The sequence below is a fragment of the Falco biarmicus genome, chromosome 1 (assembly GCF_023638135.1).
Source record: "Falco biarmicus isolate bFalBia1 chromosome 1, bFalBia1.pri, whole genome shotgun sequence".
Lineage (NCBI taxonomy): Eukaryota > Metazoa > Chordata > Aves > Falconiformes > Falconidae > Falco > Falco biarmicus.
Genome location: NC_079288.1, coordinates 51,809,022 through 52,784,196, shown reverse-complemented (window position 1 = coordinate 52,784,196; position 975,175 = coordinate 51,809,022). Strand labels below are relative to the sequence as shown.

General features: G+C 38.9%; 3 protein-coding genes across 9 annotated transcripts; 1 reads left to right on the top strand and 2 right to left on the bottom strand.

Annotated features, from left to right (window-relative positions):
• Nucleotides 1–428: 428 nt before the first annotated feature.
• Nucleotides 429–710,152, bottom strand: CCSER1 (coiled-coil serine rich protein 1). Of its 5 annotated transcripts, XM_056332788.1 has the most exons (12): nucleotides 709,893–710,152; nucleotides 635,153–636,500; nucleotides 632,374–632,561; nucleotides 579,608–579,701; nucleotides 534,571–534,691; nucleotides 431,298–431,508; nucleotides 375,782–375,859; nucleotides 326,855–326,938; nucleotides 276,109–276,186; nucleotides 141,788–141,833; nucleotides 101,058–101,104; nucleotides 2,972–3,101 (listed from the first exon to the last, which is right to left on the bottom strand). In XM_056332788.1, exons 2-11 carry the CDS (start codon nucleotides 636,459–636,461, stop codon nucleotides 101,079–101,081), a joined length of 2,235 nt encoding a protein of 744 aa, XP_056188763.1. In that variant the 5' UTR covers nucleotides 636,462–636,500; nucleotides 709,893–710,152; the 3' UTR covers nucleotides 2,972–3,101; nucleotides 101,058–101,078. The 5 variants fall into 5 exon arrangements, with proteins under 5 accessions (XP_056188745.1, XP_056188735.1, XP_056188763.1 ...); XM_056332770.1 differs by lacking the exon at nucleotides 101,058–101,104 and having other exon boundaries at nucleotides 429–3,101; XM_056332796.1 differs by lacking the exon at nucleotides 141,788–141,833 and having other exon boundaries at nucleotides 3,044–3,101.
• Nucleotides 710,153–770,870: 60,718 nt separating this feature from the next.
• On the bottom strand, nucleotides 770,871–815,376 carry MMRN1 (multimerin 1). Of its 2 annotated transcripts, XM_056353398.1 has the most exons (9): nucleotides 814,739–815,376; nucleotides 798,423–798,542; nucleotides 796,086–796,192; nucleotides 790,597–790,689; nucleotides 786,972–787,022; nucleotides 786,399–786,572; nucleotides 780,513–782,492; nucleotides 773,412–773,558; nucleotides 770,871–772,346 (listed from the first exon to the last, which is right to left on the bottom strand). In XM_056353398.1, the coding sequence occupies exons 1-9, from the start codon at nucleotides 815,263–815,265 to the stop codon at nucleotides 771,925–771,927; spliced, it is 3,621 nt and encodes a 1,206-aa protein (XP_056209373.1). In that variant the 5' UTR covers nucleotides 815,266–815,376; the 3' UTR covers nucleotides 770,871–771,924. The 2 variants fall into 2 exon arrangements, with proteins under 2 accessions (XP_056209373.1, XP_056209382.1); XM_056353407.1 differs by lacking the exon at nucleotides 786,972–787,022 and having other exon boundaries at nucleotides 814,739–815,375.
• Nucleotides 815,377–845,639: 30,263 nt separating this feature from the next.
• SNCA (synuclein alpha) lies at nucleotides 845,640–916,745 on the top strand. Of its 2 annotated transcripts, none has more exons than XM_056326713.1 (6): nucleotides 845,640–845,840; nucleotides 847,731–847,876; nucleotides 853,914–853,955; nucleotides 863,195–863,340; nucleotides 915,030–915,119; nucleotides 916,121–916,745. In XM_056326713.1, exons 2-6 carry the CDS (start codon nucleotides 847,756–847,758, stop codon nucleotides 916,151–916,153), a joined length of 432 nt encoding a protein of 143 aa, XP_056182688.1. In that variant the 5' UTR covers nucleotides 845,640–845,840; nucleotides 847,731–847,755; the 3' UTR covers nucleotides 916,154–916,745. The 2 variants fall into 2 exon arrangements, with proteins under 2 accessions (XP_056182688.1, XP_056182689.1); XM_056326714.1 differs by lacking the exon at nucleotides 845,640–845,840 and adding an exon at nucleotides 845,945–846,055.
• The last annotated feature ends 58,430 nt before the right edge of the window (nucleotides 916,746–975,175 follow it).

Sequence of the window (975,175 nt, the reverse complement as noted above, 5' to 3'; positions counted from 1 at the left end):
CTGCAAGAATGCCCACATGCTGTTGTTTTATGATTTACTATATACACAAGAGGATCAAATGAAGGACCTCTGTTTTAAAGTTACTGCTGTACTGTACATTAACATGTGGCTAATACCCTTCTCCAGGTGAGATTTACACTTAGTATTACAAATGACATAACAATGCTGAAAATACTGATATAAAACAGATTCAAGATGACATTTTAAAAATATCCCTCACTTTAATTGAACTGTTTTCTCCCGGTTTTTTTAAGTATCAGCTTTATAAAAGATTCTCCAAGAAAATAGTAGCATTTAAAATGTTCTTTTTGAAATGTATAGATGGATTTTTTTAATAAAGTGTAATCCAAAAGTCTATTATTCCAGGACAAAAAACAACTATAGATTCAGCACATAAGTTAAAATTGTAGAGGTTTTTTGTTGGGGTGTTTTGTTTTTTTTTATCTTTTGTTTGTTGTTGTTTTTTTTAATGTAGTATTGTGCATTTGTATCCTGGAAAAAAAATCTCCTTGATTACTGTGTATGTTAATTTATTTACAGATCTTAAATATAATTGCATACATCAACATTTGAGATGAGCAAGACTAAAATGTATTGTAAGAACCAACTGTCCTTTCAATCTACCATGACTTCATGAGATTGCTCAGAAGAAATGTGATTCTGAGTAGTGAAATTCTGTTACTACTATTTTTAACTTTTTTGGTAGGCTTTAAACTATGAGTTTCAATTCAGGACTGGGAGTCGTGAATACCCATAGTTAATTCGGTCAAGCTGTGTTTGTGATTTTTGCACATTCTGTTTTGGCAGTAGCAAAGCACACACGACCATGAAGAAGTTTGGCAAATGTTTGTCTTGGTTCTTATGTATCCAGCTCTGGATACACAAAATTACCACTACAGAATATTTAGACAAAACCTGCTCTCTTCAACATCAGATAATGTCATAAAATTTGCTCTAACCAAATTAAAGCCATCAATAAATAGAATCCTGAAAGTTTATGCTGCTGAAATTACTTTGCAGAATATCTGCCAAGCTCCTAGTTTATTTTTTTCTTAATCTAACCAACCCTTGTATTAATCCAAATATTAAGTAGTTAAGCAGATATATTTAACATTAGGTAGATTTTGTGTGATTAATTAATTTTATATGCCCTATGCGATTTACCTTTTAAAAGTTACAGCATTTTTTTTTTGTGGCTACAGAAGCCTCATTTTTCATTATAAGCTACTTCAGTAAAGTCACATCAGTTTGGTTCTTTATGTGATGCTCCTTTGTCTTTCATTATTAAATCACCAGTTAAAGACAGAGGTGACTTGTCTCAGATCTGTCTCAATTGTATTTAAGCCACATTATTTATAATCTACTAACTATATATCCTATTATCATTCAAACAGATTACCCTCCATCAGAGACATTGTAAACTAAGTGTCATGTTCAGTATAAGTGACATGTTTAGAGTAAATTGACTGAGATGCCTGTTTTCAAGCCCTCTGAAAGGGAAAAACAGGATCTTTTGCTACTGACAAGTCTACAAGTTCTATGGTGTGATTAGATGATTTCATATTCCTATGAGACCAGTATGCTACATGTCAGGCAGCATTAGATTAATCTCACTGGTGTGTAATATGTCAGGACCAGTAAACCCACTGACATGGTATAAACCAGGTCGTTAAGTGCATATGATACAGTCTACAGAAATTATGACAGGTAATTTGGACTGGGTAATAAGACAATTTCTCTCACTTTAGTCTTCCACCCATTTTTGGTTTGGGAAGTGAAACGAAATTATATGATGCATTACATAGCACAGAATGTCACATTGTGTCATGAGTGATACAGTGCCTGTACAGCACAAACATCACCACAACTTGACATGCCCCCATGGAAAAAAAAAACCAGTCGAACAAATGTAGCTAAATAAAGGTGGGGAGAGGGAAGAGAAGGTTGAGGCACCAAGCTGACATCCTTAATTTGGGACCCAATTACTGACTCAAATACCCAGAAAGCCTCTATGATCCTTGCTGTAGAGGAAAATCAGTCAATTCCTCTACCTGTGGCACGAGGCATTAATAAAGTACATACAGCAAGAAGTGGTAATACACCTCTACAGGTGAGCAAACTTCATTGTATTAAAAAAAGTGTAAAAAGAGGGTCCTCAAAGATTTCTGACTCCTTATTTCCCTAGTCTCTATGAAATTCAAGAGGGTTTACTAATTACTTGTCTATTCATTCCTCACATCTACTTTAACAGTAACATTATTAAACATACACAGTATTATTTAAGATCACCTTCTAGAACTTCAGAGAATGATAATGGCTTATAGAGGGGGGAAAAAAATATTTAGCCAATTTTGGACTAGCAATGCCAGCCAAATGGTCCCATTTATTATACCCATTATGACTTCTGCATGACAAATCAATCTAGTTACCTGACAACCTAGTTCATCCTTTTGTGACAGTCCCAGATGAGAAAGTATGGAACCTACAGAAAATGTTAATTTTTTACTTTATTTTTTTTCAGGTAGCAGCAGATGAAAACTGAAGACTGATCTATAGGTGAGTTTATGTTCCTCTTTAATCAACTCTCCTTCCATGGAAAGAATACAAGCACCTGGTTACCCATCTTGTTGACCTAAAGTCTGTAGCTCTGCTGTGTGTAAATTGTGGTGAAGGAAAACATTTTTTCTGCTGTACATGTGTAAAGAGATGGGCCCCCTTGGAGGCTGTCCGAGTCTGCCTGTGAAAGTGGTGTGCTGCCGAGGTACAGCAGTTTGGTCTTTTGGAGCTCCTGAGAACATTGGGTAGCTGTCTGTCTTGGATGCTGGCTTTGCTGTACTTGGTGCCGTGGTGGCCAAACCGTTCTGGGTGACCTCTGAAGAGAGGGCTTCGTATGTGCCTCTAGTGTGCTTGATGACTTCCACGATCTCCTTCTCTTTTAGGAGGTTGCTCAGACACAAATTAGACAGCTGACAGCTCTTGCTTTCATAGGCCATTGCTTGGTTGCCTGAGGAGTATCTAAAAGGGTCCTCGATGGGAGTATGTGCTGACTTTCTGTCCCTTGTGCTGAGATTTTGGCTCACCATTCTGTTTGGATATGTAGCCTAGGGAAACAAAACAAAAAAAGTATTAGTAGCAGAACACAGCAGGAAAATGGTGTAGGAAAAAGCACTCCTCACTATAGATGTACAGCACATGTGGCTGGCAGATTCAAATGAAAGCCGAAGCTCAAATTTGTTAAAACTCTCAAAGCACTGCTAGCATAAAATAGGAGTATTGTTCATTGATATTTAACAGAACTAATATTGAAAACTACTTATTACAGGTAATGATTTGGGCTTTTTTTTTTTTTTTTTAATAGTTTAAATCAAAGGAAGTGTTGTGGTTTTTTTTCCAGAACATAATAAATGGATAAATAGCTTCCATGAATTGTAAGCAGATTTTCAGAAACATGATGAAAAAATAAGAGTTTTGATTGCAGAGAGTTCAACACTTAATTATCTCAAATACTTATAAAATTTAAACATCTTTTGTGAATATCTTCATGCCTCAGTTAGGCTCAGAACATGCTCAATTTTCGTTGTCCCTTGAATCTAGGTGTTCTGTTGTGTACCTACAGTTAAATACATGCCAAAATGCTCTGCCAGAGCAGAGCAATAATTTTATTTCAGCTGCCTGGAAGAAATACAGTGTAAGAAGGATTCCAGCATGTTAGCAACTTTTGATGCTGTTTCAGCATGCATGCATTTGTATTTGTTTAAATAAGGAGAATTTATCTGTATATGGCAAGCAAGATGACTGCATCCCCTTAGTCTGCCGCTTCATTTTGTCCTCCACAGAACACCTGGCTGGGGAACAGATGATGGGGCTGTGGGATCTTCTCTCACACATTTTAAATATATACTTTCAATGTATAAAGTAAAATAAAGTGTTAAGGGGAAAATGCTAATACAGTCAAAGCACAGTTCTGCCTGTTCCACGACTGACTATGAGGTAGCTTCCAGAGGTGAAGTGCAGGAACTGAGATCACAAGATGTGCTTGTGGCTGAGGAATGGCCTCAAGCTGTGAATGTTCAGAAGGCTGGTCCCTAGAGGAACTCGAGCTTTGAGCCTACATGGCTTCGTAAGAAATCTTCATCTCTTTACATATTGGTACAAAACTTATATAATACAAATTTGCCCAATTAGAATTAAATACCTGAGAGCTGTATGAAAGTTTCAAAAGCTGTTGACGTAACCTACTTTACCGTCTTTTGTCATCTAATAGTGTGTGTGCAAGTTAAAAAAAAAAAAAAAAAAAAGAAAGAAAAAAGCATTGAGTGGAGTGGTGGATGTGTTCCACTACCTTCTCCAGATACATTGCCATACAATGTTTCAAGGAAATCTTTACCTTACATTGCAATCAGTGCAGCTTTGAATTTATTTTTTTCTTCTTTTAACTAGTCAGATTACAGTAACTAAGAGGCAGTTATGTGAAGGATTATAATAGAATCAATTGTACCTTATTTTAAAATTTTTTTTGGAATACACATTTGCCCTTGTTTTATCACTGTCACACTTTCCCAGGTACTGGTTAAAGCATGTGGGTAATTTGCAACAAAAATCCAATTTTACTCCGGATAGGTTTTCCGCAACAGAACTCTGAAACGACATAGTAGCAGCTTTGTGACATTTACATTGCTACATGGGCTCTGACATTGCAGAGCAAAGCTGAGAAAATCAAAAATTATCCCAAGCCTTACAACAGTACTTCACTAAAAACTTTTCAGGATGTTTCCATGATTCCATAGGAAACTTTTATATGTTGTTTCAGGACAATCAACATCACTTCACACACATTTCTATTTTAAGCAACACAGAAGAATGATACAGTCAGCATTCACAGCCTACATCCTTTATTTTAGCATAGGCAGGCTAATGGTCATGCTTCTATGCAGGTCTGTACACAGGTTTGGATACAAGTACTGCAGTGCATTTTAGGCATCAGAGATGGCATTTTCAAAAATTATTAGTACTGGAGTAACATTTCCCCCATTTAATTCAGTGTTGAATGCACCCAGACTCACAAATAGGAGTAGAACACTTCTGGAAAACATAATTTAAGTTTTTATGTCTGCAGAACGTAGAGGTATTTATGTATCTCTATGCCAATAAATAAAATCTTCCTACTGGGACAAGACAGTCAGATTCAATGTTCTGCCAAAAATCCCTGCATTTGTTCTAAGGGAATGGTTCTGGAATTATCATGTCACCCTATGCCCTTTGACAACCTAAAGACTGATATCATAGAACTGAGAGGAACTTAATGATGGGACATCTAGTCTATTCAATATTTCTGGTTGGGATCAGTTCATCCCTGTGTTGTTCCTGACATACCTTTTCTAACAAGTTGTGAAGCACATTCATCAACATAATCTGTACAGCCTCCTCTTCCACTCTTCCACTACATTACCTTTACTTCTAGGAAAGATCTTCCTAATGTATAAACCAAATCTTCTGTCTGCAAGTCTATTCCTTCTCTCTCCTTCTTCCATGGAAATGAGGAAAGAATTGCTGTTTGACCTCTGAATACCCGTTTCTGTCTTTGAAGAATGCTGCCAAGCTACCCCTTAATCTCCTCTGATCTAGAATAAAAAATATCACATTGATATTTTCTCATAGGACTCATCTTCTAGACTCTTGAGTCATTCACCCTTGTCTTCTATATAGATACTTTACAGGAATTCCACATTTTTTCTTGAAACAGATTATCCAAGAGTATAGTACTTAAGGTAATCTCCTGCCACTATGAAGCAGAAGAAGCACTATTAATCCTATGAAGGACTTCTTCACCTGTTTCTTTTTAATTCACTCCAACATGAGGTTAGTAATTTTCTTTGGAAACAGCATGAAATTGTTCACTCATGTTCATTTCATTGTCCACAATAGTTCCAAGATTTTTGTTCTACAAAATTATTACTACATTGTTCAGCTAATTATTATTACATAGACATAATTCCTCATTCGCCCGTGTTGAATTTAGTAATTTTTTCTCTGATTTTTTCTCTCATGTATTAGGATCATTCTGAATTCTGGTTTTATCCATTAATATCTTTTCCATCCCACCCAATTTCATGTAAACTGTAGATTTAGTAAGAATATTCTCTAGTCCACAATCCAGGTAGTAAATTAATAGTATCAAACACTATCAAACCCTACTTACTATAGCCTTCTGTTTTAACACTGGGCCATGGGTAAGTAATTTCCAAGAACAGTTTTCCAGTTTAGTCTGTATTTGTTTAATTTCATCTGCATAGTATGTTTATCAGACAGTATTAAAATCCTTACTAGAAGCAAGAAATCTGATATCTAAAGCTTTTCTTCTAGCCAGAAAGCCTGTTACTGTGCTGTTGAATGAAAGTAGATTGGTTTGGCAATTTATTTGATTTCTAATCCATGTTGGCTCTTGCTCATTTCATTTTCTTCTATGTGCTTATAGTTTGTTTGATTGTTTGCCTCAAGTTTTTGTCTAAGAAGTGAAGTTAAACTAACAGAAACCTTATAATATATTTAAGGTGAATCACAACATCTTCCAACACTCTACAAAAACAGACACTGATACTGCACTCTGATCAGTAATAAATAAATACACCTCAAATCTTTTCATAGTGGTATACACTGCTCAGTAGAAAGTCTAGGAATTAAGAACTGTTTCTTGTCTTACACCAGTTATTAAAGTGCCAATGAAACATGTAATTTATCTGTTTAGTCAGCAACTATCCTTGTTATTCTCTTCATTCAGTGAGATTATTCAGTCATAAGCAGCATGAAGTGAATAATCCGAGTGTAAACGTGTTGCTGCAGACCTTTGTAGCCTTGGCTACAGAGACCACTTCCAACGAGAAGCATGACCATTGCAGGAGGTCTTGGATACAAGCTGTTGTAAGAGTCTTGAGAATGGTTTCACTGTTACCTTCCTTTCTTGAAATTGAATAAAAATTAAAAACTTTTAGGAAAAAAATCTTATTAAATGAATTATACCAACAAGGTAGGTGTTAAAGTAAATACAGAACAATCTACTGCTTTTGAAAATGAAAAGTGCAGAAGCAAGTACAAAGTAAGGCATATTGCTGAAACTGGCTACCAGTTAAAGGTACAAGGCATGATTACATTATGGTTTTTATATTGCTTTTTTAACTTGATCTTGATGAAATGCTGTTTTGAATATGTGGAACCGTGGCGTTCCTTTGCTCTTCCTAATCAAGGTTATATTTCACACAAAATATTTTCATTTTAGAAAACACGTGCTGGGTTTGTAGGTCTCCAAGATGTTTGCTTCTGGTTGCTGGCCAATGTGGTGAGACAGTGTGCGTATATATATGATGAAATATTTAATTATATATATATATATATAAAAATATGTATGATGAGGGAAAGCCCCTAATTTTGTGAACTTGCTGAAATTCCCCTTCTATTGAATAATTAAACAAAAAACAGGTGGTGACAAATTAAGATTAGATTTTAAAACATCAATAGAAATGTAGAATATGCCATCAGTATTCTAAGGCATTGGTATGACCCTGTCTCCAGCAATAAGACACAGGTGGTTAACAAGGAAAGACAGAGTCACTCTATGAGATGCATAGTTAGACACCAAATGAGCAGAGATTTTAAAAGAAACACTGCCAAAAAGCAATACTATCATTGCTATCTATGACACATTACTGAAGAATAACTTCTGATCAGGAAAAGAGAGAACAGTGGTCAGATGGGAGTCAACATCAACAAGATATCCTTCCCCCCACCCCTGCCCCAGTAACATTATTCTCCCCCCAAAATATTATCAATAAAAAGTCCAATGCTGATTTGAATTTCATGCAAGTTTTTTTGCTGTCATTCAAACATTTTTATGAAAATCACAACATACAGAATTTTAAATAATTGCATTTTGTTGTTCATTCGCTGAGTTCAGATAGTTTAGCCTGAAAGAATGTAGTCCAACCAAGTTTTCTTACTGGCCCATTTTACAGTTATTTAGAATCGTCATCATCTGTTCAGAATAAGAAAAATATCCCAGAATGAAATGCTCAAAGGTGAAAAACACACATGCAGCACCAACAAGAAAGATACTTTGGAGAAACTCAAACCTTTCTTTTTAACCTACTTCTGCTTATCTTCCTGTAAATGTTTCAAGCTAGATTTTCTGCAGTGGACTCTTAGGTATACCAATTGCATGCTATGAGTGTTATATGTGAGCAAGCAAAGCCACAATCCCAATGCATCTGTTTGCCAATTTGAAGGCTGAGTCCTTATCCAAAGCCGAAGGTGGCTTCATGCCAGTCATGTTCCAGCCTAGCCCAGAGCAGCTGCAGGGCTGCTGTAAACTGCTGCTTGGCAGTGCTCCAAGGAGCTGATCTGCCAGCTGGTGCCTGCTGAAGCAAAAAATCCATTCATCTCTTTCCCTTTTATTTTTCAGCAGCTCAGCTAGAACCAACAACTTCTCTGCCCCAGAAATCCCAAAATGCTACCCTACAGTATGCCTAACTGTGGACCCAGGAAATGGGCTGTAATTAGGATGCAAATGTGGCTCTGAAATTTCTTTCAAAAATAGCCCATTTTAAATATATGGAGAGAAAAAAAGCAGCCTCCTTTGTTCTTTCAAATATGTCTTAAAGTTCAAGAGAACATCTGGATTTGAATTTCCTGATCAGATTAAGTACAATAAAAATGCATGCTTTCTTGCTTCTATTTCTCAAAAAGAAAAAAAAAAAAAAAGAGAAAAAAAGAAAAAGTATTTCTATTAAAATCTGATTGGCTGTAAAATTTTGATAGGTTTGTATCATGATCATTGGTGATTTAAGGTACATGAATTTCTAAATACAAAATTTAGAAAGATCTAAATATTTTCGGTTTGATTATTCCACACTGGTGCCAAATACATCAAGATTGAACCAAAAATGGGAACTTAATATTCTTAAAATATTTCTTCCATTATTTTTTTTTGAGAGTTCCTCTTTTTGACTGTCAGTCTGGCAATTTTTTCTTATATTAAGAAAAAAATCCCCCAAACCCCTCAATGACCCACTTTAAAGTAATGAAAACTGACTACTCTTACAGAAAGCTCCAGAATGGAACATGCTATTAAAACCACACTGCAGCCATTCATCACTTTACATTTTCAAACCCAATGAGTGAAATACGACAAGTTTTAACGACAAGACAATACTGCTGCAGGACATTTGAAAATGGATATTGTTGCTGACTGTCTTGTGATAAAGTACTGATATAAAATGATAGAAAAAGACATGAGTTACAAAAACACCCCAAAAAGGGTGCAGATATTTAAGATGCCTGTGCCCAGAGGCATCTTGGAGTCTTAGATGACTATTATGCAATTCTACCAAGTAGAACAACTTTCTTAAATGCGTCATTCTGACAGCTGGCATAGAGAATAAACCCAAACAAAACACTCTCTCACCAGCGTACCCAGTGTACCCTGACAACCAACTAACAATGGCATATTCGAAGAACACGGTTTTACCATCCCAAAGGATTTTTGCTTTCAGGGGTGTTAATGGAAGCACACCCTAGAGAGAATAACTATTCTGACAGAAACCTGAAGACTTTCTGGATTCCCTCAAGTTCTCTACCACTTAACTATTTTGTGTTTGTGAGTACATGATACTGTAAAATGTGTTCTCCAATGTAGTATTAACTATAAAGCCCAGCATAGCTCACTTGGCCCTTGTCAGGTCTCAGCTGGACTGAAGCATCTTCTACAGAACTGCCTCCATTTGCAGCCTAGCCCAGAATTCATAAAATGTAAAGCAATGTAAAGAACTCCAGAAAGAAAACAAGGTGCTATAGCTCTATATTTCTTCAAAGGATGGAAAGGATGAAGCCCTGCATCATGCATTTGAATTTATATCCCTTCAGATGCTTTTCACAGTTCTGACAGTTTATATAAGTGCAGATCTAATTTACCAAAACACAGGTTAACCCAGTACTTTGGTATGCCACATTTGTCACTATGTCAGCTCCTTAATTTCTACACCTCCTCACTTATGTGCTTACCAACTTCCAGCCTAAAGATGATCCAATATAAAATGTAATTCAGCTGCAGCATGTAATTGTTCTTCATCCAAGTCTCCTAAAAAGCACTCACTCTTACTGATTTCAGTAACACCTGAGAGTAGCTTTTACAACCGAGATCTGTACTTATTGATCAACTGATGCTGCCTTCTGGCAACACGCGACACATGAAAGAAAGAAAGTCCAGTGTGGCAAAATAAGGCATGGACTAGTATCAGCAGGTTATGGGTAAGAACCAGCTGCTTATCAATTTGCAAGCTGTCATCTGTTACAAAATGAATGCAGCCAACATAAATCAGAAACATTTCCCTTTCTGCCCTTCAAATACCTTTATTTGCTTACTGAAAGCAAAAACTTATGACACACCAAAATGCATCCCTCTTCCCCATAATGCCCTTTTAACCAACAGGCCTGTTGAATACAAGTGAACTACAGCAGTGAACTAATGTCCTAACCGGATTTTATGGTAGTGGTTATACAGTGTGACAGAGGGCTTAAATAAGATATTAATCTTCTCACAGCATAGAATGATCTTTGAAAAATTTCATTTATGTAATTAACAATGCGCAGTTAAGGTGTAAATGGATGTAGTGGTGTTTTATAAAGTAGGAAGAAAATAGTGAAGAATTCCCCATTAATTTCTAGTAACTTACAGTAAATCACTATGCATTCTCAACACTGCATTTCAAGGGTACACTGGAAGATTTTTCTCATTAGTAAAGCTAATAGAAAATTTTGCATTTTACAGCTGTTTACTATGCCTTCCAAATTAAACATTTGGAACTATGGAGTCATTCACCATTGTTAGTTATTTTCTTAAAAAAATGCTACAAAATTAATTTAGATGATACTGAATACACCTTTTTATAACCTATGACTTAAAATTATAAAATTATAACTACAAAAATACAAATGAAAAGTAAAAGCTACTAATTAGCGTGGATATTTCAATGACATGACTACGTCATATCACACACTATGTAAAATAATAAATCTTATTTTACTCAGTCCATATCTAAGACATCCCAAAGATCAGAAAGTCAATCCAGGAAAAGTACTTTTTACCAGACAGACTTTTCTTATTTCAGACCTGTGGATAAAATGGTAGGAAAGGTGCAATGGACTTTTACCCCCATTTAAAAAAAGTCTGTTAAACCCCTAATCTTGGATTCTTACAACACCTCTGTTTCTCTTGATACCTTTGGCATCTTTTACTGACCCTCAGTTTCTTGGGGTAGCTGCAGCTACTGCATCTAGTGATGAGGAAAATATGTTCATTACGGTATACACAGGCTACACCTTTGGTTATGGGCAGCAGTCTAGAAGAAGGTGCCCAAGTCAGAGTTGCTCAGGGACCTTCTAGACTCCATTCAAGGGGACTGGAGAGGCCCTGTGTTCACCCAGCACCACAGGTCTCACTGTCTCTGTGCAACCCAAGAATCAAGGGTCACTTGTGCCACACTTTTAGCTACAGTCTTAGAGAAAATCGTAAGCGTCTACGATCAAGGTCCTCTTATGCCTAACTGATGCAAAATGGACTGGTAGAAGTGGATCCATGGGAACACTAGGGTCACTTCAAAAGAGTTCATGCAGTGTAAGAAGTGGAGTATGACACAAAGGTCTGGGGAGACACTAAGGGAGCTTGCTCTGGAATTACAAGTAGGAAAACTGCACAAGTGCTAATTAGCCCTTCTGAAAGAGTGTGCTACTCAGCTGATACTTATTGTTATGCTAAAACAGGTGTACTGGCCTTGCAAGCCAAACTAGTATTTCTGTACAGCATTTGATGTGCCATGTTGACATAATAAGTTGTTCAAAGACCTCTGCCTTGTGTCTTATCTATGTTTTTAATGGCCATATGCCTGAAAGCTGTGAAGTCCATTTCTAGCCTCAGGCCTGATGTGTGGTCACCAAAACCTGATTATCACATCTGTAGATCATCTGAATTAAAACTGACTTGTGGGTAGCAATTACCTTTGTCAACTAACTTCTATTATATGCGTGTTCAGGTTTTACAAAGTTTCTAATTACAGTTATCTATTTTCCTACTGTAATGTCACCTAATATGAATTCCTATAGTACCAGAAATTCCACATGTAAAATGAAATTCCTATGACTATGTACTCAGATAAGATACTACGATACAGTAGTCTCAAAAAGATTTAAATTTGCAATGTTCATTTGTCTACACACTATATAGCTCTATACCTGAGACACACTTCTAGGAAAAGAAAGAAAAAAAACATAGTGTCCACATTAATTGCTTATGAATTATTTAAAAAGTGGAGGAATGCATTAGACATTATGTTTACAAATGTATCCCTGTTATCTTTAGAATAAGAACCTTAAATATTTTGGCATATGGAGCTCTTGCTTTATCAGGTGGACATGCAGGAACTCAAATCTCTGTTGAGTCTCTGTGTATTTTTATTATCTCACCTTCTATGAAGAAAAGAATCATGTATACTTATCCTTAACTTCAGGACTTTCTTGTCTCACTTTCAATTGAATGTCACAAATCAGATTTCTAATGAACTTGTGCCTTTCATAAAAGGGCACACAAACCCCCAGATGGACCATACTTGGGCAACACTCACCGTTTTGCATTACACTCTTTAACAACAATAAAAATGCTTCCATTAAACTGAGTTTCATGAATTAGCATCCTTAGTTTTGAAACCAATACAGGCTGAACTTACAAGAACAGCAGGGGAAATTGTATACATTGGCAAATGATGTTCAGCTACTGTCATGTTAATCAGTGACAGTGTCCCTCAGCTCAATATACAGTCTGCAAAGGAGAAATCAAAGGACTGACAAAAATGGCATATTTTATCCTGATGACAAGAAAAGAAATCCTAATTGCCCCTTTAATTGACTTGTTTTTTTAATTTTTATTACAAGATTTCTGAGATCAAAACATCCTGAAGAGAAAGAAAAAATAGTATTTTTATTTCAATATAGATATAAGGACACCTCTTTAAGGAATGAAATATCACAGAGTAGCCAGATTTTTTTTTATCCCTGAAGAAAATTTCCATAATTAAGTTCTTTTTTGTGGTTAGACAAAAAGATTATAACATCTACAATCAAAACCTAGCTGTAACTGGTCAGGTTCAGTGTGTTCAAAAACATGCAGAAATAATTTAGACTTCTATGACAGGATGAAGCACTACTGTTCTGGAAGGATACTGACTCCCTGCTTTAGGATTCAGCCAGGAAAAAAAAACCAACCCTGTATGCACTTTGCACCATAGGATAACACTCAATGAATCAGATTTCATTCATAATATAAAAATTTCCCTTAAAATATTTTCTTCAAAATTCTTCTTCAAAGATTTTACTATCTATGATGGCTGTAAATCTATGCTGAGTGACTCATTCCATGTCTAGTTCTTTTTAGGTATCGACAATCTTAGAAATAAGGAGAGAACAAATAGGATTCTGTTGGAGTAGGGAATAACAGCTCTGCTTCTTTTTGGTTTGGGGGTTTATTTCCTGTTAAACCAATGACCCAAGAACGTATTGACTTTGTTGGTATGGAACTAGTGCATATAAATCCTGTTCTCTGATCTCCATCTGTCAATCTCAAATATATTTACAGTAAGAAAATCTTGTCAGGGAGAGGAAGGGGACTCACAGCCAAGAGGTATAAGTAGTTGTGGAGGAAATGTGACCTCCATAAGGAATCCATACAACTGATTTACCTGAAAGAGATATTGCTCTAACAAAACAGTTAGTGTTTGTAGTTCAATGATATAATTTCCCTCATGTTCTAAAAAAAATCCAGAAATCTATCTCCTGTCATTTCAAAATTGTATATAGTCAGCGGTGATCAAAAATTTCCTTTACTGCGTAATTTCAAAGTTTCACATAGGTAAGACAGCCCATCAGGTAACTACATAAAATAACCTCTTCCCATATATGTCAGTGGTTTACAAAAAAGAAGTACTTCACAGCATCTTGAATATACCTGTATAAAAGTCCATTCAGTTCAGCTCTCTTTAAGGCAGCTAGTCAGCTCTTACAAGGTGAAATTATCTCAGAAATTTCATGTATTTTAAGGCAAGCAAAAAACATTATAATCATCTTGTCTGACCTTCTCCGCAGTAGAAGCCATAGATTTCTCCTGTGAAATCACATAATCAAAAAAGAGAGTAGAATTAAAGCATAACTTAAAAGGCTTAAAGTAATGGAGTATGTATTTTATTTCCTCATAATCCACTAAAATATTTTTGTAACAATGCAATCTAGGTCCTTACTGGAAATGTTGCTATAATCCTAAATTAGTATTTGAAGAAAAGAAAACAAGCAATATCTTCTGACAAAACTGCTGCTAAAATACACTAGGAGATAAAATGTCTCTAAAGAGCAGTGGGACTACCACCTAAGACATTTAGGAATAGGCAGTTCTTGGAGAAAGCACTGGTTGCGTTTGGAGTTATCCCTGTCTGGGAAAGTTTTGGTCATGTAAGTAGTTACATGATTTGAAGATCCCATTTGCTTTTATAGATTGTTATAGAGGATGCATGACCATGAGAAGCCCACTATAACCTGCAAAATGACAACGAACCCAACACTTCGCAAATCCTTGTAGTAACATGATCATGTTACTTGGATAAATAACCTTACTTCCCATCTTACTTCCCTGGAAACATGCAAACAATTAATGCAGCTATTTCTAAATACTCAGCTCCTTACTTCCTTCAGCAAAACCGTATTACACAAATGCAGTAAAGGAAAATGAACAAAAGGAAACAAAACCACAAATAAGCACCCACTGCAATTTCTTACTTTGCCTTTCCTTCTAGGAAAACCAACAACAAAAATTTTGGCAAAAATGCTGAAATCCCTTCATTGGTTTCTGCTTCTCTATTCCTAAGAAAGTTTAGTAAGATTAATTTTTATATTATACCCCCAACTTTTTGTAATAATGCGACCCACAAGTTTTCTTACTTTTACTCTTCTGATTCCCTCCCCCCTCTCACTGTGGGGGCAGTGAGCGAGTGGCTGCCTGGTGTTTAGTCACCAGCCAGGGTTAAACCATGACAAGGTCCTGGTGAACACCAGGTTGAACATGAAACAGCAACGTGCCCTTGCTGCGAAGAAGGGAAATGGTATCCTTGGCTGCATTAGACGAAGTATTGCCAGCAGGCTGAGGGAGGTGATCCTTCCCCTTTATTCAGCACTAGTGAGGCCATGCCTGGAATATTGTGTCCAGTTCTGGGCTGCTCAGTACAAGTGAGATATAGACATACTGGAGAGATCAACAAAGAGCCACAAGGATGATTAAGGGACTGGAGCATCTGTCCTGTAAGGAAAGGCTGTGAGAGCTGGGACTGTTCAGCTTGGAAGAGCAAAGGCTCATGGGGATCTCATCAATGTGTATAAATACCAGACAGGAGAGTGCAAAGAGGATGCTCATCACAGGTGCCCAGTAACAGGACCAGAGGCAATGAGCACAAACTGAAACACAGGAGGTTCCCTCTGAACTGCAGGACACATGTTTTCACTGTAAGAGTGACTGAACACTGGGACAGGTTGCTCAGGGAGGTTTTGGAGCCTCCATCCTTGGAAAAAGCTTTCAAAAGCCATCTGGATATGGTCCTGGGCAACTGGCTTTAGGTGGCTCTGCCTGAGCAGGGGGGTTGGGCAAAATGACCTGCCAACCTCAACCACTCTGATTCTGTGAAGGTATTTGCTAGTCTGAGATCAGATTAAGGCCACAGGTGAGAAGCAAAAGTCTGAACAGCATGGGGTTTAGGAAGTTACATACACATAAAGCCTGCAATTCACTTTCTACTTTCTCTTTTTATTTACACTTTATCACCAGGGCTGAAGCTCTAAAGTCTGTCAATGCACTGCATTGGTCTTAAATAAGATCAGAGGAGTTTACAGCTTCATCTGGCAAGGAACACAATTTTTTCCAGGAGGTGAGTCCTTTGACCAGCTTTAGCACTGGCTTGCAGCCATGCCACTCCAGCAACAAATAGCTCTCAAGCCACTTTCAAGCAGAGAGATCTTCGACCTGACCATCAGACTTTCTGCTGTAAGCTCAAATCCTTATGAAGCTGAATTCCTTCATTTTGTAGTGTTAGTAGTGTTGCAAACATTCTTAGTTTCCCCCCATCAGCCCAAAGAGCACTGTTTTAAAAATGTGATTTATCTATAAAAGTTTCGTTTCACGCAACCCACAGGCAATGAACCTGCCTATTGGTTGAGAGGTCCCAGCACTTAAACTGGCTAAAAATGTAGCCAACATAGCTAAAAAGGCACCATGTTTAAAACTCACAAAAGCCCTAGAAGCAGGACCACAAAACTTTGCATGTAGACAACAAAGCTGTCTAAGGCAACATACCAGACATTAATTCACTGTAGACTGAAAGATAAAAGACAAGCAATATTTGAAATTCATGAAGGAGGACAATGTGCACACACACACTCACACGCACCCCAGGGACTGATAAAAGATAGCCTCACATTTGAATGACATCCACCAACTCATAAAAGCCCATAAAGCACACACAAACACACACACCCCAGAATATTTCAACAGCACACCCAAAATAGAATATGTAGCCTATGCTTACAATGCATCCTAAGTGATCATTATTTAGTAGGGGATATCTCATAAGCTGCTCATCTCACCTCTGGATTTCTGCCTCTCAGCCGTTGGCAAATATCTGCCCTCACTTTCATAAACCTTTCAGGAAACAGGGAATACCGTTATAATTCAGGGCACATATCTACTCTGCTGCCTCCAGGCTTCCAGCTAGTGTATGTCATCTACCTTTCAGTCTCTCAAACACAATCTCTGTTGTGACCTGGAAGATGCTTAGGCACTAGTTTGGCAGTTCTTTGCTCGGGTCCCAAAGTGAAAGCCTTCCTCAGCTGTAGAAACAGAGATTAAGCAGGGTGTCCTAGAGTAGTAACAAGTATACTGGTGCTATTCATACCTGTACTCCTAGGTGTGCTGAAAAAGCACCTTTGTCTCGTTAGGAATATCAAGCAGAAACTTTGAAAACCACATTTCACAAACATTTCCATATCAACCAGGAGTGAAAATGATGAATCAAGTGTTTATTTGGCATTGGAACACAACTAAGCATATTTGTCCTGACATGTATCTATCTAACTGCTGCCAGGATAGTCCCAAGATTACATTTCCCTGCAACAGGCTGAGCACTTGTATGCAGAGCTAACAGTAACTTCAGGAGGACTGGCAAGCAGTAGGACACCCACCAACTGCTACCTGCCACATGCAATAAGCAGCACAAAGCCACACCATCAGAACAGTCTCAACAGTTCATCTCCCCAGGCCAAACAGGTTAACAGCTGACTTGTGGCTTTTCATGTAGGAATAATTACACACTTCTCAGTGGACAAACTCTTGTGCTATATGCTGCCTGCACAGTGCTAGGGAAGGAAACTAAATGCAGAAGCAAGCTCTATACCTAACCTGATTACCTCAAGCCTGCAACACAGTCTCTTTCTTTTATTTTTTTTTTATTTTTTTTACCACATCAACTGTTTCTTAGTGCACAGTATGCTGCTGCTTTGAGAAAATTCAGGCTAAAGCAGCATCTCTGTTTCATCTTTCTCTTCTTTGTTTTCTTTTTCCACTTGTTCATTTTCCTGGAGGTGCAGCTACAAGGAAGAGGAACTTAAGGCAGCTGCTTCTATGCCAAAAATCAATCTGTTGACCAGTCACAGGGACAGTATGTCAAATAATGCCAACAGAAAGTGGTGAATATGCCTGAGGGCCAGGCTGCAGTGCAGAGAACTGCTCCTGCCCTGAGCTCCAAAGAATTTGAATGCTGGTGTCGGAAGAGGAGGAGATTATCAAAGTGGGAGTCAAAACCTTCCTCAAGCTTGACCTGTGATGTGGCACTCTGCAACTCCCTTTCCATGAACTATCCTGCCTTGGAAAGTGGGAAACACACAGATGCTTGAAATCCTTTCAGGAGATGCAGTGATATATGGAGTACATCATGTTGCAAAAGAAAGCTCTGACTAACTCCTTTGCAAACTGGTTTTGAATTGAAATAGGGATCTTGACTTTTCAGACCACTTCCCTTTAAATGCAGAAAAGCATGTGTCAAAAAATAAATAGAAAGCAGCTGCTATGCGGAAAGAAAAGCACTCTCCTTTTAGTACCTGAAGATGGATGCTGAAAGTGTACAGGAATACCAAACTTTATAGCGGAAATATGTCACATGCCCATTCAAAAATGAAACCACTTTTAAATAGCAGAAATGTAGGTTCTCCTTTCTCTTCAGAATTATTTAATTGAAAAATAGTCCATATTTAACATATTTCATTTTGAGACAGAGCACCACTGCTTTGAAATCTTAATAGTGGATTTAACAAAATTCATGCTATAAGCTCAACACACATCATTACCAGAATCTGTACCAGAACGCCTCATCGTAATTTTTCATTAATATTATACCACATGCCTCTGAAAGCTCTAAGGGCATCTAGTATTTTCTTTTCTTTTTTTTTTTTTTTTTTTTTTGTTAAACCTGGTAACAGTCATTAAGCTTTATTTTAATAGGATTCCAATCTTATAATATCACCTGCAAATAGGATCAAGCAGACTTGTATGTCCACATAAAGGAAAACAGAATTAAAAATAATACCTACAGAACAAACACAGAAACTTTTTTCTTTCTATGTTCAGTATACATTTACACAGAAAAAATACTAATGATTGTTATTTAAGATCCTATTTAATGAAAATATTTCTCCTTCAATCCATGGAGCTTTTAACATTAAATTGTTTTCAAAAAATGTTGCCTATAATAAATCTCATAAAGGCAGAGAAGCAAAGGACTCGCACAGATATCAAAAAGCAGAAAGGAAAAAGAAAATTAAAAAAAAAAACACTGAAAAAATAATGAATTCCTCACCCACAAGAAGCATAAGAACAGGTGAGGTCAGACTAAATCCATGTGTATGCGTGCACATATTTGGGCTTATGTCTATGCCCTCATCAAAATATACATGTCCCAGTATGAAACCTATAGTTTGTACAGGTTAATACTTCCATAATGTTGCTAGAAATTCTGGCATGATGTACTGGTTGAATTTGACCATTCTGTTTCATACAGCCAGTGTAGAAATGAAGTAAAAAGCACACTAAATCTAACTAGTCCACAATGCCATAAACAATATCTATCATACTTTATTTCATTCTCTTGGGGGGAAAAAAATACACTGTAATTTGCTAAGCTATTTTCACTTCATTCTTAACTTTTATGGCTATTACTAGTAGAAAACAACAACAGCTTGACTTTTTAGTATGCAAAATGCTAGATCAGAAAAAGACACATAAAAGAAAAAATATGTGCTACTCTCCATTTGTACTATGTCAGCAAAGCCTTTAACTAGGTAATCTTAGTAGAGTTTGCTAATTATAGGTGATTTCCAGTTCTTACAAATTACCTGGGGAAGACAAAGAAATGAGGTATGAGAATAAGATAATTTATAGGTGTATGGCATTAAAAAAAACTGATGTCCTTACCTTGCCAATATTTTGCATGTGAATTATAGTAAAAGCACAGTATTCCAAAGCCTATTTCAGAAATGCCCCATATTTAACAGATGTGTCTCTATTCAGACTGTATATTGCTATGTTTAACTGCGGTCATTATTGTTTCCTTCTCAAACATGGGGTAACAGGATGCCTACACTGTAGGGAATCACCTCAAGCTCTCACTAAAAAGAAGGATGTAACACTTACAGAGCATTATTTAAACTTCTGCCCTGGAGGCTTGGGGTTCTCTGCAGAATATTTCTCTTGGGAACCACATTTTTGAAAACTGTATCAAATAACATGGCCACTGCTACAGTAGCTGATATGGGGCACAACCCCACTTGCACAAAACTTACCCCACTATGTAAGTTTTGTACTTTGGTCCTCTTTACTGTTTGACTCTCAGTAAATGTTTCCTCCTGCTTTGGGGGGTGGCCTCACCCCCAGCCACCCCTGCCTGCTAATTCCCTTGTGCCAGTGTCAGGGTTTGAGTGGCTATGCAGTGAATTAGATAAGGAAGCTGCCATAGCTGGAAACTATGTCTTTCAAATCTCTCTATATGTGGAAAGTTATATTTCAACCAGAACAGTTCACTGATCAAGCTCACCATGCGATTGTACAAATGCTTTTTATTCACACAAGGAAAGCAGCCAGACAAATCAGCCAAAGAGGAAGATGGAGACCAAGATCTCTTTCCTTTTTTTATGAGGGCAGCAATGAGGTAAGTGACAGTGGGTTATGTGAAAAAGTTTGGTGGGGATCCACCTCCTCTTGTGCCCGAGTTCTGCGGCCAGGTGCACAGTACTTCTGCTTCTATGGCACTGTGGTTGGCATTTGGCCCTGAAGGGAAGCGAGACTCACGTAGACCCAGGGAATTATATAAAGTTCTGCTGGGAATGGATCCCACCTCCAGTGCCAGAGTTGTCCCTGTGCATAACTATAACCTTTATACTCCTAGTGCAACCTCCACTGGCACCTCCACCTAGCCTGCTTGGCTACTGGATTTGCCGCGTTAATCTCTGAGACTTTTGTTCCTCATTCTGGTTTGTCAAGGTGTAGAAGCAGCCGCAAGTACTAGCTAAACTTTCTCCTATATTTGACATTAGTGAGAGTTATCAACTTTGGAATTTCACAAGGTCACCATCACTATCTAACTACTAATTTTGCTTTTAAAGAACTTCTTATTCACTCCTTCACTATGAAAAGGTCATAAATATCCAGCAATTATGGATATTTTCCAGTATATTAATAATTACTGTAATATTAATATTGTGGTAAATTTTCTTGTCTTCAAGTACATAATGATGAAAAAACAATCAAACCCTAAAATACATAATCAGCTCTTCATTATTCCTTCTCGCATGTAAATTATTAAAATACTTTTTAATATCATTATTAATTAATATAAATATATTGGACTAAACACATTTGCATGGGGTTTGCATTGGTTATATATCATTCAGGACACTAACCTGTCAATTCACTTCCACTCTGAGATCAGATCTTTTCAAAGACAGACATAGGATATTGTTCTCTAGGGTGATTTTTTTTTAAATTACCTGCAAAGCTGTTATATTCTTAAATTAATCAGTTTTTTTAAAGAAAATATACAGATAAAATTCATTATTTCGATAAATTTCATAAGAAACATGAAATGATTCTGTAAGTGTTGCTATGAAAACCTAGTGGTCACAAGAGGGTGTAAAACATTGTTACCCATATTATGGAAGTGTCAGTTGAAAGGATGATATCAGGAATAAAGTACTGGAATGTCTCATTTTTCAGCAGTTCAGCTTTGCTAATTTTTTCTGTTTGAATTTTAACTTCTCCATTCATACAACCACTACCCCTGCTGTATGATCACTTCACAAATATCAATACGATTATTCTTATGACAATCAAGGGAGAAAAGGAAGAATTATCAGCTTATAGGTATATGGCAGACAGACGGTTGATGATTTCCTAATCTTACACAAGGATCTCTTGACCCCAGGATTGACTCGGGTTTTCTGGATTCCAGTCCAGAACAACATGGTTCTCACCCCTTCGCTACCTGTAAAAGATACCTGCATCTACACTTATACAATAAAAGGGTCGTCATTTGTTATTACAAAGATAATGAAATTATTAATGCACTCTTGTACTGGAACACCTGAATTCCATCTGCTCTGGTTTGGCAGGCATTTGCTTATTTTTAATATGTGACAGAGTCTGTATCAGATTATTATTTATCACCTTTAATGTTATTCTCAAACATGCTATTCAATATAGTACAAATAAATCAGCATCATTTCTATGCCCTGTTATATATATAGAAAAACACTTTTCCAAAAATTTTACAAATTTTAATTACTTCACTATTTCTGTCTTGAGAGGTAAGATACTAGTTTTTTTGCTTATCCACGTTGCTCACAAGCAAGTGATTTAAATGACCCAGACAAAGCCTTTTTCATGATTAAACCTTTCTTTTCTTTACAGATTTCTGGGAGGAGATCTTGAATTTAGACAAATGATTGCAGATGGTGATATAAAGCTGTACAGAAGATAAGCGGTAGCTGTAGCTTTCAGGTGAAACTCTCTATTTTATACAGAGCCCTTGTAAGATCTCCAGAACATTTTATCCCTGAAAATAGAACTTAGGTAGGATTTAAGTCTTTTGTATACACTTGCGCTAGCTGCTTACAAAGAGCAGTTGCTCAGTGGATCTATTTCTATAGTCAAGCGTATACCTACATGATTCCTACTAAAGGTTTGGGCTTTAAGGAATACACTTAAAAGCCTTCTTCAGTTGGGTTGTTGTTCCCGCCCCCTTCTGATATCTTTTGAGTAATGGGAAAAACAGGAGCTGCTGACTCTCAGGAGTATCAATTGAGTCAATACAGTATCAATACTGTCCCTGTTTTTATAGATAGCATGTCAGATAATTTAGAAGGAAAAACCCTCTTTTTCTTCTCCATTATATTTAGTGGAACGTAATGTATATATTCATATTTTAGAAGTAGATATTTTAATCAGTGTATATTTTAAAGCAGATCATCAAGTACATAGTCAGAGTTTTTGAGCTTTTCAGCAAGGACACAAAACAGAAATCCTTGTTCACCTTCCACATTCTCTGTTTACGATGGAAGCTCTGACACTGCTATGAAGAAGTTGCCACAATACAAGAACCCTTTGCTCCTAATTTTTATTTCAAGTCTCTGAACTCTACATGTTTAAGCTATGAGTTTTCTGATAACCTTGTTTGAGACCTAAATTAAGCATCTCTGAAGTCAGTGTATACTTCCATCACTGGACTGAGCAGATTTGCTAAAAACATCTTTAATCCTACTTCAAATTTCTGGTCTTCTTTGTCTTACTTTTTTTTTTGTTCCCCTTCTTTTTTTTTTCTTTTTTTTTTCTTCCCTTTTCCCCCCTATTTCTTTTAATGATTCATATAAATTCATAGCTACTTTTACTGTCTCCTCATTCATTCAGGATTGCTTTCCTGTCTGAAATGTTCCTGCTCTGCCCTTCCTCCCCAGCATTGCTAACTATCACATATATTCATTAAAAAAAAAAATGTAGAAAGAATCTAATTTATATTTCCAGGTGCAGTTATATAAAATTCTTAAGCTGCTGCTTAGGCTCCAGTTCAGCCCATAATGATATAACTCAGTAGTTTTTTACCAAGGAATTTACAAACTGACCCACTAACTTTAGAGAGCTGTGAATTAGGCCCTTAGTGATTGGGATTTATTTCTGTACTTTTTAGCATGTAGGAAGTTCCAGAGCACATTAAGCCCCTGCTGGAAAGAAAACTCCTTAATACTATATTAATGTATTAGACATTTTAAAAGAGAAGTTCATATTACTACTCTGATCCTGAAGTGATATATCCCAAGTAATACTGAGTACTTACCTGGAAATAACAAAAATATCATTCCTCCTTTCAAATAAACCCCAGTATACTCGACAAGATTTACCATTATCATGCAGCAGGACAGTAGGCTGAATTTCAATGAAAATAATAACCCCGCTAAAAATCATTACATAACAGTAGAAAAATCAGAAGATTTCTCTAATGATTGAGGCTTGAACTTTGTTAAAGTGTTCTACTAATCCTTAAAAAATGTCTGGAGGAATTATAAAGGACCTTTTGCAATTTCACTAAGTCTCTGTAACTCCAGTTGACTGTTTCTGAAAGGGAGATCATGGTATTTAGTCTTTTGAAAAGTCCCAATAAAATGTAACGATGTAGTATTTAAATTAAGTTTGGAGACTATGTCCTAGGGAGCCTAAGTAAACAGGGCTTTTCATGTTATTATTTCCTGTTGTTGTTTTAATAAAAATAATAATAAAAAAAAGAGAAGCTAATTGATTTGTAACAGAAAGCCATTTTATTTTTCTTAACTTTATTCATAAAGTTGCTTGTTCACATTCAAGCTAATTCAGTCCTTATTGAAACAAACGGGAAAAACTTGATTTGGTTTCATTGGGCTTTGGGTCAGGACCCCAGTGAATTGCCGTAATTCTCGGGCCTTTATTTCTTCCTTCTTCATCACAGACTGCAACGGAACAAGAAAAGATTGCGTATGACACAGAACACAATCATCTATTGTACTCTCATATAAATTTGGGATCATAATTTCACTGAAAATTGTTGCAGTTCTCTAATTTTACAGAACATGGTAGTCAGCTTGCCATGTTTCATATGGAAAAAATAGCTTCATGAAAAATACATGAAATCTTTAGGATGCAATGCAGAGGGTTTGGGCATATCATTATGTCTTGAAAAGGAGACATCCCTAATGTCTAATCTTCAGATCTTAAAACTCTTGTTTGTGCTACCAAGGTAGAGATAGCTACCCACCTCAGAGGCTCTGTTAAAGCTAGAAAGAACTGCCTGCCCTAGGGCTGCAACTAGTCAATGTCTGAGTAATGACAATCCTAGCCACCGAGTTGTTTAGATCGCTGTGGTTTATGACCCGCTCCCTGTGGTCATTCTCTCTTATAGCCAAGAATCAAAATACATCCTTTTCCCTCCTGAAGACATAAAACTGATTAGCATTAAAGTCAACAACTGACTTAAAGCAAGAAATTTGGTTATTTGAAAAACTGCTCAGATTACAAAATCCTGAAAGTAGTACCAAAACATTGGAAAAAGGAAAAATGTAGACTAACAACTCAAATGTGGCAGCATGACAAACTGCAGAACCATATGATACAAGCTATTTTATGAAGTATATTACAAATATCAAACTGTTTTATGAAATACTAATTTGCATCTTACTGTACATTGCATTATAGATAATATTTTAAGCTTCATTTCTGAAACAGCTATAGAATATTTTCAGCCCATTTCTTTCTCAGCAAGTGCACAAAGTGTCTCGTTCTGTTGATAAGGCTGTTGTATAGCAGTGTGGTCAACAGTACTCAAAAGCAAACAATGCAGATTTTCATGGCAGAGTTCGTATGAAATTTCACTTTATTTTGAACAGTAAAGCTGAAAACCTATCACCTTGTGGGAGTCAAAATTAAATCTGAACCCAAACTTGTTCAAAACTAAGAGTTTTGAGCCCATATAGCACACCTAATATTCATTATGAAATGCAACATTCAAATTTCCAGTTTAACATTACGGTTCAAAATTGCCAGGGGAAAGATTGAAACACAACCTCCATATTTTCAAGGGAACAGCAAGACAGATTATAATTTACAGAAACTTATTTTGGTACTTTCTTAATTTTGTTCAGTCAAGCGATAATAAGAAACACTGTAATTCTTATGAGTAGTCAATATTCTGTAATGATCTTGTTCAGAAAACCTCACAAGAAGAAACAGAAGTCCCAGTTAGCTTACGCTGTGTAATAAAATGGTCAGTTTAAGCAATGCACGCTATTCTTCATTTTCGTCCTTATAATAATGCATTACTAACACAGCATTAGTATAGATTACATTACAATGCATTCTGCAGTTTAATTAGGGAGCATTCCTCTCTGAATCAGCAATCCCCAGGTTTTATGCTCTTCACCAGCCAACGAATTTTATTCTCACTAAGAAGAGTACGCCCTGTGAAGTCTACAGGGCGTGTTGCACCCCTGCATGGAGGGCTTTATCCTCCTACACGGCTTCACAGAGGAAGAAAAGGTGAAAGCAATGAAGCTCAAAGGGATCCTGCTTTGGATAATCTTTCTGCGTGCCTGTACTGAGTGCAGGGGCCGGGTTCGGGGGGAAGGGGGCTGCGGGGCGGCCCTGTGAGGCGCGGCCTGGGCTGGCTCGGGCGGGCACAGCCGGTTCCCGCCAACCTGCCACAGGGCGCAGCTGGGCCTGCAGCCAAGATGGCGGTGCCTCGGGGAAAGCGTGGTTAAGAAAGGGAGAAAATGCTGGGCAGAGAGAGGATGAGGGGAAAAAGGAAGGAGGGAAGGAAGGAGGGAAGGAGGGAAAGAAGGAGGGAAGGAGGGAAGGAAGGAAGGACAGAGGGAAGGAGGGAAGGAGGGAAAGAAGGAGGGAAGGAAGGAGGGAAGGAAGGAGGGAAGGAAGGAGGGAAGGAAGGAGGGAAGGAAGGAGGGAAGGAAGGAGGGAAGGAAGGAGGGAAGGAAGGAGGGAAGGAAGGAGGGAAGGAGAGAAGGAAGGAAGGAAGGAGGGAAGGAAGGAGGGAAGGAAGGAGGGAAGGAAGGAGGGAAGGAAGGAGGGAAGGAAGGAGGGAGGGAAGGAAGGAAGGAGGGAAGGAAGGAGGGAAGGAAGGAGGGAAAGAAGGAGGGAAAGAAGGAGGGAAAGAAGGAGGGAAGGAAGGAGGGAAGGAAGGAGGGAAGGAAGGAGGGAAGGAAGGAGGGAAGGAAGGAGGGAAGGAAGGAGGGAAGGAAGGAGGGAAGGAAGGAGGGAAGGAAGGAAGGAAGGAAGGAGGGAAGGAAGGAGGGAAGGAAGGAGGGAGGGAAGGAAGGAGGGAGGGAAGGAAGGAAGGAGGGAAGCAAGGAAGGAGGGAAGGAGGGGAGGGAGGGAAGGAGGGGAACATAAAGGGAAAACTTACTAAGTATTAATAATTCAACAGAATGTTTTTCCATCTCTATGTCTGTTCAAAAAGCCATCAATGAATATGTTTTGCGTAACTTTGCTATTTACATGATGCAAAAAAATATGCTGAAATCTGATCTTCACTGGGCACGTTGATCACTTGCAATGAATAACGAGATGTATTTTTTGGTGCACCTGTAAATTCTATTTCTTTTACTTGAACACAGTAATAACATTCAGAGAAGGAACTGACTAGTACATTCTTCGAAATTAAAAGTCAGCAGACTATTAGCACAAAATAATTCCTTTAGAGGTATTTTCAAACTATATTTCACTGAAGTATATTACTTACAGATGTATTACCAGAGCCATTCAGTATACTTGCCAAATGTATTTTCAGCACCACAACCAACAAACTAATGTCTTTTAGATTTGATAGCAGCATCTCAAACCTCACAGTTTCTCTGCTTTATCAGTGTGAATAATAAAAGAACAAATAAGCTTCTCATAAGCTTGACTTGGTGGGTTTTTTCCTCATACTTATAGAAGAAGAAAGTCTTGCAGCAATGTGTATAAGGCCTTTGTTTTCCAGATTTGTTGCTTAAAAATATATTTTTTTCTTCTTAATCTGAAAAGCAGTTTCAGTGTTCAGTGGATGTGAAAACGATTCATAATGGAGAGGAGAACACTCTTGGGATACGAAGTGCTTCAGGGAAGAGATGTAATATACATACAAAAAGTAAATAAATTCCCTTCTCACTACCCTCTGGTGTGAATTTTTGTAAATATCTACAACGTGTTCTGTCAATACTAATGCTGAAAACATGTATCAAGATTGTGACACAGAAAAAAATAAACCCAAGTAAAATTCATTTAAAAGTCTCTTTTTTAGCTTAGACCAAGGAAAATCAAGCAATGACTTTCTCATTAACAGAGAAAGTAATTCTCATGTTGCTCCAGTAGCTTCTCATTCCAGTGAGTGGTTTTCTGATCCTCTACAAAAAATAACCTTGCTAAACAGACTCTGGTTATAGATTCTTTTTAATTCTATCTCTTAAGACAAAGAAATAACAGGAGCAGCATTGAAAATTGTCTTCACAGCTTCTAATATACTCATGATAAGTCACATCACACCATCTAATATATTTCCTAACACAACATCTAATTATATAATGCTTATGCAAAGTCAAGCTAATATAGAACAATTAATTCATATTAGCTTGCCACACTTGATTGAAACAAGCAGTTTTTATATGATACTATGGGGCTTCATAATCACTTAAATAGCACATACTGCAGAAGTTTTATTGAACGATGACAGGACCAGACATATTATGAAGGCAAGCTTTTGCTAAATTAATTCAGTATAGCAGGACCATATGCAATTACAGTTTACTTCTGATGTTATGAGGGTCTGATACCCTAGGTAGTGATATGACATAACTTGATACTGAAAATTATATGCATGAATCTTAGGGTTTCCTCAAAGCTTCTGACTCCATGGTTACTACTAGGAAAGCATCCAAGAATTCACAAAGGCTAACATTATAACATTATACATGTTCTATACATATATGTACTGCACAGTGAAAATCAGTACATAACCAAATTTGTATGTTTCTTTACTCCTCCTTCCAGTTCCTCCTTATTCTACAGAGCTCTTAGTGTCTTCTAATGACAAACACTAGAGGACATACAGTTGACAACATGATAGCAAATTCCTTATTTGTTTATTGCCTACATGGGACCCACAAGAGAATATATGTCCAAGTATTGTGGATCTGTCACTTTTGTGTTTCATGTCTTGCACATACACGTCAGGCTACAGAACTCCAGGAGTACAGAAACGTAATCTAAAATTCTACCAGTAGTAATCTTAGCAATTTCCACAATGTAAGAATTGACCATAACAAATGCTTTACCTTATCCTTGTAATGTCATTTGCTGAAAATGGGGATCCTACTTTTTCATTGTATATGTCCACTATTTTAAATGGCCTTACACCTACGCATTAAGTTAGCCTGCCAAATTTTAATAAGGCTATACCATAGAGCAACAAAGAGAGTTTTAAGGACTCCAAAGGTTATATGCATGAATTGAGTATGCTGAACTTATTCTTACTATGTTAATTTGTTGGCAGCATCACAGCCATTAGACTATTTTATCAGGACTAAAATCACTGATAAATTGATGAATGCTGGATTATACTTCTGAAGTATTTCCACATTTTAGTACAATTCTGAAATTTTCTCACGTTCCTATTGTAAGACTGATAGCTTGGGCTGCACCAGCAAACTAAAACGTGACATTTCAGTCTGTTGATTTAATGGACTGTAGGCAACACATTTTCATATTAGTGTTGTCAATATCAGGGGGGGGGTTACATATTTTTTTTCTTCCAAGTCAACCATTCAACAGATAAGTTATTTTAAACTTGATACCTATTTTGTACTCCTCCTCATTCCTCCCTTACTCTGATAATCACTTGAATGATACCTATACCTCTGTAAAGATGCTTCTTTAAAATTCCAAATCCTACACTCACATTTCCTATATTCTTCCTGTTGGATATTACTTATTTTAAAATCAGGAAAGAAAAAATAATCCTTTTGGCCATCACCTCTACAGCTCTATACATCATAAGCTCTCTGTGAATCCCTAAAATTGGGGGTTGTGTTATATTGCCACACACACTAGCGTACAACAAGTAGATAACTAATCACTGCATTAAAAGAAACAAATCTGGTCCCTGAAAGCTCACACTTAGGGACTACGTGCGCATTGCAGTATCTGATTTGCATGTGCCTCTTAGCTATATAACTGTAGGTAAGCTGGCCAAGTTACTACAGGTGCACAGGTGACTGATTTTGAAAACCTGACATAACACGCAGGAAATACTTTGATGTCCACCAAAGACATGTCACTCTCAGATATTTTTTCCCCACGGTAGCTCTGCTAGAAGCCAAAACAGGAGTTTAAAACACCACACTGAAAAGCTGCAGTTTATTTGGAATGCAATGAACGTTTCAGTCTTTCAGCCCTGACTAAAGCTAAACTGGCATTTATTTCAGTGAGTCATGGTAACAGAACCAGATCAGATAAAAGTAAAAATGTTTCTGATTAGAGACACACACAAAAAAAAGGTGCTCGTTACAACAAGTCCCATATACAGGTTGTCAATATTGAGACACCTAAAAACACAGGCAACTCTTGAAGTGATAAGGAGAGTTGCTTCAGTGTTGCATTTCTATAATAGATTACACAGTTCATAAAGACCTTTGACATAAATTAAGAAAATCAAAGTATGCGATTTTGTAGAGTGAATGAAAGGAGACAAAGAAAAATATCAAGGTAATGAAATAGTAACACAAAACAGTTTCTCGGGGAGGAGTTTGTCTAGTTCCTGACTTTTTCAAATATATATTTCTCTGAATCCTTTTAACTTTTTGAATATACAGATTTGACAATGGCAACCTCCTTACAGAAGTGAGATCTGTCATTTTTGCTGAAAGACTTCTGCTTAGCAAAACTGAATTTTCACCTTCAAGGGCACTGTAAAATATTGCCATAGAGACCACCTATTTTTAGAAAGAACTATCAAACGTGCATCTAGAGCTCTGCACTTGCTTTTTCTTGATCTGAATAATGTGGAGAATAACATTTTGTGAAGCCAGAAGGGAAGTACTGTTGATACTGAACACTGAGAGAAAAACAACAACAACAAAAAAAAAACCAAAGTGGGAAGGAGGTAGGGTACAAAAAGTGGTAAAGAGTAGAATGAGAGAGAGGTTTTGATTTCACTGGGTTTTAATTTTAGTTGCAAGCTTTTGTCTTATCATCAGTTTGGAAAATAGTACTTTTCCTCACGTGCAGAATTCTGATGTGCAAAATTCAAGTTCAGCTCATTCTCATTGTGTAACTTGCAATCATTCCCTTGAAGGAGATGAACACCCAATACTGCTCCTTGTATTCTTGAATAGTAAACCAGTGGAATCTTTGCCATAATTTTCTGCTTTTGTTTACTTATTTGCTTCTATTTTAGCATGTAATTCCTTGACTATAGATTTTTTTCATCAGCTTTTTTTTGGCATCCATTCCACTGCAGCTTGGTGGAGGAAAGCCACAAAAGACTTGGCAAGTATTAATAAGCAAACCTGTAGTGCTTGCAACCCCTGCAGCTTGGAACTAGCACAGCACAATTAACTAGAAACAGTTGAGCACTGCAACAAGCCCCTATCTATATTGCCCTGGTTGGGTTAGCTCTCTGATATGAGGATTTTCTGTAGCTGAAAATCTCCTCTAAGCTGATTTATGTAACTACTCTAGGTTGCTTTTGGAAGAAAAATTATTTTCTACCATCTTTGCCATAAAAGCATAACTTCATACACTTCCCCTTCTCCTGTAAACCAAGAACACCAACAAAGCCAAAAAACGGTGCACATGATAGAAAGATGAGAAAAAACCTGAGATATTTCTTTTCACGCTTTGTCCACCTAATAGGACTATGACTTGTATTAGATGCCAGCTATGCCTTATGATTGGTCTGAAGACTAAGAGCTTTTTAAAGATTCATGGAATAATGAATCAAATCCATCTGTTCTATCGTAAATGCCTATTCAAGAAAAAGCCAAACCTTCCCTATTCAAATTTTATATTTTTATCATCTACATATGTGGCATATTAACATCTATTTTGTTGCTGGAGATAAATACATAAAACAATAGACTGTTTTAGTGGCCCATAACAGCACAGACATGAATTACTACTGATGTGACTTATTGTTCATGGTCCAAAATAAATTCTAAATTATTATATTCAAAGCTGTCTTCACTTACTGTTGTTTTTAACCACCATCATATGAATTGGCTTTTATTCTTTGAGATCATTCATAGACCAATAACACTTTTATTATACCAATCCTCCCTTATGTAAAAATCCTTTTATAGTTATATTGAGACATTCTTTACTGTCTCAATGAGTGTCATTACATTCAATGACAGCACATATTCAGTAAGGTGTTATTTGGTATAAACAGAACATTAAGCTCCAGCTCCAGATTTTCCTTTTTTCTCTACATGTACTGTGTTCATCAAGATCAGATTTTTATCTCTTTTTTGTTCCTCCCCTGTTCCCACACATACTTGTTTTCCTTGGACTCCAAAAGAAACAGTTTCAAACCCAGAAAAATTACAGTCCATGTTTACAACAATGAGCAATGTCACTGGAACAAACATTTTGCAAACTGGTAAGTTAAAAACAGGAAGACTGATTTCTTCATTTTTTAAATGAAATGTAACTTGCCACAATTTGTATTACACACACACACACAGACACACACACAGAGACATACACAGAGACACAGACTCTCTCTCTCTCTCTCTTGCACACGCACGCACGATTTGCTGTGGCATGCTAGGGACCTGTGTGTCCACATCACACCTTGAACGGGCAGTGAACTTCACACCAGTTGCTGGTTCTGGTTGGCAGTGCCCACACAGAAGGAACATGTTGCCTGTCTCTGCATTGCAAATAGCTTCTGCATGCAAAATCAGCTGCAGCTACACCAGGAGGAAAGTCAGCTCAAACATCCCCTCAAACACACACGTGAAGACTCAGACAGACAAGGCAAAACTGTCACTGCAGAATGAAACTCTTGGGAATGTGAGGTCACTTTGGGGTTATTTTAACTTAGTACCAGAGGTATAATGTAGTCTTGCTTAAAAATCTGTTAGAATTCTGCTTTTTAAATGACACAAATGGAGATGTGGCACCTGGAACAGTTTTTCCACTGTTTCTCAGAATTTTCTTTCCAAGTTTCTAATGCTGAATTGATTCATCCTATTCAATTGTCAAAGTGTGTCACCTACAAAATTTCCTTAACAAAAATTAAACAGCACATAGCCTTTGTTCCACTATCTATTTCTAGAGAAAAAAAATATGTCTCACATCCAATAATAAAATCACAGGGAAGCTGGGAAGTAACTTTTTTCTTTTTCCTTTCTTTATTTTCCTTTTTCCTTTCTTTATTTTCCTTTTTTTAAAAAAAATAAATAATCACATATATAAAAAATAACATAACACATCAATGGAAATATGTATGGAAACTACAAAACACACCAAGAGCTGTGGCAACCTCATTTATAAACCAGAACGCTAAAAAATAAAATAATATTGCATTACAACTATTTATATATTAAAAATGCTTACTAATAAGAAATCATTAAATATGTTATTTGGAAATTCAGCTAATGGTGTGCATTCCAGGAATTTACAGTACAAAAAGAGTAAGCAGTGACTAAACAGGTTGGCAAATTACTTTCAATCTATGGATAAATATGCTGTTTGATATTTTTGGAGGGCGACAGACAACAGCATCTATCATATATAAGGTTCTTCAGCTTTTCTTCTGAAACACTACATCCCTCCAATAAAAGAAAACTGAAAGACACTATTGTGCAAAGTCTGATAACAATAACTCACACAAATGTCAATGGTGTCTCTGCTCAATGCTGCTGTGACTCGCAACCATAAGAAAAAGTTCCAATGGCACCAAGGTGTGAAACCTGAAACACTGGCTGTGAACACAGAGATAAAGTACTAGCAAGGTTTTCTGCGGGGTGACAGAAAGATACTGAAAGAGCTTCTCAAGTGAAAACACATCATATTCATAACAATGCAATAATAATGCTACAGATATGAAAACCTGAGAGAAGCAACTGTTTTCTATGTAACAAAGCTGTTGAACAAGAAAGGCTTAGAAAATCTATGCACTAAAAAAGAATATGTAAGGTCAATGTGACAGATAAGTTCAGTGGAATTAGAAATACCCATTTCATGTATTTTAGTATGTGGTTTTTAATATCCTAAACCCGGCATTTAATGTGGTGACTACTGGTAGGCAGACATGACTTTTATTGGAGGGATTATTAAAAATGTACATTAAAGTGTACCCTCTCCAGCAATGATACTGAGTGCAATGTAATGTTTATTTTGGGAGATTATGCCTTGAGTTTATATGGGGCTAGGCTGAAATACATGGGGCTGGGCAGGATGAACCCAACCCACTGTCAAATTTGTAACACTTTATGTGGAAAATGACACAAAGCCAGCAGGCTGTGGCTTTCCAAGTGCACTCTGTTTAGATCTAATGTTTACACCAAAATGATCACTACTTTGTCTTTCAGTATAAATCCCACCTGTATTCATTGTTCTGAGATTAGAGACGGGAACAAATATAATGCAAATCATATCAAAACCACTGCATTAAGGATACTGTGCAATAATGATGATGACGATGATAATGATAATAATAGTAATACTACTAATAATAAATAGATAAAAGGAAACAGGAATAGCACAACTTTCAGAAGTTATTTGACCTATGTGCCTAGGCAGAATCATTGATGCTTAAACCATACTCTGTAATGTTAATTTTTTAAATGAAAGCTCTCAGTAGAGCTCCACACTCTTGAGTGACTCCTCCCACACATTGGTAGCAAATCACCACTGTTGTGACCATGTTTTCTTGTTTGCTGGGATTAATCAGTATTTGAACCTATCATTTTGTACTGAAAGCTTCTCTGGACAAAGGTCTTCTCTGCTATTTCCCAGAGTACTGACAAAGCTTTCACTTAAAATGTTTTATCTCAACAAGAATATGCTGCCACTACAATTCCCCCCCACCAGCAGTTCTTCTTGTGCCTTTTGTGGCCCACAGGTAATAGTAACACCTAAATTTTACGGTCTTCGGAAGTAATTGTGGTTTAACCCCAGCCGGTAACTAAGTACCACGCAGCTGCTCGCTCACTTCCCCCCACACACAGAGGGATGGGGAGGAGATTCAAGAAAAAGGTAATACTTGTCAGCTGAGGTAAGAACAATTTAATAACTAAAATAAATATAATAAAAACAACAATTGTAATGCAAAGGAGAGAGAGTGGGAAAAAGGAATAAAATCTAAAAGAGAAAAAAAAAACACCATAAACAAATGATGCACAATTGCTCACCACCTGCTGACTAATGCCAAGCCAGCAGCCAAGCAGCAGGCAGGCCCTGGCCAACTCCCCCCAGTTTATGTACTCAGCATGATGTTCTACGGTATGGCCGGTTTGGGTCACCTGCCCTGGCTGTGTCCCTTCCCAGCTCCCCGTGCCCCCCAGCCCTCTCGCTGGCAGGGCCAGAGAAACTGAAAAGCCCTTGACTGGGTCTGACCCTCACCCAGCAGCAACCAAACCCACCCGTGTGCTGTCAGCAGTGTTCTCACACCGAACCCAAACCACAGCACTGCACCAGCTACCAAGGAGAAAATTAACTCCATCCCAGCCGAAACCAGGACAGCGATGTAGGAGGAAGCCATCACCCTCATTCTGATCATGTGCGCTTCCTCCCCAGCACCTGGAGCCTCTTTGCACTTTGCTTAGGCTATCACACAGGGACTATCTACTTCTCTTTTGAAATAGAAAACCTGAATAACTAATTTATTTTATGACCGAGGGCAATTATGAAGGAACCAGAAAGCAAATTAGATTGTACATGTTTAGGCCTCAGATATAAAATAGATCAAAGTAATTTCACCATTCCACATTTCAAAATGAACAACAACTATTTGATGCTGTCTTCATGAGAAATCACTGGACTAATGAAATTTTCTGATGAAATCTTTATTTTCATTTCCCAATCTATTTAAAAGCCTCACAAGGAATAACTTCATATAGCTTCAGTGAATTCGTGGTGTTCCATCAAACTTACACAGAGGAGAATCTATCTGGGCCACGATTTTGTGGCAACCTTACTTACAGTTTGAAGACATAAGCTTATGAAAAACTCTAATAATTCCAAAGTTTTATCAGACTTCAGAAAGCATACAGAGTTAGGATAGCATCTGGCTTTTGACAATTTATGTAAGGAAGTAGCTTATTTCTACACCCTACCTGCCACATCTGAGGGTTTTGAACAGAGGCCCTTCTTAGTAGCCAGTAACAAGCAGTGTTTACATGGCTATAAATACGTTTACAATTTGCAGAGAAACCTATGGTCAATCTTGTCTTATATTAACCTATCTTAAGGTGATTGCTGACCACCATCTGCTCAAATACTGGGACTCACATCCACAGAAGTTCTTTCATTTGCTTTGCTGGAAGAAGGAATTATATCCAAGAAGAAATAAAGATAAGGATGTTCAAGGCAAATTTTGAAGAAAAAGAATTCCATACAAGAAAGAAGAATTTTGTCTCAATTTACAAGTTAATCCTGTGATGCAGATCTTAAATGTGAACCATCTGGAGAAAAAAAGGTAGATTTTTCTGCACTAAGATTTCATTTCAGGTACGTGGGACAAATGCAGGACAATATATGACCCTGCAAAAATTCATAAAACCAGCAGAAGGGGTGGGGGGTGGGGTGGGAAGAAAGCAACAATTGTCTGACAATTGAAACATGATTTTCTAGAGTTACTCCTTCATTTCACACCTATGGAAAACCCCTTGAATTTCCACCTAAGACTTCACACCCAGAACTACAACTAAATATGCCAACTTAACAAATCAAACAAGAAATATGATGATAAAAGCCATTAATACTATCCATACAGACCACCATGCTACATACTAATTAGTTTTACTCACTGGCTGTATTACTCTAAATATCACTGTAGTTCTCTTGATTTGTATAAAATTATATTTCCTTTACTATCCTACCTAATACTGTTGATAAAGAAGTCAGTCGCTGACATGGTGATTTGCACTGGATTATATAAATCAAGGCTTTCTCTTTATCCCTCTTTTTTTGTTTTTGTTTCTGTTTTAATGTTCTGTGTGAGATGTGTGTTTATACATCGGAATGTGTGTGCATTCCTGTAATATGCAGGGAGGGCGACAATCTTGCTAGCAGCTGACAAAGACCCAAAGGAGAAGATTCATCACACACACAGGCTCCACAGACTGGGATGTCACCTATGATCGTATACATTTTACGGGATGAACACTGGCAATGATACAGTCAAGCTGCTATGGTTACATCAGTTCTTCAAATGTGACGAACATTTTTGTATTCCTACTGGTAAGGTGGCTAACAATTGTCAGAGATATATGTATTTTTTTCATTCCAATAACAACTGGTGCTTTGTCTCTCCTCACTGTTGTATGTTCAGTTGTTTATTTATTGTTATTGCTAAACAAACCAATAAAACAGAGCCAACCGAGAAAAATGATATAATTTTGATATTAAGTACTGCAAATAGGGAATTATCCCAGTAGGGTGGTGTTGAAAACAGCACATTTCAGATGCAACCATAAGAACAAGCTGAAAAATTGCAGGAATCCTACGTATGAGGACACAAATACACTGAACAAGATGTTATTTTTCAATATGTATGCCTGTGTACGTGTGTATACGTACATGAGAGAGACCTTATTCACAGTAATTAGCACAGATCTGGAAATAATTATTTTATGAAGCTATAGTACTTGCTGAAGGAACTGCCAGATTTCTTCCTGTTTATTCTTATGAAGACAATTTTTATTTAAAAATCCTAGAGTTTTTCCAGGAGACTGCACATTAGTCCCTCATATTTACATATACATTGCAGCTTCCCATGCCAGAAAACTTCAGTAAAAATACTTTTTTCTATAGGCATGCTGTGATTTTTTTTGATCCTCATACAATCTGTCAAAGCAGAATCACTTTCCATAAGAACACTCAGCAGCAACTGTCTTCTTGCAACTGAGATCTGTGACCTCTGACTACCAAGCAGCTTCAGTGACACGCTGCCATGACTGGGGCTGTTTCACACCAAGCTCCAGTATGCTACTTCGAGGAAGTTTAATGCTGAATCTGTTTGTAAAAGTAATTTTTCTTTCTTTTCTTCCAAATCACAGAAAGGTTTATCACTTTCACCTCTCCTGAATGTGGATGACATACATTTGGCCACCTTATAAAAACTTGAAATTGTAGCTTCACACGTTATAAAAATCAGAAAAGCCAAAATGGAAGACAAGACAGTTTAATTTTGAATTAATTTTCAGAAGGGTGGCATAAATGGGAAGACTTAATTGAGGATGTTCTTTCATATATTCTTATGAGTGGAAATTAAAAGCAACAGGAACACATATAAGAACATGAGATATGCAGAAAGTAAGGGATGTCCAGGAGAGTGGAAAGCAAATAGGTGTTTTAAATTGGCATTTGTATAGTGGATATATAATGTAGGAAAGCGCATAAGTAGTGCTAAGGCAGCAGTCACAGAGGATAAGACAAGGATAACTCACAAAGAAACATTTGGGGACATGATAATGGACTTAAGCTAGGAGGAGAAGATCTCACATTGTCAATCACAGAAGAGTGAATGAATGGAACACAGGAACAAAAGCATGACAAGACAGTAATCATCACTTCAAGATAAAGAGCTATGCTTTTACAATCATAAATGTTCATTTTGAGGAAAACTTTGGAACTATGTCAGTCCATACGTATCTCCTATCTAGAATCAAGTACTACAAATAATGCACTGGTGCAGCAGTGTTCAGGGACTGTATGTGATTTTAGATTTAAAATCTTTTGTACCGTAAGGAAAGGATTGCATCTGCATTGTATACCAGAAGCTACAATTATGCAGATAGCACAATTCAATCCATTATCCTTACAGCTCTTCATATGGAGTTTGGAATATAGAGTTTGTCTGTGAAGATCAATGTGATAGTGAGTTAACACCAGACACACTGTACTGAACATTAAATTGTACAGTACAGATACTGTGTTTTTCAGATAGCAATAGGTGCACTTTGTTTTTATAATAATCCGGAAAATGCACACTGCTGTTGCAAAGTGCTGCTCAGAAATTCACAGATAGGTTTTCTTCTCGGACTGTCCTTTGACATGTGTACATTTGAGGCAAACACTAACAGACCACCTGCTGATCTGCAGGATTACCAGATGTTGCTTGTGTGTGGTGTTCTCATAGTTAAAGAATAGCTATCGTCTAACTGAACTGGGAGCTAAGTTCATCCAAGCAGGCTGTTTTTTCTCTAAAATAAAGGAGGTATATGACTAGGAAAACAAGATCAGGAGTACTGTAGCTCAAGTTTGGCAACTGGAAGCAAATGTCCACCTGAGCTGGTGGTCAAACAAACAGTTTGATCTGCAGATTTGATTTAGTCTGCAATTGAAGAGGAATACGTTCCTGGGGCATTAGAAACAGCCAAAAGTGACTTGCAGAAAGTGAAGACTGACTGTTCCCTAGAAAGACGGAAGCCTTTAGTGTGGAGGAAAATTTTCTAGCAGATGTTTTTTCCTGTTTACTTGTCCAAATGTTTGGCAGTTCTTACTGCTGTTGTCCTAAATTCTTCACCTTTTTCTGTTCTTTCCTTCTTCAGAAAAGTAGTATCTTTTGAACTTACAGAATCCAGTGTATTTAGAGATGCTCCAGGCTGTTACTACCTCTAGACTAAAGAAAGCTACAATTGCTTATTTCCTTATTTCCCAACCTCAGTTCTCTTTTAACCCCTAAGGGGCATAAAAAATTTTAAATGCAAAGTCTGACTGCTTACCATCATTGCTAATGTACCTTCCCTATTAGAAATTACTAAAAATAGAGCCTATACAGAAAAAGGAAAACACAAATTTATGATTTCAGAACATCAGGTCAGTGCTGCTTCCGAGTGTCATCTGGAAAATGTGAAGGGCTTATGCTGCACTAGGGACATGTTGCTGGACAAATAATACTGCAAACAGGTATGGAAGAGAAAAAGAGCAGAGTTGGAGATAAAGTAAGTGTGTTTGTGTCTCCTAACCTTGTAATGCTAAAGCACCAACAGACTATTTCTAAAAAAAAATAACACGACATAATAAACCATCTGCTTAATGGGAAAACTAAATGCAGTCTTTTTCCATTTAAAAGAAAAACTTTATAAGCAAGGTGAAAGAGCTGGCAAGCTGCTAGCAACAAATCTAAATCTGTAAGATGTGTAAATATGCAATTTATTAAACACATTTTATAACGAGACAGAAAAACCCAATGAATTCCACAGATTTTTATGGAGATATCCATATACATAACTGTAATGTTCATATTTACAATTATCTCAGACACCTGCTAAAAAATTATCTTTTCAAAGGTAATGAACAATGAAAATATGAAAAAGAGGGATCTGTTTTCTTGTAAGAAATAAACAGGGCATTAAGTAATTAAATATAGACAATGGTTTGACTGTGGGGGGTTATAAACTATTCTGTGATCATCCAATTCTGGTACTAAAAGCAGCACTTTGGGAAGCAGAGAAGAAAACACATCTGCAGACTACTTAACAGAGGAGGCTGCAACGCTTACAAACAAAATCCGTCTCCTTAGTTAAAAAAAATAAATAAATAAAAAATACTGAGCATGTAGAAGGACAATGTATTCATTATGCTGGGCACAGCAAGACCAGGGTTTCAGAGGGGGACTGTGAGCAGGCACATCACACACGCATGTGAAGTACATCAAGGTTTTGCAGTTTGAGCTACTGTTGCATTACACCTCTGTACAGAGAGAAGGGGACTGGCAGAGCAGCACCGAATCGTGGTATCAGCTGCTTATTTGTTTCTAATGGTCAACATGGGTCTTTTATTTCAGGTGTCCCTTGGCATAAAAACAATGACTTACTGTTTGATGGATATGATGTGATGCAATTTAGTAAATGACTTGTCTGCACCTAGAAAAGCACTTAAACAATAGCCTTAATCTGAAGCAATTTAGCAACTGTCATTGACTTCAGCAAGACTATTTATATGCTTAAGAGTACCAGGGGTATTAAGAATGGATGAATTGCCAACTTTTGCTGATTTTTTTCTTCACAGAACACCAAACCAAAATTCCTAAAATTACATGAGCTGGTTTCAAAATTTGGAACTCCTGTTATTGCTTCTAATTGACAGGGAAAATAATCAGAAAAAGATACAGAAAACCTACAGCTTGCCTAAGACTTATCACTGTGCTGAACCACTGTTATGCTGTATGATAGAGTTCAGTTCTTCCTAAATTAAACTTCTGTCAGTGACAGCTCATAAAGAAGGCAAAATCCTTTGATTCCTCTGCAATACAGGAAAATAAACCTGAAATTCCCTGTCCTTCATATTGATAATTCTTTAAGCTGTTTGCATAAATTGACATTTGACTGAATTCCATCTTAGATAAGTCAGCTGAAAAACAGGGCTGAACCAAAAGCACTAAAACTCCCTTTGTTAACATTTACTTGTATAATAAACCATTACTTTATCGTGCCGGAACAGTTCACCTATGGCTTTTCCCATTCCCTGTATATTTATTGGTGTGCATGTAGATTATGTAGGAACATTTTCATGTCCTATTCACAAGAGGAGAATATACTGTAGCAATTTCTGTATCTAATGATTGCAGTAGGTGTACCATTATTATGCCCTTAGTTCCCAAGCCTCCCTCTGGCATTTTTAAAAGCTGTTGTTGCTAGTAACCAAAACTCGTTTATGCATTACTGGAAAGGAACTATAAGAAGCCAAGGCAGGTTTTTTTAATGCTGCTACAAAGTGAAAGAAAGCCCAAAGGAAAACAGCAAATTATGAGAATCCAAGACCCGGCAAAAGTCAAATAATTTTCATCATAAAGATAGTGGAAGACTGCAAAAACAATGGGGTCTCTTGCTCAAAGATCCATTTTTAAGGGAGTTTAATTAAAAAATGTTTGATGTACTCTGCTTTGAGCATAGCTTTGACTTGTTTCAACTTCAGTGTCACAGCATATGGCATAACTTTTTAGAGCAGCTTAGCTCCAAATGACTTGGTGAAATGCATTATTCTAGCGCTCTTGCAGAGAGACACAGAAATTTCAGGCCAAAGGTCCTTGCATGGTGATCTTGTTACCTTTTCAAAGTCTAGGAGCACTAGCTCAAGCAGATAGCTAAGCTAAGCTGCCTGCTTAAAACAGGCAGGGGAACTGAAAACTATTCTCCACAGTTCAAATGCTCATTGTTCAACACGGAAATGCCTCACCTAATGTTTTGTTCGGTAACCCCAGTACCATCTGTTTGGACTATGGCTTGCAGATTTCTGTGTTAAAGAGTTCTTGCCAACCTGCCTTGTTTCCTTGCTAAACACAACCCTCATCATTATTTAAAGAAGCATCAAATAAATAAATGTTACAACAATAAATTCCATATGATAATAATAATAAATTCAGTGTAACAATACGTCTCAGTGAACAATATTTGGGTAAAGGCAGAACATGTATTTGCAGTGGAAAAAATATGTAATATCCTATTTAACATACATTATTGTAATATTTAATAATGATATATGTTTGAGTGGAATGGTTCCACTGATCAGGACCATTGTGGCAAATAAAACTGCTTCCAAAACACCAAATAAAAGGTAAAACATATTACTTGTTACTGCACTCCTAAAGAGTCACTGAAGCATCTGAAACCACACAGTAACAGCTAAAGAGTAGTACGCTATCATGTTTAGTGTGTCATATTTTCTCCTTCTTCATACTTTAAAAAGTATTTTTGTCAGAGTTGCCCATGACTTCATGAAAATATAGTTTCACTTTTCCCTATCATTTTGTAACAAAGATGCAAGCAAAAAGGGGATAAATTTATTAGTTAATATACAGAAATATTTAAACTATAAATCTGACATGATTCAGATACGTAAAATCACTCCTTCCCATATTGTTCCATTGCCTCCACAATCCATAGCTTTTCCAAGCTTGTCAAATCATCCTTTTGTCCTCCAACGTACTCTGGAACAATATCTTGTGATGACAGTGACATTTAGTGATGACTGTAAGTCTGATAAACTGATTATTGAGTTCCTATCATTTCCTATTCTCCTCCCCCACTTCTATAAAGCTGGAATAAAGAAACTCAGCTACCTGCACTACATTAATTAGTCACAGAACCACAGAATGTTCAGGGTTGGAAGGACCTCTGGAGGTCATCTAGTCCAACCCCCTGCTAAAGCAGGTTCGCCCAGAGCAGGTTGCACAGGATCGCGTCCAGGTGGGTTTTGAATGTCTCCAGAGAAGGAGACTCCACAGCCTCTCTGGGCAGCCTGTGCCAGGGCTCTGTCACCCTCAAGGTAAAGAAGTTTTTCATCATACTCAGAAGGAACTGCCTGTGTTTCAGTTGGTGCCCATCGCCCCTTGTCCTGTCGCTGGGCACCATTGAAAAAAGCCTGGCCCCATCCTCTTGACACTCACCCTTAAGACATTTGTAGATATCAATGAGATTATTATTTGATTAAGTCCTTTCGGCCTTCTCTGTAATATTGGTCTCAGTAAAACTGAGCCATCTGCAGAATAATGGCAATACCATGAACTGTTGTTTCTTGTGCATATAAAACTAGACTCACATCTACATTATATCAACCCTAATATTGTATTTCATGAGCCAGAGATTCAAAGCCGATTCTGATGTTTATATGTATGCATTGGTTATCTTGGTTGTCAAGCAAGAGGGTCTTTTAATGTTGCAGCTTCATTTGGAATGGAGTAGAATGGAACAGAATGGGCCAGAAGAGAATAGAACATTTCAGTTGGAAGGGACTGGCAATGATCATCTAGTCCAACTGCCTGACCATTTCAGGGCTTACCACAAGTTAAAGCATGTTATTAAGGCCATTGTCCAAATGCCTCTTAAACAATGACAGGCTTGGGGCATCGACAACCTCTTGAGAAAGCCTGTTCCAGTGTTTGTAAAGAAATGCTTCCTAATGTCCAGTCTGAACCTACCCTGGCACAACTTTGAACCATTCCCACACGTATTATGGCTGGATACCAGGGAGAAGAGCTCAGCACCTCCCTCTCCACTTGCCCTCCCCAGGGAGCTGCAGAGAGCAATGAGGTCGCCCCTTAGCCTCCTTTTCTCCAATACTAGACAAACCTGGAGTCCCCGGTCGCTACTCATAAGACATGCCTTCCAGCTCTTTCACCAGCTTTGTTGCTCTCCTTTGAACACATTCAAGGGCCTTCATGTCCTTCTTAAATTGTGGGGCCCAGAACTGCACACAGTACTCAAGGTGAGGCCCCACCGGTGTTGAATAGGGCAGAACACAGCTGGTTCTCCCGTGTGTGACACACCACAGGATGAAGTTTGCCCTCTTGGCTGCCAGCGCATGCTGCTGCCTCATACCCAGCCTGCTGCCGACCAGCGGCCCCAGGTGTCTCTTCTGCAGGGGTGCTCACTGCTCTCCAGCCACTCCTTTCCCAATTCACACTTGTGTCTGGCGTACTTCCCACTAACTAGCCTTTCCTCCAAAATCCTTCTGTGTACCAGTGAAGACTGAATTCTCTTGTACCTTTCTTCCAACTGCTTGATCTTCTTATCTTTGACAAGTATTCTTAAAACAGACAAAGCAATATGCAAAACAACTATTCTTGATTTCTGCCTGAATACTGTTAGTTTCGTATTTGCAGATGTCCCCTTTTTTCTAAGCTTAAGTTTCATTTTGCTCATATTGAATTAAGTATAGTAGGTTGCAATCTAACTTTTAAAGGTAAGTTAAAATGTGGCAAAAAGAACTGTTTGAGAAGGCATATTTTACCATATTTCTAATAATTGGGTAAATATTACCTATTCTTCGTTAGGGAAATGTAAACAGAAGGAGAATCCAACTCACCCAGAGTAGTCTGCAAGTCACTAGATCATCTAGGAAAAGAACAAATGAATCCTAACTCCCTGTTGTTTCCAATCTACTGTATAATGCACTGGTTTAACCTGTACTTTCAAGTTCTTGATTAATGAGTGCCTTTGCAGAAGGACTTTATCAAATCTTCCCTTTGCTCCATCTGGGTGAAACCGCTTATGCTTTGGCTAAATGAATGTTCTTCCTCCATGGAGCACGGGGGAGGAGAGTGAGAAAAAGGCTGTAGCACTGTTTGGCATAGTCCTTTTGCACATCAGAAGACAGTGTTTCTCATGAGCAGTTCTACAAGCCTGACTCCATGGTCTTCTCGTCAGTGCGCATCTACACTTTCTAATGAAAGCACATAACTTTTTATCAGCTACTCGTCCAGCCCATTAATTTAAATAGAAAGAAGTCTTCTACACCTGCTTATGCTAAGAATCCTAATTAGTATGAGACCTCTGTGTAATAGGATGTCAGTTATGGACTTGTGTGAGTTAATAGTACATTTATTGTCTTCTGTGGAAGCAGATCAAGACCTTCATCAGGAAAGAAGATCCTATTTCAGTCTTTGACACTTTTAACTCTTGTTTCTGTAGTATTATTGACTTCAGTGGAACAAGATACAGCTTAAGTCAGGATATTAAATGTGGTTCTTATTTAATACGTCTCAGAGATGTTCTAGCTATACACTTCAGCAGCTCTATTTCAAAAATGCTATAAAATTTTATTATGTCGTTTTGATCAATTTTGCACTTAGGAAATGATAGTATATGTTCTACTTCTTCCTCAGCAGAGGAAGTAGAACAAAACCAGGTGAAGGTGAATCATCAGGATGTGTCTGAGTGAGTGTCAAAGAGTCACAACTGGAAATATAGCTTTAAACATATACTTCAGGCTTCGCAAAAGATTGAGACAGCATTCCATTCCTGTAGTCTCTCTTGTGTGCACTGTGTCCCACCATCTCACTTCAGCTTTCTGGAATTTGTCTTACTTTACATTTCCAGTTTGCAAGTTTCCTTTTTTCTATCAAAGGTATCAGAACTTCATCTATGTGTCAGAAAACGCACACCTCTAAGTTCTTATTTCCTTGTTTATAAAAAACGTAGCTGATCCTGTCATGAAAACCGACACAAAAGCACAAACATAAGTGAAACCCTCAATGACTTTTTACCACTGCTTTTACACATCCATGAAAATGCAAGAATCTTGCTCCTTTTTGTTTATTATACTTCACTTCTCCTCAATTCCTTTCTTCCCTTCCCCTGCATATGCACAATTTTTCAGCAGGTTTTAGCATTCCACATTTCATAACCGATATACAGAGAATTTTGCTTTCTGAGACTCGTGCTGTTCCTTGAGTGAATCAGACTACTTTTCTAATGACTGGAAGATGCTCCATTAATTCTTGTAATCATGATGTTTTCTACCTACTTTATATCCTCCAACCAAAGCAAATTGACTCTGAATGAGAGTTGTCCTGTTTCCTTCCCTCTCTCTGTCTAATAGGTTGAGATATACAAATGACAACTGGTATGATGCCTATATAACTGCGTAAAATAACATTCTCAGATGTACTGCCAGACATAACTATATTGTAAAAAAAAGAGAAAAAAGCTGCAATCTTGCAACTACTTTGTGAAAAGCGACTAAAATCAAAGCAAAGCTGTTCTGGTGGTATGTGCACTCTTTTTTCATTTTATCCTTTACAGCATTCATTCACAGCATCAGACACTAGATTAAGACCTCAGAATTTATCTCTAGACAATCCAATCAGTTTTTAACAGCACCTCAATAAAATAAAAATAAAGCCCCACATAGCACACAGACTAAGGGGTCTAAGAATTCAACTAAATTATAATCCAATAACATTTATTTTTACCAGAAGTAATATCCAGCTCCTCAAAAATGTTTGAAGACATGAAAGCATCCTGAAAAGGCTAGAATCTATCGTTCCTGTCTAGAGAACAGATAGAGAAACCGAATGGAAAAGAAAATCAGATTCCCAATCCAGCTGCTGTTTACAATGTGACCTTTGCACAAAGTGCAAAGTGACTGAATATCCAGATTTTCTGAAGCTGAAGTACCAGAAATTGGCATGTGAATGGAAGCAAGTAGCCTTCCCCATGCACCCCTCAATCCAGAATCTACACATTACCACTCATGCTGAAGCTCTTCTACTAACTCTTGCAGAAAAGACTTTATATTGGTAACCTAAGTATTGAATAATTATGCTTCTGTAGAAAAGGCAAATGCATTAATCAAAACGACAGAAAAAACTCCAAATCAAAAAAAGCAAAAATACAAAGAAATGCAAGTAAAAGATTAGTATAGATAGGACCATGTACAGGGCATCATTTGTGAATATTCAAATAGCACTTCTCTCAAGCAAACAGCACACAAGGGGAGTGGGTGTTTCAGAAGGCCTGGTGTAGGATTCCTACACACACGTAAATTTTCACACCAGAAAGAACAGCAACAAGCATAAAAAATAAATGTTTTAATGAAGTAATTTTTTTCCTGAATGCAGTGTTATGTTTTGTTTTTTAACTGCAAATTTTATTCCTATCTCAAAGTCTAACAACTTGACAGAGCTGCCACAAAGACAACCCAGTAAACATACTGACAAAGAAGGGCATCTTAGCTGGAAGCCCTGGGACATCCCTGATAAGCTCTGCTGAAACCTTCTTGATGGGGAGTACTTGGCAGGACAAAGAAACCTTAATGGGTGTAGGACAAAGAAACAGTGATAAAGAACTGACCTTCCAGGAAAACAGAAGTCTGCAAGAATTACTCTAGAGCTGATGTTCTACATCTAGTTGCACCAAAAGGGATTAAAAGTAGATTGCTACCTACCTGAAATCAGCTTCTCTGCACAAGACCTCCTGGACAGCCAAGACCTGAGCTGGGGACACCTGGCTGACTCTGGACTCTGTGGCACAGGTCATCTTTGAAGTGTGACTTTTCTGTCATCTATTAGCTCCACTGCTGGGAGCAGTTTGGTGACTGTCATACTGGTAACACCTCACATAATATATTTATAGGCACACACAGAGGTAAAAGTTCACAAGTATATACTTGCTTACTAGTTGGAATTATGTAATTACTTTTAATATAGATATATTTGCCTCCCTAGCGGTAATTTTGTAGTGACTTGCTCTGTGTGTGTGTATGTGTGTATATATATTTACTAATAGTAGTTTTGTAATAATTTGTAATAAGGAAATTCTCAGAAATCCAGACCTGTGTCCTTGTGTATTGCAGAATCCTGCTCCCACTGTCACCATTTGTACACACTTGTGAGTCAGGCAACCCTCACAGGCCATCCCCATCACCACTACTGAGCTGAGAAACTATCCATCAAAAATTTGGCATTCACTTATCTCTTGATAGCCAGGGCCAATGTTCAAAGCTTATACTAACTATCAGTGTCCTTTCCTGGAAACATCAACAGCAGGTCTGGACTAAGCATTTAATTTCCATTGGGGGATCCTCTGTTAACTTTAGTGTCAATCCTTTAGCAGACATTTTACTACCACTTTGAATATGTGTAGCAACATACCTCTATAAAAAGTCCAATTAACATAATTTGCCTCAGGACAGACTAAAAAATCCTGAAGTTACAAATACAAAAATTGGTAAATTCAGAAATTGTCCAAATGCTACGAAAAAGAAAATTAGTTAAGTGAATACTTGTTCAAAATTAATTAAGTGAATTACATGCACAAGTCTATGGGGACAGATGGGATCCTCTCTCCATCATTTATGGAGTCCTGGCAAACTAGGGAGGTCCCAGAAGACTGGAAGTTAGCCAATGTGACACCCATCTGCAAGAAGGAGGATCCAGGGAACTACAGTGCTGGGAAAGGTGATGGAGCAGATCATCCTGAGTGCCATCACACGGCACATGCAGTACAGCCAGGGGATCAGAACAGCCCGCATGGGTTTATGAAAGGCAGGACCTGCTTGACAAACCCAATCTCCTTGTACAAGATGACCCGCCTAGTGGATGAGGGAAAGGCTGTGGATGTTGTCTACCTGGACCTTAGGAAAGCCTTTGACAACATCTCCCACAGCATTCTGCTGGAGAAACTGGCTGCTCTTGGCTTGGAAGATTTACTTTATGCTGGCTGGATGGCTGAGTCCAACAAGGGGTAGCAAATAGCTGTGCATCCAGCTGGTGACTGGTCACAAGTGGTGTTCACCAGGGCTCAGTATTGGGGCCAGTCCTGTTTAATGTCTTTATCAATGATCTGGACGAGGGGATTGAGCGCAGTAATTTTGCAGACATCAAGTTGTGGGGGAGTGTTGATCTGCTGGAGGGCAGGCAGACTCTGCAGAGGGATCTGGATGGGCTGGATCGATGGGCCGAGGCCAATTGTATGAAGTTCAACAAGGCTCAGTGCCGGGTCCTGCACTTGGGTCACAACCACCCCACACAACGCTACAGGCTGGGGGAGACTGGCTGGAAAGCTGCCTGGTGGGAAAGGACCTGGGGATGCTGGCTGGTGGCCAGATGAACATGAGCCAGCAGTGTGCCCAGGTGGCCAAGGAGGCCCACGGCAGCCTGGCTTCTACCGCAGTGTGGCCAGCAGGACCAGGGCAGTGATCGTCCCCCTGTACTTGGCACTGATGAGGCTGCATCTCAAATCCTGCATCCGGTTTTGGGCCCCTCGCTGCAAGAGTGACGTAGAGGTGCTGGAGCATGTCCAGAGAAGGGCAATAGATCTGGTGAAAGTCTGGAGCACAAGTATTTTGAGAAGCAGCTGAGGGAACTGGGGTTGTTTAGCCTAGAAAAGAGAAGACTCAGGGGGGACCTTATCTCTCTCTACAACTACCTGAAAGCGGGTTGCAGGCAGGTGGGTGTCAATCTCTTCTCCCAGATAATAAGTGACAGGACAAGAGGAAATGGCTGTAAGTTGAGCCAGGGGAGGTTTAGATTGGATATTAGGAAAAAATTCTTCACTGAAAGGGTGGTCTAGCATTGAAACAGGCTCCCCAGGGAGGTGGTGGAATCACCATTCCTGGAGGTGTTTAAGAAACATATAGGTGCAGTGCTTACTGACACGGGTCAGTGATGGACTTGGCAGTCCTGGGTTAACAGTTGGACTTGATGGTCTTAAAGGTCTTTTCCAACCTAAATGATTCTATGAATAAATACATTTCTAAAACAGCAGAATATCTAAATACGGAGAGTCATTATTGTCAATCCTGAAAAAGTAATTGTATGAAGATGATTATAAAATATGCCACTCACTTTTATTACTCAATATTAAACCAGACATAGCACAATAATTACCATTACTGCTGACTGTTTGAACTGCTTTTACTCTGTGCTGACTGTATTTAAAATAATCTTGCCTCCAAGGATCTCTTCCCTCAGAAGCGAAAATAAATGTTACTTCTGTGTACAGTTACTTACCCTCTCAAATCTTTTTCAATAGTTTACTGCCTTTTCTCCACTGAGGTCCTGAGCAACTTTCCAAGTGCTTCTGTACTCCTGCCATCTCCCACACAACGACACCAAGCTCTCTCTCGTAGACTGCCTTTAAAAATGCTCTTCATCCATTTTATCTTTTAAGCCTGGAGCTTCCTGGTATATTTTACACTTCCTTTATTTTCTCCTTTTTGAAGCTTCCCTCACAGCGCCCACATTCTAAGGGGCAGCAGCAAATCCATTATGGCTTCCTATTGCCCTCAGTACCCCAAACTACTGCTCTTTGTGAGTTTGTGTTGTAGGCACTGGGAAGGTGTAGAGGAATGAAGCTGGGTTAATTAGCATTGATAATATACAGCTGTGGGTTGGCTTCAGGGGTGGTGGGTTGGCCGATGTAGATGAGGTGCAGCTGTGGCTGGTTCTGTTAAGATGTTGGGCAGCCAAGGAAGGAGGGAGAGGAAGCAGCAAGAGAAAAGAGAGGTGATTCTGGATGAGGGGAGATGAGAGGAAAGCAGCAGAGGGACTGTATGAAGAGTACACTGGTATGAAATGGTAAAAGACCTTCTTGCAGCTTGATGGTTTGGAGAGTGCTGTGACAGGAAGGTTCCTACCTGCGTAACCAAATCACCCCCCTTTGTGAAGACTTCTGCCATAACCACGTGCCGACTGTTTTGGTAGTGTGTTTGACGCTGCAGCATCCCACCCACAGTAAACTTAGTCTGGAGTAAAGATATGCAGGGCTGAGCCCTGGGACCACATGTTGGATTGGCATGTGTTTAATTATTTTTTTATGTGTTCCCTATTGCCTTCTGATGATTTTGATGCAAAGCACAAATGTAAGCCACTTTATGAGATTAGAGATAAGAGAGCATAGGTAACAGAAGACTTTCATTCCTGAACCATACTGCATGCTTCATGTATTTTTGTAAAAAAAAATGCTCTTTTTCTAACATGGAGATCTTCTCTTAAGCTTGATGTTGTTACCTGGGTAGGTCAGGTAACTTGCCAGAAGATCTATGATCATATTTATCATGTCAGCCTGCTTAAGCCAAGATGTCAGCCTGCACTTTTCTCACCTCCATATTTCTTCTGGGAGACAAGTTCCTTAATTTCAAATGGATTCAGGACACTCCTTCCATCGTTTTGGTCAGTGGTTAGTGGATTAGCTTTCACTCAGCCTCCCTCCACACTTCTTCAATCTTAGAATAATATTATTTCTTCTTACCAAGCCAGAGCACGCCATTGGTATTTAAGGGATAAAAATCTGATACAAAACCCCAAAGTAATCATGGTGCACATATTTAAACCCACAACTAACAGAAAGGCAGTATTTCTAGTGCCAATGAAAAAGAGGTGCTGCAAGAGATACATAAGGAAAAGAAGCATCCCTTGAAAATAAAGACTTTCCATCATTTTATGAATTCTAGAATATAAATAGAATGTAAATAACAAATGCCCTGCTATCTATCCCAGATTTTCTATTATGCAGTCAGTCAGCTTAATATTTGGGAGCTTTCTTCTTTCTTGGAAGTAATGTAAGATTCTCTGCTAGGTAACCACACATCCCAGCACAGTGCATGCCAGCCCTATGGGAGATCACCACAAAGTAAATCCATTTAACTCTGCCTGCTCTTTTATTTCCCCAAACAGTTAGGAAAAAAATGATCTACTTCCCAATGGAGGGACAGTACATGGATCATTTCTCGGGAAAGTGGTTATGTGAATAATGATGGTTACTGTAGCTGACTACAGGTTTTCTTGTTCTCTGGGAAGCCAAGTGAATTTCGTTGGATAAACTGCCATAATGTTCTGATCAGGTGCATCAGAAAAGTCTTCGTATGTACACAAACTAGCTTCCCCCCCCCCCCCCCCCCCCCCGAAGCACGTAAGATATAGAAACACTTCTGTACATCAAAATGCTCTGCAGAGTTGAACAAAAAGGGGTGGAGTGCATGGAGAAGCAGAGAAGAAACAATTTACACAATGCTGATTAAGAAAAAGAGGAATATGCATCTTGTCCAGAGACTCTAGGTCAACAGGAAAAATAATCAACTTTAAGATCTTTTGGCTTCTAAAGCTGTGCCTAAAAGAAGGGAATAAAGAGTCTGCAGGATAAGCAGTGTCACAGAGTACAGAAAGAAAAGTTTTACAACACAGAGAAATACCCTTACAGTTGGGAAAAATGTGTTGTACTGTACCAACATCAGTCTAAGGTCAGTCATTTTTAAGCTACATAAAGTTAATTCTATCATTTCTGTATTCATGCCAGTTACAGTCAATTATTTACTGCAATTTCTTTCAATGCTGATAACATGCCAAAGACTAACTTTTCAAGTCTTGCTGTTAAAAAATGTATTTTTTATAATTATTTCCAAGTATTGGTAATAATTGCCTTTATCATAAGTTGAAGATGTATTATCAGACACGTTTTCAAAGGTAAACCTGAATTAAAATTTAAAACAAAATACGGATATTATGGAAGAAAGCTTTGGTGTTTTTATCTAGCATTAAGAACTTTATTATTATATTTTCAATTACAGTTTCAAAAGAAAAGATTTTTCAACAAAATATTAAGTAATTCATCTACTTTTTTCCTCATTTTGAAAATAATTGAATGCTTTGTACATTTTGATGTGTGAAGATTGTTCCCAAACATGGTATTAATAAATCTTATTTTTTAATTATTTTTCTGCATTCTTATTGGTCAGAAGTAAGCTTTGGCCACAAACTACGCACAAAATTGTTTAAGTTGTATGCATAAAGAAACAGCATTTTTTTAAAACAGTTATACATAAAACATTTTTTTAAAATGTTGGTCTTCTCAAATGAAAAAAAAATCCTATTCATCAACTACAATCCAATATTGCCACATGGACGATTTGAAAATGAAGCTGTTGATAAAGAATTGATGCTTGATTATCACCACTGTGTTTCTAAAGACAAGACTTGCAAAAATAAAACAAATGTGTATTAAATCCAGCCTAAACTGTAAGTACTCAAATGCAGAAAGCTAGTCTATTTTAATAATGCCAATGTGAAATGCATGTAAAATCAACTCTGAACTGCCATGTTTTCCTAAAAATGAACTTTTTTGTGCACAGCTTTCCCTAAATGAATAATCTATAAAATGTTAAGTGATTTGTTTGACAAAGCATAACAGAAAAAAAAATATTCTAGTTTCTTCTAACTTCTGATGCTTTACTGGATCTTGTATACTTCCTAAAGCCAATGTTACAGCTACCGTCCTTATTAAGAGTCATTAGGATGATTCTTAACCATATTTAGTCCAGATGTTATCTGACATACATACATTTCTTTTTATTCCTACCAATACTGGTCAAAGCATTCAAAAAATTATTCACTTTCTTGGTAAGGGCTTCCTTAGGGTGTTATTTTACCAAATCAGATGTGAGACACAAACAAATGCTTGATTTTGCCTTCCAGCTGTAAGTAATTTCCTACTGATTCAGTTTTTTAGTATATAAATGAGGCAGGTAGGTGTTAAGTACAAAGAATAGCCCAGATGAACAATTTCCTTCTGTAGAAAGTTAAATTAATTGCAATTCAGCAAATTTATTATGCCTATAACAAAAGTAGGGCTATTTAATAGCTGACTGGGAAATACTGTACACATTTCCTTCCACTATTGCTGTAAAATTATATAAAATATACATGCCAAATTCATTTATTTCATAAATGATGACTCACTGCAACCTGATAATTCTTCTGACCTGTCATTTAGGCGGTATCTTTCTTTACTCCCAGCAATCTCTCAAAGCTGAGCTGTGCAATGGCCTATACGCAATAACACTTCATCTTAAACATACATTGAATTCCAATGTGGTTTACTTCTTCAGCACAAACTAAGCTGAACATTTTATTTTCATATGCAGCACTACTGTCATTGTATATCTGGAGAGAAGATGACACCTACTTCTCATGCTGCCACATGAGCAAATCTTAAGACTTGCCCCTCTAAAAGTCAGGTTTTCTTTAACGCACAGTATTAAAGTGACCCATTAAAGTTCAAGTATTCTGGCTTTACCTGTTTAGCTTAATAACATCTGAAAAAAAATATGTATTGAGGCTGGGCAAATTGATTCAGTCTCAAATGAATCTATCCAATGGACAGATTTAATGCTGCTCATGCAGTAACAGTACTTGTGCATCAGTGCTGACTTTATTTTAGTCCATGTTCCCTGTACCAACATAAAAGTCTCCTAGGACCTGACACACCACTTACATAGTACTGAAGGACACAGGCAAACAATTAGAGGCCTACATATTTAAAAGTCAGAGAGTAATTTTGATAGAAAATATGGAGAAAAAAATTGTAGAAACTTTGAATTAGGCCTTCCTTTCTTTTCCTAAGCAAAGCAATTTTTTTCTTTGGCTTTTCATTACAATAAATAAAAAAATCAACATCATCTTGATAAAAACATTTCCTTTTTTTTTTTTTTTTTTTGTCTTTCTAATCCACAAGACCGTATATGTTTCACTGATAAGGTCTGGATGGAAACTGGAACTGTTTTCAATTTTTATTAAGAACCGAACAAAAACGATCTAGGTTTGCTGAGCTTTATAAATCAGAATAACTATACTCAAATATTGCACTAAGCTTCCCAGAAAAGTATAGAAATTTTAGCTTGAAGAAGGAGGTGAAAAAAGAAGAGACCAGGAGTGATGCTGCATGGTATATAAAACAAAACCGGAAATAATGCAAACAGTTTGTAACACCAGAGAAGAGTTCAATCACTGCTTTTTAAAGATTACCTCCTTTATGACCCTTGCTGCCACCAAACTAAGTGTAGACACCAATTAGCTGTTCTGTTAGTGTTAAACACACAGATTATCCTAAGCAATGACAGCAGGAAAATGAACACAAGTAAACGTGGTGCAAGTCAAGCATTGAGTTCTGCCAGTAGCTGCAGAGGAACAGACAGGATGTAGAAATGTCTAAACATAATTAATAAAGTTAAATATGAAAAAAACCACGTACTTTTGGTTCTTTCAACCTCCCATCTGAGTTATACAGAAGAAAAGGGATATGCTAAAATCATAAGGAAACCTACTTAGGCAGAGCTGTTCCCGTTCTGTTTGTACAGAAACATACCCTTGGGTCAGCGTGAAACATTTGTGAAGTACAGCCACGCTAAACCATAAGCCCATTCTGAGTCTTGTCAAGCCTGTATTCTCATCATAGGGCTAAACGTTATGCCTGCTGGTGTACCCATACTTAGAAAAAGTGCTAATACTCAGTAAATATCATGTGTCAATTCTGCTTTAAAGTATGCTTTATAAATAAATCAATCAAAAGTTGGTTCAAACTTGAAAGTACATTATTAAATTTATTTTCTAATGGAAGCATCTGATGCTGCATCTTTGCTACAGAAGATGCTCATCTTTGAGCTCCAGAAATTATCGTTCAACTAGTCCCTTTTATTTCCATTGTCCCTTAGTGTAAGGCCTTTTACAGACTACAGCGTGCAACTTATTCTTAACGGGCCACAGCTCTGGAGCTAGGACACTATTAAACCACCACAAATATTTCCTCCAGTTGTACAGGTTTTGGTTGGGACAGAATTAATCTTCTTCATATCAGCTTGTTTGTGTTTTGGATTTGTGACCAGAACAGTGTTGATAACTCAGGGATGTTTTGGTTATCACTGAGCAGCGCTTGCACAGAGCCAAGGTCTTTTCTGCTTCTCACCCACCCCACCGGCGAGCAGGCTGGGGATGGGCAAGAAGCTGGGAGGGGATACAGCCGGGACAGCTGACCCCAGCTGATCAAAGGGATGACCATATGACATTGTACTTGGCAACAAAAGCTGTGGGGAGGAAGGGGGGGGACTTTTGGAACTGTGGAGCTTGTCTTCCCAAGTTCCCATTACGCATGATGGAGCCCTGCTTTCCTGGGGATGCCTGAACACCTGCCTGTGATGGGAAATAGTGAATGAACCCCTTATTGTGCTTTGCTTGTGCATGCAGCCTTTGCTTTACCTATTAAACTGTCTTTATCTCCACCCACACATTTTCTCACTTTTGCCCTTCTGGTTCTCTCACCCATCCCACTGGGTGGAAGCGATCCAGCATCCAGAGGGGCTGAGCTGCTCACTGGGGTTACACCATGTCACTGGTGCTACCAGGCTGCAGTCAATCACCATAACAACACTTACTACAGCAATTTTTAGCGTTTATAATATTGGATATAGGTGGTTCAGAGTTTTGTTATAGAGTTTGAGTTTGTCATAATTGCAGCAGATAGTTCAAACTGGTACCCTCAGATAATTAATCTAAACTATTATAGTGACAGTGGAACACCATAAAACAAAAGCTGAAGCTACAGCATGATGCTGCTAACAATACTAGATGTACTGGTCTTTATTTAAGCCTTTCTGCTCCCACCCCTTTCTAAAATTGCAAAAATTACTCTTAACCTTTAATATTTCTATGAGAACAAGAGAGGAAAGAATGACCTGATTCTACTCAGCACTCTACAAAAAAAACCCTGAAATGATTTATGCCATAAAGACCTCATAAATTTGGATGTTAAAAAAAGCGCAACAGGAGAGACCAGTAAATTGGAGGACAGTCATGTTAAGTACTGACACCCAAGCAACCCTGTGTCAGATGGCAATCTGTCAATAGAACGGGAACAGAACTGAAGTACAGTACTGAGGATTACTCTAGAGAATAAATGTGAAGCTTTGTGATTTCTGATGTAGAAAGAAAGACAAGAGAAAACATTTCTTGTGAAGCTAAATAAATGGAAAAGTTGAATCCTGTTTGGATTTACAGCATTCCTGCAGCAACACAAGTAGCTGATACAACTTTCAAAACTTTTCGAAGTTCATCAATGACTACTCAGCTCATCAATATGAGCTGAATATAAAGTTCATCAATATGAGCTGAATATGAAGTTCATCAATAACTACTCAGCTGTGGGTGCTTACGGTGTGTGGGCCCCAGCATAATGCAGTCCAAGCACCGAGGTGCCTGGAAGGTGTCCTACATAGGTATCACAGAGGGAAACATTTGAATGGGTGGCTTTACTTAGCATTACATTTTCTACCTGAAAAGGAGTTGTTGGACATTGCCTTGAGAGTTATTCTGGTGTACCCTAGAATGCAGGATGATCTGGGTTTCCACTCATAGGTTTTCTGAAGAACAGCTGATATTTGAATTCCCACTCCATTCAGGGAATGACTTCTCTATTAAAAACTGCAAGAGGTTCTCTTTATCATATGATGACAAAAACTGTCTGGAAGATATTCAGTATTATATTCCAGACTATCAGGATATGGATATATGCTACATAGGTAACAACAAATAAAAAGAGAGTGTCTGATTTATCAAGGAGAACTTAGAAGTCCTTGAGAAAGGAACACGAGATAAATGAGGACAGAAGATGGATGATGACTGAATATGCTTCAGATGGTGAGTCAGTTATAGGGATAGATTGTTGGCCTTATTCTCAGCAGAAAAAGCAACTGGACTATGAAATGATCGTACTAATAAAATAGCATTTTAAAAGGTTGGAATGATAGCAGTGTAAAATTTAAATTATCCAGAGAAATAGAGCCTAGATTGCATCTATTTGAAGTAATAAGACCAGGGGGCAAAATACACTATCTGGAATGTGACTAAATTCAACATATACATCAAATTGCAAGGGAATAGAAAGAAAGTGACAGGTGTGATTTAAGGCAACACAAATTTGATTAAAAAAGAAGTTAGGAAGAAGACATATACTCTCAAGGCTGCGTACAGTTAAAACCATATGGAAGCAAACAGAATGAGGCAGAAAAGTAAGAATAAGTGAAAAGGGCGGAATCGAGAATGATTAACTGAACATACAGACAGTGTTGACACTGATTACAGGAGTTAGAATGTAAGTAATACATTGCTGCAATGCCACAGCTCTGTGACATTTGGCTGGAAAGGTAGATTGACAAAAGGACTGAGAAAAAGTCTTGATGGAACTTACAAAATATCAGTGAAGCAGGCTGAGTGAAAGATATACAAATAGAAATTAAATTAGAATCTCAGCATGGATGAGGAGGAATAGGAGCAGCTAGTGAAATAAAAATAGCACAGAAAATAAAGATGAATTGCAGGCAAGTCTTTAAAATACACAGGATATGAGCAGCTCAATGAAGAGACAGTGGGACCATTAAGGGACAAGACTGACATTGTGGTGACAAATGAAATCAAGATGCTAAGAGGTTGCATGAAGTCTCTGCCTAGTTTTTAAACATCAAAAGCTGAAGGTGATCCCTGAGATATCTTTCTGATAGAGAAGTGCTTTACTTACTATTTCATTACTACAGGGTAAAAACCACATGATAATAGGGCATGACTTCAGGCACAGAGTAAATATTTAATACCCTGAAATCAATGAAATAGGTCAGTGTGCTGGTAATCAAGAGCTGAAAGATGCACTGAAACAATTAGAAGGACACAGGTCCAGAAATTAATGAGGGTAACAGCTAAACCTTTGGTGGATGGTTTTATCATTCACACAACGTTGAACAAATTCCAGGAGATAGCCAATAAGTGCAGATGTCCCCATAGGGAAGAAAAAAACCCAAGAAGATGAAGGAATGATTCTGTCTTCGGCTGTGAGTGCACACTAATAAAAAGGACTGTATACAACATGCAGTGAATTAAGGGCCAGCCAGCCCAGATCCATGAACAGAGGATCACACCTGTCAGACATGCTTGAGTTCCTGCAAGCACATTATTGAGCTGGAAAGCAAAAATGTGAAGTAATAGATACTATTTGTCTGAAGTGAAAAACCGTCACAGTGTAAAATCCACGTCTGCAGTGCAGTTTGCTCGTGTCTGAGTGCCACAGCAGAACAGAATTGTTAAAATTAATTAAAGCCTACTTACAGACAAAAGAAAAGGTCTTAGCGAGAAGTAATTATTAGAAATGGAGGAAGATAAAAGATAAACCTACCTGTGCCACAAAGCTTAGTCTTGGGTTTGGGTTTTTATTCCTTACATATGAGCACCCAAGGCGATGACATAATTTTCAAGTACAATGGAACAAAGGAAATCCTTTCAAGAAGCAGATGCAATACCTTCATCAGCTAGGCAGGGATAAAAGCTGAACTGAAAGAGTCTCCGTAACTGTCATAATATGCAGATGATAAGTCTCACAAGAAAATGTAGAGTAAATTGAAAATTATGACTACTATAAAAAAAAGGGAAAGTGACTTATGTAGGAACAATGAAAGCCCTCTTCAAAAGAAATCCTGCAAATGAGATTATCTTATTTCTGCCAGTTATAAACCAGCAAATAACCATACATACATACCCTTCCAACTCTCACACTGATAATTTCCAGCTCACGCAGGTGTTACAGAACATGTAGTCCTTCTTATGGAATTCTTATGGAATAATCAACTGAAATACTGCGCGGAGGGAACCTTGTTTTAATATATTCAAGATACTTCTAAATTACTCAGAACAACTATCAGTAGCTACATAGTCACTATTTTCTTTAATCATAATTGAGCTGCTCCCACCCAACCGATCCATATTACAGTTATGAATGTGGCAATAAAAGCTGTGTTCCTATCTTAGAGATATACACAGCCAAGACCTATTCTGACTCTCCAGTCTATTTTTTAATCTGGTCCACAAGTTTTAAATCACACTGTAATTTGACTTTCTTTCAACCACAGCAAATTTGCAGTGCATTATAGACAGGAGAGAAAAAGAAGTAAAAAGCAAGAAAAGAAAAGGAAAAAAAAAAACCCAACTAGAGAAAATGTCAGCTGCAGAAGGCTCTTGATTTCCACTTCTCATCCATCAATGTTCTGTGAAGAGTTTAAGGAAAGACTGACTAAACCATTTGCAACTAACTCTTGCTGATTACTGTAAGAAAATACGATCAATGTTAAGAACAGAGTAAAGCCTCAGATAATATAGTAAAAAGCGATCCTGCCCTGACAGCCAGGACGCCCATAAGACCTGATAACCTTTTATTTCTGTATTACTGTGCTGAATTTATCCAAAGCACCTTTGAGAAGGGTGGATGTCTCGGGCAAACTGGTAAGAACAGTAGGCATGTTTTTTCTTTATAGTCAGTTACAATTTTTGTAACAGATAATTCAGTGGTAAGAAAGTTAAATGCAGCTCCACCTATATTGTTTTTTAGAACAATATATTGATTATACTACATTTTCATCAGAAAAGTAAAACTAAATCGACTTATGATGATGATGATGTAATTTTTGTATAACACAAACCGTCACTCAGATAACTTAGAGCAATCAAAAAGGGTATTTAAGTGTAACACAACGATGATTTTACCATAATATAAATGTGACAAATACAATAAAAATTAAACATTTTTGCCTTCTGACTAAAAACATTCAGGAGTTTTATTCTGTAGAAAATTTAATCATAGTCTTCCAGTTTGGAATGGAAAGTACAGTTTTATGCATTTGATATTCCAGACATATAGAGCGCACCACTTCTTCCTTGCAAAGAATACCAAGGGTCACATAAACAGGTGCAAGGAAAAGTAAAAGTATAGGCAACAGGAGTGAGTGAAAATAAATAAGAAGGGAGCACAGCAAGAAGATGAAATGAAGCCAGGTATATGTAAGAAAGAAATAAAGGGGAAAGGGAGAAAGAAAGGACAGGGAAAGATCAATCAAATGTAAGGAGAGGGAAAAGCAAGGTAAAAAATGCATATGCCCAGTAACAACAAAAACCTTCCTATTTTCATTTCTCATTAAAAATCTGAGGCCTAAACCACTTTTCAGAAACTGCGTGCATCTGTTTTTCACGATATAGAGGTAGAGTAACCACTTTTGTTTCTCTTCATTTATGTTAGCGTAAGTAAGAAAAGAATTCTAAATGCCAGCAATAAGATTACCTTACTGGTATCTCAGGTGCAGAATTGTAAAAATCTAATACATAACTCTATGTTTATGAATATAAAGTTATATTTTATTTCTCTGGATTATCTCTTCACCTTTACTTTAAACTTTGCATGTGGTTTGACATATTTTTGGTCTCATGACCCCAGTGAACACAAGCATGCTTATTTTAAATAGATAAATAGGTAAAAGTGGCCTAATGTGACATTTTCCTGCATATCCCTCACGGCAAAAGACACTGCTGAACTTGGATGCAATGCTCACAGAATGCCTATCCTCTGAAAAGGGAAATTAAATCCTAGTAGCACTTTTACATTAAGTAGATAATTTTGGTATGAGCCACATTTCCGTGGGAGCTGTATCCCTTTATAAGGTCAAAAGAAGCGAGCATCCCTTAAATGCAGAATAGTTCATATTTAACAAATAATAGGCATTCTGCACCTCGGCTGCTCATCTGGGAATTAGATAACAGGGATTTAACTTTGGCTTGTAAATCACAGTATCCAAACTACTTGAGCTAGCATAGAGCGTTCAGTATTGCTGCTGTTATACATTGGCCCCAAATTCTTGCTTTCCAAAGGCAGGTGAGACTGAGAAAGGATATAAAAAGCCACATTCCTGGGAATTCCTGGGACCACCAAAAAATAAAACAATAAAAAAAATTAGCAATATCGGATCTTATACTCTCATATAAAAAGGTCATTCATCCCTGTGAAGTTTGACTAACCTAATACACTCAAGCTGTCTAGAATTAAACTATAAATCTAGGCCCACCACGCTCAATCCCCTGCCTGCATCACTGGCTTTCATGAATCCATGATGACAGCAGATCAGCTGAGGTGTCTTTCCATGTCATCATGCTGGAAAACATTTAACGCTGAGAGCAACATGAAAGCTAAAATACTGCTACCGAAAATATGCAATATGACCAACAAATCAGGTACACACTAGTGTTTTCTACTTTATATGGTGCAATTACAACAATTAAATATAATAAGCCTTTCTATATTATTTCCTATTCACTTCCGAACATGCTACTTGAAAATAAGAATTCAATTTTTTTCAAGAATATCATCAGCTTGAGAGCAAACAAAGCTACGTTAATGGCTGACATTCATTTCAAGAGAAAAATCAGCTTCTGTCTATATTGTTCATTACTCCTCATCTGCACAAGCCTGGAAAGAAGTATCATTTTTCAGATTATCACCCTGTTAGCACAAGGAAGGAGAAAGTGTAATGTATCATAGATTATAAAATATAATTAAAGCTTGCACAGAAGAAACATCATTAAAATTATGTCAGCCCATTGCAAAAAAAAAAAAAAAGAAAAAAGCCCATTAATTATAATGGGGCAGAGGGATGAGAAGAAAGTGGCAAGTAACAAACTTATCTGTAGATGCCCGGATTAATTTCACCCGTAAAACTGTCAGTACACCACCACACATATAAATTCCATAAATACAATTTAGATGACTGCAATGATGGTAGTCATGAATAATGTGAGCACTAAGTATCCCAGGACTGCATATGAAGATTAAAGCCTAAGGTCACAAGTTATAATCGCAGAGCAATGCTAGGATCAATTTTGAGCCACTGGTGAAGAGTCTGAAATGACAGAAGAATCCCTGGAGTAGCTAAAAATCTCCCTTCTGGAATAAAAGAAGATTATGCAGACCATCATATATATTACATTATAGTATGTATTATGTTCCTATAATCTACTTCTGTATGCAGCTGGAATCTTTATGCATTTGAAATTGCAGTAGAGCACCACAAATATACACAAGTATGTTATGTATGGATGAGTACACATAGCCAAGCTTCCTTTCTTCCAGGAAGGAGGAGATCTAACGTAATGGAATAATTTCTATTGAACTAGCTAAGAAAAAAATCTGCACAGCTTTACAAATAACAAATAACTATAATAAGCAAAAGAAACACTAAGGTTCAAAAAAATCAAACATTCTCAAATAATCTAAAACATTTCTGATATAATATTAATATTAATTACACTATTAAATATTAAATGCTGTACCACAAAATCTGTCAAAACCTTGTCACCCTTCGCTTTGACATCACTTCTTCTACTTAGTTAAACTTACGTTGGGAAGTCTTAACTTTTCCAGTTTTCCATTATAATTTCAAAACATATCAAGAATTTAGCCATACAGTCTAGTGAAATGAGACATAAATACCACAGAAAATTTTGACCACCGTGTATTTATCTTTACAGTAACCTTATTTATCTTAGAAACTGCGGCCATGAGGGTCCCTATCAGAGACAGTAGTCATCTTTCAACCTTGGAGAAAGGGTAAGAAGTAGTTTAAATTTAAAACCAAACAAAGCAACCCTACATATCACTTCAGGAGAAGATAACTTTCAGACACTTCTTTTGTTCAGCACAAAGTATTTTTTCTGAGAACAATGGAGAGTATCAAATAGCTCCAGCTCAAGACAAAACAGATTTGTATCTCTATAATAAAAAGAATGAATGTGAAGTCCCATATATGAGCAAGGGCCATCATCACAGGGCTACACAATATTCTAAGACCCATCATTTTTTCCTGTTGGTATTTCTTGATTAAAAACCTTGAAAATGTGCTGAAATAGGGACTGAAATACAGGCACTACTTTCCCAAGTGTTCACAGTCACTTACGTACCCCCTTTTTCCTTGCTCAATGACAAAACAAAAGAAAACAATGGGTTTGAAAGAAACCAGAAGGAAGAATCAACAGGAAAGCCTAAAAGTAAGTCAGCCTGTAACACATGATGACACTATGTCTAGGATGGTAGGTGGAAACTGTGATTTCATATTCTCCAGTCAAGTAAAAAAGTCAATCTAGGCGCCCATTGCCTAGGTTATACGCTACCTAAACTGAGAGCACGACGTCCTCTTGCTTTCTGGCACTGCAGCTGGCTTTAAAAGTTAGGCCTACATTTCTGTGGCTTTATTTTTACTTTGAAAAATAAATAAATGCTGAAATGCAAAAAAAACCCAAACAACCCCACACACAAAAAACACGCAAAAACCAAAACCACCAAAAAAAACCCCTAACAAAAAACAACCACAACCCAAAACAGAACAAACAACAAAAAACCCCACCCACAATTCTATTGTAAATACATTTGGCACAGGTTTTGAGTTAAAAAGAACATAAATCCAAGGTTTTTTTTTCAAGAAAACAATTGGAAAATAAAGCAAGCAGTTAGCTATCCTTCCAGGGGAGGAAAAAAAAGAGTACACTAAGCTTCAAAGGCAACTGGGAAGGTATCGAAACAGTTTCTAGATTAACTGTAAGGACACGTTTTTACAGCATACAAAGGCATATCACTACAGGGGTGTATTGGACAAACAAAACCCTGCACACACCCAAAATATATAAAGAAATACATGATTTTAAATAGACTTTCAGAGTAAAGAAAAATACAGCAAAGTTACAAAATCCAATCATTATTTTGCAAAGTAGTGAACAATTTAGTATTTCACTTTCGTGTGATTCTTCAAGTCCTAAAACACCAATCTCTCCCACACAAACTTTTATCTCAGATCAGAACCTTATTTATCAAATCTGTTTCTACAAATAGCTTAAATGGAACTCAAATTGTATACACAGTGAAATCTTCTGTTCCCAGTTTCCTAATCCCAAAAACTCAAAATGATTTTCAGAAAATCTGCTATTTATTTATTTTTAATGAGGAATACGAAAGTGCTAACATATGCTCCTTTGAAAGAGTTCAGTAACTTAGTGATCTGCAGGGAGGGAATTAAAATTCTCTGCCCTGGGGTAATACTCAAGATAATATAATCACTGATAAAGTAATATCATACTTTATATAACATAATCACTGGATAATAATCACTGCTAGAACAGCCTGCTGTATAGTTTTATGCTGAGAAAGACCTGTCCACATGGGACCACCTGCAGTACACTGGTACCCTACCAACATAATCTTCCCCAGGGAAACATGGGGCAACACATCACATCACACCAGCACTACATACCTTCAGCCTTCTCTGCACCTCCATAACCTGGAAGAACCTGGTGTTAAGATTTGAGGAAGTTACCAGTGTGGAAAAATACAATTTTACTTATTTCACATGAGTTGCATAGTGAGTATTGTTCTATGACATCACATTTCTTACCTCCAAACTTACCTAAATTTAAATAAACTCAATATAAAATGTTTGTATCTGTCCACATTGGCATCTCTTTTTCTTATTTTTTCTATACATGAAATCTTCAAACTCTTATACAATGTACTGCACCAAAATTATGAAAGTTTGGAGTCAATACTTCAGTTCCAGAAAAAAAAAAAAAAAAAAAAAAAAAAAAAAGCGAGCAATCCTGACAATTAAGGAAGTGATTTTTGCTCTTCAGTTGTGCCTTGCACACAAAACACCAGCAATTTTTAGAGTGCATTGCCTTTACAAAATTCAAATTGCCTGTAACAGGGAGCATTGGAACAAGGCAGCCACTGCCATTCTGGTCATTGTGCATGGTTTTCTGCAATGGTATCACACACTCACTGACCTTCATATGACCTCAGGAATGATGCTTGTACAGTAAGTCACTTGCCCAGCCAACATACCTTGTTATATCAAAACACAATGGCAGGCAAAAACTTTTCTCTTCTTCTGCATGACACTCAAGGTCAGCATGGCATGCCAGTGAGGTTAGCAGCAGGAACGAGGGCTAGGCACACTACACAATCACTCTGAGAGAGACCCGGGATTCATTTGGGACAACTTCCTAAACCTAGGCCAATTCAAATCCCTGAGGAGGATTTGAATAAGCACCAGCCAGCATTTCTCCTTTCCCGTTCTCTTCCTTGACATGCCTCCAAACAATCCCTGTTCTCTTTTTTTCAGTCTATAGATAGCTTGGCATCAAGATTTCTTTCCACTAAAAAAGGTCAGAAATAAAAGAAAATACAAGGGATGCAGCTCTATCTGAGGACTACAGGTATGATAAAAAGTACCAGAGCAGTTGTAACTGGCATCTTCATTTAAAAAAGGACCCAAGTCAAGAACCAGTCATAGGTAATGAAACATGAAAGTTAAAAAAGTGTCTTCAATTGCTGTTAACTCTTAATTTACACCCTAACACTGAGTACAAAATATAGAGGTTTATGAGTAAAAAAAAGTAATCAAAAGCTTAACTCTCTCCTTTTTACCAGGCTGTACACAATGTATTTCAGTTCTCCCTGCAAGAGAAGCCTTTCATTGTGTTATATGCACTTTCACAATGCTCTCATCGCAGCAGTATCTATCAACGTTTATACTCTGTTTCAGTAATACCTGCTCTCCTGGAAAAAATAAAACTCATCCTTCTGTTCTCTACAGTGCTTCACGAGAGTTAGGTTTCAAGTACTTTAGTCAGGGACAGAAAAGAAGCTCTAGCTACTTGAAGATTTCTGCAATAGCTAATAAAAACTGGAAAGGGCAGAGCAAACTGGAGTTCAATACCAGCTTATCAGTGCAGGGACGCAGTCACGTGAAGTTTCTTTGCTTCAACAGAAGGAAATTGCAATACTTCATCTTCTGACAGCACCTTTTTTTCTTGAATCTCTTATGTGGTCTTCACGGCACTGAGATTCAAGTGGCTAACATATGTGGCACAATTGTGTCTGTCAAAGGATAAATTTTGGCTCAAGAATCAATGTATTTATTATCATATATATAGATATATATATAAAAAAAAAGGTGCTGTGAACTGCAAATGTTGTCCCACTCCACATACACAGAAAGAGAAAAAGAGCTTTTCCAAGCAGAAGAGTGAACTTCTGTAATATGTACCTGTATTTCTGACATTAGATCAGGGCATGTTAGCAATACCCAGCACAGACACCCCTCCAAAGGACAATGCACCCACCAAAGACTTCTTAGTACTCACCTGTTTATCATTTGATAATAAAAGAACTTCAACCATGTCAGATGGACTGCGTGATGCACAATTTTGCACATACTATTTGAAGACCTCTACAAGAGCTAATAAAAAAAAATTCATAACAAATCTGTGTTGTGCTTGTACGCACCCTTCTATTCATACCACAAAACTGAAATGTTAGAGAAGACCATCTCCATTAAGGATGCAAATAATTTTGCAGCTAGTGATCACATTTTTCATTTGGGAACATCTCATAATCAAATATCTAATAAATCATGTTTTGCTACTATCAGCTCTAACTCCTCATATAATTCTCAAAAATGGAAGGGATTTTCTAGCAGACGTCTGCCTAACTAGAAAACTTTTCCTTAAAACACAAGTTTCCATGATGCACTCTGAAACTATTTTCTCCCGAATAATGCTATAAACGAAACCTTCATTTTATTGCTGTGCCTGTACAGCTTTGTAGCTAGGCTATAGCTAAAAAATGGAGGAGAACACCTGGTTAAGATCTTTTTACCTGTCTCCAGGGCTAGAAGGTGTCTTTACTCGAAGCCCTAGTTATGACAGAGCTTTTACTGCTTTTTTTCTTAAATAACTGTGAAATGAATACTGCATACAAAGATGCTTAAATTCACTGTCAAACAGACTTTTTTTCAGCATGCCCTCATTAGCATTTGGTAATCACCAATACTACATTTAGTGGAAGACTGTTCAAAGAACAGTTGAACCATGTACCAAGGAAGTTCTGGAACACTCCCACACTAAATGCCAAATTTACAGCAGGTTATCAAGTTGATATTTTTTGTTCAGTTAGAAAAATACATTCAAATAAATTCTTGTGAAAGTTTCCCACCTTCCATTAGATGCAAAGTGCCTATTAAAGATGCGGTTTTACAAACTGGTATTTTGCCTAATTCCCCTTTGTATTTTTCTATATTTTGTTCAGCTACATAGACAAACTTCCATTTCTCTGGCCCTATTATTGCTTACACTGGCAACACAATCATCCTTTTCGAATTCTGTGAGTCTGACTGTTCTTCACTAACGCTAACTGACCTAAAAAAAGGAAAAGCACTAGCTTATTGTACCTACTACAGATCTTTGGTAAGGTGCATCATATTCTCATAACCTCATATATTTCCTTCTTTAAGGACAAATAGTAAAAAACAATGCTTACCTCAAATATTTGATTTACGCCTATTGGTTTTATATTATGTAGTATCAAGAACAACAGGAAGCACTAAATGAAATAATATATGTTAAAGTTTAAATGAGTTTGTCACTTTTTCTGGTGCTTTTTGGAAGACAACAAGAAGATCACCTAAGGGGTTGGTCAGGCTGGGTTTTTGCTGGCTTTATTACCCAGCAGATGGAATGGCAAATGTGTGACATACGGAGAAAGCTATCTTATATGCCAGTTTGTTAAACAGATTGTCTTCATCATCTGACCACTGTTAGAAAGGCAATTGAAAACCACAGGCTTCTAGCTTCTCCATAATGAATGTTAAAAATGCAAATATGGAGCCATTTCTCACCCTTCAAAATGACTGTCAAAACCACACACACAGTTAAAAACTCTACACAAGCCAAGGTGCGCTGGTATCGGCAACAAATCCCTGAAATCCTACCACAGGACCCTGTGAGAATTTAAATCTTGAGAACTGGTCCTTGGTTCTATCCTCATGGGTATTCAGTGGGAAAAGATTTCAAAAGTCTGTCAGTGCGCACCAACAATAAACACTGCCTTAAAAATTAAAAAAAAAAAAAAAAAGGAAAAGGAAAAAATATGTTCTTGGTCAGCACACAAGATCTCAGCGTTAAAAATCAGGAAGGTAATTTCTGTTGCATTGTTTGTGCTGATGATGTACTAGTGTACCACACTGACAGATTCTGTGCATTAAACAGGTTGTGCTACTATTAGCATTCTTATTATTATATTACAGCTATATATTATCATAGGCACATATATTCTCTTTCAGTGTGTGCAGTTGGTATGATCAGGTGATAACTGTAACTTACATGGCAGTGTACAAGTGGTCAAATACTTCGAAGCACTATGTCTATGCACAGTCTGATTTTCAAGATATTAAAACCAGTTAGTCTTGCAATATATTTAGATGCAAAAATAGGAGAAGGGAGTTTTGGAACTGTCCTCCACACAGTGCAGCAGGGCAGGAAAATTAACCAGTTTAAGCTGGAACTTGCAAAACTTATGGGAAGGAGAGTGGAAGTCTGAACCACATTTTAATTGTGTGATTCATGTGTCTATTTCTGCTGGTTCAGCACAGTAATACTTGTCAGCACTAGGAATACCTTTTCCCTTTTTGATGCATAGTTTACTTTCAGTTGCTGCAACTGCTATAATTGCAAATAGGATGTAAAGCACCGTAAACTGGCATGACTTTGTGGTACCATTTCTGAAGTACTTGATGTGTATCTGCTCTCATGCTTCAGTCAAACCAATTAGTATTTTTGGGGACAGCAAAGTTTTTGCACATCCCACTAGGTCGATAACATCACTGGGGCTTTGGTACGTGCCATGGGGTTATAAGGCAGTTGTACTTTATGCAGACACTGATACTACAGAGACCCAGGACATTATCAACATCGTTGTCCTCTTACCTAGGGGCATGTTAAAGGTTCTACTTTGAGTCTCTTACTACAGGTTTTGAGACTGCCAGAGACAGTTGCACCTGCCCTGTGTGCAGAGTTGAGTCTTTGTGGGGGCATCAGTAGCCTTTCCAGGGCACTGTGTTCAACAACAGATATACTAATTTTCCATCCTGTGGTCCTGTATGCAATTATGTTTGTGCTGTTGCTGAAATTAATTTTTACAAAAAGACATTTGAAATAGAACTCCTTATCCTTTTTAGCAAATTTCATCTTTAAAGCTTCCCTCTTCCCATTAAGCCAAGCCCAGGGATATGACAACAGCAAGTCCCACAAGAACACCAAAATGCACAAATATGCTCAGAAAGGTACTTGGAAATATTAATGTGTAAGAGATGCAACTTTGCTGTGAGCCTACAGCAATGTCTCTAATGCATATATTGCTTAGCATACGAACAGTTGTAACACATTTTAAATCAAGAGAACATTCCCCTTCCCCCAGGGAATTTCAAAGGTTAGCATTGCTTCAAACACTTGCAAGCAAGCTACATACAGCTCAGTCACTTGGTTCAGAACATAATGCTGGCTTAAGTGTTAGATGTATCTTACTGAGAAATGTACCATTTTTTCTAGCATCATTAAGCTATGAATGCAAACAATTAGCAGAACTACAACTGCTAGAATCATGCTGTCTTACCATTTACATTAATACAGCCCAATGCCATGACACAGTTACAGCCTGTGCCACTGGAAGGCGTTCATTAATTTCCACTTCTATGCATTCACTCCACTCATGCTCATAATGATTATTTTTTACTTTTATTTTTATTTTAATACCATTCCCACACTGCTTGCTTTGGTACATGCTTTATCTGAGCCTATGCCTTCAGAAAAAAATGAACTAAAAAAATTGTCAGTTTGAAACTTGAGCTTTTTACTTTATGACAACATTTAAAACCAAGTTATACCATTTACTGCTTTTAAAGATCCTTGCTTTCAACTGTTTCTGATTCCTTGCAATACTTTGATACAATTAAATCTTACCACTTTGCCTTTAAAGAAGGCAGAAAAAGACAAAGAGATTAAGTGAGTCTCTCAAGGCACTGTCAATGGAAATAAGAACGAATGATAATGAATAATGCGGAAGCTTTTTTTAAAGGAAAATTTGGTTGTTGTTGTTTTTTTTTAACAAAAGTATTTGCTTCTTTTGAGTTTTTCTTAGAAGACTGAAAACAAGCAGTTTATTCTGAAGACATTATGTGCCTTTGGTCTTCCGCTGAAATAGTATTTTTTTTTTAATGAGGTGGCACAATTTTCTGCTGTTTAATGAATATAGAGATATTTTCTGCCCAGCTATGTTTAGACTCACAGTTCAATACTCCAGCTTAACTTCATATTTGCAAGGTTTGAATTAGAGATGCTCCAGTAAAATGCACAAGCACACCCAACACCCAAATACCTTCTCTTTCAAACACTTACTGGTTTTCACCTATTTCCATGCATGAATGGAAACACTCTGTTTCAAAAACAACCCATGAGCTTGACAGCTCAGCAAATGTGACAGGTGAATGAAAAAGCCTGCTGAACCCAACAGGAGACTGCCAGGCTTGATGCACACAGTACGGGAATCTCCTTGGAAATCGCAATGTAGAAAATGAAACCACAATCTGACATTAAAGAAAGGCAGACATCCTTCTCTTAATATAAAACAGAAAGAAAAATAAATATTGTGTGTGAAGTTTGGATCCTAACAGCCCAATCTGGAGAACTAGTGACAACTAGGGAATCAAATGCCACTTCTTATTTTGACTCCCTAGGTTGAACAGCTTTTTAATGCTTCTGCAGTGTGTAAAACTGTTATAGACCCATATCAGGCTCAAATCAGAAATCCTTAGTGCAGTAATGGCACAGATTATTTCTCAGGTTTAATTCCACTGAATTTATTAGGATTAATTTGAAGCAAGATATTAAATACCATAAATAAAGATACCATCTAAAACATTACAAACTTCATGAAGAATTACTCATTCCATTCTCTCTTAAGTAGCGTACATTCATGAACAACAAGAACCAATGGAGTTCCCCAGGATTTGCATGAACAGTTTAGAGCATCTCAAAGACAGGAGAAGAAACCCAGAAGCAGAACTATTGTATGAGTCTAATCTTTAATCCTAAATAAAGGGGAATTTTCTAAGTCTCCTACATGCCTCAAATCTTTTTTTTTTTTCCTTCCTTTCATTTCCCTCTCCCCCTCTTTACCTGTATTCTGTTGTCCATGAATTATAACAGAAGTACTGCTTCCAGGTCACTGAATTGATTTTGTAAACCTTTTCTAAAGGCTAGATTTCAAAGTAAGCTTGGCAATCCATGCATCCAGATCTGAAATAAATACAAACTACACCACAATTCCATGGCTTCTTTCAAAAATCCTGTCAAAAACTGGAAGTGTAAGTGTCAGATGACACAACTTACAAAACTTCATTTTTTATAATGCATTTCAGTGACCTGCTATAATGAATTCCCCTCAAGAGTGGAGGAGCAGTAGAGTTCACTGTCACTTGGAAAATCAGAGGAGTAAGAGAACAGCTTAATCATGAAGGGGAAAATAAATAAATAAATAAATAGATAAATAAATAAATAAATAATTATATGTTTCTTCTAATGCACTTAGTATAGGCCCCAGCAGGGAATATTGATTATTCCAAATGCATATAACTTTTCTAGAAAGAAGTAAGAGCATACTGTGTAACTTAGATGGCCAACAGTGAAATACATCCATATTTGCCTTCATATATCTCCAACAGTTACTTCAACAGTATTACCTTTAGTTTTAACTGTGAAATGTTTCCGTCATAAATGATTCACAGTGATTTTAGTAGGAGCTGATTTGGGTCAATGCTGAACAGATCTGGAAATCTGTCCTCAATTATTCATCATCAGACTCAGTACAAATTGTAATAGAGAAGAAAAAGCAGGAAAAATAAATTCTCCCTGACTTTTTTTTTGTTAATCCTATTGCAACTGCCAATGAATCTTCTTAATTAATAAATATTTACTTCTGAATACTTTATCTTGGTCAAAGCTGTCATCAAAACCACATGCAGATGTTAACTTTTGAAGTCCGTACTTCAATGCAGCTTAAATTACTTTGTTCATTGATAACCCAAAGAGCTAAGTATCACAAGCACTTTAATGACTTAAATTAAAATTGGCAACTATTAGAAAATAAAAATGTCTTTTGTGATTTTAGTTGCTTAGGTTCCTTTACATGTATTGTTTATGGACAGATCAACATGTCACATGAGAGTCTTTTCTTCATTATACCTTTTATTACTACAGTAGCTGGCCAAAGTAAATAACAGATCTGACAGATGTAGTTAATAAAAGGTATTTACTAAATGACGTCCAGGGCTACACTGGGACCAGTCAGAAAAACAGCATTTCTGAAGTGAATGATATAAAATGTAAAAAAACATCAGTATCATTGCCGTAACAAAGTTCCTATGGACAGCATGGATTAACAAATCACGTGAACAGCTTCATTCCAAACTAAACTGACTACAGCAACAGGTATATATAGCCTCACAGGTCTGAAAGTGTGTATTAATTAACAAACCGATATTTCTGTGCCCATTGCAATACTTTCTTTTTGGCCCTCATGCCAATCTTCCATGGGGTTTTATTGTTCTTTAGTAAGTAAAGGCATCTACTGTGTCAGCAAACCACCTCTTGCTGAATCTGCAGCAAATTTGCAAATATTCATCAGAATTATTTTAACTCAGGAAGTCGTCTTTAAACTTGCACAGTTTGCACAGAAAAACATACAATAAATTTTAGGCTTAGTCAATGACTCACTGTAACAAGTGATGACTGTAACAAGTGATGACCTTGTGAGTGGGATGGAGGGTATGAATCTGATAAATTAATGAGAAATCTTTTTCTCACAGAGTACAGAAGCCAAGTAGGACTCTGCCAGTAGATAACGTATTGTGCTTTGCTTTATATTAAACAGCTCCTTCTAGAAGGAAAGATAGTGAAAAGTATGTATTGGTGTGCAAACCTCACTGGTAGGCAGCATGTTACAGGCAGATACTATCAGGAAACTGATACATCCACCAAGGATCAAATCCATACACCTGACTGGTGTAGAGTCAAATCTTTCACACCATCTGATGAAAGATGTAAGGACTTGGTCCAACAGGAGAAGCTATCAGATGTCCTGTGGCCCAGAGCAGCAACTGGGGACAAAAACTTGAATTCTTTTATTGAGTCTAAACACAATCCTTGCAGCTATCATGGAGCGCATGAAAGTTATCACGGGAAATCAAGATGCAGCTACCTGAATGGCTACCTGTTCACGCCAGAGACCTCCCCTCCTGTAAACCGGAGAACCAGAAATTCTAAAAAGCTAAGAAAAAGGAATGTAATTTTAAAAGTTCTATGTTTATACAGAAATCGTTAAGTGTTAAAAAAATACTATGTACTGGCCACTGCCGCCTTCATATATATGGGAAACTCAGATTCTTCAATACAATCAACATGTGCTTGCATATGGAAAGTAACTTCATGCTTTTAACAGTGATCATGCCACAGGCTTCCTGGCTACCAGCAAACAGGACACCTGTGTGCACTCTTTGATTAAGTGTAGAAGATACAACACTACATTTGGTAGTCTGTGGAAGTGTGCTCACTGTTACAGGGACACCACATTGCCATGTTACTAAAATATGTGCCTCCTACAGCAGCAGTGTTTTGCAGTCAGCACAAGTATGGCTATCCACAGCCACCAGCTAGTTAAAGCACATAAGCGTAATTGCATCACTGAAAGTTACACTTGAAAACGTACGCAAAGTGTTAGAGACAAAAAAATTCAGATGAGGTTAAAAACATTAACACAAATGGAATTCACACACTCATTGAAAAGAATCACTTCTGACTGTTTCCCCATCCATATATTTGTGTTTTTTATTGCAGGCATGTGTTTCCCACTGACCCATAGACAGGCTGGACATTAAGGTCAAGCACATGACACAAATCAAAAGTGAGGAGGTCATTATGATAATGTTGTTCTCCAAAAAGCTACTATTATTTGGAGGATAATAATTTTAAACAACTCTTTGAACAGAGACTGCATTATGCTTCCACTGATGTCATCAAACAAAAAAATGGCTAAAAAGAACAATCACACAAAACCAGAATTAGCAGCCAGTGCAAAAACTTTGCAGATTTCTTTTTACCACTATATCAACTGACTTACTTTTATTTCCTCTACCTCTGGAGGAATAAAGAATGACAGCAAATTAACTATTTATAGTTATAAAAATAGTGACTTCCATCTGCTATAACTTGTAACTGCTGTCCCAACAACTTGCATGCTTGATGAGATATGAACATCAGAATATAATTAGGTAATATGAGTGATGTATAAAGTCACTTTTCACTAAAATACCTTTTTAAAAAAAACATACTACTATACCAGCCAGCCAGTACATGCCAGGTATACCCAGATAATCAGAAGTTTTGAAAATTTTTGGAACATTATATGGAAAAAAAAATTCCACTTTGATGAGCTCTAGAGGACTAATATTGTAGTATTGCCATCCACAAATGAGTACATTACTAAGACAAGCAGTAAGCAACCTTTAATAATAGATAATATTTAGACAATGATACTAAGAATCTGGAAAAAAAATCCACCCAAAATACAAAATGAGACTACAGCTGTTCCCATTTTTAACCTAAAGTATCTCAGCAAAAGTTAAAACTTTAGAAGTGCTTATGTGATACCTATTAACACCATGTACCTATTTTTTATGTAACCCTGATTTTTTTATCCAAGTATCAATTCAATTATCCACTGCAATGTACAGGAGAAACACTGTTGTTAAATGAAGGTCTCACTGAAAATAACAACTGACAAACTGAAGCATTAATTCATGTTCAGGAATATTAAATACACTTTATTCCTAAAAGAGCACATCTAAACTTTGCGAACTAATACACTAAATAAATAAGCTTCACACTTTATCTCACTATGCTTGACTCTTTCCATTTAGGAAAATCCTAAAAAATTATCTCATGGGGCATCCTGGGAGAGGTTGCACTGCAAGTATTTAAATTGTAACTGTTCTTTAGAAAAGATTTTCCCTAGCAACTTTTGTAAATAATTTTTTTTTTTTCACATACTAGAGGAGGAACAAAGGCTTATATTTAAATATACCTTGAGGTCTAGCAAATAACTTAGCAGCCAAGGTCTTATAGCAGTACTTGGAAAAAAACCAGAACTTCTAACAAATCTGCAGTTGTTATGGGCAGCTCATCTGTAGCCAGAGGTTTTGTTTATTTAGGAGAATAAAATCCCTTTGGTTTCATAACAGAGAGAAAAAATATGATTTAAAGTTATACTTTGAGTACTTGATTATATTTTCTCTGCAACCACTATTAAGAATTATTTTTGGACAGCAAGCTGACCATGAGCCAGAAGTGTGCCCTGGTGGCCAAGTGAGCCAATGGGATCACCCTGGGGTGCATCAGGAGGAGCGTGACCAGCAGTTCAAGGGAGGTTGTCCTCCCCCCCTACTCTGCCCTGGTGAGGCCGCACCTGGAGTGCTGGGTACAGTTCTGGGCTCCCCAGGTCAAGAGAGACAGGGAACTGCTGGGAGGGCGCAGCGGAGGCTGCGAGGGCGATGGGGGGACTTGGAGCATCCCCCTTCTGAGGAAGGGCTGAGGGAGCTGGGCCTGTGTAGCCTGGAGAAGACTGAGAGGATCTCATCAATGTCTACAAATGACTTAAGAGTGAGTGCCAAGAGGATGGGGTCAAGCTATTTTCAGTGGTGCCAAACGACAGGACAAAGGGCAATGGGCACAACTGCAACACAGGCAGTTCCTTCTGAATATGAGGAAGAACTTCCTCACTTTGAGGGTGTCGGAGCCCTGGCACAGGCTGCCCAGAGAGGCTGTGCAGTCTCCCGCCCTGGAGACATTCAAAACCCACCTGGACGCGATCCTGTGCAACCTGCTCTGGGTGAACCTGCTTTAGCAGGGGGATGGACTGGAGGATCCCCAGAGGGCCCTTCCAAACCTGAACATTCTGTGATACTGTGGCTTTCAACAGACAAACAGCACTTCTGAAAGGGACATTCTCTTTCTCCACTGAACAAATCCAACTGTAAAATATTTGTCTCAAGTTGGTGACTGAGAAAAACCAGATTTTCAGCTTCAGAACAGTCCAAATGATTGCTCCCCAAAATTAATAGCAAGGAAGCTCACAGGAAATAAGTTTTTAAATTATCCTTTCCAGTACTGGAGTATATTTCTTTTTTATTCAATCATTGCAGGCAATGACTCCTAATAAACACTCATAATTAAGTCAAGTTTAAGTAGCATGATGATAAACACCTTGTGATTATACACTGAGGACAACCCCTTCCAATTTGGAATTGTTTCAAATGGTTGTGGTTAATCTTATCATCCCCTTTTATACAAGAACTGAACCTGGGCTCATGATGGAATATAGGTCCCTAAGTTCTGCTGACTGCAAGGGTAGCCAGGTTCCAAGTGTTTCTAGCATCCAAGGAGAAATCTCTGCCTTCTGGTGTAAGGCTAGATATAGCTGTCTTGACCACACTGAGAAATGAACCGCTTACTGAAAAAGTCCTTGCTTTTCCCATGTGGACAGCTCCCCTGTTCTGAAGGTTATAAAGCATTGTTTGCCCTGCTGACCCTTCAGCACATAATTAGCTTTTAATTAACTAAAGAGTATGTGAATTAACAAGTTGCAAAACCAGTTGACAGTTAAAGGTAAGGCAAATTTGTTCATATTTTGTCACAATGGAAAAGTTAGAAGAACATGCAGATCTACCTGCTTCAATCACTGTAAAGTACACCCATGCAGAAATTAAGCCTCCTAAATACAGGACTCAGCAGTTCCATTTCTCACCATAATATATGCTTGATTTATGTACATACACAGCCACGTACTCATGATCATTAAAGATAGCACCCACAGTGCTCTGCAACTTCATTGTATTTTTGAATTCTTACCCACACATTCGTGGACATAGCTGTAACACAACAGGATTTACCTGATCAAAAAACCGCAGACTCCTTTTAACAATCCATTTTAATTTAGGAGGGATAGGAAGGGCTTATTACACACACACACATGAGGTTTCCTAAAACAATTTGTACAGATAATTTCTTTCTTTCAGTTATTTATTTTTGCTTGTATGTATCTTGGAAAGGCCAAGCATGAAATTGGAGCTGTAAAGTGAGTCAGAATGTATTGATATGGCTCTGCTCTGAGATCTCAATAGCTGTGCAGCAAAGCAAGAAGGGTAAAGGGGCTGAATTATTCATTGAACATTTAGGCATCAGCAAATAACACTTACAGTGAAAAATGCCCATTTTGCAACAATAGGTGTGAGGCGTACACATGAAAGAAATCAGATGTTCCAAACCCCACCTTGTAAGACCATCATAGAATCTTTTTCTTATTAGTAATTCTGACGGAAAAGAATACTAGCAAGTTATTTACAGGAGGTGCACAGCACAAATGGGTTTTTTATTTCACTTAGTATAACATCTTGAACATCACTGTATCAGCTTAAAGGGAAAAGACAAACTGATGAAAAATTGATATTTTTTTTCTTATCAAGCAATTGCAGTGCTGGAATAAAACAGCTAATATTAGTATAAACTTAGTACAAGAAATGAAAATATGTGAACTACACCTAACTCTCTCTCTCTCTATATATATATATCAAAATATATGTATCATGTAACACAAGCAAGTTGTTACTTTTAAGTTCCTGCTTCCATTCCTAATTCCACTTCTGTGATAACTTTCCCAGACAAATCCTTTCAGTCAGAAATTATCTTTAGGCCAAAATTTAATTATTTTCTTATTTTCTAGCTATTCAAATTTTAAAAGCTTTCCTCCCCCCTCACCTTTATGCCCACATCTGTAACTAGATCCATTTTATGGTGAAAGCGACTCAACCAATAAATCTGAATCACCTTGTTGGCAAAGTCAAGCAGCTGCAAAACTTCGTAACAGTGCAAATGGAAAGCTGATGTTATACAAGACGATGCAATATTGTTTTCAGATTGAATTAATCTTTGATGAAAGGTATTTCTGTTGCAGTTTGAAAATACATGTTTTTACTATTTGCTATTTTTTGACAGATCCAGAAACAGCAATATTTCTCATACTCAACTAGTTTTCAGTATTCACAGTTCTAGTACTTTGTTTTGTTTTGATTTCATCTGCTGCAGGGCTAATCCTACCATTTTACCAGAAGCCTACTGCTACATCTTCTGAAGGACCACTGGCAGTATCATTTGGGAAAAAGGGGGAAAAAAAAAATAAAATAGTACAATCACCTCTACTTTCATTGGTACCTCAGTGAATTCAAATCTTTTACTTTTCCTTTTCATTTTCATTGTAGTTTGTTTCTAGCCTACAGACTTGCCAAATTTCCTGCCTGCTGCTTATGAACAAGAGAACACAGAAGGAAATAGGCAAAATTGTCGCAACACAGCATCTTGCTTCTGACCGTAGCCAAGACCTAAGGCCTAGGGCAGGACGTGAGACCCCAGGCAATCATACAGACACAGTTTTCAAATATGCTCCACCAGCCTCCAGACTTTTTAAAAGAGACCATGTAGATTTCTACCTCGGCTTTTCTTTGTGGTTCTTCAGGAACAACATCATATACGAATGTGTTTAGTGACTGCTGCTCTTAACAAAAGGAAGCAGCAAAGCACGAGAATTTTGTCCCCTGCAGACCACATCAAAATGCCACAAAAACACCTCCCTCAACTACACTGGCCCTGCTTTCTGCTGCTGTCAAAAACCTCTGCACCTGCAGCAGAGGCAGCAGGAACAAATGTGTTCCTCGGGCTCAGTGGCTACAGCTCATTGCTGGAGCACAAAAAGGACTGTTGGCTGGCCATGGCAGTCTAGACATACATGTCTATCCACTGCTCCTGCTGTGGCATTACTAACCCTTCACACAGAGGGTGGTAACAAGTGTTGGCAATCTCTTAGAACTGCAGCAACCACAGCTGAAAGAATAAAGGTGAAAATTGACATCGCAGTAAGACTATTGCATCACTGGAGGTGGCTTTGTGCAGAAGTGGCTTTGACCCTGATTCTGGAACAGGGAGATGGATCCAGACAGACTGCAGCTCAGCAACAATATTAATGAAGTGGCATAACTCATGTATTAGATCAAGTTGGATAGACATGTAAGATGCACACTGCTTTTTGTTTTCAACAAAAACTTCATTGAAAATATTTCCAAAACCATCACCTGTATTGCAACATGGCACAGCTTCTGTCATGTGACAAAAGTAATTTCCTTAGTGTGTTCTCATCTGTAAATGTCCACTTGCTCTTTTCCTATGCCAGGCCCACATACTAACAGAAAGTAGAAGAGCTTATAGTTTGAGGCTTTTAAAGAGGAAAACAAGGTTGTGATGAATTACGCTTCCATTTCCTAATAAATTATATACACCTTTATATAAAAGAAATTATTCTCTTGTTTTGAAGTTTGTACAAAATAAATAGCATTTCCAGAGAGCGGAATAATTCAATTGTACTTCTACTTTTAATTAACTACAGCAATTATTTATTATTTTGCTGTACTACAAAGAATGAGAGCTATGTATGAAATGAAAGCCACATAAAATAAAGCTTTTTATTTAATTCAGTGTTATTCCTTTGGCACAAATTTTGTAAACTCCTTGATACCATTGTGAAAAAAAACTGCTGGCTTTTATAGAAAGATTCTGTAAATGAAAGTAGTACATACACATCTCGAGCAAGAGCAGACTCCTAATTGTCATAGAAGTTGTGTAAGTCATGGCAAGGAGCCATCTTTAGCTGAATAACCTTCAGGTTTTTAGCCAAGATGATACAGAGATACAAAACTGTAAAGCAAAGTCATAAAGCAAATGGGGGCAAAATAGTCCCAGACAGCAGATTCACCATTGCATCCGCTGAAATTCTCTGCCCTTCTGCTTCTAGCCCTCACTGATAAGCTCAGGATTGCTTTTAAAAGGACCAGCTCTTCCTAGAAATTTGCCTGCTGCTCCAGAGGATGTTTCAGGACTGTACTGCCTTAAGAAAGTTTACTACAACAGCTGAAGAGAAATGGAGCAGAAACTCCCAGGGAGCCAATTCTGATTTTGTGGAAAGGTGTGAATGACCTACTGCCTAGCCACATGGCTAGGTGGCTACCACGGACCCTGCTATGCCTCAGGAATCCTTTCAGAATAAAGTAAGATGGAATGAAACTACAGGAAAAAGTCACATGAAATTACTTCATGAAGAAGTATCATGCTTTCCTTCTTACTTTTCTATAATATTGCTGCATTCTGTGTAATACTTCAAACATAGGTCTGCTCTGCTAGGATGAAGTCATCCACAAACGATCTGTGTTAGATCTTATTTTGAGCCAGCAGTTAGACCCACAAGCAGAATGTAGCCTCATTACTCTTTGCTGTCCATCACAGGGATTTTACAATTGCATCTACTCCTATCTCCAGATAGACATCCTGCTCAATATTTATTAACTTCTGGCTAGCGAGTGCATGTTCACCTTTTATGTCCTTTATCCCATGTTATTGTTATTCTATATTTCTCCACACAGAATTGGAAATCCATCTATCCAACTTGAAGCCAAGCCTGTCTAAATCACTCCCAAGTTCACTGCTTTCTTTGGCAGTTCCAGCTCAACAGAGGATTTCATCACATTTCAAATTCTTTGTCTTAAGTCTTTAAACACGTACCTAACAAAATCCTTCTTAACGGCTTTCTATCCGGAATAAATCAATTCACCTCCCTTATATCAAACTGTGTCCACTCACGTGCTTTCTAGCTGCTATTCTCTGATATGACCCTCAGTCCTTTGTCACAATTTCTAACTTGGAATTTTAGTTATTTAAGGCTGACTCCCAAATAATTAATCAGATAACTTCCTCCACTGTCAATTCAGAGAGAAAAGAGATCTCGTAACATCTCTTCACCAAGTTTACTGTATAAACTACTGCAAAACTTCAGGGGTGAGAAAAAAAGGAAAAGAGGAAAAATTACATGCAGCAAACTGTTCACTGCCAGAGATGTCTATCAAAGGGATCACTCTCTAAGCTCCAGATGGCAGGTCTCCTACAGGAAGCAGCTGGTCCTTTGGCAGCATGTCGTCAAAAAGTGCCAATGGCTAAGTCCGTCTGGTAATTCAGGGCCACCACAGGAACTTTATGCTGAAATTATTTCAGCTGTACAAGCTAAGCCTTTGCTCTACAGTGGACCAGAGACAGTAGCCAGACCCACTGCTTTAGCACATATCACCCACCATGCCAGTGGTGCTCTCTTCCCCGTGAGGGGGTATGTGGGTGTACCAAGTGCTTTGAACTGCTTTTAACATAACCACAGAAGTTGGTAAACTTGATCTGTTAGTTTATACTGTTTGCAATTTCTTTAAGCAATGATATTACTGTGTGTGTAAAATAGCTAGCAAACCTACAGTCCTAACGTGTGTAAGAAAAGTAACAGGTCATCTTTAATGCATGGTGGTCAATACCCTGATTTCCTTAAACTTTTATTCAGCCCTTAAGCTGAAGAATTCCTCTAAGCTCAATAGTACTTATTACTACTTGTAAACTTAACACATTCCTCAGCTAAAAGACTAACTATAAACTGATTTTCTTTTCAAATGTATCTTTATTTCTGATCAGCGTATTTGGTATATAGGGTCTTCTAGAAGCTCTTTAGAACAGGAGCCAGGTAGCTTGCTTTCAATCACACTTTTAAAACCAGAAAATGCATAGCTCATCTTCCTTCTATATTAAAACTCTCCTCAACACTTTAAAGATACTGATCAGTGATTCCTCATTACAGCATTTGTAAGATGACCACCCAACTTCTCCAAAGAGCAATTAAAGTTAGTGGGTGTTCAGCAGACTGTTTCCACTAGTGTGCAATACGCTCACCATTCGTAGTGTTGGTCTTCCTACACTAGCGATATCAGTTGACAGAGAACATAATCCCCTAAAAATTAGAACACTTTCTAACTTATGTAAGTACGGTAATAGCTTAGGAAACAGGCAATGACACACAATGTCGAGACTTCCAGTCAGACTGCAAAGCCCTGCTCACTCCACACATCAGTGGCACCAGCTGTAGCCCAATTAAACTCAACAGTGCACAGGTGTTCCCAGAAATGAGTAACAAAAGCAAACTTCCCTTTAGGGTTCTGAAAAAAATTACAGTTCTTTAACTTCTTCAGGTCTCCAAACATCAAACAGACTGAGGAAACAGAAAAAGAGAAAATGACAACCAAAGGAATAAAAATAATCTGAATTAGAACAGTGTAATTTAATATATATTTGTACTAGAAAATACATATGCTCATGATTTACTTGTACGAACCCAGACTCATGAAACATTTTAGGACTTTGACATGAAAGCTCACTTGGTTTAGCTCTGGATTACAGTTCTTCTAACCCAGGAAAATAGCATGTATCATCCAAGAATCAAAATGCAATATTTCTAAGTAATATTCTAAAGCTTCATCTTTTATTAACTCTTATAAGCTATCTGCAGCAAAGACAATTTGGGGTAAAAGTAACGCAACTAGCTGTCTAGCAAATTTTGGCAACATTTCAGCATGTCTGTGAACAGAGTGGAATCAATGCACATAAAATATCAAATAGAAAATGTGACCACCTCATTCTAAAAGCTTGAAAAAGCTCACAACCACAATATTCCAAAGAGCTAATTGAAAGATGAAAACAAGGAAAATAATTATATGTAAATGTATTAATGGGAAAAAAAACCATATTAAAATATCCCTAGAATAACCTGTTCGATATAAGAAATCCACTTCATTTTCATGCTAAGAAATTAATCAAGCTGAAGATTTGGAGTTTCATTAATCAGTAAAAGATTATTTCATTATACCAATAAACTTGCTCTGACAAAATGAGCAAATGCATGTTTATTAATTAAACTACTAGAGAGTCAAGATACTACAGTACAGTTGTCAGCCTGTAAGATTTATAGATTAACATACTCTTATTAAAAATAGAGCACTTATACTGAGTAATTGATCTTATTTTCTTAACAAAAGCTCTACGAAAAGCTGTGCGGCTGTACAGAGAGCACAAACAATAAAAATTTAATTACACTATGAATGACAACCTTTTCAATTGGAGGCAATATTTACCTTTATTGATATGCCCAGCTAATATCATAAATATCACTGGCAGATGGTCAATTGTCTTATAAATTATTCTAATATATTAACTGGCAATACAGCAGATTTTCAGGTCATAAAAATATACTCATTAGTAATACTGTTAATTCTTACTCACTGAACAGAGAATTTGCAATTTGATAAGGTAACAACGGTCCTACAAAATGGATAGGTCAATAAAGGAGAAGCAGGTGTTCAAAAACTCAAGACACTCAAAATAATCAAAGTCCATAATGCGGCTACATTTGGTAGACCATGGGACAACATTAGTGCCTAAAATAGTCATTACAACTGCAGCACGATAATGTGGAACATTTTTGGTCCTGCAGCTTCTAGGTGGGTAGACATAACCAACTTATTCACAGATACCAGTTTTAACGTTTTTTCTTACCTGACGTTATCAGTTGAGAAAGATAAAGAATGTACAAGCACGTTGCTCTTTAATTAATTAACATAGGAGTTGGACAAGGGAGCTGGCCCAAAAGGAGGTTTTATAAGCCCTCCCTCAGAAGTAGTTTGGAAATGTGATTCAGTGTTGTGATTCCAGCTAAGAGATCTGATGGATTCAGCCAAAGGTTGGGATGTTTTACAGGTTTATTTTAAGTTGAAATTTAAGAATGTAATAAGGCAGGAGAAAATACCTTGTGAACTAAAGCTGGAAAGTGGATCACCGAGCCTCTGGGACCAGAAACCTGGATCTTATACTGTGCTTTTGTTAAGCCAGTGTGTATGACTGTTAACTGCCCCACACCTACTGCATCAAATCTCTCTTCCAAAGAGAGTCATAAAGTTCCACACATCCCCTGAAAAATCTATTCACAGAAATTGTTTTTATTTACTCTGGAGAGAAAGGCTCAGAGACAGGATTCAAGCTTTCTGTGCCGAGCTCAGATCACATCCCTCCTTTGTAAACAGCTGATTCGAATCACAATACTAACATAGAAAAAGTTTTTCACAAAATAGCCATTCATATTCTTTTTCAAACTGCATACAGAAATAATTTTCCCTATCTCTCATTCGTAATAGGATTGCAGATGCTGCTTGATGACAACGGCACTTGTGAACAACATTTAGTTTCCTTAATTGGGGTTGCATGGAAATAGGAACCTGAATGCAAAAACCTGCAAAGTTTGCCTGTAGGTTTCATAAGACTTTGCCTATTGTATTGCTGATACAGCCCAGAGGTCAGCCAGGGAGCTGGCTTTTCAAGCAGCGTTTCAGAAGCTTGGCTGTGTTGCCAAACTGCAACCTGACAAACTATGGAAAACCAGTGCTGCAGACACCTCAGAACTTCTGCCTTGGTCAAGTTTGAAAAAGAGACTTTTTTGTGAAAGTAAAATTTCTGCATTTCCAGGACAACTGTGCTTTCACTAAGACTCAAATGGTCAGAGGCATGGCAAATCAGTCACAACGGTGAAAGCCAAGAGGTGGCCACAAGATGCCACAACAATTGTAAGCAGTGACAGTTTCGCTGTTGATCGTTTGGAAAGACTGGTACAATGCTAAAGAGACACAGTGCTTTAAGTCTGCTTTCTGAAGCCACCTTGAATTACCAGTTGTGGGACAGCTCTTTTCTAAAAAACATGCTTAATTTTGAGGAATACCTGGCTGAAAAGTGACCAAGAAAGGGATTATTTTTTTCAACCTTTGAACATATTACTTTTTTTCTTGGTATTCTGTAAACCTAATCAACATGCCCTAGATGGTGCATGGAACATGAAGAAGTTTTCAGAGAAGAAAACGCAGAGAACATTTTCCATCTTTGCCAGTTCATCAGATTTTTATAAGATTGCTGCAACCAAGCCTAGACTTGGTAGGTTTCAGATTACAAAACTCTGGGAACAGATGTGCCCTTTGGCATTTTCACTAAAATGTTTTTCAATAACACTAGTGAAAATTCTGGAGAGATTACATTAGGATAAGAAAGTATTTCCCAAATTGTTACAAGCTCTAGGAAAACACATAATAAAGAAAAACTACAGGTAGCCTTAAGTATGTCACACTTGTCTGACAAGTATTATACTCATTGTGATATAAGTATACAATTTATATAAACACTGTATTACACTTTCAAAATATAATTTAGGGTGTCAACTGCCACGTAAACACAAATTGTTTTGTGGTTGCTGGGGTTTTTTGTCACAATCCTTGAGCAAAGGGCTGAAGAAAGATAGGAAAACATGTCTCAAAACAGTTTAGTCATGCCCCTCCCAGGCAAAAGAGATGAAGTGATTAGTATTAGCCTTACTACACTGCAAAAACTTCCCAATAAGAGAGGAAACAGAACCAAGTTCCAAAATTAAATGTAAATCTCAGGGAACGAGGGAGCCTTAACAGACTCTCAGTTCCTTCTAGAGACATACAGTAGCATGACAATTTGGTCCTTAATTTCAGGAACAACCTACTAGTTTCTCCTAGTTTCATTTCACTGGTCCAGAGGGCTTTTCTACAAAGGTTGGAGATGAAACAGAAATAAAATAAAAATGTAAAAATTTTCTGATTGCAAGTATAACCAAGGAAGAACTCAATTTCAGAAAGTCTTGAAAGGCATTAAAATGTTATAACGAGATTCCCACCACCCCCCGCCCCTTATACAACAGTGGATAATATTCTGAATTACAAGTCTCTTTTTACATATAGTCATAAATTACATTGTTAAAATATTGATAGAGTCAGACCTGGTTACTTCAAGCCAGTTTTGCTTCTCATTAAGATTTAACAGAGGGTGAAGCATGTATGGTATAATGTCATGCAGACTTTGGGACACAGGGAATGTAGCAAGCATGATGAGGCAGGAATACAACAGCAACTGAAATGTGTTAGAAATAAACAGAATGTTCAGTGGGGAGAAAACGGTTTTCTTTTGGGCTAATGGTAAGGCACGGCCACCGCATATCCCCAGAGTTTACATGCAAGCAAGACTTCGGTGGCTCCTTCTCATCTGCCACTTCCTTTGCCCAGTGAGTGCCACCAGTGTTTATCAGAACACCTCTCTGCATGCCACACACACCTTGTGGGGCGAATACGACCTCTCAGGTGACCCACTTCAACTGCCGCCATCCATCACAGCTGTGTGTTGGGGCTTGAGCGGTAGGCCACGCAAACAGACGACATAGTAAATCTAAATGGGCTTTTAAATCTATTGTGAAATAAAGGAGTAGTTCAAAGTAACTGCATTAAAAAACACTTTACAAAGTCATCACTTTGCAGAGTGGCAGCACATGCACTGTAGCTGCAGATCAATATAAGATCCCACTTCATTTAACCCAGAAGAAACACCAGCATGTAGTAATTGTGACAACGATAACAAATGTGTTCTTGAGAAGTGCTGAAAAGAAGCGACTGTTTCCAGGCAATTGTAAGTTGTCCGTACTATCGGAGACTGCAGACCAGCCAACAGCAGCAAAATATCTTTTGAGTAAGAATTTGAATGAGGAAAAATAAGAAAACACATTCAAGAGCTCAGATTTAGTCCCAAGATACTCAGCTGAAGCATTACTATGATGGCCATTATTTAGTATCAGAAAATTGCCTGACTTGAGACTAAGTGACAAAATACAAACTCAGGGAAAAAAAAAAAATCAAGTTTTTCTTTCTTATAGAATCCAAGTTCCCAATGATGAACAAAGATTTCACATGCAAATTCTTTGTTCCATAATATATAAGTTGGAAAATCCAAACAATTGCAGAGAAAAAAACACCCTCCCACCACATTCCTACAACATTACATCTCTCAACAAAAAAATAATCTATAAATATAAGTAAAATATTACAGTAGCTAAGAGAACCTGCTGGTCTACATTGTGACCATGCATTATTACCCCAAAGCAGTTACAAAAGCATGGGAATATCAAGAAGGGGAAAAGAAACATTCTTACCAATGTTATGAGTATAGTGAAATGATGAATAAATTCCAGAGGGAAACAGCAAATACTATCTTTACCAACATCCAAGTGGAAACTACAGAAATGTTTATTTGGAATTAACTTATTGCATTTATTTAAAAACAAAATTAGGTAGAGTAATTTTCCTTAGTGTTTCTGAGTTCTTGGGAAACATGCCTCTTTCTGGGTTCCAGCAACAGGAGTATAACATGCAGTAAGTCTTACATACAGTGTTTTAAAATCAGAAAATCTGTGATCACACCCAAGTTTGCCTGTTACGGCCAGTTATAGATTTGTGGTATAGATTAAATGATGAAACCAGAATTTCCCAGGTCATACATTTATTCTTCAGCTATCCCATTGCCTTTTTATCAACAGAGAAGACAAACACATCCTCCTATAACATCAGACTACACCATCCACCTGACTAACAATTCAAGAACATAAAAATGGTTCCTTTTTTACTGTATATCGGAACCAGACTTCTTAAAAATGTAAAAAATCAAAGAATTTAACTCATATTGGGCATACTAAGTCACACTACATTTGAAGGCATTTCGGGCCTTACATCAGAATTAAAACATAACTCTCCAAACTTTCACAAAAGGACCTTAATAACACATCTCCATCGTTTCTCAGTGTGGCAGCACTGCACAACTCTACAGACATTAGAGAACTAGAGACTACAATTCGCAAATCCTCCTTAAGCAAAAAGCTATGCTGCTGCTATGGTTTAATTGTGATGAGGTAAGGTAAATTTTATGGTAACACAAGCCTTTTCACTTGCGCTCTCACTTCTGACAAACAGAGTATATAAATAGTAAATAAATCGCCTCTCTATTATTTATCATGCATCAACCTGGAACTTCCTTCTCTGATGTCAACAGAAAAGTAATTGAAATATTCACAAGTGTCCTAGTTTACAATATTCGCTACAACTGTAGTGTTTAGCTACAACTCCAACCAAGCTCTGTTGGTCTTGCATAGAAGGTGCAAGCCTTGGCTTGAGGAACCCTGACAGGTGGCTCCCTCAGACAGTGGCAAGGCACCACCAGAGGAAGGGTGTTCTCCGTTCCCCAGGAAGGCACTACAGCCCACCTGTTTTGCAGTTCCTCCGGTTCCACTGAGTAATACAACACTGCCATTGTTACCGAAATCTCGGACTGAAGAACTTATCGACACCAATGTGATGTAGATAAGCAGACACTTCTTTATTGACGGCCGGGTGCGTGAGCAAGTCCTCTCACGATCAACGCACACCAGGTCCCAAAATCAGATTCCATATATAGAACTCATTAATACATATTCATTAATTATTCATACATAATCATAACATTTCCCATAAATCATTTACATACTCTCCTCCTATATCCGATTATGCGCAGCAAAGCTTAGAAAGGTCTAGAAATGGGTCTAGGGTACGATTTGGGTAGGTGGTATATGAGTCGGTGGTCGCGATCTCCCCCTGCCGGAATTACCTTTTACTAAAGTTCACAGTTTCTTGGCAGGCACCTACAAGCTGTTCCAGTCGACTCTCCCCAGTTCCCGTTAATCTCATATTCTGACATTTCAATACACCTCTGCGTACAGAAGACTGGTTAAATACAATGGAACCTTCCAACCCTAGAGTTATTACAATAGTTCCAGGCCCTTCTTCTAGCCTTGGTACAAGACGTACAAAAGATTCCATAATGTCTCTTATTGCGTAGATGCAAGTTTCCTATAATTTTTTCCTTAACCTTCTACATTTCAATTCTATTAAATGATTTTATAAAATCAATTAATTAATCAAATAGAATCAATCGATTTTAACTTATTAACTAATCGGTAACACCATGGGGCTGAGCTTTTTGCAACCCCCCCACCTAGCTATTTTGGACATCAAAATAAAGCACAGCAGTTGCACTACCATTACAATGTAGTGGGATATAAAGTCCCGTGAACATCTGGAAGTAGATACAGGTCTATACGTGAATAAATAAATACCTGAATAAATACTCCCTAAAGTGAAGGCATTATTCAAAATTAGGTTTTCTGACTGAGTGAATGTCTTGTATCACTTCTTTGAGAAGGTGGCACAAAAGATTTTTAAATACAACCAGGAGGCAGTATCAATTTTTTCTCACTTCTTCATACACTAAAAAACTAACAACCCTCCCCTGTCCAACTGTGCGAATGAGAAAGAAGAAAGAGGGAATTCTGCTAAAAGGCAAAGAGACTCCAATACTGAAATATAGAGTAAATATAGAAGCTCAACTGTAATAGTAAAGCACCCCTTTGGGAAATTCTATATTAAGGCTACAAATGTGGCCACAAGGACAATAGTCAAAGGTACAGTAAATGACTGTAAGATACACTAGTGAAAGAAATGAGAAAAAACTATGTTATCACTGTCAAAATAGATTGCTGCTACACTTAGATGTAATTAAGTGAAAAAATCAGAGAACATATCCTTCAGATTTATGAGACAGACTCATTAAAAAGTTGTGAACAACATGCCAAATTAGATGACAGAAATTACATTAAAATACTGAAAATACGTTGTTCGTGGGTTTTGAGAAAAGAAACTATCACTGGGTTAATATTCAGAACTGCATGTTCCTTTTACAGCTTCTTTGCCTAGTGGTTCAAGCTACTACTTGTTAGGTGGGAAGTGACATCCTCTGTTCTATTATTATTGTTACTACTACTACTACCATTACTAAATCAAACCTTGCTTTTACAGATTATCCAATGGTAGCAAAACAGGCAAACTCTCAGATCTGAATAAAAGACAGACATAGGTTTGTAGCTGATGAGCAGTGAAGCAGACCTCAAAAAAGATTAGCAAGCACCAAAATCCCAGCGTTGCCTGTAGCTGGTTGTTGGTATGAGAAATCTCACAAAGCAAAACAAATGATGTTACAGGACCTTCTGCTGACCCAGATGGGGAAACCAGGCCTCTTTCATATTGGATCTGGTTAGATCAGAGATGGTTAAAAAGGAAAGGACTAAATAAAATTTTGAAGTTTTTGTATATCCTACTAAATGCAAATGACAAAATACTACTGACAAGGTCTCACCCAGAAAGAGCGTAATTTATTTTTACAAAGTGAAGACTTTAAAAATGATACGTCACTTATTCTGCTTCAGCCTTTTTAGAAAAAGCTTATTCTTTTAACATGGTTATCCACATCTAACAAAATGGCTGGTATAAACCTGGTGCTACCTGCAAGTCCCGTACTTAACCTTCCCCTTTGGGTCCCTGGACAGGCTGGCTGTAGGTCTGTCGCTAGTCTTAACTGTCATGGTCTAACCCTAGCTGGCAACCCAGCACCACAGGGTGGGGAGGAGAATCGGAAAGGAATGTAAAACTTGAGGATTGAGATAAGAACAGTTTAATCATTTAAACAGAATAAAAGGGAAAGAACAATAATAATAACAACAGTTATAATGGAAAGGTGGGGGAAAGGATAAAATCCAAAGGAAAAGGGAGAAAGGAAAACAAGTGATGCACAGCCCGACTGCTCGCCACCCGCTGACCGATGCCCAGCCAGTCCCAGAGCAATGATTCCCAGGCCCCAGCTACCCCCCCAAGTTTATATACTAAGCATGACATCACATGGTATGGAATATCCCTTTGGCCAGTTCGGGCCAGTTGTCCTGGCTGTGTCCCCTCCCAGCTCCCTGTGCCCCTCCAGCCCTCTCGCTGGCAGGGCCCAAGAAACTGAAAAGCCCTTGACTCAGTGTAAACCTTTCCTGGCAACAACTGAAAATGTCCACGTGTTATCAAAGTTGTTCTCACATCAGAGCCAAAACACAGCACTGTACTAGCTACTAGGAAAGTTGACTTCATCCCAGCGGAAACCAGGACATTAACAATCATGACAACTCCCAGATCACCTAGTAATGCAAACCTGGTAAACACCTGATGTGAGTCCAGGGCCATATTTTAGGCGGAAAGCACAACAACAAAAGAAAAGGCAGTTTTAACATTACTCAGGCCATACTTGAAGCCACCGAAGACTTCCCAGGTAAAACTAACCTGTCAAGATTGAGTCAAACAGTGAATTCATCCTGGATTGGCACTTTAGTTGATGTAACTGTGACACTTCTGATTTGTATACTAGGAGGTGCACAAACACTGCTACCACTTTCCTATCTACAAGTCCACAGTTCAGGATCTGCTTGGGTAGGGACATTCAGCTCCAGGTGTTGGCCACTTTATAAAAGAAGTATTCCTTCACTGGTTACTACTGCCTGCAAAACACTCAATTTTCTGTCTTCCACAGACAAGGAACAGCAAATGAAGAATGATTCACCATTTAGTTCCCCTCAAAGGATTTCGTGTGATGAGACATATAGAGGCACTAATAGACTATGAAAGAAGTGTAAGCTAAACTAATTGAGTAGTATTGATCCACTAGTGCTAGGGAGATTATCATGCAACTTTACTTGCTTGCCTAGCTGCAAAGTCCTCACAATATGGAAGACTTCAAATGGAGTAAATTGAGAAAAAATTCAACCCTTTAACCAGCTCTCAGCTGCGCATTTAGCAACCTTGTTGCAGAAATACTTAACACACACCCTGCATAGCCTAATTTCTCTTTGGAGCTTCACAAATATTAGATAATTAATCTTTCACCATTGCAGTTTCACTCTGCAGCACATCTTAATTTTTCTTTATAATTGAAGCTCAAGATTTTAAATGGCACAGAACTGTACTATTTCTAAGGAGAAAGCTCCATGATCTCATCCAACTTAAATTTGTATCATACCACAGCTAAAAACATTTTAAAAATGGATAGAGGAAATATGCATATTTATAGAATGAGCGACAATCACTTTTCTGATTACTATTTAAAATAAAATGCATGTTGACAGTCATAACAATAATCCTGTTTTACTGGAGGTTTAATGGGATTTGTGGCTGAAGTTGGGACTTCTGCATTGCAGCCAGTTGAAGCGCTAAAATGTCAAGCATTGACTGATTGCTGTCTAATTACAGACCCATAAACAACTTTATATGGCTGTAGAATGACTCCCCTAGGTTTTGGCAGTGTTGCCATCACGACTAATTTCAATTGTGCACTGTATTTGACATAAAATTTTCTTGTTGGACATTTTGGCATTAGAGCTGGTTAAAATCTGGGTAAAGCTTTCCCAGTTATCTTTGCAACAAAAATTTTGTCTCTTGCCTCTAAAAATTGTTTCAGCATTTATTTTAATTTCTAATCCTTACTTGCTGTTGAAGCTGAAAATTGCATCAAGAGACATGGTGGTTTTGTGAACATGTAGATGTTAGCTCAGGACAAGAAAGAAATCATCAATTCACTGCAGCTCAGTTGTGAAAGGGTAGAGAAGTGTGTATGCTCAGTGTGCCACCTCTTACTCAAAGCATTAAACCCCCCCCAATCATATAGTGTATAATTTTTTACAAATGTATTTATCCCTGTAAGGGTGTGAAACCCTTCTGAGCTCTTTTAAATCATACATGACCCCTACCTCTTTCACAATACAGCAAACGTGCAAGGCAATGAACTGTCTAAAACTATGACTCTTCCCTCCAGGTGATGTAAAAAGGAAAGAAATAAGTAGGAAGAACCAAGAGTGAAAGAAAGGTATGAGGAACTTGTCTTTTACTGAGGAGCAGGGAAAAGGTAGATGTTTGTTTCCAACGGCTTGATTTTGGAACTATCTTACGAAACCTTTGCCTATAGCTTTAGATTATCTGACTCCCTGAAACATCTAAACGGCAACACAAACAAGCACACGTTCATTTGGAGCAGAATTCATAGAGGATTAGTGTGCCATCAAGCTCTGCAAATCTAAATTGCCCCCAAGAACACAAAAAGCAGATTTTAGTAATAAAATAGTTTCTTATTACTCATTCATATTTTAATAATATTTCAAGTTCTTAATAGAATTCATATGACTTGTACTAATGTCTTATCATTGTTCTTCAATTGGAAAATGAATTTAAGTGAAAAATGACACACTGTTGTGCATCAGTCTCTAAGGACACTTCTTCACCTGTTCTACAAGGTATAGACTGATTCACTCTTTATTGACACATCTGTTATTTTTTTTATTAATGCTTTATTGAACAGTCCATCTCATTACCTAATTATATCATGCAGATTTTAAACAGCACAACACTGTGAGGTCAATTAAAGATTTTGTTAAACCAACACAAGAGTAAAGTATATGTTTTCCTTGGTGTATGCTTTAAAAGCCAGTCTCAGGTTTGTTTGTTTATTTCATTTCATGCAAATAAGCCATTTAGCTCCCACAGAAAATTTCACATTTCCCAACACACTTTCAACTCATTTTTCTAATCTGAAAGTGTAAACCTAATTTGAAAAGTGTACAATTTCAGTACTGATACTGTGTATAATGTATTTCCTTCATATTGAAAGTGATTCTTTCTCATTTTTCTAACAAATACCCTATTGTATTTATTACATATTACTTTTTTGTTTGTATCTCACTGTATTTTGTTTCACATACGAATAACAACATTTTCACTGCCCTTTTAAGAGCTCTGTGCATTTTCTTAAGAAATTGGTTCACTGAACAGCATAAAAAAATGCTGAATATTTGAAACAGCCACCCATTCCCATTCCATTCTGTACTGCTGAATGCCCTGCAAATCTAGTTTTTACTGTAAATTTGCACAGTTCAGTAAAACTTTAAAATTACACCATTATGTTTGCCTCTCTTTCCTACTGCCCCAAAAGACTGTGTTACAACTCTGACAAAAAAAACCAACACAACTGATCTTGGCGACTAAGCCCAGTAAGACATATTTGCATGGAGTAGTAGCGCTGGTGCCTGAAGTATTGCCACAACACTCCTATTTTGGTCTTACTCAGTGTGTTTTAACCCTGGCAGTTTGGCTGAAGGCTCATTTAGACCTAAATCATGTACCTCTGTGGTCCTTTGCGCAATCTTAGTCTATGCTTGTGTATATATATTAAAGGAATTATTTTTTTTCCTCCCTCTGAAGATGTAAAATCACATTGTTTTTGTGACTGACAATGAAGCTGGTTAAACAAGTTTCCCATCTGTCTGTCCCTTGACTGCTCATTCCTGTCTTCAGGAGTGACAAAATCTCTCTCTACTTGAGCTGTGCTGTAATAATTGGTGGCACAGCTGCTCTGTAAACCAAATGCCTGATTTGCTACCGAATAAAAAGAAGCTTTAAAGTTATTTAAAAATTAACCCATTCAATCTGTGCTGTTTCTGTGAAACAGACAACAGGTATGAAAAATGATCCCACAAAGCACTATATAATCAATACACCATCACTTTGTGACAGTATCTTTTTATATCAAAATGAATAAGCTTCTGAATACCATTTTCTACTATGGCCTACTCATGATAAATACATGGACTATCATTTACCCCTACTTACACCTTCTTTGGAAAGGTTACATACAGATAATATGAATATTTAAGATTTTTTCCATCAGTCAGAGAATGGAGAGAAGCATCACTGCCAACAATAAGATATTAATCTGATGGGCTTTATAAGTGAATTTGTAGAATTATTTAAAAGCCATAGTTCTCTTTTTTCTAAGACTAGAAATGTGAACTTAATGGTTTTGTACATCCTACACTGGAAATACAAAAAAAAAAACCAACCTGAAAGCATACCATTATCGTAGATGATACTATTATCACAGGTTCAGGTTACATTCTGAGTTTTACTATTTTATTTGAATGTTTTAATTCACCCTGATGATGATTGCAGGGCCTCCAACATTTGGAAACAGCTATGCACTTGTGCGCTTGAGCTCTTTCATTCTTTCCTCTGTTGTCTCACATTCTTCACAACTTCAGCAATTTTTCCTTTCTGCTTAAAGAGATTTGCTTGACAGTAGCTAATAAATCATTGTCCCTTAAACATGCTGTTGAAGTTTCCACAAAGCTGGAGCTTCCTAAATTAGTACACATATCTTTATGCTCTGCATATCTGCAAAATGGTGTGGTCAAATCCTCTGCAGAGTACTGCAATAACCCCTTCTCCCCAGTCCTACCATTGTAACTGCCCAGCACTGATTTGCTGCTGAATCCTGTACCATAGTATGAAGCAAGTTCCGTTGCAAAAAAAAAATGTTCTTCATCCTAAGTGCCACAGAAGTGAATTTCACTCATGAGTATCCCTTTAGACTTCTCTCAGAGTTCTTTTCATTCCCATTCTTTCCTTCTCTGCCCATTTTGCTTCCTGTAACTCTTTTTGTACCTGGCTGCAAGCTAGACTCAAAGAGAGATTTAGATGAGGCAATGACAGACAAGGCAGCCACTCATTTTCAAATGCCCAGACCTGGAGAAAATCTATAATCCTTAATTTGGCATCTGCATTCCTTATTTAGTTCTTAGGAGTGCTTCATAAACTGCCTACTTCAATGGGAGGTAATCCCCTCTCATGCTAGATCTGCTGACTCAGGACTGCAACGTTTGCACCCATGGGGTACCCCAGGGCACGCCACCCTCCCCGCCAAGGGAGGAACCGCCATCAGCTCTTGGACAGAAAGGCAGCAGCTTCTCACTCCTCGTGCAAAACAGGAGGAGAAGGTAGACACCTGGGGGATCATTTTTTAAACAATATTGTTTTCATGCCCTCCTGAGCTGCGTGACTGAAGTCGGTCATCTCCACGCACCTACTGAGAGGCACTGGTACTGGCAGAGAGTCAGGGAGAGCAGAGCCTTTGCTGCTCATCCTGATGATGCTGTGCCACTGCAAAGGGGGAGATTTATAGGCTCAGAAAGAAGACAAGTGATATAGAGAATAATTTAGAACCTTTGAGGTAAGGGCACTCAGGAGACATTAGTCCTGAACCGGCATTACAAAGATGAGCAATTGACTAAAACAAGAAACTGCATTTAAAGTGAGGCTGGCCACTAGGGCTACAGCAACTGAGAAGAGTAGAACAACTAGAAGGAGGAAGAGAGTAAAAGCTTGGATAACAGTATAGCTGCTGAGATCTTGATTCTACTTGAAATCCTCCTTAAAATACCAGTAGCCATGATTTTATGGCAACTTTTGGGTTGCTCCTCATGCTTACAATCTCCTTTATGTCCTACGCAGGTCACCTGGATTACCAGTAACAACTCTTTCTCCATCACGGTTGCCCTCTGTTATATTCCTCCATTAATTTCTGATTTTTTTTCCCAATTACCAACAAATATATCTGACTACACTTAACTGTTACATCCCTTATTGATTTCTTACCAACTTGTTATTTATTTGAAGCAAGTGCTATACCTCTGAGCAGACACAGCTCTCCCTCCCTTATTTCTCTATGTTGGGTTTTTTTCTGCTTTACGGTTGGACTCAATGATCTGAAGAGTTTTTATCGACCTAAACAATTCTATGATAAATACACATTAAAATACTTGAGGAAAACAAAAAGGCTTGGTTAGACAAGCTAGTAGAAGCACATGTTTTCCTGGATGAAGTTTCTGAAACAAAAAATTGTGTTCAAGAAATTAAACCAAAACAAGACAGAATTGTTACTTTGGAAAGCCTCAGCAGTCAATTTCAAAGGCCCATCAGTAGTCTGTGATTATTGTGAGTGGTTAGCATGGGAGAAGGCAGTACGCTTTCTCCGAATAAGGTTTAATGCATATTGATCCTAAACTCGTTCATCCCTTCCTTCAGGAAATGACCTGAAATTACAAGCCACAAACCTCCATGGCACTATTCTTATCTTAAAATGTAAATTATTACTGAACACATAGATGTCCTCGTCCATACTTTAAGACCTCCTGTGGTGTCATGCATATGAATACACTCTCCTCCAGTGGGAAAAAACCTCAATGGCTAATTAGCAGTATGCATAAATAACTTCTGTGGGAAACACACATTTTGGAAGTAGTAATTGGCACGCTGTCTAGCATCTAGTTATGTTGCATGACACACATACGGCTGGAAAGAAGAAAACAATCACTGCCTCAGCCTACTGTAGTATCTTCTTAAATAGCTTAGATGAGTGGAAATGGATATAAAGTGATTATTCCAATTATCAAAGGCTCACAGGAATACACTGAGCTATGAGAAACTTCCCCTTATTTAATGAACTGCTTGAAATTAGAACTGTAAAAAACAGCAAGAGAGTCAAAAGCTGGATGATGTTCAGCCAACCTAACTGCAGCAGCGCAGGGCAGCAGCATGCACCAAGCAAATGGGGACATGTCCCTCTTCCCAATGTGTGCTGACAAACACCACTTAAGATCTCTGAAGGACTCCAACTAGACTTGAAAAGAACAAAAATGACATTTAAATTTACTTTGAATATCATTTATCTATTGCATAGATTTACTGAAACATGCTGCTCTTTGCTACTATCTTCTGGCGTTTGTCTGTTACAGTGGTGTGCCAAAAGTGAACCGTTTCATTAAAATCTGAAACAAAAGGAACTGGTACTCTCAGTTACAAAAAGTCAGGTTTTTTTAAAGATACTACTTGTAGCAGAGAAGTAATGGAGAACACCTGATCACCATGATTCAATGTCTGCACTTAATTCCATTAAGTATTCATTCTCCCAGTGCATTTCAAAATCACCCAAGTGCATTTTCTGAGAAACCTGGAGCAGTATCTTCTTTATAAAATAAAATTACAGACAGATTTGATTTCTTGGTTTTCCACAAAGTTATAACTGTGCAGAATTTCAGCTGCTTCATGAATAGAACTACAGAGGTCTCCTTTAACTTAAGTCTTTGGGAGTTTGGGGATATTTTTTTGCAATTTAACATGTTCTGCATAAATCCAAACCAGCCATATAAGAAAATCCTCTGGCAGGTTTTTAATGATCTGGGTGAAAACCCACTTTGATATCTCACAATTTAATCAGAGAATAACACCTATATATAATCTGAAATATCAACGATATACTGTTTATGAAAAATTACAGTATTAATTATATGGCATTCCATTCTTATGAACAAATATATTGATCATATGTCTTAGCAACTAAATAAAAGCAGCACTGATAAAAGTATAAAGTATTTAAATACCAATAGTTTCACCCATACAATCTCAGTAAGGTAGCTCAAATTGCTAAGATGTGACCACAGAAAAAGACTTTACATATAAAAATACACAGAACAAAAAAATCAGTAGCACAGGCCAGATACAAATCATACCCCTTACATGGCCTCATTTAGTAATGACTACATGTAAAAAGTGATAATCTATTCTATGCAATCATTTAAGGGATATTTGTGATAAATAACATAATACTAACTAATGTAATCAGAGAGGGCTTAGATTATCAGGACTGAGTTTTAAATAACAGTAGCTAAACACAACTTGTCTTTTTCTCAATTCACTGTAAATTGGTGGTCAATACAGTATAATAACACTTTGGTGTGAATTGCCCTACTCTCTTGCTAGCAACATATAAGGCAGAAAATAGGCTGCATTATTTTGCAGATTTTATTAGTGCTGTTGTAAGCAGTGCTACAAGATGAGGCTTTGCTGTGTGTTCTGACTGTTCCCAGAAGCAAAACACAGACCTGTACATTTTATTCAGATTCTCTTCTCCTCCATTATCATATATCTTTATCTTCGCTTACCAAAACTTTTTCAATGCGTACAATTTACTGAACTTTGACCAAGAGACTGAAGGTTACACTAAATATATATATGTATATATATATATAAAAATATATATATAAATATATATATATAAAAAAATATATATAAATATATATATAAATAGCTGCTGGAATTATATGGTCCTCACAAATCAAAAAAGGAGATGCTTGAACTTCAGGAGTAATCTTGAGATTGCAAAACCCTTGGAAAAGTGGAACGTGTAAATTAGCAAACAGATTTAAATCTTCTTTAAGTACCTGACAGGTTTATCGTGTGCTTTTTTTGACCCAAATACTGTTCATAGTGTGTAACTATCTCTAATTTGAATGCAAGAATGCTGCAAAATCACCAAGTCTACTAGTGGGATTAGACTCACAGTCATGTAACTATTTGTCCATCCATTGCATATATGTCTAGTTATCTCAATGTTTACGGTTCTTACTTCTCTAGGAAGCCCACTGTTCCAAACAAATCAAATTTTAATTATTTTAAATCAAATTACAATTGTGCTTTTGCACAATGTGATTCTACAGCAGGTACTATAACAAAGCTATTACCCCACGTGACTACCATAACTGAACCATGATCCTTATCTATTGGTTTAATTGAGGCAATTAATAGCTAATTTTATATCCCACATCTTTTACCTTTCTAATAAGTAGGGAAAATCCATTAAGGTAATGCAATTATTTAGGTTGGAACATAACAAGGAAGCAATGATAGTTCATTTAGGTTGACCTCACAATAATGTACCTTGCAGTTTGGATGCTACAAAGCTGCAGCTTGCAGCTGTCTAGGACCACATTTTATTTATGGCAATATACATCCTGAATACCTCTACATAAGCTTGTGAATGACATACTGAGATGAACCTTAGCAGCTCTAAATGTTGTTACCACTAAATACAAGAAAAAGCTGTGCATATAAATCCAGCTGTTTCAGAGTATTACTTATAAAAGAAGTACTCGCTACTCCCTTTTTTTGACTTCCTAAAATTTATTACCATTTTACAGTCTGAAGTTGAGGGAAGAGACAAACCAGCTCCTATTGTCCCAGCAAAAAAGGAATTTACATAGCAAATTAATTAGGTTTACATGGGAAAATGATTATGCTGTTAAAATTGTTGCAGAGAAACTAGAGATATGAATGTAAAGGCCGAAACATGACTAAAGAGCCTAGAAATAGTCATGGTTTAATTTTCAAGATTTTTTTTCTCATTCTGAAAAAGTTATACTTCTAGGTACACTGCAGCTTAGAGAATCATAAGGACTGTAAGTTGTTCCAAAATAAGCATTAAATAGAAAAGGTTGGCATTTCCAGTGGTATATGAGATGTGTCACCATCAGAAGGAACTGGGTTATATTAATTTTTTCACCAGCTCTGGATCTGGTAACTTGAATATAGAAAGAACTTTTGATCTTTCTTATTTCTTGTATGAAGCGTGCTTAGGAACAAAACACTTAGGTTTAACATGTCTATGTATAATAAACGTGCATATGCTCAGGAACTCACAGTCATTAATTACATGTTGTTTTTTTTTTTCCTGAAAAACAGGTTTAACACATGGTTTTCCACTATCACCAACAAGTTTACTTGCAACAGCTTATAATGAAATTTTCTTCTGCCAAACTGCAAAAGTAATCAAGCCACAAGCCAGACATTCAGAAGCATCGTTAGAAAGTCATAAAAATTAGCATCTATAGGTTCTTTCTACTTTCTCAAAAAACCAAAATAAATTAAAAGAATCAGCTAGCCATATAGCAATCTGCACAAAACAAGTTTCTGAAAGCCACATAAACACTGATATTTTGGATACCTAGAACTAGAACAATAAGGAATGAAAAAGTACTAATTTATTCATCAGTGCTTACCGTTACAGAGGTGCAAACTACAGCTGAGTATCAAGGATTTAAATAAACCATCCACAATCACTATGAAGACTAACTGAACAATGCAGCTTAAAGATTTTTTTAAAACTGAAACTTCATAGCAGATGTTAATCCATGGACAATCAAGAACCTGCTTTCTAGCCCATTAAGAAAGACAGTACCTCTTTGATGCAGAGCATTAGCTAAAATAACATAAAAAAAAGAAAAAAATAATTCATGAAATCACATTCCTGCAGAAATGTTAGTTCATATCCATTGGAAAAGAAAGAGAGAAAGAAAAAAGGTTAATGGAAAAGAAATCTGCTATGAAGATGCACAACACTAAAAAGATTTGAGAACAAACATCATGTTTCCACAGACATGTGACACTGTACCTGGTGATGTGGGAATTGCCTTCACACAGTGGTAACGATTACACAGACTGTAATGAAGAACACAATGTGTGACAATGGATGTAGGGAGGGAAAAAGAAAGGGGGGAGGAAAAAAAAAAAAGAGAGAAGGAATGAGAATGATATTAATACACATATAACAAAGATGAACAACTAGAAAACTTCATGGACATACTGAAGAATTAAATGCCCCCTCCAACTCACTTGTGAGACCTCTAAACTAAACTGATCATTACAGACTTCACCCTGACATTTGGTTACTTTCTGCAGTAAAGACCGGCCTTCTGTGAATACAGCATTTCAGTTGGTATAACCCTCCGTTATTAGAGCATTACAGGCTGTGGAAACAAGTCCCACCACTGTCACCAGAGGGCAGCTGGGTTTTGGTTGTTGACTATCTTGACCTTACATGTTACATTAAGTCAGGAAAGCATGGAGTTAGATGTTTAACACTTTTGCAACCACTGGAGTCAAATTTTGGTTAAATCAACACAAAACCCACTTAATATATATCATAAAAGTCCACAGAAGGATAGGGGTGTGTATATATAAGAATATATATAAAATGATATATATGTAGAAAAACCACCTCCAACTTCATCCCATGACTGTATCTTCTGTTTTACACTATCAGCCCCACTATTTTGTGAGGAAGAAACAAATGGAGCGGTAAGAGAAGCACGAATCTCACCAAACTGGTTCACTGGTACCCAAGGGGAGCTAAACAAGAGTGGTGTGATGCATCTGTTTTCAGGAAGCCTAATCCAGGCGTTATTGGACCTTATGTGACTGGTTCCCCACAGTGTATTCTGCAGCTGAAACACCGCTTAGGAGGTTCCTGTTGATTCTCTCTTGTACTTCCTTCACTGATGTGCTTAGGCTCCCTCCCCCTGAAAAAGGGCATCGTGTAACTGAAGGGAAGAAGTCTGCTGGGGTTTGGGGGAGCAGGGATTGGGGGCAGCAAAGGGACAGGACCTCTTTAACCACTGTGGGCAACAAAACAAGGGCAACTTTAAGCAGTAGCAAGACTGTTCACGACTCTTCAGCTGATACGCAGACAGAAAAATAAAACTGCAGATAACCTCGGACTACAGCAAACCACCAATTTTTATCTGTCATTTTTATGTAGTGTTTTAATCACTGCCGTAACACTGATATCAGATTTACAAATTTTCTGATACTTTGGTCCACTTAAGGAGTAGACTCAACTGTCAAGATGTAATCGCTGATGAAAAGCATTCATAGAAAGAAATATAAAAGAAATTACACTATAAGGATCTGCTGTTATTATTCATTGTATCCTTTTTTTCATTTTTTCTTTAAGGGTAAATAGCCAGATTACTAACTGTTGGGGGAGGAAAGGGTTGCATATTTAAGTGCAACGCTCTCTTATGCATAGAGAGCACTCAATATGAAAGAAGCTGAGGGACTGCATTCTGCATTTCTGGATTCACAATTAGAAATACAGCCATAAGGACTGGGCTCCTACTATGTTTTGGGTTTTTTTTTTAGTTAGAATACTAGTTCATGAGAAATTAAAGATGTTAGTATTCCTTGGACTGCTCTATGTTTGAATCTGTTTAATAATCTTCTCTCGTCCTGACAATATCCATTTCTTAGAAAGGAAAATACTAGTCTAAATATGATAGAAATTTGCTAGTAAATATGCAAAAAAATGAAAACTTGTTGAACTGGTACTCCTTTGTTTACCGATATTATCTGTATGACCTCGGTTAATATAATGTTATTGTATTTGTATACTATATTGACTAAATAGATTGTATATTTTGCATTTATATATTGTATATTTTGTGTATACACAGATCACGTTCATTTTCTGAACACTACCAACCATGTTATTTTGGAAATAAATGTAAAAGGCTATGGGTCCCTTAAGCTGGCAAGCAAATGAACAATAAATTCACAATAAACAATTACACAGTTCTATTTACTAAAAACTGAGTTTGTATCCATCTTATGCATTTTTTTTTTTTTAAGGCAACTATAATTTAAGTACTATGTAGAGGTTTTGGTTCAGACATTTTACTAGTGTAATTTGAAAAGCATAACAAATGAACAAAATTGAGAAGCCAAATACAACTAAAGCAACACATAATGATGAAAAATAGCATCCATTTTTGCTGGTATTCAGCTGATTTATCTGAAAAATCATTAATACTATTTTCAAATTAATTTAAATTACTTTGTAAATCAGCAATAATTAGATTATAGACTGAAATCCCGTGTTGTAAAGCAAAATTGCTATACATCATGCAGCCAACTGATGGTTCAAAGGGAAATTCTGGAATCTCTGCAAGTTGATTCTTTTTATGCTACCATTCTCCTTAGCGCACCATCACAGCTCTCAATTACTGAGAAAATAAATCTAAAAATAAAGCATGAAACTAAAACCTAGATCAACACAATGTTTTATGTTCTAAAGTCACGTATAAATCAAAGTGAAAGCCATTGTAATAACAGATGAAGTTCAAGGCACCAGGATGAAACAGCAGTTGAATCTACTGATGCAGGCAGCAAAGTTACCGTGTTATTCCACTTCTTCCTCGTATTTTCATTAAAAGTGGGAAATTTGGCAGTAGTTTAAAATACAGATTCTGCTAAAATTTTGATGGTAGGTCAGCAAAACCATGGTTAGCTGATAGAAGTTAAACGCCTCTACTACTAATTGGATACCACTAAAGACTGAAGGAAAACACTGAACAAAGAGCATTCAACCCAGTTGCCTAAAACAGAAAAGAAGAATCCTTTTCAAAAAGTCTGCTGAGGACTGATAACAATCCCATAATGTGAATAAAAATAATCCTAAATGCAAACCAACACCAGCATCAAGATTCAAATTTCAGTGCAAAGGGTCCTGCTGAAGCCACCCAAAGCTCTGTCACAGTTCATTTGGCTTTCTGTATAGCTGGGCTTCATCCTGGACTGACAATGTCACCACAGGCAAACACAACACATTCCTAGAATTTGGTTTCTACTTTGCATTTTATTACAATTTCAATAAAAAGTTCGGGGAATAATCCCCCTACTCCTCCATCCTTTGCATGGCAACCTATTTCCTATTCCCACACGAATAAATCAGTATTTTAGGGGGGCAGGCACATTTTCTGTCTGCTGTTGAAATTCACCCACAGAGAAGTTGTGCCACTTAATCACTGGTTTGGGCGGTCAGGAAGAACACCTGGAAGGCATTTTTTCCTCTTTCACCACAGTCCAAAACAGTCATGGGACAAACGGTTCTCACTGCTGATGTAGACATAGTTAGCAGCTGTAAGATTTGAAAGGCAAACACTGACATGAAAAGGTAAAAATCCTCAAGAAGGACACCCACCCACCTCCTAAAAAGAAAAAACAAAAAACCCCCAGAGGATCAAGGGACAGCCACCCAGCAGCAGGATTAGCTGCTCCAGGGAGCCACTGAGGGAGACCTTTCCTCACCCGACTGGCCAAAAGGGAATGAAGAAGGTCGTATAAGACTGATTTCTCTGAGGGTTTTTCCTGTGACACCCTTTCAGCTCTCAGTCAGCAATGCTCTGTGTTGAGCGCATCAAGTGGCAATTTCTTTCATTAATTTCTGCTGGGTAAACTCTGTTCTTCCACATGTCACTTCCCATTCCCTTGCATTGATTCTTTGATTGATTGCACCCGTCTGCCTATGAATCAATTCAGAATCCTTATTCCTACTGCCCTACACTGTAAACTACTTCTCCCAGATGAAGCCATAAAAAAAGGTTGTCCTAAAAATATATGTCTCATTTCCTGTTTTAGAAAGACAATTTGTCCTTCTCCTTATTTTTTCATACAATTTCCTTCACGAGTATCATCAGTACTACATTTCTTGCTATGTCTTAATTTGAATGGTTCACAATTGTGTTGGCTATGTCTCTTTATTGGGAAAGAAAAATGTTTTTGTCTGGAAACATCCAATAATCACTTGGAAACATTCCATAAGAATTGTTGCAAAATGAATGTTTATAAATACTTCCTTGATATAAATAGATTTCCTGACACTTTTATAACAAACCTCCAAATAAAAGACATAGTCCTAAATAAATAGCTAATATTTGGTAAAACAATTCATATTATCTCTCCAATGGAGCATGTATAATAAGTATTTTGCCACAAAAGGGAACAGTTACAATTAATTATTTCTATGATGGTTAACCAGCATGAGAGTACTGCACACTTAATCTTTCATCAACAAATTTTATATGGGACTGTAACAGAGAGAGATTTATAGGAAGACTGGGAAAAGACTCACATTAGTAAATTTTCATGGGGGTTAACTCCACATGTAGCGACAGCACAAAAACAGGAGGTTAAGGGAGGGGATTTGTGAGTTTGGCCTCGCTGGAAGTTTTGAATGCTGGGGGAAAGTGACAGGACACAATTTAACAGAGGCAGGCTCACGAGGATTTGTATTCAACCTTGAGACTCAGAATGAGACTTCTACATTTAATTCTCAAGGTAAGGGATCAAAAAGTCCGGTGCAATAACTCCTCATATATATCATGCTCAAGTACCTTACTCCATGAGTAGACATACTGATTTTAATTAATCAATCCATTTATTTCCAGGCATTTTGCTGACTGGAAAAAATCCTTCTTTCCAAACTCACTAAGTTCTGCCTTTAATTTGCCTTTTAATGTAAAAGTAGGAGTGCTTTGGCATGAGAGATTCATGCACAAGATAACCTTTAGCTATCCAGAGTCACGTCCACAGCAAAACACAACAGCAATCCAGCTGTCCTGTAAAACAAGAGTTTGGTGCCAGGTACCTTCAACAAACAGCAAGAGAAGCAGGCAAACATTGTCCTTTACACGCTATTTTGGCAAGCACCCACATCTGGCATCTTCTGTGAGGCCCTGTTGGAAGCCACAGAGTCTGGGAACATTGCTGTATGAAAACCATATCTGAAACTTAAAGTTTGCTTAACTGCTTCATCAAGATGGTGATCAACATTACTCTGGAGTTGTTCTGGGCAAAGAACAAACTTCCCTTCATGTCCTCTTGAAAGCTCAAGGCTGCTTCCTAAATTCATTGGTACATTGCAGCAGCTATTCAAGAGGATGAATTAGGTTTACACAGACTTTTTTAGGGATTTTATTTCGTCAGAATGATCCCCTCCACCAATTTAACACTAGTACACACTTTTCCTATTGAAATATTAGATTGCTTCTCACCATATAAAACCTAAACTCGACAGCAGCATAATTGCAAAATGGTATCGAATATTTCATCTTCCACCAACCCAGAGGATATATATGTAGAATCATACCTATCACTGGTTCATCCCAAATTGTCACTGTTATAATTTAAAAGAATCAAAGAAGTTATACCATCAAAAATAAGACTGACTGAAGAAGAAATAGCTAAGAAAATTGCTGGTAGGATTCCATACAGAGCCCAGTATATACCAAGTCCTCCTTACAAGGGATGCTGAATACCAATTTTTTGCAGAAGTTCAGGAGTTTTCAGTGTGGCTAGACCCTCATCTCCGTTAAACACAAGACATTCTGTGAAACCACTTCAAAATTTTCAGCAAGAAAATCCTGTGACAATCATGAAAGATGCAGTTAGGGACCCTGATTACTAAGCCAGAGCATCAGTTAGGAGCTATTGCAGACTGCTACAGTTTAAAACAGGCTTGTGGCTTATAGTAAGCTACGCAGGGACGACAGAGAATGCTGCAGGAGAATAGCACTCTTCCAGATTCCACACTGGTGTGGACCTACCACACACTTACAAGAAACATGGACTTTTCCAATAGACTCCAAAAGCCCATTAAAGCTTGTTGACCTTTATGAATTATGTGTAAATGTATAAGAAGAAACCAACTCTGTGCCATAGAAAAATGATTTCATGTAATGCAAACACATTAAAAAAATAAAATACATTGTGGTTGTGATAAGAACAATAGTGGGGGGGAAATCAAAACACCTCAAAGATAAAAAAAGATAAAAACACCATCAGCCTGAACAAATGTGTGAACTTTCTGACATTACTTCCATTGAAGCAAGGGATGCTTGCCATCTAAATACTCTCAATACCTTGAAGCATTTGTTCTTGAGGGATTTTTGTTTCTTTGTTCTACAGAAAAATTCCTAACTGGGCGTGAATGACAAAGTGGGGGCACAAGGGATCCTAATGGGTGAGTTTTGTATATTCAGCTTGTACAATGTGTCTAAACATTCAGCTTGTAGCAATTATTTCATCAGCTTGTACTACAAGCTCTTGGTTTTCCACTGTGCTAATGAGTTGAGCAGATGTAAATAGAAAGATATTGCTCAGAAATAAAATGTCTCATGTTTCTCTCTGAGGATACCAATCAGACAAAAAGAAAAAGAGCAAATCAATCCCAGATTTACTTAACCTTGCTATAGCATAAAATCCTAGTTACAGCATGAAATTTTTTCAGGGCTTTTTGATATTGTATTGGTCTTGCATCAATCACATGTAATGAGGATGGTTATAGACCTGTTACAGTTCCATGCTCTTTAACTATAAAAAAAAGAGAACAGTAATATCAGAAAGAAAAACGAGAGCCTTATTGACAAAACTGAAAAGATGATTTCTTTTGGCAGATGTCTTCCAAAAAATCACAGAACAACATAACATTGAAAACTATTATTCAATAGCAACATGGAAGTGTCATGCATATATATTTTAAATAATTCCATAATTGTTATGACATTTCAATTTATATCTGTACGTCTCATATCCTCCGTGGAGGAGGTCAGAACATGACAACTGGTTAAATCTGTCAAACTGCATGGTTTTATGTACATCAGCGTGCCCTGTTACTATCCCAGTTATTTTGCTGACCTAGAAGGCCATATTGGGCACATTAGATTTTTCACTGAGATACACACACACACACTCTCTTAGAATGTATCTTCCACGTCTGGGCTTGAGAAAAAGCAATCTGGGTTTGCAAAGTCTTTTAAAAGCTAAGTAGGGTTTCCTTACAAGAAAATAATCAATGTCACTTCCTGAATAATAAGTGGCAAAGATTTGCAAAAAAGCATGTGCAAACACTTTGAAAGGTGTTTGAGTTTTTACTTCTAGATTTCCTACTGGAAATCATCCAAGAATTATGGCAGTATGTATAGTATGATTTGTATAATCTTGCTAATTCCTCTGTTCAACTTCATGGCTGAAGCAGAAGAGTTTTCAACACAAAAGTTTCAAGAACTGGCAATGTCCAAGAGTTTGAATTAAATGTCATTTCCACCCTTGCTGCTGCTGTCAGTTTTATGAGCTGTGGCACACACAGAATATATTGCATACTTCGAGCATGCTCAGCAGTGTTATTTTAAAACCATGACAGATGTATAGCCCCAGCAGGGTCTCGCATTACAGAAGCCACAGCAACCCTGCCACACAGCTGATCCCTTTGTTCACAGAGGCAGAGTATCACCCAGGAAAGCCAACTGCCCAAACCCATACAATTCTTCCACCTATTAAGTTCCTACTGAATTCCAGCTCAATTTCTACATTTTATTCTGCTAATTTTAGGTTCTTCATGAGACTGACACAATTACTGGAGACGTTTTTTATTTACCAAGTGCTCACCTGTAAGAAGAGGAACGAAAACATACAGAGTAACACTGGTCCTAACACTGAAGATTGGTCTCTTGACTTGGTACAGTATGACTAATTTGTTGATTATGTCTGAAGAGCTCTGAAGTTCACCACCTTCATAGCAACTTGCAAACACACTTTTTTCTTCAAGCCCATTCATGATAAAGTCAAGGAAAAAAGACAGTGAGTGGGAATCCACTCTGTATATTTCCAATGAAAATTTGATGTAATCAATTGTCGAGGATGATGAATCCATAAAAAATGAACTGCTATAATTGAGAGAACATTATGGTAGGATCTTTAGTTAGCATCTCTCCCATACATTTCTTTAAAAACTCATATGCCATCTTTAAAACAAGTTTTTAATATATCCAATTATACATCAAACAATAATCTATCTCCTGGTGAGAAAAATAAAATTGTGCATCTATAACAAGCAAAAACTCATATGAGAAGCAATCTAAGCTTCTGAAATGACAGTTCTGTCATGACAAAGTATTTATTTGATGAGAAGGAATAAATTTTTTCCCCATCATTTTCCTAGTCTTTCTAACCCAGGAAAACTTTCTTTCTTGAGCTGGCTTTTCCCTTGTACAGAAAAATATCAACTGTCTTTGCAATGTTAGGAGGCTGTCATATACCACAAAGCCCCAGGGTTGTCTGTTCACAATATGGAACTCCACTTGTGAAAGCAAGAATTTTTTAATTTCCTACGGAGATACCAGGACTGCATAGGTATTTAAAGTTCTTGCAGGTAGAATGATAAAAGGTTCCTCTTTCATGAGAGGGACACAAATACCGCTTATCCCACCTGAGCGCCAACACAGCTATGAGTATGGCTGGCCTGTCAAGAGTATCAGTGTTTAAGGTGAAAATCCAAACAAAATAGCTACAGTTGTAGCTTCTTTTCTTAGAAAGGGTACGGATTCCAGGGTATTTGGCTTGGTAGCCCACAGCCTTAAACCCCATTTCAACCCTGCTGCAAAGCTATTACTCTAACAAGGCAGCAAATTAGACCAAGAATAACTTTGGTGTGAAAGCTGATTTAGAGCTACCTTAGCATGTAATACAGACAATCCTTCCACCAGCAGCAAAACAATTGAATGTGTGTGATAACTGCCAGAGACAAAACAATCATGCTAATCAACCTCATATTCGCACACCTAGTCACAAAAAGGCCAGATACTAGAAGCCTAAGAGCTTAACCACAGCTTTTCAAGGCTTTTGTTACGGTTTTCAATGGTGAACTTTTATGAAGTGAAGCCACAGTAGCTGTTGTTGACTCCATTTGCCTAAAAATCTCAAAAGTTTTAAAAATTTAGATTTCCTCAAAACGGGAAAGAGATTCAATACACAGAGTTCAAAGTCTATGAGGAATGTCTTCAAATCACACAGGACGGAGGGACAGGACTAGATTCAGTTTTGACCCAGACATATGTACAGAGCTATGATAAGGTTGGAAAACTCACACGTTATTTGCTGAATTTGAGACAGCTTCAATTATTTTTTATAGCTTTGTCTTTTAGCCAGAATTGCCTAAATCACATCCAGAAAGCTTCAGTCAAAGTCCTGCTACCATCTGCCTTGACCTGAAATCTAGCCAGGTATGACATTGTATAATTTCAGGTGTATGTGGCCTGTCTTCACTGGAAACTGGGTCATTAATGTGCCCTTCAACTTTGCTGAACTCCACTTCAGGTGAGCTTTGTGTACTTCTGGGTTTCTTTGGGAATCATTTGTCCAGCTCTGCTCAGAAATTTCACCAGTTAATTGGATGTTGTCCCTCCTTCAATTGGATGCTCTCCTTCCCTCAGCAGCAATCCTCGGGCAGCCAGATCTGCCATTTTATATTAGTCTTCCACTGAGTAACAAACACAAACAGATTTAATAAAGTCGAGAATTTGTTCAGTTGATTCCCAGATGGGTCTGAGATGGTAAGGTGGCAGTAAAATGGCAAGGCCATGCCCAGGGTCTCCAAAGAGGATATGGTTGAGAGGCAGCATTTATTGAGTCAATGAATTCTAACAGCATAAACTTATTCACGTTTCAAAAGGAAAAATTATTTTCACACGAAATTACAGGGCAAACAGAAAGAAGGGATTTGCTCCTCTTTAAAGACAGAATTGGAATGGTAAATCATAGGAAGGGACTGCAGAAGAAATTAATTTCAGAATGATATTTTTTCCCCAATACTATGTTAAAACAAAAGTTAGAGAAATAGTAAGTAACACAATCCTTGCTACTGTCATCCCTAACAAATATCCAGGGAATACTCACCAGTTTATAATGCCTCTCTAGCTTACGGGCTAGTTTGAAAAAAAGTGCTTTCCCCATGTTTTATCATTTGTAACTACAGTAACCATCTTATCTTTTCATTTAGATGCTGCTTTAGTAAACAAGTAAGTGGCTGACATGCCATGACAGGTGATTAAGATTGTGTATTATACAGTATTCAGAATTCTCTTCCCAGGTTATCAACCCAAGCATAATGATGTGTTTTAAAAACATGCACACTTGGAGAATTCCTTTGATAACAACAGTATCCCAAATGTTTATGCAGCGGTTTAGCAAAGATGCTCTTTCGGACAAGAGTGGCTGGTTTAGACATGTGCATAGAGAGAAAATTTCTCTGTGATACAACTATCCTTATAGATTTACGGAGTCAAAAATAGTTTAAATGTGGGTTTGAAAGTTTAGAAAACTTTTAGGTCAGCAAAAAGGGCTACATACTATCAGGCCATAATTCATTCTGCAAAATGTTTCATTTTGCTAAAATACAAGTTCCAAAAGATTTTACAAGAACAACTGGTAAATCTTTCTTTAATAATTATGATAATATATTAAAATAAAAAAGTAATAATAATAATAATAACAACAACAACAACAATTGTTTTAGCCTATCAGACCCCTCATTTTCTCTTTTATCTGTTTTGCTAGCTTGCTTCTGAGATTTTTTTGTACAGCAATAATAAGAGAATCAAGGGTACAGGAAATGCTTTATATTACTTGCTTTTAAGTTATACTATATACATTTACTTTATTCTTACTAGAACGTCATACATAGTCCTTTATGACATAGGACTGAAAATGAGCATCAAGCTTTTTGAGTTCTAAAACAAGCTGATATAATTCTATTTGGTTTTTGCTAAGTAAAAAGCAATTCATATCCATATTTAGAATAAGTAGACTTTGTTTACAATATATCACACATTACAGAAAATATTCTGATGTTTGGGTAATTCAGACCTCTGTATTAGTAAATTTGCCTCAGCAATATAACTAAGATGTTAAATTAGAAGTCTAAAATATTGTCAAAAATATAGTCTACTTAGTCCTACCTATAAATGTATCTTTTATGTTTAAAAGTTATTATATTTAAATATAAGCTAAAATATAAATATTTATTCATATAGCCTTTAGAGTACCTCCTGGTTATCCTTGTTGGTACTATTACCTGTTTCACTCTGCGAACCTTTCAAACTTTGTAATGAAAATTTGAATCTAAATCCTTTGATATAACCTCCCATGGAAGTAAATAAGCTTTGAATCCAGCAGAAATTTGCAGTTTTTCAAAAACTATCATAAACACTTTAAATGCTTAAAGCTGTCTCCTCTTCTTTGGTCTCAAAATAGGAAAAGTTTTTTCCCCTCTAAATCAGGGGAAAAATAAACACCATCAAAAAGAAATACATCCAAGATTAGGTATTTTAACATTTATGATTGCCTTCTATCCTCCCCAAAACTATCCAAATAAAGTTAAAGGCTTGACATCATGTTTTCACTGTGAAAACATTGTTCAGGTTGTTTTTCTTTAGCACCAGCGAAGACAAAATTTGAATACACCATTTTCTCTGTTGGGGAAAAAGTTTCAACACCTACCACCTACCAAAACCTAATATACAAGGAACCCAGAACTTCAGCATCAAGTGTATAATCTCTGGTACTAATACACCACACACAGCTTTAAAGGCCTCTAGAAGATACAAATGCTCGTAAAAAAATAAGTCAGTAAAGTTTTTATATATGATCAATAAAAACAGATGACAGTTTTAACTGAAGGATTTTAAATACAGCACTGCTTCTCCTAAGTGAGCACTACACACTTCTCCAGCATAAGCTAAGCATGAAATTCCATTCATAGGAATAACCCACCTATAGGACTATTCAGTAAAGACGTGACTCACCAGAAGGCAGCTTTCTGTTTGGAAAAAAAACACAACAAAAAACAAAAAACAAAAAACAAAACCCCCACACACAAACCCCCAAAACACCTCCTCCACCACCATAAACCCCCAAACAGATAAGTACTCCAGTAAGTTGGAGTATAAACTAAGAAAAAGATGGACATGGAAGAAAACATCATGCCAAAGAAGGGGGTGGGGGTGGGGAATAACAGAGGCAATGACCAGATGTTGTCTGCCTAAGAATCCTAAAGGACCTTGGGGCTGCAATAGCTAAATACTACTTGCAGGATATAATGTCATGCTTAAAACAGCCTTGGCATCTAAGGACTGAAGAATGATAAATGTGATTTCAATGGGGAAAAAATACATGACAGATTGAGAGACCCACAGATGTTGATGTCTGTGCTAGGCATATAATTAGAGATAGCAGAAAGTCTAGAAGTGGCGTACATCAGAATAAATGTTTTCTGCTTGAGAAGAGCTGGCTGGTTGATGGTTTGCCGATGGTACCATGTTATTCGGGATACAGAAGGCAAAGGCTGACTGTTAAGAAATGCAGAACATTACAAGGCTGAGTGGATGGGCATGAAGTGGCTAGAGTGAGATCATCTCTGAATTATGATCTGTGGCTCTGGAATATCAGTTTAACGCTCAGCAGTGCTCAAGAAAACAAAAGGTACACCGGAATTTTTAAGAAAGGGAGAAAATCCAAAGAAGGGTAACAAGGGCTATCAAAATACGGAAAAGTTTCCTGTGCAAGGAACAACCAAATAAAAAAGGGCACTTTATCCTCAAAAAGAAATCATGATAGGACAGGAAAAAGTTGCTAGGAATGAACTATCCACTTAGGGTAATCAAACGAACAAACAAAAGGAGATGGATCTTCCTGCAGCATGTCGCAAGTCACAAATATGCCCTGCACAATCAGTGGGAGGCCTGGAAGCCCCCAGACAAATTGCTCGTAGGCAAGGGACAGAGGAGGGCTGATCTTGTAATGTGTTTAACCCTACTCTGTGCTAACGTAAGGCAGATCAAAGCAGTCTGAAGGCTACAGCAAGTAGGAAAAAATGTGATGTGAGGGTTGACTATTTGTGGATGGTGTGATGAAACCCCTTACTGGAGAGCTATTTGTGCACAGCTCTTAGGTGCCTGTGAAGAGTGATGGACATGTGTACGGAACCAAAGGGTGGGGTGGGGTGGGGAGGGGAGAGAGGACAGAATGAAAAGAAAAGAAAAAAAAAAAAAAAAAAAAGTCCTGACTCACAATACTAAGGAACAGCACGAGCATCAAAGAAAACATGAGGTCGTAAATTCCCTCATGAACATACCTAAAATCTGATCAAATCCCAGCTATAGCTGTGCTTGCTGGTAATAGATACAAAGTTAATTTTACCACAATCTGTAGTTGTTAATTAAGTCATACCTTCAGCAACTGGTAACATAGAGTCCCTCTGCTGTGAAGCATCGTGGCAAGCCATAATACATCTCTACCCTCACTGTAGGGATTACTTTGCACACTGAGATTGAAAACCAACAGGACAGGTATGGAAAAAATATTCCATTGAGGGTTATGACATAGCTGGAAGCATATAGGATATGGAGTTGAAAACACCTGGGCTGTGGGAAAGTATAGGGGAAGGCACTATCACAGGGACTTACCACTATTAGATATAATACAGGGTAAGCTGACCTTCGTATGCTTTTATTTAGAAAAATCACTGCAGAAAGCAGCCTAGAATTAGAGAAATGAGGTCCTCTGATCCATTTTAACAATCAGGTCAAGTTGTATGTAGGGGGGCTAAGCTGAAGAATACTCAGTACTAAGTCAATTCATGACTTTAAATACCATCAGGCTCTCACAGCAAGACTATGAAAAGGATTCTGGATACAACTGATTTTCTGTGTATGTTTTTTAGCCAAAAAACTGAAAGCTCTTTTACGTAGCCTGAGTAAACTCTTCATTCAGTTCTATTCTTCAATACAACTAGGTTCTACTTTTGGGTGCACGTGTGAAAATACTCTGTCCTTTCTCTATACATGACTAAGCATGCACATACAAAAGATGTAGTTGCTTCTAGTGCAACTAGTTGCTGCTGTGAAATAACTCAAGTTTCTCTTGTACCTTTTCTCATATTTAGAAGAGCTGGATTTTAATCAAGAGAAATGAATGTCAAACAATTACTCTTCCAAATAGAAAAAAAAATTAGATTAATTTCCCATTAAACAATTGATTTATAAAGTTGTGACTAATGAATAAACATCTCAATTTTCCAAGATAAAACTAATGAATCATTTTACCATCCCAAGTATTCCAGTCTATTAATATTAAATTGTGATTTCATCTTGTTTTTCTTGTCTAGTGTTGAAAGAGAAACAGAATAGTGCCAAGTACTAAGGATGTGCAGGCACATTATTTCTAGCAAAGTAATAGTAATAAAGGAAGAAAGATCTGTGAATTGGCTCATGTATTAGCCATACGGAACACTGCCAATGCAAGTAAGCAACGTTCAGTTCAAAAACTGAGTGAGACCATGAGTCTGATTCAAGACAACACACTACATGGCTGTGCCACATACTTTAATCTCTGCTTTTCTGTGGAATGCTAACAACTCTGAAAGAAACCTTGACCAACAAAATATTTCTGTCTTGGTGTTTTATCTGTCTCAAAGCTGTCGATAAAAGACGACTCCTCTGTTTTCATTGGCTTCATAATTAAAAAGGTGACAGAAAAATCAGAACAGAGGATTAGCTGAATAAAAGGATGGGCATTCTAGCTAAAGCATCATTAACTTATGTGGGCTGTTTTTGGTGCTCTGTTGATACAACACATCTGTTTCATTTTAGCAGGAGGTCAAGCAGCATAACCAAACCCAACAAATGTCAGAGTTAATGTGGTACTGCATCCCAGTAAGCTCAGTTTCAGACATACTTTGGGGTATTCTCATAAAACAGTCTTCCAAATGTACAGGAGACCAAAAGTAGTAGCAGCTCATGTATACATCCCTGTAGCTTCACTTTATTTTGTATCTTAAGCAATGTATTGATCTTTTTGTTGTTGATGCTCTTTTCATCAATACTCACTGATATATATTGCTGCCTCACCTTTTTAAAACATTGCCAAAATGAATGGTACGAACAAACTATTATTTACATTTAAGGAGCTTCATAAGCCGTCAAATGCTTACAGAGGCCAAATTCTTCCAGGACTTCCAGAACCAAAACTAAATGCTAACCATGTTTGCACTATGTTTTTTTTTAAGTGTCTTTAAGTCTTTAACTGTATTTTTTTAAGCATCTTCTATTGCCAGTAGAAACAAGGATGGAAATATTAAAACCTAAAATAATTGTCAGATTTTACAAGTTGTAATAAGGGAAACCTCTGAAGAGTAAGCTTCAGGAATTACTGTCTCTACTTGTTTCTGTACTCCACTTACACGATAGGCACTCAGAACTGTAATTGTTGATAATTTCCTATCCTCAGGCCTATTCAAAATTGCTCTGTAGCACCAGAAAGAAGAAAGAATTAAAATGCCCGCTTCTACATCTAAGGGAGCTATACCACATGGAGGTTAGCTTTTTTGCTGACCCGTAACGAAGAAGGCATACATTGATAATACGAGTAGAACTATGACCAGCTCCCCCTCTCTGTCCTGTGGTTATCCTAGCTTTTGTTTAAAAGTGTCAGAGGAAAATTAAAAACCCTGTTGAACTGATACACTTACAAAACACACTCCATTGTGTATCCGAGATAATACAACCGTGTCAGACTTCTCAGAAGTGGGCTTGTTCCAATTTGGTCAATGTGGTATACAGCATAGTAATTTCTACTTTATGTTCTCCCACCACGTTTTTCAAGACAAGTATATACTCTCAAAGACCATCACATAGAATGAATTGCAGTATGATGACATTAAGAAAGATCAATTACAAGTTCAATTATCTGCAATTTTTAGTGCAAACATTCGCTTACTACAGCCAGGAACTAACTTGGTGTGACCCACCTCTAAGCGAGGTGCAATGTGCTGGTAGCTAATGTGTATGCCCACTTGTGCCTGCGCACCTGCCCGCGTGGCACCCCAACTGTGTAAGCAGGGAAAGAAAATGTTATTCTGGAAATTTTGTATGGTGGATGCAACTGAGATATTTTCAGCTGATGGTTATTAGGGAGCCTACAACTATTAGCACAGAAGCAGGAATAACAAAAATAAAACAAGTGTGATAAAAACACAGGGATCCACATAACAAAAGGTCATCAAATCCCTCACAGAAAGTAGTCAAGCCATGAAGAAATATAAGATATCCACACAGAATGCTTTCACAGTTCTGACTTCTGTGTACCAGAATATATTATAGCTCCATAATCCTCTTTTGAGGCTATGTAATCAAAAAGGGTGTTTCTGTGGGCTTTTTTCCACTCTGATATGGAAGGATTATTTACATTTCAAGCTGCAAAACTCGCTACAGCAACTACTTCTATGCAATCAGATAAGTTTTATAGAAACTGATTACCATAATTAATTACTATTTTCAATATTTTATTAGAAATTTATTACACCCGTCCTGAAAATAATGGATTTTTTAACAGATCAAAGAAACACTGTCACTGAAAATTATTGGTTTGCAAATATAATCATTACTTTATCCCACTACTTTCTGCATTTATGATGAAGTCATTTTATAGCTCTGAAATCAAATCCTGACATAAAAATTTCTCAACTTGCAGGCAAAAAGCCATGTTGTTAGTATTCCTGCAAGGCTTCAGAGCACCTGTATATCAACCAGCAACCACAGCAGGACTCTGATTTGCTAGATTTGGTATTTAAACTCCACTACACAGCAAACGTGATTTTGTATGTGAAACTTGTCTGCATAGCTTGTGCTACTGTTTCATGCCTGGAATATTCAGTTAGAAAACTTAAAATATATACTTTATATTAGAGAATATTCATATTCAGAATTTGATTGGAGTGCTGGCACTGTCCTTATTCTTTTTAATGGAAAGACTGTCAGCACACTAAGATTTGATACTTCCAAGCCCATGCTCTTATTTTAAACAAATAAATCAATTAATGAATGGATTTATGGACAGTTGCTTCCATGGAAAGCATTAGGACCAAAAATCTTGAAACTATTCCTAGGGAGTGATTAATCACAGAACAAAGAACAGAAGGCAAAAATCTTACAACTACATTGCTTCAAGGAACAAAACCACTGTATTTAAATGTGATTTTTATTCTAGCCTTAAAAAATACCAGGTGATCATTGCTCCACACATGGGGAGACCAAACAAACAAAAAAAAAAAAGTAAGACTGTATGTGGTCAATGTTTACTCAGGCTTTTAGTATCCTTAGTATTTGGTGACTATGAAGTAAAAGAAACGGCAGTGGTCCCAATCTCCCAGAAGAAACAGTGTGGGCACCAGCAGCACCCTGAAACCTCCTCATCTCAGGAGACAGAAGCAGAGGCTGTGTTTCCATCTCAAAGAGCACACTGTGTGTTGTGGGGACCAGAAAGCAGCTCACATGCCTCTCCTGTCATCAGGTAGCCACCAGCTAAACTTCCTGGTCTTTCCTCTGCTGTGATTGTGTCTCAGGACTGACTGTGCTAACTCTGAAAAACCTGGGCTTGCTCTCCCCAACAGTGAAAATTCAAGAGGCTTCTTCTAATTGCAATAAAAACACTGCAGCATTATCTTTGTTTGTTAAGATACAACAATTAATTAATTTAAAAGACAGGTGAGACCTTTTTCTCCTTGTGCATTATAATACGGTATCTCATCCCCAATTTTTTTGTTTCATTTTGTAGTGAAATGTTTTTAAACCCTTAACACTACCACCACCTATAGTAAATTTGTTAAAACATAATGAAAAGCTTCATCCAGAAGGCTACAATATTCTGAAAGACAGATAACACACAACTATCATTGCTTTGTGGAGCCCTTTGCGGTGGGCTGAACTCTCTCCTTCAGCAGTCGGAGAGAGCTCCCCACACGCATGAAGGTAGCAGCCTCCAAGTGAAACAGCTCGTCCTGGGCTCTGACTTTGCCATTTATCCCTACTTCTTCTTTCACACTCTTGGTATTCCACAGGCAACTTAACCCCCACCCCACCCCCCACACGTGTGGTTTGGTTTACTCACCAGAAGTAATCAAATTACAAGGTTATAGCCTGTCTGGAAATAACTTTCTCCTAGAATTCTAGTCTGTAAGATAACAAATTTTCATAATACGGTTAGGAAAACTATGGAACAAAGGAAACAAATATTAGGGATGCCTTATGCAGGCATGCTGTGTCTACATATGAAGCTGCAGAACCGCATTCCCACAGCACAGCAGGAGCAGGGCACATGGGGTACAGCTATTAATTTATCTATCTATGCTACAGATAGACTAATTGGATTAATACTGAGGGGTAAGGAATATCCTAAACTCTGCAGGCATAACAACTTGCTAGAGATGTTAATCCTTCACAGGAATTGCTCTGTGAAAGACGAGAAGTATAAATCACATTACTATGATCAGTCTAGAACCTTTTCCAATTAAGAACCACTTTGCTGCATCAACTGTCCAAGAAATCAGAATTGATAAAAGCTACTACAAAACAGGAATAAAAGTATCTATAATTTACACTCTGGCTTTACAAATTAACATTTTGTTGTGGTGAAAAATATATTAAATTTCAGATGCCATTTCCATTGTTTACACCCTATCTAATAATTTAAAAAGCACAAAGTACGTAGCGTTATGTGAATAAATACACAAATAATATTGAGTACTTCTGGTCCTGGAAGCGCTATCCTCCCCTGTTGAAAGCGCACCTATAGGGAAACAGGTAGCATTTTTGTAAGAACCACCTGAATAACAGACAGGAATTTACTGTAATGCACTGTTAGTGACCATACACCCTGGATGCCACATACTATCCTACCCTTGTACCAAAAGTCATTGAACAGTTATACCTAGCACCGGAAGATGATCAGTCTTCAAAGTCGTCTTCCCAGAGCCATGTTTTCTATAATTCAAGCAGTTCACTATCCTGACTAAGCTTACCATCGAAAACATTCTCTATGAGAACCAAGATGCCTCAAGAATAGCTAGATCATGAGTGCTGCCTGTGTGTAAAGCAATATGTACATAATTTTTTGATCCTTCTCCTCAATTATTGGAGTCAATACTTCCCAGATAGTCCTTTTTTTCCCTTTCTCCTAGGAGAATCTCAACTATACGTAATATTACACAACTATAACATAATTACCTCCTTCCTGCCTCCACAGTGAATGAAGCATATATTATTGTCTTTTTTCTTAGACACCAAACATCTTATTACACCTTTTTGCTACTAACTTCTCTTCTGTCTCAGAAGTACCGGCTGCAATTCCACCCACATAAATGGATGCATGTCTAAATAAACTCATAGCAGTTGGCTTTGTTTTGAAATTTGCTGTGTCTGTGCAGCCCTTCACAGACTGAGAACACTGTTGTTGAATACGATACCAACTATGACACAGTCTCTTCAAACGGGGAATAAATGCCACTTTCCATTTCCCTTCAAAAACTAATATTAAAGAAAGGTGTAATTTTAATGTTTAGGTTGATATTTAAAAGGGCAAACTCCCTAGAGAGATTATATTTCTGCTTTTCAGCATTAAAATCAATAGTGCCAGCAATCTGTATCGCTTTCCACAGATGAAGAACACAGCAGTTTATCAACTAAGTTCACTCCAGGATCAAATGATTGGCACTGACTTTGAAGCCTTTGAGCACTTTAGCAATGCTATCTGAATATAACCTAATGACTGCATTATAGCAGAACCCACAATTTTCTTGTATTAAAGTTCATATATCACATGTAGTGATGCTCCTGAGACACTGAGGTTTTCTAAATATAAGTTATTTCTTAGAAGGCAACGTTAAAAAAAACAGTAAAATATGCTACTTCAGACTTTTTTTCCTTATATCCTATATTCTTCTTGTATTTCTGGCTCTTACAAGCAAGACAGCAAACCAGTAAAATCAAGATAATTTCCAGCCTACAACTGTGAAAATTAATCAGATGACTTGTAGTCAGTCAGCAAATAGTTAACACTGGCATCGACAAGCCAGAATGGATCCACACAGAGGAGATGACACCCATCCAGACAAGTCCAAAGAGTAGCAGTTGAGCATAAATAACTACTTAAGGTTTTGTTATTTGCTTGGTGTCCCTGACTCAGTATACAGCCCTCAGCAATGCCCAGTTCCTTAATAATAGCAGTGGCAACAAAGGTACTGAAAGAGTTAAGTTAAATTTATATGTGAATGTATACTTCTAAAATATGTTAAAGGTCCACATCCAACCCAATCTTTAATTAGTGCAAAGATGGTACGCTCCATTTATGGTCTAATAAAGGATTCCATTAATTTTTCTATATACTACCATTCTTTAATACTGTGTACAATGGAAAGCTTGTCTTGGAATAAGTCACAGCAAGAAGGAAACCTTTCATAAGAATACAAAGTGCTCTGGTTTGAAAGTTACTATGTTTTACCAAGAAAACTCTAAAAACAGAGTTCTCAGGTGAATTATTTCTACCTCACTGACAACCAGAAATATTTTTTCCACCAAAAGCTTAAGTCCACTTCACAAAATTAGTTTATTTGTAATGCTCACTGTAAGATTTCATCTTGTATGCTGTGGTATAACTACAGCTTACACGCACACTGTATATGAGGGCTAAGTGTAATCTCAGACAGATCTGCACCAAGGATAGGAAAGATCTTTTTTCTCTCTTTTCATCCTGTTAAAACACCACAGGGTAATGTACACTTAATGGCATCTAAGTATATCAAATGATTTATACGGGGTGGGAAAGTACCAAACTTATTTCTCATGTCGACAGACTCTCAAGAAAAGCCATTCAAGCATAGTCTCACTTTTTGGCCTGATCTGGGGCTGGGCACAACCTAATAATATAGTTTGAAGACATTAAGCCTCATTTATAACTTTATTTAAATTATTTTATTTAAAATGTGTTACCATTAATACTTCAAAGAACGTATATACAACACCTTTGTGTAAGATTTGGTGCAGCTCTCCAGCTAAATCAGGAGGACAATACTCATATCTCTCCTTCAATTTAGTCATTCAGGGATCAGAGTGGAGAATATGTAATGACTGCATCAGGCAAGGACCAAACTGTGTATTAATAGTAATCCTATAAATTATAATATAATTAAAATCATAAGCTTATTCCAATTTTCAAAAAGGGTAACAACGTCTAATCACACTGCCTATTACGAACCACAGTTGGCCTTAAGCAGGTAGGTGACTTCAAACCTATGAAATGTGTATTTATAAATGTCAAGCACCTCAAAATTACTCTGACAAGCAAGGAAAAATTATAACTGACCAAAAAAATGTAAAACCCTGGAAAAGCTAAAATCATAATGCCAGTGGACCAAATGCTAAAACCACTGATATCAGTGGACCAGCATTTCAGTGACCAGGAAAAACGACAAAGCTAAGCACTTAAATATTCTCATTGAGAAAACCACAGTTTATACCTCTATTCACTTAAATTTACAGTGAACTGACAAAACTCAAAGCAAAATTAAAATTTCTGAGGCTACTACCTGGTAAAAAAAGATATGGAGAATTTAAGCTAAGTCTGACAAAAGCTGTTAATGCTTGCCCGAAGCACAAAAAGCATATAATAATTTTGATGTCAGGATCTCAAGGTGAAACCAGCATGCAAAATTTTGTAATGTGAATCGCCGTGAAGCCTTTTCAAAACCTATGCTGGAGATCAGATTGTAACAAATCCATCTGATTTTACAGATTTGCATTTGTACCGCTGATTTCAGTTGGGAATGGAAAACCACGTGATGTATTGTCTCCAGTTTTCCTTCAGAGGTGTGACTGCGCACTACCCAGTTTACCAATGAGGACTTCCACTGTTTTCTGAGCGAGATCTGGTGATCAAGAAGGTAAAAAGCCTGCGATAAGGTGAAATAATGCAACACTTCCCAAGCCTGAGGACATCGCCTTTTTAAACCTGGCTGAAAAATTTCCTAAGTGGAAGATTGCACTGTAAAATTACAGCTACATTTCCTGGTATGATGAAAAATAGGGTTGCTACCATTCATATAAGGAAAAAAAAAAAAAAAAAAAAAAAAAGTTCTGTCAGGAATTTGTCTTAGGAGAGTAAGAGGTGATACCAAAGCCTGTCGTTATGCTTGCAAGATGCCCATCTCTGCGTCTAGCTTGACTGCACAAGCTTTAGATAAACATCTTAAGCTGCTTTACCAGGACTCACATTTATATAACTCTTGGTAAATGCAGTGAGGCAGTTAGCTGACTGCAGCATAAAGTTAAATAAGGATATTTTTTAAATTATTTTTATTTTTTACCTGAGGAAAACTGATCAGATGTCCTGCTTTATAACCGTACCAGCTGCTTCCATGGGGCAACGGATTTGACCTCGCAAGACAAGCCAGTTGTGGAGCCAAAAGCACGGCCATGCAGATCTGGACTGATGGGAATGAAAAGTGGCATTTTGCCTTTTCTCTTCCCTTTCACCTTAACTGAAAGAGCATACCTTAAACCATGTTCAGTTTAGATCAAGATGAAGTATAATATAACGCTAAGAGTCTGAATCTCTTGTTTTGTCCAGAGTCCTGCAAGAAGGGTAACACCATGGCGACACAGTTTCACCTCTCATTTTCATCTTTGAAATACAAAATGGTAATTCATTTCTAGTGGTGGATAAGCTCGTCAAGACTTACTGGCTTCTTTTGGCAACAAGTGATACAGCATTAGTACTGACTACTCTTCTCTGGTATCACTTACTCTTCTGAAAGAATTACCACTGAAGGCATAGAAGCCCTCATGACAGTGACTGCAAGAGTAAACAGACATTAACTTCCTTTGTGTTTTTTCTGATTGTTTTAATTAATCACTTATCTTCCAAATGCTTACTAAAATCATTTGGCTTACAAGAAAATGCAAACAATGGCAATAACATGGAAAGTTATTTCTTCTACAAAACGTATTTACACATCTACACTTTTTCTAACTGTAGAAAACCAATGTTAAATTATTTCAATCTGATTTTTTATTTTTATTTTCACTACCGATTCTGAATGGCTAGCACATAATGTGCTATATCTTCAAATACATTAATGTCAAGTTGTACCAGAAAGGGAGTAAAAACAGCAATTATGTGTCATTTTGAAATCACTTGGTAAAGCTAGTAGGGTGACACAGGGGAAGTAAACAGTCAAACTATGCAGAGAATATTTGTATTCTGATTTTTTCCTTCCTTCCCTTTCATTTTATGAGGTCGACGGCCCAATATTTCTTCATTTTCTGCTCAGACTGAACTACTTTAAAAAAAATCGGCTTCAACTAAGTTTTAAGGTGTATGTTTTCCAGGTTCCTCTAATTTTATTTTAAGTGAATATATTATCAGAAAATACATGTTTTACTCCAAACAAAACTATTTTGACAGCTTGCATAAATATGTTTTATGAATCTAAATGAAAAGGTCTGGTACCACATTAAGAAATACCATATGCAATAGTCAGCCATTTCAAGTTATTTTGACTGTTATGGTAATAGTGCTTCCATATATTCAGAAAGTCTTGTAAGAATAAAATTACTTCTTGCACTGTTTCTAAATGCAGTACACGTTTTCATTGATATTTATTTTGTAATAAGGTATACATTTCTGTTATAATTCAAAATTTCACTTTCTAGAGATGCTGAACATGCCTGTGGATTTCACAGGGCTGCAGAAGAAAGAAGCAGCCCCACCACGGCTCCAGTAGGTGCTGTACGGCACAGCAGCTCAAAGGGTAGCTGGACAAAAGTCAGGAGGTGACCAACAGATATTAATTCTAGCATGGACTGTTGACTATCACAGTAACAGAAGCACAACTGTGTTAGCTATATAAACTTAATTTAAGCCACTTCAAATTACTCGTGGGGGGCAAACCAATCCAAATCCAACTACTGGATGATTCTAAGAACTGATTTCTGCTTGCACTTTATTTTGTGGACATATTCTGCACAGCCAGACCTCACATTTCATACACTGAGTTTCCCAACCACTCAATCTATTTTTTATTTCAATACCACAATAAAAAGAAAATGTTTTAAAAAAAATCTTTTTTATTTTTTGTTACAAAACCCTGGTAAGTTAACCTAGGAGCCAAGAAAAGACTGCAATCTCATGATGGCATGACAGTATGTTACTTTTAAATGCAATTATTAAGCATACTTTGGCTTATGGATGTCAAAGTAAACATATTTTCTTCAATAATAGCTATAAAATGGCTCCAGATAGCCATCAGTGCCCTTTCAGAAAGGCTTATTTGTTCACTTAAAGTCTAGCCAGAGAAATAAAATGTGAATTAAAAGAAAGCAGTACCTAAACTGAAATTATGTACTACATCTTTAACTAGCCAAAAAGCAACACTTAGTTTTAAGTACTTGTTTTGTTTATAATTCTCCTGATTTTACTTAGAGAGATGCTGTTTCTTTCTCAAAGAAGATTAACTTCAATGGCTGAAATAGATGAGCTTAATGCCAGAATTACGCTAAACACTACAAGGCAGAGTAATTTCATGTAAACTCAGTATCACAAGTGTAGAGTTTTAGGGAAGACATCTTGCATTCGTTGTTACTGAGATACTACAAAGAAGAGGAAGCTTGTAACTTCAAAGTTAGAAAGTATTAGAAAGATGATCCCACTTCTGAGAAAAGAATCCTTTGTAACTTCAATATTCATTCTGTTGGTAGCTTCCTACATCAAAACAATTCAGTTATTTGCTAGGTAATGCTCTCTAACACAAACAAAAAACAGAGTTCAACATATTACCTTCATTAGCAATAAAGGCACAAAAGTATTTTATAATATGAAGGTTTTTTTCCCCTCATAGATTTAATTGGAAAAAATCTGAAACCCATTAATGACACCAGAAAGTAAACATAAGCATTTAGGAATCAACATGTCTAATATATCAAGGGATTAGCCTATAAAACTCATTATAAAGCAGTCCTTTTGGAAGAAAAATGGGCAAAAGTGTATGGACTATATGTAGATGCACTGTTTTTCCCCGAATTGGCTACCTAACTTTTATAATTTTATACCTTTTCTTTAAAAGTGTGCCCTCTCAGACCACAGCTTATTTACTGGTTCATAGCCAAGGTTAAGCTACTGCCTAATATCCAAGCCAACAACTACACACTGATTATGTAGAGCAGTCGCAGACTTTCTTTTTTGAAGAAAAGAGATTTGTATCTTAGCATCACCAGTGCACTTTGTCTCCAGCCTCTCTCTTGCTGGGAGATGTCTGTGAAGAAGCAATACAGAGCCATGTTGTTCAATAATGTTACAAAACATACACACATGAAATATAACTATATGGCTGCAGGATCCTATAAAAAAAAAAAAAACAACCAACCCCACAAACAAAGAATCAAACAAAAAAAAAACCCCAAAAAACAACACAGAAACCTGCCTTTTGCATTTCTTGACATTGTGATCAGGTTCCAGGGGAGTCGAACGGCCATTTCATGCCACACGCTTGGCAAAATCTACTTGTACTACAGCTGTACTGCCATCGAGGAAATCAGGCACAGCAGAGTCCCTCTGGTGCCACTGTTTCTTCTCCAACAAGCATTAATAAAAACAGAATAGGGAAAACACACTGTGCCCGGGGTGGGACTCCACGTCATCAGCAATCATAAGGATTTAAATAAATCCTGTAATATTTATTCATATTAATATTATTTAGGGTAAGGATAAGGCTTGACATGTCACTGGGTTATGACCCCTTTTGTGACTTCCCAAAGGAATGCTTGCAGACTTTCTTTTTAGCATAAGATCCGGCCACCGAAATTGGGATGTGCTAGGAATAGTTTTGTAGAATCTCTTGGCATTTCATATCAAATCAACACAGGTAAGTATAACATTTTTCCTTTGCAGCTGATATTAGAACTAGACCTGATACCTGCTAAGAGCCACATTTGGACGCTGAGGGTCAGCATATGCAAATCCCTTAGTGGGATCAGAATGTTAATTGCTACATGCTCAAATTATTTGCTTTCAGCTGCTTTAGATACGTCATCCATCAAAGATAAATTACAGTATTTAAATTGCCTTCTGGCTGTTGTTTTCAAAGGAAAAAAAACCCCAACAAACCCAAACCCCGCCCCCCCCACAAACCCAAACCACAGATCAAACAGTTATCAAATAGTTAGTTATGAAATAAGGAATATGAAGAATTACTCCACCAAATTCAGAAGCAGGGCAACTGCTTAAACAGTATACTTGGAAAACTACAATATAACACATCATCCTATAATTATTTAGTTAAGCATTTTGAGGGAATCTTTTTTCCATTATATTATAAGTCACAAGTCCATTAGGAAAAAACATTATCAGCCTGCTTCCTGCAGTGGTTCCTTATGTACTTTATAGCTCAATGTAAATGTGAATACAGAATCTGTAGCGAGGCATCCTATGCTTACAGCAATGACACATATGTTTGGCACGCAGAAGCGCTCAGACTCAGTAGTTTTCCTTCTCAAATGAATTAATACTGCAGGGTATTTTTCATGCTATTGTTTTATTACATATGACTTATTTCACAAATTGCATTTAAATTTATTTTAGCACTGAAGTAAAAAAGAACTGTAAAATATCCAGATGTGATTCTCATTTTAGTCTGTGGCTATATTTGACAGTTCTTTTAAAAACATTTGAGGTACTTATGCTATCATAAACATAATATTTAATATCATACTGAATAAACAATAAAAAAGATTGGGTTTGCATCCAAAGACAGATCACACACTTCATAAAGATGAGTAGAGAAATAGTTTTTCACATCTTGAGATTTGTGTTCATATTCAACCTGGACATCTAATTGAAATTATTGTATTGTTAAAGCTTTCACTTAATGAGCAGCTCCAATGCTCCTAACGGATCATTTGGATGTACAAGTTGCTGGTAAGTTTGACAGTTGGGTGTGAGATCTTCCAAGATTTTATAAGCATTTTATAAAATAATAAAAACCCTTCGCTGTCACAGGAAGTCCTCCTAAATGCCCCGACCGTCCTGCTGTGTGGTTAGTGCTGAGGCAAGGAAACACAAAATCCATCACGGGATGGAAACACCATCATGCTTGCTCCAGGAACACAGACACATTTAGTCATACACGGGAATAGTCTCATTTTGTTCTCATGAAGTTAAGCACATACAACCACCCACCTGGCTGAAAGGCATTATGCAAAAACACCCACAACCAATCTTGTACGTAGAAGTAGAAAGGGAAGACTCACAGCCCTCCAGGTGAGCATCCCTCCTCTCTGTGTTCTGCTCCCGTAGGATGCTTAAGAGGTTGAACAAGTAGGTGCAAGTAGAAAAAAAAATAAAATATATGACTGCTATTGCTAGCATCCCGTCATTATACCTATTTCACTACTTCATGCCACGTGGATACTGACAATGTAAAATGAAATCTGCAGCACTTTCCTACGATCTCAGCGTAGGTAATTTAAGAAGAAAAAAGGAAAGGAGGCACTGCTCTTTTTTATACACCGTCTTTGATGTTATGCTAAAGTATAGCCTTACTGTTCCCAACCTAAAGTAGCAGTTGCTTTATTTTGTTTTAATTAACTCAGCTTATTTTGCTATTATAAGTGACTATTAGATCATTCTGTAAGGTCAAGAACGCATCACAAAAATGAATACCTTGTGTATTTGAAAATGGAAAAATATCAGAATGCTATTTCCACTGTAACCCAAAGAACAAACAACCAAATATTTCTGTTAGGCATGTGTTAGATAAAACATTTTAAATATAATTTCCAACTTATGAACAATTACTGCTGCTGAAAGAAAAAAACATGTGCTTACAGATAGGAGACAGCAGCCTAGCTTTACTACTTTTGTACAGTACAATTACATTTCATTCTCTGAAATTTCGCAGCCAAGGAATGCCAACAGGCCAACAGAAATCTTTTGCTGAGCTTTCTCCTGTTAAACCCGCTATATGTTCACATGTCATTAGCCAAGAAAGGATTGACATAGTCAATGAAACTAAAATTACAGCTATGGCTGTAGTTTTGCTTATAGCCATAAACCGGTAAGCAAGAATATTATCCAGTGTGCAGGCACCACCATACATGCCATGGCTGAGGGCTACCAGGCAGTGTGAGGAGACAGGGGATCTTGTTCATGCAGAGTCACCCCAAGCTCAGAGTTTATCACCTGCAACTCTTATCCTTCTCACGGCTGGCCCTGGCTGCTAGCAGAAAAGCAAAAAAAACCAAACCAAACCAAAAAAACTAACAAGTCCTGTTTAGCCTCAAGCTGCGCGTTCTTCACAGGAAGACTCCTTTACCCTTTCTAATGAAGACTGAGTACTGACTATACTGATTATAATTCATCCAGGTAGGAGTGAGTAGGCAAAGCAGATGCTAGCAAATACACTGCACACAGCCAAGACAGCCAAAATCCAAATTAATTCAAACTTTAAAAGCTTTCCACAAGCCCCAGCAAGAAAAATCACATGCTGAAGATCTCTGTCAAGGTTTTACCTATAAAAGGAGTAGCTCACAAAGTAGAAATTCAGATGCAAACTGTAAGCTAGTGAGGCTTACAAAACACTTGCTAGTGACAAGTACAGACCAAGCTGAGCCCCCAGTAGTATTGTCTCTTTTTTCAATCTCCACAGATTTTGATTTCTTTTTTGAAAAGACACTATTAATAAATTAAAGAGAATGATAAGGCTTTTCACATCAGTACCTATTGTTGATGTTAGAGGAGATACAACACAGTCAAATAGAACAGGCTGCATTGAAAGGACAACCCAGAAGGAGGCAGGGACACATGGTAATGCCAGGGATTGTTCTGTACATAAACCCAAGACCAGAGCAAGCTGAGCTAACCTTAATCCTCCTGGAAGAAATACCAAAAGTCATGAACTCACAATTTTGGATTGTTTCTGTATCTAACTAGTGAACCACATGTCTTTGTCCTGCTGCCTGTGCTTGTCTTCCAAACACTGCTGTTTACCTGGATGATGGCATTCTTTTTTGGAGTCATGCTTCAGGTAGCTTAAGTGCCCAATCCCTTAATTTCAGTGTCTAAACCTACACATAAAAATTAAATATAAGTAGCCAGGTGTAATGATGATAATTTGATGACTAACATATTAAATGCTAGCATAAGGCCAACTTTATGCATGTACACACTATCCTAACAAATAATTGTCTCTGTTAATCCTTCTTATATCTTTTAACCTGTAAACCCATGAAATACTGCATACTTTTTTAGAGAGGGAGAGTCAATTACCTATACAATCTAAGTCATAAAGCATTTCTACTTTCTGGTTCTCCGGTCCAAACCTAAAGTAATTCCCAGAGCTAAGTTGAGAGAGCAGGAAGGAGGCTGTGGTAGAGGAATGACAGTGACCAAAGGAAATGGAACAATTTATTCCACTAGGGAATTACCATGAGCTTTCTTCAGCTATCCTGTCAGCACAGAGGAGGAGGTTTTTTACTGCCAAAACCTGTAATTTTAAAATAAGTAATAAAATCCCAGTATATATTTATTATATATGGTACAGTTCATTTTTACTACCTTAATTTTCACATATGTTTTCTTTGGAATTATGGTCTTTCGAAACCACAAAGATCAGATACGTAGGCAAATGTCAACAAATATAAATTATTTTAAAATAAAATTCTGAAAGCAAAACCTCTATATAATACACTATTTTAAACAACAAAACTAAGGCAATTATTGGCCTTTTGAAGAGAAGGGATGTAAAAATTATTATTGCTTTATAGAAAAGCTTAACGAGGTTTGTAGTGAGTACTGCTTTTATTGTATTTTCTTATAACAAATGCTTGAAATAGCTTCCAGAGAACATTCAGCAGATATTTAATTCCCAACAACAGATGACTAACAAAGCACATAAAACCCTCTCATTCTCTTCCTGTATGTTTGAGCTTCAGCAGTATGACCAAATGACAACAATGAATTGACTTTTCAATAAAAATAAAGTACATACTTTCCAGATGTTAGAAATGAGTGGATGTAAAGGAAGGAAAGCTTATTAGAAAAATAACTCAAAGAGGAATGATAGATAAATTCAGTTGATATATTGTATAAAGTATTATATATATTGCTACTTAAAATCGCACTATACCAAATGTTCATTTTTAACAAACCATACTACATTATTTGTATTTATAGTTCCTATGGGTGAACTTGATAAATACCCATGAATAATTCAAGCATTACTAATGTCTTGCTTCATCACATTAAAAACAAGTAATTCTAATTAGTGATCTATGAAGCATATAAAATCTATGCATCTTATAGGAAAATGACAAAATGAATTAAAAAAAAAGGGACAAGGAGAGGGAATAATAGAGTAGATCATTTGTCCAGCTTCTCTGTAGAAAGGTACAGACTGTGTTATGTCTGCAAGGGACAGAACAGCAAAGGGTGCATTGCAAGCATACGTGTGTGGCATGGAGTAACGGTGAATATTTTTATTCCAACTTTTAACTCTTTTACAACCATCTAAAGCAAAATATCTATCAGACTGCTTTTTCTACTGTTGAAAGAATGCAAAATCCATTGCAATTGCACATGCCTAATCTTAGAAGGGAAATCTGGGGAAAAAAATCATGCCATCTGTACTAGATGTTGATTAAAAGGTGGCATTTTTAAATCTATCCAATGGACCTTAATACAATACAGAAAACTGCTAATAGTTTAATAGCTCTAACAGAAGAGCAACGAACGGCATCATTCATTATTCAGCCTATATACACCTAAAGTTATGCCAAAACAAAACATGTTCATGGTATCTCTAGTCATAAATGCAAACAGCAGTACACAATAAATGTAGTTTCATAGAATTTCTCCACTGCATTAAACATAGTCTAATGGAAATAGCTTGAAAACTTTTTAATACTGACTTGCTTATTAAGCCATTCAGTAATTTAAATAACCACCTTCAGCAGTCCCAAATTTCATTAATCCTCTGAAGACAGAACTACTGACCAAAAAAATTAATACAATAGTTTTTAATTTAACTACATATGAGAGAAAAGCACTATTCATTACAACAGTGACTCAAAAAGTAAATACAGTCTCCATAATTGTAAATGTTGAATATCACCTAAGGTAACTAAAATACAAGTGTGTAAGCTGTTTAGTCTTCATCATAAAATGATGCAGTTCCTCATATCATAACATTTTTTTCATTACTGCACATATTTTAAATCAAAAGAACATGGGTCAACATTTTCTTTAGTTTACATTCTGCCTGAGATTGTTTCACTTAAGTCTGTTCCAACATCAGTGAGAAGACCAGTTGTCTGACACAAAGATCCTGAGAAAGAGGCTTTTAGCTGCAGGTTTTACATTTTCTCAGCAGATAATGTTCATTGTTCACATCCATCCTAACACATCCTTTCTCTACCACAGTTTCTTTGATTGGAAGATTTATCTTGCATTGCTATATGCTCTGCTACGTGACTATACTCATCAGTGAGCTAAAGCATCAATTTTCTACAAGTTCTTTTTCTTCCTTTTCCTGATGCTTTCCTTACATAAACATCTGATAACTATGTGATCAACAGAATGTTTATAATAATTGAACAACTAAGCTGCTAGTAAGAAAAAATTTTCACAGCAAAATTTAACAATAGGCAATTTGAAAGTATGTCTTGCTATTACTATAGCCCAGTAGATGGTCACCTGGAGAAAGTGACGGGTTTTTTTCATGGAAGGGTCCAGGAACAGCAGTGGTATTACATTGGTCTAAAGGGCAAGTACTGAATGAGGAAGGTTACTCCACTGACAAAGCATATGCTAGCACATGCCTATACTAGCAAGTCATTAAATTCCAAAACAGTTGTAAAAAAAAATAAAAAATCTGTCAGATTTTAGATCATTCACTAATAGGAAATAGGATTACTTTGATAGGTAAAATATTCAGAATAAATGAATCACTGAGTTTACTCCTGATAGAGATCTGTCAGATATTCAATTATATGACTCAAAATAGAGTTAGGTAAATAAGGGACTCTTCAGTTTGATGCCTGAATGAAAAGATCAGATTAATCAGAAAAATCTTGTTAGGCCTAAAACGAAATCTTACTTTAATTGAAGAATTATTTAGCATGTTAACCTTATTTTTAGGTTAGGAGAAAAGTATCACCACTTCGAAAAATCATTCTCATCTAAAAAACTTGAAACCAACCATTAACTTCTTAAAAAAAGAAAAAAAAAATCAGTTGTTTTAGTAGCTGAAGTTTCTTAGATTAACTGCATAGGAATTTGCAAACAGAAAAAAACCTTTAAAGACAGGTGCAGCTTCAGGGGACTGCATTTTTTCCCCTTTTTACCCAGCTCTGCCAGTGCTCCCCAGACTGCAGAAGCACTGGCTGGAAGGGGCCTCTGGAGGTCACCTTGTCCAGCCTCCTTCCTGGGACTACCACCAACTCCAGGTGAGCTCTGTCATGCCTCTGCCTGGTCAAGTCTTGAAAACCTTTGAAGATGGAGATTTTTCAACCCAAGTGACCTGTCCCAGAGCTGCACTACCATCCTTGCAAAAATTTCTTCCTAACGTCCAGTTTGTACCTGCCAAGCTGTAATTTATGGCCTGCATCCCTTGCTGCATCATCTGGCACGATCAAGTAACTCAACCAGCGAGTAAGCTCTCTTAACGAACTATGGTTAAAAGCCATCTTTTTGCAGACACAAGCTCCAGCATTAGAGGTATAGTACTGAAAGCTCCCTCACATCATGTAGAAGCTTCATGAGTTTCTGTAGAAAATACAGAGCTCAGTCTTAAGTACAAGTATTTATAATTTTAATTATATACATTTTTCTGAGGTGTTAGAGCACGAGAGGTCTTACAGATCTTCTTCCCTCCTGCAGTGACCACAGACGTAGTCACCACAGAATTTACTCCTGGAAATGCAAAAAAAAATATAGGGTGTAAACAACACTGTCTGTTGGAGGCTGCCATTTCAGCTCATTTTCATGGGGGGGGGGGGTGTGGGTGTGGGGGTGTGTGGAACTTACAAAAACCCAGAAGACTAAAGAGTTTCATATTGTAATTACTTTACAACACTTTTGTAATAATTAAGTATATTTTACAGATGTCTTGAAGACAGAACTTCCAAAAACATACAATTACAGCTACCTGAAGTAGTTCCAGAAACCCAGAGAGGAACGCTTTCTCTTTAAAATTATTGAGTGTTTTAAAATTAATTTAGCAAAAGCTACCTAATTTCAATGGATTCCCTTAGTTTTCACCTTTTAAATTTAAAAAGAAGCATAAAAGAATGTGTCTCATTTTTACACACTATAATGGCAGCAAAAAAAGAAACAACAAACAGAAGAAGCAATTTCTCAAGTTCATTGCTTTTGTAGTCTCCCTTGATTAAGGTGTAATCAACTCTGTGAATGCAAAGCAGGACAGGAATAACTGATTATGTCTGAATTTGGTGAATTTTACCCTGATAGACTATTTACTTCAATGATGACAGATTAAGTCTTTGAAGGACTACTTTGTTTGAACTGGACACAGTATCTGGGTTTTAATACAATTATGACCATGGTGTTTTTTCTGTGCTCAAGGATAAGATATCCAAGGTGGCAACAATGTATTTGCTTTATTTCTTCTTCCATATTCAGGTGTAGTATGCACATCAAACTTGAAGACTTTTAATGTATCGCTGTACATATGTCTAATAAATACTATTCTCCCTCATGAAGCACAAACTGCTGAACACAAAAATTCATTTTTCTAAATTCCTTAATGCTGTCAGGTAAAGAAACACATCCCTTGGTGTAATACCCTGTTTGGGGAGTTCTGTGCTAGCACGATCTAAATGCAATATAAATTATTTTTCTAAGAAGAAATCCTTCTTTTAAATCATGGAATTAAGAAACAAAGACAAATAAAACTCACATGCTAAGCTATAACATAAAAACTTTTTAATTCTATTCTACATCTAAGTTCCATGTTTTATTGAGTGGGTTCCAAATTTGCTTAAATGAATTCTCCAGTCCCCAACGTTTTAAAATAATAAGTTTTTAAAAACTTTCACTGTGGTAATATTTGTTTCCATAGAAACAGGACTGAAAGCAGGAGCTGCTCTTAAAAGAATTAGAATTCTCTCCCAGAAATGAAAGACTTAAAAATAATAACATATTAATAAAGCTATTGTCAGAATATATATTTTATCATTTTGGAAAAACAGAGCATGATCTTACATCCACTGGAGTTAATAGGACTATAATTTGTGATTACAATAGAATAAACCTAAATCACTGAGAACATATTACTGAGCTAAAATAATAGATCAAAAGATTATTCACTTAAAGGGATAATTTTCTAATGAAGTTTTAAATTAAATTTAGCAGGTGACTATCAGTTGAGGCCATTTTTAGAAATATTACAATGAAGAATTATGAGCCAAAAACGTTAAACAATAGATACTAAGGATTATTACTATTCACATAATTCATTTCTATTACCGTTGCTTAATTTTTTTGAGAGTGAATTACTTCATTAAAATCTGATTTTACAGCCAGCCAGGTGCATTTCTAAGATCCAGCCACACAGTAAAGGAACATATGGACATCACGCTGGCATAAACCTAAACTTCTATAGGATTAAGAACATATATATTTTATAGTAATTAGTTTTGCTTTTTTCCTCACAGAAGTCTTTCTAAGTGCACTTGTCTGCGTACCTTGTAAACATTCAAGCATCTCCTGTAAGAAAATTAGTAACTTAAGAAATAATAATTTACCTCCCCCAAACTCATAACTCCAAACAGAATCTTGAAGAAAGAATGTATCCAGGATGGGCTTGCAGTTACTAAGGTTCCTGAACGCATGCAAATCTCACCTCTGCAGAGTTCTGCTGAGTTAAAGAGTTACTCGGGTTCACTGATGCACAACTATAATTTTTAAGTCTGAAATGATAGACAAGGACAACTTTTTTCTCCTTTGCATCCACTCCAACCACTTCACTCTCTGGATCAGCTTCTGTTATACTACACATATATAGTACTAGAAGAGCAACAAAGCTGGTGAAGGGTCTAGAGAGCAAGTCCTACGAGAAGCAGCTGAGAGAACTGGAGTTGTTTAGCTTGGAGAAAAGGAGGTTCAGGGGAGACCTTATTGTTCTACAACTACCTGAAAGGAGGCTGTAGGGAGGTGGGCGTTGGTCTCTTCTCCCAAGTAGTAAACAATAGGACAAGAGGAAACTGCCTCAAATTGCACCAGGGGAGGTTTAGATTGGATCTGAGGAACCATTTCTTCACTGGCAAGCACTGGAAGAGGCTTCCTAGGGAGGTGGTTGAGTCACCAACCCTGGAGGTATTTATAAGACGTGTAGATGTGGTGCTTAGGGACATGGTTTAGTGGTGGACTTTGTAGTGACAGGCTAATTGTTGGACTGAGTCTTAAGGGTCTTTTCCAACCTAAATGATTCTACGATTAAGGCAGACACAGCCTTTGATAGCTCAGGTTTGAGTAAGGCTTGGGGATTTACAGTCTCCACAGCTCAAAGAGGCCCAAGAAATCAGTATTGGTCACAGCGACAGCAGCACCCAGGGTTTGGCAGGGTAATTACCATCAAGTTTGGAAGGAAGCATGGCAAAAAGAAAATCTGAACAGCTTCAGACTTCAAGCATTCTTCCAGGTTTTCTACTACTGAGGAATCAAGTAAAGCTGCTGCAATTCTCCTACACAAGGTGTGTACATAACTTTTCCTAGAGCTGACTAAAATTGCACATTCTGTGACACATACAAAATATTTTCATCTTCAAAGGTTAATTCTTTACCTTTTCAACAGTTAATTACCTATACTGCTGTTCTCAATCTGCCATTCTGCTGCACATACCTGGTCAAACCCTTCAAGTTATCCTGAAGCCACCAACCTAGCTAGGCTGACTAGCTTGAATAACATTGTCATCGTAAATTTTACTATGTAAATACCTTCGTTATTATTCTGAAAGATGAAATAGGTATTTGAATAATTTCAAGATGAAACCTGTCAAACAAGTGATACCAGTCTTACTACAGACTTTGAGACCCATCACTGAAACTGGTGACCCTGTGTAAAATTAAGACATTTAGCATTTTCTTAGTCAGATGTTCAGTCTAGAGAACTTGTATCTGTCTTACAGTTGGGGGTGAGTTTCACACCCTTCTGTGAGGGTGAAATTTCCTTACAAAGCTCAAAGCCCACCAATTTATTTTCCTATGCTCACAGGTTTTATCATACATAGAATAGAATTCTGACAGACAAACCTTTGCAGAAAATACCATGGTTGGACTTTACAAACGTGCATGTATTTTTAATAAGTTTTTTTAGCCATTACTTTAACTGAACTACTACTCACATCTCTTGACTCCATATATTTTGATCAACTCTACAAGAAAATGACTGCCAGTACTTTCTTCCTAAAAATCTATTTTTTACTAGCAGGTTAGCCGACTCATTTCTAAATTTCTTTAAAATTCTGAAAGACATTTTAAAACTTTTAATTTGCAACTTACACATTTACCATCACCACCTCAGGGTTTTTTTTAGCTCTGTATTAGAAAACCACTCCCATGAAAAAGGTTTCTTCCTCCACAATGCACCATGACTCAAGAAAACATTTAACTTGTCAGTATTGCATCTACTTTCCTTGTTTTCTCCCTCTGGCTGACCAAAGAAGCTATCCACTCCTTTGAAATATACTGACAGTGGGGAAGTACTTCTTTAAGATTATTTTATTACTTGAACTATCTACAGTATGTAGAATGGAAATTACAAGAGTTAAATTCCTATTTTCTGCTATAATTTATGCCTTTAAAAAACCCACCATGGCTGAATTTAAAACTTTGAAGTATTTATGCTTGCACCAAGTAATTAAGCTTTTTTTTGTGAGCTGATAACATTAAAGTGTCATTTAAGAAAAAACTAAGGATTTCACTTCCTTTAATTTTGATGTTAGGTTCATTTATTTTTAACAGTGAATTCACCGTTACATGAAATACCCAGCCTAAAGGTTGGTTTAACTCCGGTAGATTTTGGCACTTGGCTTCTCCTTAGATGGTATGAAATTATTTGGATACAATATGACTATTTCAAGTGTCTGAACCAATTTGTTCTGTTTGCAAAGTTGATTGTCAGGTACCATGTAACTGTATTGATTTTTGTTGAGATTCTACTGTCTTTCAGGAATATCTATTTTATCAAAGGTTTTTCTTTGATATTTCTTCTCACTGATTTCTTCTTCTAAAGTAGTGGTAATCAAAAGTGGTAAGCATTTTTCATTCCCTGAATTACATGTAAATGATAATACGTTTTCTGAAAAGGTACTGCCCACTGTCACCTTCAGTTGGCAGCTACTTAAAGTTTGAGGACATTACACGTTAAACAAGGAAACTGTTCAGAATAAAAAGTCTTGATAAAAAGTACCGTAGATATAAAAAAAAAAGTTAAAGCTTTGTCATCTGGTACACAGCCCACTAGTTTAATCCAATGGTCCAATGGTTTAACAACGGATATAAACTTAAAACCTTTACTTTAAACCATTATGTATTTTTGCAGGACAAAAGTGGAGTTTAAAGGAAACTGCAATGAAAAAGTGTATTTTCAGAATTATGGGGTTTGCTCATCTTCACATAATATGCAAATAAAATGTTCCAGCAGTTTACACTGCACAGTATACCAGTTTCACTGGTGCATTTGTGCTTCTTTTCTGTGTAATGAACAAGTGACAGGAAAAAAATACAATAGCTTGTCTGTCCCTAGAGCAATTATACTGCAGATCTGCCCAAAAACCCAGGAGACACTTTTTTTTTTTTTTGACACAACATTTTATTTAGTCTTAATTGTATTTTGTTAATCTGTATTTTTCTTTTACGTCAACAGTACTCCAATGGCTAAAGCGGGGTCATATAGCTATCACTGAACTTCTGATGACATCTGTATTCACTCTAGACTCTCCATTCATTTTGTCCTCTGTCTTTACATCTTATTTTGTTGATAATCACAAATGATCTCACATTTGCGGTGAGTTTGGATTATATGTTCCTTTATTTCTGCTTCTGCTGGTGTCTTCATCGTAAAACAGAAATGAAGATGCAACTTACTCCATTTCAAAAGGCATGTTCGTGTCTTGTGTAAAGCAGTCTTAACTCCTATATTGGAATCTATTAATTATCCTTGTACTAAGTGTCTCATAGTTTGTATTCAGACTGTTAAAATGCCCCATCAGTAGAAGCTTGTTATTTTGAAATGTTATATAGACAGCATCTTAGTCTCAACTACTCATTACCTTGCCACAGTTCCCCAGCAGCTTCTTTGGACCCTGGGCTACAAGAGGAAATGTCATAACACAGCACTGGCCCAGATGCCACTCAATGTCTATGACATCTTCGAATGCCCAGAGGTGCATGACTTCCCGGTGACCCGCAACACCACCATCAAGCCTACCCTGCTCACTCTGGAGGCGAAGCAGCCACAAGTCCCCAGTAGTCTAAAACATCTTGTGACAACTCAGATCAAATTAATTTTGCCTCTTGTATTGCAGTAGATTTACTGTAGGATCCCTGGTAACACCAATTGGAAGAAAACACAGCCTAACTTTCAGTATCTATGTGACAGGACACAGTAGCATTCCTGCTCTGGATTCCCAGGCATTCCCATTTCCCACTTTTGTACGTGAACAATAATAATCTTCAACACTTTGCAAGGACCAGAAAAGTTACCACTAATTTCTGGAAGACAAGTTTAGGATGTTCAAGCTCTATTTTAGCTTGCCGTTAGAAGAACTTTACCATAACATATTCATAGCTCCATATAATCTTTGCCTCCCAGTATACATAAAAGCAGAAAACAGCTGGCTGAAATAATCCAGCACCACCTTGTTTTCCCTCCTAATGTCACAGATTTTCATATATATGTCTTTATTTTGCTTTCATTTGCTTCACAGTTAAGCCACTGCTACACTCAACATATGCAGTTTTAAACCCACTTCTCCCATCCCACCATTTCAGTGATTTAGTTTTACTGTTAAATCATCAGCTAATCTTGGAGATTCTGACCACTTCTTCCAAACTATTCATGCATATATTTAACCCAACCATTATCCATTCCTCTGTTTACTTCACAGCTCTGCATCTTTATTTAGGTACAAAAATCTTATCCTGTCTTTGCCAGATAAAACATTTCCCGCCCTTCCCACACCTTCCCTTATGTTCAAATCCCAGACACATCATTACATGACACTCGGTCGTTCATCTCAAACAGGGGCTCTGCACAAGGAAGCTGTCAACAGTGGTACTGTGCACACTTCCGATTATTTAAAACTAAGCATGTTAAAGGCATGTTATTATGTCACTGAGCTTCTGAAGTCTTCACTGATGTTGTTAATCACGTAGACCAGTCACAGGATTAATTTAAATGGAAGTAAGGCAGGCAGCAATTTGAATTTTCAATTTAGTAGACTTCTAAGTGTCATACATATATATATATTGATAAAAATAACTTCAGCATTGTTTTTCTGAAGGATTCAATGAGAATATTAATTCTTTTGACCATACCTTAAAATAACTCTAACAGGAGCATAATTGTATTTCATGAAGTGTTTCCTCTTGACAATTTTTCTCCCCTTAGATATACCCAATAGAATAGGAACATCTTAAATAATTGCACAAAAGAAAAGGACAGTCATATACAGATCATACTTTTTGTTACTTTGGTAAGACCCACACTCATAGACAAATATTTTACATTTTCTTATGAATACACAAGAGCAGCGTCAGTGAATTTATGCAAGCAACATGTTTCAAGACTGCCAACAATGAAGCATCGTTCAAACTGCACTGTATTTTATGAATAAGCCTGTAATGTTATATTCTAATGAATCTATTTGACATTCAGTGGTGTGATGCAGTGCAAAGTAATTTTAATAATGCAGTGCATGGCTGTAGCTTATTATATGCATATGGAAGACACCAATGTCTTTAGGATGGACATTTAACTCAAGGTAGGAGGAGAGAGACAGAAATAGACTCAAGGAATGTAAGAAAGTCCTCATCTCAAAGTCTGATGGTATTCTGAGAATCTATGTATTCAATATACACACTCACACACGCACACTGTTAAAGCAGCAGAGAGATCATTTGGAATTAGAATGTAAGCCTTTCTCTTATTTTAAAAAAATTAACACATTATTTTTGCAATTTCTCAGGTTTTTGGGTGGACAACAGGGGAAATTATTTTAATTTAAAAGAAATATTATCTATTGTCAATATTTCCAATGGATTTAAGGAAAACAATGAATAAGATTCCTCTACAAAGGTTCACTTTCCTCCCCAGCTCAGGGGATGGACTTGTTCCACAAATTAATTAGAAAGAAAGTCTTATAAAAAATACAGCTGGTCTCAGTAATGTCTGCCTTGCACCATATTGTTTGATTTTCTATATCTTAGTTTTTTGAGATCCAGATTCTTTTTTGTTTGCACAATGGAAAGAATAATTTGAAGAATAAGAAAGAGATTCTTCAGTTTTAACAATGCTACTCATCAATATGTTGAACACATGATCTGAGGATATTATTCCCCTCCAGACTTTGAGTCATTATGGTATTTTCTTCCCTTATTGCAACTCTAGTGCACAGCGCAGCCCCAATTCATGATGTGTTGGACAAAACGCAACAAAGAAATAAAGAAGGGGTCAATAGAAGCTGTTAGCTACAAACACATTACAGGCAATATACAACACCAGTGGTTGGATATTGACCTCAGGGCATTAACTCTATATTAGCATGCCATGCTACAGCACATGAACACATAGTCATCTTTACAACACAGAGCGGAATTTAAGAGACTCACATAATTGCCTGCGAGAAGGTACAGGAGCACTTCCAAATGCTGTGCCCTGTAAATAAAACACATTTTTTTTTTTTTTTGGAGCAAAGGATGTCAGATTAACAGCAGCAGCAAATGAAAAAAAAATGACAAGACATGAAGAAAATGAAGGCAGTGAAACAAAAGAGGCTGTTTAGGTAGAGGAGCTTGTTATTACTAAAAAACCTGCAGTTCCTACTTTCAGATAAACATAAATTATTAGTTGAGAACGTTCTAAGAGTAATCCACACATCAGTGGACACAATGAACCAGAAAGAGAGAAAAAGAGAGAGAAAGCAGGCAGAAAAAAGTATCAGCATAAGACAGGCATGCTCACACTTGCCAGAAATTAAATTTGATGGAAAGAACAATGGACAGAATATATATAAAACTAATTCCTTGACAAAAATAAGAAGGTTTAATTACACCAACGTCTTAGCTGATACCATCACTGTTTGAAGGTAAAGTACATTTCAAACAGGTAGGAAGGAGAGCGAGTGCAGTACAGTTTGGTTCCTGCCACTTCGTCCTCATCTCTTCTCCAAAATCCTTTAACAAGTCCTCACTGGGTCAGTTTGATGACAAGTGATAGGAAGCACCTTTATTAAAACCCCGATCAATATACGCAGTATGCTTTTCCCGTAGATAATACACAAAAGATGAAGCAGTCTGTGGCAGCAATTACCACAAATCTCTGAAATACCAACCGTGCATGGAAAGAACATATGAAACAAATGCCAAGCAAGTCATACCAGTTGGGATATGTAAGGAAGCCTCTTCTCAATGCAATCCTCTATCCCCACTCCCTGCCCACCCCCACCCCCCGCCAAGGCCAGAAAAACAAACTCATCACAGAAAGAGATTAAAAGAATGACTACATAAAGAGAAACTCTAGTGTATAAAATTTGAAGAGCAGGGTTAAAACAAACTATATTGTCTGATCTTTAATTCAGATCACTAATCAGAAATTTGCTTTGGCTTTGTGTCCAAGACTGCTTCCTCCTTCCCAATGTAAAAGGGTACACTGATCATTTGGACTGAGTAGTCGAGAATGACTAATTACAGTAATATTTAGACTGCATTTATTGCCTTAAAAAGAAATAACAAACCACAAAAATATAATAAAACACCTGAAACTTATGAGACTTGAGTGGAGCTTGGCTTCCTTTGAAGTAATTTTGACTTCTATCATCTTTTTGAATTCAAGGCTATGAACCTATTTACCAGGCATTTAGACAGTGCTAGGCATTTCTTCTTTGGGATCATTTTTTTTTCCCCCCAGGTTTTCTAAGATTCCATTTTCCTTTACCTAGTAAGAGTGAAGCAAATATATGCGTATCTAGAAAGCCCCATAGAGAAACCATCTTTACACCACTGCTCCCACATTACTTCATTTAAGGAAAGCCAGAATAATTAGGATTATTTGTCACTTCAGAAGCCATGGCTGTGCTGCTGAGACCACAGCTTGCTATGCTGTGGCCACGTGCAGTGCTGGGTAGCTCTGCAGAAGCCATTTGTCTCACTGTGCCACAAGCTTATCACTCTGAGGCCAACTCCTTGAGGTCACAGTCACCACAAGAAGTAGCCAAGGGAGCAAGCTGGGGTTAACTTGTGTTGGAGCAGCAAAAAACCCACCAGCTGCCTCCCTTGTTTCCAAGGTTGCATGGGTGCCAGGAAAAAGCAGTAAGCTCTCTTGTTTACCAGTGCAAGCAGGCAGTGTGCTCAAAGCCCTTTTCTCCAGGGCAAGCAGTGCCCTGCCAGTGCACTATCGCCAAATCCCACAGTTATCTGTGAAGTTATTTCAGCACTCCCAAAGTCCACCTTTCACCTCCAGCAAACTTATCAATGTAGCCAAAGGACAGCCTGGTTTGGGTACCAAACCAAATTGTACATTGGCACTTAAACCAGTTCTTCAGTGTCTGCTAAGGCTTTACCAATTATTTCCAGTGCTCTCTTAAATCTTTTGGAAACAAAATACAGTTATTTGCAATACTAAGAATACACCTATTCATCTAAAGCAAAGCTAGAAGTATTGAAGAACACACATTGCGGAAGGACAGTAGCCACAGCGTCCCCATTCTGCCAACTATATGCTATTCTGCTTTGCTTAAAGGCAGCTTTCTAAAAAAGCTGAGATCCTGTTGTCGTGTATCTTGCCTCCTCCCCTGGGCCACTCTACAATCTCAGGAGTCCCTGTGTAGAGTTGGGTGGATAAGCATCCCTTGACCATATCAGCCAGCACTCTTGCATGGCTGAGGTGGGGAACTGACTGTACCAGCAACGTTACCTATCTGAATTGTAACATCCCCTTATGGCCTTGTTACATTCTTTATCTGAATCGGAAAGGTATGGTACCACCATCACCAGAATTTGAAAATTCAAGTAATTACCAACTCCGGTTGTGGCCAGAACGGAAATTTGTTGTTGGCTAAAGCCAATCATCTCTGATCCTATACATGGCAGTCCTAAAGCGAGGCACTTTTGAGCGCTCCTGGACCACAGGGGGCTGCATCCAGCATCTGCCTCTGAATGAGATGCCTCTCAGAGCTTGCAAACTCCAAGGTTTGTGAAGTTAGGAGGACTGTTGCCAAAAGCTGATGATGGAGCCTGGGCTGACACGCCTACTCCTTGAGTCTCAACCCTTCACCCGCTGAGAAATACAAAGGTATTTGACGTGAATATTTCACTGAACTCGAGGGGAACTTTTAGCAGGTACATCATTGTACATTCATATATATATATATGTACACATGCACACATTCATTTGTGTCTGAGTGCACGTGTGTGTGAATTGATTTTGGTACCTCATAACAAGTACAGAATGAATGTTACCATCTTGGATCCATGATTAATTTACTGTTGTGATTATAGTAAATCATATTGGTCTACTTTGTAAATGATAAATTAGTCAATGATTAAGTGCTGCTAAACTCTTGTGATCAACCTTAAACTGTGGATAAACCTTAGACAATCTTTTGATATAAACTGTTGTCCAAGTGTGAGACTGAGATTGGATGTAGCTGCACCTAAGCTCTATCAAGAGTTTAGAAAGCAAAGAAGTCCAATCTGAATCTCATGACTAAATAGAAGGGTGTGCCTTTCCCTTTTATATCTCCAGTCTCTGTGTAAATCATTCCAGCTTAATTTTAATTTGATTCTTCTTTGTGTGATATATCTAAGCAATAAGTAATAGCGGAAACCTTGCCATCAAATGTCATGAAGTCACACTCCCACAAATTCATATTAAAACTATTTCGCTAATACCTTTGTTGGTGATTCTTTAAGTGACCTAACTACTCACTTGCGACAGGTACACAGTGGTACCTGATATTATGGTGCCTCCTAAAAGTCAGTTTTCAGTTCATCATTTAAAGACATTGAAATGATTTGTGAAACCATATATAAAACCAAAAAGCACAAAGTAAATTCATCTGACAGTGGTTACCTGACTGCTTCCGTATTTAGCCGAAAGTATTTATTTTTTTCCTATGCTTTCAATGTGTACCATCTACATTTTCCCCTGCCATGCATCAAAAAGTAAACATTCAGACAGCCTTATCTTACACAAATCCATCAACCAAAGAATTGGGAATTTAATTATTCATAGTTAGTTGCTATTTTCACTACTGACACTGAGTACTGTATTTCTAATGACCATAATGCTCCTTTGAAAAGCAAGATGCCAATGCATTTGACTGCATTACTTCTTCATGTTTCTGATTTCCAAAGTAAATGGCCTTCCAAGAGGACAAGGATATATGCCTTTACCTTTTACCAAGCCTTCCTTTCCTTTCTTCCCCGCATACTCCAGAAATAAATGTTATCCTTCAGTACCATCTGGCACAATGATAAGGAGCGTTTTTCAAAACTAAGTCAAGTTTCAGACATTCTCCATGGAAAATCCAGGCTCTGCTGGAACTCTTTGTAGTTCCACAGCTTAATCTTGTACAGCTTTTTTTTCCTGTCTTCTCTGTGTGTAGTATAACACTTAATCCTAAAGGTTTCTAGGTTTCCATGATAGCCTCAGTGGTAAATACTATATTAAGTTTTCCAAATTCTCTGTGATTCCTAGAAATGTAGAGCGTTACACAGGAATAAGATAATGCTATTAATAATGCACAGGCATTGTAGATGACTCATAGTTACTAAGTTAATGATTTACAGAAGTTAGCACACTCTCAACTGAAGCTTCTAAGTGGCTAACCCTTCCCTAACTTTTTACTGCAGAATATTAACTAAGAGTTCACTTACAGAATTACATCTCCCAAAATATTGCTCTTAGTAACAGCAAAGTCTCAGTTTGGATTAATCTTTAAATACTATTGCAGGTATTATGTTCACCACAGGATGCTGATGTGTATAACAATTTCCATGCATCTTAAACCTATGACTTACATACATACCTGTGACTTATGTGTAACTCATTTTCACTTAAAATGTTTTTAAGTTCTTTTAAAGGGTACATAAAACATGCTAACAGTAGCACCTTCTAAACCTTTATTATGTAAATGCACAGAACAGAGGTACAGATTCAGCATCTTGGGATTACTGTGCACATTTTTTTTATTTTGATTGATCCCTCTGCCTATATCAGCTCAATGTCGCTCAAATTTTGAATGCTAAAAATCTCAGCAAGTCCATGATAAGACTGATGAGAAACAGGAAAAAAGTTTTAATGATGACTGTATTTTTCAGCTTTCCTAACCACTTTGAAAGGGTCTTTAGATCTAATTAATTTAACATACATAAATAAATATCTCTCTGCTAATTCATTTAACATGGAATTAATTTTAAAAATTATATTCTCTATATTAGTACTTACATTATGCTTCCAACAAATGTCAAAATAGTCCAATGAGTGCAATAAGTTACACTTCTTCAGCAGCCAACTAGTGTGTCAAAGGAAACTAAGGGCAGGGGGAGAAGTTGATTATGATTAGAGACCTTCTGGAGGGAAAGCTTAAAGTGACAGCCCCTCAATTTCACCTTTCAATATACATGTAAGGAGAAAATGGTCATCAGTCCCTGAAAAGTCAGAGCTCAGCAGACAAGAAAAAAATCCATCAAGCCTCTAGAAGTGAAGTTGCCAGGCTGCCTCATTTATAACACCTGGCCTATTCAGTGGACCAATAAGGGAAGTAACAGTTTTTACAACTGCTTTGCACGTAAACAAGTTTGCACAAGTACGATGAGAAGATACACTTGCCCAGGGCTTGATTCCTGCCTACTTCTTTCACTCTGTGGCACAAAAATGCCCAAGCATTGAGATTTCAGTCTGAAGTGCTTGCTGGCCTGCTGGCCTGGGAGCAGCCAGAGCTCATCCTCTAGGACTAAACTGCTAAACCTGTCAGCACCTTCTATTTGTTGATGCAAAGCACATTCAGATACCTTTGGGAAAAAAAAAATAATAAAAAAGGCTTAAATGATCTGTGCAACCATATCAATTTACTTAGTATTTACTATAGCATCAGATGCTGAACTCAGCACTAACCAGCTAGTTAACTTCTGTGCCATGCAATTCAGTGCTACAGTCTCTGTTCCTGATGAGCAAAAAATAAGAGAGGTTTTTATTTTCTTTCCTGCCCACGTGTAATATATCCTCAGCACCCTCTCATTGTTAATGCAGGAATGTTTGATTACCCAAGACATCCTCAAAGTGAATCTGGATTTTATGCACCAGACAAACAGATAGACTGTCATTCTGTTTACATTTCTTCAGTCAGTCATTTATAATTTCATTTCACTTCACTTTCAGAAATGCAATCAGAACACTACAAAACTCAGTTCTTTTTGAAAACACTATCAATTTTTAATCTTGTCAAGGTGAGAGTATGACACAGTTTCTGTCAGAAGTCACAGTTAAGTATTCACTGGAAGCTCCAATGAACTCCGCAAGGGAATCTGGCATTTAATTCCCACAGCTATATTTCTCACATCCACACATTGAACAAAACCAGTTACTGGCAGTTTTTTAAAGTAATGACCACAAATGCCAGCCAGCCTACATATTTGTTACTGTAGCTATACTGGAGCAACAGCAGCAAGGAAGTCCGGATGAAAAGGGTTCATAATGCAGTCTATTCAATGGAACAAAACATCCATGTATTAGTTTGCTGTTTGAATGAAGCCATTCAATAAAAATACTTTAGCAATTGCATACATTTCCTGCATCTCTCTGAACTTTGAAGTTATGAGTTCACCTGTTATTAACTGCATATAGCAACTAAAGTCCTCTGGGTTCACCTTGAGCAACTTGGAAGTCTGAGTACTGCAGTATATGAAATGATCAAATCAATTCAGCTGAACTGAATACCCCCCCCCGGTAGCATAACTACACAAATATTGCTGTTCTTTTTGTGTCACTTTCTATGAGGCATCTCCACAGAGATGTGTATTGACAACAGACCAATCAATGCCAGAAGAGAGCTCGCTACCCATCAAGTGAATGCTTTTCCTATAAATGCCCCTTTTTCTCTTACAGCACAAACCCACCTCTTACAGGGTTAAAAGAGTGCTAATTAAAAAAACCAACAACAACCAACAAACAAGAAAAAAAAAACCAAACAAAAAAACCCAAAACCCAAACCTACCACCCCTCCTCAACTCCAGATTATGATTTTTAAACAGACTACTCACAGCAGGCAATATTTTCCCTAGGCAAAGTACATAATACTTTGACATGAACTTTGAAAATTAACGTATCCCTTTTTCTCGTGACAGAAATTAGAGCGATAACTCAGAATATTTCACAACACTGCTAAGAATAAAAAGCACAGTCTTAAATGACAAGCTGTACTGAAATCTTAGTTATTACTACACAATAAATTGTTGAAGTGATCTTACAAGATTTCTGAAAGATAAGTCCTCGTCAATACATGATGGCATAATACCATTGATATGTAAGATCTCCCAGAGACAGAAAAAACTGCTAGAACACCACCAGATTCTCCTATAAGGGCAAAACATGCTCCTTTCACAAAAAGAGCAAATACTAAAATGGTAAGCTGTGCTCTGATATGACAGCTTTCACTTGTATCGTGCAGCACTTCACTGGTTGAGTACATCAATGAAATGATGCACCGAGTAGTGTGCTGCTGCTCCTGAGTTCATTAAAGGCTGCCTTGGATCTACTACTTTTCCATTGCAATGTCACTCTTAAAGGGTTCTAAAAAATATACTTAATTCAATATAATGACATTAGCAGGTCTCCAGATATTATGGTGCCACCACATTCTAAAACATGCAGTCTTTACCCAACTTCATGCCCTTTCTCCACAGTTTCAGTTTAGGTGCAAGAAATTTATTAATATGTTCTTGCTCACTGGATTTTACTGTGCACACTCAACCATTCGGAGCACAAATACCTCAAAAGCCCTTGCACAACCTAAGACCTATATCTAGCTCTCCAGTATCTCCTCTTAAAGTCACTTTAAGTTATCATAACATGATCCAAGGCCCCCTTGACATAAGTATTGCCTCTTCCAAATGTATTTGGAAAGTGATTTATAACAGTTGATTTTACCATGGGACTCCCTACTCGACTCCTCACCTTGGTACTAATATCCCACCACTTATTTTTCCATAAATGCCTGAGATGTCTGCTGCAAGTTTCTTAATTTGAATTCATGGAAGATCACTCATTTTGTTTTTAAGATTTTTTCCATTTTTATAGAAAATCTTGCTTTTGTCACTTCACCTATATTTGTGTGAGATGATTCAACGGGACTTATGTTTGTTAGGATAGCTCTTCCCTGTTTTCCACGTGAAATTCATATAATGTCTTTTAGTCTTCACTCCATTTCTCATTTTAAAAAAATCCCCTTTAAAATTCTAAGTGCTGAAATCACTTCTACTTAGTAGAAAACATCCATCCTTCAGGCTCATTTTGACAAGTTGAAGAAATGCTCATTTGAATACAGAGGGGTGGAGAGTTTGATACACTGGAAGAATAATCATCTGCATAAATATAAATGAAAATTTGTAGTCAAAGTAGTACTACTAAAGACAAAGACCAAGACTTTAAAGCAAAACTCACGCAAAACAGGAAATCTTTTTCCTTTCAGACGGAGATTAGAAAATACTACCAAAAAAAAAAAAAAAAAAAAAAGAAAAAAAGGCAAAAAAAAGCCCCACTACTTTTCACAAGCAATTGTTTACAACTTAATCTCTTTTATAGCATTATCCAACTTCAATAACACCCAACATTGTCTTTACAATCCCTCTGATGAAAAACTGCTTGTCATTTGTGTCTTTTTCCTTTATTAGATTTCAGATTGCAATGTGTTTTACCTTAAATGAAGAAACAAGAAAAAAATATTTTGTTCCTAAGGTGGCCTGAAATACCACAAGGCCTTCTTACAACTCCAAAATATTTAAAGCTATGTGCAATTGAAGGTGATAGCACAGCAATCCCACGTATATATATATATATTTTTTAAAGTTATGCCCAGGTATGAACAAAATTACTAAAAGAAAATAGCCTGAAAAGCAAATGCAGCTCCATAGTCTACAGGTATATTAATACAAATATGTTCCTCCTCCAAACACCTTCCAAACTGGAGTTATAGCTCAATAAGAAAGACATATTTCCATCTTAAAGTTATCAATAAATATTTTAGTAGCAGTCTCTTGGCACATTTTCAACTCTGAACCAACAATTACATGCACTTTTCAGCAATCTGCTTCCACATATAAGTGAAAGATCCTAAAATACACTTTCACACCACATTTTGGATTGCAATCTCATAAGGCCAAACTATACATACTACATTACATCTAGATACAATCAGGCAAGGCAGTAATAGTTTTTCTGGGTACCTACAGTCCCTTACATGATAGCAATAGGATAATTTTTTGAAATGGATAATCCAACTAGCTAGCTTGAATTTGTTAATTGAATGCTTCCTTGCCACTATCTTACTAGCAACAACAATCTGCTCAAATTGCTTACGTGGAAATTTCTTATAAATTGTGAATTTGTATGCCTCAACATCTGCTGAAATACTGTTCCTCCATTTAAAAAAATAACACTGTAATTTGTAAACATAGTAAAAAAGTCCATGAAATAGGAAAATATTAACTCATTTGCAGACATCTCATTCACGCTAGAGATGTTATGATTTCTGAATCACTTTATGACCTGTCTGTCTTTACCCTCTCAGGGGACTTGACTTAAAAGAACTTGAATTTAGCTATTGCTGCCTTCAAGCTTGTACAAGTCGTTTTAAATATACCCTATTTTGCTTATTTAAGTCTTTCATGAACTTGGTCTTACAAATCCCCTAGGCGCTATTGGCTACTGACATCTTTCATTTAGGGCTTATTAACTGTACTCACTTCAGTAAAAGTGTTTCTATTTTAGGGCTGTCCTTTGTAAATTCAGACTGAAATTGCTGGGCATCCTCAGTACTTGGTCAGCTTCCACCCCTTCTCTTGTTCTCATCAGCCGAACGTCGCTCTTCTGCTGACAATGTGATCCAGGTTGATAGCATGTATTTAGATCCTCTTGCACTCATTTTTGTAAAACTGGGAACTTTTTGTCTGCTTCTACCTTGTTTGTAACTATGATACCCAGTTCTGCAACATGATGTTCAGCCATTGTTTGGCAAACATAAAAGACCCCATTAAAATTATCATCAACAACAAAAAAAGGAATTAACTACATTACACAGCAAGTCAATTTGGCATATCTTTTAAGGACAATTAGAAGCCTTCTCTGCAATGAATTGTCGCATACATTAGATTGTGTCACAGACAAATAAAAACCTCACTGTTTAATATTTTTTTTTTATGTCAGAAAAATATATTTTGCTGGTATTACAGGACTGTAGGTGGCTTAAAGAGTAATAGGTACCTCACTGCCTCCCAGAGTGCGTTAACTTTCTAATGGGTGGATGTAATTTCTTATGTCAACCATTTGGCTGGAAGCAACACCTGGTGGGTGTATCTGATATTGTCCAGGAATATCCGAGTAACAGTAACTCCGAGACATGGATACAGAGGGCTTTTTTTAAAAAAAAACCCTGATTTTACTTAACCCTAAATTACTCCCTGCTTCATCACAGGAAAACTCTTGATTCAAAGGGAAGCAAAAAGGCAAATTATTTTGTTTGTGAAATTATTTTTTTTTTTACTTCCCATTCATAGCTGCTGCACTTTTGTTTACAAAACTGGCTTCATATATGCACATATGCACATGTATACAAAGTGTATCCAGAACATACAAGTAACACTTTAAAAATGTGCACGGTGTAGATGTATGCACATCCTATTGACCGATTATCACAGAACCTGCACCATTCTGTTTGGAAGAGGCGTCAGCTGGTCATCTAGCTCTCCCTCCTGCTCAAAGCCAGGTGTTAACAATGAATTCTAACTTAACCACCCCCAAATTAAAAATTCACTAGAGAAAGGGCAGAGGCCATTGGATGATTATATCTACATCAGAATATAACACTGTGGTAAATGTTTGTATAAAGCTTAATGGAATGCCTAGAGATTAACATTGCCATTTTAATTTAGTCAAAACCTAATGCTGAAGCACATGTTTACCGCTGCCTTTTCAGCTCATATTTCCACAGCGCTCCTTTATTTCTAAAAATAAACACCAAAAAATCCCAATCTCCTGTGCTTTCGTAAAAAAAAAAAAAAAACACACAAAACCGTGTTAATGCTAAATAGAATTACAGGCCAATGAACAATAAGCGTGTGAAATTTAGACTTTTCTCCCAACTACAAACTGCAAACCTATCTACATACTTAGAATGTGCAGACCTGCAACATTTGCTTTGCCACATTAAATAAATACTTCCACAGTTCTGTATACTATTTTCTGTAACAGTCTATGTTTGAAATATCCCAGCAAGACAAACTAATTTTCTTATTTTCAAGGGGTGAATATGGAATTTGTACAAATCACCATGAAAGTGATTACCACTGCAGGTTTCAATGTGATTACATTAGAGGTCTGACCAAAAGTCACTGGAAATCTTTCACATTTGAGAGTACTTTCGTCTTGTGCAAGCTCAAATATAGTGTGGAGCTCTTTTTCCATATATGTGTTGTTCACATGAAGTCAGACACTCACAGTACTCGAGCTGTATGAGAAATTTTTAAAAAGCTCTTATTTAACCGGGTTCATTTTAATTTTATCTGTCACAAATAGCAAGTAGGTAACATGAATAGCATGATAACACAAGTAACATGAGTTAAATTAATTTGATGGCTCAATCAGGAAAAACAAGGATTATCTAAAAAAATCGCATGATTATACACAAGCAAAAGGCAAGACTGGCAAGGAAGAAAAGAAATAGATATTAGGAGATGAAAAAAATATTAGCATGAAAGCAATTGCCATCAGATCAATACTTGATGGCCTTCATGAAACAGTGTTACTACTCCTGAACTGAACAGATAAATGCTGACATTACAACAAAAGACTACTGCAGGGGGATGGAGATGAGGTAGGCAGGGAAGGAGAAAACATCCTTCAAACAGATAGAAATATATTTTTTTTCAGACTGTTGATTCAGCTTCATTTCAGAAACAAATTATAAATAAAACCACACACCATACAAGAAAAGGGACAAGATTCTGGACACATCTCATTTTGATTTTTATTTTATGGGCAGTGTGACAAGCTTCAAACTGCCTGGTAGGAAATGTGTTAATCTCTAAGCTCCTGAAGACAATTCTCTTCCCTGTGTATTCTTTTCCCTTAAAAAGAAAACCTTTCTTTTTTGTTTTCAAAATAGGTTGATAAGAGCATCTTTCCCGTTGAACCTTACAAATAATAATTGGAAAAAACCCAACCAAAACAAACAGCAGGAAAATTAAAACAGCAAAAAAATGTATTATTCCTGTTCCTAAACCATAGCCTGATTGATGTGGGGTTTTTTCAGCTTCTGAATTAATAGAATAAAATATGATTCTTTGTTGAACAGATGGTCAATCATGGGAGTTTGCTATTATATTTAGCTTTGTTAACTGTTTCTTGGCTTTGATTTCATTTAATTTTACATATATACATATATATATAGTTAATTTGACTTATGCTTATCTGAGCAATACAGAGTTTCAGCTTTTTCGGCATGTCCAGATGGAGATCGGTGACAAGTGGGGTCCCTCAGGGGTCCGTATGTAACCAGTACTGTTCAGTATCTTCATCAGTGACAGAGACAGTGGGACTCAGTGCACCATCAGCAAGTTTGCAGATGACACGAATCCGAATGGTGTGGTTAACACACCTGAGGGATGGGATGCCACCCAGAGGGACCTGGAAAAGCTTGAGAAGTGGGCCTGTGTGAACCTCATGGGGTTTGAGAAGGCCAAGTGCAACATCCTGAATCAGGGCAACCCCAGTATCAATACAGGCTGGGGGATGAAGGGTTTGAGAGCAGCCCTGTGGAGAAGGACTTGGGGGTAGTGGTGGGTGAAAAGCTGGACATGAGCCGGCAATGTGCACTCACAGTCAAGAAAGCCAGTTGTATCCTGGGCTGCAAAAGAAGCGTGGCCAGCAGGTTAAAGAAGATGAATCTGTCCCTCTACTCTGCTCTTGTGAGATCCTACCTGAAGTCCAGCTCTAGAGTCCTCAGCACAGGAAAGATGTGTACCTGTTGGAGCGGGTCCAGAAGAGGGCCACAAAAATGATCAGAGGAATGGAACACCTCTCCTATGACGCAGCTATTCAGCCTGGATAAGAGAAGGCTCCACAGAGACCTTATTGTGGCCATTCAATAATTAAAGGGGGCTAATAAGAAAGATGTGGACAGACATTTCTACTACAGCTTGTTGCAGTAAGACAAGGTGTGAGGGTTTTAAACTAAAAGAGGGTAGATTCAGACTAGATGGAAAGAACTTGTTTATGATGAGGGTGGAAAAATACTGACACGTTGTCCAGAGAGGTGCTAGATGCCCCATCCCTGGAAACATTCAAGGTGAGGCTGGACAGGGCTCTGCACAACCCGGTCTAGTTGAAGATGTCCCTGCTCTTTGCAGGGAGTTGGAACTAGATCATCTTTTAAAGGTCCCTTCTAACCCAAATAATTTTGTGATTCTATCATTCTACGTAATGTAGGACTACCCGTCATCTTTTTAGAAAAGCCTTTTAGCATAGTGTTTCAACAGCATTTTAGCTGTTTATGGAGTTTATTGCAAAAAACCACAACACAACATTAAACATGGCTACAGGGAATAACTCTGTTACTGTCTGTCCTGGTTTTGGCTGGGACACAGTTAATTTTCTCCTCGGTAGCTGGTGCAGTGCTGTGGTTTGGGTTCGGTGTGAGAACACTGCTGACAGCACACGGGTGGGTTTGCTTGCTGCTGGGTGAGGGTCAGACCCAGTCAAGGGTTTTTCAGTTTCTCGGGCCCTGCCAGCGAGAGGGCTGGGGGTCACGGGGAGCTGGGAGGGGACACAGCCAGGGCAGGTGACCTGAACTGGCCAAAGGGATATTCCATACCATAGGATGTCATGCTTGGTATGTAAACCAGGGAGAGTTGGCTGGGGTCTGCCGATCGCAGCTCGGGGGCTGGATGGGCATCGGTCAGTGGGTGGTGAGCAACTGTATTATTGATTGCTTGTTTTCTTTTCTCCCTTCCCTTTGGATTCATTCCCCTCTGCTTCTCTATCCTTTTCATTATAGTTGTTATCACAATAATAATAACAGTTCTTATTTCAATTATTAAATTGTTCTTGTCTCAACCCCTGATTTTTACATCCCTTCCCAATTCCCTTCCTCATCACTCTGGGGAGGAGCAGGGGAGTGAGAGAGCAGCTGCGTGGTGCTTTTGTTACCAGCTGGGGTTAAATCATGACACTAACCTGTGTGGTGCTATTACCACCTGAATGTTTCTGTTACTTGATTTTATACTTTCTTCAGTGTTGACGGCTGGCAAACCTTTCAGAAACACTCTCTCTATTCCATTCAGTCCTGTCCTTTCCTCAAAATTAATCTAGAAATACTCAGTCAAATGTTATTTTTTCCAACGTCTTCTACTCAAGTGCTTTCAAATCAAATGAATGCCTTAGAACTACATTAAAACATTGTGAATGCAGCTCAGTCCCTTGCCTTTGTTTCTTGTCAGATGCCCTGAGATGATCTTAATGCATATTTCCCTAAGAATACAATGCTGCATGCCTCACACAAAGGCGTGTGTGGCATAACGAAACTTAATTTGGCTCCAAACATTTCTTCCTTCCCACACTCCACAACTGAACTAATATTTTTATGCAGTCCCAATATAGAAAAGTCTTTTTAGCACTTGATGCATTAAAATTCATTACTATAATTAGATTTACTGGTATTGCCTATGCCATAATAACAACTTCCAAATTTTTACTGAATGGACAGTAGGCTCTGAGGAAAAAAATATGTATCTATTTTACTAAGTAGCTTCATCACTGAGGCATACAACAAGAGAAAAAGAGGTGGGGTGGTGGGATGAAAATCAGAAAACAGAAGAAATGGAGAAACATGGGTAGATGTTGCTGGACTAAAACGTCTACTTCTCTTACTAGAATAAATAACAATGCCAAAGTCAAGGAGATCTCAGCTACAGCATAAGGATGATGCTAGTAGCTGTGTGGAAATTACTTCTAATAAACACAGCTCCATACACAACTAAAAATAAAGCAGGTGACATTTCTATTTTGAACTCCAACCTGCTGAAGATGCTTTGGGTTTAGGTTTGGGCATCTTTGAAATTTGCATTTGATTAGAGCTGATTCACAGCAACATCTAATGCAGCTTTGTACAGCTGGAGATACATTCAAGCTGTGTCTAGTCTTCTAATTGAAACTTCATAACACCCAAATCACTGATATAAGGCTACTACAAAACAGATAAGATTAGATATGAATAAATCATAATTATCAGAAAGGAGGTTATTAAACACAGTAGAATTGAAACTTGTATGAGAAGGCAAGATATTAAAAGAGGTCTCCGAGTGAGGGCAGTGTTACACACATACTTATACATGGGAATTGATGCCATACCAAAGTTTTCAGCAGTAACATAAAAATGACAGTAGCATCTTGTGGTTTAACCCCGGCCAGCAACCAAGCATCACACAGCTGCTCACTCACTCCCCCTCACCCAGAGGGATGCAGAGGAGAATCAGAAAGAAATGTAAAACTCAGGGGTTGAAATTAGAACAATTTAATAGGTAAAACAAAAGCCGTGCATGCAAGCAAAGCAAAACAAGGAATTCATTCACTGCTTCCCATCAGCAGGCAGGTGTTCGGCCATCCCCACGAAGGCAGGGCTCCATCACACATAACAGTTACTTGGGAAGACAAATGCCATAATTCCAGATGTCCACCCCTTCATTCCTTCTTCCCCTCAGGTTTACATACTCAGCATGACACTATACGGTATGGAATATCCCTTTGGCTAGTTCAGGCCACCTGTCCTGGCTGTGTCCCCTCCCAGCAACCCGTGCCCCTCCAGCCCTCTCACTGGCAGGGCCCGAGAAACTGAAAAGCCCTTGACTGGGTCTGACCCTCACCCAGCAACAAGTAAAAACGTCAGTGTGCTGTCAACAATGTTCTCACATCAGAGCCAGAACACAGCACTGCACCAGCTACTGAGAAGAAAACTAACTCTATCCCAGCTGAAACCAGGACACATCTGTTTGTTTTCTGTATCACTGATGAGAGTCACCTTGACTTTTCCTTATTATTTTCAGGTGGTTTTTTTTTCTTTTTTACATAGCCTTGAGGCTATGTTACTGTCAAGAAAGGACACCAGCTATTAACAACTAATGATGGCAGACAAAACTGTCCTAGAGTGACAGTGGTAGAGTTAATGACAAACATGGGTTTTCAAAATGTTTCCCCCTCCTTTTAGAGAATGTCTACACTAGAAAGAAGGAAATATTACCAAGAGCATGAAGTATACATGCAGAAGCCTGCCTGGGGGTTGAGGGCACATTTTCTCTGTCTCCCAATTTAATAAACATTTAAATTGACATATAAAGGGAAATCAACGGGGTACCTGTCATCCCATCAAAGAACCTGGACCTCCGAGTACTTCTTGTCAAGTACAAATCTCATTAAAACAAACAAACAAAAAATTATAACTGCAAAAGTTATTTTAAAAGCTGCCAAGGCATGACTAATAATAGCTAATGTCAAATTTAGAAATTAAATCCTCATTTACAGATCACTCACTGCCCAAATGAAACACCTTCAAAACAGAAGTCCCATCTTTATAGAATTGCATGTTTTGAAGCGAAACCCATGTGATCAAAATGGTTTATCTTACTACCCACTAAGAATCATACTTGAGAATTAAAAAATATTAGCAATTCTATGGCACATAGCATTTCAGTATTTTGTTTGACACACAATCACGTAATTACCGTGCAGTGAAAAGAGGCATGGCTCTAACTATACTCTGAGTAACTCAAAATCTTTGTGAACACACAGGAGTGAAACTTCTTGAAGTGGCTCATGTACCTAAGCCTACAAAACACAAATATTCTTTTTCTCCAACAGAATATATAGTGGACACACACTGCCACTATGCCTTCCTCAATCAGACATACAGCAGGGAAACAATTCACACTATCCTTGCTTTGAGAAGCTCTTCAACTTCTTTTTCAGAAACTCAGGAAGACTCTAACAGGGAAAAGGCAGAGAATGGATGGTGAAGAGATAACACCTGTCGAGGAACTGTAGTTACTATTAAGCCCCCTTCACGTGGTACCTGCAGTCACAGGAAGAAGGGTAGGATGGGAATGCCACCTAAACTGTAGGGATGGGGCATGGGGAAACAAAGAGATTCAAAACTGTTCATTTTCAAAGTCTACTAACCTGGAAGACTTCAAAATCTTCACACACACACCAAAAAAAAAAAAACAACAAAGATTTTGTATAGCAAGCTCTACCTTTCAAAGCTCAAGAATGGAATAAGAGGCTTAAAGTATGAAAATCCTCCAGACAGTTTGCAGCATGTCAGTGGAACCCCATCCTACTATGAAACAGATGCAAAGAAACACTCAAAGGAAAACCTAAATTGCCCAGAAAATAAATGTTACATTGTACATGGAGGTAACTTCAATGACCCAAGCCCCAACAAATATTCGCTGTGGGAACCAAAGGAAAAAGCACCAGACATGTCAAGGAAAGACAAGCCAAAGATTTTTGAGATCAGCAAGGAAATACATCACCCACCCAAATATATGCAACAATGTGCTCTCCGTTGGAGAGATCGAGCCAGCTGCAAAGGAGTCTGAAACAGAAAAATCACATGAGTGTGTTGACACTGCAGCAACTGATAACAGTCAAAATAGAAATGAAGAATTAGAATTGAAGGACTATAGCTCAGAATTACACCAATTTCCTGATTCCTTGTGCTTTACTAACACAGACAAGGCCACCAAGGTCTTGCTTGTGCTCCCAGAGAGGACCTACTCTGTGTCCAGGGCCACAAAGGTGGAAGGTTAATGTACTGACTCACAGCACCAGCTCATCATTTCCATACAAACTATCACGTCTCATTTGAATAGCTTTGTGTGTAGCTGAGCTAGTGCTAGTTAAAGTGTGCCAAAACCAATTAGTGAATAAAGATGCTGCTATAGCAACAGCATCTAATTTTCCAATTAGTAATAATTGCTGAAACACCTGCCATAAATCATAAATACATTTAGATTGGGGGTGTGTGTCTCTGAAATAAATTTTGCTTTAAAGTTGTTTTTTAAGTTGACCTTCACCATGATAATGAAAGAGAAGAAAGTGCCAGTTCTCTTTTTCATGTTATCACATGTAATACAAAGACAAAGTATTATTTATTTTTAAGGGAATCCAAGGAATGTGTCCTAAAGTCTTAAACTAATTAACTACACTGTGCTTAGAGATTCCCAGGCAAGAAAAATTCCGGATGGAAGTCAGTTTACAATGAAGAGCAGTTCAATGAATGCAGTATTGAAATACCACCTGTAAGATGCAAATGCTCTGAGCCAGAAAGACAAAGCATACAGTAGTGTTACAATAAACAATTGTGGGATCAGGCAAGATACAAACCTCCGTGTTTACCCTCGATGTGTTCTGAACTCTGAACATGTATTTTTTTTTACATGTAATTTTGAGTATATCTGTACTGTCCAGTTCCATTCACAAATGGAAATGGGACTCACATTTGCTCTGTGTTGGACCTAGAACGTTTTAGCATGCTTTCATAGCAGCCACTATCCAGCCACATGTTGGAAGTATCTGAAGTCAGTAAGCTGATGCCGACTTCCACTCTTAGATAGCAGCCATGGATGAGAGTGTAAATTCCTATGATTCTCACTTACTTAAATTTTCTGTATTTCAAACATTTACCCTTGCTCCCCACTCATGTAGCAGGTTTTCCAGCAGTTCTGAAAGATTATTCTGAAAACAATACCTCGTTTTCCCCACTTTCTGACAGGATCCATCTGATTACACAGAGTTAATTGTGATTGCTCCCCTAAATATATTCTCATACACAGTGGATTTAGAATAATGTGACAGCAACCATACAGTCAACATGCTGATGTGTGTAAATCGTTTTTCAAACACACATTCAGTATGGACAACAGGCAATCCTTGAGGAAAGAGGAGAAAAGTAGGGGGAGGTATTACATCTTACAGAATAACTATGCCCCAGCTTTTTGTTGTTTTGAGGAACACTAAAACCCAGGCAAGCTCTTACAGAGGGAGAAGACAGTGTGCTGTTTTCTCCCCTGTAGTAAAATGATTGATTGTACAATGGCAGAGCATTTCACATAGGTCAGCAACTGAGACTGTAAAAGACCAGCCACACATTAGTTCCCTGCTCGTAACAGCCTAAAATCACACATAAGGATTCCCATTTAAGCCTCTTCAGAGATCCTAATCGGAGTGAACATAAGCAGTTAATCAGAAAGGCAGGTTTCACAACAAATTTAATAAATTCCCAAATGGTCAAGCCTAGCAGTGCTTCATGAAACAGCAGCAACTGCAGCGAACAGATGTGGTTTCACAAAGATAAGTTTTAACAAACACTTTAAGACATGGCTCAAAAATAATGTTTCTATATCACAACAGAGTTTTGACTTGTTTTTTGATATGAACAGAAGAGATGTAGAACAGTGCTAAAGACAAATTTACACTTTTAATAATGTACACTGATCACTGCATTTACGTTTGTAAACTGATTATGCCATCTGTTGGGACCAATGGAAACAATTTGTTGATTAGTTTTCTGGGGGCGGTGGGGTGTAGGGGGTGTGTGTGGTGTGTGTGTCTGTTAGCTTATCAAAGATAAGCTGCTTTTTGTGGTTAAAAAAATAGAAAATAATAACTTAGAACTTTAAATTCAATATTTGACAGGGAAAAACAGTTGTTACTACATCAGACAGTCAAGTGCAGGAGCAACTAATGGTGTTTTAATACTCTATTTTTGCAAATAACCTAATTAACTTTTTACAAAAGTGTCCTCTAAGTTACATACTAGTGTATTGTGCTTCAGAGTTTCAGTACCATGTTAACTTCAATAATTTATATAAAATCACGGTCCTTGCCCGGTTATTATTCCTGAACTCCAAAGGGACATCTTTGGGTAGAGAGGCTTATCTAAAAATTACTATTTCATTAAGCAATTCACTTTCACTTCACCTTTGAAAAGAGATGTCACAGTGACAAATACATTTTGAAAGAACAAAGTTTGTCATAAAGGCTCTTGCAGCATTATTAATTATACTCACACTTAAAATGCTTAAATATAAAACATGCTTCCTTTATATACTTAAACCATATTGAGGCATATAGGATGCCATGGAAGCTATCAGAAATCTTACCACTGAAAGGAATCCAAAATTGTGTCAGGACTGAAGAAAAGACTTAAGGGCCATTAAACAGCATGAGTTCTGTTATGGGGAATTCTTTTTCTGATTTATTTCAGCCCCTGCAGAACTAGCTTTTCATCCTGAAGCCACTTCCTAGAACTTCTATGAACCAAAAGAACATGTAGCTTAAAAAAACCAAACCCATCCTATTTGGTATTATACAACAAGCTGAATCCTCTACACTTAAGTTTATGACCGGCTTTTCGGAGAAGGCCTTCTCCTGTATTTCTAAATCAGGTAGGAAACAAAGTATGCTTGAAACACCAGGAGAACTCCTTCAACTCAAGTTTTCTCATATATATATGAGATTTTCATATATATATGAAACTCATAAAAATAGTTTTAAAAATAACAGTATTTATGAGATTCTTTTTGGTCATTAAAAAAAAAAATATTTTCAGAACTTTCACACCACTGCAGGACATAAGCCCACTTGCCTTTTAGCACTAGTAATCTCATTGACATTGATGAAATTATTAATGCTTTCAAAATTAAGTGATTAAGCATATTTTAAATTTTTTTTTCCTGGCCCGGACCTCTAGGTAATAGGCTTAACATACTGCATAGGCTGTACACAGCTATCACAGGATAAAGTAAGTTTTAAAACAAATCAAAGAGTCAAGTATACTGTTTATCTCTGGTCCTTTTGAACTTACTAGTCTTTCAGGGGGACAATTATGAATTGTGCTTTCTGGAAATGCCCAGGCTAGTGTGAGAATAAAGGATGTAGATATGCAATTACTTCACAAAAGGACAGATCTACAAAGAATTGATGGTGGGCTATACTTTAGAGAATGAGCAGACTTAAGATTTGTATTGTGAATTAAGTTTTAATGAATTCCCTGGCAAGTTTTATCAAATGAACTAAAGGAAAGGGAAAAGAAAAAGAAGACTGCATGATCATGAATTAGCTAAATGAAAATGCTATGTATGTTTTAAAACAAAAAATCCATCCAAGACAGAATGACCTTGAACATGTAGCTATAGCACTAAACATCAGGAGGTAAAACACTCTGTTATTTCAGTGTAATGATGAATTGACTGCCTTGGTAAAAAAATATACATTGTAAGAGTATTTCAAAATAACAGTGGCATATTTGTAATATGCATTTTCTGACAATAAGAGACTGCAAAATATATTTTTTCTTTACAGAACATTTAAAAGGGAACAGCTTTCTAAAAGAACTAAAATAATCAATTAAATGTACAAAATTTTAAGCAGAAGAACATTTATCTCTTTTCTTAATATCCCTCTGAGAGACAGTAATCTAGAATTAGATGGGCACCATATCACGTTCAATACACAAATATAACTATCAAACGCAATTATCCCAATGCTGGTAAGAGTTCACTGCACAAAGTGATTTTTTTTCCTTTGATAACTACACTAAAGAACTGTTTTTCATGACAGTAAATAGAGTTTATGGAGTGATGCAGATATATTATAGGCATGAAGTGGTTATTTGGACAAAACCTTTCAATCCGTCTGTCACAGAAGTAGTTCCATTTCCCATTTCCAACTGATGATAATTTTAAATGTAATTGATGGCAAATTATTTGGGGAGCTGGGTAACTAAAGTTTTCAAAATCATAAGTTTAAGGAAATTTTTCAACGGTTTTTATTCTATATGAGATATAAACTGACACAAAGAACAGTGGAGAATGTTCTGTTCCCAACAAACTGAACTTATCTGTGCACGATATAATCATAGCCCCAATCTCAAGTACCAAAATTGCTGGTTAAGAATGCAGCTACTAAGGAGAAAGAGCATGATCCAATGACTTTGAAAGAGCTCATCAAACATTGCACATTCTACAAAATCACAGCGACAATGGCAATTTTATTCTAAGGGATTCAGTGTTCTTCTGTGAAATTACAAGACAAAATTCTCTATGGGAAAGCAACGAATTTCCTAAGATTTAATTCCTGTGACTAGGATCATAGTCAAAGATGAGGCCAGAGGCATAAACCTGATGAGAAACATTACAGCTCATCCCCATGATGTCATGGAAGCCATAGGAGCATATCTGACCATGCCGAGGCCCAAACTAGCCAGAGGAGGCTCAGTCACCCTTTCTGCTCCCCAGCAAGAATCGTTAAACTGCAACCTGTATGATATCCTTTGCACCAGTAAGAATTTAAGGCTGTAGACACATCTTCAGAAACAATTTTTTTGTTTGTTTTAAGGGTGGATCTCTCACAATCTATTATGGAAAACAGATTTGTTTTTTTAAATTTATTTATTATTTAAGTAACAGAATAGTCAGAATCTTAACTTTTCCCCCCTCCAAGTTTAGATTTTCTTTAGAAATGAGACCTAAAGAGATTAACTTCCTTCTGCATCAAACAAATATAAAACTTCAACATTAATGAAGCTAGTTTTCTGTTGTATGAACACAGTATTACAGGATGGTAATATAATCATTAAAGTTACAGTAACCAGAGAATAGCAAAGCACTGAAAACTCCCATCTACAAACAGATTTTTAAAAAGTATTAAAGAAACTGGCCATCTTCATAATTTCATGCAAAATACTACTGTCAGATTAATTACATGTCTGCACTTTTCCTTCATCTGCACTTACCTGAAAAAAAGATGTTTTTTATTTGCTATGAGATCCATGCGCCAGTAAGTTAAAACTTCAAAATTCCCAGTGAGATATGGCCTACTAAGAACAGTAAAGAAAGAGCCTAATACCTGCCCTAAAATGATACTATCTCAGTAACAAGAATATGTTTCTCCTCTATTCAGGACACATTTACTAGCAAATAAAAAAATAATTTTGCTCGTTCAGTGCTAGAAAAATACTTTTTGAGGCCGTCTTCAAAAAATCAAGAAATATTTATGCATTAATAGAGGCAGTAAATTGTGGTCCTGATCAAAGTAATTTGGCTTTCAGCTTCACCTTCTGTTTTCTCCTTCTCTTCATAATGCAGCTGCTAGCAGCTGCCCTTTATTCCAATAAACTTCTGGGTACACATAGATCCTTCCTGCCAGTCAATATAAAGACTCATTAGACACAAACAAGGTGGAAAAAAATCCAAGCAGCCTGAGAAAAATTCTGACCCACTGACATCAACAGCAAAACTTCTGTTTCTGTGTGACCAGTGCACTATCTCCATGCACTTCCCCAGAGACGTAAAGTGGTCTAATGGTTTCATCTCAAGTCAGAAAATGTCCAAAACTGCCAGATTTCAGGTATGACCCTGGGCAAGCCACACAGCTGCTCTCAATTTCCTCATTTGCAACATGCAGATCATAAATCTGGCAAATGTAATAAAATAACCAAGTACAATTACTTATTTTTGCCTTATAAAAGGCAACAGTACAGACCTGATGTTCAGAACTTTGTAGCCAAGTGCTAGTAAACAGGAGGAGCTAGAAGACAATTGTCTACTTTTATAATTATTGATTTTTATAGGGTACATATCACTTGATTACCTTGACACTCTTTAAATATGGAGCTTCATAAAGAATTAACAAACCAAATACACGAATAAATGGACCTTATATAAATGCCAGTAGCAGACCTGCTTTAAAGGACAAAAATGAAAGAAATGTTATTAAGCAGGCTAAATGTCACAGATTCCTGAGTGCTTATGCTTAATTAGAGGAAGACTTTGCTCCAGCAACATATTCTTAATTGAAGAGAGTTCATAGTTAATTGTATACCTGCGAGGAACAATCTCCATGGATTGCTAAACTCTATAAACGTGAAAACCTGAAGGAGGCTTTTTTAATGTACATCCCATTGGGGAGATCTGTGAAGAACAGCTAAGCGCCCTCCCATATATATCGAATACAGAAACTACTTTTGGAGCATCTCCTAAAAGCTAATATAGTTTGGTAGTTAGTAATTTGCCACCAGGACTTTAATCCTGCAGGCTCCACACAGAAGGTCCAGTTGTTCTGTCCACGCAGTGCAGAGGTCTGCCTGCGCGGGCAAGCCCTGTATTTGCAGCCACACACACTATCCTCACAAATACAGCTCTTTTGATTTGTAAATTCTTTTCTTTCATTTGTTCATTAGCAATAATAAAGATGCTTAGCTCTTACACAGTAAAAGGTTGTACAGAAGTCTTAAAACATCGAGCAAACCTCTCAACAGGATCTCTCCATCCCACCCTATTGACAAGAAGTTGCTGGTCAAAGGGCTTGTCTTTGTGCCATCTGACCTGTGTGATTTGGTCCTCCAGTTTGTGCTCCTTCTGGCAACGTCACCAAAGGGAAATTCTTCACAGAGCAATACTGTTTATGTTACCCTTTACCTACATTAAGTTAATTTTTTATGTGAGCAGAGACCAGTGACAGTCGATTGTGTTTTCCCAGAGACCCTCCAACCACCTGCAAGAAAACACCTAGTGGCTGAACTAGGTTCAGTGCAGACTGAACCACTGGTCTTCCCTCTCACAGGACTGCCATTAAGGACAGTACAGAACGGGGGAAATCAATGAAGATCGCCAAGGCAACTGCTGAAAGGGAAAAAGAAAAAGTGAACTGATCAACAGATATACTTTTTACCATGGAAACTAGGGTACAAATCCACACAACTTCTTTTTAAACAGATTTTTTTTAAAAGTCTGCTGAAGTTTTCTCCTAGGTCCACTCTATTCCAACCTCTCACCATTTCTTGCACCACGTCATTTAAATTGTGGGCAGTAATTGTCACTGTAGCAGAGACAGGACCTGGTAATGAGCAGAAGAAAAAGCAAGGGACCATAACCTTTTAGGCTGTTTTTTTCAGGAGCGAAATCATGCTGCTGCTAAGTAATGGCAAATAGAAAACACCTTTATTGCAAAACATCAGAAAGGTTGCTGCAACTACCATACCAATCACAAAAAAATAACAGGAACACTGACATTATTATACCTCTCTGTGGCACACCAAGGACCGACAGTATTTGCCACCTCATGGACAAACTGTAAAATACAGACAGTATGTATTTGTGAGTGGCAGCATCTGGAAGCAGGATTAGAGGCTTTCAGATGAAAATTTGTTCTGTTCAGATGAACTGGATTTGCAGTCTTTCACAACAGTTTTGAATATTGACTACAGCTACCTGTACTTGGACCTAGCGTTTTCAAATCCCTTGTAAACAGAGGAAAAATGCATCTTCCTAAACACAGTTCTTTCTTTCAAAGGACAAGGTAGAGTTAATATGAAATAATAAAAAGAGGGAAAAAAGGAGAGAGACTATTATCCTATTATGTACCCTTCTGGATCAAAGATGTTTCTAATGTACAATTTCTAGAGCAAGTTTACTTGCAAGAGCTCAATAAAAGTAAAAATCTTCTGTACTAATGCAGAAACTAATTTTCACATACACATCACAGCCCATCACAAACTACATTTATCAGAGAAAGTAACACGTGTGATTACTGCGTACCAGGATAGAGCATGTGATGAGCGTTCCTTTTCCCTCCTCCCCCACCAATGTTTAGTAAGATTTATTTTTTTTCAGTGTAATGTCATTTGAAATGTGTCAATTAACTGGCTCTGAATTCCCAACCCTTATCCTAAAAAAATCCCAAACCTGACCTGCTGCTTCTCATTGCAGTCAGTGACTGCTTAGAAAACTCATGTTCAACCCCTTGCTTTTCTTCTCAATCTGTGACTAGGTTGTTTGAAAAAACTATTGCTAAGCTGGGGAGTTCTGCCATTTGTCTTAAAAAGGTGTTAATGTTAAAGGCCAAGCTCAGCACTTGAATGCTAGCACTGTTAAATTATTAGATAAAATATGAAAGACTCAGCCTGAGTCATTAAAATTTCATTATTCAGAAGAGGATTAGACTAATTTGGTTTTAAACCTCATTACCAATGTAGAATAAGGATCAACAATACAATCTCAAAATTAAACCTAATCTGAAGTGAAAACTCTGCAGTTCTTTTCATCTTCCTTTTATATTTCGGCAGTCTGCTACACTTGGTTATACGATTCCCTTTGCAGGTTTCAGCAGTTTGAGGGTCAAATGGCTGATTTTCCAAGAGATTGTGGTATCAGCTCTTGCTCAGATTCAGATATGTTGATGCTGGATTTCTTTTTTTTTTAAACTAGTAACTAATAAATACCATAGCATGTCCCTTCCAACTATGTAAAACACCCTTCCTGCAGCATTTCTTCATAGAGCGCAATGCATTGCAACTTAGTGATCTTTCCTCCAATTTAAAAGGAAAAACAAGGACAAAATTATGCCAAGACCTGCATCTTGTGGTTTGTTGGTGTTTGGGTTTAAGTAGTGTTTAGTCAAACAAAAAAACCAGTCCACAAAGAAGAGAAAACTGAATAATAGTATTAAAAAAAAGAAAAGAAAAGAGAGAGAGACTTTGTGAGGATTAATTCAGAACACCATTCTGCTTCAGTGTTATCCAGAATAGACTAAATACAGAATTTAATTTGTAGCAAGGTGGTAGAATTTATATACTGCCGATAAATCAATTCTTTCATCCTTCTATATAAAACAGAAAATCACGAGAGTAATTATGATATATTTTATACTCATTACCTTAAAGGCCAGTCTTACAAAACACATCAAGAAGGAAGGTGAAAGAAATCTCAGGCATCTCACCAAATGCATCTCACCAAATTGAACAAAACACCTACCTGCAAGCAAACAAGTCTGCAGACTGGGTCTAATGGGACCACTATGTAGACAATTGTTCTTTTCCTCATTATTTTACTCATATAAGACCGCCTTATTGATGTTGATACAGAAACTCCCATAGAAACTCCAGTTCTGAGCAGAGCCAAACTATTGGTTATTAATCTTACTTTACTCCATATTTTCTCACTTCCTTTAGATATCCAGTGAATCTCATTAAAAGACAAAATTAAACCAGACTAGATTTATGAAACTAGTGTAGTCTGAGTACTTTTTTCTTCTGAGGACAGAATCCAACAGGATGTCTAGCTTATATGCCAATTTCATTTATGTTATTTATGTTTTCGCTATGGCTGCTGTTCATTATACAGATCACTTAATAATAAGTTACTAAGACTTTTAAAAGCAACAAAACACACTAGTGCAATTACAGTGACCAGCAAAAATCTTCCAAATTCCATGTCTGTATCATAAAGGAAATAAAGACGACTCTACCTGAAACTAAACTCTGGACACGTTTTCTAAAGCTGTCATTTCTGCGTCTAGACCAGTATTAATAGTATTAATCCTTTATCCTCAAATTGACCTCTCAGTTCTTGGAAGTGCTGAGAATTCCCTCTTTTTCAGGCTTCATGTATCTTACCTTACCCAGGCTTACATGCTCCTCCACCCTACCAGAAGGGCTGTGACAGTAAGCCTCCTCTCCCCTTGCTTAAAAGTTTTCTTAGGTCTTGTTCTTATAAGCGCAAATCCTTCAACTGTTCCGATTTCTCTCACTCCCCTTTTCATCAATTTTTCTATCATCATCTTTGCTAAACCTTTCGGCTTCTCTGGCTTACTTCTTCCAAACCTCATACCCTGAACCCCAGAAGTTTTCTGCCCTGCTGAGTCACTACAGAGCACCTGAAAAGTTGCACTGAATGCCCATCTATATATACAGAGATGGGGTGGCTACTCCTGTAAAAAGGCATCTGCCAAATTAAAGAGGAAAACCCCTTTTCTCCAGAAAGTTCTTGGAAATGTTGGTGCCTTTGCCACGAGGAATGGTACTTTGCTTCCTGCAACTGGCTAGCTTGAGACAATGAAACTTGTGAAACCATATAATAAACATCATATAGCTGCATCTTCCTGCAGCACCAACGATTACAGGGGTTTTTTTCCCAGTCTATTAGAACTACTTATTCTATTTTCTTTTTTTTTTTTTTTTCCTACTGAAAATGACAGGCAGGAAAAATATAAAAATCAGCATAATTGCAATGAATTAATCTGGACAGCACTTTTTCCAAGTGAGTTGCCAGCACATTAGCAAAAATAGAAAAAAAGAAGATCACAGTCACAAGCTATCAGCCTGTATTGGAAGCAGTTGGGAATAACTGTCCTCCAATCCCATTTTGCAAAGAAATCCACATCTAATGCTTTCTCACGCACACACACACACACAAAAAAAAACAAAAAACAAAAAACACACACACCAAAAACACCCCCACAAAAAAAACCAACCAAAAAACCACACAACCAAGAATACCAGGACTGAAATATATGCTTCCTTCCTGTTTCTAAAACTCTCTAACACACTCTGCAGGTCACTAGGCGTCATGTCATCATTTTACATTCTCAGTGGAACAGGGGAAAGCGTATCAGGACCGAAGAGAAGGGAAAGTAGATTGTAAAGTCTCTTCAAGAGGGGAACAGAAAATAAAAAATAATAATAATTAAAAAAAAAAAAAACAGGTACAGCGGCTACAGTTCAGGAGTTTGTTATTCAAAGACCAAACATCCCGCTTGCACAGGAATTTAAAGAGTTTTAAAAGTTTACTCAAACATGTTATTTTACTGCTTGATTAGAATAATGGCTTTGTTTTCCATGGCTGTACCTCCTTTCCTTGGAGCAGCACTAGGATGGCAAGTGAGCTGGAGGCGAGGTGGGGGGGGATTCAGTGCAGTATGAGCACAAAGGCACTCTACTGAGTGCAAGAAGGTTTGCAAGAGGGAGGAAGAGCGGGAAGGAGATTCTCCAACTTCAAAGCATGCTGACCACACCCTGGTGGCTCCTGCAAAAATGCTAACAGCCACCCACTGCAACCCATGACCCTTGCAATTACACTTGCACTGGTCTGCATAAAGAACCATTCCTTTTATCCCATCAGAGCTTCCTGATGCTCCTTGACATCTTCAGCTAGCCATACAGTATCAGAAATCGGATAGAGAGTCTCTTGTTTTGCCAAGTATGACACTGGTGTCCACTCCCCCATGGTCAAACTGGCTGGAAAAGGAGTAAACACAAAGATGTGCAGCACAATACTTTATACAGGATGTAAAGGTCTAAGTAACAGGTAGAGTGATCACAGACAGTGAATCAAACTCGGACGCATCTTGAAGTTTACAATGGAAAAGAGAAAATAGACAGCGAATTTAACAGTGTCGGAGGGTAATGAACCTCATGAAGTAGCCACAAGACCCGAATTATTTTAAGCATTTTGGTGATATCTACAAAACCTACAGTAACTTCTCCACGTAATTTCCAATGCTAGTTAGTTCCCTGTAGGTGCTGCTAGAGTAAATACATGTAGGCGTGTGAATTTTAAGACTACAGTCTATACCTCTGAACCTGCCACTGCTTCTTTCTTGAGATGAGCTCTCAACTGTGACAACTGGCTTCTTGTACTATCTATAAATGTTCTCTTCATATAAACAATGTCTGTTCTACATCTCAACAGGAGTGACTCTCCAGGAATAGGGAACAAGAAGTTGGAATTACTACTTAAACCCAGGGGTTTATTTTACATTTCTAGCTTACCCAGACTCTGAAAAGTATACTCTGCTATAAGCAGCAGAGCTGCTTAAAACTTAAGAGCCTTTAAACTGAATGGTCAAGTTTTATAGACATGGCTGGTATCTACTGATTCACCATTACTGATCTGAAGTTCAGAAGTACAGATCTCAAAATGTTCTTAACCAATTATAAATGCAATTTATAGATATTTATTTTGGCATGACATTTTCTACCTATGAGAATTGCTCTTCTCATCAAAAATATCTTGTTGAAGCCCACTAAACAGAGTCTTCCCCCCAATGATTTCAGTCAAGGTACCAGACAAAAAAATTGGCATATAAAAAAAAAAGGCAGGTACAAGGTACCCTTCATGCTAGAGGATGCCTTTTTAAAAACTCTTGCCCTACATATACTTATCCCAGAAATGAAATCTTAGGCATGATGCATCATTTACAATTTCAGAGATTATTTTATTGTGGGAGAATCTTGGAGGCTGGTTAAAAAAATAAATTTGACATAATGGTAAGTTTGATTCAGCCTTGAATATTGGGATAGCTTCTGCTGCATTATACAATCAAGATGGATGACGGGATAAAGAAATACTGAACAAAATGCAAAAGGGTTTTATAAAGAGCCATCTCAACACTAAGGTTGAAATAACAAAACCTAAATCCTGCTGAATTACTTGAAAGGATAGAAAATGTATCATTATGGAATCAAGATAAATCTATAATAATAAAGATATATTAAAATACAGTAAAGCTGTCTTGTAAGTCTTTCTCCAACACTGACAGTTTTGTGATGTATATGTAATCAAAATATGTTTGTTGTTTTTTTCCTAAATAATGGGTTACTTGATTTGAAACAAATCACATTCAAATCTTGTCATAATATTTCTTCTTCCCTCCAAGTCCATCATGTCTACATTTTGTCACTATATGTGCAACAAAAATGTTAGTTTTCCAAAATGGATAAGCTTTTAGCAATCAAATTGTGCAATAACTGCAGTAAATACTTGCTGAGAAGCTTTTTGGGGTATCACATTTATTATGTATTATGCAGCTAGCCTAATTAAACTAATTAGTTAAGCCGACAAGTGAGCTAAACAACTTGGTGATTATATTCTTTAATAAACATGTCTTCTTGTTTGACTTTGGGTTGTTTTGGTTTTGTTTCAGCCAGCTTTCAGTGTTAACTTCTGATGCTAAACCCCTCCAGAGAAATCTTTACAAAAGCAAGCAAGCAGTTGATAGCTAAAAGCTACCTTCTATCAAGCAATTATTTACACCAAACAGCAAGGAAATACAATGTAAACAGTGTTTCAAGCATCTAAGTCCATACAAAGAATTGCACACAACTACCTGATTAATTTTTTACATGAAAAACTATTAGCGTGCACCCGTAGAGTTTTCTTAATCATTATCTTGTGCAGCAATAATGTTGACGAGATAGAGCACAAGCCCTCTTTGGAAGGACTTTGCCAATCTTTAGTCAGGCTGTCCAATGTCGAATCTCACAGATGCTGAGGAAATTTCACGCTTACCTGGCTATACTGAGTTCACGAACACCATGGTTCCACCCTTTACTATCCATAAAACAGTTCCAAACTTAACTGTGCCTTCAAACACATTGACCTCTAGGCAGGGGAAAACCACAACTATGTTATTTTTTGAATATAGTTTATTTGTACTAAATTTTCAAGTTTGGCGGGGGAAAGAAAAATGAAGTTAAGGAGCAATGTCTCCTTTTGACTATTTAATAGGCAAGCAAAGAAACGGGTAAGTGATTTAGCAGTGCCACAGTTACATAAGCATACATTTGAACACACATTCAATTCAAAACCCCTACCCTCTGGGAATGCGTGCCCTAGTTTTCCTGGTAGCCTACAGCACATGCCAAATCTGAAATGGAAATATTTCCCTAATCAGCTAAATCTGGGTCAAAATGTCAGCTCAGCTTAGGTCCAAGTCATTGCCACTTATGATCTCTAGAACAGTTATAATGAATACTTGTGTGGCACGAGGGACCCCAGACATTAACGGTGGGACACAGTCTCCTAACAACTACCACACAGTGAAAAATACAGACACACTTATGCTTTCCTTTGGTATACATGGATCTGGCTGCTCACCTTAGGAAAGTAAGCAGTAGGACAGAAACACTGCACTTGTCTCCATTGCCTTTGTGCCCTCTCAAAGGCTGCACGATAGTTCCTGTTCTATACAAAACACATGTTGCAATCATGATTCTTACCGGGATGCAGCTAGTTTTCACAGTAGCAGCTTTTGCATTGTAGCTATAGCAAATTAAAGGCACTTATTTTTAGCCAGTCAACTAAGCTACTTGACTAAAATACATAATACACACAACGTTTTCAGATAAAAGCCCACTTAAAGGAAGGGGCAGACACACAATACTTGGCAGGAATTGCTCAACTGTGCTGAAGAGGCGGCTGGTGACAACAGCTAAATTCGGGGTTAAGCAGGTAGCCTCTTACTGAGATGTACTGAGCCCCTTGCCATCTCTAGCCAGCAGCTACTGATATTTTGCAAACTAAGATAGCACAGACATTATTAGCTGTTCCTGTTCATTTACATTGTATTAAAAAAAACAAGCCATCATTGATATAAAAATAGAACATTACAGAAAAAAGCAAGGTCTGCACTCCACAAACTGCTAAATAAGAGGTGGGGATTTATTAATTATGGAGAACAACTGTGCTTATGCAATTATTGCCTTCAGTGAGTTATACAGATCAAGAGAACAAAAATGAAACAAAGTCTTAAAGCTAGCCCATCCTCTGGCTTTACTAGGTTTATAGCAATTTACACCAGCAGCATGCCTAGCTCTTTGTTATGACACTTCCATTCTTTAAAGCCACTAATGCACAATCTCAGCATTAATTTCAGATTTTTTTTTGGTCTATGGAAAAAATTTACATACATTTGATGCATATGAATACATGCACACACATGTATCAATAGTACTATAGATATGGACATGTTACAAAAACTTAAATTGAGTTGTCATGTGTTCAAAATCACCTTCCCTTACTTTGGAAATGGTTTCCATTTTAATGTAATTATCACATTAGTCAAAAGAAAGCAGACTGACTAGAGTACAATTACACTACTTGATTGTCTTGGACTACATCATTACATAGCCTGAAAGTAAGACACCATAACCTATAGAAGGCTACACTCTTCACCTAAACCTGATGTTTTTGCTTATTATATACATTTTGTTGAAAACAAACCTTTGTAGGGGGCTATCATTTATACCTGAGGCAATCCCCCAGAAGTTCCTGTACTCTGCCTAACCTGGTGCTGAGAGCACGCAAACAGCTTTCCTTAGCTACAGAGAGTACTGTTTCAGGGCTTAGTCATCAGGGATTGTTTAAACAGAGGGACATCTGGCACACCTCCCCACAGAGACCAAACAAATAATTTCTAATCTCCCTCTACTGTATCAGGGTCTGCATTTCATCCAGTGCTAATTTGCAATTTTACTGTGCATTCCATCATTTCCACAATACTGTGTAGTAAAAATACCCTGCTTTACGTTTATTCCAGCTGAGAGGAAAAAAAAACCACCAAAACCCTAAACAGAACGGCAACCAGAAGAGCTCTGAACTGCGAAAAGACCAAAAGAAAGTTTATTTTTCTAAAGAACACTCACCTAGTACTGTTGATATTGGTTTTAGAAATATATTTGTGGTATTTGGCAGAACTACTGAATTGTGCAAAGTCAAGAGTTTTAAGAATAAACAGGGCAAAATGTGGCAATATAAAATGTATGTAATTTGAGATAATGGAAAGGGTAAAATGAAAAAAATGATACTCTTAGAAGTACCAGTTCTATAAAAATTTCAAACCAACAATTTTATGCAGCAAAATGAACAAAGCAACTCTACCAACAAGGCAATTACTTACTATTCTTTGTACTACATGCAGAAATGGAATTAAGAACAAACATTTATGTTTGCAGTGCAAAAACAAAGCTTTAAGTTTTGTATGTTAAAAGACTTTTAGACTTCCTCCTCACCCCCCTTACTTATTTTTTAACTGTTCTACTCTCACTTTTCATCTGAATGTTTTAATGTAAATGAGAAAGAGGATTGTAAGGTCTTCCACCAAGGGGTCTCAGCAGTGGAGATACACAGGTGGAACTTTGAGTAGGATAAAATCCACTACATTTTGTTTGAAAGATGAAGAGGTATTAAGAAAAAAAATGATCCTCTGAGAAGTATATCACATGTCATCTGTGTCAAGCAGGGTAAAAAATATGACTATATTACCCAGCTGTGCTAGGCAGAGTATCATAAAACAATTTGAGCTTCTCTCTCTTAGTTTCATCTGTTAGCATATGTCCTGTTTTTCAGGGAATAACCTAATACAATACAAGTAATTTAGAGGTAATTAACTGTAAAAGCCTTTGAATGGATTATCATTTCAACAAAGAAATCAAGTCATTATCTATACTCAGATACATTCAGGGACTCTTTCATCATAGAGCAATATTACTGCTATGCATCTTGGGAGGTACATTGCCTTCTACAGTCTCTCTGTATATCTCAGCCTTAGGACAGTAATCTAGGCTTTTATAATTATATCCAAATTATCATTTGAAGCTGTTTCTACAGACTGACAGTGTTTTGGAAGAAAAAACCCCAAACATCTTGGGGTGTGTGTGTCTACCTGGGATTTGGAGATGTTGCTGCTCTTTAACTGGCCATACACATGAGGTGGAGGAGCAGGCCGAGTGCCCCCACTGAACTCCTAAGCTCTGGCAATGCCATCAGTCAGCAAACAAAGCCCCCAGCCTTTCTGAAACTTATATATTTTTGCTCCCAAACCATACAGGAATCAGCCTGGACAATTTAAATACGAAGATTGTGTCAGCAAAACCTCTAAGCTCAGTTCGTGTGCACATTTGCCTGTGCCTATTTCATTAGTATTAAGAAGAAGAAATCATGACCATGATCAAGGTGTCTCACAAAAAGTTCTGTTGTAGCCCATGAAATTCAGTAAATCCTAATTCCTTTTCAGAAGAATGTGTAACTGGCTTTTTTTTCCTCCACCCTAACAGCTGGAACAACATACAAGTAAACTGATCCAGGTATGGCTCTACCTTCACCTTGAAGAAGCCTAAACATTCATAGTTAGTTATGCAAATATTACTGAACACAATTCAAGCCATTATTCATACTTTAGACTGAAGAGCCTGAACAAAAGCTATAATAACATGATACCAAGATTCCAAAGTGGAAGATAAATTACATTTACTCAGCAACACCACAGCTTCTGTATATTTAATGATACACATTAGAAAACCCGCCAACATCTGCCAAGGAAGTGATATATTAAGCAGAAAATTGGTCAAGTTAATAATACTAAGGGTTTGTAATTTAACCTCTGGAACCTCACTATTACTGGAAGGCATTTATATACAAATAAATACAATCACACGTATATCCAAATGGGCCCATACATAATGCTAGGCCATACTAGCACTTGTCACGGCAGCTAAAATATACAGTATCATTTCTGTGTAATTGTCCACAAGAAGAAAGAATTTACATCCTTACACTTACATTTCTATGGCTTTTCATATACAGCTTACTTGTACATTATAAACACAGGGATGTTTGCAGATTTTTTTCTCTGTATGCAATTATACCTCACATTATTTTCACATGTATGTGCATCTATATACATGCTCCAGACTACAAATATCTATGTAGATACTATAAGTAGAAATATGTATATACAAAAACAGCGTGCATTTATGTTTTACTGTTAATTTGACATGGACAAATTTCAGAAGGTATAAATCATTTACTTCTCACAAAAAAAAAAAAAAAAAAAAAAAGAAATCCATCCTGAAATCCTGACATACTTGAACAAGTAACAGTTTATCTTCAAATCTTAAACTATTATTAATATGATTTCTATATATGTATAAGCTAATTATACATCGTTATGACCTAAAAGCTTTTGAGCAGAACAATTTCAGTTCAGTTTCCATAACCAGTAAAATCTTGGTTAATAAGTTGCAGTAATGTGGGGTCACTTCATTCTGAATTGGGGCAATCAGTGGAAGGAAAAGTCAGTCTGTGGCACAGAGACATTTCATTCATCCTGCCTTGCAGATGTAAAGCCTCAGCCATTTCAGATGCACTTCAAATTGTCTTATGTATCAGATACATACATATTTAAATACTTTACACTACTGAAAGACATATTAACATTTATATTGACTTTTAAGAATACCTGTATAGACTCAGGAGCAATAAATGTCAGTTAACTGCATTTTGAAGACAATACAACCTCATCTTGAAAAACAAAGTTTCCATTTCCTGTGGTTTCCTAAGCACCACCAAAGAATATGAAATTATATGTCTGGATTTCCTCTATAATGTAATATATAATGCTATATAATAATATACTAGCCAAGAAGCAGCAGGCATCAGTTCGATCCATTTAACAGGTGGTCTTTATAGTTTCCAATAAAGATGCAAGTGTGCTGGAAAAGGCAGAGTTAAAAGGGATAATAACTACAGGCAGGTTTTTATCTTCTAGGAAAACGCAGACTTTTATTGTCTGGAGGAGATCCATACACACAATAGACAGTGACCTCATATTGGGCACTACATGCTGTTCATCAAGCTTGGCGTTTCATTTGCAGTAACTGTTACATATACTGGAAGAGACCAGCTCACAGTCTCTAAATGTGGATCATGATGCTACCATAGACTGAGATATAAATATAAATGAACCACTGCAATTCATTTAACAGAAACTTACCTATGTTCAATTAGGATTTTGAGTGAATTACATTTGGAAGCATAGTAAATTTATTCCAAAATCTTTGTATGCATAATGACCTTTCAGATGCTAAAGTGCTATTTAGAAATCCAGTGTTATAAATGTAATAATCAAAAGAAATGGGCATTTGCTCTGAGCTCTGAAACTAAAGAATTCTTTTATTCAGTTTCCAAGGATTCACAGAAATTTAAACACTGAAAAGAGTTCACAGTTTTGAACGGTAAATGAACAAATACTTTGCTAATTTGTTCATTAAAGATGGGTTTAATGTCCTCTGGAGGATTTTTGAAAACTGCAGAGTAAGTGCTTTGACTATTTATTTATTTATTTTTAATACTGCCTTTTGAATAGAAGTAGTTTTAGGTTAAACCAAGATGAAAATTTTGGCAGGTATTTCCACAAAAGAGATACACCTCATTGCCTCTGCTTTCCATTACTGTGTCAAGGTCTGCACGCAGCAATCATTACCACAACCTTCAAACACGCTGCGTACTCTGCCAGTGCTCAGTTAGGAAACAAGATAGCCAAGCCAGAGGCTAAAGTGTAAGTACAGGGTATTCCTTGCTGATCTTCTTGCATCTCAAAGGTCAACAACTCTTACTTCCAAAAAGGAGGAAGCATTAAAGCCTAATACTACCAATTTGAGAAAGATGAAAACAAGGGAATTGCGTTAAGTTTTAAGCCTCTATGTAACAAAACTAGCACAAGAGCTTAGTTAAAAATCAGATTTCAGACTACAGAATACTGATCTCAGTCACAATTTTTCACTAGCACCATAATAACATCCGGGTTTTTTTTCATGGAAATTATACAAAATAATCTGAGGAGCACTCCTTAGGCCTTAACAATACCAAACAAAAGCACTTGAAAATGGAAACATTTGTTGCCACTGGCTGGTACATGTAAACTTGTATCTAATTATATTGGGGAAACTAAAAATGAGTTTTATTTCATTAACAGCTTTTTTATTCTACCATCTACAAATAAACAGGACATGAAACTCTACAATGCTTACAAAGTTTTCATAAGTGACACTTCTTTTCAAGTAAATGCTTCATCCTTTAAAGACTGTCCATGACTTCCAAACTAACGCCACAGCAATACTTCTACTCTATGAGATATTAGCACTACAGCATAGAACGCAGCAGAAGGGGGAGGTGGGGGGGAAGAAAATAAAAGGAAGATACATGTTTATGTAGGAGCAGATTTTTGGGGTTGGCAGCTACATAAAATAAGTAACAGGAATGGAGGCAAAAGGAAAGCTAATACACTCTAGATGAACCACTCAGGTGATATCTGAGAGTCACAAAAACATTTAGAAATAAAGAATTGTTTTGTTTACGATATAGAAGTATCTTGGTAGAGAGCTGCACTTCAGCCCTGTGCAGCCAGACCTTCAGCTCATAAAATGGTGTAAGCTTTACTGAATGAAATGGGGGTAACGTCACATTACATTGCAGAAATATCTGCTTGGTATGTTTTTAGGTACCTATAAAGTTCATTGTTGCTAAAGAACAAAATAATGATGGTATATAAAAGCAATACTGGTTTACAGAGCAACATTAAGATGAACTTTATATAATCATTAAGCCTTATGGTATCAAACATATATAAGTATAGTATGCTTATAGCTGGAAAGATTTGTATTTTTATAGAAATTATTTTTATAGAAATGATTAAAAGTGTTTTAAAGTTTGGGAACTGAAGCGTTTCCTTTTTATTTCCAAAAAGATTGTGTATTTCAAATACGCCATTTTTAACATCAAATTTTAAAAATTTTGTCAAGAAACAGGAAACTAGTTTCATATAAAAAAAAGGAAATGCTTGCAATGCTTTTTTTCAAACTCTAACTTCACTACCTGCTGTAAATATAGTTTTATAGTGTCATTATTTTCAGTGTTAAAAAGCAAATTCTTTACTCTGTGATTTTCTCATCTTTCATTAGAACTGAATGATACCATTATCTCTGTGACCTCCTTCCTTCTGTCATCATTTTGATGCTTGCATTAGTAAGTATCAGTATTACAAGTAAAGTCATAATACTAATTCACTGATTTAGTACTATTTCCTGTATTTCTCCTTTCTCCATTCTCTTCCTGAGCCATTCATACTCTATTTCAGACCTTTCTCCTCGGTGTCTGTGTTTGGAGTCCTTGTATGGTTAGCAGAAAGAGCTATGCTTCAAGTTTACATGATGGAGACAGAAGACGCAGGGATCTTAATGAGATTCAGGATTATCATAAGAAAAGCAGGCAAACAAACATACTTTTCTTAACACTGTGAATGACAAGTGTAAAGTTAATGGCAATATAAAATCTCAAATCTGATAGATAAAACAATTGGCTCAAGAAATACTATTTGCTTTCTGGACTACAAAAACGTCTGCATATCATCAGAAGATGTTTGTACTGTAAATATTTTAAATACGGTTAAAATTTAAGACAAAGATTTTAAAATCCACAAAAGCTCCTGAAAGGCACTTTTACGACCTTCCTTATTTATATATTACATTAAATACATTTATTACTTCCTTTATTGCCCTTCCCAGATTTGCACATGCAGACTGTAACATCTTCATCATAACTATCTGCTGCTATTTTTTTCTGCATAGGAGGCTCATTTTTTGTGAGCAGTTAGGTCATTGTTTCCTGCTTCTTGAAAGCAAAAGTAAGATTTTAAAGGACTCATCATCAGTTTGAGACACCCTTACATCTCCCAGCTTTGCCACTGTCTTCGGCCCTATGTTAGTTACCTATTTACCTCCACTGTGTAACAGGGCATCCACAGATACTCCAACATGCCAAGATATGATAATGGCATGAGTTCATATGCATCCTAACAGTACGTAATAACTTGCATCCCGACAGCAGTAGCAGGTTGTGAGAAGAACATAAAATTCATTTATTCATAAACTATTGAAGCTGTTTCTGAGAGAGGCAGAAAGCTGCTAATCAAATCTACTGATGCTAGACAAGAACAATTTTCTCATTTTTAGTTTGGGAAAAAAAGGCTTCTGAAACCATGGGAAGGTATATCACAGGCAGCAGATACATCAACTACATCTGCCCATTCCTGGAAGATTCCTAGTGTGCAGATAATATACAAATAGTAGCACAGACTAACCACTAAAAAGGTATCAAACCAGTCTGAATAAGTCTAAAGAAGTTGAACGTTCATTCTAGTACCATAATGTGAATGGGTACAACTGCTGGGGAGACCAAATGGTTTTCTATTACCCTTCAGGAAACACTTTAAAGTGCCTTTCCTAAAGCAAACTTAGCATTCTGGATTCTGATAAAAAACATGTCACAAAATTATAAACAGGCTAACCAACTAGCTATTTTTTCCAGGAAGCTTATTCTGCCTGAAGCTCATTCTGATATGAAAGTTTCTCTGATATAATCCCACCTGCAACCATGAATTATACTTCTTATTTTAAACTAAGAAGGAAGATCGATTATGCGTCTTTTCCTTCAAGCTTGATACAGCTGTAAAAATTTTAAATGTCTCTTTCATGCAAAATCGTAGCTCTGCAAAGGGCTATTCTGACAGGAAGTTTTCCAGACTGAATGTGTTTAACTATTGCTGGACATGTTTTTTGATTTTCTGCGGCACATATACATGGATTTAGATTGCTTAATAAACAACAGTTATAAAAGCACATCACTAGGAATAGAGTTTACTTAAATGGAGGAGGCCATTAAAAGCTACTAGTGCAACAGAATGGTCAGCAGCTCACCCTCTTGGTGCCAAGACTAGTGTCAACTCATATAATAAATTACTTCAAGGGAAAGAGACAGACAGCAAGCACAGTAACTCATCAAAATGCTGGATTACTATATATTTGCATGTCATTAATTCTGTCTTTTTATTATCACTAGGAAAAAAACCAACAAACCACAAACAGGAGGGAAAACTGCTTAGAAATATGAAGCTGTATTTCACAAGTTGTAATGTGAAAGAAAACTGCAAGGACCTTCATTTCCAAAAAAGAACTCCAACCCTAAGACAGGAATTATTAATCTATATCACATGCATCTTTAACCATTTGTGGTACATCTTTTTAGCAGATTTCATGAAGAGTGGGGAATGACTACTAAAGCTGGGAAGACTCCTTCATTTTCCAATCAAAAATTGGAGGATGTTGAGCAAATATCTGAGGCCAGCTACTCTGGTATAGCTTATAAAGTACTTCCACATAAATAAATACCATATTTCACAGGACAAAGCTTGAACTAGCTCTTTAGGACACTGTAGCATTAGCAACAGTTTAATGGCAGCCATAGAAAGTAGATTAACTCTACCACAGTTTTCCATAGTGAGATTTGACAATACTGTGACGCTGCAAGTCTTCCGAAGAAGGAAAGTGTGTGTGTGTTTGAATGGCACTGACAACATTTTGAGTGCCACCACAATAACAGCAGTGAAGGCTTTTGGACTCAATCCAAGCAACAGGTTGAACTATCTTCTGAGAGAGAGAAAATCTAAGCTTTAAAAGTTTAACACTTGCTCAGACAATGACAACATTAATACGAGTGAACTTTTCTTATGAAAACAGTTTGTAACCGCTTCAGAAGTCTCTAAGCTTTATCTCAGCATTAATCTGTCAAAGCTGTGTAACAATAAGAGAAACATACACTTGTATTCTATTATCTTTTTATTACATTCACAATTTTTACTGTCAGAAGGCATCGTATACATGAGGTTTTTGTCTCTCCTAGAGCAGGACACCTCGCTACGCATTTGATAGCTGCAGCTGGATGTTACTGCTCCACCTTTTGCCTCTTCCTGCCCCTTTCATTGGTAAACAAAGAATAAGGGGTGGGGCGTGGGCAGTGATTTTAGACACGGTACCTTAATTGACAACTTGCAGAACACAGGACTAAACAATTTCACATAGGACTGGAGAATTTGCATCCTGACAGGGCTTCTATGAGTGTTATGATTTGCTTCTATTCCTTTCTCAAGCCTGTTTACACCTGGTGAATTTCCAGCTGATTTTGAAGTTTTAAAGCAATTCCTCAGTTTGATTTGTTGCAAAAGAAATCTTCCACTGATCTTTGTCTACTACGTCTATCTTATTTACTTGTAAGGTCTTCCATGTAAATATTTGACTAATGCACAACATTACTATACTGTAACAGGACTGCCTAAACAGTATTCTTCAGGATAAATTGCATCAACACAAGGCAGTTTTACAGGTAAAAGAAAATGCGGCACTTCTTAATGATGTGCAGCACACTGCTTTGATCTCTTCAAAAGGCATTTTACTAGAATGACTCCTATAACATAAAACTTTAGTTAGTAGGTGATCTCCATTTTTTAAATTGACTGTTTCTACCCACTTTTGGTTAGAAATACAAATATATATACATAAAGCCTTTCTGTCCCATTTTGGACAAAATTTAAGAAATTCTTTGAATATGCATTTGCCTCCTTAACTATAGTATCCATTAAGGTAATGAAAACACCTTAAAAATATTTTGTGCCTGGAAAAAACACAAGGTTTATATATATGAAACAGAGATTAAGAAACTCATATTAAAAAAGTCCTAAAAAGAACTAAAATGTTCCTAAGTCCTAGCTCCCTGAGGAAGTCATTTGGATTTAAAATTATCTGTAATAAAAAAATGAAAATTTAAATTGTCTCAGCACTGGCTTATTCTCTTAAGTAATTGCAGCAAACTGAAGCACCCCTTTAGTGTTTCTCAAATGCAAAAAATAGTTTGTAGTTTCGGCAATTCTGTTGATCTTTAACGTAAAACAGACTTGAATTAGAAGTAATTCCTGAATATGTGAATAATTTAATGTACCTTTTATGTATAAATGCGTTCTATCATGCTTCCTCAAAAACCACACCATTAAAAATACATTAGAAGGGTATTAAGAGGTTAAGGCTATCTTTGGCCAGCCTGCATTTTGATACCGATAGAAGTAAATTTATGAGCACTTTAGAATATGCAGAATACTTACTACCTTTTTGGTGTACATACATACACACTTCATAACCATTCCTTTAGGGTGGAAAACAATACATAGGATTCTACAACCACAACAAAGAGAATAATGAGGGCTTCAAAAGACTCTTTTGCAAGAGAACTTCATGTGTTCACTCTACGTAACTGAGAAAAAATTCTGTCTTAAAAAACCCAAAGTGTTTAGATTCAAACCATTACTTCATCTAAGTAACTTATTAATATATTTCTCTTTTCCTCTACCTCATGAATTTCTCAATATTTGTTTGGGAATGGCACTGGATTTTGAAGTCAACTAACTTTTGAAATTTCACAACTATTTTTTTTATATTAAGTAGTAGAAAAATAGGCTGATCATCCTCAGGAGGACGGGGGGGTGGGGGGGTGGTTGGCAGGAGAAGAATATAATTGAAGTTATAAGCGAAGCTGGCTGCTACCCAAGAACTCTACCAGCTGAACTACAGAATTAATTGTTGATCTGAATTCTTCTTATATGTAGCTGCAAAATTATACTGCCCAATTAGGTTGGCAATCTAATATTCCAAGTACACCTTAGATTTTTTTTGTATAGTACCCAGCAGTGAATTCCAAGAACTAATTAGATAGCAAATTTACATCCTTATTTGTAGTTTTAAAAACTTTTAATGCAAGTTTTTGTTATTTCGCTGCTGTTTTAACTCAAAATCCCTTTTAATTCCTCCCTCCCCTTCAATCTGAAGAAACATGGTGGAAGGATGGCACATGAGCAAAATAAAAATCTTTTGACACTGGCTATGAATTATGCATTAATTCTTGGTCAATAATACAAAATTAGTTCAAAATTCAAAATAATTCACAATTCCCAAGCTAACGGTCACAAGTTTTCAGATTTTATTGGAAAAACTCAAATTAGAGGTGTGCCCAATTATGCAATACAGGCCTGGTAATGCTTAGCCACAGAACAAGTGAACAATCACTGGCACTCTCAGATTGCATTTGCTTTGGTAATAGCTGATCAGCACACCTTTCCATCCCTCAAGTGGATGTTAAATAATGGTTTAATTCAGCATCTGGACAGAAGTTAGATGCAATGCATTAGTCTGCTAGGGCCAACAGAGTTACAAATGTGTTTCCAAATGCTCACTGACAACAAAGCAAATGTCTCAGGTCTGTCAGCTACCTTTATCACAGACCACAAAGTGAGAATATAAGGTAAATGAAAACTGTCAATTCAAAATGACTTTTCCTTTTATAAATTAAACTCTGCTTGAATGAATGGATTGGTACCTTCTTTCTTCCACAATTGGTCAACAATTATATTTCTCAGTTCTGGGATAGGGTCAGACTGAATGGAGTAGCAGCAGGGAAGAAAAAAACAAGGACAGGCAGGAGAAAAAAAAAAAAAAAAAAAAAAGGAAAAATACTCGAGGCATTTTCTCCTTTTATCTTGCTGCAACAGACCAGTCCTCTAAATACACTGCAAGTAACACTTTCTTGCTAAGATGCCTGCTGTGCATTGCTCCTATTAGAGGGCAACGCGTACCAGAATAAAACCCAAGTTAAATACACATTTTAGTCCAAAAATCTAAAGGCAATGGTGCTAGAAAATCCAGAGGATAAAGAAAAAAGACGCACTGTAGATATAAGAGTCCTGGATGAGTTGAAATCTTGATTTTGAAGGGTATGAAATCTGATCCTGATTAGTAGGTCTGATCAGGCTTCCATCACAACCTCTAGATACTATGTGGAAGACTAGCTCAGAAATCAGCAGGTTCCAGGTAATAGTAGCAGCTTACACTGAAACAGTATGGGCAGGGAGCATTAAGGCCCCAAAAGAGTTTGCTCAGTAAATTTTTGTTGGAGTTACCACATCTGCAAAGTAGCCCTCAAAAACCTGATTCTTTAAAAACTTTAACTTTTACAAGAATAGAGTAGGTATTCTAGTGAGCTGCTTTAGTAGCCAAATGAAAACTGAAGTTGCTGTCTTTCTTCCAAAAATGACTGGTATTTTGTTCTTCCTAATCTCATAGCATTCAGAATTAAAACAAGGTGTCTTTCATTAGGACATCTATATGGCAAGGGGGAAGGAATACAATTTGTTCTAAAATGAAATAGGTCAGATACATACACAAATGACACATCAGGTAGATAGCAATGACTGTGAATGTGACTAGCTGCTCATATAGAAGGAAGGTTGGAAATTTAAGTAACAACAAAAAGCCAAAGACTTATTCCTCACTCATTTAACAGGTCCAAACTGGCAAGCCCAGAGATGAAGCAAGTTTGTTTTCTGATGCGTATTTTGCGTAGAAATGCAGAATTCTGCTGCAGTCTTTTGCATTGTTGCAGCTTGTCTATTGGCTAACTTAAACTGTACTGCTAAAAAGAAAGAAGAAACTGAAGCTTGGTGTAAACACTAAAGGGTAGCTGAAATAATCAGCATTTATAGTGGTCTACACTAGTGATGCCCTACCTACACATTAGCAAGTGGACAATTCCAAATGCACCAAAAGGAAATATCTCAAGACAGAGACTGTGATTCCAAATCCCCCTTCCCAGTTTTCCTGCAAAAAATGGCTTCCTAGTCATTCTGTGAAAGAGTAAACTTTCACAAACCTACTAATAATTAAACACCACACTACAAGGAAATAACCAAAGCAGACAGCAAGTTCTGTGAAGTAAAACGAAAAGTATACTCCACTTCCTAACATAAATATAAAAGTGGCAGCATGTATGAGACCACTGACACAAATACATTTTTATCACCCTACTGACCAATGTATACCAAGCAAACATAATGAAATCTGAAAGAATTTAAGTGGGAAGAGATACTAAACAGTGTATGGGTAACAGGATCTGGTTTACAATGTTTTTTTACATAGTTAAATAGATTCTGGTCCTGCTGTTTCCCAAGTAGGAAAATCACGGTGCCCAAGTTTACACATAACTACTCCTTGATAAATAATCGCTGTGGTTTTGTACAACTATTCTCTTAGAGAACATATTTCATTTATAAAAGCAGCTTTCCCCAGAAGCTTTGATGAGCAACCCTGTGATGGCTGGAGTGTATTTTTTTTTTAGGGAGTAAAGGAAAAAAAAGCAGTTTAATTTCCAAGCCAACAGTATAAAACAGTCAGCACTCAGTGTTTTAATTGAAGCTCATTCCCACTCAGTCTAGTTTGAAATAAAGTAGCACGGGTACCTGAACAGTGTCATCAGCCCTACACAGGCTACCTAAGCCCATGCATGTGCCTGTATACTCAGACAGTGCTGTCTAGATATGTCCTAAAATATGAAACTATACTTTTCGTCCCCAAGCAACACCTACAAACAATTTGTCATGCAGATTTACTGTATCAAAATAAGTATGCAGGATCTGAACAGAAATCCAAATATGCATAGATAACAAAAAGCAGTTCCCTGCCTTGCTTCACGTGCTGTCTGATATCACTAAAAGTAGATCACAGATGTGACTTTCCCTGGAGTCACCTGCAGCTCTGTCTTCAGCGCTGTCACTGAAAGGGAGTCACAGTTGAATGACCCTGCTCACCTTTGCTTCCCTTACTGCTCTTGTGCCTCTCTGAGGCAGCTTGACACGGCCCCCAGCAGCTGCGGTCAACTCGGAGGCCATGTTCGGTTAAATGCTGCACCTCTGGGGTTGCCTTTCAGGGCTAGCGAAGACCCTGCAACCGGAAAATATGCCAGAATATATACCTATACATGCACATGCGTGTGTGTATATACTTCTGCACAAGTGACACGCAGGAACGTTATCATGACATTAGGGGGTCACGCACCAGCATCATGAAACAGTCAGCGTAACTATCATTTGTTGAATTTGTGCTTTCCAATGAATCTCTAATAAGAATTATCATCTTTCTTTTAATCCATGGCCTAGATAAAACAAGTGACAGAGGAATTGCCTGCCCTTTTCTTTTTGGAGGTGAAAAACACCCCCCAGATTACATACGTAGTAGTCAAAGGACTATGGAACTAAGTGCATGTGGGGCTTGCAAGGTCCCACTGTTTGGGACAAAGGAGGGAGAATAAGCACACTGAATCTTAATTTTTGTGTAGGGGCCAAAGCCATGTTTGAAAAAAAATTATCTAGTCTTCCAGTAAGATATTTTTCCCTTGATATTTTAAGTATTTGCTGTTTGATATCCTACTAAATTTATTTAATGCATGCATTTGGTGGATTTATTTTAGATTTATACTCTTCTACTTGTAGTCTGAAATTAGGAGAATAATATTCTATGTGGATAATTATTTTTTTTCTGAGAACACAGAAAATAAGTATTATAATTTATTTGGAATAAACAAATGAAGTGAAAATAGGGTAATAGCTCTTTTTAAAAGAAATGAAGGAAACCTAAAGTTCCTGATTCTTGAAGAATGTAGACGAAATCTTACATACATGTATAACTATAAAGTTCCACCACAATTAGGTTTTTCCTGCAGTTTTGCTTTTGAAAATGTACAAATATATGTAAGTATATAACATACAGAACAAATCAATAATAGCTACTCAAAATAAATGCTGACTGTATCCTTTTATGGAAATGCCTGTGGAAAATGTAATTCATAATAGACCAGTTCTTCTTCAGTACATTTGTTTTACTATTTCTGAAGATTTTACCCCAGCGTGATTTTTTTACCCTCCCTTGTGTTAGTCAATTTTGACTGCTCTGTGTGTTCCAAATTAATTTCTTTCAAGGTACTTTATTTCCTTTTGGGGAAAAAAAAAAAAAAAAAAAAAAAAGGGAACATTGACAGAGAACAGTTGCTGTGGAAAGCATATTTCCCCTTTACAACAGAAGCTGAATTGAAGTACACTGACTTTTCCCAATACCAGTACAATTTAGAAAGTGTTCTTCTATTGCTACACAAAAATTACCTTTCACAGAAACCAGCTACTGTATTTCATGCTGTCCAAAAATGCCCCCCCAATCAATGAAAATGTTAAACCTAACATTCTTCCATTTAAATATCAAATGAATAAAAGAACTTTGTGACTGCAGAGTGTATGTGCCAAAAATTCCAGCCTAGCAGCTCAGTATGCTGTCCCTTGGAAATCACTTTCAGCAGTATGTAGGTCTGGACCTTCCACGTGCTGAAACACTCCTCTCTGGTTTGAATTTGTCCAGTCCCAGTGACAGAAAGTCTTGCAAAAGCTCAGGCCTGGGGTTAAGTTCCCACTGTAACACAGTGACAAACCTGCCACACTGCAAAACTCACCAGGTCTTCCACGTAGGTAAGGTTACCCTGGTGGCATGAAGTAACTTCTCTCAACTAATTAAAGCACTTGCAAGCCAACTGGATTCTGAGGGAAGAGGGGGGAAGAAAGGAAAAAAAACCAACCAAGTGTTCCAGACTGGTACAGTTTGTGTTTCTGCAGGAACCAAGGGAATAAAAGTATAGCAAAGAAGAGGGAGGAAATAAGTGGATTGGGCAGATGCTGAAGCGTGGAACAATCTCAAAAAATGAGACAACCCCATTGTCTTGGATGTTGATCTAGAAGCATGGCTATCTGCTACAAACTTGTTGATCTAGAAGCAAGGCGAACATAGCCAAAATTGGGCTCAATTTTAAAGCTGTCCTGTTCACTTTGTGTTTTGGGCTTAATGAATTGCTTTCAAGGGCATTGGAAAGAAGCATCAATCACAACTGGGACACACTCTGAAAACTCGAGGGATCACATATTAGAAGTCATGTCCATAAGAGCTGAATACTATCTTGAAAGAGCTGCAGAAAGCCAATCCTACCATACATGTAAAACAGACACTCAAAGGGATCTAAGGCAGAAACTCATTTGAGGACTCCCAGCACAATAATGAATGAAGATAATTAGCTCGTTAGTAAACAAGATTTTGACATTTGGGACTGAGACTATGCGATTTAGACAACACATGTTAAAACCCTCACATAACTAAACCTGTTTTTTGACCCTGTAGATCCTACTGCACTACCTTTTATTCAGAACCAAGTAACCCATCATATTCATGACCTGTCTTTTGAAGGTTTTTACTTAAGGTCAGGGGTAGCTTCTGATACAGGCAGAGCAGTTAGCAAACCAATAGGAAATGAAACCAACAGACTGGCTAGCTTAAACACCTTAGCACCAGCCACAGCTCTGGGTACAAAAAGCCTGAACCCCTCCCCACGCCAAGTAACAAGCAGCCAGAGCTCTGCTAGAAATAGATCATAGCAACTTCCACTTCAGTTTCATCTTCAATAACCCCACAAAAAACCCTTGCTAAGACAGTCAAATAGAGTACGAAAAGAGAAAGAGTTTCTTACCATACAGGACTGTAATAAAACAAAAAAGAAATAAAAAAACCAACAATTTCAGAGTACAAATAGATTAATTTATCAGCAGAATGCTGAAGATGTGAATCTTCGCTATCCATCATACGTGAGAAACTGTGGCAATCCAGTGAAGTTCCACAGACTGGAAAGACGAAAATATTACCCGTATTTTTAAAAAAGGGAAAGAAAAAAAAAAAGGAAGACCCAGGGAACTACAGGCTGGTCAGTCTCACCTCAGCGCCCAGCAAGATCATGGAGCAGATCCTCCTGGAAACTGTGCTGAGTAAGGGACATGGAAAATATGGAGGTGATTGGTGACAGCTAACATGGCTTCACTAAGGGCAAATCGTGCCTGACAAATTTGGTGGCCTTCTATGATTCGGCTACAGTGTTGGTGGATGAGGGAACACCTGACTTGTGCAAAGCATTTCACACTGTCCCACGTGACCTCCTTGTCTCTAAATTGAAGAGACATAGATTTGATGGATTGATTGCTCAGTGGATAAGGAATCAGCTGGGTGGCCACACTTGAAGAGTTGCGGTCAACGGCTCAATGTCTAAATAGAGACCAGTGACAAGTGGTGTTCCTCAGGAAATGGTATTGGGGACCCTCAGAGGTTGTTATTGGGACCAGTGCTGTTTAACATCTTTCTCAGTGACATGAACACTGGGATTGAAAGCCACCCTCAGGAGGTTCGCCAATGACACCAAGCTGTGTTGTACCGTCAGCATACTGGAGGGGAGGGATGCCATCCAGGCTTGAGAGCTGGGCTCATGCAAACCTCATCAAGTTCAACAAGGCCAAGAGACAGGTCCTGCATGTGGGTCTAAGCAATTACAAGCACAAACAAAGGCTCGGCAGGGAATGGGTTGACAGTAGCCCTGAGCATCAAAAGATGCGTGGCCAGCAAGTCAAGGGAAGTAATTCTCCCCCTCTACTCTGCTCTCATGAGACCCCACACCTGGAGTACTGCATCCAGCTCTGGGGCCCCCAACATAAGGAGGACATGGAGCTGCTGGAGCAAGTTCACAGGAAGGCCACAAAGATTATCAGGTGGCTGGAGCACCTCTCCTACACAGACAAGCTAAGCTAGTTGGGGTGGTTCAGCCTGTAAAGTGAAGGCTCTGGGGAGACCTTACAGCAGCCTTACAGAAGGGGGCCTACAAGAAAGCTGGAGAGGGACTTTTTACAAGGGCATGTACTGATAGGACAAGGGGGAATGGCTTTCAACTGGAAAAGGGTAGATTTAGGTTAGATATTAGGAAGAATTATTCACTGTAGGGTGGTGAGGCACTGGAACAGGTTGCCCAGATAAATTCTGGATGACCCATCCCTGAGAGTGCTCAAGGCCAGGCTGGATGGGACTTTGAGCAACCTGGTTGGGTGGAAGGTGTCCCTGCCCATGGCAAGGGGCTGGAATTAGATGTTCTTTAGGTCCCTTCCAACCCAAACCATTCTATGATTGGTGATGACCTATGATCTAGGAGTCTGCTGGTCTTCTTGTGTATTACCATTTCCCTACAGCATATAATAGAAAGGTTCATGAGGTGACAATAATGGAGGTGGTAAAAACAATGTCTCAGTTTAAAATTCAAAGACACAATTTATTTGAAAATATTTTGTATGCAATCCTTCCCATAGCATGGAGAAGAACATCAAGAAGTTGAGCTACTTCATGTTTTGCTGGTGTCATCACAAGTTCATTCCTAATTCAAGATAACATAGCATTTTCTCCTAATCACCCTGTCCACTTCCCTAGCCCCCCAACAGTATTATCACAGTAGGAAAATAGGGGAAAGGGGGTGAGGGAGCCTGAAGATGTAACTGGTCTGTTAGTAATGAAGATACAGACAAGCAGCCATCACAGGAACTCTTGGTAGGAAAAGTGTCCATGCAGAGTAACATTCATCAAGTTATCTCACTTAGGCTGTGCCAGATGGAAAAATTCTGCACTTTGCAAATATCTGGCTCTAAAATGTGAGGTTATGGCAAACTTCTGGCACAAAACACGTGCCGATAGTAAACAAATTAATGAAACCAGTGCAAAGCCACAGGGACCATATTTCCTCCGCAGTGTAAGTCACGCTTCCATTAAAAGGAACAGCAATACAATTACAGTACCCGTTTCCTGTATATCACCTCTCATCAGACATCATTTTCAGCACATGCATTATTCAAGCTCTGTAACACTCTCGGATTCGAGAGTATTTAAATTTGTGCTTGTTTTGCCACCATAAGTTGATCTGACCATTTCCACAACTAGTTTCTCAAGAGAATCTCATTGCAAATTTGGTCCCAAATTTGATTATTTTTTATTGCTTAAGATCAGCATAATTGAATGAAGAGCACTCTCCCATATCTATTTGTGAGACATGTTCAGAAAATTCAAAAGCAATGGACAGCTCCAAAATTTCAGCATTGCACAGAAGCATCTGAAACCAAGAAATCTAAGTATCCCTGTATATGAATTCAGATGAAGAAAAAAAAGGAAGGAGAGTATTAGTAGATTGTAATATATTTAATAGGAAACTCTAATGATTAATTGTCCATATCTAACATCAACATGGTAACTTTTTTGCTGATCTTAAATATAAAAATATTTTGGCCTCAAACAAAGCAAAATAATTTTCTAGATTAAACTTTGGAAGTGTTTTATAATATGACTCCACAGTAGGAGCAGCTATTCCTGGTTTACCTGTTTCTTTTAGATGAGGGAACGAGTATCCAAATGCAAGCCATGACAGAAAATAATGGAAATTTTTTTATGACTCAAACCAGTTTAGTCTTGCCTGAAGAGAGTCACAGTATTGAATTATTACATTCTTCTAAATCAGGAAAAAACAAAAAGAAAAATAATTAACTTTTAAATATCTATGCTATTTTTTAACCTCATATTCTTAACATGATGTATATAAATCATTGAATTGAACCAATAGTCTATTTTTTGAGGAAAAACACTAAACCCACAAACTATAAAAAGTATTTGTTTTATGTCATATAGTGTAACAAATACTAAAAATTATCATTTTTTATTGACAGGGAATATTCTGTATTGAGATGTTTCTCTGTGTAGATAAACTAAGTAAAAATGTACTAATGTGGACACTGAATTATTCCTTTATATTCAATTACAGAGACTAATATGTCAACTTAAATATATTTGCTTTAGTTTAGGTTTAGTCATTTCAGTCTTTGCCAGTTACTATACAAACTGATACAAAATGTACTAGATTGAGAAAGAAAGTAAATAGGAGATATTGTTGATATTTTTTTCCACTGATTTATAGTATTTACACGAAGATTCCATTATTAAAAGGATGCCAATTTGAGTACTACCTCCACTTTAAAAATGTCAAAGAATTGACTGTTTACAAGGCTTCAAAGAAAAAGAAGTTATTTAAATTAACTTCTCATGTTTTCATCTCGTGGTTTCAACAGTTAGCTAGAGGTATTCCCTACTGTGAGACAACTATTGTGTGCAGAATACAGTTCATATCAATTAGATGGTAATGTTTTTAAAAGGTGACAGCAACCACAGAACAGTGAAAAACTATTCTGTTTCGTGAGAAACTCTGTTGGTTTCCATAAAATTCAACAGACATTGCCTTTGGTAGTAGCAGGAATAATTAAACCCTCCGCGACTACAAAACCATGTATTAGTTAAAGTGAATTCCATGAATTCTGGAACTTGTATACATTTTGTTGTTGGTGGTGGTGGCGTAGAAGATATATCTAACAGGAAAGGGGGAGCATTTTAACAGCTAAGCAGCAGTTTGAGAACATAACATAGACATGGGCAAAATGAATTAAACTGCTGCTCATGTATACAGTTCTCTCGTGCTCTTCAGTAGGAATTTTAATGTCCAAAGAAACCAACCAGATAGAAGTGTTAAGAGCCTAACCTATATCCACAAATCTGGAATATTATCCTGTATTTTGATGCTCCAGAATACAATCAGTACAGCTTTTAATGGGCCTTACAAACATCCGTGCTGGTTTGGTTATGGTAGAGGAGAGCTAGAGTAACACTACACAAGTTCAATATCGTGATGCTATGATCAACATCAAGACTCTGCTTGCTTTTATCATAGAGTTACTGGGATCTGACGCTACAAAGAACAAAAGGTTTCAAGACAAAATTTAAGATATTATCACGGTAACCCAGAAGTGAACAATTCACTACCCATGCATGGAAAGACAAAACAGAGGCTTGCTAAAAAAAAAAAAATCGTGGAAGACAGAGGTAAACAATGATATCAAGACTTCAGAATTTGTGAACAATTTTTACTACATTTATAGAGCTCTTCATGGAGAAGGGGTGGTTTACACTACAAAATAGACAGAAAGCCAAACAGTTATCTGCAAGTCTGAAGGATACACAAGTGGCAAAGAAATTCCTCTGTTAAACCCGATTTCTTGCTTGTCTGAAGAATACAATGAAATAATTCAGTATCCACAGCAAGATGGGGGGAGGGAAGGAAGACACTGGTTTTAGGGCTTAGGTTGAAAGCCTTTACATTTCCAGGAAGAATCTTTATTTGGGCAGCCCACCCAGATGATAAGAAGACACAGAAACTGTTCTTACTCCCAAACCACATGTGGGTTTTTTTTATAACCACATTTGTATTTTTTTCTTAAAAAGCTGAAGATCACATTGCTAGGACTGTAATCCAGCATAGCTCTTAAAATGACATTACATGCAGGTATACGGAGACATGTATCTGTGTATCTGTTTTTCTAGATCAGGACAATACACTTGAATGAAAAACTGAGTCAGTGAAGAGGCCGAGATTATAATTATGTAGTTCAGTTTTGATAGCCAGTTTTGAATTTTCTGTATCGTAACCAATGTTATGAAAACATTTTTAGTTGCCGAGAAACAAAACAAAACAAAAAAAGCAACAAGCACATAACAATACAGCCTACTAATTCGTTGCTAAGGAAAAAGTCTTAGCCAAGGGGGAGAAAAATTGGCTGAACAAGAGACATGAGACTGTAAATCATCCATTTAAAAACATATCAGAGTGACACTGTTGGCTAGATTTTCATTTTTGCCACACAACGCCTTCTCCTATAACACTATTTACACAATCATCTCTGGGAAACTGTCTGGGAAAGTCAGCTAATGACTAATTAAAGGGATTGCTTGTCAAAGATGGCAAGATGACAGTTTGACCTTCCTCCCCCATTTTTATACTTCCCCAAACAAGTTGCTGCTTTTCTGATTTGTGTCATATCCATTATATCATTTAATTATAATTATATACGTGACAGCAAGTAATCTTTCCACAGCACACATAAGGAAAGCATAAATATTAAAAAAGCAGATGATTGCAAATGATTTGAAAGAACAAGTGATTAAGCTTAATGTTTGTAATTTAAAAGGCACAGGCAAAGCACATTCACCTACACACTTCACAGAGATCTCTTGAGCAAATACAAGCCAACATAGCTCACTAGATAATTTTAGTATTATTTAGTTTATAAAGAGTGCTATAGAAGGAAAAACAAAAACAACCAAAAACCCCCAAAAAACTCCTCGCAACAAAATAATCCCTGCCTCCTATGGTGGCCAAATTTTGATGGCATATGTTCATGAGTACTACATGAATACTATGAGGATCAACAAAAAAGAAATTTAAAGTGAATATATGATACACATCCCTTTCAGGTGAGGCTGCTATCTGAACAGGTTTAAGCAATACCAGCACTGAATTCTGTATGCTATTGTTATGCAGTAAAATATATTTAAAGCCACACAAAAGTTCAGTCACTGAAAGTAAGAACAATACCTTTCTCTTTCTTTTTTAGTACAGAATATAATGTCACACACCACTATGCATATTCAGTGCCGGATATGGCTTTCTGTTGGCATTTTTCTTTTTATTTTTCAGGTTTTTTTATTTCAAATATCCAGGTGTAGTATGTGAATCTGGTTTGCATACAGTATGGCAAATGTATACTGCTTGCTAACTTTGCCCTAATTATTGGCTGCGGCTGGTCATATCACTCACTTAGTCCCAGCAGAATACTGTGGCAAAAGTGCTGGAAGTCATTAGTAATTAGTCACAGTCTGACAAAAGCCAAAGATGCATTTTTTAAAAAAAATTATAAAAAGTGTTGTTCTTTTTTAAGGGAAAACAAACTCCCCCAAACAAACTGCAACAAAATTCTCTGCATTTGTGAGTTAGTTTATAATCTCTGCAGAGACACTGAATATTTAGGCTTTCTTTTGAAGAGAAGCTTGGAGCTGCCTGCAAAAAAGGGACAAAAGAATTTCAGTGGCACACAGGGGCATGGATTTGAAAATTAAATTTACTACTCCATCACAGCTTGTCAATTCTCTCTGAAATAAGAAACAATAATTCATAGAATCATAGAATCATTTAGGTCAGAAAAAGACCTTTGAGATCACCAAGTCCAATCATTAACCCAGGACTGCCAAGTCCACCACTAAACCTTGTCACTAAGCACTGCATCTACATGTTTTTTTAAAAAACTTCCAGGGATGGTGATTCCACCACCACACTGGGAAGCCTGTTCCAATGCTTGGCCACCCTTTCGGTGAATAATTTTCTCCTAATATCCAGTCTGAACTTTCCTGGAGATTCTTGAGGCCATTTCCTCTTGTCCTGTTGCTTGCTTGCTGTCTGGAGAAGAGGCTGACACCCACCTGCCTGCAACCTCCTATCAGGTAGTTGTAGGGAGAGATAAGGTCTCCCTTGAGCCTCCTTTTCTCCAGGCTAAACCACCTCAGTTCCCTCAGCTGCTCCTCATAAGACTTGAGCTCCAGACCCTTCACCAGCTTTGTTGCCCTTCTCTGGACACGCTCCAGCACCTCTACATCCCTCTTGCAGCGAGGGGCCCAAAACTGGACACAGAATTTGAGGTGCAGCCTCATCAGTGCCGAGTACAGGGGGACAATCACTGCCCTGGCCCTGCTGGCCACACTGTTTCTGACACAAGCCAGGCTGCTGTTGGCCTCCTTGGCCACCTGGACACACTGCTGGCTCATGTACATCTGGCCACCAGCCAGCACCCCCAGGGCCTTTCCCACCAGGAAACTTTCCAGCCACTCTCCCCCAGCCTGTAGTGTTGTGTGGGGTTGTTGTGACCCAAGGACAGGACCGGGCACTTCTCCCTGGTGAACTTCATACAACTGGCCTCAGCCCATCGATCCAGCCCATCCAGATTCCTCTGCAGAGCCTGCATGCCCCCCAGCAGATCAACACTCCCCTACAACTTGGTGTCATCTACAAGCTTACTGAGGGTGCACTCAACCCCCTCATCCAGATCATTGATAAAGATACTCAGCAGAATTGGCTATGATACTGAGCCCTGGGGAACACCACTTGTGACTAGCCACCAGCTTGATGTAACTTCATTTATCACCACTCTTTGGGCTTGGCCACCCAGCCAGCTTTTTACAACATAGAGTACAGCTGTCCAAGCCATGAGTAGGCATTTTCTCCAGAGGAATGCTGTGGGAGACAGCATCAAAGGCTTTACTACGGTCCAGGTCCAGGTAGGCCTTTAGGTGGGTTATACTCCCATTACAGGAAGTATTCAATTAACAGAGAAGTCATCCTAACTAAGTGTGTTTAATTGACCATTTAGGACAATAAGAAAACATTTTTCTCAGCTGTTTCCTCTGAATGAGCTCTATGAACTCAGCCTTGTCTGTGAACATAAAGGGTTTGGATCAGGATAAGTTTATCTTTAATCATTAGACTGCAGGTTTAGACATATGTGAAAGTCAATAGGTTTGAGTCAAAGTGCTTTGATGCAGCTTTTACATCCTCATTGCTAGATTAATAATGAGTTGTTTTCTTTACTGCTGGTCTGACTGTAGGCGTCTATGTAGAGGAACTGAAATGTCCTAATTAGAAGGAGAAAGAAAGCAATCTACTATGGCAACAAAGCCAGAAAGTATTCCTCTCAATTACACACATACACAGTTGAAACGAGCTGTAGTAACTGTGCATTTTTTTTCCTTAGAACACTCACCTCTTGACTGGTAACTCTGAGTGAATATGTGCTCTAGTACAGACCTTCCTGACGTGCTGGAGAGGTTCTTGACCTTTTTTGGCCAAAAGGATCTACTGCTCTACCAGACAATGACTCACCTTTTTTTGGGGGGTGGTGGTCTTGTTGACCTGCAGGTCTTGAAGACTCTTGTTGCATACGTGAAATGTAAAAGCCAGCCAGCAAAGGCTGAGTAGGGAGGAATGATTTTCTATGGTAACCTCTCTCTCCCTCATGCTTGACATTTTCCTTTTACTGCATACTTGAGAGTATTGCTTGACATCCAGTTTTAGGAAGGGTGGAAGTAAGTGGTTAAATTCCCAAAAACATTGTCACTGATATCTATGTGCATACAGAGGTATTCAATGTTACATACCAAAAGCAAACAGCCTTTAGGCTTAAAGAATTGATTTTTCTTCCATCAAATAATCCCTGCTTTTCCTAGTTATCATTATCTTTCATAAACATCTGTCAGACTGAGTATATCCATGCACAGTAACATCATTATGGAAGTGTGAAGCATTGAAGTACCCTTCCATACAGACCGAGAGCAATTATGGTCTGATCTGGGGGCATTGTGAGCACACCTAATTTCCACTGACTTCACTGGAGTTTTGTAAAGCAGTATGTGAGTCAGAACAAAAGGGTAGATTCAGATGTCAACAGGTTTCACAGAAATGCATGCAATCTCAAATCATTCTTGACCTGTCACTGAAATATAGGAAGAACCACACGTCGGACATTAAGTATATTACTTTAGAAGAGTGTGGGAAAGAGCAGGGCCCAGTTCCAATCACAAGCAAAATTTCAGTCACTGAAAAAGACTAAGTATAAGCCACTTATCTTGCACAGGAATATCCTAAAGACCTTGATAATGTTAGGAAAGAAACAGAGAGACATTTGTTATCATTCTCTTCTGGAATTACTGCAGCTAAAAAGTTATCATGTATTTAATATATGATTTTTATTTTCTTTGGGATATTGGATTTGGGAAAATCCTTTTTAGTAACATATGCTAATGCACAGGAAAAAAACATTATAGGCTGAGCTCTTAGTTCAGTCCTATGTATTGTTCTGGTTGCTGAATACTTCTCTAGATAAAAAGTTTTTTCAAGCGCTTATCGCTTGCTAAATTTTAAACTGTCTGGGCTGATATTTCCCATCCCTCAAGCTGACTTTTAAAAACTGTGAAGCTGAAATAAGTTGGCTAAGTTTGAGAACAGCATCAAAGCAAAACACTTCAAGATAGAGTTCCCAAATCAACACCATTCACTTCAAAGTTTTAGTGCCTCAGAGTATGGAGGTTAGAGAATCCTTCTCTGTATTTCTTGGATATGTCCTTTTTCTTTCTCAAGAAAGGAATCCAAACTTGGGCAAATTACAAGCTACTGAATAGCCTTCACCCAGCTTCATGGTAGAAAAGGTGTCATTTGGCTTCTACATTTTCCTAATTTTACTTTTTTTTTCTATCCCCAAAACAAACCCTATTTTCTCGTGTCCCTAATGTGCCTACAAAGCTGTAGCAGCTGAGCAGGACTTCACTGGCGCTCATTCCTCCCACCAGATGTCCAGGGTTTTTTTTCTGCAGTTCTTAATGTGCTCCCAACCCCCTTCCTAACCCCCAATTATCCTGTTATTCTGCAGATGCTCACACAGTAAAGAAAACGAAAAAGCACTGGGTTTAAAGACAAAGAATTGAGGGGAAAGCCAGAAGAAAGGCCACAGGATCCAGAGTGCACAGGAAGAAATGGAGAAAGAAGGCAAGAATCATAGTGGAGGAATACAGACAGTATATAAAGACATTAGCAATCAGATGCAGGCTGAAGCTGCAAAGTTGAAGAGAAGATGAAAAGAAAAGCCTAGAACTACTAGACTTCTAATTCTGGGACAAAACCAACCTTCTTTAGTCTCAGCAGCCACCTGTGAAATTTTCTTGTCCCAATCAAATCTGTGTTGTTCCTTGGTGAAACAAAAATTTTCATCAGAAATCACTGAAGTTACAAAGTCAAACGTTGTCAAGAGAGGAGACACCGAATTTTAGGTACTTCGTATAGCCTGAATGTACAGCATATTGGGGTGAATCATAATGCAGAACCTGATAGCCATGCATTTTTCCTTATATCACTTTTTCAGTGCTCAGGGTAGTACTACCCAGTGAATGATCACATCGGTAGGATAGATGAACCTCCTGTCTACATATATCTTTATTAAGTAGAAACTGGAGACAGTGATGTTACTGAGGAGTACCTATTGAATTAGATCCTTGCTTCCACCATCAAGTTTTTAGAAGCAGTGAAGCCAACACACACACACACACCCCGCCCCAAGTTTCCACAGCTATCCACAAGCCTATATATTCTACATTTGCAGGGTTATACGAGGCATTTAGGGATTGATTTGATAGAGTACAGAATGCTCAGGAACACAAATTAATGCAGCTGGATCCATACTTAGAAAAATACAGAACTAAAACCAAAGAACACTTAAAAAACAATCCAGATACAAAACTTATGCATTTTTGACAATTTCAAGTGTTAGCATTCCTTTGCCTCAGTTTTCTATATATGTAAAACAGGCATACAGCATTGTTGCAATAAAACCATTATGTTTGAGTCCCATAATGCTATTCTGTAGTAGATGCACCCAGTTAAGACTGCGAGAACTCCGATTCCACCAGTTCTAACCAAATTTGAAGGTGTAATAATCTTTTAATATAGCTTTTGAAATGCAATTTCTGAACACATTTACATACTAAACGTAATAATGTGCCATTAAACTTTGTAATCCAGGTATATTCGATATACATGTATATTCTAATAATGTGCCCCAATATGATCATCATTATGTATTACTGGAATCTGCAGACAAAAAATTTAAGGTAGTACCTAACAATGACACAACAAAAAAAAAACAGTTTACCATCATAAAACAACAAAAAAATAATTCAATTTGCAACAAGTTTCTAAACGTGTATGGCATATTTCCACCTAACATTTTCAAAGCACTGCATGGATTGCTTCCAAGACCTCAGAATGGAAGCAAAGGGACTGTTTATCTTTTGGTAAACTGAGTTTCATACAAACCAGCACACTTTCAGCACAGCTTAGGAGAGGAAAAAGCTGATTTAATGAGATTAGAAATTTAATGACATTACATATGCACAAATACACATACTTTCTATTTAACTGGGGAAAAAATGAAAATATCCATCTTGCCACTGACACCTATCAATGAAAAATAATAAAAATTTCTTTTTCATGTGCCTTTCAAAAACCAGTCCAGAATAAGATCATATATCTAGCTGCAACTGTGCTAGAGTACAAAATGACAATACAATTAATAGCTCCTCTAGCTGTCATAAACCGATTTTACAAATTACTTTTGTGGTAGCAGCATCAAACATCATCTATATTCCCCAAAAGTTGTCTGGAAGGACAAATAACTCAAGAACTTCAAGCTTACCATTGGATTAACAATAAAATGACAGATATTTGGAGCAAAAATTTCTTACACTGCATTTACAGTGTCACCTGCCTATGAACAGGAACTGGAAATAATGACTTTTCTCACTGTCCTAATGAAGATGAAATATATGTTCCCTTGGCTAATCTTTTAGCCAGGGTGCACAGTTTCAAACGACAGACAAAGGTAAATGAGACAGAGCCCCAGAAAACACTAGGGTTTTCTCTTTGTGCAATAATCGGTACAACACCATGCTAAAAGAAATACTAGGGTAGGGGGAGTAGGGGGAGCAATTAGCACACATTTTAAAGTTGCCTCATGGTTTTAGTTAATTATAAAATATAAAGATAAAAAGTTGAGTTTGATCAGTAGTAGATAAATTTCCATTCAAAAGCAAGACAAATAAATTGGGATCTACATCTAAACTCAAGACTTGAAATAAACCCCAAAATAAAAAACTTCCTCAAAATACCATTTTTCCAACTCATTTTGCATGAATACCATTCCCAAAACATTTCATTTTTCAAAAGTAGTCTTGAATACACATTTCAGCTCTAGATCCATTTCCTCAGTTTCATTTTGTTTGCTTCTTAGATGAAGTTTTATTCCAACCCTACATAGAAATAAGGGTTAGTAATTCATCTGAGATTACACAAAGAATAATTAAGGACTTTTTTGGTTTTGTTGTATGGGTTTGGTTTTGTTTTTGTTTTTTTTTTAAGGTATGTTCTGCTACAAAGCTAGCTAACGGTCCCTTTAAAGGACATGGTTCGAAAACCAAAACGTGCTTTGGATCCCAAGAATCTCATCATTATAAAATTAGTGGGTTTTTTGCAGATGGGCAAGAGAAGGAAACACAGACAAGAAACAACTAAGAAACCAACATAAAAAACCAGTCCATCCCTAATAGTTTATGTCATATGAATGCCTATTCGATCCAAGGTTTCCCTTTGAATCCTATCAGGAAAGTCAATTCAGAACATAGCGTTCAATGAAGACAAACTTCTGGGTGTTTTTTTTTCTTCTTACAGGCATATCAAATTGCAAATTACAGTCAGAGAAAACCAATCCCTTTAAAATGGAATTTTAAAATACTATTTTGAAAATAAATTTGCAAATTCAGCTAGAACACCAAGTACACTCTACTTAAGGTGCTGGGAAAGAAAGCCATAATCATGCATAGAATATTAATATTCAAACCAGTACCAATAACAAAATGACACAACATAGTTACAAAATTAATTTTTATCTAGTTTTAAAGTAACAGTACAACCTCAGGCCACTACAAGATCAGAATGTTTTCAAGTTTGAACTGAGGCAGTAAGCCACATCTCTAAAATCACTTGCTTTGAAGAGCGAAACTTCCATGATCCAACAGCCTTTTTCAGGGCTGTGGATGGAAATCTATTTAGATGATCACAGCCTGTCAAAGTTTATGCTTCCTGTAACAAAGAATTTTCCAAGTACAAGAGACAGGTGAAATCTTCCCTACACGGTTCCCCGAGGATAGGCAGCTATTGGCAGCTAAGGAGCTTCCTCATCTATGGAAGAGTAACTATTTCTAGAGCACAGCTAGTGAGAGCTGCTCAGTGCAGCCCAAGCCTTGGGACGTATCTAGCTCATAGAAGAAGATATTTCTACCTCTCACTAGAGCTCCAGGAAAGATTTTCATTTATGCTTTTTAAACCGTAAAACACTCTATACCAATTAAAACACATAGTGACTGTTCAAATGGACTAATATTTGTCATCACCTACAAAAAATTAAAAATATTAAAAATTTAAAAAACCTAATCTGACCACTATAACCACTATCTCAGTGCTTATGTAAAGTGCTATATATCATGCAAGTCTGCCGCTTTTGCATATGAAGATTGTTAGCATAATGCCCTTCCTAAATATTCGCTTAACTATCTCATACAGCTACAACAAAAAACCACTAGCACTTCCACTGACTACGAATATAAAGTTAGTACCTTTCAAACTGTCTTTGAGATGGGATATCAATTAGAACGTCAATATAGTATAATTATGTACTGAAATCCTAAACCAGATAAACACATGATTACTAAAGATGGGCAAAGACAGATGGCCATGAAAAGTAGCAGTTGTGTCACAAAATTTTATTACCTATTCTATATTTTAATCTCCCAGAGGTCTGCTGAATTCCTGAAATCTCCACAGTACTTTAAACATGGCAGACATGACATTAGGTAAAGAAGGATGCATGCAAATATCTTTAGCTTGCCCTTTTACTAGATTTTTTTTTTTTTTGCATAGAAGTAAACATGCTACCTTTCCTTCAGTTTGAAATATTATAGTGTTTAAAGGCATTGCAGTTAAATTTTTATTTCTAAATTACCTAAATTGTGCATTTATAGTGTAGAGGATCAGTTACTGCAAACCTAAAGCTGTTATATTATATCAGCTTTATTTCTAAAATAGTTTTTAGCTTGAGTTGATACAGGAAAAAATAATTGTTAAAACAATGGATAGTTCCAAATCAAAATATATTTGAAATCTGGTTCCTTTCAGTGGAAGGACATCAGATGTTCAGCAAACAGTCCAAGTAAGTCTTTTATACAGAGAAACATCTTTTTAAAGCACAAGTACCAGCCAAAAGTTCTGATTTTTCACCAGTGGGAAGGAATACAAAAAATTATCTTTGCATCATCTCCCAGGACCACCCCCAGAAACACACTGATACACATCTACTTCCTTTGCTGAACGGGGACAGCTGCTGGCCTTAGCTTTGAAACATTGATCTAAAGACTATAGGCATTCCTTTGGCTGGGCTGAATTATCATGCACTTACAGTGTAAATTACTGGTGATATTCAAAGAGATTATTATGGCAGAATCTACAGGCTTCCAGGGAAACTTTCAGCTTAATCCATCTTTATGTCAGTGCCATTAGCAAAAGGGAGACTATGTTAACCCTGAAATCAGAAAAGCAGTAATGGGTTGTGGGCATGTCCAAACTAACATTACCCGGCGCGTATATACATAGCAATGAAATAATGGCCAGACTGACCTTAGCTTTCCATAATTATCTACCTAGGGTCCAGGATATGCATCGCATCATACGTTCACTGCTGCTCCATCTCTAATACCAGGACACACGCAGTGGCTCAAGCTAAAAATCACACTTTAGCACAGCATACAGTCACCACTGAGAATTAAGTTATATTTTCCTGGCTGAAAAAGAGTCGTAGAATATTAAACATAATGGACCTGAACAGCAATTTACGAGCAAAAGCTTTGGGCTTCCACTAACATCTGTCTTGGTAAATAATAGGCAGTAACAGCAATTTTTGATAATCCACATGAAAGAAGCGTTCGAATGTCCTATGAAATACTCCTTGAAAAGGTCTTCAGAATAAAAAATATGTATCAATTTTTAAGCAAATACAGACATAGATATTATAGGAAAGAAAAAAGTCACAGACTATATGATTTTAAGAGTTATTTTAGAATTTTAATTTTGCACTGTTTTTGAATTTTTTAGGGAAAAAACCGGCTAATTTACAATGTGATAATACTGCTTTCAGGAAGCAAAAATCTACGTACTGCTGAATCACTGGAGATCATCTATCTGCAGCCCCTAGAAACGGTACAATGGGCAAATACTTTCTCTTATAACCTAGCAATTATCAGAGCAAGGTATGAGTTTCAAAGAAAGCATATCCACTTAAATGTTGCTTTTATTATTTTGAGGAGGAAAAGATAAAGTTTGTCTGCATTTATCACTTTTCCTGGAAACTCCAAATACGCCCAAAATGCTACAAGGGACTAAAAGTAAGATATCTGACAAATTCAATTTTCTGAAGGTTTTTAAAACTTCTGCCTAAAGTTCCACTTTTACTTGACCACAATTTATATTACACAAAGTGTTACAGAACCTGTATTTCAGGTTAAATAACTTCCTTCATTAAACTAAATTATTTTCAGCGTTGCAAGCGCCACTTGCTGAGGTTAAAATCCAGTTAAAACTTCAGTAAACTTTCTAATGCCCTACTTACCCAGCTGATAAAGTTCATTCTTCTACTGATAATACTTAAGTATGAGTGTCGGTGATACAAAAACAATTTGTCTTCCCCTAGTTTGTTCCCCCTGTCCTGACTCTACTTCTGTTCTCTCATTTCTGTGGTACTAGTCAAAATACATGTGATTTGCTAAATGACTTGAGCTCTGAATATCTTTGAGATTTATCACAAAGGCTGATACTTGAACTTAAAACTTTAATGGCACACTTACAGTCTTATAATTCAGAGATAATTTCACCGAGGGTAATTCACTAAGATCAATCAGATCTAAAAAAAGATAGGGTGGGGAAGAAAAAAAAATATGAAACTAGCAAGTAATATACAAACGAGAGAGTCTTTAACAGAACACCTTTCATTAATACAAATTTCTAATTAACCATGGAACATTTGCAAGTCATGGACAATGAACATCTACAAATCAACTAAAAAGAAAAAAGGCACTGAGTTTGCCATGGAGATCACCTACCAGTCTGTGGAATCTGAACTAACACACTATAAACAGATGTTTCTGTGTATGTAGAAACCAAAACCTGAATGTCAAGCACCACCAGAGCTTTGGATTCTCATTTATCATTTTTCACATCCGCATTATTTTTCATCTCTAAATTACCCCTCTGTGTTTACTGTAAGTTATGCACAATAACTTCCAAGTTGAAACGAGCTTAGCAGCATCCCGACTGGTTTTGCCAGAGGCAGGCTTTGCTCTGGCTCACCCAGCAGAGCTGTACTGACCATTGTGCCTCAGGACCACCACAGGTCTCAGATTCTGCTGTGGTAATGTGAAAATTGTACGCTCTGTGGAGTTTGCAAAGGATGCTGTAACCCAGATTATTACACAGACAATCGCTCCCCAGTAATCATCAAAAAAGTGCTTAGTGTAGCATTTTTCTATTATGACTTTCCTTTGTTTTGACAACTCTAGCTTCGATTTTACCCTGGTTTTCCCCTCTTGCACAGTCTAAACCCAAAAGTGCTAATATCTAGTCCTGCCTTACTTGAAATTCAAAATATGAAAGTAAAAATACTTAAAAACTTGAAGTAGGCTAAGGATAAAATAAAAGTACATCACCTAAGCATGAGAACACATCCAAAGCCACTACAAAAGCAACATATCTCATTGCACACAACAAACACATAAAGCACAGGATCCTCTTGCTACATCCACCTGCAAAATGAGTGAATAAAATCCAAGTTCACCTCTTAGAGAATCCCCTGCATGGATACGTTTCTTTTTCTTTTCTGGATGGACTTTAGCAGAAGGTACAACAGCTGCCCTTAGGAACTGAAAGTATTTATGCTTTTTTCACAGTCTGCCCACTGATTTCTGACCCCACAGAGCAGAAGGAGAAGCACAGGGACACCTTTTATAGCTCATACAGTCCAGCTGAGGCAGCTTCTTTGCATGATTGCATAATGGCATAGGGATACTTTGAAATAGTGGGTTCTTTTCATTGAATATTAGACAACTGAAAATTATACGCTCTTAGGAACTACAAATAGGAAGTAAACAGTTGTATCTTTCCCAAGGGTAGGGAAAGCTGACATGTCCTAAAATAAATAAAATGCTCAGCTGTTCAGACTAGGAATGATTTAATTCTGTCTTCATTTTTTTTTTTTTTTTTTTAACCTTCGGAAAGAATGGGTGGCAGATTGATTTGAAACGAGGTTAACTTCACAAACCTGTGTGACTCCCTCTCCCTGTAACCCTGCTGGAAGCTCCTTCTCCACCCCCACCCTCCCCAGGAGCCTGTGTAGCAAGGACCCTGGCTCTGACACAGCCCAGCTGTATTGCCTTGACTCAGGTGGCTAAAACAGACCCATGGAAAAATCTGTAGAGGGCTAGGAAGGGTTAAATTACAGCCAGAGGACAGGCTCCTGAGATGGAATTGTTGGCATCTTTGTGAGTCAAGAAGGGGAGTACTAGGGTGGAAGGTAGTGCTGTGTCCTGCTGGGATGGAGGCAGCCCTTGGTCACAGGTGCTGTGCCTTGCCTTTGTGGCTAAACCAGCATTGATAGCACACCAGTGTTTTGGCTGTTGCTGAACAGCATCAGGGCTTTCTCTGTCCTCATAGCAAATAGGCTAGGGGTGCGCAAAAAGTTGGGGGGGGAACGACACACCCAGGACAGCTGACCCAAACTGATCTAAGTGACCATATGGCATTGTGCTTATCAATAAAAGCTCAGGGAAGGAAGGTGTAAGGGGGGTGTTTGTGGTTATAGTGCTTGTCTTCCAAAGCAAGTCTTGCACATGCCAAGGGGTCCTGTTTCTCAGAAACTGGGTCAACATCTGCCTGCCAAGGTGAGGTAGCGAATGAATTCTCCTTTTTGCTTTGCTTGCATGTACAGCTTTTGCTTTCCCCATTAAACTGTCATTATCTCGATCACTGAGTCTTCTCAGCTTCTATTTTCAACTTCAAGTGAGAAGTGAGTGGGTGTTGGCTGCGGTCAACCTGCCACAAAAGGTATAAAATCCTAAAGAGAAAACCCTTATTTGTTTCTGTCAATGGAGCTGGTGAGATTCAGCAACTTGAGGATGCAATCCTGACAGCTCTGGAAGCTGGACCTTGCCTGCCTGACTGATGCCTTCCCTGGCCAGCAAAGACTCTTTGGGTGCCTTGTTAGCAGTGATAAGCTAGAGAGCTCAGTAAATTCTTGCTACCTTATTTGTGTGTTAGCCAATAAGGAACTGCTTTAGGTTTTAAGTTGCTTACATCCTGGTTGCAGAACACTCTCTGCATCAAGCCAAAGATGCCCAAATAAACTGGCACATGCTGCTACATAGAACTCAGATATCTTGACAAGCTGCATGCAGAAAATTTAGACTTACATGTACAGATGCTGTGCAGGGGAGTTTGATCTGTTCTGTGCAGGCAGTTGCTATCGGGGACTCTAGCGTCTCAGAAAAACATATTCTACATGGCCAAGTTATGCACTTTCAAACCAATCAGTTTATAAATAGTAATGACATGGTGTGCTGCAGGTCTGCTGTGAACGAACTATTGTACAAACTACACAAGAATTCACCTAGCAAAAGTCTGCTGTCAATATTCCACAACTCATTCCAGCTAATCAGACTGCTCTGCTTACTATCGCACCAAAACTTTTCACCAAGGGGCTAAGTATGAGATAATTTTTCCATTATGTCAATGTTTGTTTTATGCCAGCTAAGAATCTATTAATGAAGAAGGAAAAAAAAAAAAAGCACCAAAATAGCTTCATCTGGACAGGCAACAGCTGAGGGCTCAACACTTCCTTGGCAAATAAGAGCACAGTTCCAGACCTGCTGCTTTGAGACAGACCCCAGCTTTTCTGCCACCCACATGTCACAGGAGTCCCCTGGGACCCAGCCACAGGATACTCCAAGGTGCTCTGCAGTTTCTCCTGAGAACTCACTGAATATGCAAATGAATATTCATTAGAACAGATAACTGAATCTTTACCTCCCACTTTGTGGCTGACTACTGTAAAAAGCAGGAGAGAATCTCATCTCTCCATTGCTCTAGCTGTTTCTTTACGCACAAATAATTAGAAAGTAATTTTAAAAAGCTTTATCAGAATATTCCTACCAGTTCCAAGTCATTAGCCTTCGCCCCTGCCACCAAGACTGGAGTTTATAACTATTCGTGTCTCTCTGGTTTATTCACTCTTAACAGATCCATTTAATCTCATAGCACACAAAGTTTTTGGGGTGAAGGGAGCAAAAGACTTGATAAAGGCAATGGTAGAAGGAAACAATCTTGCAGCTCAGATTTTAAAAGTTTCCTATGGATTTGGACACTGAAATCCCTGTTAATTTTTACAGTATCTTAAGGAAACTATTAATGTAAACACTTTGGAAAAGCATCATCTAATTCTCTAGATACGCAGTTTGCACCATTTAATGAAGCTCATAAGAGAAACAGCACTGAGATGAACGAGGAAATGAACTAGAATTTACTCCCTGATTTATCCATATGTTTTCTGTGCAAGCTACTTGCATTTAAGTCTGAACATAAATTTACATTTTCTCTTTTATAGATTGCAAATTTAAGCACAGGATATATTAAGTCATTTTCTGTAGACTATATAGTAGGTCTGTAAAAGAACAAACTGGGTATCTCATAAGGACAAGCAAAATGATGGCACTCAGCAGTATAATATTGCACTCAGCTTTATGGTGATGAAACCGATAAGTTATACCACAATATAAATGATGCAGTTTTAACAAATTACGTTGGAAGGTATAATAATGGACTAACAGTAGCATTCCTCTCAGATACTTAAGATGTTTTTGGTAATACTTACTGGTAAAAGACATTGTTAATATACGGACACATCTTCATACTTATGAGTTATAATGCAAGTGACACAGAAAGCACCATTTAATATTATTAAAATTGATATGCCAGTGAATCAACGTACTATTCTCCACTTTTAAAATAAATTAAATTAGATTTTAATCTTTTCTTCTTAATTTACATTTGTACTCCACATGCTGTGTTCAATGTTTGATATGCTGTCTAGCAATTGATTAGGAGTATTTACTAGTTAGCTGATAGTATACAACTGCCTGCTTTTATTTTCCAAGCATACCTCAACTGCTGTCATTTCCTCCAAGAAGCAAACAAAACTTCTTTTTGCATTGGCACAGCCAGCAGTCACCTTAAAACCATCCAGTAATACATGCTTTGTAATGTACCCATGACCACCCCATGGGAAACAGCTGCAGTTTGCACTACAGTAAGTCAGTGCACCACAACAGGCAATTATTGATAAAAAATATGTGATGAAGCTCTGAATGTAAAACCCACATTTCTACAGCGTGACAGTCGGCCCAGGTGTCAGGCCAGAGCTGCATGCCGTTCAGCTGGAGATCTCTGTAGCAGGCCTGCACCTGTGGCACATCTAGATGGCGAGCCACAAACCAACTTACTGTCCAAGTCAGTCAGTGACCTAAAAGGAAATCCGCAGACAGACGTTGCTTACACCAGACCATGAGGAACCAGGGCTTCTCACAGAAAGACTTGGGCTAATCAATCTTCTGGACGTCACACCTGTGATGCCACTCTCTGTGGATGTGCATTAGGAGCCACACTGTCAGCTACCACAATTACAAATCATATGTGGTTTATGTAATCAGTAAGGTACATCTGATTAACAGCCACTCCTTGATGAGGTGCAAACTTGACAGTGCTCCTGAGGATCCTACCAGCTGGGCAACTGAGTAATTTGCTTTTCTGACTCCTTTCAGCAAATCTACCCAGCCACCACACAATTTCTTGATGTTACATATCAGCATAATTATTACTGATTTCTCATAATGGAGTCAAATATCTTCTTCAGAGTTGGTGTTCCATTAATGTCTTTTCCCAATCAAATTTAAAAATCAGTCTATAAAATAATTACCAGTCATGAGGTTGTTATGGATAATATCAAAGGAAATTTTAATCAAAATGGAAACACTGAATTGTGTCTTTTGCAAGCCAGTTTCATGCTGAAAAATCATATCCATACTAAAAAATACTTTTATGTGCTATAAAAACCATTTCTGTGTTAGTCTTGCTTGTGTTCTGTTCCCGTGTTCACTAACTAACCTCTATGAAAGTACATAATTTTCCTTGTACCTAAAATAGTGGTGAAGGGTCTTTCTTTGCTACTTGTGAAAGTTGGACTGAATTAAAGTGTCAGAAAAGCCTATGCATGTAATTTTGGCTTACATGTCCTTTTTCTTTTTATCCTTTGTCCTGACCTATGTATGGCCTTTCTTGCAATACAGCTTGAGTTACCTGTACAACTACACTTTGAACAACAGTGTAACTTGTAATTATCTATCTTCAGTAAGTAACTATCTTCCAGGAAAATGACAGTCCATATTTTAATAACGTTTCAGCTGTAAAAAAGGAATCCAGAAAATGTCAAAAGCCCCCTTTAAGAAAAGTTCTGAATATATTTGAATCTGTATCTTTTTGTATGCATCAACATGATCACACATGAATTCTCCTGTACATGGATTCCTTGTGTCATTTGAACCATCTTATATAAAGGCCATATCAGAAACTAGGCCTTATCTAAATATTGAAGTTATTTCACCAGAAATATCCCCATCTCACCTCAAGGCACTTGGGTAAACTTATCAGAAGAAAAATCAAGACAAGAATTATGTGCATAGCTTAACGATAGCAGTCCTATTACAATGAGGAATGCTATCATGTCAGTTCCTGCATTCTCCCTGCTCCAAATCTATCAATCAGAGATGTCTGGTCTGTCACATAAACTGGGACAGAATTCAATTGTTCTCTGTTTATGAAACACAGACAATGATATTACCCAGTTCTTCCAGTCCTGTATTTTAAAGCAAATGAACTATAAAGAAAAAAAAAATATTTGCAAACCTGAAGACTATGTTTTTTAAAAACTTCAACTACAACATTACCAAAAAAATAATAAAGGGAACACAGAATTTTTCACAGCATATTTTAAGATGAACTAACTAGAACAACTTTAAACAATCTAAGCTTAGAAAGCACCAATTTAAAAAATATTATTGGTGTGACTTTTAGGGCCAGTGAGATTCTGCTAAGGGTAACCTAAGAAAGATTCACGTTACACTGCATATTAAGATACAGTGTCTTGATACTACATATGAAGGTACAGAAGTCATTTCAAAGCCAGAGTACTTTGCTAATAAACCAAAAAACCTTAATGTCAAACAATTAAATAAGACAGACTGTTCCATGTCTGTGCTTTCACAGACTGCAGTGCAATTCATCATTACTCTATCACACTCAGCCCACAGAAAAAATACATCTTCTCAAAGCAGATCACTGAGAATGAACGAGACAGCCAAAGAATGGAAGAAGAAAACCATTAACATATCATTTTCATAAATAGACATAGTTAGATAATGAGGTCCAGAAATACTGAACCACATGACCAATGTCACACAGGAAGCCTATGGCAGATTGAAGATGTTAAGACAGATATGTCAAACGCTAGTTTGGTACCCTACCACGTACAACTTCCCTCTCTCTAAGCTTATACCTGTGCAGATCTTGAGAGAAGTAGTTTAACATTAAGAGGAAATGCAAAAAATATATACTAAGTTGTTCAGCCTGGACAGTATTTTAGATATGGCTTACCGTGCTTTGCTTGAATGCTTGATTTCTTTTGTTTTAACACATCTGTTTCAAGAACACACTGTTTTCACTGCAGCTAATCACAACTGAAACCTGTTCAGGTGTCCTGGTTTCAGCTGGGACAGAGTTAATTTTCTCCTCGGTAGCTGGTGCAGTGCTGTGGTTTGGGTTCGGTGTGAGAACACTGCTGACAGCACACGGGTGGGTTTGGTTGCTGCTGGGTGAGGGTCAGACCCAGTCAAGGGCTTTTCAGTTCCTTGGGCCCTGCCAGCGAGAGGGCTGGGGGGCACGGGGAGCTGGGAGGGGACACAGCCAGGGCAGCTGGCCCGAACTGGCCACAGGGACATTCCATGCCTCAGAACATCACACTGCACATACAAATGGGGGAGAGTCAGCTGGGCCCTGCAGATCGCTGCTCAGGGGCTGGCTGGGCAGCGGGTGGTGAGCACCTGTATTGTGCATCACTTGTTTTCTTTTCTCCCTTCCCTTTAGATTTCACTCCTTCTCCCTCCTTTTCATTATAATTGTTATAATAATAATTATTATTATTGGTTTTATTTCATTTTGTTTCAATTATTAAATTGTTCTTATCTCAACCCTTGATTTTTATATTCCTTCCTGAATTTCCTCCCCATCCCTCTGGGGAGGGGCAGGGGAGCGAGCGAGCAGCTGCGTGGCATTGGTTACTGGCTGGGATTAAACCATGACATCAGGAAAGCGTTTTATTAAATAACTCTAAGTGGGGGGTGGGGGTGGGAGATCAGATGTTACTCAGCCTGCCTGGACTGATACTGCTAGCTCCCTGTTTAAACAGGCAGGCAGAAAGGACTGCTCATACTTGTTATTCAGTGGGAAAAAAAAGATGAATGGTAACTTGTGCCAAATATTTTTAAGTGTTACGAATTTACATCAGCTCAGAAGTATATGCTTTTGAACACTGAATTTTAAAGTGGGTTAGTTTTTTCTTCTGTTGCTTAAAATGCTTTTCGCCTGTTAAAAATAAAAGAAAAATATGATATTGCAGTAAGAAAATGAAAAATTCAACAGACTGACTTCTATAATCCAGTACGCATGACACATCTTCATGATGAAAGCTACAAACTGCTGTTTGCTTATGCTTTAGTTTTTCATTAATAGAAAATGACTTATAGGTCTTGTCTGTGAGCAACACCAGTTCTGGTAATTCTGAGACAGAAATATTATCTAGATGAAATGATAGATACTGAGATGTTCCTTGTTTCTCTTCCTGTATCATCTTGAAAATGAAGTCCTTTTTATCTTTCTCCACAACAAAAAAATAAAAGTTTGTCTATTGCTTACTCTACAATTACTTCTGCAATCAATATAAAAGATTGTTTGTCAGTCATACAAAGAGATCCAGCCATTTGGAAAATGGCAGTGTTTTTTTTAAAAAAAATTTATATATATATGCACAAAACAAACCTGGCTTTTAGTTGTCATCTTTTCTGTCAATAATAAAAAAGCAAACACCAGTGTGGATAATGGATGAACTAAATCATGTACTGTGTACTCAAAACACCTACGGAACCAAAGGGAAAACTGGGGACTCAAACCAAAGAAATACCAATTGGACAATGAATGCAACACGTGACTGGGTAAAAACAAGTTTTGATTCCAGGAAAACATATTAGGAAAACAGTGATTTTTTTAAATTTTATTTTCTTTTTTTAAAAAAAAAATACTCCTATATCAATGCTTTGTGGAAAAAAAAATAATTTTCTATGTAAGTATGAAGAACACAATTCCCAAAGCAAAGCACTACTGTATAGTCAAGATTTTCTGTATTCTTTTAGTATTTTGGTTTCGCTTATTACAAACACAGTTCTTAAAAAAAAAATATGCAGTCATACATAACAGACACCTTCTACGTGTTTAATAACATGCATAGTTCTAAGCTTCTGCTCACTTTCTTGGGAAAAGGGGAATGGCAGGCAGCAATCCTTTCTGCACATTGCTTACATTGGAGTGCACGGGAACTGCATTGTGCCAGCTGTTTTGCTCAGGAATGAATCAATATTGTTAGAAGGGTCAGCACAACACACTGAGCATGTATTTATTGTCCTAGCTGTCATTCTTCTCTCTACGCTCACATAGTCAAACCATAGAAAAACTGGTGAATCACAGTGGATGTATCTGTGAGGCTGATGTCACCAGATGACAACTCAAAGCCAAGGTGGGCGCTGAAGCAGCACTGCTCACCCTGGAAGGTGCTTTGGCTGTGGCCCTCTCCCTCCCGTACCCACAGCCGCCCGGTCTAAAGGAGCTTCCATCTCTTTCATTTTCAGATGATCTAGTTTCTGAGATCATAAGTCAGAGCAAATGATGCTGGCACTTAGAGGGGGATTACTGGTGTGTGTGTGTGTGTGTGTTATACGTTTCATTGCTCTGTTTCATTTCTATTCATAACATTTTAATGGAATTATTTAAAGGTCTGAGGCCAACAGGTAAGGTTGGGTGGAAACAAAGCAACACCCACAAACAGAAGTATACCACCTGCACTGTGGTTTGACACATTTAAAGCCCCCCAAAAACTAAGCAGTCATTTCAGTAGCATCTTGATTCAGGGGAACATATATTTTGTTCCCATTTTATAAAATATGATGGCACCTGATCCTACAGGGTGACAGAGACAGCGACCCCAGACTATTGCTTATTTGCAATGTTAAAAGTTTATTAACTTCTGTTTTCACAGCTCCACAGTAAACAGGCACAGTACTGTTTGCCAGATAATCTTCTCCCTGCAGAAGCTTGTTGCTGTAGCAACCTGTTGGAACAGCTGGGATGCCAAAGTGGCCACGCCACACGTGCACGCAACGCACGATAGTTCCAGGAGAACCAGGTTGGAACAACAGAACAAATCCAGTTGCAGCACTGCTGAATGAAGTATTTCTGCAGTTATAATATTGTTAGGTAGTTAAATCCACCGAGAATGAGTCGTTTTGTACAGGTGAGAACATCAGGAGATCTTATGTAGATGGGAATCGCCATAAGTGCAGTCTATTAATTTCTGGTCAGTTTTTCCTCTCCACTACAAAATGTAGTCCTGAACCCATCAGAGATTACCTAAACATAGACTTATCACCCTGACGATTCCATTTTCAAGCCAGCTGGCACCTGGATGTTCTTTGCAGCCAAGTCTTACAGTGACCTTGACTACGTCATAGTTATGGCATAATTCCTATGCTAAGTTTGGGTATTTACTAGAACTATATTCTGTTATTAATGAAGTACCAGGTTAATAAATTAATAAATAAAACACAGCAAAAGGATAGGTAAGTGCTGATAACTAGGATGAGTATAATTCACATGACAAGTAAAAACCATACCCTTTATGTATTAGCCAGTATAGTTAAAAAATCCTATTTATGCATTTCTCAAATCTGCTAAATTTAGATACAAAAGGCTGCCCAAACCAGCATCTCCTTACAACTTTTGGCAGGAATCTTGGCTTTGGAAACTGCACAACCTCACCTCCCTGTCTCTCTCTTATTCAGTTCGCACATGCAGGGGTTTTGTGGGTATTTTTATTATCTGGGCTATCTCAGTCTCTCCCACTGATCATGACGTTCAAGAGATGTGCTTACATATTCAGGCATATGCACACATACCTACTTCTGACATAATAGTCTCTGTGTGCATATATGTATACATACCTGTATATGTAACACACAGAAGTATTATTCATATGTATCAGGAATGGAAACACATATATACAAAGTACTGTAGGCATACAGCACAATAACAGGATTAAGACTACAGTCAACTCTAGTAGGCTTCTAAGAAACATGCAAAATATATTAAAAGAAACAGAATTAGAATATTTATAATGACTGAGTACGTAAGAATGGGGATATGATTAGATACATTTATTCAATGTAGAATAAAACTTTAGATATAATTCCCTATTGAAAATGAGAGAGGAAATATATTTCCATATGGAAGTGAGCAGACATACCTGGACACATCTAACATGCATGTTTTCTATGTATGTATTAATTATGCGTTAATTACAGAAACACAGAGTGATTGAGGTTGGGAGGGATCTCTGGAGGTCATCTTATCCAACTCCCCTACACAAGCAGGCCCAACTAGAGCTGGCTGCCCAGAAACATGTCCAGACGGCTTTTGAATACCTCCAAGGATGGAGACTCCACAACGTCCCCAGGGAAATCTATGCCAGTGCTCTGTCAGCCTTGCAGGCAAAAAGTGTTTCCTGATGTTCAGAGGGACCCTCCTGTGTTCCGTCACCAGGCAGCACTGAAAAGAGCCTGTCTACATCCTCTTTGCACTCTCCCTTCAGGTACTTAAATATGCTGGTAAGATTCCCCCCGGAGCCTTCTCTAGGCTGAACAGTCCCAGTTCTCTCAGCCTTTCCTCATAGGAGAAATGGTCCAGTCCCTTCATCATCTCGGTGACCATTCATTGGACACTCTCCAGTGTGTCCATGTCTCTCTTATACTGGGGAATGCAGAACTGGTCCCAGCAGTCTAGGTGTGGCCTCATCAGTGCTGAGCAGATGGGAAGGATGCCCTCCCTTGACCTAGTCAATAATTTGCCCAAGGTGGCCCAGGATACCATCAGCCTTCATCGTGGCTAAGGTACACCGTAGGCTCATGGTCAGCTTGGTGTACACCACGACTCCCAGGTCCTTTTTTGCAAAGCCACTTTCCAGGTGGCACCTCTCCCGGTTGCCATGATCATTCATAGATTACTAAGAGTGGCATCACAGTGACAACAGCCATCTCCCCAGCACTTGTGGGTGCATCCCATCAGCGACCATGGGTTTATGTATGTCCCATCTGTTGAAGTATTCTCTAACCTGATCCTTCTCTAACAAGGGCAGTAGCTGTGGTAAATTAGTTACATAGAGATAATTAGTAGATGTATACATAATTAGTACCTTTGTACAGATCAGAAACCAAATTACAGAAGTTATCTAAATTTAAAACAAAAACAAAAGCAGAAGTGAGGTTTTAATTCAAAAACTGGGTCCCAGCTTACTGCTGCTATTCTCTTCTTTAAGGCACATCCTTCCAGGCAGCAGAACAGACTTTAATCTTTTCTGCCTGGAATTCAGCAGCAAGGGTCCTTTCTTGCTCAGAACATTTTCCTGTATTTGTTTAATGAATAGATTCACTTTATGTAACAAAACACAATCTGGACTTTTAATCAAGCTGATTTAAGTCCCTGCTTTTAATTACAACCAGATAAACAATCATAACCAGTGGAAGTTAGAGGAGGTATAAAAGATAGTCTAATATGACTAATTTTCTCCATAAAATGAAAATGTTATCTTTTCTAGCTTATCTTGCATTGTACCAGCACCAACATCTGTACATCCAGTAAATATTTGCATGTCAATATTTTAATAACATTAAAACCCTGCTTAATTATAACAGCACAGATCAGTTTCCCCTGAATTGTATTACCAAAAATGCTTCTCAAACATAATTGCCAAATGGCTTGTTCAGATCTCTACAGAAAGGGCACTGCTCATTGAGAAACAGCGTCAGATCTTTGCTATCAAAATCATCCGCAGGGGACATATTTTACTGTCTCATAATGTTTCTAAATCTTTTGAAACATTTCTGTGGTCTCATAAAGATTTCCCTTGATACTCTGTAAACAAAAGGTCAGATCTGCATTTACCCAGGTTCCACAGTTATGGGAGATTTATCACTGCATTATCTGAAGATAAGGCATGGGCAAGCAAGCTGGAGCACTGTATTGATTTCAAGCAGCAGAGGACTCCGGCTCTTATTTTGCCTTTTTTTGGTGGATTTTTTTCCCCCCTCTTAGCAGAAGTGAAAACTAGGCTCAATAGAACACTTTGGTTTGTGAGATCACCTAAACCACTGAATTAAAATGTTGGAGATAAAGCAAGCCACCCATATGAAGAGGCCCCAGCAAGAAATTTTGATTCTTTTTCTAGCTTTGGCTGATGAGCAGTCTTGAAGCAAACTAGTTATCTGAAGATACAGTTCTGGCACAGAAACTATTCCGGATTGTCAAGCACTGAAGGAGCAGAAACAGTTTAAACATCATAAGCGAGCCTGGAAAAGCTTTACATAGTAGGGTATGGTTATCCTAAATCACACAGCAAAGAAAACAATGTTTGTCCTTTCCCTTTTGTTTACTTTAGGCATTTGACAGAACTTTCTGCGCAGTTTGTTTTCTCTGCAGTGCCAATTCTCTGTGCCGTCTCTATTGTCAGCCAGCACCAGGCATAAGCAAAGGACCAGAAGCTATTTTTAAGTTTTTCCTTCCATCCCTTTCCCCACTTCCATTAATTGGCTAGGTTCAGGTCCACATTTTCCCTTTAAGCTAGAAATTGCTTGAGCTTTTAGTGTTAGGTTTTAGCAACAGATGGTACACTTCCTTCTGAGTTAATTCTGAACCAGTATCTCAGGGCTGAGATAGCTAGAGGTGTTATCTTTCAGCAGAGATCCTGATTTTATAATCATTACCAATCCAAAGCTGACTTTAAAGAAAAAGTTGTTAAGCTCTGCTGTGGCATTATTCTGTGTCAAACAGCTGCTTCAATCCATCTAAGAAAAAGATGCTACCAGAATGCTGAAGATGCAACAATGAAACGGTATTAAATGAAGTTATTCGCTATTTGCTATAGAGTAAAATATCCTCTCCAAACTCTCCCTCCAGAAATGCCCAAGTTCCTGCAAGTTCTTTCCAATACCAATGAAACAGCTTTCCTCAACCTGGGGTGTAAGCAAAAGTAATAAAATAAAATTGATATTAAAAAAAAATCCCCACAAAATGGGGAAACACAGGGAAGAAAACAGTTAAAAAAAAAAAAAAAAAAAAAAGATCAATCAACTGTGAGAGCAAAGCTGGAGTGGAGGGAAGGTTAAGACAATCTGATAAAGTTAAAAGGAGAACAAGAGACAGTTCTTGGCCAATAAAAATGTGGAGAGTGGTGTAAGGAATCCATGGAAGCCTGATGGGATGAGTAAAACGGTAAAAGAAAGACAGCAGCAATGGGAAGGGCAGAGAACACAAAATCACCTCATCAGGAAAATGCCAATAGACTGAACTGTGAAATCGAGATCTAATGTTAGGAAATTCAATAAACTCTAGAAATATGTTGGGAATTTAGCAGATGGGCACAATAAATACATATTTTTAATTTAACATGTTCTTACAATAACTCCAGTATTATCACCATGGGTCATGAATCTATTAAAAATATGGAAATAAAGGGAAAATGAAAGGAAATGAGTTTGGCTCTCAGTATTCTTGATTTCTTGCATGAAGAGCAAAATTCAATTGAAATGTTTCCTAGGGCAGAGAAAGATTGAAAGAAAATTGATGGTACTCTACGGGCACAAATAATGTTTCATAGGTTTGTCTGTGGTTATCATAGCTAAAGGCTAAATAAAATATTAAGTTTGAGTGAAAGTTCAAATCATACGATATGCAGCTACTCTTACTTTTTGTTGTCTAAATAAATTCCTTTGCAACAGTGAGTAAAGAGCTGAAACTGTAATGAGCCCTACTGTTTTGACCTCTGAACAAAATCTTTATATTTAGGTATCAAAAGGTTAGATAACCTGTTTGGATTGTTGGGTTTTTATTTTCTCCCCCAAGAGAGGCTGTGGATGCTCAATTTGGACGGATCTTTTACACAGCAGCCTCTGAATTGTCCCAAAGGCAATCTCATTTGCCTTTCAGCTACTGTCTTTTGAGCATATTGACCTTTATCCTTATTTATGTCCAATAATTTCAAACTAGCATAACATTATGCAGAATTTCTTTTGTAAGGGACCCTTACATTTGTCTGCAAGTAGGACACTTTCTCTACAGTAATTTGCAATCAAAATTCAACCACTTATTCCCATTAATTAGATTTGCGGAATAACTGGGAACTCTTAAAACATGTATGGCATGATGAATAACCTTTGCACTAAACATTATTCTCTGGTCTCCTTTACTCCTTTCAACACTAAATTCACTATGTCATCACTACTCACTTCAGCAGTTTTTCTCTTCACGTCTCTTCCTCCTGTTCATAAATCCTGTAATTCATTTACTAGCGAAATTTCTACCTTTCTTCTACACAACATACAATATACACAATAATATAAATAGGAGAAATGCCCAATAAAACACACAGAAGAGGAAAATAAATATATTGTTGCTTGGAGTTAGTGTGGACCTGATTGTTAGCTTGCTTTCTTGCTGGCAGGGCCTGATATTTTCTAAGAGGAACAATGTTTCTGTATTGGAAGTCATTGTGTGATGTAAAGTGTTAAAAGAACGGTATTTGTATTATTGGTATAAAAATGGATAAAAGTGAACAGTCTGAGCATTGTTAAAATACAGACTATCAAACAACATTACAGCTACTGTACAAAGCCAGGAGGGACTAAAATATGTTTCTTTTGCTTCGGCAGATAAGCTTTTGTGCCCTTTCTCACCAGACATGGTGAAAAGCAGGGAGGGGTTTTGAAGGGAGTGGCACGTTTCTGCTGATGTAACATACAGTTGCAACACCCTGAAGCACATGTAAACTGTGGGTCTTGGAGGACAGGATTAGGAACACGCCATCTGCCAGACAGCTGATTCCCATGGGAGGAAAGCAAGGCACACAGGCTGGAAGAGAGCAACAATACACTGGAAGAGGTTCTCCTGTGAGGCAAACCAGGATGATGGTGGCATGGCTGCGTGCATCAGTCCTGCAAGCTAGACACAACCTCAGAGCACCAAATTATCTGCTGATGCTTAACAGTGATGTTCTATCGGTAAGTAATTTTGCCCAGAATGAGTTCATTAGTTTTCTCCAAAGATGTTTCCAAGATGAATAGGCTAATGATGTATTAAATCGGCATGTATAGTTACTACTTGTTTTTAAAATCACTGCCATAGCCTGTACTCCAGTCTGACCAGTTTGCATTTAAAAATGCAAAACCTTTGGGGAATAAATAAATAAATAAATTCAGAAAACGTGCAGCGCAAATTACTTAACAATGTTTTCTCCCAAACCAGTTCAGTTTTGATCTCCCTGTTTATCCCTCTGCTTTATTTCGCAGCATGATGATATACTCTGAACACAGGACTGCATTTGTGGAGCACCAGGCACAACGTCCCAGCCCTGTTCCCTAGAAGTACTTAAGGGCCATCACAGTATGAAATAATCTTAAAGGGTTTTTGTTACTTTCCTGTACACCTATCATAGCACTGCTGAATAAAGCTGTGATCCTCTTCAGAAGATCTCCCTAGAAACCAGAAGTTGCATGAGGTTTTAAATTGGTACCTATTGTATTATACTAAAAATGTGCTGTGAGAAATGTATTATGCACTTAATTGTGTGTGCTATTGCCCTGGCATTTGCTTACTGAACCCAGGACCTCTAGATGCCTTCTCACTAGCATTTACTTTGGAAACAGCAGCACGAATGAAAAAAACTAAAAGCTTTAATTCACCATTTTAGATTAAACGGGTTAAGGAATATTTTTGTTTAGTACTGGTTTCCTCTAAAGACAACTGGGTCAACTCCTGTTGCCCTGTCTAGAGCTAGCAGATAATCAGGAGGACTAGAATTTTTCACTGAATAAGGTACCTATCCTTGGCAGGAATGTCTTTTTTAAAAAATATGTATTTTCATTCAAGCAACCTTTCAGCTGGCAAGTTCTGACCTCTCTTCTACACCGAAGGTTTGGGTTAGGTTTACGGTTGACACTGTCTGGCCTGTTGTAGTCAATACAATACACTCAACAAAAGTGAGAAGCTTTCTGGAATAGTGAGCAATTTATATTGTCCACTGAACTATATATGACACAAAAACCAGTAACATTAGACTTCAAATCTCTTTTTTTCAAAAGCAGCAGGGTGTGCATGAATAGTGCCTATCATGGATAGGAACAGCCTGTTTTAAAATAATTTTGTTTGTTTTTTTGAAGTGGAGATACAAAAATAGAGCAACCCAGGTGCACAGACAATCAGCCAAGATTACTTCAGTCAGGTTCAAAATCTCTTTCAAAGCTGTAAAGTTAAAACCTATTATTTGTGGAAGTGGATAATAATTGCTCACTTTAAAATAAGGTCTACTTATTTTAATACCAGACAATCGCAGCATTCTGGAAAAATATTAGTGTAGAATATCTTATATAATTTTTCCTTGCATATGGAAAAGTTGTAAGAATTAGCGCAACTTCACCTCCTCTCCACCAAAGTCTTACAAGCAGATTTCTCATTTTGGACATTGGATTGCTTGCCAGCCAGCTTTTGTCAGGAAAACCTTCTCAGCTCCCAGTGGCAGGTCTCTCAAGGCTGAGTATCTCTCCTCCTTGTATGTTGAACTTTTATGTTTAAATGCATTAGAAAGAGTTCTGAGTATTTAAGTAGAGCAGATCAATATGGACAACGTGCCACAATTTTGGCCTCAGTAGTATGTGCAACAACCTTATTCACCCTACATGTAGTTAGTGCTCGCCCAATCCTAAATGGCTCCAATCCTGGAATGAACCCCACCTCATTCAGCTGGTGTTTCCAGAACTTAAAAAGAAAAATCCTTACCATGTTAGAATATATAAGAAAACAGACTAAATTACAAAGCTCATACACTTCAAATTCAATCTGGACTTAAATTTAATTATACTCACAACAAATTATTTCACTCATTCATAGTTTGGCAAGGCAGGTGATATCCACAGAGTGCTAAAAACTAGAGCAATGCAAGGGTAATGAAAAGAGGAATGTGACATCTTGGAGAATGTCTCCAGACGGTTTGGATAGTCTCCAAGCTGCAGTCAGACTGCAGAGGATGGACAAGCTCAGCTGAAATCTTTTATGTACAAAGGCCACGCTTCTAAAGATGCTTGGGTACTTCACTCCCAGCAAAATTACAGATCGCAGAAGTGCTCAAAAGCGTTTTGAGGATGTATGCAGTTGCCAGCAATCTAACGGGATAAGCATATAGGCTTTTTGTTGAAGATGTAAAATAGGAGGAACATCAGGATGGAATCCATGAAAGGCAGGATGCTGAACAAAAAGTTTCCCCAACAAGACATTAGAAACAGGGGGCTTCAGCCTGAGGTCTAAGAACTCATAACCAAAAGTTAAGTTGTTAGAACATGCACCCAGAATGTGAGAAAACAGTTTGATTTCCCTGTTCAGCCTCAGGAGATTGAATTCTCCCAGCAGGGTGCTCTATTAGCAAGCTGTCCCTTCTTGTGGAGTGGGAAGCTTTGATCTCCCCCACTGAAACTATGTGACTTCAGAAAACAGGAACAGTGCCCTGCACCGTGCAGAGACAAAACTTCTTCCCCCTGCTCCAACCGGTACTCAGTATACCTGAAATGCATTAATGCATAGACCAGACCTCTCGCTTCCTCCCCAGGCATCTGTCTCAATGGCTATATTCATAGCATCATAGAATAGTTTGGCTTGGAATGTAACTTTAAAGGTCATCTAGTCCAACCTCACTACAGTGAGCAGTGACATCTTCAGCTAGATCAGGTTGCTCAGAGCTCCCTCCAACCTGACCCTGAATGTTTCCAGGGATGGGACATCTACCACCTCTGGGCAATCTGTGCCAGTGTTTCACCTGCCTCGTTGTAAAAGACATCTTCTTTATATCTATTTTGAAATTCCACAAACACTACTTACTGGTCAAACAAGTCTTTAAAATGCTGTGAAAATTAAACAGGTTCAACAGACGGAAAGCATCACAGACATCCAATAGCCAGTGGGTGTTATCACCTTCTGGGAGGCCAGTGATGGGCAGTCTCACCTCAAGAAGAAAGGTGCACAGCTACTTGGTTTCCTGAATCCTAAGGGACAGATCTATTTCTTCAAAGAGGTAGCAGGAGACTGTAAAAAAGTGGGTTACAATCCAATGCATCTGCTGCAAGAACAACCACTATGGTGGTTATTGCAAGAGAGATGGAAAAACACTGCCTAATTTGTGGAGCTTGAAGAGCAACAAGAACGAGATAAGCAGCAGGCACCTCAGAACTGCATCCCACAATATCTAATTTCAGAAATGTATGTACCCTGCCCCAGGAAATAACAACACTAACACAGGCTTCCCAGGATAAACCTTGCACTCAGATGTCCAAAAAAGCTTTTAAACATCTTGTGCCTTTTGTAGATCTCCCTTCTGGGCTCCTAGTTCTCACGGGAGATTTTACATTAAGTTTCTGTCTATCAGCTACTGCTGGCACAGGAGCAGACAGCCTATGCTGTTAAATGATTGGTATCTAAGGATATGAACCTCTGAATTTTTCAGTGAAGAGCTGATTAGCCAAGGATATAAGAATGGTTTGAGATTTTTTGATGGAAGATAAGAGGAGACACTTGCACTCATTACACCGATGCGTAAATGCCAATGACCCTTTGTATTTAATGAGACAACATATGTATTACGTGTTTACAAATGTGGATAAAGGTTCCCATCTTGGAACCCTTCTGACAGATACAAAGTTATGCATGCACGCATGATCACGGCCCTAGGGAAACTATAACAAGTATTAACAACTAACATACCTCTTCAGTAATAAGCAAACAACTTCTACATGGTGACAAAAACTTTTAAACATCATCCCATGTACCAATACTTTTGCTCTGCACTTCCTTTTTTGCATTACAGTTTCTTTTTCTACACCAAGATACAGTACTTCGATACGGAAACTTGTTTTGTAGTTTGACCTCCACAGAGTCACCTCCAAACTTGAATTCTTTTAATTGTTATTTGACACTGTGGGAACCAACCTGGCTTGCAAAGGAGGCCAGGTGAATCCCCAAGGTTTAGTGTTCTGTTTCATTTCTATAACCAGTCGCTAACTGTGAGACCATTTGGCAGCAGCAGTCTTTAAGCCTTCAAATAATTAGTTCTTGCTAAAATAGGCAGAGATTGTAGAAAGAACATAATATGGAAGACTAAAACACAAAAACCCCCACCCAAAACCCCACAACCCACACTTCTGCAATGTGCCCTACTTGGAAATAGTTGCAGAAAACTTTGCCAGCTAAGATTGTACCTGTATATACCCTTACATTTCAATTAAAAGTAGTGTAAGAGAAAGAAAAACCTCTCAGAAGTGGTATGTGTACAAAGTAAAAAACCCCAACAATTAATCTCAGCAATTAAAATTGGCAGTAAACAGAAAAGAATTTGAGTGGGGAGTAATTTTCTCTTTAAATATTCTGTACAGCTCCACAGTGTTTTCACAGACTACTTTGAAGAAATGTTAACATAGAGGAACATATTTTAAAAACATCTTTTAAAATCTCTTACTTGCTTAAAAAAAAAAAGAGAGACCTGTAAGAATTTCCCATAATTAGATCTGTGGGGTGTTTGTTTATTTGTTTGTTTGAGGTTTCTAATCACTATTCGTAATGCTTATTTATATCCAAGAAGAAACACAGCTTTTCTGATACCAACAGAAACTTTCTTGGTGGCACTGCTGGAGGCAAGATGTCATACCCGTATCTTAGTCTCCTGGTTCTGAAGAAAGTGGTCTTTAATGACACTGTCGCTGGATTGAGAACATCTCAACGTTAAACACAGAAAAGGGAGGACTGGGGATGACAATCCACTAGATGACCTTCACATCTTAGAAACTACCTGTGGGGACTGGTGGCTAGAGACAGGGATGCAGATGGGATAAAGGGTCTTAAAAAGCTACAGATCTGTCTACAAATGATGCCAGAAAATGGGGGATGGTCTTCAGAACTGAGTCTTCTGTTGTTCGGCTGCTAATATTTATTTCAACTGTAGAGCTGGACCGAGCATCATGCAAACAAAGTATAAAAAAATCTTGGAGGATATTCCTTTCCCATACAATTGACAGTCAGCATGTTGACAGGTTCATTCCACCCCTGGAAAAAGTTACTTTTTTTTTTTTTTTTTTAATTAAAGTAACTCAAAATTAATTTCTTTCTCTGCTTTCCCACTGTTTTCACTCCCCTTTTAATCTCCAGAAAGTATACATATCAGAGTATCTATAAAGTTTGATACTAGTTACTCCGGGTTTTGGGTGTTGGTTTCTTTGGTGTTAATACTTGTCTTTTAAAAATATTCTTAAAATATTTGTTTGGGAAAGAACAGATAATGAGAGGGAATTTCTTTGATTTATCAGCAAACTGGAAACAGATAACTGAGGATTCTCACAGCAACCAGCTGTCCTAACTTTTCTGTTTTCTGTTGAAGATAATGGAAAAGGTGAAAGGCCAAATGGTCAAAAGACACTCTTTCCTGCTGTTTCTCAAATGTAAATCAGTGTTTTGAGGTCTCAGCTTCTGAGTTGTCCCCCTGCCCCCCACCCCATTGATGTATCAAAATGCAGTTGAAAAGCGAACAGTGGATTTAATGGTTCCTGCTACTGGTGTTTACAGTTTAGATAAAGTGTTTCTGTGGGCAAGAGCATTGCCATCATCTTTCAGCTTCCCTGACTGTGTTTGTACATCAAAATTCACCATATACACAAGATCTCAGATGAATTCTGTGATATACTCAACTCAGCACACCAGAGAACCAAAAGTCCAAGTTTTCCAATCGCCTTTTCTAGAATAAGGAGAGCAATATGTTTTTATTTTCTAAATTAAGCAGCTGTTATATATCCTGCTAACTTCCAGCTGGGGTACAGGACTTAAGGGTGTTGCCAATGCTAACGATGTTCCCACACACTTATAACTTCTAATGATCTAACATTGACAAGTTTGGGTTGCAAAAACCAACCACACCCACAAAGAACCTTCCCCAAACCCCTTTGTCTGTTGTGATCATCAAGATACAGAAATGAACTCTGGAAATAAGCGTATGATCCTGACAATATTCTGATATTGATGTGATTATGTTATAATCTTACTCTTATACTTAACAAATTTCTAATCTCTGGAGAAACAAAATGCACCTGCAAAAGAAAAACCCAGCACTCCTCCTTTCAGGTGATCCTTCTGGACTTAAAACATGTGTAATAAAAACCAAACTAGCCTATGTTCAGGGGTTGAAATCATGTTATGAAATATGAAGTTTCAATAGAAAAGTTATTCATTATAAACTGTTGGCTGCTGCGCTATCAACAGATGGCAATCTACGCATGACAAACTCATCCTGCTGAAGTCCATTACTTACATCTCCTTATGCTCCTGACTATTTGCTATTCCACATAGAGTCAGATACTTTAAAGAACCATAAATGTGCTTTTACAGAAAAGGCATTCAAAGTATTAAAAAATTGAATTTTAATTTATGTTTAGATAATGGAAACATTCCACTGATGTCTGGAGCTGGGAAGCAGTGAAAGGCTCATTATTTCTTATGAAGTCAGGGAATAGCTTCAAACTGCTGATTCGGGGATGTCCACCTCAGAACACCATTTTATTTTCAGTAACTACTAATACCAGCTGGAAGTAAAGGATTTGCAACAATATCTAGGAAATCACCAGCAATCCTATAAAAGTCTCCAATTCTGTTTATACATCTACACAGCTAAAAAGTGTCGGTTTAGAATTTTGTTATATTTGTATAAAAGCAGGAGGATGTCAGTGGTTCAAGACTGCACCCAGTCATGGGTAGGGGGGAATCACTCTGGAAATCGTTCTTTTTAAAACAGGTGAACATGGTTTTGCTTTAATAACCACAACAAACTCAGAAGAGCAATCAGAAACACTTAAGATCATGTTACATACTTTCCACAGTGTGCACCCCAGTTCAGTGTGAGCAACATGCTTACAAACACCGCCATATACCTGTGCATATATGAAACCGCCTAGTATTTTTTGTAGCTTTGGTCAACTTTGAACAGGTTTTAAAAGTGAGACTCAATTTAACAACTAACGTAGCTGAAGTGATTATTATCTACAAAATAATTAGCTTTCTAACTTAATTTTAAGAGAGTCTGTCCTGGAATACTTTTAATATAGGCCAAGTATAGTGGAGGAGAATTTTGTCTGAAACAGTTGATCAAAGTCTTTCCCATAAAATGCCTGAATTCTGACAATTATATAACTTAACTCTCCCCATATATTTCATAGCAGCTAATAATCAGCTATACTATTAAATGTCCTATGGGTGATATAATAAAAATTAATGCATGTTATTCAACGACTAACTGATTAGAAGTATTTATTGTGTTTAACTACCATACTGTGTGATAGCAGATCAGTGATTTCAATGAATGCACTAACATATAAGGTAATCTATATAAGGTAGTCATTGTAATAAATTTAAATAAAAACAGTATCAGGGGATCATATTTCTAATCAGCATCCTTTATTCAAATTCCTGTTAGAGTCAGGCTATTATCAACAAGCAAGAGAAGATACTCTGTCAATTGCTTGTGGTAGAAACTAGTATGAGTCCACAAATATTAGAATACAGAGACAACATGGGAGCTTTGCCTGCCTGTCCCCAGAAGTTTCCGAGAAGGAGACAGCTGCGGGTGGTGACAGCAGCCATGAAGAAGCTGGCTCCTGCTCCTCAACCCCGGCAAAGCCAGCAAGCTCATCAGAGCAGGGATGAGTCTCCTGATAATTACACATTGCCACCACTGCTCTGTCAGGCCTGCAAGACTCTAACCCCCAGCACGACTTTCCACGACTCCATACATTCCTAAGTGAGAAATCAAGCAAAGGAGGCAGGAGACCTGCATGGATGAGCATGGAGCTTCTGGCAAAACTCAGACAGAAGAAGGAAGTTTATATGATGTGGAAAAAGGGACAGGCCACTTGGGAAGGATATAGGAATGTTATCAGAACATGCAGGGAGGTGACAAGGAAGTGCATCAGCAGGAAAAGGACAACTGCAGAAAATGCGGACCCACTGCTGAATGAGGTGGGGGCCCTGGTGACAAAGGACAGAGAAGGCAGTTACTGAATGCCTTCTTTGCTTCAGTCTTCACTGCCAAGGCCAGCCCTCAGGTTTCGCAGACCCTGGAGGTAAAAGAGGGAGTCTGGAGAAAGGAAGGCTTTCCCTTGGTTGAGGAGGATCAGGTTAGAGATCATTTAAGCAAACCTGATACCCACAAATCTATGGGCCCCGGTGGGATGCACCCGTGTGCTGAGGGAGCTGGCAGGTGTCATTGCTAAGCCACTCTCCATCATCTTTGAAAGGTCATGGAGAACAGGAGAGGTCCTGAGGACGGGAGGATAGCCAGTGTCCTTCCAGTGTTCAAAAAGGGCAAGGAGGAGGACCCAGGAAACTACAGGCTGATCTGTCTCACCTCCATCCCTGGAAAGGTGATGGAACAGCTCACCCTGGAGGTCATCTCTAAGCATGGGGAGGAAAAGAAAGTTATCAGGAGTAAACAGGGATTCACACAAGAGAGACCATGCTTGATTAAACTAATAGCCTTCTGTGATGAAATGACTGGCTGGGTAGACACAGCAAGAGCAGCAGATGTTGTCTACCTTGACCTCAGCAAGGCTTTTGACGCTGTCTCTCTTAACATCCTCACAGGTAAGCTCAGGAGGTGTGGGTTAGATGGGTGGACAGTGAGGTGGATCGAGAACTGGCTGAATGGCAGAGCTCGGAGGCTGTGATCAGCGGTGCAGAGTCTGGCTGGTGTGCCTCAGGGGTCAGTGCTGGGTCCGGTCCTCTTCAACTTAGTCATCAATGACCTGGATGAGGGGACTGAGTGCACCCTCAGCAGGTTTGTGGATGGTGCGAACTGGGAGGAGTGGCTGACACACCAGAAGTCTGATGCTGCCACTCAGCGAGAGCTGGACAGGCTGGAGATCTGGGTCGAGGGGAACCTTGTGAAGTTCAACAAAGGCAAGTGTAGGGTCCTGCACCTGGGGAGGAACAACCCCATGCACCAGTACAGGCTGGGGCTGACCTGTTGGAAAGCAGCTCTGCAGAGAAGGACCTGGGAGTCCTGGTGGACAGCAACTTGCCCATGAGCCAGCAGTGTGCCCTGGTGGCCAAGAGGGCCAGTGGGATCACCATGGGGTGTATCAGGAGGAGTGTGACCAGCAGTTCGAGGGAGGTTGTCCTCCCCCTCTACTCTGCCCTGGTGAGGCCACACCTGGACTGCTGGGTGCAGTTCTGGGCTCCCCAGGTCAAGAGAGACAGGGAACTGCTGGAGAGGGCCCAGTGGAGGCTGCGAGGGCGATGGGGGGACCGGGGCATCCCCCTTATGGGGAAGGGCTGAGGGAGCTGGGCCTGCTCAGCCTGGAGAAGGCTGAGAGGGGTCTCATCAATGTCTACACATACCTTAAGGGCGAGTGTCGAGAGGACGGGGCCAGGCTCTTTTCAGCAGCACTCAGCAACAGGACAAGGGGCAACCGGCACAAACTGCAGCACAGGCAGTTCCGTCTGAACATGAGGAAGAACTTCTTTACCTTGGGGGTGTCGGAGCCCTGGCACAGGCTGCCCAGAGAGGCTGTGGAGTTTCCTTCTCTGGAGACATTCAAAATTTGCCTGGACACGATCCTGTGCAACCTGCTCTGGGTGAACCTGCTTTAGCAGGGGGTTGACTGGATGATCTGCAGAGGTCCCTTTCAACCTCAACCGTTCTGTGGTTCTGTGAACACCTTTATTTGCTTCAAGCCCATTTATATCATTACTGTTATGAAGCAGAAAAAAAAAGGTCACAAAAGTGGCTAGGTAAGTAACTTTGCAGACCCATCTCAGCAACAAAAAGTAATAACTGAAAATTTGGACTTTAAGTAACTCTGATTTTCATAGCAAACTGCTAATCTCCATACGTTATTTATTGCTTTCTGGTGAATGAAACAACAGATCTGGCCATAGAGTTGTGATTCTATCTTATGTAAAAGAGATGGCAGGCTTCAGTAGAAAAACTACAGTGCTTTTCAAGAAGATCAGAGTTACACAGGTTGCTACTACAGCTCCATGCAAACCTTTCACACAAACAAATGCAAACAATCTCGTTTATGCAGCCCTTCCAACAGTCTTAAAATGAAGCTGTTTGCAAAGACATTTCTCTGCTAAGCAAACTGATGGGCCAGGGTCAAATATTTTCAGCTCGATGGCATTTGCTTAGTTGCAAGTATTGGGAGAGTTTGGTTAGGGTAGATTCTGCACCACACAAGAGGGAATAAAAAAAAAAAAAAATTATTCGAAGGGACAACACAACAGAGCCCTTCCAGAGATCACAAATAAACACACGCAGGTGCAATTTACACATGCAATTTATTATCAGTGCATTTTGTCTCCCCTGCATCCCAGTCTCATAAGCTAGCAATTAACTGAAAATTCCAAGATTTCTGCATCATAAATTATGATAATAACATATTATGAAAAAAAAAAACTCTTTAAAATCTTTAAAAAACTTTTTAAAAAAGTGGCTGATAACTCATGGTGTAACAACTATGGGCTGGTAGGTCTTCACCAAAGTTAATGACATCACAACAGCATGGAACTGGTATAAACTAAAGGAGAACGATGCTCCCTTCTAACATATAGTAATCCAAGGCCTTGAAGTACTCAGGAGGATCATTTTATAAGCTGGAACCACACAGAAAATTCAATGCATGTGATGGCATACATGATGAGGGAGGGGGGCAGGCTGCAGCAGCTTGCATTGGCGTTTTAGAATTCCTCTAGTAGAAACAAGCAACCTAGTTTCCATGCTAAAGTCCAGGACAGCAAACAGTGCACAATTTGTGCAGCTGAAATGCAAAAGACAAAAAGCCTTGAGAAAGTTTTACAATCACCACCTTATCAACTAACAAATACAATTTTATAAGAAATGTCCGTATAAGTGTGCATGGTTTCTAGAAAATAAAAAATGTGCGCCATTAAATAGATTCTAGAAGAACTATACTATGCAGTTTGCATAAAGCGAGTAATTTTAAAACAAGACACTAATATAGTGAGTTTAGTTTCAAATAAGGTTATCCAAATTTTCCTCTCCTACATCCATGAAAATTAAAATACAATATAGCTAGGCATATGCATACAAGACTGAGATTGTACTGCAAGGAAACATTCAATAATCAGTTATATTTTAGTATTCATTTTGTGTAAGCATGTAAAAAATAAATACCAATATATGACATGGCTTCTCTATGTATGAAGCTTATTAAAAGACAGTAAAATCTCTACCTGTACATTTGCAGCAAAATTATGGAACAAAGGAAATATTAAATTATTTACTTGTTCTAGGAAGCATACAAATGTTGACTTAGAAAAAAAAATCCACATCTTACATATTTAAAATATTGTATTAGACATCTATTTCATAAACATACTGTATTTTTACCTAAAATGCATTCTAAGCTTCTTATTTTTAAACTAACTGAATCTCTGCAGTTTCAGGAAATTAGCTGAATTTCTCTGTTGTTAGTGAGCAGATGCAACATACTTTCATTAAAAAAACCCACATTTTCAACCTATGCTACATTTCCTCTGTACTGAAGCAAATTATCTAACCCTTAGCTACACAGCAGCTGGGATTTACTTTTCTAAACAGAAATTTTATGCTGGCAGCATCAGTTCTGCTTCATTTGTGATAGACCCACAGATTTTTTATTTTTTTTTTAAATGAAAACAAATGGAAATGGAACACCTGGTAGCTGTCATGTCAAAAACAATGTATTGCAGCCCATGGCACCCTCCATACCTAGGGACTTCTTGCATTAATGACATGAGAACTTTTCAGTTCTAGCCTCCTCCTCCTCCTGCAAGAGCTTTGCAATAGTCTAACTGCTCATAATTTTATACAATAACAAATACAATAGAAAAAGTATTCTATGAAGTCAGATGCTTGCAACTCTTGAAAAAAATGTATCCTAGAACTCTCAATGTTTGTGTTTACAAAGTTCGCAAAAACTATTTAAGAACATATTCCTACCTACAACTTCTTACCTAAAAAAACCCCAACAAAACCCAACTTTTTTCATCTTAAAAACACACAGAACTTTCCTGATCACAGAATACAAGAGAAATTCTCCAGAATTTAGGCTACCACAAATAAGTGACACTCAACTGTTTGACAGTACTCTTTATGTTATTTTTTAAATTTCTTGGGAATATCAAACTTTGTAATTTTACTCTTTATCTATCTCCCTCTCTCTGTTGTGCAAAAACACACACTCCCAACTGTGCAAGAGATGGTCACTGGAATCAACTCTCACCTTTCTAACATCTGCACTACATTAGCTCTGTCGCTGGCTAGTAACAGAAAGCTGCCATCCTTTAAGTGCTCCAGTTCTGAAAAAAATACCAGATGACATCCTCATACAGATTTATTAGTTAATAAAAATGAATCATACTTCATTCATGAGAAACTATCATTAAATCACTTCACTCAATTTGTCTAAGTAAGAAAAAACAATTACTGTGGTTTCTGACTCCAGCTGTAAAAAGAAAAGAAAAAATCAACGATAAATAGTGTATATTTATGAGAGGACAATCTACACTTCAAATACTCTCATGCTACGTGTCCTAGGAATTTAAAACACCAAAGCACTTTTAGTGTTGTCTCTCTTTCCAAGCTTTGCACAAAATAAAACCAATCTCATATATATGAAAAAACCCAACCCCAAAATATTTTTCTTTGATAGCAACCTTTATAAAATACCATGCAGAAAATAAAGAGATGACAGCATTTCTAAAAGTATCAATGTAACAGCCAGCAAAAAGAAATGCTGATAGTCACATCTGTAAGTGCTATATCCATTTGTTCTTCTTTCTTACAGCCAAACTTTGGATCAGTTAAACACTGATAGCAGCAGCGGTTTGATCATTTACTATGAGAATTACAGAGACATATATCTTCAAAGCCATTGCTGGCTTGGTAAAAATATAGATGGAAATAGAAGTGTTATAAAGCTCTTATGTATTTTCCCATTATTCTTAGACTACGTCCCTTTCTGCTCAGCAAACTAGCCAGCATACACAACAACTGCAAATAGCCACACAGATTACCAAATCATGGTCATGTTTGCCTAAGTCACTCAATGGAAAAGCAGGACTCAAAACCTGGGCAAATACATGCTATTTTGAGTAAGATATTTCTGAGAACAGAAAACAGGGTTTTTTTCCTTTTTTCTCTAGTTGTGTCTAATTTGATCCGATGCAAAAACATGCAATAGCTTTAGAGTCCTCTTTAATAAGACTATTAAGATTATTGAAGCAGAACATTTACCTGTTTTTTTTAGTAAGTTATAAGTAAGTAAATTAAAAATACATCGAACAACGTAAGGATTCATCCTAACCTGAGAAGATAGGTACAGTTCACCTGGGCAGAAAAAATCCACATAAGAAATCAGAAAGCTAAATTTACAGCAGCTGAAAAGTAACCTGCCTGTGCAGAGCGGTAGCAATCAGCTTTGCAGTTCTGCCCAGGTCTGTAAGCCATCAACAACTAGATGACCTTCACAGATTCCTTCCCAAGTTAATTTTTCAGTGATTCTAGGGAACTCTGGACCCAGAAGGCAAAAGGACATCAAGTAAAAATGGATAGGTAGTACATGGACCTTAACAGTGAAAACTGCTTAGATGAACTGTAGAGTGCTGAAGACAAATTCCTTCACCAGACTTTTAGAGATAACTGCAAACACATCTGAAAGGTACTCTCCAATGATCTTTCCAAACAATTTGGCAGCTCTAATTGTTAAATGCAATTTTAAAGTAACCAATTTATATTCCTTTGTTCAGTATTAGAACAATACAATCTGTCTTTAATTTAAAGTCCGCAATGAAAACCTGAGTCATATTAATGGATCCTTCAGCCTTGAATTTAAATTCTTAGTCCTCATCCTTTTATACATTCTCCCACTGTCATTTCCCCCACATGCAAGAGATAACATCTAGTGCAAAGAACAAGTCACTGTACAGAAAAGAATCAGACCTCAAAAATCAAAGCCATCATTTAAATTCATTCCTACACTGAGAGCCACCAGTACCCCAAGTCATCGTCATTCCAGTACGACACCACTCTGACACCTCAACTTTGATGTTCCCTCCGATGCTCTTTCTTACTCTGATAGTAATGCAATTAAAGTATCTAACAGAATAAATGTTTCACCCATCAGCACATCTTAAACTCCCCCCTGCCCTGCCTTTGGTATGTATGATTTTTCTTAATCCAAAATGCAGTAGACAAAAGGAGAAATACTGCTTCTCCTAACTCATTGCTGAGTTCCTTGGGGAAGGACCAGGAACAACACTCTCTCTTCAGAACACCTCTGTCAGGCACAGTAGCAGCATTCATTCACCTGACTGTCTGGCAAAAACTCAGACAATTTATCCTTCTAAAATATCCTAGGATTTTGCCAGAACTGATTAAAAAACTGTATCGATCCATAAGTGAACTATCCTACTTAATTTCACTATATAAACAATAAAACAAAACACCTTCTGCTTAGAAGATGAAGACTTTCAGGAATACTTGTGTATTCGTGACTCACTGTGCACATTTGTACTATAGGTCTGCTTTAGCCTCATGACCTTACTGAGGTCAATTACCCTCACATAAAGCCACTGAAAAACTCTGTATCATCAGAAACTTCGTAAGAGAACATGTTGCAGCTATAAACAGAAAAGGAGCTTCAATGATAGAATAAGATCCCACAAACGTGCCTCAACTATGCAGCTCCACCAATCCTTTCCTAAAGCAGATACCTGTTAATACACAAAATATTTAAAGAATCAGTATGAGGTCCACTCAATATTTTTTCCAGGAACTGAAGACAAGGTCAAAAACATCTACTTAACTTGTTGGTGGGGATACAGTATGTGAGACCTCATTTAGTTGACAGGAAAAAGGAGATTTCTTAAAATTGACAACTGCATGTGCATCTCAAAAAGGAAGTTCAATAAACTTCTCTCTCTAACATATATATCAGTCTGTCTTTAGCAGGCTGCTTTGACTAATATCTAAACACTAACCTTGTGTTCTGAATTGCTTCACACCAATGTTATTTTTAAGTGGCAAAATTTCCCATGGGACAGTGGTATGAGAGATGATGGCATTTGATTATATTATGGCAGCATTTTAATCTAAAACAAAAAAGGAACAGGATTAAATATAAAGGACAGCATTCAACACTAAAAATAACCAGGCTCACGCATAGATACATGATTTGTCAAGAGATTTATCTGCACTTATGAAGACTGAGTAACACAGATGGGATTACCCTCTTCTGCACAGTTAGACTCTGAAAGGACAAAAGAAGGTTTAATTTTTTTTTATTTCAAATTATTTCTGACACATGCCACAGTCATTATTTAGCTTGGCACAATATAACCTGTATTTTTAATGAGAAAAAAAACCCATTGGTTAGAAAAGATTTAGTCACGCTATAGCAAATCATTCTCATAAAGTTTAAGTGTATGTTATCAAAACAAATCAAAGCAAGTGTTGAAGCCACTTGAAGTATGGTTACAAAGCCTTTATTTCATAGATAGCTAAATATCTTTTTTTCACTCTTTTGAAAGCTCTCAGTATGGATCGCGTTCTTTAAGTAGTAATCTGACTCACTGCCAACCTCATTAGTAATTTATAATAAATGTTCCCTTTCTAAAGAATCCTGATTTCTCCATCAGAGTAAATGAAATGTATATAACTTTCATTAAGCTTTCATTACATGCTTATGAAAGACTATTTTGATTATAGTATGAGAACTAAAGAACATCACACGATGCTTAGGCTAGAGATAAGAACTTAATGGAAATGAAGAACCTTCTTCATCTGTCATTGATCTAGGATGAGTAATTTACCTCTACCACTATTTACCCATCTATAATAATGCTTGTCTGTTTCATATTCACAGATTTCCTTTCATCTAACCCTTAGTTCTGGAAATGTCTTCTCTATTTTGCTTCACATTATTTGGAGACACACACCTCTTACAAATTATTTTCTCCCCCAGGCCTATAAAGTATAGGAATTGACAAAATACTTGAAAAATACTGGGTAAAAAAAGAACTTTTTGTCTTCTGCTTGAATGGAAAATGTAAAAATAATAATTAAAAAATGTATTAAATAATGTCCCTAGTTAAAAACATCCTCAAACTTGCTTTACTTAAGAATAGGATTAGAAAAGTATTTATCAAGTCACTTAAACTAGTAATTTAATGCTTTTCTGAACTATAGTACCTTGGCTACAAACCTCTGAGAACAGACATCTCTTTTTTTTCACATCTCCCTTTACTTAGATGTGTCAAGCATCAGTTCAATCCAATGACATGCCATGGAATCTATCATGTTAACACCACATTATATAATAAACAAATCCAGTTAATGAGATCACAACTATCACATGAATGTATTTGAGGAGTCAGTCCTCAAATGGGGATAAATAAGATGCAAAATTATGATGTGGTTTGCAAAGAAAAATGTTTACACAGCTTCAAGCAGAACAAGGTTGACAAGCATTAGCCTGTGAAGCACTCCCTCTTCAGGATTTAGCTTTATTTTTATTTCCATGTTGTAATACATCTTGAAGAATAAAAGTAATGTTTGCTAGCTCACAACTAGTACGTGACAATGTATTTTGAAACAGGTCTGAAACAAAATAGTTGCCTGATTTACCTCCTAATCTATAATTTTCACCTTTGGGTGATAGAGTTCTTTACAAGCACACAGTACTCATGATATAGGGAATATTAAGATGCTTATGGACAAATTTATTGCAGATATACCTCCCTGCTCTCCCAGTGGAATGGATGCACACACAGGCACGTGTGAGTATATACACACATACCTTCCTAATAGAAACAAGCTGACAGTTGGGGACAAACAGGCAAAATTGAAGCAAAAATGACAGGATAAAAAAATAATCTTATATTGGAAAGTCTCACGTAATTAAATAAAGAACTTCCTTCCCACCCCTTCAAATAAAGGACAGTTTTATGATTCCTCATACTCTTCTGTGCTTGTCCTTCCCTTGTAGTCAGTAATGGAGCATTACCTGGCAGAGGCTGGCACTGCATTGCTGTCTCTAACAAAGCAACACAGACTTATATCTGACCTCCTGCTCTTCAGTTCTTTTCTTCATTCAGTTTTAATTATCACTCCCATGCTCATGATTTGGACAGTTCAGCCCTTCTCCATCTCTACTGCTTGTACATTATTTCTCCATGTTTACAGCTCAAGTATAAATTTTATATACATCCTGCCACCCCACAACCACATTAACTTATAACAATATTGCAGTATGCATAGTAGTGTAAAAAGGAGCACTGCACAGTGTTCATCTACTGACCATCTACTAGCACTATCTGATCTTAAAAAATAATAATAATATTCTGGAGAATATGAATGGAAAGGATAGTTATTTTAATCCCACTCATCAATAAACTCCAGATTAAAACAAGTTATGAGAAAAAATGCTTAGCCTTCCTGCAAAACATACTAACCATCCGATCCCTTTAGTTGCATGGCATACAATTCAAGTAATTAAGTATCCCTGTTTTTAAAAATACTGCCTTTCATTTTTTTTTTTTTTTTTTTCTAAAATACTGGTAAAGTAAGCCCTGCCTTGAATTACTATTGCATCTGGATCTTTATCTTCCCATTGCTTAAGCTAATAATAGTTTCTAACATATTAATAATGTGTATTAAAGACTCTCAGATGCTTAAATGATTTTCTGTGAAACTTTAAAAGCATTCCTTCTAGACCAAACTCTATCTTTCCAGAGCTAATAACAACATTTTCAGACTCTTGGGAGACAATGCACATTACGTTCACTGGGATTGAAGCTTTCTGCCTTTATTTTCTGTGCACATATAAATAATCAGAGAATTATTTACATGAATGTAGAATACAAACAAACAAAAAAAGATTTTATACTATTACACTGCCAAATGTGGTTTCTGCAGTGAAAAGCATTTAAATAAATAAATAAATGATATCTATAAAGCCATGCTCTCATGTGGTAATTTTTTTATAAGTTGTTTTGTAGTTGCTGAAGAATTTGTATCTTAAATTCAAATATTAAAGAAGCACCACTCTTCCCCGCCCCCCCCCCCCCCAGCAAAACAAAAAACATTTCAGTTCATTTCAAACTCTTCTCTAGTGGTTACCTCGTATTTTATTCTGCTTTTTTCATTGAAATCTATTCATGAAATGGGACAAAACATAATGAAATAAAGAACTCTTTCAAAAAATATGCTGAAGGTATGACACTTTCATGCACTCTTATGCTTGACATACCACTGCCGGCATATTTCACAGTACACTAAAAGGACACCTGTGGAAATGCAGTTATAGTTATTTATTATAAAAGACAGAGCTGCTGGAATGCAAGATGCACCATATTAAAAGACTGCACTGTAATTCCATATCACAGGATGCTTACTAGTCCACTAGCAGGTGATGTCAAGAATTGCAACAAGCCCTACATCTGTGTCAGGGTTTCTGGGATTTACCATGGTAACAAACCTAGGTCACCCCTCCCCGAGGAGAAGATGTGACAAAGAAATCACAGAAACTTTGACAGCACTGGGAAGGGACCCTGATCAGAGATTACATTCATACGAGCTGGGCTCTGGCTGCAAGCCGAACACATGCTTGAACAATTTTTCCAGGAAACTAAAATAAATATCTTCTACTTTCATCATTATTGCCCAATAAACTATACTTTTTATTACACACCTTCCAGCTAATGGTGTGCAAAAACATGGCTTCTCACTTCAAATAGGAGAGTTTAAATCTGTTTAATAGCCTTTAGAACTTTATGATAGGTATTAACTCAGAAAGTACTTACGAAGTTTTAAATTCTCACAAAGTCAGGTACAACTGAGGCAAAATGACAAATTTTGACCAGTCACTATATTTGTTGCATGTTGTTGGTTTTGGGGTTTCTTTAAATAACTTTGAAATTTTTAAAAGTCACATACAGAATTTGTAATCACAGACTATCATGCTAGCAAAGCTTTACACTTATGGCTTGTACAGCCGGGAGGACACAGCAGTTTTACGTTAAGTGTTTAAACAGCTACTACTGTTTCAATATACTGAAAAGAATACATGCAGTAAGAAATATAACTCATTCCTGAAATTTCTTCACTGGCAAATTCCAAATAATCTAGTATTGGTACAGATCTATAAGAATGATATGGACAAAGCTGGGTATTTCATATCCAACTGTGTTTTGGGGACAGAAGTTCACAGCATGCAAATGGAAGGTAAAAAGATGCAGTGCCTGAATGAAAACTTAAAAATAGATCTTGTCTTTGGATAGTGCATCTTGGTTAATTGTCAAATAAAGTAAATGGGATGGATGATGATTATCTCTTCAGAGCCAGGATAATGTTTTTAAGTATTACGGCTACATTTCTAGCTCTGCTATAAATCTCCCTTCTTGCCTTAGGATGGTCAGTTTAGTGTCTCCAATCCAGCTCAATAAGACTCCAAAGAGTGTGTTCACTTCTGTCTAGCTTATATTTCTATCAAATGAACACAACTTACAAATATATTAAATATGTTACTGAGTTACAAGCTGTTTCTCATAGACCTCTCCTACCTCTCTGGGCTTCTTTAGGGCTTACCTTAATGAGTAAGTGTACACCTTCAACTCATGTGATTTTTCTTACATACATAATTGAATCATTAAATTTCTTAGAGAAAGACAAACCTCTAACATGTGTCTACAAGATGGAGAAGAACCACTAACTTTCAAATTCAGAAAGCTGCAGCGGCTAAAAAAAACAGAGGAGAGAAAATATTTTAATAACAATAAATAGAAGATCTTTCATAGATGCAGGATAAATGGGACCTATTAGTTTTAATCACTCAGATTTCTTTTATGTAGAGGAGAAAAAAGCCCTACAAATTCTGGTAACTTGTTTAGGCTGCACCAAAGCACAATATTTAAAGAAAATAATCATTTGAGTGAGGATCTTCATCTTGCCCTATTTTCTTAGGTAAATACTTGGGTTATTAGTTTTAAGACAACAAAAACAGACTGGAAAATTGTACTGATGGCCAAACAAAATCCCACTTGTCTATTATATTCATTAATTTAATTTAATGTCTTTATTCATCAAACTAAAAATAAACCAATTTAGGCTATTAAATCTCCTCATTACTTGAAATTTTCAAGTTAATGACAGCCATAAAGAGCCTTAGAAGTGTATAAATATAAATATATTTTATAAATATTGAAAACCTTCATAAACACAGTCAAGGAACTTAGGCATTTCTCTTTCTCCAGTACTATTTTTGCCATTTAATACAGAAGAGAACATTGCTTTTATCCATGGCACATTTAAACTGGATAAATTGGGGTATACGCTTTGAATACTCCTAAGGCAGTGCTCAGGGTCACTGGACCTCAGATTCTATTTGTTTGAAGACTTCTGCTTTCAAAACCAATTTTTCTAATTGCTTTTTGTCTAACTGGACGCTTGTAAAACATTTAATTTTCACAAGTCACTTAAAAAGATGTAAAAATCTCTGGAACTACTCATGTTCTTGATCTGAGACATTTTATTACATTTAATAAGCAATACAATGTGACTGTTAAATCATGTCAGGAAGTTTAACAACAAAATTAAACTAACTTGGCTTGAAAGCATCGCTTGATGAATCACAATCAGTGACAAACCATAAGTAAAATTGATCATAACAGAATTCCATCTAGTGCAGATGAAAAGCCTACTCCACCAGTGGCTGGATGAGTGTTAAAATACCATCATTCTACAAGTATTCATTAAATGAAGAAGCCATTAATTAAATCTGCAAATGATGCAATACGTGGGAAGATAGTTAAGTGCTAGACAGATGAAAAGAAAAAGTGGGCCTATGCTGAGAAGAATTACCAAAAAGAGAATGAAAAAATGCTACTTAACACCTCTAAGGGAGATAAGTGAAACTTTACATGTATAAAGGCATTAGATTTATGTTTCTATATAAATGCAAAGTAGCATTAACAGTGCACTGAGAGATCTAAGGCTGAAAATGGAACCCACAGCTAACTACTCCCCGCACTCACCCCACCCCGCCCCGCTAAATATTAAAAACTGTAAAATCCGCAAAAGCAATTCTGAAAACTGAAAAGTAGCGTGATGCTCTATAGCAGAGACTGCTCCTTGGTTTGTAGCATGGAATATATTGAAAAGTCTCCCTAGAAAATTTGGTAGTATTTCACAAGCTGCCTCATGGGGAAAAAAGTTTAGAAAAAACATTGGCTGCTCTATTCACCTCCAGCTTACTCGGACAGACTGATTTGTGATTATCAGTCTCTGGGGTATCAGTCTCAAGACTCACCAGGTACATTCAAACAAAAATACCTAGTGTAGACCAGTAATTTAGCCCTCAAATTCCTATCATCACCAGAAATTTGTATTGGTATCATCAGCTAATGAAGTTTCAATGAAAAACCTGCTGCTGCTTATACTGCCTTATTGAGTAGGATTCCCGTAGTATTTCTTTCTGGGAATGAAGTGAACTGTTCTGATACGCAGACAGGCTCTCTCTATATCGCCATACAATCTACAGACCGAATACCAACCAGCATGAATCAAAATTGCTGTCTTTTCATATGGTCAGTCAGTAAAATGTTTGGTTTTTTTCTTTACAGAATACAAGCTACTGGATCTAAGTAAATTACTGTAGCATGGAAAAGAACCCTAGTTTGTCTGTTTATAGTGGGCTTTCATTGTAGATGAAGTAGAAGTAAAAATTTATTTCCTTTTATTTTATGTTAATATTGCTGTGTCTTTTATGGTATAACTCTGATTTTATAGGACATTACTACCCTGTGCTTCAGGAATAGCATCCAGATCTTCACCAGTCCCCCACAGTGCCTTACATAAAGCTGCATATTTTATCCCATCTTACTTGCCATTCATGCCCACCCACATGAGACACATTACTCAGATCCAAGGAATATAGCATTGTTATGCTGATGATACCTAGATTTATTTCTCTATTAAACATTAATGATGCTGCATCCCAGCATAAAATTAGAGTGCAGTTTTAGATGTACAAACTTGAAGATAGCCATGAAATATGTCATTTTTTCTGCAAAACAAATTATACTGTTGAAACATAGTTAACTGCTACTATTTTACCTTGTCTCTTCTAACTAATTAAACACAAAACCACATTTCTCTCTGTATTTTCAGCTATCCCTCATAACACTGCAAATCAGCAAAGTAACCTAAAACACTTCATAAGAATTAATACTTCTGGAAAGATGATATATAAATTAGTTCTGTGCCACATTGTTGAAGCTTGCACTCATACTAGCACATCAATTTTCTCATGTCCTTTAATAACAGAATTAAGAGTTTCAATTGACACTAACACAAGAGGGCAATACTTTTTTTTTAAAAAAAAAAAACAAACAACCACAAACCAACTATTTTTTTGCATAAGAAAAGAGTTTTCACAATTAAGTTTAAATTGAAACCCCAGACTTGATCAGACACCCAAAGGATTAACCAGTACAGTACTTGTTAATCCTCCACTATGGAGTACAGCAAGAGAGACAAAAGACATGTAAACCAGCCCAAACTGGTTTTGGATATCACCATTTCTAGCACACTCAGTAAAATGATTCCTGTGACCTATCATTCAGCACATCTCCACAGCCTAAACAATCTGCTGCCTCAGCAAAACTGCTTGCTTGCAGGCTGGCTTTCACAATGTGGCTGATGTTCTTTATCATGGGGTCTGTATCATACTGAAAAAGCAGAGGTCCTAGCTGTTGCAAAGGCAACAGCAAACTATGAACGCAAGTGAAAGAGTAATAGGAGGTTGTTGCCTTCCACAGCATTCTCCATTTTATTTATCCCCAACAAATGCTGTTGCAGAGGTCAGTTCTGGAGCCACCACTTGTTCCAGTGAAACAGGACACATTTTTTTAGATTTCATTCCAAGCAAATGCTAGACTTCTCACTAAACTGGCTGTTACATTAAGATACGTACTATAACAAAATATTTTTTAAATACTCAGATATAAATATTTTTTCCATAATAAACTATATTTTCCTTTGGACCAAATCCTCTACTGTCTTCAATATAATGCCTTCTTGAAAGGAAGCAGGCAATAAGATGTAAGTGAAGATTTTAGGTTTTACAGTTCTTGCGTTTCACTGAAGTCATAGTATCACAGACTTGTCAAGGAAGGTGTAATCTCAGTTGGGTGTGTTTGGAGACAAGAATCCTTCTATGCTACAAGAGGAAAAAGAAACCTAAACTACCACCACAAAATGGCTTGTAAAATTAAACTTAGTGTCCTGAAATCTTTACAAGGTAACCCAAAAATGTGTCTATCTGCAATCAGAAAGTACTTAATTAACATGCTGGTTTATTTTGATGATAGATTAGAGAAAGAAAATGGCACACCCTTACATTAAATCCAACAGAAGAGCAGAATGCAAAAGTGCAAGTCAATTGATTGATCATCCATAATAAAAGACAGTAGGACTCACTGGTTACAAGCAAATTCTGTCTTTTTTTATATTTTACTTTTTCATTAAGCCTGGTATTTTAGAAGCTCAACCTTGCTATGGAAGAGTAGGCTATAGTGGCCCACAGGGAAAATGAGATATTACATATCAAGAATGATGAATTTAGAAACATCGTAAGGCTCATGGGGTACGTTGCTGTCCAGCTGGCCCATATTTTGTGATGCATTAATCAGAATAGCATCAACTACAGTAGAAATTAATCCTATCATAACATGCTAAAGCAGAACACGCTGCATAATGGTTCCATGCCATGCTCCCATACACCTTCAGTAAAATAACACCACACATGAAATTCTTCTAAACAACATTATATAATTCTCCACACATACTTGTAACTGTGATTTATGCTAAATCAAGGGATGGGTGTCATAGATGTTAATGGAGCTTTTGGGGGAATAATGCAAAAGTTATATCTGAGCATGCACTGCTCTTACTGGAGAAAAATTTGCAGGTTTTGTTGTTGTTTTGCTATGAAACAGCTTACTCAGTAATAAAAAGTTCCAAAACTTAAGCATCCAAAAACATACAGGCAGTAATCTTAGTCAGAATAAGTTATCTTTTTAGAAACCTACTGTCATTTTTCTGTTAGATGAATTCTGTCTCAGAAATCAGTATTAACTTGGTCTAATCTCAGCACTGTAGGATGTACTTTTAGATGAAAATTCTCCAGATTTATTAGAAAATAAACATTTTACCTAATAGGCAGAAAACAGCAAACCACACTGCAAAGTATTCAAAGTGTAGTGCCATGAACCACCCCCTTCACCCCAAAAATCCTGAACAACAAAACAACAGAAAATACACCCGCCAAAACCTGCTTAGGTTAAAGCATGTGAACCTCTGATAAACATTCCATTTGAAACAGAAGGAACAAAGAGAATAATCTTGAACCTTCCATTCCTGGATTGTTGAAAACACTGTCCTTTTCAGAACTCTGAGTTTAGTTTTGAGAAAAGTTCCAATTTGTTCAAACAACCTGGCACAGATTCAGCTATATTAATTCATTTATATAATACATTACTTACAGAATTCAATAATTCTCTCTCGTCACAGTATGGGCATGTTACAGACAATCTCAACAGACAATGGTGGCAGTGTCAGAGCAGCCCAGTGCCATACATTAAAACTGCAGACTGACTTCTGAGCACATACATTTCATGGTTTAATAGGAGCAGCATATAAAATTAAGAGCAATGGTATTTAAATTATGCCAATTTATGACCCACTAAGACTCTCACTGTATTACTTTTCAAGCTAAGTAAAGAAAGATAAGGCTTTTAAAATTACCTATTTAAACTGTTAATAACAATCTCATTAGCTAATGGCTTTCGTATTATGAACACTCATTTTTACTTTGAAGTGTTGACACAAAGCCATCACACTTGTTACCTCTACTAAACTGCTATAAATCAATAATGCAGTATCGCAAATTTAAATATTTTATGCAAATAGTAACAAAAAAGCCAGTACATTTTCCTAATAAATAATAATTCTTGACATTCAGAGAATTCAAAGCACTTCAGTAAATGACAAATAAAGAAACCAATTACAGAAAGGAAGAATTACCTAGGTGAGATCATACAGAACACCAGTGGAAGCATGAGGTCAGAAAACAGGTTTTCCAATAATGAATTCAGAAGCCTTATTGCTAAACCATGCTGTGGTGATAAATTAAGTGGGTACAGAAAAGTAAAGCAGACATTCCAGAACAATCCTCAAAACACTGAGTGACATCACAGCTACATATGCAGTGTAAGATGCCAATGACACTGAAAAAGCAAAAATACCAATATTAAGACATCAATTCATTGTCCCCTTCAGGGCTGTAAAATATATTACAACATTTTATCTTCAACAAGTACCTAATCAACATGTAGAACTACTTCTGCATTTTTCCAAAAGCTATGAATTTATTTGAGTGGTAATCCTGTGCAAATAGTAAAATACAAATTTTCATATGTATCATGCATTGGTGATAGCACCTACAACCCAGGCATGGACTACTTCTGTTTGAATATGCTAATTTAGACTTATGTATCATTTTGAGATGAAGAGAAATGCTTTTGGTAAGACTGAAATTCAACTGCAGTATCCCTATGAAAGTTTTCCCTCCTTCTGATCTTTATCTTCTTTATTTATTCTTATTACCAATTGTGCATGTTCTCTTTTTTTTTTTTTTTTTTTTTTGCCTGGTGGTGTGTAAAGATTAGGTTTTTTTAAGCACCTTGCTTTTCAGAGAAGAACTTGTGATGTTTGTATTTCTCAAAAAGAATTATCCATGTCACCATCCCTTATTGTCAACAGCTGCCCATAACACAAAGGAAATAATTCTGAAGGTATTTATAACATTGACTACATCAATGAATTGATTACATCATCCAGAATGTGGGCTGTCAACTGCTAGTGCCTCACTAGTCACACTCCTCAGTAGCACTGGACATTTGCATTGTGGCTCTCTAGAACCCTGCTTGCAGCATTCCCTCTCAAGGAAGGTCTGTAGTAGCATGAGGAATGCTCTCCAGGCTCTCTGGGTATATCATCATGTTTCTCCAAGGCTTGCCACACATGAGAGTACTCTGCTTATGAGCAGCCACCAGAAAAAAGTCCTGACTCCAGTGAAAAGTTTCCTTCCCACTGTGCCACTTGGCAACACTGGTTCCTGATGCTGCCCAAGGAGCACCTGTGTGTGTTACCACTGACAGGCACTTCTCAGAGTGTCCTGGGAAGCTGTGTCAGCTTGCTTCGCTCCTTGTTTTCCCTCTCACAACTCAAAGTACAATTTTTAATTTTGCCACAACTAACCTGCTGCAGAGGCAAGCTGCACTGAAAGAGAAACCAGAGGGTTCTTGCATCCCTCCACCCCTTTAAGCCAGCTCAAGAGATCAGGATGCTGTAGGACAAGTTGGGACAGGTGGACTTCCTTCACCATGTCAACTGACTCACAACCTTGGCTCCACAATCACTACATTCAATGCTACGTGGAAAGGAGGAACCGTTTCAGTTAGCATCTTGCTGTTGGAGCACCATAAGCGTAGTGGAGAACCATACTGTCATTAGTTACTGCTTCTCTTCCTTTCCTTCCTCCACCCTAAACAAAGAAAACTATTCAGTTCATCCCATCAGATCTAGCAACATTTGACTGAATAGCTGTCAAAAAAAGAAAGAAATGAACATTTTGAGCTAATTCACTATGTAAAAATCTTACTCCTATAGTTAGGGGTTTGCAGGATGCTAGATTAAGGACAAAGCTATGCAACATACTGGTTTTGGCTGGGATAGAGTTAATTTTCTTCTTAGTACCTAGTATGGGGCTATGTATTGGCTTTGTGTTGAAAAAAGTGTTGATAATACAGGGATGGTTTTGTCATTGCTGAGCGGGGCTTACACAGAGCCAAGGTCTTTCCTGCTTCTCACCCACCCCACCAGTGGGCAGGCTGGGGGGGCACAAGAAACTGGGAGGGGACACAGCCAGGGCAGGTGACCCCAACTAACCAAAGGGATATTCCATACCATATGGCATCATGCCCAGCATATAAACGTGGGGGAAGAAGAAGAAAGGAGGGGGACATCCAGAGTTATGGAGTTTTGTCTTCCCAAGTAACCATTATGCATGAGGAGCCCTGCTTTCCCAGGGATGGCTGAACACCAGCCTGTTGCTGGAGAGTGGTGAATGAATTCCTTGTTTTGCTTTGCTTGCGTGCATGGCTTTTGCTTTACCTATTGAACTGTCTTTATCTCACCCCTGAGTCTTCTCTTGCTTCTACTCTTCTGATTCTCCACCCCATCCCACCTGGGGTAAGTGAGCAAGGAGCTGCTTGGTGCTTAGTTGCTGACCAGAGTTAAAACACGACAAGAACCAAGATAAGCACCAAGACTCTTCAGTTGAGCCTGGGGAATATATTTAAGGATGGGTGCCTTTGAAAACGGTAAGATAAATTTGTCTAAATGAAATATTGATGAATAAATATTTATCTCTTGCCAGCCTGACATTAATAGCATTGAGTTTTCCTAGCAAACATAAAGTACATCTTTAAGGCTTCCCTTTCAATAGCTTCAGGGTTTCAGCACTATGGTACATATGGTAACTGAACTATTTTTAATGACCCAGTTGAAAACACAGTTAACAAAATTAGTACTTTCACTTCCATTTATTTAAAAAAACAAGTTTATCAACTTCTATACTATGTGGCACTTCAGGATTGATTACTCAAGGATTTAATACATTAGAAATGCTGGCAAGAATATATACCCACCCATGCAAAAACCTGAGCATGCATGTACTCTTTCCATGGCCTGAACTCAGGCTATTTGTACCAAATTTAAAATTTAAACTGGATTCTGTTTATCCCCGTGAACTCTCAAGGCAAAGTAATAATTCTTCTGATCCCACATTTCAAAAACTATTGGATCAACAGAGTAACACGTTAAGTTCAAGTTCAGTTCCTTACATCAGCAAGATGCTACTCCTCCACAGCACCAGAAATCAGTCAAAGCTTGGGCTCTACTGTCTTGTCCTGCAGCCCTACCCACTATGTAAGCAGCGGTGACCATCACAGGTGAGTGGCATGGTGAGCCCTCTGAGACTACCCCAGATACCTGAAAATCACTGTCCATTATGGGGAAAATGGAGAAGCCACACTACATTGTCCCTGGGCCCTCTGCTTTCATGAACACCTGAAGCGGTACAGCAGCCAGCTGCAGTTTACAGCCATGGTATCGTAGCGGCTCCTGCTGCACCCTTCTTAACAGCACTGGCATGTCTCTGGCACTCCAGGGAGCCAGGGCAGGAGCTCAGCCAGTGGTAACTAACCCGACAGAGAAGTGAATACCCTCCTGAACTGGTTCACCAGCCTGTCTGGTGAGAGCTAGTGCAAATTCTGTGGCAAACTCCCACTGACAGGCTTAGCTGGAGTGAGTAACATCTTCAGGGAGGAGTTCGGCTTCCCTGTAATCACCTACTCTTCCCAGTTTCATGATACGGCCCTTTAAACTGCCAGCCCTGGTATTAAACAGCTCCTGCACTTAGACAGCCAGCAGGAAATCGGTCATTTTTTGCGGAGTTAAGTTGTTGGTCCATAATATGAACGAGCAGTTCAGCACCATTGCAGGCAGCAGCAGGAGGACACAAGCCTGCTCTGTGATGGAACTGAATCCCAGGGGCGATCCTTCTCAGGTAACCTCAGCTCTGGATCATTGAGGGCTGCTTTTGCTAATAAATCTCACTTCCCAGGTTCCCATTAATAAAGAAATTGATATTTTTCTCCATCTGACTTAGCTTTAACTATCTCAACTTCACCATTGTTTATATGCAGTACCCACATTGCAGGATAACTGCTATGCAGACAGGTGCTCAGAAATCCACATTGAAGTTTCTAACATGGCTTCTTTTCCTTAAGCTATCCAGACTCCAGCAAATTCTCTCAAGAGGTGGTTTCTAGACCTTTTGCTCATCTCCTTATGTTTCCATTGGACTTTCACAAATTGTTTTGTTTCTGATCTTGAAATGCATTCCCAAAACACAGCAGCAACCTCTGGACACCTTTCCAGCACCAAATGGACAAGAAAGATTATTTTGGGTGTCTTGCTGATAAATTTCTGATTTGCTTGCGTGTATAAACATATATATAGAATAAAGTGACTTCTTACTGAAATTTGTCCAGTATGTGCAACCACACTGATTTATCTGAACTTTCAGCAAGAGTGAGGAAGAGCTAAAGTGGAAAATGCTGTAGCAATACAGGTTCTGGTAGCAATTCAGAATCTCTCCCTGCAGATAACTGGTGTTGCCAACTGCAGTCACTCTGCTTTCTTAAGGTCTTGAAAAAGATGAAACATTTAAATGTGACATTCAAGTAATTATGACAGCAGAAGCGAGTACCTCAAATGAGGACGCACACGGAGACTCAAATTGCCTTGGCAGTGATTGCTTCCAGCTTCTGTAAATCCCTGGCAATTAGTATGGCATTAGTACATTAATTATTGATGGATCACATCTTGTGGACAGTCCTTTAAGTTCAACAGCAACATTATTTTAAAAACAACAATGCATAAATTACATAGTTTAAGTTTTAAAAATAGTGGAGAACCAGGGAGCTACTGAGTAACTAATTTGCCTAAATTGAATCCCAGTGAACTGAATCCCAGGTTGTTCTATTTATCATACCATGTGTTTTGATTTTGAAGAATTTTCCTAGAAAATCTTTAAACAGACAAAAAAATCCAAATTTTAGAGTAAAAGTCATCAGTACTTAAAAATCAAATCTGCAGTTGTGAATAAGATCCATCACTTTTAAAGCTTTGATGAAATGTTACATGTTATACGAGGTAGGCAACTGCACAGAAATCTGCAGAAATTTCAGTGACACAGCAGTATCACATCATGTGAATGTTGATTAACATGCTTTCCACAGACCTGGTGAATAAATATGAGGTTAAGAGCAAAGGGCTTGATTTCAGAACTTAAAATGAGTGAAGACACACATGTGAAGACACAGAAGGTTAAAAAGATGCAAATAATAACGGAAACTTGCAAACAGAGGATTGGGTTAAAGTTTTCTGAAATCAATGCAAACAAAAGCCAATCATTTGATCAAATCATTTGAGAGACCCTCGTCTTGCTACTTCAATCCCAATAAAGTTTTGTTCTTGCATACAAAATCTTTGTCTTCTTCTGGCCCCAAAAATGGATTAGATCACAGATTTTTTTAAAAAATAAGGTGCATACAATAATGTGACAGTGCCTCAACAGTCATAGGTGGATGGAGCACTGTTAAGAAAACAGACCTGGAAATATCAGGTAAGTCTCCACTAATCAAACAGGTTTTGCCTTAGCTGCTATCCATTCAATGTCTTCCCTCCCCCCCCAACGACTGCATTTGTTTAACATCTAAAGACTCAGCCTCCAACAAATGCATCTCAAAAGCTTACCTTGCAAAGTTTTTTCAAGTAACTAATAAAAAAATCGAGAGCACATACATGTAAACAGTTACCATATTGATGAAAAACCTACAGAAACAAGCCCATTAATTAAAACTGATGTTCATTTTTTATTCAGGAGAATGCATAAACACATGATAACCTGAAAAATTATAATACATTTGGCAACTTTTAAAATATTTCCAAGTATAACCACAAGCCCTTCAGCATCATCCCTAAAGTTGAAATTCACAGACCAAGTGAATTCACAGGAAAATGGTCCAAGGAAAATAACACTGGATAGTCATTGCATCTCTACAAATAAGGTTATCTCTAGTTAATTTGAATAACCTCTAAATTAGGCTTACTGAGCAATTTCATTGAGTTTTTTATAAATTTATCTCTTCATCAGTCTATGCTGCAGCTTTCCACATATTCAATACAGACGATTTACCCATCACCATATCATGGAATTATGTGACCAGAGGAAAAAAACAGGTTACAACACTGACCGGCATTACGCCCCACTATGAAGCCCAATGTTAACCATGGAGGCAATGTCAAGATCCTCTGTGGTCTGGAATCCTCTATTTATTTAAGATAGAAACTTGAACTAGTATTGTAGAAAATACAATAACTATAATAATAGTTTTTAAAATGTCTGAGATCAAATGTATTTGCAAGTCTTCCCCAATCATAGTTAGTTGGGGTTTTTCATTACGATAGCAGGTATATCCAAAAAACAAAACAACAAATATTTCAATAATTACTGATAATAACTTATTTTATGAGATGGTGAAAAATGTATGTATTTTTTAACTCTTGTTAGTAAATGTTTGTAAATAACTTTTTGACTCATGGTAGGAAACTAAAAGCAATTAAAATTATTTGAAAGCAGTGAATGGGTTTAAATACAAGATAATAATTGGGTTTCAGCTATGGGTTTTAATTTAATTTAGAAAGAGGTAGTTTCTAATAGACCAACTATAAAAATAAAATCTGTTAAATTTTATTTTTAGCTTATCATAATTGAAAATTAGTACTTTGCTTAAACTACCACATTATACAAATTACATATTTCATCACAACATGCATATGCACTTTTTAATCTCCACTGAAAACAGAACCAAAATTAAAGCCTCCAAGAATTTTTTTTCTCTTTCAGAATTTTTGATTGCCCACATTTCAAATTGTGCTTACATATCAGAACAGAAAAAAAATGTATATAAAAAAATCTTCACAAATAATTATTACTGTTAGCACAATAAATTTCTTCTACTGCATACTGACCCATGTGTTATTTGTACACCATGAGCGAGTTTATGACTACATAAGGGTTTACCTTCCCAAGAATAAAAAAAAGAGGCATTCATACAAATGGTAAAAAAAACAAAAACAAAAAACAGAATTTCCCTCCCTTTTATGTGCAGGTAAATTTAATTAAATCAATAGCACCTGTTAAATAAAATGCCACTAACTAGTTCAATTCATCAAAAAATGACTCAAAATCAGGTCTACAATGCATATTTTGGATCTGTGCCAAAAATGGCATGTTATTTTCTTCTGTTCACAGAGCACTAAGTTAGGTAATGAGAAGAAAACATGTTTGCAAATATAAATACAATGAAGCAGTCTTTAATTAGCACAAGCAAATGTAAGTTCAGAAAATTGCTTACTATCTACAGTGTTCAAAACTGTAACTTCTATTTATTCAAATTTAGAGATTATATTCTATGTAATTAGGTGTTAATTTTAAGGATATGCATTAATCATAATTTCTTTTTGCAAATAGGATTAATTAGTATTTGTAATAGCATATGCAAATGGAGATTAACTGTGATTCACACTTGCTCAAGTAATAGACTAAATGAAGTCAGCATCTTATTTTTATTTTTTTTTTAAACAAAGGGACCTACATACTTCAGTATCATTTCAGAAATTTTCGTAGTAGAAGAAAATCTACAAAAGCACAGATCATGCCCATGCCACAGACACTGCAATGCTCATTGCTTAGGATGGAGCAGACCAACTTGGCGCAGTGCTATAGTTCTGCATGGATCAGGATCCCAGAGTTCAGCATGCTAAAAACCGGGAAACAGCTGAGAAAAGGTGACAGAATATTTACATCCCTCTGCCTCAGAAGTGGCAAATGCCTGAATACTCACACTGTGGCCTTCTATGCCATGTAGTTTCATTAAAAAAAAACTGGGTGTGATCAGAACCTAATTAAACAAACTACAAAGGTAATACAAAGCCAAACAGTGGCAGAGATAAAATGACATAACATTTTACTTTATATATGCATACTGTATTATATTTAAAACTCTAATGTTTTCACCAAGCACTTTGCAGGTAGAAAAATTCAGATTCAATTTGCAAACGTAGTAAGATTCTCTAAATTTCAAATGAGCAGTCCCCTGGTCTCTCCAGTCACAGTGCAAGGAACAGTAGTAATAATAAAAATAAATACTACCTGCCTACCTCATCCAAATATTTATTTTTTTTTTGATAGAGACTGATAGGGAATGCAGCCCTTAAACTCAGTGGAAGGGGAGCAAGGCATAACTTTTACATATTTTTTTGAATTTGGAGAGCAAAACCAAGGAAACCACAAGCCACCGCTGTCCCTCCTAGTTCTTATAATTTGTAAATGGCTTTTACATCAATCCTGATATATGTGTTCACATGAACTGTACAAAAAATGTCACATTATTTATGCCACAATAAATGAAAAACATAATCAATTTTAGATCCCATTATAAAACAACAAAAAAAGGATAGATCCCATCTTTGACACCCTTCACAGCAGCCTATCTGCAGCTTTTGAAGGCAAAGCAGATTTCTGTTTTAGCAATGGTGAAACCTCTTCCAGGGAAATACATTGAAAAGTCCTTACTTCTAGCCATGACAATTTCATGCATTCATACAAAGTGATACAGCAATTAATACTCATTAGTACAAGATAAAGATTTTAGCACATTTTATGTACAAAAGGTTCACACCAGAAAAGCTGCATTATGCTAATTGAGAGTATAATGGTGGGAAAAAAGGAGATGCACTAATGAAAGAGTGCTCTATAAAAAAAAAAGGAGAAAAAAAGAAAAAAACACAAAAAACCCTCAACAAAACTTTAAAATAATTATTGTTTCTTCTACAAAGCCTACCAGATCCTCATATTTGCATAAAAAGGTTGTGCCTGGGTCATTTACACTGCAAAGATATTTAAAATTCCAACAGTTACCTTGATCCAAATCCACAAACTATATTAAGGTTGTGGGAGGATGATGACTGCAGCTGGTACTTAAAGACATCTCCCTATAGGGACCAATGTGTTATAAGACTTAGCATATTAAGGTGTCTCCTAGTAAGTTGCATGTGTCTGCAAAATCTTTAGTGAAGATAAGGATCTGTGTACTGATCTGACCCTGTTCACCAACAAATGTCAGTGGTGACTGGTTTTAGAAACCAGTTTATTTTTGAAGACACTGTTCAAGATGATGTTTTAAATTTTGTTGTAAGAACGTCCTGGATCTTAAATATTCATTGTAGCACAACCTTAGAGAGAACTGGCGGAAGCATATTACACTGTTCCAACTAATAGTAACCCTGATGAGTTACTGAAGTTAATGTTTGTTTGTAGGAAGTAACTTCACCCTTTTGAAAAGGCAATGCTATTACAATGTGGAAAAAAGCACCTGTGATATTTTACATTATTATATTGCCCTTAGAAATCCTTTGACATTGTATGCTGTGATTTGGATTTTGTTTCCATTTACATCTAGTGATGAAACTGTAATCCTTGTATAGGTAGTATAATCATGTACATGTACAATTATAAATTGGTTTGCCAATGTTGCTTAACTAATGGCATCATAAATGATTTAGACAACAAAAAGAAAAGGTTTCAAGCACGGCTATCAGTCTACCTGCAAAAGCTAGAGTTGCTACTGCCTAACCCCTATCCCAGCAAATATAGCTTCCTTTGAAATTAAGAGGGTGCCAGCACAGCTATCCAACATCAGCACACTGCTTCTTATAATCATCGATCATTTGATCAATTACTTTGGAAAGTTTGCACTCAATTCAGAGGAGTTACAATGGGTAGCTAGCTTTCGTATATTATGATATTCATAGTGCCTATACCACTTTGTACATGGTAAAATAACAACTAACTAATTGGTGATAAAATAAAGTACACTAGAGACAGATTCTGGCTTCCTTGTGCCTTTTTTTAACCAATCCAGGAAATAGTTTGCCTGTAAGGATAAGAGTCTGAACTGCCCTGTGGATTAAATATGCTTTGTCCCAAAACTGGTCACATCCCTGAAGTGCCCTGTAGAGTAATTTTAAAGGATAGTTTCAAAAGACACCTTGTATGTGGGTTTTCTTGTGGTTTTTTTTGTTTTGTTTTGTTTTTTGGGGGGTTTTTTTGTTGTTTTGTTGGGGTTTTTTTAATTGGAACTGAAGTTATGCAAAGTAATAGAAATTAATGGAAAATAAGGTATTATAAGTAGGCAAAGGCCTCCTGCAATTCCTTCAGTCACTGCAATTCTACAACAGCTATAGAGTTATCAAAAATGGGGCTAACTGGCAGAGCTGTTCCCCATAGTGTGAGGACCAAAGCAACCCTGATTTAAAACACTGCCTCCAGAAACCTCTACTGTAAAGATTACAGCTGAAGTGCACAGTCTGTCATGTGGATCCTCTAGTTGCCAAATACAGCCAAAACTGTTGCCACAGATGTTGACTATGTAGCCAGATGTTGGCTTCTAAAGGCAAAGCTGGTGAAAGTGGTAGCAAACAGTAGGAGAAAGTGTCAGGATGTTTAAATATCATAAATTTTATTTCTGAAGTGCCAATGCACAAGTCAATGCTTACTTTTACCAGTAACATTGATGTGCTAATTCAATACACATTCAGGAAACCTGCTGCTGATGCAGTAACTCAACAATAACCAAGAGCCTGGTGAATACACTTTCAAGACAAAAAAAGACAAAATAGCTAAGACTTTTGTGACAATCCTTGATTTAACTTATTTTCTTAATACGGACACACAACCTATTTTGTGGTAACTGATATAGATGATGAGTAAGATAAAACATGTTAGCAAACATAAGCAATAACTTTTTTCCCGATTGGAAATTTTATTCTAGCCCGGTTTTCCCTTTTTTCCAATTGGAAATTTTATTCTAGCCTGGTTTTCCCTTTTGACTTCACTGGTACCTCCATATAAGCTTGCACTCCAAGTTATTGGATCTGCACTATCAATACGACTACAAGGAAAATAAAAATGATACATTTCAAGGGAAGATTTCAAGCAAGAGTGAAAACTGCAGATGGAGAAGATGACTGTTCACAAATGAGCACAGAAGCAGCACAGAAACCAAAATGCTGACAAAGAACAAGTCAGGGAACTACAGAAAAAAAGAAAAGAAAGAAAAGAAAGAAGGGAGGGAGGGAGTCAAAATACAGGACACAACAGAGACTGAGGAATTAAAGAACTGTAATGGGTTAATGAGGCAAGTTTACCAGAATAGGAAGTGAAAGCACCAGAAACTTCCACAGATAATTTCAAAGAAAGATTGAATAAAAGTATGAAAAAAATGAGTATTTCATTAAACATATTGTACAGTCTTCATCCCTGCTCCCCTCCCCTGTGCCTTCCCCTCTTGCCCCTTCTAAAAGAAAATCGTTCCCTGTAGGCAGCAGACTTCTTCCAGAAATAATGTATTTGTTAACCTTTGAGAACTTACCTAGACCACTCTTTTGAGAGCTGAAGATTGAATAATTGTCATGTACTGTGGGAATTTTCCCCACTAGTTATTGGAAACATCATCTCTTACACACACGCACAGTGGAACACATTTATGCAACCAGGGGTTACAGAGCAGCATGCCACATTACTGTTGTGGTTGTATTTAATGAGTTTTGGCAAAAAGGAAAAAAACCTAAAATTTACTTTGTGTAAAAGAAAACAAAAATTTTAAGAAAACGTGCAGAAGAGATTTTGAGTGACTCACTCTAGCACCTCAGGACAGTTCAATACAATGTTCTAGCATCCCATATTGAAAAGGAAGTTGAGTCAGGCTGTCTACACTCCCTTGTTCTTCACAACAAAGCTTCCCCCGGCTATAGATACTCAGCTGTACACCATAAATACTTCTGTAGAAGGTTTCTCTTAGTCCACCGGTTAAGAAAATCTGAAGCATCAGCATGTGTCCCTTGTATAAGAATTCTCTAGACAACCGGGTAGTTCACTGATTTCTTTAACCTGAACTTTAGAGGCCCTCCCATGAGAAGGAGGTAAAATCTTGCCATGCGAAGTTTTCAAGGGGTATGCTTTCCCAGGTGTATTTAATAAGATTTTTATTTCGTCCTGCAATAATATATTTGAATTAATACAAGATGAGTATTGAATGAGAACATCTTTGAACATTTTTTTAATGTTTATGCAGAAATTTTTCAAAAATAAAGCAGCACAATACATTCATTACTTACAAGCAAAGGGCAAGGGGAAGCAACAGATCTATCTATCTGTTCCATCCTGGAACAATGCAGGATAGAAACAAAGCTGAAATGACCATCTTTAGAAAAAGGAAAGCTGCCCAGTATTAAATTCTTCTATCTTTACTATAAAAGTAACTCACTCACCTAGAATTTTAGAAGTCAGCTTTAAGAATTTTATGGCTATTTGTATGCAACAACAACAGACCAGCAATATGAAAGAGGAATATATACCATCAGTGCTCTCTTCACACCCTCCTATTTATTGTGCTAGGATCTTCCATGAATGTGTGACATGATAAACACACAGCAAGCATTCTGTGTTTAGCCAGAACAGTGGCAGGGCCTGCTGAAAATCCATTACAGTATGGAATATAAAGTGTACTAGAAAGCACTAATGCACTTTTTAGATTTCTGGCAGTCTAAAAAGTTTTTTGTAGGTGCCCAAAAGGATTTGAAAGTATTTCAATTAAATTCTACATCTGCATGGTCAGCTGAAAATAGCTGTTCTCTATGCAGTTGCCAACTAGCAGAATCTGTTACAAATAGTTAAGAAAACCAAAGGGTGCCTAAACAAATTTTACAGGAATTTCTTTCTTGATACAAGATGGAGTAAACCAATATAATTTTCTAGACATTTTAAAAGATATATAAAACTACCTTAATATTCACAGAATTGAAAATGGCATATTTTTTTCATAGATTTTGAACACAGCAGCTAGCATTCAGAACGAGAGGAAAAATATCACTTCCTAGTCCCTGAGAACTATTCTGTATGGGTATTTTGTCTTAGATGTGGGGTTTTTTTCTTCCCTTCTGCCTAAAAATAAGAAAAAGACTGAGGAAAAACAAAAATTAAAAGAAAGGGCGTGACTTTATGGTTTCTGTTATTGTTGAAGTTTTAGAAGCACGCTTTATGGGTGATAAAAAATATGTTTTATAGAAAAGGAAGAATAGAGAGGATGAGCCAAATGGGACTGTAATGTGGAGAGAGAATAAAAACAATACAGCAAGATAAAAGGAAATGAGCAAGGAAGCAACAGCAGGGGAAAATAATGAGCCAGAACAAAAGCCCCACCACTAACAGAGTTTGCAAATATTCCCAACAGCAAGAGAAATCTGCAGACATGGCAACAAGAGATTTTAGAAAGGAAGACAGAAAAACCTGGGGTTTAGGAATGGAGTCAGCCAACTAATTTCTTCCCTTTCTGCTTAAGAGATTATCAAAAGCTCTTGGATTCAAATATTTGGCACCTTCTTTTGGCAATATGTGCCCCATATACATGATATTTACTTAATCTGCTTCTCAGCATAAGCATGTTCAATAAAGGCAGAACTACAGCGATAGTATAGTTCTGAAAAACACCCATTAAAAAATAGTGAACATTGCATACTAGTTTTATCACTACTAAAGATGATGAGAACCACATTAATTAAAGTAATACCACAAAGAAGAATAATCAAACTAAACCCAAACCAGAAGATATTCCTTTCAGGATGTTGGCACAATAGAGAATCACAAGGGAAATAAACTAAACTAATAAATACATACATAAACAAATAAATATTCTACCAGCAATTACCTGTATCCAGGTCGATAAAAATCCCTAATCTGATTTGGTAAATGGCAGTTTACTAGTATCATCCCTTTGCACTTGTTTTTTTCTTTTGATTTTTTCTCTCCTATGGGCCAATATCAGGAAAGAGCACTGAGGTATAAAGACCTTCCGAAGACAGACCTATTGCTCTTTGTGCATATTTGTTGCAAAGGGAAATATTAAAAACAAAACACTGGATGGATGTTGGTAGACTCTGATGGATTCCTCCTTGTTCTCACTAGTTTTGTTCTTGTTTTGTCTTTCACACTCCTTGTCTATGTTACTTTACCAGTCAGATCACTCAAATCACATCTAGGAGTTCCATAACAAGTGAATTCATAATGGTTTTGCTATTTAGGTTACTCTTGAGTTCACACCTGTACTGTTTAAAAAAGATTGGAAAACTTACTCTCTAATAATAAAAGAGCAGGTATAAGCAATGTATGTACACAAATTTTATTCAAATTTCTGTGAGAGACTATTCTTATAATTTTGTCAAGTAGTTTACTCCCACAGATTAAATTGCTGCTGATTGACAAATGCTTGTGAAATGGCTACCACAGAATTTGTGGCTCAATTTTGAAAGGTAAACTCTGCTTGTTGTTCCGTTCCTATTTGGCTGACATCAATCTTGCACACTCAAACGTTGTATGGGTTTAACAGAAAACACAATAAATAATCACCACATACACAGGACTGCTAGTAAAGATGTGGCACACCACTTGGTCAAAGATTTTCCAGAATAGTTATATTAAATGCAACACTAATCCACTGCCAATAAAAGGACAGTATCACCTTCTTAAAAAAATGTTATCCTTAATTTGGCCATTCTGATACAAAATCTGATTGCTAGCTTATGTCATATGAGAATAAGGGAAGTCTGTATCACAATAGAACATGGAGTAAATACCAGTTTCTGTATTTGTTTAGATTAGACCTTTTCACTGACATAGATAATTTTCTCCCAAATAAATTGAACACAGTCCCAGCTACACCCAAATCACCTCTAAACCAAACACTTGTTCTTAACTCCATATAATGAAGAATGAATTCCAGTATTAACGCAATTTAACACAGTATCTCAGTCAATTTATTGATTTTTCAGACCAGCTTGCAAGCAAAACCCCAGTTTCGGTGTAATTCATGAAGGGTAATTGTTCTGAGATTGTAATTAAAGAGGAGAGATGTTATTTGTAAAACTTTTCTGCCGGAGGCATGGGCCATCTATTTGACACACTTGATGCAATGCCCAGCTCCTGTAGCAAAAGGTGGTCTCTGGGCCTGAGGCACCAATGGAAGTTCTACAGACTTTGTCTCTCTCACTCCAAGGGCAAATTCAAAGTAGTTGTTACTAACAGCACCAGGTGCTGGTGTATCCAAGTATTTTGGAACAGAAGTTGCACTGTGTTTCATTAGTTTCTGAATTTGCTAGGTGCCTAAATACACACAACTAATCAAGCATTTTGTAACACTAATCTGTCACATATTAGCAAATCTGTAAATCCAGGGAAGTATTTCCCTAACATGAATACCAATTATAAGATAATTAATGTTTATCCCATTCAGGTCAACTGAGAGGTTACGCTTTGCTTTTGTTTGCTTTTGCAACAGGTTTATGTGGCAAGGTGCTGGTATTGGGAGGGCTGCAGGATGGTCTCCGTGAGATCGGGGCTGCCCTGTGCCAGACACAGACACTTCCAACCAGCTCTGCAATAGAATCACTGTTGCAGTGGGTCCGCAAACAACAGTGAGCATCCGTAAAGATAGTGGCACCTCTGTGAAAACATATTCAAGAAAGGGTGGAATACAAGACAGTGGAGGCTCGAAGGGAAAAAAGGTGAGAAAAAGCCCTGCAAACATCAAGGTCTGAAGAAGAAGGGAGCTGAGGTGCTCCAGGAACCAGAGAAGATGTCTACACGGTGCCCTGTGGAGAACACTGTGCTGGAGGAAGTGCATATGCCCTGAAGGAAACGTGGCCCACGGAGAGCCTACCCTGGAGCATCTCCTGGAACACAGCCAGCCCCTTAGTTCTAGATCCCAATTAAAAAACAGGAAAGAACAATGATACCACCTCATAGCCATGCCTTGAGCTCATTAGGATGCTCTTGTCATTTCCTAAGAGTCTCATAATAACGTTATCCGTGGCTTCAGCTCATTTTATCAACACTTTTGCAATTCAGAGAGATTCTCACATAGAAACAATGTCCAGTTACCACAATGATTTAAAATTCCTGGGATTATTTTGCTATACATATATATATGAAACAGCTTTTGGTGGGCAACTAATCTGCTAGCTACTGTTTCTCTAGCAAGTGCCTCCTAGTGTCAGGGGACAGTTCCACAAGTCTTCAAAACAACTTGTGACAGTGGGAGTATGAGAAGATACATGACAATGTCTGAAGAGCAAATTGTTCATCATTAGTCTTAGGATTTTTATTCATATTCTGCAATTACTTGCGTTACAATCGAGTTACCATTACTCTCCAGGGTAACTGGATGATTACAAAACATACAGGATTTTAAAAGCTGACTCCACTGATGCTAGGTAAGACCATCAAACTGCTCCTATTGCAAATTTCCACTTTATCCACTGAAACTTGTCTTTCTTCATGTTGTCTTTACTTCTTTAATACCTGAAATTTGGCAGTTTCCTAGGTTTCTCTTTGCAGAATTTATTCATAACCTGACAGGACTCCAGTATTCTCTCCACATTAATATTTTCTCCTTGATCATTTAACAGACTGGAAGATGAAATATTTTGTACACAGATGCACAAATATATATTAACATGGCCACTTTTTAATACTTGCACATTGGGAAGCTCATGGCTCTGATGTGTGCACTTAAAATTGCTTCATATATTTAAGGTATGATGATCCTTCTGCCTTTATCATCTGCTCCTCTCATGCAGTTATGCTTTCCTCATTCTTTGCTTAAAACATAATATTACGACAGTAAAGATGTTGACACTTCCCTCCAAATATTCAGTAATATGTATGTACCATGACGCAACATAGATCAAGCCCCCCCTATTTTAGTGTCAAATACAAAGCTATCACTTAATTTCATCATGATAGTTAATAACATCATCACCAAGTTTTTCCTGCATGTTTTAATAAAAATCTCCCTGAAAATAATGAACCTGGTATTGAATATAAAGTTGCAATATGGTATCTAATTCATATGCTTTCAACTTCAGCATGATTTAATACAAGCACATACAAAAATATCTTTGCAAGGTTTTCTGCAGTGCATTTCCTAGTCACCAAACAGATATTTTTTTTCCCTTTTATTGCTGGTATCTAGTAGATTCTGTTTTCAATTTAATGCCTTTTTGTATACTACAAAAGAAAAGTATTACTATTCCCCAAATCTCATTTATAATCCCTTCCCTTCATGCTCCTTCTTGCTGTTTTATCATTAGTGTTAATATTCTGTTGACTCGTAAGAAGTAGAAACTTCCATTACTAAAAATGAATAAATGAATACGAAAAGAGCACTGTATTGAAATGAAGTCAGAGTACACAGCCTGGATATAGTTGTCACTGCACTTCTATTGAGAAAGTACTAGTAATAGGTCAGGGATAGAAATGGCTTTTTCAGTTTCTATTATTGATATAACACAGGTCATATATTACATGCTAACTTTATCCTCCTAAGCTCTTGCAGTTTTAACACCAAAAAAAAGTCTAAAGCCTACTGAGCAGATTAAACTATAACCTAATGACCAAATAGTGTACATATACTTAAATACCACTGGTTAACACTGGGTAAACTCAGCTCCAGAAGATAAGCCACTGTTCTAACTATTTAAGAACAACAAAACTCACAGCTCTTTCACCATGCACACAGTACCTGTGCCCAGAAACAGCCTCAATGATTATGTTTCAAATTCCTTTAGAGACCTGTTGTAAACATCCTAAGCTATAGGAATCCTTTATTGGCCCGAATGCATATTGAGCTACAGCTGAATAATTTATTCTGTATGTTTTCATACAGAAATTGCTTCAAAAGTTTATTTTAAAAAAAGAAAAACTGACAAATAAAAAAACAACAACAACAACAAAACCTCTCTTCAATTCAAGCAGGATGTAACCTTTCTGCTTCTTGAGCCCACCCCCAGGCATTTTGCAACATGTTTAGCTCTCTGACTGCTTACAGCTCTTAAAATCACTCTTGTTGCTTCTCAGCCTTTCAACAATTACCACAGAATATTTACTCTAGCTTTAACATTTCTGCGCCTTTGTTAATTTTAAATCCAGTGACTCAATTTCTACTTCCCCCCCCCCCCCCCCCCCTTATGCTGTATAAACCAGCATTGCACTCGCACTTTCAGAAGTCCCTGAAGGAAAGCACAGAAAGCAAGCTCAAGTTACCTGATACCGCTTCGAAAGCATCACATGGAGAAAGAACGATGTGTGCTAGTTAAAATAACAAACCTCTGCACTTGCTAAAATATCAATGCTCAGAATGGGAACAAAGTACTTTGTCAATACTGCTTTGCCATTGCATCCAGTTAACACAGCGTCACCATTGCTTGTAACAAGGCACAGGCTGTGGATCAAGCTAAGAACGTGGGCACCAAGATGTATTTTTGTCTGGCCTGCCTGGATATTTACCTCAGCTCTAAAGAGCAGCTATCCAATGACCAGGTTACTATTCCATTTTCTGCACCAGCTGTTGTTCAGCTTTTTATAGCTGTGTGGTGTAACACCTTGTGTTGGGCTTAAATGGCACGGTTTTGGTAGCAGGGGCAGCTTTATCAGCTATGTCTTTGTACCTTAGAGAGACCAGTAACAAGTACTTACTCTGTGAAGAATGATCTTCCAGTAATGAACAATCCACATAATTACAGGCATTTTACACCAGAGGCCCCCGCACTATGAACGACTCAGCAATAGCCAGTTACTCACCATCGAAGGAAAGAAACCTCTGAAGCGTGGTAAAACCAGTTGTAAGGTTAACAGAGATGTCATGTGAACTCGAAAACAATAATAAAGAGCAAGATGTACAACACGTTAACTAACATATCAGAGAGAACCGGGTTAGAATGTGAAGAAAAAAAAAATCATCAATGTTACCATCAGACTCCTGCCAAGGAGTTGCGATACCAGATTTACTTTAATGCCACCACTACCACAGCGGAACCGAAGCCATTGACCTTAAGATCACTAGAGGCTGTACAAGAGGGAGCAATACATCAAAGAGAGAGGTAGGTACCAGGAACTTTACATACTGTAACTGGAATCATTAAAAGAATAAAAAAATAAAAAGTATTTGATCAGACTGTTAAGACTTCAATTAAACTAAGATTAAGTTCCTGCTTCCGCATATAAAAGTGCCCACACTTTGCCGACACTGATTGTGTCTCCTTGAAGTCTGAATATTATCTGTCAATAATCATGATTTTTTTTCCAGACTATTTGAATGCTATGTGGGGAAAAAAAAAAAAAAAGAAAAAGAAAACCCAAAACAAACACACACCCACGTAATTTCTTATTGGTTCATAGTGTTTTTTAAAGTTACAGAAAAATGAATGTAAACCAAAGAAATGGCAAAAAAAATGTATGGGAAATGATGTGTAATTTCACAGGAAACTTAAAATCCGAGCTTTTACGCTCTTTACCCCAAAAGGGCCATCTTCAGTTTTGCGCTGAAATGACAGCTGCTAGCAACAGTTCTATCAGGTGACAGGTTTAGAAATACAAGTTATTTGGGTATTTTAAGCATTGTTTCATGGACCTTGGAGGAACAGGTAAAAAACCTTATTAATTTCAGAAGTGAAACTAGTTTTCTCATTGGAATCCTGAAAATATTTTTGTTTTGTTCCATTCTTCTTCTTTCACTGATTTATACAGGTTTTTTTACAACCCTCTCTGTTCCCATTAAGTATTTCTTTAAGCAAAATACAGATCTCTGTGCCAAAGCATCACAATAAAAATGTTCTCTCTATCTTCTTCCAGATAACAGTATCCTGCAAGGACTGAAAATATTACCATAATAAAGATGGTGAGGAAAAAAAGAAACATGACAGACAGCAAGAGGTAGACATTTCTATGCTCATTAATGATTACAGAAAGGAATTTCTAGTACTGAGGAAGAGAAGGAAGAACGGCAACAGATAAAGTTCAACATAGAAGGTAAAGTTCAAAAGGATAATATGCACCTGCTCATTTCTGTTGTTTCTTTAGATTATATATTTGCTACTTAATTTTTTCAAGATAGTTCCAATGAATACAGTAACTACTATGCAATTATACATGCAAAGAAGTTTCAGGAAGCCTGACCAAAAGGTTGAGAGAAGATACTGAAGATGACTATTAAAAGGAGAACAGATGATCTAAGATTGATAAACAGCAATACCATATTAAGTGGTACAGAATCAGCCAACAGAATGCAACATCACCTGTGAAGAAGGTTCATTCACATCAAACACCTGCATGAACATTTAGTTAATTGCTTTTATTTTCAGTTCAGATCCATTTAAGAATAACTGGTGAAATGTTATTTTCAAATAAGAGTAGTATGTTCTCTGTTTGAAACTAAAGCTACAGGTGCTAAACAGTTGCTCCAGTTGAATAACTGTTATTATATACTATGAGGTCTGATCGACATGGCATAGTAATAAGATCCAAGTACTGTTTCTCTTTGGTAAGAAAAGGTATTAGCAGGAAAGTTTTAAGAACATTGCTGGTGCAAGCACCTTCTTATCTTACCTGGTAAGGGTGCGTGTAGAGTACATCCTTGGGTGAAGTCAGTCCTGGGTAAGGGAATACTGAAGCAATAGTGATGACAGGGTTGGTGCTGAACTTGCCAGTTTTCTTCCAATTTTTTGTTTAATAAAGCCATACACCAGGAATTACACCACCACCACCTCCTCCTCTGGACAACAGCTATACACTCAAGTAGCAAGTCACGTCCAGCAAACACGATATCTACTTTGGTGTCCTGGTTTTGGCTGGGATAGAGCTAATTTTCTTCTCAGTAGCTGGTGCATTGCTGCATTTTGGATTTGGTAAGAGAATAATGTTGATAGCACACTGGTATTTTAGTAGTTGCTAAGTAATGCATACTATAAATAAGGGACTTTTCAAGTTTCCCACTCTCTGCCAGTAAGTGGGTGCACAAGAAGCCGGGAGGGAGCAGAGCCAGGACAGCTGACCCAAACTGGCCAAAGGGATGTTCTATACCATAGAACATCATGCTCGCATATAAAGCTGGGGGAAAAGGAAGGAGGGGACACACACATTTGGAGTTACAGTGTTTGTCTTCCCAACTAACCACGACCCATGACAGAGCCCTCCCTTCCTGGGGACGGCTCAACACCTGCCTGCTGGTGGGGAACGGTGATGGGGAATGGTGAATGAATTCCTTATTTTTGCTTTGCTTGCATGCGCAACTTGTGCTTTACCTGTTAAACTGTCTTTATCTCAACCCACGAGTTTTACATTCATTTTACTCCTCCAGTCCTCTCCCCCAACCTACCCAGGGGGGGAGTGAGCAAGCGGCTGCCTGGGGCTTAGTTGCCAGCCAGGGTTAAACCAAGACATTTGCCCACATTGGGTGCTGTCCCAGCAATATCTTTCAGAAGCTGATGTACTCAGAAAATAAGATAAACAGTAAAGGTATGATTCTAATGGATTAAAAAATCAGAGTGTTCTGTGTTAGGATCAGCTGTCCTATCTCCTGGGATAAAGCTGGGTAAATTCTGACCTTGCTAAAGCTTACCAAAACCCCTGCAGAAACATCTCTTGAACCGCACATAAGAATTACATACATCAGTATGAACATTCATCAAATAGACCACATATTGAAAGGTGCTGACCCCATACACACCATCAGTGCCAAAGTATTATTATTGGAAACCGAAAAATACAGGTTTTAAAAACTATTAGTTTCCTTAGGTTTCCAGATCTTGACGATGTATTTTTTCAGAGACAAGCATCATTGAAGGATTTTCTTAGTTGTAGTGAATCAGCAATGGATAATTAAGTGCACAAAATAGTAAGAATAATTTAAGTTTTATTTCAGATAGTAACTTTATGATACTTCACTAATAATTTATTCTTTGATATATTTAATAATGAAGATATTACTGCCCCCCAAAAAAGTGATGTTTGACTATTGATAATACAAATATTATGTTAAGTAGTATAATTTTGCCAGTAATGGTAACTTGCAGCTCATTTAATATACAGCAGTATTTAATTAAATCCGTAAGTGCAGTGTCCAGATGTTGTTTTTTAATCTAATAATGATGGAACCAATGAGATGCTGATAGGTTTGTAAACTAAGCCTTCAGAACATGGAGAATTCCACAGGGCCTTAAAAAACAAACAAAAAAAACAAAAAAAAAGAAAAAAACAAAAAAAAAGAAAAAAAAGAAAAAAGAAATGAAACAAAATCTTTGATGCATGGTTTGATGGCAACACAAAGTTAAATGAAAAATTATCATTTCTGCTGAACGCAGACATGCAGGCAGCATGTAATACTAAAGCTTCTTTCACACTAATGATCACCATAAGAAATTAAGTGACAATGCATACAAACCCAGACATATGACTTGCCAGCCTGTGCATGACATGGGTCTGGTTAGAAAATAGTTATGTACAACAGATGCCATGTTTGTATAGGAAAAAGGTCACCAGAGTGAGCTAATTTATGTTAATACAGGCAATCTACATGCAGCATGCACACAACACGAGAACATTTCCACATTATGATAAAACTGTTTAAGTAGGTCATTCTGCATTAAAAAGCACTAATTCTAAACACATTAATATGACAAAACCCATACACATTGCTTTATAATACAGTGGTTATCCATGCCTCATTTCTGAATTTTGCTTGTTGATCTTTTCTTCAAGGTGAATCCATGGTTTTATCATCTTTAAGAAAATATACTCAACGCCTACAGCAAAATGTTGCTATGTTTGAGAATTTCTGCTTGTTATTTATTTACTAAATTCTTAGTTTATTTATTATTTTTTTTAAATCAAGATTTCAGTGCTGCTATGATATTCCCAAACCATTCTCTGGCCTTACAAATTGGACACTGCTAGTGTTCAGCATAATGCATGAGCAGAGTCAGCAAGGTATGATCTAGCCAGACAACAATGGCTTTTCAATTTCCATAAAGTAAAAACTATTGAAAGGTCTCATTTCTCAGTGCCCTACTTCTTTCTGTCCTTAGCATAAAAGGTCAGAGTGGATGTAGTAAAAATATGCTATTAATTCTAGGGATAACTGCTCATTTAATTAATAGTTAGAGATGTCATGAACTGTCTGGTAACTTCTTTATGACAGAAACAATGTAACTATAACATTCTGAAAATATATTACTGCAATAACATTTTGGTAAGTCATACTGCACTAGAAGTGCACTACTACACAGAAATTAAAGTAAAAATAAGAAATGAGACAAAATGTCTAGGTGGATATGCTTAAGTGAAAAAGTAAACTTCTGGAGAACTCTAAGGAGATGATGATGAAACCAAAGCAGAAGAAGTAGGAAAAGCACCATCTTCAAAAAAATAAGTTACAGGATAAATAAGTAGTAGTAACTAAACACACTCCTTCTTCCCCTTCTTTCCCCCACCCCAAGACATCTAAGCAAGTCAGTGACAGTAAGTTTGGTCACTATTTCTGTGTACCTCATATTTTATTGCACTTTAAAAGCAAGACAGCAACAGCAAGCGTACCTGCAGATACAAAGACAGTAGTTTATGACAGAGAAATGTAGAGTAAGTTGAAAGAAGGAAAACATAGGCAAAAAGAACATTGCACTGTTACTGCAGATTATATTACAGGAAAACAGTATTTTTAAAGAGACAGACTAGAGTGTTATATTAAGTTCTGGTCTATGAAGAAAATCAGCTGTTATATCATCAAGCCACATACTACTACAAATATTTAAAGAGCACACAGTTTATACAAGCAGTCAGAAGCCAGCTTGCATTCCACAAATCAAAACTGAAGATCATTCATACTAATTGAGCACCACTACAGAATGTGAATTTTACTGTTCTTTATTCCTAGAGATGGCAAAACTAAATGCATAATACCTGCAGATAATCAGCCAACGAATTAAAGTGATTAGTGGAAGCCTGTCTTTTCTATATGGCAAGTCTCTATTTCTGTCCTAGAACCCAGTTACTTTTGAAGTTCATTTATGTGAAAAGCTGCTCACTTTTTGTATAGCACCACAGATACCTAACCCTCAGCACAAGTAAGCACCCTCTGGCAAGTTCAGCACCAGTAACCTGAACTGCTCAGACCTGCAGTGAGCAGCACTAGGTGTAGCAATTCATTCGTGCTCATGACTTTGTGGTGTAATGGAATACAAACAGCAAGTACCTAGGGGTTTGGTGGTGAGGCAGTATGTTTTATAAGGGTTGGTGGGAGGCAATCATTAAAACCAAAACAGTTTCAGCATAATATTTCACTATGCATGGATGAAAAGTCTGACAGAATTTGCACAAGTCAGGCAGCCTAAAGCACAGGTAGATTTTGAAACGGTATTTTAAATTTGTATACTAAAAAATGGAAACTGGACATGAGAAGAGGAGAAAATGATTGCAAGAGGAAGCGGTGGGAAAGGAATTAGCATGCCAGGATATCCAGATATTAATAGATACACAGAAGTACAAGCAAAGCCTGAAACAGTTAATGGTTTATTTGATTTCTAAAGGTACTTTGTTAAAAAAAAAAAAATAATTTTCCATTACAGAAAGGTATATCATGCATGAGTTTGCATTATTTCACTGTTTAAATTACAAAACAAACTCAGAGAGAATATAAGAAATAAATGGAGAAAAATAATCTAGTAGTAACATACAATAGCAGGTGGACATCAGTCTTCAAGTCGAGGGGTGGGAAGGAAGAAGCAGGATGTATTGTCTAGGTGGCAAAATGCAACTCACTTCACACTCTAACAAACTATACAATATGGTGGGCAGAAATATACCTAGACTAAAATGAAGAGTTCAAGAAGTTCAAGTACTTTAACATTCTCTTCTCCTGCCTTCCTAAAGTAGAGGACACAAGTCTACGGTTGTTCACAGCATCCATAAACCACTCTCCGGCTGGCAGGGAGGATGAGGACCACAGAAGGGAGGCGGAGGGGGACAGTTAGAGCATCCCCCTCTCAGTAAAAAACAGAGGCTCTACAGAAAGCAGTGCTCAGGCTTTGAGAGGGAAATGGAGGCATGCTGTCCAAAGTAAGATACAGCAGGCTACAAAACAAATCCCCTGAAAAATGTATTAGTATGTATACCTGTTAATTTTAATACTGCATGGGAGTGCAGGTGTTTGGAGTCAGTGCCTAGTTCTTTATCACCCAGCACTGTTGTATACACAGTGCTGCCCATCACCAAGCAGAGGCAGTTTTTATTTGTAGCTATGCAAATCAAACAGTAAGCAGACTGGGAGCAATACCACACAAGTTTGCTGTCTGAGACTCCAGAAGCATAATAGAAAATGTAAGGACTACTAAACCAGAAAGGATTCTATTAACTGGGGAGTGAGTTAAGGACCAGTCCAAAACCTCTTTGTATCAGATTTACTCTCATTAAGAAAGACAAGTAACTAACAGAATAGCAGCTCTGAGATGTGAAACCCCTAATATCAGCACAAGGCACACACAGGAAAAACATTGTAGAAATCATATCAGCTCTTCGGAACGTCTGCTCTGTGTAGAATAAATTTAAGTACAAATTCTTTTCATCCAAAGACTGATTGTTTTCTAAGATTAACAAAGTGGTGCTGAGTTTGACGTCTCTTGGTGACAGAAATAGAGAAGTGTACTGTGACTGCTTAATTCTGTCTTCAAGAAGCATTTTAATGAAAACTCAGTAGCACTGACACATACTGCACAGTGTTTGTGCGATGGCTGCACGATATTTTGGGCTACTTGTTTAGCTAGCAGCCGTTACAAGAGCTGTATTACCTAACATGATCTTGTAAACAGTCGCAATACTAGTTGACTGTATCTATTCATCTTCCAGTCTGTTTTAGTAACCTGATTGACATGGAAGAAATTATCCTTTGATCTCTCAATAAAATAATGCTTTACAAACAAAGGAAGGTGAAGGGGGTTAAATTGGCATCGATTATTTAAGACGTATTAATCATTTGTTATTTAGTAGTCTCCCACATCAATCTGCTGTGCACATGGCTCTTTCTGCAAGATTCCCAATACCTTTTAAATGATTCTCAGTAGACATATGGAAAACAGAATAAATTTACGACTATCGTAAGGTGGAAATCTCTCGACATTCTGTAGCAGAAAGCAAAAAGCTTTCTAAGAAACCCAGATTACATTCTAATGTGTCCCTTGAACACACACAGCAGCTGGCTTGACATTTTACTTTCAATTTAGTCAAGTAGCAAAGTGGTCCTGTTAATCACTTAAGGAAATTGTAGCATTTCTCATCCTGGAAGACTTTATTCCTCCTTATCAAAACTTCTTTTAAACTTTATGTTTTAATTCCATAATTAATTTTGATATTAGATCATTTTAAATAGGGAAAGGAGATTAAACAGCATGCTTTCCAGTTCAAACAGTTCTTCATGGAGAAACGTTATCTTTACTGCTACAGACTTTAGCTTCAATTTGCTTGCTAACACAGTACTCTACAGCAGTTTCCGTTGAAAAATCTCAGTGTGATTCATGGGAGAAAACAGAGATATGTATCAGAAGTTTTATCCTACAATTTACAGGTATTGCAGGAGATTGCATGATTCAAACTTTGCTGATCACCTTGATAGCAGAATCTGACTCTAATTATGTTACATCCACTAAAATAAAATACAACATATTAATTTCCATTCTGGCAACTTCTCAAATACTTACCCACGATACTCAGTCAACACTGTTTAAACCTTTTCAGAGCGGCTCCACAGAGACAAGAACATTTCTTCCCTTTGAAACTTTGCATTTCTTCCTTCACCCATTCCTTTCTAAATATAAACTAGCCTCCAGCCTTATTTTCATTACTGTACACTCTATGGATGAAAGGATTCATTCCTTGTCCAAGTCGAAGACAGAACTCCCATTTAGTTTTAACAACACATCTAAATGAACTCCAAAGCTAAGGAATAGTCTCTGAACTACTGGAGACATTTTCCAGAAGCCAAACAAAACAGAACATTGCTTTCTTTGGGGGGTAACCTGTCTCAGGGTTTTTTTGCACTACAAAATAGGTAACAATAATAAGTTTATACAGAGAGAAACAAAAGAACATGAAGGAATATAAAAAATACAAACACAACTATTTGCAGAAGTAGTAAATTAAGGATTTCTGAAATTCTACACTCTGAAGTGCGTAACAACATTTGTACAACATTGATAAAATAATTCTATACAAACTCCTGATAACATTTTTATCTGATTACTGTTAGCTTCTAAAGTGGTATTAAAGAGAAATAAAACAGGTGACTTTTGGGGTTTTTTTTGGAATTACAGAAGCAAATCTGTAGTGATGATTGAATTAACTTAAATTTTCTGTCTACCTGTTAAACTAGATAAGTATTCAATTTATGGTATTCTCAGAATGTGTGACTAATGGGGTAAAAACCATATTTTGCATTTCCCTGATCTGTTTTGTATATTTCTAGTTAATCTATTTTCACATTAGCACAATATTCTTGCAGTTATACACACTTATATGCATCCTGAATAAAATTATGTACAGATGCTACTTGCCATTGTCACATCTTGCTCTTTAAAATCTCATATAAAAGCAAAATATAGAAATGTAATTGCCACTTGGTTTCGACAGAAACACAGTTGAACCTAACATTACCTGTAATAGCTATCCTTTGAAGAAAAGCTGCACAATCTAATAAGTGACCAACGTTTTTTTAACAATATTACGAAAAGTGTTAACACTATTTATTTGCACATTCTTCTTCACTGAACTCCTTTCATGATGATCATAGTAATCACGTCTCATTCCTCTAGGTCAGTTCAACTTTCTCTGTAATTAATTCCTTGCAATGCATTTTCACAAGTACTCCATACAAGATAAATACAGGTGGATGTGTTGTTCCGTATGAAAACATTCCACGTATCTTTTTGTTCTTGCATTGCATCACCCTACATAAGAAAATACATGATCGCAACCATGATATGGTAGAGGCATTTTACTAAGAAAGGTTGAAAAATGTGTTCCACTAATGTTGAAGAGAATGCTGCTAAAGAAAAAGATTTTTAAGAAATGTTGTTACTATAACCTTTAATACTCAGATCTCAGCAAGAAAACCGTATCTGTTTGGGGGAGGGGGTTCTAATTTTATTGCAGAATCAGCAACCATCTACTTTACTGACAGAAGACCTCCCCCCTCCACCTCAACTCCAAGGGAACACAGACTGGAAAAAGGAAAAAAAATTAAATCTGTTAACAGCATAGATCTCTGCAGCATGAGATAATTTGATTTTGGAGAGAACAACCAAATGCAAAAATCATACCTGTTTTCTAAAAAACAAAACAAAACAAAAACTGCACACCCCTACAAATTGATTATTCTCATTTTTAGTGGAAGACTTACTTAACATCTAAGTTGTAATGAAGTAACTGTTAAGAATAATTAGTCTCAGATAAAGGGAGATAGCATTGCAACACATAAAAATGTTTTCAAGTATTTTTGAATATTATGGGGTTTTCACTATTAATATATACACCTCATAGTTTCAGTAAATTTCAGCAGACATTATTTCACGGACACAGTAGAACGTAAGTGTTCATATGTGGCAACCCATGAACAAAAAATTAGTGACAGGAACACTGAGAAAAGTATGGACTTATTTTCTCTAAATAAAAAAATACTCAAAGAAAAAGAAAACAAACAAACAAAAAACAACCCACGAGTGTTGAGCAATACTTATAAAAAATAATAATGACTACATGTTTGTCCAAAGTGTTTTACTTCAAACAAAAACAGTTAGTACTCCTGGCTTGAACCAGCTTAAAAGACAGCCTGAAAAAATACCAAAGTGTTGCTTGCTTCAAGAACTTTCCAGATTAAAATGTAAATTTTTTATATTTCTATCTTCAGATGACTATCCAGAGACTCAGAAGACAAACCTTTAATGTTACACTGATACAAAACATACTCAAAGAAAGGTTTCAAAACTGGCTTTAATTCCAGTGTTCTTTTTATAAATTTGAAGCAGCATGTCAATATACACCAAGGAACTACAGCCTTATTTTGCAGAACAGCCTTTTTTGGTAAGAAGTATTGTAAGATTTTACTCAAATCACAGAATAGAACTGTACTAAATATTCCACATTGTGGTATTCTTAATCAAAGTTATTCCAGAAGGCTCATATAAACAAGTGAATCTCTTACACATACTCAACCAATGTCCCACAGACAGAATACTTAAAAAAAAAAAAAACCAAAACAGGGAAAAAATCGTATCTCTACAGTTAAGGAATCTTCCTTGCCTGTGCTCTTGTATGAGGGTACACACTACCTATTCACCTTCTAGCAGAAATTCTGACAGATGCTCTTCAGGAAACAGAATTTGAACATCACTTGGCAAAAATGTATTTATTCCATTATCTATTAAAACACAAATATTGCTGGGGCAGCATATGGTGATTATAAACATAACAACCTCATTAAATTCTCAATAAGTGTGTAAACGAATACTGAAAAAGAATTACAGTCCACTAATACATATCTTCCACATTCACTTATGCTAATTCTCAGCTCTTTGTAAAGCATAAAATTAATAGGGCATCAGTGTGCTGGCAGGTCGTTGTAATTGTTTTCTCATGTTTCAGAGCATATTTTAGAATCATTGAAGAGCAACAGATGAATGGGGTTCCAGTAAATCCCACTAAATCAACACACGGATACAACAGCAGCAAAGGCAAACAGGCTGACAGAAGTCTGAACACCCACAAAGATGATAAAAAATACTGTTCTACACAGCTACTTACATCATGGCCTATGAGTTCTGTCTGCGTGGATTTATCTGCTTGGGAAGCAAGAGCCTTCTGAAAGCACTGAGCCTTTTCCTGTAAAACAAAATAACACATCCTAGGTGAGTCATGGTTTTAGTCACTGGGCTCTGCAGCTACAAATATCCAGGTAAGTTCAAAACTCCTGCATGGACAGTTGTTCAGAATAGACGTATTCTGGGACTATTCTCACTGGGAGGTTGATTTCCTTAATGATAGTCCCTTTTATCAACTTATCTTTCTCTTAAACAGATAGTAGGCTCAGATAGTTCAACTGTGCAGTAGAGCTGGGCGCACTAGAAGGATGTCACTGAAGCATGACGCAAAGCAACCATCTTCCAGAGCAGATAATGGTACAGAGCACAAGGTAGCTGTGGTGATTCTTGCAAACATCAGCACCACTCCAACAGCAAAGAAACTGGTGGGGTTTTTTAAGAAACATTAAGGAACATGCAGACTTCACTGCAGATCGCAACGCTGAGACAACTTCCCCTTGCCTGATGCAAACACGTTAGCAAAGCCTTAACATTTCTTGGGTATTGTACTAATTTCTGCTTCTCCCACCCTTGCCCCTCTATACTTCAATGATTTGTGGAAGTATGGCATGGAACGTTGGAGAAAGGCTTGAGCAAAGAAATCTGGGCACTTTAAGACAATTATGTTTCACCCAAAAAAAGTATTTTGATACTTCATTTGAAACTTATCACTAAGTAGAAATGCTGATCCTGATCAAGCCCTTACATGTACTACACTATTTTCCAGGAAAAAGCATATGATGAAAAAACTGTAAATACATGGGGTAAGGCAGGAAAAGGCACACAGGAGGGGAAGGTTCCATGAATAGAGAGCACAAGGTCCTTCACTGCTCTGATGTTTTCCTATCTACTGTTCAGTATTATTCTTCAGCTATATCTGTACAATACACTAACTAAAATTCCTCAAGTACAAAAGTCTGTTTTACTGATAGGGACAGGTATTACAGCAAAACAGAATTTGTGTAAATTGAACGAATTTCATTTTTACTGAGATAAAGACATAGAAATATTATTATTTTAAGGTATTGCCTAAGTTGTGTTTTCCTTTAGAAGTATCTCTTCTAGATGTTTTAAGTACCTCATGTTACTCATTTCAAGGCAAGATGCACATCACTATGCTAAGTGAATTTTGGTCAAAACCATGTAAACAGCTGCAAGAAGACAACCCCTAATGACCCTACCTCCAGTATTTCAAGTTGTCAAATAATGGGGGTGAAGCGGAAATCAAACCAATCACTTCACTAGTATGAGACAACTTGTGCCCAAACTTCTTAATGTAACTGCTAAGTTAAAACGCAATTCATAGCAAAGGCAATCTCATTTCTGACAGAAAAGCTTCATCTTCTTAAGGTTTGAATTTACTAGTCCACTGCCCACAGCATTTTTAGGTGTTTAGAAAACAGACATTGTTATATATCTACTTTCTTATGTAGGCAATAACATTTTACTGCTCAGAAGCTCCATGAACGTTGTAGTTACAAACCCAGATATTCAGAGGCTGAATGTTCAAGTAACATTACGATTGGACCAAGACCAATATTAAACTGCTTATCTGATCAACTTTAACATTTGCATACTTTCTCTGTGGATTCACAAATACATATTTTTAAGTTACTGGGGGGAAAAAAACCCAGAAGACATCAAAACCAGCATTCATTCAGGTGTGAATCAAGAAAGGTTAAGACAAGCCTGTCTCTAAGCAGCTTGTAATACTTTAATAATTAGTTACTGTCAAGTCTGAATATGTTTAATGAAAAAAAAAACCTTCTAAAAGTGCAATCACAGCTCTGTGAAGATGAAAAATATTTAGGAAGATTTCAAATCTTAATTATGAGCCTCACTATAGTCATACCAGGTAGCCTTACTCACAATAATGCAGAGGTTTATTAGATCCAAGCCAGAAAGGGTTATTACTATTATTAAAAAAAATAATAATTTGAAATCTTTATAATCCCAAGAAATTTCTTAAACATTTAATTCCCAAGCTCTACAAGAGAAAAACCCTTCAGCTGCGCTGAGTGCTTGTACAACCTTACCAAAAAAAGAAGGTTCCAAGCTTTGAGAGCACAGGCTATCTAATCAGAAACAGAAAACACATAAAAAAGTGAATCTCCCAGTCCATTGAGCTGATGAATGCCAGAGACAGGAAAAGAGCCTTGAAAAGTGTATCTTCTGACTCCCATTTACCTGACTGGACCATGCTGTACGTTAAATATCACCATTACCACTTGTGTATGTATTGCAAAATTAAAAATAAATGTTTACAAGGTCATGAGATCACCACATAATTTCATTATAAGGATTTTGCAAACATACCTGAGCTTTTAACTTTATTTTTCAAAAGCATATTTCAAAGATGCTTTAAGATACAGCATTAAACAATGGCAGATACCCGTCTATGCTATATTAAAATAGCACTGCATTTCTCTAATCAGAGGATTTTTTTTGAAAATAAAATGTATTTTGATTATTTATTTCCTGCTTTATCTACCGCATCAACAGAAGGTAAAAGACTCCATTTCCACGTGGTATTACAATTTATAATTTATATTTTAATGCAATACCTGGTATTGTTTATTATTATCAATCAGTCATTCAGTAAAGCCGTATGGCACGTAGTCATTTCCTTACAGATTATATTTCCCATAATAAATCAATGCTACCTTAAGAAATAAGTTTATGTACATACATCACTGGAAGTATAGAGGAACATTTTCTACTCATCACATCTCTAAAATAAAAAAAATTACAAATCACACATTCATATATGGGCCAGACGTGGCCATGCATGCTTTGAATAGTGCAACACAATAAAAATTTTATATGGTCACACTCTATGAATAATATGGTCATAACAAGTGATGCCAATCTTAACCTCCCCAACAACAACAAAACCCAAAAGCTGAGAAAGTTATTGAAAGAGAAAACAAGCAGTAGTGCAGTCATAAAAACATTCAAAAGGGTGACACATCAAGCATAGTCATTCATGCAGAAATTATCTCTACAAGTACAGTTTTGAACTTCTAATGCGCACTGTTGTTAGTCTTGATTTGTGTTCTGGTTGCACCCAGATGTCCAAGAAGATACCCCAAGTCTTACGATAGCTCATCTAAACAAGAATTAGCTCTTTCTCAATCCGTATGTCTTTAGATTATCACTGCTACACCACTGCTAGGACAACCTAGATAAACACAGTCCTGTCCCAAAATAGAAGACACTCAACAAACAAGTCTAGAAGACAACATTATTATCCCAGTTTGATAATTCAGAAATCGTGATACAGGGATGCTAAGCTTTGCAACATCAAAACACAAGAAAAAAAAAAAAAAGAGTACTACTGACTTGATCTTCCTACAAATATTTGAAGAAAAATAGTCAACAGGTGATTTATTTTTCAATGTCATGTGTGAAGCCACCTACAGCATTATGGAATGCTGCACAGATCCACAGTCCAAGTCTTATGCCCTATGCAGAAAAGCAGTTTTCTTCACACCATTAAACTTGAAGACATTGACTTTGGATAGGAATTTCTGGGCTCAGTTACTTTCTGAGAGTCCCAACACGGAACAGCATTCAGTAAAATTATGTGCGGGATTACTGCAAAGCAGGACTATGAATTTGGGTTCAAAGGTCCAATTTGTACACCTTCGATTCACAATATTTCAGCACTTTCTTTCTAAATGGACATCACATGCATGACAGTGAAATTCTCTCCAATTACAGCTCTCACTTAATTAACTGAACAGTACTAAACAGCCCCCCTGAAGACGTGAAACTGGTAACTGTTATTTTACCCAGCAACTGTTAACCCATCAGCTGTAAAATACTTGATCATCGAGAATAACCAAGTTTTACCTTATTTAAGTTGATCTTTTCCTAAGTTTACTAACTGAAAATGGAGATGAGGCAAGTAAAGTCTCTAATTAAATCACTTATAGGCCAAGCAAACCAGTGATCATATTTTTAGAAACAACTGCAAGTTATAAAATCACTATCCTAAATATTAAAGAAGGATATAAACATATTTATTTCAAGTATTTGTCTTGTGGGAGTAGCACAGTACCGTTCTCATAAAGTAGTGGGAATTAACCCTTCCAAGAAGCTAGACTGGGACAAAATGGATTAGATAATTAGTCCTGCACTCCTACTTTCACTACAATACATTGCCACAACATCGCCTCTAGTTGGTACGCTGATGAGTCAGCTGGTAGAGTTGTGCTGACACCCAAAACTAACCTGAAAATAAACACAAATCTATCAAGTTTGGTCAAAAAAGAAAGCACACAGTTTATAACCTTGGGGTTTCATCTTCCTTTATCCCTTTTTAGAGCAATTACATTTATCATTTTCATGGTGTACACAATTTTAAATGCTGGCAGGTTCTGCATGGGTACATGAACAAAATTTTACAGTTTGTTTTGGAAGGGTTGAGGGTTTTTTTCCATAACTTCTTCCATGGGTTTTTAGTGACTATCTGTATTCACTGAAGGAAAAACTCTCTGGTTAATCAAATACAATACAAAATAACAGCATTATGAAAATCCTGTAGCAATAACTACCGGATGATTCTGCAACACATTTAAAAGAAAATTTTACTTGTAGAAGTTATTTTATTAACTTTCCAAATTATCAAAGGCACTCACCAACTTTTCGTTATGTTTTTCTTCCCTACCATGTGAAATGCTAACTTTGTGCACTCTGTCCTTAAGGCCTCTACGTGGAGATGTTTAAGTGCATTGCCTATCGACTGTTTATGTTGGTTTGCAGTTTCCCTTCCCTCTGTACACACAGGGATGTTCATGGGATGTGATTAATGTCAGTGCCAGCCGCTTTGCACATAGATTTAACAGCACATGCATTAGGCAGAGTGCAGGAATCATTAACTCAGCACATTCCAAATTGCAACTGATGTTTATTGAAGGCTTCTAGCATTAATTAAACCTCACACAGCTAAGTGTTTACAATGATTTTACAGATTGCTGTTCTATGGAATGAGATTCACAATCGTGGCATTAAAGTGCATAGTACAAACACAATGAAACGGTCATTTTCAAGTTGTCCCAGCAACAATTGCATGGGGCAGATTTTGATCACTTGTTGGTTAAATGAATAGAGAGAAATAATCATAAAAATTGCTGCCACCATGAAAATCAATAAAAACATGTACCAATCTCTGTGATAAATAAGGTTGCAATTTTATTCACTGATATTTACAATGTATGATCCCTGAATCACTGTAAATATACTTAGCAATACTGAAAACAACACACCCCTGCCATTCTTCGAGTTGTTTCCCTGTGACATTATGCCAATTAGTCAATAAATTATTTGTACATTCTGACATGTATTTGGGATAGAACCCAGTTTGCGTTTAGCACGGCCAGAAATAGGACAACTATGTGACTTGGTTTTGTCCTGCGCTCACATGCAGTCCATTAACTGTGCATATTTATATGCACACGCTGGAAGTGATCACACTGCCTGTCCATCTGTTCCTCAGTAATTTTTTATTACAGTGGTCAATACTAACTAGTCCAAGCACCGGAGTTAGAAAAGTAAAGTTTCTGTAAGTTTCATGAAAAGGGCCTAAGCTGGCAAGGGGCTTCAGCAAGAGCTTCAAGCTCAAAGTCAGCCAGCTGTGCAGCTGGCAGCCAGCTGTGCAGTGCCTTCAGCTCAGCCCCAACCACACCGGGCGGTGTCTTCAGCCCAGGTAACACTTTGAAGCCCAGAAGGATGTTTAGGCACTGTATGGGAAAGTGGGGCATGGAGAATTACAGAGAAACAGAGAACTTCATTAAAAGCTGAAGAGACATACACAGAATAGGATTTAGTGACATCGCTTGTTGAAAAAGCTTCCGTCGCTGCACCAGGCTCTCAGATGCACTGCAAAGACTTTTTCCCAGGCAAGTAATGCTTAAGCAAGGACCAAAAGGCAATTCTATCCTTTGTGAATCTGATCTCAGGAGAAGTCATAGCATGGGTTTTGCCCATAATTGACACTGGAAAGTTATTAAAGCAGATACCTTTTTACTGTGAATCCAGGTTCATCACTCATGCCCTCCACTCTTACTCACTCACCTCAATTGAGATACTGAAAATTAAATATGAAGTACATTATATTTAATTCAGTCAGACAGAACCAAAACATTTTTATATGCATTATTGTGACATTCCAAATACTTTTGCACACCTAACCAAGGCTCACAAGTAACATTCAGCAGCTTTGTACTGCTTTGTCAAAGCAGAATAGTTTTGACCAGACAACAAAATCTGCTTCCACTTTTACCATACTAAAGCAATCCAAACCAGCCTTCATGTTTTTGATAATACTTGACAGACTAAGACACAGTAGCATTCCAGCACAAGATGGGTCAGAAGCGTATCAATCTCCTCTTCTTTCAAATATTTCTTTAATTAATTCAGAAACTTTCCCAACTATGGGAGTTTAACTTCATGAAGGCCATGTGACTGCTACAAATTCTACAACAAATCATTTGATTCTGGAACTTAGTCAATCATTTACAGCACTGATGTTTTGATTTCAGTTGATGAAAGTAATGAAATAACATAGCAAAACATTTTCATCGATGTATAAAAGCTATACTTTTCAAAGCACCTGCAAAAGATATTAACAACTCTTATCCTGTACAAGGAAAGTAACCATTACATTCTAGTTTTGGTTATGATGCATATGCACAAAGAGGCTATAGCACAAAGAATGGGAAATAAATTTTCTCTTACTATTTCGAGAAGCATTACAGGATCTTCAGGAAAGAGTACTGGGAAAAAAATCTGCCCTTTTAAAAATACAGTTTCTCACCATTATTTCCCACTAACATGTATCATAAGCAAACCACATCGCTATGGTCCCCAGATTACTGCAATAATGGAACCAAAAAGACGACTTATAAACATGACCATAAGCAGCTGTCACACCAAACTGTTTGAAGATGAGAAATTGCAACTCAAACTATGATTTAGTCATAAAAGCATAAGAATTACATTATACAAGTCTAAAGAGACACCCTGATACTATCTTACAGAGTTTTTTCAGCCAAAAAGAGGAATAAATTCTAATTTTGCCTCAGAAAACAAGTGAAAAAGAGATAAAGGTGAACCTATGGCACTTGACAAACATCAATAGTCAGTTTATACCGTAATATAAATCCAATCTATTAAATAAACCCTCTTTATTGGCTCATAATCAGTGTTTCTACACTATTATTGATAAAATTGTTTTGCTAAAAATTGTACAAGTGTTCTTTAATGCTGCCTCACTGCTGTCTCAGCTCATAATGTGTGCCTACTATCAAAAAGGGATTTGTTTGTAAGCACTGCTTTTAGATAATCCAGCGTTGCCTAGGAAGATGTGTCATCTGTCAACACATGCTACACACTACAGTATCTTGTAAAGATGCAGAAGACAACAGCTGAATCCTGTATGTTGGTCAAAGACCAGGGATTCCCTCTGATCTGTTAGTGTAAACCAATAAAGACAGCTTAGAAACAAAAGCATTGTCAAACTAGGCATATTAAAAGATGCAATGAATGGCTGCAGCAGAAGATGGAGGTATAAAACTACACTGTAAAATTGGACTGGACAAGCAAGCAGCAGAGATCCTTTGGGAGTTAACAAATAAACAGGTAACAAGCAGTTCAGGAGTGTCCCGAGCTGCAAAGTGATGGACTGGGAGAGCTCTGAGGAAAATAGCATGTGCTTTCATGTATCAGCTTTTCTGTAAGCAGCTGCTTGTGGCCACCACTGGACACAGACAGCTGAAGGGCTGGATAAACCCTTGCACTGTCCCAGTTATTTCATATTCTATAAAGCCTAAACCAAATCCACTCTGTCCTGAAATATTGCAATATCAGCCTTCCAAGCACCCATCTCACACTGTTTCAACAGATAAGAAACCGGTTGCCTCTACTTTTCATCCAGTTATTCCTTGCTTCTTAATAAGGAAAAGCTACCTAACTTTTCCTCCTTCTTCAGTTAAGCTTATAATACTAGAAGCAAAGGAAAATATAAAAATGAGCAAAAGCCACCAAATGGCACATGCTGGGGAGAACTCTCCAGCTAATTAATATAAGCTCAAAGAAAATAGTAATCTCTGTGAATATATTTCAGCAATAAGTGTCATGTGATCTAACAACAGTGTGTATTCTCAAACTGGGTATTATAAAAATAGTCTACACAGCATTACCAACTTTGAAAAACAAGCCTTGTCTACGTATTTTTACATGCAAATCCAAACCTGACTATACTTGGAAGATCCAGAATCCAAAGTTTAAATCAGGAATACTTGAAGACACAGAAAAAAAATAAAAATCTTACCATAAACAAAGACTAATGTGGCAGATAAGTGTATAGTTTATGTAATTGGGTGGTGGGGTGTGGATGACAGGGGAAAAGGCTATATTTCAGTAACCAAAATTAGTGAAATACAGTGAAAAGTACTAAGTCAACGTTACAGTCCATGGGTGATTTTACCCATGCACAACAAAGTCATGTTAAAAAAAGTCTCTGCCAAAACTACTACTACTACTACTACCATCACAACCACCACCACCACCACCACTACTACTAAAACCATCATCAAATAGCTCATTGGATGTTTTGATCTTGAGTTATAACTATTTAGCAACCACACAACATCATCTATGGACTAAGTACTGGTTAGCATTTTTAAAATACAACAAACATATGTACAATATAAAAAAAAAAGATCCCAAACAACTTCTTTTAATCTACAACTCTTTGCATTCAGTTGGGAGCTGCATGGCAGCTCTCAATCGATTTTCAAAATTTCAAACTGAATCAAAGTTAGAAAACATGCTAAAGAAACAGGTATTTTATTAACACAGAAGTGGAAAGAGACTGTACAAGACCCTCTAAAGGTGCATCCAAAAGCTGGTGGCCAAAGCAATTTAGAATTCACTTGTGAGATCTTGGGATGGGGTAAGCACCTGTGTTTCTACACCATACTACTGCGACTTAGTTCAGATTTCCATTTTCTCCAGAAACTTCCTGCAGTGTCCACCGTAACAAGATATCCGTGGTTCAAGGAATTACCATAACATAAACAGCACCCACATTTTTTTTGTTGTTTGTTTTGATTTGGTTTGGGTTTGGGGGGCTTTTTTGGTTGTTTGGTTTGGTTTTTGGTTTTGGTTTGTTTTTTTGTTTTTTTGTATTTTTTTTTTTTGTCAGGACATCAACTAATTTGTTTCCCAGTTTCCTATACATTTTCTTGAAACCCAAACTGACTCAACAGACAACAGCTCAGAACACCACTGAACTCTCATAGCCAGATGTACATGGACAAAATGGTTTAGATTGTTGCGCATTTTATAAAACCAGAAGATTTGTCAGTTTTCACATATTAAGCTTTTATGTCATGCTATTCCACTCATGGCAACAAAAAGCCTCTGTCCTCTGATTTCAATGATAAATTTACAGTAGGCCATCACACCTCTATTTCCAAATTGCATAAACATGAAATACAAAAAGCGGAAAATAAAATAGAATTATTTGAACAAATGCAATCTCAATGTATAGATATTATCAGAAATGGAAGATGTATCTTGTCTTTTATGGAAAAAATAGCTGCATTTTTCACGAGTTCCACAGAATTTCTAAAGTAGGTCGTCTTAAACTTTCAGGTTATCCAAGCTATATGTTCAAGAAATGCTGCAGACAAAACTGACTTGTTATTCACAAGCACCACTCTATGTCAAAAGAGTGGCAAGCTTCTTGAAATGTGATGCAGTGTTCAACATTTTCAGGAACAGATGCTCAGTTTATTCTGTATACACTGACTTTTCTAGCATCACTTAAAAGAGACAGCATCTGCTTTCCTACCAGAATTTGCACACAAGCAAAAGTGAAGAAGTAAAGGTATCACGAGGAGGACAATGATGAAAGTCATTTCAGTGCAAAAGTTATCTCTGAACTGAAACTTTTATGGCCTTAGAACATCCTGACACATGAAAATACAAACACATAGCACCTTCGTTACCCTCTTTACCCTTTTTTTCCCCTGACAGCAAGGGGAGCACCTGTCTTGTCCATCACACTCACATACTTTATACATTTGTTTTATATTATATCCTAAATGTGTATCTAGACTTTTGAGTCATGGTCAGCAATCCTTCAGAGGGTAGGGTGATGCTGTTTCACCTTCCAACCACTGCCTCATGTAGGATGCTTCGGTTTCTCTGTCTGGCTAAACTCCAGGTGGCTACACCGCAGCCAAGGCAAGGCTGCCGCTAGATTGGGTTCTGTAGCTGGGACTCCACAAAATCATCAAGAATAAAGGACTCCCCAGTCACACTAACAGCAGGGCAGTATAGCCTCCACCACACTGCAAAGCACCAGTCTTACTTTCTCACACCTTCCCCACCTCCAGGACCCTGCTGTGTTCAGCAAAGCAGCTTGCACAGCTCAAAATTTATATGAAAGTCCAGCAGTCTGGGTTGTCTGACAAGTAAACGTGGAGGACACAGTCAACACCAGTTGTCAATACACACTCCTGCATTACAAAGTTCTCAGAAGAGAAGATAAGAAGACCTCTTCCATTAACTTGTTGTCCACACAGCTGGCACGTTTAACATATTGGGCTGTCATCAGAGACAAGAATGCTTTTTGTGAAATGGAGTCCTCTACGGTTCATGTCCTAAGAGCCAGCTGGAATTGATTCCTAGAAACTTTACTTATCATGGCATGAAAAAATACAATTCTTGATGCATGCTTACCCTACATGGTACACAGCGGACAGGACAGTAGAAGACTAAACACATTATAAACTTTTGCTAATTATATATATATATGCACATTTACATAGGTGAAAAAGATCATCCTTCCAATAGCGGGTGACAGGTGGTGCCTTCCACTGATGGAAGCCACGCACCATTATACCTTCCTGTTCTTGATATAATCCAATTTAAAGAGAAAAACACTTCTGAAGTTCCAGTTCAAATCACTTCCAGCTGCAAAGACATCATTAGACAACGCAGTTACATATGCACTGTGAGATGACCTCAGCTTTCAACAGTTTTGCAACCTACACGTGTGATGGAAAATTTCTTGTCACTAATTACTGTTGTGTATTGTGTCTGGCTAAAATAGTCAATTATCCCCACAGTAGCCCTCAGAGGGCTGTGCTTCAGAGCTAGAATGGTATTGATAACACACCAGTGTCGGGGCTATTGCCGAGCAGTGCTCATACAACATCAAGACTGTCTCTCCAACATTCCCCTCATGTAGGCTGGGGGTGGGCAAGATCTTGGGAGGGGACATAGCCAGGACAGCTGACCAAACTGACCAAAGGGATATTCTGTAGTGTACACTGTCCTCTCAGCAATAGAAGCCAAGAGAAAAGGTGGTGGGGGGCAATCTCGATTACAACATTTTTCTTCTGGAGTAATTGCTGTCCGTACTGAAGTCCTGCTTCCCAGGAAGTGGCTGCACATTGTCTGCTGATGGGAAGTAGACAATAAATCTTGTTTTTCTTTGTTTCCACACACAGCCTTTACTTTTGCTTTATTAAACTGTCTTTATCTTAACCCACGAGTTTTTTCCACCTTACTTTCTCTGCCATCCCCCACACCCCCCATCCTGCTGAGGAGGGGAGTGACAGAATAGTTTGGTGGGCACCTGGTGTACAGCCAAGGTCAACCCACCACAGTCCTTGTTGGCACCCAATGTGGGGCAGGAGGAATTCAAGATAAGGATAGTAACTGGGGGAGGTAACAGGCAAAATGTAGACTGAAAATGTCAGAGAGCAGAAGGATCGTGGGGGATTTCTTTTGTAATTGTGGTGAAGGGACAAGGAGCAGGTTTGCTGGCAGAACTTGTGGCTCTGTGGGAGACCCACACTGGAGCAGTCTGCTCCCGAAGGACTGCACCCTGTGGCAGGGAACGACACTGGAGCAGTTTGTGAAGAACTGCAGCCTATGGGAAAGACTCATGTTGGAGAAGTTCATGGAGAACTGTCTCCTGTGGGAGGGACCCCACGCTGGAGCAGGGGAAGAGTGCGAGGCGCCTCCCCCTGTGCAATGAACTGAACGCAGCCCCCATTCCCCATCCCCCTGTGCCACTATGGGGGAAGGAGGCAGAGAAATTGGGAGTGAAGTTGAGCCTGGGTAGAAGGAAGGGGCGGGGGAAGGTGTTTTTAAGATTTAGGTTTTATTTCTCATTGTCCTACTCTGATTTGAATGGTAATAAATGAAACTAATTTCCCCAAGTCGAGTCTGTTTTGCCCGTGACTGTAATCGCTGAGTGACTGCGATTGTGAATGCCCTTCATTACATTTTCTGTCCCATCAGGTTGAGGAGGGGAGTGACAGAGCAGCTTTGGTGGGCACCTGAGGTCCAGCCAGGGTCACCCCACCTCACAGTTCCTGTGAGCCTGCAGGAGATGCACTGTGCAGTTGAAGTGCCCCTGGAAAAGTGGAATGAAATGTTGAGTGTACAATCAGGACAAAAGTATATTGCTGCACTGTGCCTTTACTGCTAGAGGTCAGGAATTCTGGAAAATTTAGCTGCAGTGGTCCAAAGAAAGGCTGAAGAATCTAACATGAATGTAACATCAGTAGTACAAACAGTCTCAACTATTGAAGTTATACCTAGTAGAACGAAAGTATCTCTTTTGCACTCTAGGAAAAGCCCAAAGAAAATTTAATTTAACACCCAGGCATACATTCTCAGGGAAAAAAAAAAAAATGCTCCAAATGACATTGCCTTTGATTCTGCCTTTCCAGGGAAATCTTTAAATCGGACATAAAGAGAGATCCAAGGTCAAAAGGGAGAGAGGGAGTTGTGCTGTACCATACTTCTCTCACACACCCTTTCTTCTTACATTTCCATTAATTTTGCAGTTCAAAAAGGTAGTCACCAGAAATCCAATGTTCTATACCAATGATTCTTACCAAATTGCCTTGCAGTACAGGTCACGTAGTTCATATACTCCCCTCTGTTATGTCTGCTCTTGTGTTTCGACTGACTGCTTTACACAGATGGTTTCTTTATCCATCTCTGAATTTCTGTTCCCTGCAGTTACTGAGTGGTAGTACCAGGATGCTACTCTGTGAAGAACAATAATTCTGATTTCCCCAAGTGTACCATGTCATTACAATCTGCCAGGTTAGCATACCCAGTTTATCACTTCATTCCCTATCCAAAAAGAAAGCTTCAAAATCATGTATACCCATCAGACTTCTTTTGCAAACGTGAACCATAAGCACATCAAGTTTTAGTCAGAAATACAAATGACAGAATACTACACCACAAAATCAAATTATAAACATTTGTGGAAAATCAGAGGGAAAAAAATAACATCTTCCTGCATGCTTGAACAGGTATTATTATTTATGCAATTCAGGATGTCACAGAATAGTTGTCTAGCCCTTGTAATCTATTGTGAAAGTCATCATACTGATGTGGTAGTAGGAAAATGTTCCTTAAAATGCTTTGGCACCTGTGGGAAATCAAGTACAGTCAGACGTTAGTTCACATGAAATATCCCAGTGAATCAGATTCCAAAGATGACATGAAATAATAATAATAAAAAAAAAATAAACCCAGTTCATTTCTACTGTAGTAAGTTGTCAGAAGATTTGTTTACAGAATTTTTAGAGCTTACTGCTTTCCAAATTCAAGTTTTTGTTTTGGATTTTTAATTGAATGACACCATATAAACATATTACCCTCTTACTTGTTCCTTAATAGTAACAACCATACAAAATGTTGGTCAACCTTTGCTGTTTCTCAAAAGGCATAGTTTTCCATTGTGAATAGCTTTGCTGAAGTTCAACTTTCAGTGAGTGGTTTTTCTTGCCAGATTATTTTGTCTTGGGACTTTTTTAAAAAAATGCGTTTGATGTGTTATGAAAAATTAATTCGTGTAAAAACCAACTTTTTGATTGATTTCTAAGGCCTCCATCCTTCAACAGCAACTTCTGGCAGGAAGGTGGAAATTTCCAAGGCTTAGACACGCTATTCCAAGGATTTAGCTCTCAAGGACAAACATTTTGTGTTTAGCTGAAAAAAAGGAAACAAAATCTGAACTGCATAACAATGACTACATTAAAAGCAATAAATTCTCAACAAAAGGTTAATTTCTCCAGCTTTTGGGGGTTGAGGTGAGGAGGAGGAAGGCAGGAAGGTGGCTCATGCAGCAGGAAATTTTATCACTGCCAGCAGGACCACGAGCAGAAACGAAGGCAGTCTTCACTATCGTACTTCCCACGGGAGTGCTTTACTTTGCAGCCTTCATTTTCCTTCAAAGTTTTGTAATTATATTTCCATAATTTAGTCATATAAACAATATTATCATTTAGGTACTTCTCATTAATTCTACCCCACAAAAAGGGCAGATTTGAATTTTTCACTTATCAGTGTAATAACTGGCTTATAAAAAACATGTGGCAGAACTAAGCAATAATAGGATATCCTTGCTTTGTGATATTTCTTTTAGAAATACTTTTACATATCTCCTTGGGACACAGCTTCTTGGACAATGTGGCTGTCTTCATTGTAAAGTGGTTATATCAAAATGAATTTCATATGGCCAGTTGATGGACTTGTAGTTCAAAGACTACAAAATGTTAGAGTTGATCTTTTAAATACAAACAAATTTTTGGTGATCGCCTTACACTATTAACTGAAGAAAGACTGTTCTCAATCATATTTCCCTGTGATCAGCATAGAAAATTTTGATGCTCAGCCTCAGATACAGGTTTAAAAAAAATTAAAATCCATTTATGAATTACTGACAATTAAACTATTCTTTTTGATTAGGATGTCTAGAACTATTTTTTCCAAGCATCCATGCCATCCAGACTTCTGAAGCACTTTATTAAACAGACGACACACTCACGCAGGTTGGAGTGGGGTGCTGTTGGTTTGTGGTTTGGTTTTGTTTTTTAATAGAATGCAGCTCTGGATTAAGTTATTAAGGCCATGAACAACTCATTTTTCAAATGGTGGAAGCACCTCATGATTTGTATTAACTTCTGTGAGACCCCTGAGTAGTAATTGTTTTTGAAAACTTAAGCGATTTTCAAGGTAAGGATCCAGAAGCAGAACTGTAGGGGGGGACACGATGACCCCAACAACCAAAAAACCCACGTAGTCTCTAAAACTTGGCCATATGATAAATTCATGCCCTTAAACCAGAGGAGAGGAGAAAGGGGTGTTAAGTACTTTACTTTCTATAGCACCAGATTAAAATAACATTTACATATTCACAGCACAACATACTGTCAGCAACTGAATTAAGTTTTCAAACGCCAATGAGCAACAATTGTTGCCATCAACTTGTCAAGTAAAACTAAATTAAATTAAACACTGAGGCATAAGCATGGAAGTAAAGGCATTTAAAAAATAAACATGAATACAAGAAATTACGTTGAAGGAAATGATGGATATTTTAAAAAACATAATGAAAACCATAACCTGGAGATTGGAAAACAAGTGCTTTGTGGAAAAAAAATAATTCCAGTGAATGTAACAGTCTGTTTACTTTTATTTATGTAAATCTTTAGCAGGTATTATTACAAGTATGTAACTTTACCTTTACAGACTGAAATCAATCAAATAATTACTTAAATTAATGAATGTACCTCATTTCTTATTAACACAGTAAATGGTTACAATGGTGGAAACAAACAGAATGGAAATGTTTTAAAGCAGCATTGACTTAGGTCATTAAGTCATGTTATAGCAACAAGTCTTGAGTCTACATAGGTTGAAAGCAATTAAGGTTGATATATTATAAATACTGAATTTGCACCACGTTTGACCTTGGGCCACACAGTGTGAATCCAAACATTAACAACCAAAAGTGCTAAATCACCTCCTGAGTTTCAGGTGTAAAACAAGAAAAAAACTATACTAAATTTCACATAGGTGGCAAAGTAATTTAAGGACCATAATCCGAACACCACATCAGTATTAAAGTGGAGGGATAAATTTGCAAGCACTTGCAATTTAAGAAATAGAGGCTTTACTTTACAGTCAGAGGGATTTAGTCTCTCAATAATTACTCCTGCTATGTATTATTACGCAGTGTTAATAATCTAATCACAGAATTTTAATGTTTTCTTAAGCTCCATATAAAATGACATGTCTGGGGAAACGCAAAAAAATACTTGAATGCTTGTTTTTGCAAGAGCAAAGAAATGGGAAAGCAGAACTGAAGTACAGCAGTAGCAAAGACAAAACCAGCCATTTTAATGTTATAGGAAAAAAAGCTTAAAAACATGATTAAAATAAGTATCTGGAAATTCAGGGAACCACAGAAGATGGTAATGAAGTAGATACAGTCACTGCTTATTAACCGAATAAATAAATAATAGTATTTTACCAAGAATACTAGCTGCTAATTGCAGAAAAAATATCAGCAACAGTACTTGTATGGACTTTGCTCTGTCCGAACTGGGATATTTCAGTAGATCAATACAGGTACCATAGACGTAAGAACACTGACAGTTTAGATCAGAAGACCATATGATGATAAAAAATTATTAAAACCTTGACATTAGGTGAAGGAAGAACATAGAGCAACCTAACTGGTAAAAATACTTAATAAATGTATAAGAATACATTCCTTACAAGAAATAACCCTAGTGCAAGGCCCTATTTCTGTCTCACACAAGCAAGGTAGTAGCCAAACAAAAACCAATACAGACAAGAAAACAGAACCAAAAAATTTCAGCCGGTGTTTCTTCAATCTAAATGCTCTGTAGGGCTTGCTCCCCAATGGACAAGTCATTAACTGTGCTATGAACCAGATCAAACTCCTAAAGCAAATACAAGTTAGAAATACCTATTGCTGGGTTGAGTGAAAACTGCTGGATCGTGTTTTTCAACTTCATGTAGAGGCACATACACCAAGTACGGTTACAGATAAGTTACCAGCTGTATGGATTTTTTGTGCATATTAAAAAGAAAGGCTACAGAGAATTCCAGCAATCAGTATTAAACACGCTGCTTTTTGAAGTGTGCTCAGACTACCTTAATTGCCTTTGTTGTAACTCAGTTTGATGTTTTCTATTACTCAGATACGAATCTATAACACTAGATCCAGACTGAATAGATAGGGAGCAATGGCAGCTGCTTTGCGTTGCCAGGTCTTTTTGAACACAAAATGACGCGTTTTCTTAGTCCACCAGAAACACAGCTACAGGTTAGATATCTCTAGATGCCTAGATCTCTCTTCTTCAACTAAGTAATCCCCTAAATGTGGATGAGATACCAACCATACTGTCTACGTTCTTAGAAAGCAATAGTTTCATGGGATGAATGGATTAGAAATTATGATTATGAATTTTATGGAATACATGTGTCTATATAAACATGTATGAAAGAATCCAGAAGATCTGGCTATCCAGAAGATACTTTTTTTAATTGCCTTCTGAAAATTTGAGACGGCTATAGTGTTTTGGACTTCCTTAGTACACCATATTATTTTTAACTGAAACTGACTGAACATCCTTTGCAAATCTGTTCTACCCTGTCAAATTCCATTCCTCTAAGCTAAATTCCACAGAATACATTTAATATATCCAAATAAAAGAAATTTGCAAATCACAAGGCACCATGTGCATTGACCTTCGCTCTTCTTTTGAATTTGCAGTATGGTTCATTTTAGTCAAGCTGTTGAAACATTTGTGGTATAATGCATCAAATTAAGGCAACCAGCTGTGATGTTTAATTTAAGCCGAAAGTTTATGATCTACAACTACACAATACCTTCGGGAATAACTGATATTTCATGTTACTAAATTAAATGCAGTTACAAAACGGTTACAATCTTCCCCACATTTTACCCAGAGCACACTGTCATTTAAACTTTGGGTCTGTAAAGAGGACAAGCATTCAAACCTATGTATTACAAACAATAAATGAACAACCAGTTCTAGCCTTTGCTGAATATATAAATTGAAAACCTTCTGGTCTAATGTGTTGTTAGATTACTCCTATATTTTATCCTTCATTATGTGTAATGGAGTTTCTCCATTTGTGAGAAAGTGAGAATTCTGAACAGTCATTAACTATTTTGTCATAATGCACCATTTTTAGCAGATATTTTGTCTAAATAGATACTGTACATAGAGCTGAAGAATTGGAACAAAGCCGACAAAAACGCTCCCCAAGCATTTTCTAGCTATGAAGCACCCTTGAAAGAAAATCCCCACCAACGTTTAAACCATTGTATTGTACTTGACAACTGCAATGTATAAAAGCAGAAAGAAATAACTTAACACTTCATGAATGATTAAGTAACAATATCTTTTGGAATGTCTTGAGAGATTTATAAAGGAGAGAAAAACTAAAATACAGCTACATATTAGATGCAAAAAGTGTGAAAAGTAATGTAATAGAAGTTGCAACTTCAGGTTACATCTAGAAAGGAACAAAGTCAGCTAGAATATTCATATGTGGCAAGAACATTGTGCATCTTAACTAGCTCACTACTTTGTTCCTCAATGGGTCAGCTGTTCTTTTTTAAAAAGTCTAAGCTATAGTTGTGGTGGTTTATAAACAAAGGATACATAAGGCACATGCTCCAAATAGAAAGATATTTTGATAACTCTTACTGACAATGTGCCTCTAGTGAATTAGAAAGCTGATTTTCATTGATTCCAAGGTATTCTGGGCAGCTCACTATTTTCTTAGTCACAACTGACTTAGCAATCTTCTGCAAGAGCCAAACACCCAGACAACATCAGCAAAGCAAAAAATAAGATCTTTCTGCTTACTGCAGCCTCCAGATAACAAGCTGTGTCATGGGCAAAGAGATTCCAGTATAAGGATGGTCCATAAGGGATGCAACCACACCACAGAGGTGCATTGGAGTCTATAGTTTGTTGTTTTTTTTTCCTAGCACAGGACCTATATGAAGGCAGGCAGCTATGGGAAATGTAATCTTATTAATTTTATTAAATTAAGCATTTTGTAGATTCATTCTGCTTGATTTAGTGCAGCTTCCCTTACTGGAAACTGGGAATTTACTACTACATCAACAAAATATCTCTATTAGAACTTGCTTCAACTAAAAATCTTTTTTTGTTATTACTGCAAGAACGACAAACTCCCCACCTTTAACATCCAGAAACTCCCAGAAATTTTAAATACATGTTGGTAAAATAGATCCCCATTTCTATTTATCTAAATTAATTTTAATCACCACCCTGCTTCGCTTTCATATTTCAGTCTTGCATGATGCAGCTGGCAATTTCATCAAAGGGTCATGCAACTGAGAAAGCTTGAAAGTTGATTACTACTCCAACATCCTTGTGATATTAACTATTAAGACCTAGTTAAGAATAAAAGCAAGCAAAGACTCTGCTACGTTCAAATACATGCTGTTTGATACCCCTCTAGAATCAGAAGAGTCTGGTTTATGAACATTTGAACACTGGTACAACGTAAACATCTGCTTTCCACAACAATATTTCAAAATCTTTGCTTCAGACTCAGGAAAAAAACCTAAAACTCAAAATGAACAAAGCCGACCTCAGCCTAAGATAGCTTATAATGTTCTAAACAATTGCTTAAAGGATTTTTAAAGTGAAAACCTGGTGCTGAATATTTGGCTTGATCTTTAATAACTTAATTATGAAGTGGCAATCATTAAAACACTCATATGAAAGTTTATGCAAACCATATGCCATCTGTACAATTTTAAGGAAGCACTATAATTTCACAGTGAGAACTAGAAACTGTGAAAAAGCAAAGAACTTTGTGGATACACGATGTTGGAAGGCATAGCTCTTATATCTACAATATTTTCAACTGATTACAGTTTCTCATTCAAGCAGACATTAGCTACAACCTAGAGAGGAACAAAAATAACCCAATACACTACAAAATAAAGACCCACAATAATTATACTTAAACACAAAATATTTGACAGTCAATTCCTCCTTTGTCTGCCTGCCAAATACTGAAGTCAGAATTTTATGTTACTCTGGCAACACTGAATTAGATCAAACTGCCTGCAAAAGCAGGCTTTAAATTCTGTTACACTACAGAACACACTACATCAAGAGTTGGAAAAAAACTATGAAACAAAAAAGGAAAAAAAAAAAAACAACCCGGAAAGTGAATCCAGAATTTACATTTTTCAAGATAAAAAAATTCTAAGTTTAAGCATTTTGTTTAAAAATTAAATTTATTATGCTTATCAAACACCTAGAAAAACGTTAATCATAAGTGATTTTGTTCTGGTTTTAACAGTTATCAGAGAGGTTTTCAATCTCAGAAGCACTTTCCTTAGTGGCCATGTAAATATCAGCAAAAGGCACTGAAAGAACAATGTTGATTCTTTCTGTAAGATTTGGCTGTGTCAGAGAATTCCTGGAGACGCTGGTATTTTTAAAATTCAACCAAAGCCTTGTCCATATGTGACCACGAATGATTTGAGACTGCTGTTGCTTCAAACATTTTTCTATTTTCTCCTAAAGATGCCAGAAAAAAAAAATAATCAAAAAAGGTAAAAGTAAGTACATGCTAAGAAAACAATTTATTTTATTCCATACTGGGACTTTAGATGCACAAAACTGTGGCATGTACTGCTGAACTGTTACTATGGCTAGGAAGTGCTTTGCGTTGGTGGCTTCCCATCCATCAGTATAAGTGCTGAGATGTTTGCTCTGTTTTTTAGATGAATAGAATTGAGTTCCTACAAATATTTTACTTTACGATTCCAGGTTAGCAAAGTAATAAAGCAAGTGTTTAACAATGAACATATGCCAGAATCCCACTTGAATTTCATTTAAGAGTTGACTTTATCTTTTCCCAACCTGTACTGATTAAAATTGGTGGAACTTGCAGGGGTAAGCATTTGAAAATGTAAAACTATCCCATTTTTGTGTATCACAAATTATGCATGCAGCATGTAACTTCGAATTGCTGGGTACAAATGGTGGACTTGGTGGAGTATCACTTGAATTTCCATTTTGCAGCAACGTTACAGTGGATAACATGGTATCTTCTGTCAGAAGCAACTGAGAACCTGCCAACATTGATAGATGCATGTGTGAAAAACTGGACAACACTATTGAAGAAATATGGCCTCCAAGGATTTGATGTAGCTGCAAAAGCAGTGTATTAATTTATTTTCTATTTTGTCTTGTGGAACAGAAAGAAAACAGACAGGAAAGATTTCCTGGAAAAGTTCATATTCTCCAACTTTTACTGTAATATTTTACTGAAGTATTACCTACCAAAGAACAGTAACGTTCTGTATTCTGTTCTATAGCAGCTTTGCTGACTGCAGGTTTCCTACACACTATTCTCTGATACATAAATTCAGAGGCTTCCCCCCTTCTATTTCTTTTACATTCCAGAAGGACAATGTTTTTATAATTTTTAAGACTTATTTTGAAGTTTGTTTTTACTAAGGATATGTGTATAACTTTCTCAATAGTTTTCATTTTTGACAAACCATTTTGGAAAAAAAAAATCCTTGTATTTTGTAAGGATAACTATTAAATATCAACAGTTAAGATTTGAGCCCTTTTTGGAGGGGAAGGCAGGAGGGGAAAGAGGGTAGTAATGCTTATAATTTTCCACTAATCAAAATATATGTACTTTACACAACAGGGATAGTTCCTGAAAACGTCAGTTCTGGTAATACCAAGAATTATATAGCCAAAGATTTTATGGCAAACCCATATGAAAAATATTTTGTTTTCTCACCATGAAATTACCTATATCATATTCTATACAATCTCTTTCTAAAACACATTAGTGCTGCATTCAACAAAATCTTAAAGAGTACGCATTTAACTCTTTCCCAGAAAATCTCAAGAAACCAGTAATGCCTAATAACTCTCATGTAAAACTGACCAACAGGCTTTTTAGACAGACAGACAGACAAGACAAAAAGTTTTACAGCTTTAGAACTGTATCCCACAGAATAAATTCGCGTGAGGAAAAGTTTCAGGACACTATCAAGTGCCGAAGTGCTTCAGCGGTTTGTACATTCAGTAAAATGTCCCATGGAATAATGGAAATGTTGTGCTTTCTCCCTTTTAAAATAAAAGCTTTGTTTGTTATTAGGCTTTTGTTTCTGTTCAAGAAAATAATATATTAGTTCCTAATTACAAGGGAGGCTACCGTTTGGTGGGTATGGAATATGTTTTTTGAATAAAAGCATTGTTTTCATGGTTGAAAAGCCCTTCTAGACATGAAGTCATTCCTTGCAAGCCGCTGTAGAAGTGGCTTGTGAAACACAGAAAGCACCTATTGCTCATGAAAGAAAAGGATCTGAAGGCTTCAGTACCCCTTACTGGCCAGCCTGTCACACTTGCTCTTTCTATAGTTCAAGGAAGGTAAGAAAGTTCTATAAAGGAATGGGAACCAGCAACCTGCTCCACTAGGGACTGCCTGGGGGACCTCCAGCAAGCTTCTGGGGAAGAGGGAAAAAGAAGTCCGAAATCCTGCTATGAGCAGTATTGGTTTTACTCACCTAACACTGCCATTCCAAAGTATCATAGACATTTCCAAGCCTAATTTAAATGCACAGCCTAATCAGCCTATGAGAGACATATCACAGTGAATAGCTAATACTGATGTGCATATTTTATTCTCATCTACAGATCTGAAGGAAGATTAAAAATTTATCAGGAGAACGTATGAATAATTATGAGACATGTTAGTACATATCATTACCCGTGGAGTCACTGTTAATTTCTTAATTCCACATTAATGGAAGCAAGGAAATGGAAAGTGACATAAATTAGTCATGCTGAATATTGATGGAGTTTGGGTAGGGATCTGAAGTAATATTGAAAACAATTGCATATGTATGTAAATAAACAAGTATCTACATCTAGGTTAACAGTATATTAAATAGAAGCACCCAAAACAAAGGAACTAATTAGGTATTTTTATACACCTTATAAAATATTAGTACCTTGGTAATAGTTTAATAAATGCATTTTGTTTGTATTTGATTCAATTATGCTCAAAATATAGAAATATCTTCAGTCAGTATGTTTAATTTTTTTTTTTGTCTTAGGCTGAAATCAACAGTGAAATTACCACTGGAATGCTGGGAGGTGGTAGTGGTGTAATTTATTTTGATAGTCACTACTCAAAAAAATACCTGCAAATAAATTTGAAGAAGAGAAAAAAAAATAAATCACACATCCACCTGAGATAATAGTGGAGACCCTGAAAGGTGGCCTCAACAAAAAATTTCTTCAGTATCCGATGCTAAAGAAACCCCATTATTTGAAGAATTCCTCTAAGCATAGCAGCATCTTGACATAAGACAATCTGGCTGAATCTGAATTTCAGAGGAAAGACTGACAATCTATAAATGTCATCTGATATAAAATGGTAATGCTGACTGCATGTATGTTATAGGGGAGGAGAGAATTTATTACTCTCTAGAAATCTGAAGTTTGCGTTACCCAGGCTTATGGTTGAACTTTACCTTACACCTAACCTATATGAGACATCCTTATCTATCCTTACTGTCCTCCCTCAAACCCCCACTGTCCAGCTGTTTGTTTCCACTGCATCTCTTGCGTCTTGTGTAGCACTTAGGTGACCACAGGATGTCACTGGATCAGCTAGCTCTTTGATGTGAAAGCAAACTCATAACTTACTTTTGTTAGATTAGTTTTCCATTGTATTAAGATTGATGCTGTTCAGTTACTAGCCCTTAAATTGGAAAGGAGGAAGGAAAATGAGCAAAGACAAACCTTGCAGAAGCAGATTCTGTGGTAGATTCAGTAAAATTGATGGATAGAAGTGTGATACCTACAGAAACTAAACATACCTTTGTAAAGATTGGGATATTGTTCTTTCACCCTCTGCTGTTTCCTACGATTCAAGAGGTGGGAGGAATGCTCAGGTGGGAAGCAGAATGCAAAGGAAAGAATTTTTGCACGCACATGTTGCTAAATAATGCCACTCATGGACAGAGCATATTGTGGATGTAGAAAGTGTAGATCGTTTCAAAAAATTATCTGGCAGATTTGGAGAAGGAAAAAAAAATTAAAAATCCATCAGTGTTTATAAAACATAAAGATAAAACTTCAACACAGAATGCTCAAAGCCAGCAGATCAGTATAAAATGTGAAACTAAGCTAGGAAAAGCAGTAGTGTAGTGTCTTTCCCAAGGCATCTGCTCCTGACCGCTGTTAGAGACAGGACTCCGTATGAGATGAACAGTCCAGCTGAACCAACTGATGATGGTTCTCATGTTTTTAGAAATTAGTGAGTGTTCTTTTATACTCTTATATTTTTATGACCTTATGGAGAAAGCTGCAACCATTACAGTGGAGCAGGCAATATAGCTCACAGTGAAATTTCAGGAAAATTAAAGCCTAACTTCTGGCCAAGCACTTAAACATATGCCTGATCATGCATAATTCAGGTCACTTAGAAAAAACCTACGTATTTAAATGACACATAATGCTCAAGCGCTTTGCTGCAGTAGAAATGACCCAGAGGATGGAACTGCTCATAACCTTCCTTACTCCCCCATTTTAGGTTAACCTCTGGCTTACAAAGAGTTTTTGAATACAATTGACTCAGTGTCTTAGAGACTGGATGAACATTAACATACTGACAACACCACTAATGTTTTTTGAAAGCTAAACCAAATAGTTTCTGTCACTTTTTCATAAAGATAAAGGGGGGTCAATGAAGTCATTAAATGAGAATATGAAATGCTTCATTTTGTTTAAATATGGTTAAAATAGTAATTGTACAGTTGTCAGTGTTTAAAGGCGTTAGCGTTAGGCTATTCATCTGGAAGTTAGCACTTCATATGTAGCCTGTAAAATGAAAATAAGGTCTTAGTTACATTCTGTAATTAATTTGTGTTTGGAAGCACGTACTTCAGCTTCAGAAGAGAAATAAGCTAGTACCACTAAACATTCACTTTTGTATGTTACAAAGCAGGTAATTTTGCTTGCTCGAGGAAAATGAGGCCTTAAACATCAAAATGTTATTTCCCTTTACATTACAAAAAGGTATGAGTGTTATGGAGGGGTAAGAAATTTAAGTACCCAGAAACATACACATTAGATAACTTCTTTGTTGTTCTGTACTCACCTCTCAGTGGCAAAATACATTTGCTCTCTTATTCGTGATCTTATAAGCATTAATCTTCCCCATGGCAATAACTTTGTTATCCCCATAAGACAATACGGAGATGTTCAAATACTTCCCTAGCAAAATCAGCTTGATCACACTGAACTGTTCACTAATGATACTGTTTGGTAATTCATTAAACTTCCATAACCAGATAAGCCTTTAATACGGTAATTGAAAGAGATACAGCACACCTTGGCAAAAACTATTTCAGTTCTGATCTTTCAGCTGCTCAGAATAGAGGCTGTTGATTGCTGCACATCTGCACTCCACCTAACACAGTTCGTGTCTACTCTTACATCTCGCCCTTTAAAGTAATACAAATAGAAAATAAAGTTTTCTGCAGATAAACTGGCAAAATCAAGATCAGGTTCTTGTAGAACCACTGTAAAACACAATCATTGAAAAAAAACCAACAACCCTATTTGAATAGTTTTGCTGGTGGTTTTTTTTTTTTTTTCTTTAATTAAAAAGATCTATTCATATTGTTCAGTAAATAAGGAAATTTATGGCTGCAAAATATGGATTTTCATTTCAGTTGGCTCCCAGAAGCTGAAACATGGAAAATAATAATAAAAGAAACCAACCAAACAAAACCACACCCCGTGAATTACATACAATCGTCTCTACATACCACAGTCAAGAATGATACCTTGATTTCCAATACAGATCAACTGTATTTTGATTTCCAATGTATTCTTTCCCTTATAACATAGAATCATTTAGGTTGGAAAAGACCTTTGAGATCATCAAGTCCAACCATTATCCCAGGACTGCCAAAGTCCACCACTAAACCATGTCCCTAAGCACCACATCTATGCATTATTTTACTTCCAAGGATGGTGACTCAACAACTTCCCTGGGCAGCCTGTCCCAATGTTTGACCACCCTTTGAGTGAGGAAATTTTTCCTAATATCCAATCTAAACCTCCCCTGGTGCAACTTGAGGCCGCTTTCTCTTGTCCTATTGCTTACTACTTAGGAGAAAAAACTGACCTGCATCTCACTACAACCTCCTGTCAGGCAGCTGTAGGGCAATAAGGTCCCCCCTGAGCCTCCTCTTCTCCAGGCTAAACGGCCCCAGTTCCCTCAGCTGCTCCTCGTAGGACTTGATCTCTAGACCCTTCAACAGCTTCATTGCCCTTCTCTGGACACGCTTCAGCACCTCTACGTCTTTCTTGTAGTGAGGGGCTCAAAAACCTAACGCAGTACTCAAGTATGATATGACCATATGCTACCATTTATGAATGAACTGCATTAACTGTCATGCATAGGCAATTTCCACACTAGTTTTTTGTATATAGCAAAATATCTTAATTGCTAAGGTACTTAATCATAAAAAGTGTCCTTTAAAAAATACATTTGTTCAGTGCTACAAAATGCTCTTCCTCTTTGATCTAGCAGCAAAGAGCTACTGAAAGCTTTTAAGTCCAATAAACAACCTGTATTCTGTGCTATGCTTAGACAAATCTCTTGTAATAAGGAAATTTCTCTTAATGCACATAAAAACCAGAAACATTATTTGGCAGCCAGAAACAATTTTAAAATCATTCTCCTTCCTTTGCTTATGTTAGTTCCTAGCTCCCTCTGAAATCCCATTTGAAATCTCAGTCAATGGGAACATCAGAAGAGACACAAGACCTTCAAGATAAAGAATGCAGTAGCTTTTCAGCAGCAACCGAGGTGTTCTTCACCTACGCCATGTGTTATGGTTAGGCAAGCACCTTCTAACTGTAGTAGACAAACCTGCATATTGCATATCATGGCCTTTGTTACGACTGCATTTACACTGAAGAGCCAATTGCTTCGTTGGTATGCTTAACTTTTATACAGCTCAGGTCGTTGTGAGAGAGGCAGGCAGCCCCTGCTGACAGAACCTGTACCTGTGCAGCTTCTGTGTATGTGGAACATAAAGGGACAGTGGTTGTTTTTACGTCATGTGTTAGTTTGCTGCTGCAGGTAGAAGCCAACTGCATTCAGCAGCTCCATCATTCAGACCTGCTCTTTAAAGACTTCTGCATACTCACATTGCAACAAATAAACTCTGCTACAAATACTGCTCTGCTGACATAAGAGCTTTTGAACAGTGGTAAATGGATCCAAACTAGCATTTGTATTATATAAAATTAATTTTAATTATTTTGTAGAGAAAAAACTGTAGGAGCGCAAAAAAAATTCAAAGCAACAATTGCCTCTATATCGCAAAACACATCTCAAAGGGTTATGGGTCCACCAATTTGAACTTAAATTGACAACTAGATGAGTAGATCTGCACAATGCATGAAGACTAAGGCTATACTCTAATGCTCTTGCAATTCTTTAACTCCATAATCATGGCCCTTCAACTTATGGAGGTTGGTCAAAGCACATCTCCAGTACCTCTCCAGGTACGGGTATATCCTTGTAATATTCACCCATAACGAAACACTCCATTCAAAGCTTTCAAAAAAGCTACTTCTCGCTATCATAAAGAAAAAGAAATAAATCTAACCTCAAAGCGAATATCCTGTGTTTTACACATTACATTGAACACTGGAGCAGTGAGGATAGTCATCTCTGTTTTCTAACAGGTGTCTTAATGGAAAATCTCACTTAAAAGGATAACAATTTTCTATCCCACTAACTAATTTCTGCAGTAATTCAGAACCACTGTACATATTTAATATCAATTGTTAATAACCGTATCCCATTTAATGTCAACTGAAAAAATCACAGATTTCCTGCTTATGATAGCATTTAATGTCAGGTACTACATGTCACACAGATATCTTTTTTAAGCTTTCAATAAAATATATGGATACCATTTGTAGTTCATTCAAATTGTTTCTGTGGTCTATTTGAAATAATAGCTTCAAAGAACAGGACTGAGAAAAGCACTATATAGTGATAACTGTATATATAGCCTGAGAACAAACAGGCCAGGCAATTAATAAACCGGGATAGCATAAAAAAGTAACCCTACAACAATCTGGAATTCACTTCAGATTAAGGGGAAAACTTCCAATTTCCCTCAACCTTTTACAAAAAGAAATAACCTGTAACTACACAAGTATTTTTACAACAACTGCAAAATCTGGGGAAACATGAAAGATCTTATCCAAAGGACATTTTTGAAGATTTTGTTGAATTTTATAAAGGCTAATATGCGTTCTTATAATGGCACATCAAAAATAAGAAAATCAGTACTGTATCAGGGGTTTTCATGTATGTGACAAATGAAAATGACTGTATTTTGAAGCACTTCACACAGTCTTCCCCTAAATACCAATATGGACTACAGAATGTGTAGGTCTTACAAGTGGTATGCATAGCATTTAGGATATGGTTGTCCTGTTCATTATTAACACACAAGTCCTTTCACTTTCTTCATAATTGAAGGTTTCTAATGTTAGAAGAAGTGGTCCAGGATTCAGCATAACCTTCCTAGAGTGTAACCTGCCATCCCAGAGCTGGGAATAACACAGTAAGAGCCAGACATTCAACAAAGCTCTTCAATTGCCTAGAGATTCAGTCCAAGTTACTCAAGTGGAATAAACCTAACTGCCAGATGCCTCATTTCCCCTAACTTCTAGTAAATATAATGCCTGTCAGAGGCTCAATGACTTCCCTAAAACTATACTGCTTTATCTTAAAGAGATTGTTCACTTTGCTACTTAAAGATCGAAGACAGGCATTTACACTTGGACATCTCATTTTTAAGTATCCCCCATCAGAACTAAGCATTGTTCAGCTATTCACGGCTTTGGTTTGTTTTCATTATTGTTGCTTATAATTTGAACACAGAGATTCCAAAATCTGTTTTGTATAGCAATATATTTTACATATTGTATCAATTTTGGAAGTAAGCATCACTCACTATAAATACAGAATTCAGATTTTGTCTTTGAATTCAAGAGTCCTAAACAGACTAGAGGTTACAAAAGTTCTATTTGATAAATATATTTAGAGGAAACGTATAATGAGAAACAACATTCAGTGAGACAGAGGACAAAGCTATCTGCAGGAAATGGGAGTTTAAATGGGAGCAAAGCCCAATAACCATCAAAAAAGGGAGCATATTTGTTTTCTTTGTATCCATAGTAACATGGGATAAATCTGACCTAATCAAACATAACAGAAGTTTTGTCAAGAAGCGGCTGATACCTACTTGCTTGAAATTGTAGAACTGCAGAGGTTTTTAATATGATGAATCATTCAGAGATAATCAGAGAGAATTAAATGAACTCTGTGCTAGTTCCTTCATTAACAGCAAAATTTTATGCTATCACCCTGCATTCAAGATCCCATTCCCTCTTTAGATCTACACTGATGATACCACAATGGCATAAATGCTACAATAATGGGACTAGCAGGATTTTTATAAACTGATTAGATACCATAAGGGAGGAATAATTATTTTTTCACTTGCAACCTGTGCATCATTCAGTGGCATGCAGTCACTGAAAAGCAGCAAAACATGGAATTCAAGTGAACATTTCAGTCACTTCTTAGGGAAAGAGACTTCAAAACATTAACAGAGCATTTCACGGTGCCTTCCTCAAATATCAAAGAAATAACATTGTTTGTGCTTACCGCAGTCATGCATCACACATTAAAGTTGTGCAAACAATCCATTTCAGATCAGCTTAAAAAGGAATACAACTGCATATAACACTATATAGCTGCTCATCCATGGTGGCCCTTGAATATATTCAATTCATATCATAGCTCCAAGGTGAGAGGAAAATATTGTTGTCATTAAATCTTTTGACAGGAACCAGAGCAGAGTAAAGAGAAGTCCGCTTCCACTTTATTCTACTAGGTCACACTTCCAAATGTAAAATCACATGCAAACCGTCTAGCTTAATCCATCAAAACAATTCACCAGAACCTGAACCTGTCTAGTGGTGTATCTATATAGACATTTGAGTTCAGGTAGGGTTTAAAAACGTAAACTCCCATATGAACTTCTGGTTCATACCAGATAACAGTCTCTGAGTGCACAAATGCAGCTCTTTTCAGACCAAATCAAACAAAACCTTATATTTCAGGAACACTATATGCTTCAACTCCTAATGATGGTCTGACCCAGAGGACCAGATTTAAGAGTAAAACCCCATGAAATTGCATAGAGTGGATACTGGATTGTCAGAACCAACCGCTATAATCTCCAGATCTGTTCCTACTCATGCTGCTAAGTACTAATTGATAGTACAGAAACAATTGACATTTACAGACTCACGACATAAGGAATGCAGACAACTACCCAGGCTATAAATAACTGCTCTAATAAACAATGATAGGAACCCTGCCTATGTTAAACAAATCTTTGTATCTTAACATCATTTTCCTTTTGTCAGGTTTTCAAAAAATGTTAACATGAGGAAAAAAAAAATACTGATACTAAAGTTAATTCTGAACATTTCAGAGAACTTCAAACAAATCACAAATGCATTTCCTTGGCTTTGATTTGGAATTTAACCCAATTTCTGAAAAACAAATCCTTTTTGTCTTGAAATAAAACTAGTTTAAATCTTTAGGTTTTTTCCTTTTCAAGACCTTCAAAACAATTTTAAATTGAAATTAACTGAGTGTTAATTTGGCCACAGCAGTGAAACCAAAGATGCTTTGGGCCACTAGACCTGCCTCGCTGACCTGGAGTTCTCTTCTGGATTTTCATCTGAGCAGATTCAAAACCTAGCTACACTACCAGGAATGTTACAAATGTTATAGAAGTCCATAGAACCATCTGTTCTTTCCGGTCCTACTTGAAGTGAAAACGAGCTCTTCTAAAACCCTCAAAACAACCAACAGCAAAAAAAAAAATATATTTTCAATAAAAATTAACTACTACATAAAAGGTTGCACTAAAATTTTTAGAATCTAAGCATCCTGACACCAGGGAGAGAAAAATCTTTTCACTTTCAACAGTCAACTGAGAAAAATATTAAACCCTTGTGAAACTGCACACTAAAAGCCTAGAACTGCTGAACTTTCATTCCTGCTGAACAGGAAAGGTCCCCACAGCGGTTTAAATGGAGTTTCCCATTGTTTTTAACACTATTTTAGAAGAATGGCCTGAATGGCATGGTGTGTTCAGCCATACTTTTTTTTTTAGGAATGCATAAAAAACCCTCTTGTGTTAAATAGACTGTAGGGGCTTCTCAGATGATCATTTGGAACTCCATCCTCTAAAGCTTAAAGGGTAATGTACTCTTCTAAATCCCTATGAACCATGTTGCAGATTTCTCCTTGCAAAGCTAGCTTTATATCTCTCTAGGTAATCATTACAGTATATTCTGTATATATACAAAAAATGCCCTGTCTATTAAACTATAAAACTGTACTCTGCTCTTAGTGCTTTAACTGTCTCTTCCCCAAGAGATTTTTTTTTTTTTCCTCCCCTAATAAAATTCTAGTCTACCAAGTTCATGAAGACAATAATACAGTTTTGGTAGGGTGAGCCTCCTCACCATGGAAAGTGAGAAATACAAAAAAGCACAAATGTTCTTTCTTTCATTCTTGTTAATCTTCACCAAGCCTGGGTGGACATAAATATATGTAATTCTACTATCTCATCACCAAAAGATTCTGCAATAAAAGTAGCATCTAACTCCTCTTCATAAAAAAGAAATCTCATAGCATATGCAGCTTTTTGGTAACTGTCAAAGCTAACATATTCTGACTTGGTAAAACCTTTTTTTAAGTGCAACTGAAACAACCCTTGAAGCTGACGCTAGTGCCCAAAAACCACTCAAAGTAATTTCCTACCTAAGTTTCATTAAAGCTTAGATGTGTTTTAATGGATTTCTGATTTCTCTTGGTGACAAAAATATTACAGGATTCACAGCAGTTGCAGTGAAAAGGACAATAATAATCACCTCCAACAGACGACCTTGTGAATAGAAGAGAAATTTTCTCTAGCATTCAAGCACAATTTTTTCAAATCTTCCCTAAAGGCCATCTGCCACACTGGCTGATTTTGAGATTGCACTCTATTCACTGCTATTGTGTACTTCTGGTACCATAAACCAAAAATGTCTCAGAAAACAAAAAGAATTACTAATCCTTCAAAATTATTCTTCTTGTCTCAGACCATGTGAAGTCTGAGAGACACTGTTGCTATTTTACTTTAAAAATATTAGTTCTCCATTTTCTATCTAGATAATGGCAGGGAGGGAAAGCTGTGTGTGCTTGCAAGAGAGCATAGTGCATTGTAAACCTTTTCCTTTCCTCATTTCTAGCCTGATGTTAAAAATAACGTTTTGTTCTTTTGGTTATTTGGTTAAGGAGGTCACACTATTAACCACAAAGGGAAGCATGCAACTTAGTTAACACTGGCCTTTTTTTGCACTCTATTTCCAATGTAGTACACAAATCATCTTTAAATCAGAAGACAAAATCTGATCTAATGATGACAAAGTTGCCAACAATCATCTCGTGAGCTATTTCATTAACACACCTGTCCATCAAAAGACTGTTATTAAGTAAATGAAGCATTCTATTATTCTCCTACAAAACGGATGCGTATACCTTTCCCCTCTAGGCATACAATAACAGGACTTGCTGCAAATCAGCACAGCTCATCAGCCCATCAAGTACCTACGCTTATCCATGCCTGCTAAAGACTTACCCCTTTTTGACAGATAAATCATCATGAGCAGAAACTAGAGTTCTCTTTCCTCTTACTTCACAATGAAGTTTTGCACAGAAAAAAAGTGTAAGTCACAAAAAAATATTTTTTTTCTTTTTTAACATTAGAAAATGACTTAATTGTGATTATGGTAGACAAGCTCTCACTTAGAATTTGTTTTGTTTACTTGCCTGTTTTTTTAAAGACTTCTTGCCTGTGCTAAACAACATATGTGGGTATCAATACAACCAAAGACAGTTGCCAGGAATGAAACCTACACATCACAGCCTTCACAGCAAGATTTAAGGTGATTCCCAACCTTGTGCGAAGAACAGAAAACAACAGCTCTGTGGCTGGCACTAGGGAATGAGAAAAAGACTGTATTATTACTTCAAGTACTACAATGGAATAAGAGATTACATGGCTCTAACACTAAGACATGAATGCGATGCTATCAACTTGTTTTCTATATCGCATTTAAGTTCAAAGCAGACACAGCAGGGAATCAAGTCCAATGTACATGCTGACGTACAGCTGACAACTGGAATTGTTAAATGCTATTGTTTGTGAGCAGCAAAGAACCATGCATAAGCCTGTCCATGCAATTCTCTCACAATACTTCCATATGAAAAACCAAAGCAGCCAACATTTTACAGAAAAAGGAAGGATAGTTATTTTCACTTATTTTAGCATGAAACCAGATGAGCCATGAAAGATGTCTCCTTGTACGTGATCATTCTCAATTGCATTAATTAGTCATAAGTATGAAATTCTACTCCCATGCCTCCTGAGAAGTATAGCACTATTTATAGTACAATTCAGGAACTACTTCACTTTACCAAGTGCCTAGTGGAAGACCGGCAACATTATGGAGCTCTGGAATATTATTCTATGTTTTATTTACTCACATCAGCTTATACAAATACAAGGACTCTAGCACCACAAAACACAGAGGGATGTTAATGATTCATAGAGCTCTATGAAAGAGTGAAAATCAGACACTTCTTTAACATTTCTCACCAATAAACGTTTCTAATTCTGCAGCTTGAAACAACTACCAAGAAAGCTGCTCAAGAAACACTATGGTATCCATAGAGCTAGACTCATGTAACCTGTAAATGTGAAGCCCTTAAGACCCCTTTAAAGATGCTGTTCCATAAATTAGACATATGGTACAATACAGTTATAAAGAGATGTTTGGCAAACTAAATGAGAAAACTTTTATTAACATTTCATCTTGAAACTTTTAATGCACACTACTGTAAATATACATAAAAGCCTGAAAAGCATTCCAAAGGCTACCTATACACAAAAGCCTCTTCCTGTACTAGGTTAGCTACCTGGGCAGCAATTCCATGGGAAGAGATGAATAACTTCCTTACCTTTCTAAACAAACTTTTGTCTTTGTGTTGATCGACCCTACCAGCATGGGATGTCCTTTCTGTTAATTTTATCATGCCAAGTTAAAAAATGATCAACCTACAAAGCATTCTGTACAAATGAATGATACCGATCACAAAAATTGTAACAGCAAGACGTAACCATTAATTATACATTTTTTTTTGAGCAATGCATGCATGTCTATCTATGCATATTGAATTAACTGGTAAAAATAAAAGTAATGTCAATAACAGCCTAGAAATTTCACAAACCATGTTGGTCAAAGCTGTGGAAAAAGAAAGTGAGAACAAGTCTGTTCTGAAGAGTGATCCCATAAGCCTTCAGTGTCTTATTTTAAGAAGTAGAAGTAATTAAGGAGTGATTACATCCTGGTTTCAATGTGACAAAGCACAGAAATGTCTAGCTGGTGCACCATGGGGCAGCTTGAGCCTGCTGCTGATCTGAGTTACATGGTCCCATGCTGAAATTCTGACCTGTAATCATTCATACATTAATCCCTTTTTTTAATCTACTTCAGTTTTATGTCTTTATGGATAAGTTTCTCACATGTTAAGAGGAAGAATGCTAGACAGCAGAAACACCAAAGCATTTGATCTGTAGAGTCATCAAATCAAATCTAGCTCAAACCCACAGTGAGTCAAAGCCCTTACTATCTATTAGGTGATTACTAACTTATGTAAAATGAGCTGAATCCTGCTCCTGCTGTGCAGATATCTACACCACCAAATAATCATTTTTCATTAATATCCACCCTTTGTACAGCATAATCAGCCCCATGAAAGATCAAATGAATAGGCAGGCTGGACTCGACTCTTTCATGTCAGTTGTTAATTCTCAGTCCACGGCTCAGTCATACCAATAAATCAGTATAGGAAAAGACATAAGAGAACAAAATTAAGAGACAGTATTTGGTGTTTGTGATAAACAGGTTGATTTTTTTAATCTATACTTAGCACTTCCCAAAGGCCTCTGGACGGCTAAATGGAGCTAAAAATACAATTGTAATTAAAATTTGCACAAATACCAAATCAATACCACTGATGTATGCCTGCTTGAAGCAGAACTCCTTTCTCATTATTTAATCTCTTTACTCAAATTTTCTCTGACATGCCATTGATCATTTCATAAGGTGTTTTTTAAAGCAGATCTTAATATTGAACTTATTTCCATGAAAGAATAAGCCCTGTACTATTAGGGTGTATTTATATTTCCAGACTCTGACAGCAAACAGGGGAGGTTTGTTACATTTTACTCAACAATAGAGCTAACAATTGTAATACATTGTACTTTTAACCCTTTCCAGAGGCAAAGCAGTTTGCATAGGAGAATACAGGCCTCTCCTGAGTCTTCCTTTTCCTGTGTTTATTTCATTTATTTTTAAGAACATGAATTTATTTAGAGAAGGAAACACGATGGTATATGGAAGAAAAGGTGTCTGTGATGATTGTTTCTGAGAGATTTTAATGTCTCAGTCTCACAGATAAACATTAACATGGATTTAAGGCATCTTTCATGAGTGAAAAACCAATATCTGCACCTTGTCCACTAATAGGAATATTATTATTCAGCAATACATTGCACATGGTCTCAATTCCCTATTCTGGCCTGAATCCATATTTTACAGTTTCTTAAAAAAGTTCCTAAATAGTAGCTTGGCATCTGATATCATTAGAAGACATACTAGAAGCCTGATAAGTACCTAGATTTTTGTCTAAACACCCACACGAGAGAAGGATCATGTTTTCAATTAGCCCAGCACTCCTTAAAATACAATAATGTAACTAATACTTCACTTATGATTTGATCATGATACTGAATAATGATGTGATTTATGCTCAAGACTCTAAGACCAAAAGTTTAACATATGGTGGGCTACCCTGCCAAGGCCACCACCAGCAGGTGGCTGGGACTGTTTTTTCCCCTTGAACCAGTGCAGTGGAGGCTGCACCTGGAAACAACACACATTGTTGTGGGGGCACCAGTACAGAGGTGGATACAAACTGGAGAGTTCAGTCCACTCAGATGGTGGGTCAAACGACCTACAAGGAGAGGCTAAGGTACCTGGGTTTGTTTAGCCTGGAGAAGGAAAGGCCAAAGGGGGATCTATTTTCTGTTTCCCACTATTGAAGAGAATACAGACAAGAAGCAGCCAGATCCTTCTCAGATGGGCACAGGGAAAAGCAAAGAGCCTCAGTTCATGTTCCAATGGGAGAAACTCCTACTGGACACAAGAAAAAAGAAAATTCTTCAGAGGACTGGTTAGACAGGTTGTCCAAGGAGGCTGCAGAGTTTCCGTCCCTGGAGAATTTCAACACAAGACTAGAAAAGGCCCTGAACAACCTGGTCTAACTTTAAAGTGACCCCCCCTTTAAGCCAGAAACTAGGACTAGAGCATGCCTGAAGTCCTTCTCACCTAAACTATCCATCATTTTAAATTCCCTGCTTTTGGTCTAGTAGTCTCTAATAAGAAGCTTTCCTGGTAGGCTACACACAGTTTTTATTTGTGTATGACTTTGTGGTACATTTTTGAAACATCATTTCCAGTCTCTATGCTAACACATACAGAATATTAGTATCTATATGGTACAGTATTCCAATAAACAGTGGGATGACAGAGGTGACAGTGAGATAAAAAAATAAACATCGATGACTTGGACTTTAGAATTTGCTATATAAGTCTGCTGGAAGATGTAAGAGCTAATAAACGGTGTTATGTTTCTATTTATTTTGTTCTGGAACTGGTCTTACAGGGCAATGATTGGTTTTTATTTCATGTTATTTTTTACAGGAATTGAGCAAATAGTGCATGGGAAAAGATGGAACAGGCCAAACTTAAAATGTTTGGAGTTCAGCACTACTCACAGGTAGAACTGAATTCAATGACTGCCTGTATCAACAACTCTGGCAACACGACCACTGAAAAAAGGAAAAACAAAGCTAAAATGGAATTAAGAAAAAACTTCACAAGACCCTCGGTTTTGCAGACATGTTTCACTACTGACTCTAGGAATTAAAGACATAGCCTTGGCCTTGCCAGTCTTTTAGGGTTCTTCCTTTCTACACAGACAAACTGGACATGCATGCAACATGCAGCTTCCTGATTCCCTACAGGTTATGGACATTTTGCACTTCCCAGTTAACTGTCACCTTACTGGTTAATAACTAGCACTGCTTCTCTCCCCACCTCAATCTCCTTACATGATTCTACAGAAGAAAAGATTTTGTTAATAACAACATATGTGAGAAAAGTTCTCTGCTTGGGTTCTTCTTAAGTTTTGCTGGCTAAGCAGAATGGTCCATGAATTTTAGGTATAAAAATCAAGAGAAACAGACATACATCACTAACTCTGATTTGACAAATTAAGATCAAATAGTCCTAGAGAAGATGTCTTAAGCTACTTGAGGGTAGAGAGAAAGAAGGTAATGAACCACATCATCCCAGTGGTTCTGAACCAGAGGGATAAAAAAAAATAAATAAAAAGCAAACGTCTTTGTCCCTTAAACACTGAATTCCATTTCCATAAATTAAAGAAGATGCAACAAAATACATTTCACAAAGTTCCAGAAACTGATCTAAGCTTCTTTATTTGCACTAAGTGAGGATAATTTGGACAGCATGTTCTATAGGTTGAGCATACCTATGTTTGCAGTGGTCTTAAAAGTGGGTCTAGTGATAATTTTAAAATCCTCAGTCCTCTCTATACTACCCTTCCCTTCAGAATTCATCATCCTGCTCTTGAAAGTAATAAGATAAATGCACAGTTCAGCTGAAAAATAAAATAAGGTCTCCTGCTGCTTCAGATCATCCTCTTAATTGCACCATTTTTTATTTTTCCAGCCTATTAGCCTGAACTCCTCCACAAGCACAACAACCAGACTGAAGCAAGTTTACATAAGGACAGTTTATTTTTCTTCCTTCTCATCACCATACTACTAGCACAATAGTTCCACTTGTTTTTTTCCAAAACCGTAATAACACAGCATCCTATTGCCCAACTAGCACTGTTTGGTGAAACCCTCACTTGTGAGACGGAACACAAATATCACACTGTGAGAATGTCTGGTTTTATAAAGTCCTGTGTTGATAATCGGAGAATTCTGATAAATACTACAGCCTGCAAACTCTATTACTCTTCTGGTAAATCATGAGAGCTCCCTTTGAGAAAAACAATATCATCTGTAAGTCAAATTGGGAAATGTATAAGATAAACGACTTGCCTTATTACTAGAAAACTCCAAAATATGTTAAGTACATTTCAAACACACTGAATAATTCATAAACAATAACTCTGGGGGGAAAAAAAACACCAAGCAAACCCAAAAAGATATTATTCTCAACAAAGAATAATAAGAAACAGTTTATTGCTTTTATTTTACTAGTGATACAGAGCAACCTAATGAAAAAATATTCAGAACTGAATACCCCTGACAAACCAAATAAATATATAATGTGTGAGATTAAGTGAATTTACAATTAACCATTAGCTTATTTTCTTCTCCTTGTAATTTAAATGTAATATGTGGTTAAAGGTCAGTAAGATCTTCTTTTTTATTTGATTTTCTGATGATGACCATCTATCACCTTTTTATCTTCTAAATCTAAAGGCACAAAGCCTTTAGCTCATAATGAGCTCATAAATAGCTCATCTAGTTAAGCTATCAAAGGAGCTAAATATGAAAGGAGATTATGTGAGCAATATTTTTTGGAAAGAATTTACCGATGAAAGCAGAAATTTGCAGGCTACCTTTTCTGCTAGGGAACTAGTCAGGCTGTTGTATATCGCCTTTAACATGCTGTTTATCAATGATATCCCACATGGCACTTTTTACTACTGCTCAGTACAAATGCATTACAGCATTTCAGTCATCCACCTCCTCGCTGAAGGGCAATGAACCATTTGTATAGACACTGTCTGTCTCACCAAACCTCCAGTTTAAATACTAGGTAATAGGCAGGTCATTTCTGAAAGCTTTCCCACAGAATCCATCCCCTTCTTGTTGTCTGGGGATACTGGAGAAATCTCGAGAGTCAAGTTACAGATGAACATCAAGCCCAATGACTGAACTGGAAAATAGTAGCAGCCTCCACCCAAAACCCAGAATCGGGCATCAAACTTCTCCAACAATGGATCAAACATGCACAGGACACTTAAAAATGCACACTGTGTGCAGTTTCTATAGAAAGGAAGAGTGAACAATGTTTCAAAAGATGAAGAAAGATGCAGGAAATCAAAACAGCAGAAGAAAGACCCGAAGTGGAGCATTAAAAAGCTGGATGCAGGCAAGAGGCTTGGCACTGGGACCAAAACCTACCTCCTGCTGTCAGTTTACTACTATGCTCCAACACAATCTGTGCAGCCTTCTTGCCCTTCCTAGCAAAAATAAAACAGGACACCCAAGCTGCTGATTAACTACTTTAATACAGAAGACCATTAATAGTTTATTCTATTTAATTCACTTCTCCCAAGCACAGGAAAGTTCCTCACGTTGATGTCTCCCATCTCCTCCACTTCTTGGCCACAAGATCAAATCAATCTAACACAGCTCTGGAAAAGGGCATTTTTGCTATCAAAAAACTGGAAAAGAACAGAAAGACATTCCCAGTTTCAGAGCTGAGACTTTACACAGACAAACTGGTTATACAGCAGTACCTTCTATGAAAGTTTCATTAAAGCTCCACATACACATTCCAGCTCTAAGCACAACTTAAAATCACTAAAGACTGCATCTCAAAGAAAACAGAGCACCCGAGGAAGTGTTTGAGCACCCAGAGTGTAAAACATACTTTCATTGAGAAAGTGCTCAGTCCTTGAAACAAAGGCTAAATGAAACCTTTTAAGTCTCTTGTACCTCAAATAGCATTTTTTTCCTTACATACAAGCTGAAATAAAGTAATGAGAAAACACAAAAAAATCTCAAACCCCAACACAGAAAACTTGGAGAGAATCTTTGGAGCCATTTTCTGTGAAGCAATGTTAGTGAGATCTAACAAATAGTTTAATATAGCTAATTTCTGGTTAGGTTATTTATTTAGGAAAGGACAGAGACTGCAGTTCAGCTCTTCACTATGTTCTGCTTTTGGCTGGGATGGAGTTAATTTTCTTCTTAGTAGCTGCTGCAGTGCTGTGTTTTGGATTTAGTATGAGAACAATATTGATAGCACACTGATATTTTAGTTGTTGCTAAGTAGTGCTTACTCTAAATCAGGGACTTTTCAAGTTTCCCATGCTTTGCCAGTGAGCAGATGCAGAAGAAGCCAGGAGGGAGGAAAGCCAGGACAGGTGACCTGAACTGGCCAAAGGGATATTCCATACCATAGAACATCATGCTCAATATAGAAACTGGAGGGAGTTGGCTGGGAGCCACTGATCGCTGCTCGGGGACTGGCTGGGCATCGGCCAGCGGGTGGTGAGCAGTTCCATTGTGCATCACTTTTTTTTTTCCCCTTGGGTTTTATTCATCTCTCTCCCTCTCCTGTTCTTTACAAGTGTTATTGTTGTTATTATTATTATTTACTTTATTGAAATAATAAAACTGCTCTTATCTCAATCCACAGGTTTTACCTTTTTTCAATTCTCTTCCCCATCCCAGCGGGTGGGGGGCAGAGGGAGTAAGCAAGGGAGCGGCTGTCTGGCACTTGGCTGCTGACTGGGGTTAAAACACAACACATCATCTTAAACTGAGTTTCCCAGTCCTTACATCAGAGTGTTTTCAAATAAATGTAAATTCTCATTTATGAACAAAAATGTCTCATTTGCAGGCAAAAATATTTTATGTCTTTACATGCTGGAATATACTGTGCATAAAAATAAAAATATTCATTGAGGATGAAAACTGCATAATATCTTCCTTACAGAACTTGACTAGAATGTAAAGAAAAATGTTATCTTACAATTAAAATACAGATAATTCTTCATTTGTGCTGTTTGTTATACCAGCATATATGCACAGACTTTTCTGTGAATCGTGCCTGTGTATGGCAAAGAGAACTGGACAAGACACTAAATTATAACAGGGGGGAAACATTATTCTTATATTAGATCCCTAGTGAACTATACAGACAGATATCCCCACAACTTCAAAAGCAAAAGTATTTCCCCAACCAGAAAATTAATTATTGCAAGAAACAACAGTACCAGTTTATTCATTAAACATTGCTATGCGGAGCTGAGAATAAAGCATTTATTAAACTGAAATTCATCCACATCAGATGACTACAGTAAAAATAAGTCATACAGATGCCTTTAGCAACATACTGAAGCTGTTAAGTCATGCAAATTAAACTGCTGATCTTAAGATGCAAAACAAGCTTTCCAACATATTTGTATTTAGTTTTAAGCAACATTATTTTTCTTTCTGCTCTTACAAACACATATAATGCAGGTCATTAGATGCTACTGGAAGCAGTCATTTTCATGGAAACTCAAACTTTGAGAATTTATCCAATATTGGGAATATACAGTTATGTCAAGCAACAGTAAATTTCTGTATTTTTAGCCAACTTTCCTGCTAACACCTTCTTTATCATAAAAATGTTAGCAATTCTTGAGTGGAAAGTAATTATCAAGAAATACACTGAATAAGAGAGACAGACTGTGTGCGAACGTGTGCATGTGTCTGTGTATCTATATATACATATTTCTGTATATATCACAGAATAACAGCATGTTTGGGGTTGGAAGGGACATCTGGAGATTGCCTAGTCCAACCCCCTGCTAAAGCAGCTTTACCCAGAGCAGGTTGCACAGGATCACATCCAGGTGGGGTTTGAGTGTCTCCAGAGAAGGAAACTCCACAGCCTCTCTGGGCAGCCTGTGCCAGGGCTCCGTCACCCTCAAAAGTAAAAAAACGTTCTTCCTCATATTCAGAAGGAACTGCCTGTGTTGAAGTTTGTGGCCGTTGCCCCTTGTGCTGGGCACTGCTGAAAAGAGTGTATTTATATGTACGTGCACAAACATCCATGTATGTATGTATGAAAAACACTAATGAAATCTAAAAAATCCAGGATTTTGAGCAATCAAAACTACACAAAAATCACAGTCTCTTTGCTGCCTTCTTCATATCCTTTATTCCTAACACTTAAAAAACAGCATAGGTTTTCCTTTGCCTCAATTACTCAGCAAGCCTTGATACAAATCCTGTTTTGCACCATGAAAATTCCCTTTGCAAGCCTTAGGTGAGGACTGCTCCACTTAGCTCCTCAGGTGAGGCACAGCAGCCTAGCTCCACAGAGCTCCAAGGACACAGGTTAATGCTTTAGTTTGACCTTGACACAGTCATGGTATAAAATACACACTACACTGTATGCTGCTACATAGGAAATATAACCTACCATCATCATTTAAGGAGAAATTTGAATCTCTAAAATTGTCAGTCAAAAGTATGCAACATCAACAAAACTGATGAACTGAAGCAGTCTTTCTTCCCACCACACCTCCAAGATGTTGCCATTTCCATTTATCCTAAAATTCATCTGCTGTTTGTCATTTTTTGTATCTTCATTGGAGTTAAAATCGGTTAATTCAAATTGGTTAAAAAATTAAGTGAAAAAAGGCAAGAGACCTACTCTTTGTCTTTCTATCAGACCAAAAAGTGAAGTTCTCTGAGATCTTGGAGTAAGGCCAGATCATATTAGCCTGCTTATACTAAAACATCCGATGCTAAAATGCTGCACGTCTCATGAAGCCAGCAGTCTACAAGTGACACTTCTGCCAAAGACAAGCATATGTGGTTCGTTATTATTAAAGGAGCATAAGCCTCAGCAATGTGTCTCAAGGGAAACTCTGGACAAATTTTGTATTTCAGATTTGCTCATTTCTGCTGTGTTATTTTTACCAAACACTCAGGAGCTTCTGTTCCTCTCTCTCAGACCGGGAAGACATTTCGCTGCACTACTGACCTAATCGTTTATCTATGCCAAACACCACAATATGACAATAGTTTGTGACAGGGACTTAAACTCATATGCAGAATCACCTCCACAAGTGCCCAGGAATATTAAAGATCCTATCTGACCAGCAGCTTCTCATCAAGGGACTGGTGTAGATGAGGAATCAGAGCCTAATCCCCATTGTGTGTCATAGGATATTGCCACTTTTAACGCTCCATGTCTGTCTTGTGAAACTGATTCAGAGAGTAATTACAACTCAGATAAGCCTTTTCTAGAATACGTGCAATTAATTCTCCTGTAAAAAAGGGGGAATGAAGCCTGACACTTTAATAATGTTTAAGTACACCTAATCTATTTCTTTTCTGCTCCTAATGTTTCCTAAATATGAGGAAGAAAAAGGATTTGAAAGTACTTACAACTACCTGATTTTATGTAAATCATCCACGGGTTTGTAATATCCCATCACAAAACAGCCAATGTGAAATACTACTACAAACAAGCAGAATGTAGAGCAAGTGGGTAATCAGTGTAAAGATTAATATAGATTTTTTTTTACTTTTTTTTTAATATAAATACTACTATTCTTTTCAAATGGGAATTACCTAATTACTGTAAAATTTCATGGACAACTTTTTAAAAATTTTGAAAATAGACTGGATTAATCAAAATTTCTCTTTTTTCCTAACAATTCAAAAAGTTATATGCACCACGAGTTCATTAATTTATTTTTCTAAATCTCGCTCTTGGCCTGTCAAAACAAAAAAAAAAAGTTGTGATTTTTGGACTGTACAATACAAGGCATCTATATTGGCATAACTGCATTTGGAGGTGATTTTTACACTCAACCCAAGTGTCTTTCACAAACAGTTCATCAACATCATTCAAGTGCATCTCAGGTTTTCTATTACACTTCAAAGCTGCATAACAAGTATTCATCTTCATGATGCTTCAAAACTGCAGCAATTGACTAATTGCCCATTATTGAAATCAACCTACAGAAAAGAGCTAAACTTGCCATCATTCTGCCATCAGGGCATACCCTATATTTAAGGAACAAAAAACCACCACTACCCCAAGCCCCCACACCCCCCAAAAAATAATTCCCCAAAACAAATAAAATAAAACCACCAGTCCACAACACAACACACCTCCCTCATCTCTGATCATTTACCACAGGTTTTGGACAAGAAGGCAGAACTTGTTTACAATTTGAAAAGAAAAAAAAAAAAGTTATTTTTTTTCAGCTGATTCAAGAGTATCTAGTCCTAAAACATTAATTTCTACAGCTTGAGGTAAAGCTCGCTTAGCTAGCGCTGTACCTAGCTATTCCATAAATACAGTTTAACGTTTTATAAAGACCCATCTCCACAGCAGAAAAACATCTCCAACAGCTGGGCTATAAGTGGGATTAATTTCCTGATCTAACTTCGCCTGCAGTTCCACTGAGAAACCACCCAAACCGCCTCACTACGTTTTATTTCAATGGGACAACACACATGACTCGAGTTACACAAGGAAATCAAGGATAATATTTTTAATGCTTGTTTTTCAGCATGAATGCTGCTGTACCAATGACAGCAGTGGAATAAATGTTACTGTAAACAGCACTCAGGTTATTTTTGCCACTATACCATGAAAATATTTTCTGCTTAAAGTCATTCTAAGGGCTCACGTTGCAGTGGGAAAAGATTGATTTGGAAAATGTATACGAAGATGCAGTGTCAGGTAGAGCTGGGTAGGAGACAGCTGTTTCAAATATTTTCCTGTGGTCAATGAAAAATGATACTTCATTTATTTTGTTTATTGGGGGCTGGGGGCTGGGTGGGGGGTAGAACAAGTGAGTGACTCCTACTACCAAATCCTACTGAATGTATTCACTTTGTTTCTCTGATTTTCTGGATAAGAGGATATCGTTATGAACAAGTACAGCTTTGAGACAAAGTGATGCTGTGAACCCAAATTTTAAGTTCCTGCTCAGGTTCACCATGTCCAAGGAGCTTTAGAGCAGTTTTGGGCACCTGACATCTTGGGAGTCAGTCTCCAGTTTCTGAATAAGGTATTTTTCAGGAAATAATGAGAGAATAGAGAAATTAATTCCACTGCTCTGTCTGCCTATAATTATTCTTCCAAAGACAGACAGACACACTTCTGGTGACCAAGGGAGTCAATCCAAAATTATCACTAAAAAGAGATCAAACAAAAAAACTGGTGAGGAACTTTTTTCCTGTTGTTCTTTGTTTTCTCAGAAGTAGGTGAGGGCTCCTTGCATTTTATCCTTTATACCTGTATCTTGTGGCTAAGCATCTCAACTGCTGTTCTCATTCCTCAAAGATTTACCCTTTTCTTCCTTCAAGTTCTAGATAACTATTAGGCAAGAGAAGAGTTGCAGGTGCCCTGAAGCATCATTAGCTTACAGCAAGTCAGCTAACACTCCATTGACATTTTCCACCCTCAGCTCTGCTCATGGTCTCCTTCATCATGCACTCAAATGTGGTAGAAACACTTCTAAAATGTATTTGAAAATTAAAAATAAAAACAAAATAAATCAGAGAAAGGAGAGGAAGACTACTAGAAAAGTCTAGGGGAAAAAAAAAAAACCCTAGAGAAAAAGAAACAAAGGTTCACTAAGAGCAAAAATTGACTTGAATTTCACTTTAGGTTTCTGCAGAAAAAACAATTAACCAAAAGTTTTAAGTCTACATGCAAGCATCCAACTTAACAGAAACCCACAAGGAGAGAAGAACATGAAAATCTGTACTTTCAAGAAGTATAAAACTGACTCCCACTCAAACTGATTTTTATGTTAAAATGCTATCTCTGAATTAACATCATGATGCCATGATTTCGAGACAGGCAGGTTGTATTTACAGCTGCTGTATTTCCATATTCAGAATGACAGTGGAACACGGGTTGCCCTAAGATACAAGAATAAAAATGGTAGTTATCTATCAAGAGCGATGTCTGTAATGTATTGTAGCTAAGTGAAAAGGTGTAGAGTTTCATTAGCCAAAAATTACTGTTCTACTTGTCTTTTGTAAACATTCACTTTCCTAATATTTACAGCCTTACCAACACATAACTGTAGGATTTGCAGAATATTAAAGCATGCTTTGCATCAAGTTTTAGACAATTTTATATAAATGAAGAAGACATTTTCATCACCATTTTCTAGCAATCATTTCAAATTTACCTCCTTTTTAACAGCTCTAAAAAGAGAGTTTACTTTCTCTGAATAGTCCACTGCACGGAGCTCCTTAAAACAGCTTAAGCAACGAGGACCAAACCGCACGAAGCTCCCATTGGGAGGGCACAGAAACACAAACAGGAGATTGTGAGAACCACCTGGCATCTGGAGTGGCTTTCTAAACCTGCCAGAAGGTGGGCAAAGCTGCAGCAGGAGCTTAGCCTGAGGGCCTGGGGTCCTGCAAAAAGTCCCAGGGCAAATCAGAGGGGGAAACCTGGCTATATCTTTTGGTGGGCCTCAGTATTTAGTAACGCCATGGTGGCAGGGCACAGAGCATCTCCATGAAGAGGACACTGGATGTGCAGCGCAAGGGGTGGTGGTCAGAGGGACTGGAGCCCAACTGCTCTTCAGAGGACTTTTAAGTTGCATCCTCAGCCTCATACAGGTTCATTACAGGCCTCAGGGAAACAACAGGGGCTCACTGTAAGTATACTGAGGCTTTTTAGATGCTTAAGATCTAAACCGTGGCTGGAAAGAGCTGCTCCATAGCTGCCTGACTTCAGAGAAGCCTGAGTGGGTGTTTCCCCTAGAATCATAGAATGGTTTGGGTTGGAAGGACCTTTAAAGATCACCTAGTCCACCCCTCTTGCAATGAGCAGGAACATCTTCAATTAGATCAGATTGCTCAAAGCCCTGTCCAACCTCAACTTGGATGTTTCTAGGGATTGGACATCTACAAGCTCTCTGGGCAACCCAAGAAGCCTTAGCTAAGTCTCCCTCTGTCCACTAGATCTTCAGGTCTACTTCCCTGCTGCACCAGCCAGCCTCCCAGGAGCCAGACATCTTTCCAGGAGCCCATGCTCAGTTTTTCCCAGAGCCAGAAGTCCCTTGCCCTCCCAAAGCACTGCTCTGGGCAGGTAAGCACCTCTCCCGCCACTCTCTGACCTTTTTTTAACTTCATATATAGCATTTGAATGCCATCTGACAAGGAAGAAAATTAACCAGCTAGCACAGCATAGCTGGTTCAAGCTATGTAGTAAGGAAGTAGGTGGCAAGCAACTAACTCCTATATTAGGTCCTGAAAAGAACTATTTGGTAGAGTTACCAACGAGGAGTAAAGATGATTCAGAGACATTTCCAGTCCTACATGCCATTGCTATAGAAAAGCAATCTTCAGCCCTACAAGATTATCTCCTAGGACTACCAGGGCATGGCTACAGCTGTCTAATTCTAGGCTTAGAAAGAAAGTGAATAGGAATAACCTCTTATTCCCAATAATTTTTAATTCTTAAAATAGTTTATTTTTAGTGATCTTTTTTTTAACCTGCTCTTATGATTTTGGGGCATTCTCTTGCAATTTTTTCTCATTCACAGCATCAAGGAACCACTTAAAAAAAATATCAAGCCCCTGTTGGATTGCTGTGGTCCTTCAATAAATACACTTTAGTTTAGTGATGCCATGGATAATTAACAAAACAATGCAGTCCCTTTGTTTCCGGAAGACTGTCAAAACATTCAGTTCTGCTGAGCTCTTTTACTACCCTGTTACTCTAATTCTAGCTGCTCTAGAAATCCTGGCAGCTCCTACACAACAAATGTAAACAAACAAACCTCTTAATTTCTCATAGATAAATAGCATTGCAGGAGAATACACAGTACAGATTAAAAAATATACAGATGGCCAAAGCTGGCATATTGACTCTGTATTTACACACCTCATGCACAAAAGTCCTGTTTCCAATCCCATGGGCACCCACTACGCCTTTTGTTTCTAGGTTTCATAACCTTAAGTCTAGCTTCTGTCATGTTCATCTCCCAGCCTGGCTTTATTTAGTTCAACAGGAGAAAATGAGATATACTGAGGCCTTTCAAAACTTAGTTTCATATGAATATATGTGGTCTCAAGACTCCCACTTATAGACTCTTTCACAAGTCCTAGAGTATCAAAACTGAAGTCAGTTAATAATGGATTAAATCTATGATACTTTCAATTACATGGAAATCTTTATTTTGTGATACTAGGAAGAGGTACATTTCTGTCTATTATGAGGTACATGAACTAAATCCCCTACGGGAATTTTTTCTGCAACTGGCATATAAATATGAATTTTGACAACATTTAACAGCAAATAAGCTACATCTCACTGTATCAATATAGGATAATTTTACGCTGACAAAACTGTTGACCACGTAAACAGCATATATGTTCCTATAAAATTAATGCTCCAGGTCTGTGCAGAAGCTTGGTGTTCCCTGTGACCCATTTTGTCATTTAATTTTAGATAATAATTACAACATACATAATTTCTTTATGTAGCCAAATATGAAAAGAATAATATCAATTATCTGTATTTATTTGGCAGATGTTCACATAGCAAACCATTCCTTAATCTTTGAGCAGCATTACATTTTTCCCATGCGACTTGAAACTTAGCTATTTGTGCTGGTGTAAAAGTATACCAGTGTTTTTGTTTACTATATAAAAGATGCAGTAACGGATGAACCTGAACTCATTCTTGTCCAAGTTCTGAGCTAGCTGCCAGGCATGAGACAGAAAGGCATAAAAAGCCCCTGAGCTAGATCAGATAATTAAGATCTAACTAGAGAAACAACCCCACCTCCCAAAGGGTGCTTATACAAAATCTTAGGTCTCTGCATACCTGCAACTTGAATGGGGTGACCCTACATGCTTTCTCTGTGGAGTCTTTAAGTTCTCTGTTTCTGAAGAGGAGGTGGGAAAATCTCCCTCCTTTATTTAAAAATACTGAAGAGTTGTGTGGCAAGATTTAGGTAGTGGAGGGGTACCGGGGTTGTTTCTGTGAGAAGCTGCTAGAAGCTTCCACCATGTCCGATGGTGTCAACGCCAGCTGGCTCCAAGTCAGACCCACTGCTGACAAGGCCGAGCCCATCAGCAACAGTGCTAGCGCCTCTGGGATAATGTATTTAAGAAAGAAGAGGAAAAAAATCTGCACAAAAAATAGCAACAGAAGACAGGAGTGTGGACATGTGAGAGCAGCGACTCTGCAGACACCCAGGTCAGTGAGGAAGGAAGGTCAGGAGGTGCTCCAGGCACCAGAGCAGAGGCCCCCCTGCAGCCCATGGTGAAGACCATGCTGAGGCAGGCTGTCCCTCTGCATGGAGGTTAACACTGGAGCAGATATCCAACTGCAGCCTGTGACCCAGCACTGGAACAGGTGGATACCTCAAGAAGGCTGTGACCCATGGGAAGCCCGCGCTGAAGCAGGTTTACTGGCAGAACTTGTGACCTCGTGGGGGACCCATGCCGGAGCAGTCTGCTCCCGAAGGACTGCACCCTGTGGCAGGGTCATACGCTGGAGCAGTTCATGAAGAACTGCAGCCCAAGGACTCACGTTGGACAAGTTCATGGAAAGCTGTCTCCCATGGGAAGGACCCCACGCTGGAGCAGGGGAAGAGTGTGAAGAGCAAGGAGCAGCAGAGACAACTGTGATGAAATGACCATAACCCTCATTCTCCATCCTCCTGTGCCACTTGGGGGAAGGAGGTAGAGAAATTGGGAGTGAAGTTGAGCCTGGAAAGAAGGGAGGGGTGGGGGAAGGTGTTTTTTAAGTTCTGGATTTAGGTCTCATTGTCGTACTCTGATCTGAATGGTAATAAATTAAACTAAATTTCCCAAGTCAAGTCAGTTTTGCTCATGACAGTAATTGCTGAGTGATCTTTCCCTACCCTTATCTCAACCCATGAGCCTCTTGTATTTTCTGTCCCCTGTCAGGTTGAGGAGGGGAATGATAGAGCGGCTTTGGTGGGTGTCTGGTGTCCAGCCAAGGTCAACCCACCACAAAGACATAGCCATTTTCATCATGTACCATCAAAAATGGAATTTAAAATTATATTAGTACAGCCTTAATAGGACAGCCATTTTGCTGTATTTTTTCATGTATTTAGGTTTTTTAATTGCTATGTCACACATTTTATGTCAGTCACTTGAGAGTATTCTGTCTATCCTTAAAACAGTAGTACTCAAGCATCGGTAGCTCATGCTAAGGAAAGTTTAAGTGGGTTTAAGAATATTTATTATTTTAATTAAAGACATCTATTAAGGAGAAAAAAGTATTTCATTTTCTACTGAACAATCTTTTGCATGTGAAAAGCAGCTCACAGGAGAAATATTCACAATTCATCAGGACACGTGCATGACCCTTCAGTATTTCTGGCATATGCATACAGTGCTGTGCTACTTCTCTGCCGCTGATATTGCAAGACAACTGTCAACACAATCTTTTCAAAGAAACTAGCAGTGCATCTAGCTAGTAGCCACTTCAAAGGCTGACAGGTCCTGAGAAATGTACAGTGGGTGTTATCAGTGTTCATCTGAATGATTAACATAGCCTTAGGCTAGCTATTCTGTAGCTGGTGTGAAATTGTATTCCTTCAGTTTCTGGTCTGGAGCGACATTATCAGGTAAATGAACTTAAAAAAAACCAATTGCTTCTAAAGCTTACCAGCTCCTCACGAAGTTGGGCTATGAGTTCATCTCTTTCTTTCAGCTGTAGCTTCAGCACTGAGCATTCATCTTTTATTCCATCCTACAAAAACATCAAAAGAGATGTTATAATAAGCTTAACGGTTTTACTTTTCTATTGACAAGAAAAGGCTGTTTCACATAGCGTGAGATAATTACATTCAAGTAATGAAACTCAATTCTCCTTTGTCATGTGTGGTATTTTCAATAACATATTCTAAGTTGGTGCATAAACAAATCCAAAGACATTACATAGAAATGTGAATAGCTGTCTGCACAGAAGTCCATTTTAATTTTTTCTGAATCTTTTAAGCCTTTTTACTGAAGATACTATCAGGTCATTCCTTTTCAGTTAAGGAACGGCTCTGAAATGTTGTAATTTTACTCATACAAAACAACATTAGAGAAATACCAGTTTAGACGCATTACTGTGGAGCTCTTGATCTTGGAGAGGATAAAGAAAAAAAAAAAAAAGCCCAACAGACATTCACAGGGAAAGTAGAGCACCCTTCGCTTGTGTACATCTCTTGTTCTACATCAGCCAAAACAGCAGCAGTTCTTATTTTAACTGGGTGGAGAAAGAACATAGTTAACACTCAATTTGACTTGCAGGAAAATTAACCTAATAGCTAAGACTGTAGCCAAACCCAGGTCTATGAGAAAGTCTTGCGAGCTGCCCCCCGGTAATTTTGTGGGTTCGTGTAAGTCTAAACACCTTATTTGGAGAAGAAATGTCAATCACGTATTTTTTCTGGTGTTCTAATAAAAGCCAAGAGAAGAAACTCAAATGAAATAACTGAACTATTTAAGAATAAAACCCCAACAAACTAACCAGCCAACTAGCTGGTTGTTCAACTGTACATGACAAACTGTATCTTTACATCCTCCTAGTACAGACACATATTTATAAAGTTTGGGAAATGTACTGGTCTGGAGTATCATCATTTTCAAAAAAAAAACAAACCAAAAAGAATCAAAAAGCCAAGCAAGAAAACTTTTGGAAGTATGGTTGTATTTGCACAACACTTAGTTTAAAAATCAGAAAACTGAAGCTCTAGCAAATAGATAATAACAAATATGAAAATGCAGAAATTATTCAGACCACGAAGAACTCGGGGGTTCAAAAGGGTATAGCCAGCATGATTAATTTGAACTCTGTCAGTACTAACATGTTCGTAGCTCCAAATGAACACACAAATAGAAGACAGCAAAGTAAAGAATGTGAAGTCCATTTTCCTAGTTAAATGCTTGATTATAATAATTACCTTTCAAGTAATTATATCGCTCAACGCCCACTCTAACACAATTGGAAGATGAAACAAGATACTCACATATAAACTCCCAAATATTTACAACTACAATAAAAAGAGATACGCTGTTTCTGGCTGACAAATAATGAACCTGCTTACACACTACTTCAGTACTATGCATTTTCCTGAAAAATAATAAATAAATAAATAAATAAATAAATATTTCCTGAATAATACATATATGAATATATAAATAAAATAAAGATATGAATAAAAATATATTTCCTGGATAATAACTAACTAACTAACTAACTAAATATGATCTCCTGAAAGATTCAAATTTAGTGCGAGTTCTGGCATTTTTCTATCTCCTTTAAGGAAAAACTCACAGGAATTTTTTGCTGCTATATGGTATAGCAGCATTTCACTCTTACTAACAGATTGCTCTTTAGGAGTATTAGCTGAGAATAAAATACTAGCGCATCCCAGAATACAGTCCTCAGCAGGGGATATGTTATTAGTACATAGTTAACATTTTTGTTAACAGGAATACCTGCTTATGAAAAATATACTTTAAACCATAAAGTATCAAGAACTTTACTGCTATTTTATCAAACTGAGGTATTTATTTTTTAAAAAAAAGTTTTAAAAATGATGTGGTATTAGCTATTTTACCTCAATTTCTAGTCACATTATTCTGAGTTCTTTTTGTCAGCATGGTTTCACATTCTTGCTATCTCCTGATTTTCCCCTTTTTAACTTAAAAAAGGTTAGCAGAAAACACAGTGGAAGAGGGAAAACAACAAGGTCGCATGGCCCAGACTATGGCAAAAATAGCTTTTAGAAATCATCCGCAGCATGCAGGCCTGTAAGTGTGTGGTAGCTACAGTAGGAACGACTACTGAGATCAACTTTGGAATGAGGCGATGCAGTTGCAGGCCGCCCTTGGACTAGTGAGAGCTCGAAGAACGGTTTTGCCTGGCAGGGCTTCCAAACACTTAAAAATCACAGCACATCTCTCCTGGCAGAAAGCAGTCATGCACCCGGCTGGATCTTCCTCACCCACTTGACGGACTGACCCGTCTTACCCAGTTCTCGAGGCTCTTAACTTCTATATTCCATGCAACAGTTTTATCATACCATATCGACCATAACTGTTGTTACAGTTTGGAGAAAAATACCTAGGGCTAAGGTAATTTTTCCCTTGTCTTGCCACGCATCAGTGGAACTCTGATTAACACTTGCCAGTTGGACATGGTTCTTACAAACCAATACCCCGCATTATCAGCTCCCGTGCAGACCATTGCACCTCTGTAAAAGGGCATCCTGCACTCCGTGGGGGACCACTGTGCTGAGACTGTGAGGGTTGGGGCCACACACTTCATGCATTTGCCGTCATCAGAGAAAACAATACTTATTTTTTCCATGCCTTACTTAGCTTCATACTTGAAAAATATTTAAGCTAGCAGTTAGGTAAACTAAAGTGTAGAATGCAGGTGCTACAATCATTGTCACCAAACGGAAGCCTTCATCCTCACCCAAGCATCTCAGCAAAGCTGACCTTAGACAGGATTTCTCTTGCAACTTGCTGTACAGGCACATCAGTGTGTATGCAGGAGTTACCCAGAATTGTCTGGTAAAAGGGAAATGCTAGCAATTCACAAATTTTTGAGTTTTGTTTAGTAAAAGAAGTAATAATGAACATAGTCTATATTCCATCCACTCTGTACTACACTGGATTTGCAAACAGCACAGAGCCCTTCTTCCTGTTGAACACATGTAGAATTAGGACTTTAAAATTCCATTTTGTTGCATGGTGTCTGCACAGGCATCATTTGTTCTGCAAACAGAAGACAAAAGAGAAAAGAAAAATGGTGCCTGGTGCTTCTGTTTCTATTATGTTTTGAGGATGTTTCTGCCACAATAGCAACTGAGAACGTGAATAGAACAAAGAAAATAACATACAGGGAAAAAAAAAGAAAACCCATCGACTACAGAAAGGTTTGGGTAATTTTAATATCCCATACAACTGTCTGAATGTACTACCAATAGAATAAAGTGTTATGGAACCAGCTATGTGTTGCCAAAACAGTGAATATCATTCTTCCAGAAAGTAACTATTGAAAGCTAGGGAAAAAGAGGAGGCGCCAAAAATCACATTCTTGTGCAAGAGCCAAAATATTTCAGCAAAGGCTTGTGTTCAAGGTACCAAAGAAGTTGTATGCTATGGAAAGGTGCGGGGCAGGAAAACCTGGTGGAATGCTGTGTTACTTAATAGTCTGTGGGTGAACAGCAATGCCTATTAGCATGAATTCAGGAACAGTTCACCTTCATTCCTCAGAAGGCCTGAAATGTTTCATTATCTCCTGTGTGAAAATGTGGTACAGTGCAAGGCCGATATGGAAAGATCAAGAAATTTGTTGAGACAAGCTTCTCAAAGTGAATGAGGAATAGGAGACAGTCCAGTGGGGATTTATAGTTTAAGAAAAAAACCACTACAAAACCACAATCTACCCGAAAGCCAAAGTTCCCTTCTAAAGAACTGCCACAACAGACATCAAAGAGGAAGGGCCTTGAAAAGGATGGTATGCTTCTAGCCAGGCATGCAATCAGTGCATTCTGAGTCTACACTAATTGCAAAGCTGGAAGAAACATTTTTCCCTGTAAAGTAGGGCTTTTAAAACACACTTGAATACTCGGGGGACTGCATGATTCAGGGTCTTCACTATCTGCACATTCCAGTAGATACCTGACCCATGTATTCCTATGTTCAGACAAATAAGCTTATTTATAATGCTGGGTATGATCATGTATGCAAATTATGTCTCATGTTTTTGCAGCCCTTACAATATTTATAGAGTATAAGAGAAAAATGGATTGGCATATAAGTATATCCAAGTTCACAAGTCAACCGGAATAAATTAAATCACCAGGGATTTAAAAGTCTGCTAGGTACCATTTACTATTTCTGTTTGCTAAGCCAAGATCCTTGGACACTCTGGTTCCTTATCTTTCTGCAAAATGAGTTTATACTGACATACTTTATCAAAACTATCAGTCCAATGAGAACATGGATTTTATGAAAATAGTAGTCCAAGTAATTCAATCATATGCTCTATGCATGTTTTCATGAGCTACCTGTATAGACTGTAGCTTTGAGACCATTTTGTTGAGTTTAATAAATTATATGCACTACATATGACACACATTACATATGTATTTCATAGTATAATGATATTCTCATTTTTACTAACATTGTTTGTGACCTTATTAAAAAAAAAAAAAAAGGGGGTAAGAATTCTGTTCTCCATTGCAGTAAACATGTTCATAACAGGCTTGTCCAAGACACTCAAAATACTTGACAAAAAGAGAAGTCACTTAACAGGCTATTTGTACAAAGAACTATTAGACACAGCCAAATTTGTAAATAAAACGGTGCTTCTTCAAACTATTTTAATAAATGGAGGTAATCATAAAGGTTTGTAGTCTAAACTCCAAGTGTACTTCATAAAAATGCAAAAGCAGCTGCGTGCAAAATGTCCATCATATTTTCCTCATTCATATTCTCTGACATTGTAAAAAAAAAAAAAGGTTATTAAGGATTCAGTTGTATATTCATTATCAATCTGCTGTTATTGTACATGTTTATGGTTAGAATATTCTTCAAATTATCACCCTTTTACTTATTTTCATTTGTAGGCTGCCATGGTTTAATCCCAGGCAGCAACCAAGCACCACGCAGCCGCTCACTCACTCCCCCTCACTCAGAGGGGTGGGGAGGAGAATCAGAAAGGAATGTAAAACTCAAGGGTTGAGATAATGACAGTTTAATAGGTAAAGTAAAGGTGTACACACAAGCAAAGCAAACCAAGGATTTTTTTCACTACTTCCCCTCGGCCGGCAGGTGTTCAGCCATCCCCAGGAAGGCAGGGCTCCATCACATGTAACGGTTACTCGGGAAGACAAATGACATAATGCTGGATGTCCCCCTGCTTCCTCCTCCTTCCCCCAGCTTATATACTCAGTGTGACATCCTATGGTATGGAATATCCCTGTGGCCAGTTCAGGTCACCTGCCCTGGCTGTGTCCCCTCCCAGCTCCCCGTGACCCCCAGCCCTCTCGCTGGCAGGGCCCAAGGAACCGAAAAGCCTTTGACTGGGTCTGACCCTCACCCAGCAGCAACCAAACCCACCCGTGTGCTGTCAGCAGTGTTCTCACACCGAACCCAAACCACAGCACTGCACCAGCTACCGAGGAGGAAATTAACTGTGTCCCAGCCGAAACCAGGACATGGCTATGACAGCAATTGCTGCGTCTCTGTGCTAGCAATTTCCTATTTTAGTTCAATTTTGTCCATCTGGGAAAATGCCAAACATAATAGCAAATCTGTTTCTCATCAGATCAGGTCACAAGATGACAAATTGTACTCTGTTGTGTGAGGACAGCTGCAGCAGGTTATGCATAAGTGCCAAAAAGTATAATCATTTCCATTTTGAAAACTTACTTTATACCACTTCATACTTCGGAACAAATAGGCTTATCATGCTTATTGTAATCGAAGCACTCAGAACTAACCAAGTACTATGGAAGATGAATCTACTGCAATTTTACTATGATACTGAACAGACTATGCTGCCAAAATAGTACCATAAAATTAGAATATTACAAAACTCATTTGATAAATGCGCTGGTTTTGAGATTCTAAGCAGATTGCTTACCAACTCAGGGTAATGCAAAAAATCAGCAATTACTTAGGAGGTAGTGTCTTGAAAAATATTACCCTGGAACAAAACAAATCAAGAAACTTAAAACTGAGTATCAGGTCCAGAAAGCTAAAAAAATGCCATAATAGTTGAAGCTTCCTCTGAATTACGCAGGAGATTTATACAGCAAAATTAATAAATTTCTGGATAACTACCTAGAACATTCAGAGAAAACATAGGTTATTTTAACATGTACAGGGTTTTTTATGCCAGCAGTGTAGGAGTCTAGACTATGTACAGGATTACAAGTATCTTTTACAGTTCGCTTTACACCACCTGGCATCTGAAAAGCACCAAGTACTTTTGTGGATCTTGAAATTTGTAGAGAAGCACTGTTACCTCCAAACTGAGATCCCACCTGTGTTAACATGTATTGCATGTTGACACACAGTTTTATTAAAATGAAGAGCATCTACATACTTGAGATTACTCATATGAGTAGACTTCTGGATATTACAGGCTGTGTTTTCAGAACCGTGTTCTTTGTCAGATCATTTGTAGTTTTACTGGTTGTTATTATTATTATTGTTACTGTTTAAATGAAAGTCTTAATGCTCTAAACATGAGGCAGAGAACCTGAGACTGCATTATTTGTTGCAGGTGGCAAAACAAGGTCATTGGTACCTCTTTGAGAGAGAGTGTCCTGATGTATTTACACCATGTTACCATATGAACACAGTATGACTTTCCAGTGTTTTATTTTCTCTTTCTTGGTTTGCTCTCGCTTTACATACTGTATCAATTCGTATCTGTCATATCAATTCCTTTCAATCACACCAAGAGAGAAATTAACTGGCTGGCTGCAATTCTTCACATGTGCAAAGCACATTGAATTTGCTTCTTTGGCTCATCTGTTGTTTTGGTGCTGTGCCAGTCCAGTTAGTCTTGGCTGGAGTCCTGACAATGCTCCCGAAGAGCGTCCGCTGACTGCAGGCAATGGTCACAGTTAACGTGCCTGCTTCTCATGTCACACTGCCGTGCCAGCTTTGGCTCAAGCACAGCAAAAGGGCATGCTTCAAAAATTCCCTTTAAAGCATAACACAGCAACTCCCATGGCCACCCCGACTCAACACAAGCAGAGTCTCACTACAGGGTAACTTTCCAGTAGCAACAAAAGAAATTAATAAAATCCTGAATCAGCTTTGGAAGCTATGGTCATGTCAGAAACAGACATCACTATGTACATCTTTCATGCAGCTACAGCATTCAAATGACATTTCTAAAGGAACAGGTCTATTTTTTATTTCTTATTCATGAAACCAAATGGAGTTTGGGGACCACAGGTTCTGATCTTATAATGATAAATAAGGGTGATTAATCCTCATAAAACCTAATGCAATTCTAAACCATATTCTACCTAAGTTCAATTACATGGAATATGTCAATAAATATTTTACTGGAACAATTTAGGGCAGCTATATCCATTTGAATACTGGAATTATAATGATATTTTACTATGAAAGTAACACTCAAAGAGACTATATAAGCTATGCTACTTTAACCTGAGACATTTATCAATACAGAGCTAAACAAATAACTTTTTCTTCATAGTGTTCTAATTGGCGGTTAACAGTGAAATACAAATTGAGTAAACTAATGTGGTTTTGTTTTGGTTTTTTGCTTCAGCTGAATTTTGCTCTCTTCAGAAGTGATAGTAAAAAGGATGGAGTTTAAAGGATACAGCTTGATTAATAAACTGCACAACATAAAACAGAATGATCATACCAGGTGAAGCACAGGGTGTATCTAACCTGCAGAAATCATGAACAGCAGCCAGGAGTGGAAATGTGTAACAGAAATGTGTAACGAACATACAAATGTATTTTCCCTAGTACTACCACTCCACTTACCCTTTCCTTATGGCTCTTCCTGAGCCAGAATTCATATACAAAGTATCACACCTCCTTTGGCGATATCTTTAAATAAATCATATGTTCATTAAAACATACCAAACCAAGCGAAACAAAATACCCAACCCCATAAACCTTCTTCTAGTTTCAAATCCACTGCCCAAGAATGTCATTGTTCCTGCCTTAAGACATGACAGGAGTATCTGCTATTCATCTCCTCCATGTCTCCCATGGTTTTGTAAGTCTGTGTGTTTAATGTGCTATTCCAGCCATCTGTTTGAAGCTTGGGAATAGCTTCTTTCTTACATAAACCATTGTGTATCTCTGACCAAAACCTATGATCCACCCTTTCTAGTTAAATTATATCATTCCTTCGAACTGGGTACTCAACATTCCATATAGCACTCAAGCAGCCATTCAACTATCCATTTGCACGACTGCATTATGATATTTTGGTTTGCATTTCTAAGGGATTATTCAAAATAATTCTTAAGAGCCCAGATTTACAGAAAATCCCTAGTGCCTTCCATGTTTTCTGAAGAAGGGAAAAAATTCAACCACAACCCCTTCTGTAAACTGAAAATCAAGTGTCACAAACTTCGAAATAAACAGACTTTCGAAACAACATCCCTGTACCTAAGGGGTCAAGAGCCCTGCAAAAGCTGTTAAGAATAACAACTCAAGTCTGTACTTTTCTTGATTTGGTAAGTACTAAGCTGGTGTTTTCAGGGAACTATGCACAACGTCTGAAAGTTCTCTCTCCTCATTTAGAATAATAGGACTGTTCTTCCCCGTGTGTATTCCTTTGTGTTTGATGACATTGAATCTCAAGTGCCTTTCATCTTCAAATCATTTGGTATGATGATATCTTTCTGCAACATTTCACATTCCATTTTAATTCTGATTATTCTGGACCCTTCTGGAAGTATAATTCTTCCTTTAGTAAATGACTACTTACTCATCTTTTGTATTCTACACCTAAACTGCCATTAATCCAAGAGAAGACTCTCCTACTCACCCTCTTACTTTTTAAAAGCCTTTGATGAAGGGCCTTTTTGAAAGCTTTTTGGAAATCGAGTTAACTACACAAAACAGATCATCCTTATTCACATGCTGATGACTCCCCCAGAAGACTTCTGGGGGATGATTAAAACCTCAGGAAGTCAGGTCTGCTCATCCCCATTTATTATATTCATTCATGGGGCAACAAAAATCTATTTTCCAGAACTTCTACTAACTTAACTGGTAACAAAGTCAAAACAAAAGAACCTTTTAAAAAATGCAGCCAAAATATAAAAACCTGTCATCTTACTTCCATCTGTCATTTCACTAATATTCAAGCAACAAAGAACAGGCAAGAGTTACCAATTCAGCAATTCCGTGTATCAGTTTCTTTAGCACACTTGAATGAGCAGCTGGTGCAAGAGGTTTCTTATTCTGTGCTTCTGTTACTATTCTCAGATACCTTCAACTACCATTTCAAGACCTGTTCTTCAAACTAGTTCCCCCAGTGCTGCTGGTGTATCTACTTATTGGAAACAAAAAAGATCATTTACTATACTTTTTTTACGATAACCTTATCTGTCAGGAGTGCTTCCTTACACAAAAATTATCTTTCAGCATTGCAAATTCTCTGGAAGACCTCATGCCACTTATTAACTTGAAGAAAGCCTTTTATAATCAGGGTGTGGGGTTTGTTTGTTTGTGTTAGTTTTTTGGCCTTGCTTATTTTATTTTTACATTAAATCGTAACCATGAAGTTCAGCAATTTAAAATATCCTATTCGTATCTATTTTTTTGCCATAGTGCTAAATCAATAAAACCAAAATCCCTTCACACTCTTACATGCAAACAACATGAATCATGTAATACATAGAGTTTCACTACCACCAAGCCAGTAAATGCCCTTCTTCATGTTCAGAGAAAAAATGTCCTACACAAAACCTGATGTTCTCTAAATGGCAGGAGACAAGTCCACATCAGATCCTGGCTCCCCTGGGAAGAGATCAATATCAGAGTTCCTTCTGGCACCAACAAAGCACAGACCACTGAGCTGAAGTCTCCCCTGAATCTGCTACAGTCTTCTTCCATCAGCTTGAAAACGTGACACCTTTTCCATTATTTTATGCTGCACTCAACTTCTATGCTTTAAAACATTCTTTCTCCTGCTTTCTGGAATCACAAGAAAATTTCAGAAAGGAGGAAAGGGGAGCCTTAAAAAATAGTGACTTCAGCTCTTCCAGTTGAGGAAAAATGTGACAAAACAACTTCTTGTGCACAACCAAAAGACAAAATTGGGTGGGTTTTGGTGTTTTGTTTTGTTTTTTTCATTTTCCAGTTACTATGTTTAAAGCCAAGGCAAGATTTTCTTTAGGATCCAAATAAAAGCAATTTTAGATTGACCAAGATGATCTAGGGAGGAGACCAGGGAATAAATGTTTAGATCTTCCAAACACACAGGAATTGAGAGAAGTAATCTTATTAAATGCTCTCAAGAGAATAAGGAAGTGGAAGAGATCCAGCCATCTCTGTCTGAGTTTATAATTATGAAAATAATATGTAATTCCAGGAAACTTTTTAGGATCAAAAACATATACACTTGCACGCATGGATAATGTGTGCAAATAACAAATACGCATACAATTAACAGTGATGTACAAATTAGCATTAAATACAATTTAGTGCAGGCCTGTATAGTAAGTTAGAAGAACGTGAAAGGTCATGGTGGCAGGGTACCTGGTTCTCTGCCAGATAGTGAAGAAAACTATTAAATAGAGAGATATATAAAAAATTCTTCAATTAATATAAGCAGGGTGTCTTCATGAGACAGACTTTCATTTTTTTTCATACATCCCATGTTTTATTTTTGTATAAAATGGGAAATATGTTCTAGAGACAAATGAAAATTCTAAGGAAAGCAGTATCACAAGAGCTTATAGACAGCAGAGGACACACAAGTATACTTTGGAAATGAAAAGTTGACCCCAAATTAACCTAAATGCTTCCCTCACTATTTTGGACTCTCAAGTTTTGTTTGACCACAAACTTTTTATGATATTAAGAGACCAAAATTATTAATTCTAAAGATCATCTTTATTTTGGTAGGTAGGCTGGGGAAAAAGCTGATTTCAAAAATGCCTATTACCTAATAAATGTTGAGCACACTACCATATATAAAGAATAGTACTATTTTGAAGGTAGGTACATATCCATTTTTAAATTTGAAAAAACCTTTGATTTGGTATTTAGACCACCTTAAGACCAAGTGACTTTTAAGATGTTCATCAAAAAGAAAGGCATGAAAATAAGCCACCTGTTAAGTAAACTACAAAGAGTCTGCAGCTTCTTTGATAAATGTTTGTAGGAATCAGTATTTATTTCATAACTTACAGAGATGCCTATAAATTCCCCATTACCTGATTCTCCTAATCATCTTATGCAAATTGCTGCATCCCGGTTTAAAGACCTTTGTGACTTCAGCAACCAACATAAGCATTCTGGAGTCCTGATGTCAACAATTTCAAAAAAGACATCATATTCACTAAAATTCTATTTCTGTGTGCCCAATCTGAAATGATTTCTTTGCAGACACAGTAAGTTCTGGAGCAGTGACTGAAATAAAGTTTTATGAAATCAGTATCTCTTGAAAAGGTCACAGAATTTTATCCACAGCCCCCTTAATTGGGGACTTATTAAAGCAGTAATAGATTGAAAATTACTCTCAAACTTTTAAAATACACAACTACAAAATACAAACCTACATTTTCAAAAGCATATCTATTTCACTTTGCACATTTTTTTGTTACTGTATTAGTAATAGAATACTGTATTGAGGCAAACATATATTTTTTAATATGGGGAAATTGGTAATGTTAACATTTTAATATTAATTTTAAAAATATTATAAATAATATTATATTATTTTCAATAATAATAGTTTATATTAGTAAATTATAATATATTTGTAATTTGATAATATTGATATTTAATAATGCTATATATATCATTGAATTATTTTATATTATTGTATAAAGAATATAATAACTATAAAAGTTTAATAAATTTAAATACAAAAATATAATATTATAAATTAAAATAGTAATTTTAATAGATTCCAGATTGCTTCCTTGTTTCCACTTCCCCCACAAAATTCCCATATACACGCTATTTTGAACTGTGGGCTCTTTTCAGTTGTAGGTTCCAAATACTTCCATACTAAGAGGTTTGTGCCACCCTCTTTTTATTTTTTATTTTATTTTCTCTAGAGTACAAAATTCAGATATACAAAAAGGAGGTAAGCACTCACCTGGGTTTTGCTTGGATATATATACCTGAGCTTTGTGCCTATGAAAAGGACTCCCCTGCTAACATCACATGACACACCTTGTAAACACCAATATTATTTTAAGCCTATTGACATCTTTATCTATGGCCATAGTCATTCCAATTAAAAAAGAGTATCTTTTCTGTGGCAATTCTTAGAGTACTTTCACACCAGTCTAACTCCAGTTATTCCCAACGGCTCCCTAGACCCACAATGGTAACACAAAAAAGTAAGACCCTCCTATCTAGATAAAGTGAGACCACGGAAGTACCATACACTCTGTTTATTTTTATATCATTAAGTGTTATGGTGCAGGACGTGATGCCCCCTCTGAAACTATAAATAATATTTGTAATTTGCTACTGCTTATAGACTATCAAATGTATTAAATCCATAAACATACTATACAATATTACTGAACCTTTAAATAAAATACGAGCAAATAGCAAAATGATGCCTAGCTGGTGGGCAAATCAGTAATTCATTTTGATATTTCAAAACATCTTGCTACACTTCATGTAGAACTTGCACATATAAAACTTGGAAATTTTTTCCTGCCTTTATCACACTTGCTAAACGTGGCTGGTTTTGTTTCTCTAAACAAGCACTTTTGTGAATTACTGACATAACCTCTTTCACCTACTGCCATTTAGTACGCTGAGCTCTCAGACACCCCCTTCTTGTGTAGAGCTGCTGAGGTTTTATTCCTTCTTATCAGGTAGGCAAGAGTAGATTCTGAATTGCAGTGAACATACTTCACACTGAGTACAGATTTACAAAGTCAATCACTAGGCTTCTCAAATAAATACAAGGAAATTTCAGGGTAATGGAAGGATGTGATTTTCAATATATATCCTACCCAAAGAATTACTGGCTGTGTTTATGTTTTATTCAAACTATTCATGCTACTCATTATTTTGATACTTTCCTTGAAATATTTTGGCTTTATTTTCCTCTTCAAGTCAAACAGTCACATTTCCATCAGCATCTAATATTGTATAAAGAATTCTTGATTTTGCATGTCAATGTTCAAGCTAGGCAGTCATGAAAAAAAAAAATAAATCTAAAAAGACTTGACTAGACTATACATTCAATGCAACTCCCCGAAAAACTGCATACCCAATTACTTACTCACCTTAAATAAAAATGCATTTTTCATTTGGGAGTAAATCTTCGTTCAAGCAATGTGACATTTTGCTGGTACTTTTTATGCAGCTATATAAATCTTTAAATACCACTACCTTTGCACAGCTATAGAAAATCTAATTTCTGGACTGACATTATGATCATTACAAAAGAAAACACATCTATATCTCAATGAGTTTTTAAGCGGAAAAAAAAAAGGTTTTGTCAGAAAACTGGGACAAACAAAATTCAGCTATTGGAAGACAGTTATGCTGTCATAAGAATATTAAAAAGATATGACAAAATTTAAGTCTTTTAAGACAATACAGTACCAAATATAAATACCTACCTAGTTTGGCCAGTATGGAAATCAGTACAGTCTAACGAGTAGAACACTTGTTGGCATAATAAACATGCTAATACAGAACTACTCTTCCGGTTTCTGAGCTACCATGTATAGTGATACATCACTGCACTAAGCCAAGTAGAAATAAAATCCTATGCATAAAATGCTATAGAAATAGGGCTGAATTTTGTTTGGGTTTTTTATTTTGTTTTTCTTTACATACTTGGATCCCCCTACATTGCACATTTTAGATCGTAATATTGCAAATATACAACTCTTGCAGAAGAAACTTGAACTATATTGTTCTTTTCCTAAAAATAAACTAAAAATGTATTTAGGAGCACTGTAAATTTGGCAGCATCTATAAAATTTTCCTCTGTAAAAAGAATCAAACAGAACACCTAATAATGCCAAGATACCATGGGAAACAACAATGGCCATGAAGAAAAGACATCTTTTGTTCATATCTTTGTAGCTGAGTGGCAGATTACCACTTTTTCGTTAAGACTGAAGCCAGTTGGGGATTTTATAACAACGTATTTTCTCACTTTAAAGTGTTTGTTAGAAAAAGCCCTTACCTTTTTGAATAAAAATTAAACAGTTTTGCAGAACCTTACAGGGGCAAAATCTTTTCATACCACTGAGCTGGAAGAATAGCCATTACCCTGCTCCGCCACCTACGCGGGAGCTTAGCAGCTGAGGTTACCCAGGGAGGTGGATACAGAGGCATGTGCTTCCTCAGGCTCACAACAGGGACTTGAACCCAGATCACCTGCATCTGCCGTGGCTACCCTGGTCACCGCCTTAGAGAGATTTTAGAGCAGACTGCACTCTTTGTCTCTACAGGAAAATGAAACAAAGCCTCAGTAGTTTGCATAAAAATTAAATCCTTTTTCAAGTAGAGCATCATTCCAGCTCCTTTGCTACAACCAAGAAAAAAAGCGCAGTCTGTGGCAGAGAAGGCATCAATGGAAATTTGCTGTTGAGTATGGCTGCTGCTTCTGCTTTGGAACAGTGTATTTGGCTTTATCTTTCTTGCATATGCTGGAAGCATACATTTTGCAGAACTTTTAAATGATATTAATATACATGAATGAATGGAGGTAAACTAAACATTAATTTGCCTGGTAATAACGTTGTAATTATGCCTGTAGGATTTGAATTAAAAGCATCCAAATGCTAATAAGAACTAGTTAACTTCAGTGGGTAGCTGTGATTAGTTATTACTAGACTTGATCTTTTACTGATGGGGAAAGTTACAGGGCTAAAATCTAAGATAAATAGGTGGTTCTTCTACAAGGATATTCATATGAATCATCTCTTTCCACTCATAAATCTTAGCATTTAATTATTTAATATTTGTCATTATGGAATTGGGAAGCCTAACCTTGCAACCTCTGCTCATTTTGTAGAAAGAAAAATGCCAAGAACCTCAGCCACAAATGAGCTTGATGTTATTTTCTTCGGGCAGTTTCCCAGAGATCCAGTTACTAAGACTTTTTTTTAAGTCATATTTTAAGTGAATTGTGTGTGCCACAGAGGCATTAATTATGCTGTCACTTGCAGTGCAATATTATACCTAGTTAAGTTTCTGCATGATTCTTCCTTCACCACCGTTACAGGGTCTTAGCTATTTACCCTTTCCCATTTCAATTATTAAAAAGCATATTCCACTTACAGGAGACCTCTGACGTCTCCTGGTTTTCGTCAAAAAAAAAGGAAAATAGATGCATCTCAGTATCCATTTTTTACTGGGCAAGTTTTCTATCCTGACGTACCCCTGGAAAAGCTTAGCCAATAGATGCGGTGAGTGAGACCAGATAGATTAATGAGCTCATTATAATTCATTAAAGAGTGATGTGAGGATGACTGCCCACCTTAATTAGTTTTATTACTGTAGGAAATTGTTTCATATGCCAAGCTCATCACCAAGCATGCCTGGAAAACATTAGAGTGGTAATCAGACTTGATACAAGAACCTTTCACTTGCCTGTAAGGCTAAAGGCACTTATAATGACAAGGAAAGTATTAAAAAGATGGACATGAGGGTGGCTAGCATAAAACAATTTATCGTGTCTAGTAATTCAGTGATAAACAACACAACGGTGATTTCAAGTTAAGAATTTGGTGGAACAGCCGTGTTGCTATGGCACACCGTGTACTCTTCCTGTAATCATGACATTAGCTGACAGTAATAGATTTAGAAGGTTTAATAGGTCAGGTTTGCTCAGATAATAAATCCTAATGCAAATTAACTATGACTCAAATATTCTAATGAAAATGTTAATTGGTAACTGGAATTTCTGCAGAAATATGTGGGCCTCTTTTTCCAGTCAGCCCCCAGATTAGCAAACGCGTTTCCACACATTTCTTGACAATTCTACGTTGCAGGTAAACAACAGGTAAAAAATTCTTGTTGGTAACAACAGGTTAAAAAAACCCACATAAAATAGTAATAGATTTGGATGGAGAGAAATGCAAAACTAGTTTAAGAGAGTTGTTCAGTCTGCACAAGTCCTACTAAAAGGATTACATCCTAGGATCCACTTTTTGACGACTTTAAGGGCTAGAACATATTCACATTCAAGGTCTTTTCATCATTACACAAATGGTTTAAGGTCTCATCTCTGTAACCTCAATAATGTATTACAATCATCGCTACCTTATCATCAATTTAATTACATTCTCTTTCACTCTAAGCAACAGTAAATCTTTCTAAGCCCTACATTCCTGATTAGTTGTATTTTGAATATATTGTTTAGTATTATCAAGCTCTGTAACTTATCAAGAGTTAGGTATTTATTTTAACAGAAATGTTAAGGGAATACCTACAAATGTCCATGAGCAGAAGAAAATGTTGAAACTATCGTCTAAATTGGTCATTGATAAGGTCATGGAGGATCACATTTTTCAACAGTATGTCATAATGATGTATGGTAAATTGTGGCTGTGCATGTCTTTAGTGATAGGAATTCTTCCCATTTTAAGATAATCTTCAGGTAGTTTCAGAGTAGCATAAAGGAAGATTCTGCCTTCCCCACCCCACCCCCCCAAAAAAACCCCAAAACAAAACACAAACAACAAAACACAAGAGGTAATTAAACAAGAAAATAAATCTGCTTCTAAAGTTGTCTCAGTTCTCAAACATACCATCATATTTCCATGCCTTGTGTTTTTCAGCCACTCCGAACACCCACTATTTCAAAGCCATTCTTTCTCCTCGCATTTTCACAAACAAATTGCTGGTGACTCTTTAATTTTCTAGTGCAAAAGAACGGGTTTCTTTCTCCTTCCATAATGGAGTAACTGTCCATTGTTATTTTGCTTCTTGTAAGAAAACAGGTGTCACTAGCCGCTCACTCCTTTGCATGAGCCCCACTGGTTACTAGTTGGGTATGATACTGTTGAGACTGACAGGGCAGCAGCATCTGGCTGTCAGGTATTTTCAGATATTACAGCGCATATAATAAGTGTCACAAATGGAAGGTTAACGAAAAGAAATAAAGATAGCCAACACACAGATTTCTGGATTGTCTTCTGTACAGTTCTGTGTGCTGTTACCTTCAAGACAGTCCTTGTTAATTGCACTGTGGCTCATGGTACAAGAAAAGTACGAGTCTTACAGAAATCTTCTGACATAGGTCATTATTACAATCTTAAAGAAGAGGAAACTGAACAGAAACAACAATGAAAAATCTCTGAATAAAACTGAGTTTTTTATTTTCCATTTGTTGCCATGACTGTAACTCAATTCTCTCTTTTGCTTCTTATTGCTCTCACATCCCTTAATCCTCCTTATCCTTGTATTACACCTGGGTCAGGCATAATTAAGGGCTGTATAATTTTCCCAAGCCACACTGGTTCTGAGTCCAGGACATCATATACCCAAAAGATTTCCAGTTACCTGAGAGTGGGTAGGGTGAACCAATACTACCGAAACTGAAAGTATTTACCGATAAGATTCCTGAGTCTACTTTCAGTCATTGAAACATATGGAGGGATTTTTGTGGGTGTTATTTTAGGAGTGATTAATACGCATTTCCCAATCAGTTAGTATTTGCATGTTTCTCCCTTTTGTACATAATCTTTTTGAAGGCTCAACAGTATCCTTAGCAACTGAATTGGCGTACCTAGTCCAACATGTGACCTGGGAATCATTTTATATTTTAGTAGTCCAATGTAAGAAGAAACATTTTCTGCAGTTTAAGCTGTAAAACCAGAAACAAACCAAACCCAGCACACCATACCACTCCCTTTCACGTCTAGGTGGGGGGAACTGAGCAGATTTCAGCATAGTCATCTAACAACAGTACACAATAGATTTATGGGAACTATACAAAACAAAGTAATTTCAGCAATGCAAGATACAAAAAATGCAAGTAAAATTTGTTCAACATCACCATTGTTTATGTATATAGGATGAAGCTAGCTGTAGCTTAGCTAATCCATGCAGACTGAGCACTCCGCACATTTTGAAGACTGCCAAATTACTGTCACCTCACCTTGTTCTCACTTGTACCACATACTTATTATTTCCAGTTTTCTGGGAGCTGTGGAGTTGAACTGGGGTTAAGAATCAAATCTCAAGCAAAGCAGTAACAGAAAAGAGACATTGCAGAGCAGTTCTGTCTTGCTACTTTGAGTTGATTCTGAACTTGAAGTACGTAATTGCCCTTGATAACACAAAAATAATGTAAAAGTTGGGGTTTGCCTGTTTGTTTGAAAAGCCTCTCAACATACTAAAAAGATGTGTTTGACCTGGAGTAAGACCTATTTGGTTTGATTTCATAGTTTTCTTTAACAAGGGGATTATTTTGCCTTTTAACTCAAAAGGTTTATCGTGTATCAGAATAAATCCCTGTTGGGGGTGGGAGGAGAAGATTCTGGAGTTTGGGATTTATTTTTTTTTAAGAAAGAAAAGAGGTGGAGGAATACTACATGCAAGTGAGGACACTTCTTTTTTCCTTCTGCATTATAGTTCAAATATTCTGAAAAGTTTCATTCTCTTTATTAAGTATGCTTTATTTAGTGTCGTACCATAATACCAGCTTAAAACCATTTTAAAATGGTTCCCTGAGATATTAGAAGATTGATCTGTATAGTTTCCATTTTCTTTTTATAAGGCTACATAACAGAACCCCTTGTACAGGTAATGCTTAAAATTCTAGCAACAAACCTGCTTAGATGTTTTGTAAATGACTATGTCATACACAACAAAGACATAGCAGGAAAATAATTTGTTTGCTTGTGAAAAGAATACTTTGAAAATCCCTGTTGAACTGGTCACTGAATCAATAAACGATGCTAATATTGCTCCCTGTTGCCACTGAATATTCCATTTATACCAGTTTGGCTGTGGAAAGAACACAGTGACGCTTCTACCACTCGCTGTCAGTTGTTACTACTAACAACAAAAGCTGTCACTGAAGTACTTGACCACTTACACAAGAACCATCGTTTTGTTTTAAAAACTAACAGCAATAGGATTCTTCAGATGCTCAAAACCATATATAGCTATACAGAAACAAATCAGCTACACTTTGAAAATAAACTTACAATGTCAGTTCCTTCAAGGTTTTCAGTACCTGACATGGAAAATCAAAACAGGGCTCCAATTTTGAGGAAACACTCATAAAAATCTCCAGTACAATGTGAATAAGCAAAAATCACTGAAAATGATGGTGACTTTTGCTGTGTTTGGACAGTCAAAACTATTATTTTGTTAAATATTTGTTTAAAGAAAGACACTCAATCAGATTTAAAATTATATGTGAATGCAAAAATTGAATTTCCTATTTCTCATGTTCTATTTAGCTTTAATAGCCAATTGCAATGTATTTTAAATAACGTTACACAGTCTTTCATTATATTATTAGAACTTTATTTACCATAGTCTATTTCATTATATTTTCTCAAACATGTCTTTTTGAAATCCATATTAAAAGCTATGGTGTCATTCATATTATTCTCCTCTCATGAAAAATAAACCTGAATTTTTCATCCATATAACCTGTTCGTGACAAATTACTTATCCAAATAACATCACTGATCTGTATCAATCTATATGTCAAATTCAGTCTTTGGGACTCCCACTTCAAAGATCTCAGTCATTAACCTTTATTTATTTTAAAGAAAAAGTACTTACTGTCCTACACTTCATAGTCTTTCTACACACATTTTCCAAAAAATGTCAGACCCAAGCACCACCCCCGTCCATGAAAAGCAGTAACAAGGCAGAGACTAAACTATGGGAACTAATGAAAAACAATCAGCAGAATAAGCCTGAAATATTAAAGATCACATATTTATGTACCTAAAAGAAAAAGCATATTACGCCTATTAACCTGGACCCTGATTTTGCTAGCACATATATGTATAAAAATGTTTAGTATTGAGTACACTCCCTCTTGTACAGTTAGTTATGTGTTTTAATGCTTAAAAGTTATTTTTTTTCTTGCTCAATTCAAATTACATAGAACAATTGCATCAGCAAGTTAGGAGTGGAAGAAAGGGCTATTTCGTTCTCAGTTAAGTTTCTCAATTGGAGACTAAATGAAAAACTGAATGAAAGAAGATGATGGCTCTCAGGGCTAACTTTAGCTGATGGACATGGAGTATTAGTAAGGTCTTCCCAAGAGTGTATCTGCTGTTGTCAATTCTTTGAACACTTGTAATTCAAAGATCTTCGATTTGACACAATAGCAAGCAGCATATAGACTTAACTCCTCTTTCTCAGCTGCTGCTATATTTATTTGCCACTGGTATTAACTTGGTCCTATAAAAGTCAAATGCTATGCCTGAAAATACAAAATGGCTGATTGAAGCAAAAAAGCAGAAGTTTTAACTAAAATTAGTAGAGAAAAGTCAACTGAGTGTGAAACTGCAGTGAAAATATGCATGATTGCATCTGTCTTCCCCCCCAAAGGAATTAAGATGTGTGAAAAATCCTATGGCAACAATTACAGAATGACAGAAAATGATGTCATCCTGGAGATACTGTCCTTCAACCCCTTTCAACTTGTGGATTGGGAGTTTAATTAGGGCTATAAACTAGGGATAAAGATGACTTTCATATCTACATGTATGATTAAACATCTGCCCTAATGAGGCCCTGATCCTTAAGCACTCTATCTCATCAGTTAAATCTTTGAGTCAAACATCAGAATTTACCGTCATTGTTGATCAAATGACTCATTTTCACAGGAAGCACTTATCCCATTAAAAGATGCCTCCAAAGAATATCTCCTCTATAGTACAGAGACACACTGCTTTGTTTCTTCTGTCTGCCCTATATATAACAAGAACTCAAAAGCTACGAAAACATGACCACACCTGTAATCTATAACAATCAGTTACATGCAGTATGGGACACGCTCACACCTTGAACCAAACTGAAAAACATTAGCAAACACATTTTAATAAGCTTCGGTAAAACAGAATCAAACAAAGGTCATGCCCTTTGGTTTTTTAAAACTTGAGCATTTTTAAGGTTAAACAAGTTTGCCTGTACATTTAATAGACACAGAGGTAGTATCCAGACACACTAACAGCAAAGCTGCAACATAGCCTTCCTTCCACGTACATGGAAGCAGATCTTGCCCGGGTGAACACTGCTCCATGCATTATCATTAATAAAATAATTACTTTTGTACAAAATTCACCCTCCACCAAAAGACCATTGCCACAATATTCATGGAACTATATTCTCACCCTCTATATATCTCCACAGGTGTATGGAGATGGAGGATTTGCCCTGCATATATTCCCAACCAGTAAAAATAGGCTTAGTACTTAGTAGTTAGTGTTATGAAAATTAATGGGACTATGCAAACGAGTAAGCCTGTGTTATACATCTACAGGACTGAGCAGTAATTTTTTACATCCTGCAGAGAGATGAGCTTAGACTTCAGAGAATAGAAAAAGCCAGACTGATTTTGCAGAGTTATCAAATAGAATGAAAACCCCAGAGCAGAACTTCTCCACTAAAACAGAGGCATAGATTTTCTTGATTCAATGGAAAGAAGCAGCTTATGGGAGAAACACAATGGTTTATGGTCTCATAAAGATCAATCTGGGCAACCCCTATTTTGCTGTCTACAAGAGCAATGTGTGTCCTGCCAGGCATCTTACTGCCTGGCTGGTTTATATTTTTTTAGTCTCATCCCTACAACTTTTTAGGTTGTTGGTACGTAGCCAAATCTGTCAACGCAAGGATGAAATTATTTCACTCTACATAAAAAAGCAGATGAATTATTTACTGTTTAACACTATTGCCAATTTTCTACTAAAACTCACAACAGGGAAAATCCTTTTGCACTGATACAAATCAGCTATTGTAAAATGCTTTAGGAATACTATTAGCCTTTTTAATCCAGTGTATTAAAAGCAAAGTAGTATGTATGCATTAAGTATGAATGAGATCAAAAGGCATTAAACTTCTAGTCACCAAAAGTAAATCAAATTCTATTTTATTAGCAAAAGAAGCATTTGCTGACCATTTGCTGCATAAGAAGTTCACTGAATCGTTTTTGTCAGTGCTAAAGGTGCCAATGAATATTCAACGTACTTCATATATAGAATTGTATATTCAATGACACAACTGAACAAGAAAATATATATAAACCAGCTTATTTCTAGAGAACAGAACCTGTTACACGCAACAAAAATGTATGCATTTGAATGTAGACATAAAATATACAATTCTTTCCAGTGGCTGTAACTGAAATCCTACACTTTCAAAGAAAGAAAAAAAAAAAGTGTCTATGCAGTTCCTTATTTGATATAGGTGACAAAACATGCATCAAGTAAGGATTGCACTTTTAATTTACTCTTATCCCCTCATTTTATTTACTGACTACTACCTATCCTACCTGAAGTTATTCCATGCTACTGGCAATACAATAAGATGCAGAAATTAATATTATATTGCTCTGGACACCATGTCTGCTTACTTGGTCTTGGGTATCCCACAGGGGTGCTGCTCCCTCATGCAGGAGTGCAGTAGGTCAATGCTGTATCAGAATAGCTGCTTCTATGCCCTAAATCCTTAATCTGCTCGATGAACACTTGCTAAAGGCTACCTACACATTAAGCTCAGTCCAGTTCAGATGCAGTTTCTCTTTTCCTGGGCCCCCAGAGCCTGCTAATACCTGCTGGTTGAAACTGGGCTGAGAAAGGGTTGATCTCATTTTGAAAGTGATGCTTTCTCCCCTGCTTATCAGACCCAGCTCTCCAGAAAGCCTAATGAAGCACCCAAGCTTGTGTCTGCAGTTACACAAACCCACCCACCCACCCTCCAATCACAGAAAGGGAGGAAAAGCTGTGAAAGAAGGGTAAATAAGTAATAAAACAGAAGACTAGATTAAATAAGACACAGAGGAAAAAAGGTGATGTGATAGAAGAAATATAAGGAAAATCATTACAGAAAAATTAAGCTAGAGGAGTTATCAAAAACAGCAGAAGAGTTTACAGCTTTCGACAGAAAAAAACAATTAAAAGGAAAAAAAAAGAAACAATAGATTAAAAAAAATCTGATCTTAATTTTTTATGGTACAATTTATAATAACCAATACCAGAACAGATTCAGTACTGTAAATGGTGCCGTATCATGTATAAGCAGAATATAATTTTCTCATAGAAGAACCTAAAAAAAAATGTTTTATCAAATGTCTAAACTTTTAATGTAGAAGAAAGTAATTTGCTGAAAGACTGACTGCAGCATTCATCTTCCATTCTTGCCTTGGAAAGAAAGGCAATCCTGCAAAAATCATCTAAAGGAAATAATGGCCTAAGGAATGAAGTCAGGATTACATCAAGAAATGCCCACAGCTAGAAAATTCTGGGTATTAAATAATTTTTAAAGAGACAGCCCTACTGGAAGATTGCTGTTCCGGCAGGGATAAAAGACTCAAATCAATGAAAAGACAGAAAAGGAAAGAGAGAAGAATTTGGTGTTACAAACCATAAGAGACAAAACATTAACGAGTTAGGGGAAAAAAAACCAAACAAACCCAAAGATCAACTGGACCCTGAGCATACTGTGCATCTGGACAGGAACACAAGCTAAGGATCATTTGCTATCGGGGAAGCTGAAAATTACATATAGAAGACAAAGGGCCAAAGCAAATGAGGCAGCATGGGGGGAGGGGGGGGGGGGGGGGGGGAGTAGGCCACACCTCTGGGTCCTAGATGAAAAGCGTGGAGTTTGATGGAAGGAAAAACATGCATAATACTTTTTAGCCTTTTCTTCTGTTCCCCAGATAATGCTATCATCACTATAAATTATTTCTGTAACATTTTCAGCCTCTGGATTCAGATAAAAGACAGACCACTTATGGCTGGCAGAGCACTTCACCTATGTCTCTTCAATTCAACCCAGGTCTTAAAATAGCCACGTATTGTGCTCATTCTCCTAAGACAGAAAGGATGGATCGCCACCTCATACAGGCTTCACTAGTTAAGATTTCATAAATGTTTTATAGCTTTATACAGTACCCATTTCAGTATCAACAGAATGTGATTTAATGGAGGAATGTGTATATCCTGAGACAGATCTGACAGAATATAATAAAAATTTACTCTAAGCTTGATATAATAATCAAAATTAAATACCAGTTGGTACTATTTCTGCACTGACAAAAACATTCTGTCTATGTTTTATGTCACTGTAATAATCTTCACGATAAAAACTAATCAATATTTTACTTCAGTTTTCCTTGTAATGCAGGTGAAACTATTATAAGAAGTTATCTGGTTTATTTTTCAAACACAGAATGGCCGAAGAGCCATCTTGCTCATCAGAGGATAGTGCTGAGATGTGCAGCCTCAGAACCAAGAAAGGAATTGCACCTCATTTTATTCCCTTCTCAAGCTTTCTGCTGAAAGCCAGGATGGTGTATGACTTACTCTCACCCGCGTACTTGGCCATCTCATGATATTAGTAGGCAGAAGTCATAGTTTATCCTCTCTGATCATACAAAAAAGTTCAATGTGTTAAACTGCCAAGCTTTCCATCCTCTGTCTCCTCATTCAATACTCGTTCAGCAATACTTCTGATATTTTTAAAGTCACAGTACAAAGAAATGGAGAGATTGCACTTTTGACTGTAAAATTTGTTCATTAAAGATGTCTTCTAATTAGGTCAATCAATACTCAAGTCTGTAATCTCATAGCATTTACAAGCTAGAGGAGCTCCCACTTAAGCTGCTGAACTCAAATTACATATCCCAGAGCTGAGGATCATAATGACTAGAAAGCCCAGCAGAAGCTTGCTGCACGGCCAGGAGAGCCTGGTAAGGGAATGCCTCTGTCCAGAGCACAGCCTCCAGGGAGGGCAACCAGAGGGAGCACAGCTATGAAAAACACACAGGCAACCTGGAACAGAGGGTGGCAGGGTGAGGGAAGACATGACTTGAAGGGGTGGCCTCCTCTTTCCAGGAGAAGTAGCTAGGCAGCTCAGTAGTCTAGCACTAAAAGAAAAGGACTATTATTACTCTGTCAAGAAAGAAAACCAATGTAAATCCAGGTTTCAAAACCAGAAATAAAACCAAAAATGGTTGTGTGGGAGACTACATCTCTTTGTATTTGGCATTTCCAGAATTCAAAGCTGACAGTGGAGGCTGGTACAATTCCTTGTTTCCCATCACACAAAAAACGTAAGGATGTTTATAGTAATAAAACTGATAAGAGAATTACAAAAATATGTGGAATTTGTGTCCAGAAAGACAGGCCAACAAAGATCAACATGGATCTAGGAGCCCAGATGGGGATTTTACCTAGCAAAGCTCATTATCTCAGGAAGGTACCCCTTGTCAGAAGGTGAGGGGGAGTCAGGGACTGACTCCTGCTGAAGGTGGAGCGGGTTTCTGTAAGCTTTGAGGGAGAGCATTATACAGATCAGATTGAATGTATCTCGCAGGTGGGAATGCTATGGATTACATCTTGTTTAGTTAGACATAAAATATGACAATTTCTAAAAAATTACAAGTGTATTATCAGGCATAAAACCTGAATCTTTCATTATCTGAGCTGCAGCTAAACCATTTCTAAAAGTACATGTAAAAAACAGTTTAATTCAGCTATGTAATAAAACACTTTGAACCAAAATACATAATTTCAACATTCCCAAAAGCATTTAGGCTATGTAACCTTAGCTAATAAAGTCATAATAAACGCAGGATCAAAGTAGGAAGATGTCAGTATGCCATATGGAACAGATGCAACAGGAATTAATATTTATTGATACCATTTTGTAAAACTTTGGTAAAAAACAGGAGATTTTCTTAGTCAAAGTTACCTGACTACTCAGGATGAAATGAAAACAATTTATGCTTATGTAGACTGTTAAGTGAAGCACTTGCCGAACCTAATTTTTGGCTTTTGAAATCTTTAGAAATTAATGATGATTTGACAGACTTTTTATCTGTATTACTATGTTCCCAGAGTATAAAATGCATGTTACATGTTACTCAAATTAAATAATATCATATCCCAAAGACCTATTAATCATGTAACTTTTCACCGACTAAAAAGGAACATGTATCTTTCTTGAAATATTAGGTTGCAGCTGTATCCCCATCAGAAAGGTTAAACAGATTTATCTTTCAAGCACAAATAGGATGGTCTTGATATTCATCAAAGATTCCTTTTGGGATCACAGGTCTGTGCTTTCTCTTAGCAGACATTCATTACTGTACATTCACTTGGCAGATGCACAACATCCAAACCGTCCAGTTGCCATGTGATGGCTATTCATTCTGAACACCAAGTTTGATGTAATTGTTTCCATACAAATCTGAGGGCACGACACCACTTCAGCTCTTTATTATATATTTTTAAATCTATTTGTACAGTAGCACTCCTAGATAAGGACATTGGTGGCAAAGATAGCAAATTATCACATTTTCTTCTGAATTTGGCATGGCCATATAATAAAAGAATGTTAGGTAATCCATGTGGTTTTGGATTATTTTTGTTGTTGTTGTTGTGTTGTTGTTTTTTTTTAAGAAATAATTACTATTACTACAACACTAACAAACAGAGTAATGTTCAATTATAAATATGTAAAAGATTTTTAGTTGCTGAATTGGTCTGAGTGTTGGTAAATTCTGGTTTTATGTATCATGCTCCAATAATTAGGACCTTTCCTCAAGAAAGCATTGCTGTTCAGTATGGCTGCTATCATTTTGAAGAGCACAATTTTAATGACTCTTTGATTTTATTTCTCCAGCACTGAAAATGCCAGAGTAAGCACTAAAGAACGCAAGCATATGTGCAAAGATAAGCACATGCTTATATTAGACCTACTTTTAAGACCATAAAAGGGAGTTGTTGCAGTTGAAGTTACATTTTTCTAAATATTTATTAATTCAAGAAGTAGGATATGTCAAAGTGTCTTCAAACAAAGTGCAGGAAACATCTTACGTTTTAAGCAAGACATCAGGGTATAGAAATAACTTTTAATGAAAACTGAAGGATACTTGCTTAATAATTTTGGGCAAACTACTGCAAAATCAATATATTGACAGATACCAATGTTATATGGACATTTCTAGCAGCATCTTATATTTCAGTCGTTAAGTTTATTCAGCAAAAAGTTGAGAGCAATCTACATATTGCGGTGGCTTTACAAAACAGGACAAATATATTAACTACAGTAAATATGGACATGAACAAGTTTTCTAAACGGAAGAATTTTATAACACTACTTCTTCAGAAATATACTAAAATACGTAGGAACCTTGTATACCTGTTTGAGTGCATGCTTTGCTGTACATTTTGAAAACTGTACAATTTGCACATTTGAAAATATTTTTTCAGACAACCCTGTTTCTCCAAATGCTCTGTAAAATGTGCAGCTATTTTTTATTACAAAGACTTAATTTGTATTAACTACTGTAAATTTTCTTCAATTTTAATTATAATCGATGACAAGCACAGTGAATCCTTTTAACTGATATTAAGCACTACTGCACATTCAAATGAACCGGTAATAGACTTTACAGTAAGTATTAGAAATACTTTGGAAGACTTTGACAATATGTCTTTGCAGACCAGCCCCCAAATAAAATAAAAAAACCCAAAACCAAAAAAACCCAAACCAAACAAAAACAAACGAAAAAGCATAAGCTAACTTAAACTCTTGGCACCTTAATCTTAAGCACCCTAGCTGGTTGCTCTATTTGTAATTTTCAAACGTTGAAACTTCCATACAAAGCCTTGTTACGTATAAGAGCAGGTACTAACTGCTTGGAAGAGCAGCATTTCTTTTTTGTACAAGAGATGCTTATCAGTAGCTTTTAAGGAATCTTTCATTTTATATACCAGCAATTCTTAAAAGACCTGACTTGAAAAAAAAAAATATTTTGAGTGCAAAACATCAGTATTTTCTTCATGTCTTATGCTAAGCAGCAAAAACTAAGGAGCAGTTTATTATGCCCATCAATGCCCATTAGTGGCACTTTTTTGAACTGTTAGCTAAAACCAGCCAGTTTTGAATGACAACAATAACTACATCTGGGAGAGCTACGTTTAGAGAAAGAATCTCCTGGAATCAGTGAACCATTTCTGTCCAGGCTTTTTTTGCTTTACAGACACTGCAGGGGGTCGCGGCACAGGGGCAGGAGGCACAGAGTAAGAAAAACACAACTATTTCTTTTACTTTTGACAGCCTTGAAACTTAAGCCCCAGCTATATTCTCCTGATTTATCTTGGCACTGAACTGCACATTTGACTCTAAACACTCAGTTAATCTTCTGTCTCTCTGCCCCTTCCTCCCACATGGAAAACCCAATGATGGAGAAGTACATTTTCAGGTTAGAAAATAGTTTAGTGGTTTTCATTTGATCAGGCAGATTTTTATTTTATTTTACTTAGACACTGCTGATGCATCCCTTTTTGCACAGGTGAATTTCACAATTCAAATATAGTGCTTTCCCAAGAGCAAGAGAAAACAATGTTTCTGCAGAAGCTTACTGTAAAAGCTCCTAGAAAGGGACACTAAATTCATTTGGTTTTCTGAAGAATTAAATAAGACAATTTAAGAAAGATCTTTACCTTTTTAGCAGGAAAAAAAAATTCCAAATAATGTGACTGGGAATGGAGAAAGAGCTGAGGGGATATTATTTGGCATCACTCACCATTGGAAAAAATTAATAGAAGCTTGTATGACTATAATGGAAAGACAGAATTCCCCCCTCCCCCCTTAGCATCACCACATCTTAGAATTGAAAGAGACAGCTGCAAGTACACAGTTGATCTACTCGGGAAAAACATAGTAGCTGGCTTTGCAACTAGCAGAGTCCCTCACTTCAGGTAATCTTTGTCCTTCAACCTTGATTGCTTCGATTGGGGTTTGCCAGCTTCTGTTGTGGAGCCAACTTGTCTGTTCAGGCGACTTTTGGACAGCCAATCATTTCCCAAAATAGTAAAGTAGGTGACATACTCCAAATAATGGAGAAAACAGTGGCAACTACAAGATCCATCAGTGAGAGAACCTGTATCTCAAGGAGGTCACAGGGACCCTGCTCAACCCTTTGTCCTCATGTACTTTTCTCATGCTAGCACAGATCCCAGCTGGAATGATCCCGCTCCTAGTGTGGGAGCATCTCTTATGTAGCCAAGGTGTTTTCCACAGAAATAACCAGAGTAAAAAACAGAGCCTCCACATCACCATTGTGAGGGATGCTGCCCTCCAACCCATCCAGCAGTATCTTACTACTCCCCTTCTCCAAATTCAGTCCTTGCTGCGTGCAGGGTCCCCCAGCACAGCCCCTTCCAGTCCCTACAAACAGAGCCTGGAGGAAGGGGAATTTGGCAGTAGAAAGCAAGCTACCTTCAAGTATAGACTAAACTTTGCATCAGAATACTAACCTTGCTCCTGTGAGTCCATCACATGTAAGTCTGTCAAACTAGCATTATTGAACTGCTAAGTCATGTCATTTCCACACGCTCTGGCCAACTAGCTAGACAAGCAGCAAAGCCTCAACTTCTCCTCTCCCTGTTCAGACTTTCTTGCAGGGGGGCATGGTTCATCAGCCATTTGGTGACTATCACCAAATTGGGCATCTTCTACTGCTCTTTGTTGCATGTCTTTCCTGCTATTTATTATCTTTCTGCTGTTCTCAAAAAAATGTTCCTGCCTTATGAGATGTACCATCACACGGTACTTGCAATCTTTTTATTATGACACATTTTAAAGTTTTCTTTTTGTCTCCATCTTGTTAATTGCTTTACTAAAATTTAATTTTGACTGATTAACTGAAACATTGTTATCATGCCCTAATAGCTACAGAAATCTGATGGATATATTTAGGAGCAAGAAATTAGTGGTATCGTACTAGAATGTGAACGTAGATCTAGCTGTCTTCACAGTCAAGTTTAATCTGTCTAGTGATGTCGTACTTTTGCTTTTCATACAGAAATTATATCTTCCTTCGACATCTGAGCAAAGCATCAGCTCTAAGCTTATTTTCTGATGAAAACAAATAGGACCAAGTCTTACAGGCTTGAGTTTGGTGGGTTTTGTTGTTTTTTTTTTTTAAGTGAAGGCATTGGAAATATAAAACTTACATCACCCTTACCATTATGTAACAACTTTATCTCTCTCTCTGCTCCCAGCCTCTCAGCTACCTGGGTGACAGGAAAATGGAGGGATGCAAATCATAATTTGCTTAATGGAATTTTCATTGTTATTTGAATTTCAGTTTCATTATCTGTTAAACAGGAAAGAAGTGTTTGTTTCCTCCTGTGATATGAGGGGACAGGGGAAAAGACTTGGAAATAGCCAAAAACTGGTAGTGAAGTGTTGCTTAGAATTCAATAATAAAGACTCTTATCCTAAACTTTCAGACTTTATATACATAATGTAATAGATGACTGCTCAGAACTTAAACAAAATTTTAAGATTAACAGCCTTTTTCAAAATTTAATCATGTTGCGTTATTTACAGCAACTCTCTTGATCCAAACTTATTCATTAGGGGACAATGTTACTTAGAGGGGAACCTAATTTTCATTGAAACCATCAAACAGGCAGTTTTTAAAATCTCATCACATGCACGTGATTAAAAAGAACTAGTGCAATGCAATTCCAACATGTTTCCTGTAATGTAAAGCGCCAATTCTTCTGAAGCTCTGTTATGTTCTTAATATGGACAAACTAATTAAGACATAGCTGTATTAAGGCAAGACATTGCCCACTCCTTTCATGCACACCAGATCTAATCTTACCAGTTTGATGGAATATCCTTAGTCCTGCCCAAAAGTAATAATTAACTCATAACATTCATAACAGTCAGTCAGATGCCAGCATGGACTATTTGATGTGAATTAATATTCTTATTACCAATTAGCACTCCCATCGTTTTCAGTATGCAGCCTGCAGTATCATGTTCACTGCCTTATTCTTATGTATTTTTGTGTCTAGAACATTTGTAAGTACTAATATTTTGCACATCTACCATGGCTGCCTTCTGAGCACTTCAAAGACTTAATAAAATCAGTCTCACTATGCCATTAAAAAGAAGAAATGTACTCTGGCAATTCTCAGAATTTAAATTACCTACATTATCTTCCCTAAGAAGATATGCAGCTTCTGGGACAGAAGTTCCACATCCTCCTATTTTCACTTTTGTACCTTAAAACCAAGGCCATCTTTCTCTATAAATAAACTACCAAAACAGCACAAGTCTTCCACTATTTGCAATTTAAACACATTTTTATAAGCCAGAAATGGAAATTCCTGCCCCTTCAATCTTCTCCCTTTTGTCTACCTAGATAGAGAAAGAAAAATCCAGTGCTGCTTTTGAAAAATCACAGGTAAATGCAGTCTTTTCTTCTTCTGAAGCACTCGATAAGAACCTTTGATTGACATTTGATTTCCTACCCCCCCTTTCCTTTATTGCCCTTTTCTCTCATGAAACAAAGGAGAAAATGAAGAAGAGCAGGCTGTCATCATCAAGAGCTACACAGATGCAGCTCTAAACAAGAGCAGGTGTAATGTAAAAAATAAGCGTCCTAGGAATTGATAGCATGTTTATAGTTAAGTATTTCTGTAAAAAATATATACTTTTATCTGTGGGTGGGTATACATCAGGTGAAATCAGTTCCCAAGCGAGCCTGCTGGTAAACTTCATAGTAAAATAAACTTTAGAATAAAAACTTCCTTAAATCTCCATGAAGTCCAAAAGGCCTGTAACTCACACAACCCAAACGGCTCTGCTAGGATTAAAATGAGAACCCATAATTTTTCAAGTAGACAAAACTTTTGAGTTTTCTGGGGAGAACTGAACAAAACTACAGTCACTTCTCAGCTACCTTTGCACCACGGGAGATATCTCCACGGCTTTGCTGGCCTGGCTTGAGCAGTGCCGCTCACTGGCCACAGCCAGCTTTGCCCGGGAGCCCAAGACCACCTGCAGGGGCCAGCCAGCCACCCTCAGTACAGTCACCTGGGCTCCCCACGCAGCCCCCAGACCCCTGCTGCCCCCCTCACCTGCCCCTGGAGTGGGGAGGCAGCCGCTCCTCGCCCTGCTGGGGGCTGGCTAGCTCTCTCAAAGGCACTGCTGATCTCCCCCTGCCTCCAGGGCACACTCTTCTCAAAAGCAGAATAACGCTTGATTGTTTAAATGGACTTTGGTAAGAATTGTTCAGATTTCTTGGGCAGAAAAGCATCGGTCATCTCACGTAACACTCCACTACTGCCTGCATTCTGTTAAATTGCATCTTCTCTGTGGCAGTGGTACAAAGCTGAACTCTTGCTGCCTGTTCCAGTTCTACCCCCTGTAACACCTTTCAGACAAGTCTTGTGGTGCTTCTCTTGATGTACCAAAGTCCCACTATCTGAGAAACGATGTGTTCATTCCTGGTATCTTTGCTGCCCGTTGGTTATCCTTCTAGTGGGAACATACTATAGTTGAAGCTGGATTCTTACGTGTTCTTGACCAGACCAGATAGTTGTCACCTACAGACTTACTTAAAGCTGTTACACTCAGGTAATTTTGCTCTAGCTAGTCACACAAGGAAAAAGAAGGGGGTTTTTTTGAACTAATAATAGAACTTACTGTAGGTTACTTGTCTTGAGCTTACAGTTCAATTAATGATTTATTGGAATGAGCAGGTCCTGGGCCAAGAGATCAGGTCCTACCCTTTCCTCAACTCCAGCTCGTTTCCCACCTGTATGCAAGCAAGCAGTGTTGAACCAAAACAGGGATCTCACACACAGACAGGTGTGATGGCAGAAGTGAGGCTGGAAAGGTGACTGCTTCTTCTGAAACCTTGAGATTACACCAAGTTCAAAAAGAGATTAAGCGAGAGAGGCACCAAATAGCAAAGTGGAAGATCATGAGGCCTGGATCTGTCACTGACAAGCTGTTTAAGTCACAGCTCCATGCTCTACTTTTCTCTTTAATTTTGTTACTTTAAATTGGAAATTTTTCAAACTTTTTTTTTTTATTGAAGAATAATAATCGTCATGAAAAAGAAAAGAATTAGGAAAGTTCATGCCTCCTGGGTGGTTTATGACCTTGAGAAAGCCACCCAGCAACTCCACGCCTGCATAACTGTGGCAGCCCTGCCAACCTATACTATACCTACACATTGTTTCAGTGACTCTTTTTTTTATATAGTCTTAAGAATTTCATGCATGTAGTAAAGATTGACAAGCATACAATTCATTCTCTAAGGTCATATGCTACACAGATGTATTCTACATTCCTTCTCTGAACTTTTTTTTTGGTTAAAAACAAAGTAATTTTGGATTATCAAATTCTATTCTGGATTATCAAGTCTTCCCAGTTCAAATTATAATGGATAGCATCTATCCACAACCCTCATATTTATTTATGTGTTCACAGTGTTTTTCACACAGCTCTAAAATACAACAAAGAAAGCAACCCATATCCTACCTTTGTGGGAAAACAGCACAGGTCTTTCAAAACTGTGAATCCTTGTGCATGTACCAAAAATCCACTGTTGAATAGAGCTCAGCAAGCAGAGAATCACATAGCTCTCACCATCACAAAATGTCCCTAAATCTGTTAAGTGTATGAAGTTTAAAAAGTGACTTCAAGTCTAATAATTGTAGCATAATCATTTCAATAAGCTCTAGCCTAATATTAAAATATATGTTTCCCAACTGTATGATGTGATATATATTTTGATGTGCTTCAGGAATGCAAGAGATCTGTTGCCTTAAAATGTTGTATATTTACTTCTCCTGGGTAATTCTTGATCATTTGCAATTCATTAGATACAGACCTCTTCCAGCCCCCAAAAAGAAAAGTAAGATAATGAGTTAAACCAAGTGGGACTACAGGGCATATAAAAGACAAATCAGAAATGAACTTGTATCTATCACCTGCTGAGTATCATATTAGCTAATATGACTTGATGACACATGCTTTCTCCTAGTGACCACATACTCTGTTCATCTGAGGAGTCTACTAGCTTTTCTTGGCTTATAGGCTTGTTCTTACAGTGCTCCCATCTGGCATATAAATAAGAGCTGATACTCCTAAAAAAATTACGTAGGAAGTTATGCAGATCTATTAATGCTTCCTATATCCTTCTTCAGAACAGGAATGTAACAGTTAACAATATGAGCTTTTAAATAGAGTTTTAAAATATCAGTGGGCGACTCTTAGTTGACTCTTCCTAGCGAGATGATAGCTGTCATACAAACAATATTATCCTCACAAGTATATCATTCTGCTAAGTCTGTAATGTTGTCATATTCCTAGGTAATTGACTGGAGCTTCATACCTTTTTAAATCTCTTTTGTACTCATTTTGTCTATCAGACGTTTATTCGGTGTTTTTAAATAACTTTATAGCTAGAGTTGCAGTTTAAATAAATGTCAGTAATTTCTGTAAGGTGTTTCTTTGAAGTATGTGGCATTACTGCTGTTTGTTTATACCGCCGTAATACCTGTAAATACTCATTTTCATGCAAAATGGTTTTAATATCAGAAACAGCTATCACAATTTGTCTAGAGCATTGAGCATGTTCCTCTTTGCTGAACAATAGCATAACAAGTGGAGCTCAACCTGCTCTGCAGGACACTCCTAACACCACCACTGGGGACAAGGCTACACTGCGACCAAAAGAGTCGCAGTAGGAAATAACAATCAGCTCTCCAGAAAAATCCCAACAAGCCCCCAAATTCTTACTTTTTAAAATTCAGTTGCCTAAAGGACTGAGAAGGAGTAAATGTCAATACAAGAAGCTGGAATGACACATTAAAATTTCCTAAGATGCTCTGATTTTTCACAACATCTTTTCACAATGGCACAAAAGAAATACTCCCCTCTATTCATATTAGCAGTGTTTCTCACCATATACCATTCAAATTTTTTTATTTAAAAACAGCATTATCATCAAATGTCGCATTGCAGACTGTATCTGAACCCTTTTTAAAGTAAAATATTTATAGAGGAGAGATTTTCTAGTGTTAGCCATTTGGTATTTTGTGCAATAATTTCGTTCTGTAAAAGTTGATATCATAAAGATAAAACCGAGTCAAGAGGGTGAAATGATGAACATGCTGTTATGTAAGACAAGACAGGGAAAAAAACAGATGGAGAAAAGACACCTGATAAACTGAATTCATGCAGTGCAAAGAAAGATGGCTTCTGTTGATTTAACCTAACAATTGGCTAATTCCACTAAACATCTTGGTTGTAAACATTTCGGTTATGCTGCCAAATGCTTGGTTTTGCTCAACAGCCTAATGCTCCATTAGCCACAGCATGAGAGTCAGGTTTTTATTTCCACTGCCATGACACCCACATACCAAGGGATGAAGATGCTACTTGATTAATTTAAAGAAACTGTACTTCCTTAACCCGAAGGACTCACAGGTAACTTCCTTTAACCATTCTTAAACTTAAGATGATCTCACAAAAACTATATCTCAACTGCAAAAGAAATATTGCCGGTTACAGGCTTGTATGGCTGAAAAGTAGCACAGCAATGCTTATGTATATTGTATACCTTGAGGGATATCTTTTCAGCTGAACCCTTTGATAAATTTCCCTGGCAGCGCTCCGAGTTTCATAATGTAGAAAAGTCAGGTTAACACTATCTCATATATTAATCTGCCTTCAGACTAATTTAATGCAGGTACAAAGTAGAACATTAGTCACGTTGATTTGGATGGTAATTTTGATTAATACTTCAGCCACTGGTCCAAACTACAGGTCCGTGGTGCCCCACAGTGCACATATTATGCTTTGTTAGAGACCTGGGGAGGCATCATTCCCTCATTACACAGGAGAGAAGTGGCACGGTCCATCTGACGTTACCCATCCATCTGTCCATCCATCCATCCATCTGAATTGGACACTTTTGGCACAACTGACTGCCTAGGAAGACTGAAACTGCAGGGCTCAGACTTTGGCTCTTGCTGTGTGAAATAACAAGTCTCAAACCTCTGGCCTGAAGAGCCTACAGAATCACCATACCGAGCTCTCCAAATACAGAGCCGGTGCTTTGTTTGCTTCTGATCTTCTGTTGACTTAAGTCAAATCACTGTTTCTTGACTACTTGTTTCTCTGCCATTAGATTCACGCTGACATTAAATGCCACCTTTCTTTGCAATCACATTTTTCCTGCCTTTCTCCTGACAATTACCAAGAGTTGGAAGCATACAAACACCCGACAAAGTGATTAGCTGTACTCTAGTTCACAACATCATGTTTAGTTATATTTTTCACCCTGCCAATACAGTCTGAAGAGATGAAGCTGCTGCAATTGGACAATCAGAAAGCAACCTCTTTGATATATCACAGAACATCTGATGCACTTTAAATCATAATCATAAGCCAATTTAAGTTAAACTGTTCCCCAGTGAGGTGCACACTTGCTTAGATTCAGTTAGTTTTGCCTTTTTGCACCCTTCTGGGAATACTCTTTTAAGCTAACTGCATCGCAAAGCTCACCTACGCTGCTGCTTCGAATGATTCATGGAGGTATGCAAGATATTCCTACAAATAGGTGAACAACTACCACTTCCACAAACCACAAAGGCGTTTACAAAAATATTAGAGAATGGACTGCAAACAAATGGACACTTGTGGCAGAAGACTGACTAAAGTTTTTCAGCAAATGCCTGCCGTGTGACATGGAAAGACCTCTGTGGATAGAAAATAACAACAAGAACTGGGCAAAGGAATGTTTAACATTCCACATTTCCCATGGAATAAAGTGATGCAAGCTGGAAAACAGTTTTCTCAAGATATCTTTCCATTCCTATAAGCAAAGAATTTTTAGTATTACACAGAGAACTGACATGTCACATAGTTACAATTACTTATCTGTTTAATACTATATGGAATTGAAAGTTATCTTAAAATATAATTACCATTCCTCACATACCACTTCTTCATTGAAAAAGAAATTATAGTTTCCTACAAATGAGTTTGAATGGGAAGATCTGTTTGCAGTGTGGTTTTGGCTTCCTGGTTTGGGTACCAAAGGAGTTGCAGAATTCTTGTTTTGAATGGGAAGTTCAGCCCTTTGAGTAAGACACAGGTTGGTGAGGAATACCTAACAGCTGAAAATTGAAACCAGGAAAAGCAGAATCAGTTCCCCAGGCTGAGAGCTGAACAGCCTGCAGTATCACCAATACAGTGGTAATACCTCAAGCCTCTTTCTCTGAAAGGAAGATAACAATTCCCCTTCATCCTACAGGAGTCTTAGAAAGATGAGTGTTTGCAAGAGCCTCCGCACCTCAGAATTAGTTGATATTTATGATTATCAGTCCCCCCAGTTTTGCATGCTGAAGATATCTAGATGTTATGAGTACCATTTATAGGATTGCAGTACTGATACAGAAGGGGGGGGGGGGGGGGGGGGATGACACAGCTTCATAATATCTGTTGATTTTTTCCCCAATTAATTTCATTTACTCCAAGGACCCCTTTCTAAAAGGTGCATACCGCTTTATAAAATAGATTAAACCAAATAATAACATTGGTTTAATTTATGGACAGAATAATTCTGTGGGGTTTTTCTTGTCATCATAAGGAATTATCATTTTGCTAACAAATTTGAATTCATCCTCACGCATCACTGGCAACAATTATGGAAATCAGATGAAAAGTACTGGAATCAACCATTCTGTGGTTGTAGAGGGAGAGAGGATAAAGGTATTCAAAAGAGGAGACTGAAACAAATGGCTTAAAGGATTAATAACTTTAAGGCCTGTCTTTATTATTATTTTAAAATGTTTATAAGCACGGCAATGAACATCAAATATACAAACTTGCAATTGAAGGAGCATTTTCAAGAATATAGCAGAGCATAAAGCAAAATAATGAAGATATTCAGAGCTACAAGTACCATTTTGGTCACTTCTAATTATGACAAATACCTTACTATCACACCTAAAGGCTTTGCTGCTTATAACTAGGGATGGCCGAGTGACACTGCACATGATCTTATTTTATACCTGTGCAGAACATGAGAATGTCCTGAAATGTTTGACACTTCCATGGAACAGAAAAACTGTTTCTCATCCAAATTTTATTCTGTATTGATATGACAACTAGCGTTCAAGTGGTCAGGTTTGACAAACTTTCCACAAAATCCCTTCTCTTAGTGCTGCTCAGTGCTTATGCAGCACATTATGGACAGAGGAGCAAACACACAGCAAGAACTACTTGCAGAAAGATGCTGGCCTGTTGAGCTTGCAAATCCAGGAACACTTATTTTATGGCTAAAGAGGCTGAAAGTTTGATCGAAAAAACCTGACCTATAGAATCCAAACAATCACTCAGAAAAAATAGTAAGTCAACATTATATTCCTAGTTCCTCTCTCAAACAGTACCCTATATTCATGCTACTTCACAGCTGCAATGCCAGCACAAACAATATTTAATGTCTTTAAATTTTTTCTCTCATAGCACTAAAAAAATAGTTAACTTGTGTGTGTGTGAAACTCCTAAATTCTTTAACACTGGCCTGCCAAATTAACTACTTTATTATAAACGTTCATTGTCACCAGTTGTCTTCCCATTTATCTTTTTTTCATGTTTTAATTCCATGTAATTTTTACAAGACACATAATTATACCCTGCAGATTTTCAGTTAGTGCATGTTTCCTAAGGATTTGGAATTTGATGCAGACGTATCTGTGAAAGAGGTGAGGCTCCAGGTATTTTAGCGAAACAAACAGAAAAACTTTAGCAAGTATTTGTTTGAAGTTGCTAGTAAAAACTTCATATTTTATTGATATTTAATTGGCCTTGAAAACAACTTTTTATTCCTCAGATCCAATCTTCCCTTTGTTCAGTTTTAGATAAACATTTATTTTTTTTACCCTGAACTTCATTTCTACCAGTTTATTGAAATAAACTGGCTATTTAAGCATCTTTTTAAAGCACCAAAACCAAAGATTTGCTCTGTACAGTCACACAAAGCATTATGTACTTCTCCCTTTCACATAAATACGAAACTTCACTGTGTTTTGGAAGGATCCTGCCACGTGAGGGGGAAAAAGATAAAATCAATCACGCCTGTTCATTCCTTTCTTGGTTACTGACCACATCCAGAAATATAGCAGTTGCAGCAAACGGTAAAGTTGATTTCAAGCAATGAAGCTAATCAGACAGCAGAGAAACAGAACCGTTCGGGGATGAAAAGCCAGCGCTAAGGTGACTTTAATTAAATTACAGTTGGGACTATACAATACTGCTGAGAGTAAATACTACAAGAATAAAGAACTGGCAGGAGGTCCCTGTCATTCCCTACTCCTAACAATGAGCAACCATGCTGCTCTCAGTGATGAATTTTTTTATCTGCTATCTAGGAACTTAAGGACTCAGCATCAATGGAAAAGGATTTCTCCTACCCCTTTTCAAATCTTCAGTTCTGTACTTAAGGATACCTACCCATTCATTGTTCGTATACCCTGATCTGCAATGCCTTTGCTAATCTTAATCCTACCAAAACCTACAATTATTTGAACATAAATGTTGTTCTCTGCTCATACCAAGATGAAAAATTCTTGACAATTAACTACAAAGCCAGATCCTATGAAGCAAAATGATCATTTTATCCCAGAGGAAAGCTGCCTTTTATGACAGCAGACAAACATCAAGTTTTACAGATACAGATCTGAGAATCAGACATGTCCACAATCTGTCATGTACTTTAGGAGAACTGCTTTCCACTATGACCTCATTAGCTTTGATTTGATTTTTCAGAAGTCCTGTTTGAAACACCAAAACCTATCACAAGGTTACCCATAACAGCGTACAGCTCTTCTCCTCATAACTGTGAATGCTTCAAACACCATAAAACATCATCCAAACCAAAACTGTTATTTCTTCTCATCTATAGCATTTATCTTTGCTTGAAGTTATCAAATCAAAGAAAAAAGAAAAAATAAGTTTCTTCCTCAGTTCATGTATTCCCTCTGAATTTGTCAGACTATCTGCAGAATATTTTGTTCATTATTCACCTGGTCAGAATCAAGTGACTAAGTCTGTTTATGGGCCTTTTTACTTCCCGCTCATCTACTCTCTCAACCATGAAGGCAGCGCTCTTTCTTTCCTTTTACTTTTTTTTTTTTCTAAACAGCAATTTGTAAATTAATCATTTCTACATCTGTTTTTTATAAAAGTGTTTACAAATTTTTATTATCTAAAAACTATAGTGGGTTTTGGTTTGGTTTTTTTTTTTTTTTTTTTTAATTGTCACAGCTATCTATAAGGTACTTGAAGTAGGAACGGTATTTTCCTATACGTGTTCCCCATGAAAACAATGCAACATACCCACAGCCTAGAGACTAGGGCTTTAACATTTTAATAAGAGATAAAACTGACACATTTAGTTTTCTCCATCTCCAGTATCTTTCAGGACTGTTATTAATCACTGATAAAGGAGGAAGTCTGAATAAATAGATTTCTTATTTTACACATGTGGTGAGACACAACTTTCCTGGACCGCTATTAAGAACCGGATCATTCAGCCACACTTCAGAATGTTTCAACAAAGATGTCCTTTTACTTGTCCTATTTTGTAAAAAACAGTGTAAAAAAGCAAAAGACAACTTGATGATTCTTGAACAAATGATGACACATCAAAAGGTCACCTTAAATACACCAATACATTTCATTACCAATCAACCGTGTACTGAACTGTGCTGGAAGCAAGGAAGAGGGCAGAGAGTAAGCGGAATGTACATGATAAGGCTTAAAAATCAAGAGTATATCACACCTTTCAGAAAGGACTTACCTCAATAATACTATAACCTTGTTATAGTTCTAATATTTAAATACAGGGAAAATATTTTTTTCCACATAGAACTAGATTTAATGTTATGCAGCCATGCATGGGTTGGTGGGAAGAACAGCATTTAGGAAGTCCCAACCAAACACTGTAAGTCATCTAGTGCAGTTGTATCACACAATCAAAGCCTCCCAGACAAGCCAATTTTCTCAGCAAATTTAAACAGCCCAGTATAAATACACGGTTTGAAGGGAGGTTATAACTTACAGAGACACACAGCATGACGAAAAGACAAACTCAACATAAAAAAACCCAACACCCTAGGAATACAACAAAAAACAAACTACAGTAAAGCAGCATTTGTTACCTCTCAGTACTTTGCTCTACTAGAAAGGCAGCTGGAGAAAAGGCAAGATACAACTGGGTTTCTGAAGTGGCACAAGGTGTCTGTGTTTCAGCAATTAAATCCTGCCTTTAATTTCAGGTGATTAAAATTAACAGAATATATCCCCCTCTCCTTAAAAGCTGTCTAAATTGTTAACCAAAATATCTGTCTCTTTAAACTCTAGGAGAGCATTACCAAAATCAGTCAGTTATTTTTAGTGCTGTACTTCTGAGACATCCAACTTGATAAGAATTTCAAAATGCCAACCCTGTATTTCCTACAGTAAGGATTATGTTTGAAAACATGTGGCTGGGTCATTAACATTACTATTTAGACATATATAGTCTATGTCTATATACGTACGAGAAAGTTTTTTTGCACATTTTAACAGAAGAGTCAAACTTTTTAAGGGATGTTTTCCATTTGAAAAGTTCTGTTTGACAAAGCTGAAACTTTTCAAAAACATGTGAAGTTTCTATGCAAGTGCCTTTCAGAGATTCTCTAGATGAAAAATGCAATCACTGGCAAGAAAGAGACGATCTGCTACTGTGAGAATACTCATCTGAGATGGAGGAAACATTTGCAAGTCCCCAGTTCTTTTATTCTAGGAAGAAAACATCTACTGTTCTAACACATACTGGAAACTGGACCATTATTATTAAATAACTTCTTGCATTGCAAACAGTTCTACATTTTAATTATATTGAATGAAATTCATGAAAACGCTCCAATCTTATCTCACAACAATACAACCACAAAAAATACACCTCAGTTAGAATGGTCAATACGGATTTACATTTTCAACTCTGAAATGATTGATGGGGTTAAAATGGTCAGCACAGATTTATATTTTCACTTCTAAAGTAATCGATGCCTCTGACAGAATCCATGCCATTCATGACCTGAAGGCATATGCCACTGTGGTCAATGGGCATGGTAACATTGATTTAAACAGTATTTCACTCCAAACCCCTTGGAATAACTCTGCTCACTAAAAGAATGCTCATCATATTTTCCAAATGCCAAAGTCCTCCCCGACATTTAGTTAAGCCTATTGGTCCCTAGCCAAGGGGGAATCAGGAGGATTTACCGTCTGCATTAAGATGATTAAGACGAAGAACTTTAAGTGCTCTTACTGGGGATGTCAGGATCCTCCCACAGACCTTAAAGAAAATACTTTTTCATAGTCTTAGTGATAACATGTTTTCAGCAACCTGTAATGCTACAAGTTTTATGATTTTTTTTTAATCTTAGATATCAAGTACTCAGCAGGAAAAACTTATGATCTAGGTATGTATCAGAATTCACTGTGTGAGTGCATGTCTGCCTGAGGGAAGGAACCTAATACTTAGCCTTGTAGTACTGATTATATTAATTTTTAAGTTATGCTGGAAACCCTGTTAACTGAAAAAAAAAAAAGATAATCATTCTGCATACCTTTGGTTGAAGGATCATCTCTGCTTCTGGTTGCTTTTGGAGATTTTAGTAAGACAGATATTAATAATTTTTCTGTATGTGGCTCACTGAGAAAATAACTGAATTTATAGCATTAAAAGCATCAATTTTGCCTAAGCCAATGGCTTTCAATTTTGAAATATTGAAATAACCCTCACTTTATGCAGAAAGTTTCAATAAATTCAGGAAAACATAACAAAAGAAAGGAAAATGCATGTTCACAAAATCTGGAAAAGGCAGGCAGCTCTGCCTGAATTTCAGCTCAAAGCTTATAGGCAGAAAGAAAACAAGCAATACAGGCATAGTTCCCTGTAACATAACCTGAATGATTAACTCACATACAGTATTCCTAAAATTGTATAACAGTATTTTTAGATTATACAGTAGCTCCATTGTCTTTTGTATGTCCTCCTTTAAAAACCTGTAGGAAAAGGTAGACATTTCTGGTTCCACAGTGTACAGGACAGCTTTTTCAGTGGATGCACACAAGGTACATAAAGACACGTTCAAATCTGCCCACAAAGGTAGTGCATTTTCAACAAGACCAAGAAGTCAGAATCAATGGCAGACAAAGAGTATGTTGGGAGTGAGATAACTTGTTTCCCAGACTCAATTTACAGGCCAGGATAAACTAAGACCTAAAACAAACTATTAGGTCAGGGGAAAATGGGCAAGTATATACATAGACAAGCTTTTTTTTTTTTTTCCCCCTTCCATTAAGCTCTGTTTTGATGATGTTATTCTTTGTCATTCCACTTTGTATCAGTCAAAGTTTAGGAGAAGAATTTCACAGCCACATCCCCTCCCCACTGGATGAGCTGATAGAAATATTCCTCATGAAACAGGTGATGTGGTTCTACTCAGAGAGACTTGCTGGCAGAGCCTTCTTCCTCTGGAAAACTGTACAAAGCTACTGAGAAAAGGGAAAAGAGAGTGAATAGATGCACAGATACTTCTTGCAACAGGACCCATAATACGTGCTTCTCACTCCTACCTACAGAATAATTTCAGTGCTTTTGTAGATCTCGTATAGTACGATGATGGAGAGTATGAAACAAATCAGATGTATAAGTCTTCTCAGAAATAATAAAATTGAAGGCTTTCATCAAAGGCAGAAAGCCGCTGTGATGATGAAACTTTTGGAAGTCTGTGCTACACCAGTAAAACATAAGAAGTCATAGAAAGAGTGAATACTGATACAGGATATAAAAGTTAAGAGTGGGAGGAATCAATTAAACCACTGAAGAATGATGACAGACTGGTTTAAAATTTGCTGGAGACTGGGGCGGCAGATTAGAAGAGGTGGGATTGAGTGAGTCATACTTCCATAATGCTATTCACTTTAGTACAAATACCAAAAATATTTCAGTAACAAACAAAAAAACGCAGAGGCTTCAGAGCTTACATGCTGCTCTGTGGAAGCAGAAATTCAGGTGGAGGGTGGAATGAGAGGGACAAGAGCTAATGAGGCCTCCAGCTCATGAAAGAGGATCACTGAACCCTAACTTGTATCTGCCCATGGGTCATAATGTCTATGTGATTATTTTAAAGTCTGTTTTGAAAACAAAAAGAAACAATATATCAAAATGGTCTTAATCCAAGAAGTGCCAGCAAATACTTAAAATATTGGAAATAGTACATTTAAGGAAGAGAGGGTAAATAGGTTGGCTGTGTGTCAACTAGCATAAGAAGCTTTTTGAAATACAGGCCCAAGTTGTTGTCATTGTTGCTCAGTTAGGACAAGACCTCACTCCTCAGCTAGACATGAAAAGTCACACTCTCAAAGATAAGTCACTTGCTAACCAGTGATTAGTACTGCAACTGCCATATTGATTATTCCAAACATCTGCAGTCAAAATAATATTATTGACCAGATGGAAAATTTATCTCATGTTGAAGTTGTAAGCACAAATGTCATGAGCTTCCAGACTCATGCCCCTTAGTGACTGTAAAGATCTGCATTTACAGAGCCTGTAGAGCTGCAGGACGAGTGGTAGAACTATTAGAATAGACCTAATTTAGCATAAATCTATACCTTATTAGACCTATAGCAGTGGTAACACTGCTAAAGGACTGTTAGTTTTTGCCTCTTGTGCTGGCACTGCCATTTCTCACTCAGGGAACTAGCATGAAGAGTATTAATTACACAAGACAGAACACGGTAATTTAATAAATGCTGAAGGAAATTCTCAGCTCCCTCAAAGAACAAAAGAAAGAATGTAAGGACTTTTTTTGATGTTTAATGTCAGCTAGTAAAGCATAGCTGAGATTAATCACAGCATTAAAATGTAATCAAACATTGCTATAATAAATTACTAATGTGGCTACTATTTACAACTTGGTTGTGGCTAATAACCAGTGAGACTGATGCTCATTATAACAGAATATGTATAATTATGTAATATTAGATTATTAGATATCTTATGTACTAAATGGCTGTCACAGATCCCTTATTAAGTGGCTTTTACTGTATTTTAGAATAATTTTTAAAATAATAAAATAATATTATAATCGAGCACAGTATAATAAGTAGGAGAAAGGAACAGGTTCTAAAAAATAGATGAGACATTGCTTGGTAAGTTGACCTTTCAAAAATATCCCCTCCTTCACTGATCTTCTAAATGAAAGGCAAGATTATTTTTAATTACAGTCTATCAGCACAGATATAGTCATAATTAAAAGTCAGTTTTGCTATTATAACATAGAATAACACTTGAGTTAAGGTTGCACGACAAATACCATTCTGCTCTGCTGTATTTCAAATTCTTAATTCTGAAATTTTTTCAACTGTGCCATAACTTTTTTCCACAAGGTAAGGCTCTAATTCTTCAAGACATATCACACAGGGACAGAAGGATAAACATCTGTTCAAAGGAAGAGCCTCCCTACAGAAAAGTTTAAGTGCAAAACCACCAACAAAGATGATGTTCTTTTGTGAAAGAAGAAATAAACTTTTCACATAATATGGGAAAAGAGCTTGCTTTTTTAAATAGCTTTAACCACAGAAAACAACAGAGGATTGAAAGCTGGAATTTGACTTAAAAATAACACCCAATAAAAAGAAATAACTATAAGTATTTTGTCAAAAATTGGTTTAGAAAAGCTTTTCAAAAGTGCACTGTCTGCATACATGTCTGAAGAGGATCATTTTCTAAGTTCAAAGAGCATGGCTAGGGAAGACTGCTTCAAGTGTGTGTGTGTTGCTGACTCCATAGGGTGAAGGAAACCCAAAGCCACATGAAAAATTAGTTGCACTTCTGGCTACTGTGCAAAGTTTCTCCTTCCTTGAGCAAAACCAAATTCCATGGCTATTTCACTATTTACAACAGTTACGAGTGAAGGTTACTGAATGGCATTAATGATACATTTATGTTTTTATTTTTTCAGGGTTGCTTTTAGGATTAAATAGCACTGGAATTTGGCTACCCTTATTTATTACTCAATTGTTTTATATTCCTTTTGCTAGGTATCACTGAGACTTCTCTAAAAGTAGTGTCTCAACATAAATACAACATAATGATTTCTTTAAAATAATGGTATACAATGGACCCAGGTGGAGTATCTCTTGCTGTACTGGAAAAGGCTTTCCTCCAAATTATTCCTGAGTATGGTTTCACATATTTGGATCTTTCTAGCAGTGCTGCACATCACAGCATGTGTGATATACTGCAAAATGGTAGCAGAGTTCAGTGTTACCAGAGCTGAGATGCAACATGCAAGCATTCCCATGGAATCTTGCTTTCAACTTTCCTTACATTCAAAATCTTAAAATATTTTTCAACAAGCTTAGGTTCTCCTGCATATTTATAGAGCACATATCCTGTGGGATTAAAAATCAGAGGGATCTGCTTTGGTGAATTTAGATGTAATAAGTGTATGATGACAGGATTTATATTCTTTATGCAGAAATACAGACTTACTTTTTAAGATTAATTGAAAAAATCCAAGAAAGGGCAGTTCTCTTTCTTGGTATAAAACCAGGAACGATTGAGAACAGGGGCTTGGTTTCATCTCACAGTCTAAAATAAAAGCTCATTAGCTCAGAGATCTTCAACTATCCCAAAGAGATGCAGCGTTTATACTGCCCTGCTTCGTTACACCTGTGTTTTCAGAACCACAGAACGGAATTTCTTTTTCAATCTTTATTTCTACAGCAAGGAGGTGGGAAAGGTTATTATTATGTTGCTAAGGGAAATGCATCATCCCATCATCAAAAGCCATTATTATAGACTGACAGTATGTGCAGAGGGTTACGGCTTGTAAAACCAGTCATTCACATTACTACTGGAACAATATTGCTCTCTCTTGGAGTAAGTCAGGGAGAAATAACAGAAACAGTTGCATTTTATATTACTTTTATTTCTACTTAAGGACATTGGCTGTGAGATGTATTTGACTTATTCCTGGTCCAACTCCATTTTACTTGAATTCCGAAAGAAAATGTTTCCCATTTTGAAAATTGACTGAAAATGAAAGATTAAATAATGCTTTCTGCCTTTCCCTCCCCCCATCTCTTGTACCATTTTCTACTATAAAGTATAAAGGAAAGATACTTTTAATATGAAGAAATGCCTCCATTTTTCTTATTAGAGCAACTATTCCACTCCAAAGAAGTAATTTACAACCCATTTTGACCTATACAAGCACTGTTACCTTTAAAAATAAAGGCACTACAGTGTATTTGTCAGAGTTCTCCTGATGCAGAGCACTGTTTGCTTACCTCAGCTGAGAATTTAAGCATGAGAGTTTATTGTAAATATTTCAGGTTAGATTTTCTTACCTCTTACGCTTTTATCTAAGCTAACCAGCCCATTTCTTTATATCTGTCTTAGTGGTTTCCCAGGCACAGGAAGAAACAATAACTACTGAACCTGCCTTATAAAGTTGAGTAGACTTCAATGTGCATTTAATGTGGTATTCCAAGGAAAAAAGATGTGTGTGCTCCAGTATCCTGGCACAAGATTGCTCAATGTCAGCCAAATCTGATTAAGAGGTAGGCGTCTTGAAAACATTTAACCCCAAAAGAGGAATGAGAATCAGTGAACAGCTGACCACAGGTATCCCATCTGTACCTCCACTGATTACACCACTGAGCAAGCACAGTCCTTAACCATTCTAGTAACAGGAATCAGCTGGCTAGCTAGCTGATTGTGAACTGTAGGGTACAAGTCTTGCACAGATATACAAAATATGGGGAAAAAAAAATAATATGAGATTGGCCAGGTCTGAAGAAGGCTGGCATTTCCTCTGCTAAAGGCATGTGTAGGAGAGATGCAAACTTTACATCACCAAACCTCATTAATTCTACTTCCTCACTTTAATTCAGCATTATCACAAAGCAACTGAAAGCACAACTCAAGCTACTAATTGTTTTCATACAGTAGGCAGAAACTTACTGGGGAAAGGGGAAATTTTAAAAGGGATGTTCCTGTCAGCGTAACTTTGTCCATATTATGACACACGTTTGAAACAATGGTGCTGAAAACCCAGGTTCACTCTCCCTTATCTCAACAAACAACTGGCAAGGTGACCACTTTGCTTGTAGCCACAGCACTGCTCTGAATACTTGGGTGGCCTCAGGAGCCCTCTTCCAAGAGTCAGGCTCTGCCTAAGGCCATTCCGTGTCCCAGAGCTGGATACCAGGAAGTCAGGTGAAAAAATGACATAGAGCCACTTGTTCCTTACAGCTTAAACCTTACAAAGCTGCGGACATCATTCCATCATTTATTATTAATATTAACATTATTAACTAAAGCTTGTGACTTACACCAAAACTGTATTTTGACATATTTTTAACATCTCTATCTCTGCAGTAACTAATCATTGTTTCATTAAAACGTACTTGAAATGCAATATAAAGAGAAGTAGGTTGATGAAAAATGACATACACACATTACCAGGATATCAAAATGTATCACCAGCAGATGAGACGGATCAGAAAAACAGTCTCGCAAACAATGGTTTACAGCTCTAGTCTGCTAGAAAAATAATCCTCTCAAAACCAATAACATTTTATTCTAGGTATTTCTTGAAAACTGCATGGTATATATATAAGAACAACGGCTGATATCACAGTAATTTAAAGAAAAGGAAGCAGTGATAATAGCACTTCATACTCCACCAGATAGCATGATAAGCCAAAACTCATACACATTTATTATGAAATTAATTAACTATACCTTGAAAAATAATGGCTCCTCAGGAAGAGGGCTGACAGGGAGTGAGGTGGTGCTACTAGCTGGACTCATGTCTGTACTCTGAAAGAAAAGCACAGAGGAGTTTGCATTTCCAATCAAGTTCTATGGACATCATCTCACAGAGGAGAGAAAAAAAAATAAAAAGAGCTCAAAACCAACACTGAAATTCCAACAGAACTAGACTGACAAAGCAACTGCAATCTGTACTGTATATACCTTTAAATAATAAAAGTATTTCACTAATGGGTAAGTGCATTGCATTTTCTTTATTTTAAACTAACTCCCCATTCAAAGTCCCAAACACATACAAATACGCAAATACAGTGTCTGCAAAAGAGTAATATAAGAGGATAACCCAGAACACAAAAATTTGTTCATATAGAACTACGATATACATTTATTGTTGTTACTTATACATATATATATAATAATATACATATATTGTTATTAGTAGCATCACCATTGTCATCATTGTCATTATCATTAGGGTGGCTCAATAGTAAAGTTAGAAGGCAAAATTAACAGGAAAGCAATATATGGAAGAAGAGTATTTGGATCAAAGTTTAAGTAAAGATCACTTTCAAATGAGTCAATACATCTTACAAACAAGCACAAATATATGAAAAGAAACACTGAGCAGCAAAGTTAAGAAAGAAAAGAAGTCAGTATACTTCAATGGACCCATTCAGTTAAAATGCTTTTGAAAGATTGATCTACAACCCCACTCTTTTTTAGGTAATATTTCAGTAATCTGCTGGTTAGCATGGTCATTATATTTAAAGATGTAACAGATATCAAAAGCAGTGTGGAAAATCTGAATAATTTGAATGATGATAATAAAAAAAGCACCATCTGGATTTAAAAACATAAACACTAACATTGTTCTGGAGAAAACTAGAATATATGATACTTCTTGGGAAATAAGTCCTTAAGTATTAAAATGAAAAAATCCACTATCAACAACAATAAAGCAGAAAAGATGTAATGGAGAATACAAAAACACAAGTCTGCATGAGCTAACAGTTAATTTCCTTTTCACACTTTGCATTTGCAATGCAGAACGATTTAATGAATTCAACTTATGCAATTATCTAATCAGATATCTGGTTTCACATCACTATGAATCTATTATGACCTCTTTAATAAACCCAAGTTCTGCAAGTGAAGAATACTACTCCACCCATGAAGTTCTGACAGTTCATTCATCAGAAAATTTTTGTGCAGAGATACCACATTTTATACACCCAAACGGTGCAGGATGAAAACCGAGACCAAATTTTGGGTATGAAATCCCTATTTCAGATCTGAAATAGAGGATACAGACTTCTAAGTTTATGCCTACTGAGAAAACAAATGAATTTAATTAGATACATATCAGTTATACCATACCTGAAAAGACAAAAGTTACTTGCTAACTAAAAGGGATGCAAGTAAAGGAGAAAATAAATAATCACCATGACCCCATCCTAAGAGAAAGAGAGAAGTTACTGAGGAATAAGGGAGATTATAACATGTCAGAAAGCCAGTATCTTTGTTGAATCCATTGCTCTAGTGTTCAGAAACATTACACATTGTAACACAGACTCCTGAACTCAATCTTCAAGGAAACTGGCTGATAATATTTACTAAAAGGAAATGAAACATAGCTCTTTTAGATTAAATTCAAAGTACAGACAAAACTGCAGACCTCCTCTGTGAGAATGTTCTGTCTCAAAAGCCAACAGTTCAGCTGAGGACAATTCATCTTTCAATTTACAACAGAATAGGAAAACACTAAGGGTGGTGGGGGTGGGACAGGGACAGGGGACAGGGACAAGTATCTGCTTTCCAAACCAAATCAAGCACCCTAATTTGCAATTAGAAGTGCCCAGGAAGGCAGTCCAATCCTTTACGCATTGGAACAGCCTCCCTATGAAAACCTGCAAAGTAGATTGGTACGTGTACGCTACACAAGCTGCAAGTCCTTCAGTGATAGCTGGAATCTAAGACAGGTTGAACAGCCCCAAGGATGCCAAAGGTGCTTTGATAAAACATCTCAGGACACATCTCAGGGCACATCAACACAATGGCCTCAGAAAAAACATCTGCTCTTCTCTGATGACTGGACAAGAGCCAGCCCAGGTCTGGATGCCATACTGATGTGGCACCGTGCCTGAACTAGAAAGGCTGCTGAGAGGTGGGGTATATTAATAGGGACACCTACTAATGGATAATAATTACTATATAGCTTCTGGACTGCAAACGGTTTGAGTCTGGCCAGACAGGAGCATTGGCAGAAAAGCCTGTGTTTGCCTACAGCTGTCCACATATAGGTACCTTCAGTGGCCCCTCCAACAACTTCAGTAATTTTCCTCTCTAAGGAACACAGAGCAGCTTCTCTGTCAGTGTAAATTAATTAAATCCAGTGGTGCTAACACAGTTTATTATAGTGGAGAATTGAGTGAGACAGTACCAAAAGGGTTGTTTCTCAAGCTACTAAAAAAATAATAAACCTTCCGAACTAATCACTGCTTTGAGAGATGTTGTCAGCTTGTCCTCCTGAAGGGACATATTAACAAACAACATCCCACTTCCCATCTAAATTTACTGTCCATGGGGTACTTGTCATAATCACACTTTGTAGTCTAAAGCTCCCCATACATACAAAAAATCTACCACTCTAAGGAATTCACCCAGCGAGGACTTTTTATTTAATGTTGTGTAAACCAATTCTGTTCTCATAAAAGCAGCCACTCACTTTAAGTCTGGCTTAAAGTTGATAGATTGTAGTTATAAATTAACCAGAAGATGCTATACCATTAGGCTACAATCATACCTTGTAAGTTGTAGTAGATGTTAAACATCATTTGTACCATAATTATACATATTAGGCAAAATTAGGCAAATTAGGACATCTCCTAATTTTGTGGTACTTTGCTGTGCAACTGTAACATTTTAAAATGTATTTTTGATGCACAGTGATACCACACCAGGGTTTTGAAACTTTTCCCTGTGTCACTGGAAATCTCCGAGTGTTCTGGAGGGCAGAGAATTTGCAAAGCTTTAATCATTTAAATTCTATTTTTAAAATGTCTCAATACCAAGAAATTCTAGTTTTAGAAAACATACCTTGTCCATGTCAAAAACAACCCTGTGAGCTTTTCTTTCAGTGTTTTTATTCCATTTTTTGATTTGGGGCAGGCTGCTAAAATCCAGCAGGTGGATATTATTAGAATTTTGCCAATAATTGTTCTGTGATTACAATGATCAATGCTCAAGTTTTCTTCTAATTTCTAGAACTGATCAGTCTAAATATTACAACATCCTCACTGTGCAACTCAACAGGTACCATGAAGTCACGGCTAGGCCATGCCAATAATTCATCCTTGGAAAGCAATATTAAAAATGTGATTAAATATCAGGAAATTTCTTGATAATGAGGCAAAGGCAGAAAATAAGTCTAACAGAACAACCTTTTTTCATTTCTGCATCTTGTTTGGAGATCCAGGATCAGGACACTGCTTGAGGACAGATTACTACCATGTTAGCTACATGAAAGAGAAAGCAGCTCTTTCTGGAAGTGTTTTAAAGTAGTTACAGGCTTGGTTTGGTGGTTGGTTTTGTTTTCTTCCACTTGTATACACCTGCCTCAAAACAGAATGCTTCATAAAACTACAGACTACCATAACGGTCTTATCGCAGATTAGATAATGTAGTCAGTGTTTTTCCAGCAATACAGAATATCAAGTATATATAAATGCACATTATTAAAACCATGCTCCTTTGGAAACAAAGTCATCTTCCAGTCCTTAGCAACTGTTCTTTAAATGAAAACAAGTTCACCTCACCTCATAAAATAGGGGGTTTCTCGCTATAAGCCCTTGTCTTTAATCTGAACTTCTCTAGGAAGAGGCCTATGTATCAACCCTTGTTAATTGTACCATAAAATATGGACCAGCCACTGTCTATCACCCACTGACAGCAGCTGATTTAATTTGCTACTACTGCTTTTCAACAAGGGTAAACACTGCAATGATAGCTGGCAGGCACTGACTTCTCCGGAGATCAGTATCGCAATTTATTGATCTAAGAAGTCAATTCTGACAGAGAAACCTTTAGTGGGTATTAGAGCTAGAGATCAAATAAATCATTATAATAACTGAAGAAAAGAGAATCTGTGTACTCCATAGCTTTTTCTAAGGAGTAGTGGATAAGTGTTGAACTGACTTTCAGGGTGATAGTTTTAGTTGTATCACAAGTTATGCCAGGAAGTATCATTTTATAATCTAGAAGTTGAGTAGCACTGGGAAATTAATAAGTGCAGTCAGAAAACTCAGTAGAGACATTTTGGTATACTGAAGGTAATCAAAGACCTGCAAATGGATTTATTAATGAGTCTGCACAACACCTTTATGAAATATTGTGCTTAAATATTATTATACCATTTTATCAACGGAAGTGAAAGAGAAGGGGAAATTATTTGCTCAAAACTATGAAGGGCTGTTTAAAAATAAAGACAGAAATCAGGAACTCCTAAGTCCAAGCACTCCAGCTTTTTATCCAGGGTGTGCAATGCTCCCCTGCACACTTCTGGAGTGCTGTGATTTCTGTAGTTTCTATATTATTTAATGTCATCAAGAGTTTTTGCTGATACATATGCTTCCTGCAAATAAAATTACTATAACCAACTGAGGCCAGAAAAATAAAAAGTAGTTTTGATAAGAAAAAATAGCAGACACGTGAAATGAGCTTTCATATGCCACCCATCACCATGTTTGATTAATTCTCCCCAACATCTGCAATCTCACTCAGTAACAATGGAAGTGACTCCTTAAAATGTGTTTAGGCCTATTTTCTAACACCTTTGAATACAGCCCAGGTAGTAATCTATAAACTCATTTCATCTGTCTTTTATTAGTAAGTATAGTTAATTATTCTTACTAATTACTAATATGTGCAATTATCAGCTGAGACATTTAATTATTATTTTCCAGTATTTGCCTGGTCTGTTGCCTAAAGCTTGCTGCTCCAGTAGCTTAGAAGGCTGCATGGCTCTTGCATCTGACCTGAGCTATCACAGCTCCTATTGCAGCTGCAAACCATAAATTACAGCTGCTGCTGCTTCTTGCTACCTCTTTTTACGCTGGTATGTGCGGTGTGTAGATAGTTTTTAGGGGCTTAATTATCTACTGATTCTCAACCAGCATTTAGTATATGGGCAGACAGATTAGCGTAGACTTTTCTTGCACTCTAAGCAAAGCTAATCACCTGAGCTGTAAAATGCCAGTGGGAAGTTTCACCTCCTTTAACATAAGGTGCTGATCTGTCACGTATCAAACAGCATTTGTATGTCTAGTACTGTTTATTTGAGAAGACCCTGAGCTCTCAGGAAGTCAGAGCAAACACATTAAATGGAAAATTTTCACAATATTATTTTTTTCAGCAAGCAGGGATCAGGCTGAAGGATATTTTGTTGACTGGTATTTGTTTCTCCAAGAACAGACTAGAAAGATGCTGGTTTAGCCTTTTAATTAGGCTAAATTAATTACAAAGCCCATAACCAGCAAGCAACATAAAGAGTATATAACCAGTCCATGGTTTGTTGCAGGGCTACAGTGTTTGAAATAGTTTAGATTCAGATTATAGTTTCACATTATTTAATTTATATTTTCATATATTTAATTTACTAAAATATTTACATTTACTGAAGTAGCTATCTCTCCTCTCCTTAAATTAAATGCAGAACTGTAAGAATACCAAAGTACCAGGCACAAATTACTTTTATTATCTGCTTTTCAGTTTCTAAAAATGGCAATATGAAAATACCGAACATATAAAACATCTGGTAGCTGGCACAAAGAGAACACCTTAATAAGCATGTTTTAAAATTTGTAAATAAAGTAGAAAACTGAACTAAGTCTCTAAAGAGGTTCAAGAATTAGAGGTTGTTGGTTTACAATTGAGTACATACAGAGGGGAAAATCAATCTTTTTTTATAACAGAAAATGACATATATATTACTACATATTGATATTTAATCGTAAATATCTCTTCCTTTCTGCTCTTTATTTTCATGTTGCTTTTTCATTGTTCTTTGCTCTGGTTTATCTTTATTCCCTGCTTTCCTTTATAAGACTTGTAATAAACAGACACAAGTTTCCTTGGTCAGATAACTGTCTGGCACACAGGTTAGATGAAGGGTCCATCAATATGTAGGAGAAAGGCGCTTTTACTTTCCCAAACAGCAAATTCAGCTCCAATTAATCTCTAAAAAACCACTTCACTTCTATCTACAAGCAGAATATAGTTTCAAAAGTAATTTGGACAATGACTTTGGGGTTAACATTTCTTTGTGAAGAGTACCGCAGGACTGTCAGTGGCTGTCACTGTGTGAGTTGGGACTGCTACTATGACACATCACATTAAATGCAACTCCAGTCATATTTTTATCCTAATGAAAACCAGGGGGTTGCTTTCACAGATGCAAATGCTTTGTTGAAAACACAGTGAAGAACTGATTTCCTTGAGCAAAACTCTACTCCCTCTTCAGTTTCTATTGTTTCTTTCATACTTCATTGACTATACTATCCAGCCTTGACATTTTTTTATTGTATATTCTTCCCTAATAATATCATATAACATCAGCTTTTTCTGCTCTTTCAGCAGTCAATTGAGAGAACCAAGTACTCTCCTGGGATTTTAATCTGCAGGCTGCCTATTTCAATTGCTTTTCTTTCCTTGCAGGAGATCTTTCAGGTTAAAATATACTTTTTTTTTTTTTTTTTCTCAAACCACATTCAGTTTTGCAGCAAATACAATGGTTGTCTCATACAGTAGGTTCAGTGATTTTTATTTTTTTTTTAACTCCAGTCACAAAAACATTTTCTTTCTCCTAAGCCTGCATCACAGCACTAAGAGGAACTACTCTGATACTCCATACTACAGCCATAGCCTGAATTTGGAAGAAAATGTCTGCATCCACTCAAAGAAGAGTCTATCAGCAAAGTATTTCTGGGATCTCTCAAACTCCTACATTTTCCCTGCACACAGATCCATTGTTTTTCTGTCCTTTCAAATAAAACACTTAGAAGTAATCAATTAATTTAACAAAGAAGGATCAAATCTGATAACAGAATCACCTCCTCTCCCTCCCTTGCATATTCATGCATGTTCTGCATCACTAAGTATCATAACATACTGGGACCAAGATATAAGCTGGAGCCAAAAAGGATCATCAGATATTAATACAAACAACGGATGCAAACACAATTATATTGAAGAGGATAAACACATACACAGGATGTATATTTATATGCTTCTGGACATGTGGAAATAACTGCCTTGACGGGTTAGGGAAAAAATGCTCCTGAAAACAGGTTGCTCTGTAAGTTCCCCTGAAGTATCTGCAGGTGGCCACTGTCGAAGCCTGCCATGGATTTAGGTGCCAGTTTCAGCAAAACAGTTCCTACACTCACATACTCATACAATTAATTGTTCCCCATGAAGATGTGAAAGATGTTCATGATCTCCTTACAGTTTTACTCTACAAGAGAGAGGCATGACTCCTTCAAGACAAAAATCTCCTTGCATTTGCTATTAATGAATATTTTTCTTTAAGGTACAAATTTTCTCACACACTAAACTTATGTGCAAAAAACTACACATGCTTCACCATTCAGTACATCCATTTGAAAATAAGAATATAGGGACATGGGTGATATCTCCTGCAACACTGTGGTCAGTTTTCTGCCTACAGTTTCCCTGCCACATATTGTTTTCAACTGAAAAAGGACAATGTTTCATAACATCAACAAACTCATTTTTTTAATCTGAACATAATGGAGCCAGCCTGATTTTTATTTTTCATATATATATATATATGTTTTTAGATAGATATATATTACATACATAATGTATTTTAATATATATTATTTATATATAATTTGCTGCTCAAGTGTCTGGTTCTTTTCTACCTCTATTTTACTTGGTAAGCATCAAGAACAATATTGCCAGATTTTCACACTGATGTTTTAATGTGAGGCTATGTTTTATTTTCCTGTGTTTCTCAAAAAGATTCAGATGCCTTCAATTGCTATGCATTTCACCAAGGTTTTAACAAGCCACTTTGTACTTTCTAAATGTTGTGACTGCAATTATTCTCACTTCTTCATCAGTTCTCAGAAGGGTTTTTACAATTTCAGTATGGAACTACTTTTGACAGAGTACTTTAACTTATTTAGATGCAGAGGCTTCATTCTCAAAACTGTCTTGAATTCCCCAATAAGAGCTTAAAGGAAACAGTTTAAACATCTGTATCTGTCTGCTGCTAAGTCAAGGAAGATTTTTTTTTTGTTTTCCCACTTCAAGAAAAGAAGCAAGTGACATCTAACAAATTGAAATATGCTTTCCCTGGTTGCAGCATTTCTGTATGATGTCAGGGAAAAAAAAAAAAAAAAAAAAAAAAAGAGGTAAACTTTCAGTATGTTTTGCCATGTTATTTGCTTCATGGTGTTTTTAACAGTAATGTTCCTTGATGTTTTTAATAAGTTGAATCCTTTTGTGTAATATAAGGCAATATTTCAGCTCCTGAAATGTAGAAATTCTGATTACCATAGGCAGTTTTGAAGCATGCTAAGCCTGCTTTTTGGTTCAGCAAGCAGGTTCCAAAGTAGAATTGTTCAAGGCAGAACAAATAATCTCTGATTTAGTAAATATGTGGCACACCGAGTTTCTACCTTCAGACGGCAGCTTTCATTCTTAAGGGAAGGATTTGGAAGAGTAAGGCACAAAAGGAACTTCAACTCCCATCCTGGCAGAGGGTTCAGCAGAAACTGCCACAACTGCTCTCCACAGTCTTTCTAGCTCTACTTGTTCTTCCTTTCTCTAATCTAATACTTACATCTCTGCCCACCAGCTCAAATCAAGATCTTTCAAGACTCCCTACCTTTTCTTACATCTTAGGGTACTTGCACAGCATCTTCTATTCACTGCACTTCCCACTCCCGCACCCACCCCATCACCAGCACTGCTCTTGCCATCAATCTGAACCTGAAAACCTTCCCACCTTCTGTACCCTTCTCCCTTCCTTCGGTAGACGCCCATCCCCTTCAGCCCATGTATACATGGTGATTTATATAATATATAGTTTTATTATTTATATTAATATATGTGAAGTCTATATATTAAGATGTTAACATATATATTTAGATACAAACATACACACATAAAACTGATTGAAGGAATCTCTTAATGTAGCTGCTGTGATTCAGCAGCCGTATGATTGGTTTGCTACTGAAAATACACACAGTGAAGTTGGTCAAATCCTGCATGTCTGAAAAACATGTCAGGTTCCACTACAGTGAACTACCACTTGGACACAGCTTCTCAGTCCCAGGCTCCATACAGCATGGGGAGGCCAAGAAACTGTTGCAACTTGTAAAGGAATGGAGGAGTTAAAAGTTGCCTGTACTAGTACTTAGGCATTGCATTATCATTATTTTTAGAGCCTTCACCCAAGCATTTTGTTTTCATTTTTGTATTTTGCAATGGAATTATATACTAAACTTGCTGAGATATCTGAATAGCATTTTATAAAGCCATTAGCAATAAAATATTCATTTTTCATTTATATTATGTCCAGGAATACAAATGAGTATAATTTCTTCCTACCCTTCAACATTAATAGGGAGAAAAATTGAACATACCTTTCACATTCTTTTAACTACAGTAATATAGAAAGAGTTTTTCAAATGAAAAATACTTTTTTAAAAAATAAACATTGTCTGTTTTCTTTGGAAGTATTGTTACATGCATCTCCACTATTGTATTTTTTTTATTTGTTTATTTTCGAGCTTGGTAATTCTACAAAGCAAGGTTAAGGCACTGTCTCAATCACCATGTGATAAATCAGTACTCCCTGAAATAGCTTTGGTAGAACTATTACAAAAATAAATCAGCAAGAGGCAAAGCAAATCAGGAGACATGTCAGCAAACTCCTAGGCTCATGCTATGGGCTGGGAGTTTATCCATATTCATGTTATGCCATGAAGCAGCTGGCACCCTGGCTTATCTGATGACAATCTCTCTACATGGCTCCACTGAGTTTCTTTTATCTGCTTCTTTTCCCTTCTCCTTGCATCCACCACTATGATTTTAGCTCTCAGCAGCTGCCACTGCTTACGAGCTTCTCTGTAGGCTGTTATGGTAAAACAGAAGTTTTTCTTGGCGTCGTTGTTGCATCTTTCACTCCTGGACACCACAGAGGTGATGGCAGGTGCTAACACTGCTTGGCTGCTGCAGGGAGGCTGTGTGGTTGTCACTGCATCAGCTGCTTCCAGAGGCAAGCTCATGAAGACCAAACCACATGTGGCTACCTTGTCCGAGGCATGAGCTGTCATCTAAGTTACAAGCAAAAGCTAGTTCCTCGGCTTATTCCTAAAAACCCCAAGAAATCCAAGACAAACTGATATCTGAAAGGATATAAAACAACACCCTGAGAGATCATAGAATCTGCAGGCAGCAGAAACACTCTAGGTTTAAGTAACGTCCATCAGCAGAGCTGGGCTGAAAAGCCTGGCTCACATAATTCCTTTTGTACTCTGGCTCTTATCATATTGCTGCAAAGAACCTTTCAGGGGTGCTAAGTGCACTACAAAAATTTCACCAGTCTACTTTTTCATGCCTCTTGAAGTTGGGACAGTTTTCTACTTGTCTGCATCAGATGCTGCATACAGAGGAGAATCATGTAAAGGATGTTGCTCTGAGAATAGAGAGAAATGTTTTTTGGCAAAGAGTTTGCACTGGAATAAGGAAATTAATAGATCAAATATAAGAAACATTTAGCACATACACTGCAGATGCAGAAACATACCTGTGGAACATTGCATTTTCAACAGAAGAAATCAATACTGAGGGAATGCCACAATCAGTATCGCCCATGCCTATCTGTTTTATTATATCTTTCAACTAATGGCCACATACTTTTTTTACCAGAAGTTCTGCTTCAATCAAAGGACATGATGATGGCTTTTAAAAACTTTTCAGGTTTTGTTTGTTTGTTTGTTTTTTTAACATACAACACTCATATTGCAACACTGGGATGTTGCAACAGGTCTGAAAGCTGCCCACATATAATCAGAAAAAAAATAAAAATCTGCTGTCAGGTTTCAATCCTTTCTAGTCTAATGCCTCCATTTCTTTCACTCAAGTTATGCTTGTCCTTCAGCAGTATACAGTCTAATTAGTTTCTGTATCAGAAGGATGATGGATAGGTGCCCAGAAGCAGTTTTAACCCATCATGGCCAAAGACAGAGAGTTCAGTGCCAGGACTTCTGGTAATTCTTAAATCAAACAAAATGTCATTAAAACACTTCTTCAAAATAAGAATTTGCAACTTTTATTGATGGCTCTCAAAGACAATATATTAACAGTGAATAGAAATGGTTCATACATCACTTCTCATTTGTTTGTTTTTGCAAAGAAGGTAGAGAGCATCTGTCTAGTAAGCAGGGGAAAAAATGCCATTCCATAGCCTTTTATCAGATGCACACAAAAAAGCAATAGAAAATTTTCATCATTTAAGTATGGTTTTCATGAAGGAGAACAATTTTCACAGAAATCTTGCTAAATTGTTTCTACAAGTTATTATAGGCAGGTACCTAAACTTAAATTTAAGTAAGAATATTGTGGTTAGGAAAGCTATTTGCAGGTATCTATTTCTAAGAGGATTTCTACAACGGCACACAAACTAAAAAAACATCAATGCTACTATTTCTACCCGTTTCTATAAGTTTTCTAAAAATAACAAACTTTACTTTTAAAACATCACTAAATGTTTATATTGGAAGCATGTGAAAACCAAGCCTAATTGCCCGAAAGTGAGACTGTATTATTTCAGAAAGTGAGATGTCTAGTATCTCAAAATCAGGAACCACCCAGGCTTGCAAACTTAAGGATTTTGTAGGAAATGTCTACGCCATTCTTCACAGAATCACAGAACCATAGAATTGTTTAGGCTGGAAAACACCTTTAAGATCATCAAGTCCAACCATTAAAATTTATGCAATCGTAGACAGCTCAGGCTGGAGGGGACCTTGAAGTATCATGCCGTATGTCTGCTTGCCCTGAGGAGGATCAACATGAATGTGATCTGGCTAGGCCAGAACAGAATCACCCCACCAAATGCAAACCAAATCTAGGTCAGATATATGTATTAAGTATACCTAGTAAAAGTAAGAAACCATAAACCTTAACAGAACTATTGATACTGTTAAAGTCTTTTCAGGGGAACCTTGTGCAGCTTGAAGTGTATCAAGCAGAAGGAAACTGCCCATCAACAATTGCCAGAGCCCCAGAAGATACTCTCTTCCAATAGGCAACAACACTGGATTACAAATGCCTACAAATGCATACCTGATGTCCTGTGTCCATGTGGATTCCTAACCTATCCTAAACTTCACGTAAGAAAAAAAATGCACAATACCTCCAAGTATAAGTGAGCAAGTAAATAATCTCAATGTATTTTGAAAACGCACTCATTCCATTTAGAGGCAAAAGTAATGAACATTTGGGAACAATTTTAGTTAGAAAACCGAGTTCTTCCTTGAACATTGGATGTCATAGAATTCCAGATCTTCAAAAAGTATGCACCTTCAAGCATAAAACAGATTTACAGGGCAGTGACTTACACCCAACACTCACAGATTTAAGTGACTCATATTCCTGTTTTGCAAGCCATTTCAAGTGATGAAGGGTACAGCCTGCATGGAGTGTCACGTATAACTGGGGCCTGAAGCAGTGAATCACAATTAATAAAGTTCAATTTATGAAACCAAAACCACTGGAAACACACAAGGCAAAAATAAGTGGTGAAAAAAATCTAAAAATGCCTGAACATAAAATAGCATTGATAAGTTTATTTTCTATTTTGAGAGGTATGCTCACTTCTGCAGTCTCATTTGAATACATTTATAATTAAAGCTGATTAGTGGTTTATAGTAGAAAATCAGTAAAACTTTCAACTCTCATGATCATTTTAATACTTTTCAAGAGAAACAGGGCTTTCTTCTGCTTCTTCTCATTTAAATCTGTGCCTTGGGTGCACAAAATCAACATTCACCTCACAGCATTTGTATAAGAAAGGCTAAATTAACCTGTGAGCCAAAGTCAGCTGGTTCCTCCAGGACTAGAAGTATCTTCTCCTCTACAGAGTGTCCAAGCAAGGAGCTACCACACAGTTAGTTAGGACATAAGCATACACAGGGAATAATCTGTTCTGGTCTAACTTCCCACATGAAAACTCTTCACACAAATGCCACTGTGAAATATAACTAAAGTATGTTTTAAAACTGGAAGAAACCATAGCTTTGCAAATGCAAATTGTAACTCTGTAGTAAACGCCTCTTCTGGATAAATCCTGATTTTTTTTCTCATGCTTTACATTTATAAACAAAATAGGGAAACTGGAGATTTGAAAAGGTCAAAACCTTCTGTACATCAACATGCAATTCTCCAACTAAGAGTACTGTACTCTTAACAGCCCAGCTTAAAGTCTGCTGAGTGATTATTATCAGAATAATTTCTAAAAATACCATCAATTGCTAGATGCTGGGAGCAAAGAAAACCAGGTATGATTGCTGAAAAACAAGCCTGAACAAAAGAACCTATGTCTTTTGTGCTTATTGTGACATGAGCCTTTAAGCATTTGATTTACTGAATTTCAGTTACCTACACAAAGACACACCACTCACTTATATGCTATGTTTAAACAAAATGTTCTTTTTTTTTTTTTTTAACACGTTTTGTTTTGTGAAATCTGGAAATCTGGAGTTTGTTCTCTTTATCCTAACCAGACTAAAGAATAACATTTAACATTATATCAAGAAATAAAATAAGGTGATACTGTTTTGCTACAGGAATCTTGAGAAATTCTGAGAACAAAAGTCACATCTCTCAGATTTCAACTGAATATTAAATATTAAGAGTAATCTGCATAAAGTACAGCTTATTTTTCTGCATGAAAAAGTTACAGATGGAATCTGAAATATATCATATCAAAAAATGTCCTACAACTCGATCAAGAACTAGAAGAATTTGTTGATTGATAACACCAAGTCACAAAGTCTACTTTTTGTTATTCTTACGAAGAATTCTTTATGAAGAATGGGTGGAAGTGGGCTTCTAATGTTGCATGATTGTCTTGTGAAAACAAATGAACTTTCAAATGTGTTCTTGAAGGCCACCAGACAAGAACAGATACATTTTGTTTCTAGTTGCCAGGGGATACAGAAGACTGTTTTTACATAGTGAATCATCACGGCATTTAAAAAACAGCGTTAGCAGGAATTTCTATCACTGACATGTGGATGAGTCTTTCTGTCACCTTCAGTGATCCTGCAGGGATCTACAGTCCTGATGTAGGATGACACATTTGGTTTTTTTAATTTTCAATAATTATCTATCCCCGTGGCCTTTACAAAGTACATATTGCCATTAATACACAGAAAAACTCATAAACATGATTACACAGGGGTTGAAACACTTCTTCAGAACAACATGCTTATAATTCAATTCTATAATAACATGAAGATTCAGAGTAAGATTTGGTATAACTAGAGCCTCGTACGACACTGTTTTCACCCAGCTAAATGACAGCTGAAGACTTTACAGACAATGGGCAAAAAACAATCTGATAATTTACTCTCTTGTAGTGGTTTCAGTCAGTGTTCTGACAGTTCGGTTTTATGCAAAACCACTTGTATGCCACATATGGGAGCTTCCACAAGAAGCAACATCAGTTGCAGTTAATTTCCATTGAGCAGCACAAACCTGGAGGATGGAAGGAAAGCCTTCAAAAGATAGTTTCTCTGACATGAAAAGAATTACGTTACGCAGAAATAAAATTTTGCAGCTCACTAAAGGACTGTCTCAAAAGACAGTTCCTGAAAAAAAGTCTCAGTGGTATACTATCAACAACAGTTCTGGTATCTGATTTCTGTTAATACTTCTGTAATTTTGAATATTCTATTTAAAGAAAGACTAATTAAAATATATATATATATATAATATAATTATATATTATATATATATATAATATGTATATAATAATGTATGTAAAATCTAACAAGACAGGCTTATTATGGCCTCGGTTCAGCTGATGCCTGAACTGCTTGCTGTGATGAGATGTGCTCCTGAAACAAAGAATCACTCAGAAGAACGGAGAACAAGGGCATTTTACTGGTACATTTTTGTGAGGGAGTGAAAAATCAGGAAGCCAAATACAATAGCATCCTAATGGTGTAATTGATTCCAGAAGAAACTACAACAGTGAACATAATTAAGTTCAGAAGTATATCATTGCAAGGTATAGTTAGGCTACATCGGTATTAGGGCAATAAACAACATTACACGTGACCATATAGGGCCTCACTCTGGACTTACTCAGATTTCGTTTGAATGAAACAAAACATAACTGGAGAAGATTATGAAAGCTCTGAGTTAACCTTTTATTTGACAGATTAATGTAGTCACATAAGATAATTCAATTAGGTGTGAATGAAGAAGAAAAGGACAAAAAATGATTGATGGCATCCAACAGTGTGCTGGTGAGACAGTCAGGGCATTCAATATTGAACAAACCACTAAACAGTCTGAAGCCAAAGAACAAATTACCCACTGATGCCAAAAAGGACAAATCTTGAAGAAGAATGTCTCAACATAGGTGGTTGGCAGGTCTGAAACAGGGGGAATGGAGTATTGATTATAAGTTTGGGCTAGGAAGTAGTCACTAGAAACTGAAGGTTTATGAAGGAAGGAGGTGAAGGATGGACTTGAGGAAGACTAGGACAACTGGAGAAGCAGAAGTCTAAGCACAGTCTAAGACAACTGTCAGTAAATCTGAAAGAAGCCATTAAAATGGTCCAGTGGCTGTCTTCAGTTAAGACAGAAGGCATTAAAGAAGGCTTGTCTTGTGACAAGCAAGACATGGAGAGGTTGAGGAGGACAAGTAGTAGGAAATGTTTATATTAGGTTTTATATGAAAAGCTAATTAAAGTACAGTGGGCTGCCTGGGGCAAGTGGGGAGACTGGAGAGTGAGAACAAGTGAGGATCTTGACATGAGCTGAACAAGGAGCAGTATGTAAGTGTCAAAAGCAAAAAATTACTTGGAAGAGGAAGGCAGAAGAAGGTAATGCACAGAGAAGGTTCTTCTCTCTGGAGGGGGACAAAAGTAAGAAACAGAGCAACACACCACCCTCCCTATTATTTGGGTTGTTCCAGGGATGGACTCCTCCATTTCACAGTGTGCTACACAAACCACAATCCGAGAACAAAAAAGAAGAAACTCATACAAGAAAAGAGAAAGATCTTGCTATTCCTGGTTAGAAAACAGGAGATTCCTTGTACAGTTCCATGTGTATGCTCTAATAGGATTTTTGTATGTAACTGTAATCCTGCTATACCTTCCAATAAATAATAAAATCAAGGAAAAATAAAATAAGAAGCATTAAAATCAGGCCAAGACACTAGCCAATATGAAGGATATGAAGAATAAAATCATTTCATGTGCTTAGAAATTAATACAAAGAAAGCCAAACCAAACTAAAACAGACTACATTAATGCACATAACTACTATTTTTCATCTTGACCAACATTTTTTTTAACTAAGAAAAAAAATCTATGGCTATCTATCAATCTATCCTCAACACACATACTCAAGTACGTATGATTTACTATCCACTGATATTCAAACAGAACAGAAGTATTTTCCTTTTCCTGCAGAAGCATTCTATAAGATAGATGATAAAAGAGATAAAAAATGTCTTGTGAGACAGTTTACAGTGCCCAGTACAATATACAGACAAACACAATTAACCAGATAATTATAGATTGATTTCGTTACCAGCAGAGCCCATTGTTTTTTTTCCTCTCTGTTAACGCATTGATATTATGTGCAAACCAACAAGTTTATAATACTTATGAACATGGAAGACAATATTTTCTCCAAACCCAAAAAGCAAATAAAGTGTAATTTAAGACCAAAAAGTGTATCACAGAAAGGAACAGAAAACAGAAACCGTGATAATTAATTGCCCAGGTATTGATGACCTTAGCAAAATATCCCCATTCAGAGCACAAAACAAAAAAGCACAAGTATTACGTATAATTAGAATACTAATATTAGACAAGGTCCCCGCATTTCATTTACATAGTTTTGTTCTAACAGCTGAAGGGGAAACCTGTAAACTAATGATCTTACAAATGCTGAAAGATTTCAATTTTTCTCATTGATTTGGCAGTACACAATTAAAGTTACTCACGTGTCTGCACTTAATTGTTTCCAAAATTAGGCCTCTGGGTACACATAAGACAGCTTGTAATGACACCTACAGGCAGCCTGCCTAATATTTTTCATTATAAAGAATTCCTGTGACCTTTCCTTGAAAGCTTTCATGCACACCCTCTTCTCTGCAGGTCTTTTATATTTAGTGCAGAAAAGAGCCTTGAAGTGAGAAGTGACTTTTCTTTCTCTCAAGAAATCTTGCTGAGATATAAACCACTTTAAAGTACAATTTCTCTACACTTTTTCACATTCCTTGGGAAACTGCTGGTAGTCTACCTAAAACAGTAACCCATCACAGCAAAAATCATACAACTTAGCCCATTGCACTACAGAAGTACTATTGGTGATACTAAATTCCCAAGTGAATAGCTGTGAGCTGCCAGTGAGAGGAAATTGTCCATTTGCTGTATGACACAAACCAATTTCTACCAGGAAATAAAGAACTTTTCACCTGAGTTGAACCATAATGAAAAATTCATAGTAGCACAAAAAAGGTCCTTAAAATGAAATTGCACCAAAGACACCACACCTAAATTCTATGGACTGACATGTGACCTTTGTTACCTAGAACTGTGGTAGCACATACCAGATGCAACACCTGCTTTCGCAAAAAAAAATCTTTGAAATTTATAGATGCCTCAACTATCTGAGAATGTTATTCAATCTCAAAATGTGGGCAAAATCACTAAGACTGGGCTCATGTACTGGGTCTGGCTGAGCCCCGTGGCAGTCCACCCAGTGCTGTGCTTGTACCGGTAACTGGAAAGGTGCTGATAACGCAGCGGTGTTCTGGCTGGTGCTGAGCAGCGCTCGCACAGCATCAGGGCTGGCTCTCCAGCCTTCCCCCCACCCTCACCAGTAGGCTGGGGGTGGGCAAGGTCTTGGGAGGGAACATGGCCAGGACAGCTGACCCAAAGCGACAAAAGGGATATTCCATACCATATGATGACTGCTCAGATATAAAAGCTAAGAGAAGGGAGGAGGAGGGAAGCAGGGGCATTAGTTATTTATGACATTTCCCTTCCAGAGCAACTGCTGCAGATGCTGAGGCCCTGCTTCCTGGGAAGCAGCCCAACATCACCTGCTGATGGGAAGTAGAGAATAGCATCTTTTGTTTTCCTTTGCTTCTGTGGATATGATTTTTGCTATGTCTTCATTAAACTACCTTTATCTTGACCCACACAGGGTTTTTTCATCTTATTTTCTCCCCTCCCTGTTCTGCTGAGAAGTGATAGAGCAGCTTGGTGGGCATCTGACATTCAATCAAGGTCAACCCACCACAGCTTGAAAGATAGATAAATGTTGTGAAAGCATGAAAAGAAACCATAAAGCTCTGTTATTATGGTTTAACATTACTCAGCAGTCACTAACAAATAGGCTCATTTAATCAGCACTGTAAGTGTTCTTCCCTTGCTCTTCTAATACACAAAACAGATTAACTATGACTCCTTCTCAAGACAAAAGTGTTCACTATCAAGCCTTGCCTGTTGATCCAAAGCCAAACAGTGATATTGCAGGCTCAGGGTCTCAGGTCTGTGCTGACTGGAAAACACCTGATTCCCAAGTGACAGTCTTTCTGGAAGCATCGCTGAGGAGAGGGCGAGCTACAGGAGGACAGAAGGGAAGCCAGCACTAGGGAAGTGATGGACATGGATGGACGTGGCTGCAGATGGACCACATAGCTCAAGGTGGCTTACATGCCTGTTTGCATGGGCGAACTTAACAACTTGGCGACATACAGTCTGTTTGCTAGAGGTATGCTATTATATCAGAAGAGGGTAGAAATAGTTATTGGTGCCAATAAAGTCACAGTGATAGCATTTAATATGATTAATAGTTCATTTTGCCTAGTCTAACCACCATTCTCAACATTAGCCTTCCTCCTGCTTACACTACAAACTGCAGTGTGGCATAGCCCACAAAAAAACCACCAAAACCTAACTGCATGTAGCACAGGAGAAACACTGTATTTATGCCTTCTCTCTTTAAAGCATGAACAAAAGTCGCCTTCACAATTTATGCGAGTAGAAAATACTGCAATAGTGAATCTAACTCCCTTGTCCAAAAAAACCCTGCACCTCTTCTCAGACATTTCACTGGTATCCTAAGAAAACTTCTACAAAATGATACACACCAGCAAATACGTAAATGATTTTCAGCAAAACGTTTCCTCAGTTTTGCGAGTAGCAACATGAAGTAAAACAGAAGACAATGTAACACAGCTTTACAACTTGCCTATAAACCTATTTCCTCCTTTCCCCTGAGACATTTGTCACAGTATCTTAAGCATCTCCGTGAAGAATAGGCTAGAACACACACTGTTTACGCATGGTGTTGCATACATATTTTTAAGCGCAGATGTCTCATGCACTGGTCTATATAACAGATGTGCAGGACACTAATACACTGTTTTCATTTAAGACAAAGTTTGTATTTCACTGCCTTGAAACCACTACTCGAGCAAAAAGCATTCAAGTCAAACTGCCGCCTTAGCGGTAGCTATAGGGAATGAAAGAAACTGGGAATGCATGAATAGTAGTCGGCAATCAAAATAAAAGTATATGTAGAACTTTTCCTGTGTATTTTGCAGACTACTCAGAAATTACAGGGCTTTCTTCAGAACCAAAAGAAGTCAAGGGGGAAAACATCCAAGTTATTTCAGTAAGTCTCCAAAGTAAGCAGTCTTAAGCAAACCAGCACAAATCATAGATTTTGGGGAGGGTTTACTGCCCTATTGTTTCTGCCCCATAGTAATTTTGGGGAACAAAGGAGACCTGTAAAGGGGGCAAGTTTAGAAGCAGAAGCCAAAAACATGCAAGTCTTTCTGCTCTGACTGATTCCTACAGTGTGTCTGAGCAGTTCTTCAGGTCTGCTAAATGAAGAATTAGGCTCAAGTATCAATTATGTGGTATAGATTCAAGCACTCTTTGCTAGTGCCAGGGAAACAAAGAGAGTATGCCAGACTCACTACTACCCTAATCAATGCAGATAAACTCAAATAAACTGAGTAATAGCTGCTTATGCCAGAACTGAATTGAGTAAACACCTTCAGTCTGCTTCTTGGCTAACAAGCACTTATTGGTTCTTCTCTGTAAGCATTTCAGAGACTCAAAACCAACAAACCTTACGCTACTTTTTATCGTGTTTATTAAGACAGGGCTAACTATGGTATAGCAAAAAAAAAAAAAAAAAGATAATTAAGCCTAGTACCAATTAATTTTTTTTTCACAATAGTCTATGACAGTAACAGTCAAAGAGTAAACAGAAGTCCCATGAGTTAAAGACTCTAGGGCTCAGGCACTAATCTTGTATTTGCCAATGTCTCAGATCCAAGCTTCACCCACACAACATTTTTTCACCCTTATCGGCTTTAATCAGTCGCTCACAGACCATAAACAAAGAGCTTACCAAGAAAAATAAACAATAAGAGCAATGCAAACATTATCACTGTAATATAAACACTTTCTCCCTGACAAGAACTTGTTTCACAGAGATTACAGGCTAAATTAGGAAACAATAAAAGAGAATTAAAGCAAATTCTAAAAGGCTGGGTGTAAAAAAATCAGAAATACAGCAGTGGCACATGCTGCTAACTACACAGCTATCATAATATATTTTCATATCCTAATATCTCAGTAGGGCATTAGAGCTTTCTGTGAGATACTGGGTTGTTTTGTACTAAAAATTGAAAATGTTAATGTGATAACTAAAGTTATTGTTGACACTCTCCGAGTAGAAAGACTAAATCACTGATATCTACCCCTGAACTGTCACGGAGAAAAAAGAACCAAAGGGAAGAGATCATAAAGCACTACAACCCCTTCATCTCCTGCTCAGCTCACAAAGCAGCTTGCTTGAGAAGTAGTTAGGGAAAGTTAATGATCCACTGCATTTTTCTGCAGCACATATGGTGAAGAAGTTTTAAGGACTGGCAAATTTTGGGATCCCAAGCCTAAGTCATAAAGGAGGACCATGCTGATTCTCATCTCAGCAAATCTAGCTACTTGTAAAATTAACGTGAAGTGTGCAGCCTTAACTTGCAAAAGGTGATCAGTTAGCTTAAGCTCTTTCCAAATAAATATTGCACAATAGCACAATCACACCCATTTTCTCAGGCTTTGGCATGACATTCTGCACGCTTCCTCCCAGAGTTTGGCAGTCTTTCCTCCAGCACCTGTTTCTTGTAAATTGTCAAACTTCTGCTCTGCTCCTCTCTCTGAGGACAGTCAGAGCCCTCTTCCAACTGTTCTGGGCCAGAGATGTAGCAGAGCCTTTTCTCATACTTTATCCTCATTTCCACCCAGTTTTGATTTTTTTAAAAATCCCTCTTCATTTAGACACTAACAATACTTAACCACTTGAGCAGACCCTATTCAAAACGCTCAAATAAAAACTTACTAAACAAATACACAGAAGCATATAAAAAATATAAATTCTATTGACTTCTTGATATGATGCAAATAGATCTGAAAAATGTAGACACAAAGGAAAAAAATGAAAGCAAATAGCTTTCATTACAGGAAGTTCTGATGCCCTAAAGGCGCTCTCTCGACTTCTTTGAATTGCTGATGCTGGTCTTAAGCACGTATTACAATTGTTGTGAATTTCAAGGATTGCCTGAGAGGAACATGTATTCAGGTTTTAGGTGTCTTTGACACAAATCAAAAGCATAAATATTTCAGTCAGGATGAATGCTTTCAGTCAAAGTTTTTTAATAACTATATCTTTAAAAAAATTCCTTTCTATATGCAAATGATATTTAGAAACTTCTCTTTCATCAAAATTCCCCACTCAACAGGTGACACTAGTGTATCAGAAATAAATACAGCACAATTCAGCACATATGCATGCGCAAGAAGGGCCATATCAAATTAAATAAAACCCCACAGTTGTGAGTACTTAGTCTGATGCTCTACACAAGCCATTCCATCACTGTCTTGTGTTTAGGGAAACTCTTGATACAAGGTCAAAACTACTAGTCTGACTGAAGTCCCTAAATGCAAACCTTGACAATAAATTCCTAAGGAAGAAGAAAAAGGGCTGGAGAGAAAGACAGAATAGAAATAGGAAAGGAAATCAAGTTCCAGAAATTTTCTACCTTGCAGCCAAGTTCCTTATGAAAGCAAAGCCTTACAGAAGGGAGTAGAGCATTGATTCATTTAATTAAACAGCTTTGCCTCCAACTACTGGTAGCTGTTAACATCATTATTGATATGGTATTTCCTTCCATCATACATCCCACTTTTTAATATTTTTATTAGGTTTATGTGGCAAGGTTTTGGTAGCAGAGAGGGGGTGCTGTACAGGGGACTACTGTGAGAAGACACCAGAAGATGTCAATGACCCCATGTCAAACAGAGCCAGTTCCAGATGGCTCCAAAGACAGACATGCTGCTGGCCAAAGCTGAGCCCATCAGTGATGCTGGTGGTGCCTCTGAGATAACGTATTTAAGAAAGGGTAATACAAGCTGTGCAGCAGCTGTGAAAAAGCAGTGAGTATATGTGAGAGAAACAACTCTGCAGACACCAAGGTCAGTGAAGGAGGGGAAGGATGTGCTCCAGGTGTCAGAGCAGAGATTCCCCTACAGCCTGTGGTGAAGATCATGGTGATGCAGGTTGTCACCGTGTAGCTTGTGGAGGATCACATCAGAGCGCATATCCAACCTGCAGCCCATGGAGGTCCCCGAGCTGGAGCAGGTGGATGTGCCCTGAAGGAAGCTGAAGCCAATGCATTGTGAGCCCATGCTGGAGCAGTCTATTCCTGTAGGACTGCACCCTGTGGAAAGGACCCCCACTGGAGCAATTCTTGAAGAACTGCAGCTTGTGGGAAGGGCCCATGCTTGGGAAGTTTGTGAAGAACTGTACCCCATGGGAGGGACCTCGCGCCGGAGAAGGAGAAGAATGTGAGGAGAAAGGAGGAGCAGAGACGACCACACCTCCCATTCCCTGTTCCCCTGCACCACGAGGGGAAGGAGGTAGGAAAGTTGGGTGGACATTAAGCCTCAGAAGAAGGAAGGGGTAGGAGGAAGGTGGGTTTTGTTTTGCTTTATTTGTCACTATTCTACACTGTTAAAATTAACTGGAAATTAAATTAAATAAATAAATTTCCTCGAGTCAAGCCTGCTTTGCCTATGATGGTAATTAGTAAGGGATCTGCCCTTATTTTGACCCATGAGCTTTTCATTGTATTTTTCTCCCCTTGTCCTGTTGACGAAGGGAGGGTAATAGAGCAGCTTGGTGGGCACCTGGCAGTCAGCCAAGGTCAACCCACAACAATATTGCACCGTACAAAAAGAATCAGCATTAAGAAGTTACAGAGCTGAAGAAATTCTGGTTTGCTGTGGAAATATTGGAATAGACCCTCTTTATTTGGAAAGATCTTTGACAAAGCTCCAATTGACAGGTGTCTGCTTTCACCATCAGCTACACAGGAGATAACAAAATAGTATTTGAAAGGAACGATGTCCAAAGTGGATGCAATGTTGAGCATCATTCCAAGGGAGAGTATCTAGACAGATGGCCAATTGTATGTGAGTGAAATGGACTGACAACATGCAATTGTGAAGAACATCATAAAAATAATATGGATAAAATTTCCAAGACTTAAAATACTGTTCCTCATGAAAAATAAAAAGAAAAGGCACTATTTAAGGAGCATAATGTGTGAAAAACAAACATTAAAATTATGAAGTTTAAATAAATAAAAGTGCAAAAGTATATCTTCTGTAACTCGTCAATTGAATCACAATTCATTTTCACCAGATTACACAAGACACCAGCCTTGAAAACTAATTTTAGAGCTAAGGGCCTCAAATACCTGTTGACAAGATTCTTTTGTTACATGCACTGGAAGAGCAGCAAGGACTGACTATATAGTGGACCAGAACATAATTATATGAGGTCTATAAAAACAGAATCAAAAGATCAGTCCCTAGAGTAGTTAGCCATAACCTTGTGCAAACAAAGATAAAAAAGGAATAAGGCTTTTAAATTCTGTCTTGTTTTGAAAAATCTTTTTTTTTTAATGAGTGAAATAATCCTGCAGTTTCCCCCTCAACTTCACCAGCAATTATTAAAGTTTAAATTTTAATTTATTTCACCACTACAAGCCCAGGATCTGTAAGTGTTCTCCGACAACTGTAGCTTACACACGATTTATAGAATCTATACAATATGTATAAACAATAAAATATACATCATCAAAATGCACGCCAATGTGCAGTTATTTTATGTAACATCCATAATTCATATACCCAACGAATAATGGGGCCAAGCTAATGTATAATGTGACATTGCCTTGACTCTGCCTTTAAAGAATAATGAACATTCCAGTTCATTTTTCCTGTCACATAAGCACATTCACATTGCATTTATAACCTGGCTTCTATACATAAATCTGTTACTGCCTTACTTCTGCTACACATCTGCATCCTAGGATATAAAGCTTATGGTTATTATTTTTAATTGTTCTGTTCAAGTACAATACACTCATAAGACTTCCTAGACTTTACTATTTATAGAAATAGACCCCAATTCCTAGGCAGGTCAGCTTTCATTTCCTCTCAGTCTTGAACTGTCAAGACTAAAGCCTTATAACATTCTGGAAAGAAGAGTGTGGAGTGAACGATGTAATTGTAGTTAGAATACTTTTTTTTTTTCTTTAAGACATCCAAATATGCTACAGCTGTGTAGCAATAAAACTTTACTGCACAAATGCACCAAACACTCCATAACTCAAAGAAAATGCCTTATCGTCACCAGAAATCTTATTTGGAGAAAAGGCAGAGTCTTCCAACAGAACAAAAGGAAACTTTCTTTCAGCAACAGAGGTCTTTTTCAGTGGACATCTAACAATCCTTAATCACATCAGTCTTTGGTGAAGGAGGGTGCCCTTAATAACTCTGATCAATAACATAATCAATGATAGAAAAGGGGAAAACTATACATCAGATGAGTGAATGCCTCCAGGTTACAGGAACAAAATAGGAAGGTGCGGTGAAAATTTATTAAATTGATTACTGCTTATGACAAAGTCTTTGTCTTTAATTAGGAATTGTTTCACTTGGACAGGAAGCTCAGGGAGCTCAAGGAGAACTTTAATGAGCTGGTGGTGTTTGTCCTGAGCCCCCTGAACAAGCAAGATATGAGCAGGACCACTCAGACAATAAATATTGTGTGGAGCTGTGTCTTGATGGTAACTCCACCACGCTCGGGTATCTGGCCAACATCCCTGGCACGTGTGAACCTTACGAATCACAAGACCGTGCATGCCTGCACTTAAAAGTTTACATACACTAGGTGTGTAAACTATTTTTGTTTTTCACTGAGTATAAAGGCAGGTAAGCTTCACTAAGGGGCGAGAAGCTTCACCTATGGCTGGATGCACCGTGCAGGAATTTTCCCAGTGACCAAGAGACTCCTGGCGTTGGCTACAACAGGGCTTCCCAGCAAAAGTGTTGGCCTGCAAGGTGAGTAACTGGTGATGTATCCTTTTCTTAGCCTCTATAATGCTTTGCAGTAATGATTTGATGCTTTGCTCCTATTGCTCTTTTATCATATTGTGCATAATATCTCCTACTGTTTCCTTCTATCATATTGCATGCTATTTTCCTTTATTATATTGTAGTATAATAAACTACATTTATTCTTATAATTGATTTGGATTCATTTTTGCTTGGTATCCAGTCAACCAGCAAAACAGGAGGGTGGGAGGCAGGGAAGGAAGGAAGGAGAAAGCGAAGCTGCTGTCAGAAGCTTTGAGGGACATAAAAAATACAAGAAACTTGATCATAAAACTGATCTGCTTTAGAATAAGAGGGAAAAATCAGCAAAAATAAGAACAAATGCTTCCATAGAAAGCACTCCCAGGAGCTATGGACTGTACAGGTTCCCTTGGCAGGACACATCAGATTCCTAAGAAGAGCTGTGAGTTTCAATCACAGAGTTTAGCACAGGGCTATTCAGGAGGCAGACTATAAATGGTGGCTTTCTGCTGCTTTTCAGTTCTGCTTGATGCCAAGTACTTCTAGAAATTCCACTGACGGTCTCTACGTTTGTAGTTAATGCATTGCAGGATGGTGTCCGGACAGCGCTGGAGGGGTCCATATAACGTGTCCACAAAAATAGTATGTATTTTGGGAACAGAGAGAAAGTGCTGTGGAGAATCATATTTGATCATGGAGAAGATTATGGGGATTATAAAGAACAAAGGGAGAGCTGATGCTGAAAATGCAAAGTTGTGCATAGTTGAGACAGATTCACACTCCTCCTGGTGAGGAGAAGGGAGCAAACCCTTCAATAAATTTGTATCCCTATATTACTTTATCTTCCTACTTCAAGTCAATTAAATTCACTTGAAACCTTAAGTCCTGTGGGTTGTCCATTTCCTAAAACCTGTGTATCACTACTACATCAAAATAAAGGCTATGACAAAATCTCTGCTGGTTAGTATAGAAACTGCACATTATGGAGTATTTTTCATTTCTTTAGGAAGCTGAGACTGAATTTCAGTGACCAATTTAATGCTTCAGACCAGGAGAAAAAGCAGTAATTCTCCCAGAATTGATGAAACTGCCAAATGAATGAGCGTATCAGCTAGAGGCATTTCTCCTTAGGTAGAAGTTAATGAAGTCAGGATCCTGACTTAGGTATTAGACTATGTTCATAATACATGACCTGCAGTTTGCGCAGTGCCAAGGGAAAACTGAAAGGCAAGACAGACCAAAATAACATTTTCTAAGATCCCTGTTCAGGAAACAGGGAACTAAAAAATTGTTCTTCTATAAATAGGATTTTTGAGGTATTTTGTTACTCATCTCACTGAAAAAAAGGCTTATTAACTTCCAATTGAAATATATTAATGTTTTACTTAAAGCCAGCTGTCTGCTTTCCACATTAGCCTAGCACAGCAATCCCAAATAATTTCTGCAATGCATTAAATTACTTCAGTATTTCGATGGCAACTTTTCTTGATGTGTTAGTCACTCCTAAGAATATAATTTAAATAAAAAGCATTTCATTAAATACAGAGATAGTCCCTGGATCCAGAACAAAAACAAACAAACAAAAAAAGAAGACATTTCCTTCTTAGACAAGTGTTGAACAAAGACCAATGCAAAATCACACTCACTGATACTCATATGACGCTTGTTGGATTTTTTTCTCTCTCCCTGAACCAAGGAATATTGGATACTTTTCTGCACAGAGGAACAACCTTGAAGGGAGGAATGGAAAGCATTCACCTCCTGCCTTCATAAGCCGCTTGCTCAATTGCCAGAAGTGGTCCTGAATTTCCTTGGGTACAAGAACATAATCACAGGCTTCCAGCATCCCTCCCACCCTGCTGTTGTGAAAAGACAGGCACCACTGTTACCACTTTCTCTGGTTGCTTACTAAAAAGATCATTAGTGGGACACCTGAGAAGACAAAGTTTTATTGGTGTTTGGTAAACATGACCATGGAAAACATGTATGAGAGACACCGTTGAGTGCCATTAGATGAAGATGTGTTTCATTTTCCAAGCTTAAGCTAGACCTTGCATGAGCAAGGGCAGCATTCTGGCAACCTCATAATATGGTAGACAACATTTGCTAGACATCAATTTAGCACTTCAGCAACAAAATTCCCAAATCACTCTTAAATGATTTAAATTTCTTTGAATCTGGACCATTAACAGTTCTGCAGGATCAGTATAAGCTAGCTTCATAAAAATAGACGTGCTTGTATCTATATTAACATATTTGGAAATGGTGAAATATATATGTAAATATCTGTCTGCGCCTAATCAAATAGAGATTTTTGCTTTTCCACATGACTGGCAAACTGTACTAGCCATTTGGCAGGGCACATGCTTAATTCAAAACATGCCTACACAGTCCAAACTCAAGTATGCAATAAAAATAAGTTTAGTAATATTCCCAGTTACAAAGTTATCCACTTAAAATGGATAATAAATTTAGAGCCAAAATGAGATTTGCTAATACACCACTATACAGGCAACAGTATGCACCTTGCCACGTACTGTATTTTACAAGAACATGAGTAATTTTGTGTGCATGCACACACACGTATATATATAATGCACATTAATATACACATACACACTAATGCACATACATAAGTTTTAAACATGTTTTTCATACTTCAACATATGTAACTTCAACATACTTCAACATATGTAACAGACAAATATTATTGGGGTTTTTGTTTATCTCAATTCAAAACTTCAAGTGCTTCTTGGTTTTGAAGTTAAATCTGATAACCTTGAATGCATCTGGTTTTCCTTATTGTCAACAATAGTTACGTAACTAAACCGCTTTGAATGTCATCCAATTATATCTTTAAAACAGACTAAGATTTTGTGCTTTGGATCTGATTTGACTTAATGCAAATTGAGATTAAAAATAATTTACTGAAGGGTCAGTAGGTGTTCCTATAAATAAGTGACTACCTGCTTACACATCAGCTCGAATTTCTGTTTTACTTTATGTCGATGCATTCTAGTTTTACTCTTTTGTTGAACAGTCAGCAACAGCCAAGAAAGATCTGAACCCTATATTCTTTAAAAAAAAAATCCAGAAATTAAGATAAATCTTCTTTCTAATAATGCCTAATCACTACACTACATTCATAATATTTACACGGCACAGCTAAAAAAACTTCATAACAAAATTTCACACTAGTAGATGGGCATGCTGAGACAACTTCATACCATCACATGGAACCACAGTAATGTGGAGACCTGGTTGTGAACTACCGCAAGCCTAGTTCAGCTTGTTTGAAAACGCAGATTTTAGAACTGTCACTACTTTGGCAGGGCAATTCAGAAGGAAGGAAGCACTCTTCAGGCACCAGGGAAGTTTACGACAAGCCTGAGGCATTCTCCAGGCTGGATTAACAGACTGATGCATGAAGCTCTGCGGAGAACACTGCAAAGATCACTTTGATACACTTCTGTTGAAAGCAAAAAGCCTCCTGTTTTTGCAAGGGTTTTTAATTCCTGAAATAAGTAATAGTTTTTTGAGAAACAGAAATGAGAAGCATTTCAGGGTTAAAAAAGGAAGAGTCACTTTTAGCCTGAATATTATCATCACATTAAATACTTTCCATTGCCTTGAAACATTAACCTCAGGATAGACAAGATAGGGGTTTGGTTTATTTCTTGTATATATTATTGTAAAAAGTAACCAACTAGGGCAAATTTCTCCTGATTCCCTGGGGGATCTCACAACCTTCATGTAACTCCCTCCAGTTCCAGGTAAACAACTATAAATTTTGCATCACTACTTTACAGGTAACATTTCATATGTAATACTAACAAACACTTAGCACTAAAGCGTAGTCACTGGTGTGACTGCAATATTGTCATATTTTGACATCTTCAGACAGCACTCTTAGTTTTTAAGAGGTGGGCAGATTTGCCGGTATTAACATCTTTATCATAATTTCCAACAATGTTTTCCCCAAAAAGATGCTTCACTACTGATTTGCTAAACATTAAAGAAGGGAAAAAGAAAATACAAGACTCTAGATAGATAATTAGAATGATAAGCAGTCCTTCCTTTCTTCCTTGTGTTACATTAATTCTTACAGGTTGAAGTTGAAACATGATGCTTATAGTATTGATATGCATATAAACAGATTCCTGGTTAGTAGGCAGGCCTTTCTTGCACAAAATCATAAACTGAGGTCAGCGTTTCAGAACAAAACAATAACGAACATTACTCCCTCTTCAGACAAACAAATCTAAGCAGTGTTTGCACCCCATTGATTCCCAAAAGATTTTAAAACAAGTTCACATGCCACTTTAAACAAAAGCATTTTCAACAATTGCATGGAATACACGTGGCCATATAGCTAATAAAGAACATTTAGTTGACCTCCATAGTATTTCAGATCATACTCTGTGCAACTCCATGAATTCCAGAGAAGAAATCTGAAAATAAGCCAGGGTTTGAGTAATTATTCCAAGCCCAGCCCACCCTATCACTGCTGCTTTGACTTTCCACCCTCCCATCTCAAAAAAACAGTGGAACAGATTGCTTTAAGTTAAATTCAGTATAACATTCAGCTCTGGTTGTCTGTAATTTAGAAAACAAACTAAAAAAGGTCTTTGGGACTTCTCTAGTATATAGGCTTTATTTTCAACAGACAAGGAGAAATTAAAAAGCATTTTCCTACCTCACTGTGACATTCATAATACAGGAAGGTAAGCAAATCAATCAGAAATTTAAAAAGGCAAATAGATTAAACAAGTAACTACTGCATGGTCATATTATTCAGAAAAGCTACTGAAAATTTTATTTCTGATCAATTTGATGGACTGGCTTGGACTGAGTGCTGTCATTAGCCAGTATGCTACCCAACACTAATAGTATATGCTTATTCTAATCAACAAATACCATCTGGCTGCTGGAACACTCCAGGTTAGAGGAGAGTGTACCTGACAAACAGACACAAGGAGAGATGAGCTGGCACCAGGAGGCTCAGAATTTAGTCCAACCTTACGCCTACTACTTCCCCCTGCAAAGAGCCTAGCTTTGACTTCAGCACTTGAACGTATCCCTCAGAGAGCCTGAGCCAGTTACAGTTTTCAGATCAACATCTCAGCTACTGCATGATTTCAGGACTGGATTTAGGAGACTGGTTTGGGTCCAACTCTCAGAATAAATGTAAAGAAACTACATGCACAAGTGCAACTTTCTTGCTTTATATTACTTACAGATAAATAATCATGAGAGTGACTCAGAACAATTCAATACTGATTTATTTCAATAAAACTATTTTAATCAAACAACAATTGTGTGCAGTATTTAGAAAGACTAAGCAACCAGAGAGATTTAAAAGACAAAGCAAGACGAAAGGTACTTAGGGAGCTGTGAGGCAGACAGTGTGATTTTATGGGCAGCTGCTGAGAACCTAGAGCTATGTGTCCCATGAAACTAGCAAAAATGTAGCACTTACTCTTGGATATAAATATAAACTGACCTATGTTTGCTTTTTCAGAATGCAAGTTTTTTACTCCTAAATTGCTGGAGACTCCTAAATTATAATTAAGACAACTCACACTGAAAGCTTCTTTTCCATGAAAACCCCATAGGTTATTTTAGACTTTTTTCTATTTAAAAAGCTTTGTTGGCATTTTTCTAAATGCTATTTTATGCCACATTTTCCCTCAAAACGTGAACCATTTTTGTTCTTTTGGTCAACTGAAGTGAATACACGAGGACTCTGTTGTTCGCAGGATGAAATGTAAAGGTATAATATAAGAGACAGTTTCAGGACTTCTTGTCAAGCAACACTAAACCTATGATTTCTTAATTTTCCCATACTGCAAATGCTATAGGCAAAGCAAAAGACATCCAAGCTATTATTATGTCCCACTGAATGATAGCAAAGGGCACTATGGCAAGCTGAACAGAAAATGCATCCTTCACTTTAGCAGACAAGCCCTGTTTAGTAAAGATGTGATATCCTAGCATAACACTAAAAACGAATGGAAATTATACTTATTTTTCAGGATCAAGAATAAAAGATGCCATCACAGAAACACACCATCCTCTAATTTATAGTAATTTATACCCATACATTCCAGATGGAGGATAAAGAAAGCTTTTCTATACACATACACAGGAAAATGTCATTGCTGAATGCTTCCAATTTCACTTGATTTATGGGGAAACACTCTACTATCTTCCAGAAGCAACTATTCTAATTTTAAAAACAAACAAACAAACAAACAAAACCCAAAACCAACAACAACATTCAGGATATCCATCTTGCTTACATGGATAGTATGAGCTGTGAGACAGATATAGTTTATAAAAAGAAGAGGAAAAAAAGCAAAAAAAGAAGGAACAAAACCACTTTAGGGATTCACCTGAATTAAGGGAAAACCCATAATACGCATCACTCCAGGAAGTGTTACTCCTCGCACTGTTACTTCTTTCCAGGTAGCTACCAGGCAATGGGAAAGAGAATGGAAAGGAGGAGGAAATTAGGAAGGAAGATTGTTTGTTGCTGGTCCACGCTTGTTTCTGTATTAATAAATCACAATGAAAACCAGGACACAATTTCTTTTAATGTTTTTGATCACTGTGAAAAATCATTACCAAAAAAGGTGATGCTTCCCATGTTGACTAAGGAACAGGAGTGAGTGACAGAGCACATGTGACTGTGCATGTATGTATGCACAGAAGGCATGATGTGGATTCACACTGCCTAACAGCATGGCATGAATCTAGTTTTTCTCACTACTGAGGGAAGCAGAGAACTTTGTCAGGAGACGTACCAGTCTTCAGACCCTTATGAATAACACATTAGTATGTTGCACGTCACGGTCTGATGCTTGCTTGCTGAGCTGCTGTACCTGGAGAAGGGAAGGTTGCCCCTGGATCTCTCTGGATGGTACCAACCCTCAGAAACACAAACCCATCCCAGTTCACAAGCAGTTGGGAAACCACATGCCTTTACAGAATGACAACTGGTTGGTTTAAAACCACTAACTCATCTTAAGAAAGGAAGACAGACAGGAGCTTCAGATGTGCCAGGCAGAGTTTATGGGACAAGCCAATTTACTTCTTCACTAGCTTGGATTTTGTTCCAATGCATCAGTTTAACTTTTGGCCTGGTTTCTGGCCTTCACCTAGCCTAGAGGCATATAAGCTATTTTAGATATAAAATTGCTTTGCACTACAGGGAATTACTGAGACCAGATAGATGCATATGATGAATGTAATTGCTAGTGGGAAATCCCAGAGGGTTTTTGACCTTGTTGCTAATTTTTTTTCTTTCTTTGGGAATATCCTGAAAAGATCACACAGCTGGGAGATTGCCTCAGAAAGAAATGATGAAGCAATTTACTCATTATGGAACTAATAGCTTCAGAGGCTAAAGAGTTTATGAACAAGAACATTAAAAAGATCTTAGTACCAATACATAGGAAATTATTAATAGCAGTCTGTCCAACTTAAAATCTAGTAGGCTTAATGTCCTTTGCAAAAAAAAAAAAAAAAAGCCTTGGAGATGACAAATCAGCAACATACTACACCACAGTTCTGCAGAAACACAGACGACATGAGCTGGGGAGCACCTGCTGCATTGCGAGTAACACCATTCACCATAGATAAAAATAATGGAACTGAAACGACTCCAATGAGTTTTTGTAACTCACTTTCATATTTCTTTCCAAAAATGAAAAGAGAAGTTCCTTAAGCCAATGCAGCGTTGAAGCCATAGGGAAGGCTGTACTGAAATCACTGTTGTTCAGCAGGACACCTCCACCCTCAGCATTCAACAAGCTAATGTGGGCACTGCCAGCAAAGAGGCTGGAGCAGCCTGAATTTCACATCGGCACCAAGGCTGCCTTAGAGCCCATTCAAAGTCTCCGGCAGCTTTTGAAGCTCACATTGTGCTTAATGGTATAGCAGCCACATTACAAGCTACTTCAAGGTTAAAATAAGCTCCATTGCATCTACACAAGCTGCAGCCTCTGCACTGCGGGTATATCCTATGTCTGGTCCTTTCCACTTTGGTGTTGACAGTTCTTTAAGACAGGTTTGTATTTTTTTGGTGTGTAGAGCTGCTCTGAGGAAGCTATGTCCTACACAAGAAGGAAGATTAACTGGCTAAGGGTAGGGCTCCTTCACCTGGTGTTCAGAGAAACTGATAAAAATAAGTGTTAGACAAAAAAAAAAAAAAAAAAAAAAAAAAAGTAACAAAGTCTAACAGAAAACGTAATAACACTCCTTGGGTAACCACGAGGAATGCTCCAAGCTTCAGTGGAGCTTGGCACCAGATACAGTGGTAAATATGTATCCACATAAATCATTATGCCCACACTGATAGGTAAAACTTTACCCCAGCTGCCTATTACACGGAAGGTATCTCAACATCCTCTTGCAGCGCCTCAATAAAAGGAGCATCAAACGGAAGGTTTAATTTTTCATCATTGTACGAACACTCTGATTCCCTCAGGAGTCCTCTCTGCAAAGGCAGGTGGATTGTGCAGTCAGAGAAATGCAGCAGACCTATGCCTTGTAATGAAATCAAACAGCTCACTAAATCTAATATAGACTAACTGAAATCTGAGCTTCAAAAGCAACAGCCCACAACTACAGAGATTAAACCTAGCAGAAAAGCACCGATGGTGCTGTTAGATATACTATTTTAGTGTCATTCTTGCCTCACATGAAAAGTTTCTTCTGAAAGATAGAGCCAAGCTGTGTGGGCTTGATACTGCCATTAAGTCTTGTAACTGCATTATTTTACTGCATGCTTAACAATGCTTAAAAATAGAAATTTAAGTTTTCTTGTCTAAAAGGTAAGCAAACATCCACATAAGCTTGATTTTATTTTTTTGCTAATTTTTTGGGTTTTTTTTTTTAATGCCGGTTCAAGACCTTTTCCTTAAAAAGAAAGGTTACAACACTGCCAGCAGCATAAGGGAAAACAATTTTCTCTTTTTTTTTTTTATTTTTTATTTTTTATTATGGAAAATAGACTACATACCTTCACCTCAGTAGCCCTACTGCAGCAAACATAATTAGAGCAAACAGTACTCCAGCTTTATATTCTGTTGCTTTCTACAGTACTACAAAAATTCAGACATGGTAGTTATCTTGACCTGTCTGGTTTCTGATTTGAGATTCTATGAGTAGTTCAGTTGCCTAAATATAAGTAACTCTGAAATAGCTAAGGTATTTAAGTCATATGCCTAGGCTGGCAGATATGGGATCTACAGGGGACCCAAGCTCTTCAGGAGCTGGAGCTAGAAGTTACAGGAGATTACCATAATGCATATTAAATGGCACCTAGCATCAACAGTATGGGAACTGAATGAAGCCCTTTCAATATTTAAAAATATTTATTTTATGCCTTGCTAATGTACCTAACTTAAAAAAAATGCAGTTTATGATAAGGTAGAAGTCTGCAGAACCTTTGTAAGAAGACAGGGTTCTTCCCCTAAGACACCCTGAACTTGGAGTGAGGTGTTGCCACCTCAGGAGGTGCACCTAGGAAGATCTCATCAAAACCAAAACAACGTGGGATGCTATGACACTGCCGACCTTCAAGAAAAAACTTAAGAATACCTAATCAAAAAGAATAATCCTTACTGAGGTTTGTTACGTAACTGATTGTGCCTTTGTCTTCATCTATTCATTTTTTCTTCTTGCTGTGTATGGAATTATGAAAATAGAGCGCACAATCCCATCTCATTCACAACCCCCCTTCAACTCTTATACACATGCATCCCTACATTATGCTGCAGAAGCCAGTGGAAGCTCTGAATTTCCAGAACAAATTGAAGATGGCTGAACCACCATGGTGTTTGCTCAAGTTTATACATTCTTGGTTAAAGACAACCAGAGTAATTCCACCCAAACCTGGCAGAGTTCCAAGCAGGACCACAGACTGAAAGTGGTATTGGCACAGCATTTCTCATAGACAGATGAACTCCAAATTGCTATTGTCACTGAATCCTATGTCATTTCTTACTTAGAGAAATCACACGGGAGAGCTTGAGGATACACAGTACTACCTCTAACATTCTGTTTCTCAGAATTCAGTGTATTATATCTGAATATAAACAAATGGTTCTACCATTCCTAGTATACCTTAATACTGCTTAAAAAAATCTCTTTTAGTTCTTGTATTCTCATTTCCTTCCCCTGCACATATTAGTAAACTGCTCCAGGAAGGATGGTTCCTATTCCTTACAGTCTGATACTGATAGATATATTTTATTTTCCACTTCCCACACCTTACCACTCCTGTCCATATAACATCCTGTCCTGCCTATAACATTCTCTTTCCCCTCACACACACTTGGGTATTTTCCTGTCCATTCTCTCTGGTAAATAGACAGTACTGTCTATCATATCCAAAACCAAACCCAAATGTCCCTACATCTTTGGGAGACTCTTCCCAGTGAGGGAAGCAGCTATAAGAAGAGTGTTTACTATTCTTGAACCTATCACTAAAAACAGCCAAAGATCTAATTTTATCCCTTTTTTAGGAAGGAAAAAAAAAAATGTTTTCCATTTCCTACCACAATTTTGACTTAGCATCAAAATTAAGTAATCTTTCAATAATTTTCACAGTGTCTGCCAGGCAGCAGTACACATTACCTATTCTCTATCTTCCCTCACTGTACTACTATATTAATGTGAACTCAAGGTCTCCTGCCCCCTTTCATAATTTCTAATTATCTATAGGCAATATTATAAAGAATGTCCATTAGCATAAAGATTATTTTTGGCATGGTAAGACACATTTTAAGGCTATCAGTCTTTCTCCAGACTGAAAATGATACAATTTGCCACCTTTGGGTTTCTCCTCATAACTTCTAAAAAGCAGTATTCCATGAAAAGAGGTTAGATTCACTATATTCTGTTTTAATTTTGTTCCCAGCTATTTTTATTCCATTAAATTCCAATTCAAAGTTGAAGCCTGCCATCGTGTATAATGACTGACAGAAATTTTAAAAAGGATAATTTCATCTTTCCCTTATGTTCAGCAACAGTGTTTAGAGTTTGGTCTGTCATGCTGTGAAACTTGCTTGGCTCTGCGATCTGCAAATGCACTTCTAAGTACCAGAAAACGTCTGTGTGAGCATCAGGCAGGAAACAAGTTCACCATTTGAAAAGGCTTGTCATTTGAAAATACAAGTAGGACATATGTGGCTCATAAATGCTAGACCTCCTTGTAGGAAGAAATGTCTAGTTAGTTGTCTGTTCTACCTCATGTATTCCTCAATATTTAAAGGTAAACCTGCATGTGACAAATATGAGATCATTCACAGAGGCACTGTAAAACACATATGCATATTTATAGTACACATTCAGAGGTAAATAAAAAAAAAAAAGTCCTTCTTCTTCTCTGTTTGCAAAACACTAGTAAATGTTGCCCAATCTGAAAATAAATAAAGGGGTTTTAGTACATGGAAAATGCAGAAGGAAGTCAGAATTTGCTGGTGTGCACTCAGACATGCAGAAGAATAAATCTACTTCCTCCTCCAACATTACTTGTTCTACCCAGAAGCTGCTCTGTTCTAATGACTCTCTGGGTGACTGCCCAGCAGATTCTCCCTTCCTGCCATACAGGTGTTGAGGCTATACATCAAGACAAGGCAGAGGTTTAGTTTTCCCAACTTGCAGTTGGGATTCCCTCTTTCAAGAACCCTACAAAGCCTTCTCTTTCCTGATTCTCCCTTGCCCAAAAGAAGAGCAAGGCAGGAAATGAAACATCATTTCTTCCTTGGGCTTCCTCTAAGAATAGTTACCAGCTGCTCCTTTCATTGACACATACTGAAAGACTGATGCTATCCCAATTCATCTGCTCTAATCTTGGTATAGAGTAAACTATTTTATAGGAGAGAATGAGAAAGCACCAGATGAAAATCTCCTGGGCTTCCATCATCTTTTTCAGAATGAAAAACTAAGACTATAGGAAACATTTGCTAGAAGTTTTAAAACAGAAAGAAGCAGCAGCTTGGCAGAATAAATCACCAAGCTCTTGCCGTTCTGTATATTGTTTCTAAAACAACTGCTTCTGCTCCCCGAAGGCATTTAACAGTGGACATAGTTTAACAGCTGCTAAGCATGTAAAACTGTCTACTTAAAAATGCCTCTTGGAAGTTTTACACAACTTGTTCATCCCCCACACAAACCTATTTCTTTAAAAAACTATTCCCACCAAGAAGTAGCTCAGAGGTAATCTCAGGTAATCTGAGAAGCCTTTTGACTCTGCATAGTATACATTTTTCTTCCTTCTTTCCAAAGCTATGTTTGCCTTTTCTGTCCAGGTCTATTGCTTCTTATAGTCAGCATCTGATTAAGCCATCCTATTAAAAAAACCTAACAGTACACAAAGACAAATAAACAACTGCAAATTTTTCAGGTAGTACTAAAATTCCTGAAGATCGGTCTTAAAGGTATGATTTCATTCAAAACTACATAATAATTCAGGATACATATACCAGTTTTTATCTTGCATTTACTGGAACTTAAGACAACCTTCTTTCTACTTCCAAAAGTCATTATATATATATATATATATATATACGTGTATATATGCATGCATGTCAAAATTACTTCAGTTTTGTCTTTGAAAGCAATCAACATCACCATTTTTATATAAAACTATGTGAATATTTGGGCAGTATGGCTTGCAAAACCTATAACCTGTAAAGATTATACAAGGTGTAGCACTGATTGGCATACAAGTATGTATGTGCCCTAAACACAGTGCTGTATGACCTTAGTGACTGACCTCTTTCTGTCTTTTTATCAGTGAAGGTGAAAACACAAAAAGCAAATATACAGGTTCCCACAGAAAATGCTAAATTTTTCATAGGTTTTTCAAGTCCTACAAAATTCTCTAGTAACTGTACAATAAACTATTAATTTTTAGAGAATAGATTAAAAAAAACCAGAAACACTTAAGAAAGGCTTATGATTCTACATTAACCCCTGTAAAATTTATTTTAAAGGAGATGGAAAAACTGTCTTGGAGACTTCTCTCAATTGGCATTTATTATGCTTAATGGAAAGTCTTGAACTGACCTTTTATGTACCAGTCACTGGAAAAGATGGATATTACAAAAAGCGATATGCATATGAAGAGCAAGAGGCCACTGATACACAGTAGCAGAAATTTACTATGAATTAATCTACCCCTGGATAGAGTAAAATAAAAGGAAAATATTGGTATCTTGCAACATTCACAAAATATTCACAAGCATTCACAACGTACAGAAGCATTCATGGAGAAAAAAAAAAAATAAATGTTTGAAGCACAGATGACAAATGCAGACCAAGAACAGCATCATCTGTATCTCTGAAAGCAGGTTTAATGAGCCTTTTGTCCCAAAGTCCTATCTGAAATGCAATGGTGCACTGGAAGTACAGGTGAGAGCCACACAGCCATCATGAACTTACCTTTGCAAATATCTAACTTCCAGAATTGATTTGGCTTGAGAAGGTCTTAAGATCACATTAGAGCATGACAGTATTTATTGTAGTTACAGGTAAAGATTAACTTTGTAAACAGAACTAGCCTGAGCTAACTTGTGCTGTACCGCTTCCATACTATAATCAATCAAATGACAACAGCAACAAGAAAGCTTTTTAATTTTCACAGCCAAGGATCTTTTCATGTTCTAGTCAAAGACAAAACAACTGCAATAGGCAGACTTTCAAAACAAAACTGATGACTGCCCTATTTCATGTTAGTATGCAAAAGAATGGAGTCATAAACGTAGCACCGCTCAGAATTCATCTGTGCTGCGCAGAGACACAGAAGCTTCTTGGTGCCCACAGAGGCCTCAGATGTGAAAACTGTCAAACTGTTGAGATCCCTAGCTCTCAAAATTTAAACTAGGTCTTCCGCACTTAAAAAAACAAACAAACAAACAAACAAAAAAAACCACCAAAGTACTTCTTTTGGGGAGGGGAGAATACATTTTGCAGGAGAGCAGCTAAACGAATGTAACTGTAAATTCATACAACCATTATTTTCTTTTCACCTACTGCAGCATAAGTTAAGTACCACAATCACTGGTCTAAACCGACTATTTAATGTTACTGAAATCTAAGTTGCTTCAAAAACATTATTTTCTAGATAGACAGTCTTTGCAGAAAAAAAAAGTCACTGTTACAGAAGTCAGTGTTAGTCAGTGCATACATTTGCTTTACAAACAAGCACAGAAGCATGATGTTTTGTCAGTAGTGCCTGCTGTGCAGCACTCTAATTATTGCACGTCGTGGTCCAGCTTGGATGGCTGGTCCAGGCAGGTTCTACGGGCCGTTCTAGGTGGTCAGTGGGTGAGGAGTGTGTCCATGTGCAGTGCACTAGTTATTTCACAACTTGCAAATTCAAGTTGCCATATCGACTTCATCTGTTCCATGAAGGGCTCTACATCATGCTGCAACTAAGCTGCTGTGTGTTGGACTGAAGTAGAAAACTGCAATTCAGTCATCCATGGCAAAAACTGCACGAGTGAATCTTTGATTACTTATGCTGTAAGACCATGAGATGAAGCAGACTAGTATTTGAAAATGAAAAGAATGGCAGATTTCAGGTATGTTGTCTTTAGAGAAAATTAAGAATTGCTGGAATGAGTTCATGTAAAAATCACAAAAATAAACCAACTTCAGTTTTTGCTTGATTTTACTTAAAAATTTAGCCCAGTTTTCATTAATGCCATTATTTTAATTTCAGCTCTATTTTGCCAATCATGGTGTGAAAGTAAACACTGTGCTTTGGTACAAGTATCTTTTTTGCTGATATCCAGCCGTGCACAATATTCTCTTCTCTGCCAATACTACCAGCTATCAGTGTGTTCTGCCTGGCTAAAACCTCTCTAGACAAAGCTCTGCCCTACAACCTAATATAGAAAGGAAAAAACCCACACATTTTAAGTTAATTTTCTCACTGCCAGCACCCTCCTAAATCAGAATAAATCCTGCATGTTAGATAATTATAAACACAGCAATTTTTTTTTAATACACTCCTAAGGTATTTTTTTCCTTCTAAAGCGGGTGAGTCAACTTATTCTAGTAGTGATGAACAAGAAGAGCCTAAGTAATGTCATGGGTCAAAGCGTACTTTCAGGCTAATCTGAGCTAGCCAAGCCTTTGTCTTTTTGCCTTCTCTTGCAGCTAGAGCTCACAGTTTTACAACAGGAGACAGTATTTAAGGAAAAAAAAACCCCACCTAGTTCTCGATATGTTAAAGCAATAAAACTTTTAACACTAGTAGTAATTGGGTCAGCAAACCAGAGGCTCGACTCTCACATGATGCAATGTTGCCTTGTCAAAAAAAAAAAAAAATAAAAATAAGAAAGCTAAAAAGCTCAGCTGCTAGATCTGGAGTTCATGAAAACCACTTGCATACACACACAAACCACTGCAAGACCAGTAAGACAGATGTCAAGAAATCCACAAACAAGGAACAAAGCATATTTGTTCTTAGTAACAAGGGAGAAGGTGTAATCTTAGTGAAATAGGATTCTTGCAGTACTGGCATTACTGTCAGGATAAATTACTTGCATCAGCAAATCCAAATACAGAAGCAGACCTGTCAGGGTGCCAGACTAGCTCAAACAACTGCCCTTTCAGCAAGGCATTTCTATTGCACACATTTAGTTCATATTTCACTGCTTTCCCTCTGTTCTTATTTTTGTGTCTTTGCTTCATGCTCTCTCTTTTGTGAAACTATATTCCACATCATGGCAAGAATTTGCAATTCAACATTAAAACCAAGATGGATGCAATTTAGAGGGTTTTTTTGGTGTAACTTGCACAGAATGCCTTCCTGAATGACACACATGAATAAAGCTCACTGCTGGTATTGCGTTTCCCATAAAGAAGATATGAATGAAAAATTAGTTTATGACTATATAAATTTTGATTATTCTGACACATTGAAACAGTTCTAGAAGAGCACATATTTGCAGTTCTCAGCATGTCAAAAAGGTTCATTTCCATTGTTATTCCGCAGAAAATAGAATGCAGTTCTTAACTGTAACCACAGTACAGACAAAACTAAATGAGACCTTAAAAGATAAAACTCAGCACGAGAAAAACATGCTCTTGAAGAGTCAATATATATATATTTATACTTTGGTCCACTACATGAACAATGCAAGTAAGCACTGGCTTTGAAGACGTGGGGTGATTCTGCCACCATACTACATGCTTAGGGTGCCTTAATCCATCCCTGATGGAAACATATTCTATAAGACACCCTATCAAACTACCAAAATCTCAGTTGTTTTCCAGTAGCATCTGTAAGACCACACTGCATCTCAGGTATCTGTCCATAGTTCTGAAAATCACTTATAAACTATCAATATAAATACTACAGAGAACATTTTATTATGCAATGAAAATATTATAGGACCAAAGCTCATCCAAGTTTGCTTAAGGATACAATGGAAACGTGGTGTTTATGCAACTCTATTTTTTCTATCTTTAAATGCTGTCAATATATTAAAAAACGCTTCTCTAAGATCCTCTACAGTATTCAGACAGAAACATATGGGGGGGAGGAAACCAAAGAATATCAAAATAATGAGAAGAATATTGTGTACTAATTCTAATACTACTACACTATTGTATACTAATTCTTACTAATTCTAGCCAATGGTTACACATAATGCAAGTCCTAAAGTGACTAGAATATGAGAAAATAATTTATGCAAATAATAGTACATAATTACATTTCCAGAAAAGCTGGGATATACACAGTAAACAATTACGTTTTGAACCAATAAACTGCCCTAATAAATTGTTCAAGAAGCTGCTAAAACATGCTATAACCATGAGATAAACAGAAAGATGCTTAAATTTTGGGGAAAAAAATCAATTTTGCAAATATATAAACAAACGAACACTCAAATATTTTGTTGCATGAGGGAACTACAGTATACTGTAAAATACAGCCTGCAAAACTGCCAGACAAAATAGTTCTGAAGTCTGCATTGTAAAAACATAATGGCATCTCAATAAAAAAGGCACAACTAAGAAAGAGATTAATCACAAAAGTAAAAAGAAATGCATAGAATTTAATATTAATTAGAAAAATCAGTTGTGAAGGAACAGTCCAATGACAGATGGAATGACGCAGGGTAGGGAAGATCGGTATATAAACTAATGTTAGAAATACATTTTTAAAAGACTTTCTATTTGGAATTATATTATGGGTTTTTAGTACGGTTTCAGTTTTTTAGCAGCAAATTCAATACCACCGTCAGTGTAATTAACAATAGACAGTGGGCTAATTTTAGGTGAGAACTGTATGCTCATGTGCATATTACAAAGCCACATGTATCTTCCTAACTAATTAACTGTAAAAATATATAAATAATTTACAGCTATATACCCACATTTTACCCACAAAGACATGCACAATCGCAATGCAAAAAGGCAGCCTGGCACCATGGGAATGTGAATTATAGTGACAACCACATACAAATAAAAACTGAATAGAAATTCATTTTGATGTCACTATCTTATTCATTCAGGGAGTTATCCAAAGCTCACTAACATCAATGCAGAGTTCTCCACGGCCTCAATGAGATTTAACAGAGATCTTTAATGAGAAACAGAACTAGCCAGCATATGCTTACAATAGCTGACTGGGTTTACAAAGGTCAGTATGATTAGCAGTATTTTTATCCTGGGTTATCTTAAACTTTACCTTGAATGCTCGGTGTGAGTACTCAAAAAAAGCTAACTCTATTTAAAGCTAACTCTATTTAAATGTCAAAGCAGCCTACACAAACAGAATACAAAGCTCTTCCTTCTGATGGGGCAAATCAGGAAAGGTCCCACATGAGTGTGACCAACTGGTTAATAGCTCTGATTTGCTTAGACCTTGAGTGATTATTATGGTGTAATCTTTATCTGTAAAACATCCAAACACAATAAACTTTCTCTCTCTACATGCACCACGCTAATCTTATTTTGAAAGCAATTGTTCCTCCATAGCACTGTGCATGAGAAACTGAAGTATCAGACAGGCCAGGAGTACCAGTTTATACTGTCTGATCCAAACTTGCACCACAAAGTGTAGATGGAAAAAACCCTGCTAGGCCTTCAAACCTCACAGGGGCATAAAGAATGGAGAGGAAAAGAAATGCTCATTCTCACAGCAAACAGTCTGACACAAACTGCTTGCTTTCTCTATGCTATGGCCAGAAGTTTAATAGAAGCAAAGGTCTTACACAGATAAGCAAGGCTGGCATGGCTATACACTGGAGCTTCAAGCATTTATTTCACCACTGATCTAAATTTATAACACAGTGAAGTCAAAAGTGAAGAATAATTTTTAGAAGAGATTTTGCATGAGGTGGCAAGTAATAGAAACCTCGTCCTCTTTTTCTACAGTGACATATTATAACTGTGACCCAAGAGCTGTTTACCTCATATTAAAAAAAAAAAAAAATCAAAAATTATTTGCCCAATAGAAACAGGAAAAATAGAACCACATAAGAGAAATAAAAATCCTAGGATATAAGTGATCCTGGCCTAACCATTCATTCTAGTTATCTCTAGCCTGCTTAAAAGAGGTAAGTCATCAAACTGTATCCTTGCTTAGCTGCTTTATGACATGGTCAGTTTCTATTGAAGCAACATCAGTTATTTCCAAACATATCTTTGTTCCTGTCTAGATTATCTTCACACATATTTGACATAAGAGCTGTTGATAAAAAGAAGAATCCTTTCTTTCAAACTCATAAATGAGGATATTGCTTCTACCTGACAACTCAAATTTTGAGTCCAGAAGTAAAAACAAAGGAGTTTTCAATTCAAATTCAAAAAAACCCTACAACATTCCTAGGCATGAGCTAACTTTGCATTTTTCATTGATGAGTTCTTAATCACATGGATCATTACTGTCTCTGTAAGGGAAACTCACTGTGAACGTGAAAACCTGAGAAAGAAAGACAAATAGAGATGCTTTCTGAGAAGGCACCGAGTACCAGCTGGAATAAATGGGCCTATGCTATTTTATACCCAGCTGAGGCTCTGACCAAAGGCAGAGAACTGCTGTATTTATAATATTAAGGTATATAAAGGAGAGAGATATAGATTGTTGGACATATGCAATGTTTCTTTATATACACAGTGTGTTCATAAAAAATACATGTGACTACCAGCTGACACTGGACAATTACAAAACAGGTGTAGGATATAACCCTGATGTGTGGTTTCTTCATCCTTTTCCAGAAAAAGGTTTCCTTTCCTGCCACAGGGAATCATCATGTCACCTTTCAAACAGATCAACTTCATGAATTGAAGTGGAGTCAAACTGCACAAAATCAGGACTATTATTTTGGCCAAAATCATGAATTTATGTAAGCATGCTATATCAACATTTTTCATATATTTTCTTTCTTCCACTAGGAAAATGATCAGCACTGTTCTGATAACCTGGGCTACAAAGCAATGGCATGCACTTTGCAGAGAAAATATTAAATAAATCTGCAGCACAGAGCTATGCCAAGATCCATGCTGTGAACTGTGAGACTTTCTCCTGCAACTACACTAGCACTCGTTACATAAATTCTGGCTGATCAAGAGTAAGGGATAATTAATTAAGAAATTAAATTCAAATTCTGCCAAATCATCTATATGGCCATATACAAACATAAATACTGAAATGGGCAACTACATGCATGGTTGGCACTCTGCTACCTGAATACTAGACCTACATTTTTATCTATTACATTTTTATTCTTCTTGTACATCCATTTATGGCAACAGTTGCATATCATCAGTTTTACTGCTTTATGTATATAACTACTCATTTCTCCATGTCATGAAATCTCTGAAACTTATCATAAGGAAGAAAAAAATTTAATATAGCAGGAATACAGAACTGTGAAACCAGAATTTGAGAAGCTATTTAAATAAGGATAATTCTTTTTGGTTTTAACCTACTAGACTTGAAGTCAATGGCATCAGCTATAAGCTTCATATCAAATGGTCTTTTGTTACAAAACTGTTTGACGAGTTGGTATTTTCATATCTATAACCCAAGTACATTTGCAGGAAATTCAAGTATAGTGCAGCTTGGGTGTTGTGTACTCATCATCACACCATTCTTTTTTGTTAAAAGAACTGGATAACTCATTGATAAATTTGTTGAATCTGGCAGTATTATTCGTTTTCTTATCATAAACTCTTCCATCTACCCTCTGTACTAAATGTGTCATGTAGCTCAAAATTACTCATGAACTCTTAACAACTGAGTATAATCAATCACTTCTATAGGCTTTTACAGACAATCTGTATTTCTTCCATTGCTTGCTCATTATTTTGCAATGCACTTTTCAGTATTTGCAGATTTATCAAAAAAATGTAATTGGTGAGATCAGCTCCATTGCCAAGGAGTGTTGGGTGGGATTTAGCCGACTGACCTGCAGCAATTGATCAAAACCATGGCAGTACTAAATGGGAAAATGGTTTCATTTTTGTAGCTGTACAGCTTTATGGTCTTCAGCCACAAGTTAATCACAGCCAATTGCACAGAACTGCTGATGTTTGGACATTACATATTAATGGGGTTGCTATTTTTAATGCTTCTCTGCAAGGTGCCGTTAAGACTCGGCTGTTGAGAACGCTGGGGCAGCACGCTATGCAAGTCCATGCTGAGCTGGAGCACATCGCACTTTTGTATGAAAATGTTTCATTCAGGCAAACACAGGAGAAGTAAGAAAAAAGCTAATCACTTCCCTTCTGAATACATGGAGTAGACATGTATATCTTTGTAATCTCTACATCTGGGAGGACAATGTGTTTCACTGCGAATGTGGTTTTAGTAAGACTGCGACACACAGACACATGTAGTCTACAAAGATTAAGTGACTAGATCAGCAGCAGAACAAACAGAACATAAATGGAGGATAGAAAACTTCCATTTTTCAGTACTAAAAATTAAGTGTATGCATTTGAGACTATGAATCTCTAAGTGTGGCTCAAAAACACTCTGAATGTGACCTGCAAAAGAACATCATGAACATGGGCAATGAAATGAACTGATAACTTGGTTGGACCACTTCAGAAGATCTTTTGGTTGAACTGAGATTTGTGTGACCCCGCAGGACCTCAGAGCTATGTGCTAGTCCCAGCCTGTAACCTCACACTCATTAAGTACTATCATCAGCAAATTAACACACTGTCAGGACTGCCTGTTGTAAACTATGAAGATCCTGAAAAGCAAAGGAGCCCAGGAAGGCTGGACATTCTTCAAGAAGAAAAATCTTAATGGCACAGGAGCAGGCCACCCCGTGCGCCGAAAGGTGAGTCAGCAGGGAAGAAGACTGGCCTAGGTCTGAATGGAGAGATTTGGCTGAAACTTGAAGCGGGGGGGCGGGGGGAGGCGGGGGGGGAAAGTATGGAAAAAGAAAAAAGACAGACCTTTGGAAGAAAGGGCAGGCCACTCAGGAGGACTACAAGGATTTAGTGAGATTATGCACGGAAAAAATCAGAAGGGCCAAAGTCCAACTAGACCTTTAAATCAGGCTACTGTGGTAAAAGACAGTAAAAAATGTTTCTCTAAATACATTAGCAACAAAAGGAGGGCTAAGGAGAATCTCCATCCTATATTGGATGTGGGGGGGAACATAGTGACAAAGGCTGAGGTACTTAAGGTTAGTCTTTAATAGTAAGGCCAGTTGTTCTCAGGGTACCCAATGCCCTGAGCTGGAAGATGGGGATGGGGAGCAGAACGAAGTCCCCACAGTCCTGGAGGATACAGTTAGTGACCTGCTGCTCCACTCAGATACATCTATGCAGCTGGATGGGATCCACTTAAGTGTACTGTGGGAGCTGGCAGAAGTGCTCACCAAGCCACTTTCCATCCTTTACTAGCAATCCTGGCAGTTTGGGAAGGTTCCAGAAGAATGGAGGTCAGCCAATGGGATGCCCATCTATAGGAAAGACCAGAAGGAGGATCAGGGGAATGACAGATCTGTCACTCTGACCACAGGGCTGGAGAAAGTTATGGAGCAAACCATCCTGAGTGCCATCACACAGCACATACATGACAACTAGGTGATCTGGCCCAGTCAGACCGGTCCTGCTTGATGAACATGATCTCATTCTATGACAATATAACCCACTCACTGCATGAGGCAAAGTCCCTTGGATGTCATTTACCTGAACTTTAGTCAAGCCTTTGACACTATTTCCACAGCATTCACCTGGAGAAACTGGCTGCTCATGGCTTAGCTGGACATACTCTTTGCTGGATTGTTCTCTGGGTAAAAAAAATGGCTGAATGGCCGAGCCCAAAGAGTGGTGGTGAATGGAGTTACATCCAGTTGGGGGCCATTCACACTGGTGTTTCCCGGGCTCAGTATTGGGGCCAGCCCTGTTCAATATCTTTATCAACAATCTGGATGAGGGGATTGAGTGCAGTAAGCTTGCAGACGACACCAAGGTTGTGCCGGAGTGTTGATCTGCTTGAGGGCAGAAAGGCTCTGCAGGGGGGTCTGGATGGGCTGGATCAATGGGCTGAGGCCAAGTGACAACATATGTGAAAACATATAAGAAGAAGTGCCTGCTGGGTCCTGAACTTGGGTCACAACAACCCCACAAAATGCTACAGGCTCAGGGAGAGTGGCTGGAAAGCTGCCTGGTGGGAAAGGCTCTGGGGGTGCTGGCTGGTGGCAGATGAACATGAGCCAGCAGTGTGCCCAGGTGGCCAAGGAGGCCAACAGCAGCCTGGCTTGTGTCAGAAACAGTGTGGCCAGCAGGACAAGGGCAGCGATCGTTCCCCTGCACTGGGCACTGGTGAGGTTGCACCTCAAATCCTGTGTCCAGTTTTGGGCTCCTCACTTCAGGAGGGGCACAGAGGTGCTGGAGCGTGTCCAGAGAAGGGCAATGAAGTTGGTGAAGGGTCTAGAGATCAAGTCTTATGAGGAGCAGCTGAGGGAACAGGGGCTGTTTAGCCTAGAGAAGAGGAGGCTCAGGGGGGATCTTATTGCTCTCTACAGCTGCCTGAAAGGAGGTTGTAGGCAGGTGGGTGTCAGCCTTTTCTCCCAAGTAGCAAACAACAGGACAAGAGGAAATGGTCTCAAGTTGTGCTACAGGAGGTTTAGATTGGATATTAGGAAAAATTTCTTCACTGAAAGGGTGATCAAGCATTGGAACAGGCTGCCCAGGGAAGTCATGAGTCACCATCTCTGGAGGTATTTAAAAGACATGTAGTTGTGGCACTTCAGGACATGCTTTAGTGATGGACTTGGCAGTGTTAAGTTTATGGTTGGACTGAATGTTTCCGAACCTACATGATAGACATATGTAATCTTTTTCTTAACCCTTCATCTTTACATCATTCCCCAAACTGCTCAACTTTTAGCAAACAAGTTCTTTAAATGACTCAGTGAAGAACACGCCTTGATCTGCCAGGTAAATAGCCCTCCCAAGTACCATTAAATAACTGTTAATAGTTTTGAGAAATTTTAAATGTTGCACACACTGAAATGTATATTGCACATACTAAAATAGTCTGCCAGGTTTCCAGCACATTTCTTTATTATCTGAACCAAGGCTTATTCAGCTAAGAAACCTAAGCAATAGGACTGGGACTAAAATTGCAACATTACAATCTATTTCAGAGCGCTATATATGCTAAGTTCAGCACATATGATGTACTGTTGCAGATGATAATTGCCCTATGCAGCTTGCCTAAAAAAAAATGGGGGGAAAAAAGTTGTTTTCTTTACCTTGAGCATGTCTAGCTAAATAACAAACATTGGGCTTGTTTGTTCTTATTAAATACCTTATAATGGGTAATCTTAGAACAAAACACTTTCACTGCCAAAGAGAACATCTGATTATATCCACCAGCTCACAATGTACTCCGTTACCCTGAGATATGCTAATAGAAAACACACATAAAATATGATGCCAATAGGATGTTCTGCTCTCTCTTTGCAAGCAGCTGGGCCAGGGTATGCCAGTGTATATTTCTGAGTGAAAAAGCAATTTAATACAATAAAGTTAAATCCTATTACTAAATCTAGTACATTTTTATTATTAGTTATTTAAATTTATGGGTATATGCAGTGTCAACACACCATGAAATGAAGGAATTACCAATTTCCAGCATGAATTACTTGATAAAAGGGACTGCATTAAATACAGAGTTGTTGAATAAATCAGTAATGCTACAGTGGTTAATTACAAAGTTACTTAAAGGAAAAAAACCTGCAGTATTTTACAGTGTATTAAACTCACAATTGCTTCTTAAGTGGCTAACAGACAACATTAGTAAACACAATACATTTCATAGTGGACTACAGGAAACACTTCCATGTCTTCAAAAACCATAGTTTAAGGCCACTTCCATATTGTTTAGCAATCAAGCTACAAAATATCACAAACACTTAGCTTTCCCTTAGTACTTACCATTAGTAGACTGCAAGTGCAGAATAAAAAAAGACTCTATAATTACACTTCTTTTACTGATGAGGTGAAAGATACATGCAGAGAAATAATGTAGCTAGTGATATATGACAGACTAATTGCAGACTGAGTGGTCTCACTTGGTCGCCCAAGTCTCAGGCAACTGTCATGATGAGTCTCACAGTGATTTTCACATAATTTTCAACATTTCTCATTTTTTCAAGCGCAATCTAAAAACATTGTATGGACACATTGAATTTTAATAACTGCCACAGAAAGCTGCAATTTCCCTCAGTAAAATAAATGATTAATTAGTAAAACACAGTATGCAATATATGTCCAGAGAAACTTAGCTCTCTTGTTAATCATGGCAATTAGCTTCAATTTCTAAAGCTTCACAGCCTGCATGGTGTTTTGCAGAACTGTGAAAGAAGCAGGGGCATGCACTGAATAATTTATATTCCAAATTACACAAACATAAAGGCAACGTACCTTAATTTTTTAGATTAGCAATCAGCAAGGTCACTTCTGATAGGTCATAAATATATCTAAAAGTAGAGTTATGTAGTTGTTAACCTATATATTGCATAAAGAATACAGGGAAAATGTGACCTGTAGAAATAAGCATAAATGTGGGCAAGATTTTCTTTTTACTGGGACAGTCAACAAGTCAACATCTCAAGTTTGAACAAAAAACCATTACCACTGACTACATGGATTCCTTCCCAAAATAGCTGTATTTTTTCACTACATTTATTTCAGCATAAAGACCCTCTCTGGCCAGGCACAAAATCATATCAGTTTTCTTCATATATCTCTGCCTAAAATGTCCTCCCAATTAGCCAGCCTTCAACATTGCCTCAGTTAGCCATAATTCAAATGATAAAGAAGTTAATAGAAGGAAATAATTCCAGTGTCATCTGGAAGAGTACAGGAAAGCCCATATATCATTTGGGAAAGAGTCATTACATAGTCGTTATTGTTGATAGCAATAAGTTAGGAAGAAGCTACAGTCTAATTTTTAGAACCTCACTGACTACGTGAAAGTAATTAGTGGCCAGAAATGTAGAAATTATAGCATGGCACTTGAGGGAGAAAAGATGGTACAGATTCTGAGTTGAAGACCAGTTCAGAGCAGAAAGGCCTGCCTAAAGTCAGAAAGTGAAGAATTAATTTCTTAAGAGAGGGCAAACCTAGCAATTTCGTCCATCCAACTGTGCTGCTTTTTTTTTTTTTTTTTGAATGAGAAGAGTTATTACTGAGAAAAAGGTCAACACCAAGTAAACTTTGAGGAAAGAAACCCAGTTCAATAAACATCAGTGACACAGAGAGAAAAGGGAGACCAAGAACTGTTGGTAAATCACAGACAGGCTACACGACAGTTTGTATTGTCTTATATGCTGAAGTGGCTTTTATCAAGCTGCCTGTGCTGCTAATCTCTGGTAATGCTTTTGCATGAAACTTTGCAGCCCACGCGTCCTGTTTATTCCATTTATTGTAGATTTGTCTGTCAGAAATAGAGCATCCATGAGAAAAACCTGCTGAAAAGATTCAGATGTACTTTCTGGACCAATATCTGGTGGATCACAAGTTTCTCCATGAGCACATGGAGAAATAGTATGTCCTCCATACTATCTTCAGCCTTGTTCAATGAGGTTCTCAAAGCAATAAGGGACAACTTGCCTTATAAGACTTGCATGGCCAAAGCTATAAAGAATTTTTAGGAGACGTTTTCAAGGCTTTTTCACTGGAAGTGAATTGGTAATTAATTTTCTTAATTGAACTATCATTCATTAGTCTTTTACTAAATACATTACCTAACAACATTCTCAATCTTGCAAGTTACTGCCATGTCTTCAATTTCCCTTTTCACAAGACTAATAACAAGCTAAACTCACAGCTTTATAAATCTGCAGCACAGTACAGCATATATTGCATGCAGTTTTTCCATTTAGATTCTTAAATTACAAGCAACTGCAACAAAAAAAACAAAACAAAACAAAAAGCAGCATATCTTACTAGCTAGTATTTCATTTTGGCAGATCATAATTAAATTATTCCTCAGAAGCAGTGGTCAGTGCTTATGAAGAAGGATTATACTGAATAATAGGGATAATATTTTAAGTCAATTAACAGTTATTTTTCAATAGAGGTGTACACTACTGTAATTTCTTCTTCTATGGATAACATCAGCTATAAAACAGAAATACTGCAGCTTTTTTTCTAATAACTTATGTAATTTTTCCCTATGTAGATTGTATGCTTTGTATATTTTCTAAAGTGCATGAAAACATGTGACATATTATTATTTTTATAAATAAATATACTTATTTTATACTGTTATAGGCATAAAATATTTCACTTCTATACCATATAAGCCTGTCAGTAGGAACTATGTTTGACTACATTTAAAAATACATGAAAGCTCCATGGTAAGGGAATAATTTTTCTTTTATGTCTTTTACTTTGTACTGTTGTGAGTTTGATTTATAATATTGGTTGGGGCAGAAGTGATTTCTGGATGAAGAAATTACATCTGGTTACAATGGAAGCAGGGTACCTTCTCCATGGAAACTGCCTGACAAATACGCTCAGATGACTTATTTATCAGATTCTTCAACACAATATTTCAATTTGCTGAAATTATATTTTCCTGAAATCTTTCACTAATAATTTAAAAGTGACATAAATGTATAAATGTCTGTATTTCTGAAGATAATCAAGTTGTGTCATTCCAATACAAATTTGTAATGTATTTCAAGGTCATCTTCTCTTCGGATGTTCAAACTAGCTATTTATGTTCTTTTGGATCATACTCCAGTTTTGGTTTAAGTCCTAATATTTTAATGTGTTTATAAGACTGTGTGAATATTTTGTTGTTACTGCTCTTTCACCATGAGTAATGCCTGTATAGTGGATGAGTTTGTTAACTCTTTATGGAGAAATGAAAATGATGTAGTTTAAAAATTACCTTAAAAAGTAATTTTTTGTTTCAAGAATTACTACGTGTATTTATATCAGTAGAACTCATACTGTACTACATATCAAACAGCTATTTCTCAGATGGGGCTACTAAAAATTACACTCCCGTACCACTTAACAGTATTCATATCTTTTCTATCACCGTTACTATGCAAATTGCTCTTTAAAAACTGAAATGCAAATAGCAACTCAAGGTAGCAAAAGTTTTCAGATTGGTCATTTCATTCTAGCTATGTAAAAGTTTTGTTTAGCTGTATACTGGAACAATGTGTACTACTACTAGGATAATCCATCTCAAAGGTCCTGAAAAACAGGGAGGTAAATTAGAGCACATATATCTTATATAAGCAACCACATGTAATATCCAACTGTAGAATTAGAAAAAGGCCATTTTGATTTTATTATGAAGGCAAGACAAAAAGAAAAGGAAAGCAGAGAATCACACTGTGTTACAGTCAGCTGGAGAGATGGAAATTATATGGTACTATGCAACACGTAAGTAAAAGACTGAATGATTAAGATGAAAAAAAAAAACCAAAAACTATGTGAGTTACACAAGGACATGAAATTCCAGCAAGTCGCACAAGAACTCTTGTGTTCCTTTTGTGGAGATCACCTGGTGAATGTTTTTAAAGATGAAGTATTACAAGGTCCAACATATCTCCATATAGAACATCACAGTAGATTCTTACACAAGTTTAATGGAACTTGGTAAGTTAAAAATAAAATTCTTACGCTTACCATTGTGGTAAAAAAGAACTTTCCTGAACAAAACAGAGTTATTCACACTAGAAGCAACAGAGCATGCTTCCAATGTCACCAGCTGAAATTTACAACTATGTCATGTAATATTATGATTCTTATTATTTATTTCCATATATAATAGCCTTACAAATCCTTCTCAGTGGACAAGAACCTTGAAATCCACTCTATATTCCAACATTATAAAAGCAGGAACTGATGGAGAAGTAATGATTTCAGTTCCACCTTCAGCAAAACAGATGTTCATCAAGCAGTCCAATTGCATACATTATGCTTCTAGTGAACTGAAGGGAACTGGAAAGTATGAGGCTTGATATCCAACAAAAACATGTTATTTAGAAGAACTAATGGATAGCTATCATGGCTAAATCTTTGAAAAACCTTGTCAGACAGCTCAACAATTTGTTGAATTTAGATAAAGATAATAAAAAATTCAACATTAAAAAACCCAAACTTGCCAAATTCTATTTAAATGTCCCAGTTAAGTGACTAGCACTTCATCATACGATGAAGCTGCAACAAGTGAAATTCTGTTTATATCTTCGGGAAAAAAAATACAATAATGTAGTCAAATATTGGAACAGTTGCCCAGAGACTATGTGGGAACTCCTTTAAGGTACCAGAAACAGGTGGACATGGACCTGTACAACCTGTTCTAAGTCGGCCTTGTTTTGAGTAGAAAGAGGGGTTGGACCTCCAGAGAGACCCTCTGAACCTAAATTCTTCTGTAATAATATGAACAAAAAAGATAAAAAACAAACAGAAAAAAATTATCTTTCTTATGTATCTCAAAGAAGATGCAAGCTGTAGTTCATAAACAAAGATGAAAGCTTGTCAAAAATGTATCTAAGTCAAAGCCTCACAGCTGAAAAGTGTAAAAAAAAAAAAAAATTCCCAACCCAATTTGTTTTCTTCTAAGTGTAAAGGGAATTGGATGTAAAAGAAAATTTTCAAAGCAACACCAGCAGTCCGTGGGGGAAGCAGAAGAATACAGCAGAACAGGACAAGCCAGGACCCTTGAAATTTTTAGAAAGCCCTAAGAAATCTGATTTCAGCCATCATTTACAAACTCAAGCTAGTAACCTTTAATTTTAGTACTGTTACTTAAGAGAACATTTTTTTCCCTTGCTTCTCTCCACTGAATAAATTGCATGCAACTTCATACTGATTAATAAATGTAGTAAAAAAACCCTGAAAATTCTAAAATACTAGAGGAAAACAATACAATTCCATCTGATCTAAAGCAGTTTGTCTCCCCTGCCTCTTTTTTAGTAAAAGCTCATGAGAAGCTTTACACTCTGCACACCAAGATGGCAGTATCCATTAAGTTCCACTATAGTATAAGCTTTCTGACCTCCACCATGTTGAGACACTACTATTTATACTTCTGCATCAATTCCATATATTCAAGACATATTAAAAGACATCAAGTCCATAAACTTTTCTGACCCTTTTCTGCTGCTTAGCTCATTAATGCTGAAAGCTATTAATTTAAGAAATGAGTGGGTGATTACCTCTTGAAGAACCCTCTTCATTTTCAGAAGCAATGTCTTTACAGCTGTGCAATCTTGCAGCATCAATCTGAAGGGCAAAGATTCAATGCCTCCACCTTCTTCCAGACCAGTAAAAGGCCACTCCACAGATGGGCTGCCAGCCAGCTGGCTAACACGAGGGTACCTGGCTTCTCCTTGGTCAACCTCCTTCGACAGCTTCAGAGATAGGTTCCTTACAAGACAAAACAGAAACATCAACACTGAAATATGAAAAAGAACTCAGTAATTTTAGGCTTTTAGTTTGAGTTTAAAGACACATTACACATTCACTTTTTGAGCCTGCTAGCATGAATGGCCTTTATAAAGTACATGTAGCCATATGGTGTTAGCAATAAAATATGCACTTATAAATGTACCATTTTCAACAGGAATTGAAACCATGCTCTGTCCCATGCCCTTCAAAATAAAGCCATTTTCTTAAAACAAAATATTCTATGGGCAAAGCTGCTATGGGTCTATTTTACTTCAGTTAATGAAAAAATGAATCTGTCATGCACTTTCAAAAGTGAAATCATGTTCCTCTTTATGCTTTGACTTCGAAGTCAAACAGAAAAGAAAACCACCAAAGAAAATACTCTCTTCTGAGCTAGCCCAGCGACATAAGATGAACCTGCTTTATTTAAAATGGAATTTGAAATTTAATTAAACTGTACTTACTCTGAAGTTTAGTTGCCATTGAAGTGGCTAAGAATCCATTAAAGACAACAAACAGAAAGCTTCAGGAAGATTATGATGGACTTCAGAGGTAATGGAATACCATTATTTTGCTGCGTACATATGATCTTCAATATTACAGCAAGATATAAGACTTCCCCATGCTGGAGCGAGTCCAGTGAAGACCAACAAGATGGTGAGGGGGTTGGAACGCACAACAAATGAGAAGAGGCTAAGAGAAGCCAGCTTTGCTCAGTCTTCCAAAGAGAAGGCAAAGGGAATCCCCATGGCTGACCAGAGCAATGTCCCCACTGTGAGAGTACAGAGATGATGCAGCCAGCTGTCCTTAGAGAAGCATAGCAGTGGGATGAAATACAATGGAAAGAAGCTGGAATACAGGAAACTGTGACTAGACCTAAGAACTTTATTTATTTACTTATTACCATGAGGGTGGTCAAACAAAGGAGTAAGAGTTCAGAGATTCTATGGGATGCCCATCTTTGGAGATATGCACAACATGATGTGGCAAGTCCTTGAGTAACCTGCTCTAATGCTTTGAGTAAGGGCTTTGAACAGAGACCTGGAGAGGCCCCTTCCCACCCATTTGATTCTATGCTCCAGAGGGCATAGATTCATCAGCCAAAATCAGTCACAAAGAGCCAAAAGTTTAATAGCAGAAAAAGAATTTAAATAGAGATTACTTGACATTTTGGTGGAATGTCGAGAATGTAACTAAAAACACTAAGTATTTTTCTGGCATGAAAGCATTCACAACTTCAGTGCTGTACCTACTTTCTCTTCAGCCAGCAGGGAAAAAGGCCAAATCTGAATGGAGAATAAATCTGAGAATGTGGCTGCACTGTGCAACAGTAGTATATTAATTACTACTAAATTACAAAAATGCTGTAACAGCAATGCATGACACCCATATTCATACTAAATTTATTCACTACAATTAAAGATGTTAGCATAAGTAGTGAAGAAAATGACAATTATTATCCATTTAATGTATAGTTCTAATTTTCTATTCCATTTGAATTTTCATGCAACACAAAACTGAGTCTGAATTTTAAGCATGGCCATACTTTGGAAGGACAAAGAATATTTTTCTACATTAAATTTTCCTTAGCTAACTTTGGTTTCATAGAAACCAGATACAAGAAGGGATTAATATGATTTCTCAAGACAAGCAATTCCCAAGGCCATACTAACAAATTGGAAATGAGGCTACTAGAATTATCTTTCATGGATGGTTCATTTTTGTATTTTGCAAGCTACATAATGTGCAGTAGGGACAATGTGTTAGATCGAGACATGCACCACAGATCACATATATGGACAGATGCTCATGATGGCCAATGGAACTAAAATTTTCTAATCCAGCCTTTTCAAGATTCTCATAAAACAATGAAATTACTCTGTTTTAATTTTTAAATACATTGGAACAACTTTTTGAGTATAATATTTTGTGTCCTTTAAAATAACAATCCAAGGTGAATGGTAAAGGTGCTATTGACTGAAGGATATTAAGCCACTGCTAATTCATAGCCTTAATTAAAGAAGCCTCAGGTATAAATCATGCAAAGAAAAAAAACTTCTAACTGAAGTTTCATAACATAGGCCACTTTAAAGGGTTTATAAAAGAAGTCATATTCAAACTATTGGAATGTAAACTTACTTATGTAACCAGAAAAGCACATTATTTAAATTTAGTAAGACGAAATTACAAGATCCTCTTTTTTCCTGCCCAGTGCCTGCAGGCTGGGAAACAAATTATTCCTTAGAATATTCTGCATATTCACTTTGCAAGTCCCACCAAAGTTCCACCTTTCTCATACTCCTGAACAGGCATCTTATGTGGATAACATCCTGACACTGAGAAAGGACTAACTTAAGATGTAATTCCTCCTTTTACGCTATCATGGAGAAGAACTGGTTATCAATAGCAATACTCTGATGGCCCAGTGATGAGACAAGCAGTAGTCTTGGAGCACTGTCATCCTCTCTAACATGGAAGAGATGCAGTGTTTATGTATAAGCTATAAATGTACTAGAAATACAGAAAATCTTAATTTCAGCTGAAGAAAATACCTTTAATGACTTCAGTGGACTTTATATTGATATTAATACTGCTCAACACACAAAATTACCATCTTTTCAAACCTTGTACTAAACTATGAAATGCACCATAATAACTTATCACCACTCACTGTCATAACACTTTAAAATCTAACTCAATTGCTACTGGAAAATAGCAAGTCAGAGTTGGCATACAGTGAACATTCAGGTCATATACTACCTCTGAACTGTCTGAAACGAATATAACTGATTTGTGACAGAAAAACTCTTCAGTGTCTGATACAACTCTTTCTATTCACTGCAGGAAAAAAAAAACAACCTAATTTTAAATTCATTCCAGAGCTGATACTTCAGCAAGTTCATTATTAACAACGTCCAGGTGGCCTATTACTGTATTATTATGGTAATCCACTGCAATTCATCTCAAGGCAGCAGTATAGATCTAGTAAGGAGGAAAAAAAAATAGAGTTCTTACTAAAAGTAGAGGTTTCCCCTTCACTAGTAAAGCACCTCTTTGGCTTTGAAGTTGGAGAATGGGCTGGTTCCTCCACTGGCAGTGCAGGAGCTTCTTACAGATGGCCAGCCCCCTTCACCTTACAAAGATGCGTATATTGTAATAAAAACATTTCACAAGCAAATGTCATCTGTGACAAACTTCTGAAGCTGTGGATAAAAAGCCTAAAGTTTTTTTTTTAATGACTAAATAAAATGTATTTCATTTAAAAGACAAAATTAATTCTATAATATTATCAACATAAAAATTCCAGAAAAGTAATTTGGTTACTTTCAAATATATGGCTCCTGTCTGAGTTTTAGATTTGCCTGACATACACACACAGTTAGGCCATGTCCCTGCTTTAATAGAACCATACCTGAAAATGTGCCCGGGCACTGAAAGTCAGTCAGTGTTAAACCACTTCTGAAATGCCTTGACCCAACCCAGCTACCACACTCTCAAATGATTCCCTGGCATGGTTTGGTTGTCAGGACAGGAAAATTGGATGGGACCACTCCATTCTGGATGATGTCAGTTGTGCAGATGTGCGCTAAAGAACTATCCCAGTAGAAGTCACCTCGAATCTCTGAATGTGACTATGCAGCCATCAAGCTCCAAGCTGAGATGTGAAACCAAGCCAGACTCCTAGGCAAGAGAAGAACCAGCCTGTTTTGAAAGGTCTGAGATGAACTGTGGGTACAGTGGCAAATCACAGCTGAGAAGAGTGGTAGGAAGCTACTCTTGATTTTCTCCCAGGTATTACAGACTTCACTTCCCAGATAAAAAGTGGTTCCCATATTGTGTTTGATGGAGATCAGACAAAGCCCGACAGATGGCATACTTAAAACTCTGCCCAGCCCTCTAGACCACTGTTTCTAGGGAAACAAGGTAATTCAAGGTGCCGAAGTGCTGTCAATCTAAAGCCTGTGGAATACCTGCTATACAGCTGCATGTTACATCTAAGGGGACCAGAAATGACAACAGAGAAAAGCAAGCTTAATGTCAGTAGAATTTTCGTCACCGTGAAGTCTGAAAATGCACAGAAAGTTTGTTACAAATTTGTAAATGTTAAATAGGGTGAAAACCTGTGCAAATCTGTACTTCAAGCCTGCTAGCTTGTTTCTGTTTTATCTAGACATATCCACTGAACACCGTGAATATATTTCCTCATTTCTAATGGATACAAAACCCAGAAGCCTCACTATCCACATTTAGCAAAATGGTAGTGCCATTAAGACAGAGTTCTATTTCAAAAGCAGTCTTTATTGAAATAGTGAGATAGCATTAAAATAATCAATCAGTGACTTTTAGCATTTTAATATCCTCCATAAATCCAAGGCAACTACATGATCACTAACTGAGGAAGACAAAATTGTGCAGCTCTTTTCAAAGGTTCTTTCTGTTAGGAAGGTAGAAGAACAACTTTCTTATTCCAAAGCATCTTTAAAGAGGTTTATGGGGGAGGGGGGGAAGGATCCAAAGATTTGCAACTTGAGCTAATGTGAGTTATTCTTCCCTTCTTACTGATCCTCAGGTCAATTATTTGAAGAGCTTATGGTAATTTGAACTTCACTTACATAATGATTTCCAGATTACGTGGAGTTTAATCTTCTTAGTTTTCATCAGCAGTGCTCAAGAATTTGCTATAGCAGAATTAGCCTAAACTAATACAATTGGTCCCACAGAGTCTGTACTTCCTGATACCAGATTAACAGAAGAGAACACATGTAACATTGTGGGCAACAGGAAGGCTCTGCAAGCACAGCAAAAGACCCCTGTCTCTATGGCAGGAGCTGAACATACCTTCTTTCTTCTCTGAGGGCTTAGCTTCTAAAGCAGGGTCTTGCAAAAAGCCTTAAATCATTTATTTTCAGCGTTTGAGTGTGTAATTCTATCTGTATATACTCACATATAAATACAGCATGTATATATACACACTTTTTAATGTATATGTATAGTTACAAAAATCAGGCACACAATCATATATAAACACATATAAATTTGATCTTCAAATATTTCAGCAAAAACACTCTCTTATTTGTTCATCACCTGGCCCACCAGGAAATACACGTCCTTTTATACTAGAAAAATGTAATTAGCTCCATATAGAGGTTATAACCTGAAATTCTTTTTCATACAAATCTAGATAGCCTTCAAACTGCACAAGAATTTTCTTTTTTCTCACCAACAGCAAATAGATGAAAGGGATCCTCCTGAGAAAAATCATTCATTACTATTTTGAGAAAGGTCCCTCAGCTGGACCATGTAAGACACATAAGAGCAATTATTTCTGATTTTTAGAGAAAAATCTGCTTACCTCAAACACTTCCAAAACTCAGTTCAAAGCACTCAATGGCTCACTTACAATGATGTACGTTATAGTCAAGTGCTACAATCAACCCAGACCAAATCTTAATCTCTGTGTAATCTCTTACTAATCTCACTTAGTAAGAAACATGTTCCATCCCAAACAGTTTACAACTGAAATACATGGACACCTTTCAGAAAAAAGAAAGGTCTTGCCTCATATTTAGCAGAAATCAGGCATAAACTTTTAAAAGCATGTTCCTAAATATTCCAATGGGCATATCAAATAATGCACTGCCAGATGCCTAAATATTCTCAAGCTCTAGTCAAGGAGGATAAAAATTGTCAAACTCCTTACTCAGTTCTGAAACTGCAGCCTTTGCAATAATGAAAAGATAAAAAGGTAAGCAAAACATAAACACTTGGCAAATTACCTGTACTAACATTCTTTGGCATCAAAATTTATACCTCTCTCTGTCTCACAAAATTTCTCAACATTAGTTCTGTTCTAACGGAGCATGCTTCATTAGTTATAGGGATGACACCTCAGAATATTAAACCACACCATGTCACAAGGTACCTATCGTTTGACATTTTACAGCTTTTAGAACTATGTATCATTTATTGATGCTCTAATGATATGATTTTTCAAGGCCAGCCTTTTACAAAAATGATGTTCGGTACCTGTCACTATCAAAGTAGCAACCACACAAAAATGGGCACAAAATTCTAATGGCTAGTGCTGCCATAAGTTAAGACTGTGTCAGCCTTTTCCATTATAAGCTCTTTTATTTCAAAGGTTTATATCAGAGCCATAAGGACTTCCTTTGGGCTAGAACCTGGTGATCATGAAATATGGAATAAAATTTACAAAAAAAAAGAAAGGGAAAAAAGCCCTCCATTTTTCAGCTGATGGTAGAGTACAGCTGATAGGGGCATGTCAAGCATTTCTTTCCTTTCTCTAAACCCTACAGGAGTCATAGAGCTTTGTTTATACCCCCTGATCTAGCACACAGAAACACAACTCTTGAGATTTCAGTTCTTTCCTTCCTCCTGGAATCTATTAAAAAAATTAAATGTGATACAAATAAGATAATGTAACACCATACAGTAAATGGATAACATCCAAAAAAATAGCTACTTGGAAAAGATTGGTGGGGCTTATTTAATTTCAAGTATTAACAGTGCAGTAGTAAATAAAACATTACAGACAAACCAGGAAAAGTAAATGCAGCTGTCTGGGCATTGAGAGTATGGTAGAGTTTCAGTCTTTTTAATATTTTTTCCCTTTTTTTTCCACCAGAAAAATTCAGTAGGGGATCGTTCCTGAAACTATTTTACAACAGGCATACAAAACATAAATTGCAGTTTAATTATGCAGAAAAGCAAGCAGTAGCTCAAATTACTTCTCTCATTGGGATATAAACAAAAGAAGGTTTACTTTTTATTTGGACAAAGGATAAATCTAGCTGCAGCCTTCATAAACACTATGTACTTCTGACTGGAGACAACTTCAGCAAAGATAAAAGCTGAAGGCAATTGGGGTCCTCTCCAAAACTCACTCCTAATGTACTCGATGAAGCTGACCAACTCAGCTCACCTGGGACTAGAATAGCAAAATTTTAATCTAATCTGTTAAAGAAGACAGCCATTCAAGCGTGCCCAGTAAACTTTATGGTATTGGGGGAAAGGAGAAAGACAAATCTTTTTTTTGCAACTGTCACCTCCTAGATTAAAACAACACTTCTCACCTTTGATCTCTGTTCTCAATGCTTGAGTCTTGGCTTTTAGAAACTGTGCAAATGGAACATAAAACTTTCAAGTTATTACAAGGTTAAAAAATGTAAAAGCAAGCTGGAAAATCACAATGGGTACTGGATATGATGACTGCCTTCCAAGAAGCACAAGAAGTACACTCCTTTCAGTTACCAAACTAATTTCCCTTGCTTAAAAACAAACTGTCAAATACTTCCCACTGTAGGTAAGCATTTTTTGCTACCAAGCCTTTTCAAAATTCTGCTCAAAATTTTGAATATTTCAAAAGAAAAAAAAAAGAAGAAGAAAAAAATTATTTAAAATGTTTTCTGCGCCTGGTAAGAAGCTACCGAACGGTTAGTATAGACTTCAGTTAGAAGACAGGTACCTCAAAAAGCAAGGTTAAATCAACTAAAAGACAAAAGGACAGCAGGGTTTGAAACAAATATTTACTTAGTGCCTAGCAGAAGTCACCGACATGCGTTACACAGGTAGGACAGAATTCCAATGATACCAGAAAATTATGTAGAAAATCCATTTACTTTATAAAGAAGACAAGTCACTCACTTCAGGTCCTGTCTGACTTGTTTTTGAAGTATTTGGAAGCACTTAACCACATTACTACTGAGTAAACCAAGACAGTATTTTCTGATGAGGTTATTAAGCATTAAGAACACTTGTGAAGCAAGCAGGCAGTTCATTGTACCTTGTATTGGCTGAGAGGTTCATCTGAGATGCATAATAGACTGTTTTAAAGGTCCAATTAATATTTACCAACATCCCCATAGTGGACTACCTTCAGCATTCTGCTTGCTTTCCTTGCATCCCAACCACTACCTGCCTTCATCCTGGGCAGGTGATTCAGGGAACTCTTCCTGGACTGGGTCCAATTACAGAAATGTCTTGGCTGCAGACTATGCCAAGGCTTGAGCACAGATACAGACATCTATATAATCATTCTACAGGTTACCATGCTATAGTTACACACGTTCCTCCACCAGCAAAAATGCACATACCTACAGGATTAGATGGCAGCTGAATGCCAGGGTCTATAAGAAAGAGGACTAAACCACCAGTGGAGGTGAGCAGTTAAAAGTTGAGGGATGCCCTATAGAAAAATCAGGCAGTTAAAGCTCTGCGGGTGTTCAGAAGATTCCAACCGATAATCCTAAAATTTATCCTTAGCTCTGTACATTTCCACATAGTGAAATATATAACGAGTAATATAATACAATCACCAAAATAACCAATAATTGCAAACACAGCTTTCTGAGTGAAGATAACCTTCAATACTCTCTAATGGAACTGACACAATGCACCTTCATTTTGGTGAAAGTATATGATTAAACAAATGTATCCCTTCTCATTGTCCTCTAACAGTTTAAGAATAATAAGTAGAAAGAAGTTATGTTTAAATTCAGAGGATATTTTCCACCTGCTTTATGTAGCAAATTCGATTAATATGTCAGGAAGAAACTGCAATTTTAAAACCCATCCTATTTCATTACCACATAAAATAGTTGGAACCTAACATTATTGTTAGAAAAGCTTTTATGTTAAATCCTCCTTTATGACCAATAAATGAAAGCATGTAATGGATTTAGGCACATAATTTATACAGAAATCCAGAACGTGCATGTTACTATATATTCATTCTTAAAAGACAGCAATCTACTAGAAGGGGTTTTTAATGCTTAAGTTGGATTCTTTTGTATGTTTTTTTAGGAAACATTATTAATTTAGTATTTTACAGAATTTCCAATTCCACTGACAAACATAAGAGCCATAGTGACTTCAAAAGTTTGATTTAAAAAAAGTAACAAGATGAGAAATCCAGCACCAATGCTAATTAAATACACCAGTTATTTAGTGAAGTTTGCTGACAAAACAATTCATGCTGCTCCTGGCACAGCAGTTGCAAATACCATGCTTTTTTACTAGCTGACTACTCACATGTGTGTCTATGTTTGCATGTACATATGTATATTTGGGTTATATTATCAAGGAGACTCAGAATATCCTGAGTTGGAAGGGCCCCACAAGGAATCATAGTCTAACTCCTGATTACCTAAAAGTTAAACCATGTATATAGAGAAATTGTTGAACTTTTAAGAAAGCAAGATGAGAGAAATTACCTTCAGTTCACTCACTGATTTGAAAACTGTTGTTTCACAATTAAGAGCTCGAGGCAGACTTAGACACAAAATAATATGTATTTTTCCCACAATTAAATAGTATATACTTTCTGGGCTCCAGCCAAAACTGAACATAAATGAAGTGCACAGAACAGAAGAAATAAAGAATGTACTTTTAGAGTAACTGCATAAAAGCTACCCCAGATCTGTAGGTCTAACACTTTGAATTAAACCATTAGCTGGACCTTGTCTATGAAAAGTGCCAGGTACCAACATAAAATAAATAGCTCATATCGAGATGTATGTCCTCTTAGAACAAATGTAAGAAGCTGAGAGCTTCACAAGCACAGAGTTGTCCCAGGAACCACTCACCTTCCAGAGACTCAAAACCTCCCCCCTTCTCTTCTGAATGCTGCACAGCTCAACACATCAACTTACAAAAGCTGCCATTGGCATGAACAGAGGCCGATAACTTTTAAAGAACAAATTCCCAGCTATATACAGGGGTTAAAAGCTTGTAAGTTGTGGGACCCTTTGGGTATTATTTCCTTGTGAGTGTCCTCTCAAAACACCAGAGGGCTTGTATTCCTTCAGGTGGGTTTCACTTACAAGACAGGTGTTGCAATGTGGGCAACACATATTAATTAGTGAAATTAAACCCCTCCAAAAGCACATGCTCAATTTTTTAAACCAAGGCATTAGAGGCCAAACAAAAAGCAAGCAATAAACTAATTAATGTCTAAATTAACCTAATTGCTTTGTTCTCACATGACATAATCAATCACTAAGTGCCACAGCAGAAATGTAATTTTATCATACCGTGAAACTAGCCCACCTACAGATTTCTCTGCCTTTGCCAGCATGGTCTTCAATGTTTTTCCTTTTGATTGTAAACAACTCATTAAAAAATAATCAGAATATTTAGTTTAATTTGACTAAAGTATTGCAATAGCATTTCCATACTGCCCACTTATAGAAGAAAATATTCCTCCTCCCTCCTTTCTCCCCTAACACGACCTGCTACGAAAAAGTAGATCTAAAAAAGTGGCAAACTGAGGCCAGAGGCAGATGAAAAAGAGGTGTTTGGTTAGGCTGACTATGAAGGACCAAAGCTCAGATCTCTGAATCATATTTAAATCTCTCTAAATTTTTATTGGTACACCAGCACACAAAAGGAAGTAGCGTGCTACAACTTCACTATTAGCACTAAGCTGTTTGTTGCTTACAATATTTTTATGTTGATGCAGCATTACTTGATACATAAGTGCTTACAAACTATATCCCACCAGAAGTTTCATTCTCTCTACAATGCCTCATCTCTCTCTTCACTTCCAGGACATAAGGTCACCTGCCTTTTCACTTTGTATTTTAGATTGTCACATTAAAATTAAGTGTTTAAGTTGTTTTCTTTCTGGTTGTTACATTCTCTACTTTGAGGACCCTGCCTGAATTGCCTGAATATTTGGAGTTATTGTAATTGCTTCTAGTTTGCAATGCCAGTCTTGTTTACAGTTGAGAATAACATGAAGAACAGTACTGTGCGAAATTATGCAGGTTTAGAAAAGGTGCATCTCACTGAAAACATATGGCCCATGATTTGAATTTAATGTCTGATGTCTTAATTCTTTTGCACTGCACATATCCAAATTTTAAGCAGTAAATAACAGTAATATTCAGAAAACAATTTTTTTAACAATATGGTTATAACCCGTACTATTAATTTATTCATAGTTGCAATAAATAGGATAATGAAAAACCACACTTGCAAATGTTGCCTTATGCCTGGACTGTCTCAGCTTTAAGTCTAATGCCACAACTTCAATACAATATACAACAGAACACACTGTTCAGAAGTGCTCTCTGTGGATCATTCTGGTGTGTGTCCTTCTTAAGGCTTACACACAGGTGCAAATACCCATCTCCTGGAGCCATACCTCTGCTTCCAGAAACTGCCTATGTGAATGCTATCTCATCTTCTCTTTTGTGCACACTGAAGGGTATTTGACATTTAAAACCAGATAACACTGGCTGGCAGCAAAGGGGAAGGTTTCTATTCACCGGAAGCCACATAAACACCAATCTCTGTCTTTGCTCAATTGTCTTTTAAACAAAGCCCTGAATGCAAATACTGCTCTGTCCAAAGATAGTAAAGATGATAAAAGTCTCCCTCTCCTCTGTGACATCTCCCAGGAGAGGCAATCCCATTCTGGTGAACATAGTGAAGGGCACTGTTCAAAAAGGAATAAAGTTCATTTTTTGTGACAGGACTGACAGATGTTACATGTTTGATATATGCACACTGTTTTTCACTTGCTTTGTGGGGAGCCGATAGAAAAAGAGGAGCCAGGTATCAAATTATTGCTAAAACCCCCCTTGATGTCACAGAACCATAGGAAAGCTATCAGCATTCACTTAAATCCACAGTTCTTGGGCCCCTAAAATCAGAATGTCACACCTCTGAGTCTCCATCTAGCCATTTATGGAGATTTTTACCACTTAACTAAGAAGTTATTTTATTGGTTAAAATAGTAAGTAGATGTAAAGTGTGGTCAAAACTTTAGACAGGGAAGAGGGCACTAAAGTCTTATGGCCTGCAGAATGCATATTTTCAGTTGTTTCTTGGAGTGGTCAGGTATTGTCCACACTCCTCTGATGCAATACAGAGGAGCAGAGATATCTGCCCTTGGAAGTTTTATTCCATCTCACTTCTTTGGTCTACTATCACTTCTCCCACAATCTCTGTACCTGCATCTCCCATACTTTAGCATCTGGCAGCAACTCTCAAAACTACTAGAGGTGTTTCCACAAAGGAAGGAGATTATCTCCCTACACACACCTCCAACAAGCCACTAACTTTCTTCACCTGTAAGGCTTCACTCAGCCAGCATAATAAATTGATGTAATTAGGCACAGCTAAGCTGAAAACAGGCTGGTTTAGAAGATCCTCTGACCTTCACTAGAATTGAGGGTTTCAACAAAACTCCAAGCATAATCTGTAAATTCTTCTCCTTCCCAAAAGAAACACTGGCTATGTTTTGCTGAAAGAAGTTTTCAGCTTGGCCAGAGTCATACAGTAAACACAATGTTTGCCAGCCAAATCTGGCAGTAGACTAATAAATAAGTTTTCCCTTAGAGATATTTTTATTAATTCTAGAAACATCACTCTGAAATTTTAGTATCAGCCATCAGATAAGATTAACAGTCTGCAACCTGCATTTTTTTACACAACATCATTTCTAAAGCTTTTTTGTTTCATTTTCAAGAATAAAAGCCCTGTTGGAAAAATACAAGGAAAGAGAAATTCCTAGATCAGAGCTCAGTGTAAGCAAAAATATCTTCTAAATTACTTTGTAATACCTGTAATATTAAAAATTAATTTTAAAAAACAGAAAATACAGTAAGATTTCATTAACCTAATGCAGATGGTTTCTCCTTCATCCCATCACTCCTAAACACAGCCCTTCACAGGAATAACTGAGAGACAAATGAAGCAACTCATTTAAATGAAGACAAAAACTGTAAAATAGACAATTAACACCTTTATGAGTCAGAAAAGAGGGAACAGCCAACCCAAACCTACAGGACCTTTGATTTGCACTTGCAAAGCTCTCAAAGAGCATGGTGAAAGGTTGGAGTTCTTTATCCTTGCTACTCAGGATAAGCCACTAAGAGTTTTTGACATGCAGAACTTGCATGTCACAAGTCATGTGCTCTTGCCACAGCAATAACAAAGAAAAGAGAAAACCCGAAAATGCAAAGCAGAAGGCACAGGAATACTAACTTCATTTTTAAAGCAAACCAAGTGAGGATAACCAAAGAAATAATTGCACTTTTCACACCTTTAAGTAGAAGATGAGAAGCCTGCTTCTTACAAATGGTGATCAGCTCACAACCAACACAGAGGAACCCTGTGGACCCTACATGGACGATTAAGCTACACAAGAATAAATGATCGTCCCTTCAGAACATGAACATGAGAAGTCACTTGGATATTTAATGCAGACACTGCAGTATCAATATAATTGTTGAGGCAGCCACTGAAACAAGCAAAAGTTTTAAGGAAGAAAGTTTGAGATGTTGTTTCTTCATTAGTCTCTACTATTCTTTGCTTTTTCTCCTGCTTGGCTGACTAAGTGAGACAACTGGTAATGTTATTTGTGTAGATTACATTTTTCCCCACAACATCATCTAAAACAACAGGGTAAGCATTCTACACTTAATTACTTTATTTCCAATTTCGTGTGTGCTACATCTTTTTAAAAAAAATACTTTGGCATTTTAATCAGCATTAAATTCCAGTACTGCAAGACACACAGTGGGTAACTACAGTTGAAAATGGCACAGAATAACCAAGGTGATAAAATAGCAGTTCCACACCTCGATTTATATATTTATGTCTATCTCTATATCTCTCTATACTCACCTCTGAAACCAGTGAAAGCTGTGGAAGGTTGGAAAATACATACATACTCTTTAACCACAAGATTCCTGGAATTTAACCAAACTGAAACAAACTGAAAATGCTTTTGTTTGTAAGCCCGTAATATATCAATAGAAAGAGGTGTAAAATGGGTATTAGAGGTGTGTGGTAGCCAGCAGTGTTGTCATTTTGTGAATATCTAATACATGTTTCCTCTTTTATTCGTGATACGGGCAGCAAAAACAATTAAATTCTTGGATAGGTGCACTGCTTATTACAGTAGACATAAGTTAAAACACATAAACTTTTTTGCTGCTGAAACACAAATTTATCTTTCTAAACTAGCAAAAAATCTCTCCAAGTTTTTGTACGATATGTTGTCCAGTTTAAGAGTAGAAATTTAGAAACATCAATCACAAATAATACCTGGGGCTACTGCTCTTATGTAAGAAATATTTGCACTCTTAATAACTTAGTATAGGCAAGAATTCTACTTTACATCCCTGCTTAAGTTGGCACATTTTATCATCACACTAAAGTATTCCTTAAATGTGAAAAGAAAGTACCAAGCCCCTCATTAGCACTACTGGCTACAGGAGAAGGAAATTTCATGGCAGTCATACATCCAAATGTTGGTAATAACACATAAAATATATCCTGAGAAATTTTTTGAGAGGAAGGGAAATAATGTAGAGTGAACATACAGGGAGGTACTGTTGAAGGACATCCTCTTCCCAGCCCGGGGGACACTATTTCGCCTGTATTCCAGCATCCTATCTCTGTGCATGTTCCAGCTCAGGAGGAGATCAAAAGCAATTTCATATTCTGCTGAGGCATTTCAGAGCTTATCACACTACTTGTGTAACTTCAGCTGTGGTCCCTCTTGACCCTCTCCACTGAATTTCAAATTTCAACGTCTAAGTGGAAAAAATTCCACTTCCACTTAGCTTGCCATCAGTGTTTAAAGTTGCAAAGCAGAATTAAAGCAGGGGACTTAAGAAAAGTTATCTTCTACTAAAAAACCTGAAGAGTAGGAGCAGCTCTTACACTGGGGATTGTAGAGTCCATCCCTACCAGAACATTAGCAAGTCAGCTTCCTCAAGTATTTCTCAGTCATTTTACTCCTGTCTCAAAGGCCCAAGGGACATGGCAAAGCCAAACTCAACACTACAGCACCTCACAACCAGAAGTGTATTGTGTCCCCACAGTGGCCTCAGGGCAGGGGGAAGTAGGGAAAGGGTGAATCCATCCCAGCTAAAAAGCCTAAGAGCTGCTCCTGCTCTAGGAATGAACTAATCCTGATATGGTTTTGAACGACCAGTCTAAAGCTCTAGAAGATTATTCCTCCTAAAAATATTTTATTGCCTTCCTCTATTTCATGGTTGTAGAAATTAGGATAAAAACTTAGATATGTAAGAGAAGGAGCTTCTTGTAGCAGAATGCTGGGATCTATCTGATGTGACAAAGTCTACTGCTGATGAGGGGAACTTTTTAGGTGAAAAAAAAATCTCACTTATGTAAAGGTGTGGATTTTACCTCATACCACCACATATCTCAACCCATTGTATAGACTGCATAAGGTAATTAATTAATGCTGTTTGAATAATGGGCCATATATGATTTATTTAAAGAAAGGTGTGCTCATGTTTATCTGAGGAGACTCTTATTGTTAACTTGAAGATATACTAAATCCTTGAATGGGAGGGTGCTAATTGTCCAGGCACAAGATATGTTAATATTGTTAACTTGAAGATATACTAAATCCTTGAATGGGAATGTGCTAACTGTCCACGTGCAAGATATGTTAATGAGTTCCCCTGAAAGTTGATGAATAGACATGAGCGACTTGTATAAAGAGGGGGCTGAAAGGTTCCCTTGGTGTGCATGACTTTGGTGGAGCGATCCCCCATGCACCCAGGGCTGCCGAATAAAGATAACCTCCACTCACTCGAATATTGGTGACTGATTCTTTAAATCATGTTTCTTGACCCTTTGATGATTCCTGCCATACACGGACAAATTGCACTTAGGTAGTTGAGAGCAGGAGGAAGCTCTCAGCCACCCACAGCAACAATGAATGCAAGGGCTCAGGTAAAACCAGGCAGAAGAGAAAGGGCATCTAATAAAAATACTCCCTTCCTCAAGGACTTGTATGTGAAAGCAAAGGGTACAGAAGAGAAGTTATCACTTCATTTTGTGCTGTGAATCCCCTAAACTATCCTTCCAAACACATTCCAGTAATGCCAGACAGATGGTAAAGAGTGATTTCAGTGGTTCTAGGTGAACACACCTGGCTAAAAGCCTTATTATTCATTTGTTTCCCTGATCCTGTCAAAGACATTCAAGAAGTTTACCTTGCTAGTATTTTCATCATTTATGTATATTTCCCCCATTGTACTTGTTTTCAAGACACAAAACTTTGCTAATGGACAAAGGAATGGGAAGATTTTTCTGCATTAGAACTCACTGGGGCCATACAGTTATAAGAAAATACAAATGTGGTTTGAAGATATAAGTGACATCTTTTCCTGCTCTTTAGGGACAGTTGCTTGGAAACAAAGGACAACAACAGAATCTAGTCTTTGCTGTCTGAATGCGCAAACCCGGAAATACTTCTTGGTTTAGATATTCTTTCCAAACTTGTGATGATTGTTACTCAATGTAATAAAAGCAGTCATGATTCATGTCAAAAATAGGATGTACTGTGATAAGTGTAATTGTTGTACCCTGTGTAAATCTGGGACCTGTATCGCAGTTGTGGTGAGTGGGCACATGTGGTTCTCCTTTAAGACAATGTGATGGCTTCCCCTTCCCCTGAGGCAATCGCTGCCTGGAAAAGCCTGCCAAAGGACATAAGGAAAGGGAACCATGCCAGAGAAGGCCTGCTGAAGGAGACAAAGACCTTGAGATTTGAAAAAGCGCACCAAAGGAGAGCCAATAGGAGGAGAAGGTATACCCTAACGACCCAATGGGGAAAGAGCAGGACGAACATCCGGTGAGAGATTAGTCAAGATCTGGGGATAAAAGATGCTGCTTTTAGGACTCAGGTGTGTGTGTGGTGGAACTAATTGAGTTCTCCACGCACCCAGCACTGTTTTTGCTTATTGTTTCTCAACCTAAATTGATTGAACCCAAAATAAAATTGTTTTAATCGTTATCGTTTATAACACCCAAAATCACAACCGGGAAAACTCTCCAAACCAATGACAGTTTAGAAAACTGACATGGGTTTATTGCAGCACTGGGTGCATGGGGGAGTAGAGTACTTTCGTATTCTTAGTACATTACATATTCATTTTTACTCACACACAGGATTGGTTACAAGTTTCTTGCTTCTAATGCAAATTAGTGCACATCCTCAGATAGCACTGCTGAAGCTTTTTACCAACTACACACCCTTCAGAAGCAGGGGTTTGCCCTCTTTCAGCAAAGTTATTTGAGTTGGAGGTCATGATCTCCCATTACCACTGTTACCTTTGCCTTACTTCAAACTAATTTTCTGAGGACTGCAACACCTTATCAGCTCATCTCCTTTTGTGACCAGAACTTTTTCACTTGGAGACTTCTCTATGCATAATTTACATAACGGTGTTTTTATCATTATCTTTTCTTTGTTTTCCAAGGTTGGCTCCCTTGATTGGAAGTCCTTTCATTCATCAGTTTTGAGGACTTGAGATGGTAGGTTCTTGAGAGGGTGACTCATTTAAAGACTTGAGAGGATGGGTCAGCATGACATGAACTTTGTGCACATTCTTGTTTAACTAAGTCAGAGTTCCTTAATTCCAGAGTTCAGACAACATGACAAGACCTGTTATTACTGTGCTTTGAAAATTCTACCAAGTGCCAAAGCCCAAGAGCCACACCACACCACCAGTTCACTACTTGCCACTGTTTCCTAGTAGAAATGAAGGCTGAAAAGACAAATAAACATCAACACAGGCATTTCATAAGAAAGTGGACCATAGAAGCTGAAATAAAAACCCTCACTGAAACACTAACAAATAGATAAATACATGATAACTAACTATTCATGGAAAAAGAAAATCAGTAACCGAGAAGTGAAATTTACAGTAAGAGTAATTTGACTGTCTAACACAGAGAATGACAGCTCTGAAGAGCAACAGAAAGAAACTGTAAATATGTACAATATATTAAATAATCAGTGATGAGAGGCAACTGGAATGACACTCACATCTGTGCCTTACTTTATCACTCATGACCACCCAAAACCCATGAAGAGAGAATGACAATCCTGCTCTACAAGCTACATATCCTGGTCCTGCAGTCCAAGCATATGCAAATGATAGGATAAAGTAAACTAAATGTAGGTATTTTAGGCTCAATTTCAGTTTAGCATCACCTGTGATATTATATAGTTCCAAGCAGCCCAAGTGAGAACTACACAGCTGCAGGCAAGTCCTGACTGACAGCCAAGAGAAATGGTGAATTATTGTCACCCATATACAGATGGAAAACTTGGGCATAGACAGATTATGTTTCTTGTCAGAGCTGACTTGAAGAAGTTTGATGTCAGACTTTGAAAAAGAAACAAAGCATTTCAATGAGACAAGCAAGTTAATCAGTGAAAACTGCTTCAGAGTATTTATTTGTGCTCAAGTGTGTTTGTACTTGAAAACAAACAAGGGGAGAGTTTAACTGCCATTGTTATACCTTTCCATCCCTTAAAAAAAAAAACAACAGAAAAAGGAAGAATTCCTAGTAACATCCTGAAGTTGTCTTCAGCACTAGTTTGTCCAGATGTATTGCTTTTATGAAACCATCACTCAGATTTACTTGATTACAGTATACATTCTAGAGGATGCACAAAATAAATCAGCTGCATTCTAGAAAAACAAAAAGTTCTCAAATACTTAATTGGGTACTATATTAAAAAAACCAAAAAGCATTAATTATGAAAATAGAGATCCGAACTGTACTAGGAATGTTTTTTTTCTACCAAGCTGTCAGTTAAGGTTTTTATAAGACAGCTCTTCCACAGACAAGGACTGCTATGATGCATCCATGCCTAAAGAAAGCTGCCTTTGGGAAGGGGTAAAATTTTATTTTAATCTAGCTCTAAGTTTATCTCGGCTACAGTGTTTGAAAATGACTCCTGGAACCATAGCCTGACTGAAACTCTCACCCTTCCTGTTAATTAATTTAGGAAAATCTTTATGCTTAGGTCAAACTGTTTGTAAGAACCCTAAATTCATTCTCCTGCCTATGAAGTTAATTAAAACTCAATCTCTCAGACCTATTCTTTCCCAGATGAGCCTCACAGTAACTTGCAGCTTGCATAATATAAATAATATGTATGCAACTCTTACAATGGACTCAATTCAAGACACAAAACACTTGACATATTAAAAGTATACTTCTTGACTTATCATTCAGCACAAATAGCTCCTTCTCCATCCTTCCTTTGTTGCAATTTTTTCAGCGTACAGACATCATGTTAATCTTCATGTATACTATAAAATTTTTTGCTCATATCTAGAAAGACTGAGTCATATATTTGTTTATTTTCTTTAAATACCTTCCAGCATAGTAGAAACAAAATGATGGAATACAAGTTATTTATCATTCTTGTAAATGGGGAAAAATGGGCAGAAGTAGCCACTCAGCTAAGGGGAAATGTTTTTTAATAGAAATAATATGGGGGAAGAAGAGAAGAAAAATATATATGATAACCTTAGAGACAGCAATAAATAGCTAATTGTTGCAATTTTAATTGCATTATCAGTAAAATTTTCTAATTTGATGAAGAAATTAATGGAAAACTCTCTGCCACATGGTGTTTCTTCACAGAACTGAGATTTACACCTGTCTTTTTAAATCCTTGTAGTGAAAGGGCATAAAAGCAATATGTGATATAAACCACTTCCTACAACCTCATTTTGAATAAAAAACAATGATTTTATTTCACTTAATGTGAAAATCCTTTCTAACTGTTAATGTTTTCATAAAGAGTTCAGTCTCCACTGTCAGAAAAATTTAAACCCCAGAGGGAACTTCTGAAGCATAAACAGGATTAAGACTTCTTGATGCTTTTTATGTAACACATTTCATACCCCAAGATGAAACACTTCAGTGTATGAACAGTTCCCATAAGCCTTTTCTATGCAGATGCTTTTCTTTTTTATCCCAAAGCACAAATACAGTATAAATAGCAATGACAGAGTTTCAGCCTTCATAATGTTAGCTTATTAAATAAATATTAAGGATCACATAAAGGGAGACCTCCCATTATAATAATGTACAGCAGGCTGTGGTTCACTCCCTATGGAAAATACACCAGACATGCTCTCCTGCATAAAATACGTAGCTGAGAAATTCAAATTGTGAAACCTTTGTTCTTCTGCATGTAAATTGCCTTCTCAGTTTTGTGTGCCAGAAGGGCTTGATATGCCAAAAAGAAAGCAGTCAGGAAGAAAAGGAAACAGCAGGAAGTAGGATGTGAATTTGGTGTTACTCTAAAAAGCATTGAATACATTTAAAATGTAAAAATCAGTAAGACAAAGAACTGGGTAAGTTACTGCTGCAGCTACCAGGTGTGGCAGATATTTCTGAAACTGAGGCAAACTTTGCAAAATTGTTGCAATTCTTCCAAAGTGAGGTTCATGGGGGAATAACCAGGCTGAGGAGCTGGTAAAATACAATAAATGGCTTCCTCATGGTGACCTTGCCTCCTCCAGCAATGCTCCATGAACAAACATGGTCACACATCTTTGTATGAAGATTTTTCACCAGAACACATTCTGATGGACCTCAATTCTCCCAAATTGACACGGCTATCAACACTTAAAAGGGTCATCTTTCAACAAAGTTCAGCTTTTGGGTCAATTTTATCAGTCAGGTCAACATCATCTTTGTATGCTTTCTTGGAGGAGAAGTGAACCATTATCAAATATACAACATCGGAAACAGTCTACTATTTAATTTTTCTTTCTTTTACTGCTCAGTTATAACAGCAATTTTTTAATACTACTGGAATTAGCTCATTTTTCACTGTAAAAGCAAGTGTTCCAGTTTGTGTTGTAATTAAACAGTTGGAACTAAACCTTTCAGAGCCTCTTTTTCATTGGGAATGTAAAAAAAAAAACCAAAACCCAAAACCAAACACCAAACAAAAAAACTCACAAACAAAAAAAAATACTGAATTGAACTAAACATACATTGAAAAATTCAAGGCAACCCATGAATGTAGTCTGCTATGTTTTGCCACCATCATTGCTCTGGTGTGGAAACAACAATGTAATTGTGTGAAGTAAGTTTCTGCTTCGGACTAGTGTAAAGCCACTGGAGCTAGCAGGGAACTCACACCGGAGCTTCCAACCTTTTGCTCAGCTTTCTTTCCTGCTTTTTGAAGAAAGAGAGGGTTTGCTTTCTTTCCTGGACATAAATGTTGGTATTTTCTAAATTGAAAGCTGTCTCCTTGACTGTATAAGCATTCTTAGAGAGCGTTTACCCCTACAAAGCCTAAATTTTGGTTACAGACAGACAAGAGTTTAGCTTCAGTAGTGTAAACTCTGCTGCTCTCAGTTCATGACTGTCAAGAGTGTACAAAATGCATATATTGTATCAGGGTACTAGACAAAAAAAAAAAAAAAAGTAGATCTTTATAAAAATCTGTCTTTTTTTTTCCCCACAAAATATTCATCATCACATGTGAAAAACACACTTAAAGAAAATATGAGGAAGAATTTTGGTCAGAACAGAGTCTACACCATAAGGATTTGTTTTTCTATATTTGCAAGAATGAACACCCGTGACTTTTTAATTCTCCCCACCCCCTCATCCCCAAATATTTGTCATCACATCTGAAAAACACACTTAAATAAAAACTGAGAATAATTTTGGTCAGAACAGAGTCTACACCGTAAGGATTTGTGTTTCTCTCAGCAGTTAAGTCATTCAGCACACGGGAAGGAAAAAAAGAACAGAATGAAAAAAACACAGAGCAGTAGCCACTGGCCACATTGGATGGCTTTGTGCGCTATAAAATTTGGGACATTTTTACAGGGAAAGACATGGCTAAAATTGTAAATGCTCACAGGATTCATAGAATCACAGAATAACTCGAGTTAGAAGGGACCCATAAAGTTAATAGAGTCCAGCCCCCTGCTGTTTACATGACAACCTAAAACTAAACCATATGACAGTACTGTGCAGACACTCCTTGAACTGGCAGATTTGGTGCCTTGATCACTTTCCTGGGGAGCCTTTCCAGTGACAGACCACGCTCTTTGTGAAGAACCTTTCTCTAGTGTCCAAACTTGAGCTTCCCCTGATGCAGCTACACCATTTCCTATCACTGGTCACTGGAGAGAGATGATCAGCACCTCCCCCTCCACTGCCCCCCCTGAAGAAGAAGACTGTAATTAAGTCACCTCTTTCTTGCTTAACAAAGCAAGTGACCTCAGCTGCTCCTCATAAGTCTCATCCTTCAGGAGTTTCACCATCTTGGTCGGCCTCCTCTGCACACACCCTAATAGTTTGATGTCCTTCCTACATTGAGGCCCCCAAAACTGCACACAGTACTCAAGGTGGGGCCACACCAGTGCACAGTAGGACAATCACCTCCCTTAAGCTTCTAGCTCCTCTTGTTTACTCCTCATGCTGTGTGCATTAGTACAGAGGCATTTCAAATGAGCTCCAGAGTACTCAGCACATCATGGAGCAGACTAAAGAGCCTCACTAGCACACTGTCCCTCAAACACTGGCATGCCATCCCATGGCTTACCAATAGTTAGCCTGGTTTTATCCTTTTCCTCCCTCAAATCTAGTTTAAAGCTCTTCAAATCAGCCCTGCTAACTCTTGTGTGAAGATAATTTTCCCCCTTTGAGAAATGTGTATCCCATCTGTTGCTAGCAGGCCTGGTGTCATGCAGACTGTCCCATGATCAAAAAACCCAAAATTCTGCTGGTGACACTAGTCATGTAACCAGGTACTGATAGCTGGGTCTGCCTGTTTCTTCCAACATCATCCCCTGCGACTGCAGGGAGGATAAAGGAAAACACTGCTTGTGTTCCTGAGTGCTTAACCAGTCATCCCAAGGCCCTGAAGTCTCTTTTGATTGCCCTTGGACCCCTTTCTCACCGCATCTTTAACCCGGGCCCCAGACAGGCAGCGATTTTCCTACCAAGTGGGTCAGACTGGCAAACTTGGCCTTCTGTTCTCCTCAGAAATTTCTTATGACAATAACCTTTTTTGTTCTTCATAGAAGTGGTTTTGATGCAGGGCACAGGCCAACTTCACCTTGGCAACACCTCCAAACTCAACAGACCATCATCCTCCTCATTGTTTCCTTCCACTTCCAGAGCCTCACACCTATTGTACCTGGGCACCTCGAAGGTGGGGCAGTCACAGAGGAGATAGGCCTGCTGCGCTGGGCAGGAACCTGTCGCCATTCCCTCCTTATCCCTTAAGTCACTGTGTTCAGCCAGGTGGAGGGAGAACAGAGGATCCTCCACACCACGTGTCCTGTCTGCCTGACAGGCCCGTCCCAGGGATGGTAGGGCATGGTTCCAGGTTCCAGTAGCCTGTCTCCTCCTCGGACTCCCTGATACACCTCAACCTACTCACCTCTTCCCGGAGCTCTGCCACTGAGCTGCGGGGCTCCTCTCACAGGACACACCACCACAGGTGCGCTCGCTGCTGCCATTGGGTCCAGCATAGCAAGCAGTAGGGCACAGCCTGGCACCTGGCTGGCAGCGTGCTCCCACTGGAGCTCTGCCTGGGCAGCTCCACCAGCTGCAGACACAGCCTCCTGCCCGGTGGACACCGCTGCTCCCTGGCCCTGCGTGTGTGCCCGGCCGCGGCTGTGCTGGCCCTGCCCAGCTCTCCTCAGCCGGCCAGGATTGCTGCGGGCTCCTGCCGGCCTCCCACTCCCCTGAGGTGTCCGCTGCTTGGAAACGGGCTCCGCTGCTGATGGCACCTCCGCGACAGATCCCAACTGGAATTAATTCATGGAATAAACTCAAATAATATTTCTTCACCCAAGAAAACAGCTTGCCAGTACTTAATATTTAAAAAAAAAAAAAAAAAGTGAAATGCAAGAATCTTCAAGTCCTTTCCCTGCCCTGTCAGCAGTGTGATTTCACACCCTGAAGTATGCAGCCGCTTATTGTATATGTGCAAAATGAATAATGAAACCCTATGTGCTATACAGTAAAATGTAAGCACCTACTGCGTAAGAGCCCTTAAAAAGCCACTTACAATATGCATATTACATGCCTCTTGCACATACGATAAAATCAGATTTTATAATGTGACAAGAAAAATTCTACCAAGCTTCACCTCTACCAAAACTGGGAAAAATAAAGTGGTTGATGTTTGAGATTTTAAAATCCAAACATATTTTGCTTAGGGAGAGAAGTCCAGCCCTGATACTTTTGCATTACAACTGAGTTTATCTATTTGCATCCTAGATTAACTCTCATGTCTGCAGATGCCCCCTATCTTATTTCTGAATTGAGAAATGCATACACCAGTGATTGTTACTACTTCTGAGAAACGTAATAATTTCAGGAAATGAACCATCAAATTAGAAATTTTTTTACACTTCCTGCCCCCTCCCCCCCAACATTTCCATGCAGCTGGTTTGGTGTGAAATGATGCATAATGCTTCAAGAATAAAAGTAATAAGGATCTATTTATACTACACATCAAGAAGGGTAATTTTCTCAAATTCAAACCAATGAAAAAGTAACAAATTAAACATTTACTCAAAAAGAGAATGAAAGGTACAATATATCCAAAACAAAAGAGACAGAGATGACTTAACTATGACTGCTGGTGTTTGAACTATTCTTCCCATGCAAGAACCTATTTAAATGGAAGAATAGGATGCATGCAAATTCTGCAGTCCAATTCAGTGCAGGGAAATCCATGCAGAAAAGACAAGAAAGTAAGGGCTAATCTCTCAAGTCTGCACAATATTCATAGTAGTTCTGTTCAGGAGTACCATTTGTAAGCAATTACAGTACTAGGTTATGAAAGAAAAAGTTAACTTGAAAAAAAAAAGTTACTTCTAGATGGGTGAATTCAGATTAAAATGTTCCAATTAATTTGCATTTAGTTTGTTTTTAACAAATGAACTATAAAAACAGCTTCAAAAGTATTACATTTAAACTGGCTACTTATGGCTTGGACAGGTGTACTGTATGCTGGGTAAAAAGCTGGCTGGACAGCTTGAGTCCAACAAGTGGTATTAATTGGAGTTACATCCATCTGGCAACTGCCCACAAGTGGTGTTCACCAGGCTCAGTACTGGGGCCAGTCCTGTTTAATATCTTTATCAGTGATATGGACGAGGGGATCGAATGCACCCTCAGTAACTGTGCAAATGGCACCAAGTTGCAGGGGAGTGTTGATCTGCTGGAGGGCAGGCAGGCTCTGCAGAAGGGTCTGGACAGGCTGGATCAATGGGCTGAGGCCATCAGGTTCACCAGGGAGAAGTGTGAGGTCCTGCACTTGGGTCACAACAACCCCACACAATGCTACAGGCTTGGGGAAGAGTGTAGGGCAAGGCCTCAAGGATGAGAGTCTGAGCACTATTAGCCTGATGAATGGAGACAGGTTAGGACTTGTAGGGCATAAGTCCTGGGAACAAAGGAACAAGTTAACAGCAGACTCTTGAGCCATAGTGGTTGAGATGCCAACCCAATGGACAAAAGAGGGACATACAGCAAGATAAGGGAACTGATAATGCTGGTAAGGAACTTTGTTATTCATGAAAGTCAAGTAGAAAACAAACCCCTAATCTTAGAATAAAGATTGATGCTAAAATAAGATAGACTAATCAGTACCTACTGTATAAATGATGTGTCTTAGAAGATAACCAATCTGTGTAGTTCACTCTTAAGAATTAACCAATCAGTGTCTAACATGTAGAAGGTAGAAACATATATTAATGTAAAAGAATCACTAATAAACCGACATCTTGCTTGCATCAAGCTTAGTCCCCTCTCTTCATTCCCCACAGAAGAGGGGTTGGAAAGCTGCCTGGTGGGAAAGGACCTGGGGGTACTGCTGGTAGCCAGATGAACATGAGCCAGCAGTGTGCCCAGGTGGCCAAGGCTTGTGTCAGAAACAGTGTGGCCAGCAGGACAAGGGCAGTGATCATCCCCCTGTACTTGGCACTGGTGAGGCTGCACCTCAAATCCTGTGTCCAGTTTTGGGCTCCTCACTTCAGGAAGGGCACAGAGGTGCTGGAGTGTGTCCAGAGAAGGGCAACAAGGCTCATGAGAAGCAGCTGAGGGAACTGGCATTGTTTAGCCTGGAGAAGAGGAGGCTCAGAGGAGCCCTTATTACTCTGTATGGTGATCCGAAAGGAGGTTGCAGGCAGGTGGGGGTAGGTCTCTTCTCCGGGATAACTAGTGACAGGACAAGAGGAAAGGGCCTCAAGTTACACAAGGGAAGGTTTAGATTGGATATTAGGAAAAAATTATTCACTGAAAGAGCTTCAAGCATTAGAACAGCCTTCCCAAGGAGGTGGTGGAATCACCATCACTGGAGGTGTTTAAAAATGCATGGATACAGTGCTTAGCAACATGGTTTAGTGATAGAATTGGCAGTCCTGGGTTAATAGTTGGACTTCATGATCCTAAAGGTCCCTTCCAACTTAAATGATTGTATGTATGATTACCTGTGCCTTTCATTCAACCAAATTCCCCTTACCATAGACTTATATAAAGACCTTTTCTTTCCAGGATTACAGCCATATTCATCATAAGCAGCTGTCTTCCCCTATTATGTCTTCCCTAACTGCAAAAATATTCCCAACTGTCAAGGCTGGAGACTACACATGCCCAGTTAAACAGAAGTACTATTTAATCTAGGAGCCAAAAGGATTCCTTAGGGATATAAGTGTTTCACAATCAATTTGGATTAAGAGTTCTGTATTAATATTAAATAATTACTTTATCAGCAGACAATTTGTCCAACCAGATTGAGAAAAAACTTCTATTTAAAACTGATTTGTGACTGTCATGTGTAACCAGCATTCCCCAATGAACTGTTTTCAGATTAAAAAGACCACTCATTTTGGTCTGATGTCAGTTCATAACTTTAACAGGAATATTTATTGCAATATTCAGCTAATCTGTAGCTTCTTCCTATTGTGTTAACAAAGTCTTCTTATTTTTCTGCTTTATATATAATAATATCAATAATATCACAGGGGAGAGATTTTACAGAACATCCATAAAAAAATTCTTTCTTGCATTACTTTGCAATTTCACATTTCAGAAAGTTCAGCAATTTATCTTTAAAGAGAAAAGAACACTTAATCTAAACAGTGAAACAAAAAAAAACTACATAGCAATTTATAAGGAGATGCCTGCAATAATACAATTTCTGCAAAATACTGTGACCAGAAGTAAGTTTCCATAAGCAGCAAAATAGCAGAAGTTTCAAAAGAACTTTCCTACCAATACTTTAAAGGCATCTAACTGCTGTCTATTATATCTATAATACTAATGTAGTAATAACAGTAAAAATTTATATAGCTATTCCCTTTCCAGGACAAAACAACAACAAAAACCCTTTGGTGATGATTAGAACAAAGTTTTAAATCATCAGTCTTGCAGTACAAAACTTCTGTGCAATTAGCAATGGGTAGACCAGGTGAAGACAAGAAATAGAGACAAAAATCCATCAGTTTCATAATGTTGTAACAGACAGAAAAAGACCACCTGTCCTCCTCCCTAGAAAAGCCCAACCCTTCATCAGCAGTTTTCCTTTCAAAGTTTGCACCATGAAATGGAAGACTGAGTTGAATTCCAGGCCATATTCCAACAGCAGAATTCAATTAGCTGTTTACTATGGATTCTTTTTTGATTCTTGACCCTTGTTCCCCGTCTTTCTCTCATATTTTTCATTACCACAGTTGGAAGCAAGGGTCAGATGTTTCCATTTGTACGGCTGTGTTACAAAAAAATTCTACAACCATGACACACCACTCCCTTTTCTTATTTCCCCCCATCCCCCATCATAAACTGGAGGATTACAAAAGATAGCCAGTAAAGAAACTGGCTGGTGATAACTGTTAAAAGGTAAAGCCAAAGCATCCAGGACACCAACAGTTGTAAACACTTGTAAAGCTCAGCTTTCACTGCATTTCCCTCTTCAATTCAACATCAGTGCAAAAGGGGAAGATTTGCAAAGGCTGCAACTAATTCTTATTACAAATGGAAAATATCTAAAAAAATCTTCTAGACATTAGTGTTTTACAGGACTTACGGAGCACTGCAAAGTAGTTCTTTATTCTGCTTTATATTGCAAAAAACAACCCACCTTTTCACAAGAAATTTGAAAATCAGGTCATGGAAGGCATTACTGTTTCCAAATTGCTTTGGAATAATGTTTTGTCTTTTGATTTCTAGATTCTTAATGTTTGGATGTTTACAACTTTGGATGTTGTAAACTCATTTTTCTTTATTGAGAACTAAATGCATATTATAGAACCATGGAACTTACCAGTAATTTATCCTTTTTTTTTTTTTTTTTTTTTTTTAATACATCTGCCAATATATTAAAAGGATTTATCACAATGAACTACAATTGTTCTCCAATTATTGTAGAAATCTGACAAACTGCCTGGAGTCTATGTGACACATTTGGGATATCTTCTGTCAATTATCAACTTCATCTACCCAAGTTAATTGCATTATATCTTCTAGTGGTACTGCCTCAAAGCAACTCAACTCAGTAGGTTTTATAACAACTTGGGACTCAAACAGCAACAACTAACAAAATATTTTAGGTTTTTGAGCAGTTACAGGGATCTGTATTGAATACCTTGTGCTGTTACCTTTTGATGTGACATGCTGGAACATCTGCAGCTCTGCACAGAAGGAACTTGGTTAACTTTCTCACAGCTGATTTAAAAGAGCTACAACAGATGAGAAAGTTAGCATCTAAAACATGCAGTCACAGTAACCTCATTATTACAAACTTAATCAACCTGTTCCTAGCCTTACAGTTGTGCTCACTAATCTGTTCACCGCAGATTAGTTGTTCTACTCTTCATCTGCACTGTGGCAGACTCAGAATCATGTCTAATATTGCATGAACTTCAGGCAGTAGTAATTCCGCTGAGGTTTAGTTAGATATTCAGAGTACCACTGACATGAAAAAAATGTGTGCATCCTGCCTTGTAAATCTGCAGGTTTCCTACCTTCCCAGGCTATTAGTACTGGTCTTTCAGTGCCTACAGGTATCAGTGTTTATTCTCCATTCTGACTTACAGGGTAAACTTGACTGTTTTCTAGAAGTGGTAGAATGGGTTATTCCTAAACCCCTTATTAACTGCCTCGTGTAACAGTCCTAACTTTGGCTGAGTCATTCATCTTCCATGCTCCCAGACAGCGGCTCAGAGAGGGAACCACAATCCTGAAACATTCAGCATCAGTTTATAAACATTACCTTGGGTTTCCCCAAATTTTTAAGGCCCAACAAGTATTTCTTGTCAGTGCTGCCAGAGAAGGACCCAATTTCTGTTTGTATAGATTCTATAGTTCTGAAGAAAATGAATAAATTGAACACAAAAAAATGCTGACAGTTAGTTAGGCTTGGGTCTGATTCACAAAATGCATGTGCCTCCGTTTCCCAGTTCTAACTGTGCTTTTGCCTTGCAATTCAGTACTACAGAACCCTGCTGCTTGGGAAGAAGCCTCTCAAACAACACAGGAGTACTGCACATATTTTCTAGATGCATCCTGTACACTGGCAATAAACTCAGTCCTACAAACTTTAATTTGACCAGGGACAAAAAATACTAGAAGGATCTTGCCCATGGTGTTCAGCAAGGGAAGCAACATTGCTGCTGAAAGATACCCTCCTGCCTTGGAATTTCCTGCAGAGACTACAGCAGAGACTGCAACAAAGAAAACACCTGCAGCTCCTTTAAGATCCCAATAGTATGCTCCTCACCAATCACAGCTTTAATATACAAGAGCTTTTAGTCTTGGTAATTTATAAGTCAAGCCCACCCTGGGAAAACAGAGTTCATGTAGCCACACCAGCTGTACCAGCTGGCGTAAGTCAATGAATACACACACCTATGTAACTGGGGAAGAGGCACCTGGAAGACAGAAAGACAAATTGAATTCTGACCTTATTAGTTTCAGTAATGCTTTTAGTCCAAATACTTCTACTCATCTTTTAAAAAGTATTAACAAGTAGTATGCTCATATTTCAGCAAAGAAGAAGAGAGAATGGGAGGGAGAACAAGATACTGATTACATCATTAAGTTACCAAATATACAGACGTACAATTAATTAGCTTTCATATGAAAAAATGTGGTTTGGGTATTTTATCTAGTTAATTTTCCTGAACTTTCTTCCAACTGGTCTGGCTTAAAGGCTAAACACTGAAGTAAATATATCTTTATGCCATATGCCAATAATATACATTTTATACTTTCCGTCACACAGCCATGGCTTTTCAGAATTGCCACGGCTTTGCAGAATTGCCACATCCACACAGGCGCACACACACGTATGTGAAAAATAAAGGTAATGATTTCCCTCACTTCATGTAAGTTCTGTTAAGGCTTCTTATACAGAATAATTCAGAACTGGTAGGAACACAGCAGTCACTGAGTCCAAGCCCCTGCTACACCTGGCAAACCAATTCCATGATAGAAAACAGTTATTGTAAGCATGGAGTAAAGGATGAATTTTAATGACCACTGGTCTGCAGTGCAATTAACATCTTGCTGTGCTGTGTTCCATAGTTACTGAATTGAGCTCCGTAATTATCGACATGACATGGTGCATTATCTTAACGTTATCCTTTGCACATTGGTTAAGAGGCACAGCTCAAAACATGTGCCCAGAAAACTCTTTCGTTATGGATTATCAGCACAATCTGCTCCCTCCCTGTCAGTCACCAGTGAAGAGACTGGGTTTTCACAAAAACACAAGCAATTAGTTTTGTGTGTGTAACCTGGCTTATCAATATCTAGGGCCCAGGATGTAGGCCATGTATTTATTTTCTGTGAGGAACCTTCTAACATCAGCTAACACAGTCATGTACCCTTGTGAAGCTGAAGAGTGCTTCCAACAGCAATTTTAACAACTGTATACAATGCAATTCATTCAGCACACCTAGGTATGATATGTAATGTTCTGAAGTTTTAGAAAGGAAGAATTTAATTCCTATAATTTTTGGGTTTTTTATTTATTTATTTAATACTGGTAATGCCAGGGAAGACTTGCTTTTCTTTGTTTTTTTACCCGGGGGGGGGGGGGGGGGGGGGGGGGGGGAGTAGGTGCAAACATTGATTGTCTAATTACCAACCTATTTATAGAAAATAGAAAAGGTTTACTAGCCACGAGCAGAGAGAATAGAATTCAGCTACACAAAATTCGTGACACTAAACCTGACAGGGGAAATAAATCAAATTAAACCCAGAAAGGGTCTCGTACTTATTATGGAGCTCAATTTTGGTTTTAAGTGCCATATGGTGCAACAAGTGGGTTTTTGGCAGATCTGATTGCTAGTTTCTGAAGTGGCATCAAATGCCTTTCTACTATGAAAAGAAATTAAACAGCAAGCACAGAATGAGTTGTATCAACAGTTTGTGAGAATGCAGCACTGGAAAGTTACATAAGAATCAATCTTACAGAAGTAGTTATTTTTCTGCTTATCAAGAAGCAAAAAAAATTTGAATTAAATTGCCCAGCACTATTTCTGACTCATGCCTATATGACCACAAAAAACCTGTTAAAATGCAAGCTTAATGCTCATCTAATTTAAAATACTTTTTTTCATACTTTTTGACAAATAATACAAATTAAACCAAATGGCTGAAACATAGTGCACTTTTGTTCTGAAAGATCTTCATGTACATGATGATATAAAGCCAAATGTTTCACAGTTAGAAATTTATGGTGGCATATCATTTCATTGGCACAGTAAAAGTCTACAGTCATGTTAACATCTTTGTATATAAAATACTGATCTGCTTCTAAATGCCCATCCTCCTCTACCCCCTTGTATTGAGAACCACAAAAAGCCGTTTTTACTGGCTTGTGGACAATGGTTAAGTCCCTTTAGCTCAAAAACTTTGATTTATTTCCCTCTCCCCCACATTTGGGCCAGCCACAAAAAGTCCAGGAGCAGCTGGAGTGTAGCACTTGAAGGGTTATGAAGACTATATTTTTACCCACCTCAACGTTCACTTCTATGCCTTCACAAAATTTGTGTGTCACTGCTAAGATATGAGGGTAAAAAGGCAGTTTAGTAAAACTGAACAGTGCAATAACAAGTGTCTCAAGTGTCTGTGGCACAACAAAAGGAAGATAAGAGCTGATATTGCTCAAGTGACTCAGATCTTCGTTCTCCATATCCAGAGCTGATGCCTTCCGTTGCTGGTGCAGGGGAGGCCATCAGCTACATGGTCAGCATTACACCCCTGAGGTCTACTCCAGAGAGTACAAGTACTCACTAGAAGTTAATTTATACTCTTCCCCCGCTACAGCTGCAAAGAGTCAGTCTGCTAGACCTCTGGTAAAGTACCCTTTCAGCTCTGCCAGCCCAGCTTTATGAACTAGGGTTTCACCTGATACAGCTATAAGATGTATGCCATAGCTTTTCACCCCAGCACTTCAGGAAAGCTTTTATAGCTGTTGGGAAATCTCTCACCCCGCTACCACTTCCAACAGCTGAGCCCCTTGTAGAGCTGATAAGCAATAGGGAAAGTGAGTATGTGATAGCAATGATTATAAGAGAAACGGTTTCAGAAGAGATCAATACCACAGGCAGTAATGAGATAATCTACTGTGCAGAAGACAGTGCACTGCAATTCCTGTGTGATCAACTAAAAAGGTCAGAGAATGTAATGCTAAAATTATACCGTGATTTTCAGTTACTATTAGTAAAATTACTGCTTTAGGAAAGTACCTAAGAAACAACCATTGAAAGAAACGATAAAAAATTATGGCTTTGCAAAGCTGGAATCACTCTGCTCCATCTGTCCTGGGGTGAATTGAAAGAGGACACATTTTATGTTCCAAATCTGAAGTATTAACAGACTGGAAAGCACCATATGGATTTTGGCATTCCTTAGGTTTTTAAAAAAAAAACTGTTTAAAAAATCAAGACTATGAATCGTTAAAAAGACAGACCAAGGGTGGTTTTGTTGTTGGTTTGGTTTTTTTTTTCTTATTGTGGAAAAAGTCGGTCTATATGACTGAAAATGTTTAAAAATAACAGAAGTTGTCATATGCCAGTTACTCTGAAACAGTGTCCCAAAACCCCCCAAATTTTTGTTCCCTTTTCTTCAATTTCTGCAAGTCTTACAGTATTTGCAACAGAAAATGGCAATTGCAAAGTAAAATCTACTAGATTTTAGTATTTGGTGTATGAATAATTTGTCAATAAAACATAATCTAGAGACATTTGGCTTTAGAATTCCAACTGTATTGAGCTTCAAAGCAGTAAATACTCAGATATGGTGCAGAGAGAGACTGAATACTAACGGCTGAAAACATCAAGAACACAATCAAAAATGACATTTAGAATCGAGGAACTGTAATAAACAGAAGCAAAAATATATGTTTGTGAATTAATTTTTTTTTCTCTAACTAGGAAGAAAAATGCAAAAATTATTCCAGGCAGCAGTATTCAAATGCCTTATTTCTTCTTTTTTCTTTCCTTCCTCCCCCTGCCCCATCGCCCCCCCCCCCCCCCCCCAAAAAAAAAGCCTACAGCTAGTAACATATACAATTTTTGTTCCAGTGCATCTCTTAAAACAGTAGAATATATTATATATTATTTGAAACAGTTCCTGTAATGTGTTATAAGAGATGCTATTATATGCTATACTGAATTAGAGTACAGAATAGAAAAGGTACTTTGCTTCATTATCATTGTTTATTATTTATGGAGAAAGAAAATGAAATTTGAAAGAAAACCATGATCAAACATGTTGAACATCACAAATACATGTTAAAAAGAAGAATGCAAATAGGAGCAAAATCTTCATTCTACAAGCAGTAATAACATTGATGATAAAAACGGTAAACTGGTGTAATTTGCATGCTTTTGTTTTGGCATTCTGTAGTAAATGACACTTCTTCAGACATAAACTGCCTTTTAAAAACAAAACAGAAGATAATTTTAAATGTAAATTTCTTACATCTCAGTGCAAAAGCTCATCCTTTATTAGAGATGGTACTGGCATCAGAAATTATAATTATACCACAGAGTTGCTTCTTTCTGCATCTTAAGGAGTTCAATATTTTTGGAGTTGTTTAGCACTTCACAGCATTTATGTTAGGCTGCCTAACTTCTTCATAAAGGGATATTAAGCATTAGGCACAGTTGCCTGATCGTAAGTATTAATATAAAACAATTTATATATAAAAGTAAAAATACAGACCAACTCCTTTATCCCTTCTCATTAAAGACAATGTTATTATTGGCATCCTGATGCATTTCCAACAGTTCGTATTCTTTACTGCTAGCTTTCCTTACGCTGAGATACCATATCTGTCCAGCAAAATAAATACCAGAAAAATCATTATTGTTCATTTTGCTTCCAAATAATTTTGCTAATCTACAGGAAGCATGTTATAAAATAGTTTTCAGAATGACGTATGGTATACACTGTCTAGAAGAACTAACTAGACGAGAAAAAATGGGCTAAAGAAAAGCAAGGGAAGGGGGGGAGCTAAGTGTCTTTTTTCTTTTTTTCCTTCTTAGATTGACATTAAATAAGCTTTTGGAGATTGATAGTAAAATAGCAATTTAACAAGGAAATACTTTTTGAAATCAAATAAACAAAGCCCATTTCTAATACAAACCACCAGTCTTCCTATGTCTCAGAAAGGTGAATTTTAACAGTGTAAGCTGATCGTTTTTCCTTCCTGCCTTCCTATTAAAAAAAAAAAAAATGGACTGGAGGAGAAGACAATCACTGGATCTTCTAAATAACCCGTTCGTACTTGCCAAAATTGACCACTGGGGTCATAGACGTATCTTTGTTTTCAAAATTACATAAAGAGAAACTGGATTCTTTTCCTCATTACGGACACAGTCAACATTTATTTAGCAATATATACCAAAGAGAGTTGAATTTAAGAAAAATGCCTACATTAGTTCAGGGTTTGAGCTGCTATTATATCTAGTATGCAATGCATGGAACATCAGATAAAATTGTCCTGAAGCCGTGAGAAAAAGACAGGAAATACTATTTAGCAGGAATACTCTAACACTCTCACTTTACTTTCTTGACTCCTGTTTGCATTAATACAGTTCTTATCTGCTAGTTTTACTCATGCTAGACATCCTAAAAAATACATTACTCATCCAAATAAAGAGAGAATAATTAGGCAAAGAATTATAGGCAACAAGCTAGTGAAATTATAATTCCATCAAATCCTTCAATCCATGTAATTTTTCATCAACGTATGTACTTAAAACACTTCAGATATTTTTAGATATTCCTTAGGAAGTATGCTCTAGGTATACTTCAGGTATACCATAAAAATTCCTTTAATGAGCTAAGAACAGTTATGATGTGAAAACTAAAGAGACAGAGAAGTTGTAAAATGTGTTCATTGTCATCATGAAGACAGACGCAATCCCTGGCACCAAAACACAACTTTGATGACATGAATTCTATTTACTGCCTACATCGTACAGAAGGAAAATTGGAGCTAGCCTGATTTTTTTTTTCTTTTTTTTTAAAGTACTATTCTGCTTTCATATGTATGTGACATACCGGACAAATGGAATTCTGGCGAGATTATGGCAGAATTCATTCCTCAACATACAAAGGAATATATAACAAGAATTTTTGTACATGATTCTGTTTCCTGTAAATTCACTGTCAGGATTTTACATAGTTTAAATCACCAATTCCTACTTTTAGCTGCTTTAAATCAGAATTTTCAGCCTTCATAACGATCTCTCCTACCACCTATCTAGCTGCTTAGAAGTCCTCGTATTCTCAGGGATGGTAATAAATCTACAACTGTTAGATAAAAACACCTGACAGGATGGATTTCTACTAACACAAACAAAGAAGACTCCAGAGCTTTGCAATCATTGCATCACAGAATGATACACAATTCAGTTGCAGGTATTCCAGCAGGGTGATGAAAAGGCAGCCTGAGGGCTTTCAACAGGACAAGGCAGGATTCTGTTGCTCTCCCATCCTCTCTACCCAGTGCATTCAAACACAATTATCATTAACTTAGCAAAATCAAAGTAATATGTTCCATAGCAATTTTGTTACCGCCCTTTGCATCCCCTCATTGAAAATGGGAAGCATGTTTTCAGTTCAACAAAATCCACCAACTAGGTGGAGTGTGCAAATGGTATGGATCTTCACTAAATCTGGAATATTCTAGCCCAAGAAACAGTAAAAAACTTCAGAATTAACAACAGAATTAGATCTCTGCTCGGCCAATAGCTCCCTAACTGTTTCAAAGAGCAGGATCCAGTTTAATCACCATCAAACACAGGCAGAGGAGGGCCTCGAGCTCACGTAAGACTTCCCAAGTCACAAGCAAGTCTTTGAACTCCACACAGCCATCGGTGGGAAATCAGTCATGCAGTATGATTAAACCAAAGTTGCTCCAGATACTGTAATTTGTAATGTCTTTACTGTTTTTTACTTATTTCAACATGACACTGGAAGAACAAAGGTTAACTTGGGATATCTTGTGACCATGTTTTACTTCAGATTTTTACTTCACACTTCTACGCAGTGAAATGCACAGAACACATTCTCAATAACAACATCTCTGCAGATCTCTAAGGTTCAATTGTCCAGGCTGTGATCCTTTTTTCAGCTTTTTCAGAAATATACTCTGAAGCACTTTTCCCCTGTGACCTGCCAATTGCAACTGAAGCTCTTCAGGCTACCATTTCTAACAACAGATTTCCCAAAGTGAATGAAGTTTGATGCAAAGAGGGAGATTTTTCTTCAAATGCAAATGTTCTTTATATTCTTCTTCCTTAGAATAGCAGATGCAGAAACAAAATAGCATAAATTAGGATTGACCTCAGCGGGAATAATGTGGCTACACACTTTATGGGTGTAGCCAGGAGGGAGCTGTCTGACCGTATGAATTTTTACACATCTTTCAACTAACTTACAGATCTGCTGCAAAATCAAACTCTCAAGGACATTATAAATATTTGTGGCACCCTCTAATGAACTTTGGGTTCATAAACCAATGAATTGATTACACCAATCCATAAAAGTATTCCCTTCATCTCCAACAATCTTCGTTTTATTGAAGTGCTTCAGAGCAACCTAAGAGAGGGCTGATAAAACAGCATTTTCATGGTATGAAATGTGCGTGTCTCAGTGCAACAAGAGGAAAGCCACATGCTGACCTTTTCTAAGACATACCAAAGAATTTGTAACCATTACTGTCAAATACTGGAAAACAGAGTGGGGGCATATGTTACTTGTGATCCACCATAATTATCAGAAAGTTAGTATCTACATATAGGTCTCCATCTGTTAATGGTACTAGGTCTTAACTTTTGTCAACTTTCCACCTTCCAGAAATTCATTTATTTTTAACAATGGCTAATATGTCCTTCTTAATAATTACTAATGAGTCATTTTATGAACAATAAGGGACATCTTGAAAAACAGGGTCAGATCTCACATGACTTAATTAGCTAAACTCCATTAATTTTCATTTTAAGTGGCTGATTTGCATTAATAGAAAATTTGGGCTTTTACTTCAAAACACAGCATGATAATAAAGATCCATTTTTGACACAGGTACGTCATCACAAAAAACCTTGGCCACAGATGGCAAATTGCATTTACTGCCACCTTCTTGCAGAGTCCCATAATTTGCCATTCAAGGGAATAATCTTGAAAGAAGCCAAGCTCAGCGCTAGACGTTAAAGAGAATTTCAATGCCCATGGTACATATATTATCTAGTTTTAGATTCTCAGCCTCTCTCCCTTTTATATTTTTGAATGATTTATGCTTTTTTACTTGGGAATTTACAAAGGAAAACTGCTATGTTAAGAATAGAGGAAGTAATATGTAATTAAAAGGAAAATAAACTTATTTAATTTCTTTTGCAGTGCCTTTAAAAATTACCTGTAATCATATAAGGTTAAAACATTTCACAAAAACTATGATTTTACACTGCTGTGTTACAACCACTGAAAAAATGCCCATTAACAGTTTAGATTTTTGTTGACTTTGCTGCTGGTAGTGTTCCCTTAAAACCTGGATATTAGTATTATTTCCATCAATTTTACCACTGATGTTTTAGCAGTTTCACAGACATTTCCCTACTCCTACACTGGCTGTGTAGTAGAGCAGAATCCATCAGTGTTGCAAAGAAAGGAAACAGTTAATGTTAAACAGAATTTTATCAGATTAGAAAAGTGGGAAAGCATAGTAGAAACAACACCCCAATCACCATATTAGATTAGCAGGGTAATGCAACGACAGTTTACATTCATTCTGTAGTTGCAATATAATTACACAACACACTTGAAAGATCCCACAAAGGGCCACACTACTGAAGCCAAGGTTATTATAAGAAATAGCAGCATGTGGTTGTGGGAATGTAAGGTGAAACAAGTTAATAACTTCCTATTATCTACTGGTAAAGCTGCTACCTCCGTATGTGGAAATAAATGACATGAGAAAAAAGCTAAATTAAACAACCAATAATTACGTGAGGTAGCAACAGAGTACAGATGGCAATCCTAAAATGCACATACCAAGGCAACAGCAAAAATCACCTTCTATTTAGGAAACATTCATTTAAATGGCTTCTTTAGTGAAAAGCATGCTAAGGTAGAAAGTAATTGAAAGCATTAGAGGAACATTATGGTAAGTACTCATACACATTAACGGACAAAGAAATCTATGAGTTTCTAAGCCTCCTCTGTTCCAAAGACTGATAATAAGAACTAGAGAGAACATTTAGAAGTCCTGACTCAACCTGAGGGAGTTTTGACCTACCTGTTTCTAATCCTCCTCATGATTCAGCCACAAAGCTGCAGGGAGCTTTTCAGAAAACTGTTGAATGCTCAACTGATTTTCTGACCGTTTTAACAGAAGAGCTCCAACAGAAGGGAATGAAACAGCCTCAGAATACTATCTTAAGCCAAGGAGCTCTTCTCAAATGTTGAGCTTCACCTTCTCTGTGACAGAAGGACTGAAATGGAGGTTTCCCAAATACAGTCCACTTTTCAAGTCATTGACCTACTGGATAAAGCAGAAGCCTATGATTCATCTTTTCTAAAATTTTCTGTCAGGTCACTTACAGCCCCTTATTTAGCAGAAAACCAGTTTGTACAAGTGGAGAAACATTACAAGACTACCAAAACACTGAGCAAAAGAAACTGGCAGAAATACTTCTGTGTCTTGGTTTCGGCTGGGACAGAGTTAATTTTCTCCTCGGTAGCTGGTGCAGTGCTGTGGTTTGGGTTCGGTGTGAGAACACTGCTGACAGCACACGGGTGGGTTTGGTTGCTGCTGGGTGAGGGTCAGACCCAGTCAAGGGCTTTTCAGTTTCTCTGGCCCTGCCAGCGAGAGGGCTGGGGGGCATGGGGAGCTGGGAGGGGACACAGCCAGGGCAGGTGACCCGAACAGGCCACAGGGATATTCCATACCATAGGATGTCACACTGAGTATATAAGCTGGGGGAAGAAGGATGGAAGGGGGGGATGTTTGGAGTTAGAGTATTTGTCTTCCCAAGTAAACATGATGCATGGTGAAGCCCTGCCTTCCCAGAGATGTCTGAACACCTGCCTGCTGATGGGAAGTGGTGAGTTAATCCCTTGTTTTGCTTTGCTTGCATAGGCAGCTCTTGCTTTACTTCTTAAACTGTCTTTATCTCAACCCACAAGTTTTCTCACTTTTACCCTTACGATTCTTTCCCCTGTCATGCCATTGGCGGAGTGAGTGAGCGGCTGCCTGGTGGTTAGTTGCCAGACAGGGTTAAACCACAACAGTTGGTTATGTATATGTATGTCAAATTTTGAACTGGTTAAAATGGTATCATACAGAACTTAGCATGGGCTGCAAAACACAAAAGCTGAGTAAATACCTAATAAATTTTTAACCAGGTATGAATTGGAGAAAGCAGTGCTGAAAAAAAAATGGGCCATGCAGATAACATCAGATGGAGCTACTAAAGGGGGTATATTCTCCCCTCTTACCATTAGGCTCCAGATGTGGTAGCTACACAGCTAGCAGCCACCAAATGGAGTGGTTTACAGCTATCCCAGTAACAGTATACAGACACCCCCCCTGCTGCAAATTCTTTAGGTGATGTGCCCTATCTTAATTTTTGTATGCTTGTTTCATACCAGTACATCTGGGTCCCAATCTCTGATTAGAAGTTCTGCATGTGACCTGTTAAGGCACAAGGACAACAAAAATCATCCTCAAACAGACCACAAGAACTACAAATCACCATATTTACAACTGAAAGCAGCAGCAGAGATCTTCTATTTGCTTTCCAGGAGCATAAAAAAAGTGTAAAAGTCAGTCCTTAAATTCAATAACTTATGTGCTAGACAAAAAAAGGGCTTCCATTCGATAAGCAGTATTACATGATATTATAGATATAAGCACTGAGACAGTCTGTTGTCATGATATAAGAATTAAGAACATGAGAAATCAGTGGGAAAGATTAAGAAAAAACATACATATTTCTCACTCAAATAAACAACAGGTATTTTCATTCTTTGTAACATTCATGAAGATGATGCACACAGCGTGACTGGCTTGTTTAAAGTCTCTGAGAAATTTGGGCTGAAAGCAGGCACATAACCTTTGCCTTCTACTTCCACTAACAGCTGGAACACTCCATGAGAATAACCAGACAAACTGAAAATTCTTATCTCTCCCTGAAAATTATCATTGATTCAAGGGCTTACACACAGTCTTCTCCCATGGCTTTCACACTGCTAAAAGAAAAAAAAGGTATCTCCTAAAAATTAATAGAGCTCTACATCCTTTTCAAGAAAACAGCCTAGACTGCTACTGCATGAGTAGGTTCGTACTGTATCTGCTCTAACATAGCTGCTTTTGTCAAGATTTACATACCTCTTCTTCATGTGAACTTGATTCCTTCTTTCTTAACTTGCCCTAATGCCAAATGACTAGGGAATAGTGTCTACAAATTAATCTAGCACTAAGACAACTGTGTTAAAACCCTATCACCTATAGTGTGGAAGTTTTCTGTGATGTTGCTGGGCGCATCTGCCAAGAAAGCTGCTCTAGATTTTCCATTCCAAGCTGAATTTCATGTGCCAAGATTTTTGAACCTTAAAGCTGATGTCTACCAAATGACTTGTCAAGTTCCAAAAGAGATTTTCAAAGACACTCAGAAATTACTGTGCTTGCAAAAGAATAGTTTCCAACATTCAGAAAACCCTCTGCATCGATTAATTCATCCCATCTCAAATTTACTCCATCTCACTTCTGAATTATTTGCCAAATACTTCTCCCTCTTATCTTATTCAGGCTTTTGGTACCTTTAAACACCAAGTCCTTATTCTCAAAGATGAAATATTATGTCTTCCCCAACTACCTACTAATACCATGAGGCTTTAAAAATACTACTAAAAAATTAGTAGTCACAAGCAACAAGTGGTATCCTGATTTTAACTTCCATCACTGATTTCTGTATTTTTCTGGACGCACACAAACTATGAAGCTAATATTGATCTGAATAATCCTGTTTTACTAATATTATACCCTGCCTACTCATCTGTGCCTGTGTTCTTTGACTCTTCAAAACACTAACAGAGAAATTAAACCTCTGGCAGCATTTCCTCTCAAATACACAGTACGACCCTGTACACATTATTAGGACTCAAAGATGCAGGTTCTTCTTAAAGAATTTATTTGCTAAATGGTTTCAGGGAAACCGCTTACTGAGTTTCTCCATATCATCATACACGTAAAAAATAACAACCAACTATTTAATAGTATCTAGAGATCCACAAACTGACCTAATTTTTTTTTGCAGCTCTATACAAGGTGAGGAGTTTACCCAGGTTGAGTGTGATCCACTTTTGCAAGAGGGATTTTTCCACAGAAGCATTGTGTCCTTTCAGGGCTTGAATAAGTACCTTGATGCTGCCAATAGCATTTACAAAGGAAAGAGGTAGTGCAGAGTGGCCTGAAATACCTAGAATTCTGCTTTAATTATTACTCTGTTTACAATACAGAGATCAAATTAAAGAAATGAAATGCCAAGGAAAAATATATAATAGGAATAAAATAATAATAATAAAAAAATTGATTCCATTTTATCTCCTGAAAATGTAGCATCACATTCTTACTATTATTGTGGTTTCTTTTCTTCTGGACTAATGATGCTTTAGCACTCAATTCTTAAAGCTCTCATTGCTGGGATGTAGACAGTAACAATATCACCACAACTCAGATTTGTGTTACTCAATGAAATGTCAGCCTTACCTTTTTAAATTTTTCCCTTACATGCTCCCAGATTTTGATCAGCATTTTTAAATGCCTACTGTATGGTACAAGTCCTTTCAAAAGGAAAATCACAATGATCTCTTTGGCTGCAGGTGCTAATTGAAACCAGATGCAGACTTGCCGCATGCCTAGTCTATGCTCAGACCGATGTTCCATAGTCCCACCTTTCGACAGTGGGCAGCAGTGTAAGACTACACAACAAAAATATTATACTGATAAAAATGATTACTACTTGTGAACAGAACTATTCTGTAACACCTTGTGATTGGTGTCTTGACATTTCCCAAATCACTGGTCTCCACAAGCCTCAAAATGATTCACAAAATTCAATGGCTACTGGCAGAACAATACCTTACAAAGGTGACAGGCAACAGGCAGTGTAATGTTATCCTTTTTAACCTGTGTGGCAGTACAGATGATATTATTGTTGTATTTTTAGGTATACATGGCTCTTAATACATATAAATCTACATGGAAACATACAGGTAAATAAATAATAGTTGTTGAATCGATGAGATTTTAGACTCGGTGCATGTATACCACAGAGGAACAACAAGAAGGAAAATAAAGCTGAGGCTGGAGAGAATAAGGGCTACTCAAATATATAAATACATAACTGCTATGTCACGTATTCGAGTTCTTCACAGGAAAAAAGCCACAAATAGGTTTTACATACATATGGGATGTTTGCTTACATATGAAAATGTTAGTTATTTATATTTGTTTGTGCAATCACATCCCAACATGCAATCTAACATCCATCAAGTAAAGCAATGACTACTTCAGAGATAATTTCTGGTAAAGGCTAAGCCCCTGTTCTCTATTGAGAACCCTTTTAGACACTTTGTTTGCAGTAAATAAATTCAACTGTTTTATTTGTAAGAAATATAGACTATAAGACAGAGGAATTAATTGTAGTTTGAAAAAAAAAGGAGATTCAGCATATTGGAATACAGCAGTGAGACCTGAAAATACTGATTTCATAAATATTTGAGGAAAAATTGGGAAAAAAAAAAAAAGGATAGCATAAAGTAAGCTAAAAGACTGACTGACAATAGCAACTTGAAATTGAGTAGCAAAGTACAATTCACATGGGCTCTCATTTTCCAGGATTCTGTATCCAACTTCTGTTTTCATTTGGAGCTAGACACCTAATTCCCTTATTGCCTCGAAAAATTTCCATCACTGATCAAATTAGTAAAAAATCAGGACGCATACCTGAACTAAGGATCTAAACAGCTCTTGCTAATTCCCATATTTCCAAATCATGTCAGCACAGTGAACAAGTTCTAGCTGGCAGCAGCATTTTGAAAAACAGGAGGATGAATAATTTGTGCTTCAAAATTCAATCATTGACACAGGAGGGAGGGAGTTTGTGTTGTGAAGTCCTTAGTCTTGGAGCAAAAGAGAGAGTAACTGAGCAGTCAAGGATATCCTAAATGGTGCTGACACAGAGAGTCAACCCAAGCCAGGCAACGTGGAGTCAGAACTCCATTCATTGGGTCTGGAAGTAAATACAGAAATAGAGAAGCTGTAGAAGCACTTTTTGTATTGTGGTTTCTTCAGCATCTCTCTGTTGCTTACTTTTTATTTTCCACAAGACGCAAGTTTGCTTTGGATTTAATCACCTATGAAAAGAAAATATTACAGGCTTTTAACATTCTCAAGCTCCAAAAATTCCTTCTTATCAAAAAAAGTTTTATATTTTCAAAGATATTACACTGATGTCAACAGAGACCAAGTAGTTCAACAATGAACTGGAAATCTATTAAGGCAATAAATGGATGGTTTTGCATATAAAAGTACTTGCATAAATTCTGAACCTAATCCCCAGGTCCTCTGAGAAATTGTACTCTTCTGGTTTTGACACTGTTTATAGCTATAAGCTAATGCCATAAATACTTCAGTTGTATGCAAAGTGTTAGAGTAACTGCATCGATACAGTCGTATGTAATTCAGGTGATTAATCTTATCGCTGGAGCTCACCACACATTTGTCAGTCACAGCAATGTTTATAGTATCATGAAGCTCTCTGTTACTTCCCAACATGAGCACAACTAGAAATGCATCAGAAATCCATCTCTTTCCTGTAGATCTGTAATACTATAATCAAGGAAACATAATTTTAACATTTCCAACGTATTACTGTTTGTAAATCACATGTGTGTGGAAGAAACCGATGCTGAAAATTAAATAAGTAAAATCATTTGATATGAGCCGATCGTTATCTGACACTCCCAAGGTTAGTTTAGACAGTCCACCTCAGATGCAAATAGAAAGAACGTCAATTCACAGCAGCCTTTCAGCCATCAGACTCCAAAAAGTGTGCTCTCCAGCCTTTGCTTTGGGATAAGCTGGAAAGAGGATGAAGGGAGGCATGAGTTAGAGAGGACAAAAACATACCATCAGGGAACATTTCCTAAACCTACAGGGCTCAAGCTTAAAAAGAAATAACAACAAAGGTCGTGCTATTCACAGCGTTCAAGAAAAAACCACTCCCATCTTTCAGTTTTCTCCTGTAGTTTACCTAAATGAAAGACAAAAAGATGGAAGAGAATTTTGCCTCATGAAATGGTGAAAAAGTGCTGGGGGACCAGAAGGGGGAATCCCCTGCCAGAATCTGGCCAGAACCACTACAACAAAATTGAAAAGCATTTTTGCTCTGTATCCTTTTCATTTAAAAACACAAAAAACATAAGACCTGACCACTTGTGAACATCAAGATTCCCAGAGTACAGGCTGCAAGAAATGAGAAGTAAAATTTAGAAGGTGTCTTAAGTAATTAATTTCCCTATATTCTATAATTTAAGACAATTAGATGCTTATCCTAAATGTCATTAATGGTTAATTGCTTCTAAAATATTAAATGCACAAGCTACTTCTGAAACTAGGATTTTTATTTCAAAGTGCTTGAGAAATTATGACCCTTGATGCTGTTATCAGTGATCTATGGCTTCCCCCAGCGCTTTCTTCCCTAATGAGAGTATTGCTAATTATCTTCCCTCCCTCAAGCCCTTTATAGTGTACATTTTACCCCAGTATAAACTGGGGTCTTAAGCTTCCTGATGGTTGAAATAACCTCCTACCTGCTTTGTATATGGCTTCATTACATAAGGAAAAGTGATTATGATCCGCTTTGACTGGAGTAGCAAATTCTTTAAAATTGGTTGTAAGTATACATAGTTACAATACTCCTAGTGACAGACTACTTGAAGGAAATTCTTGTGCTTATTTTAATGAAGAGGTCAGACATGATGGCCTGCTGACCCCAACTAGCTAGAAGAATCTATGAATTATTTACTATCTTTACTATATGATTAGAATATATATTTTCACATGATTTATACTGTTGGATTTGGTTTATTTATGCCAAATACAGTAAGAATGAAACTCGACATATCAGGGTTTTATACCAGCATGAGTAGTAACAAAATAAAACAAAAACATGTAAATTGTAAGGAAACCAGGTCAGATGTCAAGTTTCTGATCAGGAATGAAATTCTGCTGTATTTTGAGGTCATAACCTGTAACATAAATTCTCATCAATTTTTCAGTAATCTTGTATATGCACACAGAGGGGAGGATCTCCAAAAAGGCTTAAACTATTCAAGATTTTTCTGTTTCGTTTTCCTGAAGTAGAGAACAAGGATAGCATAGAAAAAAAATAAATAGGAGAGCTGTCTCGAACTACAAGGTCTAACCGAGACTTCTGACTGAAGATGATATAAGTGTGCATCTTATTTATACAACTAAATCCTGATGAAGTTTCATAAAACTAAGTTATTTCTAGCTAAAATGCAGAAAGATATACAATAAGCATGTCCTCCTACTGATATTTAGCTAAAGAGACAGTGTTATGAGGAAGAAAATAGTAAGGAAAGTTCATCCTCACAATTTATTTCATTCTGAGACATATTTATAAGATACTCTGACTGAATCCCAATCAACTCGGTGCTTGTAGCCCTCACTGACAGACGCAAAAAGCTACAGACCTTTTCAATGGGAAACACGTTGTTTCTAACAGATCTCATTTGTGCTTTGGGCAAATTCCTTTCAAGCCAACGACTCACATTTATATTTGGTCTCACTCAAGTGAGTTGGGAAGTTTATAATCCAGCCTACACTCAAGGACTGTCTCTCCCTAGAGAAAACAAAGCAAACTGACAAGTGCAACATAACTACAGCTTTCTTGAAGTGCAACAAAAGCCTCAAGGGCTTACCCCTCAGCAAAGAGAAAGGGAAGCTGCAAATGCATCTGGCTAAAACTTCCTAACATAACAAGTAGTAGGCGACCATTAAGCTCTTGGCACCCTAGCGTAACACATGGCTTTCTGCAAACGATGACAACAAATGTAAACCTAGAGGACTTTACATGACTCGGACTTCTGGAGTACGATGCTGTGTGCCAGGCAGGGCTTGTCAATACAGATGTATATCTCACATGTGTAAATCAATAGCATGGAGATACATGTATGCAACCTTTCCAGAGAGAAGCATGGTTTCCCTGCAGTACAGTTATATGCATGCATAGTTCTACTCTGGCATATAACCAATAACCATCAATTTAACACTGACTATCAACTCTTTCACTGGAGCAAAACCCAAGATTTATACCATATTTTTGAGAAGAGTGCTGTCAGTGTGGTTATCGGATTCTAACTCCTTCAGCGAGTTCAGTATTACTGGAGAGTAACTGAAGAAAAGCTGACCAGCGGACATGGATAATATCTTCTCATGGTAGTTTTTAAGTGAAAACTAATTTATCAAAAGAGAGTATTTTGGTGAGGTAATCAGTCTTACTTTATTAATATAACCCAATAATTTTCTCTATCCTTGCATTTACAAATATTTACAAAAAAGTTTGGTTTATAAGGACTAAAATACGAATGCCATTAACGTACACTGCTAAAAATAAAAATGGGATTATACATTTTACTTCTTCATTGAAACTTGGTTGATAAAATCACAATTATTTCACCTCAAGTTCCACTACATGTAGGAAACAAAGAAGAATTACGTTGAAAACTTGTTTTTTTGCAAAGAAAATCAACACCATTTTACAATTAGCAGACTGATTTAGCCACATCTATATTTAAATACTATCTATATTATTTACATAATCCATTACAGCACTGAATTTTCCTCATTTCAGGCAGCACACTGCCTATGCAAACAACCTACTCATCCTACAGATTTCAATCATGTCTACTATTATTTCATAAATAGCGGATGATTTATCATTTGTAGTTTAGGCAAGTGCCACGTTTCATATGGTATGTCAGAATAAGCTCTGTTCCACATGCCATTGCTTTCAAACATTTCTCCCATCTCTTTCACTAGTCGGTCATAATGGAGTTTCTTGCTTGTGTTTCACTCTTGCATTATTACTTCCTGGGGTTTTTTCCTGTGAGTAACTTTAATATTACAAGGGAATTACTTATTTCCTCCCACCTTTAGCATAGTACTGAAGTGACACTCATTCTCTTACGCTTTCTTATCCAGATTTGCTTTTCTTCTGAATGTTCACCTTTTTGTTCAATAATAACCTATGAACCACCATGCCCTAAAAAAAGCCTCTAAGTAAAATAAAAAGAAGGGCACTCTATTACTTTATGTTCTTGCAGCCTAATGTATCTTACATCTCACAGTACTTGTTTCTCTCACATGATCTAGTACAGATGAATAAACAGTGAAGACCTTCCAACTAATTTAATTGAACCTCTGACCTTCACATAAATGTAATAAATAACTCATTTATGAAATAACGCTTGCCTATGTCTACTAGTTGACAAAGATAAAAATTGCCATTTTTCAGCAAACTGCAAATTCTTTAAACCTACATTTAATAGCAGCTAACTGAAGACTCAAGGCAAAGGTCAGGGTGAGATCCCAAATAATATTTGCTAAGTAGTACTCCCCAAGACATATTACCTGTACATTTCTAGTGCAATATCTTTGTGATGTTGTTTAAATTTCTTCTAGATTCAAATTTCATAGAATATAAAATGTGTTCCTTTCTTCTCCCTCAGATTTGCTTCTCAACAAATTTGTACAGTAGCACGCACATGTGTAATAACACCGAGGAGTACAAATACTGCATTGAAAAGATCGCTTAATTAATAAAGACATGCTACTTCTGACAGTGTGGAGTAAGATTGGTTTGGCTGATCACAGCACACATGAAGACAATCTCTGCTTCAAGGAGATTACAGTATCTTCTGCAACAATAAATGAAAAATAATAACAATTACTGAAGCTTTAGGGAAAAAAAGGGGTTGCTAACTTCATCTTTTTTTGTCCTCCAATAAAAATAATAATAATAATAAAAAAAAAAAACAAACCAGTGAAGGGATTTTCTGACAGTGGCTTGTGGCTGGTAGATTAAGCAGCAGCAGCCCTTCTATGAGAATGATTCTCCTGAGACTTCTTGGCTGGCTGATGGCCTGGCACTAGGCTCTTGTTACAGGAACACGGAGGAAATCCAGGAAACAGATTCACGGAAAGGATCAAAATACATTTCCATGGCATCACTAACAGCATACTATAGGGGAAATTCATGTGTACTTTGTATATATAATTCAGTTATTAAATATATATGTACACAAACCCAAACATACATATGTAAAAATCCATTTCTTTGAATAGAAGCCAAGAATATCACTCAAAAGTTTTCTGAAGTCTGGCTCTACTGAATACAGCAAGACTTCACCATTATTCTTTACTCAATTAAGGAGTCACCTGGCAGCTACTGTATAAATTTCATAATGCTTCCCTTTATTTAAGACTTTGGTCATAAGTCTCATGGGTTTTCTTTCTATTTCAAACTGTAACCATATACACAGACTTACGTTAAACCTAGATAAAGATCACTGCAATTAAATGGAATTGCTAATATGTGTGTTATTAAACACAGAAAAGAGAGTTCACAGGATCGTTGCCCGAAGGTGTGTTTGAACTATGAGACACAATGTTAGTACAGTCCTAATGCAGGATTTACCCAGATAACTTTCAAGCTACCAGCCTGGGTACAAGGGCAGCACGGATTCCAGGGCACACTTCATCCAGTTTTCCAGTAAGTCTTTGTGAAAAAGAAATCCGCTGTGGTATGTGCTTGCCATTGGCATCCTACAGAGTGTACCTTTCTTTCAGACTTTCTTCTTTTGTTTCATGAAATTGAAGCTTTACATGACAGAGAAATGTGTCTAGGGACTGTTAAAATTACTTTCACACACTTTTTGCTACTTTCTTCCACTTTTGCCCTGTATTTTCAGTGTGGTTTTAACCTGTTGTGATTGTCTTTCCCTTTCTAAGGCTTGCTTTTTCCTTCACGCCTACAATCATCATCTTGTTTTAAAAAATTCTGACTCCCAATTTATCAAATGGATATTTCATCCAAATATAAAAACTGACAAAAAAGCACCTATAGAGTCTTGTAAAACTTCCTCAAAAATCTCTAGCACAGGCATTTACAGTATTTTTTTAAGCTTCATAACCTATTACAAACCTATTGCATAAAACAGGCAGTGAGTTTTCATTTAATGCATTTTTTTATCAAATACGAATTACATTAAAAGTACAGCAACACTTCTGCCTATCTTCCTTCTGCACTTCAGTTTTGGGACACACACTACGCTTTTTATCACTTTTCAGCTCTTTTGAAGATGTTTAACTGAAGAGGCCCTGCTAAGCTTAGAAGCAAGAAAATTTGAGAACTTGGGAAATCTGTACTTAGAGTGAATCAACTGAACGTCTCCCTCTATCACAATTCCTGCTGAGGATCAAGTGCCAAATGAACATCCCTGACAACCTTCCCATTTTTCATTCAAAACTGGAGTCTTCAGAGAGCTAGTGAAGACCTGGCTAGCTTCCTAGTAACTATCCTATGCAACCTGGATGACTTCAGTGAATTGCATCATGGTCATCAACTTGGCTGTCACAATGTCTTAAAATTACAGTTTACACGTCAAGAGAGGATAAGCAATAGTTCAGACAGAGATCCTTGCCCACAGAGGGAGAAAATGGCATCAGGAACTTTCTTGTCTCATGACCTCAAATTTAATCTGCCGGTATACAAGAAAATGGCAGAACTTGGCACCGTTTATTGACACGTTGAAGACTTACAAGATGAAATAACCAGACAGTGCTAATCCTTCTGTCCTGCCCTTTGTCTTACAGCAAGATTTACAGGAAAAAATCAACAACACTTTTCAGTTGTGTTATTGTAGCAGTTTAACCAAACACTGTATGAAATTGTTCTTATTTTTACAGTGTCTGATAATCATTAAATTCACAGCTTTTATATTCCCCTGAATTTTCTTTTTATTTTCAACAGGCAAGAAAAATCAAAAGAACAACAATATTGTTGAACAAAAATAAAATTTTAAGAAATAATAAACACCAAGGTCTACTTTAAAAACTCTTCATTTGAGGTGGTGGTTACTGAAGTCATTTTCCCGTGCGGATTGGGGTTGCTCCTAAATTCTCAGCCACAAACATATTACATCACACACATTCAAACCAGCTGCCTGATAGGCATAAAATTGTGCTATGGTTGATTGCAAAAGCAGGCAATGTATTGCATTCCTCCCTGAATAGAGTCAAGCAATTAATCTTTATTAGGTAAACAGTCTCTCAAATAAGGCCTTCCTTCTGCTCAGTAGAAAACTTAAGAGAATTTAAGATAAACATAGCAGTGCCTCCTGATCACCAGTAATGACTTCAAGGCTCATTTTACTTCAGTGCAAAACACTCTGCATAACTTACGCTGGCTTCAATGGGAAAGAATACCGAGGGGGCAGCAAGTAGGGTTTTTTTCTTCTATTTCCCATCTTGTACATCAGTTAGTCTTGACCAGATGCACATACCCCTTTTTTCCTACAGAAAATTGCATTTGTGGGTGGTAGAGGTGTTTGGGTAAAGAAGGGCCAGCGTTTCTGGACTTTTGACCTAAATAAATCAGTGTGGACTTCCAAAACATTCAGGACACAGAAGATTCACAGTACTAACACTTATGTAGGAGAGACTATGTCCTCCTATGCTAGTCAACAGAATTTAGGGCTAGACAAGGTATACTTTTGGAAAGTGAGTTTTGGCGGGTACACTCTTTGAGCAAAGCTGTGTAATCTTTCATGTCAAATGGAAAAGTGAAGTAAGAGCAAGCGAAGCTCCAGTATGAGAAACAAAGACTCCATATAACTAGGTTGGTAATTCCATTAAATCCATTTCAATAACTACCTCCGTATACACATGAAATTCTGTAAGCTTATTTATTATCACTCTGACCTTTCAAGTACTAAGTAGAAATAAAAAAATCCAATATGCTTTTTCCACAAACAAAATATTAAATTTTGTATGTAATCAGGATGTCAAATCCATGTTCAGATGAAATCTATGAACAGGTGCTTATAAACTGTGTAAGATCTCACAGAATAGTCTGTCTGAGAAAATGATACCAATTTATTGTTTGAGAGAGAGGAAGAAGTAGTAGGAAACTAGGAGTGCCAAGTGTTAACAGAGCTAAAATACAGAAAAAGTATATCAAAAACCTTGAAACTAAAATGGTCATCTCACTAGGGCTTTCTGATATGCTGTCACAGCATGCCGAATCCATCAAAAGAAGCCTCATACTTTCCTTGTTGCAAGAAATGTTAACATACAACATTTCATTTGCTCCAGCAGTTGAACCACCACATGATGTGATTTAGAGTCAGTTACAAACTTAATATTATCCCAAAGCAACTGATTACCACTATGTCTCAGTCCAGAGCTATTAATAGGCTTCACACACTAATCCAGTTTAGATGTTTGTGTCATGTAGAGTTGTTCATTTTATAAATTAATATAGAATATAACATTCAAGCAGTGAAGAGACTTATAAAGTGTAAACACTTGAGTCATCCAGAAACAGCAGAAAAAGGAATTTTTTTACTTTGTTTAGTCCAGGAGTTAGTAACAGACCATGCAACAATAGGAGATGACACTTGATCAGAAAAAAGGTACCTGTGTCTTCAATGAGACATGGTAATCCTTAATTTAGCACTGTCAGACCATCCGCTGAGTTGCAGTGATAGAGCTCTGTGCACATGTAAATGCATGTAAATGAAGGTCTTGTAAAACACCAACAAAAAGGCTAGTATACATTTCAGGAGATGAATTAGCTGGGACAGCAAAGAGGACAAAATTCCTGATGAGCTGGGTCAGGAATGCATCTAAATAAGGTCAAAAAAAATATAGGGACAAAGCTGGTAACTTATAGAAACTGATGTGGCATAAAGGAAATTAACTTTTGGGGGTTTTTATTTCCATCCTCTTTTTTTGTGGGTTTGTTTCTTTGTTTTTTTTTAAATGAATATTACTACAGTCCTTGTAAAGAAGGGCAAAACCAAACATTTATGTTTGATCTAGAACTTATGTGAATTAAAGGTTTCATGCTATTTTGCTAATAATATCAACCATTTGACATCTACAGATATTGCAATATTAAAAATTAGAGTGTAGCTCTTAAGAAGCTATATGATACTGGTGGGGAAGAAGTATATTGCAGTGAACAATGATCGCTAAAGCAGCTCTCTGGCACTGAATAAAGTAAGGAGAAGCTCACCTGAACTCTGATGTAGCTTGTGAAATTATCTCACTTTGATTTTCTATAAGATTTTATCTAGATGCCCCTTGGAGTCCGAAGCAACTGTCTGTGGCTTATCGTCGTCACAGAGCTGATCTCACAGGACTCATTGTCCTCAAAACCATGACTGCATCTTGGTTCTTATAAATGTTCTATCTACCTTTCCCTTAACAGTAGCAATGGAAAGAGAGAAGGGCAATATTCATTTTTATTCCTGGAAGATATAAGTGAGAGAAATCGCTGCCTGCTGCATCAGGAAGAGGGAATGTCTCTAAGAGGGTAGAAAATACAAGCGACCATCAACTTGGAATTATCCAGAAATGTGTCATGGGATTAATCCTGGAACGTCACTCTCCAAATTACTGTATAATCATTTCACAGATTCACAAGTAAAAAGACAGTCCAGTATGTTGCACAAAATCTAAAACCTCCTTTTCTAGAAAAGCTATTCACAGCTGCCTCGAACAACAGAGAAGAAATAACAGTGAGCAGAGCTGGTACAGCTCTAAAACCAGCCCAGGAGCACGTGATGATTTCTTTCATTTTTATTGCAGGTAACAGTGAATAACAGAACAGATTAATGCAAGAAGAGAAATGGGATTGCTCTGGCAACAGGGACTCAAGTAAAAACTCCTGCAACCAGTACAATGCCCAGAAAGGAAGGATCTAACCAAATAAGCTTACACACATATACATTCCAACCTTGAACATGCAATCTAGGTATTTAAACATGCAAGGAAGCCAAGAATTTGGCTCTTTGCTGCAAATTTGTAACTCTCTAAGAAAAAAATGAAAGGGCAAAAAAAACTGCTCTAACTTTACTTGAATGCAAAACAGTTAATCAAATGGAAAAAGAATTACAGCTCTGAGCCAATTTTATTGGAAAACCTTCACTAAAAGTAGAAATCGCTAGTTCTCATAATTTTTAAAAAATATGCAGTTTTCAGTTGGAAGTAATTCTTGTTACTAAAATTGCATTTTATTTTTAAGAAAGCCAAGAGAAATCATTAAAAGCTCAAAACAGAAGCTAAATACTTTGAAGACGTCCAGCTTACCCTTAGTTCCACATCTGCCAACAAAGGCTTTAATTCCAAATTGGAAGAATACATTTTAAACTGCCAAGTATCCAGAGCATAATAACGCAATCACGTCATACTCAAGCTTTCTGAACTGTTTATTCAAACACTGTAAGTTGACTACGAAGCACATGGAGTGTGGTAGAAAATGATGAGTGTTAGGTAACTGAAGTATTTAAACTGGAACTCTTACAGTGAAAATAAATTTGATGTCACTGTGCAAATAAAGCTATGTAGCAGCCCATAATACAGAAGATACAAGACTGTATTATTTACAGGAAAACTTCACTCATGAGCTTTCCGCTTAAGTTTACGCAGTGAAGATAAATCAAAGTAAATGTAAATTCATAATTATTTTTAATGCAGAGCAGATCCAGAAAAAGAACCAATCAGCCTGATAGCTCACTGGTTTAAATCTAGAGTACTCCGTCTTACTCTAATGTACTCAGTCTTAATATAACGTACTCAGTCTTAACATGTTAGCCTATTCTCATCTGTGTTTACCTCAATACTGTCCACCCAGTTGTTTCTGCTTTTAAAACTGATAAGCAATAAAAAATAGTGAATGATGTTATTTTTCTCAGAAAGAAAGTAAAACTCTAAGTTTCTGGATTTTAATGGGGCCAAAGATGTAAGGAAAAGTGATCCCTCCATCTCCAGAGCTTTGCAAAAGCTTTTACTGGAAAACAGGTCTGAGTGTTGGGCCAGCCAGTGCCCAGTACGATACTATCTTCACTAAATCTTGCAAGCCAAAAAAGCAGAAATTTGAACACCATTGGCAATGCACGGGAACATTTCCTTCCATGCTAAACAGACAAATTCATTTAGGGATGTGAAGGTCCTTAATGCTGCTGACACAGACTTTAACATTGTGTGATTGGCCACGTAAAGCGACAGAACCTATCTACTATGTGATTCCCAGGCTCTTTCTTTAACCTAATTACCAAATACCACGCACTAAGGGTTTGAAAAGTTTGGTTTCATTTATGACTGGATTTTCTACACCTATTCTTTATCTGAAACTTCTAATAGTGAGGAGTCACCCACTAATTCAGCATTAAATAAGCACTGCTGACCTGTCTACATAAGCGTTACCATTTGTATTCTGCAGAAGTGTAGAATGGCATGCCTTAGCCCATTACAACTCCCTGGGTAGAAATTAAACATTACAGAATCACAACTATGAAAAATGAAAGCTCAGCTTTAAATGGGTGTGAAGCTGGAGATGAAACCCTTGGAAGCTCCTTGTTAGAACTGTGCTAAGAGCATTATTTTCCATCCTATGGTGAAGTTTACTGTCTTTCTACATACTGCTCTACATACAAAGACAAAACTGCCTTTGTCAGGATCTGATTGTGCCAACTAGCAGGTATTTCCCCCAAGGTCCTCAACTCTCTGTCCAGATCGTATCTCTGCCTGTGGCCCAACTGATCTGTTTGCTGGAACCACAATTTTGTATCCAACTTTCTGTCTGAAGTGACAAAAGCTGTTCAGCATGGTGCTGTTAAGGCAAATGCTTTTAGGGAATGTAAAAATCTCTCAGGTAAAGAGACAGATGAACGAACGTGCACGAATGCCATGTTCCACTTTATATATTCAAATTCGTACTTTTGATGGGGTAACCCTGAGGATGCTGCTTGGCTTCAGAGACAATGAGGAGCTACGGGGGGAGTCTGTCCAGTTGTCTGTGCTTCATTCAAAGCATCCCAGTATAGCTGGTGATCCTGAAGCATCTCAGTTTTAATTTCAGCTATAATTACAAGATGTTACTCAAAACTTCATAACTGTCCTTCAAATTAAAAAAAATAATAATCCCCAAGGCCATTATTCAATAAGGAGTCTATTTTTTCATCTTGCTTTACATACATACTTTCCAGCTTCAATTTGATTTATCAGGTTTGTTACTAAAGATTGTCACAAATGAGAAACCAAAGCAACCGAGCCCTATTTGCATCAAAAGAACTTCATTGCAGTGCATGAAGCTTAACTCCATGGTTTTCTTATTATTCATGCAATCGTTACCAGCAATGGGGAGAGAAAAGGAGGAAGGGGGATGGGGGCAGGGGGGGAGAAAACATATGAGAGAAAGAACAATGTCTATAAGCTTGACTGGCACAAATGCTCTTCTTACTTTCTTCCTGCTGTGTGAAGGCTTGTTCTCATCTAAACTGTTGACTATTTGGGAATCTAATGTGATCTGACAGCTAATCTTAAATTGTGTCATTATATACAAAAGGGAAAAAACATGACCACAGACACTCCGTTACTTATCATACTTTCAGGGAGTACGCACAGGCTGGGGCACCTCTCCTGTGAGGAAAGGCTGAGAGAGTCAGGGTGGTTCAGCCTGGAGAAGCAAAGGCTCTGGGGAGACTTTAGAGCAGCTGCCAGTGCCTGAAGGGGGCTACAGGAAAGCTGGAGAGGGACTTTTTACAAGGGCGTGTAGTTATAGGACAAGGGGGAATAGCTTTCAACTGAAAAAGGGTAGATTTAGGTTAGATATTAGGAAGAAATTCTTCCCTGTGAGGGTGGTGAGGCACTGGCACAGGTTGCCCAGAGCAGCTGTGGATGCCCCATCCCTGGATGTGCTCAAGGCCAGGCTGGATGGGGCTGGGAGCAACCTGGGCTGGTGGAAGGTGACCCTGCCCATGGCAGGGGGGTTGAACTAGATGATCTTTAAGGTCCCTTCCAACCCAAACCATTCTATGATCCTATGATATTTTTCAAATCACATATTAAACATAACCATACACTGAAAAGACTGCTTAATAGTTTCTACAACCTTTCTTGAAATGCATCCTTCAGTAATTAATTGGTATTTCTGGTGCAACGGGTGATCACCGGGCCCTTTTCCCATTTTTTAGAGCATATTTATAGGCAGGGATCTCCCAATCACATGAAAGGATCACTCAAAGCATTCAGCAAGATGCCACACAAAGCACTGTGCCCCACCGCAGGCTGGAGTCACTTCCCCCTGAACTGCCTGGAGGGAGAATGATTTCATAAACCAAAAAGCTCTGCTAAATATGTCCTGCCTTCAATCCTACTGCCTTTTATTTCCAGAATCAAGAGAAAAGCGTTTCAAGGCATGTGGAGCACAGTCACAGACACTGCTCCTCTTGAGCACTGTGCCTGTAAACACAAACAGTTGAAGAGTAAAGTTTAAGTGGCTGAGATACTAACTAGGTCTCCTGTGGCTTATGAAACCTTATAAATATTTTGGAGCCTAAAAAAGACAGGTGCCTGGCTAAATCTAAAAATTATCTTAACTCCTTGCCCACACTAAAAATAGTAAAAGGCAGCATTTTTAAAACCCTATTTATTTTTTAAAAATCTGCTTTTTTTATGTATCTAAATTCCATGAAGTTTCAATAAGACTGACCAGACAAACTTTAACAACTTTGAACATGGATCCTCTATTTGCGGAAGTACCTAAATAAGGTAGTAAGTGTCATTTACACATACCTAGAAGCTCAAATGCTTTTTCAACCTCCCGTTCAGCTACAACACACATACAACTAAGTATATACTCTAACCATGCACTCAAAAACTTCTTACTTAAAGAGTTACAGTCAGCTGAGATCTAGGCTATGTCAGCACTGTATGTTTCCTTCCATGCAAAGAAACCTAACATAGCATAGAACAGCTCAAGTATTTGAAGCAGGCTCATTTATTGTTTCTTGTACTTTACAGAATTTTGGAAAACATCAGCTCTAACAACTGCAATATATGTTTTATCATTTTATTTCAAGATCTTATTTTAAAGGCGTTTTACAAATCCCTCTAATATTCTAAATCAACTTTTTGAAAGAGATTTTTACATTGGACCTTTCTGGAATTGATTTTGCAGTCACAACTAATCTCTTTTGGCTGAAAATGCTACTAAATATAGAGAACGCAAAGCTAGAGTAACACTACAAACAAGGGGTTTGGACATGATTCTTGCATGTAACGTACATCTAAAGCCAGACTAAGAAGAATGAGGAAGAGGTCTGAAGAGGTCTACTAATTAAACATAATTTTCACTATTATCATATAACAATTAACTTTACTATCATAACCAGTCTTTATTACCTAGGATACTCATTCATCAAAACATCCTCCTGCGCTAACCAGTTTTGAATGCTCCTGTTCCAAAGATCCGTTTTGATTAATGTCAAGTACCGGTACGAGCTGTCACAACATAACATGCTAACTTCACAAATTCTGTTGTTCCTAAAAAACTGATAGACAGCATCATGAAACAGCACTACTGTTTAGTAACATTTTTTTTAGAAAAGCTACAGCACAGAATACAAGGTGGCTTTCTGCACAGTGCAAACTCTGCTGAATGTAGTTCAGTCCCCAGGATAAGGTAAGACATTTTGCCTGTTTGTCAGCTTAATATTTTGCCTGCAGGGGATCTTCAGATCTGCTAAATTAACTTCTTTTAAACAATTTTTTTTTCCAGACTGCCCGGTGATACATTTAATCTGCAACAAAAGATGGAAATAAATCATAAAATGGACTAAATACATGCCATAGCTGATGTACAGACTGTATCCTAACTGCTGACCATTCAGGTTGCCTCTGAGATGCATATGTTACGTATAAAGTGCTGGCTGGGGTGATTTGCAGTCAGTCCTGGAGCCCTCTAGCCTTTGTGCACAAAACCCATGGCACACATGTACACAATTATCACCTCCACACAGAGATGGGACATAGCTGGAGAGCATCCTTCGCAGGAAGGCACCTTCTTTTAAACCATCATCCTCCCTCCACATGCTAACCCCTTTGTCCACCCCTGACTCTCCCTCGGGTGTGGATTCCTACATTTTGGGAAGCTTGTGTTGCCTACTATGTTCAAAACAGGGACTGCTCAGATAAATGCCACTGTCACAGGCATCTGTCACAGGAAAACTCTACATTTCTTCTGGGCTTTATTTATTTATCTGTTCTGGGTCGCACTTTAGAAGACGTGGAAGCAGTAACTGTTCATTTTCAGTTTTTTTTCCAGCCTTTCTTCTCTTTTAAGAAACTGTACTGTAAAACTACCCTCTTCTCAACTTTCCCCTTCCCTTTATACAAAAGAGTATTTCTGCTTATCCCCCTACCATCCAACCTAAATGGATCTCTGAGATCCCCTTATATTTCAGCTCTCCCTAGGAATGGAAAAGGAGAAAAATAAACAGCTTCTGGTTTGGATCGGTTCAAAGCAAAAAATAAACCACCCAAGAATTCCCCATGAAAAATCATCTGAAAGTCAGTATTTTAATATGCCGTAGCAAAACATTTTAGTATGTCCAGCATTAAAAGGGTCTAACAAGGTGCCTATAAAATCTGTTTTCTTTTATCGCTTTGTAACTATAACCTTGGCACATATATATACACACATATTATGAGACACCATAATTGTAAACAGAAGCTAAAAACAATAAATATATAAAAAAACCACAACAGAAAACCAAACCACCAACAAACCTGATCTAAGATAGTCAAAGTTTATTCATGTAAGTAGTGATTCAATGTAATTTGCCAGTATCTAAAAAGCACAGTAATTCTTGTCACATCAGGTTATTAGTCTGCAAGTCAGCTCAGACTTATCCACTAGCAATGGCAACAACTGTATTTTGAATATATTTCTTTCTTTTTGATAGTTCTACATATGTACTTGAGCAGTGACATAATTGTAAATAACAAAGAACGAAATATCCAAACTATCAAAGAGGTGACATTAAGACATATTTTTGTGAGGACCCTGGGCACTAACCTGTCTTACTATAGAGGAAGAATCATTTACTCTCATAAATAGTCAAATTTCACAGGAAATAAACTCTGCTAGATTGTGATCTTCAGCTTGCAAACATGGGAAGCACTTTAATGCAATAAAAGGAATATAAGCCATAACAAAAGGAATAAGAAAAACTTAGCAAAATAGCCCACATTTTGAATCTGGAGTATGAATTTCATACAACTAAGCCTGTGATTTTAAAAATACTCGACAAAGCCATTCTTTGAAGATATTCAGGTAGCTCATCTAAAATGTGCTTTCTTCACAAACATAAGCCAGAAAAGCAAGCTAAATATGCCAAGTAAATTATGCAGAGTGATCCAGTCACTTCTGAGATCCAAAAGATACTTAAAGGCTGTGACATTGAACATGGTAACAGATGCTGAGAACCCAGCTTCTGGAGCAGAATCCACAGCCCTAACTTGGGCATCTGAAGGTATTATAAAGTGGGTGGAGAAAAAGAAGTTGCCTAGGGTTAGAACAGGCTGAGAACAGGAACCCCTAAGAAACCCATGTGAAACACTCGTAGAAGGCTGCCTAAAATCTTTTACATTTAAGGTGACTAAACTGGATGGAAGCAACATCCAAAGCTGCAAGATTGCAATCCACATTGTCCAGCAGCTGCTCTGCTACAGATTAAAACTGTCTGATTGACACTGATATATTTTATTGTATTTAGGCACCTTAACCACCAGAACATGTTCCACCGTTTATTTTGCCAAATGAGTGCAAGCCAGAGGGGGAAGCAAGAATACAGCAGTTTTCCTGCCTCCATGATTATGCCATGTAATACAGAGTGGGCACTGACCAGATAGAAAGCAGCTTTGTGGCAAATGAGGGGGGGGGGGGAAAAAAAAAAAAAAAAAGAAGAGAGACTTCAGGCCAAGTCTCTTGAGCCCGAACATGCCCCAGCAGTGATGAAGGCCAGCCACATTCCGAGCTGCAAGAGTGGAGCCAGCAGGGTGAGGGAAGTGATTCCTCCCATCCATTCAGCACCGGTGAGACCACCGCACCATGGTACTACACCCAGTTTGGGGCTTCCAGCAGTAAGACAGCACGGATCAACTGAAGCGAGGCCGGTGGACAACCACTAGGACCGGGGGCTGGAATACCGTATGAGGAGAAGTTGAAAGAAAAGGGTTTCTCCAGCCTTAAAAAAGAGTCACATTGCTGTCAAAAACTCCCTAATGCCAGTTGCAGAGATAATGAGGAACACAGTAACATGCAGATGTGGGATGTAATAAATTCTTACTAGGTATATGGGAAAAAATTATTTCTCATAAGCATTGTCAAACACTGGGAGAGGGCCTCTGAGAGGCTGTCAGACCTCCATCCTTGGAGATACAACTGAAATGGACAGTCTGGAGCAACCTGCTCCAAATGGACCTGCTCTGAGCAAAGAGTTGGTCTAGATAGATCCAGAGACCCCTTCCCACCTAAATTATTCTATGATTCTATGACTGAGCTCTGGGATTATCTGTTTTTACATTATTATTATTATTACACATAGATTGAGATACCTAAATTCTTCCTAATTTTTGTGTGGATGTGAATGTAGTTCTGAATACCCAGCTACTTCTCATTTGAATAGTTCTTCTATCCCTACTGATACAAGAACTAGTTACTTTAAAGAAATACATAAATATTTATGTAAGAAAAACAAGAGGTCAAAAGAATTTTAAAAACAATGGATGTTAGTCAACCCCTATGAACAGTTAATAAGACTGTTCATGACCCTGGGTGAAGGAATAGACACCACAAGTATGTCAGACTAAGAAACAACAAGATAAACTCAATGAGGACCAAATGGTTAATAAGGTCAAACAGAAAATTACTTTAACTATGTGTGAACTATCCTAATTAGCATAATAAAAGATCCACCCTCGGGCAAAAAAAGCCGCCTCCTCATAGGACCTGTGCCTGTGAAAAGAGATACTAATGCACCTTTACATAGGGATGAGACTCACAAGAACTAGTAGGAATAAGGGTGACTGAAAGTATTTGTAGAACTATTAACACTTGCTTATTGCGCATCAAATGTTTTACCATGTGTAAACTGGTGTCATAGCTTTTTGGATTTATCAACTAGCACCCATCTCTGTGCAGACATGAAATAAACATTTCGACTTTGTGTGTTGACTGTCTCTTTACACACCAGGTGAAGAACCAGATTTGGGGTAACACTACTGCCTTGAGCGCTTCATCATTCTCTTCTGGAAGTATCACTGCTTGATACTGTCCATTGCTAGACACCACAGACAGGTATATTACACACACTTTCAGTTCCTTCCAAAAACAACATTATATTCAACTAAAATTATGGATTGGAGAAATCCAAAGCCACGTATCCTTTGGCCATCTGCTTACCCTGTCATTCCTCTCTCCTCCTTTCTTCCTTATTTCCTTGTCTCTAATGATTTTGGCTATACAAGTATACAAAAGCAGATGAAAATTACAATCACAGAACCATAGAATCACAGAATCATGACGGCTGGAAAAGACCTTTGAGATCATCAAGTCCAGCTGTTAACCCAGGACTGCCAAGTCCATCACTAAAGCGTGTCACAAAGCACCACATCTATCCTTCTAAGCACCCAGTCCTCCTTCCTGCCTTTCTTGTAGATTAACAGGCTAACCATTCTGTAGCTTCTACTCTGTACTGAACTGCTAACAATCAATATTAACACAAGTATTTTGATTAGCCTACTGGTTAATATGAGCACATATACCATATGTAACCACCACAATAATCCCAGATAATTGTCTAAAATATGACAGTTCAGTGTCAAATAACAGGTTAATTTACACATTGATGAAATATCACTAGGTTGCAAAAATATTCCTATTCTCTCTTACGTGAACAACAGAAACATAATAAAGCAAAGACATAAAAACCTAACTGAATAAAAACTTTTTTCATTTTTAAATCTGCAATTACCTGAATCCTTTCTAAAATAAAATTATATAATAAAATATGTTATTACATCATTTATTTCACAGGTTTCAAATTGTTAAGTGTGAATACAATTTCATGCTTTTACAAAAAAAAATGAACTGCCAGGTAAACACTGGATGTGTTTAAGGGAGATACAGTTTAATATTATCATCTCAAATGTGAAAAAGTGAATTATTAATCTACAATGTAGTTTGTTTCATAACCATGATTAAATACTTGTAAATAATAAAATTTAGACTTTTGCAGAAATTAGCTTTATATGTCATACCACAGGAACAATATAGTCAAGCTACAGTACTTTAGAAGAAAACTGCAAGTGGATCTGTAATTCCCAAACAATGGCAAAAAATGAGCAGGCTGAACTGAAAAATGTATCTGACATGTCTTAGATCTGAAATATTTGGAGATATAAATTGTATTTTAACGTGGCCAGGTTTTGTTGGCAAATCTCGCAACAAGTCAACTAATGCTCCAGGTGGTATCAATGACAGAGCCCTCACAGATTCCAAGCAACTGCTCCCATTCAGAAAAGCAAAATGCTTTCCTAGCCCAGGGGAATAACTCAAACTCTTTCAAGATCATACACAAAAATAGAAAGACACAAACAGAAAAGAAAACCATAACTCTCTTTACTTTTCTTTGCATACTTAATGTAGTCATTTCTCCCAGATCTCCTTCCAAGTGAGTTTAATGGGAAGAATATTCAGCAAACCCCATAAACATTTAGTGATGTTCATAGAAGGAAAAATTATACTGTATGACACAGACAAAAGTAGCAGAAAACCAGCTCTAAAATCCACCACATAAATCGCGTGTCCAAAATGGACATCCATTGTCATTCTCCAACAGACACTAGAAACCTTACCTAGCTCAGGGTAAGTTAACAAAAGCATTCAAGAGAGGCAAACCTAGATTCTTCGTAGCACCTACAAATCCTCTAATTTATTAACTTAGCTCCTTTCATCATGATTTCTGGTCACAGAAAAGGTAACCAAAGATTGTACCTATAAGAATCTTGGAAAGCAATCATGTTATTATTAGCATGATAATTACTTATGGTCATCTGAGAACGGTAGAATACTGACAAATGACAGAAATCATGGATTAAGAACAGAGGGGAGAAAAAAGGAAAAAAAAAAAAAAAAGAAAAAAAAAAAAAGAGACAAAGACAGAAAACAAACCAGTATGTCATATAAGCCAGCAGAGTTGACATGATGATTTATTTCACAGTTTTCCCTGGCAAGGAATACCTTCGTTTAACACCCTTAGGTTTTGAAATTGATGACTCAAAGGCTTTCTCCGCTACTAACTTCTGTCAACTGAGACTCAATAATTTAGCACTGGTTTGTCATATGACTCTGACAAGTAATGTTTGATCTTCATCATCCCGTCAGAGGATGCCATGCAACATGATGAATTGGCAATAATATCCTAAGATGTTAAGAAATGACAAGCACCTCCCTCTGTCTCAAGTCCAAAGGATCTTTAACACGATAGTGCACAAGAAGATATAATCTAAATACATGGAAAAAAAGAATACAGCTACAGTCAGCTCATAGCTGATGACAAAGACAGGGCCATTTCTTCCAACACAGGGCTGTGTATCACATGGAAGTACAGCTCTGCACAGGGATCAAAAATAACACATGTGAGAAAGTTCGGGAGTTTTGATCTGATGGGACAAATTTGTTCCACCAGTCCAAATTGCTCTGTTATTCTGAGTTACAGCTGCTAAGCCAAACTGTGAGACTGAACCATAAGAGAAAAATATCTGACTCCAGAAAAATCTTGAAAATTCCACTCCCAGAAAAGCCATCTAACCAAGATGTAGGAAACACATTACGGTGGCTGCAGGGAATCAGAGGAGTTATTACATTTTTTCTACTTATTTTCATATATACTAATATATGAAAATATATTTTCCCGCCTCGTCTCCTAGTTTCTAGATCTCCTTAACCCCCTGCTTAAACCACCATGCATTTCAGAAGAAATTCTTCCCCATTATTAAATCTTTGGTGCCTTTTTTTTTAAATTTCTGAAATGACGATTTCCATAGCTGATAAAATCCAGGATATTAAAAAAGCACCTCTGTTTCATTGAGCTAAATTTTATGCTGTTGTGGCTTTGCAAGATAACAGTCTGTTCAAGATTTACAAGCAGCAATGACAAGCCTTTTCTTTAAATTATCGTGGCAGATTAGGATTTCTGCTTGAGTATTTCTATTTCATAGTCTACATTCAGTGCCTCTATCTAATTATTCAAACAACTGATGCATATTGTGCAACAGAAATGTACACCTCCACGAATCATTAGTTACATATATACACCCTAACATATAGTGAGTTCAGAATTAATTTCAAAAAAATTGTTCAGAGATATGCCATTTTATGTGTGATGGCAACATCACAGTAAACCACATTAAAATGGTATTCAAATGGATGTATTAAAAACAGTTCAACATGCAGAAGTGCCTGACTGGACGCTTATGGTGCTTCTGTAGAGCTAATCCAGCCAAGGCAGAAAATTATTATTCATTTTATCTGAGCAGCTAACCATAAGGTAATATAATGAGGAAGCTCAGCTAGCAGGCTACTTAACATTTCTTCCTTGAAGCACTGAAACCCCTATTAAATTTCTGTACTAAGAGACTTACCAAAAAAAAAATCTAACTCTAAATCTAAGCACCTTATGATTAACCGGTGCTTGCTAGGGAAGGCACTGTAAAATCATCAATTGCAGTGGCACAGCAGAGCAAGGCTTTATTTAACAAACAAATAAAAGAAGCCTGCAGAGAGAACGACCGCATTTACTCAAGACCTGCATGCAAAGGCAAAGGTCAAACAAAATTTTCTGCTATACCCTTCATCCAACAATAACAACTGGGTTTTTTAGGATGCTATTGCTTAAGGCACCATAATGTTGACCTAAAGGCCTCACTTCTTTGAAGTGTGCAATTCTTGTAGTAAAGGCTGCCTTCTCTTTTTTTGGGCAACATTATATTAATTCACCATTACTAGATAAGGCACTGCTCACAAACAAAAGGAGTTGGTGGAGGGTGTAAACTGGGAGTTAAAAAAATGGAAAACACAAGTTTGTTGACAGGAAAACTAATCCATAATGACTCATCTTCAGGCATGATTACCAAATGAGAATTTTTGTCTTCAACTTTCAGCAATTAATTTTTAAGGCTTTAATACTGGTCAGGACAGCTCCTCCGCTGCAGCAGCTTGATATTGTCTCTCTGAACTTGTTTGCATTCACACCATTACAGGATTTGGAACTATAGGTATTTTATTGATATTGTAACGTCTTCCCTGTTAGAGAATCCCCCGGGGACCCATTTGCTGTAATCCTGGACTAACTCCACCAGCTCTCCAGCACCCCAGAGGTCAGCTTCCAACAGAGTCGCCCCAGGGCTGCTGAAGGTTTTGATGGTCCCCCCACTTCTGACTAGAAACCTGCAAAATGACGCAGTTTTGCTCAACAGCTGGAGAAAAGTGGCACAAGCAAAATACTAGTTTTGTACAGTCACCTGCAAACTGAGAGGAAGCAAACAAGACAGAAGAAGAGATCCCGAAGTATCGCAGCTTGTTCAGCCAAACCTTCAAAAATTCAGCAGCTTGTTCCTATCTTAAAAAATAAATAAATATATATATATAAAAAATTCTGGCATAAGATGACTTTCTATTTAAGACTCACACTGGCGTTTTCTGTCTCGGTACTTGCCAGGGAAAGGAAAAGACAGCCTCAGAACATACCAGCTTTTCCAACTGTCATCCCAGCTAGAAAGCAACATAACACGGCACAGAGAAGTTTTAGATTTTTCAAAGAATCAATTTTACCAATGTTTCTCAGAAACATATGGCAGAGATAGGGCATCCATTTTTCCACCCTAAACACCAGCTAAATAAAAGCATCTAGTGACGTAATGAGGAATTCCTCAAGTGGGATACGAGAGCAGGAACACAAAAGACGATGGGAAAGCGAGTGACCTTAATGCCACCATCCCGTCTACCTGGCAAATCCTCAACGGCTGTGCCAAGCTCTGTTTTATTGTAGCAGATGAAACTCTGCAGGTAGAGTTTGGCCTCTGTGTGCACTTCGGGGGAAAGAAAGAAAGAGGGGGAGAAAGGGAAAAGGAAGGCAAAATGGTTAAATACCTTCCTGACTTTCTAAAGGAATTATCAATTCTAACGAGGACAAGAATCTGTAATTGCATTATCTGCTACGCAACAGTATCCAGTTTTGCATTTATCTTGTTCTTTCTGCAGCGAGCAGGCAAACTTCTGTGCTTCAGTAACAGGCTCATAAAAAGTGCCTGATGGACTGCAGAAGGTATTTGTACTGCCCTGGAAAATTACATAAATCAAATGCTGCTCGATTGCCACTTTCCAGCTAAATGCTATTATAAATAACTGTTTGTATGGCCTTATAATTTTTTTCTACCTGTCAACTACTGATAAAGATTCACTCCCTAAATCACAGCAATTTCCTTTTAGCTGTCAGAAAAGAGATTTAATATGGTGATAAAAAATAGATGAAAAACGTGTGCTTTACTTTTTAAGAGAGTTGTATAATTTTTTGTAGTTCTTTCGAAAGCATCATGCTTTCATTTTTTACTTCATGTCCAAATAATGACATCAATTTATTGTGACATATGATACCCTCTTTGAAAACTTTGATATAAACAACTCAATAAAGTTTCTTCCCTCATTCAAACTTAGCACAAAAAACTTTACTTTGGAAATAATGTCTATTACCAGGCTGCTTTCAGATTTTTGAAGTAGAACCACAAAATCAGTCACTTATAATTTTCTTGGAATTAGCATTCAAAGCTGAATATCCTTTTTCATCATTTGTAATATCACAAAGATCATTTTAAAGTAATTTATTCTGAGTACCTGAAAACAGAGATTCTGTCAGAGACAAAAGGATTGACGCATTCGCATCTAATGTCACAGTAGCATTAATTGTAGAGACTAATGTGTGAATGGCAGAATTAACACATAAATTTGGGAGGTAAAAATTAGATAGACTATGTAAGATCCGAATGTAAGAAATTCAGTCCTGCTCACTAGTCTAGTTTCACTTCCCCATTCTCACATGCCATCATGCAGATGGCAGTAACTGATAGTGCAGAAGCTGACACGTTTTTCATCCTCCGAAATAATACTATTTCTAAATTTAAAAATACTTCTCAAAGTAAAACTGTGAAAAATGAATTATATTATGTACTGAAAATTGCAAATAGAAAGAGGAGATCCTTCAAACTGCAGCTGCCAAAAATGAATATATACAAATATTGTGTTAATCAAGAGCTTTAAACAGGAAGTGATATATTTCTACATATAAATAATACCTTTGAGCTGCGATCATCCTTTGGCAGCACTGAAACGGCATATGTAATAGCTAAAGTTAACAGATTTCCTTCAAGAGCTTTGCTGCTTATGTTTACTATCCAATTTTACAGAGATTAATTTCACAAAAACAGAATTTTTATGTGGCAGTATCCCCAGGGGTATGCAGTCACCAGTTCGCATAATGATATTTTAGTAGATAGTAGAATAGCTCTAAGAGTCTTACAAAGAAATACAGCTTATCCTTTTAAAAAAATGCACACAAAAGAAAACAAAATACTTATTCCAGAATATTCATTTAATATTTAATCCCAACCCATCATTTTCTTGTGTTTTTGAGGGCTGAAAATAGAAATGAAAACTGTGAATGTTATTTTCAGTATTTCAATGAACGAAATGGTCCTCTCATCCCAAAACACAATTTTTTGTGTCTGGCTTCATACTTAGAAATGCAAATAGTTCAATGCTGCTGGGGCAGACACAAACAGCGGTGATGCCCTGTAATGCTCCAGGTGGGAATTCTGGACTGGTTAACATGGCTATTTCATATTAGCTTCTTTTCAAATACCATTTTTTTTCCCAAACCTCACATGATATATGAAAGAACAGTTATTACCTGGTTTTCACACCCACATTAGGAAATGATGGACAACTGGTTTCGACATACACCTTCGTTCTCAGTAATCCATTATACCCGATGCAGGTTTATAAACCAACTTTTCCTGCGGTGTCTTCCCTCACTTCAGCTATACCACTCCTTCTTACAGCCAGGAGGTGACATATGGCAGAGGGCAGCCAGGCAGATTCTGGGCTTATGAGGGCTTTTTCACTACTGACTTCCCAGGTGAACCATTTCAGTCAGGAAAGAAGAACGTTAAATGAACTGACTGACAGATCCCAACAGGCAGAGGTAAGGGCAACATATGTCTGTCCAACCTTTACTTGCTCAAACCGGTTTTTGTCCTTCCAGCATCCCTCAGCTTTGCAGGATACGGAGTTCTTACAAAACTTCTCCCTTTGACAAATTATTTTCTTTCCTGGGATAGGGAAAGCATTCTTCTTGGCCCTATGATGCTGAGAGAGATATATTGACCTGACTTGTAGTGTTTTTTAAAAGATAGGTTTTCATCACAAAGGAGTCACCAGTCATCAATTTAACCAAGTAGATACTGTGGATCTTATCTGGAGAGACAATCTTTTAGTGTACAGAATTTATTGCTATTTTTTTATTGATGGCACCAATATAAACTTGAGCTAGGGCACGAAAATAAAAATCAAATGTTACAACAGCCCTTCTTCTTCATTGGCCTTGTAAAACCATTCAGATTTAGTATTTAGGCATTTGTGGTAATGAGTATGATCCCCATTGGACTTAATTGACTTCACAGACCTGAACAGTAAGTGAACAAAATATGTGTGGCTATAATGCAGGTTTATTAAAGATCTTCCTGGCAGGCTGAGGAACAGAGCTTTGAAATCTGTTCTAGAGTCCACCAGCAAAGAATCTACTATTTCTAGTCAATTCTATCCAACAGTCATAAGAAACATTTTTTTAAGCAGATTTAAACCAGACTTTCCTCTGAGGACATAAGGAAAAGGGCCAAAATTGGACGGATGTCAACATTACTGTTTGTTGCTTTTGTTCTTTCCGTTTTCTGGCTATTTACTATATTCCTGAGAATTACAAGAAAGAAGTGTGCCCTGTTACTTTTCCACACTAAAATCAATGAAGAGTCTCACATCAAAGTCATTGTTGCATTTCAGAACAATAACCACGTTTTTCCTTATTTTGCAGTTTCCTTTCCTTTCCTCCAAATGCTAGAAAATATTTTAAGATTTCTGAATCTGATGTTGTAAAAACTTCCCATATTTTAATATACCACAAGAAATAAAGGGTTCATATTATTTTCTTTAACATCCATATAATGTTACTAAAAAAAATACATTACAAAAAATCACTCTTCCAAAACGATAAAGGCTTCTCATGTCATCAAAGGACTACAGACATAATTAAACCAGTCCTTTTAAAAAATACTTTGGTCAGATTTGCTTTTTAGTATTTCGAGGATAACCTGATATTTGAAAACCCATTTGAAATAGCTGACTCTGTCTTTGCATTTCCTATCATTCAGATGATTCAGCATGTGTCCATACCATGATCTGTTGGGAAAGGCCTTTTTGAGACAGTATGTTAAAGAACATACAACTGCCACACTCTTACAGCATTTTGTGATTTCTAGTGTCACAATGGGGCTTACTTCCCCTTTCAAGTTAAAGTATACAAATGTTGATTAAAATAAAATAAAAGCTATCACGTCAGATTATTAAAAGGAAGGCAAGACAGACAGCCAAACAGGTTTTAAATACTAAATTCTAAAAAGCCAGATAGTCTTTGAGTTCATCGTATCCATCTGTTATAAGTAAGGCATAGGTACTGTGGGCTAATTAAATGTTAATGAAATATAAATAATCTGCTGGTCTCAAAGCAGTAGCTAAGGAGCAGTAAATGCACAACAGCTGCTGCAGCTCATTGAAAGTGCTCATGTCACCGCAAACAACATCCAAAATCTGGCTTCAAAACATCTGAATGAAATAATAATGACTTCACGTAACTCATTTCAGAGATCTGCAATAATTTTTGCTTTAGACAGAGGTGAAAGGTCCAAGTGACAGCAACAAAAGCTGAAAAGTCTCATGGAGCAAAACAATTAAACATGAGATTTTTCATCTGCTGTTTTGTTAAAATCTTTCTAAGTAAAGCACAGTGTCTGTAAAAGCTGTACTGTATTAAGATGATAATGGCATCAATAAAAGAAACTGATGCCAGAAATATTAATGTTAGGTACACAAAAGCTTTACTGCTCTTCTATAGCATCACTGTTCAACAGCACATGAGACAAAGGTAAGATTTAAGCTCACTCCCCATTTAAAGCCTGATTCCTGATTTTAACGCGCAAACTTCCTCCTAGCCAGAAAGTAGGCATACATCTTCTTGTGGTCCATCTGGGGACAACAAGGAAAGACAGGAAGGACTGGGATGGCAAGTGAAGCGCCACAGACACAACATGTGGTAAGCTAAGCTAGAGCTTGAGCTAGATCACAGGATGTGCTGAGAATAAAGCACATCACGCCTTATCCATAGCAAGAAATTTAAAGGCCAATCCCAACAACCTCATGCCGGCACTCTTACAGCCTCCTTCTGCAAGCCAGCAACTTGGGGTTAGGCAACACATCTGTTTGGGGGATCTAATACCGGCACAGTTCAGGTGGTCCGAGACAGGTGCCTGTGCTCCCTACCCATTCTTAGACAGACAGCAATGCCATCTACAAGGAGAAGACTCTGAACATCTTGCTTGAAGACCTGAGGTGCCATAAATTAAAGAGCGACTATCCTCAAAAATCTCCAGTTCACAATAAGACAAATCCTTTTCCTCCTAATATTTGGTCAACCATTTCACTCCATCCCAAGTCAGATGCAGTGGCATTCTCAAGCTATCAAACCGCTTCTCCCCCTCCTTAAACCAGCTTGTGCAACAACAAAAGAGTAAAGAACATTTTGTGTTCTGTTGGAGTGAGTTATCTTTGGTAAAACCTTTGCTCTGAGTATTCTGTGCCAGAGGTTATAGCTGCCAACTATGCCAGGTACCCGCTGCATCCTGGTCTCCAAAGAAAATAAAGCAAGGACATGGTTGCAAACTGCCGAGGTAGATTCTAGCCTTCAGTTTCCAGTCCTGATGGCCAGGGGACTGAGATTTCTCCTGCCCCATTGCCTAGACAGAGGCTCTGAAATGGAGCTCAGGCTCCTTCTGCCAAGGCCAAATTAATGGAAGCGCTGTCACCAGACTACTTGAAAATGATCAGATCCATCATTATCTGCATGTTTACAAAGACAGACACAAAATTAAGTATAAATCACTCCACAAAAATTTGAGCATGCAACAGTAATGCAGGTGCTCCTATGTGCACACAAACACTCATCAGCATGCATTACACAAACACACCTAACAACTAGAAAAGATTATTGATTGATGTTTTCTAGGGACCTTTTATAAGCAACCTGCAAATATGGGGCTGCTGCTTGAAGCTGTATCAAGAAAAAAGATTTCCACTCCATACCAAAACTCATTCACCTCAAAGATACGCACCATTACTGCAAAGATGTAGTATTTTTCTCTAAGAGGTACAGCAAAAACGTTCCTAAAAATACAAAGCAACACTACAGAAACTCTCCTTGCCAAATGCCAACAAAGTCCATCTGACACAAACTGTGATTCTGAAATATAAGGGAAATGTTTTACTCTGCTCTTGAATAATTTGGCATCTCTTCAGCAAGAAAGAAATTGCTGGAAATGAATTGAGAAACTTGACCATCAGTATGCTAGTCACATTCACCCCTTTCAAATAATGCAAAGGAAAATTAAACAAACTACAACATTACAAAGAGACAGTGTCAAAATCAATTAAAAACTTCAGATTCTTTGGTGTTCTCAAATCAGGAGAGTTCTTGTTATAACCTTAACAGAAGTAGTAATTCCATTTACTATAGACATAGCACATCAATGTTTGTAAAATCCCTTTAAATCCCTTAATACTGGGTGGGCACATGCATTAACATTGGCATTTGTCATACAGGAAGTCTGCACTTCTGTGTTCAAAAGAAAAATAAATAATCAAACACTGTTTTCGAACCATTAGTCAGGAATTCTCCAGTAACTTCTTGCCTTTGGAAAATACAAGTTCTTTCCAGCTCCTTCACTGAGATTATGACACACATCACCAGACAGTGTGTGTGTGTGTGTCTATTGTCAGAAATATGGTCACCATTTCAAAGAATCTGATTTTTAATTCTAACAGGTCAAACATTTTCCCAGCACCTGTAAATTCATGCTGCCTATGCTGGGTTCAAACTGTATTCTCTGTCTAGCAAAAACACTTTTCCAGATGAATCCAGGAGCCTCCTAACTGACTAGCAAAGGGGAAGCGTGCTGCACCTCTTGGCTCACTGCTGAACTGCAATCGTCTTCAGGCTGAAACCTAAGGACTAAGCAACATCAAAGCAACCCACATCAGGGATTCAGAATGGGAAGCAAGGAATGTCACGTCTAAACAAAACTGCAAGGAGAATAAGGGAGTCACCATGGAACTAATCAAAATAAAATTTTGCCAGGACAGGAGGGTTTTTTCCTCAAAAGCACTATGAGGTCTTTAATGACCACAAATGGTCATAATCATAATTTTAAACCTCATTCAAAACCAAACACCTCATGACTCTGAGCCCTCAACATCTCAGAATGCAATGCGGTTGTAGAACAACACCTGCTAAACCACCAGCATCGATCTCCACTTTCTTCAGGGATGCCTTACCTAAGTACACATCCCATCAGAATTATTTAAAGTCAAACAAGACAGTATCTTTAGCCATTATGGCAATAAAGTAGAAGAAAATCTTGTTTATATTGTGCTTTATATTACAACTTCTGTAGTCCTAAAAAGCATATACTCGTTCCAGATTTCAAAATATTTTACTATGAAAAAGATGAAACACAATGGAATATTACTGTCATAATCAAAGTTCTCCTACTTAATTTGGGGGAAACACAAAGAGATTTCATGCTTTTCTCAATTTTCTTTAACGTTGAGATCTTATCTTTCATCTTTTGAATATGTCATGATGCTCTTTTAATCTTTTATATTTTGCTTCTTTTCAAGTTCTTGTCCACGTGCAGGGAGGCAATTAAGAAGGACTTTTCTTGTGTGCAACTGCAAATAGATAGGTTTAATAAGTCTCTCACACCACCAGTTTCTCTGATGGAAGACATATTAAAGAAAGCATTAGTCTTCGCAATGAGCAGTATCTATGGACCATTAAAAAAATACCCATCACACTTATTTCTGTAGAGAAAAGGTAAGAAATGAGGTAATATCTGTTTTAATTTCACTCTATATAAATTCTAATAAGACTCCAAAAGCTTTCCTAAACTTTCCTATCAAAGGAGCCAGTATGGAAAGCCATCACAGACATGACAGGTGTAAAGCTTCCACTTAATTTTCTTTAAGCATAGTGAAAATATATTTTATTCAGCACTCTGGAAACCAGAAACTGAGTTTTAGCTTTTTACCTCTCAACCTGCAATCTGACCTCAGACTTTGACTTTTCTCTTTGCAATTAGTGTATTAGACTAGAACATTATTCCTTCAATTAAAAAACAAATAATCTTGAAAACAGGATCCCCTCTATTGTGATCGTGTGGGTTTTTTCCCCGATAAGTCATCACTGGAGACTGAATCCTGGATGCACATCGTGAAGTTCCAATGCCTGTTCTGAAAGGATGATACCAGGCAATTTCCAAGGAGAGACAGATTCCTGTATCTTAACATGTTGTCTCATCATTAGTAAAGACAAAATAATTTCTGCACGATCACTGTAAACTCCAGAAGCAGGGCCTTCAAAAGCAGCACAGGAGTAGACTGGAAATACATTTCTGCAGTATTTAAGTATCACATTCATATTGACAAGACACTGATGAACTGGCATTCCAAACCCCATCCATATTCAGCACAGAAATTTGCATGTGAACACCAAATAGTTTAGTTTAAAGCAATATATACAAATATACCTGGGAATACAGTGAAAAAGTGTCAATGTTTTCTGTATAGCCTCAGCTGGTCTAATCACTGCTCTTTAATTCATGCAGAAAATCTAAAGTTAGCTATCTACACACTGTTTCTCCAAGATACATATTTTTAAACAAGTCTTTATTAACAAAACTTTTCCCATTCATTGCCGATGTTGTGGGGGTTTCAGCATTCTTAGTTGTATTTTACAGATGTGTTTAAGATGTAGAGGCAAGACAAAACTTAACTATATTGCTGATACACAACCAGTGCCATGAAGTGACACGTGGATAGGAGCAAGAGCAGCCCCAGCCAGCAACTCAGACAGAAACCTGGCGTTTCACAATGTAAAGCATTGCATGAAACAGCACAGTGTCATGTGAAGAGACTCCAAATCTGTCCCTCCGGTTGTTCGGTGACCGCACATAATTTACAAAAGTATTTTCATTAGTTCAAATGAAATAACAATACCGAAAGCCCTGCTGAACTGTGGTTCTTACGCATCTCTTGAGGTATTTTTGTTACTCTCTTACTTTTGTCAGGCTCATGTAACTGAAGAGCCTGTTTAGAAAAACATGACAGAGGCCTTCAATATTCTCCTCTTTTCCAGCATTAAAGCTTGTAGCTTTCTTCCTTACTAGTAAGAACTACATGGCATGATGAAGGACAGTATCATAAGAAAAATGTTTAAATTCCAGCCTACTGTGAGATTAATAAATAAACCACAGAAATCTGACATTACTGCAGTTACAGAGAATTAATTCCTTCAGGCTAAGCTTTAAAAAGCACACTCCATAAAGGTACAGACAAAATACTTTATCTGGGGGAAAGGGATGGCATCAATGACTGACTTCAAAAGAACCCATATTTTCTGAAATGTTACCCCACCTGTACCGTGTAGTTTTTTGTATTTTAAAATAATTAAAACAGAGATGATTACTGAAAAAAAAACCAACACCACACCAGTATGCCCAGGCCAACAGATGCAGGATTTGCAGAGTATCCAGACTGCTCCCACACCTCTGCCAGCATGCCCACTCTGTTACATCGTACTGCTGGGCTGTCCCCAAGCATCTCCTGCATCACTGCATCCCAGCTATCACAACTGCTTTCATCGATTTGTCTACAGCATCTACATCCTTCAACATTTGTTACAAATTTAGCTTCCATACCCCATATGGATGGTTGCTGCCCAGTATAATTAATTTCCTAGGCTTCTCTGGGAATCCATCCTATCGTTTGGCAAGGAATGCAGCTCTCCATCTGACTCCTATCATGAATCAAGATTATAGTTCAGGGAAAAGAGTTTATGCTTTCATACAGAATATTTTGAAATATGAAAGTCAGTACATTGATCTTCAAACAAAACACCATCGTTGGCATTCTTTGTAAATTGTGACAAAATATATCTGTAAATCGGGATTAAATTTAATCGCCATTACAAATTGTAAATATCAGTGTATGATAAATATCAATTCAATGGCCAAAAATTCTACAGTCTCAATCTTTTTAACCACTGGGGTCCTCACTGCAAACTTAACAACGGCTGGTGCATCTTCAAAGCATCAGTCGTCTTCACATACCCACCGTGGCAGAAGCTCTGGAAAGGCTGCTGCTGTCACGAGGCTGTTCTACCAGGACAAAATCACAGGTTGCGTGTGTGTTTCACTTGCACCCCACACTCCAGACAAGCACTGTAATGCCTTTTATGCTCAGTGATGTGAAGATGACCTGTACGAGCAAAGTTTACCCCATTCCCTTCTGAGAAAACCTACACCAAAACTAACAGACAGACCAATATCAACACAGAGAACGTAACACTGCTGTAACAACATCGGTTCAGCTAAAGAAATTTGACTTTCTAAAACATGTGATGCCTTCAAAGGACAAGATGTCAGCTGAGAAATTCTGGACAGATGCACAAGTAGCGTTACACTCTTTACAGACACATAAATTTTCTTACTCAATGTGTGATCTGTATTCATAAAATCTACGTATTCATGAAATACATATTGGTAAATAAATTTCACGCAATCTTGAATTCTAGTGATATGCCCTGGCCAGATGAGAAGGAGATAAGAGGCAGGGCTGAGACATGAAACTGGACTAATGGGCACTGAAGTATATGGGTTTCTAGCACCAGGCATCCAGACCTGAGTTTTACATGTGAAAAATTGGTGGGTGGCAGCTACAGTTACAGTTACTATGAATGTGTGTAGGCAGAGACACAAAGAAGAAGAGTACATAAACTACACCTGTGATGGGCAATGTGATCTGGTGGCAAAAACTGTGATTTAGGAGAGCCATAAAGGTAAAAGCACATAGCTTACATCTATGACTGGTGTAACTTCAAACAAGGTCTGTGACCAGGAACTGCAGCCCATGTAATCACAAGAGGTATGAAAAACCAGTCAATATGAAAACAAGCTAAGTCTCACCTTCAGTAAGCTTTTACTATCTGGAGGTAAAGATCCAGCTATGCACTTGCAGCGAGAAGACAGCTTGAAAACAGCCACGTTCAAAGTGGATATCGAGGACTCAGTGATATAATGTTATGACAGAGCTTGGGGCTTTTCATTCATTTTTGCTTGACTATAGCAAGTACTATCAATTGCACATGGCAATGTGCACTACAGTTCATTAAAGTAATATTAAGTTGCCTGGCAATACCATAATTTTTCATTTATAGAACTTTGCAGAAATACTGAGGCAACACAAGAATGCAGTATAATATATGATACAGATACAAATTTAAGAGCAATAAGATGTTTCAATAACAAAATGAAGCTTCTTGCCCAATTACAGATTTGAGAGTGAAAGAAATAATGGTTTATCTTCTCTGATGTTAATCTTTGTTGATATTCCCTAAGGTCAAATATATCCACATAAGCTTATGTTTTTACATGAAATTATGACTACTGCACAGGAGATTATTCTTTACATTATTTTCATAGGGGGGAAAAAAAGAGGCCAATTTTGATTCTCAGTCACTCAAGTGAATCTTTAACAGTTTCCACTGCATTGCATGTATTTGAACAAAAGCTGAATCTACACCAAGGAGTTTTATCTGTAGGCAGATGCATGCCCGGCATCTAAAAAGGCAGAAGCTGTTCTTCACATGATGTATCTTCTCATTATACACACACAAACTTCTACATTCAAGATATAAAAACTTGGAAATATTAATTTTATTTTAGATGTTAGTCACAAATCAGAACAAAACATAAAGTTTTCCAGAGATTCCTTGTGCTTACCTTATTTATCATCACTTTGGCTTTGAACATGCTAAACATATATTGCCCTGCTCAGAAAAAAACAAGTAATTCTGGAGAAAGGACAAGATTTTTTTTCTGGAGCTATGTTAGGTTATACAGCTGATCATTTCAGGATCATTGGAAAGGAAGTGTTGGATTTCCACAAAACTCTTCACTCAAAATTCCTCTGATGGACTGAGCAGCCCTACAGCAAATGCAGAGTATCCTCATGCAAGCTGGTAAGCAAGCTAAAGGCACTGCATCATAAGAACCAACTCCCATTGGCTGGACAGGGGGCACTAAAAAGCATCTGAAAGCATTTTTTTCCAATATAACATTTTTATAGGTGTCATATACCATCTAAAAATCCTATGCAAAACTAATGAGGTTTTTATATTTTGCTATGTTGGCAAATTACTTCTCTGCTCCTTAGATCTCGCACACTACTGCATACTAACAATACTAAAATCTTTCAAAGGGAACATTTTAACGCAACTCTTTTCTTGCATAGTAATATAATCCAAGCAAGTCTTTTTTTTTTTTTTTTTTTTTTTTTTAATGTGTTTATAATAAAATGCTCACAACAGTGAGAAAACTGTTGGGCTTCAAACAGCATGAGTTCACTGGAACAAGCTGAAAAAATACCTGAACACAATCATTTTGTTTCAGCTACCACCTCATGATTTCTGAACTAAAAAAAAAACAACCAAAACCAAAACTAACAAATAAACCATCCAAACCCAAAAAATAAATCCATTTCTAGCTTGGCAATGAAAATGAGTTACAAAAACCAACCAAACAAACCCCCAATTTTAAGTAAGCAAAGTATTAAATAAAAACAATATATACAATCAATATTCTGGTATCCTTTTTTGCTCCCAACCACATTTCAATTTTGTAAACGAAATTATACATTTGTATTTCCTTGTGCAGCAACATTTTAGGGAATTCTACTTGTGCAATTACTGCCAAGCACATTGGACATCAACTAGAGATTGGCTAGGTTGTCACAAATGAACCTATACAGAAGAAAAAGTAGTAAATTAGTCAAATTAGTAAGAAAAAAACCCCTATGCATCACAAAACACGGCAAAGAAAAATGTAATAGATACAGCTCCTCTACCACTAGTATTTTAGAAGTGCAAGTACAGACTAAAGTGAAATACATTCCAGAGAAGGTTGAGGAAATAAAGCTGCCATATCCCATCCCTGAAAAATCCGAGAACTTTATTACAAAGATTTTTCTGCAGTTACTTGAGTAAATCAAATACACCAGGGAGTTCAGCAAATTAAGTGACTAATGACCTAGCAAATAAGGCAGGGGGGTGTGGGGTGTCGGGGGAGTCAGGGGAGTGTCTCTGGCCTCGTAACAAACCATCTCTGTCAGGATTGCTTTTTGGTTTTGCCCGTATATTGTCAAGCACACTGCATACAGATGAAGGATAGGAAATTTTAAGCCACAGAATGTGGTTTCTTAGCAACTTAAATAAATCCAAAATAGCTTTGACCAATAAGAACTTCAGTCTTGTATTATCTACCTAAGAGGATGCCACAGAAGATCCCTTAGAGAAAACCTAGAAAAATTACCCCTGACTTTAAGGGTACACATTAGTGTCTGCGTCCCCCCAGCTCAGTAGGAATAAACACTCCCTCAGGTTATGTTCTTCGAATATTCCAAATGCAGACTATGAGATTTCAGCATAAAATATGAATCTTCTTCTGAAAAAAAAAAATCAGCCTTGAATCACATGAAAAAGACTACATTATTTGTGTTAAAAGTATGAATATAATTTAGAAGAAAAAGATGGCATTATGTTCCCTGATGCGCCCTTTAGAAAAACAGCGCAGAAGTCATGCTTTTATAAATTATATATACAATCAGTGAGTTCCCAAGAAAGTCTCGTCACAAATAGATATTAAAGGAAAATATTAAGCTTTTAAAACCTTATCATTACCTAGCATAGTTTTAAATTCTTATCTCAAAAACTGAGTTAATACAGAGGCATTTTGCTTTGGCTGATGCTTTTTGTATGGAGCCATTCTTTCCCACAACAGTTTTCTATTAATTTCAGAAATTCATTGGTACCAGAACATACAACTCATCATTAATTAAAATCAGCTATACAATTTATTCCTGGTGTAGATGAAGCTCTAGTGTGAGACATCTGACAATACCTCTGGCTTCTTAGATCCCCACAGTACTTTTATTCTGTTGCTTAACTAGATTTGCTCATTCCTGCATTGTAATAAACATAGATTAGATCTGTTTTGCACTCAGACCACTACAGTTAATTAAACATAAATGGTTCATACTCTGCCCGCAGGTATGCACGGGTAACTCATTCAGCTGAGCCACTGATTTTTACTCTTACTAGCCAATTTCTTTTTATTTCAAGAACAAAACAATGACCAACAGTTCAAGTCTGGATTTGATAGAGGTGAATTTAAGGTGTGGTGAATATGAACCCTGTATCTCAGAGAACATTTTGATCTAGAGTGACTAAAAGACACTTTACAATTTCAATGGAATCGGATTTTTAAAAGCGAAGAATTCAATTTCATAAAAGATGTACCCCTACATTGTCAGTATTAGTATCTTTTTTTTTTTTTTTTTTTAAATAGGAAAAGTAAATACTTTTCCACTATAACAGCAAATACACATGCAACTTTTCAGTTTCCACTGTTTGGAAATGCATCCATATGCTAAAGATTTTGGCCTCAAAAAGTGACTTGACTCAACACTTGACTCGACTCAGCACAAAAAAATCAGCTCAGGGAACCCTGTTGTGGACAGCTGTGGTATGCTCAGTTCATGCAGGACCAACAAATATGTTTAATCCAGATCTCAGTAGGTAGATAAGGAGATAAGCACAGATAAGAAATTCAGCAGCTAGATATGGAGTCCGCTGCCACTGATTTTTCTTTTAAAAAATGTCCTCATCCTCCATTTTCAGCTTGTATACCAAAATTCCTAATGAGCTGAGATGTATTCTAAGGATTATTGAGATTTGGTCATAGTTGAGAATTATTTTAATGGTTATCCCTAATGAGTTGAGATTTGTTTTAGTGATTGTCACAGGAAAATACAAGAAATGTAGAAAGTATAAAGAAATACAGAAATTTAAAGAAAAGATGTGAAGAGCAGTGGACTCTTGGCTATTCTCTTTTGTGATTCAAGAGTGCTACTTTTGACAGGGATGGCTTCTTACAAAAATCCCATTTCTTAGTAACCTCTACTGTAGCACGCTACATTTTCTACATAATTTTTCAGCACCTGAAAATCCATGAAAAGAAATGTTTGAGAACAGTAAATACTGTAAAAACAACTTGTACTACACCTTGTAGCCTGCAAACATCTTAATCGACTTAAACCACATCGGTTACCATGTCCTTACCAAAGTACGTCCTTGAAACTCAAAGCTATGTATCAGCTGCATAGTACTTGGCTAGGGATTAAGTAGATCTGAAGCAGATTTGCTGTTAGAAAACCCCTCTTACTCTGTTGATAGAGGTTATGCTTTAGCAAGTTTCTGCTTCATTCCCTTGCTTCAGACATTCACTCCTCTCCCTCAGTTGTCTGCTTTAGGTTTCTGCTCCCAAGTGATGCTGAAGTAAGTAAATGGGTGATTGCATCCTCATTGCAAGGTGGGGCTGGGAGGAGGGAGATGGTGGAATAAGGACAGCATGAACCTTACCTTTCATCATCCATAGCTGAGAATAACTAGGGTGAAAGTAGATGCTGCGCAAACTCAGAACACTGCTGACAATATGCAATTACCAGTTTGAAAAAACTGTGCAAGTATGTAGAAATCTTTCCCTAAATGATCTGGTAGACTTGAAGACTGCAGGTTATACCTTCCTCGCTGTTGGAAGGTGTCAATGCAGTGTCAAAGTACAATGAACAAGGTTTGGAGCCTGCAGAAGGTGACACTTGCCAGGGGAAGCTTCTCTACAAGGTGTACAGCTACTACCTGATGCAACTAGAACACTGCGAATAAATTCTTCACTGTTTCAAAATGTGATTTGGAATCTTTATCCATTGGAAGTGGTTGTGATCCAGATTAAGCATCCCCATCCGGAAGAAGATCTTAAATATCTAATAACTAATACTTAGTTAAAACTCCATTACACTGAAAGATTTCAGTTTTCCCTAGTGAAATCACTATGGGTAGCAAATGGATTTATAAATATAATTAATATCCAAAGTTAATTTTAAATGTGTATGTAATGAAGGACAGAAAAGGTAAGATATCACCAAATTTCTTTTTAATGGTTAAAACGTTACAGGAGATTTTTTTCACTCTACAACCTTCAAAAGGAAGAGATTAAATTATTCAAAATGAAAACAGTCCATTCTTTACAAGGACACAACCTTCACCTGTCTGAATTACAGCTGTGTCCTTTGTATCCTCCCATTAGATAGCTGAAAATTTTTGAAACTATTGAAACCATTGAAACTATTGAAAAATAGTTCTGTTGGAAATAAGAATGCTTTTAACTGAAATTTCTGGTTTTTCTTTCAGTTTTCAGTAGTTATTTTCCTAAAGTTCTTTAAATATTGCCATGCAAAAGTACTTATATTTACATTTCACAGACATATTATCCCAGTTTGCTTTAGTGAATGAAAGAACACTGGATTAAACAGCACAAGCTTGCCACAAGGACTTATGCACAGGCTTAAATTTCAATGGACCAGTCATTTGCTTAAATTTGAATAAGTATGCAGATCTTCACAGCACTCCAGTTGAATTTTTAAAATACATTAACTTTATTATGACATTTTCAGACTTCAGATAAAAGTGCATTTGTGGTAAGTTACATTTTCTGCAAAACTCAATACATCAAAATCTGTGACTTTCAGACACAGAAGTAATACAGAAGAAAATTTTTCAATCTTCTTCTAGATGTATTTTTTTCTCTTTGCAGCTGTATTCATTTGAGCTGTATGAATCCAACTGGCTCCCATGAACTTTGTTGACTTTGTAATATTCTAATGCACATAGTCATGGTATTTTAGCCCCTCACCCCCCAAAAAAAATCCCCAAAACCCCAAACAACCACCATTTCCAAGATGGGGGTAAAAAATCAATGGCTACTTGATTTTCAAAAGGTATTATTTATACATGTTAAAGGGCCCCCATTTTACAAGCACACATATGTATAAGGACACATGTTCTCTACTAGCTTTTGGAAGTCACAGCAGCAGCATTAGTCTCAGGCAGTACAAATTTCTGGGCAAAAACACTCAGTAGAATGCCGTATCTGGAATTTTTATCATAGAATATAGAGACCTTTTAATGTCAGGAAATTAAACTCCACAAAGCAAATCTCAACTTTCAACTGCTTCACCACTGTATTTGCATTAATATAAAAAATGGGAAGGGAGATTGTAATTAGTCTTCTGAAGACACTATAACAGCTGCCACATTTTACACTTACCTAGCTATATAACGAATGGTTTAAAGTTTCTACTTTTAACTACCTTAATTCATCACTATCTGGAGGAAATAGCAACCTCAGGATAGGGATGATCTTCAATCAAAGTTTCCCTACAAATTCTGGCTGACCCAAGTTTTTTCATCATTTTTGCTTTGGCAGATGGATAAAACCATTGTGAACTAAATTTTAATAAATACAGCCTTTGACCAGCATGTGATGCAATGTGCTCATACAGCCACCAATATGTATGCAAGGTGACAGATCTTTAGAACAGTCATGAATTTTTCATAGGTGCGCTTGAATGAACAACTTTATCCCTGTGTCATCAATATACAATGGGATTCACGTCCCCCAAAAACCTGAGGAGTAAATGGCAAAACAGCAAACCTGCTTTTTTGCTCATCAGCATTCATAGGATAGACAGGGCTGAAGTGAATTTTTCAGCAGCAGTCCTGATCACAAAATGCATACACCCTCTTAAAAAAGAATGTCCGAATGTAAGCAGGCACAGATCCAAGATTAGATGCCTCACAAAACATAACAGATCTATCAAAATGGTCTACAGCTAATCCCTCTTGTAACAAAATCACAACTGAACAAAGATGATCCTGTGTTCTTCTGTTCACCATCAACAATGAAGAACATTTACATGATACATTAATCAGTAGAATAGATCTAAACCATCAAGTTCTTTCCCAATGAAAGGATGAAAAAAGGAAGAATGAAGAATCTATAGAAAGAGGGCTGCAACATAAAAGAGAAAAATATCTAGATCATACTTGATAAAAAACATCTCAAACACTGATAACTGTGTCAACCAAAAAGAATTTGCTAAAAATAATTAATCTGCCATCATTTCCAGGTAGCTAGTTGGCAGTATGTAACTATCTACTTATGCCAACAGTGATATGCAGACATACTCCAATCAATTTAGGTAGCATTCCATTCGAACTAAAATACTCATTTTTTCAGTAACACTAATAAGCAAACAAGAAAATACTAAGTTAACTGTTGTTTCTAGGGTCCAAGAATCGTTGCTCAGCAGTTATTTTATGTTTCTTGTCATGGCATTGTATTGAACCACTGACACAGGCATGACTGCCTAATATTAACTCTTCAAAAAATATCTCTGCATTTTCACTGTTACGAGACAAGATGCTTCTGAGGATAAACAATGGAACTGCCTTGGACAGCCAGATTTATTGGCAAGGCACATGGGAATCCAAAGTGGATGGCACAGAATCCCATTTCACGTGAAGTGTTTCTCCCCATTCTCCCCAATGAAAATGCAACAAATGAGTAGATAAAATTATTTCCGCATTATCAGGAGTTCCCTAAGCCAGGGTCATCATTCTGGTTTTATCCTGGTGTAAAGAAGATGTAGGCAACAAAACTGAACCTTACAAACCTCATGTACGGTCAGTTAAAGACCCCTAAAGATGCATTGCTTACATACATACATATATACGTGTATATATATATATGTATATATATATATTCTTTTAACAGATTTGAAATTTTGGCAGCCTTCACTGGTTTGAAGGTAATCACAGGGAAGTGTGATATATTAAACTCATTTATAATCTCTGCTCTTAGTTCTGACTATTTACTACTGACTTTATTTTGTTATATATAATAAGAAGGATATATTTGGAAAGTATTATAGGAAGTATTCAGTCTAAGGAAAATTAGTTTAGAATTCAGGAAAACGGCTTCCTTCACTTAAGTCAGGCTAACTTCAAGCAAACTGCAGCATAGAAAAGCAACTCTGACTATCACACAAGCACATGCATGATAATCATGAATACCTATTTCTAAGAAAAAATACAAAACCCCCAAATTAATTAGCTGGTTCCATAAGAATGACTCTACCATACTTTCCATAGGAGTATGCTTCCTCCTTAGCCAGTGCTAACAGAAACAGTACATAAAAGCAAGCTTTCGGAAAGATCTGTTTTGTCCTTTACTTTGCAAAGGTCATTTAAGATAACAGGTAAAAATGGCAAATCAGGCTAATGCCACCTGCTGGAATAATGGATACAAGACCGCTTTTACTCCATTGAAAAGAAACTAATAATTGTATGATATATTGACTACCTACAATCACTGGGGTACCCTCAACCCCATTTATGAAGCGTTCGCAATGGCTAAGCTTCAGTTAGCTTTCTCCAGCCCAAGCGAGGAAAGCAATCTTTCCTTGTCTAAAGCTGGACTTCTCATCTTTTATTACTTTTTTTTGACATGTTCTGAGGTCGCCTTTGAAGCAGCTGTCAACAAGCAAAGAAAAACAGCCCTTGCTTTCTATCAGTGCTACAGAAGGCGTTCTCCTGCCAGAGGAAGCACAGCAGCACCCGCTCCTCCCAGACCGTGGCACGGCCAGGCAGAGCGGTGCCCTGCTCACTGCCCTGCTCCCTGACCGCCAGCAACACCACCAAGCTAACCGATGGGAAACAGGGTTCAATCAAGGAAGGATTTCCTTGATGATGATAATGCTGAGCCCTAAACTCATTTCAGCTGACGATTTGTCCGCAGGCAGCACAACAGATTTGTCTCAATTCCCATTAAAGAGAATTTCATCAGCTTTTCAATACTGCTTTGGACAGGCTCAGGATGGCGATGAAGCAGCGCATAATAATCACGGCAACTATACGTTTGGAGCATATGGCCTCTGCAGCAGCGTTCAGAGGGAATTTCACTAAGGACTGCTAACAGGGATCAGCACAAAACCATCTGTAACACAGCTTCCTAGCTTCAGAGTCCCTGAACCCTCCTCCTTCATGGAGCGGGATATCAAGGTCAATAATATTTGGGAAGCTGAGGCAGCCATTGAGCTCAACCACCCCCAGCACTACTTCACCCTAGTAGTTCTCTTTTCTTTCTTTCTTGACAGCAATTTGGACTTAGATTGAGAAATTTTTGGTTATTAAATGATCTAAACAAATTAATGTGGGTGAAAGTGAAAGCAATTGTAGAGCGTGATGTTTGCTTCCCCCAAAATGCCGAATTGAGGAAATTTCCATTTATAACACTGTGGCTGCAAGATATACAGCACTCCCTCACTTTTTAAAGGTGACTTGTAAGAGAACAGGAACTGCACACACAGGCAGTGTGTATGCAACAAAGCAAACAATCAAGCAACCAACACTGAGTTTAAATCTAGAGACTCTCCCATCACTTGTGATTACACACACCCAGTTGGTCCCTAGTCTCTCAATAACAATACAGAAGCATTTTCCACAACAGTGCAGAGTCTTTCTTTTACTTCATATACAACTGAAAAATGCTGCACACCAACCTCCTAAATGGTACATTCAAAACAAGGGTTGAGACTTTTTAAGTACATGTCTTTTGTGTCCCTAAACATGTGTTTCCCGATGTACAGCACTAAAAAGAAACAAGCTCTATGGTACTCTGCATTAAAAGATAGGCACTCCCACTTTACAAGTAAGCACAGAAAATTAGAGGACATAATTAGCAGAGTTTACGTAGCTGCTGGGTTGCAGTTCAATATCAAGACGTCGCATCTGGAGTTCGAAAGAGATACACAGAAATAACACAGTATTGTTTAATATATATTTCGATAATCATTGATAATGTATTTCCCAGACAATTTATTTCTTTTAGAAGAAATCAAAGAACCTACTCCTTTTCAGATTCATTGTCACACTTTGAAAGTAAGCGTGCTAATTGATTTCAGCTACAGTTTTCTTTACTCCAAGGGACCAAATTTCAGATGTTCCCAACTCTTGCGGATTGTGCCAGTTTCAGTACAGGACTGAGCATTCCTGATGATTAAGCTTTTAAAGCTTCTTCAACAGATACATAAAAACTCTGGTTTAGATGAAGTATAAAAGAAGCTTTAAATGTTTTTATTTAATATTCGCTCTACTGCAAATTTGATGCTGTAAGTACTCCCCCACCTGACATTCTTTTAATAAATGCTAAACCTGAGGTAGAGATGATAATGTTTAGACCTAAAAACGAAAGGAAAAAGAAAGTTAACACCTGGCTTAGCAATAGTATTAAGTGTAACATACATAAAGTGACTGTGCAGTCCTATTTCAAAGCACTTAAGCTTTAGTGAAATACAGAACTGGTAATTTTCCTTACTTCCTCCTCCTCTAGCTTGTGCATTCACTATTTCTAAGTTAAGAGAATAAAGAGAAAAATACATGGAAGAAAGCGTGAGGCTATAGTACAGATGCCCTGACTGAAGTAAAATTTATGAGGTAGGATTAGATCTCTCATGAATGGCCCCAGAAATCAAGTAACTCATCCAACATTGCTCTTTCATTCACTAATCCTCTTCGCAAAGTGCTTTTTGCTATGGAGCTCAAATTCTTAAACTCCAAAACTTAGTGGCAGAAAAACGGGGAGAAAGCAGGAAGAGGGAACACAAAAACACCAACATATTGGAAAGAGATATTTAAAAGCTTTCGCTTTGAATATTTTGTATTATTTAGTCTTTTCCTTGGAAAGCTTTCATAGCATCTTTTGACTCAGAAGAACATAATTTCTCTTGTATACACACAGTGGTTTGTAATGCTGAAAACTCCTTCTGTAACTGTTTCCATAGTAACCAAAACCATTCTATTATATGTATTTAATTGTTGCCTTTTCAAGTATAATCTATTATTGCAGCCAGAGTCAGTGTGTTCTGTTGCCATCTAAATTATGGATTCCCTGAAGTCTATCAGGCACTCATTATAAGTTCCTTTTCAATAATTCAAAATTTAAAGCATTTAGTCTAGTTCATTATGTTGTATTACATTAAAAAAAATAATTCAGGAGTAATTATGTAGATAGCACAAAGCTGGAAGCACGAATTATTATTTTGACCAGGCGAATTTTAGTCATTTCAACTGTAACTACAAGGATAAACAAACCTTGCTAGAGCCCGTATCAAAACTCCCTACCTGAATGAGGGTATGACTCCTTTCTGAACTAGGCTCAGCTTCGTGACTCACAGGATTTAGAAACCAACATGGTAATCCTACTCCTGAACACTTGTGCTTTCTCACTGTCCTATAAATGCTGTTTTCTACCTCTTCCATTAGTTACCCCAAACAGAGGACACTGTTCCTTGGACAAGAAAACAGGGAGGTTTTTATTTACCTGTGGAGGTACATGGCACATTTCAGTGTGCTGCAACACACTTTGTCAGAATTGACAACAAATAATCAATATAGCAACATTATTCTAGACCATATCTCTGAAAATGTTTATTTAGAACATTTAGATATTTTCAGTCAAAAATATCAATCACTTCTATTTATTCAGGTCCAAGTAAGGAATAGAAAAATAAGATTAAAACATTAGATTAAAACAGGATTACAAAAATAAGGTTCAAAACACAGTCCCATTAATAGGGGGCTATTGTAGCACAAATTAACTTGGCATCACCTAACCATTTAGGTCATCTGTCAAAAAGGACTTCTGCTTCTCCTGTTCTGCCTTTAAACTGTGTGCACGAGACATTTACATTGATGCAACCAAAACTAAAAGAAGTGTATTTTAAAACAGAAGAATGCCTTTCATATTTGGCTCTCATACCATTTATTCCAAGTTGTTTTGTGGTTCTGATTTGAGGTCTGTCGCCTCTCCACCTGCTATTACCAGGAGAAATAAGTCCTTTTCAATTCAATATCTTCTAAAGCAGTAACCTGAGCACATACAAAAATTGTATATAAAGATGTATAATATACAAAAGGACATAATAAAAAGATAATTTGAACTGGGACTGGAATACTCCTGAAAAAATCAATATTAAAAATTTTAAGTAAAGGACTGGGGATGGAGGAATAGGTCAGTACAGCAGTTAGATGAACATTACCATACTCTTGGGTGAATACCCTATAGGCTTTCTGTATAAACAAACAAAAGGATAGACAGATAAAGTTTTACCAAGAGTATAGGTTATAAGCACGACTGAATAAAAAATGGGAAAGTTTAGCTCAAAGCTACCCTTCTTTTTCCCCTGCCCGTGCTTCCCTTGATTTTTTCCAGTATCTCACTCCTAGTAATCTCTTACTCACAATTCCTTCCTCCTACTTTTCTTGCTTGTCACAGGAATCCTCCTGGGATCTGGGAGATTCGCTGAATATATACACCAGCTGATCCTGGAGCAAAAAAGGGAGAGGGCTGCAGGTTGTAGCCTATGTCATACTTCCGTATGTGTGTACGTGCTCCTGAAAAAGCCCCCTCACAGTCGTAACGCAAGCACTGGCCTCTTTTCTTTCCCTGCTTCTCTTTTTTGGACACATTAGCTGTACACGTGCTGATGTTGTGGGTGCTGCGATGGAAGCTCTACCTGGATTATTAATAGGTGGATATATTTGCAATACATGTTTTTACATATTTAATCAATGTAGCGACAGCATATATTTTTCATGTGCAACAAAAGCTACATACTACTCCACTGTGTAATGATAAAGAGAGAATTAAATACCAAAAGCAAAACAATTTGTAATCAAAACAATTGGAGTAAATTCTTACCATATCCACAAAGACCTAGTAAATTAACTGTACAGGAAGCACATGAAACACAGGTATAGCACAGGAAAAGAAACCCAAAAAAATATTCTCCCTCCACAAACATCACCGAACTTTTTACATGGTGGCTACTGCTGCTACTACTGATAAAAAGCAGCTTGGCCAGTCGATCTCCTTTGTATAACAGAGCTTAACCCTGCTCAGGAAGAACTTTCATTAGTACTCCCCTCCTAACTGTATGGATATCTTTTGCAGCACTCTGCTACTTCAAACTCACTGTTGCTTGGCACAATATTTTGTCTTTACAGCTTAACTTTGTTGCAATTTAATTGCAAATTTATGTCTCAATCCAACTACACCAATGCTGCATGGGTCCTAATGTGTTGATGCAGTGTCCTCTCACTTTCATCTCCTCTGCTTCCTACCTTTGCCATTTCCCAGATTGTTTTCTTTTTACGCTGTAGGTGTCATATATATATTTCCCATATGGTGGCTGACACAGCCCCTGTATTGACTGGAAAAAGCCAGGAGGGGGAAAAGGAGAAAAACAAAGAGCAATAGTAACACTTCACATTTTCAGCTGTAGCCTTCCGTCTCTACTATCAGTAAATCCATGCAAGTAAATCACAATGTATTCAATACTCAATGTAAACATAGATTTTTATTGGTTACTAAAATCTCTGCTCCTCGGGCTGTTCATGAGTACATTGGAAATGTACATACAACAGTAAGAGGGATATTGCCTCTGTATCTTGATTACCTCCAGGGAAAAATAAATAAGAACAAAATGAACTGGAGCTGGAGGTGGGTGCAAGGAAATTGTTGTTAAAATTACTTCTGTCCTTTCTCTAATATAGTTTTCTTAATTTGCAAAACAGAGCAAATATTGTTGTTAGAAATACTAATATTTAGATACTTCTGGAGCATCTCTCCCCATTTAGTTTTACAAAATAAAAAGTGAAATTCTCATTGATGGTATGTGAAGCATAGCATGCAGGTATGGGGTTTTTTTCCACATAATTCATTCCCTCTAGGATGCAGGTAAATCTCAACCTGAAGCATGATGAAGCACTTTCTGTATTTTAAGCAGTATGCTGATTAAACTTTGTTTGCTCCACCAGTATCCTATTTAAGTCACGATATGACTCTGAATAGTATGTTTTCTAACAAAATTAAGTCTAATACAGCCACTGCACAGGATGATGTTTTTTAGGAATGTTCTGCAAAATATATGGTTTAGAAAACCTCTAAATAAAACCAGTAACAGCACCATCACAACACTGTTGTTTTTCACTGATCAGATTCAAAAGAATGCCTGATAATGTTTTCAATGGAAGTGAACAATGAGCTATAAAACAGCATGACATAGTTCAATACCATACAATCATAAATGCAAATATACCTAGTTTTCCCTGACATCTTTCCTTTCCTCTACCTTCCAGCGACAGCAAGAAATTACCAAGAAATGCTGTTCTTTGTTATTCAGAGATATTTGCTGTTCAGAGATATTATTAAATTACTGTGACAGTGAAACAAATACATCTGTGCTATGTACTTGATCTGTTTTTTCTAGTTTTAATCTACAATGCATTTGTCTAACCAAATTAAGTACTTTGCAATCCGAGCATTACATGTACCAGCATTTTTCCTTCATATTTGTTTTCCATTTTATGATGCTTAAATTGTTCACATGTAATAACATAGTTGATTAATTTCTATATTTGAGCTGCAATTATGCTTTGAAATCTAATTTGTAGGAACTGAGGTTGTACTTTAATACAAACACCACAGATTTCTAAATTACAAAACAAATTATCCCCTGGTCCCTTCTCCCCTACCACCATCACTCCCCACCTCCTCTTCCGCATTTAGACAACACTACCTCTGACTGATGTTTCTGCTGCACAAAAGTACAGACCCAAATGTGCCTTAATTTTCTTGTGAGATGACAGAATACAACCACTGGCTGTGGCTCAAACAGAGCGTTAATTACAGTTTAGCCACAGCCAATGCTTTTACATACCAGAAAGTATAATTCTGTTTCTGGAGCGGTCACCTAAGACTAAGCACTTCCACTTAATTTTGAGCAAGCTTGAGTCAAAGAAGTCAAGTCTAACAGATATTTTTGCCCCGCCTTTACAAAATATAACTTCTGTATCCTTTCAAGATTTTGAACACACTAGCATACACGAAAAAGGAATAAACGGGCAGTGCTGAAGGAATAAATGGGCAGTGCTGAAGGAATAAACGGGCAGCAGTGGCACTTCTCTCTTTCTCCCCATCTGATTTAAATGGGCTTTCTCCCAAAGCTCCGAGTTCTGTGCTTTAAAAGCATGTTCCTTCAGTGAAGTCTCACAGCAACTGTAAATTCTCATTAGGCAAAACCAGGCATCAAGGTTAACACTGGGGTTTAACATTGTCTTCCCAATTGCTGCAGTATGCTACAAGAATATATTACTGAAATACAAATTTAACAATCGCTATACAACATAAATGCATATGAACTAACTTAACACAAGACTATCGTAAAAATGGCTTTTTTGAAATGATGAAAAAAGACCAGAAAGTAAGACCACAGCATTTGTTCTGAGGTTTCATTGTGCTGTCCCAAAACCAAGTTCTTCCAGCCCCTTGAACAAAGGACCTGCTAAATAAAAACATTAGATCATTAGATCTCCCTTTAGTACATGAGGTTGAGGGAGCAGTTGTGCTTATCTGAGTGGCTACGTTGGACATAAATTCAGGCTAGACAAAGATGAAGTCTGTTTTCCACAGGGAACTTTTTTTTTTTAATCCCAGGTAAACAAGTGAGTCATTTTCCACATGCCCAACTGTAACCCTGGCTCAGGAGGACATTCTGTATGAGTGGCTTTCTACAGTCGTTCCAGCAGGCGATGGGTGTGCTTTACAGGGCTTCGGCAGCTGCCACGTAGGATAATGGAAAAAACCATAATTTTATTAGAATAACAAACCCTGTAAGTGACTAATGCTACAGTTTAGAACAGCAACTCTTCAGATGTGGATCTCCAGATAAAATAACTGATGTTCAATTGCCTAAGCCTGTTCCAGTGGCTCAGTTTCCTCAACCCTATCAACCATCTCTGCCTGCATTGCCTACAGTAACTATTTTCTTTTTAGGGAACCAGGCAGGATTTTACTTACCTAAACTACATCTCCTTTTAGATTTCCTCCAGAGGTTAAGGAGGCTTGGTGTATCATGTAATCATTCCCATTTCATCACATAATAAAAGTCTCAGCACAAAATTCAAATTCAAACAAACGTCCTATCTAGTCATAACTGTGCCTTATGGTTCATTGCTCTAATTACAATGTATATGCCAAGAATATTTTGCAATGATTACTCAAGGCCATTAGCTTAGAAGAGTTCTTGGTTGCTGAGTGTTAGGCTGCCACTTTGGGATTTAGTTGATACCGGTGGTCTGACTCATACTTCTCAGTAATGCAGAAACTTCTAGACGCTACAGCACACACAGGATAAAATTTCCGCTCTTGGACCAAGTGTATCTTAAGCACCTGTCTTTATGAATCTATCTGGGTGACAACTGGCAACTTTTCAAACACAAGCTCTAATTTAACACTGCAAGATTACTTATCTTGATGTATTTCTTTTGGGGAAATTTCTGGACATGAAGGCTGAGCAAGTCAGATGACTAAAGCTTCCACTACTGCTGAAGTGTCCAGAGGAAAACATGATGATTCACAGAGAACATAGAAAAGGATGCAGGGGAATGCACAGATTTCAATTTAATTTAGTAATAAAAACCCTGTCTCAGGTCTGATACATAATGGGTAATCTTACTCTAAAGGACATTCTTACTAAAGTGATGGCCACAACCAGAATGACGTTATGGCATCATAAAGGTATGTAAGTTTAGGGATGTGAATGGAACAAAGTGATCTTTTATTCTTGCTTCAGGCTAAACCAGAGCCATTTTCTAAAGGCGACTGTGATTTGGTGACAATATCTTCCTTATAATGACTTCAGGTATAGTTAAAAAATTGTAGTTGTTGATGCAGTTATGCTGTCCATTGCTTGCTGCTGAAGCAGTGGAAATTTGTATTCCAGATGGCTGTAACTGCATTGTCCTTAGTTTGTACAGTCCAGTGCTTTAAGTCAGCTTTGGTCATGCTCTCTGCCAATGTCAATTACAATAACTATTTTGACTCCAAAAGTTCTAGATGAATTTTCACCATTTGGAGCTCAGACACATCACTTTTCAGCAAAGATGTATTACCCCTAAAGGTTTCTATTTCTTTCATTTTCTTGTATTAGTAAAGATTAACTACACCATGATACAACGCACTAGTCCTGTATTTTGAAATTACAACAATTATTTCAGCTTGGAAATGCCATAGTGTTCTTGATCTATCATGCTCTGATTCAAAGTGACCTCATTAAGTACCTTGCTTAACATACCATCCTTGCCTCTTTTTATGAAATATTGTTCAGTCACATCAGTAATGCTTTAAGCATAATGACTGAAATACTTATGGTCAATTGTCCACTAGAAAGCAAATCTCTTCTCAAGAGGGAAGAGGAAGCTTTCCAAACCATGACCTTATTTGCAAAGGATTGGAGCTTTCTTGGCAGAGCTATAGATAAAATCTACATAACACCTTTCCTCCATAGGACAATGACCATCATTCCTCTGCCTCCTGCATTATTCACCACCACACAGGAAAAGACAGGACTTAATATTTTCAATATTTTGTAGTTGAGTACTGTGATTACAATTACTTAGAGGCTCTCAAAAAAACAGTTTATTCAACATCTGCAACTAAAGATCAAATGAAGCTGTGGAAAACATCTTAATTCTTTGGATGCAAAGAGCTGCCTAAGATATTTAAAATACTTATGCAGATTGTTTGCCTGTCAATCTTTCTTGTAACTTGCTGGTTGCTGTGACTTAGAAGGAACAATGATGCTCTTCCCATTTTACAACCACATACAAACTTTCTTCCATATTCACTTTGCAGTGCAATTATATTTCCTTTGCACAACTATTATTTATAATTGTTTACACGAAATCATTCTCACTTCCACAGTGGCCAGACACAGAGAAAAAAATAGAAACATCCGAGTCTGGGTTATTGCTTTTCTTCAAAGCAAGGAGAAAGAGGTTACAATTTCAGCAGCCTACTCAAGAGGCAATGCCAGGTAAGAGTTTCAGGTACTTAGGGTTGGGGAATAGCAGACAATTAAAGAAGTGTAAATATTATATTTTTCCTATTTTCTGAAATGTTTGCCATTTCAGAGAAGACATGAGTACAGCAAAATAACTGATTCTCCCAATATGTGCAAAAAGCAATACAGGATGTACAAGGAGACCATGGAATTGTTTTGGCCACGGGCTACAGTTTGTTTTTTCTCCACTTTATTGCAGAGGGACAGGGAATCAGAATAATAAAACTGAGTTTTTAATCAAATGTAACAGCTTAGTAGTGCCTTTTAAACAAAGAGTTAATTTCTTGTTTGTTACCCTGATTATGTTTTGGGTATTTATTAATTCTTTGCATAGTCATAGCTAGAATTACATATTTTTAATATGCTCTCCTTGAAAGTATAAAGATTAAAGATTTAAAAAAATCAATCAGAAAATATTTATTAAAAAAATGTTTGCTTTTTCAAAATAAAACCACCTTTGTTTCATTAAGCATAACTTTATCAATCTCGTTAGCTGCAGGGAACAATGGGGTGTGTAATTAGAAGATCCCAGATCAACACCTGGCCCTGGGCTCATGTCAAAGGCTTAATTTCAATTTTTTTTGATCATAGGTCAGTTTACATGGCAAGAGGCCTGCTGGCAACAGATGGGTCGACCTGTCTTGAAGTGGGAAAAGGATCCTCGGTCAGGAGTTAGCAGGGCTCATTGACAGAGCTTTATACTAGATTTGAAGGGGGAAGGGAATCCAATCAAGCTCATTAAGGGATGATCCTGGGGGTGGCAGGCCAGGGTAGGAGCTGAGATCAGTAGCACAGCTGAAGTGCTGTTTTCTTATGGGCAAGAATCAGGGGAAGGTCAACAAGGAAGATATCCTGGTAGGAATCTGTTACAGACCACCCATCCAGGATGAAGAGGCAGATGAAACATTCTAGAAGCGGCTGGGAGAAGTCTCAAAATCACTAGTTCTATTCTCGTGGGGGACTTCACCAACCGGATTGTCCACTGGAAACACAACACAGCAGATAGGAAACAGTCTAGGAGGTTCCTGGACTGTGTGGAAGAGAACTGCCTGACACAGCTGGTCAGTGAGCCAGACGTCAGGGAAGGACTCAGGGGTGATCTGGACAGGCTGAAGCAATGGGCTGAGGCCAACTGTAAGAAGTTCACCAGGGAGAAGTGCCGGGTCCTGACCTTGGGTCACAACAACCCCACACAACACTACAGGCTGGGGAGAGTGGCTGGAAAGCTGCCTGGTGGGAAAGGCCCTGGGGGTGCTGGCTGGTGGCCAGATGAACATGAGCCAGCAGTGTGTCCAGGTGGCCAAGGAGGCCAACAGCAGCCTGGCTTGTGTCAGAAACAGTGTGGCCAGCAGGGCCAGGGCAGTGATTGTCCCCCTGTACTCGGCACTGATGAGGCTGCACCTCAAATTCTGTGTCCAGTTTTGGGCTCCTCACTCCAAGAAAGACATTGGGGTGCTGGAGCGTGTCCAGAGAAGGGCAACAAAGCTGGTGAAGGGTCTGGAGCTCAAGTCTTATGAGGAGCAGCTGAGGGAACCGGGGTTGTTAAGCCTAGAGAAGAGCAGACCTTGTTGCTTTCTACAGCTGCCTGAAAGGAGGTTGCAGGCAGGTGGGGGTAGGTCTCTTCTCCCAGATAACAAGCAACAGGACAGAGGAAACAGCCTCAAGTTACAGCAGGGGACATTTAGATTGGATATTAGGAAAAAAATATTCATTGAAAGGGTGGTCAAGCGTGAGAACAGGCTGCCCAGGGAGGTGGTGGAATCACCATCCCTGGAGGTATTTAAAACACATGTAGATATGGTGCTTAGGGACATGGTTTAGTGATGGACTTGGCAGTCCTGGGTTAATGGTTGGACTTGATGACCTCAAAGGTCTTTTCCAACCTAAATGATTCTGTGATTACTAAGATATATTCAGTTCATCCTATGTTTCCTCAGAAGACTTTTACATAATTTAGTTAAGCATAGGCATATCTAACATGCAAAACCCACTTTTCACTAGGGTCTAAAGTCCATCAAATATCCTACCGTACTTTGGAAACTACCTTCCCAAACACATCTACTGTGATTTCCAGCCTTTTCAGGTGGCCGCTCACAAAAGGTAGGTTATGCTCCTCACCAGTAATTCCTGCACCTGTCCTGTCCATTGAGGGACAGGCAGCACTCATGACTGGTTTCCACAGGTGTGAGAAGGAGACAGCACATCAAAATTTCCTATCATGTGAGACACATTAACATGTCTTAGACAACCTTAAATCTACACAGAGAAAGAGCCACACACCCACCAGCAAAGGACCATAAAGTAGGGGAGCTGCAGGGTGCTGCAAGGAGCACAAGCAGCAGGGAGGAAGGACAGCTGTGCTCCTGAGGGGCGCTGGGAGCAGACATGGTGCAATGAAGCAGAAGCAGCAGCCCATGGAGGGGACAAGTGGGACCTGGAACCACGTACGCACGCCCCACTGTTCTGGCCTGCATCCTCAGGAGATTCAGGCCTGGCTGGTTTCCTGAGGAGAACCTCCAGTACTCATGGCAATTCTGGGAACGTTATTTGACCCTCACAGAAACATTTGATTCCTACCAGTCCAGGAAGTGATTTTAATGGTGCATTTGACCACTGACAGCATAATCATATTGCTTATATTTACTCAAAGAACCTGCTTTAAAGAAATGGATATAAATTCTACCTTGTCTACATCTTACCTATCACTACAATGTTATGGTGGAAAGTATACTGTAATTCAGTTGATGGGTCTTTTGTTTTTCATCTGAGCTGGAATCACAGCTTTCAAAGCAATGTCATTCCAGAGCGCCACTGGGCATCCCTATACTCTCCGTATTACCCAGTGACACATGCTTACATAGTGCATCATCCCAATTATCCAGGAAACTGAAACAGCTCAATCATCTTTTATCAGGTTGTCCAAACAAGTCTGAAAAGCATTCATTTTTCACATTGCTGAAACATGCCTTACTGAATGGACTGTCAAAGCCGACACAAATCTTGCAGTGGGGTACCACCACCTACCAACCTGGCTGCATTAGAGAGCACACTTCGTGTCACCATGAAGGAGGCACCAAAAGTTATAGAGGTAAAACAACACTGTTGCTCTGAGGGAAAAAATGTCTTTGCTGAGATTTACCGAAATACCAAAAAAGATTAGATGGAGAGAGAGAAAAAGGAAAAGAAAAGCTGCAACTGAAATCAGTGAAACGTAATATATAATCAGCTTGGTTTGAACACTTGTTGAAAGGAATTAGGCAAGGCTGCAAGAGCCAAAAAGGAATACCAGTGTCTTCAGATATAACTATTACTTTTTTTACAACTTGAAGATCTCAGAGAGAAAACAGCTCCCAGATTTTGGAATATACTTACTGCAGGTAGCAAATATAAGACATATATGCACCAAAACCTTCCTAGATATCAAACAGAGTAATCTGTAGTAAGCAGTGCAGTACAGAATGTCATCAAAGCTATAATTCGCCCACATACCACCCTGTTTTCCATCAGTAAGCACCCACCTATTCACTGTGACTCCAAGGAACCTTCTCATGTATTTGAAGTTGAACTCATGCATATGAATTTTGCTCAGGTAAGTACAGTAGCAAGGTACAAGTTGTCACAGACAGAATATTGAAAAGACTCGCTACATCGGCCCATTCACGTAATTACCAGAAGAAAAATCTTGATTTCGTTTTTAAGAGTCTGAACTGCCAAATGCACTGTAGCATTTAGAATCATAGAATAGAATCACACAATAGTGTGGGTTGGAAGGGACCTTTAAAGATCACCTAGTACAATCCCCCTGCAATGAGCAGGGACATCTTCAGCTAGATCAGGTTGCTCAGAGACCCTCGAACCTGACCCTGAATGTTTCCAGGGATGGGGCATCTGCCACCTCCCTGGGTAACATGTTCCAGTGTTTCATCATCCTCATCACAAACAATTTCTTCCTTATATCTAAGTCTGAACCTACCCTCTTTTAGTTTAAAACCATTACTCCTTTTCCTACTATTTTCCTAGGATCTTCATCTGGAAATGTCCCCTAAAGATCAGGAAAATATTCCTGACATGGAAAACAGTTGGCAAATTAGTGTCTGCCTCACAACATAAGATCTGTAGCTCTAAAAACAATTTAACAGCAAGTATCTTAAAAAAAAATAAAAATCAAAACCTTAGACATGACAGCAGTTGAAGTACAAATGCACAAACCAGCTTTAAATTGGTCAGCTCAGAGGGCTACACGTTGTCACCACAACCCTGACCTGCAGGGCTGTCATATCCAAAGACACCAATCAAACAAAGTACATAAGCACCTGTTCAACTTTAAATCCCGTAAATTAAAAATGATGAGCCTAAAATTCACTGTACTTTTTTCAGGCACTAGTAGCACATGAATGGGTTCCTGTGTTGACACAAGAACAGCACACAGCAGCATTGTTTGCTCAGACATGTGTGTCTGAGAAACTTCTTTTTCCACACAGCCCCTGGCAGCGTGAGTTTTCAGTTGACAGCTTGGCCAGAAGCTGTTTTTAAGTTGTTTTTAAGCATAACATCCAGTTCTCTGGGCCATGCCTCCTTTCCCATGTTTTCTTGTAAAAACTTGAAATGGAAGGGAGGATTCCTCACGTCATTGCTTCATCCTGGCAGCTGATTTATTTATATTTGAATTCAGATACGAAGGACTAAGATTAGGACTATGCAAACAGAATACACTGTTCAAAATGTTCGAATTGTTTTAGCATCCAGGCACCTTCGAGAGCAACTGACTGATTTATCACTACAGCAACACAAAGAAGCCTTGATAACTTGAATTCTCAAGAGAGCATCAGGTTTTTAAGTCTTGCATTTCTACAAAAGAGAATAAAGATAATGCAACGTCCTAGACAAAGTACAGGGCCTGGAGGACAACGTCAGGAAGAGCTCACATTTCCCGGTTTTTGTCCTGACCTCACACTGACATTCAGACTATGTGTTTCTCTGTATCACAACCTGTTACGGAGTAGAAGGACAAAAACTGCAATGGGGTGCTCTTTCTCTTGCCAGCTGAGCCCTGAAAGCGTGCAGAAACCAGGAACTCTCAAGCGGTGTTCACGTATTAAAAATGGAGACATCCCCCTGTTCCATAATGCATATTCACAGAAGAGCAGTGAACCCCTTTTGTACCCTACCAGCCTTCAAGGCAATGCAGAACAATAGCCGAAGCACCTGGCAAGGATTTAATCTTCCTTCTGCAGGTGCTACAGCTTCACCAAACAGGTTCCTTCATGCTTCTCATGACAGGGATGAGGAAGAGGTAGGAGGTGGAGAAATTGGGAGTGGGGTTGCGCTTGGGAAGAAGGAAGGGGTGGGGAGCAGGTGTTTTTTAAGTTTTAGGTTTAGTTCTCATTGTCTTACTCTGATCTGAATGGTAATAAACTAATTTCCCCAAGTCAAGGCGGTTTTGCCCATGATGGTAATTGCTGAGTGATCTCTCCCTGCCCTTATCTCAACCTACGAGCATTTTGTTACATTTTCTGTCCCCTGTCCAGCTGAGATGGGGAGTGACAGAGCAGCTTTGGTGGGCGTCTGGTGTCCAGCCAGGGTCAAATCACCACAGCACTAAACAGTTTCCAAGACAAAATAACTTCAATAGTCAAATATTACACAATTCACATTAAAGGCTTTTTTTCTCTGCTCAGGCTTCGCAGATTCTTGTGTCCTGAAAGTCTTGGATATAATTCCACTGTGCTTTACAATATATATTTTTTTCTGTTACTTTTAACTGTTTAACATCATCTTATCATTAATATGTATTTTATCTGTTTTGGATTACACACTGCTTCCTAATGTGTTTTTAGAAAGCATTAGTTATTCTAAACATACTCCATCCAAGGCCCTGACGGCAGCAACTTCTCTTTACAAGATCTCAATGCCTGGCCACTGCTCAGCCCTCCAAGATGCACAGAAATTCAGGACACACAAGTCAAAACCATTCAGGTAAACAAAGATAAGCATAAAAATCAAAGCATCAATGTTATTTCCCATGAAGATAATTACAAATACCCGTAATTATAATTCACCTGTGTAGATTAGCCCATACGTGGATTTTGCACTCAAGTCAAAGGAATTCAACATGTGCCCAGGGTTCCTCTTGCTTGCTGTTTATACTGGAGACAGAGGACACTGGGATATTTAGACACCAGAATTGGGATCTGTTTTTCTTCCATTAAAAATGGATATGGGGAAAATGATCTACATGTAGAAAGCACAGGGTGAAATGAGGGAAGTGAAAGGTATGCTAATGTTTCACAACGCTTGAGGTTTCCTTGAAGCCATATGCTTTCACCTCCCCTACGATTCCTTTGAAGGTTTCTACAGTATTTCCTGAGTTCCCATTCTAACAGCACGCAACGGTTTTCCAGCAAGATGATTCCGTTTCATTTCCAATATACTTGTAAGAAATGTTGGTTTGAAGATACTGATGCAACAGTACTGTTTCATGTGAAGAAGTTCAGGTACATTTATCTGTTTAAGCACAAGCTTGTTTCTTTTGGAAAGAATTCCAGAGCCATAAGTCATATTTTTAGACATGAGAATTGGAAGAGTAGCAGAGGTTAGAGCATGTTTCTGAGACTTTTGGGTGTGGTAAGACAAGCACGATTTAAGTGTATGTGCTTAGAAGATATCACTACTCAGGTTGTAAAGAAAAAAAATAAAAAAACCAAGCACACCAGGGAGCAGATTAATATACTTGCTATTACCAATAAGGTGAAGGAAAAAAAAAATATCTAGGAGGCAGCATCATTCAGCTTTCAAGCACATGCTATACAGATCCAGGAGTTTCCTTACTTCGAATTCATACGGCATTACGAAATGCTGGAACTGCTGATAGTAGAGAAAAACCCAAATCAAACAATAGTGCAGGCTTGCCTTTTAGTGGAGAAAAGGAAAAGATATCCTATACCATTTGAACTAACCACAAAAATTATTCTGGATTTCAACACAGTATTTCGCAGACCATTGCCTTTCCAATCCCTTAGTATTCAGACAACCATATGACTGAAACACTAAAACAAATAGATGCTACCAGTATTTCAAACATTAAGTGATTGTAATAATACCTAGATGATAGGCAATATACTGTGTTAAATTTTAATTACAGGTAGACTGGATGGAATTGGTTTATCACTAGACTGAAAAATGCCAGTCAGGTACAGACTTAAGCCATAGGTCTGTACCAAGATCACATCCCATCCAATTTTATCTAATCCACAAGTGGTGTTTCTGGGATTTTTTGCAGGGGTGGGGGGATGTTTTAATTTTCTTACAGTAACAGGCATACAAGCTAGGACTTTATAGACAAGTTCAAAGCTGAATTTGTATACACCCAGCAAAGCAGAAAAATAAATGTAAATGGTAAGGACCAATAATGATGTCGTATTAATCCACTGTCATGTTTTTAATTACCTTCCACACCTTACAATGCACAGACCCGAAGTTTGTGTTGTGATAAAGCATTACTGTTATGCTTGCTTTCTTTTCGTGAAAAAAAATGTTCTCTTCATTCTCCAAGGACTCAATTGTTAAGCAATACCAAGTAGGATGGTGGTTTCAAGACAAATGGTACTGCACATGCTGTGATTATGGTTCTCATCTAATGCAAGATATCAAATTACAGTCTCTTTAATTAAATAGAATTTCCTTGGAAGACCACTACCACATTTCCAAAGATGCCATCATATCTCATACCACAGCAGTAAAACAGTCACTGAAAAATACTGAAATATCTAAGATGAGCAGAGCATTTAGGAATTATATTCTTTCTAAACATCAGCTACTGACTAGAAAAATGGTGCAAGAATGAAAGGACTATTTGAAGAAAAAGAATCGCTTTACTAAGCCTGTTAAAAAGTCAATTTCTCAGAGCATAAATGCCCATTCCCTCTAAATACCTCATTACCAAAAGCCTTGGAAAAAAAAAGGTAGGCTAATGAACAAAAGCAGCAGCCTAGCCTCAGGCCAATTCCTGCTTTTGGAAATGCCTGTGTAACCACTGATGAAACAGAAAGTAGGCATATGTGCATGTCCACCAGAAAGAATCTGGCCTGGTGTCTGAATTACACTTGTAAAAGATCTTGTTATTTGAATAACTCACTGTTTAGACAGATCAGGCATTATTGGCTGTTCTTTTTTCCTTGCATCCACTGTCGGCTCTACAGGGGTAAGTACTACAGCAGCACATGAGACTATTGACTGGTATGAGTCTTCCCGGCAAACTGTAAAGATAAAAAAAAAATAAATAATCTCAGTGTTAAAGGGTGAACTCAGTTTGTATTTTAAATATTTAAAGGAAAAAAAAATATAATCAATTCATACTGTGATAAACAAAAATGCAAACAATTAATCAGACTACACTGTGGTTACCTGCAATGAAAACCTAATTGTTTTTCATGTTTCCTAAAGTGCTTGCTTGGCACTTTTTTTTTCCCCCCCAACAGACTGACACTCCCATCATCATTTACTGTGTTTTACCTAGCACAAGATCAGATGTCAGTCTGCTCTAGCTCATTGGTGCATCTGCATCCTGAAAGGACTCATATTGCAATAAATGACATCAGAATATGACGCACTTGTTTCTCCTTTTTCATCACAAAACTGAAATGACTGGAAAGCATGGAAATTTTCAGACAAACCTCCCAAATTAAAAATACAGTCTTTGTAAGAACACAGATGTGAGAAAATCTGATTAGTGATTTTTTTTTTTTTTTCTTTAACTGTTACCTCCCACTTTAATACAAAAAGGCCAGACCCAAAAGTTCCAGGAGTGGCATCTGATATATTGATCCATGCTTTTCATTAATACAAATTACCTATGTATTACTGTGCTGGATGATATGACTTAGACAACACTTAGAGCTAGAGGAATGATCATGTATTTCAGCTGAGCATCTGGCTCAATTAGCACTAGTAAATGAATACCCAAAAGTTCCTGACCTCCAAACAGGCAACTGTATTTGTTAAAAGTTATACATATTCTAAATTCTTCTACTGATTTTGAAGACACAGATTTATTTCCTTTACAGCAAGGTGCACCTTTATGAGCCAAATAAAAGCTGGAATTAAGAGATAGCTGTATTGAACACAGCACAGCAGCTTCCTATATTATACATTTATGGTAAAATGTATCATATATAAACAAGAATATATGTGATGACTTATCTTTTAAGCAGTAAGACACATGGTATTTTATAAGTAAACCATACATAACTGTTTTCATAGAGTGTACACGTGCACATACTCAGTCAGTAACACAGCCTGTAAAACAGGGATGACCACGACAAATTCTCAGCAATTCAAAACCAGAAAGAACCTATTTTACAAGTACATACATGTACGCAAGATTATGACAGCTGGGAACACTGAACTGTGGCATTTATCTATCACTGGAAAACTTGTTTGTGAGGACTTTCCTAACTTCCATTCTCCACAGTCACGTGCCTCCGTGCTGCCCACAGGCAATGCACCTGTTGCAGAGCCTATGCTCCTCTTACAAGAGGAGCAAAGCTGAAGTAGAACTCCATCCATATCGCCTTGATTGGCTCAAGAACAACTAACTGTGGTGGTTTACCCTAAGCACTCCAATTACATTTCAGCGTGGATTCTGCACACATCAACAAGATACACTGCACGCCCAACAAACGCGCTGGAGCGGTAACTGGTGCTTTAAAACAGCTATAGAGTGGGTGTTAAGGAACAGGTCAGAGGACGGCTGTATGTTTCTACAAAGGTCAGAAAAGTGCAAAGGTATTTTTGTTTTCAGAGGAATTCTGAGCAGTTCAGTAAGCAGCAAAAATGGCTGGAGCACTAGCAGATTCTGGCAGGAAGAAAATCTTCCTGTGGAGTACACGTAATTAAGTTTATTGCATTTTAAGTTCTCCAGCATTGCTCATGCTTGTATTTTTAAATATTAACGTGCACACTGTGTTAAGACACATAAGATGGCCAATACTGAAACCTTACCTTTATTTTTCTTTGGAACCAGTGCTACTCAAGATCTTTGTCACTACCACAGACACCCATCTCCAAAACATGGTCATACCCTAAGAGAACTTGCTATATTGCCTACAGTTATACAAGTAGGATACACATTTTAGCTTCATGCATAACAAATTAAGGAGGGAATTAATGCAAAATACATTGAACTAAAGACATTGCATAAGAAAAAAAAAGTGATTTTTGTCCTACTATATTATGTGCAACCAGCAGACCATCAACTACCAAGGTGCCATTTGGTGGGCACCAATGTACAAAATAGCATCTTCTCATTACAACCAGCGACTGAATATGTGCAAATAAGAACATTTATGTCTATTTGACTCTTGATTTACAGTCAAAGAATTGTAAAAAGACAGGTTTGTCAAAGGGCAATACTGTTATTCAGTGCCTGAATTTTAAACCGAAATGCTGATAAAAATGCGTGAGTAAAGGATGAAGCAAATACATTTTTCTTTAAAAGACCTGTGGTAACCCTTGAATAACTAGTTATTACTTTAGAACCTGTAAAAGGTCTGGTGCCTATGGAAGCATCACAGGGCAGGATCATCCCTAGATCAGCCACTGTCCATCAGAGCAGTTACAAAGAAAGTTAAAAAACAGGAAATCACAAGCAACAAAGAAGACACTGCTAGTCTCCTACCCTTTACAGAAATTCCACGAATTAATAAAACTGTGAAACTGCTTTTGTTTAATAATTAATGCTATATAGGCATTGTATAACCCCCTAATTTACAGCTGAAGACAAACCCAGTAGTCATCCAGTGACCTGAGCTCACGGAATTTATTATCCTCCCATTCTAGACAGTGATACTGTCTGGCCTGGCTTTTGAAAACCACTACAATTCCTCCTTTTTATCTCATCTCTGTGCATGCAGTCAAAAGTCATTATGGGACACTATAATTAACTAAAATGTCATGAAACAGCAACAACACAGTAGCAAGTAATTTTCACCTATTGAAGTATATTCTTTTATTATCTGTTCATAACTTTCATTAAAATAATGAGAATGTGCTTGAATGTGGACTCTTTAGCAATGATGGGCACGGGCACTGTTTCACTTAAGGAGAATGTTTTCATTTCACTCTTCAGACTTCTCTTAGGTGTACCTTCTCTTCTGCACCTTCATTTTTAACATACAAGTGGCTTACATTACCCCCCAAAAAGCCCATTACCGATGTATACATATGGCACCCTTCGTGAATCCAAATCTGTTAGATCCTCGAAACACCAAACAGTTACACTAAGGGATTACCTCTTTTAACTTTAAGTCCTCTCACGTGTCCAACTTGCACTTTAACAAGCAGCAAGAATTTTACAAATTCAGCCTTACCACATGAATTGGTAAGGAAAATAGAGAAAAGCAGAATTTTCAGTAATCTAATTTGGTGTTTGAAAAAGCCAATGTAAACAGCTGCCCCAGCCAATTACATTATTCCTGACGTGAGTGTGCAAGTTAATCCCATGCTCACCACCTTAAGGGCCCAGCCATTCAGCCAGTTTCCAACCCACCTCACTCTGCTCATCCAGCACATACATCAACGGTTTGTCTGTGAGGATCTTACAGGAAACAGTGTCAAAAGCCTTACTGAAGTCATGCCATACAATATCCACTGCTCCAATAAAGAAACCAATAAAGAAAATTTTCCCATCTATCTGCTACATGTTTACAATGGCACACAAACATTAAGTACATGTTGTAGGTAGAAGTTCATTATCACACTTGCTGTTGCATACCTCCACAAGTGTGGAAAAAACTCCAAAAGCATCAGCATCAAGGGAAACAATCAGCTAATTTTATACTACATGTAGCAAATTCTTTAAGTTCTAATAGTATCTCAGAATGTGTTATGCATGGAATACCTTCTGAAAAGAATGAGTAATTTGCAGTGAGGTGGTATTTTTCAGTACCATTACATCTCCTTTATTCACAACTCAACCATTACACGAACTAGCTAATCAATGTAGTGAAATAATACAATTGGAGGAACATCTTTGCTATGTATTAATATTAAAGAAACATGTTCTTATTGAAATAAGAGACTACACATACCAACTACAATTCATATAAAGGATAACTCTACAGAAAGATAAAACAGTCTAACTTCATATAATACTATTATAAAAAAACTGTACTGCTTTTCAAGTTGTACAATTTCTCCCCAGATTCTTCAGTTTCTACTTTGATGATGCATAGTTTGTTTTCTTACACTGCCAAGTGTTTTAAAAATACCCTATATATTTATCACTAGGAGTGCTGGCTTGGACTTACCCTAGTTCACTACAAGCAGCCCCAGAACAGATCTCTATAGCTAGAGAAGAAAAACATTAGCTTTTGTTTTCTTTGCTGTTTCTTACAAGAACAATGAGAGTGACTAATTAAACAGTTTTATTCTACTTTGAACCAACCAGTGAAAAAAATTTAATTCCCTAAATAATAGGACAGTAGGAAGCCTTCAGCAGCTACTGAATAGAATGTATCTCTCTGGAGAATAAAAAGATTTTTAAGCTCTAGGGCTGTCATTTACAGCATCTATTTCAAACAGTGTTAATTGTACACATTTTTCCCTTTTTTCGGTTTGTGGGTTTGTTTGTGTTTTTTTTTTTAATAGAAAAGAAAGAAAATCTAGTTATCACCACTCACTATTAAAATAAAAACCTCCCTTGACACAAGATGCAAATGATGGTTAGATGAAATTAGCAGCAAGTACTACCTGCTTAGAGAAAACAGAAGGGAAATGTTCATATGCAGTGTGCAATGAAGCATAAGGGATTCATGACAGAGGAAGACAAAAACAGTGAAGTATTTCTGGATTTCAAAAAGCTGAGCACTTACTCGGTGTACAATTATAAGTACTTACACTTGTGCTTATAAAGTTTAAAATAAACAGCTCCCATTCTTCAAGAAACACACCAAGTCTGGAAACAACTACTGTTTTATACCAAAAAACCTTCTGCTTTGGTAAAAAATGAGGCAGCCAGCCAGGAGCATGGAAGATGCTAAGTACTTTCCCCTGAAATATCTTCCAGCTGCCACCGCAGGAGGCAGGGGACTGAAGCACGGCAGGGAGCAATGTCCAGATCCCTAGCAGCCAATTACATATTCCTTTTACTAATGAAGGCCAGCAGATACGTTTTAATTACTCCAGAGCACCAATTCTCAGTGCAGGCATTTACATTTTGGCACACTGTTTCCTAAAGGTGGCTCTGCCATGAGCAGGCACCCTGAGGTGCTCTTGAGCAAAGGACAAGGAAGAGCTGCAAGATATGCAAGCCATATGCAGGTTCTTCGAGAAAAGCAGCACAGGACAAAGAACTGTTACACGAGGACAGAGAGTTTTTGCTTAAAAAAACCCCAATCCACAATGCAAAAGCCAACCAACCAACCAAAAAGGAATAGAGGATCTACTGTAAATTCCTTTAGTAAATTGGTCTAGTTTTGAGGACAAGAGCTGAGGAAATAGAAATAACCACTCCAAACGTGCAATTCAAGCTATTTACAGGAAGCCTGCTGACACTAGAAATAGTTTACAAGAGAGGATCTTGAAATCTAGTCATTAATTCTGTCATGTGCAGTAGGAACAGTGGTTAATCGCTGTGCTAACCTCTTCCTCACAGCATCGGCACGTCCTCCAATATTCTTGGTCCATTCGGTGTGCTCAGACAAGAATCACTGTTCAGACCTGTCCATCAACCCCAAACATCACCTGCATGAAACACTTCAGCAAAACCAAGTGTATGATTTCAGTTCCACACCCTCTTTCTCAGCCCCAGAAATACAAAGTCTTTAAATACTTTGTTATTAAACCCTAAAGCCCAAGCAGACTTTGAGGCTCTTTAAAACAGAACCTCAAGGTACTCTGCATGAAAGCCAATTTTGCCCATCCACTTAAAAAAACCCCACCATCCTAATATTAAAAAGTAATAAAAAAGGTGCTTTTGATTCCAGACTTGATGATAGTCTTTGGGGAAAAAAGAAAACTAAATGGATCTCTATTTTATTATTAGTTCAACAGTTATTCCAGGGCCTCTTGTCCCTTAAAACCAGCTACGTTTCACAATATTGGTCAAATGAATACTTAAGAGAATGAGACTATACGAACGCTCACAGTCCCCAAAGGGTTTGCTGTAATAATTCTGCAATAAAACCACAGGCCCAATTCTTAAACACAGCATAGTCACAATCAGAAATTTTGTAACAGCAACAATTACAGGCCCATTATGGGCAAAATGAATTACTTTCTATCGGGTTCTTCTGTTTCCTAGCTCTTCTGTAGTATTCAGGAAGAGCAGCACACACATATCTGCTTTGTGCCACCCACACCGGTACCCAGTGGGGAAGGGGACATAACCTGGCGTTAGGCAGGAGCCAGGGAATCCTTCTAACACACCAGCAGCTCTGCACCCTCGCTTTTGTATCCTAAGCCCGTTTGCTGTCACAAGCCACTGCGATAATATGGTAATAGCAACGCATGAAATTTGCACCTACTGACTCGTACTCTATGTATAATAAATCAAACTGTAAGAAGCAGCATTCGCTGCTTACTTAATGTTAATGCTTGATGGAATGCTGCCGGTAGCATTGATACTGAATGGAAGGGTATGCCCTGATCACCTAAGGACCCTACAGACACAGCAAATGATGGAAACACTGACTGTTAAAATAATCACCTAGATAACGCTGACACTGGTGGCCCAGTTCTTGCACATTTTGACAGAACAACTGTACTTTGCTCTCTCGCAAGGACAGGGCAGCGCCTTAAATCCTGCTCAGTCTTCTCAAGCAGCCTCTCCGGTTCACGACGACTCACAGACTTGCTTTGTTGTGTCTGTATTTGCTAATCCCTCATGGATTTTATGAATTTGTTCGGTTACTTTCATCCTTGTGCAAACTTGTAGCATCTGCAACTCCTGTGGAGTTTCAAAGCTGAGCTATAGGTTACATGAAGAAATACTCCTATTAGTGCACTTTAAACTTGCCACCGGCTAGTTTCATTTGACTCCCCCAATTTTAGTACTGGAAAAGACAATGCACAATTCCCCCTTCACTTTCCACTCACAGTTTTACAGACTTCTTTTGAATGCTTTGCCAGTCATGTTTTTTACAGGCTGCAGAATCTGCCTTTGCTCCTGTATGAAACCTCTTTCCTTTCTCTGGCCACCCTGCTAACCTCTCCATAAACAACTGCTCCTTGTTGCAATTCCTGCAATGATGGATCACTGTAGCAATACCAGGGGAAACTATAACTGCAATCACAGAAAGTTTTTCAGCTCTAACTACTGTACATCTAAAATAATCTAAGTATAACTATTTATGCTTCAGGCTGCTTCTAAAATACTTCTTATTCACAGTGAACTACTGAAAGCAAATACTGTTCCAAGCAGCCTGCACAGGATTTGAAAAAACAACTTTTTAAAATAAATGCATATTCCATACCCAGTAGTAGGCTTTGCTTCTCAATATCAAAAAAACATCTTTTTAGTGTTAACATTAGGACTTTCAAAATAACAACTGACTTTCATTAGCTTTTGGCAACGCTGTTGGTCAGGATGATGTCACAGGCTTGTATTTTTAGCACTGTAGGGCTGTAACTTGTTTTGTGATGTGGATGTGAATAAAAAACACACGCATGACGGAAAGGTTACGATGACAGACTAATGATCTGAGCCCCAGTAATCACGTCTAATTCTGCCAAACTGCAGGAAGCGTCATAACTGAATGGCACGAATACCCATTAGAATAAAAAGTGCAGGTTTAGTCATTTGGTCTAGGAGGCACAGTAATAATCACCATGATGCCCATATAAGTGCAGCAAGTTTAATCACGGAGGCTTTGAAGATAACTGGTGAAATTAACTTAGCACAGAAAACACCCACGGTAGGTTCACGGGGCAGAGGAGGCTCACCCAGACCTCCCCTACCAGCACCGCATCTGCCGTCCTTGGCTTGTACGCAAGCCTGAGCTCTCAGACCCCTGGGTCCTCCTGGCTTACCAATAAAGCCATAACGTGCAAGGCTGCCAGCAGGAGCACTCACCAGGCAGCAATAAAGAAAAACACCACAGTCCCGGGTGATGGAATAAAACAGAACAGCCAAAACCTCCACTTTTCCAGTGAGAATGCAAAAGGTGTTACTGAAAGTGCTGATTTCAGATGGCAGCATAAAGCCACCCCCTGGTAAGAGCCACAAGGCACCAGAAAGTGGGGAACACTCATCCCTCCTCCGAAAGGACACAGAGGAAATCCCAGCAGGGATTTCACCAGCCACAAGAGCTGGGTGCCTCCAAATTAGCTTTTCAGCCAATGGAAAAACAATTCTTTTAGCTCTGGTTTTGATCATGTTTGGGTTTCTATTTAAGCTGTGTGATGTCTTCAAGAAAAGGAGAGAAATGGGAGCAACTGTGACACTGGCATTTTAAAAGGAGAAATGTAAGAAGAGCTGCAGGGCATTTCTGTAGGCACAATACATGCCCCTGAAGGAATGACTACTCTAACAACAATATCCTCAACTCTTACCGCAAGTAAAACTGTCAAAACTCAACAGCAAGTGTTTTCACAAACATAGTCTCCTGGCTTCAACTATTATTCTTGGTCTAGCTGAAATAAAGACTGGCAGGCAAGCAAGATTAATTTATTGTTGTTTATATTGAATGGCTGTAGTCACAAGAAATTAATTTAAACAATTAATACACAGATAAGCCTCCAAAAGCATATTTTCCCAAGAGAAATTATTAAATAAAATCACAATGTCAGCTCTCCCTGCATTTTCTAACAACAAAAGCTCGCCAGGAAAATTATGGGAGGTATTTTTGTTTTGCAAGAGTATGAGGCTGTTCAGCTTTCTATTATAAATGTATTGGCACCTGCTAGCAGGAACACAAGGTACAGCTGCCAGTAAGAGCTGTATGTCTTCTCAGTTGCAGAATGACAGCCTTTGTCAACCTCAGTGACAAGAAACCCAGTGAGCAGCACCTGCAGCAGCACATTTGTCATAACTATTCCTGACTCATACCTTCTTTCACGAAGTCACTCATATACCATGTATTAGAAATTCACACCAGATATTAAAACAATTAGAGCACCCATTACAGAAATGCCTGCCCTCTCTTTTCTCAGGGAACACATCTTCCATATTTATTACAAAGAGCAAACAATGTATTTCACACCTTTGCTGTCTGTAAGGTGGGTGGTTTCTCTCTCTCTCTTTTTCCTTTAAGAAAACAATCTCAAGGGAATTTTGTTGTCATTGGTTTTGTGTAGTGATTAAAACTGGCCCCCTCCCCCCCCCCCCCCCGAACCTTGCTTAGTTAATAACTTCAATATTTACCCATGTCCCTTGAGAAATGTCAAGATCACTATGCGCTTAACTGGTATCGAGGATTGGTTTCGTTTTTCTTAGGGCTAAAATCATATAAAATGAGTTTTCTGGTACTATTTAATAAGTCTAACAACAACACTTACCAAATACAATCACTCTTTTTTGAAAATAAAAAAATACATACTTGGGAAAGTCAGTTCACTTTATTTTTCAAGAGTCTGTCTGGTGTGGTTACAGACCTTTCCAAGGCTAAAGCTGCAGCCTGGTCCTCACACTCATACAGGATCCTGCAGGAAGGCAAGTTCAATGCAAATATCTCCACAGTCACTTAATCTTGCGTACGAGCAACCAGCTGAGTGCTGTAGTGTGACCACAAAGCAGTGGGTAAATGAGGAAAGGTGGTACAGCATCACCCACAGCCTTACTACTCGGTACTCCAGCAGCAGAGGATCAGGCCAGCAGCGTTATCATCATCTATTGATACAGCTCTGAACCAAGAGGGGAAACAGCGAGGCTCTAAGGACCAGCAGGTTAAATCCTGAGATGAGAGAGAATATACCACACCTTTCTCCCATGGGGGCATCTGTGAGTAGGCACCAGCTAAACCTGCGTGTGAAGAAAGAGCACTTGTATATCCACAGGACTGGAAAGGGAAGACTCTTCACTTGTATGCTGTGATAGAAACCAAAAGATGGACTCCAGAAGACAACCAGGGTAAGAATGTCCTAGGCTGCTCACACAGCTTTTCATGCAATACCAGGGAAATGGTGTTCACAAGTTAGCTAGGTGACAAGACAGGTCAGGGGCAGCTGTGGAAAGGGAATGGTACAAAGCCTCCTGTGCCAATGAAGAAAATTGGGAAACAGAATATGACCGTCCATTTGTCAAGTCTGCACTTTTAAAACTCTGCTCATTTACACAGCTTGCAGATTTTGCTATGCTTTATGTCTGTTGCATATTATTTACCATACTTCAAGGCCAAATGTGGTCATCTGATCTGACACGTGGCACAGGTACATACTGTGGTTCCTCCAAAAGTTCAATAATATAGTCCTGATGCAAAACTTTGAAGAGTAGAGGTCACTGATGTACCAGAATCTTCAGTGATTTGCTCACTTTTTCCAATTAATAGTCAAAATAACAGCATAATTTTTCCAATTGATTTTCATAAGTACAGACTCCTAGCCAAACATCTACGCTTTTAGATAAAGCATATGCCAAGTAAAATATATGCATCTGTCTGAAAAGCAATAAACTGATTGATCATTATGCTGATATTTTTTCACGCTTCCTCTAAAAGTCTCAAATATTTTTTTTTAAAAAAAAATCATTAAGGCTTGAAATCTAACCAAGTTTTGAGGGCAATGTATTTTACTCTAAAGGCAAATAAACTGAAATAGGAATAGATTATGCTTGGCAAGGAGGGTCAGGGTCAAAGTGACAGGCAGGTCAGGCAAGCTTAGGGGTCCTGAAGAGCCATTAAACTGGATGAGCCTAACAAACAGTGTTTGAATGGAGCTCTGTGCAGCATTATACCCCTAGAAAAAAAGAATGCAGACTAGCACTATGCCTCTGAAGTGAAGTTTTGGTTCAAAAACCAGCAACTCCATGTGCTGCTTCTGCAAAAGCATCCAACGCAAGCCTTGGCTGTACAAAAAATGAATTGGTGACTCAGAAGACACTGAAGTCAGGCTCAACTTAGTTACAACCTTGCCTTCTCAGAAAGATGACCAAAGGGTGCATTCATTATGCTGTATGCAATCCTGTACTGGAGAAAACCCCAGACCTCCCTAAACAAACAGACAAAGGTGTAACAGAAGTCAAATTGCAGCTGTAAGAGCACTTAAACTATTGGGGGGAAAAAAACCAAACAAAACTAAACATAAAATTGGTGGCTGTCTGTCTTTAGACATAAGACCAATACCTTTCTGAAAGACGTGTGTTAATCAAGTATATATTTTAATGTTCATTACAAGCAAATCTGTGCAAAGTATAATCACTTTGCTACTTAGGAGACCAGACTTGATGAATTGATGCCTCTATCTAACTGTGAAAGTCACAAAAGCGGGTTGCTCAAGGTCACACTACAAGGATGCAACACAGATGCTTCAGTTACCCTGACCTATAAACCAGTGGTTTTCATTGTATGAGCCATCGTGGCAAGCAAAATAACATTAGCATATACAGAAGTATTTTGGAGGCTGGTTTCCTTAATAAAGTTATCTAAATCATTTTCCTCTTCCTGCAATTTTCAAATCCGATACTGAAATTTATATTGCAGTCCCACCGAGTTAAATGGAGTGACAGAAGAATCAATTACAGAAAAATTAGATATAAAACTACACGGTCTTAATTTTTTCCACAAATATTTCCCTCTGCATGGGTCACAACTCTGCATAACATGCAGATGTCTGTTAACTGACCACGCAATTGGCACTCATGTAAATATGCCTGAAAAACTTCTGAGCAGGCTACCACAGGACACATATTGAGCACATGGGTAAGCGTCACTCAGACAGACTGGTACAGGAAGCAGAATAGCCAGAGCTCAGTGGTCTCCCATGAGGAGTAATTCAAATTCCTAACACGAATCAAATAAAACAAGAAGAGAAAACCTGAGTTTCTCTGCAAGTTAGTTTTTTTTTATGTTGTGTGTGAAGTTCTTCACACAACTCAGCGATACGAAAATACAAACCAATGCAACACCTAAACCTGAAGCGTTACCAATTCGTCAAGGTCTGTTCTGATTCTACCAATCATAACAACTGCAAAGCAAAGCATGAATAAATAAGTCACTTTTATTTTATTGGCAACCAACGATTTGGAGGCTAGATAATAAGGGAACATATTTGCATATTATCCCTCTAGGCTGATTTAAGCACCTTTCCTCTCTTTTTGGCTGTAGAAAGGAATGAGTGCCATTTAGTGGTCAGGTAGATTTACCGCACCTTTTAAACTGCAGTACTGCATGCTGGTAATATCGGTCAGATAATTGCAAATGCTGAGCAATAGCATGTTTATTAATACTGTTGGTTTTACTTGATGAAATACTGTATCTCTTTTTTGGAGAGGAAAGGATGCTGCTTTATTTAAAGCATGATTTGAAATCGGCACTGAAGCTTTTTTGAGCCTTGTCTCCCCCAATAGCAAAGATCTACACTCTTTCTCCTGCACTCCACCAGGTGATAATCTAAGCTATATATTTTATGAGTACAGAAGAGGATGCAGGGAAATTCTGTAGGTGCTGGCAGGAAGATAACTTGAAAAGCTGTTCCTGGGAAAAAGTCATTATGTTCTAAGGCAGCACAAGATGCACAGGAAATAGGAGTAAAACACACATTCCTGATTTTCACAGGATAACTTTGCAGCTGAAGATAAAAAGTAAGTGGCCAAAAGCACCTGGAGCTTTCTTTGGATTCATCAACCTCAGGATTTCTGAACCTAAGGTGAACTGGTTAAAAAGAAGCAAAATATGAAAGCTCAAATCTCAAATTGCACCATTTGTCAAAGCAGATGAAGAGTTCATGAATATGGAAGACTGGTTGTGCATCTGTGAATCCAGCAAAATCTGGCCTAATGACTATTTAAATAGTGAGAACACATTCACAGCCCCATGTTCCATTTCCCCTTGGGAAATCTTCGATCTTAACTTCAGATGTCATGCCAGAGGCATCTGAGGAACCAGTCAAGTACAACAGATCCTTTTGAAAGTTAGCAAAGTGCAAATTGACCAGATTTCTAGAGGAACCTAAAAATGAAGATAAACCGCTTTCTTCTACTCCACAGTAATTCTGGAATCATCTTTTAACTACAATTATAAACCAGGGACTACGGCCTTATATAAAATCAGCTATATCCATCAGTGTCCACCGCTTGTTTCCAAGGGACAATACTTCCCTTTATTACATATTTATGTAGCTTGCTAAAGGATAGCGCGCACAGACACTACAAAAAAAAAAAAAAATAAAAAAAAAATATCCAGGGTCTTGAAAGACTGTAACCTACATTTCAGGAGTCAATGTATCCAGCTAAGTTTCCAAAATGCACTGCACATAATGGCACTGCTCCGTTCTCATCCAAATGTCAACAGCTGTCACCTCCACAACCTAATTTAAAATCCTAGCATTTGAAAGAGTCCCACCAACTTCATGAATACTCTAGACAACGAGGCACAAAGGTTATCCTTGTCTCTTCAAAGGGAGGGTGACTAATGTGGTCTTTGGTATGCAGATCATTTACTTGCATTTTGGAGTGCATGACCACCAATTCTGGAACATCCTTCCGACTAGTTCTTTAAGCCACTGTGTATAAGAAGGTAATTTATTTCACTCTCTAGTGAACAATTATGTTCTTAGCTGATTGGAATTTAAGAGCAGGCCTAAGATTATCACTTGACATTTGTTGAAAGCCCTCCAATTTAAAAACAAGAAGAATTTGGAAGTTACCCAATATTTTAAATATCATATGTGTTAATCAAAATAAAGCTTCACTTCTGATAAAATCTTAAACATGAATGCTATGTACTGCATTTACACTAGAGTTAAAATAATATTCAAAATACAAAGATCCCCAAACTGAAGGAAAAATACTTAACACATCACCCTCCTTAAAAGCACCTCTCCATAATTGTTCTATATGATTAATTTGTACCGTCAGCAGCATTTGAACCAGCTAGATGCTTTATACACTTAACAGTATAAAAAAACCTGGAAAATCAGCTATGTATAGTCACATTATTGCATTTAAAAGAGTAACTCCTGTTTCAGTGAAAATATAGCTCTATAGCTCTGCAATAAATATACATAAAACACCACCACTCAAATGTGAGATGCCATGCACAAAATGTGCTGAAGTTACCGTGCTCAGGCCATCAGCACCCACTTAGTTTTAAAGAGCAGGCAACACATTTTCTACTCAGATTGTTTGTTCACTGTGTATTTTTAGTTTTCTTTCACACGTTCCGTTTCTCTTTATTAGCTTTGGGTTCAGAGGTATTGTCTAGTGTACAGCATAAAGCACAAAATACTGTTGTTATGAGATAGCTGCAATCCCCTGGGATTAAACACTTGACCAAGGTTTCATTTGACTACCATTCACACTCTGTCTCTGCACAAGCAATGTGGATAGCAACAATTATATACAGAACTGCTACCCACAGATGAAAAACGCTATGAAAGAGCAATGCATTAAAATTTGATGTTGATACTACTTCTGAATTCTGAGCATCTATTTTGATTTTTAGATCTACTAATGGGTTTGTTGCTGAAATGTGGTTTTAATATGAAGTAATACATTAAACATTTTGCAACCTGTCAATGCCAAGACAGCAGAGAGACTGTTCAATCTAACTAGCAAATGATTCCCAGAGCTGTGCTGTCAGTATTAATGATGTCAGGCCACAAACATGAAAGAAACGAATGATTACTTTACGGAACCATGATTCCTTCTGATAGAGCAGGAAGCAAAGATTGCACAGTAAGGTATGGGTCACTGCAGCTTCACACAGCATATACGTACCCTGCTGTGCCTCCCAAGGAGGTCAAGAATAACAGAAGGACCAGCACTCCTCCTCAGCCCCTTGAAACTCAAAGCTGTAACAAGCAGCTAAAGACTGAAATCTAAGTCTGAGAATCAGGATGATGGTGCAACCAAGGCTGACCACGAAGATCTCAAAGACATACATTTACTGTGGGGTACATGAAACTTTCCCTCCTTTAGTAACTATTAAAACTATTTTTATTTGTATAAAAAACCAGCAAACAAATGGTATCTTTTCAGGATGGTGGAAGTCAGGATTTCTGGCTGGCTGTCAAAAATAACAGCCCTCAGCTTGTCTGACCTAGCAGCTAAAACCTAAAGGGCAGGACGTTTTAACCAGTTCTGAGGGTCACTCTTATGTTACTCTCTGCAATTTTCTGATGGCATAGCCCTGAAGGAGCCAGAGGAGGCACTTTGTCTTCTGGTTGCCAGGACATGTTGAGAGCAAGAGAAATGTTAGTAAACCAGAAGGAAACTGTGTGCTTCAGTACTCTGTGCAAAACCAGCTTAATGTTAAAACCATCCAGTTATGCCTCTAAGTAATAAGGAAATGCACTGAAAAGGTGTATACAAAGTGTATAAAAAATAAAACCTTATGTAAAGTCCAGGATACAGCTAATGCACCCAGTAGGAGCCTCCCACACCTCAGTTAAACACTAAAACATGAAGATGTGGAGGTTAGCAGTGATGAGCTCCTTCTGCTGATGTACAGAGGTCTGTACAGCCAATTACCACACTCATTAGTTTTGTTCTCTCTTCCTTGGTTATGGAATAACTAACTTGTCAGGAACATAAAGAGAATGAAGAAATACTTCTAAATGCACTAACCAAAACCAGTTTGAAGTTCAGGACACAGCAATGTATTAGACAATCTCCAGGGTCTGCCTCGCTGACACATGGAAAACAAGGGCAGTAACAATCATTTTGGGTTTTACAGTTTCTCACAGGACAATGAAACATCACAAGAAATGTTTGTGGGGCAAGACACTACTACTGAAAGCAACCTGTTCACAAGCATTTGGAGGGCACTTGCACAGTCACAGAGGTACATCCCCAGTGACACATCCTTGAAAGATGGCAAAACGCTGCCATCTTGCATGAATTTTTGGGTAACATACACCGATACTTACACAATGTCTTCCAAACAAGTAAAAATAAAACTGCAGGAAATTATGAACTGATTTAAAAGAGAGTTTGTCAAATGAGAGAGGGCTCTTGTGATAGGCTGCACAGTAAATGTCTCAGCTAACTAGCCATGATTCAAGAAACGACTGGGTGGGTTAGTACTACTTTCCAGTCTCCAGCTTCTCGCTTTGAAATCTCAACAGGAACGGTGTGTTGCTTGCTACAGCCCCTGAAAGGAAAGGCAGAAAAACCTCTTCACATCCAGCCCCATCTTCTAGTGAATACAAGGCACATAAATAAATGCTTTTGTTTTCCCAAGTGCTCAATACCAAATGAATGTCACTTTTACTGTCAGAAACTGAATGGCTTTAGTTCGTTGGGGGTTTTTTTGTTTGTTTGTTTTGTTTTGTTTTTTGTTGTTGTTGTTTGTTTTTAAATTGTGTATTTATTCAGGTACTCACACAGAGATTGACAAGTGTTGGGTTAGACTCACAACCACAGAAAGCATCTACACGCAGGATTTCAGCACTACCAGAGATATTCCTGGCACCAGGCTGTACTGCTCCAGACTCATCCCAGCAGAAATCCCAGAAAACAATGAGGACTGATAGGGACTGTAGGCTGTACTGCGTGCTGCAGTGATGCTCAGCTTGATGTGCAGTGCCTGGGCTCTGGGAAGGAAAAGGAGTCCAAGCGGTCACTGCCTGCTCCTGCCAGCAGGTAAGGCAGAGATGGGCACGCTCCTGCCAGCAGGTAAGGGCAGGCAGCCCCAGCCCCACGAGCCATGCCCCAGCCGTGGTGACAAGGGCTACAGAAAATTTCTCTGCCTACCTAAGCAAAGGCAAATAAGGGGTTAATTCTTAAGGTGCTTCCCAAGGCACCTTTGGAGGCAACACAAGTGCTGAGTTGGTTTATGACACCCACCTTCAAGTGAGGGCTCACTCTATCTCTTCCATGGTTTTATAGGCTTACCCGAAACTGTGAGCAAAGTCTGAAAATATGACTTCAGTGTATCACTGAAACTGGAAGGCAAAGAAAAAATACAAATTCTCCTGTATTTTAAAAGACTCAGCACTTATACACTAAATTTTTTGAGTATTTGAAGTTGCCCATATTTTGTTGTGATCCCTGACAACGCAGCCCTGCCTTCTAAGGTCTTCATGTTGACAGACCATGGATGACAATATAACAAATTTTAAGCTTAGAAACACCACCTTTTAATTGTTAATGATGAACATGAAACAAAAATTTACAGAGCTGCTACAAAAGCATATGAAAAGACATTTGAGCATTTAATAATACTAATAGTTCTTCATAATAGCTTAAACAACTCTAAGTTTTTGTAACTTACACCTAAAAAATTGAATAGGAAAGCTTTTTTAAAGTAAGAATTTCCTGAAATTGTATATACACTCTACATTTATGCATGCATATTGTCATTTGAAGGCTAATACTGGGGACTCCTGTTAATAGCATAACACAGCTGCTACCACACATCTAAGAATAACAAACATGCTGAATGGAAAACTTAAGAGCCCAGTTAACCTCTCCTTAATGTTAAAGGGCAAGAAACAGGTACATGAGAAATCTCACTGCTACAAAGCTTGTTTGGGAAAAGGCTTGTCTAATGCATATCGTGCACGTTGCTTAGAATACTTAACAGCAAAAAAAAAATAAAAATGTTTATTGCATACTCTGATAGTTTGCTCCCTCCCTCCCATGTGCCATTGTCTTTACAGGTAAGTGAACTGGCAAGCTGCAAAACACGAGTCCCAATGGGAAGCTTCGGCCACTTGTTTCCTTTAGCCTCTATTTCTGTATATGAAAACAGAAGACATTCAATTCCTACCACTTATCTCTCTATCTGCTGAACAGATGACTTTTCCCCTCCCAGTTACAGAGTGTCTCTGCTCTGGATTTTTAGGAAAATATGACTGCCAGCTTAAAGAAATTTTCCAGTTTTTTCACTGAACAAACACAGGCAAAAGGCTGATATCAATTTGGATAAAATAACTTAGAAATTTTTCTGTAGAGAAAATAAAAGTACTTCCTACATTACAAGCTGTATTCAGGTAAACTATTACACTGTTAAACAAGTATTTCAGTCTTGACTATGGAGCTCTATCCCCTTGAGCAGTATTTTCACAGTTTAGTTACTATTATTACAATGTAAGAACGTTAAGTCCGATATAACAGAAATTACCCTTGCATATAATTTGCAAGAATGCTTTGTCATGTACATAAATTAGTAATGCTATTAGGATAGAATATTCAACAGTAGTCAACTTTAAAAATTGTACATAGTAAAATCCACATTAACACAGCACTAACTTTGCATTTTTAAGAACCTAGTAATCAGTAATGAAGAAGTAAGCAATTCACTTAAGTGGCTTACACTGTGTATTAAGGTGCACATTCAAGTGGGCAGTTATTTCAGAAAGCTCCAGTTCCCAGTCAAGTGCAAAAATTAGTGAGGAAAAAAGCACACAGATCATGCATACACTGCATTTTGTATGCTGAATAAAAAGGCAAACAAATATTCATTTCTGTGGAATGCTGCAGGCTACTTTTCTACGTGAAAATGAAGAAAAGGTTGTAAAATCATGGAAAAAAAAAAAAGGTTTAGTCATTTATTTTCCTTGTGCCTTTGCAATTCATCCAATATTCTGTTAAATCAGAAACTAACTCTCAGGGCCCACATCCAAACAGCAAACATATTGCTAATGTCAGAAAGCGTTTGATTTGACTAAGAGAAACCCCACATGATTACACCTTAAATTTTAATTCTTTTTCTAATCTTTTCACATCTACATTTCTTATGTGTTTCAGATATGTATCATTGCTTCCCTGATACAGAACGCATGTACCACAGAGACCTTACACTGGAAAAAAATCCCACAGGGTCTAGCAAAGGCATAAGCAGAGCCATGACCTTGATATGTAATGGGAACAGTGGCAGTGGTACATTTTATAGAAGAACTTGCTGCTTAAGAATCTGATAAACTTTTATTAATTAGGCATTGGGTAGAGAAGAATTAACATTCAACTTCTCAGTAACTTGCTCTGTTCATTTTACAGTGATATGACTAAATCTGCAGTTGCTAAATGCAATAATCTTTTTGGATTTTGTTTTCAGTGGTGTGGCTTTTTAGGCATATTGACAAACATTCACTTAAAACCCACAGCCTCTGTAGACATAATTACCTTGTTACCAGGCTGCCAATTACTGCTGAAATTGAAAGTATCATGTAAGATTTCAAAATTATTATATAACATGCAGGTAAAGATTAAACTTACCAACACATAAGCAAATAAACACACTCGGAATTACTCTGCCTACAACACACTCTTTGAGGCCCAGGGTCACAGCTCAAGATCACAAACCACCCCATCAACACGTTCTGGACTTTGTTGGTTTCAGGTACATACAAACAACAGTTTTGACACAGGGACTGGGGAGGAGGTGAGGATTTTGTGATATATCAGATAACCAAACCACTCAAGTTTTCCCTAACGCTTCAGAAGACAATCAGGGTACAGAAATTTATCTGAGGGATGAATTTGGCCTTTTCTGCTACTGTCTTCTTTGTGGTTTTGAGTAAAGAAGTTTTGAGTATATGCCGTATTATAAAGGGAATACATTAAGTTCTGCAAGATCTTTTCTACAAAAAGATGAGTTTCTCTTCTCTTTTGCTAAGGTCTCCCAGGTAAAGAGAGAAGAAGAATGAATGAGAACAGACATATTTCTAATCCAGAACAGAAACTCCCAGGTTACCACGCTATTCTGGCCTTTTTATTATAATATCTATATATAGGAAATCCCTGTACTTATGAATCAATTTTTATGAAATGAATTATCATCTCTATAATGAATTACATACATTTAACTCCTTATTATCCCAAATTTAGGTAGACTATGGTCATAGCTACAGTAAGAAATAAAATAATTAAACATACCCGATTTCTACCAATGCATACTTCTACAGTGACTTTTCCATGTGGCCTTAATTCACATATTTCAATCATTTTATAGCCACTGAGTTATTGCTTTAATTCACACATTCCATGCAAACACTTCAGAGTCACAGCCTTCCTTTATATCTTTGTATTTCCAATACGTGCTTGTAGTTGAAACTCTGTATGTGCAGATCATAAAAGCATATTCCTTTACAAAGTAAAAAAACTGTTTTCAAGGATTATTTTAAGCTCTAAGGATTTTTAAAAGTAGTTAAGCACACCAGATATCACAGTTAAAACTGAACAGGCATTTGGAGTGAACTTTGAAAAAAACCCTTTTCAGACAAAACTGGAGTGTAGATGAAGAGGCTAGACACAACCGAAAATGGTCATCATTCCCAAACCCATCACTGATACTGCAAAACTCCAGTAAGCACGTCAGTGCATCATGCACATGTCTTCTGAATTCCAGCCTTCCATTTTGTCCATCATATGAAAAGATACAGCTAAAGCCAAGGCCCAAGTTTTTAACACGGATGTGGCACATTGCTTTGCTTAGGCTGTAGGGCTTAACTGAACAGAGTTTTAGTAGATCCGAAAGTTTTAACAACCATGAAAGACAACACCTAGCTTTTTTTGGACTAGACTTTGGTCTGATTTCAACAGTCCATCAGCCTCTGGGAGCTTGTATCTCACTGAAAGTCAAAGGAAGGACCCAAAGTTCTTCTATATCGAAGAACGTTATATATATACAACCAAGTGTTTCTATAAAATAAGACTTGTGCTCTGAGGTCAGTTAGGTCTTGCAATGCGAAGCAGAACAGTACCTTTAAAAACCAGGCAACAAGACCTTTAACTGAGGAAAACTGGGAAAAATCAAATTGAGCGCTAATATCTTTCATTGATGTATAGTTCAACATGGCTATTTAATCAGCCCTCCCGGTAGCTCGGGAACGCGAGCAGTATAAAGCATCCCTGTACTAGAAATAGCCTATCTAAAGCAAATAGCTACAATAGCGTAGTCCCTGTGCAAGTTCAGCATCTCCTCACACCATACAAAATTAGAGGGGGATCTCACTCTTGCTTCCAGTTACGCTCTCAGCACTAAGTTTTTTGGAGTAAACATTAATTTCAATTTTAGGTAACACCCTCTGAAGCCACCATTTATCACCCGCCTCTGTAAAGGACAGCTAACACCTTAAAATGCTACAGCATTAATTACGTATATAAATCACTACACAAAGGACACACAGTTAATTTTAATCATTAATTAATTGTTTGCTGTTTTTTTGTTACAAAGACTCAAGACTTAATTAAGTACCACAGGAATAGACTTTCATGTTTTCTGACAGACACTGTCACAGATGAAAGTGTTCAGAGACTTTCTTCCTCCTCCCAATTAGGCTCACGTCCTCTACAGTTATCCTACCAATTCAAGGCACTATAACAAAGCAGATTAAGAAGTGCTGCATGGAGATACGCTTGACAGATCTAGCTACCTGCAGTTGACCACGTACCCCCAGAGCAAAGCCTCTGAGACTCCGAGTACTCACTCAAACAACCGAACGCTATTGTAATACTATTTATGCTGCAGATAATAGAGCTACATGGCTTATTTTCCAGCTTCTCTGAAATTTTCAGAGACTATCACAGAGAGTCTTAGATGGTTGAGGCTGCTCTTACAGTTAAAATTCATTGACTTCGGAGACCTGTGCACCACCAGAATCTCCACCCACACACTGTTGTTCAGGTAATTTATTAAAAGACGTTGCGGCTTCTTTTGCTAAATAGCAAAGGATAAAACAGTGCAGCTAGCTACATATGAAAAACAGCTCCTACAACAGATGTGATAATTAATTTAAAATGAAACAGTAAGGCACTGTTAAACCAAGGTAAGAGCGTGTCCATGTATGACAGCAGTTGGCTTCACTGGTTTCTAAAGCTTGAGATAAACCTTTTTCCCTTTCACTAGAACCCTCACAGAGTAGTTAATAGATAAACTCTCTTGCTTTTGATCATCTGGAATGAATCTTGCCTCACTGTTTTGCTAGGATTTAGCTTTTCCACATTCTAGTTGTCAATGCAAATCCTTCAGCTGCGTCTAAATTCTTTCTTACAACAAAGACTATAAAAACAGACACGTGTAAAACAGAAGGAATTCTTTCTTATTTCAGAATATTATTTATTTTATGATTTATTCTACTATTTCATCGGCAGTACTATTCATCCGGAGAAGCTGATACCAAACAGCAGATGCTAAGGATTTTGGCAAACAAACCAAAATTATGATTTCTACTGCAAAGAGACTGCTATGCCAAAAGCACATTAACTAACAGAGAGTCTTGAACAATGAGCTGATGAACCTGTGATCCTGACGTATCCGGACACAAATGAGGAATTTACACTACTGAGCTACTCGTCTTCACTTTTAGCCCTGTAAGAGCACTCATGTTATTTCTGTTGTTAAATCTGTTATTAATTTTCCATGTGAATGTGGAACACTTTGGGAAATACACTTCATTTAATGACAGCGAGACAGAAAAAAACAAGTTATCTTTTGAGAGCAACATGAGCACCAAAACCAAACTATTGAAACTGGTACTATTGAAGTTGCTATTTAGGCACCTATTAAGCATTCATGGATGGTCAAACATAGAAAAGTAAAGACTAAGCGTGGATCTAAGAGTTAAAGTGCAAATTCAGCTGACCAAAGCCAAATCATGCGCCACCTTTGAAAATTCTGTTAAAGCACAAAAAGATATAACAATATGCATATTATTTTGGGCGATAGCGTATGTATTTACTGAAAGCATCATCTCAGCGTGACCATGTATGCGAGAGTCTCATAAGGCCCTGCATTTATTCTCAAAATTACTCTAGAGCAAATATGCTCCATTTATTACTATAACCTTTTTTCTTTCCCCTTGTGGCAACATCAGAATGCTTAACATAGCCTCTGAGTTTCTTATTAGGCTAATGAATCATCGCTAATGAAACTCAGAAGCAGCTCACAGTTCTGTTGATTGAAAAACCTATTGCTAAAGACCAAGAAGAGAAAAACAGTTGACTTCCTCCCTGCCTTTTTACACTCTTTCCTCCACTAACGAGGTAAAAGCTCAAACAAAATTTTAGAAGTCTGGACACTCAGTTTTGTAAGAAGGCAGGCAGATAAAAATCAGAACATGCAACAGAAGCTAACTTAGTGAGTGAGATGGTATTGACCTGGACATTTTCTTTACTGCAACACAGAAACCATATTGCTTCACACAAAAATATACACAATGCTATAATTTCTTTTATTTATAGCTCTGTGTGTTATAAGAGGCTGAACTAAACCTCTGTGGCAATGAGGTTTAAACTGTCTGTTTATAAGTAATATGGCAATTTCAAGATCATCTCTTCCACTTCTTTTACATCCCATAAAGAATACGTTAAATAATAATGTGGCCTACATCATAAAAAAAAAAGGTGTTTCTGATTTCTTACCCACATTAGGAGGAAAAAAAAAAAGAGAAAAAAAGAAGAGATTTAAGAGATTTTATTTGCATCTTAGATGAGTATCCATTAGGTTTAAAATAAGCATCTGTTAGAGAAAATCAGAAAAAATATAATTTTGTTTAGAGATTCAGGGTCACAGAGGTAAGAAACAAAATAGTGGAACTCTAGGCACATCTGTTCGCTCATCTCACCGTCTGTTTTCCCTCTGCATCACTTCAGGCATCACTCAGGTCTATGAATGCTAGATACAACTCAAAATAAGAAAAAAAATGAAACGTGGAAAATTCTCAAGGCAACTGGCCACAGTTTCATAACAAAGGTAATGGAAAGCCGACAGGAAACACACCATAGGAAACATGCTGTATTGGCAGGAAAAAGGAAGAAGGAAAACAAACCAACCCAAACACACCAGATGAGACAATTAGCTCATTCCATCTGTAACTTCTGTGTTATCCAGCCCTACTAGGTGATCTGAATGCTGCTGGTGAAGTTATTAGCAATGAAAGAGGTAAAACTGGCATGTCAATTTTCCACAGGAAGCTTTACGGTTATCTGCCTACTGCTGTCAGTGGCCAGTTTATACGAGCTGAAACAATCACGACACATTCTTTTTCAAATACATTGGCTTTCACTGCAGGTATTTGGAAAGAACCCCATAAAATGAGGCTTGTTAGGCATAGCTGGAAATTGAGTTTATCTCATATTTAGGAAGTCATCTCTATAGCTGTTGAAGTTAGCAACTTAATTTGCTTTGAATTTAAAAATTAAAATTAATGGCAGCAAAAGAAAACAATTTTCAGTTCAATTTCAGCATAATGAACAGGAGCTGCATACATAAACACCACAAGTGTTCTGCATTTTAAAATTACATAGTGAACTTGATTCTCCAGCAGTTCTTCAAATGGAATTCCCATTTCAGTCAATTATAGGCTGTTGAATCCATTGCTTTTTCAGCCTTCAAACACCACTGGGTTTAATTATTTAAACAAATAAGCAACAGTTTGATTAATCAAGTGCACATGCAAAAGCCATCAAAAAATCAGAATCACAAAAACTTTCCCAGGAACTTCAAGCAGCTTTGTGATCAGGCTCCACAAGACCACGTTGATAATGGTCTACCAGGAAAATAAATAAAAGACAAAGAACTGAGATTCTGCAGATATGTATCCATATGCACGTGTGTACAGCTTTATCACAGAACTTAAACAGGCATCTCGCACTTCTCAAAGACAACCCAGCTGTATCTGCAAACAAAACACAGACTGAGCCCTTTATCTGTTTTAAGAAGCCAAGACAGAATCCACAAAAACAACAGTACGATTCACATCAGCAGGCATCTACACCTAGTTCAGCCTGCTTTATAGCCTGTGCAAAGAAACGGGCACACCTGAAGTATGTCTCATGAAAGCACCGGTGCTCTTGGCCACTGAGCATAGAACAGTCCTTGATGGTTCAAAAGCAGATTTCTAAAATAAGGCAATATTATCTCTAAATTTCTAAAATAAGGCAATATTAAAATGAAGCAATCTCTCTCAATGACAGAGAAAAGGGGAGAGGGAGAAAGCGACCAGGTGTACAAGCAACAGTTTGAAGTTGCCTGCACTCACGCTCCAAGGTCAGTGACAGACATTGTAGGACAAAGCGATACATCTCTGGATGTAACCTGAACGCTCAGAATGCCCGCTATTAATACAAACCAGTGACTGCAATTAAGGCAGGTCCTAAGTGTTAGGGTCAGTGTTTCTGCCCGGATAGTCAGCCAAACCAAGTGGAGACTAAGTGAACAGCACCAACATCTTACTTGCAAGATCACCGCTGTTGGTCTATCCATGCATAAAAATTTCTGGGCAGCTCTTAAATCATCTCCTCAACCACATTTTAAGGTAAACCGCCATTGATCTTGATCTGTCTTAAAATACCAAGTTCTAAACTGCATAGGATCAGGAACAGCTCAGACACCTTGGCAGGGGGCACAGGCTTACCAACGGGACAGCTGTCAATATTAACTAAATCGTGGAGCACAAACATGATTCTAAGTAACTAGCAACAGTAAAACTTATAAAGAACAGTGTGGTTCCATGCTTTTCATTTTTCAAATATGGGAAATTCCTGCAAGTCATAAGCACAGCCAAGGCAGACCCTACGTGGGCAGATAAAGAAAAAAACCAAACTCATGTATCTCTAGCAGAAGGAAGATTGCAATTACACATGACCAAAAAAAGAACTAAAATAATTTTAACATGCTGAATACAACCGATAGTGTAGGAGAAAGTGGAGTGAAATGTTCTTTAACATGACCCCAGCGCTACTGATTTTTTTCCAGAACTAACGTGCTTCATACTGGCTCATAAAATCTATGTTTGTTGGCTGGATGAAAGATGTAAAAAACATTTTTCACACAAGTAGGGATGGTCAATTATGTGTTCTTTCAAAATTTCTGTATTTCCTTCTAGTTTTGAAAAAACATGCTGTTCTGCTTCTGCAAATAAACAGATGTTAGCAATATCATAATTAGTAATTCCCATAGCAGAGAATCTAAACTGTCAATACTAGTGGATGCCAGGAAACAGTACAGAGGAGAAGGTCTTAAAATCACGATTCAGAAAGTCACAAAACAATCCAATCTGCAATTGGGTATAGGGCATACTGGTAAGTGTAGATGGTGAAAACGGCTCAGTTTTGTCATCTTGGTGGTTTGCACGGTTTTCTTCCCCTTGCTGTAGTTTGTTTTCCAAATTAGGTTTTAAACTAGGAACACAGTTAGGGATATAATTATATTAATATTGCTTGTGATGCCATAAAATGTTTCGAGCTTCTTCAGGATAAAGAGCTTCAGTTAAAATATGGATGCATGTACAGAATAAATACTTGTGAACTAAATACGTGTTGGTACAGCACGTATGATGAGAGCTCACCTATAGATCTGCTAAAGGCAGAATGCCCGCACAGAGCACTGGAGCCTTTAAGTCAGCCCCTTCTTCAGTCCAGGCTCATTATCACAGCCTGAGGATGCAGATCTTGATCGTCCTCCCCTTTCTTGATATTCCAGATCAGAATCTCCTGTTTGCTTCCATTCACTGTCAATCAAGAGACCAAGCTCCCCATAGAGCATTTTGTTTCACCACTCTCAATTTTAAAGCTATTTAATTTCTCTTTTGTTAGAAGTAAACATCACTTGCAAAATTAGAGCAAAACATTTCTCAAACAATCCAGTCGGTATCAGAATCTTATTTGCAAAACACTTACTGTAAGTTATTAAACTGCAGGATATATTATAGCTGGAGTATATCCTGGAATCACAGTATATAAACACCTTTGAAATAAAGAATACATCCCAACAGGATCCTTATGCAAGAAATAAATACTGATGAGCAAATAAAATAGAGTGTCTTGCAAAGGACTACATAGACAATCTGTGGCACAGAGAGAAGGAAAGCTCAGTTTTCCTGAATCGAGGCTATACACTTTTCCTGTAAACTGTATGATTTATTTCTGCTTGTCCAGAGTAGGGCTGTAATTCCATTACAGTTTCTGGGAAGACCATAAAACATACCAGAAAAGCAGCTGTTCAGAATACAAAAGACTAACATGTAAGTAGAAAGTTATTGCTGGTTTAATTTAAGATATTTATCAAGTAAAACTAGTTTAAAAATATATTCATTCTTATTTGTTAATGTTTACACAGCCTCTACCTGCATCCAGTTAAAAAAAAAATATTATCAAACCCAATAGAAATATTTCGCCCCTTCTCACATACTCTTTCCTTTTTTCCTCCTCAAAACTGAGAAATGCAACAACCAAACCTAAAACATTTCTGTGTCAGTATAATTATTGATTTCTGGACCAGAGGTACCACAGGGAATCCACAAATCTGCATGGTACCCGTGAGTGCCAGATGCACTGTTAGAATCTCTCTGAATTATGTGGAAGAGACACGAGATCTCACGTTACTACCAGACAGTTCCCTACTGGGTACAAATGTGAAGAGGAACATGAATCAAACATCACTCTCTCCAAAGTCACTGGAAGTAAATTCTTTTATCTGACTCAATAGTCACCTATTTAAAATGATGGTACTTGACTAAATTAAACCTCCCAACAATATTTTACATCCATTTATTTTAGTGTATATAACATGCTACATCTCTAAGGAAACCAGCAAGCCTACACTAGAAGATATGAATCGCTGAAATTCAGGTTCTCCTTGCTCCTCCCCAGTTTCATTAAAGCTGAATCAACTCTAACTTCATAAAGCACTAAAGACCAAGGACGACAGTCTGATACAGTAACAAAATTAAGTTGTTTTGCATTTTGTAACTGGAGCAATATTAGGTTTCTGTTTGCTAGAGATACTGTCAAAAGCAAAGCACAGTTCTGCATTCATTTGCAAACTGAAACCAAGTTCCTAACACAAATATTTCTTTCAAGTAGACATGTTTATAAAATTGTACGGAGAACACAAAAACATTTGTTGCTGTTCTCAGAGTCAATATGCATCTAAAAGTTTACTACTACCTCACCAATGCAAGACTTCCTTTTACCAAAAATGTTGGAAAAATCATCTAACATAAATAACGTATTGAATATTAGGCTCCTTTCCCAACTACTCTCCAAATACCCAGCAAGTGCTACAGCACATGAAGAGATCCCTAGATCAGAACCACAAAACCCCTTTTGCTACATTAAAAGGAAGGGAAAACTTGCTTCTTAAAGATGAGTGAAATTCAAGGTGACTTCTACATTAGTAACTCCAAGTAACTGTCATGCTGTTCATGAGAATTCTCGTAAAAAATCCCCTGTGTCACCTCCAGAATACGTGAGCTGCTCTTATTCCCATTTTCAGGTGACAAACTGTGGAATTAAAAGTCAGTTGTGACTCATTAGGATTGGTTTGCCACCACCTCAAGAATTAAGAAAATAAACGAGAAGTTTTAAGTATTTTCAGTATGTAAGAAGTCTGGTTTCTGTTAAGTCATCTCACACAATCACACTGAAATGTTCTCAAGATAATACACGATAATTTTCCAAAGTACCAGTTAAGGAAAAGGGTTTTGAAAAAAAATCACAGGAAATGTTCCAAAGCTGTACAATAAATACAGCGTAAGACTCCCTATGGTATTTGCTATGGAAAATACAATTAGTCCTTTTTAAGCTACTACATTAAATTCTAAGGTAAAAGCCTGCAAAAAAAAAAAAAAAGCCAACAAACCAAATCCCCCAGATAAGTATTTCTAAATCCTATCCTCTGCTCAGACAGGACACTGGCAATTATATTTTAAATAATTTGGTACACTAAAAGGTGTGAAAAGTTACCAGCTTATTCTTGCAGTCTGGGCAGCTATACTACACACAGCGATGCATATGAACAACAAGGAAAACACCCTCACAAAACCAAAACCAAAACTACTGAGACCATTAAAGAGCAGAAAGCCAAGTATGGCTAAGTATCAAAAGCTTCATCAGCATATGCAAAATTATAGCTCACCACATTGCTAACAACCTAAAGAACAATGGCTCCATAGATCTATTCTTCCCATAAGTAGTCTATACCTAACCTACTTATTTTTTATATCTATACATATCCTGTTTACTGCATGTAGGTACTGCATCAGATAAAGAAAATACAGTCTTTTGATTTTTATCAAATCGTAACATTTGACACTTGAACGTTGAGTGCGCTGTTAACTCTGTAAAACCACTTTAATCAGTGCGTTGTACCTTCGTAAGTGATTTGATTACTTGGCACCTAATTGTAAGGGTAAGGAGCACAGGTTAAAGCACTTAATTGCACAGACCACACACTCAGGCAGGAGCTAGGACACCATTAAAACTCAGTTCATCCAGCCCCTACTTGTTGAGACAAAACTGCTTTTCCAGAAATTGTGATTCAAATCTACAACACACAAGCACTTTCAAAATCAACTCATTTAAGTCTTTCACTGGGTTTTGACTCATTTTTTCCCAGTGGAGGTATTCTAGATGTTCATATAGGTCATGTCAGAGATAGAAAATGCCATAAAAATCCTGTGTTCAAAAAACCTTTTGAAAATATGTGTGGAAGAGGAGAAAGCACAAGTATAGTTTTAGTCACCTGTTGGCAAAATTTATGGGAAACTAAATGCTTAAGGTACAAAATTCAGAAACAAAATAGTGACATCTTGGTCTTTGGTTTAGGAAGGAAAAATCAAATAGCCTCATTAAGATTCCCCTATTAAGGTTAATCTAATTATATAGGAACCTACATATGTGATCAAGGTTGCCAAGACAGACACAGCTTCTGTTCAGGAGAAACTCAGACCATAACACTTTCTAGGCTGACTTGCAGCGACTTCAGCAGAAATTACTACAGAAATAATTGACATAGGGCCCAACTCTCTCTTCTGTTAGATGCAGAATACTCAGGCACTACATTTTTGCAAGAGAAACAAAATGTATTTATTTAAGAAGAGAGATAGTAAGGGACCTAACCCGCTTCTAATCTATTTCTACTTTATTAAAGAACATTCTCACACCACTTCTTAAACAATAGTCTAGTGGGTTGAGGTTCATTTAAAATCTCAGCATGCCTTTTATCTAAATGAACCTTAAGTTCAATAAGATATAATAATAAAAATAAGTTGTTTTTGTTGCGGACTTTCTTTCCCCCCTACATAATTGTTTTCAAGGTCTCCTCAGACTACTAAGTGTAAAAAGTTGGCAGTTAAATATTTTCTTTAAACAGATTTTTTTTTTATTAGAACTGAAGTCTTCATATTACCTATTTCTACGCCGCTTGGATGATTAAGAACAAATCAGGAATGATACCCATTATTTTGGGAAAATAGCAGACTTTGTATGGACCAAGCTTCACCAGAGAAGAGTACCTTCTGAACGATTTATTTTTGAAAAGATGTTAACATTTTAATTAAAATATGCATTCTGTACTTTACTACCAACTCTAATTTTCCTTACAATATAAACAAAAACATTGTGGTATCTTCCTATCTTTTTCTTTCATTTCTATACCTAGAAGACACATGAAATTAAACAGTTAGATGGCATCCCCAAATTTATTTTATGAAATATGATCATTACTCATTTAATAATATGAATTTTTGTTCCTCTAAACTATGCTGCTATTAGAACCATGGTGCAGTAGAATTTAGTGCATACATTAGTTACCTGTAACTATATGTTTCCTCAGCTGGGCTACGCAGTTTAGTCTTCTACCATTTCCGCTAGCAATACTGTACTTACACATACTTTTAGCCACGACATAATTATATTGAAGGAGAGAGACGGCAACTGAATAGCTCTAAAATTTCAGTCTCACAGGGGGCACTATATGAACCAAGTCCACCCTCCTAGGACTGGGGTCACCTATGGATGAGCTTAAATCTGAAACGTATGATCCCACTGACGCCAGCAGAGATAGCCATGTGCCTCAGGCTAAACACATGTTTAACGCCCCACTGAGACACTTCCATAGCAAATTCTTGAAGCACAGAACAATATCTCTTTCCCAATGTAAAGTTTTATTTTTTTTCTAAGTCCTCTTTGATACAATAGCTATATATTTCCCACAAACTAACGAACATGCATATATGCGAATGTGTAAGGATACAGAAGGGATCTGAATATATAATGGACTTAAACAAAGAAATCAAGGGGATAAGTGGTAAACTTAAACATGCTGAATCATCCTTGATAGAAATTTGAATATAATACTAAGCACAGTGACCTAAATCCTGATGAGATATGAAAATTTCAAATGTATTTTTGCAGCAGTAAATATAGGGACAATTCATCCGCACACATAATTAGAAAGGAGGCTGATCTCCAAGGAGTTCTACTGACTCCAGAACGTCGAACCTATAATTTATAAATACAACTTTCGTTATTAAATAATCACGGAGTTTCTATTCCATAACCTAAGAAACAAAATAGTCTGTTGGGAGACAGTTTTCTCCATTATTCTATCAGCAAAAATCTGGCAAACTTAACTAATGTCTTGGTTGCGTGGACTTCTAAGACTGGGTGCAAGCGAGACTTAACATCTTTGACCTACAGTTTCAAAAAATACCATTACCTGAATACGCCGTTACCTGAAATCAGGAACTAACTGAGGGTTGAAAAGATACAGGCCGTCTGCATGTAAAGCACAAAGAAGCCCATCAAAATACAATTTCTTTCACAGAAAAGCCAACAGAGGTAGGTCAGAAGAAGGACTAAAGATGAACAAGTAAGATTTTTCTGCACACCACCTCTAAAGTAAGCTGAATCTGCTAAAGTAGTAACCGATAGGCCACACATGCAACCATACTAAATCCATATGTCAGCTAAGATAACATAGGCTCCTGCATATTCCAGAAAAGTACAGAAAGTTTGTCAGGAAAGAAGAGAGAAAATACATGCTAAATGTGAGGGGTTGGGGTGGGGCTGAGGGACTATAAAACAACCTTAGTTGTATTTAAGAAGAAAGTTACACAAGTGTCGTCTTTTACTTACAGTTACAAAATCTGGGAAATAGAAATTCTCATATAGGAAGAAAGCATGGCCTTTTCTGTCATCTTCTCTGGCCTCACTGTGTTCCCTTTCCCACCCTTCCACACCTGCCACTGAGCTGATTCAATGGCTCATTAGTCCTGTACGGCAAAAGAAGAAATCCCCAGAATCTGTTCTTGCAGATTTGATAAGAGTGCAGGCTATTGCGAGCCTAGATGCCGTGTACCGTACCTCTCCATCACTCCTCACCTATACTCTGTGTGTGCTGTGAGGAACACTGGGAGCAGTGCACACAGCAAGCACACTTGTGTTACAGAGAGCTCCTACTTATGACCCCTGCTGTCTGAAGAATGCTCACCTGGATTTCATTTAACCTGTGGATTTCTTTCCAGAATAAAGGGACAGAACAATACACCTGCTGGTACCTGAAAGCTGGGAGAGTTTGAAAAATTCTTTTACAGCCACTTGCCATACATCTTTCTAAACCAAATTTCAAGTAACTTCATTCCGAAGTATGTTATTTTACCCAGAAGCTAAAGGTTTTTCCCATGCCATTTTTCCTTCTTACCTATATTTGTTTCTTTCCCCCTCTCTGTTTCCCCCAACTATTTACTACCTGTGATAACTTAAGTGTCAGAGGATCATGGGACTAGATTGCAGAAAAACTCAGTACAAGGTGATGCCTTTTACCTGGTGAACCTCCTTCCACAGGCAAAACCGCATCTTTCCAGATGCGCAGTGATACGGTACCAGTTTCCCCACGTGAGTAAACCACACAGCTCCATGCAGCTCATCTCTGCATACACTCATGCTGTGTATTCATGTGGCTTTGACTGAAAATCCACAGAACCAGGAGCTGTTTGCATTTAATCTAATACACACTGACAATAAGATAATGGTTAAGTAACACATCTATATCATTCTACCTTCAAAATCATAATTTAAAAGTAGGTAGTGTCAGTGATGTCATATTAAGAGGTATAAAAAATACATTTTCCTGAACCCCCAATTCTGCAAAAATCTCCAAAAGAGTCAAACGAACAAATTAAAGAATTCGTAGGGAAGAAAACAATGGAATTGAACTTTAGAAATAGAGTTATTCCATGTTTTATTCATGGAAAAAAATGTATTAGAAATACAGAGGCTTGGCAAAACTATTTTCTGTGAAATTAACAGGTTTTGGAAAAAGGAAAAATATAATATTACAACACAGCTGTACTTTCATTTTATCTACTGCCTGCTTTTCAACTTTCAAATAAGTGTATTTTTACAGTAAATTGGTTTTTTATAAAGAAAAACTTCCACGAGAGAAAAACTAGTTAAGTCAGGAAGATCTTCAACAGGTTAATCATGTTGCCTGGGCTTTTGACAGTCAGCAAAATCATAATCTATTATAATAAAGAGAAGTTTACCACCAACACTTTCTTTTTTATTCGTAAGAGTTTCTCAGGCCTTAGGGGCCTCTCTGGCTTCCTTAAACTTTGCAAAGACATTGCTTTAATCCTTTTGCCTAAAAAACATGTGAACTGTGATTGCGAGGCTGGAAATACTTAAATGAGGGAAAATAAAATAAGCTTGTTAACCATCCTGCAACCAAAAAAACCACTGCACTCATTTAAGTCCCAATTTTCTGTTTCATTTCTCACTCATGCTGATTCAGCAGTTACCGTGTTACAAACAAAATCTGTCGCTGGTTCTCAAAAATTGGGTGCGAGGAATTAAAGCATTTAAAACCCTGAAACAGCTCAAAGAAATGGCTTTGGTTTGTGGTATATTTTACGTTTACATTCGTACTGCTACTAGGTAGGCACATTTCCATATGTGCTACTACCAGCCCATATGGGTGAGGGATGCTGCTCAGGGCCATGGCCTCCGGTGGTTGCAGGGCTGAGGAGATCCCTCCTGCCCGGCCGCAGGGGCTCCGTTGGGAGGTTTGTGCTCCTGACTGAGGATGCTGCTGCCACTTGCCTGTGTGCAGCTTCAACCAGTAGCAAAAATGAGCTCATACGGCAGAGACAGCCATGCACAGGCCACCGACATGGCCGGACACAGGGGCATCCGCAGACAAGGCACTGTCTGCAACAGCCCCTAGTGCAGGCGCTGCATCAAATGGAAGCACAGCCAGCCAGGTCCCCTCCTCCTCCTGGGGTGAGGAAGACTGAGGGTCACTAGTGAAGGCACACGTCTCCCCGCTCTCTGGATTCACACGGCCATTCGTGGATCCCTCAAGTACCAGCACAGCCCCTCTGCCCAGCACCCCTGCCCGCATCCCAGCCCCTCTTACTTCTGCTTTAGCAACTGCCTACTTTATACTACTCACCACACTACTAACTGCAACCTCTTTCCCCCAGTATGCAAGGCACTGCTTGCAGGAATATGCTCATTTTTTTTTATTTTATTTTTTTTTGTGCGTATGTGAAATAATTTTAGTTTCAACATTGTGGTGAAAGAGAAAGTTTTCATAGAGCAAGATGCAAGGAGCTCTCACTCATTCATCAGACTACACTCTTGGAAGTTGAGAAATCTTCACTGGCAGTCAGCTTTTCACAGGCTAATGCATGGTTCAGCAGCTCCAAATATCAAACTGATACATGCTTACTTCTGTGAAAAAAAAGGAAAATTATGCAGAACCCCTTAGATTCAGTGTAATATCAATTTGTGCCTAATTTGCCACTTGCAAATCCATCACTCCATACATTATCCATCCTGCAATAGACCACTTGTTGCTTGTTCTCAAAAGTGTATTCTGAATATTTTCAACTGCAACCTCATTTTCATTTAAATATTAACTGGAAGTAGACTCTCTCTCCTAAAAATGTTACAACATTATGGAAACAGCCGGGAAAAAAATCCCCAAACCCAGTAATACTGATGCTTTATCCTCAGTAGGCATAATGAATGCATTGTCTTTTGCAGAAGCTACTGGAGCAGTGGCAAGCAGGTGCTTTGACGAACTTTCATTTTAAAGCTGTTCCCTACAGTAAGGGTTGCATGGAAGAATTCTTAAAATCAGGCATATGAGAAGGAGATGTCTGGTTGTTATTCACTTTGGGTCAGATCAAAGAATCCTAAAATAAGCCTAAGTACAGAAGGTAAACCCAGAAAATTCCTTTAAGGCCACCTTTCAGAGTTTATCTCAAATAGTTCCCTTGGCAAAGAGAGGTGTACAGTTTCTGTAGTGCATTGTAAGAAGGAAAACTAGCTAAGCTATACAATCAAAAAGCACAGACTTATGGGGGTCTCCAAGAAGCCAAAATATTCTCAGGAAGCTCAGGTACCCCTGACGCACCTCCGAAGCATTACCTACCTGCTGACCACCCTTCTGAAGCTGAAACTAGGCTGCAACAAATCGTAGGGCTTACTTACCTGCATGGCATTTATTTGTGAATTCCTTCCCCCCTCAAGGGAAGTCTGAAGTAAAAACAGAGATAAAAATCGACAAAATCCAAACAATATTACGTATTTGACAGAATCCTCACAGGGACAAAAGAAGGGACAACAGGCTCTTTCATCACAAGACACTCAGGTACAAGATATACAACAATAAAGCCAACTAATATTTTCAAACACTGCAGCAGGTATGACTCAATCTTTGAGTAATGACTGATGATAGGTAAAATTTTGGAAAGATTTAGAAAGTAATTTAGTTTTGAGACCAGGCTTTAGTTGATGAGTACGATAAGCTTTTGCAGTATTTTTTTCCCTCCTGCTATAAAGCAAGCTGTGTTTGGCATTTTTTAAAACAGGAGCAGTAACAGTAGCGGAGACACTAGCAACAGCAATGGTCATGTCTGCTCCACTTCCTGGAATGATGTGTGAAGAGGCACAAAATATAACATAATTGGCCTCTAAGGACCATAATGACTCTAATTATTACTGCAGCTCCATCCCAATGGTATCTTGAGTATCTCTCAGACTTTAACGCCAAATCCCTGTGACTACCAGAGTACCACTTTCTACATACTACAAGGAAATTAAGTGACTAGCCCAGAGTAACATTGGAAATCTGCACCAAAGACCCCAGCTCAGCCCAGGAGACCCAAACTCAAGTTTTAACTATCAGACTGCCCTTCCCTCCTTTCTTTACCTAAGAGTGGAGCTACAAGGATCTCAGAGATAAATACTTCAAAATGTCAAAACCCATCACTAACTCACACTTTCTAGACACACAGTTTCAGTCTGACCTTGAAGTAGGATGGTTGCAGAAGTGGTATGGAAGGTGCAGTTGTTTCTATATAAAACTGAGTTATGGCTGTTCTGCAGTATAATTGTGAGCTCACTGTTGTTCTTAGTCCCTAAATCTCTTGGTTGTACTCATGGAAAACTGAGAAGAAACATCATGCTCCTCTCTGAAGCTCTCATCACATTTCCATTTTGGCAAGACATCCAGTCCAGATCTTTCTAAACTCACAAAGCAGGACAGAAAAGCAGCACTTGGCACCCTACTTAAACTTTGTTATCTAAAAACGCTGAATTGCTTTAAATAGGATGGTATGCTTTGATTTGTCATAATGTTTATTATTGCACTTATTTTCTGCCTACAGATATTATTAAAGAAGATGTTTCATCTCGATGTATGTATAAAATCAAAGGAACGAAGCAAGGCAGTATGCCTATTTAATTACTGTCCTGGTTCTTTCAGTAAATGATGGCTGAGCATACCAATATGAATAAGGATTTGTAACTAAATGTCACAATATAATTATGAAAGTGCACGAAACTGAGATGCAGACTCTGATTCTAATTGCTCCATGATAACCATACAAATGCATCTCACTCAACAGTATTCTTTCATGACCCTGGAGTTCAGGACTGTGCTCCTTTGCCCTTCTTGTCTATTTATGAAGGAGCAACCTCTTGGCGTCTAAATTATGGCTGTGATGTTCCATGATGCTGGTCTTCCAACTGCTCCATTTAACTGAATAGGATTTACAAGCATATATCATTAATAAAATTTCTATCAGGCAGAAAGAAACCTAAGTGATACCCACCAATTGAACATTATCAATCCTTCACCCCTCTTCACACCAAAAAAAGAGCCATAAATACTAATTTGCTCAGGAAACTGAGTATTTTCCTTGATCCGTTGAGAACACACTGCACAGTCCAATTATCTGTATCTCAGACATGTTTTAAGACTTATCCTGAGGGAAGCACAGCTAGAATCTGGTGTTACATGCCTCCTGTGGCTCATCAGCCAGGCTCATTCGCAACTCAACTTTTCAGGTAAAACACACTAAAGGAGTTTTAGGGTAAAGTTAAATTGGTACCAGTTCTGGGTTGTGGGGTTTTTTTTTTTCTCACTTAAAATCGCAGTAAGATTACACTGTTCATTTACATAAATAACAGAACAGAATAGGACTCTCAGCTCATTACTACTTTCCCAGAATATGGAGCAGGGTGCTCCAGGATACTGGAGGACTAACCTTATATATTAGCCTATGATTTCTATTTAGTTTCATTCCAATTTAATACTAACTTCTTCTCTACTCATTATTTCTTCTTCTCCTTATTTTCAGTAACTTAAGCTTCAAGGCTGCTAATAACATGCCTAGCCACAAGCATGCAGTGGTGATTTTTGACTAACACCAATACGCTCTCTTCATTTAATAATGCTACCTATTATTTCACTGCAAAGCCCACAAAAATCTCTTTTCTCCATGCCCAGTACTCTTTCAAAAGCTGTAGATCATGGTTAGAAGAGTTTAGAAGACTACAAGTTTTATTTCATTTCCCTGGAGACTTTAAGTTACTCCATTACTATGTCAGATTTATTAAACAATGCTTCAGGGGGAAACGTGTAGCTTAGTAGAATAGGTTATTCTGAAAATATAAAAATCCCTCCACTTTAACTTTTCAGCTATGGAGAAACTAGTTGCATGTGACTCTCCACTCCATACTTCAAAGCCATGCTGGAAGCCAGTGTGCACATGCGAGTCTTCTTCCCTCGCAAAATTAAAAACTAACACAAAAACTTCCCCTTTTAATTTTTATTGGGATACCTATGCAGTGGCATAATTAACATCGCAAAATCACACATCAGTTTATGTTCACTATTAGTACTGCTTCCTTTTTTATTATCTTATTGTCCAAAATCTGTAGTGGCAATGCAAGATGCTACTGAGCTAAATAATCTGTGACCTTCCTTTTTGGCACAGACACAGAGCTCTTTATTACTTTACCGTCACAATCTTTATTTCGTTCAAAGACTGTAAATATAAACTGAAAAGTTATTATACATTTCAAGCAGAAAACAGAAGGGATGCTGCCCTAGTTTAACCTAATCTGTAACTAATATATCTCTAAAGGTGGTATTTGAGAACGGTGAAGATTTTAAAATAGCTCAAGGAGTTGGGTGCCCAGTTCCAATTAAAAATCAAAACATGTCATTGTTTTTAAACACAGAAACATAATTTGCTGCAATGATACATTCATGAGTAAAGCAATACACTCAAACTACCCAAGTATCTCTTCTCTGGTTCTAAGCAGTTGTCTGACAAAAATACATAGTTAGGATTGGGGTTTTTTCCTGTTGTCTATTTAAAGGGAAATTAAAAACACTAAAAAAATCTGCTTTCCTTGCACTGACTAACACAAATGGATTACACAGGCGCTTTGTCAGACTCTCAGAGGCAACTTCTGCTTGGGAGCAGGAGGCCTGCTTTGCTAGAAATCTCAGGAAAAACATCCAGCAAGTGGTATTTGCCCCATCTCAGTTTCTGTGCTGCTGCAACTGTATTTCAAAAATGCGACACCTTATGTCCAGACACCGCCAGTGGTAGGGCCAAAGCTCAGTGCCCCTGCACGCTTCCCTGCATAAACACTGATGAGGACTCCAGGCTTCCGACAAGGGCCAGCTTTTGTCACACTGAGGACCAGCCCCGGAGCCAAAGGCACCCTGCAACACCCCGCGTCGGCCACGCTAACAGCTAACACTTCTGGTTTCAATGAATCCCAGCTGATCCACCATAGCTGGGGAGCTGCCTTTTGGTGCTTTGCTGCCAGAACAAGTAGCATAATTTGTAAGTACAGCATATTCTTCTATTCCATTATTACATTTAGAAGGTGTTTCACATTTCAAAAGCAAGCAAATTTACTTCTGTTTTACAGTTTGCAACTCCCTGTGTTAATGACCCACTACCAGCACTGAATCTTGCTGTACTTTTTCTTTAATAGCATTTCTATTTCTCCCACTCCTGGTTAAAAAGAAAACAAACCACCAAAAAACAAAATGCCAAAGGGGTTTCATCTCAGCTCTCCTACCTTACATTAAAAAATTAACAAGAATAATTAGTACATTTAATTAATAGACACAGGAGGAGCTCCAAACCCACCACAGAATTTTCACACAGCTTGTTCATTGCACTCAAAATAACTCAGCAACTACCTAATTATAATCACTGGGTCATTACACCAACACTTCCGTTTGGCTGGGTACTGATGGCAATTGATCTGCAGGCTATCTATATTTAAAGGAAATACAATAAAAAATCCTGACTTTTACTTTCTAAATAAACAAGTGCACTGCATTTTTCTTGGCAAGGCTGCTGATAACATAATTATGTTACTAAAATATCATAACCTGATATGATGACTGTAATTTGACATTTAAATTACTTGCTCATCCATCTCAAAAACCAAAACCCTGTTTCTACCTTGCCCACAGAAGTTTGCAAAAACCTTACATTAAACTGTCAAATTAATAATTTATTTTCCTTAAATGAAAAAACAAGTATTTGCGTTGTGATAGAGTACTCTGGCCCAACACACTACATTTTGGATCTCACTAATGTGCATGAAATGAGAACTAATACAAACACACGACAAATGTTAGAACTGTTTCCAACCACCTCACGAAGATGTGCCTCTACCTGCTCATTACTGACAGCGGTAAGCAGGCACCATACCATAGCTTTACATTTTAAAATAAAGAGCACTGATTTAATAACTATTTTCCTATTTCTTGTTAGGTGTACATGAGCAAGTACTATATCATAAGAGTGATACTACTACATCAGACCTTCACATGCTCATTCCGTTCCGTTCTATTTACACCAAGCTACCAAGAACAGCCCCTTCTTTCTCAACATCTGCTAACACAAGAAAATATATATACGGCACAGACGAGCCATAGCCACCATGTCAAGTCATTTTGTCAAGTCACATACACTCTTTTTCATTCACAAACCTTAAGAAAATACCAAAGCATGGATTACCACATACACAGAACTAAGCACACACTTAAAAAGCTTCTAACAGAGATGCTCTTAAGTTAGGTTTGAACAAAATGCACTCTCTCTCTGAAAGTGGGCTTGGTTTTTCTGAGTTGAACAGTAGAGGGATGCTAAAGTACACTTTCATAGTTCCACTTTTAATTCATTTTCTTCCAGCAAATAAGACAAATAATTCTATTTCTGAAAGATCCTGGGTGAAATAAATAACTATGCTTTACATGTACTTCGGATCACTGCCTTACAGACGAGGCTGAGGCATTAAACCCAAAATGGCTAAAGCTCCAGCAAAAGACAAATCTCTTCTAAAAATTATAGTGAGCTACATTATTCAAAACAATGCAGCAAACATTCAAGCAACAGCATGATGGATGCAGCAGGCCAGTCTGGGTACACAGCTAATCAATATCGCACTCGTGAACAGTCACTGCGTAGTGTGGAGCCTGACATGGGGGTGACACGCACATGTGCTTAATATTCAGTACCATGAGCAGTCACTTCAGCCGGATTTGTCACTACAGGTCCCAGCTACACACGTACATGTTTGTAGAAAGATGCAGCGGCACTGGTTTTATGATACCTATGGCAAATACTTAAGAAATTACAAAAGACCTTAGATAGCTATGCCTTTGTGAACTTTTAGAAAAGGCTACTATTTACTGCAGTCACGATTTAATGACAACACCAACCATGCACAACCAAGTATCTGGATTTTCAGTAGGCTATGGCACAACACAAGTACGTAACTCACCCACATTAATGTGCGTTACTTGAATAAATTTCCCACTGCTTATGTCACTGAATATAAAGGTCTTCCTTATACATTTGAGTAATCAATTCTTGTAATCAAGTAAGTAAAGTTTCACCAGGGAAAAGGAAAATGAATGAGGTTAAATTAATGCTGTCACTTTCTATAACTGGCAATAGTTTCCTCCTACAGAAACCACTAACTTCATTATTTTACAACAGGAAATCAACACTGTAGCGTGTTTTTAAAGTCTAATTTACTTAGAGTAATAAAAAGGCACCCTCAAGGCTCATCGTGTATGTCATATTATGCTTAGTTTTAAACATTCCAGTTTAAGAACAGTGTGCAAAATTCTCAGTGAATCAAGTTGATTAATATTTTGCATTTGTATGCAGTAGTGCTCTCCACTCACTGAGTACTATACAAATATTATTTCATTAAATTTCAAAGCAATTGTGTAGGTGGGATAATGAAATGTCTCTGTCTTACATTCTTTATCTTGGCAATACAGCCTTTAAAACAGAAGCAAAAGTAGTAAATTCATGCAGTAAACTCACAAGACAAAAGGTCAGAAATGAGGAAATTCCAACTTCTAAAGCCCTGCTAAGACTAGCAGGGCACAGAAGTCTACATTCAAAGTAGAAGCATCTACATGATGTTTGCAGGTGTCTACTTATCTCAAATTGTATGGTTAGAGAAACAGTTAGGGCTATTTTTTTTTATTTTCTAGTACTCAGCAGTGTTCATAGTGCCTTTCTGCAGGAACCCTATTTCATGAGGATGCTGCTGGAGGGCAACCAGCTCATTAGGGAAAAGCTGAGAGGACAGAACAAGAACACGTGTAATAATTCAGTTCAGAGTATTAATTGAAAAAATAATAACAATCACAAAAATGAAAGAGGTAACAGATCTGTCTCTTTCTCTTTTCTAACTCTGTGTTTTAATTAATACAGCATTCCACTTTCTAGAACAACGTTTCCTTGCCTGCCAATTGGCTCCTAGCTCCTATTTCAGAGCTCACTCCTTAATAGCTATTTCTCCCAGAAATCTTTTCAATAGTATCTTATTTTCTATTCATAAATGGCCACTAAAATTATGGTGGATCGATACAATACAATTATTTTGTTAAATTACTATTACGAACTTCAGTAGAAAGTCAAAAAGACACTTCCCCATCCTAGCAAATCCTGTTCTTTTCAACCACAGCAGCTAAAAGCAGAAGCTATTATCAACTGGGCCTTAACTAACAAGAGTCTCTAAAAACCGGGCGCTCCTAATGGCAGTTAAGAGACTTTCTCAACTTGCCTTTAACCACCATCAACTGTATTTATTACCGTTGGCACTACACTTCAGAATTGCTATCTTTTAATGATACAGCTTGCTGCGTACAGCCTCCTGACCAAGGAATAGTTTCTGATATTCAAGTCAAGGATGTGATGTTAGCCCTCATATTCAGCTAATTTGTCATTTCAGAGATATTCATAGGCTCTTGAAGATTAGGAACTTGTCCGATTCATTAGTTATCCCTCCTTAACAACCTAAGAAAGAATTATCTTCCAATTGCACTTCTTCATATTTCAGTGTCTTTGTTAAAATACTGCAATGGAGCTTCTCTTGAAACATTTCCCCCTATAGTAATTCTCCACAGAATTCCTTATAAAGAACCAAAGTGGGGCACAAGTGAATTTTACTATGGCTCTATGACTTATGGCCCTAATAAAAATCAATGCTATAATCAGTATTTAGAACATCAACAGGATTTTTATTGCACTGTAAATAGTCACAGCAGTGTTGATAACTTGAATCCCAGAAAAGAATAATTTTAAGGTTTCCATGTAAAAAGCAGCTTTTAATGTCTTATTTTTATACTCAAACACCTTCATTTTGATAACAGATCTAGAAGTACATGCATTAACTTCCAGCTAACTTTAGTATGATACACATGTGGATGTCAGATGTACAGATTCCTTTCAGATATTGGAGAAACACATGGAAATGTGAACAAATATTGCTACAAAACTACTCAAATATGTAAAACTGACATAACATAGCGCTGAATCTGGTACACAATGGACAGCATGTACCAACAGAGAAGAGGAGGCTCACAAATCTGCACATCTGGGATTGTGTTGAATGATTTTTGTTGAAGCAAGCCATAGGGGCAAGCTATCAAGCCCATCAGCTTTAAGAAGCTTTTACAGAAATTCCAACAAAATGGTTACTAGCAAATACTATGGAAAATCATCGACTCTTATTTTCAGGCTGGTACCATAGTGAAAGAATCAAACAGTCCCTTGGTTTTATTAAAATTCACTTAGAATAATAAATTCTACCATAAGAGTACTGGCTTATCCCCAGCATGTAATCTGTTCTCTTCTTCTTTAAAAAGGGGACAAGATTGAAGATCTTTTTAAAATCATATATTGCTTCCCAATTATCTGCAATAGCTTATATGTGCATGCCCAGAAATATGATCACCTCCAAACTGATGAGTTTACAAAAGTTTAAAGGTCTGCATTAAACCAGTTGTATATATTCAAAATTATCACTTCTGTATTCTGGTGCTTATAAGGAATTCTAGACCCACCAAAAATGGATCAAAAAGCAAATATTAATAAAATAAAACCCGTTTTGTTTAAAAACAATGTGTGTACTGCAACATGTGTCTTTATATTACTGCTCAGAACAGAAATGTTCACCATGCTGCAAAGGGCAATGCAGGTCTTTCTGTTCTAAAAGCATCCCATTTGCTATGGATAATGACACAAGAGTAGAAACATTGTATGTCATATCACATCTCCATCTTAAATACTTTTCTATCAAGTATAATGTCATTTAGGCATTGTGATCTTAGCTGTGTTCCAGAAGCTGCTACCCATCTTAATAACAATGATAATGATAATAATGATGATGATTATGATGATGATAATAATAATAACAACAACAATGAACTGGACATGACTTTTCCATCACTTAATTCCATGCTTCATAAATATAAAAAAAAGATAAAAAGGAGGAAAACACAGATAAGTCCAAATGCAACACGTTAAGGAAGTTCGTTTATGGAAAATGGTTCTGCCAGTTAATTTGTTTCCATCAGGTCCAGGGAAAGAACGTCTACACACTACGATTTCTTGTAAAATGTAATGTTTGGTTTCAAAGATTTTTGACACACATTTCTTCCTCTATGAGTTAACTTTCTGTAACCACTTAATAGCATAATTCAGTACAGTTTGAAAGGTCCTTTTCTGTGCAGTTAATTTGTTGCATCCTAGCTCCCAGTAAATTAGGAAACTACGATCATGCACATATTGCTGCTACAACCCTCCTTTAAACAGGAGCACAGCTCAAGCAGCTCATCCATAACCATTGCTAAATTTGCATCGAAGGAGGGACCAGAACTAAAGACAGCATACACAAGCAGGCATATGTCTCAAACCCCACTTCCACGTCAGTTATGCATGAATATGTGCTTACAGGTACCTACATTCATGGATGGAGAAAGAGAGGTCAGAAAGCAGCAGGTAAAAGAGAGGGTGAGAATTACTCCTGCTTAAAAGCATGTCAGTGCCATAAGAGAGTATCACATCAGAGTACAAACTCGGAGCTCTACCTGTGGTTAAGTACAAGTCTCACGTATGTTTTAAGTCTCCCTGAACCCTGTGGAGTCAGCAGGACTTTTCCTGTTCACGGACTAGTCCCTGCACTGTCCCAATCACAGCCAAAGGAAATGCAAGATGCCCCACTGCAGGTACCACGACTTACCAAGACCCTGCATAAATCTATTATAAAATTGTTCTGAACACCCTGCGAGTTGACCTTGCTCATTGCTATTAATCAAGGTAGTGCAACATGAGAGAAAGGATCAAGTTCTGTTCACATCTCAAGCCACACCTTCTTTATTTGAAGCATATTATTCCAGTACACACTAAATAGGATTGCAATTATATCAGCAGTGGTCTTTCTGGGAACCGCCTGGGGTAAGCAACAGTCATTTTAAGTATCTAAAAAAGCAGATGGGTCTGCCCTTGGTGCTGGAATTTTTCTGTAGCTGTAAAAATGCAGCGTAAAGAGTGTATTTCTGTCAAATGGCAAACACTACCAAAAAAAAATGCATCCTGCTTCTCCTCTTCCATGAAAATGAGGGGTTTTTTATTTCCAAGTAATTGTACTGAATGCATTCTCTTTATCTTTCTAGAACAATACTTCATTGAAGATATTCAGTACCTATCTGACTTACCAGAATGATGGTGATGTTGTTCTTCTAGGAACTCCAAGTCAAGCATTAGGTCATCTTCATCCAACTCACAGGAACCCAAGTTATTCAAAACATCCTAATATATATTTAAAAAAAAAAAGGGCATTTAGACAGATGTGTTAACCAAACAAAATAATGCACAAAATAATGAGCAATCAGTTCAGAGTAATACATTTAAGCAGGAACTACAGAAAAAATTTCTAACATTGGACCAGTGAGACATTGTATGAAACACCTGTCCAACTAGAAATGTATCACTCTTCTGGTTTTAGAGAATCTCAATTATTTAACAAAAAAACCCCACCCAAAACAAACACCAAAACAAAGCCAGAAGTACAAGTAACACCATCCATATAACTACTTTTTTTTAACTGATCAATGATGGTTTTGTGTCTTTCAAGTTTAATCATAACTTTTAAAGAACATTAAAATGTTATTTTTAGCTCAACGTAAGAAGTATCAGTACTTGTCTTTCATTAAATTTTGGAATCCTAAGCACTGCCTGCCCTTACCAATATACTCTGAAGAGAGATTTATAGTTCTACTTTTCCAAGGGATAGATTCACAAACTTAGGATAAACAGGAAATTCAGGCACAAATGATCAGCTCATGATTTTTTAAGTATTAAGGTGGGTGGTAAATGCTTACCTGGATAGAAAGAAAGCCTAAGTGTAGCTTAGGTCCCCATTCCCTTTTTGCCTCTGTCCCCTGCTCCTGTATTCACCATGGGCAACTTCAGAAAATGAGATGATGAGGCAAATGTTTTCTCTAGCCCCTACCAACCTAAAGCTGTTATACTCAATGTGTTAAGAGAAATACTCAGTCTCAGTTTTCTACTATGGTCATTTCTTTTGACTTGGTAACATCAGATTTTCTCCATAGTCACCAACATCTAACCAAACATAACTCATGCATTCTCCAGCTGGCATTTTGCTTGCAAATCTGTAAGTGACACTGCCACAGGCTTAATTCTCCAGCCCATTCACAGGCAAAGAAGGTCAGTAGATCCTGCATGAGGTGCTGGCAACCCAGACGTCGCACAGGCTCCCAACACAAACATAACCCAGAGAACATGGGAATTCAGTGCAAGAGAGGTCAGGTGATCTTCCCAAAGTATCCAGCTGTCCAAGATCCCTGTGTAGCAATCTGCCATACAGAGAGCAGAGAAATATAACAGGAGTATATATTAAACTAGCAAAAGCCTTCCCTGACTTAAGTTTGAACTATATTTTTCTATGCTCCTTCTAATCCTTTGAAGTATTTTCCCTCCACAACAGATGTTAATTCTTACTCACACTCACAACTTACATTCATTCAACCCTTTTTGAGTAATTATTTCTTCAAATCCTGCTTTCTACTCTTTCACACACTCCAGGCAGTCAACAAAAGGACTTTTTTTTATTTCACATTCTTTCCCTGACTTGAGCATGAGAAAACCCATGAGCACAAGAAAACCTCTTCTGAGATACAAACCCCACTGCTAATGCCATTACTACATTTACAGATGCCAAGCACGGGAAGTGACAATTGCCAAGTGCAGAGACCTCCACACAAGCAGTGAGCAGCATGTTGCACAGAAGGAAAGTATACATCACATGAACATTACAGTGACATCAAACATAAAGCATCTTATTCCCTCTAACTCAAAGAGCTGCTGACAAGCCTTCATCAGTGACTGTTTCTTTCCCTCATGCTGACAAAACATAGGCATTCAATAATCAAATTATTTATTACTCTACAAAACAAAAGCATAAAAATAAAACAAGAAAATGCAAAACACAGATGCATTATATCAGGTTACTGTACCTGATACTTATGTAGACAGAAACTTTTCTAGTCTGGATTGGCATTAACACATAACAAACCCAAACTAAAACTAGTTTACTAAAAAAAAAAATAAAATTAAAGACAATGTTTTCTGTATTAAAACAGAAGTGTGAGAACACACATTGCTCAATGCTATAGATAACCTAAAACTTAAATAACTTCTGAATCACTGTTGTAACTACTGAAACACTGAAGATTGAAAAACTCATTTAGGACTCATGTGTATCCTTTAGTACCTAAATATCTTTCAAAATAGTAGCAGCAAGACACTTCCCAGATTTGTTTGCTGTTCTTTTACACAAGTTCCAAAAGCGCTGCCTGACGTGACTGAAGTATCTTCAGTCCAACTGTCATTACCAGCTGTATTTCAGAAGAAGAATCAATGATTATGGCATGTTAAGATCAGATGAACATAAGGAAACCATGTCTCAATCAAAGGAAGAGTTTGAGGGGGTTTTCTCCCTTTTTAAATTTAGACGCTATTATGCACTCAAGCTTTATCAAATGGTATATTAAAACTGCTCAGAGAATGTACAACATACCTTGTTTCTATATTATTTTCTTAATATACGAAAAGCATTTTGGTGACAAACTTCAGAACATTCCCTGCAATTTTTAAGCAATAGCTAAAAGTTCTTCATACTAGTAGAGGACAAAGGTAAAAGGGTTAAAGTACACAGGTTTGTTCTTATTAACTCATATTGATATTAATGCTAAGCATCCTTTGATGAGCTGTACCAGCAGTAAGGAGCATGACTTCATGCTAACTGAGCATCGCCTATATCTTGTGCAGTAACCTACACGTGTTCCAAACTCTTGGGAAACTGACTGCAAAAATGTAGCGATTCACAGCCTTTATCAAAAAACAAATTCTATTTGATTTGGGAAAAAAGCACACACAAACGGAACGACAGTTTTCCAAATTGAGAAACTCCCCCAGGTGAGATGGACCAAAAGGCAAAGATTTGTGTACCATTCTCCCCCTGCATATTACCACCTTTCAGGAAGGTCTTCGCTTCCAAGAACCTTCAGAGTGGGGGCGAACTGTGCTCCATCTATTCTCTGTCCTGCAAGGCTGATGTGTGTGCACCCTGCTCCTCACTGCAACACCTCTGCTTGTCCACCCTGAGCTGAGGGCTCCCAGCTGCCTCCCCCACAGACCTGTGATGCCCTTGCCTTCCCTCTCCTACGGCCCCTTCGGCTGCACCAACAATAGCAGACAAATTAAAGTGACAAATAAAAGCTCCCCCAGATTTATTCTTCTCAGAAGTACCTCCACCAGGGGAAGCCTCCCTCTTTCCTCAGGACTCCACTCGTTCCTTATAAAGGGACAAATCACACAACTGGAAACAAACAAATTAAAGCAGCTACTGTCCATCAGGACGAGGAGGAGGGCTTGGCAGAGCCAGAGGTGTCAATGACATCAGCCCAGATGCTTCCCTGCTCTCATCACCCGCCTCTGTGGGTACAGTCCTTCCTCAGACAGAACACAGAAATGAACTCATAAATGCCTAAAAGCACATCCAAGCAGAGAACATTAGTTAAGTTCCCAGGGCTGTCCTAACTGAGTAACATTTTCTGAAAGCATATAATTAGAAAATATAATAAGAGTTCCTAGAATGACCTGCCTAATGCCCCAGAACAGCTCAGCGGTATCACTAACATTGGTATCACCAACGTCCTCCGGCCCTCTGCCTCCTCACCGGGATCCATTACTCCTTTATTGCTATGACAATTAGTAACAATTGTAATTTCTTTTGAAGTTTAATATCTCTTGACCCTTTCCCTGTTCTCCCTCTTACCACTGCTGCTGCATTCTTTGAAGAATAATGCAATTAAATTTTAAAAGAAGAAAATAGGAGAGATCAAGCCCTAAAGAGCATTCCAAGTGAATAGTTTCAAGGCTTTGCTACATAAAGAAAAAGAAATTAATGCTTCCATCGAAGTCCCAAGGAAACATCTGTTGTCTATTTATGGTGGCATACCTTCTATTTATTCCAGGAGGCAAATCATTTAGTTAAGGCAGAAGCCCTGCAGCAAAAACTTCTCCATTGGCTCTGTAATAGCCCCTTGGAAACTTTAAGACATATTTTGCTACTTCTGGTGTCTGCTTGACTTCTGATACTGTTTTGCCATTAAAATGGACCCAAAACTAAAATGATTCTGCTTTTTTCTTCCATTCGATCTGGAAGTTGGTCATAACCCGTGAGAAGCACCCATGAACACACTTACTTAGTCAATCATTTACCCACGCGTCTCGGTTTTTCTGACTGCAGACTCGATTTTGGTTCTTTCCGCTGGACTTTGGATATTATCTCTCCCCCCCACCCCCTGTAAAGCAATATAGGATCAAACAAGATGAGGCTTCGAAGTTTTAGCACCTTTAGTCAAGACAGGCTGTAATCCCCGTTTACCTACCACTCTTTCCACTTTTGACTTGGTGAACTACCACTGTTAATTAAACAAGTTTAACAGTGATATATAAAATGTTACTAATTCAGAATAAAAAGCAGTAATTTGGACAACAGTTCAGACTGTTTTTAACAACTGATGATGCCTGTAGCAGAACAGAATGCTAGTCTAAGAATATTTCAAGGCATCACTAACTTTACATTAACAATTTTCATATTTAAAATTATTGCAGCAACAAGAAGTGTAAACTGCTGGGTTTCATCCAACAGCTCGGTATCTTACTCAAAGCTCATTGAACTCAATGGTACTCAAATTAGTTGTGACTGGGCCTAGACATTCTTAAGAACTATGACCTAAGGAGTGTTTTATTGTTAAAAGATACGTGGTGATTTGCAGGGATATAGTTCAGAAACAACTGAAACATTAGAGGGATAGAGATGTATCAGACATACAGTTCCTCTCAGCCAGACAGCACGTATTTGATTAGTAAGTTTACTCAGAATTGCTGCAGGGGGTTTCCTTCCTACCTTAGTTCCCTCCCTATGTCCATCTTTCTCTTCCGAGTTTCCCTTCGTATAATCACTCAAAGGAAATCTAATGCATAATACAAGAATTTCCACTCCTTTTCCAGAATAGTAAATTATTTCATTATTTTTAGACCTGTTCCAGCTCAGGGTCTACAACACTTACAATGAGTTTGAAATCTGGAATAAATAAAAACAGCTTTAGTAGTAAATACACATAAAGTGCCCAACATAACAATCTCAAAGCTACTATTGGGCTTAATCAAACAACAAACAGCAAATAACATTTCTTTATAAAGTCCCCTTTACAATGTGGGGGTTTTAAATTATTATTTCAAATAACCAACTTACACATATAAATACCGAGTGAAATTACTCCTTACAGAATTATTAGTATACTCCTCTAAAAACTGGCTACTCTGGTATTCAAAAATGACAAGAAAACATACATATTAATATACAAATACATTAAAGCACATTATTTTGTTCAGCAATGAAATTCACTTTTAAAATGGACCTAGCAAAATCGGACCAATTGCATAATATATATAAACAAAGCTAGGTAAATCCTTTTAAAACCAAATATTTACAACTAATATGCAAAACCAAGATGAATAATTGGGTTTACGTGACAAATCTGCCCATTTGAAACAGACAGCAATCCATAGCACCAATCAAAAGGTTAACTTGTTCGTGTTTCCACACATTTTTATTCTAGACTCTTCTTCCTCCTATACCATTGAAATAATAAAGTAGTAAGATCCTAAAGGCAGCAGACACAGGTTGTCTATCATTACCAGCAACTTTGAAGAGTTTTATATATTATTTTGTAATTTTATTCTAATTAATACAGTCAGTATGATGTTCAATGGCTTCTGTTTCTTTTCCATTTTCTATGCTGCTATCTCAAGGGAGATTCAGCCCTGACAAATTTTGTTTTTCTGGACAAGGGGATGGAGATTTTTTTTCTGACCAGTGCTGTTGTGCATCCACAAAGAAGTTGCCACTGGGGCCTGGCATTTCCCAGTGTTCTTCAGGGTTCTTTGACACAAGTGACTGAGATTTCCATTATATTACAGTACGGTGATGCTGCAACAAAATCTCGACTGTTGCTTGGAAAATGTTCTAGACCTTCGAGAACCTGAGGTCCAGTAAGCAACTTAAGGAAGCTACACGACTGAAGCACTAACATGTTTGTAATTACTCAGCTCATAAGCACTTTTGTCAGACACGTATATGGCTGAAGATAGTATTCACAGAAGTCACTGCAAGTTACTTTGCGCTATACATACATTGATATAACCCTACTATCATGAAAGTGAACATACTGACTGCATTTTAATCTTTAATGTATCTTTTGATCAAGCTTCCCACCGGTTCTCAGCAAACACACTTTTTCCTGGAAAGCATTTTATCACTGTGCTTCCTGTGATGCGTGCCTATGCAAAATGCTGCTGCTGCAATTCAAACCAAGGCGATAAGCTTTGGTCAGGGCATCCCTCTTTGAAATGCCATTCATCATCACCTCCTATGTTGTACACAGACACATTTCCCCTCAGGAATCCGTAATCCTACTTCACTGCCACTTTAGATTATATCAGGAAAGCCCTAAAATCCAGGGGAATAATTTTTTAAAGCTTCTTCCCCTGACATAATAGCACATCTCATTTCCATAAGTGATTATGCAGCGGTCACTGGATTTTCAAAGATATTTTTAGAACTACAAGAACAAAATTCTAAAAACGCACTTTCTCAGAAAATGCTTTGGGTTCCTTTTTGTTTTCCTTTCTCCCCATGGTGGCTTTTACACACCTTTCTGATAGTCCTCCTCTGTGTTACTGTTCTTAACTACCTTCTGAATACAGATTTGCATACCTTATTGGGTGGGGGGTTTTTTTCCACAAAAAAGAAGGATGAAGTGTTCAAGCCTCCCCGCTGAAATGGTGTACTAAATGGCATTTATAAAATTATTCTCAGAGAGCAAGAGCCTAATTTTTAGTACTTAATACTATAGATTCCTTTTTTCCTTCACTGTAGAAACATACATGGGGGGCTACTCGAGATCAATGCTTTTGCAGTTGCACATAGAAAACACTCTAGGGAGAATAATTTGATTCTTTTGTGAAGTCGTATGTATGACAATTCACCTGTATCTACTCAGGGTCACTGTATATCTAATGCTGGAGAAGATCAGAATTAAATACTTATTTCAACTCTGAAATGATTTCTAGAGATTGCCAAAAGATAGTACTTCATCAAAATTGTATTCAGCAAAGGAACATAACATACAGTCAGCATAAGAATGAAAACGGAGATATACCCAAGGAAAAAGAAAGACCTTGAGCTATTTAAAGTAATGTTAACTCCTAGAACCATACCTGAATAATTCATGGACATAATGAAGTATCTCCCCTTCTGCACTCTCCCACATACTTCAAAGGAAAAATGAAAGTACATGAAACCCAGCAAACAGAAAAACCTTTAAAAACACAGAATCCCTGTCAACAGTCTAAAAATCTCTGTACCAAACGTAAAGCTTATGTAAAGCCTTTCATATACCAAGAGAAGCTTAAAAGTGTTTTTTTTTCCTGAATAGCACCACCCAAAAAGCGTATCATTCCCTATTTGAATAAACCAGAGACTTTAAAAAGGAAAAAGTACATCTTGTAACATTTGGTAAGAACATTTTCTGTAGCTAACGTGGAAATTATTTTATATTATAAATCAATGTGCCCTTAAGAACCAAAGACAGAAAATCATCAGTGGACAGAACTGCCTAACTTTACAGCTCAGATTCATCATACCATTCTTCAAAATATTTTTTGCATGCACGTTTTCGGCTGTGTGAGGGAAACGCAGTATTTTCCATCCTAATCTCGCTTCTGCCCTTTCAGTTCTCTCTCTGCATTAAATCAATGTCTGTAATGATGCCCCTTTCGCCTGAATGATTAGAACTAATGGACTCTCTTGACAGGTCTTAGTTTACGCCCACCCTGTCGCCCACCCACACAGGGTTCAGAAGCGTAACACAGCAAAGCATAGGCACCGATGGTGGCAGGAGCAGGAGGTCAGCTTGCTCCCCTCTGGCCATGGTGTCAGTGAGGATCAGGTAACAGGGGGAAATGGTACCTACCTGCAGAAGTTCAGAAACAAAAGCTTTCGAGCAAACATGTTGATGCACAACACCAACGTCACTCTCCCCATGCGAATCAGCTTTCCTGTCACTGGGACAGCATGCAGCAGGATCATACGGTAGGGTACTCTGACACCCGGAGGTCACTAGCCCACCTCCCACCACAAATCTACACCAACTTCTCTTCCTACACAGCAGCTGTAGACGCTGTGAGCTGGTCTTGGATACTTTTGCTGATGTTGAGTCATCCAACACTGTAACCTTGGTGAGGACAACATGCCGCTGAAAGCCATGGCTGGGCAGCATTGATTGTAGTCCCGTAGTGTAACCTGCCTCTACGACAGCATCTGTGAATGCCGATGGATTCACCTCTGCAGGAGTAACCAAAGCCACACTTCATATTTGCTTCCCTTGAACTCAGACATATGCACGCTAAAACGGATAGGCAATAGCCAGTGTTTTAGTAACACAGCAATGTCACTAACAGTATGACTGCTAACAACACACCAGTATTTTATAGCACAGCTAAGCACAGGTATATACGTAACATGCAACTGCAAAGATTCAAACAGACAGTGGTGGCATATTTGCACAAATGATGTACAGGGAAACATGCAAGTAAAAGAAAAACCACAAGATGACAACAAAGGTGGTATAACAGGCAGGAAAGGTGTGTGATGGAACCAGAACTAGTCCTGGTTCCAAAAATAAGATGACCTATAGGAAAGGCAGATGAAGTCCCCTCCCTTTCCTTTTGGGGAGGAGGCTGAGAAGCACAAAACCACTGAGGATGAGCAAGCAAAGATGGGGAAGGAAGAAGCAGCACACTTTGGCTTCAGTTTCCAATACCTGAGAGTGCAGGAGCTTGGCCCCCACAGCCTCAGCAAGGGTGATGGTGAGGACCGCCATCAACACTGGTACCTGCAGCCCAGTGAAACCAGCCGTTTGTCAGTCTCCTGAACAGCCCTGTTGCAGCCACCTTTAAGTCTTAAATACACATACACCTGTGTGCATGCACCCACTTGCAATACGCCGGCCAGCTGCACAAACAGCTCTTACAGAGCTGGGAGGCAATAGCTGCCCTCACCATTTCAAATTTAGCTTTATTAATCTATTAAGTGTTCTAATAAATCCAGGTTCAAGTCAATCCCAGATAAGGATCAGCTCTTGAGAAAGCTGATAAAGACAGCAATCACCTAACCTTGAATTCACCGTCCAGCGCGAGAATATCGGAGTAAAAGCCACATTTGAAATATGCACAAGCTTATGTGCATCAGAAACTTGAGATTTGAGTCTGTGAATAAAAGAAAGAACAGTATCATTTCAGACTGAGAGGCACTTTGCTGACTGTTTGCCATTCTTTCCAATAATTCTAGCGCGCTCAGATTCACTTTGTCTGTAATCAGAACCAAGACAATTGGATTTTGCGTTCAAAAAGAAGGTGTATACATTTTTCATACATAAATCCATAATTTCATTAACAGAATCATAGAAAAAAAATTCTTCCGTAAGGAAAGTATGAAAATACAGTCAAAGAAATGCAATAAAGCTTAAAATAACCAAATAAGCCTTCTTGAACAGATTTTTTTCCTCTCACTCACATATACATATGCTCTCCTCACAGCAGAGGGATACATCTGCAACACATAATTTGCCTTGCGGATTAGTTGATTTTTTTACAGCTTTTGTAATAGGCAAAGCACTATGCAAGCATTCTGATGCAGTCATTACCATCATATAAAGTTTTTTTACATCTCACATGCCAGATTTTTCTGCCAAACACAGAAAAAGCTCCTCGAGTACCTCTATCCTGCACTTATATAGGATATAATTTAGAGCATTCTGTGAAGCTTATTTGTATAAACCTTAGACATGTCAGTATAACAGGTTATTCAACACATGGAATGATCAGGTAAATTTTTCCAAAATCACTTAAATAAAACCCATAACTTACAGCTAAACATTTTGGCAATTGAAACCTTGGCAACTAGAGACTTCTGGCTGCATCCTGACAGCACCCAAGTCAGTGCTTCAGCCAACATTTAAAGGGTCAAAAATTGTTTTTTGACACCTAATCGATTTCATTTTTGCCTTTTCTTGGCCAGCAGTACATGGGGGTGGGGGGTGAGGGGTGTCTTACAACAGTAGTGCATGGTGGGGGTTCTTACAACTAGTATGAACCTTGCTGCCAAAAAAAGAAACATTTAAATTCAGGGGATAGAAGAGGGAGAACCTTAGCGTTTATAGTTGTGATAAACCACTACCACTCCTGGGGTAAACCACAGCACTCTCTTTAAAGAATATTCTTCTGACAAAGCATAACAGGACAGTTCTCCTGCCACCATGCAGCACCAGCCACATTCAGCTGTCAGAGACAGGTCCAAGGCCCCATTCCCCCAAACGGGACTAACATTGTTCAGCATGTGTTTTCAGTATTTCTGAAAAGCAATGCAGGAAAAGATACAGGTATGGTACCAAGCTCAAGAAGCAATCAGTTCTTCTTGCAAATAACTTGTCCCCAAAGTGTCCCAGTTCTAGTCATTCATCTGCATTGTTGGAGTCAGCACTGCTGGATTCCAAATGGAGACAATTTCTTTTATGGTTTGAGCATTATTTTATTCCTAACAAAAGACTAAGATCTTGCTACATACAAAAACCTCAAAACTCTGAGCCATATGATTAAGTAAATAAAATATTTTTGTCTAGTAAAAGAAAAATTTAATACTTTTTCCCTCCCGCTATTATTATAAGCCAATTCAAGGCTGAACCTTCTGTTTCTCATTCTAATTTGTAACCTGCAATATTGGTGATAAATCACAAAAAAGTGAGCCCTGTAAATGAAACCACAAGTGACCTTTACTATAGCATCGTTAATGCAATATCATAATAGATATGCTATTGCTAATATTATTTGAATTCTTTCTGTTTCCATGGCAACTTTGGCCTACGGCTGCTCTAGTAAACAGGGGTTTAAATCATTCTTTGAGAAAGGCTTCTGCTCAAATGTCATTTTTCTGCTAGTGCATACTTTTCTCCAATTTCTTTTTTGGGTTTTGGGGGGTTTGGTTTGGTTTGGTTTGGGGTTTTTTTGTTTGTTTGTTTTTGAAAGGAAGAATGTAATGGCAATTACTGGTTCAGAAAACAGATTTTTTTGGTTATTGCAGGTGAACGAGCAGTGAATTCAGAACTTGAGGAAGCAAGACAACCTGTAACAAGCTTTAACATCAGCAACACAAAACGCAGCATTCCATCCTGTAGAGGTATCTAAATTTCACAAAGACTGAGAGAAAACAACCACCTGCTGGAAATTTCGTAATGCGTACATTGCGTAGGCTTTGTTACTTCTCTCCTGTACTTTCAAAACTCTTTGATGCTTAAAAGTACTCTCTCTTTCAGTATCCACATCTGCATTTTTCTTCTAACAAATACTTAGTCCCCTAGACAACAGAATGGAAAACCAGCATGAATACACATGGAGCTGTGTCCAACTCTTTCCCATGATTTACACAGGTGTTTAAACTGAACAGACAGCTTCAGTTTGCCAGACATGCCCAGCTTAAGAACAGAACATTATACTGGTATCAGAGGTCACCTGGCTTTTATGTCCAAATTCAGAGATGACCAAACCTGTACATTCAGCTGCCAGTCACCTTGCCAGCCACAACTAGGGACAACTGACAGCACTTGGTTGTGTCCCAGCACTCACCTCCAGAAAGACCCAACCATCTGCTGATGAAGTCGGTACGCTATTAAGGGGATGATATCCTTGTAGGAGCAGAGTGGAAATGCCGAGAACACTACCCTCTTGGAGTGGTATAACACTCCTTGAACTCCAGGGAAGATGATTAGGCTAGTTCTTAAACTTTTGGGCACCCCTGATTGTTCAGCCTACGCCAACAATAGCACCAGTTTTATTACTGCTTCAGAGCCCAAAGCTTAAGATGATTCCCTTTGTAAGGCAATAAACTCACAGCTCGTTTTCAGTTCAACATAACCCTTCCTAATGTTAATTGCATCACAGACTGTTACTTGCTGTCAGGACATCCAATCCTTCAGTAATCTGAGTCAAAATCAGACTGATGTCAGATTTATCAGGTTGGGAAAATGTAATTGATGATGCATTCTAGCCAGTGAAAGCTCAAATAATACTGTTACATATAATATATATTATATATGCATACATATGGAGCCCAAATAATGTTATACGCATATTCTAGGGATTGGATCGGTGTCTGGTTCTTCAGAAAAAAACAGTATTCTAAAAAACTACATACACAAAACCTGCTCTTCACTCTGCTTACAGGCCTTTTACTCCCAATTTTGTTTCCATTTAATTCTGTCTGCTGTGTGGCTTTGCAGCTTAAACAGCATCTGCAGTATTTCTTTGACAATTCCGATTCTTCCTATAAATTTAACAGAAATAATGTGCATAAAATAAAGAATAGCAAAGAAATAGCACTTTTTTGGTTTAAAAGGACAACCAATAAAAATATGCACTCACTAAATCTGCAACTTACTTCTTAAAGGTTCTCTGGTTTGCCATATATCATGCATCAAGTCACAGAAAATCTTCATCCTGAGCACGTGACAAATCTGCTATTTGAACAAACGGGGGTGGGCAGCTGACTACACTGACAGCTTGGACCTCGGTCAGGAAAGACTTAGCTCTGCTAGAAAGTGCTCCAAAGACCTTTTGCACTAATCAACATTTATGTATCTTCAGTACAGACAGCTATTGAAACTCTTCGAGGTCACGGTGACACTGTCAGAAACTTTCTCAAAGCCTGACCAAAACCGACTGTCATCATGATTTTCACTTGCCATTAATTCCCAGCTGCCTAATTTAGTAGGGTAGAAAGCAGTCTCCCCAGTACTAATTGAAATAAATTTTTAATTTAATAGTCTAATGTGCTCTAGTTTGGGGTTTTTTTTCCCCTTTCATCAAATCAATGCTCTCATTATTCCTTAATGGCTAGGTGCTCAGGGCACACTGTTAAGAGGCCTAAAATAAGATAGCCTTTTGGTCAAAAGTCTAGATTTAAAAAGAATCAGCAATTCATACATCACAGGGTACGTTCCTTTAGTACAGTTATCATTTCCTTTCAGAATGAGGTAAAACACAGTCTTTTGCTTTGATTAGGATAGCAGCACTTGTAAGTTCACTTAAAAAACAGCACAAAACCAGACTTGCTCACTGCTAAGGACAGGTTTGTATCCCATAATGTGACCAAACCAGATCCTCATGGACTAAGCTTCAGTAGGGCCACCGCAATAAACTCATGGGGAGAATACTACACAAAATGTTATTCAGCATACAACATATAAAACTAATGCTCAAATTTATGTTAAGGACAACATGGACTCTTAAATGAGACCAGTTCTCAGTGCCTATGTAGTCAGGACCTTACAGAATAAATTGAAGTATTACACGGTAAATATTTACTATCTTAGAGATAGCAGACTGCCATTATTTTCAAATTTTTACTAGAATCAGAAAGCACTTGTACTATACTTTTAAGTATAGCACTTCTATTCTACCAACATTAGTGATGTTGAAATTCCTTAATTTTATCTTGTGCCTTGATTTTTTACTCAGATTCAAACCTCACTTCAGCCAACAGGTTCTAGTAATGCTTTTTACAAGAACTAGCAGACATCTTCACACATCCAAAATACAGCAACATGTTCTTTCTTGGTCAGTATCCCTGTTTTTAAGATGCCTTTATGCATGTAGGCACTTTCTGCAGCTGCTGCTGCTTTTAGGGTAAGATAAGAGGCAAGTACAGAAGTAAAGAGGTTTTAGAAATATGCAGCAGAATCTACATAAAGATAAGACACTATTGGACATGCTGAGCAAAAGAAATCTGATCAAATATATAGGCCCATGCCTTCTACAGCCTTAATTCTGTATAGACTGGATTAACAAAAAATTAGTTTGGGTTTTCTTTCTGTTTATTGGAGTCATAAAGCAAACGTGGTAAAGCCAGCACATGTAAATGCTGTTCTGGTGCTCAGTGCTATGCAGTACTATTATTCCCAGTTCTGCAGTACAAGTGTGCATGTACTTTTACAAATGATAACTTATTAGCCTACTTGCCTAAAAAAATAAGGTTGATGTCATCCCATTATCTAAGCACAACCTTTTTTTTTTTTTGTTATTCTTTTCCCAGAAAATTTTGAACCACTTTACCAACATTAACTGAATTGGACAGAAGAGTAACAGTCTTAAAAGACAAAATGCAGAAGCTAAGCAACAGGAAATATTGGGACAAAAAAGCGAGATTTAAGCACTGCATCTGCTATGAGCAGAAGTGCTGTACAAGCTCACACTTTACAATGCTAGGAATGGAATATTCTTTTTGCCTTGACCACAAGAAGTTTCTGCTGAAACCCACATCCTTCTTTGACATTGACATTGATCCATCTGTTACAAAACACAAATCCCCTTGCAAGTCAGCTTTCCCTAGTCCCAAATGCTCATAAAACTCATTTGCTTGCTACATGATATTCCCATACTCTAATTAATACAGGCCAACTCATCATCCTATTGCTTTTAGGACAGGAATCAGAGACAGGGGAAGTTATTCCACAGAATGAAGTGGCTGCGCTGCTGGGACCAGAGCGCAGTCTTTCATTTCTGCTCCTCCCTTATTCAGCCATACTAGGCAATTGCTTAATTTTATTGCGTCGCAATTTGAGCAAACATCCACCCGCTGGAACTGACTAAAACAAAGAGATGAAGTTCTTAACTTGCCAGAGGTTCTTAAACAGGTTTGTCTATGCTGCCACACTAGCCACGAAACCAGCGTCTGTCCTTACAGCTGCTGAAACAACGAGCACGTACCAACATAATCACAGTCAGCCTGCTGTTACTAACAGAAGGGATGGGTTTTTCTTCCTTAAATCTGTACTCACTTCAGACAGGTGAGCAACCTAAGCTGTTAACAGAATAAGAGAGCAATACACAAATTACTGCAGACAGAGATTTACTGAGTTAAAGGTTAGATTTAGACATTGTGGTTGTATTATTTATAAATAAGTGATAATTGAAACTGACTGAGGAACAGGCATGTTCCTTCAATACAAACACATAAAAACACATATACAGCACACCAACTTTTTTGCTTCAGCAGCACTCGTCACCACAAACACACAATTTCAGGATCTTCCTCCCTGCTCTGACTCACCACTGAATTGAGTCCATTTAAAGGCCCAATGACCAGGTAATAAAAGATGTAAGGAACGGTCCTATCAGAGAGATGACCAAGTAGTTACAACTTTAACCTCCAAAATGCTACATAGACACAACAGCCCTGCTGCCCATCTGGCAAAGATTTAGGAGACCAAGAGGCAGGCATTTGAAAGTCCTGAGCCAGAACACTAAAAAAACCCACTCAAAAACCTCAAACTAAACCATACCCTTACAACTATAAGAACTATGTACTAATTTCACTTTTCATTTGTACTTTTAGGGGATGAGAAAGGAAACAAAAATTAAAACTGTATTTTCTTTCACTGGTCAGTACCTGGGCAACACCACAGGTGTGATGAGCTTGCATTGGTCTCAGCTCCAGTTCTCCACTTCAGCCCCAAGGCAAGTGCCCTTCTACACTCCAAATCATTTGACAGCATGTTCCTCCTCCTTCAAGATGAAGATTCAAGACTACCCACAAAGGTATGAACTGCAAAGATGTAACAGGTTTGTTGTTTTCCCTTCCCTCAGAATACACAGGAGGCTAGCCCTGCAAAACTTAACAGTACAGTGTATCAATGAAAGTTTGGCATTCTGGTCCCTGGGGAAAAGTCCAGTTTAATTTATGAGAATGTAAACATAAAATGTGAAAAAAAATATGTATCTTTGTGTGCAAAAATGTTCTTCAGGTACCAGTCATGAACAAAGCAATAACTGTTCATCTACTGGATTTTCCATGCACTATCTACAAAACTAAAATACAACACTAAAGATTTTTGTGTAATTTTTCAAATGTAAAGCAGAGAAAAGCTACCAATACACATGTATTTGCCATGTATAAAACAGTTCTCCAAAATTATCTATTCTTGCTATTTTATAAGGGTACATTAACAGAACCATGGTTTGTGGACCATAAAAATCCAGGATTTATACTTATACATTTGAATATTTCCCAGTGGAAGATATGCTTGCATCGATGAAAGTAGCATCCTTCATATGTTCTACTTGCTGCATGGGTTGGGCTAAGCGTCCAAGGAAAAGTGGATTTCATGCCTTTTGGAAAAAAAGTCAGGCAATAACTTGCTTTTACTCAATGACACTATGCTTATAAAAAGGCATCTGCAGGGGAATTGGAGCCGGTATATGATTTGCTTTGTTATGTAGTTTGCCTTCTGAATTACTGTAACCGATATTAAACTTGTATATTTATCTTGTTTGGATATGAAACGAGGAAAAACTTGACATCTGATTGTATTCTGCTTTAATTTTTCTTAGTTTGATGAAGCTATAAAGTAGAAGGACTAAAATATTACACCTGAAACGCAGAATAACCTAAAGGAACATCAGTCAACTGAGAAACTGGGAGCTTTGCTACACTTGCTGCACTTTCTACTTCATTACATCAGGTAATCTCTTCAACATGAAGGTACTGTCTCCACTCCTAGCCCATGTCTGTCTAGCTTATTCAGGTAGTAAGTCTCAGAACAAAAAACTGTGAGCAATTTTCCCACTCACATTCAGCAGGAGATTCAGCAGGGACAGCTGAGATCACCAGCCCCATCTCACTGCTCCATCCCTCCTCTACTTTATTGCAACCTTATGAAGACACGTGGAACAAGTATTCAGTTCTGAACTTCCACAAGTTACCACTAGAAGTGTTAAAATAAATACCTTTAAGGTAATTTATCCTAATAGTCTGTGATGTAAATTTTTGTGACCCAGAAGCAATCACCCATCATGTTCTGCTCTCCCAGCCAAAAAAGGAGCCAGGTGAAAATTGGAGAGCTGTAGCTGCCTCAGCCATAATAGCTTCTTTCACTTGTAGCATCCTATCCCTACACAGAATGCCAAGTGTGTCTTTCAATCAATGCCTTTATGCCAGTGCTCATGCACTAAAAACCCAGAAATAATGACAATTCAGTGCAACAGTAAACAAAGAAAATTCACAAGGTATCTGTACTTTCTTTTGCATGGTGTCTTATTGCATGAAATTTAGCTCTTTCATTTGTGCATAATGTCTGTGCGCAATGAAATCATTATTTTCTGAAACGTCTTGAGACAATTTATAGCAAAAAAGAAATCACACCTCTGTTATGCAGCAATACAGTAGGATTTTATTTCCCTTCTGTATAGTATCTGCATTGCTACCAAGCAACAGCTTTGAACAACTGGACACTCTAAACTGTTACTCAAAAGTGTGCAGATTTCTTTTCCAGCCTCTTTCTGTTTACAGAGACAGCGTAAAAGCGCGCTGAGCTGGCCTGTCCATATCTTCCCTCAAAGCATTTCTCCACGCCGCAAGAACTGCTTAGCCTACCTGTTGCCCAGCGCCTTTCGGCATCTTTTCCCATGAGCCACACTGCACCACTCTGATGTTGAAGCTTGGCCCCTGACCCTGCAGAGCTTCAATGGAAGGATTAGACTAGCCATGGTAATTTGTCTGTCAGGCTTCTTTACCGCTGAGCGATCTCTGATACTTTTTTTTTTCCCCCCCCAAGGACAACACACTGCCAAGTACATAGCATCGCAGGGTTACAGCTTCCTGGCTATGACAACATCGTCATCAGAAATAAAAACCTCCAAGAGGCTTATTTGCCACAGGCTTCACCTGCTGAGATACCAGAGCACCTGACTCGCTTTCCTCTCCACACCTCCATACATTTTTCCATGCTGCAAAGGGGCGCGCTTCTCTTAAATGCTTCCAAAATATTATTGCACCGTTATTTGTATAAAATAAGGAAAACACAATTTATGTTTTAATCAAAAGGCTCAGCTGTCATACTACAGAAGAAATCGAGCAGCCTTTTACCCCGAAGCCCAGGCACATTTTACATCAGCATCCATCATTACAAAGAAGCTTACTGCCACCGAGTGGCTAAGAGGGAAAGGCAGTTTCTTGGTGAAATGCACCTTTTAATCTCTTGATGCATTTCCCAAAAGAACGTTTTTGAATTGAGATTTGACAGTGTCTTTGTGTTAAGAAGATCAGGTAATCAAAAATTAATTTCTAGGCACAACAATCTTCCTGTATGTCTGAAAGAGACAAATGGTGTATTGATACCACAGCATAATTGCCTTTAACTTTTACCTCAGGGTTCTATATCATAAATGTCAACTTTAATGGAAAGATACACAAACTTAAATATTAACACTACCAAGACTTTAAGAAGTACATCATTATTGCTGTTATTAGTAGCAGATCTGATAGCTCTCCGACATACTTTTAAATTAACTCCACATACAGGAGTTCAAATCACATTCTCAGTTATACATTGATTTCAATCACACACACACACACACACGCGTGCTTTCTTTTCAAATTAAAAATAACAGGATGATACGGTACTGCCTTCTGCCTTTTATACATAAACTTTATATTTCAAATTGTCACTTCAAAAAGAAAAGCTTCTAAAAAGTGAATAAAAAAATAATTATGCAAAAGGATTATGCAAATCCTCAGAACAAAGTCCCACTTAAAAGAAAAAAGCACTTCGCTTGTGATTGACAATCACTTGTCTCAGTGCTTATTTCTTCGTCTTAAACTGGGCATAATCTTGTTACAGGACTGTGCCCCACTCCTGGTGATTTGAAAGAAGACACTGTTCTTTCTGAAGAAAGTTCTTCAGGAATGACTTTTCATCTTCTCTTCCCAAGAATAACAATTGTAACAACTTTCTGTATCTGTATACTTGGTATCACATGGTTATGCATTACACCACACAGCTATTCTAAATTTTTCTGCTCCAGTATCAGCAAAAATAATCATCCAGGAGAGCGAACACTGTCTTCTGTTTCATGTTCTACATGGTGCTAGAAACACTGATAGTTTCTACTACTAGCTGATGGTTTCAGCTCAAGCACAAACCAAAGAAAAATTATGTCTTCATTTTTGCAAACCTGAATCTCCTTCCACTCAGGTCAGAGAAAATAATAGTCTCTACATAAGCAATCTTCCTGTAATCTGGCAGTTATAGGCAAAAAGAAAAGTTGCTAGAGATTGCATTTGTTTTTTAAATACTGGGAGGTAGTTAAATTCCACATCAAGATAGCTCTATTGATCGTGAAGTCAGAAAATAACTCCTAATTTAATCTCTACAGTTTAACTGATACTCTTTCCTGCTTTTAGCTGATAATACAGCCCTTAACACTATGAGAGACAAATGGAAATAAGAGAAAAAGGCTCTGGGAGGAGCTAAAAGCAGGCTGCCATTAGTGTTGAGAAGGTTACAGAGAAGACAGAACACCAAGCTCTTCACAGCAGTGCATGGCACCAGGAGAAAAGATAACAGACATAGACATGGAAACAAAAGATTCAGACTGGGTATAAGGAGAAACTCGTTCCCCATGAGAACAGCCAGGTACTGAAACAGTTCCTTGAAGCTGTGCAGTCTCCTGCCTTGAAGGCTTTCAAGCCCCAGCTGGCTCAAGCACCAAGCAACCTGGTCTGATCCCACACCTGACCAGACTGGTGACCTCCCAAGGTGCCTTCCAACCTGAATGACCCTGTGATTCTACAAGGAACTACCACACATAAGGTTACAGAGACAAAAGACCTGCCTTCTTAATTTGTATTTTAAATTAGGCTAGTAAGAAAGAAAATGACAGGAAAACAGAAGCATGAAACATCACAAACAAGAAATGGTAAGGTATTTCCAAAAGCAGTATTAGGAAAACAAGCTTAATTGGAAATAGCAAAATTGGTATATTGCTGTGTATTGCACGAAATAATTTTCCAGTACTGATAAGGCATTAACATTAGAGATCCTGTCACAGAGAACTCTTGTATTAATTACATGTTCAAGCAGAAATTCCTATCTCTAGAAGCCCAGAGACTTTCCTGGGATTTATTAGAGCAAGTTAGATGACATTTCTTATTAAATAAGGTTGTCCTCCCAACAATTTCCAAGAAAGAATTTGCAATCTTCTGGAGATTAACTACTCATCCTGTACTTTCATTTACTGCCACCAGACGCCTGCAGTTTCATTTTTTTTTTAATCATCAATTGCATTGTGTGTTTACAATGAAGAGAAGTCCTTCCTTATCCAGTTGCATGCAAAGCTTATGAAAGTTTGACTTCTATACAGGGGGGCATTGAACCTTCTTGGTTGCCAGCTCATGGTTGGGATTCAACATGGACACTGTACAGAAGAGGTTCATTCACACAACATTCAAAAAAGCAGCCAAAGCACCTTCAACATCCTGTGGTTATTTGATGTACAGAATTATTTTTCTAGACTTTTTATTCACTGGTCATCCTTCCAGAGTTTGGCTTCCAAATTTGGGAGTTATGAAATTACTTTACGAGACCAGTTTCTTACTAGAGTACTGCTGAAGAAAAATTTCAAACCCATTTGCAATTGCTGATAAAATATCATAGGATTATGGTTTATGCTGACATGTCTGGGAGTCAATTACTTGTGGTGGGTTGACCCTGGCTGGATGGCAGGTGCCCACCAAGCTGCTCTACCATTCCCCTCCTCAGCAGAACAGAGAGGGGAGAAAATAAGATGGAAAAAAGAAACTTGTGGGTCAAGATAAAGGCAATTCAATCAAGGAACAGCAAAGGTTGTGCACACAGAAGCAAAGGAAAACAAAAGATGCTATTCTCTGCTGCCCATCAGCAGGTGATGCTGGGCCACTTCCCAGGAAGCAGGGCCTCAGCATCTGCAGCAGTTGCTCTGGAAGGGAAATGTCATAAATAACTAATGCCCCTGCTTCCCTCCTCCTTCCTTCTCTTAGCTTTTATATCTGGGCAGATGTCATACGGTATGGAATAGCCCTCTGGTCAGTTGGCTACATGCCCTCCCAAGACCTTGCCCACCCCCAGCCTACTGGTGAGGGTGGGGGGAAGGCTGGAGAGCCTGACGCTGTGCGAGCGCTGCTCAGCACCAGCCAGAACACCGCTGTTATCAGCACCTTTCCAGTTACTGATACAAGCACAGCGCTGGGAGGGCTGCTGCGGGGCTCAGCCAGACCCAAGACATTACTACTACTAAATTTTAAAAATAAAAGTTAGAAAAAAAATAAAGATGATGGGGTTTTGTAATTCAGTTTGAAGCTTTATTTCATCTCTGGACAGTAAATCCTAATGAACAGCAAAACTCTCCAGGTGAAATCCAAGTAACTTGTGGTCTGTCCACAAGTATATTCAGAGCTCACGTTACAAGTCCACAAAGTTTAGTGAGAATTATTTTTTGGTTAAAAAGACACTGATGAACACTTTCATTAAACTCCCAGAAGCTAAAACTATGTGTAAATTCAGTAAAATATATTTGCTTTTAATCCCAACAAAATTCAAAATCTTCTTTAAACCCAACAAAATTCAAAATCTTCTTATCCCCATTTCACCTTAGCTGAATATTCAGCCCTTGTTTCCCCAAATTCCTGACAGTCTGGCACAACCCTAAGCATACTCTGTTCTTTCCTTACTATCACTGTGGCATTTTCCATGCTGGGTGTTTTGTTTTTGCTCTGGAGGTTGATTTTTGTGGTTGGTTGGTTTTGGGTTTGGGTTTTTTTCCATTTTAGATGTTCTTTATGAGCAGCACAAACACAAGTTCCTGATTTTCAAAAATGATATTGTAGGCATACTAGGCAAATCCCACATGAACATAAAACAATTCTGTATCATTAGGAACCAGATCTTTTGCCTTTTTTATAAATGCCGAAGGTTGTTATAAAGGAGAAACAGTTGCCTCGTAATTTCTTACAACACACAATCTGACTATTTGGATTCATCGGAAAAAGTTCCAGTTTTGACTCAGCCGGTTTGATTACCATGCAACCCTAGTACCAACATCAACACTCTTGACCAAAGCAAAGCTTAGCAAGCATCAATGTCTTGCATTTCTTTCATTTTTCATCTCAGTATCCAGATCATTCGGGATATGCACTAAAATAACAAGAAGGCAGAAATACTGTTTTCCTCAAACTCCCAGAGGCTTTTACTGGCATAGCACAATGAAGAAAACTAAGGGGTCTCCATTCCTGTGCTACAGCCAATTCTTCCCATGAATACTGTTCTATCAAAATGGGCCTCTCGGCAAGTTTTGATTTGAGTAAATAAAAACCTCCAAGTATTGTATTACTACTGGTTCTGTAGCTTTAGGCTTCAGATCAAGATCCATTAATTCCCCAGTGAAGATACAGCATCAGTATAAAAAGCTGTATTTTCATCAGTGGTCATTGCAGATACAGAAATAAGAGGACTACCGTGATGCCCAGCAGATGTTTTGGGGCTGGGTGAAAAAATGACCCACATACAGTATTACATCAGCACATCATTAAAGTGAAGTTCTGATCTGAAATGAATCGCATTTTCATAAGGTGGCACATTGACTAATAAGAAAAAGTATTTGCTGGAGGCTGCCATTTTTTCCTGTTAGTAATGCTTCTGCTAATCCCAATTATTCTCATGAGCACCACAGCACAGGCCTTAATCAAGGGTAGAAAGAGAAAGGGAATAGAAAATGAAGTGGCAAATGTGCAGAATGAGGGGACACCCTTAGCAGAGCTATCTCCCATCTTAAATACTGGATATTTTTCTTCTAAACTGCAGATAATACATTCAGTGAATACTAATACATTCTTTCAACTACCTAAAATGCAAGCTGCTTGGTAAATTTATTGTTGCAGGACTTCCATATAATTCTGAAAAATAAAGAGGATAACCTGTATTAACCTAAATTCTATAAAATAAGAGAATAAGCAATATTGGAGGGGTGGTGGTTTTTTAAAAAAATACTGTGATCCTTCCTTTGGGAAGGCAAACAATACTTCTGCTTCTGAACACAAGGCCAATTATCACCTTTTCTCCTTATTTAGAAAACTCTAGAAGTATTTTTTCATACTCAGGCCAGTTTCAGATTCTCAGAACTTCCTATTGCCAAAGTCACCCTACCTAGCTTTTGCTAATGCTGGCTGGCTCAAGGCCTTGGCAGTGGCCAACAAGGTGCACTAAAGGCAAAGGAACTTCACAGAATTTGAGGTGACTGATCCTGCCAGCACCACCCAAAACATCTGAAGCCTCGAACCATAAAATTTTGCTACTGGAAAAAAAGAGAGTGGGATTACATCACTTTGGTGGACAAAACCAGCACTTAGTTTCCACCAGGTGGCTGGCATGTTAGCATACTTTGGTATGTGTAACTGAAGGAAGTTTATAAAATGTCACTGTACGGAAGTTTATAAAAATAAGCTGGCTGCTAAAGTTAAAAATATCTCCAATACTTTTCCAATGTAGTTTTCCCAAGTGACTCACTCCCTCTCACTTCCCCCCCTCCCTTTAAGAGGGACGCAGGGGACCTGGAGCATGTCCAGAGAAGCAACAAAGTTGGTGAAGGTCTACAGCACAAGTCTTATGAGGAGCAGCTAAGGGAACGGGGGTGGTTTAGTCTGGAGGAGACTCAGCAGGGGACCTTATTGCTCTCTACAACTACCTGAAAGGAGGCTGTAGGTGGGGGTAGGTCTCTTTTCCCAGATAACTAGCGACCGAACAAGAGAAAATAGCCTCAAGTTATGCCAGGGGGAGGTTTAGATTGGATATTAGGAAAAAAATTTTCACTGAAAGGGTGGTCAAGCACTGGAACAGACCACTCCAGGAGGTGGAGGAATCACCATCCCTGGAGATGTTTAAAAAATACATAGATACGGAGCTTAGTGACACGGTTTAACGATGGACTTGGCAGTCCTGGGTTAACAGTTGGGCTTAATAATCTCAAAGGTCTTTTCCAGTCTAAATGATTCTATGACTGCTATGCAAAGACGTGCACTATGACAGCTGTTATTTCTGGACGTTTGAAATCATGACAAATTCATGTAAGTAACTATATATAAATGCACACATGAGCTAGTATAATACTCTTAACTTCACAGACAAATATGCACCCCAGAATCTCAGACAGAAGATATGGGCCAAATGACTTAATAACAATGACTGCTACCGAATGGGAAAGATCCTTTGAGTTACCGGTGATCTAATAGTCCTTTCAATGAGTACTTCAAGTTCTTGCTGATTCTCTGGTGTTGGTTCCTCAAATAACAGCTTTTTCGTCCTCCTCCACTCCTCTGACACATGCAGAGAATAAATGAATTGCCTATTGAAAACACTGCCTGTTTTGACGTTGTGCCTTCTACGTACATCAATCTTACCTGCTGGCAAGTCATGCTGAAGCTTCAAAACTGCCCACAGAGTGCACAGCACATAACTCAGAATCACAGAAAGTCACAGAAAAACTAAAGCAGGATAAAAGCAGTTACTGAGTTAAGTCTGCTACCCCAAGGCAGTAAGAAATACATGTATGTAATTTCTATCCACTGCTTATCCAGTTTGCTCTTAAAAGATTTCCAGTGACGGAGATTCCCCAATACTTAGACTACCTCTGTTTTGTTTACCAACCTACCATCAAAAAGCATTTCTTAATACACATCCTGGTTCCTCCTTAATGCAAATTAAGATGAATACTTCTTGTCCTAACCATTTTGAATACAGAGTAGATTATTTCCTCCATCCTTCCAGCAGACACTAATGTATTTGAAAGTAATTGTTACTTCCTCTTCAAGTTTCTCTTCTTAGGCTATTTGACCTCAAATCATTAAAAAATATTGCCCAGAGTTTTCTTTGATCATTCCTATTGCTTCTCCTTCCCTCACACTTCACAAATGTTTGAGAGACAGGTGCCTAAACTGAACACAGCACTCAAGTTGAAACTTGAGTTCATGTTTCTGCATCCCAGAATTAGGGAGTATCTATCCCAAACACAGAGTTTTTCAGTAACAGCTATTCAGAGTTATGCAGCTTTCAAGGCCACATTAAAGTACTGCTGTGCAATATACTCTAAAAATCAGCATATGGCTGTTAGAGACAATATAAGTTCTATGCTGAACTGGGGTCACGCAGCACCACAAATGGAAACATCATCCTCTCAAACTGCCAAGCAAACAGGCACAGTTTTCACCACAGCTTTTATCACCAGTGCTTCCCAATCCCAGTACTATACTGGCTTAAAGAAACTGAAAACCACCTTCACTCAGTGAAAATCTCCATGTCTTTATTCTCTCCAGGAGCATACCAATGCATTAGAGTTACTCCTGTGTTCTCAGCAGGAGGTGGGCAGGGGGAGAGAGAACGACACCCCAAAAAACCCCAGCAAAATCGAGAACATGAAAAGGAAACCCATCAAGAAACGAAAGGCACCAACAAGCGGGATGTTCTAGAGTACACATAAGCTATAAAATGGAGATGTTAAGACATGAGGGATGATAAAGACAAGTTCAAGGTACATAAGGGAAAAGCCATGGAAAGTCGGCCAATTATTTGGCTTCTGCTGGGTCAGGCTGCCACCTATCAATCTGTATCATAACTGTTAACGCCAGTGACGCTTGAGAAAGCCATATTTTAACTATTTCCATTTTAAACCCTTTTCTCCTATCACTAGTAATTCACCCATGTCTTTCACAGCCAGCTCTTCCTAAGCTCACCTTCCCTTTCACATAACATTATACCCAACCATCTTTTTGTTAGTTCTGGAAGAATGCTGCCAACTATGAAAGTAAATGAGTAGCTGAAAACTAAACATACATATTCCAATACAAAAGCAGACAATAGATGGGGTGGGGAAGGACGTACCATCAAAGGCGCTTACTTCCACTGCTCTCTTCCCCTGCTGCAATAAGCACAGGATTGAGCCTGGCTTTTCCTATTTAGACTGATTCTTCCCCTGAATATAAGTACAGGACATCGAGCCTGCAAGGGCTCACACTGCCCACCAGCAACGTGCTTTCTTCTGCTAGATCAAGTTTAATATAACTGAAAAGTGTGTTCTCAAACACAGTATCTCATGATTTGTGCCTCAAGCATCAATATTTTTGTAGCACTTTATCTACCTGCAACAGGCTATATGGAGCTCAGCATCGGTATCTCTTAATCTATAAAAAGTGTGTTTTATTATTATACTGGTGAGTGAAAAACTAGCTACCTCACAGTATAATATACTCAGTACTGCAAATCCAAACTCAGGTTTCTCATCTGGAGTCCTGCAGCTTGTGCTGATCTGTAGGATCAGAGCAGAGCCCAGCCAGTAAAGATTGCTCCCCTGGTGATACAGAGTTTCGTTAACTTGATCAAGGGTTGTATTAAAGCATTAAGTAAAACCTTAAATCTTTGCCTGTTGCAGCTCTTGCACAGACACTCACATACCTAAAATTTATTAGTATAGGCAACCATATTATTGATAAACACAACATATGAACACACAACAGCAAATAAAACAAAATAAAACTGCAAGTTATAATGAGTCCTGCACTTCTCAGTGAATACACAGGATTAACAACTGATTATTCTCCATCCTCCATGGAGAAATTCAATGGGTTGGTTGTTTTGGTGGTTGGTTGTTTGGGGTTTTTTAACATTTTCTTCACTTTCTTTTAATACATAAATAAATAAAAGGCAAGAAAACTAACACCTGCAGATCTATACACTGCAGTGAGAAATTGAAATGCTCCGTTCTGCCTATCTGCCCTTTTAGTACGACTTGGATACCATTATTTCATGTCCATAGATAAAATTATCTAAAGACAAAAAAATGATACATAGTATTGCAAAGGGAAGAAGCAGAACTCACCACATGTACCAGTCACTGAAGTACTGCCTGGAACACTATCACTGCTGATCTCAATTCAAGTGGGCAAAAACGTTTGATCCAGTAATCTGGAGAAAAATCACACCTCCACCTTGAGCATAGAGAATCAATTAAGCCTAAACCCATTGGTTTTCACACAGGCTCATAGACAGTCCAGAAGTGGGGGTAAGGAGTGGTGTTTGATTTATAGTTATATTAATAAACCCATAGAATTTTGGTCCCTTACCATGCATAGCTGCTCCCTTACTCATATTTGATATGTAACCAAAATAACATTCCAAGGGTTCCAGAAAAGCAAAACTCATTTGAAAAAAACCAACATTTCTATTCTAATACTTTAACCAACTTAGACTGAATGCTCCCAATGATTCCACCAATCATCACGGTCCCTGATGTCCCAGCAAACCACTGTCAAACCACATCCGAAGTATAAAAGGCAATAAGCTTCAGATGCTTCCTACAAATAGTTTTTCTGGAGGCACCGTTCAGGCAAGGCCTTGTTTTTCTTACCAAAATAGAATATTCATTCTCATGCTGAAGTTTTTTACATCCAAATTGTTGTATATTCTAAGGTGACTATCATGTGCTTCAGTGTAACACCTGCAGGAATAATGGTAAATTTTAACTCTATATTTATGCAGAGAACAAGGAATGTAAAACCTAATAGCGGATAACTAAAAAACAAACAAAAAACCAACAGTGCACTCACAAACTGTACCTCTGACACTAGCATGAATGCCTCTAATTGTCAAAGCAATAGATAATTAGTTAATCTTGCTGGCACTTTGCTAAATTTCTTTTACAGGTCTGCTTTACCAAGTTTATTCTGCATACATGTAATTTTCTGCTCCAGATGAATAGCTTAGGTTCATCGTAACAGTTCAGCCATGCCTGCAGGCTAACTGGAGTCGGAGTTTTCATTTTCAACCTAAGATTGGATGCACTTGGTCAGTCAATGCACCACAAACTTCATTTTTTTCCCCTCTAGTAATATAAACGCAATAAAGCCAGTCAAGTTAATGGAGGTTTGCGCTACGGTAAAAACTAGAACAGGGTTGGCTGGGTAGATAGCTGGTTGGGTTTTTTTAAGTGCAACAGGAAGGACATACAAAGACATTTTTCTTCCCAGATTAAGGAAATAAGTTTTTTCCTTAAACAAATCAAGAACCTTTTTCACCCATGAGAATATTAATACTTGAAATAAATGTTTTACTGAAATAAAAAAAGAGATTTCTGTTTATTGCTTGTAAGGCTAACAGGGAAAAAATTACTTTCTTCTTCACAAATGCCACTGGCTTGAAATGTCAATAGCCTCATAAAACAAATTGATACCTATAAATTAGCTATGACATTTTTAATGAATGAAAAATAATTCTGAACAATGTAATAATAACTTTACTTGTTGAATCAATGTTTCAAAATATATGTCCAGTCTCAAAACCACCAGAAATATGTAGAACTGTATCAACAATAACCTGAAGAATATATACCATGAAGTAGCTACCTCAATTACAAGCATAAATCTTTATCTTTCCTTTGTCATGCATGTATACAGAGCTGCTGCTGATTCTATTCATTACAGCAAAATCCAGAACTCATACAGGTCTTCAGCTCTCGCATACATTCAGACACTAAACTGAAAATGACAGATTAAGATATAGGAAAAACCTCCACTGAAATACCTTTTATCACCGTATGTTTCTAGGGACATAATCCCTCATTCCATCAGCATTTTCACAGCCAGCCAGATGACTGTATTATTTATATACGTTTTTTCAAATAGGGAAAAAAAGAAGGCATTTAAGTAACTTAGCTCAAACTATGCAGCGAAGCCATGGGAGAGGCTAAGGGACACCCTCACAGTTAACAGCTCCTCATCCTTTCACAAACTAGAGCTCCAGACGTGGCAAACTAAAGTCCTTCTCCAAGAAACATAAACTCAAAAAATCTGTGCAGGTTTTATTACTATCTCTTCACTGCGGATTCTCAGAAAAACAAAAAAGACATTCATGCTGTATTATACCATACGTACATACAGCATAACAAATATTATTATGAATAACTTTGTTATAATAAAAAAACCTGTACTACTCACTGATCTAGATGAAAATATCACAAATGTTTTAAAATCTGTACATCATTCCAAGCCTGCCACAAACTTTGTATGGATATAAAGGCAATGCTGTAACTATAAAGAGTCTGCAATTTAAAATGATGAGATAAACAGGGTTTTTATCAGTCCTGGACACAGAAAACAGAAATGGAAAACAAACATCAGCATGACTGACAACGTTCTACTAATGCAATGGAGACTTCCAAGTGAGAAAACTTTGAATAAGGAGAATTTAAGGACACAGTGATTACAGGATTTTCCAAAAAGGAACAGCATAATTTCATAACCAGGCTATAACTTTCTTTTTATAACATTGAGCTTCCTATCCATAATATATGTATTTGTGTTAAGGAGCCAAACATCTGCATTATTTTCTGAGTGAACTGTAACTGTATCTAATTTACATCTAAAGTCATCTAATGTATCTATGAGTATTACTGGGGTAGCCAACTATGCAGAATGACCCTCAATGCACTTTGTCTTTTTTCTTTTTTTAAACACCTTTATTTGTAATTTCAATGCACTGTTCATCCTTCTTCCCTTCTTCTCACTGTCCTGTTTTCGGCTGGGATGTAGTTAACTTTCTTCTTAGTAGTTAGTACAGTGCTGTGTTTTTGCTCTGATGTGAGAACACTGCTGACAGCACACTGATGTTTTTAGTTGTTGCTGGGTGAGGGTCAGACCAAGTCAAGGATTTTTCGGTTTCTTGGGCCCTGCCAGCGAGAGGGCTGGAGGGGCACGGGGAGCTGGGAGGGGACACAGCCAGGGCAGCTGACCTGAACCAGCCAAAGGGATATTCCATGCCATGGGACATCATGCTCGGTATATGAACTGGGAGGGTTAGCTGGGGGGATCGTTGCTCTGGGACTGGCTGGGCATCGGTCAGTGGGTGGCGAGCAGTCGGGCTGTGCATCACTTGTTTTCCTTTCTCCCTTTTCCTTTGGATTTTATCCTTTCCCCCACCTTTCCATTATAACTGTTGTTGCTATTGTTGTTCTTACCTTTTTTATTCTGTTTAAAATTATTACATTGTTCTTATCTCAATCCTCAAGTTTTACATTCCTTTCCCATTCTCCCCCCCACCCCTCCAGGTGGCAGGGAGTGAGCGAGCGGCTGCGTGGTGCTGGGTTACCAGCCGGGGTTAAACCACGACACTCACGCAGTGCTTACACTGTTGCAAGAAAGGACAGAAGCAGCCTCCAATTCCTAAAGGTCCTATTTATAAGTTCTTGTCTTCCAAAGACCTATAATCATTCGCCTTTCTTGAGAATGTAATGGGTGAAATTTAGCGTATCGGGCCCAAAACAGATTCCACCTTGGCATCACTAAGCAGGAACGCTGAAGTACATGATGTAGTGTTATATAATATGCATGTCTTTAGAAATAAATCCCAAATGCAGCAGCAAACCAAATTACCCTAGTACATCAATCAACAGAGGGAAGCAGGTAATGAAAGAATGTCATCTGCTCTCTAAGTATTAAGCTGTTATCTCTTTATCTGTTATTTCCATATTCTTTTTACCTCCACCTGTATTTTCAGCTTATTGGCTAAATTGAGATAAAATCCCTTCTGCCTTAAAAAAAAGATATTTTAAAACCTGCTTGCATTGCCAGTAATCTCTTTCTTATTTCTGTTGTACCCTTTTTCAACCCTCTATGAGGGGCCAATGACACAGCAAGCACTTTCCACATCAGATTCTTTTCCCAGCAGTAGGAGCATTTACCATGACAAGTTCTTGTCAGTCTTTTTGCAAAAATGAGAAAAGAAAATTCTTGTACTACCACAGGCATTTTTGACAGCAATGCTACTTTTTGCTTCTCCTGACCCTTTTTTTCCTGGAGAGCATGTTAGAGAAGAAAAGGGCTTGAAGTACTACTGTTTTGAATGCATTTTTTTACTTAGGCAAAAAGTAGTCTACTTGCTTAGTGACTGATATTAAGTTGATGACATTAAAGGTTTACTTACACACTATAAAAATCTAGTGTGCTTTTTCACCCATTTTTCAGGTCTTTAATTCCGGGATTGTACAGTAAGAGGGTAGTATCGCTTCAAAGCATGTAAGAATTGGGGGAAAATATAACCTCATTAAAAAGAAGCTTTTGACTAAATTTATACCGTTTCTTTTCTGGACTTGAAATAAAAAAAAAAAAGGTCATACTGAGAAAGACGATTAAATGGAGCATAAAGTAAGCAATCAAAACTGCAGGTGTTCCCAGTATTTGACAAGGCAGCTTGTATTTCAGTGTCATGAAGAATAATGGTATGATCCTTGGCTATATCCAACCTTTTATATCCCCACGTAAAATTTCAATTGATTTTATTAGGAGTTCCCCAATACATTATTTCTGTTCTAATAAAAAATGCAATCCTGAGACAAAATATACTATGACTCTCTATGAAATGAAAAGGGAGGGTGTATTTTTCCCAAGGTTACAGAACCTTATTTCAGATAACATCAACAACTAAACCTCCTTGACATGCAGTCTGAAGTATTATTAAAAAATGCTAATCAATCTATGAATTTCAGAGCAACAGTTGTAGAAGTCAGTCCTACTTTCTTCCTGCAAGTCTGCAATGAAATATTTAGGTGTCTGATAGGTAACAGACTTCAGCTGCTTGAGATCAGCTGAGATGGGTATGATGAACGGTATCTAAGCACACAGTAACTGTACGCTTTTTAGACTGCTAAATTCAAATGTGGTTTTAAGTGTGAGTATGGCCTCCTGACTTCAAGGATCACAGACTACATGGAGAAAACTGTCCTGAAGAAAACCGCTGTAATTTGGTGGTTTGTTTCACAGTTTATCATATTTGTGCTAGTAGTTAACCAATGTACTGTTTCTACCTTGTCTACTAATGATGAGTAACACCCTAGTGCTGGGCACTTGCATTTCTGGTTAACATCTACTCTTCAATAAAATTGTCTTCCATCTCCCCTCCCCGAGTCCATCCCTTCACCAAAAGGCTTCTAAGGACACCCAAACTAAATGAAAACCTGAAACAAATTACTGTCACACTTGCTGCAGCTGTCTGTGATGCCCTCTGATACCCTTCTAACCCAGATTTTCAGATAATTTTTTTGAAAATATTTAGCAACAAAGCCGAGAAGATTGTAGGATGCAAAATAGCCTTGCAAATAATAAATAAAAAAAAAACCTAACAAAAAACCCAACAAACATTTCCAGAGAAAACACAGATCCAAAGCAGGGCAGCGAAACAAAAATATGTTGGCTCACATCAATTAGAGATGACAGCACCAGTCAGTATGTATCGGCAAAAGAGCTCTGTAAAATGTGACAGAATATTTATTTAGCTTTATTAAACCATCTCCCATTTAATAAAATTGGAACTATTGTGCACAAAATTTCAAGTGGATCTCAAAGAGTATCAACTTGCTCAGATGCGATGAAGTTAAAAATCTGCCTCATTTACATAACGAGTATCAAAACACCCTGCAGATACTGAAGAATCCAGCTAACCCAACAGTACAGAGAGGCAAGGGGACAAATGCTACCCAGTTGAAACTGGTAGCCATGTGATACACTTAAAAACTGGGCCGGATCCACACAGCACGTGGTTTGCAGTCATAGAGAACAAGAAAGAAAACTGGGTCAAGTGCTTTATCAACAAGCCGGATTCTCAGAAACGAACCAGCCTAATGAGGCTAATCTGTTGAGGTCCTCTCAACAGTCAGCAAGGGAGAACAGTGAGAAAAGTTACACATGGTTCCGAAGGGAGGCTGAAATGAGCCACTGTTAATCATCTCCTGAAGGAACCGCCTTCTCCACTGACTACAGAATACATCAGGGAAACTAACAGTAAGTTACAGTCAAGTTTTACAAACAGGTCCTACCAGATATGCACTACACAAGATCAGAGGACAAATGTCCAGTGTTAGGAAATGAGAAGACTTGAATCTATATGCTGTAGAAACCAGACAGTAATTAATTTATTTATTACACTTGAATTAATACAAAACATTCTTAAGAGTTAGCTAAAGGTTCTCTTCCTTTAGCTCTAGGCTCAAAGACTAGCTCAGTTAAAAAAAAAAAAAAATCAGAGATGTAATCTTCCATATATAAATGAGAAATATGGGATGCTATGCAAAATATAATCAGCTCCGCTCGCTAGTTGTAAGAGACCCTGAAGGAATGAAGCTGTTCGTGCCACTCCCTTGAAACAGTTGGTTAAGGCCAGATTCACCCAGCCTTTAGAAAAGGCAACAAAGGAAAAACAGCCAGGGAAAAACTTCGGTGTCTGAAGTCCTACAAGAAGTTGAAAGCATGAGCATGGAAAAACCAACAGGGCTGGTGATGTTACGTGTCAGAGAAGCAAAATATGTGGGGCTGACACAGACCTTGACAAGACAGCAAACAGGCTTTCTCTTCAATGGTTTGTGTGTTCGCACAGGATTTTGTTATCTTAGAAGGGGGAAATTAGTGAGAACTAAGCCAGTTTCCACCAGGGCGAACCAAAGCAAATACAGATTACCACAGCTACCACACAGGAACAGCCCTACTCATCCTCTTCACAAACCTTTTTTAAAGGAAGGGAAGGAATGGCAGCCAAGCACAATAAGAAATTCAGTAGATAATGCCTTTGCTCTCTAAAGAAGTAATCAGAAACAGCACAATAAAACCAAACAGCCCACAGGTTCTCAACAACATCTGGTGCAGAAGGCTTCATCTCCAGCAGCCATAAAAGGTTTATCTTGCCGTCCTTTCATACAGCAATATGAGATAAACTTTCTGTCTTTGTGGTATTTTTAGCATTTATTCCTGTGGATATCTACCTCATTTTTGTACTGTTGCTAAATAAAAGGGACGCTTTTTAAACACAGTCCTGAAGTCATTACATCCACAACCAGGATATAAGGCTGAAGACAGAGTTTCAATTCTTAATCGTGAATGACATGCCTGTGATTAGTCGAGAAACTCGCAATCAGCCCAGCTAGATCGCATACCTGCTCCATTGTTCTCTGCTGTCCACATCTCTTAGGAGAAAGGACCCCATCAGACAGGACCGGTGAGACAGCAGCACTGTCTGCAGCTATCACACTAAGATACACAAAGCATCGTTAATTATAAACGCAATCAAAGCGCAAGTCCCTGAGCTCATCACTTTCACTATGTACAAATGAGATTTTCTGTCACCGCGAACACTTTCTATTAGCTTATGTCACCTCCTGCAGCACCTCATACGCAAATGTTATAAGAGCACTTTATAGGTTGACAGTTTGAGTTAACAAGTGCGGAGAAAATAACATGACAAGCATGTGGAAATGACACAAGTATCCCCCTTGTGAGCTCAGCCCCCTAATAAAGCTTGGCAGCTTTCACCTAAAAATGTAAATGATAGAAACTGCCAAATTAAGAAAGGCACCACTTTTTCTTTTATTAATCAAAAGAATAAGTAAGAAGACACAGGAGTTTGCGGTAAATAGCTACAGTGGGAGATGGGCCATAGGATTGCCTTTGTAAAAAGCAGCAGTATAAAAAAAGGTTGATTAACCAGGCATATTTTTAATTTCTTTGATGTACTACTGCTTTTTGAGACTTTTACATGTGTGAAAAGTAGATAGCTTACATTGTGCTTGTGTTGGCTGAAGGCACATCAAAGCAGGGAGATGAAAAACCACAAGCTGCTGAAAAACTACATTAACAGAATTGTTGTAACCATGATTGACTAAAGATCAAGGAGAGGCAAGGTATATTAGAAGAAAAAATATCTTTTACTGGACCAATTTTATAGCTCAAAAAACCCAGACATGTTCCCTGGACACAAACGCTTCCTCCGGGATGACGACTTACTACGTAAGGAACAGGCCCTGGAAAGGATTTATGTACCAAACGCTTGTTCATTTTTTCCTCTATTTCTATTAGAATAATAAAATATATTACCTGTACCACTTGGATTCTTTCTACACTGTAGTGCAGCACATCTTTTGACAAGAACAAGTATGTCTTCACAACAGCTGTAGAATTCAATGCAAGTGGATGACAGATGATTTAATGGATAAAGAATATTCACTTAAAGGCTGACAGACAAGCAGTTATGATCAGCAGCCCTTCCAGAAAATAATACATGTCGCCCTCAGACAAATAAAAACCATTAAGAACAGCTGCAACAAAGAAAATCCAAAGTCAATTATTTCCCATAACACACGGGAATAATTTCATACGCCATCCTACTGAGCTACCACAGGACTCCTACTCCAGTGAGTACAAGTGATAACACAAAATGTGTGCTGCTGCCTGCACTTTATTTTTTGTAATGCATAAATAGGTGCATCGGCTTTACAGAAAACAGCACAGTGGAAAACTGCCAACTATGCACAAATTTAGAAAGAGCTGTTCTCTTCACTGAGCAAAATGCTCTATAAGGGACTAGATATTCATATCATTTGCATGAGTAACATCTAGGGGATGTCAATATACTTTGCAGCAAAGAATTAATCTCCTTGGGAGATGCAGTGTATTTTACCCCGCAGAATTAAGGTGTTCACTGCTATTGTAGAGATCAAATATACATACAACAATAAGACAGGAATGAGGTGGTGATTGTTGTCTTTCTGTACCAGTTATTTTCACAAATGCTTGACAGGATATTATTTATTATTACGTTGCTGTTAGAATCAAACAGATCCTTTTTTTTCCTCTCTACTTAACCCACCCACCCCCCAAAAGTTTCAAGTAGCCAATTAAAAAATGCAAAATATTCTGCGAAGTAACATATGTGAAGACCTCAATCTGTTCAACTGAAAGAAGAAAAGATAGAGAAATCAGCTTTGTTTATAATTTACAAACAGCTTTAATAGACACAAAAATGCCAGGTACTCAAAGATGCTCTTAATTCTAGGTACAAAAGACAAACTGAGGCCTAATGGCTGGAAGTAAGAACACAGTTGCCATTAATATAGGAATTAGGCACAATTTCTTTCAAGTAGTCTTTGGGTTTGGTTTGTTGGTCGGTGGTGTTTTTTGAAAAAAAAAAAACCAAAACAACAAAACAAAACAATCAAAAAAACCCACCAAACAAACAAAAAAAACCCCACCCAACCACCCTCACACATTTGGAATAACCTAGCAAGTGAAAGCACAGCTATTCCATATCTTCCTATTTTTTATATCCTTACCCCAGCAGAACTCATTGTGTCCTTGATCCAGAGGTAACTGGTAGAGTTTTATGACATGTCCTATACAAAATGTCTCACCAGAGGATCCGATGCTCCTTTCCAGCTCCAGAAATCTACCAATCTTTATTTTCTGTTAAAAACTCACTACATAGGTACCAGGAAGTTGTTTGATACCACCATACACATGAGCAAATACTCTCTTCTCCTCTACTCTCTGAACCCACCATCTCCAAAATTCTGTCATACCATACACCTTGATACTTGCCTTCTGCTTGTAAACAGCACGACCTCTTACCTTAGTAAACACAAATACAGGAAAAAACAAAATGGTCCGGTTTCACTCTAGAAATACTGTTAGTAAAAACAATTTCCAACAGTTTGTCTAAGGAAATAAATGCTACAATAGAAGAGATCTCAAGCAATAACAGAATTTTTTCTTCTGCTCGCAGATGTATAACCTTTTAATTTATACTCGGAACATCATTACATATTTAGTCCTATTCAAGTTCATCTTTATTGTGAAGCCACCCATAAGAGTCAAAACTTTTATTTCAATCTTCCCTACATTATATCCTGTTTGAACTTTGAAGTATGACCATTCCCTCAAAATACCAATTAGCATGTGGCTGTTGTACTGCTAGTGTGCAAACCCTGTATGTAGCAACAGCACATCAAAATGGAACTCAGGTCCGAAATGAAATCCTAATTCATGTTGGGATCTGCTAATCCTTTCTGCTCATCCTGAATACAAAAATAACCTGCAGTACTTCTATACAAAAATGTTGCCTGAAGCTGCACCTTTCTACCTTTGAAATATGCAGAATGAATAAAAACAGAAATTTGCTTTGCTATTTGCCGAACAATTCTAAGCTTGAACAAAGCGCTCAAAAGAACCTGCAATGTTTGTTCTAGTTTTCGTAAACAAATACTGTTTACCACCACGACACAGAGACAGAGTAACAAGTGATGAGTTTTTGCTCACCCACTGTAAAAACATGCAATAACAATTAAAGCATCTGAACATGAAAAAGTTCTTACTGGCTCATAAGAACATTTGGTTTTCTTTCCTCACAACAACCACCGGTCTCATGAACAATTCAGTTTTGGCAGCTCCATGTGTCAGCTCCAAAAAGGAGAGCTCCATTAAAGCAACTGAAATGTGCATTACAGGGACAACAGAGGATCCTAAAACCTTTTATCAGACACCCTGCTGCACGGATTTTTTTAAAAAAATAAATACTGAACAACAACAGCTATCTTTGAACTTCTCCAGTTAATAGACCTTACAGACCTCCTACAGTGCAGCAATAAATATGCCTGAAGAAATCAGTGTATCACTTCATACCATTTAATAATACCACAATTGCCTTTGTTATGCAGACTGTATAGAATGGTGAATGCTATCCCAGAGCAAAACCATGCATTAATAGCGCTTTTCTTTCTTGTGTTAGTAAGCATAGCATCCCTGCTTCAGTTCTATTCTCTTCCACCTGTAGGTCCTTCCAGTATACAGCTGAGTCCACTTAAAGCGTCGAGTTCAGAACAGTTTGGCATCCAGTTTCCCAACTCAAGTTATTAACACAAGAACTGCTGTGATTCATGAACCATGGCTGAACGGCTGACTATTCCTTTCACTTACGTTCAAGATTTTTATTCATGTATCTGTATCTCTTTGAAATAAAAACCTCACAAAGACACCAACACGCTGAGATTCAATGTCTCATCTTATCAGTGCCTAATACAGGCGATGAAGAATGTGACATTCACGAACCCCCCATCCCAAATCTGTCTCTTCTGAAGAGTTCATTTGCACAAATAAGCTTTGTAGGTCACTACTCACTTCTGAATGACTTCTGAATGGGTTATTTTATTCCTGATTTTGCAACTGGGCACAGTAAAGTAAGAAGGCCATTTTACTTTTCCATTATTTTCTTACTCTAGAAATACCAAGATAAATACGCATTTATGAATATACACACTCGCAAGAACTCAGGGACACTCTATTTAATGTAAATTTACCAGTTCTGATCATATCTTGTTACTAAACTGTACTGCTCTGAGGAATTAGCTTCTGCATCCCTTCTGCTCTTTGAAACCTGAAAAGTGGTATGAATAGCTTGACAGCTTGTCTCGGAAACAGAGGTAGTTCTCATCCACTGATGATGATTCTTATTTGTTTAAAAGACATACAAATTCTCCCACCATAATCAAATCACAGGAAATCATCAGGCTTTTTAACCTTTTCTTCCAATAGGAAACTTTAGAAGCGATTCAGTATAAAACCAGGTTAACCTATGCATTCCTTTGTAGTTGACAGAGAACTAATTTACATTAAGTAGACATTGTGTTACATAAAACACACATCCTTAACATATGCCTGGGAGCAAGCAGCATTGGAAGCCAAATCATTTCTCTTTCCGTAATCTTTAATGGTCTTTAATGGTCAAGCGCACACTTGCATCGGGTGTAGGAATGGGGAATAAAGAACAACATCCCAAGGTATGAAGAAAGCAAAAGTTTCCTGGAAGTTACCCTTCTGTCTGAGACGGAGGAAAAAAAAAAATTTGTCCTGACTCCATATCTCTGGTTATCAGTTTAATAGCGGAGGTGGTAACAGGGCATACTAATTAGGCATCTCAGAAAATCTCTGCATCACTATGAGACCCACCTAACACAGCAGCAGCACCAGCCTCTAATCTCCAGCACAAGGCTCTAGTTTGAAAAGCGCTTTAACAGCCATGTCAAAAGATGTTTCCTCTGCTTGCCACCCTCAACTAGCAATTCCCCTGTGCCCACGTCACTCACTAAAGTGTGGTGCCATGACTACAGTGAACCAAATCAGGGTCAGTGGATCCAGCTGTTGCTTGGCTGGTTTTGACCACAGCATTTTCTGAGCAGCAGAAGACCTGAAAGCGTAAGGTTAAAGCAGTGAAGGCACAGTACAAATAAACAGGTGACACGACATCTTTTCATAATTTCCCTTCAAAATATCAACACATTAGACACATAAAATTAATCTCAGAAGCTTACTTTTCTATCTGCAGCTATATACTCTCCTGGATACAATTCTGTCCATAAAACAGTTTGTGGTCCCTACTGATGAGTTTTTTTCCCCTCTTTATCTAAATCCACTTAATGAAGCCTCACTCTTGTTCTGAAACTGCTCATGAATTCATTTCAATGTGTTACATTTATATTTTTACATATTGCTATGAAGAATGACAAATCACTAAGGAAACATTTCATCACATTAAGGCTTAATCATAGAGAAAAGAAAATAAATATTTCCCATGTTACATGCCTGCAAAATAAGGAACACAACTGTGACTTGTAAACAGCTGTGAAAACAGTTGTACCTGGTGAATACCAGGTGAAAGGACAAAAAGATACAGGAAAAAAAATAATTGTGACCTATTGCAAAAGGACCACACAATTGCCACCTCAGAAAGGAGAAAATGTATATTGTAGTAAGACCTGAATTAACAAATTAGGGAAGATGTCAGTGTTGGGGATACTTTGGGATTTTACTTCGATCAGAGCTAACATGAATGGAAGTTGCAGGCATAAATCTCTATGAATCTAGATGCAAAAAAATTCCTTTTCCTTTTTTTCTTTCCCCTTTAACAGGCTCAGAGAAGTTAAAGTGTTTCAGAAGAAAAGGTACAGCTTTGGTAACAAGATCCAATTGGTATCCATGTCACATCTGTCCTTAAAGAGTGAAGACAAAAATGACAACTTCTTATTCTCATTTGGATAAAGAACTCTCTTAAAATGCAACTCATGAAAATACGAAAAGACTTACACTGCCATGCACATAGCCATACTTACTGCAGGAATATTGCATTACTTCCCTCTTTCAGCTGAAAAGCCTGACAAGCTGCTGTCAACGAGGCATATTTTATAATTAAAAATATATACATTTATAGTAATTTATATAATTATAAAATAAAGCCTGCCTTATTTTCCTCTGAACAACGTCCCCCATGGATTTCAGTATTTCAGGTAAGAGAGATGTGATGAAGTTTTCTTAGCAACCAGTTCTGCAAGCTCTTGACCTGTTTAGTTCCCCATTTCTCCCTCTATTCCTGCCTGATTTACATAAATATAGAAAACCTCTCCCCTCTATCCAGCTCCTTTCCACTGACCTACTTCCCATCCTCTTAATTTTCAGAGCTCCGCTAGCCCCAAATCTCCTCTAAACTTCTTTCCTTCCCAATGCCTCATCGCCTCCTTTTCCATACTACTTACAGTGAACTCCACCCCATACTTAATCCCACTTTTCTTACCTTCAGCCCTTCCTCTCTTACCGTCAGCACTTCACACTCCTTCCCATTTTCTAATGGGAACATAGCCCATCCTCTGGTAAGTCCTGCCCTTTCTTTACCCTACTCGTTTCTCTCTGGATCAGGTCCTCACCTTCCCCCACTGCAGTAAGCAGCCAGATTCCAAAAGCCGGCAAATTTATAAAGACAAAAGTTTGCCAAGGTAACAGTCTGACAAGATGGCAGATTTATAAAGACAATTTCATTTAACTAAGTGATCCCTCCCAATAGTTACTTATTTTACTTCGCAAAACACGAGTTTCACAATGCTTATTTCAGGGTAATTTCTTTAAAATATATTCCAAACACTTAAAATCTGATCATGTCAGGTTAAAGTACATCACAACTGGTGGGCTTTACTTTTATCAACTACAACATGTCAAAAAAAGATGACAGGAGACTTCTCCTGCAAAAACAAACTTTTGATTTTTGGAGCAGTCAAAACTAACCTCACTTCCTTTGATACACTCCAAAATGTTATCCCATGACGAATCTTGTAGGAGTCATTTTTAGGAGATAATGTGAGTTCTGCTACAGGGCTGCCCGTTTTACAGGATCAGACATAACAGGGTGGGTATGGTGGGAGTAATTTAAAACATGCACATGAATAAAAAACATTAAGTAAGAAAAACTGAAGCCTGCCTTTTTGTGCAAGCTATCTGTCCAAGCAACAGAAATATACTTTGGTGAACAATCTTCCACTTGCCCTGGATTGCTTAAAACTCCCCATCCCATTGCAGATGTTCAAGATGCTGAAACAGGCTATTACTAAACATTTTAACTCCCCTCCCCAGGTTTTCTTTAGTATCCAACACTGCATTTTGTACATGTCACACAATGAATTGCTCCAGCTATTAGTAACTACTACTTTCTTGTACAATGAATTGCTCCGGCTATTACTTACTACCACTTCTCAAGTACCAATGTTCCTCTGGCTACCAAACCTCCTAGTTCTAACAGCCACCCAGACCATTGATGTAATTATAAATCCTAGTCAATTATCTGACACTGATACTCTTCAAAATCAAGAAAGCATCTCAAAGCATAAAAGCGCAAAATGTTTATTTCTTTATCAAGAATTCAAATATAAAAATACACATTCCTGTCCTGAAATTGAAGTATATTAATTTCAGAAAGGTTTATGTTATCTGGGGGGTCACATGTGTTTTTTTTTTAATGAAGACATCTATTCTGTGAGTTATGAAAAATTAAATAGAAAGATATTAAGCTATTCACCAGGCCTATGTTGTTCCAGTGAATTTTATTAGTGTTACTGAATGAATTCTATGAATACAGAAAATGAGCTCTGAGGTAGCAAAATGTGTTTTAACATCTCATTCCTTTCCTGAATGATCTCTTTTTGCCTATTCCTCCATTAAAAGGTGAATTAACCTAGATAAGCATTCCCAAACCTAATTTCCATATATCAATCAGTAACATAGCATGCAAACTGTAATCCCGACTCTTTAATGAGCTAGCACACACTTGACTAAACCAGAAAACACTCTTGTTCTAAATGGCGAGCTTTTGGGCTGTGCACCTCGTTTGCCAGCCACTGCCATGTCCTTAATCCAGGGTTCGCCTGGCATTGCCTCCAGCAACACACTGGCAAGACAAAGACTGCAAATATGACTGAACAAGTGGTCCAACAGTGTTTCCATTTCTCACCCCATTAACTTCTTTTTATCAATTAAAGGGATCAAGGATCTGGAAGAACCCTACCCTGAATTGCTGTAGCCTAAAGGAAAAAATACTGTATTTATTCTGAGTTTATTCTCACACAAGCAGAAGAATACAAATAGGCAGCTTATGGGAAAGCATTGCAGAACTCTCACCATAAGACTGGTTTTGGTCACATCGTTTGAGGGACCTACACAGCAGGAAAGGATGTGCACAAGAAAGGACAGGAGCTGAATTAGTCACTCTATGAACAACATCAGGACAATTTTCAGTTTGGATTTTCATAAAAAACGAAGTGAGCACAAAGTACCTGTGAATCATCTGACCTACATGATGAAAAACCCAAGACATTGTTTAATTTGTATTCACTAGTCATAAATTTCAACTTCAGTGAATCAGATCTCCATTAACTGCCTCCCTTAGAGAACTCACCTAGTGATTTCTGTTTTCCTTCTGAATCTATTATTTTTATATGCCAACCTGAGAAGATAAACTACAGCTGCAAAAATACTGCCAGTGCTGAAGTAATCTTCCAGTGTATAGAAATCATTAAGTTAAAACCATTTACCTTTTCTTAATAAGTACTTTCTATTACCAATACTGGGCAGAAATATTTTTCCACTTAAGTACACTACTCATTGCATAAAGACTCCTATTTTATTTAAAATGCAAGTATAGTAATTGAAATTTGGGCATTAGATCAGCCACATTAGGTCATATAACCCTATAACTCCCAGGTTGCCCTGACCTGTGTCCCTCCTGCAAGTGGAAAGAGATCCCAGTATGCCAGCACACTGAGTACATCATGTTGTACTACCTCTTCCAACTTCTTTGGAAACACTTGTTGGGGTCCTGGTTGCCTCCCCCACTCCCGCTTTCCCCATCCACCATCATCATATCACGTCACAGGAACTCCCTGTCAACAACCTCCTTCCTCTGGCACAACTGGTCCATACAGTATGATGTGGAAATATAAGAGGGTGTGTGTACACGTGAGGATGATCCCAGTTCCTGTGAGTTTACCGTTTCTTCCCACTCCAGCATGTCTGCAGGCACAACACAACTGGGCAGAGCCCACTGGCACAACAAATGATTGGGAAGCTCAATGGGAGGTGTCAAAGGAGCTCTGTTCAGTATTCTCTGCGGCTCCCTGTCCTTGCATTTCAACCTTGGACTCTCATTTCTTCTCAGTATCAAAGGGCTTTGAGCATCTGACAAACGAGGGTGGTCATGGGGAGTAATGAAGACAGAGCCAGAATCCTCTTGGTGGCACTCAGTGAATAGACAAGAATGTGCAAACAAAATACAAGAAACTCAAGAAAACGCTTTTGGTGTTTTTTTTTTAAAACCAGAAGGCTAGACAAACACCTGGACAGGTTGCCAACAGAGGTTCTGCAGTCTCCACCCTCGGAGATACTCAAAACCCAACTATACGCGTCCCTGAGGAAATCCTAGCTGACCCTGTTTTGAGCAGAGGTGATGGACCAGACAATCTCCAAAGCTGCCTTCCAACCTCAGTGATTCTGCTCCTCTCCTACTACTGATCAATGTATTGTGAGAGTCGATAGGGACTATTGATTAGATTTGTCATAGGATTTTGGTAAATCCCTGACTTCTCCCACGTCTCAACAGCACGACAGCACTGAGCAGGAGGTAAAGGTCTTCACCACAAATGAGTTGTTTCTTTGGAGACAGCATGGAAGTGGTAACATGCAGATTTTAGTAGCCTGCATACACAGACTGAAGACCATAGAATTGTTTTTCAATAGCATAACAATTTTGCTACAGGACTCGCCTGTACTTAGAACATGTTGTGCTTGCGGAAAACGTGATCATGAATAGGCAAGTAAAATGCAAAAGTCAAAACAAACAGAAAAAGAACAAAGCTGCTTTTGCTTGGCAAATATAGTTAACTTTTAAACAATATTGATCATTATTGCGTATTTTCACACATTTCCAGATATTTCTGTGCAGAAAGAAATCCTTCAGAACAGTATCAACTCAAAAAGAGAAGCAGCTTTGGAACAAGCTATCCCTTAACATTAACTGGCAAAATGGTTTGGGGGATGTAGTGAGACTAGCACATAAGTGTGATTTTGTTGGAAAACAACATTAATTCAGTGTGTTTTACACTTCCATTTTTGAGTCTCAATAATCAGCTAAGTATTCCAGAAAAATATGAAAACAGAAAAATAAACATAACTCATTACAGAGGACACCTAATTGCCCTAGTCCAGTCCTCTGTAAATTAGTTCAAGCAATATTTACAGCAAGTACTCCTATATTAGGCCTTCAGAAGAAAACACCAGATATCCAACTTGCACTGGTTCTGGCTGCAAGAGCGTTGTTTCTTCACAGCAGCTTGTGTGGTGCTGTGTTTTGGATTTGTGACCAAACCAGTGGTGATTACACGGGGATGTTTTTGTTATTGCCGAGCAGTGCTTGCACAGTGTTAAGGTATTTTATCCTAATCACCCCACCAGCGGGCAGGCTGGGGGGGGCACACGAAGTTGGGAGGGCGGACACACTGGGACAGCAGATCCCAACTGACCCAAGGGATGTCCCTCACCACATGACATTGCACTTGGCAATGAAAGCTGTGGGGAAGAAGGGGGAAGGGAGGCAGGACAATTGCAGGTATCTGTCCATCCAAGTACCCGTTACGGTTGACGGAGCCCTGCTTTCCTGGGGATGGATGAACACCTGCCTGCGATGGGAACTCCTGAACGAACCCCTTATTGTGCTTTCCTTGCGTGTGCAGCTTTTGCTTTACCTGTTAAACTGCCTTTATCTCCACCTGCAAGTTTTTGCACTTTACCTTCTGATTCTCCTCCCTACCCCACTATGGCAATGAGCTGCCCACTGGGGTTAACCCACCACAGAACTAAAAGAACTAATTTTGTCCTATTTTCACTATGTAACAACATATCCATCCACTATCAATATTACCCTGGAATTTAAAATTGCTAATAACTCACTTTTCCTACTTGTACTGACAGAACTATTCACTCGGAATAATTACACCAATGTTAGAATAACAGTTTACCCTTTTGGGGACTATAATGATTATCTCCTTAAAGAAGTGGATAGAACATTATAACCTAAGTATTAAGTCACATCTAAATTAACTTCTGTTAGTTACTTGATCTCAGGAATTAATTCAAAGTGTCTAACAACTGCAATCTGATTTTCATAAGCTCTTAACATGTTAAGAAATGTATATTACACTACAGACATTAATTTCCCAGAGGGCATTTAGCTGAAAAGCTTCTAGTTGACTTGACCTAAAAATCACAGACAAAATGCTTAAATCCCAATTTGCCATTTCCTTTTTTTTTTGTGCTAATAGTATGTGAAAGGTGTTTTCCCCATGCTAAATTAAGAATGTAAGGCCCAAATTACCACTTACCTATAATCAGCAGTTTATTCCTATTGAGATAGCACTGTTCAGCCTCATACCATAAAAGTAGCCCTGACAGTTCTTGCTTTAAGTGGCTTCCACAGTTCCTTTCCACAGAGGAACAAAGCGCCAAATTCATTGCAAAAGGGGCAATTTTGTTATGTTAGTACAAAGCTAGTTATAAATGAAAGTTGTCAAGTCCACTTCACATGAAGGGTGAACCGCTGCCTTACAGGGCTTGCTTGAACAGTTCAATAAGAATTGATGCTCCTAAATATCATCCCTTCAGAAGCCCAGCATAGCAGAGAGGAATTCAAATTAGGCATAAATCCCATAATTCAAGTGACAGAACAAAATGTAACGCCTACTTAAACTACAGAAAAACTTTTGTGAACATCACAGACATCAGAGATAATATTTGTATAGCAAGTTAAAACAGGTTGCAGTTATTCAGAGAAAACAATCTTGTTAGTTCTAAAGAAGGTTGTTGCAAAAGACATTAAAGGAGTGTGTGTGTTTTGCTTACCTGGTTCGTATTTTTGTAACACTTTTGGTATATCTGAAAAAGGCTGGGTTTTTAGGGGTTTGGGAGTTCTGTTGAACCTAAACTGAAACCCTGAGCACTCAAATCCTACCCATAACCTTTCATTCACTGCCTTTCCAGTGCAACCTGTCAAGACAGAAGCTTATCTGCTGTTAAAATATTAATCATTAATGTGCCTTTAGTCTGTAGGTGGAAAGTGTATCCTGTAGGGTTTCCTCAAGCCTCTACAGGGCACATTTACAGGTCACAAAAGCAAGCACCTTCAATTCTACTTTTAAGTCTACTGGTCACCCACTGGAACTCAAACTACTCGATTCATGTATTTTCAATACCATCTTCCACCCAACACGTTGGCCACAGATTGCATAAAAATCTCGTCCTCCAAATAGTCTTAGCGCAGACTGTCAGAAGGTATGAAGCAGGTGGTCATGTCCATACTCAATGAGAAAAGAGCAGGAGAAAATAACGTTAAAGCAACCTGGAGCATGTAAGAAAATCACTTCAATCCTCCCTAGACTAGCAGCCAACCTAGTTTTACCCATGCTCACTGCTTCATCAGTCACCAGCAAAATATCATACCATTCAGCATAGAGAAGAGGAACCCAAAAACCATTTTATAGCCCTTATTCATGTACACTCAGTGAAGTCCATGGAGGTGCAGGATGCTGTTGTTTCTCTCACGATGCAGCAACTAGGTTAGAACTGGTGGTTGTTAGTAAGACTACTCAGGAAACATTAAAAATAAAGTCATCTGTGGGAAGCACTGGACACATTTTCACGAGCTGCAGGTTTGGATCCCGCTTTGTATTGTACAATATCAAACACAAGGAGAGACTTGAATACAGTGGTTTGGATAATCGCTTCATCATCACAAGTACCATTTCTGAAGTACACTAGAAACCTGACTATTAATTGCTAAGTCACCCCAAATCCCCCAGGTAGAGTTACTCACACAGAACACCCCAGACACCTAACTAAAATTTAGACACCAGCTGCTAATTAGATAATTACCACAGACATTCCAAGCAGGGGCCATAACACAGTTCCATTCAAGTGACCTATGAATCACCTATGAGGCCCTTCTGCTCCCTCTAGAGAAACATCAGGAATCCCAGATACTTGCAGTTAATACCTCTTTTGCTAGCACCTCGCTATTTTTGTGTCAATCATTTACCTTTGTTATATCTTCCCAAAGTTTCAAAGGCCTGTCTCTACACTAAATTAGTCAATTACTAATTTTGCAAATTTAATGTTGAACTGACATATTAAATCTCTCCCATTACCAAAACGAACCCTGCAGTAGCCCATGAAATACTACCCTGTATTCCAACACTGATTTTTGAATGTACTGTTCTTGCTTTATATTGTAAATATACTTACTGAGATGTTACGCACTCAGAGCATCCTCACATAATAAACCTAGTACCAGCATGAGGAAAAGGGGAATTTGCCTAAGTGTCAGCATCGGAATGATAAGCAAAAAAGCCTCAGTAATACAGCACCAGCATGCATCTTGAAAAATTATCTTAGTTCAGTATCGCGTTGTCACCTGTAGGAAAGGCTAAAAATTAAATTAAAATTGAGAAAGGAAATGAAGCTTTGTGGTAACTGCAGTTACTCCAGTGCATGATAAGCAGTGTGGGGGAAAAAAAATAAATGCAACTATTTGACAGTTTGACAAGTGGGCAATGAATACTTGTATCACTGTTAAAGCTGACGGGGAAAAAAGCTGGGATGATCTTAGGCCATGAAGTCCTTTAAGTGGCAACAAGCAGTTTTATCTAATATATTGGAACCATGAGAAAGATACAAAGAAAGAAATGTCACAGTCAAAGCAACGATCTGGAAAAATAAGTTGTGCAGCTCTAATTGGACTGACAGAATTAGGCAAAGCTGCTGTGCTCTAGGCAATAGGAGACAGCAATGCAGCACTAAGGGCAAGCATAAAATTTTTTACCTACAAGGTTTTACCCGCAAGGATGAAAACTTGTAGCTGAATTTACCAAACAAAAAACAGATAATACTTAGAAAAGATTCAAGTATGGGAAACTGAAGAAAAACCTGTGCTCAAGAGAGTACCCAGAGAAATGTGGTCCTGAAGAACACAAAGGACAGTGGCAATGTTCACCCACTGAGACAGGAAAAAGCTGAAAAACAGGGTTTCTTTTAGTTATATAGCACACACTGATACTCAGGTATGGGCATGGGAGCAGTCACAAAGACAGACAATTATTTTCTTTGTAAACAGTCTCAGAGAGGCAGAAAGGCAGGTCTGTGAGAGGCAAATATAAGTGGGCAGTCTTGCTCTACCACGTGTGTGCAGTCGTATTTCTTGACAGAGTAAAAACCCATGGGTGCATACAGCACAGTGCAGCTCACAGCCTGAAGTTGGGTAGTGTGGTCCAGGAGATCCAATCCTCTGAATGCTCTTTTTTTCACTTGTAGTAACATATAGCTACTTTCATTCACATCATCCGTTATGACTATCTGGTTTTAATGACTGAATGTAATTTGTTAGGATTTCAAAATATCTATCAGCACTGCTTTTTTCTTAAACATTTCCTCTATAGTACTGGTAAAGGAGATACTTAGCATAGTCATCTTTCCATATTAGCCACTACTACGAGAAGTGATGGATAATTGTGTTGCTCACACACACCTCAATTTCACCTCTTAATTCTAAGTACCTTAGCACATCAACTCTTTCTTTCCTGCTGTTCTGTCTACTAATCCTCTTTAAGAACTTACTTAAAAGTTATTTGGGGGTCTGATCCTATTTTATTTTTTTTTCCACGACATGGTTATTTCTCCTACGTTTCAACTACCCAGGCTTATGTCCTTTTCATTGGTCTTGCAGGGCTGCATATTTCAGGCCATTCAGGTCTTTTATCCTGCTGCTTTGCATTTTTCTTCCTTTTTTTTTTTTTTTTTGCCTCTCTCACACATTGGAAAAGAACCACCACCTAGCTGGAGACCAAAGAAAGGTCAGCGATAGCCTCTATCAGTCTTCTGAGACATAAATAACTAGCCTAGGTGCTACATCTCAATATTAAAAGATCTAATTGAGGACCTCACAGTCGGAAGATTTGAATGACCAGAGTTTCTATAGCAAAATGAATCTCTTTAAAATGCATCAGTATCAGCCATGTTCATTTGAAAAGAGTCTATCCTACTGCAGAGACTAATCAACATTGAACTGTTCCAAAAACGTGTCCCGAATTGTAGTTTGCGCGTTTCGTGTAACTATGCACGAGTCCAAGACCACTTTTAGTGAACTGGTGCCATCTCGTGGCAGAGATCGGTCACTGCAGGAATGATGGCTTTGAAAGAATTCTGATGAAACCCACACGTCATTAGTAACCTACGCAGTTCATCTCAAGCGTCTGTTTCAGTTCATTATTTACATCACCACGAAACCGGCACGTTTGCACAGCTATTTTGAAAGATTTTTTCTTACCCTAAATCTTATTTTTGAGCAGCATTGCTCCTGCCCAGTTTATAAATTACTTTTAGCATCTCCCAAGTGAGTTAATGCCACTCTTGGAGGAGGTAGTGACCATCTTTGTAGGTTTGACACATATTCTCAGTATGTAGAAGATGCACGTATCATCCTCAAAAACAGCACTGCCAATCATGCAAGATACTCTGCTGAGCAAGTTGTTTAGGATAAAGAACACTTTCTCGGACACTAATATTTGCTGCTTCTTCCTCTTATCTCCTGTGAAAATCTAGCACCCCCTTGGTTCTTCTGGCTCCCCACTCCTGCCAGCCCCTCAGCAGAAGCCACCGACACCGTCTGCTAACACGAAAAAGAAAGCCAAGAGCATCTTGAAAGACTTCTTTCAGTTTGTGAGGGAAGGGAACTTCCACACCACAAAGCTTCTTCAGCGTAACACGATGTCTGGACGATGCCAGAAAACTGGCATCAGCAGCTACCACCACTCTCTGTTCTTCATTAGGGTCATTCACCGGTAACAATCTGCTAGTGCGGTGTTAAACATTAATTGTTTGTGTACAACATTTTGAAGGGCCTTTTTTACTGGTCAGATATTTATTATTAAGAACATTCCATTTCTTCAGGGTTTAAATACTTTTCCATCCAGGGAACTCTGACTTCTGGATGTGTGGGGCAGGGCAGGAGCTGGCGAGGGGTGGTGTATGTGTGAGGTGGTGGTGGTTTGGGGGTTTGTTTTACTTGTTCTTAAACATCACTTTTTCCTAAAAGAGCTTTCATCTAGTATTTTTCTTAACATATGAGGATGATACTCGTATGTATTGGGGGGAAAGCAGCAATAATTTAGCTTTCACTCATGAGCACACACAATAGTCTTCATGTAAAAGTTTGTGGTCTGTGACTGCCTGTGACTGACCCATAAGTAAGCACGAGCAAACGCTTGTGAATTTGCAGACAGTCTTGTTAATGGAAGTGGAAAAAACCCATGTGGATTTCATACACAAAACATCAATAAGAGACTTAACACCTAACCCCCCATACACACCTTGCTTACTTCCTGCTGTTTCTGTGTTGTCACATTCATTAATACAGGGCTAAATGGAATGAGGTGCTATGGCATCGGTCTGGCCTCGTATTTAAATGAGCGGAGAGCTCTGCGTAATAGCTTGGGTCTAATAACCCGAATCAGGTTTACAGGCTTGAGCCAGGGGTTAACCAGCTTTTTACAGCAGGCACTACATCTGCATAACCATCTCTGTCTGTATGCCTACATGAAACAGCATCTTTAAAATGTCATCATGTCCGTTCTGTCTTTGAGAAGTAAGATGTTATTCACTGATACTTGGATGCGAACTTCCTGCAAAAACAGAGAAACACACTAGAACTATACACTTCACTAGCACAAAGGTTTCTTCTACTACGTAACAATTCTACCTCTTCATTTCTATGCTGTGTCTCTGGGTGTAATAATCCAGTGGATAAAAACACTTTTCAAAATCAAGGTTTCATTGTTGAAATAAATTTTGCATTACTGTACTACTTCATCTCATCTGACAAATTGGCAACAATCTAGAAACTAGAAAGATGTGTAAGATCTTCTTCTTCCTAAAATTAATTTGCCTCTCACCCTTTTGTGATAGTGTAAAATGAACCAGTGAATACTGATAAAACCGCACAATCTGATACTGCTAAGGGAATAATCCTGTCATTGAAGTGGAGGTAATCCAATCTGCCCAGGTTACACAAAGTAAGTATAGGGGCAAGTGTTTCTGTTAAAGGCATCAAGTGGCTCCATTGTAGTTGAGTGGGTTTAGTGACCATTGCTTCAGGACACCGGTACACTGGAAAATTATGCATCGGCCACACACAGTACAAATGTGCTTGGTACTGATGTGGATTTCCCCTGCCATCTGCAGTATCACTTGAGAGCCCAGCCTCAAAGGAACATTGGATGATACATTCAGACACGTGGGCGAGAGCCACCACAACAAAAGACAGATTTCACATCCTCTTGGGAACCCCCAACCCCCAATTTCCTGCCACAGTTTCTGTAAGAGGATTTCACACTGGATCAGATCCTTCTCTGGGGACCTATTTTTATATGACCAACCAGGAACTGCTATGGGTGAATCTCACAGAGGAAGACAATTTTAGCCTTACTTGGCTTCTTGGATGAGAGAATGTGTAGTGGCACCCAAAGCAGCATACTGTCATAAAAGTTATCTAAGTAATGATGTGAATTGTTGAATTTTGGTATTAGCCTGTAAAACTACATCAAAAAAGCACATAACTCAAAATCTAAAGTCAGTTTGTACCAGTCAGTTTCACATCTCTGAAAAACTGCAAAAGTTGTCTCTTATAAAAGGCATCAGAGTCTCTCACGGATGTGTTTGGTCCTGCAACGTAGTAACATAATGGCTATCACATAAACCTAAAAAGAAAAAGCCCCTTTATTTATACATCTGTTTAGCATCTCTAGGCAGGGAGAACAAACTTGGAGCTTTTTCTTTTCTATGGAAAGCAGTGTTCAGATGAGAGTACAAAATGAATCCTCCTTTTTTCAGCTAGCCTGCTGAATAAAATATTTCAAACTAATAATGGCCATAAAACTTGTTTTAGTGATTCCCATAAACTAAAGAGTGGATGCCATTGCTGTAGATTTTCAATCTTAGCATCTTTATTCCTCTCACTAGAGAGCACATGCATAAGTTACACTCATCTTAAAATGTTTATTCTGGCTATAGGAAAGCACAAAGTTGTCAGTCCCTTCCTTCTACTTTTGTTCTACTCAAAGAGGTTTCAAAAGTACTCTCCTGCAGTTACCTGCTCTGTCTTAGCTCTTCCAGTCCCTCAAGGGTTCTGAGAAGAGATCCTTTCCTCTCCTCCTTACCTTGTGCTCGGAGTGAAAGCATTCAGACTTGTCACTTGTTTCTAAAGGGGCCACTGGGACCTCTCAAAGGAGCCTCCTTACAGACCACTTCTATCCCACTTCTGATTTGAATCTCTCATCGTTCAGACCAGACATGAGTCCATGAACTAAGTAACACAGTAACAATAAAACGTTGACCCAGAATAGCCCGCTGTATTTAACCTCAGAAATAGTCATGGTGAGTTTTGCCGCAGTTCCCTCTCCCAGTATTTCTCTCCCAGGCAAATTAGCAAAGCATGACAAGAATCTCCACACAGAAAGTATGTAAATCTTTTCACAATGTCACGCCCTGAAAAAAGTACTTTTAGTATCTATAGCTGAGCTTGGATCACATTTTGGAAGCCTGAGACGGCTTTCCCCCACCTTTATTACCACCCATTATTAGTAAAGTTGCTGCTTCTCATTACAGTTACACCGATGACAGAAAAACAAAAAAACTCACCATGCTGTTCATCTTTGAAGAGGATGAGCTTGCTCTCTGCTTCCGTAAGCTGTTAAGCTCTTCTGTATTTCCATCCTTTGGTTTTATGATCAGCCGACTGCCCCCAGCAGTACCTTCTGAAGAGGACCTCAGTCGTTTCTCAACAAATCTGCCTTCTCGGTACGGACTGAGGCTATTGGCAAGATCAACTACAAATAGAGAAACAATCAGCAATCACAAAAGAATTACTCTCTACAAATATTTTCTTAATTAGAACGGTGCTTTTCTTGAGATGCTTACATTGAAAGGCATTCATGTAAGAGATGTTCCATAGAAAGCAGATCCTTTTTACCTAGATAAAAGTGTCAGCTGGGCCACCAGTTTGCTGTTCAGCCCCCCATGACTAGGACACTCCACATACTACAGCCCAGTCCACAGCTCCTCACAGAATCCAGAAGGCCCTTTGCTTCATCCTTTCCTCTCTCCACTCGTTCTAAGACACTTCCAAACTACTGTCCAGCAAAATCCACTAGAGAAGTTATTGCTGGTCCACTGGAGCCAAAACCCAACCTGCCTTACCTTGCACCCCGAGGAAAGTCAAGGTTTTGTAGGGCCAGGTCACAGCTTTGTCATCGCTGCACAGGACAGGGATGCATCCTGGTTTGTTTCTGTTTGGCCTTTCTAGCTCAGCTCTGCATCAGCACCCTCCAAACCCAGCCTACAGCCAGCAGGCTGAATCCCCATCCCCAACACCAGTTAAACAATAACACATCAGAAAAGAGGAGGAACAATTACATTTTGAGGTGTTTGGGAAAATTTAGAGATGGGGAAAGAGAAAAGTATAATAGCAAAATAAATGTAACAGAAAATCTTATCTTCTTTTGCCTTTTGTGAGAGAACAGACATTTTCTCTAAGGCTTTTCAAAAAAATACATATCACACAAAAATATATAAAGGTATACTAAGAAATTTACGGCACATCAAACCTGCTCTTACATTAATGTCATGTTCACGATGCTATCTATAATGATATCAGCTACGAGACCAGCTATAGAAGAGGAAATATCTATTACCAAAGAAAATGCACAGAAATATTTTGCATCACATCTGGTTTTCAATACTGTTTTAGCAAAATGAAATGTTCAAACCAGTCAGTTTGTAACATATATAACTACATATAACCATACCTTATTTCTTCTATATTTGTTTCATTTCATATGGCAGGATTTTGTATCTTTTTTCAATAGTCCCTTTGTATGCTTGTCCAGTTCCTAATTTAAAATACATTCTTCACCACACAAGTCAAAAACCAATAAATACACATTTTGAACAGCACTATAAAACCCTAACAATTAATCATCAGCTTTTATATAGTGCAGCATTCGCTCTAATGTTCCTGTGAACAGGAACCCCACTTATAAAAATCACCCTACCACGATTTCAAATCCAGTTTGCTCTCTTCCAGAAATACAGATTAAATATACAACTCCTGATGCATGAGTTTCAAACACACTGTGTATTTCTCAACATCACTCCAAGCTGCTCACTTGCTGTTCTGCAGTACACCCTAATAAGTCAGATTCAAAAGATGAGCTCATTCACAGATGAGCCAATGTTGCAAGGAAGACCAACCGAGTGCTCAGGACTGGTAACACACATAAACAGAAATATTTTTTCTCCCAATTGACTAAGGTTCTGAGGGAAAGAGGTCCCTTCTGGTGAAAGGTAATTTAGTGGTTTAATTGGACTTTATATTTCCATTTATGTACAAGATATCCAACCAAGACTTACATTGACAAATAATTCAAATAGCAAGATTGCTTTTGATTACTTAGAACTTACATACCTAGATAAATATCCAAGCCAAAAGATGGGTATGAATTCATATGAGTTTACACTCATTCATCTTCTAATACAAACACTACAAATGCAGTCTTGTTAACTCTCACAAATTTTGGCCCACCAGATATAGCCTCAGGATTACGCAAGAAAGCACCAGCCTTCACGTTGGTTTGAGAAAATAAACTGTCAGAAATAAATGTCTTCTGACAGGTGTCCTTCACTCAAGGGCCTGGTGCCTTTATTCATACGCATCTCTACAGACTGGGATTTCTAGGCACAGCCTTTCCACTGAATCTGGTTAATATTTCCCAATTCCTTTTCATAAGCTAAAAATCCAGTGTGAAATCTAGATGGTAATTAACACTCTCTGTTTCATAGATTACATTATGAGGACATGCACGATGTTATTTCAGATGGAAGCAGAAACAGGATCTCTCATACTCTGCCACAGAAACATCCACTCCAAGCTACTCTGTAACACCAGTTGCACACAGCAAGCAATATTTGGGAAATTTCAAAGCCCAGATGAATGTAAGGCAAACTGTGTTATTTTCCATAACCAGACTAAAAGGAGGTTTATTTCTGTGGTGATGTTTCCATCTCAAATAATGCAGCTCTGTGGCTCAAGTTCAAATCAGGCACGCCTCAAGAAATTCCAGCTTCAGCAAGAGGCAAGAATCAACACTCTCTTTCTTAGTTCATTTTCTACCACAGGAAAGCATGGCTACAAACAGCACTGACAGGTGTTAGCAAACCGTAAAACACAAACTGAACAAATCATAGACTCTTTATTTAATTCCTCCAATTTTGGGAGGAGGACACACTTCATAACTTTTGAACTTCCTAGCTAGCACTTGGAACTCCACAAGCACACTTTATGACTAAACAATTTTTTACGTAAGAAGTGAGGCAAAGAAAAGCCCTCCAAACCCAGCAACGAAAAGACCACAAGACATACCTTTAGAACAGTTTGTTTCGTAATCCTGTTGTGTTTTAAACGACTGTGGTTCAGAACACAGAACAATCTTAGACTCCATTACAGGAACTGTGTCCCTCGTGTGTTTGGATGGCGTGCTTTCACCTCTGTCCCTGCTCAACGCCTGTGCCTTTGGAGAGAGCATCGCTCGATCTTCTCTATGCTGTAACACAAAGGTTTCTAAATGTGCATTTGCTGAGTTCATTTCTCCTATGTGCCTGGCATCATTAATGTGTAGTTCATTAGCTTGCAACAATACTTTTGTTTGATTAGCAGCTGAGGTTTTGAATAAGGTATTTGATTCAACACTACACAAGCTTGCGTGACTCACAGGAGATGCATCAGCAGAATGGCCATCCACAATATCCATTTCCCTCGCAGGAGCAGCAGCAGGATTAAAGATGATCTGAGAGGTAGAGACATGGTGGCCATAATCCTCTGTGAGCAGCGCCCCAGTCCCGCTGCTGGGCAGAGCATCAACCTCTGAAACGGAATCTTCCGTCAGGGCAACAAAGTCAGAAGGGGTCTGGGCAGCCGTGAGGTCAGCCGAGAGCAACGGGGACTGCAAGGAGCTTCCCATGCACTCTGTTGTCTCAGCCGAACACGGAGGAGTGGACTTGGCAATCACAGGTTCACTTTCCACATATGATTTAACTTCCAACAAGCACCTTGACGGCTGCACAGAGGAAACCGATTGACTCTCCGGAACTGGTTTGGAAAATCTGTAGTGCGATGAAAAAGATTTAGGGAGAAGTTTTCGCGTGGACTGTTTGACAGAGTAACGGCTCTGCTCCTCTGCAAAGCCTGAGTCATCACCCTCGTTCTTCCCAGAGCTTATGCAATTTATAAAGACATTCTTATTAGCTGAGGGCTCCTTTCCCTTTTCAAAATCATCTGTCAAAGACCTTGTTATCTTCTTGCTACGTGAGCTGCCAAAGCCAACCGAATGCCTTCCTCTGCTTTTAATGTGTTCCTCTAAACTCAGTTTTTGAAAAGTACTGAGAGAGGACTGAACACCATTTGAGATGTTCACATTTTGACTAGCCGAGTCAGGCTTCTGCTCACTCCCCTTCTTGTTATGGAAGCTAATGGAAGGAGTGCGGAAAATACTCCGGCGCTTGCCTGTGCTCCCTGAGCTGGAATTAGTGCTGGATGGAGAGGAGGTATGGATACCAATGGCATTAGCAGAAGAAGGTGATGAAGGCAGGGAGTCATGTCTCCGGCTAATACTTCTCCTGAATATTGGCAACCGAGACACTAGAGTCGATCGTCTGGATCCCGAGTCCCCCATCAGGTCACAAAGCGTCCGTGGCTCCTCGCAGTCAATGAACTAATCAGGGAGGGGGGTAAAGAGAGAGAGAAATTATTCAGCCTCAAAGTCCACTTGAACAGGCTTTAAGTCAGCCTAAATACACGAGATGTCAACATCAATTTTATGTACAGCTGCAAGTTGTTGCATATGCATTACTGAAGACTTCTAGAATTTCAAAGTGATGTTCAATAGGTAGCACTGAAAACCCAGCAGCTGAGCAAAGATATGGCTCAAACATTCTATAGATGAGACACAGTATTATATATGATATATTATACAATACAGATCACACTGGGTAACAGTATAAAATCTACGTGCCAAAAGACACACAAATATATCACCCAAATGTCCTTGGGTTTATAAGTTCTTGGAACAAGCCTTATAAACTGTAAGCTCTCTTATTAGAAGAGACTTCATTTTTTTATGATCCGAGTAGAACAATACATTATTTTGTGTTCCTAAATACTCAGATTTCTGCAAGAGAGAAGAGGATTTAAATTTTCCAACCTTCAACTGAACTTTCAGTTGGATTTTAAATTCCTTTATTTGCTCCTGCTAAAGGATGTATGCACCACCTTATGGCAGAAAAAATGCTGGCATTGCAGTCAAGCTATATGTACCACTAAAAATTCCTCCTAAGGAACTGTAAGTTCTAGGAATTTACTGTCAAAATATGGGATCATGCGTTTAGATTTGAACTTACTGTTTCCTTTGAACTTCTCTGAAATCCTCTTGTAGCCTACTTGCTTACAACTAGTTATTTTTGCAGTTTTTTGAAAATAGTGGTTTCATACACAGACACTCTGCATTTTTTTATAAATATTTAAGCAATAAAAGCTTATTTTAATCAGCACAGCAGATGCTGCAGAGGAAAATCAATCATTATGAAATATATACCAGTTCTATCTCCTTTTTGTTCTTGTGATAATAAACTACTGCTGTAAGAGACAGGACCATTGAGGGAGCAATAAAAACATGATATATAATCACAAGAACATATACCACAAGAGAGTCTATAGGTATAATGCCCAAGTACAACTCCATGAGCTGCAAGCGTTCACCACATAGGAATAAAAATCAGGTCATTTATCTAAACAACGCTTGTATGTCAAGTGCAAAACCAAATTCATTCATCTAATGTGCAATTTAATACACGTTACATGGCCACAACAGATATCCGTGAAGAATATATGTATTTATAACAGTGGGTATATATATAAACAACATATATAAATATATATGTATATATAAATAAAAATGGGAACAATATTTAAGGAGTAATAAAACTAAATATATGTTATATTACTGTGAAAGAAAGGGTAACAACCAAGTTCAGACACTACTCCTGACTAGACACTGGATTGTGCTTTATGCATTGTTAACATGCTTTTTTAAAAAGCTAGTACAGCTCCAGTCTGAACACACACTGCCAAGCAGCCCCAGTATTCACAGGCACCAGGAATCAATAAGCAATTTTGTAGTTTAAGATGAGAGAAACAGCTTGGGAATGGCCACCAGTTCCTAGAAGTCATTGGTGATCTCTGATGACAAGCTAAAACCCTAGACAATACCCAGGTCCTGCAACCCAAACCCAAACTGACGGTCCAGGCGCACACACAGGTTATCAGAATAACTTTACACCCGCCAAATGAAGGGATGCACAACCGGTTGTTCCATTCCACTGAAACGTCAGGTAGTTTGCATTTCAACCACGGTAAGAGCAAAAGCAGAGGCAACAGCACAAAGAAGCTGAGACCCTGTGAACCCACACAGGGGCTTACGTTACACCAGCTTGTTCATCTGTCCACAACCCAGCCTACTGAAAATGGACTTTGGAAAGCCACATGCAACTCCCTCCAACCTCCCTGTACAAAACCCTTCTTGGTTCTTTAACCACTGCCAGACCCACTCTGCTGTGTTTCTTGTGCTTTTGTCGACGTGTACCGTGCAGGCACACTGATATGTATGGATCTGCACATCACACACAACACAAGATTATTTACAGATTTTGAGGGGGTTTCATTGTATTTTAAAGAGACCTAGTAATTGCTGAAAAAAGACTTTAAAATGCAGTTTTACAGCTGCAGCAGACAAGCAAAGTATTGTTAACGTATATTAAACCACTACAGGCACTTTACGCTCAGACAAAACATTTGCTTCCATCAGTCTCTCTCCTGCCCACACCTTAATTGTCCTTTCACTGGAGAACAAACCATCCTGGTCTATCATCACAAAATTCTGTGAGTTGAGAGCAGAAAGAAGCAGAAAACTGAGCAAAAAGCACATATGGTAACTTTCACTGGAAATACAAAAGCTGTGTCTAAATAACAATAGAGATTATTCCTAATAACCAATCCATGAATGTACACAGCCTTAGCTTTCCAGGTAGCAACAATTTTTAATAGAATATGTTGCCTCTAACTGCAGATAACAAAACAGCATTTATTCAGATATTCTTCCTTCCTTGCCTCTTGAAGGAAGAGCACAAATAAACTGTCAACATTTCTCTTATTGTATAAGTTGCAGAAATCCTCACCTGTAAAATATGACCTAATTATAATGCACTGTTCTTTCTAGGTCTACAAAAGCTATCAGAGGATATTTCTTCAAACACACAAATCCATGCATACATACACATATATATGCATATATGAATGCTTATGTGCATATACAGTTTAAATAATTTGAATATTTTATTAATATTTTAATATTATTTGCATATACCATGTATATATATATACATGTGTATATATATATATATATAAATAAACACACACATCTTGCAGTGTGAAAGTGCCAAAGTTTAGCATGGAGTTAAAGTGACCATTCTACCTGCAACACAGGAAAAAATAATACATATTTCCAGATATTAATACTCTCACATATTAATCAAACAGGATCTTCCAGTTGTTTTTTCACTTACTGCAGGAGTCGTAAACTGTCATGTCTGTTCTAAGCAAAACAGGATGTGTTGCATTTCAGTCTCCACATTTAACGTAACTGCTTGTGCTTACCACTTTACAGATGTAACCCTTACAGAGTGAGATTCACTCATGCTACTTATTCTTTACAAACCCACCAATTTTCTCTATGTAACTTCTCCATCCCTACTAGCATCATTCATAAAAGCTGCAACAGAGGAAAAAGAAAACAGCAGAGAAAGACAACTTTGCAATGGTACTATGCTGTTCCAGAGGACTCTCAAATTTGAACTGGACAACAATTCTGATACTATGTAGTCAGTATAAAAGCTAATACAAAGCCCCATGTATCTTAAAATGTTACTGGGGGGTTAGAATACTAACAAGAAGTCAAGTAAACAAGAAAGATCAAGGAAAAGTGACAGTCTAGGCAGGCTTTCAATTAGATCTGGCTCCTTGTTTAGGACAAAACGTATTTTGCATCATTATCATATGTGAACAGCACAAAAAATAGTCTACACAGTGTTCTGTACAGAGGTCTGAATCCTGCTCATATACACAAACCATCACTTTGTAGTACTTTTTAGTTCTAAAATCCGGTTGTTGCTGAAACTGAAGTGTTTACTCAGTGCTGCAGTACACAGACATGCAAATTTTGCTTTTTCGGGAATGGATTTTTGACGCACATTTTTGCATCTGGTATTATGCAAGACAAAGCTTGATATACTGAAGGAAAATAAGTAAGCAATTTCAAAAAGATTTAATTGCAGCCAGAGTAATAGTGGATTATTTCAGGACCTGCTCTTCTTCAAGAGCCTGGCTGCAGATCACAGTTTCTGAACTCCTGTGCTGAAAACCAATGCAAAAAGAGAAATGGACAAATTGCAACCAAAATATTTTCCCTCTTGGAAGCAACTTAAGTAGTTAATCAAATTGAAATAGTTTCACATTGATCTGCACCAAGATGTTGCAAAATGCAAATTAATCTCAAAAATATCTTAAAGTCATGTATTTAATTTCCAGAGAAAACGAAAAAGGCTGTGTTTTTTATATTTGGGGCTTATTCTTTCCACACAGGAGATCGTTGGAGGAATCATCCAACTATACAATATTAGGCCCTAACCTTGCCTACAGCACTTGTATGAGCATAAAATGTGTAAGTGTACAGGATAAGAATTATACAAGCATCTCTGATGTTATATATTACTGTATCTTGTCAAAAGAAACAAACTGCTCAACTTGCAGACAGTCAATGTGACAGTGGGAAAAACTCCACAAGCGTTATAAGAGGTAAAACTGCCAAGCTATCACACCACTGTCTCCAGAGAAATCTGTTCCACCAGTCCACCAGCTGAAAAAACAACCCCAGTATTTTTTTATGTCAGCTTCTGCCAAGCAGTTACTCACAGAAGCACGCTGGAGCACAGCTCGTTCAACGAGGAGCAAGTCTCGACGGAGGTTTGGAACTCCAGTAGATGGAGCCGCAGATCTACTTTGTCTTTCACCTTTTACATTTCTCATTGCCTTTGGGCAAAATTTAGAAGTTGAAATTATTTGTCAATTTTACCATTACCGTGATAACGTGTACACGTGCAAAAAGCCAATACATGTACAAAAGTTAATGTATGCTTATTCAACAGAGAACTGTTCATGTGTAGGCCAGCACAAACACTACCTACTTCTCAACACTTTTTAAGCAAAGCTTTCCTAAAGATGTTCTCCTTAAAGGTGTACCTCCTAGATATACCAAACATTATCTTCCACACATAGAAGAAAATTGAATTAGCTATCTAAGTTTAAACTGGGACATGATGTGACACAAAGCTGAAAGGCTGCAACCTTACATCACAGCAGAACCTCAATACTCCTCTGCTCCCTACCTCTGTCCTCCGCAGCAGTATGATTTTTAGGCTGCACTCACAGTTTAAGGGAGATGATACATTTTCTTTAATGCTTTGAATCAGAAACCATATAATATAGCAAAACACACGGGACTAACATGTGACTCAAACTGCAAACATACTCCATCCCTCACGTGAGCATTACCATACGGCAAGGACCACATAATACACATAGTCGCCATGGACTAGCTGGCTCCAGACTTACACAGAAATTAAATTTACCCCAGGATACTACAAACACCCACAAAACACATGAAAACAAGTATTTTTAATTGTTGGTGAGTCAACAGAAGTCCTAACACAGCTGATACACCTGTAAGGAGCGGTCTTTTATCCCAACAGGTAACATTCAAGCCTGTGTCCCCCTCCCAAATCATTAAAATTCCACCAGATTCCAGCACTACGTTATCCTCAGCATTTAAGCATTACCGCCTTCAGTATTGTTGCAATATTATTTGTCTCTCTAGTACATTTGTGACTTGGTTTTATCAGCATAGTTCCCAGAGATCACTATGTGTGACCGATTCTGTACACAAGGAGAAAAAATAGTGTTTTACATTAAAAACAAAAGCAAACAAAGAAACACCTGCACATAAATACTTAGGGCTTTAGCTGTTATCAGGGATAATGTAACTGGACTAATAGGGCCTTACTGAAAATTCTAGCAAAGGCAAATGCCTGTATAATAGAAAGTACTAGCTAAGAAGGGTGGGAATGTTGATACTGAAGCAATTTGGTTTTGCAAATGAAACGTGGAATTCCTTCCAATACATCACAGCTCCACTTGCTTGTGTGAATAACACTCTTCCCTTTTCTTTCCTTGTGCGTGTAACCCTTGCAGCGTGGTACAGAGCTCAAGAATGTATCTTGTGCAACAGCAGCCACAGCCATATTCTCACTGCAAATTTTTATAAGCTACTACCATGTCCACACTTGCTTGGAGTCAATTTTTCTCAACAGTTTTTATAAATAAAAGACAAATACCCAACATCGAGAGCTAGACCTTTAAATAATTATGTGTGTCTACACATGCACACGCATACTACTCCACACACTTTTTCCCTACGTACTGAAAACTGACTGGCCAAAATAGCTTTTATGTATCTGGAAAAACAGAACACAGAATCCAAGCCCTGAGGTATACCAAGGCAAGACATGAAATTTCTTTCAGTTTCCTGTATTCTGCAGCCCAGGCCTATCTTTACTTTCAAATGCTCCTGTGTTTTCAGAAAATAAGAGGGGAAGCAGACAGATAAATTTCCAATAAACAAATTTGAAGCCACACATGCATCAAAACCACATCTGCCATTTTGACTAGTCTTGTACCTGTTGAAGACAACCCTTTCTTAAGTCCATTACTGCTATTCCCATTGCTGGTATGAGATTAGAAGTGTAACAAACATTCAAAGAAGAAAACTGGAGAGAACTTATCTATATATCCTCTTTTGACTTTAGATTAGCCAGAAGGCAAATGAGACAGGTGACATGTGACTCATTCTTTCATTCATTATCCGTGGGTATGTAAATTCATCCTACTTGTGCTATGTGAACTGTGGGTTTACTAAAAGAGAACCAGGAAAACTGATCTCTAGAAACCTAGAGGCCACAATTGTCTCCTACCTACATTTAAATCATTCCCTACTTCAAATGTTTCTGTATCATCAATATCAGATTATATTCTCTCAAGGCACTTTGGTATAACATATGAAATACCAGGACAGAACTGAACCACTCTTACTGATAGCCTTTACATACACCCAGCACCCAGTTACTCTTCAGTTATCGCTGAGATCATCTACTGGCAAAAGATTGACTGTGTGAAGGAGATAAAGTACTAACTTTTACCTGTTCAACAATCGGACACAAACAGGTCGGAAGCAGGGCAAGGACCATACCACAGCGAAGCAGCAGTCACATTCACGTGACTTGGTTTTGGTGGGTTGTGTTAGTTTTTTAACAAGAAGAGAAACTGTATCTCACCTCTGCGACTCAACTGGATTCTGGAGAAGCGTACAATGCATTTCTGGTATTCACAATACTTACAGTTTAATTAGAAACAGTTACAACTATAAATAATAACCTGGAAATAGAAGTACTGAAAACTATATGCTTGCTTTGTGATTCAAATGTTATGGCATCCACTCCTTTGACTACCCGTACCAAATGTGTTTGACAGCCATGAATTATTCACTTATAAGAAGTGAAGTGGACTTATACAGGTCTCTGACCGCACATGGAAATTATACCATAGTGGGACAAAAAGACATTGACTGATGTCGAGACACCTTTGGTGGACAGAGATGGCAGTCTGGTGACGAGATAGGATTCAATAGGATCAAACAGCATCCTTCTTCCCCTCGCACCTCTCTCTCCTCTCACCCGCACTCATGATACACACAGTAGCGTTTTCACAATGCTTACAAGATAGCAGAAAATCTTATTCAAGTAAGGTTTTAATGAAAATACCTATGTTTGGACTTCAGGCTAAATACTAGGATTTAATCATAAATAGGGGATGTGTTCATTTCTAGACAGCAATTTTACTTTCAGCTGTATTTTTTTTTAAGCAAGAAGGAAAAACAACCTAGAAAGAATCAAGGACTTTGCTTCTTTATGCAGGAAAAAAAAAGGTGTAACCTGCCCACTAGAGCACCGACTCATTTACACATTGGAAAACCGCAGATCCAGCATTTGCATTAACCCAAGACATTAAGAGAGGGAGAGACTCCTTGCCAGCCATTTGCTCTGGAATTCAAGTGGAACAGATCACTGCTGCACAAGCCAGCCAGTATTCTCATGAGGAAAATACCAGGAATAACATGGCCCTAGCTCCGACCCCATGGTGCACTGTTCGCTGCATAAAACTTGTTGGTAGCATAAAGCAAAGCACCATTATCAGCTACAGCTTCCACAAACATACAAAGCATCCGCTCCCCCACGCAAAAAATACCAACAAAACCAAGAACAAACAACTTCCTTAAAACATTCTGCTGGCTCACAAAGTGTCTTAAGTGTCTCTAAAGCATGATCCAGCTGATTTGCACAGTCAGTAGTGAATTCAAGTTCTGCTTTCATGTGTTCCTTCTGAAATCTGTCTTTCAGCGTATTACAAACGTGTACCTCTTGCTCACTTCAAGCAATCACTTCACAACTGTCTCAGTACTGCACAGCCCCAGCAGAACTACAAGTCTTTGTTCTGGGTTCTCCTGTGTCTATTCCTCTTATCTTCCAGAATCACTGCTTCAGTGTCATAAGCAATTTATTTTTTATGCTAAAGCTTCCTGCATTTTTTTTCCAGTCTGGCTGCTTTTCAGTCAAGTGCTGCCTGCTTCTGCTGTGTATATGGCAACCTCAGTGACAACAAGGGCTGGGGTCATTTATTACCTCTGTCACCAGCTGAACGTGTGACCTTAACAGCATTTAAACCGGACCAAATCCTCATCTGTTGTAAATTCATGGGGCTCCACTGAAGTGAATCATGCTGATTTAAACCATTTGGCCTTTCATCCCTAAAAGCCTCCGTCACCCTGTCTGTAATTCTTCTTTAACTCTTGTGAAAGCAACACTTAGACATGTATGATCTAATCACTCCTAGTACGCAGAATCCCAGTTTAAGTTAATGGAAGCAGGATTTTGTTTGTGTCTTTTTTTTTTTTTTTATGTTGACCAAGTACAGAATCCCTTAAGGGATTATGATGAAAATTTATACAATCCTAAAAAATTAATCATGTAGTTCTGAAGATCCATACACCTGTGCTCCATTCCTACTTCTAAGTGTCTCCTTAGAGCTGCTTTTGAAAACAGAGTACTGAGACAGAGGGACCCATGGTCCACCTTACATCCTCACGGTGAAAAGGACTGGGCAATAAGAACTCTTCCAGGGGATTCAGATAAGTGAAAGGATTTTAAAAATTAAATTAAATAAATCAATGTGGCTAACAGTATTCATGAAAGCAAATCATAAAAGCTTCACCTAACATTTGGCAGACTAATTTACAGACCGGTCTTTTCTTAATAATAAAGTAATTTTAGTACATCGCTGTAGCAGCTGTTGACTACGTTACCACAAAATAATGTATCATGAACAGCAACAGGAGCAAGAATGCTCTTTTCTAAATTCTCCCAAGCTCAACAGAAGAGAACAACAATTCCCAACTCATGCCTTGAAAGCAGTCTGGTGGTACAAAATTAACTGATAATCCTCAGACTGACTGTTCCAGGCAAGGTACTCACAGCATACTAAACTCTAACAAAAGAGAAAGACATGATTCACGTTCCCTGCAGGTTTCACCACACATAAGATGCATGCCTTGTGGGGCTGAATATTAAATACATTCATAATTACCATCCCAAATATTGTATAATTTTATTACTTTAATTAGAAACCAATTGCTTTAGTTTCTTTATATATTAACGTACTCCACTGGACACCACTTATAAGAAGAATGCATTTTTAGGAATCAATTGTACATGTTTAGAAATAAATCATAATACTTATAATGTTCTACTGAAGACCTCCATGAATCTTATCAAAGGCTCAGGCAATTCCCCTTTTGCTATATTGAAAATATAATTATTTCTAGATTAGATTTATCAGACTCATTTCAATCTTCTTACTAACAAAAACAGTAAAAGAGAATAAAACTCAACACAACCGAATATATTCATACACTCCAATTCTGATTGTGAATTGTTAATCAAAGATTAAAACACAGCGGCTCAAATTTCTGTGACAATGAGTACAGCATACATAGGAAAACCCAGTGCCATAGCAGTAAAGCCCAGAACCACATACACCACATTTACATACACATAACAAAGACGTGTATTTTGTTTTGAAAACCGAAGGTTAAGAAGGTCTAAGCATAAAACTGAAGCTCACAAAGCAAGCACAGAAAGGGCAAAAAGAAACCAGCTTGCAAACTCAGAACTGCCTAACAAGAAAAATACATTATCTTAGGTCATAGGAGTCCTAGAAAAACACCTAATTTCATTTGCTTTCTTCTGGATTTAGGAACCCAACTCTCTGGAAATTCACAGCTTGTAGTCATGAAACAACACAGACTTCCATTAATGTTAGGATTCAAACTGAAGTTCAACACAGAAAAGTTTACAAAAAGATGGTATTTCACAGTTTCCACTTACCCCAAGTACTAAATAAGTATTTAGATATTAAGTGGAAAAGTAAGGCTTTTTGAAGCCATCAGCTGTGCTCCTCCTACTTCACAATGGTCTGTCTGTGACCAAGGGACTCATGAGAACCTATCCTTCATCTAACGTGTGCATCGTAGTTTTGTCCTTTAAAAGCAGCTTGAGACAGCTAGATGAAAGGTTGCAGGAAAGTATTGCTGCATTATCAGAGAAATATGGTGTATTATACCAGGAATATTTTAACCCGATATTTTAACTTCATGTTTAGAATACAGAATCCTCAGATACAAGGAAAAAATTCTTTCCTGTGAGGGTGGCGAGACACTGGAACAGGTTGCCCAGAGCAGCTGTGGCTGCCCCATCCCTGGGCGTGCTCAAGGCCAGGCTGGACGGGGCTGGGAGCAACCTGGTCTAGTGGAAAGTGTCCCTGCCCATGGCAGGGGGCCTGAAACTAGATGACTTTTAAGGTCCCTTCCAACTCAAACCATTCTATGATTTCATATTTTAGAAACAACCAAATAAAGAACCTTTGGATGATACCTAAAATTTTTTAGGAGGATTAATTAAAAAGTAAGCAAAATAATTTGTCTAATTTTCTACAACTTTTTCACATAAGTCTTTGTTAAAATTATTCACATCAACGTAAACACCTTTACAAACTTAAGACAATTCTAATAGCACTGTACAAGAAGAAGCAACCCGTCCATGGTTACTGTCAGGTCAGTACTATTTGGGAAGCAAATACTAAATCCGATTCCCCAATACTTCTCTGACTCACCCCCACTAACACAGAAGATGCTGTAGCAAGAAGAGGTGAAGGACAGAGTGCAGTGAAAAGCAACCCTTTGGGAAGAGTAACGGGCAAGGGGAAATAATGATTATATTAAAGGAGAGTGTTTCCAGAAAAGGGAAGCTATGCGGTGGCTGCTATGAACAAACGACTAAATTTGTTTCATTGAGCTTGCTCAAGAAACAAGGAAGCGCACACATCAGCCCAAGATGGGTGAAAACAGTTCTTTCAGATGAAATACTCAATTAATAATCTTTCACAACTGCCTTTTAATCCGAAGTTTATTGCCTTACCATATTGCCTCTTACAACTGATGCAGTTACCTGTTATTTGAGCCTCCCTCCACACCATTTTCAACTGTTTTGAACAATTATCCCCAAAATTAATCAGAGCAGGTGACAGTTAATCTTGCCAGGCAACGCTTTTACTGTACATTCCTGGATGTCTCTGGTGTGCCCTGTCATTGTTAACCAAAACAAAGCTGTACAGTTTTGAAGGGTCTTTAATCAGAGTCCATCATTACGTCCAAGTTGGTATCACTTGCTCCCCTTTATTGTCAAATGTAACTCTCAAAGTGAGTCTGACTTTTCTGAAAGATCAGGAACACCTGTGAAGGCATTTTTGTAAGAGCCAGCATTTTAAGTCAGTCCTGGAAGTCCAAGCAAAAGATTAGCTTCTTAGTGGGGTAGAATCCATTTGTACTCTGCCTCCTGGTTGGGACAACAGAGAGCAGAGATGACTACACCATGCTTTTAAGTTTGGTAGGAAGACCAACTGCTATTTCCTTACAACATGTCCTGTCACATCTAAGAAACAGATTTGTAGCCCACTTTTCGTCTCCAACAATTTTCAGCATACAAAGTTCAGCAAAGAAATTTTTTTTTATATATAAATAAAAAGAAAATTGGTGAGCCAAGGATGCCAACAGCAACAGGGAAATGATGACAGAAATAACCTCACAGGTCAATTCAGGGTGGGCAGCTTGAAAGCCTTTCTCAAGGCAGAGGAATATAGACAACAGGTAATGCAGCATCCTAACACAAGAAACCTCTATTGAAATTCCGAACTGCTCAGAAACTTAAAGGAAGAAATTCAGCTTTCCTCTTAACCTAGAGCGAAGATGAATGTCTAGAACAGACAGTTCAAGAAAGTTCATAAAAGACAAAAAGATGGAAAAAGACGACGCTTGGTGATAAAACTGTGTCCAAATGAGGATGACTCCTAAAGTCATCCTGATTTTTTTTTTTTTTTTAATTCCATCGAAACATATTGCACAGAAGAGTTTACTGACACTTATTGCCTAATGACATTATCTTGGAGCCATTAAACTCGACTGGAGCTTACAAAAAGGACCTTCTCAACAAGTATGCAGACCTTGTAGGTTTGCTTTTTCTTCTGCTAACTCATAGATGTTAATTCAATTCTGCCGAGCACTTAAGCACATGCTTGACTTGGAGAATAATCTCATCCTTATTCAGTAAAACACTTAAAAGCACATACTTAACTTGCAAAACATGAGTGGTCCCATTGAAGTCTACGGGACATACGCACAATGCCAAGTGCTTTGCTGGATCAGTGCACAAGGATATAATTTAGCCCCCCCCTTTGCTGGATCAGTGCACAAGGATATAATTTAGCCCCCCTTCAATAGACGATTTGGACATCCTGTGTCTTGCCATTTCATAATGAAAGACAGAATAGTAAAACAAACTGTAAAGGGTAAAATTAACTATACAGTAACTGTAAACCAAATTGCCCTAATCTGAATGCTTTTTAGGGTTATTGTAAAAGCTGAAATGAATTCTCAGTACATTTTATACAGTAAGACCAAACGAGTACGTTATTTTCTTGAAATTTATGCACAAGCCTAATTGCTATGCAGGCACAATTACAAAGATCTAAAAAATGCAAAACCAAGATACCATATGGTTCTTGGTTCCAAAAATCAGACATAAAAGCAGATTTCACACACTGGTGTGTGAACACAAAACTCCAATTAAAAGGCAGCTAAATACAGCAGGTCTCCATGCTTTCCTGAGTTTTTTAAACAGGGTTTTGAATGCATAAAAGAGGTGTCAAAAAACAAGCCTGGGTATTTCCCAATTACTTCAATCACTCTTAATAAGTAAACAGTTTGCACATGAATTAAAGTTTAATAATTTCAGGTTAAAAAAATGGGATTTAGAAGCACATATTACTCCATTTCTGCAATGTACTTACAAAATACCAACATTTATGTACCACTGACTTCTGACTCTAAACAGATCCGAGGTTTTGCTCGTGTAGTTATTCTCTTTTGAGATAAGTGAGAAAAGTAGTTTGCACATTGTTCATTTTACACAAGCATTTTTTGGCTGCTTTAGTAGCACTGCTGAGTCTAAATAAAGTTGGGTGTAGGAAAAATTAGTAAACGGGAGGGAAAATTCAGAAAATTAAGCTGTATGATCGCATTTACTATGTAAGCACTCACAACAGAAACCTAAAAGTTTTGGACAATTTTAAGTTTTAGCTCATGGCAGTGCCTATTCATGACCTCCTCCATCACACCTCAGCTCTGCAATATGAAGTAACAATAGTGCTTCCATAATTTCCAAGTAACCTACAAATATCAGAAAACATGTGAATACAAACGTATAGTCTCAGCCGTTGCAAAAACAGTTACTCGAGACCTATCCTTTCTCCATGGCCGTTAAGTGATCAGATAACAAAACTCGCACTCCCAGCTGTAAGTACTATTCCTATTGTGGCTTGTATTACAAAGGCTGGTCCTTCCCAACGGTCCCAGATTGCTTTTACATATTCAATAATTTTAGCTTATTCGGCTTAGATGTATCTGTGTCCAAGTAGAAATGTCAGTCAGAAAGCTTTGTTGCACCTGCAAGCGAAGCCAATGATTCATTACATTCAATAGCTCAATGTCCAAGTGGGTACCAGTAACGAGTCATGTCCCTCGAGGGTCTGCACTGGTACCAGTATTATTTAATATCTTCATCAATAACACCGACAGTGGGATTGAGTGCATGGCCAGGAAGTTTATGGTTGACCCCAAGCACAGTGGTGCTACTCATGTGCTAGAGGGAAGGGGTGTAATCCAGAGGGATCTTGACAGGCTTGAGGAGTGGGCCCACGCAAACTTTGTGAAGCTCAACAAGGCCAAGCACAAGGTCCTGCCTGTGGGTTGGGGCAAGCTCAACTATCAGTACAGACCGGGGGATGGATGGATGGACGAAGGGTAGCCCTGCAGAGAAGGACTTGGGAATACTGGGGGATGGAACACTGGACAGAGGAGGACCACGAAAATGATCTGCAGGCTGGAACACCTCTCCCATGAGAAAAGACTAGAGAGTTGAGGTTGTTCAGCCTGAAGAGAAGGCTCCAGGCAGAATGTAATGTGCCCTTTCAATACTTACAGGGGGCTTATAGGTAAGACAGTGAGAGACTTCTCACCAAGGCATGTAGTGACAGGACAAGAGGCAACAGTTTTCAACTGGAAGAGGGTAGGTTTAGACTGGACACAAAGAAGAATTTTTTTATGATGGCGGTAGTGAGACATTGGAACAGTTTTCCCAGAGAAGCTGTGGGTGCCCCATCCCTGGAAGTGTTCAAGCACAGGCTGGATGGGGCTTCAAGCAACCTGGACTAGTGGAAAATGTCTCTGCCATGGCACAGGGAGCTTGAACTAGATGATCTTTAAGGTCCCTTCCAACCCAAACCATTCTGTGATTCTGTGACAGTGCCCAGTTCCCAGAGCTGCAAAGAAACATGGAAAGGCATCTAAAAGTTGTCAACTGCACAAAGCCTGCTAGCATAACTCAGAAAGCAAGAGATCCTGTATTCTAGTGTCAAACTTAAATTCCAGGTGACCCACAAAGGTGCCCCCAAACTGATTTTGAGGCATGTAGCTCTGGAAAAGTCCCTTAAGCAACATAAAAATGAAAATAAGCCAGCAACAGGATTCAGACGCTGCACACTAGGTAGAAAAATGTCTTGTGTTCAGAACAACTGCTTAACCAGGCCCTCCTATACCATAGCACAACTGCATATTTTCATCTCAATACAAAAACATCTACTGATCTCCATATTCTAATTTTCATGTACTTCTTGATTTTTGTGTTACATAATGAAATTTTCAAACTGTCAAAAACTAGTAAATTAAAAGCCAGAACAGACATTTAAGCTACTGTTACTACCAGCTTCTGTGCATAATAACTCTTGTTAATACCGAAAATGAGCATACTGTTCAACAGTGAATCTCTTTGCATATTTGCTGCTTTCCTTATATTTTCATGATTTTCCAGAAATTGAATGTGTACTTTGATTATTCTTCTTTATGAAAAAAAGACAAAATAAGCTAACTGAAATGCTCTACTACTTATTAAACACATATACAGGGAACGTTCTGTTAAAAGATGCAAACTGCAACCCAAATTCAAAATAACAATGTCAGCTCAATTCCAACAGTGGCAGTCATATTAAGCAACCTTATTTTTGAAACTTGGAAGCAACCTTCTGAATCCTGGTATAGTACACCTGCTTGTTACTCTTGTGGGGATGTGCATGGATGGCATAACCAAAATATGGATAGCATGAATCAGGAGCAAGCACACAGGATCCAGAAGTCTCACCAGGATGGCAAGTGTATTAATGCTTAGCCTAGTAGTTCTCATTAGCCCTGTCAACTGCATGTGTTAGTAAGCAGTTGCTTTGCCTTGTAAATCACTCATTTAAGCAAGTATCCTGCTTGTAGACTCTCTTTACATGCTGTAAAACAATGCTAACAAGATGACAGGGAGAGAGTTACAGTCCACACAGAGGAAATGTTTGGAAGTAATAAAGGAAAGCTCTGTTGCCAGATAGCAAAGTGTCAGCTTCAGAGCAAGCAAACAAACCTCTCTGCTTTAGCAGAGCAGGAAGTATTTTGTATGAAATTTCTAGAACTTTAAAAGCATTCCCAAGAAACTGAAAGAGTGACAGTGCTGTGCCATCTGTCAGCTGGGATGAGATATTCAGAAACACCTGACCCACAGCAGTCTTCACTAGCTAGTCTTACTGAGATCTTTCAAAAAAATCTCTATTCTGCGCAGAGGGACAAGTTTAAAATCTACTGTGTCTGACTACTGCTAACATAGGCTGTAGCAAAAGGTCACATAAACTTTATGAGATAATTTCAGAGTGTTACATTCAGTGCCTTTACGCTCAGTGATGACATAGGATGGGAACAGCAAGTCTCACTCATTTTCTTCTGTCAAGAGCATGTGCCACAAGGGCAAATCTCACACATACCACATGCAGCAAATGACTTAAGAAACAAGGTAACAATCCTCCAGAGTCTGACAGGGACCAGACATAACCTAATAAAGGAAAACACCAAATGGAAATTAAGTTTTTCTTAAAAAGAAAGATGCTGCCTAAAGAAGCTTCAAGATAGTTTTTCTTCTCCATTTGGTGACAAATGTATCAGTATTAAAAGAGAAGAAAAAAAAAGGAACTTATTATTTCAGAAACCATTTATTACTTGGATTAGATCAATGCCTGCAGGTCTTGTCTCAGGCACCCTATGGTATACCATATGCCTACATTTAAGAAAATATGGTCCATACCTCAATGGGTTTACAACTCAAATACAAAACAGGTATCTGAACTTCATAAATGAAGGTGCAAGACAAAATCATAATAATGGTACAGAAACAGTGGCTATTTTGTCACAGTCTGAAGTTTTCTATAGTGCTTCTAAGTTAGTCTTACAAACAAGGATTACACATCACAGACTGCTGATGGAAGTCAGTAGAAATCAGTCTTCCTCCTCCTCTGCCTTGGCTCTAGAGATAATATAGGTATTTTGCAATTCTTTTAGTTAGCCACAACCTCTTCTTTCATATTACATGTTCTTCTCATGACTTTTAACTCAGACCAGGATTTCTTAGGTCTTCTATGGTCAACCAAAAGGCTTAACAAAATGCAGGAGATGTCTCTTGATAGCACACCTTTTGGTCTTTATCTTCTTATCTGCATTTACCGAGTACCTCAAAACAGTGGAATAACACTAAATTTCCTGTTTCTTCCCCTCACTGACTTTTGATATTCCCTACCAAAGCTTCTGTGCAGACCACAGTCCCTGGGGGATTCCAAAAGCGTCCCTTCAGACATACTTTTAAAGCCTTTGTCTTATGTTGTTCTTAGTTAATAGCCAATTATCAAATAAAAAAAACCTGTGTAGTTGTTGACCATATATGAATTTTAAATTTTTTATACGCTTTGGAAAGATCATGTATTTTACCCTTGCCTCTCTCTTTCAGTCTTCAACCTAGCTAGAAAATGGATAGAGTCCTTTAACTTCCACCACATGCCGAAAATTACACTATTGCTCTACTCCTTTTCCCACACCACCACCAGCAAAATTAAGTCATCTGCTTTAGTCCTGAATTCCTGTCAAGCAGGGCAGAGACTGCACTCTCTGTTAGCTCTTAAGCTCATTAATGCTCTAATAATTATGTCCAGGGTTACAACATATCCTGGCTGTGGGCCAAAGCCCATTCTCTAAAATATTATGATGCATTTTCTTTCAATTTGTTCTTTTAATCCAACCACAAACTATTTTAGAAGTGACAGCTCCAGGAAAGTCAACTAACAGCAGCCCTGATCCTCACGAGTTACTTTCCCTTCATTATGTACACACCATAAACACAAAACACACAATTCTTCACACTGCTACAATACTAAATATATATTCTCTCAGATCCCTATGGTCAGGTCTCAATTTTTCGTGCAGATTTATGTCCGTCTTAGAGCAATGGGGCAAGACATAGCTTTTCTCATGTCAAGACTCTAGCTGACCGCTTTTATGCTCTATCTTGTCCTTGACTCAGAACCCTTCGACTTGTTCACTATAAGAGTCAGGCAGAACAGGCACATATAATATTTTGACAACAACTGGAAATATGATCACGAGATGTATTTTATTGATGACTACTTAAAAGGAAATATTTGTTACATTACTGTGCATACTGCGCCAGCGTGTACCACAAGGCACAGGGAGGTGGCTGGGTTGCACCAGAAGGTACCTGGAGGACCCTGGGGCACCAAGAAAGGGTCTACCACGCTGGGTTGCTCCGAGGGACACACAGAGGTCCCTGGGGCACAAATGAAGCTCAGACAAGGCCTGCATTCACCTGCCAAAATGCATACAGGGGCTGCACGGCTCCATGGAAAGACACACGGGGAGTCCTGGGGCACCCCAAAAGTAGTATACAGCACGTGGGCCAGGCCAAAGCCATGCATGTCCAGGAGAGGTGAGTGATGGGGGTCAGGTGAGTGAGACTGTGCCAGGTGGCTGGTAGCCAGGACCCGCCAAGGCCTTAGTCTTCATCCCACATGTTACTGCTGGGCAGATGTCATAGGTCCTCTGCCTCTTCCCCAGCCCTCTGCCCAACCCCAGGAGGCAGATGTGGGTCTCAGCCACGGAAGAGGAAACGAGCACAGGCTGACCCACAAGGGGAACAAAACAAAGCCTGCCTGAGGTCGTCTTCACACAAGCCGCTGCCTGCAGCAGCCCAGCCAGGACTGAACTTCTCTAGGGGAGGCAAAGCCCAAGTCTGAGAGGTCTTAGCCCCGAGGCCCCTGCCGCCCCTTCCATCACGCTCCCTGCCCTGTTATTTCCAGGAGATGGGCCAGACACCCTCAGGTTCTCCAGGGACATGCTGCCAGGGTGATTGCTCCTGCAAGAATGGCAAGTTGAAAAGGAAAATCCTGACTTGATGAAGAGGTACCCAAGGCACCTGTCCTATCTGCAGGAGGACATTCTCTGGATACAAGACAAGAAAAAAACATGGGAAGAGTCGGAAGAGGAAGAGACCCATTCCTCTGTTTGACCATACATCCACAGTTGCAGCAAGGCACGGGGTGGGGCGGGCAGACAGGACATTGCAGGGGATGCAGCAAGCAATGCTGGCCCTGTGCATTGGGACATCAACAACAAAATATTCTATGTGAAACCAGCTCTAAGCTAAATGTAACATCAAATGAGTGGTCACAGATAGTGGCGAGTCACTCTGCACAGGGATGTTGCAAAGTGCCTCCCAAACTGAAATCATATTCATGCTAACTGTTCAGGGTTCTCCAAAGAAAAAGCAGGAAACAAGGATGACTGCATCAGCAGCAGTTACAGCACAGTCACAAAAATCAGACCCTCCTACACTGCCTGTGAATAACATTATTCCTATAATTAGTCCCACAGGATTAAGTGAGGCTGTTCTCACATTCAGAGTTAAACACATCCAAACGCCGGCACAGACCAATATAAAATTTTACTTCTTACTAGTTCCACTGCCAAAACACTTCCTTTGTTCCTATCACCCTGTTAGGCATCCCTCTTCATTCACAGAGAAGAGGCTCTCATCCTCAGCCAAGGTCAGAGATAATTGCATCTTTGACAAACTTTTAGCCAATTTAAGTATTACTACCACTCAAAGTAACTTTTTGTTACTTTGTAACAAAATAAGTAAAGATTTGGGAACTGTAACAGCTCTGAGTTTCCACTATGAAAAAAGGAAAGCCACCCAACACACACAGGGACACAGGAACCCAATGAATGAGAAAATGCAGAGACACAGGAGGCAGATCTGACAGAAGTAGTGTTGGAGCTTGAGAACCCTTGGTCACTGGCTGAAAATGAACTTGTCAGAATCTGGTCTGAAACTCCATTATTTTCAGATTTTGGGTATGTTTAATGAGGCCAGCACACTCCCAATGAGGTATGTACAAGCATGTCCGTGAACAGATGATTGGTTATGCATGTATACACAAGCAAGAAGCCTTTTGGTGGGACTACAAGATGTAAAGACCATTTCTTGTACCACCATCATTTCCTGCTGTAGCGTACATATCTTGCATGCAAAACTCATCAGCAAAAATATGCCATATTCAATATTTCTTTCGTAGTGTTACAAGAAGAAGAATATCTTGCACTACTCATAACGGCTAGCAACATATCTCTCAGACTTCTGGACAGATTTTGTCAATACAACACAGTAGCTCTGCAGAGAGGGGAAAAAAACCCAAACAAACAAAAAATACACACATACATGCAACACACTTTGGTTTTAAGTAATAATTTTATCACAACACCCTTCTGCAACTTATTTCCCTGATCGAATTACTGCTGTTACTGTACAAGTTCATCATATATCAAGATTTTTGGTTCTACCTCATGTTCAGTTAATTGAATCCATCAGTGCCTTCAGTAGTTCAGAGCATGCAATGAGTCAGGAGGAAGTCTATAACTTCTTTTTTAACATCTATTTTCTTACCATAATCTTAATTTCAGAGCTGAGTTGAGAACATCCATTCCAGTGGGTTTGAGAGAGAACACCATTACTCAAGACAGCTATTTGAAACGAGAAGGAGGCCACGTGCAGGCCATGACCCAAAAGCACTCCAGTATCATTTTACACCCAGTGGTCAGAAGAGTGAAATTTTGAAATATCACTCCTGAACAAAGCTGATAGAGCTGTTAACAGAAATGCATGTGTAGTCTTTCAAGGCCAACCAAAGTTTCAGAGGGTAAAAGTGTTTTGAGTTTTGGGAGGTATGTCATGCTAGTACTGAAAGCGCTGACGTATGTGAAAACAGGTTACTCCAGCTTAAAGGACTGGACACCATTTCTTAAATAAACATGGCTTTAAGACAAGTGGTTTATAACTCATGGAGAGCTGGTTCGGTTCAAATCTGAAGCCTAGGAGCTTCCCTTTTCATACAAACTGATGTAGTCTTAGAAGAAAAGGCACAGAAGAAAAACAGATGTGTTTCAGAGCCACAGCTATGCAACTTTCCTGCAAAAATGAACAGCACAGCAAAAGTCAAGTGAACACATGCCTTTAGCAGACAGGAAAGTTAATGGCAGAGCAGCTCCCTCCACCTCCTAACAACTTCAGCTTCACTAAAACTGACCTTCATTAAACTGCACTTCTTTCTACTCATGGTCAGAGTTAAACCTCTTCAGGGCCAGGATTTCATGTCTGCATCCAATATAAAGTCAGCTTAGATCAGCAGCACAGTATTTGTATATTACCTGCCCTTCTAACTCCTCTAGAGACATCAGAGAGGCTGGACAAAGAAGAAAACCGAAAAAACAAACCTTTTTAAAAGAAAAAAAAAAAAAGATCATTCTTTAGACAAAAGCAAAAGAACAGAACCTTTAATTTTGGTACGCCCCGTAACTGGACAAGTCCAATGCCATCCTCATCCCTTGAGGCAGCTACTAGATAGGTCCAGGGGCAAAAAAGTGAACAGTATGTTGTATGCTTTAGAATTAAATCTGACTGGGAGAAGACCTGGAACTGTCTTAGGAGCTAGACCAAAGTGGAACGACTTTGGGAGGCTACTCCTTCAGCTTCTTTAGAAATCGCAATTAAAAGCCCAACCGGTAAGACATGCTGAACACTAAAACTTAATGACTGTCTTCCTCCTGAAAATAATACCCATGCCTCACCACCAAAACTGCAGTGCATACCCCTACAGAGCATATCCCAAGAAAGTACAGAATATCAGTGCAAATAACAGAGTCATACAGAATTTGATTGCTCATCCAGACATCATCAAAAAATACCACTGAATAACGGAAGGAATTTTTGCTTGTGTTTTATCCTCAGAAGGTACTTCGAATACCACAGTGGCCCAATAAAGCAAAATAATCCAAGTTGCTACGAAGAAGTTTATTAGACATTTGTACACACACACAAAACATGCCATTTGTTCCCATTTATTGCACTCCTGATAACTTCGTGCATAACAGAAATGAGTATTCAGGCTTGACTAGTCCTCAATTACACAAGGGATAGCGTTCCAAACATCTACAGCCTGCAAAATTGCTACTAAGGAAAGTTCTGACAATTATTGATTGGTTTAAGCAGACTTAAAGAAACAAAAAAGAAATTAGTTGTGGACTTCTAATGCACTGTAAAAAAACTGTCGAAAGAGACAAAAACACTTTGTAGGGAACAGATGTAGTTTCACACTTGACAAAACTGCTAAGAGCTTTTACAGTTAAAAAAATATTGAGCAAAAGGGAAGTCCCTTGCCTTCTCTTGCCGCTTTGGTACTATTTTCAAGAACTTAAGAATCAAAGTCCCAGAAGACTAGATTTATCTCTAGCAAAGGGCTATGTAAGAAAGTCATACGATCATCAGTTTTCCATAGAAGGAAATACTATACATATTCCTACACCTTATACATGTATTTGACATTTTTACGTCTAACTGTAAGGCTGAATTGGAAAAGGAAGTTAATCAATACATTCCTCAGGAGGCTACAAAGGCTAACATACCATTCACAACCAACAATACAAGATTTATCTTAGACAACATGACTGGACAGGAAGAATTTTAACTGACACTTTAAAAAAATAATTACAGCCAGTCAAATCCCTTTTTGCTTCCCATAGCAAGTCTGATCCTAGCAGACTTTTAATTCAGATTATATTCTTCAGAGTACTCAAAGGCTGAGCTGATCTATCAAAACTTGCAGTGGAAAACCAGTATATTGCCCTGTTCCCACTATCTTCATCCTATTCTGACATAACTTCATACCTACCTTCCACCTCCTCAGTATTCAATGGTATTAGAAAGCAAGCACCTTCCATCAGTAGAGAAAACTGGAATTAACATCCAGTACCTGGAATTCCCTTTATTAATCAAATATCTAGTATTTACAAGGGGTCAAGAGACTGAGGAGACAAAGTCTTTCAGCACTGCCTCCAAGGTGGTACTGTGTCCTTTAACAGATGCAATGCCCCTGGGCATCGCCCCATCAACCCTACAGCTGTGGCTGTCTTTGCAGAAACATTAGTCTTCAAGACAACCATGGTGTCCCCCTGCATCTCTATGGTGCCTTGTGTGATCCTGGAGAAGTCATCTAGTCACTCAAGCATTAAACCGGATAATCCTTTTAGGGTTACTGAAAAGATTCAATGCAATCTCTATACAGGAGATCTAAAATCTTTAAGTGGCAAACCCTTCCAAAATACAAATACGCACAGCAACCAGTGGGCACAACTAGGACCAAAAAGAAAGACTGCCTTACAAATGGAATACAAATTAATTATGAATTATTTTATTATTACCCCAAGCCCTCAAGTGGGAAAGTTCTGTTGCTAATTGTTAGACCATACACCTGCTGTTTGTTGAGAACATATGGTGCAATTGTAGCAGGAACTGCTGACTAAGGGAATACAGCACTTTATTGGGATAATAAAGCGTAACTTGAGAAGCACTCTCATTGTTCGTCATCTTGCACTAACCACATACAAGTCGCCAGATAAGATACATTCAGTATCAGGATTTGGCCACAAGTTTTTTGCACGGCCCTGTCTTGAACTGTTCACTCTATCCGTATTTTCTCCTTTCTGAATGCATAGCTAGGACCCAAAGTCACTCAACACACCAAATAATACAGGAGTAAAGGACATCTCTCACCCTCTGGGTTAGTTGGCAATAATGGGCTAACCTCCAGAGAAAATAAAGATTTTCAGAATAATCTTTGTTTTGATAATATTAAAAAAAAAAAAGTCTCTAGGGGACAGCATCAGACTAATGATCTGTCCTGAACTCTACAACCAAAATATGTCCATCAAAAACCTGCTAATCAATTTGAAATGTATGTATGAGTGTGAATTATTTCATATTTACTTGAACTTATTACTTCAGTCCTCTACCACAACCTCTTCTCCAGCATGCAAGACACTCCTGTGTTAATTTGAGGAGATCAATCATCTAATTTGACACAAAAGCGAGTGGACATACTGGATGCTATGGACTAGTCCTACTGTGTTTCATCTGCTTTCAACAGAGGAAAAAAAAAAAAAAAAAAAAAGATATTCAGCACCTTACTGCTCCTTTTACTAAGGGCTTCTATTTTCCTTACATTCTTGCGATGAATTATAAAGTACACATTTTCCTCTTATTCAGCTTTGAGATCAGCAGTCTGAATTTGCCAAGCACAGGAAATTCAGCGTTCCACAATTTACTGAATGAGGAAGTCATCAGCAGGTCAGAGCTCCAATGTTGGCGTGCCTGTTTAAAGTTATTTTCATTCTTATACAAATACTTTACAGGCATGCAAAGCACATGGCACTTTCACAAACTTGCTCCTGTCTAATTTGAGGAAAACGTGTGCAAGGAAGTATTTGCAATATTCAGGCCAATAGGTTACATCAACTGTTATGGTCTCATCTTTATCCATAACGACTGTAGCTTTAAGAATCTCCTTTTGTACAGAGAATCTGAAGAAAGCTATAAACAAAAGGCAGACACTCATGAAATGGAGAAAGCAGCCAACTACTCAGCCTTTAAACTTTGTTCAGAAGATGGCTATAGAATACAAGGAACAAAATACAAAGGAATTTTAAACAAAAAACAAGGGAAATGAGGTTTAGGAACAAGGCTACTAAAAATAGAGGTGGAGTCAAAAAAAAACACCTGATGTGTTCCTAAAGATACATAGGAGATATGGTTGGGCAGGCAATTCAGATTGTACTGAAAATGTAACTAAAAGTTATTTAACATAAAAGGGTATTATAGATAGCATATTATGGCCATCACAAAACTTTAAGATCACAAAAATATTTCAGATAGCGTATTACAGCCAACACAAAAGTTTAAGATCATAAAAATAAAGCATTGCTGGTAATTTCCACACCAAAGATACTGGTAAAAAACCAGAAGCCTAACACCAGCCTTTCTGTAGCTGACTTTAAGCTATTACATATATCTGTACTTGCAGATATATGTAATATATAACATGTAACTCTGTTGCTTTAATCCAGACCAAGTGAAGTTACATGGCAATAGCAAATCATCAAGTCCTAATCCCAGCTCTGATCAGCCAATTCATAAATGTCATCTGCAATCACTAGAGGTGCTGTGGAAGAGTACTGTTTTTTGAAAGGAGAGATTAATCTGGTTTTGTTCCTCTCTGCTCCTACAGCTCCTGCTCTGACCTTTTTCTCTTCAGGCTAGTTTATTGTGTAAATCTTTCAAGCCGGGGACGGCAGCGCAAGGCACAGCCCTGCGTGGCTGCTCCAGGTCTGGCGCTGACACCTGTCCATTGCACCCGCAGAACTGCGCCATGCTCAGGGACCTCCTCCCAAACACCTCCCCAGCTTCAACCTCTAACATCCTCCAAATGCTTCACAAGTCAACAGCCAAAGCAACAGCCATAACCCGCAAGCTCTGACAGGCACAGAAATGACTGAACTGCCCAAATAGCACAAACCCAGGTTTCCCTCTGCAGTTTCTGAAGCTGAGACTACTACAAGGCAGCACAGCATGCTTCTGGGAAGGCAGTAAATGCAGAAGGCACGGTAGCAAAGCAAAAGAAATCCCCCGAGATGCTAAAATTTCAGGGCCATGTGGAGGGTTGTCCAGGTGATACCAGTTTAACATAACATTTAGCAGCTCATACTGGTTCTGTGGAGATTGGGAAAATACCAGATCTCGATGCCATGAACCAGAGTGCTGAAGTAAGGCAGATAGACAAGACGTTACAGAAAATCTATCTTTTTACACAACTAAGACTGTTTCAATAGTTGCAAGAGTTGCTGTTGACAGGCATAAATAAAAGACAGTGTTGAATGAATGAGGAGAAGTCTTGTAAGGTTGTCTAGGGATACTTACTTGAATCACTCCCCCATTTAGGAATGGGTTATCCATGAACACAAAACCTAATAAGAAGCATTTCCAAGGCAAAACCTGGAAGAGAAGCTGGCAAAAATTCCCTGGTGCTCTGTTTTGGGCTACATGAACTGTTTTGTCTCTTTATTTAAGGGAGGTAGAAATACTTGCGAGAAATAAAAATCCCACAGACCAGCTTGCATTCTGATAACCTCTCTTTAAATTGCACGGCAAAGGACAATTGGAAAGTGTAACTCATTAAGCAACAATTATTAATTTGGTCAGTAAAAGGTCAAATGAACCCCTCCTTCTGAGAATATATGCAACACCTCCATGAGGAAGGAGGAAATATTGTGCTGACAAATGTCTGAGAGTAACAGGCCAGGTGCCATGATGGCACAAATGTGCCAACAGCTACAACGCTCCCAAGAGAGGGCGGCCACAGCCATGCCACAAGAACACTGTATCAGACATCAGCTGGGTCCTGCTTTTGGCTGGGACAGAGTTAATTTCCTCCTCGGTAGCTGGTGCAGTGCTGTGGTTTGGGTTCGGTGTGAGAACACTGCTGACAGCACACGGGTGGGTTTGGTTGTTGCTGGGTGAGGGTCCGACCCAGTCAAGTTTCTCGGAAACTGGGAGGGGACACAGCCAGGACAGGTGACCTGAACTGGCCAAAGGGATATTCCATACTATAGATGTCGTGCTGAGTATATATAAACTGGGGGAAGAAGAAGGGGCAGAGGGGGGACACACAGGACAGACATCTGGCATTATGGCGTTTGTCTTCCTGAGCCACCATTACGCGTGATGGAGCCCTGCCTTCCTGGGGATGGCCGAACACCTGCCTGTGATGAAAGTAGTGAATGAATTCCTTGTTTGCTTTACTTGCACACACAGCTTTTGCTTTACCTATTAAACTGCCTTTTTCTCAACCCACAGTTTTTCCTCACTTTTCCCCTTCCAATGCTCTCCACCATCCCACTGTGGGGGAGTGAGCGAGTGGCTGTGTGGTGCTTAGTCTCTGGCTGGGGTTAAACCACAACAAACTGAAACAACATCAACCTGACAGGATTCAGCAACAAGAGTCCTATGAAACTTCACCTGTAAACACAGTCCACAATTCACAATCAGAACCGCCTGAGGTGCAATGTACAATAACAGAGGGCACAACTCATCACTTTATACAAGGAAGGGCAAATTATACCTAGCTTGCCCATCTACCTACATCATTTAAGGTTAATGTTATTATATCACTTCCACTTCAAAATTGGGAGAAGCCTTGTTTTGTGCCCATGCTTTACATGTTCACACATACTGAATTTTATCTGAAATACAGCCGTTAATTATCCAATAGTTTGGATCTTTCTGTTACACAGAATAAAATACACCAACAACTTTTGACCCCAAACCAGCGCTTGCAGTGTAACAGAGGCTATGACTGCCAACATATTTGGAATTGAGTCAAAGACCTCAGAAACTAAAACTAAAAATGAATTTTTTTTAGAACAAATCCTTTGGCTGCAGTTTATTCCGGTGAGCCATGTAGAAATTCAGTTCTTCCACAGATGAAATCTAAAACTTATGTTGACAGCTGCACTCACTAGAGGTAACTCCCTCAATCTGCCTCACACAGATTCTGAAAATAAAAAGACAATAGCCAAAAAGCTCTGTAACTGCTCGTACTAAATATTCTAAACATGACTTCAACCAATATTAGCATTTGGATATCTAGGGAAGCAAATACAGTAGATGAACCAAAGGTGCCAAGGTTTTCTCTAGTTCAGAGCTGAGCATCACATCTAGCAGAAAGTCCCCTGGAGAGCCCGTACTGGTGCGAGAGCCAGAGAACAGGCTCTAGATGCACAATTTATTGCATCAAAAACATTCCATTGCCAATCACCAACTGCTGAAAATAAGACTCACCATCTCTTTAAAACCAGGATCCAAGCACAGCAGAGAGCAACAGGAAGAAAATGCAGGCCAAAAAGATAAAAATCCCAGTTTCAAACTGGAGGCATGGAAAGCAGAAAAAACCAGGTTAGATTAAAGGTGGTGAGAGGGATTGAGCAGAAGAGACAAAAGCAAGAACATATCCTTATCACCTGGACACCAATAATTTTTGCTATTTTTCTTCTAGTTTTATTTCAGCCACCTTCTCTATCATAGAACAGCAAAAGAAAATTAACAACTCAGAACAGAATGTAAGGGAAAATAATCTGGAATTTGAATCCATTAAGTTAAAAAAGTAAGATGTGACAGCCAAACTGTTTTCATAAATTAGAAACCTTCCCACTCTCATGGATTATTATTATTGACATCTCAAAATGAATGTTTTAAAATAACTGAGGTATTTTACCTGAAGTACTGAATTAAACTGCAAAGGACCTATTTCTTGCATTTTTCTTGCTGTGATCCAGCATGAAAGGATAAGAAATTTTATCCCACCACACTACCACAATGGCTTGTCTGCTGATTAAGTAACAAAAGCGCATCATCTTTGCTGCTGATTCTATTGGTAAGGTTTAAATAGCATCCATCACACTACCACAACCACCAATACATGGCAAACACAGAAATAGTAAGAAAACCGTGCAGCAGTTGCCTGTAAGTGGTTTTAGGGCACAGCATACCTTTTAATTTCATGTCTCTATCTGAACTGTCATTTTTGTGCTATCAGTATCAAAGCAGCAGAAATGTCTGACTGCTATCAAATTGAACTGTGCAGGCACACAAACTCCCTAGCACGTAAAAATCAATACTGTTATTTAGGCTAGCAACAATGAGCTGCATACAGTGCTCCTTGGCTAGACTCCAGGAGTAAACACCGTTTTCACAATGGCTTTTACAACAGCATAAAAATAGCTGCAAGTCAAAGTTAGCTTCCTGATACTTCAGAGGTGGTTCTTGAGAGGGTTTCGCAATGACTTGATCTGAAGAAGCAGCTGGCTATGAGAATGCAAGCCTATGGCTTTGAGTCTTAAATCTTTATCAAGCATTTTCCAATCATTTTTCCCCAAAAATGAACATTAGCAGGAGAGGACATCCAGTAACATCAAAACCAGATACTAGCATCTGTGTAATTTATAACATAAAAGAAAAGAGGCTGTAATGTCTAATAATGCAAAGTCATGTTTATGAATCTACCTGTAAAAAATTGTTCCTTCCATCTCTAAGAAAGCCAGAGAAATTTAGCTGTGCTTCAGTTAAGTAATTAACAGCTTACTTTCAGAAAAAGAAAACCACAATTTTGCTCATCCTTTACAAATTGAAGTGAATTAAAACCCTATAATGAATAAATACCAAACAAACATTTTTTTTAATAAATATTATTGGTGAAGACTTCTTTATTTTTCCTGATATTACATCACTTGAAAAAGAAAACTGAAGTTCTTTTTATACATGATATACCCAAAGTATTCTCACCATGTCATGGATCAATGCTTGAAGCACAGTATATGTCTCAGTAGCACTTAAGTGATCAATACGATTGGCTGAACAGCATCAGAAAAGGTGTTAGTTTTAGGACGATTAGGTCCTTGAAGACACATAAACACCATCATGACTACTATCTCAAATGCCCCGTGTATTACAGAAAATTATTCTAAGGAGCTATTTTTCCATCCTATTTTGCAAGTACGTTTTAAAAATCATAGGCAAACGCAGATGATTGTTTTTAGCAGCAATCTTTTCTATCTTTTTCCAACTCTTAAAGTCTTGTTGCAGATGAGACTGACAGTTAATGCACAATTATATCAATTCTTAGATGGACAATGACAAGAGAGGTTTCATAACTAACACAAAATGAGATGTTTTTAGAAACAAAGAAATACAATAACTAATAATCACATATATAAGCGCTAGTTGTTTGTGTATGCATTTTTAAGTGCTATCATACCTAAATATCTTAAATATCCATGCTAAGATACCTGTCCTGGTATTATCAGGTATTGTACTGGCAAGGTATTCGTGACCCAGAAAAAAAAGGCCAAGTATCAGCTGCTCCTAAAGACTGAAAATAACTGTGGTCTCCCTGCTGTAACCAGTGCAACCCAGTGCTCACTCCTGGATGGCAGCTTACTTGGGAAAGGATTTGCTCCCCAGATGAATTCGCAGCAGCAGACACGCAATGCCAGTTCAAAGGCCCTTGCTGTCACCAAGTCCAACTTCATTAACTATTTTCTATAGCCTAAAGAAGTTGGAAAAATCTTTAGCTTATGACACAGCAGAATGGGAAACATGGCAAACTGAAAAACTGGGTCACTAGTATATCGGTCTTCCACACTACACGGGCAAGTATTGCAATGAAGATTTTGCCACTGTAACTTATGTACAACTGAAGTAGCAGCACTTCAAAGTAGTTTGCCTTCAAGATCTTTTTAACCGAAAAGAACAAGTACCATTTTTTATTTTTAACACCGCTAATTCTTCCTCAATTGCCTAGAATAACACTGGCTTTTACCTCGTCTAAGAATGAAATGTTTAAAGACAAATGTGTTAAGACATACCTTCAGAGCAGACCACGCAGCTGTAATGATAGGAAAACACCGTTTCATCCATTAGCCAGCATGGTCGCTAAGAACAGAGGATGCAAGTCACCCTGGAATAGCACAACACCACATTTCCAATCCTTTCCTTCCAGAAAGGGATTTTTGTGAGCCTGGGTTCAACAGCTGACACAGCGGTTCAGCAAACTGGAGTGCTACCTTGTTACTACAGGTTTTATCAGAATCACTGTAATTAAGGAACGATCAGCACTTCCATTATGAGTTCTTCTCCAAGGATTAGTAATTGAGCTCTAAAATTTGCTTTGGGATGGGATTTTGCATCTGGGTGTGAAAACCTTTTTCAGTGCAAGAAAAAAAAAGGGATCTGGGGTTTTCCCCTCTGAATAGAGAATTATAATGCTAAAAAATATCTGAAAGCACTCTGAAATACAATGCCTATAAAAACAGAGCAGCACTTTCAGAGTTTTTAAGAAAATAATTCAGTATGAATGTCTTATTGTAGTTTTGTGGACATCACGTGGACAAGAGATTTATGAGATGTGGAGTCAGTTCCTGCCAACAGACTCTCTTGTGACTTTAGGCAGGTAACTTAACATCCCTGTGCTTCGTTTTCCCTGTCTCTGGAAGGAGGATAATTGGCGTAATGATCTACACATGAAATGTACTCACTGAAACCTAGGGAATATGCTGTGCAACCGACACGTCCTTTCTAATACAATCTGTGACTGTTGACCCTTGCACAGCTCTGCACTCTACACGCTTCACATGCACGTATTTGCTGTGCGTGTGATGAGTCAGGACACTACGGAAATTCAATGTCAGCTTCATAAATATACCTGTCCCATATAATCAGTGAGAGGGCTAATATCAAAGTTTCAAGATCCTGATTACACCTGAATGTTGGAAGTTTAATCACACAAGTTTAGAGAGCTTAATACACATACAATAGCCTAACTATTTGTTACTACACAGATAACTCTACCAGGAAATCTTTCTAAGCGGTTTAATCAAAAAACATGTGAGCAAGGCTTTTGTTTACTCCAAGCTTTTCAAAGTTATCCCTGTTGGTATTACCTTTTGCCACCTCCCTACGTATACCTGACCAGAAATGTGTGTTCTAAAACCTGATCTTTTTAAATTCTAGAGAACTGGGTTTTGCCTTTCAAAAGCAGAATCTCTTCTACACAAGTAGTAAACCAACAACAGAACAGGTCTTGGAAGCAGCACAATTAGAAAACTTGACCTACTTTCGAAACTCTGAACAAAATAACTCTTCTAGGCAGTATTCATCATAGGCATACTTTTCTTCCCTGCGGGTTTTTAAACAGAAGGACTCGCATCAAGACACCTAAAGCTACAGTCATGCCATCAATGGAACCTCAGGGTAGTTTGTGAACAGGGTTATTGCAGTTATCAGTCTTTTCAACATTGTATTTTCTCTCCTTGACTTGATTCACAGTCATTGTGGAATCACTATCCATGGCATAATAGAGATCAGAACAAAGAACTGTTATCTCTGTACAGGGAAAATGAGCTTTGGGTTTTAATCCTCCGACACTATATTCGCAATCGTAATCAGTTAATACTTGCAATGCTTCTTCTCCAAGACTATAATAGTACCCTTCTTAAAAAAAAAAAAAAAAAAAGCTGCTCTGCTGCTCCATAATAATAATATTTGCCTATACCTATAGCTTCAGAAAACATAAAAACATTGCATTTTAATCACTACTAGAGTTGCATTATTCCTTCGAATAAAGCCAAACAAGCAAATACAAAAAAAAAAAAAAAATAAAAAAAAAATTCATTCTTTTACTCCAAGTAAGTGTAAAGATCAAAACCCACACTTAAGTACTCCTTCCTTCCACATAAGAGGATCTGAATATCCACATTCCTGGCACTCCTCAGAACCGTGGAACCACAGGAAGCAGACAGGGGAACCACCAGATAGTATGACAGTTAGGGATGCTCTAATACATAAAATATCCCAGTCTTCCTTTTCATCTCTACTTTCAGAGAACAACTAAAAAAAAAAAAAAAAAAAAGGAAACCTAAGCTATTTTTGCAACAAAAATCTACTGTAGGTTTAAGTGTCTTACCAAGTAGAGATCAACTTGAAACTAAATCCACAACCAAGTCTGGTTTTGGAAGACTGTGTTAAACCGGTAACAAAGTGACAACACTTTCCTGAAAAAGCTGAAGGTCCTCCCTCTGTTTTCTTTTGATTGAAAAGCCAAGTACTTTACTAAAGTCTTGTTGATGTTAATATACCGCTCCATCACTACCCGATGATGAATCCTGCACTTGGTAAGTTGTGTGAACTATATTGCAGAACCTGGGAGGCCATTACCTGGCCTGAGCCTCTTTATCACTTCACCCAGCCATTGAAGTACAGCGGCAAGTGCGGCTTGCAAAGGTCTCCTCCACAAGGAGCCAGCGTCATCACACCATCTCTCTCCTTGCTCTAAAAGAGTTAGCTTACAGAGTTTACCAAACACTAGATTTCATACTATTGCAAAACACAATGACCCAGCAATTTCCAGGAAAAAACCAAGGCATGTTTTACAGCTGAGTTCAGACTCAGCTGACATACAGAACACACTTGGCAAGCAATAATGAACCGTCAATAAAGACTACTACTACAAAAAAAAAAATAAAAATCACACTTAACAAAGGCTGCACAAGGCCAGAGGAATACATTTTATTACAACTGTAAACAATGTTTCAATAGCAAATAAAATAAAATAAAAAAGATAAACCCCCCCAACCCCCCAAAAACCAAACCACAGCACTCAAACCTCAAAGTGCTATTTTACAAACTACCTTGTAAAATCATAATCTGTTCAAAGACTTTACAGAATATTTTCATCCAAATCTCCTGGATGGTTTTAGATGTTTTCTAAGCCACACATCCACCTTAAAGATAATGACATTACAGAAGGATAAATTGAGACAAAGGATACAAAGTTCTCACTGACAGCCAAACATCAAAACAGCGTTAAGAGTTGAAAGCAGCTTCCCATTGTAGAATTTGGGAGAAGATTTCACAAACTTGGGAATTTTTAGACTCACATTCATTCATTGTTAAAAATAGAGCAAAACTTCAACAACTGTATGTACGTGTCTATGTGTGGATCTAAGTTAAATCTACCTCTTGTAGAGCAAAGTATATGAAAAATCGCAATTTTTCAGTATTTATTTCTTCTAGAAACTGGGGAAAAGCTTGCTGAGTCTTACTCAAGGAGTGCAAAGTTCAGACAGTTCATTTAGTCCCCTTACAAACCCCACTACCAAATTACAATGTAATTTGAATGAAGGAATCTCTCTGTATGTACTGCTCAGCCTCTTCCATAAGCAAATAAAATAAGATGTTTATCTCCCTGAAATCAATATTGATAAAGAAAATCCATAATGGCAAAGAAAGATAATACACTGTGGATTTAACCAGGTGAAAGATTAATGTATCTTCATTTTTTATCTCAAAGGAAATAAACCAATTATTTGCAGAATGAGTTGTCTGTAACTGGCATTATGCAGCCGCTAAATTTTGTATGCTGCTTCACTCTCTTTTTAATAACACATACTTCTATAAATGGGAACTACTCAACTAAAGAAGCCTTATAACTTCTTCAAAAGAAGCCAATCTCCTAAAGCAAAACCTTATTCTACTTCAAGTAAGAAAAAGAGCAAAAAAACCTCAGAGTTTTACTGTAAATACTGTCATATGACACTCATTCAAGCACAAAACTTGTAAAACAAGGAAACAACTTTTGAACTACATGGCCTTACCTGTATTCCTCTTAAGCAAATTGTTGTAAGATTTAGTACAGAATTTAGCAGAACAGGACAGTATATGAAGACAGAAATTAGTATAGTTGGAATCTTAAAAAAAAAACCTCTCACTGAAAATCATTCTTAGAAGCAGAGTTTTAAATTTAAACATAATTTAAAAAAAAATAAATGAAGCAGCAGGGTATAGAAAATAATGTATTTCTGGTCCATACGAATTGGTATGCACACTTAATTTACGCCTTTTTTACAATGAAAAAGTGTTTCTTCGTAAGTTCCACAGACTATGGTCTCTTTATGGCCACCTGAAGGCAAACGGGCTAAGAACTGTTCAGGTTTCAGCTCCAGCCATTCAAGGGTGCTTCTGGGTGGTGCCAGATCGCTTTGTAGAAATTAAAGAGTAAGCATCAGAAGCACAGTCATCAATCACAAGACAGCAAGCAAAACCAGCAGAGGTAGCAGGAAAGGTTACAGTTCAGAATCCTACAAGAACCCTAAGGAAAAAAATGAGGATTGCAGGGGAACCTGACAATGAGGGGAGAATTATTTTTTTTTTTTTTGTCCAGCAAATTTTTTTTTTGTCCACCAAAAAATAATTTGGTGGACAAAAATGACCTTACAGAGAGGAGAGTGAGCAATATTAGAAGAGACGACAACTATGGCATTTGAGAGAGAAAGCGCCTTACTGCTAATGAAAAGGGCAGAGGCAGAATTTTATTTTCCTCACTGCATTTTTGGAAGCTCAGCTATCTCCAGTCCACCTCCTTTCAGCTGCTTATGCACAGATCCCAGCACTTACGCGGAGCTCGCACAAATTTAACTGAACACTGCACTTTTACATCTGTACAGATTAGACCACAGAAACAAAGCCTGAATCACTTAGTAAAATCCACAGCGATTTGGTCAATTTTAGGGGCATAGAAAGCAATATTTTAAGACTGTATTAAAACAGCATAACCGTACTCCATAGTTCCACACCATCCACCTCCTTCTTGTTCACTTGCCACATTTCACCCATTTATTCTCCTCCATCCCAAGCCCACATTCTCACAGCCCTTAAATTCCATATTTTAAGTCTTCTGAGCACAGTTTTTCTACCAGAGACTGCTTTGCTGTGTAGGCTGCAATCATTTAAAGCAAAATCCTTTTTTAAAAACTTGTCCACTGCCTAGCAGGGAAAACATCAAGCACTGCTTGCCTCACAGACCTTCTACCTTCTTTAACACCTGTATGAGTTTACCCATGCTCTGTGGTGGGCTTCCTACACCTTCCCTCTTGCTTTTTATGCAGCATTTTCCCTGGTGAATGCAGTCACCCTCCGGGTGTAACTCATCAGGTAACAGCAGACAGGCAGGATGGTCTTAGGACAGGGTGAAGCACAAGCTGGCCCTTGGCAAGGCTACAACAACCCCGTGAAGGTGACTCCAATCCAGCCGCCAGGGACAGGGAGGACCCAGGACGCCGTTTCCCTCTCTGCGTGATTCCTAGCAGGGAGATGTGAACTAGGGGCTGATTCCCAGGCACTGCCTCACTGACAGGGTGTGAATACCCTGGGGACTCTCCCCAGCAGTCTCTCCTGCCACAGCAATTCCATTTTGTACCAAATACATACACATGCACTCAGCAAGAGAAAAGAAAGAGAAAGTTGTCCACTTCAGTGAGTGATGCCAGAGTCACCTACCTCACAAAAGTCAGTCAGGAACCCAAAGGAGAAGATAAGATTCCCTAAAGGACTGTTGATACTTAAATATTTTCTTTTTATCGAAAAATGTCCAAAACCCAGAACAAAACAAATTGATTTTGTGTCTTAAACAGCTTTCAAGCTAAATTAGTTTACTTCAGTCTGCCGTATATTGAAGCAACAATCCTTGTTGGCTGGCCATTATTATTTAAAAAAAAAAAAAAAAACTGTTTTATAGTTCAGTCTCCAAACTAAACATCAATTGAATTCCAGACCTTAAGACTTCTTGTTTCAGTACCTTAGTACAACTGCTGCAGCTTTCAAGGATTAAGACATATAGAAGTGAAAGATCAATTATTTGCTGAAAGCCCCACCTGTGTAACAGCACATTAGACTCCTTTATTTTTGTCTTTGACTTTATTTTTGAAAGAAGCATATTCTACAATATATGGAAAAGAGTTAAAACAGACAGACATATATGACACAGAAGCATATGGAAGTATAAGCAACACTGCTGTACCAAAAGGCAACAGAAACAATTCCACCTCATTCTTAAAACCTAGCAATCCTCTTATCCAATCTTTAAAATATGCAATGTTCATTATACAGTGTGTAAGCACTGTCAACATTTGTTAAAGAATACATATATTATGTTCTAAACACGTACTAAACACACTCCTATTAAACTCAAAACAGCATCGCTATCACACAGGCTGCTCACAAAAGCACCCTTTTTACTGCAAAGGTGTTTTCTAAAAGGGAGCAAAAATCTTAAAGTTACATGGAAAGGGTCATGTGTATTTTTTCTACGTACAATTATACTTTTTGAAGTCAATAGGATCCAATACACAGATCAATAGGTATTCACTTAACAGAAAAATTAATCTTCAATTAGATCCATATGTACACAGAATGACAGAGAATAGCAAAGCTGTGTGCTGTACCCATACTAAAACAGAAAACAATCCTTGCTTTTTTCCACTTTGCAGTACGAAGTATCACTTACTATATATGTATCCATGAAGGTGGTTCTAATTAATTATGGCATTAAATCAACAGAAGAGCTGGCACCAAGACAGTTTCAATACACATATGTACAAATCCACTTTCCTACCCTTTCTAAATAAACCTGGTGTTGAAATACACCTTTACACTAATCCAGATCTTCCACTGACAGCTACTTAAGTAATGAACTTGACTGACAGATCAGAACTGCTGTATCATTTCTTGTCTTCACATTGATCATGGGGCATTTGGATTCCCATTACAAGGTTCCTAATGCAAATACACATGTAAAGACCTGACTGTGAGGCAAGTGTAGACCTCATACTCATCAGCTACACCACACATTCAAAACGAAGTTACACACATTAGCTAATACATGATCACAAATAGAAATCTACTCTAGATAGTGCCCATTTCTAGATGAAGCGTAATGACTTTGAGATCTAGTCACCAGAACCGGGACACAGACTTCCGCCAGTTCAGAAATTCCTGTATTTCCACAGATGGCAACTACTTTTACTCTTTACTTGGAAATTTTGTTTGCTAAACTTACATGGCAGCTGCAGCTCTGAGTTGCAATAAAACTGCACGTAGTAGGAACACAAATCACCTCTTTCCTAGATATATTAAAAAAATCTGGAAACAAAGATTTTTCACATATCAATGTGCAGGAAATACATACTGTTAAGTGTATCACTGTAATCCATTACTAAAGGAGTTGCTTTAGTGTTCACTGTAATGGTTAACATAAGAATCATTCTTGTGCTAAAAACATTAAGAGTTTTGCCTATCCATTTGTTGGATCTTTCACTTATTTTCCCAAACCTGTTTTTCCTCATGCCTTGTACCATTTGTGCATCCAGAAAAATGCTTTATGAATTTTAATTTGGAATCTGTAATAAGGTTCAAAGAAGAGACTCTGACTATTATTTATCAATTAACATTTCTCATAGCAAATCGTAATGCAACTGTGTTTCAGAGAGAAAAAATTTCCATGGATGAGATGAGAGGTAGCAATTTCAACACCACCACCAAAAAAAATCATAAGCATCACCATCAAGCTCAACATATGCTCCAATAATGCAATTAGTGTGATCTCAACATGTGATCTGAACTATTGAACTGTAATTCAAATTGAACCCTTTTCCAATGTGCTGTATGGACAGAAAAAGATACAGGATGCATATCAGATTTGGAAATGGACAGTGAAGCTGTGGCTTAGTAAAATACTGAATTAACTGGAAAAATACATGAGCTAGCTCAAGGGCTTGTTTATTAGAGTGCTAAATACATCTGACACAACTTCACTGGGTTGTTGAAACCAAGTCCTCAAATGAAGAAATGGGAATTCTACCTGGCAGCAATGCACCAGTCACACAGAAGACTAGTTATGCGCTTAGCAATGCCCTAAAACTCAAAAGCACAAGACAGATAGCCGCCGAGGTCTTAAGAAAGGAAATTCTCATGAAGCCTCACATTCCTCTGCTTTGATCCTTCACAAAAGGCCAGCTGAGGGAGGGGGGTTAAAGACCGGGATTTAGGAACACAGTCCAGTCTGGAATTGCAGAGGGAGTCAGAACAACATCTGGAGCAAGGGGTGCAACCTGCATCCTAAGCAATTTATTCTACTTAGCTGGTACACCAGCATATTCTGCACCAGCTAGAAATTCCTCCTGGCTGTCACACTGCTGTCCAGACATGCTGCTTTCCATTAAGAAAGCTTATCAGTCATAAATGTGTGTGCCTCAATAATATTCAAAAAGTGAAGGAACAGTCATTGCAGATCAAATCTAGTAGTATGAATCTGTTTGTTGTTTTCAGTACTGAATGAAACTTTAATTTTCCTTTATTTTTTCCTTTTTAAATATTTCCTTTCTTAAGAGTAGAAACAAAATACAATGTTTATTTTCCTTTTTGCTTGTTTTCAGGTCTGCCAAATCCCCCAACAAACAGTTGTGAGACATTTCAACCCATCTTGCCACTACAGATGGGCTCAGGTCTCCTCTCCCACCCAGCTGTGTCTCACTTCCCCCTCATCCCTTCCTGCTGGCATGGGTGCTCAGGGCACAGAACAAATCGCATCACAGAACTTGAATAGTTGAAAACTAACCAGATAAAAACAAAGTGAATTCTCCACAGGCTTCGTTGCGATGCAGCTACAGTGAGGAACAGCCACACAATGCTAAAGCAGTGCACTGTCTTGCTATAATGCTGCTCAGTTTAGTTTTAAAACACGCCTCAAATGGTTTGTTCGTCCTCACTCCCCAGGGGATGACTTAAGGCTTTGTCAAAAGCACTTAAAAAAAATCAATATTCTTTGCTGCTAATTTGCTACCCTTACAAAAAGCATCCCTGTCCATCATTACACCCTGTGTTTAAGAAAGGATTTGTAACAAAATGAGTAATACTAGTGTTAGAAATAATCAGTGTACACTATAGCGGAAAAGCTGCTCGTTACTTCTCCAACCGTAAGCCTAAGAAAAGCTCATTCACCTATCTGGCTCCAGAGAATACCCGAAGGCATGCAAAACTATATGCAAATATATGGATATATCGCAATCTATCCAGGAAACACCTGTGCACATGTAAGGGAACTCTACCATTTCCGCAGAGTTTCAAACAAATTATTCCTTCCTTCCTTTCAAAGCAAATGGCTAATACTTTTTCTCTTGTGAGATGAGTAAAGGATAACATTTGAACCTTTACATGTTTCCAAATTTTTTGCAGGAAGCTTTTACACTGCTCCCACCACCTCTTTCCTGTAACCACAAGGCTACACAAAGACCTCTCTCTTCTTCACGTGTATCCTGCAGCAGAGAGATTTCTGCGCATTCACCTGCACTGTTTTGTGACTATAACTTCCCTGCACACAGGAAGGCTGCCCTGTCACCACTAATTGCATTCCAGACACAATAACTGTGCAGCCAGCACTAGCCAAACCTAGGATACGTAGATCCTTACTTGATAAAAGCATCATAATTTGAATGGCTATCACACCTTATCCTACATTTACCTTACACCCTCAATAGCACTGTGAGTAGTTCCATGGCGGGGAGGGAGGGGGAAGACTTCATAAATGTTCACATTATTTCCTATTTAGGCTAGTATCCGCTCATGCTACCTCGAGAGAATAGTATTTATCCCCTTAAACACAGTGTGAAGAACTAACATATGAGGCTTTGTGATACTTATGGCATGTCTTCCATCCTGTACGGATGAACACAGGAGAAATCTGCATTTTCCAAGTCTGATTTTGTGACTCACTTCTTGTTCTTCCTCTATGGGAAGGGACTAAAGAACTGCACAGAGCAGTCCCTCAAATCCTGGGAGCAGAAAGGAAGTGTATATTGTTTAATGCTTGGATATCATTTCATAGAAAAAGTAAATTTAGTACATTAATTCCTCTGTTGCCTCTAATTTTAAGTTGTCCATAGCATTCATTGTTACATCTTGAAACAGTAATTTCCATTAGTCAGACTGGATAAAGAAACTGGTTTATTACATGATACCTGGTAGTTTTCCAAAACAATCACCTTTGTGCTCCAGGGAAATCAGCTGTCTCGAAAAAAGACAGACCACAAAAAATTGCAACATTTTGTTATATATATTCTAAATTAAAAAAAAGGCAACGCCCCCTTGCCACCACCACACAACAACAAATAAACAAAAAACCCCAAAATCCATTTATTTCGCCTATTTTTTTTCCTTCTTCCCCACCTTCCACTGCACTTTGACAACAGATTCATTTGATGAATTATGTGCTGGCTCTGGGTCTACAGCACAAATGAAGGCGATTTTCTTGAGGGCCATTTGCCAGAGGAAGGTGCAGGGAAAAAGTACACATGCTCTCGCCAAAGCTTCAGCTCCCTTTGTCCCATGCTGAGGATAGCAGGAAGATGGCACAAGAAAGATCTGTTTCAAACAGAGAGATGTCTGGATGCTTTTATCACAATTACTTTTGGAAGTACAGCAAAAACGTTCCAAATTTGCAGGAAAATATCCTGAGGATACATCTTTCTCTTCCTGTTCTATCAGTACTGCTGTAATAATACTTCGCTACACTTTTTTCTGAATCTTTAAGGATAATCAGTATATGCACATTTCCACTTACTCTTTTAAATACTTATTTTCAAAATATTTCAATAAATTTGAACAGAACCAAAACAAAGCCAAATCTAAGCCCCATGATCGCCTCTTAAATGCTTTGCCCTTCTGGTTTTTGCCACTTTTTTTTGTCTTCATGTTTGGTTTGGGGTTTTTTCCTTTTTTTTTTTTCCCCTGGATCTATGCTTTTAGGGTTTCTACTGCAATTGCTTGAAGAATAAAAACCTCACAACTGTTACAGAAATTCTACCACCTTCTTTTCTTTCTTAAAAATTTTCTAACATTTGAAGATATTTTGTTGATGAGTTCAATATGAAATAACAATACAGGAGTCCCAAGCATCATTGTGTAACATGCATTAGAAAAGAAGTCCCTGAGAAAAGATACTTCTGTTAAATAGGTATTAAGAGCAGACCCCTCACAAGCTTACATTCATGCAAAGAAACAAACTAGGAGCATCAGCAGCTCATTTTATACTGGTCAGAGAAGCTGACAGGTGGTGCCAACTACAGGTTCATGAGACTTTAAATGAATAAATACATCCAAATCCAACCGCAGTGTATAAATAGTTGTCTGAACTAAACACCGAATTTGGTTCTGGAAGCACAACAAATTATTATCAGCATGCTGGATCCTACGTCCTCTGACCTAGCATCTACACAGATACACAGAGGCACCCATGCTAGGCTTGCATTAAAAGGTAAGATTTTTTTAAAATATTTCTTTTGGCATGTTCAATCCTATTTACACGCTACTTTTTATAGCTCTTATTAAGATGACAGAAGTTTATTACATTTGAAGTAATTTTCCTTTGAACACAGAATGCAGCAAGGCACTAGTTGTCAGAATATTGAAACAAGGGCCATGAATGCCTTTGAAAATACACATCAATTAGGTGTGAATTATTTAAATAGCAGATGAACAATACTCCACCTCCGAGACTCCTTCTTTGTATAGAAATGCTGTACCTACTATGACAGCACCTTTAACATTCACCTTTCTGAACGACAGTCAGCAGCCCCGTGACTGAAGTGCCTGTCACAAAGACATTTTTTTGTAAATAAACTGAGAGTTGGTTTAACCCCACAAAAGCATTACAGGGAATTGGAGGATCTTCCTTTCAAACATGTGCCCTTCAACTGTGTCAAGACATTTCAGTGAAATAAAAGCATCATAGTGATGCCTGAGAAGCCTGGTTCTTCCACCAACTGGCTATTAAATTTGTATCATTAGCTACGCTTGATCAACCCCCACACCTCAGTGTATTGTAGCGAACAGAACTGATATCACTTGATGCAAATGCTTCTTGAGGGGGAAAGAATCCTGCAAAGGAAAGGGTTGGGAGTTGGGCTCTGCAGGGAGAATGTTTTAACAGCTACCGTGCTAGCATCTCTCCTTTGTAAGCTAGGACTTTACCTTTCCCTTATCTCAGCGTTGAAACACAGTGCAGATAATAGCAAGAACTGTAGCTGATTTTTATTGATTCTGCACCATTTCACCATTGCATCTCCATGTTCAGACTGCATTTTGAATATGTATTTGATACAACATATACATCTTTGTGATTGATTTGGAGCACTAAACAGAAAGCTAGAAGGTCACAACGTGACATTTTTTCATTCATTCTTAAGAGCCCGAGAAGCTGAGAAACACATTTGAAGAAAAGGCAACCTAATTTAATAGACACAGCTTTAACTAAATGAGTATGAGAAAAATAACTCAGAAATAGATTCTAGTAAGGGGATTACAAATCACTCTCAATAGCATTTTGAGACTTCTCTCAATCTCAGTACTGTCTACGTATGCTTACAGGTGTGATCTGATGTGCTACTTCAAGGAGGGGACAGATGCCCTCAGCGTACAAACATTCACACCGGGTATAATTCAGGCTTTACCACAATCTAGCTGTTGCTCTGTGAAGGTCTGGTCCCGCACCGCACAGACAATGTGCTTGTAGAAAGCGGAGTCACCTCACTGCTTGTTTCTGCAGTACAGTTCAGAGGCTTACACAGCATGCTTACACAGCAGCAGAAAAGATTGAAAAAATTCCATGGGAGAGGAAGCACTTGTTAAACAACTTGTAAAAATGGGCTAAACTCAAGACACAATACTAGGATATGATCACCCAATTAGATTAAAATAAATCTGCTATTCATCAACATTTTATATAAGCAATATCTGTACTAGAGCATAGTAACAGTAAACTGGGCATTCCAAATTCTCATTTATAGTCAATCTATACTAAAATAAAAATACTAGGCTTTCTTATAAACTGTGGGACTCACTTGAAAAAATAGGCCAGTTTTTCAAAACTCTATCTCCAAATCAAAAGCAGAAAAAAGCTTGCACACACTGAATCCTCCTGCCAGCCCATGCTTTTTGCTTTTAGAGTTGCCCCCAACAGAATCAGTGAGAGACCTGAGTGATTTTGCAAATGCATTCTTTCTCCTGATGTTCAAAATTTCCCAAGCATCTCTAGCACATATTAAATATTTCTGAGCAAATATCATCTTCGAGTGCAATGAGATGCACATACAACAGCTTGAATTTTACACTTGCAAACACAAGTGTATGTGGATGAGTAAGCCCAAGAGACTATAATCAGCCCAGTTGCTCCCTGTTCTGTCTTCACACATTGGCATATAATCAGGAGCAGTCTATACAATTGAATCTTATATGGACTGACTAGTTTTGCAAATAATGAGCAGAAAAGAGTATTACACAGACGTGGGATGAAAATTTCCATTTTAACATACTCCAAGTAATGCATTTCAAAGTCAAACTCTGTTTATTTGGAGAAAATACCTGTTCCCACTAAAATACTAGTGGTTTAAATGCAAGAGACAGAAAGGGACTGCTAATCTGCCTTCACTTCTATTAAAAAAAAAAAACCAAAACAAAAAAAAGAAAAAACAAACCCAAACCACCACAGATTTTTTTTCACTTCAACCTAAAATAATTGGTTTTCAAGTAACAGATGAAAATATCCATAAAACTGTTTGTCAAAAGATAAACAGATTCCATCAAATCATTCAGCAAAAACATCGCTGCAACCTAACTCTGGTCTAGCAGGCTATGTTATCAAGTCATTTAAAAGAACTGTGTAACATGCTGCCCTTCAAAACAAAATTACTATTATAAGTATCAAAAATGGATACTTACAAATCAAACAGCTTGCCAACTTGTTTTAATGGTCTCTACTACTCCCTGTTTATGTACCAAGTACCTTAAGCAAGTACACACTTGTAGCTCTACAAATGACACAGAATAATGGTTAAGTGTGACATTGTATATTATCACAGGCAACTATCAATCAGGCGTATCTAAGTTTGTAGGCATAATTTTATTAGCTTTGTTGTCTTAGAGATTCCGAACTCGCACGATGAGACCAAGGATCATTTTGTCACTGCTTCAAACGCTAAGTGTGCTGTGTCCAGCGTTACAAGCTCACTAATAATCCAGTTCAGATGCTCTTGTGTACTTTCACAAATTGCTCTTAAAAATACGTAAGAAGCATCACACAAAGCGTGCTAGCTCGAGCCTGAGCTGTAAGTGAAGCCAAGCAAAGGCTGTGCTGAGTTGGAAGGGGTGTTGATGCCTTACCAAGAGCCAGCTGCCACATGAAGCCCCACTCCCAAGGAGCGCGGGTCTTCCATCAGCTCCAAAGATACTACAGGTCACTGCTATGCTGCTGTTCGAGCTCTCAGGCCCTTTTCTAGTGTTATACACCTTGGTTTTTTTGGTGTAAAGTATTTTGCAGATTGTAAGTAAGCTAAGAATAAAGCCAAAGCCTGTGCAGTTTACAGTTAGCTCAATACTCTGAGTAAGACAGTGGCTTTCTTCATCTGAATTCTCTAAGTTTGCACATTTGTGCTTCTGGCAATAGGACAGCTCCTAAAATCAGTCATTCAGACACTCTAAGTGGTTTTATCTCCAAATATATGTACGTATTATCCTTCAATGGGATGAAGCCTTGAAAGTCCACTGAGCTCACTAGCTTAGCATCTTGTAAATTAGTCTAAGACTATTTTATTAATGTTTGCCCTCTACTGTAAACCCAAATATTTCCAGGGAAGATTTCTAGTTCATGAAAATATTTTTCTATTTTATGTCCTTTCCAGACCACATTTGTCAACTGAATTTTACTTTCATTTTGGGATTACAAAGAGATATAACTCCATATTTCAAATGGACTACATAGCATTCTAAACATTTTCTCATTTAATACTGTTGTCCAATGTCCACCAAAGTGTCCATGGCATATTTCTTTTATATGAAAGCACCAGCTGTTTGATCGAGAGCACTAAGAATATGCTACTGCAACAGACAGCATAAACTTTGTCAACTTGAGACTAATTTTTAACATTTCTTATTTGATATGAAAGTTACTGAACCACAAAGTTGCAAGAACGTGGTTTTACATGTATATTTTGTTTCAGCCTAGTGAGCAATTCTTTTGTTACACCGAAATACTGAATCAATATGCCTATATGCTTAACTTGAGTAACTCTGGTGATGTTATTGCAGCACCCTTTGGACCCCCTTCCCAGGCCTGGCCAGCAGACACCACCTCCCTGCTTCCCATTGCCGCCTATCAGGCTGCAAGTCCCTGGGGCTGGGAACTTCTCGCTTGTACTTCAGGGAAGGTAGAACAATCTGAAAGAAACTGTCAGGAAATGCCTGACACTGAGGTGACATCTTTCAACTCGGAAAAAAACCGAAACAACAACAAACAAACAAAAAAACCCACCCAAAAACCTGCCCCCCTTGAATTGGAAATAATCGAAAGACTCAAAAGCAGATTATAATAAATAGAGGCAGGATCTTTTGAGGAAGTGAACCGCTGACCCTGATCCAACAAAGCACTTCGCTAATGATTAACTTCAAGTACACAGAGTGATCCTACACAACTCACCAAGACTATTATAAAATCTGCTTAACTGTCAGCTAGGGAGAAAGCTTGACTGCTTGTTGCGTACCAATTCTGCTGGTCAGTGATGGAGATCCAAAAGCAGTACTTCTCCTACACACTGTAAACGTTACCATGTATTAGTAATTCAGACAAATTCAAATACTTGTAAACACATCCTTAAAACCCACGCACTGGAGAAGTTTTACTCGTCAGTCAGCTAACTGCTTTGATATACAAACAAAAGCAAGAGTATAACACTTTCAAGAAGTGTCTCTGACCATTACTTACTCTCAATTGCAAAACATACAGAACTGAAATATGTGTCACAGACAGCATTAAGACTATTTTTGGAGACACAATCACATATGCCTTACAAATAAGTTCTTTTTCCTTCCCTTGTCATAATAAATATTTTCAAGCACGTAGCACAATACCGTATTTTATTATCCCATCTTGAATGAAACGCTCAAAAGCATATGGAGCTTGTTACTTTTTGATGGCAGTCTAAATACACTAAGAAATTTTGAAAGTGCCAATTACAATATTTGCCATCACCAATGTCTAATGGAGAATTTGTTTCCAGAAGTGTCATACTTCTGAATTTCAGGTGGTTTTCTACCATATAACGCAAATATACATTATTAATGAAGTTGGGTAGAGGACTTTCACCAAATCTGATTTAAAAGAGTATATTACGAGTTCAGCTTCCCTAAGCTCCCTTTATGGAGAACAGCGGGCTCCATCAGGGAGCAAATCAGAGAATTAATCCCATTTAGATTAATGTCCTGAACTACTTTACAGAAAAGCTTTTCTGTCTCCACTGACCATAGAGGAAAAACAGACTTCTGACAAAAGAATTCAAGTTAAATGACTGAAGTTAGATTACGTGGATGCTTCTTCCTCTCAAAAATACACATACGATTACTTACTGCTTTATTCATGAAGCTGAAGACATCTTGAAAAGACACATCTCTACATCACATCTCACCTCTTCTGAAAAAGAAACCAACTGCTGAGGCATGTTGCATCCCCCCACTGATAGTCAGTGCCGACCTGCAGCAATTGCAGGTACACAGATCTGCCCTGGAACACTGAAATAACTCATGGCACCAGTTCACCCACTGGCTTGTAAGCCAAGATGGCAGTTTTTACATAAAACCCTGGTTTTTCCTCCAAGCAGGTAACTGAGAACAAGCTTTCTACTATGCACACTCATTTTTCACTAGTAACTTCAGCACTAACGCCATTTTCACCCATTCCTCAATTCACACCAACCCAAACACACAGCAGAGGAGATAAAAAGCACCCCCACATGACTCCACTCCATTCTCTAGCACAAACTTTCTGTCTTCAGTCACGCTTTATTTTAGTTCAGTAAAGCTAAAACACCAACAGCAGACTTAGGGCCATTGCTCTCCTGGCTGAAAAGTATCAAAATTAATTCAACATCGTAGTTGTCATAAAGCATCATAGCCCCGGAGAAGTGGAAGCTCATAGCCTGCATTTACTGACACGAGATTCAGAAGGGTTGTGAAGATGACATCATTTGCAGGAGGCTGTTCAACTATTCCCACATTATTCTTTCTCTGCAATGCTACACAGAACTTATTTTAGAAATTTTACAAATATGGCTTACCATATCTTGATGGTAGCAGAAAATACTCAGGAAGTTTCCTGAAAAATATCAGGGGATTAAACCCAGAACATGAACCTGTTTGGCCACATTAAGCTTTGTTGGCATTAAGCTAACCGCCTTTCACCAACAGGAAAAATTAAAAGTGACACTAAGATGTGAAAAAATAAATCCATGCTCATTGTTTTGCCAAAACTTAACAAAATATAATGTAGCCCATCACATATAAGTTTGTAATTTTTACCCACACATACACACAAATAAAAGTATTTCAAATAAGGTTATTAAAAGAAAACATTTCTCCTGTCAAAACATTTCAATTAACAAACTTAAAATGACCAAATACAAGGAAATAGAATTCCCTGGTAGAAAAATGTAAGGCTTCCTGTTGGAGATCACAACACACAAAAAACTTCACACTAATCTTCAGGCAGTAATTTCACCGGGGTTTTTTGTTTGTTTGGTTGGTTGGTTTTGTTTTTTACTTTGGAGAAAAACACAACAGATTATACTTTAGGAGGGAAAGGAAAGGATTATCATCTTATTTTTATCTCATATGAAGCACAAGCTAACAAAGATCTTTCAGACCCTTGTTCCTGCCCCCTTTACTGTAACTTGCATGTTTTATTGTAGTTTTTTCTCATCTAACCAGCGCTAGCAAGAGTTTTTACTAGCTGCACCCATCCTCTAGAAGCCAGTTTGTTTCTCCACAAGTGGTAATTCCATCATGCTGAATTCAGATACGATAGGAGCCACTATAAGGCAGGCAGGCTGCTTCCTGCCAGTGACGTATAGCAGCACAGCTTTTACTGTTTGAACGCTAGGTTGTTTCCTAGTGTGATGCCCACGGAGTAGTTTTAAGCTATGATCAGGTTAGAAGAGAACTCTCTAGCCCTGGTGCCATCAACCTCATTTCCAAGGGATGAGTGCTTGTGCACAGAAAGCTTAGTAACCATCTGCACCAAATTCCAAGTAATCTGCTGACAAGCATCTCCTGCACAAGCCTTCAGCTAAGATATTGAACTTACTCATTACTGAAAAAGATTTGGTGTAAACAAAGGGCATACCACCATCTATTTCAATAATTAACAGAAGTTCTACTTAGTATTTGCCCACATTAACACCATAGCTGCAAGAGTAAAAGAGTTTCTGATGCACAACACATATACTTAAAAGTTATACCTAGCACTATACATAAATAAAGACACCTGTAGGTTTTTTTGCACAGCTATGCAATACCTTTGTTAAAGTAACTTCACTGTTTTTCCTGGATGAATCAGTCAATTTCTCCCTTCCTGAGAAGGCATTAGGAGCTTGAAAGCCTTTTCAGTTTTTAAAGGCTTGGGGGTTTTTTACCATTACTTGTAACAAGTTTTCACAAACCAAAGAAAGTAAAAGCGTAAATGTTTATATTATTGGAGGACTGATGTGTACCAGTGCAGCCACATTCAAAACTAAGCATTCCTTCTGTCTTCCATGCCTCTAATCTAAGCAATCAGATTTAAAAGGTCTCTGCAATTTCGAAGACTTAGGTAAAAATCCTTGCTGAAACCCTGATTTCTTTGCATGGCTCCTGACATTTCACAATGGTACCAGACAAACTACATCCTCTCCAAGAGATCCATCATAGCTACATAGGGAGTCATTTACTGCGTCCCATAACAGACCGCTAGACCAATTTCAGTACACAAGAATTACAGTAACCTCCAGCATGAAAAAGGACTTAGATATTCAATTAGATGAGGGGATTGTTTTCTGCTCTGCAGATTGAGGTTGAGAAGCGGGGAGGGAATCCCTGTTATTGGCAGGCTTAAGGCATCTGCACATCCCTAGCTTTTGTGACTATTTGGGGGGGGGGGGGGGGGGGGTTGGGGTGACGACTACAGGATTGAAAAAGGTGCAAGAATGGGGGCATAAAAAAAACACTAAGGCCTCTACAATCCTCTACATTATTTTTTTTGTAAAATAAAACAAAAACAACTAAGCACATTTTGTCTTCTCTTACCCATTAAACGTGTACAGCATGAACCTTATCTTACACACCAAGTCTCCTTGAAGTATCTGTTGATCACGACAGTGAGTGATGTTAAGTAGATGCCTGTAACCCCACTACGTCAAATGGTTAAGACAGATGTATGTACTGCTCTGATCAGAACAGTAGCCCACAGAAGCTGGGGTATTGTACTCAATAAAACATCTCAGCCTATGCAAGTTCCAATTTTCCAGTTCAATATACAACAAGGGATAAAGTTCAACCCTAAATGGCTTGAGACAACACACAGTGCATTTTTGGGGTGGTTGTTTTGCTTGGTTCTAGTAAGAAACCCCATGTATGATCTTACTGCAAGGACAACATACAGAAAACAATAATTCAACATTTCCAATGTTCCTTCACCTCCCTGTTGATTAGGAAAATGGAGAAGAAAAATGGAAATGTAACCAAGGAAATAGATTTCCAACAAAATGTGGGAAAAAAAGTAGCTATGTAATATAAAGAGGGAAACAAACTAGGAGAACAAGTATTTCGAGTGGCAAGGTAATCATATTTTAGGCTAACAGCTCCCCAGTCAGTGTTAAAAATTATATGTAAAATGAAATTTCTATACACAGACTGGCTATCAGAGTATAATACATTTCACCTGCTGAATCAGTGTGTTCAAGCATCAGATAATAATCTCTCAAAAAAACACAGTACCTTCTGTTCAATATTTGTTTATAAAGTCCAGATCAACAGAGAGCATACTTGAAATTGCAGCCAGTCCTGAATAAACAGATACTAAGAAGCAGATTTTTTTTTTCCTAATTAACTTATCTGGCTCATATACTTTGCCGCCTTCTCTCACATCACTAATTGACTGCAGATTTTATTACAAAAAGTATGCTAAATCAACAAACAAGAAACATTTTACTCACTTTTAAACTCTATTTTTATTCCATGTTTCCTTATGTGTACTCTTTCAGTAGTAAACAGATTAAAGCTGTTCAGCTCTGATTAGCTCTTGTAATAGTCTCAATATGGCAGTTCTACACATCTTTTCCCAAAAGCTTACCAGACTCTCCCTATCAAGGTATCCGTCTGTACTGACACAGAGATTAAGAGTACCTAATCCACTTCTAAATTCTGTAACTCATACAAAGCTGCCCCTGTTACTCTACCTTAATAATGTTTTTGGCAATACAGTCAGGCACAGCACTGCATCTGCCCAAGGCGCTGCGCCAACCCTCACGTACCACCTCTATGTTGCAAGCACCTCATCGGTATAGATGAAGTGATGCAACATTCACTACAGAAGCTGGGATCACCGGACCTTTAAAGTCCACTCTCTTTCTTTTTATAAAGATGATTCAACCATAAGAAAACTTTTTTATCCCTTTCGTGCCACTAGCTCTTGTGCCTTCTAAAGCTAGTAGAAGAGGGAAGCAGCACCACAGGTCCCCACAGCAATGAGTTTACAGAGCAAAGCATGATAACCTTTACCTCAGCCTGCGTAACTACTAATGCTGTTATGGTTATTAAATTATCTGGCCATGTTAGAATCCAACTGCAATATTTAACTCTCCGGCCTCCAGCAGGCAGTCTGCTGTGACATTTCCTGGCTGACACCATATACGACAATTTAAACTGCAAAAATTGCTTGGGTATACAGCATTTATGATTGATACTTCCACGAAGAATGTTCTAATACAGATGAAAAACACCTATCTCGGCATTATACTGACAGCAACATCCAGATGGGTAGAAAAAACAGGCTCTTCCCATCACTTGTCTTTCTATAGTCATTCAATTTTGATTATGTAACATGGAATTCAACATTCTTATTAAAGCCAAACATCTTTCAGTTCAATGGTTTCTAGTCTTTTTCGTTCATTCAACTGATTGGATTATCACCTATTTGGATACAAACATAGAACAACTCTACTGTCCTTGGCAGAGTTACTGCAGGCTGATACCAGCCTAAATTTGAGATTAAAATTCTATCCATTATCAGTCTTCCCACTACATGAGGTGTTCCAAGTGACCCCTGACTGACCAGTGGTCAGCACCATGCCTACTTAGATACCAGCAAGCGTAACTGTATTCTGTATTTGCACACACACAATTACCCAAGCATGTTTTTTGAGATCTCTAACACTCTACTATTCTGGAATATACTTTTTAGGTTGCACAGATGTCTTAACCGCTGAAAAGCTGCTAGGGCTACTGTTCACAATACTACTTGGATAATTTTCTAAAAAATTGTACAACCAAATCAGACCTGATATTCAGATGACTAAAAACCTTGGGCTTGTAATTAAGAGATCTCAGCATTATACCACTTTAAAAAAAAATAATCCTGTTAACTAACATGGAAATCCAGCTTTTTTAATAAGCAGCAATCAGGATCTTTTCAATTTTCAAAAAACTTCAGACTTTCTGTTCTGATCACAGGATTTACCATTCTTGCAAGATCTAAGCTGCCAAGAAAATGAAAAGATAATCCTGTGTTTCCAAAACAAGTTTTTCCGTATGAGTAGAAAACACGGCAGAGTTGTTTCTCTGTAAAAAAACTACTGAAAGTATAGGCCTATGTGTGATACTGAATTGCTGGTTTTCATATACACAATGCATTAACTTAGCAATTATATATCAACTTAAGAACTTCACCACTGATCAGTTCAGAGAAAACATTCAGATAACGTATTAGCCGAGTGTCACCAGACACAGTGCAATGAGACCCTAGAACAAGAGTGGAATTGCTGCCTGCTGAGGTGACAAAGTGGGCATTTAATTACATCTATTCAGACTGGTCTTTTACAGGAAAAGAAAGTATTAGCTGCTTCAGCCCCATTTTCAAAAAAATCCTAAACATTAGTATATATTATCATATTTAACTGCACACACAAAAATGGATAGGACTTGAAAAGAAGCAGAGAGCATAATTAAGCGAAGATGTGTACTGAAATTAAAATCTAAAAGACAAAGTGAGCTTTTACTTAGAACTAACCTGTGCATATACATTAGCTTTCCAGGTGATTATGATTTTTACTACAACAAGGTGCCTCTAACAATAGGTATTCACCCATTCTTAGCTGCCTCTTAAAGAGCCCAAATAAACCAACACTGAAGATACTCTATGCAGATTATGCTGTTAGAGTCTAGTCATCTTTTTTAATTTTTAAAAAAAATATTAAAAATATCCCCCTACCATTTAAGGGTAATCAATATGCTGCACATAATGATAAAAATCTGTAATTCCATGAGATTTCAGCAGATTTGCAGGCATTTTACAACACAGTGATTTATGCTCCCAGCTCTTATTTCTTGAGGGGTGTCAAGGATCACAGATACCTGGCCCGTTAACATCACAAAGGTAGAGTTTGGCATGAACCAAAGCCGTGTTCAATGTTACAGAGAAGACAATGTTGATGACTATAGTATTTAACGTCAACACCCTATCCAAATACTTTGTTAAATATCAACTCATCAGGAAATCTCAAAAACGCAAGGAATAAAAGCAATGCCTAGGTAGGAGTCACACCTGCATCTCCTCCTGGAGCCTTTACCGCTCTTGACCCTGCAAGGCAGGACACTGGATTAAAGAGGCCACAGCCTGATCAATTCCACCCATATTTCTGTTCTTACTTTGTAGAATGCCTAATAGAAAGTCCAAACCCTAACTAAGATGCACAGGGAAAGACAGCAAAGAGATGCAATAATGTATCGGACATATTAGCTAACAAAGACGATTAAAAAAAAAAAAAAAAGTATCTCAGCTGAGTCTGTTAGACTTGTCAGAACAATCATTTACCATAATCATCAGCAAATCAAAAGTTTTTGTTTCTAGAAGGTCAAAAAAATTGACTTTCAATAAAAAGCAATTTATTTATTTTTATGTTTTAAGTGCCAATATCATTTCCTGAAATTGTTGCAGACATTGCTCTACAATGTCTGCACCACTTATACCAGGTTATACTAACCTTACGCCAGGAGAAAAAAAAAAAAAAAAAAAGAAAAAAAGTCTGACACATTTCAACATGAACCTTCTTTCCTGATTTTTAGCTGTCTTTTTCCTCCTTTCTTGACACATTCTTCCCTTTCCTATTTGATTTTTCAACTGCAAACCCCTGTGGGATCACTGGAAATTACATCTGTCCTTGGCCAGGATGGGACAAGATGCACTCAAACTTGGCAAGTGCAGTCCAGGCAACTACCGCAGACGCTCAGAGGAGCGCGGGAGGCCAAGGCACATGTTATAATCATACCTCACCCAAGGCAGAGGACCACAACACTAAAGCTACGCCTAGAACTGGCAGCTGGAGGTGAGGAAAATCTTTAACAGCAGCCGTCCTGGTTTCGATGTACCAGTGAAAGACAGCACTGGAAAGAAGTGTTCCAGTGCTTCCAAAGTGCTCAGGAGGAGCATAGTTTAATGAGCTTGGTAACAACACTGGGATTTAAACAGAGATTTGTGCCAGTTCCTCTGCTGGGAAAAATCAACACTGGTCTACTGAAGTGTGCGGAGCAATGGCGACGGGTGTGGTCCAAGACGGTGGATTTTTTGCTGTTGGCACTCAGTTTACTTGGCCATTGCTAACCAAACTGCTAAGGAAATTAAGTAACAATGGTAGCAATTGTTTTACTATGCAAATTCCCAGGCGTATGCACTGTCTTACTGTGCAGGCAATTCAGCATGCATGGATATTGGCTTTTCCTTTCCTCCAACTTAAGCATGGGATGTGACATATATCGCACCTCTTAAGTCCTGTAATCATCTTTTTTCATAATCCAAGGCATTTCTGCTTTCCCTATTAACACAATCTTATCCATTCACTTAAAGGGAAGCTATTTGCCAGGAGACCAACATGCTATTTCCAGTTCTGTCTTCTCCAAGCTTTTCTTTTTCACTCATCTGCAGAACAGGGAAATGCCAACTTTTCCCTCGACTCCTCGAGATGACTATTTGGAAGGCACCACACAAGTACTCATCAGTCCTCATTTGAGGCATACTGTGAGAATACAGCTACATTAGCTGGTTTCCAGTGAAAACCTAAAGTGGGCCTAAAGGTATATATAGGAGGCAAAACTTCATTGTGTATTGTCAGAGGAGAGATTCATTAAGAAATAGTCAGGGTGGACTCTTCAAGGTAAGACCTATCAAGAGGGAAGAAAAGGTGGCTGGCACCTCTGATGATAGCCTTTGCAACAGGAGACACCGAGGTGTAGCAAACACATTCTGCTCTCCTGGCTTGCCTGTCCCCACTGCTCCCACCCGCATTCTGAACTGCAGCTTTTTCAGCCTCAGAAAACAAATAATTTGTATTTGTAAAGTGCTTTTGGAAAGGTCAAGCACTGTGTAAGCACTAAAAGTTATTGCTATGGTAAGGAGATAGAGAAGGTTTTAACGCAGTTGAAAAATACATGCTATTAGTTTCAATAAAGCGTTACACATTCTCATAGCAGAACAGATACTTGTTCTTAGGGTTTAATCCACCTTACTTTTTCTTATACCACAGTTCACAGGAAAAAATATATTTTTTAAAAATCAAAGAAATGTAAGCCAATGTGTAAGATCATTGCTACTACAGAAATCTCTTAATAAAAATTTAGTCAAATGGATCACACAACAATTTTCACCAGGCAGCAGCATACACCTTTATCATAGAAATAATTTATGCAAAAGGATAGAATCTTATGTAAATGTGTGCATTTTGCACAGCATATTTGCACAAACACAGTGTATGTTACATTTGCTCAGGAAAAAAATCATTAAAAAGGAGAAGCAAAACAACGTTCCCCATCAGAGTGTCCATCTGACACTGGTGCTGCTGCCTTTTCTCTAAAAGCACTTTTACTCTCCTGGGCCCTAGCTGAACAGGTTCATTCCAGAGAGCTACAGCTGTCCGGCCACCACACGGCAAGAGGAGCATCATTCAAGGGCAGCAGTCCTATTGCCATCCTCTAACACACTGTCAAGCTCCTGGCACACAACCTGCACACATACATGTAAAACATCACTCTCCTTGATACCAGATTCTTCCATTCCCTCCTCACAGGCCCTTACTGCTATCCCTCTCTACCTGTATCACTCATCATCCACATTTTTCATGGTCCACGTTTTTTCCACAAGGGCACGTTTCTATTCCTGATGTAGGTACCACCAATGTCCTGAGGATCTTACCTTTTGCTATAACTAAAACCGGATCGTGGTATCAACACAGTTGGTCCAGGAATACATCTACCGCTGCTGAGTGGGCAGAAACAAGGACAGTGCTCAGAACAGGGCACCCCCATCCAAACCCTTCAGTCACAAAAACGCTTATGACCAGCCTCTCAGTCTGCAACCAGTGCTCCCACTACAGTCAGTTACTGGAACATGGCATCCCAGTAGTTTTAGCTGACGCACAAAGGACAACCTGTGAACACACCTTTTACTTGCAACATCCCAGATATCCAACATTCAGATTCACCACAGATGCCGCATTTTGTGGTTTCATTTTTGTCATATTTCATTAGCGTAGGGGGCAGGTTATCCCTCAAAATCATTAAAATATGGAACTTCCCACTATGTCATCAGCTGTGTGTGTCTGCTGACTCTTCAATCATATTCTGAAGAACAAGAAATCACAGACATGGAAACCACATTAAAGAAATGGCCTCAGTCCAAAAGGAAATAATGGATCGTCCTAAACTATATAACTCAGTACTAGTTTAATTATAGCTTGTCTAATTATACCTTATGATAATACTCTATGATAACGTAGTATAAAATCAACTCTCGCATATATACATATACACACACAAAACCTATACTAAAAAAAACATCATGCCTGTGCTATACACAAGAAAGTCAGAAGTTCATAGTCAGCCAAGAAACATGCCATATGTCCTCCATACACTTCACCCCATGAAATGCTACCACAACAATCTTCTGAAAAATCCAGCTGTGGCAAAGTGGCGGACAACATATGGTACGCCTCAACTATTTACAGACTTTTTTTTCAGTTTGTGTCTAAGTGTTTGTATATATAACTCTTGGCACCAAGATTTCTTTGGAGAACTACTATTTCCAAGAAAGAAAGAAAAAATATCATCTACCGAAGCCCTAAAAACGCAGAGAATCATAGTGGAATTATACCAGAAACCTGGTTAAATTAGGGTCTTTGTTGTCTTTGGACAGCTCAGACTAAAGACTGGTAAAGTTCACTTTCACTTTGTGTGAGTTCAAATTCACAGGTAAGGTATTTAGATATCTGCTAGAGTCCAAGAAAAACGTCAACACAAAAATAGGTTCATAACAGTTTCAAGCCATATATCAGCTGCATAAAGTGTCCTGTAAAACTCCAAGTCAGCATTGAACTGCTGTAGAAATACTGCGCCAACACGCGAAGACATAGGAAAGTAAAAATATTTCCCCCTTTAATCTTCAGATGATAATGGACCTTATTAAACAGATGCCACCCATCTTTCATTTCAGTTGGCTGAAAGAACGAATTAGATGCACGTTTTCATAATGAAAATGTGAATTCAATGTGAAGCTTTGTCTAACAGGGTTGTGCAGCAAAGCCTAAGCAGAGTTAAGCCATGGTCTCCGAGGGCTCTCCTGGCACAGACTGCTAATGTAGGATAGGGAGTGGCTGTAACTGCATGTGTCCACAGATGTAAGAGGCAAAAGGCCAACAGATAACAAGGAAAGCAGCTGCAATCATAGCTGGGGGGTGAGGGGGGGAAGAAACATAAGTTTCCGATTAGCAAAACCCATAATCACTCAGTTTCCGAGTCAGAAAAATGCCTGATCATTTCCATTTAGCATTCTCAAGAAAGCAAGACTTCTAGTGTACTCTCACACAACAGAACTGCAAGCATTTAGAAAACCCACTTATACTAGCAGGACAAGCCTACCACTGAAGAGACGAACAGCATCCAGCCATGTGGACCACGCAGAGGACAGCCTGCGGGCCACACCGGACACACGGGACACTTCCATCTGGCCTGTCACCTGGAGGAGATGCAGAACAGCTGCTCTAGCAGCGATCACAGACCTAGCAGCTGAACACCTCCTCTTGGACGCAGCCCGGCATACAACATTGATGATACTTCTGCAGTGGCCTGGGGGACATTTGCTGCCAAGGATGGAGGGAAGCACTTTTCAGGTCCCAGATCCCTCTTTATACCCCATAAACTTGAGCCATCCTATCCCTTAGGCCATAGCAAAATAAGTTCCTCCAAACGGATAGTAAACCAAATTTAATTCAATATATAGGCTTACAGAAAAGAGTCTTCCACAAGAAAATGAACTCTATCCATATTTATTTTTAAGTCCCACGGAAACCAATTAAATTAATTAACCTCTCTCCATCAACTTTCTTATTAAGTCTGTCTTAATGTGCCGGAAATGAAGATGGAAGAGGCTAGATCATTTTCCTACTCTAAGCTGTAAAAAAAATAATTAATGGACAGAGTAATCAGCATAAGCAGTGAAAAATGCTTCCATATTGAAAATATTTTAGTATTAATCAGAAGATACCTAGACTACAGACTCTTCAAAAATAATCAATTTTATAATTCATCCACCACAGAATCTTAAAATAAAATTGACTGTGTGATAGCGTGCATCCCAGGAATAACTCTATTATTCTCAGATTTTAAGGACAGAGTAACTGAGATGAGCATTGCTTCAGGCTTCCTGTATAACAGTCTACACAAATTACTTCCTTCATATTCAGATTCCAGTTTTTAGAGAAGCTCTTCCTGGACTTCCAACTACTAAACTATAACTAAACATCACCCTATTTCAAGAAGCCTCCTCTTACCTGCACTTGCACTTCCCTGCCTGTTTCCATTTATAAAATTCCTTTTTTTTTTCCTGTTAAGTCAGACCTTTCCTTTATAAAAAAAAAACAAAAAACCACAGACCTTTTAAAAAACATTTTCTGATTCCTTAATAAGCTTCCCTCATTTTCTTTAAACTCTCCACAAGCTAAAATCATACTTCTCAATGTAAAACAACAGACTGACTCATTCCAGCAAGCCACCTCACCAAAGAAATATACAGCAGTAAAACCACCTCCTTTATTTCTGCTCAGTACTCCCCCACACAGAAACATATTGTAGCCCCATTCCTTGTATGAAATAGGGATTGGTCACCTACTACTTCAGCGAGTCACTGTTTTTCTCATGTAGTTTAAGGGTGACCTAAATCTTTGCTTCCTATTCAAGCAATGTTTCATTTAGCTTATAAAATGAACCCTGTACAAGTGAGTTCATCTTATTAAGCAGCACAGATCTTTGAAAATAAATTCCTCTTATGTATACACCAACAACCTTTTTGTTAGTGTAGAACCTGAAAGTTTAAGAACTGATTTTTTTAAAAAAGAAGCGAAGGTATTCATGGCCACAGCGCTTTTCACACCGTTATCTGCCAAGGGGTCAAACTGTAACACACACGTGCTATGTAAGAAAGTAGGGGAGATCAAATTTAAAACACAAATACCTCAGAGAGAGGATTTTTTTCTCCCTATGCATACAGTTGAGAGGCTAAAATACCACTAGCTATGAGAAATCTAACGTTAATCTGAAGTCATGTTACAGAACCTGAAATTAATTCAGCTGCCAAGAAATTGTTGCCATCATTTGATACATAGAAAACAAGATCTCCCTTGCTTGGTCACATGAGACAGTGGATTATCAAAGTTCAAAAAACAAAAAGAAGATCAGCAGCATTCCCTTAGGTCAGAGAATAATTCCATCAGCTCATGCAATTTGCATTATCTTGGGCGCTGCGGACGTAACTAGCTCTTGCTAAGAGTTTCAGTTCTTAATTTCCACAACTGTAGTAAACACTTGTAATCTGAGAATGCATTTTGTGAACGCAGAACTTTTACCTTCCATGGCCATTCCTAAGATGCAGCCAGCCCGCACACCTGCCTCAGGCACAAGCAAAATCTTACCTCCAGGAAGAACATAACATACTGCCCCCCCAAATTATTCTTCAGTGTCCTACCATTTTTATGCCAGCATTTCAGCATGCTTGGTAGTGCTTATTGGATTTCACTTCCATAAACTTGTCCTGCATTTCCTTGAAAGCATACAGACTTTCAGCCTTCGCCACACACTCTGGCACGAAGCTTCAATTTTACACACCCACTGCATGAACAGCATGTATAAAAATACTCTTTTTTTGAAACTAGCTACCCCCTATTTCATTTGTCACAGCCAATGACAACCAATAAACACCGATAATTTATTTTAAGCATGAAAAAAAATTACCTTATTTTTTTTTTACAATTTTTCACATCACAACTGATCTAGAGATTGTATACATTGGGTAGGCAAAAATCCTTTAAACCAAAAATCTTTAAAATCTGATAATTACATTTTCTAAGAGCACATTCCTTTCATTAAATTGTGTGAATAATTCAAATTAAGTACAGCCTTCTCTCGTAAATCCACAACTTAATTTTAAGTAATGTTCACCATGAAATCTAAAATCTTTTAGTATCTATGCCTTACTGTACCCAAGCAGTGACATCAACAATTTCATGTCTTGAACTAACAGCTAATTTCAATACAGCCTAAGGGGGGTGGAAATAATGGCACACCTGAAACCTCTATCATGAGCCAGAAAGAACTGAAGAGAAAAATCCAAAGAAGTGAGAGTTGCTGAAATGGTGTTTTAAATACACTTCAAATATTTTAAATATTTTAATAAATTAGTCATTGAATATTTGAAAATACAAGGATTAGTTCTCAGATTTTGTAACTGTAGATTATTTTCTTGATCTCCATCACTTGCCTGGTCTGTGCTTTCTAGGGAAGAGAGCTGAAATCACAGTAACAGCCTGAATTACTTACGGATTTAGGGAGAGATTAACCCAGCTTTTCAGTAACGATAGTATTTTCTCAAAAGCCCACAGAGGTCATGACTAGCTTTAAAGACATACTGTTTATTACATTCAGGACATTGACAAGACGTGAATTAGATGAATGAGGTACTTCAGCATGGAAAACGTTGCTGGAAATTGTGCGCCTTAGCTCTTCAAAAGACAACAGCCTGTCCCTCCACAGCAATCACAAGTAATCATACTCCTTTACACCAACTCATACACACCACAAAGTAGTCCAGGAGCTCCCAGAAAAGCTATTGTCTTGCTAGAAGTATATGCCACCCCCCTCCTCCTGTGGTTTCAAATCTAGCATGATCTCCCCAACAGATAGAAACCGTGAAGTGTCAGATGAGGATAAAGGATGAGCACAATCCAGAAAGCTAGCTAAAGGGTACAGTTGTTCACATGCTAGGGATTTGGAGACACAGAGCTAACAAGGCATGCAGGGTTAAAACCAGCCCATGAGCACTAAGATCCCAAGGATGAACAAGCTGGAAGGCACACAGTTCCTCTCACTGGAGCAGACCTAGGAGACCTGTTCCTTGTGAAAACATCATTATGCAAGCTGTTGTTCCAGGTACAGCATAAAAAGAAGGTCCCAAATCCAAAGCTGCTAGGCTGAGCAACCAAAGCAAAGGATCTGAGGATCTGCATTGTTCTGGTGAAACAGAAGACTCTCATGCTGCTCCATTTGAACTGACAGAGCCTGAAAGAGAGACAGAAGGTAAAAACAGCATAAAAGGCTGCAATACACGAGGAGTCTGTCAAGCTGCTCACAATATATCCTTACAGTGAATGAAGGGTAAGCACCAGGACAGATGGCAGAAACTTTTAAAGCCTACCAGTGGTCTGCCTTTCTTTTGTAATCAGATGTAGCTGTAGAGATTAGCACAACATAGTAAACAGTTTGAGGATTACACTGAAATTCATCTCTGTATGCATCTACTCCAAGACAAATAAACAAATACAAAATATATTCGGTTTCATCTCCAGACAGGATACCATTTCAATTTCCATCAAATCTGACCTCTCCAGTAAATGCCACTCAGTAGAAAAACCCTCAGGGCATTAAATGGACAAAGTAAGGTACACAAACGCACCATTCTAGTACAGCACATGACTCCACAGATCGTCAATTGATTTTGAAAACTAGATTCGCGACAAACATTGCACCCTTAATAAAAATCTTCCCAGAATAATATGACGGGCTCTGACCTAGCATGCATTACAGGAAAAACACCTGTTCATTCTTCATGCATTGATGAACTAGTGTCAAAAATCTGGTTAACAGAGAAAGAAAATCCCACATATTCATGGCAAAATATCTCCTGAAGTAATTTCACCTATACATATTGCAGTGACTGGCATCTTTCCCTAATACCATGAATGTATGTAGAATGTAATTTTGCGCAGTTATATTGACTTCACTGGAAGCGTATTTTGAGTAAGGATTGTAGGACAGGGAATAAAAAGAATCACATTTTGTTCATAATAGCTTTTGACTTGGGAATCCAGAAGACATCCAAGCAGCATATTCTCGTTAATTTACTTTGATATGTGAAGATAACTCCAGGGAAATAAAAATAATACATTCAAGGATTCTTTCTACCACTCCTATAATTGTTTCTATTGTCACAGATTCATTAAATCCCTCTGGTAAACCCCTAAGTATTATAGGTCGGCAATATTCAAGATAATAAAGTAGCCCATGAAACTACTTTCCTGAATAACATTCATTCATAATTGATAAATTACAAAAGGTCTTTCTAATAATACACATATACAGTAACCAGAGCACAACTGAAGTGCAATCAGCACAGACTGAAGCACAACTAACATGAACAAAGGCAAAACTACCACAGTGCCAACGCAAGAATCCCAGCTTTAAAAAGAATACTTCACCCTTGAGTCATTCTGTTGCACCCAGCCTACCAGTTCTAGCTGAAATTTTAATTCCAATTAACAGGTGCATTTTCTGCACACAAGGTCAGTAAGATGTTTTTCATTACAGGAACACAGCAATGCACATCTGTCTGACACAGCAAACCAAATTCATTTTATACATAAACATGCTCTTGAATAATCGCTATAGTGCCCTGCCCAAACTGTTTTCTAAAATAAACACACACAAGGAGGTTTTTGCTGTTATTACTGTGCCAAACACTCACACCAGATCATTTTTTTCCCCACTCACTCTAATATTTATTCTGTATGTTCTCCACTATAAATTGTGATCAGCTACAGTTCAGAAACATAATATGCTTTCTAAATCTTAGCATAAAGACTGGAGTACTGAAACTTCCCCTTCCATGTGCCTGTTAAGCTTCTCCTGACACAAAGACTCCCTTGCTTTATTTCTAAGCTCATTTTCTACTAGAGCAACAAACCACCTAAAACACTTCGGTAGGAATGCACACTATTTGAATACAAATATTTGTATTTCTTATTCTCTACTAATTGGTAAGAGTTTTGCTATTGCACAGAAAAAGAGATGCCTCTATCCAAAGTTTTCTCCTACTTCTTTTAACACACCTCCTTAAACCAGAGGTATCAGGGAGATGTTGAATGGCAACAGAGCACAGTTTACTATTTTCCCCATCTTCAGCTGGGTATCTGTAACTGGGATCCTTCCTTCCATCACTTACACCATGTCCAGCCCAATACAGAGTTGATTATGTCGGCACGGCTTCTGTTCTTCCAAGCACTTAGATGCATTAGTTCAAAGCAAAACCAATTAATCTGGATCTTCTTGACAACAGGATTTGTTTGGGCTTTCCCCATCCTTTTCTGACACTACACAACAAAAAAAGTCGACTGGCCTTCTTTGCTTCTACCCATAGTTTTGCTGGATGTCAATGAAAACAGACTAATTGAAACACAATACCTGTTACCTTTTCAGTCAAAAGCCGAGTTTAATACAAACTGCACACCTGCAACATGCTTCCTTGATGACTTCAGGTAAATAAGTATTAAAAACAGAAAGCCAAAACCTCAGTTGGTGTAAATGGATACAGCATGTGGACTTAAATCAGTTCCCATCAGGCAGGTGTCAATCCAATGCCCTGAATGAGTGCTCCATCCTACGCTTTTGGAAGAGGTGATATAAAAATAACCCAGGGGGAGGGAGGAAAACCACCAAAAAAAACCCCAAAACCAAGCAAACAAAAAAAAAACCCACAATAACCAAAAAACAAAAGAAAAAAATTTCAAAAACTGAAGGAAACCACTCGGTTTTTTTTCTCACATACCATTATAAGCACCAGATCTAACAAGGTCTAGTTACCTACAGATTTGCACATTGTGGTTAGCTCATTTTAATGTCTTAAGAAGCTCCCAGCAGACAGGACACACACAAGATGCCTCTGCCAGGCTGACTCTTTGATGCTAATCATAGAATGAGCTCACCAGACAGCTTTTCTCTCAGCTTCAGAACTTACATGAGTCTCTCTCTCCCTCTCTCCGCACCCTCCAATTTCTCAAAACTTATTAATTCTTTAATTAAATTTTAAGACTTCCATTCTTTTGTCAAATATTGCTGAAAGCAATGAACAAGTTCAAAAGTATCTGGTGCGGATTAATATACAAACAATATACCAGGACATTAGGATAGCAAATATCGTTCCCATAGGAAATCAGGATAAGCTATTGTCACCATACTGTGCTTTCATCTATCCTCCGAACAACACAATTTACCAAAGGTTTGCAAGCTTCATGTTTAACTTCCAGGACAGAAAACCAGTTTCAAGAGGAACAGAGGAGAACCAACCATGTAACAAGCGAGAGGTGCAAAGGCACTGTAGTTCATAAGCTATTGCATTGCCTGCCTACTCCATCCTTCCTTCATTCAGCCGTGGGCAGTCGCTGTTCAGCCTAACAAATACAAAGCCAAACAGGAGCTACAAGCAATAGGTGCACTTGGCTCCACTGAAGGAAGCAATACTATAACACTAGCTGAGGATCTAGACACACAGGCATACATTTGCAAACCGCTTTTAATTCCTTCATTATTTATTACTCAAAAAAACCTCCATAGATTTCATATAGTTGCTGCTTTTACTGTCTAAATTAGAAATAAGCAGTGGTTCCTAAAAACTAGTAATAAAAACCTGAGCAACAAAAGGAGTTCAAACTCCTGTATCTTTATCCTTATCTTGAAACAGTTGTTCAGTTCCTTACAGTTCCTCACCAATAGTTCTCATGCCTCTCTCAAGCTGTTCCATGTCAAGCCAAGTCTTGTTTTATTTTAACTATACAAACTCTTTATGACAAGGACATAGCCTATATTTAGAAAATGCTGCATAAAGTGCTGTGTAAGTGTTTTACGATTTCTCTGGTGTTCATCTTCAGCATTTTGGAAGTCACATGCATTGTCCTGGGCAATTGCAAACTATAAGGAAAAAAGAATCACTGATGCGAGAAAAGATAGCTTCCTTTTATACATATTTTTCCCTTAACTATTTTCAAAGCATAAAGAATCACAATAAAATAGCTACAACTGTAGAATCTCAATCAATTTCAAATAAAAGCATGAGAAAACAGAAGCTCTAAAAATCTCACACCCTTTTCCAATGGTAACTTCTTGCTTACCTTCTTCCATGAATAGTATCAGCCTAAGGCCCTCTTAAACTAAGGCTACAAATACTGTGTGTATTGCTACTATACAGCTTTCAGAAACAGCTTGCCTACAACATATTAAACTCCATAAAACCAGGATGAGTGGGGGTTTTTTGTTTTGTTATTTTCTCTCCCCGGTTATTAAGCATTTAGAGATCTCAGAACAGATTTTTAGGTCTATGAATTTATGTTTGGATTTTACTGTACTAGACAAGTAAATGAAAGAATATATTTTTTCTGAACGATTCACTATTCCACATCTAGAATAGAGTGTAAACTTCCACTGAAAGCACCACAGCTCCCATTCTGACTTTCACAAAAATATTTGTTTTATTTTTATATATATATATGTATACATATGTATGTATGTATGCAGTATTTACCCCAGAAAATTAATCCCTACAATGTCTAGGGAATATTACTTCTCCCTGTAAGCAACTCACAGAATGGGTTAGCTAAAAACTTCATTCAAGTCTCAGTAATGCCCTAGTTCTCTTCATCTGCTAACACTCTTGATTTGAAACCGTTACAGGTATAAATTATATGCATCTCTTCACAAAGATGCAGATGCATAATCAAGTTATTAGGCCTTTAGCTATGCCACATAAGGCGCCTGCATGCTCTCAGCTCGTGTCAAGCACTAAACGAAAAAAGTTCAAACTAACTTTTCTGTACATTAAAAATACACACAAGTGTAGCACAGCTGCAGATGTGACAGTCTAAAACAGCCTTTTAGCTTCTGGTTCTGATTTCGGCCTGTTAAAAGTTCAACCTACAACAAACCCTATCATTAACAGACAATCGCATGTTACTCCCTTATTAACAGCAATGAGCAAGTACTACAAACTGGTGTGAAATTTGCTGAGACCCTGCCACAGACAGTCAGCCACCAAAACCATATTTGACCAAGATCAGGGTGTTAAGAGGAAGGCTTAGAGAGGATAGAGATTACCTCATGCCTAATGTGACTAATCCCTGAATTTCTTCTAACAGCCTTTTTGTGGTAGAGCAGAACAAAGGCACAGAGCTGGGAGAACATAACAGCTGACTTCTCTTTCATTTCCCACCACCCCTCCTCTGCGTCTTTTTCTTCCCCATCTGAGCAGATGCCCCAGAGTTTAGCTATAAAATAAAGATTAGCAGATAAAAAGAATCCATTTGCGGTGTCAACTTAACAGCTGACAAACTGATTTCTCTATATTCCTTTCACTTCCTCCTCATCCACTCCATATGCATGTTTTCTGCAACTTTCTTCTGAATTTTATTTTGAAACAGTTTTTCCAAACCTTATATTCTTCCTTATACTTTCCCATTATTCATCAACTTCTGAAAGTTTAAAATCCAGGCAATCATTTTAACATCCCTGGTCTTTTTAACCTCCGCTCCAGCTGGACTTCATAAAAACTTGAAATGCCTTGTTTCCCACCTAATAGTAGTTCAGAATAGGTGCCTATAGGCAGAGAACACTTTATTTTCAGACATAGTGAATTTATTCCTACCAGTTCTATTTGCAGTGTCTTGACCACTGTAAAATTCCTACTCCTAGTCTTCTGGACTCCCAATTCAGTGTAAGAAAAATGCTGATAACCTAATTTTTAGCAGTAATAAGAATTTAATGATAGAAAAAACCCATCAAAACAGTGCATGCTCAGTAACTTTTGAAAATTAGTCCTTGACAAAAATAAATGCTGTACAAAGCAAAGTAACAGACACTAAATTATTATTTCAGGGTATACTCAAGGCTTCATTAAAGTCAGTATCAGTTTTGCCACTGGCTTACGGGGTCAACATTTCTCACACAGCTTATAGCTGCTACATTAAAAAAATGGGTTCAAAACATTAACAAATTAGGATGCCTGCATCTTCTACCCACAGTATAATCACCACACTAACTATAGCTACAAAACAGTAGAGAATTCACACAGAAAAAACCCACATTATTTTGCTGCTCACATTGAGGGCAGAACCTGCTGTCACGCTCCTTATAGCGCATCTACTTTCATGTTGGGGAAACAGCAAAGCCAAAAGACAACAGAAGATACCTACATGGCTCTCCCACCGCAGGATCCTTGGCAGCTCATTAACCTCTACCAGAAGGAACACAGGTGGAATAATTAGAATGCCTCCACAGACTGCCTCTGGAAGACATACAGGCTCGCCTTCATATACTATATATTTTTTTTCCTCAAACAGCCAAGTAGTCATGCAACAAGTGATATTACTGCAGCTTTTGCATTTCTACATGCCCACCGAAACTAACATTTGTGTTGCATGGTATGAATTTGTAAATGCCATTTCTTAGAGACACGGTGTGTCCCAAATAATAATTGTTTAAAGTATCAAAAATATTAAAAATTTAATATGTATAGATATTTACTGTCTATAGCTACTTTGTAATTTTAAGCACCTGTGCTGGTTTCAGCTGGGATAGGGCTAATTTTCTCCTCGGTAGCTGGTGCAGTGCTGTGGTTTGGGTTTGGTGTGAGAACACTGCTGACAGCACACGGGTGGGTTTGGTTGCTGCTGGGTGAGGGTCAGACCCAGTCAAGGACTTTTCAGTTCCTCGGAAACTGGGAGGGGACACAGCCAGGGCAGGTGACCCGAACAGGCCACAGGGATATTCCATACCACAGAATGTCACACCGAGTATATAAGCTGGGGGAAGAAGGATGGGGAGGACGTTCGGTGTTACAGCATTTGTCTTCCTGAGTCACCATTACACGTGACGGAGCCCTGCCTTCCTGGGGATGGCCGAACACCTGCCTGCCCATGGGGAGTGGTGAATGAATGCCTTGTTTCGCTTTGCTTGTGCACTCAGCTTTTGCTTTACCGATTAAACTGCCTTTTTCTCAACCCACAAGTTTTCTCACTTTTACTCTTTCAATCCTCTCCCCCATCCCACTGGGGTGGGAGCAAGCGGCTGTGTGGTGTTTGGTTGCTGGCTGGGGTTAAGCAAAACAGCACAAGTGATACCTTGCACTCACAGCTGAAGGCATGATCCGCTCTCAAGGTATCTGAGAGGTCTGTGAATCTTAAAGAACGTACACTGACTTGCAGCATCACTCTAAACAAACAAGGAGAAAGCCATATCATTTAGCCTAATGCCATTTTCTGCCAGTCACCTCCCTTCAGCAATATCTAGAGAAAAAAACTAACTTATGATTGGAAGAATCTGCTTACCAAGGCAGTTTATTGATATTTCTGAATATTGCAGATGAAATCAGCTTGTTAGCACTTTCATCCTTCCGATACATAGATTAGGTTCTTATTTAAAGCTTCTGTTTTAACAGCAGAATAAATATTATTTTTCTTGAACAGACTAAAGTATGGTGACAATAAAAATGAAAGGCAGTCTGATTTTTGGTAGGACCATTATGCTATTTCCACTGGACTTGCACTACATGTTCAGTTGGTCATCAAGAATTCAGCCTGCGTATTTTAAAGTTATAAAATCTGTTAATACAGTCACCAAGGTTCCTATTCAAATTCATAGCAGTTCTGCCACTTGCTTAAATGGCCAAAACTTCTCCGAGAATTGATCAAAGCTTTGCTCTTCTCCTCTCTCCTCACCAGCCATATAGTAAAACACACTAAATAAATCAATAAACAAACATATGATCCAGAACACTTCAGAAATACACCCCCCAAGACTGGCACTACACTAAATATAGCTAGAAGACACCGCAGAATTTGGAACTGCTATCTAGTACAGAGAACAAAATACGAAGTACCAAATGCTGCCGTATTTGCTTACTGCCAGAGGTGGCCAAAGCTGTCGTTACCACCTTAGCACACTGCACACCCCTCCTACCACACACCCGCTGGAGGCAACACCATCTCTCTCAGGGTCTGAGACTTTGCTGGCATGGCTAACAATGACGGGTTAACATCACTGGAAGGTGCAGTTGCACAGATGTCATTGCTTCACAGGTTCTGCTTCAAATGACGAGGTTTAGACTGTGTCACAAGCAATATACAGGTAAGGAACCTGTTGAATATTTCTGTGCTCTCACCCAAATCCAAATCTCGATGTGCTATACAAAATCAATAACTTACTTGAGAGCTGCCATTTTTACATTAAAACATTGGAAGAGATCACATCACGATAGCACATCAAAGAAGGAGCAGGAAAGAGGCCCAAAAACAAGAGTAAGAGATGCAAAAAACAAAGATGAAAGCCAGAGCTGCAAACGCTCTAGGAACTAACCAATATATTTTCAGAAGCAATGATTTGCATTACCAAAGCATATCGGCAAAGAGTATATTTTAAAGCTTCCTGTCAGTCTGTCAGAACCAGTTCCTCACACTGGAAAACAGCTGTGACCCTCAGAAGCATTACTGACTGAGCTGGATCTCAAATTCCTGATACACTAGAGCATTATAAAAAATTAAGTGGTATTTCCTTAAATAATGTAAAAGTGTCGTTACATTCTAGGAGTGCTGAACTACTTTATTTCAAACTTAACAACAAAAATAAAGTCCAGGAAAAACTTCTTCTCTTAGACTGAATAATCCGCTAGTAATTAGTCTTAAGGGAGAAAATGCTGCATAACTTTACACCCAAATCGTGCAACTGGCTCTGTAGGAAGTTTCCGTATCTATGCCAAATTATCAAAAAAAGCTGTACTAACACAGTTAGGTCATTAAGATAAGACTCTGGGACTTGAGATGCATATTCCAGTTTAACTGTCTTTTCTCTACCACAAATCAACGGTGTGACTTCAATGCAAGCACTGCTTCAATCCAGGAAAAAAATAATTACACATTCACACCTCAATACTCACAGAGGCTTTCACAGTAATAATCAGGGCAAAAAAATAGCACCAGCTATACTCAACTTACAACACTTGGATAGAAAAATATCATCGCTCAGCTTTTATAACACACCTCAGTAGTGTATTGGGGGTCTTTTTTTGTGTGTGCACAGAATTACAAAAAGCACACAGACTGTAGTGCACATTTTAAAATCTTGTGGCTTCTTCCATACCCAGGACTTTTTTGCTTTAACTTATTTCTTGCCCGTGGTTTCTTGTCCCTTACGCTATTTTATTTCATTTTAAAACTATTCTGTACAACACAGATCATATTTCAGGTGGAAGCAGTAGACTTTGTAGGAAACATTAACATTTTGTTGCCATACAGTGGAGAAATGATACTACAAATGATACTACAGTCTTCAGTCACAGAGTGTGTGAGTTCATATCATCTACACAGTATCTACACTGTCCGTGTAACTGCAGTGAGACCAAGTTGAAAAGCAGTAAGTAACCACATGTTTAACTGCCAAACAGCTACAGAGGTTTAATACAATTGCATGTAAAATATATAGCTGCATCTTCCATAATCTCAAAAGTTATAGGCCTTTGCTGAAGCATAGAAATATACATGAAATGTTACCGGTACAAATCACACTTCACATTTTAGGTGCTTCCAAGTTCTGTATTTTACATGCCACCTCACACAGCCAGCACATTCAATAACTAAGATCTAATAAAAAGCATATTTACTTTATCAAGATAAACCAGTTTACTGTCATTGCAGAAAGCTGCCAAATAAATGCAATAATGAGAGAAAAACCTGATGAAGCTGCATAGTCATTTCTCAGGAAACAAACTCAGCCTCTCTGCGCCATTATTTATGAATAAATTTCCTTTTGTTTCCCCCTCCTGTGATGAGCCTCTCGAAATGCAGCACAACTACTTGCAAGGGGAAGACCTGAGGCACTGAATCTTATAACAAGCAGTAACTTCTGCAAGATAGAGGATATAGTTCAGTTCTTCTCCCTAACAAGCTGGTAGTTATTCCAAAAATAAACTGCACTGCTTATTAATTTGACTTGAAGTGTCTATAAGGTTTCTTCTCCATTAATACTTTCACCGACACACAACTGCTATTTCATCTCATGCTTTGCTTGTACTAACCTCAGAAAAACAACTGTGCAGCTTTCACTTTTTACTTTGCCTCAAAGGTCTGTAACACCTAGTAAATGAACACGCTCCTTATATTAGGACACCTCCAGAAGTACAGTGAAAATCCAGGAACTTAAACTCTAGGAAAAAGTCATGTACCCAGAATGTGCAGATTTGTTATGCTTTTCAAAATCCACCATTAAGTTTATTTTGACAAAATATATTTCTCAGTGACTGGTATCTGCGCAATATGCAACAGCACCTAAACCCTATACATTGACCTTATGCAATTCTGACCTTCCAAATATTCCAGATGGTCTAATCCAACAAAGCCACGGTATCTTCCACAAACCTCCATGAAGGAGTGGGAATTTGTCCAGATGAAGCAACATCACTACCTCTCTCTTGCAATTTACGGAACAGTCTATCTAGCAAACGAAAACATTGCCAAATTTATTTTAAGTTGTTCAACGTCCAGCTACTAACTACAAAGGCTTATGTGAGGCATTCGGCTTGAATCAAGAAGGAGAAATTCAACCACACACAGCTTACGCAGCATGCGAGATCATGCTCTCATACAACCACATGCTTATAGCTGAGGATACAAGATGCTTTTTCAGCATCTCCTGTGACTAACAGACTGAAATACTAAACACTGTCTGCTGTAACCCAGGCATGGTACATACCCTACGTGCTGTTCCAGGTCCTCCTTCTGGTACAGCTCCCCATGTCTATCGCCCTACTCAGGCCTGCACCAAGGTCTCCAGAAGGCAGGCCTTGCCTGAGCCAGTGTGCGCCAGCTATTCCAAAAAGTCCTGCCAGGAACTACAGCCAGGGCTACAGGACTTCACCCTGTGGGCTGGCTGACAGACAACTTCCCCACTTTAAATTCCCTCGCCAAACTGCTGCCGAAAGCTGCTGCACTTAGTATACCCACAAGCTGAACTGGGGAAGTTCTTCAGATGACAGGGACCATTGCACGCTGGACTCCAAGGGTTAAAGGAACCACAATTTGCAGAATGTATCCTTGTTTGTATGATGCACTTTAGGCAGATCCTGGACAGACATGCATTACCTTCTCCTGAGACAGTGCTGCCTATTTAGGGGACGTTGCTCTCCATTTGGTATGCTAGAGATTAATAGTAACATCAGGGTAAAAAGAGTTGTCATCATCATGTTTCCAAGAGGACTTTCTAAGGCTAGTCATTCCTCTGGGTTATTCCAGGTCTGAGACAGCCCTTCCCATTTCCATTTCTAAGAAAAAATTCTTGAAATATTTTTTACCGTTTCTGCAATAATTCCCTGTCCTGCAACAGCCTCAAAATTCATGGCTAAAGCAAACTGGTGCAGAGATGATCAACGCAAGAAAATTGTATGTACTATTTCTAGCTAGATAAATACAAACATTGCTGTCCTTCACACCAACTGCATTTGTACTACAGACACACATACAACAAGGAGTTGTAAAGAGGACAAGAACCCTCCTGAATGATTAGGCGCAATGTCTTTGCTATCTGAGCTTTTCCAGTTCATTAATATTTCACTTTTATATATTCCTCGGCTGCTTTTACAACATGCTCCTTTCTCTCCTTCTTAAGTATGAGCAAAGAGAATTGTTTGAAGTAACTAGTAGACCTTGCCTCACATCCCCACCTCCGCACCCCCTGAGAGTTTAACACTTCAAGTGCAATATATACCAGATAGAAAAACACATCTGGCGTAGAAAAGGATAAGAGGAGATTCTGAGTCTCCCCTCTAGTTACATACAACTATAAAGGTGTGCAATAAAAAATAAAGCGAACCGACGTTTCTCTCTATGCCAAGACATTTACTGCTGTCGATTTCAAAGACGAGACAAACACGAAGCTGAGGGGGGGTGGGGGTGTCCCGTCCCTGTGGAAAAGCAGAACCACCCAGTTCCTTTGCAAGACAACTCTCAGCAACATTCTTTTCCTTGCCAAGAGTGAAAGCCAGCCTCTTTCAGCCAGGAGAAGCAACATGAAAACTATCTAGAGGAAATACAGGATTTTCACAAACCTTTTCCGTAATAAGCACTACCATCACCATCTGCTCCACTTTTGAAGCATACCGTGCGATGCTGGAAAACACAGGCAGCATCTTCCAGCCTCCGGCTCCAAACCCAACCCACGGCAAAGGCCACCCACGGCCGCCAGTGCCCCGGCCCTGCCCACCCACATCTCCCGAGCCGCTCCTCCGTGTCATCCCCACAGCTTCGCTGCAGGATGCTTCATCAGCGCGGGGCGGACACGCCAAAAATAAACAAGGAAAAAAAAAAAAAAGGCAAGGAGAAAAAAAAAAAAAAAAAAAAAAAGCAGCACCTGATCTTTCTCCCCTTCACCTGCGGCAGCGAGGCCGGAGCAGGCTCCCCGCCCGAGGTGCAGCCGCCGCGGCACAGGCTCCCCCTGCTGCGCCCCAGGCCGCGCCCGCCGGCCCCGCAGCGCCCCCGGGCCGCCCCCTCCTGCACCGCGGCCCCCGGGGCGCTGCCCCTGCCCCGGGTGACACCTGCGGGCGCCGAGCCCGTGCCCGCCCCGCCACAAAGGCGCCAGCGCCGGTGTCGTGTGTGTCGTCCCCCCCCCCCCCCGCCACCCGCTGCCCGGCCGCCCTCGCTAATCCCCGCCGATACCGGAGCGCGGCTGCCGGGGATCAGCGCGGAGCTGCGGCACCGCCAGCCCCGACCCTCCGCCGCCGCCGCGGGTCGGCGCAGGGCAGCCGGCAGCCGCCGCCCCGCCGGAGGGAAGGCGAGGCCAGGCTGGGGGGGCCGCCCGCGCCCCGGGGCGACACCCGCCCGCGTCACCTCGGCACCTGGGAGGCGAGGCGGCCTCCACCGCCGGCACCCCTGCCCGCCCGCATGCCGCCCCGGGCTCCGCACGCCCCGCGGCCTGGGCCGGCTGCCCCTCACGCCGCGCCGGCCAGCTCAGCCCGGCGGCACCGCCCGGAGGGGACGCGTTACCTGGCCGGGCTCCGCCAGCGCCCGGGGCGCTCGCCGTCCGCCGGCGGGGGCTGGGGTCCCGCCTGGCCCCCTGCGGCGCCGCCCCCGCCCCGCTGGCTGGCTGGGTGGCTGGGTTCCTGCGTGTCCCCGGCGCGGGGTGACAGATCCGTCCGGAGCGGCTGCGCCCCAGGCCGGCGGGCGGGCAGTCAGGCGGGCGGGCAGCAGGCGGGCATGCTGCGGCCGGGCGGGCGTGTGTGCCTGCGTGTGCGTGTGTGTGTGCGCGGCGGGCGGCGTGTGGGGCGGGCGGCGGCGGGCGGGGGCGGGCCGGGGCGGCGCTTCCGCGCGTGTGCCGGTGCGGGGCGCGGGTGCCCGCGGCGTAATGCGGGGCGGCCCGTGCGCGCGGGTGTGTAATGCTGCGCGCCCCCGCGTCTCTCCGTGCCCGCGCCCGTGCGTGTCCCCCCCGCCGCGCTGCCACCTGCCGGCGCAGCCCCCGGCGACGGGGGGCGGGGGGGGCCGCACGCCAGCGCGGGGGCGGCCGGGGCGGGCAGCTCCCGGGGGGGACACACGGGACGTCCGAGTCCCCCGGGAGGAGCTGCCCCCCCCCCCCCCCCCCCCGGTGTGTTTACCCTCGCCATCTGCTCGGGGACGTGTGTTTATTTATTGCCGTTTCCCGTCGGGGCTGGTGGCGCCTCGTCGCCCCCCCCGGCCCGTGGTTTGTCATTTTCCAGTTGCCCCGTGGCCGCCCCGGCGCGGTGCCCGTCCTGGGAAGGGAGCGAGGAACCGGCGCTGGAGCAGCCGTGCTGCCCCGGACAGGGCTCGCCCGCACCGCGGCGGGGGCAGGAACGATTCCCCTGGAATCCCGGGTCAGGGCAGAGGTCAATTACATGGCATTTAAATGTAATGAGTTAAGCTCCTTAGTCAATTCAGAAAGAAATCGTAAACCAGAGCAACAGCCATCTCCTCCGCAATGGATACTTCAGGAATACAACTGAGTTTTCGTACTGTGTTTTCTTCATGCCAATTTATGCCGGATCCATCCTGCGTCATGTAGCAAAGTGACTTACCTTGCCTCGGTAAGGACATCATTTAGTAAAACAAGCAGCGACTCACAAGCGACAGACTGCAGGTATGTGCCCATCCCCTCGTATCACAAAAAATAACATCCATAACTCCATGCGCTGAAGAAACACATCAATTTTGCAGATTTCAGTCGCCACAGGGACAAAGTGTGTTCATTCTGCAACACCATTGCTCATCCTGAAACCAAAGAGCCCAAAAAAGTGTTAACTATTAGGTTTATACAGAGAAATGCAGATCAGAATGGAGCCAATGAGAATTTTGAAGAATTTTGAGTAAAACACTTTTCCACAGCTACAAGTTAACAGCAACAAAGAGGTTCTGCTGAAATTCTGAGTAAGAGTTGTGTGAGGGTGCAGAAGCAGTTGTGTCTGTGTCACATTTGGTATGAAAGTGTCGGGAAACTGACTGACTTCCAAAAGCCAAACTTGCAAACAAGTCTGTTCGCCGTACCTGATTATATTTAAATATAACTCTTGTCAATCTGTTCAACACGCTCACAAGACTGTTCTATGAAGTGTAGTAACCAAACCTAAAGGTGTTTCTGTTTCTTCTTGGGCCACATAATAAACGTAAAATAGATCAAATGGTCTATGGTCACAGAGGAAAATTTGGCGTACACAGCATGCGGTAGTACCACAACGATGCTACGTGGAAAGAAAGATTTTTAGTAACCCATCATCCACATGTAAAAGGCAAAAAAAAAATCACATGTGACGCTGCTTCCAGAGCAGATGTTCATTATTGAAAGCACCTACCTTCACCATTTGGGAATTTGAACCAACGGTAAGCAGTAACCAGACCAGTTTACTGCGAGCTAGTTCACAACCCAGCAAAGCATTTAAGCATGTACGCAACAATATGTGCATGAGTGGTCTCAATGGAGACAAAGAGTATTTGCCATAAGAAAAAATATGGGTTGCGTAGCTGCTTTGTTAGGCTGAAACACCCTTGAAGTCAGAGGCAGAGGAACTGGTGTTTTGTAGCATCAGGGTTCTCCGAAGAAGAGGCTTGCATTATTTTGGGGCTCCGTCTCTTGCCCTCCTTCTTCCTTGCGTTCAGCAGGAAATTCCCAGAGCCTCCTAACAGTTAACTCCTACTCTCTGGCAGGTTTCTGTGGGCTCTCCTGCCTGCCATTGCCCTGAAAGGTGAGCCCCTGTGGTTAAGCAGCACTTCCAGACTCAGAAGTGATGCTTCCAGTGAAGCCAGCAAGGCTTTGATCAGCCCAGTGACACAGGCAGATGAACAACAACAGCTAGAGAGTGTATGGAATAATGGCAGCTTTTCCAACACTAAATTGCATTCTAGTAAATTGCGGGGGAGGGGGAGGGAAGCCCCAAACATTGTAATACACTTAAGCATCAAGCAATACCTGTTTTGAAGTAGGTTTGCTAACAGAGACCCCAGCAGACAGCTATGGGAGCTATGGGAAGAGAAACACTTGTGGCCACCATGCCCTGGACCTGCCCAAGCACACACAACCTGGTTCTCTTCTCCCACCTGTTTCCTACTGGTATGGCCCCGGTGACTTCAGCAGAAAGCCTCTCTGTACTGCAGGGTATTCCAGCAAAATCTTCATTAGGTTTTGCTAGCACAACAAAGCCTTAAGAAGAAATTCTAGATTCAGAGACATGTGGATTCACCAGGAGCAAGACATTCTTGTTGACTAAGAAATAAATGTCCCAAAAGCCACAACTGACATGTCTGATTCCCTTGCACCACGTATCCGCTCTTCCCACTCCCTCTCAGTTTGTGTTCATCCCTTCTTGCCTGACCGATAGTTTCACATGATGCCATGTGCTTGATGCTGCCTCCTTCCTCATAAATCAGAGGGATGTGTTTTTTTCACACTTTTATCACTTTTTCCCCCCACACACGTCATCACAGGGGAGGCACAGGGGGAGCTGAGGCATATGAGACCAAATCAGTTTTAACAGCCGTGTCCATCTGGGTTGGGCATGCATCCCTGTGCAACCTTCTTCAAGGCCTCCACCCTTTTCCAAACAGGCATCTCTGTATTCCTGAGCTAAGCGCGTGCCTGTCTGTCTTCTTCAACAGACCGGACAGACACTCACTGGTTGCCTGCATGAGTGACCCAAACTGCTTGAAGTTTTGGGCTGGCCTTAGTCATAAACAGCCCTTTTGGGGTAAAACAGATTCACCCCTGTTTTGTAGGAGTATTTCATGAGCCTGAAAGGAACCAGTTCTGGGAGGACAGCTAAGCACGCCCAGCAGTGACTCATGGATACAGGCTGGGAGAGCAACCCAGCCTTGGCACTGTGGTACTCCGGGGCATCCCGGGTGGTCCAGGGGATGTATGGCTGTATTAGACTTCACTAAAGATTTTTCTCTAATGATATTATTTGAGCCAGGTTGGCACTGGGGGTGTTGCTACACCACAGTGACCATGAAGCACTCTGGTCAGACCCTGGTTTACCATACCATCACAGGAGGGGGCAAAGGAGGCCCTCAAGAAATATCTGTTCAGTGGAGCATTGCCACACTAATCGATATGTATTGGTTTTGCATTGCATATGATCATATCCACTTACACCCTTGCAGCAAGGATTAATCAGGTGACCTTCCACTTGCTGTATAGTGCCATGTGTGTGCAATGTGCTGAATAAATACTGCCATTGAAACCGGTCAGTTTGTTAAAAGCGATGAATTTTATCATGCTAACACTGAAATCTCAAAGGAGGTTTAACCTTAACCACTTTGGTTAATCAAAAAGAATAGTAATCTGAAGCAGTTCTTAAATTAATGTTCAAGGGGTTTGTTCCCTGCTTTTAAACAGGCTGTAAATTGATTTATGGTTTGTGTCTCTGGGCTCCTTCAGCACAAATGGCACAAATGACATTGCTATTTGGGAAGATAACCACCGTCACTACTGAGCCCAGGAAGAACAATTACAATTAGAAATACAGAATTTCTATTCATTCAGAAAGATAAATGCTCCTTACACTCTCAAAATTTAGTTTATTAAATTGAACAAAGAAAAGTTATTTGACTATCTCTGTAATGTGATAACTGACACAAATTTACCCTTGATTAAAAATCTGTAGTTTGGCATTAAAAAAGGATCAATCCCCATGCCCTCGCTTTTCTCGTTGTCTAGTCTGTTAAAACGCTCAGTTCATCTATTTTGGCTTTGCTACTTCTTTTCAAACAGGTTCAAACAGTTAACACAGATATTGTTATCATTCTTTGCTGGAAATTGCGATGTCAGTGAATGTATAACCACCACAGAAGGGCAGCAAAAAGGTTTCTCTTTAACAAACTAGCTTTGTGAATGCGGTTTTTTTTTAGCTAGTCCAATTTCAAGTACTGTCGATATGTAAGCTTTATGCTTTACTGTTAGCAGTATAATCCAAATAGTAAAAATCTTATCAGCTCTAATATTTGTATAAATGAGCTTAGCAGTATCATTTGTTTACATTTCCATATAGAAATATGCCATAACTAGAGAATACGATTTTGTGTAAGTGTAAATGTATTTATTTCAAGGGTTCACTGGCAAAACTGTCTTGGTGAAAAAAATTACACTCCAGACTCAGAGAGAGATTTTCCCAGTAAAATCTGTGCACACTGGCTGAGGGTCTGATCCTGTAGCAAGTGAGCAAACTCCTGGTTCTCCATTGTAATCGGTGAAGCTCCACATGGATACATAAAACTGAAGGTCTCCAAAGGTCTGGGGAGTTGTATTTTCACAAACAGCATCTGATAAAAGCACACAATGCCTTGTGTGTTTGCATGCCTTTTTATTTGGACAACAGAAGTCTGCAGAAAGTCAATTTTACTTTCCATTCTGAGGTCTTCCACTTGGAGGATCCCTATAGCAAAATATTTTGGTTCTCCAAGCTACCAGGGTTTATTTGTTTGTAATTTGTCTGTTCAGCTTTGTGATCTTTGCACTTAAATGGTGGAAATATTTGGGTTTGTCAGGGGGGGTTTAAAAGGTTGTTTTCATAACATTTACATGTTTGGCAAAACAGAATTTGACCAGCATTCTTTCCAGCATTGTTATTTATCCCTTGTACAAAACGTGAATAAGGCAGGAAACCTGCTGAAAGGGAAAACTGTATTTCTATTTGAAATAGATCAAGTGTTAACATTGAAAACACACTCTGAGGGTGGTGTTCTGTACCAGAAAATAGAAGATTAAAAAAGAATAATGTATGCCTCATTTTATCATATCTGTGACTCTAATGCATCATCACAGCAGGAGCTTTCCACAGTACCACTGAACCTGGGGGGCTGAGCAAATTCCTCATTTAAGTCTCATTAATTACATTTGCCTTAGGCCTAAATAACACCTGAAGTTGTTCGGTTAGCATAGAATTATGAAAGTTTTCCTCGTACATTTAGTGAGCAACAACTTCTCTGCTTTTCAGACAAAAGACCGCACAAGAGACAAAAAAGAAAGAAAAAGGTAGGCATCATCTGAGATTATGCAGAGGAATGTAGGATGGCCAGGTATATACATTAATTCATGGAAATGTATAAGGTGCACCTATATATTATGCAGTGTGACGCCTAAAAGACCAGTTAACGAGAAGGCTTCCAGCACAAATACGCCAAGGGCCCTGCAGCCCCTCGTTACAGCTGTTCCAGGCGCTCCATACCAAAGGTTTTGCTTGGTACCATTCACCCAAGTAGAGCAACACCAGCTTTCCAGCACACCCTTCCCAAATTTTCCTTCACTTCTGCTGCTGTAGATCTAAATTCTTTCCTGAAATGCCCATTCTTCATGCACCTATCCGTCAATACTGACTTGACAGAGGAGAAAACTTTTTTCCTCCACTACTTCAGCTTGGTAAACAAACAAACAAACAGCCACCAGTAAGAACTTCTAGTTAAACTTTAAATATTGGTCAAAGATTAAGAATGAATATCAAAACCAGAGGAATACGTGATGTATTTTATAGATTATAGATGGTTATAGATTATAACCAACATCTTGGCAAATGTATAAGCTCACTGGAAAAATGCATAAGCTCATTCAGTTACTGATGTTCCTCTACATAGCCTTTCAGTTTGATCTTCAGTAGGAGGAATCTACCTGGAAAAACATACTGGAAATAAATATGCAATAACTTCTGAGACCCCTCGGTGCATTAGCTCTATATATCCCCTATGTAGTGGTCACATTGGCAAGAATTTGGAAAGCTGTATGTGAATGATCACCAATGCTTTTTCAGGAAGGCAAAGGATTTGGTCTTCATATAAAACATCAGCTTCGTATTTCCTCTAACACAGGAAAAAGCACATTCGTTTTTGGATCTTTAGCAGTCACACAAACCAGCCAGTGGCAGACCTTGAATGCCTATACAACAGTACAGATGTACCCAAATAAAAATGCAAGCATTTAAACTCCAACTAAAACTCTGATTATTTTTTTTTGATCTGGGAGGCAGATTGTTTATGGGCTACTACAACAGGGTGTGTTTGAATACTCCGCGAGCGCATTGCTGTGCCCTGTCTCAGGCTGCAGCTGGAGAGTGGACCTACGGGACTAAATGGACAGACAGTCTTGCATTGGAAGCCCCTTGGAAAAAAGCTTTCCCAGTCTGACCCTGTTGCCTTTTCCACAGCACCATCCCAACTTTCTATTTGCCACCACATGTAATGCAGTCTCAGGCAGACACGTGTAAATGCGAGATAGTGGTTTTACAGAGTAGTATTTGCGTGGAAATTTCCAAATTTTTTACCAAAGTCTGCAAGAGGTGAGTTTGCAGTAGGGGCAGCTTTGCTTCATCAGCCATTGCACTGGCTTGTGTGATCACGAGGCTCCAGGGGAGAAGGCATCAAGCCACAAGCTCTCACAATGTGCAATCAAACCGAGATACACAGACACGCTAAGATGCCTCCATTTTCACATTCATGTCTATTACACCTGGCTTTGTACTTAGTATTTATGGAAGAGAGGGCATATTCATTATTCAAACATCCCATTTTAAAGTCAGTTTCCAAAAATATTCTGGTGTCTGTTAGAGAAGGACAGTCACTGAAACCCATGTTGTGATGCTGATTTAAGTGCAAGGTCTGCAGCTAGCGGTGGGAAATCTAGTCTGCTTAATGAATTTATTGGGCTTTGGCTCACATCCTAAAGGATATTTATTACTCCATTACATACTCTATTATTACACCGTGTAATTGTTATGAACATCACAAACACCCATGATGTATAGCTCTATCGGTCAGGATGAGAAAAAAACCAGCACACTTCCCCAAATATAGAAATGCTCAGTATTGCCTCATGCACTGAGTATTTGAAAGTGCTCATATTTTGGCTCAGGTCCCTGGAGCACATATCCCTTCCTAGAGAACATGCATCTAGAAAAGAGGATCTTCGGTAACGGGAGAAGTCTGGTGTTCAGTGAAAGCACCAGCTCCCTACGGCTCTTCTGTGAAAGTTTCTTTCCCAGTTTGTATTCAGTTTAAATGACCTGAAGGATGACAGCAGAAAGGTCTGTTAACTTCATCCTGGGTATTTTATCTACTTACGCTATTTATAGTCACATAAATGTGATAACTGACATTAAACAACCAAATTTTCAGTAGCGTGGATTTCAAAAGCATCAGTAAATGCAGCAGTGTACAGGATGCAGGTAGAAAGGTACCAGAAATTTGTGGAGTTCGATATGCCCAAACATTGCCAAACACATACACTTCACAACTAAATCAATAAGAAAACCTGTTCAAAACACAAAACTTGTTTCACTAATATATAGTAATAATAATTCACGCGTCACCACATTTCCTGACTTTTATATCCCTATTTACTCTTCCCCAGAGTATAATTTTATATTTATCATGACAATCTTTGAATCATATACAGATAATAAATAGGCTCCTTCTGAGATACGTGTACAGAGTAGTTATGAAATAAACACAGATATTTGTTCCCATCTCTATGTAATGTTCAGAGTTTTTCAGATTATTTTAACTCATCTGTGCCTAGACCATAGACAATTAAGTGCCATTGGAATGGACGTTAAATAAAAATAGAAAATTAACACCTGAGTGTTGCAGCAAGTAAAATGTGCCAGTATATTAAACGTGTTCATTAACACACACACACACACAAACACAGTGTGTCTTTCTCTCCCAAGGGCAACAGTAAGTTATGCCTCAACAAGCAGCATGGATTTATGTCCCTAAATGCTTCTCTCCTGAATAAACATCTGTATACCTGCCATGAAACGTGAGGAATCTTGTGTCCTTTAGTTAATTCCAAGATACTGAATTAATCTTTGAGAAAAAAATGTAGTAAGTAATTCTATTAACTAAATTGTGATTTCAAAAAAACACTAGGGCAAGACAAAATATTTTCTCTAAATTGTAGGTATAAGATGTTTTTACGCAAATCTGTGGTTTCTTTTCTTTAAATGGATCCTATATTTGAAGTGATTATAAATAGGATCCTTTCAGGGAGAAACTGTCACTTAGTCTGTGTTTTAGCCCAGCAGGATTCTGGTCTTCATTGAATATTTTGAGGAGTAAGTCTGATAGATTCTGGAGAGTATATAGGAGGTAGGGACCTAAACCCAACTAAAATACAGGAAATTGGATACTAACTCCCACAGACTTCCTCAAATATTCCATACTGAATGGATGTGGTCTTTACAACCACACTTTCTTTTGAGTCAGTATGAGACATTTCTCTCGTAAAAGGAGGACCTCTGAAAATACCAACTGGTGCCCACAGATTTTATTTACGAATTGTGACCAGGATCCGCATTATGTAAGACTAAAAAATTTTAGCCCTTGTAGAAGATACCCTGACTCAGTGAAAGACGAAGCTTGCTATGGAAGTTCATGAGTGAATATACACGTATTTTGCTAATACTTAACCAAAGAACACCAACTCATATCTGCTGAACTTGGTGGCAAAGGTCCCAGTAATTTTAATGGGAGGGGCACTGGAGTCATAGCAGTGGGTGAATTATCTATAACCACAGTACTAAGCACATCCCCTATACAAGGATGGTGCTTATATTTAGAGTTCCAAGAGTTTCTCCCTGCCTCTTTGGCAAAACTGAAATTTAAGCCTTAGCTGTTAGGAACAGAGCAGGGCTTGGAGCTGTGTGTTTCAAAGCATATTTAGCATTAATAGCCAAAACATAAAACCGAGATGGGAATAATTACATCTAATAGCTTTAAAAAGGGAAAGGTAATTACACATGTTTGGGGGCTGATCTAAATACTATTAAAAACATGTGGAGAAAAAAAGCAGTTGTCTGCAGAAAGTACCTAGAGTTACTCAACTGCCTGCCATTCCTTAACAACTGCTCCCACAGTAGTAGAGGTGGCAATAAAGATGAAATATTAAAAAGTGTTCTTCTACAATAATGGGTTTTTAATAAAAAGTCAGTAGTAAGGTATAAAAATGTTTTTTTAAAACTATACGTGTTCTAAATCTACAAATGCACGGAGTACAACCCTGTGAGCAGTGGCAGAATTTTATCCTGTTTCAACTCTCACCACCTAGCTCTTCCACAAAGACGCCCACTCTCAGAAGCACTAAACAGAGCAAATTACTTATCTGCAAATAGAGAAATGTCTTTAAAAATTACTTAAACTTCCCTTCAAAATGCATGCAGAAATTTCTGAATTATACATACTGTGTTCAAACAAAACTCGCTGTTAGGCTCAACTATCAACACCACTCTGCTTTAGCTTTTAAATAGTGTGAGAAAAGAGGGTGGGAGAAGAAAGGCAGCAGAAGTGCTAATGCAATTGTTTGATGTGAGTATTCAAGAGGCAGAGAGGAGGAGGCAGGCATTCTGCTACTCACCCTTTTTAGCAGCAAATAGTTATAGCTGTCCATAAAAAGTCATACTGTTGATTTTATTAGTCTAATGTTGCTATTACTTACATCTCCATGGAACAGTTCAATGTTCATGGATCTTTTTTTCCGTCCCTCGCAGTATGCTATAGCCGGTGAAAAGAGTTGTGCATGCGTCTGCCCCTGCACCATCCAGCATGGCAGTTTGCCAGTGGAGAGTGACTGACTTCACTTCAAAATGTTTTCTGTTTAATTAGTGTGAAAAAAACCAGCAACCCAATTATCTAAAAGGACTGTGTGGGTTCTCTTCATCATGAGGAAAATAACACCACCAACATCCTCTAGTGCAGGAATATCTAGGCTGTTTTATTAGAATCAGATATCTAACAGTGCATTCTTAGAATAACAGGTTTGGCTATAAAGCATGGAGTTTCCGACTGGCCTACTAGGAGGATGCTGTGTTAGAGTTTCAACCCTTAAAGCCTGGGTTCAATCATTTCCCCTGCGAGGAAGCTTCCTCCCCGCCTGCACCTTCCCCCTGCCCCTGTACAGCTTCAGAAACCCCCAGCGAGACATCGGGTAAAATGCTTTAAAGGAATCAAGACTCAAGAGCTGGCAAATATACGTAGGGAAATCTTAAGCAGGTATGTCCTCAACACATCACTAATATGAGAAATAATGTAAGGTTTTGCAGCATCCTTCTTGGCTCCAGCATCCTGTAGCTACCAAAATCAATTGGAAAATTATCTTTGACTTCAATGTTGGGCCCATTGCAATCTATTTGTTCCTTGGACTATATCCAGACCCACTTATTTTGATTCCATTTACATTAATCTAACGACGCACAGAAATCTGGCTGAGGGCTGAAGCTCTGTTCTGCAGAACAGTTCCTTTTATTCTAATAAAACACCTAAAAATATTACTTCTATATGTTGTAAACTAATCCATTGATTTATGATTAAAGTGCATAATTTGAAATGTACACTGAAACATTTTACTTCTACAAGCCAGAGGAAAAAAAAAAAAATTCCTTTGCAATAGAAAGCCCGTAATATCAATAGTATTTTATGTGTGCGTGTGTGTAGAAGTTCAGTGTTTTACATAAAATTATCTGGATCTTACTTATCATATTGTGGGAATATGCTCTGACCCACCACAGGATAAATTCCTAGAAACTCAGATTCTAGTATTTACTCAGCAATTCAAGGAGAGATGATGCTCAGCACTGGTTGGAAAACTCATTTTTGCCCATTATTGCAGTATTTATATAAGAAAACCTCCTGACACCGATTGTAAAGATTTTCTTGAGGAAAAAAAAATGGGCAGAAGACTTCCAAGCCTCACTGTGGTTATGCCAGGGGGGCAGATTTGCAGGGACAACTGAGGGCGCCTGTCAGCTTCATTGAGGGACCGCTGCTGTCCCTCAGTATTAGGCTGCCTGCTACCGCGGCTGGCTTGAATCCATGGTTCTGATGTTGGTACAGAGGTAACTGCGTATATGGTGATGCTGCCCAAAGAGCTGGAAAGCTTTTTGAAGGCACGTAAGTGTCAAAACATCTACCAGTGCAGTGAGGGAGCTGAGCCAGGGGGTCAGAGAGTCACATTCAGATCCCGGCTCAACCCAGCCACCTGCCATTCAGGTGAGCACAGTAACCTGAGGTTATTTTTTATTTTTCCTAGTCTACACTGCATAAATAATTCCACATTTATTAGCCTGGTCTTTTACACCTGCAGGCAAGTGTGACAACCTATGGAGCAAGCATCCCGTTGTCTCTTTCTCAAGTGACATTCAGGGGAACACTTCCAGAAGAAGAAACTGAGGGAGACCTCAGCCTTCCAAAGTATCTACTAACTTGTTTGTCCGGACAGTGTCTCTGGGGAGTAAATCACAGGGATTCATGTTTTTGTGAAACAGGCAGGACTGGAATGTGAACTTGAGCCTCTCACATGCAGCTGCTTTGATCACCAGCCATTGCAAACCGGGCAGTGTGTGTCAGGTCCCTCCACCCAGTCCTCACTGGGCTGGAGTGGTTTGGGTCAGGAGGGATCTCAGGACGTCACCTGGTCCAAGCTCTGCTCAGGGCAGGGCCAGCTTACAGATGTGTCTGACTAATAGCACATTTTGGAATAAACTCCCAGGAAAGTGTCACACTTGGAATCCCAAATGAAGGGGTGGATGGCACGTACGTAAACTCCAGATCTTTCTTCTGGTGTTCACTTCCTAGCTGTTCCAAGCTATATGGGCTTTTCTGGTTTCAAAGGATCCCTTCCTCAGACTTATTTTTACTTTTTTTTTTCCCCCCCCCCCAAAGAGGGTGCCCAATTTACACCTGAATACTAAATACAGGTTGAGTGCTGAGACACATGGGGAAACCCCAAGGAGGTGGCCCTGACCTGCTGCACACCCTGACTGCTCTGGAGCACCTTTACCATGACAAGGGGTTGTCTGCGGACCCTCCAAGATATCACATCGGCCCCTGTAAGAGGGACATTGCCAGACAAAGTTGTCAGGCAAAGGAGAGACCAGAATCAGTGACTCTGGCCTCAGAGCTCTAACATTGCTTTTGCCTCTGGTATACAACTGCAGGTAGTAGACATCCTACTCACAGGTTTTCACAAGGGGTTTTATGAAGCACATTGCTTGCTGATTACCCATGTCAGCTGTTAAAAAAAAAAAAAAAAAAAAGTCTTACAAATCTAAACAAGTCTTTACAACGGAGAATATAGACTGAAACCTCAGCTAAGAGCTACGCTTTTGGAAACAGACTCAAACAAAATTCCATGAATATGTGAATTATTATTATTTGAATAAAGAAGATGCAGGACAGAATGTGAGTGAAGATCATTATGGTAGAAAAACTATAGGTGCAGCAGAAGAAAATATGACTCAGTACCAGTCACCCTAACACATGACAGAGCTTGTGATGTGGCAGAGCTGAGGGGGAAAGGCTGTGGACTAAGCAGCCTCTTCACAAGCTGACAAAAATTCTGAGGAAAGTAAGACAAAATGATCAAATAAACCCATTCGAACATTAGAATGATAGCTGTGCAGTTAATTAATTACAACGGGTTAGGACCAAGGGATAGGAAGTTTCTAACTTTCACATAATTTTATTTTTGAAATGGTCAGTGACCAAAGGGCAGTGATTCACCAGGTGGTTATAGCTACAACTAGACATAGCTTAAACTCTAAGCCAAATCAAACCGTACTTTATGGCATAACCTCAGATGAATCAGCTGATCATCCTGTTTCAGGCATCCAGGCGGAAGAGCTGTGAAAATCTGAGATGATTGAAACCATAACACAACTATCAAAAATAATAAATAGCTAAGAGAATTCCATGTGGCTGATCATTACAAACTAATTAGTAGGGAACGTTGGTCTGGTAGCTAAAAGACCGTTTGCTCAAAAGGGATGGTAAGGGGCGTTGAGGTGTTGGTGTGGCTAGGGTGAATGCCGTGGTCAGGGAGCTCATCCATGCTCTGCTGCCGTACAGCTGCAGGAATCTCCATCAGTCTTGTGCCAGAAATAAATATGCTTTGATCTCTTCAGTGAACAGACCGTGTGAACCATGACAGAACCAGATTTTCAAGTTCGTTCACCTCCTGGGAAACTGAATACCATCTCTTTGACCCAAGCACCTCCTCTCCCTGCGGCAGAGGCCGGGCTGGGTGCACAGACAGTCCCTGGGTGGAAAGGATAGGAGGCTCCTGGGTCACCCCATGGAGCTGGAGGGCGGCTTTGCCCTGGCCCTGCTCTCTGTGCTCACCAGCTCCTCCAAGCACCCCTCAATATCAGAGTGCCTGAGCACAGTTTCTCACTGTCCTGCTTCTTCCTTCACCCTGGGGTGCGGGTTAAAGCCAGCACCTGAGGCAAACCCCCAAGACAGAGATCCCCAAAATTTCATGCTGGCCCTTTGCAGCATTTTCAGTGCATTTGTGTCTGAACAAATGGCAAAATTGTATCTCTGGGGAAGAGTTGTTAAGCAATGCTCTCAAACTAGTCAACCAGCAAGTAACTGGCACCCAAATAATTTTATACTGGCAGGGAGAAGAGATGCACGTGCAACACAAAGCTCAGCGTTTCTATTCACACGACGACAACAGTGCATTGGCAAACCATTTACGGCATTTTTCAGTTGTTCCCTGGCCCCTCTGCAGCTGAGGATTAAAGACAGCAAGGCCCTTTGTGTGCTGGAGCTGGCCGCCTGAGGAACACGCCTGGCCCATGGGGTGGGCTCCCCACGAGCCCTCCAGCCGCAGGGCGATGGCAAAGCAATCAGAGGAACAAGGAGCAAAGACAAGGAGGCCCTTCGGGAAACCCTGGGAACGGGCCAGCAGAAAAGCCCTCGCTCCGGTAGGTTTTTTGTTACCAAACACTATGGAGGGGGCTTTAAGAAACAGTTCAAGCTTACCTTTTAAACGAAGTAAAACTTGCACATGACCTTTCCATAGCATCTCCTAATTTCTTCTTAAATGATATATGACACATACACATTAATCTTTTTTTTAGCAGAAAGAAAACATTTCTAACAAGTACTATGTCAGCACATCAAACTAATGCAAACCCATGTTTATAAGTAACAGCTACTAATAGCATTGCACATCTGAGGTATTTCCTTCTGTCTGCTAACCATAAGACAGAGGAAAGTGAAATTATGTTCTATGGTACAAACCAAATACACCCTAGGAAAAATAAAGCCTATGTATTTAATTATTCTTTGCCACTGTGCATTCAATCAAATCTTCTATCACAGTTGACAAGGCCAACTTTGCACCTTCCTGTTGTTTTGTCATATATAAACAGGATGTCATTCCACTGGGGAAAATAATTGTCAACAATAGAGGTGGTTTCTTTGACATTTGCAAAGATATTGCTGAAAAATCTCTTTAGTATGGATTACTTCACCTCGCTGAGTAGGAGAACTGACTGGAAACTAAGCTGTAAAGCACGATGCCTGCTATTGTGCCTAACATGAAAATGCAGTAACTGCATTCCCTATAGCTTAGAGGAAGACATACCCCCTGCCAGGCAAAAGACATGCAAGTACTCCTCTCTCTCTGCCAAAAATTCATGCTGCAATATAACAAATGGCTGTTCACAGATACTTATATTCCATTGGGGGGTTAGGGGGCGGAAAGCAAAAAGAGTGCTAAGATCAAGGTGAACATGATTTTTAGACTGGTTCAGAAAGATAACCTTGACAGTTCAGTTACAGTGAAAGCCCAGTGGTAGTTCCATATCCATAAAGATATGAGAACTTTTCGTTAAAAAAAAAAAAAAAAAAGTGTGCGGCATACAGCTGAAGTCTCAAGGATAAAGAGGCCTCAGGGGCAGAGGGAGAAGGAACCTCAGACAGATTCCCTGACCTGACTCCCATTTTCCAGCGTTGCACATAACGCATTCCCAAACAAAAGTTACAGTTTTGTAGGGATCTAGGATTTTCTTAATTTCATGAGAAGAGCATTACACATTAGACTGTGAAGCACATGGTTAGGTAGTTCGTCAGTCGTTATCTGATAATATAGGACAACTTACAGTGATTGTCTACAGAGCTAAACACTTGCAGTGTCATCAAAATTAGTTGCTGAGGTTTTATTTGACATGCAAATTAAGAAGCATGAATAAATTGAGAAGAAAGATCCTGCAATTTCTTTTTAAGTATATTCAGGCAAATGCAAAAGGAATCTCAGAATGGTGTTTCATCTTTTTCTTTTTTTAAAATCAAGAGCATGATTACATTATACATGGACTTCATCAGTCTACACAAGAATAACTTAAATAACTGAGATATTATATCTTAGCGCCTGCGATACAGTACCATTTGGGCTGAGTCAGCCGGTGGTTAGAAGGAGCAAAAGAGATGATACACCTGCCTTCAGTTGTCCTTGGTGTTTGAGGTTGTCAGAGCCCAACCTGTCCTTGGCTTCTGCTACAGGTTGTGGGAGGTGATGATGGTTTCATAGTCTGCACGGTTTCCACCTGTGACAACTCCCCTTCAGCCCAACCCACAGAAGCATCCTTTGTGCCTATCTGGAAGGAGCAGGAAAAACTGCAGGAAAAGCATAGCCCTAGTAACCTCTCCAGCTCCTGGACAAACCTAGAGCTGCTTTGTATTCTGCCTTACAAATATGAAAGCTGCACATTTAACCTCACCTTTTGTTTTCCATCTTCTTTTTCAATTTGCTGCTACTTCAGTGTTGGTCCCGGCACTTAAAACAATTGCCTCATTAACAAAGGCCAAGTACCAGCTGTATTTCCTTTAATGCTTAAAGTCCCACCTTTCCCAGTGAACTTCATTGCTCAACTAACCTTAAATAATATTAAATAGCTGCTGCAGCTTCTGTGTACTGCTTTGTCCATGTTCAAACAAATCTTGCTGATACCAGCTCACAAAAGAACAGCACTTACTATAATAAGAGCAGGGCTGGACCATGTGCCAGGTGTCTTCTTTTAAGCTGCATGTATGTTAAACAGTCAAGTGTTGCATACATCACTGTAGATTAATAACAAAAGTGTTTCCGTTATTCCTTTCAAGTCATTTACTTTGCTGAATGCTCAAGTCTTAAATCTTTTTCAGAGAACTACCCACCTATATGTACTTATTGTAAATGCCTGTGATATGCAGAAAGCTAATGCAAGGTTGGTAATAATTAAAACTAACTTAATTACAATGGAATAGAGTAAACACCAATAGCAATATGTGCATTACCTTACGTTGTCAGTAGCTGTACGCATTTAAGCACTCATAAAGAGCATCAGATATTTCTTGTAGCTGCACATGGGTTTACCACCTAAGCAATTCACAGTATGTGTGAATTCATGGTAAACTATTTTAAGAGTGTAGCAATTAATGCCACTGGATAATTGCACAGCACAAATAGTAATACAGCCCGCATCTGTGTAAACACTGGGGGGAAAAAAAGATCATAATGATTAGTACTGTTTCAAAGCCATATTAGATTAATTCAGAAGGGAGACTTAAATTGTTATGCCTTATTTATGATTTAGATAAAGTACTCACAAAACAAATGAATGCTTATCCTTGGAATTCATTCTACTCAATACTCTGCTTTTTCATAAAGCCCGTGGTTTGTTTTCATTCATGAACTATCCCATTGTAAATCGGATGACACTTGTCAGGGCATTTTTGTATTTCATCTTTTTATCAAAATGGAGCATCAATTGCCAAAGATAGCCAAGGTAATATGAAAATGTACATAAATGGGAGCAAATGTACCCACAGAAAATTTGGTCAACTGCTTCTATTGTTATTTCAAGCATGTGAGGAGACAAAGCTATATTTCACTTAACCCATTTGCAGTCCATTTTATATTTATGAAATTGAGCTGATGGGTGCAGATGGCTGGCAGGGTAATTTGTAGTTACAAGCACAAACAACCTTTTTGTCAGGAGCTCTGGAGTCTGCTCGTGGATCTTCTCCAGGACCAGCAGCAACCTTCATACACTCAGTGTATTTGTACCTCTGTTTAAAATTAGCAAAAATGCTGCCTCATCTTGGCAAAGCTTTTTTTTTTTTAATGGTTTTAATTATTGTGGGGTTTTTTATTATGTTTTTAATAAAACAAGAGGCAATATATGTTTAAAATACTACCGTAACTGGCGGTTTTGCACTGATTGGATGAAAGTAACAGTAAAAAGTAAAATTACTATGATTTTACTCTTCTTGATCTGCTACATGGGTAGAAAACCGCATAAAAGAATGTCAGCCGAGGATCAGATGATCATGTTACTAACTCAGGTAGTTCCATGTGCTAATGGGTTGGAAGTATCCCACCACACAGACTGAGCAAGTTGAAGTAGTGGTACAAAAAGCTTTGGAAGTTTTACCAGGAGTTAGAAAAATAAGAAATTGAGTCTAGCTTGTTTTTTTTCCCCCAGTACATTATTTCCTATTGCCATCTACCAAGTAGATCTATTTGCATCTATCAAAAGAAACCATCAGGTTATACAAGAGGCTCTGGGAGTCCCTGTGCCTGTTAACAAGCCCGCAATAGATAAATCCAGATGTTCCCACACTGCCTCTGCTATGAGAGCACCACAAGACAGTTTGGCAGGGAAAACCAAAGCAAATGACCACAGTGTCAGATGCGGAGCCATCGATCAAGTACTGACCCGTGACAACGAGCTCAGTGCAAGCCACGGTGAGCTGCCTGGCTCCAAACTTCTCCAAGAGCAGCCTGGGAGCCTCACGTTCTTCCTCAGCAATGTCAGTCATTCCTGGGTTTCCCAGAGCAAGCTGACTCCCAGCACCTTCCAAAGAGAGAGGAGGGGGGCGGGGGGGTTGGTGGTGGAACTAAAAGTTGCATCTTTATCATCTTATCAGGCTTCCCCAGGGCTCTCCCAGAGACCAGACCTGGAGACTGTACAACAGCACTGCCTCCAGTGTGTCCCCAAGCATAGCCAGAGGCCATCCATCAGATCTCTGGCAACAGGAGGAAGCTTAAAACAGATGCGGATGGGTGTTTGCAGGCAGGCTGTCAGCATCAGGGTGCTGGAGGGCTGCAAGGGAGCCCTGCATGTGGCAGGAGATTGGACGTGGAAGGCTTAAGCCTGCAGCCACTCTTGCTGATGTGTGCTGTCAGAAGCACGTGTGTTTGCAGAAGCATTATCAATAATAAAACCAGTCAGTATCAGCAATCCAAAGATGGTTATGAGAAAAGGGGAAGGGTCTGTTACCAGTCTTGTCATCTTCCTGCTGAGCTCTACCCTTATCGTCACGAGTTGTAACTACAGTCCACACTAGTAGGAGTAAGTGTACACTGACATATCACAGCAGAAACCAAGCCCTTTATTTTCCAAGCAGACTCCTGCTTTATGTTCTTCTGTGATGAAACAGAGATTTTGTGTAGCCTACATTATAAAACTTTATTTTTATATATAACTACATTATAATTTTTAGGTTACTTATCCTAATACTTTCTTTTCAGAGCCTTGGAAGTGTTCTGCAATGAACAGTTAGCAACAGCAAAGTGCCTAAGTTTTTTATTTGCTTTACAGAAATTGGGGTTGCATTAGAGACCAAAGCAGGAAGGGACTGGTTTCAGGAGGCACTTGGCATCTGCAGTCAAAACATGCAGGGTGGGGAAGAACTAGTTTTTTAGTAAATGTCTGGGGTCAAGCTGCTTCAGAGTGGGGACCTGCATTATTCTTGAGACAATTCTCTGCTACAGGGAATGGTACCAATAAGGAAAAAGGCTTTATGCACTTGCTATATCCTTTCTGCCAAAGTACGCTCAGCAGCTTCCTTAGGCTGCTTCAGCCTATCTCACAGCAGTAGGAACATTTGTGTAGCTCCCACTGAATATGTGTTTAAGTGGCTTGGATTTATTTCACTCTTCCCTGATACATTCAGAAATTACTCTAGTCTACCAGTCAACAGCAGACCACGCCAGCCCTAACCACAGATGTTATCATCTAAGCATGTGATAAACCAAAAATCTCCTTAATACGGTTCTTTCAGTAACAGGCACTACTCCATGTTCAAAAGCAGCATAAAAATGATCAGGCTGAGCCCGGCTGCATTGCTGGAGAAAAGTGTGCAGGGCAACCGTGTGTCTACACAAAGAAAGCTTTAAATCATTTTCACATCCTGTAGTTCTAGATCTCCTCCCCAAGTCCACGCTCTTGATACGGCTGTCAGAGCACTGACCCACACTGAAGGATGTGGGGAATTTCAACACTGCATCTCCTCTGTCTGCTCTCAGAGAGGTCAATGTCACATCAAATAATGTGACAGCGTGACATATGGCAGCATCCACATGATGCAGGAGATTTTGCACCTCGTTCTGTAGGGACAAACACCAAATATCTTAAAAACAGCCATCAAGCTTTCTGAGCTACTAAATACTCATTGATGGGCAGGGTTGTGTAACAATAATAAAGATGTATTTACCAGATAAGGCCCAGGGGTAGCAAAATATTTCAACCAGGCAACACAATTAAGTCATCCTTTCTGAACTGCAAAATATATTTCAGAGTTTGTTTTGATCCTCTGGTGCCCAAGCTCAGGAAAGGCTCCTGTGTTAGCCAAAGTCATCTCACACACTACTTCCTCCTAAGTACTGCTGAATTAGATAATCGGCTCTTACAAGTTTTTATTGATCACTGTTGACCACTCCACCTGTCCAAAAACTGTTTTAGCTAGAATAGGAAACAGCATTCAATCCTGCTCTAAGAGTGCAATCTGGTGCTTCCCTTCACATATCAAAGAACAAAATGTTATCTCTGATATTAAGTTCACTAGTTATGAGGAATTACAAATATCTCTTATGAACTCAAGTACTTTACTAGATTAGGTGTTAAAATCTAACCTAGAGATGTCGACATTAGAACTAGCTTTTGCTTGAGCAACATCTCCTCTTTTCAAAAGATATCCAGATCTAAGGATGTCAAATTGAGGAAAATCACTTTTTTCTCCAGGCATTTTTATTCCAATGGCTAATTACTGTTAAAAGTAAATATTAAAATTCATAATTAGCTTTCTCAATTACTTGGAATAATTTGGCCCTTATGCTATTCATTTTTCATGTTGCTTTTAATAAGCAGCAGGCAGAGGGCTGGAGAGAGGAAGCAGTCTGTTTTCTGCAGGAGGAAGGGGGTGGAAAGGAGAAAACCCCAGGAAACACAGCTCTCCACCAAATGGAGTAATTTTCACAATGTGAAAACCTAGAGAGCTCCACTGAGCTCACTAATTGTGCCAATTAAGACTAGTTGATAACCAGATTTCATTTTCAATGCTTGGATCTTTCTATGCTAACTTATTCCAGTTTCTACAATAACCTATTAACAGACAAAATACCTGAGCCAAGTCTAAAAAAAAAAAAAAAAAAAAAAGGCTTGCAGCTTTTCCGTTGATAGTTTTGTAGCTTGCAGAGAGACTCTCCCAAGAATCACTGAAATTCAGTCCAGGATGAAGTTTTACATTTACATCAACAAAGGACTGTCATACTAATATGCAGAATATGGATCCTCACACAAGGTACGTTAACAGCCGTAATTCAGAGTTCTGAAAATGCAAATTAAATCTTAACATTTGACTTCACAGGCTTGAAATCTTGTACTACTGAACAGTAATTCACTCTTTCCAACTGTCCTATATAATTAAGCCATACAACACTATAGAACCTGAAGGCTGTAGGGAGGTTGAAAACAACGTTTACCTCCCTACAGCAAGAAGCCAGTGGAGGAGTGGGGAAGGGATCAGCAGCTTTGTCACTTACTGAAGCAGAGGTATCTGCAATAATTAATGCTTGGATACTCTCCAGCCTGAGCAGTCTTTCACAGGCCAGTGATTAAAAAAAAGGTCATGGGTTTATTTCACAGGTTTCTGTCTGCATATGCACTTACCAGAGGCATGTTTTAGTATAGGTTTGCTAGAACACAGACAAATGCATCACATTTTCAAAACAGGAATAATATTTTAACAGGAGCATCAGCAGCAGATGCAAAGCTATCTGTTGTTCCTGACATGGCCTGCCTTTTCAAAATGGCAAGTTCAGTCCCACCAAGTTAACGGCATATTCATTTTCAGCATCTCAGAGCGACACGACATAGCAGAAAAGTTAAGGTACTTTTAAGGTGATTGATAGGTGAGTTCAGGTTTAAATCCAGATTAATAAAATAAATTATTTTCTAGCACTTTTTCCCTCTCTTCCCACCCCCCCCCCCCCTTTTTTTTTGTGGCTGTAGAAAAGAAAATATTTTTCAACATTACCTTAACAGATGGATTGCTAACACGTGCCGATGTTTGATACTCAGTTTTATGAGCTGTTTGTCAGGTGACAAAAGGAGTTTGATTTTTAAAGCCAGCACCTTCCAAGTGCCCAGTCACCTGGTAGGAAAGCCTCATGTTTGCTGCTTAGCTCCTACCTACGCTCCCTCTCAGCCTCCAGGAGGCCACGCTGGCAGGATTTACGCTCCCTGGGCTCTCTGAGGGGACCAGGAGGTGAGTTTGCTGACATCAGGTTGTTGCATAGGCACAAAGCACTTCTTTTTCTAGATCTATCCTTTTGAACATATTACATGTATATTAATGTTATTACTTCCATGGGAAAGACTTCATAATTACTTCTGCAAAGAAAGGAGCTCAGGCAGCTCTTCATGCACGGCTGTTCTCTAAGCTGCCATTCCAACACCTAGGTTTACCTGTTGTACTTCAAAAAGTTTATAGAGATAAGATGTTAAGGGGCAACACTTGCCACTATATCTTTCTTCTAGTTTTCTTCTGTATTCTCATTTTTGTCTCCCTAGATAAGAATGCATATTAATTTCATATTCTCTTGATTAGCTGTTATCATAGCTGGAATATTACAGATCAAGTTGGGCCTCTAGAGTGAGATTTCACATCTCCCCAGCATACCAGTTTGACAATTAGGCAGAATGGAAGTGCAAGCCTGCACGGTAACCGTCTAAACACACCAGACTATGAACAGCTTTATACAGACAACAAAATGAATGCAAAATGTGGCTTTAAGAAAGGCTGTTTGCTATTTTCTTTAGTCATTGTGCTGCAGTTACAACCCAGTCCATGCAAAACAGGGGAGCTCAGCATCTTTCCTTGCTCCCTTTTTGCTCAACTAAAGAAGCCATTATCTGTTCATCATCAATTTTTATGTTTACCTCTGCACTGCTGCTTCAGTTCTTCAAGGCATATCAGGAACACGCTGAGACCAGTGAGGCAAAGCACTTGGCTGCTTATAGTTGTACTTTCTAGGCGCTGCAAGTGGGTGTAGGGTCATCTTCTCAGCTTTCTCACATCTCTTCCTTGGGCCTTGCTTGCAGAGGGCACAGATATATATGGGCAGAAGCAAGGTCTGCTCTGCCTACCCCATCACACAGCAGATGGAAGACACCTCTCCTGCACAGCAGTTAAGAAGCAAAGAAGAAAAGCAGGATCTCTGTCAGCTGGCATATACTGTTAATAAAAGACTCACGATGTAGGCACAAGTTGTTGGTAAAGACAGCAATCAAAACATAAGAGCCCCTTGAAGAAACAATACTAAAACTCAATTCTCACTAAAACCAACACAAAACAAACAAAAACATCTCTTTATAAGTTGGGATTAAACTGAAAGCCAGACTTTTTTCCAGGCATCACAAACTGAGAAAAAGGTATTTTATTTCTTCTACAACTAATCATTCTGCTTTCTTCCACCTGAGAACCGCTGCAGCTCTTCACTAGCACAGGACTGTAAAAGCCAGTGACAGGCAACTTAGCCAGAGCCTTTCCCCACAAAATAAATGGAAGGAATAGTACACGTACACCTGCTGAGAAAGAGAGAGAAGAAGGAAGAAGAAAATAACAAGCTTTTTCTTGTCCTCATTTGTTCAGGCCACAGTAGCCCTCAAGTGATAAACCAGAAACTCTCCTACAAGTTAACCCTGAAGCCAGCCCCAAAGGCTCTGTCCCACCTGAACCCTGCTTAAATCTCTCAGATGAACTGGTCGTCAGCCCCCAGGGCTTATTTTATTACAGAGTGGGGCTAGCTACTCAGCTGTGATGATTTTTAGCTTATTTCAGCAACAAAATGTGGTTTTTGCCCTTGAGTTGCTTTTAAGCAATACATTTGCTGTAAAATGGAAGAGGAAGAGATTTTTTGGAGAAGATAAAACTTTCCAGACCATTTAAAAGGGGTATAACATGTTCATTAATTCACAAAAGATGGTGAAATAAGTTGAAAGTGGAAGTCTACCCTGCACAGAAATGTTTGATGTTGGATGACATTTTTATTCTTAATTTTTGTCTATATTTTTGAACAAGTGCCTTTTTTTAAAGGGGTGAATGCTAAGATCAAAATAGGAATCAGTAAGAGGGAAAGGAATCAGGTATTACAAAAAGTTGGGGGGGGTGAGGACTGGAATTTCATTACACTAATACCTGGGTGTACTGCAAAAATTAATTAATTTTCATTGCACTCTTTGTGAGATGAGGGGATGATAGTATCTCTGTTATACAGCAAAGGAACAGAAGCACAAACAGCAGGAAAAAAAAGGTGACACTTTCACCATGGGGATCTCATTTGATCAACGTAGCACACTGTTTCACAGAGCACTTAACATATTTAAAGCCCAGCCTATGTACACTAGTTTCTCTGAAATAAATAAGTACAACGTGATCAATCAGCTTCTGTAAACAGTGTGTTCAGAGCATTCTCATGCCAAAGTATGAATTAACAGTTAATAACAGAGAGCTTTGCCTCATTCTTAAAAAAAAATTAAGATTATATGAGTCTCCTCATAGTTTCTGTCACACCTGAGATTATGAAGCACTTAGTAAGACAAATCATTATAAGGACAGAAACTTTTGCAGATAAAATAGTCTGTATGTGAATTAACACCACGAAATCTGTTTTCAGTGTCAGCTAGCCTTCATTTCCTGAGATCTGTATCTGATGTTAATGATACAACAGGAGCTAATTAGTGAATCGTCAAGTGTGTACTAGAGAAATCCTACCTTTTCCCCCACTTTTTAACTCGTGGCTGTTCCCTGCTAATTGCATTGTATGGATTACTTAAGTGCCAAGGTAAGCTGCATGAAAAAGATAACATTAAACTGGGAGATGAATGAAAAAGATCTGACCTTCTTCATCAAGGTCACTGATAGTGTAATTATTCTGATAAGCTAGGCATAATGATCTCATGTGCTATCAAGACGCCCAGGCTATTCAGTTCAGCCAAAATACATTGCATTTTCCAGTATACAATCCAGGCACATGCTTTTAAAATGCATATTACAGGTTAAAGCTACCCATGCTGACCTGCCTGAAGACAGGACTGTGTGCTGGGGTGATGCTGCCACTGGGAGGAAGAAAGGTACTGGGAAGGGTTGTTGCATGCAAGGCTGCTCTAGACATCCGTCCCAACGAACGAGCAAAGGCCGAAGGATCCGGGTCTGAATTTCTCTGGACCTTTTCCAGTCTTGCTGTCTCTCTCAGAGCTCCGGGAGATCGCGGTGAGTGGTACAGCAGCGCAGCCTCAGCCTCTGCTGCAAAAAAGTCCAGTGTCTGTGCACAAGGGCAGGGAAGCACCGCCAGGTTCCCCAGAGAGGATGCACCAGCAGCAGGACCAAGCTTCAGCTGCTCTCCTACTTCTCAGGACAGGGCCAAAGCTGAGGAGAAGACACCTGACAGCCCCCAACTGGAAGTCCTGGCTCAATCAATCCACTGTCTTTCTGTGGGTTCTCACTATAGCATCCCACCAGGTCTAGTGCAAGCTTTGGCCAAAGTAAAAGAACTAAAGAGAAATCACCTGCTCTGTGCAACTGGCCTACGTTTGCAGAATCAGATGAAATGAGCCCACGTGGGTTTATTGTGGGGTGTAAAGTTCAGAGGGAATTGCTCTCACTTTTCCAACAAACAGTGGGTTGAAAGAAAGCTCAGCCCTCATAATAATCCCTGAATTTAGAAAAGCCTTAATCTTTATTCACAAGGAAATCACTTATGCATGCACCATTGACAGGACAAAATGCAAAGTTTCATTGAACTTCAGGCTGGATGCACTTTTTTCTTTTTTGTTCCTTAGGCTTTACAAACAAATCTCAATGTATCCAGGAAAAACAGGTTTATATCATGCAGGTCCCTATAAAATCAAGGCAAAGATTTGCAGCACGTAGAAAACACTCCTAGCCCATGACTAAAATGCTTAAACAACAGAACACAAAATATCAAAAATGCTTGCAAGGAGCTGTGTTTAGCACATGACCGGCCACTGTGGGCTGCTCTGTGTGACTGGCATGGAATTATGTACCCACCGTGCTGGGACGGCCATCCCCATCGAACAAAAGCCGCTGGGGCCGGGGCTGGGAGGCGAGTGGAAACAGCCAGGCAGCACGCTGAAGGCTTCCATCAGCCCTCCGAGGGCATGCGGAGCATCCCACCTCAGCTGAAAGTAGACCTGTCCCTGAGAGGAGAAACCAGGCAAGAAATAATGCCCGAGTGCCAAGGTTCAATGAAAAGAAGTTCATGCCAGTGAGCAAAAGCAGGGATTCTTGTGGAAGGTGTCCCTGCCCGTGGCAGCGGCACTGGAACCAGATGATCTTTAAGGTCCCTTCCAACACAAACCATTCTGTAATTCTAGGATTCATGTTCCTGAAGGTTCCCTCAAAGATCAGATGTCTTTTGGGCTCCTTTTTATGCTGCAGCAATGGCAGAATATGTATTTATTTGATAGGAACAATGTCCTTTAGCCTCAGAAGGAAATACAGCGTTTCCCATTGCAGATATCAAAATTACATGCTGGTCTGTGACTTGTTCTGTGTATTTGCTGCTCTAATATAATATCACCTGCTCAGTAGCTTCTGGGCTGGGGTAAATGTTTGTGCCACCACACTTAATCTCCTCATCAGTGCATCTTCTCCGCTTTTGCTTGTTTGCTCACAAGTGTGACATATCTCTAAGTAAAGCAACAGAGATTTAAATAAATTAATCATAGAAATCATCGCACTGTAGTGGAGTGTGTTTTCCCCTCTGTGCCTTTGCATTTATTTAGTGATCCTACCGGCAAAGCCTGTAGTTGCTTGTGGTACTTTCACACATCCACAGAAGTGCAAAAGATGCAGAAAATAAGGAAGCTGATGGACAGACATTTAAGATGGAGGATAACAGACAACATACCTCCCTATTCCAGTTCCTAGTTCCTAAATAATATTTTTATTTCGCTTACAGATATTTTTGCTCTTTGTGAAAACACTGAGGCTGGTTTAAGAGTTGAGACTCAACAGCTCACAGATAACACTGAAGCAATGTTTCTATCTTATTTTCAGATCTGGTTCATTATGAGTCTGAGGCAAGAAAAGCCCAAGCACTGCGAAACAATGAGATTTGGGAAAATAATCTCATTGTCTGTTTAATTTTCACTTAACTGCAGTCCCAAAAGACAAGATGAAACATGGCGGGTTTTTTTTTTTTCTCAGTGACCTAGCCACTTTAATCCTTGGCTGCAGTCTATCAGATATTATTTTCTAGCCTAGGATATTTGTTCTTTGACTCCTAAATAAAATGTCTTCTCATCTGATTCCACACAGGTACACTCTTTCTTCTTGATTTCAGGTCAAGGAAGGCACTAACTACACTCCACACAATAGAATTCTCTGTATTGCTATGTAAGCTGTTAGGAAAATTAATGTATTCAAGTCTCTGCAAACCTCCTTCTTCCTTAATCCTCATTGCAGGGTTGGCAAATCTTCTTTTCCTTGGTGACTCTACCTCTCCGGTGAAATACGTATCTTTAATTACATTTTGCTATACATAATCCAAGCCATCCAATGTCATATATGTGACAACACAGAAAATGGCTTCGTAGCTAGGATGGCAGGCTGAAGGAAGGCTGCCAGGAATACAAAGAAAAGCTGTGTGTTGTTTCCTGCATTTTGAAAGATTCAAGGGGCATAGGTAAAAAACCACCAAAAATCTGAAATGTTTCCGATTTCACTATTTTCACATAGCTATGTTAACTTGATAATGAAAGAAAAGCAGCAAAAAAGACTTCAAATTTATGATGAAAACTGCCTTAAAATTACATTTACTTTCTCTCTAGATTCCTACAAGTCATTTTTCTCGCGCTTTGCATCTCAGACAGAAAGCTTTTCCCAAAAAAAGAAATGCCTTTTGCTATGTGTCTGTGCAGCACATTTCACAAGGTCCACAGAAACTGGGATCTTTCAGTGCTATGGAAAAAAAATCAGTTTAAAACTATTGCTTTTACAGGAAAAACACACTCCACGGGCTTTCATGCAGCAATCATCCACCAGGACTAATTTGAATATATGAGAAAACAAATGATTTCTGAGAGCTGCAGTAGTAATCAAAGGATTGCCTGCATTGCATAGGGAATCAAAAGCAAGAACGTACTATGTGACAGACCACTGCCCACACAGGCTGAGATGATATTTGAAAGTTGCTTTTACAGCTGCTAAGATGATGAAAGACTGCTGTCCCACATGAGATAACATTTCTGGAGTATCACTAGGGAACAAGCAGCATCTGGATTTACCTTGTCATTTGGCTCTTGCTCTATCCTCCAAGCAAGTCTGGGGTGCCTTGGTTTTTTGAGATTGCACCTTACTCTGCCTTGCAATAATTGTGTAATTACTGTACACTGTCATCTAAACATCATCCCCTTTGGAGGTGTTGCCAGTTGGACAGAGAGAAAAATCAAGGTATTCCTAATAACTAATAATTTTCAAAACCGTTAGCCAAAAATGCTTTTAAAAGCAAATCCATGTTACAAGTACATTAGCAATGCCAGGCATTTTCAGAGCTGCCTTGGGTCCTATATGCCATTAAAACATTTGATGGAAAGTGCCTTAAATATGGTCCTCCTGTTATATGTTCTGTTGCTGTATTTCTGCTTTAGATAATTAAGCAAGAAATTTCCTTTTTTTCCCTGTCTTTACTAAATCAGTCTCTGCTCACGTTTATCTGATCCATATGGTCGTTAGCTGAGTTATATTTCATATGCAGGATAATAAGATGGGATTTATTGTAGACATCCCACAATTCCAGATGTGGTTGCATGGTCATGGGTTGAAAAAGTCATTTCCCCTCTCTGCCCGCACTTCATTCCTGTGTCAGATATTACATCTGAGTAGCTAAGTAATATGCCACTGCAGCCTGACAGAGGGCACAGAAGAATGCACACCGTAAATGCCAAATTAATAAAACTGGTGGTTTGCTGTGATGAAAAAGCCTGTAGGCTTAGTTTCAGCTATGGGGAAGCAAATATAGCACAAGTGAACAATACGTATGGATGGAAGGATTACAAGTTTCTCAGTTCCAAACAAATTATCTTAATTAGACAAGTCTTTCTTCTCTCTTCATCTCTGCTTTTTTTCTCTGCAATTATTTTTCTCAACAATGAATGCTATGCTCTGTCTGCTACACAGTAATGAAGAAGAACAGCTGTGTGTCTATGTTTCCACAGCAATTCAAGAAAAAGGCAAATAGTCTTTTTTTTTTTTTTTCTGTAGCAATCACACACTTCTGATACGAGTGGTGGGGTTCAGACATGTAGCCCAGTGAATGTCAAGAATGCTACAGTGATTAGATATTATCTTGTCACATCTGTTTAGAAGCAATACATAAATCTTAAAAAATCTGGGTCATGATAGCTTATTAGCCACCCATCTACCCTGGCAGGACATGGTAACTTACATAAGACTAAGACCCATGCTGCAGCTAGAAAGTCAAGGAGAGATGTGGGAGGTGTTAATTATAGGTTTGGGAGGAAATTCTGTACTTGCAAAGAGAGCCCCCCTGCCCCTTGATCAGTGCGGTGTCCCAGGTGGTATACCAGTGGGGCTTTAAAAAAAAAAAAAAAAGAGAATGAAAGGTGGGGGGAAAAAAATCCCAGTGAAAGGATTAAGCAAATAATGATCCTGTTACAAGTGGCATACAGCCATGTCACAGTTTATGATACTTTCCAGAAAAATGAAGAGCAAAAAACATTTCTGATAAGAGACAACAGTGTGGGAGCTCTGGGTTGAAGTCTTTCATCTTTCATATGAACAGTCTGCAAAACTGTTTGTTTTTCTGTGCAGTAGATATAATACGTTTTTCTCTATATGGTTGATTAAGGTCTGTTGACAAGACTATACAAACCCAAATTATTACCTGATCCTAATGGATATAATGTGTTGCATAGAATATTTCATTATAAAACTTAACTGGCTAGGAATGGGAGCTGGAGGTATATTCCCAATGACAACTGACATACATGTGTTAATGAGCTATCTGCATACTCTAGATTACCCTACCAACCACGGTGCTCTGTGAACAAGGAATACAAGTATTATAGAAACATAAACTTCACATTGTTCTCCAGGTTTTGGAGGAGACTATTATTTATTTTGTGCGTCTCTTCTCTGCAGTATCCTTGCCTTCGAGGAGGTGAGTGGGCAGTTGTTGCAGTGAAAATAAGACATCTCCAGGGCTGATGAGCTTTTAAGTGTCTCTAGTCTGTATTTCCAGCTGCCGGTATGGAAACGCTTAGAAGAGACAGAGTACGGTAGGGAGAAGGTTATCATGTTTCCTATGTCTTTTTCCATGTGTACGGATTTACAAAGAAAACACTGGATGTTGTTGTCTACAATCCACATACCCACAGAGCAGGTAAATCTGTGCTTGCCAATGTCTTCCTGGGAATGGGCTTCTGGAATGAGATGCCAGATAGAAATCAATGTAGCATCCTTACATCAATTTAACATCCAATCTTTCTGCATTTATCATTAATCCCAACCTCCAAGTTACATTTTTACCTCGTATTTGTCAAAGCCTCCTGCAGCCTTCCCTCGGTTTAAGCTACAATCTAATGCATTTGTGAGGGTGGATGCCTGTGCTGGACGAGCCTGGGTCCGTATGGAGGGATGGCATCAGAGCTGTGCCTTCTTAGTTACTTGTATAGTGCCTCACACATGTTTTGGATTTTCAGGATCTTGCCATAGAGGTGTATTAACAAACAAAGAAAAATACAGCAGAAAGTAGAATAAGTGCTTTGGAATGGGTAAATGAATCATTTTTACAAGAGTTAAAGGCACTTGCCTACTTGGTTTTGAGCCAGGAATTGGTCTGAGAGTAACTCTCTGGATAAACACAACAGTCAGGGATCTTTGCCAGTGATACATATTTAAGTAGAAGAGGCTGATACAGATCCAGCTGATCCAGCTGTACACTTGCGGGCTTTTCTTCCATTTCAGTTTTGTGGGGGTTTGTCTTACTTTGCTCTTTTGTGATTTGTTCCTCTCCAGTTTCAGAGATTGGAAGGTTTTAACATGATGAGGGCCCTAGGGAAATAAGCGGCAGAATTGCTTATGCCATTACTTTTGGGACTACTTCTGTGTTTTTACTCTAATCCTAGTGTTTTGGTCACATAAAGAGAGATTATGTGAAAGAATAAAGCCATGTTAAGCAACAGAATTGCCTCCCTCTTGTGAGCACAGGCTGGCGGCACTTTGGCTGGAAATCTTTCAGATGTAGGAGACCAGGAGAGGGTAAAGGAGATTTCTTTTGAGTGATGTGAGATGGACTCCTTTCCTGGATTTCAGTATGATCACCAAGGTTAACAGCAAAGAATTAGCAGCAGTGAAGGCAGCAGCCTGTGGGGAGGCTTTGGCAGCTGCAGGTCTGCACCACGTGTGTTACTCAGTACCCATCACCGGTATTCAGTAAAAACGTATTGAAAGACAAAAACTCAACCATGCACTTGCCAGAAAGGGTGTGTGAAATAACGGTATAGGAGGACAGAACCTTGCACCTGCTTGTCGGTGTGGTGGCAGAGCTGAAGGAAGAGCGCAAGCATTCCAGCTGTGGCTCCATCCATAGCAAATCTAACAAGACCTTCCTGTCATGTTGAAACTGATGGCAGTTTTGCAGTTTTATAGTTTTACTTAAATGAGAAGCAGGTGTTTCATAAAAGAAACTTGTGCAGCAACATGTAATACACCACCAAACATGGCATTGCCAAAAATAGTGGCAGGATACCAAAATACTTGGGAATTTCTCCCTTCCTCCCTCCAGCATTAATGCACCTCTTCTGTCACCTCATCTTTGCAGCTATTGATTTATAACGTGAACTCATTTTCAGCAGTAAAAATGAATCCAGCTCACATTTTGTCAACGGTAGAAACATCTTATTCCTGAGGCTGATGGGGAGACAGGGTGAAGAGTGAGGGGGATCTGCAGAGGAACACATCCAGGGCACACCTCGTATCTTCTCCATACTTTCAGAGCTGCCCAAAGAAAGGAAAAGAACCAACACATCACAGGGTGGCTGGCTAGAAACATGCAGGTACCATTGCTTCACAGAGAGCTGAAAGGAAGAGACACACCTGAAATGGGAGGGGAAAAAGAAGAGCACAGCAGAAAATAACCAGCAGCAGACAGGAGAAGGTGGAGAGAGGAAATGAATTATTGCTAGCTAACAAAGCTAAGGGTGGTAATAAAAGCCTGTTTAATGGAACGGGCATAAAAGAAGAACCAGGGAAAAGCAGGCCCAATGATAAATGAAGTGGATAATCAAATTAACAAGAATTTTATAATGGCAGGGTTAATGAAATGTTATCTTATATCAGTCACCCAGAAGAGAAAAAAGGTGGTGTCAGAGGTTATGCATTAATGAAGACCTAGATAGTAGGGAAGAAAGAGTTGACTCAAGTAACGTAACACTACTGAGGAATTTTTAGGAGATTTTAGTTAAGAGATGGGAATAATAAAAATGTGTTGAAATCTCCATTTCCATCGTTGCTCAAATTCAAGCTACAAAATGTTGAGGGAAGCCAAGAAAAATTGCTGCCGTGAGAGGGCCCTGTGGAAGGGCTGGTGGGGGAGCAGTGTCCATGAACAGCCAGACGCTGTTCCTTTGCCTTCATCAGGTTTGGATTCAGACCGGAGCAGGTGAGCTGGTCAGGTAGAGTGCTCATTCCTGCAAGGCTGAGACACTTCTGGGGCTCCCAAAAAGCACTTCAACGGGCACTAAAATTTTAAGTACAAAAGTTTCTTTCTTATCTCCCATGTGACTCTGAAGTTGTTCGCCGTTAAGCATGTGCTTTGCTTAACCTCTGCCTGATTGCTCTGCAGTTTTCAGGACTGACACCATCTAAATTTGGTGTTTCCATCCTCCCAAGCTTTGTAGTTTGAACTTGGTGGTGGCTGACGCATGGGCGCTGCCGCCGTCTGCGACGCACCTTTCCCAAAAGGGAAGGAATGAACTAGATCCATAAATATGTTGTTACAAGAGAAGAATTCAAATGAGGGTTACTTGTTTTACAGAGGATTTATCCTTTTTTTCGCCTCCCTCCCCATGTCCGTAGCAGGAGCCATCAGCTTCTGATCAAGGTAAAACATAGTGAAAAAAACCAACAAACCAAAACCAGAAGGAAGTGACTGGTAATCGGCTCTTTTACTAATACTCTGCAGAATAGCTGGAATTCTTGACACAGATTATAAGTGAACACTGAAACTGTGGTTTCTGTGGACATAGGTTTGTATGTTGATGCCGGTTTTAGTGGTTTTCACACAAAAGGATTTCTGCATTCAAATTACAAATGCACAAGAGAGAAGAGTGGGGACTACAAGTCTGCTTTCTAGCTTGATGCTTATTTTATATGTGGAATTGACAGACAGATTTGTGATTGCTAATTAGGAAGGGGGACAATTCTTTAGCTGGGAAGACATTTTATTCAAATTCATGTATTTCCATAGTAAAAGAGGATTATAAAATTATTAACCTTTTTATGTTCCAGTTAGCAGTCATACTTCCTGGCATCTCAACATTTGAATTTAAGACCTTTTCATGCACTGCCTGGAAAATGATTTGTATAAATAATTTTTTCCTTTATAAACTGTATTAAAAATAAGGCAGCCAGACATTCCGCTGTTGGCAAGAGGCAATTCAAATCATCACCCTCATGGTCCTTCTAATCCAGTTGTGTGTTCATGGAGAAGAAAGTGCACGTAGGCACCTCGTGTCGCCAGAGTACGGCTGCCAGGGCTGGAGGGCGTTTTGTCTATGGATTCCGGCTTTTCCTAAAACGTGGATTTTCCTGGAACACATGACAGCTGTCCTCGGTAGGAAGACTGCAGGGAGTTCTCCGTGGATGCAAAGCTGCAGCTGGCTAAGAACATTGCAAGGAGCGGCCTGCGGCTGCCGGCACTGCTGGCTGGCCATCGGCAACTCCCTTCCCTCTGCCCGTCGTCATCCTCTCAGTCAGAAGGGGAGCTGGAGACAAACCCCCTTTTCTCCAGCAGATCAGCTTCACTGGTTGTGCTGTTGGATTTCCTTTTCCTCCACAAGTTTATCTGGAAGGCCTTGGACTCGCGCCTGGAAGGCTCTGGCCCCGTCACTGTGCTGCAGAGCTGTGCCGCTACCGCAGCCCTGAGGTGCCTTCAGCCATGAGGGGCCGTGCGCATAATACGGTAAAACCGTGAGAGTCCTTCAGGCCTGATAGCATCGTTTTCCCCCTCTTCTAACTTGAAGTAGCAATTAGCTCCCCTAAGGACACGTGCTGAGCCTTCCACTGGACTTGAAGGAACATTTTAGTTTGCGCTTACCTGGCTCAGAAACAAACCCAGCCCAACAGCCCCATCCAAGAGGGGGGTCCTCTGAAAAGTCCTGCTGAAAAGCAGGAAAACTCCAGCTGTTTTATCAAATACCAGAAAGAGCTGCAGTTTTTCTGAGCAAGTGGAATGCTTGTAGAAACAAATTACATCCTACCAAAAGTTTCAGGTTAGTTTAATGTTAGCTTCATGTGAAGCACGAGCTTCCTGATATTAGACAAGCAGATAAAAATTACTTTTTTTTTTTTTATTTGAGCCATATTTTAAAATCATCTAATGATTTCACTCTGTTTGTATGTGTTAAAAATGTGGAAAAGCACAAGTTCGTTTCTTACTAGACTGGAGAAATGGTCTCATTTAAGTCTGTAGTATTTCAAATGAATGACTGCTCTTCAAAAACCCGATCATCTGAGGAGCTATTCCTTCCTGCCCAACATGCCTTTTATTTTTCAAACAGTCTCCTGATAAAATGATTGTATTGTTTCTCTGTATGAAATACTAATTCATTTCAACTGACCTGTCTTCTTCTGTCACAAGTGTTGTCAAATAGAATCTCTGAAATTACTTTCCTTAGTAGAGCAGGGAAAAAGAGCTTTCACTGACACATACTATCATTCTTATTTGATCTGAAAGCAAAGTGTCACTAGACATTTTAAAAATAAAATCTAAAGAGGATTTATGTATTAGTCTCTTTTCAGTACAATTTGTAATCCACTTGCCTACATTTCTAAAATTACTCACATATAGTTACATATACAAATTCAATACAAATTTTTACTTGAAGTCTTATTTTTCTGTTTCTTCTGAAAACACCTGTAATTTTTGTTGTAGGCCTTGTTTGATGGCACGGGGCTGTTAAACATATTAGCACATTCCTGGACTCCAGACTCATCAGGCGAGACATTCGAGTAGCATGGCAGTATGAGCAGGATAAACACATTGCACACATTTATAAAGCCCGTTCATTAAAATTTTGATGTTTTTCTACCCATGATAGACCACAGCTTGTTTCAACATACCATGAAGATTGAGTATGGAAGCTTAAGCATCGATGGAATAGGTTTCTAATAGTTAATTTCAAGGTAAAGGTTTTCAAAGGTACAATGGATGCATCCACTAGAACTCCCACCTGTGTTTTTGAAAGTTCCTACATCCAGGCATTTCTTGCCAGCCTGATCCAAAAATATTTGAGCCCTCCTGCCCTGTGACACATTCAGTATATTCAAACACCAAATTTTCTGTTCCTACTTGGAAGCAGAGAAACCAAAAGTTTAAGCAATATTCCTAATACAGAAAAAGGCAGTATGTGCTATAGATCTGTTTTTCCGTCTCACTCATAATAACAATTCTTATGCAGATAATTTTGGTGGGTATTTTACAATTTCAGAATATTTTGAAGGAGCCTGAAATTCAACAGACTAAAGAATACAAAGGCAAGACTTCTGTGGAGAGACACTAATAAGATGGTGCGTATAAAATGTTCCCCTAGAGACTGTATTGATCATAGAAGATCACCTTAATCATAGATGAAAGAATGCCAGTACCAGTTAAATACAAAGAATGACTAGTAGGGGGTGGGGGGTGTGGCAGGCTTATATATATTGCATAAATGTATAAAGAGGTCTGGGGTCTGGAAATTTTACATTAGGAAGATAATAACTGCAGAAGAGTAGTATCAAGCATTTCCAAAAGTATCTATCATACAGCAGTACTGTGATGATGTGCTGCTTCAGTATGGTTTTTGAGCCTCTAGGGAGAGAGAAAAAGCAGGGCTGGGATAATAACGTAACAAAAATAAACCAAACCTGCAGGGAAATGAAGTTACAGGCCAAGATGAGGACACAGACTCCAGTTTACAAGCCTTGCATAAGAGCGGTGGGGAGGAGCGTATAATACAAGATCTGCTCTGCTGCTGTCTTGCTACAAGCCTGAACTAGACCTGGCAAACGGATGAAAATATAACTTGGCAAAAGCTGCACGTAATTCTAAATCTGTCTTGGCTTCAATATCAGTTACAATGAAGCATGGTGATTTTGAAATCCCTAGGAAAGTAATATTCCCGGAAAAAAATTATTTTACTTGGAAGCTTTTTTGAATAAAGGAAACATTTCGTTCTAAAAATATTAGAAGATACAATAAAAAAGAACTGAAAATTGAAAGAAAAGTCATTACAGTTGTAAGCAGTTCATTTCACAATGTCAAAATGTCACCAGGCTTTGATCTTTTTAGGAGAGGTACTGGAAAACAGGAGAGTTAAAGAGATTTGGGAAAGGGAGAGAGCACCTCTGCTCCAGAGGAGGAATGTACCAAGAGAAATAAGAGAATAAGACGGTTTCTGACCATGACAGCTGAAGTGCATGCTGTCTCCTTGGAAGGCCAGGGCTGCAGTATCAGAAATATCACCAGATCAGCTCCGTTTTGTTCTTTCCCCCAAGTGCCTCTCCCCACCCTGTTCCCTAGCCACAGGTTTAGCACGCGTGGTGGGCTGCCTTCCCTCACAGGCTCTCATTAACCACAGCTTCAGTGCGTGCTTGCATCTCTCACTGATATAGCTGCTGTCATCAATAATATATTCTCTTTGATTCCCTTCCTTACTTTCTTCCCTCCATAGCCCTCCAGAAAACATCAGGAAATTTGCATTTCTATCTTAACAGTGCGAGACTCGGGAACAGCGAAGGTAACTAACTTATGACACACGCAGCTGGACATGTCATCACAGACAAGTCCTATCTGACACACATGCAGGCGTGTCCCACACCGCTCCTTTAGCAAAGCACTGTTGCCCCGTCAGCCAGACGCCTCCCGTGATTATAGCCGTTCCGGTAGGATTTTCAAAGCGATCTCTGCATACCTTTACTGAAATGGGAGAAATCAGTACTCCTCCACCAGCAGATTTACAAGGAAATACCTGTTTGTTTGGTTGTTTTTTTTTTTAAATAAGCACTCAAACAGACAAAAGCGATGGAAATGTTAACATATTTGTATCACAGATGTTATCGTACACTTCACAGCAGAAGTGGTTTCAGGCATGCCTGTATTATTCCACATGAGACACTTGTTACTTGGAAAGCGAGTCTTTGGTCTCTTTTGGGTCCTTGTTTTTTCGAGATAAAACAGCTGGGTTTGTTTCAACATTTGTTTTTAAAATGCGGCATGGGCGAGTGTTTCATCTTGATATACTATTTACTTTGGAAGACTTTCCAGGCTTTATTGGTTGCATCCAAGGGTCTCCTCAGTCTGCCAACAGACAGACGGCTAAAGAAAGCAGAGCGTTTAGTTATCCAGGACAACTGCAGGTGTGCTTAAAACCAAGCCTGTCCTTCAGGTTCTTTTGTGCCTAAGCTGGTGACAGAGCACAGAACACCTCCAAAGACCAAAGCCACAGCTGCAATGTTCAGTCTCTGACAGGTCTTGCTGTTTAGATTACTCAGTAAAGTAACAGACTTGGCCACCTTGTTTCCCCAGTGTTTGCTGATGAATTTTTAAAATAAAGATTACTAGAACGATGTCATTGTACTACTCAGACTCATATTAATATAATGGATTGCTTGTCAGCAGAAAGGAGTAATGAGTCACAAATGGTGTGACAGTGGGGAAAACAAATCAGCTTTATAATGAGGGGATTAAATCTGAGGTGTGACCGTCTTTGCCATTCAGAAAGATTTTACAGCAGGTGCCACTCACATTAAAAACACAACCTCACAAGAAAGCTAAAGACCAAATGTGTGGTTATTACAACCTATGCAGATATTCAGCATTCAAAAGGTAAAAATGCAGCTCAGACGTTGTAGATAAATACAGTTGAGTGCAGTGCAAGAGTAGAATGCAATTATATCAACACACGCAGGCCCCTAAAGGACGGCAAGAAGACAACTTCTTTCTGATCACAAACAATTAGCAGCTGGCTGACGTCCCGCAGCAGGAAGACCGGCATCCTTTTTTACATTTTATTCTAATGAGTGCAACTGTGGAAATAGCATTATTATTTATGTAGGCCCCGGTCCAAGACAGCACTTAATCTTATCAGCAGGAATTTTAACCCCAACATAAGGCTGAGGCAAATGGGTTAGTAAGATTAAAGGGTGATTAGTTGCTCGCAGCCATGGTTCAAGAAAGTGTTGGTGCGTGCAAAGAGCACTTTGCTGTGTGGGTCCCGGAGACACCCCAGCCCAAGCTTTCTTGTCGGCATTCCCATGGGAAGGGCGGAGGAGCAGGGACAGCACCTGCCGAAGGGGCAGCTTCCCCGGGACACTGCAGGCTCCTGGGAGCAGCTGGAGCACAAACACCTAAAGCAGCACTGGCCAAAGCAGCGAGCGGCACGATGCCACATTCTTTTGCCTCTCCCTTTGCTTGGCCTGCAAAGTTCAGCTTGGTCATACTGACAACTGTTTCAGTGCCTCACTACGTTGTAGCTCAGGCTACACAGACTTTACGTCTTTCTCCGACTCGTCCTTTGGAGGCCTTGCAGCAATGCAAAGAAATCACCAAGAAAATAAAATCAGGTGTTTACACTTCTGCTATGCAGTGTATTTATTGACCTGAAAAGGAAACCTGGCGGGAAGCAAATGAGAAATGCAAGTGAAGACACCCACTGCGTAAACTCTCACAATGGGTGTTTTGGGTTTTTTGGTGAAAGGCTATTTGGTCAACAAATCTTAGTTTTTCCTTCTGTGTGTCAGTATCTCCTGGAGTGTAGCATCCACCTGTACCTTCAAAAATTATCTTTGCTTTACTAGCTGTGCCTTCCAAGCTGTGCTGCAGGTTTCTAATTTTTTTCCTTGAAATTGTAGTCCTTTATATCCACTGTTTGTTTCAATTTACTGCATGGCTACCTTTGCTTGACCATCGGGTCTAGCTGAAACAATACTAAAGAAGCTGTCGTCTTTAACTCCTTATGCTTTCTCTTTAAATTTTTATCCTTCTACCTTCGTTTTCTAAATGTCTTTTTAACAACACTATTATATTTTCACAAGACTTTTAAAGTCCTTAATTTTTACCTTGGAAAATTCTCGGCCTTTTTTTTTTTTTTTCTTAAGGTTTTGTTTCAAGGTATTTTTCCCCTTTTTTTTATGCAAGGAAGAAACAAAATTCATAGAAATAGAGGGAAAGTCTTAAACAAATCATGTGTCTTGCTGCTTTAGCCTTCTGATACAGCTCTGCTGTACTGCTCTGCGTCTTTCATCTGCTTTATGAACACTCACGATTATTTTGGAACAGTTTAGAGTTGCTGCCCAACTACTTCATTGCAACACCCTAGCTAAGCAGCTTTTCTAGGCTGCGTGAAGGTTTTGAGCCCACTTAGAAAAGTTAGCCAGCTTATTCTGAAACACCTTCAATGGTGATTTAAATTAATTTGGCTCACTGCCTTGAAACAGGCTACGTTCCCTGAGCCCATCAGGACACGCTGCCTCCAGGAAGGCTGGCGGCACAGACTGGTAGCACAAACGGCAGTTTAGCTACGCCATCACAAAAAGACAAGCAAAGTTACTTTCATGAAACCATCATTATTCCCATTCACAGATCCACACTGAAATGGCTTTCTACTGCAATCTTTGTTCCTTCTGTCGCCAAGGTCTCTTTATTCTGTATGTTTTCATATATATGTTTAGCATACAGTATTTGAAAAAGTCATCATTGGGTTTTATTTCAAGCCAAAGAATCATAATAAATAACCTGTACAGTTATGTCTAGGTCAAAGCAATATCCCCTAATGTAGTTGCAAGCCCATAAAAGCCCAAGGTACATATGCAGGACCATAATGCAGTATTAATCACCACAATAACTAATTTAGAGCTGCCTGTTGATTCTACATTTTTTTTCCATTAAAATACATTGAAACATCTGTCTTCCTGGTTTCCCTTTTAGGCACCTATGAAATCCATAGGCCTGCTCTGGGCTGATGCCTTGCACCTTACTGGGACACAAGCAGAAGGTCACGTTTGTGGGGTCATAAGTACTCGGTGCACATTACTTACCTCTGATGTTACCTGAAGGCAAGCCAGGTTTTAAAATACACATACTCAAATATTACCTCTTGCAGATCCAGTATTACTTAGGCCCAAAACAAATAGCATACCGGATGGGTTAAAGCTCCTTATTGATAAAGAAAACCAAATCAGCCAAGTTTGGTGGCTGAAGTGTTGTGACATTATGTATTTGCTCATCCGCCCTCCCCCCGCCCCCAATAATCTGGTTCATAATCCTTAACACTAAACCATAGCACATCATCTTACCTTTTTGCCCCAGACCTGAACGGTATGAGCTGTTCTGTGCTCTGAAAAGGCTAAACTGCCATTTTTAAGTCGGTGATGTAAGCACCCTTATATTCTCATCACCTTGAGAATGGCTGAAGGTGCCCAGAAGCCTTGGCACACCTTTCCGTATCCTTGCGGCATTTTACAACAAATGTGCCTGACACAGAAAAGCCAAAGTCACATGCTGTAATTGCTTAAAGGATACCACAAGGTGTGCCAGAAACGTGGTGTTTCTCAGAGCAATCCAGCCCAGCCCAAAGGTATTACTTAATGCACTCAGCACCCTGCAAGACCCTTGTGGAGAGGTTAAAATTGGTTAAAGAAGACCCTGTGCAAAGACCCTGTATAGAGACAAGTTTAACTCAGGGAGAAACCTGATTCAGTCCCCTAAAAGCAGAATTTGGCCTGGAATCAAAAACACAAGAGCACAAATTCTTGCCTACCCGCCTCACTGACCAAGAGACGCTTTACCTGCTGTTTGCAATACAGACCAATGTCACTGGCGCTTTTCCTGCCAACAAAGTTATCAACCCAGCTTTGCTATTTATTGCTGGCGCTGTAAAAAGTATGAAAACCCCAAAGCGATTTTTCTTTCTCAAACTCAATTTGCAGCACAGGCTGGAAAGCCCACACAAAAATCCCCACCTTTTCTTCCCTATGGCAAACTGAGCTTCCACTGGATTTCTAGCATTTTCTTTCCTCCACTTCAGAGAAGCAACGGGGTATGTCTCCCACACAGATTATTTGTGCAGATGTTCTCATCTCTGTCAGAGTCCCAGCTCTCCCCTTCACTTAGTTAAAGTCCCCTTGAGCCTCAGCTGGGGGACAGTGGAGGAAGCCCTGTTCCAAGCTGATTTATCTTCCTCGTAGGATCTTCAAAAGGACATAGGAAAGTGACCCCTCTAACAGTCTGCATTTGAAAATTCCCATGTATGCTCTTCCAAGTGATTGCCCAGGGTGATTTTAAAAGACAAGAGTGATGCTGAAGAGGTAACAGAGCCTTCTGAAGGGAGATTCCTGCTTTCACCATTGGTGGCCATCACGGTCAACAGAGCAAAAATTTCATTCAAATGACAAATATGAGCTGAGCCAAAGTGCCTGCGGTGTTTTTGTAAGATTCCCCTCACCCCTAAGTATCAGTCAGCAAAATCTTCAAAATACACACAGCACAGGACTAAGAATGTTTTGGGTCTTACTCTGAAAGTTACTGAATAAGATGTATGCAGTGCTTTTAAAAAAAAAAAAAAGTTTTTTTCAGATATACTTCTTTTTTTTTGGGGGGGGGGGAAGAATATGTGTTCCTGTTAATATATACATATATATGGGGAGAAAAAAATCTCAGTTTCTAAAAAAAAGAAATCTCATATTGATCAAAGTGTGGCAAATATTGTAAAGAAGGATTCATTTTAAATTATGCAGTGTAGAATCAACTTGGGCATTTCAAAGCACATCATGAGATGCTTTGAAAACATTTCAATCAACCTTCACATGGCTCAAAAATCCCTCTGTTCTGATTTTGCATAAACAAGCTTGCCCTGTCCTTAGTGATGCTGTGAGGGCTACCAGCAAGGTGCTAATGAGGATTTTTTGTGTGTGTGCCAGTAGGGACGTATCCCTTAACAAAGAATTTGACTAATCTGACAAGGTCACTTCTATATAAGCAGCCAAACCTCTGTTAGCCTGTAATGACTTCTTCTGATCAATAATGACATGGCAAGATTTGAAACTGGCAACCTGGAGGCAAAAGGCTTTGTACCCTGATACTAATCTGAGCTCTCCAGTCCCCTCGAAGGTGCTGCTTTCTAATGAATACATTCTACATTCAACATGACAAATAGCTTCAATTAAAAAGAGAACTCTGGGAAAACATTCCAGTTGTTGAACAAACAACCCTACAGTATTACTCATTTATTCTTTTAGGCCACTGGAGTTAATATGTCAGTTCTATAAATTAAATGTTTCTGTATGAATCACCAAGAAAGATGCCTGGGAGCCACATCACCCTGGAACGTGAGCCATTTCTCCTGGGCTCACGATGAGATGGGAAGCACGGACTGGTGAGGGCTGGGATCAAGAGATATGCCCCCAAGAGCATCATTGGTATCTATAGAACTGAAGCCCTGCCCTTAAGAGGGGCTTTACAGTTACTACAGATGCCAATTATAACAGACAGCAAGGACTGCAGACACTGCAACAGCGAGGGAACCGGGTGAGCTCAGTTACCATGCGAGGGAGAGCTCGCTGCTGCTCATTACTGTGAAGGTGTAGGAATGAGGCAGCAAGGCCAGCTTGTGCAAAACTGAGCTTTCAATAAGTTCTCCTTTTTTACTCCTCATCCCAGATTATTTTTCATGCCGTTACCTGCAACATAAACACTTTCTTTCAGCTTCGGTTGGTGGCAACAGATGGAAAGCCAACAGAGACGTCTCAGCGCACAACAGCCTGCTTTGTGCACGCCACAGACCTTCTGGCCGCTTGGACGGTGCGCTCCTCAAAGTTAAGCCTTTAACTCAGGTATTCAGGATCTGATCCTGACATTCCCCCTGAAGCCTGAGGTCAAGTGAAAGCTGTGCAGATCACAGTGCTCCCGACAGATGTACACACCAAGCAGCCCCAAGTCCACCCAAGTCACAGAGCAGCGAGTTCAGGAGATGAAGGGTAGAGACAATGCTAGAAGAATTATAAATCCTTGCCTTGATTTTAAGCAAAATATTTTAGAAGCGTATCATTGTGGCAGGGCAACAAGAAATGCAGTAAAGTTTACTGGCTCACATAACTCGATTAAGCTTAAGCTTTGCTGTTTAAGCATTCCTGAGGGAGCTGAACAGGGATGGAGGCAGAGAGTTTACAGCAGCACTGAAGCTTTTTGGACTGAGTTTTCACTACTGAGGCTTATGGAGGATTTGCACCCACCCTGGAGCCCCCAAATCCTCAGAGCTAGTCAGGCTATGACCAGTTATCCCAGCATGACCTCGAGCAGCCCTACCGATTTACATCCAACTCCTGTCTCATATCTGGCTGCCACAGAAGCAGCTGACAGATCATCCAGCTTCACTGGGCCTGTGCTGACCGGGGCTCTGGTGTGAAGAGGTCCTCATCTTGCTCTCTGTCTTTGTCACAGCTGCCCTGGGATTGCTCTATCAGGTCACCATTGGAATCTCTGTTGGTTTGCACCATATTGCCTGTGCATTAAATTTCACCAGCAATTTAAACTCCACCACCAGAGACAACCTGGGTGTGAAGCGTTGACATCTGAGCTCTTCTAAAGGGGTTCACAGCTACTTCTACTGGCATAAATGGAACAAAGCAGAAGGCTGTGGGAAATCAAACCGCAAGCTTTAAAGTGGCTAGAAGCTGATCTAGAGGGTTATGTTGTCTCCAAAAAGAACACTCAAGGACAAGAAATCACACTACTGCTTTGGAACCTCTTCTGTTCGTAACATTGCTGTGAAATAGGAGCTTTCCTTTCCTCCCTCCAAACTGTTGTAGAGTTTTCTATGACTTGGCTTTACTGAAAGGTCATCTAGATGGTTGTGTCCAGGAATTTCCATCTGTCTCTCTTTTTTCAAGTTCAGGGACTCTATACTCATCTCAGCTCTTTGAAAAACCCTCAGAGATTATCACCTTTGATTTGGACCAGTGAGTTTTTTACCTAATGAGCTCCAACAGAAACAAGTTGGTTGCTTCACCAGGAAATACTAAAAGGACATAAAGATGATTCTCGTTGTCAACGGAATATCTGAAAAAAGCCCTACACAGCTGAAGTGCCGCAATTCTGACTCCTGTCTGTGCTCCTTTCTGTAGGATCCCAGAATATAAAACTGCACTGGCAGTTCAAATGAGATCCTGATCAGCTGGAATCCTCTAGATCTGATTACACTCCAAGTCCAGACAAGCTAATATCTACAGGTCTTGTTCACGAGCAACCATGCCACTATTAAAGAGGTTGTATAAAGGGAGCAGCATTTATGCAAGCTGAATGTCTATGATGCCACGAAATTAGATGTTACCACAGATGTTGCCATATCCTCAATGCTTAGGTAGTACTATACATTTTTCATAAATGTGAAATTACCTACCTCAACTTTCACAAGAAAAGCTGTAGCTGTCATATAATCAAGTGGAAAAAGTTGTCAGTACTCAAAAGCAGCGAGCTAATAGTAAAAGGCTACACACCATAGTCCTATCTTCAGTGTGTCATGCTCTGTGGCTTGAAACTGCAACAAGGTCAACCCACAATACAGTTTTCCACTAAACGTCTAAGATGCAACACAGCTGGGGAATAGTTGGTTTGACTTTCGGCTAAACTCTTAACAAGTTTTTGGGACACCATTAGCCTGCTGCGCCCTGTGCATACACAGAAGTTCTGTTGTGTATGTACATGGTGATGCTGCACTCTACCCTTAACCGAATCCAGGATGCCCAACTCACTCAATGTCACCCTACGTTTACAGGTATCCATTCAAGTGAGAATTTCCAAGTTGCACCCAGCCATCTGGTGTATCGCTCCGTTTAAAGTCTACAACCCAAAGCATAGCAGTAGGCAGGTATAAAGCTTTGGCATGAGGAGTTTATTTGGTTCTGACATCAGAGATCTAGAACTGGAAACCCACCTTAGCAAGATATCTGTGCTATAATTTTAGCTATGTTACAAACCTGAATTCTCTGATGCTTCTCTTCTACTGCATGAAATGCTGAGGAGTCTGTTCAGATTTACAGTTCACTGATCTGTGCTGAAAGTATCTATTATGATAAGCAGAGGAATGAATGGAAAGGAAAATTGTCTATCAGCACTCCCAGGGAGGTGAAGTTCTCAAGAGCAGCAATCACGAAAGTTACAAAACAGCTACATTTTGCAAGGGTAGGTCTGAGAATATTCCCCTGTCAGCTCTAGTAAATTGCACCATACATGGGTGTATCTGTCAGTACGTTATTGTCACTATTAAACATCTGATAGAAACAGGGCATCTGCAGAATGTGAGAGTGAGAGAAATGAACACCACCAGTAGGACAGCAATTCAGTAGTAAATGCATTCATTTTCATTTGAAAGGGACTGCACAGAGCAATCTGAACTGTAATTCAGCGATGTTAGGAGCATTCAGAGGGCTTTAACCTGAAGAAGCACCGAATGTCACTACGGTTACTTATGTAACAGTCCAAACTGCTATGTAAGAAGTCATTTAAAGGCTTAAGGTAGTTTAAGGATTTTCTCGATGCTTACACTGATACTGCCATGGCACCTGCTTTATGGTACACTACTATTTTTTACATCATTTTTATAAAGAGGATTTAAAGCTCTAAACGATAACTTAAATGCAAAAAAAAATAATAAAATAATAATAATCCCACATTATATATCTCAGAAAAATCAAGACAAACTTTTGTGCCAGATTCAGCCCTGTAGCTTTCTAGTTCATGTAACCGGTATGATTTGAAGTACTAAGAGAGAAAAACTCACCTTGCTAGCTAGCTTGTTTATGTCCCTGCATACATTCTTAGAGTCAGGAATCAAAGGGCTGACGCTTTTTAAAATTGCTTTTTATTCTTGTAAGTGCTGCAGGATTATTTTAGCAAAAGAAATGTCCCTCACATCCCTCCTGACTCCCACATCCCATCAATGCTAACCAAGCACTACCTGCAGGATCTTCATCAAGCCCAAATCTGTACCTCAGCTGCCTTAGCACCTAGGATCGAGATCATTGACAGTAACAGCTGATTTATTTGATTGTTATCATGCTTGGGAGTGGCACAGTCTCCTTTCATGTCTGTCAGCACTTAACAGACAATAACAGTTAATTGTAATTAGTAACCAGCATGTAACCTGTGCCAAAACCCAACTTGATTTCAGATTCCTGGCTGCAGGTACAACCTATGCACATTTCTGTGCTCATTCTGCCCCAAACCAGGGAGGCTTTCTGCTCCTGTGGGCAGGATCAGCTGGAGGATCCTTAGTGCTTGTGAGGTGCAATGTGATGTTAGAAGAACAGAGGAGGACAATAAAAGGACCTGGATCTTACCTGCCCTTTCTCTCTTGCCCTGCGTGCTCTGTGGGGGCACCTCAGCACCTTGTCAGCCATGGCAGCTGAGAGAGGTGGGGCAGGCAGCTTTGGAAGGGCTCTCCTGCCTCACTGGCTCAACTGTCTTGGCTCTTCCAAGCTACAGCTGTAAGGAAGGAAGCAGAGTCTTCAACCCAGTTCCCAAAGGACAAAGATCAATGTCATGAGTTCTCACCATTAGCACCAAGTATTTTCTACAAAGCCAAACCCAGCTCAGGGCGTCCTCAGTGCAAGATTTAAAGTGCATCTGCCCTGTGCAATGACTTATGTGTTGCAGTGTCTCAGGGCATTAGCTCTGACAGCCGACACAGGTGCTGAGTGGGGTGCCCCATGGGGAGAACAGGGTAAGACTGACTCTCAAGCACCTCCTGCTGAAGGCCAGGCAGCCGGTAGGTTCCACGGACATGGTTCGTGTCAGTATCCTGCACTTGAAACACGCTGGCATTACAGGAGTAGCTGACATTGCATAATTAAAGCTTCCCTTCTCCCTTCCATCTGCATAGGATGGATGTTGGAAAAGACAAAGTGATGCGACTGTAGTGGGAAATACACGGGCAGGGATGCCAGCCGCCTCAAATGAAGAACCAAAACAAATGGAAATGAAAGGTGGCAAGAGCAAAAAATGTTGTGAGCAGTTCAGATGCAGGAGTGCCCGACCAGCTACCTCTGGGGAACCAGTATACACCGCCTAAATGGTATCTGCACCGTAACTCAAATATCAGTGCCTCCACAGGTTGATAGTTCGCTCAGCGATGAGTGGCATCGCTCAGGGCTTCTGAGCCACAGTGTGGAAGCGCGAAGTGAGCAGCTTGTTGTGAATGGATCCCTGTCCAGGATAACAGCCAGGAAACAATACCGCTGAGTCCACGTAGGCGGAGGCTGGACCACTGGAAGTACACTTGAACGGCCTTGAAGGTAGCTGGCTGGGCAAGGAGTGCTGCAGCCAACGTAAGGTGTCCATCAACTCGTTTTTATAAAATTGCAGTCAGAGGCAAGAAACCTACAGCAAGCTCGGAATGCAGAGGTGTCTCTTGTTTTATTTAGTCATGGTGGTGGGCAGCAGCCTCTCATTTCTGTGGCTGCTTCTGGCCAGATCCACCTAGTACTTCTCCACCTGGAGTGCTGGTAGCTCCTGGAGGAACCTCCCACCCCCTCCAACACCAAGCACTTTGCCACCATTGTCACACACTTACTCAAACGTCTAATGCTGATTGCCCGACCTGGTGCCATCCCCCCTCTCTTTAGTCTTACTGAGAGTGCAAAAGAGAGGACTCCTATCCACAGCCTCCTCATTACGACCCACAGTATGGTGCCCTTAAATAACATCTTTTTTGTTTAGGTCTAATTGGCCAATATACAGTAGCTGCTATTGGCTCCTTTGAGTACTCACACAGCACATTGGGCATGCACGCATGTAATTTATTATGTCAAACTCGTTTTCTTTTACGTGGTATTGTTCCTGCCTTTCTTCTCTCAGAGAGTTATTATTCTGCGTGAATTTCTTTTGTAATTAAGTGGCTTGGTTGCTGTTCCCAGCTCTGGAAAAATGACAAAGGGAAAAAATGAAAAAGCCGCCGCCTCAAATTGGTTTACATTCAGCAGGGTTGCCTGCCATTTGCGGAGACCAGCAGATGTCAGCCTAAATTGAAAAACGGAAAAAGAAATACTGAATCATAACGTTAGCATCTCCCATGCCAGATGGGAGCCTTACAAGACATGGCAGGAGCCGTTAGCCAGCAGTGGTTAAAATTCAGCGTTGGAACAAGTACAGTTACGCTGCATGCACTGATAGTGTATTTTGATTATAGAACTTAATTGTATCATAGATCAATGATAGTTTAATTTATGAGGATTGATTTTGTTAATCCAAGCAGTTCAAAAGGCACTGTTAAAGCTTCAGTTCATTTAACTGTATCTGACTTAAGCTTTGCTCATGCTATCAGAAGATAAATGACTGTATATAAACTCATACCTTCATCCCCCTATTCATATAATTATCTCAGCATCCGTCACTAACTATGAGTTACATTTAAATGCAAAGTGTTAGTTGGGCAGGATACAACACTGGACTTTGAATACTTAAGATCTAGTAACAAAAGTGTCATACAATTATTTGCACATGCACACTTACTGATCCTTGTGATGTTTTATTATTGCCATGTCCCTGAATTTCATAATAGTTAATTGTTGCACTCATATTAAACAGCAACAGGACAGTCACGAGTGCTGTGTCAGAAGAAAAAAAGGATGAGCAAGCCCTTTCAAGACGTGGCTTATGTAGACCACCGCTTACCAGCTATGGTACACAAACTTGACATGCAGTACAAGCAAACATAATGTTAAGTTTCCAAGAGTCTCACAGGACTCCTTCTTAAAGGTCCAGATCACAAAGCCAGGGTTTACATTAAAAACTTCACAACTGCTCAAAACTGACATTTCCCACCAATCCATCCCACACATATTTCTGTCACTAATTTTTCAGGGAAAAGATCTGAGAGTTAGAAAATCCCAAACACAAACCCAAGTTCATTATTTTACACAAGTGCAGTGCATTTTTTGAGCCCTGAGAATTCTCACCCTAAACTTGAAAGTGATTTATTGAAGCAAGTCAAATCATGGGGAGGGACTGGGTTTTCAGCTTTAAATAGACTGTTTTCAAGGAAAAGCATTCATGCACTCACCTTAATTTCACACTGATTTTTGCTTCCTCCTCTGTCTCTTCCTTAACCTGATAAAATCCGTCAATACTCACTGCAAGCTTGTGCTGCCTGCGACAAGCCAGATCTACACAGGATGCACCTTGCTGCAACCTCTGCACTTCACAGTGAGTCTGAGTAGACTTTTGTCACCACAACCAGGCAATCAATAAACACAGGTTTGCACATCTTTGTTTTAATCTTAATCCCATGCTTATCCTGTACCACTTGCAATGGAGTTGGGAGAAGGAATAGAATCATAGAATAACTCCAGCTGGAAGGGACCCATGTATTGATCTCATGAAAATCCAAGAAAAGAAGAAAAATTTTTCTACAGAGACCCAGTGAATCGGGAAGGCTTCACAATGTGACAAGCATGAACTATTGCAGAGATACTGGGAAAGCAAATAAATCATCTGTCAACAAAGCGTCATACCACAGGAGACTGCAAAATGGAAAGCTTTCCTAATATCTATTCTGATTCAACAGCATTGTTCAAAAAATGAGAAACAGAATCATATCTACCACTATTAAATTTGTGTTGTGATGTCAGAGGAAAGTTCCTCTTCCCTCCAGCCCCCTGCCATATCAACTCCTCAAGCCAGCTTTGCTTCACCTGTTTTGAAATCAGTTGAACAGTGCCAACTCAGACCATCTGATGCTTTCTGGAGCTTTTGGAAAGAACGGCAGAAAAAATCCATTATGTAGTTGACAATCACAGCATCGCCAAAAACACAAGTCACAAAATTAAGTCAGAGCATTAAGAGAGAAAGGCACACAGGGAAAGATTAGCCCACAAATTGCAAATTGCATTACAACGGCGATAACCAAGAAAAGGGATAAAAAGCAAAATGAAAAAAAATGATCCAAAACACATAGGTATTCATTTCTGTCCCCTGTCTATTCCTTCCATATCTTTAATAATTAAAGTCAACAAAGCTGTAGCCAAGTAAGCGTGGCTCCAGGGGTCTCTCAACCCACACAACCAGAAGGTCACCCAGGCTTTCCGCAGCCATGTCAGCCATCAGCTCCTGCCCAGGCCACACACACCTGCCCTGCAGGGACGCTCCCGTCTCCTTCAGTCAGGGCGCAGGACACACTCTCACTGCGTGTTTGTGTTTCCTTTGCTGGTTTCAGGGGGTCTCTGACAGATTTCCATTTTACAGGACAGGTGGGAAGGGGTGATTGGACAACTCTGAACTCCCCAAAGGATGTTGTGTCTCCTCTTCAAAACGTCATGAAGAAGTGTTCTTGCTTCCTCATGAAGAACAGGTCTCCCCCACACCTCCTAAGCAGAGGGATGTTCTTTGGCTGGAAGTGGCAAACTGGAGGGGACAGAGCCAAGTAGGCAAGCTGATCTTCTCCCTGAGTGTTCCCGTTTGAGCTGAAACATCTTTTCAGCACAACCTTCAGTTTTTCCGAAACCCCACGGTGTTTCATCTTTTTCCAAGCTTTACCTGTAAGGAAGACCACCTCTTTCCACTCCACCCCCAAGACTTAACCTTGTCTCTCCCTCTTCTGCTTCACATAATACCAGCTATTACAGCGTATATCAATGGGCAAGGAACCAAGCAGCAGCAATTTGTAATAGGTTTCTACAGAATAGTACAAGGACAAATTGATCTGGCTTAAAAAAATCAGGAATGTACGAAAACGTTCTCTGCTCATCATAAAAATCTTTCAGCTCTTCCCCTCATGGTGTTATAACCAGAAAACCTGATATAAATGCTTACTTTTGGTCAAAGGGGTGTGCTGGCTGGGTACAAGGGTGCTGCCTAGCTAAAGAACGGCTGGAGTCACACAGGCAGAAAATCAGCAGTAGGACAAAAATGCTTTCTCAGTGTCTCTCCTGCTCTTTGTTGTATCTTTCTCACCAGCTGGACTCATCCCCCCTTCCCTGAAAAGACCTGTATCTGTTGTGAAGCATACCTTGAGCTGAACTTTAGCCCTCTGGAAATCATACAGATCCCATGAATCACTGGCCGCAATAATTTTTGCCTTGTATTTCCTTCTTTTCTTAATCCTGCTTTTCCCCTCCCCCCCTCCCCGTATTTTTCTCCTCTGTTTCAGTATCTCTTGTCAAATATTGCTTTTCCTTCATCACTTGCTGCTTTCCGATTTTGGATGCTTTCCTCCAGCAGCGTTCAGCCTTCGGTTCACAATACATCTTTCCCTTTACGTCCCTTTACTAGACAGAAAATTTCTCATTAAGAGCCAGTTTGAATTCTAAAGCAATTAATTAATTAAGATCAGTATAAAGGCCTTGCCCATGATGTCCAGACCACACATTGTTCATCATACAATCCAAGATGTGTGCAGCATGATACCAACAATTACAGCTGCTGACAACACTCAGCAATTTGATTTTCCCTTACTGCTGACTTCTCTCGCTCCAGAACATACTTTCACCATTATCAGGATGCATCTCACACCCAGGCTTTACAGGGTGCGGTTCTTTGCTGTTGTACATTCCCAGTATAGTTTCCCCCTTTTTTCCCACTCCCACTTTCACTTTCAAGTGACATTCCCAGACTCGGATCCTGCCGTGCAGCCACCTGTTAGGAGGCAGAGTGCGGGAACCTCTGGGGAACAGGCTGTCATAGCTCTCTCTAGCTCGGCGCTGAAGTTACAAGTTGTGGGCAGGTGGCGTGCAGCTCCTCACAGCACACGCACAAATGCATTAGACTGGTAGCAGCGTCACAACCCTTCACGGGGCGCAGACCCTGTAGGAGAGAGAAACTGGCAATCTGAAACAGAGCCACATGGCTACTGCAGGAACACGAGTGAACCCTTGACAGTGTCATTAGAATCACCAGAGCACTCAAAAATAATTGCTAGCTTTAAGAATCAAGCTGCTTGTTTTAATCTTAATGGAGAAAACTGTTTTAGATGGTGCCAGTGCAAAGGAAGGAGAGGCCAGACAAAGCAAAAACTTTCCTTTTGTTTTCATTGGGTTTGTCTTCTCTGGGATTGTTACCCTTCTACATGTCTACACAATACAATAATTTGCAAATTAACTGCTGTAAAGCCCAAACTCATTCCATATGGTTGGAAAAAAGGATCATGAGGAAATATATACATGATAAATACATTTAATCTGGAGGGGTTTAGATCTGCAGGGATACCTTGCAAGCTGTGTAAAACTGGCAACACAGAAGTAAATCAGAGTGAGTTTCCAAAGCAAAATCTCAGTTTCCTGAAAGATTATAGCAGGTCAACAACCTGGATAGGTTTGTGGAGGACTTGGGTTCACAGCGCCTAGGAGACTAGAGGGAAGCTTTGTGACTTCAAAAAGTGCAGTTTAGATCTGCTAGGTACAAGGAGAATGAGTCTTGTAATGCAACGGGGCCTGAAAATGAAGGGATTTTTTAAAAGGGTTGCAACTATTACTGTGAAAGCATTTTTGCGTCTATGTATTGGAGCAAAGCCTCTTTGAATTTTAAAGTGTTTAGCTTCAAATGTTTTGGGGACTCCAGAGGCATACATAGTTCCAAGCTAACCATTTGAAACGCTGTGACAAATAGTCCCACTCCAACAAGAAAGTATTGGACATGAAAGTGATCCCAGGAGGAGAGGAAAACAGAGTAATTCAATGTATTTTAAATTACTTTTCACAATCAAACTGTGTAAAGCCATGTATGACGCCAGGTTAGGAGCTAGGGTCTCTGCCGTTAGCGGTAAGTGTAGCTTTACTGAAGTTAGTTTTTATGCTGAGGGACACAGAAGTCGCAATTTGTCTTCAGCTCTGGGTGTTCGTGGCACTTTTGGGTTCCATGTGAAACCCACCAGCTGGAAATTGTCCCAGTTCACACTGCTCTCAAGCTGGGTGTCCCCGAGCTGGGCAGGAGAGCCCAGGCTGGTGACATGGAAATTGCGATTGAGATCCCTGCGTCACGGGAAGGCACGCCTGCGTGTCCCCGCTTCCACGTGAGAAGGGAAAGCTGCTCAAGGTGCAGCCCCAAGGGGAAGCCACACCAAAAGGAGAATTTAATTTTTTAAGGCCCCCGTGAGTCAGCTTTCTGGGGGTGACTGAAGTGATATGTTCAGAGACTGGACCCTAAAGAGCTGCAGGGGAACCCAGTCGTGTTTGTAAAGTTCATAAGAAAAGAATGGATCGGAGATCACACAACACACACCTTTAAAAACAAGCATGAAACTGTGCTGAGGCAGTAGAGAGAGATGTCATTCCCAAGGGAATTCCTTTTGCACTCCTGGATCATGGAAGTAATAGGATTTGAAAGCAAATTCCCAAGCATTTGATAAATAAACTGGTGAATCATTGGCATAGCAATGATGGTGGAAATCATGTTGAGTGCTGCCTGTTCCAAAGAAATGCAGGAGCTCAGCATGGGTGCAAGAACCGAGCCCTCAAGAGAGTGTGCCTGGAGCGAACTGACAGGAAAGAAAAGCAAGTTAAAAATGTGAAACTGTGTGGGGTCCACTGCAGAAAGGTTGAAGCACCGCAGAAATACTGCTCTGATCATTTCTGCCCGGTTTGAGAGCCCGGTCCAACAGCACCAGCGCCTGCAGCACGCTGTTCTCAGCGCACACGAGCACGTGGCTGGCGCTGTAATTCTGCAGAGGAGAGTCATCATGCTGGGGAAGGACCAAAACCAAAATGAAAATTTCTTATTAAAGCTGTTAGCCGGAAAGCAGCTTCATAACCAAGCTGTCGGTGCCAGCACTTTTGAAAATAATTGTGGGAAGAAAAGTAGCGCATTGGATGGTGATGCAAGATTGCTCCAAGACAGTCCTTTTGCCACCAGACATCATTATTTTAGTCGATGGTCGAGAAGCAAGAACTATCATCCCAAAGTCAGTGATCCACCCTGACACTTGGTGGCATAGGAGCAGGCTGCCAGCATTCACTAATTTTGGTCACACTCTTCACAGGTGGCAAACAGACATTGCTGTTCGCAATAATCGTGCCGGTTGCAGGCTGTGAGGCTCACGGTCATTTCTTAGAGTGGCCTCAAGGTGGAAAGGTACAAACACAACAGGAGACTTGCAAGAAAACTTGACATGAGCCGGCACCTGGCTCTTAACCTGTCAGTGTTGTCAGGCATTTCTACTTCTCTGATACTCCCCAACTTTTTATATGCTTGCTGTAAATGCTAATTTACTTCTGCCAGACGTGTTGCTCTTTTCAGCACCGTTGCAGTAAAGTACCTGCCATGCACATGTTGCTCCACATAGCTCTATTCCATCAGACAAGAAGAGCAACACACATACAGTTTGGTATTTGTTCATTGCTATAACCACGTAAGCCTGAGATTTTAAAAACTTTGCTGCACTAACACTGCCACTAGCGCTGCTCTCTGTATGCAAGAATCTTCCTCCCTCCTACAAGGTCAATGCAGCTAGCAGAAATAAAGGGCTACAAAACCAATTCCCCTCTTTTAGTTTCCCCAATATATATACTGAAAAGTTGTTGGACATATTTTGCTACATTTTTTTAAGTCTATCTTTGAGATTTTAACTGCGAAAAGTAATCTCATTATTTTCTCAAATATTTTTGGAAAAGGTATTATTTGGTTTAAATTCAACCAAGTGGTTCTCATTTAGATAAGGATTCAGGTTTTTTCATTATAAGTTTTGCAAAACTGTATTCAGAATTGCATGCAGCTGACATCAGGTCATTTGACAGGAGACAGACACTTCACTCAATGAGTTTATTTTTATCAGTGCTCCTAAGCCAAGGGGACATCTGCACAGCCACCTCAAGGCACAGGCTGGAGTTAGGGTTGTTACGTACCCATTTGTAAGTTATACCCCAGTTTTGATCTAATACTTGGAGATGGCACCATGAGAGCTGAGATTGCCCAAAATACCCTGGATGTCCCCAGTTTAATCATGTTCTTCCCAGTAATAAAGCGAGCATCCCACTCAGATCCGCTCAGATCCAGGTTTGCTGTTCCCATCCATAGCTTTCTTAGCAAGTTTCAGGAGTCGCATGATTCTTGTTCTCTACCTCCCTTCTGCTTTCAGATGGACATCAAGGCTTTACTCGTGTTTAAATGCTACGATGAAATCTGATTTCACAGGTTTATGTGTCTTGCAATTCATTCTCTGCCTACATTAAATAGGAAGTTTCTCCGATCACGCAGAAGAGAATTTTTCACCTGATTCTCAGCAGTGTTAAAAAGCTCTGTGGGTCTGTCCTATACACATGGCAACAATTTCACATACCAGCTCTGGAGTAACTCTTCCTGCAGAGTTTTAAATCATTCTCTAGTTTCAACTGCCCTCTTCCATTTTCACACATTTGAACCTGCTTCTAATCCCGTTACAAAAAATAGATAAGTTCTCCCTGCCGGCTACAGCTTTCTGCTGGCAGCATTGCTGGGTGACCAACAGTTTACCTTAATCTGAAAGGATCTCCATGTATTTTTATAGCAGGTCGATTATTTTTCTCTGCCAGTACCGAGCCTTTGATGTGCACACGTTGTCTCATCAACAATCACTGGGAAAATAACCTCTGAGAGTACAATCTGCAGGCAGAGGTATGAAACAAGCTGCCAAATGAGTGGTCAGATTGTATATACATCTATAAAAATGAAAAGTGTAGCACCAAGTGGGACAAACTTTAAACCAGGGGACTACTAGATAGCTTCTCGGCCACGCACTTGCTCCTCTAACAAAAGTCTGTGTTACCTGGTTGAAAAGTTAATTTCCCCCATCAGCTTTCCTGTTACTGCCTGGAAAAGAAAAATGCACATGCAAACAACAACAGCAATGAAATACTGTGTTTCTGTACAAATAGATTAAAAGAATACTCTACCCTTTCCTCCACACAAGCTTTTGGGAGTTTTCTAGTGAAAACAACAGTAATTGGGTTGTCCATAGGACTTAGCAAACTAAAATTATTTAGGGGAAGGGGAAGATGTGGGTTTATTTTATGTCTCAGAAGAAGGCTGGTGCAAGGATATTGCATCATAATTTCCAAAGTCAGCACTGTCGGGTCATTTTCAAAACCAGCAGGGAAGTAGAAAGAAATGCAGGGTAGGAGAGAGGAAAGGCTGGGAGTCACCAAGAATGCACAGAGGTGCTGTGCGACCTGAGGAGCACATCCTGAGCACACGTGGCAGGGGGCTGCACACACAGGAGCAGCGGTTCGAGCTCTCAGCCCCCACTCAGGTTTCTAGTGAGGCTTTGTACTTGTGTGGCAACATCACACGCCCACCCAGGAAGCTTCATATCACTCCACAGAGGTGAAGTCCCACAAGAAAATCTACTTCTCACAGTGAAAAATTGAAATTGGTTTCCTAGACGACAACTCCATGTCCTACAATAATTCAAATATTGGGACGGACCACTATAAAAACTCGCCTTTCATACAGCCCCTTGCAGCTGGGCATCCTATTTGTTGATGAACTATCACCCATGTCAGTTGAGTATACTAAAATATCCTAGTTTTAAATTACTTTTCTCTTCACCCGTGTTTAGGAAGGTACATCACGCAAGCCAAAGGGTAAAAATTTATTTTGTGCTTTACTAGGTACAAACAAGGCCTGTGTTATTTCCCTGCTTATGCACCTGTGCCTTTCCTTCACAGTTATTTAAGCATCTGAAATTCTGTTGGGGAAAATGGTCATAGGTACTAGTTCAGTCAAAGTCCAAACCTATGCAAACAAGGCAAGCTCACAGGCAAATTGATTTAAATTCTTACAGCTCTCATAGATCTGTTTAGCTCACACACAAAAATTCAACATGTAAAGGGTTGACCTTTAGTACTTTTTGGCTAAAGGTAATGTAAAATGTACTTAATGCATTGCTGATGGCATTGCACAGTTTCCTTTGCTGCCTTTTAACTTTTAATGCGCTCTCTCTCCTTTTCCTGTAAGCATAGTTCCTCTTTTTCGAGAATTAAGTGTATTACGATAGTGTGTACCTACTGACAAGCTGCAGTAATGTCCAGCTCTTGGGGCCAAGGCAACAGGGGGATCAACTTAGACCCTAGAAATTACTGAAGAAAACCATACTTGAGGTCTGCTATGTTCTTCTAGAACGTGTCTAATCATTGAGCCTGAAAATTGTCTCTTGCCTGTATAAGCTGGTAGTGGCACTTCCTTTGTTAGGAGTAAACAATTCTCTTACACGTATTTTTTTACTTCAGTAAGCAGCAATAAGTAGCCTAGCAATGGATGGCGGAACTTGGTTTTTTGTTCCTTTCCAAGGAAATCTGCAGTCAGATCAGTCTTGATAGAGCTGAAGATAATTCTCTGTCTAAACATGTCCATCATTTTAGTGATTTTATTTTAATTGCCACCATTCTTGACTTTGCCATCAGGTAAGAAGGAAGGATGCTCTAGCAGATGTTTCGGTCAAATATGCCATTTCATTTGAGACACATAAGCCTTCATCATGCCGAATCTGTGTGGATGTGAGACATACTGGTTTCCAATAATGGGTTCAAAGAGCTTTCAAAAGGCTTTTGGTGTTTATAAAGAACTTCTGGGCACTTCAGATCATTTGCATGGTATCTCCCAACTCCTGCAGACCCAAACAGCAAGCTTTCCGGGAGTACTTGCATGCTGTTTGTAAACAGCCACGGTCTGTTTTGTTTGCGACTTGCATTTCCTAAGATAAGAATCTTCAGCAGCAACCACCACCATCAATATTTTCAGAAACACTTCAGTTTGTTTACATGTCATATGTGAATGCAGAAGCCTGTTTTCAGCTCGCAGCCACCGCAGATTTCTGAGGGTGGGGAAGAAGGGCAAGGAAGTTCATTACGAGCCAGTGTGTTGGTTGTAACATATCTGTAGCGACTTCAGCTAGAAAGCAGCTTGCCGATAAAAGTGTTCCTACCAAACCCTCTCGACTGGACTCCCATCAAAAGACAGTGTCTCATTATATCTCACTCTCGCCAACTCTCCTGCCGCCACTGCTATTGTACAAAGCGGGAGAACGGCAGCGTTGCAAAGCGAAAATGGCTACAGCGCTGCTGCATATTTTAAATACAAAGTGGTGATAAACACTTGTACTTCGTACGGAACCCTGCGAAAAACGTGATTCCACAGGGAAGATTTAGTAAGTAAAAAACCCTGTTCAGCAATAACTAAAGAAGATTCCTGTCTTCTGGTTTTGGTAATGCTCTAGTATAACAGGAGCATGGGGGTTGGGCTTTCTAGCAGTCAGCTAAGCATTAAAAAAAATATGGGTTAAGAAAATGAAAACTGGACGAAAAAATGTAGACCTTGCTAACTCTGTGATACATCTGATGGCCTTAAGGGGTTAAAGAATTCCATGGAAGTGCTAGGCAATAGTTCCTGCACCCAAGCAGCAGCCACCAGTGAAAGACATTTAAAGCCATGTTATATATTTTTATTCTTTGGAAATGTCAAAAGTAGGGGGGGGGGGTGTGGGTGTGTGTCTTATTTTGTTTTGCACGCTCCTGCTCACCTGCCCAAATTCAGCTGTGAGGAAGATTTCGTTTTGCAGCTATCTCAATGCACTTATTATCCCACTGCCAAAGGTACTTAATCATCAGATACCCACGGCTTTCGGCGAGGTTTAGCTGCAGTGTTGCTTCTAATAGATGCTTTCAGGTCAATGCCTGAATTCCAAAATAATAGCTTTTCCCCCCACACATACTGCCAAAGTAGATGTTATTATCTTGGAGAAAAAAACGTGATTGAACAAAAATATCCCAGATGTATGGACAGACAGTGATACCTGCAAGTCAGCATCAGGCAGGCATGTGTTAGCGGGGAAGTTTGGCATCAGCTGGAGCGAAACAGGGTCGTGCTGGCTATTCAGCTAGAAAAGGTATGTGAGGAAAACAAAATGCTGATCTGAACACAAATGCTAAGCATATGAGGCGCTGGGGAATGCCTTCAGCGATAACTTGGTTGATACGTGTGAGGAAATGATAATGCAAGCTCCAGAGAAAATTGGATGGGCTTGTCAAAGCCAAACCAGACAAAATGTTGCCATGGTTATTGAGTCACCCAAATAAAGAGAACACCGCTCACTCTGAAGTACAAAGGCTCAGGATGGCTTTGTGGTCCCTTACAAGGGCTGTGGGTAGAGATGAACGTTCAGATTTGCTGCCTGCTATCATTAGGGAATGCAAATCAGAGCATGGAAATGAAAGCTGAGGGATGACAAGGTGCCTGCCTTTCCTCGTTGATGCCTAAAAAGTTATCCCAGGAGTTCAGCCTGATTGCTGTCTATTCTGCATAAAGGCGAGGCTGACTGATTTTATTGATCCTCAGTTATTTTTCAATATTGTTTGCTTCATTAGTCCAGGCAGCCAGGTACATAGTCACAGACCCATTAATAAGCCTCAGTGGCCAATGCAAACGTCCCTTCATGGCAAAGAGTCTGCATTTTAGTTTTTAACAGTAGACAAAGCCAAGTGTATTTAGTTTTATTACATCTCAGGAAAGATTTGAATGGATTATTGCACAGATTAAAAAAGGGGAGTGTACCTTTATTATATTTTCAAAATATAGTTTCTTCCATATTTTAAAAAGTACAATGAGAATTAGCTTCAGTACTATGTTCTGTTAGGGAAATTATTTTTCTGTGCGTTACTCCTGCAGATGCAGTTTTAATCAGAATTCTTACTGTACCCCAACAAATTTGGAGTTTTGTGAGGAAAAAAAAAAGGGGGGGGGGGGAAAGAAAAGAGGAAAGAAAACCAGTACAATGACAGAAAGTATGTGGCTGCCAGGGGAAAATAGCACCTGTGAAGATGGGAACCCAGCTTGAAGAACTCAGTGACAAGGGCAGCGAGGGTGAAGAAAGGTACTTTAAAACAGAGATGCAGTCTCTGGTGGGTCATTTGAATTTCATCTGCAGAGTAATTTTCATGCCATTTAGCCATAGCCACTGCAGGGATAAGGAGGACTAAATACAATTAAAATGACAAAATCATACAAGGAGGGATTTGGGCTTGTGGTCATTATACTTGATAAAATTAGATGATATGGTAGGCTAAGTTATTGTTGCATCAAAGATTTTGAGTGTTTACAGAAAAATATGGCATGCAACAGGAGAAGGATCTGTGGTGCACTCATTCAGGGTTCAGGGTACATTAAGAATCCATCAGGTACGTAGAAGAAAGGATTTCTGGCCTCAAAAACACCCAAACAAAAATACGAACAATAGCAAAACATTGCAACCTGTTACCAAGATTTGCAGTTGGCCCTTAGAGTAGCGGCTTTGCTGTTGTCAGATCCTTCATGGAACGTAGGATATTTTAATCACTATTTATGTGCTGCAAGGATTAATTTGTGAATTTATGGCTTCAGAAAATGGGCTTCGGTGGAAAGCTTTCATCAATTCTCAGCTGCTGTCCTTAACCACAAGCCATGGTAGGATGCCCTGCCAAAGCTGGGAGAATGCTGCATGCTGCATGGTTCAGGCAGCCACTGCACAGTCGCACGCCCACAGACACGCTTCAGCACCAATGCTCCTGGTGGAAAATGTGCACTTCAGTTTTGAAAAACAAAGTGTAGCTTTATACACCTGAGGAAAAATGTTGTGGATTCTCTTATCCACACACAGTGTGGGAGAATTCAGTAATTTTATGGACGTGCATCTTAAGATCTGATAAAGTCCATGAAGTAATACTAAGAAGAGAGCTGAAGATTCTCATGTGTTTTCAAGAAAAGTTCCTGATAGTGGAAAACAAAATAATTCAGAGAGCTTCAAAACATTCGGGGCTTCAATAAATTATCACAGGTCGCTGGAGCATGCTGATTAATGCTAACTGCATGTAAGGGCCATGGAAGGAGAGTGTCTGCAGCTTGAAGGATAGCTGGTCAAAGGAACCATAAAGAAGAAGGTGTAGGGAGAAGCCTGGCACATGGTAAGGGAGGCGACGATGGGAACACACCTGGTCAGTGGCACCAACTGGTAAGAACATGCAGAGTGTGAGAAAGTTTTTTCAGCTGGGAGGATAAGAAAGGGGAGGAAGACAAACACATAGAGAGATAAAATCTGATCAGTTAGTGTTAACAGGCAATAACCAGAAACAAACTCAGTCACAGCAGCTGGTAGGACATCAAGAAACTGCAGCAGCCCAGGACTTTGCAACTGATAAGGACGCAAACTTGTTGGTTTATTTGTTTTCAGGCAGTCACAGCATGAAGTAAAAATATTTTTTTTTATATTGTATTGGTGCTTGCAAATCACATTCTGGTTTATGCAGACCAATGTTCATTTCATCTTGCCTCAGTAGTTTGTGAATATAATGCAGAAACAAACAAAATCATAGATTGATAGACTTCAAACTTAGAAAGTACTATGATTATGTCATTTAACCTTGTGTACTTTATAGGCTAAAGTTTACATGCTAAAATATATGTGAAGCCAATATACCCATGTTTGCTCAAAAACATATCACCAAAAGAAAATCCAGCTGCAGTTTAAATGTTTCAAGCAACAGGGAGCCTCCACCAAATCCATTATAATGTTTTTCCCATGACTAGTTACATTCACTTCTAAAAATGAGTACCTTCTTTCTAATCTGAATGTATCAACATGCAGCTTTTAAGTATTCCTTCTCATTCTTTTCTGCTAGATAATCCCCCAGTTTGTTATCATACTGGTTACGTTAAAAATAATGAATCAAATAAACACTGACATATCAAGGTAAGTGGAGAATAACATCAAGCAAAATGAAAAAGAAATATATTTTTTCCAGACAGAATATATACATGATTATCACTTGATACAATGACCTAAGTAGTAACCCAGCACCTGAGTCATCAGACTCCATCCATCACCTCTCTTATGCACTTAGGTTGAAAAAGAATAATCAAAACCAGCTTTGAGAACTGATTATCAGCAACCTTGTGTAAGTATGTTTATACAATGTAAATGTAGAACATAATTAGATTTGTGCTTCCCAATCATGCTAATATAAGGAAGATGCTTATTTTTCCCCCCATCTCCAACCTGTGGACTCTTTTTATAAGATGTGCATGTGGCTACAAACAAGCAACCTCTTGGAGAATCCACACTTTAAATGCCATCAGTATTGTTACTCTGAGAAACTTACTGCTGTTAAGGAAACAAAATATTTAAAGGCAAAGATAAATTCACATGCAGGTTGCTGCATTTAATGGTAACTATTCACATTTATGACTGACTTAGGTACGATACAACAAGTAACCACTAAATGTAGTTACTGGTGGATACTTGGCTGGAATAGAGCCAGTTGCCAGTCTGAGCCAGACTTCTTGACCATAATTTAATTCTAATAAAGCATTTCCAGTAATTACTCTGTCCGTGTACTTGTTACTATTAATATTTTCAGCCTGAAAAGTGAGTTTGTCTATTCCATCAACGACCAGATAGCCAGAGGCACGTGGACTAAACGATTCGATGGTATACTCAAAAACATAGACTCCCAGATATGGAACGTGGAACTTCCCGGTTGCCGGGGCAAATGAAGCTCCGTAGTTGACATCCAGATTGTTAAATCTGATGGGTCCTGGAGTCGTCATTCCATATGTATGAGAGGCAAAAAAAGCCACCATAGGTGCATATCTGTATGATCCTTTTGAAAAATCTGGAACGGAATAAAGAACAACTTCAAGTAATGTTACATTGCACAAAGACAACTCAGACCAGCCAGAAGATCAAAAGCAGCTTTTCTGAAGACACATGATCCACTAGCTTGAGCAACTGAAACACAGTATTTCTGCATAAACACAGTTTTTCTGTATTTTATAAAAAGTAATTTTCTGTCACAATTAGTGCTAGGTGTATCCACAGAAGAATAATCTTAGAAACAGCAAGGGAACCTCATGTCTGTGTATGCTATGTTATCATTTAGGAAGCTGTTCTTTTTCTTTTCTTTCTTTTCCCATCCCCACCCCCTCCAAAAAGAAAAAAAAAAGTTTAAAATCTTAGACAAACACCGAAAAGGTTTAGCACTCCTGATGTTAAATGAGGGAATAAAAGTATATATTATTCTCTTCAAGCTGAGCCTGCACACCATGATTCCCTTCCTCTGTACAAATTATTTTATTCACTATTCTTATACCGTCATGAGTGAGATTCAGCCAAATGGCTGCTGAAATCTGCATAAAATTGACATTCCATGTGGCCTGGATGTAAATTATTTATTTGTTTTCTGGACTGAATAAGCAGTTTCCGTCTTTTTTTTTTTTTTTTTTTTTTTAATATCTTTCAAGGGCTGCATCCTCTACTGATGAAAATCAGAGGTGTGCCTAAAATGACTCCTTGAGGCCATAGTCCCACATATCACGGTAGCTACTTGTATTTATAGAGCGTTTATGGCCATGCTGGAGGTAGTATTCCCCAGTGATGTGATTTTACCTCCCCTTTCAAATTCCATGATATCATGTTCAAATACATCTATTGCACACATTCCCGCTCTGCACAATTCAGCAGGGAGCTTTCCAGCTATTATGGCTGGTCCCAGCCCAATTTAGTCCCGTCACCTGGTCATATTAAAGAAAGACATCATGAGTCACCACAGGACACTACTACTTGAGTTGGCACTCATTAAAGTGAAATGCGGGACCTTTGACCAGCGATGCTTTCTAATTAGGCCCCAGGGCAGAGGCCCATGCCGCTCACATATTGCACTACTAAATTCTTTACTTGCCGACACTTAGAGAATTGTCGTTCACCAGCTTCGTACTGCAGTTGACTCCTCCAAAGGGGTGGCGACAAGCGCAAATAAAGCTCTGTCTGTCATTGATACAGGTTCCTCCATTCTGGCACGGGGAACTGACACAAGCTGAATTCTGCCCTGTGATAGAGAGGGAGGAAAACCAACAACCTCAGTCGCAGTGTCATGACAGTGACACTTCCCAAGTTGTCACTGTTTTGGAAAGCCTCTTCGTCAGTTCATAAAGCTGGTGGAATTTCTGCTGGGGTTCTGCTTGAAGGCCAACTTCAGATCCTGTCCAGGCTATTCAGACCCTTTTCCAGTCCAGCCTCCCTCTTTGCCTGAACACAGCACACCCTCAGCTAGCCTTCAAGATATTCAGAATTACCTGGAAATACTGAGTTCTGCTTGTCTCAGAGGGTCAAGTATATGTATTAAGATGAAAGATACTACAAAGCCAGTGTCTTTGGAACATCTCACTCAACAAACACTATGAGAACCATCAAGAGATTGGGATATCTGACTAGCTGTGAATGTACAGTCCGAGAGACCTCTGTCAACAAACAACAGCCTTTCCTTGCTCATTTCTTCTCTCCTGTCCACGCTAATTTAATGACCTCTCTTCCCTGCAATGTAAGTTTAAAGCCAGCAAAGCCTGGCTACAGCAAAATGTTAGGAAATTCTCCTTCTGTTGTTCCCTACACAAATCCTTCTATAATAATCTAAGGCAGGATGGTCCCACAGGTTATTTACTCCCATAGGGAGGTGTGGGGTGCAGGCAAGAACCCACCCCTACTTGCCACAGCCTGACAGAGGCCCGCAGTCCAGCCAGCACCAGCTGCTCACTTCCATCTTACAGCCGGTCGCAGCGGCAGTGGACTGCTTCTGCTGAGCCCCGCACAGCTGGCTCAGCCTCCTTCTTCCCTTCTTGTATGGCAGCTCTCAGACACCACAGCAAACCAAGAGACAAGTGAAAACCAGGTGGTCTGCAATCATGTGATTCAATAAATATGTTGGATCAGCTAATTACTCTTTACTAAGAATGGGAATGTGCCTAGAGCCTTAGGGCTGACCATAGTTCAAGGAGCCCTTCAGAAACAAACAGTAAAACTTGGAAGAGACAATACTGACGTATCCAATTATTTCCTTCTTTTAGTCAGAAAAAAGAAATAGTTATTTTCACGCTGGTTTGGGCAAATCTGTGCTTTGGTTTGGTTTTACTAATGCAGGCACAGAAGGCTGCTCTTTTCAGACAGAGCCAGCTTATCCTTGGGTGTACCAAAACACAGATTTTGTACTGCTGGTGTACAGGTTGGACTGTCCTGTCTATGACATTACCCACCTAGATGTGTCACAACCATTGCGGGAGAGTCTGGCTACTGGTAATGGAAGATTTTAAATGCCATCCAAACTACATCCAGTACTTGTCCTTGCCCATAAATAAATCAATTCCTGGATATCTACCAAGATTGTTGTATAAGTTTAGTATTGCAAGCAACACAAATCAAACCGAACAGGTGGCTGTCCTTGCCTCCGTTCCTGATTATGTATGAGCTGGCCAGATCACACCCAGCCGATCCAGAAAAATCTGTTGGCCAGTGCTGCTGAGCTCTGAGATCACAATTACTGAGTGTCATCGTATCATGTGTTGTCATAGCAGTCTGGGGGGAAGAACATTCAAGCCACATGAAAAATTAAGTATCGCTGTAAAAAAGTTTGAACCCAAAGCAGTCCCAAGCCATACATTTTTCCATTCTCTTGCTTTGGTCAAATAGAAGTCAGATGTTTTAGAAAATGAACCTTTTCTTTGCCAGGAACTACCAGCAGAGTTCTGGAAAGAGAACATACAGTCCTGTGATGGTGAATCTAGATTGGTAGATGGGAACTGAAAAAGCCTTTCGCTTATTACCAGGGAAATGCTGACCTGGTTTTTCACATAGATACTTCAGTAATGCCCGCAGTTATCTTCAGCTTCCCACCCAGCCATTTCACAGACTGGTGCATTAAGGCAACCTGTTTCCATGAGAAATTCTAGTTCGGTGAGCAGCATGCTGAAGTGCATCTTACAGTGCCACTTGAATTTGCACTGATGGAATATATGGACTTCAAAACACAACAATAATTCTTTTTACAGAAAATAACGTCCATCCTGTAATGCCTGAAATAAAGTGATTTAGGACTGTCATAACCGGGGTCACAGCACAGGCAACTGGACATGAGGAAATAATGTTTTTCTTCTCAGATAACTGTTTTGCTGCACACTTAACTGAAGTTATTTTTCACTCATATTTACCAAGCATCCACAACACTTCACTCATATTTATCAAGAATCCACATATTTACAAAGTGTGAAAGGAAAGCAGAAAAGGAAGGAAAACAGCTGATTGTGCTGACTACATCATATTCCCAAAATACAAAAGCTTTGTGTAAGAGCATGGCAGTCTCTCTGCTAATTGGTCTCTTCTTATCATGAACAAGAAGTAAGTCCAAGAAGCAGGAAAAGATCACAAAAAGGAAACGATAACGCAATTGAGACTGGAGTTTTAACAGCCTGCTGAGAGATGACTTTTCCTGAACTTAACCTTGGAGTTAAATCAAAATCAGACATAGCTTCACCTCCAATAAATTAACCCTCCAGGTGCAGCATTGCTTAACAGCAGCTGGGGAGCCTGCTCCGTCTGCTAGAACAAGGAGAAGCTGTGAAGAGATTTGAGTGAAATTAGCATTTTCAGAGTGAGAGCTAAATGCCCTGGATCTCCACTGAGCAGGTAATCTCTGTGTAACTACCACGTGATCTTACAGTAGCATGTTTTTGCTCTTGTTTCTAGCTGATGCTGCCTCTCTGCCCAGTATTTTCTTTCTCCTTGCTGAAGGACGTCCTGAGACATTATGTCTATATTCTCTGCTTGGGGTAAAGATGCCGAGAGCTTCAGATTAGGCAAGGATTTCCTACTGTAGTTCATTTCCGATTTTTAATTAATTTTTCACAACTTAGTAGATGAGTCAAAAAGAGAAGCTTTATAAATGAAAGGCTTAAATTGCAGCTATTAATAGCAGAGAATAAACCGAATGCAGGTTCTATTTACGCTCAGTATGGTAGGACTAGGGGGAGCCAGTTAATGCTAAATTTTGCTACTCTTTGGGAGGGCAAACAGCCAGAAGCTCTTTTGGGAAATAGACTGCCAATGTTGTACAAACAAATCTTCAAACAAATAATGAAGCTCTGTCAGTATCTACTGGGGTGTTGTTTAGAAGTAAATCAAATATTTAGCAATTTAATGGTCTCCTTAAGGAAAAAAGTGAGTCCAGTGGTTCAATTTGGAAATGTCTGAACAGGAAGTAACTTACCCTAATTTTCTCAATATTTAGTTATCAGTAACTGTCTCTCAGGAAGCCCTGGGAGACTGGAAGACCCTGGGAATCTACGAAACTACCCTGCTCGCACACAGTCGGGCTGACTCAGTCTACAATTATTAATCACCTCTGGCTTAGTGCTCTCAGTCTGACAGCGATTAAAGTGATGACCATCCCCAGCAGCCTAGATGCAAGGAGTGCCAGGGAGCAGTGGGAGAGAGGCAGCCCCACCAGGGCTGGCACCCTGGAACCGAGGGCAACAGCAGGGCTGGTGCCTCACCTGGCGAGGTGACAAGCAGAGCATGGCAAGTTAATCATGGTAACCAGGGTTAGTGACAGCCCAGTATGACTAAAAAAGCCTGGGATTTTGATTTGGGCTGAAACAGGGATCCCAGGGCCATGGACAGGTTGTGCAGTCATGAGGCTAGGTCAGGATGCCCAGGGCAAATAATGCTATAATTGCACTAGGGCCCTGACAGGGAATTCAGATATAAACACCATGTGGGGTGTTTGTGGTGCAAAAAAGCACCAAGATTCACCCGCAGCTCTTGGGCAAAAAGCAAGGAGCCTCAGCTGTGCTCGGCAGTTTTTGAGTGGGGACAGATTGCCGAGACCAATCTGAGCTACTTGGACTCTGGCAACTCTGCCTCTTTGTTAAGCAGAAGTATCTAATACTCCCAGTGTGATGATTTCAGGATCACTAAATTAAAACCAACAAAATAGTTTCATCTACTACTTTGTCTAAAGAGTAAATATCAAAATTTGATGTACGTGTCATCAAACTGACCTAGAATAACCATCAAACTTGTGCAGTTAAAACACAAGATGGAAAACATGTAAATAGGTTAATTTCGCTGCAAGCTTGAATGATAAAGTGACAATGGAATCTTGCATTTCTGTTAGGAGCCAGAAATCATGTGAAAATAAAATCAGGAATAAGACACAGAGAAAATGAGAATGAAAAGAAATTGCCTCTCTTTCACATGGATGCGCTGTTGTAAATACATAAATATAACACATCTGCAGTATCAGTTTTTCATGTTGATGGGAGGGTGGCATAATCTGAATAAAGCAAAACCTCAACGAATGCAAGACATGCAACAAGAGAGCGCATTCACCTTTGGAAAGCACAGCAGCCTCTAGATTCTCCAGCAAACAGACACAGCACTAAATGGCAACAGGAAAACGGGAACTGAGCTAAGCTGCCCTCACGCTGCAACATGTTTCTGCAGTAGAACAGTGCATTGGAAGGTAGAACCAGACATAATCCATAACCAAGACTAAGAGTTTATTGTATATTTTTTTCTTTAAAGGCTGACATCTCCCCTATGTTAGATACTTGAAGCTGTCTTAGACCATCACTTTCTTATTCACCCTGGGTTGCCATTACAGCTAGTATCAGGTAAAGTGTTAGATTTTTTTGTCCCTCATAGACATATTGCAGCCTCTAGCTGACTTAAACCTTTTCTTTTATTCATTCCACAGTATGGGAAGTCTCCAAACCTGTATGTTCCTGCACTCACAATGCAAACACACATTGTTTCTCCTTGATTTCAATTAACTATCTAGGAAAGTATTACCTCAGGGGTCAACTCCTGAACACATTAAACCCAATGAAAATCCTAATCTCTTAGAATGGGATCAAATATTGAACATACTGGCATCCATAAGAATCATCGTTCACCTCTTTCTAGAATTTATTCTAATATTTTTGAATTGGAAAAGATAGAAGATTGAATGCATTTTATAATTAATCAATTATGCCTTAGGGTTTCTTCTAGAAACTTTAGTGTAGTCAGCATATATCTCTGGATGGCCTCCTGGAACTTGAGAAAAAAGCTTTCCTGGAGAAGTAAAATCTACCGAGGCAGAAGATGGATACTTGTTAATTAGGATAATGGTCTTATTTCTTTAACTTACAGAAAGGTAATGTATGATTTTGCTAGGCATGAAACATCATTGAGTGCAAAAATTCATTACTGATGGAAAAGTCTGCATAAATATTGCTGTGCAGAAACCTTGCTTAAAAATAGGGTTTTTCAACATTTGCAAAAACCTGCACTTTCTGTAAGAGTGAGCATACATCCAATGTTATCAAGCTATTCGTTAAAATTCAGCATGAGATAAATAATAAATAGGAAGGACATTTATTCATTAACGTGCAGTAAAAGACAGAGCAGGTGGCAGCTTCCTGCGCTCCAGGCAGGTACACTGGTGACGTTTTCCAGGCAGAAGACTTGGGAAGGATCAAAGGCATCATATCTCATTTTCCCTGAATTTTAATTGTGAAAAAGGGTTTTGAATATCCATCCTATGCTATGGCAGGAGCAGGCAGGAAACAAAAACGACTGAGAAAGAATTGCCATTTTTATATCAAAATATTCAAATTGCTTTGGAGTAAGAATCTGGCGAATCTTGGTGCATTTTTAAGTGTGATTGCCTGTTGTAATAGCTGTGTGTCCTCTCTAACTGAAAAGATAATCAAAGACTGAAGTCCCTCAGTGGAGATTGCTTTTGGCAGAAGCCAAGCTACTGATGGGACTGGGTCTTTACAAAGGATCCTTTCCATTGATTATTGAAAAGTGCTGTGCCTAGGACAGGAGGAGACGAAGGAGGGAGGCAGGGGAATCAGAGGGAAGAGGTGGGGAGAGGGAGAGGGAACAGGAGATTGTCCATGGTCTTAGCACACGAGCAAGAGTTGTAGCTCTTACTACCCCTATGTGCTTACAATAGGGACCAAATATGGTTTCAGAAAGGTTCATAAGTTTAGGAATGCTTTACAGAAAAGATTCAGGATTAGGACTTCAAAAGTATCTGGACATCTGTCTGCCATTTAGGAATCAGTCTCACTTATTTTTATGTGAATTAAGAGTCCTCTGAGGATTTCTAGTCACTTAAACACTCTTCATTTTTCTGTATTTTCCCAGAAAAGATATTTCCTTAAAACATTAGCTTGTGCTACTGATTTTCACTCATCTGATTCCAAAAATCATAACATAAGAGTTTGTATTTCTGTGAATAAAACCATGTGAAGTAATTTCACATTATGATGTTTAAGTCCAGAAGTGAGTCACGCTCTATGTCCTTTTTAAGAATGGTAGTTTCTACTCAGCTGAGTTGTTCTCCAGATGGACTTGAGTCATAAACCTACGTTATTGACTGGGCCTCTGACTCTGCAAGAACACACTGTTGTAACTGCACTAATAATCTCAATGAAGCATTGAAAGAGCTGGCAAAAGCCTCATTACAATCGTTCAGTGTATTCACTTGCTTCAGGTTTTTGATAGTTTTCATCCCCACTGACACTGCAAAGTACTGATGCAACTCCAGATTTCCCTCCCAGCTTGCATGTTTTTTTAACTGAACTTGCTAACTGAGATGCAGGCACAAAATCCTTGCAGTTTAGATTTTGTCTAAATTGTCGGTTATGTTTTAAAGGTCATGTACTCAGCTGGGTGTGTGTGCATGCACATATATATCTTACGCTCATCAGACATTAATAAATCAAGGAAAATTAAATGGATCTTCTAGATGCCTTACCGAGAGTCTTCTCTTAAGATAAATAAATTCTCTTGTAAGCAAAAGACTGGAGTAACTCCAAGTTCCTCTGAAACACTCTTTATGGCAGTCTTCAGACTTTATATTCACCCTCACTCAAATTCTGCCCTCTGAGTTTATCACGATGGTTACATAGGCCTTTATTACAAAGGCCCTAATTTTTAGTACGGTAAAATGCATTACCTGGATCTATAGCATTATCTGTGTTTCTCTGACTTCGGCTTGCCAGGCTCATGGTGACATTTGCTGCTCCTTTTTTCACTGGGGCTGGTTTCTTTATAATTGGTTTCACTTGCTTCTGAAGTTTGGTGATATTGTTCATGGCATTTCCCACTGATATGTCAACATGATGGGTTAGATTTGTCAGGATAGCTCCCGCTTTTATTTCAAGCACAGATTCGACAAGCTCTTTGAGACCGCTCTGCAGCAGGGGGATATCTGGCTGAGCAAGTTTAATTAGCACAGGGATACTCGCATTCACTTTTTGGATGCTGCTGTTAGCATCCTGACACAGCCCCCAGGCCTCATGAGCAGTCTTGTTCAGAAGTGGAATGCTGTTTGAGAAGCGGATTGACTTGGCTTCCAGGGCCTTGATCCTGGAACTCAGGGTCTGGAGCTGAAGTGAGACCACTTGTTCTTTCTCTGTCAAGGCAGCTTTGGTTTTTTTCAGTGAGACACAGTTGTTTGCCAAAAACTTGGAAATTTTTGACTCCACATTCAGAAGGCGAACCTCATGATCCTTTGATCCCTCCACAGAGTCAAATAGTTTCTCTTCCAGACGGCTGATATCTTGTCGTTGATTTTCCACTTTTGACGATGTATCATTTAACATATAGAAAACTCTTCTGAAACTGTGGAGGATAATTTTGTCAGACTCCTCGTATGGAAGATCAGAAAGGGATGGTGCTACTTGTGAAGTGAATTCATACTTCTTGCCACTGAGCAGTGCCTGGAGGGATTCATTCAGCTGCTGGAACTGGGGAATGAAAGCCAGGAGGCTGTCCAGTTCCTCATCTCTGCCACAGCAGACTTCAGTCTCATTACTTAGAGCACGTAGCATGCTTTTCATTACATAGTTATCTTGAATAGAATCAATAGCACTGTTTATTATTATCATGGTCTTGTTTAATCCATCTTCTATTTCCATGGAGCATTCATTAACACGACTCTCAAAGAGTTCCTGATAAGCCTGAGATTCATTTTTAAGTCCTTCTTGAGTTTTGGAAAGCTCCTTAATTGCAGAACTCATTCTGTTAATGACAGTAGTGAGGTTTTCAAGCTTCTCATTGATTTCTTCAGCTTGGATTTGTTGTTCATACCCTGAAGTCAGACTAAAAGGTACCCCTTGCTCAATCAAGGGTTGCAGGATCTCCATATCATAGCACAAATCATTAATTTGCTCATTCATTTTGTCCATCTTATTGTCCAATGGAAGGACCAGGTCAGAGAGACTTTTGTTCAGGACAAGCACATTCTCTTGGGTTGCTGCCAGCTGTGTTTGGAAGTCCTTCCTGCTTTCTGACAGCATGTCATCACAGATCCCCAGAACAGAGTCTCTCTGAATTTCCAGTGCAACACTGAGATTGCTGATCTTGCTGTCTTGGACTCTTAAGTCATCAAAGATCTGCAGCACCATCATGCCTTGTTTCTTTACTTTCTCATGAAGTGTCAACATGTACTCTGTAATATTGTACTCTGTCACATTATCTGCTGAAGGGATGTGTTGGCTTGAAGACTGTTCAGCTGATAGCAGCTGTTCATGAGCATCTTTCAGTTCAGTAAGAGTCCGATTTAAAGATTCATAATAAATTACACTTCTTGACTGTTGATGCTCCAATTTATCTTCCAAGGATTTCTGCTTTTCCTGTAAAGCTTTCACAGGCTTGTCACAAGCGAGAGTTATTTCCTCTTTCATCTGCACCATATGACTCTTTAGCTCCAGAACGTCAAGCTTTGTTGGCCCACTGTCTTTCTCCTGAGCAAATTTGTGTTGGGTTTCATTCAGATGCTTGACTAATTCTTTTGTATTTTCAAGATCATCTGACAAACTAGACACAGTCTTGAAAATCTGAGCCATGCTGTCTTGCATTTCACCTTGAAATACTTTAAAGTGTTCTCTGACAATGTCTTTGACTACTTCATTAATACTTCTGGATTTGAGATCTTTGGGAAAAAAAGGAATATGGAAACAATCAAATCAATTGTGTTAGCTACATCTATTTTTTTTCAACAAGGTGAGCAAACACAGTACTGTAGAGAAGTCAAACACACACATTCCTGCACCAATTCATCCCTCCACAGAACAAAATTTAAAGCTGAGAAATGTAAAGGATGGCTAACAGTGTTTGAAGACTCATCCCTGTTTCTACTGAAATCAATGGGAGTTTTGCTATTATTTTGAAAGGTCAAACTCAGAGTCTGCATGTGGTATCAACTTTGATCTCCTAGCTAAGCTGTTTCTGAGCACTGAAACAGTGTATGCTTTTGTGGATTGTTCATAAGAACATGATTTTTCCTTTCTTTGCTCGGAAAGTAAGGACAAAACTCCTGCTTTATCAACATGATGGTCAAGAAGTGAAAGCAGAGATTATTACCTTCCTGTTGTTTTATATGTGCTAAGCAATCATACACTGTAGCAAGAAAGAAGCAACGTAAAAAGAATAGCCTTATTGAACATCTAAAGTTAGTAAAACTACAACTGCTGCAAAACCCAGACATTGTAAAGATATAAATCTTTAGTTAGTCTTACATGCTACAACTCTTTCAATAGCTCCTAGGAACACTGATCCTGAAAAGCACTAGGCAGAAGTGAATGTGTGGGAAGTGCTCCTGTGAGTAATGAAAGTACCTCCTGTATGGCCTTAGATGGGTTGAGACAGTCATAAAATAGCATTCATCAAGAATGCTGCATAACATATTTTGATTAATTACAGCAGTAGTTGTGCTCTAGTGTGAAATTAGTAGGATTCTTTTCATTTGTTCTCCAAAGGCAGCTGGTATGTCCAGCTAAAACACTGAAGCATTCTTTGCATGTTTTTTCTAAACCCGATGAACACTTGCGGCCAGCTTGTGATATAATGGCCAAACCCTTCAACCACTACAATGCCTTGATGGCCATCGGTTCTCTGATTAGAACTCTATTGATAAAGGCAGAAATTCTCGGTTGCCTTCCTCTATTTTCCTCTCAATTACTTCTACAACCTGGATTTTATTACTTCATCTCTAAAACACCAAGGCACGTTCTGAAAACTTATTTGGAAGTACATTCTCAGCAAGAGCAGTAAAAAGGCAGGAAATCAGATCCATGAAAACCAGTGCAACTTTGGGCTCCAAGGGTGAAAAAGGATTCCAAATAAAAATTGTTTTGTTCAGCAAGCGAGAAAGACACATAGTATTTTTTTCTATTTAGGGGATTCATTTGAATTGTGCCTGTTTCCAGCTGGAAACAGAGATATAAATTAGCTGATAATATTTGCCTTTTATGAACTATAAATGAGTCTCAGTCTTCATTATTTGTGGTAAAATGGACAGTAAACACCTCTGATGCTGAGCTGAGAATACACAAGTACATTCCTGGATGTAACTCAATTTCTCTGTTGCTCATTTTGAAGTAGAAAGGCCCAAACTACCTGTGAACATTAAAAATCTCTTACACTTTTTATGAGATTATGAATTTTAACTCCCTGGCTGAAATCCAAAGTGTGTAATTACTTTGTGTCAACATATACTCCCTTTGCAGTTTCAATTATTTGAAGAATAATGTGCAAAATAAATGTATGTACACAAGAGACTGATTTAAGGCTATATATCCAGCTGTAAATGGCATCTTTGACTTGGAAGTGATTAACACTCCATCGCTGAGTTAATTTTCAAAGTGTACATTTTATTAATGAAGAGGAAAGAAGTCTATAAAAAAGCTTGATGTGGAGTGAAAGGAGGGAGAAATAATAGCAAGAAGTGTGCAGAGTTTATTAAATTAAAGGGGGAACACCAAATTATTTTCTCTAAGAAGTAGGAACAATTTCCTAAGTACTGAAAAAAAATTTTAAAACATGCACAACAGATTTCAGTAATCAAATTAGAGGAGCATATCAGTTACTCCAGTGAGCGTTGCCCTGTATCAACAGATGACAAGTTTACGGAGTCAAAGACTATTTGTAGATGAAACCAAGAAATAAAGACTTTGTGAACTGTACTGAACTATTTGTTCACAGAAAAAGACCTCACTCCTAACAAGCCCTGATACAAAGCTGGACAGCCATTAGCATTTCCGTGATAAGAAAAAAGGTGATTAATGGGTATGAGCAAAGGACCTGGGCATCATGGGAAGAAAATGGAAAAGTAGGGGAAGAAGTCTGAATAGCATGAAACAATTATGGGCTCAACTGTGGTTTGAAAGCACATTGCTTCAGGATGTAAGTGGTAGCGGGGAAAGTTGTGGTTTACTTCAGGTGAGCTTCTAAGAGCAATTTTTAGCACGTATAATGTGCCTATACTGCACATCTGTGCCACGTTAGGGGACAGCATAGAAACTCCTTCCAGCTCCTGCTACTTTAGGATGCTCTTTGCCTGCCTGGAGCATGACTGACTGACATTGCCCGGGCAGAAACTGTATTTGCCCCATTACATCTACAAGCCAACAGAAACACTAACCTTGTTCTCTCTCCCATCCTCCCTTCTGTTTACCTACGTACATGCCAAGAATAACTTGTATTTGGAGTGAGTGCCCATAATTAGTCAAGGGAAGTAGTTAACAACAGCATTTTCATTAGAGCTACTTGATTAGGAGATGAATTGAGAGCATAAATCAAAAAAAGGTCAGCAATGGAAGATGTCATCTAAGCAGGTAAAAACAATAAAGGCTTGAAACATATTTGCAGAGCAGTGTGAAATAATGTGGGGGTTTGTACTGCACATTTTAATTAGGACTTAGACCCTTAAATATAGGTAGCAAATGGGGAAGCAGGAACATAGGATGCAGCAAAAGACCTCTTGGAATAGCATAAAAATGACAGCTATAACGAATGGAATATAAAAAAGAATGAAGAGAAAGCAGAATGGAAATTGGAAATATTCAAAGATAAATTAAATGTATGCCCAAGGGTCAAGAATGCCATCCAGCAATGTGTGGAAAGGTGAAAACAGGTCACTGAGCGAGAGATGGGATAAACTTGATCCAGGGTCCAAGAGAGCCACCTACCATGTGGCATAAGTGTCTCAGGAGACAGAGGACTGAAAATGCAAGACATGGGACCACGTTTGGTAAATTTAAGAGAGATACGAAAGCACTTAATGTTTCATTTAGTTTTATCCTAATGTAAGGAGCTCCAGTTCCCCCATTCTATTTTTAGACAACAGAAAAGTCCTCTGGATTCTAGTGTGTATAATACAAACAGTTTGGGGGAAATTCCTGAAAAATTAGAAAAATATTGCAAATTAAGGAAATGAAAGCTTCAGTCCCAATCTGCTTATTAAGGACCATTTGAGGTTGGGTAATAAACAGATCTTACTGTGGGATTCAGAAAGAATGGATGCATAATTCTGCTGGCGAGATTTTGCCCGACCTCCTGTTCCCTGGCCATATCTTTCTCATCTACCAAACACGAGTACAGATGTTTATCAAATGTAGCCTAATACGATCAGAGGCAAATTATTCAGCAGGATGTTTGCCATGTTATAACTGTAAGAGCCACAGAAGTCCTCATGTTTCCCCTGCATATATGAATTACATAATAGAGAATATTACTTAGCCATAGTAGCAAAACAAATACTATGTCCTTTAGCAGCTGTCAGATAAACTAAAAACAGAGATTAGAATATTTACAGAAGCTCTAAGTAAATGAAAATATTGGCTTAAGTTACCATGTAGATGATGTAGTATCCAAGAACATAATTTTTTTGCCCCTATAACAAATGTCAGAATAAACAAATCCCCTATTATGAAATGAAACTAAAGGAGAGGTCTCCTTATAAACACTGAGCAATAGAACAGTCTACAAATGTTTTTAGCATTATTTTTTTCTGGCACCTTTAGCTGCATGAGTGATTACATTAATTTATTTTTCTTACCTTTTAGAAAAGACTGGAAGTCTTTGCCCTTATCTTCATTGATTTTGCCTTCCAAAGAAGAAAGCATCTTGCTCACATCACTCATCGCAACAGCAATGCTGTCAACATTCTTCTGTAGAAAAGTCAGTTTCATCTCCTGGCTGCTAATCTTCTCATTCATTTTTTGTGTAAGTGCTTGGTCAGAGAACAAAATGAGAAAAAAAAAAACCAAACAGCAGTGTTAAAACATGGGGGGTTGGGGAGATGGGGGGAATGAAAGCATAATTGTCTTGAGATATATTAGCTGGAAGTGGGGTGGAAAGTTTCTGAATCTTTAGTCTTAAATGAATCATCTCGATTTTTGTCATGTCTCATATATTAGTGACATTCAGCAGCACAGCAGTAGCTAATTACCAAAGCATCTGTATCCATTATAAAATATTTATAATTCTACATCAGTATTTTGAGTGGTTAACGTATTTTAATCAGCATAATACCATTCTTCCTCCACCTAGCACCCTACGGCTTATGCAGTTAACTCTCATTTAGTCTATTTTCTTTAACACAATCACAAAAAGATTGAGTTTTACTTACCACTTATAACTTCATGAATTTGCAAGGCTTGTGTCTGAAGGAATACATCATCTTTTCAGTGTCGGGGTCAAAATAAAGACTCTTAAACACAGCAACAAGGCAGAAAAACAGCTAATAGATAAATGACTTTGGAATAATCATCAGCCTGTCATTAAGAAACGATGCTCAACCTGTGAAGTTCATTTTAAAACCTGCCCAAATTGTTCCTGACACTTGTAGTCTCTTTAGGTATAAAAAAGCCTAGACGGATGCTTTTAAGACAGGTAGTGGCGAAGGCAGCCTTGATCTTGCAAATTAAGACTCCACATGACTTCAGCTAGCCATCTGATTTTACAGCTGACAGAATGAGACTTAGTCTGGGATTTTCAGAAGATGCTGATAATATTAGATGTTCTAATCCCGGTAAGCGAAGCTACAAGATCTCTTCAGTTCTTTCAACAATTTGCCTAAATAGCCTACCTTAGACACACAATATATTATCCTATATGATCCAGGCCATACTGTGACTTAATAAACTGCTATGCAAGAGATTCTTTAGCAGTACATACAAATATTTATTAGTGTAAATTTACAGTACTGCTATTGATCTTATGTCACTTTTCATTGTGGCATCAGTGTCTATTCCCAGGGCAGTAAACAGTTATACTCAGAAATCACGTAGAAGTACAGGGCCTAAAGACTACCAAAAAAAGAAAAAATCAAGTTATATGTAAAAGGGCATATTCTTTTGACTAGACTCTTATTGTTCAAAATTCTAGTATGTAAAAAATAAACATATCATACCTAATTTGACAGCATTTGGGAAAAAACAGAAAATTCACTAAATACACCCAATCAGGACAGATGAATTGAAGCAATGCCCATGAGAATACTCTTCTGTAGAGGCACATTGGTTGTAAAGTTAGTAATTGGTAGAGCCTGGTGAATAAGGCTAGCTGTTTTAGGTTAGGATGTTAGCATCTCCAGCTGCTCACTTTGCCCATGGTGTCTACTTACACAGACATAAAATTGTTTATAACTCAGCCACCTAGTTTAGAGTCTGGCAATCCTCCCCAATGGCACTGGGGAGACAAGGTTTTGATGGATTTTCTTCATCTGAATACTCTTTTCCATAATGCTACTCTGTGACAGACAGACAGGTCTGGATACTTCTGCTCCTGGTTCAATTGTTACTCTGAGAAAGTGATTTGCATTCATTACCGGCTTATGCATAGCCACCCAAACTGATAACAAACCTGCAGGGTGCAATGGTTTCTTCAGTTTGGTTTCTGTCAGTTCCTACTGAAGGAGGAAGACAAGCTGCATAGATGAACTTGCAAGCGAGGTTTGTAAGTGGTATGACTGCATAGTGAGAGCTGGAAACAGAATCTGGCTTGGAGTCTTGGTAGCTGCTGTTGGAACAACAGACCAGGGCAGTTAGTCCTGGCCCCAGGTCATGTTTGCAGGGCTGACAGCCAGAACAGGTATCTGTCTCCTAAACTGACCCCATTTGATTTAAAAAGAACTGAAAAGCAATTAACACGGAGCTCTGAGATTCCAATTTCAGAGTTATTTTTCAGAGCAGAATTCCTACTAAGACAAGTGGCATGTTTTAATGCTCTATTGATCAAACTCACTTTCTCATATGGGTCCTGTCGTCTTTACTAGACATCCTCATCCCTCCAGACCCGGGAAGCTCAGTTGCTCGCACATTACCAAGGGGCAACAGCTTTCTCCTAACTCCCATTTGAAAATACCTTTCTATGTCTCCATACCAGGTTTCAGTCTTTTTGTCTCCCACCTATGCTTTCTAATTTTTTCTATTTGTCTATTATGATTTAAAGTAAAACACATATACAGACATAAGCCCATATGTGTACTCTCTCCATAAAAACCTGTGGCAGTCTCACTTCTGACATCCTGTTCTCCCAGCATGCATGAATATCCCAGCACCAGAACAGTATATTGACACACAGAGACCTGAGAACATAATTTGACTTATTATTTGGTTCCATAAAATGTTTTCAGATATATACCAACCCTGTGAGTGACAATAACACCATAGTGTTATAATCATCAGCTGATGATTATACAAAAAGACAGCATAGACATCTGTAATCAAAGCATCGACAGATTCAAAAGAAAAGGGAGGTAGTAAGAATGTGCAAGGAACATGACTCGTTTCCACTGTCTTTTACATCTTGTCCATCCTCTGGGTCCTCACTATGTAAACTCAGGCTCATTTGACAGTGTGTAGAGAGTGTTGCCAAATAACTTACATATAATTTGCCACCAAAAATTTACCTGACAAGTGCAATGTCACTCAATGCTGGGGAGTATATCACAAGAAGAGAATAATTTTTTCCTTATTCAAGCATGTTTCATGTACTTATTTTGTTGTTATTTAAACACAATATGCTGATTGTTAGCAGTTCTTTGAGTACACAGTGTTTTTAAATAATTCTGCACTATCAAATGTCTTTATACCCTCAAAGACATATACACGTTCAGGTGGTACAGACTGGAATACAGTATAGTCTGTCAACTACTTGAATAACTCTACATCATGGCTACCTTTTCATGTTTCTTTATAGTGAGCAATTAATATTTGAATTCATGGACAATGATTGTTTCTGCTCCCACTTCAGTGAGTGTGCAAACAGGCCTGGCATGAATAAAATTCCATTCCCATGAATACTTATGCAGACAACTATGAAATTAATTTTCTGGAACATTTGTGCTGGTAAACTTTAAATCATACAGATGGTAATGGAACATAAATATAAAGGGAAGTGAGCACCCCCAAGAATTCTAGAGACTACAAGGTGGAGAAGCTTTCCATGCAGCAGTCACCTAAGGGAACTTCTCAGTGTAGATCGCTACTTGAATAAAAGCATTATTGTTACCGACTACCTCTTACAATGCTGAGGTCTGTACAAGGTTTCCTGCAAGAAAACACTGACACTATGTTCCAAAACCTTACGGTGTAGAAAGGTTGAAGTAAACACAGTAGAGAGCAAATGAGTAGTGTAATAAGAAACAGTCTCAAACATCTGTGGTATAAAGCCATAAACTGTCCCTGTGTTGCTTACCTATTTGATCATCCTAGATGGAGTAGCTTAAAACACAGTTAAGCTGCCCTTGCTAAATTTTGAAGCATCATTGTACTGATTTTGAATAAAGCACTAATTTTTATAAGAAAATATGTAACAATCACACATTCAGATAATACAGTTAACATCACTACGCTTTCTTTTGTGACCAGTGCTGGTCTATATTACTCCTGGGTTTGCTTTTGGGTTTGGGTTTTTTGCCTGTATTTGGGGGTTTCTTTCTTTTTTTCTGAAAATTTATTTATTTTAATAAGTAATATAATAGTTGAAATATTTCTATGCTGAATGACTTTCCTGGGTTTAGTTTAGTCACAAGACACTATAAATGCTAAGCTACTGGTACCTTTAGATTCAGTTTCTTCTACCTATCTTTATCAGAGAAGCATACTGCTGAACCATGACTGCTAGAAACTCTAACGGTTCATTCACGTCCCTTCAGCAGACAGTTTTTTCTCAAGTTATTTTTGGAGTGATCTTAATGAGTCACATGGTCAGCAACTGGGCTAGAGGTGATAGCAATCACAATAACCGACCTGGCCCACTGGGGTCCTGATGAGCTCCTGGTGTCCTCTCACTGACAGTTCTGCTGCTTTCAGCCTGGTTGCTATGTATAAGCGATGGTTGTTCTTGAGTTAAAAGAGGGAGAGAAAACGGAAAGTGTGTGAGTGAAACAAGGAACACAACAATCAGGATTCCACAACACTTGCTTTGTCTATTCTATACGAACTTTATCAAAGCCAAATCAACTGCTATGATTCTTGTTATCTGCTTAGTCCACCTATAACACAGTGTAGAACCACACTGATGAGACTGTGAATGGTTTTAAAAATGGCTTCCTGAGGCTGGCAGGGGTTGGTGTTAATACTAAAATGTCATACCTTGCCCTCTAATGAACAGAATTTTGGAATCTCCAGGGCTAAAAATTCTATAGGAATACTTCAGATCAATATAAAACACCAGTACAACAACAACACAGATATTGTCAGCTGTAAAATTAATTAAGTTTTAGTACGGCTACAAAATCAGACATGTTTGTCAAAATCAATATTTTATTTTTTTACTTGTTACACAAATCTTCAAGCATGGAAATCTTCCCAGTAAAGGCAATAGTTGCTACATTGTTGTAGCACCTAAAAAAATAAAACCATTTCAAAACATAATCAAATTCCAACAAGCATCTTGCAAGATTTGTGACTGGTATGTACATTAAGAAACTTTATGAAGGTGATAAGTTTGTAAATATTTTCTCTGGTCATGGCAGATGGGATTTTCTGTGCTTATTTTACTTCTCAGCCCAAAGATCCCAAAGCTGTTTCCAGAAACCTAGATTAACATTATTCTTTCAATATTGCAGCTGGGGAAATAGGTCCAGAAAAATAAAGTGCCTTCACTCACAAAAATTAGGGAACAACTAATGGAATAACTGGTGATTGAACTGAGATTTCCACCTTCCTGACTTACTCCTCTAGTCATTAGGCTTAATGGCGGTGTTTTCATTTTGTTATTGTTTTAGAAAAATGAAATATGTACTAAGTGGATTGCAAATTTGCTAGTATACATTCATAACAATTTTATATGCTTGCTCAGTTCATGAAGCATTTTGAAGTAGATGTTGTTCCAGCTAGAGCACATCTAAGGAATGCCAGTCTTTAGTACAGTACACACAGAATAATTTGGGTATGGTGACATTATTTTACAGTTCAAATATTAAAACCTTGTCTGGCCATACTGTGAGTTTCCAAGGAAACAGAATAAAATGCTGAATCAAGAAATTCCCTATGTTTCATCAGCCTCTTAACAGTGTATATGAGGATCAATAGATTACATTTAAGGATGATATAAGGTGGTTTATATTGCAAATTAAGGGAGGGGGTGATGTAACAATTAGGACAGGAACTCAAAGGAAATTATCATATGGACCAAGAGTTCCATAGAATTTATTGAAATTGGCTGATGAATACGAAATCCTCAAATAGTTATAATTTCAATAGCTTCAGTCATCGTTCTGTAGCATAGTTATTGACAGGAGTTAAAATACTTGCATTCAGCCCAATTCATTACACAGGATTTATCAGGTAGTGATGTGATGATATAATCTATGACAAGGGAGTCAGTTACTTGCCTGTGATAAAGACCAGCTGATCGATGTCCTTTAGTTCTTTCATTTACCCATCTTTCTGTTGCTCTAAATATATTCACTGCCGGTGTTAGTGCTACAGACACCGGATATATTTTTTTTATGCTATCCATCTTACCTTTCATCCCCACTATTAAATCAATTGCCCCACTCACAGCTTAACATTGTAGAATACCCAAATCTTTACAGTTTTATTGCTTTCAGAGTTTCAAGGATATATATATTTACCACCATGTGCTTGTCTTACTAATGCTTTAAACTGTTCAGATAACTTAATCCCTGTAAGACCCAGGACATAGTATCACTCTTTTGCAGCAAACCAGCAACGGAGAAAGCCCGTAGTGCATTGTACTGCCTCTAAAAGCAGCAAGGGCTGTAGCCAGTGATGCAGACAACACAAAAAAACTCACCCAGAGAGAATACCTCATATTGTACAGTTATTAAATTTCATCACTGTATAGGAAAGGGACTTCTCATGCAGCATTAGAAATGCAGGGGTTTCATTTGTGAAAAAAATTCAGAAGAGTCGCTGGCAATATAGCTTCTCCTACATCATTCTTCCAGTGTGGTTCAATCCTTTTCCAAAGAAACCACTCTGACACATATGGTGATTAAGTCTTACGTGCTCCTTGGTCCCACAGCTGAGATTCCCCATCCTAGATGCTGTATAGCAGCAGATGTGATGGGAGCACCAGACTGCAACTCTAATACATGCACTCTTCAGGGTAGAAATAGCCATCAAACAATTTACATTTGAGACCTTTTAAAAATTGGATACACTATGCTCAGTTTAAGCTAAAAATATCAAATAAATAAAAATTAGATTGCTAAACCCACCTTATACAGGCCATTTACAATAACAAAGCAGCACCACAAAAAAAAAAAAGAAAAAGAAAAAAAAGCAGCAATTCAAAACGCTGAGCAATAAGCTCTTCCAGTTCCTCCAGGAGCTTCAGCATTTCTGAATATCAGGTAACGCACACAGGAATTTAACATTAGGCTCCTATCATTGAATATATTGGCCTAGATGTATAATTTATTGTCCCATGTATTTTTAAATACACCATGCAAAATGATTTCAGGGAATATTAAAAATATGGAAATTGGATCTTTTTCTCTCAATATATTTTTGATGAAGCGGGAGTGGCTGAAGGTGAATCCCTGTGGGGAGTTTGATAGTTTCCTCCCATTCCTTGTGTTTCAACGTGAATTGCTACCTTTTGTGTCTGCAGCTCACCCACGCAGAGGCTAGCACTCACTCCTGTGTGGAACATTTTACAGCCATCTGCTGGAGAAATCCCATTACTACCCTGTGAGAGAATTCAGTGCTAACAATGGCTTTGGCATTGTCCGGAACTATGAGAACCAGCCGTTTGCTCTAAACCGCAGCCAGGGTAGATGGAAATGAATTTATCCACATTAAGTCACCTCAGCATCACTCCACAGCAAAGCTGAACTCGAACACAGCATGATCTACGTTTGAAGATGCGTCTTCAAGTTCTTGAAATAATTTGTGACCCAGAATATAGTGTTCAGGGACCATATGCACATGAACAAACTGGGATTTCTTCCCCTCAGATGTTACTACACACACATTGCTTTCTCCACCTTAAGGATGAAAAGTTAAAATAAAGCTATGTTTAGTAAAATGACATGAACTTTGCAACTCAGAACTTACAAGCCCTTTTATTTTAGCAGCTTTGCTCCCAGTTAAGCATTTGATATTCCCAAATCAAAATGATGATGTTTTATTTGTTGAAGTGCCCACATTGCGCTGTTTCATGAGACTTTAAGAAATGTCTACATGTTTCCCTTCTTAAAAAGTTTCTTGTAAAATTGGATTTTCCATACTGGACTAGGATCCATGTCTCATTCAATTTGGTCCCACATGGGAAGTAAAGTTAGAAATGGTGATCTGAACGTGTCTCTTTCCAGAGGCTCGTCTGTCTCACTCACTACATTACCTTGAGAATCAGCTGTAACCAAGCAGTTGCAATGAGGCTACCAAATACAGTTTACAGATGTCTAGTAATAACTATCAGATGTTGACAAGCGTTTCCTTCTGCCTAGACTACCAGACTGAAACAGTTATGTATGATATCACTTGGTTTGAGAGAGAAGGCATTTTTAATTGGCATTTGCTATAAGCAACCCACGCCACGCTAGAAGTGCCTTCCCAGGATCTAAAACATATCGTCAGAATAACCCACCCAGTTACGCCAGCACAGAAACCCTTCAATAACAGCTCTGCTGTTCAACGGATCAAGAGCGGAGAGGCCAAACAGAGGGCTCAGCAACACCGGAGAGCCGTGGTCAGAGCTTTCAATGCCTCTCCCTGTGCCTCTGCAGAAACGGAGTGCCTGAGGACAAGGCTACTGGCTTCCCAACTGTTCAAGTTCATTAGCTGACGTCCCTTCATGGGAACTGCGTAAAACAGACAGGGCTTGTGCTGGTGGTCTGCTCCTCATGGCAGGTGGGATTCCAGAAGGAGGGAAGAAGAGCCTTTCTGACATAACACCTTTCATCCCAATCTCTTTAAACACTTCTACCAGCATTAATTAATTAAATACCCCAATGCCCCTGTGAGATAAGTGTCATCTCAATTTTCTAGATGGGTAAACTTGGATATGCAGATTATAAGTGGCTTCCCCAAGTTATTCAGCAAGCCAGAAGAGATTTGAAAATAGAGCCCAGGAGATGTAATTTCAAACCCACTCCTATAACACTTGACAACATTTTCCTTTATTCTTATTTTTACACAGACACCACTACAAATTGAGTTATACAGCTTTTTTTCCTGGTCAATGCTTCCCTGTTGTTTTGATGCCATTTCAATTTTATCAGCTGTAGCCTCCCCCTTCAATAAGCTTTTTTTAATCTATTTTTGCTAATGTTTGCATTTTTTAAAAGCAAACTTTTAAAACGTCTGATCTGTGCTCATTGGACAGCCTTGCTGACTGTGTCCCATGTTAATATCCAAGTCCACGCTCAGCTGCACAGGAGAGAATTTTGCACTCACTGAGGCCCTGGTTCTTCAGCATTGAAATTTCCCTCCTGGATGTGAATATCAGTGATTTCTCTTCATTCCTCTACATTAATTTTTAATCACAGCCTCTACTTTACTACTGCTGATTGAATTCCCTACCACATCTAATGCCCTTTCTTGTAATACTCATTCATTTAAAATATGTATGCTGATGCCATATCTTATTTTTCAAAAGCTGCTTGTTTAAGGCCAGCAGCGAAGAAATAGCTATTATACAGTTGTTAAAGTACAGTATGTTGCAATATGTTTGATCACCAGGGCAGAGGTAAAACACTATTCTGTCAAAAAAGGGTACGATTATACAGGGATCATGTGTAATACTAAAATTCAGTCACTGTGGAAATGAACAGCATAACTTCTACTCAATTCAGAGGGAAACAACGTTGATACATTATATTATCATGCCTAAAAAATCTTCTTAGAGCCTGAAACTAAAAGCCAAAAGAGTCACAGTGCTGTAGATCAATTTTACAGCAAGTATTCAATAGAGGACCTGGATATAATATCCCCAGCACTGCGATACTCAAAAACTAAAAGGTCAAAAGTAGACACACTGAACGCAAACTCCATATTTTAGCAAAATGGAATAAGGCTGAAGTTTTTATGAGTTTCATGTAGACTGGAGGAAAGGAAAGGACATTCTGCTCAGCTGCTCTGGAAATTCATGTGCGGGGAAGAGTCAACATCCCAAAACATTTTAGTTTACTGACCATTTTTCCTGGTTTAAATTAACAGTAAGGACTGTATTGATTTTCAGCAGAGCCATTTGCTTGCAAATCAGATTTCATTGTTTTCTTTCATTAAAGTGAATAGTTTCAAATCCTTACAACTCTACTCACCTTTGGGTTGGCAGTTTTGCCCACTGTACCCAGGACAGCACTTCCACTCCAGTGATGTTACTATTTTATGTTTGATTCTGTAGGCTTGGTGTGTTGTTGCTTGGGACCTGCAAAACAAGAACATTTTAAACCTATTTTAGGTAACCAAACAGGAGTTGTAGGATACCCGTATAACTACATTACATTATCTTACATGTCAGATGTATCCTTTCATTAACTGCTTGAAACTGTAAGTGAAGTCTAACTAGTTCAATGTTTCAACAGCAATCACAGTTTTAATATTGCAGCCTTCAGATCATCTGCATGGATTTTAAAGGAACCTGATATCTATTTAGTGTTGTCAGACTTCCTCCCTAAATATCTTATTCAGTAGTCAAATACTGCTAACTTTTATGAAAGATATTACAATTAATATCCACTAAACTGGACAGAGTGAGCCAAAAATACAATTGTGATATAACATTTTCTGTGACATCAGTGAAAAAAAGCATTCACAATGAATTTATGCCATGTCAGCACATGTTTAGTGCACACTGGAAGCCCTCCATTCTGATTATTTAAAGCAAGATTATACAAACATTAATCCAATAAAGTTGATGAAAGGAGGGTATGGCTATGTAATTGTGATGCCTCCGTTACTACTGTTACAGTACGCAACTGCAGAGGCAGCAGCAATTTTGTTTCTGTGTTCCAACACATCCTGCACATCCTAGCTACCAAACTACTTCTTTTAACTTTCTTTACCTCATGGAGAACTCTGTTTAGAATGAGTACGCTGCAGTAGGGCATACAGAAGAAACTACAGCAAGTCTATTTGCCTCTTTTAATATGTTAAATTCAAAGTCTGAATAAAAAGAATATTGCACAGTTCTGCTAGTTCCTAAATACTAACATAAATAACACCTCAAACTTCAGAAAACGAAAATGGTTACAGAACTGTTTTGGACATACAATCCCTGTCTAAATCATTCCAGAAAGTGGGACGAATGTGAAGGCTGTTGGATAAAAAATTATCCTCCAAATAAACTAAAAAATGCCACCTTGTTTTACCCTGTAGTTAATCTTGTCACCCCTTCATGTGGGATGTAATATTATATATATTAAAATTCATAGCAGCCGGCAGGAGCTTTGCATGTGTCCCCAACCAGGTTTGCCTCTGAGAAATGGCTTTTTCAGCAGCAAGGCTCAATAAAGATTAAGGTGACTGCCAAGAGAGTTCTCGGTTATTTTGCTGTATGGATGGTCTTAATAATAAAACTACCATATTTTGCATTAGCATAATCCATTCCTGAAAGAATACATGGAAATGAAGTGTCCATGAAAGGAGTTAATCAGGAATAGCCATTTTAAAAATAACTCTCCACATAGACAAGCCTCAGAAAATATTTCTAGTAGAGACTTAGTTACAGGGGCAGCACAAGGAGCTATTTTCCCTACAAAAAAGAAATCAGTTATTGTGAATCTTCTAGCCTGAATTAGAAAAAAAATGGCAACCACAGGGCCCCTCCACACTTTTGCAATACAATTGTTTATGTTTCAGAGTTGTTTATATTTCAGAGTCACCAGATCCTAAGGATACTCTATTCCTGGTTTCACCTCAAAGCTTTAAGCATGTTCTGCTGTACCATCTAGAGGACAATGCTCAGAATGGTGAAACTGACTTGTAAGAGGCTTTTGAAATTTTTCAAGGGAAAATATATGTTACAACCTCTGTTTTGTTGGTGCTGTTTGAGTTTGACATTTTCCAGGCCCATGCGTTAAAACCCATTTTAATTTACTACTGAAATCTAATGTTTGGAGAATACAATGAGGCACCCAAACCACAAAGGATAAACTGAATATGTTTAACAGTGTCATTATTTATAAGTTGTATCCAATTACTTCTCTGGGTTCGTCGCCTGACCAAAGCTGTGCCAGAAATAAGTGTCCAGCGGGGAGATAATAAAAATATTTATACCTCTCGGGGGAAGCCTTTTCCTTCAACAGTGCACAAGCCTGGAAAACTGCACAGGAAGGCTATTCTTCCCCACATGTGCTTTAAAGCTTTGTACATGTGCACCTTCCCTTGCCATACTCTGGAAGAGGGAAGCAGGCAGTGGGCTTACTTGAAGACTGAACTAATTGGAGGGTGCCGCGGTGAAGGCATGCCAAATCATGAGCCTTTACACTTGCTATAGGGACAAGTCATGAGCTTTCATACTTTTGATAAGGACACATGACAAGCTAATCTGCTCTCTCCTGTTTTCATTTTCATTTCTAAAGTCATTGTTATATTAATTATGCATCTGGTGATAATTAAAATACTTGCAAGTACTCTTTCTTACTAGTTCTACACACCTCTGAGCACAGGATCCAATATTCCAAGTACAAGGCTTTGCTCTGCCTGATGAGAAGGTTTCCAGGTTGTCCACTACCACTGTAGGTAAGAGTCTGGTATGGACATAAGCACACCGGTTTCTGTTAAGATACAGAAGGTAAATATAATTAATAATACAAATAACATTTCCCACAATATGATGATATATGATACTTAAAGAGGAAAGTTAAACCCATAATTTAGGGATAGGACTAAGTTATGAAAATTAAGTTTGGTTTCTCTCAGACTGCCAATGTAGTCTTGGGCAATTACTTAGTCTTTGTGCTTCAGTTAAGAAAACAGACAATAATTTCGCTATCTCTACATATATTTACATTGCAAATTTAAATTTTCCTTTGTAAATGTTTGTGGAGCACCAAGTACAAAGCAGCTCTTCTAGACTGCAGTAATGACAGGTCTTAAAATGCATCTACGTTTCAGACTACAGAAACTGTTTATCCAGAACTCAAAGGATTGTCTAGTAAGGTTCTTAACCACCCATAACTTTCACTTTATGGATAGACATTTCTGCCCCTCCTTTCCCCAGCAATACCATGAGTACACAGAGACTGTTTTGCAACACACCTTGAGGTCAGAGGCACACACAGCAATAGCGTGATAGCTCCACGCTCACCTGTGCCACTGGTTATCCACCCAGAGAAGGAAGTCACGTACAAAATGATCAAACTTGTTCACTGCAGCACAGGACATAGGAGCTGGCAAGTGCAAGGATGGGCTTGGGTTTTTTAAAAAGGATTCTAAGGGGGTTGCAAGAAACCACAAACTGTTAGATCAGGCTTTGGAACCAGGCGACTTGATAGAAGCTAAAGTGGAGAACAGAATTAAGCAGAAATTATAAACTGAATAATGGCTTGGGACAGATTTCTACAGGGAAATTCTGCCTCAGAAAACTATTGGCATTCTTTGAGTCATAAGCAGATAGATAAAGGAATGATTTTCAGAGTCTTTGGCAAGGTCACTCACCAAAAGCTGTTGCGGGGGGAAGCAATCTGTCACATACTAAAAAGGATAGATCCTGTTATAGATTAATAAGCCATTAATTCAGAGAGGTGAAAGACTAGGTAGCTTTCTCATGAAACAGTTTATCAGAAGAATCCCACATGAATCTGTAATAGACATTATATTCATTAATGAGGGGGAAAGTAGGTGAATAGGGAGATGACAGAGTTATACAGAGCTGTATGAAACCATTTTGTGTAGTAAACCTAAAGCTCATCTCGAAGAATTGCAGAAATCTCATGGTACTGAATTTCCAACTAACTAAGTGCCAGAAACGGGTCTTGTAATGCAGAGTCAGACACAAATCAAGACAGGTTTTACAAACAATATGACTACCTAAGTTAACTATCATCACGAAAAAGATCTTAAAGTCACGATTAGATCTTTGAATATACCAATTTAGTATTTTGCATTAACTAAACTAGTGAATTAAATACATGACATTATTAGGGAAGGACTAAAGAACAAACAGAAATCACCTACAAATAAAAGATGAAGAGCAGGAGGGATGAGAAACCATTGTCTCATGTTTTGCTGCTAACCTTTGCTTCTGGTTGTAGTAGTTCTGCCAGCATTTCATAATCCAATATGGAGATATATATATATATATATTTACCCCTGAAATCAGTATCTTTTTATAGGCTCCTTACAGTGGAAATCAAAATACAATTAAGACCAGATTAGTTCCATTTACTTAAGGGTATTCATGCCCTTAGTACAGATTCACACTGCTTCAAACAGGAACAATGGCACAGAACACAAAATAATATCATTGTCCGTCCTTAAGTGATTGCTTTTGTCTGCTGAGATCCTACCAGTGCACTTGCATTAAATTCAGTAGTTCTTTACTTGGAAAAGGATTGCCGAGAAAACAGCAGGATAAGCTGGGAATTAAGATGCTAAATAAGGCCAACAGGCTGAATTTCATCATTTCTGCTGTCAGTATTGTGGTGCTCCCTCATACAACAAGTATTGTTTAATCGATGAATAATGCGTTTCATATAAAATGGGGGTTTACTGAGTCTCTCCGATCTGATTTTGCTCACTCACTCTCTACTTCCTTGAGAGTTTTCATTATGATAATATTTCTTTTTAATTGGGTATAAAAAGGCTGTGCTTTTATTTGATGCTTCCTTTATGTTCTGACTCCTCTTGCTATAGCCTTTTGTCTGTGAGTATAAATTAGAGACTCTGTGAATAAATATTAGCTAAAAATTAAATGCACCTCTCACGCATAAGCTTAAAGACTAGGTACTCTTCTCACTACCTCTGCGGAAACCGGGAGCAACTCTATGCAAGTGTGAGACTCAAAATTTGGCAGAATCAGGAGATTTAAGTCTTTTGAGTTTTGCAGAGGGATTGTAAAGTTACTTACGCCACCTCTCTGTTTGGGGTATATGGGTCCTTTACAGCCTCCTGTACCACAGAGACTAGCAGTAGTAACTAAATTGTAATGACACTTGCAGCTAAACACTACCAACAGTTAGCTAGAAAGAGAGCTTGCAGCTCACAAAGAAGGACAGGCACCCCCCGTCTTGCCAAGCCCTCAGGAGGAGCAGAACATGGCAGGATACTTAGCTCCCATACAAGGGCAACCAGGAAGCGAGCTCTTCCACAGGGCTTGCTTGCCAAGCATCAGGGAGCAGCAAGAACAGAGTTTCTCCCTAACAGAAAGTGAGTCAGGAGGGGAAGGCCAGCCACACAAACTAGGCACTGACCTCACCAGCAGCATACAAGTACCACAGCACCAGAGACAGGCAACCAGCAGTAAGGAGTCAGGTATGGATCAATCACCAGCCCACAGCAACAATCAAGAAGGTACTAGGTAACAAGTCAGACCCAAGAAGACTGCTAGAGACAAGCACCTTTAGGAGGAAAACAGCCTCTAGCCTGGGCTTAAATGGTGCCCTGGCCCATGAGTGTGGGTGGAGGTTTTAGGTGAGGTTGCTTAGGGTCATCAAGGCTTGTTACCTTGCTCAGGGCATTACCACTGAGCTCCTTTTTCACTACAGGCAGGAGGTCTTTTCCATTTCACAGCTGTAGCAAGGGCTCTGGATATTCATACCTTAGATTAAAAACTGTTTTTTTTTTCTCTGAATTGTAGCCCAGAGATTAAAACAAAAAAAAATATCTCAGTATATGAATGAGATGCTAAAAATTTCTTAACACATGTAGAAAGTGATGCTGGGCCAGACTGAGAGTGGTCTGTTCAGGTGAGCTCTGACTAAGCATGGTGGCTTGCTTATGATTGAAACTTGGTATAGAGAATGTAAACATCTAAATTCATGAATAACCCTCGGCAATTAAGTGAGGGTATATAATGTCTGATCAGAAGATATCTGTAGCGGTAACACCACCTCAAGCAGTTTTGCAGCACCACACCTCTTTTACTGTTAATATCAGCTGTCTGGAAAGTGAGGAACTAAGAGCTAACACCTGGCACAGCTGGGTGCTAAGCTTACCACCTCTGCAAATCCAGAACCCAAATATTGGAGTCGGATTTTATTTCTGGGCTACAGTGAGGTTAGGACTTGAGCTCGTCGCTTCCTAGCTTGTGCTCTAGCCTTGCATGCAGACCTGACAGCTCACCAGAGAAAAGGAATAAGCAGAAGACATATAGCAGTGTTGTCAATGACAACCTTTTCTGCAGTGCACATGGTTGGGGTATAATTTTTGGTAACTGAATGCCATTTTACATCTGAGCAAATGTGGTCAATGAAAAGATAAAACAATGAAAAAAGGCATAAAAAGCATAAAAAGCAGTTGTAACATACATTACAGCCCTGGAATGCAGAGAGTGCAGTTAAACCACTACTTTTTAAAATTCATCATGTGAATCCACTAATTATTGTTATTATTGAGGGTGGCTAGCTTCAAGGTAACAGCTATTGGAACCTGCCCGTTTGGAGGTGCCCTCCAAAGGAAAGCATGGTACAATACATTCCAAATATATCAGTTAAGTACTGCTTTTGTTTTTTAAAGATAGTCTGAACTCAGCCTCTGGTCTACCAAAAATTTAACTCAACTTGAGCAGATTGTTTCTATTTAAAATTTTTAAGTCATTCTTAAGCGACATGAGTGCAATGTCTGAAGCTGTGTTTCTCACATGGCCCAGCAATCTTTGATCAGGCTAAATTGGAGGAAATATTCACAGCAAAAGAGCCCCTGGTGTGATTCATAATTAGGTTTACACTACCAATGAAATAAGCTCATTAAGAGATGTTAAGAATGTAAATATAATTTTGAAATCAAATTGTCTGAAAAAATGTAGATTTGGAAATAGAAGATGAAGCATGGCGGAAGAACTATGACAGGCTGTGTTAATGCAAAGGCAGAACAGAAGGCAACTGATTTGCATAACAGGACTTTAAACCTGAAAATCCTCTTTACCCTCCATGGAATAATATATTCCAGATCAGCAACACAGGCTTCTAACATGCAGATTTTGTTGAAAGCTGCAGAATCCTGGTGTTTCTTTTGCATTGAGCCTGGTTTCAATCAGGAAAGCTGTATTTAAAAATAAAACAAAATCCTTGCAACGTACAACAGAAATCCAGCCTGGAGAAAGTGGTGCAAGTCCCTGACTGGTATGAAGCCTATGTGACAGATTTCATCTTCCTCTTGGCCAGGAAATGCACTGGTAGCAAGGTGAGGGAGAGTACTTCTGAGTCCTCAAGCCTTTGAAAGAGTCTCTTTGCTTGTGATATTTGCAGCAGTTTTTCCAGTTTGAATCAAAATACTGCTACCTCAGCTCTGCATCAAATGTGGGTTGACCATATCTGAGAAGTAAGGCATAGTACAAACAGCAGCATTTGTTTCTTTTGCAAGCAATAAGCATGTCTACTCTGCAGCCTTGGCAGGCCCGAGTCCTCTGGCGTTTATGGCCATTGCAAATTCAAAGTCCTGAGCAGCTAAAGGGCCGTGGAGCCTGCCCACAAAGCGGGAGCAAAGCACATACAACTAGCAGGGCATTAGTGGGACCCAGACAGTGCCTTTAAGCCTGTCTTTAGCTTTTGGGATCCTACACATCCCATAGAGTTTATTCAGACCTTGCATTAACACCCTCTCAGAGAAGTTTTCTCCTCTTCTGCTTACACCAGTTCTGTTTCTTTTCCCACAGAGAAAACGTTCTCATGAAGCATTTCTTCATTTCCACAGTTGGCCAGAAAATAGAAAGGATGCAGCCTGGAGACAGCTGTGAAACAGAAGTAGCTTTGGGGTAATTGTGCGCAAGGAGTGCCTGCATGGTGTGCATGGCACGAAGCCCAGTGCCCAGCCTACATGAGTACATACCAATAATACGTGTGTTTCCCTCAGCTGGGAAAAAAAGCTGATTTCTGACAGATTACTGTAGTGTTTCTGACAGATTACTGTAGTGTTTCTGACAGATTACTGTAGTGTTTCCCTGTGTTCACCTGACATCCTCAGTGATTTACATGGTATCACAGTTTACATGGCCTCATGGTATGGGGGTATATATGGTGTGAATTACTGGCCAACATCTTGCAGCTTCAAAGGGATGCGATTCCCTGCAAAAAGCAACTTTCCCATCCACAAAATGAAACTTTGTGGCTTATGGAAACTGGCCCTGCGATGCAAGTAAATAGGTAATGTCTTAGTGGTAGTTATCTACTTATTCTTGATCCAAGCTTTCATAAACAGCAAATGCAGTTTCTTAGTTGGCTGTGCAGGTTTCTGAAGCTGGACTGGACTTCGTAAGATGAAAAAAACACCTCACTTGGTCTCAGGTAGCTGTACAAACACGTGCTGTCAGGCAGATCCCTGCCTCCCCATTCAGGGGACACTTGAATCCCTAAACCAGGGGTCCTCAAACTATGGCCCGCGGGCTGGATACGGCCCCCCAGGGTCCTCAATCCGGCCCCCAGTATTTACAGACCAAGCAGCCGCAGATGACTGCCTGCCACTTCATCCGCGCCGGCCCCCCTGGTTAAAAATTCTGAGGAGCCCTGCCCTAAACGCATCGCTTCACCGGCCTGTTGCCTGCACGCTAAAGCCCTCGGTTAGCAGGACTCATGCTCCGCCTCAGCCCCTCTCCGGCGGGCCTGGCCCGCCTAAGCTGCTCGCCCCACACCCGCAGCAGCGGCGGGAGGTCACCCCGCCGCCCCCCGCGGGCTGCCACGGCCGCGCCACAGCCACCGCCGCCATCTGCCTGCTGCTGCCGCGGCTCGGCGGAGCCCTCCCCGCGCCCCAAAGCGCCGCCGGCGGGCAGCCCTGCGGTGGGGCGGTGGCAGGCGCTGCGAGGCGGCGGGCGGAGAGGGGCGGGGCGGGAGGCGCTGTGAGGCGGGGCGGCGCTGTGGGGCGGGGCGGGGCGGGGCGGGGCGGGAGGCGCTGCCGGGCGGGCCCGGCAGGTGGCGGCCGTCGCTCGCTGAGGCGGGAAGCTGCCGGCGGCGGGTAACGCGCCGCGCGCGGGGCTGTGTGGGCGCGTCCGTCCGCGGTCGCCGCCCGGCTGGCGCCTGCTGAGGCGGCCGTGCCCGCCGGGGTCGGGGCCGTGTGCGGGGCCGTGTGCGGGGCCGTGTGCGCTCGGGTACTGCCCACAGCGGAGCCGGCACCAAAGGCCAAGGAGAGCCCCGCCGCCTTCTGCTGGGCTTCCCGGGGGTGACTAGGGAGGGCGGAGGGCAGCAAAAGAAAACATAGGTGTTTAACTCCGAAGAAGGAGAGCAGTGACTGCTTGCTGCTGAAGTTGTCTGGTCTGTGACAGGATGGTTCTAAATACATTTGCAGTCAATGGAAGTGTTTCCATTTAACATCAGCAGGCTTTGAGCCACGCCTCTTGACGCTGCGATACCCAATGTTGCTGAAAAGTGAAGTACAATTTACACTAACAGCAAAAATTTATCATTTCCTTCAGATGAGAAGGCAAGTAGAAGCTTTTGGGACTGCAAGCGTCCCTTCCACAGCACATTGCCGCTGTAAATTCTTCTTTGGGAACATTGCCAAGAAAACAAACAAACAATCAAACCCTCACAAAAACTGCCAGCTACCAAATATCAAGTATATCCATACAGGATAGCTTCCACTTGCTTGTAAGCGCAGATCCCTGTGAGTGAGTGGTCCTAAAACGGCTCAAGAGCAACACTGGTAGTAGTCGGGCCACAAAGGGTATAGATTTTGTTCTGCCCCTTTCATATTATATCTGAAAATGAGTTATCTTCATCTGTGAGTGAATTAGATCACCTGGCTTTTAATAGAAATGCTATTGAATCAGCCCGGCTGAACATCACTGAATCATGAAAATGAGATTATCGTGTTGCTGAAGGAATACAAAAGGACCCAGAGCTTGAGCTGTTGTTAAAGTCCATGCACAGCTTGGTGGTTAGGCCTCATTCACATTGTATGCCATTGATTTGTATTGCGCAGAATAGTTTATGCAATACTAATCTGGATTCTAGACATTTTCATTTTGTCTTGACCTTTACACCTCAGCAGTGGGGATGTGGAAAGCTGCTACAAGCATCTGGAGCCAGCAGCTGCCTTGTGAGGAGAGGCAGAGGGATCAGGGCCTGTTCCGGCTGGGGAAGGGAGGACTTTGATGACACCTCACAGCAGCCCCCCAGGCCCTCCAGGGAGGCTATCGAGAAGCTGGAGTTAGGCTATTCCCAGCAGTACATGGCAGGACAAGAGGCAACAGGCCCATATTGAAACAAGAGAGTTTCAGACTGAGTATGAGAAACTTGTTTTCCCTGAGGATGTGCAGGCAGTGGAGCAGGGCCCAGAGAGGCTGTGTAATCACCAGCCCGGAGCATGGAGCTCAGTACCTGACTGGATCAAGCCTGGAGCAATCTGGTCTCATCTCACACCTGTCCCTGCTGGGCGCAGGAGGTTGGACTAGTGACCTCCAGAGATCCCTTCCAACCTGAGATCCTATGATTCTGTCTCCTTTGTGTGATATGATTGTTCTTCTGAATACAGTAGATTAAGTGCATTCATACATAAAAACATATAATGACATAGTGTGGAAGAAATCCATTTTTTCTATTATTTTTTTTTTTCAGATAATATCTTTCCCAGTCTGAAAGACTGTTACATGAAGATAAGAGTATAGGCCCTGAATTTAGGTTGTATAAAAGAACATTGCTGTGATACATTTTCAATTTGCTTTAAACAACCTGCCAAGTCTGGATGAGGAGAGATAATGTTGATGGACATAATGTAAACACTGAGATTATAAGGATAGCAAGCACCCTCACAAGGGTTTTTTACTATTACATGGGAGACCAGGTTTTGGTTTCAGCAACTTCCTTTCAACTCCACTAGGTGACTACATAGACCTCTTACCTTTTTAATACTAGTGATACAGTAAATTCTGTATCTTTATATGAACATCAGTCATCCTTCAAAATATAAGCTCTAGTTCAAAGAGAAATTATAAGCCTGAACCAAAATCAGTTAATTTTTTTTATGTTCACTGCTTAGCTTCTGCTCTGCAGTGTATGAATCTCAGCTGAAATAAAAATTCAGTACTCACTAGGGACTGACCATAAACAAATCAAATTGGGAAATCTGTTTTACATGCTGATTGGAATGTAAAACCAGGACAGCCTCTGAAAATTGCATTGAATATGTAATATAATATAGTATGGGATGATAAAATACATTATAGGATATGTTTTTTGCCCTGAAAAAGAGCTGCCTTGTTGACATTTAAGTATCAGGTGGGGGGAATTATACAATTTGTTTAATGGGTTTTTTTCAGGACTCAGGGTCTTGACATTTTGTCCTGTCTGTTACAAAACACAAATTCTACTCTCATCATTCATTTCCTTTTTCTGTATTTACAGTGCTGAAGCCTTGGACTGTGAACAGCCTCTTTGTCTCATCCAAGTTTTTATTTACTGTTTTGACCAATTTTGTGTTCTACCTTGTGCTGCAAAAATTAATTCACAATTTCCACTTACCTAGCACTGTGCTGATCTATTTTAGTATTTAAAATGTCTTGTTGTGAACAACATCAGGTCTTTTAAACCTTATCTCTCTCTCTGTTCAGAGCCCTTCAAAACAATCAAACTTTCCCACAAACAGAACTGAGATTTTTGAGAAGATACCCATTAACCTGCTTTAAGAATCATCTGATAAAACACATTTGAAACCCCAGAAAAACTCTCTTTCAAAGGGTCTTAATTCTGCATTTTTTCCTCTGGAATATAAATGTGTTTTCCATCGTCTAATTGACCCAGAGTACACAATTCATTTAAGGTAGTTCTGGTCTAGTTTACTGTTAGTGCTTCTCAGATGACTTTCAGTGGTACTGGTTTTCATTGGTTTGTTAGTCGTTTTGTAAACTACAGAAAAGTAGATTGCAGTATGTCAGCAATGGCCTCTCCACTGTGAGAAATACCGACACACACACAAAAAAAGCCTTTTTAAGTGACAAAATGAAAATGTTAAAAAAGAAGATCCACCCCAATTCCAGGGGTGAATGTTGTTCTTTAATCTCTTCATAGTGTTATTCTGGGCAGCTTCTCTTCTCTTATTTAGGTTCACTAAATAGTCAAATGCCTTGCCTGTTGCTTTGTACCTTTGTTACTTACTCATGCAGACCTACTGCTTTATGCTGTCACTGATGGATTTCTTAGGGGGCTCTTGAACAAAAAGGATCTGAACCAAAGTCTGTGAAATTCAAGGTGATTTTTTTCTGAGACTTTTTCTCATGACCTATGGTGTTACTTACCAGGAGCGTAATTCAGAATGGTTCCTTTGAGATGTTGCAGAAAATTGTCTTTTGAAACACTTGCATTCTCTAACTAGCAGCACAGATAATGCTTTTGGAAAACATTTGGGGACACCTTGCTACTGTGCTTTTGCTTGCCAAGTCTATCCTAGGAATTAGTGTCAGTTTTCTAAAATATTGATTATATTTAGATTTGTAAGAACGCATCTTTTCTGTGCAGATTTGAGCTGGTGTTTCTGGTGTACCTTAAATGAAATGTTCCAAAGAGTCAAATGTTTGCAGTGGCTGGGAAGTAAATGGTTACACTGTGTGCAGTTTGTTACAGTAATCCTAATCTATGCAGAGGGGTGAAGAGACATGAGTAGGGATGGAAAACTGTTTGTTCCTAATCTTCGGTGTTCCCATAGCAAATGAAACAAAGAGCAAGAATAAAGATAAACATGACCATTAATGCAATAGTTGGTGTAACGAGATGTACTGAAACCATTATTACAGTCACTAAAAATTTCATAATTCATCTGTATAGTAGTGCCTTATCTGAATCTGATCACAGAAAAACTAAATAATCAGACTTGAGAAGATAAAAAGATGCTTGGCTTTTTGTCTTTTATAAGTACTTTGTGAGTGTCTCAAAAGCAACCTGGGTGGAAATCTGGGGTTTTTTTTATTTCCCAGTGCTATGTTTCCTGTGCTACTGAAAACAGTCTGTCATGACTCTGCCTAGCCATCATTACTGAAAGGCTGTCTTAGAAAACCACAACTCTGGATTGTGTTATTTCCCAGTTTTTTATCTGGTTTCAAGAAATTATTATTTTATCATCTACACAACAGAATTGTATGGAGATGTGTTTACCATTTCTTCTCTCCCTGAAAGACAAAAATATCCTACAGGGTCTCTCTGGGAAGCAGTGCATGCTGAGTAAACCATCACAGCAATGACTCCTTTCCACCCCAGTACTGGATGTGATTGTAAAGTGACCACCACATTGGAGCAAACAGGTTCTTTAATTCATTCTGTGCATGAGAGATCAGAAGTGGAAAAGATTTCCTCAGTGCACGAGGTATAATAGCACTAACACAAACAAAATGTCTGTGAATTGCATGGACCTTGTGCAGCTTTTGCCTTGTACCAGGACTGCTGTACAGTGTGCAGTAGCAGCTAATCTGCAGGATGCAGTAAGGTATTTCACTACTTCACTCCAGCAGTCGCAGTCATCAATTAACTGTTTTACTTCTGTGCTCAGCAGAAGACACCAGTCGCTAAATACTTGTGTTACATTTCTCTTTGGACAGTTACATTTTTTTTGGTACCATGCCACATGCATCATTATGGAACTGCATAATTATGTCATTGCCCCATTTATTCTGTGGATAAAATAGCAATAAAGTAGTGAACACCAGCACTTGAATGAACAATTTGCTTTGGTCTTTAGGACTGCAATGGGAGTAACACTGCATTCAGCATGTGTAGGAAAATTAGATTATGGGCTTATAGCCAAGTGTCAAAAGTACGTTCAAGCTGCTGCTGAACAGGAGGGGCTCATCGCAAAGGTCTTCTGCATGACTGGAATACAACATTGTGAGGGCAAAGCAAGCACTACTTGTCAAACATCCTCTGACACTTAGCCACCAAGGCAACCTAAGTACCAGTGTAAGAGGTTCCTTCTTCCAGGTCATAATGAATATACCTAGTGAGGCAGAAACCTAAGCCATGCGTGACTTTATTTATTGTAAATGCACAGTGATGCAAAATCTAAGAAATCGATTCAAGAATTGTTCTCTCTGCTCTGCTAAAAAGTGACATGATTAAAAGAGACTGTGAACCTTGCATTAACTAGGCAGTTAAACCAGGTTTCTACACAGCTTGTGTATTTGAACCATCTGCTGAGATCAACTATTCATTTTTATTTGTCAGTGCCCTAGAAATTCTACCAAGCTGATACGGGCACAGGCAGTTTCCAGGGAGAAATGCAGAGGTCTGGTCATGAGAATGAAATATTTCAGCACTCCTACCACATTTGACAGCTAAGCAAATCTGTCCCTGGTGCTGACTTTATTAAACCCTTTGGTGCTTAGTAATAAAATGCTGTTACCTCACCACTACCTCAGGTAATGGCAGAGAAAGTCTATGAAGACCCTCAGTGGATTCATGGTAATTGGAAAATGTGTAATATACACACACTAAGAGAAAAGAGTAATGCAGAACTGTCAAACAATGTGAAGATACTGTGGTTAATTTACAGCCCGAATGAATGTCTCACGTATTCAGGAGCTGCCTGGAATGGTAATTAATAAAATTGGGTTCAGAATGGAAGGATGAGTGTGCTAGTCTCAGAGATTTGCCTCAGACTTGCTCCATAGCACCAGTGTTACTTAAGCTGCTTAATACAGTGAAATACTTGCTACTGCCTCTCTCCACAGGTTAAAAGAGATGTCTCTCACATGAACTCAATTGGAAAGAATGTATCATCGATTTTCTTCTTTGATACCAAATTGATGCTCACATTTAATGTCACTGAACCTGTGAAAAACTCGTGCTCTGCTGCTGAAGCACAGCTCTAGTTTTCTAGCATGTCTTTATTCATTGATGGGGAATCCAGGAAAATTTGAAGATAGGTAGAAATAAAAAAAAATATATGTGTTTGTTTGTAGAGACATAAGCCTTACATTTCAGAGTTTAAGTTAAATTCATTATTTTATTTAGAGTGAAGAAAGGAGCTTTCCTTCAGCTCAGGCCGTTCCAGATGTGCTTCCTATGAAGTTTTGTTATCCTTCTGAAAGTTTGGGTGCAGGCCATCCTGGAAGCAGGGATAACTCACCAGAGAAATCACTCTTCTGAAATGGTTTGAGAGCAGGTAGCTACAGAATCTATAAGTTATGTCCTCCTGTACTTATTGTAAGGTTAACTATAAAATTGTTCCACCTCACTGTGACAGAACAGGACTTCATTACATTTTAACTCCAGGAAGAAAAAGGAAGAGTTTAGCGTTTTCAGAGATAAGGATATGACCAATATTTAACACGTAAAATACCACACCAGGATGTAATATAAAGAGGCTCAAAGACAAGTTTTGCCTTATTAACAGCAGGATCTTGAATCTGGAGCCTTTAGCCCTACTGACTGTACTTCTCATCAGGTAACTGCCCCCAGAAGTTCTGCTGATATATGAAAAGCCAACCTGACACAAGTTTTTAAAATAAAGCCATAGTCTTTGTCAATATGCTTGTTTCAATAGGAAAAACAATACTAATTTATTCTGACAGTTCTAATAGTGCATTTCTTTCAATAAAATGAAACAGAAATTTGCTACAATCCTGATGGCACTTGTGGGTCTTAGTCAGCCTGACCAGCCTGACCTGGGCTCTCCACCCATACAACCTGCCCATGGGCTCAGGAGCTCCAGTGAAGTTCACCCCAGGGTGACATTGTACCTGTGCCAATCCTGACCAGCAATCTGACATCCTGGCCTGGCTTTGGCCTTTGGAGCTGCCCAGTGATCACTGGGCTGTGTTTTACCCTGGTCGCTGTCACCAGGCTCGATCCTGACTCCCTGATTTGACTTCCCAGCTTGATCTTGGCACTGCAGCATCACGACAGCTGCACCTGGAAGTTTGGGCTCTGAGGTGATGCTAGCTGCCATATCTGGGTGTGTCCTTCATGCCACACTTGGTGGTTGTCAGAAATACTCTTCAAGGTGCAGACTTTTAAAATCCATTAAATATTTCCAAATCGTGCTCTTCTGACATTTTAATGGGAATTTTGCAAAAATAGAAGGAACCAGAACATTTTTCTGATCTAGTTCTAGTATGCATATGATATGTGTACAAAATGCTGTCCTCAGGAAATCTAGGGTAGAGTTAGCAAGGGAATGATCTTTGTAATTAAGCCAGTAAGGCACACAACCTCCTTCAGAAAGGGGTATTGGGTAATTAAGTTTATACAATGGGCACGTATTGTACCTTGTGGGTAATCTGACAGCCCTGGAGACTCGCTAGCAAAGTGCATGTATTGCTATTTTAAAAATTGTAAATATATTAAAAAACAAGTGCTCGTTCTTGTTTTGTTTTCCTTCCTCTTGTCTCTCCTTGACCTCTCTCTATTGTTTCTTCTATATGGAGCCTCTTAACATCACCATCCCTGCACATATGTTAGCACAATGGGTTGCCATAAAGAATTATGGAGTCATGCAGTTCCTACAAGGTCACTCAAAAATTCAGGTTGGAATACAGACTATAACCAAAGAGTTGTTTTAATTCAAAGTAAATTCAAAAAGCAAATCGTGCTTCCAAATTTCCTCTGAGGTAGTACATTTTACAGCTATGAAATCTGCTATTGAGTCGTTCATGCTGTGTTCAGGCATTGCATGAATAAACATTTAAGATAGCTGTATGTCTTTATTGGAAGTTTTACAGCATCTCTTTCACTTTATTTGCAATAAAGATGCAAAAAAATTTTTTTTGAAAAGAAAACACATGCTAGAAATTAATTTAGGGTATAGTCAATAACACCTGCAGATAACTAAAAATGCATAGTTTCTTATGCATAGTTTCTCAGCAGCAGCTTTCCAGGTGTTTCACAGCAGTGATAGGTAACATTGAGTACACCAGACTTGGCATTTTTTCCTGACTTTACTGAAAAAAAGATATAGTCACAAGTGACTTTATTATTCATCCAGGTCTAATTCATAGGGAAAGGGAAAAAGAATACTGAAGTGACTCACTTAAGTCACAATCCAAGTCAGTGACAAAACTGAAAGAAAAGCTTAAAACCGCCTTATCTGATTGTAAAATACACTTTTATGTGGTAGGAAGAACAAGGCTTGTAACACAAGAAACTTCCTGTGGAAAGGATCAAGCTGTGCCTAGAACAGTAGACATTTGCTAGAGAGGCTATGTAACCCAGCAGTTTGAGAAAGAGAGTGGGGATTCAGCATTCTGTTTTATGCTGGGGTTTCATGCTGCTACACATTCCTGTAACTTTGATACGCAATCCTAGCTTTATCACTAACTTGCTCAATGGACTGAAAAAAAAAAAGACCTTTATGCATGTGGCACAGCAGGCTGCTCCTCAACCGCTCATGAAATAAGGTGCTAGACAGTACAAGTTTTTCTTATTTTGCCTCTCTGCAGCAACAACCCCATCCCATTATGATCAATAAAATATGAGGCCTTGTTCACCCCAGACTGATTTTTTTTTTTTTTGCTTACTATATGTATCTTATGTAAAATGTTAGAAACAATACCTGCCAATTGACAGAGCTTTTCTGAAGGTTAATTTCACTGGAATACTATTGTTGAAAAAGGCTAGAAAGCTAAAGACTTTAAGGTTAGCATGTGTTGCAACCTGTTTTAATGGAGATGCAGTTATCAGCTTTCATGTGAGAAGACAACCCATCTAACTCAGGTTAACTCAGACACTCTGCCAAACACCGTAGTAAGTCATAATGGATGACGTTCACAACTGAAGGAGTATGCTAGGAAAGCTATGTGGGAAACACAGCTCCTTACTGTGGTACCTCTTCCAAGCAGAGGCAAAGGACTCCTTTCCTTTGGGTCTTTGTGCATTATTTCATTTATGCATGATCCCAAATATGCTCAGGTCAATGGGAATTTTTTTTTTTTTTTTTTTTTTTTTTTTGAGATGAAGGAGCATTAGCTTTCAGCCACATACAGCAAGGTAACTGTAGTATTTCCAAGGGGTGATTTAGTCTCGGTGTGAATTTAAGCAAAAGTGGTTTTCCTCCTTTTGGATGCTAACATTTGGGCAAGTACTATGAAGAGGAGAAATCTGTATTCTGAAAGCTCACTTGCCATAAATACTATGGAAAACCAATCCTCTGTAGTTTTAATTTTCTACCAATATCTGAATATATATATCAGCAATTAAGTGAACCTTGCAACATCTCCAAAGTCATTATTAACATCCCCATTGAGAACTGAAGATGTTGGGGAACAAAAAAAACTTCCAGAGCTATAAAACTAGACAGTACGATTTTATACACTCTGTTATGCATAGCTGTTATATATTGAATTATGCAGTTCTGAATGCACATTAAATTGCAATGCCACTTTTCATAAGTTTTTATCACAGAATAAGGTGTTTCAAATTATCAGATCAATGCATTTTGTACACTTAATTGCTTGTATTTTCAATCAGTGGAGAAGTTTACAAACACAATCATTTTTTAATAGATTCTAAATGAAAAAGTGCATTCACAATTTCATTTACCCACAAGAAAAGAACAACAACAACAACAAAAATCAGCAAAAGTTTACTGTGCATAAAACAGGGAGACATCTATTGTATTCCTTTCCTACCAGTATATGATAATGACTTTCCTGTAGGTTTTGAGATAACTACCCTAAGGAATAACATATTGCAGCATTTACTCTGTTACAAATGTATGGTTTTGATTGAGTAAATACTGCAGGTTTACTCCCTTGCTTTTTTAGATGGTCTTCTTTAGGCTCAGAAAACAATTTTACTGAAATTACTAGCACTTTTGCAAATTGTTTCACTGGGAACAGGAAAACAACCATTCGTAAGCAGTACATCGGAGACAAGAAAAAATAGGTAACTTTCCTTACTTTCCCCTGGTAGTTTCAAAGCCAGATGCTTTGGAGTTGGCATCCTGCTGGGTGCTGGTGATACCAGCGCTGCGGGATGACTGCTTGAGAGATCTGTTCCCTGTAGCTGCATCCCCGCTTGTAGTGACCTCTTGCTGGAGAGCGACCTCTCTAGCATTGCGTTGTAGAGCTGTCCCTTTGCTGTTAGAGGAGTTTCCCATTTTATCTTTGTGAGGGTCACCATCACTGTGACCCTTTGACTGGCTGGCAGGGGTAGAGGTTGTAGGATTAGAGGTTTTCTTCGCTGCTTCCATTCCCACAGTCTTGCCTGAAGATACAAAAGGAGGTCCCTGCGAGGCACTTGCTTCAGCAGCTTGGATCTCAGAATGGGATGACCCCACAATTGTGGTCAGAGATGGAGTCAAGTTGGAGTGACTTGCCTGGGTTTCATCACCTTGGCCTGTGGTCCAGAGCTTTCCTGAAGTATTAAATCCAATGCTGCCACTCTGTAAGTGCAACAAAAGCAGCAAGATAATTATCTCCTTCATTCTGCTGGTTTGTAAGTGCTACAAGTTATCACACATTTATTTCCCAAGCAAGAAATTCTGTAGTTTTTCCCTCCTCCTGAGCTGCTGCTCATGCAATGAGCCTACCCAGAGGATGCCCTGGCGGGCTTTATTTTTGTAGAAAGGAAACAGATTTTGGTGTTTCAAAACTGACTGAGGAAGCCTGTTTTCCTGTTTCTGTGGATTTCTCTGCAACCTGTGACCCCTCGGAGAGTGGGAGCCTGGCAGCCTTTGTGGGAGGAAGAAAGAAGTTTCTGCAGAAGGCACAGGATAAAGATAAATGGCACAATAGAAATGTGGAAAAATACGTACGGTGAAGTAATCCTGAGGGATAAAACCTGAAATGATTAGGTAATTTTCCTTTCACATGTATGTGTATGGGGAACAGAAGTGGTTTGTCACATGTGCCCTTTGGATGGTTCGTACTTGTGACCTTGTTATTAAAAAAAGAGTTGGCAAGACCGGTGTGCTACATAAAGCTGAACGTTTTCTGTGTCTTCTCTCTTTGTTTGAATGTTTAACCATACTGCTGTCAAAAGTGGGAAGATGGTAAGGAAGACATTCATGCTGTATTCATCATTGTACCACATGCCTTCAAATATAATAATTTGCCTGTAGGTCACTGGCCATTTATGTCATGTCCTATTTCTATACTTCATACAATGGTGTGTATGAACTATTTCTATAGCATAGTCCATAGGTGTCTGGCATCATTTCAGATTCTCTAGGGTATGAGAAACACCTACCTGGGTCCAGCAGATGTGGCATATGATCTATGTGAGATATGTGCTCTTCTGGGGCAGGATACTTGAGGGCATTTGAAATGGTGTTAAAAGCTCACACAGGGGCAACTGAATTCCATCCTAGATCCCCATTGACTGTAACTGGAGTTTAGACACATAGTTCACATGCAGATACATATTTATGAACCTCTAAATCTGAATCTTTAAATCTGCTAGCTCAATGCCACCCATAGACAAGACTGAAAGGAATATCCTGAATCACTGAGTCCATTCCTTCCCTTTTATTGCAAACGTTTACAGTTGATTAATTGCAATTAATATTATTGTAAAATAATACTAATCACAACCTAAAAACAATATTGGGAACTTTACATGCAGGAAAGATCTGGGGAGATGGATACTCGGTATAAAGAGTAAAGGTAATTTTGTACACCAGAAGGGTAGATGAATGCTGGAGCAGGTTACCCAGAGAGGTTATGGGATCTCCGTGCCTGGAGATATTCAAAACTCAACTAGATAAGACCCTGAGAAACATGATCTAAGCCCTGCTTTGAGTTGGGTTTTGGACCAGATGACCTTTGGATGTCCTTTCCAATCTATATTAATCTATGAAATTAGCTTAGTAGCCACAAGGTTTAATATTGCAGTCAGGGGAGAGAAGATACCTTTCCTCCTCTGCTGCCATTTTCCAGCTCTCTGAGACTAAGAAGAGTTAGTTTCTTGTTGAAGGAAAAGAAAGGGAAAAGGTAATTGCTGAAGAAATTGCATGCAGAAATGTAACATGAAATTTTAAAGCTGACACAAAGCAGTAACTGAATACACCTGTCAGGAACAGATCTGAAAGGGTATTGTCAACCTGTTCAAAAAGCGTGTAGCCATTGACACAAGTGCTGTACCAAGGACTATGGACAATACATCTATGAAAGCAGCCTTACACCGCTGGAACAGAACAGCATCTTCTGGGCATGGTTCATATTCTTTGAGGATCACCTTTCCTCAAAAACAGAATCAAAATCCCCATTCCATGGAAGTTTGATGATTAACAGGGACACAATGGAAAAGCTGGTAAATGACTTGCATTTCTTTCCAGAAGATACTTGCAAAAAAACCCCACAACCAAACATGGAGGGTAAACCACTAGCTCTAATTGCAGTCAAGTAAACCTCTGTGAAGGCTGATCCTGCTTTGAAAGATTTGGTTACCAGTGCCTTGTTTTCATTTTCCAGGTGATAATCTGGCCTTTTAGGTGTGCTAAAGGTTTGGGGTTTCCATTTGCTATGATTTTATTTTTCTGTTTTATTGTCTCGGTAAAATGTAGGCTTCTACTCTGCAAGTAAAACAGATGCAATTTTGTGATACAACATGTTAGAAAAGAAATGCAGTTATGCATTTTGGAGATTTTATTTCCCCTCTCTTTTTCTTATTCAGTGAAAATCTGTAAATGCCCTTTGAATGTAGGGTGCAGGAGTCAGTATGATGAGCAATCTCATTTCAAGGCTAACAGAAGTTATTTCATATCAGTGCTTCTCGAGCTCTAAATTTTAGATTTTGAATTAATACCATTACCTGAATTAGCATTTGTTACCCCATAATTTTAGAAATCCCAAGACAAAATGAGGGGTAAATTAGCCTTGACTGTATTTGCAAATTAAATGTGAGTTGGCTTTAAAAAAGAAAAATCACAGCAGCTGCATACTGCATTTATTTATACAGTCGGAGTCCCTACTAACAAACAACGCTTGTATTCTGCTTTGAGTTACTCCACTGCAAGTATTAATTCTGCCTTTAAAGTCAGGGAAGCAACTGCAGATTTCCACCAGTGAAAAGAACAGCGGTGTAAAAGAGTCTGGCTTTTGGTGGTGAGTAGATTTCATTAAAACAGTGTTTATTTCCCTGTCTGAACACTCCAATATGAAAATTTATTGTTAATATGATTTTATTAGTACATGTCTGGGCTGTTGATTAAAAGAAAAAATTGTTTGAAGCTGTTTTTATTTAGCAAAACAATCTTGGGACTGTAAGAAACTCAGGATATCCATTTTCAGATTGCTGCATGCTGGATCTGAATTCCAAGCTCATTATAGATCTTATTTCAGCATTAATTCACATCCAAGTGCTTCTTGTCTCAGTGCAAATTGAACCTAGGAAACAATAAGCACTTGGATGCGCTTGGTGAAACTTAGGTAGAAATAAGTTCAAAATCATCCTGAAAACTCCCACTGAACATGCTGCTTACTCCCTTATGCATAAATCCATAGGTGCCACATTTTTTGTATTAGTTGTGTATCAGTGTGTCATATTAAGAAGGGGTGTTTCCTCAGACCCTTTATATTTGATCAGCCTGTCAGTTTCCCAAGACGAGCCCCTTCTGTCCAACCAACCCGTCTGCTACCTGCATTTGACAGCCCACTGTATCCGAGGGTGATTTGACTAATCTACTCAGGAACCCCTGCTGACAGCATCACTGAGTCAAATCCCTTATAACAACTACTTGAATCTCCTAAGATGCACAAAATGAACTTCAGCTGAAGATTTTTATTATAGAAAATACAAGTTTGTGACAGAGTGAGGTTCGGGGATTGCCGGTGATAATACACTGACTGCAAAACAAGCTTAAAACCAGCTAACCCGAGTTAGTCATAGATTAAAGTTCTTACCCAACAGGCATCCCTATGGGGGAGAAGACAGGTTTAGCCTGTCAACTGATCACAGAAGCTGTGGTGGAGACTTCCCTAACTTCTCCCCTCATTTGTCCGCTGTTTATACTTCATAGTACATTGCATATCCATTTATCATATGCAGGATCGGTTACAAGTTTCTCACTTCTGGCGTAAATTAGTACGCATCCTCAGATAGCACCACTGCAGTCTTTCACTAATTACACATGCTCCTCAGGTGGGGTTTTGCCCTCTTTTGGGGGGGCTATTTGAGGTGGCAGTCACGAACTCCCACTACCACAATTGCCTTTGACCTACTTTCAAGCAGCTTTCTGTGGATTGCAGCACTTTACCACATCCTCTCCTCCTGCCAGAACTTCCTTACTGGGAGGCTGCTTTCTGCATAACTTAAGATACCGGTGTTCTTTTCACCGTCCATTCTTTGTTTCCCATCCTTCCCAAGGCTGACTCCCTTGGTTAGAAGTCCCTTCATTTGTAACAGCTTTAGAGAAACACTAAATTGGAGTTTGTTAGTTTGGGAGTTTAGACAACAAATCCCCTCCTCCTGGACTTATTTCAGTAGAGGACGAGTCCATTTTCTTTACTTTGAGGTGGAGGTTGAGTGACTCCAGTCACACATGTTGTTGTTACTGATGGGCTTCACGTGCCCAGTGAGGTGTCATAGCACCTTGGAGGCAGGTAACTTTGGGAGGGAGGTGTGCATTGCTATTACAATGAGATTATTTCCTCTAGGGAAAGTAATTTTGCCACAGTGACTGGCTCAGCAGGGGACATCTTCTCATAGATCCTTCATGTGACAATGGCTCTGCAGCTTATCAGCTGTGTGGTGCCACCAAGGAGCACGTCGGAGCCTGGCTGCGGGGTCTGCACTGGCGTTACTCCTACCCACAGGTGCTGAGCTGGCAGGGTGTGCTGCTTAGGGGGCTGTGGTAAAGGAGATTCCGTGCGTGCCAACCACCCCAAAAATGGTGGCTGTATTTTACCCTGAAAAGCTTTCTGTAATACTATGCTTCTATTAGATTCCAGTTTTCTCTAATTCCCCACCCCACCCCCCAAAGCAATTTTCCCACACTCTGTTACTGAAACCCCTGCATGTTGGGCTGCCCTCATGGGCTTTTGTTGTAAAATCTAAAAGCTGACCTTGGAGCAGAGGCTGAATCTCAAGTGCCCAGTCTATATTAAGTGCCCATCCTGGAGTCTAGACTCGTGCCTCCTGTTGTACATGAGTACAGTGAGTCTTACCTTTTATATATATTAGCACATTCAGCAGGGGGGATGGAGAGCTTCTCATCTCCCATGAGAGAACAGGATGGTAAAAGCAGTTTCCTGGGAGGTAAAAATGGTGTTTGAAGATGCAACTGCACTCCTGGAGGGCATTTAAATCACCAGGCGACGTTACATAAAAGAGCTGTACCCTTCTGCTCACGTAAGAGTTATCCCTGTTTGGTACTGTGGAAGAAAGAACAGTATTTATTTTCAGGGTCACAGCTGTGGCTCTCCAGATAAGGCAAGTACTTTACTGAAGTCTGGGCAAGCCGACCAAAGGCTGGGATTTTAGAAACACTTTTATATTTAACATCTGCTAATGGCACACACTCAACACTGTGACTTCAGACAAATCCCTGCTCTTCTCACTGAATAACTTGAACCATCTTCAGGGGCTTTCAACTCTCCCCAGGGCACTGTAAGGGGAGTATCAGGTTTGCTCTCTTCTGCAGTTGACTGCACAACCCACTTTGGCAGAGCTCCTGTTGATTCTCCAGATTATTCAATAATTTCTATAAGATCACCTTGGCTACACAGCCATGGTCTGTCTCACAGCTCTCTATCATCCACGCTTTTCAAGGTTTATCAGTAGTAACACTATCCCCAGTCTTAGTAGGAGTAGTCCAAATCCACAGGGGTTAGGCACCCAGAGCTATCCAGGCCAAAGACTGCACAGCTAGATCATCTTTTCTACCTATGCTGGCAGCTGGGACAACAGCTGTAAACTGCAGCTCAGACCATGGGCTATATGCCTTCTTAGCACGTAGTGCCACAAGTGATATGGTAAAAAATTAGAGTTTCTGTGTAAGAAAGTTGTTACTGAATAATGTTTCATTCCACTGGCATGCCTACTGCTGAGCGAATTTGGCTTTCGCTTGCCCCAGATACAGCACATTTGTATTTGAGATAATTTCTCACATTGTTTGCAGTGCCTCTTGGTGCCAGCTGAGCTGGTCCAGTGAAAAAGCCACTTTGCTTTCTTCTCTCATATACAGATGGGATAGGGCAGCACTGAAGACATGAAAATAGGCACATCAGGATCAGGAAGAAGAAATCACTTCTACAGTCAGTCTGCAATGATGCAGAAAATTCTCATCGAATCATATGATGAGTTCTAATGTCCCTCTATATCAGAAGAAAAAGTGTCTTGTTCTTGTCATAATGTTTTTCCTGTAAGCTCCAAAATCATATTGAAGGCTTCTGAGGAATTCTGAATTCCCATATTTATTTTTTTTAAGTTAACAGCTCATATCCAATGTATATGGCTGGTTAGCATGAATTAAAAGCACACAATATAAGAGATGCCATCATGCTCAAAGCGGCTACATTTTTCTTGGCTATAATTCTTGTGTACTTACACAAGAATATTTCTCATAAAAGTTAATCCAGGAAGTCCAAGTTTTACATCTAAAATAAGATTCAATGAATCAATAAGATTTCTTTAGGTTTGTTTTGATTACATAATACAGACCACTGTGTCCTTCTCAAAAAATAACTCCTTTGAATCTTACTTTGCTTGTAACAGTAGTAACACAAATAATTGTGTAGAAAGGACATAGCAAAGGGGTTTTCTGATTAAAGATCAGTATGTGAAGTTTGCATGGTTACGGTATGAATTCTTAGTGGTTTTGATGACGCAACTGGAATCTGGATCCAGCTAAGGCAGAAAGTTGTATTGCATCAGCAGCATCACTCTTGATAGAACTAAGCAAACAAAATACCCTGCAGTATTTGAGTAACTTTGCTGAAGTATCGGGTAATAGTTGCACTTTTGAAGTGTACTCCAGTATGTTCTTTTCCTTTGTCTGTGGACAAGTTTTTAGCCTTCGGAGACATTTATGTATCAAAACCATCTGTTATGTGGGAGCCAATGAAAGAAATTGGTCTATGCTTTGCTCTCATTTCAGCCTATCTTAAGGGCAAAGTTGACACCAGGTAAGCGGGAATTGGCAATGGTCTGGGTTACTTTTAAAAAAAAAGCCACACCTGTGAGCTGTTCCTACCATTTCCTTTCTAGAAATGATTGATATATGCAAATATACCAAAGAAGACTAGGATTTTCCTCGAACAAAAGAAATAACTCATTGGTGCGTAGCTCTAACCTTGGCCATTTCCTTCCCTGTACTGCCTCCCAAGTGTAATGAAGGCACTGATCTTTGGTGAGCATTGTAGCCTCTTTTAGCAGCCTCTAGGAGATAGTGCTAAAAGACAGTTTAGCTTAGGGAATGCTCCCGCTATTCTGGAGGCCAACCCCTTCCCCAGCGCCAAGAAATCGGCAAAAGACATAGAGAAGCAACAGTTACTTATATCGCCTTTAAACCCCACACTGAGAAAAGCTTGGACAGTCAAGGTTTTACCTTCAGGAGAATGTGGCAAGCTGGGGGCTAAGTAATCATTTCTGAAGGACAGAAACTTCCTGGATGCACTTTTCATCCATCTGATAGTGTGAAATTCCCACGCATATCTGCTACTGACAAAGCTTCGTTAGCAACACCCTGTGAAAAACAAACCGGTGCTGCTAGAGATAAGCACTGTAAAGCCCCCATGCTCGCTCATATGGGGATCAATAGTATTCTGTGGAAACTAGAGGGAAGCCAGGTCTGTGGCAAAAGACCAGAACAGTAAAAATTCCCTCTGTTGGTAGCACACCTTCCTGTTTGCGCTGGGCTGCTTTCTCACAGCTGAAGGTGGCTCCGCAAGGAGTGATCAACCCTCCTGAACAGCAGTGCTGCAGGTGACTGGAAGGGCAGCATTCACCTGAACTCTGGAAGCAGTCAAACCCTTGGCATTCTTCTCATGGGCAGGTCATCAAGTGCTGCTAATTCCCCTGGAGTCTGAATCATCCCTTTTTTGCCAAGCCCAGTGCTGACAGGCTGCATTCAGCATGTGTGTCTCTTCCCTTTGGCAAAAATGGTTGCTTGGTTTGGCTGGGGTTTTGTTCACATCAGTAGGAAGAAGGGAGATTGGGATGCTTCCACTACAGTGTTGGTAGCAAAAAGAAGAGAACAATGAAGGGAAGGAGAGGCAAGTGAAGAGGAACAGGGTGTCAAAAGGAAAGGAAACTGATAAGAGACAAAGAACAGAGAGATGACAAATACAGAAGCAGTGACAGTTCTAGAAAGAAAACCCTGTGCTAAAATTTGGATTTGCAACTTCAGTTAAGCTTTCTTAGAGCTTGGAGGTGCTTTTAATGTCAAGCTTTTCCTAATATGGGTGAAACAAAAAACTTCCAAAAGTAGAACACCGGAATAAGGTCTGCACGGCTTCATCTCCAGGAGCTCTCCAAAAAAAGTCCCTCTCCTTCCTCATACCGTGTGCCTGTGCCAGGATGTAAAGAAACTGGAAAACAAAACAGGCAATCAAAATACACATCAGGGCTACTGCTGGCCTCACAAAAATGAGGTGAGAGTCCAGAGTGAGGTGAGAGCCCTTTCTACACTTGCTTTCTCTTTTCCATTTCATTCCTTATATTTCCTGAATACAGTAAATTATACCTAGGACGTTTCAAAAGTAGCAGCCAGAAATGACCCATAATTATCACACTAATAAAACTGGTGGGTCTATCAAGCTGCTTAAGGACTAGCCTACAGTTTGCTATGTCTGAATGCTGGAAAAATCAGACTGAAGTGATAGTTGATATTCTTCTCATCACTGTGTTTCTGGTAACTGCTGTTTCCATGGCAAATATACAGACTTGGCTTCCTACAACTACGCTCTTTTATAACTTTTCTTCTAGAAATGTATTTCATGGGAAAATAGATTTCTTTCCCACCCTGAGTGGTTCAGTCTGGAGTGAGTGTCACAGCTTCTTTAAGGGACAGTGAGAAGCCATTTGCTTTTTTTTTTTAAGCAGAAGGAACATTGTGCGAGATACACAAAGAGCAAGTCTTAATGGATACAATCAAGATAAAAATCCGCTATAAAAAGTTTGCACGTGATTTCCTAAGGCCACAGGAGTTCTGCTCATGTTGCTTTGTTTTTCTGCATTTTGCTCATCTGAAGCATCCATGCGTTGATTTCATTTTCATAATTTTCTGCACAGAATTGCTGGTTCCATTTTCCAGTACTGAGGCCTCGGTGTTGCAACTGGTGGTGTGCAGATAGCTATGAAGTTCTTCCATTACGCATCAGTTACGGTCTGGTGCCAAACTCTGCCTGGGGTATTTGAAAAGGCTTAGTGGGACAGAAACCTAACAGGGAAGATAATAATACAGCTGTAGAATTTTTAGTATGTTTACCAATAATTCCATCTCCTAATTTTTGCTGCTGTGCTTGGAATTTGTCCAGATTTATTAGCTACATGAGTAGAGCTTGTTGCTGTTCATAGGGTGGGCGTATGAATTGCACAGGAATAGATGTGTCAGTCTCTAGGGTTTGTAGGGATCTTTGGTTTGATAATGATGTTCTAGTTCAGTAGGGGAAGAAACTTGATTTGCCTGGTGTTTCCCAGCTGGCATCTCTGTGGCTTGAAGTGTATTGGGTCAGGATATGGTAGTGTCTTGATTTCATTCAGATGTGACTCAGGCTAAGTTGAGTCCCAGACCTGAACCATTTAGCTGCTCCTTGCAAGGGGATCTGTAAAAGTAGCTTTCTCCGGAGTGGGGCAGTTCTGTGGCAAAGAGGTGTTCTGTCCAGCTGGATCTGTAAGCACCTGTAAGCAGGTTTTTGCATGAATAGTCTTGGTAGAAGAGCTGAGGATGCAGGATGCCTATACAAGAGATAAATCTGATTTGCAATGACTGGCTGGAACAGTTTTAGAACACTGGCTTTGATTTAATCTGCTCAGTTTCTATTATAGAGTTTTCTTTATCATGTTGTTCTCCCTTTTCCTGTAATTATAAAGATACTTGGGGATCTATGTTCCTTAAGATTCAGCATTTGAAGGTAGGGCAAATTACTTCCAGATGTGTCCAATGACATTGTGTTTTAATTTTCCAGTCAGAAAATGGTGTGTGGCCATGGGGAAAGCCATGGAATTGCCAGAAAAAATATTCCAAACCAGTTGACATTTACTCTTCATTGTAGCCTTTGACAGAAAAGTTTCAAAAATATTCTTTCCACCCAAACTTCAAACCTCACATTCTGCTGCTGTGTGGATTGCTACTATATGGGCCCATGCTTTGTTTTCCTGGAAGCCTTGATAATACGTGAAACTTGTCTAAACTGAAGGGTTCTAAAAGTCCTCTGATATTGCAACAGATAGATGTTGTTCCAAGCTCTAGGAGTGAGCCCACCGCTATTTACAGAGAAGCTTTCCCCATCATATCGAAAATATATTTGAGAGACTTTTCTTCGGCCCATGTGATCAGTTCTATTCCTAGAAAATTGGTTAGCAGTCTTGACATGCACTGGGAGAAAAACAAAAGGAATGCACCAGGAACTCTGTGTGTAATCTCCAATTTGAGCAATTGCAGATTTTTTGTAGTGACTAATTTTTCCCTTGGAATCAAAAAACAAAGGAGGGTTGACTAATGGGCTATGCAATAGTTGCCACAGCTGGGAGTTTAGAGTTGGACTGGAGCCTGAAGGAGCCTAATTTAGAAAATAATGAGCTTTGGGAGTGAGTACTAAATCTAAATATATGTATGTATGCTCACGTATAGTAGCCATGACACAGTGAGTGCCACATAAGTGCTTGGATTTGAAAGGTCTCACTTTCTTAGATGTATCAGTAAGAGGAAAACTGAAGTCAAGAGAGGGTCAGAGGAGGTAGTAGCAGGTATTAATGGCTACCAGCAACTGATTTCAAATGGAAGAGCTGGAAAACCTTGTACCAAGTGTACAAGCATGATTTCTTCTCACCCTGGCTTCTTTGTTTTGTTCACATTTCAGATTGAATCCCCAGGAGCATTTCAGTAAATCTACAGAAGAGGTTTATTCATTTAAAAAAAATAATAATAAAGCCTCATCTCACCAAAATGTTCATGGGTTTGTTGTACTTAGAAAGTCCCCAAATTAATAAAGTGTTTTTCTTTGCCACACCAGTCACCAGTGGTGAAAAGATGAAAGGGAAATAAAGGGAAGGGAAACAAATTGAATAACTAAGAAAAAGCTTTCAAAATAAAAATCCCTCACAGAACAAAACCAATAATAATGTAAAATTGTTCCACTTTGTAAGCTAAGGATTTTAAATGTCAAAGATTTCTGTGAAACCCTTTCCCTCTCTTCTGTCAGCTCTGCTACAGGGCTAGAATGGCGATGCATTGAACTTGATACGTTTTAACATGTGTAGCTGAAAGGTGGGGCCCACTACCCACCTTTTTAGAAACTGAGGAATGTAAGAACACAGCGTGACACCTAGCCCATTGCTCCTACAGGAGCTACAACTATATGGGCCTGTCTAATCTATTTTCTGAGCGCCTTTAAATGCTTATGGAAAGATCAGGCAGCCCCCCTGAGCCTTGCCAGGAAGGCACTGAGATTTGCTCAAGCCTTCTACGTAATATTCAGGCACCAAAAAAGAACAGGGAAAAACATTTTCCGAGCATCAAACATCGGCACTGTTCTAACTTGGTGCGGGAGCCACAAAGCGGCCCTGGGAACACAACCTCTTGGAGCGCCCAACGTGAACCCCTTTGGGGCTGGATCACTGGAAGAATTTGGAGCGAGCCAGGCCCGACCTTCCCTTCAAGATTAAACCTTCATCTACCATTTCCCTTTCTAAAGGGAACAGGAAACATCTATTATGGAAAGCCCTGGGGTTTCTTTGGAAGTCACGTTGGTGGGCCACGAGCACCAGGATCTCTCAGAGAACTAGAAACAAGGGCAGCCACCCATGTACCCAGCTGCTTCTGGGCCTGGGGGGAGGGGGGTGGGGGGTGGTCGGCTGGCCTGGACTTCAACTATTGTATCGCAGTGAATATACCAGGCCCTGTAACTTTTCTGCATGATTTTAAGCTCTTCCAATCTAATTTCAATAGAGAGAAAAATTCTGCCCTGCTCTTTCCACATCCTACTGCATGTGCAAGTGCCCTGGGGAATGCCGGAGCTCTGAGCCCTTTAGGGACTGATTATCTCCACTAGCTCTGTTTTTTCCATTCAGGGAAAGTGGGGTGAGCTAAATGCTTCTCTTCCTTTCTCTGTTAGTACCAAAAAGCATTTCTGGAAGGTCTGGATTTGTTTTGGTTTCCTTGAAGCTTTGTTTTGACTTGTTTCATTGTAACAAGTTAACTTGTAACATTATAACATTGTAACAATGGTAACTTGTAACTTTGTAACATAACTCAATTAGCTAATGACCAGGCAAATATTACTGGACTTGTTTTAGTGTTTTCTTAGCTTTGTACAATTGTGTAACATAACACTTACTGTTATATGTACTTAACACATAGCAATGGCGAGCAGTTACTGTGTGCAGAATGGATTATCTATGACCCTCAAATAAAATGCGGCGTGGAGGACCACAGGCACGGGATCAAAGCAGGAGTGTTAAAGCACAGGCAAAGGATAGCAGCAGACCCACGGCTATGAAAAGCTCAGTACTGGCAATTACTACAAATAGGTTATAAATAGGTTATCAAAGGAAAGCAACCTTGGCAGCTGGGTAAAACCAGTTCTAGTGGTAAGGGAGCAGAGAATGAGTATAGAACATACGCTAAACACACAAATGTGACTGTAACATGGTATCATAGACCCAGGAAGAAAGAGCAGAGTGTAGATGCTATTACCAAACATAAAAATTACCTGAACCACAAGTCCTGGGTTAAGAAGAAAGAATCAACATCCCACTCCTCCCAGAGAGGAGATGCTGACTGTGCTGTCACTCCCTGCCCACAGCCTGAAGCTGCCAAACTGCACACCCAGAGGGGCAGTGCCATGGTGAGCACAATACCAGAGAAAGGGATAGGTTCTAGGAAGTTTGTGTATATATAATTTTTAACTGTATTTCATTTTAAATGTGTGAGTATCATTGCAATTGGACTACAAATATTTCATTAAATGGCTCAGAGTTTAAACTAAAAATAAGTTATTGCTTTTGCATATCAGTTGTGTCCCCCTTTTTGCTCATGGATTTGGAGTATAATGACAAAGAATTCAGGCAATGTAGTCTTTAATATGGATGCAACAAACTGGTAACAGTGCAGAGCAGAGTCTGTACTGTGAGTAGCAGACTGGAGGTAGCGGGGGGTAGGGGTGGGGGTGGGGAATATCCGTGTGTGTTGCAGTCCAGCACAAGCCTAGCCAGTAACCAGGGCCGTTAACCAGGAGTGTTTCCAACTGCTGGAGGGGGCGTTCAGTGAAATAATTTCTTGCAAAAGGACTCACTATCACTGATGTGCATTGCTGGTGAAAATCCAAAGAAAAGGCAGAGGCTTCCTGGGAAGCTCCATGGTTCTATAAAATGGGTTGTGTGGTCTGCTGGGAGATAGAGGCTTGACAAATTTACAAGGCACAGTGAAATGAAATGATGATGACTTATTCCTGGCTTTTCAAACTGCTTGAACTGAACAGCACATTTTACTGTCACGTGGCGTGTTGAGGGCTAAGATGCTTGCTTACGATCGTGTGTGTGCTATACTTACCCTCTGCAGTGAGCCCCTTTTGAATTTCTACACGTTCCGTGTTGGTTTGCCACTGCTAGCTACATTTGCTGGGTTTCAGTCAGTTCTAACTGATGAATTTGTGAGACAGAGGGATGGAAAAGATAGCTGTACTTTGGGATGGTAGCTGTTGCTGTGCAACAACATACACATATCTAAAGCAGCAGGCTACAGCCTTCCTAAAGCCACTCAGGTAGGCATCGTAAGGCGTATAAAAGAATACAGGAACACCTGAGTGAAGGTGCATCATGATGTTGGGTAACCCACAGTGGCAGGCATGTAACAAACTTAGTTAATACACAGAATCTGTGTATACACCCTTTAGTGTGCCCCAGCATTCAGCCTCACTGATGTCCAGAATCAGGTGTGGGGTGGCAGAGTGTGACGGCTCCCCTAGCCTGAGTGCTGGATCTCCTTCTTAGGGCCACTGGAAAACTGGTGGAGAGGTGGCTGGGGACCCCTAATTTGACCAGATTCAGTATTTTTTCCCCATTTTTTATGGTGAACTTCATGTTGGTAAAAGAGGAATGAAGCATCATCTCTTCGGTCAAAGAGAAGAAAGAGGAGGAGCATCACAAGTAGAAGCCACTCCAGTCCAGTAGAATGTTTCCAAGGGATTTTTGAACTCTTACCCTTCATAACATATGGAAAGCCATTGAAAATTAAAGTGTGGTTGTTCTTGCATGACTGGATGAAGAATAGGGGTATTGTAGACATGGATGTGAGGGAAGCATTCATTAAATATATTTTTATATAAAATAAATTACAATGACTGGTGGCAGGCTCGTGTTACCATTATTTTCATTACTCATTTAATTTCATCAGGTAGAATTGCTCTATTCAAAACTGCTTGTGTTTCGAAAACATCCAGATCATGGCAGCTCCCTCTCCTCTAACCCTAGTCTGCTTAACCTGGGCTGTGGTCAGCCTCCTACATGTAGGACACTTGGTTTAAGCAGCGATAATATTAGTGTGATAATATGCCTTCAGATTGCCCCGGCTCAAATTATAAATTCAGCATAAAGAAAAATTTACTCCCTCTCAATATGTAATTTCTTCTTTTGCTTTTATCCTACAGAAGGAAAACTATTTTAATACTTTCACAGAGACTTTCACCTTTTTTTCCCCATAAAATTATCACGTCTATACATTGTATCATTATATTATGATGTCTTAACTTTAAGGTCCATACCTCCTCCTTTGAATTTCAGCTGACTTTGGTGGCATCAAGGTTGGTTGTGAGATAGGATATGGTTTCAGACACTTATAAAAGGGAGATGATAAAAATCAGACTTTACTAACATGTTTCTTGCAATTACTTAAGTTGGTCAGCAGCTCTTATCCCCATTTCTCTGTATTGCAATCATTAGGCTCCATGGGGAGCAGTCATTTCTGATGGGACAATACTCGTTACGAAGGTCATGAAGTTATGAACACATCCCATAGGTGACTTTTAGACAATAAAAGTATTTAGTTGCAGAAATCATTTGCAGAGAAAACAAACAACACGCAGCTGGGCCTACCTGTTTCTCAGGGTCCTGAGGGTGTGAAATGGCCTTATCTGCCCTGACAGCCTCACCTGACCCCACTGAGCACCCGTGCTTGGCCCTAACGCCAGCCCCCTGATGGAGTGACCCAGGCCACCCTTGTCCCCTTGCATTGTTCTGGTTGCCCCTGGGCTGGCAGGAGCCCATTGCTGCCACCAGCCCTATCCTGCCGGTCAGCAAGGTCCCTGTCCGTGACGGAATCATCCTGCACCCTGTCCCATCCCTGCCACATGGAGCAGCCCCCATCCCTGCTCTTCCCTCATGGTGAGCTCAGGCAAGGCTTTGGGGCTTAAACAGGACTCCCAGGCCCTTGCAGAGAGGGCATGGGGTGGGGACCCCAAGCAAGGTTACTCAGAGCACTTAAAGCTATTGGTGCCCTTAGAGCCATGATGCTGTTCTCGTTAGCCATGCAAACATTTGTGCAGCCGCTTTGTGCTACCCTGAGACCCAAAATGTTTGTTCATTTAATATCACACCCTGTTCAGAAAGAGCTTTGTTGCAGAGAGGCAGCTGTTTCACGTGCACCCTTGTACATCTGGAGATATTACAAAGCTCAGGTGTTGAACTGAAACCTCACACTGAAGATGGTGACGATCTGAGCGAGCACAAAGAAAATGACATGTTTTAGCACACAGCATTGACCCAGGCTCTAATGACGCAGTCTGTCTAAACTTTAATGCAGGGTTTGAGACCTTTTCCATCTGCTATTGTGATTACAGATTTTGGACAGGCAGCCTATACATGACAGAGGGAGAAAATTGGGAAAGCCAGAGCTACTTGAGAGAACAGGGCTTCCTGAGAGAGCAATGCATTAAACATTCATGGTAGAAACAGCGGATTAGTGTTAAGCAATAGAACACCAGGATCCTGTTGCAGTATTCTTTTGTAATTGTACAGTGAAAGATATTTCTTGCAATAAACCCCTATCTGTATAAGTCCACAAAGACAGGCTTATTCCTTCTAGCTGAGAATCTGGTGAAGATCAAATGTGTTTTTCTCAACAACATGTCTGCATAGGCAGGTGTAGAGAGACCTCAGTCTGCTGGAGAGTGAGATCAGTCTGGGAGGCTGTACGGTAAAATTCAGCCCTGCTAAGGGGCTCCAGATCTAAGCAAGCATGCATGGAAACACAAGGGCCCTCTCTAGCCAAGGGTATTGCAGGCTTAGCTAGGGAAAATGTTGGCTTGTCTATGTTGCTGCAGCCTGTATAAAACTGTTGGTGAGTCTCATTTACAGAGTAGATCAAGATTTCAGCTCAGAAAAAAAATATGAAAAAAGCATTTTAGTCTTGCCAGGCTTTGCCATAGTGTCATGGTTTAACCTCAGTGGGCAGCTCATCACCACGCAGCCGCTCGCTCACTGCTCCCCTGGTGAGATGGGGGAATTGGAAGTGTAAAACTGCAAAAAGTCATGGGTTCAGATAAAGACAGTTTGATAGGTAAAGCAAAAGCTGCACACGCAAGCAAAGCACAATAAGGGGTTCATTCACCAGTTCCCATCACAGGCAGGTGTTCAGCCATCCCCAGGAAAGCAGGGCTCTGTCACGCGTAACAGTTACTCAGGAAGACAAATGCCATAACTGAGAACGTTCCCCCTTCCTCCTTCTTTCTTCCAGATTTGATTGCTCGGCAGGACATCACACGGCCAGGGACATCCCTTCTGTCAGTTGGGGTCAGCTGTCCCAGCTGTGTCCCCCTGCAACTTCTTCTGCCCCCCCAGCCTGCTCGCTGGTGGGGCAGTCTGAGGAGCAGAAAAGGCCTTGACACTGTGCAAGCGCTACTCAGCAGCAACTAAAACATCCCTGCGTTATCAACACTGTTTTGGTCACAAATCCAAAACACAGCACCACACAAGCTACTGTGAAGAAATTTAACTCTGTCCCAGATAAACCAGTACACTTCACTATGGTTGAATTCTCTTTCAGTCTGGTTTGCAACCTTTTAGGCTTCCTTCCAAACATGTGAACTGCTGTTCGCATTAGAAGCTCAACGCTACATCTGTTTAGCAGGCTCTGAGCTCTGAGATGCTCTGCTGTGTCACTGCCTCTCCTATCCCCTGTTATACTTGTGAGTTACAACCTCCTCTCTCTCTCTTTAATGTACAAGACTCACATAGAGGAACATTAGGAGTATGTCATTATGTTATGGTTGAAGAAGTGGTTCAGTAACTTGAGCAGATTCATCAACTGTTTTCTCCAAGATTAACACGTCTCTGTATTTGACCTTTTGCTATGTTCTTTCCAGTTTTTAGATACTGAACTCTCTAGTCAACCAAAATGCGTTGAGTTCAGTAAGAATTAGGCTTAGATACAAATTTCTGCTGGTTCCTTCCTCTGTTACCTTAACAACCAGTATGTATACCTCACAAGTAACATTTTTGCCTCCTCTATGTACATTTCCATTTTGAATATTCACTGAAGAATGATACTGGAAATCAAATATTACACAAAATTTGTACGTGCTTCTTTTCCCATTGTAATTCAAAATGTCAGATACCAAGCTGCCCTCCTGCCAAATTGTTTTCTTGAATCTTCCTCCATCAAAAAGGGAAAACTTTGTTCAATCTATTCAACACCAAAGACAAGATTAAAAAATGAATATCAATGGGAGGTTCCCCATTTTCTCCAATAAGTTTTGGATAAGGATAGGCAGGTGTGTTCCAAAAATAATTTCCTTGAGAAGCAACCAGTAACCAAAGCAGAATTAATAACTGATCCTCAATTTCTCCCTAAGAAAAAAAGTTCTGCTGTCTTCTACATTAACATCCTCAGGAATGGTAGTTTTCAGTGGAGGAGTGTAGACTTTTTAGATTTTAAAAAAACCCAAACTCTTCAAAATTCAGTTAAAATTATAACATTTTCAATGATTAGATGTGTAAAAGTGCCACCACCTATATGCTATCATGTAATCCACAATATCATTCCATATGGTACCGTTTCAAAATTGTTACATTCCAGTAAGTTTTGTCTGGTAATCTGCCTGTATGAAATAATTTCTGTATGGGCACACTACTGGTTCAGACTCCTCAATTCAACAGTGCGCATCAGGATGTTCTTAAATTTAAAGTAAGCACAGGAGCAATCCAGACTTCATATATGATTAATGCTCAGCTTATTGACAAGCTGACATTACTGACCATATTCTATACATTTTCTATAGATGGCTGTCTCTAAGAGTTTTAAACTGTTTAGAATACTATGTTTACTTTAAACCCTAACATGAATACACTTTGAGGATACAACTAATTCATATTGAGCTTGTGAGATTTTCATCCTTTAGTAGGGTGTGCAGATTTCCAGTGGTAATAAACATTTTCTGACAAATCAAAAGCCCAAAGTCATCACATTAAAATGTCTTGCAATGATTATACTTTTAAAAGTTATGTTTCAAGCATGTCAAGGCCTCAATCAAGGAAAGGATTTAACCCTTCCTGAAGTATATGTTTAAACACACTCTATCAAGTCATAAAATAATGGATTAGTAATCTATTTGAAATGTGTCAGCAAGGTTTGAAGTGGTGGTGGTGGGGAACCAAACTAAAAAAGCCCCAAAACCAAAACATGTTCTACCAAGTTTCTTTTGAAATGGCCACTATTTAATTTTATTTTTTTCAGCAGGATAAATTACTCTCCTTCAAATTCCAAGGAATTTTTACTTGGCAAGTACTTAATGAGAGCTAGGCGCTGCTAGAAAACCCTTGGCTAAATTTGTAATGCCTCCTGTGAAACAGGTGACCGCACTTGCAGTTCTTGCAGTCTTAGATTTGCTTATGGGCCAGAGTTTCTAGTTTCATCTCCTGAGCTGATCACATTCACCTCAGTCATCACACCAGATGAGACAAAATAGAGAAATAAAGCAATATCTATAATCATTTATGACCTCTGCTTCCAGCGCATTTCTACCTCAACTTCTTTTCCTCTTACTCCTCTTAGCAGTTTCTTCAGGTCTGTACCTGCGAGACAATATATCCAGATTTTTGTCTTCAGTATCATTTCCATAAATATATAATGGGATTAAATTTGTGCCAGGCAATGTTCTTGATGATTGTATGCACTTGTACCCCTTGCTGCTTATTAAGCAGAACTTTTAAAATGTTTCTGAGCATCTTGCAATAAGAAAACAGGTTAACAAAAAATAAAAATAAAAATCCTCAACCTCCTCTCATTTTGCTGAATACAACGACTGATACAACACTAGGAGTAGTAGAATTCCTGTATCACCATGGAGAATCTCAGCTTACTGATTTTAGATTAATTGGGAAGTGTTCTACACAATGTTTGAAGCAAGCAATACCGATCATCTTTAAAAATAACCCCTATCTCCTCTCTTAAGGGTGGTGAACTTGGCTTAGACATAGAAAAAGAAGCAGGATTGTTGCAGAATTGCAATACAAAAGTTGTGGTTTTTTACGATATTGGAAATTCGTCATTAAAGGTGTACTGAATTTATCATACAATGTAAGAATATTATCTTCTACAATCCAAATCACATTTTTAGTAACAAAATAGACCTCAAAGGGACATTTTCTACTGATATAGAACAAGCCTTTGCTCATTCTGTAGTTGTCTATGATGAGTCCTTTGCTTCATTGCTGGACAACAATGTTCAAAATCGGTTTAGGCCATATTGCAATCTATTTTTCCTTTATTCATGATTGTATTAGGAGGAGATTCACCTCAGTACATCTACGTTACTGCTTCAGATCAGATCAGGAGAGCTCTTTTGAAGCAGACCTTCCACTCTGACTTACTGGTTTCCATCACAGTCCAGTCTCAGAGCATGCAAACTTTTCCTTTTGGAGGAAAATAAATTGAAAGCTGTGCTCATTCCACTTGTGGATAGTCTATGCATGGAACCAAATTAGAGCATCTTGAACACTGTTCCAAAAGTATTCTGGATTCTCTAGATGTTCCACTCTAAAACATCTTTGTTCCAAATACTTGATGCTGTGTCCTAGCACCAATCTATTCTACAGATCTTTCCCTACAGTACCATACTGCTTTTAAGTGTAGACAGGGCCCAAGAAGACTGAATGAAGAAGACCTTCTGGAAGGTAGAAAGAGATTGCAATCTCTTCTGTGGAGCTACTGCGTGTTAAGGGAGAGCAGGTCCCCCCAGGTCAGCCAGCCTGTGGCAGTGCACTGAAGGGCAGAGAGCAGCCAGCTGGCCTCCGGTGGGGCTGGACAACTCCCCAGGGACCAAAAGGGAATGTGGAGGGCTTGCTTGCTTGCTGCAATTCAGAAAGACGATGAGTTAATCTGGAAGCAAGAGCTTCCAGATCAAGGAGAAAGTTGGTTGTAAGCTATTTTTATTTTCTGCTGGGCTAATTGGTTGGGCTAGTCTAATTTGGCTTCACTAGTAAATTGGGTTTATTTGCCTAGATTTTACTCAGTTCATACCTTCCTTAGGGAAAGGGATAAGACAGATCCACCTCAAAACTTTGGCTGACTCAGCATCTCGTACCAGGCTGTGTAAAGTTAGTTCTGTGGTCCCTGTGAGGTTCAGTCTTCCACAGAGCTGGACTGAGTGGTAGCCCCAGTCAGACAGGCAAAGTCAAATGGAGATCACTGAAGTCAAAAGCAGGCAAGGATGGTTTTTGGTAACTACACGCTAGATGTGTCAAAACTGCAAAATTATAACATAGTGTTGAGAAAGTGCTGGATGGGAGCAATATAGCTGACTTGTGGAAAATATTAAAGACACTGGTAATGCTGTTCTCAGACTGAGGTCACTTAATGAAGTGTCAAGGTCTCATTTTTTCATCGATGCTGTTAGTACTTCATTGCGCAGGTGACCCACACACAGTGAATTCTGTATTATTCACACTAGACAAAGTAGCAGTGACTGAAACACATTGTTTTAAAATCACTAAATGGAAATATAATACCCACTGTTTCTTTAAGGTGTTCGCACACTGATTTTAAGTGAAGAACATTAAAGTTCATTTAGGAAGCTGAATGCTCATTTTAAAAGCTTGTCATCAGACACATTTCAAACTGAATGACAACTTGCTGATGATGGGGAATACCTTCCTTCAGCAGAGCATTTGAGCTAGTCATAGAATAATGAAAGCTGCATTTGGCTCATAAACAGCAAAAGGAAATTCTTTACAATTCTGATTTTTGCCCATTTCAAGTATTTCTGAAAGAGTTTCATATTTGGAGAGAGTTTCATAATACCTAGTAACATAGTTATGAAGATGTTGGCAGAAGATAGCACTGATGACTATATGCCACAGGTGCAAAGAATTTACTGCTTGGTTGGACATTAGAAGTAAATAATAATTATTAACAACTGATTGAAACATTGAAAACACATTAGCCTTTATAAACAGTTTATATACAAAAGCTTCATGTAGATTGTACCCAAAACACACAGTTACCTGTGAGAGGGCCCTGATTAGGGACAATAGCAATTAGCTTCTGCTGCTTCTAACCAGAACAACACTGTGCCTAATGGCATGGAAAGGAAGAAGACACTGAATGGGTTTGTGTGTGGTGTACAAAAGGATGCATCAAGTTCAATGCATCTTGACAAAGATGTTTTTGAGCAACCACATAACCAGAAATCTTTAAATTGTACAGCGAATCAGATCAGTCTCTTTCAAAGAAGCCTGAAGTTGCAGCAACAAAGGCAGCATCTTGTGGTGTGCTAGCCACAGGTTGAACACGTGTGGACCTTGGCTGCAAACAGCAGAGAAGATTACAGTGAATGCTGAAGAGAAACAATCCACTCTGTATTCTAAGTTCACTGCTAAAAAGCTACAAGGATGCTAAACTGTCATTTCACAGGGCAGTTGGTACCTAGGAAGGCAGTGATCTGTGACGACTGGTTATTGTGAATGGTTCACCTGTTTCATTGTCACTACTCCTCATATCCTTCATCTGTGCTTTATTTCCCTGTTTGTATCTTCTCATGAAACCAAGATAATAAGCCCTTTTGAGCAAAGAATATTGTCTGATCCTGGCTGTAAAACATCAAGCACAATGGGGCATTCATCAGCAGTTATGAGTGCTAATAAGAATGAATTCAAAATATATTGAAAGGGAAAACAATTTTAACTTTGATAAGGTTTTGAATATCTCCTGTAGATTAGGACCATGAAAAGCAGATAAACTGAGACGCTAATTCTGCACAAGTTCTGCATCTGTGTTTCAAAACACAAAAGGAAATCTGTATTTTGGCCCAGGGGAAAATACAGATGCCCGGTATGAAAGCAGGCCATGTCTTTTAGGATCTTTTTTTCTGGAGATACAAGGAACTGACTAGTTGTTTTACAAAAGGAGATTCAGCTGTTTCAGGCTAGATCATTTGGATTTTTTACAGTATTGGGTTTGCGTGACAAGGGAAGGGGGGACAAGGCTACAGCTGGGGCTTCTGTGGGAAGCTGCTAGAATCTTCCCCTATATCCAATGGAGCCAACGCCAGCCAGCTCCATGAGGTCCCTGCTGACGGCCAAGGCTGAGCCCATCAGTGATGGTGGTAGCACCTCAGGGATAACATGTTTAAGACGAGGGGGGGAAAAATCTGCACAACAAATTTCAGTGGAAAGGAGGAGTGAGAATATGTGAGAGCAACAGCCCTGCAGGCACCCAGGTCAGTGAGGAAGAAGGGACAGGAGGTGCTCCAGGTGCTGGAGCAGACATTCCCCTGCAGCCCATGGTGAAAACCATGGTGAGGCAGGCTGTGCCCCTGCAGCCCATGGAGGTCCACAGTGGATCAGATCCCCACCTGCAGCCTGTGGAGGACCCCATGCCGAAGCAGGTGGATGCCCGAAGGAGTCCGTGATCCCATGGGAAGGCTGTGATGAAGCAGGGTCCTGGCAGGACCTGTGGCCCCATGGAGACAGAAAAGCCCGCGCTGAAGCAGGTTTGCTGGCAGGACTTGTGACCCCACGGGGGACCCCCATGGGAGCAGGCTGCTCCTGAAGGACTGCACCCCGTGGGAGGGACCCACGCTGGAGCATGGAAAGAGTGTGAGGAGGAAAGAGCTGCAGGGACAACCTGTGGTTAACTGAGCGTAACCCCCATTCCCCCGTCCCCTCTGCCGGTCATGGGGAGGAGGCAGAGAATTTGGGAGTGAAGTTGAGCCCAGGAGGAAGGGAGAGGTGGGGGAAAGGTGGTTTCCAGTTTTGGGTTTAGCTCTCATTATCCTACTCTTATTGAATGGTAATAAATTAATTTCCCTAAGCCAAGTCTGGTTTGCCCATGATGGTAATTGCTGAGTGATCTCTCCCTGCCCTTATCTTGACCCATGAGTCTTTTGTTTATCTCATCTCTCCTGGCTCAGCTGAGGAGGGGGGTGACAGGGCGGCTTCGGTGGGTGTGTGGTGTCCAGCCAAGGCCACCCCACCATGTACACAGAGCACATGGCAGGGGAGTGACTACTGAGGGACCTGAGCCACAACGCTGAGTATCAAACGCACCCTCAGGACAGTGCAAAGCTGTGACTGCCCAAATGAGAAAGCCTCTTTAGATGAACTAAATCAGCAGCCCTGGTTTTAGGGGCAACCAATTTTGGGGTACAGGCAACAACGCTGAAAATCTGGCTACTTGCTCAGCTGCTTTGGGTGACTGACTTCACTCACCCGAGCATTAACATCCGAGTATCTCTCGGTCTGACAGTGAGTCACCTTAGGGTCACCGGTGGTATGAGCAGCCTGGGAAGAAAGCAGTCCTGCAGCTGGGACTTACAGACTTTTATCCTCGCAGAGGTAGGATGTGATCGCTGTAACGGACCTTGCTGGCTTGAGGCATTTGGAATGGTCTGATGGTCTGACAGCTCACAGGCTTTGGCAAATCGACTTTGACAAATGCAATCTTCTTCCAGTATCGCCTCAATAAACTGCTTGAGAAAGAATTTTCCTAGCACATTGCTTCCACCATGTCACCTTTTTTTTTGACATGTCCTCACTGTCCCTTCTTTTTCCTGAACGCACACATCAAGGCTCCCTGTGGCCTGCCTGTACCTAACCTGCTGCCCACGTGCCGGTTCTTGCCTCCGTCCTACCATGTGCCTGTGCCATCTGACCGTTAATGACTGTTTGAAAAGGTTTCGTGCCCTCCCCCCCCCCCCCCCCCGCCAACCTTCATGCATAAAAAGTCATTCCCCACAAATCTCTACTTAGCCCGCTGACAACTCGCCATTCCTTTTGGGATAAACTCCTCACTGAGAGGCCTATGCCCATGTGGCTTGATTTTGTCTGTGGCCTTTCCTTGTGACCACTGCCACCATGTGTGCTGCTTCGTCCTCCCTTTGTCCCTTATTTAACTAACTTATTTCTTCCGAGACTTTTTCTCCTGCCTCTTGGGTATCGCTGCAAATGTGAATGCTTCAGACTGCTTGTGAATTGAAACAAATTGGGGAGCCTAACAGAAATTAAATGTTTCTAAGGTAGGTTTTTTTCAAGATTTGAGCTTGAGGCTGTAACTGGAGTGGTAATTTAAAAGAAATGAAATTTACAGGTACATGTATTTTGTGCATGAGTATGAGGAAAAATAATCTTTTTTTTTTCCTGTTGATTGTCTACATTGCCAAGCCTGAGCATACATCCCCTTGTGAAAAAATCCAAGACGGCTCCCCGCAGTCACTCTGTACCCTGCTTAATGCTGCATATAAATAAATCTTAATAGTCCAAGTGTTGCCGTTAAAATTAAGAATTTTAGATCAAGACAAGTGCCTAAATGTTTTGTGGCAATAGAAACATAGACGAGAAGGTATGGTCCTGTGGGTTGGAGATTGTGCTAAGATAGAATTCCAGTAAGTGATTCCATGTAATAAATAATGGAGCCAAAGAAACAGGAACAAATAATGGAGTTCTTATACAGATATTTCCTTTGTTCTTCTTGGTTCCCCCATGTCAATCTCTGGGTTAATGTCAACATGAATGGGTGTTGAATTGGACCTGTGTTTGATGTTACCAAAAAAAGCACTGGCAATTGATGACCATGTCATGAGGTTTTGGTAATTGGAGTGGCACCAGCAATCGGTATCTAAGGGACCTGCTTGGCTGGGATGTTCATGTGTTGGAATCAGAGAAATGAGAAGAGGATGATGTGTTGCCTTTTGCAGAGGAGACAGTAGGTTTTCCGTGGAGTTTAATATGGCAAGACATAATAAAACAATATAGTCTTTATGCACTTGTTCTACATATCATTTTTATATATATATATATGTGTTGTTTGGTTTATTTTTGCATGCACTGAATGTTCAAAAAGGGAATCCCCTTCTTGTGTAGCAAATGTTGATGAACTTCAGATACATAGAACTTCTGTTTATTTAACGTGTCGGATAACAGACTTCAGCAATAAAGCAAACTTACTCACAAGCAACATGAGAAACAAAAGTTTCTGTGTGAAGATGCATTCATGTGTTTGGATTGCTCATATGCTTATCACCTCTGGATTATTAACACCTCTGATGGAAAAAGTGTGATCTGAATGAAAACTGCCACTTTTCTTTTGTGTGATGCCTACTTTCCTTAGAAATTGTAGAAAGAAGACAGTTTGATAGAATGAAGTATGCTCCTGTCTGGGTTTTGCACTTGTTTAAACAGTTTGTTGGTGACTAACTTCAGGATCTAATTAAAGCTTCTGCCTTCCTGGTGTATCTCTTGAGAAATTCTGCCATCCAGGTAATTAATGTGCTGTGCCTGCACTGGCTCAGATACCTGGATTTGCAGCAGGCTGCTTTAGAGCTTGCAGCCTTATCATTGACCTTGGAGACATCTGGTGCTGCCTTTCACTCCAACAGGATTTGGGACAAGACAGCCATCAGACCTCACGCTGCATGACGGTTCCCACTCCCCTAGCATTAGCATTTTCGGTTATACGAGATACTGCTAACATGCTGCATCACATCATGAGGAAGATAATTCTTTCTTTCCATTACAATCAACCCATTGGTGCTATGTAACGGGAATCATCTTAAAGAACAATCAACCCTGATTTTGCCAGGCACCCTTAGGTCAGCCTCATCTGATGTTCTGGGTGTCTCTGAGTAGAAACTTACTGCCAGATGGCCTCCTTAGCACTTAAGCTGTTGCTTTCAGCGTACAGCTTCGCTTAAGGTCCCAGGTGCAACAGACAGAGCTGCTTTGCCCTTCAGCACTTTCTAGCCCAGACAGATTAATTAATTTATAAAATGTTACCATTGCCTGTGGAAGATGTGATGCCTCTGTAACTTCAGCTTCGCCTGCAAGTAAAGGAGGTGAAGGTCTGGCAGGTTTTGCCTGCAACAGAGATGGTACAAAGCTGTGAGACCCTTCTTTCTGTTGTTCAGAGTTACGTCAAGGTTAGTGTAGTTGGGCTGATATTTGCCAGGTCAAAGACAGACATCACCTTCTTCAAATACATGTATACATACGCGTGTGTGTGTGTGCATGTGTGTGCGCGCACGCGTGCGTGTGCGTGTGTACATACCTCCAATCTGGTATTTTGGCACATATGTCTGTCTCAATTAGAACATTTTTCACACGTGTATATATTCTAAATACTCTTTTCCACATAAACACACACATATATATACACACATTTTTACCTATGCTGAAAGATTCTGGTTAAGTTTTCTTTTGAAAATGTTTACATTGTTCATATTTGGAAGAAGGAATTTGAGGTTTAGCAACCTCACTTGAGATATACATGTGGATTTCTTTCAGATATACTTCCAATTCCAGCCTAATTTGTTCAAATGCTAAGACTTCGGGAAGAAGTCCTCTTTTTTCATTGGTCTCCAGCCATGCACCTTTTTCTTGGTTAGATCTCTGATGCATCCACCTGCACTGGATGTGTTCTGGCCTGAAGCTTAACATAGCTTGGCCTGTAGTTTGCAGACATGAAATGGTACGTGCCGTGCTGTGTGCACCTGAGCCAAGAGCAGGAAGGACTAGACCGGTTGTCTGATCCATCTGTGTCAAACACAAGGCCTGGGACTGCAGAGAAATGAGATTTCTGAGAAAGAACGTGGTGCCAGAGAGGAGCAGGTAGATCAGAAGCAAAGGAGAAGCAACAAGAATAAAGGCTGGAGCTAGGCCTGGTCGTGGGGGTCTATCTCGGTGAAGCATTCTGTCCGTGCTCTGGTTTTGGTCTGAGATAAAGGACTCTGTGCACAAAGACACCAGCAATGTTGTTCTGAATTTCAAAAAAACCTCCTTCAGGTCTATTTGTGTCTCCTATCAATGGTTGTGTGGCACAACAGTGGACATCCAGTGACCCAGGCCCTAGTCAGCACCCAGTTGTATCTATCAAAACAGCTCATGAGCAGAAATCTTTGCAATAAGAATGAATTGGAAATGGCAACTGCTGCATAATAATGGATATGAATTTTAAATTAATAGCTGCCACTGGAAAACAAACTCTGAAATGATAACTTGCAACTTGATTGTATGAAGGCTTTAGTACGTGTTTAATTTTCAGTTGAGTACACATCACTAGAAACACCATGCAAGTGAGGCATATACATGCTCTGTAAGTGTTACATTACAACAGGTACATTACAACTTGGAAGCATGCTAAGTGTTAAGATAACAACATGCTAAACCTCAGACTTACTTGTAAGCAAATGAGAGGTCACACTCACCTTTTTTTGAAATTAAGCATGCTTTTGAGTTCTTAGAAATTGCTTATGCACACAGGTAGTTAGAGCATGGCCAGTGATGACAGCAATGACCCACAGAGGGACCCGAGTGGGAATAGAAATGCAAACGTGATGCAAGAGTCTACAAAAATGGTCTGAACTCCCCGTTGCCTCCAAAGCGACGCACATCATAATCTGTTCTGTAAGACATCCGAAGACTGAAAAATATTTGCACAAAAATTGCACTGTTTGACACAGTTAATGGACTTAGCAAATTAAGACTATTTTCAGATTATCTGCAATCGGTGAAAGATCCTGCAGTGGAATAATCCATGTTACCTATGAACAGCCTGCCCTAAGACAGCTTCTTTTCATACTGTGGCTTTTCAAGTTTTCGAAGGTACCTTTCTTCTGGGTAACATCACGTGTCAGTTCTGTGCTAACGGAGGGAGCCAGTCTGAGTCACTTTTTGAAGAAACAGGGGAAAGCTTTCAATTTAGGAGAACACCTCTCCAGTGTTTCCACATGAAAAGTTTCACATTTGAATTTTGTAACCTGAAGACAGTAAATTCTGATCAGTTTTACTCTGCAGTACTGTTCAATTGTCAATAATTGTTCTTTTCACAGCAATAAAGTAGGTTTACTTGATCACTAGCAACTAAACCAGTAAGTTAGTCTGCAATGCAAGATAGATTGAAGGACTTTTTATTACTACTTGATTGATTTTTGCTGTAGATGCACATGCAAAGTAAACAGTGTCGTTAAATAAAGATTTGTTTTAAATGCAATCAGTGGGCAATCTGCTTGCTACTATCCTTTCTTCAGACAGGAAAGGCTTCAGGGGAGAACTTACTGTGATACTAAAAGTACTGAGGAGACAATCTAAAAAAATCCACCCAGCTGTTGTACACAGTGTGGTTTAAATGGGAATCACCTTGGAGATGCAGTACTAATTCCCCACCATATTTAATTGTTTTCTACTTGAGTCTCTTCCATCTTCAGAATGAAGAATTTCTTGCGTCAACGTTCATACTCTATTTTTTTTCCTTCTGTGCCTCTTTACCCCCTGATTTAGAATTTAAAAGCTGCCTATTTTAAATACTACAGCTGAAATCTTAAGCTTTATTTCTGCTGTGGTAACTGATGCCTCTTGCCTTTACCCCTCTATTTCTAGCAGCATGATTTTATTAACTGACAAGCTGTTACTTTGTTTAACAGCAGAACATAATGCCTGCCTTTGACAAACACAAGGCAAAAAAGAGAACCCTTGCAAAAGCTAGGAGTTGCAGATATTGGAGCTTTTCTTTGTAGTTTCAGAAACCGAGTCGTAAATATACAAGGGTATTCATCACACTAGGTTCTCTGTTATTGCTAACGTAATTAAATGAGTCTATCCAGACTTATATCAACATGATACAAAGCAACATTTCATGCTCACGGTTGCTTGCATGCTACAGAAACAAAAGGCTTCTTTAAATCCAGAAAATAATACTTATATAAGGAGTACAATATTTACTTTCATTCTAATTTGGGGTCTAGCTTTACTGGCCTGGGTGGTAGAGAATGACTGAAGGAGTGGCTTTCAAGGACCCGGTTTATATACTATGGTATATACATTGCTGGGCCAGTCAACAATACGTAGAAAGTATATGATTTTGATTCACTTTACCTTGTTGTCTGAAACTGTATCTATTTTCCTCCTCCCTCAAATTGGGAGGAAATAGAAACGCCACATTTAGTTCTTGCTTTATTGAGTATGAACGTGCTGCACAGGATGAATGAGATGAGGTACCTTAACGTAATTTAATTCCCAGGGCCCCCATCCCTTTTTTATTTTTTCTTTTTTATTTATCTCTTTTTTATTAAGGCTTTTCTTGAGAGCAGGATTGTGAGGAAATGATTTGTATTCCCAGTCCACACATTCTCTCAGAAAGAAAATACATTGTATAATACTTGGTTGATTAAAACTAGTAGTGGAATGAACCAAAAGAAAGTTTACCAAACAGTATAGAAATATTAAGGCTTATGAGGAAACCTGACAAGAGGAAGACTTTGCACTACGTGTTCAGAATGCAAACAAAATGAGGGATGCATGAGCTGTCTGCGCAGGATGGCGGATGAAAGATGCCCGTTGCAGCTCAGAGGCTTGTATCTCATCTACACTATATTCTGTTTCTCCTTTTGGAGTGCCTTAAAAACCAAACGGTTTCTGTAGGTCTTGCAGGATTTTATATAGCACATGAACTGATGTACTGAAGCTGAAAGTCCATCTGTTCTAATGCCTTGTCTCCTACTGGTCTTGGCTTTCCGTGCCTAAATTCTGCAACCAAAATAGAGAAGTTGGATAGCTTTCCCTTTCTGGGGAAAAAGTGACTCCTATGATGAAGACTTGGGTAGCAGTGGCCATGGAGTGTACAGTGGAAGATGCTAGTAGAGGTGTCAGGTTCGGGCAAACTTGGCAGGAGCAAGGCAGGGCTTCTCATAGTCTTTCTGGTTTGGGCTGAAAATGTGTGTGTGTACAGTAGGCTTAAGACTGAGCCGCCAGAGCATCACCTCCCGTGCTTAAAACCGAGCTGGCATCGTGAATCTTGTGAGAACAGCCACGCTGAACTCCAGCCACTTAGGGCTGAAAATTTGGAGGTGGGGAAAAAAGAAAAAAAAAAAAAAAAAAGCGATGAGATGCTCGGGGAGATTTTGTAAGGCTTTGGTGAAGCGAAAACAGGGGTGTTCTGCAGCCACCACCAGCAGCTTCCCCGCCCTCCGGAGCTGCGGTGCCCCAGCCTGTCGAGGGAGCGGTGGGCGCGGGGGGTCGCGGGGGCGCCGAGCCGCCCTGTCCCCTCGGTCCGCGTCGGTGGCACCAGCGCTCCCAGCCCACCCCGGCCCCGCCGCAGGGGTGGGGGGCGCAGGAGGCCGGGCGGGGGGCGCAGCGCCCAGCGGGGGGCGGGGACCCTTCCCGCTCCCCCCGCCCCTCCCCCCCCTCGCGGCGCAGCCTCGCTCCCCCCGCCCCGCGCCCCTCCCGCACACTCGCCGCCTGCGGGGCTGCCGTCGGGGGTGGTGCCAGCGGACCCGGCCGCTCCCCCCCGCCTCGGGGATGTGCTGAGAAGGGGCAGCTCCCCTCGGCCCCTCCGCGCGTCCCCCTCCGTCCGCCCGTGTCCCCCCGCCCCACGCCTGCTCGGAGCGGGTCGGTCGCCGGTGGCGGAGGAGCCCGGCGGTAAGTGGCGCGGCCGCGGGGGCCGCTCGCTCCGCTGCGGGGCGGCGGCGGGGCCCCGCGGGGCGCTCCGGGCTCGGGGAGGGGGCGGCGGCGGGGCCCCCGGGGCGCTCCGGGCTCGGGGAGGGGGCGGTGGCGGCGCGGCGGGGGGGGCGGCTCCGCTCCGCGTCCGCGCTGCCGAGGGCTGGGCTCTCCGTGCCTGTGGAGCCTCAGCGGCTGTGAGTATGTCTGTATATATGCACGTAGATTTATATATATAGATATAGAATACCTGAAATATTTATATATATACATTTATATGTATGTATATCCCGTTGAACGACCTGTTGTGGGCACGGGGAGGGAGGGAAGGGGAAGCCGGGCGCCGCGACGGCGGGTCCGCCGGCGCCCGGGGGTGCCCCTACGGTGGCGTCGCCCAGCCCTCCTCGGTAGGTGCCTCTCTCTCCCAATGGATGTATATATAAATATATATATATACATATATATATGGCCACGACGCCCTGCGCTCTCCCTCCCTCTGCAGGTGCCTGTATGCTATTTGATATACATCCGATATATAGCCCCCCCGCCTGCGGTCCCCAGGTACCCCCAGCGGCGCTGCCCCCCACCCAGGGATGGGGACCCCCTCGGTGGAGGAGCCGGGGGGGTGCCGCGGGCAGGGGGCTGCCACCCCCCGCCCCCGTGTGTGTAAGGCGCCCCCGCCGCAGCCCGGCGGTGAGGGGCGGTGGGCAGTGGGGCTGGGGCGGTGGGCAGTGGGGCAGGGGCACGGGTGCTGCAAGTATTGGGCTTTAGTGGACTGTCTTGCAAATGCTGCCATGAAAATATTCAGTGTCAGTAGAAAGCAGCAGCCCAGATGCCTTCCTAGACAGCCATCCCTCCTACCCAGCCTCCGGCAGCGCAAAGAAAATCACAGGCAGCAGCTCTGTGTGGGTGAAGAGAAAGGGCTATCAATAACGGGTTTACTGAAGTGACGCTGACTTCTTGGGTTTAATTACTATTTTAGTAGTTTCAGGGTAGCGCTGGGTTGTGTAGCTGCCACAGAACTCACCCGGTAGCTTTAGCGTGTTGCTTTTACAAGCCTGCGTTCTTGCTTTTGCTTTTTAGTAAAATCTTTTCTCAGTGCTGATAAATGCAAAGAACCCATTCGGGAAAACTCAGTTTCCAGAAGTGATGTGGACTGTGCGCAAAATGCTTGACTACTGGAAAAGCAGTGCTTTCTGTTTGCTCCTGTCCCTCTGGGTTGTAATGGCAGTTTCTTATAACAAGTGAGCAGTTGTGATTTAGGAGGGTTTGGGGATTTGTATTTTTTTGTTGGTTTTGTTTTTTTTTTTTTAGTAGTTGTTAGTGTTTCTTTAAGTCGGCTTTTTCTTCTGGATGAGAGGTGGAGTATCAAATCACAGGACTAAATCCTGCCATCAGCTCACGAATGGAGCTGCCCTTTGAAGGAAATGATGCCTTGGGAGGCAAGGAAGGGACTTTTATCAATGACTCTTCCAACCAGACCTACGTGACCAGAAGCCTCTGCCAGATCCTGTGGGAATGGGGTCCCCATGTTTGGCTTGGATCAAGGGAACTGCTCTGGCAGTGGTGTTTAACTTACTATGTATGGCAGCATGTGAGAAACTGTAAAGGCGAGTCACGGAATTGTACACCTTTTTTTTCTAGTTATTTAACTGGTTTTTCTGTCTGAAATATGGAGTGCAACCTCACATACAGAGGGGTGATTACATGTTGCTAGTAGAGATGCTACATAATATGGGGGTATAAATAATATAATTTTAAAGTAATTTTGATCCCATTTGATTTGAATAAAATTTTCTTCCCTTTCTGGGAAAAAAAGCTGAAAAAACACCCTACTTACTGAAAGTGTCCTGTCTCTTTTTTTTCCTCTAGAGCTGTGTGAAGAAATTCTTCAGCCATGGATGTGTTCATGAAAGGACTCTCCAAGGCAAAGGAGGGAGTCGTAGCAGCAGCAGAAAAAACCAAGCAGGGTGTGGCAGAGGCAGCAGGGAAGACGAAAGAGGGTGTCCTCTATGTGGGTAGGTGGGCAGCAGAGATCATGCTGTGGGTCACTGTACCATGACATTCGCAGCTGGATCCTCAGCAGACCTGTTCTTCAGCAGGAAAACCCAAATGTCATGACTCACAGGAGACCCTTGCAAAACAAACAAGAGGAGAGTTGTGCTCTCCTGAGCTTCGGTTCTTTGAAACCAGATGTTGGCTCTTATGTTACTGTGTTGTGCTGGCCATGTGTTACTGCTCTGTGGAGCCACATTTGTCACACCATACAGAACTAGACCGTGTCATAGGAGGTGCCTTAGAGTGCAGGTCACTAACTGGCACTCTATTCAAGAAGTTTGCTGGGTTAAAGTCTGAAGGGGTAGATGGAACAGTAAAAATACAGTAAAAAACAATATATAGAAGCTGAAGTGGAAGATAGCTTTACAGCATGCCTTAGAACATGTGGGGTTTAGGTGGGATTTTAAGAGAAGAAACTTGAGAGATCAGTTCAGGAACCGAGCATAGGCTGTGCTAATGGCTTGGCACATCGACAGTACCGTTTTGTATGGCAGTGTCATCTCCTCATCTTTTGAAATTAACTTCATGTTCTGTACTTGCTATTGCATATCCATAGCAGATATTTTCCATGAGTTCTCAAGGAAGAGCCACTACAGTTAATGAGGTAGGGCAGGTAGACCCCAAGATAGCAAAGCAGGTGTTAAGTGACTTATCTAGGCCATACAAGAGTCTTGTGTGGAGCCAGGGATAAAATTATTTTCAAATCCCAGATCAGTACTTGACTGCGTGATCATCATATTTGCTTAGCAAGTATTGGGTTTTAATGGGCTATCTTGCAAATGCTGCCGTGAAAAATTCAATGCAAAATAATCTGCCAAGCCACATGAAGAAGTGGTCGTTTTAAAAAAAAAAAAAAAATACGGATCTATTTCTTTTACTCATCTGATAAAGTTAGTCTATAAATGAATGGAGGGGAAAAGGACCTACAGGTCCTTTCGTTGTTGCTGATTGATTTTGTAGCAGGTCAGTTCTGTAATGGATGCTGTGTGTACCTAGGACGATGTGCACAGGTATCATAAACAGAGTTGAAACCCCGAGGCATTTCTTTAAAATGGGAGCACCGAGGTCTGTGCAATTCCAGTGTCTTTTCAGGATTCCCTCTGCCGTTGCAGGCTAGTGCCTGTCTGTAACAAATTATTTCTGCTCCATATAGTTTAGACCACTTACTTGGAATACGCTGTTCTCCTGCTAAGCCATAGCAAAGCTCGGTGCTCTTGCCAACAGAGATGGCAGTTATTTTGAAAACTAATTGTGAGAGAAATCTATTTTTAAATGAGTGTCTGCTCATTTTCAGTATAGCAAAATAGATGTTCTTTCACTGTACATTGTGCTTGATATTGGAATTATTTTTAAGGGGTAGGACCTTCTTTTTTTTTTTTTAATTTTACTTTCTTGTAGTTCCTGACCATACTTCTGAGGCCATTGATTTCTTTGTATTAGAAACCTGCATTGTGTGTCAAATTAACCTTTGTGTCTGACCTGTTCTCCAGACCGTAATAATATTTGAACCTTGTTCTGCTCCCAAAGGCAACTATTTCCAATTGTCTTCAGACTGAAGACACTTTTGCTGAGGTTGAACTTTGGAGGGCAGGCTTGCTATTTAATTCAAGAATAAAATAGTAAGGATGGTGGAGCCCTGAGCCATGCTGGGGACCCATGCGTGACTGTAGTAATGGTGAAGGATCCTTCCCACAGCAGATGCCTGCTTTTCAGGAGGGAAGAGCTGTATGCGTAGTTTCAGTTGTGCAGGTGAAAAAGCCTTTGGTTGGAAGCTGTCTCCAGGACCTCTGGCAGCTCCCGTGTCCCTGCCGGTACCTGCTTGTAGGGAGCCACAGTTTCCCCAGCTGAAGTTTCAACAGGATCAGGTTGGGTAAGGGGGAAACGGGGAGCTGGGTATTTCTCTGTCTGCTTCCCAAGCCTGCAGCAGGGGTGGCTCTTCTGGGCAGTGTTAGCAAAGGCTGGTGTGATATCTCTCCGTTCTGCAGGCTGGTAACGGTTGCAATGCAAAAGAGGAGCAGCACACTGCCTTAGTGATCCTGAAGGTTTCTTCCTTCCTATCTTTCTAGCTGGGTTTTCAGATCCAAGTTTCACGGCCAGATTAAGCTGTGAAAGCTGCCTGACATCCTGGAAAAAAGAACCTCACAACACTGGGCTGAGAAGGATGTGTTAATCGTTTTCAGTTTCAGCAGTCAGCTCCATAACATTCAGCCTTCCACTGCTGCTGCAGAATTAATAAGATGCAAAGTTTTTGGTCCAAATCTCCTAGATGATATGGTCTCCCACTGAAATCAGTGGAATTAAGTAAATATAGAAAACATCCAGACCTTTCTGTCCAGGCTGCTCTTAGCTATTATGTGGAAGGTTGTAACATAATTCTATCTGGTAAAAATTCTATTAACAAAAGCTGCTGCTTGGGATGAAATGTGGTTGTTATAACATCTTGTTTGTTCCTCTCTCTCTCAGTTCCCTTTGGCATGGGGGAAACTGAAAGGGTTCTGAGGGACAGTGACATATTGGAGGATTAACTAACTGTCCTTTCTTCCCTCAGTCCACTGTCTTTGTCCTGCTTTTTAATACCCAAGATACTGTTCAGTACAGTCTATAGTGTGTATACTTGGGGGGGGGGGGGTGTCCACCTAAATTACTCTGCTGATGTATTTCAGCATTGGCCAGCTGAAATCAGTGGCTCAGTCTTGACTCATACAAGCAGAGCATCAGGACCTTTCTTGATGTCCAACAAAGGTCTGATCATTCATTAGAAGGGAGGACTGAGGCTTAGCAGCCCTGGGCTGCATTGTGCATGATGTAAATTTAAGACTAGGTCTTTATGTATCCTTCAAGAGCTGTTGGTGTGAAGCAGTGAGGAAATGAGTGGCCATACGTGCCCCCCGTCGCTTTGAAACCAGGAACCAAGAGTAAGAAGGATGGTCTTGCATGCTCTTATTAGTGCTCAGGCGCTCCTCTGAGCTTTTTGTGTGCTGCCAGGGAGCTGAAGTTTTTGCTCAATTGCCTCTTGAGTGCATGTTCAGTGCTCAGGAACAGAAGTTTCCGGTCTGATAATTTCTGACGTGTTGCACCGTAGCAGAGCATAGGAATAGTTTATTAGGAGCAGGATGGCTAGGGATGAGTTGTTTACTACTCCCTGTGCTTAGCTGGCACATGGCCTTGGAGTAGAAGAGTGCAATCATGACCTATTTGGCAAGACCATCCAAATTTCCTCTGCTGCACTCTCTTTTCATAAGGTTTCTTATTTTCCTTTGGTAGTAGAAAAGCCAGTGGAGTAGTCAAGGGACTCAAGGTCCCTCTGATGGAATAATGGGGTTTAGTGCCTGGGAGCAAGTGTTTTCCTTAGACAATGATTTCCCCTTCCCCTAATTTGGGTTTATGTCTCCCTGTCTTTAACCAGGAAGAGTAGTGTTACCATGTACTACTATTGCTTCTGCATCACCTAAGTAGTGTCGGTCAGTGTTAGGTTTCTCGGTCTTTATATTATCCCTACTCTGATTCCACTGTTCCCTTTGTTACGCAGGGTACAAATGAGCAAGAGTATTGATGTTTTGGGATCATGAGAATGAAAGGCAGCGAGTTTCTATTAGAAACAATGTGGACAACCAGCTTTCCTTCGCTGCCAGCCAGAAGCCATCCTACTGCATTCAACTGTTGTTATTTATAGTCCTGCTTCTGGCAGATCCTAAAATACTTCTAGGTTGCATTGTAGCTGTGACTGCAAAAGCAGCTACTGCCATGTGAGTGTGCAGTGATGGGGCAAATAGTATTGAGCTCTAACGTATGCTGTAAGGTCTGGACCATGGCTTAGCTGGTTGTTTGCCAGGTAATGGATTTGGCTATGCATATCTCTGTTCCGCACAGGTCTGCGAGCTGAGATTTCGTTACAGAAAAGCCTGTCTTCCACTAGCAGAGACTAGCATTTCTGTATTAGTTGTGGCTATAGCAGTGTTGCTTCAGGGTAAGTGAAGTAAGAATCAAGTTGCTTATGTCCCTCGGGATATACGGTTGCAGAAGTCCTCAGGGAGTTCTCCTGTATCATTCATCTCTTGCCAGCCCTAGGGAACTGAGTATTTGCTTTTCACAGGTTTCCATGTGTTTAATAGCTTGTCTTGCAGGCAATAACTTCAACAAGATGAATGAGATGTTGGCCAGGCCTAACAATGCATTTTAAAGTGTATGCTTAACAGTAAGTATTCTGATGGACATGCTGTAAGCCTGAAGTGGTGTTTAGTCTTTTTCTAGAAGTCAGTAGAACCATCATCTGCTTGGATTCCAGTATGTGGTCAAAGTGCTTTGCGGCTTCAGCTCACATGGTGCCGCAAGATTGAGAACCGAAGTCCTGAAACAAGTCCTTAGACATGAACATCTTGGATTTAATAAAATGGACAATTCTTTCAATGGTAAATATCTTCAGTGAGAGAAAACAAGCTTTTTTAAAAGTGAAAATCAGAATAGAGGGGGAAGACAACTTCTCAGCTGTTTAACCTCTTCATTAGCTAGTTAAAAGAACATGTTTTACTTTATGTGGCTTTTTTTTTTTTTCTTATTTGCCATGGATTATTATGCTGGTCTTGCTCATGGATAACAGTTCAATGTTGTAATCCATCTGATAGTGCCATAAATACATGGCTTAAATTCCATAAATGGGCACTAGTAGCAAGTCAGGCATATTGATCAATGAACTTGCATTGCATTTCAGTATTTAATTGTATTATTGTAAACAGTTGTGATCAAAGTTGCTTTCTTCTAATATATTTCTGCTTATATCAGTTTGTATATGACTTTACTCTTACAATATCTATATAATTTTAGCTTGACACTGTAAAATGAGAAGTATAAATGATAATGTCTCGAGTACTGAATGACATACAGACAAAAAATTGCATTAGAAATAAGATAACTTCTATGTAGGTAACAAAGTCATCCTATCTGTAGCAGACCAGGGTAAGATGATAAACTAGGAGCCATAAACTCTGTCTCTGTAATGCTTAATTGCACATTGTTCAGCATCATAGTCCACAAATGGATACTAATCCCTGGAATGCAGCCAAATTATTAAACCTGACAAGGGCAAGCAGAGCTCTGGTAGGGACAATGACATGGAGTTACGTTTTCAGTAGCACTATGTGCTAATTTGTTTCTCTTCCCATTGAAGACGTGAGAGGTTGTTCCCTTTCATGCAGTGTGGTAAAAAGTCATGGTATCCTTACAGAGGTGTGCCAGAAACCAGTCTGGTCTTCAGGGTGGCAGTCACACTGCTTGTACAGGTCTTGCGTTACATCTCAGTCTAGTACTGGGTTTAGGTTGCTGTCTGCAGAATCATTAGCTGTCGTACATGCCAGTGACAAGGAGGACACTGGATGCAGCAGACCTTGGGTTTGACGCTGGTGGCATTTTCACATTTGACACCTATCCACTGTTTAATGTTTCCCATTCAGATTAATTTTTGTCTATATCTAGCTAGCACTACCAGCTCCCCATGATTTTAACCTCTGGGCCTTTCTGTGGTTCAGTAACGGTTGTTAACCCCTGCAAACTGAGATCTGGAGGAGAGTTGTAAGGTGAAATTTTAAGGATCTTCTGGAATTTTTGGCTCTGATGTTCTGCAAATGCATGTGTGAGCCTCCATAGGATGTTAACATTAACGTGGTTTCTGTGCAGAGTTATCCATGTGAGTTTGCAAAGTGAGAGGCTTAATTAACACTGCTATTAAGAAAATGGCATGGAAGTCAGTACATGCAAACAATAAACTGCAGAAGCGTTCCCAGTATTAGTCACCTTTCCACAGTCAGTATACACTCATGCAGTTGCTCTTTATTGATAATTCTGCCTATTCCCTTAGATTGAATTTCTCTTTAATTTTAATAGTCTTAGAAAATTCTGTATGCAACTGTGTAATCTATGTGTTCATCCCTCTTCATCATCTATCTAGTCTTTACCAGTACTTAAGAAGATGTATTTTTCAACCTGATATTGTTCTTTGTTTAGGTTCCAGGACCAAGGAAGGCGTTGTTCATGGTGTCACAACGGGTAAGACAATTGTCTCTTAATTTCAACTCCTTGCCTTTGTTTGATGAACCAACCATTTAGCTGTTAAAAATTCTGTGTGTTTTTTTGAGAGCACTCCAATTTATGAAAGAAAAACACAGAACAATCAAGAGGCAGAAAGCAGTGTGCGTTTTGTCAAAATGATACACTGTTCTACAATCAAAGATGTAAATTTAATACAGTTGTTTCCGTGGGAGAAGGGGTTTTTAAGGGATGTTGTGAATCAAAGTCAAGCAGTACTAGTATGAGGCAAGAGACTAATGCCCTAACCAGAAAGAAATAACTTGCTTTTGTAGAAGTAGATAAATCAGGGGTCTTTCTCTTGTTTGTTCATTGCCAAAGATGAAATATTATGTGCTGGAAAGTTATAAACTAATTGGCGTAAAAAAAAATTAGGTCTGTCCTTTTTTTTTTCTTTTTCCCTTTTTCTTTTTACTTTTTCCCCCTTTTCTTTTTTGTTTTCTTTTTTCCCCTTTTTTTCTGTTTTCTTTTTCTTACTTTTTTCTGTTTTCTTTTTTTTCCTTTTTTCTTTTTCTTCCTTTTTCCTCCTTTTTTTCCTCCGTTTTCCCCTTTTTTCCTCCTTTTTTTTTCTTTTTTTCTTTGCTGTGAATAACTTCGACTTACAGAAACTGCAAGCCTGGCTTGGGTGCCCGGGTTTGTCTCCTTGCGATCTGAGCAGGCAGAAAAGCGGGATCTGGAGAAGAGGGATGCGGCAGGCGAAGTGAGGCGGGGGTTGGGCACCTGTCGGGGGGCTTCGTCTGCCGGCGCCGGGCTGGCAGCCGGAGCGGCCCGGTGCAGTGGCAGAGGCAGAAATGGCTGCAGGGAACGGGGGAAGGGGAAGCGCTGCAGGAGGAGCCTTCCCCGTGCGGCGGGGGCTGCGGGAGTCGCCTGCAAGGGGGAACCGCAGCCAGGCCTTTGCGGGTTGGAAGGGCGAGGCCAGCAGCGCGTCCCGGCGGCGGAGCGGGGGGTGCGCAGCGGGTCCCGCCCCCGCCGTGGGTGCCGCAGCCCAGCCGTGCGGTCGCTGCCCCGGTTGCGGGCTGGCTGCGGCGGGGCTGGCGGCGGCGCCACGGCGGTGCGGGCCGGCCTGCTGCGGGTGCCGCGCCGGGGGCGGGGGGGGGGGGGGGGGGAAAGCGGCTCGGCAGGGGGCGCTCCCCGCGCGGCTGGGTCGGCGCCCGCTGATTGGACGAGCCGGCAAGGGGCGGAGCCCGCCCCCGGCCGCGCGGGAGATTCGCAGCTGCGGGCGGGGCGGCCCTGTGAGGGGGCAGGCGGGGGCACCGCGGAGCCTGAAGGGGGCTCGGCCCCCGGGGCGGTGCGCGGCGCCCGGCCTCCGCCGGTGGGTCCCGGGGCGGTGCGCACACGCCAGCCCGGCAGGCCCAGGGTGTGTGCTGTGGCAGCAGGCCGCCGCAGGGGGCTGCACGAGGAACCTTCTGGAACCCTCTCAGCCACCTGGTATGAGGGCCTGGGTAGGGCAGAACGCAGGGTTAGACAGAAGAGGAGGGACCTGTGTAAGGCCCTCGGCAAGGGCACGGCAGCCAAGCTCTCAGCAAGGCCCACGTTAAGACCGGTGCTGAGAAGCAACAGCTGGCGAGTTGCAGCTGGTGACCCCTCCCAAGCAGGAGAGAGGCACCATCTGTGCCTCCACTCTTCAGGGAGCTGGCTGCCTCTGGGGCCCATCGGGGATGGCACCGGGCAGCTGGTGCCCATAGGACAGTCTTCAAGCTGTTACCCACCTACCCCCAACCTTTCCTACAGGCACAGATGATGTTGCAACCAGAAGCCAAAGGTAGAAGAAAGCAATTTCATGGCCCTGGGAGGCCCGCTGAAAGGCCCGGGAGCACAGGTAGTGTCTTCCTCAATCTTCCCAGTGATGGGGAGAGGGTTTGGAAGAAACAGGCATGCCCCAGACATCAATCCCTGGCTCCAGGGCCAGTGTCTCTGCCAGAACCTTGGTTTTTATAATCGTGGAGGAGTCCTTGAAACACAAGATACTCCAGGGCCTGATGGCATCCACCTGTCCTGATGAGGAAAATGAGTCTTTGCTCATAAGCTGACAGCACTGATGGAGAGGACTTTAAACCGGTACATCTGTGGCTGCAGGGAATTCCACCTGAACTTAATATCCAAGCACCACCTGTGCTCTTAGTGGGTCTTGATTCCAGCCTGACACTTGTTTCCAACAACACACAGTGTGGTTTTCGGGTAAGGTGTGCTTGCTGTGCCCGGACTCATGCTGCTAGTGTGGTGTGGGTGTGCCCCATCGCCACCACCGTTCCTGAAGGACTCTTGTGACTCATCAGCATGTCCCACTGGAGTTGCTTGGGTGGGAGGATAGAAGGGAAATGGCTTGTAGGAAAGCAGATGATCTCAGTTTCGATAAACTGATTTGAATTTGTTGCAGTTGTGAGAGTTTTGAAATGTTTTTTGTAACTGCCTAATCTTTCAGTAGCAACAGCACTTTCAGACTTTGAAGTTAATGCTGGCTGGGTATGTATATTCACATTAGCATTTCTACACTGAAAAAGTGTAAATTTGCATTTTTAAATAGATTTTCAGGGATCATCTTTAGGTATGAACTGAAACCAGTAGCCAGTAATTTGTAGTAAATGGCAAAATGAATGGAGGTCTTTTTGGTCTCCACAGAGTGCAGGAAAGCCTCAGTGGACCATAGTGTATTGAACAGAACACGTAATTTTCTGCTGCAGAATATGGGATTTCTAGGGATGCGAAGAAAATGTCTGGTGAAGAAATTTAAGGTGGTTTTTCCCCTAAGAAATTAGAAAACAAACAAGTATGGGAGTAGAAAAGGATTTCTTCTTTCTGTTCTGTGTATAGCTTTTGTATCATTCACCTGTGTTCATGTAAGCCAATGCAAAGGATAAACAAGTGTAGGTACACCAAATGGCAGTACGTAATATCGCAACCCAAATAAATGGTGGAGGAATCAGTCAAGAGTATTTTTAGTAACAAAACTGAACGGAACATCTATGATAGTCCCTCAGAGTTTAGCCTCAGGCTGAAAGTGCAGGCTGTTGTTAGGAGGTTTGAAATCCCAGCTTGTTAGACCTCAATTAAGAGAAATATTCGGAGGGATCATTACTGTAACCAGTAGAGGATTGCAGTAGAATGAGGTTTGAGGCACATTTATCTAATAACGTCACACATGGGATGATACAGATCATACAGAGGTGGGAATGGCAACTGACAGCACTAGCAAGCAAGTTAATAGAGGTGATGTTCACCAAGCTGAGCTGTGATAGAATAAAAGTCAATGGCGTTCGCACATGTGAAACTTGCTGAAGCACTGGGACTCTGTAGGAGGCTATCTTAGTGGGGAACTTCTTTTTGTTGTCCTGAGAAACAACTGACCTTGAATGCTGCAAGTATCCATCTTTATCTGATTGCACTATGTGTAGTGAAGACAGGAAATTTAAGTAGATGAAAATAATTTTTGACAGGTTTGGAAAGATGATAAATTTTGTTCTGGAAGATGCAAAACAGGCTGTAAAGCCGAACATAAGGAGAGCACGTTACGTGCTGGGCCTGTGAATAGAAAATGCAGACATGTTACTGCAAATTTTAGGCAAAACAGTGGTGACTGCTCACCTACTTTAGGAAGTGGGTGACAGAAAGTGGAACACCCAAAGCTTGGGAATAATGGGTTCTGTGCCACAGTTTGCTTCCTTCTGCTCTAGTAAACTGTTTGAGAGGCGTTTGACTGTTGAATGAAAATGGAAAAATGAATAGAGGACATACATGTTGAAATGTGGCAGTGAGAAGAGAAGACAATACAAAATCCAGAGAGCATGGTTTCTAAAATGAAACATCATGGGTTTGGTAGTGTAAGACAGAGGAATTGCTTGGGCATATATTTTACAAATAAAAAACTTTAAAAAAATTTACTCTGTGAAGAGTGGTTCTGGCAAGCAGAGAAGGCAGGTAAAGCCAGATGTGGGTGCACTCTAGTGATGCTGTAAGACATAATATGAAGACACTGAGAAATGCTAGTGAAGTTGTCTTAGAAATCCAATCCATTTAAATCAATGCTTTTAAAGTTGATGTGAGAAGACTGCCTTTCAGGGCACTTGTAAAGACCTACTTGTCTCTTTCCACAGGACTAGGAGTTCGCCAGTTCTGGTGATCTTACGATGCGCCAGGGAGTTAATGTCATGTGAAACCTCAGGTGAAATAGTACACTTTATGTGAATAAAAATTATTCAAGAGGTTGGAGGCAGTCAAATGCAAGCTAGAGTCACAGATCAAAGTGAGTGTGTGTTCACAGTAGTGCAGTCAGTCCTTTCTTTCCTGTCTGAGCTCCAAGGTCTTGCTAGCTTTGCTGTTTTTGAGTAGTTTGTTGTTCAAAACCCTTTGCTGGTGAAGGGACTGGGAGCTGACACACGCTCAAGTGCTGAACAACTAAATAGGCTTTTTGGTCAGTTTGTTTTCAAACAGAGGAATACTAGACTGAGATATTTCTTGCTTTAAATAAAATGTGACCTGATTGTACCAAGTTTAGTAACACTGAGACACTGTAAAATGAGGATACCCGGTTGTGATTCACAGGAATATGGTGAGCCTGTTACTTGTCAGATCACCCTTTCTCAGAACTTCTGAAGATGAAGCAGTTCTGCTTATTGATTGGATGGGGTGTTAGCTGCATATCTGACTTGCCTCCCTAATTAACATGTCTACTGGCCTTTGACTGTAAATGCATAATTCATCCATCTTGCTTATCTCCTAGGGATAAGTGTCCAGAAATGTCCAGTATCAGAAATGAAATATTTACACTCCATGTCCTGAAAATCAAAGTAAAGCACTGGTTTGTACAAAAGATGAGGGCCAAAAAGCCCTTGATACATCAGCTATGTGTCCATTTCCTGAAGCTGAGTCAAGACACAATGTCCACAGTTATGAGACAGTCAAGTGTTTTGCTTAATTCTTTTATCTGATCATTCTTGTTCTTAATGTTCTTAGTAATTGGTATTCCTGTTGTGTTTGTTTTAACTCTGTTAGGTATCTTACGGTAAATTGTATGAATTAAGGAAACCCCAATGTATTTATGGCTTCTTTGTAAATTAATTCTTTTAAGTACCGAAGACAGCCTTATTGTCTGAAATTCATGTTCAAAGGTATATTTAGCGCAGTAAGAGTAATTTTATTAATTCAGAGAAATCCTGCCGTTTTCATCTATTGCTTTTTGAAATTGAAAGTAACTAGTTCTCATTATGAATTGCTCCAGAGGTTTCACATTGATATCCTGTTACCCAGTTGCCTATAATAAGTAGGGAAAAGAAAGCTTTAATGATAGTAATTTTTGCACAGTGCTGTCATCAGTGTTCGAACTTCAATTTCAAAGTTAGCCTTGGCAGGGTCATTGTACACCATCCCAGGACCTTTTACTGGAGTGGACAGTCTCTGCATGGATGGATAGATGTAATCTGGCCACAGCACAGCAGAACCGTGCAGAGGCTTGTTTACTCTGTTTCTCAGCACCATTATGCAAAGTAGGCATCAACTTTACAAAGACTTAATGGCTTAAGATCATTAAACAGCCTGGTATTCAGATTGATTTGACTCGTCTGTATCAACTCCCTGCATTTTTAACTGGTTTTGTTTCCCTGCTTAGTGTAAGTGATAAAATACATGAGACTGGAAACCTGTTTTGTTTTTAATTCTCCTCTCCCTGGGGTTTCAGAGCTGAAGGGTCACTAGGCTGGAGTTTATTTACACAGTCACTCTGGTAATAGGGACTTTGGTATTTAGGTATTCCTTAAGAGACATGAAAGAAGACTGTCTTTCTCTTGCTAATATGAGTGCTTTTGGGAATCTGTGCTGTGTAGACTTTTCTGGATTTATTTTCATGGCTCTGATTTCTGAAGCAGTGTATGAGAGAGCTTTCATGGTACCTCCTGCATCAGCTTGCTTATGCTATGTCATGTGCTGGTTTTGGCTGGGGCAGAGTTAATTTTCTTTGCGGTAGCTAGGATGGTGCTGTGTTTTGGATTTGTGCTGGAAACAGTGTTGATAACACGAGGATGTTTCAGTCATTGCTGAGCAGCACCTGCACAGAGCCAAGGTCTTTTCTGCCACTCAGCCACCCCACCAGCGAGCAGGCTGGGGGGGCACAAGAATTCAGGAGGGGACACAGCTGGGACAGCTGACCCCAAGTGACCAAAGGGATGTCCCTGACCATATGATGCTGTCCTATTATTCAGAAATAAAACTAGGCAGGAGGTTGGCTGGGGGGGCTGCTGCTCAGAGACTGCCTGGGCATCAGTTGGTTGGTGGTGACCAACTCTTTTTGCATCACTTGTCTTTTCTGGGTTTTTTTAATCTTTCTTTGTTATTTTCCTTTCCATGATAATTTGTGATTGTTACTATTTCAATTATTAAACTGTTCTTAACTCAAACCACAACTTTTCTCACTTTCACCCTTCCAGTTCTCTTCCCCCCCACCCTGCTGAGAGGGGGAGTGAGTGCATGGCAGAGTGGTGCTTAGTTGCTGGTTGGGGTTAAACCATGACCAAACCAAGCAGCAATCTTAAAAGTAGTAACAAAAGCAGTATATTTATCAGGTATCTTGTTGTTGTGCTACTAGACAGGTTAGTGGCCTGATTCATTGCTTCTTTTGTTTTGTTTGCATGCCTTTCCTAGATTAATGTGTTTGTGGGAGGAGAAAACAGACTTCAGACAGAACCTTCCCAAAACACTTTAATTGTGGGAACAGCAGCCACTGGCTAGTCGCTCTTGGTAGGTGGTCATACTTGCCATGACAACGTAGTCTGAGAAATGTAGGTTTAATAATGGTATTGGGAATTAGAGGGTTTATATTGCAGCATCCACAGTGCACTCAATTTTACTTTTATGTCTTGATATTTTTCTTTTGACATGCAGCTTGTTAAGAACTTGAGATAATGAAACTAATTATGACTATTAACAATGAACATAGTGCAGCCATGCTTTATCCTTTTATCAGAAGGGGGGACTCTGCTGAAGAGCAGCTGAGCATGTGATCCTTTTCCAGCATTAAGCCTGCTGAATTTGTCTCTTTTAAATGTTCTGCTGTTCAATGTGTTTTGGAAAAGGGAGTTTTCAAAACAGTTTATGTCACTTCCATACAAAAAAAAAAAAACAAACCAGAAGAAAATATGTATGAAAAGAACACTGATTTATATATATATAGATATATTTTATCTTGGTTTTGTTTTCTTTTTTCCTACTCTCCCAGAACAGGAATAAGACAGAAGAAAAATAAAAAAGCAATACTGAAACTTACGGGAAAGACTTATCTGTTTTTCTTCAATTCTTTTAATTTCTTAGAGAATATCATCTTAAAATGTATTTTTGGAAGATGATAATCTTTTTACATAGTTCTGCTTGAGATTTCTTCTTGCCATTCTGAATAATATGAAAGTGTTAACAAGTTTCTGTCTCATAGTATTACTCTGTTTCTGAAGGACTGCATGCACAATCAGATCTTAACATTATTTGGAAGATATAACATGTTACTAGGATGCACACTTTAAGTTATGTGTTTGTAAGCACTAATGAAAAACTTAGTATATAAATTTTATCTGTAGAACCCAGAGCTTTTTGTAGTCTTTAGCTGGTAATAATCAAGTGGGGCATCTTACTAGATGTCTTTCTGCACTTGCTAGCATTATGTCAAACCTTCCCTGATGGCAACATTTGCTTTTCAGCAAAACCCACTTTTTTTTTTTTTTCTCGAAAAAGTATGGCAATAGAGTACTGGATGGATACAATGAAATTTCTTGTGAATTTGTGTCTTATGAGCATGTGTAGGTTGGAAGGTATTTGGAACAGACTTTATTGTTTCTAGTTTCAGATAATGGTAGTCCTTTGTCCTGCTCTATAGTGAAAGCTCCTGGGTTTGGTCATAACAAAGGTAATACTCAGCTGGTTGCTAACTTTTCACCTTAAGTTAGTTAGAATGAGTGTTAAATGATCTGCCTCCATTTTCAGTCAGCAGGTGTTTATTATTTGGGTTTTTAATAAAAATCATGTACTAGGCACATTGTTTACCTTTCTAGCTTTTTCCTAATTGTTGTTATTTAATGTCAATCATAACAATGTATGCGGTGTGCCCTGTGATATGGACAGCTGATACTCTTTATGTAAGGAATTAAAGAAATTTAATTTATCCATAGAAAGTCCTCTCTTTGTGTCTCTGAAAGGGTGGCCTATCTGCCAAGCAGAATCCATCCCATGCTCGTAAAGGGTGCAGAGCTATGAATACATTTGATGGATCTGACTGCATTTGGGCTGGAGGACAGCGTAGCATTAGTTAGAATTACAAAATATGATCTGGATGGTTTTGAAGAGGAGTCCCTTGTTTAGTTGAGTAAAGGTGGGGTTTTTTTTCTGAAAATCTGGCTGTGTAACTTTTAGGGATGAAGTCATCCCTCCCATCTCTTTTCGTAGAGTGGTTGCACTACAGTGCAAGCTGCTGTCAGGAAGAGCCCTTGGGGATGGATGAGCAGAAAGAACCCAGTGATATTCTGAAAGGCAGAATGGCAACCGCTGATATATATGTGGGCTAAATGAGTTGTTTTTTCCCTGGAGCTTGGAAGTTAGCTGTTAATCCAGTTTGCTTTGGCATTCACCGTTTTTTTTTAGATTAGTATGTTATAGATGGATGCATCAGCAGTGGGGCAAAAATCTCAATCAGATAAAAGGTTGTATTTGAGATTATCTGGCTGAGCCACAGTAGCTCTGCTTTTTAATCAAGTATATTTAAAAAAATAAAAATAAAGGAATAATCAGTGGCTTTTGAGTCTAATGTAAACAAATCTTGTCTTCCATGCCCTGTAATGTGCAGCAGGTGTTTGGTGGATTAATTGGAATGCATTTCCAAACTGGGATATATTGAGTGCAATTGTTATACATTACACAGTAAGTTGGGTGTAATAATGGCCCTTAGGTAATGACTGTTCTTCCCTAAAGTACAGCTAGACATGAATGAAAATGTCAAACATCTTTCACATGAAAGAAATTGAGCTGCAGATAAGGTTTATTTTTACTTCTGCTGCTGCAGTGTTACCAGATGGATAGTCTCATTTCTTTAAGATCCGCTTGGGGTGCATAAAGGATAATGGCCTTACTGCTCTTCATGATGTTGGGCTCTCAGTGATAGATACGATTTTCTGAAAAACTTACAGGTCCCGGAGCCCTAAAGTGTTTTTCCATCTTCTGCTTTTCCTCAGTGGCTGAGAAGACCAAAGAGCAAGTGTCTAATGTTGGGGGAGCTGTGGTGACAGGAGTGACAGCGGTGGCCCAGAAGACGGTGGAAGGAGCAGGGAACATTGCTGCAGCCACTGGCTTGGTGAAGAAGGATCAGTTGGCCAAACAGGTTTGTTTATTTACAGCCTTTTCCAGAAGAAAAAATGAACTATGAGTGTCTCCCTGAACTGGGGGTCAGATGCAGTGTCAGTGGTATTGAATGCAGGATGATTTGTGTTACGTTAAACAAATGAACAGCAAAGAAAATGTCTACTGTTTATGGCTTGTATTTTGAGTGACTTGCAGGATTTGGGAACTTGAGTAGGATTGGGCATGGAACTTTGCTATTCTGAAAAGTCTTCGCAAATTTGGGTCATGGTTTAAAGTGTGATCTAGTGGCGATTCTGAACTCAGCAGCCTCTAGTGAGGGCCAGCAGCTGTAGGATGGCTGTACAGTTTCATGGAAAGATAACTATTTTTACAAATAACTCAGCATTGAAAAGCAACCTGCTTAATCTGAAAGGTCAAACGGCAAATCTCAGGTTTACGATTTGTATCCTCTGCAGATGAACGAGCCAGAAGGGTGTGTGCACCAGTCCACTAACTGGTTAGATACATTGCATCTAAAGTCAAGATTTAGCAGGAGAGTTTTTTCTGTTAATACAGTGACACTAACTCAAAAATGCCTCCAAACTGTTCTGAACTCTTCAGATTAACTTTGCTCTAGCTCATGCCATAAAGCACTCTGTAGATGTTTTTATTCCAGCACATGAACATGAAGTATTTGCACAATATCAAGTGTTACTACAGTTTTGTTGCTGATACGCTGCAGTTACAGTCTTCCACTTGCACTTGGTGAACAGTGACTACAGATAGCTGGTGGGAATGATGCTTTCCAAAATGTGTATAGTGTTGTTCAGAGGCAAAAGTAACCTAGAAGAGACAAGCGCTTCCTTTTGTGCTGTTTTGTGTGTGAACATTTAAGTATTATAAAAAAGTAGGATTATGAAGAATATTAGTATTTGCACAAAAATGTGGGCGCAATGGATTTAGCATGAAGAAGTTCTATGGTTTATCTTATTTCCAGTCCAGAGGAGCTGGTAAAATTGAATCCTTAAGAAGTCTTCCTTGTCCTTATCTGTTATTGAGGTATATTCCTGTCTGTCTGACAAATCCTATTGGTGCTTTAGTTTGGAAGGAAAAAAGGGTTGTTAGGTTGTGGTAGGCATTCAGTCAACTGTGGTGAATTGATCTTGAAAACATCTCACAAGCAGTTTTGTTCTTTTTCAAAGCAGTTTTCCTGGGAGGGTTTTTAGTCCTATTTTGTTCAGCTATAAGTAAAATGTTGCTTTTGATATGGCCATGATCCTTTGTATAAGCTATACTGTGGATTTACAAAATGAAGTTTAAATGCACTGCCAGGGGAATACATGAGTATGGCATGGCCAGAGTAGTCCATACCCTGCTAAAGCTCTTTCATAGTTTTGTGCTGAGAATATTCTTTTCATAGCTTTTCAAACACAGCGTCATGAGGATAATCATTGCTGTAATATGCAATTACCTACTTCAGTATTGACCATATCTAATATTTGTTATCTTAATATTAATATATATGTATAGATCCTTATAATTATAAAGTATGAAGCAAATCTCTGACTTTCTGCTGACTTTAATTATGTTCTGTATATTGTAAAGCTTAAATATGAGTCATGATGGCTGTAACAGAATAAAATCACATCTGTGAAATGAAAGAACATCCATAATGTACATGCATATGATTCCACAGTCCTATAAATAGCATCATTATTTGGAACTGGTGCTTTGTTCTTTAGACACACAAAATCATTCATTTGATTCTTGGTACTGGCCTTTTTTGGACTGGGATACTTGGTCATCTATGCAGTATGGCCATCTACCTGATTAGTATCTGTGGCTCACAGACTGCTCTGCACCCTGTCTCTTACTGGTTTTGCAAGTGATGAGTAGCCATTTCAAAAATGTTAACATCAAAATTGAATCACGTAAAGGTATCCTAAAACCTAGTATTTTTTGCATTCCTGTGCAGTTCAGAGGCACATGAGATGTTTTTCATGGATTTTCCAGGTAAACTGATGGTTGGGTGGGGTCCAGGTGTGGGCATTCAGAATACCGGTGGGGAAACAGGGTGAGCCTTGCTGAAATAAGAGAAGGTGCCAACCAGGCATATGATTGAAATAACAATGTAACTTTGTGTATTTTATCTCTGTAAGGTTACATCTTTGAAGGCTGTGATATCTTTAGTCTACTCTAAACTGGGAATAAGAGACCACGATGAGCAAATTTATTCCTTGAGCTTCAGCATGACTAGCCAATGCCTTTGGCAGGTTATTCTTCCTGTGGGCATCTATTTGGAGTCGTTCTAAAGCAAATGTCTGTATATCCCACGTGCAAGATAAACACTTAACTTGCTTTCATAGTGTAAGCAAGTCATGGGATTTGATAGGGAATTGCAAATGAAGCTTATCCATTGAAAGTGGATAGAAGCATGATTACAGATACAGCCAGCTGACAGGCAATAGCAAATAATCTGTTGTTTTAGTTGGCTTCTAAATTTGTGGCAAATTATTTCTTCCAGTTCACATGGACCTGCGTAATCAAGTCCAAATCCTCCAACTGAATGTAGCAAAGTGACCTCCTGAGGCCCCTCCCAACCTGAGTTATTCCTCTGAACTGCTATAAACTCAACCTCCACACTGCTGGAGGAGTTCACTTATTTGCCATCAATTACAGGGTCAGGGACTGTGAAATAAATACAGAATCATACAATGTCTCAAGCGCGAAGGGACCCACAAGGATCATCAAGTCCAAGTCCCTGCACCTTGCTGGGATCAGCTGCTTCCAAATGTGTCTGGAAGCCTATCTGGGATCTGTTACTAATGATCTGCTCACCTGTGTGACAGCCTGCAGTCTTGCATGGTAACTGGCATTTTTCTTGTGCCGTGATGGAAATCTGGTTATGACTTTCAGCTAGCTGAAAGCACTCATGTTTCTTTATCTGTGGATACAACGATATTTAGGCAAAGGAAATTACTAAGCAGATTTTTGGTAAAATGCCTTCTCAAGAAGTTTGTCTAAGATTGCCTAGTGCAGCCTTTAATACTGATGTGCTTTGAACCATGAAGCACAGGTTTAACCATGCAGCTGAGGCCAGGCTGGAGGGCTGCTGTCACACCACGCTGTCACCTCCCCACCCCACAGCCGGTGTAAGCAGGCAGTGCAGAGTGACAGCTGAGACGGGTGAATGAGAAGGCTGACTTGATAGTGCCCATGTGAGGACTCGCCAGGGGATTTATGCTTTGGCAGAAACTCACTGCTTAACACAGCAAGGGTAGTGGCAGTTAGCAGGCTTGAATTAATAATAAAAGGGTTCACATACTGCAAGCAGCATTTTAATAAATGCAAAACAACTCTGAGGATTATTTAGATTCCAGAACTTCTTTCGTATGTTGCCAGCATGCATGTACTCACAAATTATTTCTAATGCATACTAGCATTTAGCATACAGCCGATTAAAAATGGGCTAACTCTTCATAAACTAGTTGTAAATTTGAGCCTAATTTTAAAAACTGGCTCATAATAATACTGTTATTTTAAACACTGGGACTCTTTCTGGAAGCAGAAAATACATTGCTTCTCTCCTTCATGCTTTCTCCTCTCTGTTAAGAGAAGGTGATAAGCTGAGGTAGTGGGTTATACAGATGAAACATTTCTTTTGAATTTATTCTGTCCCTGTGTATGTTTTATTTCTGTGTACAGCGTGAGTGTGCTTCTAAATTAATGGAGTTTAAAAAATATATATTAATGATGATTGCATTTGCTGTAGGAATGAGCATGGTTTCTTCCTGAGTTAAGAAAGCTGTGAAATCATTTGAATATTATACCTTCAGCTCAGCATGAACATATACATGTTCATATGGAGGCATACTAGCTAGTGACTGTCTAGTATATAGCACTGCCTGAGAAGAAAATACGGATTACAAAGTTTATTATTTTGAGCTAGGTAATTCACTCGTTGAAGTTCTTAACCTCACTAAATTAATGTCATTTGGTTCTCTAGCCTCTCAAGAATAAATCAGTTGGTAAGTTCTATGATTTCCATGATGAGTAACTTCATGCTATTCTAGCACCAAAATCCCCAGTAGGCTGAAACCTCGAAGTACTTTGAGTACCATGCGAAGATCTTACTAAAGTAAATAGAGTAGCCGGTCTTGCCCTTGCCAAGTCTGGGATCTATATGGTTTGTGTTTGGTATCTATATGTCCTAAATCCTTTTTCTTTCTATAGCGTCTCTTAATTTAACAAGGTTACGGTAAATAGTAGTGTAAATACAAACATAAAATTACAGCAGTAGATAACACGCAGGTAGATCATATCCTTACAGAGCACGTAATATAGCTCATTGGTTTAATTACCAAGCTTTCAGAGGAAAAGACAGCCATGAGTGGGAAGACTGTCAATTTAGGCGTCAGGCATTGTTTTCCATAGACAGTATTATTTAACTTAAATGCCTTGCTCATTGCATTTAATATGAAAATTAATATAGACTAATGGAAGTGATACAGAAAGCAACTTTAGTATATCTCCCCTGCCCCGCCTCTATTTCCTGAGACTTCTTAGAATTCAAACACTGTTCTATCATGAACATGCGGTGCAGTGGACCCCACAGGTGTAGAACATTTCTTGTCTTAATGCTTTTCTTGTCCAGAATAGCTAGTTTTATGAGCAGCTGAATTTGTCCATGGAGCATTATACATCGCTTAGAGCCAGGGTGAATCCACTTTGGGGATTCACTATAATATACCAATGTGTAGGAGCCTTTTTCATCCTTTTTACAGGGAAGCACCATGAGACATTATGCACTGCTGAGAATAAAGACATGATGAAACACCTTTTAATTTCGATGAGAGCAACTCGGTTTTGATTAAGACATCAAGTATCACAATGTACTCCAGCCAGCTATTACTTGTTCATTTGGGCAATCTTACTGGGAGAAGGGATGCCAGCCCTGTAAGTGCCTCTGAAAATTTGTGTCTCTTTCAGTGGCAGAATGGAGGTTTCTTTTCTGCTTTGTTAAACACCTGGTTTTGAAATGCAAGAATCTTTCCAAGATTTCTGTTTTGTCTTGTTGCAAATTAAGATTGCTCAGTGTTTGAAAGTTTTAATTACCTACCACTTGTACTTTTTTTTTTCTAAAAAGCAGAATATGAAATCTTTAGGTTTTGCACTTTACAGTTTGATTTAAAAAAAAAATGCAGAGATCAGTTTAGAAATCCTTCTGTAGAAATCTTACATAGAAATAGGTAGAAACTTAGGATTGACATTTGATTTTTACTGAAGTTATCTTGGGTAGCAGTCCCCAAAGTTTAAATGCCTGACATTTAAGTTCCCTTCACTGTTTCAGTAGTCCCCTTGCTACCTGCATACAATATCAATGCCTTGCTTAGTACTTGAAAAAGCAATTTCTCATTTTGTCTCTGTTTATCTTTTTGAGATATATTTTGCATATTTTTGTTTCCTGTGGTGCCATAATTCTGACGTGCCACATTGTGGTTTAACCCTGACTGGCAACTAAGTACCATGCAGCCACTTCACTGACGGCCACCTGTCCACGCCCCAGAACGGCAGCCCCCAAAACCAGGACACACATGGAAAATTCTTGAAACTTTTAAGATGCTTTTTTTCAGTGTATTTTTTTTTTGTAAATAAGGTTCTGGAAATAGCTGCAATAATGGCAAAATTTGGGTTTAGGTGGAACCATGCATTTGGATAGAATATGAATATCTCCTAGTTTTCTGACCATCAGTATACTGTACAGGACACTCAGCTCATTCAAGGATCACTGTTCCCCATCTTCTTTCCAGTCTAGGTGAGTCGATCTTGAAAAGCTTAGCTCAAAAACACAAAGGAAAAACTATGGAGGAGAGAGCCAATTTCCTTCTTCAGAAAGGGAATTAGGGAGTTTTTCCACCTTGCCATTACACTTTATGCTATTAGCCAGCTGAAGTCTCAAAAGGCTAATAGTCCCCAGCAAAAAGCAGGACAATCACTGTGAGTTGCATGAGACTTAAACTGTTTTTCTTTTCTTGGAATAAGCAGGTGTGTTCATCTCCCCTAGAGTTTATTACGAGGAAAAAGTCAAAGCTTGAATTAAGTGAAGAAACTTTAGTAACATTCTGGAGTTGATGCTTTTCAGTAGACACTGTAGAGCAAGCAGGCTGCAGGGGTGCAGCAGTATCTAGTTACCCTCCTCAGCTACTTGTTGAAGTTTATGGCTTTAATAGAAGGTCACAGTAGAGAATGGGTAAGTTTATGATTAAATATATGTAATCTAGATGTCTAGCAAGCCTGCTGAGCAGCCAGAGGTCTAGCCCTCTACACTTGAGCCAAGCAGTGCCAGTTCTGCCTTGCAGTGCAATGTAGAGGGGTGGGATTTTTGGTGGTTCAGGGTGAGCCTGACCATGGTTGTGATGTGATACTAGATCTGTAGGAGCAATTACAGCAGTGGTTTGGAAAGCTTGCATACTGTGGTTTCTGGTAGGGGAACTAGTAGACAATAAATCTTCCTCAAGGAAGCCAAAGTGTTTTGGTGATTTGTAGGAGAAGGCCTGCTCAGGTAGTCACAACTGGACATCAGTCAGACAATACTTGTTTTCAGATTTCTGTTTAAATCGTAACATATGAAGAACCCATAGTCTGAGATAGGTTTTACTTTTCCCCTTACTGTTTTATTTCTTGAACTATGCATAATGTGTCAGAGATGCTCCAAAACATAAAGGATATTTAGCAGCAATTAGCGGTTTCCTTTTTTCATGTATGTAGATGGATTGGGAGTGAATGAATGAGGAGAGAGATTCCCTGTTAGGGAACCCATGTATCTCAGGAGCTAAATCACAGAAGACCTCTCTTAAGAGAAGGCAGTTGTTAGCTGTTTCTTTGAATTTGTGACAGAATTGGGACTGTCACTGACATATCTCTTTGATTGTGGTGTAGCTGAACTGATTTATTTTGGTAGGGCCTTTCTTACTGGTCTCGGAATTAATGATGGTGTATTGTATTAAAACATCTGTAACAAATCAGTTCTGTAAATCTAATCCATGTTCTTGAAACAGGAACCTCTGATTCATTATAAATCATAAGGTGCCCATAGGCAGGTGATACCAAGGTTTTGAATCTGCTTTATGTAGGCAGTCAAATCTCCCCCTGGTGACAGTGCACATGGTTTTTTGGATGGGAAAGCTCAGGAATAGTCTTAGGTTGTACAGAGGCACAAATGTCAGTAGACTTGTGAAATTGCATTATGATCCTGTATGAATGCTCTGTGTTGGAATGCAAGTGGCTTTGAGTCAATGATTCGTGACTTGTTGCCAAAATAAATTCAACAGTTACGGTTGAAGCGATTTAATGCAGTTTCATTAACAGAGTTCTGTTTTCATTTGGTGTTTCCACATGGGCAGATCCTACATGTATAGCTTAGTACATGTTGATACTGTGTAACAGCTCTGTGAAGAACAGTACAAAGTGCTTGAAGCAGACTCAATGTTGACAAGTGATTTTATTTGGTGAAATGTGCTAATGATGCCCACAGAAAACAGGTTGATAAATAGGAAGGCCACAGAAATCACAAAGCCAGCAAGGAAATCCCATGCTTCATTTCTGCTTTTGTTCTGCTTTATGATAAGATCTCAACTGTCACTTCCTTCTCAGCAAGTATGTGCATGTTCATGTAGCACTTCTGGACATGAGTAGCTTAATTTTATTTCACTCTGAACACCGCTATTTGAAATATTTAAAATTAGGCTAGGCAAGATAGAGATGTATATGCACAGAAAATAACAATCCTTGGGGGGGGGGGAGAACAGGTGGAGTTTCTGTGTTGAAGTGCTGAGAGCATTTTTGAATTGCAACCTGTGCTTGGCCTCCCTGGTTAGCAGAGAAAATGCCTGCTGTGGGGCATGTCGTCAGTGTTTTTTTTTTCTCAGAGGGCAAAATAGCAATATATAAAGGAAGACCATGTTTTCTGTGTCAGAGCATTTCTGTGCTTTGACATCTCTGACTTAAGCAGGACTTGACTTGAGTCACAAGGGAAGAAAATGTGTGTGATAGTATCTAAATATCCTGGACGTTATTGCTCTTCATTAATTCAGGAACAAATATGATTTTAATGTAAAGGTCTTGTGAGTTTTCCTGGTTTCCTAATGGCTTTCATGCTGTGAGATAACATTTTAGTGCAGATTGATGTTCTGAGTCTACTTCCTGCTTCTGCTGCTTCTTCTTCTTCTTCACTATTTCTGGCCATAATGTATTCCTAATTACCTGTGAAGGAATTAAGTTGAGGAGCTTTTTGAGTGGCATCATATTGCTCTTTGTTTTCTAGCAATTTCTCAACCACAGATTTAGTTTTGACCCTGGAGAAATAAAGTACCTCCATCCTTAAACTGAACGTGTCTGTCTCCCTTGGTCTCCAAGAACAAGAATTGTTTGCTAACTGATAGAAGGGTGAATACAGTGTTCACTGGGAGTTGTTCATATGTTGTGATAATGAGATAATGTTTGTAACATTTACAAAGAGCAGAACACATTTTTTTTTTTTTTTTTCATTTCTTTAACTGGTGAGGGAGAAGCAAAAGACGCTTCCCATCCTTTTACCAGGAGACTGACTTTTGTGTTTATTATTATAAGGGTTTGCTTCTCTGCAGTCTATGCTCTTTCTTCCATCTTGTGTTCTTTACTCCAGTCTCTCTTCCACATCCCATATCCTACATCTCCAATTTCTTTAACTAACCCAGTATGCCCCCATAGCATATTCCAGGCTGCTGTGTTTGTCTCCCCAGTGGATTGTACGGTTATTGCATTATGCAAGTCTCCCAGGCTAGCGTGGGACCAGTTCTGGTTCAGTGTCCCAGTCTTTCCTATGCATCCATCTGTGGGGTTTCATGCACTACTCACAGAAATGTAATTTTTTTCCCCCTGCTCTAAATAGTTGCCAATCCCATGTTAAATATTCAGGAAGGTGCTGCTTGCTAAGAGGAGTATGTTTTAAGTTTGGGGGTGATTCATATTCATGCCAACTATTCCTGTTCTTGCCCACTGTTGCGCAAAAGATTTGGCTGTTTCAGATGGGAAATAGTTTTATGTAACCCATGATAGTTGGGCAAACTTAATAGTGGCATTTTTGTGCAACTCAAGGTACAGGTTTTATAAGCTTGCAGACATTACTGGGTTACAGTAATTGTGTCCTTAGCATCTTCTGCCATGTTTCAGTGTTCCTTTCCTCGCTGGCCAAGATGAAGTGTGTAAGCCTTGGAAGGTAAGGAGCTTATATGTGATTTATTTAGTGCCTATCTGGAAGTAATTATCTCGAGGATCTGGGTTGATAGCTATTGCCATTTGCCGATATTGTAGAAGCCAAACACTGCAGCTGGCAAGGTTTTTTAAGCTAGCAATGAAAGTTTATGGTGCTGGAGTGACATTTTGGCAAAGCACTGTGTATTTATGTGTATTTATGTCTGCCTGTATTCAGCAAAGCACTGCAATGGGATGCTTAATAGGTGCGAGTGGCAAACTGAGGTCCTGGATTGATTTGGTGATGAGGGTTGTATATACTTCAAAAGAATACAGGAGTGAAGTGTGGAGATAATACCTCTTTGTGGAGAAGTAAATTCATCTGTATTTTCAGAATATCAATCCTATGTCATCTCCCCAAAAAACCCCAACCCAACCACCCCCCCTCCAACAACAACAAAAAAAACCAATCCAAAAAGTATAAACCCCACCTATAGGTTAAGAGGAGAGGGAAGAAGAAAAAAGGCAGGATGCCTTTACTAGGATCACCTAATTACTGGCCGTGTTGTTACTACTATTAGTAGAAAGGAAGTTTATATGAAAACTAGAGATAATTAGCAAATACCAGTAGCATATGATATACATAATTTTGGTGGCTATTTTGACCACTGATAGAACTTCCTAAAGAATCTGTGGGTTAATAGATAAAAGCTTACAAGCTTTTACATAACCTGCAAGGTCATGTATGCACAACCTGTGGGTGTCTGGGATTTTTTCAAAGCTGCTAGTACATAATGAAAGAGATGATCCATCTTTTCTACAATAAGCTGTCATTAAACTGTCTGGCTCCCAACTGCTTTCAGCCGTGTTAAATCTCTCCCTTAGAGAAACTTAAGTAGCCTGTGTAAGGATTATTGGCAATAATTTTTCAGTTTTTAAGTACTTGTCTCAAAGTATTTCAAAAGCTTCTGTGATATATCTGGAGACTGGAATTTGTTACTGGAGAAAGCTACATTGAATGTCTCAGAAATACATCTGAAAATTTAGATTGCAAACCTTTTTTTTGCCAGTGCCTTGTCTAATGTGAAATATTCCCTGTGAGGAAACTGGAGGTGTAAGCTGCTAAAGTTGTCCTCTAAAAAAATACACTTTTGGAAGAGTGAAGCAGGCAGAGACCTGATTCTGAAATACATTAGACATTGATTGCCCTCCAAGCTTTTGGTGTTAGCTTTCTGAGCTGTTTGCTGGTGCTTTGTTAGCACATGCTGTGGAGGTTTGCCAGGCTTGGGTCAGAAAAGTCAAGATGAGGAGACACAGCCAATAAATAACTTCTTTTGCCCTGCTTGGTAGGTTAGCTGCAAACAGAAAGAGGAGCAGTCTGTAACTGCGTTTCCTTCAGAAGCCCATAAACCAGGATTTGTGCCTTTGAAGCTGCTTAATCCCTCTGTCCCACCTCCCACTCCATCTTGTATGGAAGGGGCATCACTGAAAGCAGCTGATACCCTGCCAGCATTATATCAGCCACACGTGTTTCTTCTCTGGGGCTGTGGGACAAAACAAAGGCTCTAGGCTCTTTTGGCTGACCTTTGGTATACCTCTTCATTGTGAAATGTAATCCTTTCTTCATGTGCTATTTTATGTAAAGAAGACAGGCAGATTTTTTATATTTTTTTTTCTAACTAATTCCCTGTGATGGTTTTAGGGCCCAAAGGGTGCACTCTGGTCTAGACAGACATGCATTGCCCTGGAGTGGTGTGAAAAATTCTATTAGGCTGTCAGGGTGAGTGTCATTCATGAGAAATGTTTTCTTATCCATAAAAACAGTATTTCTAACAGGCAGTGTCTATTCAAGCTGAAGAAGGGAAGATTCTGGTGGTTGAAACCAACTTATCATGTCCAGATAAAATTATTTTTAGAGTTAGAAATGCAAAATATGCTTGGGGAAGAAAATGACAAAGGCAACTGAGCTGGTGGAGAACACTTTGAAGACTTGGAGCTTCTGTTAATTTTGTGAAGGTGTTTAGGAGGGAGCTGGAAGCCATAAAACCTGTTAGCAGATATAGTATTGAGAACTGACTATGAGCTTCTGATGGCTTCTAATGTGAAGTACTTGTAATTAAGCTAATAATTGATGATCAGTGAATACTTTAAAGGTGTTGAAATAATGTGGTTTAATTCTGAGTGTGTATGCAGTCACTGGCCAATTTGGTATAATTTATTTCAGTTTATAATGTGCACATGAAACAGTTATGCTTTGTCTAATTAATATACTTATGGCAATTAAAAATAACATTACGCTGTGGTATCAAACGCTTTGGTTCATTAGTTGACACCCAGCATATCTTAGCCATGTAAGAATTGCACTGTAAGATGCTTGTTTAACCCCTGTCTGCCTTAGCTAATGCTTTGTGAAGTTGATCTGAACAAATGTCTCTTTTCAGATCCCTAGTAGCATCACTTAATCGTTGGGTCACTTTTAATTTTGTATATGTGATATTTCATCTTACAAATACTTCAAGATATAACTGACAGAGTTCAGGTAGACACACTGTATGTAAATTATTTTGTAGAGGAAGATCAGAGATCAAAGAGAGTTGGAGGCTGAATTAATTTCCCTCGCTGGAGAAAATTATTCTGAGAGGTCAGGAGAAGCATGACTGGAAAAGTGATGTAAATACAAATGTGTTTTGAATGGATCCTCAGGTGGAAGAATGATTTCCCCCCTCCTCATCCTACCATGGTCTTAGAAATTTGTCTGAGGAGCATTTACTGTGTTTAGTGCTGGGTCAATGCGTTTAGCAGCTAAACAGTCTTCACTACCCACAGCACGGAGACAGGCCCTGTACTGCCCTGTTATAAAAAGGTATTTATTTGTGTAGCAGAACATTAAAGGGCGAGGGCAGGAGGGATTAGTGATGGCTGTTGTGATAAGAGTGTAGCACAGGGTTGTCAGACCAACAGGTGGAAGACAGAAACTTCTTCTAGAAGCTTTATGTCAGATGTTTCCTTTTGTTAGCTTGGAATTTATAGAACAGCTCCTTGAAATGAGGATTAATTTTTTCAAGCGTCATTACTTCCAGTAAATTTCACCTGTTTACTTCTTAAAAAAAAAAAAAAAAAAAAAAGGTAATAGCTCTTCTAGTAGCTTTGAAGGAGGGTGTGTGTTCACATACACCTGACCTGCTGTCTAAACCAGGGTAGTGAACTTGCTTTTCACAGTCATCAGCATGTTTCCTTCATAGTCTATTTTTGGAAGGGGTGGTGTGCTCATCATTCACAGGAAAGGTAACAGATTTAGCAACGCTTCTTTCCACCTCCTACACACCATCTATGCATCTATGAGATGGGGCTTTTAAGTCTTGGTTCTCTTTGCAGGTTTTTTTTTTCCTGAGCTTCATTTCAGATGTACGCTGTGTAATGTGGCTGGTTGGACTGCTGTAAACACCTGCTGTTGTCCAAACTGAGAAACAGAGGAGGGTGGGAGAAGTAGTGAAACCAGTTTTAAAAGCAAAGCTTAGGCCTTGCTTTGGAATCTACGTGGAGTGGTATAAATGCCTCGATGATAGCTAAGATGAGGGTAGTGGAATTGTTCATTCATCTTTTCCTGGCAGCTTTGTTCCTTGGCTTAGTTTTATGCCTCTAGATTTTGTGCAGTACGTAATGGGAAGGGAAGCAATGAAACAGAAGCCTTTTCTGGCCTCCTGAAGGAGAATCACACTTGGCAATTCATCTTGGTGTGCAGACTGTGAGAACATGGAGAACTATCGGTCATACTTGAAATATGACGAATGAGTGTAGCTGGTCAAGTTGTCATCTCCATGTTACCATGTCCTACAGACTGTTAAGGACATATAGTTACTTCAAGTTTTGTCTGTGCATCCCGATTTAAAGTTTGCCTGAGAAAAAGTTAACTGTTTTGACCAGGACTGGCAGTGCTAAACCCAACCGAGCAACGTCCATTGACAAAATGCTGTTGAAGGCTGCTGACACATTTTGTTTCTGGTGGTAAGTCTTGTTAGCCTGGTGGTATGTTCTTTGTGCTAATTGTTACAAAATCAAGCATGTAACTGTTATTTCAGGTGGATTACGAAGTTAGTTGGTTGTTGCACTTTCTCTTTTAACCCTGTCACTGCTTCTCCCTGCAACTCTGAAATTTGTGCTACCACTATTAAACACCTCTATCTGCTCCACAATGCTTTTTATGCTTTACAGGGAGAAATCAGAGAATTACCCTTATGTCAAGTGTTATGTGTAAAGTTTGCAGGCTGTAATGTTAATTCCATGTCAGGATCTGTTCCTGTTTTAAAAATTGTATGCAGATTTAGCCAAAGACTGGTCATAGCTGTGGATGATCTATCAAAGGCTGTCTTGATTTCAGGTTGAGGATGCACGGAGGATTAGGACCTGGTCAGAGTTGTCTCTGGAATGGTAATGTTTCAGGTCTTTAGGTTTTTAAACATTGATTTATTTCTTTTAAGTTTCTGAGAGAGAGAGACACACAGAGAGAGAAAGCTCTTCCTTTCTCTTGAAAGTACGTGAATTGTTTAGGTGAATATGAGCAAGCCTGCTCAATGGTGTTTAAAGTAACTCTCTAGGCAGGGCTTGGCATTCACTGTCATATGTTTCTTTGTACCTCTGCCACCCCTTACCTATTTTAGCCTGCGGTAAGGGAAGAGTTGCTGCCCAAACTATCCTTTGCAGGAAGGGACAGAAGGCAAGTAGCTTTAAATCTAGAAGCATGTGTTACTGTTGTAGGGCATGCAGCAACACGTTTCTCTCCCACCTGGTATTGATATCTCCTCTGAAATGCTCTGAGGATTTTCTCCAAGTCCTCTAGTTAACAAAAGTCTGTTTTGTGGAGAAAAAGCAGATGGTGGGGATGAGTTGGGTTTGGGAAAGATGGGAAGACTGGGTAGAGGAGGTCTGATGGTCAGGGAGTGAGAGGGAGGTGGGAAAAGAATAGCCATGCATGAGAGGCGGTAGCTCTTCTATTCCCCTGACATTCAAGCACCATGAGGCAACCTCTTAATCCTGTTTCCTTGAGGTATGGGACATTGGCACAGAACTCTCCTTCCAGAAATTTCTGCTCCTGGGCTGCTGGGCATAGGGAAGAAAAGGCTCAGCCTGTGATATGGGATGTGCAATGTACCTTAAACACTCAGGTGCTCATTTTTTGCCTGCAGAGTAGTGGCTCTGAAGTCTAGCTGCCCTGGAACTTGAATATTTCAAATTGATGTTTTGCCTTTTTGATGAACATCAGCCATGAACATTAATCCTATGGGAGGAAGAGATTAAATTTCTGATTCTTTTTTTATAGCTGCTCTGCATTAGTCCTAATGTGGGTCCCACTGATAATCACCAGGAGACTTACTTGGATCAGAACTTGATCAGTGCTGACTGCTTTTGAACACCACAACCTAATGCTTAAGACTGGAGTTTTAGCTTGTTTTGACCTAGTTTAGAAAAGCAGGGCCTTCAAGTGATTGTTTTTCAGGGACACAGATTCCGCTAACATTTCAGCTTACCTAAAAGGACTTGTACCGGGTCCGTCTTGCCATGTCGTCTTTTACTGCTTTCCTGTCCTTCAATGCCTGAAGCATATTTTGAGCTGTGCGTAGACCACCACATCGGCCCAAGGGTTGCTAGATGCTGTGTTGCTGACATGTCACTAGCTCACCTAATTGGTATCCCTTACACCAAGGAGAAAGAAGGTGATATCTTAGGTTCAACTGAGTCAAATTCTGAGGATCTGGTATTTCAGTGGGTTTGTATGCATGAAAGGAGGAGAAAAGTAATTTGCAAAGATTAATGAGTTTAAGAAAAATCTACAGCTATGTGCCTTGCAAGTGTTTATTAATTATCCAAATTAAAATAAAATATGAATAGCTTCTAAAATTTCCAGTGAGTTGAAATCTGTTCATACTGGGCCTTAGGTCAGTTTTTCTTGCACTCTTGTGTCCTGTGGAGAGCTATCCTTTGGTTTGCATGGGGTGCATAGTGTTTTACCAGCTATTTCATCAGTCTCGTGCAACATCATATTGTGCCATTATCTTCTCTGCTCCGTTGCTGTGATCTCTGTAGCCATCCTGAGGAAGTGGAGATGACCACCTTCTACTGGTGGACACTAACCCGCCCTTCACCAGGATGGCAAGGGGAGTGACTGTCCATTATTGGGCACAGTGCTGGCACTCAAAGGAAATGCCAAGAATTTCAACAATCTGTAAAGAATTTCCTTCTAAATGTTGTCTCTCTTACCCATTTTTACTGTTACAGGAGTGTTTGTTGTGTATATACCACAGCTGTAACCCTTTCTGCCCCTTGCGCCTCAGGTGGACTGGTAGGGAATCAGAACCGGATTGATGCTTTCCTGCTTTTCTTAAAACTTGTCAGCATACAGGTTGAGCGAGGCTTTATATTACCTTAATGCTCAGTTTCACTTATTTAAATCCATTCAAGGCTACCTTGCTTACCCAAGTGTAAACAGGTACATATTTTTTTTATCCAGGAGATACTGCAGATTTGGTTTGGCTAGAAATGTGTTTATTAAAATATAGTGATGGTCCAAGAGAAATAAGATCTCAGGTCAACTTCTGGGCTTTTCTTTACATTTAGCTGAGCATATCTGGCATTCAGGGGGGAAAACACACCTGTCATAGCATTTACTAAAGATTCTTTAAAAGGAAGAAAACTTGAAATAATTATAATTTTTGTTTTGACATGAACTGTCCGCTGCTTGCAAAAATCATTTCGAAGAGCTTCTGTGTTACAATTTCTTATCTGTTATGTCCCTTATTGTAAGACTGTCATGTAATTTCAGACTGTGATATCTGAGATGCATTGGATTGTTCTGGGTTTTTTAAATGTCTTCTGGAGGGGAAGAAGGTGTTTGGCTGGCTCATCCCTAGACATTGTGGCCTGTCTGTCGAAACACCCAATTATCTGATCGTTGGCTCTCTTTGTTAGAAGAGCACACTGTGCTTTGACAAAATTTTGCTCTGCATGTGCCACGGTTTGAGACTGATTGGAGAGGTGGGGGCAAAGAAGTGCAGAAATACCAGTTTATCTTTGCATCAGAGGTCCTATCTTCCTTGCAATTCCTCACTTGTTTTGGAGTAATTAACAGACGTTCAGAAGGTCTGCGAGTAGGATCCAAGCTATGCAAGCTCAGGAGTGAGGGAGCCTGACCAAGAAGCTCCTCTTTTGGCTAATAAATTAAACTTTGGCTCCCAGGAAGCACAGCCTACTTCAGACCCAAAATCAAAGGGCAGGAGACCAGACTCCAACACTTCCACGCTCTGTGGACTAGCACTGGGAAGACTTGGGACACACATTTGCCGGTGGGGTGTGCGTGAGAGAGAATCGTTCACTGAAAAAACATGCTCATGCTTGAGTACATGCTTCTTGTGATTGTCTTTGTCCAGGAGTGCTAGACAGGTTTAATTGCTTTAATAAATTAATGTGAAAACTGGAAGTGCATCAAGGGTAAGACTCTTCTATTCTTTAGCCCCTCAGTAGTGCTCTGGTGAGCACGTAAACTGAACCGCAGTCACTGGAGCTGCTCAAGACGAAAGGAAGAGTTTCAGCATTCAATAGATGACTGCAGGAAAAGCAAGCAGAAGTGAATGGGCATATTGATAATAGGGAATAATCTAAATTACACACAGAGGTACATATGTAACTGATGAAGTGAAACGAGAGTATTTAGCATGATAGTACATTGTTTCATAGTTGTTCTGCTTACTAGTATGCTTTCTCAGCCATGTCTCAAAGCAGGCTGGCTACAAGGAGCGTATAGTTTCATTAAGCAGTCAGCCCTTGGGATATTTCCGTACAGATTTTTTACCATTTTTTCTGGACTCCGTGTTCAGAACAATTGTGACTCATTTATGCTTAGTGTTTACTGTTGGAGCAATGCATGCTGCAGTGTTCAGATTTTTTTTAATAATCTCAACCATCACCTGGTAAAGTTATATATGACAAATATAGTAATTGTGCTTGACAAACAAAAAACCTGAGAGTTTTGCCACCAGTCATTATAGAATAATAATTAGAAGGGAGCCTCTAGAGGGTGAAAATAAATGGGATGTGTCATTTTTCTTGCTTTAAAATGTGACATGAAAATATTTTTTTCTTCTTTGTTGTTTTTATTGTTCTTGCATAGCGTCTTGAATGTGGGAGTCAGCATTAGTCATCTCAGCAGGTGCTCTTCCAGAGACATCAAGCAATAGGTGGATAACATCCAAATAGTACAGAGCAGCAAATAACAACATATTCTTACCATGCAAGAACAGTGTTGTGGTCTGTTAAATTCATCCCTTGATCCCATTTGACGTGTGTCTTTGGCTGCATGGGGAACGGCTGTTTTGAGCCTGTTAACTTTCCATTCTGTCTTGTATCGCTGTTTCTTTGATGAACCTAATACGTCTTCCAGATACAGACAAGAGGGTGAGGCTGATATGGTGGCAGCTGGGCAAAGGTGGCAGTTTAGTTTTCTTAGGTCTTTTGACAGTAAGTTTTTATCTCACTCTTTTCTCAGCCACCTCCTCGTAGACTGACACTCTTTGAGGGTGAAGGAAAGATGGGGCAAGACAGGAATGGATGATGATGTCAGTCAAACCTACTCAACAGAAAAAACTTGCGTTCCATTTATTTAGTGTTTGCTTTCTATTCAAGATTATTCTGGTCTTTGAGTACTTAATTATGCCATATAAACAGTTTTGGGTTTTGAGACTGTGTGGAGACTGGACATCTGAGATAATTTGGTTCATGGCCAGATTTCTTACTGAATACTCTATTCCACTTCTTGATCATCAATACTACTATAATTGTGATATTAGTAAAAAGATGAAGAAGTACGAAAGCCAGGGAATAGGATGTTCTTGTCAGAGGGAAGAAAGTCTTTGGTTCTTCAGCTGTGAATATACAAAATAATGTTTGGTCAAGCATTGAAGTGCTTCACAATAAAAAAAAAACAAAACACAAACAAAAAAGCAGAAATGTGAGTTGTGCTATTGGATGGATTATTTAGACTGTCATGCATTTGTTTTCCTGAAGTATTATAGCATCAATATGTATTTAGTCTACTGTATGTGCTGTGGTCATTGATGGCATATACTGTCTTTGAAATTGCTTTCCCTTATGAAAGATCAGTTTATTTCCTATTCTGTATGCAGACTTCTTAACTCTGTAGAAAGTAATAATAATTTAGAACTATCCTGTCTTTTTTTTTTTTTTAATTCCCCCTGCTTTCCGTTCCTCTGTTCCCCACCCAAGCAATTTGGATCTTCACTGCCATATTCTCTGGAGTACAATAAGCTATTAGAGTCATCTTCAGCCTGACAAAGAAGTAGACAATTATTGTAAGGGGATGGGAGTTTTTGATCTGATACTAGGTAGGGCAATCGCAGGGCTGGTGACCTCTGGGGTCTCGAGCAGTTACTTTATGAGGACAGAATGGTAGAACACCCTGTATTCTAGTCTTTGTCCTTCATGTCCATCACTGGAAGGAAAGGGGTTTAGGCAGAAGTAGAACAGAGGAAAGGTTTTAGTTCCTGTGGAGTTTGGATTCTTTGAAAATTCTTCAGTCTTATTACTGGTAGCGATCAAGGATGGAGACACGTTTGCAACAGGGTGGCGTTTCAGAAAAATAGACCTGCAGCTATTAAAATATTGGTGAGATGTGTGTAAAATTTTGCACCAAAGTAATTACATTTTTAATTTCAGAGTAAGACTTGTGCCTTGCTTATTTTTGCCATACCTTCTAGTGCATACTAATTCTCTCATCCTTGTGATTTAAGTTTTATCTTAGTACTTGGGCTGCATTTGAAGTGTTTCCTACCAGAACATATATTCAGTAGCACAAGATATGATAGCAGCACCATTCTATTTGTGTTTTTCTTGACAATGTCTGTCTTCTATGTCACATTATTTAGTCAGGATTGGCTCAAGTGCTACATATAAATGTCTATTTCTGTTTGAGAAGAGGATGGGAAACTGAATTGTGTTCAGTGCCAGTTAGTATTTAAAGATACAGTTAAAAAATGCATGATCAGACAGCCTGAACTGGCAACACCGAGCCTCATACGTGTTTTGTTTTGCTCAGCCCAGACACGACAGATGTAGATGCTGCAGAAACAACTGGATTTGCTTGGTCTTACTCCATTTTAAAGACAGTGAGCACTGTTGAGTCCTAGTCAGTCTCTCAGCATTGACTGCGTTGGCTTTTGAGACCAGTCCTTGTGGAGAATGGCTCACTTTCACTTTACCTCTCACACAGCTGGGGAGGAGGATGCCTTGTGCCTTGATGGGTCACGCTGAGGGGAGATGTGCACAGGCCAGTGTTGTCCTGAAGCTGACATGTTAATACTTATCTTTCTCCACCTCTCATCCTGGACCAGACCCACCACATTCCCCAATCCCAAGGGACTGTCTTCTAAGCACCCACAGTGCTACCCTCAAACCCAGTATGAACTGAAATAAAAGCTTGGAAGTAGAACATGACATGGGTTTTAGTAATCTTTGGGTGAAGAATCCTGTGCTGTTGTCTGAAGTGCACTGTATCCTGAAGAGTGTAGTTTGGATGGATAGAGGGATACGGTTCTCCAGGCATTGTAGGTACACTGCTTTTTTGCTTTGGGAGTTTCTTGTGTTTTATGCAAGAAAAAAAAAAGTAACAGAAATGTGGCTTACTGGAATAGGATCCTCAAACATTTAAAAAAATTCGTTAGTCCTTATACTCTGAAGAGCATGCGGATTATTTCAAAAGAACTTAAAAGCCAAATGTCACATTTCATCTTCAGAACAGATGCTTCTAGTCTATTGGAAATGTGAGAACAAGAAGCTTGGATTTCTCTTGCTGTTTGGGACGGAGAAGAAGATAAGCTACACTAATCAATCCAATTAGTAATATTGATGTCAGAGGTGGGAACCTGAATTGGCCAATTGTCTGCCAAATGTAGACATGTATGTAAGTATAGATTCACTGCCTCAGTAGTGAATTAGCACCTACAGGTAGTGTTTAGATGGCTTATTGGAACATCCCCTGGGGCTTTACCAGCAACTATTTACACTGGATAAAATTCACCAGCACTCCTAAGCCATTTTAGAAACCGTACTGTCAACAGTTTCTGAATATTGAAAGAAAGCTTGATGCCATCTGTCTCGTCAGGCACAGCCCAACCCTGATGAATTGCTTGTCCTCTTAAATTTAAACCAATTAAAATTTTATTTGGGTGATGACTGTTTGTCTTCAGCTTTTTAAAGATTAAGTTTCTTGCAGTAACAGGAAAGCAAAGCTGGGTAGCAATCTCTTGAACAATGTTTCTATTCAAAAGCTCCTAATATAAAAGCAAGGGGGAATCTCACAGAGCGGCATGAAATTTGACGGTGACATTATGCTGTTCAGACTCAGAACTGCATCTTTTGGTATTGCTGCTTCGGAGTGTTGAGCGCTGGGCGAGATTTGCAGTGTAGATTTCAATTGTTCATTGTGCTTCTTAAAATTATAGCCATTACTGAAATGTTTGAAGTTTCTTATAGTTGTAATATTTTTGTGGATGTGGGAAGGAAGAAAATGGGGTTTGGCCGCCTAGTCTGCTGAATTAAAAGGAAATATTTGTTAAGTTCTGTTTAAGTCAAACCAGGCTCACATGGCTAGAACTTCAATTAACACGTGTTGCCATATCCTCCTTTGTTTCTTGGGTCCACAATGTGTAAAACTGAATGCATAAGGATACCAGCTGTGGCTTGTCTGGAAACTATTCTGTGTAGCTGCTGTTGGTATTTTTTTCTTTTTCCCTGGCATGAACCAGGTCAGAGTGGATGTATATCCAACCTGAGGTGTTACAGCAGGCTGAGAAATCCCTCTTCTAGAATGATTTTTATAACATGAGGCATGTTTGATACTCAGCAGACAACACCATCCTGTTGCTGTAGAAAAGCAAATGATTTAACTCCTGTTTATGAACACCCAAGTAATTCCTGGGAATGACAGCAGTGACAGTGTTCAGCATTAAGGACAGAAATAATTTTCTTTCTCAGAGGGAAAAGGGGAGAATTCTGAAACAAAAACAATCAAGAGGGACGGATGTCCTGTAACTTCTCTGCCCCCAGCAAGGATATTTTTCTTACTTGATGGTGGTGCTGTTTGTGATTTCTGTTGCCATTAGCTTGAGTAGACATTGATCTTGCAGTAAAAAAATTAGAAAAGCACTTAAGGACATTTATTTACAGGATTGTTCACTCTCAAGAGAATGAATAGGACAAATATTTACAGGGCCATTCACCCTCAAGGAGATATGGTAGGTATCAGGAAAAATAACAGCTGAAGCAGTCCCTGCCTTTTTGAAAACTTGCTTCCAATAAACTGGAATCAATCATATGGTGAAGATAATTGTAAAAGCCATAAGGCTGTTAATATAATTTTTCATATTCACAGACAGAAATGGCCTTTGACACGTTCTGAGTTCTTGTACTTTCCCTTCCAGACATGTAAGCTATTTCGAACACGTTGCGTTGTACAAGGGAGCTGTCCCTGGCCACTTTCTGGTGGTTTTTTTCCCCTTCCTGGTGCCTACTGACTGAGAGAAAACTTCCATCTTTAAGGAGTCACACTGATTTCCTGGAGGCATGAGTAGTTACTACAACAACTATCCACCTCCCCCCACCTTGGAAATTAGCATTAGATGTTTTAGTCCCTTTGGTTATAAATGCATCAGATGTAAGAACCTAAGAAGAGCTATAAATGTTGGTATGGCATGGGAATCTTATCTCAAAAGATGCAGGATGTGCGTGCCATGGTCTTGCTCCACAATATTCTCCCCTTGCCAGCAGGGATTTGCAGCTGAGGGACTTTCTAACTTAAAGGTGCCAGTAGGCTGTATGAAAGGTGCTGTGTTTCTCTGTACCTTCGACTTGTCTAGTGGTTATGTGAATGCATGTAACCCGCTGCAGCCACAATGTCCTACAGTAACCTTACCTAAGTAAGGTCTTGATCATGGCACTGGTGACTTTATTTAATGTCCTTTAGTGTTCATCTGTGGAGACAGCTGGTCTATCATTCCTGGTCATCTCTGTGCTGCTTAGCAGGTAAAGGTCAAGTTGATGATCAAAAAAAATACCAAATCTGAGCTCTTTCAGTTGTTGTTCATCCTGGTATTTTTTGATGTTAATTGGGTTTCTGGTTTTACCTGGAAAATATTTATTGTACTAAAATGAGAGAGAAGAGGAAATACTACATTTTTATGTAACTTATTCATTAGAGCTGTGTTTTGTGTCATAGACTGAATGACTATAAGAAACTGGGGGGTGGGGGTGGGGGGGGAGGGGAGAAGAATAATCTATCCATCTTGGTCATAGTAGCCATCTCTTCCCTATAGTACATTTTCTCATGCTTATTTCGAAACTTTGTTATGCAGGAAAGACATTTCAGCTGTTGTGTCCACAAATGGTGTGTGAAAGGATTTCTATTTCCATGAATTTGCCCATTGTTCAAAATTATTTGGCTGTTCCAGCCTATTGATTGCTGTCTGTTATTTGCAACTTGTTATTTGTACTCTGCGTTTGGTCACTGATTGTGTGTAATGTTCCTGCTCTTGGACAGAAAGTTTTCCAAGCTCACAAAGCCTTTCTGAAGGGACTGTGCAAATACTCTGGCAAATGCATTACTGCATGCATATTTGAAGTAGCTTTTCATATGTATGATAATAGAATGTAAATAAAAGGAATGGTGAATGCAATTGAAATGGTTATAAGAATTGTGTTTGTACAAGTGTTCTGGAATATTTTGTGATGGATTAGTGTTACTGCAGCTTCTCCTGGATGCTTTTTAAAATAGGCATTCTAAAGACACTGTCTTCAAATTTGTTTCCTAGGTACCATTGAGAGAGAAACTCATATTAGCTATTTCTGCATGATAAGCCTGAAATTATTTCATACTTTATTTAAAAAAAAAAATAATCCTATAAGCGAAAGTCCCGCTTTGTCCAAGATAAATCGCATGCAACTGCTACTGTCTCAGGAATACTTTGGTTCAATAATTTGGACATCTACTTATCTGGAAAAAAACCTAACAAACTAGGACTAAATGGTGTGTCTCTGTGGAGAGCATCATCACAGCTGGTGTTGGAAACTAGTGAGAAAGGGAGTCTGCCGTTGTGGGTACATATGGGCGTTAGTTAGCCGGATGCTTCTCTTGTGGCGAGACTTACTGAGATAATTGTGTTGACCCTTACACTGTTGTTGTAAGGTTTCAGACTTCACAGCCAGAAGTGAAGGGGAGAGGTGGCATCTCTGAGCTGTTGTGTGGGTCTTTCTGTGGTTCTGAGCACACATGTATGTAACAGTTACACTTGGCTCATGTTTTCAAGATTTCTTGTTAAAATAGTTTTGGGGTGTGTGTTGGTTTTTTTAAAGTGAAACTTCAGGCTCGTGCACAAAACAGATACAACTTCTGGGATAAATGCTGGATGTTCTGTGCTTGAGATTCTGTTTCTAGATTTTTGTGTTCCTGTTCTGCTGCCAGTATTCAGAATTCCTTCCACTTCGTTACCACTTCTAAATCTGTGACTAGTATGCTGTCTTTTCTGTCGCAGATCTTTAAGGAAGATGTTTGAAAAAAAATCCCTTGAGTAACTGATGAGGCATCTTCCTTCAGACTCAAATGCTGTCATTTATCTGTATTCTTTCTTTTCAGCCTTTCAGTTTTAATTCACAAGGCCTTGTTTTTATTCAAATCAATTTGCATTAATTCTGTAATTAAGATTTTGAGGTACAACACTAGCTGCTTCATTAAAATCTAACTATATTAATTCCCTGTGCCCCCTCTAATCCACTAATTTTGCAATTCTGTGCAAATGGAGCAATCTTGTCAGACAAGATTTGCTCTTGTGTTTTATTGCTTGTGATTCTGTTTCCCTCCAGGCCCAGGATTTCTAGCTGGATGTAATGTTGGCTTACATCTCTTACCAGGGCAATCAGTAGGAGGCTTACTGATCTCTTCTGTGAGAGCAGCTTTAGGGCCTGTGTGATTTGGTTCTCAAATCCCCACCCTAGATGTCTTAATTTTTTGTTCATGAAGTGCCAGAGTACCATGTGACTGTCTGTGGTGGTCGGCTGATGTTCAGTGATGCTTGTTTTGGACCATCTGAAGATCTGGTCAAGTATTTGACAGAAAATTCAGTAGGATGGTAACCAGACTTTAAAAAAAACCATGGTATTTTACTTCTAGGTGTTTTTTTAATTATTATTTTGGTTTGTTTCGTTGGGTTTTTTTTAGTTTATGTAGGCTTGTCCTGGTTATTTTCTTCTCTCCTCTGAAGTAACTGGGGGGAAGGTTGCCTATAAATGTGATGATCTTACTCTAAGGCTATGAAAGAGGAGCAGCAGTGTTTGCTTGAGAAAGTGAAATAACATACCCATTCTAGCTTTTTAATGATGCAGTTCTCTCCCACCAACTTCTACTCCCTGTGCAATGGGAGCCTATCCTTGGCAGTGGAGAAGGCAGTTCAGCGAGGCTTTATTTGCAGGTAACTATACAATTTTGACTGTTTCCAGGTGAAGAAAACTTAAATTGCTGGTTGTCCTGCTGTGTTTAAAGAGTACCAACTAATTACTTTGTTTCCTTCTCAGCAGCAATAAAGTGATGTCATTTTAGCGTTAGAAATCAGGACACTGTCCAAGGCAATTGGTAAGTGACCCATAATTAGGATTCTAATTACTCTCAAATTAGACACCCTGGATTTAGACATGCCCTAAAATAGATATTTCTAAAGTGCCTCCAACTGGGCTGCTCAGTGTTACTAATTCTGAACCACTCTCAAATGAACACAGACTTGGCCAAAAAGTCCAACAACAAAAATTCCTCAAACTGGTGATTAAAACCCCACACTCCACCCAAATGCGTGCCATAAATAAGTGACATACTCCTACCATGAAAAAATTAGTTGAGGAGAAAAAAGGCTTGTGGTAAAACTTGTAAATGTCATCTTTGTTAGCATGGTGCGTGTAGGAGCCGCTTATGAAAAGCAAGATTCAGTACTATGTGAATAGATGAGTACAGTATGTTAAGACTCGTGAATAACATAGTAAATCTCAGTGCCTTGCATTACACAGTGCATTGTTGGGAATGCTATTTCTCACTGTTTAATTTTTAAGACATTGTTCCAGCAACTACCAATGCAGCACTGAAATTACTGCTCTTTTGGGGAGGAGGAAAATAACCTAAGTTTGTTGGCTTCATTACTTTGAGAAAGATACAATTCTGTTGTGTTCAAAACAAATGGGGTACAGAGTTGTCGGAGAATCTGGGGACTCCAAGTGTGCAACCACGCAAGTACGGTGTAAGCCAGGTCAGATAGAAGCTTTATTCACTATGATCACAGCGAGGGAACATTGGGACGGTGTCTCTCCCCCTGCACCCCTTTGCTCTGCCAAGTGTTTGCAGAGACCCAACCTCTAGATTGTTTCAGAAAAAAAAGAGAAAGGTGAGGAAACCCAGTCATTTCAGTGTTAACAAAGCCAGGTACCCATCCCTGGGAGGGATGGACGACTCAAGCAACTTGCTAACCACCACAGTTCTTAGAAGGCGACAGTAAATAACATGACAAAGTGGGGACGTAGCCCTTGGTGGAGCCTGTAGGAGTGGCCCAGCCGGTGTTACCCTAGCTTGGAAGTGGGGTGTTGGAAACCATCACAGGCTGTTAGCTTTTAGTCAAAAGGAATGTTCTTTTAGGTGAAATAAACTTCTTAGCCAGACCCCTCAGATCTCAAATACTAATAATTTTACCAACATACAGTGACTGAGAGAAAGCAGAGATTATTTAAAAACATAAGATTTTTTCTAAAGGATATAGTTGCTAAAGCAAAAGGAATGATCTCTATTTGGGAAGTTCAGGAGATGTGTTGTTCACTATTTGGGCTTAATTTCTCTGTTTCTTGGCTCAGAGTTCAGCACCTTTTTATGTTTCAATTAACTTGTTCCCCATTAAAATATATTTTAATACATAATTCTGCAAGGAAGTGGTTTTATGATGGTTCTGAGTGATTTCTTTGAACAACACAAAAAGCACTAAGGGTTCTGGCTAAAAAACAATCAGAAGACAAAAGGAGTCAGAATGGGGCTAGCAGGGAAATTAGACTTGGCTACACTGTGGCAGAAAACTTCTCAGTGAACATTCTAGTGAGCTACACTCCTGGAAACTGATGAAGAAATCACTGCACCGCTAAAATCTGGGACTACACGTTCTGACAGCATAATCCCGCTGTGAACAACTTGAACTTGGCATCAGCTACCTGGTGAAGCCTTGCCCTAGAGCTTTGCTTTGGTGGCATGCCTACCAAATATCCCAAGGAGGAGCTCACAAATGGCAGGTGACAGGCTTAGCAACACTTCAGGGACTCAGTTTCAGATTTTCCTGCAGGAAAAGAAGATAAACCCACTTACTCATTTGAGCAGAAGAGAAGCCAGTACTGTTGCATGCCCCTTTATTTTTTTTAAAGGCAATGAACAGGGTTGCCAGGGGTTACTGAAAGAATGACAGGTAGTGTACTTCCTACAATGAGAGGCTGAAGATAAGTAGTTGGTGGGCAACGTTTCTGTGTTTGAAAGATCAGCGTGGGGGCTGAATGAATATCAGAAGTTTCTAATCTACATTAAATAATGAGGGGATGCAACTGAAATAGCTGTACACAACCTGTGGTAAAGTAATGATAGGAGGAGCATACACTGGGGAGGCAATCTGTGTTATTCCAAAGGACAGCATGTGAAAATAAATAAAAGCATTAATTTAACAGGCAAAAAGATAAAAGCAGTGGCAGCATATAAAGTGATCAGCAAAGAACCCAGCAAGATATCCAGTGTGGAGAATGTGGCTAAAAACCTGTTCAAGGCTTCCTTTTTCCCAGCAGCAACTGATGTTTTGGCAAAAAAAGGAAAAAGGAATATTCATCCTGAACAGCTTTATTTGGGTGATATACAAACTGTTATATGGCTCCCACTGAAAACCTGTTTAAATGAGGAAAACTTTTTTTCTCTATGTAAGATCCATGTCCCTTTTCCTGCTGAGGACTGGGAAGGGTGCTCTGGATGTGAAGCACACACAGGTGGGTTTTCTTCATAGAAGATAAAGGAGTTAGAAGGCAGTTATTCATAGGATGAAACTGGGGAAGATGGAACACAGGAAGGTTTTGTCAAGGCATCTTTAAGTGAATTGAAGCTTTGTTATGGAGCTGGGTGAATTTTGGGGAAGTAATCATTAACATTTTGATGTTTTGCCTTTGGAAACAAGCAGTCAGAGAGACTGACAATAATGCATGATAACTTGCCTGATGACAGACAAGCACTTAGGCAAGAAGCCCCACAGAAATATGGGAAGTGACTTTTGTAGCTGGTGACTCTGCAATGAGGTCTGTGCATCCTCTCAAGGTGTCAGAGAAAATCAGAAATTAATATATTGTACTGTAAAAAATAAGTGATTTGCATTAATTGTTGTTCTGGTGGAAATGATGTTGTTAAGGATTGGCGTAGGAAGCAGGGAAGAAAATTCAAGGTTGAATGGATCAAGTGAAGCTTTTTCCAGGCTGTCCCAGTACCAGTTGTAAATGAAATGGCTGACGCTGAACCCAAGCTTTTTCTATAATGAAAAGGATCACCGAAACAACTTCCATGAAAGTAAGATAACTTAAGGGTGCATTGCTATGCAAAATTATTTTTTAATAGTTTTTAGCTCTTGAGCTTAAAATGCCTGGGATGTGTTTTGAGCTGCTTTGAATTTTGGATCCATGGACAGAGGCTGCTGGAGAAATAGGAGGAACAGTTCTGCTCTACCATAAATTTCCCATGGCTTTGCACTGAATTACTAAAAAGCTTGTAAGGCCTGTTTCCCTACCTGTGGAACTTGTAGTATGTTTCTGCCCTGTCTATGTAAAATGTAAGAGCTTGGCATGCTCTTGTTATAAGCAAGTCAAAGACTTCCACAGAGCTGAACATTAGCACAGTACATTTACATTAGTAAACCATTCAGAACATAAAAATTCACAGATGTGGTTGACAGAGGTGTATAGATTGTGTTTGATCTTACTTTGCCATAGCAGACCTTGAGCACCACTCTTCCCAAAAGTCATTCCTGTTCAAAACAGGTGAACACTGGATATTTTGTGCTGGATGATCTAGTTGCCAGAAGGTGATTAAGTAAAGATGGAGTCCTCCAGTAACTGGGGCTCATAGGTAAAATGGCTGTTACCATAATGGTAACACCAGAGAAAAATAATAATAAAAAAAAAAGAAGAAAAAAACCCTGAAGCATTACATGGAAGTGATTGAAGAGGGTTTGAATGTAAGAAGGTGTCTGAAGCTGGTTTACTAGCTTTGGGTTTTTTTTCTCTATTTCCTTATTGGTTTTGAGTAGTTGAGAGATCTGTTTCCTTGCTTAGTTCCTTTCCCATCAGAAGCTCTAGAGAAACAGAGCAATAAAAACAAGGACTTAATAGTTTCATGAAAGCCTCCATGAGACATTTTCTTTCATCACATCATGGAAGTTGGATTAGTAATGATAGCTTTTGCTAGTTCATTCCTTTTTTGTATTGATTTTACACAGTAAGGTCTTAAGAGAGTACTTCCCTTGCTATCTATGCATTTTGTTTATTTGTGTTCTGTTCTTTGTTTTTATACCAAATTCTTAGATGCCAAATAACATAAATAGAATTATTTTCCATATTTAAGTATTTTAAAGAAGAAAAAGAAAAATAAATCTACACTATTAATTTGAACAACACTGTAGATGTGTGAATGTCAGGATAAATTTCTAAAAAAAATATGGGGTTTTTTGAGGTTGGTAGGTTAGAAGAAAAGAAGGAAACTCTTCCTCTTCATACAGGTGTTGATGGGAAATGGCTGTGTAGGATCCCTGATTATTCCCGCTTTGCAGGCAAGAACAGGACACCTGGCTTGGCTTTTGGCCTCAGGAAAAGTCACTACAAAGAGACCCGATCATCAGTTTTTGCCTGTAGTAGTGACTCATTCTCATTTTTTCTTGCAGTTCTTCTGTAGCTATTTGCTAGTGGTCTGTGGACTCTGCTTACATGGTTACTCTTAAAAACCATTTCCTGTGAGCATCCTCACTATTCACCCACCTCTCCTCTCCCTCCTAGAATCGAGGATGAGATTTCCCCAGATTACCACAGGGTAGTTGAAGGCTTTGGAGAAAGATGCTGCCGCTGGCTCTGGCTGCAGTTGCTGTAGAACGGTTTCCTGAAGCGATGCTTTTCAATATCACTGCTGTTTCCTAACTACTTTCACCTGCACCTTTTGTGGTCATGCAGGTGAAGAATTTTGGTAATGCTAGGGTAGTCCACATGATGTAGACAAGATGTGATATTTTGCTTTTTATTATCATTTCTAAGCATCTGAGAGTATAAGCCTAAGAGACAAATGACAGCTCTAGTCCTGAAAAACTTGCAACTACAAAGCTCAATCCAAAACCGACTGCGCTTTTGGAAACAATGCTACTGACACTGGATCTGGGCCTTTTGCTTAACATCAAGCATGTTAGCCTTACCAGGTTTTGGTCAGGTAAAATATGAACTTGAGAAAGTGCCAATATAATGGATGCTGCTTTTCTTCTTAAAAAACTATTGCAGTGCGAGAGCTCAGTAATTAGTTCAAAGATGCCTTCTGAAAGTGTGTTGGTGACCACTGTTAATAGCAGCTGTTGAATGCTGCCCGGGTGGTCATTTAATCTGATTTTTTAGTAACTTAAAAAGATGGATTCCTGCATATGTCAGATATGTCTGCTCTTCCCCTAACAGTTGTACTGGCAGTAGCAACCAGACATCAACCAAGCAGGTAATTTTGTGGTCTCTCCTCTTTCTTCTCGTTCTTAAAAGTAAATGCAGTTTAAATGATTGATTTAGGTGATCTGCACTGACAGATATATAAATAAAAATCTGGCCTGATTTTCAGGAAGAACTAACTAAAGGATATTCTTTGAGAAAAATGTTTCTAAAAGCTGTCTCGTTTCAAATATCCAACCACCCTCTGATAATTCATCCAAAAGAATTCTTTCCAGGCCACTTACAAATTCTTGTCTTCTCTACCAGAGTTACTCGTAGTGGATAAATTATGATATAATTGTCTAATGTTTAGGCAGTTCTGCCTTACTATACACTTACATTGTGTTTAACAATACAATTTATACCTAGTAACATTTCAAATGTTCCATTTCCAGTACATTACACATTTTTGATCTGTTTTCTTAATCTTGTGTAGTATAATTAGGGACTTCTGGGTTTGGTGCTCTAAGTTTTATTTGACATATATCAATATTTTAATATTAATTTTAATACTGCTGTTCTATAAATTTCTTCATTTCCTACTGTCCACATGGCACCCAGGAAACCTCTGTGCAGAAATCTGGGTAGTAAAAATGATAACAAAAAAAAGTTGATACTTGGAAGACAGGCTGAGGCTTGCAGCTTGTGCAGCAGGAAAGCACAAAATTCATTAAGTAGTTAATGAGCTCAGAGGTTTTAAATGTTGGGGTGGAATGTCTGTTTTATTGAGGTTAGAGTCTTGGCAGCAAAGGAGTGAGGGAGGTGGCTTTATTAGAAATATTCAAATGTTCTGAAATCCTGGTTTTCTCCTGGCTCAGTTGTGGGGAAAAAAAACTGTAACAGTTGTAAGGAACTTACTAGCTTCACTATTTCATATTGGAAAATACAGAAAGCAAAAGATATGCAGCTCTGAAAATTGCCTCCCACAGATCACACTGCAAGAAACACCAGGACTCTGTTCCTGTAAAGAACTATGTGTGTGCTCGGGTTGGTGGTTCTGTGCGAGTATGTGAACTCAAGCATGTGTGTGCAAAAATCCTGAGTGGGATTAGGACATTGGGGTGCTGCTGTTAAAATAAATTGAGCTGGTGGATATTGTTTAAAGTTTCTCGTGGAAACCCCAGTGCTTGGGCTGAGCGAGGGTCGTGGGGATCAGAGTGACATCACATTCTTTCAAGCCTGCTTGCAGCAGCTATTAGGCTTGTGTATATTTCTTCCTTAACACGTATGGCATTAAAATAGCTTCTAACCTGAGGGCAAGCACGCTGTGATGGATGCTGTTGGTGATACAGGCTTTACATGAGTCAGACAGTAGTCACGGAGCAGTCTGCAAAGATGCAGCCTGTAACCTAGCATGCAGAGAACAGAGCGGTTTTATGTACTGCAGCCCATACTTCCCAGTTCGAACAAACAAGCAGGGAGATGGAGTTAAAGACTTTGGATCTTTATTAAAGGCCAAAGCTGGGGCTGAGGTTTCGGTTGGCACCTGTGCCAGGAATGCAGTGGGGAGAAAGCAGGGGGCATTCTGTGCATTTCCCAGGTGCTGCCTGTCCCTAAAGGCACTCAAATCACTCAGGTTGCAGCTCAGCTGTGCTGAGTCAGGTGAAAAGCACCTGTGGGCAGCGCTGCTTGGGCTGCCGGTCTCCATGTGCCAGCCCAGGGTGTGTTGGTACCTCTCCAGTGCCTATGGTGCCTGTTGTGAGCTGCACCCTGGTGTCAGCAGGCAGTGGCTGTGACATACGTTCTGTTTCAGAATAGCAAAAACCTTCCTCACTCTACATAAAAATAAAAACCATGGGAAGCAGCTGAGTAGCATGTAATCTTGATAGCGTAAAGTTGGCAGGAGAGGCAGAGCTTTCACCGCTTTCTCCTAGACGCTAACGCAGGCTGTGCTTGGATGAGGAGGGAGTGAGACTTGTGATTGATGTGCAGTTCAGTGTTTGAGCATCGCCTGGCTTCAAAAGGGGGAGATTTCAAGTAACTTCTCTGTCAAGGGCTATGCCGATGTTAAAATGGGGTTTGCAACGGGACTTTCCAAATATTCTGCAGTCAGAGTTAAAACCAGATTTTTGATGCAGTACACTACCCTGGATCTTAAGTCTGGTGATCCCTTTGGTACCCCTGTGGAAGCTGAGCTGCTCTGAAAAGTAGTCCCTGGAGTATACTTAATAAATTTTACCAGCCCAAATCTGTCTTAAGTAGGTTTTAACTCGCTTTTCTGAGCTTCTGGCTTGCACTAGTTTTCTCAGGCATCAGGTGAATTGGACTTTTTATAATACATTTTAAATAAAATGCAGTTGTGTAATTTTGGTTATGGCAGCTGAGAGCATAAGAAAAACACCCAATATCATGAGGAGGGTGACTAATGTTGGCAGCACTGGCAATGCTGACAGACATTAGAAGATAAAGGAGAGCAGATGGCGTTTCATGATTATTTTTTTGAGTGCTTTGCTTATTCTGGTATCTTTAACGTAGCCCTTGGAAGAACATTACCTGAATTTTAACCTTTTCCTTCTCTTGAAAAAAAAAAAATAAAGTGGGAATAATCATAATTTTTTCAAAGCAGAGACTGTGTAATAGTCACATCTGGTAGTGTCACAGCATGGTACCTGAAGTGTCTCTGCATGCATACAAAGATTTGTTTGCACTTAGAAGGTACTGCTTTATATCAGCAATGAGCATTTTATTTTCAGCTCTTCCCTTCTTCTGTTTCCTGAGGAAAACAGAAATTGTAAGTGAACAAGGCATACCCTTGACTTCATAACTATGGCGAGCCTCTGGGATTATTTGGCTTTTTAGCAGTGCAAAGCTCATCACTCCACGTGTCAAGTGAACCTCAAGAAAGAGCCTGGAAAACAGAGGCTGGCTAGGGGAGGGACTGTTCTTGCTGTGCAGGTTGTAAAGAGCAGGCATCAAAGGGCAGTTTTTGCCTGTGAACTTTACAGACTTCGAAAAAGGCTTTCTCGGCAGTCATGTGGCACTGTGAGAAAACCACTAACTATGCAATCTAATCAATGGGAGAGGAAAGAAATGTTGTTTAAGTGCCAGCAGACCTATACTGTCCCCAGCCTGGCAAACACAGAGTTAGATTTGTCACTGTATGTATGGAAAGCTTGAACAGATTCCGTGTGTACCATGAGAGGTTGTGATAGATGTCTGAGGAAAGATTATATTTAGAAGACAGACATACTGGTATAGCTCTTTGAGCAACTTCATCCCAAATGTCAACCTAGCTTTTAGCAGGCGGGAGAAGTTTTAATTTAAGGAAGCTTATCAGAGTACGCTATACTGGCAGCAGAACTACATTGAGAGTTGCTGCTGGTATGGATGTATCAATAAAGATGGACTGGTTTCATGATCCCAGGATGTGCAATTAATCCAGCAAAACTTTCCAGTGGAAACTCAGTCTGTGATTTCTGTAGGGTGAGTTCACTCAGCATTTTGGCAAGCTCAGCAGCTAGAGTTAATTACTTTGTTAAACTCCCATGTAGAAAGACATCTTTTAATTTGCAATTGGTGAAATATGAGCTGTTGAGCAGTGTCAGATTGTTGCGACTAAAGCAAAGTATTGTGGGAGGGGGGGGTAAAACGTTGTTTTATTTGAACTGGAAAGCTCCTTTAGTATTTTGGTAAATACTCTTACAGTGCTGGGATGCTTAAACACCTACTAGTAGTTTACTGAGATTTCAAGTCTCAGGGTGAATTAAAATGTGGAATTAAAGTGGTAGAGCAACAGCAAAGATGTTCCCCAAACTGGAAATACCGTGTTGAGTGATATTGCAGGTCCGGTCAGTATTGCATTTCGGTAGTCTTCAGCCACGGGACCAGTGCTGGAGGTGTTGCACTGACAGCCATCCAGCAGTGACTGTAAGGCTCGGAGCGCAGGGTAGGTGGTCCTTTGGGGATGCGGAAGAGAGAAGCTTCATCACTTCCAAAGGTCTGGCTCTTTGGGACAGGACATCTTCCTGTGTAACGGGAGGGGACTGTTCACTGCAGCAGGTCAGTGCTGACTGGCCTCGGAGGACTGCTCTTATCCGAGGTGAGAAGTACAGTGAGACGGGGATGGTGAGGTCCTTGCTGAGGGGACCGTCTGCTAGAGGAGCTCTGACATTGAGGGGCAGGCAACACATGGCTGCTGGGTTTGTGGCTTGTGATCCTGAAGTGAAAAAAAAAAAATCCCAAAAGCTGAAAAGGAAATTGTATTTCAAGCAGAAGAGCAAAGCCACCTGAGACATGAAGTGATTGTGGCTGGGAGATCTGTCAGCTGTGGCCTGCCCCTTGCTGTGATGAGTTCAAGTCTCAGGATGTCATCTGACAGCAAGATGTGTCACTCATGTAGCATGTATAAAAGCAGGTTGTTCTCTGTGCTCAGCCACATCTGTGCCAGAAAGGTATTTGTTTTTAGGCAGGCAAGAGGAGGAATGAACGCTTTGGGCTAGCTGCAGCCACGTGTCCTGTGGAAGCAAATTGAGTGGTTTTCCAAGACACAAGTGCTAGGGAATTACCCACTTAGCATGGTACGCCTAGTCTTGGTGGTGTTACAGGCTTTTGTGGGTTCAATCTGGCAGCCACAGTCCCCAATGAAGCTTTCCTCTTCCTTTGTGGAGAGCGCCATACATGAAGGTCTATCCGTGCCTTTGGCTTGGCTGAAGCAGACCACTTGAGCTGGAGTTAACCAACTCTCTGGCATTTGGTGCCTCAAAAGATACAAAAATGCTTTTTCAGCTGATGCCTGGGTTACTGTGTTGATTTATTTTGTTTATTCAGAAGGTCATTTATTTCCAGTTTTCTTGTTTATCATACCACAGGGAAATATTCCTCAAATTAAACATTAGTAGTTGCTCATTGCAGAGTGACAGCTGAGTTGTCACATCAGTTGGTGCTGTAAAGCTTTCAGATAAAGTTGCGAATGTTCTGCCTTGACTGTACAAAGGAAGCAAAATGAGTGAGTATTAATGGAAGTCAGAAATATTTCAGAAAACCTTTGTGGTTCAAGAATGTTTTTCTGCAAGCTTTTTGGACCAGGTGCTCGATGACACCTATTTTTTCCTGGCCCATTGTTACAAAATCTGCATCACTCCCAAACAGATGTATATTGCTATAGTATTTTCTTCTCTGAATTTAATGTTTGAAATTTCTCAGACAAGCATTAGCACTTTAAATGCTGCATTTTATAATCTGGAGGTGGAAATTGCTCACCAGACTTAAAACAAAATAAAATACAACCATTTAAAACTGTCTCACTGAAAAGCAGTTATGATGGGTTTGACAAAAGAAGATAAAAATAAGGAATTGTCACTAGGCCACACAAGCCCAAAACCTAATACCCAAATAACTGTTTCAGCTGTGGTTACTGAGAAGGGAGAGACTAGATTTCCATATGATTATTATTTTTCACAGAGTAAAACCCAGGAAGTGATGAACAGCTGCAGTATGAGCCCTCACAGATGGACAAAACAAGCGTTTCCTCTCCTAGGATCACTCTCATCATTAAACTTCTGTTACTCGAAGTTACTTTTCCTTCAATGTTGGAGACTTTCATCAGCTTTATAATATTAAGAAAATATTTACCTTTTTTTTTTTTTTCATGGAACTCTGTGTATTCATTAATGTGAGGTTTGGGTTTTATGTTAATAGTGTTCTTGGGGTTTTGCATCTCTTTCCATTGGTACGTTCACTGTATAAACTAGCTAATAAATCTAGTTTTGCTTTGTGTACAAGCAAAACTCCATCAGCTGCTATGGAATCTGAAAGCTTCTGTCTTTCGGAAGAACAAGTGAGATCACTCAGAACTGAGTCCCTACCAAAATTATCTGCCTTCACACAGCGTAAACAGTTTATGCCAAATCAAGAGTATCTCAGCTCTTTAATGTGTATGTACTGGGAGAATTCAAATGACACTGTAACTCTATGATTGACTAGTCTTCCTCTGAAACTGCATCAGTGTTTTATATGCCAGTTAATTAAATCTTAGATCTGAGTGTTCAGTTAGAACTGTACAAAAGCCTCTCCAAGAAGATTTGTAGCCTTAATGAATTTTGCTTTTAGAGTTGCAATGATTTGGGGTAAATTACAGTCTTGGTGGATAAGTGATTGATCATGGTGTCTAAAGTCAGCGCAAGTGCTCTGATATACACCTGCTGAGTATAGGGTTCTAGATACCTAGAAATTACAGATTTTAAGACAGTAGTATGTCAAGGAGTAGTACAGCCTTGATACATCACGTATCTATCAAGTTTCTTGTGCCCCTGTGTCTGAGCTCTAATCTCTATAAAATGGTACACGTTTCAGTGTAGGAAGTTAGGAGGGAGGGTTATTCTGTTAGTCGCTGTGATAAAGCCTCTTGAGCTGTCTGCATGATTGACAGCGGTTCTGAAGTTTTATAAGAGAACAAATTGATGGGCTAACTGATGGGTGGACATTAAATTTACGTCAGTCACACGTTAGTTTTTGCTTACATGCGCTTTGCCATGGTGTATATTTGTGCAAAACCTGTTTTAATCTGCAATATGAGGCCAAGTTACATTGTAGTTAGCATTAATTAGAAAAGGTCACTTGTCAAATGGGATAAAATGAAGTTGTTACAGAAAAAATTAAGAAACCACTGAAACTGAAAGGGATGTAAAGAAGGAGCTGTGAATCTAATCTAGTGGTGACTGGGAATGTGGGAGAAAATGGCAGTAGTCCATCAAAAGTCAGTGCTGCTCCTCAAAACCTGCAGCTCTTCTCAGTGGCTTCCTCATCCTTATAGAGCCCTTTTGCAGAATATTTTGAAGGAGATTTGTTTTCTTCCCATGAAGGATATATCAGTTTGCAGTACAGTGCATTCATTATTTCCTCCAGATTTTTCTTACTGTCAAACAAGCTCTAGTTGGAGCTTTCTCTGCTGGCACGGTAGGCTATTTCTCTGTATAGGACTAATTCTCTGTACAAGTCCATCACTGGGAATGCACCAGTGGGCACCCATGCAATTTAACAGCCACATTTAGAAGGCAATATTTTGGCTGGTAGCAAATATCCAGGAGACAGCCAGCACTGGGCTGAATAAAAAAAGGATTCTGACCATAAGGTATTTTCTGTGAAGTTACGAAGTCATTGCTCCAGTGCAAGGCCAGAATTATTCCTAGAGCAGGGATTCCGAGCAAACTGCAGAAGCCAGCATGCTTAAGGTGATTAATGGAAAGTCTGAACTGGTGCTTTACAATGTAGATGAGTCACTAATATAATAGACACGCTAATGAGCATGGGAGAGGGTTTGTGTGGGAGGGTGGAGGAGCCACCTCTCCTTTAGGTTGCTTAGGTTGCTGACAGAGCAGGGAGACTGAGCAGCAGTGCTCCCAGGTGTTTTAACTTCAGCTCCTCGGTTAGAGACACACATTTTCATAGTGTGTGATTAGTACAATGATGAAAAGCAATCACACACACTTCAATGGGATTAACGTGTTCAAGTGCTTTAGGGCATTGGTGCCCACAGGACTGGGCATCCTACACCTCTGAAGTGGTTAGTAATTCTGTGTTCTGTGAGATGAGCGTGTCTCCAGCCACTATTCGCAAGGCACTTAGCTTTGAAAGGGGACACAGCCATTAAAATTTATTTCACAGAAGCCCGCAAGATGTGCATAGGTTCTGTGCATATAGATTGTGTAGCTGTGGGGTTCACAACCCCATCTTCTGTCTGCTTATATTAATTCTGTTTTCTTTTTTCATTATTTAGGAGACAGATCAATTTTTAATTTGAGGATTTTTTTTCCTCCCCTGGAGAAATGGGCAAATAGTGATACATTGTATTCACATGAAGGAATATGTGTTAGATTTCAAACCAGTTAAACAATCATGGAAGAAAAAAAAATGTCCTTTCTTCCTGACTGGTAAATATTTAACAAGCTGCTGAATGGTCAAAGGTCCCTTCTAGGATTTTAAAATGACAAGATAAAAATTGAGTTTAAATTTTCTAACATTTGCATTTGTGACAGCAAGAATATAAGCAATGTCAAATGCTTGAAGTCCTCCCACTTGTGCAGTGATCACTGAGTCACGGTACAAGCCAATTTAGAATCCTTCACCCCTGCTATAAACGTTGAGCCTAACTCAGCTGGGAAACGGGAGCATCACCCACACAACACAAAGCACTGCAGCATTTTTCTTTTGCACAGGGAATTAGCAGCAGTATAAAAAACCAAGTTCAGCGCTGAAGGGATTCTGCTTCCTCCAGCAACTGTTCACTACAGGATATTGTCTCCCAAGTTTGCTTTGCCTTACGTAAATCTTTGTTTCCACAGGGCTATTGAAACGTGTATTAGGAACACACTTTGCGTGAGTGCTGTCCTTTTATATGTGAATCTTAATGTTCCCATTGTGTTGAGGGGATGGTAGCAGAGCTTTCTTGTCACTGACTTAATGTGGGAAATTACAGATGGGTAAATGCTGAATCTGTCCATCTCGCTGGATAAAAATGGTTTGCATCAGACTTCAGAGATGCCGTTCTTTATCATATTAAGTAGTTTGGTTTTGACACTTGAAACACTTCAGATTTCTGAAGGTAGTTCTTGATTTACTGCAGTGTTATTTTAGTATTAAACCTATGTAACAGCATTGACTTCCATGGAACTAACTACTTGGTTAAGTGTATGCTTGAAAATCTTTTCTGAATATGGGTTATATGAATTTGAATGTATAAAAATGAGTTCAAGTAGATCAACTTTTAAACTTTCATTAGTAATGTTGTTTTAAGTTTCTCTTGTCAGATTGCTTACATACAGTATACTTTTGTTGTTGTTGCAAAGAATGTGTTGAATTCCTTTTCTGCATGAATCCATTCATGAAAATGCTTCTGAATAGTTGTGATACTAGTTATTATTCTGTAAATAACTTTTTGAGGATGCTAGATGATCCAAGGCACATCCTGACAGAAGTGTCTCTCTTGAGATAAATGTAGCCCACTAAGGATCCACACTTTACACATAGATACGTTTGGAATGTTGCAAGTATAGGAAAGGGACTAATAATGTTAGAGCAGTCACTGTTGCAATTTCTAACGCCACTGCCTGTCTTTGATAATTCTCGGCAGATGGGCAGCTAAACTGGAGAATAAGGACCCGTTGGTTTGTTGCTTGACCTTACAGAAAGGATGCAGATGTATAACAGAAGTCACTGCTATTTTCAGTAGCGTGGTTTCTCATCGAATGTGCTTGTTGAACAGTGCTTGTTATGAAATAGTAAACACGTCAACGGGCTTTATGCTAAACCACTGCAAAAATTATCATGCTTTTAATGACAACCATTGAAATACTCCTATGATGGGAATGCGCAAATACTTACCATATAAACTAAAGGATAAGAGAAACAAAATTATTTGGAAATCGTGACTAAAAGATGACGATATAGCATACTGCTGAATTTAATTTCGTTTGTTTGTTCGTGGCAAACTACATTTACTTTTAGCCTTGTATTCCACACAAGTATTTTCTAGTATGGCTCCCTTCTAGAACAGCATTTGCACATAAATACACCAGCTGGGTGTCTAACTGATATTTCCTAAGCATTTGCAAACATTTGGGCATCTGGCTGTGGCAATCATGCAAGTGTGTTGTTTGTGTTCAGGTCTGCATGGGTGATTCTTAAGATCTGGCTGTCATTCTTATCTAAATGTTCACTGAGCAGCACATGTATAGAAACGTCTTTATGACTGGTAGCTGACAGGTTTTTGTGTTGTTTTCAAACTACAGGGAGTCATATAATAAATGCACATCTTTTTTTCTGGAGCATGGACTTATCCTGTCAGTCTTTGCATCATCCTCAGTACTTAAAATAGGAAAAAACTCCACCATAGTGAGAACCTAAATGGTGAAGATACTGTGTGGCTCTGGGCAGCATGTCGGTGTTCATTGCAGGAACTGCAATGTGGCTTGTAGAAGAAAGAACTGTACTGACTGTAACGGATTTGCTACGTGTGTTCCCTCAGTTCCTCTACTGTTTTAACTGAGCACCCTCATCACTATAGAATAAGCTTTGATACTCATTCTCATTGGCATGACTTGCATGAAATTATTCTTCCACAACTTCAGAATTCATCTGAACTTCCATAAATCACATGCATCTGACTGTTACACCATGAATTTGAAGAAAAGTGGTTTGGTCTTAGTTTTGTATTTATTCCCTAAGTAGAGGGTGTAATGAATACAACTGCAAAGCAGTATTTCGCTCAAAACTTCTTGACAGAAATGTAGTTTTACCCTGCTGTTCTGGATGTAGCAAACAGAATGAATGCTTTACCTCAACTGCTTTTTTGTGTGCTACATTTACGGTGCATATGCATCAATTTTTCCTCTTGTATGCTTAAATATGAATGGGGCGGTGGCTGGAGTGTGATTAGTAGCAGTTTACGGTGATTACTTTGCTGTGAATCCAGTGCATTCCTGGGTGCAGAGGGCAGACCCCCGCTTAGCTCGTGAAGTTTGAGGAGCTACTGTGATTAACAAGAAAGGACCAGAGGGAAAGTGTCATTTGAACAGTTCTGACAACTAATGTTCTGTGCTTCTTTGATCCTTTAGAAACCGCTCTGCGTTTTAATTTCAAGTGGTTTGATGGAGTTTATTAATAGAAGGCTCTTTCTGGTAAAAGCAGCACAGTAACAATTCCCCTTTGAAGCTTCATCTATGGCTGAGGAGGAGATCATCAGCCCACACTAGATGAGGTAGTTTTCTGATGTTAGAGCGAGCTGGGGCTTGCCCTCCTTCTCGTCTGTCTGCCCGATGGGCAGCGTCTCTGCCCTACACCAAGCAGCCACATCCAGGCTCTAGCAAGACTTACCCTGTGTGCAGTTCTCACCAGTGAGCACCAGGCACGAAGGGTAGTGGATGCTCAGTGGGTTTTCCCTAACCGTATCGTGTGGACAGAGCAAGCTGGCTTAGTCCAGAGAAGCTGAAATGAGTCAGGGTAACAGTTTTTCCAGTATCAAAACCTTGCTACAGAGAGAAAGGGGGCTGTGTCCAATGGGAATAGACTAGGAATACTGGAGCTAAATGGTAGTGAGGGAGATGAAAATTAGACAGCAGGAAAGATGCTAATGGTAGCAGTAATTAAATGAAGGATTAGGTTATCTAGAGATGCTGCAGAATTTTTGTCACTGGAGGCTTTTAATGGGGCTTTTCCCAGGCGTCTGTTGGGAATGATTTTGGGGAAAGCTGAACCTGTGACTCAGGTGACTCCACAAGGCCATTCAAACTTGCACTCTTACAATTTTCTATATATGAAGAAGTAGTGAATATTTTTATGGTATGTCCCTTTTGGAACAGCAGCAAATGTCTGTAAAGAGGATCATAAAAACAGGCTGCTCTCAGTACAGGTATGAGTTCAAAAATGGCTTACTGTGAGGTGAAGAGTTACACCAGGCTTATACTGACATAGGTAAGAGCAGAATTTGACCTGGGAAAGACTGTTTTACTTTGAGCTGACTCACGCAGTGCAGAGGATAGCAGAGTTTGGTCTGACGCTTTCCTTCTTCTAAGGCAGAAATGAAAAGCAAAGATAACAGTGTCGCAGGAGGAGGGAAAGAAAACACACTCAAGTATTGTATATTTAAGGACTAGTCCTTTAAAAGCCTCCACACCTTCTACACCTTACTAAGTAAACTCTATTAAATAATTCTTTCCATTAGTTGAAAATATTTTTTTCTTCTACGCAAGAATAAGCTGAAGAGATGTTTGTGTTTCATGCCACTGGACTGTGAAGTAGTCTTCCCCGATGCAAGTGAAAGCTCTGAACAGTTGTATGCTTGCTTCGAGATGGAGGGTGATATTTCAAGAATATAAATTTTAAAATGCAGGCTGACTCTTCTTTTGTAGTGTTTTGATCTGCTGCTGAATCAATTGCAGGAAATACTCCCAAAACATTTATAGTTAAAAAAATTGTTGCAGGTGTTTGTCAGAGCAAGTGCTGGTTTCTTGCTTAGAAGAAACATATTTTAGAATTCCCCAGCTAGGTGAAGTGCTGTAATAGGTTGTAATTGAAGGAATGCTTTAGAGAGATGCTAGCTGGTAATAACTGAAGGGTAACAACTGCATGATCAGCATGTCCTGTCAATCAATTACAGCCTTTGAAGGTGACTGTGCTGCCACTAGCTCTTCTGTCAGCCCACAGCTCAATGTGCTGGAGAGTAAAAGCAAATGAGTCAATGCTGATTGCATTAGCTTATCCACTCACACTGTAGAGAAAAGGAAAAGCGAGAAAACCCTACCTGCTTTCCACTACTTGTAGAGATCTCTTTCTTTAAAAACTTCATTGGAAATTAGTGGAGTTACTTCATTGCTTTGTGAGTACACTCAGACAAGGTGGGGCACAGAACCGCCGTGTGCTGTCACTGGGGCTGTGCGTAACGGAGCGGGTACTTGTGCTCTTTATGATGCTAAAGGGTGACTGGTCCTGCAGTTCTCTATAGGGGACTTTTTCTAAGACAAGGAGAAATAACTATGGTTTAGAGGCTGCTCTTTTAGGTAATACAGCATTGAATGTACTGTTTGTGTGACTGGAGAATTCTTTTAGAGGGAACTTGTTTTCCTCCCTTAATTTTGTCTTTTAGGTAAGAAAGTATATACTCATGGAGTCTATACAGTAACTTCTGGAGTTTAGCTACATTAAAAGTTACGTAATGTTGGAATACGGTTATGATATCCAAACACTTTTCAACGAAGTACGGTAAAAACACTTTGCAGCTTTGACTGGGACCATGCTGCTTAAAATCGTATTTACCGACTTACTGGAGCCAAATCTGAACAGGGTTGCTCATTTTTATGCTAACTGCAAAGCTGATGTGTACCACTGGTTTAGTTAACATGATCAGTCAAGATCATGTATTGTTATGTTCCAGTTCTGTTTAATGAAGGCAAAGCTCAGGTTATCATCCTCAGTGGTCTCTCTTGGTGATGGGTTCATACAGATTGCAGAATCCTCCATTGCTGCAGGAGGATGTGTGGGTTTAGCTAATCCCATGGAGCCCCTGACAGATGTAGGCTGGTCTTAAAGACTTCTAATTAAATTATTCCTTTAGGATTATATAAACCTAGATCACTTATGCTTTCCTGACAATTTCCTTCATCTTTCCTCTCTGCTCTCGGATGTGGTCGTTCCTGCTGTCCTTTGGGATCTCCTGGCATCCCCAAAGTGCATTGTGTAGACTGAATTCTGTACTCGGGAGAAAGCACCCTTGGGCTAGATTAGACCAAGTGGATTACCTCACTCGCCTTGGTAATACATGAGGGAATGGCTTGTATTTTTTGTATAACATGACATGGCTGGCTTATGTTACTCTTTGACTTGGTGATTCTTTTCTGCCCTTCCTCTTTGATTTGGTGAGTGCCAAAGTGCAGCGTATTAACACCTTTTCCAATTGAGCTGCATCGTATTTATTTCAATCACTTGGTTTTGTCAGAGTATCTTTAAATTATTGTAGTACAATTAATTAAAAATAAATTCAGGCTGTTTCTTGTGCCTTCTTAATGTGTAAGACTGAGCATACGGTTAAGTGCAGTCCTTGGTCCTTCTTCCAAATCTTTATTGAAGATTTTGATATTACTGAACTCAAGGTTTCTGTGAAACTGCACTCTGAAACTTCATTTCTGAGAGTGTAAATCACGATGCTGATAGTGGATATTGTTTGAGCAGATCAATTACCCTAAAACATTTTTATTGACCTATGCTTCTTTACCTTGTTCATGAGAACGTCAAGCAAGGCACAGCTGTGACTGCATCCCCGGTGTGATGTTCAGTTAGCATGTATCATTCCCACTATTTTGCAATCAGAAATTACTGTCTTTCTAAATGGAAAGCTCTAGCGTTCCCCCCTGCCTCCCCTACCTGTGGGGTTTTCACTGTCACCGTAGATTTGGGAAGCTGAAAAGGATGAAGCTGAAAGGGCTGTGTGTTGTGGATGCATTTACATGGTGTTGCTGGTGGCACATTGACTCAGCCCCTAGGCAACCTGTTATTTTAAGTCACCTGTCATTAATGCATGTGTCCATCACTTTAGGACTCATATGAGCTGCTGGTCTGACCTGGGCAACAGGTGGGTTGTCCATGTAATCTGCATCTGTTTATCAGCAAATAGGGACACACCAGCAGCTCTAATTAGGTATTTTACCACCCTAGTTAATGCAAAACATGAATCTGAGTCTGAGGAAAGTTGATAGCTCACAGAAATGTTCCTGTTGTGCTCTGAACTGAATTGAGTCTCATCTTTACAAGTAATACCAACTGGGGAATTTAAAAAGGAAGGAAACAAAAATTTACACAATCTATGTTGTATTTAAATTTGGTTTTCTAAAAATTTACAACAGTTCATAAATTGCTGTAAACAGCATTTCCAGCTATTTATGGACACCAAGACGGACCTGTAACCACAGACACTTAGACAATCTTCACTTTCGTTCCTCTCTCCATTGGCCTCAGTTTTTACCCTTTTCACTTTTGTCATTGCCAACTGAAGGGCATAAAAACATGAACCAAAATGCAGCCTGTAGCACTTGCAGTCACTATGTTAGCCTTTCATTGAAAGTGTGCTACTGCACTGATGTTTATTTGTTTAATTAAATGTCCCTTGTTCACTTCCACTCTGTTTAAGGAGGAGGGCAGTAGTCTCACCCCGTTATTGGTACTCTAAATGAGTTGTGCACTGGAACAGGTAGTTTCCTTCACACATACTGCTTTCTCGTCATTTCCTTCACTTAGGTGTTTAGCTTAGGGATAATTAAAACAGTCCATTTTTTTCTGGCTAGTGCACAGGTATGTTTCCTCTCTGTATCTCCAGGGTAAAACCTCTAGACTGCTGCTGATGCTTTATCATTCACAGTTGAGCTTAAAGGCAGTGAGCGAGCAGGAGCTTTAGAGCATCCTAAGCTGACCTGGCAACTCAGTTATAACCAGTCAGCTCGGTATATCTAATACCTTAGGACAAGGAAAGTAAATAAATTGAGGCCATCTTAGCCTTTTTTTTTTTTTTTTTATGTTGTTGGGAATTTGATGTTTTGTTCAAGGGTTTTTCTCCCTTTGGATAAGTTGAGCTTTATGGTCAAAATACCTGTGAAAAATCAGTTCACTTAGGTTCAATATCCAGCCCCTAAGTATCCTGATATTTGGTGGAGAAGAAAGGATACAAATTATTTTCTTTTCAAAGGGGAATTGTAAGCCTGTTGGCACAGTGAATTTCTGTTCAGATTGTAGCAAAAGGTGAGTTTGGGCAGTATGTGTGACAGCTGCACTGAGGATATACATAAGGAAACCCAACATTTTTCTTTAAACTCCACCATGTAATGACTGACAGTTCCTGAAGAAATTCCTTTCAGGGTGCATAATACCAAAATGAATTGGGTTTAGTCAGGCTGGAGGGATATTCAGTTACCAGTTGTAAGGGCTTAAGGCAGCCCTGCTGAGTTACAAACGCTCTGGGACATGGTAACAGGCACAAGGCCAACAGCTTTAGGGATAAACAGTTTATCTCTAAATGATGGTGTGGTAATAAAGACAGATTAGTAGTACAACTATCCAGACTGTAACAGCAACAAATTCAATAATTCACTAGTACTGGGATAGACTTAATATCCAGGCTCACAGAGTTGTATGTGACCACAGCTGTCAGGCAGGCAGGAACCAGGCTCGGCGGCTTCTCCGGCTGAGCTACTTGGACCGGTTGGTGAGCTTGAGGAATGTCACATTCCCTCATGGGACAGTCCTCTCTGTTGTTGTGAAACTCCCACTCTGTTGCAGTTGTGAAAGCACTGGTTGGGCTTGTTCATCAGGCATCACATCCCCTGTCCTGCCACCGAGCATCACATCCCATGTCCTGCCAGTTCTGTCCTTGGTGTGCACAGGGTTCAAAATACAGTATAAGGCAATACTACTCTTACTCTGACCTATCGGTACTTGGTAATTTTGCATCCAATGCTTTTGGATGTGATTTTTTTAATATATTTTTTATATTCCTATTTTTATTTCAAGCTCTCCGAGGTACCAGCCGGTGTGTATGTACAACAAACTGGACTGCATTAAAAATGCTTTGTATGGGACATATCATTGCAGGTCTCAAAGGACTTTCCAAAAGGGACTTTAAATGTCTTTACAGAAGAGGTGTGCCAAAATTTTCTTGTAAACCAGATTTTTTCCATATCCTAGTTCGCTGCTTTTTCCATTGCACCTCTTCTCTTGATTCACAGCGAGTCAGTAATTACAGAAACACTCAATAACAGACTGGCAAGTGATGTAGTGTGACCAGTGCTCATTGAGTTTATAATAATCTATTTTTCTGAAATTAACTATGACTTCTCAAATAACATTAATTTGTTAGGTGTTTGAGGCAAGCCTCACCTTGTTTTAATGTATATGATTGAATTTGGCTGGTAGAGCTTTCTACTGAAGAGAAAATCCTCCCACAATATCTGCATGGGAAAACACGTAGAGGTCTCAAGAACTGACAGAAAATCAGCAAGTGTGAAACAACACAAACGTGAAAGTTTATGGGGGGAGGCTATCAACGTGTATAAATACCTGATTGGCGTGGTGGTAAAGGAGATTGAACCAGACTCTTCAGCAGTTCCCAGTGAAATGGCAGGAGGCAGCGGGCACTAACTGAAATGCAGGAAACTCTATTTAAATGTAAGGGGAAAAACGCATTTTCAGTGTGCAAGTAGTCAAACACTGGACCAGGTTATCCAGCGAGATTGTGGAGTCTCCACCTGTGGGGATGGTCAAAACCCAAACAGGCACAGCCGTGAGCAAGCTGCTCTAGGTGACCCTGCTCTGAGCTGGGAGGTTGGACTAGATGATCTCTGGAGGTGCCTTCTGACCTCTGTGGTGAGTGGAAGTGACTTCCAGGGTGGTCTCCTCTTGCCAGTATAAACGTTGTAAGAGCTGACGCTTCAGTGGCCTGGTTTATGTATGTGGGAATATGGAATCATTCCAGAATGAATTAGTCTCCAGTAATCATGAGAATCTATGTGACTGTAAGACTCCTTCAGCATTTTTAATGGAAAGAAAAAAAACCATGTTACCAGCCAGAGAGATAGTAAATTACAATGCTTAGATCAGCTGCTAAGTTACAATTACAGTGCTTCTTTTTGAAGTTGCTTTTATCCATGACTTCAGATAAAAATAATGTATTTCTGATGGTAACAACATGGCATTCAAAGACATGTCACCAAGAGGACCAAGTCATGCTCTCTGAATGTGACCATTTTGCCAGATTGGTGTGGCATAGATGTGGTACCATGAGCAGACTATGTCGTATGTTTTCCATGTGTAGGGGATCTTAAACAGTGTCTCCCCTTCCACCAAGAGCATTATGAGGTGGGAAGGAGGGTGAAGAGAAAGAATGGGGTGTAATTTTCACCAAAAACACTGAAATAAGACAAGCCCATTTGGTGATGTTTTCCTGGTAAAAGGAATAGGCCTGAAGTTTTGGCAAATACGCTATAACTGACACAGGGCCAGGACTTCAGGAAGACATTTTAGTTGGGAAGACTTCTTAATTGGACTACTATTTTATTTCAAAAGTGGGTCATTTCACATTGTTAACCACACAGCTTAGCAGGTTTCATTCCCATAGTAAAGGCGTTGCCATCAATGTTTTGTATCCACTGCAGCATGTAAGTTCCACTTCACCTCTTATTTTTGCCACTCTTGTATACCAGTGGGTTTGTACCTGTTCCTTGAGTCAGAACTGGTGTCTAGGGTCATGCAAATGTACCACTTCACAGGGATGGGACACTGTCAAGGGAAGCCAGTTTGTTTATACGATGACACCGGTTGCTCCTCCAAAGGAGAGAGCACGGCACGCTGTGGGCAGCAGGGCATACACTGCAGCTGTTCCTTTCCAGGGAGGGTGCAAGTTCTGGGCCATGCAGGTCTGGTAGTCACAACGTTTTGTCAAGTCAGGCAGGAGTGCTGGTAGCCCAGACTGACGCCGCTGTTGGTACCTGAACAGCAGTGTGGGGTGCTGGGCTCTGGCTAGCTGCAAAAGCTTCCTTTCCATAATACGGGGTCTAAGGGTACCAGACTCTGATGTAGAAATACAAGTTTTACCCAGTGACTGTGCTTAAAACCAAGATGGATTTGGACATTTGTTTTTTCTTAAGGGTATCCTCAGGGGACAGGCAGACATCCTCCCTTTGCCGTTCTTTTAATACCTTGCTTTTTGCATGAGCTGTAATTTTTCCTTTTTAAATGGTTTTCCCTGCAAAAGAGCTCACGCTCCCCAGTTAAAAACTGACTTCATCTCCGAGAAGCTTTTGTTTAGCTTTTCAGACCTTCTAATAAAAATCTTTCCTCTGGAAATGCCCTTCTATATGGTTTAAGAGCAGAGGTGGTGGCCTCAAGAGAAAAACTTGTCTTTCATACTAAGACAAGAGTTGGTCTGTTGGATGTTTTTCCTCTCCATAACTGAATTGGGATATGGAATTATTGATCATGAGAACATAAAATTGCATTTCTTTGTTTTAAAGGAGGTCAATAATGATACAAGGTGTACCTTAGATGGTTCTGTGTTACTGGGGGTGGTTGTTTACTTTTGTGATATCCTAGCTTTGGAGGGATTGTATATCAGAAGCAGAGAGAGCCTCCACTAAAAATTATGTGGTCACTTATACTGTACATTTAAATGTAACAAATGTGACCTTGAGTAATGTCATTCTTGTCTGAACTGCAGTGACATCAACATGAAAGGTGGTGTTTGTATACTCTCTGCAGCTGGACAAAGGTGATAAGCCTGTCCCAGGCAAAGAGCTCCCTTAATGGCTTGGTGTGGCTTATGATTTCCTTGATTTGAAAAAATATTGGTGGTGTGATTGATGTTGTATTTCACTAGTGCTGCTGATTGTTTTATTTGAAGTTGTAGAGGAATCTCCATCCTGAACTCACTGAAGGAACTTGGGAAGACAATTAATTTGGCCTTTTAGGCATTGTGTCTCTGTAATCCTGATGGACAGTCCAGACCCGTGGCAGACATTCCTAACAAACAGTGTACAAGCTTTGAAGCTCTTCTTTGAAATTCAGTTGGCAAATCTTTGTCTTCGTCGTTCCTAATGGTCCTGGCAGTTTCACTCGCCATCTGTTTTCCTGCTACAGATATCATGAAGCTGCATGCTTTCTTCCTTGTGCAACCTCAAGACTGATTTTGGGCACAGTGTTACTTGATCTACTGCTTGTTAGCCGAAGCTGTTCCTTAATGATAGAGGGAAACAGAAATTAAATTATATTTTGCATTAAGCAGGAGAGTAGTAGACTGGAGCTGTAGGTCCTTAGAGCTGATACATTAGATCAAGTGCACAGTAACAGCTTTAAAATTTGCATCGTGCACACACTATTTAGCTATTGCAGTCAAAGTTGATATGGATTGATGCTACTTCTCATAAAAGTAAGCAGGCGTAAGTACTCCTAAAAATTGACTTAGAAGCTAGGGTAATTAAATATTGCACATCAAATAACCTTAGGAGCTCGAGTGTTACAATAAGCCAGGGCAGAAATGTAATTGGGCCCAGTTTTTCTGATAACTTCATGCTTAAAAAGTTACCTGTCATGTTGAACACCCAAAATTATTAATTTTTCTGGAAGACACGGGCCTAAATGAAGATATTAACAACCTTATTCTTCAGTGTCCCTTGACTTTTGGAATTTGTCCGTTGTATCTATGCCGTAGAGCAAGGCAGACTGTTAACTGGTAGCAGGCACATGCATGGAGGGAACTTGGCAGAAGAGTAGGCGTTGATTCCACACAGATTATACTGTTTACCTCTAAAGGAAAAAGCATATCTGGCCCCACTGAGAAGCAATGAGACCAGGTATCTTCATACTGGACCTTCCGAAGTCTGAATTAAGATCTAGAGAGAAGAATCCACATAATGGAAATAAATTCTGCACATCGTGGATTTTGATGATGAGTGTGAAAAACGTGTGTTTATGCGCTTGCATCAGTGCCAGAAAAGGTGGCCGAACCAAGGAAGAAAAGAATTTGTATCTAGCAGATAAAGTCACAATTTGTGCATGGAGAGTTGCAGCAAGTAAGGAACAGTGTTATGACTAAGGTCACCTGGTTAAACCACAGAAAGGAGCTGGTATGTGGCAAATGGTGAACAGCAGAAGCATGATAAATACGGTGTGAAGGTAAAGAGGGTTTAGGGTCACCTGTTTTGCATATTGTTTTTTATTTTGTGTTAAACTCTGAGGTGAGTTTCAGGTTGAGCTTCTCTTACTCTCATTTCATCTGTGTCCTAAACTTAATTTAGCATCACTGTCCTATAATTTGCAGGCTTTGAAGAATTAGCTCATTAGTCAGGTTTGTGACTTATTTAATTTTGTATTTCTGTCTGTGATATCAGCCTGCAGTGTTGTTTGGGTTTTTTTAAGTTAATTTCTTCCTGAGTGTCTGTAATTGTTTTTTAGTGCGTTTCTGTCTAGATTGGCAGCTGGTATAAATCAGCATAGTCATGATAGTTCCACTGAACTACTCTGCCTGTTTTCAAATCAATTTTTTTTACAGTTCAGGACGAACTCCAGCAGTCTTTGTTCTGGCAAAATTAAAGTTTCTTCTCTGTGAACTTCTGTAGTAACAACTACTATGGGAATTGGCCCAGTTGGAATGTTTGTTTTCCTTTATAATTTGTGTTTGTTTCAGATGGTAAATAGCATCTATAGTTCTAGGACAAAATTTAAGTAATCTTACTGAGCAAGTTATTCCCTGCATCATTGCAAACCCATGAATTCCAAGAAGTTCTTAGCAAAATTGCTATATAACGTAGAAGCGCTGCTATAATGGTCAATAGCAGATGCCCAATAAAAAGTGTAAGAAGCTGGGTATCAGGTAGTGCCATGTATCATATACTAACACTGCACAGAGTAGTGTGCTGGTTGGCATAAGACATATAGAGGTGTTATCTATTAAAGGAAAAAAGCTTTTCCCAATACAATTAAGTTCTAAAACTGAAAGAAAAAGCCAGCATGCAGTAGTCTGGAGTTATAATTCTTCCTTTTCTTGCTACTTTGAAATGTACTGTGAAAAGGCTAAAACTGTAAAATAAATGATTCGTGAGAGGATTGATGTCTACAACATTAAAAATAGATAATTGAATTGCTTTTTCATTTGTGCGTCTTGATACTAACCATTTTTTTGGCCTGCTTTTACAACTACTTTTGCATATCTGCAACTGTATTCCCCCGAGAAGTTAAACAGAAATTAATGTGATAACCTACTTAAACAATTTGTGTGGGATTGTGTTTCCCAGATCAGTTTCTTAGGAAGCAAGAAATCTTGTTTTGGTTTGTTTCGTGACTTGGCCAAAGCATTTTCTGTGGGAACAAAATATTTCCCAAAGATATTCAGCAGGTTGGAGGTGGTACTGTTCTTTTGTTCAGGTTGACTTCTTTGCCTGTCCGTGGCAAGAGAGAAATGGAGTATCAGCACTTCAGCTATTCGGAAAGATGATAGTAGTCATTCCCCGCGTGGATGCCCCTGTGGAACATGGAGCAGATCTCTCTGGAGCTGATGTCCTCCAGCTCTTCAATCACTGGCAACATCCCACAACCAAAGGACAGGCCAAGAAGTCAATCACAGATGGGGAGGAAAGACATGCTTTGGTGTAAATGAGGAGGCAAGCAGTTACAGTCTGTTGCTTTTCTTTCCATTTTTGAATGCAGAATGAAGAAGGTTTCCTGCAGGAGGGAATGGTGAATAATACAGATGTTCCTGTGGATCCTGAGAATGAGGCTTATGAAATGCCTCCAGAGGTAAACCTGTTGTAGTGTTTGCTGTGAATGCATGTAGGAGAAGGGCACAGGAGGGGACTGCACGCTCGAGTTGTGTTAGCCTGGCACAGGCTGATGCTGGGAGGGCACAGTAGAAACATGGTCTCTTTGGCCAAGATCTCCCAGAGGTATAGTGCTGGGAATCAGAAAATCTGTTGCTTTCTCAATAATAAGGAAGTTTAATAGGAAAAATATTGTGTGTGTTTCAAAACAGTTGTGCTGGGCTTTCTAAGTAATCCACAGTAAACTATTTTTTTTTTCTTATGTTTGATAAGGAGTATGGGCAAAACTGCATCTTCATAGATTGATAGCTTGGCCACTTGTCAAAGCATCATGCTTTGTAAAGCATGATAATTCATTATTATACTGTTAATGCAATTATGGGAGTAAATTATTTTGTTGTTTTTATGAACCTACTATCTGAACTATTACTACAGTGTCTGGCGTGATGCATTGGTAGATGGAGTGTCAGTTTTACAGTAGCACAGATAATTAGACTGAAAATGAGAGGTATAAAATATTTAGGCCATGATCCATAAAAGATTTATAGGCACGCTTAATTGCTAACAGCCTGAATGTCACTGAAAGTATGGGGGCTGCTCGCATACCTGTAGTTAAACACACATTTAAATTATTTACTGACTTGAACCAGTATCTGCAATATGTGGTGTGCTATTCAGCCCAGAGGTAGTTCTGCTCCCTCTCCAAGTGAATTGCCATGGGTGGTTTCATGAGCTTCTGGTAACGATCAGCTGAACGACGTATTAATCGCTGTAAAAGCCTAATTCTCCTGTAAATACCACAGCTTGTAAGGTACACTATCTGGCAGGTGTGACAAAGTAACAATAAACTGCAAGATCCTGATCACATGATGATTATCCATACTATTTTGGCATTGAATCCACTAGGACTACAACAAGCAGTGAAAGTAGGATGTATTTATCTAAAATACTAGTAGCGCTGACTTCTGCTCTCCTCATTAGGAAGAGTATCAAGACTATGAACCAGAAGCATGAGAGTCCTTTTCTTCCTTTATATCTCCTGAAATCTACTAACTACTAAAGATGTCCCATCCTGTACAAGTGCTGAGTTCCAATGTGCCCAGTCGTAAAATTTTTTTACAGTTTTTACGGTGTATTTTGAAGTCTTCCATCAGCAATGATTGGAGTATCTGTGACTGCATCCACCTTGTTTCAGCATCTCCCTCCTGCTGAAATGAAAGCTGGTTGGCAGGGTCATTGTTGTGCTGTGGATATTGTGGCTTCAAGTTTAAAAGTTAAAAAGAAAACATTAAATAAAAACACCTAAGTGTCTACTGCTTATTTCTAACTCTGTACATGTTTTGTTGATAGGCTGTCAGTAATTTGATATTGTTTATGATACAGTTTTTATTTGTTTCCTATGACTATTCTTTCTGTGCAGAGATGACTTATTGTGAGAGCTTTATATATATGTATATGTATCATACATATAAAAAAAGTGAGCATGATCTATGCACCTATAAATACTAGCTGTTGAAATTTTACTGTTTTGTGATGTGTTTTATTAACTTGTGTCTGTAAATAATGGTGTTTAACTGAAGCAAATAAAATGTAACCCATTAAAAATGAACTTCTAAATTAGTGATGATTTATAACACCTTTCCTCTCCAAAAGCCCCTATTAAAGCGTTCGGGCTGTGTTGCTTCCCGTGAAGGAACTGGGGGAACAAAACCAGCAAACAGAAGCCCAGTCTATGCAAAAAAAAAAAAAAAAAAAAAAGATGCAGAACGAGAGTATCAGGGCTGGTAGCTGGGCTGGAGTACATTGTTGACAAAATAGATTCATTTGTAGTGCTAATAAAGTTTCTGTTGTAAGGAGAACCTGAGAGTGCATGAAGCCATTAATAATGGGCTGCAGCAGATTATCAGGCCTTGGGAGAAGTACTGTTTCAAGGCTGTTAAAGCGCTGAACTATACAGAAGGGTGATGGATTAGTTGCAATCAGTTTGTCTTGTATAAAATCCCATTTATCAACAGTACAGTCTACTATCTGTTGTTAGACACGGTAATTTTAGTTATTATGTTGCCTGGATACTTTTCCATATGGTAAAAAGATTTCAATGTGAGACGTTTTTACTGCTCTCATATTTTATTATCTGTCAATTTGGGTCAAATGTTGCCTCCAACCTGAATGATACAGGGCTTTTTCTTTAAGGTTCTCTAATCCTGAGTAGGATTTTGAGCTTCCCTTACAGCTAGTCTTTCCAGTGTTCTGGGGCATGGATCTTAAAGCAGGTAAATACCATCGTCTCTTTTTGTCAATGGGGAAACTTAGGCACAACCACATACTGCACGTCACTGGTATGTACAAAAAGAGACTGAAAGCCCCGGAGGCTGAACTCCCAACTTGTTCTTAAGCTGAGCTCCTTTCTGGCTTTCTGCAGCCTTGCTGGGTATTAGCACGCCCAATGTGCACTAGATCTTTCCAGGTATGTACCCCTCCCAGCTGTGTACAGTGGGAACTGGTGGTGTAGTACTGTTAGTCAGAACCACATGAACATAGTGGGTTTATGATGCTTAGAAAACTAGTGCTTCACTTTCCTGTTGTCGTCGCCCAGTCCCAGCACCATATTTCTAAGGAATTTCATTTATTTTAGAAGAATCGCTGTCAAGCTTTTTTCAAAGCAATTGAAAATCCCCTTGATCATTCAAAAAACTTGTGGATATTTTCTTCAATAGTTAAATTGCGTAGCGGAGTCTAAGCTCCTGTGCTCTTTTGCAGAAATTTTTCTTGATAAACTGGAACAGCCCACTAACTATTTGCAGTCTCTTTCACAGGCACTGTATCAAAAGAATCTCTTGACCTGGTCACCTCTATTGTTGCAATTCATCTTAGTGCTTCAGTGGCAAATCTATTGATTGTGTCCATAAAAAAAATCAGTATCAGGACAAGGCACAATGTAATTATAAAAGTAGTATCTTATCAATGTTGTTTAAGGATCTTTCTGTGCCAGTAATAGGAGTCGGGGAAAAAAAGCCCAGTGCTGTAGTTGGGGGGTTTATACTTTTATTCCTCCACTCTGCAGTGTGCTAGCAGGGGCTCATCCGCTAGAAGCAACAACTGAGAGTAGTCAGATGCCCGATCCTTCAGGCAACAGCACTGGAAATAGCAGCCTAAGTAGAATAAATATTTCTTTTGTTCATCTTCTCTTCCACAGCCCACAGGTCTTGATTGCTGTATTGTTTCTCTATAAGGGAATCAAGTTAAACTGTTTGGTTGCTCACATGTTGCAGATAAGTTGCGCACCGCTTCGTTAAGCTGTGGGGAGCAGTATGTCATAAAAAACAGTAGCTCCTGAGACTGGCCCATTACCCAAGCATGTAGGAGTTAATTATTTTCTTTTGTAGGTTAACATCAGCAAATCATTCAGAGTTTTCAGGTCACGTAAAATGTACCATAGGCAATCGGTTCAGTTCTTGTGCCTCTTGCAAACATGCCCTCAGATGGCCTCAAAAGTCCATGGGACCCCTGGTTACTATGGCAGCACAGTGTGATGCACAGCTCTGGTAGCAACCTGCATTTTAATTAGATTCCTTAAGGGCTATCTGACCATCCTTTCCAGGTAAACTAAATGCCATTTTCTCTTTATTTCCTGCACTGAGACGAATACTGACATGCGGATTGCAAATGTCCGAATTGTGTTGGATGCTAAAACTGAACTAAATAGATACTGCTGTATTCAGATATTTTTTTTAAAGTGTCTGCCCTGGGTATTAAAAACTGCTTCTACTGTTGTGATAACATTTGCTTAAGCAATGCCTGCCAGAGAGGAATATACCTCAGAGCCCTCTTTTCGTTAAAAGCCTAGATTTCATCTCAAAGGGAAAGCAACCTTCGGTCCTCCAATTACAAGTTACAAGTTAATAGTGTGAGTCTTACCATATCCCAGTCCTCCAGGGAAAAAACACATGTTGCTTTTCTGTTCTGACAGCTTTAATTGGTCTTATAATGGTTCCTAATTAGACACGTTGTAATAATGGTTTTACTACTGTAAATCATGGTGTTAATACTTGTGTTACATGTCTTTTGTATAATGACTTTCAAGTCATTGTATTTGTCTGAGGGATAAGGCAAGAAATGCTCTCCTTCTCCCACTGAGACTTTCCTTGTTCCCTCAAGGCAGTTGTAGGCAAGTTAAGGTAAATTCCAATGTCCTAAACTTGAGAAAAAGCAACACGCCTGCATTGCTTCAGGAAGCACGGATTATGCTCGTCCTGGCTTTCATAGTGGGCAGTCTAGGCTCAGGGATTCTCCTCTGGAAGCATCTGACACAGTGAGTCCTCTGGAAGCATCTGACACAGTGAGTCAATCAGCTGCAGCAGACTCTGAATAGAGCCCTCTGCCTCCAAGAGCTGGGAAGATTCAGGGCTGACCATTTAATGGCTGAAATTATTCCAGCAGCACAACGGACAGCAGGTACAGAATGGCTGCCTACAGATATTCATAAAATCTTTAAAACACCAAGCAGAGCTATGTAATCATCTCTAAGATGTGATTCAAAGTTCACTGAAATAGGTGGAAAGATTCCTACTGGCTTCACATGGGCATTTTAGGATGTGAGTAGCTCCAGTATACATTTGATCTTCCCATACAAATTACATGTGGCGGTCTGTACTGATGTAATGAGTTTCCAGTTCTTTTCTGTATGCTTTGTAGGGAGAAAATAACTGCCAAAACCTTTGCTTCTGAAGTTGCCTAAAGCACTGGCTACATGGTTGGGGTTTTTCTGTCAGGTAGATGTGCACAGTGGAGATGATGCTCCAGGCCTCTGATCCCTAACTCACTGGAAATAAAGGGAATCTTTTTGTTGACTTACGTGGGCACGGATGATTCCCAGTGCCTCCCTTAAGTCTGCAGAGAGGTCAGAGATCAGATGATGATCAAGGTCCCTCAGCAGAATATGTAAAAGTAGCACTAAAACAAAGATTACCATAAAATCCCACAGCTAAGTCCTCACCAGGCTTTTTCAGCAGTGCTGTGGTCTTATATGTTGGCAAAATACTGTAATGTAAATACTGCATGGCACAGCATACCCCAGATGTTGGGTCTGAATGGAGTAGTTGCCCTTTAGGTATTGCAGCCTTAGAGGTAATTACTCCTTCAGGTGGTTAACATTTAATGACGTATTAATGCAGATGAAAACTTTGTGTTCTGCTCTAGAGTATCTTACAAGGTAAGTAGGAGAAGATGGATGGTTCCGTGATACTGGTTTTGGATTTGATTTCAGTCCACACGAGTCTTCCAGTGACTTCGACTAAATTATCTGATGCTTCTTGGCCCCCCAGCTTGAGGCCTTCGGTATTACTGGAAAAGACACTAATAATGGTCTTCACAAGGTATCATCATTCTATTTGGATATATGCAGGTCTGAAGGATTAGCATCAAGTTTTAACAAAAGCAGGCTTGCTCTTGAGTTATGATAACTAAAAGCAAATGAGATCTTAGCCTTTAGTGACTCCATGCTGCATTTTTAATGGAAAATATCATCTGTTTAAATGCAGACATAAACAACTTTTTCTGAAGCTTGCCTGACATTTAACGTGTAACTCAGAAGGTTCCTCCGATCTAAAAAAAAAGCTGGCAGATGGAGAAACAGCAGGTGGAACCTCAGATGAGACAGCCAGGAGGTAACAAACAGGGTAGGAAACTGGGTCAGATGAGATTTCTTCCACATTGGAAGAAATGCTTTGAAAATGCTTCTCCAGTGAAGGCATAAAAGTGGTTTTTCAGCATTTTCTGTTAATATTCACATCTTCAGCTATCAGAGTCTATCAGCATCTGATACATTTATGGGGCATATTTCTATGGGAAAGGTGAATGTCTGAGATTTACAGGTGTGCTTTTTTCAGCCGCAGCATGGAAGATCTCTTTACAAGAGGCCAGAGCACCCATGTGTTTCTGACTATTAACCTGAGATTTAACAAGTAGAATGTTGTTAGGAAAAGCCAGCAGCTGGGATACCTCAGCTTCTTTTTCGCTCCACTCACCTCTCTCCCGTTTGTTTCTTTCTCTCCACTAATCTGCTAAATTTTCAGAGGGTGAAGTCTTATCCTGTCTCCCTTGTCAGGTGTCTGGTTTATTGCAAAATCTTATTCCAGCCTTTGTGTCTAGTACATTGTGATGAGGCTGTAAGTGTGCCCGGAGAGCTAGGGTTTAGTCTTTGACCCTCCCTCTAAGAAGAGGAAGGACCACAGCTCATCTTCTCCTCAAGATGCTCCCATCACTGCTGTATCCAAAGGCAGGGAAAGGCAGAGGTGCTGCCCAGAAGTGCTGGGGCAGAGAGACACGGTGGCTGTTGGAGGAAGGCAGAGGAGGAGGTTGGAGAAGCAAAACAGGCATGAGAGTGCTGCTGAGAATTGGCTGCCTCATCCTGCCTCCCTCCCCTGGGCCGTGCTTCTGGTGTCAGAGGCTAATGAGAGAAAATAGCCTGTGGTTTTACAATGCTGCCAGGGCCCAGCACCGCAAGGAGCTGGGTAAATTCAGAATGGAGCTGCTTTGCGCTCTGTTGCAGCGGAATTCCTGTGCTGTGTGAGGAGGCTTGGCTTTTTATGTTGAATTCCCTTTTGTATTTTTCTGCCACCTGAAGTCCTCTACCAAGAGAAGCAAAGCCATTGACCAAGGAAGGTTCTAGATTAAAAAATATAAAACAAAGTATGAAAGCTGATTTTATCAGTCTGCTGCATTGAAAAGGGAATTGCACAATGCCCTTAGGGCTGTATCCTCTGTCGTTTGATCAGGAGTTTTATTCATGTGATATTTCATTTGTAAAATTCCATGAAGCCTCGCAAATATAATAAAGATCGTCATTTCATTTAGCATTTGGTAAGATAGCATCCTTGCTGAATTGGTAACGTTGCCCATCTCCCAAAACCAGGAAAATCTTACAAGAAGCAGCCGTAGCAAGAAGACAAGACAGTGCTGTTGAGTAAATGTAGACAAACACATTAATAGTGAAAATGTAAAGGGCAATAATTTACAAAAGCTACATAATAAGGCCAAAAAGAAATTAAATCTGTTACCTCAGTCCACTAAGTAAGTGGCAACTTACATTGGCAGAGAAAGGTGATGGCAGCTCCCACGAAACACTTGAAACAGAACTCCTATTTATTCAGCCCCCTCACTCCAAAATAGAGTTCCCTCCTGGCCCAGATTTTCAGCAAAAGTGATAGATTTCATTTGAATAATTGGATGTTCTTTGGTGTGAAATAAATGAAAGTGAATTCAGAGCCTTCAATTTTCTTTTGCATTCTCAGTTTTATGAAAGCTCAACAAATTCAAATGTGATGAGAATTCCAGTCTGTTACAGCATGTGCAAAAGGCAGTTGCAGTGCACTAAAGGGACAGGTCTCCTGTATTAATGCATTTCACGGACAGGTGAGTGTTTACTGCCGCTGGGAGTTATTCAGTGCCTGAGTGTTTATAATCTAGGTTTACTCTTGACTGCACCTGATAAGAGACCTGCTATTTGGAAATATAGCTCGAAGAAAGGAAAGGAGCTATCCTCTCTTTTTCTTTTTTTCTTTCTTTTTTTTTCTTTTTTTTTTTTTTCTTTTCCTAAATTTCATACATTTTATAAGATGTATGAAACATGATTTTACACATCTTTATGAGGACACCATCCTGGATCACGTTGGATACATAAAAGTTTGCATATATATGTGTTTTTTAATGGGTGCTCTCTGTGTGTGTGCACCCATATGGGTAAGTATGTATGGGCCTTACCATTAATTACGGTCAAGTGCTGTATTGTAATAACCGTCTCCGTTGGGGTGGGGATTATCCCAAATTCAAGGAATGCATTTTTAAGGCATTTAATACAAGTATTGGGTAGTACAGCTGAAAGTTTCCAATTTCTAGCCTCACAATTAACAGACCAAATCTGTATTAGCAGAGTATTGCAGGTGTAACCACATAAAACTACAAATCCAGATGTGGCTTAACTACAGGGCAGCGTTACTAACGCTGTTTGGGCCCTTACAGTGAAATATGCTACATTAATAAAGATGCACTGTTGCTACTACACTCCCGAACTAGGTGTTCTTGATGATACAGCTGCATCAGTCGAGAATCACGTTTATTCTCACTCCCGTTGTGTCTAGTGTTCTTTCAGGGGCTAAAGCTCCTGTCACGGTGCCAGTTCCACTTGACTGAGCACAGTGATAGAAGCCCAGAAAGCTTTGGGCAGACATTTTGGACTCGGCTGGAGACGAAATGTTCCAAACACACCCCATGCAAACCTCCACTGGGGAAGGTGCCAGAAAGGAGTTCTGTTGGTAGTTCTTACACTGCCCAGAAACCCTGGCACTGGCTAGTTCCACAACAGATTGCTTGGCGGTCCATTTTTACTCTGTGGGGTTGGCCGCCTGCTCCTGGGACCAGCATGCTTTTTCTGAACCTCTGACTGCCAGTGGGATGTTGGCTGCTATGAACGAGCTCTTTGTGTCAACTGCTCTACAGTGAATTGTAGAGCATCGTGTAAACAATCATGATAAATCAGGGTGCTCTGTCTCTCTCTCATGAAGGGGGAAGCTATGCTGCTTAAGGGAATTATCCTGAGCTTGAATATACCCCTGAACAGGTGAGTGTCAGCAGAGCAGCTCTGACCCACACTAGCTGGCTAATGCAAGTCAGGCTGGAGGAAATGAAAACAAAACCACACACTGCCTCAGGAGGGTGGGTAGATCTGAAAGAAGAGCATTGCCAGTGAGTGCACTTTGGGGAGAAACAGCGTTTAACATGTTGATAAATCGCCCATCTGTTCTCTGTCTTTAATCACTTTGTCTTGTCTTACATGTTACAAGGTCGCTGAAGGAAAAGGTTGTTGGCTATTCCATGACTGTTCACTCCCTCGTACAACAGGACCCCAGAAACGTAAGTGACGTGTGGGGATAATACTGTTAAACTGGAGGCTCATGAGTCAAGCACGTTGCCTCCGGAGACCCTTTTGAAATCCGCAGGAGAATGGTATGGGTGGTGGTGGAGCGGAGCTCAGCTCTCGGCCCCTGCAAGTACTTCAAGTTATCATAAACACTTGCCTGAGTTCCTGCCAGCCTTCTCATTACCACAAAACGCAGGTGCTGCCAGGGAAAATAAAGTTTGAATTTACTCAACAGGGAAGAATTTTGGCATTGTTTACAATGATGTACCCGTGCCTGCCCAGCTCCCACCACTGAGTGTCTGGACCAGCTCAGCTCTACCTCCACCTGGCTGACAAGGATGTAATTTTCAGAGAAGATGCTGACTTAAAAGTGAGATTTACTTTATTTCAGCACGGAAGCTGGGAAGAAAGGGAAGAAGAGTGTGTGGCCGCACTTTTGCAAAAAACAGATGCTTTCTAGAGGTAAACGGGAAGTATTGCTTTGCTGTTCCTTCAGTACCTGCAGAAGCAGTGCACCCTGTGTAGGGATGTGCCTTCTGCTCCTGTGTCTGTGATGGGCATGAAGGGTTGCCATTAGAAAATTAAATTAGTGGGCAAGGGCAGATCCTACAGCACTGTGGCACAGCAAGGGCATCCTTTGGTAACGTAAGGTACAGAGGCAGACTTCAATTCAAATTTTGCTAATTGCTTATGGTGGTGTGGTAGGAAAGTCACCCCAGCTGAATTTATGACCCCAACTGTAAATCAGAAATAGCTGTACTTGTAAAGTGCTCACACATCCGGGAGGTGTTATTACTGCTAATTCTGAAGCTAATCTGATGCCCTTGACTAATATGGACATAATGTGGCAGAAAAAGAACTGGAAATGAATTTGTAGCTAGCTGCCACAGTTTGACATGCCTTCTCCTGTCACGTGTTTTTATGTCTTTTACCAGGGCTGAATGGCTATCTTCACTTTAAGAAATGCAGTACAAGATCAAGACAACTGAACTGGAAAGCATAAAAGAGATTGCAGGCTCTCTTGTGTCATGCAGATACTACTGCTAGAGTGTCCAAGCTATACTGTTTGTAGAAGGCTGGCTTTTAAAAAAAGGAAACATAACTAAAAGGGGGGGTTTGATATCCCATTTATCGTTCTACTGGTGGAAAAGACCAACAGCAGGTCTTTTCCTCCAACTTCTTAATTTAAACTGAAATCAAAGAATGGGTTCAGTTAGATGTAAAATGCAAAAAAATTATCTAGTTTTCTCATTTAATAAACTGAAACATGGATGTTCACGTGGATATCAGTAATTTGCACATCAGTGTGCAGCTGAGGTACCTGAAGATTAACGTGTGTCCCTCTCCCCTGGCCTGGGGTCATGCCACAGCCACGTGCTGACCCCAAGACCCAGGTCCCTACTGGAGTGCCCGGGCTGGAGGAGAGCTGTGACATGGTCTGGTCAGCTCAGAGCTTGTTCATTGGGGCAGCAAGACTCTGGTTGGAGCTCTGGTACTGTTGTGCCCAAGGGGTAGGAATCTGGGTGCATCCTTCCTAGCCATATTTTTACCTCCAGGATCTGGAGAGAATTTCACTCACAAACAAGAATGGTTCTGACAACTGTTGCCAAAACACTCTCGCCAAAGAATAGTCTCTTTTCTCTTTTAACTTTTGTCCTTGTCTTTCTGCTGATCTTATAGTGTTCAGTTACAAAGCCAAAGATGTGTTGACTTGGTCATAACCTTGCACATCACGAATTCCCAGTGGAATCTTTAGAGACATGACATACAGAAAGTGCAAGGTCAGAACAATTGGAGATGTGCTGTCTAAAAAAAAAAACCCAACGAACACGCCACCACCACCCAGCTTTTTTCCTCTCTTCCATTTATGTTGTTTCCAAATTAAATGGTTATGAACATGTTCAGTTTTGTGGGTGCATTACTAGATAATAAGGAGGTAGCTTGGCCATCTGAAGGGAAATAAAGCAACAGAGTTGGGAATGGAAACCAGCATTGTAGTAGCTTCTCCATAATTATCTTTCTGTGTCAGTGTTTCTGGTGACATGTCACAGTGTAGGGAGTTTGGGTTTGCAGAGCCAAGAGGGAACCTTGGAGTCAGTGGTCCAGGTGAGAACTGGGTATGAACAAGCACCAGAGAAGCAAAATCCATTTTTAACTGTAGGGACAATTAAAAGTCAGGCAGACTTCAGGCTCCAGATGTAATTAATCTGCTCATTGCAATCCAAGTAATTTATTTTCATGCTTGTCAGTCTGATTTCCTTCTCCAGATAGGAGACTGAGGTCACCTCGCTGTTGCTTTTGAATCCCACTTCACGCAGTGCTTTGCTGTTCAAAAATCCTAAAAGAAGCCATTTCCTTCTCCTGCCACCAAGACCACCTGGGCTTCAGGTTCCTGCCTCTCCCTTTTCTGACGCATATCAGATTTACTTTCTCCAAAAGTAACTTGCTACAATTTTTGTTGGTGTGCAAGGCTTTACCTATCAGTTGATAAAAGCTTGCTGAAGCACAGGGGGACCTATGAAATCCTATTGGCATTCACCCCAGGTTCACACAGTGGTGTACTTCCAGTGCCGTTTTTAATGGTATTGTTTGCAAGAAAATCAGTATTTGTGACTGTCATGTACAGTTTATCAGCCGGCTCGCTAGTGTCATCTCTGTGATGAGACTGAATTCTCTGGACAGGTCTGCAGCCTGTGTCAGAACTCACTTTCACAGTAGTTATATATCCATGAAATCCCAGGTGCTTCAGTCATTACTATTTATTGTCTGCATTAGGAGAGCATCCTCAGGACCTAGACATGGAGGGCCAGGAGCTTCAAAATATAAAGTTGAAGAAACAAACCTGACAAAGAGTGTAAATGGATTAGCTGCTATTTAAAAGCTGGAAGGGAGATGAGGTTTTGGTGATTTTTTAGAACATCTGGCATATCCCCAGTGCCATGCAAATAAACAACAACATTGCAGGGAACCACTGAAACACTTTTGGTTTAAATGCCATCAGTCCCCCATTTGCCACAAATTACAGACACTTGAGGCTGAGAGAGATGGTTTTTCCAAATCAATTGGCAAAAAAGCTAGATTGTAGACTGGCCTGCTGGGGACTGAGTACTGACCCTCCAATCCGAGGTTCTTGCATTTTCTGGTGAAAGAGCGGGTAAACAGTAGAGTACTGTTGGCGACTGACCATCGAGCAGCAGGAGAAGCCAGCACTCGGCATGCTCCTCGCTTCACTAGGATGTCATCGCAAGGTCGGGGCCAAGTGTTCCCTCTCCTAAGCTGTGTGATCACACCTTACCTTGAACTCATGATCAGCTGTGTGTAATTATAAACTACCTGGATAATCAGACCAGCTTTAAAGATTTGCCTGTTGCTTTGAATAGTTAATTAGAAGTTTTCTCTATAGTGGCTTCAGAATAGGGTAGAAAACTCTGTGCTAATACCAGGCTATCAATATTAGTTCTCCATGAGCAAACTATTGGAAATTAGTGTGGCTATACTGGTCTGAATAAACAACAGATCAACCGTTTAAAATTAAAGAGCTGGGTAAATATGCATTTTACAATACAGTTTAAGTTTATGAAGCTGGAAGGTTTCAAACCAGGAAGAAAATCCACACTTGTATTTCCAAAACCGCTTTGCAACTTAGGAGGTTTTCTGAGATTTTGGCAAAATTGACTCTGTCCTATGAGGGATTTAAATTTAGATGGAAATTTGTAACATTTTTCGTATTCTAGCACCATATACTCTAGTAAGATCTTTCCAGTATCTCTACCTTGCAATAAGAAACTGTCTTAAAACTGTCTTATGTTATTGTCTGGTTAGAAATACCTTAGGCCTTTCCTCCCCCTCCAGCAAATTGTGGTCTGTAGATTTATCATAGCTGTTATTTTAGGTGAATGGCTCCCCAGGTTCTGAGAGTAACTTTGTTGTGGGGTATTTTGAAAACTAGCATCACCTTTCTGGATCATGTCTGAATATACTTTAAAAACCCTACTAGGAATGGTATTCATATGTTACCATTTATGTACTGCTTTTGAATAAGTTCTTCTTAAAAAGGATTTTAAAAAACAAACAAACAAACCCACAACCCTCTCATCTGATTTGTAGCACCGATATATCTGTTTTTTCTTTCCTTAAACATGATTTGCCATTCAGGCCGTCAGACAAGGAACTGAGGAGCAGACAATCTGTTTAGATAGGAGTTTTTTTGAAAAAGAGGTTCACCAAACGATAGTGTGCTGTGTCAGTTAATCTAGTGACAAAATGGTATAAAACTAATTCCAATTCAGGGTCTCAGTGCAGGCAAGGCAGTGCACCTGAATCACATGCCTGCTCATCCTGCTTTGCTGCTGCTTCTCCTGCTCTCCATTTTCTCCTTTCTTTGCCACGTGTGCATATGCAGCCTGATGTGCCTTGTACAGCTGAAGAGCTTGATGAAGCCTGGGGAGTTTCCAGGTAAAGGCTTTAGGTCATTTGCTGGTGGACACGCAGAAACACAAATATCAGGGTTACAGGCAGGTACAACCTTTTGCCCCAGCATGTTTCCAGGAAGGCAGGGTTACTGTGCTGCCACCTGGAACACTTCACCTGCTGTATTTAAATAGCAGCTCTTTGTGCATACTTGTAAAAATCTGACCTCATAAATTTTTAGCTTTAGAGATGTCAGGGCATAAGCCAATGTGATGGAGATGACTAGGAAGATGTTCTTGGTTTGCCCTTTTATTTGGGAGGAGTTTCTTGTCCTCATAGCCTACGCAGTACTTAGGGGCAGTCACACCACAGATATTGCTCCTGATTTTTTAATTGCTATTGATTAGAAGTCACGGTCATGATCCTTTTGCCACTTGTAGTCTGTAACTCGAATGGAAAACAATGTCTGCTAGAATGCAAGAAAACAGGCATGTTCTGTTCACGCAGCTCTAAAAACACCCATTTAACTCTGTACCAAATATATCCCATTTCACGTTAGTGAATTCATCTTTTTTTACGTCAGCTGTTGACCTTTCAGTGAGCCTCTTCCATGTCACACTTGCATTAGACTACCTTAACGGCCATTTTAAAGGAGACACAGGGTGTGGGGTTTGAGGTGGGAGCTGATTTTGGTTTTGAATCCAAGTTTTTAATTTCTTCTATCAACAAGGAGAAAGCCGGTATCAAGTCCCCAAGGGAAGAGGGGAGGGATTGGGGTGGGGAAGCCGGTTCTTCCTACTCCAGTCTCAGGAAAAACTACTGTAGAAATGGCCAGCAATGCAAGTCTTCCAGTCTGTCCTTTTCACACCAGAAGCTTCCTTTCTTTTTTCATCCCTATTCATGCATTCCCAGTTTCTCTCCATACCCACCCTGGAGCTCAAGGCAATCTCAGGAGTTCGGCAAAACTCCAGCATTCACTAATTACTTTGCAGCATCCAGCTGTGGCTTCTAGGAAATGACTTAGATTTTGCACCAACTTCCCAAAGGCTGGGACACAGGAGTTGTGCGGAGAGGATGGTAGCGAAGCTGAAGAAGGGAAACAAAAATGCAGAAAAGTCTGTTGTGAAGAAAAACAGAGACAGGGTGATACTCTGCTGCTTTTTCTACCCTTAGCTGCTGGTTGGCATTCTCTGTGCACTTGAAAATCTGGACCTTCTATCTCAGAAAAGCTGTGGCCACTACCATGTTTAGACAAATTAAAATGAGTGGCTGCTTGATGGCAAAAATAACAAAACCAGGCTGGACTCAAGCTGATGACTCAGCGTAAAATAGCACACTGCAGTTATGCCGTGCCATTTGTTTCTAATGCACCTGCTGCTGCTTGTTGTTTATGTGTTTGATATTTCTTTATTCCTACATCGCACCACCCTTCTCCATCCTTTGCCAAAATTATACTGCTAATGATTAACTGCATGTGACACGCCTGCGGTGCGGTGCTCAGTACTGGGTTATTTCGTGCAGCGCTGTAATGAAACAGCAAGTGAGAAAATTCAAGCCTAGAAAAGCAGTAATTTATTACAGGAGAAATGAGCGCAATGAGCCACACTGCTGGCAGATTCTGACATGCAGCAGATCTATTTAGAGTTTTGCTTTTCTGTGAGTTTTTTCTCCCTCTCTGTTCCAGATGTCCTCTTCTTAAAGGCTGCACAGACAAATATTTCCTAGCTTGGAATTTTCTGTCTGTTCTTATCTACAAAATCTTTTGAAAAAAAGACCCTGAACCTGATAATTGGGAAATGTGTAAAGATGTAGCAGAGCTTTTCTTCTGTCATATGATGTTTTGATATCGTTAGTAAAGGATGAATGTTAACAGCAAGTATTTTGGGGCTGTAAAATACAGCGTGGAGGTTGATAACTACCTGGTCTGTGAAAAGATACTGATGCTAGAGAAAGTTTTTTCCAAAAAGAATTCAGTGTCATCGTTGGTTTCTTTGGATTTAAGGGCATTTGCTCAGTGCCAAGATATGAAAACTTAGGTTAAGGCAGCACTTTGAGGTGCACTTTTACTCCCAGCTGTGTACTATAAATACTAGGTCAAGCATCCTTTACCCCCTAAGGAATGGTAAGCAGTCCTCCTAAAGAGTAGGTTATAGAAACCTGCTGGTACGTCCCTTAGGGCGGAAGGCTGAGTGACTTGGGGCTGCAGGAGGTAGAAGCCTTGTTTATCTTCCTGTCCACAGAACGGAGCTGTACAAAGGGCAAAAGGCAGGAATCCTCTTGTAGGAACTGCAGCTACTTAGCTGCCTTCTCCCTTGATGAATAATAGGTATCTTGCGCAATTAGTCAGTTGTCTGAATTCAAAGTGCGACTATATGTTACGTTGTGGGCTGGGGAAAGGCAGAAGAACGCGACTGAACTTATACTTGGTAATCCTTATGTGAAGGCTGCTTCTGAATCTCAGCAGGAGTTGCTGAGAAAACAATGTGAAATAATATTTGAATATTGACAGTGACGGAATGAGGTGCTGAGGCCTGAGCAATAGGCCCTGAGCCAAAACTGGCCTCTAGATGAACCCGCAAGCCAAATATTATATATATATATATATATATATATATTTAGTATCCGATCATTAGTGAAATATGCATGATTATTAGTGAACTATGTGTGATCATTAGTGAGAGATGTAGCTTAGACAGAACTTAATCATTAGTGAGGGTATAGTGCACCCTTCCTTGCTCAGAGGCAGGTGGCCAAGGCCGTGTGGCCTTGTTTGCGAACGGGTGGTTGAACTCCAGCAGATAAAGGAAACTCCCTCGGCTGCTCCCTGAGCCCTGGCCAGGCTTCAGTGGGGCCTGACGGAGGGTGAAACCAGAGGTTTCCGCATTGGAAATTATGTGTGCGTGTTCATTCAACGGTATAAAAGCTGGACCCTCTTTCAGTGACTTTGGGGACCTCACGGAGGTCCTCACGCAGAGCTGTGTGATGGCAACGTATTAGGGCAACTGGGGACGTATCTTTCTTAACCAGTCTTGCTAACCTGGAGTAGTATTGATTAGGTGCATTGCTTTGCTTATCTGTTTTATTGCTTGAATCAGGGTATCGTAGGCTAATCCTTTTGTATGTGCATATGGCCTTATTTTCTGTATTAATTTGAAACAAACAGTAAATCAAGGTTATTTTCTGTATTGGTATCTGTGTAGTCTCCATTGACCCTGCCAACTGGCAAAACACGGGGACTGAATAATACTCTGGTTTCTGATGCTTCCTTAGCCTTGGGTTGTTCCTTAAAGAAAAGGGAAAGCAGCACAAGAAAAATGGTATATATTCCAATCTGTGCATGTAGATGCAGACACAATAATGAGAAACTTGATCAAATCATTCCAGGAGAGGAGGAGTGGGTTCTGTTTAAATATGGTGTTCATCTGCTAGCTTCAGTGGTTTGGGGGAGGTAGGCTTGTTGTCTCCTCTGATGCCATCAGAAAAACTTTTCGTAAAGGCTGAGGGGACTCAAACAGATAAACTCTTTTATAGGAGTCCTTAACGGAGAGAAACAGCTTTTGTTGTACCCAGCTTTAAGTTGTTCTGAGTATGTATCTTACCTGAGCTGCACTGCTGAATTCATAAAAAGTGCTTCTTTTAAGAGTCTGAAGAATTCTGAAAGACCATTCTTGTGTGTGCTTGTTGTTTTTATTTTTAATTTTATACTCCTTTGCCAACTATTTGGTCAAAATGTGAACGTGAATCTTGAAAAATGTCAGCCTGCTCTAGTTAGCGTCCAAAAACTTACACATTAGCTTAATGTCTTTCAGACTTTAATAAAAAGTAATAAATAGGATGAAGTACTTCCCAACTGTGCATGAGAATTGTACTAAGTCATGTTTCTCAGAGGACAACTGCAGTATATTTTTTCCCCCATCAAGGGAACAGTGTAGCGCTGGTGCTAGGGGCAGTGGGACCTCCAGGGACTTACTTATCAGTTATATCATGGAGAGAGCAAGGGAAGGGGCAAAGACAAAGCCTGGAAAATATCCTACAGAAAGTAGGTTTGTGGCATTTCATTTCAGTGATACGAGCAGTTACAGAAATGAGCACAACAGAAAAGGCCAAGGGCATGACAGAGGCTCCGAGACCTCTTTCAGCAGGAACGTGACTGAAGGGCATCGATGGCTGGAAGGAAGGGAGGCAGCTCCAGACATCTGCTCTGCAGGACGTGTCCACTGAGCTCAAAGACGGGGAGGTGAAGAAGTGGCGGCAGGGGTGGGCTCTGGCATGAAGTCATAGGCAACACAGGACAGAGGTGAAAGGCTTAGCTGGAAAGCTCCACCTTCTAAAAGTGCTCAGCCTGCTAATTAGAAGGGGCTATGTGAGATTCACCACTTCCACAGAGCTATTAATAGACTCTTGTGTCGGGTTTGTTGGTGTTTTTTTTTAAAAAAACCTGGTTCCAAGAAGATGTCTTGTTGCCAGCCTCACCGTGTTTTCTCGAGAGGGATTTAAGGCAGCGCTCGCTCTGGCAGGCACAGCTGGCGGTTCAGACAGGGCTTGCAGGAAAGGAGGCTGTTGGCTTAAGCTGTTTTATCTGCAAAGGCTTTGCTTCCCACCGGAGACCTTACATGCACAGCATCGAAATCTTAGGTGCATTATTAACAGTAACAGAATATAAAAGAAAAGGAAGCAATCATTAAATACACGCTGGCATGCATGGTTATACGCTCTCTGAAATTGCCCTTCTGTGCTCAGTCACCTCTTGGGAAACCTCCTGCTCTTAAAGCGCCAGCAGATTTCCGTGCACAGCACAGTGAGGTTTTTAGATTAGCCTTGAAATGGGATCTTTTGCACCCCTGCAGCAGTAGTTACATCCAGCCTGTGCTTTCAGCTGCCTTTCTGTTTTTCACTGGGGGGTGGCAGGGCATTGGGGTCAGGTTGCCTGCATCCCTCCAGCTGGAAAGGTTTCTGGAGAGATGGAGAAGCAGGTAAGGCTTGGTCTGTCACTGCCCACAAGGCCAGAGGATGGACTCAGCCTGCTAGCGGTTTGGCTATGGTGTGGTATCATTCCTGAAAAGTGTTTTTAACTGCAGCTAAAAACATGTGAGACATGGAGATCGGAAAATATTCCTAATGGGCAGGAAGAAAGGTGTAGCTATTGGTAGTTATTTGCATTTTAGCTCTCAACATAGGTGGCTCGATCTCTGCACTACATACAGTTGTATCACTGGAAGTGAAGTCTGGAGGTGGGTAAGCGAGTATTGAAGCTGGGGTGGTCGAAGAGCTGGAGAAGTGCAGTGTGAGCAGAAAACTGCTGCATGGGCCAGACAATTTTTCCACTTAAAAGCGCTTGTAGAAAAGGGTTAATAAAACAGAAATGAATTGATACAGTTACTGGCTTAGCTGAACAGAGGGACAAGGCAAACCTTTCCCTCTCTAGAGAAATCAGCATACCATCTTACTCAGCATACCATCTTACTCAGAGATTGGGCGCACAGTCAGAGAGAAGCTGCTGGGGCAGCGAAGTGACCCTGCCCTTGCCAAGTGTCCTGCCAAGAGCTCAGGGGCTTGAACCGTGCAGCGGGGAGGTCTTCTGTGGTGCTTAGTGGTCTGCTCGCTGTTTTGCCATCCCTTTACCTACTCTGGGTGTAAGGTGTTCACCTCTCAACTGACCAGATGCTTATACCTGATCTTGGTGTTCTAAAACGCATCACTCATTCTGCAAAAGTAACAAGAAAGACCCATTCAATAAAAACAGTTTCTGCAAAACTGCAACTAATCCCTTCGCACAGACTCAAAATATTTGGAAGTCCTTATACTTTTCAGTATGATCGGGAAAAAAACTGCCGAAGGACCATACGTGGCATTTCCACCATAATGTTTCTTTAGTGACTGGAGACTGATGGTACCAGACTGTTTCTAGTGTTACAGGAGCTGAGGTCAAATCTAATTTTGGTGCTCATCTGGATAAAAAAAAACAAACAAACAATACTCACCACCTACTTCTGGTGCCAAAGGAAATACAACTTTCTTACCCCGCACATGGATACTCAGATTATAGTTTCTTTATTTTCCTGTAGGGAAGCTATTGCATGGGCATCATGATGGTAAAGAGTTTGGGGTTTGTTTTTAATTATCTTTTTCTCATTGCCTCCATAAAATTCATTATTTCTTCCTCAGCTTTTTATGTCTCCCTTCTGAAGACAGATTCTGTTTATGGGTATACTATTGTTCTCCTCCCCCTGTAAACATTTTTATCACTATTTCCAGTTTCCACTAATGAGTTTATTTCTATCTGGAGCAGGTGCAGAGGGCTGGAGAGTTGCAATAAAAGTTTGACTTTTAATGCTAGCCCAATTAAAAATTTGCTGATAAGACATTTGATGTCTCAGGTCCAAACTGAGTTCCAGGTCAGTAAAAGAACTCAATTCCATCTCTTGGCTTGTCAATACAATACAGATTTCTCACTGTCATCCAGTTCCAAACAGCACCTTGGCTAGAATTCAGTTTAGGAAAGATGGAAACAAACATCTTCTATCCTTTCAGCTCAGGCTTAAAGCCCTTTCACAAGCTACTGGTTGCTGTGTTACATTTCCAACCTGTTTGGCATCCTGAAAATTATTAGAAACAAAGAACGATGTGATTAGCCCAACTGCTGGAACACTGCCTATCAAATATAAATGGTAAATCAGTTTTCCAGGCAAAGCCTTTATGGAGTGCAGCCCGCTGCTCAGAGCATTGGCATGATGTTCCTGCTTCTCCCTTTAGCTGATGTTGTGTTTCTGTCTGGGTTGCTGGTATTTTTTCTTTCTGGATCTGCTTTTCTCCAGTGTTGTTTCCCATGAGAGAGATCTTAGGCAATTGAAATGGGTGGAATAGTAGCATCATTCCTTTCCTTTCTTTTCTTTTAAAAACATGCATTTTGCTGTTGGCTTTTTAAAAAAAAAAATTTTTTTTTTCAAGATTCAATCCTTTATCAGCAGTTTGTTCACAATGCTCAGCTTCATTTATTTTGGAAGTGCCTGAGTTCTTCTAGGGAAACAGGTCTGTTATGATTGTTAAGCATCTCTTTATGTTATATCAGGGTCCTCATACACTGATTTGATAAATTAAAGAGGGTTTAAATTACAGCCTTCCCTGTCTGTATACACCAATTACACTTCCATGTCTATTGAACAGAAGTCTAAGGAAATACTTTATTTTTTTAAATGTACACATTACGTATAGAATGTCAAGCATCCATAGGCTGCAAATCTACTACTATGTGAAGCTATGGGAAATCTATATAGCCTTAGGAGTCAGACTTTAAAGAAAATGCAGCAGTCGCTGCAATACAATACACTGCAGTTCTCCTGCTAAGAAACAGCAGCATATCGCAATCTGCAAATACATGCATATTAATTTGGACTAGTTTTAATACACTCATGGTTACTGCTTGTTAACTTATGATTCAGTGTATTAACAGGAATGATATTTTACTGTGTGGTGAATATTTGCCACCGAGGGGTACTTAATTGTTAAGTCCTGGGTGGAAAATACTCCTCGTCAACGACCCTTAAATACTTAGACAATTCAGAGCAATAAAATGACAAGCAGACTTGCCTGCCGCTCTTCTAACATAGCATGGGATTTTTCAAAGGAGCCTACAGCATTTAGGTACCCGACAGGCTTCGTACTGTAATTTGGTTTTTTTACTCCAGGTAACTCTTCAGTTTTCTTTTAGCACCTTAGGTGCAACTCCAAGCCCAACGTGAAATGATGGAGTCTGGAGTCTGCCTCTAGGGGAGCTTGCAGCCAGGGCAAAGAACTGATTTTATTGATGGTGGTGTTTTTAAATGGAAAATGACTTGTTGCTTTTAATAATCCATTTTTTTCTCTATCTGCTGTGGAAATGTTTTCCATTTGTAAAGTCTCTGTTTCTTATGCTATACAACTAGGGCTTTAGTCTACTGAAAAATTTCCATAACCTCTAGCGTTTAAATTAATATTAATGTATTTCTGTGTACTGTCCACAGGGAGAGAAAAGTACAAACCATTACTGGAATGCGAGTGGAGATGTACGTAATTCATCAGGCATCTGTTTTTAAAATTAAGCTGCTCACCTGGGGGCCAGCACAGCTCTTGGCTGTGCAGACTATAGGCTTCTACCCAGAGCAAGACTGGGAGTCAATGTATAGGTGCTCTTTACAGAGATGAGATGTCATTTTCCTGCCCTCTACCTTTACATCCCCGTATGACCAGCCTGCACCTTTAGTCTGCAAGTGTTTTATGTCAGCTAGTGCTCACAAGGGCAATCCAGAAATGAGAGTGGAGCGTTTGAATCCCCTGCTTTGGGGGTGGGGGGATGTGTGTGTCTGTGTATGTGCCTGTGCCCAAATGCGCATGTTTAAAGGTGGAGCAATATTTTCAGTGCTTCTTCCTGCTGAAATGGGATTCCACCTCAGAAGTGTGTCTGCAGGCAGTGATGGGTGCAGTATGTCGAAAGGCAGTGTTCTGCCTGGGGTTTAGATATCATAGCGGTGACTGGTGGGAAGGCCTGACGTATTGGGATGGAAAAATGACAGAATAATATTCTCAGCCATAATTTTGAGGGAAAATCAACACGAGAACACGTGAGCACCAAAAATAAATACTACTTCTCCCTTTAGCTGATGTTGTGTTCTGTCTTGGTTGCTGGTATTTTTTCTTTCTGGATCTGCTTTTCTCCAGTGTTGTTTCCCGTGAGAGAGATCTTAGGCAATTGAAATGGGTGGAATAGTAGCATCATTCCTTTCCTTTCTTTTCTTTTAAAAACATGCATTTTGCTGTTGGCTTTTTTTAAAAAAAGAAATAATAAAATTTTTAATTTTAAAAATTTTAAAAACATTTACTTTAAAAAAAAATTATTTGAAGGCAAAAATAAATGTCTTCAAAAACACCAGAATGGTTTCTGTATGAAAACTCAATCACCTCTGCTGGGGAATAACTACCGGTACGCACAAGGAAATTTCCAGTAGCTGTGAGAACAGAACAGCACAAACACAAACCAGCAAAGATCTCTTAGGTCCAGGCACAGAAGGACTGCAGGGAAGGTGATCCCACAAAAAAATTGTCCATGCAGCTTTCTGTCAGCAGATGAAAGCAAGCCTCCTCTCACGAGATGGGACTGCTTGGTGGAGAGGGAAAGCAAAAGGATTTCTGTCCCCTTCAGCTCATTGCATTCCTGAACTAGCACTGTCATCCCCTGGGCCTCTCCAGCTCCATTCTGTTAAGTTTATCCACAAATTGTTTCATTTTGCTCCTTCTCTGATCCACGGAGGCAGATGATCTATGGCTACTTTCAGTTACTCTTGTCAACTCAATAGGCGAAAGACTCTGCAGTTAGTCAAAAGGTTGAATATATAAAGAAATCCCATTAAAATATCAGGAGTTGCTGAGGAGGTGATGGCTAGCAGTTCCTGAGGGGTGGAAAATTATATGGAGACAAGCAACATTTAGAAATCCCATTAACAAAGCACATAGGACTATATACTGAAATGTCTAAAAAGATTTCAAATACTCAAAAATGAGAAAATATTTGGCATTGCTTTGCCCCCTTTGTATTACTGCATAATTCAGGCTTAAATTAAATAGGCATCTTTGCTTCTGCCTGATCTCCATCTCATTCAGAAAGATTGTCCCTACAAAGCCTTCACCTTCTCCTGCCTTACAGCTCTGTACGGTATTTATCCTGCTCTGACAGTACCTTGAGAAAAGTAGCCCTAAGAAGAAAACAGGGCACAAAAAGCGAAGAGGACTGCCTGCCATCCAGGTGCTGGACTGCAGGCATCTCTGCCATGGTTCAGCTGATCCCCTCTCTGCCAGGCTGTCGGTGAGGTGGGGGGAAGAGGCAGAATAAAGCTTTAAGGGCTTCTAAGCCCAAATCTCAGACATGATGTGCTGTGAAGATGAATCATGCTTTCTTTCACCCTATTGAAACAACAAGATTTTCTTCTAAGGAATTCCTTGAAAACATAATGGCAAGACATTTGCTCTCACATGCAGCCTTCTGTTTCAGATATCCAAGGGCAAAATCCCGCTGTGAGTTTTGTGCTGTCCTGCACAAAACTGTATGCTGCGGGCATTTCGGGCGAGCGGGAGTCAGATTCAAATACTCACAGAGTTCAAGATCTGATCCGTTTATTGTACAAACCAGGTAGACTTTTATAAGGCATTCTATAAGCGTGCAATAATGTGGTTGGCTATTTTACAAGCGTATAATAATATGATTGGTTAACAATTGTTTACTGGGAAGATTTCTGTTTCTGCTTTCTCTGGCACGTAGGCTCCTTTCTGCGGTTTCCCAGCTCCTCTTATCACGTCCCGTTGGCCTTGCTTTTGAGCAAACATCTGCAATTTGCTCCTTTTTCTTCATCCCACTGTTCTGGCCGTAACCTCGTCTTATTTCTTCAGTATTTTTCCACTTGCTTCAGAGTTCAGTATAATCATTCAATACAGCAAGAGCCCCAACACCTCCCCCTTTCTTTTTAAATACAGCATTAATACTGCGTTCCACACAGCTCTGAAAACATTGTAAAAGACAAGGCACTAAAAGTAACAAAAGAATAACAAACAACAATATAGACAGACCTTGTTTCAATAAATCCCTCAACCACCCTCAATTCTTGTTGAGGTAAATAAATTGATACATTTAAACGGTAAATCAACTGTACATATTTTTAACAAGTGTAGTATTCCACCAGGTACAGTTATCTCCAAGGCCATGATTCATGTCATTATACTTCTTATCTAACCAACCCCAATATGATTGATTTATAGCCGTATAGTTTACTCCCAAAGGCTCAAAAGCTAGTTCAAAGCAGAAACGCATTTCTTGTAGGTGACATCTGAAGCACTTTTTTTCTTTTTTTTTTTTTTTTTTTTTTTTTTTTTTTTTTTTTTTTTTTTTTTTTGGGGGGGGGGGGGGGAGGGGTTTGTAATCAAGTCCGTATTTTTCCTTGAGAAGCTTAAGCTGTTCCTCTTGTTTCAGGAGAGTTTCCAACTCTGATTTGTCGAATAGGTCCGTATTTCCCAAAAATATCATACGTTTCCTCCGCTGTGATTTTATACGGCAGGTTCCGAATATAAAGGATCCGATTGACCTCTGGGGGCAGCCAGATGTTAGCTCGCTTGGCCGCTTGCATCGCCATGGCGCCGATCGGAGGGGGGGGGGGGGTGGAGGGGTGGAGGGGGGGTGCCGCCTTGGAGAGAAACCGCGGCCGGGACGGGGCCTGCCGGGCCGCACGCCGCCGCTCGCCGCTTGTTCCTTTTCAGGACACCAGGGTGGTAATTGCGCGACCATACCCCGTACCGCTCGATACGTGCGAGCCAAAGTCTTTACCCCCTTAGTCCCAACTTGCACAGATTCCCATAAGTCCTCTCCTACTTTCTTCCATGTTTCATTATTATATACATCTTGCGTAGAAGCAAGGTAACCACGGCGGCGACTCCAACATAGCAGATCAACTACTGCCTGCCGTGAGACTGGCGTTTCAGTTTTTTCTGCCAGTTTCATCAAATTGTCTACGATTGCTTTTTCCACCACTGATGCAGTGATTCCCATCCTGCTTAAATTTCCTGACTCACCGGTCAGCCGTGCACGTTCCGCCTTTCTTCGGGCGCCCAGCTCTCTCTCCGCTGGCAGCAGGATCCTCGCCGGCTCCGCAGCTTGTAACACGATCCTTAATGAATCCTCCTGACCTTTTAACCGATCCTGTCGACCCTCATCGGATCACGTCGGGGGTCACCAGATGCTGCGGGCATTTCGGGCGAGCGGGAGTCAGATTCAAATACTCACAGAGTTCAAGATCTGATCCGTTTATTGTACAAACCAGGTAGACTTTTATAAGGCATTCTATAAGCGTGCAATAATGTGGTTGGCTATTTTACAAGCGTATAATAATATGATTGGTTAACAATTGTTTACTGGGAAGATTTCTGTTTCTGCTTTCTCTGGCACGTAGGCTCCTTTCTGCGGTTTCCCAGCTCCTCTTATCACGTCCCGTTGGCCTTGCTTTTGAGCAAACATCTGCAATTTGCTCCTTTTTCTTCATCCCACTGTTCTGGCCGTAACCTCGTCTTATTTCTTCAGTATTTTTCCACTTGCTTCAGAGTTCAGTATAATCATTCAATACAGCAAGAGCCCCAACAACTGTATTTCCCTTTAACCTTATTCTACCATTAATTTTCTCAAGCTTAACTGAGGTCTGAAAGCGCTCAGCTGCTATGGTGTAGTTTGTGTTAAATGCACACAAAAAATCACTGTGATTTGAAGGGATTCTCACACTGCCTGACAAATAACGTGTGTGTCTCAAAGCAAGTCCCTCGAGACTTTCTTCTGAAAGTAATAGAGGTGGTCATTTCAGTTAGCCTGGATTCTTTCACCAAAGAAAAAAAAAAAAAAAGTAAAAAAAGTCTTCAGGATTAAGACTGCTTTGCTGTGAAATATTTCAGGCTTTGCTCCAAAATCCATTGGAACCAGGGGTAGGATTCCCCTTGGCTTTGGCTGGTGTTGGGTCCGCCAGTGTCTCAGTAAGCTGGAGTCAGCCACAGGGCTTGGAAAGCCTCGTCACCGGGTGGAAGCTGCCACCCTCCCTTAGATGTAACAGTGATGCATGGGCAGACTCGGGCACGGTGCTGCACACTCTGATTTGAACTTACCAGGTGGTAATGTGGTGATGAAAGGAAGTCCATAGATCATCTTTCTCTTCCAGATGTGTCCCTGCCTTGGCTGTATATAAATTTTAATTAAGAACGGCACTTTTTTTTGCCTTTTGGTCTTTAAATTGTTTATCTTGATATTACAGCTTTCATTTTCAAACCAGAAATGGAAGGGACATCGTTCCTCTCAAGACAGCAAGCTTGTGCTTTTAAAATATTTTTTATTAATAACTGTATTTACCCACCTTCTGTTTGCTTCGTTTTTCTTCTTCCTATCCTTTTCATAGTTATGCCATTGGAAATGTTATTAGTAGAGGTAAGGATCAGCACAAATACTAATGTGCCTATATTTCCTGATGCCTGACCAAGCAAGGCTTTCTTCCTTCCATTTTTTAAGAAATCCTATTTATTTTTGTAATTTTAGGCTGATTTCCTTTATGCCATTCCCAGTTATTGGCTGCTGTCAGGAGGGCATATGTGCGTGGCTTGAGGACAGCTATGCCCAGCAGGGCTGTAGGCATGAAGGAGCACCCCCACCCATGCAGGTGCTCCACAGGGAAGGTAGGAACTGGCTGTGGGAAAATCCAAGGAGCACGTCTAATTCGGGGGCCGTTCGGCACCGACTGTGCTGCCTGCTTACCCGGTTTGAAGGTTTCCTCTCCTGCCTTTCGGTACGGTGGGCTGATGTTTTCTGCTGGATTACCTGCTTTGAAATGCAGCATGGCCTCGCCTTTCCCGAGCTCCCGGGGAGGTGGGAAGCAGTTGCGCTGTGATGCATCCTGTAAAGCAGTCGGCAAAACCCCAGCGGTGACTGTGGATGTGACAGTAGGAGTGGGGAAGGATGTTAAACCTCAGGCTTTAGAACATAAGCCAGTCTCTAGCTGACTGGCATCGAGATGGGGTGACCAAGGACTTCTTCTGCATCTTGCGGTCTGGTCCGGGCCTCACTGTGCTGAGATGGAGCGGTGGTCTCTGCATGTCTGTGCAGCTCAGAGCAATATCCATAGCAGAATGTGATCAGCTTGTGTTTTAATTCTTAGTGTTAATAATGTTATTAATCGGAGGCTGGCAGTTCATATGACTTTCAACCTAATCGGGAATCAGAATTCTCTTGTGCTAGGTGCTGTACAGTCATAAATGCATGTTTCATGCCCCAAATGCTTTCTAATAGCTCCTGTGCAGTATTGTACTATTCAGGGACACCTGTATTTACTTATTGCTTTTGCTTATTTCAGAGAGATTTGTTGAAGAGCCAGGTGCTACACTATTACCAGGAATCGGGTAGTGGCAGACGCATACTTCTCACGGTACTTGAAGGTAAACCTGTGTTACTAAATGCTGTTGTATCATAACACTGGGAAAAAAGAAGGAATCTGTTGTATCAATCCATGTGCCCAGTAAAGGAAAATATTTAACAAATCCATGATTTAACAGAACCATGCGGTTTCATTTATTGAAGCTCAACGGATTTTATTTAATATATTGTCATGTGTAAACGCAGACGCAGAGCCTTTCTTCAGGAGTTCAGCATGTCTCTGAGGAAAGCAAGGTGTTAAAGAGCTTGGTGATGCCTTTCTTGGAAGAGCATGTCACCTACCTGCTGGTAAACACTGATGCTTTCTGCCTACGGCAGGCACTGGCACTCTGGGTAAGTGCTGCCTGGTTAAGGTTCCTCATACTTCAGATTGTGAAAAATATGTTGATACGACATTTATGGAAAGCCCTCAAATCCAGCTGACACTTCAGTTCTGGCATAGGCCTGGATCGGGTTTTGGAGCGGCATTGGTGAACCTGGGTAATTCCAATGGATGGGAAAAAATCAGACATCAGTACAAATCTAATTACATCTGTCATCTGCTTAGAAGTTCAAAAATTATGAGATATAGGTCACTGGTGTCTGTATCACTGATCACTGTTTTGACCTGTTTTGACCCTGGGCAGCCTGTTCCAATGCTTGACCACCCTTTCAGTGAAGAAATTTTTCCTAATATCCAATCTAAATCTCTCCTGGTGCAACTTGAGGCCGCTTCCTCTTGTTCTGTCACTTGTGATCTGGGAGAACAGACCTACCCCCACCTGCCTACAACCTCCTGTCAGATAGTTGTAGAGAGCAACAAGGTCCCCTCTGAGTCTGCTCTTCTCCAGGCTAAACAGCCCCAGTTCCTTCAAATGCTCCTCCTAAGACTTGAGCTCCAGACCCTTCACCAGCTTTGTTGCGCTTCTCTTGACACACTCCAGCACCTCAACATCTTCCTTGCAGTCAGGGACCCAAAAATGGACACAGGATTTGAGGTGCAGCCTCACCAGTGCTGACTACAGGGGGATGATCGCTGCCCTTGTCATGCTGGCCACAGTTTCTGGTACAAGCCAGGCTGCTCTTGGCCACCTGGGCCACCTGGGCACACTGCTGGCTCATGTTCATCTGGCCACCAGCCAGCACCCCCAGGGCCTTTCCCACCAGGCAGCTTTCCAGCCACTCTTCCCCAAGCCTGTAGTGTTGTGTGGGGTTGTTGTGATCCAAGTGCAGGACCCAGCACTGAGCCTTGTTGAACCTCATGCAACTGGCCTCAGCCCATTGATCCAGCCCATCCAGACCCCTCTGCAGAGCCTGCCTGTCCTCAAGCAGATTAACACTCCCCTGAAACTTGGTGTCGTCTGCAAGCTTACTGAGGGTGTGCTTGACCCCCTCACCCAGATCATCAATAAAGTTATAAACAGGACCAACCCCACCACTGAGCCCTGGGGAACACCACTTGTGACCGGTCACCAGCCAGATGTAACTCCATTCACCACCAGTCACAGGGCTTGGCCATCCAGCCAGCTTTTTACCCAGCATAGAGTACACCCAAAGCATGAGTAGCCAGTTTCTCCGAGACAATGCTGGGGTAGAAATTGCTTCCATAGTCAGCAGAATTTCTTCTGTGTCCAAAGTAGATAACAACTTGGGCCTTTGTGAAACAGAATAGAGGTATTAAACATGAATTTAAAAATATCCTTACTTGCCAGGGTGAAGAGTTTGCTGGCCTCTTATCTTTTGGTGGCTTTTTCAGTAGAATAAGGTGGCAAGAGCATCTTTTTCCTGTTCTCCAGCTCATACATAGAGGCTATGAACTCCCACTAGTATGCATGGCATGACAGTAAGAATTGTTGCATTAGCAAAGAACTGCCGACCAAAAATTGAACTTGTGTAAGCAAAACTCTGCTAGGTGTTTCAGAGATGGCAGCTTTCCCGATTTCTTGCTATGCTGCAGTCAAATCTCCATAGTGCAGTCTGTCTATGGAAAAGGAAAGTGGTCATTGCTGCCTTCTGCTCCTCAGGCGGAATTCCTGAAAAAGCAAAATGCATTCATGCCTGATCTGTTTGTCCTTTACATTCAGTGAGGTGGGCCTTTGGATGACTGTCAGCATACCCCTGTCAGTGTAGGACTCCAGGGAGAAGGCATGTTGGAAGGATGAATAAGAGTGGGATGGGGAAGTGTTCTGTACAGGTGCCAAATCCCTGCTGGTCACTCATCCCTTAGTAGTTCTAACTGGTTTTCATAGGTTAGAACAAACCTAGATTGCTCTGACTTACTGCCAGGGCTGGGATTAGAGCCACTGTGGCTGAAAACTGACCCCAGAGACTCTTGCTATACATTTGCTAAGACACCGTCTATTCAGGATCCAATCGAGGCCCTGGACCCTCCCTGGAGAGCAATGCAAGGAAACCTTGTCAGGGAGGTATTAGCCAAAGGTATGGAGGGGCAGAAACCTGAAACAGTGCGGTGCAGGTTAATATAAATGCATTTAATCCTCAAACGTCCTCTCAGCATTAATCATTTCCATCTGTAGCATGAGCTGCAGTTGCTGTTAAGAGCTGATCCTTGTCCCGCTGGGTGTTGCAACTCTCACACAAGATGCCAGACCTTCGCAGAAGCCAGGATCATTAATGCCATGAATCACAGAGCCTCAGCTGGCTCAGACCACAGAGCTTTGTTTCAGAGACCTCTGTGTCCATACCGCTTCTCTTTTCTTGCTCACCTTGAGAAATGCAGTCGGGTTTACACTGTCATGCCTACCTCTTCTCCTGTGCAATGTTTATCTTTACACTTCCGACATTTAATTTGTTAGCCGCTGTGCTGTTTTAACTGGTATCTGTAGCAGATCCATGTGAATACTACAGAAATACGGGAATTTTTATTTCCACTGTCCAACAAATTTGCATCTATTGCACCTGTGCTATTTGATTTCTGGGTGTAAGGGACACTGCCTTTTGTTCTGTGTTTATGAAGCCCTGGAACCATAATAAGGTGTTCAGACCCCTGAAGTTGAATGGCAGCTCTAAGGTACTCTTGGACTCGAGCTACCAGAGTAGGAGGGATGGTCCCAGGGGGAGCTGTGCTGAACTTGTAACATGAACAGCCATCCATTTTTTTTCTCCTTTTAGGTGCCAGGAGGAAAACCTGACAGGCAGGGGGAATACGCACAGCCCTGCCCTGTGTGGGACCGTGACTCTTCTCTCCAAAGCTCTCTGTGAGTGAGTGCTGCTGGCAGGGAACTGTGGGCAGGTTCCAGGTGAGAGGGGGAAATCAAAGCTGTTTCCTAGTCCACCACCAGCAGGCATAAGGGTGGTCCCTACTCTCAGAGCTGAGCTTGGATCTCTTCTCCGAGTCTTAACAGTGGCAAAAGCCTTTCTTGTACTGCCCTGGATATGGCTCAGGCTATGCCACCACATCAGCCACTGAGCTTAATGGTCTGTGGCATTCATGTATGCTCCTGAAGGGCACCCAGTCTTGATGAAGACATCCAGGGATGGTGACTCGGTTGCTTTCATTCACGATGTACTTTAGTGATTAATCACACTCTCATAATGAAAAGTTGCACTTTACTCCCAGTTTTCATTTCTCTGCCTTCGGCGTCCAACAGGTGATCCAAGTTATGGCTCTCCTTGCTAGATTAAATAACACTTCAGGACTTTTGTGTTCCCCCCCACACCCGGGGAAGTACTTGTACACTGTCAGCACATCACCTTTCAGTCTTTGATTCGATACTCACTAAACAGACAGTCCTTTTTAAGCTTTTCAAGTGCAAGGTATATTCGTTGTATCTCAGGTCTTTGTGGAAACTTTTCTTTTTCAAATCTTTGCAAAGGAATTAGTAACACTTCACTCAGCGTCACTGTGATATGCTCCTCTTTCTGTTGCATTACTTGCTTTTCTGTTATAGTTTGACACTGGGACCTCAGGATGGGATTTCTGGACATTGTGGCAGTCTTCCCTGAGCTGCTACTCCAGGATGGAGGCTGTCATCTTCTAAGGTGTAGTATGTGTATTGTGTAGTCTGTGTGTTGTGTACTCTGTGTGTTGAGATCCAGTGCTTTGCACTGAAACCTATTAAAATGAAATTTTCACTGTCCGGCCCAGCGTGTCAGATTGTCTCTGTCGTTCTGTATGACTCCTTGTTTGTCTCAGTATTTTCATTCTACCCATCTTTGTCACCTGAAAATTTGATCGTCAAAGTTTTTGAAAGTACTTCTGGATCACTGGTGAAAACAATTGAGTTGTATCGGTTCTAATATACTTCCATGCAAAAAATCACTAGAAACAATGTGATTTCAATTATAGTTCTTTAATAAAATCGTGTTCTTGTGATCTGTCAGCCTGTCAAGTCAAATCCATTTATATGAGGCAGTTTTTATCAGAACATGTTGCAAGGCTAAACTGAGCACTTGAGCAAGGGTTATGTCCACCATGCTACACATCTGCAGTTTTCTCCATTAAACAAACCATAGATCTTCAAGGGTGTTTTCCATAAAAACATGTTGATGGTGTTAATTACATCCTTCACTGTTTATCAGTTGAATCTAATACTCATTTCCTCGTGATTTTACTTGGGGCTGATGTTGACTTAATTTCTCTGGGTCATCTTCCTTTTTGATTTTTGGGATAAGAAAATTCACTAGCTGTGCATGCCAAAACTAATATATATCACATCTTTTGAATTTCTGTCCTGTGCTGTGGTATCCACAGATTTAACTTGTTACGCTGCTCAGGTGAGTGTTTCAGACAGCAGATGATTTCTCACTTCTCCTGAAAACAGGTGCAAATAACCAATATTGCTTGATAATCAAATGATAAATATTTTGTCTGTTTGTTTAACTCTACATCTGCTTGAGAAAGTTCACTCTATTCTGTTCAGGAGCAAAAAGAAAATCAAAGTCATCATCAACTGAACACCTGGTTCTGGCACTTTCTTTATGTCCATACTGCTTTCTTCAGTAATTCTTTGACAGAAGTTGTCAGGAAGAAACTATTGGCAGGAGATAACGAGGGACACAGTAGCGTTAGCAATAGCTGGCCTTAATTTGCAGGGGGGAAAGAGAGTATTCTGTTCACTTTAAATAAAAGCTATTTTTGCAGAATTGCAGATGAAAATATATGTATTTTAGCAGTTTCCTCTGTCACCAAAAAGATTATTTTTTTTTAACCTCATATTTAAGAACCTGTAATGTGAATGTATACATAGCTTTGCACTGCCTATTGATTCTGTTGTCACTAGAAATCTCTGATCTCTGCTGTCATGGGGCTGCTACTGACCTGAGGTCGTGTAATATAAAAAATATGGGCTAAGCAGACTGTGGTTCACTAGAGACTTAACAGGGTTTTCAAAACTTTTTTTCCCTCAACTCTTCTTTTTGTGTATAAATGGTGAAAAAGTATTAGTAATTAAACCCTTTAATTTGTTTTGTTCCAGCTTTTCAGCTTTGAGCTGCTGTAATTGCATTGGAGAATAAAGTTGCTTGTGTTTTTATCATTATGATTTTTCATTTTAGTTTTTTATTCCTAACAAGCTGGTACATGCAGAAAAAAACCTAGATCATGGTGCTAAAAGCATAGTCTTTTATAAAAAAGGGATGCTGTAATTTGCAAACAATCTAAATCTTTATTTCTTAACAGTAACTATAGCTTGGGAACTATTAGCAGCGTCACTGGCACACAAAGGTACGAGTTAGAGAAATTTAAAAGGTACTATATGAATAGAGCTTGACTGATTTTTATGCTCTTCAGATTTCTTGGACAATTCCCAGGTGATGGAAAAATATGTCAAAATATGCTGGAGATGTGCATTTGGGTTCTGGAATTTAATCCCTCCCCTTATTTTTTCACCCTAGTCTGACTGATTCCGTGTTTGGATGTAATCTGTACAGTGAGGATGCTTTTACTCTGAGCCAAAGTCCATCAGAGTCAATTCCAACATTTGAAAAAGACCTTCAGATGATGTCCTTCTTCCCTCAAAAGTGTTTTAAAGGTTGCTAAGAGTCTCAGATGTACAATGTAGAAATTCAATTCCTCTGCAGATCAGGAAAACATTCAGTGCACCTACTGCTGTGAGAGCCTTACTGAGTTTTCATGCTCCTTGCTCCCCACCACCCCACCCCCCTTTCTATTCTACAAAGGCTCAGTTTGCAATAAATTGGAAAAAGTTTATGGGGTTTTGGACCAACAGTGTGCCAAAACTTCTTGGGTCTGACATATCTCAATATTCAATAGGAATGTCTTCGCTGAAACTCCCTCTGTCATCTAGATTCATCTCCGGTTGTTTTACAATTCCTAAATGAATGATCCAATTTACTACAAATCTGAGAAAGAATGTGAGGCTACTTAACGCCCGAGAATTTAAAAACCCATGGGGTAGAGAGGCAGTTAAAGAACCCCAACAAAACAAAACAACAAAAAAACCAACCAAAAAAAAAACCCAAAAAAAAACATTTCCTTGGCTTGCACTTTATCTCACTGCTACCAGCTCTTTTTACACTCCAATTAGGCAGGCAGCATGTTGACACACAGCCCAGACTGTGTGTTCTTACATGAAAAAGCAGCATTTTTAATTAAACACACTCATCTACTTTTGAATAGTGACAAACCTGCTGCAATTTACAGTGTTATTCATTCTCCTTAAAACTGAATTTCTTATTTTTTTTTTCACAACCAAGAGCTTTCATTCTCAAGTTCATAATTTTCTCTAGCTGCACTATTTGCCAAGGTTCCTTATTTTTCCTTATGGATTAAGCGTTTCATTAGACATCCTATCAATACCCCAGTCATTTTTCACTTCAGCCATTGCAACAAGGAGCAGGTCCAAGGGGGTACTGTGCTGCAGCCCAGCAGCACCGGTGTCGTGCCCAGCATTCCTGGTAGTGCTGGGTTCTTCTCAGGCAAAAGTATAATACAGTACACTCGCTGGAAAACAAATGTAATGAAAGGCCAGTTTCAGTTTGAACTGGTCAGAAGGGTTCTACTGAAACTGCTTTTACTCTTTTTTTCTTTTCTTCTTTTTTTGCCTTTTCTTTTCTTTTTCTTTTTTCTTTTCCTTTCCTTTTTTCTTTTCTTCTCTTTTCTTTTCCTTTCTTTTTTATCTTTTCTTTCTTTTCTTTTCTTTTCTTTTTTGTTTTCTTTTCTCTTCTTTTTTCTTTTCTCTTTTTTTCTTCTCTTTTCTTTTTACTTTTCTTTTTTCTTTTCTTTTCCTTTTCTTTTTTCTTTTCTTTTTCTTTCATTTTTTTTATTTTCTTTTTCTTTCATTTTTTCTTTTCTTTTCTTTTCTTTTATTTTATTTTATTTCATTTATTTATTTTCTTTCATTCCTCCCTTCCCTTCCCTTTTTCTGAGGTAGACTTCAGTCCAGTGCCTCAGTTCACCATACAGTCCTTTCTATTTGAGCTCACTGATTAGCAGTAATTTTTAAGTGGAAAGACAAGCTCTTTTTACCAATTATAAAAGGCAGCAAGTTTATTAAGTGCAAAACAGAATGTGTTCATGAGCTGTTAAATAATAAACTCCCTTGAACAACAAAAACATACTGTATGTTTCACTTTGCTAGCAGAGGCCACAGGACATATTCTACAGCAGGACAGTTTGGTAGGTGCTGTTCAGCTTTATTCTCACCTTTGTTTATACTTCAAGATGTACTGGATTAAAAACTGGTCACGTTTTATGCATGTTCTTTAGAAACACCTTCCAGCCCAGAACAGAGGATGGACCTCTACAGAGCACCGATACTGCTTGCAAGCTTAGAGCCTCCATGTAGGCACAGGTCTTCAATGGTCTCAAAGCCCTCTCATAATGTTAAGTCAGTCTGCACACTTTCTAGTGAATTCATTTGGTAGCTACAATATTTTCCACAAAGACATACTTCACCTGAGTTTTGCTGAATATCAATGTAATGGAAATCAGTTCTGAAACAGTATGTGCACCAAAATGAGTATGGACGGTAGGACTGTGATTCTGAAGAGTAACAAGGGCATAAGAATATGCCAGGTGATCTCTTTGGTGAAAAGATCTCCAGTGAGGGATGTGAACACTTTATCTGAACTGCTTACAAAGGATTACTGCAGATAGTATTTAGTGTGCGGTTGCCAATTAAAGCCTATTCAGGAAAATAAACAATATGCTTTTGCCCTGCACACAAACCTGGACAGAAGCAGAATTTGTCAGCTTCACCCTGAATTACTCCTTGAGCTCAGGGCTCCGCTTCCACAGCGGTGAAGCCCACAGCAGCACTGCTCCTGGTATCAGTGCTGACCCAGCAGGTCCGTATCTGGATGGTGTGTGGGGAACATCCACGAAATGTCCTACGGCCTCCCGCCAGGGTGAACTTCTCCACCCAGCTGTTGAGCAACTTCAGGAAGGCAAGAGAGTATGTTTGCTGGGCCTGAGAGAACGCAAGCGTTCGGCTGCTGAGCATGAAAGGAAGAGGCCCACGAAGCTCAAAAAAAAAAAAAAAACCAGATTAGAAATTTGATTTGCTGAAGATAACATGAGCTGAAGTGCGTCTGGTCTAGTCCTGTAGATGTAATTGTGATCCAAAATATGAATTTGGCAGAGGTGGTGTTGATCAGCAGTCACTGTAACTTGTACAGTTACAGAGAGAACTGTAGAGGAGTTCTGGCCTCGTTGAAGTGAGTTTGTAGGGATGCCATTTCTACTGTATTTTCTGCCGTCAGGATCTCCATTGGACAGAAGTGTCTCCAAGGGGCTGTGCAAGATACACATTGCCCTAAAGACTGTGATTTTCCATCTATTGACAGATACAACCTAAGTACCTGAGGTAAAACAGGAAAAACTGCAATGCTTATCTCCAGTTGCTCAAAGCTCTGTTCATCAGCACTTTATTTTTCCAGGTACATTCACATGGGAATTATTTAACCATTCATTTGAAAAGAGTGTTTCATCTCAGCTGATGTTGGCATGGGTGGAATTCTGCATGAGGAATGCTGCAAAGGCTCACAACATAGCTGCGAGTTTCATTCCTCCAGCCAACTCTCCATGTCATCAGTGTTAAAATTTCTGAAGGAAGGACCTTCTTAGACAGAAACCATGCTGTTGTGTTTTTTTTTTCTGCAGTAAGCTTGGGTCCAGAACATGGGGCAAGCCTGAAACAAACTTTTCTGAAGAATACCTTCCAAAATTAATCTTCCAAACTATTAAAAATTTGTTTGTAATAGTATGTAGCAATTAAATATGAGAAGGGTTCATCTTCAGCATAACGTGCACACATTATCTAGTGAATTTAACCAGTAAGTCATCTCAAAACGTTACAAATTGTAAATTTCTTAGCAAAGACAATTATAATTCTATTGGAGCCATATGTTCAATTAAACTATTAATAGAATGCTTAACCATTTTTTTTTTACTCTCCTGAAATGAAAAAAAAAACACCCTACCCTAAACCCTCTTCTGTATCCCATGATGTTAGTAAGTAAAGAAGATTCAGCAAGCAAGTTGATACATATGCAGAATGCTTATGTTCTGTAAATTCCAGCCTATTAGCTACTGCTTAAGGATTAACATATGAAAGCAATGTCTCCTTTGATTAATTTTCTTTAAATTACATTAACTGTTTCTAGGAAATATTCTAATATGAGAGTGATATTGCCAGTTTCCCTCTGCCTTTTGTAATGAAGTAAACAAGCCCAAAGACCACTCTAAGCTGTGCAACAGCTTTTGAGAAAAACATTTTGCAGGCTGTCTGACAGCCAGGGTAACTTGAACTGGCAGGATTAATTTTTCTTAGAAAATCTGGAGTAAATGCATCACAAAGCTGTTCATTTAATTTAAGTGTACTTCTGGGCTTAAAAGTAAATCTGACCTGAAAACAGTATTCATGAATCATAGTCCATGGACATCTCTGCCAACAGTGAGGCAAAGCTAAGCAAAAATAAATTTGGAAATTCTGTCCTTACCTCTAACTCATATAATTTAACAAATGTTTACTAGAGTGTTAATGGATCTAGTAAATCATGCCAAAAGACACGTATGGAACTAATTTTCTAAAGCAATTAGAAATTACTCTTTAGTATTTTGTTGTATCAGTACTCAGAATAACATCTCCAAATTGCCAAGGAGATATGGAGGAATTCATCACTGAAAGCAATGGGGTGATGTTCACACTGGACCTCTTGCTTAGGGGTCCAGGTCCCTGCTGGTCACCAGGGTGCTGCATCCAGCGGCGCTCGCTCACTCCAGTATCTCTGAGCAATACTGGTGTATGCATGCGGCTGCTGCAAGGCACACCCTCTCTAGCTACTTGGAATTGCATTCATTTGGGGGCACTGCACTGTCAAAAAAAGTCTTCAGAGAACAAGCTGCCATTAGGCGCTTAAGTCAAGCACTCAGGGTGCCCACCAGGAGGGTTGTTTTCTGAGTGCAGGCAGTGGAAACCTCTTACCTTGTTGGCTAGCGGAAGAGTGTGCTATCCTGTCTGTTGGTGCAGTCTCAGCCATGTCATGGGTAGGGGCTGTTCCCAGTCCTACTCTCACCACCTGCTAAGTCCGCCTAAACTTTGAGACTTTGAGGTGCAGGTTTTCAGGGTTACTTTCTTACTGTTTCAGTTTTTCAATGAACGAAGAGGTGGGACCGTCATATCCAGCTGGATGCAGCAGAGCTGTCGTTCTCCATACGTCACTGGTTTGGGCTCTAATTTGGTTGTGTGATTTCAGAGGCAGTGCAGACTGGGCCTCTGCTTAGGCTCAGAGCATAATTGCATTGCCTCTGCTGACTGCACTGACTGACACCATCCTAGGAAATTGATTAAGTGGCTGGAATCCAACTTCCAGGACCTTCAGAGACTTTCCTGATCTGTTGTTGTTCTACACACCGAACTGACCAAAGCTTGCCTTTGGCTAAGAGCCCTACTGGTACCTCGTATCTTAAACACCTCTGGAAAAGTCTAGGCATACCTCTGGGAGTGGGTTTGTACCCTCCGCTCAGCACATCAGCTCTTTCGAAGCCCTGGTGCTGCGGTTGTGTGACCAGCTGGATTCTGCCTGCTGCTAAGAAGTGTTTTGCTGAGCTGCTGGAGAGGGCAGCAAAAGAAAATCACACTGCCTCCGGTTCCTCTCTGAAACAGAGGCTACTTTGCCAGTCTTTGGTAAAGTATTTCCATGACACAGCTGCTGTTTAGAGGATGAAGGCTAATGCACTGAGCTGCCCAAAGAGCAAAAGGAGATTGGCAAGTGCCAGGCATGGTGGGAAAAGGAGGAACTCTGCTCCATACGCCTGCTTGACCCCATTCACAGAAAATGTGCTTTAAACAGCAAAATAATATTTAGCTATCTTAGACATCATCTGGGTAGAGAGGGTGCCCACAAGCTGGGCTGCTGCAGGAGCAGGTTTGCTGCGCGCTGCTTGGGGAAGGTGGCGAGGAACGTAATTCCCCAGTCACCTTTGCTCCTGTGCTGCCAAGTTTCATTGAGATGCAACTGAGCAGGAAGCTGAAATTCTATAGGGATGCAACAGGAGTCAGAAAAAGGCATGGGAAGTAGCATTCCTGTTGAGGTTTACCAAATTGGCCTCTTCGTAAGGGAAAACTTAGCAGCCTTTAACGTAAATTCATTGTTGTCCCCCCTGTGCTCTGATAGAGATTGCTGCAGGTGATGTTTTTTAAATGAATACATTATTCGACTGAAAGTTGTGACGTATCGGAGCCAGAGTGCTTTCTACTCCCAATTCACACATTGTTTTAAGGATTCTTGCGTTGATTCATGTTGGCAAAATTGTGCCTGGCTGCTTCTTGCACAGGTGTTAAGGCTGTGGTTACCTCATGCTATTTTGTGGAACTAAAGCAAGCTGCAATACAGCTATACCAAGCATCCATGTTATTGATTTATCCAGCAGCAGAAAAGCAATGGGAAACATCCTCAAATCAGCTTTTATTCTGTGAGATGGCTGTACAGGCAGGGTCCACTGTTTATGAGACATTATTTGATTATTTTAATTTGATTTCTTCAATTTCAAGCAGAAATCTGTGAACCAGAAATCAAAGAAAATTTTATTTCAGAAGCACCTGAATGCAATATATTTGAACCAAAGTATTTCCCTCGCTCAGCAGCCACTCCAGAGGACAATAATATTCTTGTTGCCAGCGATGAGGTCTGCAGAGCAGTGAGGGAGCTCCCAGGGTGTCTGTCCCCTGGGTATCCATGCTGTACAAGTTGCTTCAGAGCAGCCCAAAACTTCCTGCACCTCCGTCCCAGCTCCCTCCTGGGAGCACTGGCATTTCTAAAAGCCCCATGTCCAGCTCTTGCAGGATATTGCTCTAGAGGCTGGAGCAGAGTGTGCACAGGTTCTGCACCTTCAATTCGTTAATTCAGTACCCAGGAACCCAGTAGAATACTCAGACTCAAAATCTGTAAGTAACTGGACAAGAGTGCAATGTCAGACTGCCTTACAGTTCTGCATTACTTGCTGTAGGCTTCCTGTACACAGCATTTTAAATTATTTTGATGAGAAGAGAATATGCATGCCACAAATGGGAACGTTTATGCAGTCTTAGATATACCAGGCATAGCTTTTTATTTCCAATGAGATTTATAAAACAAACCAGTTACCTCCAAACACAGTGCAGTAGTGCTCACTCCTCTGAGTAATTCCAACTCATGCCTAGCAGGGTTGACTTTGATTTTAAAGGGAATTCTGAAGAATGATTTAATTTTGGCTTTCCTTTGCCATGCCTAGGCTGCAGGTGTCTGACAAAAATACTCAAAAATATAAGTGTCTGAGGTAAACGTTACTACTCATGGTCCCTGGTTCCCACTGCAAATTATTCACCTTTGTGTATTGCAGAGGGTGATTAAAAAAAAAAAAAAAAAGGGAGTGACCCAAATGTTTTTTTTATAATGACATTGTACATCTAATTCCTCTCTTCCTAGTGACATTCTCAGATGTGCAGAGTGACGGGATCTTTTTCAGGCCCTTCCATCAAGCTTAGAGAATTCCTTCCAGCAACTCATGACTGACTTACAATGAGCAGGATAGACTGATTACACTAATAGTTGACTTGGATTATGACTTACAGGCTTTCTTACTTTAATTTAGATGCATACAATATAGAGTGTAACAACCACACAATTACACAGATTTTCTTTCTTAGAAATAACCCAGCCCATTCACATTTTCCATTGAAAATCATAAATATATGAGCAGATATGCCATTTCAGCTTCTCTCTATATTTTTTTTACAGCTGAGGAATATGTCTGTAAGCCTCAGGATACAAACATGTGTCTCTGAACTTACCTTTTATTTGTTTTAAGGATTTGGCTACAGAGCCAAGTGGAGTTTACACTACACACTAAGACTTAAGAGGTACAAAAAGTGTAAGATCTCTGTTAATGTCAAGAAAAGTCCTGCAAATGCCATAGGACTGAGTTCTGAATAATTTTGGGGGCATTCATATAGTTTCAGAAATTTCAAGGCAAAATCATAGTCTTAAGGATAAGAATTTTACTGACTCCACAGTGTACTGACTCCACTGCTGGGTATTCTGTTCTTCAGATGATGCTTGAATGTATGTATTTTTCTTTCTCACTAGAATGTTAGTAAGCCAGCTAACAAGCCTGCTTCAGATTAATTTAACCTGGATCAATATCTTTCATATAATCAAGTTACTTCATAGCAGAGGTTCAGGATGTATTTGTTGTTTTCATCTTCTGGTAGTTTTAATTTTGGTTCCAGGCACAGATGAGGCAACACTTCCAGCAGAAAAACAGGTAAGCCTGACATAGTCTAAGCAGGGGCTTGAATATCCAGTCCTGGCTTACATGCATGCACTCACCCGTGTGCACCTTCCCCCATGAGCCTGGCTTATGCTTCTGACCACCGTACTGGTGCAGGCGGGGTGTACCCAGCTCAGCACCCAGCGTACAGAAAAACCAAATCTAAGCTATCAGCACAGCATAGACATCCCCAAGAAACCAAGCAGTAATCTACAGCGGAAGGGGACTTCACCGCTTTTCTGTTCCTTATATACAGCCTGTCATTTCAGTGTGTCTGCTGCTGATCACATAGTATCTAGTTTTATCTTTATAACACTTACCTGGTCAATGGTTTTCAATTGCTCTGAAAAAACTAAATACTTTCTTCTCTCTCCTGGGACACTTTAGCTTATTATTTATCTTTTCAAGCTGCTGATTTGAGCTGAAATCCCTCCGGACGGTTCTTAAAAGGTCAGCTCCACTTCATTTTTTTAAAAAAAACAGTATTTTTTTTCTAGCTAATTCCCAAGTTATTTACCACTTGCGAATTTCTATTTTCTCTCTTTTTTTTTTTTTTTTTTTCTTTTTTTCATTCAGGCCTGCCCTAGCTTAGCTATTTCTGTTACATTTCAGACAAGGGAGTGCTGAAAATTTGAGGTCAGTTCTCAGGCCTCACTGAGAGTGGGTTATGAGATGTCTGCTCATCAGGTGCAGATGGGGCTCACAGAACAAGCCTTCTTCACCTCCTCTGGGATTTCCAGGCCCTGGAAACATCTTACTATAGTGGTCTACACAGGTGATCCAGAGACAAACTGCCTCCAGCTGCTCATGCATCAGGCCAGCCACTTCGATACCACTGTATCACCAGGCTAATATATAACTGCATTTTGGTTTTAACCCCAGTTGCTCTTAAAAGAATGACAGCTTGTTCAATTGCAGGTATAAAAAAAAAAAAATAAAAAATCGATAGGTTTGAACTTTTTGGGTGACTCCTTTTGTTTAGGCATATGAAACTCATTTCTTTAAGGTAAAATAAACTTAGGAATTGCCATCCTCCTCTGCATAGCCGATAACAGCATAGTGCATTAGGCAAATAGAAATCCACTTCTAGATCAGAAGCTAACTCATTTGAAGACCTACATAGAGGGCCACAACTTGAGGACATAAAAGGTTGCTGTGGTCTGTTTTTTCATCATAATTCTAGAACAGCATTGTCAGTGCCCAGGAACTGGATTTCCCTGCTGGTTCCCCAAATGCTGGCATGGATAGACTTCAGGAGGAGTTCAGGAATACTCCTGGGTTCTTGCTGCTTACTTTGGTTTTTACCTAGAGAACAGCTTGTGCTTACTCTGAAGTAGATCTGTAATCGGGAACACAGCCCTGTTTGTAGATTTGGCAGATAATGGGCTTGTTTCCCTCCTCCTCCTCCTCCTCCTCCTCCTCCTCCTCCTCTTCAGTTGAATGTAAACTCTCAGCATCTAATGTAGTGCTCTCTGCTCATTCTTCTTCTAACTCAGGAAGATTTCAAGGTAGGTACAAGTTTGCCTGAAATCCCATTGTGGCAGCTTCTGGATTTATTGAGTACTGCTGACACAGTGAGGTGTCATGAAGGGAATCCCAGACACGTATCGAAAATATAAATTCTCTGTCATGCTAATGTTAATGTTCTTTCTCCTGGTGGCGTCCTCTTACTCCTCCCCCCACCCACACCTCAAACACCCACTTTGTAGAGGCTTCCTTTGTGCAAGATTAGTCACTGCTTCTTCCTGCCAAAATAAACCTGCCTACATTTTTCTTGTTACCTTGTCTGAGAGGGCCCTGAAATTCTCTCTGACTTGCTTTGTTTGAGCAGTTCATCCTTTTTCATTTCTTTTCTTCTTCTTTGCCATTAGAAGGCACTCATTACAGGTCTTGAGAGGCCAGGAGAGGTCAGGAAGAGTTGCACGTGCCCTTTCAATCAACTGTTTACTAATGGTAAGTAAAATGTTTGCAAAGAGTTATGCTCCATATTAAGCCATTTCAGCGTAGCTTTAGAAATTGTGCAGCTTTTGTGAATTTTACTTTGCAGTTTGGTGGTAAAGCAGAGCTCTGTCCAGCAAAACAGAGATGACTGTAATGAAAACATTTCATTCTGAGACGCTGAAATTTCACCAGTCACGTGGTTTTGAAGGCAGCTTATTACTATGAAAGTACTGCAGAGCCATGCTGCCTTACAGAATAAGAAAAAAAAAAAAGGCCCATAATTAACTTAGAGAATATTTCCTTTTAAGTATTACAAAAAGCTGTTCTCACCTCCCTCCTGAGGCACAGCCTTGAGTGTTCAAGCTGAATTGCATACAGTTGTTGAGAAGTAAGTAGATAAAAAGGATGGACACTAGTAACACAGCTACAGTAGGCTCAGTGCCAGACTCCAAAAAATGAAATGAATCCTCAGAAGATACAGGTGCAATCTGTGTTAATCTTTTTTTAATTCGTGCATCTTTTTCTCAAAGGGGCCGATTGGTCTTGCAGAGCTAGACCTTCCATACTTAGGGAATACAATCTGAGGTGACTGATCCTTTTGTAAATTCACACACTGAAGTCTCCTCATGGTGGAGGAAAGGTGGCCCCAGACACAAGCTAAGCAGCTCACCTGAGAGCACTGAAGATTTTTGTCTGTTGCAGGGCACTTCAAGACGACTGAATATAACAGCAGCTTTGATTTGAAGGAAGTCTCAGATGTGGGTGTTTTTGCTGTGACATCTCAACTAGCCCAAGAAACTACATAGTCAATGCAAATGTTAAGACAAGCTGCGTGCGGGAAAAATTGCTGTATTTAGTAACAATTTTGTCTGGTTATGTTTTAGAAAATAGATGGGAAGCTAAAGCGAGGAGCAAGTGTCAGGAGTAAATCTTGTACCTTTCTGAACAGGATTTGCAAGTCCTCATGATGGTTCTCTTGATGGATTTACCCAGTGAATACAGCTCGTTGGGAGAGGAGGAGCTAATTAAGGGAATATATGACATTACCAAGTATTTAACCATCGAACGTGCTCAGAGAAGGGCACTGCTCACCATGCTGGGCTTAGCCGCAGAACATCTCCCAGGGCAGGAAGCTGCCAGGAGCACTTGGTTTTGCTGATGTCACATCACAACCTGGTGACTTGCCAGGGCGAGCAGCTCTTAAACCAACGCCTGCCCATCTGTCACCACAGGGATGAACCATCCCCTCCGCTGTTGCCACTGCTAACAGCCAGCCTCTCACAAATTCCAGCATGTCTCCATCCGCACAACCGTGCCCACATGTCCCCCCTTCTGCCATGGCTGCAGCCAAGGCAGGTGAGAGCTCTTAAGAAATGGCACTAAAATGCTGATGATAACTTTCCAAGAATAATTAAAAGTACTAACTTGGGCCTAGAGGGTGATGGTCTTGGCCTCAAACCTGGTGCTGTTTGCTGTCCTGTCCTCATCATCTTAGGATCCTTTTCCTCCTTTTTTCAGCTTTGAAGATGGTCTCGTCCATATTCCTTCTGTGTCACCAAATGCTGGTTTTCCCCTAAAATGTAGGGAAAAGTGGAGCTGGTGAGCTGACATACATATATAAACAAATCATCACTTAAGAACTTGGTGATGCAGTGCTTCATGTTGGGACAAACAATTCCCTTACTTTCATCTATGTGATCTTTTCATCTGTATAAAAAACAACATAAGAAATAAAGTCAGCTACAAAAATTATAGAGTTTTGCTCATGCATCACAAATTATGGCAAACTACACAAACAGAGAGAGACAGAGCTCAAGTGAATTGTGAAGATCTGACTGCAAGATGCTCAGTCTTTAACAAGGATAGGTGAGTTATTTTGACCACCAGAAAGAATGGGTTTTATTTGTTCAGAAGTAGGAAAAAAGAAAAAAAAATAGCCCAGTACATTAGCATGTGAAATAAAGAAATGAGTCAAGCTTTCGGAAGTCTGTATGAACCACTAAAACCAGCAAACACCCTTGAGATTGCAGCTAAATGGAAAAGAAACTTAAGACCTCAAATACAGTAACTGAGTGACCTGGTTATTTTTGTCAAAAGTATCTTTTTATCTTTGAGAAAGAAGGGAAACTCTGTGAGGGTTGAAGAGTTACTATAGGCATAAAATGTATTTATGCATTCACTAGGAGTTTTATCAAGATAAAGAGTAGTATGAAAGCTCCCCGTGTTAATTGCACTTCAATTTAAGCACATTAATTACACCAATTAGAAAGTCAGCATGATGAGTCTTATTAACAAATAGCGCCATGTTTTAAAAATACAGCTTAGTGAATCTTAATTTTAAAAAAATTATCAATCTGAGTCCCAGAAAACTTCACATATGGTGAACTCAGATCTGACTACTGATATTTAGCTGGAAGGATTTCCTGGAAGTGTAATGTTAGCAAATCATCTCTTTTAACCCGTCTGAAGTTCGTGTGGACACCTATCAGTGCAATGCTCCGTGTGCTCACTGCTGACCGACTTAGAATAATAGTCAGCGTTTCATACAAGCTTTGGGAAATCAGAACAAAAGAAACCCATTTGGACGAGCTGCATAAGCACAAGGCTCCAACAGAAAACAGCTGTATGCTGGAGACATAATGCTTGGAAGAACACTCTTGGAAGAGATTCATTCTAGACTTGAATGAACCAAGAAGAAACCATCATCTGTGAAGAATATTATTTATTTTGGCTTGAAAGAGAGACGCATCTGTTCACTGCCTAAAGGCACAAACAAGTCATATTGGAGAATCAAAATCTGGTTATATAAATAAAACATAATCATAGATGGAGCAGTGAGGGCAGAGCCACGGCTGTTCAGGAAATCTACGTAGTACTAAAATTCGTACATGTGCTGCTTAATTTTGAAAGTTCTGCATTATTTTATTGGCAGTTAGTGAACTCAATAGTCAATATAAAAAGTAACAGAAAGCAAAATTCTATTTCATTCCATAACTTGAAAATCTTAAAAGCTTTGCTGGAAAACATTCAATATATACCACACACAAATGCACAGTTTGACTGATCAGTTATTGGAGTATTACATTTCAAAAAACTGCAAAAGAGCATCTGCTGAAAAATAGAGCTTTAAGTATTCGCAACTACACTGTCCTGTATTTCTGTTTACAATCTTGTTTTTTCTAACTAATTGGAGACTGTTTTTTTTCTCCCTATTAAAGAAGCCAAGAAAAACAGCTTCTGTAAGATACCTTGACAGCTAAAGGTGAGTGGGATGATCACTCATGATGAAGAGTGAATGTGCTAAGTGAATGGATGATCACAGGCTCAGGGAGGCTCCAGGGAGCCAGGTGAAGGTCACCAGCACATCACAGCTTGTCTTGTGCTATGGCACTTTTCTCAAGATCTGTCTCCAAACATTACAGAGGTTTAGTAGCTGAGGCCAATCGTAAAGGAGAAAAAGCCCCTGAAACTCCTGCATGTCGTTTATTCAGGACTTTAATTTATTTAAACAGTTGAGCATTAGACTCAGCAAAACAACATTGCTTCCCCTTAATTCACTTTAAGCTCGTACCGTTACAACTAATGGCAGTTATATTTATTCATTGGACATTTTGTACTACGCAGTACCATCTTGTATTTATATTAAGACACCACACAGGCCAGGTCCCTGAAACATATAGGAGCTGGTTGTCCATCTGAAACCATCTGCTGGGGTCCCCCTCTAATCAGTGTCCTTCCCATTTCTTGGTTTTACTGACACGCAGGCTGTGAGTGAAGCATCCATGCACAGATCAGCCCACCTCCTCCAGGAGAAGATACAGTGATTTCACGCAGAAAGGCACTTTCTGCTCTTAACGGTAGCCACAGCCTGTCATTTTCAGCTGGTTTGGCTGCTCAATTGCCCAGTCTTGATCGTAAGCCTAACAGCCAGATGGCAGGGGACTCGTTCCTCAGGCAGAGCTGAAGGTGCTTTCCTAGATGGCTTGCTGTGCTCTGCTTTGCCTTCTCAGCTTTTTTCATTTCACAGGTTTAGTATGAGAGTAATTGGGTTTTGCTCCCTTGCTGCTCAAACACCAAAGAATGGAAAAAGACGTATCAAAGACAGAACAAAATAGCTGATCAGGGGTGCGACTAGAAAGTCAGTTTTCTCTTTCTTTTTTCCATTGTCTCCGAAAAGCGGCTCATAAGAGGCAAAGCTTCCAGAGCAAAAACACCAGGCCTATGGAAAAAGCAATTGGGGCTACTCTGTGAAAATGTGTGCATTTAAAACCATCTCATCTTAATGGGAGGAGAAACTGTCATTTAGGCTGGTTATATAGCCATGACCCTCACCGTTTTGTTTTGTCAGATCATTTCTTTTGCAAAGACTGAATGTACATGATTGCATGACTGTGCCATAGCGTGGCGCAGGGCTCGGAGGTGGGACTGCAGCCCTCATCTGGAGAAACAGCGTTGCTGTCAAAGGACTTCTTGTAGACTACCTGGCCTTAAAATTCTGCCTAGATTACCACAGAAAGGAAGGCTGGCCAAGACAAATATAAGGAGGTTTATTTTTCAGCCTGCTCAGTACCCCAGTGTATTCACAGAAAAGCTTATGCTAGTGCAGGGCGGGAGTGTGGAAGAAATAAATGATCAAAGAGAAGGGCAGGACTGTCTCATTCGATAGCTGTGCTTGCTTAGGTTGGCTGAAGGTGTCCTTTGAAGTACAGCCAAAGGCTAGTCATCTAAAAACATTCGAGTCACTGCACAGCCCAGCTTGATTCCCTCTCCTTTGGAAAACACAACTCAGACTGTTAATGCTGTTAGGGAATTGAAAAATTGGAATGTTTCCCACATCTGGATCCTTACTTCAGGAGGAAACCTTGAGCAAAGTTTGGAGGAAAGCAATCAAACTGGGTGACACACCATCACTGAACACTGCTGGTTTTATGAAAGTCTTTGTCAGTTTAACAGCACACAGAGGAGCAGGATCCTTGAGAGGCTCAGCTTTGCTAACCAGTGCAACTGAAATGGGAGTGGGCTGATACACACCAGGATTTGCTTTTGGCAGCTGGCTCTTAAGGCCATGAAATCTTGTCTCATTTCTTTAACTGAAATATTTACGACAGGATTACAAAAATATTTCTTTACTGCATGAGAAGGAACTGAGACATAGCCACTGGGCTGCTCTGATGTCAAGAGGTTTGTGAAATATTTGCAAGATTGCTGTGACATTGTGTTGTTAATACAGAAGTAATGTAAATATAAATGCATTGATGTCTATCTGCTACAACCATTTTTATCTCACATATACTGGTGGGATAAAAGCTTATACCTTCCTTTAAATTAGCAGGTAATTTATCTTGCTTAGATAGCTGTAGAAGCACATGTTTGCAGAAAGATCTTTAGAGTGTCACTTTTAATGGGTGTCAGTCACCTAATCTGTCTGACCTAGGAGATTATCAGTATGAAAGGAAAAACCTGCTGCTAGCAAGGTTTTACTTTGACTTTGTGACCAGAACCAAAGGTTTCTGCTGAAGTTATTTTCTGCTACTTTGTAATAATTTCAGTATCAGCAATGAACCAAGCAATGACTGACACTAACTAGAGCTTGTCTAACCTGGTGGTCAGCAAGATGCAGCAGATCACTGAAGAAAGATTGCCAGGGGTGTGGAGATGTGAAACAGCTGCCTGAAATACAGCAAACTGCAACAGCAGCAGAAACAGCACCAGCAGTAGCAGCAGCTGAGCAAACCCCTGTAGGACAAGCATTGGCGAGGCTAGAGACAGGCTGTAGACATTTATAATGAATTAGTCAGGGATGAAGAGATAAAGAAGACCTTGTAAAATCACTTAAGAAGTCAGAACAAACCGTTCAAAGGAAAGCATTACCTACAAGGAGTGTAATCTTCGCAGGATAAAATCAAGGTCATTCTAACTCGGCAGCCAGGATGTACTTGTTTTGAGATAGGCAGCAAAATCCTTTGTGTGTGAACTATGTCAGGAAGGTTTTGATAAACAGTGTGGAAGCAAAAGGCTGTTTAATTAGAGCCGGTAAATAGGGACAGGACTTATAAGATCAACGCTCATTAGTTACCATTATCAAGGATAAAATATGATCAAAAGTGACTGAGTTACACAGCTTATCATCACCCACCAGTTGAACTGTGGTAATTTATGTGGAAGTTGACAGTCATCATGACTGATGGAAAATGGAGCACATACGAAGAAGATGGGACAACAGGCAGAAGTACACGTACACTGATAAGACTAACCTTGGGCTGTATCCTTAGGTATGGAATAACCAAGACTGATGTTTAATATTCTAGTCCAATAGTGATGACTTTTCCCTTGCCTAGAGGATTTGTGGTTTGTTTGTCTGAATATATAAAAGCATGCAAATCTAAAGATAAGGTGGGATATGGCCTCAGGGTTTCTCCCCAGACATATGTTCTCAGTAAAAAGCAAATGTTCAAACTAAATTCATGTTTCAGAGCCTGCTTTGGCAGTGTACTGACTCTTCCAGCATGTTCCAGTCATCAACTAAAATGTGTAACCTTCAGTCACCTTCAAAATGACCTGCTTAGGAGCTCTACACAATTCCAAAGGTAACATAACTTTAACGAAAATGTAAATATGTGTTCAAGTGCTGCTGGATGAAATGGTTGGTAATGGAGAGAGAAAAGGGCTCACTCTTCCTTCTGACCATCTGGGGGAAGAGCGTGTTCTTATATATGGGGACTTCAAGAGCTTTCTACTTCATATTTAGGCATGACATCTAAAAAGTCAGAGAAGTTCTAGGCTGGTGGATGTCGAACAAAAAAGAAACATTCCTCAGATGCGATGTGTGCATAGCTCTGAACTCACACCTTGTGGTTTTTTTCTTCTGGGTTAGTCAGCATTAAGTATGACACCAGTTGCCTCACGTATGTTCAGTCAAACCACTACCGTGTCCTCAGAGTGCTTTACAGTTTTGGGCTGCTCTTGCCTTTATCTGAAGTTCATTGAAAATATATTAGAAAATAGGTTTCTGTTTGCCTGTGTACCTGGAGAAATACAGCCCTAGCAGGAATCACCCTGATACCCAGAGCAGTGCAACGGGGTCTGTCTAAGACACAGGCCGCAGAAGAGCATCAGCATCCAGCATCTCCCCTGCTACTTCCCTTGACAGTAGCGAAGCTGAGTTAAAGACTTTAAAGAGTTAAAGTTGTTCATTCATTACAGAAAGGATCAGAGCAGGCTAAGCTAGGAAAGCTGTAAAATGTGAGATTATATAAAATTGAATGTGATAGGTGTAAGTGTTAATTAGGAGCTAATTATCTTCTGTTAGGAACTCACAGGTGTTCTGAGCCTCATAAAAAGAGGCAGGAACTGAAGTAATGCCACCAGTTCTACTTTGCATGCTGTGAGTTCTCTGGATGTGGCTGGTCTAAGGTTATGAAGAAAAATGCAGGTTCTGGAGGCTTTCATTTGTCTTTCTTGTTTAAATGCGTATATTTTCATATAGAGTCAGAGGAAATTCTAGCATGGAAAGAGGTGTTGGGAAGCTGGTAATGTAAGTTTATAGATCTGGAGAGGTTCTCCAGTCACCTGATGTTACAGTTGTCCTTGACAAATCATTTTTATTTTTATATAGTGGTAGTAAGCACTATTTGAATACAATTCTGATGGGTTATCTTCATGCTGCTGTTGGAAGACTATTCTGGAAGCTCAGTCCCAGCACTAAACCCTCAAAATATCCAGCTGAAATGCATTTTTAACTGGTTGGTAGCTTTTTGTTTTGCTGTCAGTACAATGGTGATCTCCTTTTGCATTAGTTACTGTTCTGTAATATTCCTGAGGAAAAATGCTACCCTCTTCTACCTTTCATTTTGTTAGGTTAAGAAGCTATTCTCTTTCAGTTTTTTTCCTTGTGGATTGCCTGCAGGCATGTAAAACATTAAGCAAAAATACAGGGGGAAAATACTGAGAAATAATCTCTCTGCAAAGATAAGGGAGTGGAAGGGGTCATTTCAAAGGAGGTAAGAGTGGAGGAGAAAAGAAAGCAAAAATTTCTGTAGCTTGGGACAGAGTGCAACATGCAGCCAACAAATTCAGCTAAACCTTCTAACTTTGATTTCTTTGTAATCTATAAGAAAAAAAATGAAGGTATTCATTGATTGTATAAACCTTTTTTCATACCATTGATAGATGCAGAATTGTAAAAAATTGTTCCTTTTAATCTTTGAAGGAGTTACCTGCTATTTTTGGGGCTGTTTCTGAGAAAAACAAATTTCCAAATACTTGCTAAGAAGACTGCACTGAAACAAAGACACGGGTAGAACAAGAAATAGTTGCTGTCTTTTCTTTGTAGAAAACCTTTGTCCTGTGCCTCTCTAGCACTGATGTATTCACCTGCCAGCCACATGTGCTGGTGACAAACTGGGGGTAACAGACCCAGCTGGAGTTGATCACGTCTACTCCGATGTGGTATCCGATTCACTCTTCATCCCTAGAAAACTAGAAGTGCTTTTTTGATTGCTTTCCATTATTCACAAGCAAGACACAAAATAGTAAGCTCATTTGGTACCAGTGCTTTTTGCCCTCTTCATATTCCTACTATGACAGACTACTCTACAGCAAGGTCTCCCGAGCTTTCTGCAGATGTAATTTTGTCTAAGTGCATCAACTCGTGCATTTGGGCTACCAGGTCTGACGAAGGTAAGTGGCAAAACTCTGTACGACTCAAAACCAGACAGACTAGGGTACAGACTTAGATCTTCCTGGGTTTTCTCTATGTCACGATTCTGCAGCTGTTGGTATGGTCTTGTACTCAAGTGCCCTACCATCACAGTGTTGTAATTAGATCAACAGGAGGAACTTACCTGAGGTGTTTGTCATTGCTTGAAAACCAGGAGAGAATGCTGGAAATCCTAGGCATTTTTCTTTTTTAACGTACTTTGACTAAGCAATAAAAGTTAGAAAGGTTCTTCAACCTTAAAATAAATGGCTGGGAAAAAAGTTTTTTTCATATAAGCTAAGAGGAGTCTTTAAAAAATCTTCAGAGACTAAAACTGTCTAAAATGCTTGAGCAAGTGACAAATAAGTGAATTAGCCCACCTTTGGATGTAAATATATCATATGAATAGGTCAGTTCAACTAAGAGACTTAAATTTCTGGTTTAAGTACAGAAGTTAACTACCTTTTAAACAAATTCTATTCCCAGGCAAAAGGTATGTCACAACTGCAAAACTGAAAAAGTACAATTTATATTTTTGAACCAATAAAAGGAAAGAGAAATTGTGTTTCAATGGCTTAGCCACCCTTTGTCAGATCTTCAGACAGCATCAATTTAACACCATTATTTTCTGTAAATGTGCTATTTTCATCTGCGGTTATTATGCAGAGTTCATCAGAGAATAACCAAATTATCTGAATATGCCTCTCGCAGCCAGTGTTTTATTCCCCCATGAAGCTCCTTGCTGTGTGTAGATGGTAAATTATGTGTTTTGCTCACAATACATATAGAGTTCCTGTAATTTTCCAGGAAATCCAGCAACTCCCTTTGTTTAATATACATGTAAATGTATGTCAAGCAGGGAAAAGAGAGCCATACCAACCATTCTGCTTTGAGGAACAATTACAAAAGCTTTTACCACCTGTAGACAGGGAGAGGGTTCTTAACCTGAGCTCATGGTTGGAAGGAGATTGGCTGTGTGGAGAAAACCAGGTTGATGCCAGCAAGCATTTTGCATGGATCTGCCTAAAAATAACGATTTACATTTTATTTCAGTTGTATTTGTCTGCTTATTCTCTTTATATCTTACAATTTAGTAGTAATATTCTAATTTGTATTATTTTAGTAAAAGGGATAATAAAGATTGCAATAGGGGGATATTAGCAGACTATAGAATAACGATAAAGTACAAATTGCTGCTGCTCGGGCAGCTACTGACCATGCAAAGGAAATTAGAACAGTCTTGTGGAGAAAAAAGAAATAGAAATAGGACAGTCATGTAAAGAGAATGGCATTACGTTCAGCACAGTTTGCATCAGTTTTCAGTTAAGATTGCAACAGAGGCTACTCTGGCATATAGAAATAAATAGTTAGGCATTGAAACTAAATTAAGATGACTGTTCTAGAGGTTAAAAAAGACACAGGTAAACAGGATGTTCTCCATCCCAGAGCTCTGGCTCAAGGTGTCAAAGGTTTTATTTTTTATTTTAAATAAACACCAAATTGAGGTGTCTTAAATACCATGACCATCAAAAAACATTTTTTTTTGAGAAAGATTAAAAAGAGTTGTGCAAACTTTGCATGCTGTCATCTGACCTCAGAATGCACAAAATTCTGAAACCTGACAGAGAAAAATAGAAACGTTGTGCAGTGATAGATGGCAGACTGAAGCAAACAAACCTCTGGATTCATGAGACATTATTTTTTTAAGACAAGAAGGTAGTACAGTTACGCTTACACTTAAGCACAGTGATTTCATACCACTAGAAAAAACTACTACTTATATTGAGGGAGACAAAATTTAATAGAAAAAATATAAAGCAGGTAAAAAGCTGCATATAAAAGGGGAAGATTGCAGTGGGCAGTCAGGGAGAGCTGGCTGGGCAAGTAACAAGTAGCAGGTTTGGTGATGATCTCTGTGGCCCTTTATAGTTGTGCAGGTGAGCTTTTATCACATAATTTATAATGTAATTATTAGTGTTTGATACTGCATTATATGGACTGAATGTGCCTGTTCCGGGTGCTCAGCACAGATAGGTGCTCCTATGGTAGGCGGCAAAGTTCTGCATCTACGGTGGCAATGCCGTGCACACGGGCTGTTCGGGGAAAGCACGCAGCTCGGGAGGACTGGTGTGAGCAAACGCCACACTAAACTGCAAATCACTTAAGAAGCTCAGAGCTATTTTTTGAGCTCCAAGAAGAAGCTGAAGGAGGGGAGCCGCCTCCATCTCCAGGCAGGTGAGACAGAGGTGACTCTGAAATGGAGCAGGCTAGCGCTGTCATCAGGACATCAAGTCAGACGCTTAACAGGGTCCAAAACTCAGCATTTAAAGAAGGCTCTGACTGCGCTGCTCCATTAGCATCTTTGTACAGCCACCGCCCCTTAGCAAAATGAAACATGGATCTCCCCAGATGATGTCACTTTTTCACACATTACAACAAAGCGTGGGATTTCTACTAATCTCTTTGCGTGGCTGAACAAAGCTATCCTAGTGAATGGCAAATAAACAGAATGTAACAAAGAAAAGATCTTGTAAAGCTATTGCCACTAAGCTTGAATTTTAAGAAATGTGAAAATGAGAAAAGACAGACTATTAATTCCATCTAAATTACTGGCCTTATTTCTATTTTAGTAATCTATTTGAGCTCCATGTAATCACAATATTGTGTTGATTAGCTCACTGAAATGTAATCTTATTAGTGGTTCACAAGGTTGCAGTTAATCTAGCTGATTATGGTAGTACTTCTGAGTAGTTGGTTCTGTATTGTTGTGGCTCCTAATGAACTGTCTGTGCATTAAAATTCACTGAATAAAAGTTATTACCCAGCTTATTCTGATTTGTTCTAGTGTTCTGAAGACACTAGTCAGTTTTTCTTTATTTGAAGTCTTACGTAAATTTTCTATTGCTAGCAAGCCACTATAACCCTTATAGCGTATGTTTTCTGTGTGTCAGCATCTATTTGCAGTCTTCATAATAAATATATAAAAATTGCCATGAGTACTAGTATAGCCTGTTTCTGCACTCTCAGTCTGTTGGTAACCTCCTTGGTGAAGAGTGACTGACTTGGTTAGTAGCTCCACAGCTCTGTTTGCAGAAGGAAATTGCAGCTGCAAGACAGGCTTTGCAGTGGTTTTACTTTCTTTCAATACTAGATTAGTTTTTATATTCATACCTATTAAGACAAGTAATTGTTTACAGAGGGCAGCTTTAATAGCAATGTTAAGGTTTTAGCTCTGCTTTTGCCTGCGTATTGGAAGTCACTCAGCTGTGAAAGATTACACTTCCATCTGGGGACCTGTGCCAAGGGAAAAGGAAGGTCAACCCTTGCAAACAGACAACAAAAACACTTTATGCAGCAATTGCTGGTTTGGTACAAGAGTTACAAGCCAGGACAATGGAGCTACAGCTGGTCAGGAAAAAGGAAACGTGGAACAGAGGAAAAATTGTACCCTGGTTGTAAGGAGGTTGCAACCTTGCTGAAACCACTGTAATTACACCAGGGCTGGATTGAGCCATTTTGTCTTTCAAAGAAACAAGCTGTATCTAGGAAGAATAAAAAGTGTAAGGATTTGGCATAGCCTTTTGAAAGTGTGTTAGCCATCCCACCCTGCAGCACCTAATGCCACAGAAAGCTGGTAGAGTGCAATGTGTTCATCTTTCTGCTGTCCTCCTCTCTACTTGTCTATTTTACTTCCCCGTGTCAGGGACACACTTGCCTGCACCTTGTCCAGAAGAGGCTCAGCTTTGCAGGTCTGTGTGCGGGAGGATCAGTATTGTAAATCTAGAGCTGTGAGTAGAAATCAGGGATGCTGGTATACATTTTACTGATGTTTATTGTCTGGCTGTTTAAGGCTGCATGTGCTGTGGCAGTTCCTGGAGCTGTTCTAGATATATCTGACAGGGTGAAGAGTTTAAAAGGCAATTTGCAGTCAACAGGAAGGGGGAAAGGGAAAAGACCTGGGTCAGTGGGCTGGTGCTCAACCTCAAGGTCCATCTCCAGCTACCAGTGTGAGATGGACTACACTGCTCAGTGTTTCCTCACATCTCAGAGGAATCTTGCTCATGAAATGCTGCCAGAGTGATGCTGGGTGCATGCTGTGGTCCCTGGCTAAGATGAGGTCAAGTTGAGCTTAATCATGAATCCAATGAGCCTTACAGCTGTTTATAAAATGGTACAGAAGTGGAACTAAAGGGCATAAAACTGCTTGAGTCTTGTAATTATCTTGTAGTTAAAACAGATGCCTTATAATAAAGAGTGAATAACAATTTCATGGGATCTGTGTGAGCCATCTCAGGCTATTTTTACTTCTAGCTTACATCCATGATGTTGATGGGAATGAGCAGCCAAACACAGCTGCCATCTGTGGGCCACCCTGTTGGTCTTACCTGAAGCTGCAGGACAAGGTCACACCATGCCCCAAAAGCCTTTTTAAAAAGGTAAGCGTGCAAAAATGCTCTTGGATGTAACCAGGGGGGGTGTTTTAGTGTGGATACAGGTGTTTATAGTATACATGGGAGAGAGATGTAGTTATGACTGTTTAGTCTGCAAAAGCAAAAAAGAATGCATCGTAAGAAAATAATATCTATTTTTGCTCAGCTGCTTTGTATGACATGTATTTGAGATGCAGCAATCGGGCTTCCTTAGTGGTTCTACTGTATAAAATTTTGCTTTTGGCTTTGTACACATACACAGTGACAATACTATCCTCTTTCCCCATAAGTGAGGAGACTGTTAGATCAAATGCAGTGGCATGGTATTAGCTCTAAGCTGCCTCTGAGGTCACAGTTTCATGACAACCTTACTGACCCAGAGATCATGCCTTAGGAGCAGCCTCAAATGTGAGCAGACGGCACTGAGGTTGCAAGAAGGAGCTTCTGCTGTGTTATTTACAGAGAAGCAGCAAGCGGACACAGTAATAACAGTAATAACCTATCTGAACAGCAAATCACAGAGTGTCTGAGGCTGGAGGGGACACCTGGAGGTCCTCTGGTCCAACCAACCCTGCTCAAGCAGGGCCACCTGGAGCAGGCTGCCTAGGACCATGTCCAGGCAGCTTTTGAGTACCTCCAATGATGGCGACTCCATGACCTCTTCGGGCATCCTGTGCCAGTGCTCGGTCACTGTCACGCTAAAAAAGCTATCAAACTTAGCTTCTACATACTGGATCAGATACTTAACTAGGATCATCCTTGCAGTCGATATACTCTGCAATCCACTCTTCTCTCCTGTGCTGAAAAATAATCTTACTCTCCCATGTAATTCAGAGTCCTTTCAAGATGCTGATTCTGCCATTTCCCTTTGTCTTACAGGCTGCCCCTGGCTGACAAGATAGATGAATGTTTTCAGAGTGGAAGAAAACTTTGATGTTTTTTCTCTTCTTCCTGCATGTTTTTGAAAAAAAGTCCTGAAAATCATGATCCAAACTCCTTGTGGCACACTGTGGTGTCACCAGAGGAAATCAGCTTACGCGACATCCAGCTTCATGCTAACTCCCAAGGGTACCGCCAGCAAGTCAAAAGGACAATAGTTCATGACTGTACTGCAGCTCCCACGTTCTCTTTCCAAGCACGCCCCAGCGGAGAGGGAAGCATATGCAGGTATATACTTCTTGGTTTGATTTATTGCCATATGACAGCCCCACCGCTGAAGTGCTGTGCATTTTCACGGCACCCTGGGGAGCAGAGCTGTGCTCCGTACGTGCCTCCTTTCACCACAGCTTTCCACTGTGCTGCACAGTGCATCTCCAGACAAACAGCTTCATAAAGGAGCCAGAGAGAGTCTGCTTGCAACAAACGCACAGCTATGAGTGTGTCTCTCCGCTCTGTTTAAATGCCTCCTTTTTATTCATGGCTCCTTCCACTCTGATAAACATCAGACACAGCCTAATTATGTTTTTCTCACTACTCAACTTGTGTTCATTAATCTTATCTACATGTATCTTCACATTACACCATAGAGACTTGGAGCCAGATTTTTCAAAGGCTTTTAAGCACCTTATGCACAATGGTTTCTATCAACTACAACAAGGACAATTTCTATAAATTCTTGTTTTCACCAATCAATGTAAAGAAAGCTGGTAGCTTAGAAAAACATTGCACAAATCATCTGAGTAGAAGTAAGGCAGAGAATGGAAAGTCAGATTCAATTTTCAGACTTCCAAATTAAGTTTCATACTAAACAGAAAAATAATGCTGAAGCAGAGTAGATTGAAACAGTCTGTATTATGCTATACAATTGGAAATTGTAAATAGAACACCTAGAAGTCAATTCTTATGAATTGTGGGCCATTACGAATAAATGGACTGTTACAATACTGTCAGAATTCTTTTCCTTGTATTGTTCTCTGAGGCAAAGTTTTGCCAAATCAGAACAATTTTACTAATTCACTAATTTTTCAAGGACGACACATTTTTCAAGGGAAGTTAAGTTCCCTGATCACTGCCTGGCCAGCCCTGCCTGAACTGATGCTTTGTATGAGCTGAGCATGTCAATGGGTTTTTTTCTGGGGTTTTAATGAAACCATGACCTAAGTCCTCCCTCTGGGATTGTTCCAGCTCCAGCCCTGTAAATACTTGCATTTTGGTATACTCACTGTGCAATATGAACACATGTGCAAAAACCTAATCTCTAGAAACACCCTGAATAAAGCAGGAAGAGGCAACGAGAGGTTTTTTAGTGGAGCAGCCATTGGGTTAAAGGCGCCCATCAGTTCCATATGTCTGTAATATCCTAGGGGACTAATGGTACTCAGGGCTGGCCTGGATGGATGGTGGTGAGATACATGTTTTTTATCTTCAGCTCACAGAGCCCATCTGGGCCTTTGGGGACAGCTGCAGGGTTTGGAATTGATGTGCTCAGAAGAGTCTGGATACGCTCACAAGCGGAAAACCCCAAATTTTCCACTGAAGGCATGAAAGCTCTGCTTAGTCAGGTGTTTTCTGAGCCTTCACTAAAACACAGCAATTCTGACAAGCCTCAGTAGCAGAATTGTTTCTGTTTGGCTGAAAGTTGCTTGGGCCATTCAAGTATAATGCAATAGTTGTTTCCAGCACAGGCAAAGAACAGCATGAATATGCCCCATGATAAGTGACCAACAGAAACACTCTAAATAACAGAAAAAAATCCAGGCAAGATCTGACCTTTTCTGGCCTGTAAAAATATGCACATACAAGGAGGAGAGGAGGTGAAGATTCTGCTATATGTGTTTTAAATATGGACATGTTACATAGTTTACCATGCGAAATCAATTTATAAAAACATTTTCAATAAAACCTTAGTTACTTAATGAACCAACTGTTCATCCCTGAACAGCCTATATACTTAGAGTGCACCACCACCCTGAATGGCACAGAAGACTTACCCTTATGTATATCAGCATAACCCAGATGTCTTCACTAAATTAGCAAGGGTACGAGAACACAGCTGGAGCCGGCGCTTGCAGAGAGGTGTCACGCAGGTTTCTGCATGGATTTTTTGTGCTGAACAGTTACCTATTAAAAAGCCACAAGATAATTTGCTCTGAAAAAGTACTGAAGTCAGACGAATTACCCTCCTAGGTCAGACCATCCATACTGTCTGGAAGTTCTTGCCATTTAATAAAAAAAAAAAAAGCCGAAAACAAAAAACAAACAAACAAACAAAAAATGCTAGAAAACATCACAGCAAAAAAATATGGTGGGATTTTTCTCTTTCTCCTTCTCTTCTCTATTAGTCAGAGATGTGTTGCAGGTGAAACCAAAGGCTCTTATCCTATGCCCGGTATGAAGGTGGATATTGTAATTTGTATGTGTTCTCATCCTTTTCTGGACAGCCTTGGTGTGGGGTAGAGATCTGCTCTGCAGCCATGCATAGTGAAGAAAAGTGTTTCATTTTATCAGTTTTCACTCACCCCCTCTGATCACCTTCACAGGCTGGCCTCTTCATTTGGCATTGTGGAATGGGGTAATGCAATCATATTTTTCTACGTAATCATTAGGTCTTCTCTTCCTTGTCCCCTGCCTTCCACAAGAAATTCCCAGGCTGTTTCTTAATCTCTTTTCACGCATGAGCTTTTCTAGACCCGTGATGCCTTGCAGTGTCCCTTTCAAGCCCGGTTCAGTATCACTGCCAGATGGTGCCACTCCAACTGGAAGCACTTTGCCTCAAGTTACATCAACGCCATCACACTGCGCTCCATAATACTCACTGTCATCTTGTTTGCTTGCCTGGGCTGTTCTGTTTGTAGCTGTACGTTGAACAGTGGCCTTCCCCAAGCAGGTTACAGTACCCCTTATGCTTTCCAAGCACCTGTGAGTCTGTTTGAGAAACATGTTCAGCAGGTAATCAAAAGTTATTATAATTTTGACTACAAAAAACTGTCAAAACACTGTATTGAATTA

Bases quoted from the DNA above. Each gene is read 5' to 3' on its own strand.
- SNCA (XM_056326713.1), top strand. From the start codon at position 847,756: ATGGATGTGTTCATGAAAGGACTCTCCAAGGCAAAGGAGGGAGTCGTA. The intron at 863,341-915,029 runs GTTTGTTTATTT...TTTTGAATGCAG, and splicing joins AGGATCAGTTGGCCAAACAG to AATGAAGAAGGTTTCCTGCA. The intron at 915,120-916,120 runs GTAAACCTGTTG...TCTCCTCATTAG, and splicing joins CTTATGAAATGCCTCCAGAG to GAAGAGTATCAAGACTATGA.
- CCSER1 (XM_056332760.1), bottom strand. From the start codon at position 636,461: ATGGGGGACTCGGGATCCAGACGATCGACTCTAGTGTCTCGGTTGCCA. The intron at 579,702-632,373 runs GTGAGTTTTTTT...AATATATATTAG, and splicing joins CTTCAAAGATGAACAGCATG to GATGTTTTGAATAACTTGGG. The intron at 431,509-534,570 runs GTGAGTTATTCA...TTGTCTTGTAAG, and splicing joins ATGCCTGATCTGTCTAAACA to GAACCTATCTCTGAAGCTGT.
- MMRN1 (XM_056353398.1), bottom strand. From the start codon at position 815,265: ATGAAGGAGATAATTATCTTGCTGCTTTTGTTGCACTTACAGAGTGGC. The intron at 787,023-790,596 runs GTCGGTTATTGT...GACACTGAAAAG, and splicing joins TCAGGACCCCAGTGGGCCAG to ATGATGTATTCCTTCAGACA. The intron at 773,559-780,512 runs GTAATGCATTTT...TCTCTATCACAG, and splicing joins AGATAATGCTATAGATCCAG to GGCAGAATTCAGCTTGTGTC.